General features: G+C 43.5%; 3 protein-coding genes and 1 long non-coding RNA gene across 5 annotated transcripts; 2 read left to right on the forward strand and 2 right to left on the reverse strand.

Annotated features, from left to right (window-relative positions):
* Positions 1–233159: 233159 nt before the first annotated feature.
* Positions 233160–233526, reverse strand: LOC120532104. Its single transcript, XR_005634198.1, has 2 exons — positions 233415–233526; positions 233160–233197 (listed from the first exon to the last, which is right to left on the reverse strand). It is a non-coding gene; the product is annotated as an uncharacterized LOC120532104 (long non-coding RNA).
* Positions 233527–284999: 51473 nt separating this feature from the next.
* On the forward strand, positions 285000–917314 carry LOC120532231 (collagen alpha-1(XXV) chain-like). Its single transcript, XM_039758080.1, has 35 exons — positions 285000–285681; positions 285959–286028; positions 626930–626974; positions 649007–649014; positions 713181–713207; positions 723490–723516; positions 736714–736773; positions 758521–758637; positions 760909–760944; positions 782328–782354; positions 785082–785126; positions 809734–809778; positions 814289–814315; positions 817959–818003; positions 836622–836654; positions 836746–836781; positions 840192–840236; positions 849434–849496; positions 854287–854355; positions 855510–855554; positions 858407–858451; positions 864313–864390; positions 865856–865879; positions 871635–871679; positions 882996–883040; positions 883142–883222; positions 884752–884814; positions 885949–885999; positions 887060–887086; positions 895589–895669; positions 903444–903479; positions 907852–907905; positions 914488–914516; positions 914869–914895; positions 917203–917314. The coding sequence occupies exons 1-35, from the start codon at positions 285397–285399 to the stop codon at positions 917312–917314; spliced, it is 1953 nt and encodes a 650-aa protein (XP_039614014.1). The 5' UTR covers positions 285000–285396.
* A 77869-nt stretch (positions 917315–995183) lies between these two features.
* On the forward strand, positions 995184–1049908 carry etnppl (ethanolamine-phosphate phospho-lyase). Of its 2 annotated transcripts, XM_039758157.1 has the most exons (13): positions 995184–995312; positions 1010605–1010723; positions 1014963–1015122; positions 1017227–1017301; positions 1017399–1017492; positions 1022006–1022122; positions 1025375–1025457; positions 1025667–1025892; positions 1027323–1027477; positions 1029933–1030022; positions 1034464–1034594; positions 1045768–1045823; positions 1049713–1049908. In XM_039758157.1, the coding sequence occupies exons 1-13, from the start codon at positions 995254–995256 to the stop codon at positions 1049833–1049835; spliced, it is 1488 nt and encodes a 495-aa protein (XP_039614091.1). In that variant the 5' UTR covers positions 995184–995253; the 3' UTR covers positions 1049836–1049908. The 2 variants fall into 2 exon arrangements, with proteins under 2 accessions (XP_039614091.1, XP_039614092.1); XM_039758158.1 differs by lacking the exon at positions 1034464–1034594 and having other exon boundaries at positions 1049713–1049817.
* Positions 1049909–1074286: 24378 nt separating this feature from the next.
* ostc (oligosaccharyltransferase complex subunit) lies at positions 1074287–1084942 on the reverse strand. Its single transcript, XM_039758159.1, has 4 exons — positions 1084673–1084942; positions 1079959–1080052; positions 1078489–1078686; positions 1074287–1074844 (listed from the first exon to the last, which is right to left on the reverse strand). Exons 1-4 carry the CDS (start codon positions 1084809–1084811, stop codon positions 1074826–1074828), a joined length of 450 nt encoding a protein of 149 aa, XP_039614093.1. The 5' UTR covers positions 1084812–1084942; the 3' UTR covers positions 1074287–1074825.
* Positions 1084943–1153433: the final 68491 nt, after the last annotated feature.

Genomic DNA, 1153433 nt, shown 5'->3' on the forward strand with positions numbered 1-1153433 from the left:
ATTTTTTAAATGAACAACCTGTAGATATTTTAGACAAAACACAGGTTTTATGCAACATTTATATAATAATGCACTTGAAATAAATAGTAACAAATAGAAATGAAACATTCAGTAGGGCATTTGGCTCTGGTTTGTGCACACACACACACACACACACACTGTTGCACAAAAAGGGCTCAAAAGGATCATTCCCACGGGACAGGGATGGCAGAGGGCACTGACCTTTTCTCTTTTCCTCTGCAGACCGACTACGGAAATTCCACTTGGGCTTGATAACATCACTTCCGGCTCTGGGATGGGGTGGCGGCCCAATGACATCACTTCGGTTTCCCTGCCCCCAACGCATGACATCACTTACGTTTTGCAGGGCCTGGTGGCATCACTTCTGGTCCCTGAGGTCCGTTGGGGGCCCGATGGCATCACTTCTGGTCCCAGGGCCTGATGATGTCACTTCCAGGCTGATGACATCACTTCTGTTTCCTGTCTGAATGATGTCACTTCCCTGCCCAGCTTTAAAGCCGCCATGTTTTGTCTGTCTCACCAGTTCTGTTTCACACTGAAGTCTGTTAAGACCTTTTTCTGATCAGATCTTCACTTTTGGCGCTTCTATTTCAAGTATACGGGTAGCTACCCCAAATCTTTTTTCTGTATTGTCTGAATTATTTCACACACACACACACTTAAAAACACAACATTTTCCAATAAATTAACTAAACAGTTTGGCTTATGTATTCAGAATCACACTAAACACACACTTCAAAATTAAACGAAAAATTTATAAGTTATGAAGTTTTTGAAAGACAAGTTATACTGGCAAAGCATCACGCATACACATGGACCAAAGTCTTAGGACGCCTGACCGTCACACCAACAGGGTCTTTGGTGACATTGCATTCAAATCTGTAGACTTTAAGTACTGCCTTAAAATTTTTATTAAGAAGAAAATTAAACCTTTTTAAACTGAGGGAAATATCCCAATAATTATTTGTTAAGGATCTCTTTGTATACCACATTGTGAGTTCGGCCCTCCGGTTGTAATCTGACCAAGCTGTGTGCTGAGCTTACTCTGATCATGTAACGTACAGTCGGCCATGTGAACAGTAATCTTGTCTTAAATCTCACAGCGTGGATTGCTGCTGTCGTAATCGGTTTGAGTTTCATGGTTTGTTTCAATGACGACAGTATTTGTAGGACTTGTGTTGAAGTGACATTCACCATCTGTCAAGTGTTGTAAGCACACAACCGGTTACATCGATAACTTCACATCCAGCTTTTGAGAGTTTAAACATTCATAAACATCAAAGTGTCCACTACTGAAATCGTCACCTGTCAATCTAAGATGTTTAAGAGGCATTGGCGGTTGTCCAAAGGTGTAAAATATTTGGCCATTTGGTACACTTGAAAGCGACAACCGAACAATTCAGCGACAGCCATCAACTCACATGCAGATCCATAGGTGAAGGTCTTAAGCATTTCACTCTTCTAGTGCTCCTGTGTAGTCTAATTATCTCCTGTGCGTCATCAGTCCACACCTTGAACCTGTCCAGTCATTCAATACATAAGACACAATGGATATCAAGAGTGAGCCTGATATGGCCGTGCAATATGTAACACAGAGAATGGAAAAGGCAGGCCATCTCCGGGCATGGAAACCACTCGGTAAGTGAGAGTTCTTTGATCGATGATGATCACCTCGATAGACATGTTAATGGGAGTGCGGTTGGAGCGATAAAGGAAATGGGTACCTGAACAATGTAAAGTAAGTCTAAAATACCTGTGGCGAAGCAAGGAGCGGAATGTAGAGACCGGAGTGACGGACGGCCTTATATAGGCAGAAAGCCAACAACGTGAGAGGCATTGGGATGGGGACCCAATGCCGCCTCACATGGTGACCGAGCTGCAGGCTATGGACGATATATATATGCGTAAATAGAATTCAGTTAGCATTGGGAACCTGCGTACCAGATTTCTTGAAGATGGGCTCATAAGTAACAACGACTGTTGAAAAGTTCAATATGGCGCCAACAGTGGCGTCATACCACCAAATAAGTAATGCGTACATATGTTTCTGTTAGCGCAGAGAAGCCTCCTACCAAATTTCGTGAAGATGGGGCCGTAAATAAGGAAGTTCAACATGGCGGACATTGTCGACCATTATGACCGTTATGCGAGAATTTTGAAATGAAACCTGTTTAACTTTTGTAAGTAAGCTGTAAGGAATGAGCCTGCCAAATTTCAGCTTTCTACCTACACGGGAAGTTGGAAAATTAGTGATGAGTCAGTGAGGACTTTGCCTTATAAGTATATATATATATATGAATATAAGTAACAAGCTGGTTAAGTTTGCTGATGATACCAAGATCTGTGAATTAGCAGATAATTTGGAATTTGTTATACTATCACAGAGAGACTTGGACAGCAGACAGGCTTAGGCAGATTTATGGCAGTTGAAATTTAATATAAATAAATGTAAAGTATTACACGAAAGGAAATCAAAATGTGAGATTTGAATACACAATGGGAGGTCTAAAAATCGAGAGTCCACCTTATGAGAAGGACTTAGGAGTCGTAGCGGACTCGACACGATCAACTGCCAGACAGTGTTCAGAAGCCATTAAGAAGGCTAACAGACTGTCAAGTTATATAGCGCCTTGACGTGTGGAGTACAAGTCACAGGAGGTGATGCTGATGCTTTATAACACACTGGCGAGGCCTCATCTGGAGTACTGGGTGTAGTGCTGGTCTCCATAAAGACATCACAGCACTAGAGAAAGTCCAGAGAAGAGCGACTACGCTGATTCTAGGACTACAGGGGATGATTTAGGAGGAAAGATTAAAAGAGCTGAGCCTTAAGGAGATGAAGAGGAGACCTGAGTGAAGAGTACAAAATGATGAAGGGCATTAGTCCAGTGGATCGAGACGGTGACTTTAAAATGAGAACACAGGGACAGAGTTGGACACTTGTGAAGGGTAAATTTTGCACAAACAATAGGAAGTTCTTCTTTGCCCAGAGAACCAGAGACACTTGGAATAAGCGACCAAGTAGCGTGGTGGACAGTAGGACTTTAGGGACTTTCTAAACTAAAATTAAGTGCAAAGGACTGGCAAGCGTTGCTGGACTGAATGGCCTGTTCTCATCTCGATTGTTCTAAAGTGTATTTCATTCAGCCAGGGGTGGGTGGGGCTTGGTGATGAATTGAGCTGATTGGTCGACCTCAAGCACTGGTGCCGCCTTACAGATCGGTTAGTAGTTTGGACATTGGAGAAGTAATCGGTGAAGATGGCGGTGAATACAGCAAAATGGACAGATAACGAGGTTGTAGCCTTATTACATTTGTCTGGGGATGATGATATGCAGAAGAAATTGGAGTCATTCATCAGAAATGATAACATTTATTTAAACATTGCATCACACTTGGCTGAACTGGAGATTAACCACAGCTCAATACACTGTCGTAAAAAATTGAAAAATCTTAAACAAGACGACAAAAAAAAAATGAATAATGAAATACATAAACAGTACAAGTGTATGGAGGAATATTTCGGACAAAATGAAATAAATAAATAAATGCGTAAATAAATAAAAGTACTGTAAATAAATGTGAGCATAAATAAATAAATGTGTCATGAAATATGTTTTTCGTTGCTTATTTATTTATTTCATTTTGTCCATAACATTCCTGCAAACCGTCATGAAATACGGCTTGAAATAAAACTGTCACTTTCACTCATCAAAGTTGAGAGGGTGGGCTCTAACACGCCCTCTAGTTACTGATTGGTGAATCGATAGCACAAGAATGAATTAGAAAAATGCTTACTACTGCCGATTAAATGGATTCTGCCGAAGATATTACGTATTTCAGAGAGAGAATTGAAGATTTATCGGAAGAAATTACAATGTTGGCGGCCCTTTTAGAACTGAGTATTTGACCCTTGTTTTACGAGTAGAAAGTCAGTTGCATATTCGCAGCTACTTTTTCAAACAACTGTACAGCTCTGATCAGTGGTAAAGTTGTTCAGTTCAAAATATTAGGTGGAGCTGCTTTGGGCATTCCATGTCAAAGTACCTAAACTAATAGAGCCGTTGCAGCTTACCGTATATCAAACTGGCTCATTCGTCTTGTGATCGTCTTCTCTGATACATCATACAGATCTGCAATCTGTCGTACTTTTAAACCGCATAACAGAAGGTGTTCAATTGACTCAGCTGGAATGTCAAAGGATGGACGTCCAGAGCAGGGAACTGCGTCACCTGAACTGGAGTGTAGTAGAGTCCGTTCCACCTGTTCTTCGATAATTTCAAAAACAGTTTCATCTATGTCGGAGTCTAAAAGGGCCGCCAACATTGTAATTTCTTCCGATAAATCTTCAATTCTCTTTCTGAAATACGTAATATCTTCGGCAGAATCCATTTAATCGGCAGTAGTAAGCATTTTCTAATTAATTCTTGTGCTATCGATTCACCAATCAGTAACTAGAGGGCGTGTTAGAGCCCACCCTCTCAACTTTGATGAGTGAAAGTGACAGTTTTATTTCAAGCCGTATTTCATGACGGTTTGCAGGAATGTTATGGACAAAATGAAATAAATAAATAAGCAACGAAAAACATATTTCGTGACACATTTATTTATTAAGGCTGTCATTTCATGACACATTTATTTATTTATGCTCACATTTCACAGTACTTTTATTTATTTACGCATTTATTTATTTATTTCATTTTGTCCGAAATGTTCCTCCATACAAGTGGTTCTGACAGGGAAAACAATGAATGGTTTTACACGCTGGATGCTATTTTTGGCCACAGACCCAGAAGTGCTTCCTGGAAGTGCTCCGCTTCACCCGGGGAGTCAGAGTCGGGAGAGAAGTTGGACAAAACTCACCTGGGAGGAGTGGAGAAGGGAAGAATCGTAACTGTTGGAGTTGTGGAGTGTGCGTAAGGTTTTGTGAAAAAATAATTCATTTATTTGCACCTGGAACCAGAGGCAGACTGACGTCAACAATGAGCGGGGAGCTTTCCTGGTGGCCTGGCCTTCAGAGCTACCAGTGAAATAAACTAATGGTGAAATTATATAATGTTATTATACTGGAAAAACGAGTGGGCGTTATTACTGTGTAGTGGGCACAAATCCTTTCAGTTTAACGTTGGAGGGTTTCTCTTCTGGTTTCTGGTTGGATGGTGTCACAATAAACACCAAAAGACATCAAGAAGGTTTGGGACAGCCGCCCGTATATATATTGTCCTGGCTGCAAAAGGGTTAATAAATAGCATTAACAGACCGGAGTCCACAATTGAACTGAAGTATGCTAGCAAAGATGGCGTCTTTATATGCCGGCACCTCAAGTGATGTCATCAAGGGCGCTGGAGCTGGAAGTGATGTCATCTAAGGTGCCCGAACCGGAAGTGACGTCATCAAGTGTGCTGGAGCTGGAAGTGACGTCATCTAAGGTGCCAGAACCAGGAGTGATGTCATCCAAGGCAACGGAACCCTGCGGGATTTCCCGAGAATGGGATCAAGAAAGACAGTTAGTGCACCTCGCCACCCCCTGGCCGCATGTGGAATTGCCATTACGTGTGTGACAATGGTTTCTTGTTTCTGTTCAAGTTAAGTTTTGAGTTTGCGTGCGTCTCTGCATCTCACACTCTGACAGCTAAACAGGAGCGCTGAGATGAGAGGGGCAGACGTCTGGTGCTTTTGTGATTAAAGTTATCTATGAAGATTGTTTAAAGGTTTATAATATACTTTGAACTAGCAGAATACCCGCGCTTTGCAGCGGAGAAGTAGTGTGTTAAAGAAGTTATGAAAAAGAAAAGCAAACATTTTAAAAATAACGTAAGATGATTGTCAATGTAATTGTTTTGTCATTGATATGAGTGTTGTTGTCATATCTATCTATTTATATATATATATATATATATATATATATATATATATATATATATACAAAATACCTGCGATTGGGCAGAAGTAAAAGAAAAGGAAACATTTTAATAATAGCGTAACATGATTGACAATGTAATTGTTTTGTCATTGTCATGAGTGTTGCTGGCATATATATATATATATACACACACAGACACATATATAAACATATATATACATATACATATATATATATATATATATATATATACACATCTATACACATATATACATATATATATACACATATACACACACACACATATATACATACTGTATATACAACATATACATATCTACATATATACTGTATATACACATATATATACAAATCTACATATATATATCTACATATATATATATTAGGGGTGGGACTCGATTAAAAAAATTAATCCAATTAATTAGAGGCTGTGTAAGAATTAATCTTGATTAATCGTATGTAATCGCACGTAAATTTGCCCCAAATGCAAAATTTTATTTTTTAATTTAAAACGGTTTTAGTGGGCGACAGAATCAAATAATAGACATGGACATGAATATTGTAAACTGAAGCTGTTTTAATTTCTGAAAAAAAGCTTTAAACTGCATTTGAATTCAAAACAGAAACAAAAATATCATCCCTGGTTAAAATTGGGCAGACTTAAAAATAAAGTGGTAGTTTAAGTACTTTAAGTACATTTTCAGAATAGTATTGTCTTTAAATAATAATAACCAAAATTTCAACATAAAGTGCAGTTTTCTTCTTAAAAAAATAAGTCAGAAACATAAAAGGTAATTTGACCAGCTTACTCTTTAAACTCTGAGTAACATTAGCCAAAATTATTTTGTACATTAGGCTAAAACAGTGTGATCATTGAACATTTTGTAATTAGATGTATTTAGAATTACTAACGGTCACGGAAGTCCAATGATCCCCAGTAAGAGCCACAAAGTCCGCTTTCTGTAATGCATCTAATTTTGCTTGCTTTTCAGTGTGCACAAAACCATGCTTTTATCAAGGCTTCGCTCGGGTAGTCGAAATGATCAGTCGTAGGAGCGCGCTTTATTCCGACTCTAACATTTTTGTAGCTGTGATGTGTGCATCAGTGTAATGGATGTACCAGGAAATCATGCATTGACAAAAGTTCCGTTTGCTTGGAATTGAAAGTGTGATTAAATCGTTATTTTTAACGCGTTATGGAGTACATGCATCGAAGCTTCTCAGCTGTGCTTGTGCTAAGAAAGGGAAAATTTTAAAAATAGCGTAACATGATTCTGCGTTAACCTAATATTTTTCATCGTCCCAAACCAAGGAGATCGAAGGTAAAATGAATCGGTAGGCGTACATACTCAGTACATCCCCTCTCGGGAATCGAACCTCGAATGTGGCGTTAGAGAAGACTCTACAATTAGCCACAGCGTGTGGCTTATCTATGCTAAAGTATGTATTGTAGATCGGGTATATATATACATTTATATATATACCCGTGTATCGCAGTGGAGAAGTAGAAGTTATGAAAAGAAAAGGGAACATTTTAAAAATAGCGTAACATGATTGTCAATATACAGTAATTGTTTTGTGAGTGTTATTGAATGTTGCTGTCATCAAGGATTTGATTATCATTATTTCTTTCAATCAGGCTCGTATTTGTAGGATGTGTTCAAGTTACATTCCGTGTTTGTCAATCGTTGTAAAGATAAGAGGTTTCATTCATCGATTAGTTCCTTACTGCATCAATAAACAGCTCGTCTTCCTTTTATCTGAGATGTGACAAACTGCATGCACGGTTTTTTTACACTGTCTTCCTTTAGCAGGACATTCACTTTTTCCACCGTGCGCTTTGTTTCCGCAGTAGCTGCACTTATGAATATGATTGTATGTATAGGCGCTTCATATTTTTTGCTGCCTTCTCAATTGTGTAATTCGGTTTTGTTCAGCACTCTTTGGAACTGTTGCTTTTGTCTGCGCATTGCGTCAGTTCCGTGAGCCGCTTGGTGTTCTTGCATCGAAGGTTCCCAGCTGTACTGGTGCCATCTCGTGTAATGTCAGCTAAGACCCGGCACTTAAAAGTTTCTCTTGCAGTTTCAATGAGTTTGTGCCAAACACCACACTGACCATCTCATCTTCCTCTGCATAAGCGCAGTCCTTCACCCGTGAATATTTACCGGCAGTGTTTGTATTGGATTGCCGCTGATGGACGGCCTTATATGGGCAGGCACTAAATTACAAACGCTAGTGGCAGCCTGTCTATGAACTTAATTTAATATAAACTTACGGTTCACGCCGTGCTTTGTTTCCGCAGTAGCTGTACTTATGAATATGCTTGTATGCATCATTTGCTTCATAATGTTTTTCTGCCTTCTCAATTGTGAAATGGCGTTTTGTGCTCATCGCTGTTTGGAGTTCTTCCTTGTTCTCTACGTACTTACGTAGGAGGCGTGATGATGTCACACGAAACTCCGCCCCACGGCCATCTCCAACTCAAGACTCCATTACATTATATGGGGAAAAATAGCTTCCAGTTATGACCCTTATGCGTAGAATTTCGAAATGAAACCTGCCCAACTTTTGTAAGTAAGCTGTAAGGAATAAGCCTGCCAAATTTCAGCCTTCTACCTACATGGGAAGTTGGAGAATTAGTGATGAGTCAGTGAGTGAGTGAGTGAGGGCTTTGCCTTTTATTAGTATAGATTACATTTGGATGTTGTATGGGTGTTGGTATGTGTTACTGTGTATTTATTTTGTTTTATTTTTTGTTTCAAATTTTAATGAAGTGTAGCGTATGGCCACATTTTTAATGTTTTTTTTTTCCTTTCTCCCTCAAAGTGACTCAAGAGGCCACACTAAATATTTCATAGTTTTTTGTTTACTAAGTGCATTCTTTAAAAACTGCTTGACAGGTATATGGGGCGCTGAGACATTTTATGAGTCTTTTATCTATTGAAAGAATTCAAAGTGATCTTTTTTAAGCAAAACACTTCAAACTCTGTGGACGAGTAATCAGCGTTACCATCAGGACACGGACAGCAGCTCGACTCTGGAGATTCAGGACTCACCGCTGAAACTGCAAACATAATCTCTGCACTGGGGATTCCATTGACCTTTTGTGGTTCAGTGCTTTTTGCACATTTGTTTTGATATAAATATGATAGAACGACATGGTTTACTTATTCACTAGCCATCCCCAGAGGCTTTGCCAGCATAGAAGTGAATCAGGACAGCATGGAGGGCCCTGCCCAGCTCCCCACTCCTGACGTCACGCTTCCCCCTCCCCTCGGCCCACTGCATCTCTTCTGGATTCACGCTAATAAATCTGTGGCGCAAGCGAACTCTGAAGCTTAGTGCAATGAGAGAAGTCGCAAGATCATCCGGAATGTTCAAGCAAATTATAGAAAAAATCTGATCTAAATCCGGTAAGTAGTTCCCTCGTGAAAAGCTGTCAGACATACAGACAGACAGACGTTGGATTTTATATATATATAGAGAGATGTTATAATCATATTATTTCAGTAATTATACTTTATTTTTTCTTAATATTTGATTATATTAGTGTTATTTCTTTTACTATGCATACATTTCGTTTATAAATTCATTTTTAATAACCAGTGTTGTGTCAATAATTAATAAAGCACTTTGAATTGCATTTGACTTGTTTGAAAAGTGCTATAGAAATAAAGTTTGATTGATTAGCCAAACACTCTCAAACACTGACTAGGAGAATATCGATGTGGCAATTAAATCGGACGGCGCCTGTAGAAACGCATATTAGTCGCTGACAGTGAGGGCCGTGCACACCTGAGCCCTTCGTTCTACTTACCGTGTAAGACACATAAAGGTTAAAGCAAACATGGACGTGCAAATATAAAAAGGGCTTACCGGCCCCTTGTCACTTCACCCTACAAACCATCTGTCTATCTATCTATCTATTATATAGTGCCTTTCATATCTATCTATCTATCTATCTATCTATCTATCTATCTATCTATCTATCTATCTATCTATTATATAGTGCCTTTCCTATCTATCTATCTATCTATCTATCTATCTATCTATCTATCTATCTATCTATTATATAGTGCCTTTCCTATCTATCTATCTATCTATCTATCTATCTATCTATCTATCTATCTATCTATCTATCTATCTATCTATTATATAGTGCCTTTCATATCTATCTATCTATCTATCTATCTATCTATCTATCTATCTATCTATCTATCTATCTATTATATAGTGCCTTTCACTCTATCTATCTATCTATCTATCTATTATATAGTGCCTTTCATATCTATCTATCTATCTATATCATATATCTATCTATCTATCTATCTATCTATCTATCTATCTATCTATCTATTATATAGTGCCTTTCACTCTATCTATCTATCTATCTATCTATCTATCTATCTATCTATCTATCTATCTATCTATCTATCTATCTATCTATCTATCTATGCATTATATAGTGCCTATCTATCTATCTATCTATCTAACTATCTATCTATCTATCTATCTATCTATCTATCTATTATATAGTGCCTTTCACCTCTATCTATCTATGTATCATAGAGTTTGAACGTATGAAAGGCACTGTATAAATAATTGATTTATTTCTTTAACTCTCGTCATTCTGCTCAGCTCCTTTCTCAGTTCAGTTCTTCTGCTTCTACTAAACCAAATCCCCAATGCCAGTCCCTGAAAAGTAGAAGGTGGTCCATGCCACATAGCCCACCAGCTCAGCCTGCCCTTCTAGGCCACCGTCCAGTGTGCTCCTGAATTTGTCGGTGGGTCATTTCTTCCCAGGGTCCACTTGCAGACACCCACAGGGACATCTTAGTGTCACCCAAACTCCTGAGCTGCAAATCTTTGGCAAGAAAAGCAGAACACCGTCTAAGAAAATGCCAATCAGACATGAGGAGAACATGCAGAGCCCACACAGATGGCGATGTGAACCCCTGCTGCTGTATCCCACCCTCATGTGCTTTCTAAATTTGAAGGGTGCCGTCTGATATTTTGGTGTTCTTATAAATGCTGATGTGGATAACGGTGTAATATTTGTATTTTTCTAGCTCAGCCCACGTCCTTCAGGGAGCAGCAGCGGTGCTCAAAGCGCCACATTGGCACCCGCCACTCCAACGTCTACTGCAGCTGCAAGGAGGAGAGCTGGAGCTCCTTGGCACAAAACCGCAGACAAAGGCGAAGCAGATCCAAATTCAGCGATGGCATTAGCATGAAAATAGCCGTGTTGTGAATGAACTCGACGGCTCGCGATGCGTCTGGTAATTGAGTTGATGTTGCAGAATTAAAATTAAAAAAACGGAGCTGCTTTTTGCGGTGGGGCAGGAGCGTCTCGCTAATGACACGGCACTCAGCTACCGGATTGGGGGCTGAATGGGAGTGGGGGGGTGGGGTCTTTCTTGGAATCAAAGGATCAGAATGCGAATATTGATACGGCAGAAGTAAAGTGAGGCCTCAGTGAATGGGTCGTCCTTTGAGAGGCCGGTGTGCTTACACTTGCACTGCTTTGTCCGTCCCCGCTAATTTGTGGTGAATGATATCAGAATTAAAAGGCACTCAAGTACTCCACGTGTTCAGAGAGCCCACTGGAGGGGTGGGGGAGGCGACATGGCATGTGCACCGTCTTTTAAAGGAAAAAAGAAGACGTTTGAGAACTGGGCTGGCAGCGCAGTCGGCAGGATAGTCTGGGCCAATCTGCCACTGTCGGAGTCTTCTGTATCCACAACGTTCTTATTTTTCATTTTAGCATTTCCCCAGCATAAATACGACTATAATTTAACAAGTGTCACAGTTGGCTGTGGGCGGCACGGTGGCGCAGTGGTAGCGCTGCTGCCTTGCAGTTAGGAGACCCGTCTGGGTTCGCTTCCCGGGTCCTCCCTGCGTGGAGTTTGCATGTTCTCCCCGTGTCTGCGTGGGTTTCCTCCCACAGTCCAAAGACATGCAGGTTAGGTGCATTGGTGATCCTAAAGTGTCCCTAGTGTGTGCTTGGTGTGTGTGTGTGTGTGTGTGTGTGTGCCCTGCAGTGGGCTGGCGCCCTGCCCGGGGTTTGTTTCCTGCCTTGTGCCCTGTGTTGGCTCCAGCAGACCCCCGTGACCCTGTAATTAGGATATAAAGGGTCGGATAATGGATGGATGGACAGCTGGCAGTGCTATTGCTTCTCACTTCCAGTCCATATACCATTTGGTGGCTCTGAGGCTAAGGATCTGCGCTGGTATCCCGAAGGTTGCCGGTTTGAATCCCTGTCACTGTCAAAAGAGATCCTACTCCCTTAACCTTCAATTGCTCCAGGCTGACCCTGCGCTCCGACCCCAAGGAGTATGTAAAAACTAACAAATTCCAAATACGAGAAATTGTATAAGGTGAAATAAAGAACAAAAAAATATAGTATATCAGCGTACAGGTTGAGCTACTTGGCAGCTTTAAATTATCCTGATAGAAGGTCTGTGAAAAGGAAAGAGAAAGAGGAGCGGATCAGCCAAAGAACCTTGGACAAGAGCAAAGAGAAATGGCATTTGAAGCAAAAGATCCTGTGCACCTCACAGAAGGATTGTGACAGCAGGACAGAGACGTGAACAAGTGTAACCCGCCAGGACAGGTGGAAACGTTAAGACGACCTGGCAACGCATCTACACACAAGACAACAGAAACAGAGGAAAGATCATCTCGGGGACGCCTCTACAATAGAAGGACCAGGGCAGAGAGACAGAGAGAGAGCTTATTCAGGGCAGTACCTCCCCCAGGGCACTAGGTGGCAGGGATTGCAGCGGTGCCTTGGACTCCCACAGGGCTCCTGGGAGTTGGAGTTTGGCATGGGCGCCGGACATCTGGAGCACATGGGGGTGCCCTATAAAAAGGCGCCAGCTGCCACTACCCTGGGAGCCAGAGTCGGGAGGTGGACGACGAAGCTTGTCATGGGGAGTGGAGGTGGAAAGAGAGAGAGAGAAAGCCAGAAGGGGAAGAAGAAAAGAAAGGACTGTGTGTAGTGCTGTTAACTGTGCTGTGCAGGTGGGAAACGGGGTGGGAAGGCGTTTCCCACAAGGAAAAAGTAAAAAACGATTAAATAAAAGACTTGTGTGCTGAATTTGGGTGGCAGGAGCGCCCTCTGCAGGCCACAGTGTGTATCAAGATGTGTCTATCAAGACCATAGACAGTGCAGTCATCATTAGAACATCAGAACAATCGAGACGAGAACAGGCCATTCAGCCCAACAAAGCTCGCCAGTCCTGTCCACTTATTTCTTCGAGTTTTGAAAGTCCCTAAAGTCTTCCTGTCCACCACACTACCTGGTCACTTATTCCAAGTGTCTATCGTTCTCTGTGTAAAGAAAAACTTCCTAATGTTTGTGCGACATTTCCCCTTCACAAGTTTCCAACTGTGTCCCCCTGCGTGTTCTTGATGAACTCATTTTAAAGTCACCGTCTCGATCCGCTGGACTGATTCACTTCATCATTTTAAACTCTTCACTCAGGTCTCCTCTTCATCTCTCTATAGGCTCAGCTCTTTGAATCTTTCCTCCTAACTCATCCCTTGTAGCCCCCCGTAATCAGCCTAGTCGCTCTTCTCTGGACCTTCTCTAGTGCTGTTATGTCTTAATGGAGACCCAAACTGCACACAGGACTCCAGATGAGGCCTCTCCAGTGTGTTATAAAGCTGAGCAGAACCTCCTGTGATTTGTACTCCACACGTCAAGGCGCTATATAACCTGTTAGCCTTCTAAATGGCTGACTAAGGAGAGTGAGAAGAGAAGGAGAAGGAAAGAACCTTCATGAGCGAGACTCAGTGGAACACCAACTCTGCAAACACCTGACATTCATCCTGCAGTGGGTACGTCAAGGCCCAATTACTGAGGGTGAAGTTAGGGACACTGGATACAAACTGAAGAACAGTAAAAGGTCCAGGAGATGTTGAAAGACAACAAAGAGGAAACACCAAAACTGTTTTACAAGGTCCTATGATGGTGCGGGTCCTGCTTCCTCTTCCAGCTTTGGGAGCCTCTTGAACCCGACACTGTCGATAACGTAACCGAATGAGCTGACAGATGGGGGCAAACCAAACGCTAAGCAACAGGATAGTACAAAAGTGCTCTTATTAAACAAAAATCAAAACCGGTTTGTATCCCACAGAAAGTGCAGTGCTCTGTTATTTCCTGGGCCGTCTTGACACGTGGGCATGCTGGGCAGTTGCCTGCGGGGCCCCATGCTAATCATGTATGTTGTGACTTGCTGAGTGGTTGTGTAGGTAGGGGACTCCAGTGGACTATTTTGCCTGGGGGGCCTATAATTCTGTTAATATAGCACTGATTATTCCATAAATAAATAATCCATAATAATAAATACTCCATGGAGGCCACAGGTCCGCCACCCCCTCGACCCTCTGCAGTTCGCATACCAGGAGAAGGTGGGAGCGGAGGATGCCATCATCTGTCTGCTCCACCGATCCCTCTCTCACTTGGACAGAGGCAGTGGTGCTGTAAGAATTATGTTTCTGAACTTCTCTAGCGCCTTCAACGCCATCCAACCTCTGCTCCTTAGAGACAAGCTGACTGAGATGGGAGTAGATTCACACCTGGTGCCATAGATTGTGGACTATCTTACAGACAGACCTCAGTATGTGCGTCTCGGGAACTGCAGGTCTGACATTGTGGTCAGCAGCACACGAGCGCCGCAGTGGACTGGACTTTCTCCGGTCCTGTTCAGCCAACGCACATCGGACTTCCAATACAACTCAGAGTCCTGCCACGTGCAAAAGTTCACTGATGACACTGCTATGGTGGGCTGCATCAGGAGTGGGCAGGAGGAGGAGTACAGGAAGCTAATCAAAGACTTTGTTAAATGGTGCGACTCAAACCACTTACACCTTAACACCAGCAAGACCAAGGAGCTGGTGGTGGATTTTAGGAGGACCAGGCCCCTCGTGATCATCAGAGGTGACTGTGCAGAGGGTGCAGACCTATAAATACCTGTGAGTGCAGCTGGATGATAAACTAGACTGGACTGCCAATACTGACTATACTTCATTAGAAGGTTATCGTCCTTCAACATCTGCAATAAGATGCTGCAGATGTTTTATCAGACGGTTGTTGCAAGCGCCCTCTTCTACATGGCAGTGTGCTGGGGAGGCAATATAAAGAAGAGGGATAAACTGGTGAGGAAGGCAGGCTCTATTGTAGGCACGGAGCTGGACAGTCTGACATCCGTGGCAGAGCGATGGGCGCTGAGCAGACTCCTGTCAATCATGGAGAATCCACTGAACAGGATCATCTCCAGACAGAGGAGCAGCTTCAGCGACAGACTGACAGACCCCACACTATGCGACTCTTCAATTCCACTGGGGGGGTAAACGTTAACATTATACAAAGTTATTGTCTGTTATACCTGCATTGTTATCACTCTTTAATTTAATATTGTTCTTAATCAGTATGCTGCTGCTGGAGTATGGGAATTTCCCTTTGGGATTAATAAAGTATCTATCTATCTATCTATCTATCTATCTATCTATCTATCTATCTATCTATCTATCTATCTATCTATCTATCTATCTATCTATCTATCTATCTATCTATAAAAACAATGTATTGAAAACCAGGCTAAAAACGAGACTAAAATGGGTCAACGGGACAAACAGGCCGAGCACAACTCTTTCCATGTCTCCCCAGCTCATCCATGGCTCACTCAATTGGCAGCCGCAGTCCTCTCACCCCGGACCCCCATCTTGGCTGCCTCCATTGGCGTCTGCTAGACCGCTCAGGGTCAGTTGTCCTCTCGTCATCCTTCACAGCCACAAAGTCATCCCTCGGATTCCTGAAGAGGACACCCCCTCGATCGCACCCACTCCTCAGCACAATAAGTGGGGGTCCACCTTTCCTTAGAGTTTCGACCCCTCGCTCCGTCACTGGACCCCTGACCACGCTGATTGCACACTCTCTCCCACTCTCGCTCTCGTCCTCTTTCACTGCTCCAATGCCGCACTCTCATTCTACAAGCCTGTCTTCTTTTTTCTCTTCTCTGTTTACTCCACAAATATCCTTCCCCATATCTGAGTATGCGATAAAGTTGAGGGGAGAGATCTGATTTTGGTTTTCCTCCTTTTCTGTGCCGGCCCGTACTTAGACGGCTCCGTGGGTACAGAGCCTCAATCACACACCGCAGGAAGCCGATGAAGCAAATGAGACCAATCTCACCCTCACGTGCAGGTGCGTCTCACCCCAATTATCTCATCATCTCTACACGGTTGTGTGAGCGCGCCCACGGAGACTGACATGGCCAGATTATTTATTAAAAACTGGCCACTCATCCAGAGCTGCAGACTCGCTATATCAGAGGTCTTACAGAGAATATGGGACCAGGAAGAAACACCAGAGAACTGGAAAATAGGGCTTATCATTAAGAAAGGCGACCTTGGCGATTGTGAGAACTCTTGTACACCTTGCCAGAACTCCTGGACTGTACTATATCTCTAAAATATCGTACGTTGGGGCACTCATATCTCAAGGTACCACTGTGTATATATATATCCATCCATTATCCAGCCCGCTATATCCTAACTACAGGGTCACAGGGGTCTCCTGGAGCCAATCCCAGCCAACACAGGGCGCAAGGCAGGAGACAAACCGCGGGCAGGGTGCCACCCCACCGCAGCAATCAAACATAAAAACAGAATGAAATATTAAAACAAAATACAAAGCAATGACAACACAAAAAACACCCACAGACGACAGTGCCACCCAAATGCCAGTCTGAACAAATGAGTCCCAAGTTGACACCCAAACAGTTCAACAGATTCTGCTGATGTCAAAGTCAGTGGCAGACTCACCTGTAATCTTGGAATATGTAGGCTCCGGAGACCACCAGGATTCAACATGGTGACGATCCAAACCGCACTTGGCTGATAACACATCCATCCCGGAAAACGAAGTCCTGATGAAATCCAAATCTCACCAACAACACCACTGCGCTTTCCCCGTGTGCAGCGTCCTCTCCGTCCCCTCCAAGGCAGACAAACTGCAGCACGCCAGAGGTGAGCAGGTAATTCCAATAGAAACGGTGGGACAAAAAGACGCTTTCTGTTCTAACTTTTTTCAAAACATGGCAGGATCGAATTGATAATATTTTAGAATAAGCATTTCAATTGGGAAAGGGATTTTCTCCCCCCTTTTTTCTACTCCTAAAGTTTTACTCTGGCTGTCGGCCTACCTCTCTTTATCCAACGAGTGAGGGTTGATTTGAACTTCATGTTGTCAAGTTTGACTTGCTTGTATGGAATGTCACGTGCTGATAATAAATACAATAAAATGTTAAAAAAGACACTTTCTGTGTCTTGTAATAAAGCACATACCGTGCATCCGGAAAGTATTCCCAGCGCTTCATCACTTTTTCCACATTTTGTTATTTTACAGCCTTATTCCAAAATGGATTAAATTCATTTTTTTTCCTCAGAATTCTACACACAAGTCCCCATAATGACAATGTGAAAAAAGTTTACTTGAGATTTTTACAAATTTATTAAAAATAAAAAACTTGAGAAATCCCATGTCCATAAGTATTCCCAGCCTTTGTCATGAAGCTCCAAATTGAGCTCAGGTCCATCCTGTGTCCCCTGATCATCCTTGAGATGTTTCATTGGAGTCCACCTGTGGTCAATTCAGTTGACTGGACATGATTTGAAAGGCACACACCTGTCTATAGAAGGTCCCACAGTTGACAGTTCATGTCAGAGCACAAACCAAGCATGAAGTCAAAGGAATTGTCTGTAGACCTCCGAGACAGGATTGTCTCAAGGCACAAATCTGGGGAAGGTTACAGAAAAATTTCTGCTGCTTTGAAGGTCCCAATGAGCACATTGGCCTCCATCATCTGAAAGTTGAAGAAGTTCAAAACCACCAGGACTCTTCCTAGAGCTGGCCGGCCATCTCAACTGAGCGATCGGTGGAGAAGAGCCTTAGTCAGGAAGGTGACCAAGAACCCGATGGTCACTCTGTCAGAGCTCCAGAGGTCCTCTGTGGAGAGAGGGGAACCTTCCAGAAGGACAACCATCTCTGCAGCAATCCACCAATCAGGCCTGTATGGTAGAGTGGCCAGACGGAAGCCACTCCTTAGTAAAAGGCACATGGCAGCCCACCTGGAGTTTATAAAAGGCACCTGAAGGACTCTGAGACCATGAGAAACAAAATTCTCTGGTCTGATGAGACAAAGATTGAACTCTTTGGTGTGAATGCCAGGCATCACGTTTGGAGGAAACCAGACACCGCTCATCACCAGGCCAATACCATCCCTACAGTGAAGCATGGTGGTGGAACTGGGAGACTAGTCAGGATAAAGGGAAAGATGACTGCAGCAATGTACAGAGACATCCTGGATGAAAACCTGCTCCAGAGCGCTCTTGACCTCAGACTGGGGTGACGGTTCATCTTTCAGCAGGACAACGACCCTCAGCACACAGCCAAGATATCAAAAGTGGCTTCAGGACAACTCTGTGAATGTCCTTGAGTGGCCCAGACTTGAATCTGATTGAACATCTCTGGAGATCTTAAAATGGCTGTGCACCGATGCTTCCCATCCAACCTGATGAAGCTTGAGAGGCGCTGCAAAGAGGAATGGGCGAAACTGGCCAAGGATAGGTGTGCCAAGCTTGTGGCATCATCTTCAAAAAGACTTGAGGCTGGAATTGCTGCCAAAGGGGCATCGACAAAGTATTGAGCAAAGGCTGTGAATACTTATGTACTTGTGATTTCTCAGTTTTTTTATTTTTGATAAATTTGCAAAAACCTCAAGTAAACTTTTTTCAAGTTGTCATTATGGGGTGTTGTGTGTAGAATTCTGAGGAAAAAAATGAATTTAATCCATTGTGGAATAAGGCTGTGACATAAGAAAATGTGGAGAAAGTGATGATGCGCTGGGAATACTTTCCGGACGCACTGTAAAAGCTCATAAAGGGTCTAAGGGAAATATTATAAAAAGCGCAAAAGGAGCTAAAGTCACGTTGTTCGGGTCGAGTCTACCCCAAGATGGCGATGTTTTTTTGTCAACAGTGATCCCTCCTCGATCGTCGGGGTCGCGTTCCAGAACCCCCCGCGAAAGGTGAAAATCCATGAAGTAAAAACCATATGTTTAAATGGTTATTTTTATATATTTTAAGTCCTTATAAACTCTCCCACACTCTTATAAACATTCCCCGCACAGTTATACAGCATAAATCCTTTGTATTCTCTTAGATATTAGGTAAGAGTCGTTGATATTCTGTAGGTAAACACGCTGTTTATATACAGTACAACCTAAATATTATTTTAAAGATATCGAGTGTCTCCGATATCACAGATGTTACAGCCATTACGATAGACAGGCAACCAGCAATAAATACGTACAATGCAAGAAAAATTGTATGTAGAATGTAAAATGTGTGTAGAGTGACACTAAATGTACGTACAAGTACTAAGTACGTAAAAAATGAGTTATGGGTACTCGGCGACTCGTCCGATAACGATGAGTTTAATTTTAACAGAGGAGAGCGTCACAGCTCTTCTACAGGAGCCTCTTCAGGTGACTGTGTAGCACCGCCGTCGTCCTCGTCTGGAGTTTCTTCTTCCACTGACGCCGTACTCTGCGGTGTTTTGCGGGTAAGGAACATCGTGATGTGCAGTTGCTGACGCTGCTTTTTCATTTGTGTAAGGACACTCCCGTGGCGTCGTCAAGACCATTTCTAAATTGCAAAGAGCAAATCGTTTGCAGGTCCTATTCTTCAACTGATATCTGGAGATCTTTTGCCATTCGTTGAATGGTCGCGAGACGCTCGAGAGTTAGGCTGGCGTCTTCTTCCTGTGCTGGGTCCTCTTGTTCCTTATCTTCCTCGCTTGCTGACTTGGTCATCTCGGCTGAATCTTCATCGCTCAGCGTTCTCGGAGTGGGCATCGAGCAGCTCTTTGACGAAAGATAACTCTTTACAGACACATTGATGCTGAATAAGCGAGACGAGATTTCTTGGGTAATGCAAAGCGGAATTGAATTCTGCGCTCCATCGCTGAGCCAATCAGCACCCAGGAACTTAATCGCAGTGCTCTGATTGGGTAACCTCTCAGCCATCCTCCAATAGCGTCCCTTGTATGAAATCAACTGGGCAAACCAACTGAGGAAGCATGTACAAGAAGTAAAAAGACCCACTGTCCGCAGAAACCCGCGAATTAGTGAAAAATCCACGATATATATTTAAACACTTGGCTGACCCGCCTTTTAAGGCGACCGACTTTTAAGTATGTAGTATCATATCATATTGTAGTATCAAAATGTAGATCAATTTGATATTTTATACAAACTCCTGAATTTGGTTATATTGCATTTGAGCGCTATTACTTTAATACTCGTAGTTTCTGTTATTTTTGTGATGAAATGTAAACTTTTTTTCTATATTGAGGTCGCCCTTTTGAACCCCCCTGATATTTACTACGCGGTGAGGCATTTGTACTCCATCAACATTAATTAATTATTTCCAGAGACATCATTTTGTCTATTTTTCGCACAAAAGCAAGGGAACGATGGGATCACCAGAACTCTGCTCACATCACGTCGCTTCGTACCGCAAGCTGCAAGTAGTAAGTCTGTGATAGGCGGAATACCGCTACGCTGTCCACTCACGGGACGGAAGGACAATCCCGACCGCTTTTATATAGTAAGAACGAAGACGAAGATATCGCACAGTCTGGGGTAGAAAATCATCTTTTACCTGGAAAAACGAAACTACAAATCCCATCGTGCATTGCAAAATGGACGGGGCGTGTGTGAAACTCCACGCCTGCGTAGCACTCACGGGACGGAAGGACAATCCCAACCGCTTTTAAATAGAAGGATGCTTACATATAAAATCCGCGATAGAGTGAAGCCGCGAAAGTCGAAGCGCGATATAGCAAGGGATTACTGTATGGTGATTTCTGGGAGGAAGAGGCGGTCCCGGAAGTGATGTCATAGATGGCGGGTGGCACGTCAATCTTCATTTCTACAGAGGGGAACGAAGAAGAGATTCCATTACTGCTTAGAGCCCTCGGTTGATCAGGGGTAACATTGTCGCCATCTAAGCCTGTAAGTTGTTCCCCAAGCGCACGCATGTTACACCCTTCAGTTCTTCGGCAGCAAGTCGAATGTCAAAGAGTGCCCGGTGATCACAGCAAAGTAAAGAGTCGATTGCTTTCACAAATGAGCAACAGAAAGAGAAACGAACTCAAGCAGCACAGCCGTGAGCGACTTAACTTAGAATTCCTCTTCATTGTGGACTGAAAGAATCCAAGGCTTTGTGAGAGTCGAAGTCAGTTCTGTCGTACGCTTTCCTTTTGTCAACTATGGCAGTTCAAACAAGTCTAAAAGGTTCACTTTGTTGTGAAGCTGCTTGAGTTCAGCTGCCAAGGTTGCCCACAGGAGGGGGGAAACACCGTCAAAATATCCCGACTAGAACCTAAAAGAGTCGAGACGAGTCTTGATAAAATGAAAAAGGTTTTAGTTTCACAAAGGTTACGTCAGCCCCAAAGCTCACCCTGAACCCTGAAAATGCGAGGTACTGTAACACAGTAACCAGCGTCCCAATACAGAATCCAAAAATTAGGACGTGAGCGTCAGTAGGCTTTGTGTCCTGGGAACCGAATTTCCTGAACTATTCGCTAACATTTCAGTTATTATTTACCACGCTGATGCTGATCTTTCTGATCATAAAATAGGTCATTACGATAGCAACTGACGAGAAGAATTTAGAATTTATTGCAGAATTTGAAGGTTCCTCTCGAGTGCCTCTTTCTCTTTTGCACAATTTGGCACACAAACTCATCGGCATATCGTCATCTCATAACAGGCTTAAGTTTCAAGTTCGGTATTTTTCCATCCAGCCGTTTTAGCTCTCGACCGTCCTCAAGGAACTGTGACACACAGACAGACACACACAGCCATCATCGAGATGTTGTTGTTTTCAGTATCAGGGGACCCTAAAATGTTGAGATTTCTCGAAAACCAGAGATCAAAATTTTTGACGAATCTAAAGCTTTCATTCCTCGCCCACAGAAGATAGCTTATGGTGAGGGAGGGCGCAAAGCAAACAAATCGAGCAGAGGTTCAAAAAATATCAGTCAACCGAGTCCCAATACGAAATCCAAAAAACGAAATGAAAAACAGAGCAGGGGTTCAAAATACCCGAAAATCAAAAAGCACAGCAAAATCCCAATAACTCTCCACTCCGAACGCATTCAATGAACTGTCAGGAATCGGGGGGAGGCCCTCCCTTAAACAGGTGGTGACGGGCAGGTGGCTGCGCCCCCTTTGTGGGGCCACCCACAAAGCCCCTCCCCTTTTCCAACATAATAAATAAAATAAACATGATGTCACACTCGTGCGCTGAGGAGGCAGTCCAGAAGCTCAAAGGTGAGTGAAATATCACGAGATGAGGGGTTGATATGTGGTAACGGTGCCTCTCTCTCCATCAGACAAAACGAAGAATAATAAGTACATACGTCTAGATTCCAAAGATGGCCGCCAAAAAGTCCGTCACCTCCAGATGACGTCACTTCCAGCACCTTTCATATAGCACTACTTCCGGCTCCCCCTGATGACATCACTGCCATTACCACATCACTTCCGGTCCACCTTTGATGACGTCACCTCCTGCCGACTCACTTCCCGTCTCCATTTTGTTTTCTGTATAAAAGCACCATTTTGTACGATGACGATGTCAAAACACGACATAAGTTTTAGATCACTGCAGGAAGTGTGCGTTTTTTTCTTTGTCCTACAGACATTATACGGGGACGGTCCCCAATCCTTTTTCCTTGTGGACGCCTCTTATTTGTATAAGAAAATTCATTACCATGAATACAAATAAATTGCATAAAATAGCGAAAAACCAACAAGAAATGACACTTTGAACCCCAGCCTGGCTGAAACAAGACACAATTGTCAGGATCTCATTCTCATACGCCCATGCTGGCTGTTACTTAGTGTGTTATTTCCTTTCTGGTAATTTTCAAATGTATTTCTTTTTGTAGTTTCCATAATTTCACAAGGTACACGAGTAAGACTTACTGGTCTGTGATTTGTCCGTTTTGAAGACTGGAAGCCCCCTTTTTGCAACTTTCCAGTCCTGCGGTGTTTCTCCCTTCTGAAGTCACTGCTCAGTTTGGCCCAATCACAGTTTATCGATGGCGTCTTTCGTTTTCTTTCAGTACAGCTGGTGGAATCCCATCAGGGATCAACGAATCGAGAGCCTGAAGCACATCTGACTCTTCTGTTTTAAGATCTCTGAACTTGGCGTCCTCTACAAACACTTGGGTGACGTGGTGTATTGAGAGAAGGGTGCTAAGGATAGAGCTGCCAGGTAAGAGGAGGAGAGGAAGGCCTAGGCGGAGGTGTATGGATGTGGTGAGAGAGGACATGCAGGTGATGAGTGTGACAGAGGAAGAGATGGAAAATGGTGACCGGCGTTTGCATTCCGTTTGTTTCTTCCTCTACAAACACTTGGGTGACATGTTTGTTCATTTCATTCGCCGTTTTCTTCTCCTTTTTCGATGATTTCTCGTTCTGTGCCCCTGAGAGTTTCTTAAATTTCCTTTTATTTGTCTTTTTACTGGAGTCGTATTCAGAAAATTATTTCCTGTTTGTTTTGGCTCCACTAGCAGTTTCATTTTGAGCTTTCAAATACTTTTTTTTTTGGAATTCCTATAAGTCCGAAATATTGGGCTTGTCCAATGATCTTTTAATTTGTTAATTGACTTATTTATTCATTTCAGCAGATTCTTTTAGTCTTTTTTGCTTTATTGGTTTTCTGAATAAAATGATTTAAAGCCTCAAATGGCCCTTTTCAGGACTTCTTCCTGCCCTGCACCCAGTTAGGATATAAAAGGGGCAGGCACTCCACGACCCCGTAATGAATACAGCAGACGGAGCAAATGGCTGGTTGTGATTGGATCAGGTTAATGGACTGCTTTTAATTGGCAGCCCGGAGATGTTGTGATGTAAGATGGCTGTGCCCCCAGTTAGGCCTCAAGAGTTTCTCACCATCCTGTAAAAAGCAGAATATGGACAAGGAGAGCGCGCGTGTGACAAGGTAGGCGACATGCAGACGGTAGTGCTGACGATCTCAGCCGGCTCAGTCACGTCTGTTGTCCATATTGCAGTTGTGGTTTTTGTTTAGTGGCAAGAATGTCAGAGAAAAAGGAGATAAAGTTTCAGCATACAGATAGCTCTACAGCTGAACATTGTTGTACAACTTGTGACCACTAGAGGGGGCTCCTCATTGCCCTGCTTCAGACACAACTCACCCACAGACACTTCCAAGTTCATTTAAATAAAACTGTATTAACAACAAATCCATCCATCCATCCAATATCCTAACTACAGGGTCACGGGGGTCTACTGGAGCCAATCCCAGCCAACACAAGGCACAAGGCAGGAAATAAACTCCAGGCAGGGCGCCAGCCCACCGCAGTTAACAACAAATCAATTGTATTACATTGCTGGTCTTCTTCTGTCCTCCACAAGCATCGTCTCATTCGCTCCCAACTCCGGACCACCTTTCAGGAGTGAGACGGCTTCTCTTATGCCGGGCCTGGGAGTACTTCTGGGGTTATAGTGTTACATAACTGGAGTATTTCTGGGTCAGGCGGAAGTCCTCTAAAACATGGACAGTTACTTCTAAGAGTGCCCCCTGGTGGCACCCAATGACCCCAACAGGGTTGCCCTTCAAAACTCCAATTCCCAGGCCACCCTGGGGCCAAACAACAGAAGCATGGCCCCCTCCTTTTATACTAGGAAACAAATTGTCCATCCATTATTTGTCTGTCCCAACTGGGATAGGATTCTACCATTAGCCAATTTCCTGTGGTCCTTCCATTATGGCCTCCGATGGCAAGCATCCCTCTTTGATTTCAGCTGGGATGTTGGTCCATCCAGCACGGCACTTACAATCATTATGTCGTGATTCACACAACAAGGTACTTAATTTTCGTGTGTTTCCTTCCAATGCGGAAGGCAGGCCCGGTTCTGCCAGTCATGCAAAGGGTGCATACACGAACGCAGGCTTGGCGGGGGGCTCGTCTTTTCCCCTTAAATGTTGGTAAATAATTTAATTTCATCATTTTCCAACTTTTCTGTAGCCTTAAGAATATATTTAACCCTGCCAGTCACAGTTCTGTGGTGGGCTGGCACCCTTCCTTGGGATTTGTTCCTGCCTTGCGCCCTGTGTTGGCTGGGATTGGCTCCAGCAGACCCTTGTGACCCTGTAGTTAGGACATAGCGGGATGGATAATCACTGACTGACTGACAGTCACAGTTGCAACAGGCGAAAGAAGTTTCTCTAAACTAAAAATAATTAAATCTTACTTAAGATCGTCGATGTGCCAAGATAGATTGAGTAATTTAGGTTTAATTGCAATAGAAGGATTTGTCAGAACAAATTAACTTAGATGGCATTATTGACGAACTTGCAAGTAAGAAAGCACGGAGAGTGCAATTTTAATTTAATATTTTATTTAGTGGAATAATTATAATACATGTAATTTAATAATAAACAGTGGAACCTCGGTTCATGAACGTCTCTGAACACGTACAATTCAGATTACGACCAAACAGTTCGCCAAACTTCTGCATCTGTTCACAACCACACACTCGGTATACGAACAAGCCAGTTTCCCTTTTGGTTTGCACGTGCTCAGTCTCTCCCTGTGCATTCCCTGTGCAGCCAGCGAGTGAGAGAGCGTCACACACAGACACACACACACACACACGCGCGCATGAGAGAGAGAGAGAGAGAGAGAGAGAGAGAGGGCTGGCCACGTAAGGCCGAGAAGGCAGTTAAAGAAGGCACTGGGCTTGTTTGTAAAGAGACTGCTTCCAGCATTGTTTTACCCTCATTGTACTCAATGAAGACTTTTTTCTATTGGATTTTAACTTCCACTTCACTTCTGTTTATAGCGATCGGTTCGTATTGGACGTTGTTGCAATGTCACTTTTCTTGGTTGTTTATTAAAGAACGGATTTTTCAGATGTTCATTTTTTTCCCTGTGCTTAAAACTCATTAAAAAAAGTGTTTTTAGCAAGCGGTACGTAGCACTATAGTGCAAACTCTTTCAGTGTTCGTTTTCTCTGTTCAAGGTTTTCTCAGCGTTATTCAGTGTTTTTATATTTAGTTTACTATTACACTGTGCATTCTATGGTATAATTAACTATATTTGTGCTTAAAAATTTAAAAAAAAATATATATTTACATATAGTTCGTACGGTTTACGAGCAGAGTTTTGGAACGAATTACGGTTGTGACCCGAGGTTCCACTGTATATGCATATTCAGATTTTGTTTTCCTATAAATATCTTTCACAGGTGTGATGTGAAGAAATAGACTTTTGCTAAATTTTGTATTTGCGAGAATATGAGGCAACATCTTTTTCAAGAAAATTCAGTCTATAATCTGCACTCGCTTTATATTCGGAATTTTACAGATGAATTAATTAAACTTGTCGTCGATTGCGCAAGTCAAGTTTTCTTCTACCTACGAAGAAATTTTCTTTCATTTTTTTTGACATTAAGGAAATTGCGAAAATGTTAAATTTTAAATACATTGGTTTAGAAAACAAGTGAAGGTGTTAGGGTGAGGGGGCGGCTGAAATTAAATGGCACGATGGCGGCTTCACCTCTAGAACCGGGCCGGGCGGAAGGGTTGTCTACTCCCCTCTAATGGAACCCAAAAGGTACAGCAATGGATGGACGCTGGTTTCACTGCTGCTTCACAGTTCCATAGTGCTGCCTGGGTTCAAACTCTGGCCTGCCCCCTGTCTGTCAGGAGGTGCTCCATTTTCTTCAAATCCCGGACAAATGGGTATATCCACGAGTGTGCCATGTGAAGCCTGGCATCCAAAACAGGGTTGGTGCCTGCCTTGCCTCCAAAGCTGTTGAAGTAGGACTTGTCTCCATTCTACCTCTCAATGGAATGAAACAGGATGTATAACACGTGGATGCTAATGTCACCGGTGTCACACATTTCCAGACTCCAGCCTTCGTCTTTCTTTTGGGATTTTTAGGTGAATTGCCGATCCTCAGATGGCCCCCTAAAAGTGTGTTCTGTAATGGTATCCATCCTTCCAGGGTGGGTTCCTGTTGTCTGCCCACACAAGGCCTGAATACTTTTAGCAGTGTTGCTTCACGTCTGCTTACTCCTGGGTTCAAATCCCACCCGTTCAGTTTGCACCTTCTCCCTGTGCCTGTCTGGTGTTTCCTCTGCTATTCTGGTTGGGTGTCACCACTGTAGCCCTATATGTGTGTGTATGTGTGTGTGTGTGTGTGCGCCCGCCTGGCATCTCAACCATGACGTCATCCTGCCTTGTTCTCAGTGTTTTCCGCAATCCCTGACAGTTTGTGCCTTGGGATGGTGTTCCCCGTGAACGTCTCCCACCACAGCTGATTTTTCGGGTTCAGACACCTCAGGTAGACTTCAACTGGCGCTCGGCAGACATTATGTGTCACAAAACCCTTCCCACCTGTTAGGTAATGAAAACGTGAAAAAGCGGGTTCAGGCTGGGCTTCTCATATTTGAGGTCTAAGCCAACATGGATTTAAGGGAAAGAGGAGCGTAAAGCAGGAACAGACACAAGCCTGGCACAAACCACGGGCGCCATGCCACTCTGAACGTGGCGCTGCAGCCTGTGCCATCAGATGTGCCTCAGATGCACTGAAAGCACGACCCTCTTCTTCTCGTCTCCATCAATCAGCACATTTTCTCCGTGTGGGCCCCTCTCCCTAAGCGGCGGATTTATCAGCCACGTCTCTGAGGAACCTGGGAAACTTCAAAGCGGGCCGCAAGTCGGCACATGTTAGCATTTACTGAACGGGCGAGGAGTCATCGTCATGTTCATCTGAGCGGCTTATGGTCCCAATTTGGAATGAGGCGGCTGGATGGGGTTGGGCCCGTCGGTGGCGTCCGTTAGAAGTCACGGTGCTGGATGAGGGGCTTAGTGGCTCAAATCGTGGACCACAGGGCACTAGGATGCTGGTTCAATGCCCGCTCCCTTTTCATAGCATGACATTAATTTCATTCCTTTTCATATTTGTGCTCCGATTGCAAAATGTTACAGATATTGTAAAACAAATGAGATGAGAAATCGTGATGAGGTAATAAGAAGGAAGGAAGGAAGGAAGGTGTCTTTAAAAGAAAGCAAGCAGCCATGGTGCAAGACATTGGCTCTCTTCTGCTGCTGGTCTAACCAATGACATTCACTTCCTGTTGGTGATTTCTTTTATAGGGGCGGAGTGAAGGGCGGAGTCAGGACTCTTCTTTTGTCTCTTTGTCTTGTTGGCTGCAGGTTAAAAAAGGAAAATGTGTGAAAGTTACGCAACCTCAAAAGTCTTCCCCAGTGTACACTTGAAATCCTTCCCCAGAACACGTCTGTGCTTTTGACAATAAGCAAAGCTAACGGGTCCGTCCATCACGGTCTGTCCTTCACAAAACTTTAAAGCTTGTGAAGTATAGAGGGCGCTCTCGAGCTGCTCACAAACCAGCATATAAAGTGCCTTGGGCATCAATGGGCAGTCACATAAAAATATCTAATGCTTGTGTGTTGTAGGGGGCGCTGTGGAGTGGTTGCTTAACCCACATGTAAACTGCTTTGAATTTCAATAAGCAGGCAAAAAAAGATAAAAGCAAGTGAACTGTAGAGGGCGCTCTCAAGCAGTTTCATAACCCACTTGTATAGCGCCTTGAATGTCATTAAGCAGGCATAGAAAAGTCTAAAGCTTAGGAACTGTAGAGGGCGCTCTCATGCTGTTCCTAAACCCACATATTTCAAAGGACAGATACACAAAAAATTAAAGCTCGTAAACTGTAGGTGGCGCTCTCAAGCGCTTTCTAAGCCCACATGTATAGTGCCTTGAATCTCAATAAGCAAGCATACAATAATAGAAAGCTTATGTACTATAGGGGGCGCTCGCATGCTCCCTTATTTGTTCTATCGACACCCTCGCCTTTCAGTCTCCCTGCCTACCGGCGGGCATTTCCACCAAACTCTCCTCCTGACTTCCCCCAAGCTTAAGCTGGTAGTAAACGCTTGGCATTCATTTAGTTCTGAGATCAATTCCTATGTCTCAGAGGGTCCTTGTCTCATTACAGGGTCACCAGGTTAAAATGCCCCCTCATTGGCTACTGCTGTCCCTGTATCCCTACATTTTAAGCAGTCCTTAAAGGTGTGAGAAGAGCAGGACAATTACACTCCTCCAAGATGGAAATCATATCCTGACATCTAACAGGCTCTAGGTTAATGACTGACCCAGAATGCACTGGTAAAAAGGGCACCATAACAATAACACTTAAAATATTATATTTATATAGTGCCTTTTCAATAATCATTTCAGTAACACAATTACTAAAACTGGAATACATCAAAGAATTCCCTTCATTTCTGAACTGGAGCCTTATACTGCCCCCTACTGGCCGGGATGCCAAATAGCACCTTTCACTTCTATGGCACAAATCAAGGTTTGCTGCCCCCTAGTGGCCCCCTAACTTCCCAGTCGTGCTCTTTCTGCTTGAAAATATTAACCTAAACTTTTTAGAGATTTTTATTTGGGGGTAAAGCCCCCTTGCTTTTCTTTCCAGAATAATATACCCTACTGTACAATGTATGATTTATGAAAGAATGAAAGATGAGATCTAGTGCAATTTCTAAAATCCTAATCCTGAGTATGACACACGCGTGACACACTTTATTGTTGGTATGACTGAATTTCTTAAAGAAGGCAACAATAAATACGACGGAGCCACTTCTGCCGCCCTGGGAATGCGTACTGACAGCTGACGACATATTTATAGATAAAGCGACAAGGCGTCATGGCGGCCACAAAGGAGTTGCGACTCCGGCACATTCCGTATAATCCTCTGTTGAAGGACTCAGGATTTGTGTGTGTGTTTAACTCTGCTTTTTCTCTTGAGCTGCTTAAGGCTGCTCTGCCCCAAGGTTGAAACCAATCTGCTATATTCAAGTTTCTCTAAATTTAAGGTTGGGCTGTTTAAGGGATTTTTGTGAAATGTGTGGAATATTTGACTCTACTGGGATGTGTTTGCTTTGCACTTACTTGTGGTGATACATGGAGGGATGCCCACCCTGAGCCACGTTGTCATGAGAAAGGTGGACCGTGTTTGTGTATCGAGCCTACAGGGGGCGCTGCAGAGAACAGTAGAGGATGAGGGTAACAATGGAAATAAAAAGCAAATGACGTGCTTTTAGAGTGCTGGATAGTCTCAGATACAGTCATGTGAAAAAGTCTGGGAGCCCCTCTTAACTCTTTGGAATTTTGTTTCTCATTGGCTGAGCTTTCAAAGTAGTAACTTCCTTTTAATATCCGACATGCCTTATGGACACAGTAGGATTTCAGCAGTGACATTAAGTTTATTGGATTAACAGAAATATGAAACATGCATCATAACAAAATTAGACAGGTGGGCACCCAACAGAGATATGACATCAATATTCAGTTGAGCCTCCTTTTGCTCCTTTGAGCCTCTCGACGCTGTCCTCCTGTAGCCTGTGATGAGTGTCTGGACTCTGATGTTGGTATTTCTGACCTTCTTCATACAAAATCTCTCCAGTTCAGTTCAATTTGATGGACAGCCTGCTTCAAATCATCCCATAGATTGTCGATGATATTCAAGTCAGGGGACTGTGACGGCCATTCCAGGACATTGGACTTCTCCCTCTGCATGAATGTCTTTGTAGATTTCTAACTGTGTTTTGGGTCATCGTCTTGTTGGAATATCCAACCCCTGCTTAAGTAACTTCAACTTTGTGACTGATGCTTGAACATTATCCTGAAGGATTTGTTGATATTGAGTTGAATTCATCCGACCCTCGACTTTAACAAGGGCCCCAGTCCCTGAACTGGCCACACAGCCCCACAGCATGATGGGACCTCCACCACATTTGACAGGAGGTAGCAGGTGTTTCTCTTGGAATGCGATGTTCTTCTTCCGCCATGCAAAGAGCTTTTTGTTCTGACCAAATAACTCCATTTGTGTCTCATCAGTCCAAAGCACTTTGTTCTTGATGACTCTGACTTGTCTAAATGAGCATTTGATACAACAAGTGACTCTGTTTGTGGCGTGAGTGCAGAAAGGGCTTCTCTCTCATCACCCTGCCATACAGATGTGCTGAATTGTAGAGCGATGTACAGATACACCATCTGCAGTGAGATGTTCTCGCAGGTCTTTGGAGGTGATCTGTGGTTGGCTGTAACCATTCTCACAATCCTGCTCATGTGCTGCTCCTGTATTTTTCTTGGCCTGCCAGACCTGAGTTGGTTTAACAGCAACTGTGCCTGTGGCCTTCCATTTCCTGATTCCATTCCTTACAGTTGAAACTGACAGTTTAAACATCTGAGATGGCTTTTTGTAGCCTTCACCTAAACCAGGAGACTCAACAATCTTTGTTTTCAGATCTTTGGAGAGTTGCTTTGAGGATCCCATGCTGTCTGTCACTCTTCAGAGGAGAGTCAAAGGGAAGGAAGCACAACTTGCAACTGACCACCTTAAATACCTTTGACCACTCATGACTGGACACTCCTGTCTATGAAGTTCAAGGCTTAATGAGCTCATCATACCAAGTAATCAGCACTGAGCAGTGACAGGCATTCAAATCAGCACAATGACAAGGGGACCCACATTTGTGCACAGCCAGTTTTTCACATGTGATTTAATTTCATAACTAAATACTGCGTCACTAAAAATCTTTGTTCAGAAAACACCGCAGTGCTCAGATGTTCCTAGGAAATGAAAGACATACCACTGTGATCTTTACTGTTGAAAGGAGAGTCGATTATTACACAGGCTGAGAGGGGGTCACAAACTTTTTCATATGACTGTACATAATGAAAGACCACCATGCCACAAGGTGTTGTGACTCTGAGTTATTTATCCCCTTCGACTTCAATTTGTATATTAATTTGTTTTGTTTTTCAATATTTTTTTGTGATTTTTGTGACATTAACACGTTTCCATTTTGCACAGGTTGCTCAGTCTGCCCTCCGGCTTTATATTGAATCAGAGGGAGAGAATCTCAGCAGTGGCTCAGGGAGTTGCAGGACAGCTGTCACTATTGCTTTTTCCTTCATATTTCTGAGTTTTATGGATTTTTGCTTCTTTCTTTTGGACTCAAATTACTAACCATTGGAATACTAGAAAGATTTAGATGAGACCAGGCCATTCAGCCCAACAAAGCTCGCCAGTCCTGCCCACTTTATTCTTCCAAAGTAACAACAAGTCAACTCCTCCTGTCTTACCACACTACTTGGTCACTCAGTCCACATGTCTGTGGCTTGAAGTGAGAAGAAAAACATTGCAATGTTTGTGTGACATTTACTATTAACAAGTTTCCAGCTGTGTCCCCCTGCGTGTTCTTGATGAACTCATTTTAGAGTCCCAGTCTCGATCCGCTGCACTGATTCACTTCATCATTTTAAACACTTCACTCAGGTCTCCTCTTCATCTCTCTGAAGGCTCAGCTCTTTGAATCTTTCCTCCAAACTCATCCCCTGTAGCCCCCCGTAATCAGCCGAGTTGCTCTTCTCTGGACCTTCTCTAGTGCTGCTATGTCTTTATGGAGACCCAAACTTCACACAGGACTCCAGATGAGGCCTCACCAGTGTGCTATAAAGACTTGAGCAGAACTTCCTGTGACTTGTACTCCACACGTCAAGGCGCTATATCACCTGACAGTCTGTCGATCATGATCATGTCGAGTCCACTACGACTCCTAAATCCACCTCATGACGCGTACTCTCGATTTTCAGACCGCCCATTGTGTTTCAATACGCAATCATACCGTGGACCCAAAGTAATTTCCCCCATAGGATTGTATGTAAATACAATTAATCCGTTCCAGACCCTACAAACTGTATGTAAATATAATTTTTTTAAAGATTTTTAAGCACAAAAATGTAATTATATCATAGAATGCACAGTGTGATAGTAAACTAAATGTAAAAACATTGAATAACACCGAGAAAACCTTGAACAGAGAAAACTAACATTGCAGGAGTTCACGCTACAGCCTTACGACCCGCTCGCTGTAAACACTTTTTTTTAACGAGTTTTAAGCACAGGGGAAAAAAAATGAACATTTGAAAAATCTGTAATTTATATAAAAACTAACCTTAAACAACCAAGAAAACTAACCTGGCATGAGTCGAGTTCTGGCGTGAACGAAGCGAGCAGGAAGCTGGGTGGAGAGGAGATTACAGGTAAAGTCCCTCTGCGTGATGCACATCTGACCGAGAACAACGTACTGTACAGGGAGAGACCGAACACGTGCGGAAATCACCGGCGCGTACGAACCGGAAGGGAAACTGGCTTGTTTGTCACCCGAGTGTGGGGTCGTGAACAGATGCAAAAGTATGGCGAACATTTTGGTCGTAACCCGATTTGTACGTGTCCCGAGACGTTCGGGACCTGAGGTTCCACTGTACCACTGTCCACTTTACTGACATTAAATGTCATCGTCCACATATCTGCCCAAGCCTGGTTGCTGTCCAAGTCCCTCTGTGATGATTCAGCAGGTTCTCGATGACCTGCCAATCCACTGAGTTTGGTGTCATCTGCAAACTTCACCAGCCTGTTCTTTATATTCCTATTCAAATCTTTTCTATTTATTAAAAATAGCAGGGGCCCTGGCACTGACCCCTGCTGGACAGCACTCATAATTTCAGAAAATCTAATAATATAATAATAATCATTAATTGCTCTTCTGTGGACTTTTTCTAGTGCTGTGAAGTCCTTTAGGAAGACCACAACCTTCAAGAAGTATCAGGATGAGATGTGGGGGCAGCTGAGCTCTTAGCTAAACAAATGGACTGAATGGCCTCCTCTTGTTTGTCAAATTTCTTATGGAGACCCAAACTGGACCCAGTACTCCAGATGAGGCCTCACCAGTGTGTTATAAAGCCTGAGCAGAACCTCCTGTGACTTGTACTGCACACATCAAGGCGCTATATAACCTGACAGTCTGTTAGCCTTCTTAATGGCTTCTGTCTGGTAGTCGATACCTTAGAGTCCACTGTGACTCCTAAATCCTTCTCATGAGGCGTACTTTCAATTTCTTCTCATTTTAAAGTCACCGTTTCAATCCGCTGCACTGATTCACTTCATCATTTTAAACTCTTCACTCAGGTCTCCTCTTCATCTCTCTAAAGGCTCAGCTCTTTTAATTTTCCTCATAACTCATCCCCTGTAGCCCTGAATCACCCTAGTTGCTCTTCTCTGGACCTTCTCCAGTGCTGTTATGTCTTTATGGAGACCCAAACTGGACCCAGTACTCCAGATGAGGCCTCACCAGTGTGTAATAAAGCTTGAGCAGAAACTTCTGTGACTTGTGCTCCACACATCAAGGCGCTATATAACCTGAGAGTCTGTTAGCCTTCTTATTCGATCGCTTAGAGTCCACTACGACTCCTAAGTCCTTCTCATAAGGTGGACTCTCGACTTTCCGACCTCCCATTGTGTATTCAAACGTCACATTTTTACTTCCTACTTGTAATTCTTTACATTTACTGACATTAAATTTCATCTTCCACAAATCTGCCCGTAGTCCAGCTGTAGACAGTTTCAAAATCAGTGATTACAAAAATGTTATTTAAAATTTTCGGTCCTGTACTAGAGATCGTCCAGCCCTGAATGGACCCCATCGGAGGGTGAAAAATGACATTTAAATAGAAGTGCACATTTCAAACATATGAGGTAACGATTCCTATTTGTTACGTCCTTTTACCTCATGAAGTGAATTGTTGCATTTCTTATGAACACCTCAGATGTTTTTTGATTTTTCCTTTTCTCGTGTGCGTTAGCCTGATGACAGATCGATTTCAATTTTTCCGCTTAACAAACCCTGCTAGACTTTAACCTGCGTTTCGTCTCCTGATCCTCTCTCATTAAGCATCTTCTCTGTTGTCGTACACTACTGGTGAATATTCTTCTGCTCATTGTTTCCTTGCTCATTTAGTGTGAGTTTAGCCTTATTTCACGTGGGAGGAGCCACTGAGGGGTGTGGCCTGTTGACTTCACAGCTAAGGCAACGCCTTTATTTTTAGGAATGGCGCTCCCTCTTTTTCTGGATTCTTCTTCTTTTTTTTTGTTACTAATGTTGTGGTTTTGTTAGAGTTGGTCCTTGACTCAAGTAAAGTTTTCTTTACATTCATATTTTTGATGTTTATTAAACATTATTTGTTGTATTTTGTTATCAGTAACGTGTTTGGTCTTCTTGTGTGTTATGTTCTGAATAATACTTTTGTAATTTATTATTTGTTAAGTATGTGTTGTATATACTGTATGTATTAATGTATTCATGTTTAGTTATGCACTCTTGTCTCCTTATAAAATGAATTGGGTATTGGGGGTGGAGCTATCATGATGATCAGCTGTAGGACCGCCCCCTGCCTATTTATTTGGACCTGAAAGTCAAACCTTCCAGAACAGCTTTGGAGTTTGTCGGGTAAAGAGCTCTATGAGAGTGTTGGCTTGACTGATTTCTTGTGTGACCACCAGGGGGCATAGCAGCATCCCAAACCCCCTCCAGGCACAGCTACACGACACAGTCCTGGGTTCAAATACAAGATCTTCTTTAGTTTTTACCTCCACCGTTCTCCAAAATTCTCTTCCACAATAATACAATTTCCAGTATAAATCTCTTTCCTCTTTCCACACCTTCCATAAAGTTTTGTCCGCACTCCCCCCAACTCTGACTGCCTTTACTGGAAACTCGGCTTCTTTTATGCCAGACCAGATGCGGGAGTACATCGGGTGCCACAGCATTGCATACTGGGATTCTATCAAAGAGGTCATAATGATCCATTGAGGGTCCCCCTGGCAACACCCAAGAACCTCAACAGAGTTGTCTCATGGGACTACAATTCCCAGCCTGCCCTGTGGCTTTCCTTTTGATGTCCCACCCATGGGCTGCTGCCACCACGCGTATGGAGGGGAGAATATAAGTTTGGGTCGGAGACGCCTTTTGTCCTCCCGCTGTGGCTTCCCTTTAAGGCTGGTAATCAACCTCCATCCTGGTTGAGATGCCCGTCCATCTTACGCGGCACTCACACTTGCTACAGTTCATTGGATTTCACAATTGCTTTTTGGTTTTCGATTGTCTTCATTTTTAGGTTTTTTTTTTCTGAATAAAGACTTTGTGTAAAAAGATTCTTCACTGGCCTCGTCCTTTTGGTTCCATCAGTGAGGACACAGAGAAGAAAAGTGACGGGGAAAAGGGCACAGCCAGAAACCAGGAAATCGAGTCGATCAGACTGTCAGACTACAGAACACAAGACGGGAATCGGAAGCCAAGAAATGAAAGCACAAACTCAAATACTTATAAGAATAAATAAATCACAAGGAAGAAAAGCATAGAAAGAGATTTGGGGTCCTAAATTTGGATGGCACGACATTGTTTTGGACAACCTTGAAACCCGTTGCCAATTCAGATGTCATCCGCATCGCATGTCCCATGGAATGCTGGGATATTCTTGTGGACAGCAGAGATGTGAAGAAAACAAAAAACTCGTTGGCAAGCATGATAACTATATGGTAAATCAAAAAATAAATCAGCTTTAAAATAAATTAGAAAATTACAATTAGAATTCAATAAATTAGAAACCTAGAATTACAATTACAATTACATAAATTAGATAACTAGAATTGAAATTAAAATGAAATAAATTAGAAAACTTGCGGTTGGCTGGCACCCTGCCCGGGGTTGGTTCCTGCCTTGCGCCCTGTGCTGGCTGGGATTGGCTCCAGCAGACTCCCGTGACCCTGTGTTAGGATATAGCGGGTTGGATAATGACTGACTGACTGACTAAATTAGAAAACTAGAATTACAATTACAATTACAATTAAATAAACTAGAAAACTGATGAGAAATTCCATCCATCCATTTTCCAACCCGCTATATCCTAACTACAGGGTCACGGGGGTCTGCTGGAGCCAATCCCAGCCAACACAGGGCACAAGGCAGGAACCAACCCCGGGCAGGGTGCCAACCCACCACAGGACACACACACACGCCAAGCACATACCAGGGACAATTTGGGATCACCAGTGCACCTAACCTGCATGTCTTTGGACTGTGGGAGGAAACCCACGCAGACACGGGGAGAACATGCAAACTCCACGCAGGGAGGACCCAGAAAGTGAGCCCAGACGGGTCTCCTAACTGCGAGGCAGCAGTGCTACCCACCGCGCCACCGTGCCACCCCAATGAGAAATTCCAAAATCTTAATCTAGAAAACCCCCTAACACCATGTATAGATCATGTCCGGGATGTGACAAAACCCAAGGGAAAATATAAACAAAGGTAACCATCGTGACACCGTAAGCCAGAGGTTTTTTGGTTTTCTCCCCCTTGAAAGGTTTTGCCAAGTATATTTTTACAATTCAAAGGCCCAAACTTCATTTTGGATGATGTGCAAGCCTTGAAGCTCTGCCTATTGAGTTTAGGGTGAGGCTGCTCGGGGTGAGGCCCGTTTCCAGTGAAGGTCCTGGTCTGGCTTTGGTTCTTTTTTGAGGCCTACCGTCCCTTTATCTCCACCTTGAGTGCTCCGAAACACAACACCCAAACTTCTTTTTTAATTTTACGATTCCGGGCTACCGACTGCTGTATTTTTGCAGGTATGCCTTTTAGGGCATAGCATTTTGCTTTTGCTATCGCTTTATTTTTGTTAAAGTTACTTTATCGTTAAAGAATTGATTTGATTTATTTTGTTAAGGTGACCCTCGGTGTTGGCAGGTCTCCTCCTTCCCTTTGTGATTTCTCTGTTGAGATTTGGAGTTCTTTCCCCCTTAGATAGCCTGTGTAGGCCGAAGCCTGCTTTTGAGTTTGGAGAGGGGCTGATTTGGGTTTTCTCCGCACCCCTCATTCCTTTTTTGATTTTCTTTTTGATAATTTGCATATTTTTGCTGTGTTTCCCCACATCATAGTCTGTGTAGGCCAAAGCCTAATACTGAGTTTAGACAACGGCTGATTTTCATTTTCAGGCTTCATTTTGAGTTGACGACCAGACTAGGAAGAGAAACACATTTTGTACATTTTTTAATGTAATGTCAGATGTTTTAGAAGCCATTACCTCAGCAAGCATACATGAAAGACGCTATATAGCGTATCTTTTGGCCTCTGCCCCTAGAGAGCAGAGGGGACAATGGCCTGCAACAGAGGAGCCTGTCCTGCTGTTTATGGAGGTGACGAGCAGATATGACACTTGGCTAAAACACAGGAGACAGATTTACTGCGAGGTTTGTCATTTTTTAATTTTGTAATCTACAAGGTGAGCCAAAAAGCAGCACCACATTTCAAATGTTAATTCTACACAAACGCTACAAGATAAAATCAATTTCATCACGACACCAGAAAGGGGGATACGCAACAGATTTTGTTCACTGTGTTTTAAAAGCGACGTCTTCAAGGTGGTGGCCATCATCTTAGAACATTAGAGACGAGAACAGGCCATTCAGCCCAACAAAGCTCACCAGTCCTATCCACTTATCCATCCATATCTTAACTACAGGGTTGCGGGGGTCTGCTGGAGCCAATCCCAGCCAACACAGGGCGCAAGGCAGGAAACAAACCCCGGGCAGGGCACACACACACACCAAGCACACATACGGGACAATTTAGGATCGCCAATCCACCTAACCTGCATGTCTTTGGACTGCGGGAGGAAACCCACGCAGACACGGCGAGAACATGCAAACTCCACGCAGGGAGGGCCTGGGAGGCGAACCTGGGTCTCCTAACTGCGAGGCGGCAGCGCTACCCACTGCGCCACCATGCCACCCCCTATCCACTTATTTCTTCCAAAAAAACATTGAGTCGAACATCATTAGCGATACGCTCTTTGAGATGATTTCTGAACGCTCACGCGACTCGTTCAGCCATTTCGTGGAGAGTAGCGTCCTTGAGGGCTGCCAGGTTTTGAAGTCGGTGTCGGTGTCTTCGACTTGAGAGGAAATCACACAGAGTGAGATCAGGCGAACGTGAAGGCCACCTGACATCGCTATACACGGAGATCAGCTTCTCTCCCGGAAATCTTGCATGGATCTCCACGCAGGCCGTATGAGCTGTCACTCCTGGCATCCACCACATCCATGTCTTCCAGTTCTCCAGCATTTTCATGTCACGTTGAGAAGTGACGGTGACCGTTGCTCCCCCCTTAAGGGCCTACGATGTCAAATTCTGCAACGGCCCACCAAACTGTAACCCAGGTGCTTACTGTGTGGGGGTCTCTGATGAAGGCTGATATAGGCGGAGTGGTGGCTCTAATCGGAAAGTTGCCAGTTTGAATCCCGTAAATGCCAATTTTGGACCCTTCAGCAAGGCCCTTAACTTGCAATTGCTGAGCGCTTTGAGTAGTGAGAAAAGTGCTAAATAAATGCAAAGAATTATTATTATTAACTTCACCAGGGTCGCTTTCAGCCCAACAGCTAAAGTTTTGTTTATTTACACAGCCATTCAAATGGAAATGTGCCTCGTCGCTGATGTCACATGACGATGGCATCTCGATGAACGCTTTGCAGAATGTCGGCGCACAACTCTCTACGGCTCTGCCAGTCCTGCACTGCCATCATTGTGTATGGATGGAAATGAAGGTCCTCGTGCAAAATCAAAGACGTGTTGGAAATGCCGAAGGCAGACATGTGCTGAGCGTCTAGCAGACTACACAATGGATGCCCTCACAGCTTTGATGTTTTCAGGTGTGGAGGACGGACTGCAGACTTTCTGTTCATTGTTGGACACCCGTCTGTCTAAATTTAGAATTGTTTTCCGATTTGCGACGTCACCAAATGTTGAAGTGCGTTCAGAAGGCGTGTTGCGTAGTGATGATGGATTCGTCACTTGGACAGAGAAAGCAACGGTGCGCACCAGAAGAAGGAATGTGGCGACTGAAAAGGGATCACCGATCAAAAGACCCCCAGCCACCCACCCCAAACCCACTCGGCTGCCTCTGACCTTGAGAGATGGGGTACTTCATTTTGACTCACCCTGTATATCATCTTTCAAAATGCACCATTAGGTTTCTCTTCTTTTTCTCCATTTAATAAACATTTATGCCAGGTTATTAGAATAAATTCAAGAAGAACAAACATCAGCTAATGAGATTATTTAGAGTGACACCACATCGCCCCCTAGTGGCAGTGTTTATACAGGCGGCCTTTCCACACGTGTAGATTTGTGTGCCCCGCGGTTTGAGAGATTTGGCTTGTGGTGTCATCAAGAATCTTTTTAATCCTTCAGTGTGCTTTACATCTAAGAACAATGACACAGGAAATGGAGCTCGCCGTGCCAAAACGATGAACACGATAAACAATGTGGCCGCCATCTGGGAAGTTCCTGTCTGTTTCATATTTAAGACGCAGTTTCCATAACTCGATTAAAAAGATCGCAAATGCAATCCACTTGAGGTCAAGAGCTATGCAGTGCGGTCCAGAGGCCAGCCGTTCACCTCACGTTGTGTCTTCTCAGGCCCTGCGCTGCACACATGAGTCACGGAGTATTTGGAGGCAAGCCGCCTTCATCAAAGCCATTAACTCATGGGAGTGGGACGCCAGGATTTGTCTCTGTCATGTTGCAGAATGTTGGCTCATCTGCGTTATAAGTCATTCAACATTTATTACGTTAATGTAACGCCTTTCATATTGGGCACTAACACAGAGCACTAGGGAGCCACAACTCCCCACAGGACATGCGCAGGCTGGCACAGTCAAAGCAAATCACATCAAAAGCCCGGGTGCAAAGCTCCACCTGGATTCATTCTGCATAGAATTCACAAGTTGTCTTCATAAACTGGCACGTTTCCTCAAGACATCACACTGACCACTTAAAATTGGTCCAATGTGGACAAGTAGGAGTCTACCCTGCAATGCACTTGTGGTCCATCCAGGGTGGGTTGTTGTGCCCACTCGTATGGACTAGAAACATAGACAGAGGCAGACATGCCCTGGACAAAATAGAGGGCACTGTCAGTCAACGGAGTTGCATTGCAACAAATGTAATTGAATACGCTGGGTGAATTATCTATCTATCATATAGAGCCTTTGACTTCTATCTATCTATCTATCTATCTATCTATCTATCTATCTATCTATCTATCTATCTATCTATCTATCTATCTATCATATAGTGCCTTTCACATCTATCTATCTATCTATCTATCATATAGTGCCTTTCACATCTATCTATCTATCTATCTATCTATCTGTCTATCATATAGTGCCTTTCACATCTATCTATCTATCTATCTATCTATCTATCTATCTATCTATCTATCTATCATATAGTGCCTTTCACTATCTATCTATCTATCTATCTATCTATCTATCTATCTATCATATAGTGCCTTTCACATCTATCTATCTATCTATCTATCTATCTATCTATCTATCTATCTATCTGTCTATCATATAGTGCCTTTCATCTATCTATCTATCTATCTATCTATCTATCATATAGTGCCTTTCACATCTATCTATCTATCTATCTATCTATCTGTCATATAGTGCCTTTCACATCCATATCCATGTTAACCCTTTTGTGACATATTGTGTGCTACTCCCCAACTTGCCCACCACACAGATGCCCTGATGCCCGCTACATTCATCCTTCCATCTCTCTTTCTTTTTCCTGACCTGTTCTCCTCCTGCCAGTTGAGTGTTTGTTTGTTTAAAGTGTCCTTGAGTTTGAGAAAGGAACTATATAAATACAGTAGATATTATCATTATTATTATTTATTATTGAACCCAATGTACTACCTGACATTACACTTAATAGCCATAGTGCCCTCTGATGGTCTCCTGAAACTTCAGGGCACCTCAAAGGGCCCACTCACTTTTTTGGGACTCTATGCTGCCACCTGATGGAGTTGAGGGATACAATTAGCTGCCCACTCCTCACCTTGTAAAGGTTAACATAAACCCACCATTGGATCTGGACCAAGTGCTGCTATCTAAAGGCCAGGTGGGACTTGGGTGGTGTGCTCTTCTGTTCTTTTTTTTTTTTTTTTTTGAGAATGGTGAGGCATTCTGGAGAACAATTGACTTTTTGTCTCAGGTTGTTTCGGTTTCTCTTATAGCAGGGTCCCTAGTCACAGTATAAGGCAGTGTTTCTAAAACTTTCTGATGTGGTGACCAACTTCTTCACATGAAAGTGTCCTTGGTTGCCTCCCTTGGTGAATTCAGCAAGTCAGACCTGGGAGCAGAATTATATCCCATGGCAATACCAAATGCTTATAGGAACCCACAAAGACCCCTTGTCATCCACTAACATTATAAAGAATAAGAACTCCCTACTCACGGGCGGTGGCCTCTCAGTGCTTCTGAAAGGTTGGTATGCTGCCCCCCAGTGGTGGCCTTTCACTTAAGCTGGCACAATTCTTCCCTCTCACGATTAGAGCCATACTGGACCCTGTTCTTGATCCCATGTCTACATCCTAACTACAGGGTCACGGGGGTCAAACCCAGCCAACACAGGGTGCAAGGCAGGAAACAAACCCCAGGCAGGGTGCCAACCCATCGCAGGGCACACACAAGCGAACCCTGGTCTCCTAACTGCGAGGCAGCAGCGCTACCCACTGCGCCACCGTGCCGCACTGATCCCATGTCTCGAGACCCTTTTCTCCGGCTATACTTGATATGAATTGCGCCATTTTGTGACCCGTGCATTGCATGATACCTACACGAGTATCGTCAGACTAATTATGGCGCGTACCGGATTTCATGTTAATACTCCCGGCTCCCTCGTCCAGTTTGCCCAGCGCTGCCTTCAAGAGTGGCTTCTTTATGCAAACGATCTGCTACTCCACGCTTGTGTTTCATGGAAAATAAAGTCGCGTTTTCTAATTATTTTATGCCCTGTGGTTCTGTAAAGTCGGAAGAAAAGACTGCGTAGAAGAAAGTCTTCTGTGATTGACGGCCTTCCGTCCCTTAGGATCTCATTAGGCTGGAGATGAAAACCTACTGGGCAGAGAGAAGCGCCCCGGCGCTGCTGGTCTTTTAATTTCGCTTTCTTTGGGTTTTATTATCTCAGAGGCAAACGCGACGGCGCTTTATTCTGGGGTTACAAAACTGCGGCTCGGCACGACTCGGCACGGCACGGCGCGGTTCGGCTCCCCGCGGTTTGTCACTTGCGTTCGTTTCTCGCAAGGAGGAGGCGCCTTCGTGTTGAAGCGACATTCGCCACTGCAGAGCCCGCTAATCGAGGAACCGGTACTCCGCTTTTCACGGCTCTCTCCGAATGGTGAAAATGAGGGGCGCCTTTTGTCCCTCTGGTCTTTAGAACTGAGACGCTGACCGGCCACCAAACAGACGTCTGAACGGGAGGAAAGTCAGCCCGCTGGGGACTCCCCGACTGTTTGGGAAACACCGGCGGTAATCCCGCTGACTGGAAACGCGGGGATTGGACGGCAGTGGGCGTCAAACAAAATCGGGGGACCGAGGAATCGATGAGGCAATAACAGGACCAAACCCCAACAGCCCCCACACCACCATTGACCCTAATTCAGCTTCACGAATCAATGCCTTCTAAATGAGGGTAGGGGCCTGCCGATGCCGAGAGGACCGAGCGGGGAGTCCAACAGCCCACCAAGATTTATATAAATATTGCCGATCGGCTTTATATATGGAGGGGTGAACACGTGATAAGCGCTGTATGTAGCGCGGGGCTCGAGATGGGCGCTATATAACAAATTGATAGATGTAAAGTGAAAGGCATATAATGAGGGTGCAATGCAAGATAGATATAAGATAGGAAAGGCACTATATAATACAAAGATAACAATGAAGAGCAGAAATACATTATAAAAGAAAATATATAGAATGTCATTATCTCATAGATAGATAGATAGATAGATAGATAGATAGATAGATAGATAGATAGATAGATAGATAGATAGATAGATGTGAAAGGCACTATATAATAGATAGATAGATAGATAGATAGATAGATAGATAGATAGATAGATAGATAGATAGGAATGGCACTATACAGTATATAACCTGGATTATAGAGAAAGATGGACAGAGAATCTACATAGAAGGACAACTCTGGACAACATGGATAGATAGAAAGTGAAAGACACTTTATAATATAAGGCGGTAGATGATAAAATGACTATAAAAGATAGTCATTGAAAGGCACCATATAATGCAATAGATGTTAAAGATATTATATAAAAATAGATACATAAATAGATGGAAATGCAGTATGAATGAATAGTCTTGATGATAGATTGAAAATAATAAATAGAAATGTGCAAAGTTAGAGACATATGTAAAAAGACAATGTGTAATAGATGAAAGATAGGAGGTGAAAGGCACTATATAATGTGATAGATGTTAATAAGATTAGATACTGTAGATATGAAAGGCACTATATGATAGATAGATAGATAGATAGATAGATAGATAGATAGATAGATAGATAGATATGAAAGGCACTATACTGTAGATAGATGTAAAAGGTACCATATAATAGGAATATGTGAAAGGCGCCATATAAGTGATAGACAAATATTAAAGATAGTATTAGGTATATACGAAAGGCACTATATACTATAAAGTGATAGACAGGTGTTAAGGATAATATGCACAATTAGAAAAATAGATAAAAGGGTATTGCATACAAGATGACGATGACAGATCATGCACATGACGACACAAAGTTAGAAAGGCACTATATAATATAAAGCAATAGACAGATGTTAATGACATAGATAGATAGATAGATAGATAGATAGATAGATAGATAGATAGATAGATAGATAGATAGATAGATAGATAGATAGATAGATGTGAAAGGCACTATATAGTAGATAGACGGAAAAGGCACCATAATATATAAAGGGATAGACAGATGTAAAAGATAATAAATAAGATTAGATAGAGATGAACGGCACTATATAATAGATAGACGTGAAAGGCACTATATACTATAAAAATGTAGGTATTAAGGATAGTGTATTAGATTAGATTGAGAAAGGCATTGCATAAAAGCGGAGGATGGCACGCCGTTAGAAAGGCGCTATAAAACGTGGCTTGCTAATTGAAAGCACAGCGCAGCACCGACGGATTTGCCGAGGTTTTTACAGGCGTCAGGTTCACACTGTGGTGTTTTTCGTTTTTTTCTTCTTCATTTTATTTCTCATTTCAGAGCAGACGGCGCTCTTCTATGTGTCTGAGAAGATGGTCGTCGCTCATCGCCGCCTTTTCTTTGGTCACAAATGCAGACGGTCGCTCTATTCAGGCTGCTATGGCAGCAGCGGGCCATGCGCAGCCTCTTCTTAAGAGAAGAATAAAGAGCTCCTGCGTCAAGACTATTGTTAGGCAGGAACTGAGAGTGAGGAGTGCTTCAAAGCTCAGCGGATTAGTAGGAGAATAATGTTAAATATTTGTTATGAAATATTTATAAGCTTTCGCTGCCAAGGAACAGTTGACATGCGTGACAAAATAAATACAATTCGCTCACTCCCCCGTCTGTCTGTTTCTTTCTGTTCTGTGACCTCCTCGCACAATCAGGCAAAACACACACACACACACACACACACACACACACACCCCGAGACCCCCACGCTGATCACTTGCCCTCTGCCTCGGGCTTTGCGCCACGCGCCCACCGACTGCTTCACACAGATTTGCCCTCACAGGCTGCCCGCAGCTCGCGTGTTTCTAAGAAGGCTTGTGGAGCAGCTGGTAGCCCCGCTAAGGGGGTGGCAGGAGCTTCTGCGCGGTGGTCTCGCCGGTGCTCAGCGCGGAGAATCAAAGTGCATCTGTTTGCGCTCTTCAAGGACGGCTATTAAGGAAAGAATTCACCCCGAAAGGCACTATATGCTGAGAGTGGCTGTAAATGAGTGTGCCACCAGAGGCGCTGATTCGGACAAAGTGGAGACTCTGGAGCTTTAAAAATCATCCACATCCCAGCATGCACTGGGGCGTGTATACGAATGACCACTTTGCCCCATTTAGTAACTCAAGTCCGATGCCATTTGTCATAAAGTGCCATTTGAAGTGCGCCCCATATTTAGAATCACAGCCTGAACGTCATCAGGTCCACCAGTGTTTATTCTATGTAGCGCCTTTCTTTGAGCATCCCATTCGTTTATAACGGTCCCTTGCTTGTTATTCTATAGAGTGCCTTTCATGGCAGTCCATGACTAACTTAAGAATAATCAATGACATCAGTGGCTGGCACCCTCAACATCTCTACACCTGCAAAGGCTGCAGTAAGTGAGAGATCCTACAAGTCCTGTCTTTATTTTATATAGAAGATGATCCACAGCTTTACATGACAAGATGGTAACAAGGAAGGGTGACACATATAATTCAAATTAAATAAAGTAGGAAATCATGTAAGATGAGCATAAATAAAAAGAAAAAATCACTCTGCCAGTCCTTATTTCGTATGGGAACTTTCAAGATCATCAAGTGCCTCACCAAGCAATGATATTCAAGCAAAGAAAGGGTCCTATATAGTTGGACAACAGCATTTGGCAGCCATGGCAGCTGAGGTACAGGCTCATTTAAAGCAGTGTGGCCTTCAGGGTGAAAAGCAAACTTACAAGAGAAGCCGACCCGACCGATCGATTGCCATCCATTCACCCAGGAACCCAAGTAACCATCTCACGTCCTACCTGTTGCCAGTGTTGGTTACGTGGTGCGCACCAGCTCTGAGTAAGATGCCAGTCCTTGAAGGGCCAGCTTCATTTCTTGACCACCATACCATGAGGACTGTCATGTTGGCTTTTCATATGATGGGAGGGCAGAACTTCACTGAACCTTGAGGTGACTTTTGAGAAAAACAAAGCAGGCACAGGGAGAACAAGAAAGGTCCACACAGACTGTAACCAGACGCCAAGTCAAACCAAAATATCTGGGGTTGCCAGGAAGAAGTGCTAGTCACAGTCTCACCAGGCCTCTTTATATAAGATTAAATAATGTTACGCCGTCTTTAATAAAAGGATTAGTGTCCATGTGTCTATCCGGTTGTTACATTTCTGTCATTCCAGTAGATGGTGCATCAAAAACAGTTACAGTAATACAATGCATTACATTTGTCACTCCAACAGATGGCACTTCACAATCTTTAACTCTCTCTTATCAAGAAGCAGTGCTACCACTGCGCCACTGTACTGCCTACAGCCCTAATGTTAGATTCAATTTAATCTGAGTAGATCTCTATCCCTCTGTTTCCAAACCCACCTATCTAGTTTATGGAAACAGGAAGGTCGGAGTCAGGGGGAGAACTCGGAAATTCAAATCTGGATTCCCATGTTGTGAGGCAGCAGCTCTACCACTGTGCCACCGTGCACACTCTATATTATATTACTAGCCGCGCTGCCAGTCTAAGTCAAGTTGAAATCTAAGTCATCGACCTCAGAATAAATGTTTGCAGCGTACCAACTATTGAAATGTCTTTTTTTGTAATGCAGGGTAGTAATAAAATGCATTTCATTTGTCATTCCAACAGATGGTGCATCACACGCATTTGATGTCATGAAATGCAATGCTATACGAATGTCGGTGATGCGTCGTCTATTGGAATGACAAATACAATGCACATGTCTCTGTTATATGACATTTGCTATGGGATTCGTAATAGCAATATTAATGTTTGTGACGCTCCATCCATTGAAATGACAAATGCAATGCATGTGTCTCTGTCATTTGCCATTGGGTTTTGGATTTGTAAAAGAAGACTTAACGTGCGTGATGCTCCATCTGTTGGAATGAGAAGTGTAATACATTTTATTGCTACAAATGCTTTTGATGCACCATCTGTTAGAATGAAAGAGACATAGTGACCAGATAGCAACACAGAAACACAGACATTGTATATCTACTATCAGGCAATTCAGTACTTCCGCCTGGGGCTCTGGATGAGCTCATCTTGAAATACCATTTTGAAATATCTGTAAAATATACATTTATTGATTTTTTTATTTACATATTGATTGATTGATTGATTGATTGATTGATGGATAGATTGATTGACTGTATTATGTGTCCTTTGAGTCTGTATGCCTGTTTTTATGTTTCTTCTTCTGTATGCATCTGAATTTCCATTTGGGATTAATAAAGTTGGGTGGTATGGTGGCACAGTGGGTGGCGCTGCTGCCTCGCAGTTAGGAGATCCAGGTTCACTTCCTGGGTTCCCCCCGTGTGGAGTTTGCATGTTCTTCCCGTGTTTGGGTAGGTTTCCTCCCACAGTCCAAAGACATGCAGGTTAGGTGGATTGGCGATCCTAAATTGTCCCTAGTGTGTGCTTGGTGTGTGTATGTGCCCTGTGGTGGTGCCCGGGGATTGTTTCCTGCCTTGCGCCCTGTGTTGGCTGGGATTGACTGCAGCAGACCCCCGTGACCCTGTAGTTAGGATATAGCGGGTTGGATAATGAATGGATGGATTAATAAAGTTTATCTAATTATATTATATTATATTATATTATATTATATTATATTATATTATATTATATTATGCCCTGTGATTGACTGGTATCCTGTCCAGAGATTGTTCATTTCATGCTTTCTGGGATAAGCCTCTGCCCGACACCCCGACAATCCTACACAGTGGGCTTGGAAAATGGAATTCTATTCTATTCTCCTCTCTGCCCTTTTTTGACAATTTAATCTATTAAACCTGGAGCCAAACAATGCAGTAATGGCTGCAAGGCAGGAAGCAGCTTTAAACAGGACCCAGTTGCACTGCAGGGCACACTCACACATTCACATTCACACACTGTCACTCACTGAGACTGGCGCAGTTCAGATTTGTCAGTTTAATCTTAGAGGAATCTTAATTTTATATAGTGCCTTTTATAGTGAGCGATTATCAACATAACCACATTTCTCAGAGAGTAATACTTCTTCTTATATAGCGCCTTTCCTAATGATTGGTGCCTCCAATGGCTTTATCTTACTTGTTCCAAAGCCTCCAACAGCGCACGTTGCATATTTTTTTTCGATTCTTCATTTTCCTTTCACCAGGGTTGCCCCCATAAATGGACGGCCGGCATCTCACATAAAGCGTCGTCGCACAAATAAGTGTCACTGTATATATATATATATATATATATATATATATATATATATATATATATATATAGCGCCTTTCAAGGTGAGCGCTTTGACTCGCTTTCCCAGCGCAATGTCTTTGATGTCTTCCAGTCTTTTCATGAATTGTTAATCGCCATCCCAGCAGACCGGAGATCATCTGGTGAGCTGTAATTGTATATAGCGCCTTTCAGGCTCACAATGACACTCGCCGCCCGGTGCACTCTCTCGATCTTTCTTTCGATCTTGGTGTTCCCAAACGTCGTAAAGCGCGCGCGCGGGGCGCCCGATGAGATGGCAGCGGCCCACCGCCGAGTAATTGGGAGTTAATGATCGACAGTGATGAGGTGTCAGGGAGTGGCGCAGCGCGGCGGCCAGTTTACCTGCGCGATGGATGGAGGCTCGTCTGGAGCCCTCGGGGCAGTCTGGAAAGCATCGATTCCAATGAGGGATTGAGCGCACAATGTCTCGCTAAGCCCACAATTCTTTTTTGGCTGCACTTGAAACGAAAAAACAAAGCGGCGCGAAAAGCCTTTTAACGTGTGCTGGCTGGTCGACGTGAAGACGCGGGGATGAAGTGCGCACCCCGCCCGACCCCCAGCCACACACAAGGCTTTCATTTGCTCGACGTGTGCTGGGATTTGGGTCCCGGGAGGGGATCTCGTAGGGTCATCCCACACTGAGGGAAGGACTCCGTGCCGCCTGCCCTCAGTAACAATGGCCGACTTGTTTGACTTTTTTCAACGATCCGGCGAGGAAGCAGATGTGGCGCACATGTGCAATTAGGAAGATGAAACGGCGCAACCCACTTGTAGGATTCAAGAGCCGCTGCCGCTCACCACATGTGAGGCCAAACTTCAGATGGCAGCCTGTCGACCCTGGAGGATGGGAAAGTGCGCCTCAAACTCTTTCATGTGCGTATAGCGCCTACCAGGCTGAAATCAAACCGCTGATTCGTGCGATTAACGGCCCCCCGTAACCCACAGACAAGTTAAGGGCAGAGTCATGAAGGCTAAGAGGCTTTACGGGCCGAGCAAATGCCCACCTTAATGAATGGGTCACCGATTGAAATTGGCCATACATATATTTGCCTATCAGACGCTTTTGTCCAAAGCGACTTACAAAGGAGGTCAGAATAATCGAGTCTAGGAGAACATCAATCGGGGGACAACACGTGGAGCAGGACACGTCACAAAAGTTGATCACCACAAATGAAGAGCTATAAAGTGAGCAGAAGCAAAAAAGAATCAATGAAAAACAGAGCATTAACAACTTTCATTAACTATTTGACCAAAATTCGCAGAACTGTGAACATGTCAATGTGAGACCTGGTGGTCACTAGGGGGCGGCTTGTTGTGATGTTAGTGGGCCGTGGGGACGGTGGGGTTGTAAGGACTACAACATTTGAGAGCCTGGTAAGTTTAGATTTACGGTCTGGTTTAAGCATCTTGTAACCTCTAGGGGGCGCTATATAACAGCCTCGGTGTGATTAACAAATGAAGTGAGATGGAGGCAAGTAGTGGAAAGGGTGAGGAGTGAAAAACACCAGCAGATCCCCTTCTGACCTGCTTTAGTATGAGCACTAGGGGGCGACAGCTAATAATCCTGGTGTGATTTCAAATTGAAGAGGGCACAAAAGGGGTGGTCTTATGACTGAGTTCAAAACTGCACATCCCCTCTAGAGGTCAGCGTAGCCCCTGTTCTTTAAATGTTTTAGGAAGTTAAGATCAGACAACCATTAGCCTACTAAGGATCAATCTATTATACTGTGAGCATTGTAAAACCACTAGGGGGCGATACACAATAGACTTAGTGTGATTAACAAATGAAGTGAGATGGAGGCAAGTAGTGGAAAGGGTGAGGAGTGAAAAACCCCAAACTGTTGTTGTCAGCAGATCCCCTCTAGAGGTCAGCGTAAATATAAGCACCACTAGGTGGCGATATTCTCTACATCAGGCATTTTAAACTCACTACCATTGGTGGGCCACTTCGACTGCCATATGTGCGTCAGCGGGCGGCACTGTAACACATACTATTATACTATTATGCAAAGTTACTGTAGCTTTCTTTCCAATACTGAAAACTGTAAAAAATGTAACATTTAAAGTTTAAAGAAAAGCAATTTATTTCCATACAATCTCCGTACAACAGCGTACAGTTAGAGTCTTAGCCTCTTAGCTAAGTCCTTATATAGGAGTCTTACAGTGTGAGATCTATTTATTTTGTCCCGACACTTGGCATCTCTTGTTGGTAACCAGTTCATCAATATCAGACTTGAAATCTTGTGCTGTTGCAACTTTTATGAGGGATGAAAGGTGCTCGACAGTAAGTCTTGAGCGATGTGGGGTTTTGGTAGCTTTCATTGATGAAAACAATTGCTCATAAAGATAAGTGCTTCCAAACATAGACAGTACTCTCGATGCCAACTTATGGATCTGTACATACGAGGGTGGCAGGTAAGCATACAAGCCTGGCACACCAACTTCGTTGTATTTTGCCTTCAGAAGAGAATCTGACTGCAGTTCAGTCAACTCCATTTGGATCTTCTCAGGCGCATTCTCAACGTGGTAAGAGAGCAGCGCAAAGTCCTGTTCGTGTGAACTGAAATCGCGAAAACGCTCACTGAATTCATTGCTCGGTAATTCAAGTTGGAAAACACATTCTCCAAAAATCAAATTTGACTTTACTAAGTTTACTTCAAAGCTTATATTGTAAAATAAGCCGATATGCAAAAAGCCACCTGACTTACACTAATTATAGAAACTCAGAATCACAAAAATATGGTAATAACCAACTCATCAACTTCTCGTGTCCACTTCAGATCTTCAGCTGTAGTCTGCGCTAACTGTTCATTACAATACTGGCACAAAATTACATAAAACTAGAGCAAAAAAACGTGAAAATATGCGAGTTATTACTACTCGTGATGGTCAGTTCTGCCCAGTGGCCCAGCCAGTAGTGTAGCCTGCCAGGCCGCCACAGCCTAGCACTTCAGTTGCGACGTCGCGGCTCATTAACTTCGTCAAGGCTCGTGTTTAGAGCAGTCTCATGCCCAGGGGATCAAGGAGCTGATGCCGCGGCTGCAACTACACTAGCAGATGACATTCCCGGTACCGTAATGCAATGAGAAAACGTGCTTTTGCCAGAAGGCGGAAGTAAGAAAAGTCAATAAGTAACGCTGAAGATGCAGAATGACGATTGTAATCATTTTGTACAAGTTTAGCGCTAACTAGGATTTGTCATGTGGGCCACACAGATTTCTGTTGCGGGCCGCGTGTTTGACATGCCTGCTCTACATAATTCTAGGAAGTTAAGTGCAGAAAACCATCAGCCTGATGCTTTAGTATGAGCACTAGGGGTTGATAACCAATAGCCTTGGTGTGATTTCAAATTAAGGTGGGTGCAGTGGGGTGGTGATAGGACTGACTGCAAAACCGCAGATCCCCTCTAGAGGTCAGTGTAAGTATAAGCGTCATTAGTTGGTGATATTTACTCTTCTTTGAATATTCTAGGAAGGTAAGATTAGAGAACCATGAGCCACATAAGCGTGGATCTGCTATACTATGAGCATTATATAACCACTAGGGGGCGATATACAAAAGTCTTGCTATTATATACATATTAAGCGGGATGGGGACCATTGGTTGGAAGAGTGAGGACTGAGAGATTTTGAAGGTAAGTAAAGGCGGAAAATCTATCCATCCATCCATTATCCAACCCACTATATCCTAACTACAGGGTCACGGGGGTCTGCTGGAGCCAACACAGGGCGCAAGGCAGGAAACAAACCCCGGGCAGGGTGCCAGCCCACCGCAGGGCACACACACACCAAGCACACACTAGGGACAATTTAGGATCGCCAATGCACTTAACCGAAATCCACCAAAATGATAAATGCTGATCTGCAGATCCCCTCTAGAAGTCAGTGTACCACTAGGTGGTGATATTCATTATTAGAGAGTTAAGGGCAGGAAGCCACCCTCCTGCTATACCCACTAGGGGGTGATCTACAATAGCCTTGGTGTGATTTACAGATTAAGTAGGATGGGGATGGGTGGTGGTAAGATGAAGGGCTGAATGGTTTTGGAGGAAGTAAAGCTAGAAAAGACACCAAAATGGTGGGTGTGGATTGGCAGATACCATCTAGAGGTAAGAGTACGTGTAAGCACCACTAGGTGGCGCTATTCAGCATTCTTTGTGTTGATCTGCCCTAGTATGAGGACCTGCATGACCACTAGAAGGGTGAAATAATGAGCACTGAATGATATTTATTAATCATTGGATAGATCAGCTCTAGTAAAAGGACCAAATGAACACTAGGGGGTGATATACAATACAATAGACTTGGCGTAGGCTGGGGTAGGAAGGGCTTTGGGCCAAATGATGAATAGTTTATTTTAGGGGTATGGGGAAGGAAACACTCCAGGTGGGTAGCAGGTTATCAACGGTCAATAATATTTAATTTCCGTGATGAGATTCAGTAAGTAAGCAGATGAAGGGGTTTGTTTTGATTTATCACACAAGTGGTGTGAGGCCCTCAAGAGCAGGCCTGAATCCCACCAGCCTGCCCAGAAAAGGCACACCAGATGGCAGACAAGCTTCCACTAGAGTGGCTGGCTTCGGCCTACACAAGGCCAAAATACACTAAAAAGACAAAATAAATAAATAAATAATAATAATTAATTCTAAACTTGGCCGCAAGGAATGGACCCACTTATTAGGTTGTATTATGGCATAAACTCAAATGGACTAATAATAATAATAATAATAAAAATACATTTATACTATGTAATGTTTCAAAACACACTCCAAATGCCCCACAAGGGAGGGGATCACCATAAAGCCCTGGCTTGTACAGAGCAAGGAAATTAAGAAACTTTATAAATGAAGGATTTTATTGGAGTAGTTGAAAAAAAATGACAAAAATAGTTTACAGGAGACAAAAGAAGCAAAAGGAACTTGCCTAACATGAAATCCAAAGCAAAGAAGTCCCAGTATGAAATCCAAAAGAAAATGAACATAACAGAAGAAAAAAAAAAGAAATCATCGAAAGCCAGAGATCAGAAATCAAAGAAAATGCAAAATTCACAAAATCCACCAGAGTGCGTTCAAAATGAACCATCCTGGACTTCACTTCCCAGCCTGCCTTTAGAGTGCCGGGGGCGGTCCCATAATGGTGAAGGTCCTTTGGCCCCACCTCTTGAGGAAATCCATCCACAAAATACAAGGAATAAAAGAAAACCACAAAATACATGTAGATAATACATAATCACTAAACAGAATGAAATTGATAAATCACACATAATTATAGGAATATGAACAGAATATCATAAAAATAATTGAACAATTTTGAAAAGTGAAAACAGTGAACAAAAGTCAAAGCCCCATTTAGTCCGGTGTAGGGAGTGAGGCTTATCTGGGCAGACTGGTAGGAAGTGTGACCTGCTTTTTGCTCCGTTTTAGAGGTCTCACCTCTGTTTGTCATTCTTGCATTTGCAAAACTAAGCTTATTGCCGCAAACTCTAATGGCATTATGTTTTAAAATTATTGTAGGAGGAGAACAGCCATCTCAGCTGGGAATGAGGACAGTTTCTTACCCATATGGGAGGCCAGAACAGAAGGACAGACATGTTGGCCAGCTGGACAATGAAAAAACTTTGTGCCTGTCCAGACCAGTATGTTGTTTAAACCAGTGGAAGCCGGGAGTTGGGAGCAGTTCCGTCTCCCATACAGCAGGTTGGAGTGGTCCTTGTGTGGCAGCCCAGTGGAGACACCCACAGGGGTACCTGGGACTTGGAGTCCAGGCATGCAACCCTGTCAGGGTCCTTGGGTGCCAATAGAGAGTGATGTACTTTATTTATGGTCCAGAAGTGCTTTCAAGAAGACTTGGTATGGCGCTGGAAGCATTCCTGGGTCTGGTTTGAAAAGAAGCCCACCGCCTCACATTGGATGAGTGAGAGTTGGAAGGCAGCGGGCAACACTCAACAAGAGGATGGAAGAAGGAAGAATTGGTTTATTTTGTGTCTTTGGAATGGTGATTTGGTGATAGATAGATAGATAGATAGATAGATAGATAGATAGATAGATAGATAGATAGATAGATAGATGTGGAAGGCACTATATAATACACTGCTCACAAAAATTAAAGGAACACTTTTTTTATTGGGCCTGGCATGAAATCAATTAAAGCTGTCTGATAATTTTCTGGTTGGTTAAGCAGCTGAGGTCATTGTTAATCACTTTCAGCTGTATTGGTGTTAATGGAACTTAACGACAGGTGCACTAAAGTGGCAACAATTAGAAAAACCCTCAAAACAGGACTGGTTTTACATGTGGAGGTCATTTCAAGTTTCTCCCTCTTGATCTTTTTTGGCTGGTTTTCCACTCGTGCTAGTTTTGGCTTGAGTAATCATCTCTACTGGCAGTATGAGGCGATTCCTTAACCCTACAGAAGTTGCACAGGTTGTCCAACTTCTCCAGGATGGCACATCCACACGTGCTGCAGCAAGAAGGTTTAATGTGTCTCCCAGCACAATCTCCAGAACATGGAGGAGATTTCAGGAGACTGGCTGTTATTCTCGGAGAGCTGGACAGGGCCGTAGAAGGTCCTCAACCCATCAGCAGGACCGATACCTGCTCCTTTGTGCAAGGCGGAACAGGCTGAGCACTGCTCGTGGCCTACAGAATGACCTCCAGAGGGCCACTGGTGTGAATGTCTCTACCCAAACAATCAGGAACAGACGTCATGAAGATGGCCTGAGGGCCCGACGTCCTGTAGTGGGCCCTGTGCTCACTGCCCAGCACCGTGGAGCTCGACTGGCATTTGCTCAAGAACACCAGAATTGGCAAGTCCACCACTGGCCCTGTACTTTTACAGACGAGAGCAGGTTCACCCTGAGCAGCTGTGATAGGCGTGAAAGAGTCTGGAGAAGACAAGGAGAACGATATGCTGCCTGCAGCGTCGTTCAACATGACAGGTTTGGTGGTGGGTCAGTGATGGTCTGGGGAGGCATATCCATGGAGGGACGCACAGACATCTACTGCGTAGGAAATGGTGCTCTGACTGCCATAAGGTATCGAGATGAAATCCTTGAACCCATTGTCAGACCCTACGCTGGTGCAGTAGGTCCTGGTTTCCTCCTAATGCACGACAATGCCCGGCCTCATGTGGCAAGAGTATGCAGGCAGTACCTGGAGGATGAAGGAATTGAAACAATTGAATGGCCTTCACGATCCCCTGACTTAAACCCAATAGACCATCTGTGGGACATTATGTTTCGGTCCATTAGGCGCCGCCAGGTTGCTCCTCAGACTGTACCACAGCTCAGGGATGCCCTCATACAGATCTGGGAGGAAATGCCACAAGACACCATCCGTCGTCTCATTAGGAGCATGTCCCGACGTTGTCAAGCATGCATACAAGCTCGTGGGGGCCACACAAGATACTGAAAAGCATTTTGAGGAGCAGAAATGAAGTTTTTGAAAAAATGGACTAGCCTGCCACATCTTCATTTCACTCTGATTTTAGGGTGTCTACACAATTGAGCCCTCTGTAGGCAGAAAACTTTGATTTCCATTAAAAGACGTGGCATCCTTTTGTTCCTAAGACATTGCCCTGTCGTTATTTGTATAGATATCCAACTTCATATTGAGATCTGATGTATCTAATGTGTTTCTTTAGAGTGTTCCTTTAATTTTTGTGAGCAGTATAGATAGATAGATAGGTAGATAGATATATGTGGAAGGCACTATATAATAGATAGATAGATAGGTAGATAGATAGATGTACATGTGCATATGTGAACACACCTCAAACCCCACCTTGAAACAACCATATATGGACTATGCTAATGAAGCTCATACATATGCAACCACAATGCTGCAGACCTTCAGTAAAATTTAACCATTTACTTTCTGGGTTCCTTGTTTCTGTTGTATTTGAGCATGTGAGGACCTTGTGTGACCTTGAGCTGGGTGTGTTCCTGGTGTCACCGAATTAAAACCACCCTTTGTGTCTGACAATCTTCATGCTCTAAAAGCAGCACCAAACAAGTCAAACCATTAAGAACGTAAGATATTTGACAAATGAGAGGAGACCATTCAGTCCATCTGTCACTCAATTGTTTAGCTGATAGCTAAGCTGTCCCCAATGTCTCCTACAGATTTGAGGTTTCTGCTTCAGCTCCACGTCTTGGCAGTTTGTTCCTGAGTCCCACAGCTCTTTGTGTAAAGAAGTGCTTCCCGACTTCAGTTTTAAATGTCCGTTCCCTTCATTTCCACTGATGTCCTCAAGTATGGGATTCACTCTTAAGCTGAATGAATGCTGCTGGATCTCCTTTATCGATGCCTTTGCGGATTTTGAAGACATCACTGAGGTCCCCACGCAGTCCCCTCTGCTCAGACTAAACAGGTTTAACTCTCAGAGTCGGTCCCAGTAGGACACGTCCCAAAGTCCCATGATGCACCTGGTTGCTCTCCTCTGCACAGCTTCAAGTGCTGCTATGTCTTTCTTGTAGTGTGGTGACCAGAACTGCACACAGGACTCCAGATGTGCTCTCACTAACACATTATACAGTCTGAGCGTAACATCCGCTGACTTTAATTCAACCGTTTTTACGATGTAACCTAACATTTCATTTGCCTTTTTATTCGCTTCTGAGCATTGCTTAGTTGATGAAAATGTGCTGTCATCATAAACCCCCTAAATCAGGGGTCCCCAGCTCTGGTCCTGTGGGGCTGCAGTGGCTGCAGGTTTTCATTCTAACCCTTTCCTTAATCAGTAACCTGTTTTTGCTGCTAATTAACTTCTTTTGAATTCATTTTATCTGACTTGCTCCTGAAGACTCAGACCCCTCAATTGTTTCTTTTTCCTTAATTAGCAGCCAAACAATAATGAGATATAAAACAGGGCCAACAAACTGTGACCATCACACAATATCTGAAAATAAAGAAAGGTGAGGGTCTCAGGAATGTCGATCTGCTCTCAGAAAAGAGAAAATCCACAATTTCGGAAATGTCTGCCATTGCACAATGAGAGCAGCAACAGGCCATGGAATTAAAGAACGAGTTTAATTAACGACAAGAATCAGCGCCTGATTGACCAACTGGTTGGAGTGAAATTGGTTGGAGTTTGAGGTCCTGACTTAGCTGGTCTTCTGTTGGCTCCCTCACTTCACATTTCATGTCTATTTGGGTGCCATTTTAGGGAAGAAATGAAGCAGTTAAGTGGAACGATGAAGAAATTCAGGGAAACATTTCTTAAAAACCAAGTCAATTAAAATTAATTGAAAAGAAATTAATTAGCAACAAAAACAGATCACTAATTAAGAAAAGGGTTAGAATGAAAACCTGCAGCCACTGTGGCCCTCCAGGACTGGAGTTGGGCACCTCTGCCCTAAATCCTTCTCAGAGGTTGCTTCCTGTAGGCCAGTGTCTCCCATCTTGTATTTACAACTGATGTTCTCCTTTCTCACGTGCAGCACTTTGCACTTTTCCACTTTAAACCGCACTTTCCAGGTGTTCGGACGGTTCTGAAACTTGTCCGGGGTCTTTTTGAATTCCTCCAATTTTAGTGTCGTCTCCAAATTTGATGAGTTTACTAACTCCACCTGATTCAATATCATTAATATAAATCAGAAAAAGTCAAAGAGAGGGGTTCAAGGACAGACCCCTGAGGGACACAACTGATGACCGAGCCCCATGTGGAGGATCCTCCTCTTCTCTGTACCCTTTGTCTCCTGCTGGGTAACCAACTAGAGATCCAGTCCTGCAGGTTTTGTAGTGTAGCATTCATCTTAAAGAAATAGCATTAAAGGTTCATAAATATCAGAAACCTTTGAAGGTGTATCAGGAAACCAGACAAAGGTCAAGAGAACAACAAAGTGTACTGTGAGATGGCTAAGAAATCAGCAGATGTCCTGTAAAACAACCAGAATGGACGGATGTTATATGCACAGACAATTCAAGGGTGGTGGCTCAGCTCAAAAGTAAAAGAAGAAGAACCAGAACAGAATATGACAGACTTTTATTGTATACTAGCTGTGTAAGCCTGTGCTGTAAAAAGCCTGGGGTCCTAGAAACTATTAAAATCGTCAGAAAAAAAAAATGGAAATGCCATTTGGTATGGGATTCATTAAAGCAGTGTTAATGTTTCTGATGCGCCATCTGCTGGAATAACAAATTTAATGCATATGAATATGTGATGTGTAATTTAGTATGGGATTCGTAAAAGCAGTGTTAATGTTTGTGATGCACCATCTGTTGGAATAACAGACCTTGCACCAAATTACATCAGTGACCTTCTCCATCACTATGTGCCTGTCCACCCACTAAGGTCCTCTGACTCTGCCAATCCTGTTGTGCCCCACACTAATCTACACTACATGGGTGACAGCAGGGCCTTCAGCTGTATAGCGAGTGCCCAGACTCTGGAATGACCTACCGAAATGAATCGGATCAGCTGACTCCATGAATTCTTTTAAAAAACAACTCCAAACTCATCTGTTCAGGAAGGCGTTTAGCTCTACTTGACTTTACTACCCTTCTCTCAGTTTACCTCCATGTCAAGATGCTCAGGTAACCTCTGTGTGTCTGTGTGTGTGTCTGTGTGTGTCTGTGTGTGTGTCTGTGTGTGTGTCTGTGTGTGTGTGTGTGTGTGTGTGTGTCTGTGTGTGTGCAGACCATCAATTGTGTTGTCTGTTAGGCTTTTCTCTAAATTTACTATCTTACTCTTCTTTATTTATTTATCTGGTTTAGTACAATGCTATATACTGTATAACCTGCCATTCTTTCTTGAGCATGGGAAAGGCGCTATATAAATAAAATGTATTATTATTATTATTATTATCATTAAATTCAATGCATATGTCTATGTGATAGGCTATTTGTTAAGGGATTCATAAAAGCTGTCTTAATGTTTTGATGCACCATTTGTTGGAATAACAAATTCAGTGAATATGTCTCTGTTATATGCCATTTGGTATGGGATTTATTAAAGCAGTGTTAATGTTTGTGATGCACCATCTGTTGGAATGACAAATTCACTGCATATGTCTCTGTGATCTGTCGTTTGGTATGGAATTCTGAAAACAGTTGAAATATTTATGAAGTGTCATCTGCTGAAATGACAAATGCAATACAAAAGTCTGTGTGATATGCCATTTGTAAAGGGGTTCATAAAAGCAGTGTTAGTGCTTGTGATGCGCCATCTGTTGGAATGACATATTCACTGCATACATCTCTGTGCTGTTTATTAAGGGATTTCTAAAAGCAGTTTTATTGTTTATGATGTGCAATCTGTTGGAATGACAAATGCAATGTTTATGTCTCTGCTAAATGCCATTTGGTATGATGTTTGTGATGTGCACTTGCTGAAATGACAAATGCAATTCATATCAGCTGGTTTTCTTTCCCATGTAAAATCGCTGCCAGCAGTCATCCAGTCTCCATTGGAGAATCGCAGACGCAGTGGACTAATGGTGTATGCTGAAACTGTCCATGTTGACCCATCGAACCACACTCAGCAAACTGCACGTGACCCTTTCCCATTGAGCATTATTATGAATCACGACCCCTCGAGATCCAAATTCGAACAACATGCAAACGTATGCCCTAAACTTTTGAATTCTTTAACTGTTCATGTTATGTCTGCCTAAACATTGGCAGATATTCAATGTCATCTAAAAACTGTTATGAACTTGAGAGTTGCTAAGTACAAAAAGATCCTCATTGGCTGAGTCTGCCCACTAGAGGGGAAATAACCATCAAACCCCAGCTAGTTATGCCAAAGGGCAAAAAAGAATCTTTAAAAATAAAAAGGTTTATTTTTACAAGAAAATCTGTTAATCAAAAGTAAACTCTGAGGAGCACAAGGCAAAAGACACAGAAAAAGAAGCTATCCCAATAGCAAACAAAGTGCCAATATGAAATCCAAGACTGGTCAAAAAACAGAGCACAGAACACACAAAAAACAGAGAATAATCAAAAGAGACGCTCATTCACAATGAACCGCAGGGGACTGTGGGTTACCAAAGCCTTTAAAGGAGTGAGGGCAGTCACTTGTGGTGATGGCAGTTGGCTCCGCCCATAAATCACATGGAACATAGAAGATGAACAACAAAGACATTGAGGAAACATTGTGGGGGTGGGGGAGGATGGGGGGTGTGGCGGGGGATTGCAACCTGAGAAAAGCTCATTTTTATTCCTTGGCTTTTACTTCAGTATGAGATTTGTTGTATTCCTATTGCATTTTATTTTATTGTTCTTATTGTATTTTGTTTGGTGCATATTCTGACTTATTCCATTGATCAGCACCTTGGTCAGCAATTGTTGCTTTTGAAAGATGAGACGCACACATGAACATGGGGCTGTTTGCATGCCAATGCACTCAAGAGCACACCTACACACACGCTGACTCGTGTCACTAAGGTGGCACACTTGGCGTGCAGTATATGAGAACATTAGAGCAGAATCATGAAGAAGAGGCCGTTCAGCCCAACAGGCTCCCCAGGCCCATTTGCTAATTTCCCCAAAGTAACGTCCAGTGGCCGGCCGTGCCCTTTTCACTTGGCAGTGGTCAATGCCCTGTAAAGCACTTTTACGCAGAGCTACAGAAATGAAAGGTGAAATCTGAGCTTGTCATTTCACACTTTTCACAAAAGATCATTTCAGTGTGCTTCATTATGCTTGGATATTGAATTCCAAATCCCCTTTTCTAAGTGCTGCAAGGCGCTATAATTAAAGAAAAGTTTCCACTGGCGTGATTGAGAGAACTCAGTTTCTCTTTTTTTCTCTTCTCCTGGCGCTGCCAGAACACCTTCTGTCTTCTCCGACGGCTGTGCTCCAGCAGGACCCCCGACACTGAGGTGTGGCAGAATTCCAACAGGCTCAAGTGGTTGGGGGGTTTGGTTTGTGTGAAGTGCATTTGGCTCAGACAGGGCGTGGCGGGCACGTTGAGAGCCAGACACTACAGCAGGTTATACGTCACCGATTAGACAGAACAATGGCGTGTAAGCCCACCTGGAGGGCGGAGCTCAAGCCACAACTGAGGGCAGAATGAAAGGATAAAGTGGGCCTTTTGTTTGTGCCGCACTGAGGGAGCCAAAAAGTTGGTCAGGTGTGAAGTCGTGTGCAGGCTGTCAGGTGGGCTGTATGGAGATCCAGCCATTCATCTCTTAATTTTCTTTCTGCCTCTCCCTGAATGAGGGTCTCACGCTCTTTAAACATTTGAAGCCTGTGACCCCCCCGAGCGCTGCATGACCAGAGGTGAGAAGCCCACCCGTGTCCTGTTCTTTGGTTAACTTGGTCCTTCGTTGTCTGGTCCACAGCCTACCTTCAGTGGCACTCTCTGCTAGCTCTCCATTCTGGACATTTAAAACATGCCTTTGGTAAAGTGCCCCCCCCTCTGATGGGTGTCAGTTACCAGTGGCACAGCGGCACCCGCTCTCTAATTGAGATTTAGGCTGCCATCCTCTTATTTGTGCCAAAATTAAACGCAATCTACCGTGTTAAGTACATTGCAATGCATTTGCACGTGCTGTCAAAACGGTCAATCATTTTTCACGACGTCACTCAAGGTTTGCTTTAATTTAAAATACAATACAAAAGCATTAATTCATTTTAATTCACGTCGATAGATCGCATGTCATAAGTTAAAATGAACCAAGTGCACTGCATTTCGATTCAATACTTTGCTTCAATCAGAGCAAAACTGAATGTAATTCGAATGACCAATCAGCATCAAAAGGTGGGGCAGTGGGCGTCGACAGCAAGGCTAAGAGGTGTTACCATCACGATTGTGTTCACCCAGCACTTTCAAAAAGATCCAGTAAAAATACATCACGTTCACGGTATTGTCGTGAACTTGTTGTCCCAAAGCACGTAAATCCCAATATCTTCCAAAAAAGGAAAAATCATTAGAGGGGGATTTCACTGTCAAACCCCGGGCCAGTATTAAGAGCAAGTGCTGAATCCTTACAGAACAAAAAAGTTTTATTCTCACAACACAATGAAGCAAAGCGAGTGCCCAACAACATAAAGGCGTTCCAATGCAAACAAAGTCCCAGTACCAATAATCCAGACATGCAGTCCAACACAAAATGAAAAGGTTCAGAAAATCCAGAAGTAAAACAAAGGCACAAGCACAGCAAAAAACACAACAAACTCACCAACTCCGGGTTGCATTCACAATGAACCTCCAGGATCTGTGGGAGACCCTCTGAATTTATAGAACGGGAGGGGGAGGCGGGTTTTGCAGTTCCTGGTAAAGACTGACAGGTGCCCCCACCTCTTCAGGGACCTCCCAAAACCAACATGGAAGATAACATACACAGACAAAACCAGAAATAAAGAATGATACACAAAAAAGAACAGAAGAGACAGTAACAGGACACCAGGGGAGAAACCCCAGCCGGGACATGACACACATAATTTCACCAAAAAAAAAATAAAATGATATTAAATTAATAAATATATGCAAATTTACAGGGCAGCACGGTGGCGCAGTGATAGCACTACTGCCTCGCAGTTAGGGGTTCGCTTCCCGGGTCCTCCCTGTGTGGAGTTCGCATGTTCTCCCCGTGTCTGCATGGGTTTCCTCCCACAGTCCAAAGACATGCAGGTTAGGTGGATTGGTGATCCTAAATTATGCTTGGTGTGTGTGTGCCCTGTGGTGGGCTGGCGCCCTGCCCAGGGTTTGTTTCCTGCCTTGCACCCTGTGATGTCTGGGATTGGCTCTAGCAGACCCCCGTGACCCTGTAGTTAGAATATAGCAGGTTGGATAATGGATGGATGGATTTCTCTCTATACTGTATATATATATATAAAATCCAATGTCCGTCTGTCTGTCGCTTTCTGAATTACTTAACAGATTTAGATCGGATTTTTTTCTAGAATTTGCTTGAACATTCTGATTGACTTTGGCGACTTCTCTCATCACACTTAGAATCATAGTTTGCTTTCGGTACCGATTTATTTGCGTGAATCCGAGAGAGAGAGACGGGACGGGCTGAGGAGAGGGGAGCTGGGGCCCTCCTCACTAACACTCCAGCCTCGGGGCGTATCTTCCATCCGCTTAGCTAGCAAAGGAGTGAACTATTTAATGGATTTAGATTGGGTTTTTTTTCTAGAATTTGCTTGAACATTCTGGTCGACTTCTCTCATCACACTCAGTATCAGAGTTCGCTTGTAGGACCGATATATTCGCACTAATCCGAGAGAGAGGCTGCGTGCCGAGGGGAGGGGGAAGCGCGACATCAGGAGTGGGGAGCCGGGCAGGGCCCTCCTTGCTGTCCTCTTTCACTACTACGGGGGCAGAACCGTGGGGGACAGCTAGTATATATATACACACTGCTCACAAAAATTAAAGGAACACTCTAAAGAAACACATTAGATACATCAGATCTCAATATGAAGTTGGATATCTATACAAATAACGACAGGGCAACGTCTTAGGAACAAAAGGATGGCAAGTCTTTTAATGGAAATAAAAGTTTTCTGCCTACAGAGGGCTCAATTGTGTAGACACCCTAAAATCAGAGTGAAATGAAGATGTGGCAGGCTAGTCCATTTTTTCAAAAACTTCATTTCTGCTCCTCAAAATGCTTTTCAGTATCTTGTGTGGCCCCCACGAGCTTGTATGCATGCTTGACAACGTCGGGGCATGCTCCTAATGAGACGACGGATGGTGTCTTGTGGCATTTCCTCCCAGATCTGTATGAGGGCATCCCTGAGCTGTGGTACAGTCTGAGGAGCAACCTGGCGCGCCTAACGGACCGAAACATAATGTCCCACAGATGTTCTATTGGGTTTAAGTCAGGGGATCGTGAAGGCCATTCAATTGTTTCAATTCCTTCATCCTCCAGGTACTGCCTGCATACTCTTGCCACATGAGGCCGGGCATTGTCGTGCATTAGGAGGAAACCGGGACCTACTGCACCAGCGTAGGGTCTGACAATGGGTTCAAGGATTTCATCTCGATACCTTATGGCAGTCAGAGCACCATTTCCTACGCAGTAGATGTCTGTGCGTCCCTCCATGGATATGCCTCCCCAGACCATCACTGACCCACCACCAAACCTGTCATGTTGAACGCGTTGCAGGCAGCATATCGTTCTCCTTGTCATCTCCAGACTCTTTCACGTCTATCACAGCTGCTCAGGGTGAACCTGCTCTCGTCTGTAAAAGTACAGGGCCAGTGGCGGACTTGCCAATTCTGGTGTTCTTGAGCAAATGCCAGTCGAGCTCCACGGTGCTGGGCAGTGAGCACAGGGCCCACTACAGGACGTCGGGCCCTCAGGCCATCTTCATGAAGTCTGTTCCTGATTGTTTGGGTAGAGACATTCACACCAGTGGCCCTCTGGAGGTCATTCTGTAGGGCACGAGCAGTGCTCAGCCTGTTCCGCCTTGCACAAAGGAGCAGGTATCGGTCCTGCTGATGGGTTGAGGACCTTCTACGGCCCTGTCCAGCTCTCCGAGAATAACAGCCAGTCTCCTGAAATCTCCTCCATGTTCTGGAGATTGTGCTGGGAGACACATTAAACCTTCTTGCTGCAGCACGTGTGGATGTGCCATCCTGGAGAAGTTGGACAACCTGTGCAACTTCTGTAGGGTTAAGGAATCGCCTCATACTGCCAGTAGAGATGATTACTCAAGCCAAAACTAGCACGAGTGGAAAACCAGCCAAAAAGATCAAGAGGGAGAAACTTGAAATGACCTCCACATGTAAAACCAGTCCTGTTTTGAGGGTTTTCTAATTGTTGCCACTTTAGTGCACCTGTCGTTAAGTCCATGAACACCAATACAGCTGAAAGTGATTAACAATGACCTCAGCTGCTTAACCAACCAGAAAATTATCAGACAGGTTTAATTGATTTCATGCCAGGCCCAATAAAAAAGTGTTCCTTTAATTTTTGTGAGCAGTGTATATATATATATATATATATATGTATATAAAGAATTTATTAAGTGGTTCCACAAAATGGATGGGTGATTAAATGTTTGAATGTGCGTTCCCTGCAATGAATGGGCGTCCCATCCAGGGTGAGGTCCTCTCCTTGTGCTTGATGCTGTGTCAATAAGCGCCAGCCTCCCACAACCCTAAACGTGAATGAAGAAGACTCAGAATGTAAACAGATCGCTGGGTGGTTTTAGTTATGTGTGTGCCATGAGGGTGCCCAGTGATCGACTGGCATCCCAGCCCAGATTAGTACCTGCCTTTCACCGAAAGTTTTGAAAACTTAAGGTTGGATCAAATATTTTTCAGAAAAATGGATTGGTGGGTGGGAGAAGGTATAATTGAGTCAGTGTGATTATTTTAAAAATGAATGCCCCTTGTAATGGACTGGCATCCCGCCCAGGCTTGGGTCTCAGCTGACTAAGATAGGCTCCGGCTCTCTAGCTTTTGGAATTTGGTTTCGGCCGACTCTGAAAACCAATGAGTGAATGAGCGAGTGAGCAGATGAATGGATGTGCTTTAATGTGCTCACCTTGGCTCTCCTCCTTAAAGACCACAATCTGGCTGACGATTTCATAACACGCAAGCAGAAAAATATGCAAAGATCCCGAACAACCCAAAGGGATGAACATTTTTTGTAGGAAGCTAAATCGTGCCGGAGATGTAATCTTCACCCTGCTCTTGATGATTGAAGTGAAAGATTTTTCACAAGCTGCAATGAGTCGAGAGCCGTCAGGCATTTGTAACGTTCATAAAGAGAAGCCGTATATCCAGACATTAAAGTGTCAAGTGGAGTCTCTCAGCGAGGGGCGAAGGCGCTCTGATCTGGAATGTGCTTGCGAGCAGACGATGAACGAAGTGGAGTTTCTTGTTTGTCTCTGCACTTTGTGTTTTCAGCAAAATTAAAAAAAGGAACACGGGCACAGGTTTAAAACTCGCCATCCGTACAGAGAGACAGACAGGCTGCCACGAGGCAAAGCCCTTGAAGACCCCTCAGCTTTATGACCTCACAGCAGCAGATGGGGAACAAATGTCACAACTGTACCTGTGACTCGAGATTTGGGGACTGTTGGGTCCGTTAAAGGAAGCAGTCGGCCTCGTTACATGGGGCAGTCGCAGAAGATCAGAGATCCAATGGCCGTGCCCTGATATGTCATCCCACTCCAGCATTCGAATGCATAACAACAAGCAAGCCGTTTAATTTTATAGAGCGCCTTTCGATAGACAACACCATCCCAGGGTGCCGTGCAACAATCTCCATACTTCTTGAAAACCTCATTTCACGGTGTGCTTTATGGACAGTAAAATGGTTACCAGCTGTCTGAATAAAACAAGAAGCACAGGAGACCACTGGTGTGACTTTGTGTTGTTCACGGGGTCCCGAATGAGGCACATGACCTGCATTGTAAGGGAGTGTCAGTTACGGCACTAAGGCCATGAGGCGCAACTCCCCAATGGTGATCCGGCTTACAGGACCCTCATTGTTGAGGACCAGGCCAAGGGGAAGTCCATGTAACACCTGGGGGTCATTTCCAGAGGGTGGGACTGGACCGAGTGTCGGCCCTGGTGAGGTTGCCAACCAGAATCTCGAGTTGCTTCGTCGTCTTAAGAGTCCTGGTGCTCCCTGTTTGCGAGATATGGACGCTATCCAGTGACCTGAGATGAAGACTGGAGTCCTTCATGTGTGTCTCTTCAGAGGGTCCTTGGGTCCTGCTGGCTTGACTTTGTGTTGCTCATGGAGTCCCGAATGAGACACATGACCTGCACTGTGAGGGAGCATCAGTTATGGCACTATGGCCATGTGGCGCGACTCCCCGAGGGTGATCCTGTTCGCAGGACCCTCACTGTTGAGTGGCTGGACAAAGCCAAGGAGACCTCCACATAACACTTGGCTGTGGTAGATAGAGGGTCATTTCTGGAGGGTGGCACTGCACCACGTGTCTGCCCACCCAGCATCCCGAGCTGTTTCATCATGTGTACACGCTGTACCAGTGCATGCCCCCCAACCTGACCTGACTTGACCTAATCTGATTTTAACTATTGCATCACTAAATAACATAAAAGAGTTTCGATAAGCATTGTGGTCTGTGGGCAACACTTAACACCTGGCTGAGAGAGGGCCATTTGTGGAAGGTGGGACTGGACCCTTGCTGCCAACCAGGATCTCAAACTGTTTCGTGGTGTGGTGGGTGCGCCAAGGCGCTCTACAAGTGTATGCTCATCAACCTGACTTGACAGGAGACGTGACTTGCCCACCGTCACGTAGTCAATCAATGGAAACTGGGATTAAATGGAGCACCTTAGCATCTCTTGGTGAAGAGAGATTCACTGATCTTCACTTGTGATCTTCAAGTGAGGGGTCTGAGTGTCTGGGCTTGTGAGGGTCCTGATAAAAACCAAAGAGCCAGGCCTTTAATGACCTCTTGGGCACATCAGTCTGCGTAGAGAGAGTGTCGACCTTCGTCTTTTTGCATAGATATCGGGAGCGCCACACACCCCTTTATGACCGCATGACCCCCCGTGCTCTCCCAATCCATCTACTGACTTCATAGGAAGGGTCACCACAGTCACATGAATGTCACCACCGAGGTCAGTAAACCTCTCAATGACGAAGTCGACACTCTCTCCGCAGACAGACACACTGCTGATGGCCGTGCCCAAGAGGTCATTAAAGGCCTGGATCACACTCAGACTCCTCGCTCAGTCTCTCGAGACCCCCGATCAGAGCACTCCACCGAAGATCACAACATCAGTCAAGTCAAGATCAGTGAATCTTTCTTCACCACGATGGACCCCACGACCTTGCCCAACACCCAGACCATGAAGGCATTGAACAGAGTAGGAGCAGAACACACCGCTGACGAACCCCAGAATCAACTGAGAGGGTCCTGCCTCCACTCTGCACAGCACTCACAGTACCAGCGTACAGGCCGGCCACGATATCCAGCAACCTCGAGGGGACCTCGTAAACCCTTAGGATGTCCCACAGGGCGGCTCTAATGGCAAACTGCTTATAATTCAGCTTTCTTTTCCGGGTGTTTCCGTGGTGGCGTAGAACCTGATCAAAGTCGTATGCTGTGTGCCTGTGATGTCTGAATCAAAGTTGGAGACCCCAACTTCCCACCATGAAATCCACTGCGTTGAATCCTCTTAAGGCGGAGCCTAAAAAAACAATAAAGAACTGCTAAGGTACATTTACGTGAGGTAGAAGGCCCAGTGTGGGCTGGGTGATCTTTTGCCAGCAGCTCTAGTCATGGTGTGCTAAACTGAGGTTGTGAGTCTTTGAAAGTTGAGACCAAAGGAGCATCTCTTCTAATAGCAGGCAGACGACTCCACAGTTTAGGGGGTCCTGTAACTAAAAACTCGACCTCCCGCTGTTATTTAATAATCCTTGGAATCCTAATTAGTCCGCCATCTTGAGATCTTAATGTGCGCTCAGGTTAGCAAGTCATGATAAGTTCAGATAAGGAAGCCGGACCTCAGCTACTTCGGGTAATTAGGTTACATTACATTAGACCAGCGTTTCTCAACCTTTACATATTTGCGACCTGAGTTTTCATAACAGTTTTAATTGCGCCCCCCTAATGTTTTTTTGAAAGGAGCCCACTAATACCAATTTGTTCTTTTTTAATTAATGATATACCATAGATGCATATTTTATTATTCCTACTTAACTTTTCTCGACATTTATCTAACTCTATATTTATTTTTCTAGTATCAGAATGTAGTTCATTTGTTTTGGTTTCAACAGATGGATTTTTCATATTTTCGATTCTTGATTTCTTTTTTTCACATCTTCGCGCCCCGCTTTTTGTTACTTAGTGCCCCCCACTGGGGCCCGTTCCATAGTTTGAGAACCACTGAATTAGGTGATGGTGGGCTTGGCTTAATCCTTGGAATCCTAAGCAGACCGGCATCTTTGAGATCTTAATGTGCGCTCTGGTTTGTAAGTCATGATAAGTTCAGACAAGTAAGCTGGGCCTCGGCCATTTAGTGCTTTATATGTTAAAAGGAGGATCTTGAAATCTGCCCTAAACTTAACCAGGAGCCAGTGTAAGGATTTAAGAACTGGAGTTTTGTGTTTGTATTTTCTTATTCTTGTGATAATTCTTGCAGCAGCATTTTGGATTAACTGGAAGCTGAATAAAGAACAATTTGAATATTCAGTAAGCATCGCATTGCAGTAGTCAATCCTACCACATCGGCTTTCAGGGCAAAACCAGCTGGATAGATAAAATGGATTAATTGATGAATGATTGGGTAAATTCATGGTGTGACCACAAGGGTGCACCACTGAGCCCCAGGAAGAACATGCTGGTGGAGACGCACCGGTTTTGTTTCAGACTGCAGCTGCCTCGACTCCTCTCCAACAATGCCAAGAGTTTCCCATCATGAAGCTAAGTAAACAGGTTGAGAAACTGTCCGCGCCCACCTTTAAGTTAAGCAGCGTGCCCCTCTCTGGTGCGGACCCTGAGCCCGCCACACGTTCTTCGTAATTACAAGTCTGCCGTTCCTTACTCAGCCCTCAGTAACTTCAGTTTAAAGTTGGACGAGCTCACAAAAGGCCGGCAAACATGGAGAAAAATAGAGGAGAAAGAAAGAAAGAAAGGAAAAAGGAAGCGGGCGCCTTCTAACGATCCCCGACAAAGTCAAAGTGGCACAAATGAGCGCGCGCGCGGGCCGGCTGAGCGCCGAGTTTCGTGTGCGCTGATTGCCGCTCGCAGCGCAGTTTCGGTGCCCGGCCAGGCCTTTGTAATGATTTCGGTCGGCGGTGTTTGTTTCGCCGGTCTGCTGGATTGATCCTCACAACAAAGAAGCTGATTAAAAATACTCGGAATGCCGATAGCGTCTTATCATCAGCATCTAATTAATATTTTAAGGATGATATTTTCTCAAAGTCAAATTGCGATGCCCAGCATCTTGGCAGGCTGCTAATTCCCGGTGTACTGAATGTTGTGAATCAATAACGCGGCTTTGGACTGCGGACGGCAGAGAAAATCGCTCAAGGCGGACACGCGCTGAGACTCTGCTTTTATCCGTTTTTATTTTTATTTTTGCAAAATGAGCACAAAATGAGGAACAGAAATGGATGGATAAATGGATTCAAAGATGGATTGACACTTCCAGGTCACTTGGAATCCAGTATTGTCCTCCCCTGGCAGCACCCAAGGACCCCGAAAGGGCTGCACTCCAATGCCCATGCAATCCTGCGGGCATCTGGATTGGGATCAGCCTTGAGGAGCACCACCCCCTCCCTTCTGTGGTATGAACTGCTCCTGGTACCCACATTCACCAGGTCTATTCTTTATAGTTCGATGCCAGCCAAGATGAAGATTACAGGGCATTCTCGCCATTTTGTGTCTTCACTCCCGCAGTCTTGAGGCATCCTGGCCAGGATGCCCGTCTGTCCTCCATGGCACTTACAAAGGATAAAACAATTGATGGAGAGATATGATTCAAGGATGCATTCAGAGTTGGATGGACATCCTGGCCAGCCGTCACACACTGTAAATTTAAAAACAGGTCTGTATAATGGGCAGACAGATCTTCTCGCGCTCCGGCACAGGTGTATTGCTGACACGTTCCTCGTGTTTGACGTATTCTTTGTTTGAAGCTCTTCTGATGGTGCATGCCGTTAAAGGCGCTATATAAAATAATAGTGCAGAGGCTGGTAAAGGGTGGGCTGCTCTCCTTTCCAGGTTGGTTGCTCTCTTGGGTCCAATGCTTTCAACTCCCTTTGGTGCCATATTTATAAACAGTAAAATAAGGAGATAATGGATGGATGGATGGATGGACGCCATCTTATTCCTCCATTTTTAATTTGTGTTTTCTTACATTTAAGCTGATTTGCTTTCCAGCTTGTCATTTTCTGTTGATTTCCATGAGTCGTTTGCTTCCTTGCTTTGTATAGTGGCTTGCACGATCAGCGTCCCCTATGAAAGGCGCTATATATCCGCCAGCGTTGGCCAGTTGCTTGATGTCACAATGCCTCGGGAATGCAAGGATTGTGGGAGAGCTGAGAGGGTGAGAAATGAAATCTAAAAGTGCCCTGCGGCTCATGTCATCCTTTATAGCGCCTTTCTTGGTGTCGAGCCTTTTCTCTGGGATTCCTTGCGGTGGGCTGGCCTCATACAGCGATGAACTGGAGTCTTTTTTTTTCAGCATGGCAAAGGCGCTATATACATTGAAAGTGCCACCTTTTTTAAATTTCAAGCACCTTTGGTAGTAAGCACTAAATACATTTAAAATGGATTATTTTCCATTGAATTGGACTTCTTTTTTTGTGTTTGTCCCGCTGTCATCTCCGTGCCCATTTGCATGTCCACAAATTGTGGTGGGCTACATGGGGTGTTGTGTCACATGACTGATCCGGTGTCAGCCACTGTCCCTTGTCACCTCACAACCCCACACTTTGGTACTCAAAAGCTGGACTGCTGGCCTGGGGCACGGTGGCCCCAGTCATGTGACATCCCGAACACGCAGGTGACACCGCTGTAGGTGCTGGCCTGAGCCGTCTCCGGATGAGTGGGTCACCCTGGCAGGGATTCATGTCTCTGTTGCTGTAACGTTCATCTCTTATGCCAGACTAAAGTTTTTGGCCTCCCGTTTCCAGCACATTCCTTGTAAAGTCAAGTCCGACAGGGTGATTTGCAGCTCTGGTGGTCCTGATCCTACCGATTACGCTGAGCCGAGAAACGCTTCTCACTCAGACTGCAGTTGGCCTGCGTGACGGCAGCCTTTCTCGACACACACCTGTTCCTTCAAATGCTCGCATGTTGGAAACCTCCGAATGGATGGATGTGCTCAAATAAAGCTACGGAATCGTCTTTCACTCATCTCTTCTGCTTCTTTAGACAAGATCGGTGGCAGATGTTAGGCATCAGTGCCATGGGTTTATTATAAATGGGCAACAAGTGTGACGGATGGATGTACAGTTATCTCTGGAGCTGGCACGACGCGGCGGTTACAGAAAACTTTTCAAATCAGCGTAGCAGCTCATTAAAGGGGAATTTCAAAGGACAAATACGCCTGCTGAGCGAGCGTGTGACGCACTGGCGCCCCCTGCAGGTTGGGTTCCTGCTGTGCCCTTTTGCTTGCTGTATGAGGCGATTGGCAGGGTATTATAGGTTAATTGTCAAAAAATCACAATCAGGCTTCGTTTGCAATCCCTAACCTCTCTTTCTTATGCCAGCTTGTTTATATAGCGCCTTTCAGTAGTAAACATCGTCTCCAGCCCGTCTGCACGTGCAAATCCGCGTTACAACTCTTTACATGTTTACCATTTTGGCAGGAATGGGACTTGCTCAGGTGATGGAGTGAGTGGGTCAGGGCAGGAACTTTACCCCCTAGCCCACTCTGCCTACATGCCCAGGTTTCTCAGTGAAAGGCACTATATTCATCAAGAGTGGCCAATTCCTTGATATCTCAAATCACAAGATGAATTGAGAAACGCCTCAAGAAGCAAGCAGGAAGAGCCAAAGAGGACATCTAACAGTGCTCATTGGCTCTTACTACTTACCATTATATAGCGCCTTTCAGCAGTAAACATCATCTACAAGTGTACATTGTGGTAAAACTAAGGCAGTAGACAAGAAAAAAGGTTTGGGGATGGCCTCCCCGTATACTGAAAAATAAGCAAAATAGCTAACAGGATGAGTCTGTTCAATAAATGAAATGGTGGATAGGAGGAAGAGGTGGAGTTATGGCAGCCGGAACAGGACGATGAATTCTGGGTACCGGAAGTGATGTCATTCTGGTTAGCCGGAAGTGGTGTTAGTGGGTGGTTCGGTAGTGATGTCACTGAGACGCAGGGCCTTCAGCTGAACTGCCAGGACACAAGAAGAGAGAGGATCAGATGCGAACGCCAAACCCCCAGTCCTGGCTGATAATACATTCGTGTAATTCATGTACACAGGTAGACGGCAGACAATCCAGTCCCCAACCACGAAACGAATAAGTACAGGTAACCCAACAGAGGTTGAACAGACAGGAACTTAAAACACAAATTACAAAAAAACACCTGTCTTCCCCTTTTGGTCACCGGCCCCCTTTTTTAAAGACCTCCTTTGACCCCAACAGCCCCTGCACCCTCAGCAGAAGGCCAATCCGAGCCACTGCAGGGACTGCTGGGAGTTGCAGTTTCAAATTCTAGTAGCACCGCTACAATATAAGACCACCCGAGCCTGTCAACTGTCTCCCATTGCACACGTGCGTGACGACATCAATAATACAATTGTCTACGTGTAGTTTTGCTGTTGGCGCAAGAAGAGGTTAATGCAGGCGTTCCCAAACTATTTTAGGCCACGCCCCCACCCCAAAATTCTGTTCCACCTCGTTCAAGCTCCTCATCCCTCCAGCCCTCAATATAAACTCAGTGCTGCCAATCTGGGTGCCATCCTTGATCTTGGTCTCTGCTAAAAGTCGTCCCACAGCTTGACTTGAGACAATAGCAGACCTGTCATTCAAAGCAAAGTCGTATCTACAGCCAAGCCAGGATTAAGACCCCCACAGGCCCCCGGGTGACTTGGCTCCTTAACAAACAGTTCATCGTACTTGTAATGATGCAGTATGGGAACACCTGGTTGTTCAATGCTGCCCGGTGTGTCCCACTTTTCCATTTGGTTCCCATGGATTTGTAAATAGGACCCTTGCCATCACGGGCGCCTGGGCGCACTCCCAGAAGGTCCTGCTGGTGGATCGCCCCCTGACTGTAACAGATTATTGATGAATATGTGATCTCTTGGTTGGCAGGGCCATCTTAACATATGGGCACATTGGGCAGCTGCCTGGGGATACCATAGTAATCTATGAATGTTGTGACTTGCATAGGTAGGGGCACTGCTTTGCCCGGCGGGCCTATAATGTTGTTAAGATGGCCTTGTTGTTCGGGGTACTCAACTTTTTTTTCTTGGCGCACCACCATCAGGAATTGAAAACCTTTAAAGTATCAGCATTTTCTTTTTTATTTTAAATTGGTGAATGCTGAACGCTCACTAGGCACAGGCACAAGTGCCATTTCTTTAGAGCCCCTCAGTAGTATTGCTTTTGGTCATTGTGGGGGTCTGTGCTTTTCACTTTTCCATGTATATACCAATTTTTTTTTTAATTAATCATTTTATAGTAAAAGCAGTAATGTGATTTGATGTGGAATAAATAAAGACAATAATCTACAAAATGTATAGTTACATATTATCATCGGGCGAGGGAACACACAAGTCCAGAAAAGAAACGCTGGGGTGCCAGCCGGGTCGCCCACTTCAATAACTGAGATATCTGATGAAATAAACAGAAGCAAAGACACAAACCAACTGAAATGCATCTAGAACAAGGGGACTCACGCTCTGCAGAGTGGTCACGGGTTCAAGTGACAGAAAGGCACCTAGCGCCCGCCTTCAGCCCCAAAGTGGCTCCGCCCCTTCCAGTCTGGACCCAATAAAAAGAGATGGCAAAATAAGAGACAGACACAAAGGCAAATGCAGAAGGAGCCTAAAGAGAGAAGTTTTCAAGTATCAGGAAATCCTGTGGCCAAACTCTTAGAGCTCCCCCTGGTGGCCCCAAGTGGCCCTGCATGTCTGACTATTATATTTCAACTGAGCGGATAACAACATTTATTTCTATAGTATGTTTTCATACAAATGATGTAGCCCATACTGCTTTACAAGATGAAGAAAGACAAGTTTATAAAAAAAATAAAAATATAAAAATAAGATTAGGCAATACTGTACTAAGTAACAAAGAATAAAGTAAGGTCCGATGGCCAGGAGGGTAGATGGCCTATTTTCTTCAGGGACAGTCCTGCTTTTTTAATATCACATCCAATAATTTAACTGGATTATGTTTCATTTTCTTTTCTGTGGCTTTTTCGTTCATTTGTGATGTATGAATTAATGTTCTGTACTGTATTCTCAGTCAATTTTATTTTATTTTTCTATTTTTTAGTTGTGGTGTATGTGGTGTAACCAGGTGAGGGCGCCACTGAGCCCCTAACTCAAGACCCAATAATACCCCACCACAGTCATGGGTTCAAATAATGGATTTTTTTAATCCAACACACAATACCAACAGTGAAACACAGCACAAAACCATATAAACATAAAGCTTTTTGTCTCCTTCTGCCTCCAGTTGCCCTCTACCCATGGTAAGGCAGCGGGCTCCTTTTATACCTGACATTGAAGAGCTCCTGGTGACCTGGCATGACTTCTGGGGGCACTTCCAAGTTTGTTAGTCCCCCAACAGTGCCCCCTTGCTGCACCCAGGGACCCTCACAGGGCTGCAATTCTGGACTCCAGTTCCCATGAAGCCCTGTGGGTGTTCAAGCTGGGACCCCTCCAGTCCATTGCCACTTAATGGATGTGTGGGTACTGATCCTGGCCTCCAGCCTCTGCTTGTCCATCCCCTGGCACTTTCTAGTTCATCCCGAAGTCAAACCGCCGTCCAGCCAGGATGCCTCCGTGGCACTCACCATGGGTAATCCGTTTCTCTGATATTCCTTGTGTTTTGTGGGTGGAGCCCAGAGAGGTGGGGCCACCATTACCTCACCACTAAGAAACCGCCCCCTAGCCAGTCTATAAAGGCAGGCTGGGAAAGTGAGCTCCTTGCAGATCATTTGAATGTGCTCTGGTGGTGTTGGTGTGGAGTTTTGTATTCTAAGTGTTGCCCTTATTCTGATATTTTATTTTATTAGGCCTAATAAAGGCTATTCAGTCCTGTTTGTGGAGCAGCATGCCACTTCCTCACAGCCTTCCTTTAGGATGTCCAGTAGTCCCTGGGGTTGCCAGTATGGAATTGGCCTGATTGATTAACCATTGGTATTGATGATTAGAATGTATTAGTACAGGATAAGTTGCTTGTATAGAGAATTTTAATTTACGAATCAATGCATAATCAAGCAAAACGTGTTGCATTAGCTGGCTTCAGGTCACGTTAGAGTTAAATATGGAAAGCTTGTGCCTGTTTCTTCCAAATAGCTAGAAGACCGGCCTGTGCCCATCAACTCAAGGCCACTTGCTTTTATTTCTACTCGCTTGGCCTCGGCCAGTCTGCCCACCTGCCTGCTCGGACAGTAGCACAGGGTGATAACAAGCCAAGGACAGCGTGTTCTCCTAGAACACTAAGCGCCATTGTCTTAGGCATGCAGCTGGTTAAAGCGTTAGCCTTGAGGGAGGCTTGGGCAAAAGACAGCTATTCATTTAAATGTCCCAGTATCGTACAGTATGTGGGGGTCCTCCTGATTCCAATTTAAATGGTGGGAATCGATTGATAAAGAAGTCTCAGGCACCTGCACAGGGTAAGGAGTGATGTTGGCAAATTTCGGTCAGATGATGGATTTAAGGTTCAGGTGATGGACATTAGGTAATGGTGGGTTTGGACTTTAGGTAAAGGTGGGCTTGGGCATTAGGTAATGGTGGGTTTGGACTTTAGGTAAAGGTGGGCTTGGGCATTAGGTAATGGTGGGCTTGAGGTAATGGTGGGCTTGGACATTACAATACAATACAATACAATTTATTTTTGTGTAGCCCAAAATCACACAAGAAGTGCCACAATGGGCTTTAACAGGCCCTGCCTCTTGACAGCCCCCCAACCTTGACTCTCTAAGAAGACAAGAAAAAACCCTTGTAGGGAAAAAATGGAAGAAACCTCGGGAAAGGCAGTTCAAAGAGAGACCCCTTTCCAGGTAGGTTGGGTGGGCAGTGGGTGTCAAAAGTAGGGGGTCAATACAATACAATACAATACACAGAACAGAACAAATCCTCAAAAATAAAAAAATGTACAAGTATGGAGCAGAATTAAACAGTAGATGATATCACATAACAGGATTTGGATTTGTTCAGAGTCCTGGAGACCTCGGCCATCAAGCTGCCTCCTCCTATTGGTCATTCCACAGCACTGGGCCAGCCAATCTGATGAAAGGACCCCTCTACCCGATGATTCCTGTGATCCGCCATCAGAGTTGACTTTACCTTAGGCAGGCAGAACAACGTGTTAGGGGGGGAAGTGACACCAAGTGCCACATTTTAGTACTGAGGCGAGAAATTCTACCTGTCATGTGACTTAAGTTTTAATACTAATGACTGACAACAGAGATGCAGTCTGCACAGTTAATCAGCAGCTCTAGTCAGGGTGAGCTAAACTGAAGTTGTGAGTCTTCAGCCGGGATTTAAAACCTGAGACCGAACGGAGCATCTCTTATAGTAGCAGGCAGACCACTCCACAGTTTAGGTGCCCCCTGTAACTAGAAGCTCGACCTCCCACAGATATTTTATTAATCCTTGAAATCATAAGCAGACCGCCATCTTGAGATCTTAATGTGCACTCGGGTTTGTAAGTCATGATAAGTTCAGATAAGGAAGCCGGACCTCAGCTATTTAAGGTAATTAGGTTACATTACATTAGGTGATGGTGGGCTTGAACATTACGTAATGGTGGGCTTGGACTTTAGGTAATGATGGGCTTGAATATAAGGTAACAAAGGTCTTTACGTAATGGTAGGCTTGGACTTCAGGTAACGGAGGGCTTGGATATCAGGTAATGGTGGGCTTGGACATTAGGTGATGGTAGGCTTGGACTTTAGGTAATGCTAGGAAGAACCAGAAGGAGGAGAGTATTTTGCATAGACAATAAGAAATGTTATATAAGCCGAGGCACTTCCTAGTTTGAGCACCTGCTCCATGGTCAAGTCTCTTTGTCATGCTAGCGTGTAATAAAGATTGCGGTATATGATTTAAACTTCCTCCTGCCTGTCTTGGCTTGACGGTCACTACTGCCACACCATCCATAGAGCAGATCAAATGGGGAGAACCCAGGGGAGGTTTGAGGGACATCTCAGTAGACAGATAACACGAGGTGGAGCAGCCGATCCCATTTCCTCCTGTCCTCGCTGACCATTTATTTGAGCGTCTGATTGAGCCTCTCCAATCAGGTGGGCATCAGTCTGGTGCACCGATGCGTGTAACTGCTGCCAGCTTCTCTGAATGTCTCCGAGGTGAAGGGCATCCTTTGGTCTGCTTAGACTTCTTTAGCGATGCCAAAATCAGTTCCCGTGCAATGTTTTTCAAATGAGCTACTTGTAAGGATATCATGTAACCTGGTCAACCAGCACTAGAACAAATCTGTGTCCCCTGGCTGAGGGTTTGACAGGGCCTACAGTATCAACCCATCCATCCATCCATCCATTATCCAACCCTCTATTATCCTAACTACGGGGTCACGGGGGTCTGCTAAAGCCAATCCCAGCCAACACAGGGCGCAAGGCAGGAAACAAACCCTGGGCAGGGCGCCAGCCCACCATGGGGCACACGCACACATACACTCACACACCAAGCACACACTTGGGACAATTTAGGATTGCCAATCCACCTAACCTGCACGTCTTTGGACTGTTATTTTTTATTGTGTCTTCTATTTTTCTATTCATTTTGTAAAGCAATTTGAGCTACATTTTTTTGTATGAAAATGTGCTATATAAATAAATGTTGATTGATTGATTGATTGATTGATTGTGGGAGGAAACCCACGCAGACACGGGGAGAACATGCAAACTCCACACAGGGATGACCCGGGAAGTGAACTCGGGTCTCCTAACTGCGCCTATCAACCCCTACGCCTTCAAATAGATAATCAATAAGCGGCAGAGGAACAAGAGCAACACAAGCCTTCCGAGGAATCTGTCACAATTGACACTCCAGACAGGAAACGCAAAAGCAGCTGACCTCCTCATTGATCGCGACCAAAAAATGAAAACAAAGCTCAATAAGTTCCAGAGTGTTCTCGGTACCCAGGTGGGCTCTCAGGAGGTGGACGGGTGCTAACTGACAAACCTGCCGCAAACAGCATCCTTGCCTCACCCTCATGTTAAGCTACGAGATAACGGGTCGTTATTGATAACAAAATGAGGTCCTGGTGATATGGGATGTTTGGTGCTTTCTCCGTTAATCATCCCCACTGCATTTTTGACAAACTTTACAGAACCGTCACTCCCTGCTCTCTTTCAAATGAGGCCGGAGCTTCCCTAACCTGAAAATGCAATGCTCTCCAAGGTGACCTCAAGGGGCGTGTTTGACGGTCACAACATCTCAATATCCGCCTCCTCAGAGATGTCGGTACGAGTTGACGTGACATTGGGGTGGTCACGTGATGGTGCACCCTAGCCAGCTGAGAGTGCCGTGTGGAACCACCTTGAGACGTCTTTTCACCGTCTATCGCGAGGCCCAGTGTTTTCCCCAGAGTGGTCTGACCCTAGAAGACCCGCTTTTGCTGTCCAAACAGTCCCACCCCAGCATCACCAGGTCTGGTAGATTGTGTCTGACAGCCTCCTTTAGGGTGCGGGTTGCGCCCTCGTGGGTGAAGAGACAAGAGATGGACCTGAACCATCGAGTATCTCCGTGAGTGCAGCTCAGACTGGTCGAGCCAGAATTCCATTGTCAATTTGTGGGTCGAGAAAGGCAGACGAAATTACCAAATTATTGTACTTGGTCACTGTGGATGGCCTTTAAGTTATTCCTTTGGCCTTTTTATATTTTTGAGCATTTTGTTATTTTTAGATTTTTTTGTCACGATCCTTTTTTAATAAAGATTCTTGCCTTGCCAGGGGTTGATGGTAATCCCCTCTTTTGGGTGGTATTGTGAGTATTTTCTTTAAGGCTTTGCCATTATTCTAAAACTGTCAACGCCAACTTCCCATTTGGCCCAGAGTAGGAAGTCAGGCTGCCCAGGAGTGAATCTAACCCTGAGCAGGTTAGTGTGGTTGGTGGGTGGGTTGCCTGTCTTACAGGATGGGCACAGCCAGGGTAGACAACTTGCAGTGACAATTGAGCTGATGACCTTGTTAGCGAGAGCCACTGTTTTATTACCACTGGACGAGCCTCTGCTGCCATCTATAGGTTTGGGGACGCCCTAATCTATCACTTAATGCCTGCTAGTTGTATTCGCAGAGCTGGCAGCTCTTCAGCATTGTAATCAGTACCTGTTTATGCCAGGACATCCCAAAATCATGGATTATGTTTAATAAGCTGCAGTGCCATACCAGAAGAAACAGGAGAACACCAACCGAAACACATAGCCAGCCTCCTGAGTGTGCCCCCCGGCTGTCATGTCCTCCTGCCATGGAGGTGGCACTTCAGCTTCTATTTAAGCCGATTTCTTTCATCCAGGCAGCAGCAACACCCCCCCCCCAACCACCAGACATTGTGTCCTGGCAGCACCACAATAAACAACTAAAAGCATTTGCACATAAGCAAATCGATACGACGAGCACCCTAAATAGCGCCACGATGCGTCTCCATGCCAACTGACTTTCATCTGCCGGGCCTCAGATCCATTAGGTCTCTCCTAATGTCTCCTTTTGAAGTCGCGTCGCAGCATCTGGAATAAGCGGGGAGCTCGGACGGACTCACACTCCATTACCCTTTACTTCACACAGAAATATTTACAAAATGCCAACTATTTGTGTCTTGGGCTCTTCAAGGCCCGATAGCGTGCACTCGCTCTTAGCTCTTACGGACGGCATTGTGGTCGGAAATTACCTCTAATTACAAGCTGGCCAGAACAAAGGTTCTAACCTCGGATGAAATGAATCAACCTAAATCAATCGGGGGAAGACCAATTTGCTCAAGGAGCTCGCTATTAATTATTTCTCTAACCGCAGCTCTGCCTCTTGGGCGTACGAGAGGAGAAGCGCTTGAGCTACAGAAGGGCTGGCACTCCTCTTGAGAGGGGAACAACGGACTTGAGTCTCCTTAAAGTGCCAGTCGACGATAGCCACACACTCAATTAGACAGCCACACACACACACCAGACACAAGGGAGATGGGGGGCTTAAAGACTCCCGTATGGGAGACAGTCAGTCAAGCCTCTGCCATCACACTGGCAAGGGCAGTGCCACCCTTTGAAGAAAGCTCAGAAATCTAGATTTGTTCTTTGCTGCTCGTTATACTGAGGCACACTGGAGCCCATCTTCAGCAATGGCATCACATCCTGCTATGGCACCTGATGGGTTTAAGATTAGTAAAGCACTGCAGCAGGTGGTTCAGATGGCACAGCATGGGGCTGCCTTCTCTTTGGGACCGACACAAGACTTTCTCACAGAGAAAGGCAAGCAGGATAAGGAAAGATCTCAGCCATCATGCAAAGTGGCTTGTGTCACTCCATTTAAGACCATTGGCACTTACAGTAGTAGACTGAGGAATAGATAGATAGATAGATAGATAGATAGATAGATAGATAGATAGATATGAAAGGCACTATATAACTGAGATAGATAGATAGATAGATAGATAGATAGATAGATAGATAGATAGATAGATAGATAGATAGATAGATAGATATGAAAGGCACTATATAATCCATAGAGAGATATGCAGAACAGGTGCTGCCATCTATCACAATTTTCTGTGAATTCTCTATGTAATAAATTTAATAAGTTATAGCATAATGAAAATTGCATAATTAGATCTGGACCACCCTATAGATAGATATGAAAGGCACTATATAATAGATAGATAGATAGATAGATAGATAGATAGATAGATAGATATGAAAGGCACTATATAATAGATAGATAGATAGATAGATATGAAAGGCACTATATAATAGATAGATAGATAGATAGATAGATAGATAGATAGATAGATAGATAGATAGATACTTTATTAATTCACACACTCCAGCAGCAGCATACTGATAATAACAATATTAAATTAAAGAGTGATAACAATGCATGTATAACAGACAATAACTTTGTATAATATTAACGTTTACTCCCCGGTGGAATTGAAGAGTCATATAGTTTATTTATTTATTTATTCAGTTTTTTCTGAACTGTTCCTCCATACAGAGGGAGTCTGAAACTAACAAAAGGGGTAAAGACTTGAAATCTCAAAGTTATTGTGAGGTTTTCATTTTGTTTCTTTTGATTTGGCCTGATGTTCAAGGTTTTGGACATTGAGGATCTGAGACAATAAAAAGCCTGAGTTAGTGTAATCCGCTCTAATTTGTGGCATTCATATGAAACGTAAAGATTTACTTAGTGAGGTAGAAGTACATGATGAACAAGAATGGTTGCATCAGGTATTTGAAGTATTAAGATGTGTGCTTCAATGTAAATGTTCAAAGCCTAAATATTCCCAATTGTAATAGAAAGTTGTCATTTATCACCCTCTGATGGAGGTCCATAGGGGGCCAGATGATCCTTAGTAAATGATCAATAATCAAAAGTCACGTCACTTTCGTAATCGCTGACCTTAAAAATAACAATACATTTTATTTATATAGCGCCTTTCACATGCTCAAGGCACTTACAGAATATAAGAAAGAATGGCAGGGTATACAGTATATAGCATTGTATAAACCAAATAAATAAATAAAGAAGATTATGACAGTGAATTCAGAGAAATAGTCTGATACGATACCCCACACGCTTATGTCTGAAACTTTGGAGAGGGGCTCTTAGTGAGCTAGGACCACCGGTAAAGAATCAAACATTGAAAATATTCTCTTCCAGATTAGCAACCACAAAACAGCGTAGCGCAACACTCCACATTACTGATCTCCAGTTTTTCTAAAGTTTGTCAAAAAAAGTTACTTTGACCCTAAAAAAAGGAGGATCCCAAAACTAACATAACTAGACATCATAAGTGTCGGACCACTGAGTTAAATGGGGATAAGCATATAAAAATAAAACCCAAATAAAATAAAAATACAACTTGCTTGAGAGACAAGAATTGGAATCGACAAAACGGGCAATGAGGTCAAACCAAACCAAAAAGCACAACAAAAGATTTTATTTTGTTTTACGAGGTTTGTATCCATCCATCTGTCAAATACGCAAGCTTCTACTACATCGCGAGAACTACCTGTGGGGTCACGACCCTAGAAGACACACTCCTAGCAACAGAGGAAGTGGCGAAACAACGATGGCTCTCATAATGGTGGGAACAGAACAACCCTAGCAAAAAAAAAAAATAGTAGTGAAGATGTTAGGAAATGCCAAAGGATTTCATGTGACACCTGACGGTGACAAAGACGAGGTGACCGGTGTGTGACATGTGAGTCAGGGGACACAAAAACACAAAAAAACAACAAAGAGGTCAATCATTTAGAGCATGCCAGGCCTGGGGGGGTGTGGCTTACAGGATGCGTGGGGTCACCTGAGAATACTAATAACCCCCACACAGCAGTCTGGAGGTGAGGCTCCACCCCTACAGCTGTGATGTTCCTTATTGGCTCAATAGTTTCCTCGATTTTGTTTTAGTCCTTGGCACTCAAACCAGAGTGGAAGTCGAGGTGGTCGGCCGAATGCTTGCTGGCTGCAATGGGCACCCTGTGCGTCTTTAATGGACTGACTGCTAATAGCACAGCCCTGCCTGCTTCCTGCCTATCACCTCACTTATTGGACCTTGTGTTTCGGGTAATGTGCACAGTCCTTGCTAATCCGTTTCCTTTCATAAACCCACCCTGTCCTTTTTTTCTTCCCAAACAATATTCCCCACAATGCATTTTATTCTCCCACCAGGGTTACTGTGACACCTAAAGTCCAAACACAAAAGCCTTTTCTTTGCAAAACAACAATTGAAGCTTTGAGTGGCCAAGAAAAATAAAAGAACACCACGTGTGATCAAGAAAGAACTCAATAAAGGAGCCAAAGGACGTGCATTATTGAGAAAGCCTCTGAGGAAGAAGGCCAGCTGGAGTGGTGTCTCCTTGAAGCGGACACACTCTCCCGTCAGATGATCCTTTGTTCTGCCGTCCGACACGGGAGGACAGTCAACAGATACATCCTCATCCTCCTCCTCCTCCACCTCCCCTTCCTGGCTGGTTGGAACAGAAGGCTAAGGTTCATTTTCCACCACTGAACTATGTGGCAGACTGTAACACTGCAACTGCATTTTAGAGATAGATAGATAGATAGATAGATAGATAGATAGATAGATAGATAGATAGATAGATAGAAAGGCACTATATGATAGATAGATAGATAGATAGATAGATAGATAGATAGATAGATAGATAGATAGGCACTATATAATAGATAGATAGATAGATAGATAGATAGATAGATAGATAGATAGATAGATAGATAGATAGGCACTATATAATAGATAGATAGATAGATAGATAGATAGATAGATAGATAGATAGATAGATAGATAGATAGATAGATAGGCACTATATAATAGATAGATAGATAGATAGATAGATAGATAGATAGATAGATAGATAGATGTGAAAGGCACTATATGATAGATAGATAGATAGATAGATAGATAGATAGAAGATAGATAGATAGATAGATAGATAGATAGATGTGAAAGGCACTATATAATAGATAGATAGATACTGGTACAGTAGAGCACAAGCCCAGACAGGTGGGTCACATTTTAAGTCACGCAGACCACTGACATCAGAGTCCGGCAGCCCGGAGATCTGCAGTTTGGAGAAGAGAGATGTGAGAGAAGAGATCTTCTTAAGACAGATGCAGTGGTTTTAGATGGTGCCTTATAAGTTACATGTATTTATTGGGCTGACGCCTTTATCTAAACCAAATCTTTTCTTTTTCCAGGTGAAGTGACTTTCTCAGGGTCACACCATGTCATTGGCCGGATTTGTTGTACCCACAGCCTCAGGGCTAGAAGTCCAAGGCATTAACCACTGCGCCACTGATAGATAATGTTATGAGTCTATCAGTTGATGTTCTGCATGTTCTGTTTGGACTTCCTATTTAGTTCTTTTCTGTTAAATTTAGAAGTACTTTTTATATTTTAACTGGCAGAAGTACCCAGTGTTGCCCAAGTAGATTTGTCAAACGGGTTAAGGAAAGTGTCACGTATGCACATCAGAGGACCACCTCACAGGCTCAGATGATATACTGTATGTGTTAACCTGCTGAGACAAGAGGTGGCACTGCCACTAGCACTGTCATCTACTTCTGTTCCCAAATTGCTGAGAAGTCACCCAATGCAGGTGTTAGACTCCACCCTTCTGGTCCAGCTATCATAAAACCGCAGGCATCCCTCCTCTTATTACTCTGAAGCCCCTGCGGAAGGGACACACACCAATGAGTGTTATTTTCATTCATTTTTGATTGATTTTTTTATCTTCAGACAATAAAAGCGATGACCTGGGTTGGCACCCCAAAATTTCCTTGTTGTGATCCTGAGCTGTCATTCCCACACCCGGCCACATAATTAAAGCAAAGGTTTCTGTGTTTTTTTTAAAATGGTGACCCTGTTGTCACTGCTAGCTGTCCCATTTGTCCAGCCTCTCTGTCGATGGCTCTGCTCTTGTGAGTCGAGAGTTTGTTCATTTCAGGGTTGACTGGATTCCAGAATTGGGGTAACTGCCTGCTCTGCAAATGCACACGATCCTCCTTTGCATATTAAACTAGTTGCCCCCGTGGCTCCGCCCACATAGAAGTGAAACAGGACAGTGAGGAGGGCTCAGCTCGACTCCCCACTCCTGACGTCACGCTTCCGCCAACCCTCAGCTCGCAGCCTAGAGCCACGATACTTAACGTGATGAGAGAAGTTGCAAAATCAACCGGAATGTTCAAGCAAATTCTAGAAAAAAAACCCAATCTAAATCCATTAAGTAGTTCTCTCATTCGCTAGCTAAGCAGAGGTAAGCTCTGCCCACATCCCCTTGGCTCACACCCCCTCTCTCGGATTCACGTAAATAAATTGATACCTGCAAGTGAACTATGATACATAGTGCAATGAGAGAAGTCACAAAATCAAGTGGAATGTTCAAGCAAATCACAGAATAAAAACCTGATCTAAATCTGTCAAGTAGTTCTCTTGTGAAAAGGAGACAGGCAGGCAGACAGACAGATAGAAGTTGGATTGTATATATAGAGAGAGAGAGATTAGACAGAGGGGTTTGTACAGGTAAGTCATGTTAAGCTCTACTCGTTCTGTCTGCTAGTTTGGCTCCGTTCTGCTCAGGTGTTTCACCAGCTCTGAGCCAGCAGGTGGCACTGATGTGCAAACTGTAGCAAACACAGAAAAAAGAAAAGAAAAACACTGGGACCCCCAAGGGTCAAAACTTTGCATTCCAAAGTAGTCTGTTCTGTTTCTATCACCTTAGAGATCAACTGTGGAAACTTTGGTCCAGATTGGTCAAAGGGTGTAAGATTGTAAGGGGAACAAACAGACAGACAGACATTCGATTTCATATATACTGTGGACAGCAGGGGGCACTGCAGTTCCCCAAAACCCCACATAACAGACTCAGGGCACACGTTAAAAGCACAAAGAGTCTTTTTATTTGTGTGGAAAAATCTTCCTAGCAGCGTTTCCCACCACTACAACCACAAGTATATGAATGACAGAGTACACAACGACTCTTCTTTCTTTCTTTCTTTCTTTCTTTCTTTCTTTCTTTCTTTCTTTCTTTCTTTGTCTTGCTCTTTACCCCCACCGCTCTTCTCAGCAAGCTTTGTCCACCTTCCCCCCAATTCAGGCTCATCTATCTAGTTACAGTACATGGCCAACCTGGAAGTGCTTCTGCTCTTCCACCCAGATTGTCTGGTCCAGGTGAGGCAGAAACCCTATGCCATATGGCTCCTCAGTCCTTGCAGCACCCCCTGGCAGTACCCACAGTACCCATGGTGTGGTAAAGAACTCCAAGTCCCATGATGCCCTGTGGGAATTGCAGGGCTCTGCTGCAACCCAGGGGAGCTGCCATCTAGCGTTCTGGGGGAGGCAGTGCCCTAAAGAAGCCACCTTTCTCTAATTCTTTCATTTTTTGGGCGTCCTGGCCGTGTTGGGTTGCCGATCGTTCCTTATAATATATAGAGAAACATGGTGCCTTCATCTGTGAGTATAATTAATTTCGGAAATGTGCTCTGTGATGGACAGCCGGGTCCCATGCCCGGCCGGGACGCCCCTGCTGCATATGTTCTGGGGGAGCCACCATGGACAGCTCAATACCTCCCCCGGGACGTTAGGTGGCAGCCTCCCTGGCCAATGTTCATTTCCCACTCTCCCGCGTGGCTCCATGGGACATGGAGTCCTCCACAGCCTGGTTGGGAGATGGAGTGGCCACTAGGGGGTGCTGCCGAGACTCAAGAACCCGGCTAGACGAGTCATCAGCCCCACCCAGAGGTGCAATTGGGACCAGGTGGTCCGTATAAAACGGGCCAGTCTTCATCACTGAGGAGCCAGAATCGGGAGGAAGAGGACGAGGTTGACTGAGAGGAGTGGTGGTACAAGGTGGAGAGTTGTTGCTTTGTGTTGTTAAAGTGCTTTTGGGGCTGTGTTGGGCCTGTGGGACACGGGGAGGACGTGCCCCACAGCTGAAGAACTAATAAAGCCTGTGTGGTTTTTTACACGTGCCTCTGCGTCAGTCTGTGCCGGGTCGGGCACTATATAGCGTCTTTCACAGCTCGTAATTCAAAGCACTCAAATATCAAAGTGAATTTTCCCATAAGAAATAATGGAAACTCATAGGATTCATTCTACAACCCAGAAATGTTCATATGAAAATGATTAATGCAAAATATAAAGTAAAAATACATAAAACAAATTAACCAGCTCTTTACCTCTGAAAAGAATCGTGGCTGGTGTGAGGGAGACAAGAGAGAGGAGGAGGAGGAGGAGGAAGAGGAAGAGGGTTATTGTGTAGGTCGACTTTCACTCTGACTAACGGAATCTCTGCTGTCTGTCGGCTCGCTGGAATCTTCTTCTTTTTCTGCGACTCTCCAATGGCCGTTGCTTTTGCCTGAAGAGTCACTACACTTGGACACAAAATTAAAAAAAAATGCTTTACGCACTGTAAGGTTTCTAAACTCTTTTGGGATTCCACCCAACAGGACGAAACACAGAAGAAGTAACCGCAAGGCTCCCAGCACTGTAGCAGTTCACTGCAAAAGCAAATCTGAAAGGATCGCGGTCAAGTGCCTGCCGTCAATAAGTGATGCACAGGACATTAGAAATGCAGGGCACAGGATTACTTGGCCACTAACCTGACCCCCTGACCCTGTCTGACGGCTGTGCCTGTGTATAGGAGAGCGGCAGATGGCAGATCCCGCTACAATAAATTACCGTGCTGTTCCTGTTTCACGCTGAATAAAGGCTGGTGTCGCTAAAGTACTGAGACTCAGCCTCGTGTTTTGGGGTGCGGTACAGGGACACACACGTCACAGCACACACACACATGGCCACCATGCTATAGTATACGGTATACGCTCGGACGGATGTTGACTAAACGAGTGAGACACGCCGACTGAGACCGAGCAGGGGAGATGATTACCCACAATCCCGCAGCGAAACAGAGAGAGAAGAACCATCGGCTCAGTTGTGATCACGTGACGCTCGGCAGACAAAGCGTTGACGTAGTACTCGTATTGCAAGACCTCGCTCGTTTATCAAGTTAAAATGTATTAAAAATTTTAGCTCGTCTTGCAAAACACTCGCAGGCCAAGTTACTCGCAATCCAAGGTTTTACTGTAATAGTCATTTATATTATGCTCATAATATTCCATTTTTTGCTTTTCTATATTCAAGAAATATATGCATATATATAGGCATATATGTTCTATATTTCCATACTGCTACATTATGCCACTTCACTCAGGGTCACACAGTGGGTCAGTACTGGGCTCTGAACCCGAGTCCTTACGATTTTACATAGCGCCTTTCTATAGTAAACGGCATCATATCAAGACACTTTATATGATTTTAAATAGAGACAAGCAGTTTAGGGGGCTCACGTAATTTCAAATTCAAACTCAATAACATTTAATAAGAGCAAACAGCCGCACCAAAGTGCTGTACAGAGTAAACAAAAAGAAGGTGAAGGGCATGTTAGTGACAGCGCCCCCTCTCGCCCAGGCAGTTAATTAAATACCTCAATCGAGCCCGTGACGAGCTCCTCAGACGTGCACACGTGACACACCCTCTTCTAATAAACAGCTCGATCTGATTTTATATACAGTAGTGTGTCACACGCGTGGATCATGGGGGTCAGCTTAAGGGCTTCGCTGATGGTAATGACCTACCAGACCAGGGGATGCCTTCACTTCTCTCCTCCTCCCTCTTCAGAACAGCCACTCCATTGACGACATCACTTCTGTTGTCCATCCCTCCTGGACCCGCCCCTTCCTGTCCCAGGAACCGGCCATCTTGTTTCCAGTTCAGTAATAGAAGACGTCTCCTCAGTTGTTGTGTGCCTTTGTCTTGCTTTCATTTGTCCAGTTACAAGGGGGTTCCCACTCTTTATCTTTGTTAGTTTCGCCTTGCTTTATATTCATAACTTCAAACTCCTACATTAGGCCACTTCTGGCTTTTCACTTGCAGACCCCGTGTCTGTATGACTTGTGAACTTTGCCCGGACACAGACAGGCGGACATGTTGTTTAAAACCACCACACGTTTATTCAACACAATATTTACAAGTATTTTGGTCACCCAGACCCAGTTCAAAGTGCACAACCCCAAACAGTCCTGGCCACAAATGCCTTTCTTCGGGCCGCCTCCACTCTCTCCTGCCTCGTCCTTCTTCCACCCGACTCTAGCCTCGAATGAATGGAGACGGCCCCTTTTATACAGGACCCGGATGAGCCCCAGGTGTTCCCGGCAATCCTCTTCTGGCCACGCCCCAGCGTGGCGGAAGTGCCAGCTGTCCTCCTGGCTGCTCTCCGGGCGCCGTCATAAATCTTCCCCCCAGCACTTCCTGGTGTGGCGGAAGTGCTGGGGTAACAGGTCCCCAAGGCACTGGGGTGCCTCCTGGGAAAGGCTTCCATGCCCTTGACCCGTGGCCCCCAAAGCAACCCGGAAGGCAAACCCCACGTGATCCAGGCAGGGCTCTGACCCTCTTCCGGTCCCTCCTGGCGTCCCGGCCGGGTCATGGCCCCTGGCATCCCTGACAGACTCTATATAGCGTCTTTCATAGACACCTGTAAGAGGCAGCACTTTAAGTGACCTGCTGAGGGTCCCACTGGGACAGATCGGTCCGACTTGACTCTGTGACATGGGCTTTAGAAATTCAGTGCACTTTTCAAGAAGAGACCACCATGTCACATCACGATGCGAATGTGACCAGCAGACAGGTCCGCTTTCGCTATTAAAAATATGGAATTTCAAATCTAAATTTAAAGTAAGGCTACTCAAGGCCAGGCCACGCTCTGATGTCTCTCGGCTCCATTCCTCCAAAAAGTGGGCTCGGGTGGGTTTTCAAATCATAAAGCGTATGTGAGGCTCATAAATAGGATGGAAAATAAAAAGAAACAAAAAAAATCAAAAGGTGAGCCATCAATCTCTGCTCTTCCACCTACAAACAGACTCATTAACTTCAAAGACGCTGATAGGAGTTTAATTAAAAAGAAATGGTGCAAAGAGGGAAGCACGAGACCCCGCCGCCCCCCAGCAATATCATTAGAAAATTACACAGCGCGCGCTGCCGAAGCCAGCCACATTAAAGGCGACGATAACACAGCTGCCGTCTTTCTTTTCTTTTTAAATACACGCTGTACTTTTAAAGATAGTGTGCGGAATAAACCGCATCTCCAACAAATAAACAAGAAATGACAATTTCCGGAGATGGATGGAGAAGGGAAGAGAAAAAAAAGCAGCTGCGAGATTCCATGGAGCGACTAATAATAATTAGGGCCCATTCTTCGCCGTCAGAATGAGCCTCTTTCACGTCTTTGTGGCTTCAACAAGAGGAGTGCTTACATGTCCCCCTTTGAATTTCCTTGACATTTTTCAAAGCCCTTCCAGCCATGGAAGGAGATCCTGCAGCACAGGAAATGCTTCTGCCAGAGAGTACTTGTCAAAATGGTGTACGCCGCTAAGAGAGCGTCATAAAAATATCGGGACTTTTATCACATATTTCAATGGTGCAATGAATAAAAAAAAAGGAGATTATACAGGGTGAGCCAAAATGAAGTACCCCATCTCTCAAGGTCAGAGGCAGCCGAGTGGGTTGGGGTGGCTGGGGGTCCTTTGGTAGACGATCCCTTGTCATTTTCAGTTGGCCACATGTCTTGGTCCGGTGTGCACCATTGCTTTCGCTGTCCAAACGATGAATCCATCATCACTACGCAACGCGCCTTCTGAACGCACTTCAGCATTTGGCGACGTCCCAAATCGGAAAACAATTCTAAATTTAGACAGACGGGCGTACAACGTTGAGCAGAAAATCTGCAGGCCGTCCTCGGACTCTACGAACGGCTGACATCATCCAAGCTGTAAGGGCATCCATTGTGCCGTCTGCTAGACGTTCAGAGCGCTCCTGCTTTCGGCATTTCCAACATGTCTTTGATTTGCATTTGGACCTTCATTTCCATCCATACATAATGATGAGACTGGGAGAGCCGTAGAGAGTTGTGCACCAACATTCTGCAATTTGAGATGCCATCGTCACGTGGCATCACAGACGAGGTACATTTCCATTTGAATGGTGGCATAAATAAGCAAAACCTTGGCTATTGGGCTGAAACCGACCCTGGTGAACTTCATCAGAGACCCCCGCACAGTGAGCACATGTGTTACAGTTTGGGGCGCCGTTGAAGAATTTGGCATTGTAGGCTCTTACTTCATTTTGCAACGGTCACCGTCACTTCAGAACGTCCCACTGAAATGTTAGACAACTGGAAGAAATGTGACAGCTCATAAGACCTTCATGTTCAAGTTTTGCTGGGAAGCTGATCTCCCTGCACGGCGATGTCGGGTGGCCTTCGTGTTTCTCCTGATCTCGCTCTGTGCGATTTTTGACTTCTGGGGTGTCACGCATGTGCCTCTGAGGATCTCCTTGCTGGCTCATTCGAGGTAAACAGTAAACCCACCAGGGCGAGAGGGGGCGCTGTCACTAACTCTGTTTCATTTTCTCCCCACAGCTCCAAGAAACCTCCCAATGAAGGAAATTAGCCCCGCCACTTCCAGTCCACCCATTATAAACAGACCGGGTGCCATCACTGACTTGCCTTTTGATAAAACAAGTGAAAGTTCTAGGAAAGCCGTCCTTTGTTCTGACAGCCAGAGTTAAAGCTGAATTTATTTCCTGTATTGTGCCCTGCAGCCTTATGTTAATTATTATCAGAAGGCACCTGTTTGAGATTCGAGAGAAATATCAGAGAATTAAAAAGGGATTACCTGGATGGTGTCCTGAATATTTGGGATTTGTTGTGGCTCTGTTTGAACCTGTGTTCGGCCAGCTCACAGGGGCTATCAAGTCGAAGGTCTACACACACCGACCTCAAAACCTTGAAGACCTCAGGGACGCTACTCACAACGAAATCCCCTTGAAATCGCCAAACGAGTCACGCGAGCATTCAGAAATCGTCTCGAAGAGCGTATCGCTAATGATGACCACCACCTTGAAGACGTCTTTTTTAAAACACAGTGAACAAAATCTATTTTCTATCCCCTTTCTTCTGTCGTAATTAAATTGATTTTATCTTGTCATGGTTTTTGTAGAATAAACGTTTGAAATGTGGTACTTCTTTTTGGCTCTCCCTGTACTTTGGATGACATGTGGCGTGTGGCAGCACCCAGCTAGAGTCTCCGGTTCAAATCCCGTGTATGTGGAGCTCACGTGTTGTTCCTGTGTCTCTGTGGGTTTTCTACCCATATGGTGTACTGGTTTAAGACTTCGACTTCAAACCCTGAGGCTGTGGATTCAAATCCCACTTCTGACACCATTGTGTGACCCTGAACAAGTCATTTCACCCGCCTGTGATCCAAGTGGAAAAAGAAAAGAAATGGAACCAATCATATCTGAGGCGTTGTATGTCAGCTTGGATAAAGGCATCTGACAAATAAGACGTCGTAAATAAGAAGCTAAGACTCTAAAATTGACCCCATTGGTTAATTCACCCGGTGAGCGTGACCAGCCTGGGCAACGCGTCTGTGAAGCTGGCATGTTCTCTGTGTGCTCGGCTGACAAAGGAAAGAAAATGTTAGGAAATGAAAATAGAAAATAATTCAATTAAAAGGTAATGTGAAGAGGGCGGCACGGTGGCGCAGTGGTAGCGCTGCTGCCTCGCAGTTAGGAGACCCAGGAGACTCCCTGCCTGGAGTTTGCATGTTCTCCCCGTGTCTGCGTGGGTTTCCTCCGGGCGCTCCGGTTTCCTCCCACAATCCAAAGACATGCAGGTTAGGTGGATTGGCGATTCTAACATTGGCCCTAGTGTGTGCTTGGTGTTTGTGTGTGTCCTGCGGTGGGTTGGCACCCTGCCCAGGATTGGTTCCTGCCTTGTGCCCTGTGTTGGCTGGGATTGGCTCCAGCAGACCCCCGTGACCCTGTATTCGGATTCAGCAGGTTAGAAAATGGAAGGATGGATGGTAATGTGAAGACATCAAAGAACTGGGACAGCAAAACAAATCCGGAATCTCCAAAAGTCCAAAGTTAAAAAAATCGGCAGTGGTCTCCCCTCAACCTTCTTGTATATTTAGATATGGGGATGGATATTTAAGGAGTAAAGTGACAAGGATTATATTTTTAAATTATGGATATTAAAGAGCCATCAACGACAAATCAAATCAAATCCGTAATATATTGAACAATTATTAGAAAAGTAAAGTTGAATAAATCAGACTCTGCAGCTGCATGAATAAAACAATTTGCCATGATAATTTTATTTTGGCGAAAAATTCAGGCAAATAAAAGCTGCAGGAGACTTTAGAAATGGGTGTAATGTAATATTTGGACATAAAATTTCACTTGCGTAAAGTCAAAACGTTCTCAAATATGTATGTATTACCATTTGAACATCAAACAAAAAATTGTGATTATCTCGAAAACCGGTCGTTATTCGGAAAAATGCAAAGCAACGAAAAATGTGTAGAATGTGGTGCGTTACCATAATACGATGTGAGGTTATCCAATTTTTAATATTTTTGGGGAAACGTTTCAGGTAAAGTACCACATCTGGTTAGCAGAAATAGCCCAAAAGTTGATAGAAATCTACGTTTTGTACCGAATACTTGTATGCAAAATTTGGTTAACCTAAGTGAAAGCGCACTCAAGTTATCGTACTTACATACACACACACGGGCAGACACGCAGACATAACTCCAAAACAATGGCACTTTTGGGAGGTCTAAAATCAAATTTTTGGACAATTCCAATACGCTCCCTCTACTTCTTATATGAGAAAGTCATGGAGGACTAAAACGTTGAGATTCATTAAAATCTCAACATGGAATCTTTGGCCGATTCCAATACTCCAGGCTACGAAAAGGACATAGCAACATAAGAAAAGGTCCAGAGAAGAACAACTCGGCTGACTGAGGGCAACAGGGGATGAGTTAGGAGGAAAGATTAAAAGAGCTGAGCCTTTAAAGAAGATGAAGAGGAGACCCGACTGAAGTGGTGAAGGGAATTAGTCCAGTGGTTCGAGACGGTGACTTTAAAATGAGTTCATCAAGAACACACAGGGGACACAGTTGGAAACTTGTGAAGGGAAATTTTGCACAAACATTAGGAAGTTTTTCTTTACACAAAGAGCGATAGACACTTGGAATAAGCGACCAGGTAGTGTGGTGGTCAGTAAGGCGTTAGGGACTTTCAAAACTCGACTTGATGTTTTCTTGGAGGATACAAGTGGATAGGACTGGCGAGCTTAGTTGGGCTGAATGGCCTGCCCTCGTCTCGAGTGTTCTAATGTTCTAATCATAAGGTGCGTAGGTGTGTATACAAACAGGAAGCACCAGGGGCCTCGTGCATAACGCCATGCGTAGAATTCGCACTATAACATGATGTGAGCACAAAAGCCGAAATGTGCTTACGCACAAAAAAATCCAGATGCAGAAATCTGTGTGTTCCACGTTCTTCTGCTACATAAATCCCGGTCAGCGTGAAAAGTAACACACGTGCACACGCCTGCTGTCCCGTCCCAACTCCTCCCAGAATTACGCCTCTTTGAATATGCAAATCAATCGTAAATAGCCCTTAAGCTCAGTCTTCTGTGAAAAGACAATGGGAAAAGCACGGCGAAAAATATAAGAATTTCAGCGAATACCAAGTGGAGGCAAAGAAAAACGTACTATTTGTAGGTTTAAGCAGTGGGATAAACAAGAAAAGGAAGTCGATCAAGTGACACAGAGTGTCAGAGAAACTCGAAAGCTCAAGTTCACAAAGTCGTACAGTGCCCGAAATAAAAAAGTTGTCACATACCAAAGCCGCCATGAAAAGGCGAGTCGTAGCGCACCGTCTGAGTGTCATATGAAAGCTTATTAGGGTACAGAGGAAAAAAAAAATAGGCACACAGTAGGAAAAATGCACGAAATATCAACTTTAACCTCGAAATTTCCACTTTAATCACGTAGTTTACTTTTTCACTAAAGTAGAACATCATAAACTTCATCTTAAAATTGTTTCATTTATTAGTTTCTCAAATCCCATCATAACTAAAGTAACACGTTAAATGCTTTGTTTTGTATTTGATCTTCTATGTGCTCTGTGTGTGTGAATCACTACATCCTTCTTAAACAGGCTTTCTCTTCCTCCGACAGGACACAGAGTCCATTACATTCGTGATATCACAGCTCTCTGAATAATTAAAATACTGAGATGTATATGTGGTATCATTTTCACGATGATAGGAGTTAAAGCACGTTATTAAACATGGGAACACGGTGGCGCAGTGATTGTTCATGTCTCAGATGCTTGCTGCGCCGTGCGTGACCTTCGATGAAATGCTTTAGTACAGAAGTACTGTCTCTTTCAAACGTACTAACCTCCAATTCCTGTCCTTCCTTTTCTTTCTCCAAATACCCAATCACCACACAATCAGCTCAGTAATAGACGTTAAGCCATCTGTAAGCGTAGAACACCACTTCTTCAAAACTTTTAAGGAACATTGAAATGTCTTCGTAGTACGTGTTTAATTATTCTATCCGTCTATCCATCCAGTGTTGCGCCAGTCCCAGTAAGAATACAGCACGAGGAAGGACAGTCCGTGAACGGAGCACAAGCTAATAGCTAGCGCTGCGGCACCGTGTCCTGGCATGTTTAATTAAATGAAGTTAAAGTTTTATCTGTATAATATAATCAACATATTTTGCTGCATTTCATCTTAAAAATGATATCGACATCATATGTAAATACGCGCTTTATAAAGTGGCTCAGGTTGTGCGATATTATAACTATAGTGCAAGTTTACGGTGAGGTGATTGAACTTATAAGTACAGACAGTTCTACAAGGAGCACTTGATGGACTGGCTGAGTGCGTTTAGAGTTCTTGGGATGAAACTGTTTCTGAACCGCGAGGTCAGTACAGGAAAGGCTTTGAAACATTTGTCATATGAGAAGCAGTTCAAATAGACTGTGTGCATGGCTGAGGCAGCGTGTGCTTGATGCTGTATACCGATAATTCTCTTTCTCAGCTGCTGTAGATCTTTGATTCCACACTCAGATACAGTGATATAAATAATCTGAGTGGTGCAGTGAGAGTAATATAGGAAAAGATGAACGGGTTGCGGCAACGCCTAACGGGAGCAGCTGAAAGAAGAAGAAGGTGCAGTGAGAGTAACAACGCTAAAGCAGCTATAGCATTTAGAATAGTTTGGCCATTCCGTGGACCATTATATTGTTACTGGTTTATTACAATCAGATGCATTAAACTAATAAACAATATGCGGTTAATTTCAATGTATTTATAAAGCCGCTTCAGGGATGTTGATCTAAAAAAGAAAAGGGTAACCACACAGGAAGGGTAGCACTGCTTTGACGCTGGGTGCCGCCAGTCTGCAAAACCGAGCGCAGAACTTGCGTACGACGGTATGAGGTACCCTGGACATGTGCGTGGCTTTACGCCAAGTTTAGGTTTTATACATCGCGATTTGAACGTGGAAACGTTCCTACGCAACATTTCTGTGGTACGCACCGTTTATACATGAGGACCCAGGACTCTAAAGACTTGGACCTTCGTCCTTACACAGAGATATCAGGAGCGCCACACACCTCTTTTTGACCTCATGACCCCCCCATGCTCTAACAATCCATCTACTGACTTCATAGGAAGAGTCACCAGAGTGACATCAATGTCACTGCCGAGGTCTGTAAACCTCTCAATGACAATGTCAACACTCTCTCCGCAGACAGACACACTGCTGATGGCCGTGCCTAAGAGGTCATTAAAGGCCTGAATGTTGGTTTAAATCAGGACCCTCACAAGCCCAGACCCTCAGATTCCTTGTTCAGTCTCTCAAGACCCCCGATCAGAACCTCCATCGACTCCGTGAAGATCACAGCATTGTCAGCAAAGTCAAAGTCAGTGAATCTCTCTTCACCAACAGATGCCCCACAGCTGCTGGACCACCACAACCCTGCCAGCACTGAACAGTGTAGGAGCAAAAACAGACCCCTGACAGACCCAGGAATCAACTGGGAACAACGCAGAAGGTCTCCCTGCACTCTGCACAGCACTCACAGTAGCAGTGTACAGCCTGGCCAGGATATCCAGCAATGTGGAGGGGGGATCCCGCTCCCACTCCCACAAAGTCTCAGGATAGTTACATTTACTTATTTGGCTGACGCGTTTATCCAAGGTGACTTACAACATTTATGGTGCAATTGCTCACATAGTGGTGTCAGTAGTGGGATTTAAACCCACAGTCTCAGGGCTTGAAGTTTCTATCACCGTTGCACGATGTACCATTTGACGCACATACTTGGACGTGTCACCAGTGACAGAAGCTGGCGTCATTGGGTGTTTCATGTATTTCAAATTAGCATACACCCTCTTCCAAGTGACGCAGACCCCCAGCCTGTGTCCAAGTGGCTTAGTCCGTACTGCACAGCTTCATAACTCTCCTGTCTTCAGCCAGAGCCATCGGGAGGCTTTCTCGTTAGTTATTCTTGATAGGAGAGGCAAAATGAAAACGTCTTGAAGGGACAGTGACTCAAGACTGGAGACATCGAGGAGTCGTGCCAATCAGAGAATGATAAGTCAAGGCAAGAGATTTGAATTCGATCCTTGCAAGAACAAGAAGAAGAGATCAAAGCAGAAAAGTAGTAGGAGAGGAACTGAGAGAATCGAGGAGGAGGAGGAGCTGGAGAGGTCCTGATGCCAATTGGAAAAAGGTCTTCTGGTCAGATGAGCCCAAAATCAAACCATTTGGTCACAATGCCAAACGGTACACCCATGCAGCTCACCATCCACAACACACCATACCTACAGTAAAGCATGGAGGTGGCAGCATCCTGTTGTGGGGGCCTGGGGTCTCATTAAGAAGTAGAAGTAGAAGTAGAAGAAGTAGAAGAAGGGGTAGAAGAAAAAATGGATGGGGCAAAACACTGTCTAATTCTTGAGGAAAACCTGTTACCCTCTACCAGAAAGTTGAAGATGGGCAGAACGTTCACATTCCAACACAACAACAACCCGAAGCACACAACAAAATCGACCACCCAGTGGCTGAAGGAGACAAAAGTGACTGTCCTGGTGTGGCCAGTCAGAGCTCAGACCTAAATCACACTGAAAATCTGTGGAAAGATCTGAAGATAGCAGACCAGTAACGCTCACCAGCCAATGTGACCGAACTTGAACAGTTAAAGTGTAAAGAAGAGTTGGGGGGCAAATATTACACAGTCTGGGTGTGCAAAGCTGAGAGAGAAGAATCAACAGACTCAAGGCTGGCATCAAAGCAACAAAATGACATTGACATGCGGTGGGGGGGGTGATGTGATCCTTTATTAATCTCAGTAGGTCTTGTTTTTGATTTTTTATCATTTTTCTGAACTGTAGCTGTGATGTCTTTCACTTGATGTTCGAGGTGGCATTGAGTAAGTAAAGCTGGGAAGAAATATTAGTTTGTGTGTTTACATTTAAGGCTGTAAAGCAAAAAAATGGGAATATTTCGAAGGGGGGGATTCTTTTCTATACCCATTGTATGTGTGAGATATTATGTTGCACATATGAGAAATGATCTGAATATATCATATTTATGACATAGGAAGTCCTCATGTGTTTTTTTTTACTTTGCACAGCCGACCTTCAATAAACCCTCATCCGCACTTTTGCTAATTTTTCCAATAGACTTCAACTGCGTCCCTCCAGAGCTCCACTCCGCTTTCTGTTAAGCATCAGTGATAACTCCTGGTTACGCGATGGTTAAGATTAGGATTAGGGGAGGAGTTAATTTAAATCAAGTCGAGAAAAGCAGGTGACAAAAACCTGCAATCCAATTGGCTGTCCAGGAAAGCCACTGAAACTCGGAGGTGCGGAAGTCTGGAGGTCTGCAGCTGGACCCAAACTCATATTTTTGTAATCTTATCTCATATGAACAAGACAATATCTCATCTTTACGACAAGTGAACGAAACTCCTTTTAAATAGGAGTTATAATCTCGTACGGGCAAGAAATTGTTTCATGTACAAGTAAGATTGGGAGCATCCATAGTTTATTTTTTCACCTTGCGGTTCATGATTTTTCGTAATTCCTGAACTAAACTTTCTTATGTAAACGCATGTCTTATGTACAAGGTAATAAGTCAAATGCTCAACGTAATAGTCGATATAATAACTCATATTTACGAGAAACACTTTTGTCCATGTGTGATCGTTTTACAGACACGTGAGATGGAAAGTCCTCCTGTTTCTTTTTTTCCCGTGTGGTTTAGGGCTTCCATAAGTTCATGGGGTGCGTGGCTGCAGAAAAAGGCGCCAAAGTGTCAACGAGTCTTTAGGGAGATAATAACTTATACATCTCTCTCTCTATATATCTATCTATATATATATATATATATATATATTGTGGTGCCTCCTCCAGACCGTGAGGGGGCGTCCGCCCTGGTTATGTTGGGGGCCTCGGGTAAAGGGCTTGAAAGCCCAGCCCTGTAGGGACCCGTGGCCACTGCCAGGCGGCGCCCAAGTGCCTAAATATCCCGGGAGCCCAGCACTTCCGCCACACCAGGAAGTGCTGGGGAAGACGACAGGGGACACCTGGACGGCTTCCGGGTGCGCAGCCGGCACTTCCGCCACACTGGGGTGTGGCCATAAACGAATGCCGGGAAGCAGCTGGAGCCCATCCGGGTTCCCATTTAAGGGGCCGCCTCCCTCCAGTCATTGGTGGATGTCGGGTGGAAGATGGATGGATGGGAGGCGGCCAAGAGAGAGGCACAGAGACTGTGTGGCCTGGACAGTTGGGGGAAACGGTGCTGGAGGCACTGGGGTGTGAGTGCACTGATTTAAATATTGTACATATTGTAAATAAAAGTGTTTGTGGGTGAACTTACGATGTCCGTCCGCCAGTGTCCGGGTCCCAGTTCACAATATATATATATATATAAAATCCAAAGCCTGCCTGTCTGTTTGTCTGTCCGGTTTTCACAAAAGAACTACTTAACGGATTAAGATTGGGTTTTTTTCTAGAATTTGCTTGGACATTCCGGTTGATTTTGCAACTTCTCTCTTCTCGCTAAGAATCACAGTTCGCTTGCAGCAACAATTTATTTGAGCGATTCCAAGAGAGAGGCTATGGGCCAAGGGGAAGAGGACAGGGCCCTGGTCATTCACACACCACTTCCACTTAGCAAGTGAACGAGAGAAGTTCTTAACGGATTTAAATCAGGCTTTTTCTAGAATTTGCTTGAACATTCCAGCTGATTTTGTGCTAAGAATCATAGTTTGATTGTGGCAACGATTTATTTACAATACAATACAATTTATTGTTTGTATAGCCCAAAATCACACAAGAAGTGCCGCAATGGGCTTTAATAGGCCCTGCCTTTTCACAGCCCCCCCAGCCCTGACTCTCTAAGAAGACGACTAAAAACTCACAAACACTTGTAGGGAAAAAAATGGAAGAAACCTTAGGAAAGGCAGTTCAAAGAGAGACCCCTTTCCAGGTAGGTTGGGTGTGCAGTGAGTGTCAAAAAGAAAAAGGGGGTCAATACAATACAACACAATACACAGAACAGAACAAATCCTCAATAGAGTATTAAAATAAAAATTTTAGAAGTACAGAGTAGAATTTAACAGTAGATGATATCCCATAATAGGATTTGGATTTGTTTAGAGACCTGGAGACCTCATCCATCAAGCTGCCTCCCCCATTTGGCCATTCCACAGCTGAAATAGCGCTAATTCGATGACAGGACCCTCTACCTCACGATTCCTGCGATCCTCCATCAGAGATGACTTTACCTTAGGCAGACAGGAGATCTTGGCAGGTGGGCCGTGGCACCAAGTGCCACCTTTGAGTACTGAGAAGAGAAACAGAATAGGTGAGGATTAGTAACAAATTCTAACTATCATGTTCCTTATGTTTTAGTGCTAATGACTGACAACAGAGATGGAGTCTGTATAGTTAATCAGCAGCTCTAGGCAGGGTGTGCTAAACTGAAGTGGTGAGATTTGAGAGCTGTGACCAAAGGGGCATCTCTTATAGTAGCAGGCAGACCACTCCACAGTTTAGGGGGTCCTGTAACTAAAAGCTCGACCTCCCACTGTTGTTTTATTAATTCTTGGAATCCTAAGCAGACCATCATCTTGAGATCTTAATGTGCGCTCGGGTTTGTAAGTCATGATAAGTTCAGACAAGTAATCCGGACCTCAGCCATTTACTGCTTTATTTGTTAAAAGGAGGATTTTAAAATTTGCCATAAACTTAATCGGGAGCCAGTGTAAGGATTTAAGAACTGGAGTTATTTGAGCAAACCCGAGAGACACACAGCAGGCCGAGGGGCAGGAGAAGTGTGACGTCAGGAGTGGAGAGCAGGGCCCTCCTTGCTCAGACGCCAGCCTCCGTTCGTACCGCTCTACCTCTCATCACGTGTTGGAGTGTACCTCGCCTCTGCTTAGCTAGCGATACCCGTTTGTTTATTGATTTTTAAAGTTTGTCCTGTTTCATGGCTACGCAGGGGACAGCTAGTATAAGAAAATTTAAAAAAAAATTAAAGAGTGTGCCAACAACAGAAGGCACACCAATCAAAATAAACCATCAGGTATAGTCAGAAACCTCAAAGCAGAAACTGTAACGGTTGTCACATACCAGTATGTTTTTTGTGTGCTTTTTAGCTGGATCCGCCTGTTGTTTCTTTCAGAGTGGCCTAGAAAATAACTTACTGGGGATATCTCTTGAAGGGGAGTTGGGGGGCCAAACTACGCCTGTGGGTAATGCCATACGGTACGTTGGTGTGACGTAAAGGTTGACTGACTTTAAAAAGGCAAGGAGGCGTGTATGAAAAAAAACAGAAAACAAAAACAACAACAAGAAGAAAAGAGTCGGAGTAGAAGGTGAATAAGAGAAAAGGAGCTGGGAAGGCGTATAACAAGGAGCTGCAAGCAGTAAAGCAATCAAGACAGACTCTGGAATAAGGACTGTTGGGTGCTCGGATAAGTTTTCCTTTTAACCTAAAAGGACCTTCGGAGTTCACGTCTTGTCTTGGCTGTATTGAAGCGGGCGTCGGCCATGGAAGAGACTAAACGGAAAATACAATTTATTTTTGTTTTGGTCTTGTCCCTTCAGGGTCTCCGTAGAAAAACGTCTTGAGTGAGGAAACCGACTTGTAAACAAATCCCGTCGAGACTCATGCCAAGCACAAATCGTTCCCTGTCTCCTGGCCGGGTTTTTGCCCATTTTGAAATGAGAACGGCCCAAGTTGCCTTCTGATGGATTTTACTTTACAGCCAAATGACTCGATTCGCATGGGGAGGAAACTGCAAACGGGTCTCCGGCAAGTGGCTTCTCATGAAAATCACAAGTTTGGCTACTAAGAGGCACGCCGAGTGAGGGACTTCACCTGTCAGGGGCGTCCTGAATATGGCATTGTGTAGAAATGGGCCTGGCAAGAGCCTTAACATGCTGGCACCGCTGAAGGGCACTTTATAAAAGCCACAGTTACAGGTTCATTCCCAGGGAGACGTTTCTTGAGAGGGCAACTTCACTTAGGCAGGGTTTCAATGGTAGAAATATGGAAAGATCCGCAATGAAGACATTTAACCGCATTGGCACCGCAAACACAGCAGAAAGGCCGGGGGTCTCGCCTGTAAGAGCACAGCAGCACTGGCATTGGGGCATAAAGGCCACCCACTGTCACAAAGCATGGCATGAGACCCTGCGGCAGCACCTCCTCCGACATCCAGCACAGCAAGAGCCTCTGTTTCTGAGTTACTGTGCTGACCCCCCACACCACCCCCCCAGGATGGGGGTGGGCGGGCTGCAGCTTCACGAGGCTTTGCACTGCAGGGCACAACATGCAGCTGTGTGGCGTGGAATTCCCCTTGAAAGGAGGAGCGGCACGTTGAAAGAAGCCCTGGCTGTTTTTTTGGGGGGGGATATTTGGGGGACGTGTAGGGTGGGCTAAGAGACACTTATTACTGCCAAGTTAACTCACGGCAGGCCAGGCCGCTCTTTATGGCATACTTGTTAGTGGTCGGGTGCCCCCTTGAATGTTTCACCTCGGTGGGCCAGTTGGCACTTTATTTCTAACTCTCGAGGTGCCAAGTCTTCATTTATCATTAACTTATTATGGCCTAGGCTGAGCTACAGTCATGTGAAAAAGTAAGTGCACCCCATGAAATGTTTTTTATTTTTTAATGTATGTGGACACATCAGGATTTGAGCTTCTTTTAAACAGTTGCATAAGACATAGATAAAGGTGATATTACTAACATAATTAATTAATCAATCAATCAATCAATTAAATTGATGAATTGGTTGATTTAATTAATTAATTAATTAACTGTGGTGGCCTGGTATTTGTTCCTGTCTTTTCCCTATGCTGGCTGGGATTGGCTCCAGCACACCCCCGTGATCCTGTGTTAGGATATAGCAGGTTGGATAATGACTGACTGACTGACGGAATTAATTATTTAATTAATTAAATAATTAAAATTAATTAAAAGTTGACTTTGCAATAATTTATTCAACATAGAAATGAACAGATAGACCATTTCAATCTTGTAGTAAAAGTTAAGCCCCCCCGCTGTGGCACTAATAGCTGGTAGTGCCCTCTCAAGTTGGCATTTCTTACAACTGTCTAACAGTCCCACCCCCCCATGCTTACCCGATGATCACCCCATGTGTGATGGTTGAGGGGTCTCTTAGGTTTGCACCACTTTTTCCAAATCCCGCCCCCAAAAGCATCTCAATAGGACTGGAGTTGCAGCTTTGACTTTTAGCTTTCCAATGCCCTCCATGTCCTTCTTGTCTGTCATTCTTTGGTTTGATTTATTGGTGTGCCATGCTGCAAGGTCGACTCTTCTGGCAGAATGTCCTCAGCTCCCTCGGGTACGATGAAGAATTCCTAGTGGATTGTGTGATGGTGAGATACAGCATGGCAGCCCCAAACCAGATGATTTCCACCCCCAAGTTCTCATGGTCAAATACTGTTCACCAAGCAGGTCTTCTGGTTCGGTGGCCATCTTTAACTGGCCTCTTGTAGACATTCAGGTCTTTGCCTCGATGTTTATGAAACTTGACTCTTGCCCTTCAGCTCTTTCAGTTTCCACCTGGCACATTCATGTTGATCCCCTTAGTGCAACCTCTTTCTAATGGTGGACTCCTGCTGTTTTCACATCAACCGGAGGTCCTGGGATGAAAGTCCGGGCATCTTAGAGACAAGAGAGCAAGTCTCATTATCTATACTTTAATTTCACAGACCATTAGAACATCCCGGAGGGCAACTTAAAGCCCTGAGTGTGCTCGGAGCAGGTCAAGGATATCTGTGACATGGACACCGAGGTATCTGGAACTGTCCGCCATCTCTGTCGTCTCCACCCGAGTGCTGCTAGTTTTCTCCTGAACTCCACAATCAGCTCCTTTGTCCTGCTGACATTCAGGTGTAGACGGTTGTTGTATCTTGTGAAGTGACACGCCTTGGCACAACAAAAACATTTGAGGAAGCCACCCCATATATTTGACAGTTTGGCTGGGAAAAAAATAAAAAATTGAATCATCGATCTTTATGGACACGAGTCCAAAAACAGAAATGAGGTAACAGGAGAAATATGGCGGTTTTTAAAGATGGAAAGAGGAAGAACTGAAAGGGGAGGAACCGAAAGTGATGTCATCAGGCCAAACAAACAAAAAACCCCTCCACATCACAACCCCCAGATCGCCCCACCCATAATAGCCCCCGCCACAGAAGTGATGTAATCAGGCCAAGCCCCACCCAGCCCCTGAGCTGGAAGTGACATCATCAAGCCAAACAACCCCATCCACACCCCAACCCTCAAATCACCATCCAAAGCACCCCCCGCCATACCCGAAGACCCCGGGACCGGAAGTGACATCATCAGGCCGAAGAACCCCTCCACACCTCAACCCTCAAATAGCCACCCATAACACCCCCCTCCACACCCGCCAACCCACCCAAGGGGGTCAGAAGTGATGTCATCAGGCCCAGGCGGAACTTCTCATGGTTGGTCTGTAGAGGAAAAAGAGAAAGGATCGGTGGCCTCTGCCCACCCCCCCTTACCGCGGTATACCCCCTACCTTTTGTTGAGCCCTTCAGGTGCCTCCCATGTGCACCTGTGTGACAATCTGAATATAACTCTGGTTTCTTCTCCTATGAATGAGGGGGACAAACTGATCTTCGATTTAAACGCACAGCATTGTGGTAATGAGGTCTTTCTTGGTTACATTTAATGACGACTTTTCAGGGAGTAACCGTTAACAATATTTTAGCAAAAAATATTTGCACATTTTGGCCATACAAATGGATATTAGTCATTAGAACAGCAAGACAATTTGGACGAGAAGAGGACATTCAGCCCACCAAAGCTTGCCAGTCGTGTCCACTTACTGTAATTCATTCAAAATAACATCAAGTCTTGAGGGTCCCTAAAGTCCTCCTGTCCACCACACTACCTGGTCACTTATTCCAAGTGTCTGTGGTTCTCTGGGTGAAGAGAAACTTCCTAATGTGTGTTTGAAATTTAGAGGGTAGAGTGGTGGCCGTGAGGCTAAGGAGCCACGGGAGGTCTCTGGAAGTTTGCTGGGTCGAATCCCCATTACTGCCAAAGGGGATCCTACTCTGCTGGGCCCTTAGCCTACAGTTGTTCCAGGGGTGCTGCACAATGAACTCTGAACCCAAGGGGGATGTGAAAACGAACCTAATACAAGAAATTGGGTGAAATAAAGAACAAAAATACAGCAGAGTCTCACTTATCCTACCTTCGCTTATCCGACATTCCGTACTATCCGACATCCCGCCGCAAAAAAGAAAAAAAATCAATCGGCAACAAGAACTGCATGTTGCGAGCGTGAGCGTGAGCGTAGTCTATTTTTTGTTGCTCCCGACTCTACCAGCAACAACAACAACAACAACATTTATTTCTATAGCACATTTTCATACAAACAGTAGCTCAAAGTGCTTTACATATTAAAGAATAGAAAAATGAAAGACACAATTATAAAACAAAATAAGTCAACATTAATTAACATCGAATAAGAGTAAGTTTCAATGGCCAGGGGGGACAGAAAAAACAAAAAAAACTCCAGACGGCTGGAGAAAAAATAAAATCTGTAGGGATTCCAGACCATTATGGCGCTTTTCCACTGCATAGTACGGCACAGCGCGGTTCAGTACAGCTCACCTTGGTTCGGCTCAGTTCGCTCGGTTTGCGTTTCGACTGCAGTTTAGTACAGCTTTAGAGTGGGCGATTATTCACGTGTCGTTAGAGTTGCCCCGCCTCTACTGCCGTGACACCGTGGAACTTTTACAACAACACGCAGACAACGACAACACTTTAGCTCGACGACGCGCAAGGGTAAGCATCTAAAAAAAAGCACATCACTAGCTAACTTTTATCACTGTTGCAAAGCATAAAATGAACTTAACTGCCAGTGTAACATTAAAATGCTGATTCTGTATATTACAGATCTTCCACATTTTGCAAAAAAGTCACCACAACAGACCATCTGTTTGGACATTTAACCGTGCTTCAGAGTGGTGGGATGTGATTGTTCCCGGTTTTACAAACGCTCAGTGGCTGGAGAACTTTAATGTCTGAAGAAACATTCATCCACTTATACAACAAACTGCGTCCAGCGATGGAGAGACGGGACACAAACTTCCGCGTGTGTGTACCTTTAAAGAAAAGAATAGCCAGTGACGCAGTAATGAAGATTTTCTCCGCCAATCAGTGACCAGCAGAGTTTACACGCCACGCTTTTGGTAACGGTTCGGCGCGCTTGGAACCTCGGCTGAGGTGGTACTAAAAAAAGGACCGGGTACCAGGTACTGTTCCCAGTGGAAAACCCCCCAAAAGTGAGCTGAACTGAACCGTGTCGTGCCGTACTATGCAGTGGAAAAGCGCCATTAGACCGCCCAGTCCCCTCTGGGCATTCTACCTAACATAAATGAAACAGTCCTCTTTGGATTTAAGGTTCTCACGGAAGGGCCTGATGATGATGATGGTCACGTAGACTTCTGCCTTTCAATCCGTCCATCATTGTTGGAGCATCATGAAGCTTTGAGTAGGTGGAGGTGGCGCAGGCCACCACCACAATGAAACCGGAAAAAGAAACAGAAAAGAGAGTAGGGGTCAGTATGGATTTTAGAGCCACCATGAATAGTTATTATGAGGAAATTGAACATATAGAGTATCAGGATTAAGTAAATTAAGATTAAAATGAAGTTATGAGAAGGCCATGTTAAAGTAATGTGTTTTCAGCAGTGTTTTAAAGTGCTCTACTGTATTAGCCTGGCGAATTCCTCTTGGCAGGCTATTCCAGATTTGAGGTGCATAACAGCAGAAGGCCGCCTGCCCGCCTCACCACTTCTTTTAAGTTTTGCTCTTGGAATTCTAAGGAGACACGCATTTGAGGATCTGAGGTTACGATTTGGAATATAAGGTGTCAGACACTCCGATATATAAGATTATTTAAGGCTTTATAAACCATAAGCAGTATTTTAAAGTCAATCCTGAATGACACAGGTAACCAGTGTAGTGACATCAAAACTGGAGAAATGTGTTCAGATTTTCTTTTCCTAGTTCCTAGTACCGCAGCTAATTACAGTGGAACCTCGGTTTGCGAGCATAATTCGTTCCGGAAACGTGCTTGCAGTCCAAAGCACTCGTACAGTATATCAATGCGATCCCATAAGAAATAATGGAAACTCAGATGATTTGTTCCACAACCCAAAACTATTCATATAAAAATGATTAATACAAGATATAAAGTAAAAATACATAAAGCAAATTAACCTGCACTTTACCTTTGAAAAGAATCATGGCTGGTGTGAGCGAGTTTCTAAACTCTTGTGGGATTCCACCCAACTGGACGACACGCAGAAGAGCGTCCCAAAGCAATCGCAGTCTCCCAGCGCTGTGGCAGTTCGCCATTAAAGCGAATCCGAAAAGATCGTGGACACGCTATAAACACCTGCCGTCGATGGATGATCCAAAGAACATTTTAAATGCGCAGGGCACAGTGTTACTTTCCCCCGACCCTGCCTGACTGCTGTGACTGTGTATAGGAGATCCCGCTACAATAAATAACCGCGCTGTTGCTGTTTCAGGCTGAATAAAGCTGGAGTTGTTAAAGTGCTGAGACTCAGCTGTGTGTTTTCGGGTGCAAGACGGGGACTCGTAGGTCACAGTACGCACGTGACAACACAAACACGCAGTCACAATGCTGTAGTCAACAGTATACTGTATGCTCGTACGGATGTTGACTACATGAGTGACAGAGTTAAGGCTCTAGAAACTGCAATTAATGACATTGACCAACAAGAAGAAGCTACAGGAATCGACATAATGAGGCTGCAAAGATGGCGAGACTTGACAGTGAAGAAACGGCACTCGTCAGGAAAGCAGACTACGATCAAAATGTCTTTAAATCATCACAGTAGTGAACTTTTTAAGTGCAGTATTTACTGTATTTAACCTCAGACAATTCTGTAACTGTAAGTTCATTTTTTCAGTTAATTTTTTTTGTTGTTTTGTTGTAAAACATGATTATTAGGTTCGTAATGTGTAAAATTATAACATAGTTTGACGTTTAATAGGCTTTTTCTTAGCACCTCCCATTATCCAACATTTTTGCTTATTCGACGTTCTGCCTGCCCGTTTATGTGGGATAAGTGAGACTCTACTGTAATACAAATTTATCCTGAACGAGTTTCCAACTGTGTCCTTGATGAACTCATTTTAGAGTCACAGTCTCGATCCACTGCACTGATTCCCTTCACCATTTTAAGCACTTCAGTCAGGTCTCCTCTTCATCTCCTGTAAGGGCTCAGCTCCTTGAATCTTTCCTCATAATCCAACTCCTGTAGGGCCGAGTTGCTCTTCTCTGGACCTTCTCCAGTGCTGTAATGTCTTTATGGAGACCCAAACTGCACTCAGTACTCCAGATGAGGCCTCACCAGTGTGTTATAAAGCTTGAGCAGAACCTCCTGTGACTTGTACTCCACACATCAAGGCGCTATATAACCTGACAGTCTGTTAGCCTTCTTCATGGCCTCTGTACACTGTCTGGCAGTTGATCGTCCACTATGACTCCTCAGTCCTTCTCCTAAGGTGGATTTTTGGTTCTCAGGACCCCCACCATTCTGTATTCAGACCCCACATTTTTACTTCCTAAGTGTAACAGCATGACATTTACTGAGATTAAAATTTCACCAGCCACAAATCTGCCCAAGTCCTTCTGTAATGATTTAATGGATTCCAAGTTATCTGCCAATCCACACGTCTCTTCGGAGGGTCCTTCTATGCCGCTGGTTTGACTTTGTGTAGCTCAAGGAGTCCTGAATGAGGCACATGACCTGCATTGTGAGGGAACACCATGTGGCGCGATTGCCAGAGGGTGGTCTGGCTCACAGTACCCTCAATGTTGAGTGGCTGGACCAGGCCAAGGGGATGCCCACATAACAGCTGGCTGTGGCAAATAGATGGTTATCTCTGGAGGGTGGGACTGGACCATGTGTCTGCCTCGGGGGGGTTGTCAACCGGGACCCCAAGGTGGATGCTGCAACACATTGTACCGGACCAGACCAGACCCGACCTGACCTACCAGTTTTCCATTAAAGCCCAGCACTGCTCCTGTAAACACGCTGATGTCATAGTTAGAGCTGTTCCTGAGCCCGTCATAGTCAGTGGCGCTCAGCTGGTCCTGGGGAATGGCCTCTGATTGGTCTGTCCAATGAGCGACTCCATGTGTGATTGGAGTTTCCCACATCAGCCTCTGTAAATGAATAATAATATTCGGCTTATACAGGTGGCTTTAACCATTACAGCCAGTGGCGGATGTACCATCAGGGTGTTCAGGGTGTGTGCCCAGGGGTATGTGATGGTAAGGGTGCCTTTTTACCAATAAGATTACCTCTCACCCCCAAACCATTTGATGAAATAATGTCCACACACAGTATTTTTTAAAGTATCACTAACTCTCTGTTAGTCACCCAGGGGCTCATCTGGGCTTGATTACAGCAGGCTGCACTTTGCGCTTGCCATTTTGGATTGGCTCTGATTGAAAATGCCTTAAAAGAGTGTGTTTTATACCAGCAGGCCACGGCATTTCTTTGTGTTTCTTTTCAGTTCCTTAGACCCCCACGCCCCCCTGCCATCCTTTTAAATAAAATTTAAAAAAAAATCAAATTAAGATCTTAAAATACAGGACAAAAACCATATGACAGCAACTAGGATGCCTGCAAACCAAAGGCAGCGATCATAAGTGCCCCTTGGCTTGCATTAATGTAACGCTAATCTCCCTGGTGGGCACAATACTGTTGATGCCAGGATGGCCTCCATCATTGTAACGAGGATGCTTGCACTGAAGATGGCATTCAGTCGCCCACAGCTCTGGAGTCCAGAAATGCGGCCGCATGCCCTCAGTCCTCGTCTGTCCCAGGGAGACTTGTGCCCTTCGTCAGCGTTCAAGAGATCTGACAGGGCATTGGGGGTGGGGGTGGAGGGGCATTGAAGGTTTTAGAATCATCCTTCACTTCACAGGGGGCTCGACAAAAGCAGGGTGACCACTGGAGATGCCAGCTCTGCTCACATCTGCACAGTGAAACTCACATCCCGGGGATGAGCTGAAGGCCATCTAAAGTACGGGGGGTGGGCTTTGAGGGAGACGGGCAGCAGATGGTGGCAGCTGCACTGCGGGTCACACAGGGTCAGAGTCAAGGGGATTTAAAGGCACAAATGGAATTGAATCATTTAATATAGCGCCTTTCACGGTCAGCACTATCACCTCGTTATAAACCGCCAAGGCTTGAGTGTACCGGGATGAATTCAGGTGAACGCAACTTTATTTTTATAGCGCCTTTCACGGTCAGTGTCTCATCACAATCCAGTTTTAATAAGCATCTGGAGATCAGCATTGCATCCTGTCCAGATTTATATTTATATAGCGCCTCTAACGGCAAGCACCAGTTTAAATCAATGCTTAAGTATCTATGGTAGGCTTTAAGCTCAACATGACTTTTGTGTGTCTTTGTTTATGAAGCCCCTTTCACACAGAAGCCACTTCTCATAAAACTGTCTAACCTTAAGTAAGTGTGCAGTTCTTCTTACTCCTGGCCCGCCATCCACATCCTAACAAGTTTATCCAGTTCTGGGTCACATCAGCTGTTATTCTCATAGTTTACTTTTATATAGCGCCTTACACAGCAAACCCCACCACAAGCCCATTCTCTATAGATAGATAGATAGATACTTTATTAATCTCAAGGGGGAATTCACATACTTTAGCTTCCTGCACTTGAATATACCTTGAGGTAGCTAATCTCAGTATGACTGCCATCCACCCATTTCCATTTTCTAATTCAGTTATCTAGCTCATGCTCCTGTGGCACCGTCAGTCCATTCCACGTATAGCGCCTTTCACAGCAGGCTCCCTCACAAGTCGCCTTCTCATAAAGTTGCTGAACTGTAAAATACATCTGGGGGAACTTCAGTCATTCTTATTACCATTCATTCACTCCCATTCTCACCATTTTTCTAAGTTCTGGGTCACATGAGCAGTTGTAGAGCACTTTATATAGCAGCTCACAGAGACATCCCCACCACAAAGCCATCCTCATTAAATGTCTAGTCTTGAACATATCTGGAAAGATCTGATCTCAGGATTACTGCCATCCATCCCTCATCTAACCCAATTATCCAGCTCATGGTCATGTGGCACCTTCAATCCATCCATGCAGCTCGTAGTCATGTGACATTTTCTCTCCATGTGTATTTTATGAAGCACCTTTCATTGCAGGCTCCCATCTTCGTTAACTGCCTATGCTCGAATATATTTGGAAAGAACTGAATCTCAGGATTACTGCTGTCCATCCATCAATCCGTCCATCCATCTTCTAACCCAGTTATCCAGCTCATGGCCATGTGGCACCTTCAATCCACATGCATAATATGTCATATAGCACCTTTTACAGCATGTGCCCCCAGAAGCAAGTTCTCAAAAGACTGCCGAACCTGTAGTTTTGGGTCCCATGTACTATTCGATCCAAATGTATCTTAGCATAGCAAACACCTTCAACAATTTTCCCATTCCCATTTTCATTAACTGCTAAGGCTGGAATATATCAGGAGAGACCTGACCTTGCTGTTACCTTCATCAGTCTGTCCATTTTTTAGCTCAGTTATCCAGCTTATGGTCGTGTGGCACCTCCAATGCACATTTTTTTTTATACAGCTTGTCATGAGTACAGCCGGGTGACGGGCATCCATTGCTGTTTCCACACATCCATCCACCTGCCCGCCTGTTTCTCAGGTCACCCGTACACTTCAATCCATGTTTGTTTTTATAGAGCGCCTTTCACAGCATTCGCCATCACACACCAATTCTCATTATCCGCCTAGACCTGACTATATCTTATAAGAGAAGACAAGACGAAAGATAAAAGTGTTGGAGCACCCCGGAGGCAAACCCCGTATAATTAATGGAAATGAAAAATAAAAACACAAAATTATCAGAGAGGTCTTTTCAGAGTTAAAAGGCAGACTGAATACAAAAGGGAGGCGGAGCCCAATAACAGGAACCCAGACCAAAAGGGGAGGGGACAGAGAAATGTCATATGGAAATGACATCACTGTATGGGGAGAAAGGAGGAGAGACATTAGACAACAGCGCCAACCGTCGGCTCGGGGTGGAATTGCCATCAGATAAGCCTCCAAGCACACGTGTGTGACAATCCTGAGGACACTAATCTCAGTGTTACTTCCATCCATCCGTCTGTTTCCATTTTCTCATCCAAATATGCAATTCACAGTCATGTAAAACCTTCAGTCCATTTTCTTTACATAACACCTGTGGAAACCCCAACACAAGTCCAGCACCCAGTCCTCGTTTATTTCAGTGGGGAGACGATTTTGTTTCGTTCCCCACAGTACAGCAGAGTTTAAGCACAAACGGCCCAATGCACAGCCCTCTTCACTTGTCTCTCTCTCTGGTCACTTCCTCCTTCACTCCTCCTCCTCCTCCTCACAAGCTTCGTCTACCTCTTCCCGACTTGGCTCCTTTTATAGGACACCCATGTGTCCAATGAGCTTCGTCCAGATGTGCTTCCACGAAACCCAAACATGGCTCAGGTAAATGCCCAGGCGTCCTCAGGGGATGGCCACGGGCCCCCAGTAGGGTAGGGTTGAGGGAAGGGGCTGCCCTCTAGCGTTCTGGGGGAGATAACATCCCGAGTAAGCTCTCTCTTCCCAGATCCTTCCACTATGGAGGTATTCCGGCCGGGTAAGGGTCCAAGTGGTCCGCCACACGCCTTAAACCCCTCAAATTAAAATGCCTGGCCTTGAGCATATCCGGGTGGCATGCTGTCATTGCTCTCTTCATTCACCCTTCCATATTCCAGTCCACTCTTCCGTTTCTCAGGGCAGACACAGACCCTTCACTCCATTCCCAGTATTCAGAATGATAAGACACTTCTCCTGAATCTCCTCGGCTGGAATGCGCTGACAGTAGCTGATCTCAGCACTGCTTATGTCCCAACATCCATCCATCCATCCATATCTCAATTTCTTCACCAAGTTCTCCAGTTCAGGGTCCCATGATTTCCTCCATCCTAATTTATTTTATATCGCACCTTACACAGCAAGCTCTTCATTAACTATCGATGCAGGTTTAGGTGTGCAGAGCCCGTCGATCAGCTGTACTTTCTGCCCGTGCTTACCTTTATATAGTGCCTTGCACCTTAAGCACCAGCATCAAAAACTGCACGCCAGTAGCTCAGAGCTGACATGACAGAACAAGCCAGTTCAAACAGAACACAAGGTGTGCCAATGACAGCATGCCGTATGCCAACCTGGCACTCCGTCCTCTGGGCTGGCATCTTGGCTTGAGCTTCTTTCTTGATCAAATGAGCGTGTGAAATCAGTGACATTGATGCGGTCGTCTGCTCGCCGTAAGGCCTGGTGAGCTGCCTGGAAAGTCGCCGCGTCTTTTATATTCTCGAGTCACTTCATCAAAGGGTTCCTTCTCACCGTTGTGTGTTTTTACAGATGGGTAAGTCCAAAAGAGCCATGACAGCGGACACACTGTGTGAGTAAGACGTGGGCTCCTGCCTTGGCATTTCTGCCTGTCGCAGCACCACAGCTGCAGGGTTGTCAGATGGAGACCACCATTCGCAAATGTTTTGCCCCCCACTCTCCAGTATATCTGTGCCAGGGTAAGTGGCACATTGGGGTTGTCACCCCTGCCACCCCCTGCAGCTGCCTTTACAGGGTGTTTGCCCCCTTCTGTGCCTTCTCTTTCAGCTCCATTACGGCTTTCCGTAGGTTTGACCCCATAAGGCCAGCACCATGAAGCAGATGAGCCTGGCATCTGACCTCCATTAGTGTGCACTTGAAGCAATAATAATAATAATACAATTTATACATATAGCGCCTTTCCCATGCTCCAACATGTCTTTAATCCCAGTTTTACGACATCATGTGGCTGAGGTGACTTCCACATACGGCACATTCCAACTAAATCGATGTGAAGATTCCTGCGCTGTTGTTACTTGCAGTACACGGAGGCTTCATGGCTAACCGGAGGTTCAAATTTCTTAAGACGTCAAATGTTTTTGAGGAAGTACCCGATGGAGATTTTAAATCTGCCTCCAAACACATTAAGATCATTGTGACGCTTGTTGTACCCAATTGGATACGCACGTTTCCCAAAACACTACACGACACCTCCAAAACTAAATACACAAACCCCAGCATCAAACACCACATCCCAAAAACTGTAAACACACCAGGAAAGAACCTGCAGGAAGTCCACAAAACCAAATCATGCAGTCAAATTTCACACATACACTCCAACACCTTCAGGCTGCCCCCAGGGTGGCAAAAACTAAAAGCCTTGTATTGTTGCAACCTGCTGTAGGAGATAAGGGTACTACAACTAATGCCAAAAAGAATGGCAACACATGGAATGAACGCCACCTTTACTCCTTAATTTTCCCCTCTGCTCTGCAGTTTAAAATGACAAATCAAACCATTCAGATGTCGTGACTGATGTACAGTTGTGCTGTAAAGTTTGTGAACCCTTTAGAATTTTCTATATTTCTGCATAAATTTGACCTAAAACATCATCAGATTTTCACTCAAGTCCTAAAAGTAGATAAAGAGAAACCAGTTGAACAAATGAGACAAAAATATTATACTTGGTCATTTATTTATTAAGGAAAATGATCGAATATTACATATCTGTGAGTGGCAAAAGAATGTGACCCTTTGCTTTCAGTATCTGGTGTGACCCCCCAATAACTAAAACTAAACGTTTCCGGTAACTTCTGATCATTCCTGCACACCGGCTTGGAGGAATTTTCGCCCATTCCTCCGTACAGAACAGCTTCAACTCTGGGATGTTGGTGGGTTTCCTCACATGAACTGCTCACTTCAGGTCCTTCTACAACATTTCCATTGGATTAAGGTCAGGACTTTGACTTGGCCATTCCAGAACATTCACTTTATTCTTCTGTAACCATTCTTTGGTAGAACGACTTGTGTGCTTAGGGTTGTAGTCTTGCTGCATGACCCACCTTCTCTTGAGATTCAGTTCATGGTCAGATGTCCTGACATTTTCCTTTAGAATTCTCTGATATAATTCAGAATTCAGAATTCGTTGTTCCATCAATGAAGGCAAGCCGTCCTGGCCCAGATGCAGCACAACAGGCCCAAACCATGATACTACCACCACCACCATGTTTCACAGATGGGATAAGGTTCTTATGCTGGAATGCAGTGTTTTCCTTTCTCCAAACATAACGCTTTTCATTTAAACCAAAAAGTTCTATTTTGGTCTCATCCGTCCACAGAACATTCTTCCAATAGCCTTCTGGTTTGTCCACGTGATCTTTAGCAAACTGCAGATGAGCAGCAATATTTTTTTGGAGAGCAGTGGCTTTCTCCTTGCAACCCTGCCATGCACACCATTGTTGTTCAGTGTTCTCCTGATGGTGGACTCATGAACATGAACATTAGCCAATGTGAGAGAGGCCTTCAGTTGGGGTCCTTTGTGACCTCGCTGACTATTACACGTGTGCCTTGCTCTTGGAGTGATCTTTGTTGGTCGACCACTCCTGGTGAGGGTAACAATGGTCTTGAATGTCCTCCATTTGTACACAATCTGTCTGACTGTGGATTGGTGGAGTCCAAACTCTTTAAAGATGGTTTGGTAACCTTTTCCAGCCTGATGAGCGTCAACAAGTCTTTTTGTGAGGTCCTCAGAAATCTCTTCTGTTTGTACCATGATACACTTCCACAAACGTGTGTGGTGAAGAGCAGACTTTGATAGATCCTGTTCTTGAAATAACACAGGGTGCCCACTCACACCTGATTGGCATCCCATTGACTCGAATTTCATCTTCAAACTGACTGATCATCTGTTAGGTTCACATACTTTTGCCACTCACAAATATGGAATATTCGATCATTTTCCTCAATAAATAAATGACCAAGTATAATATTTTTGTCACATTTGTTTAACTGGTTTCTCTTTATCTCCTTTTAGGACTTGAGTAAATATCTGATGATGTTTTAGGTCATATTTATGCAGAAATATAGAAAATTCTAAAGGGTTCACAAACTTTCAAGCACAACTGTACACATTTAAGGGGATTTGCAGATATTTCGGTCACGAAACACTTTTTATACTCAAGCCCCCCATTTCAGGGCACCATAACAGACAGTAGCAGGTCTATTAAAGCCGCTATCATATTCAGAACGTTGCTGCATACCCCTCACAGGCAGTGACTGTTTGAAGTCTGTCACTCATAGATGTCACCAGGTGCCATGTCTGCCACACCCTTTTGGCCAGTCACAATCCAGCTGCGTCAAATATTACATGGAAGACGAGACATAACAAGCTTACAGTGCTGTGGAGCAGGGAACGTGCTGAACATATTGTCACACGGTGAAGAAACGGAGGACTACACAGTAAAGTGGCGCGTACTTCTACATATGCGTGTCGCATTTCATTCACGTGATCAGACACTTTTATCCAAAACGACTTTAAAAAAAAAAAGAGGTCGACTAAACCAAGTAAACAGTCTAAGGACAGTTAAGGACAGGACAAGGTGACAAAATTGAAGTGGCCAGTGACAGATAATAAAAGCTAACATCCGTCAGACAGAAATTCACCAAACAAGAGTCTTTAAACACTTTGAGGGAGTCGGAATTCTGAATGGAGGTGGGCAGCGAGGGGCTACACATGAAAAGAGTCTTGGAATGAGATTTGAAAACCCACCAGAGGTGGCATCACCAACCTTCAGCAAACCTAAGTGGTCAAAAAGGAACAGAGGACCCCTTGGCGTTTTCAGATGTAATGAGTGACTGTTTTTTAACTCAGTATGTGAAAGCACCAACTTAGGGTGAAACCTGTCGTCTTTTGTAATAATCAGGATAGAACTGGGGGTGTCAAGGTGATTGGACCACTAGGGTCACGTGACTATAGTATAACACAGTTCTGGGTGTTTGAGAAGAGGGCGGGTACAAAGACTAAAACTGTTAAGTTGAACTTTGGAAGGGCAAATTTTGAGCAGATGAGGCAAAGTCTAAGGAGGACGGACTGGGAAAAGCTTTTAAGTGTGGAGACCATCAGGGAGCAGTGGAACAGGTTTAAAAATGTTTGACATGCAATGCAGGATAGGCACGTACCTAAATATGGAATTAATAGGACATTTTAAAAAAATTCTGCAGTAGGTTAATAAAGAGTTAAAAAAAAGAAGCTGCAAAGGGAAAAAGTCACGACTAAGATGTAAAAGACAAACAGTGACGTGTGGTGAGGTTCATGGCTGGTGACTCCTTCAGAGTCCATCCATCCATCCATTCATTATCCAATCCGTTATATCCAAACACAGAGTCATGGGGGTCTGTTGGAGGCAATCGCAGCCAGCACAGAGCACAAGGCAGAAACAAACCCCGGGCAGGGTGCCAGCCCAACGCAGCTCCTTCAGAGTCCCATTTATAAATCTATGAACCCCAAAGAGTTGCTTATTGACTATTCAGTTGGCACCCTGTACATTGACTACTGCTTATGTTTCATATCTCATCAGCATTCTTACACACACATTGGTAAGGGGCATATTTGGCTAAGAAAGAACAGCGAAAGAGAGCGGATAGATAGATAGATAGATAGATAGATAGATAGATAGATAGATAGATAGATAGATAGATAGATAGATAGATAGAGTGAAAGGCACTATATGATAGATAGATAGATAGATAGATAGATAGATAGATAGATAGATAGATAGATAGATAGATAGATAGAGTGAAAGGCACTATATGATAGATAGATAGATAGATAGATAGATAGATAGATAGATAGATAGATAGATAGATAGATAGATAGATAGATAGAGTGAAAGGCACTATATAGACAGATAGATAGATAGATAGATAGATAGATAGATAGATAGATAGATAGATAGATAGATAGATAGATAGATAGATAGATACTTTATTAATTCCAAGGGGAAATTCACATAATCCAGCAGCGGTATACTGATACAAAAAAAATATATATATATATATATTAAATTAAATAGAAATAAAAATGCATGTAAAAGCAAACAATAACTTTGAGTAATGTTAGCATTTACTCCCCTGGGTGGAATTAAAGAGTCGCATAGTGTGGGGGAGGAACGATCTCCTCAGTCTGTCACTGAAGCTACTCCTCTGCCTGGAGATGATCCTGTTCAGTAAATGCAGTGGATTCTCCATGATTGACAGGAGTCTGCTCAATGCCCGTCGCTCTGCCACAAATGTTAAACTGTCCAACTTTAATCCTACAATAGAGCCTGCCTTCTTAACAAGTTTGTCCAGGCGTGAGGCATCCTTCTTCTTTATGCTGCCTCCCCAGCACACCACGCGTAGAAGAGGGCACTCGCCACAACCGTCTGGTAGAACATCTGCAGCATCTTATTGCAGATGTTGAAGGATGCCAACCTTCTAAGAAAGTATAGTCGGCTCTGACCTTTCTTACACAGACCATCAGTATTGGCAGTCCAGTCCAATTTATTATCCAGTTGCACTCCCAGGTATTTATAGGTCTTTACCCTCTGCACAGTCACCTCTGATGATCACGGGGTCCATGAGGGGCCTGGTCCTTCTAAAATCCACCACCAGCTCCTTGGTTTTGCTGGTGTTCAGTTGTAGGTGGTTTGAGTCACACCATTTAACAAAGTCCTTGATTAGCTTCCTGTACTCCTCCTCCTGCCCACTCCTGATGCAGCCCACCATAGCAGTGTCATCAGTGAAATTTTGCACGTGGCAGGACTCCGAGTTGTATTGGAAGTCTGATGTATGTTGGCTGAACAGGACCGGAGAAAGTCCAGTCCCCTGCGGCGCCCCTGTATTGCTGAACACAATGTCAGACCTGCAGTTCCCAAGACGCACATACTGAGGTCTGTCTGTAAGATAGTCCATGATCCATGGCACCAGGTATGAATCTACTCCCATCTCTGTCAGCTCGTCTCTAAGGAGCAGAGGTTGGATGGTGTTGAAGGCGCTAGAGAAGTCCACAAACATAATTCTTACAGCACCACTGCCTCTGTCCAGGTGGGAGAGGGATCGGTGTAACATGTAGATGATGGCATCCTCCGCTCCCAACTTCTCCTGGTATGCGAACTGCAGAGGGTCAAGGGCGTGATGGACCTGTGGCCTCAGGTGGTGAAGCAGCAGCCGCTCCATGGTCTTCATCACATGTGACATCAGAGCAACAGGCCGGAAGTCATTCAGCTCACTAGGACGTGATACCTTTGTGACTGAGGTGATACAAGATGTTTTCCAAAGCCTCGGTGACAGAGAGAGAGCGCATGTGCTCCTCACCCTCCATGTGATCTACATTTCCCGTTGTAATTCCACAATTCACACTCAATCAATACAAATGAAAGTATAGCGTGGTGTACAATAAAAACCAGATTGCAGTTTTGACCTTAACTGAAATCTTTATTTGTTATTAAAAGCTTTTAATTCTGATGCTTTAATCAATTTTAATACAGACTGTTCAACAAAAAGGATAACAAGAAAAACAAAAGAATATTTTATTTAAGGTCAAAATCAAGTTTTTAAATGTTGGATTGTTTTTTTTTCGCAGTCTGATCCCATATTTTTATACAATTGAAAACCGTTTATGGTTTTACCTTTGTTTGTAAATAAAGTCCATGCGCCTACTCTTCTCCAGGAAAATCTCCATCACTTTCTTGTAAAAGTCCTCCTTATTTTCCTTTAGTTTTAAAAATCTTAATTTTCCATTTTGGCAGTCAGTCTGAACAAAAAATAAAAATAAACAGCCCGCTGCAGTGCAGACTTTCTGATGTCGCTAACTTATCGGCACCTCCGCGTAGAAGAACAGCAGCAACGACCAACTGTTGGGCTCACATGCGTCCCCTGCAGGGCGGCACGGTCCTGTCTGCCACACCTTGTGCCTTTTCACTGCGGTTTTATGTCCGATCAGCAAGACTAAATATGTCACACATATTCATTAAAAGTATTAGCCAGATTGTAGAAAGTCAGGGTGTATAATTACGGAAGCAGAGAGAGGACTTGCAATATCGTTATTTTTTTCTATCATTTCCTTGAGATAACGGACTAATTTTATTGAGATCTCGATAAAACAAAAGATCTTGTTTTCTCGAAATTATAAAATAATTCTATCTAACGTTTAATGTCTAGCTTATTGAAGCCTCATCCTCTTTGAAATGGCAGAAGAGCAGAACTGTATTGATCAGCGTGTCACATTTTTGTTCAATCAAGGGCTGACGCAGGCTGAAATATGTTTATGCCTTAGTTTAGAAAATAATAACGTTAGTGTCCAGTTAGCGAGGCTTCAGCTGTATAGGCTCCGCAATCTAAGCGAGCCTAATGTCAGGGGCAAAAGTTAAGTTTCGTTTTCTCAAGATCGGGATAGAATTATTCCGTTATCTCGAGAAAACAAAGTTTATTTTCTTGAGATCTCAGTAAAATGAGTCTGTTATTTCAAGGAGATAATTTAAAAAAATAACGATATTGCACGTCCTCTCACGGCTTCCATATATAATAAACGTGTCTGCACACATTACATTGGCAACATGCAGATAGACAGCAACGGGCATGCGCCAACTGCAGGCATCAACCCCGCGTGTGAGGTGAGGGAGAGCGAAGTCCGAGGTGAGGTGAGGCTCGTCACTGCCACGCCTTGCATTTCTCCCCTGTATTGGAACAGGAAATGCGCCAATTCAGTGATTTTAAATGTAAAAATGATCACAATTATTGGAATCATACAGAAAACAAATTTATAGCACAGACCAGTGGACACATTTATTTTATGTTATCATTATTGGTGAGGCTCTGCCTCACCTGCCTCCCCTGACCGCACGTCCCTGAAGATGAAAAACTCCAAAGTGAATCGTAGGGCTTATGAGAACATGAGGTTGACCATTCAGGAGGTGATTAGGGCAGCTACAAGGCAGTTAGAGAGAAATATTGCAGATAAGGCAAAAGACGACCCAAAGAGATTGCATTGCAATTAATTAAACTGTCAGGTTTTCTCCAGCCAGTTTTCCTATCTCTTCCAGGGCACCATAACTCAGGAAATGCTTTTTGGACAGTGCAACATGGTGTACGCTGTGAAATGAGTTTAATGCAACCATTGCATTCATTAAACTGTCATGCAGGTTTCTAATCAGAAGGAGCCAAGTTCACTTCTTTGTAGCTTAAATAAGAGGAATGCTTATTATATGTCCTGCTTTTCTTTCTTGTTTTTTGTATCCACCCAGTTTTGAAATCTGTTCCAGTTCTGGGAGTAACCTTTTGCACTCAGGCAGTGTTTCTTTTCCAGTGAGCACTTATCATAATGGTATACATTACTGAAAACTGTCGGCAGAACGTGTGAAACGTTATGAAAGAGATATATCTGATGTCCACGTGCATCTTGGGGTGGCACGGGGGTTAATGTTATTGTCTCCCAGCTCGAGAGTCTTAAGCTCAAGTTTCTGGGCACTTTCTCTGTGGAGTATGTATGTTCTACCTGGACCTTGTGCTGGGTTTCTTAAAACTTCAAAAGACTGGCATACTGGGAGGCTCTAAATTGCCCCAGTATGAGTGGGTGTTGCCTGCTATGGACGGACATCCCATTCAGGTTCGGTTCCTACCTTGCTAACCCTGTGTTGTTGGGATGGAAAATGATCAGGTTAGAAAATAAATGGGTGACCTTGATTTTATATAGTGCCTTTCACGGCAGGTTTGCATGTTCTCACTTTCTTTGTTTATGTTTCCTTTTACAATCCACAGACATGATGTGAAGTTGAGTGGTGATTTTATACTGGCCTGCCAATGATGTGGCACCCCTGTGGAGTGTGGTCATTTTTTGTGCCCACATTTGCTGAGATACTTGTGTGATACTCATCTGGTTAGTAATGAAAACATTTTAAAAACGAATTAGTGAATAAGGCTGAGGAGAACTTTTGCTTTGGATATTCATTTAAACATACTTGCCGTTTCATTGCGTTTATATAGTGCCTTTCAAAACAAACCTGCAACTTTCCACTATGTTTTGCCATGCATACTCAGTGATGCACTAGCGGCCTCTACTGGATGGTTTCCTGCTTTGCAGCTATTTTGCTGCCTCTATGAGCTTATCTAAGTTTTTAAAATGGATTTAACAAAATGTTAAATATTACTTGTAGAAAAAGGGACAGCGTCATGTCGGTCCTCTGAGGCATGTGTTGTGAGTATTGGACCCACTAGCCTGTGTGTGACATATAAGGAAGAACTTTACAAAACACAATGGAGTTTTGGCAGCCTTACTTTCACATCAGGATCACCAGAGGCTGGGGACGATCACAGCAGGACAGAGAACAACGCAGGAAACGGTCCTGGATGGGATGGCAATCCACCTCTGGAAACACACTTACCTACCCAGGAGACATTTTTCAATCACCGATCAACTTAATCAGCACGACTTTGTAGGTACTTGAGGAAAAGCAACGAAAATTTGAAGAGAACGTCAAGACTCCATGCAGACAATGATGGGGCGACGGATCCAAAACCCACAACACTGGACTAGTGACGCAGCTGCACAACACCCCCAAAATTGTGGGCACATGAAAATAAGAGACTGAAACTTCATATCTGAGTGATGTTTGTGAGTCTGTGTGCGTCAGCGCGTACTTTAAATTAGTCCAGTAAGCTGCATGCAAGAATGGGCCCTCTAAATCGATGCGGTCTAATGTGCGCGACTGCGCGCGTGAACGTGCGCTTTTAATTTGCCCGGTCTACGAGTGTAAGGATGTGTACATGAGCGTGCACTGTATATTGAATCGATCCAGTCAAAGATTATTAGGCTATGTGAGTGCGCGCTTCAAATGTGAAGAGTTCTGAAGAGTATCGGGTCCTGTGCCTGAGCACACGCTTTAAATCGATCCCGTCTGCGTATTCAGCTGCGTGCGTGAATACGCGCTTCAGATGTGTCGCTTTTTTTCGAGTATGCAGCTGCTTGCGTGATTGTGTGCTTTAAATCGGTCCAGCCTGAGCGTATTTTAAGACGCGTACTTTAGTATGCACTTTACATTTGTCCAATCTCAGTTGATTAGGCTTCGTGGGTGAATATCCACTTTAAAATTTCTCTTTTTGCGTGTGTGAGGTTGTGTTCGTGAGCGCGCATTTTGAATTGGTCTGGTCTATGTGTGTAAAATTGTGTGCGTGAACGTGCACTTTACATTTACCTAGTTTACAAGTGTGAATGTACGCGTTCGAACTACTGCATGTAACTAACTACTTCTTTGACATGCTGTAAAAAGATTTGTACTCCGTTCTTCGTATTAAAATATTCTATTGAAATAAATGTTGATGTTGAAATGGTCCACTCTGTGTGCGCTAAGCTGGATAGTGCTCGTTCACTTTAAATGTGCCCGACCTGAGCGTCAGGCTGTGCGCGTGAACTGATCCAGTGTACGTACGTGAACGTGAACTTTAAATATGTCCAGTCTTCATGTCAGCGCACATGTTGAATTGGCCCACCCAACGTGTATTCAACAGTGTACGTAGATTCCCACTTTAAACGGACCCAACGTTAAGTGTATTAGGCTCTGCTTGTGAATGTCCATTTTAAATTTGCCCGCTCAACCACTGTCAAGCATGGTGCGTGAGCGCGCAATATGAACTGTGCCATTAAGAGTGTGTTAATCTAAAGTGCGTGCGCGCGCATGATGAAATGGCCCACTCCGTGTGCATTAAGCAGTGTACGTTCATGTGATGTGTCAGGCTGTGTGCGTGCGCGCGCATGATGAAATGGCCCACTCTTAAGTGCATTAAGCTGTGTACGCGCATGTTCACTATAAACGTGTCAAGTCTATGAGTGCAGGCTGTGTCTGGGCGCGCACTTTGAACTGGCCCACTCTTTTAGGCTGTGTTCGTGAATGTCTACTTTAAATTGGCCCAGTCTAAGTGGATTAGGCCGCGTTTCTGAATATCTGCCTTAAATTTGCCCAGCCAGTCTAAACGTATTAAACTGATGTGCGTGTGCGCGCATGATGAAATGGCCCACTCCGTGTGCATTAAGCAGTGTACGTTCATGTGATGTGTCAGGCTGTGTGCGTGAGCGCGCACTTTGAATTGGTCCAATCTAACGGGCTGTGCTCGTGCATGTAAATTGGTCCCGTCTATGTAGATTAGGCTGCGTTTGTGAAAGCTCCCTTTAAATTCACCTGGTTTTTGGGTGTTAGGCTATGTGTCCGAGCGTCCATTTAAATCGGTCTAGTCAGAGAGAGTGTGGCAGTGTTAAGTGAGCGCGCATTTTAAATCGGCCCAATCCAAATGAGCAAGTGCGACCTGCGATCGATCAATTGTCGCTTTATCCACCGATGACTTTGGACTTTTGCCCGATGTTGTTGCCGACAGCGAAATTTGACAAAGAGAAAGTGGATGGAGGTGACATTCAGTTTTGGGTGCTGGTGTAAAATATTTCATTACTAAAACCGTTTTATTGGGGTCCATTCTCACGGAACCTATTCCAATATCTTGTCTTCTTGCATTGAATGGACAGTTAAGCTGAACAGGGAAGCGAGCGGCTCCCAAAGCGGACCCTCGAGGGACAGCCGACGCCGCTCTTCTCTCCCGGCAGGCGTGCTATCTGTCTTGTAGTCCGACAGATTAATTACAGGTGTAAAACGACAGGCAACTTGTAGATCCACCAGTCCGCCGCCCCCCAACCCCACCTCATCCGTCAGCGGTGCGGATCAAGATAAACTTCAAAACCAGAGGTGCGACGCCCTTCATCTCCTGGTAGTTGGCTGCTGGCGGGCTGCCTGCAGCAGTCTGCCCCTTTCATGTGGTCGGGGAATGATTCCCCGTTTACTTTACTTTTTTTTTTTTTTGTTTGCGATCTCCCCCTCAAGTGTGACTTTTTTATTCTTACATTATTTATTTATTTTTTAGAAGCGGCTTTTCCAGCCCACATCTGGCAGCAGTCGAGCCACCTGCAAGAGAAGCCCGCGTCCCCTAAGGCTTAAGAGCACAAGGCACCAGCAGCTCAGAACGGCCCGCGGACAAAGTGCTTCGCTTCATAGTCGCTGCTCTGATTAAATCAATAAGGTGTCTGCTCAGACAGACCCCCAAAACACCGACACCCCCCATACCCACCCCATGCTATATTCCCTCCGCCTACTTCTCGGCATCGGCGCATCTCACTTATTTGTCACCTTACAGGTCAGCTGTGCATTGACCGCCAGTGGCCCCTCGCGCCTTCTCAACAGGGGCTGCTGACAGAAATACACGCCATCCACCTGTCGTGTTTCATAATAACAACAAACGAGCTTGGATGTCATCACCAGCACGCCATCTCATGCGCACTGCAATTGGACCCTCCTCAATACACCAAGAGTCAAGGGCGCGGGTGGGAGGGCTTAAATGACCAATAACTCACCTCACCAGCACACACGCACATTTAGGGGGGGCGCACGGTCATTAGGTTCAGGGCATTGGGTTTACATTTTGTACTGGTCACACTTCGGGACGAGAATTTTTTCCTCCTATCAGTACTGGGAAGTGGAACCAAATTACTGCAGATGTTCCGTTTATGGCGATTACAACGACATTCGATCGAAGACCCAGACGGGTGTCTCCCAGTAAGCTTCAGGTGCTGCAGGTATAGCCTACTGGTACTCACTGGCGTGACTAGAAAAGGTGCTGGTACTCTAAGTAGAAAATGGGAGAGGTGCCAGCATGGTGTACTGGTGACCACTGTCCCACTTGAGACACTGCCTCATATTCTGATTCTCTACATCCCAGAATGAGTGGGCTTGGTTACATGGATAATGTTATGGATCACAGATTATATGATATGCTACAAGCGACACTAAGAACAGACTGAGTGATCCTAATCAGTCAGGCTTCAAGAGGGGCCAGTCCACTGAGATGGCGCTATTCATTGTTGTTGATGCCATACAGCTCCGTTTAACATTTAAAGCCTTAAATGGCCGAGGTCTGGCTTACTTGTCTGAACTTATCACGACTTACAAACCTGAGCGCACACTAAGATCTCAAGATGCTGGTCTGCTTATGATTCCAAGAATTAATAAAATAACAGCAGGAGGTCGAGCTTTTAGTACAGGACCCCCTAAACTGTGGACTGGTCTGCCTGCTACTATAAGAGATGCCCCTTCGGTCTCAGCTTTCAAATCCCGGCTGACAACTCACAACTTCAGCTTAGCACACCCTGACTAGAGCTGCTTGATTAACTGTACAGACTGTCATTAGCACTAAAACATAAGTAGCGGTCAGTCAGTCGGTCGGTCATTTTCCAACCCGCTATATCCTAACACAGGGTCACGGGGGTCAGCTGAAGCCAATCCCAGCCAGCACAGGGTGCAAGGCAGGAAATAAATCCCGGGCAGGGCGCCAACCCACCGCAGCATAAGTAACACGATAGCTATAATTAGTTACTAACCCTCACCTATTCTGTTTCTCTTTTTGGTACTCAAATGTGGCACTTGGTGCCACGGCCTACCATTCGCCTGCCTGAGGTAAAGTCATCCCTGATGGAGGATCACAGGAATCATCACGTAGAGTGTCCCTTTCATCGGATTGGCTGTCTCAGCTGTGGAATGGCCAATAGGGAGAGAAAGCTTGATGGCTGAGTTCTCCAGGACTCTGAACAAATCCTATTATGGGATATCATCTACTGTTAAATTACTGTTACTCTTTGAACTGCCTTTCCCGAGGTTTCTTCCATTTTTTCCCTACAGGGATATTTTTTTTTTGTGAGTTTTTTCCCTGTCTTCTTCGAGAGTCAAGGCTGGGGGGCTGTCAAGAAGAAGGGCCTGTTAAAGCCCATTGTGGCACTTCTTGTGTGATTTTTGGGCTATACAAAAAATAAATTGAACTGTATTGTATAGAGCTGGCAAGCACTACCAACATGTCATCTGCCCTCATCCTTCTAGATCTTTCCTCTGCCACTGACACGATCAACCAGCAGGTCCTCCTTGTCAGTATCTCTGACCTCGGCATCACTAGGATCGCCCTCTGGTGGTTTGAGTCCTACGTCTTGGGCAGATCCTGGTGTCAAGAGAGGGGTCGTTGCTCAGAGTAGGGGGTGGATGTGTTGGACTATAAAGTTCAGAGGTGCTCTCCTTCGTCTGGTCCTACAGAAAGCAAGCTTCTGATTACGATGAACCGTCTGCATTCGAAAAGTCTCCTTAACAAAAGACCCCAATTAGACATCAATGGACGAGTGGTAAAAGTGAACGCTACGTCGTCGCAGGTGCTGTGTGCGCCTTCTGCTGTCTGTCAGCGTTATGACAACAGTTGAAAGAATTGGCAACCATATCAATTAAATTTGAACTGAAAAATATGCATTTGATGTAAACTACGTGTCAGACTCCATCAAAAGGACTGCTGCTAAGAGGGTGGATAAAGAAGAACTACAGGAGATGATGATGTCAGTGCTCAAAACACCCGAATCGATAAATCTGCCTAACGACACCAGTAAAGCATGGACAAGGCTGCACAACATCCACCTTCTGACTGTACTTTAAACAAAAAACTGAAGACATTTAATACGACCATCTAATTGGAAACCCAAACATGCTGTGACACAACGGCTGCAGCGTTTTAACACGTTATGTATCCACAGACCACAAAGCTCATCTAAATGTGACTTGCTGTTGTTATGCTGTATAGTGATGCAATACTCAAAATGACAGAAAGATATCGTAGCAGACAGAAGCATGTCTCAAACATGTGGGGCCCTGTCACTGTAGCTGTGACAAAATACATTACGTTGCATCTGGTTGTTGTGTCTCTTTAATTCCAACAGATGTCACATCACAAACATTTTTAGTAATGAAATGCATTGCATCTGTCATTCCAACAGATGGTGCATCACAAACAGTTTTAATAATGCATTTCATTACTACAAATTAGTGTCTATGTATGTGTGAGTTCCTCTGGTTGCTATGTCTCTTTCATTCCAACAAATGGCACATCACAAACAGTTTTAGTAATAACATGGTTATTACCCTTTGTCATTCTAACAGATGGTGCATTACAAACAATTTTAATGATGCATTCCATTAATAGAAATAAGTGCCTGTGTATCTGTGAGTTTATCTGGTTGCTATGTCTCTTTCAATCCTACATCACAAACATTTTTAGTAATGCATAGCATCTGTCATTCCAACTGTTGGCACATCACAAATATTAATGCTGCTTTTATAAATCCCATACCAATTGGCATATAACAGATAAATATGCATTGCATTTGTCATTCTAACAGATGGTGCATCAGAATCATTAACACTACTTTTACGAATCCCATACCAAATGGCATATCACAGAGACATTTGCATTGCATGGGCACTGCCAACATTCATGCTGAGTTCTACATTGATGGATACCCGTCTTAGCTGACAAATTGTTTTCTTTTTTCACTGAAATCTGTCAAAGCATCACTGGGATTTTCCCCATGGACCATGACACCTATTCTCTTTTTGTTGTGCAAGACAGTTCGCCTCCTTCACTTGTCCGTCCACCTTATTGGTCAGTGGTGCTGCTGTTCAGGTGTTCATTTGCATAAACTGGAAAAACCCAATTTCTGTGCTGTCAGCGTGGAGCCAAAAAAGAGACCCAGTGTATTAGAGTAGCCCTCTTGCTACAGCATTATTATTGGCAAATAATAAAAGGATAAGCGTCTGTGTCAATACCGAGTAGTTGCAGGTTAGTCAGATAACACCGCGATATCACATAACGGCCACAACGTCAGTCATGAAACACCCAGCGAACACCTGGTTACACTATGGTTAAAATTAGGGCTGTGTAGATGGCATTCTATGACATACTGCATACCTGTCGAAGTTAGACCCATCTCGTCTGTGTGTCTGTCTAGATGCTTTGTCTCAGTCACTGCAATAGATCATGCATCACAAACATTAACGCTGCTTTTACGAATCTCATACCAAACGGCAATTAACAGACACATCCCATGGTGCACTGCAAACTGCAATCACCCAGGGCTGTGGTGATTACTTGCATTTCAACCAGTCTTAGACGGGCAGCACAGCTAGTCTGAAAATATTTTGTAATGTATGTAACAGAATGAATTGCATTTATCATTCCAACAGATGGCACATCCCAAACATTAACATAGCTTTTATGAATTCAATACCAAATGGCATATAACAGAGAAATATGCATCGTATGGTGCACTGCAAACATTAACGCAGATATATTGTTTATCTATCTATCTATTATATAGCACCTTTGACATGTATCTATTTTATACCACTTTTCATGTCTATCTATCAATCTATCATATAGTGCCTTTCATATCTCTATCCATCTCTTAGATAGAGAGATGTGAAAGGCACTATATATGATATAACAGATAAATAGATAGACATGAAAGACGCTATATGATAAATAGATAGATTTGAAAGGCACTATGTGATAGATAGACATAAAAGGTGCTACATAATAGATGTGAAAGGTGCTATATGATAGATAGATAGATAGATAGATAGATAGATAGATAGATAGATAGATAGATAGATAGATAGATAGATGTGAAAGGCACTATATAATAGATAAATAGATAGATGTGAAAGGCACTATATAATAGATAGATAGATAGATAGATGTGAAAGGCACTATATAATAGATAGATAGATAGATGTGAAAGGCACTATATGATAGATGGATTTGAAACGCACTATGTGATAGATAGACATAAAAGGTGCTACATAATAGATAGATGTGAAAGGTGCTATATGATAGATAGATAGATAGATAGATAGATAGATAGATAGATAGATAGATATGAAAGCCATCTATCTGTTATATAGTGCCTTTCACTCTATTATATAGCACCTTTCATGTCTATCTATCTATCTATCTATCTATCTATCTATAAATTGTAACAAATTTCAGCTTTTTAACTAAACAAGAAAACTTTTTTGCTAATGAATGAGTGAGCATCAACTTTGTACCTTATATACTGTATATACAAGTATATATATAGATATAAACATTAACATTAAATACATATACTGTATAATGAAATGAAAGGACCCCATAACATACTGTACATAAAAAACGGTGAAGAAAGGAAGTGGTAAAAAAAAGGAAAACGTTACCAAAATAGCCATAGAAAAGAGTCATATCTCTCTCTGTATATAGGACTGTAATACCATCAGGTATGAGATTTAAGAGCGCAACTGGAATACAAGGGAGGGTCAGAGTCAGGAAAACAACACTCAATCATTAAAGCCAAGAATCACAAGACAGAAGTCAAAGTCAGAAGGAGTGTGGAGAGTTCAAGAGCCAGAGAAACAAAACAAAGAACATTCTTTAATAAACACATAAATAAATAAAGAAATAGTTTGAAAGTTTTAGGAATCCATGTAGTCGCATAAGGAAGCAAACCCCTGGATGACCTTTTATGATGTTGCACCTTGATTGACAGGCCACAGCCTCTGAGGACACACCCACTCTGGGACTCTGGGAATCAACAATAGCGCCATCCAAATCACAAATCAAAATAAAACTTTAACTACTGTATATTTTAAACATAAATGAACCCAATGGATACCTTTGGGTAAAACCCCGTACCCTGCAGAAGTAAATGATATTCAAAGCAGGAGTCCCTAACAAAATTAAAAAACAGATGTAATGTCATCTGGCGTCCACAAGAGGGCTGCATATCCGGTGAGCAGAGGAACTAGAACCACAGAGAAAGATGGAAGTCCAGTGAACAGAGCCCCCTAAATGTCCATCAAAAGGCAAGACCACCAAATACTAAGAACTGAAAATCTGGTATCGCTGAAATCAATCTGTCTCAGCAATTGCTGGGACGTGACTTCTTATGGAAATCGAGTTTGCATGCTCTCCCCGTGTCCATCTGTGTTTCCTTCCCACAATCCAAAGGTATGCAGATGAGGTGGATGTGTGTGTGTGTGTGTGTGTGTGAGTTGACCCTGTGATTTACTGCCACTCTCTCCAGGTGTTGTTCCTGCCTTGCACCCGATGCTTGCTAGGACGGACCCTAGCTTCTACATGACTCTGCCCAGAATAAGCAGATTTGAAAATGGATGGACCGATAGGTGGAAGGCAATCAAGTCGATATCCTAACTGACTTAATACAGGGATTGTATGGCAGCATGGGGTGGGTGGAAATGTTTGGCCTGTAGCTCTAAACTGGCCCTGTATGGATAAATAGGACCTCTGGTGATCTGGTGCTTCCTACTGGACTGGGATTTTTTTTTGGATTATTTTATATAGTGCCTTTCACACTTAACAACAACCTCATAACACCTTAAATGTGCCTACCTAACCAAAGGGGCCAGAAAAAGGTGAGAGACATAAAGGCGGAAGGACAGCGAGAACATGACAAGCCACCAATTAACATAGTGCCCTTTACCCCTCTCCAATTAATGTCACCTCTGACCCCTGACATTACATGGCCCGGGCCCTCAAACGTCATCGGCAGGAAGGCTCTCATTCCTGTATTAGCTGACAATTTAGGACACTTGTGGGGCTTGTAATTACAAGATGGTATCAAGAGTCAGCACAATCGCCACACCAGGCCAAGGAGGTCCAGCAGTCAATGGGTCAGCATCTTTCATTCCAAAAGAGTCAAAAATGGGGCAGAGGATGCTGTGAATTCCCCACAAAGCTCCATCAACATGGCTGAAACCAAGGATGGCTGGGCACAAGGGGTGTGTAGCACCCATGGTAAGGGTGATGAGGCTGAAGTTTGGAGGAGCACTGGGTACACAGCAGGCATGACCCACAAGGATGGCACCAGTCCCCCTCACTCCACCCCATCACACTTTCACCTTGTGCCCAGCCATGCTTGGGTCAGCTGTGTTGATGGACCTTTGAGGGCAATTCTGTCACCAGCCCATCGTCGGGCCCATAAGTCATACAGCTGATGGGAACAAGCACCCTCTCGTCCTCAGACCTGCTTAAGGGTTGTAGATGTCTCACTGCCTCCTCCATTGGCATCAGGTGCCGGGCCACTGCGGTGCACACTCATGCCCAGAACCCACATGTCAGGGCTTTGAAGTCCCAAGTTAACCTGACATGAAGGTCAATTAGGGAGGTGGGAAGAAAAGTGGCATACCTGAGGAAAAAGTCCACATGTGGACCTGAAGCTGCAGGTTCAAACCTTGGAAGTGGTGCCCGAGAGGGAGAACTGCCAACCGAGGGGCTACAAGAACCTACAATTAGCCCCCTGGCAGGTGAACTGACTTGCTCATAACCTCGCGGTGTCAGTAGTAAGATTTGAGCCCACCAGCTCAGGGTTTAAAGTCCACACAACGCCACAATTAAGGCAAGAAAGACTCAAAAGTAAACTGGAATAGGATGACTGGCTGTTTGCCCTGCAGGGTTTTCTTTTTCTTTTGAAATATTGGCAATGTGACTCCACCTGGTCCAAAATAGAACCAAAACACAAGAGATGGCATCTCATAAAAGAGAAGGCAGCGCCGGCCTGTGACCCAGACGGGGGGAAAGTTCCTCACAGACCCGTCTGTCTGGCTGGCTTCCTCTCCACGGGGTTGAGCTTCCTCTCCGCTTAAACAATGGGACCACCTCAGCCTGGCCGGCCGCTCTGCCAGTTGCCTTTTCGTGGTGGGCCGTGTTTCCTCTACCTGCTTCACCATGTTTTAAGGTCTAACTGTATATTGTGACCTAAGGAAAAGTTCAGGGGGTCTGAATGTGGGCAGGCAGGCAGCCCACTGGGCACTTATTGAATGGCACAGGCATTGTGGTTAATGGGGGACACTCATGAGTGGACCCTGAACCCAGAATAACCCATCCTAATCGCTTCCAGTTTGCACATCATCACGAGTGATGGTACATCCCTTACCTATCATGCAATCCTGGCACAACAAACATCCAAGGAAATTCTTACTTGTATGACTCCTCAGGATAGCTGACCAAACTACAATTAAAAAAAGGCACAATAAATCAGACAATAAGACGGCAGGAATCTTCTGAGCACTGATTAAAGTACTCCCCTCCTTTTCTTATTAGTATTCGACCTGGAATTGCAGTCAACTTCACTGAAGCCCCCCCTTGGCAGCATTTCCAGCCCGGAATCTTCTTGGTTTTTGTCACCAAAAGCTTCACACACCTGAATTTGGGGACTTTCTGCTGCCATTCTTCTCTGTGGGAGCCTCTCAAGCTCTGCCAGGTGGAGGCCATTGGTGGAGCAGTGTGACCATGACCCTGGGTGCCATAAGAGGGTGCTATCGATGGAGGACTGCCCTAGTTCTCAGACACCCCAAAAGTGCTCGCTTGAAGTCATGCTGGATTACCAAATGCCATTGCAGTTCAACTATAAAAGAAGCCCACTACCTTACCTTGGGGAGTCAGAGTTGGGTGCCAGGAGGCATAGAAGGAGAGGACGGAGTTTCTTTCTTTGTATGGTTATTGATTGTGCTTCACTGTACAAAGTGCTCGTTTGTTTACAAAATCCATTATTTGAACCCGTGACTATCACTGATATACAGTAATTGTGTTTGGGGCTCGATGGTGCTGCTTTACATATGGTGGTTACAGTATATGTAAAAAACAAATAAATCTATTTGTTTCCCTCATTTTTGAAATGTTTTGCCTTTTAGGAGTTTAACACGTGGGTCTTCATACTGAACGCCCCAAGGCCGGACCCAAGTGGCCCAACAGATGTGGCGGATATTTCTAAAGATGGATAGCGAGATAGAGCCTTTATTTAGGAGTAAACTCACAATTCCGTGACGCCTTTTTATAAGCCGCCAGGCGATGCTTCTGCAGGGCATTGTCGACAGGCAGCCATCCGATGTGCATTCCACCGATCAGACACCTGCAACCCACACATGTACCACTCGCGTCTCGATGACTCATCTTGACAGAAGAAGTCACCTTGCCTTGTGTACACAAACCTCTCCTCCAAAGGAGAAGCTCATCCACAAGACGTGCAAATTCTCCAGCAGTGCAAACAAAGTGCATCAGTCTGCCATTTTGTCCTCAACGTGAATTGTCATGACGTGCGTGACTTGCTCAGGGCTACCACTGAACTGCCATCCACGTGGCTGAGAGTCCAAAGCCTTTGTAAGTAAGCCACAGTGCCTAACAAGGTAGAGGGTGACAATTTATTTAAAAGAAGTGACTTTTGGGGTCCAGGGTAAGCCTGGGTGATTTTGACTTCATAGAGACAGACGTGTCCATCTTTGACTTCAGTTATCACTGGTCTGTGACTCACAAGCTACCATGTTTGAGTTTAACTTTTGTAACAGAATGACAAGACCACGATAAAAATCTGGGGAACCACCCTGGTAAACCCACATAACTGGATGGCTGGATAACAAAAGACAACGAGTAACAACTACAAAGACGTCTTCGGAGGAGTTCAGAACAGAACAGAACTCAAGATGGCTGATCATCTGGTTTTAAGTCCTTCCGGCAGGAAGTGGGGGGTCCAGGCGGTGACCTGAGTGGGCTGGGTGGCTTCTTTTCTGCCAGACCTGGGAGGACTTCTGGCATCAGATGACTACAGCGTGAAAGCACATCGGGTCAGGCAGAACCTCTTTCCAGGTGTGGGCTTTTCTTATAGACCTCCTCTGGTTGGACCCACAAATCCCCGCCAGGGCTGTTCACAAAGACTACATTTCCCAAGGTGCCCTGGAAAATTATGAATAGGTGCTCAACCTGAGGGAAGCTACCACCGAGCGTAGTGGAGGATTAACTAGACCTTCCCTGTCCCTCAATTCATCGGCTGTACTTTTCCTGTCCGGGTAAGGAACCTTCCTTCATCCTGGTTGGGATGCCAGTCCATCCATCCATCTGAGCACTTCTAACAGTTCAAAGCTACCAGTTAAATAAAGATTCATAATAATAATACTTTTATTTATATAGTGCCTTTCCCATGCTTGTACATTAGAGGCACTATAGAAACAGAGTGCACTATTGTCATTTCACAGATAGACAGCTAGCTTCCTTACCGACTCAGGACACCCATATGTTGGGGGAGAACTTGCATGGGGCATTAGCTCCCCCCGGAGTGTTAGATGTCAGTGCCCCTTGGGTTGCAGCAGTGCCTCGGATTCCCACAGGGCTCCATGGGAGTTGGAGTTCGGCACAGCCCTATTAGGTTCTGTGGGTGCCACCAGGGGGTGCTGCAGGAAGCACTACTTTGTAGTCCTTCCACCTCAACCGGAAGTGCTTATGAACAATGCTAACGGGCCACCGGTAGCACCCCTGGGTGCAGGATAAAAGGAGGCTGCTGCCACTGCTCTGGGTGTCAGTCAGGAGATGGAGGATGAGGATGAAAGAGACAAAGAGAGACCGAGGAAGAGGAAGAGAGGAGACTGAAGGCAAGTGCTGTTTATTTGACTATGCTTGCCATACTGTGCTTTGGCATTGGTGGAGAAATGCTTTGGGAAGCGTTTCTCACATAACTAAAAGCCTGTGCATTGCTGGTCTGTCAGTGTCGGGTTTGGGGAGCTGGTGCGCCCCATGGGGGCCCCAACTTTAACTAAGCCAGGAATTGAGCCCAAAGTCCCTGCACATGTGTGGGGCAGACCGCCTCCCTGCTGTGCCACCACCCGATTGTAAAAGCCTCGATGGTAGGACCACCTGGTCTCTCTGATCTAAACTTCAGTCGTTTTTTTTTTTCTGTTCTTTTTCAGATGATAGCTTGTATGCAGGCAGCTTGCCGCTTCTCGGCGTACACGATTGCGAGCAACTCAAGATCTAACGGTTTACATTTTTACAAAATCTGTGGTAAATTTTTTTTATTTCTAGTTTTTTCGAGCGATAGGCAGGAAGAGATGACCCCTTTGCCGAAGCTGCCCTGTCCGATTTATATTGGTGGAAACGTCTGCATTATAAGGAACATCAGGAGATGGTGAATCGGCTTGAAGGAGCCCAATAAGCCCAAATACAGAGCAGGATTGAGGTTTATTGCTAGTAAACAGTGGGCTGTAATTTACCGTCATTATTTGATGTCTCGATGACCATAAATGTCTGCAGTCTATTACCACACTTAAGTGCGCCTTTGATGTGCTGCCCAGTATCACAATCCAAAACAAATTACTTACAGGAAGCCAGTTATTATATAATAGAGCGAGCTATGAATAATGGAGAGGTAGATCCTTCTTGCGGCTTTGGATACACCTTCGTCTCGTACGACATAATTCACTCGGCTCTCGAGGCTCTAATGGATTTTGAATGAACGCCTCCCTCGTCTGGCAGGCGACGCGGCCCAGAAGACACATTGTAAATCTCTCGTCACAAAAGGTTTCCTTTTATTTGATTTCTAATAACTCCCTGATCCCCGCCGCTCCCATTATTAACTGCCTCCTGCAATTTCTCATTCAGGTTTCGTAGCCCCTCTTACAATGGACATCAATGGAATTTGCATATTGTTAACAAGCCAGAAATTGGGCTGCTTGGTGGATGGTGTTGCTGTATTTTTTTTCCATGGGTCCTGGGTCCAAATCCCTATTTGTTGTCAGGAGAGAACCCATCCAAAGGGCACCTACCACGTGCATCTTGTCCCCACCCTTGTTGTCAATGTCTGCTATGCAACATTAATATTGCTGCAGTCCTGGATGGGAGGAGCACTAGAAAAAACGTGGGGGCCTGAATGGGAGGGGCACTAGAAAAAGGTGGGGTCTGGATGGGAGGGGCACTATATAAGAAGGTGAAGTCCTGGATGGGAGGGGCACTAGCTGAAAAGGCTTAAAAGGTGGGGCCCTGGATGAAAAGAGCCCTGAAAAAAAAGGTGGGGTCCTGGATGGGAGGAGCACTAGAAACAAGTTGGGTGCCTGAATGGGAGGGCCACTAGAAAAGAAGGTGTAGCCTTGTATGGGAGGGGCACTAGTAAAAAAGGTGGGTTTCTAGATGTGACACTAGAAAAAAGGTAGAACCCTGAATGGGAGTGGCACTACAATAGAAGGTGGTGCCCTGGATGTGAGGGACACTATAAAAAAGTGGAACCCTGAATAGAAGGGGCACTAGGAAAGAAGGTGGAGCCTTGGATGAGAGAGGCACTAGAAGAAAAGGTGGAGCTCTGGATTGGAGGGGCACTGGCTGAAAAGGTTAAAAAGGTGGCACCTTGGATGGGACGGTAACTTGTCAAAATATGGAATCCTGGATGGGAGGGTCACTTGTAAAAAGGTGGATTCCTGGGTGGGAGAGGCACTGGCAAAAAGGCGGGGTCCTGGATGTAAAATATGCATGCAGTAGGTGGAAGAGGTGTGGATGAGGCCATTAAGAGGAGCTTACCTTGCATGGAGGTGTAATGTTATTTATGCTGCAGTCATATGATGAGAGGAGCACTGCTGTACCAGATCAACAAGTTTATTGTCCACTCCTAATATATATTGTGGCCCATAGGGAGCATCACCGAGCTCCAAACCCTCAGCCACAGTTGTACTGACAGCACTCTGGCTTCAAATTATCTTTTATTTTTGAAAAGTACTTTAAACCAGGTGAGCTTTGTCCAGCTCTTCTCCAATGTGGACTCTTCTGGGTGAGGCGCAGGACTCCATTTAACCAGGACCAGAGAGTATTTGTGGCACATCACCACTGTAGTGAGGAAGCACTTCCAGATCAGGCGAAACCTTCATCTGACAAGGGAGTCTCCTGCTACTGGTGCACTATAGTGGTACCCAAAGACCCTACTGGGGTTGCCTTCCAGATCTACATCTTCTCATGCAGTCATGCAGATGTCCAAAAGGGAGGTCCGCCAGAGGGATGCTGCCACCCGGTGTACTGGGGGAACACATGACCCCTGGAGGCAGTCACCTCATGCCCTTCCATTGTATCCTCCCGATTAGAAAAGGGAATGACAACCATTCCGACCATTACAAGGGTCCCCTGGAAGGGTACTCAATCCTCCGCTCCAGCCTGGACACAAGCTGTTCCTTGCCCTCCATTACAATATGTCAAAGTAGTCCTTAATGAACATCTGCTGCAGAGCACTCAGACTGGGCAGAAGGGCCACAAAACAAAGGGATAACAAGAGCTGCATAGGGACAACGGTGGGAATCTCCTTGACTAGCCCAGCCGATTGAACCCAACTGAAGATCTCTGGAGAGACATGAAAACAGCTGAGACTTTAACTGCACATTATTTTGAAGGTTTACTAATATATAATATATAAAATCCAACATTTGCATGTCTGTCTGTCTGCTTTTCATGACAGAACTACTTGACGGATTTAGATTGGTTTTTTTTTCTATAATTTGCTTGAACATTCTGGTTGATTTTGCGACTTCTCTCATTTCGCTATGTATCATAGTTCGCTTACATTACCGATTTATTAGCACGAATCCAAGAAACACGCAGCGGGCCGAGGAGAGGGGCCTTCCGCACTCACTTGCCAGCTTCGGGGCGTGTTCCTTAACTCAGCTTAGCTAGAGAATGAGAGAACAATTGAATTCAAGTTTGTCTGATATTTAAAATAAAGTGTTACATAGGTCTTGATGAGTTTGAGTCCAGATATTCTCTTAAGTGTATGCCACCTCGAAAAGAGAGATTGCAATTCAGATTGTGGATTGTGATTTTGTGTTAAAAGGATCGTGATATGCTTGTTCGGAAAGATCGCCTAGCCCTAATTTGACTAATCAAGTTTTCAAATTTATGTAGGATTCATTAACCCTTTGGCGAGCTACTTGGAAAGGGGTGGAGAGCTACTGCTGCTTTACCACTTCCATGTTCTCACCCCATATGGTGGTCTCAAGGAACTCCATGACACGCCAGGAAAGTCCACCGCCAACTCATTTGTCTTGCTGATGCTGAGCTGTAGGTGGTTCTCCCCAAACCACAAGGCAAAGTCCACCACATGCCTCCGATACTCCGACTCATCTCCATTATTAACACAGCCTATCATGGAGGAGTCATCTGAGAACTTCTATTGATGGGAAGAGCAGAAATCGTACTGGTAGTGTGCTGTGTAGAGCAGTGCTTCCCAGCCAGCACTGGTCTATAGAAATGATATGCTGGTCCTCGAAAATCAGGCAAGGCATATATTTTAGCACTAGTGGTGCAACGGATCACCGTGATCCGAACCGATTCCTGTCCACGGTTCTGTACGCACGTGATACGCACGAGAAAAAAAAGTTCCACTGTATTGTGCGCGTGTCTCTCGCACACTCTCTCAACCTCTCTCGTGCACTAACTCTGTCTCTCTCGCGCACTAATTCAACCTCTCTCACGCATTTTCGCTCGACTTTTGTCCGGTTTGCCGATTCATACGCGTGGTCATGCACATCGGTAGCAGTTTTAGCAGAGGAGCTCGACAAACCTCCAGCATAATTTAAAAAAAAAAGCTTTAATCAATAATGTAACTTTCCGTGCAGCGTCGATATGCAGCACCAACAGGAGCAGACACATCTCCTCAAAGGAAGTCGGCAATGGCGGAGCTTTTTGGCGAGACCTTTGCACAGAAGGACATGGTCAGAAAGGGCTGACACCATCAAAGAGGAGGTGGTATCCTATGAGGCAGCAAGTGGCATTCCAGTCGATGGTGATCCACTGACTTGGTGGAAAAGCAACAAATGTAAATACCCTCACCTTGCCACAATGGCAAGACACCATCTTGCTGTGCCTGGCATTCAGTGCCTAGCGAGAGGATGTTCTCAACAGCAGGGGACACAGTTACAGCAAAGAGATCTACACTTTCCCCAGAATATGTAGACATCCGCATGTTTTTGAAAAAAAAAAATTGAAATTATAAGCTCAGGTCTGCTTTGCTTTCTTTCTTCTTTTTTGATGATGTGGACATAAGCTAGTTTTTATTTCTCTCTCCCTGTTCAAAGTAAGAAGCAATGAGGCCTTAAATTGCATTTAAAGTTGTCCACATTAAAGGAAATAGTTATCATGCCCTATATTGCACCTTCATTTGTATTTATATAATTGAGTGGAATGAGTCTTGAGTTGAATGATTTTTAATGGGTAAAAATACTTAATTAAATAAATGGAGAGTTAAATTTGTCTTTTTTTATGCTGATCCAAAAATTGATCCGATCCGTGACTTAAAACCGTCATCTGATCCGAACCGTGAGTTTTTTGATCCGTTGCACCACTATTTAGCACGATAATTCCAAACTGTTTGTCCATGAAATCAGGCAAGCAATGTCACCGGTCCGCAGTGTTCTCCAATATGTTAGTAAATCATAAAGCTTGAAACACAGATAGGGGAATCACTTCTTCTCCTGCTCTCTGATCTATTCCCATTGTAGTCGTTCACAATTCCAAGAGGGACCCCCGCTCATCAATCATCTTCTTCTGCTTTCGGCTGCTCCCATTAGGGGTTGCCACAGCGGATCATTTTTTTCCATCTCTTCCTGTCCTTGTCACCTTGTTCTGTTACCTCCATCACCTGCATGTCCTCTCTCACCACTTTCTCTTAGGCCTTCCACTTCTCCTCTTCCCTGGCAGCTCTATCCTTAGCATTCTTCTCCCAATATACCCAGCATCTCTCCTCTGCACATGTCCAAACCAATGCAGTCTTGACTCTCTGACTTTGTCTCCAAACCGTCCCACCCTCTAATGTCCTCATTTCTAATCCTGTCCATCCTCATCACGCCCAATGCAAATCTTAACATCTTTAACTCTGCCACCTCCAGCTCTGTCTCCATCGGCGGCAAACCTCCATTGTCATCGGCAAACATCACAGTCCATGGGGAGTCCTGTCTAATCTCATCTGTCAACCTGTCCATCACCATTGTGATTTAGAAAGGGCTCAGAGCCGATCCCACCTCCGTCACTCCTACCGCAGACCTCCCCACTGTCACACTTCCCTCGTACATATCCTGTACCACTCTTATATACTTCTCTGCCACTCAAAAAAAAGACGTGCATAATAAATGAAATAAACATGAATACAAATAAATTGCATAACATAACGAAAAACTGACAAGAAATGACATGCTGGCTGAAACATGACAACCGGTAGACAAGATTGAAGAGCGATGGTGTAGCAGGAGAACAGGAAGGGACAAGGGACGGCCCCCCTAGGTCAGTGCTTGAAGTGGCACCAAATGACTGGCGGTTCTCTCTTTATGGTGATACACAAACATTCCTTTGAAGAGTTGGGGGAGCGGGGGTACTCACTGGCTGTCGGTGGAAATTCAGTTCCGGCGATTACCGACCCAATTCAAGCCCGGCCTGCGGTGCCAAAGTCTTACACAGCACCGTCTCCGACACAGCCCATGGAGGTTCAAAGCGTCGTGACGACACGCTGTCAGGAGACGCAGCACGCGTTACAAGCTACAGCAAGCGGCGCAGCAGACACCTCTTCCATGACCTCACCAGCAGACAATCAGACATAATTGTACTTGTTCAGCCGCGGGCCTTGTGAAGCATTTGGCAGGCTCAGTAATTTCACTCCACACGTCTTCACTCAGTCAAAACCACAAGAAATGCGCTCAGTGATGTCAGCGAAAGGTACTTTCCATTTTAGGATGCCTCGGGCAAGACTAACCAGTAGAGCCCCCTCCAAAATATATAAAAAAAAAAAGGAAGGTAGACTCAAATTATATTTAAGCACAATAATTAAAAACAGATTAAATTTTATCTGAAATAATTGAAACATAATGCTGGAGGAAGGAAAAAGGTGAAGCCAAACGCCTTGGGAGCAGCGCACCCTGTAGGCACAAAACAGAAAACCTGCGAGATACAACAGTAAATTCTGCAGCCCTCCTCTCACAGCTTCTCCTAATAAGGGGATCTTCTATGGAGATTACATTTTTAATTCATAAACAGTAACCGGGGTGGCTGCCGGAACTGGAGAGAAATCCAACTCCTGTGTCTTCTGGGCAAGGTCTACACCTGAGGGATTCTGGAGAGGATCAGAACAGGCCAACGATATGAAACTGTGAGATACACGAGCAGGGTTCAGAGCAAAAGGATCAGCCTCAGGTCAGACAGCAATGCTGCCCATCACCACCGAGCGGTCACTGGAGTGGCAGACACCACCGTACATCTGCTTTGACGACGTCAAGAAGGCGTTCTGTGTGTACGCACATTTCTAGTTTTGTCCGCACGCCATTTTTTAGTTTGGATTCTACGCAAGGTGTTATTCATGAGGCCCCAGGAGATCATAATCTGAACCAAATTTGCAGTCAGTGCCAGGCTTATCATTACCACCGAGCAGTCATTGGAGTGGCAGATACCACCGTACATCTGCTTTGACGACTTCAAGAAAGCGTTCTGTGTGTACGCACATTTCTAGCTTTGTCCGCACGCCACGTTTTAGTGTAAATTCTATGCAAGGCGTTATTCATTAGGCCCAAGGAGATCATAATCTGAAACAAATTCATAGTCAGTGCCTGGCAGGGTTGAAACTGGCAGATCAAAAAGACATCGAGCAACCAAAGTATTGAGGCAAACCGAAACTCCAAGTCAAAGTCAAGGAACACATTGAAACTGAAACGCTTGGCCAACTGAAAATGGATACCAACTGGGCATTAAAGATGCTTGTTTACATTTTAACCAACTGAAGGAGAATCTCAACATGCGCCGCAGCCGTTTCATACTGAAACTTGTGTGTGACCACTGCAGTCAGGTGACCCGTAATTCGGGTTGCGGAAATAAATTGGAAAAAAAAATGGGAGTGCACTCCCCTCGACTTTCTCGTATACTGAGATGGAGGAAAAGGTCATCAGAAGCACTTCCAGTTGCACTTTGTTTCTCATCACATACACAAACATTTATCTCGGTTTATAATCAAAATGTATATTAAAATTATATTTTTGCACTTAGAGAGGTCAAAAACAGTGGTGGATTTTTTTTCATTTTGACAGATGCCATTACGGAGATTACGTGCAAAGTAAAAAGAGTTATAGTCACCTAAAAACATAGAGAAAGTGTTAGTATTATATATTTAATACATTAAAGTGCTTTAGATAAAACTGCATGTAGCTACATTTAATTATAATAATGATGGCAGAAATGAAAAAAAATCATAAAATTAAATGTATTACCAGGAATATGACAGGGACATAGCAGCTTATTGTTCCCATTACATCTTTATATTTACATGGCATGTTCAAGGTTGGGCGGCACGGTGGCACAGTGGTAGCGCTGCTGCCTCGCAGTTAGGAGACCCTAAGGGTTCGCTTCCCGGGTCCTCCCTGCGTGGAGTTTGCATGTTCTCCCCGTGTCTGTGTGGGTTTCCTCCTACAGTCCAAAGACATGCAGGTTAGGTGGATTGGCGATTCTAAATTGGCCCGTTTGTGTGTGTCCTGCGGTGGGTTGGCACCCTGCCCAGGATTGGTTGGCTGGTGAAGGACTGTGCCTATGCAAACGAAGATGTGATGGTCAGGGATAGACTAGTGTTTGGCACAAACTCAGCAAAAGTGCGAGAGAAACTTTTAAGTGCCGGGTCTGAGCTAACAATAAAAGAAGCCGTGGACATCGCAAGATCGCCCGAGATAGCACAAGCACAGCTGAGAACCTTGGATGCATGTACTCTGAGCGGATAGAGGAAGACGAGATGTTTATTGATGCAGTAAGAAAGAGACAACCCTCTGAAGCTGAACAAGCCTTTGTAGACATATCAATAGGAAAGCAAAGTGTAAAGCTTAAGTTTAAATTAAGTTCATAGACACGCTGCCGCTAAAAATTTGCAGGCAAATCCACAACTTAATACCGGGAATGCCTGTTAAACATCTTAGATTCACGAGTACCGATTTGGGTAGTGAACACTTCGATGAATGAAATCTGTTATCTTTACAATGTTGTTATGTTGACAAACACGGAATATAACTTGAACACAACTCATCCTCCAAATACGAACCTGATTGAAAGAAATAATGAGAATCAAATCCTTGATGACAACAACACTCATAACAGTCACAAAACAATTACATTGACAATCATGTTACGTTATTTTTAAAATGTTTCCTTTCCTTTTTCATAACTTCTTTAACACGCTACTTCTCTACTGCGAAGCGCGGGTATTTTGCTAGTTTTGGATATAAAGCAGGTGTACAAAATCTCACTGACTGAGGGCAAAGCATTTTTGAGTGATCGTGTTCACACTCAGACAGACATATATAATTTCAAAAATGGTATTTTTGGATTCAGGAAGATCTAAAAACGTCCAGATTGATCAAAATCTCAAGGTTGACTTTTTTTCACAATTCCTGTACTTTCTGTATGCGAGAAAGTAAAAATAACAATAAATTCAAATTGTCTCAATCAACCCCCACAGGAAAGCCGGACTATCTAGATGGAAAGCATCAGCTCAACAAATGGTTTTGGGGGCAGATGTGAAAGGTACTGTGTGCCCCCACTGGTCTGAAGAATGGCTGTTTGGGACTGGTTTGAATCAGAGGCCATTCTGTAGCACGACGCCCTATTGGTGTAAGGATTTGGACAAAGAATGTATAAATTCGGTTGCTTTATCCCTCCCTCACTCTCACACACACCATGGTCTGAAAAGGACAACACAATGAAGAGCACAGCTCGGCAGCCATATTGAGACAGGCATGCGGCCTGTTCTGATGAAAGCTGACCACAAATGAGGACTTAACTAGAGACACTTTAAGTAACTAACAAGTCTGTGTGCCGCCTGAAACTCCACATCAGCATTTATCAGGTTGTATGGTTGCCAATATTCACTTGTACTTTGCTTATTGTCATTAATTATGATTATTATCAATAATACATTATATAAAGTGTTACTTAACTCCTGCTTGTCTTTTACTACACCTAACTACCTGAGGTTATACCGTATATACTCAGTTCAAGTTCTCCCGCGGATAAGTCGGAACTAGACTTTACAGTATAATTTCTGGTATTTTATAATGTCGGTCATATAAGTCAAATGCAGAAAACTCACGGTATTGGTACAAGGGATTATGATATGCTAACGCCCACCTGAGAGAGGAACCACGGAGCACATGGCCTCTTTTTCTTTGTGTGTGCAGTAATGTGCTGTATCAGCGTGTCCTCCTAATCTCTCTCTCTCTATCGTGCCAACGTGACCACACGGTAATACCCAAACTATTCCGAAGCGACTTTTGCACTAATTTGTGTTTTTTGTATCTCACACCCTCATAACACCTTTATCGTAAGAGCATCCCTGATATACGATGGAGTGTATGAAGCTGGTTTTAAATTAAATGTTGTTGAATTAGCAAAAGAAATTGGTAACTGCACTGCTGCACAAAAATTCAATGCGTATGAGAAGCTGGTGCAAGATTGGAGGAGGCAAAAAGATGTTAAAAAAATAAATAAATAAATAAGTGTTGCATTTTTCAATGGCCGTTTAAGTGTGGGTTTGATTTTGTGATCGATTTTTCGGGTTTCAAGACCCAACTTATATGTGAGCATATACGGTAAATGTAGAAAGGAAGGTTAGGAAGTTATATATTCAACAATACCTTATAAACAGTTGTAAGTCTGAGATTTGAGGAATTCTGACAAAGGCTACCCGTTACTAACACAAAAGGGGAAAGTAGAGGAATAGAGAACTCTACCAAGACAAAATAATAAGGTTAGCTCTTCTTCCATTTTCATTAACAACACCATCACAAGCATCTCTTCCCAGGTTAAGAGTCTGGGTGTCACTCTAGACAGTAGCCTCTCTTCTTCATCCCATATAAATAATGTTTCTTCCATCTCCAAAATATTTCTAGACTTTGTGCTGTTCTTACACAACACAGTACTGAAGTATCGGTTAATGCCCGAGTCACTTCACGTATAGATTACTGTAATGCTATTCTATCTGGCATCCCACAAAAACGTATCCATGACTTACAACTGGATAATAACCTGCTGTTCTAAATCCACTGAACATATTACACCGATTCTCTCCCAGCTTCACTGGCTCCCTGTTTACTACTGAATAGACAACAAAATCCCGCTCTTAACATTTAAAGCTCTCCACAGTCTCACTCCTCCTTACCTTAGTGATCTCCTACAGACTTGCACAGCTCGCTCACTCAGAACCTCACCTGCAGCTTTACTTTCTGTACCACACATCAAGCTCTTGTAAAGGCCAACCTTGACACAGACAGATGCTAGAGACACAGATGCTATAAAAGCACAAGTGATTTATTTTTCTTTTTCCCTTGAGGGAGATGCCTTCCCCTTTCCCCACAAAGCCTAAAACACAGTCATTTTGTTTCTTTTTCTTCTCTTTCTCCTTCACTCTCCCCCTGCAAGCATCGACTCTGACTTCCGGAGTAATGGCTGCTAGCTCCTTTTATAACACACCCGGAAGTACTCCAGGTGCTTGATGACCTATTTCTTGCATGCACCTCCGGGTGTGCGAGAACAGCTGCTCTGTAGGGGGCTCAGCAGCAGCTACAGTACCCTCTGGCGGCGTCCACGGATCCCAATAGGGCTGCACCAAACTCCAACTACCATGAAGCCCTGCAGAACTCCTAGGCACCGCTGCAACCCAGGGGGGCTGCCATCTGGCGCCCCAGGGGAGGTAATGCTTTGGATAGGCTGGCTCCCTTGGCCCTCACACTCTATTCTCTGGGAGCTCGAGTGTTCTCTCATAGTGCCCCCTTAACTTGGGAATTCTCTTCCCTCTCATATCCGTTAGCTGGACTCAATAACACAATTTAATACTGCCCTCAAAACATATCTTTTCAAACTGGCGTACCAATTAAGAGTTCACCGCTGTTACTGCCAATTATCTTTGATGTCTATTACTACTTCTGTACCCTTATTGCTATTTGATTTTATTGTCCCATTGTTTAATATCTTTATTAATGTTGTTTACGTCATTGTAAGGTGACCTTGAGTGCTAAGAAAGGCGCCTATTAAATACAAATTATTATTATTATTAAGGTAAGGAAAGACAAGATAAGATAAGATTTGACATGGCATGATATGCACATGACAAGATGAGTTAGGATAGGAGGAGATGAAATGAGACAAGATATGCCACAGTAAGGCAAGACAAGATAAGGTGGACCACAACAAGATAAGATACTTCATAAAGAGAAGAGAAGAGATGAGGCATAAGATAGGATATGACACAATAAGATAAGCTGAGACAAGATACAATAAGATTCAACATGGCACAATATACACAAAACAAGCTAAGGTAAGATAGGATGAGATGAAATATGCAGCAGTAAGGCAAGACAAGATGGACCACAACAAGATAAGACACTTCATAAAGAGAAGAGAAGAGATGAGGCATAAGATAGGATATGACACAATAAGATAAGCTGAGACAAGATACAATAAGATTCAACATGGCACAATGCACACATGACAAGATAGAATAGGATGACAGGAGATGAGATAGGCCACAGTAAGATAAGATAAGATGCAACATAACAAGATAAGACACTGCAGGACAAGCTAACACAAAACAAGACAAGACAGAAGATGACAGGTGTGACTGGCACCAGTGTGGACACCCAGGACACTCTGATGCCAGCTCTACCCCTGTCAAGTGCCATTCCCTCGAAGTAATTTCAATTAAGCACACTGTTGACCTGTTGCTGCCATCTAATGGATATGTAGTGCTACGAATTTAGTATTGAAGTTGAAACTTCTTGTAAGGTTGTCACACTAAAATATTTTTAGACTTTATATTATTTATACATAGAAAATCAAAAATGTTATTAGCCCGTAGTCTAATTTAGACTATACTGGAAATAACTTTAAAGTTTTGTAGAAGTAGCTATGCTGCTTTTTGTGAGATTCTTGAAAAGACAGATAGAAATGAAATTGTATTTATATAGAAGTACTGTAGTTACATAGTAAATATGGGTTCAGGTATATGTTACGTTATATTAGTAAGTTAAAAATGATATCGGGAGCTTGGGAATCACCGTGACTTCTAACAAGAAGGAACACAGAGCTTAGGTTTGTGTTTATTTTTTTGATAAAGTGCATTGCAATCCTGTTCTGGTGAACATCTGAATAACAACAACAACATTTATTTCTATAGCACATTTTCATACAAACAGTAGCTCAAAGTGCTTTACATATTAAAGAATAGAAAAATGAAAGACATAATTATAAAAAATAAATCAACATTAACATCGAATAAGAGTAAGGTTCAATGGCCAGGGGACAGAAAAAACAAAAAACTCCAGACGGCTGGAGAAAAAATAAAATCTGTAGGGATTCCAGACCATGAGACCACCTGACCAGTCCCCTCTGGGCATTCTACCTAACATAAATGAAACAGTCCTCTTTGGATTTAGGGTTCTCATGGAAGGGCTTGATGATGATGATGGTCACGTAGACTTCTGCCTTTTAATCCGTCCATCATTGTTGGAGCATCATGAAGCTTTGAGTAGGTGGAGGAGGAAACCGGAAAAAGAAACAGAAAAGAGAGTAGGGGTCAATACCGATTTTAGAGCCACCATGAATAGTTGTTATGATGAATTGAACATACAGAGTATCAGGATTAAGTTAAATTGCGATTAAAATGAAGTTATAAAAAGGCCATGTTAAAGTAATGTGTTTTCAGCAGTGTTTTAAAGTGCTCTACTGTATCAGCCTGGCGAATTCCTATTGGCAGAATAAACCATCAATTACATCACAGACCTGTTGTGCTGGTGGTCACTGCAGGGAGGTACAGGCCAAGGTTTCCAGGACGCTGACCGTGTCTCACTTTCTCTATTCTAACTCACCGAGGACCCCAGTGCCACCCGGGTTGGCTTCAGTTGGCATACTCCTCTTGAACCCAAGGATGGACTGGGCAACAAGAGAGCACAAAACACAAAGCAGGGGTAGGTGCAAAATCTGCAAAGTGCTTTCTATCTTCATTCCATCAAAGAAAAGTGCTCAAAAAGTGTGGATGTGGATATGAAATCAACAAATTAGTCAATAAATAATCCATAAAAACTGTGTGCTCGTGGAGGTTAAAAATCAATTGATAAAGAAATTCAAAAACAGGTTAAAGTCCAAGGTTAAAATGCGGTCAGGGTCCATCCATTCACACCCACCAGGAGCCACAGAGCATCTTTGAAAGCGTTAAGGTCTCTCCAGCGAGAGGAGACGTCCATCAGGAAACACGGCAAACCTTCAATCTGGCTTGGATTTCGGCCACCATCCCTACAAGCCCTGCTCGCTCATCCCACCGCCATAGAGTCAGTTGGTCACTTCTGATCCCTTGGGTGCTCAGCAGGAGTAACTCTGCCTCGTGAGTGCTGCTGACTCGCTCCTCTCAGGGCCACTTCCCGAATGCTCGCCTCCATGCCACAGCACAATCCTGCTCCTATTTTCCTTTCGATTTAACCTCTGGACTTTCTATTTTCATCTTCTCTTTCTCCTCTGTCCAACTCAGGATTCTTTAATATTTCAGTGGGTGCAGGTGCCTTAATTACGAACCCCAGAGCACCAATGAGGAGATCGTCCAAACTGAACACATTTGCATGTGAATGTAGGCTTTGCCGATTCCGTCGCTACCACACGCACCAAACGCCATCTGGAGCCTGAACAGGCAAACTGCCACAAGCTCCTAAATGCCACGGACCCCTGAATTCACTTTATTACAACCGCCTGGAGGTTCCTTTAGAACATTAGAACAGTCTAGACGAGAACAGGCTATTCAGCCCAACAAGTCTTGTCCACTTATTTCTTCTAAAAAAACATCAAGTTGAGTTTTGAAAGTCCCTAAAGTCTTACTGCCCACCACACTACTTGGTCGCTTGGTCTATCGTTCTCTGTGTAAAGAAAAACTTCCTAATGTTTGTGTGAAATTTCCCCTTCACAAGTTTCCAGCTGTGTCCCCGTGTACTTGATGAACTCATTTTAAAGTCACCGTCTCGATCCACTGCACTAATTCCCTTCATCATTTTAAACACTTCAGTAAGGTCTCCTCTTAATCTTCTTTTGTTTAAACTGTAAAGGCTCAGCTCTTTTAATCTTTCCTCATAACTCATCCCTGCCTGTAGTCCTGAATCACCCTAGTCGTTCTTCTCTGGACCTTCTCTAGTGCTGTTTTGTCCTTTTTGTAGCCTGGAGACCCAAACTGCACCCAGGACTCCAGATGAGGCCTCACCAGTGTGTTATAAAGCTTTAAGTAGAACCTCCTGTGACTTGTACTCCACACATCAAGGCGCTATATAACCTGACATTCTGTTAGCATACTTAATGGCTTCTGAACACTGTCTGGAAGTTGATAGCTTAGAGTCCACTACAACTCCTAGATCCTTCTCATAAGGTGTACTTTTAATTTTCAGACCGCCCATTGTGTATTAAAACCTCATTTTTACTTCCTATCTGTAATTCTTTACATTTACTGACATTAAATTTCACCTCCCACAAATCTGCCCACGTCTGTCTGCTGTCCAAGTCCTTCTGTGATGACATAACGGATTCCAAATTATCTGCTAACCACCTTCTCTCCATAGATGCTGCTGACTGAGTTTTTCTTTTCTTCTTTTCCCTCGTGACTTTGACATGGGAATCCCTTCATGTCATTCAGTTTGAAATGACTTTGTTTTCCTGTGTATTAAAGGTAATCCATGCGCCTCATGTTATCAGTAACTGTACAGTCCTGTTCTGTGACCTTGTCACAATGCTGCGACTCAGAACTCAGTGTAGGGCGCAATACAAAAAATAAAACAAATTATACTGAAGGTTGAAGCTACACCTTAAAGCTTCTGGAGGCCAAAAGGCTTCTTTTTTCCCAGGTAGTGAAAGTCACCACAGGGTTAACTTGGCCACCACACAGCCATCAAAACACCAATGGATGTTTAGAGTTGGGAACAATTAGGCTGGATGTCGACAGTCGAGATCAAAGGCCATTCATATGTGGCACAGGTTAAAAATAACTCAACCAGACCACCGCGGCTTTGCTTTGATACACTTATGAGAGGAAAAAAAAAAAAAACACAACCGCAGGTAAAGTCAGGCGGACAAAAACACATGGCGGGCAGAATCAGAAGCTGGGAGGAGATGCGGGAGACAAAATGCACACTGCCACGGGATACCAATGTCTGAGGGAGTGCAGGGGGCATCAAGTTGGGCAGTTAGATAAACCAGTCGTCTGAAGTCACTTTTATTAGGCGCTATATTGGGCACTGGCTTGAATGGCTTGCTCAGCTTCACTCATTATACATGTAGTAGGCTGTGAAACTGTCACAATGTCACCAGAACAAAGTGTCAAAGTTGTTCATCAAAATAAAAAATCATCACAAAGGAGGGACCAACAATGAAAAAATACAAAGCAACAAAATAACAGAAAAAACACAACCAAATGGCCCCTCGGGGTCTCAAATATCTGTTTACCTTATATAGTGCCTTATCTGACTCTCCATCTGTATATATTGCCTTTTCTATCTATTATATAGTGCCTTTCACATCTATCTATCTACCTCAGTTATATAGTGCCTTTCACATCTATCTATTATATAGTGCCTTTCACATCTATGTATTTATCTATTCTGTGATATAGTGCCTTTCCTATGTACTTATCCGTCTATCTATATATATATATATATCTTTTATAAACTGATATACTGCCTTTCCTAACCATCTCTAAATCAGACAGTGCTATAGTACCTTTCCTATTTATTTATCTATACAATGATACAGTACCTTTCCTATCTATCTATCATAAAGTGATATAGTCCTTTTCCTATCTCTCTGTATATCTGTTATAAATTGATTTAGTGCCTTTCCTATCCATTTATCTATAATACACAGGGTAGAAACCACATCAGTGTATCAGTTGTCAGACACGTGTGCATGGGAGGCAGCTAAAGGGCTGAAATGAGGGTAATTCCACACCAGACCAGGGGGTGGCAGAGTGAGCTAATCCTGTCTGTCTTCCCACTGCAGACCACTTACAAAAAATTCTGCCTGGCCCTGATGATGTCACTTCCAGCCCCGATGATGTCACTTCCTCTACTTTGCTCTAAAGCCGCCATCTTTACCTCACCCAAGCAATTCTGTTTTGGACTCCAATCTGTACACAACTATACTGTCTATTTATTAACTTTTTGCAGCCAGGTTCAAATATACAAGAGGCTACTCCAAACCTTTTTGTGGCTCTTTGACCCACTCTATTATATAGTGCTTTTCATGTCTGTCTACTGTATCTGTTATATGGTAATAATGTGATTTTCCTATCAATCTAAATATATGTTACACACTGATATATAGTGCCTTTCCTATCTTATCTACAGCATCTGTTATATAGTGCCTTTCACAAACATCAACTCTCTCTCTCTCTCTCTCTCTGTTATGGTTGTATAGTGTCTTTCACATCTAGTGGGGTGACTGAAATGCAATTTCTGAGTGTCACTGTCTCACCTAGGCCTCATCACATTCCTTTTTTTAAATTCTTGATCCATAGGACTTCAGACCAGTTGCTCTTACTTCATACATCATGAAGACCTCTGAGAGGGTGGTCCTAAAACAGCTCCAGACCCTGGTTTCAGAAGATGTTGATCCTTTGCACTTTGCCTATCAGACACACATAGGTGTGGAGGACGCTCTGATCTCCATGCTCCACACAGCCTATTCCCATGTGGACAAAGCTGGCACCACAGTCATGCTTGTGTTCTTTGATTTTTTTTTTATTTAGGGCCCGAGTGTCAGAAATGGTGGTTTGTAACACCGAGGCACCTCAAGGAACTCTCCCTTTTTTCCTTCCTGACCGGTCTGGTGATGGGAGGTTGGGAGACGCCACTTGACACAATGGATTTCCAGTATAATACCAGCCCTTGCCTCTCAGATGACTCTTCCATGATAGGCTGCATTCATAATGGAAACAAGTTGAAGTTACAGGATTCTTGTGAAGGACTCCATCTTGAGATGCAGAGAGGACCGCGTGCAGCTCAACATCAACAAGACAAAAGAGTCTTGGACTTCCAGTCTGCCAAAGAGCTTCTGAGACCAGTCACCAATCAGGAGGAAGATCTGAAAGATTGTGATGGGCCGACCTGGCATCACCTGGCACAAGGCATGCGCCCGGCATGGGTTGGCTATCTAAAGTAAAGTGACTGCCAACAACATAACTGCATATAACACAAAACACAGAATATAATGCAATGTTGGGTATTTGATGGGCATAGACTGCCCTGACATCATTGTGGGCAGGAACTAACCATGCACACAGTACACCAATCTAAACTGAAGAGACGACCATCAATGTATCATAATATGACAAAATATACTCAAATTTACTTTATTTCAAGGCTGTGGTGAGTGGCATCACTGAGCACAATGCAGGAGCCAACTCTCGATGTGGTGCCAGTCTAGACTGAAGTAGCAACCAACAGTATAACATCAAACCAACTATACCTGCTTGAAAATTGTGGCATAGAGAGTCTATCCTGGTATTAATGGGCAGGAGCCAACTCTAGATGGGACACCAGTCTAAAGTGAAGAGGTTGCCAGCATTATAACCTCAAACCCACTACACCTGCTTGAAAACTGTGGTGGGCAGAGCCTATATTGGCATTGCATGACATTAGGCATGAATGAACTCTGAATGGGATGCTAGTCTACAATGAAGTAGCTGCCATCCGTAGAACCTCAAATTCACTTCATGTATTTGAGAACTTTGGTTGGCAGAGCTTATATTGGGAACACCTAGAACAAGGCATTAATGGGCCCTGAATAAGACGCCAGTCTAAATTGAAGTGGCTGCCATCAGTTTCCCCTTAAACCGATTACACCTATTTGAAGAATGTGGTGGACAGAGCCTATATTGGCATTGCATGGCATTAGGCATGAATTAACTCTGAACAGGATGCCAATCTATGATGAAGTGGCTGCCATCCATAGAACCTCAAATTCACTTCATGTATTTGAGAACTTTTGCGAGCAGAGCTTATATTGGCATCAATGGGCTCTGAATAAGATGCCAGTCTAAAGTGAAGTGGCAGCCATCAGTGTCACCTCAAACAAATTTCACCCATTTGAAGACTGTCGTGGGCAGAACCTATCCAAACTTTGGTGGTCACAAGGCAGGAGGCAGCCCTGGACAGGACGGCCACCTAAACTGAAGCGGCTGCCGTCAGAACAGCAGGCTGTCATTAATGAAGTGGCGGCTCATTAAAATCTATGCTGCAGGCGGCACACACGCGGCCTCACGCCTGCTCGTCTATTTGCCCTCCGGGGTTCGGCCGCCTTCTCAGTTCTATCAAGAGGCCTCAGAGCGTCACTGCAGACCTCAAAAGCAAATTTTAATGAGGGCACTTTCTGGTTTTTTTTTTTTTTTTTTATAAATCTGATATGAAAGCAAAAGTTTCCAAATGAAGTTGGAAAAAGAAGAACATCAGAAGAATTTATGATACGCCGAACGCCAGCGTCGCTCGCGTCTCGAGCCTTTCTGCCTGGGCATTAACCGGGATTGGAAGCAGCCCCGGGGCAGACCCAAATGTGATCAGAACTCCTGACCTCGGAACGAAGCCAGCGAGCAACAAACTCATTAGAGCTCAGAAGGAGAGCCTCGACCGAGCCGGGGGTGCAAACGGTCGTCTGTGAGGGGGGCTTCAAAGAGGAGGCCAATTAGGAGCAGGGGGACTGACTGCACAGCGGGGAGTGAGGCTGGGGGGTTTACATGCAAAACATTCTGATATAGTTTATATAGTGCCTTTTGTCAGATAATTGGGTAGACTTACATGGAATGACAAAGGGTCTTGAACAGGGGGAGAGGAGTGGGCTTGGAAACTGCAGTTAAATCAGAGCCATAAGTACAGCAAGTACAGAGAAACATGGAGGCAACTGGAAAGGTGGGAGGCGGGATATGAAGGTGGTAAAAAATTAAAAAGAATACAGAGTGCCCTGCAATATCTATTATATAACATCTTTCATAACATACATCTTTAATTTCAGTATTATGTAGTTCCTTCTCTTATCTCTTAAACAGTATGGATCATAACTACCTACCAATGTCTTATAGAGAGTCTTATTCAACCGATCATAAAGTTCCTATCTATGTATTTATTTATTATACTGTGCCTTTCACATCTCTGTCTACATCATTCATAGTGCCTTACTTGATCTAATCCTTAGTGCCTTTCATATCTGTCTATATCTTATATAATGTCTTTAATATTCCAGTATTATATAGTGCCTTTAATATCTTTCTTATATAGTGCCTTATTTTATCAATAATACAGTGTCTTTCACACCTACCTGTTTATATTGTATATAGTGATCTATTCTATTATATAGTGCTTTTCTATCTATCAAAAAGTGTCTGTCATATCAATATCTATATATACTGTGTCACACACATGCGAGTAGGAGGTAGGTAAAGGGTCTGAGTAATAGTAATAAAACATCCGACCAGGGGGCGGTGGAGTGAGCTGACTGTCTTTCTCAGTTTCCTACAGACCTTTCCCGGGAAATCTTGCAAGGTTCCGGCACCTCAGAAGACATTACTTCCAAAGCCGGCCCCTTTGTTGACGTCACTTGTGGTTCTGACCCTTTGATGATGTCATTTCCTCTACGGGCCTTTAAAGCCTCCATCTTCATCTACTATAGTCGGTTCTGTTGTGGACTCTGCTCTATGCACATTGTGCTTAAAAAAACTTAAACTTTTGCAGCCGGGAAAACAATATACGGGTGGCTGCCCCAAATCTTTATCATGTCTGTGTTGTATTATTGTCACAACTGCATATATATTACATAGTGCCTTATTCTATCTGATATTTATCCATCATACAGTGCCTTATTCTGTCTATCTGGAAGGCACACTATAATTACAAAAATCTGAAAGGGACTATAAAATAGATAGATATGAAAATTAGTAAATAATTAGATCTAAAAGGCAATAGATAGACAGACACACTGACATGAAAGGCACTATATAATAGATATGAAAGACACAGTATCACTACATAACTGACAGATAGATAATGAAACGTACCATATGATAGATAGATAGATAGATAGATAGATAGATAGATAGATAGATAGATAGATAGATAGATAGATAAAGAAAGGCACTATATGGTAGACAAATGGTGTATTTTTATCTCTCTCCAGTTTCTTCATTTTATTAAGACTCGATGGGCTGCATTGGATATTGCTGGTGCCTCCCCACACTAGACACCTGGCTGGGTCACCAATTGATTCATGTACGTAGGCTGCTGCTGACTGCTTTGTGTCCAGAGCTGTCAGGTTGGCCTTGGCCTATAGGAGTACCAGTAATGCAATAGAGAGAAATGGATGTATATATAAAGAGATATATAGAAATATGAATAAATTAATTGGAACTGCACCCTCTGTGGTACAGTCTGCTGCATTACAGTACTCGCTCGCTCGCTCTTTCTGTATTCTGCTCAGGTAACCTTGAACTGAGGACAGGAGAGCATTCAGTCCATCAGGCTTGGCTCACCAAAGGGGACAAAGGGGCCACCCACTGGGCTCAATACCAGCTTTTTTAGATAGATAGATAGATAGATAGATAGATAGATAGATAGATAGATAGATAGATAGATAGATAGATAGATAGATAGATAAGGCTCTATATAATAGATAGATAGATAGATACTTTATTAATCCCAAGGGGAAATTCACATAAAGTATCTATCTATCTATCTATCTATCATATAGCGCCTTACACATCTATCTATCTATCTATCTATCTATCTATCTATCTATCTATCTATCTATCTATCATTTTGATATAATGCCTGCCCACAATGACAAACATTTAAGGATCTTAACCAGTTCAGTTATTCTACTTAAGAACTTATTTGATATAGTGCCTTTCTATACTGATTTTCATTTAAGCTGCACTGCCACTTTAACTGTTTATGTCAGAATTTCATTGAAATAGGAACTTTCCATTGAGTGCATCACTTAAGTTTTTAATTTAAGTCACTACAAGTCAGTTAAATTTTTCTATCAGAGTTCATTCATATAGTTCCTTTTCATACTGGATTTCATTTAGACCACCTTATTGGTTCAATAACATCATTCAAGCCATTTATATTTCATTTCGATTATGTCAAAGCTTATTTCCTACAGCACCTTTATAAACTGCACTTTGTTTAAGCTACTTTGCCACTTCAATTATTTTGTAACACAGTATATTTAATATAGCGCCGGTCAGCAATTAACACCACTTAAATCACCCCAGCAGTTCAGTTATTATACAATATATCACACAGTTCATTTGCTATAACAGCACCTTCCTATTCTGAATTCCATTTAAGCTGCATTGTGTCTTTTAATATTTACTGTATATCAGAACTAATTTGATATAGCAATCTTTCCATAGAGCAAATCATTTAAGCCACTTTAATAATTTGAGTATAGTTGATCTAATACCTGTCCACAAATATCATTTAAGACACTTTTACTGTTCAAATATTTTATATTACAGTTTTTCTCGATTGGTTTGGCTCATTTCTTGAAACAGAAATTACATTCTTAAAACTATAAGATCATTTGGCCAAACAGTCTTACAGTTCTGCGCAACATTACAGCTCACTAGCAAAAGGTCATATCTTTCCCAAAACTGTTCATACATGCTTCAAAATAGATTCCTTTCCCATATAAAGAGTCAGTACCATCAAAATGTCAAAGATCTTTCTCAATTGCGTTGGCTCATTTGCATTCACTTAGTGCGTTTTTCCAAAATAACCTGGATGGTTTAGCACAACACCATGGATCACCTGCAAAAGCTCGTATCTCTCCCAAAATAGTTTACCCATGTGTCAAAACTAAATTCCTTTCCCATTTAAATAGTTAGTGCCCCAAAATGCATCGTCCCTTTGGCATCGTGTAAGCACTGCAAGTCAAAATGCCTAGATGTTTTGTCACTATGGCAGAGGTCTAGCCAACAGAATACAATTATGTATAAAACTGAAAAAAGGATTTTACAGTAAGAGCAGCCTCCAAAGTTTGACATCAGACACACTGCACTCCTACTTCCAAGGAAATTGTAATCATTTTTATTGACACACATAAAGTAACTTCCATACATTAGAGTACATAAAAATGTATACAGTATTCTGTACATGTACGAAATATAAACACAAACAAAAAACAAGAAAAATTATATCTAGCCTACAGTAGGGCTTACAGTAAATAAAGTTTCACAACTAAGGTAACTTTCACTGGTTGTTGTCGTCACCGTCCCTCTCCTGGCCACCATCCTCATCCTCCTGGCCATCCACGCTGCTCTCTGTTTGGCCATAGATTCTCATCCACATCGCAGCGGATATTTTCCCTTGCGATGCAGCGAGGAAGAAACGGCGCAATGTCTCAACCATCCCCTACACTGATCCCCTGTAATGTCCTCACATGCAGCATCCATTGCATGGAGCAGGGATCTCTGGTCTTGAGCCTGATGTTCATAGACTTTCCACCTCCAAGCGGAAAAAAATTCCTCAATGGGATTAAGGAAAGGAGAGTATGGTGGTAGTAGCTCCATGAGCATCCTTGGATGGGTGGTGAACCAGGCCCTGATGAGCGCCCACGGTGGAAATTTACATTGTCCCACACGATCACATAGTGTGGTAGGTGAGGCCCTTCGAGACCTCTCTCATTTTCTGGGACCAGATGTGTATAAAGACGGTCCAAGAAAATGAGGAGCTTTGAGTGTTATATGGGCCTAAACTGGGGATGTGTGTGGCCACACCATTCTCAGATATGGCAGCACACATTGTTAAATTGCCCCCTCGCTGGCCTGGGACATCCACCGTGGCCCGCTGACCAATGATGTTACGGGCCCGTCTGCGGCCCTTGGCCAGGTTGAAACCAGCCTCATCGACAAATACAAGGATGTGAGATGTTTCATTCCCTTCCAATGCCATTATTCTCTACAATAGAGTAAAAAATCAAATCAGTCATATAGAGGAGTCATACACAACAGAAATAGAAAATTACATGGGATTGTTCTATGTTCTCCTCCACAAGTTCAATATAGCCTGCTACTGGCCACTACTCCAGTGGTTCCAAACCTGGGGTACAGGCCTATGCAGAGGCACTGCAGGGAGTATTTGACACAAAGAGGGAGAAACACTGTTGCAGTTTTAGGCAAAATGCTGTAGTCAGATAAAGCTGGATTCTAAAGGTAAAGAGGATACTGAAAACCAAACAAATTGGGAACCACTGCTTACTGTAATGTTACTATAATAGACAACCAATAACTGACTTACATGCACATACTGGTACCGCAGCTCTTTCACTCTGTCAGAATTCCTCTCAAATGGTACCCTGTAAATCTGCTTCATGGTCATCTGATGCTTCTTCAATACCCGGTCTATTGTGGAGATGCTGATAGAGTTGACATTTTGGAATATGGCATTGTCTTGAAGGATTGCATCACGGATCTGTCTCAAAGTGAGAGCATTATTTGCAATCACCATGTTACAGATCTCTTGTTCTTGTTGTTCATTGAGAAGTTTTCTTCTGCCACCCATGTGAGGTTGTCGTCCAATCCTAGACGTAGAAGTCAAAGGACAACACTGTATGACAATTGTAATGTATGCGTATTTGTTACAGAATGAGTTACTGTACTGTAACATCATATTGCAACATCACATTGAGGTAATATATTACAGTACTGTAGGCCTACACACACACACACACGGAATGAAGAGTTTATACATGTCTTGCTTTACAGTATGCACAGTACTGTATACTGTAATGACTCCATCATTGACTGAGTACATACCTGTTTTCCCTGCGAAAGGTTTGGATGATGGAGGAGACAGTAGAGCGAGGCACATTAGGCTGCACTCGGCCCAGCCTCTGCCATTGTCAGGCGATGGTTAACCACATGGTCTACAATTGTGGCCCGAATCTCATCCGGGACAGCATGGTGTCTTCGTGCTCCTCGGCCTCTTCCCCCTATTCCACCACCACGCATCCTCACTCCTCCTCTTCTTCTTCTTCTTCTTCTTCCTCTTCCTCTTCCTCTTCCTCCTCCTCCTCCTCCTCCTCCTCCTCCTCTTCCTCTTCTTCCTCCTCGAGCAGGAGGTTGCCCTTCTTGATTTACTTGGTGAGGTACCTCCATGTTCAAATGGTACTGGCCCTAGCCAAGCTCTATATATACACGTTTGGCAGCATTCACAACAATAGACAGCACCTGTCAGGTAACTAAACAAACTGTTTGGTTGGTCATCTGAGATGTGGGAAACTCCTCCTTCGTTGGTCAAGTTCTAATTTCACCTGATTGTCAATTACTGTCATGAATTTATCAAATGTTCCAAGAAATTCATATATGGTGTTCATGGTATTATGTTCTTGACTAATTTTGACAATTGAACAGACTATTGTGCATATGATGACTTACACGATGAAATCATGCTGACATGTTTTGGAGAGAACAACCATTAGACTGAGAATCAACTAATCAGTTTAGATCAGCAAGATCTATTTATTTGGAAAATGTGCTAAATGTGGGCTTATTGTGCTAACTGCAGGCTACTTGTACTTAACCATTTGCAAAGATGCACTGAGACACTTGAGACATGTACTAAGGCATTTGCAATTTGATGAAATCAATGAGAAATGCCATTCTGTTGTGAACATTTGCAAGGTGGTTTGGAGATCTGTCCATGTTATTTTGAGAATGTCATCTCGGTTTCAAGAAATGAGCCAAACCAATCGAGAAAAACTGTAATTTATATAGTGACTTTCTATGCTGAATTTCATTTAAACCACTTTATCAGTTTGATAATTTTAGATCAGAATACATATATTTTATTGTGCATGTCAACAATAACTTCCTTTAAGCCAATTCACTGTTTCATTTATTTGATATAGCACCTTTCCATAAAATGTATCATTTAAGTCAGGGTAATGGAAGGATTTGTACCTGACCAGGGGGTCATAAACAAGCCCACTGGGAGTAGCTTATTCTCCCTCACAACAAATGGCACGTTCCTCTAGACTGGAGTACTTTAGGACAACTGCTTTTGGGACCACTAGAGGGTGCTGCCCGGGGAGGAGTGCCCTGGTTGATGGATGACCTGGAAGTGCTTCAGCAGACTGAGACAGGAATCCAGAAGCAGATCCTGGGTTGATTGTAAAAGAGAGTCTACTGCCTCACTTAGACCGAGTCAGAACTGCGAGGCAGTGGTATTGTAACTAATCTTTGCAAAGGGAATTGATTTTTTGCCTTGAGTTACGAGAAAAAATTCGAAATACGAGCTATCAAGCAGCTTGTCGCAGCACATTCCGAGGAACGGACGACAGAGGACTTGACGGAACTACAGACGCGGCAACATACGGAGGTTCTGTAGGACATAGGTATCGCGGAGGAGGTTACCTCATAAAGTGAGATAAGTTTGCATTTGCTGGATTTATGTCCACGTGTCTGTTGATGGCGTTCTCATTTGATAGCCAAGACTCAGCCAGCTCTCTGGCACTTTTAGTACTGGCATTAAATTTTACTTGTACATTGTCCCAGTTAAATGTATGTCCTGTTGCTTTTAGCAAGCGTCTAGATCAGTGATCATTAGTCTAAGCATTATCCTCTGATGAAGGCCCCTGGCAGGGGTTGAATATACAGGGGTGTATATATATATATACACACACACACATACATACAGTGTATATATATATATTATATATATATATACACACACATCTCTCTCTCTATATATACTGTATATACATACATATACACATATATATATAGAGAGAGCGAGAACGAGAGATGTGTGTACATATATAGTCATAAAGAATTCAAAAACATTGGCATGATTCACATGCAGAGCAGGTTAGAGATAATGGAAGTACGAAAATTCGAAAGTCTACAAAAAATGATAGTAAAGATCATATTAGTGCAAACAAACAGAAATTATTAGTCTCTGAAATAAGGGAACAGCGAAAAGAGATCAAATATATTGTTCAGATTTAAACTTTAAGTTGGTGAGTTTATGATCGTCTAATTTGTGTTGTCAGCGAGAATTAAAAGATTCCAAAAACACTGTTGCTGTATGAAGTGCCGTGAGACGGAGACTTTTAACATGAGATTCTTTCAAGTCACGCCCAACTTACAACTATTGTCAAACAAGACCACGGTTGTCTAACCTCATTTGTGTGAATGCTTTTGTCAGACACACTTCCTGCGCTCTCAGCTCTTACAAACTTTATCAGGACAATAATTTATACAATCCAGAAGACATGTCAACGACAAAGCGAAGAAGAAACACAATGGACAAACATTCAAGAATAATGCCTATGTAACAATTGCCATGAAAATAACAGTCTCCTTAAATTGTATATCCGGTTAACCAAACACAGGGGTGGGCGAGTGAAGTGAGCAGTGGACAGAGCCCCCTAGTATATGAATGAATATATATATATATGAGTGTGTATACAGATGTGTACACACACACACACACATACATATATAAGTGTAAAACCAAGGGGGACAGGGATTTTGCAGCTGCTGCCCCTCGCCTGTGGAACTCTTTATCTCATCATATAAAGGAGTCGTCTACAATTGAACTGTTCAAAACAAGATTAAAGACTCATTTCTATTCACTTGCATTCCGTGACCTTCAGTAATACTGATGGTTTCCTCATTGTGATTATATAACATTACTTCTATTTATTATGTATTTTATTTATGTTCTTATATTTTATTTCTATTTCTATTATTTGTTTGTTTCCTTTTGTTCTATTATTGTAAAGCACTTTGGCCACAGCATTCCTGTGTGGTTTTAAATGTGCTCTATAAATAAACTGACATTGACATATATGTATATAGACACACATATATATATATATATATATATAAACACACCTGACTCCTTGTCAGGTTAACTGGCCAAGCTGATTGAGTGGGCCCTGAAATGGACTTGTGTCCCATCAAGAGTTGGTTCCTGTCTTACAACCTGTGCCGTCCGGATAGGCACCAGCCACCTAGCAATCCTGAAATGAAAAGCAAATTAAATAATGGCTGGATGGGTGACGGAAGGGGACTGGCACATACAGACTGGCATTGTGTGGGTGTTTAGGCGTTCCTTCTATGTTCTCCTTCTTTCTTCTTTTAGTTTCAATCCGGGGGGAGAAGCAGGGCATGGAGACATAGGACTTCATTTTGACACGGGTTCAGGAAACATACCTTCTGGAAACAGTTAGCATGAGAAGGCCACTCCTTTCTTATGATTGCTGTTGTTTTGTCACATTACTTCCCCTCTGTCTGTTTTTGCATGTGTGCAGAAAGGTGTGTGTGTTTGTGTTTGCACATCCGTTTGAGGGCGAGGGCTTCCTGACTTTCAAAAATAAATAAATAAATAGCAGAATACCGTTGGTTTACCTTGGCTTAGTCTAAGATCAAAATTCCAAATGTCTTGGTGGCGAGAAAGAAATGAAGTACTTTATTTTTGGAGATGTGTCCTGTTACCAGGTTAGAAACAGCGCCACCTAGTGTGTGCCAGTCATTTTTGTTTCCAAACAACAAACTAATGAGCCATTTCAGATGTTTGGTGGCAGGTGGCCTTTAGTGTGTGTGTGTCTGTGTGTGAGAGAGAGAGATAGAGTGTCCAGCTCTCTGGTGCCCCTTAGTTCTCCTCTGTCCTGACATTCTGTGTCTGTCCAAGCTGAAGCTGCGCCTATGTCACATGCTCAGTGACGTTTTATTTCTTCCTCTTTAAAAACTCCTCGGGTGACTTAACTGATTGCATCAACTCTTATTATCCATGCATGTAAAATAGTACTTGTACTTTACTTCAATAGATCTTCTATCGAATGCTAATGGCCAATGTATGAAGTTACCTTTATAGTTTTAGAATGTGGGCCTTAGTTCTGCCCATGTCAGGGTCACTGCTGATGTCAACTTGCAGCCTTGAGGACTGCTAGGGTGGCTCGGTGGCGACTGCTGTGGGCTTAGGGACCCCCGGCTACTGCATGCCAATCAGGCATCTCATTGTTGGGCGTATGCCATTTGCGCGGCATCCCTGTTGTGCTGATGTCATACTCTCCTCCCACATGACGGAGACTGGCGATTTGTCCACTTGTGGGGGTGTGAGGAGGTGAGGGTCCTGCACTTGTACAATTAATTACTCAGGTAGTCGTATCTTTTAATGAAAGCATGAACAAATGAATGAATCAATCGATCGATCAATCAAATTAATTCTAAATAATATATTACGAATAATGAGTCTATCTATCCAGCTGTTACATAATACTTTCCCTATCTATTTATTATAGAAAGCTTTTAATATCTATCATAATATATATCTACACATGCATGAATGAATAAATTAAATCAGTCCCCAAAAATAATAAAATTAATGAATTGTAAATAATTGATATACTACAAATAATAAATACCTCAGGGAATGAGTCAATCTTTCAATCAATTAATGTTAATCCATCTATGAAAGCACAAATAACTCAATCAATCACAAAGTATGCAAATCTAATAAAACATGAATAATGTTAATTGACATTTTATAAATAATAATGCAAGATTAAAATAATTTTTCAGGGAATGAGTCAATCAGTCCATCATACAGTGCCGTGCCATGACATGGAGTTGAACCCGAGGCCTTGATGACCTTCCAGAAGAATCTGGATGACATATTGGACCAGCTGAGCTACTGGGTAAGCAAAACGGGCTGACGGACTGAATGGTCTCCTCTCGTTTGTCAAACTTCTTATACGTCTGGTAAGGTGTTAGGCTGCAGGCACCAGGCACAGGTGAATAAAGCCATAAAGAAGTCACACATATTGTCATACAATACAACTACAAAAGGACAGGATTAAAAGACCGAAGGCAGAAACTCAAATGAATGTTCATAAATGTCCAATTTTTATTCAGCAGGCAATGTGCTAAATCCTATTGTAGATAAGTCACTGACGTGATTCACGGTAATGTCGACGACTGCTTCATGGGGCGGGGGGAGCTTGCAAGTTCAGGCACTCTTCAGATTTGAATGATGTCACAATAAATCAACCAATGGGTTGCTTTCAACGGCTCAGCCTTCGCGTCTTAAGGCAGAAATGAAAATCTGAGAGCTCCTGTGTGCCAGTGGTGGGGGTAACGCGTTAAAAAGAATGAGCGTTACGTGGTCAGATTACTTTTTCATGTAACAACATAAAGCAGCACATTTAATTGAACTAAAACTACTTGTGTTACTTAAAAAAAAATAAATGTAAAAAATTTTAAAAATTAAAAAAAAAAAAAAAAAGATTTTTACTTTCTATGTATATGAAATATAGGAAAAGTATTGTAATCGTCCAAAAATTCAACCTCGTGATTTTGATGAATTTTGATGTTTTAGACCTCCCTGAGTCCAATTTACTTTTTCATAGGCAGAGTATTGTAATCATCCAAAAATTCAACCTTGAGATTTTGATGTTTGTTTCCTGCCTTGCGCCCTGTGTTGGCTGGGATTGGCTCCAGCAGACCCCCGTGACCCTGTAGTTAGGATATAGCGGGTTGGATAATAGATGGATGGATGGATTTTGATGAATTCTTGACGTTTTAGACCACCCCAAGTCCAAAAATAGCATTTTTGGAAATTATGTCTGTCTGTGTGTGTGTGTGTATAAACATGATAACTTGAATATGCTTTCACTGAGGTCAACCAAATTTTGCATACAAGTATTAGGTACAACACGTAGATTTCTATCAACTTTTGGGCTATAAGTATAAAAAAAGAAACGTCCCTTTTTCAGGACTGTGTATTTCAACAAAAATGTTTTAAAAATTCAAATAACTTTACAGATCTTCATTGTAAAGGGTTTAAACAATGTTTTCCATGCATGTTCAATTAACCCTAATCAATTAATTAACATGCACCTGTGGAATGGTCGTTAAGACCTTAACAGCTTACAGAAAGTAGGCATTTAAGGTCACAGTTCTAAAAACGCAGGACACTAAAGAGACTTGTCTACCGACTGTGAAAGATGCCCAGGGTCCCTGCTCATCTGCGTGAACGTGCATTAGGCATGCTGCAGGGAGGCATGAGGACTGCTGAATAAATTGCCATGTCCGCACTGTGAGACGCCTAAGACTGCGCTACAGCGCTACAGGAAGGACAGCTGATCATCCTCGCAGTGAAAGACCACGTGTAACAACACCTGCACAGGATCGGTACATCCGAATATCACACCTGCGTGACAGGTACAGGATGGCCACAACAACTGCCCGAGTCACACCAGGAACACACAATCCCTCCATCAGTGCTCAGACTGTCCGCAATGGGCTGAGAGAGGCTGGACTGAGGGCTTGTAGGCCTGTTGTAAGGCAGGTCCTTTACCAGACATCACCAGCAACAACGCCGCCTATGGGCACAATCCCACCTTCGCTGGACCAGACAGGAGTGGCAAAAAGTGCTCTTCACTGATGAGTCACGGTTTTGTCTCACCAGGGGTGATGGACGGATTCGTGGTTATCGTCGAAGGAATTGAGCACGTCTGGGACCTGTTGGATCGCAGAGTGAGGGCTAGGGCCATTCCCCCCAGAAATGTCCAGGAACTTGCAGGTGCCTTGGTGGAAGAGTGGGGTAACATCTCACAGCAAGAACTGACAAATCTGGTCCAGTCCACGAGGAGGAGATGCACTGCAGTACTTCAAGCAGCTGGTGGCCACACCACATACTGACTGGTACTTTTGATTTTGAGCCTCCCTTCATTCAGGGACACATTGTGAAACATTTTTAGTTAATGTCTTATGGTGTTGACTCTTTTACTGTTCATACAAATATTTACACATTAAGTTTACTGAAAGTAAAAACAGTTGAAAGTCAGAGGACGTTTCTTTTCTTGCTGAGTATATTATTAATTTGATTTGATGCTGATGATTCTTTAATGTACATAACATAAAAATATCATCATTGTCTTGCGGTTTACTCCTCAAATATCCATCCCCATATCTGAGTACTGTATATGAGAAAGTCCAGGGGAGAGCTCTCCGGATTTTCATTATTGCATTCATTTATTTTTTCAGTATTCAAAAGACCTGTCCATCCCTTCTGATCTTTCCTGCATCTGTCTGAAGTAAGGTGAGTGTGAAGGGGGCTTGGCACAAAGATAGCAATTTGAAAAAGGAGCATTGATTCATTTTGTTTTATATTTATTTAATATTTATTTATAGATTTTTTTTGTTAATATTACATTTTCTTCACATATGCTTTTGGCTGCGCATTATATTAAAGTGGCAGTCTGATAATCGTAATATGTGGTGGAAAGCCACAGTAAAGTTGAAAGGGAGGGCCGAGATACCGGACCTTCAACGGAGAGGCTAGTCAGGGATTTCCAGACACCTGGGGCCTCATGTATAAACGGTGTGTACGCACAGAAATGTTGCGTAAGAACTTTTCCACGTTCAAATCGCGATGTATAAAACCTACACTTGGCGTAAAGCCACGCACTTTTCCACGGTACCTCATGCCTTGTCGTACGCAAGTTCTCTGCTCGGTTTTGCAAACTGGCGGCACCCAGCGTCAAAGCAGTGCTACTGTTCTTGTGTGGTTACTCTTTATTTTCATGACGTGGCTTTATAAATACACAGAAACTAACCGCATATTGTTTATTAGTGTAACGCATCTGATTATAATTAACTCGTAACAATATAATGGTCCAGGGAACAGCCATAGTATTCCAAATGCCATAACTGCTTTAGCGTTGTTACTCTCACTTCACCTTCTTTCAGCTCCTCCCGTTAGGAGTTGCCACAGCGGATCATCTTTTTCCATATTTCGCTCTCTGCACGACTCGGAGTATTTCTATCACTGTATCTGAGTGTGAATCACAGCAGCAGCTGATCTTAAAGAGAATTATCAGTATACAGCATCAGGCGCACGCTGTCTCAGCCACGGCAAAACGTTTTAAAGCCTTTCCTGTACGGACCTCGCGGTTCAGAAACAGTTTCATCCCAAGAACTTTAAATGCACTCAATCAACTGCTCCTTGTAGAACTGTTAGGACTTATAAGTACAATCACCCCACTGTAAACTTGCACTACAGTTATAATATCACACAACCTGAGCCACTTTATAAAGTGCGTATTTACATATGATGACGATATCATTTTTAAGGTGAAATGCAGCAAAATATGTTTGTTAAATTATACACATAAAACTTTAACTTCATTTAAATAATCTATATTCTTCACTGGGAGTGTCGTTAAGGATAGAATAATTAAACATGTACTACTAAGATATTTCAATGTTCTTTAAACGTTTTGAAGAATCGCGCTAAGCTTACAGATGGCTTAACGCCTATTACAGAGCTGATTGTGTGGCGATCGGTTACTTGGGGAAAGAAAAGCACTGACTGCAGTGACGGCTACGCCAATAAATATTTAATATAAAACAGAAAGAGAAAATAACAACACAGCTAAAAACGCAGCGACAAATTTCGGCAAAAGTTAAATGCTTCTGTCATGAGCACGAGGCGGCTAGTGCCTGCAACATATGTGGCCATCCACCGTGCATGACATTGGCGGGCAAAGGAACCACCGATTCTTCCTCTGCCCAGGGCCACCACAAGCCTAGAGCCGCCCTTGACTGTACTGCTGCAATAAATTATTTCATCGAAGTGAAACCCATGTTTAATAACGTGCTTTAGCTCCTATCATCATGAAAATGACATCACGTATACATCTCAGTATTTGAGTTATTCAGAGAGCTGTAATATCACGAATGTAATGGACTCTGTGTCCAGTTGGAGGAAGAGAGCCAGTTTAAGAAGCAAGTAGTGATTCACACACAGAGCACACAGAAGATCAAATACAAAACAAAGCATTTAACGTGCTACTTTAATTACGATGTGATTTTAGAAACTGGTTAATTAATTGAACCGTCACCTTATCGTGGTGGAGGGGTTTGCGTGTCCCAATGATCCTAGGAGCTATGTTGTCCGGGGCTTTATGCCCCTGGTAGGGCCACCCAAGGCAAACTGGTCCTAGGTGAGGGATGAGACAAAGAGCGGTTCAACAAACCTCCGATGAAGAGCAAAAACTATGGACGACGCTTTCCCTTGCCCGGACGCGGGTCACCGGGGCCCCCCTCTGGAGCCAGGCCTGGAGGTGGGGCTCGATGGCGCGCCTGGTGGCCGGGCCTGCACCCATGGGCCTCGCCGGGCACAGCCCAAGAGGTAACGTGGGTCCTCCTCCCCATGGGCTCACCACCTATGGGAGAGGCCAAGGAGGTTGGGTGCAGTGTGAGTTGGGTGGTGGCCGAAGGCGGAGACCTTGGCGGTCTGATCCTCGGCTACAGAAACTGCTCTTGGGGCGTGGAATGTCACTCTCTGAAGGGGAAGGAGCCTGAGCTAGTGCGCGAGGTCGAGAGGCTTCGGCTAGATATAGTCGGACTCACCTCGACACACAGCTTGGACTCTGGAACCAATCTCCTTGAGAGGGGCTGGACTCTCTACCACTCTGGAGTTGCCCCGGGAGAGGCCGAGCAGGTGTGGGCATACTTATTGCCCCCCGACTTGGAGCCTGTGCGTTGGGGTTTACCCCGGTGGACGAGAGGGTGGCCTCCCTCCGCCTTCGGGTGGGGGGAAGGGTCCTGACTGTTGTTTGTGCGTATGCCGAACAGCAGTTTGGAGTATCCACCCTTTTGGAGTCTCTGAGGGGTTGCTAGAGGGCATACCTTCTGGGATTCCCTCGTTTTGCTGGGAGACTTCAATGCTCACGTGGGCAATGACAGTGAGACCTGGAAGGGCGTGATTGGGAGGAATGGCCCCCCCGATCTGAACCCGAGCGGTGTTTTGTTATTGGACTTCTGTGCTCATCACGGATTGTCCATAACGAACACCATGTTCAAGCATAAGGGTGTTCATATGTGCACTTGGCACCAGGACACCCTAGGCCTCAGGTCGATGATCGACTTTGTGGTCGTGGTCGCCGGACTTGCGCCATATGTCTTGGACACTCGGGTGAAGAGAGGGGCGGAGCTGTCAACTGATCACCACCTGGTGGTGAGTTGGCTTCATGGTGGGGAAGATGCCGGTCAGACCTGGTAGGCCCAAACGTGTTGTGAGGGTCTGCTGGGAACGGCTGGCAGAGTCCCCTGTCAGAAGTAGCTTCAACTCCCACCTCCGCAGAACTTCAACCACGCCCCGAGGGAGGTGGGGACATTGAGTCCGAATGGGCCATGTTCCGTGCCTCTATTGTTGAGGCGGCTGACCGGAGCTGTGGCCGCAAGGTGGTCGGTGCCTGTCGTGGCGGCAATCCCCAACCCGCTGGTGGACACCGGCGTGAGGGATGCCGTCAAGCTGAAGAAGGAGTCCTATAGGACTTTTTTGTCCTGTGGGTCTCTGGAGGCAGCTGATAGGTACCGCAGGCCAAGCGAACGCTGCTTCGGTTGTTGCTGAGGCAAAACTCGGGCATGGGAGGAGTTTGGAGAGGCCATGGAGAACACTTTCGGACGGCTTCGAGGAGATTCTGGTCCACCGTCCGCGCCTCAGGAGGGGAAGCAGTGCAGTGTCAACACCGTATATGGTGGGATGGTGCGCTGCTGACCTCACTCGGGACGCTGTGGGTCGGTGGGAGGAGTACTTCAAGACCTCCTCAATCCCACTAACATGCCTTCCACGAGGAAGCAGAGCCTGGGGACTCTGAGGTGGGCTCTCCCATCTCTGGGACTGAAGTCACCGAGGTGATCAAAAAACTCCTTGGTGGCAGGGCCCCGGGGGTGGATGAGATACGCCCGGAGTTCCTTAAGGCTCTGGATGTTGTAGGCTATGGGTAGTGACCGAAAGAACGAGATCGCGAATACAAGCGGCTGAAATGAGTTTCCTCCGCAGGGTGTCTGGGCTTTCCCTTAAAGATAGGGTGAGAAGCTCAGTCATCCGGGAGGGGCTCAGAGTAGAGAAGAGGAGTCAGATGAGGTGGCTCGGCATCTGATCAGGATGCCTCCTGGACGCCTCCCTGGTGAGGTGTTCGGCACGCCCAACCGAAGGAGGCCCGGGAAGACCCAGGACATGCTGGAGGGACTATGTCTCCGGCTGGCCTGGGAAAGCCTTGGGATTCTCCCGGAAGAGCTGGAAGAAGTGGCCGGGGAGAGGGAAGTCTGGGCCTCTCTGCTTAAGCTGCCGCCCCCGCGACCGACCTCGGATAAGCAGAAGAGGATGGATGGATGGATGGATGGTTAATTAAACAATTTTAAGATGAATTTTATGATGTTCTACTTTAATGACAAAATAAACTACGTGATTAAAGTGGAAATGTCGAGATCGTTGACATTTCGTGCTTTTTCCCCACCGTGTGGCTTTTTTCTCTGTACCCTAATAAGCTTTCATATGACTCTCAGACAGTGGGCTTACAACTCGCTTTCCACGCTGACTTTGATATGACTTCTTTTTATTTCCGGCACTGTGCGATTTTGTGGATGTGAGCTTTCAAGTTTCTCCAACACGCTATGTCACTCGATCAACTTCATTTTGTTGATTATATCACGGTTTATTTGAACACATAATATGTTTTTCCTTTGCCTCCACTTGGTATTCGCTGAAATTCTTATATTTTCCCCCGTGCTTTTCCCATTGTCTTTTCACAGAAGGCTGAGCTTAAGGGCGATTTATATTGATTTGCATATTCAAATAGGCGTAATTCTGGGAGGAGTTGGGGCGTTACATAATGCGCATGCACGAGCGTTAGTTTTCACGCTGATCGGGATTTATGTAGCGGAAGAACGTGGAAGTTGGAGTACGCACAGATTCCTGCATCTGGATTTTTCTGTGCGTAAGCACATTTCGGCTTTTGTGCTTACGCCATGTTATAGTGCGAGTTCTACGCACGGCGTTATACATGAGGCCCCAGAACACTAAGGGTCTTATTCCAGTTTGCAAATGTATATTAGGTTATGTTGTCAGACCACACATTTTAATTCCGTGCAGCTCATCTATATATCACATTTTTCAGAAATTCTAATACAGCTTGCTGCTTTAATGTGTCATCTCCAAGGCCCAATCATTGCGATTGGTTTATTTCGAATGACAGTCTTTCATGTCACTCTCTCCCGCTCACAATTCATGTGCAGCTTTGACTGGTCTGCTGTTTTTTAAACAGCTTCCCTAAAATTGGCACTGAAGCCGCTTATTCAGCTGATGGAATGTCTGCTCATACTATGGGTGACACATCCCTAACCAATGAATGTAAAAAAACAAAACAATTTTTCCTTCTTTCAGCAGATTTCGGCAGCATTTTTTTTTTTTGCTTGCACACAGTATAATATTGGTACATGGGGGCTCTGGGCTTAGGATTTAAGAATAAATGCTGCACTTTTCCATACAAAAGAAGAAAAATCTAACATATTTACTTTTTTTATTAGTAACGAGTAATGTAACTAAGTTACTTTTGAAAGTAATGTTTCCCAGCCCCGGTTTTCACACACCTGAGCCAAAACATGGAGGGGACACCAAGGGTCCAAGGGCAAGTGGCAAGAGACATGAGGAAAATTTTAAATACTGAAATATGAAAAATAAGGGCGGCACGGTGGCGCAGTGGTAGCGCTGCTGCCTCGCAGTTAGGGGACCCGGGTCCTCCCTGCGTGGAGTTTGCATGTTCTCCCCGTGTCTGCGTGGGTTTCCTCCGGGCGCTCGGTTTCCTCCCACAGTCCAAAGACATGCAGGTTAGGTGGATTGGCGATTCTAAATTGGCCCTAGTGTGTGCTTGGTGTGTGGGTGTGTTTGTGTGTGTCCTGCGGTGGGTTGGCACCCTGCCCTGGATTGGTTCCTGCCTTGTGCCCTGTGTTGGCTGGGATTGGCTCCAGCAGACCCCCCGTGACCCTGTGTTCGGATTCAGCGGGTTAGAAAATGGATGGATGGAATATGTAAAATATTTCTTAATAAGAAATTACACTGAGCATTTAATGGAAAATAAGCCAAAAAATATGATAACTGAGTTCAGACGGCAATAAACATTTCAACAACGCAGGAGGAGCGCTTACTACTTATTTCATTTTTGCAGAACAGCGTCATCTGCTGGGAGATGAGGGAATAGCACCCTATGAATGCAGAGATGCCCCTGCTTCACAGAATGCAGAAAACGTATTGGGCAAAATTAATTAAATAAATAAAAATATTGCAAAATGTGACAGCAAATAAATCACAACAACATGAAATGTAACTGTAAATAACTTAAATGTGTACTGATGTGCCGCAAAACATGTTTTATTGGTCATTTCCTAATGTATCTAATGTAATTATTTCTTCATTTATTTATTTCATTGACACTCACACACCTATGTTGGAACATCTTGGACAAAACAAAAAAATAAAAATACTGTGAAATGTGACCACATATAAATAAAAACAACACGAAATGTGAGTAGAAATAATGGAACGTGTCTCGATAATTCAAATGTGTCACAACAACAACAACAATTTATTTCTTGTAGAGCCCAAAAATCACACAAGGAGAGCCGCAACAGGCTTTAACAGGTCCTGTTTTACAGAAAGCACACAGCCTTGACTCCCCTAAGAAGACAAGAAAAAAAATCCAAAAAAACCTGTGGAAATAAAACTAAAATGGAAGAAATCTTGGGAAAGGCAATTCAGAGAGAGACCCCCTTCCAGGTATCAATCAATCAATCAATCAACATTTATTTATATAGCACATATTCATACAAAAAAATGTAGCTCAAAGTGCTTTACAAAATGAATAGAAAAATAGAAGACACAATAAAAAATAAACATAAGTCAACATTAATTAACATAGAATAAGAGTAAGGTCCGATGGCCAGGGTGGACAGAAAAAAAAAAAAACTCCAAAGGCTGGAGAAAAAAATAAAATCTGTAGGGGTTCCAGACCACGAGACCGCCCAGTCCCCTCTGGGCAATCTACCTAACATAAATGAAACCGTCCTCTTTGTATTTAGGGTTCTCATGGAAGGACCTGATGATGATGGTCACGTAGACTTCTGGCTTTCAGTCCATCAATGTTGGTGCATCAAACCGGAAAAAAAAACAGAAGAGAGAGTTGGGGTCAGTATGGATTTTGGAGCCACTGTGAATAGTTATTATGAAGAATTGAACATACAGAGTATCAGGAGTAAGTTAAAGTGAAGTTATGAGAAGGCCATGTTACAGTAATGTGTTTTCAGCAGTGTTTTAACGAGCTCTACTGTATCAGCCTGGCGAATTCCTATTGGCAGGCTATTCCAGATTTGAGGTGCATAACAGCAGAAGGCCGCCTGCCCGCCTCACCACTTCTTTTAAGTTTAGCTTTTGGAATTATAAGGAGACACTCATTTGAAGATCTAAGGTTACGATTTGGAATATAAGATGTCAGACACTCCGATATATAAGATGGCGCAGATTATTGAAGGCTTTATAAACCATAAGCAGTATTTTAAAGTCAATCCTGAATGACACAGGTAACCAGTGTAGTGACATCAAAACTGGAGAAATGTGTTCGGATTTTCTTTTCCTAGTTAGGATTCTAGCAGCTCCATTCTGCACTCGTTGCATGTGATTTCTGTCTTTTTTGGGTGGTCCTGAGAGGAGTGCGTTACAGTAATCTAGTCTACTGAAAACAAACGCGTGAACTCATTTCTCCGCATCTTTCAGTGATATAAGAGGTCTAACTTTAGCTATGTTTCTTAAGTGAAAAAATGCTGTCCTAGTGGTCTGATGAATATGCGATTTAAGATTCAGATTACAGTCAACAGTTTCCCCTAAATTTTTTTACTTCCGTCTTAACTTTTAAGCCTAGTGCATCAAGTTTATTTCTGATAACCTCACTGAATCCATTATTGCCAATTGTCCAGGTAGGCTGGACATGCAATGGGTATGAAAAAATGGGTTCAATACAAAACAGAAAACAGACTCAAGTAATCCTCTACACTGATCTGTCATGGCCGCCTCAGTAATACAACACAGTAGTGCAATACGAAGAGTGCCAGCAACACAGCAAAACACAAGGGCAGATTAGATCACTCACTAAACATGGGTTTTATTTCTCATTAATGAATGTATTTATGTAATCATTTCTACACTGTGGTGTGCTAGGAAGGCAGCATAAAGAAGAAGGACAAACTGGTGAGGAAGGCAGGCTCTAATGTGGGCACGGAGCTGGACAGTCTGACATCCATGGCAGAGCGACGGACGCTGAGCAGACTCCTGTCAATCATGGAGAATCCACTGAACAGGATCATCTCCAGACAGAGGAGCAGCTTCAGCGACAGACTGCGGTCACCGTCCTGCTCCACTAACAGACTGAGGAGACCCCACACTATGCGACTCTTCAATTCCACCCGGGGGGGTAAACATTAACATTATACAAAGCTATTGTCTGTTATACCTGCATTGTTATCACTCTTTAATTTAATATTGTTCTTTATCATTCCTCCGGGCGCTCCTGTTTCCTCCCATGATCCAATGACATGCTGGTTAGGTGGATTGGTGATTCTAAATTGGCCCTAGTGTGTGCTTGGTGTGTGGGTGTGTTTGTGTGTGTCCTGCGGTGGGTTGGCACCCTGCCCTGGATTGGTTCCTGCCTTGTGCCCTGTGTTGGCTGGGATTGGCTCCAGCAGACCCCCGTGACCCTGTATTCGGATTCAGCGGGTTAGAAAATGGATGGATGGATGGATGTTCTTTATCAGTATGCTGCTGCTGGAGTATGGGGATTAATAAAGTATCTATCTATCTATCTATCTATTATATAGTGCCTTTCACTCTATCTATCTATCTATCTATCTATCTATCTTCAGAAATAAGCCCTGAAGTGAAAACAGTTACTTTCACTTGACAAAGTTGAAATGGCGGGCTCTAGTGACTGCTGTGTTTTGATTGGTATACAGTGATCCCCCGCTATATCGCAGTTCTTCTATCGCACCCCAGCTATATCGTGGATTTTTCTGTCGAACATATCAAACATTTAAAATCATTAAATATACGTACATTGCACACTACGGTAGACAAACAGTTTCACGTTACCATACCCAGATGACTTCTTACAAGGCCCGTTATTGGCTGAAAGAGGAGACTCAACCAATCAGAGCGGGATTTTCATTCTCTTGGGCTCTGATTGGCTGCTGCTAACGTGGTGTAATCTCGCAAGAACAGTGAGTGTGGGTCCCCGACGCATCTCAGTTCTCTGTGTATTGCTTGTTGTCCGATTGTTGTGAGCAAACTTTTTGCTTTGTTTTAAGCCCTACGATGGCTCCCAAGCGTCCTGCATGTTCTATGCCTTCTGGTAATAGTGAGGCTAAGCACCAGAGGAAGACCTTGACCATTCAGGAGAAGGTAAAACTCCAGGATATGCTTTGGGAAGTAAAGTGTTACGCGGACGTCACTCGCCATTACGGCTTGCATTATATTATTATTATTATTATTACTATGTTACTCATATCTTTAGCCCAACATCCACATATCATATATGTTTACAAAGTGTGTTTTAATAAGTTTACATGTGTTTAAAGCGTGTGGGAGGGGAATTTTAAGGATTAAACTATTAAAAAAATGTTTATTTATGTGATCTTTCTACACCGCAGAGTTTCACCTATTGCTGATGGGTCTGGAACGTAACTTCCGAGACAGGCGAGGGATCACTGCACCATCGAGCGCCACATTTACGGCAGACATGACTTCAAATACAGACCAATAATGACCTGGAATTAAAGTTGCCGCTTCACACAGTCCTTCTGGGCATTTGTGCATTTGCATTTATTTATTTATATTTATATTATTTATTTAGGAATATAAAACCTCAATTCCAATGAAGTTGGGACGTTGTGTAAAACGTAAATAAAAACAGAATACTATGATTTGCTAATCCTTTTCCTCCTCTATTCAATTGAATACACGACGAAGACAAGATATCGAATGTTCAAACTGACAAACTTTATTGTTGTTTTGCAAATCTTCACTCATTTTGAATTTGACGTCTGCAACACGTTCCAAAAAAGCTGGGACGGTGCAGCAAAAGACTGGGAAAGTTGAGGAATGTTCAAAAAACACCTGTTGTGAACACTCCACAGGTGAACAGGTTCATTGGAATCAGGTGTTTGTCAGGATTGGGTATAAAAGGAGCATCCGGCAAAAGGCTCAGTCGTTCACAAGCGAGGATGGGGCGAGATTCACCACTTTGTGAACAACTGCGTGGGCAAATAGTCGAGCAGTTTAAGAACGTTTCTCAACGTACAATTGCAAGGAATCTAGGGATGTCATAATCTAGTGTCCATAATATCATCAAAAGATTGAGAGAACTTGGGAGAAATCTCTGCACGTAAGTGGCAAGGCCAAATACCAACACTGGATGCCCGTGACCTTCGATCCCTCAGGTGGCACTGCATTAAAAACCAACATCATTCTGTAAAGGATATTACCACGTGGGCGCAGGAATACTTCAGAAAGTCATTGTCAGTTAACACAGTTCGTCGCTACATCTACAAGTGCAAGTTAAAACTCTACCATGCAAAGCGAAAGCCATAAATGAACAACACCCAGAAACGCCGCCAGCTTCTCTGGGCCCGAGCTCATCTGAGATGGACTGACGCAAAGTGGAAAAGTGTGCTGTGGTCTGACGAGTCCACATTTCAGATTGTTTTTGGAAATCATGAACGTCGTGTCCTCCGGGCCAAAGAGGAAAAGGACCATCCGGATTGTTATCAGCGCAAAGTTCAAAAGCCAGCATCTGTGATGGTATGGGGGTGTGTTAGTGCCCATGGCATGGGTAACTTGCACATCTGTGAAGGGCACCATTAATGCTGAAAGGTACATACAGGTTTTGGAGCAACATATGCTGCCATCCAAGTGACGTCTTTTTCAGGGACATCCCTGCTTATTTCAGCAGGACAATGCGAAGCCACATTCTGCATGCGTTACAACAGCGTGGCTTCCTAGTAAAAGAGTGCGGGTACCAGACTGGCCTGCCTGCAGTCCACACCTGTCTCCCATTGAAAATGTGTGGCGCATTATGAAGCGCAAAATACGACAACGGAGACCTCAGTCCGTTGAGCAACTGAAGTTGTACATCAAGCAAGAATGGGAAAGAATTCCACCTCCACAGCTTCAACAATTAGTGTCCTCAGTTCCCAAACGCTTATTAAACGAGTGTTGTTAAAGGGAAAGGTGATGTAACACAGTGGTCAACATGCCCCTGGCCCAGCTTCTTTGGAACGTGTTGCAGACGTCAAATTCAAAATGAGTGAAGATTTGCAAAACAACAATAAAGTTTATCAGTTTGAACATTCGATGTCTTGTCTTTGTCGTGTATTCAATTGAATAGATGAGGAAAAGGATTTTCAAATCATAGTATTCTGTTTTTATTTATGTTTTACACAGCGTGCCAACTTCATTGGAATTGGGGTTGTAGGAACCTAATCAAGGACTTTGTTAAATGGTGCGACTCAAACCACCTACACCTGAACACCAGCAAGACCAAGGAGCTGGTGGTGGATTTTAGGATAACCAGGCCCATCATGGACCCCGTGATCATCAGAGGTGACTGTGCAGAGGATGCAGACCTATAAATACCTGGGAGTGCAGCTGGATGATAAACTGGACTGGACTGCCAAAACTGATGCTCTGTGTAAGAAAGGACAGAGCCGACTATACTTCATTAGAAGGCTGGTGTCCTTCAACATCTGCAATAAGATGCTGCAGATGTTCTATCAGACGGTTGTGTCGAGCACCCTCTTATACTCGGTGGTGTGCTGGGGAGGCAGCGTAAAGAAGAAGGACGCCTCACGCCTGGACAAACTGGTGAGGAAGGCAGGCTGTATTGTAGGCACGGAGCTGGACAGTTTGACATCCGTGGCAGCGCGACGGGCGCTGAGCAGACTCCTGTCAATCATGGAGAATCCACTGCATCCACTGAACAGGATCATCTCCAGACAGAGGAGCAGCTTCAGCGACAGACTGCTGTCACCATCCTGCTCCACTGACAGACTGAGGAGACCCCACACTATGCGACTCTTCAATTCCACCCGGGGGGTAAACGTTAACATTATATTATTAGTTATTGTCTGTTTTACCTGCATTGTTATCACTCTTTAATTTAATATTGTTCTTTATCAGTATGCTGCTGCTGGAGTATGTGAATTTCCCCTTGGGATTAATAAAGTATCTAGCTATTGTGGTAGATAGGGGGCGCTCTCGCTCCCTTGAACCCCTGTCCACGACTCCAGACACCAGGTAAAAGTCCAAATGTTGACTTTGTTTTTATGCCATAGTGCACAAAGCACACTCTCCACCACAATACTCATAAACAATCACAATAATAACTGCAAATACAATCCTCCAGCTCCCAGACGCGTTGCCACCCTTCCACCCAGCTCAGCTCGCCGTCTGGGAGCTCTCACAGTCCTTTTATATCTCCTGACCCGGAAGTGTTCCCAATCCCCAGTCCATGCGATTCTCAATCATTTTCGGGTCAGGTAAAAGCTCTTCTCTTCAACCCGGAAGCCCGTTGCTCTTCCTATGACGAACTTCCGGGTCATAGGGCACGCAGAAGTCCTCGGTCCTCCCTGCAGCTCCCTCTTGTGGCCCCCATGGCATCCAGCAGGGCTGTGCAGAAAAACCACATTGTCCATGATGCCCTGCTGGTCTTCTGGGAGCCTCCATGCTGCAAGGAGGGCTCCACCTGGCGGCTTGGGGGTATTGGCCGGGATAAACGGCCGGCCATCCACCACACTATCTATCTATTTATATCCGACGCGCACAGTCACAACATTTGAGCGTGCACACATGCCACAGAATTCTCAAGTCGATTAAACTGCAAAGGGCCACTCTGCAGACAATTCACCAATCCAAACACACTAAATGCTAAAACTCACCTTCTCAAATCTGACAAGTTAAAAATGATGGTTTTTCTTTCAGGGTTAATACCATGTTCTGTATTGAGTGTAAAATTAAATAAATAAAATAGCAGTTATGAAATAATTACTTGCAACAATACAACAATATACTGAATATAAATGAGTCAATAAATTTTGGAAAAAAATGCATAATTAAATTAAAGTCATCTAATTTGTATTAAAGACTGCACTGACTGAAGAAAGCCTGCTAAAGGTCTTTAAAGAGAACAAACTGGAAGAAAACACGCAGTACAAGAAACCGCACACAAGTCAAAACCAAAAGTCTGAAACACGCTGGGGAAAGCTCAAAACGTTAACCAACAACAACATTTCTTTTGATAGCACGTTTTCATACAAATGATGGAGCTCAAAGTGCTTTACAAGATGAAGAAAGAAAAATATGAAAATAAGATTAGGCAATGTTAAGTAAGGTCTGATGGCCAGAAAAAACAAACAAAAAAAAAATCTGCAGGGGTTCTGAGGCCCCACCAGAAATAAAGACAAAAATAAGTGAAAGAAACATGAACATCGCACACAAAACTTATTATCCAGATATCAAGAAACTGCTTGGTGATCTTGACTTCACTGTGCCGTCCCAATGCATTATGGGAGCTGTATTCCATAGAAACAGGTGATGTGAACAACCCAAAGCAATGGTGCCAATTGGCCAAACAAAACGGTGTTGAGACGAGCACAAAAAAACCCCCCAAACTTTTTAAATAAGATTTCCAATCAGGAAACTAATGGCATAAATTGGTTATCTGCATATGAACGCCCTCCCACCACCAAAAATCAAAAATACATACAGAATTCCAGAAAAAGTCAGTCTTGACAAATACAATATTACCATTTTATTTCAACATGGTCTCATTTTTAAAGCCCGTTTTTATTTCACAATATGACTGTTTCCAAACGACACAGTTTCAAATGTATCTTTTAGTGCCAGCACCATTGACCTTCGACTGCCTCTTCTCATTATCATTTTGTCCCTTGAACAATCAAGACAAAGACCACCTGACTGAGTCTGCTCCTATTGGTTAATCTTCTGATGTCGGTTACTTTTCTCTGGTGGTGCAGTGGTAGCACTGCTGCCACACAGTAAGGAGACCAGGGTTCAAATCCTGGGTCCTCCCTATGCCCGTCTGGGTGCACTGCTCTCCTTACACAGTCTCAAGAAATGCAGATTAGATGGGTTGGCAACAATATAACTGACCCGTGTGTGTGTGTGCGTTTACCCCTTGATGCACCCTATCTAGGGGTTGTTCCTGCCTCACGTTCTGTGCTTACTGGGCTAGGCTTCAGCCCCCTGTGACTCCGCTCAGGATTAAGCAGGCTTAGAAACGGTATGGTACTTTTCTCTAAAAGGTGGTAAGCTGCCAAAAACTCATTACTTTGCTGGTGAACACGCAAAGGCAGTTAAAAGTTGAGACGGGTAGTTGGAATAGAAATACATCATTTAACTCAAGACGCTGTTTTGAGACAAAGTGGCGACATTTTGGAAATGCTCAGGCAGAGAAGTGCTCTTCAAAATGTTGATGCCGACGCTGCATTAGTAGTTTAGTAGTTGAAGACTGACTGAGTGCCGTGTCCGCACAGAAAATGCCAGCCAAATATTAATGCAGATGACCCATTGTGCAGACACGCCACTCAGTTGATCTTAAACTACTGTGAACCTCCTCGACGACGTAAGTATTAGTTAGAATAATAAAACATTTCATTTCTATAGCACCCTTCCCATGCTCAAGGCGCTTAAAATGAATATTTTGAGTATTACTTACTGTATCTGTCTGAGCATCCCTAATGTATCATCAAATCTTCTTAAAACAGCGCCGTGGTGGACACAGCGTGGCATGGTTTATGTAAAAGGCATTCTGAAATAAATTGCACTGGCATTAAAAGAGCTGTTTGTTAAAAAAAAAAACAGTCTTTAAAAATGAGGCCATTGTGAACTAAAACCTGAAAATAAATGCAAGGCAACTGCAAATTTCAGCCAAAAAATAAAACAATGACATTGAATTTCTTAATAGACAACTTTTTTATTTAATTATGAATTTTTTTCACAATTTATATACTTGTTAATATACATTGGTCGGCCAAAAAAAAAAAAAAAAGTCTCTGTCTGAATTTAAATAAGCAATTACATAAAAGCGGCATGGTGGCGCAGTGGTAGTGCTGCTGCCTCGCAGTAAGGAGATTTGGGTTCGCTTCCCGGGTCCTCCCTGTGTGGAGTTTGCATGATCTCCCCTTGTCTGCGTGGGTTTCCTCCCACAGTCCAAAGACATGCAGGTTAGGTGCACTGGCGATCCTAAATTGTCCCTAGTGTGGGTCTGTGTGTGTGTGCCCTGTGGTGGGCTGGCATCCTGCCCGGGGTTTGTTTCTAGCCCTGTGCCCTGGGATTGGCTCCAACAGACCCCTGTGACAGGATATAGCGGGTTGGATAATGGGTGGTTGGGTGGATTACATAAAAGTCAATGACTAGATAATCAATGCAGTGATTAGCATGTTTCAGCTGGTAATAATTCTTTTGATTTGAACTAACAGTGTGTGTAGCTTCTCATTTCATAGACAACCATGTCTGAAGACATTACACTCATGCAAATTGTCAACCAATATGTACAAAGACAATATTATGGCTTCATACCAATCTATAAAGTTGGCCAGTGACTGGTCATGTACAGGGCTTTCAGTGTATGTTCGCATGTTCCAAATTACCATTAAGAAAAGACTGACAGATAACTTGTTGGTATTGTGGGACCAGGACAGCAGACAGGCTTGGGCAGATTTGTGGCAGATGAAATTTTAATGTCAGTAAATGTGACGTATTACACATTGTGAAGTGAAAATGTCAGGTTTGAATACACAATTGGAGGTCTGAAAATCGAGAGTCCACCTTATGAGAAGGATTAACGCGTCATAGTGGACTCGACACGATCAAAGGGTTGGAGACGGCGGCACTGACCAAAAAACAGGAGACAGAGCTGGAGGTGGCAGGGTTAAAGATGTTAAGATTTGCACTGGGTGTGATGAGGATGGACAGGATTAGGAATGAGGACATTAGAGGGTCACCTCGGGTTTGGAGACAACGGCAGAGAGGTGAGATGGTGTTGATTTGGACATGTGCAGAGGAGGGCTGCTGGGTATATTGAGAGGCGGGTGCTAACGATAGAGCTGCCAGGCAAGAGGAAAGCCTAAGAGTAGGTGGTGAGAGGGGACATGACGGTGGTGGGTGTGACAGAGCAAGATGATGAAGTCAGGAAGATATGGAACAAGAAGATCCGCTGTGGCGACCCCTAACGTTAGCAGCCAAAAGATGAAGAAGACAACACTATCAACTGCCAGACAGTTTTCAGAAGCCATTCAGAAGGCAAACAGAATGACCAGTTATATAGCGCCCTGGTGTGTGGTGTACAAGTCCAAGGAGGTTTTGCTTAAGCTTTATAACACACTGGTGAGGCCTCATCTGCAGAACTGGGTGCAGTTTTGCTCTCCAGGTGACAAAAAGGACAGAGAAGGGCGACTAGGCTGATTCCAGGGCTACAGGGGATGAATTATGAGGAAAGATTACAAGAGCTCAGCCTTTACAGTTTAAGGGAATGAAGATTAAAAGAGGAGACCTGACAGAAGTGTTTAAAATTATAAAGGGAATTATTCCAGTGGATCGAGACTGTGACTTTAAAATGAGTTCATCAAGAATACGGAGACACAGTTGCACAATAGGAGGTTTTTCTTCACACAGAGAACCACAGAAATAGGGAATACATGACCATGTTGTGTGTTAAGACAGGAGGACTTTAGGGGCTTTCAACAATCGACTTGATGTTACTATGGAAGAATGAAGTGAACAGGACTGGCAAGCTTTGTTGGGCTAAATGGCCTCTTATCATTTGCTTGAATATTCACCTCAGAAATGGCAACAATAATTATTACCCTGGAATGGGTAGAAGAGGTTCACTCGTGAGAATGTGCTTGCTTGTTCTGATTCATTATCTGCTTTAACTCCAAATGCATGCCAGATATATTAACAGAGACTGAGCAACATCTACTGAAACTGAAGATCCTTGGTGGAGCTGTTTATTTCCTAAGGTTCTCTGCTCATGAAGGTGTTCTGGGAAATGAGGTACAGTAAAACCTTGGATTGCGAGTGTTTTGCAAGACGAGCTAAAATGATCAATAAATGTTAACTTGACAAACAAGCGAGGTCTTGCAATACAAGTAGTACATACAGTGGGTGTGAAAAACTATTTGCCCCCTTCCTGATTTCTTATTCTTTTGCATGTTTGTCACACAAAATGTTTCTGATCATCAAACACATTTAACCATTAGTCAAATATAACACAAGTAAACACAAAATGCAGTGTTTAAATGATGGTTTTATTATTTAGGAGAAAAAATCCAAACCTACATGGCCCTGTGTGAAAAAGTAATTGCCCCCTGAACCTAATAACTGGTTGGGCCACCCTTAGCAGCAATAACTGCAATCAAGCGTTTGCGATAACTTGCAATGAGTCTTTTCCAGCGCTCTGGAGGAATTTTGGCCCACTCATCTTTGCAGAATTGTTGTAATTCAGCTTTATTTGAGGGTTTTCTAGCATGAAGCGCCTTTTTAAGGTCATGCCATAGCATCTCAATTGGATTCAGGTCAGGACTTTGACTAGGCCACTCCAAAGTCTTCATTTTGTTTTTGTTCAGCCATTCAGAGGTGGATTTGCTGGTGTGTTTTGGGTCATTGTCCTGTTGCAGCACCCAAGATCGCTTCAGCTTGAGGTGACGAACAGATGGCCGGACATTCTCCTTCAGGATTTTTTGGTAGACAGTATAATTCATGGTTCCATCTATCACAGCAAGCCTTCCAGGTCCTGAAGCAGCAAAACAACCCCAGACCATCACACTACCACCACCATATTTTACTGTTGGTATGATGTTCTTTTTCTGAAATGCTGTGTTCCTTTTACGCCAGATGTAACGGACATTTGCCTTCCAAAAGTTCAACTTTTGTCTCATCAGTCCACAAGGTATTTTCCCAAAAGTCTTGGCAATCATTGAGATGTTTCTTAGCAAAATTGAGATGAGCCCTAATGTTCTTTTGCTTAACAGTGGTTTGCGTCTTGGAAATCTGCCATGCAGGCCGTTTTTGCCCAGTCTCTTTCTTATGGTGGAGTCGTGAACACTGACCTTAATTGAGGCAAGTGAGGCCTGCAGTTCTTTAGACGTTGTCCTGGGGTCTTTGTGACCTCTCGGATGAGTCGTCTCTGCGCTCTTGGGGTCATTTTGGTCGGCCGGCCACTCCTGGGAAGGTTCACCACTGTTCCATGTTTTTGCCATTTGTGGATAATGGCTCTCACTGTGGTTCGCTGGAGTCCCAAAGCTTTAGAAATGGCTTTATAACCTTTACCAGACTGATAGATCTCAATTAGTTCTGTTCTCATTTGTTCCTGAATTTCTTTGGATCTTGGCATGATGTCTAGCTTTTGAGGTGCTTTTGGTCTACTTCTCTGTGTCAGGCAGCTCCTATTGAAGTGATTTCTTGATTGAAACAGGTGTGGCAGTAATCAGGCCTGGGGTGGCTACGAAATTGAACTCCGGTGTGATACACCACAGTTAGGTGATTTTTGAACAAGGGGGCAATTACTTTTTCACCAGGGCTATGTAGGTTTGGATTTTTTTTTCTCCCTAAATAATAAAAACCATCATTTAAACACTGCATTTTGTGTTTACTTGTGTTATATTTGACTAATGGTTAAATGTGTTTGATGATCAGAAACATTTTGTGTGAAAAACATGCAAAAGAATAAGAAATCAGGAAGAGGGCAAATAGTTTTTCACACCACTGTATATACGCTTTGTCTGCTGAGCGTCAAGTGCTCAGAACTGAGCCGACGGTGGTTCTCTCTCTCGCTGAGGGATTGTGGGTAATCGTCTCCCGTGCTCGGTCTCAGTCGGCATGCCTCACTCATATAATCAACATCTGTACGAGCGTATACTGTATACTAGAGCATTGTGACCATTGTGTGTGTGTGCTGTGACGTGCGAGTCCCAGTCTTGCACCCTAAAACACGAAACTGAGTCTTAGTACTTTAGCAACACTAGCCTTTATTCAGCTTGAAACAGGAACAGCATGGTTATTTATTGCAGCCGGATGTGACACTCTCCTACACACAGGCACAGCAGTCAGGCAGGACCAGGGGGCCAGGTTATAGACCAAGTAATCCTGTGCCCTGCATTTATAATGTTCCGTGCATCACCCATCAACGGCAGGCGCTTATTGCTTGACTGCGATCTTTTTGGATTCGCTTTTGCGTTGAACTACTACAGTGCTGGGAGGCTGCGGTTGCTTCGGGACGCTCTTCCGTGTGTCGTCCTATTGGGTGGAATCCCAAAAGAATTTAGAAACCTTACAGTGCGTAAAGCATTTTATTTATTTTGTGCCCAAGTGTAGTGACTCCTCAGGCAAAAGCAACGGTCTTTGGAGAGGCTCCTTGGTGAAGTCGCCAAAAAAAGAAGATTCCAGCGAGCCAACAGATAGCAGGGATTCCGTTAGTCAGAGTGAAAGTCGAGCTACACAATAACCCTCCTCCTGCTCTCTCTCTCGAATGGAGGCTGGCACATGAGTGAGGAAAGCCCCACCTCACAGCCACTCTCTCAGATTTGTGCAAATAAATCAGTACTGCATCCGAACTATGACACTTAGCACGATGACAGAAGTCACAAAATGAACTGGAATGTTCAAGCAAAATATAGGGAAAAAAATTAAATCCCTTAAGTAGTTGTCTTGTGAAAAGCGGACAGACATGTGGTGGATTTTATTATATATATATATATATATATATATATATATATATATATATATTTATACAGGCAGTCCCCGGGGTACGTACGAGATAGGGACTGTAGGCTTGTACTTAAGTTGAATGTGTATGTAAGTCGGAACAGATACATAAATTTAATAAATGCTATTGTTGATCGACTGTAACCAAGTGCTAAGCCAATGAATGATGGAGTTTCACCGCAATCTGACCTTTTTATTATTTCTACTTTATTTTCAAGGGTGATGTTTTTTCTCTTCTTTACTGTATCACCAGCACTTGCATCAGATTTGTGTTGAAGGGTGAAGACAAAAGATTAAGATGAGCTCTTCTGCACAGCACTCTTCACTCAGCGAAATCATCCCCCGCCCCCCCACCTACCAGCCACCGCTTGCAGCGTCCCCAGGCCGAAGATGACGGAGCGACAGTTACTGAGACGCATGTGTCGCAGCTGCAGCCCCGTTCGTAAGTCGTAAGGTGGAGTCGTAGCCATTTTAGTTGGCACACCACACCATCTTCATTCTTCTACCATCACCAGTATCACTTTTCTGGTCAAAGCATTCCTCTTTCTACAACTGTTACCAATTTGGGTGTTAAAATGGACTCTCAACTCACTTTTGACACCCACATTAAACATCTCTGTAAGTCATCTTTTTACCATCTCAGGAACATTGCTAAACTTCGTCCAATACTTACCCTGGCAGATGCAGAGAGGCTTGTCCATGCCTTTGTCTCGTCCAGGCTGGATTACTGTAATGCTCTCCTCATTGGGATTCCTGGCAAGAGTATCCAGAGACTCCAGTACATTCAGAACAGCGCTGCCAGGATCCTGATGAGGATACGAAAGCATAGCCGCATCACTCCTATCCTGAAAACCCTTCACTGGCTCCCTGTACCACTTAGAATTGAGTACAAGGTTTCCTTCCTTACCCATCAGTGCATCTATGGATCTGCTCCCCTGTATTTACAGGAACTCCTTATCCCTCATACTCCCTCATGCACCCTCTGCTCTGTGCATACTAACACTCTTCACATTCCCAGGCCAGAACTAAGCTTAGCAGTATTGGCGATAGAGCCTTGTCTTCGGAGGCGCCGAGGCTGTAGTCGACTGATGCTTTCAAACGAAACCTGAAAACTTATCTTTTTAGAAAGGCATTTTATTAAATTATTTCTATAGATTATCTTGTGTGTTAATTTTTTCTTATTTTGTAGTACTTTGAGATTGTTAAATATAAAGCACAATAGAAATAAAATCTATTATTATTATGTCCGGAACCTGGGGACTACATTTTATTTATATATATATATATATATATATATATATATATATATATATATATATATATATATATATATATATATATATATATGAGAGAGAGATTGAGATTTTCAAATAAGTTTCAGTTAATAAGTCAGACGTTTTCCTCTGCCACTGGATGGGGATTTCACTTTTACTAAACAACAAATCTTTTAATTCTCACAGATACGCCTCTTCATTGGGAACAAACACTACTTTTCCCTGATGGCAACACGAATTAGACAATCTACTAGTCTCTGACTTAAACTTTAAATCCGAAAAATAAATTTGAATAAATTTGATCTCTTTTCGCTGTTCCGTTATTTCTGTTTGTTTGCGCTATTTTTTTTTTTTTTGAGACTTTCGAATTTTAGTATTTTCATTATCTCTAACCTGATCTGTATGTGTATCGCACCAACGTTTTTGAATTCTTTACGACACGTTCTACTTTGTCATCTACTCTTTGTCTTTTATTTCCGGCCCCGGGAGTGGTTAAATCTTTTGACACAAAGTCTCCTCTCGCGGGTTATGAAAGTATCTCTCTGAAGTCATGTCTCGTCCAAGGATTTTTTTTTATTATAATAATGAGATATTAAAATCGATCTGATATGAAAGTGTCTACAATGGTGTGGCTGCTTTCAATTAGGGAGAATAAAACATCTGGCAAAGCGTCTCACTATATTTTATATTCGCTTATTGAAAAAAATGTGTCCGGATTTTGAGCAAAAATATGAATAGTCCATCACATTATTTTTATCAAATAACTGGCGAATTAATAAAACATTGTTCTTAAACCGTTTATCTAAGAATAGTGATTGTTCTGGCTTAGCTCGAACACGTAATTTACCTTCTTTTCCATTTTCTCAATGATTTTGCACACAAAATGCCAAGTAAAGCTTGTAATGCTGATTTGGACCGCGTCCTTAATAAAGCTATAAAGGTGGACAACAGCGTTTTTGTTTTTCAAAATACAAGACTAGGCTTTGAGAAAATGTATGTTATCATTGCATTTCAGATTTATAGTCAGTTTTAAACAGCACAGTGAAATTCTTGCATGCAACACTTAACCAACACTCACCAATCCGCTATTATCCTTGTCCAGCGCTTGAATCTCTCCACGTGGGTTATGTACAACATAATAGCGTCTCAAAATATAACAGGTAGTGATGAACAAAATAACCGACTGTTATGAAACTGAAATACACTTCTCATTCCTAAGAGGAAAAAAAATACATCGCAATTGCGTTCTCCGAAGTTCGACTTTGCGCGCGCACAGCGAACTGTCAAGGCGTCCGCCGCCTCTTCCCAGTAGTCTCAGCGCACACCTACAGCCTGATGGGAAGTGTAGTCTCCGCTTCGGCACAGCCGGGAGGTTGCGGAGAGAGAGACAGAGCGAGAGAGAGAAAGAGTGTGATTGGGAGCAGGCATTGATACAGGGCGTAGCGGAAAAAATCAAAATAAAGGGGGGAAATGTTTTTGTTGTAGTTGTCGTTGTTTTTAATATACAATATAAAGCATTCTTCATGTGTTTTTGGAGTGGATCTCAGTGATCGCGAGATGGTAATACTTCACGATTCTTTTTGAAACGCAAAACGAATTGAATTTCACAAGCTAAATTATGATCAATTGTTATCAAAGCCCGGATGAAATCTAACATCTGTCACGTGGTCTGACGAAAGAAAGGCAGAGGTGTGTGGTAATGTGGGACACGTTTGGGGTGTGAGCGGAAGTGAGTTTCTAAATTTAGATATTGATGTCAGTCATCCACTTGTCAGTTTTTAATTGAATGCAATGTCTTCTTCTTCTTAATCATATATAGTCTTAAGTCCTTGCCGATATTATCAAATAATTAAAATATGATCTCGGAAATAAATACGATTAGAGCAACGCGCGAGTCTCTTTCAGCATAACATTCATTACAAAATAACATTGACATGTCCATTGGTCATCTCAACTGGCGGAGGGGGCACAACCAGACCACACCGAAGAGGAGAGAACTGAGGTGACCACCGATGACAACATTGCCAGTGGTGCCAACGCGGAGGAGCCGTCGCTGGGAAGAAAGCGTCAGAGCCGCGGCTCATTAGGAGTGAAAAATGTTCAATGAGCTGAGCCTCCTTCGGGGTTTAAATAATAGAAAAGGCAGCTCGCTCGTCAACTGGTAACTGGCGACAAGTGTCAGGGCTGCTTTAAAGGGAACGGCGGGGGAAAGAAAGAAGGAAACCTTTAACACAAAAACTGCCACAAAACTTTGTCCAAGAAATATAAAGAATACAGCACAATTCATAATACATACGTTGTAAATGTAACTTAGAAACTAGTTTAGACTTTTTATTTAGCGCCTTTCACATAAAGCGTTGATTTAACGAGTGCTTAATAAAAAAAAAAAAGAAAAAAAGTGAAACGTATGCAGGGCTTTTTCATAATATGCACTGTTTACAATTAAATGACAAGATATTATAGAATCTTATATAGCGCTTTTCACATGGAACTCTGATTTAAAGAGTAAAGTTAAATGTATATAGTGCCTTTAATAATATGCACTATTAAAATGTAAATGACAATATTGTAGGAAGGACTTTTATATAGCGCCTTTCACCAAGTGCTGTGATTTAAAGAGTGTCACAAGACTCCTTAAATGTTTCTAAAAATAAAAGTCAGAATGTGTTTATCATGATTTTCATAATATGCACTTTTTAAAATAAATGATAAAATATTGTAGAAATAAATGTTTGTATATGTTACTTTTTACGAAAAGCTGTAATTTAAAGAGAATTACAAAACTACATTTGTTTTGGGTTTTTTTTTTTAAGTCAAAAATTGGTTGTCCATTGAGTCTGATGATGAAGTCCACTTGTGTTCTTTGATGGCTGAGTAGTCCAATCCTGAACCCACAAGTTTTCTTGCAGATTGGACGTGTATTTGTGGTGGTTGTAACCAGGGGTCTGTTCCCCCTGGCTGCCCTTTCTTCCTCCAGTACACGTGTATCCCATCTCCCTCCAGGTGTTGTGGTCAAGAGTGAAATCCTCCAGGTCCTCAGGCCTGATTTTGCACTTTCTTAACATGATCATCAAGTGATGCTTATAGCGTTTCCTCTGCCCCCCAGCAGAGCGTCATTCACGATGTAGCTGGCCATGTAGTACTGGGCAAGGTACCCGATTTGGGGACATCCTTATCACAGGCTCCATCCATTGTAGCTGGTGCTGGTTAAAAGTTAAAATATTTGGGATCAACAGTACAGAGTAACAGGGATTGTGGAAGAGAGGTGAAGAAGAGAGTGCAGGCAGGGTGGAGAAGAGCGTCAGGAGTGATTTGTGACAGACGGGTATCAGCAAGCATGAAAGGGAAGGTCTACAGGACGGTAGTGAGACCAGCTATGTTATATGGGCTGGTGACGGTGGCACAGGAGGCAGATCTGGAGGTGGCAGAGTTAAAGATGTTAAGATTTACATTGGGTGTGACGAGGATGGACAGGATGAGAAATGAGGACATTAGAGGGTCAGCTCAGGTGGGATGGTTGGGAGACAAAGTCAGAGAGGCGAGATGTGCAGAGGAGAGATGAGGGGTATATTGGGAGAAGGGTGCTAAGGATAGAGGTGACAGGTAAGAGGAGAAGAGGAAGGCCAAAGAGGGGGTGGTGAGAGAGGACATGCAGGTAGTGAGTGTGACAGAACAAGATGACGAGGACAGGAAGATATGGAAGAAGATGATCTGCTGTGGCAACAACCCCTAATGGGAGCAACTGAAAGAAGATGAAGAAGAAGGTGTATAGAGTCAAGATGTCTTAACTAATTGTCATTTTTTTGTGGATTTTAGATACAATGTGGCTTGTCACGTTTTTTCTTTACTCTTTTCACAATGTATTGTTAGATTGACTTGCTTTGTGTTATTGTCGCACTGTTTGTTTATAGATTTTTTTTTTCTGTTCATCATTTCACTAGTGTTTTTTTTTTTTGGTTTGTAGGATTTTAATGCACGTTGTGAAGTTCATTTGATCCATAGAAGCCTTGACAAGTTGTATTGTATCCAGTTACTTGTTGTTTGTGCTAAACGTTATATGACTCTAAGGACATGAGCATTTGTTTTGAATTCCGGACTTGTGCCACATTTAGTCCTCACCAGAAATTAGCGGAGGTTGATTGTGACTTTCAAAGAAGCAACAGGTTGTGGGTTTGAGTTATTGGCACCGGTTAAGAGGAAAAGGTTAGTGGAATAAAATTTGAAAAAAAGAAAACACTTACAGACGAGAAATATTCAGATTCATTTAAAACACTTATTCACACAGACTAACGTTACTCTGTTTTGTGTTTTTCCTTGTATTCTCTTTGAATGTTTTATCAAACTATGCTCACAAACTACCGGCACAAGACAGTAAATGTACTATTAAGTTGTCTAGATTTATTCGCTTAGTACCGGTACGTTTACGTACTTTAAAAAACAAAAGTTCGGACTTTCATTACGAGTTCACTACTTTTAGCATTGCTCTTCATTAGTATTATCATAACATTGCTCAACAGATAAATATACCGACAAATAAATAATACATCCGGATAAAATACAATACAGTTGCCGAATTTGCTTGCTTGTAAATTTAAAATAATATATTTATTTTGTGAAAGAAGCTTCCAAGCAGCAATTTTTGCACTTTATATTTTACTCGTACTAGGGGGCTCTGCCCCCTGCTCACTTTGCTTGCCAACCCCTGGACGGGCGCTATACGTCATGGCTCTGCCGCTCGCGTGTGGGGAAGCGGATGTACAATTTAAACAGACTGTTATTTTCATGGGAATTGATACATATGCATAATAGAATGAACTATTTTACATTACAGCGAGTAATTAACCAGAGTAAAACGTCATAATTTGAAAGAAAACGATGTTTCTTGTTGCGTTATACGTTTTCGTTCTGTTTGGCTTTGAAATGAACACGCAAATGCTTTTTAAACTTACTGTAAAACTTCAGTAGAAACATCATTTGGAATTAACTTTTCATCAATATCTCATTGAATTTTGATTCCGTGTTTGGACTTTCAACGTGACACCGACTTTTTTGAATTTTTGTCCCTGTGATTTGTTAATTGTCTTTGCAAAAGCTATTCTAGCGGGAAACTGTAAATGTTTTAATACGAATGGCATATCGAGATCTCCTTTGGTGTCTCATGTTAAATGGACTGCATGACCTTTCTTGTCGCCTCTTCAGATTTTACATGTCAGAATTGTTGGACCCATTTTGAATACAACTCATCTTGTCCCATTGCAGAGCCCATCGCTCAGACATACATTACGACACGTCCTTCTTTCTATAGTAATTCGGCCGGAGGAAGACCTGGTGGTGTTAACGGTTGTAGGTATTCTTCGTGATATTGTAAATTAATGTTTTCATCTTTCTCACCATCACCACCAACTGTTTCAGTAGAGTCTATTGATACGTATTTAACCAATTTGATGTGTAACCAATCGACAATTTTCACGTTAATCCGTTTGACTTCATCGTTTCTCAGTACTAGGATTGCCCGCGTACTCATTTCTTCTGTTGATGACCCTTCGGGATGAAATTCTTCAATAAGATTTGGACATAAAACGACTTCTTTAATTGGGAACGTAAAGTGAGGAAAATGTAAAAATGCAGGACTGAGTCTGACAAAAGCAAACATTCACACCAATGAGAGGTGAGAGGACCGCGGGCGTAGGTCGTGAACCGGAAATGATGAAGAGGAGGGCGGGACTTGAGAAAATCTCTTGGCAATAGTCTCGTCTCGTCTCAAGATTTTCTTATCTAATAGAGAGATTTAACATTTATTCTATAATATATACAGTGTGAGACACCACCAGTCGGAAACCACATCTTTTTAAATTGCACACATTTATTAAACATAAATAATCAGAGGAACACAGTCCCAAACACAAACACAATGCACTCGGCACTAATCACCCCTTATTCAGACTTCTCTCTCTCTCTCTCTCAGTCCTTGACCGCCTTTCGTCTCCTCCTGGGAGCTTTGTCCTGCTCCCACTCCCGACTCAAGCTTCCCGATTGTAGGAAGGCAGCCCCTTTTATTCTCCAATGTGTCCAATGATGCCCTTCCTTTGCACCGGAAGCACTCTGGGCGTCCCTGGAAGTCTCATCCGCCATCTTGCCGGGTGTGGCGGAAGTAACTTTTTCCCGGGTCCCACGAGGCTTGAGGTGCCCCCTGGTGGTGGCCATGGGTCCCAACAGGTTAGAACCTCTTTAATTCTCTCCCGTGGTCCTCTCCTGATCCAGGGCGGTTGTCCCTTCGTGACCCGGAAGATATAAATTCCACCTTCCGGTCCTTCCAGGCATCCCAGCTGGGAAAGGATCCCAGCAATCTGTGACAAGAGTTACATGAATATAAATACATGTATTTCATAATTATATTACACTCTATCCAAGGTGCATTGTGTGTTCATATTTAGTTATACATTGGTCATGGCATTCTGGCACAGCCAAAGCAGCAGTGTTCTTGTACAATTTCAGTTTTTGAATATGAATCTTTTGTATTTTTGTTGTTTTGTATTATTTTTACCAAATAAAACTAGTTTTGGTTTAAGCAAACCTGTTTATTTCTTATTCATAACTTTGAACATGAACTATAAAATGATACTGGATCAAGAATAATTGACAACCTAAAAAGGTTAGAGCTAAGTAACTCGGTCAGGTGCATTTTCAAAAAGGTTTATAAACTAATTGTTAAAATATTATTCTTTATTGACATGTTCATTTAACATAATATGATTAATTTAACAGAGAATGAAAAAGTTTTTTTCATCTATACTAATAAAAGGCAAAGCCCTCACTCACTCACTCACTCACTCACTGACTCACCACTAATTCTCCAACTTCCCGTGTAGGTAGAAGGCTGAAATTTGGCAGGCTCATTCCTTACAGCTTACTTACAAAAGTTAAGCAGGTTTTATTTTGAAATTCTACGCCTAATGGTCATAACGGGAAGGTATTTTTCTCCATTAACTGTAATGGAGTTGAGCTGGAATGACGTGGGGGCGGAGTTTCGTGTGACATCATCACACCTCCCACGTAATCACGTGAACTGACTGTCAACGCAGTGCGTAGAAAACCAGGAAGAGCTCCAAAAAGCGCTGAAGAAAACATGCATTATATAATTCAGAAGGCAGCGAAACAATAAGAAGCGAGCGAGTGACATATACTACCATATTCATGAGTGTTGCTGCCTCGGAAAGAAAGCACGATGTAAACCTAAAGTTTAAATTAAGTTCATAGACAGGCTGCCACTGGCATTTGTCATGCCCACGGGTAATGCGGGATACAAGTTTAATGAGAGGACGCAGGATATAAACGAGAGTTTTGATCACTTTGTAACTAAGTTAAAATTGTAGGTGAAGGGGTGTGCTTATGCAAATTCCAAGAGACTGTGTTTGTGGGGGATTGACAGTTAAGGCGGGTGGGGGAGTCACGTCATCATCTCCCCTCCCATTCATCTCATTTCGCTCTGAGCTGAGCTCCGCGGCTAACGCCGTCTTCTGAAGCAACTTCGTCACGCTGCCACCAAATACTCACAGAAAAATCCACAAGTTAATACACACGCTGTCTCTATAGAGTTTCTCCACACTGAATCCTCCAGGCACTACTTACAAAAGGTCACATTGACAATCGTGTTACGTTATTTTTAAAATCTTTCCTTTTCTTAGCACAAGCACAGCCGAGAAGCTTCGATGTATGTGCTCCATAACGCGTTAAAAAATAATGCATTTAATCACACTTTGCATTACAAGCAAAGGGTAGCTTTTGTCAATGCTTGATTTCCTGGTACACCGATTACATTGATCAGCGCATCACGATTCATTTTACCCTCGCACCACCTTAGTTTGAGAAGAAGTATGAAAAAATATGAGGTTAACACAGAAAAACAGATCACCAATTCAAGCTTTATGAATAATCGATTCGCCATCAATAATTGTTTTGGTAAAGCCATACTCAGTGTAATCCTCCTTCCATTTTAGAATTTTTCGCCACTAGCTATGATTAAATGAACGGTAAAAAAGTAAGAGCGAAGTGAGGGTGACTTATTCAGGCAGGCAGGCGACAGCTCAATAGCTCGAATTTGGATATAAGTAGCTTCTATTTAGTCGCCAGAAATATCTTTGGTAGGAATGGAAGTTGAATTTAGTCTTTAAATTTCTATGGTAAACAAATAGTTATGCAATGATGACTAAATCTAACTATTTAAAGTCAAAACTTGATTATATAAAGTCACTGTCAGAATATATAAAGTCAAAACTTGAATAAATAAAGTCATTCCCAAATATATAAAGTCAAAACTTCAATATACAAAGTAAGCGCTGGAATATCCATCCATTTCCCAACCTGTTGAATCCGACCACAGGGTCACAGGGGTCTGCTGGAGCCAATCCCAGCCAACACAGGGCGCAAGGCAGGAACCAATCCGGTGCAGGGCACATGCATCATTTTCAAAACATTAACCGAACAGTGTTTTTTTTAATTTATTTTTCTAAATACGTTTTTGTTAACTTAGTTCAGTTCAGACTTGTTTCAATCAATAGATTTTGACTTTCACTTTATATATTCAGGAGTGAGTTTATATACTCCGATGTTGACTTTATATAATCAGGTTTTGACTTTATATATTCAGAAAAAAGTTTTGACTTTATGTATACTGACACTGACTTTATATATTCAAGTTTTGACTTTATATATTCTGATGCCGACTTTATATATTCACAAAATCAATTTATTTACCTGTTTGGCACCCCATAGTATATGTGTGTGTGTGTATATATGTACACATGTATGTATATATATATATATATATATATATCCATCCATCCATCCATCCATTTTCCAACCCACTGAATCCAAACACAGGGTCATGGGGGTCTGCTGGAGCCAATCCCAGCCAACACAGGGCACAAGGCAGGAACCAATCCCAGGCAGGGTACCAACCCACCACAGGACACACACAAACACACCAACACACCAAGCACACACTACAGCCAATTCAGAACTGCTAATCCACCTAACCTGCATGTCTTTGGACCATGGGAGCAAACCGGAGCACCCGGAGGAAACCCACGCAGACACGGGGAGAACATGCAAACTCCACGCAGGGAGGACCCAGGAAGCGAACCCGGGTCTCCTAACTGCGAGGCAGCAGCGCTACCACTGTGCCCTATATATATGCCAGCGACACTCATGACAATGACAAAACAATTACATTGTCAATCATGTTACATTATTATTAAAATGTTTCCTTTTCTTTTTACTTCTCCGCTGCCAAGCATGGGTATTTTGCTATATATATATATATATAGGGGCTTGTGCCTCCTCCAGACCGCGAGGGGCGTCCATCCTGGTTATGTTGGGGGCCTCGGGTAAAGGGCTTGGAAGCCCAGCCCTGTAGGGACCCGTGGCCACCGCCAGGCAGCGCCCCAGTGCCTGAATATCCCGGGAGCCCAGCACTTCCGCCACACCAGGAAGTGCTGGGGGGAAGACGACAGGGGACACCCAGACGGCTTCCGGGTGCGCAGCCGGCACTTCCGCCACACTGGGGCGTGGCTACAGAGGAATGCCAGGAAGCAGCTGGAGCCCATCTGGGTTCCTATTTAAGGGGCCGCCTCCCTCCAGTCATCGGCAGAAGTCGGGTGGAAGAAGACGGAGCTGGAGGGAGGACTAGAGGCGACCAGGAGAAAGGCACAGAGACTGAGAGGCCTGGACATTGGGGGAATCGGTGTTGGAGGCACTGGGGTTTGAGAGTGCACTGAACTGTAAATATTTGCAAAAATAAACGTGTGTTGGGTGAACATAAAATGTCCGTCTGTGTGTGTCCGGGCCAGCGTCCACTATATATATATAGATATGAGAACAACACTCATATCAATGAGAAAACAATTACATTAACAATCATGTTACGTTATTTTTTTCATAACTTCTTTAACACACTACTTCTCCGCTGCGAAGCGCGGGTATTTTGCTAGTTTCATATAAAAACCAGTAACGGCAGATTGCACAATAATGTGCAGTGAATCCACTTGACTTGAGCATTCCCAGTTTTCCTCCTTTTGCTTTCTCTGTACGTTGATCATTCGTCTGCTCAGAGGTTGATGCGCTTGCTGTTTCCTGAGCAGCTCTTCTTCTCTCCATCCTAGCAGCCTGCTGCTTCTCTTATTTCGTCGACATCTTTTCGTGTTAAAACTGATTAAGTCAGTGTTTGCGTTGCAGTTACTTTAATTATTAAGCTGGCACTTAAGTCTTCAATCTGCCTCAAGAATGAGTTAAGATATGAAGAGGTAGGGGAAGTGACGGCGAAGGTGGTAGGGATGAGAATGGCGCCCGTACACATATGCCATACAGCCACCCTGTTGGTTAATTCTACAATAAAATAAAATAAAAATAAAAAGAGGATTAACCTTGGAGGTCAATCATCACCCCGAAAGCGGACAGTAGACATCACGTAGTATATTTGTACCACATTTCAGGTCAATGAGTCAAGCGTTTCACGAGCTTCTGGTGAATTTAAAATCCTGGACAGACAAATGAACAGCGATGGTAGCGTATTAAATATATAAAGATATCATGTTGTTTCAGGATATATTAATTTAGTGCATAAAACAAAATGTAATTATTTTTGATAAAAACAATTTTATTATATGCAGCCGATGTAAATATTTTTTTTTAATCTGAAATCTCTTTTTTTTTGTTGAAAGCCAGAGGTCCACATGACCATCATCATCATCATCATCGTCTAATTCTTCCACGTGAAGCCTCAAAGCCATAAGGCCTGATTGAGATCATTGATGTGAAGTAGAGTGCCCTGTGGGGGGCTAGCCAGGTGGTCTCGTGGCCTCGGGCCCCCTGCAGATTTTGTTTGTTTTTTTTTTTCTGTCCATCTGGCCATCAGACTTTACTTTATTCTTTGTAACACTTAGTATTGCCTAATCTTATTTTTTATATTTTTCTTTTTTCTTTCTTCATCTTCTAAAGCACTTTGAGCTCCATCATTTGTATGAAAATGTGCTCTGGAAATAAATGTCGCTGTTGTTGATGTTTAGAGAGGTCGACGAGGGCCATAACAAGGTCCACACGTCGGGCTCTGAAATTCGTATCAGCTGGACTCCTGTTCTTCTTGAAGCTGCACTGCAGTTCATGGCATCATTGATTATATGATTCTGTTATTGATCGGCCTCTGAAGTACAGCCTTAGTCAGGCAGGACCTTGTCAACAACAGCGAGGAGTGACAAACCCCTAATGTTGCTACAGATGGCCCCGTCACCCTTTCTCATATAAACATTGACAATATTAGAACATTAGAACGATAGAGACGAGGACAGGCCATTCAGCCCAACTAAGCTCGCCAGTCCTGTCCACTTATTTCTTCCAAAAAAACATCGAGTCGAGTTTTTAAAGTCCCTTAAGCCCTACTGTCCACCACACTACCTGGTCGCTTATTCCAAGTGTCTATCATTCTTTGTGTAAAGGAAAACTTCCTAATGTTTGTGCGAAATTTACCCTTAACAATTTTCAACTGTGTCCCCATGTCCTTGATGAACTCATTTTAAAGTCACCAGTCTCGATCCACTGGACTAATTCCCTTCATAATTTTAAACACTTCAGTCAGGTCTCCTCTTAATCTTCTTTTGCTTAAACTGTGAAGGCTCAGCTCTTTTAATCTTTCCTCATAACTCAACCCCTGTAGTCCTGAATCAGCCTTGTTGCTCTTCTCTGGACCTTCTCTAGTGCTGTTATGTCCTTTTTGTAGCCTGGAGACCCAAACTGCACCCAGGACTCCAGATGAGGCCTCACCAGTGTGTTATAAAGCCTGAGCAGAACCTCCTGTGACTTAAACTCCACACATCAAGGCGCTATATAACCTGACATTCTGTTAGCCTTCTTAATGCCTTCTGAACACTGTCTGGAAGTCGACAGCTTAGAGTCCACTGCGACTCCTAAATCCTTCTCATAAGGTGGACTCTCGATTTTCAGACCGCCCATTGTGTATTCAGACCTCACATTTTTACTTCCTATGTGTAATTCTTTACATTTACTGACATTAAATTTCATCTGCCACAAATCTGCCCAAGCCTGTCTGCTATCCAAGTCCTTCTGTGATGATATAACGGATTCCAAATTATCTGCTAATCCACCTATCTTGGTGTCATCTGTAAACCTAACCAGCTTGTTACTTATATTCCTATCTAAATCATTTATTTATATTAAAAATAGCAGCAGCCCCACCACTGCCCCCTGCTGGTCACCACTCTTAACGTCAGTCAATTCTGATCAGGTTCCTCACACCATCGCCCTCTGCTTCCTGTGTCTGAGCCAATTCTGCACCCATCTAAAAAAAAAAATCACCTTGAACCCCCTACTTCTTTTAATATTAAAACATTAGAAGACTCGAGACGAGAACAGGCCATTCAGCCCCACAAAGCTCGCCAGTCCTGTCCACTTGTTTCCTCCAAGAAAACATCAAGTCGAGTTTAGAAAGTCCATAACGTCTTACTGTCCACCACACTACTTGGTCACTTATTCCAAGTGTCTATCGTTCTTAGTGTAAAGAAAAACTTCCTAATGTTTGTGCGAAATTCACCCTTCACAAGTTTCCAACTGTGTCCCCGTGTTCTTGATGAACTCATTTTAAGTCAACGTCTCGATCCACTGGACTAATTCTCTTTATAATTTTAAACACTTCACTCATGCCACCTCTTAATCTTCTTTTGCTTAATCTGTATAGGCTCAGCTCTTTTGAACTTTCCTCCTAACTCGTCCCCTGTAGCCCTGGACTTTGAGGCCCAACCTCTCACTAGCGTCTCTGCGTTGTTGTAGGACATCCTCATCGGCCCAGACCTTGCTGATCTATTGGTGTACAGTCCATGTACAGAGGTGTCCTCTCTGCTGTAACAACTCTGCAGGTATTTGGCCAACACCAGGAGTCTTCCTGTCTTTAAGGGAGCGGACAGCTGACAGAACCTCCACGATGGCTGGGGATTGGTTGAGATTGCGATTGGGAGGAAATTCAGGCAGTTCACCCAGAATGGTGAATTCTGAATCAGTTACGTAGGGCATTAAAACATGTAGCCCACCTCATCAGAATGCTATTCTGGCTCTTAAAGACTATCGGCCCATCTGCTGTTTTCTCAGGTGTGATGCTGCCATGCACCGGACCTGTAGGTATCATAAAAATTCTACACGTCATCTCTATGGGCAAATGATTGAATTTCCTGTGGCTTTTCTGTCCACCACTCATTCTGGGCGGTCTGCTGTACTTCTTGTCGAGCTCTCTGCCATTGCTGCCTGATGGTACTGGATGGATGGTTGTTACCAGAAGTCATACCACCTGCACTTCAGAAGAGGTCATCCACATGAAGCTAAACGTGTTCAGGCCTGGCCACTACTTGCATTGGAGGCCATCTAAGAAAAGGCTTGGGTTGCTGCCGGAGCAGGTGTTGGTGAGGCCAGCAGGGATTGTCTTTCCCAACATGGACTTTGTAAAGTTAATTAAGAAAATGTGGTGCAGTTACCACAACAGGAATGCAGCCGCTTTTTCAATTGAGCTCCAGTAACAGTTTAATATGCAATGCCTTTATAACAGACATTTTCAAAACTTAATCAAAAAATAGACTTGCAATGAGAAAAAGACAGTTTACATAGCACCTCTCACAATAGGCTGCCTCTTGAAATGTTACAAGCTGAAAAGTAATTTCAGTTTTTATACCATAAACACTCTGTATAGTGCCTTCCATACTAAGAACTTTCCAAAATGAATCAACAAAGTAGGCTTACAAAAAACAAAGGCTGTCATATAGCACCATTTTTAATATATGAAAATTAAAAGAATATGTATATACAGTAGCACCTTTTATATGTCACCAGTAGGGGTTGCCACTAAGGCACCAAGCCACCAAACCCCAGACACACAAGACCCAACACCACTCTGATTTCAAACAGAGGATTTTTAATCCACACAGCTCAAATGGACCAATAAGTACGGCCAATATATAAACTTAAATGCCCGCTCTTTCACTCTTTCCTCTCTCCTTCTCTCCTCCAGTGAATGTCACCCACTGCCTCCCTAGGTATGGTGGCGGGTCCCCTTTAAGCTGGATCCTGGAGTATTTCTGGTGACACATCGTGGCTTGTTGGAAGCACATCTGGGTCATATGGCAATTAGGGAGAAACTCCTTCTTTAGGGCCCTCTACCATCACCCAAGGACCCCACAAGACTGTGCTTCTGGACTCCAATACCCATGCAGCCCTGCGGGTGTCTACACTGGGACTACTTATGAGGAACACTGACACTTATTAATATGGGGGATGAACTGCTCCTGGCTGCCAGCTCTAGCTTGTCAATTCATCCTTCCAGCATCCCGGCCAGGAATTATAAGGCATCCCAACCAGGTAGTGTCCGCAATCTGGCCATCCTTCCATTTTGGACGGGCAAGAAATCCTCCTCTGTCCTGGCTGGGATGCCCATCTGTCCTTCTGGGCACTGTCCTATATTTAGACAACAAGATGTTTTTAGAAAGAAAGAAAGAAAGAAAGAAAGAAAGAAAGAAAGAAAGAAAGAAAGACTTTTAGTATAGTGTCTTTTAAAATAAATACTATTGTGCTTTATAAATAGAAAAAATAAAGGATGTCTATATAGCGCCTTTTGAAGTATAACTCAACCAAAGTAAGTTTTCAAAGAAGAAGGACTGCTTATATAGCACCATTTATAATAATTTTGTTGTAAAGTTGTTTTAATTAAAAAAGGAATATATATAGCATCTTTCATAATATGTAAATTGCTATCTTGAAAAATAAGACAAAGAAAGAAAGAATTTTTTTGAATTATGAATTGAACTTTATTAATCAATACTCAACATGTCATTTACAATATCAAAAGTAAAGCAAACAAAGAAAACCGTAACTCATCCTAAAAATCATCCATCCATCATCCAACCCGCTATATCCTAACTACAGGGTCACGGGGGTCTGCTGGAGCCAATCCCAGCCAACACAGGGCGCAAGGCAGGGTGCCAGCCCACTGCAGGGTGCGCACACACACGCACACACGCACTAAGGACAATTTAGAATCGCCAATGTACCTAACCTGCATATCTTTGGACTGTGGGAGGAAACCGGAGCACCTGGAGGGAACCTACGCAGACACGGGGAGAACATGCAAACTCCACGCAGGGAGGACCCGAGAAGCGAACCCAGATCTCCTAACTGCAAGGCAGCAGCACTACCACTGTGCCGCCATGCCCCCCCCAAAAAAAAAAAAACACCGACACTTAATTCATATGTTAAAAAAGAAAAAACAATTCATTATCTCCAAGTTTACAAATTGCTCCATGAAAATACCATTTTTCCTCAAAAGAAAGAAAGAAAGAAATCCTCCTCCATCCTGGCTGGGATGCCCATTAGTCCTCCTTGGCATTTTCATATCCTTAGATAACAATATTTTTTTAGAAAGAAAGAAAGAAAGAAAGGCATTTAATTTAGTGTCTTTCAAAATGAACATTTTATTAATAGTAAGAAATAAAGGATGTGTTTATAGCACCTTTTGTAGTACGACGTTCCCAAAGTTAAATTACAAAGTAAGATTTTTCATGACTGCTTATATAGTGTCTTTCATAATGATTCTGTTGTAAAGTTGTTTTCAACCTATACGTATATATAACAGCTTTCACAATATGTAACTTGCTATCTTGAATAATAACATATATTTAAAAAGAAAGAAAGTGATTTATATAGTGTCTTTCAGAATGAGTGCAAGTCTGTATGATTATAGCACTTTTTGTCGTATGACTTTTCCAAAGTTAAATAACCAAGTTGGTTTGAAGAAAGAAGGTGGGCATTTAAGGGTGATGTCACTCCACCAGGCTGTGCCCCTGCAGTCAGGGCTCCTGTTTAATTCTTCAGTTCACCTATGGACCCTCTCATCCTATTAAATATTTTTTGTCAGATGCCCTCTTTGCCAGTTTTATGTTTTACTGGCACTGAACTCAAATCTGCAGCATGTGAATTTCACTCTAAGGCTGGCTTCTACACACCCTGGGTGGGATGTCCAGTCCACCACTGGGCACATGGTGGGCAACCTGTTTGTGGCAAGCAAGTGTACATAAGAAGCTTAATTGAAAATGTGCACAAGGTAGTCTTATACACGAGTAAGGCAGGAACTCAAGTGCCAGAAGGTGGCATCATGCCTGCTGTGCTGCACTTAATTTGTGCCTTACTTTTTCATTCCTTATTTGTCCCCTTTTGTCCCTCTATAACATGAATCTTAGATACTTTGTGGGAGGGCCTGAAAGACGCTATACAAATTGAACGTCAATGAATGAGCAGCGAGCCTGCCAGTCGGCCAGTTTTTGCAGACAGACTTGAATTATTATGGCTGCTCTATTTTTGCGTGTCCACTTTCAGGAGGAAGACATCCAGAAGAGGAAACCGGCAGGTGGAGAGCGGAATGAGGTGCGGATGAAGTGTGACTTGTTGCAGGTCCTTGTGGGAACACATCTAAGAGAAGGAGCTGGGAGGGAATGCCTGGCAGACTCACAAAGGACCACCGAGGGTAGGGCTGCTTTGACTTTGTGGTCACCTCCCGAGATGTGACCTCGGCTCCATTGTCTTTGTAACTTGGCGATTGTTTTCGTGTTTTTCTTCCCTTCCAGTGATGTTTACTGCAGGAATTCTTCTTTTATCATTTCCAGTAGATCAGAATGGACCCAGACGTCTCCCGAGACTTTATCAAAATGGGAAGCCAGTGCTGTGATGCTTTAGAATGTGACAACGGTAATATGGGAAACTCTGTAGTGGCTTTGGGTGGCCTGGTGGTGCAGTGGCTAGAGCTGATACCATGTGGCTTTAAATTCATAGGTTCAAATTTTAGCCTGGGCACTGTGCCTGCATAGTTAAAATAAGTCAGTCTGAGGGTGCTGTATGTAAACGGGCCATTGACAACCTTTATTTATATAGCGCCTTTCACTGGTCCTGAGACCCAAGTGTGGACTTAATGTCAACCATTTATGTTGTTGTTTACTTTTCAAGGACAGATGGATGGCATGGTGCTGCAGTGGAAGGTGCTGTAGCCCTACAGAGTCCTGGGTTCAAATCCTAACCCGGGCAGCGAGTCTGTGGAGTTTGCACATTCTCTTTGCTCAGCCAAGGGCATGTCGGAGAATCATGACACCCCACCCTTGGCTGATATAGCCCCTTTCACTAATCTTGAGGCACAAGTTCAGCTTTACAGTCAGTTATTGAGGTGGTGCAATAGTTAGTGCTGCTGCCATGCGACTTTGGAGCCCGGGTTCAAATCCTAGTCCAGGTACTGTTAGGGTAATTAGAAAGTTTTAACTAAGCCAAATCAGAGGGTGCTGCTTGTGAAATACACCCTGTCCAGGGCTAGGACACGCCAACGTTTATTTTATATAGTGCTTTTCACTAGTTCCAGTGCACAAGTATGGACTTAGAGTCATTTGTTTAAATCTTCAAAGCTATACGGATGACATGATAATGCAGTGTGCTGCTGCCACATGGATTTATAGTCCTGACTCAGTGAGATACTCTATCAGAAGGGTGATGGAGATCTGATGAGAAAATTTGGTTAGTTTTACACTCCCTACGCTCATCCCTCAACTGACATCACTCTGTTATCATCCTTATAGGACTCATAGATGTTCTCCTAATGCAGATGTGGATGAGAAAATCAGGTCAGTGTTATGTCACTCCCTATACTCGTCCCTCCTTTGGGTTATTATTGAACTATTTTTCTTAATGTGCACGCTTTACACTTCATACAGTATTTATTTCTAAATATTTTATTGCTGGGCTTTTATTCTCTAAATATGAAGTTGGAGGTTCAGCTACTTGAAACGCCTCCGCTATCAGCCTCCGACTTGGACAATCTACTGTATAAGTACATTTCCACAAACACGGAGTTCATTTTAAAGAAAAATATGACTGCCGCAAAAGTTTCTCTACTTTGATTCAAAGGGAGTGCGTCAAGAAGCTCTGAAGATGAATCCTAACTTTGTTCAATTATTAACGGGATGTGCGATGGAAGCCTCCCCGCGCTCTGCTCCGCTCCGCTCCGCTCCGCTCTGCTCTGCGCTGCGTTCGTTCGGCTGCTTTCCTTCAAATCTCTGCGGCCCTTCGCGTTGCGCAGTGTTTACCCGGTCGCTCGGCGTCCTTGAGCGCATGCGCGCGACTCTGTGGCGCCCTTAATTATTCTCGATTTCCAATTCACGGGAATCAAAGTCTTCTCGCATGCCGGTGAAAAAATAAATATTCCCGCTGCGCTCAAGGCTGGCACAAGCGGTTCAAACTGCCGCCTTTGGATTGGTGCCGTGCAGAAGAAACCAGGAGGACTAGCGCAGGTTAACCCAATTGGAGGTCCCCTACCTGTACCCCCGTTTAGTGAAACAACATAAAAATGTGAAGAAATAAAATTATTATTATTATAAATTAATTAATTAATTAATTAAATAACAATAATAATCAGCAGTAGTGCTGCTGCCTCGCAGTTAGGAGAACTGGGTTCGCTTCCCGGGTCCTCCCTGTGTGGGTTTCCTCTGGGTGCTCCGTTTTCCTCCCACACTCCAAAGACAAGCAGGTTAGGTGCATTGGGGGTCCTAAATTGTCCCTAGTGTGTGCTTGGTGTGTGGGTGTGCCCTGCAGTGGGCTGGTGCCCTTCCCGGGGACTTGTTGCTGCCTTGCACCCTGTGTTGACTGCGATTGGCTCCAGCTGACCCCCGTGACCCTGTAATTAGGATATAGCGGGTTGGATGATGGATGGATGGAACAATAATAATAATAATAATAATAATAATAATAATAATAATAATAATAATAATAATAATAATACAGAAACTGTTGAGACAGACATTTAGATGGTTCCATTTACACCAAGCAGCCCCAACGTTAGAACCAATGCCAGCGGTCCTTGTCACCTTGTACGTTCTGCTCCAGCCATCTATTGAGGTAGAGGTTATAGCACATACATAGTCAGTGCCAGCTCTGCCATTTAAGCCAACTATGTGGTCACCTAGGGTGTCAAAATTTGGGGGATGGAATTTTTTAAAATGATACAAACCCCGACTTGGAAACACTCAGACTCAATTCAACTGTCTGATGACCATTAACACAATTATATTGTTTTATATATACAATATTTGGCTTTAATATCTGAGGGCCTACATGAGCCTATTAAGGGTGGTCTTCCACATCACAGGATGCACTGCAGTCAGCTTTTCAGAGGCTCTCCTAAAGCAGGATGCAGTTGTTTCTTAATTTTCTTTTTTCAGGAGAGGGTTCATTGTTTTAGTTTTATTTTCATGGGCACTAAGTTGTTATAAACATGGGGGCAACAAGCAATGTTAAAAAATAGAGTATAATGTTTAGGAGGAGAATGAGTGTTCCGGCCGGATCAGAGGATGTACAATTAACTGGACGCGAGGCCGACACAATAATGCAAACAAACTGGGACTAAGAAATAAAATTTTACCTGATTGGGAAGAAATAATGGATAGACTGGGAAAAGTTGAGGACAGGGATTGGTTGTATACCTTGACAGCGCCCTCTATTGATGCCAAGGGACTCTGACAGGGCTGCACTTCCAGACTCCAAGTCCCAAGCACCCCTGCTGGTTTCATTACCATATGAGGACCACTGCCACCTAGTGTGTGGGGGTTGAAACCGATTACCCTATCCTCAGCTTTTCCCAGTCTATCCATTATCTCATCCTGGCCGGGTACAATTTTATTTCATTGTCCCAATTTGTTTGTGTCATTGTGCTGGCTGGGATGCCCATTCTACTCAAACTGGTGTAGCACAGGACACAAATAAGACTGAACCAAAACCACACAGACCCCTCGAATGAGTAACTGTTTAGAGCTCCTTAACAGTGAGGTGGTCTTTTTTTTTCTATCATATCTTTGAGCGGGGAATCACCTTAGTGAATCTGAGGCATGCCCACATAATCCTTTCGTTGGACGGGGGGTGCATTGTGGCCCCCAAACTTGGCACACACACACACACAATCATTTCATCCAATGTGGCAAGGAGAGCACAAGATGAAAAGGCCCCCTTGCCATCAAGGACCCCTGGACACAAAAACACAGAAAAACAAAATTAATGCATTGAAACGGCAACAGGACTACAGCGCATTCAGACTGTAATCATCTCACAAATGGACTTATATTAAAATTAGCATTTCAACTGAATAAATACCCTCCTCTGCTGTTCAGCACCATCTGTGACATTCACTTTTGGTGCACTGAAAAAGTTTTCCATTTCCAACTCCCGACTGTAAAAAGCCTCTGAAGTCGTGCACTGATTGGATGGTGATACTACCTTATTTGCATATGGCACTGATGATACAGTAAATATAGATAAAAGATAGATTCAATGATTAAAGATAATCATTTTATTCAGTTTTTTGGTATTTTCTGATTATATTAGTATTGCCCTATTATTTCTGTAACTTAAATGAAATGATTATGTTGATGAAGCTCCTTTGGTAAGAATTGAATTATATTGTCACCACCTTTGTAAGATACCTCTTAGGCGGATGCTTTAAATAGTGAGCCACAGGGAACAGATGTTATTTAAGTGGTAATCTGATTATGTACTGTAATCCCTCGCTATATCGCGCTTTGACTTTAGTGGTTTTGCTCTATCGCGGATTTTATATGAAAGCATAACTAAATATATAACGCGGATTTTTCGCGGGTTCTGCGGACAATGTGTCTTTTTACTTCCTGTACATGCTTCCTCAGTTGGTTTGCCCAGTTGATTTCATACAAGGGACGCTATTGGCGGATGACTGAGAAGCTAACCAATCAGAGCACGCAGTTAAGTTCCTGCCTGCTGAATGCAGTGTTAACCAGGAAGTCTCGTCTCGCTCATTCAGCATCAACGTGTTTCGCTGTGTAAAGAGTTGTGCTCTTTTGTGTTTATCTTTGTGCGTAGTCAAGCCCTTCATTATGGTCCCAAAACTATCTGCTCCTGCTTCAGGGGCCGTGCCCAAGCGCAAACGGAAGATGTTAACGATTGCCGAAAAGGTAAACGTTTTGGATTTGTTGAAGGCTACGATTCGTTTTATTTAAAAAGTAAGAAAGGAATATAAGATCTACGGCCGCAGTGTCCTTTTAACCAGGGTGCAAAACGAGTTGTAAGTGGATGTAATAAGGCAATAGTCTGGATTGAATCTGCTTTAGCGATTTGGATTGAAGAACAACGGCGGTGCTACACAATCGCCTCAAGTGGCTCCTTTAAGGTCTGTATCGCCTTCCTTTGTTGTGCAGTAAAATAAAACTCATTGTTATCGGACAAGTCATCGTGTCATTGTTGGTGAGTAACCATAATTACTTTTCTACTTACAGTACTTAGTACATGTACGTACGTTTAGTGTCACTGTACACACACATTTACTGTATACTATTTTTGTTGCATTGTATGTATTTATTGCTGGTGGCCTGTCTATCGTAATGTCTGTAACATCTGTGATATCGGAGACACTCGATATCTTTAAAATAATATTTAGGTTTTACTGTATATAAACAGTGTGTTTATATACATAATTTCAATGAATCTTACCTAATATCTAAGAGAATACAAAGGGATTATACTGTATAACTGCAGGGAATATTTATAAACGGTGTGGGAGAGTTTATAAGGGCTTAAAATATATAAAAATAACCAGACAAACATATGGTTTCTACTTCGCGGATTTTCACCTATCGCGTGGGGGTTTGGAACGCAACCCCCGCGATCGAGGAGGGATTACTGTATTACAAATGTAATTTTTTCTTTGAGAAGAGTTAAATGCAAAGAAATAAATTAAAAATAGGTGCTCTTACAGCCCAACTCCTACGTGTTTTCAAAAATGTCACCCCATCCAAATATCAATTTTATTGTAAACCAATGTTGCTATAAGGAATCCAAGTTTAAGGAGCAGAGCATGGGGAACTTTCAACCCACCATTAGAAGTTCAGACCTAAGGAGCAGGGCAAGATCTACTGGCTTTCCTCTAAGGGGCTAAAGGCTCAGAATGATTGAGCAGAGGATTTGGGGATCCACCACTAGGAGGCAACCAGGAATAACAATCAAAGCACAGAGTTCTGTTTCATAGGTCTACGTGTTTCCACCCCTAATTGCATACATGGGACCTTCAGCTTAGATTCAATGGAATTGTCAAATGAGTGATGGCACCCATCTGGGTTATCAAGCGGGCACCCCCCCTTCCTCAATGTTTCGCTGATAGGCCCACAACATCTCCAGAGGGTTCAGCAGTGAATCCCAGCGTCCTGGGCTCACCCCCAAGATGCCATCTACCCAGTTGAGGCCCTGCTGGAGTTCTTCCACTTGAGCCAGAGCCACTGAATGCCCTTTTCAGCAGCTCTGGAGATCTCCTTCAATGCTTGCTGGTGAGCCTATCCCTGCACTCCCAATGGCTACCCAGAGTACCCATGATGTTGACGTGACAATAAACCTTCTGCAGCCAACCTCAACTGGTCAGACCTTAGCTTTCCAGCCACGTTGATGCACATTGGTTGCAAGATTGGCGTATCTCAGCTTCTTGCGCTCATAGGACTCCTCCATTGTATCCTCCCATGGTACAGTAAGCTCGATGATGTAGACGAGCTGGAGTGATGTCGACCATAGCATAAGGTCAGGTCTGAGGTTAGTAGATGCAATCTCAGCTGGGAAGCAGAGTTTTTGACGTAGGTCCACCAACAACTTCCAACCTCAGGCACCACCCAACTGGTTCTGGAGTGGCACAGCCGTCTCGACCCTCTCCTTCCCGGACAGATTCTATTGCAGGCCAATGGAATAAAGGGGGAGGGAGGGCGTTGACACTTGTCCGTTGCTTCTCCAGCACTCCTCAAGGTGTAACGACCTTGAGAGAGGTTGGTCTGGCAACCCACCAAGATGTGTTTTAATGTTGCTGATGACGGGCAGAGCGAGCATGTGGGATCTTCTCCATACCACTGGCTAAGAATTTTTGGAGATGGCAGGACATTATAGGCAGCCTTGATGGTGAAGCTCACTCTAAATGTCACCATCTCCCACAGATCTTTCCAGGAGAGCTTCCTCTTCTCTACTCCCTCCCATCTCAGCCATTGCCCTTGCTTAGCCTGTGCAACGGCCTTCGCCCGCCTTGTTGCCTCCTCCTGCTGTCGAATCTCCTGCACCTCTCAGACAGTGTGGCCTTGTTCCAGTATATTGCCCTGGCCTCAAGTCCAAGACCATCCCTTCCTTGCTGGACCTGACCCACAACGTCCCTGTGCAGGAGTGCTGCCTTTGTGAGCTTGGTTGCTTCTGCTCCTACCGGTACCTAAATTTGGGGCAACAACAGGATCGCGCGACTCTTTTAGCATCATTTCCAGCCTCACCTCCACCTGTCTCCTAAGGGGAGCTCAGGACAGGGAAACAGTGTACAGTAATCCCTCGCTATATCGCGCTTCAACTTTCGCGGCTTCACTCTATCCTGGACTTTATATGTAAGCATATTTAAATATATATCGTGGATTTTTCGCTGCTTCGCAGATATCTTCGCACAAGGGGTCTTTTTACTTCTTGGACATGCTTCCTCAGTTGGTTTGCCCAGTTGATTTCATACAAGGGACTCTATTGGCAGATGGCTGAGAAACTACCCAATCAGAGCACGCGGTTAACTTCCTGGGTGCTGATTGGCTCAGCGATGGAGCGCAGAATTCAATTCCGCTTTGCATTACCCAGGAAATCTCGTCTCACTCATTCAGCATCAACGTGTTTCGCTGTGTTAAGAGTTAACTTTCGTCAAAGAGCTTCTCGATGCCCACTCCAAGATGCTGAGCGACGAATGTTTGGCCAAGATGACCAAGTCAGCGAGCGAGAAAGATAAGGAATAAGAGGACCCAGCACTGGAAGAAGACGCCGGCCTAACTCTCGAGCGTCTCGCGACCAATCTATGAATCACAAAAGATCTCCAGATATCGGTTGAAGAATAGGACCTGAAAATGATTCGTTCTTTGCAATTTAGAAATGCTCTTGACGACACCACAGAAGTGAATAAAAACCTCCTTACACTGAAAAAGCAGCGCCAGCAACTGCACATCACAATGTTCCTTACCCGCAAAACACCGCAGAGTACGGCGTCAGTGGAAGAAGAAACTCCAAACGATGATGACGGCGGTGCTACACAGTCACCTGGACCTCTGTTAAAATTGAACTCATCGTTATCGGGCAAGTCGCCGAGTACCCATAACTCATTTTCTACGTACTTAGTACATGTACGTACGTTCAGTGTCACTGTACACACAATTTTTCTTGCATTGTACGTATTTATTGCTGGTGGCCTGTCTATCGTAATGGCTGTAAAATCAGTCATATCGGAGACGCTCGATATCATTAAAATAACATTTAGGTTTTATTGTATATAAACAGTTTGTTTACATACAGAATTTCAACGAATCTTACCTACTATCTAAGAGAATATAAAAGGTTTATGCTGTATAACTGTGCGGAAAATGTTTATAAGAGTGTGGGAGAGTTCATAAGGGCTTAAAATATATAAAAATAACCATTTAAACAATTGCTTTTTACTTCGCAGATTTTCACCTTTCATGAGGGGGGTTCTGGAACGCAACCCCCGCGATCGAGGAGGGATCACTGTATAGAAGATTTGCCTTCTGACCACTAGGGGGCTCAGAATGAAGGAATGAAGACTGGGGCTTAATAGTAAAAACCAGAACATTGACAATACACATCCTCACCACTAGGGGCTGAGCATCAAGAAGTGGTGTACGGAACATTTGCTACCCACCATTAGGGACTCAGACCTGAGAAGCATTGCAAAGATCGGCTGCAGTACCACTAGGGGGCTAAAGGTTCAGAAAGCAGCGCATAAAAGATTTCAATTCCCACCACCAGGGGGCCTCAGGGCTGAGAACATGTACATAAAGTATTTTCTGCCCCACCACGGGGACATTCTGAACGTAAAAGCAGTGATTCGCCCGTTTTTTTTTTTTTTTACTCCATCACTAGGGGCCTCATTGCAAAGGAGTAGGGCGTTCAGGACTTGCTTCCCTACTGTTAGAGTCTCAGAGATGAAAAGCAGTTCATAGATCTGCTGTCCTACCACTAGAGGGCAAACATCTCAGAATTAGTACATTGAGGGTATGCCAGCTCATAAATGCCCAGCAGAGGAACCAAATAGAATTAGTCCTGATAAAAGACATCAGGCCATTTATCAATCTGTAGTCTATTTAGCCTGCGGTGGGCTGACGCCCTGCCTGGGGTTTGTTTCCTGCCTTGCGCCCTGTGTTGGCTGGGATTGGCTCCACAAGACCCCCGTGACCCTGTAGTTAGGATATAGCAGGCTAGATAATAGATGGATAGTCTATATAGCTCCTTGAAGAACACACACCCTTGTGAATCGATATGTACAGCAAATGAGCGGACCACAAAATGGTGGTGCGCGTAAAAGATCTCCCCTTTGTCAAATCAGGCCTGCGAGTCCTGTGGACGCCAACTCGGCTGAGTCATAAAATGATGAAAAGACGTCAGCCACGCGCCCCCCCAGTGAAAACAACAGCCCTAATAGAGCTTGTGATCCGCGTCCACGGCGGCCGCCGTGAAAAGATGAAAGTGAATGGCTCCCCCGGCATTGCAGCGTACTTTTTCTTTTTCACAAAATGATCCAAAATGAAATTTGCTTTGATCCCGCTCTGTCCGTCTGTCCGTGTGTGTGTCTGTCAAGAGGGCACAAATGGACAAAGGCTTACAAAAAAATGCCTCACGTTATAAGGAGCCCAGGGCTCCTCAAGAAACCTGAAGGCTGGCTGAGCTGGACACTAAGACCCGGGGTCAATCCCCAGCCTGTGTGGAGTTTGCATGTTCTCCACCTGAGCCAAGAATGTGAACCTTATGGTAACGGAGCCCAAACTGGCCTGGCGTGAATGAGTACAGGAATGAGCTGGTGACCCTTCCTAGGGGATTACGGCTGTGATGGTAAAGTAACGGCAAGTGGCATGGCTCCCAAAGGGTTATGGACCGGGAAATGAAGAGTGAGACAACACAGAAAGAGAGAGAATTCAGCGACCAGGCAGAGGTCAAATACTCGATACAAGAAGGTAGAAAAATGAGAATCGCAGTCAGCAGTCAAACCTAACACTAAATAACTTAACACCACAACTGAAATCAAATGAGAGAAATCCAAAAGATAGAATTTGCAGGCCACCATCTTATCTAGTGTCTAATATGCAGGACTGGTGGGACCTTTACACGGGTCTGCTGGGGGTGCGCTCTCTCACACAGTCTCCATTTCCAATCTCTAGAAAAGAGGAACAACAAGGTAGGCTCCGCCTTCAGCCCCGCCTTTTGAAGCCAACTGCAATTAAAAGAACACACGCCCTCAGCAGTCACTTCACCACAAGCACTTAAACAGTGCAAATGCTCCTGCAGTTCTTTCCTTGTTTCACTAGAGGGTGCCAAAACACCGTTTTTTTTTTTTTTTAATTAAATGGAAATTTCCCAGCTGGATCCCCAAAACCAACTCTTTGATTTTAGAACAGGTAAGTTGTGATGACATCACACGTGACCTCATTCGTGATCACCTGACTGGCTGTAATCATGCTAACCCAAAACAAAATGGCCGTACCCATAAGAAAAGTGTACCAAATGCCATCTGTTGTTCTGCCGGTACCGACTGAGCAGATGGTTTTATTGTGAAATGGTTCAATAGTTTTAACTGGATACCAGTAAACTTTTGCTGAAATCAAACTTGCTATTCAAACTCGTCAAAAGGGCTCTGTAATGTTTTTTAGTGCTAGAGTTCAGTCAGTCAGTCAGTTATTGTCCAAGCCACTATATCCTAACACAGGGTCACAGAGGTCTGCTGGAGCCAATCCCAGCCAACACAAGGCGCAAGGCAGGAACAAACCATGGGCGGGGTGCCAGCCCACCGCAGGGCACACATACCCACACACCAAGCACACCCTAGGGACAATTTAGGATAGCAAATCATGCAAAGGCACACCTGGTGAAGGCAACACAGCCTCCTCCTGGAAAGAAATTTTAACCTTTAAAAGAATACGTAGCAGAGAGATAGAAAAGGCACTATATCATAATATAATAGATAGATAGATAGATAAGAAAGGCACTATATTTTAATAGATAGATAGATAGGAAAGGCACTATATTTTGATAGATAGATAGATAGACAGACAGGAAAGGCACTGTATGACTATGTAATAAATGGATAGATTGTCTTCCTCATAACAATTGTCTTTATTTGCTTGCTATTGTACTCCAATTACCTGCAAGTGACATACAACTGAAACTCCATGCCTGGCGGTCTCACCTCCTCTCTTCTTTTTATGCCACTTACTCCATCTTGTGCTGCCATCTACAGGTCTGTGTGTAAAACAGGAGAAACAGCAAACACCTTTTCTCTTAATTTAACTGGTTTTTTATTGTCAGTTTGTTCATTTTTGAAATGACTTCTTGTGCTCAGTCCCGGGCAGTGCCTACTGGGATGGCTGCATATCCAATCATGGCTGCTGATGGTGCCAATGCCACTGCAGAAGGCTCCTCCAAGTACACAGATGACTTACAAATGCCAATAATTGTACTAGAATACAAGTATTTGCATCAAATGTCCCACCTTAAAAATAATTCAGAAATGTAAATGCCATATCATACCAAACCGTTTCTCTGCCTTCTCCATCCTGAGCAGGTCACAGGGGGCTGCAGCCTAACCCAACAAACAGAAGGTACAAGGCAGGAATGATCACCTGGACACCACACTGCCTTTAACAAACATTCACATTGACACTGGTCAGCAGATAAAGACCCTTAAAATTCAAAGCTAACATGGACCTCTGGAAAGAAAACACAAAGTAATTGATAATTCGCCCCATTTATAATGACATCCCTAAATCATTCTCGGTGTTCCAAATCCAAAGAATTGTCTTCAACTCACAAGTAGATCGATGTGAAAGGCGCCATATAATAGAGAAAGAGATATCCTGAGATAGCCCGCAGTAGGAAAACAAATAGTTAACATGGGAGTGAAAAACGATATCGGCACGATGGACGTGCCCTGCCAAATGATGAAGATGAAGTCGTGGATCTTGGTGGGGGGTTTGCACCCCAGTGCCTCTCCTGCAGCTGCTGTGTCTTATCATTCAGCTGCCGTTTGACGGATCCCTTGTTTGTATTTGAAGGAATAAACCACGGAATGTGACTTAAAGTGCGCACCTTCATGTGGCTGCTGACGTTTGACTTAAGAGCTTTAGGTGGCTGCCAAGAAATAAATACCGCTTATTGATGTGAGTAGTAATCCGCGGCTGCCTCCATGGGCTGGATAGAGCCCGGGTAAGAATGGAAGTCCCCGTTGGGCTCGATCAAAGGCATCAGCATCTCCCTGCACAAGGCTGGGCATCTATGGACTTGTACGTGGAAGACGACAGAGATAGGGACAGAGATGGTGTCCATGCAGCTCCTCCGTGTCTAACCCTTCTAAATCACAAAGGTGGCACAGAGATGGAGTCCTGCTTCAAAATACACAGAGCTGTGTCACTTGTCAATTCCACTTATTTTCAAAATCTGCTTCTCCAATCACTGGGTCATTGGGAGCCTGAGACTATCCCAGCAGCGGTGGGAACAACGCAGGAACCCACCTAGAATGGGATGCTACGGCATACTGACCAATGGTAGGACGATTCAGAGACAGCACGTTATCTGATATGCCCATCTTTGGGAAGAAACTGGAGCAGCGGGAGCAAAGTGAAATGGGACGGGGGGGAATGAAAAAGCCCCGGGGGGTCTACGAGCTGAACCCAGCGGCTTTGGCGCTCACCTCACATCTCTGTACTCATAACGGTGATTTGTGGTTCATTTAGATAACTGGAAATTGTAAAAAAATGCATTTAAAAATCGGATTCAATGGGTTGGGTAATGGATGAGTGGACAGATGAACGAACGGATGGATAGGAACTAGAAAGCAAATATTAATTTAAAAGCAAAATCACGAAACCTAATCAGACAGACAGACAGGAAAGATGCTATAATAGATAAAAAGGAAAGGCATTATACAACAGTCCATATAATGCCTATAATAGATAGATAGATAGATAGATATGAAAGGCACTATATAACTGAGATAGATAGATAGATAGAAAAGGTACTATAGATAGTGTGATGGATGGCCGGCCGTTTATCCCAGCCAATACCCCCACGACACCAGGTGGAGCCCTCCCTGCAGCATGGAGGTGCCCCGAATGCCAGCAGGGAATTATGGACGTTGGAGTTTTCCTTTACAGCCCTGCTGGACACCATGGGGGCCACTAGAAGGCGCTGCAGGGAAGAGCAGTGACTATTTTCCCTGTGCCCCAGAAGTAGACATGGACAAGGGGAATGACATGCTTCCGGGGTAAAGAAAAGGGATTTTGATCTGACCAGGAACTGTTTCTAGTCGCATGGACAGAGAGGGCAAAACACTTCTGGGACAAGGACAATAAAAAACTGAGTGAGACACCACAGCGTTGAGCTGAGCTGGGTGGGTGGCAACGCGTCTGGGAGTGGAGGATTGTTTATTGTATTGTTATTGATTTGTATATGAGTATAGTGGAGGAGAAGGTGCTTTGTGCACTGTGTCTTATGAATAAAGTCATATTCTGGACTTTTATCTGGTGTCTGGCGTATTGGACAAGGGTTCAAGGGAGCGATACTGCCCCCTACCTTTCACAATTTATAGATAGATAGATAGATAGAAGAGGTACTATAGATAGATAGATAGATAGAGTGATAGATGGCCAGGAACCCTGGATGCCTGGAGGAGCAGCGCTTCTTTTCCCTGGGCACTCGGCCAGTCCTTGCTCCTTGCTAATGTTGCTGGTGACGGGCAGAGCGAGCATGTGGGATCTTCTCCATACCACTGGCTAAGACTGTTTGGAGATGGCAGGACATCATAGGCAGCCTTGATGGTGAAGCTCACTCTAAATGCCACCATCTCCCACAGATCTTTCCAGGAGAGCTTCCTCTTCTCTACTCCCTCCCATCTCAGCCATTGCCCTTGCTTAGCCTGTGCAATGGCCTTCGCCCACCTTGTTGCCTCCTCCTGCTGGTGAATCTCCTGCACCTCTCAGACAGTCTGGCCTTGTTCCAGTATATTGCCCTGGCCTCAAGTCCAAGACCATCCCTTCCTTGCTGGACCTGACCCACAACGTCCCTGTGCATGAGTGCTGCCTTTGTGAGCTTGGTTGCTTCTGCTCCCAGGATAGATGGCCAGGAACCCTGGATGCCTGGAGGAGCAGCGCTTCTTTTCCCTGGGCACTCGGCCAGTCCTTGCTCCCTGGGGAACAGCACTTCCGGGACACCAGGAAGTGCTGACAGACCAGGGATGGTTAATGCCCAGAGTGCTTCCGGGTGCAAGGGCAGCACTTCTGCCCCACTGGGGAGCGCTGCCAGCAGTACATTGTCAGGCACCTGGAGCACATCCAGGATGAGATAAAAAAAGGCCGCCTCACTCCAATCAGAGAGCCGGAGTCGGGTGGAAGAAGGACGAAGCTTGCATGGCAGGAGTGGAGGCGGCTGAGAGAACCAAGGACTGCATATTTGTAAATATTGTATATAGTGGATGTTAAATAAACGTGTGTGTGGTGGACACTGTGTTGTCATGTCTGTCTGTGGCAGGGCAATCCTTTACAATAGATAGATGTATAGATAGAAGAAAGGTAATATATAAAAGATAGATAGAAGAAAGGCACTATATAATAGATAGATAGATATGTAAGGCAGTATATAATAAATAGAGAGATAGAGAGATAGATAGATAGGAAATGCATTATATAATTTAAAAACACTGGAAGGCACTGTAGATAATAAATAGAAAGTGAGAGGCACTCTAACAGCATATATTCCGCAGTATTACTTCATGCCAGTAGATGGCGCTGTTTTCTCTTCACGTTCAATTCCTGTCACCTCGTTTTATTTCGCTGGTAAAGGACGCAGTGGCATCAGGCCCAGCAGGTCAGCTCAGCCTTCCGTGTCTCCAGCTACAGATTTCAGCTTTCCCTGAGAGATGTAATCCCTCCAGTGTGTACCCACTCTATTGCAGGGTCTCCACCCAGTGGGGCGCTCAAGGAGCCACAATAGGGGAAGCGGCCCAGGCAGCGTCCTTAACGAAATGCCCAATCCACCTCAGCAGGCTCTTCTCTTTCCGAAGCATTAGCAGCAGTTCTACTCTTAGGCTCTCCTGAATCGCTGAGCTTCTCGTCCTATTACGGAGTTCCAGCCCCGCCACCTTATTTCTGCTGCTTGTCCTCGCCATGTCATTCTTTCTGTCACTAGCCACAGATAACCATCGTTGCAGACAGAGATGTAAATCAACTGGTAAACTGATCATTTTGTCTTTAGCGTAGTGCTTGAAGTGGACCCAAACTGCTGTCAGCATCCTATTCATGGTAGAGTGACATTCGATGAAATAGTTCTCCCCCATGAAGTTTCACAAAGGGGCGCCAGTCCTCCCTGTAACTCTAGGAAAATGTGTCAGTACAGTGAAACTTCGATCGTTGTGATACATTTACAGTCGCGTGAAGAGCAGGGGGCCTCCGAGAAGATTCCTGAAGAGGTGCTGACACTCAGCGGTAAGGCCAAGCCCTTCAAGAGCCAGGATGGGTCGATGTTTGCCAACAGATGCATGAGTGAATAACCCCACACTTTGAGAAGACAAATCAGCAGTGACTGCCGGGTGATGCCCCGTCAGAAGGCTTCCTCCGAATTGTGCCGATAAAAGATCTGAAGCTTTAAAAACAGAGCCATCTGGTGGTTTACGGAACAAAGCCTTTACAGATATGCCAGTTTCACTTGGACTTGTCCACTAAAAGTCTAAGAATGCACGGTGTGCACGTTTTGACCTTATGATCCTGGGATGCTGGCCTTAGAGGCAGAGTTTCAGAGAGAATGTCACATGTGAAACTGGAAAATTAAAAATCAAAAGGTTAAAATGGGCAAAAAGAACACTGACATTGGACAGAAGGTGACCAGCAAAAAGCGCATTACGCTCAGCATCTTGGAGTCGTCTTTTCTCTGTTGCAGACGACACTGGGACTTGGTGTGTATCTGGTGAAGAAGAACACTGAGGACCCCGTTAGACTCTGATGTTCTCCTCCTGTTATGCCCACCTGCGTCTTCTTCTTCTTCTTCTCCTTCTCTCCTGGTCAGACTCCCTCTTCTCTGAAGGCTTTAATGGATACCTTTGTATGAAATCTTCAACTTCTTGGCCATTTGTCACCTGGTGTGACCTTCCTTCTACACAAAAGAAACCAACACATTTTTTGAGAGGGCGGCTGTTTCATTTTGTTGAACTCAGAACTGAACTTTAGGGATGCCAGGACCTGGCAATGCAAGTGAGCAGAATCACAGATGACAAAGGTTTCTCTAATAACCCAATAGCATGTAAACCTGACGAATTCTGGACAAGCTAAGGGAGTTGACCATCAGAACAGTGAAAGAGTTTACTGTGGGAAATGGGGCTTTGCAGCCAAATGTGAATAAAAAAATTAAAAGCCAGTCATTCCCTGCAGTTATCCATTTAATGGGATCCTGATAATAAAAGGGATCAATTACAATCAAAAATATGAGCATTTCTGGGTGGTCCCAAACTTTTGACTGGTGGTGTGTGTTTAAATAAAAAAAAATGAATATGTTTACAAGGTACATCATCGGATTTTGTGTTATGGTGGTGTCTTCAACAGAGCACAGGATGAAGACAACTTACAAATCACTCCTGTTTGCTTTTATTTCCATTGTCCACATTGTCCAAAAATTTTTTGGAATTTTGGTTTGTCAATAAATGGATGGATTGATGGATGGGTATCTGAAAAGACTCCAGAGGACCTGGCATCCTATCCAAGCTTGGCTTCTGCCTTGTGTCATCTGCAGTCAGGAGAGCCCACCATGCCACCAACCTTGGCACCATGGGACAGGACGGGCTGAATCCTGACTGCCAGTACCCCCAGGGCTCTTTATGTATTCACATTTTCAGGACACGAGGTCACTGCTGCGTCATTCCCAGGAACTCTTCTATCCTTCTATTTCAATTCCCAACAGCCCGTCCGGCAAACTACATTGGATAATTCGGACCATGAATGGAAGTAGGCAGCAGCTGCCGCCATTCTGTGCTGAAGGAGCCAGTTCATTTAAAGATTCATCACGGATTCTCCAGGGGGCTTTGCCAGCAGTCAATACAACAAACGAGAAAAAGCGATGATCAAAGGAGCACCGAAAACCTGAGGCAAATCCTGCGTCAATCACTTGAAGTCTCTTCAGTAAGTCCCAGGACACAGGAGTCCTGCTGCAGCGTTAGTTAAGCGGCCAGCTCCCCTTCTCATTGAGTGGCACATTGGCAAGTGGGTACAAAAAAATGGACCAGTAAAAGAGATTCTGGGCTTGAGGGGGCATCTGGAGCTTTAGTGTGTGGCGGTCCGATGGAAGAATGAGGATGTCAACAGGGCAGGATTTGTGAAGTGTCTCTTGATTCTACTTAATGGTGCCCACCACCCTCCAGCCTTACCTGTTAGTTAGTTACAATAATTATTATGTAAGTTACAGGTGCTTTACATATATATATTGTGGTCTTTGGCCGGCTTGTCATCCCGGCCAATACCCTCAGGCCACCAGATGGAGCCCTCCCTGCAGTATGGAGGTGCCCCGAAGACCAGCAGGGAGTTATGGACAATGTAGTTTTCATACACAGCCCTGCTGGATACCACAGGGGCCACAAGAGGGAGCTGCAGGGAGGACCGAAGAGTCATATGTGCCCTAAAACCCGGAAGTGCGTCATAGGAGGAGCGACGACAGAAGTGGCGTACTTCCGGGGGGAAGAAAAGAACTTGTACCTGACCCGGAAGTGATAAAGAATCACATGGACTGGGGATTGGGAACATTTCCTGGTCAGGGAGTATAAAAGGACTGTAAGAGCTCCCAGACAGCGAGCTGAGCTGGGTGGAAGGGTGGCAACGCGTCTGGGAGTGGAGGATTGTTTTATTGTTATTGTGATCGGTTTGTTAAGGAGTATAGTGGAGGAGAGGGTGCTTTGTGCACTGTGGAAGACTAATAAAGTCAACTTGTGCAATTTTTACCTGGTGTCTGGAGTCTTGAACAGGGGTTCAAGGGAGCGATACAGCCTCAATCTGTCACAATATATATATATATATAGGATTGGCTCCAGCAGACGCCCGTGACCCTGTATTAGGTTATAGCGGGTTGGACAATGACTGACTATATATATATATATATATATTGCGTTGGATGGCAACAACAACAACGACAACATTTATTTCTATAGCACATTTTCATACAAAAAAAAATGTAGCTCAAAGTCCTTTACAAAACGAAGAATAGAAAAATAGAAGACACAATAAAAAATAAACCCCCAGGCAGACATGCAGTCCAGTCCCACCCTCCGGAAATGACCCTCTATCTGCCCGCATCTAGGTGTTACATGTATGTCCCAATGAGGGTCAACAATGAGGGTCCTGTGAGCTGGACCACCCTCGAGGAATCACCCCACATGGCTGTAGTGCCGTAACTGATGCTGCCTCACAATGCAGGTCAAGTGCCTCATTCGGGACTCTGTGAACAACACAAAGTCACACCAGTGGTACTCAAGGATTCACAGTACTGAAGGAGTCCAGTCTTCATCTCTGGTCACTGGATAGCGTCCATGTCATATAGCAAGACAGGAAGCACCAGGATTCTAAAGACTTGGACCTTCGTCCTTTTGCATAGACATCGGGAATGCCACACACCCCTTTATGACCTCATGACCCCTCATGCTCTCCCAGTCCGTCCACTGACTTCATAGGAAGAGTCACCAGAGTCACATGAATGTCACTGCCGAGGAAAGTAAACCTCTCGACGAGGTCAACACTCTCACCACAGACAGACACACTGCTGATGGCCGGGCCCGAGAGGTCACTAAAGGCCTGGATGTTGGTTTTTATCAGGACCCTCTCAAGGCCAGACACTCAAACTCCTTATTCGGTTTCTCAAGACCCCCGATCAGAGCCTCCGTTGACTCCACGAAGATCACAGCATCGTCAGCAAAGTCAAGATCAGTGAATCTTTCTTCACCAACAGATGCCCCCCAGCCACTGGACCCCATGACCCTGCCCAACACCCAGTCATGCAAGCATTGAACAGAGTAGGAGCAAAAAAAGACCCCTGACGAACCCCAGAATCAATTGAGGAAAATGCAGAGATTCTGCCTCCACTCTGTACAGCCCTCACAGTACCAGTGTACAGGCCAGTCATGATATCCAGCAACTTTGATATATCTATTGTCACACATGTGTTTGTGACAGGCAGTTAAAGGGCCTGAATGAGAGTAGTCCATGCCAGACCAGGGGGACTCTTTCTCTCACTTCTCTGCAGACCAGATACAAGAAATTCCGCCCGGCCCTGAGGATGTCATTTCCAGTCCCGACCCCTGTGACACCACTTCCAGTTCCAGCACAATGGATGATGCCACTCCTGGTCCTGGGCCCTCTCCCTTAAAGTCCCCATTTTGTGACAAGCAAATCAGTTCTGTTCTGGACTCCAACCTGTACACTTTTGTACCATTATTCAGTTAATTTTGCAGTGAGGACACGACATACGGGTGGCTGTCCCAAACCTTTTTGTGGCTTTTGTTGATTTATATATTGTGTGTGTATATATATATATATATATATATATATATATATATATATATATATATATATATATATATATATATATATATAGTAGAAAAACACAGAAAACTCAGCAAGGTTTGGGGTTTTCCGGCCCCGTATACTGTGAAAAAAAAATGAGTCCAAGTAGATTTTACACCCAAAAAGAAGTTGCATCTAACAGAGACTGCTAAAATGGTGGAGAGGGGTGCCTTTATGGTGAGGGACCAGAAGTAGATAGACAGGAATGCTGGGAAGGAACCGAAATGGATGCTGGGATTGATGATGTCATCAAAGGTCGACAGAGGGAGGGCGGAAGTGGTGATGCGTGTTCAGGTAGTCGCGGCAGATTCATGGTGGTGGTGCGTCTTTCTTTCTGCAGGAACAAAGAGAGAGAGGTTAGTACCCTGCCATTCCCTTCTGGCATGTGGCTTCATGGTACGGTTTGGGTCCTTACGCGGCCCCCTTATCGCACGTGCGTGACAATATATATATATATATATATATATATATATATATATATATATATATATATATTGTGAGAAGAATTAGTCTCCAGACATTATAAAGGTTTGGGGAAGCCACCCGTATATCATATCCCAGCTGCAAAAGTCTGAAAAATTGAACAGAGATGTTCACAAGACTGAGTCCAAAACAGAACTGAATACTTGGAGGTAAGATGGCGGTTTTAAGGGCTGGGGAAGGAAATCATGTCATCTATGCCGGAAACGGAAGTGGCGTCATCAGAGGTGCCGGAGCCTGGCAAGATTTCCCGGGAATGGTCTGCAAGAAACTGAGAGAGACAGTCAGCACATTCTGCCACCAAGTGGTCTGGTGTGGTATTACATTTACTCAAGCCCTTTAGCTGTCTCCTACTCGCACATGTGTGACAATATACTGTATATGTTGTCAGGGATGCCAGGGGCCATGACCCGGCCGGGACGCCAGGAGGGACCGGAAGAGGGTCAGAGCCCTGCCTGGATCACGTGGGGTTTGCCTTCCGGGTTGCTTTGGGGGCCACGGGTCAAGGGCATGGAAGCCTTTCCCTGTAGGGGCCCGTGGTCACCGCACAGGAGGCGCCCCGATGTCTTGGAGACTTGTTGCCCCATCACTTCTGCCACACCAGGAAGTGCTGGGGGGAATATTTATGACGGCGCCCGGAGAGCAGCCAGGAGGACAGCCGGCACTTCCGCCACGCTGGGGCGTGGCCAACGGAGGAATGCCGGGAACACCTGGGGCTCATCTGGGTCCTCTATAAAAGGGGCCGTCTCCATTCATTCGAGGCTAGAGTCGGGTGGAAGAAGGACAAGGCAAGAGGAACTGTGGAGGCGGCCCGAAGAAAGGCATTGTGGCCAGGATTGTGACTGTTTGGGGTTTGTTTGTGCACATGGTTAGGTCTGAGTGACCATTGAACTGGGTCTTTGTGACCAAATTAATATTGTAAATAGTGTAAATAAACGTGTGGTGGTTTGAAACAAGATGTCCGCCTGTCTGTGTCCGGGCAAAGTTCACAATGTATATGGATATATATATGTGTATATATATATATATATATATATATATATATATATAGTGAAAGGCACTACAGACACAGCCAACACAGACTGACACCGGAGGCACATATGAAATAAAACACAAAGATTTATTTTCTTCACTTGTGGGTTACGTCTTCCCCGTGTCCCACAGGCGCTACACAGTCCCGCACTAAGCACACCAAATAAACTCAAACAAAATACTCTTCCTCCACTCCTCCCAGGCAGCTTTGTCTTCCTCCTCCCGACTCTGATGCCCTGAGTGGTGGCTGCAGGCTCTTCTTTAAACACACCCGGAAGTGCGTCAGGTGATAATTAAACTAATTAAGGCTGCACTTCCGGGTGTGGCTGCAGTCCAATCCACACGGCTTGTTAAGCCATGCAGCTCTGTGCAGCTCCCCCTGGCAGAGCTCCGATGTTACATACTAGTGGCCTGGAGGCAACCCAGGGGGGCTGCCACCACGTGTTCTGGGGAAAGTAAGTGGCCTCCCATGGCCGCTCCCCCAGATCCAGCTGGGCATGGGCCCTGGCCGTCTGCCACTATATATATGCATATATATACTTTATTGTTCTAAAAAAATCCTCAAAGTGCACAATTCATAACAGACATTACTGTTGTCACACAGGTGTGCCTGAGTGACAACTTCAAGGCTTGTTGATTGGAATTCCACCCCAAGTCACAGGTTAGCGCTGCACCCCTAACGCCTCTCCTCTCCTTCCCACCGGCAGATGAAGCCATGGTGTCACCTGAACCCACCCCTTCCGCCTCATCAACCTCATAACCGGCACCACTGACGTCACTTCCCAGATTTTCTAGATGTGCAGTTTGAGTCCTGCATCTCAGACAGACCCTACAGTGTGTCCTGGCAAGGCGAGTTGTCAATGGCACACCAGATATGCACAGGGGTGCCCCAAGGATCGGTGCTGAGCCCTCTACTCTTCTCTGTGTACACCACCTCTCTGGGCTCCATCATCCAATCCCATGGGTTCTGTTATCAGTGCTATGCCAATAATACACAGCTGTACCTGTCGTTCCCTCTGGAGGACAACACTGTTGTGCTGGGAAAAATGCTAATTTGATGGTGTGAGGGGTTTTGGGATAAGAGAATGTGCGGCCAACTAAACCCCTATAATTGCACCCCCATTTTCGATAGCATGAAAACGTCAATAGCAGATAATACTCCAAAGGATCCAACCTAAAACCCCCACCCCCCACATTTGATGTTGACTGTGCCAACGGTGGGTGTGGGTGTAGGAACGTTGACAGCATCATTCATTTTTCTGGACCACATCACCACTAGGCGGGTTTTCAGCTGTCATTGACGTAATTACAGGACCTGTCCACCCTGCCTCACCCCAGTCTGGTCGGGGACTCCCGTCTGTGATGATGTCCTCTTTGCAAAAAAGTTGTTTTTTTTTGGCCAAGTTTCACAATATATGGGAATCACCATTCGGTGCTCCAACCCTTTACCTTTGTTTGTGTTTTCTTATTACACCGTCTGACTGAAAATGCAAGTGTGCCATAAATACGCAGTAAGTCAACAGAGCACAATGCCAATCTGTTTGCTATTATGACATAAAGTGAGGCTCAGGTCAAAATGGCTAGATATCAGGGTAGACAGAAGTGCGTCCTAAACGCATGGAGCCAAGTAGCTGTCCCCTCTGTCACAACCCTCATTAAAAACGTACAAATTAATCATCAGGCTTCCGCCCCCTTGAGCTACTGATGTTACCTTCTTGTTATCCCAGTGATGGATGGCCGGGAGGCCTGGAGAAGCAGGGGACAGGGAAAGGGGCAATTCCTTCCCCAGGACGCAAGAAGGCAGCCATCCTGGATTGTGTAGCAGCCACAGAACTGGAAGGCTCAACCCTGTGGGGATCCGTGTCCACCACCAGGGGGCGCCCAAAGGACTAAGGCGCCTTGGACGGCAGCACTTCCGACACACCAGGAAGTGCTGCCGAACCAGGAAGCAGGTACACCCGGAAGCCGCGTGCCCATGCAGCACTTCTGCCACACCGCCTCACTCCATTCAGGGAGCCGGAGTTGGGAGGAAGGAGACGGAGCTCGTGTGTGGAGGAGTAAAGGCGGCAGAAAGAGAAGAGGAGGAAGAAAAGAAGGGACTGAGATTGGTTGATTTAGGCATTGTGGTGCTGTTTATTATATATATACAGACTAATAAACGTGTGTGTTTTGGGACATTCAGTGTCTGTCTGTCTGTCTGTGCCCAGGGGCTGTCCTTCCACATCCCGTAGTGTCGCATCTTCTTTTCAATTTCTTTCTCTCTCTCCCTGAAACCCTGGCAGTTTAGCTCTTTCAAGGTGGACGTGGACTTTTGTCGACATTACATTTTAGTTTGACTCTCTTTACGAGAATGAAAGTTAGTTTTGTTGGTTTGACCGAGATCCCTGGCACTCGTGTGAGTAGCAAGGAGTCAACAACAGTAAAAATGGCATTGATATCTGGCAAGAGACCAACGCGACTTTGTAAAGCAAAATACTCCGTGGACGACTTTTTGCATATTATCTCTGAATTGGACTCTGACTTGTCGGACTTCGTGATCTTGAGATCGAGACTGAAAATGAAAGGGAGGTACCTGACATCAGCTGATCAGGTGACCATGCTGCTGAACACGTTTGTGTAGGTGACACACCTACGGAAAAGTTTGCCCCAGGAGGACCACCACTTACGATGACCAGATTGTGCTGCACTGTGACCGTAACTTCCACTACTGCCCCCCTACCAAAGCAAAAAACAGCCTGGCAGCCAGCCTGCCACACTTTCCTGGGGGCTGTCGTGCCACCCTTGAGCAGCTCGAGCTACAACAGACGGCAAACTGGCAGCCACAACCGTTTTAGTTGAATTTCTGTGGGAAACTATTGCTTTGCGTGCTTTTCAGAAAACTGCAGGGTTTTTTTTTGGAAAAAAAATATTCAGCCCTCAAAGGGTTAAAGTTCACAGACTGGAGGAACTGGGGACGGGTGCTTTAGGAAGAAACTTGGTGGGCGGAGCCTTTGCATGGGGGGGCTTCACTGCTGCTCACTACAGACATTTTGAGAATCACGTCTGCTATACGAGCAGAGCAGGAGCGTGCAGGACGATGCTGAGCACATCTCTGCGGAAATAAGGCAACAGTTATTGGGAAATAACAAAGCAAAATAATGGGATTGTTTTATGAAAATAACCCAATATTTATTTTTCACTGTCGGGAATAGCGTTCTGTGCAAAACATACTCAAGTGTGTTAACAATGTATTTGCACTTCCTACTGTTTACTGCACTTGGTTAATCTTTACAAAATAAATTTGGTATTTCTAAAGTCAAGTTATTTCTTCATAATCATGTGTCTCACACGTGCAGTTTATGGGCTCAAATAAGCGCACATCCCAGCCTGACCAGAGGCTGGCGCTGTCCTCTAATTCTTTTTCCTGTTTTCCTGCAGAGCAACCGATGGACCCCCAACCTAACAACAGAAGCCAACCTACTCCTATTTCCTGTTCCGGTCCCAAGACCTAGCCTACTCCTGATGTCATTTCCAGTCCCAAGATGCCACTCTGCCATTACATCACTTCCTTTTTCTCATTATATATGTCAGCCATTTTGTGTATCTCATCGGTTCTATTTTGTACTCCTGTCTGTAAAGACGTATTTTCATAACTTGATTTTCAAGTATTACAGGGTGGGTCCCTAGCTCTTTTTAACTTGGTCTCGTCTATTTTCTCACACATGCTAATATATGTATATGCCATGTAAACATGCTTTACAATGGAGGCTCTGGAGCACCGAGGAAAAAAGCTTAAGAAACTTACCAAATACGTCTGTTTTTTCAAGCCGAGGCAGTTGGTGGGTATTTATCCTTGTCTTACGTCTCTCTGATGTGTGTTTGTGACAACAAAAATAATCTGGAAATAATCATTTTATCACATATTCCTGGTACTATTTTTCGCGTGGTAAAGATCTGTTTTCTTTACCTGAAAATGTAGAAAAGATTTCTCAAAAATACAGAAGTAAATCAAAATGAAGCCAAATATGCGGCATGAAAAGTTTATTGTGATTTGGTCTGTCAGAAGGAAATTGTCTCCTGTCAGAATTTTTGAGCTCCAAGTCAAACTTTTCCACTGGAAACAAATTTCTAGAAATGTAAAAAATGATCATACTCACAGTAGCTCATTAAGGTTGAGGGTATGGGGTGTGGAGGAAAAGCTTAAAAGACCTAGAAAATACGTGTTGAGTATTGATCCGCATGTTGCAGTTACACACACAATTGTGAAATAGTTTACATTTGTTATTTTAGAACAAAAACAAACACCAATATTGTAAGATTCAGCCATTTTAAAAGAAGACCAGCGGTGCTCGGTAGCTCACCGCTCATGTGACCTTCATGCGCAGTCAGACAGACAGTAAATCTGAGTCATCGAGTCTGAAATACAACGTGAACACTCAACAAACTTGGAATTACAAGTCGGACAAAACAAATGAGTTGTGACGTAACGCTGACCTTTCACCTTAGTGTGTTGTTTGAAATAAAACAGGTAACCTGGTCGGCCGAAAATACCATTTTTTGGTCATTTCAAGCGAAGTGATGCATATTCAATACATTTATTTTGCTCTTTATTTCCACAAAAAAAATCCATTTACCTTTAATTATTATTTTTTCGTGTGGTAGACAACCAATAAATAGCAAACTCACATTTTTTCAAATTGTCCAACCGAAAACCCATATGAACTCGCTGAAGTAGGAAGGTGAAACATCACAAGTCGGAAGCGCCATAAAGTCAGAGAGCACATGAGCACATCGTATAACGTTCGTTTAACCCCGGAAGTCGAATGTCACAGCAGTGGCGTAGTTAGAGATCGTGCTGCTCAGAGCAGGGCGGGGCTTCAAATTGCAGCCCTCCAACATATTAGTGGTGGGAAGTTCGGATCATTTTACCGACTCGGACCTTTGAGTCTCGTTCAGCAAAATGAATGAATCTTTTTTCGAGTCATTTCATTCATTTTAGCAAAATATAATTAAAATGTTACCTGTTACCTCCCTAACACATCTACTGCTTACACAAATGTTGATCACAATAATTAATCAATAATTTATTTGTAATAGGATTATTTATTTATAAAATACCACAGATCCTCAAGAAACAGTAAAAAAATCATAGTGACAGAAATTGACAGACCTTTTTTATTTATAAGAAAATACGTTTTAGATATTTTTGATAATTTTATGATAATTTCTAAATATGGTCCAACATACAACAAATGGAATTTTACGTTAGTATTTGACTGAGGTACTGAGCCGGTAAGTGGTCATGTGACAAAAGAACGAACGACTCGAAAGACTCGAGGAATTAACTAATCAATTCTCTTTTTGGCTCAGACTGCATTGGTTAAGCTTATGGGGCTGTCACGTGATGAACAAACGACTCAAACCCGAAGACTCGAGAGATGAACTAATCAGTTCTGTTTCCAGCTCAGACTGAGTTGGTTAAGCTTATTCCAATACAGAAACTATAAGAAGTTGCGCAAATGCGCATGCGCGACTGAACGAATCACTCCCACGAGACGACTCGTTCTTCCCGAGTCACATTAAAGATTCGTTCAAAATGAACGAATCGTTCAAGAACGACCCATCACTACAACATATCTAAATATACTAACCCAGTGGTTCTCAACCTGTGGGGAGGGCCCCCCTAAGGGGTCGCAAAGTAACAAAAAGGGGGGCGCGAAGATGTGAAAAAAAGAAAACAAAAATCAAAAATGTGAAAAAAACAACTGTTGAAACCAAAACAAATTAATTTAAACTACATTCTGATACTAGAACAATAAATATAGAGTTAGATGAATGTCGATAAAAGTTAAGTAGGTATAATAAAATATGCATCTACATTTCATTAAAATGATGTATAGAGAAAAATTAAGATAAATTGTGTATGGATTTATTAATATATAGAGAAACAAATGTTACTGTAAAAAATTTCACTGTAAATTTACAGTAAATTACTGGCGATTACAGTAAACTGTTATGAAAACTGGGCAAGAAAATTACTGTGATGTAGCAGGTTCGAATTACAATAATTAACCATTTTCAATTTACATTAATCTACTGTAAATACTTAAAGGTTGAGAAACGCTGTACTAAACTATTTAAATAGAACATTAAAATGATGTATAGAGAAATCAATAATTCTGAAAGCAAAAGGTATATTTTAAGAAATTAAATTAAAGATATAAACTCCAGTGTTTAACATTTAAACGATAATGTTAAAAACAAAAATGTAATTATAAAGCAGTGTAACATTTTTAAAGACAGCAAGATAGAAATTAAACTGAGGCAAAACAGGGGATTAAAACACTTTAAATCAATTTGAATTATTAGGAGTCCTTTCTGAAAATGTCTACATTGACATCCATTCAAAATCAATTAGTTTCCTCAAAAGTGTGCAGACTTGTTGGTTGATGTGTCCGTGTTTCTTTTTTGATTTTGAGCCCGACTCTGGGTTAATACCCAAAAAACACCTGTAAACAAAATATAGAAGCTATTAGTTTTATTTGAGCTATTTCACACTGTTTTCAAAAGACATTAAGTGCTGTTCCTTTCTACAGAATACTGATGCCTAACATAAGTAGGAAAGCCAAACACAATTTCTCTGCCATTTTAACAATGTTGTGGTGATTTACTAGTCTCACTATTACCCTTGCTAGTGTTATCTACAATGTCAGTGTGTTAGTTTACCTTTGGATAAACTCCAATGTGGATGAGGCATCTTCAGGATACTGCAAGTTAAAGTTGTAATAACTTGCAAAGATTGTAGCAATACCATTGACAAAATCATGATGTGGTCCCATGACCATCAATTGACAACATCCAGGCTTTAGGCTTCATCATGTAATCTGAAAAAAAAAGATATTCATCACGTACTTATGCAAAGAAGTGGAATTCTTAATGAACAACAGTGTGAAAGGAATGGGTCGCTAACACAGGGTCTTAGATTACAACTATTAAAGGTCTGCATGCTGTTCTTCTGGTCTTTGCAAAGTAAAGAGCAGCTGCACAGACCTTCAAAACATATATGAGAAGGTAATACAGGTTTACATACTACTAAAGTTGCTGACACTATAAGCTACATGTGTTGTTAACATTACCTTGTATAATATTGTCCTCTGAACATCAGCACCTGTGGCACATGTCTGTAAAATATGCTGGATATATGTACAGTACAGTGTGTACTGTATATCCCTTACTGAAGAGTAAAAATGATGGCAGAAGAAAATCCCTTGACCCCAGTGATTCACAATTCTACAGTAGATTTAGCAAGGTGTGTATTTTACTAAAATTCAGTAGTCAGAGAACTGTGTGTCTACATGGGAGATTAAGAGTGTATGAATACAAGTATGAAGGTTAATATACTGTATTGTCTACCCGAGTTCCAGCATTGGCACCTACCTTTTTTACTCTTAGTCAGGTTGAGTTGAGCCATCATATTCATCTTATTGTTTCTATCAAACTAGTTCTTCATATAGAATACTGAACATTTACTGCTATATAAAAAATCAAGCACATCCAACTCCTCAAGATACCATATTAATTTTCTAAAATTTCAAGGCATTAATTTTTAGAAAAATATAAAAAATAAATTCAACTCTAAAGCATTTTCAATGCCAGTTGGGTTCCTGGTCTATTGTAAGCAAAACTCAGTTTTCTATCATTGCATCCTTGGGCTTAAAGTATGCCATCAGGAGGAGAATGACACATGCAGCCTTAACTGAAACCTCTGGTTCAAACTTAGACAGCACATCCTGAATTCCTGAATGATGGCTTAGTTCCTGCAGAACTTTATAATTGTACTGCCTTTATTGCCTTTATTTACACTGGCTTTGCGGTACATCCGAGAACACGTAGGCACACCACACTGATAATGATAATTGGGAGTGTTACTGTGCAGCTTTGTGTGTTGAATAAACTGAGTAACATTACTACAGATATACTGGCACTTACTAAATTTACAATGGAACATTGTGAATTGATAGGCAATTTTATTTAATGGCTAATAGAGTCAAAAATACCTTGCTAAGACTGCCTTTTCTAACACAGACCAGCTAACAATAACTAAAAAATGTGGAAAATGCAATATGGTTTGGATCCCAAAGGGAAATGTTAACACACACACAAAAAAAACTACACTATGTATCTACAAAAAAAAGTTAAACCAGTAAGAATCCATTAAAATACCATTTGAAGTCAAATTTCTATCAACCGTGCTTAAATCAATACATTTGCTTCCATGTATTACTTTTGCCTGTGGAGTTTACCATAAATTAATTTATTTATATTTATATATATATATTTATGCTATTCCTGAGCTAACATCTTTAATCACAGTTGAAAACAAAAGCACATAAACTTAATCAAAATGCACAAATTAAAACTGTTTAAAAATACATGAACTAAAACTACATGAAAAAGCTGACATTGAAACAATATGAAAACGCTTTCCTGAAGCTATAAGATAAGACACGAGTTAAAAAAATGCACAAAATGAAACGGTTTGAAAATGCTAGAACTTAAATTTTATGAAAGAAATCACTAATTACAGCTGTAAACATTAATATATATTGAAAGGCATGATTTAAAGTAGATTGAGAAATGCACAAACTGAAATTAAACGAAACTGCACGTACTCAAACAATGTGAGAAAGTACAAACTGAAAGCGCGCAGTATGTAAGTTTTCTAATACACTCCGTGGTAAAGTCTTAAAATGACTGCATAACTTCCTCTCTAACAATACAAAACAGAAATTATTATAATGATAATGGAGAAAGGCAATGAATGTTAAGTTAATTACCGTTTGTATAAGTAACAAGCACACTACAACGCCATTTTATTACTTTCTTCCACTCTCTGAGCATGTAATATCCCACAGTGCAACAGGGTCTTCTCCAAATACAATTTTACAGTAATTTGCTGTCTTTTGACAGACGACAGCGTATCTTACTGTGATTACAACAAAAATTCTGAATACAGTATTTTATTGTGAAAACTTTTCACCTATAATTATTTATAAGCATCAATTAGACAAGAATATAGTATAGACGCACTGATAAGCCGTGTTCTGATTATTAGTTTAATGTAATTACGCAGCGAAAATCAAAACCAGTGTGGTGTACAAAGTGATAGGTGGGGATGTTTTCTGCTCGGAGCAAGAACGCATTCGGATTGATAATGAAATGAAATTATAAATTATAAGTTAGTTGTTTATCTTCCTAGAAAATATTCTCGGCGTAATATTTCTGTTTATTTTTGTTATTACCTCATAAATTTCACCCGCTGTGTCTGATGCCGTCACAGAAGGACAGTATGAAAATTATTTTTGAAGAATCTGTGGATAAAAATCAGAGAATTTGACTTTTCTCATTCATGAGTGATATTTTTTCCGAACCCTGCTGCTTACACACGAATTGTGCTGAGCCTTTTTGGCCAATCATGCCGCCCACGTAACACCTTGGCTGCGGCAGATAGAGGGTCATTTCCGGAGGGTGGGATTGGACCGAGTGACTGCCTGAGGGGGTTGCCAACTGGGATCCCGAGTTGTTTTGTCGTGTGGTAGGAGCGGCAACGCGCTGTACCAGTGCATGCTCCCCAACTTGACTTGACTTAATGCTGCCCCCAAAAATGTGCTGCCCCGGGCGGACTGCCCACCCCAGCTACGCCACTGCATCGGAGCTCGGAATAGGAAACCAATATGGATGTGTCGAGGAGAATCTTTGCTCTTATTGCTCCATCAGAATAAATAGCAGTCGATAATAACGCATTAGGTGGTATTCTGCGCTTCCAAACACTGCAGCAACGTGTCCATAATAATAGTAGTAATAATAATACATTATATTTAGAGACGTTGGACAGTACCGCGTGTAAAATTGATTTAATGAGACACAAATAATCACAAGTGCTATATAATCAACAGTATTACGCCAGTGGTTCTCAAACTGTGGGGACGACCCCCCCAGGGGGCGCGAAGTAACAAAAAGGGGGGCGCGAAGATGTGAAAAAAAACAAGAATCAAAAATATGAAAAATACATCTATTGAAACCAAAATAAATTAATTTAAACTACATTCTGATACTAGAAAAATAAATATAGAGTTAAATGTCGATAAAAATTAAGTAGGTATAATAAAATATTCATCGGTGATATATCATTAATTAAAAAAGAACAAATTGGTATTAGTGGGCTCCTTTCAAAAAATGTTAGGAGGGCGCGATTAAAACTGTTATGAAAACTCGGGTCGCAAATACGTAAAGCTTGGGAAACGCTGGTATTCGCTTTCACATCGACATCATAATCTGAAGTCGGACAAACTCGGACTTGACAGACCAACCCTGAGTTTAGGAATTCCGATTTTTTGAGGCCTTCAAGTAGAGAATTCTGACTTCCAAGATCAAACAGCATTAGTATTCCTGCGCAACAAAATGTCACTGACAACAACCAAGTCATATTCATTGTTATATTGGGTGCCGTGTGGTTGGTTTTGTTTCGATTTACTTTCGTTTTTATGTGAGGATGTGTACAGCCAAATAGAAAACCTTACCAAGAGAAAAAAAAAATACCAGGAATATGCGATAAAATATTTATTTCCAGATCCCTTTTGTTGTCACAAAAACGCGTCAGGAAGATGGAAGGCGCGGATCCAAGACTTGATAACTGTTCTGGCTTGAGCAATGCATTTGTTTGGTAGGTTTTCCTCCGTGCCCCATAAATGCCAAGTGCCAGAGCAGGTTAGATTTTTTTTTTAATAATGATAATAATAGTTCTTGACATTTATATAGAGCTTTTCTAAAGTTATAGAAACTTTAGAACACGAGTTTGCCTGGCAAAACAGTTTATACTGCTTGTGAAGAAATAACTTTGACTTGATAAATGCCGAACTTAAGCGTTAAAGTACTAAAGCCCACAAAAAGATGCGAAAGAGCCGGGGTGGGATTGGGACCAGTGCGCCACTGAAGAGAAAAAGAAAATCCTGAAAGCACTCAGAAGCAATCTTTCCAAATCCCTCACTGCGTTATTCGCGAGCTGGGACGAGTCACCTGTAGTCTCCATTTTCACAGAAGCGCATGCAGGTGAGAAAGTTACGATGCTGAGGAAATTAAAAAAAAAAAAAGATCACAAAAAAAAAATCAAAAAGAAGTGTCTTTAAGTGCTGCAGTGGTCTCCTTCTGCGCATAATTACCATTTAATGATCGGAATTTTGAAATGGGAAATGCCAAGTGAAAAAAAGGGTTCCAGCATCTACAAAAAAAAAAAAAGAAAGCAAATTAATCCTCGGTGACTACATTTGTACAAATCTGAGCAGCATCTCTTCGTGCTCAATTAACTTCCTCTGTCCCAAAAGCTGTCACAAGCAATTTTCCACAGCGTAAATAATTTAGAAATTAATAATTAATAAATTATAACAAAGACCTCTCGGGAGTCAGGCTGGATCAATTAAGAGGCTCACTGACAGTGGGGGGCGAGCGCAGGAGCTCCCTGAATCTTTGGCAGCGCCCGAGCGCTGATCTGCGCCTCTTCATTACTTGGACCAGTCAGACACAATTACCTCCGCCGCTATCTTCGTTCCTAACTTCAAAGAGCGGCTTTTTTTCTCTTTCTCTCTCGCTCTCCTCCATTTGCTTTTTTCTCCTTGCAGCTGCCTTTGCTTGACATCCCTTGATTTCTTCCCCCCCCAACTCAGACTAATTAATATGAGTTTGACTTATCATAGATACTTCTGCTCTTTGATGTCCCACCTCAGTCAATCATTTTGTTTAATTAGAATTTTGACGATAACTTTTTTTTTCGCTTATCGAGGGTGGGGGTGGGGGGTGCATTGAATAGCGCATGTATAGCCCACTCGGGTCCCCCGCCGCAGTGAGACGCTGCTTGTCAAGCCGGCCCTAAACAGAATGGCTGATTGATCTTATGTAAGCGTGGCCTCGATAAAAACGAGCGAGACGCTGCTCTCTCTTTGCCTCGCATCAGTCGCACATTGGAGAAACGACCTTTTCTTTCTTTTCTTTCTTTCCTTTTTTTTTTGATTGGGTACCACTCCATAAAAGAATATTCCATTTATAGTGCCCCGAATGGACACTGGCCGCTAAATGAGCATCAGCGGACTGAGCCGCAAGTTTTGAGTTACCACAACTTAGCATTTGAACTCCTGCAGTAACTTGATGAAAAGATAGATAGATAGATAGATAGATAGATAGATAGATAGATAGATAGATAGATAGATAGATAGATAGATAAAGGCACTATATAATAGATAGATAGATAGATAAAAGACATGTATGGGTTAGACGGATTTGACTCGTACGTTTGTATTGGTGTCTGTATTTGAATGAGCGTCACCTAAACTAACGTCATGCGACTAACGGAGTTGTGACAATAAAGTATTTGTTATTCATTACACAAGTGGGAGTGCGCAAGTTTATAATGACAGATATATTATTATTATTATTATTATTATTATTATTATTATTATTATTATTATTATTATTATTATTAAGTGGTAGCGCTGCTGCCTCACAGTTAGGAGACCCGGGTTCTCGTCCCAGGTCCTCCCTGTGCGGAGTTTGCATGTTTCCTCCCACAGTCCAAAGACATGCAGGTTTGGTGAATTGGCGATCCTAAATTGTTCCTAGTGTGTGCTTGGTGTGTGTATGTGTGTGCCCTGCAGTGGGCTGGCACCCTGCCCAGGGTTTGTTTCCTGCCTTACTCACTCTGTTGGCTGGGATTGGCTCCAGCAGACCCCCGTGACCCTGTAGTTAGGATATAGCGGGTTGGATAATGGATGGATAATAATAATGATCATTTTTATTTATAAAGCACCTTTATCATGCTCTTATATAACTATACACGCAACAAGAAATAATCGGAGAAGTCCATGCCCTGAAAATGTTCAATATAACTTTGAAAGGCGGATAACAAATACAAATGAAGGCCTTCGAAATACCGAAAGCGGAGTGGAGACTCAACTGTGTTAATGATCTCTGCACCCGTGTGCCCCCTAGGGGCAAGGACAAGCACAAGGTTGTGCATGTGGTTTTTCACGTTGTGAGTCGCTTGACCCCACCAGCGCTCACATTGCGTAAACACAGAAGAAGAGAAAGCTGGGCCTGTATAGTGCCTTACGGTGGAGTGTACTAGAAAAGGGTACTCATTAAAACTACAATTTCTACCTTCACGTATGACCCTGCCTCAGTTACCACACCACACGGACATGAATTCCATGGCATTCCCTATGGAAAGTACCACAAAAATCAGGAGGCTGGTGCAGGTTCAATGCAGAAAACCCAGCTTGAATGAATCACCTCATGTGCATACTGAGGAAACATGTGGACCCTTACACTGGGCCAGTATAGCGCCTTGCAGTAAAGTTCCTATATAAAATAAGTCAAGGGTGACTACTGGTGTGACCCCAAATGAGCCACCTGCTACACCTAATGTGGTGAAAATGATAAAATACCTAAAAAAGACACATATATACACGTCAAAGGCGCTATATAATAGTAGATAGATAGATAGATAGATAGATAGATAGATAGATAGATAGATAGATAGATAGATAGATAGATAGATGGTCTGGACGCTAGTGGAATATCCAGAAATTTGATTTCACTTCAAGCACTGATCTAAAGCTCTCTGTTTACTCGTCAGTCTACATGCCTGTCCTCGTCAGCTGTGGATAATGAGCAAAAAAAAAAAGATTAAAAGGACTAGCAGCAAAAATGAAGTTTTTTTCACAGGGTGGTTGGGTTGGAATTCCATGATAAGATGCACATCTTCTAGAGCTGCTCCTTGAAGGTCCAACTAGGTTAAGACCATGAGGAAAAACCAGGACATGATAGAGGGATTATATGTCCTGGCTGGCTGGTGGACACCTGGGAATTGCCCAGGAAGAGCTGGAATTTGTATCTGGGGACAGGAAAGTTCCCGGATGACCTGCTTAGCCTGCTGCTACTGCGACACTCACCAGGTAAAGTAGCATCAGTAAATGAGATGAGAGACGAGAGGAAATGAACTTTAAGGGAAAACAGCACCATCTACAGGCAAAAAATAGCACTAGAAAAACACGTTCTACTATACTATTGAGCCTTTTAATCTGTTATACAGTGCATTTTCTATCTATCTATCTATCTATCTATCTATCTATCTATCTATCTATCTATCTGTTATGTCATGCCTTTCATATCTATCTATCTATCTATCTATCTATCTATCTATCTATCTATCTATCTATTATATAGCGCCTTTCACATCTATCTATCTATCTATCTATCTATCTATCTATCTATCTATCTATCTATCTATACTAATAAAAGGCAAAGCCCTGACTGACTCACTCACTCACTGACTCGTCACTAATTCTCCAACTTCCTGTGTAGGTAGAAGGCTGACATTTCGCAGGCTCGTTCCTTACAGCTTACTTACAAAAGTTAAGCAGGTTTCATTTTGAAATTCTATGCATAATGGTCATAATGGTCGACAACATCTGCCATGTTGAACTTTCTTATTTATGGCCCCATCTTCACAAAATTTGGTAGGCGGCTTCCCTGCGCTAACCGAAACCGATGTTTGTACTTATTTCGGTGGTATGACGCCACTGTTGGCCACCATATTGAACTTTCCATCGGCCTTTGTTACTTATGGGCCCATCTTCAAGAAATTTGGTACGCGGGTTTCCAACGCTAACCTAATCCCACTTACGTACATATGTACGTCCATAGCCTGCAGCTCGGTCGCCGTGTGAGGCAGCGTTGGGTCCCCCATCTTAACGCCTCCCACGTGGTTGGCTGCCTGCCTATATAAGGCCATCCATCACTCCGGTCTCTACATTCCCTTCTTTGTTTCATCACAGGATTCACGTCTCCCTGCTGATAACTACAGCCTTTTTATTTAATCCACGGCTTCTCCGCTGTTTTATTGTTCATTTATTACGATTATAGTTATTGTGTAGGTATTTTAGACTTACTTTACATTGTTCAGGTCCCCATTTCCTTTATCATTCCAACTGTACCCCCATTAACATGTCTATCGAGGTGATCACCATCGATCAAAGAACTGTCACTTACTGAGTGGTTTCCATGAGATGGCACCTATCTTTTCCATTCTCTGTGTTACATATTGCACGGCCATATCAGGCTCACTCTTGATATCCATTGTGTCTTATGTATTGAATGACTGGACAGGTTCAAGGTGTGGACTGATGACGTACAGGAGATAATTAGACTACACAGGAGCACTAAAAGAGTGAAATGCTTAAGCCCTTCACCTATGGATCTGCATGTGAGTTGATGGCTGCCGCTGAATTGTTTGGTTGTCGCTTTCAAGTGTACCGAAATGGCCAAATATTTTACACCTTTGGACAACCGCCAATGCCTCTTTAACATCTTAGATTGACAGGTGACGATTTCAGTAGTGGACACTTTGATGTTTATGAATGTTTAAACTCTCAAAAGCTGGATGTGAAGTTATCGATGTAACCGGTTGTGTGCTTACAACGCTTGACAGATGCCGAATGTCACTTCAGCACAAGTCCTGTAAATACTGTCGTCATTGAAACAAACCATGAAACTCAAACTGATTACGACAGCAGCAATCCAAGCTGTGAGATTTGAGACAAGATTACTGTTCACATGGCCGACTGTACGTTATATGCTCAAGAGTAAGCTCAGCGCACAGCTTGGTCAGATTACAACCGGAGGGCCGAACTCACAATGTGGTATACAAAGAGATCCTTAACAAATAATTATTGGGATATTCTCCCTCAGTTTAAAAAGGATTAATTTTTTTCTTAATAAAAATTATAAGGCATCTATCTATCTATCTATTCTCTTTTTGCTGTTCCGTTATTTCACTGAGTAATAATTTCCATTTGTTTGCGCTAATGCGATTTTTACTATCATTCTTTTGGAGACTTTCAAATTTTCGTTCATCCATTATCTCTAACCCGCTCTGTATGTGTATCGCGCCAACATTTTTTAATTCTTTATGACGTTCTACTTTCTCATCTACTCTTTGTCTTCTATTCCCAGCCCCATTTTTTAAATCTCTTGGCACAAAATCTTGTCTTGCGGGATGTGAAAGTGTCTCTCTGAGAAAGTCACGTCTTGTTCCAGGATTTTTTTGTTTTATTATAACAGCGAGATGAATAGATGGGAAATAAGCCAATACAACAACATATAGGAAGGGAAAAAAGCCTAGTTGAAGAATAAGCGGTGAAAATATGAAGGCTATGCAGAATAAATGCTGCCCCCTAGTGGAAACCAAACCAAACTCACCACAAACAAGCAGAAGTCATGGATGTGCAGTAAATTTGAATATTACAATATTTTGGATTATTCAGCCAACAATGCCTATCAATAGAAAACAAATAGTAAGGTGAATTTATTCCCCGACCATCCTGTCTGGGTTTGATTCCTGCCTTGTGCTCAACATTGCTAGGCTGGGCATCGGCTCCCAGTGACCCTGAACTGGATCCGTAAGTTAAAAGGTAAATGAATGGTAAAAAGAGCCAATAAGACTACAAGTGCCTAAAAAGCACATTGAGCATGGGAAAGGCGCTATATAAATAAAATGTATTATATTATTATTATTATTATTATTATTATTATGACTATAAAATGGCAAAAATGAAAATGAGAAGGCTATGCAGAATAAATGCTGCCCCCTAGTGGAAAACCAAACCAGACTCACCACAAACAAGCAGGTGTACATTAAATTTAGACTTTGCAACAATTTTGGCCTATTCAGTTAATACATCCCACCCATACATTACAATATTTTATTCCAGCATCTCGTCCAGGATTGTTTCTTGTCTTGTGATAAATGCTGCCATGTTGGGTGTCGGCTGCCAGTCACCTTGGACTGAATAAGCTGTTTTAGAAGATGAATGAATGGAGAAAGAGCCGAGAAAAAGGCAGAACACAACAGCCAGCTATAAAAATAATAAGAAGGGCCATAAAGAACAGCACTGCCCCCTAGTGGAAACCAAGGAAAACACAGCTCCATCTGGTAGGTGTCATCAGATGTGAACTGTAAAGGAATGAAAGTACAAATATACAGCAGCAGTTGGCATTAAAAGCATCTTCTAATAATTTAGGACCTAAATATATTTGTGTATTCTTTCTGTGTTATACCAGGAATTTTTAACTTTATTGCATATGTTTTGTATCATCTAAGGAATTTATGGTGTATTTAGTTTAAAATGGTCAAATGGACAAATTAATGGTAAAATGAATGGAAGCACTTTGAATTTGTACAGATACATAGAGATTCAGAGCTTCTGGGCAGAGACATCTATCACAAGCACAGTTAGCCAATCATAGGTGTGCCCTGGAGCCCCCCGTGTGACTGTAAAATGAATTTAGCTCGTCCGTGACGCCAAGAAGCAACGACACAGGAAGTGACGTCAGAGACTGAGAAATGTCAGAAAGAGAGAGTGACCAGTTCATCCGAATGGCAAAGAACGTAACTTACACATCACACTGATTGCTGAGTCACAATGCCACCCTGGACAGCATCCACCTTTGCCATTGCCGATTTTCAGTAAGATTTTTTATACTGTATATAGCCATACCTTTCTATCTATTTTATTTTCTATTTTCCTTTCTCTGATTGGTATTACTATATTTTATTAAGTACCGTTGTGCTTTTAAATTTCTACTAGTCCTGCTCCCTGTCTAAGCTGGGTGGAAATCTAAGTAATCGACGATGACCTCAGCATAAACATCTGCAGTACACCATCATTTGGAAAGTATTTTGTAGTAATAAAATGTATTGCATTTTGTCATTCCAACAGATGGTTCACCACAAACATTTATGGCAATTAAATATGTAATTAGAAAAGTTTACGATGCGCCGTCTGTTGGAGTGACAAATGCAATGCATATGTCTTTGTTATATGTCATTGAGAAGCATGCCACAGCAAAGCTACTCAGCCAGTCTATGCCAGCAGTTCTATACCAGCAGTTACGTGGCACCATGTCACCACACAGCTATACTACATGTTAATGACACTAAACCCTAACCTTTAGTTAACCCTAATCTTGATCATTTATACTACACACTAGCCAAACTATCCCCTAATCTTAATTTCTGTCATGAAACTGCTGGTACAGAACTGCTGTTGTAGACCTGCAGTGACGTATAGTGCGGTGGCTCTGCAGTTATATTTTATTGATGCCAATGGGATTCATACAAGCGGTGCTAAATGTCTGCGATGCACCATCTGTTGGAATGAGAAATGCAATGCATATGCTTTTGTTATAGGTCATTGAGAAGCATGCCACAGCAAAGCCATACTGCCAGTCTATGCCAGCAGTTTCACGGCAGAATTGACGTCACCACATGTCTATACTACACGCTAACCACACTATCCCATAACCTTAATTTCTGCTGTGAATCTGCTGATACAGAACTGCTGTTGTAGACCTGCGGTGATATATGGTACTGCAGCTCTGCAGTTGTATTTTATTGATGCTACTTGGTATGGGATTCATAAAAGCGTTGCCCATCAGTTGGATTGACAAATGAAATGCATTTTATTACTACAAACGCTTGTGATGTGCCATCTGTTGGAATGAAAAATGCAATGCATATGTGCCTGTTATTTGCCATTTGGTATGGTGTTCATAAATGCAGTGTTAATTATTGTGATGCGCCACCTGTTGGAATGGCAAAAGCAATGCATTTTATGACTAAAAAATGTTTGTGATGTCATACAAAAATAAAACAATAGACTGACTCAAAGGCTTATAACAAATTAAAAACAATATCACTGAGAAGATAATGCGCAAGTGTTCAGAAAGATGTTTCTGATTCTGAAAGGGAGATGAAAACTAAAACACTCAAATGAGGCGCACAGTCAGGGTAGGGTGGTCCTGGAAATGTTTCCAGCCCAATAACAACTGAAAACCCACCTAATGGTGCTGTGACCTGAGTGTGGGGTCCCCCTTGGTGGTCTGGTGCTGTCAATGTTCTTTCACCTTAGTGCAGCGTTTCTCAACCTTTAAGTATTTCCGACCCGAGTTTTCATAACAGCTTTAATCGCCCCCCCTAACATTTTATTGAAATGTAGATGTATATTTTATTATACCTACTTAACTTTTATCGACATTTATCTAACTCTGTATTTATTGTTCTAGTATCAGAATGTAGTTTAAGTTCATTTGTTTTGGTTTCAACAGATGGTTTTTTCATATTTTTGATTCTTGTTTTCTTTTTTTCATATCTTCGTGCCCCCCTTTTTGTTACTTCGTGCCCCCCTAGTGAGGCCCGCCCCACAGGTTGAGAACCATTGCCTTAGTGTTTTCCTGTTATCAATGAGGGTCTTGGAGGGGGCTTTTTTGGGTTTGGGTGGCTAAGCGTATGATGTTAGACTGGCACAAAAAAGGGCACGCCAGCAATTTTTGACAACTTTACCTCCACAACACTTTCCAGAAAGGCCAGTTTGGCATGAAAATCACAAGTCTGGCAGCACTTAACGCACAAATGGATGTCCCTTAGCGCGTCCTTGTAGGCATGAGCAGTCGATCCTGCGTCAAAGACTGAACGTGGCACTCTACATGCCCATGACAGACCTGGCAATAGAGTTTCATGCAGGATGGCACAGCAACTCTTCAAAACTAAAAAGGTTTCTCTTTTTCTCAGCACCTTGAAATGATTTCCACCTACTGAAATAAACAACTTCAGTGCCAGCTGCAGGGGAGCCAATAAATAGAACAAGCCTGGCACAGTCACACAATCTCCATTCTAGTATAGCTAAGCCATCTAAGGATGGCAAGGCCAAATGTTTGTGGACACCTGACCATCACACCTATTTCAGTTGGTTGGGCATCCCATTTCAACTGCAGGGCATTAGTATGGAGTCGGCCCCCCATGATAGACTTCACTGTGCTCTTTCCAACAAAATTTCAGGGTGTATCTGTGAGCATTTGAACCTTTTCAGCTATTTGTGAGGTCAGGTCCTGATGTTGGATGAGAAGAACTGGCTGGCCATCACTGTTTCAGTTCACCCCCAAGTGTTGAGGTCAGGGCTTTAATAATAATAATCATAATAATAAATGTTATTTATATAGCGCCTTTCAAATGCTCAAGGTGCTTGTTCAGGCCACTCCAGTACCTCCATATCTTAATGGACCTGGCTTTGTTCACAAGGCAGCAGCCATACTGGATTAAGAAACGCACCGTCCCCAAACTGGAAGTTGCACGATTCTCCACGATATCTTTGAATGGTGAAGCATTAACAGGACCCTTCACTGGACCCACATTCTGCCCTTATCCATCCTCTGCCAACATTTACAGTAGGCACTGTGCAGTCCAGAAGGTAGTGCTCTTCTGCCATCTACCAGACCCCGATCTGTCCATTGTATCACTTCATGTTTCCTCTGCTTCAGAGTTCAATGGTGGCCAATGTGCTTGATACCACCCTAGCAGACATGTGCTAATGTCTGATGTTACTTTCAGAGGCGCCCGCTTCCCCGTCCTCTCTCCGGAGAGGCGGTGGGGGCCGGAGTGGAGGGGGTCGGAAGGGGCATCCTCCCTGGGCGTCCTTCCCCCCTCCCCCCGTTCCGCCCTCCGCGTCCGATTCCTGCCGTGCGTCCCGTCCCTCGCTCTCTGTGAGGTCGGGGGCGCCGGCGGGGTCCTCCCCGGGGCGCGGCCCAGACGTGCGTGGCCCTGGAGAGGCCCGGGTGGTAGGCGCTACCTCCCGGCGCCCCCGACCTCCGCCACCAGGCACGGCCGGACACGGTCACCCAAGTTGCCTTCCTCTCCCGTCGGCCTGGCGGGGTGGAAAACCCGGGCACCTACCTGTCTGCTTCGGCGACGCGGTTCAATGACCCGGTTTCGCCTCGCCTTCTCCCCGCCACGCGGGGTTAGGGTTGCAGGTTTGACTCCGGGCACCCGGACAAGGTGGAGTGGTGGCTCTGAGGCTAGGGATCTGCACTGGTAATCGGAAGGTTGCCGGTTCGAATCCCATAAATGCCAATAGGAACTTCGCTCTGTTGGGCCCTTGAGCAAGGCCCTTAACCTGCAATTGCTGAGCACTTTGAGTAGCGAGAAAAGTGTTATATAAATGCAAAGAATTATTATAGGCGGCACGGTGGCGCAGTGGTAGCGCTGCTGCCTTGCAGTTAGGAGACCCTTAGAGGTTCGCTTCCCGGGCCCTCCCTGCGTGGGGTTTGCATGTTCTCCCCGTGTCTGCGTGGGTTTTCTCCGGGTGCTCCGGTTTCCTCCCACAATCCAAAGACATGCAGGTTAGGTGGATTGGCGATTCTAAATTGGCCCTAGTGTGTGCTTGGTGTGTGGGTTTGTGTGTGTCCTGCGGTGGGTTGGCACCCTACCCAGGATTGGTTCCTGCCTTGTGCCCTGTGTTGGCTGGGATTGGCTCCAGCAGACCCCCATGACCCTGTATTTGGATTCAGCGGGTTAGAAAATGGATGGATGGATACTTTCAGAGGCAGTTTGGATCTCTGCTGTGAGTGTCAACCACGAGGATTGGTGATTTGGACTCACTGGGCATGTTTGTGGTCTACCACGGTGTGGCTGAGATGTTCTTGCTCCTCAGCACTTCCATCCCTCCCTCACAGCACCAGGGCAGATCTAGCAGAGCACAAATTTCACATAGTGACTTGTGGCAAAGGAGGCATCCTACAGCTCTACCACATTTAAATCATTCAGCTCTTCAGTAAGAGCTCATCTTTGGCAGCGGAGATGTGCTTGATTGGATGGACCTGAACTCAGTCATTTGAAGGGGAGTCCACATACTTTTTAACATAAAAGGTACCTAAGACACCAATGAAATGAGTAAAACCCCACTGGGACAACAACCAGAAGCACCACACAGTACTATACTGGTGTCAGAAGTGGGATAAGGAAAAGATCAACGATCCCACTAAGAATTCACTAAATTACAAAAACACATGGACTTGTTGAGCTCTTTGGGGTTGTTACTCATTTAACTTTTCAGTAAGACCCCAAACACAAGCACCACACAGTACTACATTGGTGTCAGCAGTGGGATGTGGAAAAGATCAACAATCTGACTATCTGATACACAAAAGAGCACAGACTTGCTGGGGGGGTCTTTGGAATTCTTAGTCATTTAACTCTTCAGTAAGACCCCCATCTTTGGCAGTGGAGATGTGCTTGATTGGATGGACCTGAACCCAGTCATTTGCATTGTTGTCCACATGCTTTTGGCCATAAAGGGTACATGAGAGACCACTAAAATGAGCAAAACCTCACTGGGTCAGAGCTCAGAAGCACCACACAGTACAACACTGGTGTCAGAAGTGGGATAAGGAAAAGATCAGCAATCCAACTAACTGATATACAAAAGAACACAAACTTGCAGGGGTCTTTGGAGTTCTTAGTCAATTCACTCTTCAGTAAGACCCCATCTTTGGCAATGGAGATTGCATGGCTATGTGCTTGACTTGATGCACCTGAACTCAATCATTTGAAGGGGTGTCCACATACTTTTGGCCATAAAAGGTACCTAAGAAACAAATGAAATGAGTAAAACCCCACTGGGACAGCAGCCTCAAGCACCACACAGTACTACACTGGTGTCAGCAGTGGGATAAGGAAAATATCAAAGATTCAACTAAGATTTCTCTGATATACAAAAAAACATGGACTTGCTGGGGTCTTTGGGGTTATTACTCATTTAACTTTTCAGAAAGACCCCAACCACAAGCACCACACAGTACTACATTGGTGTCAGCAGTGGGATGTGGAAAAGATCAACAATCTGACTAAGAACTCACTGATATACAAAAGAACACAAACTTGCCAGGGTCTTTAGAGTTGTTATTATTTAACTCTTCAGTAAGACCCCCATCTTTGGCAGTGGAGATGTGCTTGATTGGATGGACCTGAACTCAGTCATTTGGAGGGGTGTCCACATACTTTTGGCCATAATAGGTACCTAAGAAACAAATGAAATGAGTAAAACCCCACCGGGACAGCAGCTACAAGCACCACACAGTACTACACTGGTGTCAGCAGTGGGATAAGGAAAAGATCAACGATTCAACTAAGAATTCACTGATACACAAAAGAACACAGACTTGCTGGGGTCTTTGGGGTTGTCACTCATTTAACTTTTCAGAAAGACCCCAATCACAAGCACCACACAGTACTACATTGGTGTCAGCAGTGGGATGTGGAAAAGATCAACAATCTGACTAAGAACTCACTGATACACAAAGAACATGGACTTGCTGGGGGGGTCTTTGGAGTTGTTAGTCATTTAACTCTTCATTAAGACCACCTTCTTTGGCAGTGGAGATGTGCTTGATTGGATGGACGTGAACCCAGTCATTTGCATTGTTGTCCACATGCTTTTGGCCATAAAGGGTACATGAGAGACCACTAAAATGAGCAAAACCTCACTGGGTCAGAACTCAGAAGCACCACACAGTACAACATTGGTGTCAGTAGTGGGATAAGGAACAGATCAACAATCCAAATACTATTTCACTTATATACAAAAGAACACGGACTTTGGGGTTGTTGAGGGAGAGTCGTAAAGTCGAGATCCAGGACCTGGAATACCGTTTGCAGTATCAATCACTAAAGGGGCTTCACTGGCCCACATGTTATGAACAAATCACCATGCAGAAGTTCAGCATCAGACACCCCTGCTGCAGCACATGACAACACAGCCTTCAACATCCCTGTTGTACCCCCTGACAACACTAAGCTCAAGACCCCTGCTGTTGTGTGTGCCCATGTCACCAGCCACAATACATGAGAAGACCACCCTGGCATTTCAAAGAGCTTGCGTGCCATTGGAGGTGGTGGCTGTGGGGAGAGCTGACCACTTGAAGGGAGGATTGTGTGACAAGTGGCATCAGCCTGAGGTCACCATCATTGAATCCTCACAGACGTGTGCTGCGCTGCGCTACCTCATTATTTAACCCTTTATTACATCATTTCAATCATTAAATGCATAATCACTGTAAATATTAAATGAATTTTAACCCTGTTGCAGTGAGCATTACTACCTCAAAGCTCTCGGGGTCTGGGGTGGGTTCAGTTCCAGTTTGTTAGAATGGAGGAATCTCTTCTTTGTCACATTGCCCTCAACTTGTGAATATTGTTGTCACAACCGTAAAATCTGCAAATGATTATTTTACAACTCGTCCGTTAGAATTTATGGGTGACGATTTTCAAATTCATCTTTCTAAACCTGCTCAATGAAATTTTAGAGACACGGGCATCAGGAACCAACCAAAGATGACATGCCAGGTGGGCACCACATACGCTGACGTATGCTCAGATACAACTGAGTCTGCTTTGTGTGTGCTGAGACCCCCACAGGCCCCTGAGTGATTTAGCTCCTTAACAGACAGTGAATCGTACCTTTAACAGTGCAGTGTGGAGACCCCGGGTCATTTACTGTTCTCATTCTTGATTTTGGGGACTTGATCACTTCATTGCATAGATAATCAATCACTTCATTGAGCAGATTGGATGGGGGGGTGTTGGTATTAAAAAGGTCCCATAATGTCACAAGCCCCTGGGCGAGTACCCAAAACACCTTGATGATAGATTCAACCCGGGTGGGACTGGCAGTCACTTATTAACTTATCTTACAAATTCTTTGGCTTGTGACAAACAAGGGGACTACCTGAAGGAAACCAATGAGACGTCACACAGATAGTGGCCACGGTGGAAGTTAGGACTCTGCAGCTGTGACAAAGTATTGCAAATTACTGAGGCACCCTTGTTAAACTGAGCCTCACAGCTGCAGAGTCATCTGGCCTAGCACTGCAAATGAGGAGTAGGCACCTTCTAATTGGCATCTCTGCATTTAGGGTTAGTGTGGCAGTGCCATGAGCTCTCAGCAGATTGCACTGTTTTGCATAAATTTAAATAAGCAATAAATTCGCCTCAGTAGGTTAATGTGATCTTAAAATGTTTACAGTAAACTCAACTTAATAATAATCAGATGTTTCCAGTTTCCCATGATATGCTCAATGCATTTTTTTCAAAGTATTCGGCATTCTTCTGGTACCCGTTTCTGGATTGTTCTCTCCATAACTTTGGTCAGGTATGCCCTGGTGCAGCCTCATCATTTCAGATTTCCCATCCTAAAACACACGTGTACTATTAGGTTTATTAAAAATTCAAATTTAGCCCCCATTGCGTGCCGCCGTCTGCATGCGTGGACCCTGAGTTTCTTCTGGGACGGATTCATGCCTTGCCCACAGCTCTGCCAGGGTGGGCTCTGCTCCTCTGTGATTCTGACAAGTATTAGCTGCTTTAGAAAATGAATGATTTCTGGTTGGGTTTAAGAGTGACTAAGGTCAGGATCTGCCAAAAAAGCGACCCAAAGAATACCATTCCTAAACAGGACTGGGGATGTAGGGAATCGCAGTGAATCACGTCTAGAGTCCACTTTACTCTCCTCAGTTTTCACATGAGATCCTGGTGGGCCAAATTGCATCCTCCTGTTTGTTTAACTTCTCATTTTTTGATACACTAATGTTTAATTGTGTTACCTAACGATAGGTCAGATCCTCTTCTTCTTCTTCTTTGACTCCTCTTGCTGTTTATTGTAAATGTAATTGTGCAGCTCATATACCTGCTGACAAGGAAAACTTCAATTCTTGTGATGTTTTTAACTGACTGGTGGCACAGTGGTTAGCGCTGCTACCTCACACAGACAGACTTCATTATTTATCCTCCTTCACGTCTCTATGGACTTTTCTCTAACATTGCTATGCAATGGACTGTGTGCTGATGGCTGTTTTCATGCATTTTATGCAAGGCTAGATGGGCACTGCCCAACCACCATTCGAGAACAGAACTGATTAAGTAGAATTAAAATGCCTCATTATCGAATGTTATTGTGTCAAAACTCTTCAGTGTATGAGTAAGAAACAATTTAAGAATTAAAGGCAACAAAGTAGAATGGTGACCACTAGATGGTGCTGTTCTACAGCATATTACACTGCAGTTTCTCTCACCGTATTAACTCTAAAAGGAACATCACTGGACCAAAGCATTTTGAAGGATAATAATTTTTAAAAATTTGACATTTAGAAGGATATTATACACTGTATATTTATATATGTATATGTATATATATGTGTGTGTGTGTGTGTAGTGCTTTTCTTATTGATATTAATAAGGTGTAGTGCCTTCCTTATATTTTAATTTACAGTATCTGTAATATATTAACATATTATGCGCATTTCCTATATCACATACACAATATATAAATACATTAATAAAAGGTTAGGTGTCTGTTGGTCTGGGCATCCATCTGATTACTAAGTCTTTGTCATTCCTAACATTAAAACTGCTTTCACAAATCCCATATGAAATGGCATGTAACAGAGACACATGCATTGCATTTGTCATTCCAACAGATGGCATATCACAAACATTTATAATAATCTATCTATCATATAGTGCCTTTCACATATATCTATCTATCTATCTATCTATCTATCATATAGTGCCTTTCACATCTATCTATCTATCTATCTATCTATCTATCTATCTATCTATCTATCTATCTATCTATCTATCATATAGTGCCTTTCACATCTATCTATCTATCTATCTATCTATCTATCTATCTATCTATCTATCAATCTATCTATCTATCATTCATATACACTGTGTGCACAATTATTAGGCAAGTGAGTATTTTGTCCATATCATCATTTTTTATGCGTATATTCCAACTCCAAGCTGTATTAACTTGAATGCTTATTGGATTTCAGCACGTCAGGTGATGTGTATTTGTGTAATGAGGGAGGGTGTGGCCTAAGGAGATCAACACCCTATATCAAGGTGTGCAGAATTATTAGGCAGCTAGTTTTCCTCGGGCAAAACGGGCCAAAAAAGAGATTTAACTGACTCTGAAAAGTCAAAAATTGTAAAAAGTCTTTCAGAGGGATGCAGCACTTTTGGAATTGCTAAGATATTGGTGTGTGATCACAGAACCATCAAACATTTTGTTGCAAATAGTCAACAGGGTCGCAAGAAACGTGTTGAGAACAAAAGACGCAAATTAGCTGCCAAAGATTTGAGAAGAATCAAACGTGAAGCTACCAGGAACCCATTATCCTCCAGTACTTTCATATTCCAGAGCTGCAACCTACCTGGAGTGCCCAGAAGTACAAGGTGTTCAGTGCTCAAAGACATGGCCAAGGTAAGGAGGGCTGAAACCCAACCACCACTGAACAAGAAACATAAGTTGAAACGTCAAAACTGGGCCAAGAAATATCTGAAGACAGATTTTTTTCAAAGGTTTTATGGACCGATGAGATGAGAGTGACTCTTGATGGACCAGATGGATGGACCTGTGGATCAGTAATGGGCACAGAGCTCCACTCCAACGTGGAGGTGGGGTACTGGTATGAGCTGGTATTTTTAAAGATGAGCTAGTTGGACCTTTTTGCATTGAAGATGAACTCAAAATCAACTCCCAAACCTACTGCCAGTTTTTCGAAGACACTTTCTTCAAACAGTGATACAGGAAGAAGACCATGATTTTTATGCAGGCCAATGCTCCATCACTTGCATCGAAGTTCTCACTGCGTGGCCAGCCAGTAAAGGCCTTAAAGATGAAGGAATAATGACATGGCCCCCCTTCCTCATCTGACCTAAACCCTATCGAGAACTTGTGGGCACTTCTTAAACGCTAGATTTACGGGGGAGAAAAACAATCCACCTCTCTGAAGAGTGTCTGGGAGGCTGTAGTCACTGCTCCACAAAAAGCTGATCGTCAACAGATCAAGAAACTGACAGACTCCATGAATGGAAAGGCTTATGACTGTTATTGGAAAGAAGGGTGGCTATATTGGTCATTGATTGATTGATTGATTTATTGTTTTTGAAATGTCAGAGATGTTTATTTGTAAATTTTGAGGTGTTTGTTTATTATTCTCACTATAACAGATGAAAAGAAACAAGTGAGATGGGAACATTTTCATTTTTCCTTTAGTTGCATAATAAATCTGCGCACTAATAGTTGCCTAATAATTGTGCGCACATATGTATTCCCCTGATGATGTTCACACTCACATTTCCGTTGTGAAACATTCAGGTTTCAGGTTTATTAACATTTTGGATTGACTGATAGCACTGTGTTTGTTCTATATTAAAATTAATCCTCAAAAATACAACTTGCCTAATAATTCTGCACACAGTGTAGCGCCTTTCACATCTACTGTATCTATCTATCTATCTATCTATCTATCTATCTATCAATTATATAGCGCCTTTCACATCTATCTATCTATCTATCTCTCGCTACTGTCTTGCTGTCGGTGTGTCTTTCGATTAGTGTGGTCTGGGGTGGGCGTGGCTGAGTCGTGGCGTTCGTTGGAAGTCGGACGTGTTTTCTGTCTTCTGTAAGTTTTTTCTTTATTTGTAACTCCTTTTCTTATTTTTCTATATCAGGGGGTTTTATCAAATAAGACGCGGCTTTTGGCGTGTAGCCATGGCCGCGTCCAAAGTGTCGTCGCCTGGTCTAATGCCTAGGTTTTATGAAAATCTTTCCCGCCGGCATGGGGCTAAAGTACTGGTTGAGCCGCACGTTTCGGCTGAAGAGTGTGTTGTGGCTGTCGGTAAAGTTGTTGGCTTTAAGAATGTTCGTTCAGCATCAAGAATGAATAAAGCCGTAGTAGTTTTTCTTAACGAGGAATCTCTAGTTGATAAACTTATAGTAGAAGGGATTATTATTAATGGCGCTTTGGTTCCTGTTTTACCTCTGTCAGCACCTGCGAAAAAGATTATTATTTCAAATGTCCCACCGTTCCTAAAGAATGATGTTTTGGTGCAGGAACTCCGCCGCTATGGCCAGGTTTTATCAGATATAGTGATGATTCCGTTGGGCTGTAAAATGAGAGAATTGAAACACGTTGTTTCATTTAGGAGGCAGGTTTTTATGGTGTTAAACAACATGAAGGAGGACATAAATGTTGCTCTGAGATTCAAGGTTGATGGCTGTGATTATGTGGTTTTTGTTACTTCGGACTCGATGAAGTGTTTTAACTGTGGGAGGGCCGGACACAAGGCCTCTCAATGTAAAAATGAGACCGTTTTACCGGTGGGCGAAGCGCTCCCCCTGCTTCAGTAAGTGATGAGACGGAGTATGAAAGCGGTGAGGAGGTGGACAGTATGGAGGACGAGGAGACTGCAGAGGTAGCTGAGCTCGTAACCGGATCACAGGTTGTGAGTGATTTGCACCCCACTGTAGTGTTAGCAGTCGCTCCTGAGGCGAGCCTGCTGACTACCGAAGGAATGCGTTGGCTGAGCCCAGCGATCCTGTTGTAAACGAGTCCGTTCAAAGTGCTCAGTGCGAGTCTGTGGAAGGAGAACTAAGTACAAATGAGCCGGAGACTGCGGAGGTCAGTAGCGGAGGGATAAGACGGCGATGATCGGCACAGAGAGTGCCGCGCCCGTCGGCCCCGCTGTGAATGAAGCTATGGCTACAGACGTGATCGCAGAAACACCGGCGTGTGCTGACGGGCGCCTGACTGAGCGCACTGAGATGAGCTCTGTGGAAGGACAGAGGAGTGAAACAGCAGCGGGTGTGAGTGGCGAGACCGATCAGAGGGAGAGTGCAGGAGTGGGGGTGTGAGGAGGATTTTACAGTTCGTACTCGAAAACGAAAAGAAAAATCAGACACTAAAAAATCTGCAAAGAAAAGTCACGTGGCTGGCGAGTCATCGCAAGTATCGAGCAGGATTCTTAGAAGTCAGAGTGATTGTCACAGCGACCTGAGTGATCGTGAGCACGAAGGCGGTGACACTGACGTCTCAGTGAGGAGTACGACCTCGTCCCAATACAGACTCAGTGGCGGGTATAACACTGCGAGTATTAGGAAGTTTTTAGACTTCATCGAAGGCAAGAGGGGTGTTAAAGTGGAGGATCACTTCCTGACCTTCCATTGTTTGTGGTGTCAGCTCAAAGGGTGATGCGCAAAGCGGCACGTCTGGGAATGGACCAAAAGGAAACTACCCGTCTTAAAAATGTGATTAGCAGGGTGCGAAAGTCCATTTTTCAGAAATAATGGATAGTTTTTTGAAACTTTTTTATTTTGGTTGACTTGTGCAATACTGTTCACTCCCATTTGTGAATCATCAATGCAGTCTTTACACATTGGGAGTTTAAATGTGAATGGCTGTAGGGCGACTGCAAAGAGGGCCGCTCTGTTTGACTTTTTAAACCAAAAGGCTCTTCAGGTCACTTTCTTACAGGAAACTCACTCTGATGTTAGAAATCAGCCGGACTGGTTACGTGAGTGGGGGGGTCAGGCTGTCCTGAGTCATGGCTCACACGTCAGTGCTGGGGTGGCCATACTGTTCTCTAACACGTCAACTTTACAAATCACTAACATTAGTGAGGTGGTGGCTGGGCGCCTCCTGGTAGTTCAGGTGAAGGATAAGAGCCAAGATCTGGTGTTTATTAACACTTACGCTCCAACAAATGGAGGTGAGAGACTTTGTTTTTTTAAAGCTCTGAGGAAGGTGTTGGAGACCTTTGTTAATGGGGAGATCCTGTTGGTCGGAGGAGATTTTAATTGTACGGAGAATAACTTACTGGACCGTAATGGTGCTGAGCCTCACCCAGCGTCTGTCCGTGCTTTACACTCCTTATTAGACCACTCAGACCTGGTGGACGTCTGGAGAAGTAAATTTCCGTCAGATAGACAGTACACCTGGGTAAAGGGGCGGTGGGTGCATTTCGATGGCACGTTTGGACCGTTTCTACTGTCTGAGGCACCTGCTGAATACGGTTACTAAGGCTTATATATGCCCAGTCGGATTCTCAGATCACTCTCTGGTGGGAATGAATGTCTCTGTCCCTAAAAAACCTTCCTCTCAATCTCTTTGGCACTTTAATGTTTCCCTGTTAGAGGATTCTCATTTCCTCAAGTGTTTTGAGTTTTTCTGGCTGCAGTGGACTCAAACCAAGTCCAGATTCCCATCTTTCGGCAATGGTGGGATGTGTCGAAGGTGCAGATTAAAGTCTTTTGCCAGCAGTACACTCAGCATGTGACCAGGCGGTGTCTTCACGAAATGAAGAGCTTGGAGGAGGACATCACAAATCTGCACAGCGTTTTACAGGACTACTTTAGTGAAGAAACGCTTGCTGTTTTAAAGTCCAAAAAACAATCCCTTGCTGAACTCCTGGAGCTTCGTGCCCAAGGTGCATTGGTGCGCTCGCGTTTTCAAACTTTAAATCACTTGGACGCGCCTACTAAATTTTTCTTTAATCTGGAAAAGAAAGAGGCCGAGAGTAAGGTGATCCACATGCTGCAGGACGCTGAAGGTCACGAGCTGCACACCACGGAGGAGATCAGGAACTTTGCTGTGTCTTTTTACTCTGATTTATTTAAGGATGGTGTAATTGATGATTCGGCCATGTTGGAATATTTGAACGGATTACCCAAACTTACAGACACGGTCAAGCTGAAGCTGGAGGCAGACATCACCTTTCAGGAGCTATCAGATGCACTGGCTGGTTTGAATACTGGAAAGGCACCAGGACTCGATGGCATCCCAGCTGAGTTCTATAAACATTTCTGGTACCTGCTGGGTGCCGAGGTGTACGAGGTGTTCTTACAAAGTTACAGGATGGAGAATTACCATTGAGCTGCAGAAGAGCAGTCGTCACTCTGCTGCCTAAGAAAGGAGACCTTTGTCAAATAAAGAACTGGCGCCCGTGAGCCTGCTGTGCACGGACTATAAGATCTTCTCGAGGGCCCTGGCCAGCCGCCTGAGGACTGTGATGGACCTGCTCGTCAGTCCCTGCCAGACGTACTGTGTGCCTGACAGGACTATTTATGATAATATTTTTGCATTGCGGGATATCATTTCAGCCTCTAATCTTTCTGGGATGGATTTAGGAATATTATCCATTGACCAGGAGAAAGCTTTTGATCGAGTAGATCACCGGTTTTTGTTTAAAACATTGAAATGTTTTGGGTTTGGTGATAATTTTGTTCAGATGATTGCACTGCTGTACACCAACGTTTTTGGGATTGTAAAAGTTAATGGCACTCTGAGCGCACCGTTTCCAGTCAGGAGGGAATTCGGCAGGGCTGCCCTTGTCCGGCATGCTCTACGCATTGGCCATCGAGCCGTCTCTTTCAGCTGCAGCGGAGACTACAGGGGGTGACTTTTCCATCCTGCCCAAATGTTAATTTCAAATGCTTGGCCTACGCTGATGATATTATTGTCTTCGTCAAATCGAAGGGTGACATTGAAGTTTTAATTTATTGTCAACAACTATTTGAGAACATATCATCTGCAAAAATCAATTGGACTAAGAGTAACGCCTTCTTACTGGGCTCCTGGTCTGGATGTCCACTACCAGACTTGCCTGGAGGCCTAAAGTGGAACAGGAAGTGCTTCAGGTATCTTGGAGTGGTCATGGGCAGTGAGGGGGGACGAGAGTAATTGGGAGGGACTCTTGAGAAAGTGACCTCTCGTCTGAACAGGTGGAAGTGGATTGTACTTAAACTGTCATACAGAGGGCGGGTGATCGTCATCAATAATTTAGTGGCCTCAATGCTGTGGCACAAACTCATGTGTGGTGACCCCTCTGGGGCTTTTAAAGAAGATCCAAAGAATATTGCTTGATTTCTTCTGGGATGGCTTGCATTGGCTAAAGCAGAGTCTGCTGTTTTACCGTTGGAAGAAGGCGGTCAGGGACTTCTAGATATCTCCTCAAAAGTCGCAGCCCTCAGGCTCCAAGTCCTACAGAAGCTTTTCTGTGTTTCATATTCCCTGAGTTGGAGGGAGTTAGCGCTGAGTTTCCTTCATCGTGTGGCCGGGTTAGGTTTTGATGAAGCACTTTTGGTTATAAATCTACAAAAACTGGACCTTTCTGTGTTACCAAAATTTTACAGAGGTGTCCTTTTAACATGGCACGTGGTGTTTAGGAGGAACTTTAATACAACTGGGTGGCTTCAAAATGAGCCTTTAATTTATAATTCTGTTTTTTCATGCCCCCTCTTGCACAGTGACAGTTTTGTTTCAATTCTTATTAAGCATCAAGTACTGAAACTGGCACAGATTTATGATGCGACTACCAAATCATTCATTGATGCTGATGTCTTGGCTTCTCTTCTCGAAGTAAAGTCAGTCAGGATGATTCAGCAGTTTCTGTCCTCCATAGCTAAAGATTACCACTTGCTAAATGAATCCATCGGCTCCACTGTTAATAAGTTGGATGTTTGCCCCGCAGTGGACCTCTCATTACTACCAGAACATTCAGTTGTTCACTTCACCAAAGGAACAGTGGTGGGCTTTGCTTCTCTGTCCAAGAGAGAGCTCTATGAGTACTGCGTCAAGGTGACTCACTTCACTGCACTGGCGTCTGTGCTGGACACTCCATGGAGGGAGAAGCTGGCAGTGGAGGGGCACAGGGGGCCTGCGTGGAGGGAGTTCTACAAACCACCGAGCAACAAAAGAACTGCAGACTTACAGTGGAGAATCGGGCATGGGATCATCGCCACCAAGTCCTTTTTAAAAATTATTAAAGAAGCTGAAACTGATTCTTGCATTTTCTGTGGACAGAAAGAAACAGTTTTTCATTTGTTTTTGTATTGTTATCGACTGGCGGGATTCTTCAGATTTTTTAAAGCGTTGTGTACCGAATTGACTGGAACTTTTAATGAAGTCCTGTTCATTTTTGGAAGTAAATATAATAAGAAAACTCGATGCAGGATACAACTGTTCAACTTTCTGTTAGGTGAAGCAAAGCTGGCCATTTTAAAAAGTCGAAATAATAAGCAACGTGGATCTGAACTTACGGATATTTGTTGGATTTTTAAATTGAATGTTTATTCAAGAATAAGAATGGAATATGAATATTATAAACAGATGAATAGAATGGGGGGGGTTTGAAAATGTGTGGGGGGTGAAACGGGTGCTGTGCTCAGTTGATGAAGGGGAGCTGAAATTTAATTTCTGATTTCACTGTGGTGGGCAAGAGAAAGATAAAGTAATGGTACCCAAATGTGGCCATTGGTGCCACGGCCCACCTGCCAAGTTGTTTGCCTGCCTATGGTAAAGTCATCCCTGATGGAGGATCACAGGAATCATGGGAAAGAGAGGTCCTTTCATCGGAGCAATGTTTCAGCCGTGGCATGGCCAAATGGAGATGCAGCTAGATGGATGAGGTCTCCAGGACTCTAAAAATATCGAAACCTAATTATGTCATATCATCTACTGTTAAACCGTAATTCTAAAATTTTTATTATGCTGTCTTAAGGAATTGTTCTGTTGTGTATATTGTATTGTATTGACCCCCTACTTTTGACACCTACTGCACGCCCAACCTACCTGGAAAGGGGTCTCTCTTTGAACTGCCTTTCCCGAGGTTTCTTCCATTTTCCCTACAAGGTTTTTATTGGGAGTTTTTCCTTGTCTTCTCAGAGAGTCAAGGCTGGGGGGCTGTCAAAAGGCAGGGCCTGTTAAAGCCCATTGCGGCACTTCCTGTGTGATTTTGGGCTATACAAAAATAAACTGTATTGTATTGTATAATGGTGGGCATCAATACCACGTGCTTATTAATGTGCGGAGTAGGAGGAGTGTAAAGGGGGAGTAATGGTGGTCTTTGTGTTAAAATGATTTTTTTTATTTTGATTTTCTTATTAATGTGCGGAGTAGGAGGAGTGTAAAGGGGGAGTAATAGAGGTTTGATATGGTTTTTTTGTTTATTCTGAAATTTGTTTTCGTCATTTCGATTGTGTATATTATGTTGATGTTCTTATTTTTACAATAAAGATCTTTTTAAAACTAAACTATCTATCATATAGTGCCTTTCACATCTATCTATCTATCTATCTATCTATCTATCTATCTATCTATCATTCATATAGCGCCTTTCACATCTATCTATCTATCTATCTATCTATCTATCATATATTGCCTTTCATATCTATCTATCTATGTAATTCATACAGCTCTACTCTTCTCTTGTTCTTTCTATTATATAGCGCCTTTCCTATCTATCTATTGCTCTATGTCATTTATATTGTTCTATTTTAATCTGTGTACTATGTGGTGCCTTTCTATCTGCCTTTCATTCCTAATATCGTGGTGTCAGAGAGTGCCTACACTTTGCTCACTATTTCTCATATGTAATGTATATACTGTATATATATATAGCGCCTTTTGCTATTTCCTGTTGTTCTAACTTATACATTACTATTATAAAGCACCTTTTTTAAATCTATCTTACATTCTTATCTTCAAGGTGCTGTGGAGTGTCAGTGTGCTACGTGTTAATCAGCACACACGAGGCAGAACTCCACTGGTCTCTGGCCATTGGACGCTATGGTCAGTTTAATTTCAACATTATGCGGCCATAACTGGAGACTTGCTTGGTTTTCTTTTACGCCTGAAGATTGTCTCTCTTGTCTACATGGCTGTCATCAGCCGCTCCCTCCCTTTCTTGGTGTTGTTTCAGACGGTGTCCCCAGGATGCATAACATACACACACACACACTCACATCCCATGATACTCACAGACTGAAAATTGCCCGTCTAAAAGTGTCGTTGATTGGCACACAAAAGCTGTGAATAAGCAGCACTTCTCCTCATTCGGATAATTACACATTTAGAAGTAATCAGCGATCTCGCCAGAATGACTCAGCTTCACTTCAAGCCATAATGGGGAGCACGGAGGACATTTGCACTTCCATTTGATCAGATGATTGCTCTTTAGGTGCTTTTATGTGAGGTGCGGTGGAGGTGTGGGAGTTTTTTTATTTATTTAAATTTTATTATACTTTATTAATCCCGAAGGAAATTACTTGGTTTTTCACATACCCCTTGGGGTCAGAGCGCAGGGTCAGCTTTATTCAGACTGAACTTTTGGAGAGCTGAGACCTCCTCAGCAGCATCAGGCGTCACACACACACAACAACAACAACATTTATTTCTGTCACACATTTTCATACAAATAATGGAGATCAAAGTGCTTTACATGATGAAGAAAAGAGAAATAAAAGACAAAGTAAGAATTAAAATAAGAGAACACTAATTAACATAGAATAAAAGTAAGGTCCGATGGCCAGGGAGGACCAGAAAAAAAAAAAACTCCAGACGACTGGAGAGAAAAAAATAAAATCTGCAGGGGGTCTGAGACCAAGAGACCACCGAGCCCCCTCTAGGCATTCTACCTAACATCAATGATCAGTCCTCAGGGTTCACATGGAAGGACTTGATGATGACGGTCACATGGACGTCTGGTCTTTAATCCATCAATGTAGAAACATCATGGTGCCCAGATCAGGCGGTGGTGAAGGTCACCACCACAAAAAATGGAAAAAGAACAGAAGAGAAAGTAGGGGTGAGTACAGATTACGGAACCACCATGAATATTAATGATAATGAATTGAATATGCAGAGCATCAGGATTAAACTAAGATAAGGCTCTGAGAAGGCCATGTTACAGTAATGAGTTTTCAGCAGTTGCTCCACCGTATCAGCCTGGTGAATTCCTATTGGCAGGCTATTCCAGATTTGAGGTGCCTAACAGCAGACGGCCGCCCGCCCGCCCGCCTGCCAGCCTCACCACTTCTTTTAAGTTTAGCTCTTGGAATTCTAAGGAGACCCTCATTTGAAGATCTAAGGTTACAATTCGGAGTGTAAGGTGGGAGACATTCTGAGATATAAGATGGAGCAGATTATTGAAGGCTTTGTAAACCATAAGCAGGATTTTAAAATCAGTTGTGAATGACACCGGTAACCAGTGCAGTGACGCTCAGACTGGGGTGATGTGCTCGGATTTTCTTTTCCTAGTTAGGATTCTAGCAGCTCCATTCTGCACTCGTTGTCTTTTTTTGGGTGGTCCTGAGAGGAGTGCATTACAGTAATCTAGTCGACTGAAAACAAAACCGTGGACTCATTTCTTCTTTTTTTTTTTCATTCATTTTATTGTAATCATTCCATACAAATCGATCAATTTTTACAAAAAGTAGGATTGAGAACAAGTCGACCCCCAGCCCTGAGAGAGAGAGCATGGCCAACGGGGTAAAACCTAAGGCTTGGAAACACACCTAAATTGTTAAGGCCAATAGAGATGAATGGAGAAGAAAAAGAAATGCGGAAATAATTGCTTCCTCGGTGCTTTGAGAGCTTATTCTAAAATATTGCTGATGAGATCCTGCCATGTTTTGAAAAAAAATCTGTACAGATCCTCTAACTGAGTATTTGATTTTTTCCAATTTCAAATAGTATAACACCATTGGTTTCCCACTGACTTAAAAGACGAGAGTTAGGATTCTTCCAGTTTATCAGAATAAGTCTGCGTGCCAACAGTGTAGTGAATGCCATCACAGTTTGTTTGTCCTTCTCCACTTTAAACCCCTCTAGAAGAACAGCAAACACAGCAGTTAATGGGTTAGGAGGGATTGTGACACAAAAGCGTGAACTCATTTCTCAGCATCTTTTAATGATATAAGAGGTCTAACTTCTGTTATGTTTCTTAAGTGAAGAAATGCTGTCCTAGTGGTCTGATGAATATGCGATTTAAAATTCAGATTACAGTCAACAGTTACCCCTAAATTCTTTACCTCCGTCTTGACTTTTAATCCTAATGCATTCAGTTAATTTCTAATAACCTCATTATATCCATTATTGCCAATTACTAAAATTTCAGTTTTTTCTTTATTTAGCTTGAGAAGATGACTACTCATCCACACAGAAGCACAAATAAGACATTGGGGGTCAGTGAAACAACAAAGTCGGGGCCATCAGGTGCTATTGATAAGTACGGCTGTGTGTCATCAGCATAGCTCTGGTAGCTCACGTTATGCCCTGAGATAATCTGACCTAACGGAAGCATGTAGATTGAGAAGAGCAGCGGACCCAGGATAGACCCTTGTGGACCACCTTATAGAATATCAGGATCTTTGAAGTATAATTACCACAACTAACAAAGAATTTTCTACCTGCCAGGTAGGATTTAAAACCCTGCCACAGAGACCCACCGACTGACTAAGGCGATTTCTAAGAATATTGTGATCACACATTCAAGCTTCTTTCCAGTGGGCCTATTTGGAGTGGCCAGGTTACTGTAATGTCTTTCCAGGACAGTCCCATAACTGGATTAAGCAGCTTTGAAGTATGGATGACAGATAGATTGACAGAATTTGACTTAAACAGACAACTTTGAGATATGGAAGGAAAACCAGAGAAACAGGAGAAAAACCCATAGGGGCACAGGAGAAACACGCCAACTCCACAGAGACAGCAGTCTGCCCACCAGTTAAAGCCACATCCCTGTGAAGCAGGAGCACCAAGCACTGTGCCACCGTGCAGCTCCTGATGGCTTTTCTCTGGCCCTTCCTGTGTGCCATTGCTCATCACCTTCACCAGAGGAACGAGGACATGTGAAAGAACCAATGAATGGATGAACACATGAACCTGTCTTTTTATATTTTTAAAGGATCTTCTTGTCAGGATGGCTCACTGATTAGTCGCTTTGGCTCACAGTGCTGTTCTCTAAAAGTCTGAGTGGGTTTTCTTCTCACATCCCCCAAATAACATTAGCCTGTCATGTCCACTTAATCTCATGAGGCTCAGAGCCTATCCTGGCAGCACTGGGTACAATGCTGGAAAGAGCTCAGTGCCAGTCCATGACAGGGCAACCAAACTGCCACAGTAACAGTCAGCCAGTTCACTCAACACAAGAAAGAGAGCAAAATACCAAGAAGAAAACCAACAGAGGAACAGGGATAAGAAACCTGGGCACCGGAAATGTGGCACACAGCAGCAGCACAAAGCACTGCACCATCTGGAGTCCACATTTACCTGCCTCTCCTGTCTAATATATAGTGCCTTACACATTTACCTATCCATTGTATTACAGTGTTTTCCATATCGTCTAGCTGTCTGTCTATTATATAGCGCCTGTCCTATAACTTTAATATGAGCATGGAGAAAGCGCTATACACATGTAAATATATTAGTGACACCTTTAATAATTGCATTCCTATTAAATGTGCCTTTCACAACTACCTATCAGTTACATGCCGACTAAAATGCCTTTCTGATCTGCCTTGTATATCCAGGATTTATTATCTGTCACATATTGCCTTTTGAATCATTTATATACTGTCTTTACTATAAATTATATAGTGCCTTACATATTTAGCTGTGATGTTATGTTGTTATTTTGTTGTATTAAGTGCCTGTCAGAACTATTCATTATATACTGACTTTCATATTTATATTTATATTTATACGATACCTTTAAGTATCTATCACAGAGTGCCTTACACACTTATATATCATATAGTGCCTTTCACTCTATCTATCTATCTATCTATCTATCTTATCTATCTATCTATCTATCTATCTCTCTGCCATATACTGCCTTTCATTCTATCTATCTATCTATCTATCTATCTATCTATCTATCTATCTATCTATCTATCTATCTATCTATCTATCTATCTATCTATCTATCTATCTATCTATCTATCTATCTATATCTATCTATCTATCTGCCATATAGTGCCTTTCATTCTATCTATCTATCTATCTATCTATCTATCTATCTATCTATCTATCTATCTATCTATCTATCTATCTATCTATCTATCTATCTATCTATCTATCTAGAATCCTAACTGGGAAAAGAAAATCCGAACACATTTCTCCAGTTTTGATGTCACTACACTGGTTACCTGTGTCATTCAGGATTGACTTTAAAATACTGCTTATGGTTTATAAAGCCTTAAATAATCTGCTCCATCTTATATATCGGAATGCCTGACACGTTATATTCCAAATCGTAACCTTAGATCTTCAAATGAGTGTCTCCTTATAATTCCAAAAGCTAAACTTAAAAGAAGTGGTGAGGCGGCCTTCTGCTGTTATGCACCTAAAATCTGGAATAGCCTGCCAATAGGAATTCGCCAGGCAAATACAGTAGAGCAGTTTAAAACACTCCTGAAAACACATTACTTTAACATGGCCTTTTTATAACTTCACTTTAACTTAATCCTGATACTCTGTATGTTCAATTCTTCATAATAACTATTCATGGTGGCTCTAAAATCCGTACTGACCCCAACTCTCTCTTCTGTTTCTTTTTCCGGTTTCTTTGTGGTGGCGGCCTGCGCCACCACCACCTACTCAAAGCATCATGATACTCCAACATTGATGGACTGAAAGCCAGAAGTCTACGTGACCATCATCATCAGGTCCTTCCATGAAAATATGATGATTTATGTTAGGTAGAATGCCCAGAGGGGACTGGGTGGTCTCGTGGTCTGGAACCCCTACAGATTTTATTTTTTTCTCCAGCCTTTGGAGTTTTTTTGTTTTTTCTGTCCACCCTGGCCATCGGACCTTACTCTTATTCTATGTTAATTAATGTTGACTTATGTTTATCTTTTATTGTGTCTTCTATTTCTCTATTCATTTTGTAAAGCACTTTGAGCTACATTTTTTTGTATGAATATGTGCTATATAAATAAATGTTGATTGATTGATTGATATCTATCTATCATATAGTGCCTTCCACTCCTATCTATCTATCTATCTATCTATCTATCTATCTATCTATCTATCTATACTGTCCTTTGTCTTTCTCCATAAAACAATATCACCACACGATAAATGTCTTTGTGAAATTAAAACTAGTTATAAACTTAGACCTCAGAATTTTCAGAACTTCAGAAAATCTTCGTTATACATGTTTAATTATGCCATCCATTCAGGGTTGCGCCCATCCCAGCAAGCATCGTGTGCGAGACAGGAGCAAATCCTAAATGGGGCGCCAGCACATCGCAGGGTGAATACCCAACAGAACCTCACATTTTACATGACTTTGAAAGGAAACTGAGACCCGCCGAGTAAACCCACCAGGCAAACATGCAAACTCAAGGCAGGGAACACCAGGGACCCCATTGCTGCGAGGCAGCAGTGCAACCACCACGCCACCGTGCTCCCACATGCTTTAATACATTTAAAGTTCTGAAAACTCTGAGGTCTAGGTTTATTACTAGTTTTAATTTCACAAAGACGTTTATCGTGTGGTAATTGATTATATGCAGAAAGACAAAGGAACTGGAGTTTTAGTACGTCAGACAGAGACAGTGCGCATGCAATAAAGAAGAACATCCATTGAATTCTGTGTTTGTGTCTCCCACCACCACATCACAAACCCAACATTTACTCAATATGTCAGTTAAACCTGTGCGATACTCATTCATACATCCAGTTTTTTGGAGCCTCATCACACCTGCCATAAAGTCCTCTACACTGAATGTAGACCTGAGGACCCCTTAACTCAAGGGAGCAGCACTACAGCCACGCCAACGTGCCCCCCGCCACCCATGTCTAATAGCTGCTTTAATGCATTTCATCATGAAGAAGATATCAAGTATTTATCTTAGTATTCTGAATGTTCATAGAGCAGAAATATCATGAAGTCAATGTGTGGCGATCAGTTCAAGAAGCGCGTAGAGTTTAACAGCTGAGTCGGGGAACACTTAACACAAAGCATTTAATGTGCTACATTAACTTCTGACGGGCTTTGAGAAAATCTAGTAAATGAAACATTCATTTTAAGATGAAGTTTAGTTTGCGACATTCTACTGACAAAATAAACTACTAGAATAAAGTGGAAATGTCGACTTTAATCTCGACGTTTAGATTTTTTTTTCTTCAGTGTGCCCCTAATACGCTTCCGTGCATCTTTGACAGTATATAAAAATATAAAAACTAAAATCTCTCATTCAGAGAAGCATTCAGACCCTTTGCTGTGGCCCTCCAAACTGCTGCCAAGGTGTCTCGTGTTTTGCTTGAATTCTCATTGAGAGTTTCTAGAACTTGAGTGAAGTCCACCTGTGGTCACCTGAATTGATTGGACATCATTTAGAAAGGCCCACCTGGACCTGAGATTAGAAGGTCCCCACAAGTCACACTGCATGTCAGGACAACAACCAAGCCATGAAGTCCAAGGACCTCTCTGAAGACCCCCACGGTAAGACAGAGATGAACTGTTTCTACAGATCTGAGGGCTCTTAGGAGTACAGTGGCCTCAGGGATTTTGAAATGGAAGACGTTTGGAGTCTTCCTGGAGTTGGCCATCCAGCCAAGCAGGGTTTTAGTCGAGGAGGGGACTCTAACGGAGCTTTGGAAGTCCTCTGCTGAGATGGGAGAACCTGTCAGAAGGGACAAATATCTTAGTAGTGCTCTTCAGATGAAGACATCTGACAGCCTGCTTGGAGTTGGCCAAGACCTCACTTAGAGGACACATTAGGAAAACGGCTCTCTGGTCTAATGAGATGAAGATTGAACTCATCGGGCAGAACTCCAAGATGGAGGAGACCAGGCCAGACTCATCATCTGTTTAATCCTATCTTTACAGTTAAGCATGTTGAGGGTCAGATTCATGAAATGGGGACAGAGACTGGTCAGAATTGAGGGAAGGATGAATGCAGCCAAACACAGGAGGTTCCAGAGTGCTCACCACCTCAGAGTGGGACAGCAGGTCAATGACATTGCTGGAGTGGCTTTTGGACAATTACGTGGCTGTCCTTGAGTGGCCCAATCTTAAACTGTGTGGAGGGACCAGAAGATGGGAGTTCAATACCAGTACAGTCCAGTACATGCGCTTCCAATCCAGCGCATCATAAGAGGATCTGATAGGAAAAATGGGATAAAGTGTCCAAATCCAGTGTGTGCAAAGCTGGTAGAGATTTTCTAAGCAGAACCAACAGGGCTTCTTCAAAATAAAGGATCTGAGATGCGAATGAGAGATTTCAGTTTTTGATTTTGAATCCTTTCTGAAGATGTGTCCTCACTTTGTCATTATGGATTACTGAGTGTAGATTGATGGCCAGAAATGGCGATGTAAAATATTGAGAAGTGAAATGTACAACACAATAAAATCAAACTACAGCATGGGGAAGGATGGACTGGTGCCCACTTTGTGGGATTGGCTAATAAGTCATCACTTTCAGATTGCCCTCCAATGAGTTGGCGTCTGTGGTAAAGTGAGGTCCAAGGCTGAGAAAGGTTCCCGTTTAAAATAAATGGCTCTATTTGCCGCACTCACGTCTTTGTCTGGAGGCGCGGTAGTGTGACAAGAGGGAGTGGGTGGCCCTGCGCTTTTAGTGCACAGGTGCAGAATCACCCACAACTCTAACTGGCACTGGGAGCTGCTAATTGCCGCTGCTGTGCCACGTCCCTGTTTTAAAAAGGTTACACAAGTGCAAGAGGGGAGAAAAAGGAAACAAAGCAGTTTGGAGGGCAAGAGGAAAACAGTCTGGCCATTGACTGAGATTAAAGAATGAGGGTAAAAGAAAATGGAAGATGGAGAGGCAGAATCACAGAGCGAGAGCTTAATGGAGTGAGGCAGGTGGTGGGGAGTGAGCCTCAGTATCATGGGGGCCGGAGATTGTAATAGGGGGTCTCGCTTTTTTTTGGGAGTAGCAGCGGCCCAATTGACCACATCTCCCAGCAAGAGCCGATGGTGAGTGGTGGGAGAGGCGTGGGGGGCTCGTCGGGTTGCCCCACAGATAAGAAAAGCCCCAGTAAGAAGGTTGACTGTACCTGTTGGCGGGCGTCTCCTCCTCTTTATCCTGTCTGGACCTCGCAGAAGGAGCTTTAAAGGGCTAAGAGTTGGGTGCTCACTGTTTTTATGGACTATCTCATCATTTTTGATGTATTTATTAATTGGATTTTAACCCTACACCAGCACCTTTTTCATTGTAAGGGTGTCACAAGAATGAGTCTTAGACAACATGAAGGTTTGGGGTAGCCACCCGTATATTGTTCAAAAATGAGGTTTAAATAGAACGGAGATGTTCACAGAAACGAGTCCGAAACAGAGCTGAAGTTATTGAGACAGGATGGCGGCTTTAAAGGCCAGTCAAGGAAATGACGTCATCTACTGGAAGTGATGTCTTCAGAACTGGAAGTGACATCATCAGTGGCACCGGATCCAGAGGTATTGTAGTCGGGACAGGAAGTGACGTCATCATCGGTGCCGAGACCAGAAGTGATGTCATCCGTGGCGCTGATACCCTGCGGGATTTCCTGTGGACAGTCTGCAAGAGATTGAGAGAGACAGACAGCGCATCCTGACCAGAGTCTGGCGTGGAATTGCTATCATTTAGGCTCCTCAGCTGCCTCCCAATTGCATGTGTGTGACAAGGGATTATTTATTTATTGAATATGTTTTGGAAGCAGTGCACAATTTGTTTGGAATTGTCTTATAATAAAACCATTGTTCACTTTGTCAACATCCCCCTGCTTTGTGTGTGCTTGTCCTCATTCTTTGGCTCATCTGGTCGGGTTCGAGAGGCTTCTCAGAACAGAAGTGGGAGCTGGAGCCCACCCGCACCATCACAGCCTCCCGTCCAGAGCCAATTCTTTCCTTGGGCCGCCTGCTAATGGAATAATCATTGGCTCTCTGGGCCCGTGACTCAGAAACTAAAATGAGGTGATGTTAAGGAGTGATGGAGTACGAGTGCATGAAGACAATCCCCCCTTTGTCTGAGGGTCAGACTCCGCTTGCATTAGCTGTAAGTTTGGAGCTGTTTTTTTTTTTTTCTTTTTGCTTCCTTTCCTTGCCGTTTCAGAAGTTAAATCGGTGTGTAACACTAATGTGTTTTATATTTTAGCCAACTTCACCCTCACTTAATCTGTAAGCTCGCGCTGGTGTAATCCGTCACTTGTCGCGTCTCCTTCTGACTTGTTTAAAGTGTGCCGTGCCTTAAAACAAAGGGGCGTAAAGCCAAGAGAGGGGAGTAGAGTGAGTGCGGCGGTGCAGACAGCCGTAGATCATTCTAGAGGGGCCGGAGAGACCCCCCTCGCTCTAAGAACTGTCTGTAAGAACCTTCAAAGTGTTCCGTCGTGTTCAATTTCATCAAATCGCAATTGACTGTTCCCATCCTAGGGGGTTTGTAATAATTCTAAGAAAATGCCAGAAGAAGCCCACCCTTGACCCATCTCAAGGAGGTCATTACTGTCTCTGGGTTTTTAACCTCGTCATTTTTTAACGGTTTATTTATTGAATTTTAACCTCCACTAGCAAGCATATTTTTCATTTTAATGGAGTCTCTCCTCTCCTTTCTATCCAAAGCACCTGACTGTGCCGTCTCTCTAATCAAGTCTCACCCTTTCCTCTAGTGAATAATACAATACAATGCAATACAATACAATACAATACAATGAAATGAAATACTATACAATGAAATACAATACAATGCAATACAATGCAATGCAATACAATACAATACAATGCAATGAAATGAAATACTATACAATGAAATACAATACAATGTAATACAATGCAATGCAATACAATACAATACAATGCAATACAATACAATGAAATGCAATACTATACAATATGATACAATACAATGCAATGCAATGCAATACAATGCAATACAATACAATGCAATGCAATACAATACAATACAATACAATACAATACAATGAAATGCAATACTATACAATGCAATACAATACAATACGATGCAATGCAATGCAATACAATACAATACAATGAAATGCAATACTATACAATGCAATACAATGCAATATGATACAATGCAATACAATACAATACAATGCAATGCAATACAATACAATACAATACAATACAATGCAATGCAATGCAATGCAAAGCAATGAAATGCAATACAATACAATGTAAATGTAATACGATGTAATGCAATGCAATACAATACAATGCAATGCAATGCAATGCAATGCAATGCAATACAATACAATACAATACAATGCAATGCAATGCAATGCAATGCAATGCAATACAATACAATACAATACAATACAATACAATACAATACAATACAATACAATACAATGAAATGCAATACAATACAATACAATACAATGAAATGCAATACAATACAATACAATACAATACAATACAATGAAATGCAATACTATACAATACAATACAATACAATACAATTTATTTTTGTATAGCCCAAAAGCACACAAGGAGTGCTGCAATGGATTTTAACAGGCCCTGCCTCTTGACAGCTCCCCAGCCTCGACTCTCTAAGAAGACAAGGAAAAACTCCCAAAAAAACCCTTGTAGGGAAAAAATGAAAGAAACCTCAGGAAAGGCAATTCAAAGAGAGACCCCTTACTAGGTAGGTTGGGCGTGCAGTGAGTGTCAAAAAGAAAAAGGGGGTCAATACAATACAATACACAGAACTGAACACAAGTCATTCTCAATACAGTATAAAAATAAAAATTTTAGAAGTACAGAGTAGAATTTAACAGTAGATGATATCCCATAATATGATTTGGATTTGTTTGGAGTCCTGGAGACCTCATCCATCAAGCTGCCTACCTCATTTGGCCATTCCACAGTTGAAATAGTGCTAATCCGATGACAGGAACCTTCTTTCCCACGATTCCTGCGATCCTCCATCAGAGATGACTTTACCTTAGGCAGGCAAAACAACTTGGCAGGTGGTCAGTGGCACCAAGTGCCACATTTGAATACCAAGAAGAGAAACAGAATAGGTGAGAATTAGTAACAAATTATAACTATAATGTTACTTATGTTTTAGTGCTAATGACAGTCTGCACAGTTAATCAGCAGCTCTAGTCAGGGTGTGCTAAACTGAAGTCGTGAGTCTTCAGCCAGGATTTAAAAGTTGAGACCAAAGGGGCATCTCTTATAGTAGCAGGCAGACCACTCCACAGTTTAGGGGCCCTGTAACTTAAAGCTCAACCTCCCACAGTTATTTTATTAATCCTTGGAATCAAGCAAGACTTTGGGATGGAATTTTACCACAAATAAGATCGGTCAACTCACCGAGCGAGAAGAACCATACGGTTTCTCCTCATTGGTCAAACTCCTTCAGTTCTTCCTGTGCCTACATGGCTCACTGTCCAGTGGTTTTGATTTTCCTACCACACTCTGATAACCTGGTCAGTTTAAATTGTCCCAGAGTCAGATTGTGTTTGTGTGTGTATACCAGCGTGCTCTGAGGTGGGCTGCTATCCCACCCAGGGTTGGTTCCCGACCTGCACCTGCCACCAGGATTGTCTCTGGTCCAATTTGACCCTGCAGCCAGTTTAAAGTGACTGGATGGACGTTACTGGCAAATGTGTTGTAACTTGGGCGGCCTGGCAGAGATGGTATGTTATGTTACAGTTGCATTTATTACAATACAATACAATTTAAAATATATATATATATATTTTTATTTACCTTAGGCAGGCACAACAACTTGGCAGGTGGTCAGTGGCATCAAGTGCCACATTTGAGTACCGAGAAGGGAAATAGAACAGGTGAGGGTTAGTATCAAATTCTAACTATCATGTGACTTATGTTTTAGTGCTAATGACAGTCTGTACAGTTAATCAGCAGCTCTAGTCAGGGTGTGCTAAACTGAAGTTGTGAGTCTTCAGCCAGGATTTAAAAGTTGAGATCGAAGGGGCATCTCTTATAGTAGCAGGCAGACCAGTCCACAGTTTAGGGGTCCTGTAACTTAAAGCTCAACCTCTCACTGTTATTTAATAATCCTTGGAATCCTAATTAGACTGGCATCTTGAGATCTTAATGTGCGCTCAGGTTTGTACGTCATGATAAGTTCAGACCAGTAAGCCGGACCTCAGCCATTTAATGCTTTATATGTTAAAAGGAGGATTTTGAAATCTGCCCTAAACTTAACCAGGAGCCAATGTGAGGATTTAAGAACTGGAGTTATGGGTTCATATTTTGTTGTTCTTGTAATAATTCTTGCAGCAGCATTTTGGATTAACTGGAAGCTGAATAAAGAACAGTTTGAACATCCAGTGAACACCGCATTGCAGTAGTCAATCCTACAAGAAAGAAATAAAATCCTGTTTATTTAGAAAGCACTTTAATTTCCCAACATTTTTAAGATGGAAGAAACCTGATTTGGACAGCTTTGTAATGTGTGCTTTAAATGACCTGCTAGAGTCAAAGAGAACTCCTACATTGCGGGCTGATTCAGTAAAATTAAAGGTGATTCCAACTGAGTTAAACGATGACAGAATATTATTGTGATCAGCGTCACTCCCTCCAACAATTAACATCTCTGTCTTATCGGTGTTTAAAGACAAGTCGTTCTCATCCATCCACTCCTTTAATTCACTAACACAACTAATAAAGTCAACATCGGAGAAACTTCAATACAAAACAATACCTGCGGTGGGCTGGCACCCTGCCCGGGGTTTGTTTCCTGCCTTGCGCACTGTGTTGGCTGGGATTGGTACCAGCAGACCCCCGTGCCCCTCTAGTTATGATATAGCAGTTTGGACGATGACTGACTGACTGATTCTGGCAGCTCCAAGTTGTAATCGATTGATGTCTTTTCTTGGGTGGTCCTGAGAGGAGTACGTTAAGTAATCAAGCCGACTGAAAACAAAAACGTGAACTCATTTCTCAGCATCTTGTAAATTTATAAGAGGTCTAACTTTTGTTATATTTCTTACGTGAAAAAATGCTGTCCTGGTAATCTGATTAATATGTGATTTAAAATTTATGTCCGAGTCAATAATTACCCCTAAATTCTTTACCCCCGTCTAATGGGTCAAGTTTATTTCTAATACCCTCATTATATTCATTTTTGCCAATCATTAAAATTTCTGCTTTCTCCTTCTTCAGTTTGAGACAATAATTTCTCATCCATTCAGAAACACAAGTCACACGTTGGGGTCGGTGAGTCTGGAGAGTCGGGGTCCTCAGGCGCTATTGATAAGTACAGTGGTGTGTCATACAGTTACAGTTGTAAGTGACTTTGAATAAAGCCATCATCAGCCAAATAAAAATAAATGTAAAATGCTCCGAATAAAAAGCTAGCTCCGTAGAGCACAACAAGGCCTGGAAACACAAGGCAGTCCAGATGAAACAAGTCTCACCACAGAATCCAGAAACAACATCAAGAAGAGAGCATAAAGTTGAAAAAACAATCCAATAAACTCAAAGCACAAGTAAATCGTAAGACACAAGAAACTCGCCATTCAGATGAAGAACCGCCAGCACGGTGGGAGAACCTCAGGCTGTCCCAGGTGGTGATTGGCAGGTGGCCCCACCACTCACAAAATACGTGGAACATCACTAAAGGTATTAAAACAGAAACCCAATCAATAGCAAATAAACGTTGTGAACAGTAGGGGCCGCCAGTGAGTCCCCAAACCCCAGACACTCAAGACACTCCAGGTTCGTACATAAGACTTTGTCATCCACACAGCTCTAAATAGACCATTAAGACCACCAATATGTCGACTGTCTTTCTCTCTCCCAGTGAGTTTTGTCCTCTTCCACCCAACTTTGACTTCCAGAGCCCAAGAGTATTTCCCGTGGCACATTGTGAGTTGTTGGAACTCATATGGAAACCAAGGGGATCCTCCTCCAGCAGCGCCTTCTATTGCCCTTCAATGCCACCTATTAATATTTCTTGTTCTTTATTTCGCCTTATACAATTTCTCATATTAGGAATTTGTTAGTTTTCGCATACCCCTTGGGTTCAGAGCGCAGGGTCAGCCATTGTGCAGCACGCCTGGAGCAATTGAAGGTTCAGGGCCTTGCTCAAGGGCCCAGCAGAGTAGGATCTCTTTTGGCAGTGACAAGGATTCGAACCGGCAACCTTCGGGATACCAGCGCAGATCCTTAGCCTCAGAGCCACCACTCCACCCCCGAACTGCTCCCAGCTCCCCTCTGTTATTGGTCCATTAATTCCCCTAACATTCCAGTCAGGAAAGGAATTATAAGGTGTCCCACAACCTGGTTTACTACAATAGTAATATCAGACACACAAACCAATAGAATTCTTTCTTTCTTTCTTTCTTTCTTTCTTGAAGTGAAGTCCCATGAAGTGGCAATTGTGAATCCCTGGAGGACCTCCAGGCAGAACCCAACAGGCCTACACCCTGAGACTATAGTTCCCAGCATGCCTTGTGAGTATCCGAATGGGTGCTGAAGCCCAAGGATGCAGCCTTCTAGCATATCAGAAGTGAAAGTCTGCACTAACTGTTGTCTCTCCCTCCCACCCTGGTAAGGGTGCCTGTTTCTCCCCTAGCTGGGATGCCAGCCAACCCATTCAGTCCATTACACAGTCACTGTCATGTCATTTTCTAACCTGCTTATTCCCAACCAGGGTCTTGGGTGATGGAGCCCCTCCCAGCTAGCACAGGGTGCCAGGCAGGAACAAACCCTGAACAGGGCACCAGTCCATCGCAGGGTTAATTTATAAGTAGTTGTGCTACCCATCTAAGACAGGGTGAAATCTTATTAATCAATGTAGACCTCAGCACTAACATTTGCAGTGCACCATACAATGTGTATGTCTCTGTTATCTGACATTTGGTATGGGGTTTGTAACAGCAGTGTTAATGTTTATGATGTGCCCTCTGTTGGAATGATGAATGCAATGCATTTTATTACAATAAATGTTTGTGATGCACCATCTGTTGGAATGAAAAATGTAATGCATGTATCAGTGTTATATGCCATTTGGTATGGGATTTGTGAATGTAATGTTATTGTTTGTCATGTTGAAATGACAAATGCAATGCATTTTATTACTAAAAATGTTTTTGATGTGTCATCTGTTGGAATGTATTTTGAAATGTAGGTACAGTGGTAATAAAATACATTGCAAATGTCATTTCATCAGATTGCACATCACAAATATTTGTAGTAGTAAAATGCATTGATACAAATGTTTCTGATACACCATCTGTTGGAATGACACTTGCAATACTTACAGTATTTCTCTGTTACATGACATTTCATATGGGATTCGTGAAAACGCTCTTAAAGTTTGTGATGCACCATCTGTTGGAATGGAAGAGACATAGCAACCAGATGGACACACAGACACTTATCCTTTTATTAAGGTGGATAATTTTTCAAAGTGCATTTGAGTACTGGTCAGCATGAAAGACAGCATTTAAAATTAAATTTATTATTAAGAGTTTTAAACTCTTGTAGAATGCTCTTCAAAATGAAAGGCACTAAATGACAAAAAATGACACAGATTAAACTTTCAAAATGGATTGGGATGCTTAATAATGTGAAATGTAAGATATATGATAAAACATACAATTACAGTTTTAAACTGCAGTAGAATGATGTTTATAATGAGAGGCGCTATATAATACAAATTATATAAAATTGTATTTAAAGGTGTATTTGGATATTAGTTAACATGAAGGACAGCATATAAAATAAAGCACACAGTTAAGAGATTTAAACCTCTGTAGAATACTTGCCCGCAATGAAAGGTTCTATATAACAGAAATATACAACATGAAATTTCAAAGCGGATTAGGATGCTGGCTACTATGAAAGAGCAGTGGCGTAGCTGGGGGGGCAAAGGGGGACATCTGTCCCCGGGCGCAGCATCCAGGGGGCGCCAAATTGATGTTCTGAAATTTTAGAATGAAATGTTTTCTATTCTTAAATGCACTAAACATTAAATAAAAAACATTCGCATACTCAGTCCGTCACTCCATCAGTATGAGGAGATCTTCTTCCTGGGTTTTTTGTCTCTTTCTGATTTCGAAGCACGTTTTAGCTCCATATACCCAACAGACAATAATTCATCCCCTCCACTACTCTGACGTGCTTGACTCCCACCCAGAAACATTTTTGACTTTATTAAACAGGTCGCGCGTCTACACGCAAAACAGTGCTTTAAAAAATGTAAATATTTACAAATTTAAAGCTATTTAAAATAAAAAATATAACATTTTTTTTCTTAAAATACTATTATTTTAAATGCATTTTTTAAAATTTTCTTTCCCTTCCCCATTGCATTTTGGGTAAACAGGAGGGGGGCGCGAAATCTTCAGTTGTCCCCGGGCGCTGAAAACCTTAGAAAGAGAGAATATAAAAGAAAGCATACAATTAGAGTATTAAACTACTGTTGAGCTCTGTTTTCAAAGAAAGGCGCTATATAACAAGAAAAAACAAAATCATAAATAAAACGTACAACTAGGATTTCAAACTACTATAGAATGGGGTTTACAAAGACAGCAGTTATATAACAAAACATGATACAAAATACAATTTTATGGTGCATTAGGGTGTGCGGTCAGCAGGTGTGTAGAGTGCGCTAAGGTTTTGTTCTTTGTGAAAGGAGCCATAAAAGTAATCAGATCCTTGGAGTCTGAAGGGACCTCTTATAAAGTTCTAGGATGGGCATAATGGGCACTGCTGCAGTACAGATGCCAACTATGTTTCTGATGCCTATGTAGGTTTCTGTTTTGCTATCAAAACGGGGGTCCCAGCACCCTACTTTGACCAGGGGTTCTGTCATGCCGTTAAAATGACCCTGTGACACAAGGTGGACAAGCACAGTGGCAGAAGGCAGCACGGTGTGTTCAGGTGCTGCGTTGGGAATCCTAAGTGCAGTTAACACCACAACTGGTCAAACGGCCAACCAGTAACGATCACTGTAGCAATGCTTGACTTGTTGGCAGCACTTTGTCTAAGTCGGAAAGATTTTAATGGAGTGGCTGCCTTGAGAAACACAGACCACTGTGGACCCGCCAGGCATATTTTAAACGAGCCGACCGAAGCAGTGTGACGTAGGTCTGACTGAACCAGAAAATCAAACAACGTTTTCACCTGTTTGGGCTCACCGCGCATAAATATTGAAAAAAAAGTGTATTTACTTGGCGCCCTCTAGTGGTCACATCATATAAACTCACGTAGTTACCTTCTTACACGCCTTCTTCGAATTGAAATTTTTACCCGAGACTTGATAATCATCCACCGTGCGGCCACTGACTGGCTGACATAATAAAAACACAGGCGCCCACTAATAAAGAGTGTGGCTGTGGAAAGGCACTATATACAATCACAGAATTCCTGCTTTCCTCCCCTCTCGTTTGTCCCTGGAAAGGTCATACATATACATGTGTCGGTATTTACAGTGTGGTAAATGACCACGTTCGTAAAAAGAGGTTCACTATGAAAGGCGCTATATTAAGTGACAAGGCTACCTGTTGTACCCCTCCAATTTACTCCTTAGGCGTCTGCACAGTTCACCTAACTTGTGGGTGTTTCAAACATAATAACCGTTAAAGCTATAAAGGTACATTTTGAAAGGTGCTATATGACTTAAAGATTGAACGAGGTGCAGCAGGCAATGTTGATTAGGAAAGTGCACAGAGATCCTGTACCGTGAGCAGTGTGGCACAACAAGAAGAAGACGGACTTATTTATTCATTCATTTATTCACGGATCTTTGTGAACAAAAGCCACCGCTGCATTACATGTCCAAGTCCTTATACTACCTCATGGGCAGGATGGCACATAAAATGAAATTAGCTGAACCAGTTCTTCTCATTTGTGTAAGGCGCTATATAAAACAGAACTTGTGAGAAACTCATTTTTCTTGTTACAATTCTTCCCAACATGTGATTTTTTTTGGTACATCGTTAGATAAAATTACGTTTGCTTGACATGATTCTAAAATTCTCCCAGTAGGTGAAGGTGAAGGGTTTTCTATTAGCTGTTCTAAATAAAGAACATTTGCTGGGGACTGATTTTTCCTTTTATATGTGTGTGTGTGTAAGGTGCTATATAAAATGAGTTTCTTCCTACTAGTCTTCCCAGCAGATGACATGCTATGGGCGCTATAAAAGATTGGACTTGCTAGAAACTCATTTTCCCCGTTATTATTCTTCCCAACAGATAAAAAGTATTTTGTGTGAGGTGCTATATACGATAAAATGAAATTTGCTTGAAATGTTTCTTCCTATTACGCTTCCTTTCAACAGATGATGAAATTTCTATAAGGCGCTATATAAAATAAAATTTGACACGGATTTTCTTCTATTCCATCTCATCACAAAAGAATTTCTGTGCAAGGCGCCATATAAAGTGACATTTACTCAAAATTGTCTTTCTTCTATAATTCATACCACCAAATCAAAAGTTTCATATAAGACACCATGGAAAATAAAATGTGAAGGAAATTGATTTATCTGAGATCATTCTTCCCGATAGTGTGTATGTGTGTGTGAAGGCACTGTACAAAATTAAGTTTTCTCAAAATAATTTTTCCTACTACAGGTGTTTCCAGCAGATGTAGGGTTTTGTGTAAGTCGCTATTTATTTAAAGTTAAGCTTGTAAGAAACTGACCTTACTGTTACTATTCCTCTGAACAGATGAAACATTTTTGTCCAAGGCGCTATATGCACTTAAATAATATTTGCTAGAAATAGTTTATTTTATGTAGGGCGCTATATAATATAAAATTTGTTAGAAACTGTTCTTTCCTGTTGTAACTTTTCCAAACAGATTAAACTTCTCTGTTTATTAAGTTTTATGCAGTAAGCTGGAATTTGTACAATACTTTTCAATAATTCAAAGGTCGTTGTAGGACGCTATATAAAATAAAATTAGCTACACTTTGATTTTTCCTGTTACAGTTTTTCAGAAGAAATAAAGGGTGTTTGAGAAAAGTGCTATATAAAGTAATATTTTCTAGAAATATTCCCCTGTGGACAAATAAAGTTATATCTTCTATCTTTTTCTCCTTCAATATTTGTTAGAAATTGATTATTCATGTTACAATTCTTCAGAACAGGTGCGAGGCGCTTGTGTAAGGCACTATATAAAGTAGCTAGCTGTGCTCCCCAAAATCTAAATAGTCAAAGTTGACCTTAGAGTTAACCTTTGCAGTGTAGCACCTACCATAATGCATGCAGTCATAAAATGCATTGCATTTGTCATTCCAACAGAGGGCGCACAGCAAACATTTCTCGTAATGTCTGTGATGTACCATCTGTTGGAATTACAAATACAAAGTTATATGCCATTTGGTATGGGATTTGATAAAAAAAAAAATATCAATGTCTGTGATGCACCATGTGTTGGAATGACAGAGACATGGCACCAGAAAGACAAACAGATACTCAAATTCACAGACACGTATCCTTTTATTAAGGATGATATTTGCTAGAAATTGGTTATTCCTGTTGAAATTAAAATTCTTCTCAACAGATAAAGGGTATTTGTGTAAGTTGCTATATAAAATATTATTTGCTTGACATTTATTTGTCAAGGGTGTTTGTGGAAGGCACTATATTAAATGGATTTTGCAAGAAATGTATCTTCCTTTGGGCGGCACGGTGGCGCAGTGGTAGCGCTGCTGCCTCGCAGTTAGGAGACCCCGGTTTGCTTCCTGGGTCCTCCCTGCATGGAGTTTGCATGTTCTCCCCGTGTCTGCGTGGGTTTCCTCCGGGCGCTCCAGTTTCCTCCCACAGTCCAAAGACATGCTGGTTAGGTGGATTGGTGATTCTAAATTGGCCCTAGTGTGCTTGGTGTGTGGGTGTGTTTGTATGTGTGTCCTGCAGTGGGTTGGCACCCTACCCAGGATTGGTTCCTGCCTTGTGCCCTGTGTTGGCTGGGATTGGCTCCAGCAGACCTCCGTGACCCTGTGTTCGGATTCAGCGGGTTAGAAAATGGATGGATGTATCTTCCTTTTGAAATTCTTCACAACCAATTAAGGGTTTTGTGTAGGGTACTACATCAAATAAAATCCCCTTCTTCAGATGAATGTTTTTGGCAATTGTCCTTTTTTTCTTTAAGATGTTTTGTTCTTCTCCATTATAAACCCATTTGCAGATCGCGCAGGGCCTGGTAGTAGCGGACAAAAGGCAGAGACCAATCCAGGATGGGACGCCTTGTGCATCGCAGGGCTCACATGGGCCCACATGGGCCCAGTGTAGGCTTACAGCTAACCGTCGTTCGGATGACGAGTGGAAACAAGGAGTCCAAGATGAAAAAACCTAATCAGGCACAGGCAAACTTCGCAAAGAGCGACCGGGCGTGGAAGTCAAATCCAGGATCAGTTAAATGGCGACGATAATCATTGTGCTCTATAAAACCCGATAGGCTCCATAACAGCCGAAGAAAGTAAGACACATGCGTTACTTTATACGAGAAAGTAAATCAGAAGTAAAGATCGAAAAATTGAGCGACTGCTCCTCTTCGGAAGCAAATTCCAGATCCACTGAGAAATAAATAAAATGCGTTATTTCACAAAAGATATGTGCTCGATATAGTCGGTGCCCATCGTGCGCGTGCGCGCGCTCTTCACGTCCTGTGACGCCAACTGAGTGACAGATAAAGATGCGCACAGCGTGCAGTCAAGTGACAAGAAGTGAACAAAAGTCCCAGGTATGCATTTAGTTCTGCGTGTGCTGAGCTGTGCCTATTTTGGGGTGGCACAGAGGCAACGATCATCACCGCGGCACTGGGTGGCAGGTTAGAAGTAAAGGTCGTGTACGCCGATACTACGGTAACAATTGCATACCCAAGCAGAAAAGAGCGCAGAAGAGGAAATCCAACTGTTAACACCCAACTGCAGCACCCTTGAAAAAAGAAACACACTGGGGGTGCTGAGTGACGGGATCCACCGTCAGTTGTGTGAGCATCACTTCATTCGCAGCACTTTTTCCTTCTTCATGTGCGTTTCTCTCCGACTCCCTCCGTGCGACAAATTGCTGGAACAGTTTACCTGCTAGCTGAAATCTTGTGGATTGTTAAAGCGGGCCGCCCTTAAACCGATGTGACGTTAATGTTTAAAAGAATAATGGCCTTACCGGAAGGCTTGGCATGCAAAGTAGCCCAGGGTCCTGACCAGATTGATGAGGAGCAGCTGAAAGGATGCCGGGCTTTAACGGATTTACTTGCTTTTCCTACACTTTAGAACGTATGTATGCTGCATGTTCGTGCCCTCTTTATGTTGAGAAATTTTTATTATGCTCAAATATGTATATAAGTTTTATTTACTCACTTGGTTTTCACATTTAAGAGTCACGCCCGTCTACTGTACGCGCCATCCAAAATGCATATTTATTTATGTATTCAGTCACAATGAGTAAGAATTTCTAACGTCGATATAGTACAGCTGCGGTGGGCTGGCGCCCTGCCCAGGGTTTGTTTCCTGCCTTGCGCCCTGTGTTGGCTGGGATTGGCTCCGGCAGACCCCCGTGACCCTGTAGTGAGGATATGCGGGATGGATAATGGATGGATGGATATACAGTAGTCTTGCGTTACTCTTAAAAGAAAATCAAATCAAATAAATGAATAGCATTACAATTCGTTTTTTCGTATGGAAAGATGAAGCCTCACTTAATAAAAGGACAAAAGTCTGTGTGTCTGTCTGTGTGTCCATCAAGTTGCTATACGTCTGTCATTCCAAAACATGACGCATCACAACTATTTGTAGAAATAAAATCACAAACATGGCGCATCACAAGCAATAGCACGAATCCCATACCAAATGGAATATAACCGAGACATATGCATTGCCTGGTGCATTGTAAACTTTAACCCTGAAGTCTCCGTCGATTTCTTAGAATACAACCCGTCACGGATGGGCAGCACAGCAGCGGATAATAAAATGCAGGGACCAGTCGTCAGGACGCCATTTCTCTAAAAACAGAATCGCTCGCAAGCGACTAATTTACAGTTGTCATCAATCTGATTGCTTTTGGGAGAATTCACAAAGCATCACATCAGAGAATAAAGCAGGGACCAATATAAATAAACAACGGAAATTCAAATAAATAAGCAGATCAAACTGAGATAGAAATGCATAATAAGAAAATACGTAATAATTATACAATAATATTAATATGAGCCCCTGAAGGGCAGGCTGTCATATTTTAGCGACTCAAACGGCCCCAACCGTCGTCAGATCAATCGTTTTATATTACCTGTTATTAATAAACTCTGTTCCTCTTTTTAAAACCATATATCAATCCACTTAAGCCAGTTCTCGATGATCGGATTTATCTAGACAACGTTGATCTCAAGGCAGGAACTAAACCTGGACGGGACGCCAGTCCCAAAACTGCGACATGCTTCGATTTTCATCGATTTTTTTGATCCTGCCAACTCTACTGGACCAGGGTTTAACATCGGGGTATCGGAATAGTGCCATTGTTTATAGTATTTAGCCGAACCTCTTCTCCTATATGTTTAACGTTTCAAGAATGCTGTACTCAATAACACACTTTGTGTTGAATTAAAAATGTAGGTCAAAACATAACGTGTATTAACAACGAAAAAATGCAAAAAATGAAGAAATCTCATAAAAAAGATTAATTTATAATTTTGATGAAAAAAGTCGGTAAGTCTTTAACGGATTGATATCGCAAACCTGTGACGTCAGGCAGGCGGTCACGCCCTTCTAATGTTTATGTATGCGCGCATGCTAAGGAGCCTACGAGAGACACACAAGTGAGGCACGCGCTCTTTGGATTATGCTGATGAGCCAGTGAGCTGCGGGGGCTGGACGCGTACTGCATGCAGTACTCACGGAGGGTAGCGACAGGCAGATCATCAGTATAGTAATTGCAGAAAACCAATTGCTACCAGTCATTTTCATAGAGCTCTTCCAGCGGCCTCCAGTTGCCTATTTCTGCTGAACAGTGTGAACCTCCTGGTCTAATTAGGAAGCAGGCTGGTGACAGGGGGTCGAGCAACAAGTTCGCTCTGAGTCGCTGCACCCGCTCGCCCATTTCGTTACCGTCGGGAGCTCTTGGCTGCACTTTATCCAGTCACGCAGTGCCCAGCTTGTTTCCGTATCACGCAAGGAGATCGTTGGTTACTTTTCACGAGTAAACCGGAGCGTAAACGACTGCTTCATCCCGAGCTGGTGTTGCTGCAAAAAACAGACGATGACAGGAGCAGCAGCCATCGAGGCAGCAAGCGGATTCAAAGAAGCACGAGAGGGGCAGCGATGCTGCGGCAGGACCATACCCGGTGTCCTGTCATTCCTCTCGTCTCTCCTCAGTATAACCTACTGCATACTACTCAGTGTGAGGACCGCGGCGATCCAGGAGAGGGTCGTGGCTTTGGAAATGGGACATAAAGGAGACTTGTACTATCACTCGTCCCCGTCTTTTTCCACGGAGCAGCTGAATTCGGTGGTGCAGGAGCGAGTGGACGAACTTCTGTCGCAGGTAAGAGTGCGAGCGGTCCAGATCGTGCGTGGGGTGGGAGGAAGAAGTTAGGAACGAAATGGGAGACGAGGTCTATGCAAATGTTGGAGACTAGTAAGAATATCTAATCGTCTGTCTGTCGATCTCCCTTATAATGTGCCTTTTCATATCTGTGTGCCTTCTATTATATAGATCTATCTATCTATCTATCTATCTATCTATCTATCTATCTATCTATCTATCTATCTATCTATCTATCTATCTATCTATCTAACATCGCTCACCTTGTTGTCCACAGAGAACCTACGAGCATTTGGCTAAATTACGGATTGCCCGAGAAGCTCCATCGGAGTGCGGCTGCCCGGCAGGTAGGAAAATCACAAGATTTTACGAATTGATCATCAGGGGGTTTGCTGTCGTGTAAGTTACAAACCCGCCTCATGTGTTTTTGTTAGAACTCCGTTATCGGTGCGCTCTGGTTTTTCGGTGTGAACGGCCGCGTTTGTCGGCAGATCTCGTTGTGCTTTTTGGAGTGGCTGTGCTGTGTTCGTGCAGGTTGCGGTTTGCATTTGTGCTAACAGTTGAAAGCTGGGCGTTGCTATTATTTTTAATGTTGTTTTGGTTCAAAACACCAAATCCAAAAGTGTGGCAAATCGAATTCACCGTATCTTGTACCATGATAGTTCATATCAGTGTTGATGAAGTTACCGCTTTTGTTTGCTGATTACAGAATACCGTCGAGACGCTCCTGACTCGTGTCACTTTCCTGGTTTTGCATTGTTGTTGGTAATGTACACCAAGAAGCGAGAACATCATATTACAAATAGATAATAATTCCATACAAAATAATACTTCACGAGCTGTGAGAACAAGCAAGAGCGAAAAAAGATCGGAGCGCCGATTTGGTTGCGTTACCTGTCGGTGGCCGCTAGAGCGTCGCATTGTCACATTAGAGTGAGCTTGACACTCTCCTCGGACAGGCACGCGCACAAGTGGGCCGCTAAGCTCCGTGTCTTAATAGCTTCTGTCCTAAGCTCTTCACGTGAAAGTCTCACTCCGCGGATGACCAGCTGCGTTCCGGTGCCACGTCTGGAACTCAGTTGTATAACGGGACGTGTTAACCTTCATATCCACGCATTCATTCAAAAAAACAACGCGCCAAAATAATTTTTCAGAGCTGTGCTAAAGCGGGAACCATTTTTTTGGTATCCAAAAGAGCCATCCACATGCAAGTTCCAGAAAGAGCATGTTATTAATAAAATCTGTAACTGGTTACAGACACAACCATGAATAAGATGGTAACCGATTTGTGACGTGTCAACGGGGTCCTGTCATGATTTTAAAAGGACTCTCGATGCATTCAAAGATAAGTTCGTGTTTTCGTGATCTCTTATTATCCTGCCTACTACACCCTCACGTTTTCTGTTTTGTCTACATATTAGGGATATTTTCAAAGTCCAGATAATCAAATTCAAAAGCAATGACTCTCACAGAATGAAATGTTTGCCAATGACTCCAGAAACCACAAAAACCCAGTAAAGTGCCATAAAAGAACTGTCATTTTAAGGATAAAAGAGTTTAAAATGAATGCGCACAATATTAAAACAAGCTCCGAGTTTAAACATTTTTTACACAAAAGCCCAGCGTGTAAATGTCGCGCTCCTCTGCGACTCCGCGTGTGTCAGCTCTGTGATTGCCGCGAACGCCTCACTGGTTTCCAGTGTCGGTACTGGTCGCTGGTTGTTGGGGTTTCGCACGATCTCCACGTGTCTATAAGACCTGGTTCTCCAGTCCCCCTACCTAAAGACGCACAGTTTTGGTAAATGTGGCGATGACAAGTTGGCCGTGTAGGTGTTGAGAGCTGCAGCCGCGCACGGGATGCTATTCTACTGCAGTGTGCCTATTTTGGGGACACAAAGAGGACGTGCAGACTCCACACCGGCCAGACAGTGACAGGTTCAGGTCCCGAACTCTCACTTTTACAAAGGCCCCCCTTCTTTTAATGGCTCTTTACCAGGCTGTGTAATTTCCGTTACATTTACTTATTATTGGCTGGTGCCTTTGATCCAAGAACACAGATACAACTGACTTCGGTTCGTTTTTTCTCAATCGGAGCGCAGGCAGGTGAAGTGATTTGCTCGCAGTCACACGGCATCAGGAGTGGGATTTGAACCCACATCCTTAGTGTTTGCAGTCCAAATCCCAACCCGCTACGCCACACAGGCCAACTTGTGCAGATCGCTGAGTAACCATTAGTGGAAGATCGCCGATAACTCGGACATTCGTATAAAGTGTTTCTCGAAGACAAAGAAACATTTCACTCAGTGAAGGGGGTCTGTGCACGTGGGGTCTTTGGGCTTTGTAACGGTTCCTAATTTGTGGACAAAGCAGAACTTTTTAAAGTCTAATAGGCTGCCAATCAGGATACTAAAGGAAACCTGAACTCAGCCTGAGATGTTGAAGGCGGGGAGAGGAACCCATTGTTTTTTTCGCAAATCTGTTACTGTTCATGGCTATTTATCCTGTTACAGACCTAAATAAATAAACATTCTCTGCGGATCCTTTATATGGATGGCTCTTTTGGGAGCCGATAATGGTTCCGCCATGGCAGGGATGTCAAACTGCGGGTTCTAGCCAATTTCTTAATTCGAAACAAATGGCTGCTGCTAATTTAACTGCTTCAATTATAATTAACTCGCTTAATGGAATTTTTTCCTAGATTGACAGTCAGACAATAAAGAGATGCAAAGAAAGCCAACATCTCAACAGCTAACTCAGGGGTCTCAGGGCAATCCTGACAAGTCACCATATGGCGAGTTCAGTTGCTGCCTCGGCCCTGTTTTCATTCTATCGTGGCAGAAAACAGGAGGCATCAGACTGATGAGAGCCTTCTGTTTACAACTTCCACAAACACAGGTGGGCATTGTACTTCTGGGGGGGTCCATAAATAGTCAGCTCTCACACACACACAGAACCAACCCCCATGACTTAAAGCAAAATGAAACCTGCTTGATTTTGTTGAGGCAAACTTTGGATGAGTTGGACGGAGTCACTGGGGATATCAAACTACACGACTTGAAAGCACAAGGGTGTACCGCCAGCTGCCCGTGACAAGCGCCTTAAGATTTGGAAAGAGAGATCTCTCTCTCTCTCTCTGTTATTATTATTATTATTATTATTATTATTATTATTATTATGCAACAATTATTCAGTTTAATAAAAAAAGACAAGTGTCTGTGCGTGTGTCTGTGCACCTGTGTGTCCGTCTTTGTTGCTATGTTTCTGTTATATCCCATTTGTTAATTCATTTGTAAAAGCAGTGCTAATATTTGTGATGTGCCATCTGTTAGAAAGACAAATGCAAAGCTTTTTATTACTTACATGCATTACAAAAATGTATTATGGGATTCGTAAAGGCAGTGCTGACGTTTGTGGTGCATCACCTGTTAGAATGACAAATGCAATTCATTCTGTTACTTATATGCATTATAAAAATATGTTATGGGATTCATACAGGCAGTGCTAATATTTGTGATGCACCACCTTTTGGAATAACCAATGGAATGCATTTATTACTACATGCATTACAAACATTTGGTATGGGACTTTTAAAACCAGCTCTGATGTTTATGATGTGCCACCTGTTAGAATGACAAATACAATTCATTCTGTTACTTATATGCATTATGAAAATGTTTTATGGGATTCATGAAAGCAGTACTGATGTTTGTGATGTAATAACCAATGCAATGCATTTTATTACTTACATTCATTACAAAAATGTGTTAAGGGGCTTCGTAAAAGCAGTGCTGAGATTTGTGATGCACCACCTGTTGGAATGACCAATGCAATGCATTTTATTACTACATGCATTACAAATATTTAGTATGGGTTTTGTACAAGCAGTCTTGATGCCTGTGATGCACCATCTGTTGGAATGTCCAATGCAATGCATTGTTTTACTTAAATCCAATACAAAAATTTGGTGTGAGATTTGTAACATCTGTGCTAATGTTTGTGATGCACCATCTGTTGGAATGAAAAAAGTAATGTATTTTATTACTACATGCATTACAAAATGCTTTTCAATAGATGGTGCACTGAAAATGTTAATGCTGCATACGCGGTGGTCTACATTGAAGATTTCAGTCCATCTCAGACAGGTAGCACAGGTAGTGTAAATGATGTCAATGACTAAAATTACTAGAAAAGTCATATAAAACGATAGGGCCTTTAGTCAATTCAGAGGCTTCATCAAGACAGTGGATGGGACAGAAGCTGAATCTCGTTTCCAGTAGCAGTGTTAATCACAGTGTCTCACAACTGAGGAAATACATTATGAATATTAGATGAGAGAGTCAATAATCTATCCATCCATGTCCATCTGGTCTAATTTATGTGTGCTGGTCAGGAGGTTGGTACTTATTCAGGCAGTACTGGCTGCAAGGCAGGAATATTCTAGAGAGAGTCCATTGCAGGGCGCATTCACTCACACTGGGTTAAGATTTGAGTCGGCAGTTGGCCTGAAGTGCTTATCTTTGGAAGGTGGGAGGAAATTGCAAATGTACAATCAGAAGGAGTTTTATTCACCAGTGCTGTCAGGTGCATTTTTTACAAGAAATGATGGAAAAATTGCAATATGTGTTCACAGCAAATGTGCAGGACATATAGACCCTACCATACCATACCATTCTCTAACCCTGCATACTCCTTAGCATATAGACATTACTACAACAACAATTTATTTCTTGTAATCCAGAATCACACAAGGAAAGCCTCAATGGGTTTTAGCAGGCCATGACTGTTGACAGCCCCCCAGCCTTGACTACCTAAGAAGAATATTAAAAGTTAAAGACCCACGAGCAGCCAGAGTTACTGTATGGCGAGCAGATTCTCCCAAAAAGATTTTTTTCTTATTTGGAAGCCAAACAGTAAAAAGATGCAAAGCAGGCTGACATATGAGGAACTAACTCAGGGGTCTCAACCAGCCCTTTTAATCCTGCCAACCTCATACATAGTTAAGAATCAGTCCTGTTATTTTAATGCTCTCATTCTGCCATGCCAGTCATTTCCAAAACTGATTTTTTTTTATTATCATTCAAATGCTTTGCAGACCACAGAAGATTAATATTTCTGAGACCCTCTCTTTGTTCCTTTCACACGTCTTAATCATATTAGCAGCAAAACACCCGCAGAGCTCCTCACTGTGATGGGAACTGCCAAGCCAGCCATGTACTTTCTTTTTAAATTCCTCACTTTTTAGTTATTCTAACATGTGTTCAGATCATAGTATGTGTGCATCTATCTATCTATCTATCTATCTATCTATCTATCTATCTATCTATCTATCTATCTATCTATCTATCTATCTATCTATCTATCTATCTATCTATCAGTTATATAGTGCCTTTCATATCTATCTATCTATCTATCTATCTATCATATAGTGCCTTTCTATCTATCTATCTATTTATCTATCTATCTATTATATAGTGCCTTTCATATCTATCTATCTATCTATATATCTATCTATCTATCTATCATATACTGCCTTCCATATCTATCTATCTATATATTATATAGTGCCTTTCATATCTATCTAGTTATTATATACTTTGTAGTGCCTTTAACTCTATCCATCTATCAGTTATATAGTGCTTTTCAATCTATCTATCTATCTATCTATCTATCTATCTATCTATTATATAGTGCTTTTCTATCTATCTTTTATATAGTGTCTTTCATATCTATCTGTCTATTCATCTAATGTTGTACTGTGTAATGTCTGTTATATCAACCTATTTATGTATTATATTGTGTCTCTCAAATCCATGATAGTGCCATACACATACATTTATGTATAATAGAGTGCTTTTTATATCTACCTAATATGTTATACAGTGATTATTGTTTATCTATGTTCTATATTTCCTTTCATATCTACCTATCTAACTATATATCATATAGTGTCTTTTGTATCTATCTGTCTGTCTCTCTCTGTCTGTCTATTATATAGTGCCTATCCAATCAATCTCTATCTATCTCTTATATAGTGTCTATCTATATCTATCTATTTATAGTGCCTTTCACATCTATCTATCTATCTATCTATCTATCTATCTATCTATCTATCTATCTATCTATCTATTTATCTATCTATCTATACATGATAATGAGCTTCTGTATTAAGCCAAATTTCCCTCTGGGGACAAATACAGTTCTGTTATGTCTGTTGAGACATGTTGTATGAAAGACAGGGGTGCAAATGTTTCGCTTGGGCATTTCTTGGCTTACTTTGCATCTCATTCTTGTTTGACTGTTTAAAAAAAATGAAACAATTTTGACAAAGCATTAGTAATTACCGTAGTTGTTAATAGAGAAAAAATCGTGAACGAAAACCTGCAGCCCTCCAGATCTGAGTTTGACTCCGCTGCCCCAAGGCGTCGCTCTGAAGAAGTAGCCGGGCACTTTTATTTGGCTGAGTGGGCAGGACCGCGAACCCGGGAGGGAGCACCGCGTACAGTTGTGGCTTGCGGGGTCCCGTTGAGGGCTGCTCTAAACCGTCGTTGGGATGGGGAGCGTCACCCCGCTATCCTGATTTTACTGTAAGCGACTTTTATGAAGGGATTCTGCAATAGGAACACCTGCCAAGTCCCAAGAATGATCGCGCTGCTTGCCTTTTGACTTTTCTTGTTAGATTTAAAAACAAAAAGGTTAATGTTTTGTTAATTGTTATCGCTTCTGTCCAAACGAGTATTTCACGTTTTTAATTCGCTTAACACTCTCAAGGCGTTTAATTCAATGTAGGGTCGCAGGCAGACTGAATGGCGGTTATTGTATTCCATGAGTTGTCGTCTGTAATGTGCACACCAAATGATAAAAAGAGCACCAAATCAATAAATAAAGCAAAGCAAGTTGCGTTTCAAACATAGAAGATAATTATTGACTAGAAGTCCGCAGCTGTCTGACACCTGAAAGGTTAAGTGACTGCACGAGTGTTTTAGAGCGGAGCCCCGTCTGTTATGCGCTCACACACTCATATTCTGTAACGACGAGATATTTTAAAATCTAGGACATTAGAGAAACACCAGCCGTGGGTTTTCAGTTGAGAATCGTACAGATCTTTGCATACACGAAAGTGTCTGCTAAATGAATTCATGTGAAATTAAACGCACATGACACCCTTAACGGCACAGTCCTCTTGTTAAGTCGCACCAGTCGGTGCCGTTTTTCTCGTTTTCTGATCACTCCTCCCGTCCATTCGGAACTGGCACCGTCATGCGTGCGAATGAAATGAGCTCCAAGCAGGCCTGCAGATATGTGGAGTTGTCTTGCTAGACCCCGGCCATGGCCTGCACGCATTTGTGTATATAAATAAAGATGAGCTGGCCCGCACTAGAAGGCCGTTCTCTTTGTGGCCAGGAGACGCGCACCACTTTCCCGTTGACAGGTAGGAATGCTGCTCTGGGCAAGGCAATGTGTTCTCCTCTCACCCTGTGTTAAAATGGACAGGCACAGCTTGGCCTGCTATTCTGTGGTTTGCGGCTGGGGAGGGTTAGTGTATGGAGGAGATCGAAGTGTATGGGGGTGTGAAAACAACTGCTAAATCTTCAAAACTGCCAGGGCCTCAGCGGTCGGGGAAGGGGGGTGGGGGGACGACGCTACTGTGTGAGCTGCTGCTGAGAAAACTGAAGGAGGTGCATGCTGGGCAAGAGAAGAGTGATGCGGTCTCCCTTTCTACTTCACTGCTCTACATTTATTTATATAGGTTTTTATTTATTTATTTTTACTTTATTTTGCAATACCTGACAAATAACGCCTTACCACTGAAACAAAAAAGACAAAAAACAGAAGGCACTGAGAGTGTTACTTCAAAATCTGTTACTCATTTATCAATATGGTATGACCTGTGTTACCAATATAAAATGGGTGGGAATCTATATATAATCACCATAGACCTCCGCATAAGGTGAATGTTTGCAGTGCACCATATATTGGAAAGTACTTTGCAGTGCATGTAGTAATAAAAACGCATTTCAACACATGGCGCACCACAATCTTAGCACTACTTTTATAAATCCCACGCCAAATCTTTGAAATGCATAAAGATTAATAAAATGCATTACATTTGTCATTCCACCATATTGCACATTACAAATATTTGTAGTAGTAACATGCATTGCTACAAATGTTTGCGATACACCAGCTGTTATAATAACAAATGCAATGCCAACAGTATGTCTCTGTTATATGCCATCTGTAGAAATAAAATACATTACTGCAAATGTTTGGAGAAAGATCCAGCTGCAGAGCTGCACACCCTAACATCACGGACGTTTTTCACCACAATTCGCATGGCACAACACTGCAGGCAGATGCAAGGCGTATGTCTCTGTTATTTGCTTTATGGTATGGGATTCATAAAGGAAGTGTTAAAGTTTGTGATGCACCATCTGTTGGAATGACAAATGCAAGCACATGACTCTATCGTATGCCATTTGATGTTGGATTTGTAAAAGTATTGTTAGTGTTTGTGTTGTGCCATCTATTGAAATGACAAAGATGAGAGAAAATTAGCACTTTTTGTTACATACCATTTGGTATGGGATTTGTAAATTCATAAAAGAAGTTCTTATATGTATGATCACCATCCATTAGAATGACAGAGACATAGCAGCTAGACAGACACCCAGGCACTTACTCTTTAATTAAGTGGACTAGCTGGGTGGTTTTCTACAGACAGTGGGCATCAGTTATAGTGCCATTAGTTAATCAGATGTAAATGAAGTGATATGTCACTAACCTAGCACTTTTCTGTGCACAATATTTGCATTTTTTAATCCAGGGGCTAATATTATTGGATGGTCGTATGACATAGTAGTTAACACTTTGGACTTGTGTCTGTGGGTTCAGATCCAGCTACTGATATTGAGTGTCCATGAGAAAGTCATTTCACCTGCTTATGAACAGGTGGCACATCACAGACATTTTTAGTAATAAAATGTATTGTATTTGTCATCTCAATAGGTGGCACATCACAAATATGAACACTGCTTTTACAAATCCCATATCAAGCAACGTATAACAGAGACATACGTATTGCATGGTGTACTGCAAAAGTTAATGCTGAGGTCAATGTTGATTCCTTAGATTTCAGCCCCTCTTAGAAAGGTGGCACAGCCAGTCGTTCAATAAATTGATAAGCTCAGGGTGTCTACTTCTATCTATCTATCTATCTATCTATCTATCTATCTATCTATCTATCTATCTATTATATAATGCCTTTCACTCTATCTATCTATCTATCTATCTATCTATCTATCTATCTATCTATCTATTATATAATGCCTTTCATCCATCTATCTGTCTATCTCTCTATCTATCTATCTATCTATCTATCTATCTATCTATTATATAGTGCCTTTCATCCATCTATCTATCTATCTATCTATCTATCTATCTATCTATCTATCTATCTATTATATAGTGCCTTTCACTCTATCTATCTATCTATCTATCTATCTATCTATCTATCTATCTATTATATAGTGCCTTTCATCTATCTATCTATCTATCTATCTATCTATCTATCTATCTATTATATAGTGCCTTTCATCCATCTATCTATCTATCTATCTATCTATTATATAGTGCCTTTCACTCTATCTATCTATCTATCTATCTATCTATCTATCTATCTATCTATCTATCTATCTATCTATCTATCTATCTATCTATCTATCTATTACAGAGGTTTTAACCTGAGGTCCATGAGGGTCCATGGATAGATTTCAGGGGTCCGCGAGAGTCAGATAAAAATGAACATTTATATTCACTATTAAGCCTGGTATTGTTTTAGCTTCTCACGTAATTTTCTCGCGCTTTACGCCTCCCTTTGTTATGTTTCTCACGTATCATTTTTCTCGCAAGTGTTTATCTCACTTAAGCCTAATGCGTGACTTACATAGTCGTTTGAAAAATAACGGCGAGAAAAATGTCATACGAGAAAAATCACACCAGTAAAATGGCGGTCACCAAACAGCCCCTTCGCCCCCACCACAACCCCCACCCCACCCCGTGGCCCGTCCCGTCCCGTCCCATCCTAATCAACAGTTTCCCATTGAAATAAATGAAGGAAAACTCACCCTGAAACTGCTTACGCAGAATGTAAAGATTGTTTACAGTTTAATAATGCTGTGAATGTCATTTATGTACGAGACACTCAAATATATATAATAAATTACATTAAATTCATTGGTTGCAACGTTGTGTTTATGTGAATATTTCTGGGGAAGGGGGTCCATAGCTTTTATCAGGTTCTTAAAGGGGTCCGTGATTCAAAATGGGTTAAGAGTCACTGATTTATTATATAGTGTCTGCGTCACCAGTGTTATCTGAAGCTCGTGCTGAAGCAGATTTCAAAAAAAGTTTTTTTATCCATTCATTCATCCTCTCTTTTAGAAATAAACTGGTCAATTAGTCACTCACAAGTGACTGAGTTGATAAATGAAACTAAATGCTTTCAGCGCTCCTTGAATTATAGGAAACGCGTTGTAAATATTTTCCCATGAGAAACATGGCGACACTTAGAAATTAAGCTGTCTTTATTTAGATTTTTATTCTCATTAGAAAGCTAAAATGGAACGAGCAGGGCTCATTAGAACGAGGATTCTCAGGAAGTGTCCGTTATCAAAACATGAGATGAAATTACATATGAAGCCTGTTGATTCAACGCCCCGCATAGCCAGCGCTCACTTTCTCCGCGGTTGGGACGACAGCCTATACGTGTCTTCATGATGCACAGGTGACCGCAACGGAACCCAAAGAAAACAGAGAAAGCCATTGCAAGGATTCCAGGAAGGACAGGTGGCCTTGAACTGAAATTGCATTTTAGCCCCCACCTACCCTCGGTGCGAATGGGACCACCCAGTTACTCATTCCTGCCTTAGAATAACGTTAGAAGGGGGAAGGGTGCATCTGAAAGTGAAAAACACGCTCAGCAAATCGAAAGAGAAAGACAAGCGAGCGGCGTAGAGCGCGGGGTGGCAGCGAGTGAGTGTGCCTGCACCGTGAGCAGAATTCAGGGCAGTTAAGCGAGCTCATCCAAAAGTTTTGTTATTACTACTACTACTACTACTACTACTACTACTAATAATAATAATAATAATAATAATAATAATAATAATAATATAATAATACAGTAATTGTAGAAACTTTTCCTACCAAATTCTTGCTGGGATAGGTTCCAGCTTCCCTGTGACCCTTCTCATGATAGGCAGGTTTAGAAACTGTACAGTATATCTATTAATTTTTCTAACCCAAGTATCCAGGTCCAGGTCAATGAGAAGCTTAAGGCAGGAATAACACTTGGATAAAGCAAAAGTCCATCACAGGGTGAACACAGGCAGGGGCCAGTTTAACATCGTGAGTTCATCTAAATTGCATGTCTTTGGACTATGGGAAGAAACCCAAGTGGACATGGGAGAACATGCAAACTCAAAGCAAGCAACAAACTGAAATTCAAATTCTGGTTCTCTTATTGTGAGGCAGCAGCAATGCTCCACCATGTCACCCTCTATTCTATTCTATTCTCCATCTTAATAAAAGGATAAGTATCTATCTATCTATTATATAGTGCCTTTCATATCTATCTATCTATCTATCTATCTATCTATCTATCTGTTATATAGTGCCTTTCATATCTATCTATCTATCTATCTATCTATCTATCTATCTATCTATCTATCTATCTATCTGTTATATAGTGCCTTTCTATCTATCTATCTATCTATCTATCTATCTATCTATCTATCTATCTATCTGTCTATCTATCTATCTATCTATCTATCTATCTATCTATCTATCTATCTATCTATCTATCTATCTATCTATCATATAGTGCCTTTCATGTCTGTCTATCTATCTATCTATCTATCTATCTATCTATCTATCTATCTATCTATCTATCTATCTAATATTAAATATTAAGCTACAAAACAAGGTGGGCCAATGACCAAATTGGGTGGACACAGGCCTACGCAGACAGTTATCATTTTATGAAGGTGGATATTCTGATGCCATCCTTTTTGTCCTTTTTGTTTGATGGGTAATGCTGTGTCATTTTTAGAAGGAAGTGCCATTCCCTGAACAGATTTGTCCCTTTTTTTAGCAGAGCTATCTGATTGCGCCTACTACTCTTACCGCTTTTAGCTCAGCTGGTTTTGTGGAATATTATCCCACTGCCAAATTAAGCTTGTATGTTGAATTTTAGAAAGTTAATTGACTGCTGTTGCCAGGGAATGATTATATGAAGCGCTGCGCCTTTTTTAAATGCTTTGATTATTTCTGAAGATGACAATGCGTGTTGTGGCCGGAAGTACGTTTTCATCTGATATTCTGTGATTTGACTCCCTTAAGGTTTGTGGATTATCCAGTTGTTTTGCTTCTCCTGTAATCAAGCCATGTCGGCTTTGCCAGGTGCGTCTCAGGCTTTCCCTATGAATGAAAGCCTAATGGGTGGTGATGAATTGGCAGGCTGGATTTGGAGCCGGATGTGTTGAGGAAGCCCAGGCATTCAGTGAGTTTGAAGTAGCTGGTGTTCTGTTCAAATGTCCTTCTGCTATTTACTTATTTGGATGACAGCTTTATCCAAAGTGACTTACAACACTGAAGGTACAATTGTCTTTTGTTTTCCTAAACGGAGCACAGGCAGGTGAAGTGACTTACTCATGGGCATACAGTGGTGTCAGTAGTGGCATCAGAAGATCCAAAGGCTTAACCATTGCACCACACTGCCAAACCCTACCGTTGGGTCTTCACAAGATCCTTATTGAGACATTAAACCTGCCAGGGCTTCACATAGAGAGATATGAACACAGCCGACATAACAGTCAACGACTTTGGAATTGCATTCTTCACATTTACGTACTCAGCTGACGTCTAAATCCAAGATGACTTACACCATTTGAGGTACAAGTGGCTCCATGTCATTTGTTTTTCCAAATGGAGCACAGGCAGGTGAAGTGACTTGCTCAGGGTCCCTTGGTGTCAGAAGTGGGATTTAAGCTCACAACCTCAAGGCTTGAAGTCCAAATCTTTATCCACTCCATCACACTGCCTGCCTGCAGTATTTACTAAGCGGTGCTGCACATCCTCACAATTCAATCACGCCGTGTCTTCTCGTGTTTAGGAATGCAACTGTTAAGTCACACTGCAGGAGTGTTTTTGTTTTTCTAATAGAATCTCTTTGGAGAAGGTCCTCAATGTGACGTGAAGGGCGGGACAACTATCTATCTATCTATCTATCTATCTATCTATCTATCTATCTATCTATCTATCTATCTATCTATCTATCTATCTATCTATCTATCTATCTATCTATCTATCTATCTATTATATAGTGCCTTTCATATCTATCTATCTATCTATCTATCTATCTATCTATCTATCTATCTATCTATCTATCTATCTATCTATAGTGCCTATATAGTTCACTCCACCCTGCTACAGTGGAGTTCATTAGCAGCAAAAACAGGTCACTAATTAAGAAAAAGGTTAGAATGAAAACCTGTAGCCACTGTAGTCCCTCAGGACCGAAGTTGGGGACTCCTGGCCTGGGCCACCTCAGACTGGTGCCAAGCCAGGACCACACTGGAGTGGCACTGGGAGAAGTCTCAGAGTGCCCTCGAGTGGCCTAGACTAGTGGCCCAGTAGCACATGTGTGGAGAGACCACTTCACACAGACACCTCCAATTCAGTCTAATAGACCTTGAGAGGAAGTGCCAGGAGGAATGGGCTAATCTTCTCAAATCCAGGTGTTCTAACCTTGTCAAGACTTAAAGAAGAAGTAGCACAGCTGGAATTGAGCAAGAGGGGCTACTGCAAATCACCCACTTAAGGGTCTGAGTACTGCTAGGAATTAATGGCTTCAAGTTTTGATTTTTAATCCATTTGCAGACCTTTCTGAAGACTTGCTTCACTTTGTCATATGCGTTATTAAGTATAGGCAAAAATTGTACATTTCTCAGTTTAAAATGAAATCTAAAACACAATGAAATGTACAGAAAGTGCAGAGGTCTGAATACTTTCTGAATCCACAGTACAATTTCCAAATATTTCTTAACAGTTTCCTTATTAATATACTAATCTGCCACCCGACTAAGATAGGTTAAAATGTAAGTAATCAACATTAACCTCAGTGTAAATATTAACAGTGTGCCCTCTGTTGGAATGTATTTTGTAATGCATGTAGTAATAAAATGCATTACATTTGTCATTCCAACAGATGGCACATCTGTTATCTGCCATTTGGTATGGAATTTGTTAAAGCAGTGTTAATGTTTGTGATGTGCCATCTGTTGAAATGGCAAATACAATGTATTTTATTACTACAAATATTTGGGTGCACCATCTGTTGGAATCATAAATGCAATGTATTTTATTACTGCAAATATTACCATTGCTCCATGTATTGGAATAACAGAAACATAGCAGAGATGGACACACGGATACACAGACACCCAGTCACTTGTCCTTTTATTAGGATGGATGGAGTTAATTTAACACTGGTGACTTTGCTGTGTAAATATAAAATTGACATTTTAATCAAGAAAGATAAAAATCTAAATGCATACCTTCTCTGAATGCTCTTTTTATTTTTACAATAAATAAATAAATACAATTAAACAACTAAGCAACAAAACAAGGTGGGCCATTGAACAAACACTTGCACCACTCGTGTTTTGTTTGACTTTTTTCCAACATGACAGATGTGTGGACCTGCCAGTTTCTGCTACTTGTCAGACATGAGTAGTGATGTAAGGCCACGCATGTGTTATAGAAGTCTGCAATTGCAGAGGAAAATTCGAAAATGTTCCTTAAAACAATTGTCATCTGCACTGGACACTTTTCTCAGAGCGACTCTCCTTTTGCTCTTTTGTTTTTAGTTTAATTTCCCCACTTCCTCCAATTGAAGCCTATCCCCCAATCGACAATCCCAGCCGCCGTCCGCCCACGGGTGGACGCTCACTTGCTGACCACTTCTTCAAACGTTCTTTAGATGTGCTGAGCTGTGGGTGAAAGGACATCATCAGGCGGATTAGTCACATCGTCTGAGGCGGAATTGTGTCGGCGCACAGAAACGTTTTTGTTCGACTTTAACCGTCGCGTCACCACGAGTGAAAATGGCTTTGAAAGCAGCACTTTTGTGGTGGGCAGGAGGTCGTTCGAAGCCCCTAACTGCACATCAAGAGCCTGCAGGCAACCTAAATGGTGACAAATATTAAGAAAATGCACCATCGAGCCTCACCCCACCCTAGCCCACCCATCCTGTTAAATGGATACTGTATGTGTTGAGATCGATATGGGGGTGGTTCATGTAATCTTTTATTTTAAGCGTTCAAAGTTGCACTCAACAGGAGCGCGGCAGTGGTGGAGTATCCCGCCGCAGTAACGCTGCGAATATGAGTGCGCGTCTCAGTCCTGATGGGGCCGCATTATAAGCAAAATGAAAGCGGCAATTTGGAAAACATCTTTGATTGGCGAAACGCTCGATGACTTTATTCTCAAAATTCTCCATCCATTATTGAATCTGCCTTAGGGTGGGGGGAACACTGGTAGATTTTTCTCACGCTTAGCGAGTCATCTGCACTGACCGCCGATTACAGGCAGACACGCACGCGCGCTTTCATGGGCTCGCGGAGGTTCGAATGCTCTTGAACAACTAGGAGCAATACAGGCTCCACTCATCAAAGGCAGACACCGAAAGATGTCATTTAAAAAAATCAAAAGTAAACAATATTGGGATTTTGAGGCTTAACAGAACAATAGGATTCTGGTGTGTTGTGTCACATGACGTTATAAAGAGCCCAAGACCGAGTCTGCGAAAAACATCGTAGCGGAGTACTGTGAGCTAAAAGACAGCGGCGCGCGATCGCTTCACGGAGTGGGCGGGCAAGAGGAGGGGCTGGGGGCAACTGGGTGGGGCTAAGTGCTTGATTGGCAGCTGTAAGGTAATGAGCGCATCCTTCACGTCCGGGGGGTTCAGAATAAAAAAATAAACTTTCATAGATAACTAGAAAGTGAAAGGCACTATAGAATAGTTTGACAGATACGTAGAAAGTGAAATACTAAATGTAATAGAAAGTGAAAGACTCCATATATTAGATAGACAGAAAGTTAAAGGCACTATAGGATATATAGACATATATATAGATAGACAGGTGGAAAATGAAAGGCAGAGATTCAAACATTAGCAGAAGCTGAAATAAACAATGTAATATAAAGTTAAAAACAGTATGTGATTGCTAGATAAATAGATAGATAGAAAGGCACTATATAATAGATAGATAGATAGATGCACACATACTATGATCTGAACACACGTTAGAATAACTAAAAAGTGAGGAAATGAAAAAGAAAGTACATGGCTGGCTTGGCACAGTGAGGAGCTCTACAGGTGTTTTGCTCCTAATACGATTAAAACGTGTGAAAGGAACAAAGAGAGGGTCTCAGAAATATTAATCTTCTGTGGTCTGCAAAGCATTTGAATAATAATTTTTAAAAAATCAGTCTTGGAAATGACTGGCATGGCAGAATGAGAGCATTAAAATAATGGGACTAATTCTTAACTATGTATGAGATTGGCAGGAGTAAAAGTGGTGGTCCTTCAGGGCTGGTTGAGACCCCTGAGTTAGTTCCTCATATGTCAGCCTGCTTTGCATCTTTTTACTGTTTGGCTTCCAAATAAGAAAAAAAAAAAATCTTTTCCGGAGAATCTGCTCGCCATAACTCTTGCTGTTTGTGGGTCTTTAACTTGTAATATTCTTCTTAGGTAGTCAAGGCTGGGGGGCTGTCAACAATCATGACCTGCTAAAACCCATTGAGGCATTCCTTGTGTGATTTTTAGATTATACAAGAAATAAATTGTAGAAGATTGATAGAAAAGCAGAAAGAGAAATGCTATATGATAGATAGATAGATAGATAGATAGATAGATAGATAGATAGGCAGGTAAGACACTATATAATACAGTAGATAGATGTGAATGGCACTACATAATAGATAGATAGATAGATAGATAGATAGATGGATGAAAGGCACTATATAATAGATAGATAGATAGATAGATAGATAGATAGATAGATAGATAGATAGATAGATAGATAGATAGATAGATAGATAGATAGATAGATAGATAGATAGATAGAAAGGCACTATATAATAGATAGATGCTTTATTTGCCCACCAAAGAAAGTTATAAGAAGTGAATAAACGAGTACCACACGCAGGCATTAGTAATCTATAGGACATTATGTCAGTGATGATGAAGAATGTAACTGTGATGGCTGACACCATAATGTTATTAAAATTCAGGTCAGCCAGCCATATCTCGTTCCCAGTTTGTTCCAGTTGTGGAGATGTTTCCTGTCACCTCTGAAAGCGAAATCCTCGACCTTGTTAGGATCTTAGAATGCAATCCTGCTGTATTTTGTTGTCCATTAAAGAAGTTCGCTGTTGGGATGGTCCTGTGCCAGTGCTTCTGAGAGGACTTCAATTCCCAGCAGTCAGCAGGAATGTGCAGGGCGCGACGGAAGACTGGTGTGCCGGACGTCCTTCACGCCCCTCTCTCAGGGTAGGCATTGAGCTGCTGTCTGCTGTGGAGCTCCATTCAGTTCTGTCGTTAGTCCAGAAATGGGTGCAGACCTTTGGTGATTTGGTTCTTTGAATGGCCTGCTGAGTAGAAGAAGTGGGACCTCCGGGTCAGAGCCAGAAGAACCATCAGCAGTCATCGTGGGATTCGTCCTCTGGTCTGCGTGAGAGAGGAGAGGGGAGGCTGTCATTGTGCTCACATTAAAAGTGCAGTGTGGTGGCTTCAGATGTGCACGGGTAAGCGTGTGTGACAATAGACCTGAAAGCCTATGAATAAGTGATGGATGAATATGAAAGGCACCATATGAGAGATAAGACAGCCACTGGATACAACAACAAGATAGATAAATAGTCAGAGTTGAAAAGTACCAGATCAGAAAGGCCATATTATGCTGTATACTGCGCCGGCTCTAGCTTTCCTGCTGGACTGTTGAAGGCAGTATTATTGGTATATTCCATAGAAGAGTTTGAGTTCCCTCTGGTTCCTCATTGATGTTTCAAGCACAATGTCACGCAATTCAACAATTGGGGGGACTGGTGTGTGGGGTAGTCCCCTTGGTGTTGTATTGAGTTCCTAGGATTTGCAATGCTGGCTCTGTGATGGTTAGAAATATCCCGCCTCTCCTAAATTTCTATTTATCTTTATATTATATAGTGCCTTTCACATTATCAATGACTGCATCAAAGAATTAATCAAACACCTGGTTCACCTGCATGGCAGAACTGGTCTTGACTATTTAATGGATCAGAAGAGGGATTATATTATAGTCAGATATAAAAGGACCAATAGGTAAAAAGGGATTATATAATATACTGTAGATTAGAAGGACATAAAGGCACTATATAGTAGATTTTAAATGGTTTTATGCAATTGACAGGTTTGTTGATGACTTGTTTGGGCCAATTTTGAGCTGCCAATACACCCAAATGAAAGCCAGGACAGCACGTTGGCTCCACACTTGATGCCACGCTAGTGCAGGACAGGCTCAGAGGCCTAAGCCCATAGGTGGTACGGCTGCCCGCTGTGCCCCTTTCCTGATGCACATGAGCTTTTTCAATCGTTTTTCAGTTGCCCGTGAAGAGGGTCTGCTTCCGCTGAAGCCCAATGGCAGCTTGAAGTTTTTAATTGAATAGCAGGCCACGTTTCTGTTGTTTTAGCCTGAGAAACCCTAAGCAGGTCTTTTCCAGGAAGCTGCGTCCAATGTCCTGGAAAGAGGCACCCCGGGATGAATCTGGAAGACAAATAAACACAACTTGCATCCCGTTTCCAGCTCAGCAATTTCCAAGGAGCAGTAAAACACCAGTGTGGGGTAAAAGGCAAATGCGCTATATAAAGAAAATGTGTTATTATTATTATTATTATTATTTAAAGGGAGCAGAGAGAGAAAGAGAAGGTTAAAGGATGCAGACTTGTAATGGTGAAATTGTACAGAATATGACCACTGGTGTCCCACTTTAAATCTAAACATCTAAGTGTCCATTGTAGTGAGCCACTCGTGCTCTTCAAGAGGTGATGGGGACTTCAGATAGAAAGAGCTGATGCAGGCATGAACCCCGTCCAGGAGGGGATGCCCATCAACTCTACTGACACCCTGGACACGGAGATTTGGTGCCCAAACTGGAAAAACAAACAAAAAATAAATAAATACAGTTTATTCTGGAATGCAACAACACTGGAAATATACAATGAATTAATTATAATTTATTTTGCAAGAAAATGTGGCAAAAAGACAAAAATAACGAGTTAGCAAAACATCCATGAAAAAAATAAATCCACCATTTTATAAAGCATATTTCTTCAAATGTGGAAAAGGTCAAGTGAATGGGTGCACAGCTGATATAGTGTGTACCAAGGGCATGAAAGGTGCTACTGTATATACAAGAGATGGATGGATGTGAAAGGCACTATATAACAGAGAGATTCACGTGCTGAACATTTTTTTTTTGTATTTTTCATTATTCATAATACATGAGCTAATTATTCCTTATTCAGAATTCATTATTTTGTATCCTGAATGACTGATGTGAAAGGCTTTATATAGCAGATGGATAGATAATAGGATAAGGCACTATATCATAGATAGAGAGAGAGGAAAGGCACTATATAATGGATATATTAATAGATTGACATGAAAGGCACTATGATAGATAGATAGATAGATAGATAGATAGATAGATAGATAGATAGAAAGGCACTATATAATAGACCTATTATATAGTGCCTTTCTATCTATCTATCTATCTATCTATCTATCTATCTATCTATCTATCTATCTATCTATCTATCTTAGATAGATATAAAAGGCAGTATATAATAGATAGATTAATAGATTGATTTGAAAGGCACTATATATGATAGCATAGTATATATTATATATCTATGACAGACAGATAGATAGGTAAGGTACTATAAACTAAATAAGTAAGGCACTGTATAATAGATGAGTTCATAAGGCACTTTATAGATAGATAGATCATAAGGAACTAGATAGATAGATAGATAGATAGATAGATAGATAGATAGATAGATAGATAGATAGATAGATGTGAAAGGCACTATATATGATAGCATATTAGTATAGTATATATTATATATGTATGACAGACAGATAGATAAATAGGTAAGGTAGTTTGAAATAGATAGGTAAGGCACTATATAATAGATAAGTTCATAAGGCACTTTATAGATAGATAGATAGACATGAAATGCACTATATACAGTAATAGATAGACTAATAGATTGCTATGAAAAGCACTATATTATAGATAGATAGGAAATGCACTATATATGATAGCATATTAGTATAGCATATATTATATATGTATGATAGACAGGTAAGGCACTATATAATAGATAGGTTTATAAGGCACATTATAGATAGACAGATAGATAGATAGGAAAGGCACTATGTAATAAGGCACTATATAATAGATAGATAGATAGATAGATGACAGAGTCATTCCATGAAAGTTACTTGAATCTTTTATTATTCAATATTAAGAATTAGCTTGCATATGGTTTGATTATTTGATGTAGTCTTAGATAAATATGAAAGGACCTACTGTATATAGTAGAAAGACAGGTAAATGTGAAAGGCACTATATAACAGATTAATTCCATGAAAAGTTGGTTGAATCTTTCTTAATACATGAATCAATGATTTATTATTCAAATTACTTTATTTGCATACTGACTGATTGATTATTTGAAGCCGTCATAGGCAGATGTGAATGGAATTATATACTAGAAAGACAGGCAGGTGTGAATGGCACTATTTAGAAAGACAGAGATAGATAAAAGATAGAGAGATCAGTTCCCTGGAAAATGTTTTGAATCTCTTTTTTTATTTGTGGAAATAGAAAGTTAATTATTCCTTTTTTTAGAATTCATTAATTTGCATAGTGAGTGATTGATTAACCGACCTTTCATTTATTAATTGCCTCATGTACTCATAGACGTATGTCAAAGGCACTGTATAGTAGATCAATTGATATTATAGATTGATGTGAAAGGCACTATATAGTACAAAGCTAGACAGAAAGATGTAAAATGATGATATATTACATTAATAGAAGTGACAGTTACTATGTATTAGAAGGATGGAGGTAATTCCTTGTAAAACTGTTTGAATCTTTCATTTTTGATAATTTATGAATTTATTATATTGATTGATTCCTTCATTGATACCTTGATGTGAAAGGCACTATATAGTAGGCAGACAGACATAACAGAGGGTTGACAGATGCTTGCCTGTATCCTCGCTCATCCTTTTGCCCTTTCTTCGGTGTTGTGCCCTTTTCTGCTGCCAGGTTGGCATCACAGTCCCTCGCTGTAAGGTTACCCCTTCGACTCCATTTTGGACACAGGATCATTCACTAGCAGTAGCTGTGGTCACTGCACTTGTGTGTAGTTGGCATGGAGTGGAGGTGTCTTCACCGATTAAATGTCAAAAGACCATCAGAGGTTATCTGAAGCAGGAAAGTAGAAGCAAATATTAAAAGGAAAAAAAACAAATAGAAGATGGTCTTTTAATGGTCTTTTACCACGTGATTTGTCTCCTCTATCACCTCCATACATCCAAGTCTGACAGCTCAAGCGGTGGAATGGAGGGTAGAATTGCACCTGGGTCAACATGTATGGGGGGAGCCACACAGAGAAGATGGTGGAGGGACACTGACATTTGACCACTAAACTGTCGAGAGACGATCCCCCAATCCAGGGCCATCATTAGTTGATCATTAGTGCCAGCCAGATGTGGAGAGGGTGTAGAAGGTGGACTCTGACACTGTGAGCCCCATGTCCTTGCATCTGTCCAGTTATTTGGGTTGTGGAATTCAGGTGGAGGCCAAGGAGTTGTAAGACATTTGATGGTTTGATGACGGAGGAGGGCAGCAATGCGGTGATGAAAGAGCAGGTGACGTGTGGGTGACACAATCTGTCTCTGGTGAGACTAACCAGCCGTCTGACATTCTGAATGAAGCTCTGGAGAGAGAGAGACAGGGGACATCAGCCGTCGCTGGGCAGAAGCCTACGCCGTGGCTCTGGGCGAGGTTGGCTCACTTTCTTCTTCTTAATGGAGTCTCTTATCCGCATGCCTTTATTAGCCATCAGCTGGCACTTCAGCACTTCATTGTGACATCCTCATCTACTTGGATAAGACGTCTGATTATCATGGAGCGGCACCGAGGCTATTTGTGGATCACAGCTCTGCAATGTCTCTCTAGAAATAGCCGGATCAGTGCCTGGGCAAGTGAGTTTAGGAATGAAAGGATGAACAGATGAATGAATGTCTAATTGAACAAAGCACTTTGTAATATGTCTTTGGTATTAGCAGGTCCAGCACATGAGCAAATGAATGAATGAATGAATGAACAAACCAGTGTGTAAAGTAACAACAGAATTAAATGAGTGAACACAAGGTTTGAAGTATGAATAGATAGATGAATGAATGAATGATCAGTCTGTAATGTGCCATTGGGACTGGTTGGTTCAGCACATGAGCAAATGAATGAATGAATGATGGCACACACAGACCAGTCTGTAATGTATCTCTGAAAATACCAGGTTGACTAAATGAATGACTAACTGGATGACAGAATGAACGTATGAGTGAGCCTCTCTGTAATGTAACTTTGGCATTAGTGGGTTTAGTACATACAGGGAAACAAGCAAACACACAAAGAAACAAATGAGTGAATGAATGAAGCACTTTGGTATTAGCAGGTCCAGCACCTGAACAAATGAATGAATGAACAAACCAGTCTGTAAAGTAACAAAAGGATTACATGAGTGAACACAAGGCTTGAATTCTGAATAGATGAATGAATGAATTAATAAATGAATGAGGAAACAAATAAATCCATCTTTAATTTGTCTTTGGTATGAATCACTATCTGAGTGAAAGAAATGATGAATAAATGAATGCAGAAACAAACACATTTTCTTTTGTATTAGCACTTTCAGTACACAAATAAAATGAACGAATTAATCTGTTTCTAATGTGTCTCCACTATTAGCAGGTTCATGATATGAACAAGCACAATTAATTAATAATTATCTGAATGAATGACATGAATCAGTCTGTAATGTGTCTTTGTTATTAGAAAATTTAGGATTTGACCAAACACATGAATGAATGGATTAATGAATTAATTAAGTACTTTGTAATGTGCCTTTGGTATTAGCAGGTTCAGGACATGAACAAACAAAATGACTAAATAATTATCTGCATGCATGCATTCATTCATTCATTCATTCATTCATTTGTACTGTCTCTTTGGTATTATTAGATTCAGGGCACGAACAAATACATGAATGAATTAATTAACTTGGTTGTAGTGTGTTTTGGGCATTAGAAGGTTCAGGAGATGAACAAAAAAACTGAATGAATTACTACAGTATCTGAATTAATGAAATGATGAATTTATGGAGGGCGGCACGGTGGCGCAGTGGTAGCGCTGCTGCCTCGCAGTTAGGAGACCCGGGTTCGCTTCCCGGGTCCTCCCTGCGTGGAGTTTGCATGTTCTCCCCGTGTCTGCGTGGGTTTCCTCCAGGCACTCCGGTTTCCTCCCACAATCCAAAGACATGCAGGTTAGGTGGATTGGCGATTCTAAATTGGCCCTAGTGTGTGCTTGGTGCGTAGGTGTGTTTGTGTGTGTCCTGCGGTGGGTTGGCACCCTGCCCGGGATTGATTCCTGCCTTGTGCCCTGTGTTGGCTGGGATTGGCTCCAGCAGACCCCTGTGTTCGGATTCAGCGGGTTAGAAAATGGATGGATGGATGGATGAATTTATGGATGAAAGGACACATGAGTACGTAATGCTTCTATGGTGTTCGCAAGTTCAGTACATGAATAAGAAATTGACAAATGAATGAATGAACGACTGGCGCCCTGCCTGGGGTTTGTTTCCTGCCTTGCGCCCTGTGTTGGCTGGGATTGGCTCCAGGTAGGGTATAGCGGGTTGGATAATGGATGGATGAATGAATGAATGAATGAACCAGTTTCTAATTGACTTTGGTATTGGAAAGAGTCGATATGAACAAACAAAATAAATGAATAATTATCTGAATGGATGACTGATTGGCTCAATGAACAAACAAATGAACGAATGAATGAATGAACCATTTGAATGTTTCTTTGGTGTTTGCGGACAGGATCAGGACATGAACTAACACATTAATGATTGAATGAACCTGTTTGTGATGTGTCTTTTCCATTAACACATTCAAGGACACAAACAAACAAAATTGAATGAATGAATGAATGAATGAGTTTGTAATGTGTCTTTTAGCACGTGAGTATTTAAATGTTTGAACAGGCGTGCAAATCCATTGCTAGCCAAACTCGTATTTAACGTGTCTTTGAAGGAGCAGGCTCAGTACACAAACAAGTAGCCGAAAGCTTTATTGGGTCACAAACAAACTGATCTGTAAGGCGCTATATTAAATAAAGACATTCCAGTCAAGTCACTGCATTTGTGTCTAGAAGTCCTCCTCCCTGAGTGCCGTCACACGTTCTCAGAAAAATGCAATTAAAAACTTCACAAATGACAAACTGTAGACCCATAAGCACGCAGGTCCACCTAAAGAGAGAACTTCATGCTGGTTCTTGTAAAAGGAGCCCAGCACTGTTCTGTGTTTCCATTATCTTTATCGTTGACCTCTGGCCAGTTGACAGGAAGACATAAACTCAGTCAGCAGCATCAGAGGGGAAGATAAACCTCTGGGGGTCCACAGTCATTAATAACAGAGAAGGTCAGGCACGGTCACAGTCCTGGAGACCTCGGCCAATTGACCACCCACTCCCTTTGCTCATTCTGAAGTAGCCTGTGCCGGATTGTCTCTGCTGAGCTCACACTAAAAGACGCCATACTGCATAATAACTAATTCATCTGTAAAATGGTTCTTCACAGAGCCTCCTGTAAAAGATGCAATACTGTATTAGGTAAAGGAGAAACTGATCTATCACAGGCACTATATTAAATAAATGCATATATCATGGTGTGCCATCCTAGAGCCCACCCTATCAGATGTTCTGCAGTAAGGCCGTATAGGAGGGTCTCACCTGCACAGGCCGTCCACATGTTCCTCTTCCTTAAGGCTTTGACAGACTTATCCCAGCCCAAGAAGAAACATCACATCATCTGGAGCATGAGGGGAAAACCAAAGAGTCCATGAGAAGACAAAGGGAGAGAAGGAAATGTCACGGCAGACTACACAGACTGGGAGTGGGGCTCGGCGCCTTATCTTTAGCGGTCTTTAACGTCTGCTACGCTTCACCATCATGAGAAGAAGCAAATCAACTCAAAGGCCGCGTCATGGCTACAGTGGTCTCCCTCAGCTATCGCAGGCTTTATTTTATCAAGCAGCTTTACGGAATGAGCAGGGTCTCCAGACACCTTACAAGTGGAGATGTTCTTCCAGGTATATGATATAGCGCCTTTACCAGCTGAACAATATCAAGAGGATTTGTACTCTTATTATTCCAGGTATTTTATATAGTGCCTTTATTAAATGTCTCAAAACTCTTTACAAGTGCAGTTGTTGTAGCAGATGTTTTATATAGCGCTGGGATTTGTTCCTGCCTTGCGCCCTGTGCTGCCTGGCATTGGCTCCAGCAGACCCTCATGACCCTGTGGTAAGATATAGTGGGTTAGAGATTGACTGACTGACTGACTTATCATACAATTATTAATAACTTTATTTATATAGCAGCTTATCATACATTTGCATGCCACTCAAGGAGCTTTCTACAGATTAATGAAAACAACAAAGCTATACCACATATACTTGGATTATAATCACTAATTAATACTATGATCATTTCTAATAAATGTAAGTATACTAAATTGTAAATTAACCGGATAACGTCAACTAAAATGTAACCACTAAAGTGCAAACTAAACTTTCACTCTTATCAGAAAAAGGTTTTCTAATTAAAATATTTGTACATTAAGGTTGACAATAGAAAAACCCTATGAGTCCATAGCAGGGGTGTAGCCAGTGTGACAAAACCACTAGGGGGCATGCCAGCCACCCAACCCGACACAGACAGGCATAGGAGGCACACTTACATAAACACAAGTTTTTTATTTTTCTTCACTCTTGGAGAACGTCTCCCTCGTTCCCACAACACAGTCCAAGCACAAACACAAAACGATTCTCTTCCTTCTCTGTTCCTTTTCTCCTCCTTCACTCCTCTCATCAAACTCCTCCCGACTCTGGCTCCCTGAGTATTGGCTGCTGGCTCCTGTTATACGTTACCTGGAAGAGCTCCAGGTGCTTGAGGCCTCATTTCCGGCAGCACTTCAGGGTGTGTTGAAAGAACTGCCCATAAGGGCTCAGCAGCTCCTGCCTGTGGATCCCAACAGGGCTGCACCAAACTCCAACTCCCATGAAGCCCTGCAGGAGTCCGAGGTACCGCTGCACCCCAGGGGGGTTGCCATCTAATGTCCCGGGGGAGGTAACTCTCTGGCCACACTTGCTCCCTTGGTCTTCCCAGCATGGAGGCATCCCAGTTGGGCAAGGGCCCCGGCCATATGCTACACCAGGAATAGAACATTAGAACACTTGAGACGAGAACAGGCCATCCATGCCAACAAAGCTTGCCAGTCTTATCCACTTATTTCTTCAAAAAAAACATTAAGTCAAGTTTTGAAAGTCCCTAAAGTCTTACTGTCCACCACACGACTTGGTCACTTATTCTAAGTGTCTATCGTTCTTTGTGTGAAAAAAAACCTCCTAATGTTTGTGCAAAATTCACCCTTCACAAGTTTCCAGCTGTGTCCCCGTGTCCTTGATGAACTCATTTTAAAGTCACCGTCTTGATCCACTGGACTAATTCCCTTCATCATTTTAAACACTTCAGTCAGGTCTCCTCTTCATCTCCTGTAAAGGCTCAGCTCTTTGAATCTTTCCTCCTAACTCATCCCTCTGTAGCCCTGAATCCGCCGAGTCGCTCTTCTCTGGACCTTCTCTAGTGCTGTTATGTCCTTTCTGTAGTCTGGAGACCAAAACTGCACACAGAACTCCAGATGAGGCCTCACCAGTGTGTTATAAAGTAGAACCTCCTGTGACTTGTACTCCACACGTCAAGGCGCTATATAACCTGACATTCTGTTAGCCTTCTTAATGGCTTCTGTTGGGAAGTCGATAGCGTAGAGTCCACTACGACTCCTAAATCCTTCTCATAAGGTGGACTCTTCATTTTTCTGACCTCCCATTGTGTATTCAGACCTCACATTTTTACTTCCTATGTGTAATTCTTTACATTTACTGACATTAAATGTCATCTGTCACAAATCTGCCCAAGCCTGTCTGCTATCCAAGTCCTTCTGTGATGATATAACGGATTCCAAATTATCTGCTAATCCACCTATCTTGGTATCATCTGCAAACTTAACCAGCTTGTTCCTTATATTCCTATCTAAATCATTTATAGATATTAAAAATAGCAGCGGCCCCAGCACTGCCCCCTGCTGGTCACCACTCTTATCATCGGCCAGTTCTCATGAGGTTCCTTGCACCGTCACCCTCTGCTTCCTGTGTCTGAGCCAATTCTGCATCCATCTAAAAAATCACCCTGAACTGGCACTTCTTTTAGTTTGATGCCCACCCTCTCATGTGGCACCTTATCAAATGCTTTCTGAACGTCCAGATCAATAATCTCATCTGCTCCTTTCTGGTCGTATCCTTTTGTTGCCTCCCTATTGAATTCCAGCCTGTTAGTAAAACACGACCTCCCTCTTCTGACCCCACACTGACTGTTCCTAATAACTCCTGTCCTTGCCAGGTGTTGCTCAATCTTGTGGTTATTGTATTATCTGCTTGTGTTATTGTGGCTGGGGTGCTTGGAGGGCACTGTGAGAAGGAAGAAAAAAGAATGAAACAACTTCTTAGTGCTTTTACTCTGTGTCCTGTGTGTCTGTCTGTTGCGTTTAAGAGGCAACAGTGACCCCTAGTGTCCACAAGTATCAGACATAAACTGTCAAAGGACGTGATATGAATGATTGATGGCCTTAAGCCCTGCCCCAAAAAATATGATTTATGAAAATGTGATGTATGAAAAATATGCATTATGAAATATAACTTTCAAAAATATCTTCTTCTTCTTTCAACTGCTCCCATTAGGGGTTGCCACAGCGGATCATCTTCTTCCATATCTTTCTGTCTTTTGCATCTTATTCTGTCACCCCCATCACCTGCATGTCCTTTCTCACCACATCCATAAACCTTCTCTTAGGCCTTCCTCTTCTCCTCTTACCTGTCAGCTCTATCCTTAGCACCCCTCTCCCAATATATCCATCATGTCTCCTCCTCACATATCCAAACCAATGTCATCTCGCCTCTCTGACTTTGTCTCCCAACCGTCCCACCTCATTTGTCCTCATTTCTAATCCTGTCCATCCTTGTCACACCCAATGCAAATCTTAGCATCTTTAACTCTGCCACCTCCAGCTCTGTCTCCTGTGCCACCGTCTCCAGCCCATATAACATAGCTGGTCTCACTACTGACCGTCCTGTAGACCTTCCCTTTCACTCTTGCTGATATCCGTCTGTCACAAATCACACCGGACACTCTTCTCCACCCACTCCACCCTGCCTGCACTCTCTTCTTCACCTCTCTTTCACAATCCCCGGGTATCAGCAAGAGTGAAAGGGAAGTTCTACAGGACGGTAGTGAGACCAGCTATGTCATATGGGCTGGAGATGGTGGCACAGGAGACAAAGTCAAGTTGGGGAGCATGCACTGGTACAGCGTGTTGCTGCACCCACCACATGACAAAACAACTCATGATCCCGGTTGGCAACCACCCAGGCAGACATACGGTCCAGTTCTGCCCTCCAGAAATGACCCTCTATCTGCCACAGCCAGGTGTTACATGGGTGACCCCTTGGCCTGGTCCAGCCACTCGGGTCCCCAACAATGAAGATTTTATGAGCTGGATCACCTTACCACCAGCCTGGAGAAGTTCATATATTTATATATATTTTATATTTTCTTAATATTATTAGTTTTGAATCTAGTGTTTATAAAATGAAGGCATGTGTCACAGGTGGCATACGTTTCATAATTTATAATTTGGCATGGGGGCTAAATTCCATAATGTATATGGACAGGTTGACAGACATGATTAGACAGGAGTCCCCGTGGACTATGATGTTTGCTGATGACATTGTGATATGCAGGTTGAGGAGACCCTGGAGAGGTGGAGATCTGCTCTAGAGAGGAGAGGAATGAAGGTCAGAAGGACCACCAAGACAGAATACATGTGTGTGAATGAGAGGGAGGTCAGTGGAATGATGAGGATGAGGGAAGGTGGAGGAGTTTAAATACTTGGGGTCAACAGCACAGAGTAATGGGGATTGTGGAAGAGAAGTGAAGAAGAGAGAGCAGGCAGGGTGGAGAAGAGTGTCAGGAGTGATTGGTGACAGACGGGTATCAGCAAGAGTGAAAGGGAAGGTCTACAGGACGGTAGTGAGACCAGCTATGTTATATGGGCTGGAGAAGGTGGCACAGGAGACAGAGCTGGAGGTGGCAGAGTTAAAGATGCTGACTGAGTGTGACGAGATGGACAAGATTAGAAATGAGGACATTAGAGGGTCAGCTCAAGACCCGGAAGGTTGCTGAGGGTTGTGTTGGTGTTGCCGGTGTTGTTTCATCTCATAGGGCACCCTGGATATCATCGAGAGCAGTCGCAGTAAACGACTTGATGGTAACCCCTTTCTGAGAAGGATGACTATGAGGGCTCTGAGGGCAGATAAGGAGATGTATGTTAGAGGAATCTGTGAGCAAGTGACACACCATCTGTGGTCTAGTGACCCACGTCCTGCTTACAGTGGAATCGAAGCATTACGCACATCCGAATCTGTTCCTTGGAGAGTCACAGTCGCGGTGGCGGATGGAATGGTCCTTACGGATGACACTGCAGTGCTACTTTGAGCAGTTCTTTAAAGCTGATCCTCCAGCTTGGATGTTGGAAATCTCTGGGTCCACAGTTCTTGAGGCTGATCCTCCAAATAGCTTTGAACCCCCCCAAACTCACTGGGATTGCACAGGTGGCGCACCAGCTGAGGGTAGGGAAGGCTGCAGGGATTTGTAGTATCCTGGGGTGAACATCTCCAGGCTGGTGGTCAGGCTGTTCTTCTGGCATTGCAAGCAAACTTTGATTCCATTTGAGAGAATGGCATCATTCCAACCGACTGGAAAATGGGACTTGTCATGCCTATCTGGAAAGGGATGGGTGATTGCCTGGATTATGGCAACTACAGGGGGGATAACACTGCTCTTGGTGCCGGGTAAGGTCCTTGCTAGGGTCGTTCTCAATAGGATCCGTGAACACTTGCTCATCTGCCAGCAACCAGAGCAGTCTGGTTTTATGCCTAAGAAGTCTACCATTGACCACATCCTGACACTGCGGGCTCTCATGAAGCGTAAACACGAATATCTGCAGAGATTCTTTGCAGCCTTTGTCGATTTTCTTAAGGTGTTTGACTCAGCTGATCGAGCTGCCCTGTAGGACATCCTGAGGGTTCGCGGGATCCCCTCGAGGTTCCTGGATATCATGGCCAGCCTGTGCACTGGTACTGTGAGTGCTGTGCAAAGTGGAGGCAGACCCTTTGTGTTTTTCCCAGTTGATTCTGGGGTTTGTCAGCAGTCTGTTCTGTTCCTACTTGGTTCAATGCCTTCATGGACTGGGTGTTGGGTAGGATCGTGGGGTCCAGTGGCTGGGGGGCATCTGTTGCTGAAGAAAGATTTACTGATCTTCTGATCTTCACAGAGTCAATGGAGGCTGTGATCAGGGCTCTGAAGAGACTGAGTGAGGAGTCTGAGTGTCTGGGCTTGTGAGGGTCCTGATAAAAACCAACAGCCAGGCCTTTAATGACCTCTTGGGCACGGCCATCAGCAGTGTGTCTGTCTGCGGAGAGAGAGTGTCGACTTCGTCAAGTGGGGTTTACTTACCTCGGCAGTGATGTCTCTGGTGACTCTTCCTATGAAGTCAGTAGATGGATTGGGAGAGCATGGAGGGTCATGAGGTCATAAAGGGGTGTGTGGTGCTCCTGATATCTGTAAAAGGGCAAAGGTCCCAGTCTTTAGAGTCCTGGTCCTCCCTGTTTGTGAGACATGGACGCTATCCAGTGACCTGAGATGAAGACTGGAGTCCTTCATGTGTGTCTCTTCAGAGAATTCTTGGGTCCTGGTGGTGTGACTTTGTGTTGCTCACGGGGTCCCGAATGGGGCACATGACCTGCATTGTGAGGGAGTGTCGGTTACGACATTACGGCCATGTGGCATGATTACCCGAGGGTGTTCCGACTTACAGTATCTGAGTGGCGGGACCAGGCCAAGGGGATGCCCACATAACAGCTGGCTGTGGCAGACAGAGGGTCATTTCTGGAGGGTGGGACTGGGCCACATGTCTGCCTTTCGGGGTTGCCAACCTTGATCCCAAGCTGTTTCGTCATGTGGTGGGTGTGCCAACATGCTGTACCAGAGCATACCCCCCAACCTGCCCTAACCTGACCTGACAGTTGGAAACTTGAAAGGAGCAAGTGACCATGTAGTGTGGTGGAGTGTAGGACTTAAGGGACCTTAAGGGATGATGAGCTTGATGTGCTGAATGGTCATAATTGTTGTAATGTTTTAATTTGGCTGTGGGCACTGCGTTCTATATAGCGCCTTTCATCTGTTTGTCCTCTATGTTTAGAAACCTGCTTCCATTGTTCAGTTGTTTGCCCCTCTGCCCACCACCATTAAAGTGTGGCATTTGCTCTGTACAGGGTCCCGACAATAAAAGCGGAATTGCATTTAAAGAACAAAAAAAAGCACATGCGCTCCTTAAAATTCCACCGGCTGCCAACCATCCCTGCACTCTTCAGGATTTGTGTTTCTTCTCGAGGCAGGAAGGCCTCCACTTGGAGAGATTTACTCGCAGGAGATGGGAATTTCTTCCATGCGCATTGTCCGGTTGCTGCTCTGCCAAGTCGGCTCAAGTCTGCCAAAAGAATTAGTTACAGTAGCTGGAGACGCTGGACAGGCCTGTGTGTGTGCATAGAGAGAGAGAGAGAGAGAGAGGAAATGGAGGAAACCTGAGACGGACTGCAAGGGGATCATGTTGGGGTCAAGTAGCCTGGTTATTAACGTCCTGGGCGTTTGAGTCCGTTTCATTGCAGTTTTATTTGGATTTGCCGAAAAAGCATTCATGAATGATGGCGGCCCTCCAAAGAAATGTGTCTGAATTGCAGGTTAATTGCAGGTCTCCTGCTCAGCAGCTGTCTGGTGGGCTTTTTCCTGGGACACTTATAATGATGACCAGACAGGCCAAAGCTGCGCTGAAAAGCAGTCCTAAAGACAGAAAACCAAAATAGCATATGCTAGCTGTGCTACTCGTCTAAGAGGGGTTGAAACCTAAATAATCAACATAGACCTTGGTGTTCAAGTTTGCAATGCGCCACCTGTTGGAATGTACACTTACCGGCCACTTTATTAGGTACACCTTGCTAGTTCCCGGTTGGTCCCCCTTTTACCTTCAGAACTGCCGTAATTCTTCGCGGCGTAGATTCAAAACAGTGCTGGAAACATTCCTCTGGGATTTTGGTCCACACTGACGTGATAGCATCACGTAGTTGCTGCAGGTTTGTCATCTGCACATCCATGATGTGATGTGAATCCCGCTCCAGCACATCCCAAAGGTGCTCAACTGGATTGAGATCTGGTGACTGTGGAGGCCATTGGAGCCCAATAAACTCATTGTCATGTTTGAGATGATTTGAGATTTTGTGACATAGCGTGTTATCCTGCTGGAAGTGGCCATCAGAAGATGGAGACACTGTGGTCATAAAGTTATGGACATGGTCAGCAACAATACTCGGGTAGGCTATGGCATTTAAACGATGCTCAGTTGGTACTAAGGGTCCCAAAGTGTGCCCAGAAAATACCCCTACACCATCACTCCAGCACCACCAGCAGTCTGAATCGTTGATACAAAGCAGGATGGACCCCTGGGTTCATGTTGTTCACCCAACCATCTGAACATTACAGCAGAAATCGAGGCTCATCAGACCAGGCGACGTTTTTTCCAATCTTCTGTTGTTCAGTTTTGGTGAGCTCAAGTGAATTGTAGCCTCAGTTGCCTGTTCTTAGCTGACAGGAGTGTCACGCGGTGTGGTCTCCTATTGCTGTAGCCCCCCATTTGCTTCAAGGTTTGACGTGTTGTGTGTTCAGAGATGCTCCTCGGTTATAACGAGTACTCTTTTCGGTTACTGTTGTCTTTCTTTCTGCTCAAACCAGTCTGGCCGTTCTCCTCTGACCTCTGGCATCAACAAGGCAGAGTGGTGGCTCAGAGGCTAGGGATCTGCACTGGCAATCTGAAGGTCGCCGGTTCAAATCCCGTAAATACCAAAAGGAACTCTGCTGTGTTGGGCTCTTCAGCAAGGCCCTTAACCTGCAACTGCTGAGCACTTTGAGTAGTGAGAAAAGCGCTATATAAATGCAAAGAATTATTATTAATTACTGGCCAACCTGCGGCGTACCATACGCCTGATAATCAGGCTGGTTTTTTAATGATTTTTTAAGCACAGGGAGAAAATTAACATTTGAAAAATCGGTAATGTAATAAATCAGCAAGAAAAGCAACATTGTAACAATGCACGGAACGAACCAACACACAATCGTCCGTGACTGAAAACTGGCGGACCGCCATCGCCCTTCTCCTGCCAGACGGAGGGATGGGGGTGCACGGCGCGGAGTGTGGAACGGGAGGAGAGGAGAAGGACGTCCACTTGGCTCCTTCCGTCATGCTAGTCTGCTGATATGTCGTTCAGTATGCACTGCCCGCTCATGTGCCCACCTCCAACTCGTCACTTGAGTTTTTGTCATCTGTGCATAGTCCAGATGCACATGTGATTCACGTAGACGTTTCACGGTTTGCGGCCTGAATGGGGTTCAACGGCTTACCCACGCCTCTCTGCGCCGGGTAGACACACGCTCAATCTCATGCATAATTATTGATTCTGGAAAGACACGGTTGTGTAAAATGGGTTGGTGTGAGAATACAACAGTAAGTGAATGAAAAGATGGAACTCTGGAGAGAGCAGAATACAACACAATAGTGAACCCGCGGCATAACAAACTCCGCATAATTATTTATTGATGGTTGAACAATTCTGGAAAGACGCAGTTGTCTAAAAAGGGAGGGTTTGACGATACAACAGAAAGTGAATGAAAAGATGGAACCCTGGAGAGAGCAACATATAATTGTCCGTGAGTGAAGAAGACGCATGTTTGTCGCGGATGCGAATTGCTGTATGTGGCGTGTAAAACAGTTTGCTATGGTGCACGCGGTCGTACGTCGTAACCGAAAACTTGGTATTTAAAGACTGCTTACTTCATTGTGTTTTAACCTCAGTTGTAAAGGATTGTTTTAAGGATCCCATTGGATACCCCTCGCAAACCGTTTTACACGCTGCATATGTGCCTCTATGAACAGTCAACGTTGGTCGGAGGTGCCAGGAGTTGGTGTGCGTGGCTCCTACCTGCATGCGCCATAGGTGTCTCACTTGTCGGCGGCTCAGTGAATCCACGCCCCTTCTGGCGTGCTTTCCATTGTTGTCTTGCCTTAGTGAATTATCCATCCATCCATCCATTTTCTAACCCGCTGAATCCGAATACAGGGTCACGGGGGTCTGCTGGAGCCAATCCCAGCCAACACAGGGCACAAGGCAGGAACCAATCCTGGGCAGGGTGCCAACCCACCACAGGACACACACAAACACACCCACACACCAAGCACACACTAGGGCCAATGTAGAATCGCCAATCCACCTAACCTGCATGTCTTTGGATTGTGGGAGGAAACCGGAGCGCCTGGAGGAAACCCACACAGACACAGGGAGAACATGCAAACTCCACGCAGGGAGGACCCGGGAAGTGAACCCGGGTCTCCTAACTGCGAGGCAGCAGCGCTACCACTGCGCTACCATGCCGCCCTAGTGAATTATATATAGAGATTATTATTATCCTGCTGCTCACTGGATGTCTCCCCTTTTTCGGACCACCCTCTGTAAACCCTAGAGATGGTTGCGCATGAAAATCCCAGTAGATCATCAGTTTGTGAAATACTCAGACCAGCCTGTCTGGCACCAATAACCATGCCACATTCAAAGTCACTTCAGTCACCTTTTTTCTTCATTCTAATGCCCAGTTTGAACCTCAGCAGGTCGTCTTGACAATGTCTACATTGAGTTGCTGCCATGTGATTGGATGACTAGATATTTAGGTTAACAAACAGTTGAACAGGCGTACCTAATAAAGTGGCCGGTGATTGTATTTTGTAATGCATATAGCAATAAATTTCATTGCATTTGTCATTCCAACAGATGGCACATCAGAAACATTTGTTGCAATGAAAATTAATTTCTACAAAAGGCTGTGATGCACCATCTGTTAGAATGACAGATACAATGCATTTGTCTCTGTTATATGCCATTTGGTATGTAGTGAACCTGTCATTCCATTTACACATTCAGTCGCTCATTCAGTCAATCAATCAACTGATCAATGAAGTCATCCGTTCAGTTAATACAGTAATCACTTATTTAGTCAATGCTTCTGTCACTCATAAATATTCAGTCAGTTCACCAACCAATCACACCCATCTGGTTTATAGGTGACCCCCCAGTCCACACAGGGTGGAGGATTCAGTCTGTTGTTTTTCCCTTTGTGGAGCTCACATATCTGTTAAAAAGCCGATCTGACGGCTCACAGTGACACATCAAGTTGGCCAAAATCAGTAGCTGAAGCCTCTGACACTTCACACTGCAAACAGGAGTTCATTCACAAAACCACAAGCCCCCCTAAAGAGCAACTCTGCCTGCTAATGAGTGATCTCCCCTCAGTCATTCAGCTCTGGCCGTGTTCAAGTTGGGAGACTTGCCTTTAGTTGGCAGCTCTGAGGAGCCCTCCTGCTGTATTCACAATGGTGCCCTAAAGGTACTATATAGAACAAAGTCAAAACGGAGAATAAACTTCCACACTTGAGGGCTTCATGCTGGATCCACATGCTTAGCTCTTGAATTCTTGTTTCTGGAAAAAGTTGAGTTGATGTCTAACTTTCTTGCTTGTGTCCAACATGAAAATGGCTGAGAGCTCCTCATGTTTTCTAATGTTTATTCTCATCGCTTATTTCAACCCAAACAAACTGAATAAGCTTGTTTTGCCTGAAAATTTACAAAATGTTGGTGTCCACAACTCACATTTTGCATTAAAACATCACAAAAAAAATATTTAGTTCACCTGCAAGTGCATTTTGTACGTCTGTATGCATTTTTTAGTGTATCTCAAACAATTGAATTAAAACATGAATGCTGCCAAAACAAAACAGTGCAATTCCAGATACACAGATATGACTTATTCATTTGTCATTTTGTCACATGTCACTGTGTCACTTGATTCACAGGTCCAGTTGCATGTGTGATGTGTTGTTCAGTTAGTCAGATGACTGGCACTGAGGTGTCTGGTGGAGTGGAGCCACTCTGATTCACTCTTATGGAGTCATTTCAATGTTCGTCTGTCAGTCTTGTTCTGAACTTTGATTTCATGACAGTCACGTCAGACTCACAGAGGTATGGAGACCCAAACAAAGCAGACATTTTCAGAGCTGCTTGGGGAAGATTCTTATACACTACTACTCCTACTACTCCTACTACTACTACTACTACTACGTTCCAGAAATGCTGTTGAGAATTTAAGTGCACATTATTTTGAAGGTTTACTAATATATGATATATGAAATCCAATGTCTGTCTGTGTGTCTGTCTGTCTGTCTGCTTTTCATGAGAGAACTATAGTTCTTAACGGATTTAGATTGATTTTTTTTTCTATAATTTGCTTGAACATTCCGGTTGATTTTGCGACTTCTCTCATTTCGCTATGTATCAGAGTTCGCTTGAGGTGCCGATTTATTAGAGTGAATCCAAGAAACACGCAGTGGGCCGAGGAGAGGGGCGTTCATTCGCCAGCTTCGGGGCGTATCCCTTAACTCCACTTAGCTAGCGAACGAGAGAACAATTGAATTCAACTTTGTTTGATATTTAAAATTAAGTGTAACTTAGGTCTTGATGAGTTTGAGTCCGGATATTCTCTTAAGTGTACGCCACCTTGAAAAGATAGATTGCAATTCAGATTGTGGATTGTGATTTTCTGTGAAAAGCATAGTGTATGATTTTTTGGAGAGATCGCCCACTCCTAATTTGACTAATCAAGTTTTTAAATTTATGTAGGAGTCATTAACCCTTTAGCAAGCTACTTGGAAAGAGGTGGAGAGCTACTGGTAACTCGTGAGCAACGTGTTGGAGACCCCAATCTAGATCTAAAATCTAAAAATGGATAGCTGGATGGATGAATTGACTTCATCAGCTGAGTTCAGCCACAGCTTTTTCTTTGGAAAAACATTCTGATGAAGTTTGCTGAGAAGACAAATCTACTGCTTTGTAAACCTTTATGTAATAGAGCTGTGTCTCTAGCTAATGTGAAATAGTGCCTTTACTATCTTTTATTATATAGTGCCTTTCCTATCTATCTATCTATCTATCTATCTATCTATCTATCTATCTATCTATCTATCTATCTATCTATCTATCTATCTATCTATCTATCTATCGTGGATGCTAGGGGTCACTATTGCCCCTTAAACCCAACATATAGACACTCAGGGCACCAGGTAAAAGCATTAAGGAGATGTTTGATATCTTTTTCTTCTTTTAACAGTGCCCTCAAATATCACAGCCACAATTACACAAGTAATTACAATAATAATAATCACAATTCTCACTCTCTCTCTCTCTCTCTCTCTCTCTCTCTCTCTCTCTATATATATATATATATATATATATATATCTATATATAATCTTCATTTGGATCTTGATCTTTGTTTGTCCGCGAATATATTAGAAGAAGCAGCACTAGATGGCAGTAGAGAGACAGCTGAAACATAGACATTGCATTAAGAATCTCCTCCAGGCTTATACTACTGAAGACTGCAGTACGCCAGTCACACCTCAAAACACAGACATTCAAACTAAACAAATCGTTGTGCTTTAAATGAACTAAAGAGATCTTCATTTAGATCTTGATCTTTGTTTGTCCGCGAATTCCACGCATGCGTAGACCACCTTCAAGTTTAGTACGTTGTTGTTACTCACGGATGTCAACAATGTGCCGTAATAACGAAAGGGATGGTGGACAGTGTTACGCTGGTTAGCTCCTGAGGCCTGGTCAGAGAATGAGATTGCCAAAGATAAAAGGTACGTGCCTACGTAACATATGAATGAAAGAAAGACAGCGGGTAAAATGAATGACAACGTAACAGCACGTTCTGGAAATTATGATTGTTACGTTGTAGCCGGCGAGTGCTGCGCGTCTCACAGTTGTACTGTGGCTTGCTCACATGTCAGTGAAGTGATCCCTATTTTTGCTTTAAAGAGCCTGGATACCTATGTGTCCCCCTTTTATAACCACTGCTCCGTGTATATTGCCTTACTCTTTGGATTGCCACAAAGCAACCTGTAATATTGGAGAAAGGTTAAGAAGAGATCGTGAGAAGAAACGATAGCATCGTGAAAACAAGACGGACTGCGAACGGACAGAAGTGGAAATGCTCCTACACCACCACATAATTACGATTCGGACAGTGATTCCGAGTAGGCCGTTCCTATCGAATCAATGTCCAAGGGTTTTCTTTTGTAATTTTGTTTCCCTTATAAAAAATCATAAAGTTGTGCTACAAAGGGCCCAGTTCATGACTGGCAGCCACGTTTAAAAAGGGAGCCCTTCACAAATATATATATATGTATATATATATATATATATATATATATATATATATATATATATATATATATATATATATATATATCTTCCACAGCTCCCAACAAGCTTCATCCACCTCCACCTGACTCTGGCTCTCTTGCTGTGTCTTCAGCAGTCCTTTATATAGTTCTTGACCCAGAGAACTTGATGTCTTTAATCAGCGCGGAAGTACTTTGGAAATTCTGTCCTCATGATCCATAAGTCCTTCTATACTAGGTGAGAATTTTTTCTCCCACCATCTTCCCACAGCGTCCCCTGGCAGCACTCACAGTACCCAGCAGGGCTGTGTTGCCGAACTCCATGTCCCATAGTGCCCTGCGGAAATCCGGGGACACCGCCACAGTCAAGGAGAGCTGCCCTCTAGCCTTTTGGGGGAGGCAGTGTCATTAAAAGGCTGCCTTGTCCTATCTTTCCATCTCAGGGGCATCCCAGCCGGGTTGAGCTATCGGCCATCTCTTACACTATCTATCTATCTATCTATCTATCTATCTATCTATCTATCTATCTATCTATCTATCTATCTATCTATCTATCTAACTAACATTATATTGTGCCCTTTCTATCTATCATATACTACTTTTCTGTCTATGTATGCCTAATAATATGCCACATCTGAGTATTTGTTTATATTATACCGAACCTTTCCTATCTCTATACTCATTATATAGTGCCTTTCTTATTTATACATCTAGTGTCATTATTCCTGCCTTTCTATCCATCTGCCTCTGTGGCATATTGTGCCTTCCTTATTTATCTATCCATTTTATAGTGCTTTTTCTATCTATCCATGTATCATGAAGTGTCATTTGTGTCCCTCTATATATCATTTTGTGTCTTTCTTATTTATCTTTGCATTATATAGTGTCCTTCATATTTGTATCGCATAATGACTTTCATATGTGTCTAAAATGACATTGTTCTTTTCCTATTGTTCTATGTATTATATAGTCCCTTTCTTATCTGTCTGGTATATTCTGTCATTCTGACTTTTCATCCATCTCTCTGGGTATATAGTGCTTATATAGTGCCTTACTTATTTATCTATTTTTTCTAAGTCTTTACCATATAGTGTGTTTTGTTTCCCACAATGTATCATAAGTCTTTAATATTCATCTGTCTATCTAATGTAATATTCTGCATTTCCTAATTATTAATTATATTTTGCCTTTCCTATCTATCATAGTCTGCCTTTCTAGCTATTCATATAGTGCCTCCCCTATTTATCTGTCTAGTGTATAGTATTTTCTGTTTTTTTTTCTATATCACTGTGTAATATATCCATCCATCCATCATCCAACCCGCTATATCCTAACTACAGCGTCTGCTGGAGCCAATCCCAGCCAACACAGGGCGCAAGGCAGGAAACAAACCCTGGGCAGGGTACCAGCCCACCACAGGGCAATATATACATCTTTTCCTATTTATCTATCCCATATATAGTTCCTTTCTATTTATTTATTACATAGTACTTATGTTAGATTTGATTCGATAAACTTTATTAATACTAATGGATTCTTATTTATCTATCTGTGTATGACATTAGTATAATTTAATTTAATATAATTGTGAATTTCCCCTTGGGATTAATAAAGTATCTATCTATCTATCTATCTATCTATCTATCTATCTATCTATCTATCTATCTATCTATCTATCTATCTATCTATCTATCTATCTGTCTGTCTGTCTGTCTGTCTGTCTGTCTGTCTGTCTGTATAGTATAGTGTAGTTTATCCTAGCTATCCATCTTAGTAATGCTGGACCCAAGACAGGGTCCCTGTACCTTCCACACCCGCAGCACACTGAAAAAGTGGCATGTCAGATTAAAATAAAAAAAAAATATGTACATCGGTTGCACATAATAATTTTTTTTTATCAAAAATAATGTAATTATGCTTAATGCACTAAAATATTATATTAACAACGTGATATTTGTATATATTAATTAAACTTTTGTATTCTCTGTTAAATTAATTATGTTATGTTAAACATGGCTCATGTCAATGAAACAACTCTACGCAGGGAGGAGACGGGAAGCGAAGCCTGGTCTCCTTACTGCGGGGCACCAACGCTACCACTGCACCATCATGTCGGCCTTGATAGAATATTAAAAGAGAACACAAGAAAAAACGCAAAACGGAGTAACGTTAGTCTGTGTGATTATGTATTTTAAATGAATATCTGATTATTTGTCGGTGTGTGTGTGTGTGTTTTTATTCTTTAAGTTTTATTTCACTAACCTTTTGCTCTTAACCAGCGACAATAACTCAAACGAACAACCCGTTGCTTCTTTGAAAGTCACGTGACTTTACCGCCAAGTTATCCAACCTCTGCTGATGATAAATCCGCTTGGTGCGTATTAATATCCGGTGTGGACTAAATATAACTATTTTGACTTCTACCTAAATGACTAAAATGAGTATATTGCACATCCCACAAGATTCGATAAATTAAACATGATCGAGTTATGTTCAAAAGTGGAACATAAACAATACATGTACTATAAAGTAAATACATTTTTATAAATGTAACAACCTGCCATTTCCCTTTTTTTTGGTGTAACACTCCAAGTTTGGAATGGCGCAACATGCACAACATTGGGGATATAGGAGAAGAACCGTTGCATTGCGAAAGGCGCTATATTGTATCCAAGAAACATCGCCGTGTTGTTGTTTTTGGGTCACTGGGTGTTAAACAGGACCTTGAAGAAGGCGCCCAGTGTGCCGGCCCGTCCTGAGAATACGGGGTCGCTCGTATTGACACACAGCGCGCAGTAAACGCGGCCGCTCGCCGCTCTTCATGCGTGTGTTTGGGGTGAATGGCTGATGATGCGTGTGCACAGCACAGACCTGACAGCCCTTTCTTCTTCCCTCGTACGTCCATTAATGGCAATTTTGTCCACGCCTGCTTTGAAGTGTAAATGTAGCCGGACTCCCATTGATTTCATTCTAATTGGATGGCGGCTTGTGAACTTCTTGTCCAACGAGGCTGGCGCTTTATGCTTAAATCAATTAGCCCACCAGTGAACGATTCCCAGGATGGAGCCGCTGTTATTGACAAAACAAACTACTGAAAAGCGGCCGAGCGGGAGCGGGAGCGGCCTTGGGCTCTCTGTTGTGGCGCGTCATCGTCTCGGCGGTTAAAATCATTGCCGCTTGTGCGTCCCCGCTTTGAAGGTTGCCATTGGTCACCACTCTAGGGACAGGCACAGGCAGGAGATTGACACAAGAAGAAGATTCAACCTCGGGACGGGGGCGTTAACCTGCTCGGAGGAAGTTCATCTCCCAGACATCCATCCATTATCCAACCCGCTATATCCTAACACAGAGCGCATGGCAGGAAACAAACCCTGGGCAGGGTGCCAGCCCACCGTAGGGCACACACACACACACAAACACACACACCAAGCACACGCTACGGACAATTTAGGATCGCCAATGTACCTGACCTGCATGTCTTTAGGAGGAAACCGGAGCACCCGGAGGTAACCCACGCAGATATGGAGAGAACCCGGGTCTCCTAACTGCGAGGCAGCAGCGCTACCCACTGCGCCACCGTGCCGCCACCTCCCAGACAAGAAAGAGTAATTCATTCTGAAGGGGAAAGGGAATCGGGACAACGAGGAGGTAAACATGAAAAATGAGATAAGTCAAGGGTTCAAACACAGAGTCCATCTTCTGATTTTACGCATTTGTGTATCCATCCATCCATCCATTCATCCATCCATTTAATCAATTGGGTTACAGGAGTTTTCAAACCCAGGACTCTTTATGTATCTATATTTTATATAGAGCCTTAGATAATGATAGTGATCTATCTATCTATCTATCTATCTATCTATCTATCTATCTATCTATCTATCTATCTATCTATCTATCACATCAAGCCTTTCCTGTCTGTTTAAAATATCTGTTTGGAATTTGAACCTAGAACTACAGAGCTGCTTGATAGCCGGTTTAAATACCTTTCTATACACCCAAGAATGAATAAATGAATTAATTAATTAATTTATCAAAAATACAGCATGCAATGAAACTTTTTTTTGAAGTGCCTTTTATATTCAAAGACAATCAGGCGTTTTTCAAAAATAACACTTTTCATGATGAAATACACCCTGACTTTTATTTGGTGCCTTTCAAACTGAAAGTCAGTGTGTTTTTTTTTTTTAGTTTGATGTAACATCCTTTCAGTTGAAAGACATACAGCCATCTTTTATATTGAAAGCCAACCCCTTTTTATTAATATAGCGACTTACAGGTATATTCAAAAAGTAGACGAGACTTTCTTTGATGTAGCTCTTTTGAAACTGATGGTCTGTCTGACTTTCTTCTATAGCACCTTTCATATTGAAAGTCAATTCAACTTATAGTGAGAGTTAATGAGACTTCCTTTGATTTAGCGATTTTCGTGTTGAGTGCTGCCAGAGAGATTACTGCGATATTTTTAGTGAAACCGCACATCGCACTGTTTTTTCTCCACTGTGGCAGATCAGCAGAGTTCGTCTTCTGTTGCTTGCGTTTTGCAGTCTTTTATAACACCTTGACGGCAGAGGCCCGCGTTCACGGAGGTGCTGTAGACACAGACCGATTGAAATCCAAACCTAGAATTGTGAATTTTACAATGTTGAGCATTCAGGAGGTTCATCTTCCTGGCGGGGCATTTATTGGTGGGAGATAAACAACAACACCAATTATTTATATAGCACACTTTCATACAAAGAATGTAGCGTGACGGGCTGCCAGTACGTAGTGACCGATGAAAGAGGGGACGCGTGTTTGAATGTCAACTAGGAGCCAAGAGACAATCAGACAGCCATGGTCCTTCGTACTGACACCTGTTGCTGTCGTTAGGGTCTAGTGAGCCGCACTCTAACTCTGTCAAGCCGGCAAAACGCAGCGCGGTGGGATGCCAGCAGAAAACCGTCCACAGCTGTTTGCCCGATGGATGCAGGGCTGTGTTTACCTGCGCCCTTTTAATTGAAAACAGACGACCCCGATCGAGAGCCAGCCGCATTCCGAAACAGCCGAACCCCCACTAATTCCCACCCTGTGGTGTCAGTCCCCAGAGCAGCGCGTCAATTAGAAGCTAAGGCAATGCGCTCCGCAGACGCTCCGGGCAAACAAAGGACCCTTTGCTAAGTTAGCTCTCCAGGACAGGTTTTCTTTTTTTTTTTCTTTTTGATTTTTCTTTTTTCATCCTGCCAAATGTGGCGTAGAAAATGACTCGGAGAGCAAAGAAACATCACGAAGTTAACTTGTGGAAGCGTCAATACTGTCATGTTGATGATCTGCACAACTAAATTGGAATTTTTCATCAGCGAGAGCTGCACGGGGGTTGGGAGCTGCACGCGGGAGGGGCGGGGGGTAGGGGGGCGTGTCGGGGTTGATTGGGGGCTTGGCGCAGTGAAGTCGTCTGATTCTGTATGAACTCTTTAGGAAAACTCTTTAGTGGGACACTGGCCGCTTCTGGTGGTTAAGATGCCCCTGGGAAAGGGCGCCCCCTTTTGAGCAAAACATTTCTCTTAGTGATAGTAACCCGTGGTGGATATAAACACTGCACTGTGAAATTCTGGTAAAGGTATATAGATAGATGGATAGAGAAAATACACTAAATATTATAAAGATGATGAATGGTAATAGACTCTTTATAATAGATATATATCTGCTATATAGTATCTCAGATTTAAGGCACTATATAGGAGAGTGCTAGACAGTATATAATACAGAACTACATAAATAACTTGATAGAAATAAAAGCCACTACATAATGGATACTGTACATAGACACAATATACAGTAACAGATGAACCGCAAAATATAACAGACACATTATAATAGGTACTGTAAATACAGTGGAGAGGCAATATGTAATAGATTTTAAGGCTCTTTATACTACAATGATAGATGTAAAAGGTGAAATAGAGTACAACAGATAGCTAGAAAAGCACTATATAGCCAATAGTGGAAGAGATAGGAACCACTTGTCATGTTTCTTTTTTCCTTTTGGAGAATTTTACAGATAAACAGAGAGACTGCTGGAGAGATAAATATGGATGTCTCTCTATAATAAATATAATGCTAGATAAATGTGAAAGGTACTATATAATGGATAGGTAGATAGATAGATAGATAGATAGTGTCAGGGATGCCAGGGGCAACGACCCGGCCAGGACGCCGCGAGGGACTGGATGTGGGTCTGCGCCCACCCTGGATCACGTGGGGGCCACCTTCCTGGTTGCTTTGGGGGCCATGGGTTAAGGGCATGGAAGCCCCACCCTTCAGGGGCCCATGGTCACCGCCAGGAGGCGCCCCAATGCCTTGGGGACCTGTTCCCTCAGCACTTCCGTCACACCAGGAAGTGCTGGGGGGAAGATTTAGAAGGGCACCCGGAGAGCTGCCAAGAGAACAGCCAGCACTTCCGCCACGCTGGGGTGTGGCCAACGAGGGAATGCCGGGAGCCACCTGGAACTCGTCTGGGAGAGGATAAAAGGGGCCGTCTCCCTTCATTCAAGGCTGGAGTCGGGTGGAAGCAGGACAAGGCACGAGAGAGGTGTGGAGGCGGCCCGAAGAAAGGCATTGTGAGGCCAGGACTGAGTATTGGGGTTGTGTGCACTATTTGAACTGGGTCTGAGTGACCAATAGTTGTAAATATAATTGTAAATAAAATGTGTGGTGGTTTGAAAACAACATGTCTGCCTGTCTGTGTCCGGGTTGGCTCCACAATAGATAGAAAAATAGATAGACAGAGTGAATGGCACTATATAATAGAGTGAAAGGCACTGTATAATAGATAGATAGATAGATAGATAAACAGAGTGAATGGAACTATATAATAGATAGATAGACAGAGTGAAAGGCACTATATAATAGAGTAGCAAAATACCCGCGCTTTGCAGCGGAGAAGTAGTGTGTTAAAGAAGTAAAGAAAAAGTAAAGGAAACATTTTAAAAAAAACATAATATGATTGTCAAAGTAATTGTTTTGTGTATTTGGCGGCAGCGTCACGAAGTTGTTTTCGCTGTTTCGTATACATACATATATATATATATATATACACACACACACAAATTATATATATATGTATGTGTATGTATGTGTATATATATATATATATATATATATAATGTACAGTAGATTGGTGTTTGTGTGTGTATATATATGTATGTGTCTATATGTGTGTGTATAGCTTTGGTGACTGAGTGCAAGGGAAAAATAATAAAATGTAGTCTATAAGTTATTAAACAGTAAAACATTAACGTTTTAAGAAGTAAAGCTACATTGAGCACTACTGGAGTGGTTGCGGGTAAGCTACATTTTAAAGGCGGTGTAACCCAACAGGTAAGTAGTACTAACAGCAGCTAAAATGTAGGCCTATATAGATCATCTCTCGGTAGTTGATCCCTTTTGAAAGGCGCTACACGACGGCTGTAATATTGAAATTACATTTTCTATGTGAACATCCAAATTTCTGCCTGTGGTAATGTGCCTTACTGGCATTTAAAGAAAATTATTTTTGTGTCCTCTGCAGTGTTAAGAGAGAAAGGCTTTGGTTTGGGATAAAAGGAAAAAAGGTGTAAAGAAAGGAAAGTTGCCTTTTTCTTTTATATAGTATAGAGAGATGTGTTCGCTGACGTTATGATCGCCTTTTGGGAACAGTCGCGGTGGGTCTTGTGTAGACTGGTGAGTCGTCCCCGCCATTAATCAGCTGTGATGGCACTGTCAGTCCTCCACTCGTGTGCGTGTCTTCATAATCCGAGCTGACGACCTCATAATCATATACGTGCAAAAGAAAGTAACACGATTGACATTGTCATTGTCACGAGTGTTGCTGTCATATAATATATATATATATATATATATATATATATATATTATAGTGTGCACAAAACCACGCTTTTATCAAGGCTTCCATCGGGTAGTCTTTTGAAATGAAATTTTCCTCCAATCAGTCGTAGCAACGCGCTTTCTTCCGACTGTTATATTTTTGTAGCTCTGATGTGTGCATCAATGTGATCGGTGTACCAGGAAATCATGCATTGACAGAAGTTCCCGTTTGCTTGTAATGCAAAGTGTGATTAAATGTGTGATTTTTTAACGCGTTATGGAGCACATGCTTCGAAGCTTCTCAGCTGTGCTTGTGCTAAGAAAAGGAAAAAATTTCAAAATAACGTAACACGATTGTCAATGTGACCTTTTGTAAGTAGTGCCTGGAGGATTCAGTTTGGAGAAACTCTAGAGACAGTGTGTGTATTCACTTGTGGATTTTTCTGTGAGTATTTGGTGGCAGCGTCACAAACTTGGTTCCTCAAGACTGCGTTAGCTGCGGAGCTCAGCTCAGAGCGAAATGAAGTGAATGGGAGGGGAGATGATGACGTGACTCCCCACCGCCTTAACTGTCAATCCCCCACAAACACAGTCTCTCGGAATTTGCATAAGCACACCCCTTCACCTACAATTTTAACTTAGTTACAAAGTGATCAAAACTCTCGTTTATATCCTGCGTCCTCTCATTAAACTTGTATCCCGCATTACCCGTGGGCATGTGAAACGCCAGCGGTAGCCTGTCTATGAACTTAATTTAAACTTTAGGTTTACACCGTGCTTTCTTTCCGAGGTAGCAGCACTCATGAATATGGTTGTATGTGTCACTCGCTCGCTTCTTATTGTTTCGCTGCCTTCTCAATTATATAATGCATGTTTTCTTCAGCGCTTTTTGGAGTTCTTCCTTGTTTTCTACGTATTGCGTTGACAGTCAGTTCACGTGATTACGTGGGAGGCGTGATGATGTCATACGAAACTCCGCCCCCCATGGCCATCGAGCTCATCTCCATTACATTATATGGAGAAAAATAGGTTCCAGTTATGACCATTACGCGTAGAATTTCGAAATGAAACCTGCCCAACTTTTGTAAGTAAGCTGTAAGGAATGAGCCTGCCAAATTTCAGCCTTCTACCTACATGGGAAGTTGGAGAATTAGTGATGAGTCAGTCAGTCAATCAGTCAGTCAGTCAGTCAGTGAGGGCTTTGCCTTTTATTAGTATAGATAGATAGAACGAAGGGTACTATTTAATAGAGTGAAAGGCACTGTATGATAGATAGATAGAATGAGAGGCACTATTTAATAGGTAGAGAGATAGAGTGAAAGGCACTATATAATAGACAGATAGGTAGGTAGATAGATAGATAGATCTTAAAGGCACTACATAACAGATTATTCTGCCTTAATCATGTCATTTTCATTTCTCTTTTGTCTTCTTGGTGTTTAAGTGTTTTATTTGACCAGATGTCACTACTAGTTTGCATTTTAGGACATCAAACACAATCCACTAACACCATTGTAGTAGTGTTATGTTTCCGCTGGGGTTTATTCCCTGTCTTAGGTATTTTTTGGGCTTCATTTGTGTTGTTGAATTTATATTTTTCTTGTGTTGTTGTTATTATGTAATTTTAGTTAATATTGTTATCTATTATCTATCCGAGGCTCAAGGCTGCACTCTCATTTTTATGGTGGATGGTCGCCATGATACGATTTCTGAGGGGCTGCCGCCAAATTAATTTCCAAACCGGCCTTTATGTTGTGGTAGGGAAGGTGAGGTGAGCGCCTCAGAGGTTCATTGATTGTTGGAGGTTTTTAAATGCACTTTTGGAATATTGATTATTTTTGATTCTTGGATTGTTAGATATGTGCTTTTAGTTCTAGGATTCTGATTACTGGTTTGTGACGTTGTGACCCTTGACTGGCTTTCATCTCAAATGAGTCGATGTGTGTGACCTTTAAATACGCCGATTTCAAAAACAGATTATTTTTTTAGACCCTGTTTTTCTAAACCCTACAGTAATTTATCCTAGTGCTCCTTTACTCGCGGTATTACGGTACTTGAGATATCGCGCGGGTGTCATTTTGGTGTCGAACTTCATGGGAGGGCGCGAAGAGGAGTTACTGCCAATAAAAACGAGAAGATGAGTGAAGACAGGAATATTCGTTCGTTTTTACATTATTAGAAAGTGTAGTCATACACTGAGAAAAGCGGAATTCGAGGAGTCGACCTGTACGTGGTGAGATAGCGGCGGACCTCCGGAAAAGAGAAGAGCAGCGTTGGCGGAGGTAAAAGTGAACGAGTTCGGACACACGTGGACGGTGAATCACCGTGAGATAGAGCTCGTGTTTAGTATAGCAAGTCGCATTTTTTAATTCAAAAGAACAGATTAAAAAGAAATGACTCTCGCTGCTTATTTAACAAAAGGCTGGTTAGCTTTTAACGATTCTGCTTGTAAACTTGTTGAGCACAAACAGCCTTAGGCGGGTTCGGCCTTGAAATTTGTAAGACAATTAAAGCGCCGAAATTTAAGCGGATGTGTCTGAATTTTTGTGTATAATTTTGTGTATAATGTGTGGAATGTTTCACCCTTAGGGTGGCAAATATTAGTTCAAATGAGCTCCTAACTTCTCTTGATCATGATATAGTGACTTGTCCGGGACGAAGACGGATTTTACGTTCCTAACTTGAATTAATTGTAGCATTTGTTGATGGTCATTGCAAAACACAAATGTAAGGAAGGCTGTGTTCTTTTAAATTAAAACAGCTAATTATTATGGGGAATGGGATTGTTGGGTGTACACATAATTTCACCCTGTAGCAGATCCTGTAAAAGTGGTAGCTTCAGTCAGATTTGATTGCAACGCTTTGATCTGTCACCTCGTACCGTTAGAAAGTTTTGGAGGACCTCCATCAAAAGGCAGGATGCGCTGCATTGGGGTTTCCTTTAACTTGTTACACAGAGCTTTGCCGTTTACAGGCTGTACCTTTAGGTGTCCCATGGAGTTTACTCAAGAGTTTCAAGAACTGCACAAGTAAGAACAGAGGAAAAGAAATGATATTGTGAATTCTGTACAGTGTCCACCTCCTCTGTGTTTTCTTCGTAGGGAACCCTGTAAGTGAGCTGTGCAAGCGTTTCAACTGATCAAGGTGTGCCGTTGCTTCCAACTTGTGTGGTACCCACCTGTTAAAGTGGGCCGATATGCTCAACTGGCACTTACGGTATCTGTTTATGCTTTGGAAACAGAAGCCCCCAGCTACCCAACTCAATCCCAATCTCTTTGAAGTTTATGGATATATATCCCCTGGGCATAAATATCTATCTATCTATAATATAGTGCCTTTCATATCTATCTATCCATCCATCCATTTTCTAACCCGCTGAATCCGAATACAGGGTCGCGGGAGTCTGCTGGAGCCAATCCCCGCCAACACAGGGCACAAGGCAGGAACCAATCCCGGGCAGGGTGCCAACCCACCACAGGACACACACAAACACACCCACACACCAAGCACACACTAGGGCCAATTTAGAATCGCCAATCCACCTAACCTGCATGTCTTTGGATTGTGGGAGGAAACCGGAGCGCCCGGAGGAAACCCACGCAGACACGGGGAGAACATACACGCAGGGAGGACCCTCTATCTATCTATCTATAATATAGTGCCTTTCATATCTATCTATCTATCTATCTATCTATCTTGTAGTTCTGTGTCTGTTTATCGATCTATTATAGTTGCCATTGAGCTGTGCGCTGCGACTCCTCTCAATGATATCCAGGGTGCCCTGCGAGATGAAACATCTCCCTCTGGAAACACCGGTAACACCAACACAAACTCTCCGCAACCTTCAGGGTCTTGTCGTGGAAGGTCTCCCACATCACATTAGGATTGGCAGTCATACCCAGGTCTGAAAGTTCCTCACACACACTGCATGCAAACTCATTAGAAACAGCCTGGTCTTGGTTTCGGGCCACGTTCGGGCTCATTTTCCTAGTAGGTGGTAGCCTGCTGGATCCTAAGAGTAGCAACAAGAAGTCTGTGGTCAGAATTCACAAACTGGGCAGCTGATTGAACGGTCCTTACAGATGACGCTGCAGCTGTGACCCACTGGGCCGGCTACTTTGAGCAGTTGTTCAAAGCTGATCCTCCGGCTAGGATGTTGGGTATCTCCGGGTCAGCGATTCTTGAGGCCGATTCTCCAATTAGCTGTGAACCCCGCCAGTCTCACTGAGATTGCACAGGTGGTGAACCAGGTGAGGTGGGGAAATGCTGCAGGGATCTGTGGTATCCTGGGGTGAACATCTCCAGGCTGTCCTCCTGGCATTGCAAGCAATCTTTTCTTTCATTTGGGAGACTGGCATCATCCCAACTAATTGGAAAACGGTACTTGTCGTCCCTATCTGGAAAGGGAAGGGTGATCGCCTGGATTGCAGCAACTACAGGGTGTGACGATGCGGGTTCTGCTCCATGCTCCCATCGCTGTTCGGGAGCCCTTGAACCCAACACGGTCGATATAACTGAGGTGAGTTAGACAGTGAGGCAACAACAAAGCAAGGGGATGGTACAAAGGTGCAAAAGTGCTTTTATTTAAAATCCAACAAAACAAGAACAAAGTGTCTACAAAGTCTTCATCAAATAAATAATCCATTAAAAGAAATGTGGAGGTTTAAAAATACAAAAACAAACAGTCCTTTAAAAACCAGAGGTTAAATCATCGCTGGAAGCAGTCTTCTAAAATCAATAAGCCCGGTGCGTTTCTACACTAGCGTCTCACCTGCTTCTCCTGGCTGGGCTTTGTAACGGGCGAGACGCTCTCTCTGCAGCTGCCCTTTCTCTCTCTCTCACACACACACACACACACACACAGGTCTGGAGTCCTCCCGATCCTGGCTTCGGTCTGGCACTCATCCCAGGCCCGAGACTTGGACTCCTTGGTTTCCAGGACGCCCACACCAAGGACTTCACCTCCAAGCCTCCCGACTCCCGCCGCCGTCCTGGCCTTACGCGGACAGTCTCTCCTTCTTTGGTCACTCCCGCTACATGATCGCTCAGCGGGAGCGACTTCTACTTCAACTCCCGGGTGTCGGCCTAACACCCAGGCTTCCATGCAGCTGCCCGCGAGTGCTGGTTTACTCGCTTGCCCACATGCACCGTCCCTCTCTCCTGCTTTCTCCAGCCATCTCCGTCTTTCTCTTTCTTCCTGGTTCCCTTTTTTTTTTTCCCTTCCCCTTTGTAACTGACTCTATATATTAGGGGGCATAGCAGCTGCAGCACATTAGCCACAGGAACAATCACGAATGTGGGCAGTCCCTCACCTGTGCATTAGGTGAGAAACGCCCTCACCCGCAGATCGCCCTGCGCTTGCTATGGCCACCACGCCCCCTCACTAAGCCACCGCGAGCGCTGTGATTATTTATTTAAATAATCTGTGGACCCATAACACCACACAGGGGGGTAACACTGCTGTCGGTGCCGGGTAAGGTCCTTGCTAGGGTCGTCCTCAATAGGATCCGTGATCACTTGCTCACCTACCAGCGACCGGAACAGTCTGGTTTTACACCTAAGAAGTCTATGATCGACCACATCCTGACACTGAGGGTCCACATGGAACGCAAACGCGAATATCGGCAGACTTTGTCGATTTTACTAAAGCGTTCGACTCAGTTGATCGAGCTGCCCTGTGGGACATCCTTAGGGTTCGTGGGATCCCCTTGAGGCTGCTGGATGTCATGGCCGGCCTGTACACTGGTACTGGGAGTGCTGTGCTGAGTGAAGACAGGACCTCTGTGTTTTTCCAAGTTGATTCTGGGGTTTGTCAGCAGTGTGTTCTGCTCCTGCTCTGTTTAATTCTAGTATGTACTGGCTGTTGATCGGGGTCGTGGGGTCCAGAGGCTGGGTGGCATCTGTTGGTGAAGAAAGATTCACAGATCTTGACTTTGCTGACAATGCTGTGATCTTCGCAGAGTCAATGGAGGCGCTGATCGGGGGTCTCGAGAGACTGAGTGAGGAGTCTGAGTGTCTGGGCTTGCGAGGATCCTGATAAAAACCGACAGCCAGGACTTTAATAACCTCTTGGGCACGCCATCAGCAGTGTGTCTGTCGACTTTGTCGAAAGGTTTACTTTCCTCGGCATTGACACTCATGTCTGTGGTGACTCTTCCTATGAAGTCAGTAGATGGATTGGGAGAGGGTGTGTGGCGCTCCCGATATCTCAGCAAACGGGCGAAGGTCCAAGTCTTTAGAGTCCTGGTGCTTCCTGTTTATGAGACATGGACGCTATCCAGTGACCTGAGACAAAGACTGGACTCCTTTGCTACTGTGTCTCTCCGGAAAATCCTTGGGTACTGTTGGCGTGACTTTGTGTTGCTCATGGAGTCCCGAATGAGGCACATGACCTGCATTGTGAGGGAGCGTCAGTTACAGCACTACGTCCATGTGGTGCGTTTCCCCGAGGGTGGTCCAGCTTGTAAGATCTTCATTGTTAGGGACCCTTGTGGCTGGATCAAGGGGTCGCCCACGTAGCACCTGGCTGCGGCAGATAGAGGGTCATTTCTGGAGTGTGGGACTGGACCCGTGTGTCTACCTGGGGGGTTGCCAACCGGGATGACAAGTTATTTTGTCGTTTGGTGGGTGCGGCAACATGCTGTACCATTGCAGGCTCCCCAACTCGACTTGATTATTATATTATTAGCTGTGCTTTCTTTCTAAGACAGATTGAAATCTAAGGAATTAGCGTAGACCTCAGTGTTAACGTTTGCAGTGGACCTTGCAATGTGTGTATCTCTGTCACATGCCATTTTTTAGAACATTACAACACTCTAGACGAGAACAAGCCATTCAGCCCAACAAAGCTTGCCAGTCCATTTGGTATGGGGTTTGAAAAAGCAGGGTAAATGTTTGTGATGAGCCATCTGTTGGAATGTCAAATGCAATGATTTTATTCTTACAAATGTTTGTGATGCGCCACCTTTTGGAATGACAGAGACATAGCAACCGGACTTACACTTGTATTAAACTAGCCGTATGCCGCATAATCAGGCCGTTTTTTTAATGATTTTTAAGCACAGGGAGAAAATTAACATTTGAAAAATCGTTAATGTAATAAATCCGCAAGAAAAGCAACATTGTAACAATGCACGGAACGAACCAACACACAATCAGGCGCGGAGGGTGGAACTGGAGGAGAGGAGAAGGACGTCCACTCCGCTCCCTCCATCATGCTAGTCTGCTGATTTCTTGTACAGTATGCACTGCCCGCTCATGTGCCCACCTCCATCTTGTCACTCGAGTCGTTGTCGTCTTTGCATAGTCCAGATGCACCTGTGACTCACGTAGACGTTTCATTGCTCTGTGCGGTTTTGGCTGCCTTTCTATATATTCTCAGCAAAAAAAAGAAACGTCCCTTTTTCAGGACTGTGTATTTCAACAATAATGTTTTAAAAATCCAAATAACTTTACAGATCTTCATTGTAAAGGGTTTAAACAATGTTTTCCATGCATGTTCAATTAACCACAATCAACTCATTAACATGCACCTGTGGAATGGTCGTTAAGACCTTAACAGCTTACAGAAAGTAGGCATTTAAGGTCACAGTTCTAAAAACGCAGGACACTAAAGAGACTTGTCTACCGACTGTGAAAGATGCCCAGGGTCCCTGCTCATCTGCGTGAACGTGCATTAGGCATGCTGCAGGGAGGCATGAGGACTGCTGAATAAATTGCCATGTCCGCACTGTGAGACGCCTAAGACAGCGCTACAGGGAGACAGGAAGGACAGCTGATCATCCTCGCAGTGGAAGACCACGTGTAACAACACCTGCACAGGATCGGTACATCCGAATATCACACCTGCGTGACAGGTACAGGATGGCCACAACAACTGCCCGAGTCACACCAGGAACACACAATCCCTCCATCAGTGCTCAGACTGTCCGCAATAGGCTGAGAGAGGCTGGACTGAGGGCTTGTAGGCTTGTTGTAAGGCAGGTCCTTACCAGACATCACCAGCAACAACGCCGCCTATGGGCACAAACCCACCTTCGCTGGACCAGACAGGTGTGGCAAAAAGTGCTCTTCACTGATAAGTCACGGTTTTGTCTCACCAGGGGTGATGGACGGATTCGTGTTTATCGTCGAAGGAATTGAGCACGTCTGGGACCTGCTGGATCGCAGGGTGATGGCTAGGGCCATTCCCCCCAGAAATGTCCAGGAACTTGCAGGTGCCTTGGTGGAAGAGTGGGGTAACATCTCACAGCAAGAACTGACAAATCTGGTCCAGTCCATGAGGAGGAGATGCACTGCAGTACTTCAAGCAGCTGGTGGCCACACCACATACTGACTGGTACTTTTGATTTTGAGCCTTCCTTCATTCAGGGACACACTATGAAACATTTTTAGTTTATGTCTTATGGTGTTGACTCTTTTACTGTTCATACAAATATTTACACATTAAGTTTACTGAAAGTAAAAACAGTTGAAAGCCAGAGGACGTTTCTTTTTTTGCTGAGTATATAATCCACCAAGACACCCGACCACAAAGTGCAGGAGCATCTAAGAAGACGCATGTTTGTTGCGGATGCGAATTGCTGTATGTAGCGCGTAAAACAGTTTGCTATGGTGCATGCGGTCATGCGTCGTAACTGAAAACTCATTTTTTAAAGACTGCTTACTTCATTGTGTATACGACTGTAGGTGAATGAAAAGATGGAACTCTGGAGAGGGCAACATACAATACAGTGTTTTACACGCTGCATACAGCGATTCACATTCATGACAAATATGAATCTTCTTAGATGGTCCTGTCATGTCCACCCATGCTCTCGAAGCACACACACTGCCTGGTCATGTGCCCAATCGCAAGAGCAACTGACAGAGACCCGCCGAACAACTGTAAGACCATGGGATACCCCTCGCAAACTGCTCTACACGCCGCATACAGCGATTCACAGCTGCGACATGATTTTTCTTAGATGGTCCTGTCATGTCCACCCTCGCACTCGAAGCATACACACAGCTTGGTCATCTGCCCGGTCGCAAGAGCAACTGACAGTGACCCGGCCACCGAGTCTAAGACCATGGGAAACCCCTCGGAAACTGTTATACACGCCGCATACAGTGATTTACATCCGTGACAAACATGCCTCTTCTTAGATAGTCCTGCCGCGTCGTGTGGTGCCTCTGTGTGAACCGGTCAGGCACAGAGAAGGTCAGCTGCTGACAGAGCGTCTCGACTGTTGCAGGGCCTGCATTGGTGAAGCAGGTGAGACGGTAATGAAACAGAGGCACAGGGCTTATTGGTTTTTAAAGACTGCTTCCTTTATTGTGTTTTAACCTCATTTTTAGGATTGTTTTAAGGATCCCATGGGATACCCCTCGCAAACCGTTTCACATGCCGCATATGGCGATTCACTTCCGCGAGAAACACGCCTCTATGAACAGTCAACGTGGCTCAGAGCTGCATGTGGACTCTAGGACAGACGAACATAAATGACGCCGTTTTTTTGTGTCGTCGCGTCCGAGTTGGTGGGCGTGGTTCTGCGAGTTGTCGTCGTATCCAATGGTCTTAGAGTTGGTGGGCGTGGCTCCTTCCTGCGTGCGCCATGGGCATCTTACTTGTCGGCGGCTTAGTGAATCCACGCCCCTTCCGGCGTGCTGTTCATGGGTGTCTTGCCTTAGTGAATTATATATATATAGACTAGCAAAATACCCGTGCTTCGCAGCGGAGAAGTAGTGTGTTAAAGAAGTTATGAAAAAGAAACATTTTAAAAATGAAGTAACGTGATTGACAATGAAATCATTTTGTGACTGTTATGAGTGTTGCTGTCATCAAGGATTTGATTCTCATTATTTCTTTCAGTCAAGTTTGTATTTGGAGGATGTGTTGTGTTCAAGTTACATTCCGTGTTTGTCAACCGTTGTAAAGGTAACAGGTTCCATTTATCGAAGTGTTCACTACCCAAATCGGTACTCGTGAATCTAAGATGTTTAGCAGGCATTCCTGGTATTTAAGTTGTGGATTTGCCTGCGAATATTTAGTGGCAGCGTGTCTATGAACTTAATTTAAACTTAAGCTTTACACCGTGCTTTCCTATTGATATGTCTACAAAGGCTTGTTCAGATTCAGAGGATTGTTACTTTCTTACTGCATCAATAAACAGCTCGTCTTCCTCTTTATCTGAGACATCACACACTGCATGCACGGGTTTCCCTTTCCCAGTCCTGCAAACTTTAGTGAATTGGTTCAATTTACCGCATTTTTTACACTGTCTTCCTTTAGCTGGACATTAACTATTTCCACCGTGCTCTTTGTTTCCGCAGTAGCTGCACTTCTGAATATGCTTGTATGCGTCACACGCTTCATATTCTTTTGCTGTCTTCTCAATTGTGTAATGCGTTTTTTGTTCAGCCGTTCACTTGAGCCGCTCTGAGTACATGCATCGAAAGTTCTCAGTTGTGCTTGTGCTATCTCGGGCGATCTTTCGATGTCCACGGCTTTATTTAATGTTAGCTCAGACCCGGCACTTTAAAGTTTCTCTCGCACTTTTGCTGAGTTTGTGCCAAACATTATTCTATCCCTGACCATCTCATCCTTGTTTGCATAAGCACAGTCCTTCACCCGCGAATATTTAGCGGTAGAGTGTTTCTATTAGATTACTGCTTATGGACGGCCTTATATGGACAGGCACTCAATTATGTGGGAGGCGTGACGATGAGTTGCACAACTCCGCCTCACAAGGCGACCGAGCTGCAGGCTATGGCCGTATATATGTACACAAGTAGGATTCAGTTATGATCGTTACGTATAGAATTTCAAAATGAAACCTGCCTAACTTTTGTAAGTAAGCTGTAAGGATTGAGCCTGCAAAATTTCAGCCTTCTACCTACACGGGAAGTTGGAGAATTAGTGGTGAGTCAGTGAGTGAGTGAGGGCTTTGCCTTTTATTAGTATAGATTATATTCTGTTATATTGCATGTAGCACTGTGAGGATCTGTTCTTTTGATTTCTTCATCACTTTCAATACCATCCAGCCATCTCTGTTAAGTGGTGAACTCTGAGATATGCAGGTGGATGAGCCTGCGTTGTCCTGGATGATGGCCTACCTGTCCAGCAGACCTCCAGTTTGTGAGGTTAAGGACTGTGTGACCAACCCTGGACCACCACAAGGAACAGGCCTGTCTCCTTTTCTCCTCACTCCGTCCACCTCCCACTATAATCGTCACAGCAGGTCAGATCACTTGCAGAAATTATCAGATGATTTTTCTTTTATGGGGGTGGATTGACGACTGGGCATCACATGCCACATCATTTTACACAAGAATAATTTCCATTGGGCTCCACTTCTGAAATTCGGGTGTTCAGTTTTTATGAGGGGTGGTCCCTTTCCGGCTCTTTGGGGCCCTGGGCCTGGGGCTGACAAGACCCATTTAGGGATCTGTACATGGCTGCCTATGGCCTATATGGAACAGCCACCTTAGCTGAAGTGTCTTTTCTTTTTCTGTGTTTTATGTATGGCAGGCAGTTTGATGCAGTGGTTAAGCCTCTGGACTTCAGACCCTGAGGTTGTGGATTCAGATCCCACTGCTGACACCATTTTATGACCATAAGTTAGTCACTTCTCCTGCTTTTGCTCCAATGGGGGTCCGGAAACCAAAAGAAATGGAACCAATTGTACCTCAAGTGTTGCAAGTCGCCTTGGATGAAGGTGGCAACCAAGTAATGGTGTTATTATTTCCTCTTTTTATATATGTAAAATTTTTTAGAATCTACTGGTATCTTTTTGCTTATTTTGATTACTTTTCAACTTATATTTTCTCTATGTGTAATATTTTTACTCATGAATTACAATATTGATGTATTTCTTAGATCAGTGTCTTTAGTGTTCCTTTTTCTTTTGTGTATTGAGCAGAGAATGGCGGGGTCCCCCAACACTGGAGCTCTGCCCCCCTGGACTTTACAGAAAGCCTGTGGGCTAGCGCTGAGGCTTTAAGGTTCACTTGTGTTTGTTTGGGTGCTCTCTTTTGCTTTTTTGATTCTGAATTGCTGCTTTCATCTTTGGGATTTGAATCTCAATTTCTAGACTTCCTGTTGTTTGATTCTGGTTTGTCCTTTTTAAGAATTGCTGTTTTTAATGCCATTTAACTATTAACAAGCTTTCGGTAAGGTAGTTTTAAGTGAGTAACTAGGGGGCAATTACTTTTTCACAGTGGCACTGCAGGTGTTGGGTGACTTTATGTACTAAATATATTCAGTTGAGCAGTCGTGATCCATGTTTCCCTTTATTCAGTATTTCCTTTTCTCTTGAGCTGAAGCCATTCATTTGAGAAACACAACAGGAGCGCATTTAACAGCAAGGGGCAAATACTTTTTCACAGCTCTGTTGCTGCACTAGAAAAAGTCCAAACCAAGTTCAGGACCATGGATAGTGATCAAAGAGCGGGAGCTGAGCCTTAAGTCTAAGGACGTAAGGGGACAAATGGATGGATGGAGTCGTTTCACATGAGGTCAGGGAAGGTTGCATGGCAGCGCAGTGGTTAGCGCTGCTGTTTCACACATGCAGTGTCCTCAGTTCAGATCTCTAATTGTGTGTTTAAGTCTGTGAGAGCATGTACTTGATTTTTCCTAGTTTGGTTTCTGTCCGATATCCAGATCTCCTAGGACAGCCACCCGGTTTTCTGTGACGCCAAGCCGTATAAGCAGCCAGGTATTATGTGGGCGACCCCTTGGCCTGGTCCAGCCACTCGGGTCCCCAACAATGAGGATCTTATGAGCTGGATCACCCTCGGGGAAACGTGCCACATGGTCGTAGTGCCGTAACTGAAGTTCCCTGTGACGGGTGCTACCTAAACGATGGTCTGACTGATCCCATTGTTCCTTGTAATGCAGCTTGAATGAAAGAATTTGACAGATTGATTTGGTTCTTTACAGCTTGCTCTGAATTGTGTGCCTTGTGAAAGGCGCTATATAAATTGATGAATTGTAGCCTTCCTTTGTAATGCAACTTGTGTAAAAATATTCATTGGTTGATTATTTTTTACGGTTGTTTTGCACTTAGTCTTTTGTGCTTTGTCAAGTGCCTCATAGTGGTGTGCCTTGTGAAAGGCACCAGATAAACAAATTATGATTGGTTGCATTGTGTCTCTTAATGCTGCTAGTTTTAAAAAATATTAGATTAATTGTGTTATTTTTTTTATCATTGTTTGGACTACAGTTTGTTGCACCTTGTAATGTAGTGTCTTGTGGAAGGCGCTATATAGTTCAAATCAATTGATTGCAGTGTTCCTTATGGTAGTTATTTGAAAATTACTGATATATTGATTTTATTTCTATTTGTGTTGCTTCAAATTGCAAACTTTTATGCTTTGCTAAACACCTCATAATGGTGTGTGTCATGAAAGGCGCTATATAAATTAAGATTACTAGCTTGTGATCTGCTATTGTAATGCGGCTAAAGTAAAAAATGTTTCTGTTTTTTGGCTTTGAATTGAAATCTTGTATGCTTTGTAAGCACCTCCTAATGGCACTGTAAAAAGAACTAAAAACATGTCAAGTGTTTATCAAGGCTTCTTGTCCCCCTGCTTATGGGAAAATGAATGCTAGATTGATTTAGTTTTTTATATTGCTTTGAGTTGTAATCATTTTTGTTTTGATAAGCACCTTACAGTGGCATCCCTTGTGAAAGGTGCTATAAAAACCAAAATTGATTGAAGTGGTCCTTGTCATTGAGCTCCTGTGAGAATTATGTGTAGTGTAAAAGGCAGAAGTCTACGTGACCATCATCTTCATCAGGCCCTTCCGTGAGAACCCTAAATCCAAAGAGGACTGTTTCATTTATGTTAGGTAGAATGCCCAGAGGGGACTGGGCGGTCCCATGGCCTGGAACCCCTGCAGATTTTATTTTTTTCTCCAGCCGTCTGGAGTTTTTTTGTTTTTTCTGTCCCCCCTGGCCATCAGACCACCTTACTCTTTTTCTATGTTAACTAATGTTGTCTTATTTTAATTTCTTATTGTCTTTTATTTTTCTATTCTTTATTATGTAAAGCACTTTGAGCTACTGTTTGTATGAAAATGTGCTATAGAAATAAATGTTGTTGTTGTAAAAGATAGCCCATACACAGACAGACACTGAGACAGCCAGATGTCCAAAAAGACTCTTTTATTCTTCTTTTCTCCACATACAACACCAACCACTATAATACTCTCATGAATTGCCTCTCTCCCGGTCCCCTGCTTCTCCAGGCCTCCCGGTGGGGCCAGGTCCCCGGCCATCCATCACAGTAGGTTGATTGAATTCTTTAAACTTTGTTTTGCTTTGCTGAGTACCCCATGATAGTGTGTCTTGTGAGAGGCGCTATAAATTGTAAATGAGCAATAATTTCTTCTAATGTTGCTCGTAATGGTGCTTGTGTGAAAATTACTGATAGGACCAGTACATCCTTTTTTTTTTTCCGTTACAATCTTTTATGCTTTACTGAACACTTCTTAATGGCTTGTGAAAGGCACTATATAATTTAATTGCTGGCAAACTCTCGTATGCTTTGCTGAGCACCTCACAATGGTGCGCCTTTTGAAAGGTGCTATATAAACTGGGGTCCATTGCTTGCAGTGCTCCTTGTAATGCTGCTTATGCAAAAATGAGTGATTAATATTTAATCATTTTTGCTTTGGAAAACACCTTATACTGGTGTGCTTTGTGAGATGCACTATATAAAATATTGGAGTACAGTGTTTCTTTGTAACGTAGCTTGTGTTTTAAAAAAAAATCTTAGATTGACTATATATATATATTTTTTTAACTTGTTTGCATTTTTCATTGTAATATTTTGTGTTTCTAAGCACCTCACAATGCTGTGCCTTGTGAAAGGCGCTATATAATTTAAGATGACTTGCTTATGATGCTGCTTATGCAAAAATTAATGATTAGTAATTGTGTCTGCTTTGGTAGTCACCTTTATAATGGTGCAACCTGTGAAAGGCACTATATTGGTTTTGATTATTGTAAGGTCTCTTGTCTGCTAAATTGTAAATGTAAGTAAACTTTTGATTGCGTATATGACAATTAGTGATTGATGCGTCCTTTTGAACTTGTTTTGCATAAAATGTTTTCTTTTCTAAGCACCTTATAAAGTTGTGCCTTGTGAAAGGCACTATATAATTTTAAATGAACTGGTGGTAATACTGCTTATGTGTAAATAAATTATTAGTAATTGTTTGCTTTGTTAAGCACCTTAGAATGGAGTGTCTTGTGAAAGGCCCTGTCTGATGTATATGTGTATATGTATCTAGATAGATATACTGATAGATTAGATATAGATATAGAGATATAGATATTTCTATCGCATATGTGGATTTCACTATCACCAAACAACAAATCTTTTAATTCTCACGGATACACCTCTTCACTGGGAAGAAACACTACTTTTTCCCTGATGGCAACATGAATTAGACGATCTTCAAGTATCCAACTTAAAGTTTAAATCCGAACAATATCTACATGCTTCTGTCATATCACCTCGATAGATAGATAGATACTTTATTAATCCCAAGGGGAAATTCACATAATCCAGCAGCAGTATACTGATACAAAGAAACAATATTAAATGAAATAGTAATAAAAATGAAAAAAATAAAAATAGCAGACAATAACTTTGAGTAATGTTAGCATTTACTCCCCCGGGTGGAACTGAAGAGTCGCATAGTGTGGAGGAGGAACGATCTCCTCAGTCTGTCAGTGGAGCAGGACAGTGACAAAAGTCTGTCCATATATTCGATCTCTTTTCGCTGTTCCGTTATTTCACCGAGTAATTTCTGTTTATTTGCGCTAATATGATCTTTACTATCAGTTTTTGGAGACTTTTGAATTGTAATACTTTCATAATCTCTAACCTGCTCTGCATGTGTAGCACCTCAATGTTTTTGAACCTCTTTACGACGTTCTACTTTGTCTTCTACTCTTTGTCTTTTATTTCCGACCCCACTTGGAGCTGAGAGCACAGGAACTGTGTCTGACGATAGCATTCACACAAATGAGAAGCGAGTGGACCGTGGGCGTGGTTGTAAATGTTTGAGAGGAGGGCGGGACTTGTCAAAATGTCTTTGCAAAAAGTCTCGTCTCTTGGGACCTGAAATTATCTCAGAGAAAGTCTCGTCTCAGGATTTCTTTTTGTAATGTGTGCGCGTGTGTGTGTGTGTGTGTGTGTGTATAACTGTCAGAGTGTAAGACGCGTTTAAGCAAGGGTAAAACGCGTGCTGAAGGAAGTCTCTCAGTCCTAATGTTCATTTTAAAATATTTAGTGAAAATTCAAAGCAAGCAATCCACACAAGAATAAACAAAAAAGTTGTTACACATGTACAATAAAATAAAATAAAAAGTATCTTCTCTAAAGTTAGCTTTTCTAAACTTTAGTTGTTTCTATACTTAAAGATTCTTTACTTCCTCTGTATGCTTTAAACGTACAGCACAGCACTTTCGATTAAGTGCTTTGTCTTACATGTTAGTTCACACACAAGGTACGCAAGACTCGAAAGACCCGGTTTAAAACCGTGTGCCCTCTACACCTTACACATGGCAAGGCTGATCACTAACTTAGTCAGAGCAGTTAGAAATAGCTAGAATATACCAATTCTGTTCTACTTATGGGGTTTATACGAACCTCCCATAGATTATTTAGTAAAACATTTATGATTCTTATGTAACTAGGAAATGGCTCTTACAATATATGTGTGTATATATACAAAACATAAATAAATGGACTTCAGTGTTCCTTTGTAATGTAGCTTGTGTTAAAAAACAAAAAAGCCAAACTAATTAGTTTTTTATTTTCTTTTCTTTTCTGCTTTGCTGATATCCATATAATGTTGAAGGGTGCTATAAAAATGAAAGGTATTTAATTGTACCTTATCTTGTAAACTTTGTTTTGGGCTGAATTGGTTCCAACTTGCTGTGCAAATCTCTTCATTCTCACAACAGCTCCACGTGACCTGAGCTGCCCAGCAGTGAGTCTTGTGCCAGGCGCGATCTGAAGCGCCAACTGCCCTCATACCTCGACAGTGTATAAGCCCTCGGCCCCCCGACATTCTTTAGTAACACAAGTGGGACGTGGCAACGCTCCTTACAAATACCTTGTTTGAAGTGAGCCCTTGATGTGGCCACGACAGCACCTGCTCCCAGAATGTGTTGAGTGACGCATGTGCACGAGTGCCTGCGGCCCCCATTTTCACTTACAAACTTCTTTTTATTCCCATCAGCCTTTTTTTTTTTTGGAGTGAGGAGGGCGAGTCGCGGAGTCAGAGTGTCGGATTCTCTGGTTTCATCTTTTTACAGAAGCATTGGAGCCACTGGGAACACTTCTGTCATGAAGTAGTTGTTGGTGGAGGCCGTGGGCCTGTAGAATCTTCTGGTGATGGTGGTGGTAGTGGGGGGGCAGTCTGTTAAAAAGACAGCTGGACACCTTACTAAGGCCGGCATGTGCCGTAATGTACAACAGCTGATGTCTGCACGACAAGAGCCGACATGGGCTTTATCGTCACCTCTTTCTGATCGGAAGCTTGGCTCTGACCATTTGTGGGATGGGACTTTATTCATAATATTGTGATGGAAGGTTTGGTAGGGAGCTGTGGTTTCAAGTACTTCTCTACAACAACAACAACAACATTTATTTATATAGCACATTTTCATACAAACAGTAGCTCAAAGTGCTTCTAGAGATCCCATACGTTTTTTTTTAATAATGAGTAAATTGATAGTAATACATTTTATTTCTTTGGCACCTTTCTCATGCTCAAAGTCTTGGGTGTGTTGTGCTGTGACAGTGCTGATGCACACAGACATGTAACTGAAAGACTTTAGGGGATGGCAGTAAGATGAGTAGGTGGCACCCTACTCCTCAGTATAATTGAGATTCCTGGGTTAACTTCGCCAACCTGTTGAGTAAGCACTGTGTTCTCATCCTGCTTCTCCTACATATAACACCACAGGAAGATGGTGGTATCAGACCTGGTAGGCCCAAACGTGTTGTGAGGGTCTGCTGGGAACGGCTGGCAGAGTCCCCTGTCAGAAGTAGCTTCAACTCCCACCTCCGGCAGAACTTCAACCACGTCCCGAGGGAGGTGGGGGACATTGAGTCCGAATGGGCCATGTTCCGTGCCTCTATTGTTGAGGCGGCTGACCGGAGCTGTGGCCGCAAGGTGGTCGGTGCCTGTCGTGGCGGCAATCCCGAACCCGGATGCCGTCAAGCTGAAGAAGGAGTCCTGTAGGACTTTTTTGTCCTGTGGGTCTCTGGAGGCAGCTGATAGGTACCGGCAGGCCAAGCGGAACGCGGCTTCGGTTGTTGCTGAGGCAAAACTCGGGCATGGGAGGAGTTTGAGAGGCCATGGAGAACGACTTTCGGACGGCCGAGGAGATTCTGGTCCACCGTCCGGCGTCTCAGGAGGGGGAAGCAGTGCAGTGTCAACACCGTATATGGTGGGGATGGTGCGCTGCTGACCTCGACTCGGGACGTTGTGGGTCGGTGGGAGGAGTACTTCGAAGACCTCCTCAATCCCACTAACATGCCTTCCAATGGAAGTCACCGAGGTGGTCAAAAAACTCCTTGGTGGCAGGGCCCCGGGGGTGGATGAGATACGCCCGGAGTTCCTCAAGGCTCTGGATGTTGTAGGACTGTCTTGGTTGACACGCCTCTGCAACATCGCATGGACATCGGGACAGTGCCTCTGGATTGGCAGACGGGGTGGTGGTCCCCCTCTTTAAAAAGGGGGACCGGAGGGTGTGTTCCAACTATAGAGGGATCACACTCCTCAGCCTCCCTGGAAAAGTCTATTCGGGGGTTCTGGAGAGGAGGGTCCGTCGGATAGTCGAACCTCGGATTCAGGAGGAACAGTGTGGTTTTCGTCCTGGTCGCAGAACAGTGGACCAGCTCTTCACCCTTAGCAGAGTCCTGGAGGGTGCATGGGAGTTTGCCCGACCGGTCTACATGTGTTTTGTGGACTTGGAAAAGGCATTCGACCGTGTCCCTCAGGGAATCCTGTGGGAGGTGCTCCGGGAGTATGGGGTACCGGACCCCTGATAAGAGCTGTTCGGTCTCTGTACAACCGTGTCAGAGCTTGGTCCGCATTGCCGGCAGTAAGTCGAGCCCGTTTCCAGTGAGAGTTGGACTCCGCCAGGGCTGCCCTTTGTCACCGATTCTGTTCATAACTTTTATGGACAGAATTTCTAAGGCAGCCAGGGTGTTGAAGGGGTCCGGTTTGGTGGACTCAGGATTGGGTCACTGCTTTTGCAGATGATGTTGTCCTGTTTGCTTCATCAGGCCGTGATCTTCAGCTCTCTGGATCGGTTCGCAGCTGAGTGTGAAGCGCTGGGATGAGAATCAGCACCTCCAAATCCGAGAGCATGGTCCTCAGCCGGAAAAGGGTGGAGTGCCCTCTCAGGGTTGGTGGAGAGATCCTGCCCCAAGTGGAGGAGTTCAAGTATCTCGGGGTCTTGTTCACGAGTGAGGGAAGAATGGAGCGTGAGATGACAGGCGGATCGGTGCGGCATCCGCAGTGATGCGGCTCTGCATCGGTCTGTCGTGGTGAAAAGGAGCTGAGCCGTAAGGCAAAGCTCTCAATTTACCAGTCGATCTACCTTCCTACCCTCACCTATGGTCATGAGCTATGGGTAGTGACCGAAAGAACGAGATCGCGAATACAAGCGGCTGAAATGAGTTTCCTCCGCAGGGTGTCTGGGCTTTCCCTTAAAGATAGGGTGAGAAGCTCAGTCATCCGGGAGGGGCTCAGAGTAGAGCCGCTGCTCCTCCGCATCGAGAGGAGTCAGATGAGGTGGCTCGGGCATCTGATCAGGATGCCTCCTGGACGCCTCCCTGGTGAGGTGTTCCGGGCACGCCCAACCGGGAGGAGGCCCCGGGGAAGACCCAGGACACGCTGGAGGGACTATGGCTCCCGGCTGGCCTGGGAACGCCTTTGGGATTCTCCGGAAGAGCTGGAAGAAGTGGCCGGGAGAGGGAAATCTGGGTCTCTGCTTAAGCTGCTGCCCCCGCGACCCGACCTCGGATAAGCGGAAGAGGATGGATGGATGGATGGATGGATGAATGGAAGTAAAAGTATTAGGCTTGAATACGTAATTTGGCGTAAAATCGAAAGTACACCATATGAGAAGGACTTAGTGGATTTGTCACTATCACATACCAGACTGTGCTCAGAAGCCATTAAGAAGGATAACAGACTGTCAGGTTATATAGCGCCTTGACGTGTGGAGTACAAGTCACAGGAGGTTCTGCTCAAGCTTTATAACACACTGGTGAGGCCTCATCTGGAGTCCTGGGTGCAGTTTTGGTCTCCATAAAGACATACTGTAGCAGCACTAGAGAAAGTACAGAGAAGAGCAACTAGGCTGATTCAGGGCTACAGGGGATGAGTTATGAAGGAAGATTCAAAGAGCTGAGCCTTTACAGGAGATGAAGAGGAGACCTGAGTGAAGAGTTTAAAATGATGAAGGGAATCAGTGCAGTGGATCGAGACGGTGACTTTTAAATGAGAAGAAATTGAAAATACGCCTCATGAAAAAGATTTAGGAGTTGTAATGGACTCTACACCATCAACTGGCACACGGTTTTCAGAAGCCATTAAGAAGGCTAACAGAGTGTCAGGTTATATAGCGCCTTGACGTGTGGAGTACAAGTCACGGGAGGTTTTGCTCAAGCTTTATAACACACTGGTGAGGTCTCATCTGGAGTCCTGGGTGCAGTTTTGGTCTCCATAAAGATATAACAGCACTAGAGAAGGTCCAGAGAAGAGCAACTCAACTGATTCAGGGCTACAGGGGATGAGTGATGAAGGAAGATTAAAAGAGCTGAGCCTTTACAGGAGATGAAGAGGAGACCTGACTGAAGTGTTTAACATGATGAAGGGAATCAGTCCAGTGGATCGAGGCTGTGACTTTAAAATGAGTTCATCAAGTACACAGGGATGCAGTCGGAAACTTCTGAAGGGTAAATTTTGTACAAACATGAGGAAGTTTATCTTTACACAAAGAACCACAGACACATGGAATAAGTGACCAAGTTGTGTGGTGGGCAGGAGGACTTTAGGGACCTTCAAAACTCACCTTGGTGCTGTTCTGGAAGAATGAACTGGGTAAGACTGGTAAGCTTTTTTGGACTGAATGGCCCGTTCTTGTCTAAATCTTTCTAATGGTTTTTTTTTTTTTTTTTTTGAGTCCCTTCCATAGGATCACCAGTCGCTGGTCATTTTCTTAGCATTTTACACAAAAACAATGTGTTTTTTGTTACTACGAATGTTTGTGATGTTCCATCTGTTGGAAAGATAAATGCAGTACACATGTCTCTGTTGTATGCCTTTTGATGTGGTGAAAATGGGTTGACAAGAGAACAGCCATTGATCTCTGCATTGGTTTTGCTTGAACTGACTCTAACTTTGTTTCTGGACTTTTAAGTTGGTCGCAGGCTTTCAGCGGCGGGTAACAAGTTGCTGTTGTTTATATGTGTCATTGTGGTGGGCCACAAAGTGGGTCATGGTAGGTTGCTGCTCTGATGAATGCGCTTTGTTCTTCTCCCGCTCTGATGATCTCGCTTGATCCGATATGGTGGTCCACAAGGCTCTATCCTGGGTCCGCTGCTCTTCTCAATTTACATGCTTCCGTTAGGTCAGATTATCTCAGGTTACAACGTGAGCTACCAGAGCTATGCTGATGACACACAGCTGTACTTATCAATGGTACCTGATGACCCCGACTCTCTCGATACACTAACACAATGTCTTACTGGTATTTCTGAATGGATGAATAGTAATTTTCTCAAACTAAATAAAGAGAAAACTGAAATTTTAGTAATTGCCAAAAACGGACTCAATGAGGTTATCAGAAATAAACTTGATGCATTAGGATTAAAAGTTAAGATGGAAGTAAAAAACTTAGGGGTAACTGTTGACTGTAACCTGAATTTTAAATCGCATATTCATCAGATCACTAGGACAGCATTTTTTCACTTAAGAAACATAGCAAACGTTAGACCTCTTATATCATTGAAAGATGCTTTTGTTTTCAGTCGACTAGATTACTGTGACGCACTCCTCTCAGGACCACCCAAAAAAGATAGAAATCACTTGCAACGAGTGCAGAATGGAGCTGCTAGAATCCTAACTGGGAAAAGAAAATCCGAACACATTTCTCCAGTTTTGATGTCACTACACTGGTTACCTGTGTCATTCAGGATTGACTTTAAAATACTGCTTATGGTTTATAAAGCCATAAATAATCCGCTCCATCTTATATATCGGAATGCCTGACACCTTATATTCCAAATCGTAACCTTAGATCTTCAAATGAGGGTCTGCTTATAATTCCAAAAGCTAAACTTAAAAGAAGTGGTGAGGCGGGCAGGCGGCCTTCTGCTGTTATGCACCTCAAATCTGGAATAGCCTGCCAATAGGAATTCACCAGGCTGATACGGTAGAGCAGTTTAAAACACTGCTGAAAACACATTACTGTAACATGGCCTTCTCATAACTTCACTTTAACTTAATCCTGATACTCTGTATGTTCAATTCTTCATAATAACTATTCATAGTGGCTCTAAAATCCGTACTGACCCCAACTCTCTCTTCTGTTTCTTTTTCCAGTTTCTTTCTTCTGCGCCACCACCACCTACTCAAAGCATCATGATGCTCCAACATGATGGACTGAAAGCCAGAAGTCTACGTGACCATCATCATCAAGTCCTTCCATGAGAACCCTAAATCCAAAGAGGACTGTTTCATTTATGTTAGGTAGATTGCCCAGAGGGGACTGGGTGGTCTCATGGTCTGGAATCCCTACAGATTTTATTTTTATTCTCCAGCCTCTGGAGTTTTGTTTTGTTTTTCTGTCCACCCTGGCCATCGGACCTTACTTCTTAATTCTATGTTAATTAATGTCGACTTATGTTTATCTTTTATTGTGTCTTCTATTTTTCTATTCTTCATTTTCTAAAGCACTTTGAGCTACATTTTTTTGTATGAAAATGTGCTATATAAATAAATGTTGTTGTTGATTTACCTTGTTGAGTCACAGGGACATTAATATGAGGGAAAAGTGGGTCACAACACCAAAAAAGGTGGACTAACGGAAAGGTAGTGGGTGTCAATTTAACAATTAAAATGGTAACTTCCTGTTCTGCTATCAAAATAAAATGACTAAACTGGGGTAGGCAAGTCGAGACAGAGTTTGCTGTCAAAGAAATCACTTCTGGTCCTCTGCCTCAACAACAGCAACAACAACGTTTATTTCTATAGCACATTTTCATAAAAATGTCACTCAGTGCTTTATAATGATGAAGAAAGAGAAAAAAGACAAATTAAGAATTTAAAATCCGAGAACACTAACATAGAATTAAAGTAAAGTCTGATGACCAGGGAGGACAGAAAAAACAAACAAAAAAAAAACTCCAGTCGGCTGCAGAAGAAAAAAATGAAATCTTCAGGGGTTCCAGACCATGAAACCGCCCAGCCGCCTCTAGGCATTCTACCTCACATCAATGATCAGTCCTCATTGTATTCAAGGTTCACATGGAAGGACTTGATGATGACGGTCACGTGGACTTCTGTCCTTTAATCCATCAGTGTAGGGACATCATGGTGCTTTGATCAGATGGTGGTGGCGCAGAAAACCAGAAAAAGAACAGAAGAGAGAGTAGGAGTTAGTACAGATTTTGGAGCCACCATGAATAGTAATGATAATTAATTGAAAATGCAGAGTATCAGGACTAAATTAAAATGAAGTTATGAGAAAGCCATGTTAAAGTAATGAGTTTATAGCTGTTTTTTTAAAGAGCTCCGACGTATTAGCCTGGCGAATTCCTATTGGCAGGCTATTCCAGATTTGAGGTGCATAACAGCAGAAGGCCGCCTGCCCGCCTCACCACTTCTGTTAAGTTTAGCTCTTGGAGTTCTGAGCAGACACTCCTTTGAAGATCTAAGGTTACGATTTGGAATATAAGATGTCAGACACTCCGCTATATAAGATGGAGCAAATTATTGAAGGCTTTATAAACCATAAGCAGTATTCTAAAGTCAATTCTGAATGACACAGGTAACCAGTGTAGTGACATCAAAACTGGAGAAATGTGCTCGGATTTTCTTTTCCTAGTTAGGATTCTAGCAGCTGCATTCTGCACTAGTTGAGACTAGTTAATTAACTAGTTGAATTAATTAAGACCCTAACATGACATGACAAACCCACTTTATCCCATTTAGGGGTCAGATTGAGGCAGAGCTTATTCAGGCAACGCTGGGCACAAGGCCGGCAACCTTTCTGGGCGGGGATCCAGATAATATCTATCTGTTATGTAAAAAAAAATCTTGGGTCAAGATATTGATCATCTCGGAGAGACACTTTGACATCACACGAGACGTGGTCATTTCTCCATGCCTTGTTTCGTGGTGAGGCAAATGGACAGCTGCTGTACAGGCTTTTAAGTGATCGATGCGCAGAGCGACAAGCAGGAGACGCACAAAGCCAGCAGCTGATCCGTCCACACGTCCTTAGCGTGCATTCGGCCCCCCACCTTCACAACACGAGCAGCAGAGACGTTAAGTGGCTGCCGTGTAGCCCGCCCCCTTTGGGAGAGAGGGTGGGCGAGCGAAGCACGCAGGAGGCAAAGCAACCTAGTAATATAATAAATACGAGGGATGTTCACAAAGTTCCCCCGCTTTTTTTTTTTTTTTAACCCTATTTATTAAGAATTTCAAACACCAAATGTTGTCACTTTTCTACATAGTCACCTTCCTTTGTGATGCAATTCTCCCAGCGTCGTACCAACTTTTTAATGCCACCAGTGAAAAAATGTTTTTGGTTGAGCGCGTTGCCACTGATGCACTGCTGCTTTCACATCATCATCACCACATGAAAATCTGGTTGTGGCTATAGCCGGACGTCCAGAGCACTCTACATTAGTGCTGGGCGGTATGACCAAAATTCTCTATCACGGTATTTTTCAAAATGATCCCGGTTTCACGATATTTAACGGTATTTTTTTTTCCCCCATGCATGAGTGGATGTTAACCACATTTTCAATTGCAATTACTGCAATAGACTGGCTAAGAATGACCTATTCCACTGTCATGAGAATTGTACATAGAAACAAGTATTAATACACGTTTGCATGGCCCCATAAAGTGATAGTTTTCAAGGGGGTGGCACTAATGAAGAGAAGGAATCACATTGCATGACAGTTGCAGTCAAAATATAGAACCTTTTTATTGAGGTCCTTGCTAGGGTCGTCCTTAATAGGATCCATGATCACTTGCTTACCTACCACCGACTGGAGTAGTCTGGTTTTACGCTTAAGAAGTCTACCATTGACCGCATCCTGGCACTGAGGGCTCTCATAGAGCGCAAATGCAAATATCGACAGAGTTTCTTTGCAGCCTTTGTCAATTTTCAGTGCCCTGTGGGACATCCTGAGGGTTTGCGGGATCCCCTCGAGGTTGCTGGATATCATGGCTGGCCTGTACACTGGTACTGTGAGTGCTGTGCAGAGTGGAGGCAGGACCCCTGCTTTTTTCCCCAGTTGATTCTGGGGTTCGTCAGCGGTGTGTTCTGCTCCTACTCTGTTCAATGCTTGTATGGACTGGGTGTTGGGCAGTCCCCCCATTTTTTAACCCTATTGATTAAGAATTTCAAACACAAATGTTGTCACTTTTCTACATAGTCACCTTACTTTGTGATGCAATTCTCCCAGCGTCGTACCAACTTTTTAATGCCACCAGCGAAAAAATGTTTTTGGTTGAGCGCGTTGCCACTGATGCACTGCTGCTTTCACATCATCATCACCACATGAAAATCTGGTTGTGGCTGTAGCCGGACGTCCAGAGCACTCTACGTTAGTGCTGGGCGGTATGACCGAAATTCTCTATCACGGTATTTTTCAAAATGATCCTAGTTTCACGGTATTCGACGGGTGTTGGGCAGGGTTGTGGGATCCACCGGCTGGAGGGCATCTGTTGGTGAAGAAAGATTCACTGATCTTGACTTTGCTGACCATGCTGTGATCTTCACGGAGTCAATGGAAGCTTTGACCGGGGCGCTTGAGAGACTGTGTCTAGGCTTGCGAGTGTCCTGGATAAAAACCAACATCCAGGCCTTTAATGACCTCTTGGACACGGCCATCAGCAGTGTGTCTGTCTGAGGAGAGAGTGTCGAACTTGTTGAGAGGTTGTTGTGTATAAAATCTACATCTTATTCTGTATAATATTTTGCTCAATCCCAACAAGATGAATTCAGATGTAGGAGGCATTATAATAAAAAGACATATCCTCTTCCTCATACCTCACTTTTATAACAGTTGTTCATAGCTTAGTGCTAATTTGGGTTATAGCCTGGGAAAGGATGCTGAGCTGATACCTCAGGCTATTGATTACTTTACGGGTGGACATCTGGGACATCAATTGGGTTTATAGCCTGGGAAAGGAAAAACGGAGGCAATATCAAAGAACTTTATTACCTGGGGAGCAAAATTCATCCATCATATTGACAGCCAGCCAGTCAAGTGCATGGAACATTCATGTGTTGTGAAACCACAGCATGAAACTTTATAATAAATATGCCTCATTTTGGAAGCAAAGAGATGCAAGGAAGTGCAAAGCAAAGAGAAGAAGGAGAAGAGGAGGAGGAACGGACGAAGATGGCACTGGTCGTCAGAAAGGCATCATGAACATCGATTGCTAAATCAAACGCCTCCCTGGGACATTCATCCTTGTCATCTCTACCTTTTTTCGTAAGCTTTTTCTAAAGACTATATGCATTCAGACTTTCCTGTCAGTACCTATTTTCTAGTATTCTTTGTTCTTGTGGTATTATTATTATTATTCTTGTGATAAATACCATGCTGCTTTTAACTTTCTATGCTTTGTCTTAATGTCTAGAGTGACTGAAGTAATAAGTTAGATTTCTTTGAGCACCTGGTGACAGCCGGGTTTTTGCCATTATTTCTGTGCTGCGGGGTTTATAAGGCTGAGAGTGAGGGCGCCACTCAAAAGTTACGGACCGTACGATAAAGAAGGTATTCTTGGCTGATAAATGGTCAAGAGTGCTGAGTCTTTGTATGTTTAAATGTATTCTTGTAGACCAAAAGTAATATTTAGGTCTGAGATATCACTAAAACATCGTATGTTGTTCGTGCCGAAAATAAGTAAGTCTCTTGAAGTGCTGAATGACAGGCTGTTATTTCTATAGCACTTGTGTGGTTTAAAGTGCTAGGGGTTAATAAGTGTGTGTGTGTCATTCATGGGGCACTGTTGTGGTTTGGGTCTGTGTGTGTGTTCATCTTAAAGTGCAACAGTAGACCATCCTGATAACAAACTTGATGAGAACAGGTAACAGGGCAAGTAGAGGGAAATACCATGATAATACAGAGGATTTTTATGTTTATTTTTTTTATTTATTTATTTATTTATTTTATTTCAATTTTTTTCTTTTTCATTACTATTTCATTTAATATTGTTTCTTTGTATCAGTATACTGCTGCTGGATTATGTGAATTTCCCCTTGGGATTAATAAAGTATCTATCTATCTATCTATCTATCTATCTATCTATCTATCTATCTATCTATCTATCTATCTATCTATCTATCTATCTAGGTTTACTTACCTTGGCAGTGACATACATGTCTCTGGTGACTCTTCCTGTGAAGTCAGTAGATGGATTGGGAGAGCAATGGGTCATGAGGTTGCTGGAAAGGGGTGTTTGGCGCTCCTGATATCTATGCAATAGGACAAAGGTCCAAGTCTTTAAAGTCCGGGGGGCTCATGTATAAACGGTGCGTATGCACAAAAATGTTGCGTTAGAATGTTTCCATGCTCAGATCGTGATGTATAAAACGTTAACTACTGGCGTACGCAAGTTCTCCACTCGGTTTTGCAGACTGGCGGCACCCAGCGTCAAAGCCGTGCTACTGATCCTGTGTGGTTATCCTTTCTTTTTTAGATCCACATCCCTGACATGGCTTTATAAATACACTGAAATTAACTGCATATTGTTTATTAGTTTAATGCATCTGATTGTAATAAACCAGTAACAATATAATGGTCCAGGGAATGGTCAAACTATTCTAAATACCATAGCTGCTTTAGCGTTGTTACTCTCACTGCACCTTCTTCTTCTTCTTCTTCTTTCAGCTGCTCCCGTTAGGGGTTGCCACAGCGGATCATCTTTTTTAATATTCCTCTCCCTGCACCACTCAGAGTATTTATATCACTGTATCTGAGTGGGGAATCAATGTACAGAAGCTGAGAAAGAGAATTATTGGTATACAGCATCAAGCACACGCTGCCTCAGCCATGCTGTCTGGTTGAACTGCTCTCACACGGTAAAAGTTTCAAAGCCTTTCCTGTACGGACCTCGCTGTTCACAAACAGTTTCATCCCAAGAACTCTAAACGCACTCAGCTAGTCCATCAAGTGCTCCTTGTAGAACTGTCTGTACTTATAAGTTCAATCACCTCACTGTAAACTTGCACTACAGTTATATCTCACAACCTGAGCCACTTTATAAAGCACGTATTTACATATGATGACGATATCATTTTTAAGATGAAATGCAGCAAAATATGTTTATTATATTATACAGATTAAACTTTAACTTCATTTAAATAATCTATATTGTTAATAATTAAACATGTGAGGACACGGTGCCACAGCGCTAGCTAGGAGCTTCCCCTCCGTTCATGGATTGTTCCTGCCTCATGCTGTAATGTATGCTGGTGCGACACTGGAAGGATAGATGGTTAGAATAATTAAACACGTACTATGAGGATATTTCCGTGTTCCTTTAAAGGTTTTGAAGAATCCCCGTGCTAAGCTTACAGATGGCTTAACGTCTATTACAGAGCCGATTGTGTGGCGATTGGGTATTTGGAGATAGAAAAGTAAGGACAGGAATTGGAGGTTAGTACGTTTGAAAGAGACAGGACTGCTGCAATAAGGTATTTCACCGAAGGTCACGCACGGCGCAGCAAGCATCTTGCGTGAGACATGAACAATCACTGCGTCACCGTGTTCCCATGTTTTAATAACGTGCTTTAAGTCCTATCCTCATGAAAATGATATCGCGTATACATCTCAGTATTTTAATTATTCTGAGAGCTGTAATATGTAATGGATTCTGTGTCCTGTCAGAGGAAGAGAATACCCGGAAGCACGTAGTGATTCACACACACAGAGCACATAGAAGATCAAATACAACACAAAGCATTTAATGTGCTACTTTATTTACGATGTGATTTGAGAAACTGGTAAACTAAACGATTTTAAGATGAAGTTTATGGTGTTCTACTTTAATGACAAAATAAACTACGTGATTAAAGTGGAAATTTCGAGATTGAAGTTGACATTTCCTGCTTTTTTCACCACGGTGTGCCTATTTTTTTTTTTTTCTCTGTACCTTAATAAGCTTTCATATGACACTCAGAAGGTGGGCTACAACTTGCCTTTTCACCCGACTTTGATATGTGACAACTTCTTTTTTATTTCGGACACTGTGTGACTTTGTGAATGTGAGCTTTCGAGTTTCTCCGACACTCTGTCACTTGATCAACTTAAACCAACAAATAGTACCTTTTTCCTTTGACTCCACTTGGTATTCGCTGAAATTCTTATATTTTCCCCCCGTGCTTTTCCCATTATCTTTTCACAGAAGGCTGAGCTTAAGGGCTATTTATATTGATTTGCATATTCAAAGAGGCGTAATTCTGGGAGGAGTTGGGGGCGGGACAGCAGGCATGTGCATGTGCGTTACTTTTCACGCTGACCGGGATTTATGTAGCAGAAGAATGTGGAAGTTGGCGAACACACAGATTTATGCATCTGGATTTTTCTGTGCGTACGCACATTCCCGCTTTTGTGCTTATGCCGTGTTATAGTGTGAGTTCTACGCACGGCGTTATACATGATGCCCCTGGTGCTTTCTGTCTTGCTATATGGTTGTGAGACATGGACGCTATCCAGTGACCTGAGACAAAGACTGGACTCCTGTGGTACTGTGTCTCTCCAGAAAATCCTTGGACACCGTTGGTTTGACTTTATGTCGAATGAGTGGTTGCTCATGGAGTCCCGAATGAGGCACATGACCTGCATTGTGAAGGGAGTGTCAGGTACGGCACTACGGCCATGTGGCGCGTTTCCCAGAGGGTGATCCGGCTTATAAGATCCTCATTATTGGGGACCCGAGTGGCTGGACCAGGCCAAGGTGTCGCCCACATAACACCTGGCTGCGGAAGATGGAGGGTCATTTCTCGGGGGTAGGACTGGACCACGTGTCTGCCGGGGGGGATGCCGTGTTTCGCCTTGTAGTGTGTTCGGCAACACGCTGTACCAGCGCATGCTTCCCAACTTGACTTGACTTTATTGAACAAATTTCGCAAACAACTTAAAGTATAATTTTGACAACATATTTTCAACCATCCAAAGAGGCATTTAGAGTTTGTAAAATATTGTATTGCACTGAACATGCCTGGTTCATCCTGCTTCCTCTTCAAACCCGGTTCCGACCCACACGGCATTTCTATTCGTTCTCTTCCAAACCCTTCCCGACGCTGCCTGCTGCCTCCCATACACCCCCACGCCGCTTTTCTCCAGTTCTATTCCTCCTTTGGACTACCATGTTCCCCGCTCCTCTCTCATGACCCCATTGGTGTCACGTTACCGCCCGATATCTAGCCTGACCGCGTGACCTTTGACTTCGGCCATGTCGGCGCCTGGTAGTCTTTTCCTTAGCCTGCTAGAGGAAGGTACTCTCTTGACCACTGCCATTGGTTTTGCTCCTTGCTATTTTTGTTATACAGCGATGGTTGTTTCCTAAGACTTTGTTATAAAATGAACGACAGTATCTTCTCTGTCGATGGGTTTTTGTACAACGTCATCTCTATTCCAGGTTCCGGCAACTGCCTGTTCCTATCAGTGGGTTATTTCTTGGCACAAACGGTTGACGAAGGCAATGCACTCGCACTATGACATAGGACAGTAGATTTTGTTGCATCACATTGGTAAAGATTTGGAGACGTTCTTTCTGTTATTCTTTCCAATGCAAGTCGAGTTATCACATCAAGTCACGAGTAATCTCAATACAAGGCAACATCTACAGTTTATGGTGGTGAAGCTGAAATTCAAGCTCTTTCCGAGATTAGATCTTTTGACTCATTATCTGTCGTCTCCAGCAAAATACCTGTTAACGACTGCGTCTTTCAAGAAGTATTTCTTTCTTCTTGATTTTTTTAATTTCCTTTCTCGCCGTTTTCCGTTCCTATTCTTACACCGCCGTATGCTATGGCGGGCGTCCACTAGTAGTAAATATCTTTTGTAAACCAACTCCACTTTCTGTTCATGTTAACAGTCTCCACTGACACGTTAGCTATATGGATTGTAATGACGTTTGTTATCTGGATACACCGCTTTCTTTTTTTTGTCGTAGGCAGTACCTCTAGCAAACACGTCTACAAGTGACGTTGGACTCGAGTGTCGTCCAGCTTCTTTAGTTTTACCTGCAGATGTGGAGGGTGCCAGTCTTGGTTCCATACGTTCATGGTACTCCAAAGCATGTTTGAGGCTAAGGTGGTGCAGCAAATTGCTCATGTTGCTGCCTCTGGCGACAACTTTAGCTCGACAGCATTTGCAGTAAATAGTTGTTTGGTCCACATCTGACCTTTTAAAACCAAAGTATCTCTAGACTACAGACACGGCTCCTTTGTTCAGCAAAAGTTCTTCTGTGTAATCATGTTCAACTTTATTATCTGCTACAGCTTCAGTTTTAGAATGTTCTCTGTCCATTTTCACTGCTCAGTACCTCCACTAACGCATGTACTCTGCTGCATGCATGTTTAGCGGTGTAACAGTGATAAAGCTCCCCCCTTAAACAGTTTCTTGCTTTGCCACGTTGCAAACGTTGTTTAGGCTATTTAAACCGGTGTTGCGGTATAAGAAATATCCCTATCATAATAAAAATAAAAAACGGTTTTCGGTACGAACCGGTACACCTCCCAGCACTACTCTACATCCGTTATACTAGTAGGGCCATTTTCTAACATTGTCAATCCATTCATAGACGATTCATAAAGAGAGAACTTTATCTCCATACTGAGATGAATTTGTGCTCTCAGCACACCGTCTATACCACAAAGAGCATACGACAGAACGCTGTACCTCTTTGGTGCCACTTTTGTAAGTTTGGCAGCCATCTTCACCACAGGGTGACAACTCTTATACTAAACTGCAAGGGCAGCTGGCACCTTGCCAGACAGAACTACAGTGATCCCTCCTGCGTTCCAGAACCCTCCGCTAAAGATGAAAAATCTGCAAAGTAAAAACCATAAGACTATATGGTTATTTTTATATATTTTAGGCCCCCCACACTTTTATAAACATTTCCCGCACAGTTAAACAGCATAAACCCTTTATATTCTCTTAGATATTAGGTAAGATTTGTTGAAATTATGTATGTAAACACACGGTTTACAGTAAAACCTACAGTGGGTATGGAAAGTATTCAGACCCCCTTCAATTTTTCACTCTTTGTTATATTGCAACCATTTGCTAAAATCATTTAAATTAATTTTTTTCCTCATTAATGTACACACAGCACCCCATATTGACAGACAAAAAAAGAATTTTTGAAATTGTTGCAGATTTATTAAAAAAGAAAAACTGAAATCTCACCTGGTCCTAAGTGTTCAGACCCTTTGAACCCTCAGTATTTAGTAGAAGCCCCATTTTGAGCTCATACAGCCAGGAGTCTTCTTGGGAAAGATGCAACAAGTTTTTCACACCTGAATTTGGGGATCCTCTGCCATTCCTCCTTGCAGATCCTCTCCAGTTCTGTCAGGTTGGATGGTAAACATTGGTGGACAGCCATTTTTAGGTCTCTCCAGAGATGCTGAATTGGGTTTAAGTCAGAGCTCTGGCTGGGCCATTCAAGAACAGTCACAGAGTTGTTGTGAAGCCACTCCTTCGTTATTTTAGCTGTGTGCTTAGGGTCATCGTCTTGTTGGAAGGTAAACCTTCGGCCCAGTCTGAGGTCCTTAGCACTCTGGAGAAGGTTTTTGTCCAGGATATCCCTGTACTTGGCCGCATTCATTTTTCCCTCGATTGCAACCAGTCGTCCTGTCCCTGCAGCTGAAAAACACCCCCACAGCATGATGCTGCCACCGCCATGCTTCACTGTGGGGACTGTATTGGACAAGTGATGAGCAGTGCCTGGTTGTCTCCACACATACCACTTAGAATTAAGGCCAAAAAGTTCTATCTTGGAGTTTGCTAAAAGACACCTGAAGGACTCTGAGATGGTGAGAAATAAGAATTTCTGGTCTGATGAGACCAAGATAGAACACAGCTAAAATAACAACTCTGTGACTGTTCTTGAATGGCCCAGCCAGAGCCCTGACTTAAACCCAATTGAGCATCTCTGGAGAGACCTAAACTGTAAATATTATTTTAAAGATATCGAGTGTCTCCGATATCACGTATGTTACAGCAATTACGATAGACAGGCCACCAGCGGTAAATACATACAATTGAAGAAAAATTGTATACAGTAAAATGTGTGTACAGTGACACTAAACGTACGTACATGTACTAAGTACAGTACGTAGAAAATTAATTATGGTTACTCACCAACAATGACACAACGACTTGTCCGATAACGATGAGTTTAATTTTACTGCACAGCAAAGGAGAGCGTTACAGCTCTTCTAAAGGAGCCTCTTCAGGCGACCGTGTAGCACCGCCGTTCTTCTCCCGGCAGTCTTCAATCCAGATCCCTAAAGCAGATTCCAATCCGGACTGCCGCCTTATTACGTCCACTTACAACTTAAAGGACACTGCGGCCATAGATCTTATATTCTTTTCCTCCTCTTTAAAGAAAAAGAACCGTGGAGTCATTGATGCCGTAATGCTGTCCTACAGCGGTGTAGCTGTTCCCTTCCTTCAACATATCCAAAACTTTTACCTTTTCGGAAACTTCCGTTGGTGCTTGGGCACGGCCCCTGAACCAGGAGCAGATCGTTTTGGAACCATAACGAAAGGCTTGACTACGCACAAAGATAAACAAAAGAGCACAAAAGTTAACTCTTTACACAGCGAAACATGTTGATGCTGAATGAGCGAGACGAGATTTCCTGGGATCGAATTCGACGCTTCGTCGCTGAGCCAATCAGCACACAGGAACTTGACTGCGTGCTCTGGGTAGCTTTTCCGCCATCCACTAATAGCGTCCCTTGTATGAAATCAACTCGACAAACAAACTGAGGTAGCATGTACAAGAAATAAAAAGACCTATTATCCACAGAAACCCGCAAACAAGCGAAAAATCTGCGCTATATATTTAGATATGCTTACATATAAAATCCGCGATAGAGCGAAGCCGCGAAAGTCGAAGTGCGATATAGTGAGCGATTACTGTAGTCACATGACACTCTCGGACACGACCAATCACTAACTCCTCCCACCTTCACCGTTTCCAACAAAAATATCAAAGTGCTGAAACTTTTTGAACGTCCCTCATAACATAACAGTTACACTTTAAGTTTAGGGTCACAGCTAGCCCAAGCCTGTCCTGGCAACATTGGGCATAAAGAGGGAAATTACCCTGAAGAGAATGCCCCATAATATTATACAATTACAATTTAATAAATAGAAGAATGCTGCATTTGCACTCCCACTTTATCCAGTTTAGGGTCTTGGGGGACCTGCAGAGCCAATCTTGGTAACAATGGGCACAAGGCAGGAAACCTCTGTGGATGGGGTGCCAGATAATACAGTATAATATAATATTTGCAGACCCACTTTGTTTAGATCAGGGTCACACTTAGCCAGAGTCTGTCCTTGCAGCACTGGGCATAAGGCAGGATTTATCCCTGGTTAGACTGCCAGATAATAGATACATATAATCCTTATGTATAGTTTGATACTATCTGTATGTATGGTGTTCGCGTCAATACCTCGTCTCAATACAAATTAGAACCATTCAATGGGACTCTGCCTCTGTAGTCAGAACATAACGTGGCAAACACGGACGCAGTATTGCATGATTGGCTAAGAATGTTCGACTGGCTCAGTGACGCCGCTGGACGGCCGAGTATAGTAAGTCAGTGTTGGTTCGAGCAGATAACAGTAAGTTCAGTTGGTTTTTGGAACGTTGGTTTTGTGGGGCCTACTTTCCAGGACTAACATCGTCGACTGACTTAAACCCTTCGACAGCTCCAGAACTGTAAGTAATTTAAAACATATCGTCATTTGCTTAGTATGTCGAAATCTGTCTTTGGGCAGTTCGGTTTTCGCATCCGTCCTTCTGACATCTATTAGCAAACTGAGTAATGACGGCTGGGTATTAACAACGGTCATTGTTTAAATGTTAGCCGATCTCAGATCTAAAATGACCACGCCAACATAATTATTACTCTGACTCTGATTAGAGTCGTAAAATACGGTTTGTTTTGAAAATTTGCTTGCTGGAAAAAATCAATTGAGGTGCGCCGAGGAGCTGAGTTCACGTCTCGCGGCCCCGTTTAAACAGGAAGCTCTTCGTTACATCGGCCGAAAAGGTCAATTTTAAGCACAAATCAGTACCGCCATGATAACAATCATTTCAAGGACTTAAAAAAGACAAATAATTCTTTGCAGAGAAAGTATGGATTTCACAAACGTAGAATTTGTTGCCCGATTTGATCGGGCTTCCAGTCGCTAGTACAGTATAGTGCAGTATCTATTAATTATGTAAAAAAAAATCTTGGGTTAAGACGTGATCATCTCGGAGAGACACTTGACGTTACGCAAGACTAGACATTGCAACCTTAGGAAGCAAGACCCATGAGACAGTGACTTTTGCACGTCATGCCCCACAATTTAAAACAAGTTCACGGACATCTAACCTCGCAGTTGTTGGAATGCTTTTGGCAGACACTTTATGTGCCCCCAGCTCTTATAAATGTTATACATTCTAGATGACACGTGAACGACTAAGCGAAGAAGAAAGAGCAGCGCGTCTAAAAGAGACACAAAATCGTTTGAAGAGTAAAGAAGACAAAAAAGGATGCACAAGAGAACAATAATAATCTATGTGCAAATTCAGTAATTATCAGCCCGGACGTCCTGCGAGAGACACTTTAACGTCCCTTAAGACAAAGCAGTGAGACCAAAGGACAGCTGCTGTACAGGCTTTGAAATGATCGACTTGCAGCTTGACAAGCAGAATACGCAGCTCTGTAGCAGGATCAGAAAGACTGCAGCTGATCCATCCGCATCTCCTTAGCGTGCGTTCAACCTCAAACCTCCCTCCACGACGCAAAGTGGCAGTCACTTAGCACGCCACGGGTTGGCTGGGTTGGGGGTACGCAAGCGAAGCAAGGACAGCTGCTGTACAGGCTTTGAAATGATCGACGCACGGCAGAAGGAGCAGTAAGCAAGCAGGTGATCCGTCCACATCTCCAAAGTGTGCGTTCTGCCACCCCCTTCACAACGCAAGCGGCAGAGACGCAAAGTGGCTGGTGCGTGGTGCGCTTTGGGCTCCTGCAGCGAGCAGAGGGGCAGAGTCCCCTAGTAATAAATAAAATATTTACAAACACACTTTTATTACCGGGTCACACTTAGTCAGAGAGAAGAGCCTTGGATGGGGTGCCAGATAATACAAAACACTAAAATATGGTAACCTCTGTAGACCTACTTAATCCAGTTTAGGGTTACAGTTAACCAGAGCCTTCCCTGGCATCTGGGCATAAGGTAGGAAATAGGATTCTAGATAATGTAATGCAATATATTCTGTTAAATAACATAATTGTACGCCCATTTTGGCCAGAGCCGGTCCTGGCAGCACTGAGCCCAAGGTAGGAATCTGTTCTGAATGGAGTGGCAGGGTATTTCATATTAAAGGTTTTGAATGGTAATTAAGGTCCCATATATTTTATTACAATACATATTTTCTTTTTTCTGCAGCATCTTTCCTTGTTTTTCTGTTACTTCTTGGGAAAGGTTTTGCAAACCTCCTCAATGATCACTTTGTAAGTTGCTTATTTTTACAAACGGCTCAAAATAACAAAATAAACTTTCTGAATCGGTTTATTTACATGTTGCCTTTCAAAAAGCAAACAAGAAAAATGACATCTGTGCCTTCACTATCAAGCACTGCTCATCGTCTCGCTCACACACACACACACACAGACGCGCATTCCTTTGCATTTGTTATCACAATAAAACACAATGGAGTGACATTTTTATCTTTTATTAAATTTATCATCATCAAGGGATAAAAGGAAAGATGATGTGGCTGGCAGAGCTCACGAACAGAGCACATCATCGACAGTGTAAATTATTTTAATGGCCTCTGATCGCCTCCCAGAAGAGGAATGTCTGCCGGCTCTGCTGCCTCCCCGCTTTGTTGCCGTGTTGTGGCTCCTGCACTAATTGGGAGACATTCATAAAAGTTTAACCCGTTATCCTCGGGGGATGTCAACCTCAGACGACGATTGCCGTTGTCAGTTTTTGTTTCTGAAGTTGTTTTGTATCGCAGTAACTCGCCCTGGGCTGCGCCGCGGGGTGGTAAAGGCTGACATGGGCTGGTGTAGTGAGTGCAGCTCCATTAATTGTGTGCCCCCCCCCCACACACACAATTGCAGCCCCTTAGCTCCCACCCCCACAATAGTCCTCTGACCACTCAGGTGGACAGAAGTGGGGAGAGCAGGTAAGGGGGTCCTGGGAATCCAAGTAAAAACACACAAATTAAATGAGAGGAGAAAACTGCAGGAGACGGAGAGCTGCGGTGTGGCAGCACAGCTTAGCAATTCAAATCCTGCCATTCCTATTCCAGTAGACAGAAATCAATTTTAAAAAATGGGCTTCGTCTACCAGAGCTGTGTGTTTGTGCGTTAATTCAACTCCTTGGGGGCCACTCGGCCTCGGTTCAGGAGTCTCCAGTCGGCATGAAATAAAAAGGCACTGCTTACAAGCTCCACATTCTGTCCATTTTTGCAGCCTTTTTCTTTTTACCTGAACCATTTGGAGGAATATTTGAGGCAAAATGAAATACATACATAAATACATGTACTGTGAAACACGAGGAAAAAAAAAAAGATGATACGTGAGCGAGTTATGAAAGATATGGACTTTGTTGTTAGCCTAAAAAAAATATTTGGCCACCAAGTTTGACACCTGACCCTCACGTGGGTGCCAGTCTAGAGTCGGTCTTCTTTCTCTACTGATTCTGCCAAGCCCTTTTCCTTGGCCGTGATTTCACTAGATAGTAGGTAGGGACAGTGGGAATCTCGTTCATCCATTCATGCGGGTCACTAATTAGATGATGAGGCATTTGGCTAGTTAAGAGCCTGTTATGGGCCTATTCGGAGTTTTTATGTTGCTCGTCAACTGTGCCCCTCAGGTCGGACTTCACACCCATCTTCCTGTCCTCTTGTCACCGAAGTGATGCATTGCATGCACCCCTTATGGCCAAGAACAGCAAGCACTGGCTTGGCACGGTTTAGGGGATGTAGTCATAACGAGATTAAGTTGTTATGGGTACTAATTCCTGGCCCAGTCCTCTAAATGTTATGGGTGGTTATTGCTAAGACATGAGGATGGTAATATGTTATGTAAAATATTGAGGTGGTGCACACTAGTTGAACGTTTGTTGTGTGCATAATATTTGGTGCCAATAGCACCGAAAGCAAAGTGATAGTCATCACTCTTCTTTATAAGAAGTTCGATGTATGATATTATTAATAGTTAATTGTCACTACTGGTATTGTAATGTTCCTGTTCCTTTATATATATATATATATATATATATATATATATATATATATATATATAAATTTATATTGTGGGAAGCAGCCCGGACACAGACAGACTTGATTTTAAAGCACCACACACGTTTATTTACAACTATTTACACACAATGTGAAGCACACACAACTCTGTGCCGCAGCACCGATCACCCCAAAGTTCAGGCCTCTTCCTTCCTGCTGTAGCATAAGTACCGACTGCGCACCTGGAAGCACTCCGGGTGTCACTGGGCTTCTTCCCCTAGCACTTCTGGGTGTGGCGGAAGTGCTGAGGGCCAGGGCTCCACAGGCATTGGGGTGCCCCCTGTCGGTGAACATGGGCCCCTATAGGGTTGAGCTTCTAAGCTCTGTTCCCGTGGTCCCCAAAGCCACCAGGGTGGTTGCCCCCTCGTGGTCTGGAGAAGGCGTTAGCCCTTCTCTGGTCCTCCTGGGCATCCTGGCTGGGTACCACCCCCAGCCACTCGCCACAATGTCACACACGGGCGCTTAAGGGCTCAACTAAAGGGCTTGAATGAAAGTAATTCCATGCCTGACCAGGGGGTGGCGAAGTGCACTGATTCTCTCCCTGATTTCCTTGCAGACCATTCTTGGGAAGTCCCACCCGATTCCGAGGCAGCCAATGACGTCACTGCCGGTTCCGGCCCTGATGGCATCACTTCCTCTATTTGCATTTAAAGACCACCATTTTAAGGAAGCAGTCAGTTCTGTTTTGGACTCAGTCATGTGAACATGCCTGTTCTTTTTGATTGATTTTGCGGCCAGGAAATATTATATGAGTGGTTGCCCCCAAACCCTTTCCAATGTCTCTTTGTCATTCTCGTGACTTATATACAGGTGCCGGTCATAAAATTAGAATATCATGACAAAGTTGATTTATATTAACTTGTATATTAGATTCATTCATTACACACAGACTGATGTATTTCAAATGTTTATTTCTTCTAATTTTGATGATTATAACTGATAACGGGAAAGGTCTGCAGGGAACTTAGTGTCAGTGCACCCCACCAGCCCCTGGGCAGATGTATTACCATTCATCTCCAAGCCCTTCAGCTGCCTCCTATTCACATGTGTGTGACATATATGTAATATATATATATATATATATATACTAGCCATGTGCGCCCAACTACGTTGCGTGTGTTAGTTGTCTGTGAAGGGCTCCCTGTTTAAACGCGGCTGCCAGTCGTGAACTGGGCCCTTCGTCGCACAGCATTATAATTTTTTATAAGGGAAACAAAATTACAAAAGAAAACCTTTGGACATTGATTCGATAGATACGGCCTACTCGGAATCACTGTCCAAATCGTAATTATGTGGTGGTGTAGGAGCATTTCTGCTTCTGTCTGCTTGCAGTCCATCTCGTTTTCATGACGCTATCGTTTCTTCTCACAATCTCATCTCAACCTTTCTCCAATCTCGAAGGTTGCTTTGTGGCAATCCAAAGAGTAAGGCAATAAACACGGAGCAGTGGTTATTAAAGGGGGGCACATAGGTATCCAGGCTCTTTAAAGCATAAATTGGGATCACTTCACTGACATGTGAGCAAGCCACAGTACAACTGTGAGACGCGCAGCACTCGCCGGCTACAACGTAACAAACATAATTTCCAGAAAGTGCTGTTACGTTGTCATTCATTTTACCCACTGTCTTTCTTTCATTCATATGTTACGTAGGCACGTACCTTTTATCTTCAGCAATCTCATTCTCTAACCAGGCCTCAGAAGCTAACCAGCGTAACACTGTCCACCACCCCTTTCGTTATTCCGGCACATTGTTGACATCCGTGAGTAACAACAACGTACTAAACTTGAAGGTGGTCTACACATGCATAGAATTCGCGGACAAACAAAGATCAAGATCTAAATGAAGATCTCTTTAGTTAATTTAAAGCACAACAATTTGTTTAGTTTGAATGTCTGTGTTTTGAGGTGTGACTGGCGTACTACAGTCTTCAGTAGTATAAGCCGGGAGAAGATTCTTAATGCAATGCCTATGTTTTAGCTGTCTCTCTACTGCCAACTAGTGCTTCTTCTTCTAATTCATTCACAGACAAACAAAGATCAAGATCCAAATGAAGATTATATATATATATATATATATATATATATATATATAGATATATATATAGATATATAGATATATATATATATATATATATATAGAGGCTGATAGTCTTAAGGACAGCATTGTTGAATCCATACCATTTCCCTTGGGCCCCAATTATGATACCCTTCGACAGTTTAACATTTTAATAACTTCTTAACTTGTGGAATAATGGCTTGGTAGTTGGAGAGTTATCGTTACTCCTGCCATTTACCAGCGCTTCTTTGAATTTCTTCATTTTGACATTTGGCGCACTGGCAGAAATCGCATCATGTCAACACCACTCTCTGGCCCTTGCAATGCTTTATTTTAAACACTTGGATTTCCCCTCATCCGCATCAGTTCTAAGCCAGCTGGTAGACGCTGGCGGAGGCCACTTGCCAGCCCCCCAACCTAGCCCACATCCCGACAAGTAGAGGGGATAGGCCTTAGGAGGTAGGCCGATGTGTGCCTCTGGTAGGGTACATCCAGAGTCTGTGCTGGGGGTGCCAGCGCCTCGTCTAGTTGTGGCTCATGCCCAGCCCTCCCCAGCCTGACCGAATCCTTATCCCGAAGTTATTGATCCGGCTTGCTTACTTCTCATTTTTCTAATATGCCAGTGGCTGTTCACCTTAAAAAAAACTGCTGTGGATATGAGTACGGCCTGGCGCGAGATTTACACCCTCTCCCTTTATGGGCTTGTTGGATATCCCATTCCAAAACCACAGGCATTAATATGGAGTTGGTCCATCTGTTTATGGCTATAAGAGCCCCTACTTTTCTTTTCACAAGATGCTGTGCCCATTCTGCCCAAGGAGCCTTTGTGAGGTCGGGTACCGTTTTTGGCGTGAGCGCAAACACACACATCCCACGATACAATCCATTCTGGCTTTTTTTTTTTGTCTTCCTTCATCTTTTCCCACTTCTATATTGGGTCGATATGCTGGTCAGTCTTCTCCAGTCAGCTTGGCCCTTCACCTTCTCCCCAGTTGGACCCTTTTCTTTCAAATATTCTCCACTCTCTTTCTCTGTATGTCCATTCCCATCACTCTTTTGCCCACATCTTTGTTTTCTCCACATCACTTGTCCATACCACTTCAGCTGTCTTTCCTGTACTTTCTTTGATATCTCTCCTACTTTTGTTGTACCCCTGATTGTCATGTTTCTTATTCTGTCCAATTTTTTGACTCCATACATCCATCTCAACATTGCAGTTTCTGCCACATCAACTTCTCCTGAGCTTCCTGTCTATGCCTCAGATCCATAGATCAGTGCTGGTCTGTATAACCTTATAGGGTAGTCCAGATCTAATTATGCAATTTTCATTACGCTATAACTTAAGTTTATTACATAGAAAATCACCCATTGAGAAGTGTGCAAACTGATGACATGAAGAATCATCTTTACGCCGAACTGGAATTTTCCCTGCATAAATCAAACTCATCCAGACAATCTGGAATCTGCATAATAAGATCTGGACCACCCTGTACTTTTAACCTTAATCTCAATTCTTCAGTCGCACAATACGCCTGACACATTCATCCACACTGCACTCTGTGGGTCATCTGTGCACCTAATTCATCATCTTGGGCTCCCACTGACCCTAGATATTTAAACTTATCGACACTTTTCAGTCTCTCTCTCTCTGCAGGCTCATTTCTGAATCCTGATCAGCATTACTCCTCCTATATTCTGAAATCTCACACATCAAACATTGTCAGGGATGGTTTGAGGAACATAACAATGAGTTCAGGGTGTTGACTTGATCGGATTGAAATCCAGGGAATCTGGAGGTCAAGTGTCTTTGGGATGTGCTGGACAAACGCGTAGTGGTCCGGTGCTGCTAAGATTCACACCGTTGAGAAGAAGGTGATTTATTTATTTTTATGGTGGAGTTTTCAGGGACGGACCCAGCCTTGGACTGACCCGCACGCACTCACAAAAAGAGACAAAAACAAAGCAAACCGGTAATCAAGCAGCAAATAAAGAATGTAATGAAACAAATGAAAACAACAATCCAACTCTCTTCCCCTTACGGCGACTATACATTAAATACAACAAAACAAACACAGCAAAGTCCATGAAAAACGGCAACGGATGAAATGTAACGATGAAGATACCAGTTTTTCACATTTGATTTAATTACATACAAGTAAATACTGCGTCACTAAAAATCTTTGTTCGGAAAACACCGCAGTACTCAGATGTTCCTAGGAAATGAAAGACATGCCAGTGTTCTCTTTTGTGTTGAAACGAGAGTCAATTATTATGCAGGCTCAGCGGGGTTCCCAAACTTTCTCATATGACTGTAGATCGTCCAGAGATCCGCACGTTAAATGGGAATGTGAAGATAGTCCTACTGGTAGCGGGTGAAGATGTGTGGACTGGATCAGGAGCGCTCCTTTCTTCACAGGATGTCCATAAATCCCCAGACAGTCCTCAAGTACACAGGCAGACGGCAGACAATCCAGACCCCAACCACGAAATGATCCAAGACAATAAACCCAACGGAAGGTAGACACACAGGAACTTGAAACATAAAACACAAAATACTTTTTTTTTTTTGCTTTTGGTCACCGGCCCCCTTTTTTAAAAGCCGTGCTGACCTCCTTTGACCCCAACAAGCCCCTGTACCCTCAGCAGAGGACCAATCAGAGCCGCTGTAGGGACTGCTGGGAGTTGCAGTTTCAAACTCTAGTAGCACCGCTACAAACAAGTCCAATACATGGTGGTCCCACTTCGCAACTTACAGGATTTCAAGGGTCTGCTCTTAATGTCTTGGTGCACAGGACAGCTTCAGAGGTCTTGTAGAGCCCCCTGCCTCGACAGATCAGACTCTGAGGGGGACCTACACAATATGAGGCAGGTGGTTTGAATGCTCTAAACAGTTTTGTTAGAGCAGTGGGTTACATTGCTATGAGGATGGTTGGCTTCTGGATGGTGTCTGTGACATCTGAAGGCAGAGACAGATCTTAGCTGTGTGGATATCTGGGGCCTGCGTTTTGTTATAATTTTTTCTTGTTTTGTTTTTTTTTAATGGAGTTTTTGAATTTTTTCTGTTTATTGATCACTTGTTGGACATGAATACACCTCGACTGCTTTCATTGCAATTTATTTATTTATTGATGCTTATTTTTGCTGTTGTTTTCATGCCCTTGTGTTTATGGAGTTCGGCCACTTCATACTGTATCTGTTGGTCCTTGATGTTGGTGTCCCCATGTCCATATTCTATGGGGCACGTATCATTCATTACCCACACACACACACCCTTATTTCCATGCTCCTTCATAACAGGCCGATGAAGACACACTGTTGTCGTCATAATTTATTTACCAAGGATGGCCCATCTGAACAAAGAAAAAAACCTGCACAGCCCACACAGATATTGACCAAGCTGAACCCGGTTCCCTGGGGCTGTGAGGTAGCAATGCTAGCGTTGGCACCACTTTGCTTGTCAGTCAGTAACTAGAGCAGTGGCACTCGTATTCTCCATGGCATCAGAGTCCACTTTGCCTTTATAGCAAATCCCCACCTCAGATATTCTGTCTAGTGGTCAGTACCTGCACCATCAGCTGCCTTGCTGGTGTGGAGTGGCACTAAGCTGTAGCTGAGGCCTTGTCTGTCTGTCTGCTTGCCTGTTGTTTCTTTCTGTCTTTTCTATCTTTTCTTTCATGTCTGTCTGTCTTTCGTTCAATGTACTTATGGCTTAACCTGGAAGTTGGAAGAAGCTCAAAATAGGGTGGGCAGCCTCTGTTTGTCATTTCAAATCCACATTGAACGCAGTTGCCAGGATGTACTTGGGCTTTGGGACACCCCGTGGGCACAACAACACTCACTCATACCAGCTGTCACACATGTGCGATTTGGAGGCAGTCAAAGAGCCTAAAGGTGAGTGAAACATCGCGAGATAGAGGGTTATCACGTGGTACTTACCCAAATCTCTTTTGGTCAACAGAACACCTGAAGAAAAATAGTTCCTCCACTTCCAGGTTCTAAAATGGCCACGACGACGTCACTTTCGTCCAATCATGATGACGTTGTTTCCGGTTCCTGTTTCCAACGTCACTTCCTGCCAACCATTTCCTGTACCATAAGCCTGTTCTGTATAAAGCCGCCATTTTTGTCAAAGAAAGTTGTTCACTGTTTTACTTTTGGAAACTCTGAATCATTTACATTCTTTATTGTCCGGATGACAATATATGGGGACGGTCCCCAAAACTTTGTTTTTATTTGTGCTGTCTTCTTTGGGGAAGAATAAACACCACACAGCGTAATTACTAATTGATCTGAAACTGCACGGCTGTGCAGTGAAATTCAGAGAAAATGCTTCTCAGTGTGAATTGTGGGACTTCCTGTATACAGGTCCACGTGTGCTTTTTCTAAATAACGTCCCAAAAACTTGATTGCTATGTATTGATTGTAATAAAATTAATAAATTTAAAAAATAAATAAATAAATAAATAACGTCCCATCAATTCAGTGGGCCACAGGTGGTCACATCGCTAGGAGAATTTCAAAGCAAACTGGCAGCGCCTAAGCACACAGCAAAGGGTCTGATTGCTTTCTAGGAATGAGAGATTTCAGTCTTTGATTTTTACTAAATTTGCACACTTTTCTGAAAATATGTTGTTACTTTGTCATTATGGGTTATCAAGGGTTAGATTAATCAGCAGAAATGGCAAATTTATTAATTTCAAGCTAAATCTATAACTCGGTAAAGTGTACAGGCAGTGAAGGTGGGTCTGTACTTTCTGAAGACACAATGTAATAGTCAGCCACAAGAATAAAGCCACTGCCAGGTGAAGTGAATCGCATTGATTATTTTTTCACAGTGGCACCTGTCCAGGGTTGGCATATGTTAGGCAGCAAGTGAACAGCCCGCTCTTGAAGGTGATGTGTCTGAAGGAAAATGTAAAGATCAGAGTTACTTGGTGATACTTGGAGCATCTCTAAAATGATAGGTCTTGTGTAGTGGTCAGTTTCTACCAAAAGTGATCTAAGTAAGGACAACAGGTAAACGGGCGACTTGGTCTCGGTCACCCGAGGTTCATTGAAGTGCCCTGGTATGGTAAGCACAAATGGCTGAAAAACGTTCTGCTGGATATGCAAGCAAGGTGTCGGAACACCCAGAGCATTGCAGTCAGAGTGTCCATGTTGACTCCTGTCTACCGCCAGAAGTGGTTACAATGGGCACCTGAGTGTCAGAAGTAGAACATGGAGCAATAGAAGAAGGTGACTTGGCCTGATGAATCACATTTTCTTTTAGAACATATGGCCGACTGGGAGCCTGTCAAGGATGCGTTATGAGAATTACTAATTATTCTGAAACTGCTTGGCTGTGCAATGAAATTCAGAGAAAACCCATCCGTATGATAACTCGCCGCTGATAGCGAGTACCAGTGGTTATTGTAGTATAGTGTCACATAGGGAATTAAAATTTCATAATATATTGCACCTTTCATAACAAACCTCCTCGTAAGCTTCCTTATCATTCAGTTCAGTTGTCTTCCATATTTTTACAATTTGATCATAGGTAGGCGATACAAGTCAGTCCTGCAAGGCGCTATATAAAACATAAAATATATACTATATTTATAAAAGAGAAAAATATGTGCCCTGTTTTTCTTGTTTTTCAATCAGTTGTTTGACTCTAATGCGTTGGGCCCTTGAGCCATGGCCATTAACCTGCAGTTGCTCTGTCCTGGGTAAGACATTCATCTGGATCCAGCCCTGCAAGCGGGTTCGCCAACTTTCAGGGAAACTGTGGGGTTACTGGCAGGATTGGCACTCCAGCTACCATTAAAAAAAAAAACAACAACAACCCACACACTGCATTTGAATCCCAATCCACCTTTCATAGCAAACCCCCTCGTAAGCGTCCTTATCATTCAGTTTAGTTTGATCATAGGCAGGCGATACAAGTCAGTCAGTTTGTCACACATAGGTATGAAATATTAACTGCATGGCACAAAGCATCTCTCGTAGTGAACACCCTCCCAAGCTACTTAATTTAAATCAGATTTTTTTCCCCCCGATATTTTTAAATTATAATCACAAGAGGCAAGAGATGTAACCCACTGTGACATAAAGTATGAAATTTGAATCCCCTAATACATTGCACCTTTCATAACCCTAACCCCCTCATAAGCTTCCTTTTCATTCAGTTCAGTTGTCTTTCATACTTTTTACAGTATGATCATAGGCAGGAGATACAAGTCACTCGGTGTGCCACACAGTACTGGGACTTGACCAATGTGATATGGCGCCTTTTAATTGTGAGCACCCTCCCGTGCTACTTAATGATTTCGGTTCTTTTTTCTTTATTTTTATAGTGTAATCCTAAGCAGGACATACAACTCACTCAGTGTCACATATGAAGTGAAATTTGTAGCCACACAATATGTAGCACCTTTCGTGGTAAACGCACAACAAATCCCCGCTGTAATTCAGCTCAGTTCTTTTCCACACATTTGCAGCACAGCCATAGGCAGGGGATACGACTCGCTCATTGCAACACAGTAGTCTGACATGACCATACAGTCATATGAAAAAGTTTGGGAAGCCCTCTTAAGTCTCAGAAAAGAGCCTTTGTTTAATATAGCGCCTTTTACGATGAAGGCCATTTTTCTACATCTATATACAGACACACACACATTTATTTTTTATTTTTGGTTGAAATAATGTTTGACAAATGTGCTCTGAGGTTGTTCAAGTAAGAAAAGCTTGAGGTTTGGAGGTAAGGTTGTTATACTCACTAACACTACTACTACTAACAATAAGAATAAATTGCATTTCACTGTTATATGTTAATTATTACCTGCAAGTCAGAATTCTACTGGCCTCTGCACACGGGACATTAAAGACCCTGCATGTCTATTTAGCCCCACACAGCCTGATGCCAATCAGATATCTAAAACACAGCTGTCTCCCCATCAAGCCTCCACAGCTCAGCCCAGCAGAATGTCACATAAACCACTTCATCCCACCCACTTGGATGTCACTCAAACATTTAGCCCCGCCTAACCTTCCGCACTCCTAATCGTCTTCCTCCTCCTCCTCCTCGTCCTAATTTACTTGTAGTTGATGTTGTATACGTTGTTCACGTGTCTGCTGGGAGATTTGTCAGAAAAGGCAAACAGAAGTTTCATAAAGTGCCCTTCCTGTTACTCTATGTATTGCAGTATGCCTCCTCTGACACAGAAATGATTGATCGATTAAGAGAAATACTAGCAAGGCAACATAACAGTTCCATTTTATATCGCAACTTCACTGTCCACGGTTTGACACAAAACTCAAACAACTGATAGGTTTCTATTTCATATAGCGCCTTTCATAGTGACCAGCTTGACGCAGTAACAACTGATTGAGAGAGCAATAGGATGACTAGCATACATTCCCAATTCATACAGTGCCATTCACTGTGCATGTACTGATACAGAATTCAATGACTGGCTGACCCAAGCACTAGAAAACTCGTATACATTTGTAGTTTATATAGCGTCTTGCAATATGCCTCATCTGACACAGAACCGATTGACTGACTAAAGACTAAACTATTTTAAATAGCACACTTAACTGGGCACGGTTTGACACAGATTCAGATAATTAATTTAAGAGCAGCAGTATAAAATTAGTACAGGTTTCCATTTCATACAGTCATATGAAAAAGTTTGGAAACCCCTCTTCATTCTTTGGATTTTTGTTTCTCATTGGCTGAGCTTTCAAAGTAGCAACTTCCTTTTAATATCTGACATGCCTTATGGACACAGTAGGATTTCAGCAGGGACATTAAGTTTATTGGATTAACAGAAAATATGCATCATAACAAAATTAGACAGGTGCATAAATGTGGGCACCCCAACAGAGATATGACGTCAATACTTAGTTGAGCCTCCTTTTGCTAATCTAACAGGCTCTAGACCAGCGGTTCTCAAACTGGGGTCCGCGAAGCGGTTTCAGTGGGACCATGAGAAATGATTACATATTTATACTATTTATATTGTTATAATTATTAACCTTTACCATCCGAGGGGAAGTAAGTGACTGAGCTCCGTCGTTCCCCCCACCACCTAGACTCGACCACTAATCCGCTGTTCCATTATTCGCTGCCACCACATTGTTTTCCCACCGTTATCGCTCGGCATGAACTAGCCCTTATTATTTTTATCATAATCAAAAATTATCGATTCTTTCATAGAATCAAAACACTCGCGAACAGTTTTCGTATATTTTAGAAGCAAATTGGAGCACTAAAGGTGGATACAGATAATCAACAAACAACATATTTTACAGTTTTGGTTAGACGCTGCACTGTTCATCACCAAGCCTCAATGGTGAAAACCATGCCTGATGAGTTGAAAAATGTTCTCAATCAAGTGATTACAGCAGTAAACTTCATTAAATCGAACGCTCTTAACTCTTGTTTGTTTTCTGAGTTATGGAAAGAAAGCGATTCAGAATTTGAAACACTCTTGTTGCACTCCCACGTGAGGTGGCTTTCCAAAGGGAACGTTTTTTAAAGAGAGTTTTCATATTGCGTGAAGAAATTCAGCACTGTTTTGCAAGATGCCAACCAGACATGCACGCAAGATTCTCTGATGTCCGCCGTCTTTCTCCTTTCATGGCTATGGCTGCAAATGTCTTCTGATATACTGAGTTATGATTTCGGCAGATTCATTTATTTGGAGGTGTTTGTGGCTACGGTGGTCTTTATGGTGAGCTTGTTTGTGGATTCCAAAACTGGAAAACATAAAAGGAAGGTTCTAATTGGATCCTCATTCCGCATGAGATGTTTTGCTATCTCCTTGGATGGCCGGTGTTCCCTTCCTTAAAGGATAGACAAGTGGGAGATCATGTGTCCCTCCCCACCTCACCCAACAGTACACTGGGTGGCTTCACCCCTCTGACTGAACTCCCTTTTGCAGGGCTCCATGGGCATTGTAGTTCCAACGGGAGCGGCTCTGTGCCCTTAAGTAGCACTGGTGGACCTTCCTGAGAGCGCTGATTTAGTGAAGTGCCCCTCCACCTTAGCCAGGAAAGTGGGAGTGGAGGTGGACACTGGTCATCTGACGAGAAGAAGAAAAAGGATTTATTGTTAGATTGGCATCTGGGGCCCTTTTTTATTGGTAAGTAGGGTACTATGCTGAAAATCTAAAACCAAAAAATGTAAAAATAAAAGCTCATTTTAGGATTTGAACCAGTTGGGTCTGGATTTTGGGGTGTGGGACACCCCCTACAGGTCGCATCCTATAATTGTATGCAGAAATTATTGCTTGATATCGTGCCTTTAATGAAGAAAAAGCACATTGACTAGTGTGGTACAGAGGCTCGCAGATGGGTCTGATGTTCAGCTAGCAGTGACTTTTGAACCCGAGCCCACCTGTATTAAGTGGTAAGAGTGGACAGCCAAGCGATTCATTTATTTATTTCTGGCAGTGAAGCTCATGCCATCATAGTGTAACGTTCCTCGTGTTATTATTGTTGTGTCCCGGGGTCCTTATTAAGTGCCTTTAGGCCATGTAACACAATCCCCCCACTCACCTGTTGTTCATACTTTATGGCCGCGATTCTCTAAGCTGTGCTGAGGCAAACCAAGTGACGAGTGCTGAGCCCCCCGAATGGCTAGGCTGAAGCATTTATTCATCTGCCGACAGCGTTTTCTCACTGATTTACATGCATCTTTGGAATAAAATAATTCACGAGCGGCACAGCCGAGCTTTGCCAGGATTCAAATGAGCATAAAGAATCCTCAGCAGAGTGAAAAAGGAAACACTGACCCGAACCTTGAATGGGGCCTGAAAAACTCGGAGAACGCGGCTTATCGAGTTTCATTCTGGCGAGAAGAGCCAAGCCTCGGTAAATATAGCTTGTCATTGCAATAATGAGGTCCGGCTCCATGAACTACTGTGCACTTTGGCTCTTTTACTTCTACCTTTAAGTTTTAATTCCCCCCTCACTGGCACCCATACAGTCCGAGTTAGGAGGATCCTTTTGTGAAGGAGGATGTACTTGTAGCCCGTTGAAGGTGCTATAAAAGTTATAGGACGGCCACCCACCACTAAGTACCAAACCTCCTTATGGTCTGAAAGTAGCTAATGGATGGCTCACCACTTCTGTGTAAAGCCCACCACCTTCCCATAAGTTCTCATTCTCAAGATTTGAATCACTTTGGAAAGCCTGGTGTGCACCTGAACAGTAGGGGGCGCAATAAACAAAGAGCAGACACCCAACTCTAAGTCACAAACCTCTATAGAGGGTGGTCCAGATCTAATTCTGCAGATCCAGATCGTCTGGATGACTTTGATTTATGCGGGGACGATTCCAGTTTGGCACAAAGACGACTCTTCATGTCGTCAGTTCGCACACTTCTTGATGGTCCAGGATTTTTCAAATGATTTTCTATGTAATAAAGTTAAGTTATAGCGTAATGAAAATGGCATAATTAGATTTGGACCACCCTATACAGTCTGTATCAAGAAGCCTGAATCCTCTTGAGAAGCCTGGTGTGCTTCTAACGGATAAAAGATACCATAAGAGTTAATGCATGGCTCTCCACTTCCGAGTAATGCCCACCACCTTCCCATAGAGTGCCAGTCAGAAGGCTTGACTCCTTTTATGAAGCCTGGTGTGCCTCTGTCCAGTAGAAGGCACTACAAACAAAAGATAGCCACTCATCTCTATGCCACCAACTCCTGTACAGTCTGGTGAAGGGATATGAATCCCTTTGAGAAGCTTGGTGTGCTTCTAGTGATTAAGAGACACTATACGAGTTAATGGATGTCTCTCCGGTTCACCTCCTGGGTCATCCCTGTGTAGAGTTTGCATGTTCTCCCCGTGTCTGCATGGGTTTCCTCCAGGTGCTCTGGTTTCCTCCCACAGTCCAATGACATTCAGGTTAGGTGCACTGGCGATTCTAAATTGTCCCTAGTGCGTGCTTGGTGTGTGTGGGCGCCCTGCCCGGGGTTTGTTTCCTGCCTTGCGCCCTGTGTTGGCTGGGATTGGCTCCAGCAGACCCCCATGACCCTGTAGTTAGGATATAGCGGGTTGGATAAAGAATGGATGGATGTCTGTCCCCTACTGTGTAGTGCCCATTGTTTCTCCATAATACCTTTTAGGAAGCCTGGTGTGCATGTGTCCATTACGGGATGCTATTAACAGAGGAAAGGGGACAGCTGTTTAATATTGTGGAGCTCCCATCACCTTCCCTTACAAGTCAGGAGGCTCAAATCCTTTTGGGATGCCCGTTTTTTTGTTTTTTTTTTCTGTCCAGTAGGTGGCGCTGTAAGTGATAGCGGATGGCCAGTCATCTCTGTGATCTCCAAGTCCGGAGCACTGAATCTTCTTAAGAAGTTTGGTGTGCTTCTGTCCAGCAGCAGACGCTTTAACAGAGGACAGCCTGCCACCTCAAAGTAACAATCTGCCTTATCATCTGAGTAAGGAAGCTTTAAACCTTTTGAAAGCCTGTATGCTTCTAACCAGTAAGAGGCGCTATAACAGTTAATGGATGGCTGTCCACATCTGAGTAATGCCCACCGACTCCCATTTTAATCCTTTTAGGAAGCTTGATGTACTTTAATTCAATAGGAGGCGCTATGAAAGTTTAACTCCCACTCCCATACAGTCCGAGTTGGGAGGCTTGAATTCTCTTGAGAAGCCTGGCGTGCCTCTTATCCAGCAGGAGGTGCTATAACTGTTATTGGGCAGCCACCCACCACTAAGTAACTCTACCAACTGATAGAAAACCAGCCCTGCAAACAGTCTGATTCAGTACAGCTGAATCATTTTGGGAAGCCTGGTGTGCTTCCATGACAGTAGGAGGCGCTATAACCGTTTAGCGCAGGGGTCGCCAACTCCGATCCTGGAGAACCACCGCGGCTGCAGGTTTTCATTCTAACCCTTTTTTTAACGAGTGTCCTGTTTGTGCTGCTAATTAACTTCTTGTGAATTCATTTTAATTGAATTGCTTTTCAAAGATTTGTTCCCCTGAATTTCTCCATTGTTCTTCTGCATTGTTTCACCTTTTTCCTTAAATGGCACCAAAATAGAAATGAAATGTGAAGTGCCAACAGAGTCAGGGCCCCAAACTCCAACCAGCTGCTTAATACGGTGCCGATACTTGTGGTTAATTAAACCCGTTCTTTAATTCCGTGGCTTGTTTCTGCTCTCGTGGTGCATTAGCAGACATTTAAGAAATTGTTGATTTTCTCTTTTTTAAGAGCACAGTTCAAATGTTTTGGGGACCTGAGCAGATCAACATTCATCTTTCTTTATTGTCAGATATTGTACTTTGCACAACAGTTGTTTTTGGCTCCTTTTGTATCTCATTATTGTTTGGCTGCTAATTAAGGAATAAATAACAATTAAGGGGTGTCAGTCTTCAAGAGCAAGTCAATTAAAATGAATTCAAAAGAAGGTAATTAGCAGCAAAAACAGGTCACTCATTAAGAAAAGGGTTAGAATGAAAACCTGCAGCCACGATGGTTCTCCAGGACTGGAGTTGGCGACCCCCGGTTTAGAAGATGGCTGTCCACCTCTGTGAAATGCCCACCATCTATCCATAAGTCTGACTCCAGAGACCTAAATCCTTTTAGGAAGCCTGGTGTGCCTGTGCCCAGTAGGGGGCACTATAACAGAGGAAAGAGGACAGCTGTCTAATACTGTGGAACTCCCACCATCTCTCCATACAGTCCAAGTCAGGAGGCTCAAACCCTTTTGGGATGCCTGGTGGGCGTCTAACCAGTAGGAGGTGCTATAACTGTTAGCGGATGGCTGTCCACCTCTGTATATCTCCCACTGTCATACAGTCTTGAGGCAGGACGTGTGACTCCTTTTGCAAAGCATGGTGTGCCTTAAGCCAGTAGGAGATACTGTAACAGTTAGTGACCAGCCACCCACCACTAAGTACCGGTCTGAGTCAGAATTCTTGAACTGTATTGAGAAGCATGGTGTACTTTTGTCCAGTAGGAGGCACAGTAACAGTTACATGGTGACTCTGCCACCCCCCATATTCCCCATTCCAACCCCAGTTGCGTCTTTATTTTTATGTGGAGGTGAGGCTCTGGCTGAAGTTGTAAAGTATCATATATATCAGGCCCCAGTACAACAAGCAGCTGCCACACTGGATACGGGTGCTTTTACACGCTTGGCACAGGCCCCAGAAGCTGCCATCTGTGCCAACAGGATGTGACTGGAGAAGCCCGCCTACCCCATTTAGCCACATTTTAGGGGTTCGGCTTGTCAGACTGCCCCCCCGCCCACCCCCAGTTTAGGACCATGTGAAGTGCGCTTTAAAGAGCAGCAGTGTGCCTAGTGCGTGAGTCGTTCTTGTGCCACTCGCTGAACTGTGAAGTTTTGAGGATGTCGAAGCACAACCCACCACTTGCACGCTGCCCCCGTGACACCTCAGCCTCTCCATCTGTCGCCGCTTCTCCAAATCTCCGCGCATTAACAAAGTGAGGGCAACGACTGGCCCCTTGCAAAATGCCTGGCATTTATGTCTGGAACATGTGTCACATGTGAGCAGGGGTCTCGGAATGAACTGCCACAAGCTCGAGCTAAACCTCCGCCATGTGCTCCAAAACGCTCGCTTGCTCGGCTAGTAAACACCTTTTGATTTTTAGGAATTTGAAACGAAATCCATACGACTGGCCGACACTACGTCTCAAGGGCTTCTGAAGGCTTCCAGAGTCCGTGGGGGCTTACGGTGTGCTCTGTGAAATGGGGTCTCGTATTCTGCTTTTGTGTTTGAATGTGTATAATAGCAAAGTAGTGAAAGGGAAAAAAAAAACTGATTTTGGGTCATGCTATGCATCCTGCAAGGCACTATATAAAACATAAAATATATACTATATTTATAAAAGAGAAAAATATGTGCCTTGTTTTTCAATCAGTTGTTTGACTCTAATGCGTTGGGCCCTTGAGCCATGGCCATTAACCTGCAGTTGCTCTGTCCTGGGTAAGACATTCATCTGGATCCAGCCCTGCAAGCGGGTTCGCCAACTTTCAGGGAAACTGTGGGGTTACTGGCAGGATTGGCACTCCAGCTACCATTAAAAAAACAACAACCCACACACTGCATTTGAATCCCAATCCACCTTTCATAGCAAACCCCCTCCTAAGCGTCCTTATCATTCAGTTTAGTTTGATCATAGGCAGGCGATACAAGTCAGTCAGTTTGTCACACATAAGTATGAAATATTAACTGCATGGTATATAGCAGTGATGGTGAACCATTTAGAAACCAAGTGCCCAAACTGCAATCCAAAACCCACTTATTTATCGCAAAGTGCCAACATGGCAATTTAACCTGAATACCACCTAAAACTGAACGCCAGCATAACCAAGGAGCTGGTGGTGGGTTTTAGGAGGCCCAGGCCCCTCATGGACCCTGTGATCATCAGAGGTGAGTGTGTGCAGAGGGTACAGACTTATAAATACCTGGGAGTGCAGCTGGATGATAAATTGGACTGAACTGCCAACACTGATGCTCTGTCTGTCTGTCTATCTACTGAGCTTTTAGTTTAGAAAAGCCACTCATACATTAACATCTTTTGTCTTAAAAGAAAAACATAATAGCGGAGCTTTCAATGATACAAACAACTTTTTGTTGAAAGGTAAAAGTTTGCATTCGGTATGCTTTTGAACAATTAATGTGCTGTTTGCTGTTGTATGCATGCTGATAATTTGTCTAACCTTGGCTCATACTTTGTAAGTCTGAGAGCAACACATGCAGCACTCAGGTCATCTGTTAGTCTGTTTCTGTTTTCTGTCCCCCCTGGCCATTGAACCTTACTCTTATTCGATGTTAATGTTGATTTATTTTTTATAATTATGTCTTTCATTTTTCTATTCTTTATTATGTAAAGCACTTCGAGCTACTGTTTGTATGAAAATGTGCTATATAAATAAATGTTGTTGTTGTTGTTGTTTCTGGTGTCAGATTTGATTTAATTCAAAGCTGAAAACAGCTGCGCACAAGCATAAGATGTTCCAAACAAAGTAAGGAAAGCAATCTCAAGTGCCTTCATTGACTTAAGATTATTTGGCAGAGAATTCCACACTTTAAGGATTTCATTTTCATAACTAACTGTGCTGTCCTTTGTCATCCCTTCGATCCTCTCAAGTGTTTCACGCAGGTCTTCCCTATTAAGCTCCGCCCCCAAAGCTTCCATTAAATATTACGGGGTCGTGGATCAGGTGTGGCGATTAGCAACTCCCGGCAATAATTACAGATGCGGACGACTCCTCACCTGTGCGCTTAAGCGAGGACTGCCCGCATCACAAAGCTCCCGGAAACCGCTCCGGCCACTCTACCATAACCCCCTTTAAGCCGCGAGTGCGGCAATTATCTGTTAAAACTGGCCTTTTCAATTTTGAGCTGTGGACCCGCTATACCACATCCCCTCCAACCCCACCACGGGAATCACAGACTCAAAAGGCTGCAGTCCGTGCCGCACCCTCAAGCAGCATGTGTGCCGCCCGCCTTACCCCCGACAGGAGAGGAAGGACGCGCTCCCATTGGGCTGCTGGGCAGAGGGGCGGGGGATGTGAGAAAAGTTCTGTGAAGAGGGGGAGCGGTGAGGGGAGCAGCCCGGCCCCGCATTCCTCTGGCTTTATAGTAACGAACTTTGTGCTCGGGCGACGGCGCGCGTGCCCACTGAGAGAGCTCTGAGTGCCCCCTGTGGCACACGTGCCATAGGTTCGCCAGCACTGGTATATAGCATCTCTCGTTGTGAACACCCTCCCAAGCTACTTAATTTAAATCAGATTTTTTTTCTCCGATTATTTTTAAATTGTAATTACAGGCATGAGATATAACACACTGTCACATGCAGTATGACATTTGAATCCTGTAATATATTGCACCTTTCATAACAAACCCCCTCGTAAGCTTCCTTATCAATCAGTTCAGTTGTCTTCTATATTTTTTACAATATGATCATAGGCAGCAGATACAAGTCACTCTGTGTGCCGTGTTCCCCGCTCCTCTCTCATGACTCCATTGTTGTCACGTCACCACCCGATATCTAGCCTGACCACATGACCTTTCATTTTAGCCATGTGTGTGCCTGGGAGTCTTTTCCATAGCCTGCTACAGGAAGGTACTCTCTCGACTATTGGCATTGGTTTCGCTTCTTGCTACTTTCGTTTTACTGCGACGGTTGTTTCCTAAGCCTTTGTTGTAAAGTGAAAGCCAGTATCTTCTCTCTCGACGGGTTTTTGTACAACGTCATCTGTATTCCGGGATCCGGCAACTGCCTGTTCCTATCAGTGGGTTATTTCTTGACACAAACGGTTGACGAAGGCAATGCACTCTCACTACGACAGGGCAGTAGATTTTGTTGCATCACATTGGAACAGATTTGGAGACGTTCTTCCTGTTCTTTCCAACAGAAGAGTTATCACAACAAGTCATGAGTACTATCAGTACATGGCAACATCTGGAGTTTACGGTGGTGAAGCTGAAATTCAAGCTCTTTCCGAGATTCTCCATGCTACCTTTGTCATTTACTTCAAACACGACCCCAACATCCCGCCTTACGCTACGTTTGCAAAGATTTGCGTTAATCTACAACAACCAGTCTTCAGCCACAGTCATTTGTACGTGGCTTTTACGGTTCACCGACAAAAGCGTGATAGACATATGCGCCCCGACAAAACCGCGAAGGATAAATGAGCGCCGACAAACCCGCTAACTGGTTTTCGACAAAATCGCGAGAGAGGCCAAGAGAGTGGGACGCGTACGTGCGCCTTATGTACACATTATGTGCTAGGTTATAACTGTTATAACTGCTGATGGCATGCCGCAAACAAATAACTCAGTCGAGGGTTGGCATAATGCGTCGTATATAAAGCTGAATTACCAGCAGACAGGCAGCCAGCAAGTCTAAATACGCTCAACTATCAAGACGTTTTGCTGCAATTCTTCCTACATATGCAGGGCGTGATCTTAAGGACTATCTGCGTGCTGTGCTGATGGCATGCCGCGTCTCATAATACTGACTTCTAAAATAAACATTATTATACACTTACCTAAAGGATTATTAGGAACACCTGTTCAATTTCTCATGAATGCGATTATCTAATCAACCAATCACATGGCAGTTGCTTCAATGCATTTAGCGGTGTGGTCCTGGTCAAGACAATCTCCTGAACTCCAAGCTGAATGTCAGAATGGCAAAGAAAGGCGATTGAAGCAATTCTGAGTGTGGCATGGTTGTTGGTGCCAGACGGGCCTCTCTGAGTATTTCACAATCTGCTCAGTTACTGGGATTTTCACGCACAACCATTTCTAGGGTTTACAAAGAATGGTGGGAAAAGGGAAAAACATCCAGTATGCGGCAGTCCTGTGGGCGAAAATGCCTTGTTGATGCTAGAGGTCAGAGGAGAATGAATGGGCCGACTGATTCAAGCTGATAGAAGAGCAACTTTGACTGAAATAACCACTCGTTACAACCGAGGTATGCAGCAAAGCATTTGTGAAGCCACAACACGCACAACCTTGAGGCGGATGGGCTACAACAGCAGAAGACCCCACTGGGTACCACTCATCTCCACTACAAATAGGAAAAAGAGGCTACAATTTGCACGAGCTCACCAAAATTGGACAGTTGAAGACTGGAAAAATGTTGCCTGGTCTGATGAGTCTCGATTTCTGTTGAGACATTCAAATGGTAGTCAGAATTTGGCGTAAACAGAATGAGAACATGGATCCATCATGCCTTGTTACCACTGTGCAGGCTGCTGGTGGTGGTGTAATGATGTGGGGGATGTTTTCTTGGCACACTTTAGGCCCCTTAGTGCCAATTGAGCATCGGCTACCTGAGCATTGTTTCTGACCATGTCCATCCCTTCATGACCACCATGTACCCATCCTCTGATGGCTACTTCCAGCAGGATAATGCACCATGTCACAAAGCTCGAATCATTTCAAATTGGTTTCTTGAACATGACAATGAGTTCACTGTACTAAAATGGCCCCACAGTCACCAGATCTCAACCCAATAGAGCATCTTTGGGATGTGGTGGAACGGGAGCTTCGTGCCCTGGATGTGCATCCCACAAATCTCCATCAACTGCAAGATGCTATCCTATCAATATGGGCCAACATTTCTAAAGAATGCTTTCAGCACCTTGTTGAATCAATGCCACGTAGAATTAAGGCAGTTCTGAAGGCGAAAGGGGGTCAAACACCGGATTAGTATGGCGTTCCTAATAATCCTTTAGGTGAGTGTATATGCTTTAAACTAGTAATTCATATTTAAGGAAACTTTCACGATTTTGTCGGCGCGATTTTGATGCCGCGTTTTAATCGGCGCTATTTTGTCGGCGCGAATATGTCTATCGCGCAAATGTCGGGTCACAGCCTTTTTCTATGGTTAGATCTTTCGACTCATTATTTGTCATCTCCAGCAAAACACCAATTCACACCTGCGTCTTTCGAGAAGTATTTCTTTCTTTTTGATTTCTGAATTCCTTTCTCACCGTTTTCCGTTCCTATTCTTACACCGCTGTATGCTACGGCGGATGTTGGCTAGTATTATATATATATATATATATATATATATATATATATATTTATAGCACCTTTCACAGTGAACACCCTTCCATGGTACTTTATAATTCAGTTCAGCCATTTTCCGTATTTTTTTCAATGCTACCATAGACAGAAGATGCACCTCACTCAGTGTTGGGGGGGCCTTAAGGTGTGCTCCATGAAATGGGGTCTCGTATTCTGCTTTTGTGTTTGAATGTGCATATTTGCAATGTTACAGGTGGTGCGGTAATGCGATATCAGCGCATGCTTCCAGCCTTGCCTCACCTCAGTCAGTCGTTTGATTCAGTGTCACACCTCGTACCATAAAATTTCCAATTTAAAGAATTGGGAATTCTCGTGTCCTGGATTAAGTAGATTAGGAAAATGAATGAAATTCTCTCAATCAATCGTGTCTGTGTCAAACTGTGCAGCGTAGGGTACAAGGCAGGGCACTAATCCACAAACACACACACACACACACACACACACACACACACGGGTTAATTTAGCATCGCCAATTCACCAAACCTGCATTTCTTTGGACACCTGGAGGACACCCACCCACCATACATGGGAAGAAAATGGCAACACCTCATAGGGAGGCAAACCCTGGTCTTCTTACTGCGAGGTAACAATGCTACCAGTGCGCCAGCATGCCATCCCAAGCTCTGTGGTGTTTCTGAATTAGTCGGTTGAATCTGTGTTAAAGCCTACGTGCTGCAAGCTGCTGTATAAGAGGGATATGTATGCTAGGTTTCTGGTCAATGGATTGGGTATCAAATCGGTTCACATTCAGGTTGGGGCGCATGGACTGGTACAGCACGTTGCTGCATCCACCACATGATGAAACTGGTTGGTAACCACCTAAGGCAGACCCACAGTCCTGTCCCACCCTCTGGAAATGACCCTCTATCTGGTGCAGCCAGGTGTTACGTGGGTGCCCCCTTGGCCTGGTCCAGTGAGCCGGATCATCCTCGGGGAATCGCGCCACATGGCCGTAGTGCCGTAACTGAGCCTCCCTCACCATGTAGGTCATGTGCCTCATTCAGGACTCCGTGAGCAACACAAAGTCAAACCAGTGGCGCCCAAGGACCCTCCGAAGAGACCCAGTATTGAAGGAGTCCAGTCTTCGTCTCAGGTCAGTGGATATCATCCATGTCACACAAACAGGGAGGACCAGGACTCTGCAGTTCACGTTGAAAGGCACTATATAAAATGGAGAGCCATACTAGTTTTCTAGCGCTTCTCTCAATCAGTGTGTTCTGTGTCAAACCAGGCACTATATAAAGTGAAAAGTTTTACTGTGCTCCCCCCATTTACAGTAATAAACTAAATCGGTGTCAAACCATGCACATTATTATGGGCTGTATAAAATGAAAATGCTTTGTAGAGCTTCTTTGTCAAAGGAGGCATACTGCAAGACGCTATATAAAACAGAAATATAAACTAGTTTTCTAGTGTCTGTCAGCCAGCCGATGTATCAGTCACTGCACAGTGAAAGGCACTGTATGAAATTGGGCTCATGTTCAGAAAGCGGACGCCACTTGGTTGTTTCACAATAATTACGATTAGGTATATAAGTAGGTTTCACGTTTCTGTTATCATTTTACCCCTAAAATAGTGACTTAACATCAGGGTCCTATTTTATTGACCTTAAGGTTAGAGTTTGGGCGAGGGGAAGGCCGTCTCACATGACGTCTGCTTTCTGTACAAGACCCCTGAAATTGAGTTTTATACTAGTTTTCTAGTGCTTTTCTCAATCGTTACTGTGCCAAGCCATGGCCATGAAAGGGGCTATAAAAATTAGAAATGTATAGTTTTATAATTCTCCTCCTAGTTAGTCAGTTGATTACTGTATATACTCACGTATAAGTCAGGTCTTGAAACCCATAAAATCAGACCCCGACTTGTACGCCCGTTCAAAAATGTGACACTTTTTTTTTTACACATCTTCTTGCCTCCTCCATTCTCTCATTAGTTTCTCAAACGCATCAAATTTTGCTGCTGCAGCAGCGCAGTTAACAATTTCTTTTGCCACTTCAACGACTTTTAATTTAAAATCAGCTTTATATTTTCTTCTGATCAAAAGCTCCATCGTAGATCAGGGATGCTCTTACGACAACACCACCCAACCTCTGCTCCTTAGGGACAAGCTGACAGAGATGGGAGTAGACTCACACCTGGTGCCATGGATTGTGGACTATCTTACAGACAGACCTCAGTATGTGCGTCTCGGGAACTGCAGGTCTGACATTGTGGTCAGCAGCACAGGAGCACCGCAGTGGACTGGACTTTCTCTGGTCCTGTTCAGCCAACATGCATTGGGCTTCGAATAAAACTTGGAGTCCTGCCACGTGCAAAAGTTCACTGACGACACTGCTATGGTGGGCTGCATCAGGCGTGGGCAGGAGGAGGAGTACAGGGACCTAATCAAGGACTTTATTAAATGGTGCAACTCAAACCACCTACAACTGAACACCAGAAAAACCAAGGAGCTGGTGATGGATTTTAGGAGGACCAGGCCCCTCATGGACCCCGTGATCATCAGAGGTGACTGTGCAGAGGGTACGGACCTATAAATATCTGGGAGTGCAGCTGGATGACAAATTGGACTGGACTGCCAATACTGATGATCTGTGTAAGAAAGGTCAGAGCCGACTATACTTCATTAGAAGGCTGGCGTCCTTCAACATCTGTAATAAGATGCTGCAGATGTTCTATCAGACGGTTGTGGCGAGTGCCCTCTTCTACGCGGTGGTGTGCTGGGGAGGCAGCATAAAGAAGAGGGAGAAACTGGTGAGGAAGGCAGGCTCTGTTGTAGGCATGGAGCTGGACAGTTTGACATCCATGGCAGAGCGACGGGCGCTGAGCAGACTTCTGTCAATCATGGAGAATCCACTGAACAGGATCATCACCAGACAGAGGAGCAGCTTCAGAGACAGACTGCTGTCACCATCCTGCTCCACTGACAGACTGAGGAGACCCCACACTATGCGACTCTTCAATTCCACTGGGGGGTAGATGTTAACATTATACAAAGTTATTGTCTGTTATATCTGCCTCACACTCTCCACCTTGCATTTTTTAACTTGCCCTGCTTTTTTTTTTAATTACTCTTTAATTAAATATTGTTTTTTATCAGTATGCTGCTGCTGGAGTATGTGAAATTGTACTTGGGGATTAATTAATTGATTGATTGTCTGTCTGTCTGTCTATCTGTGTATGAGGGTGTGAGATACAAAACAGTGCAAATGTCTCTTCGGAATAGTTCAGGTATTACTGTGTGGTCACATAGGCACAATAGAGAGAGAGAGGTTAGGAGCACACGCTGATACAGCACATGCTGCTCCCACTTAGAAGAAAAAGGCCGTGTGCTCCGTGGTTACTCTCTCAGGTGGACGGGCGTTAGCATATCGTAATCCCTTGTAGCAATAGCGTGAGTTTTCTGCATTCAACTTATACGAGCGACTTTATAAAATACCAGAAATTATACGGTAAAATCCAGTCCCGACTTATCCGCGAGTATGTACCATATGTATCAATCAGTGCACCGCAAAAGGCACTATACAGTCATATGAAAAAGACTGGGACCCCCTCTCAGCCTGCATAATAATTGACTCTGGTTTCAACAGTAAAGATCACAGTGGTATGTCTTTCATTTCCTAGTAACATCTGAGCACTGCGGTGTTTTCCGAACAAAGATTTTTAGTGACGCAGTATTTAGTTTTATGAAATTAAGTGAAATGTGAAAAACTGGCTGTGCACAAATGTGGGTCCCCTTGTCATTGTGCTGATTTGAATGCCTGTCACTGCTCAGTGCTGATTACTTGGTATGATGAGCTCGTCAAGCCTTGAACTTCATAGACAGGAGTGTCCAATCACGAGTGGTCAAAGGTATTTAAGGTGGTCAGTTGCAAGTTGTGCTTCCTTCCCTTTGACTCTCCTCTGAAGAGTGACAGACAGCATGGGATCCTCAAAGCAACTCTCAAAGATCTGAAAACAAAGATTGTTGAGTCTCCTGGTTTAGGTGAAGGCTACAAAAAGCCATCTCAGAGGTTTAAACTGTCAGTTTCAACTGTAAGTAATGGAATCAGGAAATGGAAGGCCACAGACACAGTTGCTGTTAAACCTCAGGTCTGGCAGGCCAAGAAAAATACAGGAGCGGCACATGAGCAGGATTGTGAGAATAGTTACAGACAACCCACAGATCACCTCCAAAGACCTGCAAGAACATCTCACTGCAGATGGTGTATCTGGACATCGTTCTACAATTCAGTGCAATCTGTATGGCAACATGATGAGAGAGAAGCCCTTTCTGCACTCAACGCCACAAACAGAGTCGCTTGTTGTATCAAATGCTCATTTAGACAAGACAGAGTCATTAAGAACAAAGTGCTTTGGACCGATGAGACACAAATGGAGTTATTTGGTCAGAACAAAAAGCGTTTTGCATGGTGGAAGAAGAACACCGCATTCCAAGATAAACACCTGCTACCTCCTGTCAAATTTAGTGGAGGTCCCATCATGCTGTGGGGCTGTGTGGCCAGTTCAGGGACTGGGGCCCTTGTTAAAGTCGAGGGTTGGATGAATTCAACCCAATATCAACAGATTCTTCAGGATAATGTTCAAGTATCAGTCACAAAGTTGAAGTTACTTAAGCAGGGGTTGGATATTCCAAGAAGACAAAGACCCAAAACACAGCTGGAAATCTACAAAGACATTCATGCAGAGGGAGAAGTACAATGTTCTGGAATGGCCGTCACAGTCCCCTGACTTGAATATCATTGAAAATCTATGGGATGATTTGAAGCAGGCTGTCCATCAAATTGAACTGAACTGGAGAGATTTTGTATGAAGAAGGTCAGAAATACCAACATCAGAGTCCAGACACTCATCACAGGCTACAGGAGGACAGCGTCGAGAGGATCAAAGGAGCAAAAGGTGGCTCAGCTAAGTATTGATGTCATATCTCTGTTGGGTGCTCACATTTATACACCTCTCTAATTTTGTTATGATGCATATTGCATATTTTCTGTTAATCCAATAAACTTAATGTCACTGCTGAAATCCTACTGTGTCCATAAGGCATGTCGGATATTAAAAGGAAGTTGCTACTTTGAAAGCTCAGCCAATGAGAAACAAAAATCCAAAGAATTAAGAGGGGTTCCCAAACTTTTTCATATGACTGTATGAAATGGAAACCTGTACTAATTTTATACTGCTGCTCTTAAATTAATTATTTGAATCTGTGTCAAACCAGTTGAGTGTGCTATATAAAATTTAAATGTATATCAGCTTTCTGGAACTTCCTTTAGTCAGTCAATCGGTTCTGTGTCAGATGAGGCATATTGCAAGACGCTATATAAACCACAAACGTATACGAGTTTTCTAGTGCTTGGGTCAGCCAGTCATTGAATTCTGTATCAGTCCATGCACAGTGAATGGCACTGTATGAACTGGGAATGTATGCTAGTCATCCTATTGCTTCTCTCAATCAGTTGTTACTGCGTTGAGCTGGTCACTATGAAAGGCGCTATATGAAATAGAAACCTATCAATTGTTTGAGTTTTGTGTCAATCCGTGGACAGTGAAGTTGTGATATAAAATGGAACTGTTATGTTGCCTTTCTAGTATTTCTCTTAATCGATCAATCATTTCCGTGTCAGAGGAGGCATACTGCAATACATAGAGCAACAGGAAAGGCACTTTATGAAACTTCTGTTTGCCTTTTCTGACAAATCTCCCAGCAGACACGTGAAGAACGCATACAACATCAACTACAAGTAAATTAGGACGAGGAGGAGGAGGAGGAAGACGATTAGGAGTGCGGAAGGTTAGGCGGGGCTAAATGCTTGAGTGACATCCAAGTGGGTGGGATGAAGTGGTTTATGTGACATTCTGCTGGGCTGAGCTGTGGAGGCTTGATGGGCAGACAGCTGTGGGGGTTAGATATCTGATTGGCATCAGGCTGTGTGGGGCTAAATAGACATGCAGGGTCTTTAATGTCCCGTGTGCAGAGGCCAGTAGAATTCTGACCTGCAGGTAATAATTAACATATAACAGTGAAATGCAATTTATTCTTATTGATAGTAGTAGTAGTGTTAGTGAGTATAACAACCTTACCTCCAAACCTCAAGCTTTTCTTACTTGAACAATCTCAGAACACATTTGTCAAACCTTATTTCCACCAAAAATAAAAAATAAATGCGTTTGTCTGTATATAGATATAGAAAAATGGCCTTCATCGTAAAAGGCGCTATATTAAACAAAGGCTCTTTTCTGAGTCAATAACTTCAGCTGTTGGCGCACACACAATTATGCTGTAGAAAGGCTCTAGATAATATAAAGGTTGTTTTCCTAAGTTAGTTTCTTTACTTACCATTATTTCCCACTAAATGGAAATCCTGGGATGAGACTTGTTCAAAGAGATAATTAAAAGTCCCGCGAGACGAGACTTTTGCTGGGAGATTTTTTTTTCAAGTCCCGTCCTCCTCCCCACCATTCAAGGTTCACGGTCTACGCCCGCGGTCCTCTCACCTCTCATTCGTGTGAATGCTCTTGTCAGACACAGTTCCTGTGCTCTCAGCTCTTATAAATTTTTACGCTTTCCTCATTTTAAGTCGTTTATGAAAAGTCCTCCATTTGATCCTTCAATGAAGTTTTTCTGGACAGTATAGTTATATTTACAATGTATTCGTTTCATTTCTGGACAATAAGTCTATACGTTCTAGATAACACAACAACAACTAAGCAAAGAAGAAAAGGCAGCACATCAAAAAGAAGCCCAAAAACATTGGAGAGAAAAGAATAAAAAAAATAGTAATCTAGGTACAAATCCGGAAAATTAGGAAATAAAGAAAGTAATAATCATCCTGGACCAAGTGGAATTGAAAACCTAGCAGGTCCAAGGTTGGAAATTAAAGACAAAGTAGAACGTTGTAAAGAGGTTCAAAAACGTTGGCGCGATACACATGCAGAGCAGGTTAGAGATTTTGAAAGTACTAAAATTCAAAAGGCACGAAAACTGATAGTAAAGATCACATTAGCGCTAACAAATGGAAATTTTTACTTTGTGAAATAACAGAACAGCGCAAAGAGATCGAATATATGGTGTAATAAGAATGAGTCTCCAGACATTATAAAGGTTTGGGGTAGCCACCCGTATATTTCCCAGGTGCAAAAGTTTGTAATATTTGATCAGAGATGTTCACAAGACTGAGTCCAAAACAGAACTGATTATTTGGAGGAAAGATGGCGGTCTTAAGGGCTGGGGAAGGAAATGATGTCATCTAGTCCGGAGCCGGGAGTGACGTCATCAGAGGCGCCAGAACCAGGTGAGATTTCCCAGGAATGGTCTGCAAGAAACTGAGAGAGACAGTTGGCACACGCTGCCACCCCCTGGTCTAGTGTAGTATTATTGTGCCCCATGCCACGTGTGTGACAATGGACATAGGTGATACTGTATGACAGAAGTGTGTAGATATTATTGTTCAGCTTTAAACATTAAGTTGGAGACTTGTAGATCGTCTAATTCGTGTTGTCAGTCAAGTCAGTCAGTCATCTTCCATCCCGCTATATCCTAACACAGGGTCACGGGGGTCTGCTGGAGCAAGTCCCAGCCAGCACAGTGTGCAAGGCAAGAACAAATCTCAGGCAGGGCACCAGCCCACTGCAGGGCACACACACACACACCAAGCACAATTTTAGGATCGCCAATGCATCTAACCTGCATGTCTTTGGACTGTGGCAGGAAACCCACGCAGACACGGGGAGAACATGCAAACTCCACGCAGGGAGGACCCAGGAAGTGAAACCCGGGTCTCCGAACTGCAAGGCAGCAGCGCTGTCCACTGCGCCACCGTGCTACCTCTAATTCGTGTTGCCATCAGGAACAAGTAGTGTTCCCAATAAAGAGGCGTATCCGTGAGAATTAAAAGATTTGTTGTTTGGGTTATGTGTATACTGAAGTGTTACAGTAAAAGTGTAAGTTTCAAAAGTATTTGCGTGTTAATTTAACGCCAAACAGAACAAAAATGTAAAACGCAACAAATACCTTTAACGCAACATATAACATAATTGCCTGTCACTTGTGCACAAATCGTATATGTATGATAGGTGCTATATATAAAAAAAAAAGCCAGGGTGACTTTCAATATCAAAGGCGCTTTACAAAAAGGCTTTGGATTAGCCTCACTCGCTGCCCAGCACTTTTGAAGGAATTCCCACATGGCGCCTACAATGTGGGCATGCAGGGTGCAGTAAGTAAAGCCAGGTTGACTTTCACTATGAAAGATGCCTTTGGTTTTAGCCTCCCTTGCTCTCTGGCACTTTGACGGAATTTCCACCCGACACCTATAGTGCGGTGCTCAAGCGGCTGTCTTTGTGTTTTCTTCCTCATGCAGCTCTAATTTCCATTAAAGTCTTCTGCGTAATAAAATGAAAATGGAAATGCTCCTCTTCAAAGCTCCGAAGGGGAAGATGAGTTTGGGCAGATGCATCTCCTTGGTCTCTGATCCCTTTATTCAGAATAGCGGCGCACGTAATGAGCTGTCAATGCGGGTTATGAGTCCATGAATCCCGGCCCCCCTCGGCCCCCACCAGGAGCGGAGAGCACCTGTTTTCTTGAGTGGCATTCAGTTCTGTGTCTTATATAATGCTTAAAAATAAACCGCCAGCTCGCTTGGATGCCCGGCTTGTAAAGGACAAAAGGAGAAATGTCAGGTTGTGTAGACCTCCCTGTCGCTTTCTTTGAGGCGCCAGTCACGGGGGTGCAGGTGTTAAAGTTGAGGTCATTGCAACGGACTGTCATACTGCTGTGCCCGTAAAAGGGCATGCGGGCAAAAAAAACAAAAAAAAAACAAAGGTGTGGGCACCTCTCAGAGGCTGCTTGGCACATAATGGTGCAGGGTGCAGATGTCCCTGCCAAATGGAGTGGGCAAAGCTTATTGGGCCTTTTCATTTCTTTTGAGAAGATGGAGCAGGTCTGCCCTGACTGGCATTTCTTTCAATGAAGGGGTGGGCACCACGATCAGGGAACCTGAGGCAACTGAGGTTTTCTAGTCTCTTCTGGAACACTTGGTGCCAACAGTTTGAAATCCATTGAGTGAAAATGGGGTGGCTGCTCAGTGGAGTGGTGGCTCTGAGGCTAGAGATCTGCACTGGCAATCGGAAGGTTGCCGGTTCGAATCCCGTAAATGCCAAATGGCCTCTGCTCTGTTGGGCCCTTCAACAAGGCCCTTAACCTGCAATTGCTGAGCGCTTTGAGTAACTGATAAAAAAGCGCTATATAAATGTAATGAATTATTTTTATTATTATTATCTTGTTGACTGTGGTGATCTGGAACCAGTCTCATAGCATTAGGAATAATGCCAGGAATGGCACTGAACCTGCACTGCTTTGGGTCAAGACTAAAGTACCCTCCACTTCTATTGGCACCCCCTGTAAAAATTAGTATGAAAGGTTAGAAAAAAATCCCTGTTTGCTGAAGATCTGTCGTCTTGCACTGAAAAATCGGGGAAACATCTGACTTTTAATTGAAACAAGTTCATTTAAAGAATAACAAAGCCATCCATCCATCCTCTTCCACTTATCCGAGGTCGGGTCACGGGGGCAGCAGCTTAAGCAGAGAGGCCCAGACTTCCCTCTCCCCGGCCACTTCTTCCAGCTCTTCTGGGAGAATCCCAAGGCGTTCCCAGGCCAGCCGGGAGACATAGTCCCTCCAGCGTGTCCTGGGTCTTCCCCGGGGCCTCCTCCCGGTTGGACGTGCCCGGAACACCTCACCAGGGAGTCATCCAGGAGGCATCCTGATCAGATGCCCGAGCCACCTCATCTGACTCCTCTCGATGCGGAGGAGCAGCGGCTCTACTCTGAGCTTCTCACCTTATCTTTAAGGGAAAGCCCGGACACCCTGCGGAGGAAACTCATTTCAGCCGCTTGTATTCAAGATCTCGTTCTTCCAGTCACTACCCATAGCTCATGACCATAGGTGAGGGTAGGAGCGTAGATCGACTGGTAAACTGAGAGCTTTGCCTTACGGCTCAGCTTCTTTTTCACCACGACAGACCGATGCAGAGCCCGCATCACTGCGGATGCCGCACCGATCCGCCTGTCGATCTCACGCTCCATTCTTCCCTCACTCGTGAACAAGACCCCGAGATACTTGAACTCCTCCACTTGGGGCAGGATCTCTCCCCCAACCCTGAGAGGGCACTCCACCCTTTTCCGGCTGAGGACCATGCTCTCGGATTTGGAGGTGCTGATTCCCATCCCAGACGCTTCACACTCGGCTGCGAACCGATCCAGAGTAACACCACCTATGGGAGGGGCCAAGGAGGTCGGGTGCAGTGTGAGTTCGGTGGTGGCCGAAGCTGGGGACCTTGGTGGTCTGATCCTCGGCTACAGAAACTGGCTCTTGGGGATAACAAAGCCGTCATCCAGAAATAAATGTTTTAACAAAAACACATGTGCCACGTTTTTTGGCATCCTTGAAAATGAATTTGAACCAATGTAACTGCAGCATGTGTACCATTTAAATTGGATGTTGTTAGGTTGATTGGAGTGTACAGGAACTTTCCAGCTGATATCAACGACTTCCTGATGAACTGGGATACAAATGTGAGGAGACACAGAACCAAATTTCATTAGCCAACCATCATCATGGCAAAGAAAAGAGAACACTCAATCCAGATGAGGGAGAAGCGTGCCCTTCGTAACTCAGGGAATCGTTATAAAAGAATAGCTACTCGCCTGAAAGTGCTCATTTCTACAGTTAGGGTAATAATAATAAAAACAAAAAAGTGGTCATCAGCCGGAACTGTGACAAACGTGCCAAGTTTATTTGACCCCCACATACAGTAAGATGGATGGTAAGAGAGGCAATATCTCCAAGGATCGCTGTTTGGGAATTACAAGAAAAAAAATCACATCCTGGGGTTATCAAGTCTCCAGCACCACCAGCAGATGGCGTCTCCTTTGCCAACCGATTATTTGGATGGTACACCCGACAGAAGCCTTTCAGTTATTCACAAACCTAAGTGCCTGGAGTTTGTAAAACGTTACTACAACTTTGACTGGAACCGTGTTCTTGGGACTGATGAAACAGAAATGGAACTTTCTGGCAATAAACACTCTGTGGCAGGTGGCTGGGGTCCATGCCCAGCCGGGACGCCCCTGCACACTATATTCAGGGGGAGCAGCCCTGGACACCAGATGGCCACCTTGCTGGGTTGGAGTAGTGACTTGGTGTGGTGGAAGTGCTGCCGGAAGAACGTCACCAGGCATCTGGAGCACATCCGGGTAGAAATAAAAGGGGCTGCCTTCCTGCAATCGAGGAGCTTGAGTCGGGAGTGGGAGCAGGACGAAGCTCCCATAAGGAGAGGAAAGGCGGCCACGGACATTGAGCTTGAAGCCCGGAAAAGCAGTGATTAGTGCTGGGAGCTCTGTGTGTTGTGTATGGGACTGTGTTTTTGTGGTCCAATAAACGTGTGCTTTTATAAAGATGTGGTTTCCGACTGGTGGTGTCTCACACATTGTTAGGGTACAAGGCAGCATGGATTCCATGAAATATCAGGAGATTTGAAATCAAAACCTGGCTGCCTCTGCCAGGAAACCAAAAATTGGGTTGTCATTGGATCTTCCAGCAGGATAATGATCCGAAACACATGTCCACAATCAACCCCGCAATGGGTAAGTGACCGCAAATCAAAGTTCTGTCAGGGCCATCTCAGTCCCCGTCAGGGCCATCACAGTCCCCTGACCTGAACCCTATTGAAAACCTGGGGAGTGAGCTGAAGAGGAGAGGACACAGGAGAGGGCTGAGGATGATCTGGAGAGATTATGGAAAGAAGAATGGTGGGCTCAGATGCCATGCTTGGTATAACTCATCCTTATCAAAGGTTACAAGAAAATACTCTGTGCTGTTATAATGGCAAAGGGAGGTTGTGCAAAGTATTAAGTGCAGGGGTGCCAACAATAGTGGCATGTGTGTTTGTGTTACAAATATTGATTTCTCGATGTGGGCTTTGTTGTTCTTGAATGAACTTGTTAGAGTTAAAAGTCAGATGTTTGTCATTTTAACAGTTCAAGATGTAATTCTTACAAGGGGTGTCATTAATAGTGGTGGGCACTGTATATGTGTGTATTTCAAATTGAAACTCAATGAGGCTTTGCTTCATTGTGTGGCAGAAAAGTAATGAGACTGTTTTTTTATTTACCAAAGTTTTTCTTTTTTTTTCAAACATCAATGTTATCCCCTTCAAAGTAGTTCCCTTGGGCAGCTACACACCGATGGAGACGTTGTTCCCACTGTTGGTAGCAGCGCTGGAAGTCTTCAACCGGTAATGTCTTCAGCATGTCCGTTACACTCTTTTGGATGTTTTCTAAAGTCCCGAAATGACGTCCTTTGAGGACATTTTTCAGTTTAGGAAAAAGGAAAAAGTCACACGGACTGAGGTCAAGTGAATAAGGGGGCTGGGGAACCAGAGGAATGCGTTTTTTCGATTGTCCTTCTGCTCAATTGTGAGGTTTTTCGGCACCATTTTGGCACAGACCTTTCGCATGTGCAAATGTTCAGTCAAAATTTGATGAACGGTAAATCTGTTCAAATTTAATTGTTCACTCAACATTCTTGATGCTAAACGACGGTCTGATCTCACAAGAGTGTTCACACGTTCGATGTTTTCATTGGTTTTCGAAGTTGAAGGCCTCCCTGAAAAACTTGAGCTCGGGATAAAGAATGTTCCCCATAGGCCTGTTTTAACTTTTCAAACGTCACACTTGCCGATTCTCCAAGCTTAACACAAAATTTAATGGCACGACGTTGCTCCAAATTCCGCTGTTCCATTTTGCGTGACGCACAACCAAAAACACAACTTCGCTAATAGCAGTCACGTAGTTAACGGAAGGAGTTGAAACTCGCACTGAGCTATGGGAGGGTACTGATACACGTGCTCTATCAAGGACAACAGCGCAGTGTTGCCAGATCGCTTGCAGTGTTGCCAGTCTCATTACTTTTCTGCCACACCTCGTATATAATATGTGTGTGTGTGAGTGAATGCCACCAAGCCCTGTAACCTGTCACAGCTTGAGGAAAGAATCTGCACGGCCTGCAGCGAGGTTGGGGAAGTGATGCTGCAAAACGTCGGAGAGGCTTGTGTCCGAAGGTGGCTGAAAGTTGTTGAAAACAGAGGCGCTCGTGTGGAGGTGTACAACTAGTCTTGAAGGCGTTGGAACGTTGATCATCAAAGCCTAGCAAGTAAAACTGCAACGACTCCTTTGTTGATGCTAGAAATATTAATAAGCTCAGTTTCTTGTGTCATTTTTAGAAATTTATTAAAAGTATATAGTGACTTTTGGGACACCCCGTATTAAAAAAATCTCCAGGCCGACATTCACTATGAAATGTAGTGGACTGACTTTTCAATAGGAATGATGTTCCGCAAAAGCCAGAATGACTGTCATCATTGAACTGGCTTTCAATATGAAAAGAGTGCCTTCCAGGAATAGTAACACTATATAAAAGAGAACCAGACTGACTGACAGTTGAAAAGGCACTATATAAATAGCCAGTTTAACTTTCAATATAAAATGTAGTACTAGGGTGTTGTACCGTGTTAGCCATTATGAATGTAGTGAGAAGTCAAGCAAAATGACACCTTTTATTGGCTAACTAAAAAGATTACAATGTGCAAGCTTTCGAGGCAACTCGGGGGTGCCCTTCTTCAGGCGAGATGGAATACAGAAACTGGAGTTCCCTGTGTTTATATCCACACTAGGACAAGAAACAACATTGGTACATCTTTAAGTGAGAAATGTTAAATGTACAAAATTAATAGATTCCTTCAGGCTACTGTTCATTTAACAAGAGAGAAGAACAAAGTATGGTCAAGATCTTTGGATAAGATGACTGTCCAACAAAGTCTTTTGAAGTTTCTAATGAGTTTTCCATACAATGTGGGTCTGTAGACAGGTTGTCTGTGCCAGTCTGAGAGATGCAAACCATCCTCATACCTGGCCATAAGACCCATGTCTCTATTCACACCATGTTGTAATGTGTTCAAATTTAGCACGAGTTTGTCTTTCCATTCTGTTCTCTCTTGCTGTGTTCTGAAGTTGCCCATAAGCCCTGTGACTTTAAAGTCCCTCTCACAGTGTCCGTGTCTATTGAAGTGGGCCACTACAGGAACATCTGTGTTGCCACATTTAATGTGGACCCTGTGGAAATTCATTCTCTGGCGGAGTGTTTGTCCAGTTTCTCCCACTTAGAGTGCAGTGTCAGGACATTAGGTAGACCACATTAGAGGATCTGCAGGAAAATGATCCCTTTATGTGATGTTCTAGTCGGCAGTGTGGTATAACTACACGGTCTGTATTATAAATGTGGGCACACGTTTTACATCTTTTCTTTAGGCAGGGAGATGTGCCATTTTCTGTTGGCTCACTTAGGGAGCTTCGGACAATTAGTTGCTACAGGTATGGTGATTGTCTGAATGCCAGGAGGGGAGTCTTTGGTCATTGTTTAGCATAGGCTGAAGTTCTTTTATAATTTTTCAAAATGCTTCAAGATGTGGGTTGTAGGTGACAACAAGGGGGATGCGGTTCTTGTTGTCTTGGTTTTTATATTCCAGAATGTGGTCTCTGGGTATGGCAGTAACTCTTCTTATTTGAGTGTCTGTTGTTTTGGGGGTATAACCTTGTCGGATGAAATCTTGTCTGACCTCCTGCAGTTGTTTGTCCCAGTCTGTCGGGTCTGAGCAAATACGATTGTACCGTATTGCTTGGGTGAAAATAATGGAGCGCCTTCTATGCTTGGGGTGGAAGCTGTCACTTCCTAGGTAGGTCTGTCTGTCTGTTGGTTGGTGAAAAACAGAAGTTGTAAGGGTGTTGCACGGTGGTGTGAAGGAAGCTGACTTCTGTTTTTGAGTAGTTCAGCTTCAGCTTTATGTTGGGGTGAAAAGAAGTAGATTCGTTATGAAAATGGAGGAGGTCCTCCTCACTGGTAGTCCAGATTATGAAGATGTCATCTGTGGAACGGAGATACAACATTGGTTTTAAGATGTTGTGAGCTCGGGTCCGAACACCATCAGGCTAATACCGGCACTTTGCCAAACACATGTTTATTAAAGTATAAATAAGTCCCACACAGCACACGGTGCCCCCAGCACCAATCACCCTCTCCTCACGGGTCTCTCTTCCAAATGTCTGAGGGGCCGCCTTTCCTCTCCTCACCGGAGCTTTGTCCTGCTTCTGCTCCCGACTCTAGCTCAATGATTGGAATGAGGCGACCCCTTTTATTCCCACCCGGATGTGCTTCAGGTGCCTGATGACCCTCTTCCGGCAGTACTACCTGGTGCTGTGGGTGTCGCTGGAAGGATCTTCCCACACTTTCCCATGTGTGGCGGAAGTGTTGATCTCCCGGGCTCCATGACGCTCGGGGCGCCCCTGGAGGTGGCCATGGGCTCCATTGGGCTTGAGCCTCCTTGCTCCTTCCCCGTGGTCCCCTCAACATCCAGGGTGGTTGCCCTCTTCATGGCCCGGGCATGTATAGACCACCCCCAGATACTTCCAGGCGTCCCGGCTGGGTCTGACCCCCCTGTCTCCTGTTACAATGCACATTTGACATTAAAATCTTCCTCCAATTTTGCCATAAACAGGTTTGCATGGTGAGGTGCAATCCGACAGCCCATTGCAGTCCCCATTTGTTGCTAAGATTTTAAGAAGTGTTTTTTGCATGTTGATTGATGAAAAGCGCCCACGCTTTTATTTTACGAGTGATGTATGAGAGATTTATTTTTTACTTTTTAGTACACTTTTTAACTTAATATAAGCGTGGTTTTTAATCTTGGGTTTGTTTGTTTTAATATAATCAATATTTTAACACTTTAATATTTCTATCCGTTACTAGCGCCATCTATTGGTGAAATCTTGAACTGTTCTTCGTATGAAAATCTAATTTCTTAATTAACATGGGAGTGGTGGCTCTGAGGCTAAGGATCTGCACTGGTATCCAGAAGGTTGCCAGTTCGAATCCCCATCTCTGCTAAAAGAGATCCTACTCTGCTGGGCCCTTGAGCACGGCCCTTAACCTGTAGTTGCTCCAGGGGTGCTGTACAATGGCTGACCCTGTGCTGTGACCCCAAGGGGTATGCAAAAACTAACAAATTTCTAATACAAGAAGTTGTATAAGGCGAAATAAAGAACAAAAAAAATATATATTTCTATTCATTACTAGCGCCATCTATTGGTGAAATCTTAAACTATTCTTCATATGAAAATGTCATTTCTTAATTAACATGGATTAACTGATCAATTAGTGAAAGTGATTATTGATTCCTGTATTGGCATCGGAAGTGAGTAAGTGTGCAAAATTTCAAGTCATTTGGACAATAGGAAGTGGGTTAAATATTGATAACAAGATTTGTACCAGACAGCAAACAGGTGAAGTTAAGAGAAACATGCTAGTCATAATAATCATAAAAAAATCAATATGATAGGTGCCACAGAAACAGCCTGTTTGATTTATGCACATGAAAGGCACTATATAAAAATCCAGGTTACGGTTCAGTGTGAAAGGAGCTAAACTGAAGAAAAACTCATTCATTTTCAGAGAATGTCGGGTCCACTGTCAATATGAGAAATTTGATACCAAAACAAACCTCTTGGACTTTATACGGCCAATGAAAGGAGCGATATAAAAATGGCAGAGTGACCTTTTGTTTGGAAAATGTTATATCAAAGTAAGTCTGATTGACTTCTAGTATAAATAGCACAATGTAAGACTGGTTAACTTTCAATGTGAAGGGCACTATTTTAAAAGCCAACTTGATGGTCAATATGAAGGCACCATATAAAAAGCCAGCTTGACTGTCAAAATGATGGGCATTGCTCCAAAGGATGCCTGAACTTGGGTGACATTTGAAAGTCACTGGGGTCCACTTTATGAGTATGGTGCTCAGTAGCTCAGCTCTTCTGCACTGCTTGTGGTTCAGCCCTGCACATCAACTAGTAAAGGTCCTGGTCCCTGTCACCCAGCAGGTGACTCTTGTGTGGCACAGCCAGCCTGCTCCAGTGTCATTCGTCACTCCTTCTGTGTCTCATTTCCTCTTGTTTTTCTTGTATTGTATTTCAGACGCGCGTTGACCTTTTCATTTCCAATCATTTATCTCACAGTGGCGCACTACTTAGCACTGCTGCCTCAACGCTCTAGAAGCCCGGGTCCAATTCCCAGCCTGCTCCCTGTCAGTGCCCACTTTTTAGTTCATGTGTTACTCCAAGGAAAGACCCGGTGAAGCTAACTGATTGCAATGAGTGTGTCTGACTACATCCCACCTCTGACTTACTGTGCCCATCTTTTAAATGGACTGTGCTGCAAGTATAAGAAGGATGAATAACTTCCTTAACGGGTCAGGATTTTGTTGATCACAACATTTTATAGTAGGGGTCTGGTTGCAGTGAGGGGCAGGAATACTGAAAAAGAGAGAGGGACCCCACAGCATAATAAGAGAGTCTCTCTGGTGCACTTCAGAAGGCGGAAGCCCACTTGAGTTCTTCTTTAGCTCAACTGGCAAAGCAAGTGCTGGCAGGCTGACTGAGAGGATCCGAATTCATGGCCACCTGTCCCATGTGAGGGCATCAAAATGGAGCTCTTGCTAGCGGACTAACAGAGAGGGTCTTCCAGAATCTTTAAGGAAGGGTGTGAGTGTAGCTGTGGGGAGAGTGAGAGTGCCAGGGAGGGTCTGCAGCTGCGTGGTTTGATGCCCTCACAGTTGCTCTTACGTGAACGTGAAATGGACAAGCCAGTGCTGGCTGCCAAACAAGCCCCGAGTTTGAGCAAGTTGAAAGAAAAGGGGGAAAGCTCCTAAGTGATTCCCATTGGAGACAAGAGGGGATAAGGGTAGTAGGGGGTCCTTTGTACTGGTGGTGTGGACGCTCTTGCTCTCAGGGACTGTTCTGTCTCTCAACTGTCTCGTTGTGCCTTTGCTGGCATGCTGTGACCATCAACAACAACATTTATTTATAGAGCACATTGTCATACAAATGATGGAGCTCAAAGTGCTTTAAAGTCCCAGTGCTTATGGGCAACTTCAAAATACAGCAAGAGAGAAAAGAATGAGAAGTTAAGCTCATGTTAAAACTGAATACATTACAGCATGGCTTGAATACTAGGTTGTTGTACCGTGTTAGCCATTATGAATGTAGAGAAAAGCCAAGCAAAATGCCCCTTTTTATTGGCTAACTAAAAAGATTACAATATGCAAGCTTTCGAGGCAACTCAGGCCCCTTCGCCAAGAGTTTTATAGCCAGGTATGAGGACTGTTTGCATCTCTCAGACTGACACAGATAACCTGACTACAGACCCATATTGTTCTGAAAAACTCATCACAGACTTCAAAGGACTTTGTTGGACAGTTATCTTATCCAAAAATCTCTTGACCAGACATTGTTCTTCTCTCTCTTGTTAAATTAATCTTAGCCTGAGTGAACCTATTAATTTTTTACATTTAAGATTTTTTCCTTTAAAGATTTACCATTGTTGTTTCTTATCCTAGTGTGTGGATATAAACACAGGGAACTTCACTTTCTATATTCCATCTCGCCTGAAGAAGGGGCCTGAGTTGCCTCGAAAGCCTGCATATTGTAATCTTTTTAGTTAGCCAATAAAAGGGGTCATTTTGCTTGGCTCTTCTCTGCATTCATAATGGCTAACACGGTACAACACCCTAGTACTACAGGATGATGAAAGAGAAGAAAAGACAAAATAAAATTAGGGAACACTAATTAATTAAACTATATATATTGTGACAGATAGGGGGCGCTGTCTACCCCTGAACACTTAGACAACACGTCAGACACCAGGTGAAAGTCCCAATAATTGAATTTTATATTTTCAATTGTGCACAAGCACCTCCACCTCCACAATCACAGTAAACAATTCAATTCTCCACTCCCGGCAGCTCAGTCACCCTTCCTCCCAGATTGGCTCTCTGCTGGTTTCTCCCACAGTTCTTTTATACTCCTTGACCCGGAAATGCTTCTGTCCCTCATTCCACGTGATTTCATAACACTGCCGGGTCAGGTGGAAACTCCTTTTCTTCAGCCCGGAAGTACTTTGTTTCTTCCGTCCCCGTGATTAAGGAGTACTTCCGAAGCTATCTGGAAAATACAATTCCCTGTTCCTCCCTGCAGCGTCCCCTGGCAGACCCCATGGTATCCAGCAGGGCTGTGAAGAGAAACTCCAAGGTCCGTGATGCCCTGCTGGAATTTGGGGCACCTCCATGTTGCATGAAGGACTCCATGTAGGACTCCATCTTTATATACAGGGGTGCAGAAATCCAACGCCCGACTCGTCCGACACGGGTAAATTGACCGTCGGACAAGCGTATTTTTCTGGTTTCAGTTGTCCGTGGACAAGTGCAATTTTCTGGAGAAAAAAGAATTAAATGTGCTGTGCAGGTCACATTTTTACCACTACTTTCAAAGTTTAAACATTTGGGTACGGACTTCGTGCGGAAACAGTCTACTTAGGCATGTTCTTCATGTCTCAAATTGGTATTCAATATTTTTCAAAGGGGAATCACTCTTGTGGTCTTACATAAGTATTTTACCCTATTATTTACACGCTTGGAGATGCGGTCATTTTTTTCATGCCGACATTACGATGTAATTTGATGATTTTTCATTATAATCAATAACTTTTATATATTATTGATAACATTCATTTTTTTACATAAAAATGCGGTCATTTCACCTACAATGCAGTTGTTTTCGCAACACATAAAGCTTGTTAGCCAGTTAATCTTTCCCGAAATTTGCGATTTCACGCAGGTTGTGATATATTGAGGAGTTAAGAAATTTATTGCTTGACATCAATTTTGATGAGCTGTCTATAGATCGTTTTTAATTAGAGAATTTTTCATATAAAACAAGTTGGTTTCGTGCTGTCAGTTTATTAAAAATACAGAAGAAAACATTCCAACAGTTTCCAAATGATATGAAATATCAATAAAAATCTGCACTTAGATGCGATTATTTTTTTCCCGAAAACATCGGTAATATTTACTTCTTTGGAAATGTACCATCTTGCGGAATTTCGAATACGTCATTAGGAATTACCTGTGTAGCCCATAATGCACTGCGGTAAGCACGTTGTTCTTGCTATATGCGTGTTGCTGAAATTGAAACAAGTTGCATCGCGGATGAGAAATGGATCATTACTTGATTAAAACAGGCCCTGAAAAACCTATGGGAGCGTATTAAGGCCACGGTGAAAAAAATACGGACACAGGTAAGACAAAAAAAATGTAAATGTCGAGATTAAAGTCGACATGTTGACTTTATTCTCGACATTTCCACTTTATTCTCGACATTTACATCGAGATTAAAGTCGACATTTCCACTTTATTCTCGTAGTTTATTTTATCAGTAGAATGTCGCAAACTAAATTGCATCTTAAAATGAATGTTTCATTTACTAGATTTTTCTCAAACCCCGTCATAAATTAATGTAGCACATTAAATGCTTTATATTAAGTGTTCCCCGACCCAGTTGTTAATCTCTGTGCTCTTCTTAAACTGACTTTCTTATGCAGCAATCGCCGCACATTCACTTCATGATATACCGGCTCAATGAACATTCAGAATACTAAGATAAATACTTGATATCTTTTTCATGATGAAATGCATTAAAGCAGGTATTAGACATGGGTGACGGGGGGCACAGTGGCGTGGCTGTAGTGCTGCTCCCTTGCATTATGGGGTCCTCAGGTCTACGTTCAGTGTAGAGAAGTTTATGGCAGGTGTGACGAGGCTCCAAAAAACTGGATACTGTATTTGAATGAGTATCGCACAGGTTTAACTGACATATTGTGTAAATGTTGGGTTCGTGATCTGGAGGTCGGAGACACGAACGCAGAATTCAATGGATGTTTTTCTGAGCAGGCTTTCTTTATTGCATGTTTGCTGTGTCTGTCTTACATACTAATCCCCCAGTTCCTATCCTTTGTCTTTCTCCATATAACCAATCACCACATGATAAACGTCTTTGTGAAATTAAAACTAGTTATAAACCTAGACCTCAGAGTTTTCAGAACTTTAAAAAAAAATTTTGTTATACATGTTTAATTATGCCATCCATTCAGAGATCTAAGCTTATAACTAGTTTTAATTTCACAAATACGTTTATCGTGTGGTGATTGGTTATATGGAGAAAGACAAAGGATAGGAACTGGGGCAGAAATGAACAACATTCAGCCCATGCTGTCTTAGATAGTAAAGATTCTTGGGGAAGAAGATGTTGCAAGACAAAAGCTGAAGAACATGGCAGAAAATGAATCAGGACAATGTTCTGTTATGTAACTGTAATATAGGAAAAAAGAACTAGTGTAGCTATAATGAAGGCATTGTTTATTAGCCAGTTAAAATAAGGGAATCTTTTATATAATGTTCTAGAGGAAGGTGGCAAAATACTACTCCCTGAAAGAACTTTTTTCAGTTTTAAAATGGAAGGCAGTTTTGGTATCAATAAAAGAGATCAGAAAAAACTATTTTTCACTTTTTGTTATTTGTTTATGGGCAAGTGAATTTAACTGGCGGACAAGTGGATTTTCTAAGTTTACTTGTCCGTGTAAAAACAAATTTGATTTCCACTTCCCTGATATATATATATATATATATATATATATATATATATATATATATATATATATATATGCAGTGGTGTGAAAAACTATTTGCCCCCTTCCTGATTTCTTATTCTTTTGCATGTTTGTCACACAAAATGTTTCTGATCATCAAACACATTTAACCATTAGTCAAATATAACACAAGTAAACACAAAATGCAGTTTTTAAATGATGGTTTTTATTATTTAGGGAGAAAAAAAAATCCAAACCTACATGGCCCAGTGTGAAAAAGTAATTGCCCCCTGAACCTAATAACTGGTTGGGCCACCCTTAGCAGCAATAACTGCAATCAAGCATTTGCGATAACTTGCAATGAGTCTTTTACGGCTCTGGAGGAATTTTGGCCCACTCATCTTTGCAGAATTGTTGTAATTCAGCTTTATTTGAGGGTTTTCTAGCATGAACCGCCTTTTTAAGGTCATGCCATAGCATCTCAATTGGATTCAGGTCAGGACTTTGACTAGGCCACTCCAAAGTCTTCATTTTGTTTTTCTTCAGCCATTCAGAGGTGGATTTGCTGGTGTGTTTTGGGTCATTGTCCTGTTGCAGCACCCAAGTTCTCTTCAGCTTGAGTTGACGGACAGATGGCCGGACATTCTTCTTCAGGATTTTTTGGTAGACAGTAGAATTCATGGTTCCATCTATCACAGCAAGCCTTCCAGGTCCTGAAGCAGCAAAACAACCCCAGACCATCACACTACCACCACCATATTTTACTGTTGGTATGATGTTCTTTTTCTGAAATGCTGTGTTCCTTTTACGCCAGATGTAACGGGACATTTGCCTTCCAAAAAGTTCAACTTTTGTCTCATCAGTCCACAAGGTATTTTCCCAAAAGTCTTGGCAATTATTGAGATGTTTCTTAGCAAAATTGAGACGAGCCCTAATGTTCTTTTTGCTTAACAGTGGTTGGCGTCTTGGAAATCTGCCATGCAGGCCGTTTTTGCCCAGTCTCTTTCTTATGGTGGAGTCGTGAACATTGACCTTAATTGAGGCAAGTGAGGCCTGCAGTTCTTTAGACGTTGTCCTGGGGTCTTTTGTGACCTCTCGGATGAGTCGTCTCTGCGCTCTTGGAGTAATTTTGGTCGGCCGGCCGGCCACTTCTGGGAAGGTTCACCACTGTTTCATGTTTTTGCCATTTGTGGATAATGGCTCTCACTGTGGTTCGCTGGAGTCCCAAAGCTTTAGAAATGGCTTTATAACCTTTACCAGACTGATAGATCTCAATGACTTCTGTTCTCATTTGTTCCTGAATTTCTTTGGATCTTGGCATGATGTCTAGCTTTTGAGGTGCTTTTGGTCTACTCTGTGTCAGGCAGCTCCTATTGAAGTGATTTCTTGATTGAAACAGGTGAGGTGTGATTTTGATTTTGAACAAGGGGCAATTACTTTTCACACAGGGCCATGTAGGTTTGGATTTTTTCTCCCTAAATAATAAAAACCATCATTTAAACACTGCATTTTGTGTTTACTTGTGTTATATTTGACTAATGGTTAAATGTGTTTGATGATCAGAAACATTTTGTGTGACAAACATGCAAAAGAATAAGAAATCAGGAAGGGGGCAAATAGTTTTTCACACCACTGTATATGTATATATATATACTAGCAAAATACCCGCGCTTCGCAGTGGAGAAGTAGTGTGTTAAAGAAGTTATGAAAAAGAAAAGGAAACATGATTGTCAATGTAATTGTTTTGTCACTGTTATGAGTGTTGCTGTCCTATATATAGACACAGACACACACATACACACACACACACATTATATATATATATATATATATATATATATATATATATATATATAGATCTATATCTATATATATATATAGATCTATATCTATATATATATATATATATATAGATCTATATCTATCTCTCTCTCTCTCTCTCTACACACACATTATATCTATTTCTACTGTATATATATATATATATATATATATATATATATATATAGCAAAATACCCGCGCTTTGCAGCGGTAAAGTACTGCCTTAAAATTTTTATTAAGAAGAAAATCAAACCTTTATAAATTGAGGGAGAATATCCCAATAATTATTTGTTAAGGATCTCTTTGTATACCACATTGTGAGTTCGGCCCTCCGGTTGTAATCTGACCAAGCTGTGCGCTGAGCTTACTCTGAGCATGTAACGTACAGTCGGCCATGTGAACAGTAATCTTGTCTCAAATCTCACAGCTTGGATTGCTGCTGTCGTAATCGGTTTGAGTTTCATGGTTTGTTTCACTTACGACAGTATTTACAGGACTTGTGTTGAAGTGACATTTGGCAGCTGTCAAGCGTTGTAAGCACACAACTGGTTTCATCGATAACTTCACATCCAGCTTTTGAAAGTTTAAAAACATTCATAAACATGAAAGTGTCCACTACAGAAATCGTCACCTGTCAATCTAAGATGTTTAAGAGGCATTGTCGGTTGTCCAAAGGTGTAAAATATTTGGCCATTTCGGTACACTTGAAAGCGACGACCGAACAATTCAGTGGCAGCCATCAACTCACATGCAGATCCACAGGTGAAGGGCTTAAGCATTTCACTCTTCTAGTGCTCCTGTGTAGTCTAATTATCTCCTGTACGTCATCAGTCCACACCTTGAACCTGTCCAGTCATTCAATACATAAGACACAATGGATATCAAGAGTGAGCCTGATATGGCCGTGCAATATGTAACACAGAGAATGGAAAAGATAGGTGGCATCTCATGGAAACCACTCAGTAAGTGACAGTTCTTTGATCGATGGTGATCACCTCGATAGACATGTTAATGGGGGTACAGTTGGAATGATAAAGGAAATGGGTACCTGAACAATGTAAAGTAAGTCTAAAATACCTACACAATAACTATAATCATAATAAATGAACAATAAAACAGCGGAGAAGCCGTGGATTAAATAAACAACAACAACAACATTTATTTCTATAGCACATTTTCATACAAACAGTAGCTCAAAGTGCTTTACATATTAAAGAATAGAAAAATGAAAGACATAATTATAAAAAAAATAAATCAACATTAACATCGAATAAGAGTAAGGTTCAATGGCCAGGGGACAGAAAAACAAAAACTCCAGACGGCTGGAGAAAAATAAAATCTGTAGGGATTCCAGACCATGAGACCGCCCAGTCCCTCTGGGCATTCTACCTAACATAAATGAAACAGTCCTCTTTGGATTTAGGGTTCTCACGGAAGGGCTTGATGATGATGATGGTCACGTAGACTTCTTCCTTTTAATCCGTCCATCATTGTTGGAGCATCATGAAGCTTTGAGTAGGTGGAGGTGGCGCAGGCCACCACCACAAAGAAACCGGAAAAAGAAACAGAAAAGAGAGTAGGGGTCAGTACCGATTTTAGAGCCACCATGAATAGTTGTTATGATGAATTGAACATACAGAGTATCAGGATTAAGTTAAATTACGATTAAAATGAAGTTATAAAAGGCCATGTTAAAGTAATGTGTTTTCAGCAGTGTTTTAAAGTGCTCTACTGTATCAGCCTGGCGAATTCCTATTGGCAGGCTATTCCAGATTTTAGGTGCATAACAGCAGAAGGCCGCCTCACCACTTCTTTTAAGTTTTGTTCTTGGAATTCTAAGGAGACACTCATTTGAGGATCTGAGGTTACGATTTGGAATATAAGGTGTCAGACATTCCGATATATAAGATGGGGCGAGATTATTTAAGGCTTTATAAACCATAAGCAGAATTTTAAAGTCAATTCTGAATGACACAGGTAACCAGTGTAGTGACATCAAAACTGGAGTGATGTGTTCTGATTTTCTTTTCCTAGTTAGGATTCTAGCAGCTGCATTCTGCACTAGTTGCAAACGATTTATATCTTTTTGGGTAGTCCTGAGAGGAGTGCATTACAGTAATCTAGTCGACTGAAAACAAGCGTGAACTAATTTCTCAGCATCTTTCAGTGATATAAGAGGTCTAACTTTACTTATGTTTCTTAAGTGAAAAATGCTGTCCTAATGATCTGATTAATATGTGATTTAAAATTCAGATTACAGTCAACAATCACCCCTAAGCTTTTTACCTCCGTCTTGACTTTTAATCCTAATGTATCCAGTTTATTTCTAATAGCCTCATTGTATCCATTATTGCTGATCACTAAAATTTCAGTTTTCTCTTTATTTAACTTGAGAAAATTACTATTCATCCATTCTGAGATACTAGTCAGACATTGTGTTAGTGAATCAATAGAATCAGGGTCATCAGGTGCTATTGATAAGTACAGCTGTGTGTCATCAGCATAGCTGTGGTAGCTCACGTTGTGCCCTGAGATAATCTGACCTAACGGAAGCATGTAGATTGAGAATAACAGCGGACCCAGGATAGAGCCTTGTGGAACACCATATTGGATATCATGTGTCTTCGAGTTGTAATTCCCACAACTAACAAAATATTTTCTCCCTGTCAGGTAGGATTCAAACCAATTTAAGACACTGCCAGAGAGGCCCACCCATTGACTAAGGCGATTTCTAAGAATGTTGTGATCAATGGTGTCAAATGCAGCACTCAGATCTAAGAGGATGAGAACAGATAAATGGCCTCTGTCTGCATTTACCCGCAAGTCATTTACTACTTTAACGAGTGCAGTTTCTGTGCTGTGATTTGTTCTAAAACCTGACTGAAATTTATCAAGAATAGCATGTTTATTTAGGTGGTCATTTAACTGCATAATGACTGCCTTCTCTAGAACTTTACTTAAGAAGGCAGGTTAGAGATGGGTCTAAAATTTTCAAGAGCGAGGGTCAAGATTATGTTTCTTAAGTAGGGGTTTAACTACAGCAGTCTTAAGACAGTCTGGGAAGACCCCAGTATCTAGTGACGAATTTACTATGTCAAGAACATTATCAATTAGCACGCCTGATACTTCTTTGAAAAACCTTGTTGGTATCGGGTCAAGGACGCAGGTGGAGGGTTTTAATTGAGAGATTATTTTTTGTAAATCAGGTAAATCTATCCTAGTGAAAGAGTTTAATTTGTTTATAACAGGATGTTGGGGTTTAGGGGATCCTTAGTGTTGGGGAGATATACTATGTTATTTCTAATATCATTAATTTTTGATTGAAAATACAGCGACAGCCTCACAGGTTTCACTGGAAGCACTTAGGAGGCATTCCTTTGAGCTACCTGGGTTTAGTAGGCGATCAATTGTTGAAAATAAGACTCTGGGATTACTAGCATTGTTATTTATAATCTTGGAGAAATAGCAGCGTCTCTCAAGACGGACAGTGTTATTGTATTCTGTTATTTTGACTTTTAATATTTCGTGGTGGATAGTAAGTTTAGTCTTCCTCCATTGACGCTCAGCTCTACGGCATGTTCTCTTTAAATCAGACACTCTTTGGGTCTTCCATGGTATACAATGCTAGAAGATTTTTTCACTGTCTTTTCAGGTGCAACTATGTCAACAGCAGCTCTCACTTTAGAATTAAATCTTTCCACCTTACTATTTACATTGTCCTCGCTATTATAGCTGACACTATAAACCGACTGATTGCTTAAAATGTTTGTAAGTTTTAAAGCTGCTGCGAATCAAAGAAGCGTTTTTAACAATATGCTTCTCATGAGTGTTTTTATCATTATTTCTATATTAAAAAGTAGAAGAAAATGGTCTGATAGACCAATATCAATGATCTGTTTTATATCAACTTTCAGTCCTTTAGTAATCACTAAGTCTAATGTATGACCTGCTTTATGTGTAGGCTGATTTATGAGTTGTCTCAAATCAAAAGAATCCAGGAGGTTCATAAATTCTTTTACTTTTAGATCACACTGATTATCTATATGAAAATTAAAGTCGCCAACTATTAGGAGTGTGTCATAGTTAGTAATTAAAATTGACATTAAGTCAGAGAATTCCTCAAAAAATGACGCGTTATATTTAGGAGGTCTATACACGGATAGTACTAGAACTTGAGAATCTCCATGAATAACAACGGCGAGATACTCAAAGGACTTGAACTTACCAAAACTGACATCTTTACATTTTAATCGCTCGAGTAAATGTTAGCCAATCCGCCCCTTTTCCCTGGCGGTTTGCATGAGTAAAACTGTAATCCGGAGGCAGATTCGATTAAAACTGACGCGCATCTGAATTCAGCCATGTTTCATTTAGTGCAATAAGATCTATTTTTTATCACTAATAAGATCGTTGATAAAAAACGTTTTGTTAGTTAAAGCTCTAACATTTAATAGTGCCATATTTAATGTTTCGGAGGTGCAGAGATGAGTACTATGTGCGTTATTGTTATTTGGAATAGGAACTAAATTATTATTATTAGCCGCTCTGTGTGTATTTTTGTTTAATCTGTGATCTGTTTTATAGTTTTAATACATTGTTCCTCTAAAATAGTGATTTTAATTAGATTATTGGAGTTTATGCCGTATTTCCTAGGTTTTCTACGTGCATTGAGATTGCTTATTACAGTATTAATGGTGTGCACTTTAACGGAAGACTCTATTAAACATTCATCATGTCCTGGCACAGCAGTATTATTTCGGAAGGGGTTAAGAGCAGAGATAGATAGTCAAGAAAAACGAATTACCTTCGATATGTTTTCGGAGAGGACCCGGCGCGAAACTGTTCGGATGCAGGCCATCACGCTTGAAGAGACGCGCCTTTCCAAAAGAGATTCCAATTGTTGATGAAACCGACATCCTTCTTCTTGCAGAAACCCTGTAGCCAGTTGTTCAACCCTAGCAGACGACTGTAGTACTCGTTGGATCGTCTGACGAGAGGTAGTGGACCCGAAACGAAGATCTTTGCCGATGGGGTCCTCTCCTTCGTGTCTTTAATCAAAGCTGCAAAGTCAGCCTTCAGGATTTCTGATTGTCGGTGCCTTATATCGTTTACGCCGGCATGCAAGACGATTGATCCAACTGCCCTCTCCTTGTGTTTCTCGTAGACTGCTGGCGCACGTTTCATTACATCTCGGACACGAGCACCGGAAAACAAGAAACAAACGATTTTGCATTAGGGCATGCGACATTAAGGTTTCTAACGATAGAATCACCTACCACTAATACATCACCAGGTGCTGAAGGCGAAATGGGGACGCGGAGAGGGTCAAACCGGTTCTGAGATAAAATGCTCGCCTGTGCCGATGGAGGTGCTCTGGCCTTGAACCCCCGCCTGCATAGCTGAAATCCACCGAGGTCAGCAGCGGCGTCGCTCCTACGAGACGCGGGGGTGAGGTCGGCACAACGCGGGGTTGATGTTTCGCCGGTTCCAGATGGCAAGGACGGTTTATCCAACAGCCGGGCCTTCAGATTTCTCAGGTATTTCCGTCGGGACAGGAGTTTCTGAATCTTTTCATCAAGTGCTTGGAGTTCCTCAATTACGATTTCAACGCGAGTTACCCCACTGTCGGCCATTTTCTACTTCGTGCCCTAGGAGAAATGAGAGAGAGAGAGAGAGGTTAGAGTTCAGACACCTACACAACAAGCAATAAAAAGGCTGTAGTTATCAGCAGGGAGACGTGAATCCTGTGGCGAAGCAAGGAAGGGATTGTAGAGACCGGAGCGACGGACGGCCTTATATAGGTAAGCGGCCAACAATGTGGGAGGCGTTGGGATGGGGGACCCAACGCCGCCTCACACGGCGACCGAGCTGCAGGCTATGGACGTATATATGTACGTAAGTAGGATTCAGTTAGCGTACCAAATTTCTTGAAGATGGGCCCATAATCAACAAAGACCATTGGAAAGTTCAATATGGCGGCCGACAGTGGCATCATACCACCGAAATAAGTATGTACATTGGTTTCGGTTAGCGCAGGGAAGCCGTCTACTAAATTTCGTGAAGATGGGGCTATAAATAAGAAAGTTCAACATGGCAGACGTTGTTGACCATTATGACTGTTACGTGTAGAATTTCGAAATGAAATCTGTTTAACTTTTGTAAGTAAGCTGTAAGGAACGAGCCTGCGAAACTTCAGCCTTCTACCTACACGGGAAGTTGGAGAATTAGTGCTGTTGGAAAGTTCAATATGGTGGCCGACAATGTGTCAATGTGTGTATGTATGTTCCAGCATCACGTTCGAACGGCTGGAGTGATTTTCATGAAACTTGGTACACATGTTCCTCATTGGTCGACTAAAAATACTGTAGGGTGAAAACCACTGACATAGAATTACTAGACACCGCATGTCCAGCAGCATCTTATGTCAACATCGCTGCCATATTGCGAGTGGCACCGCTGTGGAGTCAAGTAATGATAAAGATACTTCACGCATGTGCTGCTTGGGACTGTACAAACCGCTGGACACTCCAGAGCAGATCCATTTCATTACATTTCATAGGTAAGGCTGAACAATTGTTTTAGTTATATTTGGCCTTTAGAAAATAAAATTAAACAACATTAGTAAATATAAAACAAGAGAATGATAAATCAAAAAGCAATTATTAGCAAACAAACCAAGATAACTGGCAGTAACAGCGCAAAATTCACAATTGGTATGCCAGTTTAAAAAGATAAGTTTTGAAATGTGTTATTGAGTCGAGCTGACGGATATGAGAGGGAAGAGAATTCCCGAGTTGAGGAGCACCAGGAGTGACGCTCGATCTCCCATAGCACTGAGGTTGACGTGTGGTACAGAAAGTCGAGCTGCAGATGAGGAACTGAGTGAGCGAGAGGAGTGCCAGTCTGGAGGAGATCAGTGAGGTGTGGAGAGCTTGAAATGTTCAGAGCGGGATTGCGTATCGTAATCTGTAGTGAACAGCGAGCCAGTTAGGCTGAGAGAGAATCGATGTGATATGTTCAGTGGATTTAGAGCAGCAGGTTATTATCCTGGCAGCAGAATTTGAAGAAGTTATAAGCGATGGATACGTTTTTGTGGGATGCCAGATAGAATAGCATTACAGTAATCTATACGTGAGGTGACTCGGGCATTAACCAATACTTCAGTACTGTGTTGGGCAAGAACAGGACGAAGTCTAGAAATGTTTCAGAGATGGAAGAAGGCAGTCCGAGAAATGTTACTTATATGGGAGGAATTATTTAATAACAATTACGAGTTATTATTTAATAATTGCCATTATTAGTGTATAAATGAATATAAATAATTGCATTTAAACGATTTGCCAAAATCTGCTGTATGTAAACGATACTGTTTTAAACGTTATTGTTTTTTCATCAGAAAACCCGTCCCTTTATTACTTTAAATGGCACTTTTGCCACTCGCAATATGGCGTACGTGCTGACTTATCGTGTCGACTGGGCAACACAGTGAATGCGGCATCTACCTATATATGTCTATGGTGAAAACAGCCGTACCCCACCCGCTTCTCCTGATCTTGCGGTCTTGTATGCAATGTTATCATCCAGTTGACACTCGGAACGACGACCAGAGGGCGAACTGGAGGCGACTGCCAGCATTCTTTATGTTTTGAGTGCCACCACCATGACCCTGCTGCTTTTGAAATTAAATAGAGTTCTACGCGTAGAAATGTGTGTGTGTGTGTGTGTGTGTGTCTGTCTGTCTGTCTGTCCGGCCCGGAAGTGAGACGTAGAGTCGGGGTGAGGGCTCCAGCTCCGAGGATACGCAAGCTAGGCCAGTACACCGGTGAAAGGACACCTCAGAAGACAGACAGTCGCTGAGCTGCTAATGCACAAATGATGGGAGCACATCGGCAACACGAATCATTCTAGTAGAGAGATGCCCAGAGTAGTTCTGACGATTTAAATACTTTCTAGGATCCCGTGCTTTTAACAGCACAGGCTTACACAGTTAGTATACACCAGGCGACTGGCAGCGTTCTTTATGTTTGAGCAGCATTTTCAAATGAAATACGGTTGGCTGGTTCTGAGTGTTAACTGGATGATAACATACATACAACAACGCAAGATAAACACATTAGTCATTATCCATTATCCAACCCGCTATATCCTAATTGCATGGTCACAGGGGTCTGCTGAAACCAATCCCAGCCAACACAGGGTGCAAGGCAGGAGACGAACCCCGGGCAGGGCGCCAGCCCACTGCAGAAAACTCACGCAGACACGGGAGAAAGATGCAAACTCCATGCAAGGAGGACCCGAGAAGCGAACCCAGGTTTATTGTTTGTTAATTTATTTTCATTTTTAAAGTTGTGTTGTTTGTTTCTTAAACAATTAAAAAAGAAAAGCTTTATTTTCCGCCTGTGCAATGCTAGGTATGTCAGCTAGTATAGAATAAAAGTAAGGTCTGATGGCCAGGGAGGACAGAAAAAACAAACAAAGAACTCCAGACGGCCGGAGAAGAAAAATAAAATCTGCAGGGGGTCCGAGGCCAAGAGACCACCCAGCCCCTCTAGGCATTCTACCTCACATAAATGACCTCAGTCGGTCGTCATTGTATTCAGGGTTCACATGGAAGAACTTGATGATGACGGTCATGTGGACTTCTGTCCTTCAATCCAGCAATGGAGGGACAGCACGATGCTTTGATCGGGTGCTGGGAGTGCAGGTCGCCACCACAGAAAACTGGAAAAAGAACAGCACAGAAAGTAGGGGTTAGTAGGGATTTTGGAGCCACCATGAATGGCCAATTCTGCCACCAATCCCCAGGTTTTTCCCTGCAGGTAGGAAGGCCTAGTTGCAGGGCAGGATGCAGATTAACGTCATACCCAGGAGAGAGCAATTGCATTTTAAAGGCCTTCTTTAGAGTCACTTCTGGCGTTTTACGGGATTTGAACCAGCAAACATCCAATTAACAGTGCCAATCCCTACTAATATATACAGTAAATAAAATATATTTATATATATGTGTGTGTGTGTGTATACAGTCATATGAACAACTTTGGGACCCCCTCTCAGCCTGTGTAATAATCGACTCTCCTTTCAACAGTAAAGATCACAGTGGTATGTCTTTCATTTCCTAGGAACATCTGAGCACTGCGGTGTTTTCTGAACAAAGATTTTCAGTGACGCAGTATTTAGTTATTAAATGAAATCAAATGTGAAAAACTGGCTGTGCACAAATGTGGGTCCCCTTGTCATTGTGCTGATTTGAATGGCTGTCACTGCTCAGTGCTGATTACTTGGTATGATGAGCTCATTTAACCTTGAACTTCATAGACAGGAGTGTCCAATCATGACTGGTCAAAGGTATTTAAGGTGGTCAATCGCAGGTTGTGCTTCCTTCCCTTTGACTCTCCTCTGAAGAGTGACAGACAGCATGGGATCCTCAAAGCAACTCTCCAAAGATCTGAAAACAAAGATTGTTGAGTCTCCTGGTTTAGAGGAAGGCTACAAAAAGCCATTTCAGATGTTTAAACTGTCAGTGTCAACTGTAAGGAATGGAATCAGGAAATGGAAGGCCACAGGCACAGTTACTGTTAAACCAACTCAGGTCTGGCAGGCCAAGAAAAATACAAGAGCGGCATATGAAGAGGCTTGTGAGAATGGAGACAGACAACCATAGATCACCTCCAAAGACCTGCAAGAACATCTCGCTGCAGATGGTGTATCTGTACATCGTGCTACAATTCAGAACATCTGTATGGCAGGGTGATGAGAGAGAAGCCCTTTCTGCACTCACGCCACAAACAGAGTCGCTTGTTGTATCAAATGCTCATTTAGACAAGTCAGAGTCATTAAGAACAAAGTGCTTTGGACCGATGAGACACAAATGGAGTTATTTGGTCAGAACAAAAAGCTCTTTGCATGGCGGAAGAAGAACATCGCATTCCAAGATAAACACCTGCTACCTCCTGTCAAATGTGGTGGAGGTCTCATCATGCTGTGGGGCTGTGTGGCCAGTTCAGGGACTGGGGCCCTTGTTAAAGTCGAGGGTCACATGAATCCAACCCGATATCAACAGATTCTTCAGGATAATGTTCCAGTATCAGTCACAAAGTTGAAGTTACTTAAGCAGGGGTTGGATATTCCAACAAGACAATGAGCCAAAACAGAGAAATCTACAAAGACATTCATGCAGAGGGAGAAGTCCAATGTCCTGGAATGGCCGTCACAGTCCCTGACATGAATATCATCGACAATCTATGGGATGATTTGAAGCAGGCTGTCCATCAAATTGAACTGAACTGGAGAGATTTTGTATGAAGAAGGTCAGAAATACCAACATCAGAGTCCAGACACTCATCACAGGCTACAGGAGGACAGCGTCGAGAGGCTCAAAGAGGCAAAAGGAGGCTCAACTGAATATTGACGTCATATCTCTGTTGTGGTGCCCACATTTACACACCTGTCTAATTTTGTTATGATGCATATTGCATATTTTCTGTTAATCCAATAAACTTAATGTCACTGCTGAAATCCTACTGTGTCCATACGGCATGTCAGATATTAAAAGGAAGTTACTACTTTGAAAGCTCAGCCAATGAGAAACAAAAATCCAAAGAATTAAGAGGGGCTCCCAGACCTCTTCATGTGACTGTATGTCTCTATCTATCCACCAGTGCCTGTGTGTCCATCCAGTTATGTCCCAGTCATTCTAACAGACAGTGAATCACAAACATTTGCAATATTACAAAACTGTGAATTTGACATTCCAACAGATGGTCCATCACAAACATTAAAATCCTTTTATGAATCACATACCAAGTGGCATATAATGGGCTGAATACTTCTAGGAATGAGAGATTTCAGATTTTGAGTTTTGGTGCATCTGTAAACCTTTGTGAAGTTTTCACTTTGTCATTATGGGATATTGAGTGTAGGCTAATGGGTAAAAGTAGCAATGTAATCCTTCTAAAATTAAATCTACCACACAATAAAGAAGCAACCCTGTTTTTAAGTTAATTGGGTATTTCCAAATTGATCCCATGGCCCTCGTCCTGTGCCAGTTCTTTTCACCTTTTTGTCACTGCAACCCCTGTATTGGTTTGAGTGCCTTTTCAAATTTTCTGTGATATAAGAACATTTGAGTCATGAATTTAAGATTGGATTCTTTAATTAGGAAGTCTGGAGAATGGAAGTCAGTGGCCGATTGGAAGTGCAGCCCCATTGCTGGTGGAAAAGCGCACATGCCAAATTAACATTGACAGTCCATTGCTCCTCGCAGATAGGAGGCGACCTTACTAAATTTAGAAGGCCTTCCTTGGAGCGCTGCTTCATGTAAATCGGGTGTCATGCCGGCATCAATGGCCGTGTCATGTTTATTTAATAAGCAGCTGCCACCTTTGGTTCTTCCACAAACGGGGCCTGCACATCCGTGTGAATATTTCAAAGAAGATAATCGCTGGATGCTGACTTGGCACTGACAGACATTATCGGCCTTAAGGATAAGCAGAAGGGAGTGCGGAAAATGCCGCTGTTTGTCTGCCAAGTGTAATTGCTGAACGTGAGTCAGTCCACCGTCCAGCTTTGTGCCAAAACTGAGGGCTACGGCTTCATCTGAGGCTGAACGGAGCTGGCAGGAGTGGCAATGGCGCGCAGCCTAGAGACTCGGAGCTTTGTGTGTTTGATGGCTGAACTCTGCTGTCTCTTGTGCGTTTAAATGGAAAAAAATACAAATAGTTCATTATGTCATACAGTTTATATAGCGCCTTTCATGGTAGAGCCATTCACATGAAACCTAAATAATAAATGTTGTATACAGAGAGCACCTTCCTCCATGCTCGTAGCATACAAGATGATCTAAATCACTGTTGAGAAAAACAAACCTCATGGGCTCAATAGCAGAGGCTCAGAAAAAGAAATAATGAAGGCCTGTAAACAAACGAGGAATGTGAAAAACAATGGAAGTCAAAGACGGCCTTGTCAAGTCTAAGAATTCAGTGAGAGGTTACTGATGCCTGCCTGATCCCGAGGAGGGCAGCAGGGGGCTGGAGGCTAATCCAGCAAGCATCATGGGCAAGGCAGGCGCAATCCCTGGACAGTGTGCCAGTCCTTCACAGGGCGAACACTCGCACAGACCACCACGGCCAATTTAGCTGACTGGGAGGAAACCTGCGTAGACACTAAGAGAACATGCAGACTCCATGCAGGGTGGACGTGAACCCTGGTCTCCTTACTGCAAGGCAGTAATGCTACCTCTCTGCCACCTTACACAAATAGTAAATAAATTAAATGTTTATATAATTTATTTGTACAATCATATCTGTCTATGATGTAATGCCTTTCATATCAATCTATCCATCCTATAGTTCTTTCTCATCTGTCAACTGTCTGTCTGTCTGTCATATAGTGCCTATCTATCTATCTATCTATCTATCTATCTATCTATCTATCATATAGTGCCTTTCATATCTATCTATCTATTATATAGTGCCTTTCACTTCTGTCTATCTATTATATCGTGCCTTTCATATCTATCTATCTATCTATCTATCTATCTATCTATCTATCTATCTATTATATAGTGCCTTTCACATCTATTATATAATGCCTTTCACATTTATCTATTATATAGTCCCTTTCACTTCTATCTATCTATTATATAGTGCCTTTCACATCTAGTTATCTATTATATAGTGCCTTTCATATCTATCTGTTGTGACAGTAGGGGGCAGTATCGCTCCCTTGAACCCTCAGGTACCACGCCAGACACCAGGTAAAATCGCAATAATTCTTTGTTTTATTATAATAATTATGTGCACCAAGCACCCTCCACTCCACACTACGCATTAACCAAATACAATACAAAATAATCAATAAACCAATCCTCCACTCCCAGACGCGTTGCCCACCTACAACCCAGCTCAGCTTATTGTCTGGGAGTTCCCATAGTCCTTTTATAACCCCTGACCCGGAGGTGTTCCTCCCCAACAGTCCACAAGTCCTTATTCCTTCCGGGTCAGGGTAAATAGTCCTTATCTTCACCCTGGAAGCACGTCACTTCTTCCTGTCACAGGATTATGACGCACTTCCGGGTTATAGGGCATAAATGAGTCCATTGGCCTCCCGACAGCAGCTTCCAGTGGTCTCCATGGTATCCAGCAGGGCTGTGCACAAAAACTACATAGTCCATGAGGCCCTGCTGAAATTCGTGGCCCGTCCATGTTGTCCGGAGAGCTCCTCCTGGCGGCCTGGGGGTGAGGGCCGGATTAGGAAGCCGGCCATCCATCACAATCCCCTTAACGATGACCACTGGGGCGGAGCGTCCAGCCCCGCGAGGGACGTCCTCCTCTAGGAGGACGCGTCAGTCACGCTTCGGCCGTCTGGTCCAGGTTCCCCAGAGAACCCCTCCATTCCCCTGTCCTCCGAGGAGAAACTCGCCAAACGTGTCCCGACTGATGACAGTTATAACACTGCCATCGTCCTCCCGGTTGTCTTTCTCATCGAGACCGGAAACATCTCGGGAACTCTGTTAATTCGAGCCTTTCGTCTGCCAATGGGCTCACCACCCGTTTCTTTATCTTGTCAGAAGATCCGCGTTTTACTTTGGGGATCTCCTGCTTACTCTGGGGCTTGGGCACAGCTGGGGACTCTCTACTGGAAAAAGAGAGCCCCTTTGCTCTCTGCACGCCAGTTGACTTATGTTTTTTAAGAGGTGGCGTCATCAGAACCGCATCACTCCAGGCAACAGCACTATTCAGCTGTGCCGGTACGATCGGCGCTTCCCTCTCACCCTTCGGTTACCAGTGACAACCCGCTCAAGGTACCTGTTGGGGTCTTGAGGTCCGAATCGCTCCGGGCGCCGCATCATACGTTTGCACCGGCTCGTTCTTTCCTCTCCCCGACCACTCGGTTATCATGCCATAATCCCTTGTTGGGTTTGCAGTGACTTGGCACCCGCTACTTTTTGACGGCGGGCCCAGATCGTACTGCGTCCCCTTACAATATACGGTACAGCTTACCTGTACCGATGAATTAATCAAGACCGGGGCTTCTCAGCCGAATCGTCGCAGGTACTCCTGTAGTCCTTTAAGCGGTGCCTCGGCTGTAGCTCCCAGCTCCTCCACACGTTCCTTCAGATCCTTTAATCCCTGAAAGAAATTATATATGAGCTTGAGGTACTTCTCGAGATCCTGTAAGTCCACAAAGTTACTTAATTCGACCGGAGGTACGTCTGTTTCCGCCTCCTCTTTACCTGCCGGCCGGGAGCCAATGAATACGTCTACTCCAGGCACGTGTTCTGCTGGGCCGCGCAAAGCCTCCTGGGACTTGGAATCTCTTATTTTAGAGGGCCGGGGTGGCGCCACTGGCCGACTGCGATCCTCCTTTTCTCCTTTATTGGCGGACCGTTCAGTCACATCCCGTCCCTCTTTACTTTCAAATATAGCTGCCGCTGCTTCGCCTGCCTCCCCCTTCCCCTTCAGGGAGCTCGAGTCCATTGGGAAAGCAATGACCTCACCGAGGGGCCGACGCTGACCTTCTCCTTCCCACAATCCTACGGGCGAGATCACGTGTCCCATTCCGGCGTAAAGGACGGTCTTTTCCTGGTCAGGTAACGCCTTGTTTGGCTTGCGGCTTTCCCACCCTGTCTCAGGATAGTCCATTGTGAATGCTGTCGTCGAATAGGCTGTGCCCATGTGGTCTCCTAGATGGGCTCAACTTCTCACGATTGCGGCCATCTTGCCTGGGTGTGATGTAGGCTTCCGACTCGTCATTTGTTTTCCGCGGCCAGGCCTCTGCAAAATAAGACAAGAAAGTCCAGACGCTTCGGGTATTTTTTCGGCACATACCTCCGAAGTTAGATGACTTGTTCCCAGTTCATCTAGGGATTCCGGTGTGTCCGATATCCGACAGCTGTCCTGCTGTTGCGCCGCTCGGGTTTGCTCGGCCCTAATCAGCGCCCTGTCCTCCTCACTCCCAGTCAGGTAAGTCCAGGACATCTCGGCTTCGGTTAGGCTATGTACCCAGTTGGTATTGTCCTTCTTTTTTGTTGACTTCTTCCCCATAACGTAACGATGTATTGCAAGGCTCACTAATGCAGTATCGCCTGTAGAGAGTGGCGTTTCTACCTTCATGCTCTTGGATGGGACCTTCTTAGGGTTTTCTCCCCACACAAATTTTATAAAACAGGTCCTCTGCCAAATCGACGGCCAGAGGATCCTGCTGACTACGCCAGTGTGACAGTAGGGGGCAGTATCGCTCCCTTGAACCCTCGGGTACCGCGCCAGACACCAGGTAAAAGTGCAATAATTCTTTGTTTTATTATAATAATTATGTGCACCAAGCACCCTCCACTTCACACTGCTCATTAACCAAATACAATACAAAATAATCAATAAACCAATCCTCCGCTCCCAGACGCGTTGCCCACCTACCACCCAGCTCAGCTTATTGTCTGGGAGTTCCCATAGTCCTTTTATACCCCCTGACCCGGAGGTGTTCCTGCCTAACAGTCCTCAAGTCCTTATTCCTTCCGGGTCAGGGTAAATAGTCCTTATCTTTACCCTGGAAGCACGTCACTTCTTCCTGTCACAGGATTATGACGCACTTCCGGGTTATAGGGCATAAATGAGTCCATTGGCCTCCCGACAGCAACTCCCAGTAGTCTCCAGGGTATCCAGCAGGGCTATGCATAAAAAGTACATAGTCCATGAGGCCCTGCTGTCAGGAGAGCTCCTCCTGGCGGCCTGTGGATGAGGGCCAGAATAGGAAGCCGGCCTTCCATCACACTATCTATTATATAGTGCCTTTCACATATATCTATCCATCTATCTATTATATAGTGCATTTTCCAAAAACCTCATCCGTCGTATTTTCTGCTTTTCATATGTACGTATCTAGTTTATAGTGCCTTTCTTTTTCTGTCTGGTGTCCATCTCTTTATCATGTTGTTCCTTTGTATTTATTTTACAGCACCTTTTTATTTATCAATCCATCTGTCTGTCTATATGAAATGAAACCATAAAAAGAATCCTACTTTTGTATTGTATTATGTTAACTCCTTATTTTGTAGTTCTTCTATGCATTCACCATAATTTCAAGTTCCAGGGCCAGGCCTACTTCGAGTTTTCGAGCCGATTTTTGAGTTTTTGGGGCTTGAGTTCCTTACACTTTGCTATTACAAGTCTCTATGAAGCTACATTCATCCTTCGGTTCTTCTTCTTTCCATTTCTTCATTTATTTTTATTATTATTGATATGAAATTTGCTCTTTTTGAAGTAGCACTTTCCCTATGCCATGGTTAATCCAGGGTTCTTCATCTGGCTTATGTTTAAATTTCTTCTTTTTATCTTCTTTGTTCTATTTATTAATTGGTCATTATTTTTTCATAATATTGTTCTGTTCATTTATTATTTGTTTAATTATCTGATCATTCTATTCAGTTTTGTTTTTATGCAGTATCTTTATGTGGTTTGCAGTTCTCTTCTGTTCCTTATAATTTGTGGGTGTGTCCCCAGGAGGTGGGGCCACCTGTCCATCACTGCCCCCCAGTCCTATAAAAGCAGGCAGGGAACAGTTCTGTTTTGATGGATTTTGTAAGGATTTGTGAGTTTTGTATTTTCTTTGGTTTTGATCTTTGCCTCTCAGGTAGTTTTCCGCTTCTGTTTTTTCGATTTTCTTGTTGGGACTCGTTTGCTTTGTATTTCATTTTATGTTTACGGCCGTCACCTGTTTTTCTGTATTTATCCTTTTCCTCCAATACGGCCTTCTTTTATGAAGTTTCTTCATTGACTTGCTCTGTAGAAGCCAGGGGTTGTCGGTGATCCCCTCTCTTGTGGATTTTCGTGACATGTCATAGAATATATTTTGGCCTGGTTATAGGCCAAAGTCAGTCACTCTAGTGGAAGTTAGGCTGCCTTACTGGTGGGATTCAGACCTGCTTCCTTGACTGGCAGTTTATGATTTAAATCCTAACACCCTCAAGATGTCACAAACACTTCCTGTCCAGTAAGACTATTCTTTCACTATTTTACTACATAATTATTGAATGACCAGGTAGTGTGGTGGATGGTAGGACTTTGGGGTCCTTCAAAACTCAACCTGATGTTAGTTTGGAGAAATTGGATGAATGGGACTGGTGAGCTTTCTGGGCTGAATGGCTTCTCTCTCATCTGTCTATCCACCAGTGCCTATGTGTTCATCCAGTTACAGTGGAACCTCGGTTCACGACCATAATTCGTTCCAGAACTTTGGTCGTAAACCGAGTTGGTCGTGAACCGAAGCAGTTTTCCCCATAGGATTGTATGTAAATACAATGAATCTGTTCCAGACCGTACAAACTGTATGTAAATATGTAAAAATATGTAAAGATTAAGCACAAATATAGTTAATTACACCATAGAATCCACAGTGTAATAGTAAACTAATGTAAAAACATTGAATAACACTGACACAAAACACCGAGGCTCCCTGATCAGCTACACGAGCAGCTCGCTCGCTCGCGCTCTCTCTCTGTAGCACACACACCACCAAAGCCCCTCCCTCCCTAGATCGCGCTATTAAACCTAAAGCCTGATCGCTGTAAACAATGTTGTTCAAAAGTTTTAAGCACAGCAGAAAAAAAAAGTAACAAATCCGAAGCGGTTGCATAAACCAACTCACAAGCAAACAAAAGTTCTCTCTGTGCTTGCTCGCTAGTGCTCTCTAATCTCTCTGTAGCACGTGCTCGCGCAGCATTTTTTAAATGAGTTTTAAGCACAGCAGAAAAAAAAAGGAACAAATCCGAAGCGCTTGCAAAAACCAACTCACAATGAAACAAAAAAGTCAGATTGCAGGAGATCGCGCTATTAAACCTAAAGCCTGATCGCTGTAAACAATGTTTTTAAAATGAGTTTTAAGCACAGCAGAAAAAAACATCGCACAAATCCGAACTTCATTTAAAAACCAACTCGCAAGCAACCAAAAAAGTAACATTGCAACAAATCACACGATGAAGTCCTCAATTTTTAATGAGTTTTAAACACAAGGAAAAAAGCGAACATTTGAAAAAGAGAAATGTAACATCGCACCTAATCGCTCTATGAAAAACTCCCATCTGTAAACCTTTCATGAGTTTTAAGCACAAGGAAAAAAGCGAACATTTGAAAAAAGAGAAAAATAACATTGCAACAAATCGCATTATGAACTAAAAGAATTACTTTTGAAAAATCCGTAATACAAAAACCACCAAGAAAACTAACCTTGCATGAGTCGAGTTCTGGCATGAAGTGTTTTCCTTCAGGCGTTTTCTCTCTTGTGATTTCTTGGGTTTCTGGTGTTTTTAGCTGTTTAGCTGGTGGGAGTGAAAGCCTCATGCAGCCATTCCAAAAACAACGTTCTTGTGACCCTCCACATTACTGGCAGTCTGGCTTTGTTTACATTGTGCTGCTTGAAAGCACGAGGGTTCTCAGATTGGTAAATGAGTAAACTGGTAAACATTTTTTCCACCTTTTGTAATTTCTTTCTTTACTTCGATTTCAATTTTCTTCAAAACTTTCTTCTGACCACTCTCCACTTGCTTAGAAGCCATAGTTAACTGCAAAAGCACACGAAATACTGTAGAGCACAAAGAGAGTGCACGTCTTATTGAAAACAATGAACAAGGAGCGGCTTTGCTTAAATGAAAAAGCATGGCCGCTCTCTTTCTCTCTCAGGCTGCCTGTGGGGGGATGGGGAGCTTGCACTACAGCCTACAGATAGGCAGGCAAACACGTGCAGCAATCTCCTCCTCCCCCTTCCCAGCAGGCACGTGCTCGCTCGCTCTTTCTCTCTCTCTCTCTTTCAGCTCAGCTTGCAGGCAGGCAAGGGAACCTGGCTTGTTCGTATACCGAGTGTGTGGTTGTGAACCGAGGCAAAAGTTTGGCGATCTTTTTGGTCGTGAACCGAGTTGTACGTGAACCGGGACGTTCGTGAACCGAGGTTCCACTGTATGTTCCTGACAGATACAGAATCACAAACATTTGCAGTATTACAAAGCCTTGTATTTGCCATTCCAACAGATGGTGTATCACAAACATTAGAATTGCTTTTATGAATCCCATGCCAAGTGGTGTATATTGGAGACGTATGTATTGCATTTGTCATTCCAACAGGTGGAGCTTCACAAATGTTTGTGGTAATGCATTTTATTACTACAAATCATTTTGATGTGCCATATGTTGGAGTGGCAAATGCAATGCATTATGCACTATAAAGTTTACATTACAATAGATGGTGCACTGCAAATGTTCATGCTGATGTCTGTATTGAGTACTTCAGTCCCACCCCATCTTGGACAACAGCACAGCTCTCGAATATACATCCACCAATGAAGCTTTTATGGTAGTGTGACCAGACAGAGGACATTTCTGATGGTCTACTGGAACCCTGAGAGCATGAGGAAAAGGATTCTCTGATATGTTCTCATCTTCTGCTTCTCCATTTTTGATGAACATTTTGATTTTGTTTGTTTTGTGTTTTTGCTCATTTTCTTGTGTTTAATCTCCTTGCCCTCTGGTCTCTCTGTCCCAGCTCTCTGTTGTCCATTTTGGACTGGCCATTCCTTTACTCTTATAATAAGGTTTGGTGTACCTTGAGTGGTTCTCAGCTCTTTTCCAAGAGCTAAAATTGCAGGCATCAAATCAAAGCTTGACTAAATATCACAGATGGATGTCAGAAATGAGGATGTGGATAGGGGGACCTTAATGATGACATACAGGGAGAGAGCAGCGGATGAGGAAAGAGATGACATGCTGAGCCAAAGTCATTCAGACATGGCGGCCTAACAGTTGAAGCTCCCACAGGTCACCGCCGCTGACATACAGGAGTTTGTGTGGCCTGACCTTTCACAGCTTTATTTATTGATGTACACTGACGGGTCTGTTCAGGACAAATGGGGTGGAGAGCAAAAATAATTATTGTCTGTCTTTGTAAGTGACCAAGTGTCCATAAAGCTTGGAAGGCCACTCCGTACAGGGCAGTGTTGGGCTGCATTCAGGTGACAAGCCCTCAGGGGGAGTTTGGAGTGAACATCCAAAAGAGAAGTGAAAAGAGCAAAGGTGACTTTTCACAGTTAATCGACATCAACGGCCATTTGAAAGGTGAGTTTGAGAGGATGAAATTCACAAAGTGCAGGTGGGGCGGTGAACCATTAAAGGAGAGAACTCACATATGGGACCAGTGAGGCTCAACTGGGACTCGTACTGCGACTCAGGGACACACCTGAGCTTGAAGCGGGTTCAAGTCACCACGTCTACTCGACTCAGAGGGGTTGAAGATGAGGGTGGCGTCAAGCAACAAGTGAGCTATGGTTGTGTTTAGTTTATATAGTGCCTTTCCTGTCTATCTATTCATCTATCCATCTGCCTTTCTATCTATCTATTATATAGTGCCTTTTGTATCTATCAGTCCATTAGATTGATGGATAGATATGAAAGGCACTCTATAATATTTAGATTATAATAGGTAGACATTAAAGGCACTTTATAATAGATACTATCTATCGACATACTGTATAGTAACTGTCATATCTACCTGTCATTATTTCATGACTTTTAAATGATAGTGCTTTACATATACACCTACATATCATATAGTGCTTTTCCAGTTCCATATATGTTTTGTATAGTGCCTTTCATAGGTAGATTATATATATATATATATATATATATATATATATATATATATATATGGGCATTACATAAATAACTATCTTTTAAATAGTGCCTATCTTTCTTTCTCTCACTTTCTCTCTCTATTATATAGTGCGTCTCGCTCTCTCTATTATATAGCTCCTTTCACACTCTCACTCTCTGCCTCTTGCTTGCTCACGCTATTATATAGTGCCTTTCACTCTATCTGTATATCTCTGTCTCTCTCCCTTGCTCGCTCGCTGTAATATCTAGTGCCTTTCTCTCTTTTTCTCTGTCTCTCTCACTATCTATCTATTTATCTATTATATAGTGCCTTTCATATCTATCTATCATATAGTGCCTTTCTTATCTATCTATCTATCTATCTATCTATCTATCTATCTATCTATCTATCTATCTGTCTGTCTATTAATTATATAGTGCCTTTCACTCTATCTATCTATCTGTGGCTTATGTAGTGCCTTTCACTTTGGTTTGTAACAAGGAGGGAGTCGTACGTTAAAAGATTTGCGGTTCAGATGGTAATCCCTAAGTAATCATAGCAGAAATCTGCAAGCAGCAGTAATACGCAGTACATGACAGGTGTGCGCTGGTGGTTCTCAAACTTATCCTCAAGTAAGACCTCACATACAGTGGTCCATCTGCCTGTGAGGGTGGTCCTACAGATGACAGCCACTTGTGTTGTTGTGGCTGTTCATATTTCAGCAGGTCCATTGGGCGTTGATAGTTTGCTGCCTTCTCGATTATTTAGCTGACTGTTAAAATGATCGCTCCACCTCCTGTGTGCCAGTAGTTTTTGTGAAACTTCATTTCTTGAATTTTTCTCCAAAATATATTTTATGGCAGGGCTAAATGACTGGTCCTTGAACTGTTTCAGATTTGGGTATTTTCTGAATGAACCCGAAATGAATTCCTGGCCTTGCCCATGTGCTGCCATGGTGACTATGCCATCCATTCATCAACATACACCACACCGTGTGCATAACGCAAGTCTAAATGACTGCGGATATACTTTAATATTTTATCATGCTAGGTCGGCATGGTGGTGTGGCTGGATTGGCACTGCTCAATTGTCTCTGATGTGCACCTTTGCCCGGTGATGAGCTATTGTGCTGTCCAGGTGCCCAACGTTTCCTTGGATTGGCTGCAGCTGCCCTGTGACCCTGCTGTGGATAAGTAGGTAAATAAAATGGATGGATTGATAATATGGTCAATTCTGGATTGATAAAACGAACAGACAGACGCTAAAACACATGCAGCCCACTGTAATCCATCCAGCCAGGATTCACAAATTCAGGGTCCATGTTAGCAGAGTGGTCTTGACTATGTCATGCTCCAGTACCACTTTGAGCACTCACTTGCTGTTAACATCCTGTGGCTTTTGGGACTTTTATGGCAGACATTTGACAAGGCACTACTTTGCCATGGGTGTGACTATTGGTGGGCACAAAAGAGTCATCTGCTCACCTGTTTAGAAAATGGTAAAAATCCCTACACTTCGCCTATCCTGTGCAAAATGCCATCCTAGGGATGCCACTGAGACCCAGTCAGTGGGTCCTAAATGGTGGATTTTGTAAGTTGAAGAGGGGTGACCCCCCCTATGGCTACAGCCAGGACAGGAGTTTAGTGATTAATTCCTGGGTTCAAACAGTCGTTCCCTTGCCACATGGCTATTCTCCTGGTATTCCAGCTCGAGTGCCATGACCTGCTGGCCCACGGCATGTTAGTGTGGGCATGGGCCAGGCTGGGTTTCGTGGCAGACACGTGCTGGCTACATTGTGGGTACTGTGACCCTGAATTGAACTACGCAGGTGTGGGATAAGGATCGAGAAGATTTTCTGATGGCAGAAGTGACGGTCCGCACACACATCTTTCATTTTTCAGTCTCGTGTTGATGTCCACTCTTGACGCCACTCATTCGAACGAGCCAGACAAGGCCCGAGGCCAAAACTGAAATAAATATGAACAATTTTAGACACACATGTCATGTCTGCTGACTTGATTTACGCACCACAAATGGCTCTGCTCTTTTTTTTTTCTGGTATAATAAATTATAGCATCTGCATTTGTGGTCCAAAATCTTTTATCTTTCTTTGTTCATCATCAGCACACTTTACGCCAAAACAAAAAAAGCTCCACCAAGAAATAATGGGCTACAACGAGAGCTTGAGCTAAAAATACCCAGTATGTCCATTCGTCCATTTTCAAACCCACAGGTCACGGGGAGAGCAGGAATCGGCCCAAGATGGCATGCCATTCCATCGCAGGGCACGCCTAAACATGTATGGGTTTTGGCGGCATAGCAGAGTGGCACTGTGGTTTGCTGACAGCTCCTGAGTCTCAACGAGGAATCCACACCTGTGTGTGTGTGTGTGTTTGGCATTTTCCTGTTTCCAGGTCCCCCCTCACGTTCCAAAGTGGGATACAATACAATCCAATAGAATTTATTTTTGTGTAACCCAAAATCACACAAGGGGTGCCGCAATGGGCTTTAACAGGCCCTGCCTTTTGACAGCCCCCCAGCCGTGACTCTCTAAAAAGACAAGAAACAACTCCCAAGAAAAAAAAAAAAACCTTGTAGGGGCAATTTGAAGAGAGACCCCTTTCCAGGTATTGTGGGTGTCAAAGAAAAGGGGGTCAATACAACACAATTCACAGAACAGAACACAAGTCATCCTCAGTACAATATAAAATATAACAAGTACGGAGTAGAATTTAACAGTAGATGATATCCCATAATAGGACTTGTTCAGAGTCCTGGAGTCCTCGGCCATCAAGCCGCCTCCCCCATTGGCCATCCCACAGCCGAGTCAGGCGTTTTCTAAAATAATCCGTGGCATCAGCCTGGCGTATCTCTATTGATAGAGTATTGGAGATTTTTGGCTGCTTTACAGTTTCCTTTATGCTTAGCTCTTGGAATAATACGCAGACTGGCATTCGAGGATCTAAGGTTACAACTGGAAGTGTAGGGTACAGGCACTCCAAAATATAGGAAGGAGCAGGTTATTTAAGGGTTTATATGCCATTAACAGTATTTTAAAATCAGTTCTAAATGGCACAGGTAACCAGGGTAGCATTGCTAAGACTGATGTGATGTGCACAGATTTTATTCCATTTTTTTTTTTTGTGATTATTTTTCTGACTGAATCTTCTTGCTCAACCATTCTGAGACAGCCAATAATCTTTCTACCTCTTGGAGTCGTTGCTGGACATCAGGTATGGAGGAGAGTTCATCTGTAACCTCTGTCCTGTTTTGTTCTTTTCCCTATTCTGTCACAACATCTTCTGTTTGCAAAGTCCAAATATTCCTCGTTTGCTACAGTATGATGCTTTGCACTTCCAGATGACCATTCGTTGGTTGCCAGCTCTCATTACCACAGAACCCATTTCTATGGCTAATTTGATTTTACTCGACCAAGTCATGGGCTGGTTAGTCTCAGTCATTGACACATTAGCCGATTAGCCAACATACAGTAAGTCTCTGTGCAGCCTGCAATGCCTATGAGCTACTGTAAGTGACGTAACATCACCGTATGCCCTATGAGTCAGATATACATAACCCTAATCTTACCCGTAGGGTAACTGGGCACGTGATGGGTGTTTCATGACTAATGATGATGCCTTTACTACACTTTTGGCACGCAGACTTATCTCGCTAAACTGGAAGAATCCTAACCCTCCTCTTTTAAGTTCGCCCTTGTGTTTTTTTTAATTGTTTGAGAAAAACATAATTAAAAAAACACAACGTTAAATTAAGATGAAATAAAGACTCACTAATGTCCATGTCTTGTATGTATGTTATCATCCAGTTGACGCTCAGAACCGGCCAACTCTATTTAATTTGAAAAGCATCAGGGGTGCAGTGCTGCTCAAACATAAAGAATGCTGGCAGTCGCCTGGTGTATACTAACTGTGTAAGCCGGTGCTGTTAAAAGCACGGGATCCTAGAAAGTATTTACAGTGGTGTGAAAAACTATTTGCCCCCTTCCTGATTTCTTATTCTTTTGCATGTTTGTCACACAAAATGTTTCTGATCATCAAACACATTTAACCATTAGTCAAATATAACACAAGTAAACACAAAATGCAGTTTTTAAATGATGGTTTTTATTATTTAGGGAGAAACCTACATGGCCCTGTGTGAAAAAGTAATTGCCCCCTTGTTCAAAAATAACCTAACTGTGGTGTATCACACCTGAGTTCAATTTCCTGATTCCTGCCACACATGTTTCAATCAAGACATCACTTCAATAGGAGCTGCCTGACACAGAGAAGTAGACCAAAAGCACCTCAAAAGCTAGACATCATGCTAAGATCCAAAGAAATTCAGGAACAAATGAGAACAGAAGTAATTGAGATCTATCAGTCTGGTAAAGGTTATAAAGCCATTTCTAAAGCTTTGGGACTCCAGTGAACCACAGTGAGAGCCATTATCCACAAATGGCAAAACATGGAACAGTGGTGAACCTTCCCAGGAGTGGCCGGCCGACCAAAATTACCCCAAGAGCGCAGAGACGACTCATCCGAGAGGTCACAAAAGACCCCAGGACAACGTCTAAAGAACTGCAGGCCTCACTTGCCTCAATTAAGGTCAGTGTTCACGACTCCACCATAAGAAAGAGACTGGGCAAAACGGCCTGCATGGCAGATTTCCAAGACGCAAACCACTGTTAAGCAAAAAGAACATTAGGGCTCGTCTCAATTTTGCTAAGAAACATCTCAATGATTGCCAAGAGTTTCGGGAAAATACCTTGTGGACTGATGAGACAAAAGTTGAACTTTTTGGAAGGCAAATGTCCCGTTACATCTGGCGTAAAAGGAACACAGCATTTCAGAAAAGAACATCATACCAACAGTAAAATATGGTGGTGGTAGTGTGATGGTCTGGGGTTGTTTTGCTACTTCAGGACCTGGAAGGCTTGCTGTGATAGATGGAACCATGAATTCTACTGTCTACCAAAAATCCTGAAGGAGAATGTCCGGCCATCTGTTCGTCAACTCAAGCTGAAGCGATCTTGGGTGCTGCAACAGGACAATGACCCAAAACACACCAGCAAATCCACCTCTGAATGGCTGAAGAAAAACAAAATGAAGACTTTGGAGTGGCCTAGTCAAAGTCCTGACCTGAATCCAATTGAGATGCTATGGCATGACCTTAAAAAGGCGCTTCATGCTAGAAAACCCTCAAATAAAGCTGAATTACAACAATTCTGCAAAGATGAGTGGGCCAAAATTCCTCCAGAGCGCAGTAAAAGACTCATTGCAAGTTATCACAAACGCTTGATTGCAGTTATTGCTGCTAAGGGTGGCCCAACCAGTTATTAGGTTCAGGGGGCAATTACTTTTTCACACAGGGCCATGTAGGTTTGGATTTTTTTCTCCCTAAATAATAAAACCATCATTTAAAACTACATTTTGTGTTTACTTATGTTATATTTGACTAATGGTTAAATGTGTTTGATGATCAGAAACATTTTGTGTGACAAACATGCAAAAGAATAAGAAATCAGGAAGGGGGCAAATAGTTTTTCACACCACTGTAAATCGTCAGAACTACTCTGGGCATCTCTCTGCTAGAAGGATTCGTGTTGCTGACGCGCTCGCATCGTTTGTGCATTAGCAGCTAAGCGACTGTCTTCCTTAGGAGGTTTTCTTTTGCCGGTGTACTGGCTCCAACTCTACAGTAGTACCTCGGGTCACGAACGTAATTCGTTCAAAAACTCTGGTCGTAACCCAAATAATTTCCCCCATAGAATTGTATGTAAATACAATTAATCCGTTCCATACCGTTTGAACTGTATGTAAATATATATTTTGTAAAGATTTTTTACGCACAAAAATAGTTAATTATACCATAGAATGCACAGTGTAATAATAAACTAAATGTAAAAGCATTGAATAACACTGAGAAAACCTTGAACAGAGAAGACTAACATTGCAGGAGTTCACGCTATTGCCTTATGAACCGCTCACTGTAAACACTTTTACAGTTTTAAAGCACAGGGATAAAAATGAAAATTTGAAAAATCTGTAATTTATACAAAAACTAACCTTGCATGAGTCGAGTTCTGCCGTGAAGGAAGTGAGGAAGAACTAGCCACTGGTAGAAAGATAGTTTTGCAGCAAATCGCCGTGAATCTTACTGGGTTTCTCGCACAACATCCACCTCTTCCAGCACTTGAGGCCTCTGCTTTTTAACACTGTAACTGCTTTTGCAACATCAGCTGCTTTAATGGCCTCTTTCTGCTTTAATATCGTAGATTTTGACTTCTTGTATTCGGCGGCAACATCAGTAACACGAACGCCATGCTCATACTTTTCAATAATTTCTTTCTTTAATTTGATTTCAGTTTTCTTCAAACCTTTCTTCTTACAAACACTACCACTCTTCACTTGCTTAGAGGCCACGGTAAATTGCAAAGGTAATGCAAAAGCACACGAAATAGAGCACAAAGAGTTCACAGCGAATGCACGCATGTGTGACCGTGAACAATGTACAGAGTGAGACTGAACACGTGCGGAAATCATCGGCGCGTACGAACCGGAAGGGAAACTGGCTTGTTCGTCACCTGAGTGTGTGGTTGTGAACAGATGCAAAAGTTTGGTGAACTTTTTGGTCATGACCCGATTTGTATGTGTCCCGAGATGTTCGTGACCCGAGGTTCCGGACCGGACAGACACACACACTTCCACGCGTAGAACTCCATTTAATTTCAAAAGCAACAGGGGCCGTGCGGTGGTGGCACTCAAACATAAGGAATGCTGGCAGTCACCTCCAGTTCGCCCTCTGGTGGTCGTTCCGAGTGTCAGCTGGACGATAACGTGCATACAAGACCGCAAGATCACCCCCCACCCTACCCAGAAGGGGATGGGTTACGGCTGATTTCACCCTGCAGTATTTTCAGTGGACCAATGAGGAGCATACGTACCAAGTTTCATGAAAATCGCTGCAGCTGTTCGGACATGATGCTGGAACATATATACACACATTGACTTTTATATATATAATACTAGCCGTAGCCGCTGCAGCATACGGCGGTGTAAGAATAGGAACGGAAAATTGTGAGAAAGGAATTCAGTAAAACAACGGCTTAGGAAACATCCAGTATATCGAAAATAGCAAGGAGCGAAACCAATGCCAGTGGTCGAGAGAGTACCTTCCTGTAGCAGGCTACGGAAAACATAGACATATAAAGATCGACGCCGCATTCACTGTGTTGCTCAGTCGACACGATAAGTCAACGCATCCGCCACATTGAGAGTGGTAGAAGTGCCATTTAAACTAATAACAGGTAGACGTGGAAACCGGGTTTTCTGATGAAAAAACAATAACATTTAAAACAGTATCGTTTACATACAACAGATTTTGGCGAATCGTTTACATGCAATTGTTTATATCCATTTATACACTAAATGTATGCGTATCCCATGGTCTTAGAGTTGGTGGGCGGGGCTCTGTGAGTTGGCGGGTGTGGCTCTTTGTCTTCCGTGCGCTGTCTGTCTTGCTTGCCCTTAGAGTTGGCGGGCGTGGCTCTCTGTCTTGCGTACGGCGTAAAGTCAACGTGGCTCAGAGGTGCATGTGGACTTTTCCACAGACGAGAGCGACTGAGGCTGTGTTTGGTGAGTTGTTACGTGCCTCGAGAGCGACGCTGGACTTGGGAGGACGGTTACAGTTGGCGTGCGTGGCTCTGTCGTGCGTATCCCATGGTCTTAGAGTTGGCGGACGGGGCTCTGTCTTGCTGGCGCTCACTGTCTTGCGTGCCCTTAATGAATTACATATATAAATAGAAGATTAATATGATTCTTAATTAACTAGATGCCTTGTAATGAAAGAATTAGTTTATTAATTAACCAATCAATTAAGATCATGCTGATAAAACTGGGTGTTTACGACTGGCACCTTGGTTGGTCTGAATGGCCTGCTCTACTGTTCTGGACTCTGGTTTTATCTGCAGGTGCCCCCTTATGGCCAGAACTGATATTACTACCCAAGTTCTGTTCCCAGCCCTAATTCTATTTTCCCAGTGGAGGCGACAAGACAAACAGCCCGCTGCGACCAAAGAATCGATCAATCTTGACTTGATCTAGTGCTTTTCATGGTGAGCGTTCCAACGGAGCTTCTCACATTTGCTGTCTGTGTTGCTTTTATTGCGGCCTCAGCTGAAGAGGACTTAAATAGCCTTCAAAGCTCCGCTCATGGCGACCGAGCTGTGCTATCTTACTGTTAACATGCCTTTCCTTCCCCTCCTCCTCTGCTCCAAACCTCTTTTCGTCCAGAGCTCGAGAGATCAAAGGCTCCGTTGAGAGGTGTCAGAGCCCCCCGGCCAGCTGTTCAGACTCGTTCCCCCGGCTCGGATATCTGAGATTCATTCCTTTGACCGGACTTGTCCCAGACCTGTTGGATGTCTGGTGAAGACGTTACACCGGACTATGAAAAGTGGACGACTGGAGAGTCTCTGTTTCTCCGTTAACAGGCCATGAAGAAGATGGGGAAGCTTCAGCATTAACTGAGGTGAAAAGAGATTTGATCAGCTTGTTAACGCCAGGAGGATGTTGAAATGGACTCTCCGTGGTCCGCGTTTGGAGTGACGAGGTGTTGAAATTCCTTTTAGTGGCCTCGGCTGGGGGTTGAGATCAGGTTTTGAACGTATCCCTCGACGGAAGTGGACAGAGCCCCCCTTACTTAGCAGACCCAATAGCCATCTGTCTTATTACTAAACCTTCTCAGGAGACTGGCAATGCGTAGGGAGTGGACCTGCAGGCAACAGAGGGCGCTGCTGAGCAAGGAGTGTGTCACAGAGTTTCCTGAAGATTGTTCTTTCTAATCATCCTTGTGTGTCTTTTAAGTTGCTTTGTTAGTCGCCTTGGATAAAGACATCTGCTAAATCATTAATAAGAATAATAACTTTGGGAATATTTGGGTGGTAAGATGCAGCCGTTTTTGTATAACTCAACCAATGTGAGCAGACCTGGGACATCACTTGCCTAGTTTTGTGCTCAAAGATCAACGCGGTGGTTAGGGAGAGGACTGGCCTGAATGTTAATTGAGGAATCGCCATATTGGGTTTTGGATGGCATCTCTAGAAGTGCTTCCTTTTTTCTTTTAGCCCAGCTGAACGTTTGCTGTGCTTTTGGACTTTAGAGTTATGGATCTTGGACTGGGCTGGACTGTCACCCTTTGGATCAAGTTTCTCATCTTTTGATATACAGAGAGCCCTCTGGTTATATAAGAAACTAAAGACAGGGATGGAGTCCGGGTTCAAACTATGACAGTTGCCACTCCAGGTTTGTTTCTGTGAGAAGGTGTAGGATTTTAGTCTAGTGCCTCCTACTGGCCCAGCTCCAGTGCTTGTAGTTTTTGCTGTAGACCTCATGTCATCACTGAGTTCTGCCTGGAACACGAGATCCACCCATGTATGTCCTCCCTTAATGAAAAGGGCTTCGGGGACCAATGGCAAAAGCTCTACTTCTCACATTAATAATATCACCCGGTCTGCTTTTTTTCACCTACGTAATATTAATCGTATCCTCCTCTCCCTCACTCACTCCCCATACCACTGCCATTCTTGTTCACAGTCTTGTTACTTCTCGTCTGGACTACTGCAATTCACTCCTCTTTGGTCTCTGTAATGAATCTCTTCATAAGGTTCAGCTAGTCCAGAATTCTGCAGCCCTCATCATCACTCAAACCCCGTCTATTCACCATATTACTCCAGTCTTGCAGCAGCTCCATTGCCTCCCGATTAAGTTTCAAATTGATTTTAAAATTCTGCTATTAACATTTAGGGCCATTCATAACCTCGCCCCTCCATATCTGTCTGACCTTCTTCATGTTGCCATTCCCTCCCGTAACCTTAGATTCTCTTCCTCCATCCACCTGACCGTCCCTCTCGCCCGTCTAACCTCCATTCAGCTGTTCTGCTCCCAAGCTCTGGAATTCATTACCTACTGAGCTCAGAAATAGCGAATCATTTTCAACCTTGAAATGTAAACTTAAAACGCTTCTGTTTAAAATGGCTTTTCCTTTATGATTACAGTGACTTTGGTTTTAATTTTTATATCTTCTGTTTTTTTTTCTGATGTTTTAAGTTGTTTATAATGTGTCTTTTTATTTATTTATTGTTTATGTGGTGTCCTTGAGTTCTCCGAACGGTGCCTTGTATAAATAAAATGTATTATTACCGTATTAACTCGTGTACCATGCACCCTCGTATAAGACGCAGACTGTAATTTTTACAAAGAAAATCCCGAAAATCGTTTTGCCCCGTGTACGATGTGCGTTGTGATTGTATAGGAAGCGTTTAGAGAGAGAGAGTGTGTGAGTGCACGAGCAAGCGAGAGAGAGAGAGAGAGAGAGAGCGAGCCCAAGCAGAAGAAGTAAACATTGCAGAATTACATTTCCTCGTGTATGACGCGCACCTGATTTTCTAATGCAAATTTTTTTGGGAAAAAATGTGTGCGTGGTACACGCGTAAATACGGTATTATTTCTGTTCTTCGTGAATCTGGTGGTGACCCTTAAAGTGAAAGGTTAAAGACCACCAGTCTTCCTGTAAAGCTGATGACCCCTTTTATTGGCTATCTAAAAAGATTATAATATGCAAGCTTTCGAGGCATCTTCCCTGAAGAAGGGGCCTGAGTTGCCTCGAAAGCTTGCATATTGTAATCTGTTCAGTTTGCCAATGAAAGGTGTCATTTTGCTTGACTTCTCACTACATTCATAATGGCTAACACGGTACAGCACCCTAGTTCCTTTGAAAGAGTAACAAACTGCATGTAAGAAACATAGAAATAATGACAATTACCAAAGCAATCCTTAGGACATTGCTCTGTGCAGCACCTTATGCAGCCGCTATCTCTTCTATTTAAGCCATAACTCCATAACTATAACATGGCGTAAGGACAAAAGCGGAAATGTGCTTACGCACAAAAAAATCCAGATGCATAAATCTGTGCGTTCGCCAACTTCCACGTTCTTCCACTCCATAAATCCCGGTCAGCGTGAAAAGTAACGCACGTGCCTGCTGTCCCGCCCTGTCTTCACCCACAATTACGCCTCTTTGAATATGCAAATCAAGTGTAAATAGCCCTTAAGCTCAGTGCAATGGCAAAAGCATGAGGGGAAAAATAGAAGAATTTCAGCGAATACCAAGTGGAAGAAAGGAAAAATGTACTATTTGTTGGTTTAAACAGTGGGATAAACAACAAAAGGAAGTTGATCGAGTGACATAGAGTGTCGGAGAAACTGGAAAGCTCAAGTTCACAAAGTCGCACAGTGCCTGAAATAAAAAAGAAGTTGTCAGATATCAAAGTTGCCCTGAAAAGGCGAGTGGTAGCCCACCGTCTGAGTGTCTTTGCACTTTGAGCTACTGTTTGTATGAAAATGTGCTATATAAATAAATGTTGTTGTTGTTGTTGTGTCATATGAAAGCTTATTAGGGTATAGAGAAAAACAAATAGGGACACAGTGGGGAAAAAAAACAGGAAATGTCAACTTTAATCTCGAAATTTTCACTTTAATCACATAGTTTATTTATTTTGTCATTAAAGTAGAACACCATAAAACGTTTCTCAAATCCCATCGTAACTAAAGTAGCACATTAAATGCTTTCTTTTGTATTTGATCTTCTATGTGCTCTGTGTGTGTGAATCACTACGTGCTTCTTAAACAGGCTTTCTCTTCCTCTGACAGGACACAGAATCCATTATATTTGTAATATTACAGCTCTCTGAATAATTAAAATACTGAGATGTATACGTGATATCATTTTCATGATGATAGGAGTTAAAGCGTGTTATTAAACATGGGAACACGGTGGCGTAGTGATTGTTCGTGTCTCACGCAAGATGCTTGCTGCACTGTGCGCGACCTTCGATGAAATACTTTATTGCAGCAGTCCTGTCTCTTTAAAATGTACATTTTAATTCCTGTCCTTCCTTTTCTTTCTCCAAGTAACCAATCTCCACACAGTAACCTCTGTAATAGACGTTAAGCCATCTGTAAGCTTAGAATGCCGATTCTTCAAACTTTTTAAGGAAATTTGAAATATCTTCGTAGTATGTGTATAGAAGAATACAGCGTGAGGCAGGAACAAACCGTGAACGGAGCGCCAGATCCTTGCTAGCGCTGCGGCACCGTGTCCTCACATGTTTAAATAACAATATAGATTATTTAAATGAAGTTAAAGTTTTATCTGTATAATATAATAAACATATTTTGCTGCATTTCATCTTAATAATGATATTGTCATCATATGTAAATACGTGCTTTATAAAGTGACTGAGGTTGTGCGATATTATAATTATAGTGCAAGTTTACAGTGAGGTGATTCTACTTATAAGTCCAGGCATTTCTACCAGGAGCACTTGATGGACTGATTGAGTGAGTTTAGAGCTCTGGGGATGAAACTGTTTCTGAACCGCGAGGTCTGTACAGGAAAGGCTCTGAAGCATTTGCCGTATGGCAGCAGTTCAAATAGACAGCATGACTGAGGCAGCATGTGCTTGATGCTGTATACCGATAATTCTCTTTCCAGTCAGCTGCTGTAGAGCTGTGATTCACATTCAGATATAGTGATATAAATACTCCGAGTGGTGCAGTGAGAGTAATATGGAACAAGATTAACGGCTGTGGCAACCCCTAACGGGAGCAGCTGAAAGAAGAAGAAGAAGGTGCAGTGAGAGCTAAAGCAGCTGTTGTATTCAGAATAGTTTGACCATTCTGCGGACCATTATATGGTTACTGGTTAATTACAATCAGATGCATTAAACTAATAAACAATATGCGGTTAATTTCAGTGTATTTATAAACTTGTGTCAGGGATGTGGATCTTGAAAAGAAAGATAAACCACACAGGAACTGTAGCACTGCTTTGTTGCAGGGGGCTGCCAGTCTACAAAACCGAGCGCAGAACTTGCGTACGCCAGGATATGAGCTACCGTGGAAATGTGCGCAGCTTTACGTTTAGGTTTTATACATCGCGATTTGAGAGTGGAAACGTTCTTGCGCAAAATTTTTGTGCGTAGACACCGTTTATACATGAGGCCCCTGGACTGTACAGGAAAAGTATCCAGCTGCAGTCGGGACAGTTTATGGTCTCTGATGGATCCGAGCACTTTAGACACTATGAGGCAGGGGACCTCTTTGTGTATTCATGTGACGTTTATTTTTACCTCTTATGTAACTATACAATTTAATAATTTACAAATTGGATTCAGTAGACACTTTTCAATGCAATGTGTTGCTTTAGCTTGAAAATGTCTTCATTTTATTTTTTCATACAAAAACAGTTATTTTGACTTGTGAAACCCAAACCACAACCTAGCAGATTCTAAAGGGTCCTCCTGCAGGTTTTGGGTCCACTGGAGAATGGTCCCATGTTTGTGTTGCTCCTGGCTGGACCCCATGTTAGGGGGTTCTTGATAAATCATTTCATGAAGGTCATATGAACTGCACTTAGTCTGACCCTTCACCTAGGTCCAATTTGCCTTGGGTGACCCTATTAGGGACAATTTCCCCAGGCGACGTGGTGAAGAATTTGAACTGTGCCCGCCATGTCGCTAAACAGAATTTCAACACAAATTCACTCCTCACTACCCGCCAGTCAGATCCATAATGTTAGTGCGACAGCAAACCCCAATTTTAAAGAAAGGCTCCATTTAAAGCAAAAGTTTTCATAGATTAGGGTTTCTCCTGTTGAACCAGTAATGTTGGTTTGTTTTCTTCTTCATCGTCTTTTTCTTCTTCACATTTTTAATTTTTATAGCTTCCACATAATTTATGTATTAATTTTTTTTTATTTTTATATATGCATGCGGTCATGGCAAACGGTCAATTACGCGTGGTTTTTCCAAAGTCTGACCCCAGTTATTAAATTATCATAAAACGTTTCTCGTTATAATTTTCTTACCCCTCTGCTTCATTTACTGGGTGCTGCACTTAAGTAGCTGCAGTTGTGTTTTTGGCCTTGCCAGCTTTTTTTCATTTCGGAAACATAATGGGTGTGGTGCTTGGCGTAAATCTCCTCGTTTTTTTATCTTCAATCATTTTCCATGTTGCCTTATTGCTCTTGGATACATAAAGGCATTTCTATTTTTTTTACTCCTATACTAATGTTAAACATCTCTGCCCCAATATTGACACGGACTTTTAGAACAGATATATGGAAGCATCAGGTGTAAAACAGGACTTAATCCTGGCTGGGATGCCAATCCATCAGATGGCACATTCACTCACAGCAGCTCAATTTAGATTTGCCAGTCGACCTTACTGTATGTTTTTAGATTCGGAGGAAACTGGTAACAGAAATTGAAGTGGAGTCCTTGAACTACAAGGCTGCCTTGAAATGCTGCGGCTTCCATCAGTTTTAGTGACAGTTACACCTTGAATGTGTCAGTTAAATTCAAATGATTTCTTACAGGAGTGGGTTACTTTATGGCATCTGTCCAAACCCAGAAGAGTGCCTCCAATCCAAAGTTCATGACAGCTGTAATAATTAAACAGACAATTATAAAGGGTCTGGGGCACCTCAAAGGCCTTTCATATCTATCTATCTATCTATCTATCTATCTATCTATCTATCTATCTATCTATCTATCTATCTATCTATCTATCTATCTATCTATCTATCTATCTATCTATTATATAGTGCCTTTCATATCTATCTAACTATTATATAGTGCCTTTCCTTTCTATCTATCTATCTACAAATCGGATTCCAAAAAAGTTGGGACACTAAACAAATTGTGAATAAAAACTGAATGCAATGATGTGGAGATGGCAAATGTCAATATTTTATTTGTAATAGAACGTAGATGACAGATCAAACGTTTAATCCGAGTAAATGTATCATTTTAAAGGAAAAATATGTTGATTCAAAATTTCAAAAAAGTTGGGACAAGTAGCAATAAGAGGCTGGAAAAAGTAAATTTGAGCATAACGAAGAGCTGGAAGACCAATAAACACTAATTAGGTCAATTGGCAACATGATTGGGTATAAAAAGAGCTTCTCAGAGTGGCAGTGTCTCTCAGAAGCCAAGATGGGTAGAGGATCACCAATTCCCACAATGTTGCGCAGAAAGATAGTGGAGCAATATCAGAAAGGTGTTACCCAGCGAAAAATTGCAAAGACTTTGCATCTATCATCATCAACTGTGCATAACATCATCCGAAGATTCAGAGAATCTGGAACAATCTCTGTGCGTAAGGGTCAAGGCCGTAAAACCATACTGGATGCCCGTGATCTCCGGGCCCTTAAACGACACTGCACCACAAACAGGAATGCTACTGTAAAGGAAATCACAGAATGGGCTCAGGAATACTTCCAGAAACCATTGTCAGTGAACACAATCCACCGTGCCATCCGCCGTTGCCAGCTGAAACTCTACAGTGCAAAGAAGAAGCCATTTCTAAGCAAGATCCACAAGCTCAGGCGTTGTCACTGGGCCAGGGATCATTTAAAATGGAGTGTGGCAAAATGGAAGACTGTTCTGTGGTCAGACGAGTCGATTCAAGTTCTTTTGGAAATCTGGGACGCCATGTCATCCGGACCAAAGAGGACAAGGACAACCCAAGTTGTTATCAATGCTCAGTTCAGAAGCCTGCATCTCTGATGGTATGGGGTTGCATGAGTGCGTGTGGCATGGGCAGCTTGCATGTCTGGAAAGGCACCATCAATGCAGAAAAATATATTCAGGTTCTAGAACAACATATGCTCCCATCCAGACATCATCTCTTTCAGGGAAGACCCTGCATTTTTCAACAAGATAATGCCAGACCACATTCTGCATCAATCACAACATCATGGCTGCGTAGGAGAAGGATCCGGGTACTGAAATGGCCAGTCTGCAGTCCAGATCTTTCACCTATAGAGAACATTTGGCGCATCATAAAGAGGAAGGTGCGACAAAGAAGGCCCAAGACGATTGAACAGTTAGAGGCCTGTATTAGACAAGAATGGGAGAGCATTCCTATTTCTAAACTTGAGAAACTGGTCTCCTCGGTCCCCAGACGTCTGTTGAGTGTTGTAAGAAGAAGGGGAGATGCCACACAGTGGTGAAAATGGCCTTGTCCCAACTTTTTTGGGATTTGTTGACACCATGAAATTCTGAATCAACATATTTTTCCCTTAAAATGATACATTTTCTCAGTTTAAACTTTTGTTCCGTGATTTATGTTCTATTCTGAATAAAATATTAGAAGTTGGCATATCCACATCATTGCATTCAGTTTTTATTCATGATTTGTCTAGTGTCCCAACTTTTTTGGAATCCGGTTTCTATCTATCTATCTATCTATCTATCTATCTATCTATCTATCTATCTATCTATCTATCTATCTATCTATCTATCTATCTATCTATTATATAGTGCCTTTCATATCTATCCATCCATCCATCCATCCTGGCATTTCTCTTATGTAATGCAATGCAGAATTTCTACAACAGGCTCTCAGAATGTGTACGGAGAAATGGACAACACCTTTGTGATGTTTTCTTCAAAATATAAAATGAATATTGATTGCCATCATTAATTGCATACCCAGTGCAATACATTTCGTCATTAAATGAAGTTTGTAGTGTGTTTATTTGTGCATTGAACGTCAATTGAAAATTTCCCGTTTCCCTGCACCACCCTGTATGTTCCAAGTTTTTTGTGGGTGGCTCCCTAAAAGGAGGAGCCACCTGTCCATCACTGTCAGAGGACCACCTTCAGCCCTATAAAGGCTGAGTAAAACCCACAGTCCTTTGCGGTTAATTGCTTGCACCAATGCTGGCGAGTTCTGTGATTTTTATTATTACGATTATTAGTATGAATATTATTGTTATTGTGGATTGTGGATTATCTGGACCTTTTGACCTGTGCTCTATTTATTGAACTTCCTCTGGATTTGTTTGCTACTGGATCATCGGTTTTTCTGGCTGGTAACTCCTTCTGCAGAGCATTTAAGTAAAATAAACCAGATTTTTTGTCTGCCCTTCATGTTTTAACAAGCCAAAGGCTTAGTGAACAAACGCCCCCCATAACCCCCTCTTCCAGGTCCTGATGTTTGTATGACGGCTTCAAGCTTCTTCATCTGGAAGTTCTAATAGTGTTCTCATTGGTGGAGTGTTTCACTGATGGCTGACGATATTTCTCTTATTTTTCTTTCTTTCCTGTTCCTGCATTTTACTTTCTGGCTCCCGGAATCTCCATTTCTGATGCCCGTGGATCAGGTAAGCGACACTTTTTAAAATTTTTTTTTTTTTTTATTATTGCTTGTGGTTTTCTTCCGTGTCTTGATAGGATTGCTCATGCCATCCAACCCCTTGCCTTATTTTGCATTTGTCTTATATTGTGAAAAAGGAAAGATTCATGTATTCCTTCATTGCAGAGCTTAACTTTTATGAGGACCGAAATTTAGCACTCTGGGGAAATAAGTTGCCAGCTCAGAAGATTAACTCAAACAAATGAGGCCCTGCGGATGGTAACCTTTAAGCAGGTGAAGGCAGGAAAAAAAAAAAATGGAACAAATTCTCCTGCCGCCTCCAAAACGGAGTGTTTTGACGTCTTTGAAATCCAAAGCTATCTGTCAGCCGCTGCTTGGACTGGGCTGGGAGGTGGATGGATGGGTGGGTCGTGTTGGCTGAAAGTTATGATGGACTAATTCCTTGAGGATGGCGCTCGATATTAATATGTACTTCTTGAAAAGTGTTGGCGGGGATTTCTAAAGAAAAGAGCAATTTAAATACTGTGCTGTCAAATTAGGGGCTTGGTTCTACGGTTGTTCTTTATACTTTTCTGGACGTATTGTGAATAGATGGAAGGATTATGCTTGTTGCATATCACAATGCTTATATGGATTGATACCTTGACTATGGCACTGTTAATCAATATGTCCTTCTTATTCCTTGAAAACTGTTGGAAGAGATTCTTTAAAGAAAAGTTCTGTTTAAATCCAGTGATGTACAATTAGGGTTTGGTCCTGATGGTGCAGTACAACAGTGTGGTGCTGTTCATTAAATAATGGAAGAGACATTTAAAGAAAAGTACTACTTAAGTGCAGTGATTTGCAATTAGGGTCTTCCACCAGCTGTTAGTCTCTTGTATGCTTTTTTGAAAGTATTGTGGATGGATTGTGGTGGTGGGGGGGTCATGTCTGTTGAAGATAATCTGATGATGGATGGACTAATACCTTGAATATGGTACTTTCCGGACCCTAATTGTCTCTGCCCCTTTATAAACAATTAGGGGCATTGTATTCAAATTAAGCAAACACTACTATGAATTTAACTTGAAGCATTAACTTTCTAAGATTGGCTCTTACAGGTTACTTGTTAATTAATGTCTTATTTCTTGAGACTGATGGAAAAGATTTTTATGGAAAAGCGCTCTTCAAATACAGTGATGTACAAGTAGAGTTTTGGTCCAGCTGTTATTCTTTAGTGCGTTTGTAGAAGTATTGTGCATGGAAGGTGACTGACTGGATGGGACATGGGGGTTCGAGGTTGTTGCATATCCCAGTGCTGTGCTGGGCTAATAATACACTGAGTCTGCTACTCTTGATTTTTATGTGCCTCTTACTTCAAGAAAAGTGATGAAGGGATTTGTAAAGAAAAGTTCTGCTTACATACAGTGATGTACAATTAGGGTCAATTGTCTGCAGACATAACAAAAATCGTCAGGGTGGTTAACACAACTGTTCATGCCTGGAAACGAGTTTAAAAAAGTCCACGGTAAACAAATCAGCAAAAATCTTTTTTTAACGACAATTCTAAAAGTAAAGGTGAATCTAACAAACAAAAGGTCCTGAAATGGAATGTTACGGACTGTATGTTAGCAAAACAATAAAACTGGCCGGCTGTCCGATTAACTGCGATTTTAGTTCGCTCTCGTTTCTCTTTCACACGGACGTCAGTTTCGTAGTTTTTATGAACAGTTTGAAAGTGCCTGTCCACATTTTCCTTCTTTGGAATAGCAATGATTGATTGACAGATCAGACAAACGCACTTCGATTGTGACATTGTGAGAAAAAAAATCCTTTTCCAATTCCACATCCAGCCCATACCCTCCCCAAACATTTTTTTTTTAAATCTCTTCTTTAGTCGATATAAATTGGAAGGCTAACTTGATCACTTAGACAGCCAGAGTTTTGCAGTAGCTCACGTGTTTGATCGTGCGTGCGGGATGACCGGTGTGTTAGAAGAGAAGAGATCTCAGACTGGCGACCCGGTATGTCAGTCAAGTGGCAAATGACATGGGGAGGATAGATGATAGACTAATGTTTAAAAAAAAGTTTTGGAATGCAACGTGATCTACCTGCACACCCTTTGCGATCTACAGGTCAATCGAGATCGACGCTTTGGGCACCCCTGCTCTAGAGTCATATATGACTTGGTAATCAGTAGCAATTTTTTTTTCTGCTAATTAAAAATTAATAATTTGAATTAAACAAGTTAAACAACTGTGAGCTGTTATAACGTGTGTCAAATTTGTTTATCTCAATGGCATCCCTAGTGGAATTGCTGGTATTTATCAAAATGGCTATCTGCCATTCACCCTAGTAGTCCAAGGCCTGGAATATCAGAACTTAAAAAATAGGACGTGCTGCTGGACGAAAACGGTGTTCAGATTTGGAGTCGACAAGTGAAATCTGTTAAAGTACAGGTGAAAGAATCCCAGTAGTGAAATGGTTGTTGACCAGTGTAATTCAGTGGAAGTGTGGCCAGAAACTCGACTGGGGGTCCTTCATACCAACAGCAATACGCCTTTGTAACGCCTCACTGGGACTGCCAAGTCAGAAGTTGTGCTGCTATTAGTTGTTCTGGTAGGCGTCTTCATTTATGTACTGACCCTGAGGGCAAGTAAATCTATCTATCTATCTATCTATCTATCTATCTATCTATCTATCTATCTATCTATCTATCTATCTATCTATCTATCATACAGTGCCTTTCATCCATCTATCTATCCATCTCTGGCAGGTTTATTACCCTAAGCGTGCGCTCTCACTATCGTCCTCATCCTCGTCTCTGTCTTATATTTTCCCTTCTAGACTTTTATTTTCTGTGTCTTTCATGCTATTTTTAACGCCATGTGAACTTCCCCTTTGCAATTTTTTATGGCTTATTCTGGAGAGCGAGAAATGGTCACGCAGATGCGCTGTGGCATGAAAATGCTTTTTGAAAGACTTTGTTCATATAAATGTCTTCACACTTAATTTAAAGTTTTTGACAGCCCCGTCGATGTTTTGGTCATCTGCTGGGCCTCTCATTTAATTTAATGGGATTTCTTTCTTGCAGGAATTGATTTTGGCTAAGATTCTCGCTGAGGGCCAGAGGCAACCTGCAGTTCAATACATTGCCTGAAGTTACAGACAAGCAAGGTGATGTGAGTGCAGTTTAAATCAGGAGGATTTTATCCTCTTGAAGGCATCTGTGCCAAATATAAAGAGTCATATGAGGGGTAAAAGACTCGGAGATAAGGTGAGGTGAAGCAGATGACAAAATGTGAATGGGGGGACAGGCTGGAGATGAATAGCAAAAGAAAGACCAAAACGTTCTGATATGCTGGCTCAGAAATGCTCAAAACGTTTATGACTCTGGCATTTTACGCTGTGCAGATTTAATTGTGCTGCTTGTTCTGCAGTGATCTTTTTTTTATTTTTCTTCCCCCAAAGTGTTTTAATTTCATGGCACCATTTTGATGAGGTCATTTTTGTTTCAACGGCCATCTTGGTTGTGGCTCAATCGGCTATTTTGACCCTGTTCTTGTTGTAACGCCTTCTGAAGAAAAGGTGAAACTGATTCATTTTATGCTATAGATAAAATCACTGAACAAAGATGTATTTAAAATGTTGTTGTATACGAACACTTGCAAACATTTCAATTTAGGTCCATAATCCAAATTAACCAGGAATAACTAGGAAGTGTGAGACCCTGACTTTATGCACTAAGTATGATGACATCACTGGCTACAGCTGCTAGTTGTCCTGCATAGCAACATGGCTAGAAACAGTATACAAACATATAATAAAAATGCCAGCACCCATGGGAAAGAAAATGGCGCCAGAATAGTTTGTTAATCGTTGTAACAATTCATTTTTTTGTTGCAGCACAGAGTAAACCCTTGATATGGATTCCCCATCCATCCATTCATCCATTTTCTACTGTCTGTCTGTCTATCTATCTATCTATCTATCTATCTATCTATCTATCTATCTATCTATCTATCTATCTATCTAATCCTGCCAACTACGCTATCTCTCTCTCTCTCTCAAATGCCCAGATGTCCCTTTTCCCCACCACCTCCTTCTACTCCTCCCTGAGGGATACTGAAGTGTGCCCAGACCTTCTGAATAAAACAATCCATCCAGCGTATTCTGGGTCTGCCCCGAGGTCTCCTCCTGATTGGACGTGCTGATAGGCGTCCTGTTCAGACTGGCCTGACCCATTTCACTCGACTACATTCGATGTGGAGGAGCAGTGGCTCTTCATTGCGGCCTTCTTGAATGTTTGCACTCCTCATCCCATCTCCAAGGCTGAGCCCGCACATCCTGTGAAGGAAGCTCATTGCTGGCTCTTGTGTCTGTGGTCTCATTCTTTCTTTCACTACCCAAAGCTTGTGACCGTTGGTGAGGATTGACCATTAAATCGAGAGCTTTACATTTCCATTTCCATTTATTTGCTTGGCAGATTCTTTTATCCAAAGCAACTTACAAAAGATGTAAATATAATCGAGTAATCTTAGGCTCGGGCCTGTTTTTTCAGCAAGTATAGTTGGACAGGTAACAAAAAGTTGATTGTCACAAATAAAAAGATGTAACAACTAATAAAATTACAAACATAGATTAGTAATTGATAAAGCAACTAAACTTACTGTAACAACAAATCAGCCAAAAATATGAAAGATCTCAGAGCAAAGTTTCTCCCTTCAGCTCTCTCTTCATCATGACTGATGGGTTCAACGTGCACTTAACTGTACGAGGACGCTGCTCTGATCCGCCTGTTGATCTCCTGCTCCCTTCTTCCCTCACTGGTGATCAAATACTTTTTCACATGAGGTAGCACCTTCTCCCCATCCTAGGGTCAGATTTTTAAAGGTTGCGTACGCATAATAAAAGTGTCCCGAAATGTGTGAGGGAAACTTCCCATGCAAATGTCAGAATTTTTTAAAAGATAACTTGGAGGAATGTGTGTATATTTTTTTGGAAGCTCTGACCCATCCATTCGCAAAATTTCTGAGAAACTGGGAAATGAGGACACCCTCTGGTCAAGAAGGTAAATGCAGGCAAACCAGCTAAATGACGACTCGCACGCATAATCGTTCACATCACCGAGTTGTTGTTATAATGTGTATCAATGTGACAAATCTAGAACAAAAAAAAAAAGGTGAATATGATGCACAGACTGCATTTTAGTTTTCTTTTAAGAGGGCCAATGCTGCGTATTTGCACCAAAGAACTTTTTTAGGCTTTCCTTCAGTTTATATCAACTACCTTTTGCCACATATCAGCGGGGGAAAAGGCCAACAAGTTGGGAATCTCTCAGCCAAGCCAAGTCATGCCTGCTGTGCTGGACAACCATTAAATGACTGGTGAGGCACTCAGTCTTAGTCTTTGTGTGGTGTGGGTGCACATATATGAAATATAAAGTTTTGGCCTACATCAGAAGTCCATTTGCAGCCATAAAGTAATTGGAACAACTGACGGCACTCCTATTGTGATATGGGCACCTAGCGACAATGAAGCTGCTTTAGTTAACCATCCATAAGCAGTGCCATTTCTTTAACGTGCAAGTCATCTGTGATGCTAAGATGAGACTGACAGACGTTGTTGCCCGGTCGGCTGTGTCAGCCCATGACTTGTTTATTTTGAAGCAGACGTTGCAGTTCTGTATGCGATGGCTGACTTGTTGGTGAGGTAGCTGGCTGAAGCCTCGGTTTTTTTCATATGGTCTGTGCTATTCACTGTAACTGCAATCACATCATTATATTTGCCACGTGAGAGCAGCTACCTGTTCAGATGCCAGAGTCTCACTTCTTACCCCAAACCTCCACAACGTAGAAGACAGGCTTGGTTTTGCCGTTACTGATTGCGCACGCTCAGCCAGATAGCCTTGAATGCAGGGGGCGAAATGTCACTACATCAGGTGGGAGTGGCAGCCAATGAAGTTCTGCAACAGCATGATTGCATATGTATGAGGCTGATTAGCATGCTCCATATATGGAGGTAGAGAGTGGCAGCTGGGTGGCGGTTCAAAAGATGATTATGATATCCAGTTTTCCTCACCTCCGACCTGATCAGTCTTGAGGACTCTGACAGTATCTCCTTAATATATATACCGTAGATCCCGTTATATAAGCCGAGAATTTCGTCCTAGATTTTTGGCTTGGTTTGGGGGTCGGTTTATACAACGAGTATCGTTTCAGATTCAAGATTTCCAGCGCAATGCCGGTTTTGCCGATGAATACGGAAGTAAATAATGACGAAACTACAGAGCCATCTTTCAGATGAAGAAGTAACTTTGCATGCCGGTACTTTAAATTAAATAAAGAATTTATTTAAAAAAAGTATTTTAGTTGTTGATTTTATTAATAAAATTTATAATAAATTATCGGGAAGTTTAAAATGAAAGTTTTTGTTTTGATTTACGATCAACATCTTGCGTTACGAAACGGATGCGGTCACGTGTATCCGCTTGTGCGATTGTAAACAAACAACCGAGAGCATTAGTAGCATCAGTCGGAGCCCAGATACATGTGTTTGTGGATGTAATTTCCGTCATTGCAGTGATTTATCTGTATATATAATTCATTAAGACCATGCAAGCAAGACACATAATTGCTAAGGAAGGAAGAGAAGGTAAAAGTAAGCGATCGCAATCGAAACGAAGATGGACATTGTGTGGAAATATCTCCTCCTTTACTGCAGCCCAAAGATGTCAAATTAAATGGTGAGTACAGTATGAAATTGTTTCTAGAATAGAATTCCTTTTATTGTCGCTATACGCATCTACAATGAGATTAAAAGCAGCTCCTTCAGTGCAGAAAAAAGTTCTGTATAGGGCTTGTATGGTTGTTTCTTAACTTTAGCATAACGCCGGATCTGCGGCCCCGCTTCTGCTTTCTTTCCCTCCTCCGTCTGTGTCGTCTCTTAGACCCGACAACAATCCACGGAGAGCTCGCTGGTCTCGCTATGTTGTCTGGGATGTTGTGCGTGTGATGAAAAACACTCGAAACAGATGTCTGGCTCTGGACACCGATGTCTATAAGGTTCTGAATGGTGTAGCGGATGTTCGCCGAACCGATCGTGCACAAAAAAAAAAGTACAAAACCAACAAAAAAGTGCACTCAAAAGGAGAGCCCTGAGCCGCTGCGACCATGCGTGCCGCCATGCTCCTAGCTTAATCGAAGTAGGCTTGGCACTTTTTATAACTTTTTGGTTAGTACATTAGAAAAATGATTGGTGTTTTGGTAAATTATGCACATTATATTATATATCAAAAATGCCGGCAGTCTCAAATTCTCGCCGATAAACATTATAAATATACCCGAAGAGACACTTTTAAGGAAATTTAGAAAATTTTGCTTGGAGATGGGCGTCGACTTAAATACCTGTCATCGGCAAATACATGTAATTTAGTAGGTAGAGAAGGGGGTCGGCTAATATACCGGGTCGGCCTGTATTCCGGGATCTACGGTAACCATTTTACAAACCCACCCTTTCAAAGATCCAAGAGGACAATGGGAAAACAATCTCTCACTCATATGCTCCATATGTGCAAAGCATACAATTATTCGACTCAAAATTGTATATCGAGCACATCTCTCTGGTTTAAAATTGTGTAAAATGTTTCCAATCGAGCTGCAGCCTCACTGGGGTCGCATGTTCTGAGCCTGCACCAAATCAACATCATTTTGGGCCTAAATCTTTAAGTGCCTATCAGACAGCCTGGGGGTCACAATCCCTCCTAACCCGCTACCAGCTGTGTTTGGTGGGCTCAAAGAGGGGCTTAAAGTGGAGAAGGACAAACAAACTGTAATGGCCTTTACTACACTATTGGCACGTAGACTTGCTCAACTGGAAGAATCGTAACTCTCCTGTTCTAAGTCAGTGGGCAACTGGTGTTATATAATATTTGAAACTGGAAAAAATCAAATTCTCACTTAGAGGATCAGTGCAGAACTTTATGAAAACCTGGTAGGATCTGATCAACGACATTTTAGGATAAGCTTTTAAAGCACCAAAGAAGCAGATTCTCTCCCCATTTCTTTTTCTTCTCCATTTGTCTTTATTCACTTGTTAATTCATCTATTTAGTTATTTTTACTAGCTTTAAGTTTTAAGTTGATTTGTTTTCAATATTATTTTTGTAAAAATGGATCTATTTGTATGGAATGTTGTGTCATTTCAATAAAATCAGTCAGTCAGTCAGTCAGTCATATCCAACCCGCTATAACCTAACCAAAGGTGGGTAGAGTAGCCAAAAATTGTACTCAAGCAAGAGTAGCGTTACTCAAGTAGAAGTAAAAAAGTAATGACTCCAGTAAGAGTAAGTAAGTATTTGGCGAAAAGACTACTCAAGCACTGTAACTGTTTGATCATAATAAATTATTTATTATTTAGAAATGTTGTAATAAGACAGACAAAAATATTAAATAATGTGCAAATTCTGCTATTTCCCAATAATAAAATAAAAAATGAGTAAAAATAAATAACATCTTTATTTTGTAAAAGTTCCAAATCTCAGTTTTTCACAACAAAGCTTTTGAAGCCGATACCTACAGCGGGTGACGTGTATGTCTGAACAGTGACGAGATGTCCTGTACGCTGACAGTCCAATCCTGCATATTCACTCGCCCTCCAAATAACATGAGAACAAGGCAGCCTGCGCACGTCCAACAGGACTCACTTTACCTCGACTGTCTGTATCTGTGCCTGTTTGGTTAAAAGGTGCTTGTTCTTCACTCTCCTGCCTTGCGCCCTGTGTTGGCTGGGATTGGCTCCAGCAGACCCCCGTGACCCTGTAGTTAGGATATAGCGGTTGGATAATGGATGGATGTTCTTCACTCAGTGAAGTGACGGTTAAGCTTCAGCAGGAGTTGGCTCTCATTTTTCATGTACAAGTGGAACCTTGGATTGCGAGTAACTTAGTCTGCGAGTGTTGTGCAAGACCAGTTAAAATCTATATATATATATATATATAATTCACTAAGCCAAGACAACCATGGAAAGCACGCCGGAAGGGGCGTGGACTCACTGAGCCGCCGACAAGTAAAACACCTATGGCGCACGCAGAAGGAGCCACGCCCACCAACTCCTGGCACCTCTGAGCCACCTTGACTGTTCATAGAGGCGTGTTTCTCGCGGAGGTGAATCGCCATATGCAGCGTGTTAAGCGGTTTGCGAGGGGTATCCCATGGGATCCTTAAAACAATCCTTTACAACTGAGGTTAAAGCACAATGAAGTAAGCAGTCTTTAAAAACCGACTTTTCGGTTACGACGCACGACAGCGTGCACCATAGCAAACTGTTTTACTGTGTTGGTTCGTTCGGTGCATTGTTACAATGTTGCTTTTCTTGCTGATTTATTACATTACCGATTTTTCAAATGTTCATTTTCTCCCTGTGCTTAAAAATCATTAAAAAACCGGCCTGATTATGCGGCGTATACGGTTGGCTAGTTTTTAATAAATTTCGACTTGATAAAGTAGCGAGGTTTGGCAATACAAGTAGTCCGTATACGCTTCGTCTGTCGAGCGTCACATGATCACAGCTAAGCTGATGGTTTTTCTCTCTCTCTTACTGCGGGATTGTGGGCAATTGTCAGTCGGCGTGCCTCACTCTTATAGTCAACATCCGTACAAGCGTATAATTTTTACTACAGCATTGTGACCGTGTGTGTGTTGTGATGTGTGAGTCCCCGTCTTGCACCCCAAAATATGAAGCTGAGTCTCAGTACTTTAGCGACACCATCTTTATTCAGCTTGAAACTGGAACAGCACGGTTATTTATTGTAGCGGGGTCTGCCACTCTCCAATACACAGACACAGCAGTCATGCCCAGGTTAATGGCCAAGTAATCCTGTGCCCTGCACATTTCAAATGTTTCTTGTATCACCCATCGACAGCAGGCGCTTACAGCACGTCCATGATCATTTTGGATTCGCTTTTACGACAAACTGCTACAGCGCTGGGTGCCTGCAGTTGTTTCGGGACGCTCTTCCGCATGTCGTCCTGTTGGGTGAAATCCCACAAGAGTTTAGAAACTCATTCACACCAGCCATGATTCGTTACAAAGGTAAAGTGCAGTTAATTTGTTGTTTGGATTTTTACTTTATATTTTGTATTAATCATTTTTCTATGAATAGTTTTGGGTTGTAGAACAAATCATCTGAGCTTCCATTATTTCTTATGGGGAAATTCGCTTTGATATACTCACAACTTCAGTTTAGCACACCCTGCCTAGAGCTGCTGATTAACTGTACAGACTGCATCTCTGTTGTTAGTCATTAGCAATTAAATACATAAATAACATGATAGTTAGAACTGGATACTAACCCTCACCTATTCTGTTTCTCTTCTCTGTACTCAAAGGTGGCACTTAGTGCCACGGCCCACCTGCCAAGTTGCTTTGCCTGCCTAAGGTAAAGTCATCTCTGATGGAGGATTGCAGGAATCGTGAGGTAGAGGGGTCCTGTCATCGGATTAGCGCTATTTCAGCTGTGGAATAGCCAATAGGGGAAGGCACCTTGATGGCCGAGGTCTCCAGGACTCTGAACAAATCATATTATGGGATATCATCTACTGTTAAATTGTGGTCCATATTTGTAATACTTTTATTTTTATACTGTATTGAGGATGACTTGTGTTCTGTTCTGTGTATTTTGTTGTATTGACCCCCCCTTTTTTTTGACACCAACTGCACGCCCAACCTACCTGGAAAGGGGTCTCTCTTTGAACTGCTTTTCCGGAGGTTTCTTCCAGTTTTTTTTCCCTACAGGGGTTTTTCTTTGTCTTCTTAGAGAGTCAAGGCTGGGGGGCTGTCAAGAGGCAGGGCCTGTTAAAGCCCATTGCTGCACTTCTTGTGTGATTTTGGGCTACACAAGAATAACTTGTATTGTATATATGAGTGCTTTGGATTGCAAACACGTTTCCGGAACGAATTATGCTCTCAAGCCGAGGTTCCCCTTGTATTCTTTCTTTCCCTGTCCGCTGTCTGTGAGGAGTTTGTGCTGCTTTGCTGTTACAGTTTGTGTGTGGTCGTGTGACTGCACGGCTACGTCTGATTTGTGAAACAGAGCCATGTGATTATTGTTGCTGTTTCTGATTGGTGAAACAGTCATGCTGTAGATCCACTGGCGTCTTCTCTCTGGCAAAAATATAGCGTATCTAATGGGAAAAAAAGTAACGATTCGAGTGTTGCCCAATGTAGCGGAGTAAGAGTAGCGTTTCTTCTTCACAAATGTATGGTGCAGTAAAACTACTCATAGAAGTACAATTTTTTAAAAAAGTTACTCGAGTAAATGTAACTCGTTACTACCCACCTCTGATCCTAACATAGGGTCTACGGGGTCTTCTGGAGCCAATCCCAACCAACACAGGGCCCAAGGTAGGAAGAAACCTCGGGCAGGGCGCCAGCCCACCGCAGGGCACACACACACACACACCAAGCACACACTAGGGACATTTAAGATCGCCAATGCACGTAACCTGCACGTCTTTGGACTGCAGGAGGAAACCCACGCAGACACGGGGTGAACATGCAAACTCCACGCAGGGAGGACCCGGGAAGCGAACCCAGGTCTCCTTGCCACCGTGCCGCCCCCAATAAATTAAAAAAAAAACCCAAAAAACTCCAGACTTATCCCCCACAGGCTGACATGTTGATTTTTCATCCGCCTCCTTTGAGAGCAGCCGCTCATTAGCATCGTAATATTTTTTCTTTTTTAATTTTATGTACCATCATGTACGCACTTTTTTTTTTTTTTGCCTTTGGCCTTCAAAAATTGCTCCCTGTTAAGAAGCAAATGAGAAACACATGGAGGCTCTTTGCCTTTTGAGTAAAGAAAGAGAACCGAATTTAATTTATTAGTTTCCATCTTTTGCGAATTCACATTGAGGGGGTTCAGAATGGGCCGTGGAGATGAGTATCCTAACATGCCCTGTGGTGAAGCCCACACCAGGGCAGAGACCTCGCCCGGCCGGCTCCTCTGTCAGCAGCGAACGCTAATGAATGCCACCTGTTGGCTTCGGATGCCCATGACAGCCTTGATTTTTAGCCACTTGCGGCTTTCTAAGAGGCAACATGGCAGCTTTAAACCAACTTGGCCGGGATCTGGCAGTTCTTGGCACCCGGCGTGCACTGCAGTGACCTTGACTGGCCTTTGCTATCTTGCGGGGATGTGCAGATTTATTCGAGTCTAATGAACGGGTCTAAAGTGTGTGATAGAGCGCCACCTAGGGGACACTGCTTTGATGTGACCAGTCAGGAGTGACTCAAATGCGATTTTTCTGCCTTAATGTGATACAAATCTGATGCTTTTCAGGGCTGTGTGGTCACAGAAATTGAATCTTTTCAAATCAGATTTGAGTCGCTTTCATAAGTGGTCCCGTGGCACGAATGAGAACAATCGGATCAGAATTCATATGTTGAGATGTGTGTGTGGTGTTACGCAGAATAGGAAATGAGAACCTCAGAGTCACAAGAAATGTTGGCGAGATATCTAAAAGTACAGGAAAGTAGACGGAAGTGGTGTGGACGTGTGATGAGGGGAGACCATGAAGATGTGGACAAAAGAGTAATCCAGGGGAAGAGAAAGCAGAGGTGGATGGATGAAGTCAAAGATGATCTGAAGGACAAGGGCCTGACTGGTGAGGAGGTGTTTGGAGATGGTTGTCCAAGTAGATTGACCCCACACAGCAGTGGGCGAAGATGAAAAGCGAGAAGAAGAAGGAGAAGATGACTTTTTGTCTGAACCTTGTCTCCTTCCTTCTAATGCTTGGCTGTCTTCTGAATGCTAGCACTTTGTCTGACTTGCTTTTTCACAGCAGATGCCTGATGTCCACCGCAGCGTTAGTAGATTTTCACTTTTGATGGGATCCAGTGACTCAGTACAGGGGATTGAATTTGAACCCTTGTCATCTTTCAAAGATCATGCAAGCCCAGCATACTTGGCAGGTTTGTTAAATGGCAGATGAAGTGATGTGCTCAGCCTCAAGCAAGCGGCTGTCACCCTTCTCATCATATATGGCGCCTTTCACGGGGAACATAAGCCCCAAGGAGCTTTACGGGTTCAGCACTTAACACACTCGGACTGTCTGAGGTTAATTAAGGGAGTTTAATTAAGTGAGTATTGACCCATGGCCACGGATTGATTAATTAATAATCTTTAATTGAAACGACTTTAATTAAATGAGCTTAAATAAATGAATTGAAGTGATTAATTTAGTAAGTAAGCAATCAATGAAAATCAATCGATTGATTACACAAAGTTGAATTAACTTTGGTTACTGAGTGGAGGAAATGAACCACAACTGCTTCATCATCATCATCATCAAGTTAGGGTGGCTCAGTGGTTAGTGCTGCCTCCTCAGGTAGCCAGTGTCCTGGGTTCAAATGCCATATCTACTCATTGTCTGCATACAGTTAGGCGTCACAGCAGCTCAGTGGATAACACTGCTGACTAATGGAGGCAAAATCCAGAGTTCAGGTCCAGCATCCCATCTGCATCTGTGTGAGGTTAACCACAGGGAAAGTCGGCAAAGCTTTACTGCTCACCTTCTCAAAACCCTTCTGGTGTGGCTGACTGGCGACTCTAAACTGGCCAGGAATTAGTGATGATAATAATAATATATAGATGGATAGATAGTGTGAAAGCACTCAGAACGCACAGCAGAAAGGTTTGGGGGCAGCCACCCGTATTCTTGAAATTGGTTGTCAGAAAGTGAAGATTTGCTTTCACAGGTCTTTACAGACCTCCGTCCAAAACAGACCTGGCTGGCAGACCAAACATGGCAGTGTTAAAGCTGGGTAGGGGAAATGACATCATCAGGGGCGGGGACTGGAAGTGATGTCATCGGGCCCAGAAACCGGAAGTGATGTTGTCCTGGCCGGGACTGGAAGTGATGTCATCAGGCCCTAGAAATCCAGAAGCGACGTTGTCCTGGCGGGGACTGGAAGTGATGTCATTGAGCCCAGAAAACAAAAGTGATGTCGTCCTGGTGGGGCTGGAAGTGATGTCATTGGGCCCAGAAACCGGAAGTGATGTTGTCCTGGTGGGGCTGGAAGTGATGTCATTGAGCCCAGAAACTGGAAGTGATGTCGTCCTGGCGGGGACTGGAAGTAATGTCATCAGGCCCTAGAAATCCAGAAGCGACGTTGTCCTGGTGGGGCTGGAAGTGATGTCATTGGGCCCAGAAACTGGAAGTGATGTCGTCCTGGCGGGGACTGGAAGTGATGTCATTGAGCCCAGAAACCGGAAGTGATGTCGTCCTGGTGGGGCTGGAAGTGATGTCATTGGGCCCAGAAACTGGAAGTGATGTCGTCCTGGCGGGGACTGGAAGTGATGTCATCGAGCGATTCCCATGTTGAGATGAAAAAGAGTAAGGATCAGTGCCCTCTGCCATCCCCTGGTCTGACGTGGAGTTATCCTTTTTTGAGCTATTTAGCTGCCTCCTATATGCACGTGTGTGACAATAGATAAATAGAAAGTAAGGTGCTATACAATAGGGTTAGATACTTTGAAAAGGCACTATATATTAGGGTTACATAGATAGAGAATAGGAAGGACACTGTATAATAGAGATCAGGATGGATAGATAGACAGGCACTATATGATACAATTACATGAACAGATATAGATACAAAAGTCGCTATATAATAACATTACATGTAAAGAAATATGTAAAAAAAAACACTAAATAGTAGAGACTGTCCATAGACAGAATGAGAGATAGAAAGGCACTGCATAATGGGATTACCTTGGTAGAAATGCGCTATATAATCGGGTTTTTTAAGTGCATAAAAAGGCACTCGATATTAAGGATAGATAGAAAAGGATTATATATAGATAAATGTAAAGGTAATATACAATGGGGTTATATAAATAGACAAAGAGGCACCACAGCATGTTGTTAGATAGACAGAGGAATAGATAGATAATACTTTTTGTTCGAAGTGGATATTCTTTTTATATTATTAATAATAATAATGATGATGATGATGATAATTGTAGAATTTAGTGTCAAGGTTGACCAGAGCCTATTCTGGGAACAAGCACAAGATACAAACCAACGCTTTATGGGGTACCAGTCCATCATGGCAAACACCCACCCCACGCACACACACACACACACACACGCGGAGGACATCCATTTCGACTCATCAGTTAAAGTGACACACATGCCGTTGGTTGGAAGGATTCAGAGTTAAGATATTTGATTAGTGAGACGGCAGCAGTAGCTAATTTGCAAACATGCCGCCTGTTGTTAGGATTAATGCTCTTATTGTTATTTCTGTTATTATTATTAGATGAATTTTGTGATTATTATTATTTATACATACCATGCATTGGAGGTCAATAAATTGTCAGTGTTATTAGTGGGTGCTGTTTCTGGCAGCGCATGGCCCCCTGTGATATGCCAGTAGCAGGGCCAGTCATGCTGAATCGTCCCCTTCACTTCTTAGGCCAGTATAGCGCCGGCCCACCGAACCTCAATTTAGCAGACATGCATTGGTTGCGCGCTCATTCGTCACACGGAAGAGGAAGAGGGTGACACTGAGAGGTCAAAGCTGCAAGCTGCCTGTGTCATGTTGAACAAGTGGCCACACTGGTGGGGTCTCTGAAGCTGTGACTTTAGTGGCACTTTCCTCACCTTAAACAGTCTCTGATAGTGAGCCACATACTTGACACCAAAGTGAGCAGTGAGGCCCCCCAAACCCCATCTCCCCAAGTGTCCAAGGTACAAAGCTGGCTTACTCTCTGACCCTGAGTGAGGTGCACCACCTGGCATTGCCTGCATAGTAAAGCAACTTGAAAAGGGACAACAGGTGACTCTTACAAAGATCTCAGGAGGTTCGTTTTCAGACTTTAGGGGTCGTAATGAAGCGTTTCACTTCTGTGAAAAAAAAACCAAAACGAGATCATCAGTGCTGTGCCTGTGCTGGTCCTTGAGATGAAAGGCGCTATATACAATTAGAAATGGTCAGGTCTAGTTTCCACCACCCCCTGTTTTTCTATTTTTGTAGGTTTACCTGAATGAAGCTTTGCCTCTCCTGGTCCTCATTATGACGTTAACTACAGTATGTAAAGGCGCTATATCACATCAGAAGGATGCAGGTTCGGTCTCCACCACCAGCTCCCTGTTTGACAGTCAGGGTGCCGCTTCACCTGCCAAAGCCCCTTTTGTAGAAATCTGGATCTTGGAACTTACTGGAAGCTTGTACATGACTATGCTTATTGTGGAAAGGTGCTATAAAAATTAGGAAGGTCTCCAGCACCCTCTACCATTGACGGGCTTTAGGGCATCATGTTAGCACTTCCAGCTTCAGCTGTGAACAAATGAGATGATCTGTGCTGTGCCCGATGTGTACTGGTCTTTCAGATGAAGGTCACCATGGCAAGGCGCTATATAACATTAGACACAGGCAGGCTCAGGCTCCACCATTCACGACTGTGACTTTTAGTGAATCGTTTCCCCACTGCGACCTTCAGCTGTGAAATAATGTACTGAGCGTTGGGATAAAAGTCACTCTGGAAAGGCGCTATATAAAAGGTTTAATCTCCACCACTTTTCCATTTTTGTTTTTCTGAGATTTAGTGGCTTAGGTCTGTACTTCTATTGTGAAAACATGGGACCACCTGGGTTTCACCTCCACTATCTAGTCCTTGTTGTGATGTTAACTGCAGAAGGGCGCTCTTTGAAATCAGAACAATGCAGATTCAGTCTCCACCGCCTACACCCTGCATCACCTGTCAAAGGCCCAGTTGTAGAAGATATGGAGCCAGCTGTTTTATTACTGTGAAACAATTACATTATGAAGGAAAGGCGCTATAAAAATGAAAATGGTGCTCTTTGACTCCCAACACTCTCTGCCTTTATGACTTTTATTGGATTATGTCCATACTTCACCTGTTAAAAATGTGGGATCACTGGTACTTTACCTCCCCTGGTCTTTGTCATGATGTTAACTATGGAAAGGCGCTATATAAAACCAGAAAGGTGCAGTACTCCATACCTTAACAGAAGAATTTTTAGTGAATCCTTTTATCATTTCAGACGTCGGCTATTAACGTGTGAGATCACCTGTGCCGTACTTGTCCCGGTTCTTGAGATGAATTTCACTTTGTAAAGGCGCTAGATATAAAATCAGAAAGGTGAGCATTCAGCCTTCCCCACTCTGTGCCTTTAATCATTTTAGTGAATCATTTCACCCATTTAAACTTTAGATGTTAACATGAGAGATCATCAAAGCCAGGGGTCCCTAACTCATGTCCTGGAGGGCCCCAGTGGCTGCAGATTTTCATTCTCACCCTTTCCTTAATGAGTGACCTGTTTGTGCTGCTAATTAACTTTTTTTGCTTTCATTTTAATTGACTTGCTCTTGAAGACTCAGACTCCTTAATTGTTTCTTTTTCCTTAATTTGCAGCCAAACAATAACGAGATACAAAATGAGCCAAAACAGCTGGTGTCCATCATAAAATTTCTGAAAATAAAGAAAGATGAAGTGTCTCAGGAATGTTGATCTGCTCAGGTCCACAAAACATCTGACCAGAGCTCTGAGAAAAGAGAAAATCCACAACTTCAGAAATGTCTGCTGTTACACAATGAGAGCAGCGACAAGCCATGGAGTTAAAGAATGAGTTTAATTAACAACGAGACTCGGCGCCTGATTGAGCAACTGGTTGGAGTGAAATTGTTTGAGTCTGAGGCCCTGAATTATTGGCGCTTTTCCACTGCATAGTACGGCACAGCGCGGTTCAGTACAGCTCACCTTGGTTCGGCTCAGTTTGGCTTGGTTTGTGTTTCGACTGCAGTTTAGTACCGCTTTAGAGTGGGTGGGATTATTCACGTGTTGTTATAGCTGCGCCGCGTCGCCCCATCCAGCTCTCGCTGGATCCGCTCCTCGGCTACCAACGAGAGAAACGTCTGTACTTCCTCAATAGACCACGAAACAGCCATTTTTGGTTAAAACAAAATGGTGCGTCCGAACCTTCACTGGCTGTGCCAAAAATCCAGCGGGTCTGTTGTGTCTCGTGTCGCAAGTTCAGTGACGCAGTAATGACGATTTTCTCCGGCTAATCAGTGACCAGCAGAGTTTACACGTCACGTTTTGGTAATGGTTCGGCGCGCTTGGAACCTCGGCTGAGGTGGTACTAAAAAAAGGACCAGGTACCAGGTACTGTTCCCAGTGGAAAACCCCCCAAAAGTGAGCTGAACTGAACCGTGTCGTGCCGTACTATGCCATTAGTTGGTCTTCTGTTGGTTCCCTCACTTCACATCTCATTTCTGTTTGGGTGCCTTTGAAGGAAAGAAATGAAGCAAATCGGAGGATCAAATCCTAAAAAACAAGTCAATTAAAATAAATTCACAAGAAGTTAATTAGCAGCAAAGACAGGTCACTGATTAAGAAGAGGGTTAGAATGAAAACCTGCAGCCACTGCGGCCCTCCAGGACCGGAGTTGGTGACCCCTGATCTAAGCTCTTCCTTTACTGAATTTCACAATGTAAAGGCGCTATATAACATTACAGACCTGCAGGTTCAGTCCCCACCTCACCCTATTTATGAACATTTTAGTGAATTTTTGCCGTATTTCACTTGTAGTAGTATGAGATCACCTGTGCTTTACCTTCCCTGGGCCTGGTCATGATGTTAACTGTGGAAAGGCGCTATATAAAACCAGAAAGGCGCAGGTTCAGCCTCCAGTACTTTATACCTTTAGGAGTTTGAATCATTTCACTGTTTCAAACTTCAGCTATTAAAAATGTGAGATCATCTGTGCTGTACTTGTTCTGATTCTTGAGATGAATTTCACAATACAAAGGCGCTATATAACATTACAGACCTGCAGGTGCAGTCCCCACAACTCTGTGTTTTTAAACATTTTAGTGGATTATTTCTATACGTCATTTGTAATAAGATGAGATAAGGTCACCTGTGCTTTACCTCCCCTAGTCCTTGTTATATTGTTGACCATGGAAAGGCGCTATATAAAATCAGAAAGGTACAGGTAGAGTTGCCAGCACTCCCTACTTTTGTGAGTTTAAGTGGATTGTGTTTGTACTTCACCTGTGAAAATGCATGATCACCTGTGCTATTATGTTATCTATGCTAAGGCGCTATATAAAACCAGAAAGGTGCAGGTTCAGTCACCAACATCAGCTCTCGGTTTGACTCTGAGTGAGTGGCTTCAGCCGCCAAAGCCCCAGTTGTAAAAAGTATGGAGTCCTCTGTCCTGTTGCTGAGAAACTCTCTATCCTATGATTATTATGGTAAGACGCTATATAAAATAAAACATTTTAACCTCATGCCGTTCTACACATAACCTGCTGAGCACTGCCTCTTTTTCCATGTCTTCCCGCTCCTTGGCCTCCCACCTGAGACGAGGCGCTTGTGGAAGGCAGCAGGTGGCTCAGGAGGCGTCATGGTGAATGGCTGAGCCGGACGTGGAGTTGACAGGGGAGGCCACAGCCTGCTCTAAATGGAGTCGTGACAACACCTCAATCTGCAGCTTAGCAAATGGAACTTCTCCTGGGTGGTTTGGAGTTTTGTTTTTTTTTTTTAACCTCCTTTGCCGCTTTAGCGTGTGTGCAGGTTTTTATATTGCGCCTCTGCGGGAAGCCATGCTGTATTTTTGGGGTTTTTAATGGCGTTTTTCTTCGAGCAGCTGCTGTTACTGTTTTTCTAACACGCTGACCTGTGTCTTGAGAATGAATGCCAGGGCTGTTCTTACGACGGACCTCCGGGGAACAGAATCAGCCTGTAGACCGAAGCCCCCTCCCCCACCCATCCTACCCCATCTCGTACTTAGAATGGAGACGTGGAGGTGCCAGTCGGCATTTATCTGGGGTGGTACATTTTGGGGCGTTGGCGTGTCTGAAAACTTTTTTTATTGTGTGTTATTTATTAAAAGCGTGCGGGTGGTAAATTGACAGTAAAGCACCCCAGAGAGGATAAAGTTGTGTAATTATGAAAATCAAATCATTGGCAGCATGTGCAGCTCATGAAAGTCGTGCCCGGGCGCCGGGCAGTCCCTACTGTTATTGGATTTTTGCTTTTGTTTGGCATCCTCCGCCCGCCTGTTTTATAGCTGGGAGCGTTTAGTTGTTGGGCACAAGTCGAGCCTCCTGCTTGTTCTCTTTTAATCCATGCTGCACTATGGTGGGATGACCGGGTGGCAAAGAGTGGGCAAGATTGAAGAGGAGGTCCTATACCTAAAGTAACGTGGTCCTTGGTATATCTTTACATGTATATATTTTATCCAAAGCGACTTACAAAAGAGGTCAACATAACTTGAGCAAATACCAGTCTGGGGAACTGTCTGGGAGCAAGTGTGACAGGACAAGGTGACAAATCTGTTCAGAGCTCAGAACAAAGCACAGGCCAGTTACAGGTCCTGGGTCACAAGAACCTATCAAAGCCATCAGACGTTCACCAAACAAGAGAGGCTTCAAACGCTCCTTAAGCACATTGAGGGAGGTGGCACTTCAGATGGAGATGATGAGCAGCTCATTCCACCCACCAGGAGCCTCACATGAGAAGAGTCTGGACTGACATTTGATGCTCTCTGCTTATCCGTAGACCTGTGTGGTCATGAAGGACCTCATGAGTGTCTCCGTATGCATAGGTGCTGACCCATTGATTATACTCTGTAGGGCAACATCAAGAAATTGTTCTTCATGTCTGCCACTACAGGGAGCCAATGTAGTGACCTGAAGAGAAAGTGGGACAGGTGCCCACCACAACTGGTTGGAAAGCAGACATGCTGCTGCATTGTGAGTCGTCTGCAGCAGCTTGGTTGGACATGCCTGTACTCCTTCTAGCAGAGACGGTTGCAGTTGTCCAGACGGGACAAGTTCAAACTCTGGACCAGGAGGGGTGTTACATACTCCATTAGATATGGTCTGATGTGACAGTAGGAGGGTGAAGAGCAAGACCAAGAGGTCACAGCCTCATGGGGCCTGATGATCACAGTACAATACAATTTAGTTTTTGTATAGCCCAAAATCACACAAGAAGTGCTGCAATGGGCTTTAACAGGCCCTGCCTCTTGACGGCCCCCCCAGCCTTGACCCTGTAAGAAGGTCAAGGAAAAACTCCCAAAAAAACCCTGTGGGGAAAAAAAATGGAAGAACCCTTCGGGAAAGGCATTTCAAAGAGAGATCCCTTTCTAGGTAGGGTGGGTGTCAAAAAGAAGGAGGTCAATACAACACAATACACAGAAGACAAGTAATCCCCAATACGATACAGCAGTACAATAGAAATATTACAAGTACAGAGCAGAATTTAACAGTACAGTAGATGATATCGCACAATAAGATTCAGATTTGTTCAGAGTCCTGGAGACCTCGGCCATCAAGCTGCCTCTCCCTATTGGCCATTCCATAGCTGAGTCAGCGCTGGGCCAGCCAATCCGATGAAAGAACCCCTCTACCCGATGATTCCTGCGATCCTCCATCAGAGATGACTTTACCTTAGGCAGGCAGGTGGGCAGTGGGCACCAAGTGCCACATATGAGTACCGAGAAGAGAAACAGAATAGATAGAAACTTTATTAATATCAAGGGGGAATTCACATAATCCAGCAGCAGCGTACTGATACAAAGAAGCAATATTAAATTGCTGAGTAATAAAAATGAAGGTAAAAACAGACAATAACTTTGAATAATGTTAATGTTTATATTTCATTTTAATAGGTTTTTAATAGGTGAGGGTTAGTAAATTCTAACCATCCATCCATTATCTAACCTGCTATATCCTAACTACAGGGTCACGGGGGTCTGCTGGAGCCAATCCCAGCCTACACAGGGCACAAGGCAGGAAACAAACCCCGGGCAGGGCGCCAACCCACTGCAGAGCCAGAATTAATTTTTTTTTTTTATTAATCTTTAAAGTTTGTCCTGTTTCACTACTATGTGGGCGGAGCCACAGGGGGACAGCTAGTATTCAATAATGGAAGGAACAAAAGTTTGAGAAATGAGAGGAGGCCATTCAGCCTATCAAGCTTGTTTAGCTGGCTAATGTCTAAGATTTTCCAAAACTAATTCAGGAATCTTAAAATCGAGATTAGGTGTGTTTGTGTGTGTCCTGCGGTGGGTTGGCACCCTGCCCAGGATTGGTTCCTGCCTTGTGCCCTGTGTTGGCTGGGATTGGCTCCAGCAGACCCCCGTGACCCTGTGTTCGGATTCAGCGGGTTAAAAAATGGATGGATGGATGGATGGATGGATTGAATTTGTAACACTGAAGTTTTACGTAGCACCTTTCATAGTGAGCTCCATGTCAAAGTGTTTAATGAAGCTGCAGTGGCTAACAGATGAGAGGAGGCCATTCAGTCCATCAAGTGTCTTTAGTTGAGTTCTCATTCAGTATGAGGATTGACAAGGAAAATGGCATCTTGGTTTCTCTCAGGAGAGTTTAATGTACAAAGTTGTGATTTTTATGTTGCACCTCCATCATCCATCCATTATCCTAACTGCAGGGTCACGGGGGTCTGCTGGAGCCAATTCCAGCCAACACAGGGTGCAAGGCAGGAGACAAACCCCGGGCAGGACGCCAGCCCACCACAGTATATGGCACCTTTCATAGTGAATTCCAAGTCAAGGGGTTTTATTTCGCTACAGTGTTTAAAAATGAAAGTCCATTCAGCCTGTCAAGCGTATTTTAGATAGGTAGCTAGAAAGCTTGTGATTTTATATAGCACTTGTCATAATAATTTCTATCCCACAATACCTTTCAGAGATGCGTTATAAGACAATATATATTCAAAATAATGTTTGGCAGGGGGAACCCACAAAAAAATGAAAGTTTAATTAATGAAAGGGAGACCACTCTGATTCATCAGGCTTGTTTTCTTAGCTAATGGCGAAGCCGTCCTAATAATTAGCCAGGAGACGAGACTGACGGTGAATTTGTATCACTGCATTTGTGACTTGTCGACGGCGCTTTTCATAGTGAGTTCCATCCCAAGGTAATTTATGGAGATACGGAAGGGAACAATTTATTTAATATGAGGATTGACAGGGAAGATAACAATGTCTGTTTCGCTCGGGAAGTCAGTGTTCAGGGCTTGAATCTGCAACCTCAGGATTTGCTGAAACACGTTTTAGATGAAATTCGTATGCTGAGATACTGAGTACCAGAGGTACATTAGCATGCACTGTATATTCAGTATAATGATTGGCAAGGGGAATCAGCAAACAAGGAAAACTTTGATAAAATGAGAGGAGACCATACAGTCCATCAAGCTTAGATAGTCAGCCAATGGCCAGGCTGTCCCGACAAGTAGCTGAGGTTCTCTCAAGAAGTCGAGACTGGGAATGAATTTGTAACACTGCACTTGTGACTTGGTAATGGCCGACCCCTTACCCAGCCAGCAGCTACACCTCCAAGACCTGTGGCCTGGATAAATTACTGAGGTGAATCTTATTAATCAAGCCGTACCTCTAACAAATACAATTTTCCCCACAATCGACGGATTAAACATAGGCACACAAGCAGATATGTAAAATGAAATGATTAATTATATTAAATGAAATAATAACAAAAAATACAAATTTCACACATGAAAATAAATAAGTGTACAGTATATACAGTGGTGTGAAAAACTATTTGCCCCCTTCCTGATTTCTTATTCTTTTGCATGTTTGTCACACAAAATGTTTCTGATCATCAAACACATTTAACCATTAGTCAAATATAACACAAGTAAACACAAAATGCAGTTTTTAAATGATGGTTTTTATTATTTAGGGAGAAAAAAAATCCAAACCTACATGGCCCTGTGTGAAAAAGTAATTGCCCCCTGAACCTAATAACTGGTTGGGCCACCCTTAGCAGCAATAACTGCAATCAAGCGTTTGTGATAACTTGCAATGAGTCTTTTACTGCGCTCCGGAGGAATTTTGGCCCACTCATCTTTGCAGAATTGTTGTAATTCAGCTTTATTTGAGGGTTTTCTAGCATGAAGCGCCTTTTTAAGGTCATGCAGGTCATAGCATCTCAATTGGATTCAGGTCAGGACTTTGACTAGGCCACTCCAAAGTCTTCATTTTGTTTTTCTTCAGCCATTCAGAGGTGGATTTGCTGGTGTGTTTTGGGTCATTGTCCTGTTGCAGCACCCAAGATCGCTTCAGCTTGAGTTGACGAACAGATGGCTGGACATTCTCCTTCAGGATTTTTTGGTAGACAGTAGAATTCATGGTTCCATCTATCACAGCAAGCCTTCCAGGTCCTGAAGCAGCAAAACAACCCCAGACCATCACACTACCACCACCATATTTCACTGTTGGTATGATGTTCTTTTTCTCAAATGCTGTGTTCCTTTTACGCCAGATGTAACGGGACATTTGCCTTCCAAAAGTTCAACTTTTGTCTCATCAGTCCACAAGGTATTTTCCCAAAAGTCTTGGCAATCATTGAGATGTTTCTTAGTAAAATTGAGACGAGCCCTAATGTTCTTTTGCTTAACAGTGGTTTGCGTCTTGGAAATCTGCCATGCAGGCCGTTTTGCCCAGTCTCTTTCTTATGGTGGAGTCGTGAACACTGACCTTAATTGAGGCAAGTGAGGCCTGCAGTTCTTTAGACGTTGTCCTGGGGTCTTTTGTGACCTCTCGGATGAGTCGTCTCTGCGCTCTTGGGGTCATTTTGGTCGGCCGGCCACTCCTGGGAAGGTTCACCACTGTTCCATGTTTTTGCCATTTGTGGATAATGGCTCTCACTGTGGTTCGCTGGAGTCCCAAAGCTTTAGAAATGGCTTTATAACCTTTACCAGACTGATAGATCTCAATGACTTCTGTTCTCATTTGTTCCTGAATTTCTTTGGATCTTGGCATGACGTCTAGCTTTTGAGGTGCTTTTGGTCTACTTCTGTGTCAGGCAGCACCTATTGAAGTGATTTCTTGATTGAAACAGGTGTGGCAGTAATCAGGAAATTGAACTCAGGTGTGATACACCACAGTTAGGTGATTTTTGAACAGAAAAGAGAAAAGACTCATTGCAAGTTATCACAAACGCTTGATTGCAGTTATTGCTGCTAAGGAGGGCCCAACCAGTTATTAGGTTCCGGGGGCCATTACTTTTTCACACAGGGCCATGTAGGTTTCTCCCTAAATAATAAAAACCATCATTTAAAAACTGCATTTTGTGTTTACTTGTGTTATATTTGACTAATGGTTAAATGTGTTTGATGATCAGAAACATTTTGTGTGACAAACATGCAAAAGAATAAGAAATCAGGAAGGGGGCAAATAGTTTTTCACACCACTGTATATAAATATGTATAACCCTCCACCAAACTAACAACACCATATATACAATAACAAAACCCTCCATTGTCCTAGTAACATATAACAAACACAACACACAAATAAAGATAAATGGATACGTGAATTTGAGTGGTATAAAAGTATAAAACTGTCCTGAATACGGATGACTGTTCAACAGATAAGCGATTTGTTTGAATTTCCCAGAAACATATGAAACAACCGCACCGTGAATCCTCGGCGGATGGTGGACAACCCCGGGGTCTCTGGCGATGACTGAGTCAATGTAAGTCCGGCAGACTGAAAAACAAACGGATTCCCACCGCGCGATATAGAGGAATAGCAGGTAGTGGTGGTTCGTGGTAATGAATTATGATCTCCGTCTTTCTCCTTCTCTCTCTCTGTTCCCTCCTGATTGGTTATATAGCGATGAGCTGGTTGTACAGGATTAATTGTGAACAGGTGCTTTCCATCTTGGGGCTCCGTTCTCCCTCCATCATCCGTCCCCTCTGTATTTACGGGGACAACATTCACTGACGCACACATGATAAACGGCAAATGAGACGATGGAAACGCCGCACTCAGCACAAACATTGACAACACTAATTCGCTGTAGCCCTGCTACAACTTTAAATGGTACTTTTCATAGCAAATCGTGTCCCATGATCATTTTTAGAATTCGAGGAAGGTACGATATTCATTCAGGAGACAGGAGAAACGTTTTCTCACAGGTCATCACTGTTGGGGAAGGAATATTTTAAGTTGTGATTTGCTACAACACCCATCTTGGTGAATTCTGTCACAAAGCGCCTTATAAAGATGCAGTGTGTTACAATATTTATTCAATGTGAGGATTGTCAGGAGATATGACCGTCTCAGTTATTGAAGCAGTTTTCGTTGAATACAAGAAGAACAGTTTGACAAATGGAAGGAGATTATTCAGTCGGTTAAGCCTGGATAAGATTCACACCCAAGAATCATTCAAAAGTATGAGATTGCGATTCAATTTGTAACAGCGAAATTGTTTATAGCACCTTTCATATTGAATCATATCCTGAAGTGTTTTATAAATTTACAGCATATTAAAATATTTATTAAATATGTGGATGCCAGGGGATTTGACAAGCCCAGTTATTCTCAGGCAGTCCGCTCTGGAGATTGACTCTGTAATCTTGAAATTTGTTTTAACACATTTCATAGCTGGTGGCATGGTGGCGCAGTGGGTAGCGCTGCTGCCTCGCGGTAAGGAGACCTGTGGGTTCGCTTCCCGGGTCCTCCCTGCGTGGAGTTTGCATGTTCTCCCCGTGTCTGCGTGGGTTTCCTCCCACAGTCCAAAGACATGCAGGTTAGGTCCATTGGCGATCCTAAATTGTCCCTAGTGTGTGCTTGGTGTGTGGGTGTGTGTGTGCCCTGCGGTGGGCTGGCGCCCTGCTCGGGGTTTGCTCCTGCCTTGTGCCCTGTGTTGGCTGGGATTGTCTCCAGCAGACCCCCGTGACCCTGTAGTTAGGATATAGCGGGTTGGACAATGACTGACTGACCTTTCATAGAAAACTCCGTCCGGAGACTCTGTTTATAGGTACAGTAGCACAATATTTATGGATTTTAAGGATTGGAAGGGAAATTCTGCATCACGGGTTTTATAAACCAGATTGGACTGTTCATTCCTTCAAACCCATTTAGTAAGCGGACTGTCTCAAGGTGAATTTGTTTTGTATGATACCTTTCATTGTGAATTCTATCCTTTTTTAAAGAGTTAAAAAGTTTTTGGGCGGATTCAGTCAATATGTGAATAAGGTAGAGATTTAGAGATATAGGTTGTGCTTCAGGCAGTCAATGGTTAAGCTGGGGATTTAGCGCTACGGGGCTTCAGACCATACATTAATAAAGTGGGATTTAGAAGTATTAGGAAGGGTTTGAATTAGCTAAAAGAATAAGCCGGGGCTTTGAATTTGAGCTGTGGCTTCAGGCAGTCTGTGAATAAGGTGGGGAGTTTAGAAATATGAGGCGGACATTAAGAATATTGGGCGGAGCTTCTGATGGTCATTGAATCGGAAGGGGTTGTGAAACTATGAGGAGGGGCTTCAGGGAGTAAATTAATAAAGCAGGGATTAAGAATTTGGGGCGAGGCTTCAGCCAGCCAGTGAATAATGCAGAGATTTAGAAATGTGGGGCGGGGCTTCAAGCAGTATATGGATGAAGTGTGGGATTTAGAAATATGGTGCAGGGCCATTGAATAGGATGGAGATCTAGAACTGTGAGCAGTGGTCCTCAGCCAGTTCATGAGTAAAGTGGGATTTTGCACTATTGGACGAGCTTCATTTATTCAGTGAATAAGATCTGGATTTAGAAAAATGAGTTGGGACCTCAGGCAGTCAAGGGATAAGGTGGAGATAATAAAAATATGGGGCAGGGGGTTATGGCAGTCAATGAGTAAAATGAATGATTAAAACATTCATTATTATTATACAGAGCTGGGTCTTAGTTATCATGAGAATAGTGGAGATTTAGAAAATGGGGCGGGGCTTGAGTCAGTCAATGAAAGGAAATATGGGGCGGGGTGTCACTCAGTCATGAATGGAAATATGGGGCGGGGCTTCAGGCAGTGCATGGATAAGGTGGGGATTTAGAAATATGGGGCGGGGCTTCAGGCAGTGCATGGATAAGGTGGGGATTTAGAAATATGGGGCAGGGCTTCAGGCAGTGCATGGATAAGGGGGAAATTTAGAAATATGGGGTTGGGCTTCAGTCTGTCAATGAAAGGAATAGTGGGCTGGGGCTTCACTCAGTCATGAATGGAAATATGGGGCGGGCCTTCAGGCAGTGCATGGATAAGGTGGGGATTTAGAAATATGGGGCAGGGCTTCAGGCAGGATATGGATAAGGTGGGGATTTAGAAATATGGGGCAGGTGTTAAGACAGTCGATGAGTAAAGTGGGAGATTGAAGTTATGTAGCAGGGCTTCAGTCAATATGTGAATAAAGCTGAGACCTACATATATTGGTGGGCTTCAGTGAATAAGTGTGGTGTGACTTTGAAAATAATACATGGGACAGGACTTTAAGAAGCAAAAAATGAAAAAAAGAATCAAATGCATGGGGTGAGGTTTCAAGCAAGAAATAAATGAGATGAGGCTCCATAGCACGGCTGACAAGGGGAGAGGCTACAGACAGTAAATAAAGCAGGGCCTTGGAAAAAAAGAACACACAGTGGAGCAAAGACCCACTAAGTAGGGTGAGGGCTTTTTGTAGTAAACGAATGGGGCTGAAACGTGGAACAGGACTTCAGGGGATAGCAGTGAACGTTTGAGATAAAGCCAGGCAGGGAATAGGGGCTGTATTGTGAGGATGCTGGCACAATCCATAAGAATAAATGAGTTTTCCTTCTAAAAGGAAGGCCAATATTTTTTTAATGGAAGGTACTTTTATGAGAGGTCCATGTAGTGCCTTCTTTAGTTGTTTTTTCTTTTTTCGGTCTGTGGCACATTATCCACTTTGTAAGGCCACTTTTGCATGCTACACAATGCCAGTATTGTCTTCTTCCCAAGATGTTTGTGCCCACCTTGTATTCCCCAGTAACCCATTGCCCACCATTTTACACAGTAAAAGGTGAAAACTCCACACTGACGGTGCCCAAGTTGTCTCCTGGTGTCATGTGGTTGCAGTATTACCCACTGTGCCTCCTTGCTGCTAGGGATGGTTGTATTTACAGTAGGCGAGTGAGGGCAGGTGCCAACACAACTTATTTCATCAAATCCACATCATAGCTTACAAAGCATTTCATTCTTTGAGTTTTCTTTCTAAAAATGTGTACAGTGAGGTTCACTTTAATATTTCCTGATAGTTCAGGTTTTTGATGACATGGGTTAAAGACGGCTCTTCCCGTTTTGCCAGCTGAGCTCTCTTCCTTTCGTTTTCTAAGAATTTTTGGCAGGTCCGTTGAGTCTTTTTTTTTTTTTTCTTTCTTTCTTTCTTTCTTTCTTTCTTTCTTTCTTTCTTTCTTTCTTTCTTGTGTCCCACTTGCCAATTAAAGCACAGATTATGGTTTTTGGGAGATAAGGCTTGGGAGCTTTGAATTATTCAAAAAATGTCTTTGTCGCAAGCCAGAATATGCTCATTAACATGGATATGGTCAAAAGGGTCGGAGTCAGCCATGCGGACGAAAAATGTGAAAACTGCCGAGCTTGTCATGTCGTGTTAGCTCAGCGCTCCGAGCCGCCCCGGCGTGATGTGTGGACAGCACCAGGCGCAGATGGCTCTTAGTTCATTCACCTGGGGGGCAAATGCTGCAGGGCCTTGGGATTCGCTACAAAGGCCCGCCTTAAGAGAACATCAGATCCCATGCGACCGGTCACACCAAACGCACATGGCAGCAGGATCAGATGGCGGTGGAGATGTGCGCGCCAAGCGGAAACAGTGCTGCCCCTTAGAAGTCCAATAGAAAAAAAAAATCAGGTTTTACATTTGCCATCTTATTACAGCAGGCTGATACTTTCCAATATGGCACAGTTGGTGCAGGCGGGACACCGACTTGCTGAGAAGAAGACTACTTGAAAAGCCATCGCTTCATGAGGAAGAATGGCAGCTAGCACAATGTTACTGCAGTAAGCAGATACAAATTATTATAATATTATTAATATTATATAATATTATAAAGACGGGCAGTACTGGGTGCAGGGATGATGAAAAATAGAATTTATTTTAGAGGGTGAGCACAGAAGAGTTAGCATCTTTGCAGGATGGTGGAATCCAGATAAGAGGATGAAATGCAGAAAAGCACATTTTAAATGCACAAGGAAAAAATGGGTGGGGCTTCAGAAGTCACTAAATAAGGCGGGGAATTGCAGAATATGGGGTGGGGCTTCAGACAGTCACTGAATAAGGCGGGGATTGCAGAATATGGGGGCGGGGCTTCAAGCAGTCACTTAATAAGGCAGGGATTGCAGAATATGGGGTGGAGTTTCATATAGTCACTGAATACGGCAGAGATTGCAGAATATGGGGCGGGGCTTCAGATAGTCACTGAATAAGGCAGAGATTGCAGAATATGGGGTGGAGCTTCAGATAGTCACTGAATAAGGCGGGGATTACAGAATATGGGGGCGGGGCTTCAAGCAGTCACTTAATAAGGCAGGGATTGCAGAATATGGGGTGGAGTTTCATATAGTCACTGAATAAGGCGGGGATTGCAGAATATGGAGTGGGGCTTCAAGCAGTCACTGAATAAGGCGGGGATTTTAGAATATGGGGTGGAGCTTCAGTCAGTCACTGAATAAGACAGAGATTGCAGAATGTGGGGTGGGGCTTTAGGCAGTCAAATAAAATGTAGCAGAGAAGTGGGCTGGGGCTTCAGGTAATCGGTGAATAAAATGAAGATTTAAAGTAAGGCGCAATGCTTTAGATAATATGTAAATAAGGTGGAGTACAGAAGCCTGGGATGTGACTTTGGAAAAAACAATAATAAGGCAGGCATTTAGAGATGGAATTTGACTTCAGGCAGTCCATGAATAAGGCGGAGATTTAAAAATGTGGGGCGGGGCTTTAGACAGTCTGCAAGTAAAATGTGATTTAAAAATGAGGTGGGGCTTCAGGCAGTAAATGAATAAGGCAGTTATTTAGAAATGGGGCAGGGCTTGAGGCAATTAGTAAGTAAAATGAAGATTTAAAAACAAGGGGCAAAGCTTTAGGCAATCTGTAAATAACATGGGGCTTAGAAATCTGGGGTGGGGCTTCAGCAAAAACATTAATATGGCAGGCATTTAGAGATGGGGTGGGGCTTCAGCCAGTCAGCGAATAAAGTTGGAATTAAGAGATTGGGTGGGGCTTTGGGTAGTCCGCGAGTAAGGTGTGGATTAAAAGATTGGGCGGGGCTTCGGGTAGTCCGCGGATTAAGGGATTGAATGGGGCTTCAGGCAGTCAATGAGGAAGGTGGGGATTTACAAGTATTGGGTGCAGCTTCAGACCGGGATTTAGACGTGTGTGAGTGTATCTTAATGTGGGAAATTAGAACTGTGGGGTGGGACTTCATATATTAAAAGAATAAGGCAAGGATTTAAAATTATGGGCTGGAGCTTGAGGCAATAAATGAATTAGGTGGGAATTTAGAACTGTGGAGCAGAGCTTCAGGCAATAAATAAGGTGGACCTTTAGAATTATTGGTTGAAGTTTAATACACTCCATGAGTAAGTAAGAGATGGGGGTTTTAGCCAGTCAATGAATGAGGTGACATTTACTGTACAAATATAGGGTGAGGCTTTAGGTAATAAATTAAAATGCAGGCATCTATAGATAAGGGGGGTCTTCAAGCAGTCAGTGAATAAGCAGGGATTTAAAAATATGAGGCAGGGCTTAAGACAGTCAGTAATGAGGCAGTAATTTGGAAATGGGTGGGACTTCATACAGTCAGTGAATAGAATGAGGATTTAAAGGCAATATAATAATAAGGTGGGGATTTAGTAGTACTGTATGGGGTGGCAGTGAATAAAGCAGGGATTTAGCAATGTGTATCGGTGAGGGGAGTCATCAGCCAATATCTGAATAAGGTAGGGAATTAGAACTGTGGGGTTGGACTTCTGATATTAAAGGAATAAGGCAGGAGTTTAAAATTATGGGCTTAGAGCTTCAGACTGGCATTAAAAGAGGTGGGGTTTTAGGACTGGGGGCGGAGCTTCAGAAAGGTAGACAGTATTTAGAAATATGTGGGAGTGACATCAGGTATTTATAGAATAAGGCAGGGAGTTACTGGGTGGGGCTTCAGGAGGGCAATCATTTGCAAATATGGGGTGGGACTTCAAGTAGTTAATGAATTAGGTGGAAATTTAGAAATGCTGGGTAGGGTTTCAGTCAGTCCGTGAATATGGTGGGGATTTAGAAATATTGGGGGCCTTAGGTAAAACATTAATAAGTCAAGTATTTAGAGATGGGGTGGGGCATCAGCCAGTCAGTGAATAAGATGGGGATTTAGAAATATGGGTGACCATAAGCAATAAATTGTTAAAACAGGGATTTAGAGATGAGTGGGGCTTAAGGCATTAGTATGAAGATGTAAAAGTAAGGGGCAGGGCTTTAGGCAGTATGTAAATAAAGTGGGGATTTAGGACTAGGGGAGAGCATCAGGCAATAATGGGCAAAGTGTGGGATTAGAACTATGGAGTGTCAGGAAGTAAGGTGGAGGTCTAGAAGTATGGGGAGGAGCTTCAGACGGACAGTGAAAAGGAGGGGTTTAGAAATATGGGGCGTGACTTCTGATATTTAAAGAATACGGCAGAGCATTGAAACTGCAGGGTGGAGCTTCAGGTGGGCAGTAATTTACAATTATAGGGTGGGGCATCAGTTAGTTAATGAGCAAGGTGGATATTTAGGAATGTGGGGGGGGCTTTAGGTAATACTAGTAAATCCCAGTTTATTCATGTATTGGGAGGTGCTTCAGGTATCTAAAAGAACAAGGCAGGTCTTTGAATTTGAGCAGTCAGTGGATAAGTAAATAAATGTGTTGAGGACTTGAAAATAAACCCTGATAAAGGGCTTCAAGAAGTAAAATGGAAAATCAATACTTTTGGTGGGCTCCATAATACAGTGGGATGCAAAAGTTTGGGCAACCTTGTTAATAGTCATTATTTTCCTGTATAAATCGTTGGTTGTTACGATAAAAAATGTCCGTTAAATATATCATATAGGAGGCACACACAGTGATATTTGAGAAGTGAAATGAAGTTTATTGGATTTACAGAAAGTGTGCAATAATTGTTCAAACAAAATCAGGCAGGTGCATAAATTTGGGCACCGTTGTCATTTTATTGATTCCAAACTTTTAGAACTAATTATTGGAACTCCAATTGGCTTGGTAAGCTCAGTGACCCCTGACCTACATACACAGGTGAATCCGAGTATTTAAGGGGGTCAATTGTAAGTTTCCCTCCTCCTTTAATTTTCTCTGAAGAGTAGCAACATGGGGGTCACAAAACAACTCTCAAATGACCTGAAGACAAAGATTGTTCACCATCATGGTTTAGGGAAGGATACAGAAAGCTGTCCCAGAGATTGAAGCTGTCTGTTTCCACAGTTAGGAACATATTGAGGAAATGGAAGACCACAGGCTCAGTTCAAGTTAAGGCTCGAAGTGGCAGACCAAGAAAGATTTCAGATAGACAGAAGCGGCGAATGGTGAGAACAGTCAGAGTCAACCCACAGACCAGCACCAAAGACCTACAACATCATCTTGCAGCAGATGGAGTCACTGTGCATCGTTCAACCATTCGAGCACTTTACACAAGGAGATGCTGTATGAGAGTGATGCAGAGGAAGCACAAACAGAGCAGCTTGAGGTCTGCTCAAGCACATTTGGACAAGCCAGCTTCATTTTGGAATAAGGTGCTGTGGACTGATGAAACTAAAATGAGTTATTTGGGCATAACAAGGGCGTTATGCATGGAGGAAAAAGAACACAGCATTCCAAGAAAAACACCTGCTACCTACAGTAAAATATGGTGGTGGTTCCATCATGCTGTGGGGCTGTGTGGCCAGTGCAGGGACTGGGAATCTTGTCAAAGTTGAGGGACGCATGGATTCCACTCAGTATCAGCAGATTCTGGAGACCAATGTCCAGGAATCAGTGACAAAGCTGAAGCTGCGCCGGGCTGGATCTTTCAACAAGACAACGACCCGAAACACTGCTCAAAATCCACTAAGGCATTCATGCAGAGGAACAAGTACAACGTTCTGGAATGGCCATCTCAGTCCCCAGACCTGAATAGAATTGAAAATCTGTGGTGTGAGTTAAAGAGAGCTGTCCATGCTCGGAAGCCATCAAACCTGAATGAACTAGAGATGTTTTGTAAAGAGGAATGGTCCAAAATACCTTCAACCACAATCCAGACTCTCATTGGAACCTACAGGAAGCGTTTAGAGGCTGGAATTTCTGCAAAAGGCGGATCTACTAAATATTGATTTCATTTCTTTTTTGTGGTGCCCAAATTTATGCACCTGCCTGATTTTGTTTGAACAATTATTACACACTTTCTGTAAATCCAATAAACTTCATTTCACTTCTCAAATATCACGGTGTGTGTCTCCTATATGATATATTTAACGGACATTTTTTATCGTAACAACCAACGATTTATACAGGAAAATAATGACTATTAACAAGGGTGCCCAAACTTTTGCATCCCACTGTACAAGTAATACTGGTGACATCAGATAATCAGTAAATGAAGTAGGGCTTTGGAAATAAATACATATGGTGGGGCTTCAAAGAATACAGCAAAGAGGTGGGGGGCTTCATGTAGTAAAAGGGTGGGGAAGAAGCATGGGACATGGCCTAAGGGGTCACAGTGTAACAGAGGTAAAAGAGTTGCCCCCCTTAGAGGTCACCAGAGAATATCATGGGAATTTTAGGCATGAGATGAAGTGAGGTGTCAACTGTGAAGAAGTTGGCACAATCCGTAAGAATGAAAGAGAGAGCTAGCGAGCTCCTGAATGGAAACTGCTTGGATCCTAACTTCATGTCCGTGGCACATACGGGCATCAGTCACTTTGTAAGGCTGGGCCAAGCAACTCCTTAGACTTTGTATGCTGCTGCTGCTGCTGACAAGTATTTTGGAAACTGCTGACTTCAGGAGCCAAGTAAAACCTAGCATGCCTTAATATGCGTGCAAAATCTGTCAGACTAATAAATGAACAAATAAATAAATAAATAAATAACGAATGCCCTGGTAATTGGTAACATCGGTTTAGTGGTAAAAATGCATCCCTCGTAAACCAGGAAATAACCTTGGAATGTGGGATTTGAAAGGAGAAGGCGAGGTCGTGCGCTGCTGCCGCTGCCGCCGATGCACCCTCGGGTGCCATGTGATGAGCATGTGACCTGACAGTCTTAAGCCCTCTGCCAGGGCCTAGGACTGGTGCCATGGGCTCTGGGTCCATTGGTTCTGCACAAGTGCCTGTTTGTGGAAAGGGCTGCTTGTCTTCGATCAGTTCCGTATGTGGCTGGAATGGCTGGGAGGGAGGAAGAAATGCAGTGATGAGACGGGAGCGGCGCTTCATGGCGTCCAGTCTGCCTGGCCCTGCACCCTTCTGCCTTTGCCAGCGTTTCTCTCCGTTTGTGTAATGGAAAACAGAAGGCTGCAGGTTTGCTCAGATGTGGAGCGCCTCTTCCAGCTGAATATAGCCAGGCGTGCTGCCCTCGCGTGCAGCCCTAAGGGTGGAGAGTGGATGGCAGCTGCCACACAGGTTGGGATCTCTCCACCAGCACATGCAGCATCACTTCTGTATGGTGTGTAATGGCCTGGTGAATCTGAAAAGACTGCTCATCTCTGTTTAGCTGGTTAGAATGAAGCAACAAAGCACTTTACACTTACATTGGCCCAGCTTTACTGAACACTGTGGTCTTGGGACATTTTCACCAGACACCTTAAGTAAAGGCAACAAGTGCAGTTCCTCCAGCCACCCTCAGAAAACGTCACCCATTACATGGCCATGAGAAACAGAGGCCAACCCAGCACGATTAAGGACAAAGGGACTCGCTCCGGAAGAGACACGGGTGCAAACTCACGGCAGGCCAAACAACCCACCGGCCGACCACACACACAAGCTGGGCATCGAAACCCCCGTCCAGTAACGGTGTGAATCACTGTGCCACCAGGCCACCCAGCTGAGCAGCCGACACTTTGGAGTTGTTACCGTCAAACAATTGGTCTTAACTTGGGATCGGGTTTGGCTGCTGAAATATTTAGATTAGTTAAAAAAAAAAAAAGAAGTAAATGATGATGGGGGGGGGGGGGGGGTCATTAATAAGGAAGTGAATGAGTGAAATAATTGGCTCCAGCAGACCCCCGTGACCCTGTAGTTAGGATATAGCGGGTTGGATAATGGATGGATGGATGAGTGAAATAAGTAAGTATATTGAGTTGACCAATTTATTTGTAAGAAAATGAGTCAAATATATATATCTATATATATATATATCTCTATACTAATAAAAGTCAAAGCCCCCACTCACTCACTGACTCATCACTAATTCTCCAACTTCTCCAACTTTCCAACTTACAAAAGTTAAGCAGGTTTCATTTCAAAACGGTCATAACGGTCGATAACGGTCGACAACGTCCGCCATGTTGAACTTTCTTATTTATGGCCCCATCTTCACGAAATTTGGTAGGCGGCTCCCCTGCACTAACCGAAACCGATGTACATACTTATTTCGGTGGTATGACACCACTGCCGGCCGCCATATTGAACTTTCCAACATCATTAATTCTCCAACTTCTTGTGTAGGCAGAATGCTGAAATTTGGCAGGCTCATTCCTTACAGCTTACTTACAAAAGTTAAACAGGTTTCATTTTGAAATTCTACGCATAACGGTCATAATGGTCGACAACGTCCGCCATGTTGAACTTTCTTATTTATGGCCCCATCTTCACAAAATTTGGTAGGCGGCTACCCTGCGCTAACCGAAACTGATGTTTGTACTTATTTCGGTGGTATGATGCCACTGTTGGCCGCCATATTGAACTTTCCATCAGTCTTTGTTACTTATGGGCCCATCTTCAAGAAATTTGGTACGCGGGTTCCCAACGCTAACTGAATCCCACTTACGTACATATATACGTCCATAGCCTGCAGCTCGGTCGCCATGTGAGGCGGTGTTGGGTCCCCCATCCCAGCACCTCCCACGTTGTTGGCTGCCTGCCTATATAAGGCCGTCCGTCGCTCCGGTCTCTTCATTTCCCTTCCTTGCTTCGCCACAGGATTCACGTCTCCCTGCTGATAACTACAGCCTTTTTATTTAATCCACGGCTTCTCCGCTGTTTTATTGTTCATTTATTATAGTTATTGTGTAGGTATTTTAGACTTACTTTACATTGTTCAGGTACCCATTTCCTTTATCGTTCCAACCGTACCCCCATTAACATGTCTATCAAGGTGATCACCATCGATCAAAGAACTGTCACTTACCGAGTGGTTTCCATGCCCGGAGATGCCACCTGCCTTTTCCATTCTCTGTGTTACATATTGCACGGCCATATCAGGCTCACTCTTGATATCCATTGTGTCTTATGTATTGAATGACTGGACAGGTTCAAGGTGTGGACTGATGACGTACAGGAGATAATTAGACTACACAGGAGCACTAGAAGAGTGAAATGCTTAAGCCCTTCACCTATGGATCTGCATGTGAGTTGATGGCTGCCGCTGAATTGTTCGGTTGTCGCTTTCAAGTGTATCGAAATGGCCAAATATTTTACACCTTTCGACAACCGCCAATGCCTCTTAAACTTCTTAGATTGACAGGTGACGATTTCAGTAGTGGACACTTTGATGTTTATGAATGTTTCAACTCTCAAAAGCTGGATGTGAAGTTATCGATGAAACCGATTGTATGCTTACAACACTTGACAGATGCCGAATGTCACTTCAACACAAGTCCTACAAATACTGTCGTCATTGAAACAAACCATGAGACTCAAACCGATTACGACAGCAGCAATCCAAGCTGTGAGATTTGAGACAAGATTACTGTTCACATGGCCGACTGTACGTTACATGCTCAAGAGTAAGCTCAGCACACAGCTTGGTCAGATTACAACCGGAGGGCCGAACTCACAATGTGGTATACAAAGAGATCCTTAACAAATAATTATTGGGATATTCTCCCTCAGTTTAAAAAGGTTTAATTTTCTTCTTAATAAAAATTTTAAGGCAGTACTTCGCCACTGCGAAGCGTGGGTATTTTGCTAGTATATATATATAAATATACTGTATATATATATATATATACATATACAGTAAATCAATTATTAGTAAAAGTTAATAAACTGATAGAGGAATGTGTATGTTAATGGGTCATTTCATTAATAATTAAATAAGCAATTAGCATAAATTAAAAACTCAATGAATTGACTGATTAATAAGTAAATGGGTAAAATACACAAGTCAAAATTAAATAAATTAGTGTATTAATAAATGAGTTATTCATAAATCATTAAAATTAGTAAACAAGTACATAAATGTTATTAAAATTAAATAGATAAGAATATTAAAGAAATTGTCATTTGAGTAAATTCATCAATAAGTAAATGAGTGAGTTAAAGGAAAGTTGGTTTATTAGTAAATAAATAAATGAAAGTGTTAATAATTAATAAAAGAGTTAAGTAAATAATTACATTCTTATCTTGGCCTTGGCTTTGGGCTGCTCAGATGTGGAGATAAATCAGGAAATTAATAAGATAATAAGATTTAAGTAAAATGAAAAATGAGTTAATAAAGAAACAAATAAATAAATAAATGACTTGATTAATCAGTCAGTAAGGAAAAACATAAATAAGTTGGTTAATTAGTATGTGACCAGAGTAATCAATTAGCTCTTAATAAATGAGTAAAATAAATACTTGGACAATATACAGTAAAATGTATAAATAGATAAGTAATGAGCTGATGAATCAATAAAAATGGATTAGTTTATTAGGGAATAAAAAATGAGCCCATTAGTTATTAAATCGGTAAAATAAATAAATACGTAAGCGAATAAGACATTAGTAATTAGATTAGTCAAACATGAAAATTAGTTGATGTAATCAATAAGTAAATAAGTTAAATTAATAATTAAACCTAAAGTATTAGTAAATTGATAAGTAGTGAGACGTCAAGCAAATATGTAATCTTTTTAGTTGCCCAGTAAATTGTATGATTTTGTTTGACTTCTCATTACATTCATTACGGTTCACACGGTACAACACCCTAGTAAATAGATCAGTTAAATCGTTATAAATAAACAAATACATAAGTCATTATTTAATAATAAATATGTAACATAAATGCCCAAATGAGTTGATTATTCAATAAGAATGAGTAAAATAAAGAAATTGGTTAGTTTATGAGTAAATAAAGGATTAGATATTAATAAGTGAGTTCAATAAATAAAATTTGTTCTTGTCTCAGGAAATGCTTTATTTTACATATCTATTACCAGATAAATATGAGAGAAACCACATCTTAGTGTCAGCAGTGGGATGCCTGTGTTACGTGTGATGCCCGGCTAGCCTGGTCGTATTCCAGACAGTGCCGTGTTTGCATGAACTGAACTCCGTCCTGAGCTAGAAGCCTATTGACAGGAGCCCCCTGCTGTGTGAATTCCTACGGTGTTTGATCTTACATTTACATTTGCTTATTTGGCTGATGTGTTTATCTAAGGCTATTTCATACATTTATGATCCAGTTGGTTACTTTTCTTTTGGTATTCCGTTTGGAGCACAGGGTGGTCAAGTGACTTGCTCAGGGTCACCCACAGCCTTAACCACTACATCACCCTGCCTCCGTTTTTTGCAGTTACATATTTATAATCAAATAAGTATGTGACAAGCACGACCTCCATTACAGTAGTGTCAGCAGTGGGATACTTTCTTGCGTCGGGTTCCTGGCTAGGCTGGCATTATGTTATGCAGTACCACGGTTCGGTCCAAACTAGAGGTGAACTCATTCATAGGTATAAGACTATGGACATGTGCCCCCTGCTGGCGTCATTCCTACAGTGTTTGATGGCTCATCTTTATTGTAGCAGAGGTACATGTCAAACACAATCTCTGTGACAGTAGTGTTGACAGTGGGATAGCGTTCTTGAGTCTGATTACTGGCTAGGCTGGCATTATGTTATGAAGTGCCATGCTTCGATCCCAATTCCAGAAGCCATCCTAACCAGTGGGGACTAGTGCCCCCTGCTGAGTTTGTTTCTACAGAGCTTGACATTACATATTTATAATAGCAGAGATACGTGTCACTCCCAGTGTCAGAGGGTGCAGGTGCCTCCTGTTGGGCGTGTGCCTACAGTTCTTCATTTGACGTATTTATTATCAGATACATATGTGAGAAACCAAATCTTTGTGACGCTTGTGTCAGCGGTGGGATACCTTTCACATGTCTGATATATAGCTAGACTTGCAGTATTCCAGGAAATATATTTTAATGCAGGTTGCATGAGTTGAACGCATTTGTGGGTACAACACTACAGGCAGGTGCCCCCTGATGGTTTAGTTCCTACAGGGCTTGATGTTCTGTATTTGTGATAGCAGAGATGAATGTCATACCCGATCTTGGTGACAGTGGTCTCGTTTGGTGCAGGTGTCTCCTGCTGGGCTTTTTACTACAGTGTTTCATGTTACTTATTTGTAATGTATTTGACAATGACCGTCTCAGTGTCAGTAGTGGGATACGTTTCTTGTGTCTGACTCCAGGCATTCTGTTAAGCAGCGCCATGTTTCAATCACAGTGGTAAAAGTGAACCTTGCTTTGTGCACAGGGGACCCCTGCATGGCTTATTCCTACAGTGCTTGATGTTACGTATTTATTACAGGATATGTATATGACAAGAGCAATCTCAGTGTCCGTGGTGGGATACCTTTTGTACAGCATGTCTGATTCCTAGCTGGGCTGGCATTATGTTAGGTAGTGCCATGCTTCAAACCCAGTGCTGGAAGTGAACTGAGCTGTGGGTACGTGTGTCCTCTACTTGGTTTAATCCTACAGTGCCTGATGTTACCTGTTTAAAATCAGATCGATATGTGACAAGCACAATCTCGGTGACAGTAGTGTGAGCAGTTGGATGCCTTTCTTCTATACGATTTTTATCTAAGCTGGCATTATGTTAGACAGCACCATGCTTCAGTCCGAACGCGAGGGTAAAGGTGCGCCGTGCTGATCTCGTTCCTGCAGTGCTTCGTCTGTATATTCATTATAGCAGAGACATGTTTCAAACTGCCACTCAGTGGGTGCAGGTGCCCCCTGCTGAGCTCGATCCTACAGTGTTTGAGGTTGTTGATGCCCACTTTAACAAGTTAGAGGTTCGTCTTGTGGACAGGGGCTGTCCTTTAGCATTTACTGTATCCCTGGCACTCTTCTTCTTGGCAGACACGGCAGATTCATGGTGGGTGAAAGAGGTGCAACGGTGCCAGGCGGCACAACAGTTGCATGTCAAGCAGTTGTTTCTCCTTTGGTATTTAAGTAATGCCAGCTGAGGCTATAACCTGCCGTTTTATGGCACTCATTTATTTCAAATTTTTTCCATGTTGCTATCTAAGTGCAGCCTTACAATTTGTTTTGCAGGCTGCCTGCTCCCGTTGGCTCGTTGATCCCCCTGGTGCTTAACAAATGTGCTCTTCTCCCCATTGCTCTTCACTTAATCCAGCGTTCAGATCGTATTTTTAGAGTTTTAAACATTTCGCTCCATTATGAGCTTCCTCATAGGACTCTTTTAAAAGTTATCATGTCAATTATTTAAGCAGGCTGTGAATATAAAATTCATGTCACTTATCATTCATGCAAAGAGTATGCTGGAAATTCAGGTCTCGTTTGCTACTTGAAATAAGAAAATGCAATTTCGGGAGTTTGGAGTCGGCGGTGGGATGTGTTCGTGTGTGCACCCTGATACTACAACTTGAGACGTTTTGTTTAAATGGGTACTGAAATAAATATACAATAAAAAAAAAATTAAACCTAAGGAATACTCAATAAACAGTAAAAAAAAAAAAAACAGAACACCAAAGTCCAAATCACCCTCATCGTTTAATTGTTGTCATCTTTTATATTCCTACTGAACCCAAAAGGTCAGATACCTGAAGCTTCGTGCAACCATCTTAAACTGTCAGAGCGTGATGACATCACATGTCATGTGACCGGAGGCAGGCCTCCCACAAATAAACAAAATGGCTGGCCATTTGAAACCGTTCTGATCACACTAAAGAAAAAAAAGGTATAATTGTGTCTTTTGTTTTTTTTTAATGTTTTTCACTTTATGTAAATTTGGTCGTTTTCACTGCTCCCTGGTCTGTTCTCAGTTTACGTTTCTTGTACTGTTTGTCGTTTTGCCCCATTTCCTTCTCCTCCTCAGTTCTGTGCTCAGGGCCTTACTGACTTCTTGCTCTTGACGTTTGCTCCCCCTTTTGTAACTTTTTTGGTCCTGTTTGTTTGGTTTTCTTCGACTTTGGCTTTTTGTTTTCTCCTTTTTTGACTTATTGAATTGACTCTCCTGTTTTGGTCTTTTCCTTATTTTGTTGATTTTCTTACTGTTTAGTTGTGAAAGTAAGCCATTTTTTAAATATTTAAACTAGGTTTTGTAATTCGTTTAGCCTTATTTGAAATCTACGATTTTGTTTTCTTTTCGGACTTCACTTTAAATCGAAAGTTGTTCTTTTTCTTACTTTTTCTTGTCTTTTTTGGAACAATTCCTAGTCAAATATACTGCTCAAAAGAATTAAAGGAACAGAGTATAGCATAAAGTCAATGAAACTTATGGGATGTTAATCTGGTCAGTTAAGTAGCAGAGGGGGTTGTTAATCGGTTTCAGCTGCTGTGGTGTTAATGAAATTAACAACAGGTGCACTAGAGGGCAACAATGAGATGACCCCCAAAACAGGAATGGTTTAACAGGTGGAGGCCACTGACATTTTTCCCTCCTCATCTTTTCTGACTGTTTCTTCACTAGTTTTGCATTTGGCTACAGTCAGTGTCACTACTGGTGTCACATGAGGTGATACCTGGACCCTACAGAGATTGCACAGGTAGTCCAACTTCTCCAGGATGGCACATCAATACGTGTCATTGCCAGAAGGTTTGCTGTGTCTCCCTGCACAGTCTCAAGGGCATGGAGGAGATTCTAGGAGACAAGCAGTTACTCTAGGAGAGCTGGAGAGGGCCATAGAAGGTCCATAACCCATCAGCAGGACCAGTATCTGCTCCTTTGGGCAAGGAGAAACAGGATGAGCACTGCCAGAGCCCTACAAAATGACCTCCAGCAGGCCACTGGTGTGAATGTCTCTGACCAAACAACCAGAAAGACTTCATGAGGGTGACCCAAGGGCCCCATGTCCTCTAATGGGCCCTGAGCTCACTGCCCAGCAGCATGCAGCTCGATTGGCATTCGCCATAGAATACCAGAATTGGCAGATGCACCACTGGTGCCCTGTGCTTTTTACAGATGAGAGCAGGTTCACCCTGAGCACGTGACAGAAGTGAAAGGGTCTGGAGAAGCCATGGAGAACATTATGCTGCCTGTAACATCATTCAGCATGAGCAGTTTGGTGGTGGGTTAATGATTGTCTGGGGAGGCATATCCATGGAGGGTCACACAGACCGCTACAGGCTTGACAAAGGCACCTTGGCTGCCATTAGGTATCAGGATGAAATCCTTGGACCCATTGTCAGACCCTATGCTGGTACAGTGGCTCCTGGTGCACGACAATTCCTGGCCTCATGTGGTGAGAGTATGCAGGCAGTTCCTGGAGGATGAAGGAATTGATACCATTGACTGGCCACCACACTTTCCTGACCTAAATCCAATAGAACACCTCTGGGACATTATGTTTTGGTCCATCCAATGGCACCAGGTTGCACCTCAGACTGTCCAGGAGCTCAGTGATGCCCTGGTCCAGATCTGGGAGGAGATCCCCCACAACACCATCTGTCATCTCATTAGAAGCATGCACCGATGTTGTCAGGCATGTATACAAGAACACAGGGGCCATACAAAGTGCTGCGTACAATTTGGAGTTGCTGCAATTCAATTTGGGCAAAATGGACTAGCCTGCCACATCATTTTTTCACTCTGATTTTTGGGGTGTCTTTGAATTCAGGGCTCTGTAGGTTGATCATTTTTATTTCCATCAAACGATGTGGCATCCTTTCGTTCCTAACACATTACCCAGTCTATATCAGTATAGATATCCAGGAGGATTTCTTTTTCCCATTGAGATCTGATGTGTTTTCAAAGTGTTCCTTTAATTTTTTTGAGCAGTTTATAATTGCGAATTCTCCATAGGGGCGGCGCAGTGGCACAGTGGGTAGCGCTGCTGCCTCGCAGTTAGGGTTTGCTTCCCAGGTCCTCCCTGCATGGAGTTTGCATGTTCTCCCCGTGTCTGCGTGGGTTTCCTCCCACAGTCCAAAGACAGGCAGGTTCGGTGCATTGGCGATCCTAAATTGTCCCTAAGTGTGTGTGGGTGTGGGTGTGTGTGCCTTACGGTGGGCTGGCGCCCTTCCCGGGGATTTGTTCCTGCCTTGCGCCCTGTAGTGGCTGGGATTGGCTCTGGCAGACCCCTGTGACCCTGTGTTAGGATATAGCAGGTTGGACAATGACTAACTGAGTTCTCCATTTTTTTTTTATATAATTTTATTAAAATCTTTCCATAGAGATAGATCAGTTTTTACAGAAAATAGGATTGAAAGCAAATGACTTCTCCAGTTTCTTTCGTTGTTTTTTTCTTTCATTTCTTTGAAGACCTTTTGGTGCCATTTTGTTTTTCCGTAGTCACCACCATTTTGGGACTTCTGTCGCTAGGGCAGCTGACTGCTTCGTTAGTGGTGTGTCTTCAAAGGTCATGACCCTTGATTAAGGACACGATGGGTTGATATATCAGCCAAGAGTTCACCTTGCTATCCGAGACATGTACTACCAACCTATTTCCAAGCACTTGCTACTGTCTTCAATTGATTTAAATTGCTTTTTTGATTTTGACTTCTGCTTGTGTTATTTTTGACTTGACTTTTTGTTCTTGCTTTGACTTCCATGCATATATTTTTGATCTCCTGGTTCTGGCCCTTTTTCTGTCTTCAAAATCTGTTTTAAGACCTCCTCACAAATCCTCATCGGTTTCCTGACAGTTTTAGTGGTTCCAGTTCTGGTGCAGTAGGTGATTTGGAACTCGAGAGTTCCCACACACAAAGTCCAAAAAAACTGCAAAAATGGCCACTACAACAACAACATTTATTTCTATAGCACATTTTCATACAAATAATGGAGCTCAAAGTGCTGTACATGATGAAGAAAAGAGAAAAAAAGACAAAGTAAGAATTCAAATAAGACAACACTAATTAACATAGAATAAGAGTAAGGTGGTCCGATGGTCAGGGAGGACAGAAAAAAACAAAAAAACCTCCAGACAGCTGGAGAAAAAAAAAATAAAATCTGCAGGGGGTCAAAAGCCACGAGACCACCCAGTCCCCTCTGGGCATTCTGCCTAACACAAATAAAACAGTCCTCTTTGTATTTAGGGTTCTCTTGGAAGGACTTGATGATGACGGTCACGTAGACTTCTGGCCTTCACTCCATCAGTGGAGGGACATCACGGTGCTTTGTTCAGGTGGTGGTGGTGCAGGTCGCCACCACAGAAAACTGGGAAAAGAACAGAAGAGAGAGTTTGGGTCAGGACGGATTTTAGAGCCACCATGAATAGTTATGATAATGAATTGTATAAAGTGATCCCTTGTCGATCGCGGGGGTTGCGTTCTAGAACCCCCCGTGAAAGGTGAAAATCCACAAAGTAAAAGCCATATGTTTAAATGGTTATTTTTATATATTTTAACCCCTTTTAAACTCTCCCACACTCTTATAAATAATTCCTGCACAGTTATACAGCATAAACCCTTTGTATTCTCTTAGATATTAGGTGAGAGTCGTTGAAATTCTGTATGTAAACACGCTGTTTATATACAGTAAAACCTAAATGTTATTTTACAGATATTGAGTGTCTCCGATATCACTTATGCTACAGCCATTACGATAGACAGGCCACCAGCAATAAATACGTACAATGCAAGAAAAATAGTATACAGTAAATGTGTGTACAGTGACACTAAACGTACGTACATGTACTAAGTACTGTAAGTAGAAAATTAATTATGGTTACTCACCAACAATGACACGACGACTTGTCCGATAACAATGAGTTTAATTTTACTGCACAACAAAGGAGAGCGTTACAGCTCTTCTAAAGGAGCCTATTCAGGCGATTGTGTAGCACCGCCATTGTTCTTCTTCAATCCAAATTCCTAAAGCAAGTCCCATCCGGACTACCGCCTTATTACCTCCACTTACAACTCGTTTTGCACCCTGGTTAAAAGGACACCATGGCCGTAGATCTTATATTCCTTTCCTCCTTTTTAAATAAAAAGAATCGTGGACTCATTGATGCCGTAATGGCGTCCTACAGCGGTGTAGCTGTTCCCTTCCTTCAACATATCCAAAACGTTTACCTTTTCGGCAATCATTAGCATCTTCCGTTGGCGCTTGGGCACGGCCCCTGAAGCCGCAGCAGGAGCAGATCGTTTTGACGACGCACAAAGATAAACACAAAAGAGCACAAAAGTTAACTCTTTACACAGCGAAACACGTTGATGCTGAATCAGCGAGATGAGAATTCCTGGTTAACGCATCGGAATCGAATTCAGCGCTCCGTCACTGAGCCAATCGACACAGAGGAAGTTAACCGTGTGCTCTGATTGGGTAGCTTCTCAGCCACCCGCTAATAGAGTCCCTTGTATGAAATCAACTGGGCAAACCAACTGAGGAAGCATGTACCAGAAATAAAAAGGGCTATTGTCCGCAGAAACCCGCGAACCAGCGAAAAATCCACGTTATATGTTTAGATATGCTTACATATAAAATTTGCGATAGAGTGAAGCTGCGAAAGTCAAAGCGATGGATTACTGTATACAGAGTTTCAGGATTAACCTAAAATTAAGTTATGACAAAGCCATGTTAAAGTAATGAGTTTTTAGCAGTTTTTTTAAAGAGCTCACAACTTCTTTTAAGTTTTGCTCTTGGAATTCTAAGCGGACACTTATTTGAAGATCTAAGGTTACGATTTGGAATATAAGATGTCAGTCACTCTGATATATAAACTGGAGCAGATTATTTAAGGCTTTGTAAACCATAAGCAGTATTTTAAAGCCAATTACTAGAGGGGGAAACCATCAAAACCCTCTTAGTAATAAGGGTAACACACAAAATCTTTAAAAAGATTTATTATTCAGAATGCGTGGAACTAACAGCACAAGTTTGTCCCCACCTTTATAGTGTCTCTTGCGATGGTGGTCAGGTGGTGCTGCCTCTTGGGGAACTACCCATAAAACACAGGAGCACAGTAAACGATGCTTAAACATAAGGAAACTAGGTAATGAACAATGTCCACATAAACGAGAATTACAAATAAACAAGAGAGATTAACAAATGACATTTGAGTCCCAGCCAGAAGAAGAAACACAACAACCCACCCTAGAAGTTCACTGCCCTATGGGATACAGGAGGTCACAGGACTTTTATTAAAAACAAAAGAAAAAAACACAAGAAGTATGGTGTGGGATGTCATTTTATGGTATTCCAAGACACAAGATTATGAATGTAATCATCTTTTTGGTATTTGATTCTTTACTGGTGGTCCTAGCCTTCTGAGAGCCACTGTCAGAAGGTTACAAAAGACAAATTTCAAGCATTATCCATGTTGGGTATCTTCTTAGACTCTTTCAAGGTCAGGATTACGAATATGAGTTTACTTTCAATTTTTGATCTGGACAGTGGAGGATGACAAATGTCAAATATCTAATATAGTCAAGAATATTGAGACTTTAATCATTTAAACAGACACGCACATTTTAATATTTGAAACATATGACACAACTCTACCTTGTGAAGTAAATCATTAAATTTCTCATGAACATCCCCAGAATTAGGGGGATTTATGCTTTTTCAATGTTTTGTCCATAGTTTTCATCTCCAATGGCTGCTACTGATAGCAAACAGATCACCAGTACAAGTGAATGAATCACCAGTAGTCTGCCTGCACGGGTAAGGAAGCCGCACTAACAAGCTGTTTCCACAATGCCTAGCTGGTGAGCAGATGGATGGTTAGTGGGCTAGCCAACCAAGTTGTAACGGCCGACCCCTTGCCCAGAAAGCAGGCAAACTACCAAGACCTGTGGCCTGGATGAATTACTAAGGCTAACCTACAAAAAACCAAGCCGTACCTCTAACAAATAATATTTTCCCCTCAATCGACGGCTTAAACACAAGCACACAAAAACAGATAGTTAAAATAGGTGTATAAATATATTAAAAGAAACACAATGACAAAAAATATAAATTTCACACGTAGAAAAAAAAATATATATATATATATATACAGTGGAGGAAATAATTATTTGACCCCTCACTGATTTTGTAAGTTTGTCCAATGACAAAGAAATGAAAAGTCTCAGAACAGTATCATTTCAATGGTAGGTTTATTTCAACAGTGGCAGATTGCACATCAAAAGGAAAATCGAAAAAATAACTTTAAATAAAAGATAGAAATTGATTTGCATTTCATTGAGGGAAATAAGTTTTGAACCCTCTACAAAAAAGACTTAATACTTAGTGGAAAACCCTTGTTTGCAAGCACAGAGGTCAAACGTTTCTTGTAATTGATGACCAAGTTTGCGCACATTTTAGGAGGAATGTTGGTCCACTCCTCTTTGCAGATCATCTCTAAATCCCTAAGGTTTCGAGGCTGTCTCTGTGCTACTCTGAGCTTGAGCTCCCTCCATAGGTTTTCTATTGGATTAAGGTCCGAGACTGACTAGGCCACTCCATGACCTTAATGTGCTTCTTCTTGAGCCACTCCTTTGTTGCCTTTGCTGTATGTTTTGGGTCATTGTCGTGCTGGAACACCCATCCACGACCCATTTTCAGTTTCCTGGCAGAGGGAAGGAGATTGTCGCTCAGGATTTCACGATACATGGCTCCATCCATTTTCCGTTAATGCGATTAAGTTGTCCTGTGCCCTTAGCAGAAAAACACCCCCAAAGCAAAATGTTTCCACCCCCATGCTTGACGGTGGGGACGGTGTTTTGGGGTCATAGGCAGCATTTTTCTTCCTCCAAACACAGCGAGTTGAGTTAATGCCAAAGAGCTCTATTTTGGTCTCATCAGACCACAGCACCTTCTCCCAGTCACTCTCTGAATCATTCAGGTGTTCATTGGCAAACTTCAGACGGGCCTGCACATGTGCCTTCTTGAGCAGGGGACCTTGCGAGCCCTGCAGGATTTTAATCCATTGCGGTGTAATGTGTTTCCAATGGTTTTCTTGGTGACTGTGGTCCCTGCTAATTTGAGGTCATTAACTAACTCCTCCCGTGTAGTTCTAGGATTCTTTTCACCTTTCTCAGAACCATTGACACCCCACGAGGTGAGATCTTGCGTGGAGCCCCAGAGCGAGGTCGATTGATGGTCATTTTGTGCTCCTTCCATTTTGAACAATCGCACCAACAGTTGTCACCTTCTCTCCCAGCTTCTTGCTAATGGTTTTGTAGCCCATTCCAGCCTTGTGCAGGTCTACAATTTTGTCTCTGACATCCTTGGACAGCTCTTTGGTCTTTCCCATGTTGTAGAGTGTGGAGTCTGCTTGATTGATTGATTCTGTGGACAGGTGTCTTTTATACAGGTGACTAGTTAAGACAGGTGTCCTTAATGAGGGTGACTAATTGAGTAGAAGTGTCTAACCACTCTGTGGGAGCCAGAACTCTTAATGGTTGGTAGGGGTTCAAAACTTATTTCCCTCAATGAAATGCAAATCAATTTCTATCTTTTATTTAAAGTTATTTTTTCGATTTTCCTTTTGATGTGCAATCTGCCACTGTTGAAATAAACCTACCATTGAAATGTTACTGTTCTGAGACTTTTCATTTCTTTGTCATTGGACAAACTTACAAAATCAGTGAAGGGTCAAATAATTATTCTTCCACTATATATATATATATATATATATATATATATATATATATATATATATATATATATATATATATGTTGTGAACTTTGACCCGGACACAGACAGACGGACATCTTTGTTTCCACCACACACTGCTTATTTACAATAATATTTACAAGATTTACATGCACAAACTCCAGTGCCTCTTGCACCGATTCCCCCAATGTCCAGGCCACACAGTCCTGTGCCTCTTTTCCTCCTGGCCGCCCCCAGTCCTCACTCCAGCTCCGTCCTGTTCCACCTGACTTCCACTGCTGACTGGAGGGAGGCGGCCCCTTTTATAGGAACCTGGATAGGCTCCAGCTGCTTCCCGGCAATCTCCCGCGGACACACCCCCGTGTGGCGGAATTGCGGGCTGTGCACCCGGAAGCCGTTCGGGTGTCCCCTGTCGTTTTCCCCCCGGCACTTCCTGGGATAATAAGGCACTGGGGCGCCGCCTAGCGGTGGCCACGGGCCCCTACAGGGCTGAGCTTCCAAGCCCTCTACCCGAGGCCTCCCGTATAACCAGGATGGACGCCCTCTTTCGGTCTGGAGGAGGCACAAGCCCTCCTCTGGTCCTCCTGGGCGTCCCGGCCGGGCTCCAGCCCTGGCCGGGGACCACACGGGATATACCGGCATCGGGGTGCCGCCTGGCGGTGGCCACGGGTCCCTACAGGGCTGGGCTTCCAAGCCCTTTACCTGAGACCCCCAACATAACCAGGAGGGACGCCCCCTCGTGGTCTGGAGGAAGCACAAGCCCTCCTCTTGTCCTCCTGGGTGTCCCCGCCGGGTTCCAGCCCCGGCTGGGGACCACAATGTATATCCCTCAACCAAAGCGGCAACGTGAAAACACCATATATACAATAACAAACCCTCCCTTGCCCCCGTAACATATAACAAACACAAATAACAATAATGAATGAATTCTGAAATGACAATGATCGTGAACTTGAGTCCGGGTATATTACTGTCCTAAATACGGATCACTGATCAACAAATAATGGATGCGTTTGAATCTCCTGGAAAAATGGAACAATCTCACCGTGCTTCCTCGGCTTATGAAGTCCAACCCCGGGGTCTCTGACGATGATTGAGCTGAAGTGAATCTGGCGGAATGAGAAACAAGCTTGATACAAAGCAAGATGTGAAAAATAGCAGGAAATGGTGGTTCGTTGTCGTTAAAAGAGATCTCCGTCTTTCTCCTTTCTTCTTCTTTCCCTCCTGATCGTTTAAATAGTAAAGAGCCGGATGTAACTGAATGTGAACGGGTGCTTTCCATTTTATGGCCACGGGGTCTCTCTCCCTCATCCGTCCCCTCGGCACTTACGGGGACAACATTCACTGACGTACACATAACGAATAGTAAACGGGACGATGGAAATAAACACACACTCAGCACACACATCGAATACACTATTACTACATAGCGCCGCTACAAAGTGGCCAATCATCTACTGGCAAGTCCGACTGGGCGTATATGGAAACGTCTGCATCAGGAAATTGTTTCCACTTTATAAAGTTTACCCAGTTAGTTGTGTGCAGACAAAAGAGAGCAAATGAATTGACATCTCATTCCTCCGGTGGCTTTAAGTTGTAACCGGTAAGATAAATGATTTTCCAAACTATAAAAATACAAAATGCAAGCAAGGGGAATAAAAGCTTATTTAGATATGAATGAAGGACTCGGTGGTGTGTATGCTGTTATACACGCACTATATCAACATGTCCTCTGTTTTAACCTTACACTAACCCAACCTCACAGCTTTATAATCTGCAGATCACAAATATTCACTATTTCACCAGAGTGCCACATTCAACTGATTTCCATTTCAGTCACTCAAACATTTGGCCTGCATCCCTGCTGGCAGTCCCCTTGAAATTAAATGGGGCGCCTTTATGAGCCTGCTCCTACTCCCACCGCCAGACCCTCGACGTCTGCAGGAGCCGCTACCTCCGAGGTGTGGATGAGGCACCTGACTGATCTGCTTGTCTTTGGTGTGTACGTGCGATGAGCCAAGCACCCCAATCAACCCCGGAGTGAAGTTCACTCGCGTACACCTGTGCCTGATTTGAGCCAACACTTCACGGGATGCGACTATTAATTTAAAAACTGCGCTGCGCCAATGGACCTTTTATCACATGGTCATAGATGAATAACTCTGCAGGTCCCATTTAATGAAAATTACAATGGCTGGACATGCTGAAGCCAAGTGTGAAGCAAGCAAAAATGTTGTAACCACGCAAATGTTTTCTGTACGTACACTCCATATATGGGCTCCATAGACAAGGAATTCATTTCAGATTTTTTTTTTTTTTGGTTATCTAGAGTGGGGGTCCATGGATGGCTTTCAGGGGGTCTGTGAGGGTCAGATAAAAATTAACATTTTGTGAGCTGGGGGTCTGAACGCACCCCTAGAGGATACAGACGCTCCTGGGAAAACCCCTCCTGACAACGCTGACAGACTACCGTCACATTCCTCCTTTACTTGCTGGGCTGCTCTGTCGCGCGATTTGCTTCCCGCGCGGTACTCCACATACTTAAAAGCCTGAACAGCACCTGTCAGTTGTGGAATTGATTGTTTGCTTTTCTCTCTCTCTCTGTCTCTCTGACACTCTCTGCTCCTGACGGACCTGTCATCTCTGTCTTGTCATGCAGCACGTTTAAACTTTTGGAAAAAGAGACAAATGTTTGTTTGCAGTGTTTGAATAAAGTTACTGTCTCTTCAACCTCCTGTGTTTCTGTGCAAATTTGTGACCCAAGCGTTACAATTTATATTCACTGTACAGCCTGGTACTGTTGATTTATAGTAGTAGTAGATCTGTTTTAATGTGCACAAGAAGATTGTCTTGTATATAAACGTCTACACGTTGAAGTGTGTGTGTCTGTCTGTCCAGACCCAGAAGTGCGAGGCTACAACAATGAAGCCCAGAGAGCCAACAATGCGCCCCCAACTTAACAAGTTGGAAGAAAAAGAAATACGAGGCTACAGCCTGAAAGAAAGCAACTCCGTCGGCAAAGTGAAACCACCGAGGAAAGACAAACGAGAGAGAACCTCGCTTAGCCACTGATAGATAGAGGGGGGCCAGCACATCCGCAAAACGAAACCTCTGACTCTGCATTTCAATTATTTTTCTGACGATTTCAATAGTTTCTAGGAGCCCGAGTGGCCATTACGTTTTGCATGAAAAATTGTTTACTTTAAAGTTTAATTATGCTTTGGGTATGTCATGAATGTATGAGACAATCAAATCTCGATAAATCAAGTATGTTCCATTCATTGCACGCAAAGTTGGCTTTATGTGAATATTTCTGGACAAGGGGGCCCATAGCTTTCATCAGATTCTTAAAGGGGTTCGTGACTCAAAGGTTCAGAATCACTGATCTAGGGTATGTTTTGCACGTTATCACTGTGCTTGTGTACTTGTGTGTGTACTTGTGTGTGTTAGTGAATGTGACGGTTTCTTCAACATGCTTTTTTTCCCCTCAACACCCAAATTTGCCTTTCTTAGTTTCTACTACATCAGGAGGTGGGGGTCCTCCTTGGAGAATCGATGACAGCCACGGAGACCCATAGTGTTAAATAACAATCAATTCCCGTTAAGTACGACAGTGACGCGCCACCTTTTTTGGTCGTTTACAGATCTCTGGACTAGCCTGTCCTGTGCTGGCCCGTATTCAGCCTTTTGTTCAAAACCTGGTTGCATAGACTCTGGCTATAGATTTTAGGACATTTTGTGGAGAGTTTTTATGTGTTTGGAGTTTTTAACCCCTGTGGCTCTTTGCATGTTTTTGGGTCTTACATATTTGTGGAATTTGTTGGCCGTAGGTCCTTTTTTGGAGTATTTAGGCCCTCGATCTTTGTAGAGTTTTTAGGCCCTTTTTGGAGATTTTTTTTACTAGATTTTAGATTTTTTTTAAAACTTTTAGTTCTTATACCTTTTTGAAGTTTTTAGATATTAGGTCCTTCTGGAATTGCTAGACCTTAAGTGCTTTTTGCACTTTTTAGCCGTTAGATTTTATTTTTTTTTTTTGGTGTTATTTTGTAGTTTTTAGACCTTAGGCCCTTTTTGGAATTTTTAGGCCATACATTCTTTTTCTGTTGATTGAAGGAACAAATTGGCCCTAATAATAATGAAAAACATTAATGATCATTAAAACATGTCTAATAATTCTAAAATGGAATTGCTTATTGAGATTGTAGCCAACGGGGGGGGGCCACTGAGCTCCAATCCTCAGACACAGTAATGCCCAACATGAGTCTGGTTTAAATAATAGATATGTATTTATCAAAGACACCTTTTAGTAATCCCCTGTGCCAAAGAACAGTAATCTAAATACAAAATGCTGTCGTTTCTTCCCCCTTCCATCCTCCAAGAGTGTTGCCCGCTGCCCCCCGACTCTGACTTGATCTAAGACAGGCAGCAGGCTCTCTTTTACAGTCGGCCCGGTTACACTTCCGCTCTCCTGTCTGGATCATCTGATGCACTTCCGGTTTGTCCAGGAACCAGGGCAGTCCCCAAAGACCCCAACTTGGGTACGTCTCTGGACTTCAATTTCCATGCCACCTTGCAGGTGTCCTAAAGTGGACCAGCCTTGAGGAGCACTGCAACCTGTTGTGTGGGGGAATGAGCTGCTCCCGGTGGGCTTGTTTGCCTGCTCCTTTCATTATGGCCCCCTGGTTGGGTATGAATCCTTCCTTTATCCTTCTCCAAGATCCCCGTCCTTTCCTCTTTGGCACTTACAGGTACATGATGTAGCATCCCAGAGTCATCACTGGGGTCATTGAATGTCTCAAGAGAGCCCCTTCAGTTTACAAGGCATATTTTTACAGACAGCATTGTGGCAGAGGGTTGTGTTAATAGCTGAAACCTACACGATTCAATGCTAATTGTACAGATTTTTGTTGGTGACTGTACAGAGCAAAATATAAAGAGCTAACAGGATGGGAGAGAATTTAGAATAATATTTTTGTTCTGGTGAAGCAGAATGATTTTTTTTTTCCAGGACCAGGTGATCAAATCAGAACAAAACGAAGTATGTGCTGGGGTCAAAACCCACGAGACAAACCGATCTTTCACCAAAGCCAGAATTGTAAACCTGAAAGGAAGTCACAAAAAAACTGAGATGCGCACATTAAATTTTTTTAGTTTTACCCTAGACACGGATACCTGAATGGTACATCGATGACCCCTTTTTAAAGGGTTGACGTCACGAGAGCACGCTCCCAGGCACCTTTGTGGAGGTAATGGCTGGTGCAGAGTCCCAGAATGTCACCGCCTATCAATATTCAAAATAAGACGCTAAATAATGACAACTTAGGAACCACGTCAGGGCCAAATAAATGCCTTCATCAAGTCCCTCAACCTCAGAAACCGCAGAGTGGCCACCAAGAAGTCCCAAAGAAACTCCTCAGGAAAGTGTGGAAAAAAAAAAAAAAGAATAAAGAACACCAATCACAGTAATTGAAGGTGAATGGGAAATTAGAGGTGGAAACACAATCCTTGGCTTTATAAAGAACAGGGCTGTTAGGGAAAAAAAGGTAAAGAAGGAGGAAGAGACATGAAGGAATAACCACGGCCTTCATTACCGCCTGCAACACCATCAGCAACGTCTCCTTCAGGGAAAGTAGCAGGAGTGGCATTTAATGCCAACGTCCCAGTCAGATTCCCTTTGAGAATTTCCTTGCACGCTCTTTCTTTTCACGGAGCGAATCCCACTCACACATCACGGATTGTGCGCCGTAAGCAGAAAGTAAGTATTGCCAAGGAAGGGAACGACGCGGCCACAACTCGCACCGCCAGTGTGTGTCAGGTTAACAATAGACTGTGACTTCCTGTAACTTTAGAAAGTGTTTATGGCTTGTGTAAGCGAGGCCAAGGCTGTCTGTCAGGAAACAGGCCAGTGGCATTTGGGCCATTAGTGGTTTTTATGTTTTTAGAACATTTCCTGTTATATTTCTTTCATTTATTATTTCTTTTAGTGCCAATGGGTGTTTTCGTGAATAAAAATACAGTGAATGCCGACATTAGTCTTTCCCCTTCCCAGCCTGGTTTACTTACCCAGTCTGGCACTGTGTCACATGGTGCATTATCTTCCAGCTGTTCACATAATGTTTCCCTATATTACAATTAAAAAGTGCTCAACATTTCAAAATGATAAGACTGAATTAACGGTGAAAGAGAAAGTGCAACTGAAGGTGAAAATAACTGGAATTAAGGAATGGGACTGAAGTGTGGCTCTGGACATTTATGTGCTAAGCAGATGCTTTTATCCAAAGCTTTTCACAAAAGAAAGGTAAATAGAATTGAGTTGATGTCATTCTTGGGAGTGTGTTTAGGAGTAAATGCTACTTTACAAGATTATGAAGTTGTTTTGTCTTGGTAGAATAATATGTTACTCTACTTTCCCCTTTTGCATTATAAATGTGTAGCCTTGGTCAGAATGTCTCAAAATCTCACAGACTTACTGCTCTTTATCTGGCATTGTACTCTTTAACTTCTCCCCACCTTCCCTTCTACATTTATAAGCTCAGGCAATTAGGTGTAGTAAAAGACAAGCAGGAGTTATCCTGTGGCCTGGATAAATTACTGAGGCTAATCTAAATATCAAGCCGTACCTCTAATAAATACAATTTTCCCCACAATCGACGGATTAAATATAGGCACACAAAAGCAGATATGTCAAATTAAGTAATTATATTAAATGAAAGAATAACAAAAAATACAAATTTCACACACGAAAATAAATGTGTGTATATATATAAATATGTATATACCTCCACCAATCTAACAACACCATATATACAATAACAAAATCCTCCTTTGTCCCCGTAACATATAATAAACAACACGGATAACAACAAATGAATGAGTCCGAGTGTACAACTGTCCTGAATGTGGATGACTGGTCAACTGATGAGAGATGCATTCGTATTTCCTGGAATGAAAGGAGCAACTTCACCGTGAATCCTGGGCTTGTGGTGGATGATGTAATCCGACCCCGGGGTCTCTGGTGATGAGGGAATTGAAGTCAGTCTGGCGGAATGAAAACAAATTGGTTGCAATGGCGCGATGTGGTAAACAGCAGGTAAGTTGATGCGTCGTGGTGAAATGTGATCCTCTTCTCTCTCCTCTTCCTCCCCTGTTCTCTCCCAATTGTTCATATAGTACTGCCGGATGTGATTGATTGACCGTTAACAGGTGTTTTCCAATTTGAGGCTGCGGTCGCTTTCCATCATCCGTCCCCCTTGTATTTACGGGGACGACATTTACTGGCGCACACAAACGGCAAATGGGACGATGGAAACAAAACGCCCTCAGTACAAACATTGAACATCACTATTACTATGTAGCCCCGCTGCAAGTTACCATCCATCCATTATCCAACCCACTATATCCTAACTACAGGTTATCAGGGGTCTGCTGGATCCAATCCCAGCCAACACAGGGCGTAAGACAGAAAACAAACCCTGGGCAGGGTGCCAACACACACACATACCCACACACACACACTCGCCATTGCACCTAACCTGCATGTCTTTGGACTGTGGGAGGAAGCCCACACAGACACGGGGAGAACACACAAACTCCACGCAGGGAGGACCTGGGAAGCGAACCCGGGTCTCCTAACTGCGAGGCAGCAGCGCTACCCACTGCACCACCGTGCCGCCAGAGTTAAGTTATACTTCAAATAATGGATTATTAATAATATTCATAAATAATAACAATATGCAAAGTACATTTAAATATTGGCAGCCATACAACCTGATAAATGCTGATGTGGAGTTTCAGGTGGCACACAGACTTGTTAGTTACTTAAAGTGTCTCTAGTTAAGTCCTCATTTGTGGTCAGCTCTCTTCACAACAGGCCGCATGCCCATCTCAGTATGGCTGCCAAGCTGTGCTCTTCATTGTGTTGTCCTTTTCAGTTCATGGTGTGTGTGATGGTCTTTCTTCAGTTTGGTAAGAGAGAGACGGAGAGGTATAGCAAGCAAATTTATAGGTTTTCTGTCCAACCCCTACAGCCAATAGGGCACCATGATACTTGAAGGCTTCTGATACAAGCCAGTTCCAAACAGCCATACTTCAGACCAATGGGGCACAGAATTCCTTCACACCTGCCCTCCATACCAGGTGCTAAGGTGAAGCTTGGCAGTTGGGCAGCCTGGCTTTCCTGTGAGGTTTGATTGAGAGACTCCAGCAGAGAAATATTAGCCAGACTGGTTTGAGGCACTTCACCCCAACTGTGTCGTAAAATTCACTTTCCTGACTTAGTTCTAGGGGGCTAAACATGAATGCTTCTCACTAATGTAACACTAACATTACATTTGCTTTGCCTAAGTTACAAATAAAGACATACAAAATATTTATCAACTTGAATGCAAAATTTCACATCACAACAGAAGTTTATTAACACAAGTGAAGAGCTCAGAACTGAATGCCACAGAGCTACAGTTCCTTACTTACAAGAACCTATCAAATCCACCAAGAGTTAGACAGAAAATTAGCAAACAAACAAGAACGTGGGTTTCTCTAGCACAGGAATTCCCAAAGTCTGCCCTGGGGGACCCCCTGTGGCTGTGGGTTTTAGTTCCAAGCAGCTTCTGTTTTTTAATTGGACTCCTGGGCTAATTAAGTGAACTGTTATTTCCCAGATCCTGTGTTTTAGGAACAATATAGAAACTAGAAAACTAAGTTTGGTTAAAAAAAAAAATATTAAAATGTACTACTGTATGGGAAAAATGTACTTTTCTTTCTTTTAAACATTTTCATCTTGATTTTCATTCTACTATTTTAGATGTACTATTTGTTTAATTAATTCATTATTTACACAGAAGTAGATAGATAGATAGATAGATAGATAGATAGATAGATAGATAGATAGATAGATAGTGTAGTTAGCAGGATTAGATAGATAGATAGATAGTGTAGTTAGCAGGATTAGATAGATAGATAGATAGATAGATAGATAGATAGATAGATAGATAGATAGTGTGACAGGGGCTTGGCGTCCTTACCCAGCCAGGACGCCCCTGCACACTATATTCAGGGGGAGCAGCCATGGACGTTGCAATACCTCCCCCTGAACGCTAGTTGGCCACCTCCCTGGGGTGGAACAGTGCCTTGGGACTCCTGAGCCCATGTGGGCAACCAATTCGTCACACCCAGAAGTGCAGCCGGAAATCAGGGATCAAGCACCTGGAGCACTAATGGGTGAACTATAAAGGGAGCCAGCGACCACCACTCAGAGGCCAGAGTCGGGTGGAGGAGGACACAGTTGCTGGGAAGGAGAGGTGGTGCCAAAAAGGAGTAAATGTGCTCATTGCGTGCTTGGGACTGTGTTGTGTCTCTGGGTATGGGGAAGGTGTAGCCCACAGATGAAGAAAATGTAAAGTTTATTTAATTTTACAGGTGCCTCCCGTGTCTAATCTGTGTTAGGTCAGGCGCTATGTAGCGCTTATCTTACAATAGATAGATACTTTATTAATCCCCATGGGGAATTTCACATACTCCAGCAGCAGTATACTGATAAAAAACAATATTAAATTAAAGAGTGATAACAAAACACAAAAAAGCAAAGTTGCAGCCTTCCATGATTCAGTGCTGTTTGCCTGGGTGTCTGCTCTGCTAGTTTTTATTTGTCATTATTAAGATACAATGAAGGGAGCAAACTGCACAGAGAAAGGGCGAAATAGAAGGAAATCAACCAAAGAGATTAAGCATTTAAATCAATAGCAAAAAATAGAAATATTTCTAAATGTCTTATAAATGTAAAAATCATGCTGTGGTACTTTTCTGAATGTAGAATAAGAGAAGAGGAAAGAGAAATACCAGCTACTGTGTATATACTCACGGATAAGTTGGGACTTGATTTTACCATATAATTTCTGGTATTTTATGTCGGTCATATAAGTTGAATGCAGAAAACTCACACTATTGGTCCAAGAGATTACGATCTGCTAACGCCCGTCCAGCTGAGAGAGTAACCATGGAGCACACGGCCTTTATTTTCTATGTGGATGTGGTAATGCCCTGTATCAGCGTGTGCTCCTAACCTCTATCTCTCTCTCTCTGTTGTGCCTTTGTGTTTTGTCCTGGTAGAGTAATATAGTTTGCTCTACTTTCCCCTTTTGTATTATTAATAAGTAACCTTTGTCAGAATGCCTATTCACTGTTTATATGGTGCTAGCAAAATACCCGCGCTTCGCAGCGGAGAAGTAGTGTGTTAAAGAAATAATGAGAAAGAAAAGGAAACATTTTAATAATAACGTAACATGATTGACAATGTAATTGTTTTGTCATTGTTATGAGTGTTGCTGGCATATATATATATATATATATATATATATATATATATATATATATATATATATATATATATATATATATATAATATAGCAAAATACCCGCGCTTCACAGTGGCAAAGTACTGCATTAAAATTTTTATTAAGAAGAAAATTAAACCTTTTTAAACTGAGGGAAAATATCCCAATAATTATTTGTTAAGGATCTCTTTGTATACCACGTTGTGAGTTCGGCCCTCCGGTTGTAATCTGACCAAGCTGTGTGCTGAGCTTACTCTGAGCATGTAACGTACAGTCGGCCATGTGAACAGTAATCTTGTCTCAAATCTCACAGCTTGGATTGCTGCTGTCATAATCGGTTTGAGTCTCATGGTTTGTTTCAATGACGACAGTATTTGTAGGACTTGTGTTGAAGTGACATTCGGCATCAGTCAAGCGTTGTAAACACACAACCGGTTACATCGATAACTTCACATCCAGCTTTTGAGAGTTGAAACATTCATAAACATCAAAGTGTCCACTACTGAAATCGTCACCTGTCAATCTAAGATGTTTAAGAGGCATTGGCGGTTGTCCAAAGGTGTAAAATATTTGGCCATTTCGATACACTTGAAAGCGACAACCGAACAATTCAGCGGCAGCCATCAACTCACATGCAGATCCATAGGTGAAGGGCTTAAGCATTTCACTCTTCTAGTGCTCCTGTGTAGTCTAATTATCTCCTGTACGTCATCAGTCCACACCTTGAACCTGTCCAGTCATTCAATACATAAGACACAATGGATATCAAGAGTGAGCCTGATATGGCCGTGCAATATGTAACACAGAGAATGAAAAAGGCAGGCGCCATCTCCGGGCATGGAAACCACTCGGTAAGTGACAGTTCTTTGATCGATGGTGATCACCTCGATAGACATGTTAATGGGGGTACAGTTGGAATGATAAAGGACATGGGGACCTGAACAATGTAAAGTAAGTGTAAAATACCTACACAATAACTATAATCGTAATAAATGAACAATAAAACAGCGGAGAAGCCGTGGATTAAATAAAAAGGCTGTAGTTATCAGCAGGGAGACGGGAATCCCGTGGCGAAGCAAGGAAGAGAATGTAGAGACCGGAGCGACAGACGGCCTTATATAGGCAGGCAGCCAACAACGTGGGAGGCATTGAGATGGGGGACCCAACGCTGCCTCACACGGCGACCGAGCTGGAGGCTATGGACGTATATATGTACGTAAGTAGGATTCAGTTAGCGTTGGGAACCCGCGTACCAAATTTCTTGAAGATGGGCCCATTAGTAACAAAGACTGTTGAAAAGTTCAATATGGCGGCTGACAGTGGCGTCATACCACCGAAATAAGTACGTACATCGGTTTCGGTTAGCTCAGGGAAGCCAGCTACCAAATTTCGTGAAGATGGGGCCGTAAATAAGAAAGTTCAACATGGCGGACGTTGTTGACCGTTATGACCGTTACGCTTAGAATTTCGAAATGAAACCTGCTTAACTCTTGTAAGTAAGCTGTAAGGAATGAGCCTGCCAAATTTCAGACTTTTACCTACACGGGAAGTTGGAGAATTAGTGACGTTGGAAAGTTCAATATGGCGGCCAACAGTGGCGTCATACCACCGAAATAAGTAAGTACATCGGTTTCAGTTAGCGCAGGGAAGCCGCCTACTAAATTTCGTGAAGATGGGGCTATAAATAAGGAAAATTCAACATGGCGGACATTGTCCACCGTTATCGACCGTTATGACCATTACGTGTAGAATTTCGAAATGAAACCTGCCCAACTTTTGTAAGTAAGCTGTAAGGAATGAGTCTGCCAAATTTCAGCCTTCTACCTACACGGGAAGTTGGAGAATTAGTGATGAGTCAGTGAGTGAGTGAATGAGGGCTTTGCCTTTTATTAGTATAGATTATAGTATATAACTTATCCCCACCTTCCCTTCTATATTTATAACCTCATGTAATTAGGTATAGTAAAAACAAACAGGAGTTAAGTTACAATTTAAACACTGTATTATTGGTAATATTCATAAATAATAACAATATGCAAAGTACATTTGAATATTGGCAGCCGTACAACCTGATTAAACGGTGATTTGTAGTTTCAGTCGGCACACAGACTTGTAGTTATTTAAAATGTCTCTATAGGGTGGACCAGATCTAATTGGGCAATTTTGATTATGCTGTAACTTAAGTTTATTACATAGAGAATTCACAAAAAATTATTTTTGTTGCCGATAGATGGCAACACCTGCCCTACATTACAAAATGGCAGGGAGATGGTTGTCAGTCGAACAGCGGGTGCGATGTGTTCACCTTTTTATAATTGCATAATTAGATCTGGACCACCCTGTAGTTAATGCATCAATTTTGCTCAGCTTTCAGCCACATGTCTGTTCAATATGGCTGAAGCCGATCTGTGCTCTCCATTGTGTTGTCCTTTCAGTTCATGGTGTGATGGTCTTCTTCATTAAATCAATAAGAGAGAGAGAGAGAGAGATGTTCCTTCATCATCAGAGGTTAGTAAGAGAGAGATGCTTCTTCATAAATAATAACAATATGCAAAGTACATTTGAATATTGGCAACCATAGAACCTGATTAAATGGTGATGTGTAGTTTCAGGCGGCACACAGACTTGTCAGTTATTTAAAATGTATCTAGTTAAGGCATCCATTGGTGTTCAGCTTTCTTCAGAACAGGCTGAAAGCCTGTTCAATATGGCTGCCTATCTGTGCTCTTCATTGTGTTGTCTTCATCATCAGAGGTTAGTAAGAGAGATATTGTGAGCTTAAGCAAGTAACTTTATAGATGTTCTGTCTAACCCCTTGAGCCAATAGGGTGTCACAGTACTTAAAGGCCTCTGAGACAAGCCAATTCCAAACGGCCATACCTCAGACCAATGGGAATACTTATGGACATGTGCTTTCTCTGTTTTTTTATTTTTAATAAATTTGCAAAAACCTCAAGTAAACTTTTTTCATGTTGTCATTATGGGGTGTTGTGTGTAGAATTCTGAGGAAAACAATGAATTTAATCCATTTTGGAATAAGGCTGTAACATAACAAAATGTGGAGAAAGTGATGCACTGGGAATACTTTCCGGATGCACTGTATATGCAAAGTCTCACATCACAACACTACGTGACCACTCGGTAATCCCTAAACTATTCCATAGAGTCGTTGGCACTGTTTTGTGTTTTTTGTATCTCACACCCTCCTACACCTTTATTGTAAGAGCATCCCTTACCTACGATGGAGCGTTCGATCAGAAGAAAATATGAAGCTGATTTTCAATTAAAAGTCGTCGAAGTAGCGAAAGAAATTGGTAACTGTGTTGCTGCAACAAAATTTGGTGTGCCTGAGAAACTGCTGCGAAATTGGAAGAGGCAAAATGTAAAATAAAAAAATGTAAGTGTCGCATTTTTGAACGGGCATATAAGTCAGGGTCTGATTTTTTTTATGATCGATTTTTTGGGTTTCAAGACCTGACCTATACGTGAGTATATACGGTAATTAAATTTGATCAGTGTTATCAGATGTTGTCACTAATTATGAATCTTCTTGGAACAAAAACATGCAGCCACAGTGGGTCTCCCAGGACTGAGTTTGGGAATCCCTGCTCTAGGACACTTTCATACAAGTAATGTCGCTCAAAGTGGTTTACAAGATGTCAAAGCGAAAGTTACAAGTAAAGAAAATACAAATAAGGTACAAAATAAATAAAGAAATAAAACAAAATTTCTAAAATATAATTAGTGAAGGCTCACATCCTTCTAAACAATATCATATTATAAGTTTCTAAGGATGAGTCTGGTGATGAGATCAGATGACCAGTCGGACATTAGAAAAAGAAGAAGAAAAAAAAAAACTCCAGTTAAGTTGAAGGGTAAAAAAACAACAAAACAAAAAATCTTCAAGGGTTTCAAGGCCAGAAGACCACCCAGCCAGCCCCCACTGAACATTCTACCCAACATAAATGTTTTTAAATCATTTCTCATTGCTTCCAGGCTTTGTCTTACAGGATTCAATGCAGTGGGTCTTGTGGACAGCTGGGGCACCCGCTATCATTCACGCATCACAGGGGGCTTCACAGGACTTTGATCAGATGGTGGTGGCACAAAATGCCACCACAGAAAACTGAAAAAGACATCAGAGAAAGCAGAGACTGTTTAAGATTGCAAATCCATGAGCAGTGTAATAATTATATACCTATACAGTCCAGGAAGAGTACAACTAGAATGTAAAAGCCAAATTAAAAAAGTGGGTTTTAAAATGTTCCACAGTTACAGCCTGGTGTATCTCTGTTAGTAAACTATTGGAGATTTTAGGTGCATAGCTGCAAAAGGCCTCCTAACCACTTCTTTTAAACTTGGCCCTTGGAATTACAGCGGTACCTCAGAATATGTCCTTAATCCGTTCCTAATCCTGTGATTTATACCAAACAGGACGTATACCAAACAAATTTTTCCCATAAGAAATAAAAGGAAAATGATTAACCCATTCCCATGGAAAAAACCTATTGTTATTGGCATATTATACATTGATGGGGTTGAATAAAATAATTTGAACACTGCTTAATACTAAAATACATAAATACAAAAGCAATTAGATGTTTTAATAACGTCTTTGTTTTTCACAATCGTAGATACCGTAATCCTCAGCATACGCTATGCAGCAGCCAAGTCCCGAGATACGCATGCCACCTTCATACTTTTCAACAATCGATTCAAATTTACGCGAAAAAAACACAAAATCACGTGAAAATTCACAGAGAGTTATAGTGCGGGTTGTTCACTGAATGCTAGCAACTGGCGTACTGACGCTCGTGGGCAGTCGTGGCTTTGTCTCGAGCGAGGTAAACAAGGGTAGCGCACACGTGGTGTTCTAGCACGCGAGTCGTATTCCAAACAAAGGTCGTGTACCAAGCAAAATGTTTCATGTCCATACAGGACGTATACCAAGTTAGACTTATTCCAAAGCGGATGTATACCGAGGTACCACTGTATAAGCAGACCACCATTAGAAGATCTAAGGTTATATAACTTGGAGTGTAAGGGGCAGGCACTCCACAATATAGAAAGGAGCCAAGATTACCAAAGGCTTTACACACCATTAGCAGTATTTTAATAAAATCAATTCTAAAGGGCACAGGTAGCCAGTGTAACGATGCTAGAACTGGTGTGATGTGCTCAGATTTTCTTTTTCTAGTTAACTAACTGTAGTCGATTGATGTCTTTCTTATGCCGTCCTGTTAGGAGTGCATTACAGTAACCTGGACTACTAAAATCAGAAGACTGCATTAATTTTTCAGCATCTTGTAAAGTTATATGAGATCTAACTTGTGCTATACTGTATTCCTTAAAAAGTGCAGTCCAAGTAATCTGGTTAATGTACGATTTAAAGTTTAAGTTCATGATTGCACCTAAATTCTTTGCCTCTGCCTTGACTTTTAAACCTAAGGGGTGAAGTTTATTTCTAGTATCCTTGCTACTTCCATGTTTTCCAATCCCTAAGATTTCTGTTTTTTTTTTTTCCCCTCATTTGCTCTGAGAAAGTTTCTACTCATCCATTCAGAAATACTGCTAAGACGTTGCATCAGGGTCATCAGGCGCTATAGATAAGTAAAGCTGGATGTCATCTGCATAGCTGTGGTAGGTGACCTTGTGATTTGAGCTAATCTGACTTAATGGAAGCATTGAGACTGAAAAGAGCAGCAGACCCAGAATAGATCCTTGTGGTAAACCATATACAATTTTACAGACCTCTGAAGTACAATTACCACAACTAACTAAAGAATGTTCTGCCTCTTAAGTAAAACTGAAACTGAAATGGAAAGGCCCACTCATTGTCTAAGGCGATTTATAAGAATACGGTGTTCTATGGTGTCAAATGCTGCATTCAAAACTAAGAGAACAAGAACTGATATATGGCTTCTGTCCACTGTATATGCCAGGAGGAGCTCCAGCTCCCCAAACACCCAACACAAGCAGGCTCGGACACAAGTATAAAAAAAATAAATGTTTTATTGTGGGAAACTCTTCCCCCAAGTGTTCACCAGCACAGCCACAATTTTTTCTTTCTTCACTCTCCGTCTCTGCCTTGTCCACGCAAGTGTTGTCCTCTTCCTCCTCCTCCTCCTCCCGACTCTGGCACCTTGATGTGAGGCAGGCTGCTCCTTTTATCTAATCCCCGGGAGTGATATGACGCTGCAGCTACAAAACACTTCCAGGTGAGGTTGGAGCTCTCTGGATTAGGGACTCCCCTAGGAACCCCCATGGGACCCAACAAGGCTGTCTCCCAGGACTACAATACCCAGCATGCCTTGTGAGCACCCACATGGGGATCTGGGGATCTGTTATGGTGTATAAAATCTGTACATTTTGGTTTCCATTATATTTTTTTCAAGACAAGACAACAAATGAACTAAGACAAATTAAAGCAGGTTTTCTTCCCTTACACCTTACTTTTTGTTCATAGCTTAGTGCTAATTTGGTTTACAGCCTGGGAAAGAATGCTGAGCGGATACCTCAGGCTATTGATTACTTTATGGATGGACATCTGGAACAACAGTTTGGTTTACAGCCTGGGACAGGAAGAACTACTGACACCTCAGAGTACATCAAAGGTTTTGTTGTTTGGTAAAACGAACAGTGAATTAATTAATCAATCATTTGGACAGCCAGCCAATCAGGTGCATGTGTTGTGAAACCAAGGCATGACATTTCATAATAAATATGCCTTGGTTTGAAAAGCAAAGTTAGAGAGAGAAGCAACGAGAAGAAGCAAAGAAGAAGAAGGAGGAGAAGAAGAGGAACGGACGAAGACGGCCCTGGTCGTCAGAAAGACATCATGAACATCGATTGCTAAATCAAACGCCTCCCTGAGACATTCATCCTTGTCATCTGTAACTTTTTTGTAAGCTTTTTCTAAAGACTATATATTCAGACTTTCCTATCACTACCTATTTTCTAGTATACTTTGTTCCAGTGGTATTATTATTATTATTCTTGTGATAAATACCATTTAACTTTCTATGCTTTGTCTCAATGTCTAGAGTGATTGAAGTAATAAGTTAGATTTCTTTGAGCACCTGGTGACAGCCGGATTTTTGCCATTATTTCTGTGCTTCGAGGTTTATAAGGCTGAGAGTGAGGGCGCTACTTTCATCAAAGGACCACCTGGTAGCTCATGCTACTGTTGATGTCAAAATGAATGAGTCCCCAATTAGAAAGAGGCTGCACAACTGAGGTCTACATAGGAGGTGTGCTAGGAGGACATCAGAAAGAACATAATGTGCCCATGAACACCTCAGCAATGACCAGGACATCTGGAACAGATGAACAAAAGATTTAATTATTTGACCAAAGTTTCCAAAGACATGTTTGGAAAAATTCAAAGATAGCAGTTGACCAGAAGAACCTAACAGCAACTTTAAAACATGGTGGTGGAAATGTTCAGTTTTGAGGCTGCTGTGCTGCATCAGGGCCTGAGCAACTCCTCACTACAGAAATTCACTTGGAATTCTTCCTTGTACCAGGGGGTACTGTTGGATAATGTGAGACAACCTGTCAGAAGATAAAAGCTCAGCTATAAGCAGACCTTGCAACATGACAATGAGCCTAAACAAACCCGGAAATCCACAAAGGAATGGCTGAAAAGAAGGAAATAGAGAGTCCTGGAATGGCAGGGTCATCTTATTGAGATGTTATAGGGGATTTGAAATGGACTGTGCATTCAAGACACCTCTCAGACATCACACGGCCCTATGGAAGAGGATCACAAACTGACATCAGCTAGACAGTTAGAGGAGACGCCAGCTTGACAAGGCAATCCCAGCTACAGGTATTAGAACCAAGGATGCACTTAACTTTTTTCCACAGATGGAAATGGCAAGCCTGTTCATTTTTCATTGACTAAATTATTGCGAAGTCAATAATATTACATTTGCCTAAGTTACAAATAAAGACATGCAAAATATTTATCAACTTATTCATAAAATTTCAAACCACAACAGATAAGCATAGAAAATGTTTCAAAAGAAAGTGAATCTTAACACCATGGGTACATTTTCTAATTTGTTTTCATTTTCTTTGTTTACTTTTCAAGGTAGATAGATAGATACTTTATTAATCCCAAGGTGATATTCCCATACTCCAGCAGCAGCATACTGATAAAGAACAATATTAAATTAAAGAGTGATGACAATGCAGGTATAACAGACAATAACTTTGTATAATGTTAACGTTTACCCCCCTGGGTGGAATTGAAGAGTCGCATAGTGTGGGGTCTCCTCAGTCTGTCAGTGGAGCAGGACGGTGACAGCAGTCTGTCGTTGAAGCTGCTCCTCTGTCTGGAGATGATCCTGTTCAGTGGATTCTCCATGATTGACAGCAGTCTGCTCAGCGCCCGTCGCTCTGCCACGGATGTCAAACTGTCCAGTTCCGTGCCCACAATAGAGCCTGCCTTCCTCACCAGTTTGTCCCTCTTCTTTATGCTGCCTCCCCAGCACACCACCGCGTAGAAGAGGGCGCTCGCCACAACCGTCTGATTGAACATCTGCAGCATTTTATTGCAGATGTTGAAGGATGCCAGCCTTCTAATGAAGTATAGTCGGCTCTGTCCTCTCTTACACAGAGCATCAGTATTGGCAGTCCAGTCCAGTTTATCATCCAGCTGCACTCCCAGGTATTTATAGGTCTGCACCCTCTGCACAGTCACCTCTGATGATCCATGAGGGTCTTGGGCCTCCTAAAATCCACCACCAGCTGAGGTGATCCTCAGGCAAAGAAGCCTCCATGGCCCCTCGGTTTTAAATAGCAGGGTTCACCAAGGAAGCGATTCTCACAGCATCACCACAGGGAAGCGTCCACAGTGGTGATGATAATAATAATATTTTTTATTCATATAGCACCTTCCCCATGCTATCAAACCTTGCCTAAGAAAATGTGAAACAAATAAAATTGTAATATTCCAAAAAAGTAGAAAAACACGAAACTTGTCCAAAACAAAAAGAGATCATGAACTCAGAAAATCTTTTCAAGAAAGGGAATAAATTCCTGCAAGTAAAACACAAAAAAAAATCCTTGTTAAATTCCTTGTAAAAATAAAACACATAGCAATTCCATTAAAAACAATAAATGTAGAAACAAGGCCATAAAAACGTCCTATTAAACAAGGCATCCCCTTACAAGCTGAAATTGGCCCCCCACAGAAACTTGGTTTGGCTAAAACCAGCAGCCATTTGTGAGGATCCAAGACCAACTTTGGACTTTGGAAACGTCTCTTTTAGTGGATTCTACGAGATGCCAGCTGGCTGGGGTGCTCTGCTTTGTACCCACTGCTGTATGTTATTAATACTCGGCGTCCTGACAGTTCCAAAAATGCCAATATGGATGTGGGGGAGACAGCATCAAAAAACCCCAGCTAGACGTAAAAAAGTTCCTGTCAATCATTGACAGGATCTGACCTCCTGCCCAATAATTCCGGAGGGTCTCCCATAGTTCCTGGCAGTTCATTTTGAATGCACTTGGGAGTGTTTGGTGTGTTCTGGGATTCTACTGTTCTTATTGTCATTTCTGGAATCTTGAACCTGTGCTCAGTTTATCGACTTTGCATTAGGTTTAACGTTTTGGGATTTTGTTTTTACTTTGGATTGTTGCATTGCTTTAGGCAATTCCTTTGTCTTTTGTACTCAATGAAGCTTGATTTTGTTTCAGAGTATTTTTGTTAGAAAAATAATAAATAAAAGAAAGATTCTTCTAGGTCCTGTTTTTGTCTAGCTGGGGTTTTTGATCAAATTTCCCCCTCTACTGTGGTAAGACGGATGAAGCGGACAGTAAAGTAGATGGAGGAAGAGGATCTAAGAGTGCGGGAGATCAGACAGATATGGACAGGCGAGGTTGTTGAGAGCCTTAAAAGTTAACAGAAGAATTTTGAATTGAATGCGGAACTGAACTAGAAGCCAATGAAGCTGCTGCAGAACATGAGTGATATGGTGAATAGAGGGGTTCTAGTAATGATGTGGGTGGGCAGCTGAATTCTGGACCAGTTGAAGCTTATGAAGAGATTTGCAAGAAAGACCAAAGAAAAGGGAATTGCAGTAATCCAGACAAGTGACAAGACTATGAATGACGATAGCAGTGGTGTGGGGAGTGAGTGAGGCGCGAATACGATTAACGTTACGCAAGTGGAAATACGCAGGCTGGGGGATGTTATTGATGTGGGACTGAAAGGATAAAGTACTGTCAAGGGTGGGGAAGGGGAGGCAGAGGAATTATCAATAACAAATGAAAAATGATCAGTTTTGGATAATGTGGATTTTGTACCAATGAGGAGAACCTCAGTTTTGTTACTTGTTATTTAATTCAAGAAAATCTGAAGAAAACCAGGATTTGATTTCTGCTATGCAATCAATAAGCGAGGCGGGTGGAAAGAAAGCAGTAGGTTTGCTAGTGAGATGGAGCTGGGGGTCATCGGCATAACAGTGGAAGCTAATGTTATATTACGAAAGATATTACCAAGGGGAAGGAGGTAAATACAGTGGAAGCTCGGTTCACGACCATAATTCATTCTGAAACTCTGGTCGTAAACCGATTTGGTCGTGCCACGAAGTAATTTCCCCCATAGGATTGCATGTAAATACAATTAATCCGTTCCAGACCATACGAACTATATGTAAATATATATATATACAGCATATATATATTTTATTTTTGTTTTTAAGCATAAATATACACTCACCTAAAGGATTATTAGGAACACCTGTTCAATTTCTCATGAATGCGATTATCTAATCAACCAATCACATGGCAGTTGCTTCAATGCATTTAGGGCTGTGGTCCTGGTCAAGACAATCTCCTGAACTCCAAACTGAATGTCAGAATGGCAAAGAAAGGTGATTTAAGCAATTCTGAGCGTGGCATGGTTGTTGGTGCCAGACGGGCCGGTCTGAGTATTTCACAATCTGCTCAGTTACTGGGATTTTCACGCACAACCATTTCTAGGGTTTACAAAGAATGGTGTGAAAAGGGAAAAACATCCAGTATGCGGCAGTCCTGTGGGCGAAAATGTCTTGTTGATGCTAGAGGTCAGAGGAGAATGGGCCGACTGATTCAAGCTGATAGAAGATCAACTTTGATTGAAATAACCACTCGTTACAACCGAGGTCTGCAGCAAAGCATTTGTGAAGCCACAACACGCACAACCTTGAGGCGGATGGGCTACAACAGCAGAAGACCCCACCGGGTACCACTCATCTCCACTACAAATAGGAAAAAGAGGCTACAATTTGCACGAGCTCACCAAAATTGGACAGTTGAAGACTGGAAAGATGTTGCCTGGTCTGATGAGTCTCGATTTCTGTTGAGACATTCAAATGGTGGAGTCAGAATTTGGCGTAAACAGAATGAGAACATGGATCCATCATGCCTTGTTACCACTGTGCAGGCTGCTGGTGGTGGTGTAATGGTGTGGGGGATGTTTTCTTGGCACACTTTAGGCCCCTTAGTGCCAATTGGGCATCGGCTACCTGAGCATTGTTTCTGACCATGTCCATCCCTTCATGACCACCATGTACCCATCCTCTGATGGCTACTTCCAGCAGGATAATGCACCATGTCACAAAGCTCGAATCATTTCAAATTGGTTTCTTGAACATGACAATGAGTTCACTGTACTAAAATGGCCCCAAAGTCACCAGATCTCAACCCAATAGAGCATCTTTGGGATGTGGTGGAACGGGAGCTTCGTGCCCTGGATGTGCATCCCACAAATCTCCATCAACTGCAAGATGCTTTCCTATCAATATGGGCCGACATTTCTAAAGAATGCTTTCAGCACCTTGTTGAATCAATGGCACGTAGAATTAAGGCAGTTCTGAAGGCGAAAGGGGGTCAAACACCGTATTAGTATGGTGGTCCTAATAATCCTTTAGGTGAGTGTAGTTAATTATACCATAGAATGCACAGCATGATAGTAAACTAAATGTAAAAACATTGAATAACACTGAGGAAACCTTGAACAACAGAGAAAAATAGCACTGCAATAGTTTGCGCTATAGCGCTACCAACCGCTGGCTAAAAACACTTCTTTTTAAAAGTTTTAAGCACAGGGAAAAAAATGAACATTTAAAAAAATCGGTAATTTAATAAACCACCAAGAAAAGTAACATTGCAACAATGCACACTACGAACAGATCGCTGGAAACAGAAGTGAAAACAAAATCAAGCCCAGTGCATTCTTTAACTGCCATCCTACCGTAATGCATCCAGCTGCCTCTGTGTCTTCTCTGTGTGTGTGTGTGTGTGACGCTGTCTCTCGCTGCCTGTGTGTGTGTGTGTGTTGCTCTCTCTCGCTCTCTCTCTCCTGCTCGCTGCACAGGGAGAGACTGAACACGTACAAACCGAAAGGGAAACTGGCTTGTTCATTTACAGAGTATGTGGTCGTGAACCGAGGCAAAAGTCTGGCGAACTTTTTGGTCTTAAACCGATTTGTACATGTACCGAGATGTTTGTGAACCGAGGTGCCACTGTAATGAAAAGGAGGGGCTTTAGGACAGAGCCCACCTGAAGTAACAGCGGTGGGTGGGGATGTGAAAGTTTTAAGCTGAACAAACTGAGTGCGGCCTGAGAGGTAGGATCTGAACCAATCTAGTGGAGTGTGGGTAATGCCAATCGAAGCTAATCTATTGAGAAGAGTCGTGTGACAAAGAGTGTCAAAGGCTGCACTCAGATCAAGGAGGATGAGAATAGGAATTAAACCAGAATCAGCTGCCATAACGAGGTCATTAGTAATTTTGATAAGTGCCGTAAAATAATAATAATAATTTGTTGCATTTATATAGCGCTTTTCTCACTACTCAAAGCGCTCAGCAATTGCAGGTTAAGGGCCTTTGAATGTGTAAAGTGGCTGCCGTCTCCTCTCGATCTCCTTTCTTCTTTTCTCTCCTTTCTCTCCCTGTTCTTTGCTCCTCTTGTTTAAATAACAATCATCCCGGATGTACTGGTTGTGGAAACAGGAAATTCCAGTCTTGGGGTTGTGGTCTCCCTGCATCGTCCTTCACTGTTTGTTTTCCGGGCACAACATTTACTTACACACACACGCGATAGTAAACGGGACGATGTGAACAAAACATAAAAAATACCTACTATTATGTAGCCCCACTAGAACGTAAAGGAAGTAATTACATGAAAAAAAAAATAAAATCAAATGATAATGTGTAAATAGTATCCAAAAAATAAATAGTGTACACTTACATAAGATAGATACGGTCAAAGTAAAAAGTATGTGAACCCATGGAATTCTCTCTATTTATGTCTAATTCCGGGCTGTTATCATCACCCCACTCCTGGTACCACTTGTCACGCTTGGGTCTCAGATTTGCACAGGAACACAGCAGGTTGTAGAGATGTGAACTTTATTCAGACACTGCAAATGAACATCTGGCTCTTTTTCAAAAGTTTAAAAACTCCATGACAGAGATGGCAGTCCCGCCACGAGCACAGAGAGAGAGAGAGAGAGAGAGAGAGAGAGAGAGAGAGAGAGAGAGAGAGAGAGAGTGCAAAACCAGTCAATTCCAATACTGACTGGTGCTGAACAAGCTTTTAAGTATGTGGAGTACCGCGCAAGAGGTTTATCACGCGACAAAGTGTTAATAAGGTAAAAAGCAATGTGAAGGTAGTCTGTCAACGTTTTTCAGGTGTTTTCCCAGGAACGTCTGTATTCTCTGGGGGAGTGTTCAGTCCCCCAGCTCACAATATCAACATCAAAACATCATCCCTACAGTAAAGTATGGTGGAGGGAACCTCAGGATTTGGGCCTGCTGTGCTGCATCAGGGCCTGGACAGCTTGAGGGGAAAATGAATTCACAAGTTTATCAACAAATTCTCCAGGATAACGTGAGGGTGTCTGTCCATCAACTTAAGCTCAGAAGAGGCTGGGTGATACAACAGGACAACAGGACCCCAAACATCGCAACAAATCCACAGCACAACGGCTTCAGAAGGATAAACTCGGCCTTGTGGAACGGACCAGTCAGAGCCCACATCTCAATCCTATTGATTGACTTGAAGAGAGAGAGCCACACACAGAAGACAACCAAAGACTATGGAAGAGTTAAGGCAGTTCTGCAGGGAAGAATGGGTTCCCACACGATGTGCAGGTCTGATCTGCAGTTACAGGAAGCGCCTGGTTGAGGTCACTGCTGCCAAAGGAGGGTCAACCAGTTTTTAAATCCCAAGGTTCACTTACTTTTTCCACTACCACTGTGAACGTTGAATGCGTTTGTAAAATTAAGACGTGAAAGTGTAGAATTTTTTGTGTGTCATTGGCTTAAGCTCATTGTGTATATCAGTACCTGGGACTTTGGTGAAGATCACATCACTTTTTACGACCAATTCACACAGTAAACCAGATCATTCCAAAGGGTTCACATACGTTTTACTTTGACTGTATATCATTTAAGAGAAACAAAGTTCTAGAATATAGTGTATTTTTTTAAAGCGTCTAAATGACAGATGGCTGCAATGGACAGGAAAAAACTCCAGTTAAGGCGGAGATGAAAATGTACACTGGTTTTCATGGTCAAAAGACCAGACACTCCCCACAAGGGTATTCTACCGAACTGAAATGTTTGTTTTTTTAAGGCTTCATCTTAGGGGATCTGATCCAGCGGCTCTCCTAGCAGGTTGGATTATCCACTTTGTGACTGTGTGACTGCACAGGACATTGACCAGGCGGTGGCCACCATAGAAAAACTAGAAAACGGAGAGTAGTAAAGATTAATAAAGACCGCAAATTCATTGAAGAGTATGATAATTATACGTTGCGATAAGAAGAGACATAGCAAAGGTTCGGGGCAGCCACCCGTATAATTCTGTATTCTGGCTGCAAAAAGTAAATGTTTACGTTTGAGTCAAGTTTACAAGACAGGATCCAAAACAGAACTGAATTCCAGGGGAAAGGAGTCAGGCTTTATAGGAAGTCTGGGGGATGTGATGTCGTCCTTGGGACCGGGACCGGAAGTGATGTCGTCCTGGAGGCCGGGACTGGAAGTGGCATGTCCCGAGTCGAGCAAGTGGCTCCTGGTGGGATTTCCTGGGAAGGGTCTGCAGGGAACTTAGAAAGAGCGTCAGTGCACCACGTCACTCCCTGGGCAGATGTATTACCATTCTTCTCCAAGCCCTTCAGCTACCTCCTATTCACATGTGTGTGACAACATATATGTAGTTTATTAAGGGTAGAACTAAAACACTACTGTTGTGATGTGAAATTTTGCATAAAAGTTGATAAATATTTTGTATGTTCTTATTTGTATCTTAGACAAAGCGATGCAATATTAGTGTTAAATTACAGATAATAACAGCAATGGTTTGATGGTTTAAGAACCCCTTCCCTTTTTTAGGACTGAGTCTCTTTGAATTTTACGACAGGGTTGGGGCGAAGGGCCTCACACAAGTTTGGCGAATGTTTCTCTGCAGGACTCTTTCAGTCAACAGGAAAGCCAGGCTGTCCAACTGGCAAACTTTAGCTCAAGAAATGGTTTTTTTTGGGGGGTGGCAGGTGTGAAGATGTTCTCTGCCCCATTGGTCTGAAGTGTGGCTGTTTGGAACTGGCTTGTATCAAAAAGAGGGCTACACAATGCATTTTGATCAGCATGACATAAGCAACCGCTGATGCATGATATAGCTGAGAATTGCACATAAGCATCTGCCTGAGTGAACTAAAGCAACTGCAAAATGACGAAAACACCCAGAAATTGCTGTTATGATGTGCACAACTGACTAAAGGTTGTGGGAATTAAAACGAGCAATTCTGTTGTGAGAAGTGCACCAAAGCAGCTGAGAAAAACTGTAAGTACAGTGGGACCTAATTCGTTTCGGAAACGTGCTTGTAATCCAAAGCACTTGTATATGAAATATAAGAAATAATGGAAACTCAGATGATTTGTTCCACAACCCAAAACTATTCGTTTAAAAATGATTAATACAAAATACAGTGGAACCTCGGCTCACGAACGTCTCGTTACACGTACAACTCGGTTTACGACCAAAAAGTTTGCCAAACTTTTGCCTCGGTTCACGACCACACACTTGGTATACGCACAAGCCAATTTCCCTTTATTGTTTGTACGTGTTCAGTCTCTCCCTGTGCATTTCCTGTGCAGCGAGTGAGCGAGCAAGAGAGAGAGAGAGAGAGAGACACACAGGCGCACTCGCGACACACAAACGCACACACACCACACACGAGACAGAGGCGCTCCAGGCTTGTGAAAGAGACACACGCTCACACGAAAGAGAGAGGGAGCGAGAGATGGAGGGCTGGACACATAAGGTACAAAAGGCTTGTTTTTGTTTCCAGCGATCGGTTCGTAGCGTGTATTGTTGCAATGTTACTTTTCTTGATGGTTTATTAAATTACGGATTTTTCAAATGTTCATTTTTTTCCCTGTGCTTAAAACTCATAAAAAAAAACTGTTTTTAGCGAGTGGTTCCTAGCACTATAGCGTGAACTATTGCAGTGTTCGTTTTCTCTGTTGTTCAAGGTTTTCTTAGTGTTATTAAATATTTTTACATTTAGTTTACTATTACGCTGTGCATTCTATGGTATAAGTAACTATATTTGTGCTTAAAAACTTAAAAAATATATATTTACATACAGTTCGTACGGTCTGGAACGGATTAATTGTATTTACATACAAACCTATGGTTGAAATTGCTTCGGTTCACGATCAAATTGGTTTACGACCAGAGTTTTGGAACGAATTATGGTCGCGAACCGAGGATCCACAGTATAAAGTAAAAATACATAAAACAAATTAACCTGCACATTACCTTTGAAAAGAATCATGGCTGGTGTGATTGAGTTTCTAAACTCTTGTGGGATTTCACTCAATGGGACGACAAACGGAAGAGCGTCCCGGAGCAACCTCTGGCACCCAGCGCTGTAGCCATTCGCCGTAAAAGCGAATCCGAAAAGATCATGGACATGCAATAAGCGCCTGCCATTGATAGGTGATACAAGGAACATTAAAAAATGCACAGGGGCACAGCATTACTTGGCCACTAACCTGGCCATGACCCTGCCCGACTGCTGTGTCTGTGTATAGGAAAAAGCGGCAGATCCCGCCACAATAAAGAACTGCGCTGTTCCTGTTTCAAGCTGAATAAAGATGGTGTTGTTAAAGTACTGAGACTCAGCTTTGTGTTTTCGGGTGCAAGACAGGGACTCGCACTTCACAGCACACACACACACACGTGGTCACAATGCTGTAGTACACAGTATACGCTCGTACGGATGTTGACTATATGAGTGAGGCACGCCGACTGAGCCCGAGAATGGGAGACGATTACCCACAATCCCACAGCTAGAGAGAGAACAACCATCAGTTCATTCAGTGATCACGTGACGTTTGGCAGACAAAGCGAATACGTACTACTTGTATTGCAAGACCTCGCTCGTTGATCAAGTCAAAATTTAGCTCGTCTTTCATAACACTCGCAGACTGAAGTTCTACTATACTATGACGCCCTATTGGCTGCAGGGGTTGGACAGAAAACCTGTAAATTTGCTTGCTTTACCTCACTCTCTGTCTCTCTTACCAAACTGATGAAAGACCATCTCACACCATGAACTGAAAAGGACAACACAATGAAGGGCACAGCTCAGCAGCCATATTGAGACAGGCATGCGGCCTGTTGTGAAGAAAGTTGACCACAAATGAGGACGTAACTAGAGACATTTTAAGCGTTTATCAGGTTGTATGGTTGCCAATATTCACTTGTACTTTGCATGTTGTTGTTATTTATGAATATTATCAATAATACATTATTTAAATTGTAACTTAACTCCTGATTGTCTTTTACTACACCTAATTGCCTGCGGTTATAAATGTAGAAGAGAAGGTTGGGAAGAAGTTATAAGGTACAATACCTTATAAACAGTGGTAAGTCTGTGAGATCTGAGGCATTCTGACAAAGGCTATACATTAATAATACAAAAGGAGAAAGGAGAGCAATATAATACTCTACCAAGACAAAACAACTACAAATTAAAAAAAAAAAGTTAATATCCGCTGTTGGTGTTTAGGGAATCTCATTCACAGCATAATGAGTTGAAGATTAACTTGGCACGTTAAGAACCAAGACGCACTTAGACTCTTAAAAATGAGGAATGGCACGTTACTGGGTTGTGTGGTCCTTCATAGAAGCATCACTTTGTGAAGAACCGCGAAGGGTTCGTTGTAAATGAAATTGGTGCTTTGAACTTTGGTAAAGGTTCCTAATAAGTGGCAAAATCAGAACTCTTTAATGTCCAGTGGGCCAAGGATGCGACGGATCGTGAAACGTGAAGTAAGCCTGTTTGACTAATTTTATGTGGCATGAGTCCGTTTTCAAGTTAGGGTTCCAGTAGCACTTTATAAATCTGCTGTCACAGGTCTCAAGTCAAGTGGCTTTATTGCCATACCATCCATACATTCAACTGCAACATATAGGAAATACAGTCTAACTGCAGCCCTTAATACCCATAAAGTCAATCACGTGATGGCCCAGCGTCATAAAACTCCCACATTTTACATCACGAAACGGCCATCAAGTGTCCAGTTCCACTCCAGTTAAGAGTGGAATTGTGGGAGGGTTATCTGACCCAGAAAGGCATTTTGTGACTGACATTGTGGGCGTTCTGCGATGGTGGGGCGTCACGTGACCTCATAGGTATTGTGGGCTACAAAACCACTTGGTTGGCACACAGTGGCACAAAAGAACTTTCCACAGAATGCGGTGCAGAATACAAATAAATACAGGGCAAGTGCAAGATAGGTAAAGGACAATACTACACTATAATAAATAAATAACTACAGAGGATGAGCCGCAGCATGAAATTATGGGAAAGAGTAGTTGAAGCTCGGTTAAGAAGTGAGGTGATGATTAGTGAGCAGCAGGATGGTTTCATGCCAAGAAAGAGCACCACAGATACGATGTTTGCTCAGAGGATGTTGATGGAGAAGTAGAGAGAAGGCCAGAAGGAGATGCATTGCTTCTTTGTGGACCTGGAGAAAGAATATGACAGGGTGACTGAGAGGAGCTGTGATATTGTATGAGGAAGTCGGGAGTGGCAGAGAAGTAAGTGAGAGCTGTACAGGATATGTACAAAGGAAGTGTGACTGTGATGAGGTCTGAGGTAGGAGTGACGGAGGTGGGATTACGACAGGGATCGGCTCTGAGCCCTTTCTTATTTTCAATGGTGATGGACAGGTTGATAGATGAGATTAGACAGGAGTCCCCGTGGACTGTGATGTTTGCTGATGACATTGTGATCTGTAGCGATAGGGAGCAGGTGGAGGAGACCCTGGAGAGGTGGAGATATGAGAGGAGAAGAATGAAGGTCAGTAGGAGCACCACGACAGAATACATGTGTGTGAATGAGAGGGAGGTCAGTGGAATGGTGAGGATGAGGGGAGTAGAGTTTGCGAAGGTGGATGAGTTTAAATACTTGGGAGTTATGAGGAGTGTGGAAGAGAGGTGAAGAAGAGAGTTCAGGCAGGGTGGAGTGGGTGGAGAAGAGTGTCAGGAGTGATTTGTGACAGACGGGTATCAGCAAGAGTGAAAGAGAAGATCTATAGGTGTGTTATATGGGCTGGAGACGGTGGCAGAAGACAGAAAGATATGGAAGAAAATGATCTGCTGCTGTGGCAACCCCTAACGGGAACATCCGAAAGAAGAAGATACCACGCAACACTAAATTCATAACAATAACAAAATTTCCCACAATTCCTTGGGGCAATATGGCACATGACATCAAATATGCGACCATGTAAAAGTCGGTGTGGGTGCTTCCACATTTCCCGAGGTTGAATAAAAACATCTCCAAATTCTTTGTGACCTTTCCTTTAGCGGTTTCTGAATTTTTGACTTTGGTGTTTGATTTGTCCCAGGGCAACATGAACGTTAGCAGTGTGTTATGGTTAACTAGCTTGCATTTATATTTCTTTGCCTAGCAGAGTCCAAAGCATCTTGCAAATATAGGTCAACATGATAGAGTCAACTGTTTGGGAACAAGTGTGACAGGACAAGGTGACAGAATTAATCATCAGAAGTGATTGCTGCAGAACAAAATGTCAGCAAGTTACGAGTCATGGGTTACAACACCTAACAGCTAGAAATTTGTAAAACCTGAGAGTCTTGTGTGTCAGAATTCTGATTGGAGGTGGGCAGCTTGTCCCACCTTCGAAGGAAAGAGTCTTGACTGAGATATGATGCCACCCCGAGGTGGCACTAGCAGACTTGAATCGATAAGGAGCAGAGGACCTCACAAGTGTCTGCATACATGTAGGTGCTGACCCATTTACTGCCCTGTAGGCAATCATCAAGGATTTGGACTGAAGATGCTACAGGAAACCAGTGTTGGGATCTGAAGAGAGGAGGAGTGACGTGTGCCTACCTTGGCTGCTTCAACATCAAACTTGCAACTGCATTTTGAATCATCAGCAATGGCTTGGTGACACATGCTGGTCAGAGAGTTGCAGTCGTCCAGACGTGATGAGACCAAATCCTGGAGCAGGAGATGTGCGGCGTATTCTGTCATATGTGGTCTGATCTTGAGCACATTGAATAGATCAAGTGACCATAAGAACAAGGTCTTTGAAGTACAGCTGGTTATCAATCACCACCTCAGTGTTGTGCATCGTGACATCTCAGCTGTTCATGATAAAATAGCCGAGCATAACAGTAATTGGGTCCTGAATAGACAGAAAAGCTCAGATAACAAGAAGGTCTTTTTTTGCCAGGCTGAGTTGGAGATTGTGCTCCTTTATCCAGGTTGCAGAGTCAGTGAGACATGCAGAGATGCCAACTGTGACCATGTGGTCCTCTGTTTAGGGGGGTGTATAATCAGCATATAATGAGCAAAGCATTGATATGAGAAGACATTGGACCAGCTGATGCGGCCTAGAGAGGAGGAGAGAGCACTGATCCTTTGGGGGTGGGGGTGTCCCTGTAATTGTCTGCTGCAACACTTGACATCTTTCCAGGCCTGGACACATGGTAGGACCTTCCCAAGATGTAAGACTCAAATCACTCTAGGTCAGAGAGGGTATCAAGGTGAACCTGGGGGCCCAGCTACTCTTAACATCTCCTCTACTGGTTTCTTTCTAAAGCTACAGTAGATTTCTGTCTCTTTGAGATGGAGTCAGGTGAGGTTTATTCTTGGTAGGATGGTAAAGGCCCCACCTGTTTTGTTTTTTTATTTTAAGGTCTTTTCTTTTCGCCATGTCTGAGAGTCCACATCATAATAGTGACTGTCTGATGGACAGACCCTTTTATTACAATATGCTTTTAACAGGCCCAAACAGAAACAAAGGATCCAGACAACCAAAACCGTTTGGACTGGGGCAGGACTCCTTCACAATCCCACAGCACGTCAAGCTCCTCTGATCACACAAACTTTTTTCGTTGCTCTGTTGTCCTTCTGTATTACAATGAAGTAAAAACCCAAGGGCAGAACTGTCATGGAACGTCATTCAGTGGGGAATCATTAAAGGCCGTTGGAGCTTTGAAGTCCACGACTGTCTTAAATTACTGAGGAATGCGCTTAACGTTTCCCTTTCACCGATGTAAGCGTCCCATTGATGATGTCAGTGTCCTGGCCATATGGTATTGTAATTCAAAGTTTGATGGCGGGCTGGCACGCCTGCGTCGCCGGGCGAGGCCCCTTTGTCCTCACTTGAACAATAAAGTGATGTCATGGGAGTTGGAAGAACGACAGAATGGGCCCACCCTATACTGCCCTCTGCACAAGTTCAGTCCTCTGTTCTCTTCTGGCCTTGCGCTCAGCCATTTCGCTCTTTTCTGCCGGTGCACAGTTGACTCATGCCAGGCTATGGCAGTCGCTCCACGGGTACTAAGTCTTGACCGTTAATATGATCTCGACATCTGTAAAGCGCAGTGTTTGTTTGATGTACACAGTTTTGCTTTTTATGCCATGGACTAGAACCTTGACACATAGAAAGTCCAATTACATTCATACAATTTTGAATTGCGCTGCTCCACCTGTTAGCTTGGGGTCGGTCAGAATAAGGGACATGAAATATTACAGCCTGATCTATCAACAGAGAACAGTAGGGACCACACAACTCAGAAACTGGCTTCAACTCCAAAACTAGGCCTCAGAGTTCCAATAAAACGCCAAGTGAATCGTCTCCAGAAACCGCTAAGTCCGTTTAGTGGACAAGAACAGACACTTCAGTATCAAGATAACACCAAAACAATGATATTTATGCAGAATCGCTAGGGAAAGTCGGTCATAAAGTTATGGGAAAGAGTAGTGGACTCTCGGTTAAGAAGTGAGGTGATGATTAGTGAGCAGCAGGATGGTTTCATGCCAGGAAAGAGCACCACAGATGCGATGTTTGCTCTGAGGTTGTTGATGGAGAAGTTTGGAGAGAAGGCCAGAAGGAGATGCATTGCTTCTTTGTGGACCTGAAGAAAGAATATGACAGGGTGACTGAGAGGAGCTGTGGTATTGTATGAGGAAGTCGGGAGTGGCAGAGAAGTACGTAAGAGTGCTACAGGATATGAACGAGGGAAGTGTGACAGTGATGGAGGTGGGATTACATCAGGGATCGGCTCTGAGCCCCCTTCTTATCTCCAATGGTGATGGACAGGCTGACAGACGAGATTAGACAGGAGACCCCGTGGACTGTGATGTTTGCTGATGACATTGTGATCTGCAGATCAAGGAGACCCTGGAGAGGTGGAGATATGAAAGGAGAGGAGTTAAGGTCAGTAGGACCACCAAGACAGAATACATGTGTGTGAATGAGAGGGAGGTCAGTGGAGTGGTGAGGATGAGGGGAGTAGAGTTGGTGAAGGTGGAGAAGTTTAAATACTTGGGAGTAATGGGGATTGTGGAAGAGAGGTGAAGAAGAGAGTGCAGGCAGAGTGAAGTGGGTAGAGAAGAGTGTCAGGAGTGATTTGTGACAGGCGGGTACCATCAAGAGTGACAGGAAAGATCTACAGGGGACGGTAGTGACACCAGCTGTGTTATTTGGGCTGGAGATGGTGGCACAGGAGACAGAGCTGGAGGTGACAGAAATAAAGATGCTAAGATTTGCATTGGGTGTGATGAGGATGGACAGGATTAGAAATGAGGACATTAGAGGGTCAGATCAGGTGGGACTGTTGGGAGACAACAACAACAACAACATTTATTTATATAGCACATTTTCATAGAAAGATAGAAGACACAGTAAAAAATAAACATAAGTCAACATTAATTAACATAGAATAAGTAAGGTCCGTTGGTCAGGGTGGACAGAAAAAAAAACCAAAAAAACTCCAGACTGCTGGAGAAAAAAAATAAAATCTGTAGGGATTCGAGACCATGAGACCACCCAGTCCCCTCTGGACATTCTACCTAACATAAATGAAACAGTCCTCTTTGGATTTAGGGTTCTCATGGAAGGACTTGATGATGATGGTCATGTAGACTTCTGGCTTTCAGTCCATCAATGTTGGAGCATCATGATGCTTTGAGTAGGTGGTGGTGGCGCAGAAGAAAGAAACTGGAAAAAGAAGCAGAAGAGAGAGTTGGGGTCAGTACGGATTTTGGAGCCACTGTGAATAGTTATTATGATGAATTGAACACACAGAGTATCAGGATTAAGTTAAAGTGAAGTTATGAGAAGGCCATGTTACAGTAATGTGTTTTCAGCAGTGTTTTAAAGAGCTCCACCATATCAGCCTGGTGAATTCCTACTGGCAGGCTATTCCAGATTTGAGGTGCATAACAGCAGAAGGCCGCCTGCCCGCCTCACCACTTCTTTTAAGTTTAGCTTTTGGAATTCTAAGCAGACCCTCATTTGAGGATCTAAGGTTATGATGTGGAATATAACGTGTCAGGCATTCCGATATATAAGATGGCGCAGATTATTTAAGGCTTTATAAACCATCAGCAGTATTTTAACGTCAATCCTAAATGACACAGGTAACCAGTGTAGTGACATCAGAAATGGAGAAATGTGTTTGGATTTTCTTTTCCTAGTTAGGATTCTAGCAGCTCCATTCTGCACTCGTTGCATGTGATTTCTGTCTTTTTTGGGTGGTCCTGAGAGGAGTGCGTTACAGTAATCTAGTCGACTGAAAACAAAAGCGTGAATTAATTTCTCAGCATCTTTCAATGATATAAGAGGTCTAACTTTTGTTATGTTTCTTAAGTGAAAAAATGCTGTCCTAATGATCTGATTAATATGCGATTTAAAATTCAGGTTACAGTCAACAGTTACCCCTAAGTTTTTTACTTTCATCTTAACTGTTAATCCTAATGTATCAAGTTTATTTCTGATAACCTCATTTAATCCTTTATTGCCAATTACTAAAATTTCAGTTTTCTCTTTATTTAGCTTGAGAAAATTACTATTCATCCATTCAGAAATACCAGTCAGACATTGTGTTAGTGAATCGAGAGAGTCGGGGTCATCAGGTGCTATTGATAAGTACAGCTGTGTGTCATCAGCATAGCTGTGGTAGCTCACGTTGTAACCTGAGATAATCTGACCTAACGGAGGCATGTAGATTGAGAAGAGCAGCGGACCCAGGATAGAGCCTTGTGGACCACCATATTGGATATCATGTGTCTTTGAGATGTGACTACCACAACTAACAAAGAATTTTCTCCCTGCCAGGTAGGATTCAAACCAATTTAAGACCCCGCCAGAGAGGCCCACCCATTGACTAAGGCGATTTCTCAGAATATTATGATCAATGGTGTCAAATGCAGCAATCAGATCGAGGAGGATGAGAACAGATAAATGGCCTCTGTCTGCATTCACTCACAAGTCATTTACTACTTTAACGAGTGCAGTTTCTGAGCTGTGATTTGTTCTAAAACCTGACTGAAATTTATCAAGAATAGCAGGTTTATTGAGGTGGTCATTTAACTGCATAATGGCTGCCTTCTCTAGAATTTTACTTAAGAAGGGCAGGTTGGAGAAGGGTCTTAAATTTTCAAAAGCAGAGGGGTCAAGATTATTTTTCTTGAGCAGGGGTTTATGACAGTCTGGGAAGACCCCCGTATCTAATGACGAATTTACTATGTCAAGAATATTGTCAATTAGCACGCCTGATACTTCTTTGAAAAACCTTGTTGACAAAGTCAGAGAGGCGAGATGGCGTTGGTTTGGACATGTGCAGAGGAGAGATGCTGGGCATATTGAGAGATGGGTGCTAAGGAGTAGGTGGTGTGAGAGGACATGCAGGTGATGGGTGTGACAGAGGACAGGAAGAGATGGACAGGAAGAGATGGAAGAAGATTATCCACTGTGGCGACCCCTAACGTGAGCAGCCAAAAGAAAAAGAAGAGGAGGTAGGGAAAGTCGGTACCACACTGATAAACGACTGCCAAGTTGACATATTACTTCAAAAGGCACAGTAATACATAATTAAGTGAGAATAACTTGTACTTTCTCCATGTTGGGTATGATGTTAATCTGCATCCTGCTCCTCCAACTTGTAGGGAAAACTTGGGTGTGGGTGGCAGGATTGGCACTCCAGCCACAGTAAAAAACTGACAGTGTTCAGTGTGGTACTGAAGTGTCACCCGTTGTACGGCTGCACTCGCATCTCAATTCAGGTGGTTTGCCGTGTGGTGGGTGCAACAACGTGCTATAGTCAGCTCCTGCTCCCAAATTCCTCCTCTTTCTTGAAAGCCTAAACATGGCAAAGCCAACGATGCTAAATATTTTTTTCCCCATTTTCAAAAGGTCTGCTGTTACCAAGTGGGCTCATCTGAACCAAACATTTTGATTGTTTGACGTACTCTGCCCCTAAAGGTACCAGGATGTAAAATCTGAGCCTGCCAGGCGGGTTCATTCTCGTGTAACAAATTTGACACCCTTCTCCCCTCACAAAATTGCCTTTTGTTTGGGGAAGCACTGACCTTACGTCGGAATCATTTTACAGGGCGTCTCCTGGATAATATGGCTACCCCTGGGGATTTTTTTCAGAATTTTTGGAGTCCGAAGTGCATAAGATTTCTGGAAAAGTGGTTGATTTGACGTGGAATTAATTATTCACATGATTGAATAACAGTCAGTCAGTCATTTTCCACTAAACGCTAACACAGGGTCATGGGGGTCTGCTGGAGCCAATCCTAGCCAACATAAGGTGCAAGGCAGGAAACAAACCTCGGGCAGGGAGCCAGCCCACCACATGGCACACACTAGGGATAATTTAGGATCGCCAATGCACTTAACCAGTGGCAGGAAACCAGAGCAAACACAGGGAGAAAATGCAAACTCCACACAGGGAGGACCCGGGAAGCGAACCCAGACGGGTCTCTTTACTGTGAGGCAGCTGCGCTACCACTGCGCCACCGTGCCACCCGTATAATATTTACATAATGCAATCTAAAGGAGACAATAAAGGGATACGATCAAAGTGGAGCAGATGAGATTATTTATCTTGACTTTCAGGAAGCATTTGATAAGGTGCCACATGAGAGGGTGGGCATCAAACTAAAAGAAGTAGCAGTTCAGGGTGATGTCTTTTAAATGGGTGCAGAATTGGCTCAGACATAGGAAGCAGAGGGTGATGGTGCGAGGAACCTCATCAGAATTGGCCAGTGTTAAGAGTGGTGACCAGCAGGGGGCAGTGCAGGGGCCGCTGCTCTTTTTAATATCTATAAGTGATTTATATAGGAATATAAGGAACAAGCTGGTGAAGTTTGAAGGTGATACCAAGACAGGTGGGTTAGCAGATAATTTGGAATCCGTTAAATCATCACAGAAGGACTTGGATAGCAGACAGGCTTGGGCAGGTTTGTCAATGAATTTTAATGTCAGTAAATGTAAAGTATTACACATAGGAAGTCAAAATGTGAGGTTTGAATACTCTGAAAATTGAGAGTGCATCTTATGAGAAGGATTAGGAATCATAGTGGGCTTAACACAATCAAATTCCAGCCAGTGTTCAGAAGTCATTAAGAAGGCTAACAGACTGTCAAGTTATATAGCGCCTTGATGTGTGGGGTACAAGTCACAGGAGGTTCTGCTTAAAGCTTTATAACACACTGGTGAGGCCTCATCTTGAGTACTGTGTACAGTTTGGGTCTCCAGATTACAAAAAGGACATAACAGCACTAGAGAAAGTCCAGAGAAGAGCGACTCGGCTGATTCAGGGCTACAGGGGATGAGTTATGAGGAAAGATTAGAAGAGCTGAGCCTTTACAGGAGATGAAGAGGAGACCTGAGTGAAGAGTTTAAAATGATGAAATGAATTAGTGCAGCGGATCGAGACGGTGACTTTAAAATGAATTCATCAAGTACACGGGGACACAGCTGGAAACTTGTGAAGGGGAAATTTCACACAAACATTAGGAAGATTTTCTTTACACAAAGAACGATAGACACTTGGAATAAGTGACCAAGTAGTGTTGTGGACAGTAAGACGTTAGGGACTTTCAGAACTCGATTTGACGATTTTTTGTAAGAAATAAATGGATGGGACTGGCGAGCTTTGTTGGGCTGAATGGCCTGTTCACGTCTCGAGTCTTCTAATGTTGTAAACAAAAATTGCATGAAATGAGTAAACACCTAAAAATGAATAGTTTAATAACAGTAAAGGGGAAGATGAGTATAAGACAGGCGAGCAAACCCTGGCTACGGCGTAACACTGATTCTGCTCAGCCCAGCCGAGCCACTCGAGTTCTTTTATTTTTTCTGTTTTATTCATTTGCTTTCTTGGACTCTCCCTTTGATCATCCCTCCCTCGCATGTGTTGTTTAAACAAACCGCAAATTACGATTTAAAATGTAAACTTTCACACTCTTTGGATGGGTTGACATTAAGAGGCATTTTGGGACAGACATCTTAATTGAAAGTGCCAGGAATTTAAAGTTTTGCTTCAGGGTTATTTGGCTAAGGAACATCTGCTTCTTCGATTTTTCTTCCAGGAGCTTCTACTGCTGCAGGAAATGAGGCTCATGGTGCAAATCTCAAGAAGGGGGTCACTAACCCAAATATAAACGGGACGCTTAGGGAGCCATGGCGGGCTGCAGACTGGAATGGCCAAGTTGCTTACAGGCTATTCGCTGGTAAATGTCCTCCATATATCGGTCTGTCAGGTTCATTCCGAGGTGGCAACAAGAGACTCGCTCTCATTCCTCGTGAATCGGTAGGCATTGAGCTCGGCCGTCCGCCTCATCGCCTGGTTCCTATTTTCATCATGTTATGAGCCCCAGTTCAGATTCCCAGAGGGAGAGCAGCTGGACGGCCAGCACGTCAGCCTTCCGAGGCCAACTAGGAAACATTTAGCGATGACAAGCGATGATGGACAAGCCACCTCATGCGGCTTCACGAAAACTTACAGACTGCGTTTCCCAAGAGGACTCGTTTAAAAATACCTTCAAGCTTCTGGATTTCAGACTACTAGCAGCCCTGCTCCAGCTTAAGAGCCACACGGGGATAAGCGGGCTTTCTTCTGAAGGAAATATTTGACACCGGCAGCATTTGGGCTTTGATGAATGGACGGATTTAATATGGCGAGATTTACGTTTTAATTGAAATACCAGCAACCGACGACAAGGCAACTCTGGGACGGTTCATACACTTGTAATGAAGTCAATTGGCAAATGAGAGTTGTGCTGCGGTGAGCTTAGTGTGCACACGGCGCCATGTGGAGACCCAATATACAGTGTAGAGATCATAGGAAAGGCGCTATATGATTGATTGACAGATTGGAAAGGCACACATAGAATAGATAGATACCAATAAACCGAGAAACTGGCAGGCAATAGTAAAGAAAGACAGACGAGAAGGAAGGCACTATATTAACGACAAGGAACGGCGGACTGTAGTGAATCCACTTAACTCCTAGTTTTCCTTCCATTTTCTTTCTCTGTACGTTTATCATTCGTTTGCTCAGAGGTTGATGCGCTTGTTGCTTCCTGAGCAGCTCTTCTTTTCTCCACCCTAGCGGGCCCGTTTCTTCTTTTCTTCCGTCGGCATCTTTTCACTTTAAAACTGATTAAGTCCTTGTTTGTGTTGCAATTGCTTAGTACGTTTTCCTTAATTCTTCACTTGAGGTGACACTTAAGTCTTCAATCTGCCGCAAGAATGGTTTAAGATATGAAGAGGCTGGGCAAGTGACGGCGAAGGTGGTAGTTGAAGAGAACAGCCCCTGCTGATTGATTCTACAATAAAATAAAATGTAAATTTAAAGAGGGTTAACCTTGGAGGTCAATCTTCACCCCTAATGCTGATAGCAGACGTCACCTAGTATATGTGTGATGTTGGTCTTACAGGCACTGTGCTCGCTTGGTTCAGTTCTTATTTATCAAATCGATTCCAGTATGTACAGAAATGTGCTGACAGGACTCCATCATTATACACAGAAGTGCAATATGGTGTCCCGCAGGGCTCAGTACTGGAACTGTCACTGTTGTCACTTTACATGTTTCCACTGGGATCTCTCATTAGGAAACATAATGTTAATTTTCACTCGAATGCAGATGACACCCAGTTATACCTTTCATTTAAAATCAAATGAAGTTTCTCAGATGTTGACTTTAATAGTTGTGTTAGTGAATTAAAGGAGTGGATGGATAGATAGATAGATAGATAGATAGATAGATAGATAGATAGATAGATAGATAGATAGATAGATAGATAGATACTTTATTAATCCCAAGGGGAAATTCACATAATTAATTAATCTTTAAACACCGATAAGACAGAGATGTTAATTGTTGGAGGGAGTGACGCTGATCACAATAAGTTTCTGTCATCATTTAACTCAGGTGGAGTCCCCATTAATTTTACTGAATCAGCCCACAATCTCAGAGTTCTCTTTGACTCTAGCAGGTCATTAAAGGTTAAAGCGCACATTACAAAGTTTTCCAAATCTGGTTTCTTCCATCTTAAAAATGTTGGGAAATTAAGGCGCTTTGTAAATAAACAGGATACGGAGAAATCCTGCACTTATTTCTAGTAGGATTGACTAGATAGATAGATAGATAGATACTTTATTAATCCCAAGGGGAAATTCACAACTGCAATGCGGTGTTCGCTGGATGTTCAAACTGTTCTTTATTCAGCCTCCAGTTAATTCAAAATGCTGCTGCAAGAATTATTAGAAGAACAAGAAAATATGAACACAAAACTCAGTTCTTAAATCCTCACACTGGCTTCTGGTTAAGTTTAGAGCAGATTTCAAAATCCTCCATTTAACATATAAAGCATTAAATGGCTGAAGTCTGGCTTACTTGTCTGAACTTATCATGACTTACAAACCTGAGCGCACATTAAGATCTCAAGATGCCGGCCTGCTTAGGATTCCAAGAATTAATAAAATAACAGTGGGAGGTCGAGCTTTTAGTCACAGGACCCCCCTAAACTGTGGAGTGGTCTGCCTGCTACTATAAGAGATGCCCCTTCAGTCTCAGCTTTTAAATCTCATGACTTCAGTTCAGCACACCCTGACTAGAGCTGCTGATCAACTGTGCAGACTCCATCTCTGTTGTTGGTCATTAGCACTAAAACATAAGTAACGCGATAGTTAGAATTTGTTACTAATCCTCACCTATTCTGTTTCTCTTCTTGGTGCCACGGCCCACCTGCCAAGTTGTTTTTGCCTGCCTAAGGTAAAGTCACCCCTTGGTGATGGAGGATCACAGGAACTGTGGGAAAGAAAGGTCCTTTCATCGGATTAGCGCTATTTCAGCTGTGGAATGGCCAAATGGTGGAGGCAGATTGATGGCTGAAGTCTCCAGGACTCTAAACAAATCCAAATCATATTATGGGATGTCATCTACTGCTAAATTCTGCTTCGTAGTTCTAAAACTTGTATTTTTATACTGTTTTGTGGATTTGTTCTGTGTGTTGTGTTGTATTGAGCCCCTTTTTCTTTTTGACACCCACTGCACGCCCAACCTACCTGGAAAGGGGTCTCTCTTTGAACTGCCTTTCTTTTGTTTCTTCCACTTTTTCCCTACAAGGGTTTTATTTTGGGAGTTTTTCTTAGAGAGTCAAGGCTGGGGGGCTGTCAAGAGTCAAGGTCTGTTGAAGCCCATTGCGGCACTTCTTGTGTGATTTTGGGCCACACAGAAATAAATTGTATTGTATTGTATGTGTACCAAATTTCAGGTCAAATGGTTTGCGAACTACAGGTGATTTAAAATCTTGGACAGCCACGGTACAATATAATACAATTTATTTCTCTGTAGCCATCTTTTCCAATAAGTCGGGGCTTGATTTTTTTATAATTTCTGGTATTTTATAATGTCGCTTGTATAAGTCGAATGCATAAAACTCACGCTATCGGTACAAGAGATTACGATATGCTAATGCCCGCCCACCTGAGAGTGGAAACACGCAGTACACTGCCTTTTTTTTTTTTTTTATGTGGGTGTGGCAATGCGCTGTATCAGCGGGCGTTCCTAACCCCTCCCTCTCTCTCTCTCTATTGGTGCCCCACGTGCCCACACAGTGAAACCCGAACTATTCCGAAGCGATGTTTGCACTGTTTTGTGTTTTTAGTATCTCACACCCTCGCACACCTTTATCGTAAGAGCATCCCACAATCAGATGAAAATATGAAGCTGGTTTTAAATTAAAAGTCATTGAAGTAGCGAAAGAAATTGGTGACTGCGCAACTGCAGCAAAATTCGATGCGTCTGAGAAACTGATGTGAGATTCGAGGAGGCAATAAGATTTAAAGAACAAAAATGTAAGTGTCGCATTTTTAAATGGCCGTGTAAGTCGGGGTCTGTCTTTATGATCGATTTTTCGAGTTTCAAGACCCAACTTGTACGTGAGCATATACGGTAGTTATAAGGATTTTCTGTTCTTGATTACTTTAGAGACATTTTTTCTTCATGCCCTGCATGAGTGACTGCACAATAAAGGCCGGCTTTTTATTACAATGTGGCAAAATGTGTAATGTGGCCACAGCCAGAAAGGCACTATATAAGATACGCTACAGACTGCTTGTTTTCTGTGCCTGTGGTTGGCACTTTATGGTTATGTCCTCTCCAAAAGTCACTCTTTTTAGTCTTCTAAAGACCTCTTTGTGTGTTTTTTCACTGTGAAAGGAACACACCATGGATTCAGAAAGTTGTCAGACCTGTGTTGTAAATTACATCTGAAATTGATCAATTTGCCATGTTTGTACATCAGTTGTCACAAATGGCCACAACGCCCCTGTAGCGCAAAGGACTGGAGGAGAGACTGTGTTCTGGGCACTACCTGCCTCCGGACACTAGAGGGCAGGCTGGCCACGGATTTGGAGCTTGAAAACTTCACCTTGCTGGGGCCCGTGGCCACCACCTGAGGGGGCTTGGAGTTGGTTGGTGCCCTGTGTTGCAGCACTTCTGCCACACCTAGAAGTGCTGCTGGAAGCTGGTCAGTGAGCACCTGGAGCACTTCTGGGTGCCTTATAAAAGGAGTCGGCACCCACTCCTACTCCAGAGGCCAGAGACGGGTGCAAGAGGACAAAGCCTGCTGGAGGAGCAGTGGTGGCAAGGAAAGGACTGTGCTGTAAGGGTGGGAAGCTGTGTGTGTTGCACCTGCACTTGTGTCCGTGCCTGTCTGTGTCGGGTAGAGTAGCTGGTACTCCCCCTGGTGGTCCACACCGTTTAAACTCAATAACCCATAATGACAACTTGGAGATGTTTGTTAAAAGTTACAATCTGAAATCACAGACCCTTAATTCAGTACATTGAAGGAAGCCCCTTTGGCAGTCTTTTTGGGTCAGTCTTTACAAGCTTTGCACACCTGGATTTGGGCAGTTTGTCTCATTCTTCTGGTAAACTCTAAAATAGGAAGCACCTGTAAACTGCCAACTGACCTTAGTGTGTGTGTGTGTGTGTGTGTGTGTGTGTGTGTGTGTGTGTGTAGTCTCACAGGGTCAGATATGACTCGCCAATCATGACAGAATTTTATTGAAGTACATTTTTTTTATAAAGAACAAATCGTTTCTTTTATTAAGATTCTACAAGACCCTTTTTTGTGTCTAGCTATGGTTTTTGACTGGATTTCCCCCTCTAGTGGGCATTTTCTGAAAAGGCTTTTTGGATTTCTAGTCATACAGTCACATGAAGAAGTCTGGGAACCCCTCTTCATTCTTTGGATTTTTGTTTCTCATTGGCTGAGCTTTCAAAGTAGCAACTTCCTTTTAATATACGACATGCCTTATGGACACAGTAGGATTTCAGCAGTGACATTAAGTTTATTGGATTAACAGAAAATATGAAATATGCATCATAACAAAATTAGACAGGTGTATAAATGTGGGCACCGCAACAGAGATATGACATCAATACTTAGCTGAGCCTCCTTTTGCTCCTTTGAGCCTCCAGACGCTGTCCTCCTGTAGCCTGTGATGAGTGTCTGGACTCTGATGTTGGTATTTCTGACCTTCTTCATACAAAATCTCTCCAGTTCAGTTCAATTTGATGGACAGCCTGCTTCAAATCATCCCATAGATTGTCGATGATATTCAAGTCAGGGGACTGTGACGGCCATTCCAGAACATTGGACTTCTCCCTCTGCATGAATGCCTTTGTAGATTTCCAACTGTGTTTTGGGTCATCGTCTTGTTGGAATATCCAACCCCTGCTTAAGTAACTTCAACTTTGTGACTGATGCTTGAACATTATCCTGAAGAATTTGTTGATATTGGGTTGAATTCATGTGACCCTCGACTTTAACAAGGGCCCCAGTCCCTGAACTGGCCACACAGCCCCACAGCATGATGGGACCTCCACCACATTTGACAGGAGGTAGCAGGTGTTTATCTTGGGATGCGATGTTCTTCTTCCGCCATGCAAAGCACTTTTTGTTATGGCCAAATAACTCCATTTGTGTCTCATCAGTCCAAAGCACTTTGTTCCAAAATGAATCTGACTTGTCTAAATGAGCATTTGATACAACAAGTGACTCTGTTTGTGGCGTGAGTGCAGAAAGGGCTTCTCTCTCATCACCCTGCCATACAGATGTGCTGAATTGTAGAGCGATGTACAGATACACCATCTGCAGCGAGATGTTCTTGCAGGTCTTTGGAGGTGATCTGTGGGTTGTCTGTCTCCATTCTCACAATCCTGCTCATATGTCATCCTGTATTTTTCTTGGCCTGCCAGACCTGCTGAGTTGGTTTAACAGCAACTGTGCCTGTGGCCTTCCATTTCCTGATTCCATTCCTTACAGTTGACACTGACAGTTTAAACCTCTGAGATGGCTTTTGTAGCCTTCCCTAAACCAGGAGACTCAACAATCTTTGTTTTCAGATCTTTGGAGAGTTGCTTTGAGGATCCCATGCTGTCTGTCACTCTTCAGAGGAGAGTCAAAGGGAAGGAAGCACAACTTGCAGTTGACCACCTTAAATACCTTTGACCACTCATGACTGGACACTCCTGTCTATGAAGTTCAAGGCTTGACGAGCTCATCATACCAAGTAATCAGCACTGAGCAGTGACAGGCATTCAAATCAGCACAATGACAAGGGGACCCACATTTGTGCACAGCCAGTGTTTCACATTTGATTTCATTTCATCACTAAATACTGCGTCACTAAAAATCTTTGTTCTGAAAACACCGCAGTGCTCAGATGTTCCTAGGAAATGAAAGACACGCCACTGTGATCTTTACTGTTGAAAGGAGAGTCGATTATTACACAGGCTGAGAGGGTTTCAAAAACTTTTTTATGTGACTGTAGCAATAATTTAGTAACAACAGCATGTATTTCTCTAGCACATTTTCATACAAGTGATGTAGTTCAAAGTGCTTTACTAGATGAAGAAAGAAAAAAAACATATATATATATAAATTAGGCAATACTAATTGACAAAGAATAAAGTAAGGTCCAATTGTCAGGAGGACTGAAAAAAACAAAAAGAAAAACTCCAGAGGGCTGGAGAAAAAAAAAAACCAAAATCTGCAGGGGTTCCGAGGCCACAAGACCACCAAGTCCCCACTGGGCAAAATTCAGCATTATTGTGTGTGTGTATATACAAATCTCTCTATTATATAAAAAAAAAATCTTGGGTCGAGACGTGACCTTCTTGGAAAGACACTTTGACATCCCACGAGAACAACCAATTTAAAACAAGATCACGGACCTCTCAGTTGCTGGAATGCTTTTGGCAGACACACTTCATGTGCAGGGAAGCACGGTGGCGCAGGGGTAGCGCTGCTGCCTTGTAGTTAGGAGGTTGACTTCCCGGGTCCTCCCTACGTGGAGTTTGCATGTTCTCCCCGTGTCTGCGTGGTTTTCCTCCCACAGTCCAAAGACATGCAGGTTAGGTGCACTGGCGATTCTAAATTGCCCCTAATGTGTGCTTGGTGTGTGTACGCCCTGTGGTGGGCTGGCTCCCTGCCCGAGGTTTGTTTCCTGCCTTGCACCTTATATTGGCTAGGATTGGCTCCAGCAGACCCCCATGACCCTGTGATTAGGATATAGCGGGTTGGATAATGGATGGATAATGTGTGTGTGTATATATATATATATATATATATATATATATATATATGCAATTTCAGAATTTAGTTTTTAAGTTTTAAAAGGTCACGTGTTGATTTCATTAATACGTCACATCCCCAAAAGGCTTTGTCCCCCACATGCCACCTTACTAGAAAATAGGTAAGCAGCCCACAACAGACACGACATAGCGCACAAAACGGCGGCCAAGCAGAGCGCTCTTACTTCAGCTTTGATTCCAGTCACACACACACAAACACACACACACTTTGTTTGATTCAAGCCAGCTGCTGAAAGCTGCATTGACAAAGCGCACAAAGAGCAGCAAAGTGATGAAGCGGGGAAAGATGGACCGTCATATGAAGAGAGCGGCCGTCCAAGAAAACCCTGAGACGACAGATGCGGGGGAAACTCGAGAAAAACGAGGGATGAACGTGCGTGCAGCAAGCGTTAAAAACGACCTATCAGGGTCCCATGACAATGTAGACCCCCCGTTCACGCTGAACCCTCAGTAGCGATCCGCGCAGGTTCTAAAATCAGACGCCCACCGTTGATGTCCTCACAGGTCTGATCGAGAAAATGTTAAGTGATTGGAATTTGTGTGCGTTCAGCTGGGGAGAATTGCGTTTGGACGGTACAAATGAGCTCGCCCCCCATTTCAAAGGACTCGTTGACTGCGGTACAATCGGCACTGTGGGAACGCTGGGCTGAATATTGGGATGGGGCGATACTTGGCAAAATTAAGACTCGTTATGCGTTGCTCCTCATACTGAACGGGCGCTCATTCAACGAGCGGACAGCAAATGTGACTTTTAAGGCTAGTAGGCTGTGGCGGGCGGGGGGTGATGACTGACCTCTCAATGGTTTTAAGGGATGAAGTGAAAAGCGGGGGAAGCTTGTAATTGGCAAATGAGCTCTCGTTGTTTAGATTGGCTTCAAAGTTGGAAATTACAATAATGAAGGGCTGTGTGAGGAGCGCGACTTGAGCGGATCCAGAAGTGCTGTCATGGCGTTCCTCCCTAATGAGGGGTATTAGGATAACACACTGGAGCGTTTAAGAGCATCGCTCTCTATTAGGTGACTAATATAATTAGGTGGCAATAATTGGCTCATTATAGGCCCGCCATGAATTAAATGCGCTTTTCAAAATAATGACGCTGTTGAAGGTTTAAGAGCATTATTGTGCTCCTTTAGAGGTTCGCGTCTAATAAGGAAAGGTCGCGCGCTCTGAAACGCTTCAGTCGAGTGCTCGTCGGCGCGCCCCCATTAGGGACCCTGCGCCTCTTCTGTAATCCGCGCTAATTGATGGCGATAAACTTCTGCAGGTCGGGTGCTCTTCGGGACGACAAGCCAGCGCCGCACAGTTTCCTAAAAATGGTTGGAAAACGTGCTCTTCAGCAGGCTTTGGTAAAGTCTACACTCCATAATTTAGTGATATGCGCATCGGATCGTCAGGAAGGAGATTCTTGTAATTCAATGAGATGATTGAAATCCTTCTACATTAAGGGCATGTTGCAAAGGGGGCAGGACTGGTGGACACCATAAAAATAAGAAAACATCAACAGTGCAAAGATTACGTGATATAGCAGGACACTTTACAACAACTTTTACTGTGTAAAAATATGAATAAGTGTTTAATTAAAGGTAATGCCATAGAAGATTGTAGCCCTCGTCCTTTAATTTTCTATACTTTCTCCTTGGGTACCAGGCAGCCAGAATCTCTCCAGTCAACATCTGATACAACATGGGAACTCATGCCAGATGATATGCCAGCCTGTCAATAGGCACACTCATTCCTACTCATGCCAAGTCACTTTAGAGAATCCACTGGGAAGAAACTGGAAGTCCACACAAACACAGGAAGAACATGTAAAGATTACACAGACAGTAGTAATTGGCACAGATTATGAACACTGGACCTCGAAAGACTCGACACTGATCACTGTGCCACTGACTTCATTATACATAGTGCATGAAACTATTAGAAGATATTTAAAGGGTAACAATTAGACAGAGAGGCAGGGTGGTGTAGTACTTAAGGCTTTGGAGATTGTGGGTTCAAATCCTGATACCGACACTGTCTGACCCTGAGCAAGTCGCATCACCTGCCTGTGGTTCAGTTGGAAAAGCAAAAGAAACGGAACCAACTGTGTCATAAATGTTGCAAGTCACCTTGGATAAAGACTTCAGCCAAATAAGCAAATGTAAATGTTTAGATAAATATGAAAGGCACATTATGATAGGTAGACTATAAACTGGTAAATGGGCAGTGTCTTCTAGTCTGTTATATAGTATCTATCTATCTATCTATCTATCTATCTATCTATAGTATATAGTGCCTTATTAATCTATCTATCTATCTATCTATCTATCTATCTATCTATCTATCTATCTATCTATCATATAGTGCCATTCACATCTATCCACCTACCTGGTATATAATGCCTTTCAGACCTGTTACTGTATATAGCGCCTTTACTGTCTATCGTATAAACGTACATATTGCATTAGATAGTGCCTTTCATTTGTATCTGTATATCTGTTATATAGTGCCTTTCCTGTATGTCTGTCTGTATGTATGTCTAATAGATAGATAGATGTGAAAGGTACAATATAATAGACAGATAAGTAGATAAGAATGGTGCTATCTATCTATCTATCTATCTATCTATTTTATAGTGCCTTTCATTTCTATCTATCTATCTATCTGTCTATCTATCTATCTATCTATCTATCTATCTATCTATCTATCTATCTATCTATCTATCGGCTGATTCCAGTCTTTAAGGTAACATGCTCCATCTTGTTGGGTTCTCTTCCTTTTCATTCCATTGTGATCTTTTGTTTCTTCTTCATGGAGACATCAAGTGCCAAAATAAAGGGCTTCTTATTACTCGAAAAAACAGGCCTACATTTGAGAGATGCTATATAATAGACAGATTAAAGGCAGCATACAGTATCATATATAGATAATAAAAGGCACTGTGTTATATTTTTGTAGATAACTTTATTGTATCTAACTCTTAAGCAATCACAACAATTGGCAAACAATAATCATTTTTTTTATTAAGTACCACAAATTGTATAAGTTCTTTTTTTCATTTTTTGGTAAAATAATAATAAATATTACAAAAAAGTCCCCCATCTACCTCCACTGTATTATAGATAAATAGATGCATATCATAGATCGATAAGAGGAAAGGCATCATATAATGCATAGACATATGCATGGATATATGATAAAAGACACTATATAGATAAATGCAGTATTTCATAGAAAGATAGCAAGGGTAGGATAGACCCAATTATATAGACATAAAGATACATAGGATAAGAAAATTACCTTATTACAGACTAGGGGGCTCCGTCCCCTGCTCGCTTTGCTGGCCCACCCCCGGGTTTGGTTAACCGGATATACAATTTAGAGAGATTTTTTTTTCATGGGAATCTTTCGATTCTATGTTGCTTCGTTTCTCCATGATCATAAATATACACCTGACCGAATTGTGGCTTCTTCGAAATTAAACTTCTTGTTGCGGGACCACAGATTCTCATAGCGTATGGTCCTGAATCGTGTAAGTCTAGGTTTAGAGCACTGAATGATGTGAACATGAAAAGATTATTGTAGACTCAGATATTTTGCCTGTCGTGTTTGTGGATTTCACTTTCACCAAGCAGCAAATCTTTTTTAATTCTTGCGGATACGCCTCTTCATTGGGAGGCAACGCTACTTTTCCCTGCTGGCAACACAAATTAGACGAGCATTTCTCAGCCTTTAAGTATTTGCGACCCGAGTTTTCACAGCAGTTTTAATCGAGCCCCCCTAACGTTTTTTTGAAAGGAGCCCACTAATAGCAATTTGTTCTTTTTTAATTAATGATATATCATAGATGCATATTTAATTATTTTCATGGGAATTGTTACATACGCATTATTTTCACTTTTACTTTAAAAGTTTTGTAAAAACAATGCTTGTCCTTTACTTCCATCCCTGGGTGGTTGCATCTCTTTCTCACAGAACGTATAACGCTGCTCGTGTTGTGAAGGGGGGGCAGCTGAACCCATGCTAAGGAGATGCCGTCGGATCATCTGCTGTCTTGCTGTTGCTGCTGGCGAGCTGCCTGTTCTGCTTGTCACTTGTCGTTGTTTTAAGAGCTGGGCGCACATGATGCATGTCTGCCATAAGCAATTTAACATCTGCTAGGTAAGATGCCCGTGAACTTGTTTTAAATGTTGTCTCACTGCCTTGTCGCACGTGATGTTAAAATGTCTCACGCAGGACGTCAAGTTGTCTTCCGAGAAGATCACGTCTCGTCTCTCTAGTCTCCCTCCGAAGATTTTTTTTTTATAATAGTATTGACCCCCTTTTTCTTTTTGACACCCACTGCTTGCCCAACTTACCTGGAAAGGGGTCTCTCTTTGAACTGCCTTTCCCAAGGCTGGGGTGCCATCAAGAGGCAGGGCCTGTTAAAGCCCATTGCGGCACTTCTTGTGTGATTTTGGGCAGTACACAAATAAATTGTATTTTACAAAAAAAAAAAAAAAAATGAAGGGTAGCATTTTTGAACAGGCGTATAAGTCGGGGTTTGATTTCATGATCGATTTTTCAGGTTACAAGACGCGACTTATATGCGAATATATACGGTAGTTAAAATCCAGTTGATTCAAATTGCAGTATATATATAACCAAGAACGTGGAAAGGAAATGATTTATCGTTTAACGAGAATACAGAAGCGGACAATTATCTGAAAGATTTGAATTGCAGTCTGAGGATACATGGAAGCAAACGTGGATCTTTGGGGTCCGGAAAAACTGTAATGCACTCTTAGTCTGTTGTGCGTTGTACTGCTAAGTAACTCGTTCAACGTGGAGTGAGCTGTAGGTCAACATTACGCACAGGAGGCTATGAAAATCTCCAAATGAACAAAAATCTTAATAAACGCAAAGTCCCAATACACGATGCAGATATCCAAAAACGATAGAATAGAAGCAAGAAACCAGAAAATGTCGTACTCACTGTGATGCACTTGAAAGAACTGCAGCGGTGACAACATGGTGGGCCCGCCCTCAAGGCTGAGGGCAGTCCTTCAGTGGTGACATCACGGTGGCCCCACCTCCTGGAGCTCCACCCACAGAGTACAAGGAGCAGAACATGTGACCACACATAGAAACTAAACTTAAGTATGGGTTTGGGCAAAAGTAGGCATACAGTTGTGAGTAGGTGAGAGTTTATTCTTATATTATTATTATTTATTTATTTATTTATTTAATTAACTAGCTGAAATAGCCAGTGTTGCCCAGGAGGAAAATAAGTGTTTTTTTTTGTTTGAGAGAAATATAATTAAAAAAAACCCACAACTTTAAAATAAAAATAAACAATGAAGACTCACTAATGTGCTTGTCTTGCGGTCTTGTATGTCCGTTGTCATCCAGCTGATGCTCAGAACCGTCCTACTCAATTTAATTTCAAAGGCAACAAAGTGGAGAAAGACAAACAAATTGTGATGGCATTCACTACACTTTTGGCACGCAGACTTATTCTGATAAACTGGAAGAACCCAAACTCTCCTCTTTTAAGTCAGTGGGAAACCAATGTGTTATATTATTTGAAATTGGAAAAAATCAAATACTCAGTTAGAGGATCTGTACAGACTTTTTTCAAAACATGGCAGGATCTAATCAGTAATATTTTAAAATAAGTTCATAAAGCACAGAGAATTTATTAATTTAGGTATTTTTACAAGCCTTAAATTTTACACCGTTTGGCTTGCTCTCTCTCTCAGGGGTGGGGATCTATCTGTTCTTAACATAATTCTTTTTTTTTTTTTTGTAAAAACTTGATTGCTATGTATTGATTGTAATAAAATTAATAAAAAAAAGCAACAGGTGGGCGCGGTGGTGGAGCTCAAACATACAGAATGCTGGCAGTCACCTCCAGTTCGCCCTCTGGTGGTCATTCTGAGTGCCAACTGGATGATATTGGGCACACAAGACCGCAAGATCACCCCCCCAACCTACCCAGAAGGGGGTTGGGTTAGGGTTGATTTCACCTTGCAGTATTTTTTCGTTGACCAATGAGAAACCTTGTGTACCAAGCTTCATGAAAATTGCTCCAGCCGTTCGGAAATGATGCCGGATCATACATACATACACACACACATTGACTTATACACACACACACACACACATATATATATATATATATATATGTGTGTGTATATGTATTTATATATATATATATATATATATATATATATATATATATATATATATATATATTTGTTTACATATATGTATTTTTATTTATGCCATTCTTTTGAGTTAATAAAGGTATTGTAATAATTATAACCTGCATGTCTTTTTCCATACAAACAACTGTAAACCTGCTTTTTCCCACCCTTGTATTATAAATAAAACAGAAATGAACATCATAAACATGAAGAATACTTTAATTGAAACAATAAAGAACACAGATGATCAGAAACACGTCATCCATTTTTTTTGCCCGTATTTTTCAAGTGTTCCTGCTCTGGTTTGTCTTCCCGGCTGTTAACCTTTCTTGATGTCTCTTCTGTTGGTTCCCTAAATAATCCTCTGGCTAGTATTTCTAACGTAACGCCATCACGTCCCCAGAGCACAGGTGCTGAATTTCAAATCGTCGAAGTTCGCCAGTTTCTATGGCATGAGGGGCTCCGGAGCGTTCGAGCAAACTGTGCTGTACAGAGGGGTGGTGATGACCGTTATTACCAGAAAAATCCATCAAATAAAAAATTGCAGCTCATAAAATACACAAGGGTCAGCTGAACAAACACGCTCGCTCAGTCCATTACGTGGCGACGAAGGCGGGATCGGGTAACAGAAGGAAAGCTTTATGCCGCCTGTGATTTTTCATTAGTCATGTAAAAAAGCCAATTTACAGACAACGCCATCCAGCACAGCTGGTTGAGAATGCGCCCTCGAGTCAGTCCGACGATGAAATGTCAGCCTTTACCAGGGTCTACACCACTACTCAGCCATTATGACATTTAAAGGGGGCGGAAATCCGATCGAACGGGGCACTTTATGAGTGGGGTGGGCTCCACTTAAGCTGCCGCACCTGCCTGGCATTTCCATTACTCTATGGAGTTGGCACTTTCATGTTTGACCCTTTTGCCTCCCATGTGTTACGGTAGTCTGTTTAGTTTAATTGTTTTTAAGCCAGCCGAGTTATTATACAGGAAGATTAACTCTCGCTGGGATGAATCAATCTGAACGAAACAACAACATGCAATGTGCTCCTCAGTATATGAAGCTTCGGACAAGCCGGATGGTGCTGCGCCGGAGTGATGGGGTAGGCACTGGACAGCCATTTGCAACTTCTGAGTGCGTACCACCCTTCACTCAGTCACTCGACTTCTCATCAGGATGGTGGTGTAGAGTATCGAGCAGTGTGTCTTCATGGTGCAAACCTCTGGGGTCACCAATTCGTTTAAGCGATGCCAGAATCGACCAGATGATCGTGAGTTAACAGCAGGTGACTTCCAGCAAGATGGAGCAATGTGTCTCACATTGGCAAGGAGCATGGCAGAAACTAAGAGGGTCAGTTCAAAGGGGTTTTGACCACCACAGTCGCCGGATCTGACACCACCAGGAAATTAAAGGAAATTTAAAGGAAATGTTTAGCGGAACAAGGCTCGCACTGTGGAACATTTGAAGGAAAACATCCAACGTCAAATTGTTGCTTTTCCCCCAACCCCGAGATGCTTGCCGATACTTTCTTGCTTCTCAACACCGTCTGCCAGTTGATAGTGTAGAGTCCACTACGACTCCTCAATCCTTCCCATAAGGCGGACTTTTGATTTCATCTCATTTTAAAATCAACGTCTCGATCCACTGGACTAATTCCCTTCATAATTTGAAGCACTTCAGTCAGGACTCCTCTTCAGCTCATGTTCATCCTCTGTATCCCTGGATTCAGCCCAGTCGCTCTTCTCTGGACTTTTTCCAGTGCCGCTATGTCCTTTTTTTGTAGCGTGGACACCAGAGCTGTCCACAGGACTCCAGGGGCCTCATGCATAATGCCCTACGTAGAATTCACACAAAAATATGGCATACGGACAAAAGTGGAAATGTGCGTATGCACAAAATAATCCATATTCATTAATCTGTGCGTACGCCAACTTCCACGGTCTTCCGCTACATAAATCCTGGTCTGTGTGAAATGTAACGCTCGTGCACGTGCCTGTCGCCCCTCCCAGACTCCTCCCAGAATTACGCCTCTTTGAATATGCAAATCAATATAAATAGCCCCTTATGATTTGTGTTCTGTGAAAAGGCAATGGCAAAAGCACCGGGGTCAAAAGAAGAATTTCAGCGAATACCAAGTGGAGGCAAAGGAAAAACTTACTATTTGTCGGTTTAAACAGTGATATAAACAACAAAAGGAATTTGATCGAGTAACAGAGTGGCGGAGAAAGTTTAGAAAGTCGTTGAGTGACCGAAATAAAAAAGAAGTGGTCAGGTATCAAAATCGCCATGAAAAGGTGAGTCCTAGCCCACCGTCTGAGTGTCATATGGAAGCTTATTATGGTACAGAATAAAGAAAAAAAATGGGACACAGTGGGGATAAAGAAATTTCCACTTTAATCGTGTAGTTCATTTTGTCATTTAAAGTAGAACATCATAAATCATCTTAAAATTGTTTAATTTACTAAATTTCTCAAATCCCATCGTAACTAAAGTAGCACGTTAAATGATTTGTTTTGTATTTGATCTTCTATGTGCTCTGTGTGTGTGTATCACTTCTTAAATGGGCTTTCTCTTCCTCCGACAGGACACAGAGTCCATTACATTCATGATATCACAGCTCTCTGAATAATTTAAATACTGAGATGTATACTTGATATTATTTCCGTGATAGAAGTTAAAGCACGTTATTAAACACGGGAACACGGTGGCGCAGTGATAGTGATGAGCTGGCGCCCCATCCAGTGATTGTTCCTGCCTCCCGGAAGATGCTTGCTGCGCCGTGCGTGTGCGACCTTCGATGAAATAATTTACTGCAGCAGTACTGCCTCTCTCAAACGTACTAACCTCCAATTCCTGTCCTGCCTTTTCTTTCTCCAACTACCCAATTGCCATACAGTCAACTCTGTAATCAGCTCTGCAAGCCAACTGTAACGCTGATTCTTCAAAACTTTTATGAAACATTGAAATATCTTCGTAGTACGTGTTTAATTATTCTATCCATCTATCCTTCCAGTGTCGCGCCAGCCCCAGCAAGAATACGGTGCGAAGCAGGAACAATCCCTGAACAGGGCGGGGCTGCAACACCGTGTCCTCACATGTTTAATTACTGACAATATAGATTATCTTAATGAAGTTTTAAACTTATCTGTATAATGTGTGGAAACTGGCCCAGACACAGACAGGCAGACACGTTCATTTTTCGCACCACACGTTTATTTACAGCTATATGCAATGTCCATAAGTGCCACACAAACCCCACAAGTCTCCAAAGTCCTGGCCGCACAATGCCTTACTTTCTTCAGGCCGCCTCCTTGCCTCCTCCACTCCGCTCCCGACTCTCACCTCGAATGACGGGAGGCGGCCCCTTTTATCCACACCCGGATGTGCTCCAGGTGTTTCCCGGCAATCTCTCACCGACACGCCCCCATGTGGCGGAAGTGCGAGCTGTATCCCTGGAAGCACTCCAGGTGTCTCTGCTCCTCTTCCCCCCCCAGCACTTCCTGGTGTGGCGGAAGTGCTGAGGTCCAGGGCTCCAAAGGCATGGGGGCGCCCCCTGGCGGTGACCATGGGTCCCTACCGGGTGGAGCTTCATAGCTCTGTACCCGTGGCCCCCAAAGGAACCAGGGCGGTCGCCCCCAGATGGTCTGGGGAAGGCGCAAGCCCTCCTCCGGTCCTCCTGGGCGTCCCGGCCGGGTCGCCAACCCAGCCACCTCTGACAAATGTAATAATCAAGCTTTACTGCCTTTTTTATCTGAAAAATAATATTAAAAGCTCCAAGAAGATAGCACTTAGAAATGTAAATCAACTTAGAAGCCAGTCGTCATCATATGTAAACGCACTCTTTATAATGTGGCTCAGGTTGTGCAATATTATAACTGTATCGCAAGTTTACAGTGAGGTGATTGTACTTATAAGTATTAACAGTTCTAGAAGGAACACTTGATAGACTAATTGAAACTGCTTCTGAACCGCGAGGTCTGTACAGGAAAGGCTCTGAAGCGTTTGCTGTACTGTATGGAATAAGCTCAAGTAGACTGTGCACTTGGCTGAGGCAGCGTGTGCTTGATGCTGTATCTCGATAATCCGATAAGTTGCTGTACAGCTGTGATTCCACACTCAGATACAGTGTGTTAAATACTCCGAAGGGTGCAGTGAGAGTAACAATTCTTAAAGCAGCTATAATATGTGGAATAGTTTGGCCATTCTGTGCCCTATTATATGGTTACAGGTTGATTACAATCAGATGCCTTTAACTAATAAACGATATGCGGTTAATTTCAGGGTATTTGACAAAGCCGCATCAGGGATGTGGATCTAAAAATGAAAGGGAAACCACAGAAACACTAGCACTGCTTTGATGCTGGGTGCTGCCAGCCGAGAGGAGAACTTGCGTACGACAGGGATTGAGCTGGCGTGAAAATGTGCGTGGCTTTACACCAAGTTTAGTTTTTATACATTGTGATGTGAGCGTGGAAACGGGCATATGCATCATTTTTGTGCATACGCACCATTTATACATGAGGCCCCAGGTGAGGTCTAACCTAATGTCTGCAACCAAGTTCTTCAAAACTTGGACCTCTGATTCCCATGGCTTCCCAACACTCTCCAGAATGGCTGTCCTGGATAAACCCTTTGACCCTGACCTCTTCTAGAAGGTTCCAGACCCTCCTGGATGAGGGGATGATAACGCTTTGTGAGTCTCCTCTGTTCTACTTGTGATGCTGTTATCTCCACCAGGTTTATGTCCGTCAACGGCTCTTGACCAAAAGATTTGATCAGGCTGGCAGCTTGTACTGATGAATCCCTTCAGGGAATTATAGTTGTCTACCAAGATGGACTCTCATTGCCTAGTTGTTCTTCATTAGTGTGACAGATATGAATAGAGGATGAAAGAACCTCTCTCAGTGTCCACTGTAAGAATGCTAGGGGTTGCTGTTACCTTGTTAAACCCAACAGACAGACACGCAGACACAAGGTAAAAGCACTAAGAAGATATTTAATCTTTTTCTTCACTATAGTGCCTCCATAACACCACATCTACCAAACACAGAATGAATAAACACAAAATTCTCCTCCTCTCCTCCCAGCAAGCTCTGTCACACTCCATCCCAACTCCGGCTCGCTTGCTGGGTCTCTAACAGTTCTTTTTATAGTCCTTGACCCGGAAGTTCTTCCGCTCTTCCGTCCCTGTGACTTGCCAACACTTCTGGGTCTGATGGAGAATCCCAACTCTTTAAATCAGCCTGGAAGTACTGTGGGGCTTCCGTCCTCATGACTTTCAAGCACTTCCGGGCTGCAAGGGAAGCATGACTCCTTTCACAGCTCCCCCTGATGGCACCCATGGCACCTAACAGGGCTAAAAAAAAAGCAGACTCCAAGTCCCAGGATGCCCTGCGCACGGCTATACTCCAGGGGAGCTGCCATCTAGCATTTTTGGAGGAGGCAGTGTCCTCAAAAAGCTGCCTTGCCCCATCCTTCCATCACAGGGGACTCCCGGCTGGGATGAGCTGCTGGCCGTCCGCAACACCACGGAAAACCGTTTAATGAATTAATCATTGCGATTACACAGTATGTCCAAAAGATTTACCAAAGCTTTTTCAGTGGGAGCTTTTGAAACTTCAGAACTGTGTACAGTGTAAAAGAAAGACAAGACCACGTTAATGATTTGGGGTACCACCCTAGTAACCCATATAACTGAATGGTGCAGAAAAACAAAACACACAACACATGTCTTCACAGACGTGAGTTCATAAAAGAACTGACACTGGGACTGGGCGGTCTAATGGTCTGGAATCCCTACAGATTTTATTTTTTTCTCCAGCCGTCTGGAGTTTTTTTGTTTTTTCTGTCCCTGGCCATTGGACCTTACTCTTATTCTATGTTAATTAATGTTGACTTATTTAATTTTCTTACTGTGTCTTTTATTTTTCTATTCTTCATTATGTAAAGCACTTTGAGCTACTGTTTGTATAAAAATGTGCTATAGAAATAAATGCTGTTGTTGTTGTTGACACGAGATGGCGGATCTTCCGGTTTTAAGTCGTTTCGACAGGAAGAGGCGAGTCCAAGTGGATGAAGACCGGAAGTGATGTCAGTGGGTGGTGTAGCTGTCAATCTTCCAGTCTGAAGAGGGAGAAAGAGAAAAGAGGTATTAGGACAGAGTGCCAACCTCTGGAGCGGTGGGGAGTTACCATCACTATAGAGTCTTTAAGCTGTCCCCTAGGCACAGGCACGTGACAACAGATATCAAATGTGGCTTCACGTACCAACTAACTCTGAGCAAAGAGAGATTCTTATTTTTTTTTTTAGTAAAAAGTAGAAAGAGGGGCGGAGGGTTGGGGGCAAATACTTTTTCACAGCTCTGTTGGCAACTACCCTGTGCAGTGGAACATCCATCCAAACAAATTATAAAACCACCTGATGCCACTTAATCGATTTGATGCCAAGTGGTGGTGGACCTTGACCACTTTTGAACTGTCCCACATCTCGGGTCCACGGCTCAGAAGAAAAGGCCAGCTTTTTAAACAAATAATCTAGAGGTGGTTTGGTAGTGTGGCCAGAGCAGTTCTCGGATGCTACGGGAGGCTGGCGTTTCCTCGCTTATGTGCACAGGTGAGGAATCGTCTGCATCCGTAATTGAATCTGGGAACTGTTAATCGCCAGACCTGAGCCACGTTCTCATTATTTATAGTAAGAGCATGAGGAGAAGGAGAAAAAAAGAAAGTGGATGGTGGTTATGGGAGAAGAAGGCGGCCGGAAGTTGAAGACGTGAGCGAGCGGGTGAAGGCAGGCTCCCTAGCGAGAACAGGCAGCAGGGAGAAGAGCCCCTCGGGAGTGTTAGGCCGACACTCGGGGGCAGCTAGAAGTGGTCGCTCCTGCTGAGCGCTTTGGAGGGGCAGGAGTGACCAGAAGGTGGTTGGCTCGCCACAAAAGGTAGCGGGAGTCAGGAGGCTTTGGGAGGTGGCAGCCCCAGCGTGAGCGTCCTTGTCACTGGGGAACTCAAGTCATAGTCTGGAGAGTCCTACGGGGTCAGGGACCGCAGGGCAAAAGAATAGAAGGAGAAGGTCAACTGCAGGTAGGGCGACTACCCTGGTGCATCACCTGGGTGGGAGCCGCCAGTAGAAGAAGGCACCGGGCTTTGTTTTGAAGGACTGCTTCCAGCCGTAGTATTTTAACTTTGTTTTTATGGATTTGTTTGTTGGATTTTAACCTCCTGTTTTAATGGATTATTTATTTAATAACATTCTTTTGCAGCACTGCACTTTATTTTGAACACTATGATTTCGTTGTTTGTAATAACAGCACTCTTGCACCTTTTCGCACCATCCCCTTGCTTTGTTGTGTTCTCATTGTCCAGCTCATCCAGTTACAATTCTGACGGTCTTGGGTTCAAGAGCTCCCAAAAGGGAAGTGGGAGTATGGAGCAAGAACCCGCATCGTCACACCGCCTCCATACTTTATAAGACTTATCCCAGTTTATTGTATTTTGACTCTCCTGTACAGTCACGTGTCCTCCCACGGTCCAAAGACATGCAGGTGAGGTGTACTGGCAATTCTAAATTGTCCCTAGTGTGTTCTTGGTGTGTGTGTGTGTGTGTGCCCTGCAGTGGGCTGGTGCCCTGCCCGGGGTTTGTTTCCTGCCTTGCGCCCTGTGTTGGCTGGGATTGGCTCCAGCAGATTCCCGTGACCCTGTAGTTAGGCTATAGTGGGTTGGATAATGGATGGATGTCAATAAAAGCCTGAACTGCTTGTCATTCTACTTCAGTACACCAGAGAAACATCTTTTGGCTGCGACTGTATCTTCTCAGGATTTTCCCTCCTTATATTACCTGTAACTCTTTTCAATTTTGAACCCGCGTTCCACCAGCACTCATGCTGATTTTTCACTGAGGACCCCCTGGCTGTGATCTTTGGCCACCCCAAGGCCTCAAAATTGTCCACTACGATGCCTTTCAGTTTTCGGAGCTCCAGGTCGTGGTCTGCTATGCCCCTGCTGCTGTGCCCGCTGCTCTGCCAGGTTTCCAGGTGTTTCCTTTTTTTTTTTTTTTTTTTTTACTTGTAACCGCTTCAGTGTGTGTTTGTAGCTGAATGAGGCCATTATTACCTCCTCTGGGATGCCCCATTATTGCCTGTTTCTTCTTGGCCTTTTAATGGTGAAGTCAATTGCCCTACTGTCCCACATTTGGGCCACAGCACTTCGTCCTAATTGTCAGTGGGGCCTCCAAATCAGTCATTGGGGGCTATGAAACTAGGAGCCTCTTACTTTGACCTGAAGGGTCCTGGTGTTTAATTTCCTTGAGCTTCTGTCCCGTTAAGCTGTTTATGTGCTATTAAAGCCACCTGGAGAGGAAATCAGTCCACTGTTTTTTGGGAGCTGTATTGCCCCATTAGATAATGTCTTTGAAATGGACTGCAGAACAAGACACACAAGAGTTTCCAGTTAGAGACACCAAACAAAAAGGAGCCAAGCTTTGGAAGGAGCTGAACTTGGGTCTGAGCACACTGGGACATGACATTTCTACCCAATGCTGCCATGAGAGTGGTGAGGGAGAGAGAGAGAGAGAGAGAGAGAAATGCTGTCAAAAGGGGTGGAGCCTGGAAGGGGTGTGAGTGAGAAAGGGAGATGGAGAGGTAGAGAAATGCTTCAGAAAGGGTGGAGCCAGAGAGAGAGAGAGAGAATAAATTGGGAAGGAGGGAGAGGAAGAGAGACAGATCCTGTCAGAAGGGAAGGGGCCTGAGTGACAGAGAAACTGTTAGAAGGGGTTGAGCCTGAAAGAGTAAGAGCGAGGGATGGGGTGAGAGATACAAAAAGAGAGAATGAGAGAGAAATGCTGTCAGAAGTCGTGGAGCTAGAGAGAGAGATAGAGACAGACAGAGAGAAAGAGAGAGAGAGTGAGAGAGAGAGAGAGAGAGAGAAAGAGACATACACACACTGTCTTTCGGAAGGGGTGGAGCCTGAGATAGAGAGAGATGGATGGGTGAGTGACAGAGAGAGAGAGAGAGAAGAGAGGGGAAGGACGTTAAGAAAAGAGATGGGAGCGATGCTGTCAGGAGGGTGGGAGCCTGAGAGAAAGTGTTAGAGAGAACGCAATAGAGAAGGATGGAGGGAGAGGGTGAAAGAGAGAGAGAGAGATAGAGACCAATGCTGCCAGAAGGGGCGGGGCCTGAGAGACAGACATTCTCAGAAGGGATGGAGCCTGAAAGAGAGAGAGGGAGGATGTGAGAGAGACAAAGAGAGCATGAGAGAGAAATGCTGTCAGAAGTCATTGAGCCATAGAGAGTAAGAGAGACATACACGCACTCTCTTTCGGAAGGGGTGGAGTCTGAGAGAGAGATGGATGGGTGAGTGACAGAGAGAGAGAGAAGGTGGAAGGAGATGAGGCCATGAGAAGAGAGGGAGAGATGCTTTCAAAATGGGTGGAGCCAAAGAGAGAGAGAGTGAGTTAGGGAGAACGTGAAAGAGAAGGACGGATGGGGTGAGAGAAAGAAAGAGAGAGAGCGAGAGAGAAAGAGAGCCCGATGCTGTCAGAAGGGGCAGGGCCTGGCAGACCAACTCTGTCGTAAGGGGCGGGGCCAGAGAGGCAGACACTGTCAGAAGGGGTGGAGTCTGGGGGGAGCTAGAGTGTGTGAGTGAGCTATATACTGTAAGAGGTGCCCACCAGCCACTGTCCCTAAAGGGAGTTCTCCTTTAACTTAACTGCTGATGAGGGAGGTGAATTTCTCAACAGAGACAACTGTGTTCCACCCTGAGCAGACATTTTTTTATATAGCCCCTTACATCTTTAGTATGATCACAAAATACTTCACACAATAATAATTCTTTATTTTATATACATATGGTTTATTTCATAGGCCGTAATATCACAAAGCTTATATAACCTCTTAGTGTTTTGCAGGTCATTCAGGATTCTATTGCAACCAAATATTGTTTTATACAATATCTTTCAAGCTAAAGGATATTTAGTTATGAATACTTTATTCCAAAACAGTTTGAACAGCATACAAAATTCAAATACTGTATATAAGTAAATGCATTGTGTGGATGTCTGTGTATATTATATATATATATCATATATATAAAAGGCAAATACTACTGACTCACTCATCACGAAATTTACTGAACCATGAGGACTTGAGACTTGAAATTTGATATGTAGGTTACCCTTGGCCCATAGGTGCTCGCTAAGAAAAGGTTTTAAAAATTTTGTGATCCAAGCACGTTTTTTAGACCCGTTTGTATGTCTGTCTGCTTTTCACGGATTTAGATCGTTTTTTTATCTATAATTAGCTTGAACATTCTGTTGATTTTGCGACTTTCTCATCGTGCTAAGTATCGTAGTTCGCCTGTGGTACCGATTTATTAGCGCAAATCTGAGAGGGACTCATCGGGCTGCAGGGCCTGCCTCGGGGCGTAACCTTAACTCCACTTACTTAGTGAACGAGAGAACTTCTTAACGGATTTAGATCTTTTATTTCTATAATTTGAACATTCCAGTTGATTTTGCGACATTCCAGTTCGCTTGCAGGAGTGATAATATTCACACTACTCTGAGACAGAGGCTGTGAGCAGAGGGGAGGAGGAAGAGTGACGTCAGGAGTAGGAGTAGACAGGTCACTGTCCTGTTTCACTAATACGTGGGCGAAGCCACGGGGCAGATAGCTAGTGTGTGTATATGTGTATATATATATATATATACAGTGGGTACGGAAAGTATTCAGACCCCCTTCAATTTTTCACTCTTTGTTATATTGCAGCCATTTGCTAAAATCATTTAAATTATTTTTTTCCCTCATTAATGTACACACAGCACCCCATATTGACAGACAAAAAAAAGAATTTTTGAAATTGTTGCAGATTTATTAAAAAAGAAAAACTGAAATCTCACCTGGTCCTAAGTATTCAGACCCTTTGAACCCTCAGTATTTAGTAGAAGCCCCCTTTTGAGCTCATACAGCCAGGAGTCTTCTTGGGAAAGATGCAACAAGTTTTTCACACCTGGATTTGGGGATCCTCTGCCATTCCTCCTTGCAGATCCTCTCCAGTTCTGTCAGGTTGGATGGTAACGCGTTGGTGGGACGGCCATTTTTAGGTCTCTCCAGAGATGCTCCTTTGGGTTTAAGTCAGGGCTCTGGCTGGGCCATTCAAGAACAGTCACCGAGTTGTTGTGAAGCCACTCCTTCGTTATTTGAGCTGTGTGCTTAGGGTCATCGTCTTGTTGGAAGGTAAACCTTCGGCCCAGTCTAAGGTCCTTAGCACTCTGGAGAAGGTTTTTGTCCAGGATATCCCTGTACTTGGCCGCATTCATCTTTCCCTCGATTACAACTAGTCGTCCTGTCCCTGCAGCTGAAAAACACCCCGACAGCTTGATGCTGCCACCGCCATACTTCACTGTGGGGACTGTATTGGACAAGTGATGAGCAGTGCCTGGTTGTCTCCACACATACCGCTAAGAATTAAGACCAAAAAGTTATAATTGGGTGATGTTAAGAGAGGAAACCCACGCAGACACGGGGAGAACATGCAAACTCCACGCACGAAGGACCCGGGAAGCGAACTCGGGTCTCCTAACTGCGAGGGAGCGGCGCTACCACTGCGCCACCGTGCCGCCCTCCTATCTAAATCATTTATATGTATTAAAAATAGCAGTGGCCCCAGCACTGGCCCCTGCTGGTCACCTCTCTTAACATCACCCAATTCTGATGAGGTTCCTCGCACCATCACTCTCTGCTTCCTGTGTCTGAGCCAATTCTGCACCCATCGACACCCCGCACCCTGAACTGCCAATTCTTTTAGTTTGATGCCCACCCTCTCATGTGGCACCTCTTTCTGAAAGTCCAGATCAATAATCTCATCTGCTCCACTCTGCTCGTATCCTTTTGTTTCCTCCTCATAGAATTGCAGCCTGTTAGTAAAACACAACCTCCTTCTTCTGAGCCCACACTGACTGTTCCTAATAACTCCTATCCATGCCAGGTGTTGCTCAATCTTCTCATTCATAATTCCTTCCATTCTTTTTCCTGTGATGCTCGTTAAGCTTACTGGCCTCTAATTGTTTGTATCTTCCCTGTCACTCTTTTTATATAATGGGATGATTTTTGCCATTTTCCAGGCCTTCTGAATTTCTCCAGTGCGCAGTGACTTCCTACAAATATGGGTCAAGGGTTTATATCTGCGCTCGCCAGCCTCCTTAAGAACTCGAGGGTAAATATTATCTGGTCCTGGTGGTTCGTTTGTGGCAGCTGTTACAGCCACAAAGGGGTGATGGGAGGGAGCCTCCATATTAATGCTGATACTTTTTGGATTGGGATGCCCAACAAGCTCATAATGGGTGTGATGGTCAGGTGTCCTCAAACGTCGTCAGGGTGAAAATGATGAACCACGGGTCCTCGCAGCTGAGAAGCAGATGCACTTACCTCTGTGCCATCCTCATTGTGTAAAGTGGCCTCCATCCATCCATCCACCCATTTCCCAACCCGCTGTATCCTACCACTGGGTCATGGGGGTCTGCTGGAGTCAATCCCTGCAAGGCCTATCAATTAAAATCATTTATAACAGCAGACATGGACAGAAGTTTAACAGTCGCTGCTAGTGCCTCAGACGTCCAGTGACCCGGAGTTTGTTTTTAGGCTGGCAGAGGGGCTATCTGTGTGGCATTTGTTTTGTTCTCCCCACGTATTGCAAAGATGTGTCTGCCATATTTATTTTTCGCCATGCATCTGTCCAGGTGATGTAGCCCATGATTGACTGGCGTGACTGATCCACTATTAGCAAGCAGCAGTCAAGTGCAGAGAAAGATTGGACAGACAGATGGATTGTCCTGAAAGGTTCTATTTAAAAAAAAAAAAAAATAGATAAATGGTTTTGTGCAACAAACCTCAGTGCTGAGTGATGGTTCTCCTATGAAAGGCACTATATTATTTACACCAGATGTGTAGAACAAGAAACATCGAGACAGCTAGGAGGAGATTCAGAAACTGACCAGGTGTCAGGGCAGCCCCCGGTGCCCACAGAAAACGCATTCCGTAAATGCCATGCGGGATTCCTGCACCATCCAAGGTTTTGAATTACCTGCTAATGTGGACACCATATGTGTCGTCTTTTCTGTCTTTCCTTTCTACCTCCCTCCTTCAGCGCAGGCTAAGGTTTGGATACAATTATACAGATTTGCCCCTCACCCCACTATTTGAGGCTGGCTTCACAAGACCCCCAAATCAGCACCTGGCAGATACAGCACTTGGAATGTGAGCGGGATAAATTTGACGAGTTCCACAGCCGAGCTCAGCTCTTTGTCAGCCTCCTCAGTGGGGGGTGAGAAGGGGAAGGATGGGGGGGAATCACCAAGTAATGTGACCTTTGACCTCTTAAGGTTGATTGACAGCACGATTGGCAGAGGGGTCTCTGCAGTGGGTGTTTTGTGCTGCCCTGTAAAGCTTCCAGATTTGTTTAACTTTCGGAAGCGGTTAAAATGAAAACTGCTTGTCCGGGTTTCACATTTTCACACTCGCTGATCAGATTCACCCCCTCAAGCCCACTGCTCTGCTCTGCTCTGCTCTGCCCGCATTCAAATAAAATTCTTTCCTTGTTTTTTTTTTTTGTTATATAGCACTTATAGAAAGTACTCGGACCCCTTCACTTTGTTCACATTTTGTTATTTTGCAGCTGTGTGCTAAAATTGTTTCACTTTATTTGTTTTGTCAACACTCAGTACCTTTTGCACAATTCGGTTGTACTATAAGCTCACCCCTGTTTATATAGTGCCTTTCACTCTTGTTTTACATAGTCATTGGATAAAGTTCTGGTGGAATCTCTGCATGCACTTTCTTTCTTTGGAATGTCCATTGTGGTGAACCGAAATCTAAAGTGTGGTGGTTTGGTAAGCAGGGTGGCAGATGCCCGCTTGTGAGAGGCTACCCGACTTGAGTGTCTCTCTTTCTGTTTTGTACATTAGGGCCATATTGTTGGACAGTCAACCTCAAATTGTCACTTTAGAGCAGCAGGACCGACCCGACCCGACTCACCCTGCTTTTATTCTTGCCCGTCTCCATTTTTAAAGTTTGTATTTATTTATTTGATGCTCATTTAGCAGCACTTGCGCCAAGGCCACAGAGTCCAGCGGTGTTTGTGCAGGACAAGCAGTCATCGAAAAGGACAGGAAAGTTGGGCTTTGTGCCTAATCAGTGGCCTTCGCTGTATAGCTGGGCACTCCTCCAGTTCATTCCATAAGCCATGCTGTCTTTCTTGACGTCTTCATATGGTGCCTTTATAGGTGGTCTCAAAATGGATATTTAATGTATCGGCCTTTCTTTAGTTCTTGTTTAGGTGGCCTGTTTTATTGAAAAGCTATGGATTTGTGTGGTTTGCCAATCTCTTTCTTTCTCTTTCTTTCTTCTCTCTTTTGTTCTGTCATTCTTTCCATTCCCTCATTCTTTCTTTATTCTCTCTCATTACCTCGTTCTCACATTTTCTTTCTCTCTTTCCTTCATTCTCTCGTTCTCTCTTTCATTTTCCCATTCTCTCTTTTGTTCTCTCATTCTCTCTCTTTTGTTCTGTTTCATTCTCTTGTTTTCTTTCTTTCTCTCTCATTCTCTCTTTCCTCCTTTCTCTCTTTCCTTCATTCTCTCATTCTCTCTTTTGTTCTGTTGTTCTCTCTTTTTCGTTCTGTTTCATTCTCTTGTTCACTCTTTTGTTCACTCATTCTTTCTGTCGTTCTCTTTCCTTCTCATTCTCTCTTTCTCATTCTCTTTCCTTCTTTCTCTCTTTCTTTCTTTCGTTGTCTCATTGTCTCTTGTTCTCTTGCTCTCTCTCTTTCATTCTCTGTTTAATTCTCTTGTTCTCTCTTTCATTCTCTCATTCTTTCTGTCGTCCTCTTTCTTTCTTGTTCCCTCTTTCCTTCTCTCTTTCTGTCTTTCCTTTGTTCTCTTTCCTTATCTCTTTCTTTCTCTTTTGTGTTCTCTCTTTCGTTCTTTCATTCTCTCTTACTTTCTCTCTCATTCTCTTTCCTTCTTTCTCTTTCCTTCATTTTCTCATTTTCTCTTTTGTTCTGTTGTTCTCTCTTTTTCGTTCTGTTTCATTCTCTTGTTCACTTTTTTGTTCTCTCATTCTTTCTGTCGTTCTCTTTCTTTCTCGTTCTCTCTTTCTCTCTCATCCTCTTTCCTTCGTTCTCTTTCTCTCTTTCTTTCTTTCCTTTGTTCTGTCGTTCATTCTTCCATTCTCTTGTTCATTTTCTCGTTCTCTTTTTTCTCTCTCTTTCATTCTCTTTTCTCTCATTCTTTCTTTCTCTCTCTTTCGTTCTCTCATTCTTTCTTTTGTTCATTCTCTCTTGTTCTCTCGTTTTCTCTCTCGTTCTTTCTTTTTTTGTAATGCCAGTTATGGAGAACAGAATTCTAAAGTGTGGTGGTAAAGAACAGATTTGGTAGGCCAAGATGCCCACTAGTGGGAGGCTGTATGCCACTCTGAGTGCCTCTCCTTCTGTTTGTTACCTTAGTCATTCCAGTAATTGCAGAAAGCGTATAAGACTTGTGCTCACTTCAGTAGGGGGCTATATAAACAGATCTCGGCAGCACGCTGAGATGACCTCACGGATACCGGGCTTGATGACTGGCAGAGGTCGCCATGAAGGCCCTCCTGACAGCCTGGCATTCCCTTCCACCTTCACCTTTGTTCCACACAGACACCCCCCACCGCACAGACATGTCAGATAGTTGGCAAAGACACAGAAACAAAAAGGAACATGGAGGCAAAGCCAACAACATCTGATGGAACTTGGAGACTCGGCGTAATCTGGAAAGATGAAGACCGTGTGTCATGAGCGGTCCGTTCTGGACGCCTTTCCTTTAGCACATCACGCACAGGCGTTAAAATGACCAGTCTGAAGATGCTTGAAGTTCAACCAGCACTGTGGCACTCCGCTAATCTGGGCTTTACGGTAGAGTGGACAGATGGAAGCCACTGCTCGCTTAAAGACACGTACCCCATCATCATCATCATCATTATCTTCGTCATTGTTTTCTCTTTGGATTCTGGCAGATGGCACTTATCGTAAAGGTGTCTTATCGCCAGCTGCTGTGCCAGGGAGTGACGCCCAAGTGGGCCCACTCAGCACTGACTTTTCTGTTGTGAATACCACAGGGTGGTGCTTCCCAAACTCGGTCCTGGGGGACCCGCCGTGCCGGCAGGGTTTTGTTCCAAGCAGATTCATCAAACCTGATCAAACTCCTCTCATTTCATTAGCTGGGATTCTTTTTCTCTTACTCTCCATTCGGAAACGCACAGCAGCGTGATTTTTACATTCATAAGACATTTAGAAATGGCTCTGCTTTTGCTCCACATTTAAATGCTTAGCTCATTCTATTTTGCCTTTTCTCTGTGCAGTTTTTTCCCCCTTTGTTGTATCTTATTAATGACAATTAAAGACGAGCCGAGCAGACACCCAGGCGATCAACACTGAATACTCAAAGGCTGCGAGTACTTTAGCATCAGACCCGCTAATTAGAAAATAAAGGATCAATGAAACAACCTAGAGAAGTCAAATGAAAATCAAGATGAAAATATTGTTAAAAAGAAAAAAATACAGGATCCCTCGCTATATCGCGCTTCGACTTTCACAGCTTCACTCTATCGCGGATTTTATATGTAAGCATATCTAAATATATAACGCCGATTTTTCGCTGGTTTGCAGGTTTCTGCGCACAACGGGTCTTTTTACTTCCAGTACACGCTTCCTCACTTGGTTTGCCCAGTTGATTTCATACAAGGGATGCTATTGGCGGATGGCTGAGAAGCTACCCAATCAGAGCAGGCGGTTAAGTTCCTGTGTGCTGATTGGCTCAGCGATGGAGTGCGGAATTCGACTCCGCTGCAGTGTTGCCAACTTAGCGACTTTGTCGCTATATTTAGCGACTTTTCAAATCCCTCTAGCGACAATTCTTTTAAAAAAGCGACTAGCGACAAATCTGGCGACTTTTTCTTGTGTTACTGGAGACTTTTGGAGACTCTAATGTGTCTGTACTGACTCTTCTCAACTTGCCACAGCAGCTGCGCTGCCGTCCCTCCCTCGTCCCAAAGCACTCACAGACAGGCCCGTCCTCTCGCAGGAGTCCCCCCCCCAGCTGCAGTTACAGCAGGAGATGCTCACTCCTACGAGTCTCGACTGGAAATGAATTGCCCATCGCAAATCCGCCGTTAAGTGATCCGCCCTGGCTTGTAAGCGGGCGTAAATTAAAAAATATATATATAAATAGTAAAATATATATAGTAATATATATTTAAATATCTATGTATAAAAACTACGACGGTACGACGGAGCTTTAGTGCCACGTTAAAAATAAAAAAATATGTAAATCTACAAGAATAAACTCAATGTTATGAGATAAAAGTCGAAATCTTACAAATGGGTTTGTCAGATACAAATACACATTCTTACCATATTTCAAGCTTCAAATAAGTGTCACGTAACTTTATGAAAGCCATATGACAGAATTGTTTCTTACTTTCGGTTTCTGAATTTGCAAATAACTTGCATGTGCAGCGTGAATTATGCAAATTATGTGATGACGTCATCTAGCGACTTCTACGACAGCTAATAGCTACTTTCCTTACTGACGAGTTGGCAACACTGCTCCGCTGCGTTAACCAGGAAGTCTCGTCTCGCTCATTCAGCATCCACGTGTTTCGCTGTGTAAAGAGTTCACTTTTGTGCTCGTTTGTGTTTATCTTTGTGCGTCGTCAAAACCATCTGCTCCTGCTGCGGCTTCAGGGGCCGGGCCAGAGCGCCAACGGAAGATGCTAACGATTGCCAAAAAGGTAAAAGTTTTGGATATGATGAAGGAAGGGAACAGCTAAACCGCTGTAGGACGCCATTACGGCATCAACGAGGCTGCGATTCTTTTTTTTAAAAAGTAGGAAAACAATATACAATGCAATACAATACAATACAATTTATTTTTTGTGTAGCCCAAAAGCACACAAGGAGTGCTGCAATGGGCTTTAACAGGCCCTGCCTCTTGACAGCCCCCCAGCCTTGACTCTCTAAGAAGACAAGAAAACCCCTGTAGGGAATATTAATGGAAGAAACCTCCGGAAAGGCAGTTCAAAGAGAGACCCCTTTCCAGGTAGGTTGGGCGTGCAGTGGGTGTCAGAAAGAAGGGGGTTAATACAATACAATAAAATACACAGAACAGAACAAATCCTCAATACAGTATAAAAAAAATAAAAATTTTAGAAGTACGCAGCAGAATTTAACAATGGATGACATCCCATAATATGATTTGGATTTGTTTAGAGTCCTGGAGACCTCATCCATCAAGCTGCCTCCCCCATTTGGCCATTCCACAGCTGAAGCAGTGCTGGGCCAACCAATCCGATGAAAGGACCTCTCTTTCCCATGATTCCAGCGATCCTCCATCGGGGTGACTTTACCACTGGCAGGCACAACAACTGGGCAGCTGAGCCGTGGCACCAAGTGGCACATCTGAGTACCGAGAAGCGTTATAAGATCTATGGCCGCAGAGTCCTTTTAACCAGGGTGCAAAACGAGTTGTAAGTGGACGTAATAAGGCGGTAGTCCAGATGGAATCTGCTTTAGGGATTTAGATTGAAGACTGAAGAAGAAGAAGAAGAACAATGGCAGTGCTACACGGTCACCTGAAGAGGCTCCTTTAGAAGATCTGTAACGCTCTCCTTTGTTGTGCAGTAAAATTAAAGTCATTGTTATCGGACAAGTCGTCGTGTCATTGTTGGGGAGTAACCATAATTCATTTTCTACATACAGTACTTAGTACATGTACTGTGGTCGAATAAACGTCACAAAGTACAAAATAAAGATTTGGGGACCGTCCCCGTATATTGTCGTCAGACAATAAGAAAATGAAGTGATTCAAAGCCTTGTAAAAAAAGTACAATGAACTGTTTTCAAAATGGCGGTTAAATAGGAAGCAAAACACATGTGACAGGAAACGGTTGGCAATATGGTGATGTGGCAACAGGATCCGGATGTGAGGTGTTTCGTTGGGGCCGGAAGTGACGTCATCGTGGCCATTTTGAAACCCGGACGTTGCAGTATTATTTTCCTTCTAGTTTTCTGTTGATGAGAGAAAAGAGTTCAGGTAAGTACCAGGTGACAACCCCGCGATGTTTTACTCACCTTTAGGCTCTTTGACTTTGAATCGCCCATGTGTGACAGTATGTACGTTTAGTGTTACTGTCCACACATTTTACTGCATACAATTTTTCTTGCATTGTATGTATTTATTGCTGGTGGCCTGTCTATCGTAACATATATGATATCGGAGACGCTCGATATCTTTAAAATAATATTTAGGTTTTACTGTATATAAACAGCGTATTTACACACATAATTTCAACGAATCTCACCTAATATCTAAGAAAATATAAAGGGTTTATGCTGTATAACTGTGCGGAAAATGTTTATAAGAGTGTGGGAGAGTTTATAAGTGCTTACAATAAATAAAAATAACCAGATGAACATATGGTTTTTACTTTGCGGATTTTTACCTTTCATGGGGGGTTCTGGAACGCAACACCCGCGATCGACGAGGGATCACTGTACATTATTCCCATATAACTGCTTACTACATTTTAATAAAAAATTACTAAAAAACGATATTGTTCCCAAAACACAGAATCTTGGAAATAACATTACACTTAACACTAGAATTACCAGATATTTGGACTTCAGGCTTCACAAATTATACACTTCAGGTCTACATTTTGTCAGTTATTATTAAAACACGAAAAACGTTTCTGTTTTAACGATGTGTTTACTGTACATAGATCGTTGTAGACACGGAACATACGTGAAGTGCATGTGTTCCAAATAACAATATAGCATTTGTAAAAGGTGTCATTTTGCTTGACTTCTCACTCTGTACGACTCCAAACAACCGACACGCAGGGAAACAGACTTCAGCTGAGAAAACTGTGCGGTTTGGACGTGATAGCAGGCTGCTTGCTGCTTATCCACACATTTACAGGACAAAAGACACTGGCGGAGAGGTGCGAAGGGATTTAAGGTGGGACGGATCTATGAGTTTTTTCGTAGGCTCTGGTAATTCTAGTGTTAATTCGCCCAGGAGTCTGTTTGGAACAAAAACCTGCTGCCGCAGTGGGTGCCCAGGACCGAGTTTGAAAAACTTTGTATTAGAGTATTATTTATACTGTTGTATTTTTATTTGTTGAGTTTTCAATATAAAAATACAAAAAAATACATTATTCCCATATTACTGTGTGTGGCACATTTTAATATTTTTTCTTTTTTTAGTTTTCTAGTTTCTATATTGTTCCCAAAACACAGAACTTTGGAAATAAGAGTTCACTTAATCAGCCCGGGAGTCCAATTAATAAACAGAAGCTGCTTGGACCAAAAACCTGCAGCCACAGGGGGTCCCCCAGGACCGAGTTTGGGAAGCACTGCCATAGCGGATGGACTGGCGTCCTGACTGGGGATGGTGGGTGACCACTGGCTCGGCCTGAGAGGCTGTCATTGAAGGACAGTATAGATGGAGATGTAACCCAGCTACGAAGGTCCTTAGTTGGGTTGAAAGAAATTTGGATGGCCTGGGCGACAATGAATATCGTGAACCATTCATCTCTCTCTCTGTACGAGACGTGGGTGCCAGAGCTCCTCTGGACTGGTCCCAGTTTGGACACCTGCAGGGTTTCAAGGCACTTGTGATTCAAAAGGGCAACCCTTGGGTGCCATCTGTTTCAGGAAGTGACCCGGAAGTACTCCCATCGTGTCCCGCTCTGGCGCTGGATGTATTCCCAGCTCCAGCATACAAAGAGGAAATTGATTTAACCTGCACATGTTTGGAATGACATTTAAAATGATGAGCTCAGCAGATTAACTTTTTTTTTACCAAAGTGATTTAATGTAAAAAGGTAAAGGTAAAAAAAAATATCAAGGCACAAACCAGTCCTGGATGGGGTGCCAGTCCACTGCAGGGCATACACACAGTGTTATAACAGAAAAAGTTAGACATAGTCAGTGCCCTGGTGAAACTAGACCAACTGGACACATATTCACTTCTGGGAACTCTACTGTATGGCCCAACGGTTTGTGGGTACCCCCTAAGATGAATAGAGTCTGTGGTCAAGTAAGTAATGCTGCTACTTTACAGTAGAATACAATCGTTTGTTGTATAGCGCCTTTCATTTTGCCTGCCATCTACCTTATCGTACATTCTTTTGAACTTTTTCAATTTATTGCATTAAAATCAAGGCAGGAAACAATGCTGGATGGGATGCCACTCCACTGCAGGACATACACACACACACACAGGCACACTATGTGGCCAACAGTATGTGGGCGCCCCGCGCAGATGATTGAGTTCAGGCGTTTGATTGTGAAGAGTTGCGTCAAATCGAGCACAGAGCCATGCAGTCTCCATTGGCAATACTGAAGAGCTCAGGGACTTTAGAGATGCCACCTATTCCACAATTCAGTATGTGACATTTCTGCTCTGCTAGATCGGGCCTGGTACACTCTTAAGTGCCGTGAATGTGAAGTGGAACAGCAGCTCAGCCACAAAGTGCTACACATCTACATTTACAATTATTTGCTAAGCAGACACTTTTATCCAAAGCGACTTACAAAGCAGGTTAACATAAATAAGTAAACGTCTGCCCGGGGGACTGTTTGGGAACAAGTGTGACAGGGCAAAGGAACAAAATTAATCACCACAAATGAAGAGCAGAGAGGCTTCAGACGCTTCCTGAACACACTGATGTGGATGGAGGTGGGCACTAGGAGCTGCACGTGAACAGAGAGTCTGGATTGAGATTTTATTACCACACTGCGGGGACATCAGTAGACCTGAGGGGCCGAGAAGGAGCAGAGGACATCGCTAATGTCTCCTTATACCAAGACCCAATGACAGCTCTGTAGGCAAATACAAGGATTTGAACTGAATTTGTGCCATGACAGGATGCCAAAGTAGTGATCTTCGTACACCAGCTATAAATATGCATTTGAAATCCTGAGCAACGGCTTGATGACAAATGCCAGCAGTGAGTTACAGTAATCCAGAGGTGACAAGGCCAGAGAGTGGACCAGGAGTTGTGCTGCATTCTTGGTCAGATGTAACTTTCTCCAAACCTGCTTAATACAGCTAGGGGGGTCGGCTGTGACATATGCCCCAAGTATTTTGCACCAGGGAGAAAACAACACCAGTCGTTTGTTGGGCTGAGTCACAAACTCATGTGGCTAATTTGTGTTTGCGAGCTTCTTATTGTAACCAGTAACATCTTTAGAGATACGGGGTAGCACACGGACAACGACATCAGTGCCACCTACCGAAGGGCGCTACGCACTGCGCCACCCTGCCCTCCGTTCGTTGTTTATTTAGAGCAGTCCGACTGAATCGGAATTTAAGAAATTTAAACTCGAGACGACAGGATGTGTGACGAGGTAGACATGTTGGGGTTGGATGTCAGGTGTTGTGGCTACGCCGAAGTGGGCTTTGGAAAAAAAAAAAAAGTGAATAAAGAAAAAGAACCTTTCAACGTCTAGACCGGCGTTGACGTCAGCAGAGACAGCTTCCTTTAAAAAATCTCCTCCTTGACACTTTAAGTAGTTTTCCATGCGCTTGAAATCATTCTTTTTATTTCCAAAGGCCAGCCGACGAGAGATCCCAGCAGGGAGGGAATGAAACGCCTGGCTCGTCCGTTTTAATCTGCCCGGCGCTTATCGCTTAGCTGAGGTTTTGACCAGACAGTCGCTTCGGAAGGCCGACTGCTGTTCAATTAAGGCGCATGCGTAAGAAACAAATATGTGCAGGCTCTTAAATAACACCACTCAACAACAGATTGACTTAATTTTGTATAATTATGCATTTGCACACATTTGAAGAGAACTGTTTAGATAATGCAGCGGCCGCTCCGGAGTGTGCAGAGGAAAGGAGCATAGAAACGCAAAAGAAAAGGCTAGAAAGAAATCTAACCATTCCCACATTCCCACGGTTATGGCTATGGGATGCGAAGCTTTTCAAGCTCTTTATTTGTGCCCCCCAGAGCACACCATCGGGTGCTAAACACAGTGATGCCCTAGCGCAGGTGTCATTGTGCACGTCCCCGCTGATCCCAGCGTCGTGCGCGCTCCTTCAGCCGTCATTTGCCGCTATTGCTCGGGAGTTCCGGGGCTTTGTGATATGACTGGACAACACATTTTTTTTCAAAACTTTTGTTTTCTTAAGATTAAGATGCACAACTAGGGAAGCGAAATCCTATGGAGCCCCTTAAGTGACACGGCTGAGAGAAAACAAAAGTGATGTTTCTTTTTTTTCTGTGACGAGAGGAAATATTTTTTGATGTAAAAATGGCGGGAGGAGAAAAATGAATACGGCAAACGTATGCGTTGTCCTGCAAAAGTGCTTCCGGTCTAGTATTAGGTGATGAGGCGTGAACTTTGAAATATTACCATAAGATATGTAGCGCAGGTGTCATTTTGCACGTCCCCGCCGGTCCTAGCGTCGTGCGCGCGCCTGCAGCCGTCAACTGTCTACACTGCAAGGGAGTCCCGCAGCTTTGTGAAACTAACTGGGCAACAATGTTTTTGAAAAGTTTTGCTTTTTGAAAAAAAAAATGGTTACGTTACATTAAGTTAACCCTCATATTATGGAGTCTGTTAAGTGATATGGCTGAAAAAAACATTATTATTTTATGGCGGGGTATGACAAACCCATGATTTCTCCTACAAAAGTACTTTCGGGACGGCACGGTGGCGCTGCTGCCTCGCAGTTAGGAGACCCGGGTTCGCATCCCGGGTCCTCCCTGCCTGGAGTTTACATGTTCTCCCCGTGTGTGCGTGGGTTTCCACCGGGTGCTCCGGTTTCCTTCCACAGTCCAAAGACATGCAGGCTATTGGTGATTCTAAATTGTCCCTAGTGTGTACTTGGTGTGTGTGCGTGTGCCCTGCGGTGTGCTGGCACTATGCCCAGGGTTTGTTTCCTGCCTTGCGCCCTGTGTTGGCTGGTATTGGCTCCAGCAGACCCCCATGACCCTGTAGTTTGGATATAGCGGGTTGGATGATGGATGGATGAAGTACTTTCGGTGGGGAGGGTCATGAATTTTGAATATATTAAGAGAGGATATGCTGTGGTCGTGCGAGGTATGACACGGGACCTCAAAATAAATGCTGGGGCAACAGTTGGGTCGTCCCTTTTAATTAACGAAATAGATTTTTTAAAAGGCAAATAATAAAACAAAATTAAAGGTTTGCAATCCCTTCTCGGGGTTCTTGGGGCTGGATTAGAACTCCATCTGTGCAAAGTGTCAGTCCACACTGAGACACCACCCTGAATATAGAGTCCTCCGACCAGAGCAGGCGGAGTCAGTTACCCTCATTGGGTGTCATCTCCGTGAACATAAAGAGAGGTTTCCATTAGCAGCAGCGCCCCCTCCTTCCCCAGGGTGGTATTCCTTATCAAGGACAATTCTGGAAGTTTATCCAACGTGAGCCATCGGAATAACAAGCTGACCAAAACACGGCACAAGAACACATTCAGTGCGTTTACATGAACACACGTGGCGTCTTAACAAGCTGCATTTACATACACACGTTTGCTTATGGAGTCCTCCTTTGGCGTTCAGCTCATTAACCGATTTTTTTTTTAAATATTGAGACAGATTATTTCAGGCAGGAGAAGTTATATTGCGAATTTCCCGAGTATTTGCCTCTGGAAATGTATTTTGTGGACGCTTCTACCCGAAAGCTTGTGCTATACGAATATGTGCGTAAGCTGACAGAGTGCGATGGACATGCGCAGACCACAAAATCCTTAATAGTTATCCCAGTTAAAGATTTACACGGCCACATCATCGGCCGACTCGCGGAGAAATCTACCTCCGTTAACCGAGCCTCTCTAACCGGAGTAGGGGTTTACATGGCTTTTTAAAGACCGGATTGTTGTAGTTAACCACGTTATTAAAGCACACGTAAACGCACTGACTGAGAATGACTGAGACTGTGCTACTAACGCTGACACCCGATCGTCTTCACGGTCACGTCAAGTCCACCATCGGGTGGTCCGCAGCTTGGAGCGCAGCTGAGTGTTTGAAGTGGAGCCGAGCCAACAGAAGCCCACAATACCTATGAGGACAGTCACATAACGCCCGTAATGTCACGTCGGTCATGAAATGCCCATCGATTGCCCGGTTACACTGTAAATAAGATTAGTTTTGTGAAGTTGTGGGCATACAGGCAGCAGTTAGTCCCATCTCGGGTTGGCGACTTTCAATCATATTATTATTGCGTTATTTCAGAAAAGTACAGCGTGATTACGTAAAAGATATGTGACGGGTGTGGTCGGTATCGTCGTGCATGCGGGCGCTCTGGACGTCATGTGATGGCTAGCAGGGGGATAAATATGGATGTGCATATCGTGCAGTCAAGTGACAAAAACTGCGCACATGTCCTCCACGTGCTGAGGGGTAAATTTTGTCCGCCCACTTTAGGGCCACAGGGAGTCAAGCGATTATCACATCCGCCCAGGGTGTAAAAGGCAAACGCGGTGGGCGAAGCGTCGGTCCTTGGCAGGGCACAACCACCCAGCCAATCAGAAAAGAGTGCGCTGCGTGTGATCCGCTACATAGATACCCATCAGTTAAGTATCTGTTTAGTTTTAACCCAGTTATTTACGATCGATATTTTGAAAGAGTGTGATGTGGTGGCGCGGTGGGTGGTGTTCCATCTAGCTCAGGAGCACAGGTTAGGCGGTGGAAGAAGGGCAGTGGATGTCATTTATGTCACCTCCTGTGGTAGAAGTGAAAGCAAATTACAGGCTATGGTGAACTTTTTTTATTGTAATACAGTGACATTTGAATGACGGGACACCTCAACACTCAGTAGAAAGGGGCAAGGAGGGAATTTGGGGTCCCCCTCGAAGGGTACCGGTGCACAAAGTTATGCTATAAATGGGTGCCAGTAGGGTGAAATGTCAATCTTTTATTTCAAGGCAGTGAAAGTACATCACTTCCCAGTTGAAGAGGTTCTGGTGCTCACGGTTCGCATCATGAGGCTGGCAACCCCGGATTAAGACCCCGACTGGGCCCTGGGTGACGTGATGAATAGAAATCCTTAACAGAGAGCCGATCGTGCTTTAAACGAGGTCGTGCGTGGGTCATTTCAGCTTTTGCTTTTGGCATGCTGACATTGGCGATTTTGTCTCTCAGGTACTTGATTGTTTCACCAAGGTGGGCATGAGGGTGTTAAAGTTGCGCCCATACAAAGGCTTCTTGCCCTGTTGGTAGATGTGCCACTGGAGACAGCTTTGCGCTATGTAGCACTGTCCCTGTGTTAAATCATCTGTGCTGAATTTTCTAAACTTTCATCTGATTAAAATTAAATCTGTTCCTGTAGACTTTGTTCAGTTCTTGACACTTGATTGCAAATTCAGTGCGTTCTTAACCTCTCTGTCCACGTGCAGCAGCAGGCTGCCTCTTACTTTAAACCCTTGAAACTACTGCGATGATCACTGCCTCTATGTGACCTGGTGACGTCACCCAGTGTGGTAAGCAAGGCCGGATTAGGACCCCCAAAGGCTCCTAGGTGATGTAGATAGAGCTTGGTAACAGATGGCAGTCCTGTCCAGCCCAGCCCACTGCACTGTTGCTCTTGCTTTGGATTATTGGCATTTAACGATGTTATGGTGTGACTTTGGGATCCACTTGACTCCCAGGTTTGTAACGGGATATGCAGTGTGTCGTGATTTATCTCAAAAGTGGCCAAGGTTATCGACAAATAGATGTAAAGGCACTATATAGAACATAGATGGAAAGAAGATATTAAGAAATTCTGTACAACATACTGTAGGTAGGTGGGTAGATAGATAGAGATAGAGGTAAAGGCACTATATATAACATAAGCAGATATATAAAGGTGCTATATAGAGCATAGGCATGTAGAACAACATAGGAAGGTATGTAGATAGATGTAAAGGGACTATATATAACATAGACAGGCAGATAAGAAATGTACTATATAGTAAAGAGATGGATATTAGATACATAGAGAGTGAAGGAAATATATAATAGAAAAAGTCACTCTATAGTAGTTAGGCATGAAAAGCAATATACACAATAGATAAGGCAGATGAATAAGGCATTGGTATTTGATAGTGAGATGTTAGATTGAAAGTGAAGGGCACTATATAACAGGGATTGACGTGAAAGGCAGTATAGAGCAGATGAGAAAGGCACTATATCATATAAATATGGATTTTAGATTGATAGAAGGTGTATATTATATAGATATAAAGGCACTATATAGAGCATAGATAGATAGAAAGAGAGATATAAAGGCTTTATGTACAACATAGGTAGGTATGTAGATAGGTACACAGATAGATGTACAGGCACTATATAGATTATAGATAGAAAGAAAGATATGAAAGCTTTATGTATAGCATAGGTAGGTGTGTAGATAGATACACAGATAGGTATAAAAGTGCTATAGATAACATAGATAGGTATAAAGGTAATGTATACAATATATATAGATAACAATAAAGGCACTATATAGACCATAGATATAAAGAAAGATATAAAAGCTTTATGTATAGCATAGGTAGGTATGTAGATAAGTATACAGATAGATATAAAGGCACTATATATAACATACGTACATAGATAGGAAGATAAGAAAGGTCAGTCAGTCATTATCCAACCCGCTGTGATGATGTGGGTTCTGGCTCCACACTCCCTTTGCTGTTGGAAGCACATGAACCCAACACCGTCGATAATGTAACCGAGTGAGCTAGTCAATGGAGGCAAATTACTGAGCAAGGGGAAGGTAGAAAGTGCAACAGTGCTTTTATTAAAAACCAACAAAAACAGTGTTCCGTAAATAGTGCAGTTCTTTCAAAGAGTCAATAAATAATCCATAAAAGAACGTGGCGGTTAAAACAACAATAAGAAAAAAACAATCCTTTAAAACGAGAGGTTAAAATCTTCTCTAGGAAGCAGTTCTTTAAAACAACAAATCCAGTGCATCGTTTATTAGCGTCTCACCTGCTTATCCCGATTGGGCCAAGCAGCAGGCAAGACGCTCTCTGCAGCTGCCCTCCTACAACACACCCGAGACCGGAGACCTCCCGATCCCTGGCTTCGGTCTGGCACTCATCCCAGTCCCCAAGACTTGATGTCCACCAATGACCAGGACGCTCACATTGGGGACTCCACCACCAAGCCTCCCGACTTCCGCTGCCTTTCCACGGCCTTCTGCGGCTCGTCGCTTTCCTCTAGGCACTCCCGCTACCTGGTCGCTCAGCGGGAGCAACCTCAACTCAAACACCTGGGTGTCGGCCTAACACCCAGCTTCCTTGCAGCTGCCCATGCGCGCTCGATCGCGTGCTCACCACACGCACGCTCCACGTGTCTGTCTCTCCTGCACCGCATGCTTCCTCGCTCCCTGTAACCTCCGTCCTCTTTCCTTTCCTTTCCTTTTTCTCTCCGATCGTTTTACACCTCCCACACAACCGACTCGCGCTTCTTTTTAAAACCGTGAGGGGCCATCACAGCTGTAGCATTAGCCACGGGAGCAATCACAAATGTGGGCAGTTCCTCACCTGTGCACACGGTGAGAAACGCCCACATCGACGACTGCCCCGCGACTCGCTACAACTACGCCCCCCTCACGAAGCTGCCTCGGGTGCGGTGATTATTTATGTAAAATGAATGGCCTTTTCTCAATGAGCTGTGGACCCATAACACCACACCCGCTACATCCTAACTACAGGGTCACAGGAGCCAATCCCAGCCAACACGTGGCGCAAGGCAAGAAACAAACCCCCACCGCAGGGCACACACACACACACACACACGGGACAATTTAGAATCACCAATCCACCTAACCTGCATGTCTTTGGGTGGAAACCCACGCAGACACGGGGAGAACATGCAAACTCCGCGTAGGGAGGACCTGGGAAGCGAACCCAGACAGGTCTCCTAACTGTGAGGCAGCAGCGCTACCCACTGCGCCACCCGATAAGAAAGGTACTATATAATAAAGAGCTGGATATTAGAAAAATAGAAAGTGAAAAAAAGTTTATAATAGATAGAAAAAGGCGCTATATAATAGATGGGCATGAAAAGCAATATACACAATAGCTAAGGCAGATGAATAAGGCTCTAATATTTGATAGAGGGATGTTAGAAAGTAAAGGGCACTATATAACTAGATAGAGAGATTGACAAGAAAGGCGGTATAGAGAGCAGGCAGATGAGAAAGGCACTATATCATCTAGATATGGATATTAGATTAATAGAAGGTGAAAGGCACTATATAATAGATTAGTTATAATGGCACTATGTACATCATAGATAAATAGATATTAAAACGCCATACAGAATACATAATGGAAAACAATGAATGATAATACAAAGTGACCAAAGAGGATGAGAAGAAGTAATTTCAACGTCAGCCCAGGGATGAAGCCCAGGTTGATAACACCACAGAGAGGCCATGCCAGAGGAGCTCCTGTGTCACATTGGAAGTCATTGCAGTTGAGCCAGTAGAGAGGTGAGGGTGGATCAGGCGGTCTGAAGCTCTTCTAGTCTTCTGAGATTTTCTTACAGGGATGGCAGTCATCAGTGATCCCCAGAGAGATGCACACTGACAGGTGCTGTCGCTTTTAGACAAAGGTACGACGAGGACAGAACGGAATTTGACTTCAGATGAGACTTGCCAGGCAGCTGTGGGTGCAGCAGTAAAACATTCATTATACCCGCCGAGTGGGTCTCTGTGCTGTTATAATGAAGCTCTTACATTCTGTTGTTACTGTTGAGCGGATTTCAAAATGATCAAATATCTTTCTTCTTCTTTTTTATTTCTATTCCCAAGTCAAGAAAAATTATTCAAATGGCCACACAGAATAGGCATCATGTGTACAGCCGAAATGTGTTCTGATACGCCAATTTATCACGTCCTCCTGCTTTGTATTAAGATCTAATTCATTAAGTATTGAAGCTGACATTAATGCATGCTTGGAAATACGCAATTACAGCTCCGTCACCCTCACTTCACACCGCGTGAAAATGAATAAGTCAGCCGTGTGTGTTTATGGGCTGACTGGCGCTCGGCTGGCTATGCTGAAATACACACACACACACACACGCACTAAGGGGACTCGGAGCTTGTGATTTTATTGTCTGATTTCTTCACTGCAGTCTCAATGAGCTCATCCATCTGTTGAACTACCTGGAAGCTGTCAGTCGATTGTATTGATGTGCCAGTCTGCTGTGTGTCGCTTCTTTCATGCCCGTCTGTCTATTATATAGTGCCTTTCACTCTATCTATCTATCTATCTATCTATCTATCTATCTATCTATCTATCTATCTATCTATCTATCTATCTATCTATTATATAGTGCCCTTCATCTATCTATCTATCTGTCTATCTATCTATCTATCTATCTATCTATCTATCTATCTATCTATCTATCTATTATATAGTGCCTTTCACTCTATCTATCTATCTATCTATCTATCTATCTATCTATCTATCTATCTATCTATCTATCTATCTATCTATAGTGCCTTTTTGTTTCTATTTTCTATCTGTTTGGGTTCATGAGTGAGTTTGACCTCAGAGGGTCTGGTGGGTATCCCACCCGTGTTCGTGTCACTCCTTGTAGTCAGTACTTCCCCTGTGTGACAGTAACTGGGGTTTATTGAGTTTGACAGTTGACTAATCAGATATTAAAGTCTATTTGCCTATTGTGGTGTCAATGCCAGCACCTTCCTGTCCTGGTCCCCTTAGCCCCACATTGACTGACCCTTCTGATCGTGTACCTCCACGTGTGGTCACTAAAGCTCCTCTTCCCACTGAGCTCGCTTGGTGCTTTCTGGAGAATTTCAAATGTCTCTCGGTGGCCGGTGGACTGCGGCATTTCAAGTTGGCAGCGAGTGTGTGGGTGTGTGTGTTGGGTCACAGGCTTCATATTATTCACAGGATCAAAAAGCAATAAAAGAGCGACTTACAGTGCCCTCCAGGTGATAATTGCACCTTTTAAAAATCCACGCTTCAAATGTGCCTGCCGACATGGAAGTGCTCCAGCAGAGTAAAGAGCAGATGCCGGCTGGAGGCACCTTTAACTCACACAGCGCTGCGCCTCAACAGAGCGACGTCATCCCAGTGACACAAGGAAGTGGGGCGTCTGCCTTGGGAAATTTAAAGGAAAAAAAAAATTTTTCTAATGCCCTTTAAGAAATGGCCACCATAAAAAAGAAGAACTGGCAGTAGGTGAACTTTTAGGTTATATATCACCATCACTACCATTCCAGTGCCGGGCTCCACGTCAGAATTAAGCACTGCGCCACATCACACTTCAAAGTGGACTAGATAGCAACACTTCTGGCTAAACTGTCAAGCGGGTCGCAGCTCCATGATGAAAGGCGCTATATAAGTGAAGTGGAGTGGCTGGAGTGACCACACGCCTGCTCTGTGATTTTCTTTCTGGACTCCCACTATGGCTTTTCCTGTTCTGTCCTGCCCTCTTATTGGGTCTTCCCACCAGTGGGTTGCTCATTTCTCTTTGTCAGTCCTTTAATGGCCACTCGGGTGCCTCATTTATTCATTTATTCAGTTCTTATTTACATGCACTGGGCTGAGGGGAGAAAAGTTGGGGAAGGAGCAGAACGAGTCATCCGATAAAGAGATGCAATAAAATGTGGAAAAGAGAAAGAGTGATATGTGAAAAGGTACCATAGAAAAGAGAGAGAGGTAGATATGAAAGGCACTATATAAACAGTAAATGGGGAATGAACTATATCAAAGTTACACATTAAAGATATACTGTATATATATATATATTGAGAGAGAGATACAGGGAACAAAGGCACAGTATAATATACAGACTGATAGGAAATTGACATTATGGGTGGATAGATGGATACGAAAGGCGCTATATAATAGATAGATAGACATACAGAAAATGACCTATATGTTAGATAGATAGGAAATGCAGTATGTAATATATAGATGGGAAAGGCACTATATAACACATAAATAGATGGGAAAGGCACTATATAATTAGTAGAAAGAAAGGAAAGGCACTACACAATAGATGGATAGAACATTAGAACAATGTAGACGAAAACAGGTTGTATAGCCCACCAGTCCTATCCACTTAATTCTACCAAAATAATATCAAGTCGACTTTTGGAAATCCTGCTGTAAAGTCCTATGATAGATAGATAGATAGATAGATAAAAGGCACTATATAATAGATAGATACGAAACACATTGTATATTATATGGGAAATGAGCTTATAAAATATATACTGTGTATACCGGGGTCTGCAACTCCAGTCCTGGTGGGCCCCAGTGGCTGCAGGTTTTCATTCTCACCCTTTTCTTAATCAGTGACCTGTTTTTGCTGCTAATTAACTTCTTTTGAATTCATTTTTGTTGACTTGTTTCCTAAGCTTTGTTCCTCTGAATTGCTTCATTTCGTTCTTTAATTGGCACCCAAACAAAAATAAAATGTGAAGTGAGTGAGCTAACTGAAGACCAACTCAATCAGGGCCTCAAACTCCAACCATTTTCACCCCAACCAGTTGCTCAATCAGGCACAGAGCGTCGTCGTTAATTAAACTCGTTCTTTAATTCCATGGCTTGTTGCTGCTCTCATTGTGCAATGGCAGACATTTTTGTAATTGTGGATTTTCTCTCTTCTTAGAGCTCTGGTCAAATGTTTTGTGGACCTGAGCAGATCAACATTCCTGAGACCCTCACCTTTCTTTATTTTCAGATATTGTATGATGGACGCCAGTTGTTTTGCCTCATTTTGTTTCTCATTATTGTTTGGCTGCTAATTTAGGAAAAAGAAACAATGAAGCGGTCTGAGTCTTCAAGAGCAAGTCAACTAAAATGAATGCATTAAAAACAGGTCACTGATTAAGGAAAGAGTTAGAATGAAAACCTGCAGCCATTGCTTTCCTCCAGGACTGGAGTTGGAGACCCCTTGTATGCACAATATAGAAAGGTACACAGTAATAGAAAGCTAGACATACACAGATAGATATGAAAGGCACTCTACAATAGATGGGAAATGAACGACCCTGTATATTAAATGAATAGATAGAATATACTGTAGAGCAGAGACTCACTGTATCATAGATGTACGAATAGGAAATTCACTATATGATAAATAGATTAATAGATAATGAAAAGTATTATAATTGATCGACATGAAAGGCAGTACATAAGTGATGTGAAATGAACTACAGTATATCAAATATATTTATGGATATATACATATGAAAGGCACTGTATAATGTGTTAATGATTGGAAATCTATATATATAATTGACTAAGTCACCCGACCATGGGATACGCACGACAGAGGCCCGCGCGCCAACTCTAACCCTCCTCCCGCACCCACCCTCGCTCTCAAGGCATGCGCACTGCCTGCTCATGTGCCCGCACCCAACACCTCACCGAACACACGTTTACACGCTGCATACAGCGATTCTCATTCGCGACAAACATGCTTCTTCTTAGATGGTCCTGCAGGAACAGGGAAAACCTTTGTCTACAAAACCCTGATTCATACCATCAGAGGGACCATCGTCCTGCTTCGACCTCAAACCCGGACCTGCCCAAACACAGCTGACTCGGCACTTCTCGATTCCTATTCGTCCTCTTCCAAACCCCACCCCATGCTGCCAGTGGCTCCTCTTCAAAACTGGTCCCGCCCACACGCAACCAACACGGCACTTCTCGCCAAGCTTCTCAAGTACGCTTACAAAATAAAGCAAACTCTGCATGCAGCGAAACTTGACTTCTCCAGCTGGAGTCCATGCTCAGAACCATCAAACCCTTCGCTAAATCATACAAACACATGCATGAAGTCGCTCAGTCCAATCCAACAACACCTGTACAAATGCGTTTCGAGGAGAGCCCTAGGCAGGATTTACGACGATACAATGCCCCGACATGTCACACTGATGTTGCAGCGATTTTTGTCGGAGAAGATGGCGAACCGCCTGCCGAAAGGGACATTTGCATCTGTCCCATTGGCAACTCCCGTAAACAGATTTCCACCCTCAATATGAATTGCGATCCTATGGTTTACAAACTTCTATTCCCTTATTGAGACATTGGCTGGCACAAAGATTTACAACATGTCCCGATAAAAGAACCGCCAAGCGAAGAAGGCATCATTTAGTGAACAGGTGGATTTGAAATTCAGTATTTAACAGATTGTTGGATGTTTATAGTTGGTTGGATAATGGATGGGTGGTCCAAAAGGCAACTGTATTATAAATAAAGATAGAGATAAGATAAGAGATTAATGGCACTGTATGGTGGAAATGCAGTCGTGGCCAAAAGATTTGTGAAGGACCCAAGTGTTGGTTTTCACAGAGTCTGCTGCTTCAGTGTTTTTAGATCTTTGTGTCAGATGTTTCTGTGGTGTACTGAAGTAGAATTACAAGCAGTTCAGAAGTTTATTGACAATGACATGAAGTTTATGCCATATCTGCAGTGTTGGCCCGCCTTTCTTTTTCAAGACCTCTGCAATTCGCCCTGGCAGGCTGTCAATCAGCGTCTGGGCCCAATCCTGACTGATGGCCGCCGCCCATTCTTGCATAATCAAGGCTTGGAGTTTGTCAGAATTGGTGGGTTTTGCTTTTCCGCCCGCCTTCTCAATGGGATTGAAGGTCTGGGGAGTCTGTAAAAAGCGTTGTATTTGACGGTAGTTTGTAATAATCTTTACTGTTAAATGCCTGATATGTTGTGTCCAAAGGCACGTTTGTGTTGGTATTCATCACTACATATATATATCTATATATATATATCTATATATATATATATATATACTGTATATATATGTAGTATGTATACTGTATGTGTATGTGTATATATATATATATATATATAGATATACATATTTTTGTAGTATCTATCCAATATGTGTGTGTGTATATGTACTGTATATGTATATATATATATATACATATACATATATAGCAGAATACCAAGGCTTCGGAGAAGTAGTGTGTTAAAGAAGTAATGAAAAGAAAAGGAAACATTTTGAAAATAACGTAACATGATTGTCATTGTAATTGTTTTGTCATTGTTGTGAGTGATGAGTGTTGCTGTCATATATATATACAGTATATATATATATATATATATATATACATACAGTATATATACACACACACACACATAAACATATATATATACATATCCATACATATATACACATATATATACACACACACACACACACACACATATATATATATATATATACATACACACACATATATACAGTCTTTGGGGTGCGAGCAGCTGTTGCTGGAGGTGCCAGAATCCATTAAGGAAGAAAAATTAAAAACATTATTTGTACAAAATCTTCATTTATTTATCCATTCCTAAATAATTAAATGGGTAGGCGGCTATTTCGTATCAGTGCAATACGCTGCTTGTTAAAACGGATGACTCCCCCTCTTACGTGCAAGTCTGCGTGGATATTATGAACTATCATATCTGTTCAAGTTCTATTTAAATTTTAAATTGAAGGAATTTTTATTTAGTGGACAAAATATTATTCCGGAATAAATCAACTCAAACCTTAAACAACTTATAATATTTTGCTCTCCATAAAAATTTATCCTGTCTAAATTATACAAGTTAGAAATAAAGTAAACGTTAAAAGAACAAACATTCAAATTTCTTTACTCTTATGTAATTTTATATAAAACATAAACTTAGATTTTAAATATCCCAAAAGATTTTGCTCTCCATAAAAATATATCCTGTCAAAATGATACAAATTCAAATATGAACATGCTGCATAACAAAACCTAGAAATATAAATAAAATGTGTTCTTTTCAGCAATAACAAATCAAATCATTCAGTTGTCTTTGCTCAGATGTCATTTTAGAGCTGGACGCCTGGCATCTTTTTTTGGCCACAAGTTCGTTTCTGTTTGCTGTGAGGTTCTGTGTTGTGGAGATTCTCAGGATGGACTGCAGTTGCTCATCAGTGAGGCGACTCCTGTGTGCTGTGTTGTTAGTCTTTATCACTGAGAAGAGCTTCTCACACAGATATGTGCTACCAAACATGCACAAGGTTCGAGCCGCATGTAGACGGAGCTGGAGCATTTGCGCGGGACTGGAGTGAATAAACTGTGCGGGCTGTGCAGTATCGTACTCTGCCTTCAGTGTGCCATTACACTGCAGCTCAATCACCTCCATCTGAATCTGCACAGGCGCAGTTTCCACATCGACGGCAAATGGGTTGCGAAACAACTGAAAATTCTTTTTTTGTTCTTCAAAGTCACCAAAGTGCCATGCGAACTCAGTGCGCAGTGCGCTCAGTTTATCAGCAAAGTGCGTATTTGGGAACACCGTAGTGACGACTTGGTTTAACATTACTTGGCAACAGGGAAAGTGGGGCAAGGTGAACTGGTGCATTTGTGTCTCCCATAAAAGCAGCTTCACTTGAAATCACTTTGTGACTGTGCACGGGTTAAAACGTCCGCTGAAGTGTCAGATTCTTATTTAATTCTTCTGCTTTCTGTATCTTTTGCATTGCATTCAGGTCTTTCAGGTTATCTTGATGTTTTGTCTCATAGTGCTGTCTTAGATTAAATTCTGTAATTACAGCCACATTAGCTCCACAAATGAGACACACGGGTTTACCGGCAATGTCACTAAACATATACTCAGCCTCCCATCGGTTTTTAAAGGCTCTGTGTTCAGAATCAACTTTTCTATTCAGCATCGTGTGAGCTAGCTTCGCAATAATTTGCAGCATCATAAGCTAGACTTGATTAACGCGGTAAGTGTTCGGCAAGGCAGCTGAAGCGCTGCATTATGGGATCTGTAGTTTATTTTGTTACCAGCGCTTTATATCCCCGGGCCATTAATAACAATAATATATAAAATGATCTCGCGGGCCGGATATAATTAGTCGCCAGGCCGGATGTGGCCTGCGGGCCTTGAGTTTGACACATATGGACTAAATAGAACTTGAAAAGAAATATTTTTTCGAATGTGATCACGCAATTCAGATCTACTTGACGTGCACTACAGTACATCGAGCCCGCGTCCTATTGTGGTTTTGCCTGCGTGCCTCAATGAGTCATCCTCCCCTCGCTCTTACTTTTTTACCGTTCATCTAATGAATACACTGAGTATGGCTTTACCAAAACAATCATTGATCGCGAATAAAGTATCCATTATTCATAAAGCTTCAATTGGTGATCTGTCTTTCTGCGTTAACCGCATATTTTTTCATACGTCTCAAACCAAGGGGATGTGAAGGTAAAATGAATCAGGAAGCGCGCGTACCTACTCAGTGCATCCCCTCTCAGGAATCGAACCTCGGACGATGGCACTAGAGGCGAAGCCTCTACTATTGAGCCACGGCGTGTGGTTTGTCTATTTGAGCGTAGCAGTGTAATTCGGTTTTTGTTCAGCACTCTTTGGAACTGTTGCTCTTTGTCTGCACACTGCGTCAGTTCACGTGAGCCGCTGAATATGGTTGTATATGTCACTCGCTCACTTCTAATTGTTTCGCTGCCTTCTTAATTATATAATGCATGTTTTCTTCAGCAGTTTTTGGAGCTCTTCCTGGTTTTCTACGTAATGCGTGATTACATGGGAGGCGTGATGATGTCACACGAAACTCCGCCCCTCACGGCTTTCGAGCTCAACTCCATTACAGTTAATGGAGAAAAATACCTTCCAGTTATGACCATTATGCGTAGAATTTCGAAATGAAACCTGCCCAACTTTTGTAAGGAAGCTGTAAGGAATGAGCCTGCGAAATGTCAGCCTTCTACCTACACGGGAAGTTGAAGAATCAGAGATGAGTCAGTGAGTGAGTGAGTGAGTCAGTCAGTGAGGGCTTTGCCTTTTATTAGTATATATATATATATATATATATATATATATATATATATATTTATTTTCTTCAGCTGGAGGTCACGCCTTCCCCGTGAACCCCCCAGCCACAACACAGTCCCAAAAGCACTAAACGCACTCCCGCTTGGCACCACCACTCTTCCTCCCGATTGTGGCCCCTGATTGGTGGTTGCTGGCCCTTTTTATAGCCCACCTGCCTCTGATTGCATTTCCAGGTGGGGCCGTAGAGTTGTCAAGGCCGGCTCAGGGGCCCCTGCAGCACCCCCTGGTTGGACACCAAAGATCCCAACAGGGCTGTGGAGAACTCCATCACCATGGAGCCCTGCGGGAAACTGAGGCACCATCGTCAACCAGGGAGGCTGCCACCAAGTGTCCCCAGGGAGGTACTGCGGAGCCCATGGTTGCTCCTGAGGAACATATGCAGAAGGGGCGTGCTGGCCAGGCATGGGACCCAGCTGCCCGCCACAATATATATAAATATACTGTATATATATATATGTAGTATGTATCCTGTGTGTGTGTTGTGAACGGCACCCGGACACAGACAGGCGGACATGTTGTTTTCAAACCACCACACGTTTATTTACAGAATATTTACAATAATAGGTCACTAAGACCCCAGCCAATGGTCACTCAGACCTCAGTCACGTGCACAAACCCCAAATCCAAACAGTCCTGGCCACAATGCCTTGTCTTCGGGCCGCCTCCACTCTCCTCCTGAGCTTCGTCCTGCTTCCACCCGACTCCAGCCTCGAATGAAGGGAGACGGCCCCTTTTATAGAGGACCCGGATGAGCCCCAGGTGTTCCCGGCAATCCTCTTCTGGCCACGCCCAAGTGTGGCGGAAGTGCCGGCTGTCCTCCCGGCTGCTCTCCGGGCGCCGTCATAAATCTTCCCCCCAGCACTTCCTGGTGTGGCAGGAGTGCTGGGGAAACAAGTCCCCAAGGCATTGGGGCGCCTCCTGGCGGTGACCACGGGCCCCTACAGGGAAGGGCTTCCATGCCCTTGACCCGTGGCCCCCAAAGCAACCCGGAAGGCGAACCCCACGTGATCCAGGCAGGGCTCTGACCCTTTTCCGGTCCCTCCTGGCGTCCCGGCCGGGTCATGGCCCCTGGCATCCCTGACAGTGTGTATACATATTATATATACTGTATATATAATATGTATGTATGTATGTTATAGAAAAGTTGTTAAATATAGAATTGTTCTCGTCTTCATATCTATTGTATCGTACCTTTCAGATCTGATATCAGACCTTGCCTTCGCTATCAGTAATGAAGTGTCTCAGTGTCGACTATACTGTATAGCGCCTTTCAGATCTGTTGTTTAGTGCCTGTTACAACAACAACAACAACATTTATTTCTATAGCACATTTTCATACAAACAGTAGCTCAAAGTGCTTTACATATTAAAGAATAGAAAAATAAAACAAGTCAACATTAATTAACATTGAATAAGAGTAAGGTCCAATGGCCAGGGTGGACAGAAAAAACAAAAAAACTCCAGACGGCTGGAGAAAAAAATAAAATCTGTAGGGATTCCAGACCATGAGACCGCCCAGTCCCCTCTAAACATTCTACCTAACATAAATGAAACAGTCCTCTTTGGATTTAGGGTTCTCACTGAAGGACTTGATGATGATGATGATGGTCACGTAGACTTCTGCCTTTTAATCCATCCATCATTGTTGGAGCATCATGAAGCTTTGAGTAGGTGGTGGTGGTGCGGCCCCTTTCATGTTATCTTTCTATTACGTCGTGCCCTTCCCATCGATGTGTATTTATAAAGCTGATCATATCCCGCCTTTCCCGTCTGTCGTATAGTGCCTTTCGTATCACTCTATCCATGGCAGACTATACTGTGGTGATCCTCATGCTCTCGTGTGGCGGGTCACCTCAGCTCTGATCTCGTGTTACCTGACTCACAGCTGATGGTCTGCAGGTGGTCCTCAGGTCTGTCTTGTGCTTCTTGTCATTGCCACTCCAGCTCTTCCTTCAAAACCGGCCTGCAGCTGTTGATGTTTTGTGGATTTTTTTTTTTTTTTAAGCTTCCTTTTCTTCCAAAGCCGAACCTGAGAGCTCCATACGTGACCTTTGGTGCAGGAGCACCACTCGGGTTGCGTGCCGGTGACTCCGAGGTTAACCAAACATGGTGCCCGGTTACATTCTGAAGTGTTGCTTCCTTGCTGGTGTCCTCCGGCTCTGGTTTGCTCCTCTCCTTCAGTTCCCTCTCATTTTCTTTCTCTGCTGTGACTCGGTGATTTCGCTGAATCCTCAGATGTGTTGCTCAGGTGCGTTGCTGAGTCAGTTGCTCTTTGCAGACGTCACCCTCACGTTGTCTTTTGATTGTGTGATGTGGCGCTGAACTCCATGACTGTCTAGAAGCTCCTTTCCAGCTCAGCCCATCTGAGTGCCTGCTGTTTACTGAAGCCATTAAATTTCAGGTTTGGTAATTTGGAGACCAGTCCAGTGCTGTAGCATGTGGCACACAGGAGCCCACCTCAGACGGGAGGGCTGCCCATCATAAAAACACACACACACAAGTTTGTACCCGGGTTTGGTTAGTGTGGCCAGGATGTAGAGTAAAGCGTGGGCTATGGCTCAAATCCAGATTTCTTAAACTAGGGGGCCGCATTGCTAAGCACTGTGCCACCATGCCTTCTCAGCCGTATCATCATATAGCAGGAGCTCAGGGATGATGCCATTCTGCCTCTTTGACTGACTTTGTCTCCATTTTTATTTTCTTTAAACCTTTTCACATTCCGAGGTTCTGTGTTCTCATTTTCAAATAGCAGTCTAGGAGTTAAAAAATGGCAGAGTAAGCCTGGCCCTTAGCAAACAAACCACAGGCACATCATGGCACGCCGTCTAAATGGAGCTCAATGAATAATGGAGGCTGCCTGGGATCTGAGCTCAGCCGCATTACTCTCGGTTTGCACCCGCCTGCTGCGTTGTCTGCTTGTTTTAAACTGCGTCTTTCGGGACTCGACGGGCTCGCTCGCTCGCTCAGGGAGGGGACACCATGGAGTCGTTCAAGCGGGTTTTCTTTTCAGGAGACTCGAGATTCACAGGCCATGCGGATTTGAGATTAATGATTTGGACTTTAAACTCTGAGGTTGTCGTGGGTTCAGATCCCACTTCTGACACCACTGTGTGACCACGAGCACGTCACTTCACCTGCCTGGCCTCTCATTTAAAAAACAAAAAGAAATGTTGCCAATTGTATCTCAAATGTCGTACTTGGATGACGGCTTCAGTCAAATGAGTAAATGAAATGGAACCCTTCATGTTATGCCCCTCCCCTTGTTGCCCACCAGGTGCCCTTTACGTTCAGGTTGCGTTCGATGCTTGATGCTCTTTCGGAGCTCCGCATGAAGTAATTTGGCTCTTTGGCCACCCCTGCATCAGTCCTCTTGTTTAATTCTTTTACCTGCCGCCTTATTCCGCTCCATTCAGAGCCAGGGCATCTTCAAACTGCAGTGGATGTAACGTGTGTGCCACTGCCCTGTAGGGGGCACTAGTCCTTCACATGGCACACGTACACAGTCACTCACTGAGTCACTTTCCAGCCCCCAATGTCCAGTGGATTGAGAAATTTTTCAGAGCCCTGCTCTCTCTGCCCATTTCATTGTGTTGTAGATTTAACTTTAGTTTGCCATCGATCTGCACAGAATGTTTAAGAATGACAAAGGGAACGCTGTTATAAACGAGACAAAAAGAGACACCCGAAATGGATATCGATAATGTGCAGATGTGGACTCCAGTCTGTACACAACAGGACTCGATGCCACACAAGATGGCAGCTTTAAAGGAGCAGAGGAAGTGACGTCATCAGTTGGGCTGGACTGGAATTAGTGTCATTGGACGCAAGAATGATGTGACATCATCAGTGAGGCAGGACCGGAATTAGTGTCATTGGACCCAGGACCGGAAGTGATGTCAACAGTGGGGCAGGACCGGAATTAGTGTCATTGGACCCAAGAATGATGTGACATCATCAGTGGGGCAGGACCGGAATTAGTGTCATTGGACCCAACAATGATGTGACATCATCAGTGGGGCAGGACCGGAATTAGTGTCACTGGACCCAAGAATGATGTGACATCATCAGTGGGGCAGGACCGGAATTAGTGTCATTGGACCCAGGACTGGAAGTGATGCCATCAGTGGGAGCAGAAACAGAAAGTGGTGTCGCTGGCACCTGAACTGGAAGTGACATCATCAAGACCAGGTGGGATTTCCTGTAACTGGTCTGCAGAGAGAAGTGAGAGAAAGAGTTAGTGCACTCCTTCATCCCCTGGTCTGGCATGGAATTACTCTAAATCAGGCCGTTTAGCTGCCTCCCATGCACACGTGTCTGACAAAGCGTAGTTCCAGATTAGTTTTGTAAACTTATTTAAGGAAAGAAATAATAGAAACTATAGCAAAATCCCACCACAAGGAAGTTACACGAGAAGCTCCCTAAAAGAGGAGGGATGACCTTAAACCTCTGGCGTGTGTACAAAAGGGTAAATAAGTAATCTTTAGAAGTGAAGGACTTATTAGAAAAAAATGAACAATACAAGAAAAAAGGAGTTGCCTGAAAGGCAATCCTAGACAAACAAATCTCAGAACACCTCAGAGAAGATGAAATCCTTAAATAGAAGACAGAAAGTCACAAAAACGGCCGAATCCAACGGAAACAGCAATACTGACTAAACCTCCAAACGCAATCGCTGTGATCTCCTAATGTGAATTTACTCAGCTCTGACCTTAAATAGCCAGAGGGGTGGCTATAAAGGAGTGATGTCAGAGTGGCCCCACCTCCTGGGGGGACTCCACCCACAAACACAAAGAACGAAGGTGCATTTAAAGGGACAATACATTATTATGAACATAATCAAAAATAGAGAAAAAAAAAAACAACAATAAATCATAAAATGAACACACATAGAGACTATTAAATACCAAAATGAAAATGACCAAAAGATGTGGTAATCCAAAAATAAGTCAAAACTGGGAATCCGAGAGATCTTTCAACAATGCCTAAGATATGATAAAAAAAAAAAAAATGAGAGCAAGGATTGGTAACCTGAAATTCAAAGATTTTATCGTTAAGACAATTCTTGTTATCTGTGAAGCTTGGACACCACGAAACTGAAGGGTAGGACCTTGGAACACAACACACACGACAAAGTGAAAGGTTTGGGGGTTAGTTAGGTGGGTCTATACAGACGGGAGCTCAGAACAGTACTGAGGGGGGACAAAAGGAAAAGTGGCTGCCACATATAGCTTGCAGATGGGAAGTGATGTCATGAGATGATGGACTTCTGGGAACCGGAAATGACATCAGAAGGAGGTCGGATCTTGAGGACCAGAAGAGGAAATGATGGTGGCTGTCGTGTGGCTGTTGCACCCTCTGTTAGAATGACAACTGAAATGCACTTTATTACTGCACCATCTGTTGGAATGACAGAGATGTAACAACTGAACGGACACTCAGAGACACAGACAAACGTGAACTTATCCTTTTATTAAGGTGGATGTTTTTGATGTACCGTCTGTTGGAATTGCAAACACAGTGCACATGTTTCTTTTATATGCTGTTTGGTATGAGTATCGTGAAAGCAGTTTTATTGTTTGTGATACACAATCTGTCAGAATGACAGAGACATAGCAACCAGACAGACACAAAGATACACAGACACTTATTAAGATGAGTGTTTCTGATGTGCCATCTGTTGGAATTGTGATGCCAATGTCTCTCTTTTATACCTATTGGTATGAGAATCATAAGAGCAGTGTTAATGTTTGTGATGTGCCGTCTGTTGGAATGACTAATGCAATACATATGTCCCTGTTATTTGCTTTGTAAAAGCAGTAATGTTGACAAATGCAATGCATTTCATTATTAAAATGTTTATAATGCACCATCTGTTGGAATGATAGTGACTTAGCAACAGGACGGATACAGAGACACATACATACAGTATGTATATCGTTTTATTTAGGTGACCATTTGGGATGCACCATCTGTTGGAATGAAAGAGGCATAGCAACTGGTTGGACACACGCATACACAGACATTCAGACACATATCCTTTTATTAAGGAGTATTGGGTTTGCAAATTCAGTGTCGCCCTTCTGACTGATTTCATTTCTGGCCTGTTTCTCTCCCGGTCGTAGTCATTGAATGCTGTAGTGTATATGGCGTCTCACTCTGAGTTAGTAAACGTATGGGTTTTAGTGTGGACGGCGATACTTTTGTAAATGATGTGTAAACGCTAGTGTTTCTGTGTAAACTTGCAGTTTTCAAATGACGGCATAGTCATGTGGCCGTAGCCTTAGGGGGTCCACAGACTGGACAGTGGGTGGCTGTGAGGCCCTCGTTTTACCTAAATCTCCATGGCTGTTCTTTTTCCATATGATGATCTGACATCAGTCCAGACACGCCAGGCACCAGGGGGTTTGTTTTTGACGTGAACGGTGTGTGAAGTTGCACGTTCATCTCTTCATTCGTAAAAGAGAGAAGGGTGTGAATGAACAGGCGAGTTCATGCTAACATTCAAGAAGTCTGAACGCTTGTAAAGATGTCAGGGTGACCCCGCTAGAATTTTCATTACAAAAATACCATTGCCGGGTCTGCCCCGTGAGAAAGCATGTGCCACCCTATTCTTTTGCGTGGTGTCCGCTGCCTCTTCTGTTACTCTTCCTCCTCCTCTTCCTCCTCCTTACTGTCCCTCCATGACAGATGGTTGGTTTGGTGCTGCTCAGTCTGCTTCCCTTAATCAAATCAAAGAGAACGCTGACTTGCTTGAGTTTTCATTCCTAAAAGTAATGCGGCTGCATCAAGCTAATTAAATGTGGCCGTCTGTGAATGAGAATGGCACCGTCAGAAGCCCATCGACACAATTAGAAATTATGGATGCGGGCCGGCAAGCCACTCACTCTTCATGTCTCTGCGAGTCTTTCGCTCATTCTGTTTAAACGCGTAGGGACAATTCGCTCCCCCACATCCTAATGAGGCGACGGCTGAATCTTCAGAGAATCTTCCTGAGGTCGACCTGACCCCCCTGTGAGGCGCAAAGTTGCACTGAGATAGTAGGCGGCTTTAATTAGAGAAGCAAAGGGACCTTCCCAAAAGAAATGCTTGTTCTGTGCGAAAGGGAAGCAAATTCAGTGCCAAAGAGGTCAGGCATCTCGGTTTCCTCGGCTCCAACTTGTGATAAGCTGGCGCCCCGTGCAAAGTTGGTTACCACCTTGGTGTTGCAATAGGCGCCAACAGTCCAGAACCCTGACATGGGCAAGCAGGCAAAAAAGAAATAATAATACTAATCATAATAATATGATTGGCTGGTGTGAAGCCAACCCGGGCACAGACGGGCAGGAAGCCAGTTTGCCACACTACACGCGCTTATTTATAAACTGCTTCCCACAGCACAATGCACAGGGCAAAACACCAACACACCGTCCCTTCTGGGCGCCAGTGCTTCTCCCTCCACTCCTCCTCAGGCTTTGTGCTCTTCCTCCTGACTCTGGCCATTGAATGGTGGGCACTGGCCCCTTTTTATAGGTCCAAGGAGGTCTTCTTGTGAGTGTCTTCTGCTTTGAGATCTCCCACTGTGTGTATTATATAGCATCTGTGCTCTGCTGGGAAGTGTGCACCACAATGAGGCATCCCTTATGAGTATTGTTTGATTGTTTAACACACTTTGGTGACTGCTGCATTAATTTGGTTATTAGGAACAGTTGTGGGCGTAAAGAATGACATTAGGAATTAGGGACACGGGCTCTGCGTCTTTTTAACTGAAGATCATCTGCTGTGAAAGCCAGCCAGACCACAGACAGACAGACACCACTCTTACGTCCACCACACACGGTTTATTTACAATACGTACAATATAAGACCCTCTGCAGTTCACATACCAGGAGAAGGTGGCAGCGGAGGATGCCATCATCTGTCTGCTCCACCGATCCCTCTCTCACTTGGACAGAGGCAGTGGTGTGTAAGAATTATGTTTCTGGACTTCTCTAGCACCTTCAACACCATCCAACCTCTGCTCCTTAGGGACAAGCTGAAAGAGATGGGAGTAGATTTATACCTGGTGCCATGGATTGTGGACTATCTTAGAGACAGACCTCAATATGTGTGACAGGAGCGCCGCAGGGGACTGGACTTTCTCCGATCCTGTTCAGCCTGTATATATCTATCGTATAGCACCTTTCATATCTATCTATCTATCATATAGTGCCATTCACATTATCTATCTATCTATCTATCTATCTATCTATCTATCTATCTATCTATCTACAGTGGTGTGAAAAACTATTTGCCCCCTTCCTGATTTCTTATTCTTTTGCATGTTTGTCACACAAAATGTTTCTGATCATCAAACACATTTAACCATTAGTCAAATATAACACAAGTAAACACAAAATGCAGTTTTTAAATGATGGTTTTATTATTTAGGGAGAAAAAAATCCAAACCTACATGGCCCTGTGTGAAAAAGTAATTGCCCCCTTGTTCAAAAACACCTGAGTTCAATTTCCTGATTACTGCCACACCTGTTTCAATCAAGAAATCACTTCAATAGGAGCTGCCTGACACAGAGAAGTAGACCAAAAGCACCTCAAAAGCTAGACATCATGTCAAGATCCAAAGAAATTCAGGAACAAATGAAAACAGAAGTAATTGAGATCTATCAGTCTGGTAAAGGTTATAAAGCCATTTCTAAAGCTTTGGGACTCCAGCGAACCACAGTGAGAGCCATTATCCACAAATGGCAAAACATGGAACAGTGGTGAACCTTCCCAGGAGTGGCCGGCCGACCAAAATGACCCCAAGAGCGCAGAGACGACTCATCCGAGAGGTCACCAAAGACCCCAAGACAACGTCTAAAGAACTGCAGGCCTCACTTGCCTCAATTAAGGTCAGTGTTCACGACTCCACCATAAGAAAGAGACTGGGCAAAAACGGCCTGCATGGCAGATTTCCAAGACGCAAACCACTGTTAAGCAAAAAGAACATTAGGGCTCGTCTCAATTTTGCTAAGAAACATCTCAATGATGGCCAAGACTTTTGGGAAAATACCTTGTGGACTGACGAGACAAAAGTTGAACTTTTTGGAAGGCAAATGTCCCGTACATCTGGCGCAAAAGGAACACAGCATTTCAGAAAAAGAACATCATACCAACAGTAAAATATGGTGGTGGTAGTGTGATGGTCTGGGGTTGTTTTGCTGCTTCAGGACCTGGAAGGCTTGCTGTGATAGATGGAACCATGAATTCTACTGTCTACCAAAAAATCCTGAAGGAGAATGTCCGGCCATCTGTTCGTCAACTCAAGCTGAAGCGATCTTGGGTGCTGCAACAGGACAATGACCCAAAACACACCAGCAAATCCACCTCTGAATGGCTGAAGAAAAACAAAATGAAGACTTTGGAGTGGCCTAGTCAAAGTCCTGACCTGAATCCAATTGAGATGCTATGGCATGACCTTAAAAAGGCGGTTCATGCTAGAAAACCCTCAAATAAAGCTGAATTACAACAATTCTGCAAAGGTGAGTGGGCCAAAATTCCTCCAGAGTGCTGTAAAAGACTCATTGCAAGTTATCGCAAACGCTTGATTGCAGTTATTGCTGCTAAGGGTGGCCCAACCAGTTATTAGGTTCAGGGGGCAATTACTTTTTCACACAGGGCCATGTAGGTTTGGATTTTTTTTTCTCCCTAAATAATAAAAACCATCATTTAAAAACTGCATTTTGTGTTTACTTACTTGTGTTATATGTGACTAATGGTTAAATGTGTTTGATGATCAGAAACATTTTGTGTGACAAACATGCAAAAGAATAAGAAATCAGGAAGGGGGCAAATAGTTTTTCACACCACTGTATCTATCTATCTATCTATCTATCTATCTATCTATCTATCTATCTATTATATAGTGCCTTTCATATCTATCTATCTATCTATCTATCTATCTATCTATCTATCTATCTATCTATCTATCTATCTATCTATCTATCCAATTGTCTGTATTGCAGTAATTAATTTTCACCACACAATAAGCAAACAAAAATGGAGTAACTGTTTTAGTGCAGCAGGGCTCCACCCCGGTCTCTGTTGTATTTGGTTACATTTATTTGAATGGCATGGAGATGTTAGCAGAATATCCAAAATGAGGAGGAATAGACCAGATAAAAAAACAAAAAAGCCCACATTTGGAAAGGAGCCGTCTGTTAAAAAATGGAGGCCACTGAAAGTTCTCTGAGAGTAGCAAGCCCAACATGCTGAACACCCTGAGGTAATTGGGCATGAAAATTATGAAAAGGCTTAGAATGGAAACCTGCAGCCACTGCGGCCCTCCATGACTGGAGTTTGAGATCCCTGGTCTTGTTGAAGCCAAAGTCAAATGAATGTGGATGCGTGGCACTGTTGTGATGATGATGTGCCGTAGTGAGATTTCTTTGGGCAGACAGAGTGGAACCTGCTGAAGTTCACCAAAGGGTGTTGGCTTCTGCAGATCAGTAAGATGTTTGGGTTCCCCCAGTCATCATGCAGGGTGATGTGTGCAGATCCATAGCTGAGATCCAAATGTGCAGCAACAGTGGACAGCAAAATCCGTCGTCCTTCTCTGATGAAGGCGTTAAACATGCCTGTGGGCTTCTGGGCACCACAGTGATGATCAGACAGACGGAGCTTTGTTGCTTGCCCGTGATCGTCCCATTTCAGATCTTTCTGCCACTTCATAAATGTTTTTCATTTTTTTTGAGTTGTGCTGTTTTCTCTTCCATACTCGGCCAAGATCCTTTTTTTTTTTTTTTTGTCACAACCTAATCTTGTCCTTTTTAGTGGTCTTTGAGACTCGTTCCTCGTTGAACGCCTGTGTGGTCATTAGCTGAGACCCTTGGATAATCGTGGATGATTGTTGGGGATGGGGGGTGTAATTGATGGCGATCATCATTGATGGAGTGGACATTATTCAAATTCAGCAAAGAGGGTCTTATCTAAGTATGGAAGGTATAATAAAGCATAGGACAAGGGAAAAGAGTTGGGGGTCTACCACAAAGATGAGTAGTCTGTTGAGGCTGGTATTGATTTCCAAAAGCTGGGAATTGACCGAAAGGGAAAACAGCAGGCAGGCCTTCGGTCTCAGCTTTCAAATCCCAGCTGAAGACTCACAACTTCAGTTTAGCACACCCTGACTAGACCTGCTGATTGACTGTACAGACTGCATCTCTGATGTCAGTTGTTAGCACTAAAACATAAGGACCATGAGAGTAAGAATTTGTTACTCACCCTCACCTATTCAGTTTCTCTTTTTGGTACTTTAATGTGGCACTTGGTGGTGGCATTGCCCACCTGCCAAGTTGTCCTGCCTGCCTAAGGTAAAGTCATCCCTGATGGAGGATCGCAGGAATCATCAGGTAGAGGGTCCTTGGATTGGCTGGCCCAGCACTGACTCAGATGTGGAGGTAGCTTGATGGCTGAGGTCTCCAGGACTCTAAACAAATCCGAATCATATTATGGGATATCATCTACTGTTAAATTCTGATCTGTACTTGTAATATTTTTATACTGTGTGACAGATGGCCGGGATGCCCCTTCACCACCTCTGCCAGGGGGATAAGGGTGGGAAGCCCAGTATCCCCTCCTGGACGCTTGACGGCAGCCTCCCTGGGTTTCAGCGTTGCTTCGGGACTCCCCCAGGGCTTCATGGGGGTTGGAGTTTGGTGCAGCCCTGTGGGGTTCCGCAGACGCTGCCGGGGGGTGCTGCAGTAGGAGCTGCTGGCCCCTTTTGGGCACTGGTTTCACCTTACCCGGAAGTGCAGTCGGTAATTAAGCACCTGGAGTGCCCAATAAAAGGGAGCCGGCGACTACCACTCAGCAGCCAGAATCGGGAGGAAGAGGACGAGGTTGTCAGGGAGGAGTGGTGGAGGAAGAGAAAGTGCTTGGTGTTATTGTCGGACTGGGTTGTGGCTGGAGGGATTATGGGGAAGACAGTTTATTTATTTTACCCGTGCCTCCCGTGTGAATCTGTGTCGGGTCGGGCGCTATATAGCGCCTTTTCTGTATTGAGGATTCGTGTGTTCTGTTCTGTGTATTGTGTTGTATTCACCCCCTTTTTTTTTGACACCCAACCCACCTGTAAAGGGGTCTCTCTTTGAACTGCCTTTCCGGAGGTTTCTTCCATTTTTATTTCTTGTCTTTTAGATTGTCGAGGCTGGGGGGCTGTCAAGAGGCAGGGCCTGTTAATAAAGCCCATTGCGGCACTTCTTGTGTGATTTTGGGCTACACAAAAATAAATTATATTGTATTTATAGCGGAGAAAGGATGTGGCATGAGAGGTCTCAAATGCCCAGAGGGGACTGGGCTGGTGGTCTCATGGTCTGGAATCCCTACAGATTTTATTTTTTCTCCAGCCGTCTGGAGTTTTTGTTTTTTCTGTCCCCCCTGGCCATTGAACCTTACTCTTATTCGATGTTAATTAATGTCTTTAATAAAATAATGTCTTTTATTTTTCTATTCTTTATTATGTAAAGCACTTTGAGCTACTGTTTGTATGAAAATGTGCTATAGAAATAAATGTTGTTGTTATCTGTGGGTGTCGGTAGTGATGTCATCAGTGGGGGGGGCGGACATGAGGTCAGAAACAGGCGGAAGTGACTACTTTAGGTGGTCTTTTCCTCAGAAGTTCTGTAGGAAGAGGAGAGAGAGAGAGAGACCCCTGGTCAGTGCACTGATTTGCTCCCTTTGACTTCCTCCCAAGCGCACGTGTGTGATGGATGCCCAGGGGTCTTTAATGAACACAGAGGGTCAGCAGCTCGGTTATATGTCTCATCTGAAGGACGGTGCCATTTTTACAGCACAGTGTCCCCGTCACTGCATTGGGATCCACACACCTACCACAGGGTAAGCGCCCCCTGCTGGCCTCACCAACACAACTCAAGCTTTTTCCTGGTTGGTCTCCCACCCAAGTACTGGCACAATTAGCTTCAGGAGAAGCTCCAGCTGAAGAGGGTAGGAGTTGTTGCTGTAACGGGGTCTGTGAGGGGTGACTGGTTGGTATAGAGGAAGAGAAAATCGATTATTTAGGGCAATGCATTGTGGTGCCCGAGTCGCAATACGGATTTTATGTGGATTTAGCACATCACTTCATGCCAAGTAAGGATATTTGGCCTCAGGTGACATTCTTTGAAATGCCACCCCAGACCCTCAAAATAAATGCATCCCACCTCCCCATGCCCAGTAAAAAAAACCTTGTGCCCCCAAAGTCCTTGGTAAAAAGAGAAGGACACCATCTCTTACACCTGTGACATGGCTGTCCCATAGTTGGCTGAGAGTGTTACAGCAGCGCTGGGCAGCCCGCCAGAACCATTGGAGACCCTCTTGGCTCAAATAGCAGGACTAGGGCAAAAAAAAAAAAAAAGCCTTTAGACCCCTACGGCAGGTGTGATTTTGTTCATATTATTAAAAAAAAAACTCTTCAAACGCATTAGGATCGAATGACACGGCGAGCGGTCATCCGGTAGAAAGAAGCGGAGCCTGCAGGGGCGCTGAGCAGTCCTAGCGAATATAAACAGGGGGCTTAGCAGGCCGATATTAAGGGATTGCGCCTGAGCCGTCAGCTGTTTGTACAGCTGCTGAAGACATGAGAGACACGGCGGAGAGCGACGCCGTCGTCCCGTAAAACTGGGAGCCATTTACCGAGGCGCTATCATGGAAGATGACACCGGAGGCCGGGGCGCGCCAAGCCGTCCATTAGGTTTGATGCTGTCGCGCGTGAACAACAAGTCGTGTTTTTTAATTTGACTATAAAGTGGAGATCGGGTGTCCGACATGACGTAATGACGTGAAGCAGATCTTCTGTATTAAAGGCGTCATACACATCGTGAAGTTAATGCGCAGACGTTCACGTCCGCGAGTGTTTTATTAATAGGGTTTTGATAGAAAAAAATCATGGAAGACGACACCGGAGGCCGGGGCGCGCCAAGCGGTCCATTAGGTTTGATGCTGTCGCGCGTGAACAAGAAGTCCTGTCATTTTATTTGACTATTAAAAGTGGAGATCGGGTGTCGGGCATGTCGAAACACCGGGAAGCAGATCTTCTATTTTAAAGGCGTTACGGACATCGTGAAGTTAATGCCGCTGGCGTTAACATCCGCGGCTGTTTTATTAATCGGGTGTGATAGACGCCCCGTCATTCCATCCATCCATCCATTACTCAACTCGCTATATCCTAACTACTGGGTCTGCTGGAGCCAATCCCAGCCAACACAGGGCGCAAGGCAGGAAACAAACCCACCGCAGGGCACACACCAAGGACAATTTAGGATCTCCAATGCACCTAACCTTCATGTGTTTGGACTGTGGGAGGAAACCCACGCAGACACGGGGAGAACATGCGAACCCATGTCTCCTAACTGCGAAGCAACAGCGCCACCGTTCCGCCTGCCCCGTAATTCTTTGCCCAATTTTGATTTCCCAAATTATTAAAAAAAAAAAAAAATCTTCGTTTGTCCCATATTCTAAACGTTTTTTTAGTTATCAAATTGTTTTTTAAGTAAATAGCAAATATAATAGAAACATAACTTTTTTTGGTTATCAAATTGTTTATTAAATAAATAGCAAATATAATAGAAACGTTTTAAACTTTTTTTTGGTTATCAAATACTGCGGTGGGTTGGCACCCTGCCCAGGATTGGTTCCTGCCTTGTGCCCTGTGTTGGCTGGGATTGGCTCCAGCAGACCCCCGTGACCCTGTATTCGGATTCAGCGGGATGGAAAATGGATGGATGGATGGATGGTTATCAAATAGTTTTTTAAGTAAATAGCAAATATAATAGAAACATAACTTTTTTTGGTTATCAAATTGTTTTTTAAGTAAATAGCAAATATAATAGAAACGTTTTAAACTTTTTTTGGTTATCAAATTCTTTATTAAATAAATAGCAAATATAATAGAAACATCAATACACAATAAAACCCCCGACCCACCCAACCGAGTGTAATTGCAGACCGCAGCACCTATGAGGTCAGACATTGTAAAGCCCCAACATCACCAAATGCCCTCAATGCCAGTCACGTCACACCCATCACATTAGACTATGGGGCCCCGTTACACTGTGGTTAAGGTTAGGGTTGTAGCAGGATTATCGAAGTCAAAGGGCATTTGTGACTGGCATTGTGGGCTTTACCCGATCTATGTCATAGGTATGGCAACCTGCGTTTAGACCCTTCTCGACCCACGGTGCCCACGCTACAGCCCCGAATAGTTAATCATGGAGGAGAGATGATGCAGCGGCACAAAGGAGAAGCGATGTGGTCCGTCAAATGAAGCTCCCATCCAGCTGAATAGTAAAAAAAAAAAAAATGAATTGAAAAGTAAAATCAATGCATAAGTTAGGCGGTAACGGCAACGGATAGTAGCTGACGCAATACTACATGTTCGTGATGGCTCATGGGTAGTTGGAGCACATGCACAGCACAGCGCCCAGTAATTACAGCCAATGTCAGATGAACATGGATGGCCTGCAGTGCAGTTGGAAAAAGCGAGATTTGTTTGGGCTGGAAGGAGGAACTCCTGCTGAAGTTCACCAAAGGGTGTTGGCTCGTGCAGATCAGTAAGCTGTTTGGGCAGCCAGAGTCATCGTGCTCGGTGATGTGTGCAGATCCATAGCGGAGATCCAAATGTGCAACGAAGTGGACAACATAATCTGTAGGCCTTCTCTGATGAAGGTGTGCAACATGTCAGTGGGCTTCTGGGCAACAGTTTGATGACCAGCCAGCCTGTGCTTTGTTGCTCGCATGTGATTATCCCTCTTCAGACCTTTCTGCCGCTTCGTAAACTTGACGTTAGTCTTGTTGAAACCAGGGTCAAATGACGGGTGGCACCGTTGTTGAGCGATGTGCCATAGTGAGATTTCTTTGGGCAGACACAGCGTGGAACCTGCTGGAGTTTGGGTTCCCCAAGTCATTGTGCAGGGTGCTGCGTGCAGATCCATAGCGGAGATCCAAATGTTTAATCCGCCGGTCTTCTGTGATGAAGGCGTTTAACGTGTCTGAGGGCTTCTGTGCACCACGTTGATGATCAGCCAGTCAGTTTTGTTGCTTGCATACGAGATCTTTCTGCCCCTTCATAAACGTTTTTTTGAGTCCTGCTGTTTTCACTTCCATACTCGGCCAAGACCATTTTTTATTTTTTTGTCACAACCCAGTCTTGCCCTTTTCGCTGGTCTTTGAGACTCTTTCCTTGTTGAACGCCTGTATACTCATTAGCTCTCACCCTTGGAGAATCGCGGAAGATCGTTTTTAGTAATCGAGGACGATCATCGCAGCAATCGAGATTTCTTTGGGCCGAGTGTGTGAACGTTTCTGAAATTCAGTAACGAGGTGTTGGCTCAGTATGGACGTTGTAATAAAGCACAGGACAAGTCAAAAGAATTGGAGATTTTTTTTAGTCGTATCACTTGACACGCTGCCCTGACGAGAACAGCGTCTTCTGTCAGACTCTCTGACCATGACACAAAGTCACATAATGTGACATTGACTCAAACCAATGGACTAAATGAAATGAACGCAATGTTAAGGACTTTAAAGCTCGGCTCCTCCTTGGCACCTGATGCCATCAGGACAGCATCATCTTTGCACCACCACCCACATTTAAAATTTCAAGTAGAACGTGTCGACTCTTCTCCTTCTTAACTTTCTTCAAGTTCTGAAAGGCACCACAAACGGAAAGGCCACCATGAAGTGACCCCTCTGGACTGCTGGCAGTGCCATTCCAACCCACAGGCAGATGACAAAGGTGTCAAACAGGAGGAAATGAATGGAAGTGGCCAGGGCCTGAAGTGATTACCCCCTAAAGCGGCCCCCCCGGATTGTCTCGGACTGAGCTAATAAATACAGCAGGGCTCAGCGGCCCCTAAGTCCATTAACGAGGTGTTAGACCCCAGAGGAGGCAGCGCCTCCCGACACCCCCGATCCCAGGGCAGCAGACCCCTTTGAACACTGGAATGCTTTGATCCTTCTCTTCGGAGTGTTAAACGCCAAAACAGAACCTGAATCTTCACAAAAGCAAGCAGAGCCATTAGGTGACTTTTAAAAAAATAATCGAGAGATGGGATTTCTGGAGTCGTTGTGAGAGCTGAGCCACCTACACCCCCTGTTGTCAATCCCACAACCCCCCCACCACCGTGTTCTTTCAGACCAAATAATCAATCACCTAAACCGGAGAAGTTGGCTTTTATTTAATGAGCACACAATCCGCCCATGAAATGAAAATGCTGCGTTTTTCATAATTTCCCTAAATGAGGATTTGTCTCCTCCGGCACCGATGAGGCGATTTAGCAGGTGACGAATGAAACTGAAAATGGGACGGCGGTAATTAGCTTTGTTTAATATTCATTAGTGTTTTTAACTCTTTTATTAATTAGGACTTTAGCTGCAGAACGGTCATCAATTATTCTAATTAATCATAGGAGTGTCATTTTGAGCTGCCACCACTAGGGGGCCCGCGTGTTTTATTTCCTTTTCCGTCGCAATGTAAGATTTGTGCTGACCTTGCAATCCGGACTGTAAGAGCACAAGTTCATTTGTGCGACGTATTGGAGGTGATGACGTTGAATTAGGTGTTATGGATCCCTGGCAGTGTCATCCGGGGTCCAGTGGGCATCTCGCCACCTTTTGCAGTCCACCAAGGATCCACCCTCTCGCCACTCCTGTCCGTCTTATGCATGGACGTGGTAACCCCTGACCTCCAAACAGCCCACCCATGGTCGCTCCTCTACACTGATGACGTATTCCTTGTGGATGAAGGCCGTGAAGATCTGAAGTGGCTAACGCAGCAGTGGAAGACTCGATTGGATGCCAGTGGTATGCGGCTTAACATCAAGAAAACTGAGTACATGGAGTGTGGCTGGCAGACCGATGGCATCATCCTCATTGGCAGCAAAGGCCTGAAGAAGGTCACTGACTTCAAGTATCTCGGCTCGGCAGTGACAGCAACCTGCTCCCTGGCGTCTGTGCGAGGATCAACGCTGCATCACCGGAGTCCTCTGTGACCCGCGCATGCCAGACCGTCTCAAGTCCAAGATATACAAAACGGTAGTGCGCCCAGTTGCCCCCTATAGCTCAAAGTGCTGGACAGCTACTGCCAAGCACGAATGGGCCCTTAGTGCGATGGAAACACAGATGCCAGGGTATGTGCCTTCCTTGGTTTGACGAGATGGGAACATGTTATGAACACTGACGTCCGGAAAAATGGATGGGGGTTGCACCAATCATGGAAAAGATATGTGGGGGAAGGCTACGATGGTATGGGCATGTTGCCCGTGGTGATGAGAACTCAGTGAGCAGAATGGCACTGCCCCTCCTAAAAAAGGCAGATGCCCGCCAGGTTAGACTGAAGAAATGTTGGATGGACCGGATCAAGGAGGACATGAAACTCGCTGGTGTTGCCCGAGAGGACGTCGTGGATTGCGCCTGATGGAGGATGGTATGGGTGTGTCACCTGCTATTGACCAGAATGGCACTGCACCTCCTGAGCCCCCCAAGGCAGACACCCATGAAGGAGACCGAAGAAACGTTGGATGGATCGCATCAAGGAGGACATGAAACTCGCCGGAGGATGCATTGGGTCGCGCCAGATGGAGGAGATGTTGCAGACAAGGTCGCGTGGGACTAATGCTAGGAAGAGGAGTTGTTATGGATCCCTGATTGGCTCGACTATAAACCAAAACTCGGGCTGTAGACTTTAGAGATGCAACGCTTTACGAAGTTGTCCTTATTGGACGTCTCAACAATCTTTTGTGCCGTGTGCACAATCCGCTGTAGGAACTTCTGGTCAGAGATGCTGCTGTTCCCAAAGCAGACCGTGGCGCAGAACGCTCTCGGTGGTACCCCAGTAGGATGCGGGTGAGAATGGGGGCAGGTAGACCACTGAAGGAAGTGGAGATGCTGCTGCGCATTCCTGGCTGTGGAGGTGGTGTTCATTGGTCCAAGTCAGGTCATCTTGACCAATTCCACCACAGGGTCTTCAATGAGATGTGGACAAGCCTGGTCCTCCCTGAAGTCAACTCTTTCATCTTGTCCATGTTAAGAGGCAACGTCAATCTCCTGATCCTTTCTTCAGCACCATTGTGTCCCCTGCAGACTCAATGATGGGTTGAGTCAGCAGGATGAACAGAGGTGGGCCGAGTGCACAACTTACCATCGCCCAGCGTGATGGTCCCAGAGATGGCGTTTCCAACATTGACAGTCGGGGTGTCCAGGATACAATTAGACGACCTAAGCAGACCAACTTCCCTGTGAGCTCCTGAGGGCTGATGGTGTTGAATGCTGAACTGAAGGGAAGGAGGGGCATCCTAGCCCAAGGGGTCCCTTTAGTCCAGATGGGATGAAGAGCAGATGACATGGCATCCCCCAGTGGAGCGGTGTGAGCGATTGGCAAACTGGAGAAGGGGTCACGTGATGTGAGAATTCCAGTATTCAAAACCAGCCTTCCTGGAAGCACTTCGTGGTGACCGGCGTGAGTGCTACACGGTGACAGTCCATGACTCGAATTCAGAAGTATGCCGTTATGAGAATGTGTCTTCCTGCTTAAGATTTGCTCTTCTGTTTCCGGATGTAACCGTTAGTCAGTCAGTCATTTTGTAACCTGCATAAGCTCTGCACAGGGTCATGGGGGTCTGCCAGAGCCTATCCTAGCGAGCATAAGGGTGCAAAACAGGAACAAACCCTGGACAGGGTGCCAGTCCATCGCAGGGCAAATGCACATCACACACGGGCCATCTTAGGTCCGCCAGTTCACCTAACCGGCCCGTCTTTGGACTGTGGGAGGAAACTCGATCAGACACGGGGAGAACATGCCAACTCCACGCAGGGAGGACCCTGGACACCAAGCTTGGTGGTCTTATTGTGAGGAAGCAGCACTACCAACTGTGCCACCTGTGTTAATAATAATAATAATAATAATAATTAGGCAAGCGAAGTATGCGTTTTGCACATCTTGAGCATACCAATGGATAACAGACGGGTAATTTGAGGACCGTGTCCATGGTCATTGTACAGCACTGGACCTTGTCAGCTTCTATTTTATCATAAACGTTTTTCTCTCGCTCAGCATGTAAACATGAGATTGCAAATTTTTGTTGGCCTTCACTACAAACCACCAGGGTTTAGTGATATCCAGTGGTGTGATCCGAGTCTTCAGAGTCCTGTTTGTGAGACATGGACGCTATCAGTGACCTGAGATGAAGACTGCACTTCTTCATGTGGAGGGTCCTTGGGTCCCGCTGGTGTGACTTTGTGTTGCTCACAGGGTCCCGAATGAGGCACATGACCTGCATGGTGAGGGAGCGTCAGTTACGACACTACGGTCATGTGGCACAATTACCTGAGGGCTGATCCGGCTCACAGGACCCTCATTGTTGAGTGGCTGGACCAGGCCAAGGGGACTCCCACGTAACACCTGGCTGGTGGAGGGTCATTTCCAGATCATGGGACTGGATTGCATGCCCGCCTCATGCCAGATGGGATCCTGAGGTGTTTTGTCGTGTGGTGGGTGTGGCAAGGTGCTGTACCAATGCAGGCTCCCCGACCTGACCTGACCTGCGTGGTGTTTAGTGCTTTATTGGCGCCGACACAGACTGACCCCAGAGGCACGGGCAAAATGAACAAAAAAAGCCTTTATTTTCTTCCCCTGAGGGCGCACGTCTTCCCCCTGTCCCGCAGGCATTACACCGTCCCAAACACAAAAGTACAGTAAATCACACTCTTCTTTCCTCCAGTCCTCCCAGGGCAGCTTCGTCCACCTCCTTCCGACTGAGTAGTGGCTGCAGGCTCCTCTTATAGCCCACCCGGCTGCGCTCCCACCCAGACGGGCTCATTAGGCCGTGCAGCTCTATGCAGCTTCCCCTGGCGGAGGCCACAGAACCCAACCAAGATGAACTCCGGTGTTCCCCGAAAGCGGCCCTGACGCAACCGGGGGCTGCCAACAAAGGTTCCGAGGGACATAGCGTGGCTCCCATGGCTGCTTCCCTGGATCTAGTGACAAAGGGGCGTCCCGGCCGGGCACCACACCTGACCTGACCTGACCTGATCTGGCCTGGCAGCCGATAACTGAATAGCATAAAAGACACAGCAGCACTAGAGGAAGACCGACGCAGTACGTCCAGGCTGAGTGTGAGGTGTGAATAAAGAGGACTGTCAGAAGGAGCCGAGCCTTTTCAGTTTAAACACACAGAGGTGACATCAATGAAGGCTTTAAAATTAGGAAGGGAATTACCAGAGAGGAATCCCGGCTGTTACTTTGCAATAAATTCTGCAACAAGAACACTGGCACAGTTGCAAATCCCGTTCAGGGCAGATTTTGTGCAAATGTTGGAACGTTTTTCTTCACGAGAGAACCACAGACATACGGAACAAATGACGAAGAAGCGCAGGACATTAGGGACCTGCCACTCTCAGCTCAGTGTTATTTTGGTGCATAGGATGGACTGGCTGGTTGGGCTGAACGGCCTGATCTTGTCCCAACTTTTCTGATGTTCTTATGCAATACGCCACTGTGGCGGACCGTTTGTCTGTCCAGCATTTGAAATCACCTGTGGCTCGCAAACCGTTTGACTTACTGACCTGACATTTGGGACACGTATACTTTCACTTTCGTGGTGATGATTGACCTCCAAGGCTTGTCCTCTTTTTATTTTTAATTATTTTGTTTTATTGTAGAATCGGCTCTCGGCAGGGCGGCCGTACTGCTTTCGCACGGGTGCCATTCTTATCCCTACCAACTTCGCTGTCACTTCCCCTACCTCTTCATATCTCAGTTCGTTTTTGAGGCAGATTATGTCCTCATTTGCTGGCTCATCCCTCGGGTATTTATTGGCGGTAGATGGTCCAAGAGGCTCCCAGGATACAACCAGTAGTTGCATCACAGGGCCAAGTTAGGGGATGGAAAAAGCAGATGGATGTTGTTTACTTCACATGAAGAACTAAACATTGTTGGTTAACTGAGAGGTATTACTGAATACTGAAGCGCATCAACCTCTGAGCAAATGAACGCTAAAAGTACAGAGAAAGAAAAAGGAGGAAAACTGGGAATGCTCGAGGCAAGTGAACTCACGGCTCTGTGTTATCGTGCAGGGCGCCATGACTGGTGTTGTAATAAATGGAGCCTATCAGTGTCTGTGCCTTATGTAAGATGCTGACCTAATGTGGCGTATGGGGTGTGTGTGTGTGTGTGTGTGCGTGTTGTGGAACTGGACCCGGACACAGACAGACGGACATCGTTTGTTCACCCAGCACACGTTTATTCACACAAAACTATTTACAATATTTCCAGTGCCTCCAGCACCGATTCCCCAAAAGTCCAGGCCTCTCACACAGTCACTAGTGCCAGTCCTCTCTCCAGCTCCGTCCTCTTCCACCCGACGTCCGCTCTCGAATGCAGGGAGGCGGCCCCTTCCATACCCACCCGGATGGTCTTCAGCTGCTTCTCAGCACTCCTCCATGGACACGCCCCCGTGTGGCGAAAGTGCCGGCTGCGCACCTGGAAGAAGCCCTCCGGGATGTCCCCATTCTTCTTCCCCCAGCACTTCTGGGCTCCTACAGGGTTGGCCTTCCAAACCCTCTGCCCGTGGCCCCCAACACAACTCGTGGTCTGGAGGAGGCACAAGCCCTCCTCCGGTCCTCCTGGGCGTCCCGGCTGGGCTCCACAGTGTGTTCACCCTTCAATGGACTGGCGTCCTGTCCAGCTGTTTTCCTGCGTTGTTCCGGATGATTCTTGGGATAGTTGCCAGCTGCCATGAGGTGCTGCTCAGGATACGTGGGTTTTGATAAATGGATGGATTGATGGACTCTACCCAGTTGACAACGGAGGTGTTGTGTTTCAGCCAGCATTTTGTCTCTGGCTGGGGTTCAAAGTCGTGTTTGTGGTCCGTTGTGCCTAACTTTATGTCATTTCTTTGTATTGACGTTTCTTTTGTTCATTATGTGCGTGGAGATTAAGTAAAAGGGCTGTGGAGTCAGTAGATAAATCCTTCGACTCCAACTCCTTAGTTTCCGGTTCTTCCGACTCCTCTGTATTTAATGTGCTAATGTATTTTCCACCACGGTGGCGCAGTGGGTAGCGCTGCTGCCTCGCAGTAAGGAGACTTGGGTTCGCTTCGCAGGTCCTTCCTGCGGTGGAGTTTGCATGTTCTCCCCGGGTCTGCGTGGCTTTCCTCCCACAGTCCAAAGACATACAGGTGAGGTGCATTGGCCATCCTAAAATTGTCCCTGGTGGGTGAGTTTGTGTGTGTGCCCTGCGGTGGGCTGGCACCCTGCCCAGGATTTGTTCCTGCCTTGCCCTCTGTGTTGGCTGTGATTGGCTCCAGCAGACCCTGTGACCCTGTGTTAGGTTATAGCGGGTTGGATGACTGACTGAATGTATTTTGCATGTGGATTAAAGGAAGACAACACACACGTCGTCATTTAACTACAGAACTACTGGCTAGGACGCCAGTTTAAACCCCTGAATACACACACACACACACACACACCTCCATCACTACACTTGTTTACACTCACATGATTGTGTTAAACACGTTAGGAACGAAATGAAATGAAAGCACTTTTTGTTTGTAATGTTCCATAATCCAGATTACAACATGTGAATGTCAGGTTGTATGATCGCTCGGCTGAACTTCATGCCAGTAGTAACACAACTTGGCACTGGGCGTTATTCTTCCATCAGAGAAGTACTTCATTAGGACTGTTGTTTGTAAGATGGGACATTTGAACTTGCTGTACTTTTTTTTTTTTTCCCCATTACAATTTAAATTTATTAGGAGTATCAGGCTGTACGTTTTTTTCTGACCACGACCCCGATTCCAGGTTCCCAAAATTGTCTCTCCGACTCCTCGCCTCCACAGCCCCGGACTTTAGGCCTTAGGTGTCGTGTCCCTTGTGTTTCGTGGGTGGTTCCCCAAGGGGGTGGGGCCAGCTGCCAATCACTGCCCTCCACCCCAGTTTAAGGGAGGGACCTCCCAGAGTTCATTTTGAACACTCTTTCGATTGGAGAGTTCTTGTCATTGCTGTGCTTTATGCTGTTGTTTCGGCCCGCTGCTCTGTTTGTCGACTGCGTCTCGGGATTCCGTATCGGGACTTTGTTTGCTGCCAGCGCTTCGGGGCTTCATGTATTGAAGAGCCTTTGATCAATAAACCTTTGTGGACATTAGAGGGCGCTGTTGCCCCGTGAAACCCAACAGACAGATGCTCTGGACACAAGTCTAAAAGCACTACGAAGATTTTTAATCCTTTTCTTTTTCAAAAGGGCCTCCAAAACACCACATCCACCAAATACACTAGAAAGTAACACAATCATTCTCCCCGTCTTTCCTCCCAGCAGCTCCGCCACGCTCCCTCCCAACTCTGGCTTCCTTGCTGGGTCTCCAGCTGTCCTTTTTATAGCCCTTGACCCGGAAGTGCTTCTGTTCCTCCACTCACGTGACGCACTAGCACTTCTGGGTCAGATGGAGACATGGATTTTTTTTCCTTCGGCTCGCAAGTACTTCTGTCCGTCCGTCCCCATGACTTGGGAGTTCTTCCGGGCATTATGGGAAACAGAAATCCCCGTTTCTCCCTGCAGCGGCACCCACGGTACCCAGCAGGGCTGTGAAGCCGAACTCCATCTCCCATAGTGCCCTGCGGGGATCTGGGGCAGTGCTACGCTGCAGGGAAGTCGCCATCTAGCGTCCTGGGTGTGTCGGGCCGGCCGTCCATCACTCCTTTTATTTTATAAAGATTTATTTTTTTGGCCCCTTTGAGTTTCTAGCTGGGGTTTTGACTGCATTTTCCCCCTCTAGTGGGTGATTATTGGAAGTGTTTTTGAGTTTGTGCTTTTGCAACTTCAAGGAATTTCACATGGACTTGGACTCCTGAATCACTTTAACGTTCACAACCTAAATAACTTAATGTGCATAATTGAATGCAAATAAAGCAAAGTTGGAACGTTCACTCACCATCTGTGGGGGTGACATTGAAAATTACAGTTGCTTACTGTGGTGACGGGCAAAAGATCTCCAATGGGCCACAAAACACAAATTGAATTAATTTGCTTTGCTTTTCCCAAGGCAGTTATTGCAAATGAAACAGCTGGAAATGCTGGCGAGTTTTTCATTTAACCTAAACTGGCAGCATGTCAAGGACTTACTCATTTGAAAGAAGTAAGAATTCAACTTGAGTAAAGCGATTCATCGAACACGGCAAGGTAAGGAAGGAGCCGAGATCTGAACCGGTAGATGGTGACTTTGTGACGTCCTGCGATAATCGGCTCTTCATCGTTCTCTGTGATCTTCGCTCCTACGTGTTTCTGAGCGTCGTCTTCTTCTTGCCCTCGTTGTATAATTTTGTTGGGACATCGCAAGAACGAGGTGGTGGCCTCTGATTTCCAGTCATTCAAGCTGCCCGTCTCCTCAAATCTGACGTCACAAGGATCACGTCACGTGTCCCACGTTGAGCAGATCGCCGTTTCCTTTCGCCACTCGTGTTACATACGAGGCCACCTTACATGCTGGCCCTCAGGTTTTGTTCATTCAAAGACTTCAGAAAGGCTTCAGACCCCTTCATTTTGTTACGTTACAGCCTTGTGCTCAAATCAGCTCACTCATTTTTTCCTCCTAATGAATCAACACTCAGTACCCCAAAACAAAAACAGGATTTTAGAAAGGTTTGCAGATGTATTAAAAACTAGCTACGCTGCTCATCTGAGACGGGTGGAAATCTAAATAATCGACGTTAACGTTTGCTGTGCACCACACAATGCATAGCTCTCTGTTATATGATATGTCGTACGGCATTCGTAAAACCAGCGTTAATGTTTGTGATGCGCCACCTGTTAGAAGGCCAAATGTAATGCCTATGTCTCTGTTATATGTCTATTGGTATGGAGTTCATGAAGGCAGTGTTAAGGTTTATGATGTGCCATCTGTTGAAATGTAAAATGCAATGTCTCTGTTATATTCCATTTGCATTGGGACTAATTAATTAAGCAGTGTTAATGTTTGTGATGCACCATCTGTTAGAATACAAAATGTAATGCATTTGTCTCTGTTATATTTCAGTTGGGTATGGGGTTCACTAAAGCAGTATTAAAAGTCTGTGATACGCCATCAGTAGAATGCAATGCATTTTTTTCTTCCGTATGCCTATTGGTATGGAGTTTGTAAAGGCAGTGTTAAAGTTTGTGATGCACCATCTTTTGTAATGACATGCAATGGCTATGTCTCTGTTATTTGCCATTTGCTATGGCAGTAATAAAACCAGCGTTAATGTTTGTGATGCGCCAGCTGTTAGAATGCCAAATACAATGCATATGTCTCTGTTATATGTCTATTGGTATGGAGTTTGTAAAGGCACAGTTAAAGTTTGTGATGCACCATCTGTTGGAATGACATGCAATGGCTATGTCTCTATTATGCCATTTGCATTGGGACTAATTAAAGCAGTATTAATGTTTGTGATGTGCCACCTGTTAGAATGACAAATGCAGATTATATGTTGCTTCTATACGCTTATTTGAATTGAGTTTGTAAAGGCACAGTTAAAGTTTGCGATGCACCATCTGTTGAAAAGACATGCAATGGCTATATCTCTGTTATTTGCCATTTGCTATGGCAGTAATAAAACCAGCGTTAATGTTTGTGATGCGCCAGCTGTTAGAATGCCAAATGTAATGCATATGTCTCTGTTATATGTCTATTTGGTATGGAGTTCATGAAGGCACAGTTAAAGTTTGTGATGCACCATCTGTTGAAATGTAAAATGCAATGCATGTCTCTATTATATTCCATTTGCATTGGGACTAATTAATTAAGCAGTGTTAATGTTTGTGATGTACCATCTGTTGTAATGCATTTGTCTCTGTTATATTTCATTTTGGTATGGGGTTCACTAAAGCAGTATTAAAAGTATGTGATGCGCCATCTGTAGAAATGACAAATGCAATGCATTTTTTCTTCCATATGCCTATTAGTAGGGAGTTTGTAAAGGCAGTGTTAAAGTTTATGATGCACCATCTGTTGGAAAGACATGCAATGCCTATATCTCTGTTATTTGCCATTTGCTATGGCAGTAATAAAAACTGCGTTAAAGCTTGTGATGCACCATCTGTTGGAATGCCAGGTGCAATTCATATGTCTCTTCCATATGCCTATTGGTTTGGAGTTTGTAAAGGCACAGTTAAAGCTTGTGATGCACCATCTGTTGAAATGTAAAATGCAATGCGTATGCCTCTATCATATGCCATTTGCATTGGGGCTTAATAAAGCAGTGTTGATGTTTGTGAAATGCCATCTGTTAGAATGCCACATGCAATGCATTTGTGTCGGTTACACAGTATGGGGTTCATAAAAACGGTATTAAAGTTTCTGATGTGCCGTCTGTTGGAATGACAAATGCAAGTCATGTTTCATTGTTATATGCTATTTGGTATGGGATTTGTAAAAGCAGCGCTAATGTTAGTGATGTACCACCTGTTAGAATGCCAAATGCAATACATTTTATTACTGCTTGTATTACAAAAAACATTCCAGTGGATGGCAGGCTACGTTTTATTATTTTATTTGGCTGACGCCGACTTAACAGCATTTGAGATACAGTGGGCTCGTTTCTTTTTGTTTTTCCAATTGGAGAACAGGCAGGTGAAGTGACTTGCTCAGGGTGACACAGTGCCAGTAGCAGTGGCTAAACTCCAAAGCCTTTACCACTACGCCACAGTGAGCCATTTAAAAGTCCCTTCACTCTTCCTCCACTGGTCCTACCGGGTCTTCACTCCTGGATGCCCCCCTTCTGACAGGATTGACCAGAGCTGGTCAGACATTCTTTCCAGTGCCCACCACTGCCACCTAGTGCCACTACTTTTTGATTTTCCGGACTGAGTGTGTGACAGCAGCCTTTCCTTCTCCAGTGTAACCTGGCTGAAAACTTCAAAGGTTCACAGAAGGTGGTCCGCAGCCACTTTTTGTCAGTCCGTCACAAAAGTGCCCCTTTCACTACTGCCCGAGTTCCCGAGAGGTCACAAGTCTTGGCCAAGCGCCACCTGGGGGTTTCCCTGTGCAAGTGCGGACAGAACAAGGCACCCATTGGAGCTTGGGAGGAAATCTGCGGTAACATCAAGGCCGTGGCACCCTGCCTCCTAGGTTATGTGGGCACGGTGGGCACTCTGCCAGTTTGTACTTGCACATAATGTTTACAGCTTACTTGCTGGCCCGACTGTGAGGTTGTGGACAAACTGAAAGGCTTTTTTGGCTGATGTAACAAATTCCTTTGGTGAGGAAAGGAAAAATAAATATGTGAGGGGCGTCACAAACAGGCTGGGCTTTTTGCGGCACATAGAAGGGGGCATTCGCATCTATGCAGGTCTGAGGTGGGCACGCTTCACCAGACCGACTCTGTGGTCGGGGTGGATGTTCTACAGTTCTGGTGTTATGGACGCCATGTAGAATGTTGCCCACCTCACCTGTTTGGGTCCAACTTCTCTAATCTCACCCACACTGCCCCACCCCTGGAGACAAGCGGCAGGAGCACAGCCTCAGGTAAAGTTGATCCCAAGCTGTACCCCTGAGGTCCTCTCGCAGCCAATAGAATTCTCTTCCATTTTATCACGAGGGGTCTTTGCTGCAGTCCACCATTTGGCCTTCACACTTCATAGATGTCAGAGGGACCCTTGAATGACATGCACTGCTGCCCTCTGGTGGCCACCACTGCTACTGCGCTGCTGATTGCGAAACAACCTACGAAGTACAGGAGTAGTGAGTTGAAATTGTGGGTGTTGGCGTAGGAGGCAGCTGACCATTTGTGATGGCAGATTCAGCCCAGACCATTTATTGCGCTTTTCATAGAGAAGATGTTATATCACTAGAATAGGGGTTCCAAAGCAACCTACAAAGCAGTGTTTCTACTGTAAATTGTATGAAATGGCATGGGAAGTGACTTTTCATTATCAGAAAGGCGGCTGGTGATGGAGGGCTATAGCACAAACATTGTATAGCGCCTTTCATAGTGAAGGACAGTCTCAAATTGTCTGTGTCTATTAATGTAATGTAATAGAATGGCTTTCATTTGGACCGACTCCAAAGCAACCTACAAATTACAAGAAATTGTGAGAATTGACATTGGAAGTGACTGAAGACCGAATAGGCAATTAATGATGACTGGGCTTAACTATAAAACAAACCGTTTATAGCGCCTTTCATAGACAAGGCATTATATCATTAGAATAGGGGTTCCAAAGCAACCTACAAAGTAGTGTGTTTAAATTGTAAGTAATAGAATTATCAGATAGGCAGTTGGTGATTGTGGGCTATAGCACAAACATTTTATAGTGCCTTTCATAGACAAGACGTTATATCATTAGAGGTTCCAATGGGGGTTCCATAGGGGTTCCAAAGCAACCTACAAAGTAGTGTGTTTAAATTGTAAGTAATAGAATGGGAGGTCACTTCTCATTATCAGATAGGCAGCTGGTGATGGTGGGCTATAGCACAAACATTTTATAGCGCCTTTCATAGTGAAAACAGTCTAAAGTGTTTCATTAATATAATAGAAAGGCTTTCAATTGGACCGACTCCAAAGAAACCTACAAATTGTAAGAAACTGTGAGAATTGACATTGGAAGTGACTGAAGACCAAACAGGCAATTAATGATGACTCGGCAAGGGAGGGATCTGTAAAACTGACCTTTATAGCGCCTTTCATAGTGTGGCCGGTCTCAAGGGGGGCGCTATATGAGTATTAAATGATGCTGCACACTAAAACTCAGTTAAGTGAATCTCTCGGGGTCACAAATTGAGGCGCCGGTCAACTTGAACTGTTTGAGTGTCGTGCCTTTCTTTTTTATCAAATCTTTTTTGAAAGGCACAACAAAGTCCAAATCTTAAAGTCTGTTTTAATTTGTAACAAATCGGCCAACGATCAAACAGGCAGTCAGGCACTTTGTAACGATGGCAGCTCTAGCTCAGCCCGTTTATAGTGCCTTTCACAATGGTATCACGAGTACAATGGAAGACTTTTCTGTTTTTGTGCAGCATGTGACTTGGTCAAGTGAATCGCTCAGGGTCACACAGTGAGGCACAGGCGGAGGATGATTTTGTCATATATAGCGCCTTGCACACAGTAATGCTAACCAGGCTAAGGCTCTTGAGAGTTAATAAAGTTATTGTTGTGGTGTGAATCTCTCGAGGTGACAGAGTCACCCATTGATGGGAGTTGAACAGGTCCAATATAGTGCCTTTCATTTTTCGTGATCAAATCTTTTTTTTGAAAGACTCAGAAACAGTCACAGTTTTAAAGGAGCAGAAATCAAAGTTAAGAGGCACTAAGATGACAGCCCAGATTTCAAACAGGCAGCCAGTGACGGTGTTGGCCTTAGCACCACCCCTTTATAGTGCCTTTCATAGTCGAGACAGGCTGGTCTGTCAGTGTCACAGAATGGCTTTCAGTTCGACTGTCTCCAAAGCAGCCTACAAATCACAAGAGCATTGTGACTTCTGACATGGAAGCGAGTCAGTGAAGGCAGAGAAGGGGATTTTAGTACAAATCTTTTATAGCACCTTTCCGGTACGGCACCTCATTACCCCTCGACACAGAAAACGACCAAACACACGATTTGAACCCAAGATGCCATGTTGGGGAGGCAGCAGCCCACCGTAAAACTTTAGTAATCATTCATCGTATGCACTTTAAAACTTGAATTGTTCTATTTGTATATAGCGCCTTTTATTGTGAACAGCGTTCTACAGTAGTTTAAAACAACAATATCATCTCATAGGCTGACTGGTGTCCCAGTCCACTTTGAAATATGATTTTATTATATAGCGCCTTTCTTGTGAACAACATTTTCCAGACATTTGGAACTCTAATTACATCATTCATATTCTAAACTGACTTTCAGTAATGACCACCACCCCAATGTGGATTAATATATTTTTTATAATGTATAATTTTATTATATAGCACCTTTCCTTGTAAACAGCATTCTGGAGTATTTCTCCATGTTTTGTGTTATATTCTCTCTTTCATAGCAGCCAGTATCCCAATCCACTTTGAAATTTTATTTTGTATATTTTTATTACATAGCGCCTTTCATTGTGAACAGCATTCTACAGTAGTTTAACATTTCAAATGTGTGATAGATAGATAGATAGATGTGAAAGGCACTATATAATATAGATAGATAGGTAGATGGATAGATGTGAAAGGCACTATATAATATAGATAGATAGATAGATGTGAAAGGCACTATATAATATAGATAGATAGATGTGAAAGGCACTATATAATGGATAGATAGATAGGTAGATAGATAGATGTGAAAGGCACTATATAATATAGATAGATAGATAGATGTGAAAGGCACTATATAATGGATAGATAGATAGGTAGATAGATGTGAAAGGAACTATATAATAGATAGATAGATAGATGAATAGATGTGAAAGGCACTATATAATAGATAGATAGATAGATAGATAGATAGATAGATAGATAGATAGATAGTGAGATACTTTATTAATTCCCATACTCCAGCAGCAGCATACTGATAAAGAACAATATTAAATATCAGAGTGATAACAATGCAGGTATAACAGACAATAACTTTGTACAATATTAACGTTTACCCCCCAGGGGTGGAATTGAAGAGTCGCATAGTGTGGGGTCTCCTCAGTCTGTCAGTCTGTCTGTCGCTGAAGCTGCTCCTCTGTCCTGAGATGATCCTGTTCAGTGGATGCCGTGGATTCTCCATGATTGACAGGAGTCTGCTCAGCGCCCGTCGCTCTGCCACGGATGTCAAACTGTCCAGCTCTGTGTCTACAATAGAGCCTGTCTTCCTCACCAGTTTGTCCCGGCGTGAGGCGTCCCTCTTCTTTATGCTGCCTCCCCAGCACACCACCGTGTAGAAGAGGGCGCCACAACCGTCTGATAGAACATCTGCAGCATCTTATTGCAGATGTTGAAGGACGCCAGCCTTCTAATGAAGTATAGTCGGCTGTGTCCTCTGTATTTTATATGTTGCCTTTCATGCTGTCCATTGCAGTCAAACATTATGTTTTGTGTGCTTCTTATTATATAGCGCCTTTCATTGTGAACAGCATTCTTCAGTATCTTGAAACTCTGATTATGTTATTTTTTATTATTTTTTTCTCCAGCCGTCTGGAGTTTTTTTTTGTTTTTTCTGTCCCCCCCTGGCCATTGGACCTTACTCTTATTCTATGTTAATTAATTTTGACTTATTTTATTTTCTTACTGTCTTTTATTTTTCTATCCTTTCTTATGTAAAGCACTTTGAGCTACTGTTTGTATGAAAATGTGCTATAGAAATAAATGTTGTTGTTGTTGATGTTTAATTTTATGTGTTGCTGATGAGTAAAAGCTGCCTAGTTTCCCAATCCACTTTGAAACATAATTTTGTGTAATTTTTTATTATATAGCGCCTTTTTTGTGAACAACATTCCCCAAACATTTGGAACTTTTAATTACATAATTCATTTTCTAAACTGATTTTCATTAATTACCACCACCCCAATGTGGATTAATATTTTATTTATGATGTATAATTTTATTATATAGCGCCTTTCCTTGTAAACAGCATTCTATAGCAGTTCTCCAAGTTTTATGTTATATTCTCAAGTTCAAAGTAGCCAGTATCCAAATTCACTCTGAAATATTTTTTTTATTATATAGTGCCTTTTATGTAAGCAAAATTTCTCAAATGTTTGGCACTTTAATTACATCATTCATATTCTAAACTGACTTTCATTGCTGACCACCACACCAGTATAGTTTCGCATTTTATTTGTATGATTTTGTTATATAGCGCCTTTCCTTGTAAACAGCATTCTATAACAGTTCTCCATGTTTTATTTTATATTCTCTCTTTCATAGTAGCCAGCATCCCAGTCCACTTTGAAATATTATTTATATATTTTTTATTTATAAAGTGCCTTTCATGTAAGCAACATTCCCCAGACGTTTGGAACTCTAATTACATCATTCATTTTCTAAGCTGACTTTCTTTGCTCACCACCACCCCAATGTAGCTTAACATTTTATTTCTAATGTATAATTTTGCCCTGCGGTGGGCTGGCACCCTGCCCAGGGTTTGTTTCCTGCCTTGCGCCCTGTGTTGGCTGGGATTGGCTCCAGCAGACCCTCATGACCTTGTAGTTAGGATATAGCAGGTTGGAAGATGGATGAATGGATGATTTTGTTATATAGCGCCTTTCATTTTCAGCAGCATTCTACAGTAGTTTAACATTTCAAATGTCTGCCGTATTTTATATGTTGCTTGTCATGCCTCCCATTGCAGTCTAACATTGTTTTGTATTCTTCTGACTATATAGCGCCTTTCATTGTGAACAGCATTCTACAGTAGCTTCAAACTCTAATCATATGTTTAATTTTATGTGTTTCTGACGAGTCAAAGCTGCCCAGTATCCCAGTACACTTTATGTATGTTATTATTTTGTATTCTTTTGTTATATAGCGCCTTTCTTTGTTAATGGCATTCTACAGAAGTTTATAAACGTCTTTACTCACATTTTCAATTTATAAACTGGACGTCGGGCTGACCAATATCCCAGTTTAATATTTTATTTTGTATATTTTTTCTTATGTTGCACATTTCTTTGTGCACTTGTTTTTATTTTCTGTGTTTTCTTTCCTAGTATCCGGTATCTAAATCCACCTCAGCGTTTTATTATGTGTGGTTTTTATTATATAGCGCCTTTCACTGTGACCAGCATGCTACAGTAGTTTGAACCTCTAGTTGTGTGTTTTGATTTTCTGTATGTTCTTTTATTTTATGTGGCTTGTATTATATAGCGCCTTTCATTCTGAGTGCCATTCAACAGTAGCTGAAGCTCTGCTTGTGTGTTTTACTGCACTTGCTTTGTCTGTTTGACTGTATATAGCGCCTTTCCTGCTGGAAGTGCCCTGCACTGCTTGACTGACAGATTTTTTATTTTTTTTTTGCTGTCTCTTTCTCTCCAGGACCTCCAGGAAAGCGAGGAAGAAGAGGGCGCCCTGGTGAACCCGGTAGGCTGCCCTTTTTCTTGTTTCTTACGGGTTGGCACGTCCCTCGCCGTTTCAAGATTGTTTGATTTGTAATCATTTGCAGCTGTACTTTTTACTGATTTTATGAGAGTGCATTTTTGTACTTCTTGGCATTTAACTTTCCGGCAAAGTTCCCAGTGGTGCGCAGGAGGGCCATTACACGACTGTTAGACAGGCGGCCCACTCGGCAGCCGTGAAGACCAAACAGCTGTCACCGTGAAGAGCCTGGGGATGAACCCGACTCCACTTTAGTGTGATAATCTCTGCGTGGCTGAGTGGCGGCGGGCCGCTGATGGCTCGGTGACATCCTAAAGTAAACCGTCGCCTCCCAGTGGCGGCGTTGCCAGCGAGCGTCTGCTCGGCTAATTGATGGGATTGCTGACCCGCTAATTGGTCTCATTTCCTCTTTTTCGCTCAATCCAGACGGCGGGCAGACAATGGAAGTCGGGGAGGCCGAGATTTTAGCTGAGGCCTTTCTGCGTCTGTCTTGGCTTCTGCCTAACAAAAACAAACCTGACATCCATTTTGCAAACCTTTTATATTCAAAACAGGGGAGCCCAAGCTTTTTCTAGCAGCACTTTGTGTATTAAGCCTGGCGTCCCATTTGGGGTTGGCATGGCACTAACCTTTGTGCCAAGCCTGGTCATGGTGAAAGTTGCCATGCTCTCATTAGCTTTTATAGTTCATGTCACTGCACGTTTCTTTGTGCTACTGGCTTTTGAAGGACAGAAGCACAGGTGCACCAGGAGTTCTCGTTTCACCCTCACAACTTGGGAAGGCTGAGTGGAACTCGTCCTGTGTGAAGGAAGTTGTGCGTTTCCTAGAAATCCCCAGGGGCTTCCCTCCAATAATTAGGATAATTGGCACCTTGGTGCAAAATAGCCCGGGTGTGCACTTGAGTGGCATACCAGTCCTGACTTGATTCCTGCCTTGTGACTTTGCTGTATTGATAGGCTCCGCCCCTCTTCCTCATTGAGGTACAAATATAGGCTCCACCCCCTACTACTTCACCCACAGTTGTCTCCTTTCTAGGCTCCACCCACCATCAGTTTGTTTCTGCCCTGCGATTATTGCTGCATTGATGGGCTCCGCCCCCTGCCATCCTACTGAAAGTTAGTCACTGCCTTGTGCTCAGTGCTACAGGGATTGACTTCATGTGAATATAACTGCATCGATAGGCTGCAGGGACAGGTTCTGCCCCCAGTACCCAATGCACAATTGAGACTGTGGCTACATTGATTGGCTCCGCCCAGACTGTGCCATTCACAGCTGAATTCTTCCTAGGCTCCACCCACCATCACTCACTCCACAGTTTTTCTGCCCCTTACCTGTTGCTACATTGATAGGCTCCACCCCTTGCCACCCAAATGAATTTTAGTTACTGACTTACACTTTGTGCTACAGCCATAGGCTCCACCCCATTATTCAGTTTTTTTTTCTTCAATAGGCTCTGCCCACCATCACCCCATTCACAATTGATTTCTGCCATGTGATTATTGCTTTATTGATAGACTCCACCCCCTCCCACTCCCATTACTTGTGCTCAGTGCTACAGGGATAGACTCCTTGTGAATATATCTGTAATGATAGGCTGGCTGCAGGTACGGGTTCTGCCCCAGTACCCAAAGTGTGACTGTTGCACTGATTGGCTCCGTCCAGGCTGTGCCATCCACAACTGCATTCTTCCCAGGCTCCGCCCACAGTCACTGCTTCATTATTCTGACCTGTACCAGTTGCTACATTCATAGGCTCCGCCCCTGTCATTCAGTGTTTTCTTCAAAGGGCTCCGCCCATCATCACCCCATCCACAGTTGGTTGCTAACCTGTCGCTGTTGTTACATTGATAGGCTCCTCCTCCTCACCACCCAGATAAATGTTGGTTGGCTACTGCCTTATATATTGTGCTCCAGCAATAGTCTCCGCCCCTGCCATTCAGTGTTTCCTTCAAAAGGCTCCACCCACCATCACCCCTCCACAGTTGTTTTCTGCCCTGTACCTGTTGCTACTTGGATAGGCTGCACCCTCTTACCACCCAAATAAATGTTGGTTGGTTACTGCCTTATACTTTGTGCTCCTGCCATAGGCTCCGCCCTTCCTGTGCCATTCACAGTGTTTCCTTCAAAAGGCTCCACCCACCATCACCCCTCCACAGTTTGCTCCTGCTGTCTTGAAAGGCTTCTCTTGCCGTCTCCTTTCAGATTTGGGGTTATGGCTGGAGATCCATGCTCCAGAGATCATCTCAACCACCCACAGGTCTTAAGTGGAATGAAGTGAGTTCTAAATATGGATAAATAAAAATGGGTGGGCCCACCAAGTAGACCACCTTTTAGGTTGCGCTGGGTCATGACTCACCGTAATTTCAAATGGGAAAGGGTCTCATACGGTGTGTGTGTGAAGTGTCTCATGACATTACCCTGCTGTGACAGTCGGAGGCGATTGTCCAAAGGACAGAACCTGATAGTCACCATGGACTGAGCCTCAAAGACACTGTGAAGGGCAAGACTGGGTCACTAGAAAATAAAGTTAAAGACACCCTGGGCTCAGATATCGAAACACTTGACACTCTTAAGTAATTTCCACTCCACAAATGGCATCATTGCGTGGCGTAGTTTTCAGCTGCGTCTCCTTTCCATGCACCTTGGCAGCAAAGCTCCTGCCTTTTGTAAATCAATCCCTTGGAGTCGATGTCCACCGCCTGCCACCCCGGTGGAAAAAGCTCATTAACAGAAGAAGGAGGAGAGACGTGCCGCACATGTGGCTTCTAGCAATCAAGTAGCCGCTGAGAGACGGAGTCGCTCTGTGAAATCTGAAATCTCAATCAGTGGCACTTGACATGAAAGAGCTGGCACCTGCGCCGCGCGTGGACCCACCTCTCTGCGGCCCCCCCAAGGTGGTGCTCTGAAAGCTGCTTCCCATCTTGAGAACAAAGAGGAGGCAGTCGGGCGAGCAGGTCGCCACTTCTGCTCCTTGTCGAGCGATCGCATTGCAAATTGGATTTCATTATGATGGAAGTCAGCTGCTCACGCAGTGGAGAGATGCAAGGCGCCAAGAACAGCCGTGCCCGGGCTTTCAGCACATCAATCTTTGCTTCATAAAGCATCTTCACAAATGTGGCTGTCTATCATCAAAAGGGGCAAGGAGCAAAGCTGGCATGGGACAGGGCATGGCAGACCAGTGTAAAGGGACTGGAGCCATGAGGTGTCAGTAGACCCTGAGGTTCCCCAAGAGTGGAGACTCACGCTAGAATACACAGGAGGAATGGTTTACATTTGTCACAGTTGTCACGAGCACTTGTAGGTGCCACACGTCACTCACTACTCTCTGGTGAGGCGGTTGGTGAGCAGAGCTGCCTGACCATGAAATGCCTTTCCTTCATAACTTGAAATTCCTCCAAACACATTTGTAACAAATGGACAGAAGGAGGAGGAGGAGTGTTAGTCATGCAGGTAGCTGGGCGGGGCTAGATGTTTTAGTGGCAGCCAATTGGGTGGGGATGGATGGCAATGTCATAGCTGGCTGGGCGGGGCTAGATGTTTTAGTGGCAGCCAACTGGGTGGGGATGGATGGCAATGTCATAGCTGGCTGGGTGGAGCTAGATGTTTGAGTGACATCCAACTTAGTGGGGTTGAATGTTTGTGTTACAGGTGGCTGGGTGTTTTATTGGGCAGCCAATTGGGTGGAGCTAAATGTCTGTGTCACATGTATGGAGCTAGATGTTTGAGTGACATCCAACTTAGCGGGGCTGAATGTTTGTGTTACAGGTGGCTGGGTGAAGCTAGATGTTTGGGTGGCGTCTAACTTGGTGGGGCTGGATGTTTATATGGCAGTTGGCAGGGTGGGGCGGTATGTCTTAGTGGCAACCAAAGAAGTGGGGCCGCATTTGCTTTATTTTACTTTTACTTTGCAGAAGATGTAAAAAAAATAAAGTGTTGTATTTTTGAACGGGCATATAAGTCGGGGTCTGATTTTTATGATCAATTTTACACAGTGGTACCTCGGTATACGTCCGCTTTGGAATAAGTCCAACTTGGTATACGTCCTGTTTGGAATACGACTCGCCTGCGCTACCCTTGATTACCTTTCTCGAGGCAAAGCCACGACTGGCCACAAGCGTCAGTACGCCAGTTGCTAGTCAAGCCACTCTTGAACAAGAGACAGCGTCAGAAGTGTCTCGACTGGACTGCTGCTCTGTGGTCCAAAGTTATGTTCTCTGATGGAAGTAAATTTTGCATTTCCTTTGGAAATCAAGGTCCCAGAGTCTGGAGGAAGAGAGGAGAGGCACAGAATCCACGTTGCTTGAGGTCCAGTGTAAAGTTTCCACAGTCAGTGATGGTTTGGGGTGCCATGTCATCTGCTGGTGTTGGTCCAATGTGCTTTCTGAGGTCCAAGGTCAACGCAGCCGTCTACCAGGAAGTTTTAGAGCACTTCATGCTTCCTGCTGCTGACGGACTTTATGGAGATGCAGATTTCATTTTCCAACAGGACCTGGCACCTGCACACAGTGCCAAAGCTACCAGTACCTGGTTTAAGGACCATGGTATCCCTGTTCTTGATTGGCCAGCAAACTCGCCTGACCTTAACCCCATAGAAAATCTATTGTGAAGAGGAAGATGAAATACGCCAGAGCCAACAATTCAGAAGAGCTGAAGGCCACTATCAGAGCAACATGGGCTCTCATAACACCTGAGCAGTGCCACAGACTGAGCGACTCCATGCCACGTGGCATTGCTGCAGTAATCCAGGCCAACTAAATATTGAGTGCTGTACCTGCTCACACTTTTCATGTTCTCACCTTTCAGTTGGCCAGCATTTCTAAAAATCCTTTTTGTTGCATTGGTCTTAATTGATATTGTAATTTTCCGAGATACTGAATTTGGGACTTTCATTAGTTGTCAGTTATAATCATCAAAATTAAAAGAAATAAACATCTGAAATACATCAGTCTGTGTGTAATGAATGAATCTAATATACAAGTTTCACTTTTTGAATGGAATTACTGAAATAAATCAACTTTGTCGTGATATTCTAATTTTATGACCTTCACCTGTACAAGTCTCCGACTTAAACTTTAAAGCCAAACAGTATCTCCATCCTTCTGTCATATCACCTCTGTCCATAGATTCGATCTCGTTTTGCTTTTTCCTTTTCGTGAAGATCGCGAAAGATTTTGATGACGTGTTTGGAATTACATCGTGCCAACGTAACATATAACTGCCCGTGAGTGAATCTCGTTTCTTTCTCTCTACACGAACTGTGCCTGACAATAGCATTCACACAAATGAGAGATGATTGAACCGTCTGAGTGGTTATGTGGGCGGGACTTTTCCAAATCTCTTTGCATAAAGTCTTGTCTCTTGGGGCTTGAAATTTTCACTTTCACCAAATAAGAAATCTTTTAATTCTCGCGGATACGCCTCTTCATTGGGAGGCAACACTACTTTTCCCTGATGGCAACACGAATTAGACAATTTACAAGTCTCCGACTTAAAGTTGAAATCCCGATCTCTTTTTGCTGTTCCGTTATTTCACCGAGTAACAATTTCTGTTTGTTTGAGCTAATGCGATCTCTCGTCTCATGGGAGTGTCTCTCCGAGAACATCAGTTCTTGTCTCTCTTCCCAAGATAAGATTTCTTTTTTTAATAGAGAGAAAAGAAAATTTTGAGAGGAGACGAGACTATTGCCATGAGATTTTTTTCAAGTCCCGCCCTCCTCTCCGCCATTTCCGGTTCACGGCCCACGCCAGCAGTCCTCTCACCTCTCATTGGTGAGAATGCTTTTGTCCCTCGCTCTCAGCTTTTATAACTTTTTACGTTTCCCTCACTTTAAGTTCCCGATAAAAGAAGATAGATAGATAGATAGATAGATAGATAGATAGATAGATAGATAGATAGATAGATAGATAGATACTTTATTAATCCCAAGGGGAAATTGAAGTGAAGACGTATTATGTCCAAATCTTATTGAAGAATTTCATCCAGAAGGGTTATCAACAGAAAAAATGAGTACACGGGCAATCCTAGCACTGAGAAACGATGATGTCAAATGAATTAAAGTGAAAATTATTGATCGGTCAGACGGCAAATTGGTTAAATGCGTATCAATCGACTCTGCTGAAACAGTTGGTGGTGATGGTGCGGAAGATGAAAACATCAGCTTACAATATCATGAAGAATATCTACACCCGTTAACACCGTCTGGTCTTCCACCGCATGAATTACTGTAGTAAGAAGGACGTATTGTAATGTAATTGCGTAATTACATAATATTGCGTAATTTGTGTCTGAGTGATGGGCTATGCAATAGGATAAAATTACTTGTATTCAAAATTGGTCGAAGAATTCTGACATGTACAATTTTAACGGGCGACAAGAAAAGTAATGTAGTACAAAGGAGATCGTGATATGCCATTCATAGTAAAACATTTCCAGTTTCCCGTTAGAATAGCTTTTGCTATGACAATTAACACATCACAGGGACAAACATTTGAAAAAGCCTGTTGATTTATTAGAGAGAAAGAAACGGAATTCACTCACAGGCAGTCATACGTTGCGTTGTCACGACGAAAGTCCAAACACGGAATCAAAATTCAATGCGATACTGACAAAGTGTTAATTCCAAATATTTTACAGTAAAAGTGTAAATTTAAAAAGTATTTGCGTGTTAATTTCAAATCTAAACAGAGTGAAAATGTATAACGCAGCGAATACCTCTAACGCAACATGAAACATAATTTTCTTTCAGTTTATTACGTTTTACTATTTTTAATATGGTTAATTACTCGCTGTAATGTAAAATAGTTAGTTCTATTATGCATATGTAACAATTCCCTTAAAATACCAATCTGTTTAAATTGTACATCAGCTTCCCCATACACGAGCGACAGAGCTGTGAAGTGGCTAACGTGTATAGTGCCCGTCCAGGGGTTGGCAAGCAAAGTGAGCAGGGGGCAGAGTCCTCTTGTAGAATTAAAAACTAACTATAATAACCTTACTTCAGACTGGGCCATAAACAACTCACGGATGGCTTAGTGACAACTCTGGCAGTGTGCTTGAATTGCCCAGTCAGGGCCCGGACTTGAATCGAACATCTCTGGATGACCTGAAAATAACCGATGGTCCACCAAGGGTCTCCGTCCAATCTGACAGAGCTTGAGGGATCTGCAGAAAAGGATGACAAAAACATCTGCCAATCCAGTGTCTAAATGAAAGCAGTGCCGTGAAGATGAGCGGGCGATGTGACAGGCTGAGGTCGCGTTAGTGGACGTGTTTAGTTTGTGATTATTACCCCTAAAGGCAATGGGGGCAATGCCTTTTTCACATTAAGGGGCTTGACTTTGCTCCTTGATGGTCCTGATTTCCGAAGCTGTATTCTGTGCTCCCTTGGCCTGACATCATTACGTTTTGTCTAAAGGTATGAGGCCATAGGAGATTAAGATGCGGGCGGGCAGATACGTTTTCACGTCCCTGGATGTCACATGCTGGATATACTTTGTGTTTTTGTTGGCATTGTATTTTGTCACCTGTTCTGAGGGGTCACACCAGTGCTGTAATTGCTATACATGACTAAAGGCTAGCTCCCTCTAGTGGTCTCTTTTATGGTAGGCACTCCATCCAGCCATGCATGTAGGCCTCTCCAGCCTGCCACCTGGGCACTTGTGGCAGAATTGGCACCCCAGTCACCATAAAAAAACTCCCACTGTTCCATCCCATCTGAACTCTTGTGGTGCTGAGGTGTCACCCGTTGCATGGCTGCCCTCGGGTCCTAATCTGGGATCTTGAGTTGGTTTCTCATATGGTGGGTGCGGCAACGCTCTGTACCAGCGAGGGCTACCAACCTCTCTCTCTCTCATGTGCCCCCTGCATTACATTCACAGGTGGTAAACATTTTCAGACTGAAGGGACCAGTCTGTATATAGCGCCCAGCATTCATTATGACAGGAAACCACCCCATGAACCCGTAGAAACACAATACACGCCTTCCGGCAATTAGGGGTAATAAGACGCCAAATTCGGCCAGCAGTTCAATGAATGAAGGAGTGCAAATCAAAGAAAATGTAACCGACATTTGAATCGGACAGATGTGTTTTAATCTCATCTGCTTGATTTGGGAAGTACAGAGAAGTCGGATTAAGGAACAATTTTATTAAGATTAAGGTAAGAGATCACTTCTCAGGACATGCTTGGCTGAAACCAAATTAGGATACCATGAGGCCCTTCAGCAAAGAAATTTGACACCCCTGCCATGGCGGGGCAAACCAACAGATGCACGGCAGGCTCTCCTGGCAGACCTAATTGGGCTTAAGCTGGAGAAGTGGCTGGCCCAGGTCAGGATGCCACCAGTGCAGAGATGGTGTCGTAGTCTTCACCTGGTGGTCATACCTGCCATTTTTCTCAGCTCTTTCTGTCCCAAATGGAAGGTCACTGGCAAGGTAAGAACTCAGAGTTATAACATGGCGGCCTAACCGAGTGGGGAGATTGTTCCCGTCATACTCCCTGTGCTTCTAGAATAAACTCCAGACCCAACCATGACCATGCTTAGGATTAGAAAATTGTACATTGTGCTATAGTTATTGTTCATTAGCAGCAAAAGCAGGTCACTAATTAAGAAAAGGGTTAGAATGAAAACCTGCAGCCACTGCGGCCCTCCAGGACCGGAGTTGGGGACACCTGGTCTACATACTGGGCTCACGCCAACCTTACCACGTCCTGCACTGATCGCCAGTTTGGATGATCGAAAACACAGGCTGATGGAAATTTTTCTTAGACTAATAGTGAAACAAACAGAGGCCGTAATTGATGATTTCATCACAAGGTGCCTGTAACGAAAATTGACCCCATGGGTTTCATTGTCAGGACTGGCAGTATATTTTAAAAAATCTATTGAAAACGCTTCATTTTACATCACAAGTTTCACACGGAAAACATAACTTTGACTTGAAAATGACCGAACTTGGCCTTTAACAGGAATGGCGAGTTCAGCCGCGGTCTCGGCCCTTATGTTTTGTTGAGGTGCGTAAGACACAAGGTGAGCTTCTCTTGTATTTGTGAGGTTTAAACACGCGTGTTTCTTAATCCTCATTGTACTTCTGGATGAGTGCTCCAACTTATCTTGGTATCATCTGCAGACTTACCCAGCTTGTTCTTTATCAAGTCAAGTCAAGTTGGGGAGCATGCACTGGTACAGTGACCTGAGACGAAGACTGGACTCCTTCATCTGTGTCTCTCCAGAAAGTCCTTGGGTACCGCTGGTTTGACTTTGTGTTGCTCACGGAGTCCCGGATGAGGCACATGACCTGCATGGTGAGGGAGCGTCAGTTACCGCACTACAGCCATATGGCGCGTTTCCCAGATGGTGATCCGGCTCGCAAGATCACTTGTTCTTTATATTCCTATCTAAATCATTTATAAATATTAAAAAATACCTGCAGCCCCAGCACTGCCCCCTGCTGGTCACCACTCTCAACATCAGCCAATTCTGATGAGGTTCCTCACACCGTCACCCTCTGCTTCCTGTGTCTGAGCCAATTCTGCCCCCATCGACACTCTGCACCCTGAACTGTCACTTCTTTTAGTTTGATGCCCACCCTCTCATGTGGCACCTCTTCAAACGCTTGCTGAAAGTCCACATCGATAATCCCATCTGCTCCACTTTGATCGTATCCTTTTGTTACACAATGGGCGGTCGGAAAATCGAGAGTCCTCCTTATGAGAAGGATTTAGGAGTCATAGTGGACTATCAGCTATCAACTTCCCAACAGTGTTCAGAAGCCATTAAGAAGGCTAACAGAATGTCAGGTTATATAGCGCCTTGATGTGTGGAGTACAAGTCACAGGAGGTTCTGCTCAACCTTTATAATGCGCTGGTGAGGCCTCATCTGGAGTCCTGTGTGCAGTTTTGGTCTCCAGGCTACAAAAAGGACATAGCAGCACAAGAAAAGGTCCAGAGAAGAGCGACTCGGCTGATTCAGGGCTACAGGGGATGAGTTAGGAGGAAAGATTAAAAGAGCTGAGCCTTTACAGTTTAAGCAAAAGAAGATTAAGAGGTGACATGATTGAAGTGTTTAAAATTATGAAGGGAATTAGTACAGTGGATCGAGACTTGTATTTTAAAATGAGTTCATCAAGAACACGGGGACACAGTTGGAAACTTGTTAAGAGTAAATTTCGCACAAACATTAGGAAGTTTTTCTTTACACAAAGGACGATAGACACTTGGAATAAGCGACCAAGTAGTGTGGTAGACAGTAAGACGTTAGGGACTTTCAAAACTCGACTTGATGTTTTCTTGGAGGAAGCAAATGGATAGGACTGGTGAGCTTTGTTGGGCTGAATGGCCTGTTCTCGTCTAGATTGTTCTAATGTTCCTCATTGAATTCCAGCCTGTTAGTAAAACATGATGTCCCTCTTCTGACCCCACGCTGACTGTTCCTAATAACTCCTGTCCTTGCTTTGTGTTGCTCAATCTTATCTTTAATAATTCTTTCCATTAATTTTCCTGTGATGCTCGTTAACCTTTCTGGCCTATAGTTGCTTATATCTGCCCGGTCACCCTTTTTCATATAACGGGATGATATTTGCCATTTACCAGTCCTCTGAAATTTTCACAGTGGACGGCGACTTCCTAAAAATAATCGCCAAGGGTTTATATCTGCACTTGTTAACCTCCTTAAGAACTCGAGGGTAAATATTACCTGATCCTGGTGATTTGTGTGATTTCAGCCTGTTTAATCTGAGCAGCTCTTCTCCCTCTACAATTTCTCCTTAGTAGTCCCTGTTACTGCTGGCAGGTTATCCACTTCCACTTCCATGTGAAGACCTCAGAAGAATGTGAATTTAAAGTGTCCGTTATTTCGCTGTTTGTATTTTTTTAATTCCCCTTTACCATTCCTAATGCACTTGACCTCCTCCTCGACTGTTCTTTTACTACTAAAATACTGAAAGGACTTCTTTGGCTTGTCTTTCGCCTTATTTGCTATATTCCACTCTAACTTCCTTTTATTTTCCCTAATCTCCTTCTTAATGGTTACCCTCATGTTCTCATACACCCTACGATTCACGTTGGAGGTATCAGTGTTATAGACGTATCCTCCAGTCCCATGATGCACCTGGTTGCTGTTCTCTGCACAGCCTCCAGTGCTGCTGTGTCTTTCTTGTACCGTGGTGACCAGACCTGCACACAGGACTCCAGATGTGGCCTTACTAAAGCACATTATTTGATGGGTGTGTTCAATGAGGACATGAATGATTAGAGCTGTTTGTGTGTGTTAGCATAAGCGTTGTGTGTTTGTCTGTACTTGTGATTAGATGAAGAGCAGATCACACATTCTGACCAGTTAATGTAGACAACCGGGTCAATCCAAAGGGTTCACATACTTTTTCTTGGTACTGTAGAGGGCAGAACAATTATGAGTCTTTGTTTTGCTGATGATCTGGATGTGGAAGAGAGAGAACTGGACTGCTTAGTAGGATGCCCGGATACCAACTCAGGACCTTATGACATGAAAATCAGTCCACAAAAGACTGAACAGATGACCAGTAACATCAATGGCATCAGCGTAGGCAAAGTCAGTGATGGGATTCAGTCTCGAGTTTTAAGTACCTGAGCAGTTGTCTGAGGTGAAGGTTCAAATCCTGTCCAGGTAGCTTAACAAACAGCAATACTCGTGCGACTGAAGACCTTCTGCAATGACAGCAACTTCACCCTTGGTTCCAATGTGACTCTCTTTCTTGTATCCAAGTGAAACATGGACCCTCATGGCAGAGAAGAATTTAGGCCATGGAAATGCTGTCTTGAACATCTCATCTCGTGTTACAAGTGAGGAGCTCCACCAGAAGGTCACACATGGATCTATCATCAGGGTGTTTTAGGGTCTGTGACGGCGAGAGGCCTTCTCGCCAATATCCCCCCTCCTCACCGATTGATAAAATGATCCCTGATTTGAAATGACTAAGGGGAACCCTCACTAGATGATGAAATGTCCCAAGTATCCAAACACCAGAATGACAGAGAGGATCCTGGCTATTCATGGAGCAACGCTGGTGTGGTCAACTGTCTGTTAAGGAGCTAAGTCTCCCAAGGTCCAATTTAACTTTTAATCTGGCCTTGAGACTGGCCATTAAAGTTCATGATGATCTACTCACCATTGTCCAAAAAATGAAAATTAGAATGGCTTGTCCACATCACCAGATCACCAGGCTTTTCAACATCATGGAGGAAGTGTGGAAGACAACATTAACTTGACTTATGGCAACACTGTGGGTTGAGGCGGATGTCGAATCCGGGGTAGACGGCGGTAATCAGCTGTAAACGTCCACCAAACCCGCTGCTGCGTTAGAGTTGGACTCCCTTTGCCAGAATGTGTTACGCTGGCGCCGCTGTTTCAGACTTTTGTTTCAGCATACTGTGACTATCATCATTATAATAATAATTAACCCTCAAAGAGTTAAAGACATAGCTACGACGAATATGGAGAGATGGAGAGATGTCACCAAGAATTTGAATGAGTGACCCGACTGTGGGTTGAGGGTTATGTGGTGTGGTGTGCGGTGATTGCTTGGCTAACTTACAGAAGGTAGATTTACCTGTCGATGCGTCACTTCCGAATTTTACAGATTTGCCTTCACCCCTAACAGACTGGTAAATTAGGATAAGGGAAGCGGAGTAAAATCATAAAAGTAAAGCGAGCAGAAAGAAGTTGGAAGCCGAGGCGAGACGCTGCCTGCTGTGGCTGTAACTCGGAGTTGGTTTGGGCGTCCATCTGCTCCTGGCTCTTAATGGCTAATTATGGGAGCCACTGAACCGAGGCGTTTGAAATTTTTACAGACTCTGAGCTGATTTGACCCCAGCAGGGAAATTTATGACTAAATGGCCTACAAATGGAGTATGTGTGTTTGTGTGAGAGTGTCAGACCAAAGTGAAGCCCAACTAGAGACCCATGGATTTAATTATGGTCAGCAGTAGGCCGTTTCAGGGAAGCAATTTCCAGCAAGTGCTCACGGCTGCCCCGCATCTTTGTTCTCTTATTGGAATAGCTGGCTTATTTCCTATTATTTCCATCACGGTTTTCCACCGTCAGTGTTGCAGGTGGCAGCGTCTGGAGGGACAGTCAGCCCGTAAATGTCGGTGGGAGGATTTACACAACTTGACTATAAAGTGAAGGCAGCCGACCGCCATACGATACGCTCGTAAAACTTGCACGGCGCCAAGGGCTCTGGCAAAAAAAAAAAAAGAGCCAGCGTTTCAAGTGCGCTCCCCTTGTACAGGTGCAAACGCCTTGACATACGAGTTGGTTTGAAGACCAGGTTAGTGTGGGCACTCTGACTGGCATCTAACGATGTAGTCCTCAGTATACCTCACTGTGTGTTGTGACACGTTACTCCTGCAATCATCGTCCTTCATTAACGTTGTCTGTGATTTGAGCCACAATACAATACAATACAATTTATTTTTTTATAGCCCAGAATCACACAGGGAGTGCCACAATGGGCTTTAACAGGCCCTGCCTTTTGACAGCCCCCCAGCCATGACTCTCTAAGAAGGCAAGAAAACCCTTGTAGGGAAAAAAAATGGAAGAAATCTTGGAAAAGGCAATTCAAAGAGAGACCCCTTACCAGGTAGGTTGGGCATCCAGTGGGTGTCACAAAGAAGGGGGGGACGGGGTCAATACAACAAAATACACAGAACAGAACACAAGTCATCCTCAATACAATATAATAGTAAAATAAAAATATGACAAGTACAGAGCAGATTTCAACAGTACATGATATCACGTAATAGGATTTGGATTTGTCCTGGAGACCTTGGCCATCAAGCCACCTCTCCCTATTGGCCATTCCACAGCTGAATCAGCGCTGGGCCAGCCAATCAGATGACAGGACCCCTCTACCCGACGATTCCTTCTGGTGGTTTATGCCATAGAGGATGGCTTCCATTGACCTCCTGCATCAACGAGTCTTGGCCAGCCAGCACTACGTCAGCGGTTTTTCTCTCTCCTCAGACCATCGTGAAGAAGGCTGTCATTATGGGAGACTGTGAGCAACTCACAAGATGTTTCAGAAATGCTCTGCTCATAATTATTTGTCCCTTCACAAAGTCACTCAGGTCTTTACACCTGCTCATGTTAGCTTCTTAGCGGCTAATATGGCTCTGACCTTAACAGGCGTCTTTGTTGTGAAATATTCAACGTTATTCGCTTCATATGGGAGTGCGCACCATGTTTTGCCTCAGTATATACTGTGTGTACATTTTCATATATATATATATATATATCTTCTTCTTTAGGCTGCTCCCATTCTTCTTCCATATCTTCCTGTCCTCATCATCTTGCTCTGTCACCCCCATCACCTGCATGTCCTCTCTCACCACATCCATAAACCTTCTCTTAGGCCTTCCACTTCTCCTCTTACCTGTCCCCTCTATCCTTAGCACCCTTCTCTCATTATACCCCTCATCTCTCCTCTGCACATATCCAAACCAACACAATCTCGCCTCTCTGACTTTGTCTCCCAACCATCCCACCTGAGCTGACCCTCTAATGTCCTCATTTCTAATCCTGTCCATCCTCGTCACACCCAAAGCAAATCTTAACATCTTTAACTCTGCCACCTCCAGCTCTGTCTTCTGTGCCACCATCTCCAGCCCATATAACATAGCTGGTCTCACTACCGTCCTGTAGACCTTTACCTGTCACTCTTGCTAATATCTGTCTGTCACAAATCACTCTTGACACTCTTCTCCACCCTGCCTGCACTTCTCTTCTTCACTTCCCTTCCACAATCCCCATTACTCTTGTTGATCCCAAGTATTTAAACTCATCCACCTTCGCCAACTCTACTCCCTCATCCTCACCATTCCATTGACCTCCCTCTCATTCACACACATGTATTCTGTCTTGATGGTCTTACTGACCTTCATTCCTCTCTTCTCATATCTCCAACTCCTAACGGTCTCCTCAACCTGCAGATCACAATGTCCTCAGCAAACATCACAGTCCACGAGGACTCCTGTCTGATCTCGTCTGTCAATCTGTCCATCACCATTGACAATAAGAAAGGGCTCAGGCCCGATCCCTGATGTAATCCCACCTCCGTCACTCCCACTGCAGACCTCACCACGGTCACACTCCCCTTGTACATATCCTGTGCCACTCTTACGTACCTCTAAGCCACTCCCGACCTCCTCATACGATACCACAGCTCCTCCCAGTCACCCTGTCATCTGCTTTCTCCAGGTCCACAACAACACAATGCATCTTCTTCTGGCCTTCTCTCTACTTCTCTATACTGAAATAAACTGACTCCATTTGTCACAGAGTGTTGGGGAAATGCCATCTATATTGTCTGATGGACAAGGTCAAACAAAATGAATGAACAGAATGGTTCAAAATAAATCATTTATCTCACAACAGATACAAAGCAAATGGGGCTATTTATACTGAAAACAAAATGGCTACAGGAAATGCAAATGAAGGAAGTGATGTCTTCATGATGAGGCAAAGGAAATGACGTCATCTCAGCAGGGTAAAGAAGAGGAAGTGGAGCCCCGGCCATTTTAAGGGCTGGAACGAGTGCGTGTAGGATTATTTGTCTTCTTTGCGGCTGAGAAGAGAGAGCGAGAGACGTTGGCACCTTTCAATAACTCTTGTCTTCTTTACCTTAGGGCTTGTTGACTGCCTCCGAATTACGCATGTGTGACTATATATGTGTATACTGTATATATATATATATATATATATATATATACACAATGGGTACGGAAAGTATTCAGACCCCCTTCAATTTTTCACTCTTTGTTATATTGCAGCCATTTGCTAAAATCATTTAAATTCACTTTTTCCCTCATTAATGTACACACAGCACCCCATATTGACAGACAAAAAAAAGAATTTTTAAAATTGTTGCAGATTTATTAAAAAAAAAAAACTGAAATCTCACCTGGTCCTAAGTATTCAGACCCTTTGAACCCTCAGTATTTAGTAGAAGCCCCCCTTTTGAGCTCATACAGCCAGGAGTCTTCTTAGGAAAGATGCAACAAGTTTTTCACACCTGGATTTGGGGATCCTCTGCCATTCCTCCTTGCAGATCCTCTCCAGTTCTGTCAGGTTGGATGGTAAACGTTGGTGGACAGCCATTTTTAGGTCTCTCCAGAGATGCTCATTTGGGTTTAAGTCAGTATTGGACTGTATTGGACAAGTGATGAGCAGTGCCTGGTTGTCTCCACACATACCACTTAGAATTAAGGCCAAAAAGTTCTATCTTGGTCTCATCAGACCAGAGAATCTTATTTCTCACCATCTCAGAGTCCTTCAGATGTCTTTTAGCAAACTCCATGCGGGCTGTCATGTGTCTTGCCTCTCCTCAGTCTGTGGAGACAACCAGGCACTGCTCATCACTTGTCCAATACAGTCCCCACAGTGAAGCATGGCGGTGGCAGCATCATGCTGTGGGGTGTTTTTCAGCTGCAGGGACAGGACGACTGGTTGCAATCGAGGGAAAGATGAATGCGGCCAAGTACAGGGATATCCTGGACAAAAACCTTCTCCAGAGTGCTAAGGACCTCAGACTGGGCCGAAGGTTTACCTTCCAACAAGACGATGACCCTGAGCACACAGCTAAAATAACGAAGGAGTGGCTTCACAACAACTCTGTGACTGTTCTTGAATGGCCCAGCCAGAGCCCTGACTTAAACCCAACTGAGCATCTCTGGAGAGACCTAAAAATGGCTGTCCACCAACGTTTACCATCCAACCTGACAGAACTGGAGAGGATCTGCAAGGAGGAATGGCAGAGGATCCCCAAATCCAGGTGTGAACAACTTGTTGCATCTTTCCTAAGAAGACTCCTGGCTGTATGAGCTCAAAAGGGGGCTTCTACTAAATACTGAGGGTTCAAAGGGTCTGAATACTTAGGACCAGGTGAGCTTTCAGTTTTTCTTTTTTAATAAATCTGCAACAATTTCAAAAAATTCTTTTTTTGTCTGTCAATATGGGGTGCTGTGTGTACATTAATGAGGAAAAAATTAATTTAAATGATTTTAGCAAATGGCTGCAATATAACAAAAAGTGAAAAATTGCCAAAAGTATTGGGACCCCCTCCAAATCATTGAATTCCGGTGTTCCAGTCACTTCCATGGCCACATGTGTATAAAGTCAAGCACCTTGGCATGCAGACTACTGTCTTCTACAAACATTTGTGACAGAATGGGTCGCTCTCAGGAGCTCAGTGAATTCAAGCCTGGTACTGTCATAGGATGCCACCTGTGCCATGTCCTCGTTACTAAATACTCCACGGTCGACTGTCAGTGGTATTCTAACAAAGTGGAAGAGATTGGGAACAACAGCTGGTCAGCCATGAAGTGGTAGGCCACGTCAAATCACAGAGTGGGGACAGCGCATGCTGAGGTGGGCAGAAGTTGACAACTTTCTGCAGTGTCCATAGCTACAGACCCCCAAAATCTCAAAAACAGTGCAGCGTAGAGCGAGAGCTTCAATGAAGTAAATGCGTCTCCACGGCCGAGCAGCTGCAGTCAAGCCTGACGTCACCAAATGCAATGCAAAGCGTCACATGCAGTGGTGTAAAGCCCACCGCCCACCACTGGACTCTTGAGAGCGGTGCAAACATGTCCACTGGAGTGACGAATCACACAATCCAATGAACGAGTCTGGCCAGGAGAACAGGACTCGCCTGACTGCATTGTGCCAAGTGGAAAGTTGGGTGGAGGGGGATTATAGTGTGGGGTTGGTTGGGCTCGGCCCCCTTAGTTCCAGTGAAAGGAACTCCTAATGCTCCAGCAAACAAAGGCATTTTGAACAATTTCACCCTCCCAACTTTGTGGGTACAGTTTGAGGATGGCAGCAGTTTCGTCCGGGTTGAGCTGCCGGCCGTCCATCACAATGACCCTGAACTCATTTGGATATTCTGCATTGCCAGCGTTCCAGGGGCAGATCCACCATCAAGGCATTCTGGGTACGTGCCCAGCGAGCTGTGATGGCATGGGGCCTCGTCACGATTCCATGAAACGATGGAGATTTCACAAGACTAAATGACCAAGTGGGACAAACCTTTGCAACCCACCGCCGCTCAATGAAACGATATAGACCTCCAAGTGTCGAAATGACCACAGGGGGGACACCAGTGCTTGATGGAAACCATTAAGTCTCTGAAGTTCCACAAAGCGTTAAACAACCGGGTGGTGAATTGTTAAAAGTATGATGATCAACTGAGAAGCTGTCACCTGCGGCCTGTGGGGGTCTTAATCCCGTGAGTCTGATGTTGTCTAACTAATAGACTAATAGATTTCTTATAATTTTGGTTTGATTTAATAATCCGTTAAGAAGTCTCTGCACACCTACAGCTCATTTAGTTATTTTAAATAAATTGGTCACTCTGTTTGTCATCTCCTGCTTGATTGTTTTTTCCTGGCGTAGTAGAAATGTACTCGTTGGGTCTTGACGTCGAGTGAGTGGGTGGTCAGGAAGATGATGGAATGTTCTGGAAGAAAACAAAGTGAAGGTTTCAATAGGAACTGGGAAGCCATGGCTGCAGAAGAAAGAAGTTTTATTCACTTCATTTTTGTCATTTTTATTATATATATATTTTTTTTTTACCATTTTATCGTACAATTGTAAAGTTTTGACAGAAGTTAATTAAAATAGCAAACAATTTGCTTTTGTTTCTCCCTCCACCCTGTGCCAACAGGTGGACTGTTCCCTTTGGGGAGGCTGTGGGCATCATCTGATTCGCCTTCCCACTGCATGATGAAGACGACGTGGACAGTGAGGAGGTGACCCCAGTGTCCCCCCCCAACCACTGGTGTCCAAATGCCTTTACATCTCCAGAGTCTTATATTTAGAAATGGGAAAGTCATCAGTAGGTCGGCCATCCCTGAAATTTGGGTTGTGGGCACCTTATGAGGATCGAAGCGCAGAACGTTATTGGAGAAACTTCAGATAGAAACATCTCAGTTTAAAGCAAACCGCCGCGTACGTTCAGACTTAAAAAAAGGGAAACTGGACGGCAAAGCCGGCGGCGGAGCAGCTGTTTGCAATTTAGACTCATTTGTACGTCTTCCTTAAGCAGAAGTCAAGTGCGCCCATAAAAGCCACTGGTTTAGGGGCAGCAGCTGCTCCAGCTAATAAGAATGAAATATGCAATCCAATTTCGTCTTTGGTAGCGTGTGGAAGTCATCACCGCCTGAGCCTTTGAATGCCGGTGATGGAAAAAACGTGTGGAGGAGCCACTCGAGTGTTTGAAGGAAGGGCCGGGGCTCGGTGGGCACTCATAGCTTGTCATGTAACGTGTGGCATTGAAGAGAAAGAAAAGCTCGGACAGACAGACAGACAGACTGGCTGACTGAGAACAACAACAACATTTATTTCTGTCGCACATTTTCATCCAAATAATGAGCTCAAAGTGCTTTACATGATGAAGAAAGAGAAAAAAAAGACAAAGTAAGAATTAAAATTAGAGAACACTAATTAAGATAGAATAAATAAAAGTAAGGTCCGATGGCCCGGGAGGACAGTGTGGAATATGACTCGGACACGTTCAACTCACCCACACCACGTTTATTATACTGTAGATAGCACCAAAACCCCCAAAGTCCCCACAAGTCCAGGCCAATAACCAAATGCCTCACTCTCTTCAGGATGCCTCCTTGCCTCCTCCAAGACCTCGTCTCCTTCTCTCCCGACTCCAGCCAACGAATGGAGGGAGGCGGCCCCTCCCTTTTATCCACACCCGGACGAGCTCCAGGTGCTTCCTGACAAGCCTCTGCCGGCACTCCCCAGTGTGGCGGAAGTACCAGCTGTGCACCCCGAAGCACTCCGGGTGTCTCTGGTCTTCTTCCCCCCAGAACTTCCAGATGTGGCTCCTCGGGCATTGGGGCACCCCCTGGCGGTGACCAACGGGCCCCTACATGGTTGAGCTTCAAAGCTCTGTACCCATGGTCCCCAAAGCCAACAGGGCGGTCACCCCCTCGTGGTCTGAAGGAGGCGCAAGCCCTCCTCCGGTCCTCCTTGGCGTCCCGCCTGGGTAGCAGCACCAGCCAGTCGCCACAGCAGAAAAAACAAAAAAAAAAACTCCAGACGGCTGGAGAAAAAGTAAAATCTGCAGGGGGTCTGAGGCCATGAGACCACCCAGCCCAACATCTATGATCTCAATCAGTCCTCATGGTATTCAGGGTTCTCATGGAAGGACTTGATGATGACGGTCACGTGGACTTCTGGCCTTTAATCCATCAATGGAGGGACATCACGGTGCTTTGATGAGGTGGTGGTGGCGCAGGTCGCCACCACAGAAAACTGGAAGAAGAACAGAAGAGAAAGTCGGGGTTAGTACGGATTTTGGAGCCACCATGAATAGTAATGATAATTAATTGAATATGCAGAGTATCAGGATTAAATTAAAATGAAGTTATGAGAAGGCCATGTTAAAGTAATGAGTTTTTATCAGTTTTGACCGTGTCAGCCTGGCAAATTCCTATTGGCAGGCTATTCCAGATTTGAGGTGCCTAACAGCAGAAAGCCGCCCGCCCGCCCGCCTGCCCGCCTCACCAATTGTTTTAAGTTTAGCTCTTGGAATTCTAAGCAGACACTCATTTGAAGAAAATGCTATTTAAAATACAGAGGTAGACTTACGTAAACAGACAAGATATACACGGGGCATATGACAGCTAGACAGACATGAAAGGCACTATATAGTAGATTTATAGAAGAATAGGTCATAGGAGAGAAACTGCACAATAGACACGAAAGGCACTCTGTAGCAGACGGACAGACGTGAAAGATGATTTGGATGGAGGTGAAGTACCGTGCAACAGAGGTGTAGACAGAGAACAGGAAAGGCTCTACATCAGGGTCTCCAACTCCAGTCCTGGAGGGCCACAGTGGCTGCAAGTTTTCATTCTCACCCCTTTCTTAATTAGTGACCAGTTTTTGCTGCTAATTAACTACTGTATTTTATTTGTATTTTAATCTGACCGCTGAATTCATTCTTTTTTTCCTTAAACATAAATTTGATGTGATGTGAACCAACAGATGTGCAACTAAGTTGGGGCCTCAAACTCCAACCAACTTCACTTCATTCAGTTTCTTCATTTGAAGCCAGTTCTCGTCACTAATTATAACAATTCCATGGCACTCATTCTACAGTGGCAGAAATTTACAAAACTGTTGATTTTTCTTTTTTTAAGAGCGCTGGCTGTCAAAATGTTTTGTGGACCTGAGCAGATCAACATTACTGAGGCCGGAGAGGTGCTCTACCAATAGAAATGTATTATTCCATCCATCTATTATCCAACCCGCTATATCCTAACTACAGGGTCACGAGGGTCTGCTGGAGCCAATCCCAGCCAACACAGGGCACAAGGCAGGAAACAAACCCAGCCCACCGCAGGGCACACATACACACACCAAGCACACAGTAGGGACAATTTAGGACCCCCAATGCACCTAACCTGCATGTATTTGGGCTGTGGGAGGAAACCCACCCAGACACGGGGAGAACACGCTAACTCCACTGAGGGCGGACCCGGGAAGCGAACCCAGGTCTCCTAACTCCGAGGCAGCAGCACTACCCACTGCGCCACCGTGCCACCCGAAATGTATTCTTCTTATTATTATGGAGACAGATTCACCGACTCTTTCTCTAGTAATCAGATCTGATGCGACTATTTTGATCTCTTGCCAAAGTTAAATGCCAAGTGTATAAATACATCTGAAAGCCTGCCAGGCCATTGAAATTGAATACGGAATCGGACACCTAATTGAGAGGCGAGTTTCCGGAAACTGGAGCCGCTTGTTTGCTTGTAATGTTATAGAAAATGTCTTTCTGTTTTGGGTCAGCATTGCATTGCATGGCGCGGGTTTCAGTCAAGTGGCCGCCTTTGGTCTCCACAGGTTCTTTGGCTGTGATGCCAGCTTTTCAGTGTTTAGCTGCAGCGTTGACTGCTTTTGATTTTCTTTGTTTTGTTACTAAATTTGTTTTTTTCTTTGTTTTTTTTTGTCTCTTTTGCAGGACCACCCGTAAGTAAATGGCTATCTGACCAGAATGAGTGGCTGCTGATTTCCCCGCCTGGGTTTTGTGGGTGTTGGTGGCCGCCGCTTTGTGCCGAGGTGACAGATCGCGCCGAGGACGGTTTGTATGTCCCGCTGACTGAGAGGACACTGCCGTCTGTCTCTTTCTCTTTCTTCGTTTCATTTTCCAGCACAGCTGTTTACTGTCAGTTTCCGGCTTTTCGATATTCCTTGGTGTCGACTGGGCGGGTGATGACAAATGTTTTGTGTTTTTGAGTGACAAGACAATGACATTGTCAGATGTTAAGAAGTTCGGGGCTGACGGAGTCCTCTTCTGCTCTTCAGTTTCAACACAAGGTCGCCACCATTTGCTTGTCTTTATGGCCACAGAATGTCATGTCGAGTTAATCAGCCAATCAGCTCTCTCTGTGTGCTTTGTGCGTAACTCGTTTTATCATCGTACTGAAGTCCGTCGTCGCCGTTGGCCTCTTATTTCTAAACAAGTCACAGTAGGAGCTGACGTTAGGTGCTTACGCGTTCCATCAGGTCTGTTTTCATTTTCCGTCCCCGCGCAGCGAGAAATGATCATTATTTTTGAATCTGTCTTGTGAAAAAGTAAGTGCACCCCATGGACTTTGTGGACTTTCTCCACACATTTGAAGAAGCAAACAGCAGATCTTCACACAAAAGAGAGCCTTAGGGTAAAGGTGATCTCCTTGAAGAGATTCATCCTCAGAATCAAGTTAAGTCAAGTTGGGGAGCCTGCACTGATACAGCACGTTGCTGCACCCATCACACGACCAAACAACTCAGGATCCCGGTTGGTAACCCCCCAGGCAGACACGCGGTCTGGTCCCACTTCTCTATCAGCACGTTGTTACGTGGGCGACCCCTTGGCCTGGTCCAGCCACTCGAGTCCCCAATAATGAGGATCTTACGAGCCGGATCACCCTCAGTGAAAAGCGCCACATGGTCGTAGTGCCGTAACTGACGCTCCCTCACAATGCAGATCATGTGCCTCATTCGGGACTCCATCCTCAGAATCTAAAAGAACAAAAATGCGAATATGTCTTGTGGGAAAAGTACGTCCACCCCTCCATTTATCACAACCTCCGATCCCTCAGATTAGGGTCAGGCGTTCCAGACGAGGTGTCCGTGACCTCATTAGAGAGTCTGCAGGTCTTATTTATCGAGCGTCTTGTGTTCTCTTTGATACTGACGTGTGTGGTGACCCAAAGAGCTCGTGAAGACTCTCACTCCTGTGGATGCCTGGGAGTTTGGAAAAGGGTTTCAAAAGATCAGTCATTCCACTGTAAGGAAAATCGTCTACATGTGGTGTAACTTTCAGTACCACTGCTTCTTTTTTCAGGACTAGTTGCTCCAGCAGATTCAACCCAAGAACTGACCATTTGATACTAAAAGGATTCTCCATGAACCCCCAAAATGCACGCAAGTTCTGTAGGTAACTCTTCTATCAGTTGGGGTCAAAGTGCATCTACAGTCCAATCAGAAAGAAACTGCACTAGTGTGACCTTCATGTGAGGTGTTCAACTGTTCAACTAGACCCTCTGAGTTTCTCACAGTTGATTCTGGGGTCCGTCAGGGGTCTCTTTTTGCTTCTACTCTGGTCAATGCTGGCATGGACTGGGTGTTGGGCAGGGTCATGGGGTCCAGCGGCTGTGGGGCATCTGTTGGTGAAGAGAGATTCCCTGATCTTGACTTTACTGATGCTGTGATCTTCAATGGAGGCTCTGATCTGTGGGCCTGAAGGGGTCTGAAGGTCTGGGCTTGCAAGGGTCCTGATAAAAACCAAGAGCCAGGCCTTTAATGACCTCTTGGGCACGGCCATCAGCAGTGTGTCTGTCTGCGGAGAGAGTGTCGACCTCGTCATTGAGAGGTTTACTTACCTCGGCAGTGACATTCATGTGACTCTGGTGACTCTTCTATGAAGTCAATAGACGGATTGGGAGAGCATGGGGGGTCATGAGGTCATAAAGGGGTGTGTGATGCTCCTGATATCTCAGTAAAAGGATGAAGGTCTAAGTCTTTAGAGTCCTGATGCTCCCTGTTTGTGAGTCATGGATCCAGTGACCTGAGATGAAGACTGGACTCCTTCATATGTGTCTCTTCAGAGGGTCCTTGGGTCCCACTGGTTTGACTTTGTGTTGCTCATGGAGTCCCAAATGACGCACATGACCTGCATTGTGAGGCAGCGTCGGTTACGGCACTCCGACCATGTGGTGCGATTACCCGAGGGTGATCCGGCTCACAGGACCCTCATTGTTGAGGACTTGATTGGCTGGACCAGGTCAAGGGGGGCACCCATGTCACACCTGGCTGTGGCAGATAGAGGGTCATTTCTGGTGGGACTGGACTGCGTGTCTACCTGGAGGGGTTGCCATTCCAGGATCCCGAGGTGTTTAATCGTGTGGTGGGTGCGGCAACACGCTGTACCAGTGCATGCCCCCCAACCTGACCAGATGTGAGGTGTGCCACGAGAAAAAAATTGCTATCAAAAAGAAACATCAGAGTAAGGTGACACTGTGCCATTGCTCCTCTAAGTATAGATGAGGCCTTCTGGGACGGATGAATCACAGATAAGAGTAGACATGTTTGACAGCACTTCAGGAGAAGAACCTCGCACCAACTGTGAAGACTGGTGGTGAGAATGGGCAACTTGCAGTCATCGAGTCAACTCTGAATTCCGCATCCTGTCAAAAGTGTTCTTGAGGGGAGACCATGAGGTCACTCACCTGGAAAAGTGAAATTGAACTGGAATTGGACCTTCCAACATGATCATGATCTGACACACACCAGCAAATCCAACAAGGAATGGCACAGAAAAAAGAGAAATGGTGGGTTATGGACTGGATGGACCAAAGCCCCGATTGGAATCCCCTTAAAATGTTGGAAATGGGTAGGATGTGCAAGAAAACCCACTAGCGTCCTGCAACTGAAGGAATTTGGCAAGGAGGAGTCGACGTCAGAAATGGGTGGGCGGCCGTCCTTTAAACCGCCTTCAACAAGTCATTTCTGCTACAACGGGCAATGCCAGCTTCTAAGGCCAAGGGTGGACTTACTTTTTCCACAATAGATCTGTTGAAGTTTATGTTGAGTAAATGATTGAAAAGCAAATCTGTGTGGGTCAGGAAGTGAAGCAGATCACCTTTCATCTGAAGGCACCGATTGCGTGAAGAACTACTGTTTAGTCTGTCGAAACTTCAGTGTCAATGGGGTGTCCCTGCTTGTTCAGGTGATTGTCCAAATACAAAGCTCCATTTTCAGCAGCCATGACTCCAGTGTCCTGTTAGTATACTCTTAGCTCATTCTTCGTTCATCGTGCCCAAATGCTAATTGGTTATTAGAGAAACCTGTTATTCTGTTCAGTTGTCCATCCTGGGGTAACAGTTCACTAGTAGTTCATAGCTGGGGTCAAAATGGACAAAATGAAGCAATTTTCTTCAAGAAACACCTCTGCATGGAGTGAACATTAACGTCGTAACAATGACGTCTGCTGGAGTTATGGGCACATGCCAATACGCAAGAACTTCTGTGGGCGACCAGGAGATTAACTGGCAAGGGTATGGCAGATCCTCAGTCAGAAGAGAGCAGAGTCGAAACTGCAAAGCACACAAATGTCTCGTGTGTTAGGGCAGAACTAGAAGGTGTAGTCGATGAATGAAGCCAAAGTCAGATACCCAACACATAATCGATGATCTTTCTTTTGAAGCAAACGGCAGTTTGTGAGAGTTGAGGGCTGTGTGAGCGACACCACAAGGAACAGGCCCGTCTGCTCATCTCGTCACTCAGTACAACCCCAACTAGAGATATGACAACAGGTCAGGTCACATGGAGGAATTCTCAGATGATTCTGCACTTATGGGGGTGTATTGATAAGGGGGATGAGACAAGGGAGAGGAATCGGGGGAACTTGAGAATTGTCTGCAACTGACCATCAGCAAAAGCAAGAAAAACTGCCTATTGATTTTCACAGCAGCAAAGAGCCTCTGTGCCCACCCATACAAGTACTTAGGGCTTCCCATTAATGACAGGTGGGACTGGTCTCATAGCACAGAGGAACTCTTTCTCTTTTTTAGGAGACTGTATTCTTTTAATGTGGGAAGTAGCATCTTCTATAACTTTGTGATGGCCAGAGTGATACAGAGAGGCGTTGAATGACAGAACACAGAGCACCTTTTGGAGCCGACCACCACATTTTTTAATTCTTTTACAACTGCGGTAGTGTGTTGGGCTGCTAACATCACGTCAAGGAAGGCCCTCTGAATCAATATGTTCATTTAAAGGGCAAGGCACAGTTATGGGATGCAAACCGGACCCCCAGGTGGTCATAGTGGAGGAGAGAATTTAAACAAAACTGAGTGCCATTATGAGCAAAGCTGCACATCCATTCTCTCTGCACTCACACTGAGGACTTTCAACCAAGGATTCAGTCAGCAGATGTGTGTCAAGAAAGGGGGTCCTTTATACCCACAGCAGTGACACCAGTATAGTGTCACACTGGGCTTTTTTTTTAAATATTCTTCCTTTTTATTAATTCTGCTGCATGTTCAGACCATAGTGTGCGATCTATCTATCTATCTATCTATCTATCTATCTATCTATCTATCTATCTATCTATCTATCTATCTATCTATCTATCTATCTATCTATTATATAGTGCCTTTCATATCTATCTATCTATCAATTGTGGACTAAGCCCCGGACACAGACAGGCAGACATGGTAAAGTCACCACCACACGTTTACTTTACAATATTTACACAAGTCCAATAAGTGCCACACAACCCACTTTACCCCCAAAGTCCAGGCCTCGCACACACTTCGCCTTTCTATTCGGGCCACCTTTACTCTTGCTTCTCCTGCTTTGTCCTCTCCTCACCCAACTCCAGCCTCGAATGACGGGAGGCGGCCCCTTTTATTCACACCCTGATGTGCTCCAGGTGTTTCCCGGCAATCTCCCGCCGACATGCCCCCGTGTGGCGGAAGTGCCAGCTGTATCCCTGGAAGCACTCCGGGTGTCCCTGCTCCTCTTCCCCCCGGCACTTCCTGGTGTGGCGGAAGTGCTGAAGTCCAGGGCTCCAAAGGCATGGGGGCGCCCACTGGTGGTGACCACGGGCCCCTACAGGGTGGAGCTTCAAAGCTCTGTACCCGCGGCCCCCAAAGGAACCAGGGCGGTCGCCCCCAGATGGTCTAGGGAAGGCTCAAGCTTTCCTCCAGTTCTCCTGGGCGTCCCGACCGGGTCGCCACCCCAGCCACCTCTAACTTTATCTATCTATCTATCTATCTATCTATCTATCTATCTATCTATCTATCTATCTATCTATCTATCTATCTTTTCACTGATGGAGATCTCTTGTCACCATAATCTGTGATTTCTGCCATATTTATTCCGGTATACCTGCTGCCATCAGTGTTATTGGTGATCGTGGTCATGTGGTCATCCAAATGGAGTCACGTCCTGTAAATTAAGAAAGACAAAATAGAAACCAAACATGACTAAAATAAAACCAAATCCAGACACGATTGATAAAACAGAATTTGATGTCACCAACAGAGCCTGATGAAGTGCAGAGCCCCCATAACCCGACACTCTACAGGGTAAAGTGGGATCACCACAGCTGTCCTGCAGTAGATGGAGAAATCGTTTTTTTTTTTTTTTTTCATTTTAATTGTTAAATATTACGGTTGTCATATCGTTGTAAATGGCCTGTATTTGATATAGCGCCTAACTAGAGTTCAAGAACCCCCCTAGGCACCTTACAACACAACAGTCATTCACCCATTCACACACATTCATATGCTGGTGATAATAAGCTACTATGTAGCCACAGCTGCCCTGGGGCACACTGACAGAAGTGAGGCTGCCGAACACTGGCGCCACCAATCCTTCCGACCACCACCAGCAGGCAAGGTAGGTTAAGTGTCTTGCCCAAGGACACAACAGCTGCATTCTCATGCCGGGAGCTAGGATCGAACCTGTGACCCTCCGATTGCTGGACCACCCACTCTACCGACTGAGCTACTGCTGCCCCTTCTGTTGTAACAGAATTTGCTCGTATTCTTTTTAAGGAAGCCTTTTCGGTTGATTCCACTTTGCTGCCAGTTCTTTTCTTTTGTGAATGTCTCTTTTTGGAGTTGATTGCTGAAAGACGGAAAAATCTGGAAACCTTCTGGCTTCCTCCTCTCTGACACGGCGGCTCATATATAAGTCTGACGGCTGACGTTAAAGAGGCGGTGAGTGAGCGGTCAGGAGTGCCTTCTGTGCTCTTTTCAAATAATTTATTGAGTTTCAGAAGTTCAGGATTAAATTGGCTTAATGGCCTGCACCTCCAGAGCCGTAAAAGCCGTGAGGGAATCTGTTTGCCCCGTGCTGAGGCTTCATTCACTTGGCAGGTCACACGTGAGCGATCTCAGGTGGCTCTCTGCCATCTTGCAACTCCAGCAAACTTCTTGGTTCGTGAACAAAGTGCATTCTTGATATTTCTTGTTGGAAACAGGCAGCCAAGTGGCACCCTGAAGTGGGTGGCGCTGTATGTTTGCCACACTGGCTGCTGCTCTTCTACAATTGGCATAGAAAGTGCTGATTTCAAAATGAATGGAAAATGGGCTTCATCCTTTAAACCAAGCATTATAAATCAGGTGTGGAATGCCCACTGTGGGGTATCGTGGTGGCATGGCAGCTCATTTACCAGTCTCAGTCTTGGGGAATTTGTACTTTGCTTCCTTTAAAGACTTATACTGTAGTTTAATCGTTGATTTTCAATGCCCAAACACAGTGGGTCAGTGTCAGGGTACCTGAGATGGGCGGCAGATTAAGAGCAGACTTCAACGTGTGGCACTAAGAGGAGACGATCCTCAGGTCTAAGTGCTGATGGAGGGAACTTCAGTACCAAGTGGAACAAAACCACAGCGAGTTGAGATGCTGGTGTTACATGTTTCTCGTCGGTTTGCTCAGCTGGTCATCTGATTGGCGCCAATTAACATCTCACCCATTTTAACCGTTAACGTCTCACCCATCTTAACCATTAACATCTCACCCATCTCAACCATTAACATCTTTCTAACATCTCAACCATCTCAACCATTAGCAAACCATTAACAAAGGGTCTCTCTGTAAACTTCTGTCCTTAAATGTGTCAGGCTCAGGCCACGCCTTCTGGGAAAGGGGTGGGACATCTCTGAGTGCTGTGGGAGGGGCCAGTCACCCTCCTAGATCCTCTTCTCAGAGTTGTGGAAGGATGAGACCAGACTGTTGGCGACTGCCCCCCTCTCTCGTCCCGGGGTGGTATTGCATACCTGGTCTGAGCCGATAAGGTGATCCACAGGATGCGCATGTGTGACACACAATAATAGGAGAGCCTATAGCGGACATAAGATCACATTTATTTATATTTTGTGTGTTACTGCATTGGACGTAGGGCAATATTATTCAAATGCAGCTGGAACAACTCCAGACTGGAAGGTCAGCTTCACTTCAGATGTTGTCTACTGTCACCGACTCACCTACAGATGATGCCCTCGATGTTTCAGTCCTACCTAAAAGTCATCGTGTCACACCTACCATCATGACATTTCTGACGTCTCGCCTTCTTTCAATAGCAGTGGCCTTTTTCTGTGTCAGTGGTACTTGTGCTGTTACAAACAATACATGTATGTGGTGTGACTCAGCCAGAACTCTTACCCGGCCGGAACGCCCCGAGTATGGCAGGACCAGGGGAGAGAGTATTTTCAGGACAGTTTCTCCCTCGGGCTGACAGAAGGCAGCCCCCTTTGGTTTCCAGCAGGGCCACAGGGCATCAGCATAGCAGCTCAACCCTGTTGGAACCCGTGGTCACCACCAGAGGGCGCATGGACCTTTCCAGGGCCTTATTTAGCCACACTTTCGCCACACTCGGAAGAAGCTCATTGGGCACCTGGAGTCCTTCTGGGTTGCCACCACTCTTCGGCCAGAGTTGGACTGACAGCAGAGAAGGGGAACTGAATTGTGTGTCGTGTGGTGACTGTGGGGAGCAGTGGTGAAGTAAACGGGTGTAGTTTGGCAACATCTGGCTCCTGCCCGTCTGTCCGGGTTAGTTTCACAATGGTTACTTGTGCATTATATTGCCACCCCTCACTCTCATGTACAAGTGACAGCTGTCTTACATCCCAGAGGGACACCACGAGCCGGCTTGTTTTATTCTTATCTAGGAGGTTCTCGTCACGTCGTTTTCTAACCTGGTTAATCCAGACTTAGATTTTTTTTGGGTTTGAAGCCCATCCCAGCCATCATAAGGGTGCAAGGTAGGAAGAAACCAAACCCTAGAGCTGACTCCAGTCCATCGCTATATGTGTGTGAGCCTTAGGGGGGGCTTACTCTAATCTTGCTGTTACTCTTTTCCCAATTATGCAGATAACCTTCGGTTAAAAAGACGCAGAGCCCGTGTCCCTAATTCATAATGTCATTCTTTACGCCCCCAACTGTTCCTAATAACCAAATTAATGCAGCAGTCACCAAAGTGTATTAAACAATCAAACAATATTCATAAGGGATGCCTCATTGTGGGGCAAACTTCACAGCAGGGCACAGACGCTACAGTGGGTATAGAAAAGAATGCCCTCCTTTTGAAATATTCCTTTTTTTTTTTTTTTGCTTTACGGCCTTAAATGTAAACACACAAACTAATATTTCTTCCCAGCTTTACTTACTCAATGCCACCTCTAACATCAAGTGAAAGACATGACAGCTACAGTCAGAAGAATTATAAAAAATCAAAAACAAGACCTACTGAGATTAATAAAGGATCACCCCCCCAATGTCATTTTGTTGAGCCCTCTTTTGCTTTAATGACAGCCTTGAGTCGGTGGTGATTCTTCTCGATCAGCTTTGCACACCCAGATTGTGAAATATTTGCCCCCCACTCTTCTTTACAGTTTAGCTGTTCAAGTTCGGTCACATTGGCTGGTGAGCGTTGGTGGTCTGCTATCTTCTGATCTTTCCACAGATTTTCAAGTCTGGTTTAGGTCTGAGCTCTGACTGGCCACACCAGGACATCCACTTTTTTCTTCTTCAGCTACTGGGTGGTCGATTTTGCTGTCATTGTCGTGTTGAAAGGTGAACATTCTGCCCATCTTCAACTTTCTGGCAGGTTTTCCTCCAGAATTTGATGGTGTTCATTCATTTTTCCTTCTACCCTAACGAGAGCCCCAGGCCCCCCACAACAGTATGCTGCCCCCTCTGTGCTTTACTGTAGGTATGGTGTGTTGTGGATGATGAGCTGCATTGGCGTACCGTTTGGTGTTGAGGCCAAATAGTTTGATTTTGGTCTTGTCTGACCATAAGACGTTTTTCCATTTGGCATCAGAATCTTCAAGGTGCATTCTGGGAAAGCTCAAACGAGCCTTCATGTGTCCTTTCTTGAGAAGTGTGACCCTCCTGAACAAGCCACAATGGTGGAGCGCTTGTCAAATTGTTGTCACCTGCACACCATTAATGACCATTCTGTGCCATCAAATCCTGTAACTCCTTCAAAGTGGCCATTGGCCTCCTGGTAGCCTCTCTTCCCAGTTTCCTCCTTGCTCCGCCATCCAGTTTGGAGGGTCCTAGTAGTACCAAACATTTCTTTATGATGGACTTTACTAGGCTCCTTGGGATTGATAAAGCCTTTGAGATGTTTTTGTCTCCATCTCCTGCCTTATGTCCGTCCACAGCTCTGTCCCTGAGATCTTCTGAAAGTGTCCTGCCACCCATAGTCAGCTGTTTGCTGTCAGTTCCTGTACCAAGCAAGGGAATGAATGGACCAGGAACAGCTTCACTAATCACACTCATTACAACTGATGACAGGTGGGAGGAAGACAGTAACCATGATGGGAATGGTGGGCACTGACACCTGATGGAGTTTAGAGGGTCCTTCATTCATCTCAGGATTTCTTGTTTTTCATTTTTTATAATTCTTCTGAACTGTAGCTGTCATATCTTTCACTTGGATGTTAGAGGTGGCATTGAGTAAGTAAAGCTGGGAAGAAATATTAGTTTGTGTGTTTACATTTAAGGCTGTAAAGCAAAAAAAAAAAAAAAGGAATATTTCAAAAGGGGGGGGGATTCTTTTCTATACCCACTGTACGTGTTTCTGTTACATGCACTAACAATTCAGCGTTCAGCTAAGGAGGTCGCTTGATGACTTAGCAATCATCAGTATGAAATGAGGAGCTGCTAATGAAAGTCAAATGAGGCATCCCGTGCTGCACCCGTCTTTCTGCACAGCCACATCAGCACCCATTCAGTCCGCAGGGGAAATTTACTGTGCGACTTCTCCCCTCCAAATACAGCGTGATGCGTAGAAAGTGACGGAATAAATTACAGAATTACACGTGTTGTTCTCAGGTGACTGACTGTCATATTCTGACGTGTTCCCTTATTGTGTACTGACTCTGTAACTTTACTTGTGCTCCTTGCTCTTGTGGGTGGGGCCACAGGAGGCGGGGCTACAATGATGTCACCATATAGCGGGGCTACATAATTATAGGTGTTTTTTTTTTGTGTCTGTGCCGAGTTGCGTTTTGTTTTGTCGTCCCATTTACTATCGTGTGTGTGTGTGCATCAGTAAATGTTGTCCCCGTAAGTCAAACGGGGAAGGACGATGATGGGACACCGCAACCCAGAGACGGGAATTTCCTGTTTATTCAACCAATTACTTTCGGGACATTCAGTTTTAAACGAGAGGAGCGGAAAAGAAGAGAGAGGCGAGGACAGAGAAAGGACATTGAGAGAAGAAAGGAGCCGTTTTATGCATTCATCTTGCAAATCATCACATCCGTTCATCGTGCAATTCCATCCATTGTCTAACCCACTGAATCCGAATAGGGTCACAGGGGTCTGCCGAAGCCAATCCCAGGGTGCCAACCCACCGCAGGACATACACAAACACACCCACACACCAAGCACACACTAGGGCCAATTTAGAATCACCAATCCACCTAACCTGCATGTCTTTGGATTGTGGGAGGAAACCGGAGCGCCCGCAGGAAACCCATGCAGACACGGGGAGAACATGCAAACTCCACACAGGGAGGACCCGGGAAGCGAACCCGGGTCTCCTAACTGCGAGGCAGCAGCGCTACCACTGCGCCACCGTGCCGCCCTTCGAGCAATTCCACTGCTTGCTTTTTCAGTATCTGGATCAGCATCACGACAACCAGTGCAGAGAAACCCCGGGGTTTTGATTCCTATCAGCCATTGCCGAGGACTTACATGGTGAGGTCGATTTGTATTTCTACTGAATTATAATTATTAATAATAATTATAATAATTATAATTCTACTGAACTGTAGCCGTCATATCTTTCACTTGGATGTTAGAGGTGGCATTGAGTAAGTAAAGCTGGAAAAAATATTAGTTTGTGTGTTTACATTTAAGGCTGTAAAGCATGAAAAATGGGAATATTTCGAAGGGGGGGGGATTCTTTTCTATACCCACTGTACATATAAACACATAGCGGGAGACCTCATTGCAGATCTGGAAGACACTCACAAGGAGACCTCCATGACACTCAGCCCAGACGAGAGCAGGCCGTTCAGCCCAGCAAAGCTCGCCAGGCCACAGCGTGGATGAGAACACCAGCAGCACCTTGTAGTGCGCCCAGTTGGAAAACGGCAGCCGAGTGATTTCTTAATTAGGAACGCTGGCTCTGCGTCTTCTTACTGAGGATTAATTAGGGTTAAATTCCCGGTGATGCGCATTTTTCTATTTCTTATATGGTGCAATATAAATATCTCTACGCATCGCTTGTCCCTTTTCTGGGTCACTGAGTTAAATTTCTTTGAGTCCGGATCATGCTATACCTCAATCCAAATATGAATATAAAATATTTTTAATGGCGTGTTTGTGCTCTGTCATGTCTGCATCCGTCTGTCTGGTTTTATTTTGTTACATTACCTACGTGCTAAGCCTCACTAAATCTGCTCACCAGGGGCCTCATTTATAAAACTTTGCATGGATTCAAGCATGAAAAATGGCCACATCACAAAAACAAAAAAAAGTCAGATTTATAAAACTGCCGGACGCACATTTCTGCACAATTATAAATCCCAGTCACCTTGTAAATATGCACTTTGAGTGCCGCCGTGAAACAGCCATATATGGAGCATGCTAATCAGCCTCATGCATATGCAGTCACCAGCTGCTGCAGGACTTCATTGGCTGGTAGAGCAGCCACTCACATGACACAAGGAGACTCCGCCCCTGCAGTCAAGAGTATATGAGAGTGTGAGATGATGTGTAGCCTTATAGCGTCATATACATATGGGGGGGGGGCGGTCACAGAAAGGTTTAATACGCCAGAGTCTGAGCGGGTCACTGCTACCCCCTGGCACATGTAATGAGGTGATTGCCATTATAATGAGTAGTTCACGCCATATGACACCCTGAGGGTTCAGCCAGTGACCACACCAACAAGCCAGCCACCACATAGAGCACTGTCACAATGTCACCTCAAAATGAGTGAAGCAGGGACTGACCAAGGCCACCGAAACGTGTTTGTCAGTGACATCCTGGATGACTTGTGCTTTAGGGGAATGTCGCTGCCCACGGTTAACAAAAGCAGCTTCACTCTTGCTGGGTGCCCTTATTGGAATATGAGTGCCGTCAAGTCCTCTGATTACGCTAGGAGAACCGGACACGGCCACTAATTGAGTTTTGAAGTTGGCAAAAACCTGTCATGTTTTATATATGTGGACCCACGCCATATAGAAAGTGAATGTAGCTCCTCGCCAGCCAGTTAATGACTTCTAGCACAGTGAGTATGACGGAGTGAAGCCTGACTGATGTATTCCTGACTGAACAGCCAGTGACCTGAGAGGTGACAACAGGTAGTTGATATAAACTGACAGAAAAAAATTGTTCAGTGCAAATACACGGCATTGGCCCTCTTAAAAGGGAGCTAAAAAGTAGTCTGTGCATCCTATTCAGCACTTTTGAGAGTTAATATGTTTATCATGTCCACACACATCATAATAGTTAGGAATTATTATACGTGTTGAGTCATCATTTATCTGGTGTGCCTGCATTACCATACTTGATCAGAGGGTGTCGCCACTTCCAGTATCTCCGAAATGTTGCCTTCGCATGGGGCAGAGTTGCTGGAAGTATTTGCAAATTTCTCCCCTCAAGTTTTCTTTTATAAATCGTAGTGTTTGTGTGAGAAGTTGCAGGCACAAATTTCAAGGCTCATTTTGGATGTGCACAAGCTTTATAAATGCGGCCCCTGCTGGTCTAAGTTAGTAAACACCCTTCTCGCCATCTCCGACTCCAAGAAGTCCGCTGCAGTGGCATCTTAGTGTTAGTCTTTGTCCGCAGCTCTGAGGCACACCACAATGGCACTGAACCCCAAAGTTAGTCTTATTACCATAAATATGGACAGAGTCCAGGCCAGAGCGGGATCGTCCCCAGCTCGAAACACGCTGCCACTGAGCCAACAGTGTGTGCCCAGAAAGTGTAATCGAGCTGCTTGAAGTTAGGAGCTGAGACAGTGGTGGAGACTGAATCACCGAAAGGGGAAAACACAATTTACAAAAGATGAGATCTCAACCAGATTTGAAATTGGAGTGCAAGCTCTGTGTGCCATCGACTGGCATTGCATTAAGAAACAATCCAAGCATCAGCTGGGCACCGTCTACCAGTCATAATTAAAGTAAACCAGCCTGCTATGTTTCTGCCAGGGATTTATCCATGACTGGTATTCAAATCCCATTTTACTGTCATTTCTGTTTAAGTTTGATTGTTTTGTTTATGTTGCAAATATACATCTATCTATCTATCTATCTATCTATCTATCTATCTATCTATCTATCTATCTATCTATCTGTCTGTCTGTCTGTCTGTCTGTCATGTGCTATCTATCTATCTATCTATCTATCTATCTATCTATCTATCTATCTATCTATCTATCTATCTATCTATCTGTCTATCTGTCTATCTGTCATATAGTTCTATCTATCTGTCTATCTATCTATCTATCTATCTATCTATCTATCTATCTATCTATCTATCTATCTATCTATCTATCTGTCTGTCTGTCTGTCTGTCTGTCTGTCATATAGTTCTATCTATCTATCTATCTATCTATCTATCTGTCTGTCTGTCTGTCTGTCTGTCATATAGTTCTATCTATCTATCTATCTATCTATCTATCTATCTATCTATCTATCTATCTATCTATCTGTCTGTCTATCTGTCTGTCTGTCTGTCTGTCATATAGTTCTATCTATCTATCTATCTATCTATCTATCTATCTATCTATCTATCTATCTATCTATCTGTCTGTCTGTCTGTCTGTCATATAGTTCTATCTATCTGTCTGTCTGTCTGTCTATCTATCTATCTATCTATCTATCTATCTATCTATCTATCTATCTATCTATCATATAGTACAGTGGAACCTCGGTTCATGAACGTCTCAGTACACGTACAACTCAGTTCACGACCACACACTCGGTATATGAACAGGCCAGTTTCCCTTTCGGTTTGTACGTGTTCAGTCTCTCCCTGTGCATTTCCTGTGCAGCGAGCAAGACAGAGATCGAGTGAGCGCGACACACACACACACACACAAGCAGTGCGAGAGAGAGCTGGACGCATTAAGGTAGGAAGGCAGTTAAAGAATGCACTGGGCTTGATTTTGTTTTCACTTCTGTTTCAAGCGATCGGTTCGTAGTGTGCATTGTTGCAATGTTACTTTTCTGGGTGGTTTATTAAATTACGTTTTTTTTCAAATGTTCATTTTTTTCCCTGTGCTTAAAACTCATTAAAAAAGTGCTTTTAGCCAGTGGTTGGTAGCGCTGTAGCATGAACTCTTGCAGTGTTAGTTTTCTCTGTTGTTCAAGGTTTTTTCTGTTATTCAATGTTTTTACATTTAGTTTACAATTACGCTGTGCATTCTATTGTTTAATTAACTATATTTGTGCTTAAAAACTTAAAAAATATATATATTTACATATAGTTCGTATGGTCTGGAAAAGATTAATTGTATTTACATACAATCCTATGGGGGAAATTGCTTTGGCTTATGACCAAAACAGTTTACGCCCAGAGTTTTGGAGCGAATTATGGTCGTGAACTGAGGTTCTACTGTTCCTTTAATATTTACCTTTGATAAAGCGTCATTCATTTCTAGCTATTCATATCATGTATGACTCAGGCGCCGCCGCGAGTGGCAGCCTTTCCAGCAGCTCCGTGTACGACTTTATCTTTCTACCTTTAAATGCTGTGGAAGCTCAGAGTCCCTTGCGGTTCATTGTGTGCTCGGATGATTTCTAGTGATTATTGCTTGTAATTTGTTTGCTCTTTGGATTCTGACCTCTTTGGTGGATTTTTTGATTTTTTTCTCTGGATTTGTGTATTGGGACTTCTTTGCCCAATGGATTGCCTGTTGTTTTGTGCTCTTTGTTGGAGCGAACTGTTAACAATCTGGTGCCAAATGATGTACGTTACATCTAGTTGTGTGTCATTTTTTGGAATGAACCACTAAATTCAGTGTACCAAATGCCATATATTTCAGGTGTTCGCCGTCAGTTGCAGTGAGCCACTAAGTGTCTCTGTGTTGTTTTATGCTGTCTGCTGGAGTGAACCGATGAAATCTCGTCTCCAGTGCTATCAATTACATAGAGTTGTGTGCCATCTGTTGGAATGAACCAGTAAATGTCTCACAGCAGATACCATATGTAGTAAATGTATGCAGTCTCAATTTCTTTTGCCTCATGCCATCTCTTGAAGTGACGTCCCAAATGTCCCATGCCAAATGCCACACATCATGCGTGTGCTTCCTCTCTCTCTCTCGTTGTCAATGGCTCAATGTCATTGGCTGATTGTGACTCTCATTGGACAGTTTTGTGTCTCCTGCTGTAAGGCAAATAAGTGGTGGGCATTTATCACGCAAAGCTGTCCGTCAGGTGTGTTTAAAAAGGAAACCAACTGGATTTTCAGTTTTTTTTAATCCAGCAGGCACTCATGGGCTTGGAAACATCAACGGCTTTTCTGCTGTTCCCATCCCGTAACAAGTAAACATTGCACTTTTTGGCACAAGAGTCTAACTCCAGTCAAACCTGTCAGAAGAACGTGAATTTTCTTCTGGCTCCCTCCTCTTATGGCGGCTGACAGGCCAGTGAAGACAGCAGGGCCTGGAATTGTGCCGGATGGGATCGGCGCTCCAACTTCCAGGTATTCTCTCCACATCTCTGTCTGCTTCCCACAACGTCTCGGCGTCTGTACCTTTGTGAACACACAGGCTACGTTTGTCCTTCTTCATGGACTTGTCAACTTGTCCAGAATGCTGGCAGGACTTTCTGACAAATCATCCTTACTGCTTTTCTTGAGCCAGCTGCCGTCTGTTCCATGCTAGCATAACGTCTGTTTTCAAAATTGTATTCCATGGATTTCTGTCTAACGCTGAATTAACAAGTTCACAGGTAAAAAGAACAAAAAAATTCACACTTTACACGTCATCACATAAAGACACAAATTAGTTTAAACTCCCAGTAAAACAGAATGACGTGAAAGGATCCGAACAATAAATGGCGTGTCTATCTCTGTCAGCATCCCACAAACAAAAACTCACCCTGCATCATCATTAGTGGGGGTCCACAGGCAACGTCAGTCCTGGAAACCCCAACCAACTGGAGGTCCGCTCTCTGCTGGTCATTCAGCAATATAAGTCTGTGCTCGGCTGTCGAATTGGACAACAAAGTCTCCCGGTGTCTCAGTTGTGTTTCCTTGAGTGGGAAGTCAAATGGTGGGGCCAAGTGGGACAGCAGGAAACTGAGAATAATAACTGAATAGAAGAGGGTCAGTCACGGACATGCTGTAATTACTTATAGTTTTATAAAAAAGACTTAAGAAATTGACACATAGTAGAGTATGCACAGCACTGCTCAGGTGTGCCAATCTAACGTGGCGAGTCTTTAGCCTGGGGCTGGAGGGGCATCTCTTACAAAAACAGGCAGATCAGTCCATGGCTTGGGGGCTTTGTAATACAAAACGTAAAACTCTCAATGTTGATTAATTCATTAATCCATGGAATCTTCAGTAGGCTGGCATCATAAGATTTAAATGTGCGCTCCGATTTGTTATTAATGAATTCAGATATGTTAGCAGGGCATCAGCCATTTCAGGCTTTCAGATTTTGAACTCAGGCCTAAGCTTACCTGGTAGCCAGTGAAACGAGGCTAGGACAGGGGTTATGTGGTCAAACTTTTAAGTTCTTGTAAGGATTCTTATATTCTTGAATGTTGTTAAAAGATACCACCACCTAAAGACTTGGGGAGAGTATACAGCCCTGGTAGGCATCCTCCTGTTGTTCTTCAGTGACACAGTCCTGTCCGGGAAAGGAACAGAAACCATCCTGGTCAGGGCGTCCATCACTCTGAGTCCTCCGTCCATCATATTGGTCCTTCAGATAGGAAAAGAAGCATCTAACCTGCATGGGAAGCCATTGCATCCCTGCCTTCTATCTATCTATCTATCTATCATATAGTGCCTTTCTATCTATCTATCTATCTATCTATCATATAGTGCCTTTCATACCTATCTGTTGATTATATAGCGTCTTTCACTTCTATCTATCTATCTATCTATCAATCACATAGTGCCTTTCATATCTATCTATCTATCTATCTATCTATCTATCTATCTATCTATCTATCTATCTATCATATAGTGCCTTTCACATCTATCTATCTATCTATCTATCTATCTATCTATCTATCTATCTATCTATCATATAGTGCCTTTCATACCCATTTGTTGATTATATAGCGTCTTTCACTTCTATCTATCTATCTGTCAATCACATAGTGCCTTTCATATCTATCTATCTATCTATCTATCTATCTATCTATCTATCTATCTATATATCTATCTATCTATCTATCTATCTATCTATCTATCTATCTATCATATAGTGCCTTTCACATCTATCTATCTATCTATCTATCTATCTATCTATCTATCATATAGTGCCTTTCACATCTATCTATCTATCTATCTATCATATAGTGCCTTTCATACCTATCTTTTGATTATATAGCGTCTTTCACTTCTATCTATCTATCTATCTATCACCTATCTTAATTCCACCTTAAACCTGAGGGCCACGTTTAGATCTTCATTCATATAATTTAAAATCATATAAACTTGTCTCCGAAAGGAGACCACATGTTTTAACTCCTGCATTTTGCAGCCAAGGGGGATTAGCACTATATCAGACATAATCTGAACCATAACGTCTCAATTCCCTTAGTAAAATATCGTTTTTTAAGAAGGGTGGAACATTAGAGACAATAACTTTCTTCGCAGGCGCCGATAACGGCAGGGCAGGAACTAATGCGCCATTTATAACAACCCCTTCTTCAACAAGTTTATTTACGAGGGACTCGTCGTTTAAAAAGACGACTACAGCCTTATTCATTCTGCTTGCTGATAGAACATTTTTATAACCAACTATTTTCCCTACTCCCACCACACAAGCTTCAGCAGAAACCTGAGGGTCCACCAGGACCTTAGCGCCATGGCGGCGTGAAAGACTTTCAAACGCCTTTGAAAACAAACCAGGAGCCCGGCCTTTGGACACGGCCATGGCTATAACCGCCAAGGCCGCGTCTTTTAGAATTTATTGAGGGTAAGAGAGGGGTTAAAGTGGAGGAACACTTCCCAGACGTTCAGCTCTTCCTGGTGTCAGCACAGAGGGTGATGCGCAATGCCGTGCAGCTTGGCATGGACCAGAAAGAGTCAGTGAGACTAAAGAATTTGATCAGTAGGGTTAGGAAATCACTGCTTTAATCATGATGGATTTAGTCCTACGTTTCTTTTATTTATTTGTGTTATGTATTTTATTGGTTACTCCCTTATGTCTTGAATTAATGGAATCTTTTCATATTGGGAGTCTGAATGTGAACGGGTGTAGGGGAGACGCAAAAAGGGCTGCAGTTTTTGAGTATTTAGAGCAAAAAGGCCTTCACATTGCACTACTTCAGGAAACACACACTGATATTAAGAATGAACAGGACTGGTTACGTGAATGGGGGGGTCAGGCTGTGCTTAGTCACGGATCTCATGTCAGTGCTGGGGTAGCTGTGATGATTTCCAAAACTGTGAATTTAAAAATCACTAATATTAGTGAGGTGGTGGCTGGGCCTGCTGGTGGTGCAGATTAAAGATGGGGAACAAGACCTCGTGTTAATTAATTCATATGCACCAACAAATGGTCGAGAGGATCTGTTTCTTTGATTCTTTGAGAAGAGTGGTGGAATCTTTTATTAATGGGGAAATTCTTCTACTGGGAGGGGATTTTAATTGTACTGATAACGCTCAGCTTGATCGAAATGGTACTGAGCCACATCCAGCTTCTGTCAGAGTATTAAATACTTTGTTACAGCAGTCAGATCTGGTAGATGTATGGCGGATTAAATTCCTACAGATAGACAATACACCTGGGTCAAAGGGGTGGCGATTTCTATGGCACGGTTAGACCGGTTTTACTGTTCAAGGCATCTTTTAAATTCAGTCACTACTACTTATATCTGTCCTTTCGGTCTTTCTGATCACTCTCTGGTGGCTTTAAAGCTCACCTTTCAAAAACCTTTCTTTAAGTCTTTCTGGCAATTCAATGTTTCCCTGTTGGATGATTCAAACTTCCTTCAGTGCTTTGAGTTTTTCTGGCAGCAATGGACCCTCACTAAATCCAAATTCACTTCCCTCAGACAATGGTGGGATGTCTCAAAAGTTCAGATTAAAGCTTTCTGCCAACAATACACCCAGCAAGTGACGAAGAGGAGTGTGGAGCATATGAAAAGCCTGGAGGAGGACATCACTGAACTACACGCCACTCTTCAGAACAGTTTTGATAAAGACAATTTTGAGATTTTAACAGCTAAGAAACATTCACTGTCTCAGCTTCTGGAGTTGCAGGCTAAGGGAGCTTTAGTGAGGTCTCGCTTCCAGAATCTCAATCACCTGGACGCACCCACAAGGTTTTTTTTTAGTCTAGAAAAGAAGGAAGCACAGAGTAAGACAATTCATATGCTCCGTGACACCGACGGCCAAGAACTGTGCACTACAGGGGAGATAAGAGACTTTGCTGTCTCTTTTTACAAGAATTTGTTTAAGGATGAAAGCATTGATGAAGCTGCCATGTCCGAGTTTTTGGAAGGTTTGCCAACAATTTCAGAAAAGTTCCGATTACATCTGGATACCGAGATCAGTCTTCAAGAACTCTCTGACTCACTTTCTAATCTGAATGTTGGAAAGACTCCGGGGATTGATGGGATTCCAACAGAATTTTATAAGCAGTTCTGGCATTTGCTGGGACCGGACATGCTTTCAGTTTTTCTGGAGAGTGTAAAGGTTGGTGAATTACCACTGAGCTGCAGGAGGGCGGTCATTGTTCTGCTACCGAAAAAAGGGGACTTGTGCCAAATCAAAAACTGGCCCCCTGTGAGCCTATTGTGCACGGATTACAAAATCTTTTCAAGGGCCTTGGCCAACCGCCTGAGGAATGTGATGGACTCCATAATTCACCCGTGTCAATCGTACTGTGTGCCTGACCGCTCCATCCATGATAATATATTTGTATTGAGGGATGTTATCTCAGCCTGTAATCTGTAATGCGGGTTGATTTGGGGATTCTGTCTCTAGACCAGGAAAAGGCTTTTGATCGAGTAGATCATCGATACTTGTTTTATACGCTGAAAAGCTTTGGATTTGGGGAATATTTTATAAATATGATCAGGCTCTTGTATACTAATATATTTGGTGTCCTAAAAGTCAATGGTTCTTTGAGTGCCCCGTTCTCAGTAAAGAGAGGAATACGACAGGGCTGTGCCTTATCTGGAATGCTCTACGCTTTGTCAATCGAACCGTTTTTACGTCAGATAAGTCACAAACTGCAGGGCGTGAGTTTTCCTATGTGCCCAAATGTTACTTTTAAATATTTGGCTTACGCTGATGATGTCGTCATTTTGTCACGTCAAACGATGACATTAAAATGTTAATCTCATGTCAACAGATATTTGAGAGAATATCTTCAGCAAAAATCAACTGGGCCAAAAGTACCGCTTTTTTACTTGGATCCTGGACTGCAAGTTCACCACCAGATCTGCCCTTAGAAATTAAGTGGGACAGAAAGTGTTTTAGATATCTCGGGTGGTAATGGGTGCTGAGGGGGTGGACAAAAGTAATTGGGAAGGATTTTTAGATAAAGTAACAATGCGACTGAACAAATGGAGGTGGATTGTGACCAAGCTGTCTTACAGGGGACGAGTGATTGTTTGTAACAATTTGATAGCTTCTATGCTTTGGCACAAACTTGTGAGTGGGGACCCTCCTCCTGGACTTTTACACAGAATCCAGAAACTTCTGGTTGATTTTTTGGGTTGGCCTGCACTGGATAAAACAAAGTGTAATCTTTTTACCGTTGGAAGAGGGGGGTCAGGGGCTCATTGACGTTGTCTCTAAAGTTGCACAATTTAGACTTCAGGCTCTGCAGAAAGTTTTTTTTGTTTCTCACCCTCTGAGTTGGAGAGAGCTGGCATTGGGTTTCTTCCGCCGAGTGGGAGGTTTACGTTTTGATAGACAACTTCTAGTGATGAACATTCACAAAATGGACCTGTCCAGCCTACCCCATTTTTACAAGGGAGTCCTATTAACATGGCACTTTGTTTTTAAAAGAAACTTTGTTACATCTGGTTGGTTGGCTGATGAGCCGTTAGTTTACAACTCTGTTTTCTCATGTCCTCTGTTGTTCAGCGATAGTTTTGTTAAAATACTCATCACAAATCAAATACTTACACTGTCCCAAATTTACGATGAGAGCAAGAAGTCTTTTATTGACCCAACAGAGCTATCTTCAATACTGGGGGTCAAGTCGGTCAGAATAGTTCAGAGTTTTTTATCATTCATGGCCAAAGATTATCATCGGCTGAACAACTCGATCAGAGCAACAAACACGGAGATGGAGGTCTGTCCTGCTGTTGATCTGTCCTCACTCACCGACAATATGATCGTGACATTCAATAAAGGGGAAGTCGTGAGCTTTAAGTCTCTGTCAAAGGGGGACCTTTATAAATATTGTATTAAAATTATACACTTTACAGAACTAAAAACAGTTCTTGACACGCCATGGAGAGACAATCTGGGGGTGGATGGTGGGAGTGCACCTGCTTGGAGGGAGCTATATAAGAAAAGAAGAGCGACATGCAATGGAGAATTCTACATGGGATTGTCGCTACAAATTCTTTTTTAAAAGTAATTGAGCAGAAAGGGGATGATAATTGTATATTTTGTGGACAAAAAGAAACTATATTCCATTTATTCTTGCAATGTATGAGACTCAGTTTTTTTTTCAGTTTTTTTAGTGAATTATGTAAAAAGTTAATGGGGAAATTTAATAATATCATGTTCATTCATGGTACAAAATACAACAAAAAATATCGGCAAAAAGCTCAGTTATTAAATTATCTATTGGGTGAAGCCAAACTAGCAATTTTAAAGAGTCGAAATAATAAACAATCTGGGACAGGGGCTGCTGATGCTGTCTTGATTTTAAAGATAAATGTACGATCTAGAATAACAATGGAATATACGTATCATAGATTGATGAATACATTAGAGTTATTTAAAAATGTGTGGGGAATTAAAGGGGTGCTTTGCTCAATTGAGGATGGAGAACTAAAAATGAATGTATGAGACATTAGTTAAGTTTACTGTATTTGTATTTTGGTTTCTTAGGATGATGTTAGTATCTATCAGGTATTGTGTGCTGTGGAGGGGGGCGAACTGGTGCTCAACTGGGAATAAAAAAGTGGTGGGCATCAACAATATGCTTTTATTAGTGTGTGGAGTAGGAGGAGTGTAAAGGGGGAGTAGTGGTGGTCTTTGTGTTATAATGAAATATTAACTTTTTGATTTTCTTATTAATGTACGGAGTAGGAGGAGTGTAAAGGGGGAGTAGTGGTGGTCTGATATTTTTGGCTCTTTTTGTTATATTTCTGAAAATTGGGCTTGTTTTGTTTTTGACTGTGTATTATTATTTTCAATTTTTATGTTCACAATAAAGGTCTTTTTTAAAAAAAAAAAAAAAAAATCTATCTATCTATCATATAGTGCCTTTCACATCTATCTATCTATCTATCTATCTATCTATCTATCTATCTATCTATCATATAGTGCCTTTCACATCTATCTATCTATCTATCTATCTATCTATCTATCTATCTATCTATCTATCATATAGTGCCTTTCATACCCATTTGTTGATTATATAGCGTCTTTCACTTCTATCTATCTATCTATCAATCACATAGTGCCTTTCATATCTATCTATCTATCTATCTATCTATCTATCTATCTATCATATAGTGCCTTTCATACCCATTTGTTGATTATATAGCGTCTTTCACTTCTATCTATCTATCTATCACATAGTGCCTTTCATATCTATCTGTTGATTATATAGCATCTTTCACTTCTATCTATCTATCTATCATATAGTGCCTTTCATACCTATCTGTTGATTATATAGCATCTTTCACTTCTATCTATCTATCTATCTATCTATCTATCTATCTATCTATCTATCTATCTATCTATCTATCTGTCTGTCTGTCTGTCTCATAGTGCCTTTCATCTATCTATGTATCTGTCTGTCTCGACTTGTTTAACAGGACATACACGTCACTCTCTGCCTTATAAAGGCTCACAGTATTTTTAAAGACCTCAGCTGCCCTGCACAGTGAGCCCCTTTTCTCACTCCTCTCGATCGGCTCTCAGCCCTGTAGTTGTAAGTGTGCCTAACGGTCCATCATCAGAACCAGTATTGTACCATCAAGCTGCGTCAGCCTATCTTGTGACTTTCCTGTGTATCTTTCAGTGCCATAGAGAATCTTCCCATAAGCACCTTAAACCCATCTACTCTCATTGCCACTACATTAACGAAAATGAAGGGCACGTACCGCAATGGCACAGAATTTCGAGATGCCCAGAAGGAGCTGCTTTTCAAGCTGAAGGGTGAGATGTTGTGATTGTGTCCTACAGTGGGCTGTTGTCCCATCCTGGTGGGCTCCTTCCTTTCACCCGAGTCTGCTTAGATGGCCTCTGGATTCTCGCAATGCAATGCTGGGCTCTGAAAGTGAACGCCTCCTGCTGTTCTGTGCTGGTCCACTGCTGACTTGTGCAGCCCACCCTACAGCCCCGGTCAGCGGTCCCCCATCGTTCATGTAAAATGTTCTAAGGTGGTGTTCATAATGAAAGGCACCGCATCCTAAATAATGAACGGTAACAAACTACATTTGAAGTCTAAGATACAAAGAAAAGAAAAGAAAAAAAACAGTTGCTTAAATGAATGTTTAAAGGAAGCTGTCAGAGCCCAGCAGCGTGAGGCCGGCCCCAGCGGACTGGTACCACTGTGCTGATTAACTGCCAGAGAATAAAAATGAAGTGTAAATGGCGACAGGCTATTAAAACGCTGAAGTAAGCGCCAGCGGTCGCCATGGCACTGCAGGGCACACCGCCGTTGTTTGAGAAACCCACTCAATTGATTCATTTCTTTTTTAAAGCACAGCGGCAAAGCATAATGGGGCAGAAATATCAGATCCAGCAAATGAAGGCCAGCCGCCGTCCTCCACTAAATGAGTGTTTACTGTATTAGGGCTGTCAGCATTTAGAGGAACGCCGGCCGCTTTCAGTCTCCTGTGTTTAATTAACCTGCCGCTAAATTGCATGGCAACCCAGTGGAATGAATTTCAAGAGCCATACGAGGAATAATGACTGCGGCATTTTAAAGCTAGCACGACAGACGGGCCTCGGGTGAAGCGCAGCTCCTCCGTCGATGCCGGGTCTCCAAAACGGACTCCTGTGTACTGCGGTGTCCATCCATCTGTTTTTCTAAAGCTACTTCTCCAGTTTGGGGACTTTATACCCGATAGGCATTGTGTGTAAAGCAGGACACAAGCATTGCCGTACACTCGTAGTTTATATTTTCACATTGGTAATGGTAGGAGCTTCCTGTCCAAGAGACACTGCGTATGGACAAGTCAGAGGACTCTAAAAAAGTTTGGATAGGCTCCGCCCTTGTGCCCACCTTAGCTCCGCCCTTTGAGTAGCAGCTGTGTGCTGGGCGGGGCAAGTCCTCCAAACACACAGCTTGAAACAAATCAAACGGCAGGACAACACCAGATGGCCGACTTGCCGCCGTGTGAAAAAGTAAGTACACCCCAGGAAATGCTTTGTCTTTTTTAACATATGGTATGTGGACGTTGTCAGAGTTAAAAAAAAATATTTGGATTTGCAATTACTAAATTATTTAATGAAAATGAACAGTGCGGTCCACCAGGGGGGCATACCAGCCACCCTGCCCGACACAGACAGGCAGACGCAAATACTGTCCAGCACACACAGGTTTTTCCCTAGCAGGGTAGCACTTTTTGTTTCGCTCCTCACTACAAAGCACAAGAAACCAAACACAGTCAGTCCTTTCTTCTCTCTCCTTCTCTGCCACCTCCACTCCTCTTCCAGCAAGCTTCATCCTCTTCCTCCCGACTCTGGCTCCTGGAGTGGTGGCTGCTGACTCCTTCTGAAGTGCTTCGTGTGCTTGTTGACCCAGTTCCGGTGGCACTTCCGGGTGTGGCAGAAGTGCTGCAATTAAGGGATGAGCAGCTCTCCATGGCGCCCCCTGGAGGTGGCCATAGGCACCCGGGCAGGGTTGAGCTTCCATGCTCCAAACCCGTGGTACTGCTGTGCGCCACGGTCTTGTGCAGTGATGGGTTACTGCCTTTTAGCGCCCGGCCATCCGCCACATCAGATATGCGATTTCTGTCTGTGGGTAAAGTCAGCTCCCCAACACCTTTGTGTTCCTTTTGAAAGAGGGAGACTACACATTTTGGGCCTGTGTGGGACTTGAAGCCTGGCCTTTGAGTTTGGGTTTAGGCCTTTTTTTAGGTTTAGACTTAGGGAAGTCCCAGTCTGGCCTGTCCTGGCAGAAAAACGTTTTGAGAACATCTGGAAGATGTGTGTAAGAAAACCAAAAATAAGGGTCGAGAACAAAAAGGAAACCCAAAGCCAAAACTAGAGACCTCCGGGGTTGGTAATGTTCAGGATATGCTCTCTCCTCCGGACCTTCCATTAAAAGGGCGTCCTGGCCGTCCGTCACAACAGGTATGCGATTTCTGTCTGTGGGTAAAGTAAGTGACCCCCACCATCGTCCCCCCCATCTGCTCTGATAGTAGATATTGCCCCCTATAGTAATTGTCGCCCTGTAACTGGCTAGCAGCCCCAAACATTAACTGGGAGATGGTTTAGCCCACCATTCCATGTAGGTGTGTGATGTCTGAGGGGGGTGTCTTGCCTGCACAATTCATTTCAAATCCCCCCAGTGCATAACAGATCTGAGCTTTGACTTTGGCCATTCCAAAACCCCCCCCCTTGGTCTGTTTGGGGTCTTATGTGTTGGACCTTCATGTTGGAAGGCCTATGTTAGAATCTTCTGACAGGTGGTCTCATGTATTCCTCAAGCAACGTAGGATTCTGTGGAGGTGGGCTGCCCAGGCCCTGATGCAGCAAAGCCACCCCAAGCGGCACATCTCCACCATTTTTGCTTCACAGTTGCTGTTATCAGGTGGTTCTGATCAAATGGCTCCTTCGGTTCAGAAGCTCAACGTGACGAGAGCCCTGAAATGGCCAGTAAACCTCCCAAGGAACAGCTGAGCTGAAAATAACGTGGAGGGTTCTAGGGTGGCCAAGTCAAAGCCCAGGGGCCTCATGTATAAACGGTGCGTACGCACAGAAATGTCGCAAATCGCGATGTATAAAACCTACACTTGGCGTAAAGCCACGCACATTTCCACGGTACCTCATGCCTTGTTGTACACAAGTTCTCCGCTCGGTTTTGCAGACTGGCGGCACCCAGAGTCAAAGCAGTGCTACTGTCCCTGTGTGATTACTCCTTATTTTCCTGACGCGGCTTTATAAATACACTGAAACTAGCCGTATATTGTTTATTAGTGTAATGCATCTGATTGTAATTAACTTGTACAAATATATCACTGTATCCGAGTGGGGAATCACACCACCAATGCCAGGTGGTGCGTATTCGATACGCACCAAGGATTGTATTGGAAGCACTGGTCATGCCACCTAACATGAAACTACATGTGCCTGGTGGAAGCGAAGTGTTGGTGTGGCCGTGCACGTGGATTCTGGCTGCTAATTTCGAGAAAACTTTCCAAATTTGAGGTAAGTTGTGCTAAGATAAAAATACGTACCAGCTTACTGTTGGCTGGTGTGCGATATTCAAATTGACAATCTCCACTTACATTTAGCATCTACTTGACAGCAAAAATGCAAATAATTTCTTATATAATTGTAAATAAATTTAGGCAACAAGGGGTTAAATGTACAGGTACTTGAGGCTCAAACAGAGGAATATTTTCGCTGACAGTAATGTTTACAGTCATATGAAGAAGTTTGGGAGCCCCTCTTAATTCTTTGGATTCTTGTTTCTCATTGGCTGAGCTTTCAAAGTAGCAACTTCCTTTTAATATCCGACATGCCTTATGGACACAGTAGGATTTCAGCGGTGACATTAAGTTTATTGGATTAATAGAAAATATGCAATATGCATCATGTGCAAATTGTTTTCAAGGCTTCATTTTCTTTAACTAAGGTCTCAGCCTATTAGTTGTTCCCTGACGAAGGCCCATCTGTAATATTCTGATATTTTTTTTGTTTTCAGGTTTTGCTCACCTAAACTTTAAATTTAAAACTCTGGCAGTTCACTGCTTACCTTTTCACCATTTTAGGTATTCATTGCACTTCAGCTGATTAAATTTTTGATTCTAAAACTTTTGTCCAGTAGTGTAAGTAAGAATCAGAGATGCACTGTGCTGTGAAAATCGCTTCCTCTCCGTTAGCGCCGAGTTTTTCTAGTGTTGTACGCGTTTGCCGACTGCTGAAGGCATCTTGTAAAAACCTGAAGTGCTCTACAACTTTATGTATTCTGAAATTCTCCATTATTATATTTATGTGATTGTGAGTGTTCTGTGGTAGCCATAGTAGCAGCAGCGTCGTCTTTGTAGTGTTTAAGGGGTGCAGGCAAATTCTTCCTTGCGTGGGCCACCAGGCTTCTTTGAACGGGTGTCGCGTAACTTCTGAATGACCACATTCAGTGACCTCAGGGATCCTCTCCGTGACACTTGGCACATTTCCAACAGTCGACACAGAAGTCTGAAAAGTTGCCTGAGGGGCTCCTAGAAAGTACCGAATGAAGGTCCTGAATACTTCTATGAATGAGGGATTTCGGTTTTATGATTTTTAATAAATCTGCAAGCCTTTCTGAAAACTTTTTCACTTTGTCATTATGGGGTATCGGGCACATAATTTCTTAAATTAAAAACGAACCTTCAACATGTGTGCAGAAAGTGAGGGGCTCTTTCTGATTTCGCTCTATAAAGGGCACAACTGAGGTACAGTGTTTAACACCTCCGCTGCACTGCATGGTGGCACCAGGATTTGAAGACCCTGGCTGATGCGCCCTTATCACTGGACATAAGACCCCCTCATAAGACCTGCTGTTTTTGAACAGTCTGTGTGCCGTTTGAAGGGGGAGCTGTGTATTGGCTCCAGTGGCATCAGCCTGCGGCTGGCATTATGTGTTGGCATTCCATCATTCAAATGATCAGCTTCAGCGCCAGCTGTGGGGGAGCCTATAAAAACAGCAGGCCCGTCAAAGACACACAGCTTTCTAAGCAGTGAGGCTAAAGCCACCAGAGGGCACACTGCCTGGATATTAAAGATGTTTATTACTGTTAATCTGTGGCGAGGTGCCCATGAATGTGCCAGGGTGTGCCCTTTAAAGAACAGACGTCCATTCCAGGCAATGCTTCAAACCGGTGTGAATTGGTGCCAGCTCCTTTCAACACTACATATGTTTCGAAAATATCCAGTCATGCCAGCTTCCAAATGGCAAGGTGGTCTGCTTGGCATACTGCCTTCACTCCTTATTTAATTTAATATTTTTCTTTATCAGTATGCTGCTGCTGGAGTATGTGAATTTCCCCTTGGTGATTAATAAAGTATCTATCTATCTATCTATCTATCTATCTATCTATCTATCTATCTATCTATCTATCTATCTATCTATCTATCTATCTATCATGTAGTGACAGTGCCAGAGGGTGACTACGTGTTGTAAGAATTTCACTGGACTTTCCACACATGAATCTAATGACCGTTTGTATTGTGAGAGGTGCTATGCTGGGACTGGCACCCCAGCTGGAGTTGTACCAGGATCCTTACCCAGTTGGGATGCCACTATATGGAAAGGACAGGGGAAGACAGGTTCTTTAGGGAAGCTGAGTGGCATCGTCCTTAGGTGGCATTATTTTTACGGGCACCCTCAAGGCATGTTAGAAATTATATCTCTTTGGACCAGTCCTTCTGGGTTCTGCGGGTGCAGCCTGGTGGCACTGAAGGGATTGGTGTGCCCTTCTTTGTGGAGTTTTGGCATCATCCAGAAGTACACCTGAGCCCCAGAAGTTCTCCCAGGTTTTATATAAAAGGAGCCGCCTGCCTCAACATGGGAAGCCAGAGATGGCAGGAGGAGGAAGAGAAAGCTTGCTGGAGGAGTGGAGGAGAAACAAACGAGAGCTGCCGAGTGGTGTGAGAAACACTTACTGGTAAGAGTTTCACACAATCAAACTCTTTAGTTATATGAGAACTTGTGTCCAAGCCTTTGTGTCAGGAGTTTGGGGAGCTGCAGTGCCCCCCAAGTGACCACACTATACATCTATAAAAGTCGGTGGGCATGAATGTGCTGTTAAAGCGTTTTTGATAAGGCGCTATATGGAAAATAAGAAACTCTTAATGAGACCAAACGATCCTGTTCTCAGTGTGCCACATTTCCGGCATGTCTAAAAAGCAAAACTTGTCATGCTGGGGGGTTTGGATGTCGGGTCTTGGCCACGTGCTTTTAAAGTCGTAATCCCCCCCGTATTCTTAATTGCTTTAAACCAATCAGGGCGGCCCCCGAGTTACCAGCTGCTGACAGGAGGTGTTTGAAGTGGCAGACCTCTGGTTGTGCCAGGGATCCCTGCTGCTTTACGGGAGTTCCAGTGTTGTTAGGGTCAGACGGACCATCCAGGTGAGCCCCCCCAGGTGGGTCACTCGCTCTCTGGAGCCGCTTTGCTGTTTCATTTCTTTTTTCCATTCCATTTTGGCACCCAGCATTAGAGGAACCATAAAATGCCCGCTAAGGCTCCTCTCAGCAGAGACCCCGTGATTGGCTCCATGTGGCTGCCGAGGCTGACCACCTCTGAACCCAGATGGTCCAATTTTTAAGGCCTCGACGGGTGGCGGAGGGTTTGCCTCCGGTGTTAGAGATGTGAAAGCCTCTGAAGTGAGTCGTTACTGCAGGCTGCCGCTCCTGTCTGGCCTCGGGCGGGATCTGCAAAGCACACTGGGCACGTTCATGAAAAGCAGCAGTGGGAGACCCACCTGGCAATCTCAGGGCTTCTCTGGGGGGTCCAGAAGCCTCCTGAGCCCACTGATACATTCAACCCACTTCTGATCATGTCTCCATGGAGCTGCAAGTGGATCTTGTTTGCTTTGTAAGTTGCCTAGTGATATCATGAAAGGCGCTATATAAAATGATGGTTTGCTTGATCGAGATCTGGATGTCTACGTGTACAGCACTTCTACGTCCGCCTCGGCCAAAGCCTTTTGAAACTCCATGTTTCCCACCTGTTGCCACCCAGTTGCTGTGTTCAGTCCAATGGGGTCTTTCCTTTATCTCTCTAAGTGGTCCTGATTTCCTCTTTTAGTTCCTTGTTTGGGTGTTCAGTGAGATATCCATGTTGTTAGAACTCATACTTGGTGGTCTTGCCTTTGAATTGCTTTAACTTGAGTCCAGTGCTTAGGGTGACCTTCTAGAAGCTTCTCACAACACACAGAGCTCAGCTTTGGGGACCTCCTCACCTGGACTCCCATTCACATTCGCATTTCGATGTCTTTTATTCATTTTGTCGTAACTCTGGAGGTCTGCTTGGTGTACTTGTCTTGCTGGAAGGTCCAGGGCCTTGTGATGATATTTGCATGAAAGGCGCTATATTTTCATAACTTGATTGAAATCTTGTTGTGCTTTTTGTCTCTTGTGCTGATTACTTTCATTTGCTTTGTTTACCGAGTGTTTGACTGAAATCTTACAGTTGTGTTTTATTTATGTTATGTTGTGCCTTCTGAGGATTCTCACAAGAAACACACACACACACCCAGCACAGCGAGGACTGGCTGATTGCCGTCTGGCGTTGTTGGTGTCGCTTCCCTGCATTTGCATTTGTTTGTCATATATACGGTATGTATGAAAGGCACTATATAACAGAATGGAAGTGGACTATATAATAGATAGGTGTCTAAGGCAGTATATGATAAATATGAAAGGCACTATATAATAGATAGATAGATAGATAGATAGATAGATAGATAGATAGATAGAAAGGGAACTATATATTAGATAGAAAAGGGACTATATAAAAATATATATATATATATATATATATATGAAAGGCACTATATAATAGATAGATAGAAACAGGACTATATAATAGCTACAAAGGCTCTATATAATACATAGGTATAAAAGGCCGTATATGAATGATAGCTAGTAAAGGGACTATATAACAGATAACTACAAAGGCACTATATAATAGGTGTGAAAGGCAGTGTGTGATAGATAGATATGAAAGACACTATATAATAAATAGAAAAGGGGCTAAACAATAGATAGCTATAAAGGCTCTATATAATAGATATGAAAGGCAGATATTGTATATACATATATAGAAAAGGGACTATATAAAAGAGATATGAAAGGCACTATATAATAGATAGGTAGATAGAAAGGGGACTATTTAAACAATACCTACAAAGGCACTACAGGTGCCGGTCATAAAATTCGAATATCACGACAAAGTTGATTTATTTCAGTAATTCCATTCAAGAAGTGAAACTTGTATATTAGATTCATTCATTACACACAGACTGATGTATTTCAAATGTTAATTTCTTTTATTTTTGATGATTATAACTGACAACTAATGAAAGTCCCAAATTCAGTATCTCGGAAAATTCGAATATTGTGAGAAGGTTAATATTGAAGACACCTGGTGCCACACTTACTCTAATCATCTAATGAACTCCAAACACCAGCAGAAGCCTTTCAATGGTCTCTCAGTCGAGTTCTGTAGGCTACACAATCATGGGGAAGACTGCTGACTTGACAGTTGTCCAGAAGACGACCATTGACACCTGGCACAAGGAGGGCAAGACACAAAAGGTCATCGCTAAAGAGGCTGGCTGTTCACAGAGCTCTGTGTCCAAGCACATTAATAGAGAGGCGAAGGGAAGGACAAGATGTGGTAGAAAAAAGTGGACAAGCAAAAGGGATAACCGCTTGTACCCTGGAGAGGATTGTGAAACAAAACTGTGGGGGAGATTCACAAAGAGTGGCCTGCAGCTGGAGTCAGTGCTTCAGGAACCACCAGGCACAGACGTATGCAAGACATGGACTTCAGCTGTCACATTCCTCATGTCAAGCCACTCTTGAACAAGAGACAGCGTCAGAAGTGTCTCGACTGGATTGCTGCTGTGTGGTCCAAAGTTATGTTCTCTGATGGAAGTAAATTTTACATTTCCTTTGGAAATCAAGGTCCCAGAGTCTGGAGGAAAAGAGGAGAGGCACAGAATCCATGTTGCTTGAGGTCCAGTGTGAAGTTTCCACAGTCAGTGATGGTTTGGGGTGCCATGTCATCTGCTGGTGTTGGTCCAATGTGTTTTCTGAGGTCCAAGGTCAACACAGCCGTCTACCAGGAAGTTTTAGAGCACTTCATGCTTCCTGCTGCTGACGAACTTTATGGAGATGCAGATTTCATTTTCCAACAGGACCTGGCACCTGCACACAGTGCCAAAGCTACCAGTACCTGGTTTAAGGACCATGGTATCCCTGTTCTTGATTGGCCAGCAAACTCGCCTGACCTTAACCCCATAGAAAATCTATTGTGAAGAGGAAGATGAAATACGCCAGAGCCAACAATTCAGAAGAGCTGAAGGCCACTATCAGAGCAACATGGGCTCTCCTAACACCTGAGCAGTGCCACAGACTGAGCGACTCCATGCCACGTGGCATTGCTGCAGTAATTCAGGCCAAAGGAGCCCCAACTAAATATTGAGTGCTGTACCTGCTCAGACTTTTCATGTTCATACCTTTCAGTTGGCCAACATTTCTAAAAATCCTTGTTTTGCATTGGTCTTAACTCTGTGAGGGCTGAATATTTTTTTTTTTAAAACTCAGTTTTCTGAAAAGCCCACAAAGCAATGGTTTCACACATATGTCAACATAAAACATCTGTTGTTATGTGCTGTGGCTTCTGTTGCCACATGTTCGGCATCTCTGGCAGCAATGGCTGCTTGGGGGCACCTCGATAGTCAGCAGGAATGCACAGTGTGCCAGCTGCCTGGCTTGTCTTCGCACAGCAGGTGGATGGCAGTTGCAGTGTGATGCAATCTGGTTTGTACGTCTTCACATCATAAGTGGTGGTCCTACCAGGGAAATGCTTCAGTAGGAGCATCAGCTTCACAAAAGTGTTCAGCACCATGATCAGCCAAGGACCAATCAGATGATTCTGGTACCTCACAATCGTTTTTAATCTCCATCACTTGCATCAAACTCAGATTCCGACAAGTCAGAATCCTATTCAATGAAATTATGTAAAACGTCTATGGAGTATTTTGCTTCGCACATTTTCTTTGGTCTCTCGCCAGATGTCGATGCTATTTTAGAGGTTGTGTGCTCTTCGCTACTCAGGCACGCGTAGGGAATCGAGTTTCAATCAACAAACCTATGTAACTTTCCTTCTAGCAAAGAGAGTCAAACTAAAACGTAAGGGTGAGTTTTGTTGCAGTTTATAGCTGATTACCGTCCTCTACTCCTGAATTTTAACAAAAGTCTACTTCAGCCCTGAAAGAGTTAATTGATATTCGAATTTTCCGAGATCCTGAATTTGGGACTTTCATTAGTTGTCAGTTATAATCATCAAAATTCAAAGAAATAAACATTTGAAATACATCAGTCTGTGTGTAATGAATGAATCTAATATACAAGTTTCACTTTTTGAATGGAATTACTGAAATAAATCAACTTTGTCGTGATATTCGAATTTTATGACCGGCACCTGTATATAATAGATACGTATGAAAAGCAGTATATGATAGAGAGATAATATAGGGAATATGTATGTAATAGGTAACTACAAAGGGACTATGTAATAGGTGTGAAAGGCAGCATATGTTAGATAGATATGAAAGGCACTATATAATAGATAGAAAATGGACTATATGAAAGATAGTTATAATGGCACTATATAATAGAGAGGTGTGAAAGTCAGTATATAACATATAGAAAGGTATGACAGATGTAAAGGCACTATATAATACATAGCGTAGGGGCACACAGGACAGATGGACATCCCGGTAAGGAATCCTTACCGGGATTGGTGGCCTCGAGTGAACAGAAAGGCAACCAGGCCAAGAGAGGGTAAGATGTCGCACCCGGATGAGGCTGCCCTAACGGATGGTCAGGTATACCGAGCAGAGAAGAAGATCCTTAAGGCGGGTGGGACGCCCCAGATAAATGTGAAAGATACCTTTCATGGTTGAGATAAAAGAAGACAGGGAAGGACTGTCTCTGCGGGATGTTTATTCCCCCAGGCACTAGAGGGCAGCTGCTCTCCAAATCGGCCCCCATTCAGGAACCAGCAGGGAATGCTGGGAGTTGTAGTCCAGCAGCACAGTCCTGCTTAGGTTTGTGGGTGCTGCAAGAGGGCACTGCAGGGAGACACACTCCCTACAATATTGGACTTCTGTATGACCCTGAAGTGCTTCAAACGGGCAAAACTCCGGGCACCTGAAGTACTCCCGGGGGCTGCACTGCCTTGTCCAGGCGAGTCAGAGCTGAGAGGAAGGAGAGCAAACCCTTAACTGGAGGAGGGCAGTGCGGTGGAGAGAGGAGAGGTGAACTGGAGGAGAGATTACTTGTGATTGTGCTTTGGTTACTTTAGAAGAGGTATTGTGTGTAATAAACACACTTTTTTGAACCCGGGACTGCATTGTGTCTTTGTGTTTGGGGTTTGGTGCTCACAGGCGCCCCAGTTCCAACACAATAGATAGAACTTTATTTGTTTACAGAACATTTTGTGAAAGTAAATTGTTTTATTTTGTAAAGATCCCCTGTTGTCCTTAGTGCAAGTAGCTGGGGTTTAACTGTTATTTCCCCCTCTAGTGGGCAATTTAAGTAATAACTGGTACTTTATGCTTTCGAAATCTGTTTAAAAGATCAGCGACGTCACCCAACAATTGTCTGTGGCTCTTCCACCGTGCTAATTGGGCAACGTAAACCTGTCGATGTGGGCGAACTGCAACAGAACATCTGCAGAAAACATCCGTAAGGTTTTTTTCGACCTTCTGTTTCTTCTTTTTGACTTTATAAGGCTTTGGCATCCCAGATGGTGTCCTCTGCGTTGTCTGAGATGGCCATAAGCAGGTGCCAGTTAAGTCTTCGTATCGCAGTCCACAGAGAGTCAGATCACTCCACTGACGCACTACAGCGCCACGTATGACGTTCAGATCCTACAGAGTAGTCAGTGGGTCTTCACCCATATATAAGGAGACCCTGGGGAGGACCGAAGCAGTTTCTTGACCTCTCGTGTCTGCTGATTAATGAGGCCACCTCAGCGTGGCATCAAATCTCCGTCCAGACTCTCTTCATGTGTGGCTCCTAGCTGGTGGAACAAGCTGCCCACCTTCAAGCAAGCTGCTGACTTCCTCGATGTGTTTAAGAAGACCCACTGGTTTGGTGAACGTCCGTTAGGTTTTGTAAATCTGGGAATTCTCATTTAATTGTATTTTGCATTGAGTTCTTCACACTTGCCCTGTCCCACTTGTTCCCAAACAGCCCCCCAGACTGACGTCTTCTTGGTTATGTTTGACCTCTTTTGGAATAAAATGTCTGCCAGGCAAGTTAATCGACATGCCCCACTTCGCCACACAGTGAAGAAACAGACATGAAAGGGGCTATAGAACAGAGCTCGATTGATGTACAAGGTGCTAGGAAACAAGTTAATAGTGTCATTATGGTCCAGTGAAATTCTTACTTGCCTGTGCTAATCAACACATAAGACGTCTCCAGCGACGTCAATAGTGACAGCTACCTGATCTTAAAACTTCTGCCCTCTTTACCTGACAGGTGAATAATAATAAATGCATACAACATACAATACAAGCAAATCAGGAGGAGGAGGTAAAGGGATATTAGGAATGCAGGATGGTGGGTGGGGTGAAATGCTTACAGGACACCCCACGGGGCGGGGCTGGAAATTTGAGTGACATACAACAGGGCGGAGCTGAAAGTGTGTGAGTGACAGCCAGCTGGGCGGAGCTGAATGTTCATGTGACAAGATGGGCAGCCAACCGGCTGTGGTTAGATAGAAGCAGTCTGGGTGAGGCTGGATTGGGGTCCTGGAGGGCTACTGTAGCTGCAGGTTTTCATTCTAACCCTTTTCTTAATTGGTGATCAGTTTTCACTGCTAATTGTCTCTTTTGCTAATTTTAATTGACTTGCTGGTTAGGACTCTGACCCCTTAAATTATTTCTTTATGCTAATTTAGCACCTAAGCAGTAATGTGCCCGTGTTTTAAGTGTATAGAGCAGAGTGAAGCTCTTACTTGCATGTGCTAATCAACTTATAATATGTGTTGCCCCCTCTGTGGTGCACTGATAACAATAATGTAAGATAGAAACAAAGACACTGTATAATATATGCAGATTAAAATGGTACTCTAAAAGTGACATAGAACAATAGACAAGCGGAAAAGGGATGGGTGGGCTGAAAGTTTGAGTGGCAGCCACCCTACGGGGCGGGGCTGGAAATTTGAGTGACATACAACAGGGCGGAGCTGAAAGTGTGTGAGTGACAGCCAGCTGGGCGGAGCTGAATGTTCATGTGAGTTGATGGGCAGCCAGCCGGCTGTGGTTAGATAGAAGCAGTCTGGGTGAGGCTAGATTGGGGTCCTGGAGGGCTACTGTAGCTGCAGGTTTTCATTCTAACCCTTTTCTTAACTGGTGATCAGTTTTCACTGCTAATTATCTCTTTTGACTTGCTATTTAGGACTCAGACCCCTCAAATTATTTATTTATGCTAATTTAGCACCTAAGCAGTAATGTACCTGTGTGTCAAGTGTATAGTGTACAGTGAAGCTCTTACCTGCATGTGCTAATCAACTTATAATATGTGTTGCCCCTCTGTGGTACCCTGATAACAATAATGTAAGATAGAAACAAAGCCACTGTATAATAAAACAGCACTTTATAAGTGACGTAGAGCAATAGACAAACGGGAAAGGCAAGGGTGGGGCTGGGAGTTTGAGATACAGCCAACTGGGCGGAGCTGGAAGTGTGAGTGGCAGTTAGCTGGGCGGGGCTGACTGTTCATGTGACTTGATGGGCAGCCTGCTGGCTGTGGTTAGATAGAAGCAGTCTGGGTGAGGCTGGATTGGGACCCTGGAGGGCTACTGTAGCTGCAGGTTTTCATTCTAACCCTTTTCTTAGTTGGTGATCAGTTTTCACTGCTAATTATCTCTTTTGCTAATTTTAATTGACTTGCTGGTTAGGACTCGGACCCCTTCAATTATTTCTTTATGCTTATTTAACAGTAATGTGCCCATGTGTCACGTGTATAGAGCACAGTAACGCTCTTACTTGCATGTGCTAATCAACTTATAGCATGTTGCCCCTCTCTGGTGCACTGATAATAATAATAATGTAAGATAGAAACAAAGGCACTTTATATGCAGATTAAAATAGCACTTTATAAGTGACGTAGAGCAATAGAGAAATAGGAAAGGCACTATGTGTTAAACAGAGGGAGACAGAGACAATAATAACTCTCCTATAAATGCACCTGCATTTCTTATTCATCTATGTTGAAAGTAGAGGTATGAAAAGCACTGTATTCTGTAGATATGAAAGACGCTATATATTTTGGACAGAAAGACTGATAGATGTGAAAGGTCTGTAGATTTCTTATAGTTCTCTGCACACAGTACAGTAAACTCTTACTTGTGTGTAACATGTCTCCATTCTCTGGCACTGTGACTATTGAGTAGAACTACCTAACCTCTGAACTTCTGTCTTCCTTACCTGACAGACCTCAGAACAAATACTGAATGTCATAAATGTACACAACATCAATTACAGGTAAATTAGGAGGAGGAGGAAGGCTGTTTGGAATGGGCGGGGCTAGATGTTTGAGTGACAGGCATCTTGGTGGGGCTGGATGTTCTTTATGTTGTCAGGTGGGTGGAGCTGTATACTTGATGGGCAGCCAGCTGGGTGGGTTTAAATGCCTGTGTGGCAACAGAGTGGGTGGGGCTAGACAGGTTCATAGGGTCCTTACTGTTACGTGTCCAGTGAAATTCTTTCTTGCAGGTGCTTATCAAGATGTAACATGTCGCTATTCTCAAGCCATGATGAGCGAGCACTGCGACATGACCTTGAAACTTCTGTGTTCCTCACCTGATCTGTCCCAGACCACCTGTATTAAAAAGAAGTTCCGTCAAAGCATGCAGAGCCACCAGCTCTGTAATTCCAGCCATTCTTGTTATGATCTGCCTGGCTTTTGCGACACAAAGAAGGCAAGAAGCTTCATAAGTCATCCTCCAATCTCCCCTGAGGCCTTCCACCTAAAAATAAGGAGCGGGCTTCTCTGCCAGCACAGATTCAAATAACTAGGGATGAGATATTTAATGTTTGAAATTCAGAATAGGAGGAGGGAAACCATAAAAGCCCTGGCCCTCATGAATAAACCCAAGGTTCTTTTATAATCTAAACGTTTCTTAACATTAAAGAAATGCAAAAATAATCTGTAAAGGTTTACCAAAAGATAAACCCCAGCAAGCAAAACACAAGTCCATAAACCCCAAGAATCTTATACCTTAAACCAAGGCAAAGTCCATAACTATACTGCTCAAAAGAATTAAAGGAACACTTTTTAATCAGAGTATAGCATAAAGTCAATGAAACTTCTGGGATGTTAATCTGGTCAGTTAAGTAGCAGAGGGGGTTGTTAATCACTTTCAGCTGCTGTGGTGTTAATGAAATTAACAACAGGTGCACTAGAGGGGCAACAATGAGAGGACCCCCAAAACAGGAATGGTTTAACAGGTGGAGGCCACTGACATTTTTCCCTCCTGATCTTTTCTGACTGTTTCTTCACTAGTTTGGCATTTGGCTACAGTCAGTGTCACTACTGGTGTCACATGAGGCGATACCTGGACCCTACAGAGGTTGCACAGGTAGTCCAACTTCTCCAGGATGGCACATCAATACGTGTCATTGCCAGAAGGTTTGCTGTGTCTCCCTGCACAGTCTCAAGGGCATGGAGGAGATTCTAGGAGACAAGCAGTTACTCAAGGAGAGCTGGAGAGGGCCATAGAAGGTCCATAACCCATCAGCAGGACCAGTATCTGCTCCTTTGGGCAAGGAGGAACAGGATGAGCACTGCCAGAGCCCTACAAAATGACCTCCAGCAGGCCACTGGTGTGAATGTCTCTGACCAAACAACCAGAAAGACTTCATGAGGGTGACCCAAGGGCCCCATGTCCTCTAATGGGCCCTGAGCTCACTGCCCAGCAGCATGCAGCTCGATTGGCATTCGCCATAGAATACCAGAATTGGCAGATGCACCACTGGTGCCCTGTGCTTTTTACAGATGAGAGCAGGTTCACCCTGAGCACGTGACAGAAGTGAAAGGGTCTGGAGAAGCCATGGAGAACATTATGCTGCCTGTAACATCATTCAGCATGAGCAGTTTGGTGGTGGGTTCATGATTGTCTGGGGAGGCATATCCATGGAGGGTCACACAGACCGCTACAGGCTTGACAAAGGCACCTTGGCTGCCATTAGGTATCAGGATGAAATCCTTGGACCCATTGTCAGACCCTATGCTGGTGCAGTGGCTCCTGGTGCACGACAATTCCTGGCCTCATGTGGTGAGAGTATGCAGGCAGTTCCTGGAGGATGAAGGAATTGATACCATTGACTGGCCACCACACTTTCCTGACCTAAATCCAATCGAACACCTCTGGGACATTATGTTTTGGTCCAGGAGCTCAGTGATGCCCTGGTCCAGATCTGGGAGGAGATCCCCCACAACACCATCTGTCATCTCATTAGAAGCATGCACCGATGTTGTCAGGCATGTATACAAGAACACAGGGGCCATACAAAGTGCTGCGTACAATTTGGAGTTGCTGCAATTCAATTTGGGCAAAATGGACTAGCCTGCCACAGAATTTTTTCACTCTGATTTTTGGGGTGTCTTTGAATTCAGGGCTCTGTAGGTTGATCATTTTCATTTCCATCAAACGATGTGGCATCCTTTCGTTCCTAACACATTACCCAGTCTATATCAGTATAGATATCCAGGAGGATTTCTTTTTCCCATTGAGATCTCATGTGTTTTCAAAGTGTTCCTTTAATTTTTTTTGAGCAGATTATTATTATTGCTTAGTAGCTGAAATACCCAACATTGCCCGGGAGGAAAATAAAGTGTTTTTTCTTTTATTGTTTGAGAAAAATCTAATTAAAAAAACTTTATAAATAAAAGAACAAACAATGAAGACTCACTAAATGTGCTTGTTATCATGTTATCATCGAGTTGACGCTCGGAATCGGCCAACTCTAATTTCAAAAGCAACATAAAGAATGCTGGCAGTCACCTGCAGTTCGCCCTCTGGTGGTCGTTTCGAGTGTCAGCTGGATGATAACATGCATACAAGACCGCAAGATCAAAGGAAGGGGTGGGTTAGGGTTGATTTCACCCGACAGTATTTTTAACTGACCAATGAGGAACGTGTGTACCAAGTTTCTTGAAAATCGCTCTGGCCGTTTGGACGTGATGCTACAACATACATACTTACACACATTGCCCTTTATATGCATACACAAGCTGAAATACCCAACATTCTCTGGGAGGAAAAAAAAAAATTGTTTTTTTTAATTGTTTGAGAAAAATATAATAATAATAAAAAAAAACACAACTTTAAAAATAAAAATAAATTAACAAACAATAAACCTGGGTTCGCTTCCCGGGTCCACCCTGCGTGGAGTTTGCTGTGGTGGGCTGGTGCCCTGCCTGGGGTTTGTTTCCTGCCTTGCGCCCTGTGTTGGCTGAGGTTGGCACCTGCAGACCCCCGTGACCCTGTGTTAGGATATAGCGGGCTGGATAATTGATGGATGGATAAAGACTCACTAATGAGCTTGTCTTGCGGTGTTGTATGTATGTTATGATCCAGTTGATGCTCGGAACCGGCCAAGTGTATTTAATTTGAAAAGCAACAGGGACGCAGTGCCGCTCAAACATAAAGAATGCTGGCAGTCACCTCCAGTTTGCCCTCGTGTTTTTTTAATTTTTTGAGAAAAAGTAATTAAAAAAACACGTTAAAAATAAAAATAAGAAACAAAGACTCACTAATGTCCTTCTCTTGAGGTGTTGTGTGTATGTTATCATCCAGTTGACGCTCAGAACCGGCCAACTCTTATTTAATTTGAAAAGCAACAGGGGTGCGGTGCTGCTCAAACATAAAGAATGCTGGCAGTCGCCTGGTGTATACTAGCTGTGTAAGCCGGTGCTGTTAAAAGCACGGGATCCTAGAAAGTATTTAAATCGTCAGAACTACTCTGGGCATTTCTCTACTAGAATGATTCGTGTTGGCCGACGTGCTACGCATCGTTTGTGCATTAGCAGCTCAGCGACTGTCTGTCTTCTTTTATTTATTTATTTATTAATTTTATTACAATCAATACATAGCAATCAAGTTTTTACAAAAAAAAAAAGAATTATGCTAAGAACAGATCGATCCCCACCCTTGAGAGAGAGAGCAAGCCAAATGGTGTAAAATTTAAGGCTTTTAAAAATACCTAAATCAACAAATTCTCTGTGCTTTATAAAATCATTTCAAAATATTACTGATTAGATCCTGCCATGTTTTGAAAAAAGTCTGCACAGATCCTCTAACTGAGTATTTGATTTTTCCAATTTTAAATAATATAACACATCAGTTTCCCACTGACTTAAAAGAGGAGAGTTTGGGTTCTTCCAGTTTATCAGAATAAGTCTGCGTGCCAACAGTGTAGTGAATGCAATCACAATTTGTTTGTCTTTCTCCACTTTAAGACCCTCTGGAAGAACCCCAAACACAGCTGTTAATGGGTTAGGAGGGATTGTGAGTCCAAGACTGTCTGAGAGGTAATTAAAATTTTTGTCCAGAATAATGTTAATTTGGTGCAGGCCCAGAACATGTGACCTAGTGAGGCTGGGGCTTGGTTGCAACGTTCGCAGGTTGGATCATGCCCTGGAAACATTTTGGAGAGTTTTAGTCGAGACAGATGTGCTCGATATATAATTTTGAGTTGTATAATTGTATGCTTTGCGCATATGGAGCTTGAGTGAATTCTCTGCATTGCTACTTTCCACTCCTTTTCTGATATATTAATTGAGAGGTCATTTTCCCAGTGTCCTCTTGGATCTTTGAAAGGAAGGGATTGTAAAAGGATTTTATATATTGTAGAGATGGAGTCTAACTCCTTGAAATTGAGCAATAATTTTTCCAGCGTGGATGAGGGTGCAAGATGAGGAAAATCTGGAAGGTTCTGTTTAACAAAGTTCCTGATTTGAAGATAGTGAAAGAAATTTGTAGCTGGAATGTTAAATTTGGAATGTAATTGTTCATAGGATGCAAAGGCGTTGTCTATATAAAGATCTCTAAGCAAGTTAATTCCAAATTTTTCCAGATATTAAAACTGCATATGTTTGTGAGGGTTGAAAGAGGTGGTTCTTTTGCAGGGTGCCACAGAAAGAAGCTTCTCCGTCTTAAAATGCTTTCTACATTGGTTCCAGATTCTAAGTGAGTGGAGCACAATTGGGTTATTAGTGTATTGCCGATAACGTGTGTTTATTGGAGCACAAAGCAAGGAATACAAAGAAGTACTGCAGGATTTTACTTCTATTGCGGTCCATGCCTGTGTATGTTCTTCTATTTGTGTCCAGGTTCTTATCGACTGTATATTTGCCCAGTAATAAAACTGGAAGTTAGGTAGAGCCATGCCGCCTTCTGCCTTTTGTCTTTGTAGGGTCGCTCTTTTGATGCGTGGATGTTTAGAATTCCAAATAAATGAGGTTATTGTTGAATCTAATTGCTTAAAGAACGATTTATTAATGTATATTGGTATGTTTTGAAATAAAAAGGAGCTTAGGAAGAATATTCATCTTAACAGTGTTAATTCTTCCAGCTAGTGTGAGATGAAGGGTTGACCATCTATGCAAGTCTTGTTTAATTTTTTCCATACAGACACGAAATTTTGTTGATAAAGAGCTTTATGTTTACTTGTGATGTTTACCCCGAGGTATTTAAACTGTTCTGCAATGATAAAAGGAAGGGTGTCTAATCTAATATTATATGCTTGCGAATTCACGGAAAGAGTACACTTTTATTCAGATTAATTCTGAGACCAGAGAGCTTTTGAAATTCTGTGAGTGCTGCTAAGACTGCAGGCACAGAATTTTCTGGATCCGATATATACAGTACCATGTCATCTGCATATAATGAGATTTTCTGTTCCAGTCCTTCTCTGCTAATCCCCTTTATCTGATCAGTATTTCGACAATGTATTGCCAGTGGTTCAATGGCAATTGCAAACAGCAGTGGTGACAAAGGGCATCCTTGTCTTGTGCCACGTTCTAGTTTAAAGTAGTCTGAGCAAATGTTATTGATGCAAACTGAAGCTTCTGGGTTAGTATACAGTAATTTAATCCATGCACAAATGTTGGGCCAAACCCAAACTTCTCCAAAAAGTAAAAAGGTATTTCCATTCAATCATGTCGAATGCTTTTTCTGCATCCAATGATAATAATATTTCTGGGGTGTTTGATTTAGTTGGTGAGTATATTACATTAAACAGGCGTCGAAGATTTGAAGATAAGTGTCGGCCCCTAATAAATCCAGTTTGGTCTTGTGATATTATGAGGGGAGCACTTTCTCCATCCTTCTAGCTATGATTTTAGAGAGTATTTTAACGTCGTTATTCAGAAGTGAAATTGGTCTGTATGATGCACATTGTAATAAGTCCTTATTTTGTTTTGGAAAGACAGTGATTAGTGCTTGGCTAAAGGTTTGTGGAAGAGATTGGTTATCTCTGGCTTCTGTAAATGTTGCTAATAGGAGGGAGCTAGCTGAGCGGAGAATTTCTTGTAAAACTCTGCAGGGTAGCCATCAGGGCCTGCTGCTTTTCCACCTTGGGTGACTTTATAGCATCCAGTAATTCTGATAATGACAGAGGTTTATCGAGCTCCTCCACACTAATAGCGTCAATTTGTGGTATCTGTAATTTATCCAGAAATGCATTAGATTGTATATTGTCTTCTTTAAACTCAGTAGTATATAGGGATTTATAGTAGTCTCTAAAAGTGTACATTATATTTTTGTGTTCGATGATTTTATCTCCATTAGTGTTAGTAATTACGAGATTGCGTTAGGACTTCTTGCTTGTGAATTTGTTGCGCTAAAAGCTTATTAGCTTTCTCTCCATGTTCATAATAATGATGTCTGGATTTGTAAATTAGTTGTTCAGGTTTCTTTAGTTGTCAAGAGGTTTAATTCTGAATGTAGAGCCTGCCTCCTCTTATGTAGAGTCTCGCTTGGTAGTCTGGCATGTTCTTCATCTATTTTAGTAATTTCGCTTTTTATCTCTGCTACTTTCTTCGCTTCGGATTTATTTCTGTGGGAAAGATATGAGATAATCTGTCCTCTTAAGAAGGCCTTAAGAGTTTCCCAGAGTATTCCTGCAGAGATCTCAGGGGATGTATTTGTCTCTAGAAAGAAGTCAATTTGTTTGGATATAAATTCAGTACAATTCTCGTCAGCTAATAGAAGCGGATTGAGGCGCCATCTGCGGGGTGAGTGTATGGGGCTTAGTAATTTCAGCTCCAAGATCATCGGAGCATGGTCTGAAATAACAATAGCATCGTATTTACAAGATTTAATCTTAGGCAAGAAGTTATTATCTATAAAGAAGTAATCAATCCTTGAGTAGCAATGATGTACTGGTGAGTAGAAAGAATATGTTCTTGAATTTGGGTTTAAAAACCTCCAGGGATCTGATAAGTTGTGATCAGTTATAAACTTTGTAATTATCTTTGCGGTGTTAGTTGTCGTTAGTTGTCGTTCCCCCTGTGGAGGAAGTCTTATCTAAAAGTGGATTTAGAACACAATTAAAGTCCCCAGCCATTATAAGTTTATGAGTGTTCAGATTGGGAATGGATGCAAATAAATTTTGTATAAATTCCTTATCATCAACATTAGGTGCATAAACATTTATCAAAATCATTTTACAGTTAGATAAGTCTCCCATGACCATCACATATCTCCCTTCAGGATCCAATACTACATCTGATGCTACAAATGGTACTGTTCTATGTATGAGAATTCCCACCCCTCTAGTTTTCTTTGTAAAACTAGAATGGAACATTTGGCCAGTCCAGTCTTTTTGCAGCCGGAACTGATCCTTACTTAGTAAGTGGGTTTCCTGTAAAAATATTATTTTAGCATTTAGACCTGTTAGGTGAGAAAGTCTGTCTTCTGAGGTTTCCTTTCGCCGGTGTTCTGGCCTCGCTTGCGTATCCTCGGAGCTGGAGCCCTCACCCCGACTCTACGTCTCACTTCCGAGCCAGACACACACACACACACACACATTTCCACGCTTAGAACTCCATTTAATTTCAAAAGCAGCAGGGTCGTGGTGGTGGCGCTCAAACATAAAGAATGCTGGCAGTCACCTCCAGTTCGCCCTCTGGTCGTCGTTCTGAATGTCAACTGAATAATAACATTCATACAAGACCGCAAGATCAGGAGAAGGGGTGGGTTATGGCTGATTTCACCCTGCAGTATTTTTAGTCGACCAATAAGGAACATGTGTACCACGTTTCATAAAAATCGCTCCAGCCGTTCGGACGTGATGCTGGAACATACTTTCACATATTGCCTTTTAAATATACTAGCAAAATACCCGCGCTTCGCAGCGGAGAAGTAGTGTGTTAAAGAAGTTATGAAAAAGAAAAGGAAACATTTTAAAAATAACGTAACATGATTGTCAATGTAATTGTTTTGTCACTGTTATGAGTGTTGCTGTCATATATACAGTATGTATATATATATATACACATACATACATACACACAGACACACACATATAAACATTGTGAGCGATAGGGGGCGCTCTCGCTCCCTTGAACCCCTGTCCACGACTCCAGACACCAGGTAAAAGTCCTCAAGTTGACTTTATTTTGTCGCCACAGTGCACAAAGCACACTCTCTACCACAATACTCATATAAATAACCAATAAATCAATAATAATCAATCCTCCAGCTCCCAGACGCGTTGCCACCCTTCCACCCAGCTTTGCTCACCGTCTGGGAACTCCCACAGTCCTTTTATAATCCTTGACCCGGAAGTGTTCCCAATCCCCAGTCCATGTGATCCTCAATCACTTCTGGGTCAGGTAAAAGTTCTTTTCTTCAACCCGGAAGTCCGTCGCTCTTCCTATGACGAACCTCCGGGTCACAGGGCACGAAAAAGCCCTCGGTCCTCCCTACAGCTCCCTCCTGTGGCCCCCACGGCATCCAGCAGGGCTTTGCATAAAAACTCCATTGTCCATGAGTCGCTGCTGGTCTTCTGGGGACCTCCATGCTGCAAGGAGGGCTCCACCTGGCGGCTTGGGGGTATTGGCCGGGATAAATGGCCGGCCATCCTTCACAACATATATACATATATACATATCTACATATACATATCTATATCTATATATATATATATATATATATATATCAACATATATACATACATACACACACATATACATATATATACAGTAATCCCTTCTCGATCGGGGGGGTTGCGTTCCAGAACCCCCGCGATAGGCGAAAATCCGCGAAGTAGAAACCATATGTTTGTGTAGTTATTTTTATATATTTTAAGCCCTTATAAACTCTCCCACACTGTTAACATTATTAGAGCCCTCTAGACATGAAATAACACCCTTTAGTCAAAAGTTTGAACTGTGCTCCATTACAAGACAGAGATGGTAGTTCTTTCTCACAATTAAAAAACTGCAAATAGATCTTCTTCTCTTCAGGAGCAGAGAATTTCAGAAGGAGAGAGCGCGCGCTCGCAAAGAAAAGCAAACAATCAAAAAATCAATACTTGTACTTGTGCTTTTAAGTTTGCTGCAGCATTTTTAGAGGAGCGTTAGTATCTTCTAAGCAAACAGCCTCTGTGCAAACGGCCCCTCTGCTCACATCTCTCCGTCAGGCAGAGAGACGTCAGAGAGAGAGAGCGAGATTAAAGCAACAATCAAAAATCAATACGTGTGCTTTTGTGCTTTTAAATATGCCGAGCACCGCAATAAAGCGGCATTTTTTTAGAGGAGCGTCAGTATCTTTTAAGCAAACAGCCTCTGTGCAAACAGCCCCTCCATCAGGCGCAGAGAATGTCAGAGAGGGTGAAAGAGAGGCAGAGACATGCAAACAATCAAGCACCGCACGGGAAGCATATCTTATAGCATTGAGGAGTTTTAGTTAATATGTAATACATGCTCTGATTGGGTAGCTTCTAAGCCATCCGCCAATAGCGTCCCTTGTATGAAATCAACAGGGCAAACAAACTGAGGATGCGTGTAGCATAAATTAAAAGACCCACTGTCTGCAGAAATCCGCGAACCAGTGAAAAATCTGTGATATATATTTAGATGTGCTTACATTTAAAATCCGCGATAGAGTGAAACCGCGAAAGTCAAAGCGCGATATAGCGAGGGATTACTGTATACATACAAGGAATTGTTCTGTTGTGTATATTATATTGTATTGACCCCCTACTTTTGACACCCACTGCACGCCCAACCTACCTGGAAAGGGGTCTCTCTTTGAACTGCCTTTCCTGACGTTTCTTCCATTTTTCCCTACAAGGTTTTATTGGGAGTTTTTCCTTGTCTTCTCAGAGAGTCAAGGCTGGGGGGCTGTCAAAAGGCAGGGCCTGTTAAAGCCCATTGCAGCACTTCTTGTGTGATTTGGGGTTATACAAAAATAAACTGTATTGTATTGTATTGTATACATACAGATAAATATACATATATACACACATACACATACATACATACACACACACACACATATATATATATATACACAGACACATATATACATATCTATACAGATCTACATATATATACATAACTACATATATACACACACACATATATATATATATATATATATATATATATATATACATATCCACATACTCGTATATATACACATATATATACATATCTACATATATATATATGAACATACATACATACATATATTTCTACATATATATACGGTATATAGCAAAATCCCCGTGCTTCGTAGCGACGAAGAACTGCTTTTAAATTTTTATTAAGAAGAAAAGAAAACCTTTTTAAACTGAGAGAAAATATCCCAATAACTATCTGTTAAGGATCTCTTTGTATCGCACGTTGTCAGTTCAGCAGTCCGGTTGTAATATGACCAAGCTGTGCACTGAGATTACTTTTGAGAATGCAACGTCTAGTTTTGTCCAGGAGGAAAGCAATGTTGCCTCAAATCAATGGCAACATTTTGTAGGGTGTGTCCCCCGAGACTTCTTAATTGTCATCGCGAAGCAGAGCCTTACTGGAAATTGGAGGCATTTGAATTGAAATGGGAGATCAGAGGGTATAACGGTGATGCCAGGAATACATTCAGAGTGTGGCGCTCTGCTGTTTTTTTGTGTAGCTGCCTTCACACAGCCTCTCCGCTGCTTTATAAGCGAACACCATATAAGGCCATCGTTTCTCCTTGCTTCATTGTTCTGTACTCTTTTATTGTTCGTTTATTACGATTCTTATAGTTATTGTGTAGCTATTCGAGACTTACTTTACTGTTCAGGTACCCATTTCCTTTATTTAATCCGCAGCTTGTACGCTATTTTTTGTTTGTAGATTTATTTATAGATATTTATTGATTCCCTGCCTGCTCATATAAGACGCTCTGCTGGTTTTTTGTGAAGCAGCCTTTCCACAGCTTCTCTGCTGTTTTATAAATGAACGACACATAAAGCCATCACCTTGTCAATTGTGTGATGCTTTTTTTGAACAGGTTTGATGCATGGAAGTGATCACTCGTACTGCGTTCAGTCAGTTCTTGTGAGCTGCTCTCTTGTGTGATGTTGCGATGTCCACGGCTTTATTTAATGTTAGCTAAGACCCGGCACTTAAAAGTTTCTCGCTACAGCAATTTTAACTCCGTTACAAAGTGATCCAAAGTCTCGTTTATACCTCGTGTCTTCTCATTAAACATATGTCGTAAATAAAGTATTCGGCGTTTTTCTTCAGCGCTCTTTGGGAGCTCTTCCTTCTTTTCTATGTATTGCGTTGACAGTCAGTTCACGTGTTTATGTGGGAGGCGTGATGATGTCATACGAAACTCCGCCCCCCCATGGCCATCGAGCTCAACTCCATTACATTATATGGAGAAAAATAGGTTCCAGTTATGACCATTACGCGTAGAATTTCGAAATGAAACCTGCCCATCTTTTGTAAGTAAACTGTAAGGAATGAGCCTTCTACCTACACGGAAGTTGGAGAATTAGTGATGAGTGAGTCAGTGAGGGCTTTGCCTTTTATCAGTATAGATAGATTATTTGAATGTCACCTTTTTCTAAGTTAACTTACAACTTTTGGGATACAATTAGTTACATTTCTTTGTTTTTTTTTTTTCAATTGGAGCACAGGCAGATGAGGTGACTTGATTATGTTCACATAGTGTCAGCAGTGGGATATGAACCGGGCCAAACCTCTCTGACGTCTCACAGCATCGTAACTGAACTCAGTATTGTCATCAGCAAGCGGCTCTGTAGCCTCCTGGAGGTGAAGAAAGCTGAGGTTGAGCCCAAACTAAAATAAATGCTCAAATTGAGCATCATTGAGGAAAGATCAAGTCTTTGGTCGAGCCCCATTGTTCTGGTTCCCAAGCCCGACAGAAGCAGAAGGTTCTGCAACAGCTTTACTGGGCTAAACCAGGTCTTCTGTTTCGATGCACTCCCCACAGCACGAGTTGCTGACCTACTTGAAAAGCTTGGTGTCGCAAGATATCGTTCCATCAAAAATGGCAGATTCCTAGTCTGGTTAAAAATGGCATCCAAAATGCAGTCAAATAATTATAACTTCGTGAAATATAATTCTGATTGCATGACAAATTTATTTTGTTTTTTTTTTGAGGACATGGAACCTGCAAATATATAAGTGTTAGGAAGCAAAAAAACTCCGACACACCCTGACCGCCCTTGTCCTTCTCTTGTCTTAACCAGAAAACGTGTACTTTAGTAAATGACAAACATTCATATACAGGAGGTCCTCGGGTTACAACATCTTGACGCACAACGTTTCGAGTTTGCAACGCTCACTCCCCTAAAAACTTAAAAAAAAATTGAGACATGAGAAGGAATAAAGGTAAAAAAAAATTTTTACACTCATTTTTTCTGTTACTTCAGTATAGTGTACAGGGCAATATATTTATGTCCTTTTCCTTTTTCTGTGGCTTAGATGTGTTTTTATGTTCTAGATTATGATTTTTCAAATGTGTTAAGATAGGTAAGTGTCTTAGGCTAGGGTGTGTTTCGACTTGCAACAAAATTCGGGTTACACCATTGTTGTAGGAACGGAACTGTGTCATAACCTGAGGACCCCCTGTACACAAAAAAGTCCAGTGAAATCACAGAAATCGTGGAGATGAGCAATGGTTGAAAGCCAGCCAAGTCCCAAATAACGAAAGTGATAGAAAACCCGAATTTAACAGTGCTATCTCTAAGTATTAGTCGACACAGTCTTACCGATGAATCCCGGTTAGCAGTCTGACAGCCCTGGCAAGCTGAGGGTGAAAACATCCTAAACACCTTAGTGTCGTGAGTAACAGGATTGGCTGTGATGATCTGTGGATGCCTTCGATGAAAGAATAGCAGAGCTCAATGTGGTGGGTCACGGGCGTTTTTTTCTTCTTCTTTCTCCTTCTTCCTTCTTTCAAAATGCACGGTTTTAGCTTATAATGTACAGGACCCCGGGACTAAACAGGAAAGCCCACCTCCTACAGGGTCAAGTGCAGTGCTTGGTGACGTCCTTGGCGAATCATTGAGGAAACTCTTTTTCAGGTACACAGTACACCCCCAAAATTCGCGGGGGTTACGTTTCGTAGAGTACCTGCGAGTTGTGAAAAACGGCGACTTTTGGATGTGGTTAAAAATGCCTATTTCTATAGTTTAAACCCTAAATACAGTATGACCCCAAAACACTTTAATTTCGTTGCAAACTCAGCTTAATACGTTAATACATTACCTAAAAAAATACCTTAATACATGACCTAAAAACAGAATGTAAAGGTAAACCCGTATACTGTACAGTACTGTGCTGCTATGTCTCCGGCGGTGCTAGAATGTAAAATACCGATGTTAGCGCTATACGTACTGTAATTCATGCAAGCGCGTTGTCTTTGGTATGTGCTGTCGTTTTCTTTGTTATAAGCAGAGTCAATACATAATAATTACATTTAATTAAAATACAGTAAAAAGTACGGGTTGCCGGCACGGTGGTGCAGTGGGTAGCGCTGCCACCTCGCAGTAAGGAGCCCTGGGTTCACTTCCCAAATCCTCCCTGCGTGGAGTTTGCATGTTCTCCCCGTGTCTGCGTGGGTTTCGTCCCACAGTCCAAAGACATGCAGGTGAGGTGCATTGGCAATCCTAAATTGTCTCTACTGTGTGCTTGGTGTGTGTGTGTGTGCCCTGCGGTGGGCTGGCACCCTGCCTTTGCGCCCTGTGATGGCTCCAGTAGACCCCCCGTGACCCTGTAGTTAGGATATAGCGTTTTGGATAATAGATGGATGGATGGATATATAGGTACTCACCAATGATGAATGACATTTGATGATGTAGAAGTAGCTGTGCAGTACGATGCAGAGGATTTAAAACTCCTCAGTTGGCACCTCTTCTTCAGGCGCTTCAGGAGGAGTCGTATCTTTGAACGGGTCTTCTTCTGGTGGGGTTTCGTGCTGGCTTTTTTTATAGGTTTCAGGGACATTGTGATGGGAAGTTGCTACATTGTCTCCTGTAGTGAACTGCTGGTACAATTTCCGTGCTTTCTCACCGATGATGTTACCGTCCAAGGGGATGTTTGGTGATCCACAATGCCAAGGCAGATTCCATCCTGACGATATTTTTATTCCTTACAGTCGTTACCTTTTTGGCACTATCACAGAAACTTACAGATACGGTACTCCAGATCGCTACTTCGTTCTTCTTTATGTAGCGTGCGGTGCTTTCATTAATGCCATAGTGGCACGATACTGCAGCATAGCTTTTTAGTTCCCGGAGCAAATCCAGTAGTTCGATCTTCTCCTGGAGTGTTTTAAACTTCTTCTAGAGCTTAGGCCAGAAGTCTTAGAAGGTGCAGGGCGATTCTGTAACATCGTGTGTGTTTAAAAATTACAAAACAATAATAAAATGGAAAACACGAGGACACTCAGCTGGAGTCGTGTCACGGGGCAGCAAACATGAGGACACTCAGCAGCAAGGAGAAATGAGTAACGCTCTCGGATTGGCTACTTTCACCATCCCAAACCGCGTTTCCCTCAGCGGTTGTTTCCTGTTCTCTCTACATCACAGTATCGTCATGATAAAAGCCATAAAAAATTGCGGAGGATATTTACGCTGTCCACTAACAATTAATAGTTGGGTTCTAAGGAAAAATCCGCGAATGACTCCGAGTCCGTGAACTCTGAACCGGGACTTCATGGGGGTCTACTGTATATACATTTTATGCACATAAAAAGGTCAGGCAAGCATTAAACCAACACAATGGACATTTTATGTAGCCCCGCTAGAACACAGTGATGTCCGTAGTGGGATTTGGGGCCAAAACCTCAGGGTTTGAAATCTAAATGTTTAAAACAATGAAGTAGTCACATGTACTAAGGCTAAAGGTTTCTTTATTTAGTCAGGTTTACACAAGAAAACATGAAATTTGCCTTCTCAGTTGCATCTAATAACAGAGAGAATGAAATAAAACAGACAAATAGAAACAAGAAAGGTTAACGTAAGGCAGTTAGATAATACATATTTACACACAAAAAAAAAAAAAGATTACAGGTGTGGATTATGTCATCCCGGCCAATATCCCCAGGCCGCCGCCAGGTAGAGCCCTCCCTGCAGCATGAAGGTGCCCCGAATGCCAGCAGGGAATTGTGGACATTGGAGTTTTCCTTCACAGACCTGCTGGATGCCACAGGGGCCCCTAGAGGACGCTGCGGGGAGGCCCAAGGACTGTTACATGCCCTATAACCCGGAAGTACGTCTTAGTCACAGCGACAGGGGAAATGACGTACTTCCGGGATGAAGAAGAGGACTTTTGAGCTGACCCGGAAGTGATAGGAAGTCACATGGACTGAGGGTACGGAAACACTTCCGGGTCAGGGAATATAAAAGACTGTGAAAGATCCAAGAAGAATGAGCTGAGCTGGGTGGCAACGCGTCTGGGAGTGGAGGTTTATTGATTATTGTATGGGGTATTTGTTAATAAGTATTATGGAGAGGAGGGTGCTTTGTGCACTTAATTGATTTAATAAAGTCAACTTTTGGACTTCTATCTGGTGTCTGGCATCTAGTCTGAGGGTTCAAGGGGATGACAGCGCCTCCTATCTGTCACACAGGATATATATCAAAAGCCTTAATCATTATCTCCGATATTTCTTATTGAAAAGTCGTATGGCACCAGGAAGAAAGGAGTTTGTGGAGCGATTTGTGTGAGTTTTTCAAAGTGATTCACTGAACTTTAGTTCTCCATGTAATGGATGTCTGTCATCAGTTGAGATGATTTCCAGTTTCTTTAACATTGCCTGCCCTCTGACACACACACACACACACACGCTAGTCAAATCATCTTCATCAGCCCCAATATCTTTAGCTGCATACTTCGTAATCTGCTGGAGCTTTTTTGAGTTTTGGTTTGTCAGACTATTAAACCAGGCGATGAAACTGAAAGTGATGACAGACTGGATCAGACTGCGATAAAAGGACAACATGAGGGCCTTGTCTACTTTAAATAGTTTGAGTTTATGGTGGAGAAATAAGCGCTGGTTGCATTTAGAGGATATTTTTTTTGAATTTGTATTCCAGTTAAGATTGTGTGGCAGATAGGGGGCGCTGTCGCTCCCTTGAACCCTTGTCTACGATTCCAGACACCAGGTAAAAGTCCCAATAATGACTTTATTCAAATGCCACAGTGCACAAAGCACCCTCTCCTCCACGATACTCATATACAGTGGGTACGGAAAGTATTCAGACCCCCATTCAATGTTTCACTCTTTGTTACATTGCAGCCATTTGCTAAAATCATTTAAATTATTTTTTCCCTCATTAATGTACACACAGCACCCCATATTGACAGACAAAAAAGAATTTTTGAAATTGTTGCAGATTTATTAAAAAAGAAAAACTGAAATCTCACCTGGTCCTACGTATTCAGACCCTTTGAACCCTCAGTATTTAGTAGAAGCCCCCTTTTGAGCTCATACAGCCAGGAGTCTTCTTGGGAAAGATGCAACAAGTTTTTCACACCTGGATTTGGGGATCCTCTGCCATTCCTCCTTGCAGATCCTCTCCAGTTCTGTCAGTTTGGATGGTAAACGTTGGTGGACGGCCATTTTTAGGTCTCTCCAGAGATGCTCCTTTGGGTTTAAGTCAGGGCTCTGGCTGGGCCATTCAAGAACAGTCACAGAGTTGTTGTGAAGCCACTCCTTCGTTATTTTAGCTGTGTGCTTAGGGTCATCGTCTTGTTGGAAGGTAAACCTTCGGCCCAGTCTGAGGTCCTTAGCACTCTGGAGAAGGTTTTTGTCCAGGATATCCCTGTACTTGGCTGCATTCATGTTTCCCTCGATTGCAACCAGTCGTCCTGTCCCTGCAGCTGAAAAACACCCCGACAGCATGATGCTGCCACCGCCACGCTTCACTGTGGGGACTGTATTGGACAAGTGATGAGCAGTGCCTGGTTGTCTCCACACACTGAGGAGAGGCAAGACACATGACAGCCCGCATGGAGTTTGCTAAAAGACACCTGAAGGACTCTGAGATGGTGAGAAATAAGATTCTCTGGTCTGATGAGACCAAGATAGAACTTTTTGGCCTTAATTCTAAGCGGTATGTGTGGAGACAACCAGGCACTGCTCATCACTTGTCCAATACAGTCCAATACTGACTTAAACCCAATTGATCATCTCTGGAGAGACCTAAAAATGGCCGTCCACCAACGTTTACCATCCAACCTGACAGAACTGGAGAGGATCTGCAAGGAGGAATGGCAGAGGATCCCCAAATCCAGGTGTGAAAAACTTGTTGCATCTTTCCCAAGAAGACTCCTGGCTGTATGAGCTCAAAAGGGGGCTTCTACTAAATACTGAGCAAAGGGTCTGAATACTTAGGACCAGGTGATATTTCAGTTTTCTTTTTTAATAAATCTGCAACAATTTCAAAAAAATTTTTTTTTTTTGTCTGTCAATATGGGGTGCTGTGTGTACATTAATGAGGGAAAAATGAATTTAAATGATTTTAGCAAATGGCTGCAATATAACAAAGAGTGAAAAATTGAAGGGGGTCTGAATACTTTCCGTACCCACTGTACTACACAATCCTACAATAATACACAATGCTCCAATTCCTAGACGCGTTGCCACCCTTCCACCCAGCTCAGCTCGCCATTTGGAAGCTCCCGTAGTCCTTTTATATATCCTGACCCGGAAGTGTTCCCAATCCCCAGTCCATGTGACTCTCAATCACTTCTGGGTCAGGTAAAAGTTCTTTTCTTCACCCAGAAGCACGTCATTCCTCTTGTCCACGTGTGATTCCGCGGAGTAGGGAAAATATCTATTATTCCTCCCTGCAGCATCCCCTAGTGGCCCCCATGGCATCCAGCAGGGCTGCATATAAAAACTACAATGTCCATGATGCCCTGCTGGTCTTCTGGGGACCTCCATACTGCAAGGAAGGCTCCACCTTGCAGCTTGGGGGTATTGGCCGGGATAAACGGCCGGCCATCCATCACAATTGTTATCTAGGTATAGAATAGAAGTATTTCTATTCAGTCACTATTTCTACCTCCTCTCCCAGAACTACAATAGGTGAACATACAGATCTCTGTCTCTTAATATCATATATCATTTCTTTGGTCTTTTTTATGTGATGGGTTGGCGCCCTGCCCGGGATTGGTTCCTGCCTTGTGCCCTGTGTTGGCTGGGATTGGCTCCAGCAGACCCCAGTGACCCTGCATTCAGATTCAACGGGTTGGAAAATGGATGGATGGATGGATGGTCTTTTTTACATTCAGAGTGAAAGAGTTTTTATTGCACCAGTTTACCATCCAGTCCACTTGGTTTAGATGGTGGCTTTCATCCTCCCCAGATATGTGTCCTATGAGCCTGGTGTCATCCGCGTACTTGATAATGGAGCAGTGGCCATTGTTCTGTGTCAGGTCACTTGTGTGCAGAGTAAACAGTAATGGTGATAAGACACCCCCCTGCAGACTTCCTGTGTTTGAATGAATGACTATTGAAAAAGTGTCCTGTACTTTAACTGTCTGTGAACAATTTAAAAGAAATTTCTGAATCTGGAGTTTAATAAATGGGTTTACATTCATACTGTTCAATTTCCCAATCAGTATATGAGGCTGTATGGTATTGTACGCTGAAGAAAAATCCAAAGATAGTGCTGTGACATATGACTATACGATCTGAAAGAGGTGTTTGTTTAGGTTTGGTTTCATTTTGAATTTTCCCATGATGCCATCTTGTTTTTGTATGGCCATGATGACATCATAAGTGCAAAGGTATAAAGGCTGATGCTGTAGTTAGCACATTGTCCAAGATGGTGAACTCAACCAAACAATTCTAAAATGGGTGCCATTGTTGGTATTAAAGGCTTGCTTCAAAGACTTCCCATTTTGGATTGGCATTAGGGCTTTGGCACACCTTAGCTTGGTTTTGGTCTTCCTGTTAGGTTTGGCTTTTCGGTCTTTTATTGCATTTTTGTGGGTTTTAGTTTTGTTTTCTTTATGTTGTACGTCACATGACTGTGAAGATTCCTTGGGCATGGATGGGCTATTAATTGTCTCTCTCTTGGTTTCAGCATTCCTATTGGTCAGGTTCCTCAGCTCCGTGGGTTAAACCAGGGGTCAGTCCAGTTACCTCTGGGTTTAAAGAAGGATCGGTGGATAATTCCAAGTTTGTGTTATAGTTAGTGGGGAAAACCGGGCAGTTAGGTTACGTTTGATTTTTGTTCCTGTAATTTCTGTTTTTACTTTCTGGTATACAGAGTTTAGAGAAAGTATAGGAATTGTGAAAACCTCGAGATTTTGATGAATGTTGATGTTTTATACCTTCCAGAGTCCAAAAATACCATTTTTGAAAGTATGTCTGTCTGCATGTCCGCCTGTTTGTGAATTATAATTCTGATTACATAATAAACATGACACGTGTATATTAGGGGGTTTTTGAAGGCAAGGAATCCAAGTGCAAGGGGTTAATATCTATACTAATAAAAGGCAAAGCCCTCACTGCTGACTCATCACTAATTCTCCAACTTCCCGTGTAGTTAGAAGGCTGAAATTTGTCAGGCTCATTCCTTACAGCTTACTTACAAATGTTAGGCAGGTTTCATTTCGAAATTTTACGAGTAACGGTCATAACTGGAACCTACTTTCGTACATATATACATCCATAGCCTGCAGCTCGGTCGCCATGTGAGGCGGAGTTGTTTCCCGCATCATCACGCCTCCCACGTAATTGAGTGCCTGCCCATATAAGGTCAATATTCGCGGGTGAAGGACTGTGCTTATGCAAACGAAGATGAGATGGTCAGGGAGACACGCTGCCGCTAAATATTCGCGGGCGAAGGACTGTGCTTAACATATTCATAAGTGCAGCAACTGTGGAAACTCTCTGACGCTGAACAAGCCTTTGTAGACATATCAATAGGAAAGCAAGGTGTAAAGCTTAAGTTTAAATTACGTTCATAGACACGCTACCGCTAAATATTCACAGGCAAATCCACAACTTAATACCGGGAATGCCTGTTAAACATCTTAGATTCACGAGTACCGATTTGGGTAGTGAACACTTCGATGAATGAAACCTGTTCAAAGAACGCATTACACAATTGAGAAGGCAGCAAAAGAATATGAAGCGAGTGAGGCATACGAGCATATTCATAAGTGCAGCTACTGCGGAAACAAAGCACAGTGTAAACCTAACGTTTAAATTAAGTTCATAGACAGGCTGCCGCTGACGTTTGTCATGCCTCAGACGAATACGATACTCGCGAGATACAAGTTTAATGAGAAGACGCAGGGTATAAATGATACTTTTGATCACTTTGTAGCAGAGTTAAAATTGATGGTGAAGGACTGTGCTTATGCAAACGAAGATGAGATGGTCAGGGATAGAATAGTGTTTGGCACAAACTCAGCAAAAGTGCGAGAGAAACTTTTAAGTGCCGGGTCTGAGCTAACATTAAATAAAGCCATGGACATCGCAAGATTGCACGAGATAGCACAAGCACAGCTGAGAAGCTTTGATGCATGTACTCCGAGCGGCTCACGTGAACTGACTTTGCAGGACTGGGAAAGGTTATATTACGTTCATAGACACGATAACGCTAAATATTCGCAGGCAAATCCACAACTTAATACCGGGAATGCCTGTTAAACATCTTAGATTCACGAGTACTGGTTTAGGTAGTGAACACTTTGATGAATGTAACCTGTTATCTTTTAACGGTTGACAAACACGGAATGTAACTTGAACACAACACATCCTCCAAATACGAACCTGATTGAAACAAATAATGATAATCAAATCCTTGATGACAGCAACACTGATAACAGTGACAAAACAATTACATTGACAATCATGTTACGTTATTTTTAAAATGTTTCCTTTTCTTTTAATAACTTCTTTAACACACTACTTCTCTGCTGCGAAGCGCGGGTATTTTGCTAGTATATCATAAAGACAAGTACATAAGCATTACACTACACATTTTGGGCCTGTGCAGGACTTGAAGCCTGTCCTTTGAGTTTGGGTTTAGGCCTATTTTAGGTTCACACTTAGGGAAGTCCCAGTCTGGCCTGTCCTGCCCGTGAACCGGCAGATAAACTTTATGAGAACATCTAGAAGATGCGTGTAGGAAAACCAAAATAAAGGGTTGAGAAGAAAAAAGGTCAAAACTACAGGGAAGTCCAGATCTAATTATGCAGATCCAGATCGTCTGGATGACTTTGATTTATGCGGGGACGATTCCAGTTCGGCGCAAAGCCGATTCTTCATGTCGTCAGTTCACACACTTCTCGATGGTCTGGGATTTTTTGGGTGATTTTCTATGTAATAAACTTAATAAGTTATAGCGTAATGAAAATTGTATAATTAGATCCGGACCACCCTATAGAGACAAAATATGAGGTTGAGACAACAACCAAAAAGTCAAAACTGAAAGTAACGTGCAAGTAGAGTTTGCAGGAGGCTTTTTGTGAGTGTTGTGGGGTACAAAGTCTGCAGATTTTTGTCTATATTTTCATTATATTTTGTTCAAGACAAAACAGATGAATTTAAAACCCAGGACACATCAAAGCGTATCTTCTTCCCAATTGCGCCTCACTTTTAAAACAGCTGTTCAAACAATGCCTCAGGCTGTCAATTGCTTTATAACCTGAGAAAGGATGGTCATCTGGGACAATAAGTTGCTAAATGGGTTTACAGCCTGGGAAAGGAAGACATGCCAGTAGGTACTAAGCAACATCAAAAAAAGTTTTATTGTTTGGGAAAGCAGACAGTGAATTCATTCGTCATTTTGACAGCCAGCCAATCGAAATATCTAACAATCACATCTTGCAAAACCCCCCAGTAGAATTTTATAATAAATATGCCTCGTCTGAAGAAGAGACGAAAACGTCAGGAAGAAGAGAACAGAGCGACGTCAAAGTGTGGCCGTTTCCATCTGATCATCGTTAAAGCCTCGTATGAACAACAGCGAGTGCTTGATCACAAGCCGCCTGCGACATTCATCCTTGTCATCTTTACTTTTTCGTAAGCTTTTTCTAAAGACTATATATATATCCAGACTTTACTATTAGTCCTGTTTTCTATTATTCTTTGTTCTACTGGTATTATTATTATTCTTGTTATAAATACTGCACTACTTTTAACTTTCTATGTTTTGTCTTCATGTCTATAGAGTTATTGAAGTAATAAGGCAGATTTCTTTGAGCACCTGGTTCAGCCGGAGGTTTGCCATACGCTCTGTGCTGTGAGGTTTATTAAGGCTGAGGGTGAGAACTCCACCCAATAGTAGGGAACGGGATGTGAAGTAAGGTATTCTTGGCTGATAAATGGCCAGCAGTCAAGGATGCTGAGTCTTTGTATGTTTGAATGTATTCTTGGATACCAAAAGTAATATTTAGGTCTAAGATATCTTTAAAACATTGTATGTTGTTTGTGCCGATAATAAGTAAATCTGTCGAAGTGTTGAAAGAGTAATAGGCTGTGTTATTCCTAACGCACTTAAGTGGTTTAAAGTGCTAGAAGTTAACCAGCTGTGTGTGTGTGTGTCATTCATGGGGCACTGTTGTGATGAGGGTCAGTGTTTGTGTGTGATAATCTTAAGATGTGACAGTAGTCCAACCTGGTAACTAATCTGATGAGTACACTCACCCCTAGGTAAAGGGTAAGTAGAGGCAGGCCTGGTTCTAGTGCTGAAGCCACCATCGTGACATTTAATTTTAGCCACCCCCTCACCCTATAATACCTTCACTCATTTTCTAAACCAGTGTATTTAAAATAAAAAATTTTTGCAATTTCCTTAATTTCAAAAAAAATTAAAAGAAAATTTCTTCGTAGGTAGAAGAAAACTTGACTTATGCATTTTACGAATCTGCGTCAAATTTAATTAATTCATCAGTAAAATTCCAATTAACACTACAAAAACCTTGATTGATGTGCTGCGTACTTGAGCTGCCACAATTCACGTGTTGTGACTTGCCCATTTTTCTTTGAAGCAAGTTACCAACATTCGATGGGAAAAGACGTGCCCCACGCCGAGCCTGCATTTTGTCTCGCTCGCCCTCTATGTTCGACTGCCTTCGTGCATGTACCCTTTGCACGACCGGCAGAACCGGGCCGGAGTAGAGGGGAGTACCACGGTAATACAGTGAGTTTAGATATTTGCAAATCAAATAAGGAAATAAATTCCTAGCCATCCTAAAAGATTTTGATGAATCTTGACGTTTTAGATCTTCCCGAGTCTGAAAATACCGTTTTTGAAAATGATGTCTGTCTGTGTGTAAACACAATCACTCGAAAGTGCTTTGCCCTCCGTCAATGAGATTTTGTACCCCTGCTTTAAATAAAAAATAAGGAATCCTATCAACTTTTGGCCCACTTCCAGCAACTGGAAGTGGTACTTTAACTGAATACTTTCGTGAGTACACTGTGGTTATAATTACAAGCAAGCAGATATGAAATTTTATATATATATTTATAATGATAACAAGCAAACAGATATGAAATTTGAGAAAAATGGCTCAACCGTTGTGGTAATATGCACTGCTGGCATTACCATTAATTAAATGAAATTAGTTTAGCGTCCTCTGCTGTGTAAAGAGGGATTCTTTTGTTTGGAGGAAAAAATGTATAAAGAAAGGAAACTTACCTTTTTTCATTTATATAGTGCAGAAAGACGTCTTTGTTGACGATATTAGCGTCTTTTGGGGAGTGTCACAGCGGGTCTCATGTAGACTGGAGAGACAGCCTTGCCATTGACCGGCCGGGATGGCATTGTCGGTACCCCACTCCTACACGCGTTTCCCGCGACCTCATTAACTCTAAAGGAGTAAAAGAAAGTGCAAAGCGTCGTAGTATTAGTTTACCGCGGTCTAGTAAAGGGATCCCGTATTCGTAGTTGTCTGGGCTGTAGCTCAGGAGAAGAAGGAAAAGAATAGAAAGTGCTTACTTTCACTTTATGGCAGAAGTGCCGTTGGCGTCTCAGAAGCCGGCACAGCTATACGCGCGCGCGCGCGAGCCGGCAGCTCCATTTTTATAGTAATTGTGTGGGGAAAGTAGACGGCGCTTTTCGCAAACGTGTTCACGTCATCGCGTACCTCGGGAGGGATGACGTACAGCGGTTTAATTGGTCAGCGTAGGGGCGCCGAATACAAAAGGGAATCGTGGCCTCTAGAGGAGGTTCTTTCTGAATAGATCTTCTTAGAGAAAGGTACCTGACAGAACAGCATTACGGCTTGTGCTTTGTTTTTGTAAATATTTTTTTCATATAAATATCTCTTGAATAACTTTGGTGGAGGTATTTATTGGGTTGTGGTTAGTGGTGCACTGTTTATTTTGTATATACACTTTTTCTATATTTTTGAATATTTTTGGGTGAATCCTGTATTATACACTGTTTGGAGGAGCAGCTTCCTGACTTGGATCACTGTGGAGGAAGACAGCTTCACATTTTGTTTTTGTGTATATATTTGGATTTCATTAGTTTGTGTGTATTTTACTTTTTCTTTTGGGACTTTCAAGTACCACTGTAAATATTGTATACAGTCATTTCTGGGCTCCATTTGATTGTTTTTGTGTGTCCTTTGCGGCATTGGACTGTGTTTTAATATATAAATTCCAGGGACATTATTTTTGATTATTTTCTTTAAGTGCACCTGTAAATAAAACCTCACTTTATTTTTCAAAAAACCCAACCCTTTTTGTGTCTGTGTCTCCCTGTCTTACACCATCATCCTGGTCACGCTCGGTCCCACATTCTAGACACCTAGAGTGTAGGCTGGTGATTCCAATTCCCACTACACGGGGTGTCACAACCGTAAGTCGCATTTTATTGAAACAACCATCCGAATTTTTTGTATCATTGAAATCTAAATGTGTACACGATATTAAAAATGGTATTCAATATAATGCATATTCTTTCAATAACTATTATTAATTTTATTTTAATTTACACCTCATCAGTTTATCAATAACGTGTAAACCTTGAACATGCCATGTAAATATAAAGATGTAATATGAACAATAAGCTGCTACGTCCCCGTCGTGTTCCTGGTAATACATTTAGTTTTATGATATTTTCTTTTTATTTCCGCCATCATTTTATCATAATTAAATGCAGTTTTTCCCAGAGCAGTTTATTGCAACAAATATTATATAATACTAACACTTTTTCTATGTTTTAGGTATAGGGTTAGGGGTAGGTTAGGGTTTGTAGAGATTAATGTCCCCCTAAGGCTATAACTCCTTTTATTTTACACATAATCTTGGTAATGCAAATGTAACGACCTCCCTAAGTGTAAAAATATCAATTTAATATGAAGTTTGATTATAAACGGAGATAAAGGATTGTGTATCGATATTATCAATTAGTTACGATGAGAAACAAAGAGATATGATGTCTGACAAATATGGCGCACCTCGAAGTGCTTCAGATCTTTTCCTCCAACTTGGTATACAAGGAAGTCGAGGAGGGCGCACTTCCTGTGTTTTTGGTGATGTCATCGCGCCGGCGTCTCCCGGTGTTTCTGTACTCACCATAATCCTTGGGACTTTATCCTTATTGCCTTTCTGGTTTCAAGCCTGTTACTTTGTGTAGCAGATGTTTCCTTTCTTCTCCTGGTCATTGTGCATCCCAGAGGTGTCCCAATCTCTGGGGACATCCCCCATGTCCGCTGTGTCCCAGTTTCCATGCCATGTGCTCAGAGTGAAGCAGCGGGCATGTGCCATGTGATGGACGTCTGTGGCACCTAACTTGGCATGAATTGTGTTGTTTTTCCACCTCCTGTGATTGCCAGTTGCTCATTTTTTTCTTCTCTCTCTCTTTGATTTTCGCAGGGTCCACCGGGTCCCAAGGGAGATAAGGTAAGGCGCTTCTCTGTTTTCAACTTATTTTGGTTGTGTGTGACTGGTGCCGGTTTGATCCCATGTCTGTCCTTGTATGTTCTCCCCGTCTCTGTATTTTGTTTTCCTTGGCGCTGCCACCTTCTGGAGTTGTACAGTGCCAATCAAAAGGCTTCACCACTTCAAAGTCCTCCCATTTTCTTGTTATACAACATGGAATCCCTGTTGATTTTATTTGGCTTTTTTAAAACTGGTCAACAGAGAAAGTCTCCATAATCTCAAAGTGAAATAAATGAATTAAATTCATTACAAATATAAAGCATAAAATAATTAATCACATGAATATTCACCCCTAAGTCATCACCGGTGTAGCCAATTTGCTTTAGAAGTCACAGAATTACTTCAATGGCGTTATGACTGAGAGCTCCAAGAACTCTTACAAAAATGGCCACTGGAGGGCGAAGTCCTGTCAAAAACCCCAGCTAGATACAAAAAGGGCCGTGCAGAATCTTCATAAAATAAAAGATTTATGATCACAAAAAGTCTCTGTAAGCACATGAAAATCTGCAGAGCATGCAAGGCAAATAGGAGTTGCCAGCCAGGACATTCCAGGATGAATGAGTCCCAGTACACAACCCAATGGCCGAGTCAGCAAAACAGAGCCAAGCCAAGAGCTCAGAATAAGTACAGCAGCGACACAAAGCCCACTCGCCACTCCTTTGGGTCAGGTTCCTCGGCTCCACGGGTTAAACCAGGGGGTCAGTCCAATTACCTCAGAGTTAAATACGGCTGCACCGTTGATATCCATCGGTGGATAATTCCAAACAAAAGAAACGTCTCTCTGTGTTATAGTTAGTGGCGAAAATCGGGCAGTCAGGTTACGTTTGATTTTTATTCCTTTAACTTCTGTGTTTTTTTTTTTTTTGGTTCTTTCATCGCATTAACGTCACCTGGGGCTTTAGGACTCACAATAACCCTTGTGTGTAGTGACACAAAGTGACGCTGACCAAAACCCCCTAGCACATTCGAAATAAACCGCCAGGAGCTGTGGGAGACTCTCTGGGTTTATAGGGCAGAAGAAGGGAATTCCTGGTGGTGACTGACCACTTGGGGTGGGGTGGGAGAGCCCACCCACAAAACACAAGGCACATAACAAAGATAGCTTAGATACAGAGACAAAAAAAATAAAGAATGATACATATAATCGACCTAAATAAGAGTCGAGAACAAACAGAAGAGACGCCAAACATGAATTTGAAGCCCACCCATGGGAGGTTAACCCCGGCTGAAACGTAACAAATGGAGATCACCTATCTGGGGTTTCAACTGGTGGCATCCGATAGGCTTCAGTTCCCCCACGACTCTACTCGGGGTAAAACAGATTTAGGAAACGGATGCATGTGATGGCATCATTTCCCATCATGCTCTTCCCCATCACCTACTTGGTTTTATACGCCAAGTGATAACTGCATTGGCACCTCACAGTGCTGGTTCCTTGGTCAGTTTCCTATCTGCGGTGACCTCTGTGAGGTGCTGACATGCTCTCCGCGTGTCCTCATTGCTGTCCAGACTGACAATGTTGGTTTGATTGACGAGTGAAGAAGGTGGGTGAGCGTGGGCCCTGGCAGTGCCACTGTGCCACTGCATGGCTCTGTCTTAGAAAGTGTGGATTCAGGTAAACCAGTTTGGATTGCCAATTTCTTTTCGGATCATCCACTGTCTGAGGGGAATTGACACGATCTTCCGGTGTCTTTATCACCCATGATATTCCAGGCTTTCTTCTTCCATCTCACACTGCAGCTTTTTTGGATTAACTGATGGTGGGTGTTCACCACTGGGCTCCTCCATCCTTTGGTATTGTGTATGAAAAGGTTAGGGTTGGGGTGAGAATTGCTGGAGGTTGATGGGTATGGAGGAGTTGATGGGAGGTGTCCATGATGATGATGATGATTGGTCTGATGGGATTAGGTTCATGCTCTTTGGAACCAGCGTCTCTAAAGTGGTGGACGGTCTCCATACCTGCATTGCTTCACCTGTGTAATGTAAACGTGACACCATATGGACCATAAACTTACATAACATGTTCTTCAAAGAAAATGAGCCAAAGACATCGAATCTCAGAATTTGTTGTAACTGTTAGTAGACTTGAGCACCAAACAAGAGTTAGCACTGAGGAGGGAGACCCCTACTGGCCGTACACGAGATGATGTCTGCTGATGAGGAGCCTGCTGAGCTTTTTGATGGCCAAAGCCAAAGAAAGTGGGCTAGGCCAACAGCCGAGACCACAAGTGGCATTCCTCAGACCCACCTCACAACCCACCTGACTGCCTACTTTAATGCATACCAACACTACTCTCCCCTGGGGGTTTCTACGCTTCAGTCACCACATTAAAGAAGAAATTGAGTCCCCTTGGTTGTTGGCCACCATGCTGGAATCCCAGAAGTCGGCATCACACAGGTTCTCCTTGTCTTTTAGGACAGCAGATCTCTGTACCTCGGGGCTTCTGGAATTTTCCACCCACTTTTATTGCAGTTTGACTTACCCAGGGAAGTAGAGTCCCGTGAAAAAGTCAGTGCACCCCAAGAAATGGTTGTGTGGACACATGAAGATTTGATCTTCTTTTATCTATTGACACATGTGATGGAATTCAATGGGAAATTGAATTTGGTGATCATTTATTCCAACACAAAAATAAACAGATAGGCCATTTCTCACATGTGGAAAAAGTGCCCCCCTGGCATTAACAGCTGGTAATGCAGCCCCCTTCATGTCAGCTTTACCTGTAATCATCTCTGGCAGAAAGCCTTTGCCGCACTCCTCCATGTAGCGTTGTGTGGTATAGCGGGTCCGCGGCTTCAGAAGAACGGCCAGTTTTAAAATAATCCGAAAAGCTGTGTCGGTCTCTGTGGGCGCAATCGCCCCTGGTCCAGAAGATTAAACATGGGATGATTAATGAATATGAACCTCGTCCGGTTGGAAATTAGAACATTAGAACACTCGAGACGAGAAGAGGCCATTCAGCCCAGCAAAGCTCGCCAGTCCTGTCCACTTATTTCTTCCAAAAAAACATTTTGAAAGTCCCTAACGTCTTACTGTCCACCACACTACTTGGTTGCTTATTCCAAGTGTCTATCGTTCTTTGTGTAAAGAAAAACTTCCTAATGTTTGTGCGAAATTTACCTTTAACAAGTTTTCATCTGTGTCCCCGTGTTCTTGATGAACTCATTTTAAAGTCACCGTCTCGATCCACTGGACTAATTCTCTTCATCGTTTTAATGCAGTCAGGTCACCTCTTAATGTTCTTCTGTTTAAACTGTAAAGGCTCAGCTCTTTGAATCTTTCCTCCTAACTCATCCCCTGTAGCCCTGAATCAGCCGAGTTGCTCTTCTCTGGACCTTCTCTTGTGCTGTTATGTCTTTATGGAGACCCAAACTGCACACACGACTCCAGATGAGGCCTCACCAGTGGGTTATAAAGCTTGAGCAGAACCTCCTGCGACTTGTACTCTACACGTCAAGGCGCTATATAACCTGACATTCTGTTAGCCCTCTTAATGGCCTCTGAACACTGTCTGGAAGTCGATATCTTAGAGTCCACTGCGACTCCTAAGTCCTTCTCATAAGGTGGACTCTCGATTTTCTGACCGCCCATTGTGTATTCAAACCTAACATTTTTACTTCCTGTGTGTAATTCTTTACATTTACTGACATTAAATTTCATCTGCCACAAATCTGCCCAAGCCTGTCTGCTATCCAAGTCCTTCTGTGATGATATAACGGATTCTAAATTATCTGCTAATCCGCCTATCTTGGTATCATCGACAAACTTAACCAGTGTGATAATAACTGAGACCGGACATTGTGAAAAAGGTTTGGGGCAGCCATCCGTATAATTTCCTTGGCTGCAAAAGACTTTTAGAGTAGAACAGAGTTGCTTCTTCGACTAAGTCCAAGATAGAACTGACTCATTGATGTTAAGATGGCGGCTTTAAAGGCCCATTATGAGAAGTGATGTCATCATAGTGGCCGAACCCGGAAGTGACATCATCGAGGGGCCCGGGACTGGAAGTGACGTCATCATAGGGGCCGAACCCGGAAGTGACATCTTCTGAGGCGCCAGAACCTGGCGGGATTTCTCTGGGAAGGTCTGCAGGGAACTGAGAAAGACAGTCAGTGCACCCCGCCACCTCCTGGTCGAATGGGGTATTACTGTTACTTAAGCCCTGTAGCTGCCTCCTACTGGCACGTGTGTGACACCAGCTTGTTCCTTATATTCCTATCTAAATAATTTATTATATTAAAAATGGCAGCGGCCCCAGCACTGCCCCCTGCTGGTCACCACTCTTAACATCGGCCAATTCTGATGAGGTTCCTCGCACCATCACCCTCTGCTTCCTGCGCCCATCTACAAACATCACCCTGAACTGCCACTTGTTTTAGTTTGATGCCCACCCTCTCCTGTGGCACCTTATCTCAAATGCTTTCTGAACATCCAGATCAATATTCTCATCTGCTCCACTCTGGTCATATTTTTTTGTTGCCTCCTCATTGAATTCCAATAGTAACAGAAATTGTCCAACAGTCATTATAATCCGAATGAAACTGGTAGATTCAATCAATCAATCAACATTTATTTAGTGCTTTAGAAAATGAATAGAAAAATAGAAGACACAATAAAAAATAAACATAAGTCAACATTAATTAACATAGAATAAGTAAGGTCCGATGGCCAGGGTGGACAGAAAAAAAAAAAAAAAACTCCAGACTGCTGGAGAAAAAAAAATAAAATCTGTAGGGATTCCAGACCACGAGACCGCCCAGTCCCCTCTGGGCAATCTACCTAACATAAGTGAAACAGTTCTCTTTGGATTTAAGGTTCTCACGGAAGGACTTGATGATGATGATGGTTACGTAGACATCAATGTTGGAGCATCATGATGCTTTGAGTAGGTGGAGGTGGCGCAGGCCGCCACCACAAAGAAACCGGAAAAAGAAACAGAAGAGAGAGTTGGGGTCAGTACCGATTTTAGAGCCACTGTGAATAGCTATTATGATGAATTGAACACACAGAGTATCAGGATTAAGTTAAAGTGAAGTTATGAGAAGGCCATGTTACAGTAATGTGTTTTCGGCAGTGTTTTAAAGAGCTCCACCATATCAGCCTGGTGAATTCCTCTTGGCAGGCTATTCCAGATTTGAGGTGCATAACAGCAGAAGGCCGCCTGCCCGCCTCACCACTTCTTTTAAGTTTAGCTTTTGGAATTCTAAGGAGACACTCATTTGAGGATCTAAGGTTACAATTTGGAATATAAGATGTCAGACATTCCGATATATAAAATGGAGCAGATTATTTAAGGCTTTATAAACCACTAGCAAAATACCCGCGCTTCGCAGCGGAGAAGTAGTGTGTTAAAGAAGCAATGAAAAGAAAAGGAAACATTTTGAAAATAACGTAACCTGATTGTCAATGTAATTGTTTTGTCACTGTTGTGAGTGATGAGTGTTGTTGTCATATATATATATATTTACACACACACACATAAACATATATATATATATATATACATATCTATACATATACACATATATACATACATACATATCTACATATATACACACACAGCCATTTTGTATCAGTGCAATACGCTGTTTGTTAAAACGGTTGACTCCCGCTCTTACGTGCAATAACAAATCAAATCATGCAGTTGTCTTTGCTCAGATGTCATTTTAGAGCTGGACGCCTGGCATCTTTTTGGCCCCAGGTTCGTTTCTGTTTGCTGTGAGGTTCTGTGTTGTGGAGATTCTCAGGATGGACTGCAGGTGCTCATCAGTGAGGCGACTCCTGTGTGCTGTGTTGTTAGTCTTTATCACTGAGAAGAGCTTCTCACACAGATATGTGCTACCAAACATGCACAAGGTTCGAGCCGCATGTAGACGGACTTTTTTTGTTCATCAAAGTCACCAAAGCGCCGTGCAAACTCAGTGCGCAGTGCGCTCAGTTTATCAGCAAAGTGCGTATTTGGGAACACCGTAGTGACGACTTGGTTTAACATTACTTGGCAACAGGGAAAGTGGGGCAAGGAGCACTGGTGCATTTGTGTCTCCCATAAAAGCAGCTTCACTTGAAATCACTTTGTGATTGTGCACGGGTTAAAACGTCCGCTGAAGTGTCAGATTCTTATTTAATTATGCTGCTTTCTGTATCTTCTGAATTGCATTCAGGTTACCCTGATGCAAGGCAGCTGAAGCGCTGCATTATGGGATCTGTAGTTTATTGTGTTACCAGCGCTTCATATACCGGGCTTTAATAACAATAATACAGTATATAAAATGATCTCGGGCGGATATAATTACGCCGGGCGGATGTGGCCCGACCCTTGAGTTTGACACATATGGACTAAATAGAACTTGAAAAGATATATTTTTCAAATGTGATCGCAATTCAGATAGAGTTGGCGCACTACAGCCTGCATGCCTCAATAAGTCATCCTCCTCGCTCTTACTTTTTACCGTTCATCTAATGAATACACTGAGTATGGCTTTACCAAAACAATCATTGATGGCGAATAAAGTATCCATTATTCGAGTATGTAGAGCGGGATATATATATATACATATATATATACCCAGCGTATATCGCAGCGAGAAGTAGTGTGTTAAAAAGGTAGAAAAAGAAAAGGGAACATTTTAAAAATAACGTAACATGACTGTCAATATACAGTATTTGTTTTGTGAGTGTTACTGAGTGTTGCTGTCATCAAGGATTTGATTATCATTATTTCTTTCAATCAGGTTCGTATTTGTAGGATGTGTTGTGTTCAAGTTACATTCCGTGTTTGTCAATCGTTGTAAAGATGACAGGTTTCATTCATCGATTCGTTTCTTACTGCATCAATAAACAGCTCGTCTTCTTCTTTATCTGAGACCTGACACACTGCATGCACGGTTTTTTACACTGTCTTCCTTTAGCGGGACATTGACTTTTTCCACCGTGTGCTTTGTTTCCACAGTAGCTGCATTTATGAATATGCTTATCAGGCGCTTCATATTTTTGCTGCCTTTTCAATTGTGTAATTGGTTTTGTTCAGCTCTTTGGAACTGTTGCTTTTATCTGTGCACTGCGTCAGTTCACGTGAGCCTCGGTGTACATGCATCGAAGGTTCCCAGCTGTGCTGGTGCCATCTCGTGCTATGTCCATGGCTGTATTTAATGTTACCTTAGTCCTGGCACTTAAAACTTTCTCTCGCAGTTTCGCTGAGTTTGTGTCAAACACCACCCTGACCATCTCATCTTTCTCTCCATAAGCACAGTCCTTCACCCGTGAATATTTACCCGTGGCAGTTTGCTATTGGATTGCCGCTGACGGACGGCCTTATATGGGCAGGCACTAAATTACAAACGCCAGCGGCAGCCTGTCTATGAACTTAATTTAAAGTGTAGGTTTACATCGTGCTTTGTTTCAGTAGCAGAACTCATGAATATGGTTGTATATGTCACTCGCTCGCTTCTTATTGTTTCGCTGCCTTCTCAATTATATAATGCATGTTTTCTTCAGCGCTTTTTTGAGCTCTTCCTGGTTTTCTATGTACTGCGTGATTACGTGGGAGGCGTGATGATGTCACACGAAACTCTGCCCCCACGGCGTTGAAGCTCATCTCCATTACAGTAAATGGAGAAAAACTGCTTCCAGTTATGACCATTACGCGTAGAATTTCGATATAAAACCTGCCCAACTTTTGTAAGGAAGCTGTAAGGAATGAACCTGCCAAATGTCAGCCTTCCACCCACACAGGAAGTTGGAGAATTAGTGATGAGTGATGAGTGAGTGAGTGAGTGAGTGAGGGCTTTGCCTTTTATTAGTATAGATAAGCAGAATTTTAAAGTCAATCCTGAATGACACAGGTGACCAGTGTAGTGACATCAGAACTGGAGAGATGTGTTCGGATTTTCTTTTCCTAGTTAGGATTCTAGCAGCTCCATTCTGCACTCGTTGTAACTGATTGATGTCTTTTTTGGGTGGTCCTGAGAGGAGTGCGTTACAGTAATCTAGTCGACTGAAAACAAAAGCGTGAATTAATTTCTCAGCATCTTTCAATGATATAAGAGGTCTAACTTTTGCTCTGTTTCTTAAGTGAAAAAATGCTGTCCTAGTGGTCTGATGAATATGCGATTTAAAATTCAGGTTACAGTCAACAGTTACCCCTAAGTTTTAATCCTAGTGCATCAAGTTTATTTCTGATAACCTCATTGAATCCATTATTGCCAATTACTAAAATTTCAGTGTTTTCTTTATTTAGTTTGAGAAAATTACTATTCATCCATTCTGAGATACAAGTCAGACATTGTGTTAGTGAATCGAGAGAGTCGGGGTCATCAGGTGCTATTGATAAGTACAGCTGTGTGTCATCAGCATAGCTCTGGTAGCTCACGTTGTGCCCTGAGATAATCTGACCTAACGGAGGCATGTAAATCGAAAAGAGCAGCGGACCCAGGATAGAGCCTTGTGGCACACCATATAGAACATCAGAGGTCTTTGAAGTATAATCACCACAACTAACAATGAATTTTCTCCCTGTCAGGTAGGATTCAAACCAGTTTAAGACCCCGCCAGAGAGGCCCACCCATTGACTAAGGCGATTTCTAAGAATATTATGATCAATGGTGTCAAATGCAGCACTCAGATCTAAGAGGATGAGAAGAGATACACGGCCTCTGTCTGCATTTACCCACAAGTCATCTACTACTTTAACGAGTGCAGTTTCTGTGCTGTGATTTGTTCTGAAACCCGACTGAAATTTATCAAGAGTAGCAGGTTTATTGAGGTGGTCATTTAACTGCATAATGGCTGCCTTCTCTAGAATTTTACTTAAGAAGGGCTGGTTAGAGATGGGTCTCAAATTTTCAAAAGCTGAGGGGGTCAAGATTATTTTTCTTGAGCAGGGGTTTAACTACAGCAGTCTTAAGACAGTCTGAGAAGACCCCCGTATCTAATGACGAATTAACTATGTCCAGAATATTGTCAATTAGCACGCCTGATATTTCTTTAAAAAGATTGCTCCTTTCCCAAATGACCAATAAACAGTCTCACCGTATTGTCGACGCTCTCACCCCGGGCAGCGTCAGTATAGGGACGGTGAAATCATTAAATGTCCGGCGTTGAAGACAGCAAGCAGTAGAAATGATCCGCACGATGATCCGTATCAGCGTTTTCTTTTTGATTCTTTTCAGTGTTGTAAAGGATTCTCTGCTTTCCCATTTCCTTCTCTCAGAAATTGATGTGTTTACAGGGAAAAAAATCCCACGAGGGGGTCCCGGTTCTACAACGTTACCCTCCACCACTCCCCTTTGTTTCCAGGGGGAAAACATTGAAAGAGACACAGACAAGACTGTTTCTAAACGGGACAACGCTATGAAAGACGCGACTCGGCACAAAGCACAGTGGAGATGCACCCATTCACGTGGCGCTGCCACAAGTTCCCAAGTACCTGTTTAGAGTACAACGGCTTCTGGATCACTAAAGCTGACGCTAAAGTGGCTTCCACTCAGTGAGGGTCCTGCTTCACTGCTTAGCAGGTCCACCACAAAAATAAAATGGTGTGGAGTTTGGTGTCACTAAAGACTAAAGTAACTCAGAGGGGCATCACGCCCCAAATACCAGAACGCTCCTCCTGAAATAACCAAATCCAATGACAGAAGTATTGAGTCTCTGCAAGCCACAGGAACAGAATTTGTGTGCCCACCTGCACTTCAGAACGGGTCATCAACCTGAAGTTAATCACGTTCAGGTTCCCAGAATGAGAGACCACCTAGAAAAAGCTTGGGTTGTGGCTGGAAGGGGTGTTGGTGAGGCCAACAGGGGGGCTCTTACCCTGTGGTCTGTGTGTGGACCCCAATACCCTGGACAAGTGACAAGGAGGCACTGTGCTGTACAAATATCACCGTCCTTCAAATGAGACAACAAACTGAGGTCCTGACTCTCTGGGGTCTTCAAAGACCCTGGGTATCCTTCGTGTTTCCTGATGTCCAAGCTAAATTGTCCACCACAGCCGGGTCATTCCAGCTTTCACTCAGGGTCTCTCACTACGTCAGGCGTGGCAGGGATTGAAATGGCAGTCGTTGACGTCAAGTGCCGTGACCAGTGGGCTTCATACGGCCGACTATGCCAACCAAGTGTGTCTGTCAGTCTGTATGTCACGAATTGTCGCCTTTCACTGGCAGCAAATCCAACCCGTGCGATTCCAGTATGAGACTGTAGGGGGGCACAGCTGCTAATATTGTGTTTTTTTTTTTTTCTCACCTACAGGGGGATCAAGGGGACCAAGGCCCTCGGGTAAGTCTTCTCACCGCCTTGGTTTTGTCACTGCTCGCTTGTGCCCGCTGCTGAATGCTTCCTCCACTTTGCATGTTTCTCTTTTCCTTGGTGTGCCGGTGTATGCCAAACTGCAACGCCGTCCACTGACTGAACTTCATGCTCGTTTTTTTGGTGGCTCCTCTTTTTCTACAAATCACAGTGTTGCTGGCATTTAATTCCTGCCCATATGGGCACTGACGGATCTCAATTCAGTTTAGGTTATTTTTGTACGGTGCCCTTCGCTGAGTACTGGCACAGAGTGCAATAACAAGTTTAGAGGTATAATACAAATGGCATATTCTATAAATTACATGACTGAACCACTAGGAGGCAGCATTGTCTATCTGATTGTACTTTTGACACACAATTGTCCCAGCAGATCCCACCTTCCACTCAGCGAGGGTCCTGCTTTACTGCTTAACAGGTCCACCACAAAATAAATGGTGTGGAGTTTGGTGTCACTAAAGACTAAAGTAACTCAGAGGGGCATCACGCCCCAAATACGAGAACGCTCCTCCTGAAATAACTTCCAATGACAGAAGTATTGAGTCTCCGCAAGCCACAGGAACAGAATTTGTGTGCCCACCTGCACTTCAGAACGGGTCATCAACCTGAAGTTAATCACGTTCAGGTTCCCAGAATGAGAGACCACCTAGAAAAAGCTTGGGTTGTGGCTGGAAGGGGTGTTGGTGAGGCCAACAGGGGGTCGCTTATCCTGTGGTCTGTGTGTGAACCCCAATACCCTGGACAAGTGACAAGGAGGCACTGTGCTGTACAAATATCACCGTCCTTCAAATGAAACAACAAACTGAGGTCCTGACTCTCTGGGGTCTTCAAAGACCCTGGGTATCCTTCATATTTCCTGATGTCCAAGCTAAATTGTCCACCACAGCCGGGTCATTCCAGCCCCCTAACCATCCCCTGTCTATAACTGGCTAATAGTCTTTCTGATGCCTTCGCTGACTAATAGCTAATATATGGTCACCAAAATGGCTGCCATTGCATCATCCAGGTTGGCGCTCCACATTGACGGTGGTTCAAGTGCCCCCCATTGAGTATTGAGAAACACACCATTCAAATGTTATGTCTTGTTGTTCTTCTTTTACTGCACCGGCGTCTGAAGGCCAACAGACTTTACAAGCAAAGGGTGAAGCTTAATTGTGTAGGAACCCCTGCAGCCACCAGATGGAGCTCTGGACAGAGTGCTACAGGGGGATGTCTGGGTCTCGTTGTGACGATTTAAAGTGTCCTCATCCCACCAGTCCAGCGCAGTTCAGTGGTAGATAGACAAAGGTGCAACTGGCGGGCCAAAGTGAGGCCAGAGCAAGCAGGTGAGGAATATAAAGGGGCAAAGAAGGACGGGTAAGTGAGACAGACAGCGGAGGAACGACAGTGCCCATCATTTTTCATCCATTGTTTTGTTACTTGATATTCTATCTCTAAATTTGCCGCCCTTGTATTCATAATTCCTATGGAGACGTCTGAAGAGGAGTGCCCCCTATTGATCACAGCCTGTAATTTTAGCCCTGAGCTGGTGCTGAATATGTACAGTGGGTATAGAAAAGAATCGCCCCCTTTGAAATATTCCCATTTTTTTTTGCTTTACAGCCTTAAATGGAAACACACAAACCATTTTTTGTCCTGCTTTATTTATGCAATCTCTAATATGCAAGTGAAAGATATGACAGCTACAGTTCAGAAGAATTATAAAAAAATCAAAAAGTAGAAATCCTGAGATTAATAAAGGACCCCCTCTAAACTCCATCAGGTGTCAGTGCCCACCATTTGCATTGCGGTTACTGGCTTCCTCCCAACCTGTGCTCAGTTGTAATGAGTGTGATTAGTGAAGCTGTTCCTGGAGCATTCATTCCCTTCCTTGGCAGTGCCACTGACAGCAAACAGCGGACTACGGGTGGCAAGCAAAGATCTCGGGGACAGAGTTGTGGACGGACGTAAGGCAGGAGATGGAGATAAAAACATCTCGAAGGCTTTATTAATCCCAAGGAGCCCAGTAAAGTCCATCATAAAGAAGTGATTGGTGCTACTAGGACCCTCCAAACTGGATGGAAGAGCAAGGAGGAAACTGGTAAGAGAGGCCAATGGCCACTGTGAAGGAGTTACAGGATTTGATGGCACAGAGTGGTCATTAATGGTGTGCATGTGACAGCAATTTGACAAGCGCTCCACAATTGTGGCTTGTTCAGGAGGGTCGCATTTCTTAAGAAAGGCTCGTTTAAGCTTTCCCAGAATGCACCTTGAAGATTCTGATGCCAAGTGGGAAAGGTCTTCTGGTCAGATGAGCCCAAAATCAACCTGTTTGGCCTCAATGCCAAACGGTACACCCGTGCAGCTCACCATCCACAACACACCATACCTACAGTAAAGCATGAAGGGGGCATGCATCCTGTCGTGGGGGGCCTGGGGTCTCGTTAGGGTAGAAGGAAAAATGGATGGGGCAAAACGCCGTCAAAGTCTGGAGGAAAACCTGCCAGAAAGTTGAAGATGGGCAGAATGTTCACCTTTCAACAGGACAACGACCCGAAGGACACAGCAAAATTGACCACCCACCCAGTGGCTGAAGGAGACAAAAGTGAATGTCCTGGTGTGGCCAGTCAGAGCTCAGACCTAAATCACACTGAAAATCTGTGGAAAGATCTGAAGATAGCAGACCAGCAACGCTCACCAGCCAATGTGAAAAGTGTAAAGAAGAGTTGGGGGGCAAATATTACACAATTGAGGTGTGCAACCCTGATAGAGAAGAATCACCACAGACTCAAGGCTGTCATTAAAGCAACAAAATGACATTGACATGGGGGGGGGGTGACGTTGGGTTTATCCTTTAAAAATCAAAAACAAGAAATACTGAGATTAATAAAATTGTAGTTATGATGTCTTTCACTTGATGTTTGAGGTGGCATTGAGTAAGTAAAGCTGGGTAGAAATATTAGTTTGTGTGTTTTCATTTAAGGCTGTAAAGCAAGAAAAATGGGAATATTTCAAAGGGGGATTCTTTTCTATACCGACTGTATATTTGCTGCTTGAGCCACCTGGTGGAGAAGTGCTGTAATGCAGCCTGATTAGCACAGGTCAAGGGACAATCCAAACTCCGGGTCCTAAGAATGAATCCTTGGAAGGGTGAGTTGGCCTTGCAGGTCGATAAGACACTCCACTTATCAGGGTGGTCATCCGTTCCTTGTAGAGAAGTCCCTCCAGTTCCTTTTTCTGGTCTTAAGCACCCACCCTATGATTATAAATCTCATTTCGTTCGTTTGATCCATTTGATAGATAGATACTTTATTAATCCCAAGGGGAAATTCAAATACTCCAGCAGCAGCATACTGATAAAGAACAATCTTAAATTAAAGAGTGATAACTATGAAGGTATAACAGACAATAACTTTGTATAATGTTAATGTTTACCGGGTGGAATTGAAGAGTCGCATAGTGTGGGGTCTCCTCAGTCTGTCAGTGGAGCAGGACGGTGACAGCAGTCTGTCGCTGAAGCTGCTCCTCTCTCTGGAGATGATCCTGTTCAATTCAACTGTTTGTGAAAGGCCAGCTCTGCTTCTCTCATTCTGGCTCGTTTTCCTGGTCTCGCCAGTTTTCTCAGTGCTTGGTGGTCTTCATGGCATTCTGTTTCCATTCCGTCTGTCACGTTAGGCAGGCCACAGCTCCGATGTCCTAAAGTGACTCTAATGGACTGCTTCGAGCTGAGCTTTGACGTGGAGGTGGATTTCTAATTAATGAATGGGACCCTTAAAGGTTCATTTGAGAGCCCATTAAGCCGCCCTAATCGGCTCTGATGCGATGATCTCCTCCAGAGTGGCTCCTTGGGCGACAAGCCGAGGGTCTCTTCGTCTGCTTCCTGAGGAGACTTGGTGGGAAGAGTTTCTTAAAAAATCTGTCAGCCGAGAGCTGCTGCCACCGCTGAATCCGTTTAGTGGTCTCGCCACAGTGGAGGGCTGCAGTGCTCCGCTTCTCACTTTGCATGTTAAGTGGGGCTAAGGGGGCTACGTGAGGGGCAATCAAGGTGGTGGGGTGGGGGAGGGCTCCACGATGAGGTACTGAGACCCCTTAATTAACCCTTTGGACTCTCTGAAACCCTCAAAATCATGGCAATAAATGTCTCTGGGGTCACTTAGTTTAATCTAGCGCCTTCATAAAATCTTCAGACCCCCTCACTTTCTTCCTTGTGCTAAAATCCTTTAAATTCAGTTTTTCCTCATCAATCAACACCTCAGTACTCTGGAATGACAAAGAAAAAATTGCATTTTAGAAATGTTTGCCAATATATTCAAAATAAAAAACTGCAACATCACATGGGCACAAGTATTCAGGGCCCTGCCTTTCAGGCAGCCTTTCCAGCCTTGCTGTGGCATGACAAGCTTGGCACACCTGGATTTGGCAATTTTTCTGCCTTTCTTTGCCAGGTTGGATGGAGACAATCGGTGGTCTCTCCAGAGATGTTCTTTTGGGGTCAAGTCTGGGCTCTGGGTGGGCCACTCAAGGACATTCACAGAGTTGTCCCTAAGCCACTCCTGGGTGGACTTCAGCCCAGTTTGAGGTCCGCAGTGTTCTGAGCAGGTCTTCACTGCGGATATCTCTAGCATTTGCTTCATTCATCTTTTTCTAGTCTCCCAGTCCCTGATGCTGCCTACAGTTGTGGCCAGAAGTGTTTAGAACGACCCCAGTGTTGGTTTTAACCAAGTTTGCTGCTTCAGTGTTTTCAGATCTTTGTGTCAGATGTTTCTCTGGCGTACTGAAGTAGAATGACAAGCAGTTCAGAAGTTTCAAAGGCTTTGATTGATAATGACGTGAAGTTTATGCACAGAGTCCATATCTGCAGTGTTGGCCCTTCTTTCTTTTTCAATTCTATCTGTGATTCGTCCTGGCTGGCTGTCAATCAACTTCTGGGCCCAATCCTGACAGATGGCCGCCGCCCATTCTTGCATCATCAGAATTGGTGGGTTTTTGTTTCTCCACCCGCCTTCTTTTTGGGATTAAAGGTCTGGGGAGTTTCCTGGCCATGGACCCTAAATTTCAATGTTTTGTTCCCTGAGCCTCACTTTTGCCTTCTTGCCCGGTGCTCCTTCATTGTTGGTCACCAAACTGTTCTTGGATGGTTGGCAGAAGTTGCTCTCGCAGGATGTTTTGGTCCCTTTCTTTATTCATGGCTGTGTTCTTAGGCCAAATTGTGAGTGAGCCCTGCACTGCCTTGGCTGACATGAGTGGTCTCAGGATGCTTTACTGTTGGCATGACACAGGGCTGGCATGACTCACCTTTTCTTTTTTCCAAAGGCCCCAAACAATCGTAAAGGAGATTCATCAGAGAAAATGACTTTAACCCCAGCAGTCCTCAGCAGTCCAATCTCAGGATATCAGTCTGTCCCTGTTGGCTTCTTAGTTGCCCTTCTTGACGCCCACCAGGCCATCCTCTAAAAGTCTTCGCCTCACTCCCACCTGCCTGCTGCCATTCCTGAGCCATCTCTGCCCTGGCGGTGCCCGCAGCTGAATCCACTTTAGGAGTCGCTCCTGGCGCTTGCTGGACTTTCTTGGACGCCCTGAGGCCTTCTTCACCTCTCTGCTGTTACTCCATCAGCAGGACAGAGTGACCTCCAGCCTTGTCCTCGTCTCACCTGTGCTAACAAGAGGATCACTGAAGTGACACCAGCAGGTCCTTTGGTGGCAGGGCTGACATGCAGTGCTTTTTTAGGGTGAAGTTCATTGTCATGGAAGAGAGGGACTTTGCAATTCATTGTAATTCATTGTAATTCATCAGGGACGGCACGGTGGCGCAGTGGGTAGCGCTGCTGCCTCGCAGTTAGGAGACCTGGGTTCGCTTCCCGGGTCCTCCCTGTGTGGAGTTTGCATGTTAGAAAATTAGAAGACTCGAGATGAGAACAAGCCATTCAGCCCAACAAAGCTCGCCAGTCCTATCCACTTATTTCTTCCAAGAAAATATCAAGTCGATGTTCTCCCCTTGGGTTTCCTCCCGCAGTCCAAACACAGGCAAGTGATCCTAAATTGTCCCTGGTGTTTGCTTGGTGGGTGTGTGTGTGCCCTGCAGTGGGCTGGCGCCCTGCCCAGGGTTTGTTCCTGCCTTGCGCCCTGTGTTGGCTGGGATTGGCTCCAGCAGACCCCCGTGACCCTGTAGTTAGGATATAGCGGGTTGGATAATGCCTGATTGACTGACTGTAATTCATCAGATCCCTCGTCAGAACATTCTGGAGTCGATCCAAATTGCCATCATAAAAACGGAGGCAGCAGATTTTGTGAAAATTCAATTTGTGTCATCCTCAAAACCTTCGGCCCCGGCCGGACAGTGTGCTTCACCGTTTCACTGGTATGGCGCAGGTGAGGAGTGGCGATTGGTTTTCTCCAGACGTGACACTTAAGAGTTCAATGTTGGCGTCATGAGACCACAGTGTGTCTGTTTCTCATAGTTTGGGAGTTTGTTAGGACTTTAGGTCTCCAAAAGTGGATTCAGCTGCTGGCACCACCAGGGCAGAGCTGGCTCAGGGATGGCAGCAGGCAGGTGGGAGTGCGGAAGACTTTTAGAGGATGGCCTGGTGGGCGTCAAGAAGGGCAGCAAAGAAGCCATCAGGGACAGACTGATATTCTGGGACTGGACTGCTGGGGTGAAGTCATTTTCTCTGATGAATCTCCTTTACGATTGTTTGCGGCATCTGGAAAAAAGAAAAGGTGAGTCATGTCAACAGTAAAGCATCCTGAGACCATTCATGTCACGTGGGATTGCTTGTCACTCACAATTTGGCCTAAGAACACAGCCCTGAATAAAGAATGGGACCAAAACATCCTGCGAGAGCAACTTCTGCCAACCCTCCAAGAGCAGTTTGGTGACCAAAAATGAAGGAGCACCGGGGCCATAAGGCACAAGTGGCAACTAAAATTTGGGGTCCATAGCCAGGAAACTCCCCAGACCTTTAATCCCATTGGACAAACAAAAAGCCACCAATTCTGATGATGCAAGAATGGGTGGCGGCCATCAGTCAGGATTGGGCCCAGAAGTTGATTGACAGCCTGCCAGGGCGAATCACAGATAGAATTGAAAAAGAAAGAAGGGCCAACACTGCAGATATGGACTCTGTGCATAAACTTCACGTCATTGTCAATCAAAGCCTTTGAAACTTCTGAACTGCTTGTCATTCTACTTCAGTACACCAGAGAAACATCTGACACAAAGATTTGAAAACACTGAAGTAGCAAACGTTACGAAAACCAACACTTGGGTCCTTCTCAAACCTCTTGGCCACGACTGTATTGTTATATAGTGCCTTGCACTTCTAATGTATCTCGTAAATTGAATGTCAAACACAAATGAGAACTTGACTGTACTCTCTGCACACGACAGTAGTGACCCCCTATAATCCTACAGTCTGTATTACCAGTCCACTCACAGGCGGCCATGGCGGACCCTGCTTGCTCTTCTTGGTGGTCAGGAGACTAGAAAGCTCCCACACAGACACAGGGAGAACAGGAGGTACACCTTGCTTGAGGGATGTGGTCTCAAGTTGTGGCTCTCAGCCCCCCAATCCTGTCTGTTGTGGACTTTGCCTTTCCCATTCTTCAGTTTTTGGGGTTTCCAGTTATCTTCCTCTTTCCCTAAGACGACGTGATCATCATGTCACTCAACCCAGTGGTGGCTTCCCATTTCTAAACTATCAGCCACTCAAGGGCCACGTCCTGCAGCTTGAGTGGCGACTCTTGTAAGAAGGGGCCGGGTGGGTTGACACAGACTCAGAACAAAGGTTGGGGTGCCACCCTGGTAGCCCCGTTATGTTGAACAAATGCAAAGATAAGACTATAATGGCTCCAAAAGGCCAGCTGATTGGGTGAATCGCAGGAGCTCTGCTAGCATCTGGCGCCACCTTCTGGCGACAAGCCGATCGTACAGTCTGAAAAGCAGAAGGGGCGGAGCTTCTCCGGCAGGGTCAGTTGTCCCTCTTTGGGATTCTTTTTTCTTTTTCTTGGCTGTGGGGTTAAAAGATGAAGATTGTCTTAGCATCAGCGTCCTCTCTCGTCCCGGAGAGGTATTACTTACCTTGTCAGATCCAGGAAGGTGGTCCACAGATGTGCCGTCTTTGTGAGTCGATGTGCTCTTCGAGGCTGGCGTCCCATAGGCGTTTGTTCCTGTCTTGTGCTCAGTTCAGCCTGATTCAGGTTCTAGCTGCGTACAAACCATAATGGAGACAGCAGGTTCAGAAGGGTGGTGATTTGCTCCTTCTTTTATATGTTGCACTGCACTGCCGCAAGTCCAATGAAAGCAAAATCAGTAAAAGGAATCCAAACCAACCAGCTTGGCACGAGGAGGAAACAGCAGATGTCGTACTCCTCTCATCCTTTGTGAAGTTGGAGTATTTCGGGAAATGTGGACACTCAACGCTTTCACTCCGGTCGCCTGTTAGAACCATCCCTGCTTATTATGTGGCGGAAAAGCAAACGGACCCCTTGTCATTAGGCTGGCTGACTCAGGAAACGTCAGCGACAATAGAAGCGAGCGAGCCGTCAAAAGGAGCTTCTTCCGCTTTCTATTTCTGATCCTGACAGTCTGAACAATGGGCGGTCACCCCCTTGCATCTCCACATGCCATCTGAGCCAAAACTGTTTGGACTCTGCAGCAGTGGAAATGAGTTCTCTGGATTGATTAATCACACTTCACTGTCTGCTAGTCTGATGGGCCCCACCTGGCTTGGTGGACACCAGGAGGAACCCCACCTTCATTGTGCCCTAGGCATCATGGCAAGGTTTGGGCTGCACCCCTTGGTTCCAGTGAAGGCCATGGCAGACAAAGACGTTTGAGAAATCTATGCGTGTGCTTCGGTTTGTGAAGGGCCTTTTGTGTCCCATCATGACTGTGTCCCTGTGGTCCATACAGACGTGGAGGGTCTCGAGTAGCCTGCACAGAGCCCTGACCTCAACCCTACTGAACACTTTTGGGATGAATGATTGAACCAGGAAGGACTTCTCAACCAACATCAGCACCTGACTTCATAAACGCTCTTCTGGATAAATGGGCACAAATTCTCGCAAATGCGAAAGAAGAGCAGAGGCTGTTATAGTGTAGTTGGGACATCGCCATGTTAATGGCCAATGAGACGTTCAGCAAGCTCATATGTGTTATGGTCAGGTGGTGATCGGAAGATAGGCAGTATATGATAGATAGGTAGATAGATGGATAGATATAAAGGCACTATATAATAGATAGATAGATGGAAAGAAAGGCAGTATATAATAGATAGATAAATAGACAGATAGATAGATAGATAGATAGATATGAAAGACTCTTAATATATTAGACAGATAGAAAGGCACTATATGATAGATATGAAAGACACTATATATTAGATAGGCAGAAAAGCCCTATTGCATATGATAGATTGATAGAAAGGCAATATATGATAGATAGATAGATAGAAAGGCACTATATAATAAATAGATAGATAGAAAGATACTTAATATATTAGATTGACAGATAGAAATGCACTATATAATAAATAGATAGATAGATATGAAAGACACAATATATTAGACAGATAGAAAAGCACTATATGATAGATAGCTAGATAATAAGGCACTATATAATAGATAGATAGATAGAAAGGCACTATATAATAAATAGATGGATAGATAGAAAGGCACTATATAATAAATAGATAGATAGATAGATAGATAGATAGATAGATATAAAGTCACTATATAATAGATAGATAGAAAGGCAGTATATGATAGATAGATAAATAGATAGAGCAGGCCCAGGCTGACAGGTGTGTCTGGTCTTGCTGAGCGGTGGCAGCCTCCATCACTTCATCTCGGTGCGTGCCAGGAGATGCCTGCCACTGCTCCTTAGGAGCCACCGCTGATGTCACGATGTCATGAGCTTTTTTGACCTTCCCTGCGCCTTCAGTACCATCCAGTCATCCCTGTTAAGGGGTGTGACGCTGGCTCAGGTGATACAGTAAAATTCTGTGGGGTGCCCATCTGGTTCACATTAAAGAAAGTGAAACCTTTCTGCTCTTCACACCGTAGCTCCTCGTCTCGTGGCGTTTGCTGAACATCAGAAGGGGCCCAAACTTGGCAGAGGCAAAGCCTTGTGACCGCAGCTTGGCTGACTCATGGGGTCTGCACTGAGAGAGTGCCAGTGGGCGGACAGGCTCACATGATGGTCAGCTTTTTGGCATTATTAACAAAAAGTGCTTTAAAGTACTTTAATGGCTGCAGTCTTGGGAAGCCCCCTCACCTCTCCATCCGTTTTCTGGGTCAGAAGGAGAAGAATTCTGGTTCTGCAAACATCGCGGGGCGGCACACAAACCAATCCACAAAGGGATGCCAGTCTATCAGGTGGCATAACCTGCACATGTTTGGGATGTAAACATATGCAGACATGTGGGAGAAGATGTGAGGCTTCACAGGCTCAGAAGTTGCACTCCCGGGGTCTCTCTGGAAGCGGCGTGTGACATCAGCCCTCAACCGGTGTACTAAACCTGAGCACTTGAATCGAGTGTTAGAGACATGTGGCAGCTGGAATGCGCTGGACCGTTACTAAAGCCCAGCGTGAAATAACTGTGTTCTAACAGCATCACTGTGGCGGCCAAATTACCAGTTAAAAAAAACCGCAGACATTCGGAGGCTGGACGGCAGCTTTGACCCGGCCCCTCATCTGAAATAAAAAGCAGGCCTTTGTCTCCGAGCCGGCATGCACTTTCAGTTAAATTCACCACAGCCGAGTGAATGGCTTTGCTCGATGTCTTTTTCAGACGCAGGCGGCGCACATCTCGCTAATGAGCGAAGGCCATTCCCCTGCTTGGTGTTTGAGGCTGGGCATAATTGGGGCATTCTTTGGATACTGGGGTCTAGTGGACAGTGTAATGGTGGAAGGGGGTGGGCTCAAGGATGAGTCAGCGTACATGAATATGCGAGAAGCGAGGCAGCCGATTTGCCTTTGATCTCTGGATGCGAACCCTTAATTTCAAGCCCCTGTTAATTAATGCTGAGGCCGTTTATTTGTGTTTAGGGTCTTTTGGTGGATTAAGGCTCAGAGTGCTGGACTGAGTTTACAGCTGTAGGAGTGGGAAGAGATTGAACTTTGGTTAACTGATTGTCAGTCTTGCCTTCAGCAGTGTCTGTAATCTTTCTTAATAAACAGTTGGCATGTCTCTGTCATTCCAGCAGATGGCACATCACAAACATATGTAGTAATAAAAGTCATTGCATTTGTCAATCCAACAGGTGTCACATCAAAAAAATGAACACTCCTTTAATGAACGCCATATCAAATGGTGGATAATAGAGACAAATATGCTGCGTTTTTCATTCCAACAGATGGCACATCAGAAACATTAACATTGCTTTAACAGGCCCCATATCAACCAGCAGTTAACACGGATGTACATTGCATTTGTCATTCCAACAGATGGGACATCACCAAAATTAACACCGATTTTACAAATCCCAAACCAAATGACATGTATCAGAGACGCATGCATTGATCTGCTATCTGTTGTAGTGACAAATGCAGTGCATCTGTCTTGGTCATATTCAATTTGATGTGGTATTTGTAAAGGGAGTGTTAATGTTTGTGATGTGCCATCTGTTGGAATGACAAATGCACTGCATTTTATTACTACAAATGTTTGTGTTGCGCCATCTTTTAGAGTGACAAATGCAATGCATTTTATTACTACAACTTTTTGGGTGTTGCACCATCTGTTGGAATGAAAAATGCAATGCATCTGTCTTGGTCAGATTCAATTTGGTATGGGATTTGTAAAGGCAGTGTAACTGTTTGCAATGTGCCATCTGTTGGAATGACAAATGCAATGCATTTAATTACTACAAAGTCTTGGGTGTTTTTCCATCTGTTGTAGTGACAAATGCAGTGCATCTATCTTAGTCATATTCAATTTGATGTGGTATTTGTGGTAAAGGGAGTGTTAATGTTTGTGATGTGCCATCTGTTGGAATGACAAATGCACCGCATTTTATTACTACAAGTGTTTGTGTTGCGCCATCTTTTAGAATGACAAATTCAATGCATTTTATTACTACAAAGTCTTGGGTGTTTTGCCATCTGTTGTAGTGACAAATGCAGTGCATCTGTCTTGGTCATATTCAATTTGATGTGGTTTTTGTAAAGGTAGTGTTAATGTTTGCGATGTGCCATCTGTTGGGTTCACAAATGCAATGCATTTCATTACTACAAAGGTTTGGGTTGCGCCATCTGTTGGAATGCCAAATGCAATGCATCTGTCTTGGTCATATTTAGTTTGGTATGGGATTTGTAAAGGCAATGTTGCTGTTTGTGATGCACCATCTGTTGAAGGTTTATATCTAATAGAGAAGTGTTTTTGGGGGCTTAGTTTCTCGATGGGGAATCTGGGCCCCCCAGGATCCCCATAGCTCTGCCCTGGAGGGTGGGAAGGTAGAGAGATGCCAAATGTCCTGAGCACTGAGCAGATAAAGGAAGTCAAGAAGGTTAAAGTGAGCCTGTAAAGACTGGAAGGTCACAGAGCCTGAGCCATTAAAGAGGTCACAAAAGAAGCCCTTTAAACAGGAGTGGTGTGTGTGTGTGTGTGTGTGTTTGACAATGACACACAGAACACTAACTTAAATTATTGAATAAGAAAACGAAACTATGAATTATAACAATATGCATTTCAAAAACAACAAATAAGTTAATGGAAGTGAAGCCAAACTTTTGCTGGGGCCGAAATGTGACAACTTGCCCAACTGTTCTGATGGACCCCAACACGAGTCCCATCACCTGCCAGCGTGTCCATCCAGGCCTCTTCAGCTGTTGCCTTCATGCACCTGTGATTTGTAATTCACTTTGGATGAAATCTGACCGCATGGCGCCTCATCTGCTTATCGAACCCGCGCTCTGTCCAGTTGGTATGGACAATGCATGCTTGACACACTCGGTCTTTGATGTCAGATAACCACTTGCTGTTCTGCTCACGGTGATGCATGCCGCCGTGTGGGTGGTGCCCGTGCCCGCTCCTTTGTTTAACTCATCCCTGCATGTGACTGCAGCCTGCTGGCACAACTGCTGCTGATGCTCTGATTCGTCTTCCGTGTGTGCCGCCCGTTCCTGTGAAGCGTGTGCATGCCAAGAAGTGGACCGTGTTTTGCATTTTTGTTGTTGTGTTGTATTCCCAGGGACCTCCAGGCTTCCCTTCTTTGGCGGCTTTACACAGTAATCAGATCCTGACTGTCAAGGTTTGTGGGTAACATTAAGCAGCTTGGCAACACGGGCACCAGTAGAGTTTGAAAGGCGTCCAGTTGGGTTAGGAGAGCCCGGCTGAAAAGGCTTCAGATATCCAAAGAATGTCAGGAGAGAAATTCCATACGTGTAATACAATATCACGACGCCGCGGGCCTCTGGCAGACGCCACCTTACATACATTAGCAAATTCTGAGGAGAGCGGACCACTCGGGCCAAGGGGGCTCCGGAATTTCTACTTCCCTCATGCCAAGGCTTCAAAATCTTCAAGGGCTGTCGCTTTGTTACACAATACTGGACATCATTTTAAAGTTGGGATCGTGGGGCCCCCATGCCAACCCTATCATACTTTTTGAGTTGTATTATTGTGGTCCCCATGCCAGTCACTTACCTGACAAATGGGCATGGATTACTTCAGGTTTTACTCCTTTGAAATCTCCCATAGCCAGCTTCATCTTAATTATTGAGTTCTTATAGATTGGTCCCCATGCCAGCCTCATCCCAGTGTTTGAGGTGTGATATTGTGGCAAACGTGCTAACTTTATCCTTAAGTTGGCATTGATTCTTCCGGCTGGGTTCACTATAGATGCCCCCCACGCAAACCTTTACCCTAACATTTGTATTGTAATATTTGTAAAATCGTAATGTCGTGGACCCATGCCAGCCTCATCCTTAACAAGTGGCCACAGTTTCTCCTGATTGTATTTACTCCATTTACGCCAGCTATCCATGTAGAAGTTGTAATAGTTTTTCCCCCATGCCAGCCTTTTTTGACTTGTATTACTGTAATCTCAACACCAGCTACATTCCTAACAAATGGGCACAGATTCTTCTAACCTATTTAAAATCTCCCTTGGCCAGCCTCCTCTTAATTTTTCAGTTGTTACAGTTTAGCCCCATGCCAGCTTCATCCTAATGTTTAAGATGTGACATTGTGCCCCCCAATAACAAATTCCTCGCTAATTGCTACAGAGTCTTTCAGCTGTGTTCACTCCAAATGCTCCCATGTTAGTCATCCTTATATTGAAGTTGTATACCTTGGCACCCATGCCAACCTCACCATAGTTTTGTGTTGTATTATTATAATCCCAATGCCCCCCTCACCCCTAACAAGTGGGCACACATTCTTCCAGTTTTGCTCACTCTTCATCCTCCATTGCCAGCCTCACCCAAATGTGTGAGTTGCAATGTCATGGCCCCCATGGCTGACTCATTGTAATCAAGCTGGCATGGATTCTTCCAGTTGTATTCACTCTCAATAAAACCATGCCAGTCATCCTTATATTGAATTTGTAATAATTTGGCCCTCATGCCAGCCTCGTCATATGTTTTGAATTGTATTCGTTGTAATCCCAACATCAGCCACTTTCCTAAAAACTTTACTTATGTAAACTCATTTCAGTGTTTCAGTTGTCATATTTTAGCCCCATGCCAGTCTCATCCTGATGTTTTGATACTGTGCCCAGCATATGCCAAAGTTGCCACAGATTCTTCCAGCCATGTTCACTCTAAATGCCCCATGCCTGTCTCCTCCTAATTTTTCAGGTTGCCGTGTTGTGGCCCCTCATGCCAGCCTCATCCTTAACAAAGTAACCCGTAAACCTTCATTTACTCTCAGTCCCCACTGCCAGCCTCATTGTCATTTTTGATTTTTTTTATGGTTTGACCCCCATGTCAGCTTCATTTTAATTTTCAGTTTTCATTTTGTGCCCCCGTGATAGGGACAGCCTTAACGAGTTGGCACAGATTCTTCCAGCCATGTTCACTCTAAATGCCCCCATGTCAGCCTCATCTTTAAGTAGTTGGCATGGATTCTTCCAGCTTTATTCAGTATTAATCATCCATTGCCAATCTCATCTTCATCTTTGAGCTGTAAAGCCAGCCTCATCTTAATGATTAAAGAATTATCGGTTGACTCCATGCCAGCTTCATCTCTAGCAAGTGGGCACAGATATTTCTAGTGTCACACACTCTAAATTACCCATGCCAGTCTAATACTGGTATTTGAAATTTGGTGGTGTGGCTCTCAGTGCCAGTTTAATCTTAATTTTGAATTGTAATATTATGGCCTCCATGGCAGTCTAATCTTTAAGTAGTTGGCATGGATTCTTCCAGCTTTACTCACTATTAATCACTCATTGCCAGCTCATCTTCGTCTTTGAGCTGCAATGCCATCCTCATCTTAATGGTTAAAAGAGTAATAGGGTGACCCCATGCCAGCTTCATCTCTAACATGTGGGCACAAATTCTTCCAGCGATACCTATTCTAAATTCCCCCATGCCAGCCTCATCCTCATGTTTGAAGTGTAAATCGGTGGTCCTCATGCCATCCTCATCCTTTATTTTGAGTTGCAGTACTGTGCCTCCCCATGCTGGCCTGACCCTTAACTAGTTGCCACAGATTCCTCCAGCTGCCATGCCAGGCTCATCTTATTGTTGGAATTGCATAGTTTTGCCGCCATGCCAATTTCATCCTTAACAAGTTGGCACAGATTCGTCTAGCTGTATTCGATGTTAATGCCACTTGCCAGTCTCATTGTAATAGTTTTGCACCTGTGCCAGCCTCATCCTAATTTTTCAAGTTGCAGTATCTAAAGTCCTTAATGGTTCCTTACTCAAATTGGCCAAAACTGCTATGGACTTCCCTTGGAGCTCCAGTGGCTTCCGTGTCCTTATGCAGGGGTTAACCTTCTTTAGAGTCCCCATAGGCCCACTCATGTGCCACAGGCTGTGGCCCACCTAAAAGAAGCCTCTGTTCACGATGGGCCACGCTGAAGATTTGACATAACATCATGCGAGATTCTTCAGTGACGTCCATCTGATGTACTTAATGGTTCATGAATAAAAATAATCCTCAAGACACTGGAGAAAACTTCAGTCAGATGCATGTAATGTGTGAGACCCTCTCAGTGGTTCGCTTATCTAAACCAACTTAGAGACCCCAGTGGCTTCTCCTTCCTCAATACATTATGACCTGCAGCTCTGAAGGACACCCCAGTGACGTCCATCTAATGTTCTTGATGGCTCACTCCTCAAGTCGGTCACAACCACCATGGACTTCCTGTGGGGTCCCCCTGTGTTACATTATACAGTGCCCCCCAGGGCCCCATTCCTGCTCCATAGGCTGTGATGTACTTAAAATAAGCCCCTACTTGGCCGTTCTGATGGTCTGGTGCATTTTGTTTTTAAACACTGAGGGACACTTCAGTGAAGACCACCTAACATACCAGGTGGTTCAGTCCTGAAAGTGACCGAAACTGCTGTGGACCCCTGCCTTGTTATCTTATGCCCCTTTCCCATCTTCCAAAAGCCCAGATCTGTTGCCCCATTACCTCAATGGGCTTCTTCATCCTCAGCAGATTTGTGCAGTTTGTTGACTGGACCACCTCGTTTACCCCAGCCAGTACTCTATTTAATGTTTTCTCACTCATCCTCCTCATCCTTGTTAGGCCAAGAAGGTCTAAAAAATAAGCTTTCAAAACGCTCGGAGTGGGCTGCTTATCCAAGTCATTGTGGACCCCCATTAGAGATCCCAGTGGCTCGTCCTGCATCTTGATAGTGTAAGGCTAAGCTGACGTTGTGCCCTGAGAATGTACTTGATGGGTCAAAGCCCCAATGGCCTCCTCCTCCTGTGTTGTGCCACAGACATTTCAGTGGCCTCCATTTTTTAACAGACGGCTCTTTTCCAAATTTGTACATTTTTGTTTTTTTTATTTGGCCTATACCACCCAACCCCCCGACCCCCCATTTTGGATGTTTTTCTAACGTAACCCAATACAACAGACACCGGGGTGGCGCCCTGCTGCACGACAACAGTTCCTCCATTTTTTTTTGACTTATTGTGTGGTGGGAATCGCTTACTCCAGTACAGACAATTGGATCTCTGAAGCCTGATTATGCAGAGCGTACTTGATGAGCGGCTCTGCTTCAGCTGTGAATTTGTCCTGGACGTGCTTGCTGGGATAGACTTCAGCTAATCCAGGGGTGTCCAGCTCCAGTCCTGGTGGGCCGCAGTGGCAGCAGGTTTTCATTCTTTCTCTTCTCTTTGTCACTGCTAATGAACTCCTTGTCCCTTCATCTTAATAGCCCTGTTTGTAAGGATTCAGTCCTCGGAATTTGTATGTTTCTTCATTAAAAGGCAGCCAAACAGAAATGAGACGCGAAACGAGCCGACAGATGAACATCAAACTCCAGCCAATTTCATTCCAACGAGTTTCTTAATTAGAAGCCAATGCTTGCTGTCAATTAAAGACGTTACTGCAGGGGTAAGCCAGCTCCGGTCCTCAGAACGCAGTGGCGGCAGGTTTTCATTCTAACCATCTTCTTAATTAGTGACCTGTTTGTGCTGCTGATTAACTTCTTTTGAGTTCATTTTTTATCATTCCTCTGAATTCCTTCATGTCTTTCCTTAAACAGAAATGAAATGTGAAGTGAGGGAGCCGACAGAAGACCACCTAAGTGAGGGCCTCAAACTCCAACCAGCTGCTCAATCAGGCGCAGAGTCTCGTCGTTAATTAAACTCGTTCTTTAATTCAATGGCTTGTCGCTGCTCTCATTGTGCAATGGCAGACATTTCTGAAATTGTGGATTTTCTCTTTTCTAAGAGCTCTGGGCAAATGTTTAGAGGACCTGAGCAGATCAACATTCCTGAGACCCTCACCTTTCTTTATTTTCACATACTGTATGATGGACACAGTTTGCAGGTCCTATTTTGGCTCATTTTGTGTCTCGTTATTGTTTGGCTTCAAATTAAGGAAAAAGAAAAAAATGAAGGGGTCTGAGTCTTCAAGAGCAAATCAAATGAATTCAAAAGAAGTTAATTAGCAGCAAAACAGGTCACTAATTAAGGGAAGGGTTAGAATGAAAACCTGCAGCCACTGCAGCCCACCAGGACTGGAGTAAGAGATCCCAGATAGATAGATAGATAGACACTATATAATACTTTGTAGATAGATAGATAGATAGATAGAAAGGCACTATATAATAGATAGATAGATAGATAGACAGAAAGGCACTATATAATAGATAGATAGAAAGGCACTATATAATATATAGATAGACAGAAAGGCACTATATAATAGATAGATTTATAGAAAGGCACTATATAATACATAGATAGATAGACAGAAAGGCACTATATAATAGATAGATAGATAAATGGATAGACAGACAGATAGATAGGAAAGGCACTATATTATGGTAGACACACAGACCTTTACAGACGCAGTGCTGAATGTTTCACTCCAAATGTCCTAAATGTGACATCTGACTCCCCAAAGACACTATATGATAGAAAGATGGATAAATAGAGTGAAAAGCACTATCTAATAGATATACTGTATATGAAAGGCACTATATAATACAAGCGTCTCAAACTTCAGTCCTGGAGGGCCACAGTGGCTTCTGGTTTTCATTCTATCATCTTAATTAGTGAGTTGTTTTTGCTGTCTTAGTTTTAATTGACGTGACTCAGACCCCCTCAGTTTTTCTTTTTCCTTAATGAACAGCCAAACAATAATGAGACACAAAACATGAGCAGCTCACCTGAAAATAAAGAAAACTGAAGGGTCTCAATCATGTTGGACCACTGAGCTCACCAAAACATCTTGACGGTGGACTTAGAAAAAAAAACAGAAAATCAACAGTCTGCTGTGGCAGAACGAGAGCAGCAACAACTCCAGTCCTGGAGGGCCCCAGTGGCTGCAGGTTTTCATTCTCACCCTTCTCTTAATTAGTGACCTGTTTTTGCTGCTAATTAACTTCTTTTGAATTCATTTTATTTGATTTGCTCTTGAAGACTCAGACTGCTTCATTGTTTCTTTTTCCTTAATTTGAAGCCAAACAATAATGAGATACAAAATGAGCCAAAGCAGGACCACTAAACTGTGATCATCATACAATATATTGAAATAAAGAAAGGTGATGGTCTCAGGAATGTTGATCTGCTCAAGACCCCAAAACATTTGACGAGAGCTCTTAGAAAAGAGAAAATCCACAATTTCAGAAATGTCTGCCATTGCACAATGAGAGCAGCAGCAAGCCATGGAATTAAAGAACGAGTTTAATTAACGATGAGACTCTGCGCCTGATTGAGCAGCTGGTTGGAGTGAAATTGGTTGGAGTTTGAGGCCCTGACTTAGGTGGTCTTCTGTCGGCTCACTCACTTCACATTTCATTTCTGTTTAAGGAAAGACATGAAGCGATTGAGAGGAATGTTGAAGAAATTAAGGGAACAGATCTTAAACAATGTATTCAAAAGAAATTAATTAGCAGCACAAACAGGTCACTAATTAAGAAGATGGTTAGAATGAAAACCTGCCGCCACTGCGGCCCTCCAGGACCGGAGCTGGGGACCCCTGCGTTATTGAATACCGCGACTTGTTGCTGCTCTCTTGACCACTGTCAAGATGTTTTGGTGACCAGAGTGGTCCAACATGATTGAGACCCTTCACTTTTCTTTATTTTCAGGTGAGCTGGTCATGCTTTGTATCTCATTATTGTTTGGCTGCTCATTAAGGAAAAAGAAACAACTAAGGGGGTCCAAGTCACGTCAATTAAACCTAAGGCAGTAAAAACGGCTCACTAATTAAGAAGATTTAATTAAGAATTAAGAAAACCAGCAGCCACTGGGGTCCTCCAGGACCGGAGTTTAATCAACTGGCTTCTCATTAAGAAACTGGTTGGAGTGAAATTGGCTGGAGTTTGAGATCCCAGTTTAGCAGGTCGGTCACCTGTTGGCTTGTTTCACGTCTCATTTCTGTTTGGCTGCCATTTAATGAAGAAACAAATCCATTCAGAGGACAGGGCTAATAAAATGAGGGGGAAAGGAGTTAATTAGCAGGATTAGGAAAAGGGTCAGAATGAAAACCTGCGGCCCATCAGCACCAGTGTTGGGGACCCCAGCAATAACGAGTTTAATTAATAGCAGTAATTGACTTCTCATTAAGAAACTGGTTGGAGTGAAATTGGCTAGAGTTTGTTGTTCATCTATTGGCTCGTTTCGTGTCTCATTTCTGTTTGGCTGCCTTTTAATGAAGAAACAAATCCATTCAGAGGACAGGGCTAATAAAATGAAGGGAAAAGGAGTTCATTAGCAGTGACTAGGAGAAGAGTTGGAATGAAAGGCTGCTGCCGCTGCGGCCCACCAGGACTGGAGCTGGACACCCCTGAGCTGGATAAGCCCTTTATGATCGTAGTAGGAAGATGGATGTTTCAAGAAGTGAAAGGCGCCCCCTGCAGGGGTATCTCTTGTTGGGTTTTTTTTTTGCCCAGTGCTGCCAGGTAAGGCTTTAGGCCCATCGGATCCCCCATTGTAGAATTAGGTGTTTGGACGTCTGGCTTTAATTCACCTCCTTTCTTGTATAAACTCTCCTGGTGTCCGCGTCTGCCTGTTCTAGAGTCTGTTTAAAAAAAACGCTGCGGCGCTCGAATTTCACGGAGATGCGGGTTTTTCTGTTCCGTGCACAGAGGGTGAGTGGGCTTTTCGGATTAGGCGAAGGAGAGTCTGGGAATTGCTGGACTGTCATTAAACTCTTGGCAAAAGCCCAAAGGTTCTTGACCGACCTCCTCTGGGACAGTAAAACCGAATCCTCCCTGCAGTTGGGGCGCCGCTCTTTTGACGGGTGTACACCTCTAATCTGTTGTATCTTTTCTTTCCTCTTTTTTGTTTTATTGCTCTTCTCCTTCATCTTCTCTCATCTCTGAAATCCAACCTTCTGCCTCGCCTGCCTGCTCAGATGGTCTTCCCTAAAATCAATCACGGCTTTCTTTCTGCTGATCAGCAGCTCATTAAACGCCGGCTCATTAAGGTAGTGCGAGATCTCTTTGGCTCTTCTGCTGAGCTTTGTGCCGTTGGTTTTTCTTTATTTTTCCTTCCTTCTTTCCATCTCTCTCTTATTTGAATGGAATGGAATTGAATTGCTGCTCACCATCCTGTAAAGGGGGTGAAGGATTGGAGGGGAGGAGGAGGAGAAGGGTGGTGTGGGATTTAGGGGCCATCCAAGGGGGTCCTCAACATTGGCTTATGTGGGCTGAATGTGGAATGTCACCCTAATAAATAATAAAATCGCCCCTTGATGTCATTAGTGAACAAACTTTTTGCCGTGTACGGCCGGCTGTATACTTCATGCGACTCAACTGCTATACGGTTTATGCTTGCGTGTTCGTACTTTACGTAAATCTGGAAGATTCCAGCAGGTGGCAGTGCGAGAGACCATCACGGGCGAGAACAGGTTCAGCTTCACTGTGTTGTGAATTGCCTGTAACATCCATTAAATTACAAAGACACCTTACCACCATAGACATATAAGGTGGTCCAGACCTAAGTATGCAATTACGCAATAACTTATTAAGTTTATTACGTAGAAAATCACCCGAAATATCCCAGACCATCGAGAAGTGTGCGAACTGACGACATGAAGAATCGCCTTCACGCCGAACTGGAATCGTCTCCGCATAAATCAAAGTCATCCGGACAATCAGGATCTGCATAATTAGATCTGGACCACCCTGTATACAGATAGACGCCGCATTCACTGTGTTGCCCAGTCGACACGATACGTCAGCGCGTCCGCCATATTGCGAGTGGCAAAAGTGCCATTTAAACTAATACAGGTAGACGGTGAAACCGGGTTTTCTGATGAAAAAACAACAACGTTTAAAACAGTATCGATTACATACAACAGATTTTGGTGAATCGTTTACATGCAATTATTTATATCCATTTATACACTAATAATGTCATTTATTAAATAATAATGATTATTGTTATATTAAATAATTCCTCCCATATACTGTGGTGTGAAAAACTATTTGCCCCCTTCCTGATTTCTTATTATTTTGCATGTTTGTCACACAAAATGTTTCTGATCATCAAACACATTTAACCATTAGTCAAATATAACACAAGTCAACACAAAATGCAGTTTTTAAATGATGGTTTTTATTATTTAGGGAGAAACCTACATGGCCCTGTATGAAAAAGTAATTGCCCCCTTGTTAAAAACTAACCTACCTGTGGTGTATCACACCTGAGTTCAATTTCCTGATTACTGCCACACCTGTTTCAATCAAGAAATCACTTCAATAGGTGCTGCCTGAAACAGAGAAGTCGACCAAAAGCACCTCAAAAGCTAGACGTCATGCTAAGATCCAAAGAAATTCAGGAACAAATGAGAACAGAAGTCATTGAGATCTATCAGTCTGGTAAAGGTTATAAAGCCATTTCTAAAGCTTTGGGACTCCAGCGAACCCCAGTGAGAGCCATTATCCACAAATGGCAAAAACATGGAACAGTGGTGAACCTTCCCAGGAGTGGCGGCCGACCAAAATGACCCCAAGAGCGCAGAGGCGACTCATCCGAGAGGTCACAAAAGACCCCAGGACAACGTCTAAAGAACTGCAGGCCTCACTTGCCTCAATTAAGGTCAGTGTTCACGACTCCACCATAAGAAAGAGACTGGGCAAAAACGGCCTGCATGGCAGATTTCCAAGACGCAAACCACTGTTAAGCAAAAAGAACATTAGGGCTCGTCTCAATTTTGCTAAGAAACATCTCAATGATTGCCAAGACTTTTGGGGAAATACCTTGTGGACTGATGAGACAAAAGTTGAACTTTTGGAAGGCAAATGTCCCGTTACATCTGGCGTAAAAGGAACACAGCATTTCAGAAAAAGAACATCATACCAACAGTAAAATATGGTGGTGGTAGTGTGATGGTCTGGGGTTGTTTTGCTGCTTCAGGACCTGGAAGGCTTGCTGTGATAGATGGAACCATGAATTCTACTGTCTACCAAAAAATCCTGAAGGAGAATGTCCGGCCATCTGTTCGTCAACTCAAGCTGAAGCGATCTTGGGTGCTGCAACAGGACAATGACCCAAAACACACCAGCAAATCCACCTCTGAATGGCTGAAGAAAAACAAAATGAAGACTTTGGAGTGGCCTAGTCAAAGTCCTGACCTGAATCCAATTGAGATGCTATGGCATGACCTTAAAAAGGCGCTTCATGCTAGAAAACCCTCAAATAAAGCTGAATTACAACAATTCTGCAAAGATGAGTGGGCCAAAATTCCTCCAGAGCGCCGTAAAAGACTCATTGCAAGTTATCATAAACGCTTGATTGCAGTTATTGCTGCTAAGGGTGGCCCAACCAGTTATTAGGTTCAGGGGGCAATTACTTTTTCACACAGGGCCATGTAGGTTTGGATTTTTTTTCTCCCTTAATAATAAAAACCATCATTTAAAAACTGCATTTTGTGTTTACTTGTGTTATATTTGACTAATGGTTAAATGTGTTTGATGATCAGAAACAGTTTGTGTGACAAACATGCAAAAGAATAAGAAATCAGGAAGGGGGAAAATAGTTTTTCACACCCACTGTAAGTAACATTTCTCAGACTGCCTTCTTCCATCTCTGAAACATTTCTAGACTTCGTCCTGTTCTTACACAACACAGTACTGAAGTATCGGTTTAATGCCCGAGTCACCTCACGTATACAGTAGATTACTGTAATGGTATTCTATCTGTCATCCCACAAAAACGTATCCATCGCTTACAACTTCTTCAAAATTCTGCTGCCAGGATAATAACCTGCTGCTCTTAATCCACTGAACATCTCACACCGATTCTCTCTCGACTTCACTGGCTCGCTGTTCACTACTGAATACGATACACAATCCCGCTCTGAACATTTCAAGCTCTCCACACCTCACTGATCTCCTCCAGACTGGCACTCAGATCCTCATCTGCAGCTCGACTTTCTGTACCACACGTCAACCTCAGTGCTATGGCAGCTCGAGCGTCTCTCCTGGTTCTCCTCAACTCGGGAATTCTCTTCCCTCTCATATCCGTCAGCTCGACTCAATAACACATTTCAAAACTTATCTTTTCAAACTGGCATACCGACTGTGAATTTTGCGCTGTTACTGCCAGTTATCTTGGTTTGTTTGCTAATTATTGCTTTTTGATTTATCATTCTCTTGTTTTAATTTTGTCTGCTTGGGTTTCCTCCCACAGTCCAAAGACATGCAGGTGAGGTGCATTCGCGAGTCTAAATTGTCCCTAGTGTGTGCTTGGTTTGTGTCTGTGCCCTGTGGTCGGCTGGCGCCCTGCCCGGGGTTTGTTTCCTAGCTTGCGCCCAGTGTTGGCTGGGATTGGCTCCAGCAGACCCCCGGTTGGGTTGGATAATGGATGGATGTTTTAATTTTACTAATGTTGTTTAATTTAATTGTAAGGTGACCTTGAGTGTTAAGATTATAAAACGAGATTTTCTAATGGCCAAATATAACTAAAACAATTGTTCCGCCTTACCTATGAAATGTAGTCCCCCGGGATCTGGTTTGGAGCGTACAGCGGTTTGTACAATGCCAAGCAGCACATTATCCATTACTTCACTCCACAGCAGTGCCACTCGCAATATGGCGGCGACGTTGACGTATGAGGCTGCTGGTCATGCGGCGTCTAGTAATTCCATGTCTATACTTACCACATTATCTCTGAAAATGGTGGGTGTTTAAGGATGACATCCATCAATCCGGGGATGCGCCCGTTCCTGCAAGCAAGAAACAAAATCCCTGGACGGGGCATCAGCTCATCGCAAGGTGAACATAAGCACACACACTCACACACTGGCGTCATTTTAGGGTCACCAAAATCCCCAACACTTTATGTCTTTGGAAGGAAAATGGAGCCCACTGTGGAAAAGGAAAACATTCAAACTCCAGGCAGGGAACACCCAGGGACGTGACCCCCTAATGCGAGGCCGATCGTGTCATTACAGGGAGTGCAGAATTATTAGGCAAGTTGTATTTTTGAGGATTAATTTTAATAAGGAACAAACACAGTGCTATCAGTCAATCCAAAATGTTAATAAACCTGAAACCTGAATGTTTCACAACGGAAATGTGAGTGTGAACATCATCAGGGGAATACATATGTGCGCACAATTATTAGGCAACTATTAGTGTGCAGATTTATTATGCAACTAAAGGAAAAATGAAAATTTTCCCATCTCACTTGTTTCTTTTCATCTGTTATAGTGAGAATAATAAACAAACACCTCAAAATTTACAAATAAACATCTCTGACATTTCAAAAAATAAATCAATCAATCAATCAATGACCAATATAGCCACCCTTCTTTCCAATAACAGTCATAAGCCTTTCCATTCATGGAGTCTGTCAGTTTCTTGATCTGTTGACGATCAGCTTTTTGTGGAGCAGTGACTACAGCCTCCCAGACACTCTTCAGAGAGGTGGATTGTTTTTCTCCCCCGTAAATCTAGCGTTTAAGAAGTGCCCACAAGTTCTCGATAGGGTTTAGGTCAGATGAGGAAGGGGGGCCATGTCATTATTCCTTCATCTTTAAGGCCTTTACTGGCTGGCCACGCAGTGGAGAACTTCGATGCAAGTGATGGAGCATTGGCCTGCATAAAAATCATGGTCTTCTTCCTGTATCACTGTTTGAAGAAAGTGTCTTGAAAAACTGGCAGTAGGTTTGGGAGTTGATTTTGAGTTCATCTTCAATGCAAAAGGTCCAACTAGCTCATCTTTAAAAATACCAGCTCATACCAGTACCCCACCTCCACGTTGGAGTGGAGCTCTGTGCCATTACTGATCCACAGGTCCATCCATCTGGTCCATCAAGAGTCACTCTCATCTCATCGGTCCATAAAACCTTTGAAAAAAATCTGTCTTCAGATATTTCTTGGCCCAGTTTTGACGTTTCAACTTATGTTTCTTGTTCAGTGGTGGTTGGGTTTCAGCCCTCCTTACCTTGGCCATGTCTTTGAGCACTGAACACCTTGTACTTCTGGGCACTCCAGGTAGGTTGCAGCTCTGGAATATGAAAGTACTGGAGGATAATGGGTTCCTGGTAGCTTCACGTTTGATTCTTCTCAAATCTTTGGCAGCTAATTTGCGTCTTTTGTTCTCAACACGTTTCTTGCGACCCTGTTGACTATTTGCAACAAAATGTTTGATGGTTCTGTGATCACACACCAATATCTTAGCAATTCCAAAAGTGCTGCATCCCTCTGAAAGACTTTTTACAATTTTTGACTTTTCAGAGTCAGTTAAATCTCTTTTTTGGCCCATTTTGCCCGAGGAAAACTAGCTGGCTAATAATTCTGCACACCTTGATATAGGGTGTTGATCTCCTTAGGCCACACCCTCCCTCATTACACAAATACACATCACCTGACGTGCTGAAATCCAATAAGCTTTCAAGTTAATACAGCTTGGAGTTGGAATATACGCATTAAAAATGATGATATGGTCAAAATACTCACTTGCCTAATAATTGTGCACACAGTGTATTATTGGTTATGAATTCGTCAAAACACTTCTGTTTTCCTTTGTTAGTACACAAGTACCTTATCAGTGTTCATTATTTAAATGACTTGCGGTGGGCATGGCGCCCTGCCCGGGGTTTGTTTCCTGCCTTGCGCCCTGTGTTGGCCCCAGCAGACCCCCGTGACCCTGTAGTTAGGATATAGTGAGTTGGATGATGGATGGACGGATTATTTAAATGAAGTTAACGACTTATCTGTAAAATATCACATCCATACTTTAATGCATTTAATCATGAAACTGAGATCAAGTATAAATCTAAGGATTCTAACTGAATAATATAAGAAATGTCATGTGCTCCATGTGGCGATCGCTGCTGTCAGCTCAGGAGGAAGACCCGGCAGTGCATAGCGATTAACAGCTGGCTCAGTTTGAAGATGGCGTTTACGACGGTCTGCTTTAATGATAAAGTAAACTACGAGGTTCAAGCCGTCATTTCCACTTTAATCACAAAATACACCTTTTCACCGTGTCCTTCATTCTCTTCTCTGTGGCTCAAATACGCCGCCGTACTTCCTGATGCTGTGAAAGTGCAAAAAAAAAAAAGGCACAGGAGACAGTAGGTGAGACTTTTAAAATGATTTGCGTCATTACCACGAGGAATATGCGACGCTTGAATATAAAAGCACCACGAATGCATTTGTTTGTCGCCATTTTGCTCCACCACATCGAAGCATTCATCAAACATCGAAGCTCGCACATCGAGCCTACTAGGATCCTCATGGCATGTAGATAGAAAAGATAGAGACTCTGACGTCACCTTCCGACTTTTATCACACTGTGACCTCTGAGTTTTTGTTGGCACTGCAACTCGCGCAAGCATCGCCTTGATTTCTGAGGACCTGGGACACTGGGAACGTGTGGCAGCCATGATACGGGCGCGTACGCATTCTGAGCGTGAAATATAAACGAGCCCTAAGGCTAAAAGTTGGAATGTGATGTCAGAGTCTCTGGTTACTATCTACAGCGCATCCTGAAAGTATTCCCAGCGCTTCATCACTTTGTCCACATTTTCTTATGTTACAGCCTTATTCCAAAATGGATTCAATTCATTTTTTTCCTCAGAATTCTACACACAACATCCCATAATGACAACGTGAAAAAAGTTTACTTGAGATATTTGCAAATTTATTAAAAATAAAAAAACTGAGAAATCCCATGTACATAAGTATTCACAGCCTTGTACCCTGTGTTGGCTGTGATTGGCTCCAGCAGACCCCCATGACCCTGTAGTTAGGATGTAGCAGGTTGGATAATGGATGGATGGATAAGTATTCACAGCCTTTGTCATGAAGCTCCAAACTCAGCTCAGGTGCATCCTGTGTCCCCTGATCATCCTTGAGATGTTTCATTGGAGTCCACCTGTGGTCAATTCAGTTGATGTGACATGATTTGAAAAGGCACACACCTGTCTATAGAAGGTCCCACCATTGACAGTTCATGTCAGAGCACAAACCAAGCATGAAGTCAAAGGAATTGTCTGTAGACCTCCGAGACAGGATTGTCTCGAGGCACAAATCTGGGGAAGGTTACAGAAAACTTTTGCTGCTTTGAGGGTCCCAATGAGCACAGTGGCCTCCATCATCCATAAGTGGAAGAAGTTCGAAACCATCAGGACTCTTCCTAGAGCTGGCCGGCCATCTAAACTGAGCGATCGGTGGAGAAGAGCCTTAGTCAGGAAGGTGACCAAGAACCCGATGGTCACTCTGTCAGAGCTCCAGAGGTCCTCTGTGGAGAGAGGGGAACCTTCCAGAAGGACAACCATCTCTGCAGCAATCCACCAATCAGGCCTGTATGGTAGAGTGGCCAGACGGAAGCCACTCCTTAGTAAAAGGCACATGGCAGCCCGCCTGGAGTTTGTCAAAAGGCACCTGAAGGACCCTCAGACCATGAGAAACAAAATCCTCTGGTCTGATGAGACAAAGATTGAACTCTTTGGTGTGAATGCCAGGCGTCACATTTGGAGGAAACCAGGCACCGCTCATCACCAGGCCAATACCATCCCTACAGTGAAGCATGGTGGTGGAACTGGGAGACTAGTCAGGATAAAGATGACTGCAGCAATGTACAGAGACATCCTGGATGAAAACCTGCTCCAGAGCGCTCTTGACCTCAGACTGGGGTGACGGTTCATCTTTCAGCAGGACAACAACCCTCAGCACACAGCCAAGATATCAAAGGAGTGGCTTCAGGACAACTCTGTGAATGTCCTTGAGTGGCCCAGACTTGAATCTGATTGAACATCTCTGGAGAGATCTTAAAATGGCTGTGCACCGACGCTTCCCATCCAACCTGATGGAGCTTGAGAGGTGCTGCAAAGAGGAATGGGCGAAACTGGCCAAGGATAGGTGTGCCAAGCTTGTGGCATCATCTTCAAAAAGACTTGAGGCTGGAATTGCTGCCAAAGGTGCATCGACAAAGTATTGAGCACAGGCTGTGAATACTTATGGACATGGGATTTCTCAGTTTCTTTATTTTTAATAAATTTGCAAAAACCTCAAATAAACTTTTTTCACGTTGTCATTATGGGGTGTTGTGTGTAGAATTCTGAGGAAAAAAATGAATTTAATCCATTTTGGAATAAGGCTGGAACATAAGAAAATGTGGAGAAAGTGATGCGCTGGGAATACTTCCCGGATGCACTGTACATGTGACAGAAAGCCACTTTGCGGATCCTACGAGATCGATGTGCGCACTTCGATGTTCGATGAATGGTTCGAAGTGGTGAAGCAAAATGCCGACATACAAATGTATTCGTGGTGCTTTTATACTCAAGCGTTGCATATTCCCGATCGTAATGGCACGATACGTTTTAAATCTCACATACCGCCGTCTGTGACGTCTTTTTTTCTAGGGCTTCCTCCGGTCCTGACAGCAGCGAATTGCTACACAGAGCTCATTAAATGTCTGATATTCCAGCTCTCTGCACATTTAGAATCCTGAGATTTATACTTGATATCACTTTCATGATGAAATGCATGAAAGTATGTACGTTACATTTTACAGATAAATTGTTAATTTCATTTAAGTAGTGAACACTGTTTAATAATCACACACGGGGGTGACACGGTGGCGAAGCGTTAGCGCTGCTGTCTCGCAGGGAGTCACGTTGCAGGTATTCCCTGCCTGGAGTTTCCATATTTTCTTTCTGGGTTTCTTCAGTGTGCTCCGATTTCCTTCCAAAGATATGCCGATTTGATGAGACTAAAATGATGCCAGTGTGTGCGTATGCGAGTGTATTCACCTTGTGATGAGCTGAGGCCTCGTCCAGGGATCGTTTCTGCCTCGTTCCCAATGCTTGCTGAAATGGACAAATCCCTGGATTGATGGATTTAATCATTAAACCTCCTTATCAGAGATATTGCGGTAAGGTGTCATTGGACTGTAATGGCTGTTCCAGGCAGTTCACAACACAGCGAAGCCGCACCTGTTCTCACCGAGATGATATCTCGCACTGCCACCTGGTGGATTCCTCCAGATTTACGTAAAGTACGCGCGCAAGTATAAACAATAAAACGCTTGCGTAGCAGGAGCGCCCACTGCAGCATGCGTCGTGTCAAGTATAACCCCAGCCTTAGTGTCTTCGCCAGGGTGGCGGTTGACCCTCTTGGTGAATTGTGCACGATTGCCCGAACAGAGACGATCTTGGGCACGGCCGTCAGCAGTGTGTCTGTCTGCGGAGAGTGTGTCGACCTCCTCGAGAGGTTTACTTACCTTGGCAGTGACGTTCATGTGTCTCTGTCTCCTGCGAAGTCAGTAGACGGATTGGGAGAGCATGGCGGGGGGTCATGAGGTCGCTGGAAAGGGGTGTGTGCCGCTCCCGATATCTGCAAAAGGACGAAGGTCCAAGTCTTTAGAGTCCTGACGCTTCCTGTTTGTAAGACATGGACGCTATCCAGTGATCTGAGATGAAGACTGGACTCCTTCATGTGTGTCTCTCTTGGTGTGACTTTGTGTTGCTCACGGAGTCCCGATTGAGGCACATGACCTGCACTGTGAGAGAGCGTCAGTTTCGACACTACGGCCATGTGGCGTGTTTTCCCTGAGGGTGGTCCGGCTCATAAGATCCTCATTGTTGGGGACCCGAGTGGCTGGACCAGGCTAAGGGGATGCCCACATAACACCTGGCTGCTGCAGATAGAGGGATAACCGGGATCCCGAGTTGTTTCGCAATGTAGTGAATGTGGCAACGCGCTGTACCAGTGCAGGCTCCCCAACTTGACTTGACTTGTCCGAACAGTGAGTGTGATCGTCTGAGTGGCCGCCCACTACCGTTATAAACGCGACCCCAAAAGCGGTGGAGGAAACGCTTCCTTGAAAGACTTTTACTGGAAATGTTTCAGATGTCAAAATGTTTCCGAAGCAAACCTTAGCAGTTCAGAGGTGCCACAGCTAGGGAAGCCCACTTTCTGTCTTAATCTTCCGCTTGTCACTCTCAGGAGAACGTAAAAGAAAAATGAAAGTCACTTGTGAGAATTGCAGCCATCGCAATCGTATTCTACCTCAGAAATATAGAAAAGGACGAAGAGAGGACATAAACCACAGACGTGCGAAGTTCATTAATCAGGAATCAAGCTGATCTTTTAACCAATCGAGGGGCAAAAACGAGAATCCTGCTCATGTAGTCAGTCGGAAAATACATTTTTAAGGTAGAAATAAACCAGCAAGAACACTCGCAGCAAACGCCGCACTGTTGTTACCTGATATCAGGTAATGAGAAGATGAGATTACTGAGCCCCAGAGAATTCTGGGAGTGTAACCATGGAAACATGTGAAACAAATGTCAGCCATGCCCACAGGAACAATCAAAATGGTGCCCGGCATGACGTTAATGTAATTTTAAACTTTTCCAGAACATTTAAAAACAATTGAAATCCCAAAGTAGACAAACAGATGAACAGCAATACTTGAGGAAGAAGCAAAAACAATTAAACTAAAGAAGGAGACCAATTAGAAGAAATCACATAAAATAAACAGCAAAGATTCAACAACCAAGAGGAGTGAAAAAAAAAGTGCTTTTTTATTGTAGAAATGTACGGGTTCATCCATCAAACTCGGATAACTCGGGGGGACAAACTTTAAACAGTCGTTCTGATGACATTTCCAGTGAGCGCACCGCAATGCATTCTGGGAACCATTGATCTCATCTGATTAGGTGGCAGTAAAAAGTCCAAGAAAAAAAAAAAGTAAATCCACATTGGGGCCTCTGAGCCCGTTATAGAGAAAGAAAGCGGACCCTCAGCTGCTGCTGTGTAAGGAGGTCCTGCCCCCTGTAGACTCAACACGCAGTGGACAAAGCACATCCGTGCACTAAACTGCAAAAAGGGGCGGGATGGGGGCAAAGACAGACATCGGGGGTTGTAGTCACGGCCGTGTACAGCGAGAAAAAAAAAAAATCTGAGAGACTTGTCACAAATGGGCGACACGTGAGAGTGACAAATGTCAGGTCTGTGCACAACGCCGAGTGGACCAACATGTGTCCAGCTGGTGCCGAGCGCTGTGGCTCAACTATTGTATTATAGGGCTTGCAATTGTTTCCCACGAATGAGAAATTCCTAGTAAGAAGCTGCTATTGGTTAAGTGCCTGCCCTCTGTATACACGGCCCATTGCTGCTGCTGATTGGACGGTTTAATAAGGTCCTCGGATGAGCCCTGCTGACGTCACTGGCCACCTGTGGCAGATCCTACGAGACCATCAAGGGATCAAGAGTAGGTAGGTGTAGGTGAAATAGTGCAAGAGTCATCACCGGGTCTCACTGTCTTCACCCGCCAGTCCCATAAGCTGGCGTCCCACCTGAAGATAACCCCATTTTCCCACAGGGCCGCCCAGTCGGTGCCCCAACACTGATTGGCAACCCATTGTGGTTTGTAATGCCAGTTACACTATTTACAATTAAAGTCATTTTTGCAGACCTGGAGAACGATGTGTGGCTTTTCCAACTGCATTCCCGGCACTCTGGATAACGATTCCCAAACATTTGGTCAGGTGTGGCATATCTGGCATATTTTTAAAAAATAAATATGTTCTTCACGTCTTACCGTGATGCCGTTTCAGAGCTGAGGACGACCAGGATTTTGTGATGTGTGACGGCCTCATCGGGACGGTGTAACGGTCAGCGTCGTGCACTTGTCCAAGATTGTGGATTCACCCCTGACTTTGAAACAATCGTTCCTTTGTTGTCTTGAAATGTTCCGGATGGCGAATTACGGTTCAGTTTCTTGTCTCTGCTTACACGGGTCTCAAAATTCGGCCCTGCTGCACGACTGCGATTTTTATTACAAGTATTGAGACTCGGCTCCAGTACGTTCTCGTTATCTACCAGGGGGTCACCTACCTGGAAAGGCCTGCAGCAGCAGAAGCCGCGGATATGGAAGCACTGATCCTATGGGGGGAAGAAATCGGGTGTAGGTCTCGGCAGAGCTCATTCACCATATGCTTTTGTTACCCGTTATGATAAACGTGTCACTTAATTTACCGAAAGTCCCCTAAGCTTATTATAATGCATTTGGCCTGAGGGGCACTTGGCGTAACCACATTCACTACCATTGTTGAGATGTAATAAACGGATCTGAAAAATGGATTGAAACACCAAGAACACGTGCGATTTTATCAGAACGTGGAAACTTGTGAACACGAGAGAAACTGAACTTGTCACTGGAGCACACAGGTGGGGTACCTGGGACCCTGCAGCGGGACATGGAGAGCGGGAGGGAAGCCGTAGCCTGGCCAGAAGTTTGTTGGTGGGCGAATCACATTTCTGCTAAACTAAAAACTGATTTACATAAAGTATATATGTATATCAATTTGAGAAATGAATGGGTGGGCCGGGGCTGTGAGTGGGGGGCCGATTGCCCCCCCACCTGTGCCCGCCTTTGGCTATGCCACTTGGAGGGAAGGCATTGTGACTGTTTCAAATCACATGGGACAGGCGGAGAGGACTCGTGGGGTTTGAGTACGGGGAACAGAAGACTTGTTGGGAGTCCCCGGACCACCCTACAAGTGTAAGGTTCACTATTAGTAGCCTTGTTCTCTTCCTCTAGGTAGTCAAGTTCAGTTGTATTCCCGATGCTCGGCCAGACGTCACAAGTGACCGAGGGAGAAGGGTCCAGCTGTAGACCTCCACAGCCCTGCAATTCAGCGCTAAGCAGCCAATTGGATTGCAGGCTTTTGTCACATGGTTCACTTGACTTGAGTTAGATAACTCCTCCCACAACCCTCATCTTAACCATCGTGTGCATCACGTAACGTCGATGTCGTATCACACAAAGTGAAGACCCCCTCAACGGTGCAGAGCTCTGGAGGTCCGCAGCTAAATTCTATTTTACCAAGGACCGAACTAAGGCCATCGAGTCAGTAGTAGTGACGCGGGCGGTGGGCACAAACTGCAGAGACTTCACCTCCTTTGTGTTACGATTCCCCCTGAAAAACCATCAAAGAAAACCTTTTCAACAAAACAGTGCAGAAGGTCAAAGGTCCAGCCATCGTTAACAATCGGCACAAGCGAGAAACTCGTCTGACTCGCTAATGCGCCCAGATGAACCTCAAGGAACTGTGGGTAACCCCCTCACCTGTGTAGGGCTACGGGCAGGCCTCCATGAGGACCCCCCACAAAATCAAAAGGAATCAAAAATGAACAAAGCCTGACAGAAATACGGGGAGATTCACGAGAAAGAAGCCCCCCGAATATTCTGTTGTAAGTCCCGTTAGGAAGAAGCAATCTGAACCAAAAACTGGTTTTGCTTCTTGTGAGTTTTATTTGGTTTGACGTCTTATTTTTGGTCCGTGACTGATTGTTGTCTCTCGTTTGGTGTTCATCATTTATTTATTTATTTGTTTGTTTGAATTTTATTTTGATTTTATGCACATCTCCCGGGTTCACTCAGTAACTCTTTACCTGCCCTCGCCTTGGTGTGAATGACTGCGCCCTCTCATGGCCGGCAGTGGTATTGCAGTCTGCATACACAAGCCCTGAGGACGCCCTCTACTTACGCGTGTGTGACAGTGGATGGCGAGGACTTACATTATTCGGTGGTCCAAATAATAAAAAAATAAATTTAAAAACCGCGCTGTACGGGGTCTCCTCAAGCTGTCCAATAACTTCTTCTGACCAAACCAGTTACATCGAGTTTTTAAATACTGGGAAATAGAAAACCGAAGTAAAAAACTTAAAGTTATTCAAGTCAGATCTTTCGTCAGCCCCACGACATTAATCGAGACTCGTCATGGGGGGCTTTTATTGTAATTCCACATTGGGCCCTGGTTGAACGCAGGACGGTGTAAAGCTCCACCGTCCTGCAGGTGTGTTGGGGGTCAGAGTAGAAGAGATGCCTCATGGGTGTAATGACTTCTTTTTTTTATTTTTTTTTAACTTTCTTCTTTTAATCTACACAGGGAGATCAAGGACAGGCTGGACCACCGGGACCCCCAGGACCCCCTGGCCCACCAGGCCCTCGGGGCCCACCTGGGGATACAGGAAAGGATGGACCGAGAGGACTACCCGGGGTTCCGGTAAGCAAGCAACAGTCATCTTTCTTGTATTCTTCTTCTTCATGATGATGATAATATTATTATTTGTGGTCCACTTTATTCTTTGTTATTTAGCATTGCCTAATTTTATTTTATTCTTTCTTCATCTTGTAAAGCACTTTGACATATGTTGTTTGTATGAAAATGTATGATAGAAGTAAATGTTGTTGATGTTGTCACAAATATGAAGAGGAATAACGTGAGAGATAATGAGAGCCCACCTCCATGCGGGCCTTTCTTAGGAACAGAAAGTAAGACAGTGAGTCTGGAAACATCAGCTCTCCACACTGAGAGCGCAGCCTGAGGACCCCACGATGGGGCGGACAGACTGAGGGGTTTTCATGTGAATCAGGGCAGCTTAGCGGAGTCACGCTGCCATCTGCTGACCACCAAACCAGAGTTACCGTAGAAAGGAATTGATTAGTTGAGAAAATGGCAGACGGGGTGCTCTGTCCTGTGACTGGGACTGTAGGCAGGCTGGGCAGCGTATGGTTAACCAGTCAGTCCCACGGGCTATTCGATGTTATTATGGGATATTCTTGTGAAGTACAAAACTCCGAGGTGGAAGAGAGGGGACACTCGAGATAATGGGGAGGCAATTGGGATTCGTCAGGGAAAAGAGCTTGAAACTATGCAGGCACATCCATACCATACAGCATTGTAGAGTTCCCTGTATATGGTGGGCAACCAGTTGGGCATGGTCATCAGCACTGGGACTTTGTCTGACAAAGACAACCTTGGACCCCCCAATTGGATTGATTCCAGAATTTCACCAGGAATTCAACTGACTGGACGTCCTCTTTTTCTGTTCTGCATTGTTAACTGGCAGATTTCAGTTATGTGAAGACCCCTGTGCTGTTCTCACATGTCGTTATGAGAGAAGCACCGACAGCAGATACTGTAGATAGGAAGGCGCTATATGTTAGATAGACAAGAAAGACACCGTGCACTTTGACCCCGGTAAAACACGGAGCGACTTTTAAAGGCAAGTTAGCGTTTCACTGTAAACTGCACATGTGACAATAATGTTACAAAAGAGATAAGTAGAAAAGGCTCAATATAATAGACATATGTACATATTGGAGATGGATTGTGATAGACGCTGTAGGTATTTAAGAAGCACAATGATTGAGTGATACAAAAATAGATTTGAAAGTCGCTATATAATAGATAGATAGATAGGGTGAAAGGCACTATATAATAGATAGATGGATATGAAAGGCAATATATAATAGATAGATAGATATATAGTGAAATGCACTATATTATAGTAGATTAATGCATAAATAGGGTGAAAGGAACTATATTAGACAGATAGACATGAAAGGCACTATATAATAGATAGATAGATGTGAAAGGCACTATATAATAGATAGATAAATGTGAAAGGCACTATATAATAGCTAGATAAATATATAAATAGGGTGAAAGGCACTATATTAGACAGACAGACAGACCCTGGAGCAGCTGTATGAGGACAGTCGGACCCCAGTCTCTCTTGAGGGCTGGTCAACAGATACAGAGGCATTATTAGCGTTAGCGTGTATTAGGGGCTTATCCCCACTGTGATAACAGTGTTAGTCCTACAAGAGGGTGAGGTTGTGGGGCGGCTCGTGGAGTTTTCACACAGTCATCCATGAATGTCAGATCATAGAAAGGGAGGGATGGGAACTAAAAGGTCAGGGGCTAAAGCGCTGGATGCACACCCCCACACACACACCCACACCCCCATGACCACAATGCCACTGAGCAGGTACAGGTTCGCTCTTATTGCAGTTGAAGGACGTTCCTCCATTTCCTCCTCCATCGCTCACCTTGTGCACCATTGTGTGTCAGCTGCTTGCTCATCAAGGATGATGAAGGTCAGACCTTGTTTAAGGTGCAGGTGTCCTTCAGATTCCAAAGGACACGCAACACCTGACCACAAGTCCTACTGGACACCTTGTTGTGTTTCTGTGGTTGTGTTCACGGCGTGCCACAGATATGTGCCTGTGTGCCATGTCACCGAAGTCCCCTTTGATCATTCTTCACATGCTGTCATTGTCACATTTCATGACGTCACTGGTCCCAGATTGATCGGCCCCCTCACTTTTTTGTAGATACGTTGTTGTTGTCTTTAAACAGACGATTCCCATTTGCTACAAAGCTGCAGTTCCTGTAGTTGGGAGTGCAGTGAATGAAAATCACATTTGTGTGTCTGAGTCAGCACATAAACAGCAAACTAATCTTTCCTTTTTTTTTCTGATATTCCAGGGAGAACCAGGAAATCCGGGAGAATCAGGGCCAACGGTGAGTGTGATGACGTAGCTTACTGCTGCCTGTACCTGCAGCTGAAATCCTGCAATGCATGCAAGGAGAAACGGGCTAAAATGGCATGAAATGTGATATGAAGTACAATTAAAATGTAAAACGGTGAGACAAAGCTGGGACTGCATACTCTGGTGTATGTGTGGGGTACTGGGAGTGTGACGGCTATGCACACTGCCTTTGCTGTTCACTTTTTAACAAATTTAAACGTGTTGTCTAGCAGTGGGGAGCCATAGTCACCTGTTCACTCTCCAGCCTGAGGCACTCGCCGAAAATGTCCAATTCTTGGTTCATTAACAGTCCTTTTCAGTTTTATTTCTTTATTTATTTATTGTACAATAACTTACTTTCCACCTGTCGTATAGCTTCTCATCTCCCACACCCCATTGGGTCAAGTTTATGATGTGCCCACCTGAACAGAGCAAACAGCCAACATGGGAGATCTGCAGCCCCTCACCATTAACCCTTAGGAGAATTTACTGAACACCAGGCATGGCCATTAGAGGGAGGTGAGGGAAATGGTGACAACAGACAAATAGGTGTGTGAAAGGCACTATATGATGGATGGATGGATAGATAGAGAGAGAGAGAGAAAGGCACTTTATAATAGATAGATAGATGTGAAAGGCACTATATCATAGATAGATAGATAGATAGATAGATAGATAGATAGAGAAAGGCACTATATAACAGATAAATGGATCGAGTGGAAGACACTATATAATAAACATATAGATACTGAAAGGCACTATATTATAGTAGATAAATACATAAATAGGGTAAAAGGCACTATATGATAGATAGATAGAGAAAGGCACTATATAACAGATAGATGGATCAAGTGGAAGGTACTATATAATAGACATATAGATACTGAAAGGCACTATATTAGATAGATAGATAGATAGATGTGAAAGACACTATATCACAGATGGATATTATGAAAGGCACCATATGATAGATAGATAGAGATAGAGATATAACATATAGATAGATCGAGTGGAAGGTACTATATAATAGACATATAGATGGTGAAAGGCACTATATTATAGTAGATAAATACATAAATAGGGTGAAAGACACTATATTAGACAGACAGATAGATAGAGAAAGGCACTATATGATAGATAGATAGATAGATAGATAGATAAAAGTGAAAGGCACTATATCACAGATGAATAGTATGAAAGGCACCATATGATAAATAGTTAGATAGAGATAGGCACTATATAATAGACATATAGATTGTGAAAGGCACTATATTATAGTATAGGGTGGTCCAGATCTAATTATGCAATTTTCATTACGCTATAACTTATTAAGTTTATTACATAGAAAATCACACGAAAAATCCCAGCCCATCGAGAAGAGTGCAAACTGACGACATGAAGAATCGTCTTCAAGCCTAACTGGAATCTTCCCCACATAAATCAAAGTCATCCAGATGATCTAGATCTGCAGAATTAGATCTGGACCACTTGTAGATAAATACATAAATAGGGTGAAAGGCACTATGATAGATAGACGGACAGACAGACAAAACCTCATTACAGAGACCTTCAGTGACACAGTGCTGAATGTTTTCACTCCAAATGTCCTAAATGTGACAACTGATTCCCTGAAGGTCCCACATTGGCGGCCAGTGAACTGACCAGCAGATGTTTATTTTCTGTAGTGGCCTTTCCATAGTGAGGATGGTCTCGGAGACACTCGTGGGGTCCTCCGCCCCTTCCTGACCACTCAGGTCTGCTGTTGCCCCATATTTCATTCTAGAGACTGGTGGGAGAAGCTGCCCACCTCCATCCACATCAGTATGTATAAGAAGCTTTTGAAGACCCTTCTGTTTGGTGAACTTCTGATGTTATCTGTTAGGATTTTATTTTCTAGGAATTTACTTGTGGTGGTCAGTGTTGTCACCTTGCATTGTCACACGTGTTCCCAAACAGTCCCCCAGACTCAACTCCTGTTCTGTTAGTTGCTTTGGATAAAAGTGTCTGATAAGCACTTCGATGTAATTGTGAATTGAGGACCCCCCTCCCCCCCACACACACACCCACCCACCCCCAACCACCCTGTACAGCCGTGTTTATACAGAAATGGGTGCAACCCCCAGCTTGGATGTGTGACCGAGTGACCGCCGCCGACGACGTCCATTCGTTATCAGCATAATTAGACGCCTGCAACTTCAAACAGTGTTTATAGAAGACAAGAAAATGGCGTCATTAAGCAGAGGCTTTAATCAGTGAAATGCTGCCATCATTTTCACTCGACCCCAACGTGCCAACAATTCATGTGAATGATCAGATTGTCCGCTTCTGCCTTTCATCATTTTGAACGAAGGGGCCTAAAAGTTTGGATACATTTCTCCCAACTGTGAGATGACTCTCTGAAGTTTATTTATGTCTTCAACCTTCCATTAACACAGGACTGCAGGTCATTGACATGCGCGATTAGCGTCATTCACACAAAACATTGGAGCAGTCGTGACAAGGACAGGCCAGTCAGTCTACCAAAGCTACCAAGGTCCCACCGTCTGCTAGTGAAGAGTCAATTCCCCTGAATTTGCTTCACTCCAAGTTCGGTAAAAATGTGGAAATGTTCAGGAATTTAGGCAAACTCTGCGAGATCCATTGAAGTCAGGTGGTGAAGGACAAGCTGAACTTGTACTGTACGAGTGGATTATAATGGTGTGGTGGTCTTTTAAGTGTCCCTGGGAACAAAATAAGCATCTTCCAACTATGCCAGGCTAATTATTGGGGCTGTTGACAGAGGTGCTGACCTCTCTGCCATCGTGCCTCCTGGAGATAAAAGTATACTGAGCTCCAATCACCAAGACCAACTCACACTCATGACTGGCCTGGACCCCAATCCTGTACCTAACTAATCAGAGTCAGTGATGCAAGGGTTAGTGTTTTATACAATGGAGGGGCTGTCTCTGTCACTACCCCATCTGTGCTACATACCAAGGATCATAAATTCTCCATCAGTCAGTGAAGACACAACATACAATGAATCTGTGCAGAACAACAAAGTCATTTCATGATATTCTCATTATGGTCAGCTAATGTACCCCTCAGCTTTTTTTTTAAACATATCTGGCTGGAGTACCAATTTGATTGGGACTTTACAATTGTGTGCATACGCTTTAAATTACTCACGCATGTGCCCAGCAGCATGGGCAGCGCCATGAGGAGGTAACGTGTGTCAGAAACATCCACACGTGTGCCATGCAAATCAGGTAAGCAGAGCAGATCATATAATGACACCCCTACTCAACATGGCTGCTAAACCTTTGTGATGGCACTTTGGCCTTGCAAAACAACATGGGGCACTGGGGGGACAAAATGAATCCTAGCCGGACGCACAGTGAATGGTGAGGGAAAAACGGGCACCGGCAAACCCAGCAAACTGCAAGGAGCACTTGTGTGAATTTCGATAATCAACACCATCAGCCGCAATATGTGGTCACTTAATCAAGGGATAGGACTGAGAATGAAAGGCACTATATAATAGATAGATAGGAAAAGCACTATATAACAGATAGATAGATAAATAGAGTGAAGGGTACTATATAATAGATATAAACGGCAGTATACAATACATAGAGTGAAAGGCACTATATAATAGATCGATAGTTAAAGCACTATATAACAGATAGATAGGAAAGGCACTATATAATAAATGGATAGATTGATAAAGTGAAAGACACAATATGATAGACAGACAGAGTGAAATGCACTATTTGATTGATAGAAAGGCTCTATATAATAGATAGAATGATAGATAGAAAGGTACTGTATAATACTGTAAACTGAATGGAGAAAATGGCAGAAAAAGAGTTGGGGTCCTGGCCAGGAATCCCCCTTTTAATAAATAGATCTTTTGGGTTGTTATAGTAAAGGTACTTGTTGAGTATGGTTGCTCTCACACAGTGCAATGCTCCTCTGCATTGCCATTGGTCATCTGAAGCCGACTTCTTATGTCATCTTCTTTTATTTTCCTGGATAAGAAGAGAGAGTGGCATATAGACAGTTAGATGAGAGGCGCTATATTATAGATAGATAGTTATAAATGACACCATGTAATAGATAGTTAAATTAATAGAACAAATAAATGAGCACATTTAATTTGTCCCCAAATGGATGCTTCTCTTGGCACAACGTGACCAATTTGCTCTCCTTCCTGTCCAGCCACAAACGTTTCACAGACCTGCTTGCAAAAGCATTAATGTGGACTGGGATCCTAACTGCCATTGAAGCAGCACTCTGATCAGTTCTTATGTTGTGCTAAAGTTACTTTGTGTATGCAGTCAAGTCATTTCATTTTGGCACGTGTGTCAGACTGGACCCCATCGGCCATCTGACGTCACTTGTTTAACTTTGACAGGCGTTATTCTTTTTCTTGATAGTGAGACAGTTTTATAGAAAGGCACTATATATATATATATATATATATATATATATATAGTGACAGTTTGGGGGTGGTATCGCTCCATTGAACCCTCGGATCAGACGCCAGACACCAGGAAAAGTCCAATAATTTGACTTTTTATTAATATACAGTGCACAAAGCACCCTCGACTCCACAATACTCATATAAATAAACAAATCCACAATAATGATAATTCCTCCACTCCCAGACGCGTACCCACCCTGCCACCCAGCTCAGCTCATTCATCTGGGATCTCTCACAGCCTTTCATATTCCCTGACCCGGAAGTGTTTCCGACACTCCGTCCACGTGACTTCCTATCACTTCCAGGTCAGATGAAAGTCCTCTTCTTCATCCCGGAAGTATGTCATTTCCTCTGTCGCTGTAACTAAGACGTACTTCCGGGTTATAGGGCATGTAACAGTCCTTGGACCTCCCTGCAGCGTCCTCTAGGGGCCCCTGTGGTATCCAGCAGGTCTGTGGATGAAAACTCCAATGTCCACAATTCCCTGCTGGCATTCGGGGCACCTTCATGCTGCAAGGAGGGCTCTACCTGGCACCCTGGGGGTACTGGCCAGGATGGCTGACAGGCCATATTCCACTCTATAATATATCTGCAAGGAGCCTGTTACTGGCCCCTGGAAAGAGCTGGGAGACATTAAACCCACTGGGGTTGGGAATGGACTCCCTGCGGCAGATCTCACTGTGCTACGTGAAACTCTTCTTGTCATCCCTTCAGTCCTTTTTCAAACCTGCAGCTTCTTTTTTTATATCTTAGCACATATTACTGGACCCGATTATTCAGAAATATGTAATGAATTAATTCATATAGTCACCATGGAAAATATTCAACTACAGTCATATGAAAAAGTTTGGGAACCCCCTCTTAATTCTTTGTATTTTTATTTCTCATTGGCTGAGCTTTCAAAGTATCAACTTCCTTTTAATATCCGACATGTCTTATGGAGACAGTAGGATTTCAGCAGTGACATGAAGTTTATTGGATTAACAGAAAATATGAAATACACATCATAACAAAATTAGAGAGGTGAATAAATGTGGGCACCGCAACAGAGATATGACATCAATACTTAGCTGAGCCTCCTTTTGCTCCTTTGCTCCTCTAGACGCTGTCCTCCTGTAGCCTGTGATGAGTGTCTGGACTCTGATGTTGGTATTTCTGACCTTCTTCATACAAAATCTCTCCAGTTCAGTTCAATTTGATGGACAGCCTGCTTCAAATCATCCCATAGATTGTCGATGATATTCAAGTCAGGGGACTGTGACGGCCATTCCAGAACATTGTACTTCTCCCTCTGCATGAATGCCTTTGTAGATTTCCAACTGTGTTTTGGGTCATTGTCTTGTTGGAATATCCAACCCCTGCTTAAATAACTTCAACTTTGTGACTGATGCTTGAACATTATCCTGAAGAATGTGTTGATATTGGGTTGAATTCATGTGACCCTCGACTTTAACAAGGGCCCCAGTCCCTGAACTGGCCACACAGCCACACAGCATGATGGGACCTCCACTAAATTTGACAGGAGGTAGCAGGTGTTTCTCTTGGAATGCGGTGTTCTTCTTCCGCCATGCAAAGAGCTTTTTGTTCTGACCAAATAACTCCATTTGTGTCTCATCAGTCCAAAGCACTTTGTTCCAAAATGAATCTGACTTGTCTAAATGAGCATTTGATACAACAAGCGACTCTGTTTGTGGTGCGAGTGCAGAAAGGGCTTCTCTCTCATCACCCTGCCATACAGATGTGCTGAATTGTAGAGCGATGTACAGATACACCATCTGCAGCGAGATGTTCTTGCAGGTCTTTGGAGGTGACCTGTGGTTGTCTGTCTCCATTCTCACAATCCTGCCTCATATGCCGCTCTTGTATTTTTCTTGGCCTGCCAGACCTGCTGAGTTGGTTTAACAGCAACTGTGCCTGTGGCCTTCCATTTCCTGATTCCATTCCTTACAGTTGAAACTGACAGTTTAAACCTCTGAGATGGCTTTTTGTAGCCTTCCCCTAAACCAGGAGACTCAACAATCTTTGTTTTCAGATCTTTGAGAGTTGCTTTGAGGATCCCATGCTGTCTGTCACTCTTCAGAGGAGAGTCAAAGGGAAGGAAGCACAACTTGCAATTGACCACCTTAAATACCTTTGACCACTCATGATTGGACACTCCTGTCTATGAAGTTCAAGGCTTAATGAGCTCATCATACCAAGTAATCAGCACTGAGCAGTGACAGGCATTCAAATCAGCACAATGACAAGGGGACCCACATTTGTGCACAGCCAGTTTTCACATTTGATTTAATTTCATAAACTAAATACTGCGTCACTAAAAATCTTTGTTCGGAAAACACCGCAGTGCTCAGATGTTCCTAGGAAATGACAGACATACCACTGTGATCTTTACTGTTGAAAGGAGAGTCAATTATTATGCAGGCTGAGAGGGGGTCACAAACTTTTTCATATGACTGTAAGAACAAATATTACAGGGTTACAAACTAATCTCCTCTTTTTACAGAATAAACAATAAAAACATATATAAATATCAGAGAGTTGACAATTAACAAACACTAAAGAGAGAGCACACGTCTTACTGTCCAATACGTTTTGAGAGAACAAGCTCAGGAGGGGCGCCAGATGCGTCACATCAATAACGGCCCCACTAGAAACTGATTAGAAGAAACTTTGTACGCCACACTTCTTTTCTTTTTTGGGGTTCGCAAACTTTTTCCTATGACTGTATATATACAGACTCCTAATTGTGGGTGGGCCTGAGGGGGACGTATCCATTCAATCAGACTGTTGGACATGTCCTTTAATTAATATAATAATTTTAATTTAAGTAAAATGATGTTTACCAAGGCCTGTGTGAATGTGTCCGGTCCCTCTGGATAATCTAATTGGTCAGTTTGGAATTGGTGACGCTGTTGAAAGTGTCAGAGTGAGTGTGAGACACACGTGGAGGAGTAAAGCGTTTAGGAGGCACGCTGAGAGTCGCCTTTAAAGACGGGGCAGTATAAAATTGGACAGGAGGCAAGCAAGGCACCTTGAAATGACATGCGATTGAGAGATGAAGCGCCGGTCAAAGGAGGTGCTGAAGGTACTCGTATGGGCAAAGAGATTTCAAATATTCAAACCTGTATTTTATTACCTGTTTCCGGCCGGTAGCATGGACAGTTTCAAGTTAAGTTTATTTGCTTTCCTCATTTCTGAGTGGCTGCACTAAACCACTAAACCATCAGGCGTCTTCATCCATAGCTTCCTGCATTTGGCTTTTCATTAACAAATAAGAACAAACGCATTAAAATTGGGCACTAGAAAAGCAGCAGGGTGACATCGATAAACTTCATTTTCCTTTACTTCTCCGCTTGCGCTGTTCTTAGAGGCGCACAGCTGCACGTGCGATGAAAGCCCAGGGGCTGCCAGGTGTGATGAGCTGGGGGGGCCGAGACTGTTTTTCATGTTTGTTTTTTTTTTTCTTTTTGTTTTTATTACCATCCTCGGCCGCTTCTGAAATTGAAAATATACATCGAGCGGGTCGGAGCCCCTTGTTCACGTCTGGCCCTCTAACTGACACCACATGTGCAGATTAGCGTTAATTTGCGGGAACCAAGTGTGCAAAAACAAATGAAGCGGCTGACGGATGAGCGGCGCTCAGGAGTGCTTCTGGGAGAAGGCGTACAAAAGCAAAGCCACGGCGCGTCCCCCTCGCCCTCCAGCCCTTACAGTCAGGCAGGCAACAGAAGTGGTTGTCTTTGCTGATCTCTTGATAAATGGCGGTCCGCTGAACCTTCCCCCTGCTCCCTTTGTAAGGAGCGGGCCCCAGATTGCTATCTTTCCTGGCATGTGCAGCTGTAGAAATAAGAGAAAGAAGAAGGGAAATGTCTAACCAAAAAACAAATGTGCAGTAACCGAGTGCCCACCTAGACACTTATCAGAGAGGGGCATCTGCACGGGAAACACATGGAACCTGCTAGCGGCGCCCGGAAAGAGCTGGCAGACGTAAAAACCACAGCCGTCGGGAGCACCTTGCACCTTGCTTTGGGAAACGCGTCTTGTCATCCATTCCACCCTCTTCAGAACCTGCGTCTTCTGTTTTATTATCTCAGCAGCTTTGGGCTTTTTACAGACCCCAGTTTGGCAGGGCTGTGCACGGAGAGACGGCTTTTGTGGTTTTGATTTTTTTCAAACTATCCATTTAGCTAAATCGATTCATTTGATTCTTTTTGGACCATGGGGTCCAAAGGGGTGCAGTTGGATGAATCACAAATATACAGGGTGAGCCAAAATGAAGTACCCCATCTCTCAAGGTGATTGCGTGAGGTAGTGGAAGCCGACTGGGCTTGATAGGCGATCCCTTGTCGTTTTCAGTCGGCCACACGCCTTAGTCCATTGTCCACTGTTGCTTTCGCTGTTGAAGCTGACGAATCCATCATCGCTACGCAATGCGCCTTCTGAACGCACTTCAGCATTCCTCCCAACAGTGACGTCCCAAATCGGAAAACAGTTCTAAATTTAGACAATGTTGAGCAGGCCGTCCTCGGACTCTACGAACGCCTGAGAACATCCAAAACATGCACAGCGCAGACACCTGGTCATTTAATGTAGTGCAGTACTTGATTGTGCAGTCTGCTAGACGTTCAGCGCGCGTCTGCCTTCGGCATTTCCAACACGTCTTTGATTTCACACGAGGACCTTCATTTCCATCCATACACAATGATGGCAGTGCAGGAACTCGCTGAGAGAGACTGGCAGAGCCGTAGAGAGTTGTGCGGTGACATTCTGCAAGCCGAGATGCCATCGTCATGTGACATCAGCCACGAGGCACATTTCCATTTGAATGGCGGCATACATAAACAAAGCTTTAGCTGCTAGGCAGAAACCGACCCCGGTGAACTTCATCAGAGACCCCACCCAGCACAGCGAGCACACGTGTTACAGTTTGGGGCGCCGTTGTAGAATTTGGCATTGTAGGCCCTTAAGGGGGGAGCAGCTGTCACCGTCACCAGAGAACGTCACTTTGAAATGCTGGAGAACTGGAAGAAATGGATGTGGTGGACACCTGGAGTGACAGCTCACATGACCTGCACGGAGATCCATGCAAGGTTTCTGTGGGAAACTGATCTCCCAGTGCGGCGATGTCTTGTGGCCTTCACATTGGCCATCCGTACAAAATGATGGGATTGCAGGAACTCACTGAGAGAGAGCCATAGGGAGTTGTGTGCCAACATTCTGCAAACCGTTCATCGAGATGCCATCGTCATGTGACATTAGCGACGAGGCTGATCTCACTCTGTGCGATTTCTTCAAGTCGAAGGTCTACACACACCGACCTCAGAAACTTGAAGACCTCAAGGACACTACACGCCATGAAATGGCCGAACGGGTCACGCGAGCGTTCAGAAATCGTCTCAAAGAGCGTATCGCTAATGATGGCCACCACCTTGAAGACGTCATTTTTAACACGGCCACAAAGATCTATGTTGTATCTCCCTTTCTTGAGTCGTAATGAAGTTGATTTTATCTTGTAGCGTTTGTGTAGAATACGCGTTTAAAATGTGCTACTACTTCTTCTTATATAAATCATGTAACCGGCATGGAAGATGTTAGTTAACTCTGCGTTTCCCAACGGTGGGACGTGGCAGCATTGCAGGTGGGCCGCGGTGATGTAGAATCTTAACAGGCGGTTTATCGTACTTTTAACACGCACAGCGCAGACACCTGGTCATTTGATGTAGTGCAGTACTAAATGGGGGGGTTCCCTTCTTGGTAATTACGAATGGGGGTCCCCCCCCCTTGGTAATTATGACTCACGGACACTCGGTCGTTTCATTGAGCGGGTGGTCATTTTAGCACCTGGATGCTCCCATTATTTTATCAAGTTGGGGAGAGGAGTACCCCCTTGATCATTTCAGAAATGTGGACACTCCATTGTTTTTTTTTTGGGGGGGTGCCCCCCCCATGTCAGTCTGACTCGCAGATACTCGATCATCTCCTTGAACAGGGGGACCCTAATCATTTGGTCACATTGATACTCCATTGTTTCATTCAGCTGGGAATGAGTCTTGATGAAAAGACCCTTTGCCACCACAGGACCCTGGGTAGATCCGTCCCTGCCTAACACTCTCCCAACAGCGCGTGTGCCTGACAGCATGGCCATGATGCAAGTAGCGGCCAGTCTCAAAGTGAAGGCCGCTGACCGTGTCCCCCGTCACAGTCACAATGACACACATACTGTACATCCTCTGCATGGCTTCTCAGGATAGCCCCGCCCCTCCTCACGCCATTTCTTTCAGGCTCCTCCCCTTCTGACTACACTTCTTTCACACACCCTTCCAGAATTTTCTTGGCAAAAGCTGCACCGGACAGCAGTCAGACATGGGGTCCGTGAGACAAACCGCGTCAAGCCCATGGGCCCTGTGTGACGGACGTGACCGAGAGTTGGCCATAGTGGGGACGTATAGGCATAAGGGTCCACATGGTGTCTGTTCCCGCTGCCTTTGTTAAAAATTCTTTGGTCAGATTTCCAGTCCACCCAGTACACATGTGAACAGCCCCCCCTTTTTTTTCACTTTTATGGTTCTTCTACTGAACGCGGTCATCTAACAGCTGCTTTTGCCTTCTGTGAAGTTTCACTCTTTTGGCAGAACTCGGCGCTTCAGCCGCAGAGACCCAGAAATTCAATCTGCTCTGTTGTTGATAACAAACACGTTTTAAGACTTCATCTTCTTTTTTTTTTTTTCTTGTCCTCTTGGCACCACGTAGGATTTCCACACTTGCACTTGGAAGTCGTCCAGGTCTCGATGGACCTGTGGTGCTGCCATCTTCATGCTGAGAGTTCGCCTTTCTCTGTACTTTTATTTTTACTTCTTTAACGAGAGACACAGACATGCGTATCATGCAGTAAACCCGCGTTTGGTGAAACTAAAACCGTAAACGAATCGGTAAACGAGGTCACCCTGAATATTCCTCTGCTTCAGGACAGACAATCCTGGAAAAAAAAAAAAATCTATGAATTTAATGGGATTTGCTATGTTGTGGTGTGCTGGGCTGGTAACATCACTTCAGGAGAATCGACGAGCTGATTAAGAGGAAGGATCAGCTATGGGACCCCCTGGGGGTCATAGTGGAGGAGAGAATGATGAGAAAACTCTCCGCCATTATGAACACACACTAATGTTGAGGACTTGTAGCCAATGAGTTTTTGAGGAGTGTAACGAGAAATTCTAATTGGGGGGCTTCTTCACACTGAAAGACGCCCGGGCACAGACAGACACGGTGACAGCCAGGTGTCCAAAAGCACACACGTTTTTTTCACACGACACTACGCGGCACAAACGCAGTACACAAATTAGCCCAAAAACAGCTCACAGTCCTTTTCTCCTCAGTCTATTGCCGCCTCCACTCCACTCCTTCTCGTAAGCTCCGTCCTCTCGAATGGAGTGAGGTGGCCTCTTTTATCTCTCACTGGGATGTGCGCCAGGTACTTCCTGACAATCTTCTGGCAGCACTTTCTGGTGTGGCAGAAGTGCTGCCGTCCAGGACTCCACAATTATCCGGGCACCCCCCTGGCAGGGGCCACGGACCCCAACAGGGCTGAGCTTCCAAGTTCTGACTCCGTAGCCCCAATGTAGACCGAGGTGGCGGCCCTCTGGTGGTCCAGGGGAGGTATTGTCCCCCTCCTGCTAATTCCAGGCGTTCTGACTGGACGGGGTCCCCAGCCGTCTGCCACAGAATGTTGTTATAGTACGTCATGGTGACTGCTCTTTTATCTTAAGCCAAGTCAGAGGTCCACCAAATCAACAAGCCCCTTAAGATGGCAGGTTCAGTTATGGGACACCCTCTGGACCCTCCTGGAGATCATAGTGATGGAGAGAATGAAGAGAAAACTGTCAGCCATTATGAACACACACTGATATTGAGGACTTGTAGCCAACGAGTTTTTAAAGAGTTTGTCAAGAAGGTCTAAGGGGGCTTCTTCACACCTACGGCAGAACATCTTTAGAGTGCCTTACTGGGACTGCTGTTTTATCTTAAGCCAAGTCAGAGGTCCACCAAATCAACAAGCCACTTAAGATGGCAGTCTCAGTTATGGGACACAAGTTCACACCTCACAAGAACTCGCTCAAAGTTCAGTTCACACCGATTCAAAAGAACAAATTCACTTTCACAGTTCACCCTTTCAATTTTGCACTCGTTTCTTGTTCATTTTGTATTTTTTAAGGAGTGCCAACACAAGGCGCAAGGCAGGAAACAAATCACGGGCAGGGCACCAGCCCACCGCAGGGCACACACACACACCAAGCACACACTAGGGACAATTTAGAATCGCCAATCCACCTGACCTGCATGTCTATGGACATGGGGAGACACGGGGAGAACATGTAAACTCCACGCAGGGAAGACCCGGGAAGCGAACCTGGGTCACCTAACTGCGAGGCAGCAGTGCTACCCACTGCGCCACCATGCTGCCCTAAATGACCTCCATTAGTTTACTTTTTTCAATTTTTCAAGCCATATATTAGGCTATTACAGTGTTCTGGAATAAAATACAATAATTATGAAGACTTTTTTTATTTAAATACACTTTATTGAGTTATACCCAGCAACAAACACATATAACCATATATGCTAATATCCTCCCAGTCAAAAAAGAAATTGAATAGATGCAAGTATGCATATAAATGACCGCTCTATTTCCAACCGTGTGACACAAATGGTGACTGTTGAACCAGCGTGTAGGTGAACTACTCTATTACGCTGCCGGTCAAAATTCGTGTCCCATATTGAATGTCCAACAGGGAAAAATATAAAGTGGCCTCATGAACTTCAACGTTATCCTAAAAGCGAAAGCGGAGCTTCACCGTGTGCTCGTCTCAGCGGTAGTGCACAAGCACAAGCAGGCAGACACAGACAGGGCCGATTCGACTTTACGTTATTTTTCCTGAATGCAAATAAATGGCAAAAAAATCGTATGAAATAAATCTTTGTAAAAATCCACTATCTGTGCTCATCAGAATACCGTATTCGGATTCGGCTCCACTCCTACATTACAAAATGTGTAATGTGGACCTAAACCAGATCCAGAATGTCACTTCAAGTGACCACTTGTAACGCAAAATGTTACGTTAAGTTCACCGTCCTTAGAGAAATGAGCTTGTTCGATGAAGGGGCTGTTTTGAACTTGTTCATACACAAGACTGTGGTAGACCCTCTGGACCTGCTGGAGGTTGTAGTGGAGGAGAGAATGAAGACAAAACTGTCAGCCATCATGAACAGTGTAGCACATCCTGTCTGTGATGCTCTAAGACTGGCGACTTTCAGCCAATGAATTTCTGACAAGTGTGTCAAGAAACGCGACTGGGGCTCCTTCATGATTACACCTTTATGGTGTCTCACTGTGACTGCTCCCTTATCTTTAGTAGCGGAGAAGACAGAAAACACAAAACTGATGGCCATCATGAAGAGCGCAGCACATCCTCTCCGTGACACATTCAAACTGAGGATTTCTAGCAATCTGGTTATTCATATAATATATATATAATAATAATAATAATAATAATATAATTATAAGTGTGTCAAGACACGCGACTGGGGCTCCTTCATACCAACATCTTCACACCTTTATGGTGCCTCACTGTGACTGGGACTACAGTACTCTCTAATCTCTGGCCAAGTCAGTTAAGCTTTCTGGCCTGTAGCTGCTTTGATCTGCTCGGTCACAGGATGATATTTGTCATTTTCCAGTCCTTCAGAATTTCCCCAGTGCGCAGTGACTTGCTAAAAATATGCATGAAGGGTTTATTTCTGTAATCACTAACCTTGTTAAGAACGTGAGAGTGAATATTATCTGGTCCTGGTGATTTGTTTGATTTCGGCCTGTTTAATCCTCACAGCTCTTCTCCCTCTACAATTTCTAAATCACTCAGAACTTCCTTAGTGGTCCCTGTTACCTCTGGCAGGTTACCTACTTCCTTACAGTTTAGGGCACCTGCTATATCACTGTTTGGATTTTTAATTCCCTTTACTATTCCTGATGCACTTCACCTCCTCCTTGACTGTTCTTTTGAGAATCTCTTGGGGTCTTCTTTCGCCTTATCTGCTGTATTCCTCTCTAACTGTCTTTTAGCCTCCCTGATATCCTTCTTAATGGTTGCCCTCACGTTCTCATAGCTCTCATTTTGCAGTTATTCGTCTTATTCATCTTTTTTTTATACTTTGTAGCTTCTTGTGTAACTCTTTATTAACCCACTGCGGAGTTTTTCTTTAAAAACGAATTCCAAATTTAGGTATGTACCTGCCCTGCATCACATGTCAAACATTTTTAAACTGGGGTGGCACGGTGGCACAGTGGTAGTGCTGCTGCCTCACAGTTAGGAGACCTGGGGGTTCGCTTCCCGGGTCCTCCCTGCATGGAGTTTGCATGTTCTCCACATGTCTGCTTGGGTTTCCTCCCAGAGTCCAAAGACATGCAGGTTAGGTGCATTGGTGATTCTAAATTGTCCCTAGTGTGTGTGCCCTGTGGTGAGCTGGCGCCCTGCCTGGGGATTTGTTCCTGCCTTGTGCCCTGTGTTGGCTGGAACTGACCCTGTGTTAGGATATAGCGGGTTGGAAAATGTCTGACTGACAATTTAAAACCTGTTCCACTGCACCTCGATGGTCTCCACACTTAAAACTTTATCCCAGTCCATCCTCCATAGACTTTACCACATCTGCTCCAAATTTGCCCTACTCTTTGCGTCTGCACTCTCCCAAAACACTGAGAATTGTATTATATTATGGTCACGTGACCCCCTGTGCTCCAGTCACCTCGATACCCTCAATTCTATCTGATTATTATAAAATACTAACTCCAGACGTTTCCTCCCACAGTCCAAAGACATGCAGGTTAGGTGGATTGGCAATTCTAAACTGTCCCTAGTGTGTGCTTGGTGTGTGCGTGTATGCGCGCCCTGCTGTGGGCTGGCACCCTGCCCAGAGTTCGTTTCCTGCCTTGTGCCCTGTGTTTGCTGGGATTGGCTCCAGCAGACCCCTGTGACCCCGTAGTTTGGATATAGCGGGTTGGATAAAGGATGGACGGATGGACTTCAGGCAGACTTCACCCCACGTTGGTGCTTTAACATTCTGTATTCAAGAACAGTCACTGATTACTTCCATTTGCAAGGAAATCCCAGTTAATATTCATGTAGTCCCCCATGACTATGATATCTCCCTGTAAACTTGCCTTTTTAATATTACTAAAATTGAAATGGCAGTCTGCATTGGGTGGTCTAAAACATCCTCGTAATATAAGGCCTCTTTCCCTAATGATTTCCAGGCGAAGCCAGACGTCCTCACTAAGGTGGGGCTCATTGTCCAACTGAAGATGACTTGTATTTAAATTCTGCTTGACATAAACAGCAACCCCACCTCCTTTTCTGTTCTGCCTATCCTTCTTAATAAATGTGTACCCCTCTATGTCATCCCCAGCTTTGTTATTTAGCCAGGTTTCCGTTATTTCTGTAATATCATAATCATGCTCTGCAGCGTACGGTTCCAACTCACTTACCTTAATTGTTGATACTTTACACAATAAATCAGCTTATTATTCATGACTTATCCCTTATTTTTACTCCTTTTTACATTAGTTACTGTCACTTCCATTTTGTATAGTGACAACATAGCGCAACCAGACATACAAACAGAAGAACAAAAACAAGATATGAGTTTTAAGAATCTGCATTAAAAAAAGAAAAAGGAAATATTTCATCCATAAGATACAACATAATCCATAAGACATGCTATAAATAAGGTGTATAGAATAAAATGCCATTCTTTGAAAGAAGAAGAAAAGGGAATTGCAGTAATCCAGACGAGAAGTGACAAGGCTATGAACGAGGATAGCGTGGTGTGGGGAGGGAGTGATGGGGAGCGAATACGATTAACGTTACGCAAGTGGAAATACTCAGACCGGGAGATGTTATTGATGTGGGACCGAAAGGATAAAAAGTACTGTCAAGGATGACACCTGTGGAGAAGGGGAGACGGAGGAATTATCAATAACAAAGGAAAAATGATCAGTTTTGGATAATGTGGCTTTTGTACCAATGAGGAGAACCTCAGTTGTGTCGCTTGTTATTTAATTTAAGAAAGTCTGAAGAAAACCAGGATTTGATTTCTGCTATGCAATCAATAAGCGAGGCGGGTGGAAAGGAAGCAGTAGGTTTGCTAGTGAGATGGAGCTGGGGGTCATCGGCATAACAGTGGAAGCTAATGTTAGATTTACGAAAGATATTACCAAGGGGAAGGAGGTACATAATGAAAAGGAGGGACCCCAGCACAGAGCCCACCTGAAGTAACAGCGGTGGGTTGGGATGTGAAAGTTTGAAGCTGAACAAACTGAGTGCGGCCTGAGAGGTAGGATCTGAACCAGTCTAGTGGAGTGTGGGTAATGCCAATCAAAGCTAATCTATTGAGAAGAGTCGTGTGACAAATAGTGTCAAAGGCTGCACTCAGATCAAGAAGGATGAGAATAGGAATTAAACCAGAATCAGCTGCCATAAGGAGGTCGTTAGTCATTTTTATAAGTGCCGTTTCTGTACTGTGAAGGGGACGAAAACCAGACGGTCTGTTCATACAGATTATTTTGAGATAAATGAGAATGAAGTTGAGTAGCCACTATTTTTTTCAAGGACTTTGGAAATGACGGGTAGTGGGGTAAAGAAGAAGGGAGTAGTGAGCAGGACGAACAGCTGAGGAAAGTAAGGAAGTGAGAGAGGAGGCACATGAGCGCGGCATGTCATTAATGTGTATAGGCAGGGAGCCAAGCACGTTGTAGGTGCGCAGACAGCGGCCGTGCGGAAAAAGGAAAGGGGGCCCGGGGGCGTCCCTTGTGCGTCTCTGCCGTGAAATAAATCATCTGTTAACAGAAATAAGGTATAAATCCGCCAAAAGGAGAGGTCAGTTCCGAAAGTTCCTTACGGCATAATGGTGAGAACCGCTAAAAAGAAGACATGATTTTAGATAGTTTGTTACGGGGCACAGCGCGAAATGAAACATATCTAATGCTTGTTAGTACAGTGTAAAGGATGAGCATGGGAATTTTGGGCTTCCTACATATATTGGAAGTCACAGAAATAGTGAGGAGGGGTTTGCCCTATCTCTATATATACAGTTTAGGGGGTACACCCGTTCCCCACCAATGAGTGTTGCAATAGGACATGAAACATAGCTAACTTTTGTAAGTACACTGCAAGGGAGAATTAGTGATGAGTCAGTGAGGGCTTTGCCTTTTATATATAGAGATTTTACAGTCCCTTCCCTTTCAAAGATCCCAGAGTAGAGTGGGAAAAGGATCTGTCAGTCAACATGTCAGAAAATCAATGGAAAGCAGCCATGCACAGAATTCACTCGAGCTCCATATGCACAAAGCATACAATTATTCAACTTAAAATCTGTTACTGAGCGCATCTGTCACGTTTAAAATTGTCCAAAGTGTTTCCCAGCCGAGATCCAACCTGCGAACGTTGCAATCGAGGTCCAGCCTCACAGGGCCACATGTTTTGGGCCTGCACCAAATCAACATCATTATGGACCAGAATGCCACTCGGAGCGCCTGGGTGTCACAATCCCCCCTAATCTACCAACAGCTGTGTGTGGTGGGCTACCAGAGGGACTTAAAGTGGAGAAGGAGAAACAAACTGTAATAGCCTTTACTTCACTATTAGCTCATGGACTTGTCTTGCTCAACTAGAAGAATCCTAACTCACCATCTCTGTTAAGTCAGCAGGTAGCTGAAGTTATTTATTATCTGAAATTGGGGAAAAAATCAAATTCTCACTTAGAAGTTTATCAAAACCTGGTAGGATCTGATCAGTAACATTCTAGAATAAGCTTTTAAATCGAGGAAGCAGAAGCTCTCCCCTCTTTTTCTATTCTATCTATTTTTATTTATTTATTTAATTACATATTTTTATTATTAAAGTCCCACTCTACTGGCCTGCCTCTCTTTTTCATGGGGGGTGTCAATTTGTTTCAAACCAGTATTGTTAAACTTGACTTACACGTATGGAATGTTTTTTTGATTATAATTAAATAAAATATATTAAAAGAAAGTTAACCTCTCTCTTTTTAAACGCATTACAATAACAATTTATTGACCTAATGTACAGTCATATGAAAAAGTCTGGGTACCCCTCTTAATTCTTTGGATTTTTGTTTCTCATTGGCTGAGCTTTCAAAGTAGCAACTTCCTTTTAATATCTGACATGCCTTATGGACACAGTAGGATTTCAGCAGTGACATTAAGTTTATTGGATTAACAGAAAATATGCAATATGCATCATAACAAAATTAGACAGGTGGGCCCTCCAACAGAGATATGACATCAATACTTAGCTGAGCCTCCTTTTGCTCCTTTGAGCCTCTCGACGCTGTCCTCCTGTAGCCTGTGATGAGTGTCTGGACTCTGATGTTGGTATTTCTGACCATTCTTCATACAAAATCTCTCCAGTTCAGTTCAATTTGATGGACAGCCTGCTTCAAATCATCCCATAGATTGTCGATGATATTCAAGTCAGGGGACTGTGACGGCCATTCCAGAACATTGTACTTCTCCCTCTGCATGAATGCCTTTGTAGATTTCCAACTGTGTTTTGGGTCATTGTCTTGTTGGAATATCCAACCCCTGCTTAAGTAACTTCAACTTTGTGACTGATGCTTGAACATTATCCTGAAGAATTTGTTGATATTGGGTTGAATTCATCCGACCCTCGACTTTAACAAGGGCCCCAGTCCCTGAACTGGCCACACAGCCCCACAGCATGATGGGACCTCCACCAAATTTGACAGGAGGTAGCAGGTGTTTTCTTGGAATGCGATGTTCTTCTTCCGCCATGCAAAGCGCTTTTTGTTCTGACCAAATAACTCCATTTGTGTCTCATCAGTCCAAAGCACTTTGTTCCAAAATGAATCTGACTTGTCTAAATGAGCATTTGATACAACAAGCGACTCTGTTTGTGGTGTGAGTGCAGAAAGGGCTTCTCTCTCATCACCCTGCCATACAGATGTTCTGAATTGTAGAAGCGATGTACAGATACACCATCTGCAGCAGATGTTCTTGCAGGTCTTTGGAGGTGATCTGTGGTTGTCTGTCTCCATTCTCACAATCCTGCTCATATGCCGCTCCTGTATTTTTCTTGGCCTGCCAGACCTGCTGAGTTGGTTTAACAGCAACTGTGCCTGTGGCCTTCCATTTCCTGATTCCATTCCTTACAGTTGAAACTGACAGTTTAAACCTCTGAGATGGCTTTTTGTAGCCTTCCCCTAAACCAGGAGACTCAACAATCTTTGTTTTCAGATCTTTGAGAGTTGCTTTGAGGATCCCATGCTGTCTGTCACTCTTCAGAGGAGAGTCAAAGGGAAGGAAGCACAACTTGTAATTGACCACCTTAAATACCTTTGACCACTCATGATTGGACACTCCTGTCTATGAAGTTCAAGGCTTAATGAGCTCATCATACCAAGTAATCAGCATTGAGCAGTGACAGGCATTCAAATCAGCACAATGACAAGGGGACCCACATTTGTGCACAGCCAGTTTTTCACATTTGATTTAATTTCATAAACTAAATACTGCGTCACTAAAAATCTTTGTTCGAAAACACCGCAGTGCTCAGATGTTCCTAGGAAATGAAAGACATACCACTGTTATCTTTATTGTTGAAAGGAGAGTCAATTATTATGCAGGCTGAGAGGGGGTCCCAAACTTTTTCATATGACTGTAAGAACAAATATTACAGGGTTACAAGCTAATCTCCTCTTTTTACAGAATAAACTATAAAAACATATATAAATATCAGAGAGTTGACAATTAACAAACACTAAAGAGAGAGCACACGTCTTACTGTCCAATACGTTTTGAGAGAACAAGCTCAGGAGGGGCGCCAGATGTGTCACATCAATAACGGCCCCACTAGAAACTGATTAGAAGAAACTTTGTACGCCACACTTCTTTTTCCTTAATTATTATTTTCAATTTACAAAGTTTTGATAAAGCTCACACTCCACAACAACAACATTGAACATTATATTAGGACTAATTAAGTTATTTTTCCATTGCATTGTGCCATGGCTGCCTCTTTCTAGCTTTTCGTTTGCCTTGGTGGTCTGCCCCCACAGATTGCTGTCTGTTGCTCTGGTAGTCCATGATCCAGGAGGGCATCAAGTTGTGAACGTTTGACAGTTGATGAGGCAGATACTGTATGGTGTTTAAGGCGATAGAGAAATCAAAGCGCGTGTTCCTGACGGTGATGTGGACGTAGGCTCTGTGGAGGCTGGAGATCAGAGTGTCCTCCACATCTGTCTGGGCCTGCTAGGCAAACTACAGAAGATCCACATGCTCTGAATCCAGGGGTCGAAGCTGTTTCCTCTGAAAGGTCTTCAATGATGTATGAAGTAAGAGCAACTGGTTTGAAGTCACCAGGATCACTGGAACCTTTGTCTTTGACACTGGGACCACACAGGGTGTCTTTCACAGCCGGAGGTCCTTCTACAGACTCAGGGACAGGGAAGGACCCTCACAAGAGTGCAGGCTGGCACATATGTTCGACACCCTGGGGCCGATTCTTTCCAAGCCCCACAGCCTTGCTCAAGCAGAATTGTCCCAGCTCATTCCACACTTGGTCAGCAGAGACATAGCAGTCCAGGAATGGGACAGGGACTGGAGGAGACCACAGGTGTGATGTCATTGTAGGGGGGAAGTCATACGGGGTCGAGGTGGCAGCTGAGATTCTGGAACCCAATAATAACCCAACTGGCATCTCTAGAATGAATAACGGGTGGAGTTATGACTTCAGTCCTGTCTGTCCAGTGCCATTTAACTGTGTGTGTGTGTGTGTGTATCTTGAGGGTCGATCTTCTCACTTCTTCTTTTCTTCTTGTTCCAGGGACCCGAAGGCCCTCCAGGATCTCAGGTAAGACCAAACAGCTGCTTTGACTTTCTGTACTCTGCATGAGGCCAACGGGTCCGAGTGGGCTTCATTATGGTGGATAAGGAGGAGGAGGTTAGATAGATAGATAGATAGATAGATAGATACTTTATTAATCCCAAGGGGAAATTCACATAATCCAGCAGCAGCATACTGATAAAGAGCAATATTAAATTTAAGAGTGATAACAATGAAGGTATAACAGACAATAACTTTGTATAATGTTAACGTTTACCCCCCCGGGTGGAACTGAAGAGTCACATAGTGTGGGGTCTCCTCAGTCTGTCAGTGGAGCAGGACGGTGACAGCAGTCTGTGGCTGAAGCTGCTCCTCTGTCTGGAGATGATCCTGTTCAGTGGATGCAGTGGATTCTCCATGATTGACAGGAGTCTGCTCAGCGCCCGTCGCTCTGCCACGGATGTCAAACTGTCCAGCCCAGTGCCTACAATAGAGCCTGCCTTCCTCACCAGTTTGTCCAGGCGTGAGGCGTCCCTCTTCTTTATGCTGCCTCCCCAGCACACCACCACGTAGAAGAGGGCGCCACAACCGTCTGATAGAACATCTGCAGCATCTTATTGCAGATGTTGAAGGACGCCAGCTTTCTAAGGAAGTATAGTCGGCTCTGACCTTTCTTACACAGAGCATCAGTATTGGCAGTCCAGTCCAGTTTGTTATCCATCTGCACTCCCAGGTATTTATAGGTCTGCACCCTCTGCACAGTCACCTCTGATCATCACGGGGTCCATGAGGGGCCTGGGCCTCCTAAAATCCACCACCAGCTCCTTGGTCTTGCTGGTGTTAAGGTGTAAGTGGTTTAAGTCACACCATTTAACAAAGTCCTTGATTAACTTCTGTACTCCTCCTCCTGCCCACTCCTGATGCAGCCCACCATAGCAGTGTCATCAGCGAACTTTTGCACGTGGCAGGACTCCGAGTCATATTGGAATTCCGATGTAAGTTGGCTGAACAGGACCGGAGAAAGTACAGTCCCCTGCGGCGCCCCTGTATTGCTGAACACGATGTCAGACCTGCAGTTCCCAAGACGCACATACTGAGGTCTGTCTGTAAGATAGTCCACAATCCATGGCACCAGGTGTGAGTCTACTCCCATCTCAGTCAGCTTGTCCTTAAGGAGCAGAGGTTGGATGGTGTTGTTAAGTTTGGTCTCGAGAAAAGTGAAGCCAAAACTTAGGAAGGTGTTTTTGTTGGTCCTGAAATCCTTGAACTGATGCTTGACGATGAGATTCAAAAGGGAACTGAAGCCCACCGAATCAGCACCCTCATTCGTGCGGGTTGTCCAGATTTATCTTGGCAGTCATAGAGCAGAGAGTTAGGCTGAGCTTGGTGATGTTCCCTGTATGTAGTGGGGGTCCACCAAGAGGCCAATTACCAACCCCACTTGTAAATCCTGAGGGTCTCCCACAGTTCCTGGCATTTCATTGTTAATGAGTTGGTGAGTTTGTGCGTCTTTTGTGTTGCTTTGTGCTTTTTGTAAAAGTTTGGATTGTTTCTTTGTCACCTCTAGCTCAGTGTTTTAAACCCCGGTTGTCTGTTGTAGGACTTCTTTACTTCGTACTGCCATTTTGTTTCATTTTGCCTTTTTTGTACTCCACAGATCTTTCTTTTGTGCCACAGGGCAGTTTGAGGGAATAACCCTTTTTATTTTATATGGATGATTCTAGTGGCCCTTTTTGTATCGTGCCAGGGTTTTTGATGGGATTTCCCCCACAGTGGCCATTTCTTTAAGTGCCTTTGGGGCTCCTCATATATAACAATATCACAGCATTCTGTGGTCCTGATTCTAAAAACATTCTGCCGTATCTATGACTGCGTGAAGGATTCAAACAAGTGAGTGCATTGAGCATAGGAAAGGCGCTATTTAAATCAATTGTATTACTGTTATTATTAGAATATACTTTAGAAAAGCCCTGAATTGTGTTTCTTACATAAAAAGACCCTCATGTATGTCAGGGTGGCACACACACACAGCCATGTAATACCCTGCCCAGTGTTTTTCAAAGAAGTGCCCCTTAAGGGGGTCTGGTCGCTTGCATTCTGCCCCTCAGCCCGTGGCAGCACCCAGAATGTGCAGAATGTTTGCAGTACCCACATGGCAGGCAGAGGGTGCCAGTCTCGCCAGTGCCACTGTGCCAGCCGAGTGGTTAGTGGATACCTTGAGGATTCCGCTGTGACATTCCAATTAATTTTCTTTTCCTTTCTGGTTTAGCGTTTATTTGAGCCCAAACGAAGCCGCACATTTCAGCTCTTGGAAATCCTTTGCAGCTCCTCAAACTAAGCCCTTAATTAAAGGCTGAAGTTCCGCGTGTGCGCCGGGCTCATTAATTCGTACATGTGGTGCAAAGCTTTCTCCTTTTAAGCAAAGCCCCACAGATGCCCTCGATTAATCCTAATTGACCCCGTGGTAACTCCTGGGTTTACTTGGATGGCTTGAGCCTAAAAGTCTGAATATTGAAGCAATTAGGAAATTGATAGAACAGCAAAACTGCTGCAAAACCCAGGCCACCGCAACACCTAGAAGTAATAACCAACGGGGTGTGGGGGGGTCTGGGGAGTCACGGCCTGCCGCCTGCAGCCCCTTTTAGGCATCATTACGGTTGGCAGCCACTTGGAGCTCGGCGGGCTGAAGTAACTTATGGAATGTGAGGTGACCTGCTACACCGTCTGACCTCCTTGTGTCGCTTTCTTTCAAAGGGATCCCTGGGACTGCCTGGTGTTCCTGGCGTGGACGGCCTTAAGGTAAGACTGCTGCTCGTTTTTTTAGGCCTTCTGAGTGTGAAGGTGCAGCTGTTAGCGAGGTGTAGGCTTACTATGGAGTAAGAAGCCCTTCATGACCCCCTGCTCCCCACTCGCTCTCAAGTAACTGCTTGCACTCCCCACCCCGAGCATCTCCTTTTGTTTTAATCCATCAATTATTTTTAGATTTATTTATTTTATTTCTTATGTTATTATAATACTTGTCTAGGTTATTGTAATTCAGCTTAACATGCATTCCTTTACTTACATGGCACCATATATCCGACCCACACTACGAGGAGGTAGAATGCCTTTGTGGGTCTCCTAACCTGGGGTTTTCTCTCGGTTCTGTTACTCTATGGATAAAACCGTTTTATATTGCTCTTTAAATATTGTGGCCAAGTTAGGCTCTTAAAGGTTACGCTTTATTATGTTCTTTAGTACAGTGGAACCTCGGCTTGCGAGCATCATTCGTTCCGGAAACGTGCTCGCAATCCAAAGCACTCGTATATCAAAGCGAATTTCCCCATAAGAAATAATGGAAACTCAGATGATTCATTCCACAACCCAAAACTATTCATATAAAAATGATTAATACAAAATATAAAGTAAAATACATAATACAAATTAACCTGCGCTTTACCTTTAAAAAGAATCATGGCTGGTATGAGTTTCTAAACTCATGTGGGATTCCACCCAACAGGACGACACGCTGAAGAGCGTCCCAAAGCAATCGCAGTCTCCCAGCGCTGTAGCAGTTCGCCATATAAGTGCATCCAAAAAGATCGCAGACATGCTATAAGCGCCTGTCGTCAATGGGTCATACAAGGAACATTATAAAGATCCCACTACAGTAAATAACAGCGCTGTTGCTGTTTCAAGCTGAATAAAGCTGGTGTTAAAGTACTGAGACTCAGCTTCGTGTTTTGGGGAGCAAGATGGGGACTCGCACTTCACAGCACACACACACACACAGTCACAATGCTGTAGTAAACAGTACACACTCGTACGGATGTTGACTATATGAGTGAGGCACACAGACTTGGACGGAGAATAGGAGACGATTGCCAGAGAGAGAGAGAGAGACACACACTGGGAGAGTGAGCGAGATAAGGAGAGAGAGAGAGAGACACTGGGCGAGCGAGCGAGATAAGGAGAGAGAGAGAGACGCGCTGGGCGAGTGAGCGAGATAAGGAGAGAGAGAGAGACGCGCTGGGCGAGTGAGCGAGATAAGGAGAGAGAGGGAGAAGAACCATCAGCTCAGTTGTGATCACATGACACTCAGCAGACAAAGTGTATCCATACTGCTCGTATTGCAAGACATCGCTCGTTGATCAAGTCAAAATTTATTAAAGATTTTTGCTTGTCTTGCAAAACACTCGTAAACCAAGTTACTCGTAAACCGAGGTTCCACTGTATTAGGGCCTAGTTAGACTCTTTAATGTTTGGTTTTATTATGTTCTTTAGTATTAAGGCTTAGTTATGCTATTTAAGATTACGTTTTATTATGTTCTTTAGTATTAGGTCCTACTTAGGCTCTTTAAGATTAAGTTTTATTATGTTCTTTAGTATTAGGGCTTAGTTATGCTATTTAAGATTAAGTTTTATTTTGTTCTTTAGTATTAAGGCCTAGTTAGGCACCTTAAGATTTAGTTTTATTATGTTCTTTAGTATTAGGGCCTAGTTAGGCTCTTTAAGGTTAGGTTTTATTATGTTCTTTAGTATTGGGGTGTAATTAGGCTATTTAAGGTTGTGCTTTGTTTTACTATCTTCACATTAGGGATCCTTTGATAAGATTAAGATTAGGTTTGTTATTTTACTATTAGTGAGGTCTAAGGTTAGCGGTAGGGTGAGGGTTAGGGCTGCCTTATGAGTGAATCCAAAAAAAGGTCCAGCGTCTCATTTTAGGGTTCATTTGGCATGGGTTTAGATGAAGGCTTCACTAATCGGCTGGAATTGTATGAGGAAGGAACCGAGGAAGATGAGCAGAGAGGAACCACCCTTTTTTTTTTGAGATGTTGGTACCAAAATGTCACAGAATTCTAGATAATGATTAGTGAGAAAGAGTTGTTTTGCATGCTGTCAATTTTACTTTGTGTGCTGCATTTCATGGGTTATTTCATGGGTCCGATGTTATGAAATGTACGTGTTATCAAAAATTGTTTTTTGTTATGAAGATTTCCACAAAGAAAAGGGCATTTTGAGGGATCTCTAGTGAACGAGTCCAACGGCCTTTGGTCCCATAGGTTCAACGTACAGTGGAACCTCAGGTCACACCCGTAATTCGTTCCAAAACTCTGGTCGTAACCCGATTTGTTCATGACCCAAAGTAATTTCCTCCATTGGACTGTATGTAAATACAATTAATCCGTTTCAGACTGTACAAACTGTATGTAAATATTTTTTTTTTTAAGATTTGTGAGCACAAAAATAGTTAATTATACCATAGAATGCACAGTGTGATAGTAAACTAAATGTAAAAACATTGAATAACACCGAGAAAACCTTGAGCAGAGAAAACTAACATTGCAGGAGTTCACGCTATTGCCTTACGACCCGCTCGCTGTAAACACTTTTTTTTAATGAGTTTTAAGCACAGGGAAAAAAAATGAAAATTTGAAAAATCTGTAATTTATACAAAAACTAACCATAAACAACTAAGAAAACTAACCCTGCATGAGTTGAGTTCTGACATGAAGGAAGTGAGGAGGAACTGGGTGGAGAGGAGATTACAGTCTTGAGGTGAAGTCCCTCTGCGTGAGGCACATCTGACCGAGAACAACGTACTGTACAGGGAGAGACCGAACACGTGCGGAAATCACCGGCGCGTACGAAAGGAAACTGGCTTGTTCACCACCCGAGTGTGTGGTCGTGAACAGATGCAAAAGTTTAGCAAACTTTTCGTTCGTAACCCGATTTGTACGTGTTCAGAGACATTCGTGACCCGAGGTTCCACTGTATTGACATTTACAGTTGTGCTTGAAAGTTTGTGAACCCTTTAGAATTTTCTATATTTCTGCATTAATCTGACCTAAAACATAATTAGATGTCCCACTCAACTCCTAAAAGTAGATAAAGAGAAACCAGTTAAACAAATGAGACAAAAATATTATACTTGGTCATTTATTTATTAAGGTAAATGATTGAATATTACATATTTGTCTGTGACCCCCCAATAACTGCAACTAAACGTTTCCAGTAACTTCTGATCATTCCTGCACACCGGCTTGGAGGAATTTTCGCCCATTCCTCCGTACAGAACAGCTTCAACTCTGGGATGTTGGTGGGTTTCCTCACATGAACTGCTCTCTTCAGGTCCTTCCACAACATTTCGATTGGATTAAGGTCAGGACTTTGACTTGGCCATTCCTAAACATTCACTTTCTTCTTCTTTAACCATTCTTTGGTAGAACAACTTGTGTGCTTAGGGTCGTCGTCTTGCTGCATGACCCACCTTCTCTTGATATTCAGCTCATGGACAGATGTCCTGACATTTTCCTTTAGAATTCTCTGATATAATTCAGAATTCATTGTTCCATCAATGAAGGCAAGCCGTCCTGGCCCAGATGCAGCACAACAGGCCCAAACCATGATACTACCACCACCACCATGTTTCACAGATGGGATAAGGTTCTTATGCTGGAATGCAGTGTTTTCCTTTCTCCAAACATAAAGCTTTTCATTTAAACCATAAAGATCTATTTTGGTCTCATCCGTCCACAGAACATTCTTCCAATAGCCTTCTGGTTTGTCCACATGATCTTTAGCAAACTGCAGATGAGCAGCAATGTTTTTTGGAGAGCAGTGGCTTTCTCCTTGCCACCCTGCCATGCACACCGTTGTTGTTCAGTGTTCTCATGATGGTGGACTCATGAACATGAACATTAGCCAATGTGAGAGAGGCCTTCAGTTGGGGTCCTTTGTGGCCTCGCCGACTATTACACGTGTGCCTTGCTCTTGGAGTGATCTTTGTTGGTCGACCACTCCTGGGAGGGTAACAATGGTCTTGAATTTCCTCCATTTGTACACAATCTGTCTGACTGTGATTGGTGGAGTCCAAACTCTTTACAGATGGTTTTGTAACCTTCTCCAGCCTGATGAGCATCACCAACTCTTTTTGTGAGGTCCTCAGAAATCTCCTTTGTTCGTGCCATGATACACTTCCACAAACATGTGTTGTGAAGAGCAGACTTTGATAGATCCTGTTCTTTAAATAACACAGGGTGCCCACTCACACCTGATTGGCATCCCATTGACTCAAATTTCACCTTCAAACTGACTGTTCATCCGTGAGGTTCACATACTTTTGCCACTCACAAATATGTAATATTCAATCATTTTCCTCAATAAATAAATGACCAAGTATAATATTTTGGTCTCATTTGTTTAACTGGTTTCTCTTTATCTACTTTTAGGAGTTGAGTGAAAATCTGATGATGTTTTAGGTCATATTAATGCAGAAATATAGAAAATTCTAAAGGGTTCACAAACTTTCAAGCACAACTGTACGTCTTTGCCTTTTTGCGCTGTTTTCTAGCAACATTACCGAGTGAACGTTGAGGATCGACTGTAAAATTAAAAGAGAAGTCGAGTCCATCAGTGTAGAAATCAGATGACGCCAACATGACCTCAGAGAGTCACAAGGAAAATAAATTTTGGTGCCTGTCAGTCAACAAACTCGAGTGTCTACAGTTTGACAGACGTTACTGGAGCTTCCAATGGGACTGAGTCCTATGGTCAGATGAGGCAGATACACTCGCCGGCCACTTTTTTAGGTACACCTGCTCAACTGCTTGTTAATGCAAATATCTGATCCGCCAATCACATGGCAGCAGCAACTCAATCAGCCTGTAGATGTCATCAAGACCACCTGCTGAAACTCAAACCCAGTATCAGAATATGGAAAAAAGGGGGACTAAACATGGCAGGGGTGTTGGTGCCAGACAGGCTGCTCTGAGTATTTCAAAAACTGCTGATCTTCTGGGATTTTCACACACAGCCATCTCAAGGGTTTACAGCGGATGGTTCAAAAAAGGGAAAACATGCAGGGAGGGAAAATGCCATGTTGATGCCAACGGTCAGAGGAGAATGGCCAGACTGGTCTGAGCTGAAAGACAACAGGAACTGAAATAATCACTCGCTACAGCTGAGGTGTGCAGAAGAGCAGCTCTGAACTCACAACACACTTGAAAGCTCGAAGCAGATGGGGGGCTACAGCAGGAGGAGACCACCACACCGGGTGACACTCCTGTCAGGTAAGAACTGACAATTGAGGCTACAATTCACACAGGCTCACCAGAATTGGACAACAGCCTTTTCAGTTTCAGCAAACAGAGATTAAGACGTGACCTGACTGAAGTGTTTAATATTAGGAAGACAATTAGCAGGATGGATCCCATTTGTTACTTTTAAATGAATTCTGCAACAAGAATGTAAGGGTACAGCTGGAAACGTGGGTTATTTCTAATAATCTCACTATATCCATTATTGCCAATCACAAAAATTTCTGTTTTCTCCTTATTTAGTTTGAGAAAATGACTTGTCGCCCGTTCAGAAACACAAGTAAGACATTGGGGTCAGTGAATAAAGAGAGTCGGGGTCGTCAGGCGCTATTAATAAATACAGTTGTGTGTCGTCAGCACAGCTCTGGTAGCTCACGTTATGACTCGAGATAATTTGACCTAATGGAAGCCTGTAAATCGAAAAGAGCAGCAGACCCAGGATAGAGCCTTATGGACCACCATATAGAATATCAGGGGTCTTTGAAGTATAATTACCACAACTAACAAAGAATTTTCTACCTGCCAAGTAGGATTCAAACCAATTTGAGACCCTGCCAGAGAGGCCCACCCATCGACTAAGGCAGATAAAGTTTCTGTGTGGAGCCAATGGTGACCAATAGCAAACAATATTAAAAACATTGAACATTTCTCAAGTCACATAATCCACACATTAAGTTGTTCAGTTGTATGCTAACAATTTACAAAAGATATATTGTGAAAATAAATGACTCTGCAGAATGAAAGTAGTGGACAAACAGGAAGCCCCTTCAAATGGGTCACGTAAAGAAGACAAAACAGCACTGGAGGAACCCTGGAGTGGAGCTGCTTGACTGATTATAGCAGGATGAGGTGTGTAAATGAAGAGGACTGACAGAAGGAGCCGAGCCTTTTCAGTTTAAGCTAACAGAGATTAAGACGTGACCTGACTGAAGTGTTTAATATTAGGAAGACAATTAGCAGGGTGGATCCCAGTTGTTACTTTTAAATTAATTCTGCAACAAGAATGTAAGGGTACAGCTGGAAACGTGGGTTATTTCTAATAATCTCACTATATCCATTATTGCCAATCACAAAAATTTCTGTTTTCTCCTTATTTAGTTTGAGAAAATGACTTGTCGCCCGTTCAGAAACACAAGTAAGACATTGGGGTCAGTGAATAAAGAGAGTCGGGGTCGTCAGGCGCTATTAATAAATACAGTTGTGTGTCGTCAGCACAGCTCTGGTAGCTCACGTTATGACTCGAGATAATTTGACCTAATGGAAGCCTGTAAATCGAAAAGAGCAGCAGACCCAGGATAGAGCCTTATGGACCACCATATAGAATATCAGGGGTCTTTGAAGTATAATTACCACAACTAACAAAGAATTTTCTACCTGCCAAGTAGGATTCAAACCAATTTGAGACCCTGCCAGAGAGGCCCACCCATCGACTAAGGCAGATAAAGTTTCTGATAGAGTGTGGAGCCAATGGTGACCAACAGCAAACAATATTAAAAAACATTGAACATTTCTCGAGTCGCATAATCCACACGTCAAGTTGTCCAGTTGTATGCTAACAATTTACAAAAGATATATTCCATCCATCCATTTTCTAACCCGCTGAATCCGAATACAGGGTCACGGGGGTCCGCTGGAGCCAATCCCAGCCAACACAGGGCACAAGGCAGGAACCAATCCTGGGCAGGGTGCCAACCCACCGCAGACAAAAGGTATATTGTGAAAATAAATGACTCTGCAAAATGAAAGTAGTGGACAAACAGGAAGCCCCTTCACATGGGTCACGTAAAGAAGACAAAACAGCACTGGAGGAACCCTGGAGCGGAGCGGAGCGGCTTGACTGATTATAGCAGGATGAGATGTGTAAATGAAGAGGACTGACAGAAGGAGCCGAGCCTTTTCAGTTTAAGCAAATGGAGATTAAGACGTGACCTGTCTGAAGTGTTTAACATCAGGAAGAGAATTAGCAGGGTGGATCCAAATTATTACTTTTAAATGAATTCTTCAACAAGAACACAAGGATACAGCTGGAAACTTGGGAAGGGTTCATTTTGCACAATGACCTTCCATCATGCAGGCAAGGATAGAGACATGGAGTAAATGAGCAAGTGGTGTGAGATGATTGACCTACTGTTGCCGTTCCCATGACCTTCGTCTCATCGTGGACTCTTCACTCGCCTCATCAAGTCAGTGGACAGAAGCAATGAAGAAGAATGATGCAATACGAGATGTTGCAGTACAGCGCCTCAGTTTGTTTGTTTGATTGATAACTCCGGACCATGAACAGTAATCGGGGTTGGGAAAGACTGAAGCATGTTATCATGAAGAACCAAGATAAAGTTTCGGATAGAGTGTGGAGCCAATGGTGACCAATGCTGAACAACAGCAAACCATACAAGAAACGCCCTGCAAGAAGACATCTCATCTCTTTGTTGTGCCACCTGATCCACACGTCAAGATGTCCAGTTGTATGGTGCCAGTTACCAAAACGCATAGTGTGAACTACATGGGGTCACACCCAGAGCAGAGCGGAGCCGCTTGACTGACTGTAGTCGTCTGAAGTGTTAATGACGAGGACTGACAGGGGGAGCTCAAAAATCAGGAGGATCTGCAAAGACATTTCTTTGTTCAACTGAAAACCTGTGGCCTTCAAAATCTTGAGGATCCCCAGAGAGATTCCATAAGGAGGCCCCCCTTGCCGCTTGTTTGCCAACCTCATTTAGTAGAACAGGAGACCGAGATTTGTTATCTTGGCACAGGGGAGCTGCACAAGCGTATTATACGAAGAGGTGCCAGTAATTGTGGTACGCATGTAGAGTATTTGAGAAAAATGTTTGATGATCGTTGTATGTCCATTAAGAGTTAGATTTGTGTTGACATTTTGAATGAACAATCAAGAGGATCGAGACTGAAGTGACAGCCCAATTCTGCATGGATTTACCGAGAGTGCCAACGTTAGTGGGGGGCACTGTAGCCAAACTAATGCCCTGGTGAGGCCTCGTCTGCAGTTTTGGTCTCCTCTTTCCAGTAGAAGATGAGCAGCACCAAAGGAGGTCCAGAGACGAGTGGCTTGGCCGATTCCAGAAGTAAAGAGGACTGACAGAAGGAGCCGAGCCGTCTCTGTTTAAGCAAATGGAGATGAAGAGGTGACCCGATCCAAGTGTTTCAGGTTAGCGGATCCCAGTTGCTACTCGAAAGTCGATTTTTCAAAAAGTTCACGGGAACTTTCGAAGGGCAGAATCTGCAGAGATGTTAGAAAGTGGGGTGGGTGACCAGGTGGTGCGGTGGAGACCTGACTTGATGTCATTTTGGAGAACTGAAGTGAAGCGGGTGAGCGGCCCGGTCTCATCGTCTTCATGTTCCTACATCATGGACGTTGCTGGTTCAGCTGCGTGTTGTCAGAGGATGGCGTGATGTCACAAGTCGAAACCAACCGGGCACCAGCAAACCCCACCTTTTGTTTCGACTTTCAGCGACGTAAACGCTATGCGGGGCGCGCCCATTTTACGAAAGAGAAAGAGAGAGAGAGAGAGTCGGGCACGACTAGTGAGGTGAGTTCAAGTACCATTCGAGAGAGCGCATTGTGGAACATTCCAGAACGGCAGCACCACCACAATCGTTGTCATGCCCACCCCCTTGTCCATGGTGTAGTGTTAAAGTCGATGCGTCCGCCCGAGTGTATTATTGCGGGTTGTTGGTTTATGGCTAACATTACATGATGGCTTGGAACATTTAAGCCACGCGAGGATTTCGAAATCCTTTACCTACATCTGCACAGAATTTGTATGCAGATGCCAAATCTCGTCTAATTTTATAAGAACTGTAATGAAAAAAAAAAAACACACATTTTAGAGAAAACAGTAGGGTTTTTGGTGGTAAAAAAAAGTAACAGCAAAAATAACATTTGCCTTTCAAAAATAAGCTGTAAAGAAATCCAAGTCGGAGAGCTTACAAGAAATGGCAATTAGGAGCAACTTGAGGTTTAAAAATAGGGACGACCAGATGGGCTAATTAATCCGCTTCCATCCCAGCTCTCCTCTCGCGCTGCGCCTCGGCTTTTGTTTGTTTTCCTTTTTTTGGCTGCTGTTGGATGCCAGCGTGATATGTGGACGACTTATTTTTAAATCTGTGATCAATTTAAACTGAGATGCTAAAGGGAGGACCAAAGAATACATAAATAAACGTTAATGAAAAACATAAACCATTCTGAACCCATTAAAGCTGACATCAGTGCCGTCTTTTTTTCAGTAAGCATTTTATTTTGGCTATTATTATTATTATTATTCATACTTTTCATAGCGCACAGAAAGTGGAGCCCCCTAGTGGCTGAAGTCTGGTGCTGTACGCTACTGGGTGGCAGGAACTGGCAGTCTGGAACTTGAGCTAATGTGCGGTGAAATGTTACGCTACTTAGAAATGAAAGGCGCTACATAAAGTCACGGTCAATTCTGCCTCTCGATATTTGAACAAAAAAGAGGACAATGACAGTAAACCCCAGGGCCAGAATTTACATCAAACGTTGTGGCCAATTGATGGACTAGTAAGATGAAAAGTGAGCAATGCTGTGAAAAAGTGTTTGTCCCCCTCCTCTGTTTGTGTGTATTTGGTACAGTTCAGTTTGGTTTATTTCTGTATAGCGCCTTTCAATAAGCACAGGGGCTGAGCAATTCAACAAGTTCTCCACTGAAATGTGAGTGCAGTGGATTCAAATGGCACCCTGACCCCTTGAGTTTCTGCACACTTTAATGCGCTCAAGTTAATTCTAAACCAGTCGTGCTACCCGTCTAAGACAGGCCGAAATCCGAACACCCAACGTAGACCTCAGTGTTAACGTTTGCAGTGCACCATTCAATGTGTACGTCTCTGTCGTATGCCATTTATTAAGGGACTCATAAAAGCGCTGTCAATATTTGTGATGCGCCATCTGTTGGAATGACAAATGCAATGCACATGTCTCTGCTGTATCTCATTTCTTTAGGGACTCGTAACAGCAGTGCTGATGTTTGTGATGCGCCATCTGTTGGAATGACAGATGCAATGCACACGTCTCTGCTATACAGCGGAACCTCGGTTCACAAATGTCTCAGTACACGTACAACTCGGTTTACGACCAAGAAGTTCACCAAACTTTTGCCTCGGTTCACGACCAGACACTCGGTATACGAACAAGCCAGTTTCCCTTTCAGTTTGTGCATGTTCAGTCTCTCCCTGTGCGTTTCCTGTGCAGCGAGCGAGAAAGAAAGCGCGACACACACACACGAGACAGAGGCGCTCCAGGCTTGTGAAAGAGACACACGCTCACACGAAAGACCGAGCGAGCGAGAGATGGAGGGCTGGACACATAAGGTACAAAAGGCTTGTTTTTGTTTCCAGTTCTGTTTCCAGCGATCGGTTCATAGCGTGTGTATTGTTGCAATGTTACTTTTCTTGATGGTTTATTAAATTACGGATTTTTCAAATGTTCATTTTTTCCCCTGTGCTTAAAACTCATTAAAGAGTTTTTAGCGAGTGGTTCCTAGCACTGTAGCGTGAACTCTTGCAGTGTTCGTTTTCTCTGTTGTTCAAGGTTTTCTTAGTGTTATTCAATGTTTTTACATTTAGTTTACTATTACGAAGTGCATTCTATGGTATAATTAACTATATTTGTGCTTAAAAACAAAAAATATATATATATTTACATACAGTTTGTACGGTCTGGAACGGATTCATTGTATTTACATACAATCCTATGGGGGAAATTACTTCGGTTCACGACCACAATGGTTTACGACCAGAGTTTTGGAACGAATTATGGTTGTGACCCGAGGTTCCACTGTATGTCATTTCTTAAGGGACTCATAACGGCAGTGCTGATGTTTGTGATGCGCTATCTGTTGGAATGACAAATGCAATGCACACGTCTCTGCTATATGCCATTTCTTAAATGACTCTTAAAAGCACTGTCAATATTTGTGATGCGCCATCTGTTGGAATGACAGATGCAATTCGCATGTCTCCGCTATATGTCTTTTCTTATGGGTCTCAAAAAAGCAGTGCTGATGTTTGTGATGCGCCATCTGTTGGAATGGCAGAGACATGTCAACCAGACACACACGCAGACATGTATCCTTTGATTAAGGTTGACAGGCTGAGCTGCCCACCCAATATGAGCTGGAATTTAAACAATCACCATAGACCTCAGTACTGTATATTCATAGTTAGCATCTATTTGAATGTATTTTGTAAGGCATGTAGCAATAAAATACCTTGCACTTGTCTTTCCAGCTGCCAGAGCATCACAAACACTTGTAGTAGTTGTACTTGTTATTGTACAGTTTACGTACGTACTTTTAAGTATTACAAAATAACGATAATGATAGTATTACATGCTATTACACAGTAAGTACAAGATAATAACATCGAGTTAGTCTGTAATTATGTAAGTAGTAAGTACTGGGGACACCTAATCTGAAGTGGGCCCCTGATATTTCTGCACAGAACACTAAACAGATAAATATAGGAGATCCAGAGCATTAAGTCGGATTAAAGACAATAAGCCAGAGTAAAATACTACATTCAATATGAGAAGAAGAGCCTGAGCGAGTCGCATCATTTGTAATGTGACACACACCCACACACCTGAACATCTGGACAGAGAGGATGGGCAGAATTGTAGGTGACGTTCAACGCTTTCCTGTGCAGACGAGTTTTCAGTTGTTTTTTAAAGGAATGAATGGGGTCAGCTGTTCTCATTCATTTCGGGCGGTCACTCCAAAGTCTGGGCGCTCCGTACGGCTGAAGAGCCTGCTGTGTCACCCGTGGAATCAGAGGACCTCGGTGGGTGAGCGACGGCAGGAGCAGAGCAATGGAGGAGGTCACCGGCGCAGTCCGCTGCCTGGCCAGTTAGAGCTTTGTTGGGTTAGTAAAAGAATTTTAGATTCGATTCTGTGAGACACGGGGAGCTGGAACTGAGAATGAAGGGTCTGAAAACATCCGGGAATGAGCGACTCCGAATAAATCTGCAAATCTTTCTGAGACGGTCCTTTTCACTTTGACGTTATGGGTTACTGCGTGTAGGCTGAAGTGCGAAAATGGCAGATTTCAAATGAATTGGACAACACGATCGAGTGTGCAGAATGTCAAGGGGGGTCTCGATACTTTCTGAATCCACAGTGCAGACTGGGAGTCAAAGAAATGTCGAAACCTAGTGAAATGAACAGCCTCGACACACTGCTTTGATTAGAAAAGATGGCGGCTTTATAAACTGAAATATGGAAGTGATGTCATCAAGGGCCGGAACCGGAAGTGGCATCAGTCTGGGCGCTGGAAAAAAATGGAAGTGACATCAGTTTGGTTTATCAGAGCCAGAAGTGACCTCACTCTGGACCGCGGAAAACCAGACGTGACATCCATCTGGGCACCGGAAAAACAGAAGTGACGTCCGCCTGGATGCCGGAAACCAGAAGAGATGTCATTTGTGGGGTATCTGGTGGGTTTTCCCTTAACTGACATGCAGAGATAACAGAAATGGGATCAGTGCACCCTGGCACCCACTGGCCTAGCGGGTAATTACCTTGACTTGGCCTATTCTCACATGTCTGACACGGATGAGTAGCTTCTGATAAAATGAAATATTTGAGACAGGGAATCTGAGTGGACGTATTCAATTAGGTGGGATACACTTTATTAATCCCAAAGGGAAGTGCAGATGCATTACAGCAACAATGACACCGACTCACGGGACAAATAATACGGCCAGTCAGACTAGCTAACTGTGAAAAGGCGCTATATTAAAATCATTGTGTCACGTTTTTAATCCTCCCTACCTGACCATGAGGGAGTCTCCTTACGGTCCTGCCTTGTACTTGTAAACCGCTCTGGGAGAGTCTTCACTTTGGAAAGGCACTATATACAATTAGTGTTTGCCTGTTCAGTTCACCCGACTGGCCGCCAGTGCGCCAGTCTTAGTGAGTCACTTACCCAGTGGTGTGTCACACTTAAGACATGTGTGGCCGTGTCCCCAGAATTCTCTGTAATGGTGGTAACTGTCCAAAGGCGCTATATAAACTCATTACCTCACTTTCTTAATCCTCAGCGCTGACCCTCCGTGTGACTCTGAGGGAGTCTCTTTACCCGCCTGTCCTGTGCCTGTAAACAGCTCTGTGGAAAGGCGCTATATAAGATCATTAGTTTCTCATTCAGTTCACACACCTTGCTTCCCATGTGTGACCTCCACAGCCAGTTGTCACATTTAAGACATTTTGAACTAAACATTCAAGACTGAGTCTTCAAAATCCTCTGTAATGGTGGTAGCTATAGAAAGGCGCTATATAAGATCATTAGTTTCTTGTTCGGTTCACACTCCTTGCTTCCCATGTGCGACTCTTAGTGAGACCCTTAGTGAGTCACCTACTCGGCCATTTCTCACATTTAAGACATTTTCAACTAAACACCCAGGACCGAGTCTTCAAAATCCTCTGTAATGGTGGTAAGCTGTAGAAAGGCGCTATATAAAATCACTAAGTTGCCTTCACAGCCCTCACCGTGTGATGCAGACTCAATCTCCTCACCTGGCCAGTGCCCCCATTATGGCACCTCAAGCTAATTCTTGTTTCTTTTCGGCCATATTTACAATTTTATTTTTGTTTTGTTGAAATTTCCGTTTTGGCTGGCAAGAAACTGCTGAACTTGCCCCCCAAATTGAGTTCTGTGAAGCCTTAAGTTCGAGAAAATCTGCAGTCACGTCTTTACTATTCAAAGCTGGATTTTTACCTGTGATTCTGTGTCCATATATAAGATAATTCAGGTGCCGACTTCTGGCGGGACTCTTTACAAAGTCGCTTAATCTGACATCTCTTGTATTGAAAAAGAATTGGAAACGTGCATTTATTAATTAGTAGTGCAGTTCTGCTGGATGGTGTTCATTATAGAAAGGCGCTATATATTCATTGGCTTCTTTTTAACACACACATTGTGCTTTGTCCTCAGACCCCGCAAAGCATTGAAGTTTGGCTTCTGCTTCAGTTCACAAATCTTTATTATATCAATACATTTTGTGAAATGTAGGGGGTGCTCATGAGCAGACTCCAAACTTTAACTACAGGCTCAGACCAAAGTCACAAAGTTAAAGGGTCTTACTCAGTACTGTCATTTTTTGGGGGGCTTCTGGGGTTTTAGCCCTTGAGCTCAGGCATCCAACCAACCCCTGATTAATGAGAGCCCTGCTGCCCCCAACTGTCAAGTGAACTTAGTCTTCTAGCCCCTGACATTCACAATCTCTGCCATTGTTCTTTGTGTTGCTCATTGACCCCCTGAACACTCAAAGGGGGTAAACCACCACCCCCAATTAGTGAACCATGTGAAAACACCACTTGGGACCCCCCTTTTTATTCACTTTATGGGGGGGAGGGGTGCTAGCGACTCCCCAGCTTTACTGTTCAGGATGATCCCTAAATGATAGGTGGTGGGACAATAGACCCCTCTGTCCATTTAAAACAACAATAGCATCTCACCACCCTCAGTAAGTTTCTGTACAATCTGACCGGGTGGTGTTCACAGTAGAAAGGCGCTATATAACACTTCATTAACGACTTTCTCACATCACCTCCCAGACATTGTGCTTTGTCCTCAGACCCCCTAAAGCACTGGAGTTTGGCTTCTGCTTCAGTTCACAAATCTTTATTATATCAATACACTTTATGAACTGTAGGTGGCGCTCATGTGCAGACTCCAAACTTTTAACACAGGCTCAGGACCAAAGTCTCAATGTAAAGGGTCTTACTCAGTACTATCATTTTTTGGTGGGCTTTTGGGGTCTTATCCCCTGAGCTCAGGCATCCAGCCCCTGATTAGTGAGAGCTCTGCTAAAAGTTGTCCAATTAACTTAGTCTTCTAGCCCCTGACATTCACAAGCTCAGCCATTGTTCCTCCTGTTGCTCATTGAGACCCTGAACACTCCAAGTAGGTTAAAAAACTAGTGAACCATGTGAAAACACCACTTGGGACCCCCTTTTCTATCCATTTCAGTGCTAGCCACACCCCAGCCTTGTTGATCAGGATGGTATCTAATGACAGGTGGTGGCACAATAGACCCCTCTGTCCATTTAAAGCAACAATAGCATCTTGCCACCCTCAGTAGGTTTCTGTACAATTCGACTGGGTGAAGTTCACAGTAGAAAGGCGCTATATAACATTTCATTAGCGAGTTTCTCACATCACCTCCCAGACATTGTGCTTTGTCCTCAGACCCCCTAAAGCACTGGAGTTTGGCTTCTGCTTCAGGTCATAATATTCTTTATTATATCAATACACTTTGTGAACTGTAGGGGGCTGCACCGCACACCGCATTCTGAGCCCAACTTTTCTTTCTGGTCACTTTCTTCTCACTCCTGTCCACCACTCTGGATCGACCCATTGCCGGATGGGCTCTCCCCACCAATGGAAGGAAGCCATTTGAAGTTACTAATGGTAGGTGCTCCATTTGTGGGGTCCTTGATGATGTCACCAAACACCTCACCATTGTGCTGTACTGGCTGTCCTGTCCTGTGCCCCCTCTAAAGCTAAAGCACACTGCCCCCTAGAGGCCTACTTAACAGCTTCTTCAGTATATATCAGAGTCCTAAATGACCCCATTCTGGGAGGGCAGTGCCCCCCGTTGGCTATAAATGGGGTTGCTTTGATAAGTGGCCAGCCAGCATATTAGTAAAGTGTGACTTGATATAGTGCCTTACACGGTGAGCGCTATGGCCCTGCACATTCCGTAGCATTTAGAGAGTTGACTCGTAGCCAGGCCGCAATAATAAACTCCATGTTGATTTCAGCTCGAGAGCTCACAATGGAGCTTTGTGTTGGGCGAGTCCTCTACGCAGTTCGCCATGAGACGCCCTCTCTTCTCTCTGCTGTTTTCTGTACTGCAGCCGTGACTCATCTGGAACAAATTCAGATTGTTAGTGCTGCGATTTTTATGATTAATCTGTCAGTGCTGCCCCTTGCAGGCGTGTCGGGTCAGAGGGCCATTATGGGCAGCGAAGAGGGCAGCGGCGGGACAGCCCGTGTCCTGCATGAGGCAGCCAACAAGGCCGACCTCCTTCTGTCGAGAGTGAGCTTCACTGAGGTCTGGAAAAATGACTTAGAAATGTGGGTGGCACAGCGGTTAGAGCTGCTGCCTCCAAATTCCAGGAAGCAGAATGGAGTTTACCCCAAATTAGTGAGTGGGTGGCCAGTTAGTTGGTGAGTCCCATAGCTTGGGTTCAAATCCCTCACCTGCTTGTAGCCCACGTGGAGTCTGAATGTTCTCCCTGTGTCAGAGTGGCTTGAGAATTACAAATTGGTGGTGGGGTGGGGGGGTGACCTCTGTGAGGGGCTGCCTTCCTGCCTCACACCTAATGCTGACAGAACTGGCCCCAGCACCCTGCACCCATGGACAAAAGGGGTTACAGCGCCACCACTGGCCGACTTACTGCGTGTCATTGACTGCAAGACAGGAAGTCATAATAATAATGATTCGACATTTCATTTTTGATAATGCAATTTTTATTCAAGGTGTCCTTCAATATATAGTGCCTTGAAAAGATGATTTACTGATTTGCAGCATCTGGGGATACTGGGCAGTGAATAATAAAATAAAAATGTAGTATTTTGTGATAGCACATTTACAGAAGGTGTTATGTAAATATAGCACCTAGACTGGATGATTTCTGTATCTTGGTATGTTGGTCAGTGATGTGCACACAATATATAATGAGAATTATAAATATAATTTTTATCATCCTTTTTTTATATGAAAAGTGTTATTAAAATATTTATTATTTAAAATTTGAAAGGCACAAGATTTTAAATATAGTGCCCTGACCAGCCATTTTATGGCATCTGGCTATCCTGGTCAGAGTTGCCAATGCAGTAAATAACAAACCAAAAATGTAGAATTTAGAATATTAATTGGTGTTTTTGTTAAATACGACACCCTGACTAGACAGTTTATTGCATTTGGATATTTGTCCAAGCTGCTAATACAGTGAATATAAAAATAATAATAATAATAATAATAATAATCTGTGATTATACAATGTTTTATTTAAAATAAAGTGCCTTGACAAGTTAATTTATAGCATCTTTGTATCTTTTTTGTTAACATAGCACCTCTTCAGTAGATGGTTTATAGCATCTGTGTGTCTTGGTCAAAGTTGCTATTGCAGCAATAATAATAATAATAATAATAATAATAATAATAATAATTAGTTTTGGGATAGCATTATAAAATGTGTTATATAAAATATAACTGTAAAATGTATTACATCTGAGTATCCTTGTAAGATTTACCAGTACAGATGATGATGATGACGATAATAATAATAATAATAATAATTTTGTGTTCATATTATTATAAAAGGTGTTCTTTAAATGACAGCACCTTGGCTGGTTGATTTATTACGTCCAGACACTGGTACTCTCTGTGGACAATCCGCCAATCAAAACACAGCACTTGCTAAAGCCCGCCCTTTTGACGGTGACGAGTGAAAGTGACAGTTTTCATTTCAGGTCTTATTTCGTGTTACGTGCTGTCGTCACTAAAATGAATAAATGGAAAAATAATTACATTGAAAAAAAGCAACAACAAATATATATTGTGAAACATTATTTATTGTCACATTTCACTGTACTTTAATTTACCTGCATATTTATTGTATTTATTTTCTTGGAATTTTTCCCTCATAGTTTTCAGTGTGATTGTTATTTTAATAATTAATTTATTAAGTGAAACTACAGGAAAGAATCAGAATTTGGTTGGCATTATTATTATTATTATTATTTATATCATTATTAATATCTGCGGAGGGCTGGCGCCCTGCCCGGGGTTTGTTTCCTGCCTTGCTCCCTGTGTTGGCTGTGATTGGCTCCATCAGACCCCCCTGACCCTGTAGCTGGATACTGGATGGATGGATATTATTTATTTTATTATTATTATTGTTAAGGTTTTCAAATAACGTCATTTCTTAAACCAGTCATCCTTTTGGTTTATAGAGGAGCGTGGACTGCAGCCCAGATAGAAGTCATTCCATTGCACCTCTGGGGGTCTTTTGTGCCCACTGCTGACAATACAAACCACAGGAGTAAGGAGAGACGCATGTTTTGAACGTCACAAAGAGGAGTGAGACTCATCTGTCTGCTGTCTTGGGTTTGATGTACTAAGACAGAATGGAAAATCCAAACTGTCAATGGCGGAGACTGTGGCCATACGCACCATTAAACCTTCATAGAGCGGTGGTGCAGCTCGCTGTGGGCTGTCAGATCACAACTGTGCTGGGAGATGGGCACTCGCTCGCTCGCTCGGTTGGTCAGAGTAACAGGGGCTGTGACTTTCCGCTGTGTAATTTGAGGTGACTCAGCGATGAGATCGAAGATGGGCCCCACGACGCCTCATCTGCCATCGTCTGGCTCCTGCCATGCACCCAGTGCTGCTATGATAGGCCGTGCCACCCCCTCGCCCTAAATTGAAGTGGGCTCTGAAAATCAATGATTAAAGTTGAACACAAAACAAGTTTAGAATATTTGATGGATTGTTTAAGGGGGCGACTTGTTGTCCAGGTTGCAATTCACCATAAAATAACTTTGTGCATAAATGAGCTCAATTACAGAATTAGAGCCGAATCTGCCAAGCCGTGCATGTGGGCTGTAATTGCTGAAAATTATGGATGACTAACTGAAGAGCTGTCACTGTGTCACAGATCTGGCCGTCAAAGTATTGTTGAGAAGAAATCCAAAGTTGTTCTGTGAATTGTCTCAGGTGGCACAACGTGACTGGGAGGACAAGAACTGTCAGCAGGCTGCTTTATCACAGGCGTGCCATACAAACGCACAGCAGGAGGAAATCAGGAAGCGATTTCCACGCCAACGTGCACAGAATAAATGCCCATGTTGTGTGATATTAACGTAAAGAAATGTCATTTTCTTGTGTTGATATCATGCAAATAGATAGAAACCTTAGACAGACATTGGCAGCTATGCCAGTGGGCAAGTGTGTAATTTCAGGTAGAGTCCAAAACATGTTGGGGTGCCAGTGGGGTCGCCACTTTAAATTTTTGAATATGTAAGTCAAAATTTAGAGCATGAGGGCCATAAAATATGGAAGCAAAACAAACCGGCCTTCTTGGTTTGGCTCTGGAGAGCAGGTCTGTCACCGGGAGCTCCGAGTAATTGAGACGCCGACATCAGCAGGCGGTGGACCTTTATAAGCTGGAAGGGGGAGGAGTTATTCTCCCCTCAAGGCGTGTCCTCTCACTGCTATAGAGGAGGGGAAAGAAGCAGGAGGCTGTCAGCGACAGCGCCCCCTCTCACCCCAAGGAGGTATTGCATACCTGTGAGGAGCCTTGAGGGTCTTCGTCTGACACACAATAATAACACACATAATACACAACACACACATAATAACAAGTTCTGTCCAAAACAACATTTCACGCACCAGCAGCCATTTTGTGAGTGTAATGGCCAGGCTTTGGCCTGCTTCTGACTGACCTTAGAGGCCTGCCTATGGGTCACAAAAAAGAAGAAAATCCAGTTTGATACCTGTAGGGAGGGTTGAAGCAGGCTGACATGGCAGGGGGGCGCCCTCGGAGACTCAGGACAGGCAGTGGAATTAAGCGTCATTGTATGGCACCCATACAATGGGCACCTTTTAACTTGTATTACAATTCTTATCATTTTTCATCTGACTTCTAGCATTCCATTGCTCTAGTCCTGCCTCTAATTTTTTCTACCAATCAGATGCAGCCTTAGGGGTGGGCGGGGACTATAGGTCCAGTTACGTCAAACGCTGTTACCTTTATGTGTGGACTGTAGAAACTTGTGCAAGAGTTTATTATCATTTTTTTAAAAGTACTTTATTGAAACAAAAAAATATAACAAGAACAAACATTAATACATCAATATATCCAACCATCCATTTTCTAACCCACTGTATCCTAACCACAGGGTCACGGGGGTCTGCTGGAGCCAATCCCAGCCAACACAGGGCGCAAGGCAGGAACCAATCCCGGGCAGGGTGCCAGCCCACCGCAGGCCTTATATACATTATACACTATATACATTGTGTTATAGGGAGTTGCATCTTCACACCCACACACAGTTATCATATAAATACTTTATATTTTCTCATCTCCTCCCCAGTGTCCTCCTAATTTATCTACATAATAAATAATTACATTTTAATTTAATAAATACATTTTAATCAAAATAATGTTAACATACACCCGATTTTCTCATTACAATATTCAACTACATTTTTTGGAAGGTAACAGGCGGACTTTATCAAAATATAACTGGAGAAAACGGGACACGCAGACCTCAAAAGCGGGGGCCCCACTTGCCACCCCCAAACGTCGCTCATGCCACCGGTAATTCTTAGCTGAGGGGGTCTCAAAGCCCGCTCTGTCCTTCTTATCTGTTTGGTAAGGACTTCCCTTGCTTGCTGCTATAATTTACAGCCAGAGAGTTGACATTCCCTCCCTAAGTGAGGCGGCCCACCCTTCTCCGGCTCTCCAGCACGTCTTACCTTTGGCTTAACCCTTACACTGCCGCACCAGCTATAGTCGCTTCCCAGTGCAATTTGCCAGCTGATCAGTCTGTGCCGCACATTCATTGAGCAGCCAGCGCATGACCACTGGCGCCCCCTAGCTGTCTTTGGGATTCAGCCGCTGCACTGGACTGGCCTGTGAGTGTCAGCGTTGGCTCTGTGTGCTCACGTGCAGCCAGTTGAAGCGCAGTTGGCACGGTGATTTATTGAATTTCATCAATGGTGTCACTTGTACCTTGTGCATATAATAATAGATTGGTGCAGTACATTTTTTTTTAGCATTTTTACAGTTCATTGGCAGGGTGTAAAATGGTCAGGGTTGCAGTAATTGTAATGCTCTTTGCATGAAAACAATATGTGCTCCATTAAAATGTCACTTTCTCTTGATGAATTGTGATGTTTCCTTAAAAAGGGCAGCAAAAAAGTATTTGGCATCCAGGGGGGTGCATTAACCCCCCAAGTATGTGGCAGTTTAAGGGTTAATAAACTGTTGGTGTTTTCTGGCTCATATAGAATAATAAAAAAAAATATGTAGACATAAATCTTTTTATTCCTTAACTATTACATCTTAATATTTGGTAAAATGTGGCATCTACTTTTCTCATGTGCTTGTAATACTTTTCTACTAGGTGTGAATTACTAATTTTGAGAATACGGTTTTCGATTGCAGCAGTGGGGAGTATGCACAATGCCACATGTGGCATTTCAGAGTGCCATGGTGGTGCAGTAGGTGGCGCTGCTGCTTCAGAGTGACAAATCAGGTACAAGCGTCTCAGCTGCAGTATCAGAGAGCAATGGCTGCTGCCATCAAATTTGGAAAAAGGCAATTTTGGTAATAATATTAACAACTAGCTGTCCCCCCACGGCTCCGAGACCCACGTAGTAGTGAAACAGGAGAAATTTTTAAAATCCAAAAAAAAAAAAATGTAATTATTTGTATTGAGAAGAATTTAAATTGATAGCTTTCGTATCCAAGGGCCTCTTGATATATATATACAATATTTTTGGTTTTGCTATCGGTTCGAGAATGTAGCTGTGATCTCTTTGACAAAAATGTAAAAAGTTGGCAAGATATCTCTGGGCCAAACGGAAGGTAAGTACACTCTAATGTCAAACGTCACCACTTTATCTGATGGTGTTCAACTCTGAGGGGAGAGTGACCCCCCGTGTGGGGAGAAAAGCACATGGCTGTGATATCTCTGGCAATCAGCAGCCACCCTCTAAAACACACAGAGCTCTGAGCTCTCTCTCTAAAACTTCAAACGTTACTCCTTAACAATCTCTAGATGGTAAAGTCTGCTGAGCAAACGGGTATCGCTAGCTAAGCAGAGGCAAGGTGCGCTCCAACACGTGGTGACTAGTAGAGTGACTCAAACGGAGGGTGGCACTTGAGTGAGGAGGGCCCCACCCAGCTCCCTACACCTGTGATCCCGCCTCTCTCCCTACTCCAGAGGTGCCACCTCCTTCCCTACACCTGAAGTCCCACCCCCTCCCTACTCCTGAGGTCACGCCTCCCTCCCTGCTCATGAGGTCCCGCCTCCCTCCCTACACCTTATGCCCCACCTCCCTCCCTACTTCTGAGGTCACGCCTCCCTCCATGCTCATGAGGTCCCACCTTCCTCCCTACTCCTTATGCCCTGCCCAGCTCCCTATTCCTGAGGTCCTGCCCCCTCTCCCTACTCCTTATGTTGCCCCGCCCAGCTCCCTACTCCTTATGCCCCACCTAGCTCCCTACTCCTGAGTCCCGCCCCTTTCCCAACTCCTGATGTCCCGCCTCCCTCCCTACTCCTTATGGCCCACCCAGCTCCCTACTCCTGAGGTCCCACCCACTTCCCTACTCCTTATGCCCCCCTCCCTCCCTACTCCTTATGCCCCGCCCAGCTCCCTACTCCTTATGCCCCACCCAGCTCCCTCCTCCTGAGGTCCCACCTCACCCCTCCCCTGGGCCTGCAGCCTCTCTCTCAGATTCATGTGAATAAATCGGTGCGCCATCTAAACTTTGATTCTTAGAGTGAAGATGAGAGAAGTCGTAAAATCAACCTGAATGTTCAAGCAAGTTACAGATAAAAAAAAAACCCGATCTAAATTAGTGAATTAGTTCTCTTAGACATACAGACATTGGATTTTATATATAGAGAGAAGATATGCAGATCAAAGGAGAGTGTGCAGTCGAGATTTTTAACCTGTGCAGACAAAGACGTAGCAAAGCTCGGGAATTTTGACTGCGACACCTTAAAGTGTCTGGAGATGAGATAATCAAAGCCTCAGCGTCTGATGTCCGCCAAACCAGCAGGTCCTGCAGCTCTACCCAGGTGTGGCTTCCTCAGTTGTCTCCTTCCTTGGTTTTTCAGTTGTGGACTGTCGACACTGATGGTCAGAGGTGGGCTCATCATGGGCCCATCCAGTGTGGGGTGACTGGTCATTGGAATGGCTTAATGGTGTTAGCGTCCCCTTCTAGCCCCTGAGCCCCGGATTGCTTCAGTCCAGTAATTCTGCCCCATCCATTCCAGGCATCCTGAGTGAGTTTCTTTTCTGTTTTCGCTTTTTCTTTGTCACACACTGTTCGTCCCTCAGAGCCTCCTTGTCACCTGACTTGAATGCTCTTCTCCTTTTCTCATTCAGGAGACCTTTTAGCTCCTTAGTAGTCTGGAGCTTGGAAAACAGCACACTGTCTTTGTGGCTACCAAAGTTACTGCAGTGTAGTCAAGGATTCAGTGACTGAGACCCTCAGTGTCGTCCCCAATGTGGATGACACGTCAGTTGGAAGCTGTCATTCACAGCCATATTGGCCTCCAGGCTGCACTTCCTGCTGATGACCAGTTGCTGTCTAATAACGGGACTTGTAGCTGGGAGTGAGACGGGACGGGTTGGGCTCAGATCTGTCCAGTGGTGCCAGAGGTTTACTCTTAAGGGCCTCTTTAACTCTTGACAAGAGCAGGCCCTGCTTGTTATTTCCTTGAGTGGAACCTGTCGCAAACTGGTGGAAGTTTGTCATTATTTGTTCCAAGGTCACATGGTTGATGTCCCCTCATATTACCACTGCAGGGTCAGAATGAGTCATCATTAAAGTGTTGGTGACATGGTTTGGTTGCCGAGTGCCCATTGGCAGAAGGAGTGGCTGTGGAGTGTGCGTGTTCTCCCTTTGGCTGTCTGGGCTTTCTCCAAGCATGCCAGTTAGGCTAATGGCCACTGTATTTGTCTGTCTGATCACCCAGTCCAGGGTGTGCCCCCTGAAGCCACCAGTATTGACTTTGGCTCCACACAATCCGTGAATGAACTGTTCCTCCATTATCTTGCAGAGTACAATACTGAAGAAACGTTCTTCCTAATTCACTTCAGCAGACAGGAAAGGCAGCGCTCACTACTGACGTCTAGTACTCCTTTAAAAATGTCCGCTTACAGCAGCTGGAGGCCACGGAGGGGGCCATGAACTGTCTGTCACAACAAAGATGGGGCTGTGAGGCCAGGCAATTTGTCACAATAAGGCACAGAGTTTGACTTGAGCTCAGTGCCCCAGTCGGAGACGACATCTTGGCAGCTCGGGGAAGCCAACACAAACATTTCAACAATACAAATAACGGAGCCTCATTCCGTGTTAATTGTGCCTGTCGACGGTGTGAAGGACTAATGTGGCAAATTGTGGATGGCAAGGTGCCTGGAGTGAAAGCATTTACTGTTCTGCTGATGGTGGGCTGCACTCCACCGGCTGAGTAAAACGCTTGGTTCACTTTAAGATGTCTTCTTAACAAACATGTACTCTCTTAACATAATTCTTATTTTCCAGGGAGAACCCGGTTTGCCCGGTCTGGATGGGATGCCAGGTGCTAAGGTGAGTGTCATGTCTGCTTGGTTCTTACCAAGGCTACTTCTAAGTGTGGCGTTCATTTCAGATAAATGATTCCCAGTCTGCCTCTTGTAATTTTATTAAGCACTAGCTAAGTTGACTTGAAATTTATGTAATCAACGTAGACTACAGCATTAACATTTGCAGTGCATAGTCTATTGGAATGTGTAGTAATAAAATGCATTGCATGTCATTCCAACAGGTGGCGCATCACAGACATTTGTAGAAAATTAAAATGCATCTGTTGGATTGAGAAATGCAATGCCTTTGATGTTTGCCATTTATGATGGGCTCTGTAGAAGCAGTGTTAATGTTTGTGATGCACCGTCTGTTGGAGTCACAAATGCAATGCATTTTATTACTACAAATGTTTGTGATGTGCCAGCTGTTGGAATGACAAATGCAATGCATGTTTCTTTGCTATATGCTGTTTATTATGGGATTTGTAAAAGCAGTGCTGATTTGATATTTACAATGTGCCATCTTTTGGAAGGACAAAAACAATGCATTTTATTACCACAAATGTTTGTGATGCGTCATCTGTTGGAATGAGAAGTACAATGCATTTCATTACAACAAATGTTTATAATGTGCCATCTATTGGAATGAAAGATGTGATGTGTATGTCTTTGTTATTTGCTCTTTATTATGGGATTTGTAGAAGTAGTATTAATTTTTGTATTGCATCATCTGTTGGAATGAGAAATGCAATGGATTGTATTACTACAAATGTTTGTGATGTGCCATCTGTTGGAATGAGATGCAATGCATATGTCTGTTATTTGTCATTTGGTATGGGATTTGTAGAAGCAGTGTTAATGTTTGTGATGCGCCATCTGTTGGAATAACAAACTAAATGCATGTTATTACTACAAATGTTTTTGGTGTGCCATCTGTTGGAGTGAAAGATGTGATGCGTATGTCTTTGTTATTTGCCATTCGGTACAGAATTCAAGTGTGTATCTCTACAGCCCAGAGCCTCCTGCTGGAGCAAGTAGCAACTTTTCTTGGCCAGTTAGATCATAGAAACGTGTATTTCTTACTATTTTGATAGACCCATCTGGTCATCATAGTTCAGACATGAAATCTTGTCCGAATCGAATATCTTTGTCATTCACAATTTACTTACTCCTTGTTTTTTCCCCCAATAACAAAAAATCTTCTTTAACAACCCTGACCTCTTAAGTTTATTAATCTGTGTGATCTCTTTTTCATGACCAGATAGATCATGAATAAAGCGACTGGTGTCATTTCTAACGATTTTAAGAGAGCCAGTGCTGTACAGTCGTTTTCTTTTGACCGACCCTTCAGGTCATCATCATTGTAAAAGCCTGAATGAAAGTCCTGCCTTCGTGGTAACCCTCACCCTCACCAGCCTCACGTAGCTCCATTCTTACTCACTAACCAGAAATGGCCGATCTGCGTTAGCAGCACTGACCTCATATGTTTGAGTTTACTCAGCTTCTTCCTTGGCCACGTAGATCATTCACAGAGGAACAACGTCATTTCTTTTTCTTTTGATGGACCCATCTAGTCACCGTCACCACAATCCTGGTCTGCATTAGCAGCGCTGACTTCACAGCTTCTCTCTTCTCTACACGTTTTGGTTTTTCTTGACCCGCTTGATCCTGAACAGCTCACGCTGTGCTCTGTTATCATTTTAATGGACCCACACAGTCACCACGTGGTCTTCATCCACCCAAAATACTCAGTGCTGTTTGGTGTCATTCTTTGCATTGATCCGTCTGGCCATCGTAGTTCAAACCTGTCCGCATTGTTCGCCTGCTTCGCCTCTGTCGTTAACACTGGATACTCGGGTTTAACAATCGGAGTCTCCTGATCTTTCTTTTCTTGGCCGGACAGATCATGAAATGGTCAGTGGTGTCTCGTATTATTATTCTGATAGACCCGTCTAGTGACCGTCCCCTTAATCCTGAAGTGGTAAAAATGGAGTAAAAGAAAGCTCAGTGGTGTGCGGTGTCATTCTAATCATCGTAATTATACAGGATGAGCGAAATGAAGTACCCCATCTCTCAAGGTCATTACTCGAGGTAGTAGTCTGGGGGGTCCTTTGATCGGCGATCCCTTGTCGTTTTCAGTCGGCCACACGCCTTGGTCCGGTGTGCACCGTTGCTTTCGATGTCCAAGCGACGAATCCATCATCGCTACACAACGCACCTTCTGAACGCACTTCAGCATTCCTCCTAACGGTGTGACGTCCCAAATCGGCAAACAATTCTAAATCTAGACAGATGGGTGTACAGAAAATTTCAAGGCCTTCCTCGGACTCTCCGAACGCCTGAACACATCCAAGCTGTAAGTGAAGCCATTGTGCAGTCTGCTAGACGCTCAGCGTGCGTCTGCCTTTGGCATTTCCAGCACTTCTCTGATTTTACATGAGGACCTTCATTTCTATCCATAATACACAATGATGGCAGTGCAGGAACTCACTGAGAGAGACTGGCAGAGCCGTAGAGAGTCGTGCGCCAACATTCTGCAAACCGAGATGCCATCGTCATGTGACATCAGCCACGAGGCACATTTCCATTTGAATGGTGGCATAAATAAGCAAAACTTTGGCTATTGGGCTGAAACCAACCCTGGTGAACTTCATCAGAGACTCCCGCACAGCTAACACACGTGTTACAGTTTGGGCAGAATTTGACATTGTAGGCCCTTATGGAGGGGTCAACGGTCACCGTCACTTCAGAACGTCACATGGAAATGCTGGAGAACTGGAAGAGATGGATGTGGTGGACGCCTGGAGTGACAGCTCATATGGCCCGCGCGGAGATCAATGCATGTTTTCCGGGAGAGAAGCTGATCTCCCCGCGCGGCGATGTCGGAGACCCTGATTTCGTTCCGTGCAATTTCCTCTCAAGTCGAAGGTCTACACACACCGACCTCAAAACCTTGGAAGTCCTCAAGGACGCTACTCGCCACGAAATTGTAGAACGAGTCACGCGAGCGTTCAGAAATCGTCTCGAAGAGCGTATCGCTAATGACGGCCACCACCTTGAAGATGTCATTTTTTAAACACAGTGAACCGAATCTTTTCTGTATCCCCTTTCTTGTGTCGTAAGGAAATTCGTTTTATTTTGAAATGTGGTACTTCTTTTTGGCTCACGATGCACATGCTAAATTCAAATTAAAGTTACATCGTTATATCGATATCTCGCCCGTCTCACTTGGCTCCATTTAAAAAACTGAACTACGTTCGCAGCGCTGACCTTACGTGAGTTTATTATTCAGTTTGAGTCTGCGGATCTTTTTCTTTTTTTCTTGGCCTAGTAGATCATTAACAGAGTAAAGATGGTGTTTCATTTTATTTTGTTGTCGTACTCCTCATTGTTTAGCTACGTCCCTTTTGATCGCCTTTTTTGTTTCCCGTCCAGATAGATCATGAAAAACGTCCCATGGCGTCTTCTGTTTTTACGTCAATAGGCCCATCTATTCGCCGAGTTGTCAAAAACTTGCTCAGCAGTAATGTCTTGTTAGTGTTCGCCTCTTTGGCTTCATCGCTTCCTTGAACCCTTAGCTCCTTTTGTCCTGCTAACCAGAAAGTGAATGATCTGTGACTCTCTGTGCAGCTCTGACCTCATGGCTTTATTAGCCTGCTGATCAAAACTACTTTAATGGGCGTGGCAAAGGCGCTATATAGGCGCCTATCCCAACGCAGACCCACACCGGAGACACCTTAAAATTAACAAAAAGAACTTTTATTTTTCTTCACCTTTGGGACATGTCTTCCGTGTCCCACAGGCACAACACAGTCCCAAAAGAAAGTCACTGCAACACACTCTTCTTCCTCCTAGGTAGCTTCGTCCTCCTCCTCCCGACTCTGGCGCCTCGAGTAGTGGCTGCAGGCTCCTCTTATAGCACCCCCAGTCCTGCCCACACGGGCTTGTTAAGCCACACAGCTCCCCCTGGCGGTGGGATGAGCTCCAGTGTTCCACCATTGTGGCCCCGATGCAACCCAGGGGGGCTGCCACCAAATGTTCCGGGGGATGTAGTGTGCATCCTGTTGCTGCTCCCCCAGATCCAGTATCAAAAGGGGAGTCTCGGACAGGCGTGGGTCCCAGCCACCCGCGCAAAAAAAAAAAACAAAAACGAAATTGGTGACACAAGATCCCCGAATTGCGAAACGAGATGAATGACTTGTAACGAGGCTAAGAGCTGCACTTTCATCCTGGAATTGTCTCTCGTTATTCCAGTGAGACGCGGCCAGCTCACCGAGAGGGGCGAGTGCCAGACAATGCGTCTCTGGATATGGAAGCATTTATTTCAAATTACGCTCTTAAAACAAAGGCTTTCGGCGAAACCCAAAGGGGATTCTTTGAAACAATGTCAAAAAGCAAGATTTTTTTTTTAATGCAGCACACACTTTGTGCGACGGATCAAAACCTCCCCTGATCAGAATCAATTATTGTCCTTCTCTGTGCTCAGCATTCCTTCCTCTCCCTCCGTGTTCATTACTTTTCTTTTGTTTTAACAGGGTGAAATGGGAGATCAAGGTCAGAAGGTAAGCGCCGACCCCAAGCTTTTCAATTTACGGTGAGCTCACTTGTTTTTTTTGTTTTTTTTTGCCTCGGCGGATTTCACATCAGCTTCTGTGTTTGTCTTCTTCACCTGCTGTTAAACATTTTCAAATAATGGACTCAATTAGGCTTACGAGAAGGCGGGCTGGAGTGGGATGGAAGTGTTGGGTTACTAGAAGAGGATCTCGCTGACTCATCAGCCACTTGTTTCCCCGCGAGGTTCCACTCGAGTTCCGCGTTTGGAGCGTCACATTCGGTCTGTTTTTATCATCAGTCTTGTCGGCCTTTGAGTTGCAGCCAACGAGGTGCAGACTCTTATTACATTCGATGGCTTACAGGTGCAGATTACATTATTATTGGTCTAAAAAAAATAATAAATCAAAACGCATTTTGATTGGAGTGTGCAAGTCCGTTGAAAGAAAATTCCATCAGTGTGCAAAAGTTTAGGCCCCCCAGATTGAATGACGTGTTTTGTTGGTTTTTCTAAGTGAAAAGAAGTTCACGAAACCTCTGGCGAGGAATAAACTTGAATAAGAGACATGTATGCAAATGTTAGTATAAAATGACTATTTATGTGCTGAGTTGAACTGATTGGAACAAATAAAATGATGAAATTGGGCAGTGTGCAAAAGTGTAGGCCCCCCAAATTAAGTGATCTGTTTTTCCCCAGCGGAGAAGAAACTTGAGCATGACACATTTATAAAAATGTTAATGTCATACACTTACGATTTATGTGCTAATAAATGTAAATATAAAATAATAAAATTGGGCAGTGTGCAAAAGTGTAGGCCAAATTGGATTTTATAGATCAAAAAACATTTCACAATAATCTCACATAGGATCAAATTTAAGCATTTCTACAGATGTGTTGATCATTTATGTGCTGAATTTAGACCACAAACCACCAGAGTGTGTGCTGCCTCAGCTTTAGGGGGAATCACACTAACTCAACCTCTCTGGGAGGGTCTATGCCAGGATACTAGAATATAAAAGGGGCCCATTTGTTAGCTGAACCTCTGATTCAGGGTGCAAATTGCAGATTTCATCCCATACTTCTGGAATGTTCATGGGAGTATAACCAAATGGCTTATAAACGTTTTTTTGGATTTGGTAAAAAAAAAGGCTTACAACTGTGTCACGCTGTATTGGATGAATTTGTTCCTTGAATAAGCAGAGTCCTGCCTCAAAAAATGTAATTTTTTTATCCACTCAGGTTCATTGTCTCTATAATAGCATTTTGTCCAAAGGTTGGATTGTCTGAGGCCATTCATTGTGTGGATATTGAGAAGGGGGTTCATTCTTTTTCATGTAATCAGGGTCTGCAATCTGCTTGCTATTCAGCAGATGCTGATCTTCTTCCTATTATGGTGTTGTTTGTCATGTAATCAGCTTCTGCGATTTGTTTGATGCTCAGCAGATGTCACTGCTCTTCTTCTTATTATTATTATTATGGTCTTGTTTGTCATGTAATCAGGGTCTGCAATCTGCTTGCTATTCAGCAGATGCTGATCTTCTTCCTACTCTGGTTTTGTTTGTCATGTAATCAGCTTCTGCGATTTGTTTGATGCTCAGCAGATGTCACTGCTCTTCTTCTTCCTATTATGTTGTTTTCTTTGTAATGTAATCGGCTTCTGCTTGATACTAAGTAATTGTTGCTGCCCTTCTTTTTTTTTTTTTCCTCCACCATTTCAATTTCTTGATCACTGTGCTGGAATAAATCCACAACCACAGGTCACTTTGTCAAATGTATTCATTCCCCAGCACCTGATAAGCTTTCGATTAAGATCAAGATGTGGGTTCTACCTCCAGTAGTGTGTGAGTAATCGTGTGACCCACAGACAGACCTTAGCATTTACGTAGCATGTATATACTTAAACAAACACAAGGGCTGTTTGATAAGTTTGCAAAATTTCTGTGAGATGGCACCAGAGTGGTGATGTCATGGCTAGCAAGTGCCACTCTTCAAATGAAGTCAGGCCAAATTTCATCCAGCAGTGACACATTGTTTATGTTCTACAGATGTTTGAAGTGATTTTTTTCCCCCAAATACAGTGTTAACTTGCCTTTTAACCTCATGACCCTCATATACAGTATACTGTATATATATATTTATATATATTATAACACTAGAGGGCACTGTCGCTACTCTAACCCAACACACAGACACTGACAGCACGAGGTAAAAGCACCAAGAACACTTTTTATTCCTATTCTTTTCATCACAGTGCTCTCTACCACCACAGCCACAAGTAATAAACAATTCAACTATTCGTTTTCTTTCTCTTTCTCCTCCACACCTCCCAGCAAGCTTTGTTCACCTCCACCCGACTCTGGCTCATCTGCTGGGTTCACATCAGTCCTTTAAATAGTCCTTGACCCAGAAGTGATTCTACTCTTCCTCCCACGGGAACTTGCCAGCACTTATGGGTCAGATGGAGAATTCCAGGTCTTTGATCAACCCGGAAGTACTTTGGGGCTTCCGTCGTCGTGACTTCCTAGTTCTTCTGGGCTATAAGGGAAGCATGACTCCCCAGGACTTCTCATAGCCCCCCATATGGCACCCAACAGGGCTAAGATACTGAACTCCAAGTCCCAGGATGCCATGTGGGTATCCGGAGCACCGCTACACTCCAGGGCAGCTGCCATCTAGTGTCTTGGGGGAGGCAGTGTTCAAAAGTAGCTGCCTTCCCCCATCCTTCCAATCTTTGGGGGTCCCGGCCGGGCTGAGCTGCTGGCCGTCCATCACATTATATATATATATATATATGTGTGTGTGTGTGTGTGTTTTACTGAATATGCTGTTTGTATACTGTATATATTTTGGCAGGAGGCTGGGGTTCAAACCCAGCTGGGATGCCTGGAAGGCAATATATATATACGTCCCCCAAGCCACGAAGGGGCAACTGCCTTAGAAAGTGAAGGGACAATGGGGACGGTGTGTGGAGGCTCAAACCCGTTGGGGCCCATGGCTACCGCCAAGGGGCACCCCAAGTCGCATAGAGCCCAGAAGATCTGCACTTCCGCCACAACTGGGAAGGTGGAGGAAGGACCTTCCTGGGATGCCCCGAGTGCTTCCGGGTGGTGCTCATGCAGCTCTTCCGTCACACCAGGAAGTGCCGCCGGAAGAACATCGGCAATCACCTGGAGCACATCCGGGTGATTATAAAAGGGTCGGAGAGCCGGAGTCGGGAGTGAGGAGGAAATGCAAGAGTGCTTGGTGCTGGAGCTCTGTGTGTGTTTGGGGACACTTGTGTAACTGCTATTGTCCGCCTGTTTGTGTCTTCTCACAATATGTATATGTATATAGATAGCAAATAGAATATTATTATCTTGATTGATGACACTCGGCCCCTTCATGTCACAGCGTGTTCACAGTGTACTCCGCCATTGCCTTTGAACATTCACTATAAAAATGGAGGCAAGTTAAAACCATAAATCCAGAAGAGGTTTTCAGCATTTTTGAAATAAATTTTTAAATAAAATTGGAAGGTAAAAGACAGGGTGGGGTGGGGAGTCGGGGGTCATTTCTCCATCGTTTGAAGTCCTTGCCACCAATGGAAATAAATAAAGTGAAATAAAAAAAGATGTGCAGCTGCAGTAAAGTCTCCTTCTCTTGTCATTTCTCAGGGTGATTCAGGAGAGCCAGGACCAAAAGGTGACCCCGGAGCAAAGGTAGGGGGTTTCATGCCAGTCATAAATTGATCAAAGCTTCAATGTGACTCACTTTTATTGTGACTTTTTTTTTCCCCTGACAATACTGTTATTTTTTTTTTTCTTTTCTGAAATTTGGCCGAACCGCAACACGCACTTAATATAAAACATGTGAGTTGGCTGTGAGGAAACACTAAAATATCTGATAAAAGTAAAGAACGGCGTGTTGAAACTACATGGGCCGGCCGCGCTAGAGCAGGCGTGATGAATGTCCGCCGTCTGATCCTCCTGCACTCGGCTACAGCGGCTTGCCACTCCTGCTAAGCATCCCACAATGCACTGCGCCCCTCAGTCACCCCCTTGGGATCGTAACAGCAGTGCAGGCGTCCCGTGAACGACTTGTGATGTCAGTGAGATCTCGTTTTATGTTCAGGCAGCGTATGAGCTGCTTATGTGTCTTTAGCACAAACACTCGGGCGACGCGTGGGGTGAGGTGAGGTAACGACGAGATCGCGCCAGGTGGCACTTTGGTAACAGCAGCACTTTGGTGTAACTTTTTGAAATTGAAATTATTTCTTCTCAGTCATGGTGTAAACATATTTGCCACATAATAACCGTACTCTGTAGTGAAGCGTTTTTCAGAAACATTTCAAAAAAGACTTGTGTGTTCTTACAGACGCTAAGGCGTGGACAGCTCACCAGGGCCTAACTCTAACTCTAAACCCTAATCTGGTATGGGATCCATAATCATAATCATAATAATCATTTTCTTTGTTGCTCACTGTATTAGGCTGAATTCCGTTTCCCTCGGATGTCGGAGCTGGGAGTGACGTCACACCCGTGTTGAATCGCATTCCAGTTAAACCAATATGGATGTCGGGTGGCGCAGTGTGTAGCGCTGCTGCCTCGCAGTTAGGAGACCCGAGTTCGCTTCCCGGGTCCTCCCTCTGTGGAGTCTGCATGTTCTCTCCGTGTCTGTGGGGCTTTCCTCATGTCAGGTGAGGTGCATGGGTGGTCCTAATTGTGTGTGCTTGGTGTGTGTGCCCTGCAGTGGGCTGGCACCCTGCCCAGGGTTTGTTTCCTGCCTTGCGCCCTGTGTTGGCTGGGATTGGCTCCAGCAGACCCTCGTGACCCTGTAGTTAGGATATAGCGGGATGGAATATGGATGTCTCTTGGAAAACCTTGGTAGTTATTGCTTTTCCAAAATAAATACCCGTTGATGACATCGCATTACGCGGGATTTTGTGTTTCCAAGCACTGTAGCGTCATGTCCACGGATGGGAATTGACCACCACTGTGTGTTACGACTGCTCTCACGAGACACAACTAGACAGACGTGCTATGATATGGCAGCTTTCACTAAAGTTCACGGCGTATGGCCCTCCGACATGGTCAGTACTTAGTAAAGACCCCCTTCGGCGAGGATCACAGCTTGTAAATGCTTTTTGTAGCCAGTTAAGAGTCTTTCGGTTCTTACTTTGGGGTCTTTTTGCCCATTCATTCTCCAAATGGCTTCTAATTCTGTGAGAGTCTTGGGTCGTCTTGCCTGCACTGCTCTCTCTTTTGAGACCACCAGAGATTTTCAATGATGTTTAGGTCGGGTGGGCTGTGAGGTCAAAACAGTTTGCTTGTGGCTCTTGAGGTATTCCATTGTAGATTCTGAGGTGTGTTTCAGATCATTACCTTGTTGTAGGCCCCGTCCTCCTTTACCTTTCTAACAGATGGCGTGATGTTTGCCTCCAGACTTTGCTGCTGTTTCTTTGAATCCACTCTTCTCTCCACCAATGACGTGTTCCCTGTGCCACTTTCTGCCACACAAGCCCAAAGCCTCATCGATCCACCGCCATACTTATTTCTCAGAGACGTGTTCTTTTCCTGGAATTCGGACCCCCTCTTTGTCTCCAAACACACCTTTGCACGTTGTGCCCAGAAAGTTCTGTTTTGTCTTCCTCAGCCCACAGGACTTGTTCCCAGAATGCATCAGGGCTACTTTAGATGTTCATTTGCAGACTGAGTTTCGTGGCTTGGATTCCAGACCTCGACTTGATCTCACCCATTTCTGTTAACTGCCATTTCTTCATATCATTACGAACTGAGGAAACGGCGGCCTGGAAATGCTTTGCTGTCTTCTTGTCGCCTTCTGTTTCTTTGTCAGCCTAAGTTCTTTGACTTTTAAGAGTGCCAGGCGGCTGCTTAGAGGAGCCCATGGCTGCTCATTGTTGGCACAAAATCTGAGGAGTCCTGAGAATTTATACAGCTTTGCGATTGGCATCACAAGGGGTTTTCCTAATGATGACTGTGAACAAGCCATAGCCCCCCGAAAGAGTGAATGAAAGAACGAGGCCACCTTGTGAGACGTTACCCAAGACCTCGAATATTTTGGGGTGCCCAAACTTTTGCACGGTGCTCTTTACCTTTATTCACACTCCAATTGTAAAAAAAACAAAAACAAGACACTAATCTTAAAATGATGAACAGAAATGCGTCGTCTGAACACGATGCCTTGTGGTGATCTGCTCGTCTCCTGCTCACTGAACTGTTCACAGCAGCAGACATTTTAAGTAGGGGCGGCTCAACTTTTGCATGACACTATAAGTTTAATTTTGTTTTTCCCCAGGTTAGTTCTTCAGGTGGGCCAGTGTTCACCAGTTCTCAGTGCCAGCTGAAGCTCATGTGGAGCCTTTGGGGTGCCCCTCAGTGTCCGCAGCAGGTGCTCCTTGAGTTAGCAAAATGGCGCCCCTCGGTGTCCATAGTGTTACGGCAGGAAGTGGTGGCTCGAAACTTTAGGTTTGGAGTGGGTGCTGCTTTAGTTACAGTTACCAAGATGGGTGGATTAGCAGATAATTTGGAATCCGTTATGTATCGTCACAGAAGGACTTGGACAGCAGACAGGCTTGGGCAGATTTATGGACGATGAAATTTAATGTCAGTAAACGTAAAGAGTTACACATAGGAAGTGAACATGTGAGGTTTGAATACACAATGGGCGGTCAGAAAATCGAGAGTCCACCTTATAAGAAGGATTTAGGAGTTGTTGTGGACTTTAAGGTATCGACTTCCTGACAGTGTTCAGAAGGCATTAAGAAGGCTAACAGAATGTCAGGTTATATAGCCTTGATGTGTGGAGTACAAGTCACAGGAGGTTCTGCTCAACCTTTATAACACACTGGTGAGGCCTCATCTGGAGTCCTGAGTGCAGTTTTAGTCTTCAGGCTACAAAAAGGACATAACAGCACTAGAGAAGGTCCAGACTAGGCTGATTAGAGGACTACAGGGGATGAGTTAGGAGGAAAGACTAAAAGATAGATAGATAGATAGATAGATAGATAAGGCAATATATAATAGATAGATAGATAGATAGATGGATAGACACTATATGATAGATAATAGGTATGAAAGGCACTATATGATACATAGCTAGACAGATAGATAGACAGGAAAGGCACTATATAATAGATAGATAGGCACTAGATCAGTGGTGGCGAACCTATGGCACGCTGCCAAAGGGGCACTCAGAGCCCTCTCAGTGGGCACGCGCCGTCGCCCGAGCACAGAGTTCGTTACTATAAAGCCAGAGGAATGCGGGGCGGGCTGCTCCCTCACCGCTCCCCTCTTCACAGGACTTTTCTCACATCACCGCCCCTCTGCCCAGCAGCCCAATGGGGCGCTTCCTTCCTCTCCTGTCTGGGGTAAGGCGGCACACATGCTGCTTGAGGGTGCGGCACGGACTGCAGCCTTTTGAGTCTGTGATTCCCGTGGTGGGGTTGGAGGGGATGTGGTATAGCGGGTCCACAGCTCAAAATTGAAAAGGCCAGTTTTAACAGATAATTGCCGCACTCGGCTTAAAGGGGTTATGGTAGAGTGGCGGAGCGGTTTCCGGGAGCTTTGTGATGCGGGCAGTCCTCGCTTAAGCGCACAGGTGAGGAGTCGTCCGCATCTGTAATTATTGCCGCAGTTGCTAATCGCCACACCTGATCCACGACCCGTAATATATAATGGAAGCTTTGGGGCGGAGCTTAATAGGGAAGACCTCGTGAAACACTTGAGAGGATCGAAGGGATGACAAAGGACAGCACAGTTAGTTATGAAAATGAAATCCTTAAAGTGTGGAATTCTCTGCCAAATAATCTTAAGTCAATGAAGGCACTTGAGATTGCTTTCCTTACTTTGTTTGGAACATCTTATGCTTGTGCAGCTGTTTTCAGCTTTGAATTAAATCAAATCTGACACCAGAAACAGACTAACAGATGACCTGAGTGCTGCATGTGTTGCTCTCAAACTTACAAAGTATGAGCCAAGGTTAGACAAATTATCAGCATGCATACAACAGCAAAAAGCACATTAATTGTTCAAAAGCATACCGAATGCAAACTTTTACCTTTCAACAAAAAGTTGTTTGTATCATTGAAAGCTCCGCTATTATGTTTTTCTTTTAAGACAAAAGATGTTAATGTATGAGTGGCTTTTCTAAACTAAAAGCTCAGTAGATAGACAGACAGACAGAGCATCAGTATTGGCAGTTCAGTCCAATTTATCATCCAGCTGCACTCCCAGGTATTTATAGGTCTGTACCCTCTGCACACACTCACCTCTGATGATCACGGGGTCCATGAGGGGCCTGGGCCTCCTAAAATCCACCACCAGCTCCTTGGTTATGCTGGTGTTCAGTTTTAGGTGGTATTCAGGTTAAATTGCCATGTTGGCACTTTGCGATAAATAAGTGGGTTTTGGATTGCAGTTTGGGCACTTGGTTTCTAAATGGTTCGCCATCACTGCACTATAGGATAGATAGATAGATAGGCACTATATGATAGATAGATATATAGGTATGAAAGGCACTATATGATACATAGCTAGACAGATAGATAGACAGGAAAGGCACTATATAATAATAGATAGACGGAGAATGGAGCTGCTCAGTCCATTAGGTGATGAGGGCGGCCACCTAGGGTGCCGTCATCTTAACATGAAAGTTGAGGGGCGTGCGCTGTGGACACTGGGAGGCGCTGTTTCATTTTTGTAACCTGAGTGGCACACGTGCCCCTTAACTTTCATAAACAGTGCCCCTCTGGCGATGAAACCTGTGGTGGCCACCTCTGTCACCTAATGAGTTGACTCTGCCTCCTTCAGTTTAAATGTAGAGTACTGCCACCGCTTCTTAGTGTACCAGTGAATACCGCCACTCAGCTGGCATTCAAAGGTGCTATATAAATAAAATGTTATATTATTATTGTATCTCAACGATGTAAGTTTACCGTCACCTCTTCAGCAATCCTCACCGGGGTGACCACCCAGACACAGACACAAAGCACCAACACCCTGCACTTCAAACGATTGGCGATCAAAGGCTCACCATGCCGGCACTTGACAGGTGGCATCTCTTCAAAAATCAGATATGCGATCGAATGTCACTGCATCAGATCGAATGTCACTGCATCACCATGAATAAAGTCACTCTAGGAATTCTGTTCCACTTTAGGCACTGAATCAGTTAACAGATAAGCCACATAAATAAATAAATACATAAATGGCTGAAACACGGTGTTGGGCACTGAGTACATGGAATGGCTTATGCACAATATATTGGGAAGTGTGTTTGTTACCATAAGGGAAATCCACTCACTGGCCCCTTTATTAGGTACACAATACAATACAATACAGTTTATTTTTGTATAGCCCAGAATCACACAGGAAGTGCGCTTTAACACGCCCTGCCTCTTGACAGCCCCCAGCCTTGACTCTCTGAGAAGACAAGATTAAACTCCCAAAAAATCCTTGTAGGGAAAATGGAAGAAACCTCGGAAAGGCACTTCAAAGAGAGACCCTTTCCAGGTAGGTTGGGCGTGCAGTGGGTGTCAAAAGAAGGGGTCAATACAACACAATACACAGAACAGAACAAATCCTTAATACAGCATAATAATAAAAATTTTAGAAGTACGGAGCAGAATTTAACAGTAGATGATATCACAAAATAAGATTTGGATATTTTTAGAGTCCTGGAGACCTCATCCATCAAGCTGCCTCCCCATTTGGCCATTCCACAGCTGAACGTTGCTCAGCCAGCCAATCCGATGAAAAGACCCCTCTTTCCCATGATTCCTGTGATCCTCCAGCAGAGATGACTTTACCATAGGCAGGCAAACAACTTGGCAGGTGGGCCGTGGCAGCAATTGTCACATTTGGGTACCGAGAACAGAAACAGAATAGGTGAGGGTTAGTATCAAATTCTAACTCTCATGTTACTTATATTTTAGTGCTAATGACTAACAACAGAGATGCAGTCTGCACAGTAAATCAGCAGCTCTAGTCAGGGTGTGCTAAACTGAAGTCGTGAGTCTTCAACTGGGATTTAAAGGCTGAGACCGAAGGAGCATCTCTTATAGTAGCAGGCAGACCAGTCCATAGTTTAGGGCTCCTGTAACTAAAAGCTCGACCGCCCACTGTTATTTTATTAATCCTTGGAATCCTAAGCAGACCGGCATCTTAATGTGCTCTCAGGTTTGTAAGTCATGATAAGTTCAGACAAGCAAGCCGGACCTCAGCCATTTAATGATTTATATGCTAAAAGGAGGATTTTGAAAACTGCCCTAAACTTAACCAGGAGCCAGTGTGAGGATTTAAGAACTGGAGTTATGTGTTCGTATTTTCTTGTTCTTGTAATAATTCTTGCAGCCACATTTTGGATTAACTGGAGGCCGAATAAAGAACAGTTTAAACAGTCAGTGAACACCGCATTGCAGTAGTCAATCCTACTAGAGATAAATGCATGAATTAATTTCTCAGAATCGTGTTTATTTAGAAAGCACCTTAATTTCCTAACACCTTACTAGTCCCAGGTTGGACCCCTTTTGCCTTCAGGCCTGACGTAATTCTTCATGGCATCGATTCATCAAGGTGCTGGAAGCATTCCTCAGGGATTTCTGTCCATATTGATATGACAGCATCACACAGTGGCTGCAGATTTGTCACCTACACGTCCATAATGTGAATTTCCCATCCCACCACATCCCAAAAGTGCTCTGCTGGATTGGGAGCTGCTGACTGTAGAGGTCATTTGAGTCCAGTAACCTCATTGTCACATTCACGAAACCAGTCTAAGATGATCTGAGCTTTATGACATGGGCGTTATCTTTCTGGAAGAAACCATCAGAAGATGAGGGTCATAAAGAGATGGACACGGTCAGCAACAACACTCAGGTAGGCTGTGGCATTTAAACAATGCTCAGTTGGTACCAAGGGGCCCAAAGTGTGTGGTGGATATTATCTTGGCACCATTGCACCACCAGCACCAGCCTGAACCGTTGATACAAGGCAGGATGGATTCCTCACATTCATGTTGTTGACCCAACCATCCAAATGAAATCGAGACTCAGCAGACCAGGCAACGTTTTTCCAATCTTCTATTGTTCAGTTTTGGTGAGCGGGTGAATTGCACAGTAGCCTCAGCTGCCTTGTTCTTAGCTGACAGGAGTGGCACCCAGTGGGGTCTTCTGCTGCTGTAGCCCCCATCTGCTTCAAGGTTCAACATCGTGCGTGTTCAGAGATGCTCATCTGCAGTCCCCGGTTGTAACCAGTGCTTATTTCAGAGTTCCTGTTGCCTTTCTGTCAGCTTGAACCAGTCCGTGTGGTCAGGGGAGGCAGGTGAGACAGAGCCTCACCTGTCATCATGAAATGTCAAAATAACGAATAATAGCATTAAATAAATGTGTCCACTGGTCTGTGCTATAAATTTGTTTTCTGTATGATTCCAATTATTTTTATTTTTTTAAAACAATTTTATTGCATTCCATACAAATCGGTCAATTTTTACAAAAAATAGGACGGAGATTGAAAAACAAGTCAACCCCCACCCCTACGATTCCAATTATTTTGATCATTTTTATAGTCAAAATCGCTAAATTGTCGCATTTCCTGTTCAAATACCGGGGAGAAACGCGAGGTGCGGCAGTGACGGGCCTCACCTCACCTCGGACTGCGTTCTCTCTCACCTCACACGCGGGGTTGATGCGTGCGATTGGCGCGTGCCTGCTGCTGTCTCTCTGTATGTCGCCAATATAAGGTTTGCAGACACGTTTATTACACACCCTGACTTTCCACCATCTGGCTAATATCTTTAATGAATGTGTCTGACATATTTAGTCTTGCTGATCGGACACAAAACCGCAGTGAGAAGGCACAAGGCGAGTGAGGCAGACAGTACGGTGCCACCCTGTAGGGGGCGCATGTGAGCCCAATGGGTGCTCATTGCTGCTGTTCTTCTATGCGGAGGCGCCGATAAGTTAGCGATATCAAAAAGTCAAGTGCGCTGCGGCACTTCATTTATTTTTATTTTGTTTTCTTCCACCTGACTGCTAAAATGGAAGATTTAGATTTTTAAAACTGAAGGAAAATAAGAAGGGACTTTTACAAGAAAATGACGGAGATTTTCATGGAGGAGGATAGGCATGTGGACTTCATTTACAAATAAACTATAAACGGTTTTCGATTTTATAAAAAGTGAGATCAGACTAAGAAAAAAAATAGAATATTTTAAAACTACCTTTTGACCTTAAATAAAATATTCTTTTTGTTTTTCTTGTTATCCTTTTGTTGAACAGTCTGTATTGAAATTGATTAAAGCATCGGCATTAAAAGCTTTTAAAAACAACTAAATATTTCAATTAAGGTCAAAATCTAAATCCGTTTGTTTTGTACAGCACTCTATACTTTCATTTGTATTGAATGAGTAGGAATTGTGGAATTGCAACGGCAAATTTAGAACACATGGAGGGTGAGGAGCAAATGCGCTCTCTCCGCCGCTATAAATGTAACGTTCTTTCTGATCCAAATATGCGCCTTTCCGATGTGTGTGTACAGAATGCTGATGAGATATGAAACATAACTAGTGGTCAATGTGCAGGCTGTCAAGTGAATAGTCAATAAGCGACTCTTTGGGATTCATAGATTTGTAAATCTGAGTCTGAAAGAGTCCGTGCCTCACCAGCCATGAACCTCACCGCACGTCACTGCTGGCCATTCTCCTCTGGCATCAATACGGCATTTTCACCCAGCAGAGAACTGCCGCTCACTTTTTTCTTTACCTTTTTTTTTTTTTTTTTTTTTAACCTTTTTCGTACCATTTTCTGTAAACCCTGGAGATGGCTGTGCGTGAAAATCCCAAGATCAGCAGTTTGTGAAGTCGTCTGGCACCAACAGCTATGCCACGTTCAAAGTCACTACAGTCCCCCTTTCTTCCCTATTCTGATGCTCGGTTTGAACTTCAGCAGGTGGTCCTGACAATGTCTACAGGCCGACATGCACTGAGTTGCTGCCATGTGATATTAACAAGCAGTCAAACAGGTGTACCTAATAAAGTGGCCGGTGAGTCTATATGTTTTATTATATCTCGATTATAATCTTAAAAAGGTATATTTCAAGTGTGCTGAAAGACGTACGTTTGTCTGATGTTGCAGTATATTTCATCCCAAGCACCCTGCTGGTAGGTCCTGCGTTAACTGAAGGGATTTTTAAGGAGACGGCGTCGGCCAGCCATCCGATTCTCGACATGCAGCCCGCCGTCTCATTGAGATGAGGGGCTTCTCCACGAATTAGCGCCTCGGTGTGCGCTTCGAGACCGTGAATGTTTCAACGAGGTTGGCTCGCTTTTCCTTTCACTTTCTTCTTTTTTTCTTGCTTGATTGCCGAATAAAGATTCCAATTTTCAATTCATCCTTAGATCCGCGATGTGCGCCAGCCCAGACAATAAGCATAATAAGCGACTGGAGCCGATCCATTGAATAACGCAAATGCAATTCCTGATGCGGCACTTCTCTCGGGATTATAATTGGAGAAAAATATGAAGAGAGAATAAACTTCACTGGGGAGAAAGAAAACGAAAACGTACATAGCTGGAAGTTGATCATTTCAAGGCTTTGATTCCAAGAGCTCGTTTTATTCTATTTTATTATTATTTTCTTTTTTCCCTCCCAATGAAAGACAAACAGCGCCGCATTTAAATTCTAATTGCAGTTTTATTGCCGAGGCGCGGAGAACACAATCGCACTATGTGATTAGAAACAAAGTTAGCAGACGGCAAAATGAAAAGTAGCCTGCAGCTTACAACCCGCTGAGCTTATTTAATTTGAAGAAAAAAAGAAGAAGAAGAAAGCGCTTTGGGGTATTTCAGTGCGCTTTAAGTAAAACCACCGACGTCAATAATTCATACACGTAATCAGAAAGGCTTTGAGAATAAAGGAGTCGCTCGTGACACGTGCAAACGGAGCGCAAGAAATCGTCCTTAAGTTTCATTTAGCAGAACTGAGGCGACATGGCAGAGGAGCACGGCGGCCCGGCGATTGGCGCGGCTGCCTTTTGAATTCCGTGGCCATGTGGAGTCTGCGTGTTCCTCTTTTGTGGGTTTAGTGGGGTTTTCCTCCGACACTCCCGTACCCGCACACCACCCACTAGTGAGTGTTAAGTGTGGACCTTAAAGTGAATTGAGAAAATGCTGAGACGCCGCCACTGTCTGCATACTTCATTGTGTTGTAGATTTAATTTTATACTGGCTGAGCTACCTGTGGAAGGCGGCTTGACATTTAAATAATCAACTTGGCGTTCACTTTTGCAGTGCGCCATTCAACACATCTGCCTCAGTTATATGCCATTTGATATGGGATTCGTAGGAGTGGTGTAAATGTCTGTGATGCACCATCTGTTAGAATGACAAATGCAATGCGCCTTGTTACTACAAATATTTGTGATGCACCATCTGTTAGAATGACAGAAAGACAATGACAAATGTAATACATTTTCTTGTGACGCGCCATCTGCTGGAATGACAAATGCAATGCAGTTGTCTCTGATTTTTGTCATTGGTTGTGGGCTTCGTAAAAGCAATGTTGTTTGTGATGTGCCATCTGCTGGGGTGACAAATACACCCTATTTTATTACTACAAATGTTTGTTATGTACTCTCTGTTAAAGTGACAAATGCAATGGACTTTATTACTACTAATGTTTTAGATGCACCATCTGTTGGAATGACAGAAATATAGCAGCTGGACGTACACAAAGAGACATGGAGAAACAGGCACTTATCCTTTTACTAAGGTGGATATTTTTGATATGCCACCTGTTGCAATTATAAATGCGATGCACATGTCTCTGTTATATGTCATTTGGTATAAGAGTCATAAAAGAAAAATTAATGATTGTGATATATCTTCTGTCAGAATGACAAATGCCATGTGTTTCATTATTATAAATATTTGTGTTGCACCATCTATTAGAATGAAAGGGAGATTAGCAACCAAACGGATATACAGACATTTATCATGTCATAAAGTTGGTGCTTTTGATGTGGCATCTGTTAGAATGACAATTGCAATGCCTATGTCTCCATGTTATGCCCAAAAAGCTGCATTGTTGTCTGTTATGCGCCATCTGTTGGAATGATAAAAGCAATGCATATGTCTTTGTTATATGCCATTTGGTATGGGATTCATAAAATCAGCTTTAATGTTTGTGATGCACCATCTGCTTGAATGACAAATGCAATGCATGTTATTACTAAACATGTTTGTGATGTGTCATATATTGGAATGACTGGGACATGGCGACCAGATACATACTTCCCCTTTTATTAAATATATATATATATATATATATATATATATATATATATATATATATAGATAGATAGATAGATAGATATATATAGATAGATATATATATAGATAGATAGATATGGGTGGCACAGTGGGTAGCGCTGCTGCCTTGCAGTTAGGAGACCAGGGTTCACTTCCTGCATGGAGTTTGCATGTTCTCCCCGTGTCTGCGTGGGTTTCCTCCGGGCGCTCCGGTTTCCTCCCACAGTCCAAAGACTTGCAGGTTAGGTGCATTAGCGATCCTAAATTGTCCCTAGTGTGTGCTTGGTGTCTCTGTGTGTGCACTGCTACCTGTCTAAGAGAGGTCGAAATCTAAATAATCAACATAAACTTCCGCATTTGCATTGCAAAGTCTATTGGAATGTAATTTGTAATTCATACAGTAATAAACTACAATGGATTTGTCATTTCAACAGATGGTACATCACAAACATTTGTAGTAATAAAATGCATTGTTATATGCATTTTATGTATAAATGTTATATACTGCTTGATATTGGATTCTTTTAATTAGCGTTAATGTTTCTGAGGCACCATCTGTTGAACTAGCAAACGCTAAGCATTTTATTACTACAAGCATTAAAAAGTGTATTCCAATAGATGGTGTTCTCCAACTTTATTGCTGAGGTCTACGTTGATTGCTAAGATTTCATCCCGCCCTAGATGGCTAGCACAGCTAGTATATCACCATTATACCCAATCTCGCATGTCTTTGGACTGTGGGAAGAAAAGCGAGGAGAACATGCAAACTGCAGCCAAAGAGCATTCTGGGATTTGTTCCCTGTTCTCCCAGTTGCGAGACAGCGGCACTAGCACTGCACTAGCACTGCGCCACCCGGCGTTGTGTCCAGTTCGTAGGTGAGTGAGCGGCTGGATGTTGAAGCACACAGAGAGTGCGGAGGAGTTCAAATATTTGCGTGGTTCACTGTGCCCTCTAGTGGCACGTAGTATGCATTGACTATGTAAAATACTATGAAGAAAATTCAAAGCGTGTTCTAACCCAGGGTTTCCCAAACTCGGTCTTGGGGACCCCCTGTGGCTGCAGGTTTTTGTTCCAACCAGATTCCTAATCAGTGACAACACCTGATAACACTGAGCTCATTTAATTAGCTGGTATTTTTTTTTCTTTTATTCGACATTCAGAAAAGCACAGCAGCATGATTTTTACATTTATAAGACATTTATAAATATTTCTGCTGTTGCTATAGATTTAAATGCTTAACTCTCTTTTTTTGCTTTCATACTTTTTATACTTTTCGCTGCAGTTTTTTCCCCATTCATTGTATTTTAATAATGAGAATTTAAAAAAAGCAGATCAGACACCCAGGCAAACTTTAGAGTCAGACCCAATAATTAGTAAATAATGGTTTAATTAAACAATTAGAACACCTAGAAAAGTAGAATGAAAATCAAGATGAAAATACTGTTAAAAAGAAAAAATACATTATTCCTATATAACTGCTTGGTACATTTTAATATATATATATATATATATATATATATATAAGCAAACTTAGTTTTCTAATTTCTATATTGTTCCCTAAACACAGAACTTGGGAAATATTATTTCACTTAATTAGCCCAGGAGTTCAATTAAAAACATAAGCTGGTTGAAACAAAAACCTGCAGCCACAGGGGGTCTCCAGGACCGAGTTTGGCAAACACTGTTCTAACCGAAGCGCTATTTTGTCTTACCTTTAGAAAGGCTGGCATTTCGTTGGCTTTCCTGGCACCGTAAACGTTAGCAATGAACGCCCGGGTGGGCAGATCTGATCGTCCTCAGTTCGCTACGTTAGGGCACCGCTTTAAAAATCATTAGGGTCACTGAAACTGCGCTTTGCAAAAAGCCTTCGGACGGCCAGGAGTGAAACAAAGATCGGCGTCCGGCTCAACCATCCATTAATTTAAAGCGCATCCACCGGGCGTTAAGATGAGAGCTACAGCATGAAAACTGGGGACGTTAACTCTAATTGTCCTAAGGTCCTGTGCCCAAACCCTGTGCTGGCTGGCACCCCCGTCATATCTTCTTGGTTCTGTCCACCAGACACAGCCGCTCAACGCAAGAGAATCGTCTGTTTAACTGAACCCGAGCCTTTATGTTCAAAGCGGTCTTGTGCCCTCTGGCTGAATTAAAGTCCCCTCCGCACTTTGCCATTGTGGCTGCCATCTGCCGCACTCCTGTCTGTCGGCTTCTTCTGTTCTTGATCTTTTTTTTCTTTCGCCATTCACACATCGCATTCGTCTTGTTGACCTTATAGTGGACAAACAGAACAGATTCCTCATGCTGCTCGCCTCCATATGACCGAGGTTCACTTTGGGTCTTTTCCTTTTGTTTGTGTGGCCTTCGTTCATGTCTGCAGCATCCCATGGTGCACAGATGAAGCAGGGACGTGCAAGGGGTAGATGATGTTAATCGGTTAGAATGAAAAAGGCCACAAATTCCATCAGAATCAGAGCTTTTTATTACCTACATGGAATAACTGAAGCCATAAGATAGCAGAAAAACTGTTTGTCCCCTTTTGCTGTAGGGTTCTTACAATTAATAACAATAAGAATCATAATAATACATTTTATTTATATAGCGCCTCTCCCATGATCAATTAAGATTAAACTCGTACTCGAAGTACCTGGTTTGACCAGCCTGGCATCTTGGAATAGATATAATGGCTAAAGAATCGGGTGTGGGTTCAGATTCTGCGGTGAAGATTGTGCCCCTAGTAGCGCCTGGTGATTGTGTTATTATGGCAGGCGATATACAGTCATTTAACTCGGATAACGAGATTTGACGTGCGGCTAAACGGAAGTACATTTTCTGGCACAGTGTGTTAGATAGCCCCCACTCCGACAGGTAATATTGTATATTAAATAAGTTGTGTCAGGCGTATTTATATATAAAATCAGAAAGCGCAGTTCAGTTTTGGGCAGTAGGTCGTTGAGACCTGGGATAATACGTGGAGCATTATTACTACTAAAATCGACTTTTAGCCCTTCGGCCAAAATTAAATAACTCCCTCCTTGCCGCCACGTGGTTTACAAATTGTGTTATGCCTTTCATGGCCTTCGTGTTCGCAATGAAAGAGAAAGTGAGTGTGAGGCTGAATGACGGCGAGGAATACCGAGCCAGGGGGAAAAAAAAATGTGTGTCGCAGTGCCCTCTAGTGGCAGATTGCGCGCCGCATCCCGTGTGACTTACAGCATTGCTTCCAATTTAAGAGGCACGCACTTTATCATATGCTTCAAGACTTTAATTCGTGGCGTTTCATTGTCAAACCTCTTAAGACCTTCTCCAGCTGAAGAAACTCAAAGGAACAAGCGAAAATCGACGCGATTTTGAAGGGGCAAGAGATTCGGTGCTCGAATCAGGTAGCGAATCGGCGCGTGTGTAATAATAATAATAAGAATAATTTGTATTTTATAGCGCCTTTCCTAAGCTCAACGCACTTCACAAATATTCAAATGGATATGTTAGGAATGAAGGCAAAAATTACGTTAATTACACAGAATACAAATTAATATCAAACATCAAATAATATAAATCATATGAAAGTCACATTTCTGAATTAGTTTTAACATCAATAAACAGAAAAAAAGAAAGCAAAGCCAGGAACAATTAACAAAACTTGTATGCGCTTAAATGGAGGGATATAAATACGGGTGATGCAATCAGCAACGGCAGTGACGCTCAATGAAAAGGATAAGTCCAGTAAACGGGTTTGGCGCGCGCGGGTTTGTGAAAGGGCAGCGATTTGGCGCGCGCGCATGTATAGGTGAAAGCGTTTTGGCGCGCGGGTGTTCGTTAAGTAAAATTGATTCCACGAAAGGAAAAATACATTGTTTCGAGGTGCAAGTATATTTTCTTGTATATAGGTCCTTTTTTTAATCTGATTTTTTGAACGGCGGTTCCTAAATTTGAGTTAAAATCAGTAGTATATAATGATTAAGCATTAAAGATCGCATCTCATTCTGCCTTTACACCAACTCACATCTCGTTGGCATTCCCCCTATGAATGTCATTGTCGGCTGATCTTCTGACCTGGCAGCTCATTACAGCCCTGCCATACCCTGCAGATGATGGGCACCTCGTGGTGCTGAGGCTGATCTTCAGGTAATGGGCATCTAGCAGAGGTGAACAATACAACGGTGGTGTTTTTCATTCTAACTGACCCCTAGCTGCAGACTAATACCAGATGGAGTTCAGCACCAGAAGCTGAGTGAGCTAAAAAAAAATCATGTTCATTTATTTGCCTAGCAGGCGCTTTTATACTATACAATACAATACAAGACAATTTATATTTGAGTAGCCCACAATTACACAAGAAGTGCCACAATGGGCTTTGACAGGCTCTGCCTCTTGACAGCCCCCCAGCCTTGACTCTCTAAGAAGATAAGAAAAAACTCCCAAAAAAAAACCCTTGTAAGCAAAAAAAAAAAATGGAAGAAACTTTGGGACAGGCAGTTCAAAGAGAGACCCCTTTCCAGGTAGGCTGGGCGTGCAGCGGGTGTCAATAGAATACAATATACAGAACAGAGCACAAGTAATCTTCAATACAATATAATAGTGCAATAGAAATATTACAAGTACAGAGCAGAATTACACAGTCGATGATATCCCATAATATGATTCGAATTTGTTTAGAGTCCTGGAGACCTCATCCATCAAGCTGCCGCCCCCATTTGGCCATTCCACTGCTGAAATAGCGCTAATCCAATGAAAGGACCCCACTACCCCACAATTCCTGCGATCCCTCATCAGGGGTGACTTTACCTTAGGTGGGCAAAACAACTTGTAAGGTGGGCCGTGCCATCAAGTGCCACATTTGAGTACCGAGAAGAGAAACAGATTAGTTGAGGGTTAGTAACAAATTCTAACTATCATGTTCCTTATGTTTTAGTGCTAATGACTAACAACAGAGATGCAGTCTGTACAGTTAATCAGCAGCTCTAGTCAGGGTGTGCTGAACTGAAGTTGTGAGTCTTCAGCTGGGATTTGAAAGCTGAGACTGAAGGGGCATCTCTTATAGTGGCGGGCATTTCACTCCACAGTCTAGAGGCCCCCTGTAACTAAAAGCTCGACCTCCCACTGTTATTTTATTAATCCTTGGAATCCTAAGCAGACCGGCATCTTGAGATCTTAATGTGCGCTCAGGTTTGTAAGTCATGATAAGTTCAGACAAGTAAGCTGGACCTTGGCCATTTAAGGCTTTATATGTTAAAAGGAGGATTTTGAGATCTGCCCTAAACTTAACCTGGAGCCGAAGTGACTTACAAAAGAAGTTAAAATAATAGAAATAAACATCAATCACTGTAGGTGACTTTTTGGGAGCAAGCGTGAGGGTACAAATTTGATCATCACAAGAGAGTCACACTTCCTTAGTTACAAGAACTTTGTCAGAATTCACCCAACTAGAGTTAAACACACCGAGAAGTCAGATGTTTGAGTGGAGGTGGGCTTCTTGTTCCAATAGGCAGGGGCTACACGTGAAAATATTCTGGATTGAGATTTAATGGCAGACAGAGGGTGGCATCAGCAGACCTGAGTGGTCGAGAAGGACCATAGGACCTCATCACTTTCTCCATATAGTAGGTGCTGACCAATTGACGACTCGGTAGACAGCATCAAGGATTTGAACTTAAGTACCTGCTGCTACAGGGAACCACCGCAGTGACCTGAAGAGAGGAGCGAACGATGGGTGCCCACTACAGCTGGTTGAACACCAAACATGCCGCTGCATTCTGAATCGTCTACAGTGGCTTGGTGAAACATGGCGGTGGTCCAGATGTGATAAGATCAAAAGCTGGACCACGAGTTGTGCGACATACTGATCTTTAGTAAATCTGTAAAAACAACAGACATTTGTGACATCGAAAGACGTTTGGTCGTCCATCAACACCCCAGAGTTGCCTACTGACTTGGCAAGCGTTATCCATAAGTAGCTGAGCTAAACAGAGATGGGGTGTTGAGGGAGATGGATGAGCTGGGATAACAAGGAGGTCCATGTTTGCCAGGCTGAGCTGGAGATGATGTCCCTTCTTCCAGGTCGCAATACCAACAAGGCTTGAAGGGATTCCTGCTGATCCCGTGGGGTCCTCTGGAGCTCTGAAGCTGCATATCATCAGCATAGCACTGATAAGAGAACCCATGGGGCTGGATGGTGGGGCTTGGTAAGGTGGTGTTCAGAGAGAAGAAGGGAGAACTGTGAACCAATCTTTGGGGTACCCTTGACATTTCTCAAATAGCAGGACACGTAGTAGGATCTGCTTATGAGGTGGGACTCAAACTACATGAGGGTGGGCCCAGTAATGTCCAGGTCAGAAAGGGTGGCAAGGATGATCTGGTGATAGACCATGTCAAGGGTGAAAGAGAGATCTAGCAGGATGGCATGTTGGTAGCTTGTATCGACAAGATTAAATAGGGTCATCTTTGTGGAATGGACCCTCTTGAAGCCTGATTGATTAAGATCAAGCAGTCTGCACTTAACGTTGGTAGTACCCCCGACCCCCAAGAACTGCTGCCAGGCACATCGTGTGGCCACCGTGACGTTTTGCTTTGCATGTTCTGTAGGAGCTCGGGTGGCTCTTGTTCAGAATTTTGAATTCCCACCAGTACTTCATTCAGGGCTCTTCTTAATACATCATCACAGACAGAGCTGGAGTGAAGGACAGCAGCCATGGGGGTCACCCCCAAACCACATGACCCCCCCCCAAGATTGTGTCCAACCTGCAAGTAGTGAAATGGCCTGGGAGGTTGGGGGGCTCAGTTGGAATGGATATCTACACAAAGAGTGACTACTGACCTAGAGAGCAAGGCTTATTAGAGACCCCCTCAAACCCCCAACCCGTTTATTCTTCTCACACTACTTGAGTGGATGAACCTAACTTGTCCTGGATCTGTGCTACTATGGAGAGGAGCTACACAAGGTTAAAGTTCTTGTTCAGAGCTGATGACCATCCCAGCCTATCCACAGCTCTTATTTATTGTTGTTCTGTTTCCTTAGGGGGATGCAGGGTCATCTGCCGACGGGATAAAGGTGGGTTTCTTTTGGCCTCCTCTTAATGTCACTCTGCTCGGCTGTATGTCCCAATTCTGACGGATGCTGTTTTTGTTGTTCGTTTGCTTAGGGTGAACCTGGAGAGCCTGGCAGAGCTGGACAAAAGGTAAAGGGGCAGTACCCGTGCTGGAAGGAGTGGGCGCCAAGGGTGGGAGGGGCAGCGGGTGATTTTGGGATACTGAGATATTGAAATAAGCAAAGAAAGGGTTAAAAAAAAAAGACGATCAAATCCCCATTGTCATCTCCGGGAAGCTCTGCATCTGTCCAGCTTCTTTCTATATAGCACCTTTCATAACAAGCCACTCCAACAATTTGTTAGAAAAGTCACGAGGGTGGACTTTTGAGGGATGGGCTGAAAGAAGGCTGTGGCCCCCCAACTCCATCATCATGACTACCACTACTTGTGTCAAGAGCTGTGAAAAGTGCTATATCAAGTGAGACTGAAGGATGAGCATGATGGGTCAGCGGTGGTTTGCTCTTCTTGAGATGATCTGCTTGTCTGCTTGCTAACCACAGGGGCTGTGCTGCTTACTGACACTGCGGGGGCCTCACCCAAGAATTTCAGGTGTCGGCATGACCTAGAGGGCACCAAACGGGCAAACTGTTGGAGCCAAACCATTAAAAAAAAATAATAAATAATGGTGTGCTTATAACTCTGCCCAGAAGATGAAGGAAAGTTCTGGAAGCAGAGGCCCTGACCTGACCAGCCAGGGAGGCACTCGCTGCCATCAAAAAACCTGCCGTTTTGTTCAGAGTCTTGTCTTGGCATATTTGAATGACTGTTTGTGCCAGTCATTTACTTTTCAGCAAGTTTACATCAGGCTTAATTGTATATTGCACCAAAGCTGACTGCACTCAGCCGATCATGATGTTATATAGTGCCTTTCAGAGAAGGGCCTCATCACAAGGACGTCCTGGAAATGGGATGACATGTTGGGCACCTGATGGTCAGCGGCTGAATTCAGTTAGTTAATCTCTCTTCATTTTTATATAGCAACTTTCACGGTGAACATCACCATGAGGAGCTTTACAGAATGGCCCTGAAAACTGTGTGACGGGTTAGGGGGGCGACTGGCTTGGGCTGCTGCAGTTTGAAAAATGGGGTTTTATCAGATTTGATTTCATAGAGCACTGTTAATGACAGCATAAAGTAACCCTGAGCACATTACAGCGGTTTAAGTGCCTGCCCTGGACTGTTAAAGGCAGGACTTACACCATATCATATAGCGCCTTCTCTATCTATCTATCTATCTATCTATCTATCTATCTATCTATCTATCTAACATTATATAGTGCCTTTCCTATCTATCTATCTATCTATCATTATATAGTGCCTTTCCTATCTATCTATCTATCATTATATAGTGCCTTTCCAATCTATCTATCTATCTATCTATCTATCTATCTATCTATCTATCTATCTATCTATCTATCTATCTATCTATCTATCATTATATAGTGCCTTTCCAATCTATCTATCTATCTATCTATCTATCTATCTATCTATCTATCTATCTATCTATCTATCTATCTATCTATCTATCTGTCGATAGGGCACTATGTACAATACCTTGATATATATATATATAGTATATAGTGCCTTTCCTATATTTCTGTTGTATAAATTCATCGTAGTTCATCTCTTAGCCGCTGGGCTCTGGGGCTGTGAATGGCCGTTCTTCCCAAGTCCTCACCAGGCTGTCACAGTTTCTCCATTTCCATTCTTGCCCTAACATTCGTGAACCAAGAGGGCCCCTTGCTGCTGGCCTGAGGCAGTACGCGTCTCCCCCAGGATTCCTCAGATTTTTACAACTTGCTGATCTGGTCCAGCGGCTCGGCTGGGCTCACTGGCTGCTTCTCCTCTGAGTGTCCCTGGAGTCCTAAATGGATGTCTCTATCATTACGGGCTCCTGCTCTACCTTTAGCTCCAAGGTGGTCTAGTGGCTCAGGTGGTGGGCTGTATACCACAAGGATACAAGTTCAATTCCTGTCTCAGAGTAAAATCATTTGAGCTCCATTATTAAAATAGCCATGTTAAAAACAGACTCCCTTCAGGTGGTGTTCATGAGTTGAAGACACTATACAATGGACACTTCCTTCTCTTAGAACTCTTTCTGATTCTTCAGAACCTTTTCAAGCCCATTTGATTTGAAGTGGAAAGCCAAGTCTTAATGGAGAGGAGGTGTATGTGGCGCAAGGCATAAGAAGTCTGTGCCAGGCATACAGAATGAACTGGGTAAGCATGGCAATATCAGTGGCCATGTGGCAGCCGTACCCGCTGCTTGGCGATGTCTCCTCATACTTAGTGACCCCAAGTTCACACCGAGCAGGGCAATTAAAAAGTGAGCTTCAGAAATGGTGATTGTTACTGATTATCATCAAAAGCATAAGAAGACGTTACTGAGGACGTGCTGACCCAGCTGTTGAGATAGCGGCTACACAGAAGGGCTTGGCAGAAAGTTCCCTGGCATCGGGCACATCCGTTTACAAGATAAACAGTGCAGGTTGAAGCTGAGGTGCTTTGGTTTTGGCAGACTTGACAGAAGAGCAGTTCTTAGCCAGGGCTGACTCAGCTGAGGAGTGCTAATTTGATTTATATAGCGCCTTTCACAGACGCCAAACTTAATACTTTTAAGCTGTATTCAGGTTTACAGTTGGAGGCTCAGTGAGGGTTGAATTGACACTGTATGACAATTTAGAAAAAGGTTTTATTGTACAAAATGAAATACATAGAAGTGTGCCAGGGGCTTTTATGGAGTACTTTGATCAGCACAATTGAACCAGAACTTTAAAGCCCTCATTTTTACATGTGGCGCCCTCGAGTGATGTTTTATTCATTATTATATATATATTACTTATATTTTCGGTATTTTATTCATTATTAATATATATGTTTTACTTATATTTTCTGTATTTTATTCATTATTATATTGCCCTATGGCAGCTCCGTCTTTGACTGTCCTGCTCCACAGCGCCCTCTATCTGGAAAACTTGGCCTCTGCCTTTTTGGTCATCATTCACTCGGCACTCTAGCACCCCCGTGTGGACTGTTTGTGATCTCCATACATGCAAACGTTTCAAATAAAGGCTGCTGGCTCCCTTTCTTCTCTTTTTTTAGTTTTTGTGCCCATTTCTGGATCTGCAGCAGCTCATTGCCAGTCATGTGCACATCTCTGTAAAAGGCAGGATGTTACGAAAGGACACCGGGGATACTAATTGAGAGTACGGTGTGGGAATCTTACATTATGGTGGGCCAAGGAGGGCTCCCTGTATTGTGATGAGAAAAGGCGCTATAAACATTAATATAACCAAAAACAAAGAAAGCAGAGTTGATGAAATATTTCAGATTCACTCAGTCACCTTCCTGGGAGGTGTAACAGTGCGAGTCCCCTTGGGGTCAGTGATGTGACAGAGGATTTTTTTTTGGGACGCTCTACGGGAGGTGGCACCACTCCACCCCTGTGGGCTGACTCCTCCGAATGATGCGCTATAATCTTTTATGCCTTTCCTGTGTAGGGGGAACCAGGGCTTCCTGGGCTGCCTGGACTGCCGGGGATAAAGGTAAATATCTGACTGCTTGTTTGTTCTCCTTGTGTTGGTGTGAGAGGGACCCCTGAGATGTGCGAGGAGCCGCAGGGCTTTGATTTCCTGAATTCTACCTTCATTGTGTGTGCAATTTCATCAAGTTTCTGCATTTGAAATACACAGCATACTGGTAAACCACACTATGACACTGGACAGTTCAGACAGCCATAGTCAGCTTGGACCTTTAGTGCTGGGGAGGGAGGGAGGAGTGGGGGGGGTCAATCGCTAGAATAAAACGTCTCCTTTAAAGATGTGAGAATGTGACCCCGAGTCACACAAAGCAGTCGAAAGTGAGCTGAGCGAGCCAAGGGGGCACAGAGATACCGAATTGGGCAGGGCATGACTGCCATCTAGTGGACAGACACACACACACACTGCTTAAGAAATAACTGGTCCACAGTGAGACAGACATGCAGAGGGGCAACGCCACATGATAGCGGAGAGTAACAAGCATAGATAGACAGATAGACAAAGAGGAAGGGCGCTATATTAGAATATGTGCCTTCTAACAAACGGGTCGACAAAAAGCACCTTATAATCAAGAGGCAGAAAGGTGGATAGAAAAGACACCATAGATAGAGTGTAAGGCGCTATATAATAGACAGCAAAGACAGAATATAGTACAGTAGTTATATACTACAGAGGAATTATATTACAGAGAGTAAAAGCACCATATAATATTTATAACATTAAAAGGAACTATATAATAGTTGTATACTTTAGATAAATAGATAAAGGCATTACATCATAGATAGGAACACGCTATATAATATTAATATAGATAAATATAATATTAATATAGATTAATAGATTGATATAATAGTAATATAGATATATAGACAGATGCGAAAGGCACTATATAATAAATGAATAAATGGATGGATAGATAGGTAGACAGAGTGAAAGGCACTATATAATAGCAAAAACAGAATACAGTAGTTATATACTGTAGATACATAGATAAAGGAATTATATCAGAGACAGTAAAGGCACCATATCATATTTATAAAAATAAAAGACGCTACATACTGTAGATACATAAAGGCATTACGTCTTTGTTAGTAAGGTGCTATATAATATTTATATAGATATAAGGTACTATATAATAGTTACATAACACAGAGAGATAATGCACTATATAGATATCAGTATACTGTACATGGAATGAAATGCACTGTGTAAAAGATATGTAGTTATAAGGCACTTGTAAGAAGACGCTATATAGCGCCTGACCCGACACAGCTTGGACACGGGAGGCACGTGTAAAATAAAAAGATTTTTATTACTCTTCAGTTGGAGGGCACGTCTTCCCTGTACTCCCCCCAGCCACAACACAGTCCCAAACACCAGTTCAGCACAAGCACTCATCTCTTCTCTTCTCTTTCTTGGCACCACCACTCCTCCCTCGCAACCTTGTCCTCCTCCACCCGACTCTGGCCGATGAGTGGTGGTTGCTGGCTCCCTTTTATAGGTCACCTGGAAGTATTCCAGGTGTTTGATCACCAAGATCCGGCGGCACTTCCAGGTGTGACAAATCTGTTGCCCACACGAGCTCAGGAGTCCCAAACACAGCACCCCCTGGCGGTACCTGCGGGACCCAACAGGGCTGCCCCCAACTCCAATTCCCAGGGAGCCCTGTGGGAAACCGAGGCACTAAACCAACCCAGGGGCGTGGCCATCTAGCGTCCAGGGGGAGGTATTGCACTGTCCAGGGCTGCTCCCCCTGAATACAGTATGCAGGGGCGTCCCGGCTGGGCATGGACGCCAGCCGCCTGCCACACACTATATAATATTTATATAGATTAAATGCACTTTATAGATATGTAATAGGCACTGTTTCATAGATAATATGAATGCATAGATAGAAAGCATTATATCATAAATAGATACAATTACTGTTTTATAGATAGATAGATAGATAGAGTGAAAGGCACTATATAATAGATAGATAGACTAATTGATTGATGTGAAAGGCACTATATAATAGATAGATAGAGTGAAAGGCATTATATAATAGATAGATAGATAGACTAATTGATTGATGTGAAAGGCACTATATAATAGATAGATAGATAGATAGATACTTTATTAATCCCAAGGGGAAATTCCCATACTCCAGCAGCAGTATACTGATAAAGAACAATATTAAATATCAGAGTGATAACAATGAAAGTATAACAGACAATAACTTTGTATAATGTTAACGTTTACCCCCCGAGTCGCATAGTGTGGGGTCTCCTCAGTCTGTCAGTGCAGCAGGACGGTGACAGCAGTCTGTGGCTGAAGCTGCTCCTCTGGCTGGAGATGATCCTGTTCAGTGGATGCTGTGGATTCTCCATGATTGGCAGCAGCCTGCCTGCTCAGTGCCCGTTGCTCTGCACCCTCTGCACACAGTCTCCTCTGATGATCACGGGGTCCATGAGGGGCCTGGGCCTACTAAAACCCACTTTCCAGTTCCTTGGTCTTGCTGGTGTTCAGGTGTAAGTGGTTTGAGTCGCACACATCTATAGAATAAAATGAAGCATTATATAATAGTTACATACTACAGACAGACAGACAGATGATCGATATTTAAGGCACTATATAATAGGTAGATCGAAGTACTATGCTATAGATAGATGTATAGATACAAGGCAGTATATCATGTGCTGTATAATAAGCACTGTATAATTGATATGAAAGGTACCGATTAGTAGACAGAAACAGCACTACATAGTAGACAGAGAAGACACCATAATTAACAAATAGAGACAGACAGGTAGATATGATGGGTGTTGCATACTTAGTAGGTAGTTTGGAAACCTACCACCTATTAAATGGGTAGGATACCTGAGCTATTGGAAGATAATGGGGATGCCAGCCTGTGACAGGGCACACTCAACTCACTCACCTCCTCTCTGCCCAAGGTGGCGCTCCAGATCTCGGGTTAAAGAATTTCTGCAGATCCTTGCATTGCGGTCATTTGTCATTCCCAGTTCAGGACGTACACCACTGGGAGGACAGTGTGTGTCACAGCCTGGTCTTACTTGAATGCTATTGGTGGGCCGTGCGTCATTTTTGTCTACCTGGGGGTTCCCACATTTAAGTTATGGCAGAGTCAAAGGAAAGGCGGGTGCCACCTGTTATTTGCTGGCAGCGCATTTTTCCTGCCCTTTTAGGTTGAGATGAACGCAGCCTGTAAGGTGCTACAGTATACGGCGGTTAGTGCAGCGTAATGAGGGGAGGGGCTTCACAGTCGACTGTTAATGAGTAGCAGTGTGGGTGGAGCTAAGAAAAAGTGAAAATGGCATTTTGCTGCAGCTGATACGGAAGCCCAAGAAGAACGGCAGACCTGTGAAGAGCAGTTTGGCCTTAGGGAGGACCTGCGGCTCTTATACAATTAGGCGTCGTGTTCATCCTTTTTGATTCCAAGTATGCCTTGATGACGATGAAAGCTGTTCATGTTAATTTTCTTGAATCAATGACTGTTGTGCCTCAGTTGCTCAATTTAAAGCACAGCTAATCCAATAAATGTTTGCAGACTCTTTCTGTTGCAGAAAGAAAGAAAGAAAGAAAGAAAGAAAGAAAGAAAGAAAGAAAGAAAGAAAAATGATTGTAAATACTGGTAAGGCTCACATGTCCATCAACAGCCAGTCTTTTCCTCTATACAGTGCACCCCCAAAATTCACAGGGGTTACGTTCCTAGAGCACCCGCGAATTGTGAAAAACCACGAATTATGGATGTGGTTAAAAAAATGCCTATTTTTTAGTTTAAACCCTGAATATGTCCCCAAAACACTTTCATTTCATTTCAACCTCAGCTTAATCCTCTTCTTCTTCTTTTGGCTGCTCCCATTAGGGGTTGTCGCCACAGCGGATCACCTTCTTCCATCTCTTTCTGTCCTCGTCATCTTGCTCTGTCACACTCATCACCTGCATGTCCTCTCTCAGCACCTTCTCTTAGGCCTTTCTCTTCTCCTCTTCCCTGTCAGCTCTATCCTTAGCACCCTTCTCTCATTATACCCCTCATCTCTCCTCCTCACATGTCCAAACTGACGCCATCTCCCCTCTCTGACTTTGTCTCCTAACTTGAGCTGACCCTCTGATGTCCTCATTTCTAATCCTGTCCATCCTCATCACACCCAATGCAAATCTTAGCATCTTTAACTCTGCCACCTCCAGCTCTGTCTCCTGTGCCACCGTCTCCAGCCCATATAACACAGCTGGTCTCACTACCGTCCTGTAGACCTTCCCTGTCACTCTTGCTGATACCCGTCTGTCACAAATCACTCCTGACACTCTTCTCCACCCTGCCTGCACTCTCTTCTTCACTTCTCTTCCACACTCCCCATTACTCCGTACTGTTGATCCCCAGTATTACGTTACCTAAAAACAGATTGTAAAGGTAAACCCGTCTACTGCTCAGGACTGTACTGCTGTGTCTCCCGCAGTGCTAGAATACCGATGTTCCCATTATGTGTACTGGAATTCATGCAAGTGCGTTTTCATTGCAAGGAGCCTTGGAAAGTGCAGGGCGTTCCGACAGCATCTTGGGGGTTTAACCCTTAAACTGTCACATACTTGGGGGTTAATGTATCCCTGGACGCCAAATACTTTTTTGCTGCACTTTTTAAGTAAATGTCACAATTCACAAAGGAAAAGTGAAATTTTAATGGAACATATTTTAACTTTCATGCAAAGAGCATCACAATTACTGCAACACAGATCATTTGACACACCGCTAATGAACTGTAAAAACCGTTTAAAGAAACTACTGGAACAATTTATTATGATATGTACAAGGGGCAACTGACGCCATTGATGAAATTGAGTAAATCACCGAGCCAACTGCACTTGAACTGGCACACAGAGGCCAACGCTGACGCTGGCAGGCCAGTCTAGTGCAGCGGCTCAATCCCAGAGACAGTGAGGCTGCAGGGGCCGCCAGTGGTCACGAGCGGGATGCTCAACAAATGTACGGCACTGACTGATCAGCTCCGGCGTGCTGGTAAATTGCACTGGGAACCGACAATAGCCGGTTGCGGCGTTCAATGAATGTACGTCGCCGAATATACCCGCCTCCTACATGCCGGCAAATGGCACTGGGAAACGACTATCGTCTGTTGTGGCGGTTTAAGGGTTAAGAAGAACAAATCGGAAAACACGAGAACAGCTGGAGACGAATCACAGGGCAGCAGTCAATCAGCAGCAAGGAGAAATGAATAAAGCTGTAGCGGTCCGGTGCCGTCGAGAAGACGGCAGTTGATTTATTTTTATGGTGGAGATTCCAGGGGCGCACCCAGCCTTGGCCCTCACGAACAGAGACAGAAACGAAGCAAAGCGTTAATCAAGCAGCAAATAAAGAATGTAATGAAAGCAACGAGCCCACCCCTGTGCCCCGTATGCCGACTATACATTGAATACAACAAAACACACACAGTAAAGTCCATGAAAAACAGCAACGGATGACATGTAAAGATGATGGTAGATAGTCCAGAGAGCCGCACGCTGAAAGGGAATGTACAGGCAGTCCTACCGCTAAGTGCCTGAAATGGTGAAGTCGGGTGGACGGGTTCAGGAGCGCTCCTTTCCTCGCAGGATGGCCATGAATCCACTTACAGTCCTCATGTACGCAGGCAGACAATCGAGACCCCAAACACGAAATAATCCGGGACAAAACGAATAAGTAGAGGTAACTCAACAGACAGACAGACAGACAGGAACTTGAAACCCAAATTACAAAATCCTTTTTTTATTTTTTTTTGCTTTTGGTCACCGGCCCCCTTTTTTAAAATCCGCACTGACATCCTTTGACCCCAACAGCCCCTGCACCCTCAGCAGAGGACCAATCAGAGCCACTGCAGGGACTGCTGGGAGTTGCACTTTCCTATTCAAGTAGAGTACGCACTCGGATTGGCTACTTTTACCATCCCAAGCCACGTTTCCCTCAGCGGTTGCTTCCGGTTCTCCCTACAGTGCAGTATTGCCACGAAAAAAGCCATAAAAAATTGTGGAGTATATTTGCGGCTTTCTGCTAACAATTATTATTAGTTCGGTCCTAAGGAAAAATCTGCAAACGACTGAGGCCGCGAACCCTGAACCGCGACTTTGCGGGGGTCTACTGTATATAAAAAATCCAATGTCTGTCTGTCCACGAGAGGACTACTTAACAGATTTAGATCTGGGTGTTTTTCTAGAATTTGCTTGAACATTACGGTTCATTTTGCAGCTTCTGTCATTGCGCGAAGTATCAGAGTTCACTTGCAGTACCGATTCATTTGAGCGAATCTGAGAGACATGAAGCGGGCTGCTGGGAGGGGGGCAAGACCCTCCTCACTCTGGCACCAGCCTCACGGCGTATCTTACCTCCGCGTAGCTAACGAACGAGAGAACTACTTAACGGATTTTCAATCATCTTTTTTGATCAGCCGGTTGATCTTGCGACTTTCTCATCGCGCTAAGAATCAGAGTTCACTTGCGGTACCAATTTATTCGCGCTAATCTTAGAGAGAGGCTGCGGGCAGGGGGCAGCGTGACGTCGCATGGCAGCCTCTGTACCAGTCAGTCTACCTCTGGCCACATTTTGGGGTGCACCTTGCCTCTGCCTAGCTAGCGATACCCATGTGTGTTTATGGACTTTGTTCTGTTTCACTTCTATGCGGGCGAAGCCGCGAGGGACGGCTAGTTTATTTCTAAATTCCACTAACAAAAGTGCAATGGCTGCTTTGTGCTTACTACATGTTGTTTGGCACCTGACTAACTCCGACCAGAGCCGCTGGAGAAGACAAGCGTGATCTTTGTGAGGCAAAGAAAGAAATATGTGTTATGTATACAGTATATATACAGAGTGAAGATAAACTTGTGGCACCAGCTGGTGATCCCCGTATATTATGGAACAATATGTGCCCTGAAAATTTCAAAGTAAATAGCAAATTGAGATCTTTCGAGGTGCGAGTATCTGTATACACATATATGGATGTATTTATTCTAAGAAAAACACGGAGAGATAAGAAAGTGTTAGGGCACTCCATATATCTGATGACAAAAGCACAAAATGTAAGTCTCCACAAAGAACGTCTTTTCAGACGCGAGTCAATAGCTAGACTGACTCAAGATGGCGCTGAAACCCCTTAAGAAGAAGTCGGAGAGGACGAGGTGGGCTTGGTGGATTGTGATCCAGAAGTGACATCACTGGTGCTCCTGATCGTCCGATCCGTTAGAGAAAACATCAGGAAATGCAGCGCCAACCCTCAGCTCGGACACAGACAGGCAGACACGTTCATTCAGGGGTGGAGTCAGTTGCTCTCACTGGGTGTCTTCTCATCACTGTGGAGGGAATAAAAGAGGAGAAGGTTAATGTGTGTGAAGGCCCCCTCGTGGCCTGGGTTTTAGATGAGTCCAGAGGGTGATCCACAGATGCAGATCCTTGACAAGATACTGCTCAAAAAAATGAAAGGACGCCTTTATAATGAGAGCAGAGCATCAAGTCAATGACACTTTTGGGCCATTGATCTGCTTAGTGAAGTAGCAGAGGGGCTTGTTCATCAGTTTCTGCTGCTTTGGGGTACTAGAGGGGCAACAATAAGAGAGACGACCCCCAAAACAGGAATGAATGGTTTAACTGGTGAAGGGAGGCCACTGACATTTTTCCCTCCTCATCTGTTTTGTCACTCGTTTTGCATTTGGCTACACTCAGTGTCACTACTGGTAGCATGAGGCCATACCTGGAGGTGGCACAGATAGTCCAACTTCTCCAGGATGGCAGGCACATCAATATGTGGCATTGCCAGAAGGTTTGCTGTGTGTCCCAGCACAGTCTCAAGGGCATGGAGGAGATTCCAGGAGACAGGCAGGCTGTTCCTCTAAGAGAGCTGGACAGGGCACCTCGTAGAAGGTCCATAACCCATCAGCAGGACCCACCAGTATCTGCTCCTTTGGGCAATGAGGCAAAGCCTACAAAATGATCTCCAGCAGGCAGGCAGGCCACTAGTGTGAATGTCTCTGACCAAGCAATCAGAAACAGACTTCATGAGGGTGGCCCGATATCCTCTAGTGGGCACCGTGGAGCTTGATTGACATTTGCCATAGAATACCAGAATTGGCAGGTCCACAGATGAGAGCAGGTTCACCCTGAGCGCATGTGACAGACGTGAAAGGGTCTGGAGAAGCCATGGAGAACGTTATGCTGCCTGTAACATCATTCAGCGTGACCGGTTTGGTGGTGGGTCAGTGATGGTATATCTGGGGAGGCAAATCCATGGAGGGACGCACAGACCTCTACAGGCTAGACAATGGCACCGCAGGACTGCCTTTAGGTATTGGGATGGAATCCTTGGACCCATTGTCAAACCCTATGCTGGTTTCTCCTGGCACCCAACAATGCCCAGCCTCATGTGGCAAGAGGATGAAGGAACTGATACCATTGATTTCCCCCCTCACGCTCACTCACCTGACCTCAATCCAATAGGACACCTCTGGGTTGGACATTATGTTTGGGACCATCCGAATCCTCAGACTGTCCAGGAGCTCAGTGATGCTGTGGTCCAGATCTGGGAGGAGATCCACCAGGACACCATCTGTCATCTCATTATAGGACATTGTCGGGGTGTGGGGGCATACAAACTACTGAGTACCATCTGGAGTTGCTGCAGTGACATTTCCGCCAAATGGACTCGCCTGCCTGCCACCTCATTTTTTCCCTCTGATTATCAGGGTGTCTCCGTATTTGTCGGTTCATCATTTTCATTTCCATCCTTTCATTCCTCACACATCACCATATCAGTCCATAGCAGTAGAGAGAGCCAGCAGTTTGATTTCTTTTCCCATTGAGACCTGATGTGTTTTCAGTGTTCCTTTCATTTTTTTGAGCAGTTCACAATCACAAAGTACAGTATTATGACAGTCCGTGTAGCGTGTGGTCTCGTGTGTCTGTAACGTGCTAACAGTTGTCGACTCTTCTGTGTGTCACGTGTCGGTTATTGTAGAGCGCTGTATCTGCAGGGAAGTCTGCTGTATGTGTATAAATGTGTGTATAATGTACACACACACACACACACGCAGTCATTGTCTTTTCTTATTCTTATTGTGTATTAAGAACCTGTGGAGTACCATTGGCTCCTGAAGTTCTCACTCTTTGGTGGTTTCCTCAAATCTATCGTGGCACTAACCCATCATTCTCTTCCTCAAATCCTCAGGGTGAACCGGGCTTCTTGGGTCCTCAAGGAGAACCTGGACTTCCAGGATTACCAGGAACAAAGGTAGGCCATCTTTTGGAGGGTGGGCTTGTGTCACGCTCTTTATTAAGGAAGGTGACCTGAAGAGCGATGTGCCACCGGGAGCTGGCTGATGCTGTGAATCAGGAACGATGGTGCCTCACATGTAGATTACCGGCACGGTGGTCACTCGTGTGGGGTGCCTTTCATATCGGACATGATCACCGGGGCTTCAGCGGACAACCTTCTGGAAATGAGGAAGGAAATCTGAGTGTATTGCATGAAGACCAGAGGACAGGACCACCCGGGCCAAGTCTCACGGAGCAGAAGAGATGATGGGACGTTTGACAGAAGGCCTCATGTGAGCAACAGAGGGCTAGTAACCCAGAATGCCTGCACCCTTACTGTCGTCAAATAAGGCAACACTGAGGAGGCTCAAACTGACCACCTGACATCCCACTTCCCAGGGTGCTTTCCTCATTTTATCCCCTCAGTCCTCGGGACAGGTGGCTGACTTTATACTGAGGGGACCAGACAAATAAAAATAATAATTTGGATGTGAGCGTCAGTGGGCTTTGCGCCTGAGGAACCAAGTTACCCCAACTATCCAACCCGCCATATCCTAACACAGGGGTCTGCTGGAGCCAATCCCAGCCAACACAGGGCACAAGGCAGGAACCAAACCCTGGGCAGGGCGCACACTAGGGACAATTTAGTATCGCCAATCCACCTAACCTGTACATCTTTGGACTGTGGGAGGAAACCGGAGCACCCGGATATTATATATTGATTTCACTTTTTAATACAGTTTTAAGTTTGACCAGTAGGGGGCATTCTACTTGAACCCTCTACCGGAACTGAAACCCACACAGATACGGGGAGAACATGCAAACTCCACGCAGGGAGGACCCGGGAAGTGAACCCAGGTCTCCTTACTGCGAGGCAGCAGCGCTACCCACTGCGCCACCGGTCCTTACGATAGCAGTTGACGTGAAGAATTCAGAAATCATTGCAGAATTTCGGTATTTGAGGGTTCCTCTCGAGCGCCTCTTTCTCTCTTTTGCACGATTTGCCTCAAATGGATGTCGTCGTCTCATAACAGGCTCAAGTTTGGTGTTTTTCCGCCCAGCCGTTTTAGCTCCCGACCAGCGGTGGGCAAAGTCGTTCCTGGAGGGCCGCAGAGGCTGCAGGTTTTTGTTCCAACCCAATTACTTAAATAAAGAAGTGTTTATTGCTCAGTAACACTTCGGCTTCATTTCAGTCATCTCGCTCGTTAAGAGTTTGTACCCTTATGACTTATTTTAGTCTTAAACGGCTCTGTTCTCATTTTTAAATGGCTCCGTATTCGCAATAAGATGCAAATGACAAAAGCAAGCAGCAGCTCTCCGTTTCGCTTGTTTCCATTTTCACCTTTGTGTGAATTTACCGGCACTATTTGGTTTAATTAAATTAAAAAATGACTCCTCCGGGCGGCACGGTGGCGCAGTGGGTAGCGCTGCTGCCTCGTGGTTAGGAGACCCGGGTCCGCTTCCCAGGTCCTGAGTTTGCATGTTCTCCCCGTGTCTGTGTGGGTTTCCTCCCACCGTCCAAAGACATGCAGGTTAGGGACATTGGCGATCCTAAATTGTCCCTAGTGTGTGTGTGTGTGTGTGTTTGGTCTGCGGCAGGCTGGCACCCTGCCCGGGGTTTATTTCCTGCCTTGCACCCTGTGTTGGCTGGGATTGGCTCCAGCAGACCCCTGTGACCCTGTAGTTAGGATATAGCAGGTTGGATGATGGAGTGATGGATGGAATTACTCCTCCATTTTAGTCTTCAAATCATTTGGATGATATCCTTAGGAAGGGAAAAAAAAATTCCAGGATATGGGAATGAGCTGGCATGGCTGAGTTAAAGCACCAACAAGCCGTGGAATTAAATTATTGGCAAGGATTGTTTTCCAATTAAGCAACTGACTTTGCCCACTGCTGCTTCAGAAACTGTGACACACACACATATACAGACAGACACACAGCCATCGTCGAGATAGCGATAATCGAGACAACGTTGAGACCCATTGAAAACGTTTTGACGAATCTAAAGCTTTCTCCCCCCATAGACGATAGGTTGGGGGTTGTATGGGGTGTGAACCACTAGGTGGCGTTCTGCCACCCTAACCCAGACACAGACAGGCAGGAGACACACTCCACACATTTATTTACAGCCCAACACCACTAACCCCATTCAGTTCTTCTCCCTCCACTCCTCTTCAGGCTTTGTCCTCACCTCCCGGATTAAAGGTCGCTGGCCCCTTTTATTGGGTACCCGCAAGTGCTTCAGGTGCCCATTTCCGGCTGCACTTCCAGGTGCACAGAACACAGGCTCAGGAGTCACTGCCGCACCCCCTTGTGGCACCCCCAGACCCCAACAGGGCCGAAGAGAACTCCATCTCCCGTGGGGCCCTGTGGGTATCCGAGGCACCACTGCCATCCAGGGGGTCTGCCATTTTGAGTCCTGGGGGAGGTGTTGTACAACCCATATTCAGAAGAAACGCCTTGGCCGTGCAAAGGCCCCGGCCATCTGCCACCGGGGGCAAAGCAGAAATGCAAGTTACCAGCTTTGTCTGCCCGCCATGTGCTGTTCTGCCTCCTGGTGGCTCCCAAACATCCCTACAGTTCTCCATATTGGTTTACTAAGTGCAGCCACCAGAGGCCTTGTAGTTCAAGTGCTCACTCTGATTGTTTCACACTCATGATGGACAAGGAGTGGATGTGTCACTCCTTCACACTTTACAGAAAGCCACACACACACACATGTAAAACATGGTTGTCCCCTGGCCTAGTGGTTCAAGGCTCTCATTAGGTGACAGTGAGCCAAACCTGCAGCCAAATCAACAGAAATCAAAATGGTGCATTGGGATGGCGTTGTTGGCTGTGAAAGGTGCTATAGCCGATAGTAACAAACTGATGGACTGAAGCACGGCGGAAGACTGGGAACCAGTAGAAATGTATCCAGTGATCTTCAAAAAGAGACTCTGTCCTCACGTTCTTTCTTTAACCAAATGCCACTCCTGCTTGAGACAATGTCACACTTCTGGTCACTCCGATAATTCAGGAAGCCATTTGGTAGGAAACTGCCGCCCGTAGCGGTCACTAAACACATAGACCATTGACCCAAAGGTTAGTCTGATCATTTAAAAGCCTGTCTGGCAGCAGTCGGCTGACCCCTTGTAGTTGCCAACCCCTTTGTTGGTCAGTTCCTTTATCACACAGCAGCCAAACAGCCAGCTGGGCACCCCAGTCTAGATGTTTGTTTTGATGGAGGGTACTGACCACACCCACCCCCAGGGTGGTCACTAAGCCCATAACCAGCTAATCTGCCCCGTGCCCCCCCTGTACGAGTTACTCTAAGAGCTGGTAGCACTCTGCTGCCCCCTAGTGACCACCAGTCCCAGAGTTGGTGCCTTCATCACTCAACATCCAATTCACCTTCTGGGTATCCAGTTTATTTTTTTTCCTGAAGGAGTGCCCATAACCCAATGGTCACTAAACTACAATAAGTGTCTGGCAATAGCCCACCCATAGGGGGCAGCAGCCCTATGTAGGGTGCAGTCAGACACATCACAAGAAGTCAACACCCTGGGATGAGCACCTGAAAAGAGACGCAGGGTACACAACACAAAGGCCAGTGCGGGCCGACCCGACACTTTTCTAGAAGTTTCCAGCCTTTACTGCTATCTGATACATGTGGCAACAGGAAGCAGGGAATATGTGGGGGCCGACTGGCTACGGTACTGAAGGTGGCATCAGTGGGCCATCCTTTCTCTGCCTTTCTCATGTCACACTAAGAATCCAGAGACTTTATATTATGCCTTGGCTGCAAATGGCGTTCACAAGTTTGAGTCCAAAACAGAACTGATTTGAGTGTGAGAATGTGGCGGCCTTAAAGGCCGGGACAGGAAGTGACATCATCGGAACTGAAAGTGATGTCATGGGTGTTGGGGCGGAAATGATGTCATCAATAGTGCCAGGACGGGAAAGTGACATCATCAATGGGGTCTGTCCCGGAAGTGACACCGTCAATGGTGCCGGTACCAGAAGTGACATCATCAGTGGCCTCAGTCCCGGAAGTGATGCTGTCAATGGAGTCGGTACCGGAAGTGATGTCATCATTGGTGCCAGGACTGGAAGTGACCTTATCAATGGACTCTGTCCCGAAGTGACACCTCAATAGTGCCAGGACTGGAAGTGACGTCATTTATTTATTATTTTTTTCTCCAGCCGTCTGGAGTTTTTTTTTTGTTTTTTCTGTCCCCCCTGGCCATCAGACCACCTTACTCTTTTTCTATGTTAACTAATGTTGTCTTATTTTAATTTCTTATTGTGTCTTTTATTGTTCTATTCTTTATTATGTAAAGCATTTTGAGCTACTGTTTGTATGAAAATGTGCTATAGAAATAAATGTTGCTGTTGGTATCAATGGCCTCGGTCCCGGAAGTGACACCATCAGTGGAGTCGGTACCGGAAGTGACATCATCATTAGTCCCAGGACCGGAAGTGACATCATCAACAGCCTCGGTCCCGGAAGTGACACCGTCACTGGCGGCGGTACTGGAAGTGATGTCATCAACGGCACTGGTACCGAGCTGGATTTCCCATGGATGGTCTGTAGAGGATTGACAGAGAAAGTCAATGCAGCTCGCCACCCCCTGGTCTGGCGTAGGCCCTCTAGTGGCCTCCCAATCACCCATCTGTAACACTCATTATCTTCCCTTTTTAATTCTGAAATCGGTGTGTAGAAAAGTGACAGTGACGCGTGTCCTGCTATTCCTGCTAAGATGATGTGCTTCTCTTTTCCAGGGTGAAAGGGGTGAAGCGGGTCCACCTGGCAAAGGAGAGCGAGGAGATCCAGGCGTCATGGGACCCAAGGTCTGTGGTCACTCCTTTGCACCCTAAGAAGTAAAAGAGTGAAATGTTGTCTTCTTTATGCTGTTGTCACCCATCAATGACTGAAATCTGCTCACTGACCTGTGAAAAAGTATTTGCCCCCTCGTCTGTCTTTGCATATTTTGCCTTCAGATCTTAGACAAAATGCAATATTAAGGAAAGGGAATCTGAGTGAACACACAATCCAGTTTTTCCAATTTTTAAATTGTTACTTTCTTTCTTTAAGGAACAAAGGTGTGAAAAAGTAATTGCCCCTCCGCCAGTCTCAGTACCAGGTTGCAGCACCTTTAATCCGAGCTAAACACTTCCTGTAATTTGATACCAGCCGTCTGCCTTGCCCACTCTTCCTTACAGAGCTGCTTTAATTCAGACGCACTGGTCGACTGTTTGGTTCAGCTTCTCTGCGGGGTTCAAGTCAGAACTTCGACTTGGCCTCTCCAAAACATACCACAGACAGTATGTGACATTGCAATTCTCGTACATGCACACAATTCCATAAATAGCAAAGTATATGGACAAAATAGAAAAGCCAACCTTGAAATGGAAATAGAGGACAAGACGATGGACTTATTCTGCTGGTGAAAGAATCGAGATCAATGTATCAAGTTATCTGACCGCTTCACTAGTTCAGATTTGAAATGAAAGGGCTGAGATGTAAATGTTACCTGGGAACAGCGTCATCCACACAGCCCTGCAGCAAGTGTGGGTTTTGGAAAATTCAAGAAATTCCACAGCCGCTGCTTGGTAAACAGTTTTTCCTCCATTTCGTGAGAGCTGCTCATACATACAGATGTGAAAAAGTTTGCGTTTTTACTGTCCTTACTTCTTTTAAGTTAAAGGGTTGTTGAAAGTTTACATTTGAAGGCCAGTTTAGTATTTTTCTTCATTATAATAATCTAACCTTAACTTTGAGACATCGTCTGTTTGTTGGTCCACTGATCAGATTTCAGTTTTTTTAATACTCACAGTGCTCATTATATTTAAGAGCGTTTTATATCCTAGAAAATACGGTGGCGTTTACTGTCTGGAGCCTCCTGCAGCTTCTAACTCGAGTTCTTCTCTTTCTGCTTGTTTTCTTCTTTTATGCCTTGGTCTTCTCCTCTTTTTATTTCTTTATTTTTTTTTTTAATTCCCAGGGTGCAACAGGGGAGGCTGGAGCCACTGGCCCAAAAGGCTCAAAGGTTAGTATGACGGTGAATCTCACTGGGTTTCTGTTTCATTTATTGTCAATGTCAATTTATTTATATAGCACATTTAAAACAACATAGGAATGCTGTGGCCAAAGTGCTTTACAATAATAGAATCTCTCTATATAACCTTCATTTGGATCTTGATCTTTGTTTGTCTGTGAATGAATTAGAAGAAGCAGCACTAGATGGCAGTAGAGAGACAGCTAACACATAGGCGTTGCATTAAGAATCTCCTCCAGGCTTATACTACTGAAGACTGCAGTACGCCAGTCACACCTCAAAACACAGACATTCAAACTAAACAAATTGTTGTGCTTTAAATGAACTAAAGAGATCTTCATTTAGATCTTGATCTTTGTTTGTCCGCGAATTCCACGCATGCGTAGACCACCTTCAAGTTTAGTACGTTGTTGTTACTCACGGATGTCATCAATGTGCCGTAATAACGAAAGGGGTGGTGGACAGTGTTACGCTGGTTAGCTCCTGAGGCCTGGTCAGAGAATGAGATTGCCAAAGATAAGAGGTACGTGCCTACGTAACATATGAATGAAAGAAAGACGGTGGATAAAATGAATGACAACGTAACAGCACGTTCTGGAAATTATTATTGTTACGTTGTAGCCGGCGAGTGCTGCGCGTCTCACAGATGTACCGTGGCTTGCTCACATGTCAGTGAAGTGATCCCTATTTATGTTTTAAAGAGCCTGGATACCTATGTGTCCCCCTTTTATAACCATTGCTCCGTGTATATTGCCTTACTCTTTGGACTGCCACAAAGCATCCTGCGAGATTGGAGAAAGGCTGAGAAGAGATTGTGAGAAAAAACGAAAGTGTCGTGAAAACGAGACGGACTGCGAACGGACAGAAGCGGAAATGCTGCTACACCACCACATAATTACGATTCGGACAGTGATTCCGAGTAGGCCGTTCCTATCGAATCAATGTCCAAGGGTTTTCTTTTGTAATTTTGTTTCCCTTATAAAAAATCATAATGCTGTGCGACGAAGGGCCCAGTTCACGACTGGCAGCCGCGTTTAAACAGACAACTGTAACACGCGCAACGTAGTTGGGCACACATGGCTAGTTAAAGAATAATTTACAATCCATCCATTATCCAACCCGCTATATCCTAACTACAGGGCCACGGGGTCTGCTGGAGCCAATCCCAGCCAACACAGGGGGCAAGGCAGGAAACAAACCCCAGGCAGGGCACCAGCCCACCGCAGGGCACACCCACACACACACTAGGGACAATTTAGGATCGCCAATGCACTTAACCTGCATGTCTTTGGACTGTGGGAGGAAACCCACGCAGACACGGGGAGAACATGCAAACTCCACGGCGGGACAACCCGGGAAGCGAACCCAGACGGGTCTCTTAACTGTGAGGCATTCTTTTTTCTCAAAGTCGGAGAGTCTTTTAGGTGCCTTTTTGCAAACTGCAAGGGGGCTTTCTTGTATCATCTGGCCCCTTCTGCCATTACGCCTAGATTAGTGGTGATTGTCCTTCTGGAAGTTTCTCAGGACCTCAGCCAGAGTTACCTCTCTTACCAAGGCCCTTCTCTCTCAATTGCTCAGTTTGGCTGGGAAGCGAACTCGGGTCACCTAACTGCGAGGCAGCAGCGCTACCCACCGCGCCACCGTGCCGCTCATGAATAACATAAATAGAAATGAAATAAATGAACATAAATAAAATAAATAGAAGTAATGTTACATAATCACAATGAGGAAAGCATCAGTATTACTGAAGATCACGGAGTGCAAGTGAATAGAAATGAGTCTCGATTTGAATTGTCGACGACTCCTTTATGTGACGAGGTGAAGAGCTCCACAGGCGAGGAGCAGCAGCTGTCCCCTTAGTGTGACACTCGGTACGAGAGACAACAAGAGACAACTGACCAGAAAATCTACGCACTCTGGATGGCTGGTGTAAAGCACACAATTCAGATAAATAGGCAGCAGCAAGTCCATGAAAAGATTTAAAAACTGGCAACAAGATTTTAAAATCAATTTGAAAACTGACAGGCAGCCAGCGTGAAGAAGCTAAGATTGGAGAAACAGAGTCAGACTTTCTTGCCCAAACCAGAAAGCGAGCGGCAGCATTCTGGACCAACTGTGACCTGCGGATCACAGCCGGAGGTGCTGGCAGAAGTATCACCAAGGACACCTGGAGTGTTTCCGGGTGCTCATGCAGCACTTCTGGCACACCAGGAAGTGCCGCAGGAAGCTCATCAGGAGGCACCTGGAGCACATCCCGGTGGGAATAAAAGGGGCCATCAGCCGGAGTCGGGAGGAAGAGGACGAAGCCCGGAGGAGAGGAGTGGAGGCGGTGAAGGAAGGCATTGGAAGGCCCGGACTTATGGGTGATTGGTGCTGGGCGCTGTGTGCTCTGCGGGACTTGAGTGTAAATACGGGGGGTGTTTTGGAACCATTGGTGTTTGCCTGTCTGTGTCCGGGGCTGGACTTTCACATAGTGTTTGCTGAAAGTCCCAGGTACACGAGGGTTAATCTAACAAAATGGTGGCCTGGTGTGAAGTGCTGCCACCTCACACCTCCATAGTCCTGCGTCTGTCAGCTGTTTCCCCGGGTACCCCAGTTTGGTTAACTGGCCACGTGTGAGTGGACCCACTGATGGACGGGGCAGCCGTTCTTAATCTTGTTGGGCGCCCGCTCCCTGACACCTTGAACTGCATAAGCAGGTTAGAAAATGGCTGGCTAGCTGGATGAATGCAATTCTTTTTTTTTTTTCTTTACACAAACCAGTAACTTTTGTCGTGTTTAACTTTATTTATATTATTTAAAACATGTAATGATGCCTCTTGCCTTTTTTTGTTGTTTTACAGGGTGACATAGGAGAGAGGGGAGAATCTGGACCCATGGGACCCAGGGTGTGTTAACCTTTTATTAAAAAAAAATCCTTTTGTGCCCACCCTCAGTGTGTTTGGTGGGCTGCATGCCGTAAACTGTCTGCTATCATTATAGAGAGAGGATCAGCCATTCCTTGTTGTCAGCTAAGCTTCACTTCATATGGTGCCGTTCACTGCTGCTGTTTGATTTATATAGCGCCCGTCATCATGCTGCCCGGTTTAGCATGCTGAACATTAGAACAATCTAGACGAGAACAGGCCATTCAGCCCAACAAAGCTCGCCAGTCCTCTCCACTTCATTCTTCTAAAATAACATCAAGTCGAGTTTTGAAAGTCCCTAACGTCTTACTGTCTACCACACTACTTGGTCGCTTATTCCAAGTGTCTATCGTTCTTTGTGTAAAGAAAAACTTCCTAATGTTTGTGCGAAATTTACCCTTCACAAGTTTCCAACTGTGTCCCCGTGTTCTTGATGAACTCATTTTAAAATACAAGTCTCGATCCACTGTACTAATTCCCTTCATAATTTTAACATTTTACACCAGGGATGTCAAACTCGCTCTAATTATGACATACTGTGTCATTGTGAATTTCCCCTTGGGATTAATAAAGTATCTATCTATCTATCTATCTATCTATCTATCTATCTATCTATCTATCTATCTATCTATCTATCTATCTATCTATCTATCTAATTACCTTTGCGATTTGCTTGGCACTCAGCAGATGTGTCTGCTGCGCTTTGCCTTTTCGCCATGTCACTTGATTGTGCACTCAGTTTGCGATATTAAACACACAACATCAGATAGCTTTGCAGAGGATGTTGCTGCCTAAAAGTTGTAAATTTCCAGAATGTCATTGCGCTGGAAACAGGGGCATCAGCGAGCCCCAAACCCCAACACGAACACACACAAAGTCCTGGGTTCAAATAAAGGCTGTTTTTTATTACAAAAATAGCACTTCCAAGTAACACAAGCACAGATTTTATCACCTCTCCACAATTCCTCTCACCACCATGCTACCCTCTTCCAGTTGAGTGTTGCTCATCGTCGTCCCAGCTCTGACTTACCTGGATTAAGGGAGTGTGGTCCCTTTTATTAAAGACCTGGGAATACATCCAGTAGAAGGGCTGCTGCCCAATGGAAGTAATTCTGGGTCATACAGAAGTCCAATATAGCAGGGAGCATCTCTCCTTGCAGTGGCCCCTTGCGGCCCCCCTGGAACCCAGCAGGGCTGTGCTGCCGGACTACAACTCCCAGCATTCCCTGCTGGTTCCCAAATGGACGCCAATATGGAGGGTTACTGCCATCTATTGCCTGGGTGGGGAATAAATATCCCTCTGCAACAGTCCTTCCCTGTCCTCTACTTTTATTCTGGCCTGGGAAGGTACTTGAATCATGTCTGGCGAAGGACACCTGTCCATTTGCCCAGGGCGTCCCGTCCAGGTAGGGTATCTTCTCCAGCTGGGATGTCCATACATCCCTTAGGGCAGCCTTGCCCAGGAGCAAACTCTTTCCTTCTCTTGACCGGGATGCCTTTCTGTACTGTCGGGGCCTCTCGTCCGGGTAAGGGATCTTCTGGACTTCCTGTCGGGATGCCTGTCCATCCCGTATTCCTACTACAGTCATATCACCAGAAAAAATGTATATGCAAAAACTGAACAAAAAAGAAAAACTTGAAATGGGAGTTGTTTTGCTTATATTATATGAATGCATTACTTTTTATATGCTGAAAGCCACTGCTATCGATTCATTTAGATCACGGGTGTTGAATTCCGGTCCTGGAGGGCCACAGTAGCTGCAGGTTTTCTATCTAACCGTCTTCTTAATTAGTGACCAGTTTTTGCTGCTGATTAACTTCTTTTGCCTTAATTTTAATTCATTTGACTCAGGCCCCTTAGTGGTTTCTCTTTCCTTAATTAGCAACCAAACAATAATGAGACACAAAACAAGTCGCCAAGGAACCAGCTTACCTGTGCCTGCCACCCAATATCTGAAAATAAAGAAAGGTGAAGGTCTCAGTAAGGCTGATCTCTCAGGTCACCCAAACATTTTGACGATTTTCTTAGAAAAAACAGAAAATCAACAGTTTAGGAAATGCCTGCTGTGGCAGAATGAGAGAAGCAATGAGCCATGGAATTAAATAATGAGTTTAATTACCAGCAAGAATCAGGTTCTCATTAAGAAACTGGTTGGAGTGAAACTGGCTGGAGTCTGACGTTCCAATTTAGCTGCTCATTTGTTGGTTCGTTTCACATCTCATTTCTGTTTGGCTGTCATTTAATGAAGAAAAGAATCAATTTAGAGCAATAAATCCTTAAAAACAGGGCTATTAAAATAAAGGAAAAGGAAGTTTAATTAGCAGTGAAAACTGGTCACTGATTAGGAAAAGGGTTAGAATGAAAACCTGCGGCCCACCAGACCCGGAGTTCGACACCCCTGTTTTACACCATCCGGGCTGCTGACTTACAGATGTGACAGCTAAATAAACGAAAGGCCCACTAACCTCCGTTTTTTTATCTTTAAAATACAATCCCCTTCTTTATGTATGAGACGTGAGGCAAAACGTGGCACATGAAATCAGCACAGCAAAGCACAGTGCAATGTGTGTTTGAATCTCCATTTCTTGCTGACAGTGAGGAGGTCAGCGACGAGAAGAAGTATGAATCAAATCAAATGAAATATAAAAACGTCTGGTTTAGAAAATAGTCACGGGTGACTTAGCGGGTAGCAATGCCACCTCACTTTGACCCTGGCTCAAGTCATTCTGAGTGCGGCTTGTATTTTCTTCTCCCCGATCCAAAAGCTGGTAATGATCTGATGGTCGAACCAAAACTAGGAGCGTACCCTGTGATAGACGGACACACCCCTCAAGCAAGTTAAATATTAGGTTAACTGAAATAGGATTTTGATGTTTATTCCCTCCACCATAACTTACTTTGGTACAAACAAATTTCTAAATGACTAATCTTAAGTTGCTTGAAAGAGAAAAATAACGTAAAATGAACAGCATCAATGTTAGACTTTTTTCAGTGTAATAGTTTATGTTCACAAATAAAAGTAAAATGTATATGTCTGCCTTGGAATCTGTTCTGAAACGTTTGTGCGGACACATTGAATTTTTTATCTGTTAGTTATGTACAGTATTATCTGTAAAGCTGGCATCAGTGCTGCATTAACCTTTAAGCAAAACAAGCAGGTGCTTAGGGCATCAAGGGAAGGGGGGCACCACACAAATTATCCATTGCCAGATTTACCACGGACCATATGGTACAAAACTGCAAATGGTGCTGCTGAACCAGGTACCATGAAAAGGGACTCCCGTGTTAAATGAGAAAATGACACACATATATATCCATCCATCCATCCATTATCCAACCCGCTGTATTCTAATCACAGGGTCACGGGGGGTCTGCTGGAGCCAATACCAGCCAACGCAGGGTGCAAGGCAGGAAACAAACCCCGGGCAGGGCGCCAGCCCACCACTAGGGACAATTTAGGACCACCCATGCACCTCACCTGCATGTCTTTGGACTGTGGGAGGAAACCCACGCAGACACGGGGAGAACATGCAAACTCCACACAGGGAGGCAAACCCAGATCTCCTAACTGCGAGACAGCAGCGCTACCCACTGTGCCACCGTGCCACCTGGAATGTACAATACAATACAATTTAGTTTTGTGTAGCCCAAAATCACACAAGACGTGCTGCAATGGGCTTTGACGGGCCCTGCCTCTTAACAGCCCCCCAGGCTTGACTCTCTAAGAAGACAAGATAAAACCTTTGTAGGGAAACAATGGAAGAAACCTCCGGAAAGGCAGTTCAGAGAAAGACCCCTTACCAGGTAGGCTGGGCGTGAAGGGGGTCAATACAATACAACACAAAACAGAACAAATCTTTAATACAGTATAAAAATAGTACGGAGTAGAATTTAACAGTAGATGATATCCCATAATATGATTTGGATTTCTGGACCTCATCCATCAAGCTGCCTCCCCCATTTGGCCATTCCATAGCTGAAATAGCACTAATCCGATGAAAGGACCCCTCTGTCCCAGGATTCCTGCGATCCCCCATCAGAGATGACTTTACCTTTGGCAGGCAAAACAACTTGGCAGGTAGGCCGTGGCACCGAGTGCCACATTTGTGTACCGAGAAGAGAAACAGAACGGGTGAGGATGAGTAACAAATGACTTCTGTTTAGGTGCTAATGACTGACAACAGAGATGCAGTCTGCACAGTTAATCAGCAGCTCTAGGCAGGGTGTGCTAAACTGAAGTAGTGAGTTTTGAGAGCTGTGACCGAAGGGGCATCTCTTATAGTAGCAGGCAGACCAGTCCACAGTTTAGGGGGTCCTGTAACTTAAAGCTCGACCTCCCACTGTTATTTTATTAATCCTTAGAATCCTAAGCAGACCAGCATCTTGAGATCTTAGTGTGCGCTCGGGTTTGTAAGTCATGATAAGTTCAGACAAGTAAGCCGGACCTCAGCCATTTAATGCTTTATATGTTAAAAGGAGGATTTTGAAATCCTCCTTTTGAAATATAAAAACCAAGACAACAAGAACCACATCCCCCTTATTGTCACTTACAACCCACATCTTGAAGCACTTTGAAAAATTATAAAAGAACTTCAGCCAATGCTAAACAATGACCAAAGACTCCCCTCCTGGCATTCAGACAATCACCATACCTGCAGCAACTAATTGTCCGAAGCTCCCTAAGTGAGCCAACAGAAAATGGCACATCTCCCTGCCTAAAGAAAAGATGTAAAACGTGTGCCCACATTTATAATACAGACCGTGTAGTTATACCACACTGCCGACTAGAACATCACATAAAGGGATCATTTTCCTGCAGATCATCTAATGTGGTCTACCTAATGTCCTGACACTGCACTCTATGTGGGAGAAACTGGACAAACACTCCACCAGAGAATGAATTTCCACAGGGTCCACATTAAATGTGGCAACACAGATGTTCCTGTAGTGGCCCACTTCAATAGACACGGACACTGTGAGAGGGACTTTAAAGTCACAGGGCTTATGGGCAACTTCAGAACACAGCAAGAGAGAAAAGAATGGGAAGTCAAACTCGTGCTAAATTTGAACACATTACAACATGGTGTGAATAGAGACATGGGTCTTATGGCCAGGTATGAGGATGGTTTGCATCTCTCAGACTGGCACAAACAACCTGTCTACAGACCCACATTGTATGGAAAACTCATTAGAAACTTCAAAAGACTTTGTTGGACAGTCATCTTATCCAAAGATCTTGACCATACTTTGTTCTTCCCTCTTGTTAAATGAACAGTAGCCTGAAGGAGTCTATTAATTTTTTACATTTAACATTTCTCACTTAAAGACGTACCAGTGCTGTTTCTTGTCCTAGTGTGGATATAAACACAGTGAACTCCAGTTTCTGTATTCCATCTTGCCTGAAGAAGGGGCCTGAGTTCCCTCGAAAGCTTGCATATTGTAATCTTTTTAGTTAGCCAATAAAAGGTGTCATTTTACTTGACTTTTCACTCCATTTAAAAATTGGCTTAAGATTAATATTAACAAACCGGAGGACACAACTTGACGTTAAAATTGACTTTATTATGTCAGCAGAAGTGGATTAGGGTCCAGTGGAATACTTGGAGTTTTCTGAACTACAGGTAGCCTGAGAGCTTCACCGTTGTTCTCACACATTGGAGGCCATCTTTGTGCTCAGCTTAAGTTCTCAAAAATGTCAAGCATGAAATTAAAAATGATTTTTGATTTCTCAAAAAGCATGCCTTTTATGCCTTGTAGAGTCCGTGTTGATTAGTTAATCGTCATGACCGTAAAGCATTGATTTCTATCTTTTAAATTTTTTTTCATTCCAATCTTCTAACAGGGCCCACCAGGACAAAAAGGCGATCAAGGAACGACAGAAATCATCGACTATAATGGAAATATTCATGAAGCGCTGCAGGTAAACATTCTCCTTGCATCCGTTTGTTAAATCTGAGAGGGATGGGGACAGGGACAGGGAGATGACAGATATGTGTCAGTGGCGCTCTATCGCATTATCAGGTGGCACAGTGCTTGGCACTGCTGCCAATTCACAACTCCAGGTTCAGATCTCAGTCTGCCGTGATCTCTGTCACTCTTCAGTGTTCTCCCTGTGTTTAGTATTTTTGAAATATTATGGGTCTTTACACATCTGAAGACCCCCATCCAGTGCTGGTTCTGGTTTAGCACCAGTTGTTGCTTGTACTGGCTCCATCCTCCCTACACTTTGTACCATGTATGTGTGGTAAAAATGTAATGAGCACATTTACAGTTTCACCCATACAAGGGCTGGGTAATGTATGGGATTTTCAGGTTGATAAACATCACCAAGGATGGGTCATCACCATTTTCACAAAGTCATCATCGCTGCTTTTCACTTCCCACCGGGATGCTGTTATAAAGGATGGTCAGGAAGGGAGCTGCGACCCAGCAGTCAATCGAGCGACACAATAGATGGGCCTGGGACAGCACATTGGAGATTGAGCACCAACGGTACTCCTGGGTCACGTGTTAAAAGAGGACCCTCAGAGAGCGGGAGTCAATTGAGAAGATGGAGAACACTTGACCTGAGAGGAGTAGAGGAGGACAGAAGAGATAGGAGTAGAATGAAAGGAATTGCTGTGCTGTTCAGTGGGGGCTTGAGAGATAGATGGATGGGAAAGGCACTATATAATTAATAGATAGATTGATAGATAGCTGTGAAAGGCACTATATGATAGAGAGATAGATAATAGATGGATGGGAAAGGTACTATATAATTAATAGATAGATGGATAGATAGATATGAAAGGCACTATCGATAGATAGATAGATGTGAAAGGCACTATGTGATAGAGAGATGGATAGAAGTGAAAGATGCTATATAATAGATAGATGGATGGGAAAGGTACTATATAATTAATAGATAGATGGATAGATTGATAGGTAGATATCAAAGGCACTATAGATATATAGATGTGAAAGGCACTGTATAATCCATTATATAATTAATAGACAGATGGATAGATAGATTGATAAATAGATATGAAAGGCACTATAGATAGGTAGATAGATGTGAGAAGCACTGTATAATAGATGGATAGATAATATTATTTGTCCCCAAAGGGAAATTAAAATTTTACAGAAGCTCAAAACAAATAAATAGAATCATAACAAGATTGGCGGCCAGGCCAGGGTCGGGTCGACTCCTGTCTTGCGCCAGTCCTTCTGATGGAGGCTTCAGCTTTGAGTTGGCCTTCAAATGAGAAGAGATGCAGTTAGAAGACTGACCCCTAGTGGCAACTTCACCAGTGTGCTTTGGGTTGAGTAGCAGTGATTGAGGAGAATTCATTTTACAGAAACTCGGTTTGGTAATTTTAAACTTTATTGTTGCATTTTATCAACAGAGGATTACTACCCTAACGGTGACGGTAAATTGCTTTTATTTATTTATTTTTTTACTCTTGTCACCTTGCATGAGTGGCGTATTTGTGCTTTTTCCCCTCAGCACTGCATGGATTGTCCCAGCATTTGATACCCTGAATGAACCGATTTCACTTTCACCTTCCATTCAGGCTTTGAAACATTTGAGGGCTAAAAAACCCCTAATGTCAGAGCGCTTATTCCAGGCCAGGATATTGGAAGTTCAAACTTTTAATCCTTTCATGGATCCTGCTTCATGTAGACACGAAAGAAAGAAAGAAGAAAGAAAGAAAGAAGTGGAGGAGTAGTTCAGGTTCACAGGTTCTGCACAAACAATAAATGCATACATGAAAGAAAGAAAGAAAGAAGTGTCACTTGAGTTCACGTTGTCACGTGTGGTCACTTCAGCCCTTAAATGTTTTACGGTGCACACGTATGTCACAGTTTGCCCCGATTTTAACTTTTATGTGGCGCCTTTAGGGGGTCTCCAGACCAACACGTTTTTTTACGCCGCTGCCTTGTGCTACAATCATTGCAGTTCATATTTCACTCGTCAAGCAGAACTCGACACCCCAGACTGACAAAGCGAAAGCAGGAATGTGGGAGTTTATGCAAATTTATTCACAATAAAAAAACTAAATAAAACATCACTGGTTGGTTGAGGAGTGTAATTGCTCAGAAATTAAAATATACGAAAGAAAAATGAACTGACGTACAGAGCCATCAACATAATGTTTGGACCAAAGACCCCTTTGTCCTTGATGCCCCCCTCTGCTCCACACTTTCAAATGACTAATCAGACCATTCAGACGTCGTCATTAAATTGCACATTGCAGACTTTCATTGAAGGGTCTTTACACACATTTGGTTCAAACTAACACTTTTTTTTACACCGGCCCCCCAATTCAGGGTACCATAATGTTTAGGACAGTTGGTGTCCCAGGTGTTTGTGATTCCTCAGGTGGGTTTCATGGCTTTGTAAGACCCCTCGGCTTGCTTCTACCCTTTGGGGTCTGTAGTTGCCGTTATTCACCATGAGGACAAGAGTTGTGCCAGTGAAAGACAAAGAAGCCATCATGAGGCTGTAAAATGAGAATAAAACCATTAGAGCCATCAGTGACACCTGAGGATGACCGAAATCAACTGTCTGGAGTATCCTGAAGAACAAAGAACACACTGGTGGGCTCAGTAATCACAAAGGGGCTGGTGGGCCAGGGAAGACCTCCACTGCTGAGGACAGAAGAATCCTTACTGTGGTAAAGTAAAAGCCCCCCAAACGCCTGTCTGACAGATCATACACAGTCTTCAGGGGGGCCGACGTGTGAGTGTCAGAGACGACTATCAGCGGAAGACGTCATGAACAGAAACACAGAGGAGGCCTCACAGCAAGATGGAGACCACAAAAACAGGATGGTCAGATGACAATTTGGGAAAAAGGACATCAAAGAGCCTGCAGAATTCTGGGAAAAGGTCTGGTGGGCAGACGAGAAAAAGATGAACCTCATCAGAGTGACGGTGAGAGCAAAGTGTGGAGATGAGAAGGAACTGCCGGAGACCCAACGCAGACCACCTCATCTGTTAAACATGGCGGTGCTGGGGGTGTTATGGCTGGCACAGGTCCTGGCACACTTCTCTTCATTGATAATGGGTCTGCTGATGGCACAATGAATTCTTAGGTGTGGAGAAACATCTGATCTGCTCAAGTCCTAGTAAAGGCCTCCAAACTCACTGGACAGCACTTCATCCTACAACAAGATGATGAGCCAAACACACGGCTGAGGTCACACACACGAGTTTATCAAAGATAGAAAATGGAAAATTCTGGAATGGCCAAGCCAGCCACCCAACTGAAATCCAACTGAGCAGGCCTTCTATATGCTGCAGAGAAAACGTAAGGGTGACAATCAGGAGCTGAAGATGGCCGCATTAGAGGCCTGGCAGAGCATCACCAGAGAAGACCCTCCGCACCTGCTGATGTCTGTGAACGGCAGACGTCAAGCACTCATTGCATGCTGGGATATGCGACAAAGTCCTTAATATGACGACGGCTTTAACAGACCTGCCACTGCTGTGTGACAAACATCATGGTGACCTGAAATGGGGGGACCAGGTAGAAAGAGTGTTGTGTGCAAAGACCCTTCAATGAACGTCTGCGCTGTGCTCTTTAATCACGACGTCTGAATTGTCTGATTTGTTCTTTTAAACGGTGGAGCAGAGGGGGGCATCAAGGAATAAGTGTGTCCTTGTCCCAAACATTCTGGAGGGCACTGTAAGGACTCTCTTGCTGTTGTTATTTGTGTGTCTTTGAAGAAAAGGTTTACGTTTGTATTAGAAAAAGTCAAAGGGGTTCAGGAGCCATGCTGTCTGTGCTTTAATGTTAATCAAAAATAAAACCTCCAGCCTTTAGGTGATTCCACTAATCGCTGACCCAGGATATGAAATTTGTCTTATACAGTAGCTGAGACAGTGCAGAGGGTGATGGCGCAAAGTCCCTCAGATGAACTGGCTGATGTCAAGAGTGGTGTCCAGCAGGGGGCACTGCTGGGGCTGCTGCTATTTTTAATATCTTAATTTATAAATGATTGGAGTACTAGAGTGTTGTACCGTGTTAGCCATTATGAATGTAGAGAGAAGCCAAGTAAAATGACACCTTTTATTGGCTAACTAAAAAGATTACAATATGCAGGCTTTCGAGGCAACTCAGGCCCCTTCTTCAGGCGAGATGTAAATGATTTAGATAGGAATATAAAGAACAAGCTGGTTAAGTTGGCAGATGACACCAAGATAGGTGGATTGGCAGATAGTTTGGAATCCGTTCTACCATCACAGAAGGACTTGGCTAGCAGACAGGCTTGGGTGGATTTGTGCTGGAAGAAATTGAATGTCAGTAAATGTAAAGAAGTAAAAATGTGAGGTCTGAAAATCAAGAGGCCGCCTTATGTGAAGGATTAGGAGTCGTAGTGGACTTTAAGCGATCGACTTGCAGAGAGTGATCAGAAGCCATTAAGAAGACTAACAGACTGTCAGGTTATATAGCGCCTTGATGTGTGGAGCACAAGTCACAGGAGGTTCTGCTCAGGCTTTATAACCCACTGGTGAGGCCTCATCTGGAGTCCTGGGTGCAGTTTGGGTCTCCATAAAGACATAACAACACTAGAGAAGGTCCAGAGAAGAGCAACTTGGCTGATTAGAGGGTGACAGGGGATGAGTTATGAGTCAAGATTAAAAGAGCTGAGCCTTTACAGGAGATGAAGAGGAGACCTAAATGAAGAGTTTAAAATGATGAAGGGAATCAGTGCAGCGGATTGAAATGCTGACTTTAAAATGAGAAGAAATTGAAAGTACGCCTCATGAGAAGAATTTGGGAGTCGTAGAGGACTCTTAAGATATCGACAGAAGGCTAACAGAATGTCAGGTTATATAGCGCCTTGATGTGTGCAGTACAAGTCACAGGAGGTTCTGCTCAAGCTTTATAAAACACTGGTGAGGCCTCATCTGGAGTATTGGGTGCAGCTACAAAAAGGACATAACAGCACTAGAGAAAGCCCAGAGAAGAGCGACTAAAGATTAAAAGAGCTGAACATTTACAGAGATGAAGAGGAGACCTGACTGAAGTGTTTCAAATTATGAAGAGAATTAGTGTAGTGGATCAAGACGGTGACTTTAAAATGAGATGAAATCAAAAGTCCGCCTTATGGGAAGGACTGAGGAGTCATAGTGGACTCTAAGCTATCAACTTCCTGACAGTGTTCAGCAGCCATTAAGAAGGCTAACAGAATGTCAGGTTATATAGCGCCTTGATGTGTGGAGTACAAGTCACAGGAGGTTCTGCTCAGGCTTTATAACACACTGGTGAGGCCTCATCTGGAGTCCTGGGTGCAGTTTTGGTCTCCAGGCCACAAAAAGGACATAGCAGCATTAGAGAAGGTCTAGAGAAGAGCAACTTGGCTGATTCAGGGCTACAGGGGATGAGTTAGGAGGAAAGATTCAAAGAGCTGAGCCTTAAGGAGATGAAGAAGAGACCTGAGTGAAGTGTACAAAATGATGAAAGGAAACAGTGCAGTGGATCAAGACGGTGACTTTAAAATGAGTTCATCAAGCACACATGGACACAGATGGAAACTTGTGAAGAGTGGATTTCACACAAACATTAGGAAGTTTTTCTTCCCCCAGAGAACCACAGACACTTGGAATAAGTGACCAGGTAGTGTTGTGGACAGGAGGACTTAAGGTGCCTTCAAAACTTGATGTTAGTTTGGAGAGTGGACAGGAGTGGCGAACTTTGTTGGGCTGAATGTCCTGTTCTCGTCCAGATTGTTCTGATGTTTTAAAGCACCTCCTGGCCTGGAAGGGGAGCACAAGGACTTTAGATGACTGAAGTTTATCTTGCCCTCCCCTACCAGGACTAAATCTTTAGGGAGTGTGATTCATGGCAGGGGCCCGGGAGCATGGTTCTGAGCCGGTTTGGCAAGGCGGACTTTCTTTGGACATTACATGAACCTATAAGCCATCCCTCGCAGGAGGGTCATAAACTGACAAGCTGGTGTGTACAGGGTAGGGAGGCCTTCAGTGTCAGCCATTCAGTTCTCGATACTCCTTTGGTTCATGACTTGTGGCAGGAGATTGGTATAAATTGGTCACTGCGCCCCTCTCGCTCTCTTGCTTGACATAAAGGGACTACCACCTTCCTCTTGCCATTTCTCCACCTCTCTCTCTTGCTATTCCGTCCATGAAGGAAAGACCACCTAACTGTCTTGCCGTTCTTCCATAAAGATAAGACCACCTCTCTCTCTCTCCCTCCTTTGTCGGTCTTCCATGAGGAAAAGACCACCTCTCTCCCTTACAATCCCTCCATGAAGTGAAGCCATTTTGAAACAGACAGGCCACCTGGGCCTGTGCAGATGATGAGCTGATCAGGAAGAATCAAATGGAACAACAAGTCACTGGACCACCGGGACCCTGGTTTTCTTCCAAAGGTGACGCTTAGCGTTGAGGTCAAAGAGTCCAGTCTTTGGTTTCATCAGACCACACCATCTTGTTTGTCATGTCATCTGGCCCTTCTGCCATAAAGACCAAATGAGTGGAAGGTTGCCGTGGTGCTTGTCCTTCTGGAAGTTTCTTCCCTTTCCATACAGGCTCTGTGAAGCTCAGCTGGGGTGACCCTCAGGTTCTTCCTCACTGCTCTTCCCATGACAGCCCGCCCTCGTAAGAGTTGTGATTGTTCCACTTTTTATCTATTTAATAATGATGGTGACCACTGTGCTGTTGGGACCCTTCAATGCCGTAGTCCTTCCCTGATCTGCTCTGCAGGCTTCTCCTTTGACCTCAGGCCCTGGTGGACCCTCTGTAGACAAGTGTGTGCCTTTCCTAATCGGTCCAATGGACTGAATTGACCAGAGGTGGACTCCAAGTACGGTGTCGAAACATCTCAGTGATGGTCAATGGAAGGGGATGCACCTGAGCCACACTTTAGGTCTTACAGAATACGTGAGTCAGTCGGATATTTCAGAGTTTTATTAGGTGTATTGAGTGTTGCTCGATGAGGGAATAATGAATTGAAATGATTGTAGCACACATCGACAACAGGAGCAAATGTGGAAAGAGACAAGGGGGCTGAAGACCTTCTGAAGGCGCTATATGTTGTCATTGAGTCGTGTGTCACTTTTTCCCTGCTTGATGGTCACATTTTGTGAGTGGACTAACTTGTTCAAATGAAAAGTCCTCCATTGTTAACTTACCTGCCCTTTTTTCTTTAAACATTAGGGACCACCAGGACCACCTGGCCCTGCAGGACCCCAAGGCATAAAGGTGAGTGTGCCCGTAGTTTCCTGTTTGTAATATTGAGGTAATGGGGTCACCAAATAGATAGAAGAGAGTCCGGCTGCAGGCGAGACAGTCTGAGGCCCCCCTGACCGATTCAGTGACCTGAGTCATTCTGAGGCCCGTAAGATGACACCCCTGTCAGCGGCATCTCTTTGACTCCGCCCACTTTCCAAGAGCCACTCCCCATGTTTCGTCGGTGTATTGACGCCAGTACTGCAGGCCCCTTTTTTTAGTCCCTGCACTCAAACGTGTGGACTCGGTAATTTAAAGGCCTGTGTAGTCAGCGTTTATTAACCTTTTAAACTGTCGAGGTCTCTCAGTTCTGCAGCCGAAGCAAAACCTTAGAATGGATTTCTCTTTTGTTATTGGGTTTATATTATAGTTGTACTTGAAAGTTTGTGAACCCTTTAGAATTTTCTAGATTTCCTCATAAATATGACCTAAAACATCATCAGATTTTCACTCAAGTCCTAAAAGTAGATAAAGAGAAACCAGTTAAACAAATGAGACAAAAATATTATACTATGTTATATGAGCAACCGCAGGCTCCCAAGCGCTGTAGCAGTTTGCCATAAAAGCGAATCCAAAAAAATTGCGGACATGTTGTAAGCGCCTGCCATTGATGGGTAATACAAAGAACATTATAAGTGCAGGGCACAGGATTACTTGGCCATTAAGCTGGCCCCCCTGACCCTGCCTGACTGTTGTGCCTGTGTATAGGAGAGAGTGACAGATCCCACTACAATAAAGAACCGCGCTGTTCCTGTTCCATGCTGAATTAAAGCTGGTGTCACTAAAGTACTGAGACTCAGCCTCGTGTTTTGGGGTGCAAGATGGGGACTCACACTTCACAGCACACACACACATGGTCACCATGCTATATGAGTGAGGTACGCCGACTTGAGACCGAGCAGGGGAGACGATTACCCACAATCCTGCAGTGAGAGATAAAAGAGTGAAGAACCATCTGCTCATTTGTGATCACGTGACATTCAGCAGACAAAGCGTATACAGACTACTCGTATTGAAAGACCTCGCACGTTTATCAAGTTAAAATTTATTAAAAATTTTAGCTTGCCTTGCAAAACACTCGCAATCCGAGGTTTTACTGTGTAAATATACATGTACTAGACATTAAGCCTGTTACAATAACGGGCGCTAGAACAGTAGTGCATAAACATTAGTAGGAACAGTCGATATTAAATGGCAAGGGACCTTGTATGTGGCTGTAATGTGCGTCACTGTATTGTGTGCCTTTCATTTTCTCTCGCAGTAATACTGCTTTGTATTTCCGTGAAATGCCTGTAATTTAGTCTGACAGTAATACAGTGGAACCTCGGCTCACGACCATAATTCGTTCCAAAACTCTGGTTGAAACCTGATTTGGTCCTGAACCGAAGCAATCTCCCCCATAGGATTGTATGTAAATACAATTAATCCATTCCAGACCGTATGAACTGTATGTAAATATATCTTTTTTTACGTTTTTAAGCACAAATATAGTTAATTATACCACTGAATGCACAGCGTAAGAGTAAACTAAATGTAAAAACATTGAATAACACTAAGAAAACCTTGAACAACACAGAGAACTAACACTGCAAGAGTTCGTGCTACAGCCTTACGACCCGCTCGCTATAAACACTTTTTTTTAATGAGTGTTAAGCACAGGGGAAAAAATGAACATTTGAAAAATCTGTAATTTAATAAACAACCAAGAAAAGTGACATTGTAACAATGCACGCGCACACCTGTGTGTGTGTGTGTGTGTGTGTGTGTGTGTGTGCGTCCGACGCGCGACTGTGTGTGTGCGTGTGTCTGTCGTGCATGCGCCTGTGTGTGTGTCTGCACAGGAAGAGACCGAACACGTGCCGTGTGACCCCACGCTTGCGCACTTCACCAGAAGACACACACACGGACACCTGGACGCACACAGGGGTTTTATTAAAGAGGATATATATATACAGGTGCTGGTCATAAAATAAGAATATCACGACAAAGTTGATTTATTTCAGTAATTCCATTCAAAAAGTGAAACTTGTAGATTAGATTCATTCATTACACACAGACTGATGTATTTCAAATGTTTATTTCTTTGAATTTTGATGATTATAACTGACAACTAATGAAAGTCCCAAATTCAGTATCTCGGAAAATTAGAATATCAATTAAGACCAATGCAAAAAAGGATTTTTAGAAATGTTGGCCAACTGAAAGGTATGAACATGAAAAGTATGAGCATGTACAGCACTCAATATTTAGTTGGCCTGGATTACTGCAGCAATGCGTGGCATGGAGTCGATCAGTCTGTGGCACTGCTCAGGTGTTATGAGAGCCCATGTTGCTCTGATAGTGGCCTTCAGCTCTTCTGAATTGTTGGCTCTGGTGTATTTCATCTTCCTCTTCACAATACCCATAGATTTTCTATGGGGTTAAGGTCAGGCGAGTTTGCTGGCCAATCAAGAACAGGGATACCATGGTCCTTAAACCAGGTACTGGTAGCTTTGGCACTGTGTGCAGGTGCCAGGTCCTGTTGGAAAATGAAATCTGCATCTCCATAAAGTTTGTCAGCAGCAGGAAGCATGAAGTGCTCTAAAACTTCCTGGTAGACGGCTGCGTTGACCTTGGACCTCAGAAAACACAATGGACCAACACCAGCAGATGACATGGCACCCCAAACCATCACTGACTGTGGAAACTTTACACTGGACCTCAAGCAACGTGGATTCTGTGCCTCTCCTCTCTTCCTCCAGACTCTGGGACCTTGATTTCCAAAGGAAATGCAAAATTTACTTTCATCAGAGAACATAACTTTGGACCACACAGCAGCAGTCCAGTCGAGACACTTCTGACGCTGTCTCTTGTTCAAGAGTGGCTTGACACAAGGAATGCGACAGCTGAAACCCATGTCTTGCATACGTCTGTGCTGGTGGTTCTTGAAGCACTGACTCCAGCTGCAGTCCACTCTTTGTGAATCTCCCCACAGTTTTGTTTCACAATCCTCTCCAGGGTGCGGTTATCCCTATTGCTTGTACACTTTTTCTACCACATCTTGTCCTTCCCTTCGCCTCTCTATTAATGTGCTTGGACACAGAGCTCTGTGAACAGCCAGCCTCTTTAGCGATGACCTTTTGTGTCTTGCCCTCCTTGTGCCAGGTGTCAATGGTCGTCTTCTGGACAACTGTCAAGTCAGCAGTCTTCCCCATGATTGTGTAGCCTACAGAACTCGACTGAGAGACCATTTAAAGGCTTTGCAGGTGTTTTGAGTTAATTAGCTGATTAGAGTGTGGCACCAGGTGTCTTCAATATTGAACCTTCTTCACGATATTCGAATTTTCTGAGATACTGAATTGGGGACTTTCATTAGTTGTCAGTTATAATCATCAAAAATAAAAGAAATTAACATTTGAAATACATCAGTCTGTGTGTAATGAATGAATCTAATATACAAGTTTCACTTTTTGAATGGAATTACTGAAATAAATCAACTTTGTCGTGATATTCTAATTTTATGACCAGCACCTGTATATATATATATATAGTATAAATTGTGAGCACTAGAGGGCACTGTTGCTCCTCAAACCCAACAGACACTGAAGACACCAGGTAACATTTGTTTTATATTCCTCACAGCGCTCTCCAGCCACCACAGGCACAGGTAAACAGGCAAATAAGCACCGCAAACCACACAAATATTTCCTTCTCCTTTCCTTTCTCCTCCACACCTCCCAGCAATCATTGTCTACCTCCTCCTGACTCAGGCTTGCTGGCTGGGTTTACAGTAATCCTTTATATATTGTCCAAACTGGAAGTGCTTCTGCTCTTCTGTCCGAATGGCCAGCAAACACTTCTGGGTCAGATGGATATATCATGTGCTGCGGTCCATTTGCAGCACCCAACAGGGCTGAGATACAGAACTCCAAGTCCCATGGTGCCCTGTGGGAAATGATGCAAACGAGGGGAGCTGCCCTCTAGCATCTTGGGGGAGACAGTGCCCTAAAAAAACTGCCTTCCCTCTTCCTCTCATATCCCAGACTATATATATATATATACTGTATATAGAGAGAGAGAAAGATAGATATAAATATATATACACAGTATATAGATATAGAGTTAGGTCCATAAACATTTGGACGTTACCACAATGCATTTTAAAAGAAACAACTCAGATGCAGTTGAAGTGCAGACTTTCAGCTTTAATTCAGTGGGTTGAACAAAACGATTGCATAAAAATGTGAGGCAACTAAAGTATTTTTTGAACACAATCCCTTCACTTCAGGGGCTCAAAAGTAATTGGACAAATTAAATAACTGGAAATAAAATGTTCATTTCTAATACTTGGTTGAAAAGCCTTTGCTGGCAATGCCAGCCTGGTCTTGAACTCACGGGCATCACCAGATGCTGGGTTTCCTCCTTTTTAATGCTCTGCCAGGCCTTTACTTTCAGTTGCTGTTTGTTTGTGGGCCTTTCTGTCTGAAGTTTAGTCTTCAACAAGTGAAATTCACGCTCAGTTGGGTTAAGATCAGGTGACTGACTTGGCCATTCAAGAATTTTCCACTTCTTTGCTTTAATAAACTCCTGGGTTGCTTTGGCTGTATGTTTTGGGTCATTGTCCATCTGTATCATGAAACACCCGCCGCCCAATCAATTTGACGTCATTTAGCTGGATTTGATGTCTCTGAACACCTCAGAATTCATTCGGCTGCTTCTGTCCTGTGTCACCTCATCAATAAACACGAGTGTCCCAGTGCCACTCGCAGCCATCACACTGCCTGACTCCACCGTGTTTTACAGATTATGTGCTATGCTTTGGATAATGAGCTGTTCCACGCCTTCCTTCTCCATACTTTTTTCTTGCCATCATTCTGGTGGAGGTTGATCTTGGTCTCGTCTCTCCAAAGAATGTTTTTCTAGAACTGTGCTGGCTTTTTTAGATGTTCTTTAGCAAAGTAAAAATCTGGCCTTTCTATTCTTGAGGCTTATGAGTGACTGGCACCTTGCAGAGCACCCTCTGGATTTCCTTTCATGCAATCTTCTCTTTATGGTAGACGTGGATATCGATACACCGACCACTGGAGAGTGTTGTTCACTTGGTTGGCTGTTGTGAAGGGGTTTCTCTTCACCATGGAAATGATTCTGCGATCATCCAGCACTGTTGTCTTCTGTGGACGTCCAGGTCTTTTTGCGTTGCTGAGTTCTCCAGTGCTTGCTTTCTTTCTCACGATGTACCAAACTGTAGATTTTGCCACTCGTAATATTGTAGTAATTTCTCGGATGGGTTCCTTCTGTTTTCGCAGCTTAAGGATGGCTTCTGTCACCTGCATGGAGAGCTCCTTTGACCGCATGTTGTCTGTTCACAGCAAAATCTTCCACATGCTTAACTGATAAGACGTAACGACGGACTTGAACACACCTGCCCGTGAAATAGCCTTGGAGTCAATCGTCCAATTACTTTTGAGCCCCTGAAATGAAGGGATTGTGTTAAAAAAATACTTTAGTTGCCTCACATTTTTATGCAATCGTTTTGTTCAACCCACTGAATTAAAGCTGAAAGTCTGCACTTCAACTGCATCGGAGTTGTTTCATTTAAAATTCATTGTGGTAATGAACAGAACAAAATGAGAAAAAAAGTGGTCTCTGTCCAAATTGTTATGGACCTAACTGTATGTATGTTGTGGTGGGCGGCTGAGACGCCGAGAAGGACCGAGTGAGGGACTATGCCTCCCCCGGACCACGAGAGGGCAGCCGCCCTGGTTTGTGTGGGGGCCACAGGAATGGAGCATGGAAGCTCAATCCTATAGGGGCCTGTGGCCACCGCCAGGGGGTGTCCAGATGACTGAGGAGCCCTGGACGTCAGCACTTCCGCCACACCTGGAGTATTACCAGGAACACCTGCAGTGCTCCCGGGTGCTCATGGTGTGGCAGAAGTACCGCAGGAAGCTCAACTGGACGCACCTGGAGCACATCCGGGTGGGAATAAAAGGGGCCGCCTCCCTCCAGTCATCAGCCAGAGTCGTGAGGAGGAGGACGAAGCTCGGAGGAGAAGAGTGGTGGCGGTTAAGGCAGAACTTTTAAGAGGCCCGGATTTGAGGGTGATTGGTGTTGGCACACTGGGTTGTGTGCGGGACAATGCCAATTGTAAATAGTGTAAATAAAACGTGTGTGGTGATTCAACCAACGGTGTCTGTCTGTCTGTGCCGATTCAGACTTACTGTATATACTCACGTATAAGGAGGGTCTTGAAACCCGAAAAGTCGATCATAAAATCAGACCCCGACTTATACGCCTGTTTTTTACATTTTCTTGCCTCCTCCAGTCTCTCACCAGTTTCTCAGACACATTGAACTTTGTTACAGCAGCTCAGTTACCAATTTCCTTCGCCACTTCACCGACTTTTAATTTAAAACGAGCTTCATATTTCCTTCTGATTGAACGCTCCATCATAGATAAGGGATGGTCTTACAATAAAGGTGTATGAGTTACACAAAACAGTGTAAACGTCGCTTTGGAATAGTTCGGGTAGCACCGTGTGGTCACGTAGGCACAATACACAGAAAATAAGAAGGCCGTGTGCTCCGTGGTTCCTCTCTCAGGTGGGCGAGCGTTAGCATATCGTAATCTCTTGGATCAATAGCGTGAGTTTTCCGCATTCAACTTATAAAATCGACATTATAAAATACTGGAAATTATACGGTAAAATCAAGTCCCGAGCTTAAACGCGAGTAGATACGGTAAACCAGTTTATATTGCGTAATAAGGAAACACCGAGCATATATTGTGCCAAAATTCATTGTGGCGTTTTTAGCATTTCAAATGAGCAAACTCTGTCATTTAAATTTGCTTTCATTTTTATGATAATCCACTGGGGTCACACCCAATCACTTAACGTTTACTGATTAACCAGGATTAACATTCAAAATTTGGAGGTGGGCGGCGATATTTAGGTTCACATGAGGCCATTGTGGCTGCACCAGGAGAAGCTTTCATTTCACTAGAAGTCCCAATACACAGGGCAGTTTGTGCTTCAATTTGGCATTGGAAAATCAGTCGGATACTTCTTCTTCTTCTTCTTCTTCTCCATCTTCATCTTCTTCTTCTCTGTCTTCTTCTTCATCTTCTTCTCCATCTTCATATTCTTCTTCTCCATCCTCATCTTTTTTGCCTTCTTCTTCTTCATTTCTTCTTCTTCTTCTTCTTCTTCTTCTCTGTCTTCTTCTTCATCTTCTTCTCCATCCTCATCTTTTTTGCCTTCTTCTTCTTCATTTCTTCTTCTTCTTCTTCTTCATCTTCTTCTTCTCTGTCTTCTTCTTCATCTTCTTCTCCATCCTCATCTTTTTTGCCTTCTTCTTCTTCATTTTCTTCATTTCTTCTTCTTCTTCCTCTCCCCTAGAAGAGGCTTAGAATGAATGGTTTGTCAACATCAAATACGGGTCTTTTTAGTGCCGTGGTTCTCAAACTGTGGGTCGGGCCCCCCTAGGGGGGGCGCGAAGATGTGAAAAAAAGAATCAAAAATATGAAAAATCCATCTATTGAAACCAAAACAAATGAACTTAAACTACATTCTGATACTAGAAAAATAAATATAGAGTTAGATAAATGTCGATAAAAGTTAAGTAGGTATAATAAAATATGCATCTCTGATATATCATTAATTAAAAAAGAACAAATTGGTATTAGTGGGCTCCTTTCTAAAAAACGTTAGGGGGCCGCGATTAAAACCATTATGAAAACCTGGGTCGCAAATACTTAAAGGTTGAGAAACGCTGTTTTAGTGAGAGGTTTGGTTGGAGCTGGGAGATGAATAAGGCTCTGCAGCCTGCAATACCAATGACGTAGGTCAGGTCTTGCCCACACTGTGCCCCACTATGTCCACAGCGTCGGTCACCAAACGCCTTTTGGGTCCGATAACCAACGCACAACACTAATCTTACCCAAAGTGTAACTGGGCATGCGATGGACGTTTCGTGACTGACCTCATAGGTACTGCGATCTGCAATTCCACTATGTTGGCCTGGGCCATCGGGTCGAAGGTCACTAACCGAATATAATTCCATCCATCCATTATCCAACCCGCTATATCCTAACTACAGGGTCATGGGGGTCTACTGGAGCCAATCCCAGCCAACATAGGGCACAAGGCAGGAAACAAACCCCAGGTAGGGCACCAGCCCACCGCAGGACATACACCCGCCACACACTAGGGACAATTTAGGATCGCCAATGCACCTAACCTGCATGTCTTTGGACTGTGGGAGGAAACCCACGCAGACAACATGCAAACTCCTCGGAAAGCGAACCCGGGTCTCCTAACTGCGAGGCAGCAGTGCTACCCAGTGCGCCACCATGCCACCCAATATAATTAAATGTATTTAATGCCACCTGCACTTCAGAACAGGCCGTCCACCTGAAGCGAAGCCCGAACAGTACTTGGACGGGAGACCATCTAGGAAAAGTGTGGGTGGCTGTCTGAAGAGGGCGGCTTACCCCTGTGGTCTGTGTGTGGACCCCGATACCTCGGCACGATGACGGGGAGACGCTGTGCTGTAGGAATGGTGCCGTCCTTCAAATGAGGTGTATAAACTGAGGTCCCAACTCTCTCTGGTCATTAAACATCTCCAGGCATCCTGCATAAAGAGATGTCCTGGCTAAACTGCCCACCACAGCCTTGTCCATTCTTTCCTGCAAACCATTCCTTGTTTCTAACTAGCTAATTACCGTATCTCTCTCAACTTCACCAGCTAATTAGCTAACGTGTGCCGATTGTCTGGGAGCAAACATGGCTTCCGTCACATCACCCTGGTGGCTGCTGCACGTCAGTGGTGGTTCAAGTGGCTCCCTGGCTGAATTTTAGGCCTTTTTCTATATTAGACACCATTTTGTGTAACCGTTGCTAGGGTCACATACTGCGTTTCTAGGGGCGTGGTCTCCAGGGTCTTGACCTGCAATTCATTAGCATGACCAGATAAAAAAGTCAGCATTTTGCACTAAGCTTTAACTGATACAAAAAATACAAAAAGAAAACTCTCTCTTTGTTATTGATCTTCGTGTCTTGCTGGATTTTTGACTTTGATTCTTGGTGTTCAGTTGCTTCATTTTTATTTTATTAGCTTTGTTTTGCCTTTTGCACAGGTAAAATAAAAAAAATGTAGTTATCTGTTTCCTGCTGAGCCCATTGTCTATGTGAACCACTTTCAGTGGTAAGGCAAAAGTCTAATATAAATGTAATTCATTATTTTTATTTTATTTTTTTATTGTGATCAATTTTTTATTGGATGGCACGGTGGCACAGTGGTAGCGCTGCTACCTTGCAGTAAGAAGACCCATCTGGGGTCGCTTCTCGGGTTGCATGTTCTCCCCGTGTCTATGTGGGTTTCCTCCCACAGTCTAAAGACATGCAGGTTAGGTGCAATGGGGGCCCTAAATTGTCCCTAAGTGTGTGTGGGTGTGGGAGTTTCCTGCCTTGCACCCTGTGCTGACTGGGATTGGCTCCAGCAGACCCCCATGACCCTGTAGTTAGGATATAGCAGGTTGGATAATGGACAGATGGATGGAATTTTTTATTGCATTCAGAAAATAAGGGGACAATAACACATTTTGTGAAAGGATATTTTTATAGAGAAATTGGAAAGAGCTTGCTGGGTTGAGCAAAGTCTGAATTTATAACACATGGGGGTCACGGACACGGCCAGCAGAAGAAAAGAAACTTCCAGAATTACGCAAAGTTATCTCCAGGGTTCACGGTCAACCACGGCGTGATGAAGGAGATGGCGGCGTTTCCCATTTACTAATAGTGTGTGCAGGTCAAGTGCACCACCACTGAGGCCCAAAGCACAGCAAGAGCAGGACGGTCCCAGAACGGGTGCTGCCCAGTGCATTATGGGAGCACCGGTGGTAGAATGGATCCGGAGCTCCAACCCATCAAGAAACGTTTTCTCGGGTAATGGTGAACTCTATGGACAATTTTATACAGGATGTGGTGATGATTAGAATTTCTAGAGAAACTTTTTATGGTTTTACAAATTGTGTTCCAACACAGTGGCTTGGACAGGGACAGATCATTTCTAAATGACAATCTGACGTTTAAATGTCAAAGAATTGTCAGTCAGTCATTGTCCAACCTGCTATATCCTAACTACAGGGTCACGGGAGTGTGCTGGAGCCAATCCCAGCCAGCACAGGGCGCAAGGCAGGAAACAAACCCCGGGCAGTGCGCCAGCCCACCGCAGGGCACATCCATACACCAAGGACAATTTAGGATCACCAATGCACCGAACCTGTATGTCTTTGGACACGGAGAGAACATGCCAACTCCACGCAGGGAGGACCTGGGAAGCAAACCCAGGTCTCCTTACTGCGAGGCAGCAGTGCTACCCACTGCGCCACCGTGCCACCCTCAAAGAATTATTTATTTATTTTGTTACTTCACAAATCATTTTTATTCTTCTTTCCATTATAAACAAGCCCCCCACACCCCAGAGACTTGGCCCCTTGTATTTTTTCAAACACCGTTGATGTGTTTTTCCAGGCCAGGCAGGTGAAGTGACTTCCTCAGGTTCATACAAGGAATCCCAGCCGCAAATTGTTCCTTGGCCTCTAGGGGGCCACGTTGCCCACCGCCAGATCCGTCCTGCAGTGTCAGCACCGAGAATGCGTGTCACCTAAAGGGCACAGCAAACTGATCCCTGCCCAGAATAGCACAAGTGAAGCTATTTTCGGTCAGGACGGTGATGGCGGACATTCATCTCTCTGTGTGAATGGCAGGAGTCAGAAGTGCAATCAGCCGAAGCGTCGTTTCATTTCCAGCTCTAGTCATAAATTCATTAAACTGAATCTGCCATTCAGGGAACTGAAATCAATCAACATTTATTTATATATACAAAAAACATGTAGCTCAAAGTGCTTTACAAAATGAAGAATAGAAAGATAGAAGACACAATAAAAAATAAACATAAGTCAACATTAATTAACATAGAATAAGTAAGGTCCGATGGCCAGGGTGGACAGAAAAAAAAAACTCCAGAGGCTGGAGAAAAAAAATCAAATCTGCAGGGATTCCAGACCACGAGACCACCCAGTCCCCTCTGACATCAGTGAATATTTAACTTCAGGTTAGGGCAGATTCTTCAGGGCGGCTCTGATATAATAAGGTAGAGCACGTTAATACCATGACAAAACATGACAGGCTGGCCCGGCAGGAATGTCTGCTGTGACAAAGCACTGACAAAGAACAGGGATGGGATGCCCAGTGGCTATTTCTGTTTTATTCTAAATGTCATTTTTGGTTCTTTTTTGTTTTAATAGGGGGAGCCAGGATCTCAAGGGTCTCCTGGGCTGGATGGCGAGAGGGTATGACAACATCTGTCACCACACTGTCTCTGTTCTTCTCACTCATGTTGAGCTGCTGATGGTTTATGGGTAACGGGCACTTTTTTTTTAACATCATTTAGGGTCCCAAAGGCTCCAAGGGTGACATGGGTATGCCAGGAATTTCAGGAGACAAGGGTGGTATGGGCCTTCCTGGATTACCAGTAAGTATCTTTTACAACAGAATTTCGATAAAATTCCTGTTCTTTAGCTTTGTAACTATGGCTGTTATAAAAAAAAGTTCTATTTTAGAAAGCCTGAGGTTTTTGATTCAATTCAGAGTCGAGTCAGGTCAGGGTGAGGGGCATACACTGGTACGGCACCTTACTGCACTCACCATATGATAAAACAGCTCAGGATCCTGTTTGGAAGCCCCCCAGGTAGACACACTATCCAGTTTCACCCCCCCGGAAATGACCCTCAATCTGCCACAGCCAGGTGTTACATAAGCCAGCCAATCAGGTCTTCTGCAATGAGGGTGAGCCGGACCACCCTTGGGTAATCGCGCCACATAGCCGTAGTGCCGTAACTGACGCTTCCTCACAGTGCAGCTCATGTGCCTCATTCGGAACTCCATGAGCAACACAAAGTCACACCAGTGGCACCCAAGGACCTTTCCGAACAAACACACTTGAAGGAGTCCAGTCTTCATCTCAGGTCTAAGGATGGCGCCCATGTCTCGCAAACAGGAAGCACCAGGACTGTAAAGACTATGAAAGACGATGAAACAGCTCGAGATTCTGGTTGGCAACCTCACCATGGCAGACACCTGGTCCAGTCCCACCCTCTGGAAATGACCTCCAGGTGTTACATGGACTTCCCCTTGGCCTGTTCCAGCCACTCGGGTCCTCAACAATGAGGGTCCTATGAACCGGACCACCCTTGGTAAATCACACCACATGGCCGTAGTGCCATAACTGACGCTCCCTCACAATGCAGGTCATGTGTCTTATTCGGGACTCCATGAGCAACACAAAGTCACACCAGTGGGACCCAAGGACCCTCCGAAGAGACACACATGGAGGAGTCCAGTCTTCATCTCAGGTCACTGATAGCGTTCATGACTCACAAACAGGGAGCACCAGGACTGTAAAGACTTGGACTTTTGTCCTTTTGCAGATATCGGGAGCACCACACACCCCTTTATGACCTCATGACCCCCCATGCTCTCCCAATCTGTCTACTGACTTCATAGGAAGAGTCACCAGAGTCACATGAATGTCACTTCCGAGGTCAGTAAACCTCTCGATGAGGTTGACACTCTCTCTGCAGACAGACACACTGCTGATGGCCGTGACCAAGAGGTCATTAAAGGCCTGGCTGTTGGTTTTTATCTGGACCCTTGCAAGCCCAAAGCCCTCACTCAGTCTCTCGAGACCCCCGATCAGAGCCTCCATTGACTCCATGAAGATCACAGCATCGTCAGCAAAGTCAAGATCAGTGAATCTCTCTTTATCAACAGATACCCCCCAGCCGCAGGACCCCACGACTCTGCCCAACACCCAGCCCATGCCAGCATTGACCAGAGTAGGAGCAGAACATTCAGTTAACTGTTTATTTGACTTTTCTGGCCAATTGTTATTTTCCCATGAGACACAGAAGAGTTAGCAGATGCCACCGAAGATCATGTCAGAGCCGAGCTCCTTACTGGACATTTCTGATGTTTTAACGTTTTTCCTCCTTTCTGTTTTAGGGTGCAAATGGGGCCAAAGGAGAAAAGGGAGACCCCGGCTTGCCTGGTCCTCAGGGTCAGTCTGTAAGTAGCACCACTTATGAAGGACCTTTGCTTGTGCATCATGTGTGCAAAATGCTGTTGAGATCACACAACAACCAGGGTGCCATTAGCTTTGTGACAGGACTCTCGGTGCTCGGTGCTGTTCTGGTTCTGCATGTAAACTTCCAGGTAGCAAAATATGATGTGATCTGGAGAGACAAGCTGGAATGGAGACTGGCCTGAGCCTGGATATATTTATATATAGAAATAAAAAAACAGGGACAAATGAAGACGGTGGGCGCCAGATGGTGAACCCATATATTGCAACTGGGGAAAAAATGAAAAAAATTGCAATAGCAAAGAAACAGACAGGAGGCGGTCATGTGCTGATGCTTGAGGTTACAACTTTGTCTCTTTATTTGACTGAGTCGTCTTAGGAGGCTTGGGGTTTTCAAAGTGTCTTGACAGGAAGAGGCTGGTTTACCGGCGGAAACAGGAAAGGCATTGTGGGTCTCGCTGTCGATGGTCTTTTGTCCTGAGGTTGGGAGAGAAGAAGACTTGAGTCTGCTAGAGCCCCCTCATGGCTTGGAGCTGTATTACAGCTATAGTTTATCTATTCTATCTATCATATAGTGCCTTTCACTTCTATCTATCTATCTATCTATCTATCTATCTATCTATCTATCTATTATATAGTGCCTTTCTATCTATCTATCTATCTATCTATCTATTATATAGTGCCTTTCATCTATCTATCTATCTATCTATCTATCTATCTATTATATAGTGCCTTTCTATCTATCTATCTATCTATCTATCTATTATATAGTGCCTTTCTATCTATCTATCTATCTATCTATCTATCTATCTATCTATCTATCTATCTATTATATAGTGCCTTTCTATCTATCTATCTATCTATCTATTCTATCTATCTATCTATCTATCTATCTATTATATAGTGCCTTTCTTCTATCTATCTATCTATCTATCTATCTATCTATCTATCTATCTATCTATTATATAGTGCCTTTCACATCTGAAACTGTCCCTTAATTATCACTTGACTAAATCCCCTGTGGTGTTTTCTTCCTGATGTTTGTCATTTAATGAATTATTTTCATACTGTAAAAAAAAATCTAAATTGAAAGCCACTTTTTCTTTTTTTTCTTGCAGGTTGTTGGTCCTCCTGGCGCTCCTGGCCCCCATGGCCCCCCTGGTCCAATGGTAAGTGTTTGACCAGTTATGAAGAATGTTAAGGTTTAACTGTGGTATCTATTGGATCTTAAACTGACAACAATGGGCTCCTGATGTTTTCCTGGAAGTGAGCGCACTCCGCAGTTGCAGATCAGTTTTTCCCCAAACCCCTGTCTCTGATCTAATGTCTTGAAATTCCCAGGGGGATAATCAGCTGCTTTCTGTTGTAATGTTGGCATATCTGGGCACTCGCTAGTAAAACATGTTGCTCGAAATGAACACAATCAAATGCCCAAACAACAATCAATAAAGTTCATAAATACTGTATAATTAAAGGAAAATTGCATTTACTGCACCTTAGTGAGGAGGGCTGATGTCCTGTGTAGCTGGCTTAGTGTTTGGTAAGGGGGTCAGGGGGCTCACCTTCCATAAATGCGCCTCAGTTGTCAAAATGAGACCAATATTGCTCGGAAATATTGATGTTTGACTTGCAGAGAGCCTTCAAAGGTAGGAAAAGTCAACTCTTAAAAGTATTTACTTCTCTGTAAAAGAGGATTTAGTGTCAGTGCTGTGGTTGTTGTGTGTCAAAATGGTTTATATCTTCGGAAAGACGAGACTCTGAATTTTCATTTGATGTGTAGTATATCGAGATGCATGACAGAGGGGCATGCACACATGGCTGTGACGTCGTCCAATCGTAGTTATGTACCGGGACCGGTCTTTGTGCATGTTAAGACTAAGACTCGATGCAAACTCTGAGGCGATCGGCTTTGTCCGTTGCAGCTCCAAAACTCGGGAACAGTTTGCCGTTACACGTTAGGCAGACTCCTTCACTCGCTGTCTTTAAATGTCATTTAAAATCACACTTTGACTGCCTGGCCTTTGACCCCGTGTGACATGTCGACTATCTGCGTACTTTTGTTTATGAATTTCTTCAGCTCTTATGTGTTTCTGTTTCTTTGACCCTTTGGTCATTGTGTGTCTGATACGTTGAGTTTTATTGGTCAGCCTTGATGTTGTTTTTAAAGTGCTTTATCAATCAATCAATCAATCAATCAAGTTATTTGCTGCTGTCATTTTGTTCTTTCAGGGTCCTCATGGTTTTCCGGGGCCGAAGGTGAGCCTAACGTGACGTTTTACGTTTCCATTCATTGGACTCTCTTTTTTTCTGTTTCTTTTTTCTTGCTATTTATTTTCTTGTTGTTATTGTATTGTTATCTTGTTATTTGTTTTTTCTTGTTCTTTCTTTCCCTTTTTCCATGTTCTGTCAGTTACTCACTCGAGGTGCTGATTGTAACGTTTCCCTCCTTGTTTCGTTGTCTTTGTTCCTTCAGACCCCTCCCCGTTTGTCTTCTAAGCCCCCCTGTTGTATTGTGTTTTACGATGAATGTCTTCTGTAATATTTCTAATATCCAATTCAGGAGCCATTCCAGGTTGAGTATCTCTAATCCAAAATTCCAGAATATTCCAAAATTAGAAACTTGTTGTGCGCCACCAGTTGAAAAGTCAACACCGGGGAGGATGGGGTGGTCTGTTTTATAAAACTCTTCTTGGATGTGAGTGTGAAAACATTGCTGGAGAGAGTGGATCCGAATAACAAATGTGCCGAGTAAAAAAGGGATTTACTCTGTCGGAGCAGAATGGTGGTTGGTGGGACGGGGACCCCCCATATAGCTTAGAGCTCCACGAAGCAATGACACACGTGGGGAAGGGGGGAGCTAATGAGAAGCGAACCGATAATGGGGGGGGACCCCATGAAGCACCGAGTGTCATAAGGAAACGATCCACCGTGTTAGGGTGGGTAGTCCGCCATGAAGCATTGAACACCGCCAAGCAATGAAACACACCTGACAAGCTTTGTTCCCAGCAACACGACACCATAACTCCTGCATTGAAAGGTGCCACCGTAAAGACGGCAGGTGACTTGGGTGTCGATGGAACGTCACTTGTCACGGTTAACACCAGCAGCTTCCTTCTCACTGACTGTCCTCATTGAGTCCAATATGAGTGCAGTCGAGTGCTCCGATTACGTTAGGACAATTGGCCGCTGCTGCGAGTTGACAGCAATACGTTATGTGGACACACACACACCATACGGAGAGGGAGTTTAGCGCCTCACCGGTCAGTCACGGCCTTCAGCACAGCAGGTATGGTGGAGTGAAGCTGGGCTGAGATATTCCTGACCGGTCGGCCAGTTCTTTGTGAAGTGAGAACGATATAAACTTATAAATAACCAACAAACAGAGCAAATACGCAGCACTGGCCCTCTAAAAAGGGAATGAAAATAAAGTCTGTGCGTCACATTCGTCATCTATGACGTGTCATACGTCTGCCGGCCGGCCGGCCTGTACCTGTACTGGTACTGTGAGTGCTGTGCGGAGTGGAGACAGGACCTCTGTGTGTTTCCCAGTTAATTCAGGGGTTCGTCAGCGGTGTGTTCTGCTCCTACTCTGGTCAATGCTGGCATGGACTGGGTGTTGGGCAGGGTCATGGGGTCCAGCGGAAGTGGGGCATCTGTGGGTGAAGAAAGATTCACTGATGTTGACTTTGCTGACGATGCTGTGATGTTCACAGAGTCAATGGAGGCTCTGATCGGGGCTCTCAAGAGACTGAGTGAGGGGTCTGAGTGTCTGGGCTTGTGAGGGTCCTAATAAAAACCAAAGATCCAGACCTTTAATGGCCTCTTGGGCACGGCCATCAGCAGTGTGTCTGTCTGTGGCGAGAGTGTCGACCTCATTGAGAGGTTTACTTACCTTGGCTGTGACATTCATGTGACTCTGGTGACTCTTCCTATGAATTCAGTAGATGGATTGGGAGAGCACGGGGGGTCATGAGGTCATAAAGGGGTGTGTGGTGCTCCCGATATCTCAGTAGAAGGACAAACGTCCCAGTCTTTAGAGTCCTGGTGCTCCCTGTTTGTGAGTCATGGGCGCCATCCAGTGACCTGAGATGAAGACTGGACTCCTTCATGTGGGTCTCTTCAGAGGGTCCTTAGGTCCTGCTGGTTTGCCTTTGTGCTGCTCATGGGGTCCTGAATGAGGCACATGACCTGCATTGTGAGGGAGTTTTCAGTTATGGCACTACGGCCATGTGGCGTGTTTCCCCGAGGGTGATCCGACTCGTAAGATCCTCATTGTTTGGGACCCGAGGGGCTGGACCAGGCCAAGGGGGTCACCCACGTAACACCTGGATGCAGCAGATAGAGGGTCACTTCCGGAGGGTGGGACTGGACCGCTTGTCTGCCTGGGGGGTTGCCAACCAGGATCCCAAGTTTTTTCGTCCTGCGGTGGGTGCGGCAACTTGCTGTACCAGTGCATGCTCCCCAACTTGACTTGATACGTCTGCCACATTAACACACATTTTAATAAGAACTCGGTGATATGAATTATTATATATGTGAGTTATCTAGAGGACTCTAAAGACTGTCCTGTCTTGCTATACGGTTGTGAGACATGGACGGTATTCAGTGACCAGATAGACGGTCACTTCTGGTGGGAGGCACTGGACTGCCTAAGGGGTTGCCAACCAGGATCCTGAACTGTTTAGTGGTGTGGTGGGTGCGCCAACACTTTGAACCAGTGTATGCCCCCCAACCTGACCCTAATTATCATTGTGCTGATTTGACTGCATTTTCTTGCCTGATCAAAGGGGTCACTGAGCTATCTCATTATATGTATATACTGTGACCACCAGGGGGTGCCTCATTTGCCCTGACTTTGGACACAACTCACCCACAAACAGCGCCAAGTTCATTTAAATAAAGATTTTTTAACAATTATATTTTTTCCAGGCAGGGCGGCACAGTGGCACTGTAGTAGCCCTGCGGTCTCACAGTAAGGAGACCTGGGTTCGCTTTCCGGGTCCTCCCTGTGGAGTTGGCATGTTCTCCCCATGTCTGCGTGGGTTTCGTCCCACAGTCCAAAGACATGCAGGTTAAGTGCATTGGTAATCCTAAATTGTCCCTGGTGTGTGCTTGGTGTGTGTGTGTGCCCTGCGGTGGGCTGGCACTCTGCCCGGGGTTTGTTTCCTGCCTTGTGCCCTGTGTTGGTTGGGATTGGCTCCAGCAGACCCCCGTGACCCTGTAGTTAGGATATAGCGGGTTGGACGATGACTGACTGACTTTTTTCAGGCTTCAGATCAGTCTTACAGCACACACTAATTTGTTTGTCATCTTCTGTCCTCCTCCACAAGCGTCGTCTCACTCCCTCCCAACTCCGACTCACCTTTCAGGAGTGACACGGCTTCTTTTATGCTGAACCCAGGAATACTTGTGGGGTTACGGTGTTACGTAATCAGATCAGATGGAGGGTCCTCTGAAGCGTGGAGAGTCACTCCTAAGAGTGCCACCTGGCGGCACCCAAGAACCCTGACATGTCTCTCCATACTGTGGCCAAACCAGTAAAGCACTGCCCTCTTTTATACTGGGGAACAAATTGTTAATCTGTTATTTGTTCCCCCGGATAGCAATCTACCATCAACCCAGCCGGGTTGCACCTCTTTTCCTGTAGTCCTTCTGTTGTGGCCTCCCGGCCGGGTAAGGATCCATCTTCCATCCCAGCCGGTATGCCGGTCCACCCACACGGCACTTCCAATACACATATTCCGAAATTTGAAATCCTTCCTGTCCCTGGCATTTCTGGTTAGGGATACTCAACCTGAATTTTCTGTGTGCCTTCACGTTAACAAGCGCGCAGTCGTCTCCTCATCTGAGCTTTGAAGTTGTGACTTTTGTATCATGTGAACCCTAAGCATTGCTTCAGTACACATTTACCATTAAAGGTCAAATACCAGTCGCCTTTCTATAAAAAAAAGATGGTGGAGGACGATAACAGTCACTATGGCCATCAAAAAAACAACCAAACCTTGCAGGTCATGAGCTGGTCGCGAAGTTATTCTTGTGTTATTATGGGGTGTAACAGACAGTAGCAAAGTATACATGGTGTGTTTTGCTCACTTTCATGTTCAGCAGCTGAAGGCCTAAGTTCCCAAACTTCAAAATCTCTCTGTTGGCAAGAATTCAAGAACCAGGTAACCCCCAGTTAGGAGCGGCATTGGTGTGTCTCCTTACCCAACTTACTTCTTGTATGGCACAGAGCGCTGTGAAGAATTCTCACTTAAAATACCAGTACAGATGATACTAAATACAGAACTGGTGCGCTTATTGCTGGTATAAAACAGGCAAAGAAAAGACTAAGGTAGACCTGGGAAGTCCTCCAGGTGCTTGATTGCCGACATCCTGCTGCACTTCTGGGAGTGGCAAAACCAGTGCCCAGAAGGGTCCAGCAGTGCCTGCTGCTGCACCCCTGGCGGCGCCTGCAGAACCCAACAGGGCTGCACAACACTCCAACCCCCATGAAGCCCTGGGGGAGTCCGAGGCACCGCTGCAACCCAGGGAGGGCTGTTCTGGCTGGGCATGGGTCCCGGCCATCTGTCACAATAGATAGATAGATAGATATGAAAGGCACTGTCATATCAGATGGATGGTATAGTAGGCAAGATTTAAAAAAATAGACAAATCGACAAGAAAAGCATTTTATTATAGATAGATAGATATGAAAGGCGCTATATGATAGATAGATAGATAGATAGCTGTGAAAGGCACTATATAATAGATGGATACATAGATTTGAAAGATGCTATTAGGTAGATAGATGGATGGTATAGTAGGCAAGATTAAAATAATTAGACAAATCGACAAGAAAAGCATTTTATTATAGATAGATAGATATGAAAGGCGCTATATGATAGATAGATAGATAGCTTCAGCTACCTGATAGGGTTACACTTGCTAATGTCCAACAGGCCACTGGATAGACACATAGATTTGAAAGGCACTATACACAGTCATGATAATAATAATACATTTTATTTATATAGCGCCTTTCCCATGCTCAAGGCTCAAGATAGTGCCTTTCACTCTATTTATCTATCTAATAAATGTGAAAGGTGCTATATGATTGATAGACAGATAGATATTTTAGTAGTGTTGGCAGGATTACATAGATACTTTACTGATACCAAGGGATATTTAAGAAGACAGGCAGAAGATGCCAATGCCAATGTACACTGGCATCGTATTGAATAATAATGAATGGAAGAACAGGGGGAGACAACCCGGCAGGGCTATGGGCTCCCCCAATACAATAAGAGACGGCTTCCTTGGGTGATTTTACCTCCGTTGATACCCGCAAGGCACTCTGGATATCGTAGTTTCCTAGAACAGCCTTGTCGAGTTCCATGGGGCCACCAGGGGGTGCTGCAGAGATTCCTCATCCCTGCTTTATTGGACTTCCATTGGGTCACGCCCTACTATCAGAAGTACTCCCGGGTCCGGGATAAAAGAAGCCGCGTGACTTCATCCAAGCAAGCCAGAGTCATGTGGAAGTGGACAAAGCTCACCAGGGAGGAAGAGAGGATGAGGAGGGAACGAGACAGCGTGGCAGGATTTGTGTTTGTTGCACTTCTGGAGCCTCTGTAGAAGGTACTTGTGTATATAAACCGGTTTTATCTAAACGGGACTTGTGTCTGGGGTTGAGTGACCTTTGGCTCCCTCTACTGTCCATGTGATGAATAATAATTACAATATGAAGAGCACACTGCACATGTGTAAGTGTCACTTTCAGATTCCCAGAATCCCTTTCAGTTTCACTGCCTGAAGACAGATTCACTTTGTCATCTCTGCTGATGAGAAGCGTTTCTTACAAGACTCCATTATGAGGCTAAGAGAAGATGCGTCTGCGCTATTGCTCATGTAACGCTTATGCAAGACACGCTTATCCCGTGGCCTAAGTAACACCTGGCACCACCGCTGTTGGCACATTTACTTCTTGAGTGGCACTCGGGTGTACTGCTAAGGAGGTTAATGGACATTGGTTTCTCCGCGAGTAACCCAATTATTTGGCCATGTAAACCCTTAACCAGGATTTCGTGATCTGCGGATGTTCCTTAGTATTCTGGTCATCTGCACACGTTTTAGCTTCAGACTCCCCCCGTTTTCAGCAGCCGCAGGTGAAAGCGTCCACAAAGATAAAAACTTCCTGAGGCAGATGCTCGGGTGATCTCATGATTCCCTCTCCTGGTTAAAATAATCTGCCTCAATACTTCAGAAATCATTAAATTGATGTTGATGAGCCAAGCAGCACAATCTTGTCGGCAGTGCTGGGAGTAAAACACGTAAAAGTAATGTGCTTTATGTATTCTGATTACTTTTTGAAGTAACATAACGTAATATTTCTTTTATCGCAGCAGAAACACCTGCGTTACTCTTATTCCAGCAGCACCCCAGCTGAGTCAGGACAGGAGCCAACTGAGCTGTTTAGGGCATCTGATAGGGATGTCACCCTGAGGGGGATCGGCCCACCCAGCTGGGAGGAGACCCAGGGCTCGCTTACAGGATTCTACAGGGTGAGCCAAAAAGAAGTGCAAAATTTCAAACATTTATTCTACAAAAACGCTACGAGATAAAATAACTTCTATTACGACACAAGAAAGGGGGATACCGAACAGATTTTGTTCACAGTGTTTTAAAAATGACATCTTCAAGGTGGTGGCCATCATTAGCGATACGCTCTTCGAGACGATTTCTGAACGCTCATGTGACTCGTTCGGCCATTTTGTGGTGAGTAGCGTCTTTGAGGGCTTTGAGGTTTTGAGGTCAGTGTGTGTGGACCTTTGACTTGAAGTCACGAATGTCACATGATGATGGCATTTCAATGAGCGGTTTGCAGAATGTTGGCACACAACTCTATACAGCTCACTCTCATTTGCCATCATTTTGTACAGATGGCCAACATGAAGGCCACCCTACATCGCCGTGCAGGGAGATCAGCTTCCCTCAGAAAACTTGCATGGATCTCCGCCCGGCCGTATGAGCTGTCACTACATGCGTCCCCCACATCCATGTCTTCCAGTTCTCCAGCATTTCCATGTGACATTCTGAAGTGACGGTGACAGTTGCTCCCCCCATAAGGGCCTATGATGTCAAATTCTGCCACGGCGCCCCAAACTCTAACCCGTGTGCTCACTGTGCGGGGTCTCAGATGAAGTTCACCAGGGTTAATTTCAGCCCAATAGCCAAAGTTTTGCTTATTTATGCCACCATTCAAATGGAAATGTGCCTCGTGGCTGATGTCACATGACGATGGCATCTCGATGAACGGTTTGCAGAATGTTGGCTCACAATTCTCTATGCTTCTCCCAGTCTCTCTCAGTGAGATCTTGCACTGCCATCATTGTGTATGGATGGAAATGAAAGTCCTCATGCAAAATCAGAGACGTGTTGGAAATGCCGAAGGCAGACATGTGCTGAACGTCTAGCAAACTGCACAATGGATGTGTTCAGGCGTTCGTAGAGCCCGAGGACGGCCTGCAGATTTTCTGTTCAGTGTTGTACACCCACCTGTCTAAATTTAGAATTGTTTTCCGATTTGGGACTGCGCCGTTAGGAGGAATGCTGAAGTGCGTTCAGAAGGTGCGTTGTGTAGTGATGATGGATTTGCGAAGAGCGAAAGCAACGGTGCACAACGGACCAGGGCATGTGGCCGATTGAAAAATACAACTGATCGCCTATCAGAGGACCTCCAAGCACCCACCCAAACCCACTCGGCTGCCTCTGACCTTGAGAGATGGAGTACTTCATTTTGGCTCACCCTGTATCTCCCAGAATCCCTTGTGATCTCACAGAGTGAATTGGCAAGTTTAGTTTGGGAAATTGACATGTGGGCCTCATTGCTAAGACTGTTGCCCCCGCGACCCGGCTTCGGATAAGCAGTGGGAAAGGAATAAATAAATGAAACGTTAGTCGTATTAAAAAATAATGAAAGAACATTTCATTGTGGGATGGCACAGTGGCGCAGTGGGTAGCGCTGCTGCCTCGCAGTAAGGAGACCGGTCTGGGTTTGCTTCCCGGGTCCTCTCTGCGTGGAGTTTGCATGTTCTCCCCGTGTCTGCGTGGGTTTCCTCCCACAGTCCAAAGACATGCAGGTTAGGAGGATTGGCGATCCTCAATTGTCCCTACGGTGTGCTTTGTGTGTATGCCCTGTGGTGGGCTGGCGCCCTTCCCAGGGTTTGTTTCCTGCCTTGCACCCTGTGTTGGCTGGGATTGGCGCCATGCAGACCCCCATGGTCCTATGTTAGGATATAGCAGGTTGGATAATGACTGACTGACGTTTCATTGCTTGTCGTCAGTCCAGTGCAGTAATTTTAATGAAGATCTGAGATGTTGTGGTTACGGTTTTAAAAAATTTCATGGTGATCTGCCATAGCAGAAGCCCAGTGAAGAAGATAGCAGGGGTTACCCAGAACTCGTTCAAGCTTTAGGGTCCCCAAATTAGTGGCCATTGTTGTTCCACCTTAAGGCTTTAAATATGTCTTCGTCCAAAGCTTCAGATGACGCACCTCACAGAGCAATTTTTGACAGTGTAGAAGTTCCAAAGTCCTGCTTACCTCGACGTCAGATTGCTAACAAATGTGAGTTTCTTCTTCTTTTCTCTATTTACTTGAGGAAGACCTTGGTAAGATGTGTACTGGAAAGTGCTGCGGGTTCTCATTAGGAATTGGATGCATGTCGTCTTTCACCATCTGCCCAGATATACAAGTCGACCTCTGCTTTTACATTTAGGGTGAACCAGGGTTGCATGGCGTTAAAGGAGGGAAAGGTGAGCCAGGGCAAAAGGGTGACAGAGGACCCCTCGGCCTTCCCGTAAGTACAGAAAAAGTCCCCTTTCACCTTAAAAGTCATGTCACCTCTGTCTGTGTCCTGTCACTCAGTCCGACACCTCCAGGGTGTCTTTGGGTTTGTTTTTTTATCGCTTCTTCCTTTCCCCGCGGTGGCAAGCATTTCTCTTTCTTGACAGCCCACCTCCTGTTTGACCCAAAGTCGAATCACCTCTGCCTTTATATGATTGGCTGAAATGGACCTCTGAAGGTTCACATTTACTGGATTCTTTAGCTCCATATTTCGGAAAAAAATCTTTTTTTTTTTTGTTTTGCAAATATGTTGAAATTTGCAGTGAATTGATCCCACGAAAATTGTCTTAATCTGAGAAACTTACAACTCTTTTTTTTATAGAAGTGCTGATGTCTACTTTAAATGGTTTACTGTGCCTATTAAAATTCTCTATAAATGGTTTGAATTTCCTCTTTATACGACACTAGAATCCCAGCGGATTTCATTTGTCTTTTTGGACGTTGATCGACAGAAAAAGTCTTTTTAATGTCAAAGTGAAAACAGGGCTCTGCAAAGGGCAGACAATGAATTACAAATATAAAGCACAAAGTTATCGACCCCGGAAGTACTTAATATGACTCCCCTAAATCCTCAAGGGTGCAGTGCATTGCTTTTAGAATTCACAGAATGAGTTCAATGGAGGTCACCTGCCTGGGGTTTCCATGGATTGTGGTGTAAACGCACCTGACTGTATACGGAGGTGGCGTAACTCGACTGTCCCCGAATGAAATAGATAACGGCACGCAGGACCTGGAGAAGTGGCGGAAACTCGTTCTCAAACCGCGCAAAGTCTCCAACTGAATGGGCAGCCAATCGGTGATGATGCTGATGGTATAAGGAAGTCCTAACTTGTGGTGACCCAGTCTGGTGGCCTGTCGTAAACAGTGAGGACTAAAGAACTCTCCATGTCACTCCAGGTCGGGATGGACAGAAGACAATATCCAGAAGGTCCACTTGGAAACTTGGTGCAGGATAAATTTCATACAAACATTAGGAGCTTTTTCTTTACACAGAGAACCACAGACACATGGGATTGGTGACCAAGTAGTGTGGTAGACAGGAGGACTTTAGGGACCTTCAGAACTCAACTTGATGTTTTTTTGGAAGACTAGGTGGTTGTGTCCCCTACTCGCTTCACACCTGACTGTATACGGAGGTGGCGTAACTCGACTGTCCCCGAGCGAAATCAATAACGGCACGCAGGACCTGGAGAAGGGGCGGAAACTCGTTCTCAAACCGCGCAAAGTCTCCAACTGAATGGGCAGCCAATCGGTGATGATGCTGATGGTATAAGGAAGTCCTAACTTGTGGTGACCCAGTCTGGTGGCCTGTTGTAAACAGTGAGGACTAAAGAACTCTCCATGTCACTCCAGGTCAGGATGGACAGAAGACAATATCCAGAAGGTCCACTTGGAAACTTGATGCAGGGTAAATTTCACACAGACCTTAGGAGCTTTTTCTTTACACAGAGAACCACAGACACGTGGGATAGTGTGGTAGACAGGAGAACTCTAGGGACCTTCAGAACTCGACTTGATGTTTTTTTAGAAGTCTAGGGGGCTGTGCCCCCTGCTTGCTTCGCTCGCCCACCACCCCTCAACCCATTGGGGTGCATTGTGCACCAGCCACTTCACGTCTCTACTGCGAACGCACGCTAAGGTAATGCGGTTGGATCAGCTGCTGCTGGTGAGCTGCGTGTTTTGCTTGTCGCGCTGCGCGTCAATCATTTAAAAGCCTGTGCAGCCAGCTGACCTGTTGTCTCGCGGGTTGTTAAAGTGTCTCTGAGAAAATCACGTATCGTCTCCTTCCAAGATTTTTTTTTTATAATAGAGAGAAATAAGTGGATAGGACTGGCGAGGTTTGTTGGGCTGAATGGCCCGTTGTCGTCTAGCTTGTTCTAATGTAAAGTCACTGAATTTCCAGTGTAATAACGAGACAAAATTACAAAAAAGGTTTGGATGCTTGAATAATATAGATAAGAAAACAAGACAACGAGTAGTCATATTAGACTGAGACCACAACTGATCTGAATTGTATTAGGCAGTGTGTCGGTTTTATAGAGGAATGGCAGGAAGGGGTAGGAGATGGAAGAGAGGTCATCTTAGGGCCCAGAAGTACTGGAGCTGGAGTGAGGGCATCAGGAGGACTTTTCTTCTGAGGGTCTGTAGAGGAAGAACAACAGGCATTAGTGCTCATCATCAACCTCCGTTCCGGCTTATCGTTCTCTTTAGTGAAGTCCATCGACTGCCTCCCTTTTGCTCGTGCGTGACGCCAGTTAAATCAATCCTTAACAAATGGAAAGGACCGCAGACAAAAACTGAGTGATCGTGAAAGAAGACAACAAGGGAATGAGGCTGCCAAAAGACCCCTAACAGCTGTGAAAGAGTTACAAGATACAGTAGTTGAGGTTGGGGAGACCGTGCAGACAGCAACCATGGCCTGATGTTTCACCAGTCGCAGCTTTAATGGAAAGTGGCAAAGAGAGAAAACAGACTGGATATCTGGGCTAGAGTTTGTCAGAAGGTACACAGGAGACTTTAAAGTCATCTGGGAGAAGGTTCTGTGGTCTGATGAGACCCGAATAGAGCCTTTTGGCTATCAGACTAAACGCCACGTTATCCTGCACCTTGTCACAAACTGGGGATGGGATGTTTGCCGTCGAGGCTTTGAAGCCTTTAACAGATGAATGAAGCCCATTGTTTTGAAGCAGAGTAACGAAGTCTTACATTTACGTGACCGGTGACGTCACTGAAGCACCAGCCGCACTCCGACTGCTTCATAGCTTTGCACTGCCCCACTTGCTTTGAAAGGGGATATGAAACTACCACTCGTATTTTATGCAAAGAAGACATTGAGTTAAATTAAGAGTCCAGAAGCATGGAGCCTGTCGCCAACAATAAAATAAATGCCATGCTATACTGTTCTTCTGTACTGGAACGTCTAACTTCTACTCAAAGAGTACTGTTGACACATTCTCTAAACTCTCTTATGAGTGCCCAGTTCCATAAGCTGGGCATCTCCTAAACTCTGTTACGATTCTCTTTGCCACTAACATGATGGAAGACAATTCTTAACCTTTCACATTGTCTCACAGCAAAAAAAAATCTCCCTGATGTGCAAAGTTGTCATGACGTAATTATGAATCAGTGGTGGCTTCGATGGATCTCCGTTGTTGTTGTCGTCGTAATGGCGCAATGAGTAATGAGTTACATCAGCTTGGGGGATGGGTCACCCGCAGTATTAGCTGGCATTCTCTCATTCAGTTTCAGTTCCAGCTTTAATGGAGCCAAGGAAAATGGCAAACCTGGTGGAGTCTTGCATGAATTCCAACCAGTGCGGCAGCAGCAAGTGGTCCTAAGGATAGAGAACTACAGTGGAACCTCGGTTTGCGAGCATAATTCGTTCCGGAAACATGCTCGCAATCCAAAACACTCGTATATCAAAGCAAATTTCCCCATAAGAAATAATGGAAACTCAGATGATTCGTTCCACAACCCAAAACTATTCATATAAAAATGATTAAGACAAAATATAAAGTAAAATACATAATACAAATTAACCTGCGCTTTACCTTTAAAAAGAATCATGGCTGGTGTGAGTTTCTAAACTCATGTGGGATTCCACCCAACAGGACGACACGCGGAAGAGCGTCCCAAAGCAATCGCAGTCTCCCAGCGCTGTAGCAGTTCGCCGTATAAGCGCATCCAAAAAGATCAAGCAAGAGCAAGATGGGGACTCGCACTTCACAGCGCACACACACACAGTCACAATGCTGTAGTAAACGGAGAGACGCGCTGGGCGAGCGAGATAAGGAGAGAGAGAGGGAGACATGCTGGGCGAGCAAGCAAGCAAGATAAGAGAGAGCAGGTGCTGGGCAAGCAGCGAGATAAGGAGAGAGAGAGAGAGCAAGCAAGCAAGATGTGGCAAGCAAGCAAGATAAGGAGAGAGAGAGAAGAACCATCAGCTCAATTGTGATCACATGACACTCAGCAGACAAAGTGTATCCATGCGGCTCGTATTGCAAGACATCGCTCGTTGATCAAGTCAAAATTTATTAAAAATTTTTGCTTGTCTTGCAAAACACTCGTAAACCAAGTTGCTCGTAAACCGAGGTTCCACTGTACTCAGAAAAGTCCATTGGCACTGGTGTGATGCTACAATATTCACAATGGCAACCAATTACCATATATGCTCCAATAGAGGCCCCCTGGCGTTTACTTGTAAAACTAGCCTCGGCTCCCAGCGCTTAATAGAGACCGGCTGCTATTAGAGACCGGCCATTATTAGCAAAAACCTTCAGAACGCAATTTTTTTTCGTGCGTGTCGGTACAGGTAGGTACACAAAAATATCGGCTAACATTACAAACAGCTTCTTTATTTGAATTTCACATGCTGCATAAGATTGTTAAAGATAAATGGCAATGTCTTTCTGTACCTTCCGCTGCTATTCATTGTCCAAATCCGCAATGATGGCTTTGTTGTTGTCCAGTTCACTATCGTCTTCCTCATTTTCCAGGTTTCTCCACATTTTGGTCAAGCCGGCACAAAAATGAAGCAGTTTTAGAAACCGGTGTATCCGTATTTCTTATATATGCAACGTGCTGATATGCACATGTATTACACACGTCTATAAAGATACAGATGATTACAATGTGCGCTAGTAGGCAAATATCAAAGACCCGGCCACTGTTACAGTCCGACTCTGAAGCCCGGCACTTGTTAGAGACTGGCGACAATAAGAGACTCCGCGTTTAAGGAGCATATACGGTACATCTTTAGGACTGATGACAACATAATTATATGATAAGATTAAAGAAAAGTACATAGAGTGTTCTTGGGCTTCTAGCATTTTAGTGCACCTGTCCGATTGTAACTGTGTGATCAGCAAAGGATGAAGGCTACTTGGGCTGTGTCGAGCTCACAGCTGCAATGATTTTAGTAACCCACCAGATGTCACTATTTTTGAAGCTTCAGATTGTAAAAAAAGGGAAAAGGTTTGGGACAAAAAGGGAGCCTCAACGGTGGAACGGCCATCAATGTTCCATTCTGCAGAGGAAGGCATTAGAGCACAAGTCCAACCCCGGGTACAGCAGGTGATTACCATCACCAGAGCCCTGATTTTACCTCCCAAGTGCACACGCATAACAGGATCGTCACAATCAGTAAGAAGTGTCAGAGGCTTCATCCACCGGTCACTATCACAGACACACCATCTCCACCGTGAAGCATGGTGGTGGCTGCTTTGGGCTCTGGGGATGTTTCTCTGCAGCAGGCCCTGGAAGGCATGTGAGGGAAAATCCTGGAGGAAAACCTGACGCAGTCTTGTAGAAAGCAAGCAAATCAAAGAGCCCGAGCATAAAGCCAAAGCTACACGGGAATGGCTAGCGAACAACAACAATGTGAATGTCCCAGAGTGGCCAAGTCAGTGTCCAGACCTCAATCCATCCGAGAATTTGTGGCTGGACTTGACCAAGGCTGTTCATCCGCAATCGACATGACACCTGGAAGAGCCTGAGCAGGTCTGAGATGAAAAAAGACAAACGGTAGAATCTAGATGTGCAGATCGAGAGAGAGAGACCTGTGCACACAGACTTGTCATGCCTGCCATCTACAAATATTGACGGGTTGGGGAGTGGGGTACGTATACACTTAATTATTTTTTTGTTTTATATTTGTCCTTAATTTCAAGCATTTTGCAGACATTTGATTTTACTTTGACATTGAAAGTCTTTTCTTTTGGCACTGTATACTACTAGATGGTATGCGATGCCACATTTCAGATGGCACATACAAAAGTGGTTCATTTTGCTTTCAGTCACAGATAAGAAATTGCTATCATTGATCACTCAAGCTCGGCTCAGTTTCACTCATTTTTATGTCATTTCCTAATTGTTTTTGGTCACTCGTGTTTTGTATAATTTGTGACCGGCCATTAGGTACATTACAGTAATGTTAAGATATTCATAATAACCAAGGCCAGGCACAGAATTCTGTTGTCTTTAGATGTACAATGTGCTTTTTGTTTAATGTAATCATAATAATGAGCATTTAATACTGTAAAACTGACATCAAGCTCATTCTGAGCACTGGAGGGCAAGTGAGAGAAAAAAAAAGCTTCGAAACCCAATAGTCCTAAGTGGAGTAATTGATCTCTCATTCTCAGAAGACACATCTGCTGTGTGCACTAAATTATAAACCGTCATTGTGAATTTCCCCTTGGAATTAATAAAGTATCTATCTATCTATCTATCTATCTATCTATCTATCTATCTATCTATCTATCTATCTATCTATCTATCTATCTATCTATCTATCTATCTATTATATAGCGCCTTTCATCTATCTCTATTATAGAGTGCCTATCTATCTATCTATCTATCTATCTATCTATCTATCTATCTATCTATCATATAGTGTCTATCTATCTCATCACGGTGTAATGAATTATGTCTAAAAGTTCAAAATGTATAATGACTACATATAACAACAAGAGATGAGGTGTCCCAGCAAATTCACAGGAACGTAATGATTGGCTGCTCACTGCTGGGCAACTTCTTTACTTTTCACACAGCTTATTTTGTCGTTGCCTTATCTTCTGTGCACAAGGTGCTCTGTCCGAAGACAGAACCTGTCGTTATTTTACAAACAAGGATTGGGAGACAGATCAAAATCAATTAAACTGAATGTGATTGTAATCAGAAATTCAAATAATCATGGACTACATATATGTCCACAGTCCCAAAAGGTTATAATAGAGTACAGAAATCTCGTTTGGAGAAAGTGATATAGCAGACGTATCCAGACATAGTGGACGTAACCGCTTCCCGCACACAATACATCTAGCTCCTGCTTCTTATCTACCAATTGTGCTGCCGCTACTGTACTGTACTTTCTTTTGTTATTTTAGTGTGAACCTTCCCTACTTACAGATGAAAAGTTTACCGTATAAAACAGTGTATACTTCAACTTGTAGGCAGCTATACCCAATGTCCCACAACTGGACACTGGAGTGTTGTAGTGTTATCTCTTTGTATCCCGTATAGCTTTGCTAAGTACAGTATATAATGTCCAAATCATGTAACGTAACGATCATTGACGTTAAGTGACGCATACCTGTATATCAGTGTTACTCAACCTTTACGTATTTGCGACCCGAGTTTTCATAACAGTTTTAATTGCGACCCCCTAACGTTTTTTTGAAATCCTAATAAAATGTATTCCTATATTTTTTGCTGCTAATACAGTGCTACAAGTTTTATTATACCTACTTAACTTTTATCGACATTTATCTAACTCTATATTTATTTTTCTAGTATCAGAATGTAGTTTAAGTTAATTTGTTTTGGTTTGAATAGATGTATTTTTCAGATTTTCAATTCTTGTCTTCTTTTTTTTTCACATTTTCGCTCCCCCTTTTTTGTTACTTGCGGGGGTGCACCTCACAGGTTGAGAACCGCCGCCGCATATTCAAAACTTGTTTAATGTGTACGTGTCATGGGCAGGATTGCTTGTTTTTTTTTTTCCCCACGGCCCTCCAGTTTCACAGAGGAACATCATAACTGATCTGCCATGTTGAATGTGTATATCTGTTTCTGTTTCTGTGATTTTAACTGTGATCATTAATTAAAGTTCCTTGTTTGAAGACAATAACACTCATTTTTAATAATCATGTCAAATGAATGTGCCCATCTCACTGTGTACTAATCCCGTGTTCATCTCACCTATGTTATCCGTCATAACCATACAGGGAGCATCTGGCTTAGATGGAAAGCCAGGACCCCGGGTGAGTTCATCAAAGATCCATCTTCTCTGCACGTCAACCTTGTGTCTTTGCTTTCTGTGTAACAGTTGTGTGACATTTCTGTTCCTTCAGGTCCTGTTTGCCTTGTGGTTTAAAATTCATTAATCCTTAGAGGATTGGTCCTCTTTACTTTTGTTGTTATTGGTGCTTATGTTAAAAAGAAAAAGACGAGTGCAGCACTAAGGTCCTCCCTCATGTTAACAGCTTTCAGAGCATAGAAAATGAAATAACTGGAAAGGAGTGACGAACTAAGGCTGGAATCTGAACCCCCTAATGCACAAAACAGAAAGGGATCACTGCTGCCATGTTGCGCCAGTACACACAGGCTCAGGTCCTTGTCTGCCATCCATGGTTGTTTGCTGGCAGAACGTCTTAAGACTCCTTTACACTGTGAACATTTTGTTATGTTGCAGCCTTATGCTAAAATTTTTAACCCTCGTCTGAGTACCTCAAATCGCTAGCGACCCACGACATCCTGTTGGCAACTCTCTCGGTGTCATATGAGACAGTGTGGACACAGTTCCTCAGGTATGCCTCATTCATGTAATCCACAACAATTCAGTACCAAAATAATTTAAAATTGCTTTATTTTCATCATTTATTCACATAAAGTGTATGGGGTCACTAGCGACCCCAACTGCGGTAAAGCATCAGTATTTTTTCCTGTGCATTTTAAACACTTGCACAAAGCATGTTTTTTTCAGGATTTCTTTGTAGCTCCATATGTTCGATAGATAGATAGATAGATAATGTGAAAGGCACTATATGATAGATAGATAGATAGATAACGTGAAAGGCACTATATGATAGATAGATAGATAGAGTGAAAGGCACTATATAATAGATAGATAGATAGATAGATAGATAGATTAGATAGATAGATAGATAATGAAAGGCACTATATGAGATAGATAGATAGATAGATAATGTGAAAGGCATGATATGATAGATAGATAGATAATGTGAAAGGCATATGAAAGGCACTATATGATAGATAGATAGATAAGGCACTATATGATAGATAGATAGATAATGTGAAAGGCACTATATGATAGATAGATAGATAGATAATGTGAAAGGCACTATATGATAGATAGATAGATATATAATAGATAGATAGATAGATAATGTGAAAGGCACTATATGATAGATAGATAGATAGATAGATAGATAGATAGATAATGTGAAAGGCACTATATGATAGATAGATAGATAGATAATGTGAAAGGCAGATAGATAGATAGATAGATAGATAGATAATGTGAAAGGCACTATATGATAGATAGATAGATGTGAAAGGCATATATGATAGATAGATAGGCATGTGAAAGATATAGATAGATAGATAGATAGATAATGTGAAAGGCACTATATAGATAGATAGATAATGTGAAAGGCGCTAGATGATAGATAGATAGATAATGTGAAAGGCACTATATGATAGATAGATAGATAGATAATGTGAAAGGCACTATATGATAGATAGATAGATAATGTGAAAGGCACTATATGATAGATAGATAGATAGAAAATGTGAAAGGCACTATATGATAGATAGATAGATAGATAGATGAAAGGCACTATATGATAGATAGATAGATAAATAATGTGAAAGGCACTATATGATAGATAGATATAGATAGATAGATAGATAGATAATGTGAAAGGCACTATATGATAGATAGATAGATAGATAGATAGATAGAAAGGCACTATATGATAGATAGATAGATAGATAATGTGAAAGGCATGATATGATAGATAGATAGATAATGTGAAAGGCACTATATGATAGATAGATAGATAGATAGATAGATAATGTGAAAGGCACTATATGATAGATAGATAGATAGATAATGTGAAAGGCACTATATGATAGATAGATAGATAGATAGATAGAAAATGTGAAAGGCACTATATGATAGATAGATAGAAAGATAGATAGATAATGTGAAAGGCACTATGATAGATAGATATCCATTCATTCATTCATTAACCGACCCATTATATTCTAACTACAAGGTCACGGGGGTCTGCTGGAGCCAATCCCAGCCAACACAGGCCGCAAGGCAGGAAACAAACCCCGGGCATGGTGCCAGCCCACCGCAGGGCACAAACACACAATAGGGACTATTTAAGATCGCCAATGCACCTGACCTGCATGTCTTTGGATTGTGAGAGGAAACCCACGTAGACACCGGGAGAAATACACACTCCATGCAGGGAGGACCCGGGAAGTGAACCACCGTGCCGCCCCTACCCCAGAATGACAAAGTGAAAATGAGATTTTAGCGAATGTACTACCAATAAAAATCTGAAATATCCCAATGACACAAGACCCTTTCAGAACCATTTAAACTCTTTGTTTTGTCTCATGTGAATCCCACACTACTGAACATTATTGAGGTGTATCTACGCCTTGCTTGGAGTCCATCTGGCGTGATTAGGAAAGGCACACATCCGTCTGTAGAAGGTCTGACAGCTGGTTAGGTCTATCAGATGTGCACAAATGTGACATAAGGTCGAAGGGCAGACTTGTGTTGAGGCAGAGATCAGAATGAAATGAAAGATGTTTGAACAACCACGACTCTTCCTAGAGCTGCCTGCCCAGCCAAACTGAGCAATTGAGAGAGAATGGCCTTGGTAAGAGAGGTAACTCTGGCTGAGGTCCTGAGAAACTTCCAGAAGGACAATCACCACTAATCTAGGCGTAATGGCAGAAGGGGCCAGATGATACAAGAAAGCCCCCTTGCAGTTTGCAAAAAGGCACCTAAAAGACTCTCTGACTTTGAGAAAAAAGAATGCCTCACAGTTAAGAGACCTGTCTGTGTTCGCTTCCCAGGTCCTCCCACCGTGGAGTTTGCATGATCTCCCCGTGTCTGCGTGGGTTTCCTCCCACAGTCCAAAGACATGCAGGTTAAGTGCATTGGCGATCCTAAATTGTCCCTGGTGTGTGCTTGGTGTGTGTGTGTGTGTGTGTGTGTGGTGTGCTGGCGCCCTGCCCAAGATTTCTTTCCTGCCTTGCACCCTGTGTTTGCTGGGATTGGCTCCAGCAGACCCCCGTGACCCTGTAGTTAGGATATAGCGAGTTGGATAATGGATGAATGGATAATATAATATAATATAATATAATATAATATAATATAGGGTGGCACGGTGGCGCAGTGGTAGCACTGCTACCTCGCAGTTAGGAGACCCAGGTTTGCTTCCCGATAGTTAGAATATAGCGGGATTGATGTTTTTTGCTTTATTAGTCTGGGGTATTGAGTGCTGCTTGACAAGGAAAAAGTAAATTTAAATGGTTTTAGCATACGGTTACAACCTAATGAAATGTGTAAAAAGTGAAGGGGTCTGAATACATTCTGAAAATCCATTCGTAAAATCAACCCACCATCAGTCTCAGCCTCTGGTCCACCTGCCAGTGGAGTCCTCACCCCAACTCCATGTTCAGTTGGTCTTCCCGGGTCATTAATCACACTGTCACAGGCAGGTATAGAAAGCCGCACACCCAGAGGGCACTGTGCCCGTCAATGGGCTGCAGAGCTGACTTTTAAAAGGACGACACACTGCCACCTGCTGGATTAGACTTTCTGACCACGCCTCCCACACCGCATCATTGCCTCATTTGCATGTGGGGAATCACATGCTGCCCTCTATGGACTAAGAGGTGTTTTGCTGCACCACTGACCTCTCATAGCCTTTTCTCTTTTCCAGGACGTTGGCGAGCCCTGCTCTGTTGTCCTCTGTCACTTTGTACCTTTCTGTGACTCCATTCTTCACAAGCCCAGCCATCATATAAGCTGCCGAGCAGCCCTGACTCCTCTTATTGTCAATGAAGTGTGACCAGGATGAGTGTTGCTGTTCACTAGTGGCCATATAGACATGAAAGAATCCATGATGGAAGGGCACCACTGCTTTTCCAGGCTGCTGACTGCTTAGACAGAAAAGTGCCACCTGATGTGACCCCATTTTTATAACTTCAGACATCAGAGTCAGCTTTAACGATTTTAACGGGGGTCAAAAGTCAAGCCAAATGACCCCTTTAATTGGCTAACAAAAGATTACAATAGGCAAGCTTTCGAGGCAACTTAGGCCCCTTCTTCAACGCAAGATCTTGATGAGGTGGTGGCTCAGTTGAGCCAAGTGAGTGTAGAATTAACCTTCGGCAGTGGACACCAGTATTCGGGATCGTCTCTTAATATCTTGCTCTTGAAGCTTTGGCAACACTTTTCTACTCCATTAGGTCTTTTGTCCTCCTAGTTGTGCAGGATGCTGAAGTAGAAGACCACCATTGTTGTGTAGCATGACGTGAAACCTTTGGCATAAAATTAACAGCTTTGTGATTCATCTTTAGGGAATGGATGGTCCAGTTGGTCCCCCTGGTCCAGCAGGTCCCAAAGGTGACAGGGTAAGTGGAGACTCTTTTTGTTTGTTCTCTTTGTTTCATTGGACAAATTGTGAACTTAGAATTCTGCCGGGTTTTTCCTTTTAAAGTTGAAATGATGTAGAAATTGAAGTCCTTGCACTGGTTGACCGCCTCATGGAAGTGGTGTGGCTGCGGTGGGTGAGGCCAGCTTATGTAAGCCTTTGAAAAGAAGCTGACCCCCTCATGTGTGTGTTTTTTAACTTTAGAGGTGTCATTTGTTAGAGCTAAACTAAGAAAATAGCACATGTGGGGGGCTGTTTGAATTTTGACGGAACAAAGAACTGTGACTGTGCACGTTGAAAATGGTGGAGTGTAAAGAGGTTGTGCTGGTACATCCCGAGACTCCTGTAGTCATGTCCAGCTGCCTTCTGTGGAAGGTCTTGTGGCTTAGTGGTTAAGGTTTTGGACCACAAGGTCTTAGCATCATAACTGGACACTGCAGGCAGAAGCTCGGAGTCCTCTCTCTGTTTTCCTTAGGAGACCGTGTCCCTGTGACTTTGGGTGGTGACATCCTTTACATGTCCTGGTCCTCTGTGACAGCCAGTGCAACCTTCTATGCTGTAGTGTGCTGGTCCAGTAACATCACTAAGGCAGAACAGAAAGACACTATCTAATAGATAGAGAGACAGACAGATAGAATAAAAAGACACTATATAGTAGATAGAAGTGAACGGCACTATATAACTGATAGATGTGAAAGGCACTATATAACTGATAGATAGGTAGATAGTGTATAGATAGAATAGAAAGGCACCATATAATAGATAGGTGCAAAAGACACTATATAACTGATAGATAGATGTCAAAGGCACTATATAATTGACAAATGGATAGATAGACTAGAAAGACACTATATAACTGATAGATGTGAAAGGCACTATATAACTGATAGATAGGTAGATAGTGTATAGATAGAATAGAAAGGCACCATATAATAGATAGATAGATAGATAGATAGATAGATAGATAGATAGATAGATAGATAGATAGATAGATAGATGTGAAAGGCACTATATAATTGACAGATGCAAAAGGCACTATATAATGATAAACAGATGTGAAAGGCATTATATGATTGATAGATAGATGGATAGATAGACTAGAGAGACACTATATAAATGATAGATGTGAAAAGCACTATATAACTGATAGGTAGTGTATAGGTAGAATAGAAAGGCACCATATAATAGATAGGTGCAATAGGCACTATATAACAGAGATAGAATATAAAGTCACTATATAATTGGCGTGAAAGGCACTATATAACTGATAGGTAGGTAGGTAGGTGAATAGGTAGAACAGAAAGGCACTATATGATAGAATATGATTGGCTTTTTTTACAGAAGCTCGTTCCATAATTAAATGCATGAATAGATAGTGTGGACGCTAGAGGCGCTTCTGCCCCGTTGAACCCACCAGACAGACATCCCAGACACACTTGTAAAACACCAAGAAGATTCTTTAATAATAATTATTCAATAAAGTGCACAAAGCACTGCACACTACACAATTTTTCAATAATAAATCAATACAATAATCAATCACAATAACCACAATCCTCCAGTCCCAGCAGCTCTGTCCTCCACCACCGAACTCCGACTCCGCCTGCTGGGGTTTCCCAAAGTCCTTTTAAAGTCCATGACCCAGAATTATTCCATCTCCGGGTCAAACACCTTCTTCAGGTGCCCTAGAAGTACTGTGGGTTTCCGTCCTCGTGACTCCTACGTACTTCCGGGTTAATGTCGTGATACTGTCTCCCTGGTACTTGGTGAGCTCCCCCTGGTGGCCCCCACGGCACCCAACAGGGCTGAAGAGCCGGACTCCATGTCCCATGCTGCCCTGCGGGTATCTGGGGAACCATTTCCGTCCAGGGGAGCTTCCATCTAGTGTCCTGGGGGATGTAGTGCCCTAAAAAGGCTCTTTCTTCCAGATGAGGGATTACCCGGCCAGACTGAAACACCGTTTGTCCATCTCAATAGATACACACACACACACACACACACACACACATTATGGTCTGAAAGAAAACTTCTGCCTTGGCAGTGCCAGGCCCAGTGTGGTGTTATACAGTACAGGTTGTACTGCTGTTGGGATTATGGACCCCCAGTCACATTACTTGACACACTTCGCTTTGTTGAAAGTAGCATTGTTCATAATGGCACTCAGTTTTGTTTTAATTCTGTCTTCCTCTACTACCTCCAGGGGGTCCAGAGTGTGTCCCATAACTGAGTTTGCCCTTCTTATTAGCTTGTTGTTTCGGTGGTCCTCTGTTGAAGTGGTGTTTTTAACAGCCCAGCACATCACAGTGGCCATCACAGAGTTGTAGAAGATGTGAAGGACGTCACTTCCCACATTAAAGGAGCTCTGTCTTCTAAGGATGAAGTGCCTCCTCTGCTCTTTCTTCTGTAGTCCCTCGGTGTTCTAAGATCAGTCCAATCTGCCACTGATGAGGACCCCCAAGTACCTGTACTTGGTGTTCATCACCTCCACATTCACACCCTCGAACAGTGACCAGACATGGAGGCTTGTTGGTGTGGTGAGAGTGAATAAGCAGTTCTTTGGTTTTGCTGATGTTACGTTGTACAAAATTCTCAGGGGTCTCCCCCTAACTCTCATCTCTTGTTCTCACCCCCCTCATCAATAGACCCCATAAGTGCAGAATCATCTGAGAATTTCTGCAAGTGAGCTGACCTGCTGTTCTATTTCTAGTCGGAGTTGACCAGAGTGAAGCAGACAGGCCTGGCCCTTGTGGTGCTCCAGTGTTGCCCACGTAGTCCTTTAGTCTTGCAGACTGATGGTCCACCAGACAGGACACCACAAGCTCACCCTCCTGCATGTCTCTGAGCTGACCCCTGAACAGAGATAGCTGTAAGGCACTGGAGACATCAAAGAGCATGACACTTCAGGAAAGGCCCACCATATGGACAAGCTAATAAAAAAGGCAGGCTTGGACAAAAGTGCAGGGCCGTTATGAACAATGCCGGACATCCTCCCTGTGACACACTGGCATTGAGGACTTTTCCGGTAGGACTGTGTCAAGAAACGTGACTTGGGCTCCTTCATACCTAAGCCATGATGCCTCACAATGACTGCTCGGCCACTTTTGCTTTAGTGTCAGTCTTTGTTGTCCACACTGTGCCTCGTCCATATCTGTAGAGTCAAACAGACGGATTTCGTATCTGAGTTCACGTGGTGTTGTTTGACAGGACGAATCTAATAACATTAGATGACAGGTGACACCGGTGGCCCCCGTTCTGCTACGGGATTCCCTTCAAGCTGCTTCTGTCACTGTTGGAGGAGCTGCAGTGCTATGACAGCCCACAGCCATCATGTCACCTGCCATCCCATTAATCATTTAAAGGTGAATTGTGGTGGTGGAACGTTCAGCTGAGGACTGTGCTGGGAGAGCCCCTCTGGATAATTCATGGCAATTTGATAGCCTAGGTGGTCCTGTTCTGGAATTTAATCGAGCACATCGAAGCCTTGGATCAGGCCACCCAGCAGGATTAGGAAAACGGACGGAAAAAGACTGGGGACGCCCAAAATGACAGGCAAGTCCCACCATTTATGTGAGCTGTAAAAGATAAAAAAGGAAGTCGAGTTCAGGGCCGTGCGTAGATTAAAACATTCGGAAGATTTCAATGAGCGCAGGCCATTCAGCCCAACCAAGCTCGCCAGATGGTGCCAGGAATACGTGCCACTGCCTAGACAGGGTGATTCGAATGTGCGGGGTCCTGACGTAGGATGTTTTACTGTCTTAATAATGAAGTAATCCAAAGATCACAGTACTTCTGGATAAAGATATGGACAAGTGAGGCCTGGCGCTCTTTTTGACGACTTTGTGAGTGAATGGAATGACCGAGAGATTAGTGATGGTTATTTTCCAACAAGATAGGGGGAAACTTGTGACACATCAGCTCTGGCATGGCACAAATGGAATCGGCTCATTTGAAAAGGGACTATGGGTCACCTCATTCCCTGAACCCGTCACCTTTGGATTTTTTCATTTGCAGAGAGCTGAAGGGAAGAGTGTTTAAGAAGTGTACAAGCCTTATATGCTGAAAAAAATCCAGCAAAATATTGAACAGAAAATTGTTGCTTGTGGATACCCCGGTGCCAATATGGAGGGCCGTGTCGAACTGTGTTTCCAATGCCAAATGCGATTGGATCGTTTCCACATCTGTCAAGGTGTGCACTGGATTTATTTCATTTCTGTTGCTCCATTATTAAGTGAGTAAACACATCACACGTCGGGGCCCTGCCCAGTAGGAGATTTGGAAAACAATGAGACCCCACTTTACTATTTTAATAAGGGAAACTGGCCTCTGTGGCTCATCAATCTACACTTCAAGGACCCGTCATGACAAAGTATCAACAGAAAGGTTTGCAAATGTCTTAAAAATCAAAAGCTGAAATCTCTCATTCCTAGAAGTATTTGAGACCCTTTGCTGTGGCCCTCCACACAGTGTTCAGGTCCATCCTGTTTACTTTAATCCTCCTGAAGATGTTTCTAGAACTTGACTGGAGGCAAACTGAACTGACTGGACGTCATTTAGACAGGCACACATAGACCTGTGTCTAGAAGGTCCCACCATTCACACTGCATGTATCCATCTATCTATTATATAGCGCCTTTCGACAACCAAACCAAGGAGAGCTCTCTGGCCACAAGAACTGTGAAATGGAAGAAGTCTGGAACCAACAGGGCTCTTCCTAGAGAACTGAGAAGCCAGACAAGAAGGGTCCTGGCCAGGCAGAGAAGCGAGCGACCATGACTCCAGTGGTCCCGCTGACAGAGCGTTAGAAGTCCTCTGCTGAGGTGGGAGAACCTGAGGGGAGGCTGAACCTCAGTTAGGCGTATAGGGCGAGGTGAACAGAAGGCGCATGTGAGGGAGGGAGGGAGTGAGTGAGAGAGAGAGAGAGAGAGAGAAAGAGAGAGAGAGAGAGAGAGAGAGAGAGAGTGAGTCCATGGAGGCAGCGCAACTCACAAGGGCGACGGTCTCCTCTGGTGGGCCTTATTAGGATTTGGCTTCGGTTTTGTGTTTCTGGTTCTGTTCTCTGTTTTTGTATTTTTGTTTTTTGTTTTCTTTGTTTTTGTGTTTTTCTTTTGATTTTCTGTTTTTGTTTGTTTTTTCTTTTCTATTTTGTGATTTTCCTTATATTTCCTGTGGGTTTTTTTTGTGTTTATGTTTTGTTTCTATTTTGTTTTTTTCTTTCTGATTTTGTGTTTTTATTTCTGTTTTCTGTTTTTATTTCTTTTTCTGTTTCGTTTGTTTTGTTTCCGTTTTGTTTCTTGTTTCTTTCTAATTTCATGTTCTCCATTTTTCTTTCTGTTTTATACTTTGTGTTTAATTGTCATTTCTGGTCCGTGTACTTTTTGGTATTTGAAATTTCATTTTAGAAGCAAAAACGAAAAAACGAAAATGAAAGGAATTTTCAGATTTTGATTTTTGATTAAAGAATAAAATGAGGGAAAATAATGTATTTTTTAATTCTGTGGTAACAAATAGCAGTCATAAATTTAAAATTACACGTACTTTTCTGGATTTATTTGTGATTCAAATAATGAAAGTGTAATAGCTCAAAAACAACAAAACAGGCGCATTTTCATTGTCTGAAACCGGAGGTGGTACTTCTGCGCGATTTCTGACGACACGTGCGAACAGTCCTCCTCACAACACATCGACCAACGGCCTTGAAGTTACACTGCATGGCATCAGCAGAGGATGGACCGTTACGTTGTTTTTCGGAACAGTAAAAGAGTGACACTCCGGGACGAGGACATGACTGCAGAAAACGGAGTCGCATCTTTCCGTAAAAAATGCAAGCTTTGCAAAATTTGCTTCATTGGCGTTGCAGTTCTGTAATGAACGTTATTGTTGTTATTTACTGTGAAACAGCTAACATTTGGTGATTTCATTTACTAACAACTAAGTCTGGCCATTTTTATAGTGCTATCGCTAAACGTTTCGAGTATTAACAATGCGCACAAGTGTAACACAATAGGAAAGCAACGTGATTTACAGAAAGTTTTCTTAACATGTGTTACATTTCTCAATGAGCAGCTATTCAAAATGTTATCACTCTAAAAATGGCCAGACTTAGTTGTTAGTAAATGAAATCACCAAATGTTAGCTGTTGTGAGGAGGACTGTTTGCACGTGTCGTCAGAAATCGCACAGAAGTACCACCTCCGGTTTCACACAATGAAAATGCGCCTGTTTTGTTGTTTTTGAGCTATTACACTTTCATTATTTGAATCACAAATAAATTCAGAAAAGTACGTGCAATTTTAAATTTATGACTGCTATTTGTTACCACAGAATTAAAGAATACCTTATTTTCCCTCATTTTATTCTTTAATCAAAAATCTAAATCTGAAAATTCCTTTCATTTTAGAAGCAAAAATGAAAATGAAAGGAATTTTCAGATTTAGATTTTTGATTAAAGAATAAAATGAGGGAAAATAAGGTATTCTTTAATTCTGTGGTTTCTGTGTTTTTGCTCCTATTTTCTGTTTTTCTTTCTGTTTTTTTGGATGCTGACAAAGCTTGTGTTTTTGAAGGGTGAACAAGGACGAACGAGGACTCACTGGTGAGCCGGGGCCCAGAGGACCTTATGGATTGCCGGTAAGTGTGGATTTCTGTGCCTACAAGTCAAGTAATTAATAAAAGGAGGAGTCTGAGGAATGAATTTGTACTTTTTGGCTCCTGCTCGCAGCGGCCCAAGTCTCAGACTGTGTCCTCCATTTTGTGACATCACTGCTTAGGAGTTGTTTGTTAACGTTTAGCACGTCAGTCGTATTCTGTAACGCCATCTCTGTTGGTAAATCCAGTCTTTGGGTTCTCTGTGATGGCCAGCAAGTCACTCGACGGCTCTTCATCATTTATGTGGAGCCAAATCTCATTGTCATCTTCAGCACTTGTGTTTTTGTTTTGTCTTTAAGGGTACAGAGGGGACCCCAGGACTGGATGTAAGTGGCTCACCGGGCATGTAAAAAAAACTAAAAATACTGAATTGATTTTCTTCATGTAAATATTTATGACATTCCTTGTTGATGCTGAATGAGTGTATTAAAGCAAACGAATGTAACAAAAATGGGAATTACCAAATGCATCTAAAAAATATGACAGCCTTACTGGCACGGCTGTGGTTAGCTAATGCTGATGGTGACCAGCTTGGGGGACTTGAATATAAACTCACATCCGTATGCCTGCTAATCCAAGTGGTTACCTAACCAGCCAGTCATAGGGCAGCCACACAATCCATCAAAGCCTGCAGGTACAAGTCAGGAGCTTCACTTCACGTTCACATCAAAAAAATGGGAGTCAGACTGTTGGTGCCAGACGGGTTAGTTTGGGAATTTCTGGAACTGCTGATCTCCAGGGACTTTCACCCACAACCGACTCTAGCGCTTACTCAGAAAGGTGCAAGAAACAGCAGACAATAATGGGGACAGAAATGGCTTGTTGATGTCAGAGGTCAATGGAGAATGGCTCTTAATAACCGACCTTTAACCTCTGCGTTAACTCTCCGATCACACAACACTCCTGATGCTGAACTCTGCATCCGATTCTTCACCTCGGCCTTCCCCTCATCCTACTGTACGTATTTAAACAATGAAAGGCGACTTTCATTCCAACTGCATAATGCGGCACTGGCACTGCCAAGACAAGCCAGAAATTTTTTTTGTCTTTTGAATTTTCTTGCTTTACAAGAGTGCGGGTTCAGACCAAAGTGGGAGTGCATATGGACTGATTTATGTACTTAATCGCTTATCAAGTTATGGATTGATTTACTTAAAGAGCGTCTGTAAAAACCCAAAGCTCCCCCTGGGGACAAATATGTTTCTCTATTATATAGCGCCTTTCATATATATCTATCTGTCTAGCAATTATATAGCGTCTTTCACATCTATCTATTATATAGTGCCTTTCACTTCTACCTATCTATCAATCTATAGGGTGGACCAGATCTAATTATGCAATTTTCATTACGCTATAACTTATTACGTTTATTGCATAGAAAATCACCCGAAAAATCCCAGACCATCGAGAAAAGTGCAAACTGACGACATGAAGAATTGTCTTCAAGCCGAACTGGAATCGTCCCCACATAAATCAAAGTCATCCAGATGATCTGGATCTGCATATTTAGATGTGAATCATCCTGTATATATCATATAGCACCTTTCATATCTATCTATCTATCTATCTATCTATCTATCTATCTATCTATCTATCTATCTATCTATCATATAGTGCCTTTCATTTCTATCTATCTATCTATCTATCTATCTATCTATCTATCTATCTATCTATCTATCTATCTATCTATCTATCTATCTATCTATCTATCATATAGTGCCTTTCATTTCTATCTATCTATCTATCTATCTATCTATCTATCATATAGTGCCTTTCATTTCTATCTATCTATCTATCTATCTATCTATCTATCTATCATATAGTGCCTTTCATTTCTATCTATCTATCTATCTATCTATCTATCTATCTATCTATCTATCTATCATATAGTGCCTTTCATTTCTATCTATCTATCTATCTATCTATCTATCTATCTATCTATCTATCTATCTATCTATCTATCTATTATATAGTGCCTTTCACTATCTATCTATCTATCTATCTATCTATCTATCTATCTATCTATCTATCTATCATATAGTGCCTTTCACTCTATCTATCTATCTATCTATCTATCTATCTATCTATCTATCTATCATATAGTGCCTTTCATTTCTATCTATCTATCTATCTATCTATCTATCTATCTATCTATCTATCTATCTATCATATAGTGCCTTTTACTCTATCTATCTATCTATCTATCTATCTATCTATCTATCTATCTATCTATTATATAGTGCCTTTTATCTTTCTATCTATCTATCTATCTATCTATCTATCTATCTATCTATCTATCTATCATATAGTGCCTTATTATCTATCTATCTATCTATCTATCTATCTATCTATCTATCTATCTATCTATCTATCTATCTATCATATAGTGCCTTTCTATCTATCTATCTATCTATCTATCTATCTATCTATCTATCTATCTATCTATCTATCTATCTTATCTTAGTGTTTTTTAAATCTACCACTTATTATTATATAGTGTCTTTCTCAACTGTGTATCTATAGTGCCTTCCTTATTTGTCCATGTTACTGTTACTTTATTTACTTTACGTTTCTTATATTTCAGTATTTGTTTTTTTTGTTTTTTTTGTTTTTTTGTATTTTTCTTTTCCCAGGGTTTGCCAGGAGCCAAAGGAGATAAAGGAGACCTCGGCGAACGAGGAGAGAAGGTACGTGGGCGCTGCCCCTGGTGTGCATGAGCTGGACCCGAGTCCTCTGATTGTGTGAAGTGACGCTGGCCGCTCCAGTATTAATTGTCTTTTCTGAACTGTTCCGTGGTGCAGACGCCATAAAGCATGAAGCTTCGTTTGCTCAAATGCCAGGTTTTTTTTGTGTTTTTTTTCTGCATGTCTTATTTCTAGTGATTCTGAGGCAAAATTTGTTATTCTCCAGTACTGACGTACTTTGACATTTTTCAAGGCCCTTCATGATTTCCTCATCACTTTTCCGTGAAGCATGACGTCCTCTCAGAGTCGCTTTTCCTTCAGATGTAGTTGGTGTCTCATTCCTGTTTTCTTCAATTCATTCACATGAGTCACTGGAGAGCCACCATAATGGCAGTGGTAGGCGTACAGCCCAGCCACACTCCTCCGTGGATGTGAGGTCATACCTCTGGTGACTCGTGACATCTTTCAGTCACCTTAAGCAAGCAATTCACAGTCAACACAGGGGGAGAGAGAATGGACAATGGAGTGTGACAGCCGGAATGCCCAGACTTTAGGGATATTAAGAAAGCTCAGGCAGTGTGGATGTGATCTTCAAGCCTCCTCCGTCACGTTCTCTGAAACAAATAAAGTCTCTCGATGAAAAGAATGGTTAATCATTGTTTAAGGAAGTTCACTTCATTTTGTCAAACCACTTTAGATCCCACCAGCCTCTTCCTGAGATAACTGGAGGTCCCTCGTGGCTGTAGATGGATTGGGAGAGTATGGGGGAGCCATGCGGTCATAAACGGGTGTGTGGCGCTCCTGATGTCTCTGCAGAAGGACGAAGGTCCAAGTCTTTAGAGGCCTGTTTGTGAGACATGGACGCTATCAGTGACCTGAGATGAAGACTGTGCTCCTTCATGTGTGTCTCTTTGGAGAATCCTTGGGTCCTGGTAGTGTGACTTTGTGTTGTTCACAGGGTCCCGAATGAGGCACATGACCTGCACTGTGAGGGAGCGTCAGTTACAATACTACGGCCATGTGGCACGATTCCCCGACGGTGATCCTCACTGTTGCTGGATCAGACCAAGGGGTCGTACATGTAGCACCTGGCTGCAGCAAATAGAGGGTCATTTCTGGAGGGTGGGACTGGACCGCGTGTCTGCCTGGGGGTTGCCAACCGGGATCCCAAGTTGGTTTATCGTGTGGTGGGTCCCCAACAATGAGGATTAATGAGCTGGATCAACCTTGGGGAAACGCACCACAGCCATAGTGCCGTAACTGACGCTCCCTCTCAATGCAGGTCATGTGTCCCTTTCAGGACCCCATGAGCAACACAAAGTCAAACCAGTGGGACCCAAGGACCCTCTGAAGAGACCCACATAAAGGAGTCCAGTCTTCATCTCAGGTCACTGGATAGCGTCCATGTCTCACAAAAGGACTCCGCCCACCCGTTTATGACCTCATGACCCCCCATGCTCTCCCAATCCGTCTACCAACTTCACAGGAAGAGTCACCAGAGTCAAATGAATGTCACTGCCGAGGTATGCAAACCTCTCGATGACGAGGTCGGCACTCTCTCTGCAGACAGACACACTGCTGATGGCCATGCCCAAGAGCTCATTAAAGACCAGGCTGTTGGGTTTTTAATCAGGACCCTCGCCAGCCCAGACACTCAGACCCCTCACTCAGTCTGCTGCGCTCACATGGCAGAACGTTTGAACTCCTTGACTCCTTTTCTTGATGTTCGTTTTCTGCACAGCCATCTTATTGGCTCATTTATACATCACGCTCAGAACTCATACGCGCCCGCATCATGGCTGCCACGCATTCCCAGCATTCATTTGATGCGTCTTCTGAGCAGGTCCTCAAAAATTAACGCAACGCATGTGCGAGTTGCAGTACCAGCAAAAATTCGGGGATGCAGTGTGCTAAAAGTTGGAACGTGACGTCCGAGTCTCTACACGTGACAGAAAGACGCTATGCGGATCCTACGAGAGCGGTGTTTGATGAATGGTTCGATGTGGTGAAGCAAAATGCCGACATACAGATGCATTCGTGGAGCTGTTATAATCAAGCGTCGCATATTCCCCATCGTGATGACACGATACATTTTAAAAGACTCGCGTGCCGTCTTTTTTTTTTTTTTGCAACTTCACGACAGCAACATAATGTAAGGCGCTGTATTTGAGCCACAGAGAAAAAAATTAAGGACGCGGTCAAAATGTGTATTTTGCGATTAAAGTGGAAATTTCAGCTTTAATCTCGTAGTTTACTTTATCGTTAAAGCAGAGCGTCGTAAACGTCATCCGTTTTTAATCACTACGAGCTTCTGGGACCTCCTCCTGACCTGACAGCAGCAATCGCCACACGCAACACGTGACATGTCTGATATTCCAGCTCCCTGCAAATTTAGAATCCTTAGATTTATATTTGATATGATGATGAAATGCATTAAAGTATGGATGTAACATTTTACAGATAAATCGTTACTTTCGTTTAAATAATGAACACTGTTAATAATTACACACATAGGGGTGACACGGTGGCGGAGCGTTGGCACTGCTGTCTTGCAGGGAGTCACGTCCCTGATATTCCCTGCTGGGTTTCCTTCCAAAGATATGCAGATTTGGTGACACTAAAATGACGCCAGTGTGTATGCGATATTCAGGGCCGGATTAAGACGAAATTGGGCCTGATGCTGCAGCGCTAAAAAGGCCGATTTTATCTCGCCATTGGCGTATTCGACACTCGCCGTACACGCGCACTCAGACCGACCGAGGAGCCTTAATTGCTTGCGACACAACCAGCCAGCGTTTATTGAACATGAATAATAATAACGACGTCGTATCGTAACAACTCGAGATGAACATCAGACTGTGTAACATTCAGTAGCAATACAATGCAGAAAACCTAACAATGAAATACACAAAGTGTCGCAATTCTCTTACGAAATGGAGTAAGAAACAATGGATTTGCTGAGACATCGGGTCAAAGTGACTCAGTTCAGGCTCTTGAGGGTAAAAACGTGTCCACGATTTAAATTTCATGATAGACCAGAATCCTGTCGAAAGGAGTTTAAAAATTCTAAACATCCATGCCAGGCCTGCGGGCCGCCTTTTAGTTTCACCTTTACAGATGATAACCATTTAAATATTAAATGAAATTAAATTTAAATATCTAAATATAAAACTGACTACGTGGCACTTACCGAACAATAATAAAGTGGCATGAATCCCCACGATATGACTAAGTAAACTGTTTAACGTAAAATTGATAGCATTAACTTGAAATCTTCGGTTAACAATACAGTGAACCCTCGATTATCACGGTTAATCCGTTCCAGACTCTACCGTGATAAATGAATTTTCGCGAAGTAGGAGTCTTTATTTATAAATCGAATATTTTCGCAGTTAGAGCATAGAAAACCTGTTTACGACCTTCTAAATACATTTTGTAACATTATTAGAGCCCTCTAGACACCCTTTAGTCACCATTACACTCGTATTACCCAATATATTAGACAAAATAACACATATTAGACGTTACAAATATCATATTACTAGGCGCACTCGCCTTTTAAGGCGACCGACTTTTATCCTCAATTTTTGTGTACATCAGGCATGTAAGTGTAGGGAATGAGAACATCAAAGTGTCCATTCATAACATCTCCCCTCAAGTGCCTGTCCAAAGTCGTACAATGTCAGCCTGAATCTGTACCGCTAAAGACGGAGATTAATGCACTAAATAAGCTATAGATGAGAATAAGCAAGCGCCATCTCCCCTGATATTTACTACGCGGTGAGGCATTTGTACTCCATCAACATGAATTATTTCCAGAGACATCATTTTGTCTATTTTTCCAGCGCATCGCGCACAAAAGCAAGGGAACGATGAGAGCACCAGAACTCTGCTCACATCGCCGCTCGCACTCAAGCTGCAAGTAGTAAGTCTGTAATAAGCGGAATACGCACGCTTTGCACTCACGGGACGGAAGGACAATCCCGAACGCTTTTATCTAGTAGATTATTGTACTGTACATTTAATTGCACACAACCACTAACCTATGAAGGCACGACCTCAGTAGGAGAGTCTTCAGGTGGTGCAGTATCTTCAGCAGGTACGTCGTTGTCTTCTTCCGCTTTAGGAGTAGGCAGTGGGTGTCTGGGTGCGCGGCTGAAGAACATCTTGATAGGCAGTTGCTGGCGCTGTCTTTTCATATTCGTGAGGAGGCTTTTGTAGGGTATTGCCATCTTTGATCAAATCCAAGAGTTTCACCTTCTCCTGGATAGTAAGCATCTTCCTCCGGCGCTTAGTTTTATTGTCAGAAGGCTTAGCAAAAGCAGCACGTTTAGGAGCCATCGTAGGGCTTAGATAAAAGTTCTCAGAAAGCGCAGGCGTAGTGACGTAAGCGTGTATGAGAAAGAAATCGCGATAGAGTGAAGCCGCGAAAGTCGAAGCGTGATACAGCGAGGGATCACTGTAAACATAACGACATTATAGTTACGCCACAGCGCAAAGAACAATAGTAACTGTATAATAAGTAACGCTGTGTCCAGGCGTCCGAAAGTCGGACTCCAAATTTCATTCTAAGAATTATTTTGAGGTTAATATAGAGAAGAGCCAAGCAGAATGACCCCTTTTATTGGCTAACTAAAAAGATTACAATATGCAAGCGTTCGAGGCAACTCAGGCCTCTTCTTCAGCCAATAAAAGGGGTCATTTTGCTTGGCTCTTCTCAACATTCGTAATGGCTAACACGGTACAACACCCTAGTACTACAGAGGTTAATATAGCGAAGGGAAACTGTTCAGCTTCCGGACAATTCTCGTCTGTTTTCATCTGTGGGCCTAATGCTGCAGCGTCAATAGCACCCACCTTAATCCGGCCCTGGATGGGTGTGCTTGTATTCACCTTGTGATGAGCTGGTGCCCCCATGCCAGGATTGTTTGTGCTTCGTGCCCAATGCTAGCTGGAATGGGCACATCCCTGATCATTAAACCTCCTTTTCAGAGATATTGCAGTAAGGTGTCATCATAATTTAATGGCTGTTCCAGGCAGTTCACAACACAGCGAAGCCGAACCTGTTCTCACCGTGATGATATCTCACACTGCCACCTGGTGGATTCCTCCAGATTTACGTAAAGTACGCGCGCAGGTATAAACAGTAAAACTCTTGTGTAGCAGGAGCACCCCCTAGAGCAGGCGTCGTGTCGCGTGAAGTATAAACCCGGCCTTACGTGTTACACTTGTGGACCACTATGCTCTCACACTCACTCACATACACACACACAATTATTTTGCCTTAGAATCACTTATTATTATTATTATTATTATTATTATTTTTTCTTTTCCATAATCTGATTCTTTATACAAGAAGGCATGAAATTGTGCACGTGTTGACGTGATGAATTCTTTTTGCTTGCCCTTTTTCTTTTCTTATAGTCCAGTGGTGTTATTAATAATTCTATTTGTATCCCCTTTTGTCCGGTCATGAATTTGAACTGAGAGCCATCCTGGTGCGTATGCTAACCTCGCTGACTTCACTTCATATAGTGCCTTTCACCGCAGGCCCTGCCACACAGAACTGCACTCCGGGCCGCGGCTCCCGTTTCCATTGTTCTTAACGGACTTTCCCAGATTCACTAAAAGGGGATACAAACGCCTTGGCTGCTGTCCCTTGTTGTGTCTCGGAGGCTTTGTTCCTGCGACTCTTTCTCTTTCCTTCTGCCCTCTGAAACCTTTGCTCCCACCCATCCTTACCCCCGTCTCCCACCCGCCATCCTATTTTGTTTTTTTCCGAGGATGCCATTCCTAAGAAGTGCCACCCTTCCCCTGCGTTGGCTAACTCTTGTTGCTGTTTCCCAGAAGCCTCCATTCCCTCCCAGCCTTATCTAGAGTGCTGACTCCACTGTAAACGTCCTTAGGACCACCACAAATATCCTTGACTTTTCGGACACACGGTACAGTGAGTGAGTTTTGTTAATTTGTTTTTATTTTTTTATATGTTGATGGCGTCACACAGGCCTCCTAGCACAGACGTACAGCGTGACAGGTCACCACAATGCCACATGCTCGACCGTTCTGAGACCCGCTGAATCCAATTCAGGGTCACAAGGCAGAGGTCATCCCTGGACAGGGTGCGGTCCATAGCAGCCCCCCCACCGCCCCTCAATACGCACAGCCACGTTCATACACAAGGCCTTCTGGAGTTGCCAGTTCGCCTAACAAACACGTCTTTAGGGATTTGAATGTGCAGACCCCAAACTGACAAACCCACCAACCTGCACCCATGAGTTAGCAGTGCTAAGCACCTCGCCACTCAAAATATTTATACTACTGCTCAAAAAAATGAAAGGACCCCTTTATAATGAGGGCAGAGCATCAAAACAATGGCACTTGTGGGCTGTTGATCAGGTCAGTGAAGTAGCAGAGGGGCTCGTTCATCAGTTTCAGCTGCTTTGGGGCACCAGAGGGGCAACAATAAGAGAGACGACCCCCAAAACAGGAATGAATGGTTTAAACTGGTGAAGGGAGGCCACTGACATTTTTCCCTCCTCATCTGTTTTGTCACTCGTTTTACATTTGGCTACACTCAGTGTCACTACTGGTAGCATGAGGCCATACCTGGACTCTACAGAGGTGGCACAGATAGTCCAGCTTCTCCAGGATGGCACAGTAATACGTGGCATTGCCAGAAGGTTTGCCGTGTCTCCCAGCACAGTCTCAAGGGCATGGAGGAGATTCCAGGAGACAGGCAGGCAGTTCCTCTAGGAGGGCTGGACAGGGCACCTCGTAGAAGGTCCTTAACCCATCAGCAGGACCGACCGGTATCTGCTCCTTTGGGCAACGAGGAACACAATGGGCACTGGCAGAGACTACAAAATGACCTCCAGCAGGCAGGCAGGCCGGCCACTGGTGTGAATGTCTCTGAGCAAACAATCAGAACAGACTTCATGAGGGTGGCACCGTGGAGCTCGATTGGCATTTGCCATAGAATACCAGAGTTGGCAGGTCCACCACTGGCGGGCGCCCTGTGCTTTTCAAAGATTAGAGCAGGTTCACCCTGAGCACACGTGACATACGTGAAAGGGTCTGAAGAAGCCGTGAAGAACGAATGAAAAATGACCGGTTTGTTGGGGGGTCAGTGATGGTCTGAGGAGGCACATCCATGGAGGGACACACAGACCTCTACAGGCTAGATAACGGTGGGCACCTTGACTGCCATTAGGTATCGAGGTGAAATCCTTGGACCCCTCATCAGACCCTATGCTAGTTCCTCCTGGTGCACGACAATGCCCGGCCTCATGTGGCGAGAGGATGAAGGAATTGATACCATTGACTATTCCCCAATCCCCAACCCCCGGGTGGGACATTAGGTATGGGACCATCTGACACCTCAGCCTGTACAGGAGCTCAGTGATGCCCTGGTCCAGATCTGGGAGGAGATCCCTCAGGACACATCTCATTAGGACGTTGTCAGACATGAGGTGGTATGGCGGGGGCATACAAACTACTGAGTACCATTTGGAGTTGCTGCAGTGACATTTCGGCCAAATGGACTCACCTGCCACATCATTTTGTTCCCTTTGATTTTCGGGGTGTCTTTGTATTCAGCCCTCTCTCTCTGTCGGTTCATCATTTTCATTTCCATCCTTTCGTTCCTCACACATCACCATTTCAGTCCATAGCAGTAGAGAGAGCCAGCAGTTTGATTTCTTTCCCCATTGAGATCTGAGGGGTTTTCAAAGTGTTCTTTTCATTTTTTTGAGCAGTTTATATAAACCAAACACACAAAAATAATAGTTGGACAGACAAAGTCCAAAGAAAAATTTAAGGTGCCAACCTGGTCACTCCATTTAATAATACAATGGATTTTCTTATCCAAATAAACAGGCGCTCAAAGGCACAAGTACAAAATTTAAGAAATGCGTATTCACCATGGAAAGCTCCTCGCCAAGGTCCGTCTATGGAGTGCCATCCTGCAGTAGGTTCGGGTGTAGCCTGAGGCCTTTATATGGTCCAGACAGGAAGGGGCGGGGCCTTTTGGAGGAAGAAGGTCGGAGTCATTTGCCCTCAAGGGGCATCTCTTCAGAGCTGTTGGGAGAAGAGACAAGACTGTTAGTGACAGCACCCCCTGTCAGCTCGGAGTGGTATCACAAATCTGAGTCGGGATGATCCATAGACACACACACATATATACAGTGGGTATAGAAAAGAATTCCTCCTTTCGAAATATTCCCAGGCGAGGGAACACATTCCGGACAGAACACATTCTGGGATACCAGCTGGAGATGCAGGCAACAGCATCCCTTGAATTTGGACCCCTTAAGAAGGTGGGCTTTCTGTTGATTGTTCACTGTGATGCAATGTTGTATAACAATCAAATATGAAAACTTCCAGAGATACGACATTAAAGACTTTTGACAGGTACTGTAGATACAGTGGGTATAGAAAAGAATCCCCCCTTTGAAATATTCCCATTTTTTTGCTTTACAGCCTTAAATGACACACAAACTAATATTTCTTTCCAGCTTTACTTACTTAATGCAACCTCAAATATCCAAGTGAAAGATATGGCAGCTACAGTTCAGAAGAATTATAAAAAATCAAAAACAAGACCTACTGAGATGAATAAAGGACCCTCCTAAACTCCATCAGGTGTCAGTGCCCACCATTCCCATTGTGGTCTTCCTCCCACCTGTCATCGGTTGTAATGAGTGTGATCAGTGAAGCTGTTCCTGGTCCATTCATTCCCTTCCTTGGTGGTGCAACTGACAGCAAAAAACTGACTTTGGGTGGCAGGCCACTTTCAGAAGATCTCAGGGACAGAGCTGTGGACAAACATAAGGCAGGAGATCTCAAAGGCTTTGTCAATCCTAGTAAAATCCATCATAAAGAAGTGTTTGGTGCTACTAGGACCCTCCAAACTGGATGGAAGAGCAAGGAGGAAATTGGTAAGAGAGGCTACTGAGAGGCCAATGGCCACTTTGAAGGAGTTACAGGATTTGATGGCACAGAGTGGTCATTAGGGCGGCTCGGTGGCGCAGTGAGTAGCGCTGCTGCCTTGCAGTTAGGAGACCTGGGTTCGCTTCCTGCGTGGTGTTTGCATGTTCTCCCCGTGTCTGTGTGGGTTTCCTCCCACAGTCCAAAGACATGCAGGTTAGGTGCATTGGCGATCCTAAATTGTCCCCAGTGTGTGTGTGCCCTGCGGTGGGACCCTGTAATTAGGATATGGCGGGTTGGATAGTGGATGGATGGATGGAGTGGTCATTAATGATGTGCAGGTGACTACAATTTGATAAGCGCTCCACCATTGTGGCTTGTTCAGGAGGGTCGCATTTCTTAAGAAAGGCTCGTTTAAGCTTTCCCAGAATGCACCTTGAAGTGGAAAAAGGTCTTCTGGTCAGATGAGCCCAAAATCAACCTATTTGGCCTCAATGCCAAATGGTACGCCACTGCAGCTCACCATCCCCAACACACCATACCTACAGTAAAGCACAGAGGGGGCAGCATCCTGTTGTGGGGGGCCTGGGGCTCTCGTTAGGGTAGAAAGAAAAATGGATGGGGCAAAACACCGTCAAATTCTTGAGGAAAACCTGCTACCCTCTGCCAGAACGTTGAAGATGGGCAGAATGTTCACCTTTCAACATGACGAGAGCAAAATTGACCACCCAGTGGCTGAAGAAGAAAAACGTGAATGTCCTGGTGTGGCCAGTCAGAGCTCAGACCTAAATCACAGTGAAAATCTGTGGAAAGATCTGAAGATAGCAGACCACCAACGCTCACCAGCCAATGTGACCGAACGTGAACAGTTAAAGTGTAAAGAAGAGTTGGGGGGCAAATATTACACAGTCTGGGTGTGCAAAGCTGAGAGAGAAGAATCAACAGACTCAAGGCTGTCATTAAAGCAACAAAATGACATTGACATGGGGGGGGCTGATCCTTTATTAATCTCAGTAGGTCTTGCTTTTGATTTTCTCTCATTTTTCTGAACTGTAGCTGCCATATCTTTCACTTGGATGTTAGAGATGGCATTGAGTAAATAAAGCTGGGAAGAAATATTAGTTTGTGTGTTAAGGCTGTAAAGCAAAAAAATGGGAATATTTCAAAGGGGGGATTCTTTTCTATACCCACTGTATCTACAGTACCTGTCAAAAGTCTTTAATGTCGTATCTCTGGAAGTTTTCGTATTTGATTGTTATACAACATTGCATCACAGTGGGTTTCTTTTGCCTTTTTTGACATAAATCAACAGAAAGCTCACCTCCTCAAGTGGTCCAAATTCAAGGGATTCTGTTGCCTGCATCTCCAGCTGGTGTCCCTGCCGGGGTATTCTGTCCGGGATGTGTTCCCTCGCCTGTTGATTCAGGCCCTGACCCCCCTCACTTCTACACAACGTTCTGTTATGTAATGTCGAGGATCAGTTCATGAAGAATGGAGGAGCACAGTGAGTGAAGCCTTTGTCCCGCCATGCAGTGAGAATTGTGGGACCCCCTGTAGGCAGGTCCACGTGTCCAAATCTCGAGGAGAATCAAAGCAAACAGGAGGGCAGAGCACAACATGGAGCTCCACAGCAATAGGGTTTCACTTTGCGATTTGTTATACAAATTTGCCAGCCTTTCTGAAGACCTGTTCTCACTTTGCCATTACGAGTTATGGAGCAAAAATGACAAATGTATCCACTGCGGACCACCGAGGTGCGAAAGAGCCACCCTAACTGACACAGACAGGCAGAGACACAAGTGTACCACGGCACACGTTTTTATTTCCGTGGGGGGAATTTACTCTCGCCCCCCCCCCCATAGCAACACAGTCCACTCCTCTTCCTCTTCTTTTTCTTCTTCTTCTTCTCTCTTTCTCTTCCTTTCCCTCGTCTCCACTCCTCCTCCAGCAAGCTTCGCCCTCTTCCACCCGACTCTGGCCCCTGGAGTGGTGGCTCCTTTTATAAGGCACCGGCTCCACCAAAGGGATCAACTGATCTCCAGGCGCCCCCTGGTGGTGCCCTCAGGCCCCAGCAGGGTAGCAGGGTTGAGTTTCCATGCCCTAAACCTGTGGCACTGCCCTCTAGCACTCTGGGGGAGGTAATGGTCTGAATAGGCTCCCCCATTCCCCCAGAACTTCCATTATAGGAGTGTCCTGGCCATCCGCCACACCACCTAAAAAAGTGTGCAGAAAGTGAATACGTCTTCAGGCCACTGCATGACAGCAGCAGCGTCTCCTCTGATGGAGTACGTCAATGAAAGTGCCTCCTTCCCTCACTCTGTCCACCACATAATGGAAGTGAGGTCACCTGCTTTGGCCCACCCTGTCCATCTAGGATTGACCTTCACCTCTCATGCACTCCAAGGACCAAACACACAAGTAGCAGGCCACGCGCTAAGCGTGTGTGGCTCTCACGACACCATTACAACTGCTGGGCTATTACAGCATCTTCTATATGGCGGCTTCTACAAAGCAGATGCAGCGCAGCACTCGACAAGTTGAAGAATAAATCCGCTGTACCGTAGATAGGCATCATTGTAATATACCTCTAATAGCAGAGGTCGCCAAGTCCGGTCCTGGAGGGCCCCAGTGGCCGCAGGTTTTCATTCTATCCCTTTTATTAATGAGTGGCCTGTTTGTGCTGCTAATTAACTTCTTGTGAATTCATTTTAACTGACTTGTTTTTTTAAGGTTTGCTCCCCTGAATTCCTTCATTTATTTTCTTTAATTGGCACCCAAACAGAAATGAAATGTGAAACGAGTGAGCCAACAGAAGACCAACTAAGTCAGGGCCTCAAACTCCAACCAATTTCACTCCAACCATCTGCTCAATCAGGCACCGAGTCTTGTTGTTAATTAGATAGATAGATAGATAGATAGATAGATATGAAAGGAACTATATAACAGATAGATAGATAGATAGATAGGAAAGGCACTATATAATAGATAGATAGATAGATAGATACTTTATTAACCCCAAGGGGAAACTCACATACTCCAGCAGCAGCATACTGATAAAGAACAATATTAAATTAAAGAGTGATAACAATGCAGGTATAACAGACAATAACTTTGTACAATGTTAACGTTTACCCCCCTGGGTGGAACTGAACAGTCGCATAGTGTGGGGTCTCCTCAATCTGTCAGTGGAGCAGGACGGTGACAGCAGTCTGTCGCTGAAGCTGCTCCTCTGTCTGGAGATGATCCTGTTCAGTGGATTCTCCATGATTGACAGGAGTCTGCTCAGCGCCCGTCGCTCTGCCATGGATGTCAAACTATCCAGCTCTGTGCCTACAATAGAGCCTGCCTTCCTCACCAGTTTGTCCTGGCGTGAGGCGTCCCTCTTCTTTATGCTGCCTCCCCAGCACACCACCGCATAGAAGAGGGCGCTCGCCACAACCGTCTGATAGAACATCTGCAGCATCTTATTACAGATGTTGAAGGACGCCAACCTTCTAATGAAGTATTTAAACTCGTTCTTTAATTTCATGGCTTGTTGCTTCTCTCATGGTGCAAATTAGAAGACATTTCCGAAATTGTTGAATTTCTCTTTCTAAGTCAAGTCAAGTTGAGCAGCCTGCACTGGTACAGCGTGTTGGCGCACCCACAACTTGGGATCCTGTTGGCAACCCCCCAAGCAGACACGCGGTCCAGTCCCACCCTCCAGAAATAACCCTCTTATCTGCCACAACCAGGTATTATGTGGGCATCCCCTTGGCCTGGTCCAGACACTCGAGTTCTCAACAATGAGGGTCCTGTGAACCGGATCATCCTCGGGTAATCGCGCCACATGGCCGTAGTGCCGTAACTGACGCTCCCTCACAGTGCAGGTCATGTGCCTCTTTTCTAGGAACGCTGTTAAAATGTTTTGTGGACCTGAGCAGATCGACATTCCTTTGACCTTCATCTTTCTTTATTTTCAGATATTGTGTGATGGACACCACTTGTTTTGGCTCATTTTGTATCTCATTATTGTTTGGCTGCTAATTAAGGAAAAAGAAACAATGAAGGGGTCTGAGTCTTCAAGGGCAACTCAAATAAAATGAATCCAAAGGAAGTTAATTAGCAGCAAAATCAGGGCACTCATTAAGAAAAGGGTTAGAATGAAATCCTGCGGCCACGGTGGTCCTCCAGGACTGGAGCTGGCGACCCCTGCTGTAGTAACAATAATGTATTATAACTGTAGCTTACATTCTGATGTTTCAACTCCAACAATCAATCCGTTTCCGGTCTACGCCTGCACCAGACTCTCATGTTGTCAGCCTCTTGTTCTTTATTGTCATTGAATGGCACTAAAACTCTTTCTCCCTTACTATGTTTTTGTGTTTTTATATCTGCAATGTTGTTTAATTGGACCAAAAACAAACCAAACAAAAAGTACTTGCTGAGCGCGTCTTTGATGTTCTGCTGCTGATGCGCTCAGCTCAACAAGTGAATGTGTTCTGCAAATCCAGTCCTCCCTCCCGAAAGAGCAGCAAACCAGAGACCACCGGGGGGTGTGCTGCTGGGGACTGACACTTCAATATTCTGACCCAGACATTGTGTCCGCAGGGGGAAAAGGGCAAGAAAGGCAAAAAAGGGCCAAAGGGGGAGAAAGGAGAACAGGGGGCCCCTGGATTAGATGCACCCTGCCCATTGGTATGTGCCAGTTCTGTTCTGCAATCGTCTTGTTCTCTGTTGACTTGTCGTGATTTGAAACGGGAGGGAGGAGTCGCTGCCTGAGCTGATTGCAGGTGACGCTTTCTAGAAATGTTTATTAGATTAGATTATAGTATAGAGTAGCCAAAAGAAGAAGAATATATTATATTATATTATATTATATTATATTATATTATATTATATCATATTATATTATATTGATCAAGTTGCACCCTATCCAGGATTGTCTCCTGCCATGATCCTGGCACTTCTTTACACAGACACCGTGTACTCCTGTGAGATTTTTAAGATCAGGAAGACAGAAGTTTGGAGGTAAAGAACTTCTGCTCAACAGTGAGGGCACCAGAGAGTAGCGAGACGTGTCACAGGGTGGTCCGCACTCCGCTCAGGAGGAATTTCAATGAGCTCTACACACAACATAAGAACCACCCTGTAAACCTACAATGGAGGAAACGATGAAAAATGAAAGATTAGAACCGTCTGGCGTCTTAGTGCTTAATGCAGTTTTAGGCTCACAAAATTCTTCAGCCTGTGCCAGTGACATCGGGTGAAGGTCAGGAATTAGAATTAGCCCTGCATTGGGTGGCAGTTCATCACAGGGTGTCAATTACTGTATAGAGAAGAAAAAGTGCTGGCAATGAACTGGCATTCAGGCTTGGGGTGGGGGGGCCCTGCTTTGTGGGGTGGGGTCCAGATAGATTATAATGGATAGACGTGAGAGGTGCAATATTATAAAGACACCATAGATTTGAAAGGCATTATATTGTAGACTAATAGATAGATGTGAAAGGCAATATATAATAGATACATAGAAAAAGTGAATGCACTATATAATTGAATGGTTTGAATGGCACTATATAATCAATAGATTTGAAAGGCACTATATAATAGAAAGATAAATGAAAGGCACTATATAATAGATAGATGGATAGACAGAGTGAAAGCACTATATAATAGATAGATGTGAAAGGCACCATATGATAGATAGATAGGTGAATGAAAGGTGCTATACAATATAGACAGATAAATGGCAGGTAATACAGAGCACAGAAATGAAAGACAATATATAATTGAAACATGAAAGGTGCTATATAATCAATAGATGGATACAAAAACTGAAAAACTTAAAGGCACTATATAATAGATACACAGAAAAAGTGAATGCACTATATGATTGACTGGTTTGAATGGCACTATATAATAGATAGATGGATAGACAGAGTGAAGGCACTATATAATAGATGGATAGATGTGAAAGGTACTTTATAATAGATAGATGTGAAATGCAATATATAATCAATAGATTTGAAAGGCACTATATAATAGAAAGATAAATGAAAGGCACTATATCATTATATGATAGATAGCTATGACTGTGAAAGGCACTATATAATCAATAGATAGGTTTGAAAAGCACTATTAATAGATATATACATAGATACATAGAAAAAGTGAAAGGCACTTTTTAATTGGTAGGTTTGAAAGGCACTATATACAGTAATAAAATAAGTGAAAGGCACTATATCATATAGATCAATAGAGTGAAAGGCACTATATCATTATCTGAATGATGGATAGACAGACCGTGAAAGGCACTATATAATTTAAAGAGTATGGTAAACTAAAGACAGGAGAGGCTCTCAGCAATATGAACAGACAGCTGCTGTGTCGTTTGCTCCTCTGACGTGGCGTCTGGCTGCTCTTTCAGTGACCGCCGTGCCACCCGCTGACTGAGTCTGTTAATATAAATCTCAGTTTGTGCTCCTCAGAGTGTCTTTTACATGTGACGCTCCCCTCAGGTCCACCGCGCCCACCCTGTGACGTCTCTCAAGTTGAGTGGCTCAGTGATGACAGCAGCATATCACCAAGCTAATTAGAAATCCAGTTAAGAAATTATAGTAACAAGTAAGAATCCAGAGGTCAAAGGCTAACATTATTAATTAATTACGTGTGTTAACAACAAAGAAGGTTGAGCCAAAAAGTATTTTCTTGCGGCTTTACAGAGTGGTTCTTGTAAATTATTCAGCCCGCTTTTCCTCCTGAGCCCTGCCCAGTGCAGTTTAGGGTCATGATGGACCAGACCTTCTGCTGGTGGTTTCAGCTCCCTAAACAGGAGCCCAGGCCGTTATTTCAGCTTTTATTATGTTTGTGGTGTACTCAGTTCAGTTCTTCAGGGTGTACCAGGCTCACTGAATCACCGACGCCAGCGACTGCTCCCCGATTTCTCAGATGTGTTTCTCTCTCTCCTTGTGATGCTTTTCAGTAACAATTCCAGTTAATTTCCCCACAAACAGGGATTCCGGGGATTTAAGGGTGAAAAGGGGGAACCAGGTCAGCCTGGCCTGGATGGTCTGGATGCCCCCTGCCAATTGGTACAGTATTCTCTTTCCTTCTGACCCTGCATGCGTGTCTGTCTCAAGGTGGGCAATGCTAAGCGTTGGCAGCTTCACTTCCAGCTTTGCTTTCCTGGCCCTGCATGTCTGGTGTGCCCGTCCTCGTTGAATTCAAATGGCTTCACAATGCATGCCTATGGGGAAAGGCTGTTCACCTTCCAGTGTTTGTCGCTGTCTCTTGAATTACTTTGCCAGCTCTTTTCGTCTTTAATAGTTTTATTTAAGGAAATCCATGTAACTGTCCTGTGTCACGGCAGACTCCATTATTTTATGTGAACCCCTTTGTTTTGCTTTTCCCACTTCACTCAGGCCCTCTGCTTCTGCCTTAACATTAACTGAGCCTCTGAATGGACGTTTCCTCGACTAAACACGTACTAAAGCACCCCCTCCATTCATCCCACAGGGGATCCTGCCTTCTGATGGATTCGGAGGTTTCCTCCCATCCTCTCCCTTTGTACCAATTCGGCAGAGCTTTCATTCATTTTTTTTCTTGTGTTTTAGGTTTTATACAATCATCTTATGTATTTGCACAGCACATATGTTGGAAAGAAGGAATAATCCATGCCAAGATTCCAATTGCCATCCATAGATGGGGTTAAAGGAGACCAGAGCCAAAAAGTGGGCGCATGCAGAATGCCAGCCTGGCACCCAGTCTGGGCCACCTCAGAGGTGTTAACTAAACTGATGAGCACCTCCTCACCATGTCTGTTCATTTTCTAGGCAGGGTTGCGGGGGTCTTTAGAATGTGTAAAGGAAATGGGAGCCAAAAAAAATCCAAAAGAACACTGGGGGGCTGCATATACCGGGGGGCTTGAGCTCGGCCTTCTACAACGAGTTTCACCCAATGCTAAATCTAAGTAAGCAAAGAAGAAAACGTCTGCATGGCGTAACACGCAAGGTGCGTATGGAGACTTATAAACTGTCCTCAAAGTTGGAACAATTTGACTTTTTCTATTCCCTTCATCAAAGAATTAGCTGTTTAATTTTATAAAAAGTGAGTCATAATTAAAATAAGTCTTAATATAATGCAATTACAGAAAAGAGCACTAATAGAAACACAGTTTGTTATACCATTGTGCAATATGACGTCTGAGAGGGCCTGCAATCAAAGTAATCGACGTTGGCCTCAGAGTTAACATTTGCAGTGCACCACCTGTTGGAGTGTATTTTGTAATGCATGAAGTGAGACAATGCATTGCATCTGTCATTCCAACAGATGGCATATGTGCAGTATAGGGGCGCTCACACTTCATCTCCAAAACCAAATGATGGCCAAGAAAAAACAGAAGTGACACAAGAAAAGAGTTTTATTACCCAAAGCAGGTGAACATTTAAAGCAACTCCCCAAAAACACACAATTACTTAAAAATAACAAAAACCACAGCCTTCTGGCAGATCAGTAAACCTTCTGACCTGCTGACCTTACTTAGCCACTTAGCCTCCTCCCAACTCCAGGGGTCTCCAGCGTACTGACTGAGAGGCCTTCAACAATAGTCTTCCCTGCAGACATCTCCCACCATAGAGTGTAATGGGGGGCAGTCTGCCTATCCTCCCAGGTACACCTGTGGTTTTAACCCCCAATCTATCTATCTATCTACGTATCTATCTATCATATAGTGCCTTTCCAATCTATCTATTATATAGCGCCTTTCCTATCTATCTATTTATCTATCTATCTATCTATCTATCTATAATATAGTGCCATAGTGCCTTTCTTATCTGTCTATCTATCTATCTATTATATAGTGCCTTTCCAATATATCTATTATATAGTGCCTTTCCAATCTATCTATTACAATGCCTTTCCTATCCATCTGTCTGTCTATTATATAGTGCCTTTCCAATCTATCTATCTATCTATTATATAGTGCCTTTCATTTCTATCTATCTATCTATCTATCTATCTATCTATCTATCTATCTATCACGTGAATTTAGACAAGTAGCCCACAAAAACACAACCTGCAAAAGCCCTTTATTTCCTGCGCACGCCCAACTGAGCTGGACGACTGCTGGCCTGGAAATGCTGGAGAACAACACTGGGTTTTGCAGTTCTAAATCTCCACCCCCCACTCTGAGCTCCACCTCCTCGAGGCTTGGATTGGTTTAGAGATGTGACACTCAAGGAGCTGCCTAATTGTCCCCACTCAGTTTTAAGCCCATTCATTTACTCCTGGTGGCCAAGCTTGCGAGATGAGGTCCCGCCGGCCCTGACCTTCAATATATTTCTGTCCGTTTTCCTTGCGATGCCTGCTCCAAGTTCTGATCCCCTCCACGTGCCCTCTTTGAGAGTTTTGGTCGTTCTTCTCATTTCACATGGATGGTCCGCATTCAACTCCCAACTCCTGACATGGAGGGTTTGCTTCACAGGCGACTCAGAATTGACCCCCTGTGAATGAGTAAACTCTGTGAGGCATGGCGCCCCCTGTAGGCCACATTTCTCAATTTATTATCCACCTGCAGCCTGGGATGGCTTTGGTGCTCCATTTAACTCTGAGTTGGCAACTTGAAATAAATGAGCTGAGCAAAAAAAAAAAATCAAAATAATAATATGTGAGATTGAATTAATGATCTCATGAAGACGTAAATATTAATAACCTCAATGGATAGCCGAAGGTCAGTTTTGTTTTTTAATGTTTGTCTTGGCACGGTACGCTGGTGTGGATTATTCCTTCATATTTTCAGATTCCAGTATGGAGTGCCCCGTGCATTCTGTTTTTCAATGCTGTCATTTGAATGTCTACTGTAAATGTTTTATTTACTACTGTATAAGCTGCATGTTTCCATTGGCTGACTGAACTTTTTCCTCCTCTGAGAGTTGTGATGATAGGAAGCACATCAGGCCGAGTCTTCAATGTTCAACGTGGTGCTGTCTGTCAAAAACGTACAAGTCCTAAAGTGAGGCTTAGAATAAACGAACGTGGAGTGTGTGACGGGATTTGAGTCATTTAGTGATGAGGGGGACCCCGCAGCTGCACCCCGTTGCACTTCCATTTATAAAATGTAGATGGGTGGGAGATCCCAGGGCTCTCTTTATTGGGAGACTCCAAAACTTTTCTAGCATTCCCACTCCATGAACTTTGTCAATTTGTAGTTCTGGGTATTTTTTTATTTTTATTTTTTAGCTCCTCCCCCAAGGTTTGTACTTGTGCCTGGAACAATCGTGGGTGGGGCTCGGACGATGAATTGTGCTGATTGGTCGATTGATTCTTCCAAATCCGTTAGTTTCTAGAATTCTCTTTGAAGGGAGAGCGCCAACACCTTCTATCGCACTGAAGTGATAATCTCGCCCGTGATGTCGGGATCACTTCAGAGCAATTCGCTGCAGGGACGGCCCCCGATGGCGCCTCCCTTTGCACCGCCTGCATCGCTCATCTTTGCACGTCACATATTTTGCATAAAGGTTACATTTGCTCTTGTGCAGTAGGAACATAAGGGAGTCGGGGACCACAAGTGACACGCGGCCTACGCCATACAGGACAACAAAGGTCCTGTGATGAGATAACACCTTATGGGGGTTATGTTGAGGAGATGATGAAGTCATAAGCGGTGATACCATGAGGTGGCCGGGGGGCCAGATGAGGTGATTGACGACAGGATGTTCACAGGTGTGCTGAGCTTTGCGTTCTTCTCGTTTTTCTGATTTTATGATCGATTTTTGGCGTTTCAAGTCCCAACTTATACGCGAGTATATACGGTAGATTAGCATGGCGCCCCCGGGCAACTGCCCAGCATGCCCACACATTAAGACAGCCCTGCATATGCGAACGAAGAGAGCTGTTTGAGGAGACGAGCTTCGAACCATAAAGGATGAGGGATATTTAAAGTGATGCTTTCCTGGCTCTGCCAACATATCCCTTCGCCCATCCAACTCTGGTCCTTTTCCAAACTCTAATGACGTTAACTCTCAGCAGTACGGCCGGGGCTGTGCCATTGGCGATCGTATCGGGGTGGCCAGCGACTATAAGGTTTTATTGATTATTAACATGCGGGCCCAACTTGACGTCAGAATGACATTATTTTATTGTGCTATGAACCCCCCCACCCGGTTTAGTAGGACTCGCTTATACACTTGTTGTATCTCATTGATGGTGGGTCGGTTTTTTATTGAATTTATTAAATTCGTAAAAAAAAAAAAAAAATTTGGGTTGCGATAAGACCCTTCAAGTTTTTCTAATGCCACTGTATGAATAGATAGATAGATAGAATTCTTTATTGTCATTATGCATACACATAACAACATTTTTTGTTGTTAGGACTCCGTTTCAAGGCAGAATACTTAAATACAAAATAAATAATAAAATATAGATAATAAGTATTAAAGACAGCAGCAATAAGACATCATCAAGTCCAGACTTTTCTTGAAGTAGTCCGCCTGCAGAGACCAGTGATCTGTGTGCGTGGGTCTGCAGGGGTGGATTACGAGGGAAAGTGCGTGTGGATGTCTACAGGGGGCAGGTTAGGGGTAGATGTGTGTGTGTGTGTATCAGCAGGGGCAGATGGGCTTCACAGCTCTGGGGAAAAAGCTGTCTTTCAGTCTGCTGGTACGTGTTTTTATATTCCTGTACCGCTTTCCCGAAGGCAGTGGTACAAACAGTGCATTTCCCGGATGGGTGAGATCCGCAGCTAAACATCTGGCCCTCTTCTGCACCCTTCCAGCATATGGGCGGTCGTGAAATCGAGAGTACGCCTTATGAGAAGGACTTAGGAGTCGTAGTGGACTCTAAGCTATCAACTTCCCAACAGTGTTCAGAAACCATTAAGAAGGCTAACAGAATGTCAGGTTATATAGCGCCTTGACGTGTGGAGTACAAGTCCAAGGAGGTTCTGCTCAAGCTTTATAACACACTGGTGAGGCCTCATCTGGAGTTCTGAGTACAGTTTGGGTCTCCATAAAGACATTACAGCACTGGAGAAGGTCCAGAGAAAGCGACTTGGCTGATTCCCGGGCTACAGGGGATGAGTTATGAGGAAAAATTAAAAGAGCTGAGCCTTCAGAGAGATGAAGAGGAGACCTGAGTGAAGAGTTTAAAATGATGAAGGGCATCAGGGCAGCGGATCACCACTGTAATTTTATAATGAGTTCATCAAGAACACGGGGACTACAGTTGGAAACTTGTTCAGGGTAAATTTCACACAAACATGAGGAAGTTTTTCTTTACACAAAGAATGATAGACACTTGGAATAAGCGACCAAGTAGTGTGGTGGACAGTAAGACGTTAGGGACTTTCAAAACTCGACTTGATGTTTTTTTGGAAGAAATAAGTGGAGAGGACTGATGAGCTTTGTTGCCCTGAATAGCCTGTTCTCGTCTCGAGTGTTCTAATGTTCTAATACAGAGTCCAGGTCTAGGAGAGAACTTCCCACGATCCCCTGTGCTGTTCTCACCACCCGTGCCAAGTCTTTCCTGTCTTGTGCCGTACCACACTGTCATACTGTGACAGAGAATGCTTTCTATAGTGGATCTGTAGAAGTTTGTGAGCAGCCGAGAGGAGAATCCAGCACGTCTCATCTTCCAGAGGAAGAAGAGTCTTTGTTGGGCCTCCTTCACCGGGTGAGATGTGTTCAAAGACCAGGTCAGATCGGATGTGATGTGGATGCCCAAGAACTTGATATTGTCCACTCATATTACAGTCTCCTCATGTATGAATATAGGAGCATGTTCTGTTCTTCTGGACCTCCTATAGTCCACAATGATCTCTTTGGTCTTGCTGGTGTTCAAGATGAGGTTGTTGGCAGAGCACCATAGTGCTAGGTGTTGTATCTCCTCTCTGTTGTCTGATATGAGACCCACCACAGTCATATCATCCGCAAACTTCACAACCATATCTGTGGCTTAGATGGCAGAGCAATCGTGTTTAAATAACGTGAAGAGTTCTGGGCTGAGCACACAACCCTGTGGCGTGCCTGTGTTTAAAACCAGTGTGGCTGATGTACGATCTCCAATTCTAACCACCCGAGGCCTGCTGGTGAGAAAGTCCCTGATCCAGAGACACAACGATGTGGACAGACCCAGATTATGAAGCTTTTGTACCAGCTTGTCCAGGATTACAGTGTTAAACGCTGAACTAAAATCGATGAATAGACATCCTAACATAAGTATTAGGACACTGCAGATGAGTCAGGGCTGTGTGAAGTGCCATTGAGATGGCATCCTCTGTAGATCTGATCCTCCTGTAGGCAAACTGATGCTTGTCAAATCCAGCAGGGATGGCATCCTTTGTGTACTTTAGGAAGATTCTCTCAAAGCACTTCATTATTATTGGGGTCAGAGCCACAGGGCGGTAATCATTAAGGCAGGTGACCGCTGATTTGTTAGGCACTGGCACAATAGTGGAGGATTTGAGGGACCATTGCAAGTTGTAGAGAAAGGTCGAAAATGTCCAGAAAGACTCCTGCCAATTGATCAGCACATATTTTCAGTGTCTTACCCGACACCTTATCTGGTCCTGCAGCTCTGTTGGTGTTGATCCTCCTCAGGGTGGACCTCACTTGGTGTAGTCAAAGGACTAGATGCTGATGCTGCTCCTTCAGCCAAGGGAGATGTAGTGTCTCCCTGCTGCTAGATGCATCAAAGCGTGCAAAGAAACTGTTCAAGATGTCAGGGAGACTAGCGTCATACAGTCATGTGAAAAAGTCTGGGTACCCCTCTTAATTCTTTGGATTTTTGCTTCTCATTGGCTGAGCTTTTAATGTAGAAACTTCCTTTTAATATCTGACATGCCTTATGGAAACAGTAGGATTTCAGCAGTGACATGAAGTTTATTGGATTAACAGAAAATATGCAACATGCATCATAACAAAATTAGACAGGTGGGCACCCAACAGAGATATGACATCAATACTCAGTTGAGCCTCCTTTTGCTCCTTTGAGCCTCTCGACGCTGTCCTCCTGTAGCCTGTGATGAGTGTCTGGACTCTGATGGAGGTATTTCTGACCATTCTTCATACAAAATCTCTCCAGTTCAGTTCAATTTGATGGACAGCCTGCTTCAAATCATCCCATAGATTGTCGATGATATTCAAGTCAGGGGACTGTGACGGCCATTCCAGAACATTGTACTTCTCCCTCTGCATGAATGCCTTTGTAGATTTCCAACTGTGTTTTGGGTCATTGTCTTGTTGGAATATCCAACCCCTGCTTAAGTAACTTCAACTTTGTGACTGATGCTTGAACATTATCCTGAAGAATGTGTTGATATTGGGTTGGATTCATGTGACCCTCGACTTTAACAAGGGCCCCAGTCCCTGAACTGGCCACACAGCCCCACAGCATGATGGAACCTCCACCAAATGTGACAGTAGGTAGCAGGTGTTATTCTTGGAATGCGATGTTCTTCTTCCGCCATACAAAGCAGTTTTTGTTCTGACGAAATAATTTCATTTGTGTCTCATCAGTCCAAAGCACTTTGTTCCAAAATGAATCTGTCTTGTCTAAATGTGCATTTGATACAACAAGTGACTCTGTTTGTGGTGTGAGTGCAGAAAGGGCTTCTCTCTCATCACCCTGCCATACTGATGTTCTGAATTGTAGAACGATGTACAGATACACCATCTGCAGTGAGATGTTCTTGTAGGTCTTTGGAGGTGATCTGTGTTTGTCTGTCTCCATTCTCACAATCCTGCTCATATGCCATCCTGTATTTTTCTTGGCCTGCCAGACCTGCTGAGTTGGTTTAACAGTAACTGTGCCTGTGGCCTTCCATTTCCTGATTCACATTCCTTACAGTTGAGCCTGACAGTTTAAACCTCTGAGATGGCTTTTTGTGTCCTTCCTCTAAACCAGGAGACTCAACAATCTTTGTTTTCAGATCTTTGAGAGTTGCTTTGAGGATCCCATGCTGTCTGTCACTCTTCAGAGGAGAGTCAAAGGGAAGGAAGCACAACTTGCGATTGACCACCTTAAATACCTTTGACCACTCGTGATTGGACACTCCTGTCTATGAAGTTCAAGGCTTAATGAGCTCATCATACCAAGTAATCAGCACTGATCAGTGACAGGCATTCAAATCAGCACAATGACAAGGGGACCCACATTTGTGCACAGCCAGTTTTTCACATTTGATTTCATTTCATAAAACTAAATACTGCGTCACTAAAAATCTTTGTTCTGAAAACACCGCAGTGCTCAGATGTTACTAGGAAATGAAAGATCTTTACTGTGATCTTTACTGTTGAAAGGAGAGTCGATTATTACACAGGCTGAGAGGGGGTCCCAGACTTTTTCATATGACTGTAACTGAAGTGCTGATCTCTGAGCTTGTAATCCGTTATGGTCTTTAGGCCTCTCCACATGTCCCTTGGGTTGTTGTTATAATATACTCCTCGATACACTGTTTGTATCTGTATTTTGCCAGGTTTATTCCTTTTTTTAGTTCTTTTCAGGCTTTGCTATATGCCAGCGTGTCACCTGACCTATATGCAGCATCTCGGGCTTTAAGCAGGGACCTCACCGTACTGTCCAGCCACAGCTTCTGATCTGGAAACACCCTAAAGGTCTTCATGGGCAGGAGGGCATCAGTACAGAACTACACATGGGATAGGACAGACAATGTGTATCCCTCTAGATCTGAGCCCTCTTTGAACACTCCCCAGTCAGTACGCTCAAAACAATACAATACAACATAATACAATTTATTTTTTGGCATAGCCCGAAATCACACAATAAGTGCTGCAATGGGCTTTAACAGGCCCTGCCTCTTGACAGACCCCCAGCCTTGACTCTCTAAGAAGACAAGAAAAAACTCCCAAAAAAAATCCTTGTAGGGCAAAAATGGAAGAAGAAGTTCAAAGAGAGACCCCTTACCAGGTAGGTTGGGCGTGCAGTGGGTGTCAAAAAAGGGGGTCAATACAATACAACACAATACACAGAACAGAAACAAATCCTCAATACAGTATAAAAATAAACATTTGAGAAGTACGGAGTAGAATTTAACAGTCGATGATATCCCATAAAATGTTTTGGATTTGTTTAGAGACCTGGAGACCTCATCCATCAAGCTGCCTCCCCCATTTGGCTATTCCACATCTTCCATCCATCCTCTTCCGCTTATCCAAGGTCGGGTCACGGGGGCAGCAGCTTAAGCAGAGAGTCCCAGACTTTCCTCTCCCCCCCATTCCACATCTTAAATAGCGCTAATCCGATGACAGGACCCCTCTTTCCCACGATTCCTGTGATCCTCCATCAGGGATGACTTTAGGCAGGCAAAACAACTTGGCAGGTGGGCCGTGGGCACCAAATGCCACATTTGAGTACCGACAAGAGAAACAGAATAGGTGAGGGTTAGTAACAAATTATAACTATCATGTTACTTTTAATACTAATGACTGACAACAGAGATGCAGTCTGCACAGTTAATCAGCAGCTCTAGTCAGGGTGTGCTAAACTGAAGTGGTGAGATTTGAGAGCTGTGACCGAAGGGGCACCTCTTATAGTAGCAGGCAGACCAGTCCACAGTTTAGGGGGTCCTGTAACTAAAAGCTTGACCTCCCACTGTTATTTTATTAATTCTTGGAATCCTAAGCAGACCGACATCTTGAGATCTTAATGTGCGCTCTGGTTTGTAAGTCGTGATGAGTTCAGACAAGTAAGCCGGACCTCGGCCATTAAAGGCTTTATATGTTAAAAGGAGGATTTTGAAATCTGCCCTAAACTTAACCAGGAGCCAGTGTGAGGATTTAAGAACTGGAGTTCGAATGCTATTGTCTCTAGTTGGAAAGTTTATAAATCCTCGAAATTTTGGACACAAAGTCACCAGCCACAATCGTCTGGATTGGCATTCATTTGTCTGCTAATCAGTCCAGCTCTTCTAATGCTAATGTAGCGTTAGCTCGCGGTGGGATGTACACAGCCGCTATCAGGATGGAGGTGGACTCTCTCGTCTTGAAAGGTCTGCATTTCACTGCCAGATATTCCAATTCGGGGGCGCAGTCCGTTCCAATAATGTGTGTAGCTGTACACCAGGATTTATTAATGTGCAGCGCCAGCCCTCCGCCTTTACATTTAGCGGAACAGAGCGCCCTCCACCACAGCGTCTGGGATGTTATTATCCAGCCAGGTCTCGGTAATAATTGCCACACAGCAGTCCACCCTACGTGAGGCGATCCTTAGCCGAATCTCGTCCATCTTATTGGCGAGAGACCTGGCGTTCGTGAGGAAGAGACTGGGAAGCGCTGGTCTGTATGGGTTGGCATTTAGTCTGGCACGTAGTCCGCTCCTTCTGCCCCGATTTTGTGTACGGTGTCTACTCCGCTGTCTTGGTCACAGCGAGGGGATGGTAAAAGCCTCAGTAGTCCGCTGTACCTCTGGTGGAACAAAGTCCAGCGTGGAGCTCGATCCGCTTCCCTATATTCATTAAATCAGCCCTTCCATACTGGATTAATGCTTCGAGTGGTTTAACTAACAGTAAAAACTTAATTACAAATAAAACGAAGCCAAAAGCTGAGCGCCACCGAGCCACTGCGTGTGTCCGCACCGCCATGATGCAACATGAATCTAATTATAAGAAGCAGCATCTCTTTTAGAAAATCGCTGAGGGTTTATGGGAGAAATGACGTCCTTCCAGGAGTTTTGTGTTTTATATCTTCCAGGGGGGCAAATTCTTATGATTAGGTTTTATGCTTCTGTTATTTGTGTTGAGGGGCCAGTGGGATCGAGGATTCAGCCCCTTTTATTATTTGCTTGAATTTGGTCACAATTCATCATTGTTTTGCAATATCATGGAGGCCATTTTAGGTCCTCAGTCGCCGACATTTTGTAATCCTGTCAATTAGGTCCGCTAGGGGCGTGGCCTCTGAGATCGTAACCCGTGTTTAATCGACACAGCAGGGAAGGCCTTACCCGATCTGACCTGCGGATACCAAAACTCCCAAAAACAGGCCTTGTGTAAAACATGGGTTTTGACTTTCTTGTTATACGAAGTATAGGGAGAGTACTGGAATCGTCCAAAGATTCGATGTCGAGATTTTAATAAGCACATTTAACACATTCTCGATGATCTGCCAATCCACTTAACTTGGTATCATCTGCAGACTGAACCAGCTTGTCCTTTATTTTTCTCTAAATCATTTATATTTATTTAAAAAAGCAGCGGCCCCAGCACTGCCCCCTGCTGGTCGCCACTCATAACTTCAGAAATACTAATAATATAATAATAATCATTAATTGCTCTTCTGTGGACTTTTTCTAGTGCTGTTAAGTCCTTTAGGAAGACCACAAGCTTCAAGAAGTATCAGGATGAGATGTGGGGGCAGCTGAGCTCTTAGCTAAACAAATGGACTGAATGGCCTCCTCTTGTTTGTCAAATTTCTTATGGAGACCAAAACTGCAGCCAGGACTCCAGATGAGGCCTCACCAGTGTGTTATAAAGCCTGAGCAGAGCCTCCTGTGACTTGTACTCCACACATCAAGGCGCTATATAACCTGACAGTCTGTTAGCCTTCTTAATGGCCTCTGAACACCATGTGCCAGTTGATAGTGTAGAGTCCACTATGACTCCTAAATTCTTCTCATGAGGCGTACTTTCAATTTCTTCTCATTTTAAAGTCACCGTCTTGATCCACTGCACTGATTCCCTTCGTGATCTTAAACACTTCAGTCAGGTCTCCTCTTCATCTCCTTTAAAGGCTCAGATTTTTTAATCTTTCCTCATAACTCATCCCCTGTAGCCCCTCAATCAGCCTAGTCGCTCTTCTCTGGACTTTCTCTAGTGCTGTTATGTCTTTATGGAGACCCAAACTGCACTCGGTACTCCAAATGAGGCCTCACCAGTGTGTTATAAAGCCTGAGCAGAGCCTCCTGTGACTTGTACTGCACACATCAAGGCGCTATATAACCTGACACTCTGTTAGCCTTCTTAATGGCTTCTGAACACTACTGTCTACCACATGACTTGGTCACTTATTCTTATGCTTACTCTGAAAAGGCTCAGCTCTTCCTCATAATTAATTGCCTGTAGCTCTGAATCGGCCAAGCAGATCTTCTCTCGACATTTTCTTGTGCTGTTATGTCTTTATGGAGACCAAAACTGCACCCAGGACTCCAGATGAGGCCTCACCAGTGTGTTATAAAGCTTGAGCAGAGCCTCCTGTGACTTGTACTGCACACGTCAAGGCGCTATATAACCTGACACTCTGTTAGCCTTCTTAATGGCTTCTGTCGGGAAGTCGATAGCTTAGAGTCCACTACCGCTGCTAAATCCTTCTCATAAGGTGGACTCTCGATTCTCAGAACCCCCCATTGTGTATTCAAACCTCACATTTTGACTTCCTATGTAATTCTTTACATTTACTGGCATTAAATGTCATTGTCCCTAAGTCTGCCCAAGTCCCTCTGTGATGATATGATGGATTTTAAATTATCTGCTAATCCACCTATCTTAGTGTCATCTACAAAGTTTACCAGCTTCTTCTTTATATTCCAAATCCATCCATCCGTCATCCAACCCGCTATATCCTAACTACATGGTCACGGAGGTCTGCTGGAGCCAATCCCAGCCAACACAGGGTGCAAGGCAGGAACAAATACCGGGCAGGGTGCCAGGCCACCGCAGGGCACACACTTGAGACAATTTCAGATCGCCAATGCACCTAACCTGCATGTCTTTGGACGGTGGGAGGAAACCCATGCAGACATGGTGAGAACATGCAAACTCCACGCAGGGAGGACCCGGGAAGCGAACCCCCAGGTCTCCTAACTGTGAGGCAGCAGCGCTACCCACTGTGCCACCGTGCCGCCCCCAGAAAGATGACACTAAACATGAATTTGATCCTCGGCAATGGAAAGGACCCTGGTAGAGACAGAAGAGAAATAATGAAAAGTGCGCGTGCCCCCTCCGTCTCGGACCACCTAACACATCTGTGACGGCTTATTTTACTGCAGTACAAAATATGGACAGGGGTCTCATTACCTGCGTACCCTCACAGTGGCCTTTACAAATAAAGTTATTAAACATTAAACTGAATGGCTACCTGTAATCCAAAACACGTCCAGGGTCTCATCACCTGCATGCCCTGTAATACGAAATCTATTTTACATTGTGAAGAAACAGACACGGGTTCAAACAGAACGTAGGCCGACAAAACTCTGCGTACGTGAAAAACTAAAGTCAAGGAGTTAAGTGGAGGCAAAGCAAGTGACGATAGGGCGGAATATCCACAAAATAAGGAGAACGTCCAGTGCTCAAGGTGACCTCCTGGTTCCCATCCATGGTGTGGGTGGTCTTTATATGGGCAGGTGACCGGAAGAGGCGGAGCTCAGAGCAGGAAACGGAAGTGAAGTCACCGCACCAAACAACCAATCTTTTAATTCTCGCCGATACGCCTCTTCATTTGGCAGAAACACTACTTTTTCCCTGATGGCAACACGAATTAGACGATCAACAAGTCTCCGACTTAAACTTTAAATCCGAACAATATATTCAATCTCTTTTCACTCTTCCGTTTTTTCACCGAATAGTAATTTCTGTTTGTTTGCACTAATGCGATCTTTACTATCGTTTTTTTGAGACTTTTGAATTGTATTACTTTCATTACGTAATTGCGTATCGTGCCAATGTTTTTGAATTCTTTACGACGTTCTACTCTTTGTCTTTTATTTCTGGCCGCGTGCCTGGTTAAATCTCTTGGCACAAAGTCACGTCTCGTCTCCTTCCCAGATTTGTTTTTATAATTGAGAGCTAGCGAAGCTTGCCTGTAGTCTGTAGATTACAGGCCACTAATTAAAATAATTTTGAATAATTCATTCATTCGTTGACAAACGTGTCATTGTCAGTTGTGAAGCAAAGAATCTCGAGGGCTTTGTAAATGTCTGGGGTGCCCAGGTGGCTGCGCTGGAGGTGCCCGGTTTTACTTCCCTTGCACAGCTGGTTCTGTTTCAGTTCATCACTTTGACTGAACGTCCACGAGATGTTGTTGGTTATTAGCACGTTCATCAAGCACTCGGCTGTATTCCAATGAAGATCTCACGGTTCAAGTGCTCCATAATTATGGGAGTTCCTTTAAGGACTTTCAAACGTGTTATTGGATTGCTTCACGATTTGTCAAAAGGAATGTTTGGAATTCGAGATTGCATTCTTTTCTCATTACACGCCGCAGGGCACTAAATGAAGACAAATATTTCAATGAGCTATCTTGGGGCCCTAAACCCTGTGGCACTCCACCGTATGTGTATGCGACTAGAAAATGACGAACTGAAACGTTCTGGCGGAACTTCATGCAGGACCACTCAACTGTGACCACCGTCCCACAGATGATCTGAGTAAACATTCCTTTATTCATTCCTTCATTTCCAAGTCTGTTTTGCTAATAAGGGCTGTGGTGGCAACCTGGTGTGACATGGCATCTGTCATTAGCACATTTTTTCAATTCCGTGACCACGCTCAAACCAGCCAGCCCAGGTTCTTTCAACAGTCTGCCATGTTTGGTACACACGCCAAGGGGAGATGTCAGATTCATTACCTCACACTACCTACAAAGACTCCTTCAGGATCCGGAGAAGCCATGTTTTCCTGTATTGCTGCCCTTCTCGCCACCACTTCAACACTGGACTCTCGTTTCAGCCATTTGGATTCAAGACCTCTTTCTGTTGGCCATTGCCTACCCATGGGGGTGCAGACTGACCGGTAAATAGGCAGCTTGGTCCAAATACTTTGCTACTATTTCATTATTGTGGTCCAGCAGAGCCTCCATAAAACTGAGGTACTTGAAGTTCTCCTCTTGGCGTAGGCAGACCCCCCTTACCAGAAAAGAATAAGCCATCGTGTTCTGAGCAAGGACCGTGACCCAAGATTCACAGGTGCCGAATTACATTACGAGGACATCACTCGTCACTTCAAGGTCTACACAGTGGACCGTAGTCTGAGAAGGCCAACATGATCCGTAAATCCTTAGATCTCTAACTGTTATGGACAGGACACCTCAGCTACCCCTTGGCATCCCGTCCATAAAAATGAAGAGGTGAGACACACGCCTGTCACAGACACGTGAAACTGACTCGTCTTAATGCTAAGTACACGAGCACAATTCTCTCTTCGCAAACCACTGACCCCATAGTACGGATTAGCGACCCAAAGGAAACCACACTCTGGAAGAACCTCCCATGAGATAGCGCAGGGCACACGGACATCATGTTTTTCCAAGACCCCAAAGCATATGTGGAGAGACCTGGCCCCCCTCAGATATCCTGAGCACCCACAAGGCTGCTTCATATTCTACAACAAGAAGGGAATCCACTGCTCCTCCTGGGTCTCCGGTTCAGGAATCAATTCCAGTACTTTACGTTAGCTTTCCCTGAGCTCACCTTGACAAGAAACAGAGTGCAGTGCTCGAGTTAAATAAACGCATCAACTGTTCACAATTACTAGAGTTCAATGACCAGGCTCCCCCCATGTTTTTGGAACACAAAACTCTTGAGTTGCAAAAACAGTAACCCTCAGCGTCCAAAGCCCCGCCATTGGGTTCCAGATCTCGTAACACTTGATTTACATAAATGGCACCCCGGTGTAGCTGCCAATGTCGACTAATTGGTTGACAGCTCAGCTTCAGCATCAGACCCACTAACAGGCGTGCTGGGAAATAATGGGTTAAATAACCAGAACACCTGAAGTTATGATGATGATGAGGAGGAGGAGGAGGAACATCTTTAAAAAATAAAAGGCTACTTAAAAACATTTCTACATTGACTTCAAAACACAGAAACTGATAGACAGATGGATAGGTAGATATGAAAGGCAATATATGATAGATAGATAGATAGATAGATAGAGGGCAGCACAGTGGCGCAGTGTGTAGCGCTGCTGCCTCGCAGTTAGGAGACTCGGGTTCGCTTCCCAGGTCCTCCCTGCGTGGAGTTTGCATGTTCTCCCCGTGTCTGCGTGGGTTTCCTCCGGGCGCTCCGGTTTCCTCCCACAATCCAAAGACATGCAGGTTAGGTGGATTGGCGATTCTAACATTGGCCCTAATGTGTGCTTGGTGCGTGGGTGTGTGTTTGTGTGTGTCCTGCGGTAGGTTGGCACCCTGCCCAGGATTGGTTCCTGCCTTGTGCCCTGTGTTGGCTGGGATTGGCTCCAGCACACCCCCGTGACCCTGTATTCGGATTCAGCGGGTTAGAAAATGGATGGATGGATAGATAGAGGGCAGCACGGTGGCGCAGTGTGTAGCGCTGCTGCCTCGCAGTTAGGAGACCCGGGCTTGCTTCCCGGGTCGTTTGATGATGGGAAACCAAACTGGTAACGTGGATACTATTGTTGTCACTGGTGGTCTCACATATAAAATGTGCTTTTGTTCAGAGACATATGTAAGCCATACATGTAGCCATTTGATAGGAAGAAGAAGAAGACATTGCATTGATATGGTGCTTTACATAGTGTGGAATGTGGCCCGGACACAGACAGACGGACATCGTTTTGGCACCCAACACACTCATTTATTATATAAAATATTTACAAGTCACGTCAGTGCACAACCCAGTGCCTCCAGCACCGATTCCCCAAAGTCCAGGCCTCTCTTCCCAGTGCCTTCCTTTTATAGCAGCCCGGATGGGCTCCAGCTGCTCGTGGCGGAAGTGCCGGCTGCGCACCCGGAAGCTCTCCGGGTGTCCCTGTCTTCTTCCCCCCAGCACTTCCTGGTGTGGCGGAAGTGCTGAGGTCCAGGGTTCTTCAGGCACCGGGGCGCCCCCTGGCAGTGGCCACGGGCCCCTACAGGGTTGAGCTTCCAAGCTCTGCACCCGTGGTCCCCAGTGCAACCAGGGCGGTCGCCCCCTCGTGGTCTGGAGGAGGCGCAAGCCCTCCTCTGGTCCTCCTGGGCATCCTGGCTGGATGCCACCCCCAGCCGCGTGCCACAATAGAAAGAGTGGAGCCACTTCAATCAGCACCAAAGTGCAACACCCACCTGGTTGATGTAACGGCAGCCATTTTACGCCAGTAAGCTCACCACACATTAGTCATTAGGTGGTGATGGGGTCCAAGAGAAAGATAGCCAATTAGACACAGGGGGCACAGACTGACCAGGCTGTGGTGGGCAGTTTAGCCAGGACATCGGGGTACACCTGACTCTTTACTCTTTAAGGACGCCCATAGAGAATCAGGACTTCGGTTTTTTGTCTCATCTGAAGGATTTGCTTCCCGGGTCCTCCCTGCGTGGAGTTTGCATGTTCTCCACGTGTCTGCGTGGGTTTCCTCCCACAGTCCAAAGATATGCAGGTTAGGTGCATTGGCGGTCCTAAATTGCCCCTAGTGTGTGTGGGTGTGTGCCCTGTGGGTTTGTTTCCAGCCTTGTGCCCTGTGTTGGCTGGGATTGGCTCCAGCAGACCCCCATGACCCTGTGTTAGGATATAGCGGGTTGGATAATGGATGGATAGATAGATCGGGTGTGCCTAATAAAGTGGCCGCTGAGTGTATAATAGATGTATAAAGTCATGCTAGATAGATAGGTAAGCAGTGCAGGTCGTGTGGCACAGTGGTGACGGCCTCGGATCCTGAGGTTGTGGGTTCAAATCCCACAACTGACACCACTGTGTGACCCTGAGCAAGTCACTTGACCTGCCTGGACTCCAGATGGAAAACCAAAAGAAATGTCACCAATTGTATCTCAGATGTTGTACGTCGCCTTGGATGAGGGTGGCAGCCAAACAAGTTAAAGCTAATAGAATTTTAGTTGTTCCTCGGTGGGGGGGGGGAAATTTGGCTTTCAATGAAAATATACTGTGGAGGATGGCCGGCCGTTTATCCTGGCCAATACCCCCAAGCAGCCAGGTGGAGCCCTCCTTGCAGCATGGAGGTCCCCAGAAGACCAGCAGGGCATCACGGACAATGGAGTTTTTATGCACCGCCCTGCTGGATGCCATGGGGGCCACGAGAGGGAGCTGCAGGGAGGACCGAAGAGTTCTTCGTGCCCTATGACCCGGAAGTTCGTCATGGGAAGAGCGACGGGCTTTCGGGTTGAAAAAAAAAAGTACTATTTACCCTGACCCGGAAGGAATAAGGACTTGTGGACTGTTGGCTAGGAACACTTCCGGGTCAGGGAGTATAAAAGGACTGTGGGAGCTCCCAGACGGCGAGCTGAGCTGGGTGGAAGGGTGGCAACGCGTCTGGGAGCTGAAGGATTGTTTATTGTGTATTATTGTGATTTATATGAGTATTGTGGTGGAGAGTGTACTTTGTGCACTGTGGAAGATTAATAAAGTCGATTTGAGGACTTTTACCTGGTGTCTGGAGTCGCGGACAGGGGTTCAAGGGAGCAAGAGCACCCCCTATCTACCACAATACACAAGAATAAAACTTCTGACTTGGTTAAAGATAAAAAAAATAGCAGCCACCTTCCCAGTGAGACGCTATACCTGTTGGTATAAAGGACCCCCAGTTGTGTTTCTTGACGCTCTTCTGCTGAATAATTTGTTGTCTGAAAGTCCTCCGTGATGTTGTCGTCACAGAGAGGATGCGCAGCGTTGTTTATCATGACACTCCATTTTGTCTTCATTGTCTCCTCCTCTACAACCTCCATGGGGTTAAGCGTGTGTCCCATCACTGAGGCTGCCCTTGTTGATTCGGTGGTCCTCTCTTGAAGTGATGTGACCAGCCCAGCACACCACACTGACCATCACAGAGTTGCAGAAGATGTGAAGGAGCTCAGTCTCTTAATAATAAAGAGTCTGCTCAGCCCTTTCTTCTATAATTTCTTTGTATTCTGAGATGAGCCCAAGCTATCACTGATGTTAACCCCCAAGTCCTTGTAGCTCCACATCCACTCCCTGACTCCCTTGACCAGACTCAGAGACTCGCTGGTGAGGTGAAAGTCATTAAGCGTTTTTTTGGTTTTGCTGATGTTCCTCTTCGCACCAACCATCAAAGGTGTTTACTTGTTGCTAAGGTGTGGTGCCACCTGAAGAATGGAAAATAAAGGCGTGAAGGAGGTGCCCTGTGGGCAGGACGACCTCTAGTTGCTGTCTGTTGACTAAGCCCTGGTGTTTGACAGAATGTTGTCTTTCCTGATCAGAACCTGAAGTAGGCAAACCTTCATCTTATGATGTGCAGTCAAGTGTGCTGAGCTGGCACCCTGGCCACAATTGTCTACCCAGGTCAGGGTGGTGGTGGTCCATGAGTTTTATGTGAAAGGATCGGGATACAGCTGACAATCTCCTCCGTACTACCGTTTGTCACACGTAGCTGTAGGGTCCGCGTTTTTTGCTCGCCAGATCAAAGGCGTCCTGGGGGTGCGATGCTGACGTGCCGCATGTCTTCTCTTAAGTCCTATCGTCAATGTTGGTTTAGCCGGCCGTGTGGTCGCCTTCCATCCAGAACGAGACGTAAAGGCCGTCTTCACCACCCAATCTTCGTCGCTCCTGAGCAGATGGCCATTCCAGAACAGCTGACGATCGAAGATCGTAGATAAAAAAGAGAAAACTCTTGTGGGTCGGAATTTTTAAATGCAGCAGAGAGACGAGAAGGATCCGCTACACTTAAAATGGCCGCCTCTTCATTCCACGACACTTAAAGGCGGCCTCTTCATGCCGTTGTCTTCTTGGTTAGAATTACAAAGACGTTTTTCATGCGAATGAATGAATTGTTTGCTTTGCATTAAACGTGTACTGATGGCTCTCTCGTATGTTTTTAACACACAGGGTCCCGATGGATTACCGATGCCCGGGTGCTGGCAGAAGGTGAGTGTGATGGGATGACAGTTATGGGGTGGGGGGAACGACCAGGGCTTTTGGTGTGTCAGTGATGATGGGAAACCAAACCGGTAACATGGATACTATTGTTGTCACTGGTGGTCTCACGTATAAAACGTGCTTATGTTCAGAGACGTATGTAAGCCATACATGTAGCGATTTGATAGGAAGAAGAAGACATTGCATTGATATGGCGCTTTACATAGAAAGAGTGGAGCCACTTCAATCAGCACCAACGTGCAACACCCACCTGGTTAAATTGAAATGGCAGCCATTTTACGCCAGTAAGCTCACCACACATTAGCCATTAGGTGGTGATGGGGTCCAAGAGATAGATAGCCAATTAGACACAGGGGGCACAGACTGACCAGGCTGTGGTGGGCAGTTTAGCCAGGACATCGGGGTACACCTGACTTTTTATGAAGGACGCCCACAGAGAATCAGGACCTCGGTTTTCTGTCTCATCTGAAGGATGGCACCATTTTTGCAGCCCAGTGTCCCTGCACTGCAATGTGGGCCATTGGGATCCACACTCAGACCACAGGGTGAGCCCCTCTTCCAGCAACAACTCAATCTTCTCCTAGATGGTCTGCCATTCAAGTACTGGCCGGGACTTATCATGCTTATTAGCTTCAGGTGGGTGACCTGTTCTGAAGGGCAGGTGGGATGGTTTGTCATAAAACACGAACGGCGTGAAAATCGTCTAATTATTACGGTAAATTTCATGGGAGTTTCACTGAGTTGCTGCCATGTGATTGGCTGACTAGATATTTGGTTTAACAGACAGTCAAACAGGTGTACCTAACAAAGTGGCCGGTGAGTGTATAATAGATATATAAAGTCACACTAGATAGATGAGAAAGGTACCATCCATCCATTCATTATCCAACCCGCTATATCCAAACTACAGGGTCGCGGGGGTCTGCTGAAGCCAATCCCATCTAACACAGGACGCAAGGCAGGAAATAAATCCTGGGCAGGGTGCCAGCCCACCGCAGGGCACACACACACAGCACACACTAGGGACAATTTAGGATCACCAATGCACCTCATCTGCATGTCTTTGGACTGTGGGAGGAAACCCACGCAGACACAAGGAGAACATGCAAACTCCATGTAGGGAGGACCCGGGAAGCAAACCTGGGTATCCTAACTGCATGGCAGCAGCGCTACCTGCTGCGCCACCGTGCCACCCGAAAGGTACTATGTTACAGATATAAAGGCTCTATATATAGATAGACAGATAGATGATGTGAAAAGCACTATATCAGAGATAGATCCAGAGGAGAGGCACTATATAATAGATAGATAGAGTGAAAGGCATTATATAATTAATAGATAAACAGAAAATCATCTTAATGTTACGGTAAATATCGACCAACCATAAATCCATCCATCCATCCATCCATTATCCAACCCGCTATATCCTAACTGCCGGGTCACGGGGGTCTGCTGGAGTCAATCCCAGCCAACACTGGGCGTAAGGCAGGAAACAAACCCCGGGCAGGGTGCAGAACCCACCGCAGGGCACACACACCCACCCAACAAGCAAACACCAGGGACAATTTAGGATCACCAATGCACCTCACCTGGATGTCCTTGGACTGTGGGAGGAAACCCACGCAGACACGGGGAGAACATGCAGACTCCATGCAGGGAGGACCCGGGAAGCAAACCTGGGTCTCCTAACTGCGTGGCAGCAGCGCTACCTGCTGCGCCACCATGCCACCCGAAAGGTACTATGTTACAGATATAAAGTATAAAGGCTCTATATATAGATAGACAGATAGATGATGTGAAAGGCACTATATCAGAGATAGATCCAGAGGAGAGGCACTATATAATAGATAGATAGAGTGAAAGGCATTATATAATTAATAGATAAACAGAAAATCGTCTTAATGTTACGGTAAATTTTGACCATCCGTAAATCCATCCATCCATCCATCCATTATCCAACCTGCTATATCCTAACGGTAGGGTCACTGGGGTCTGCTGGAGCCAATCCCAGCCAACGCTGGGCGTAAGGCAGGAAACAAACCCCGGGCAGGGCGCCAGCCCACCGCAGCATCCGTAAATCCTCCACAGATTTTTTTAAAATATTGGCAGCGACTCCTGGTGGCAACCAACATGAAAATCTCGTTTTATTGTGCATTGCAATGAGGCGTCAGTCCCGTTTCGATGTTCTTTGATGAATCGAGTCACAACTCACTGCCAGGTTCTCTCAGTGCACCCGTCTTCACCGTTGGGAATTACTGTGTGCTGTGCGTCGTATGGCATAAGTGGAAATGGCAGCGTTAGCTCTTTTGGAGGATATCTGACCAGGTCATATTTATCCTCATGTGCTTAACGAGCTTGGCAAGTACAGATAGAGACCCTTGATGGATATTTCAGATCATGACATTAAACAGAGTTGCTGAATATCATGGCCGGCCTGTACACTGGTAGCGCAGAGTGGAGGCAGACCCTCCGTGTGTTTCCCAGTGGATTCTGGGGTCCATCAGGGGTGTGTTCTGCTCCTACTCTGGTCAATCCTGGCAGGGTGATGACGTCCAGCAGCTGGGGGGCATCTGTTGGTGAAGAGAGATTCACTGATCTTGACTTTGCTGACGATGCTGTGATGTTTGTGGAGTCAGTGGAGGCTCTGATCGCGGCACTCGAGAGACTGAGTGAGGGGTCTGAGGGTCTGGGCTTGTGAGGGTCCTGATAAAAACCAAAGAGCCAGGCCTTTAATGACCTCTTGGGCACGGCCATCAGCAGTGTGTCTGTCTGCGGAGAGAGTGTCGACCTCCTCGAGAGGTTTACTTCCCTCAGCAGTGACATTCATGTGACTCTGGTGACTCTTCCTATGAAGTCAGTAGATGGATTGGGAGAGCATGGGGGGTCATGAGGAAAGAGGGGGGTGCAGCGCTCCTGATATCAGCAAAAGGATGAAGGTCCAAGTCTTTAAAGAGTCCTGGTGCTCCCTGTTTGTGAGACCTGAGATGAAGAGAAGACAGGACTCCTTCATGTGTGTCACTTCAGAGAATCCTTGGGTCCCGGTGGTTTGACTTTGTGTTGCTCATGGAGTCCTCAATGAGACACATGACCTGCATTGTGAGGGAGCGTCAGTTACAGCACTATGGCCATGTGGCACCATTACCCGAGGGTGACCCTCATTGTTGAGGACCTGATTGGCTGCACCAGGCCAGGGGGATGCCTACATATCACCTAGCTGTGGCAGATAGAGGGTCATTTCCAGTGGGTGGGGCTGGACCATGTGTCTGCCTGGGGGGGTTGCCAACCAGGATCCCGAGCTGTTTCGTCGTGTGGTGGGGGCGGCAAGGTGCTGTACCAGTGCATGCCCCCCAACCTGACCTGACCTGATTACATTAGAACAATCTGGATGAGAACAGGCCATTCAGCCCAACAAAGCTCGCCGTTCCTACCCACAAAACAACATTAAGTCAAGCTTTGAAGGTCCCTTTAGTCCTACTGTCCATCACTCTCCTCAGTCACTTATTTGTCCAATTTTTTTCTGTTGCTTGCGCATGACAGGGTAGAATGTCGGTGACTGACCCGCACAATCCTATTGACTGTACTTGCCATCCCACCTGGACCCTCTACCGGTGTAAAGTACCAAGTCTCAGATGTAGCCAGAGCTTATTTCACACAGCATGTAGAACTCGATACCAAATCGTGTCCCCGTTTGGATGCCTACCCTTCGGACCCATGAGACTTTCGTCACTACTTCTGTCACAATCGGGACCACCCACCTTCTGCATATTTTTTAAGGACCACCTGATGCACATCATACAGTTTGCCGAGCTTTGATGCCAGGTGATTGACTTCATCATCGTGATTAGTGAAATCACACTTGCTCATAACCTTGCTGAAAATGGGTGCCTGTGACAACCTGGAATTATTGACTCACTGCGCGCCCTGCAGAGACTTAAAATCACACACGTGTCCTCTGCAGCAACAGTGAAAGGCACTATATAATTGGTAGATAGATAGGCAGTTTCGCTCAGTGGTGAAGGCTTTGGACTTCAAACCCTGAGGTTGTGGGTTCAAATCCCACTACTGACACCACTGTGTGACCCTAAGCAAGTCACTTGACCTGCCTGGACTCCAGTTGGCAAACCAAAAGAAATGTCACCAATTGTGTCTCAAATGTTGTAAGTCGCCTTGGATGAGGGTGGCAGTCAAATAAGTAATGGGTCACCGTGTCGTTCGGCGGTTCCTTTCAACTGCCATTTTCTCCACCGGATTATCACCGACAAATCGTAAATAGTTGAGATAATCAGGGTCGCCGACCGGGGGTTACCCAAATATGGATGAGGAGGAAGAGAAGGAGGATTGTCAGCAGTATTATGACGACGACACCAAACACGAACATCACTGAAACTTGGCAGGTTGGTGTCTTACTGATCACGTGTCAGTCTCACTCTCCGCGTCAAAGTCTGGTGACCAATTCACATCGTCGTCACCGTCATTCGATCGGAGCAGTGGTTCACTTTCAGTTTAATTGCCTTTATAGCTTTTCGTTTTCTATTGTATTTTTGGTTGAAGGCTCCACCCCACTCATGAATATTGATGAGTTACCATACCAGTGGCAGAATGCATAGAACAATTCATGATTTTGTGCACCATGTGGTTATTACATCCACTAGATGGCAGCAGAATACTCTCCTCAGTGTCACCCCAACTCAGGCTTCACCGTATTTACGTAGGCCAAGTCATGCATGAGGTTAACACCAAGGAGGTTAAGCCATACTGGTGGGAGGTGATGGGAAGCAGCTAAAGGATTATGCATGAGGGCATTGTTAAGCATCTTAAGCATCAGAAAGGCGCTATATACAGTGGTGTGAAAAACTATTTGCCCCCTTCCTGATTTCTTATTCTTTTGCATGTTTGTCACACAAACTGTTTCTGATCATCAAACACATTTAACCATTAGTCAAATATAACACAAGTAAACACAAAATGCAGTTTTTAAATGATGGTTTTATTATTAAGGGAGAAAAAATCCAAACCTACATGGCCCTGTGTGAAAAAGTAATTGCCCCCTGAACCTAATAACTGGTTGGGCCACCCTTAGCAGCAATAACTGCAATCAAGCGTTTGCGATAACTTGCAATGAGTCTTTACAGCTCTGGAGGAATTTTGGCCCACTCATCTTTGCAGAATTGTTGTAATTCAGCTTTATTTGAGGGTTTTCTAGCATGAAGCGCCTTTTTAAGGTCATGCCATAGCATCTCAATTGGATTCAGGTCAGGACTTTGACTAGGCCACTCCAAAGTCTTCATTTTGTTTTTCTTCAGCCATTCAGAGGTGGATTTGCTGGTGTGTTTTGGGTCATTGTCCTGTTGCAGCACCCAAGATCGCTTCAGCTTGAGTTGACGAACAGATGGCCGGACATTCTCCTTCAGGATTTTTGGTAGACAGTAGAATTCATGGTTCCATCTATCACAGCAAGCCTTCCAGGTCCTGAAGCAGCAAAACAACCCCAGACCATCACACTACCACCACCATATTTTACTGTTGGTATGATGTTCTTTTTCTGAAATGCTGTGTTCCTTTTACGCCAGATGTAACGGGACATTTGCCTTCCAAAAGTTCAACTTTTGTCTCATCAGTCCACAAGGTATTTTCCCAAAAGTCTTGGCAATCATTGAGATGTTTCTTAGCAAAATTGAGACGAGCCCTAATGTTCTTTTGCTTAACAGTGGTTTGCGTCTTGGAAATCTGCCATGCAGGCCGTTTTTGCCCAGTCTCTTTCTTATGGTGGAGTCGTGAACACTGACCTTAATTGAGGCAAGTGAGGCCTGCAGTTCTTTAGACGTTGTCCTGGGGTCTTTGTGACCTCTCGGATGAGTCGTCTCTGCGCTCTTGGGGTAATTTTGGTCGGCCGGCCACTCCTGGGAAGGTTCACCACTGTTCCATGTTTTTGCCATTTGTGGATAATGGCTCTCACTGTGGTTCGCTGGAGTCCCAAAGCTTTAGAAATGGCTTTATAACCTTTACCAGACTGATAGATCTCAATTACTTCTGTTCTCATTTGTTCCTGAATTTCTTTGGATCTTGGCATGATGTCTAGCTTTTGAGGTGCTTTTGGTCTACTTCTCTGTGTCAGGCAGCTCCTATTTAAGTGATTTCTTGATTGAAACAGGTGTGGCAGTAATCAGGCCTGGGGTGGGAAATTGAACTCAGGTGTGATACACCACAGTTAGGTTATTTTTAACAAGGGGCAATTACTTTTCACACAGGGCCATGTAGGTTTGGATTTTTTTTTCTCCCTAAATAATAAAAACCATCATTTAAAAACTGCATTTTGTGTTTACTTGTGTTATATTTGACTAATGGTTAAATGTGTTTGATGGATCAGAAACATTTTGTGTGACAAACATGCAAAAGAATAAGAAATCAGGAAGGGGGCAAATAGTTTTTCACACCACTGTACATAAATTGTGTTATTATTTTAAGTTGACTTGAGATTAATAAAGGAACGTAGAGGGGAGGGTTGGTGTCAGGAAAGGAATCTGACCATACAAATCACCAAACCTATGAAACATTGACCCCCACATAGCAAGATGAAGAGGAAGAAGTAGAAGTGTGGCACAAAGACTACATATGGCTTTATAAATTCTTTTTTTTTTTTTTTGTCAATACACCGTTTTTGTCTTTTATGCATAATCGTATGGAATCTAAGCAAAGTTTTATACCTGAGACCCCGGGACTCCAAAAGGGATGAGCGTCCTGACATGGTCTTCACTGTCACCAAAAGTCACTCTGGTCGACCAAGGAGCTGAATGAAGTGGGCACAGTGCCCTTTGCCCATTCATTCTCATTGAAGAGCATTCCAGTTTCTAGACAAATTATAAGGGGATTTGTTGGGGGTGCTTTAAGTGGTCCATTTTTGATGTTTGTTCCCTTGGAGGTCTGGCCAGTCTTAACAATCTAAAAATATTTCTTGGCCTGCAATTTAAAGTTTTTGGTCATTTAGGAGTTCTGATTTTTTTTTTTTAGCTCCACCCCCTTTCTTTTAATTCATTGGTGCTGTTTGCTGTTTACAGGCGACATTAGGACCCCCTAGAGCAGCGTTTCTCATCCACCAAAAGGGGGTTTGCTCATTATGGTAGTGGGTCGCCACTCCATCAATCACTTAGTCCCCCGCTCTAATGATTGTGCTCAATCCCCCCTAACACTTGGATCATTCAACACAAGACCCCTTTCCGCCACTGATCAGGCTCAATTCACTAAAGGGGAGGCTCTCTGAATTTCGTTCCCCAGTTCACTATGTTTGGTGGGCTTGCTTTTTCAGGCGTTGTTGGTCTGGAATGTCAAAGCAGCAAACTACAGGCAGTGGCTTCTTCTTTGGAGAGTCCTCACCCGTCGGTAAAGGGCTGACCACCCATCAGTGCACTTTACAGTACGGGGTGTTGCAGAGTCGGAGCCAACCTCAGCAGCATCAAGTGCAAGGCAGGACCCCACCCTAGAAAACAAACCACCCCAGCACTGGCACACATGCAGGCACACACTCATTTATCAGTTTATGGGGTCTTTATCATCACATGGGCATACCGGGCGGGTGAGCCAATCAGCATGTGACACGTGACTCATCATTACAGAACTGAACTCCTTGACCTCAAAACACCCGTCTTCCTCACCTGAAGTATCTCGTCCCACATTTACAGTATATGCACACAACATGAATTCCATTTTAATTGTGAGGTGAAGATGGGCCTTTAATAATGCACATTAGGTTAGGTGGGGCGATACGTTTGAGTGGCAGCTGGCAGGGCGAGTTACATGCCTAGGGGCGAGCAGGCTGGGTGGGGCAGGACAGGTTTATAGGATCTTTATTGAGGTGAATAGCATCAGAGAAAAGAGGCACCTTGTGTTCTGGAGAGATCCCCCCAAGCCACCTGCGGGACGCTAACAGGTGAACCCGTGTTCAGTTCTTGTAAAACACAAAAGCCCTTAAGGGGATTGCGGATTCTTTATCCTTTTTTTCTGGTGAATTTCGCTGAAAGCAGGCGGATTATCCCTCTTGGATTTTTGGGCGAGCGGCTCAGAAATCCCTCAGCATGAGGAACATCCGGCCGACCATTTCCCAAACCCGTTTACCCTGAGCAGTGCAGTGGCAACGTTGGCACCAGTCTACTGCAAGGGTGAACATACATACACACCAACACACCCCCTGGGGGCCAGTTTAGCACCGTCAGCCCACTTGACCTGTATATGGACATGGGGAGAGCATGCAGACTCCACATAGGGACCACCTGAAACGTGAACTCCCAATCTCTTTGTTGCTTTACATAGAGAGTGGGGAGCTGCTTGGACCACCACTAACGTGTAGAGCATCCGCCTGGGTGATGCGATGGCAGCCATTTTTCACCCACCCACCCATCCGCTCACCACGCATTAGCTATTAGGTGGTGAGGAGCGGAGCGAGAGAGTTAGGGGATGATTTAGGGGGCTAGAATGACCACCAGGTGAGGGCGACGCAGCGACCTGCAGAGCCACAGTGCCATACGTCACCACAGATCTGCGGCAGCAGTGTCAGGGCGGAAGTGACGTCACAGCATGTCTAGACCAGCAGCTTACAGCTCGTCACGAATCAAAATGACAGACACGCCAACCACACCAAACCCAAACCTTAACAAAACTAACCCTGAACTTTGACCAACTGCTAAACTTAACCATTTATCCTACGCGACAACCACACTAACCTCCTAACCTTAACTTCTGTCCTAGACCTGCGGTGACGTATGCTGCTCTGGCTCTGCAGTGGGATATTATTGGGCTGAAGCGGGCAGTTTAGCCAGGACATCTGGATACACCCAAAAAGATGCCCAGGGATCTTTTATGACCACAGAGAGTCAGGGCCTCAGCGCCAAAGGACAGTGGCAGTTGTTACAGCACTGGGGCGTTGGGATCCACAGGGTATGCGCCCCCTGCTGGCCTCACCGACAGCAACCCAAGCTTCTCCTAAATGGTCTCCCATCCAAGTACCGGCCAGGCTCTGGAGGTTGTGACGGCAGCCATTTGGCACCTGCACTCTCTCTTCACATTAGCCATTAGGTGGTGAAGGAGTGGGAGAAGATAGATAGGGGGTTAAGTTGGGGGGGCACAACAACCAGGCTGTTGTGGTTGCCGATTTAGCCAGGACATTGGGATACACCCCTACTCTTTTCAAAAGATGCCCAGGGATCTTTAATGACCACAGAGGGTCAGGACCTCAGTTTATGTCTCATCCAAAGGATGTCACCTTATTTGCAGCAACAGACCACAGGGTAAGTGCCCCCTGCTGGCCTCACCCACACCTCATCCAGCAGCAACCCAAGCTTTTCCTAAATGGTCTCCCATCTAAGTACTGGCCGGGCCCAAACAGGCTTTGCTTCCGGTGGGTGACCTGATCTGAAGTGCATGTGGGTTGGATGCTGGCTTAGATTTTTATCCGTAAAATGCAGAAAAGCCTTGTCCTTTCTCAACTCTTCTAATTTCAGTAGCATTGCACCACCCAATGAATTCTGGGTAGGGTTGCTGTGGGAACGATTGTTGCAGAAAATCACAAGTTCAATGAATGAATTAAACAGACTCATAAAGAAGTGGATACAAAAAAAAAAATGAATAAAACCAACGGATTACAACACAGTGGGCCTGCCCCCCGAGGCTCTACCAAAAGTGAGGTGCACAGAAAACAACTGCAAACATTAACACAATAACAAATGAATAACTCGATATTCGATAAATAAAGACCAGAATGGCCAAAACTAACAGAATATATCAAAAACACCAAAGACGTCAAAACGTTTAAATAAGAAGAAGACGAGCCACGGATGAGGCTTCTGTCCCCGCTAGGCCTCGTGTCTGCGCAGCACTTTTGAACTACCACATGGTTGTCGTCATGCCATTCGCTCCACATCCCACACACGTGCTGCGCCCTCCACCCACAGAACCCCCCAACACCCATTCTGGAAGGCTGTGCCCTTCAACCACAGACCCCCAAAACCGCTGTAAGTTGCAGCTCACGTGTCATTCAGTTAGAGGGGCGACTGAGACTATGGTGCTGAAATATAACACCATATTAGCGATTGAATAGTAACGAGTTGACGGACTGAGCTCCCCGACGCACCGTCAAGTCTTCAGATGATCCGCAGGTTGCCAAGAATGCCCCTGTAGCTGCCACCACTGTGTGCCCTCTACTGCTGGACTCCTTTTTATTCGTTAAAACATCACAAATGTGACGTGTCCAGTCATAAACCAGCAAGGCGACTTTATTCCACAATATCCAGCACTCTCTAAAGCAGGGGTCGCCAAGTCCAGTCCTGGAGGACCACCATGGCTGCAGGTTTTCATTCTAACCCTTTTTTTTTTTAATGAGTGCCCTGTTCGTGCTGTTAATGAACTTGTTGTGAATTCATTTTAATTGACTTGCTCTTTTAAGATTTCTTCATTGTTCTTCTGAATTGCTTCATCTCTTTCCTTAAACGGCACCCAAACAGAAATCGAATGTGAAGTGAGGGAGCCAACTGAAGACCAACTCAGTCAGGGCCTCAAACTCCAACCAATTTCACTCCAACCAGTTGCTCAATCAGGCGCCGTGTCTTGTCGTTCATTAAACTCGTTCTTTAATTCCATTGCTTGTTGCTGCTCTCATTGTGCAATGGCAGACATTTCCAAAGTTGTTGATTTTTGTCTTTTCTAAGAGCTCTGGTCAAATGTTTTGTGGACCTGAGCAGATCAGCATTCCTGAGACCCTCACCTTTCTTTATTTTCAAATATTTTATGATGGATACCAACTGTTTTGGCTCATTTTGTATCTCTTTATTGTTTGGCTGCTAATTAAGGAAAAAGAAACAATTAAGGGGTCTGAGTCTTCAAGGGCAAGTCAACTAAAATGAATGCAAAAGAAGTTCATTAGCAGCAAAAACAGGTCACTCATTAAGGAAAGGGTGAGAATGAAAACCTGCAGCTAGTGGGGTCCTCCAGGACCAGAGCCGGTGACCCCTGTTCTACAGCACAATAAGCTGAAAAAAAAAAAATCAGAACTCGCCAGCCACCTTACTTGTTAATCTTTTTCTTTTTTTTTTTTCCTTCACTTGTGTCAGCACCAAACTGCAGTTTCAGCAGCCGTCCTGTAGGTGTCACTGTACTCACCCAGTTTTTAAAAATCAGCTCAGGCACTCGAGCAAAGGGGGATATACAGTGGCATGCGAGAGTTTGGGCACCCTGCTCATGTCTACTACTGTAAATAGCTAAACACTTTAAAGAGGACCTGATTTCCAAATGGCATCAAGTTAAAGGGGACATACTGCTGTAATGTTTTAAGGATGATTAGTTATTAATTTCCATTATTTACTGTTTCAAAAAAAAAAAAAATAGGGGCACCCTGCATGGTCAGTATTTAGTTACATCCCCATGTAAATGCCGGCTAAGGGTCTTTCAGTTCTTATTTGGGGGGATTTTTTTGCAAACATTCTGTGAGGTTTTTGGGTGGTCTTACCTGTACTGCTGTTTTGTGGTCTGCCCACAGGTTCTCGGTGATGTTTAGGTCATTGGGGGACTATGAGGGCCATGCCAACACCTTCAGCTTGCGCCTCTTGGGTTAGGTTGAGTTTCAGATCATTAGCTTGTTGTAAAAGCCCACCCTCTTTCATCTTCACCTTTGGTGGGACGTTTATCTCCAGAATTTGTTAGTGGATAGATAGATAGATAGATAGATAGATAGATAGATAGATAGATAGATAGATAGATAGAAAGGAAAGGCACTATATAATAATAGATAGATAGATAGATAGATAGGAAAGGCACTATATGATAGATAGATAGATAGATAGATAGATAGATAGATAGATAGATAGATAGATAGGAAAGGCACTATATGATGTCAGACTGTCCAGCTCCGTGCCTACAATAGAGCCTGCCTTCCTCACCAGTTTGTCCAGGCGTGAGGCGTCCTTCTTCTTTATTCTGCCTGCCCAGCACACCACCACGTAGAAGAGGGCGCTCACCACAACCGTCTGATAGAACATCAGCAGCATCTTTTTGCAGATGTTGAACGACGCCAGCCTTAGTATTTTAGTATTAGTATTTTAACGGTATCCATTCTTGCCTGGGCTCCACATGGAATTACCGGAAACACGAAGGCAACGCGAATCAAATGAATCCCAGAAACGGATTTCTGAAGGCGAGCAGAAAGTCGAAATGTCAAGGAGCCAAATTAGAAATCGAATTCACCATAAAACACAAGAACACTCGCGCATTCACAATGGACCACCAAGAACTGTGGGAGACCCTCCAGACTAATAAGGCAGAGGGCAGTGCCTAGCAGTCACTGGGAGGTGGCACCCATAAAACACATGGAACTTCACAAAGGCAGCTTATATACTGTCAGTGAAACACAAAACAAAGATAAAAGTTTGGGGGCAGCCACAGGCAATCCCCGCTTATTATGTGTGAAAGCCAGGAGGTGTACAGCTCCTCAAACCCCAGACATAATGCTTCAGTCTCGTTCCCCACAGTAGGACAGGACAGCACAGCACAGTCCTTCTCTCTGTCTCTCTCTTTCTGTCCACCTCCTCCTCCTCTTCCTCAATTGGAATGAGGCGGCCCCTTATATGGAGCACCCGGTTGTGGTCCAGGTGTTCCACTTCTGGGTGTGATGGCAGCCCTGCAGAGGAAGGCTCAGCCGTTGACCATACGCCCCCTGTTGGTGGCCACGGGCCCCAGCAGGGTTGAGCTTCCCTGCTCCATGACCCTGTAACAAGCCGGGGGTGGGGGGGGGGTTTGGGGGGCTACTCTCTGTCATCCCGGGGGAGGTATTGCTCTTTCCAAGCTCCTTCTCCTGGTCCTTTCATCCTGGAGGCATCCCGGCTGTCCGTTACATATGGAACAACACAATTTAATGCATAGTGTGAGAAGTCTCTTATTAGAATGAAGGAAGATGGCGGTGGTGGTGCCGTGATGAAATCAAAATGTCGGGTGCCAGATCTGCAGAGGAAAGGATAGGAGAAAGGATTACAAGGTAGCGCTGACCCCTGGCTCAGAGTGGAATTACAAGTCAACAGGCCCTGAAGTGGTCTCTTTGACAAGTATGTAATGGACCAGTGGCACGATTGTCACCAATTTGGTTCTGTGCGTCACCACAATGGATCTGAAATGCTGTGATTGAAGTGTAGACTTTCACCTTGAATTCAAGAAGGCGCTGGTGGTGCCAGTTATGAAGGTGAGATGAGGTGGAAGGAGCGGGTCCAGGACCCCCATAAACTTGAAATGGTGGTCAGCAGATCTGCAGAGTTACAAAGTAGCACCAACCCCTGGCTGGGGGTGGAATTACAAGTCGACAAGTTGTCTGCTGTGATAATACATGGAGAAAAAGCAACAATATAGTGTGCAGCTCGGCACGGACGCAGACAGGCGGACACGTTGATGTCACCCAACACACGTTTATTTACAGCCATATTTACACAAGTGCACCCCAAAACCCCCTCAAAGCCCCTCAAAGTCCAGGCCAACCTCGAATGCCTTTCTCTTCTCTTCAGGCCGCCTCTTCCTCACTTGTCTTCCTCACTCCCGACTCCAGCCCTCGAATGGAGGGAGGCGGCCCCTTTTATAAGCACCCAGGTGTGCTCCGGCAATCTCCCACCGACACGACCCAGTGTGACGGAAGTGCCGGCTGTATCCCCGGAAGCACTCCGGGTGTCCCTGGACGTCTTCCCCTCGGCACTTCTGGGTGTGGCGGAAGTGCTGAGGTCCAGGGCTCCCAAGGCAACGGGGCGCCCCCTGGCGGTGACCACGGGCCCCTACAGGGTTGAGCTACAAAGCTCTGTACCCGTGGTCCCTATAGCAACCAGGGTGGTCGCCCTCTTCCGGTCCTCCCAAGTTGTCCCGGTCGGGTTGGCCCCCCGGCCATCTGCCACAATAGAAAGAGGCACATGATCAGCAGAAGATGAACCAAAAATGAATGACGGACTGAGAGGTCAATGTCGATTTCTTTATATGGCACATTTAAAACAACATAGGAATGCTGTGACCAAAGTGCTTTACAATAAGAGAATAAAAGAAAAATATATAAAATAACATGAATAGAAATAAAATAAATGAACATAAATAAATAGAAGTAATGTTAGATAATCACAAAACCATCTGTGTTACTGAAGGTCACGGAAAGCAAGTGAATAGAAATGAGTCTTTAATCTCGTTTTGAATTGTCGACGACGCCTTTGTGTGACGAGGTAAAGAGCTCCACTGGTGAGGAGCAGCAGCTGTCCCCCTTAGTTTGACACTCGGTATGAGGGACAACAAGAGACCACTGACCAGCAGGGTTATGATGCTGCAGCGTTAAAAAGGCCGATTTTATCTCGCCATTGGCGTATTCGACACTCGCCGTACACGCGCACTCAGACCGACCGAGGAGCCATAATTGCTTGCGACACAACCAGCCAGCCTTTAAAAAAAAAATTAAGGACGCGGTCAAAATGTGTATTTTGCGATTAAAGTGGAAATTTCAGCTTTAATCTCGTAGTTTACTTTATCATCAAAGCAGAGCGTCGTAAACGTCATCCGTTTTTAATCACTACGAGCTTCTGGGACCTCCTCCTGACCTGACAGCAGCAATCGCCACACGCAACACGTGACATGTCTGATATTCCAGCTCCCTGCAAATTTAGAATCCTTAGATTTATATTTGATATGATGATGAAATGCATTACAGTATGGATGTAACATTTTACAGATAAATCATTACTTTCGTTTAAATAATGAACACTGTTAATAATTACACACATAGGGGTGACACGGTGGCGGAGCGTTGGCACTGCTGTCTTGCAGGGAGTCACGTCCCTGATATTCCCTGCTGGGTTTCCTTCCAAAGATATGCAGATTTGGTGACACTAAAATGACGCCAGTGTGTATGCGATATTCAGGGCCAGATTAAGACGAAATTGGGCCTGATGGTGCAGCGCTAAAAAGGCCGATTTTATCTCGCCATTGGCGTATTCGACACTCGCCGTACACACGCACTCAGACCGACCGAGGAGCCTTAATTGCTTGCGACACAACCAGCCAGCCTTTATTGAACATGAATAATAATAACGACGTCGTATCGTAACAACTCGAGATGAACATCAGACTGTGTAACATTCAGTAGCAATACAATGCAGAAAACCTAACAATGAAATACACAAAGTGTCGCAATTCTCTTACGAAATGGAGTAAGAAAAAATGGATTTGCTGAGACATCGGGTCAAAGTGACTCAGTTCAGGCTCTTGAGGGTAAAAACGTGTCCACGATTTAAATTTCATGATAGACCAGAATCCTGTCGAGGAGTTTAAAAATTCTAAACATCCATGCCGGGCCCGCGGGCCGCCTTTTAGTTTCACCTTTACAGATGATAACCATTTAAATAGCCATCGATTTTTATTGTACAACTAACTTTCAAGGTGAAAAATTGTCTACGTGGCACTTACCGAACGATAATAAAGTGGCAAGAATCCCCACGATATTGTAAAACAACACAGCTAAATTACTAAGTAAACTGTTTAATGTAAAATTGATAGCATTAACTTGAAATCTTCGGTTAACGATAAACACAATGACGTTACAGTTACGCCACAGCGCAAAGAACAATAGTAACTGTATAATAAGTAACGCTGTGTCCAGGCGTCCGAAAGTCGGACTCCAAATTTCATTCTAAGAATTATTTTGAGGTTAATATAGAGAAGAGCCAAGCAGAATGACCCCTTTTATTGGCTAACTAAAAAGATTACAATATGCAAGCGTTCGAGGCAACTCAGGCCCCTTCTTCAGCCAATAAAAGGGGTCATTTTGCTTGGCTCTTCTCAACATTCGTAATGGCTAACACGGTACAACACCCTAGTACTACAGAGGTTAATATAGCGAAGGGAAACTGTTCAGCTTCCGGACAATTCTCGTCTGTTTTCATCTGTGGGCCTAATGCTGCAGCGTCAATAGCACCCACCTTAATCCGGCCCTGCTGACCAGAAGATCTACGCACTCTGGATGGCTGGTGTAAAACACACAATTCAGATAAATAGGCAGGAGCGAGCCGACATCAAGATTTAAAATCTAGCAACAAGATTTTAAAATCAATATGAAAACGGACAGGCAGCAGCCAGTGTAGAGAAGCTAAGATTGGAGAAACAGAGTCAGACTTTCTTGCCCCAACCAGAAAGCGAGCGGCAGCATTCTGGACCAGCCGTGACCTGCGTGTCAGAGATTTGCTAATCCCACCATACAGCGAGTTGCAGTAATCGAGGCGAGAGAAGATAAAAACACGAGTAGCTTTCTCAAGATCCCTAGAAGATAGAAAAGGCTCGATCTTACCTAAGAGACGAAGCTGGACTACAGAATGAATCAGTTTCTCAAACGAGAGGTTACTGTCAAAGATAACAACAACAACATTTATTTATTTCTGTCGCACATTTTCATACAAATAATGAGCTCAAAGTGCTTTACATGATGAAGAAAAGAGAAATAAAAGACAAAGTAAGAATTAGAATAAGACAACACTAATTAACATAGAATAAGAGTAAGGTGGCCCGATGGCCAGGGAGGACAGAAAAAAAAAAAAAAAACTCCAGAAAAAATAAAATCTGCAGGGGGTCCGAGGCCACGAGACCACCCAGTCCCCTCTTGGCATTCTGCCTAACATAAATGAAACAGTCCTCTTTGTAGAGTTAAGGACTTGATGATGACGGTCACGTAGACTTCGGTCCTTTAATCCATCAATGGAGGGACATCAGTGTGCTTTGATCAGGTGGTGGTGGTGCAGGTCGCCACCACAGAAAACTGGGAAGAGAACAGAAGAGAGAGTTGGGGTCAGTACGGATTTTAGAGCCACCATGAATAGTTATGATAATGAATTGAACATACAGAGCATCAGGATTAAACTAAGATGAAGCTCTGAGAAGGCCATGTTACAGTAATGAGTTTTCAGCAGTTTTTTAAAGAGCTCCACTGTATCAGCCTGGTGAATTCTTATTGGCAGACTATTCCAGATTTAAGGCCGCCTGCCCGCCTCACCACTTCTTGTAAGTTTAGGTCTTGGAATTCTAAGCAGACCCTCATTTGAACAACAACAACATTTATTTATACAGCACATTTTCATACAAAAAAGTAGCTCAAAGTGCTTTACAAAATGAAGAAAAATAAAAGACAAAATAAGAAATGAAAATAAGACAACATTAGTTAACATAGAAAAGGAGTAAGGTGGTCCAATGGCCAGGGAGGACAGAAAAAACAAAATAAAAAAAACTCCAGACGGCTGCAGAAAAAAAATAAAATCTGCAGGGGGTCCGAGGCCACGAGACCACCCAGTCCTCTCTGAGTATTCTACCTAACATAAATGAAAGTCCTCTTTGTAGTTAGGGCTCTCATGGACGCTCTTGATGATGATGATGATGGTCATGCAGACTTCTGGCTTTTAATCCATCAATGTTGGAGCATCATGGTGCTTTGAGCAGGCCACCACCAAAAAGACACCGGAAAAAGAAACAGAAGAGAGAGTTGGGGTCAGTACGGATTTTAGAGCCACCATGAATAGTTATTATGATGAATTGAACATACAGAGTATCAGTATTAAGTTAAAGTGAGGTTATGAGAAGGCCATGTTACAGTAATGTGTTTTTTAAAGAGCTCCACCGTATCAGCCTGGTGAATTCCTATTGGCAGGCTATTCCAGATTTTAGGTGCATAACAGCAGAAGGCCGCCTGCCTGCCTCACCACTTCTTTTAAGTTTTGCTCTCGAATTCTAAGGAGACCCTCATTTGAGGATCTGAGGTTACGATTTGGAATATAAGATGTCAGACATTCCGATATATAAGATGGAGCAGATTATTGAAGGCTTTATAAACCATAAGCAGAATTTTAAAGTCAATCCTGAATGACACAGGCAACCAGTGTAGTGACATCAAAACTGGAGTAATATGTTCTGATTTTCTTTTCCTAGTTAGGATTCTAGCAGCTCCATTCTGCACTCGTTGCTAGTGATTTCTGTTTTTTGGGTGGTCCTGAGAGGAGTGCGTTACAGTAATCTAGTCGACTGAAAAAACGCGTGAATTAATTTCTCAGCATCTTTCAGTGATATAAGAGGTCTAACTTTACTTATGTTTCTTAAGTGAAAAAATGCTGTCCTAATGATCTGATTAATATGTGATTTAAAATTCAGATTACAGTCAACAATCACCCCTAAGCTTTTTCCCTCCGTCTTGACTTTTAATCCTAATGTATCCAGTTTATTTCTGATAACCTCATTGTATCCATTATTGCTAATCACTAAGATTTCAGTTTTCTCTTTATTTAGTTTGAGAAAATTACTATTCATCCATTCTGAGATACAAGTCAGACATTGTGTTAGTGAATCGAGAGAGTCGGGGTCATCAGGTGCTATTGATAAGTACAGCTGTGTGTCATCAGCATAGCTGTGGTAGCTCACGTTGTGCCCTGAGATAATCTGACCTAACGGAGGCATGTAGATGGAGAAGAGCAGCGGACCCACAATAGAGCCTTGTGGAACACCATATTGGATATCATAACACCAAGATTGTGGACTTGAGGTTTGCAAAAGACAGAGAAAGAGCCGAGAAGTCCAAGACCAATCTGGGCTTCAGCTGATGGACCTGCTATAAGCACCTCCATTTTATTTTGATTCAGATCAAGAAAATTATTAGCCATCCAGGATCTTAGTTCAGACAGACAGTTGTGGAGTTGATTCATTGCAGAGTTGCAGACGGGCATATAAACCTGAGTATCATCACACACACACTCACTCACACACACACTCACACACACACACTCACTCACACACTCACTCACTCACACACACACTCACTCACACACTCACTCACTCACACACACACTCACACACACACACTTAGGGCACATCAATATGTTCTAATGAAGAAACTATCTGAAGGAGACACTTGCTTTACAGTGCCCTGCTCTACTGCCTCCTGGTGGTGGAAGATTGAAATGCAGGGCAGACCACAAGTGAAGGAAAAATAAAAATAAGTGTATTGTGTAAAAGTGTTTAGAGGTCCTCAGTCATTCAGGTTGTATTATGTTTTTATTTTGAACCCTAAACCGTGTGTCTAACTTGTGTTCTTTTGTGTTTTTGTTTTTTTTTGCAGTGATGAATCTAACCCAAAAAAACGCATGGAGTTTGTACATAATGCTTCATTTTTTTTGTATTTATAGTTTTGTAAAATATAAATATATAAATATCTCCAAAAAAAAACAAACAAACGAACTAAAGTCCTCCACCCCATTGACGCTTCTCATCCGCATTAACAGTGTGCCCCTCCTGCCATTCCCCGACTGTGCCCTTGTGGGGGGGTGGGTGGGGCGCCTTACTAATTCCCAGTGTTGGGATTGGGGGGACGGGGGGGGGCTTTCTTCTCCCCTGCCTGCTTGTTGTTTGCATGGCCAGATGTCAGCAAGTGTCAGTCACCCAAAGTGGACCACAACATAATGAGGCTCTGCCACCGTGTCCTTTTTTTGTCATTTTTTTCTCCATCTACTAAACTGCCATCCAACCAACGGAGACTTAAAGGACGCGGTAAGGTGGCGCATGCGCAGTGCTGGATTGAGAGCTTCGCACACTAACTGGCTGCTGTTGCTTCCTTAAAACGATTCTGTACGCCGTGACCTCTGAATGGTTTTCTTGTCATCTTCTAAAGGGAGTCACGCCGTGGCTGGTGGCTTGAAAGAACAAAAAAAGCCAAAAACGCTAAGCAGCCCGGAGGAGATGCCAGTGGGCACCAATTTTGATTTCACTTGATGGAAAGAGGCACCTTTTGCTTGTCTCCACCACATGGAGTCGGATGCATTTTACTTTGGATTTTATGCTTTTCTTCTATTTCCGTCTCTGGTGACGAGACCGGTGCACTTCATGGGAGGACTGATCGTGTCGGCTCGCCAGATGAAGACGCACGGACTGATGTGAACGTCTTGTAAGGTCGCCCGGCACCTCCATCACCGAGGATGACGATGGCCTCCAAGCGAGCGCTGGAGAGAGTTTTGTTCATCTCGTTGCAAAGGATGAAGATGGCAGCTCGCCAACACGGAGGTGGGTTTGCTCCAAAGTTGCCCGCCAGCTTTGGTGGCGCTTTAGCACAAGAATGGAGGATTTGTTGATCTTTTAATACATTTTTATTTTTCTTGTTGGTGATGCACAGTAAGCCTATTGTGCCTCAAGTACTTTGGACACTTTGCTTTTTTTTTTTTCCTGTCATCCTTACTTTGGCTCTTTTGGTTGAATTGTACATCTTTATGTGCAGCATGGAAACGCCTGGTTAAAAAAGTAACGTTAAGAAAAAAAAAAACATAAGCTTCTTACGATGAAACGATCACCAAAAAAACAAAGAGGTTTTTTTTTTTCTCCCACTTCAGCAGGTCAGCACGTCGCCACCCGGGGGAGGATGAGGAAATAAGAATCGTCGTTTTTTTCCGCTTTTCGCGTTACGATTGTATTTTGGTGTGCGCTTGTTGAATCGCTCCGGGGTCTCGTGGAGGAGTTCCGCTTCACAAAAGGTCTGCGTTTGCGTTGCCAGAATGGACATCGAAATCGGCCATCGCTTCTTTTTAAGTTGCCCAAGTTGGTGGACTCTTTACTCTTGCGTTGACGGGAGAATCACGTGGCAACTTTTATTTTTTTATGGACGTCTCAAGTCATTTTTGTATTGTATGTACAAATGGAAAAAGAATAAATACATTTTAAAAAATCAGGAGTGCTCCCCCCTTGACTTTCTCGTATACTCGGATATGGGGACGGATATTTATAATCCTTGTCTTGCGGTTTACTCCTCATTTTTATATTATGTACATTAAAGAACCATCAACAATAAATCAAATTAATAATATATTGGACAATCACAGTATTAGAAAAGTAAAGTTAATTAAATCAAACTCTGCAGCCACATGAATAAAAGGTAAAGTACAAATTCTGGTTAACAGAAATAGCCCAAAAGTTGATAGAAATCTACATTTTGTACCTAATACTTGTATACAAAATTTGGTTGACCTGAGAGCGTACTTAAGTTATCGTGTTTACACACACACACACAATTCCAAAAATGGTATTTTCGGACTCAGCGAGGTCGAAAATGTTGAGGTTCATCAATACCTTGACCTGGAATTTTTGGAGGATAATTAAACTTTCCCTGTACTTACGAGAAAGTCGGGGAGGTCTGAAACATCGAGATTCATCAAAATCTCGCCATCACATTTTTGGAGGTTTACGAAACTTTCTGTGTAGTAACGAGAAAGTCAGGGAAGTTTGAAACATCGAGATTCATCAAAATCTCGACATCACATTTTTGGAGGTTTACGAAACTTTCACTATACTTACGAGAAAGTTGGGGAGGTCTGAAACATCGAGATTCATCAAAATCTGGCCATCACATTTTTGGAGGTTTACGAAACTTTCCCTATACTTACGAGAAAGTTGGGGAGGTCTGAAACATCGAGATTCATCAAAATCTTGCCGTCAAATTTTTGGAGGTTTACAAAACTTTCACTATACTTACGAGAAAGTCGGGGAAGTCTAAATTATCGAGAATTATAAAAATCTCAACATCACATTTTCATACAATTACAAAAGCTTTCTCTATTCGAGAAAGCAAAAAAGTTTGAAAAAAGTAAGCCATCTCTCAAACGACGCTCGTGCGGAGCTGGTAGCCTTCAGAGTCCCGTTCTTGCTTCTTGGTGACATCAGATCTTAATTAGAATTTGCGGCTCCATTTCAAACTCAGCTCAGCTTGGTGGTGGAGGTTGGGAGTTTGGTACAGAAGATCAGCTGTGTCCAAAATGAAATGCGATCCAACGGGTTAACGTGCAAAAGCACGTGGTGCATTTCATTTTGGCACGTTTTTTTTTCGGTGCCCACTGGCATCTCCTGCGGGCTGCTTAGCGTGGTTTTGTTTTTTTTTTTCCTTCCGTATCAACGCAGCTTTCCTGTCGGTTTTAAAATTCGATTCCAAAGCGTACCTTATTTGAATTCACGTCCGTCGATTGCGTGTGAGAACTACAAGCAAAGTCAAGAGCGCTGCGTTTCGAGTGTCTCGCATTTCGATTCAAAGACCACGCGTTATTCATGCAAGTAAGGGAATGTAAGCAAATGGACAATCTGCGTGAAGAGATGGGATGAGGGGCATTGACAGTTGTGGGTAAGAGGCGGTCTGCTTCTGAATGTTTTTATTACTCTGGCGGCCCACACAGCTTCGTTAGTGTGGAGGGATTAACTGAAAACGGCATGACGTCTGTTTGAGGACTCGCTGAAAAAGTTAAGCTGTCTACGTAAGCTACGAGACAAATCACAGAAAAAAAGGTTTGGGGCGCCATCTTGGTAACCCTGCAGAAAAAGCAAAAATAAAATAACACATCTTTACAGACAGGAGTTCAATACAAACCTGAGGGAAGGAAGTGAAGTGCTGGTTAGTGATGAGTCACGACAGGAAGGGGCGGGTCCAGGAGGGCGGACACCGGAGATGACATCAGCCGGTCTGCAGAGGGAGAGAGAGAGGATCAGAGAACGGCGCCAACCCCTGGTTCGGTGGGTTTACTGAAGCACGAAAGCTGTCTCCCTGGCGCATGTGTGTGTCACACTTGTTATGCCAGCCTGAATCCATCAACTCGAGAGTTCCCAAGCACAAAAGTTCCAAAATTTCCCTCTAGAGAGAGAAACCAGGAAAAACTCACAGGATCTTAATAAATGAAACATTGATTTTTTTCTAAGAATGCTCTGGACGAAAGACGGGCACAAAATGGCAAAAGGAGTTGCCAGACACCACGTAAGCAATCCAAAGCAAAACGAGTCCCAATTTGAAACCCAAGGTCGAGTCAAAGAGCAGAGCACGGGTTCAAAATATCCAATATACCCAAAAACACAAATAATAACTCGCCAACATCTAAAGCGCATTCAAACGAAGCGCCCAAAAAACACAAGATGATTAACTACAAGGAAATGACGAAATCAACAAAGTCAGTCAGTCATTGTCCAACCCGCTATATCCTAACACAGGGTCATGGGAGGTCTGCTGGAGCCAATCCCAGCCAACACAGGGCGCAAGGCAGGAAACAAACCCCGGGCAGGGTGCCAGCCCCGCCGCAGATCACACACACACACAGTAGGGACAATTTAGGATCACCAATGCACCTAAACCTGCATGTCTTTGGACTGTGGGAGGAAACCCATGCAGACACGGGGAGAACATGCCAACTCCATGCAGGGAGGACACGGGAAGCGAACCAGCCAGGTCTACTTACTGCGAGGCAGCAGTGCTACCACCGTGCCACCCAATCAACAAAGTGACCAAAGGAATCAAAATTGAACAAGAAAGATGAGAAAGTGGCATCTGTGCCCCAGAAGAATCCTTATACCTTATTGTGCCATCTAATTGTCCTGACCATCACGTGAAGAAGTTTAGCATTAGCCAGTACACTCGCCCCCATCTGCAGGTATTAACAAACTGTATTTAGGGGAATATCGGGGGACGGACACCCCGCTCGATGGTGTACACTAATCTTTGGTTTTCCACCTTCATGACTCGCCATCGTATTGAATGCGAACGGGTCGCGTACGGTTTGTGACGAAGGAGGAGCGCGATGATGATTTGGTAGCTAATCTCCGAGCGGGACCCCCTACCTTCGTATAACTATAGGGGCAGCCAAACTGACGGTCATCATGGGTCTCAAAATCAACAAGGAGGGGAAGATTGTGTTGTGAGAAGAATACGTTTGAGAAATATCGACCTACGTGATTACAGGGAGATTCTAATGGGCGGAGCCCCGAGTTCTGATGCGTTTACTCACGTAATAATGAAGCGACAGAACCTAAATAAATACGGAGCGTACATTGATAGATGTGGAAACGATTCAATCACATTCAGTTTTGGAAAGGGACCCTGTATTGAATTTAGAGGGGAACCACCAATGTGTTAACTTTGTGCACACAGGAGCTCGCTGTAGGCGCCACTCTGGCAGACCGACGTAGACGTTGTGCCAACAGAAGAGCGCCACGCCTCACTCGTTCGAACATCTGTCCAGGAGTAGTGTGATCTTTATATCGTTTGGATTGCTTCATTATTAAGACCCCACCCATTAGAATCTATCCATCCATCAATTATTCAACCTGCTGTATCCTAACTACAGGGTCACAGGGGTCTGCTGAAGCCAATCCCAGCCAACACAGGGCGCAAGGCAGGAAACAAACCCCGGGCAGGGCGCCAACCCACCACAGGGCACACACACACACACACACCAAGCACACACTAGGGACAATTTAGGATCACCAATGCACCTGACCTGCATGTCTTTGGACTGTGGGAGGAAACCCACGCAGACGTGGGGAGAACATGCAAACTCCACGCAGGGAGGACCCGGGAAGCGAACCCAGACGGGTCTCCTTATGCCAGGCACCATTAGAATCCCCCTGTAGTAATACATTTTATTTAGATAGTCTCTTACATAATCGCATGCTGCGGCTCTCCGTGAGTGGCGTTACTGTAGCAGTGGGGTGGGAAATTCTTCTCTTGTTGCTGCTTCTACAACAGCAGTCCTTACCAGCAACCAGTCGACATGGAAGAGAATGAAGTCGTCTTTTACATCGCCTGCCTCATCAACTCCCCGTCCACCATATTTAGTGCCGGTGAAACACATTTAAGACTGAAACGCCTCCTACCTCAACTGTCGACGCCCCTTTTGCCCCGCCTCTTGATGCTGATTGGTGTAAAGACACAAAGAGAGACAAAGCCCCGATCAAGATTTGGTGGAATTCCCCGTTTAATTTCATGTCATGGCAGGAAGTGACGATGATGGTGATGGACAGAGGGGACGACACAATCAGGGGTCATCTGTAGTGGACTGGAGATGAAGTCATCAGAGGGAAGACGGAAACATCAGAGCATGGGAGAAACCTGGAAGTGGCTTCCTCTTAGAGACCCCGAATGGACGTTACCCTGGCGGACCTCCAAAAAGGTACATTCATTAAGCTTTGGGTTTTTCTACTGAAGAACAGAGAAAGGTGTTAGTACTTTCTTCCAAAGCCCTACGTTTTGTTTTTCGACGCTCCATCAGGCAAGCTGGCTGCCCCCTATTGACGTGTGCGTGTGTGTGACATTGGTCATTTGATTACATTCGGTCTGAAATCGAAATGCAATCCACTCGAAGAAGCCGCTAAGTGAAATGCGCGGATGTGGACGTGAATTACAACGCATGCGTGCCGAAGTAACGAGCAATCGATCGTCTGATTTGGTCGCTGCGTTTTAAATTATGACGCAATAAAACCGCACCAAAGTGAAATGCGCCGCACGCTTTGGATTGCCCTTCACTTTGGCACAAATCGTCTGCCATACCTGTGAGGTCCATTATGGCTCTGGTGTCGATTTTGCTCATCCAGTTTGTTATGCGCATACTAGACCTGCAGGGGACCCCCGATGGTCTTCAGACCCCTTCACTTTCTTCACGTTTTGTTATGTTGTCGTCAAGCAACATTCAACACCTCGGGATGACGATGCAAAAAACAGGATTTTGCATATTTATTAAAAATAAAACATGACCCCAGGTATGTAGACCCTCTACTGCGTACTTGGTTGATGCCCCTGTGCCAGCCATTCCATCTCTAAAGGTGGCACACCTGCATTCTTGATCATTCTGTCGGGGTGGATGGAGACCACCAGTGGATGGTTATTTTCGGGTCTTCCTTGAGACATATGGTCAGGTTCAAGTCCAGGCTTCGTGTGGGCCCCTCAAGGACAGTCACAGAGTTGTCCCTAAGCCACCCCTGGGTTGTCCTGGCTTTCTCCTTTCGGTTGGTGAACCTTCAGCCCAGACGGAGGTCCAGAGCGCCCCGGGGTAGGTCTGCACCAATAATATTTGTGGACTTTGCTCCGTTCGGCTTTCCCTAATCTCTTGAGTAGTTTTCACCTCCCTGGCACTGAAGAGCAACCCCACAACACGATGTTGCCACCACCATGCTTCTCTCCTGCAGTGGAAGTTGTACAGGAGATGAACAGTGCCTGGTTTCCTCCCGTCTTGGTTTCATTTGAACAGAGAATCTCGTTTCTTATAGCACTTGAAGTGCATTTTTTGACAACCCCAAGTGGACTTTTCACGTGTCATCTGACTACTCTACCCTAAAGTCCACCTTCTGGAAGTTTCTCCCATTACCATCCAGGTTTTCTGATAGCGCAGTCAGCGTGGCCCTTCAGGCTAGCTGGTCCCCTTACTTGGTCACCCCTCCGGCTGGCCACCTCTAGGAAGTCTCATGGATTTTCCAAAAGTCTTCCATTCTAGAATTATGGTGGCCGCGCGCCCTGAATGTGGCTTTTGGTAGACCTTCCCCCAGTTCTGTCTCTGAGCTCTGCAGGCAAATCCTTTGACCTCCTGGCTGGTTTTGGTTCAGCTGTGGGACCTCCTATAGACGGGTGTGTGTGTGTGTCTTTACTGGTCACATGAGCTGGCCACAAGTGGACTCCAAACAACTTGTAGGAACATCTCAACGATGATCAATAGAACAGGACGCACCACAGCCAGATTCCAAGTGACACAGCACAGGGTCTGAATACTCGTCTCGATGGGATATTTCAGTTGTTTTTAAGTAATTTGCAAACATTCCAGAATTCCTGTTTTTGATTTGTCGGGTTGAGGGTATTGAGAGTTATTTGATGAACTGAAATGATTTTAGCACAAGGCAGTGACAGGTACGGTGTAGTGATCAAGACTTTAGATGTTGTAAGTTCAGATCCCACTGCTGACACCATTATGTGACAAGTCACGTCACCTGCCTGGGCTCCAAAAGAAATGGAACAATGGAGTTGTGTCTCCGCCATGTTATGAAGGTGTTGGCCAAACAAACAGCAAGTAACAACAGCGTGTGAAAAAGAGGAAAGGGGTCTGAATACCCAAAACCGAATGTACTGAGCGCGCCGACACGAACTCGCAAAACGAAACCTGACGAGCGTGAGTGCGAATTGTGCCGTCTACAGAGTCCAGCGGAATTCTTAGCGTCACTCGCTACTCAACACACAACACTTCGGCCATCTCCCGCACCAGAAAGACCGACTACCTTGAAAAGTAAAATCTTGATTATCGTAAAACTCCCAGAACGCGTCCTAACGATCGAAGAAGTGCTGAAGCAGGCTCTTCATTTTCAAAAAATGGGTCCGTCGTTGCCCTGGGATCTCTGCTGTAAAATGTGAGAGGGGGATAGATTACGATTTGGGGGCACCGCACAGAACTGGATGGGAAAATAAACCAACAAAGCAGCAACTGGAGTCGAGGTAGCAACTGATTCAAAGACGGCGGCCGACGGCAACACCCCTTAAGAAGTGGGCAGAAAACCCGTGACCCGGAAATGATGTCACTGGGTCATCTATCCAGAAGTAGTGTGATCTTTATATCGTTTGGATTGCTTCATTATTAAGACCCCACCCATTAGAATCCATCCATCCATCAATTATCCAACCTGCTGTATCCTAACTACAGGGTCACAGGGGTCTGCTGGAGCCAATCCCAGCCAACACAGGGCGCAAGGCAGGAAACAAACCCCGGGCAGGGCGCCAACCCACCACAGGGCACACACACACACACACACACACACACACCAAGCACACACTAGGGACAATTTAAGATCACCAATGCACCTAAACCAACAAAGCAGCAACTGGAGTCGAGGTAGCGACTGATTCAAAGACGGCGGCCGACGGCGACTCCCCTTAAGAAGTGGGCAGAAAACCCGTGACCCGGAAATGATGTCACTGGGTCATGTGATCTGTAGGAGAGAAAGGAGGAGAAGCATCAGGCAACAGCGCCCCCCCTTGGCTCGGGGTGGAATTACGTTTAGAACACCTTGAAGACGGCGGCGGCGTGAGATTCTCTTTGTTGGAATACAAAACGCTGAAAGTAACTTTTACGAGATTAGGTTTTTTTTGGAAAGGTGTGTGTCACTTCCGTAATACTCGTGAGACGGCGTGTCCTGCTGCTCTTGGCTTCTGGCAAACGCAACGCAGACCTTTTGCTTTTCGTTCTTCTTTGATGATTCTATTTTTTATATTTTCCTTTTTTTTTACCTTGTGTAACCAGCATATTTCTTTTGTTATTATTTTTAATTGTTTTGTTTGTTTTCATTGTTTCACGGTCACTGCTGTTGTATTTATCAAGCATTCCTTAGGATCTTCAGTTCTTCTGCTGTTCTGGGATCGGGTTGATCCTCTGCATGTGGGCTTGTATCTTTTATTTGATTTAATTTGATTTTTATTTTGTATTTTTTAAAGTGAGTCACACTTTGTACCCTTTGGACTTGTAATAGCATGCGGTTCACCTCCCGGCCACTTGGATGACCCCGAGTTGCTCGAGTTCACTTTCTGCAGGCTCCCCAAACTTTTAACTGAAACATTACACTCAGAAGAGCGGACTTTCACAAGGCGCCATACGCACCGATTACTGATAATAATTCAGCAATGTCGTCCTTGTACGGGTACAACGAAACGGGGTCCCCCAGTGGAGTAGAATCCCGTCTGGCCGTGATGGGATTTGAACTGGCAACCTTCTGGAGAGCAGCGCAGTGCGGACCCTTCTTAGGCTTTTATTTTATAATTTGTTTATGGGAGACGTCATCAATTACATAGGAGTAAGAATGTGAGAAGGACAAATGATAACGATGTGGGGTCCCATGTTACAAATTGCTTAAAATCGATCAATCCGCCCTTTGAGACGTCACGGGTCCTCGCCAAACGACCACACAGAGCATCCGTCATGCCATCTTTATTGTAGACAAGCAGGTTTACGTGGGGCTGACCAGGGTGGGATAAAAGTGCAAGTGTGACCCCTAAAATAATAAAAAAAATCCTCTGGGCTGAAAAATCGTTTGGCCCCCATTTCACTGACTAAATAAACAAAAAAACACACACACAACACTGCAGGCAAGTTTGCATCTCGATCTCAAGATGGCCGCCGAGTGGGCACAGCCGCTGTGAACGTCTCCACTCAAATGGCAAAATTCTAAATCTCACGGTGTTTTTTATTATTATGGGCTTCCCCGGTGCAAATATAAAATTTAGCAGAGTTACGTTCAACCGAGCGCACAGTAGACATTCACCTGGATGTTTTATAGAGCAGGGGTGGGCCGACTCTCATCCTGGGGGTCCGCAGTGGCTGCAGGTTTTTGTTCCAAGCCAGTCGCTTGTTTAGAAGCCAATCCTCCCCAGAGACAGATCTGATTTAACTCTCGGCTCTTTAGTGTTTAACTCTGCCGTCTCCGCTCAATCTTCAAGCAGACATTCGTTCAGTTTCTTTCGTAACGATGCGCGTATCATCCAAGTGCTCTGACACCTAAAATGGAGGAGTGACTTTCAGTCCTTCACTTTCTCTTCATAGTCCTTCTGAGTTCATCAATTTAATAATTAGGGTTGAGCTTATCCCAGCTACAAACCCCTTCAAAATATTCCCCTTTTTTTTTGCTTTACGGCCCCCTAATCATCCCCTGCTTCAAATTGTCCTGCTCCATGCTCCCACTTCTCGAACCCTCCATTGTCGGTAATGAACTGGCATATATATATACGTATATATATATATATATATATATATATATATATATATATATCTCCATCCATCCATCTAATATCCAACATGCTATATCTGAACTACGGGGTCACGGGGGTCTGCCGGAGCCAATCCCAGCCAACACAGGGTGCAAGGCAGGAAACAAACCTCGGGCAGGGCGCCAGCCCACTGCAGGTATGTGTGTATGTGTGTGTATCTCTCTCTCTCTCTCTATATATATATATATATATACATACATACATACACTATATATATATATATATATATATATGTATGTGTATATCTATATCCATATATATCTATACTGGGGCCAGCACCCCACTTGCGGCCAAAATTACAAAATTCTATAAATATGTAAGAGAAAAATGATTATTTAATGGAGTAAAAATCATGAAACAAGGATAAAATATTTACTCTCTTACCGATTGGAGTATTCCCGTTAAACTGAGGTCCACTGTGCTTGATGAGTTTTTATTAGAGACTAAAGAAACAATCCATTTGTTTTAACTGACATTCTTATAGTTAAAAAATGACTCACTTAAATAACAGGAAAAATCAGGCGAAACCTAAGGTGGTATGCAATGGGTCATCATAACTCGACCTTCAGCTAACTGATTCACAGAAATACAAACATTGGTGTTATGAAGAGATCGTTTTTATTTTTTTTAATAGTTTTTTTCTGTGAAAGAAAGTTTACTCGATCAAAAATTAAAACCACGACTTTCTTGATATTTTAGTTTAGAATTTAAAAATGGAGGAGCGGCACGGTGGTGCAGTGGGTAGCGCTGCTGGTGCCTCGCAGTTAGGAGACCTGTGGGTTCGCATCCCGGGTCCTCCCTGCGTGGAGTTTGCATGTTCTCCCCGTGTCTCCATTGCTTTCCTCCCACAATCCAAAGACATGCAGGTGAGGTGCATTAGTGATCCAAAATTGTCCCGGGTGTGTGCCCTGTGGTGGGCTGGCGCCATACCCGGGGTTTTTTTCCTGCCTAACGCCCTGTGTCAGCTGGGATTGGCTCCAGCAGACTCCCATGACCCTGTTGTTAGGATAAAGCAGGTTAGATAATGGATGGATTTAAAAACAGAATAAGGATATGAAAATCTAACATCATCACATGAAAGTTCAATAAATTCTGAAAGAAAATTATTCCAAACATTTATATGTAGGTTTTAAAATAAGCCTGATTTAAAACGTGACATATAAACGTCACATAAAATCGTTGCACTTTTAGGCTTAGGATTTTATATATATATAGAGTAATATATATATATATATATATATATATATTAGTTACACACATGTATATGCATTTATGTACAGTATGTGTGTGTTTATATATATATATATATATATTATAATATACTGTATATACACAAGGCTTGTCAAGGCTTGATTATTTACCACAGTATCTCTCTATATATATCTGTCTATTTATATATATATACATAACTAGACCACCCAGCCCACTCTTGGCATTCTACCTAACATAACATCTATCTATCTATCTATCTATCTATCTATCTATCTATCTATCTATCTATCTATCTATCTATCTATCATTATATAGTGCCTTTCCTATCTATCTATCTATCTATCTACAGTATCTATCTCTCTCTATATATCTATCTATCTCTCTATCTATCTATCTATCTATATATATATATATATATATATATATATATATATATATATATATATATATAGTGGTAAATTCTGGTCAATACTCAAGCCTTATTTGTAGCAGCCCCCCCACCACCCCCTGTATACTTGAAAATTGGCTGCAAATGCAAAAAGGTTGAGAGAAAATGTTCTTTACAGACAAAGAGTCCAAAGCAGAACTGAACAGGTCGGTAAACATGGCGGATATAAAGCTGAAAAGCAGGAAGAGGAGGGGATCTTAGGACCAGAGCTGGAAGTGAGGTCATCAGGAGGCGGGCTCTTCACATCTCACACACACACACACGCACACTCACACACTATATCTATTGATAGCTCATACTCAGTACAGTATATCTGAGATATATATTTTTTCCTGGCATGCAGACATTTTTCACGGCTTTCTCGGCACTCATCAGTGTTAGTGACCGACCTTATACAGCGCCTTTCTTACAAAACGGTGTATGTTTTTGGAATTTGGCAGGCGTATTAAGCGGCACACTCCGCACTTCTCGGTGCTTGGGCCCGACCTGATCTAGCGCCGAACCCCTATCCCAGGATGCTTTGCGGCCTCACAACATTTCTTCAACATTTTGCACAAGCGGCGCACAGGTGGTGAGAAGCAACTCACTTGGGGGTCATACAGGTGGCCATGAGTGGCTGAGGACTGGACCGGGACCCTTGTGGCTTACAGTGTTTGTCACTTGACTGCCTGCATGTGTACATGAGTCATTATCTAATAGGATGCTCTATTTATATACAGTATATAAATTTATAAATATATATTTTATAAGTCATTTTTGCCAATCCTGAAAACATCAATTTTTCACACATACTGGATTTCTTGATATGTATTGTATATTTCAGAATGATGTATTTTATTTTTATGGACTTTTTCAGTTTGTATTTTGCAGGCCTTTTATATGAAATTTAAATTATGTTTTTTTCTTTTTGTTGTTGGGGGGTCTCATTCATATTCACGGATTACGCTTAAAACCAGAGACGCGCCTACGAGAGTGGGGCGCTCCTTTTCAGTCGGGTTTGGTGGGCTTGTCTGACTGAGTGAGGCGAGGACGACGGACACGTTGAATTTCCCAGGTGTTTTTACTTTTCCGTTTTCGTTGTTGCCCCGGGGGGCTCACCGCACGTTGACGTTGGTCTTTGTTTGTTTCCAGTGCCTTGTCCTCACTCGACTTTGGATTCCAGCCTCACTCCAGGATTTTTTTTTTTTTGTACTGATTTGGTTTTCTTGATGGCACACTGCGCTCATTACATCTTCAATTTTGTTGATTTTTAAAACTTTTTTTTTATAATTCTGATGACAATATTTGCTTGTGTGTTGGGAGGTGGTCTCTAATTTGACAAATGTACTTTAATGAGGGGGTCACCACAACCATGGATTTACATAAAACTCAAGAAAAACACACAACTCTAGGCGGCAAAACCCAAGGAACGACGTAGCCAAGTGAAGACCACCCGGGGTGGAAGGCCAGGACTGGGGGGTCTGCTGCTGCAGCAGCCAATTGACTTATTCAGATTTTTTTTTTTATTAATTCTTTTGATTGACTGATTCTCATTTTTTGCTTTTTTCTGTAAAATCTTTGGATGGCCATCTTGATTTTTGAAATCCAATAAACATTATGCAAATTGTACCCCTCTGTCCCTCATTTGTGAGTTGTGTGTTATATAGTGCCTTTCACACGTTGTTATCGCACCAGGGGTCTGCAAGGAAATCTACAATGGTCAGCATTTTGACCGAGGGACTTTAGAGAGCCACGAGTCAGAGCCTTGAGGGGCTTATGGAGCATAGTGACCGGCCTAAAGGGACCCTGCAAAGGACCGAGGATGATGTTAGGGAGACTAAAATAGCGGGGAGAAAATGAAATAATCAAGAGGAGTGACAGACAGACAGACCGACAGACCAGCACATGAATAGAAAGACGGACAGACAGGGAAGTGAAAGACAGACATGCAGATAAATGAGACGGACAGACTGACCAGAATGGCAATCAGACACATGGACATGCGAGGACAGCAATGGACAGAAAGAAAGTGAGACGAGAATAGTGGCAGACGGGCATTCTAAGAAAATAAAATGACAGATGGGCAGGTAGATAAATAGACAAGAACAGCAGCAGACAGACAGACAGACAGACCAGCACATGAATAGAAAGACGGACAGACAGATAAGAGTAGTAAAAGACAGGCAGACGGACCAACCAGAACAGCAACAGGCAGACGGACTGTCAGGGAAGTGAAAGACAGACATGCAGATAAACAAAAATGGATGGTCAGACAGACAGACCGACCAGAATGGTATTGAGATATACAGACATGCGAGAATAGCCATGGACAGAAAAAAAGTTAGAGAGGAAGAGTGACAATGAGGACAGACAAGAATATCAATAGACAGACAGACAGACTGACCAGAATAGAGAGACAGAGATCTGAAAGGCACCATATAACAGATAGACAGGACACAATAGAATTCTTTACATTTATTATAGCGCTTTTTCTCACTACTCAGAGTGCGCTCCGTGCAGGGGGGGGACCCGGGACAGGACGGGACCCCATGATCTCTTCATTGAAAGGCAGCAGCGCCACCTCTGTGCCAGATACACAGACAGACAAGAGCAGTAAAAGACAGGCAGACGGACCAACCAGAACAGCAACAGGCAGACCGACTGTCAGGGAAGTGAAAGACAGACATGCAGATAAATGAGACGGACAGACTGACCAGAATGGCAATCAGACACACGGACATGCGAGGACAGCAATGGACAGAAAGAAAGTGAGACGAGAATAGTGGCCGACGGGCATTCTGAGAAAATAAAATGACAGATGGGCAGGTAGATAAATAGACAAGAACAGCAGCAGACTGACAGACAGACCAGAATAGCGACAGACAGATATGAATACGAGCTTAGTGGACTTCCAGACTGTCTTCAGAGGCCGTTAAGAAGGCTAGCAGACTGTCAGGTTATATAGCGCCTTGATGTGTGGAGTTCAAGTCACAGGAGGTTCTGCTCAAGTATTTATAACACACTGGTGAGGCCTCATCTGGAGTCCTGGGTGTAGTTTGGGTCTCCATAAAGACATAACAGCACTGGAGAAAGTCCAGAGAAGAGCGACTCGGCTGATTATGGGGGCTACAGGGGATGAGTTAGGAGGAAAGATTAGAAGAGCTGAGCCTTTACAGAAGATGAAGAGGAGACCTGACTGAAGAGTTTAAAATGATGAAGGGAATCAGTGCAGTGGATCGAGACGGCGACTTTAAAATGAGTTCATCAAGAACACGCAGGGGGACACAGTTGGAAACTTGTGAAGGGGAAATTTCGCACAAACATTAGGAAGTTTTTCTTTACACAAAGAACGATAGACACTTGGAATAAGCGACCAGGTAGTGTGGTGGACAGTAAGACGTTAGGGACTTTCAAAACTCGAAGAAATAAGTGGACAGGACTGGCGAGCTTTGTTGTGCCGAATGGCCTGTCCTCGTCCAGAGTGTTTGAATGTTGTAATGAATAGTGACAGAGACTTACAGTACAGAGCAGGAAATTAGGATTTGATCCCCTGCTGAATTGGTACGTTTGTTGACTTACACAGAAATGAATTTACTGTGTGGTATACTGTGAGTGGGGGGGCTAACGCCATCTTCAGATCCCAGTGTGTCCATCTGCCCCACTTCGACTCCCACATCACCAAAGACATGCAGGTGTGACTGACGGGATAGCCCACCATGTGAGCGGCCCACACACACACACACACACACACACTGCATTGAATCACATTTCATTATGACAAATGAGCTGTGAGATTTCTGAGAAGGACCCTGTCTGGCGCCACCCACCCAACTGCCACTCAAACATCTAAACCTGCCCAGCTGCTGCCACTCAAGCCAATAAGTCTGCATTTCTAATGGCCTTCCTCCTCCTCCTCCTCCTCCTCCAGACATGCATTTCGTGTCCTTTTATGACTGATGGGAGACTCTTCGGGTAAGGAAGGCAGAATGTTGCTGGACTCTGCACACGTGACAATGACAGACCTGGAGAGGCTTCTGTGTCTGTCTGACTGTCTGTCTGTCTCCTTCTCTGTCTATTTATTGATATTCTTGAAGGTCCTCGTGCAAAATCAAAGCGCGCTGAGCGTCTAGCAGACTGCACAATGGATGCCCTTACAGCTTGGATGAGTTCAGGCGTTCACAGAGTCCGAGGACGGCCCGGAGGTTTCCTGTTCAATGTTGTACGCCTGTCTGTCTAAATTTAGCCACAATTCCTATTTGGGTTTCACCGTTAGGAGGAATGCTGAAGTGCATTTGCAAGGCGCGCTGCGTAGTGATGATGGATTCATCGTTTCTGAAGAACACTTCGACATCAAAAGCAATGGTGCACACCGGACCAGGACGTGTGGCCGACTGAAAAAGACAAGGGATCGCCAATCAAAGGACCCCCAGCCACCCACCTCAACCCACTCGGCGGCCTCTGACCTTGAGAGACGGGGTACTTCATTTTGGCTCTACCTGTATGCTGACAGTTTGGACACCAAGCAGGTCATCCTGTTTAACACGATTGTCCAAACTGCACACTGCGTCTTCAGGGAACAAAAAAAAATGGCCACTCAATGACAAGAACAAGCAGCCCTCCTTAGGCTGTCATGATTGGGGGGCTCGTTCTATGGAGATCCATCCAGCGGGTCACTCTAACTGGGAAGTGACACCTCCATTGTGGGCACCTGGGCTCCTTGTACTGTCCAAACTGAAACGGGCGGAGCTAAGTGTCCATAGTGGGCGGGGTCTCCGTGCTGCAGGGAGAAAATGTCAGCGACGATGTCAATGTCTGTGTGTTTATATAGCGCCTTTCAAAAGAGCTGTACAATAAAAAGCAGAAATGATAAAAACACACAGACAGATACTTTATTAATCCCAAAGGGAAATTCCCATACTCCAGCAGCATCATACTGATAAAGAACAATATTAAATTAAATAAGGAGTGATAACAATGCAGGTATAACAGACAATAACTTTGTATAATGTTAACGCTTAACCCCCCGGGTGGAATTGAAGAGTCGCATAGTGTGGGGTCTCCTCAGTCTGTCGCTGAAGCTGCTCCGCTGTTTGGAGATGATCCTGTTCAGTGGACTCTCCATGATTGACAGGAGTCTGCTCAGCGCCCGTCGCTCTGCCACGCATGTCAAACTGTTCAACTCCGTGCCTACAGTAGAGCCTGCCTTCCTCACCAGTTTGTCCAGGTGTGAGGCGTCCCTCTTCTTTATGCTGCCTCCCCAGCACACCATCGTGTAGAAGAGGCCGCTCGCCACAACCGTCTGATAGAACATCTGTAGCGTCTTATTGCAGATGTTGAAGGACACCAGTCTTCTAATGAAGTATAGTCGTCTCTGACCTTTCTTACATAGAGCATCAGTGTTGGCAGTCCAGTCCAATTTGTCATCCAGCTGCACTCCCAGGTATTTATAGGTCTGCACCCTCTGAACAGTCACCTCTGATGATCCATGAGGGTCCATGAGGGGCCTGGGCCTCCTAAAATCCACCACCAGCTCCTTGGTTTTGCTGGTGTTCAGTTGTAGATGGTTTGAGTCGCACCATTTAACAAAGTCCTTGATTAGGTTCCTGTACTCCTCCTCCTGCCCACTCCTGATGCAGCCCACCATTGCAGTGTCGTCAGTGAACTTTTGCACATGGCAGGACTCCGAGTCGTATTGGAAGTCTGATGTATGTTGGCTGAACAGGACCACAGAAAGTCCAGTCCCCTGCGGCGCTCCTGTGCTGCTGACCACAATGTCAGACCTGCAGTTCCCGAGACGCACATATTGAGGTCTGTCTGTAAGATAGGCCACGATCCACCGATGCCACCAGGTGTGAGTCTACTCCCATCTCTGTCAGCTTGGCCCTGAGGAGCAGAGGTTGGATGGTGTTGAAGGCGCTAGAGAAGTCCAGAAACGTAATTCTTACAGCACCACTGCCTCTGTCCAGGTGGGAGAGGGATCGGTGTAACATGTAGATGATGACATCCTTCACTCCCACCTTCTCCTGGTATGCAGAACTAGCAGAAATAACAGAACTAACCAGGAAATGGAATAAAAATCAACTTTCTCACATACTCGGATATGGGGATGGATATTTGAGGAGTAAACCACAAGACAAGGATTATATTTTTATATTATGTACATTAAAGAACCATCCATCCATTATCCAACCTGCTATATCCTAACACGGGGTCACGGGGGTCTGCTGGAGCCAATCCCAGCCAACACAGGGCACAGGGCTGGAAACAAACCCTGGGCAGGGCGCCAGTCCACCACCGGATGCACAAACACGCACCAAGCACACACTCAGGACAATTTAGGATCACCAATCCACCTGACCTGCAAGTCTTTGGACTGTCAGAGGAAACCCACGCAGACACGGGGAGAACATGCAAACACCACGTAGGGAGGACCCGGGAAGTGAACCCAAGTCTCCTAACTGTGAGGTAGCAGCGCTACCCACTGTGCCACCGTGCTGCCCTTTATCAATATATAATTTGGCAGCATGGTGGCGCAGTGGCTGTGGGTGTGTGTGTGTGTGCCCTGTGGTGGACTGGCACCCTGCCCAGGGTTTATATCCTGCCTTGCACCTTGTGTTGACTGGGATTGGCTCCAGCAGACCCCCGTGACCCTGTAGTTAGGATATAGCATGTTGGATAATGGATGGATGGTTCTTTAATGTACATAATATAAAAATATAATCCTTGTCTTGTGGTTCACTCCTCAAATATCCATCCCCATATTTGAGTATACAAGAAAGTTGAGGGGAGACTACTCCTAATTTTTTAAAACCTGAACCTATAATAGGTAGATGTGAAAGGCACTAGATAGAGAGATAGATAGGAAAGGCGCTATATAATAGACAGATAGATAGAAGTGAAAGGCACTTGTGACGTGTGAGTCCCTGTCTTGCTCCTCGAAACATGAGGCTGAGTCTCAGTACTTTAGCAACACCAGCCTTTATTCATCTTGAAACAGGAACAGCAGGGCTCTTTACTGTAGTGGGGTCTGCCACTCTCCTATACTCAGACACAGCAATCAGGCAGGGTAGTGGACATGTAATCCTGTTCCCTGCATTTATAATGTTCCTTACCCATCGATGACAGGCGCTTATAAGTGCGACCGCGACCGGCTCAGATTTGCTTCCTCGGCGCCCCACTGCAGTGCTGTGAGCCTGCGGTTGCCCTGACAACAGACAAGCAATCTTCAACAGACGCAGTAATCGCGCTTCGGGATGTTGTCCCGTTTTTGGTCCCAAGGGAGTTCAGAAACCTCACACCCAAAATAATAGATAGGTAGATGTGAAAGGCACTATATAAAATATAGATAGACAGTGAAAGGGACTGTATAATAGATTGGTAGAACTAAAAGGCACTATACAGGTATGGACAGACAAATATGAAAGGAACTGGACAGATAGATAGATAGATAGATAGATAGATAGATAGATAGATAGATAGATAGATAGATATGAAAGGCACTACATAACATATAGATAGATAGATAGATAGATAGATGTGAAAGGCACTATATAATATGTCATCTCCAGACAGAGGAGTAGCTTCAGTGACAGACTTTTGTCACCGTCCTGTTCCACTGACAGACTGAGGAGATCGTTCCTCCCCCACACTATGCGACTCTTCAATTCCACCCGGGGGAGTAAATGCGAACATTATTTTTATTTTAATTCTTTTCAGTTTTATTACTATTTAATTTAATATTGTTTCTTTGTATCAGTATACTGCTGCTGGATTATGTGAATTTCCCCTTGGGATTAATAAAGTATCTATCTATCTAGATAGATAAATAGATAGATGTAAAAGGCACTATATAATAGATAGATAGATAGATAGATAGATAGATAGATAGATAGATAGATAGATAGATAGATAGATAGATAGATGTGAAAGGCACTATATAATAGATAGATAGATAGATAGATAGATAGATAGATAGATAGATAGATGTGAAAGGCACTATATAATAGTTAGGCAGAGAGATTGTGAGCAGTACTATATAAAGATAGTTAGATAGTGAAAGGCACTATATAATAGATAGATTGATGCAACAAAAACACTTATTTGTCCCAGGGGGAAATTTTGGCCTGGAGGAAAACCCGACAGTGTCTGCAAGAAACCTGTGCATTGGGAAAAAGACCAGCAAGACCAACGAGCCCAAGCAAAAAGCCAAGCTGCACAGGAATGGCTTCAAAACAACAGCGTGAATGTCGTGGAGTGGCCAGGTCAGATTCCAGACCTCAATACAATTGAGCATTTCTGGTTGGACTGGACAAAAGCTGTTCATGCAGGGTCACCATGACTTCTGACCAAGCTTGAGCAGTTTGTGAACAAGAAGAAGAAGAAGAAGAACGGGGTGAAATGGCAGAGCTGATAAACAGAGAGTGACCTGCACACACAGACTGTCCATGGCCGCCATCAACTAAAAACTGACTTGAAGGGCGTAAATGGCTGTGTGATCAATGATTTAGTGTTTTGTGTTTGTCATTCGTTTCGATCACTTCGCAGCTCTGTTTTGACTTTGACATTAAAAAGTCCTTTTCTGTTGATGAGTATCAAAAAAAGCCAAATTCGATCCAATGTGATTCATGTGATTGCATAACAATAAAATGGGATTAGGATGCAGAGTCTGAAAGAAAATGTTGATTTATTGCACAATGGAATGAGCTCTGTGCTTTGTGTTTTTAAGTGAATGTTGTTTTGATTGTTATGATGGAAATGAACACGGCTTGGAAAGGTGTGACTGTTTTGGTATTTTGTATTGTGTAATACGTATTGTCTCTCCGGCTGCCCTGTCTTGGTCTGCCAGTATTGCTATGTGGGAGGAACAAACAAAGGAGGGAAAGACAGCAGGCGATGTGATTGGCTGATCTTGTTTATCACATGAGTGGGAATTGCACCTTTGATTTGTACATTTGGCTTAAATGAAGGCAACTTATTTAAATTAAGTGCAAAAGGGTGAAAAAATTGTAATGCCTTTCACATCTATATGGTGCTTTTTATAATTATTTACTTATATTGAGCCTTTCATATACCTTTCATACAGCAACTTTCACGTGTGTCTACTATGTAGTATCCTTAATATGTATCTGTTATATAGTGCCTTTCATGTGTATTTATTACATGGTGTCTTTCATATCTATCTGCTATATAGCACCTTTCACATTTTTCTGTTTACTAAAGAGTGCCTTTAATATCTGTTTATCATATGCTGCCTTTTTACATCTGTCTCTTATATTGTACTTTTGTATGTCTGTATGTCTATCTATCTATTATATAGTGCCTTTCATATCTATCTGTCTGTCTATCATATAGAGCCTTTCATATCTATCTATCTATCTATCTATCTATCTATCTATCCCAAGCTTTTCCTGTGTTCAATCATATAATGCCTTACACATCTATTATATAATGTCTTTCAGGTCTCTCTGTCCGTTATATAGTTCATTTCACATCTAGCCATCTAATATGTAGTGTCTTTCTGTTAAATACTACCTTCACATCTATCTACAATATATAGTGATTTTTACATCTGTCAATTATATAGTTATTTTCCTATCTATCTATCTATCTATCTATCTATCTATCTATCTATCTATCTATCTATCTATCTATCTATCTATCTATCTATCTTATATAGTGCCTTTCATATCTATCTATCTATCTATCTATCTATCTATCTATCTATCTATCTATCTATCTATCTATCTATCTATCATATAGTGACTCACGTCTGTCCATTATATAACACATTTCCTTTCTATCCCTCTCTATCATATAGTGCCCTTCACACCTATTTGTCTATTACATATTACCTTTCGCGATTCTCTGTCCAATATACACCGCCATCCCCATCGATCCAGCTACTATATAATGTCTTCCCTTTTTTATCCAACTTGCTCTTTTCCTTAAACTCGTATAATAACAAGAGAGAGTCGGTCTCCGCGTACTGTATTTCTCTTATTTTACATCCACTTAATTTACTCTCATTTTCTGAAGCCGACCCCACACGTTCTTCTTCAGTGCGGCTGCGCAGCGCCGTGCCGCCCTCCACGGTGTCGCTCTGCGCCACCCTGCCTTCACGGTGATGCCCTCTCGTGCCCCGCCGTAGTCCCACGTGCTCCTTTCGCGAACCCCACATTTTTCTCCATATTTCGGCCGCGGGATTCGAGTCACCGATGACACAAGGGTGTCCAAAGCGGGTGAGCGCCCCCCAGTGTCCGTCGGTGTATTCTGCACGCTCTCCGCGTTTTCGTCGCACATCCTAAAGTTTATGCGTGAAGAGTTTGGGTCATCGGGCTCTTCCCCGTCCTGCGTTACCTCCAGCGATTCCAGGATTCGCTCCAGGCCCCGTGACCCTGAAATGTGTCGACTAAGCGAGGTCATGGTGGCTGCCGGCACGTTACATAAAATGCCCGTCAAGATTTGGAGTTTGGCCGCTGATCCAGCAGAAAAAAAAGTGCAAGTATGTCAAGGGCATCGCGCCGATGTCGGCGTCCCTGTGCAGTACGGTCGGCGCCTTCACTTTCGGGTTAATCATTCCAAGTTCAGCCGGAGCGGCGCGCACGCACCTCGGCTCTTATCAGAATTGGACCTCCGAATTTTGCGTGCCAGTCTCCAGAGGGCGGCCGATTGTCGCGTCTTCAGCACGCTACGCCGCCAGGCTGCCAGCTGGCGATGGGCTTTCTCAGATGACGGTTGGGGGGCCTTCCTGAAACGCAATACGGTAGATGACCTGTCTTCTAGCCTGGACCGGATCAGTCCGGTTCATCTTTAAGCGGCTGGCAGTGCAAAAAAGAGAGAGAGCGAAAAAAAAAAGTTCAAGTCCGATTTCAAGTACGAGGAGACTGATGACGTCACGCTAACACTCTGCCCCGGGAGGCCGGTCCCGTCTGCTCGTGTCATCCCGCGGCTTGCGCTCCATAATAAAGTGACAACTGCCAGCCAGCCAGCCGCGTGAGTGCAGATCTGCGAGGCTGCGCACTTCACCACGCAGGGAAAAGCAGCCCGAGCCAGGAGGAACACCCCCGCCGGAGCGATGGCAACACAACTCTTTGACAAAGAGACGACAATTGAACTGAGGAAGAAGCACATCGGGTAAGGACGGGACGGGCGGCCGTCGGGATTAATGAAAAAAAGAAATCCACCTGACATCACCGAAAAGCGTATATGCCCGAGGAAGGGGGGCACCGGCCGGTGTCTGACCCTTTCGCAACGGGTCACACACTGTCACGATTTGCACAATTTTAGCGATGCCTGGTTTGGTTCTATCGCTGTTTTAGTTTCACCGCCAACGACTTGCCAAATAAAATGTAAACGGCTGCCTGTACGTGTGTGAAGACCCCTGAGACACAAAGAAAATGCGACAAAGTGGTGGCGTTCACCGTCAAGAGGGCTATTTAAGAACATGGTGGTCCTACACGCCCCCTACTTTCAGGCACACACAGATACTTGCTTTGCGCGAGGAGCACAAGGACAGTCAAGAGCTTTAGGAAGTCCTTGGGAAGGAAAGACGCTTTGGACAAGTTGAGCTGACCGCTTTCTTATAAGGCTTAGCAAATGAAGAAACGTAGACATTCGAGAACATCTGGAATTTGACCGGACAGGACCACCTGTAGTGAGCTGCGCTAAACAGTAAAGCAACCCGCGCCCCACAATCGGCCACGTTAGCTTAACTGGTGGGTCAGGGTCACTGGGGACTCCAGATTGGCACAGTGTGTGTGTGTGTATGTGTCACCTTGAGCCTGCAATAGACTGGAGTCCTATAGGGGTCCCTTAAGACCCCAAATTGGACAACGAGGATTTGAGAATGTGAAGGCCGGACTGCTTCAGTACTTCAGAAGCGCATTGTGGCTATGAAGCTGCAGGAAACGGGACGCCTGACACGCTGGGTGCTTCGACCAAGAAGGTGGAAAATGAAAGTGTGGAGTGTCACCTGGTGGACTTTCAACCCCAGAGCTGTGGGTTCGCTCTTGACATTTCAGTCCGCCTGTCTGTACAGTACGCCTGTCTCTATGTGTGATGCGGCGCCTTTCCTAAATTCAATCTTATAATGCCACTTACATCTATCATATAATACCGGTAACGGCGCCCTGCACGATAACACAGTGCTGTGAGTACACTTGACTTGAACATTATTCTTACTTGTCTTCCTCTTTCTCTGTACGTTTAGCATTCGTTTGCTCAGACGTTGATGCGCTTGTTGTTTCCTCAGCAGCTCTTCTTTTCTCCGCCCTAGCGGCCCGCTGCTTCTCTTCATTCGTTGACATCTTTTCGCCTTAAAACCGATTAAGTTAGTTTTTGTGTTGCAAGTAGTAAAACTTAGTACGTTTTTCTTAGTTTTTCACTTAAGCGCCACAATCTGCCTCAAGAATGAGTAAAGATATGAAGAGGTCGGGGAAGTGACCGCGAAGGTGCTAGGGAATGAGAACAATGCTCGTACGCATGCGCCGCTCGCCCGCTTTGCTGCGCGCTGCCGAGAGTTGATTCTACAATAAAATAAAAATAAAAAGAGTAATAAAATTCATCATCCCGAAAGCGAATAGTACACGTCACGTGGTGTATGTGTACCAAATTTCAGGACAATACGTGAAACGGTTTGCGAGCTACAGGTGATTTAAAATCCCTAACAGACAAACGAACAGCCACGGTAGCGTATTATATAAGACCTTTCAGTTCTCACTGTCCATTATATAGTGCCTTTCACATCTAACTACTATATAGTACCTTTCACATCTGTCAATTATATAGTGCCTTTCACATCTATCGATCATATAGTGTTTTCACGTCTATTTACTCTAGAATGCATTTCCCATCTATATATTTATCTATTATATAGTGCCTTTCACATATCTACCACTTTAGTTAGATGTGGAACACACTGCAAAAGATCATTTGAATAGCAATCTGTGTTAGACAGATACAGTATGTAATGCACTAAAGGGTGTGATAGATGTGAAAGGCACTATATAACTGATATAGAAAGATGAAGAGACAGAGAAAAGATACCATATAACAGATAGATGTGAAAGGCACTATATAATTAGGTGAGTGTGAAAGGCACTATATGATAGATGGGTAGATAGACAAATAGATGCGAAAGACAATTTATGATAGAGGTAAAGGCAATATATAATATATAGATAGATTTGAAAGGCAACATATGATATATGGATGTGAAAGGCACTATATAATAGATAGATGCAAAATGCACTATTTGATTGATAGATAGATAGAGGACAGGGACTTTATGGTAGATAGAAAAAAAGGCACTATATAATAGATAGATGATGTGAAAGTCTGTGGGTGTCTGTTGATGAAGAAAGATTCACAGATCTTGACTTTGTTGACAATGCTGTGATCTTTGCCGAGTCAATGAAGGCTCTGATCGGGGGTCTCAAGGGACTGAGTGAGGGGTCTGAGTATCTGGGCTTGTGAGGGTCCTGATAAAAAACAACGTCACAGGCCTTTAATGCCCTCTTGGGCACGGCCATCAGCAGTGTCTCTGTCTGCGGAGAGAGTGTCGACTTCGTCAAGAGGGGTTTACTTACCTCAGTGGTGACATTCATGTGACTCTTCATATGAAGTCAGTAGACAGATTGGGAGAGCATGGGGGGGGGGTCATGGGGTCAAGGGGTGTGTGGCACTCCCAATATCTCTGCAGAAGGATGAAGGTCCAAGTCTTTAGAGTCCTGGTGCTTCCTGTTTGTGAGACATGGATGCTATCCAGTGACCTGAGATGAAGACTGGACTTCTTCATTTGTGTCTCTCCAGAAAGTCCTTGGGTGCTGCTGGTTTGACTTTGTGTTGCTCATGGAGTCCCGAATGAGGCACATGACCTGCATTGTGAGGGAGCATCAATTACGACACTATGGCCATGTGGCACATTTCCCCGAGGGTAATTCGGCTTGTAAGATCCCCATTGTTGGGGACCCTAATGGCTGGACCAGGCCAAGGTGTTGTCCACGTAACACCTGGCTGTGGCAGATAGAGGCTCATTTATGGAGGGTGGGACTGGACTGTGTGTCTGCCTATGTTCAACTGGAATCCTGAGGTGTTTTGTCATGTGGTGAGTGTGGCAACGTGCTATACCAATGCATATACAGCACTGATCTGACCTGACATGATAAACAGATAGTTGTGAAAAGCACTAATAATAGCCAGATAGATAGACAGATGTGAAAGGCACTATATAACAGATAGAGAGAGGAAAGGCACTATATAATAGATATATAGATGTGGAAGGCACTATATAATAGATAGATAGATGTGGAAGGCACTATATAATAGATAGATAGATAGATGAAAGGCACTATATAATAGATAGATAGTTAGATGAAAGACACTATATAATAGATAGATAGATATGAAAGGCACTATATAATAGATAGATAGATAGATAGATAGATAGATAGATAGATAGGAAAGGCACTATATAATAGATAGATAGATAGATGTAAAAGGCACTATATAATAGATAGATAGATAGATAGATAGATAGATAGATAGATAGATAGAAAGGCACTATATAATAGATAGATAGATATGAAAGGCACTATATAATAGATAGATAGATAGATAGATAGAAAGGCACTATATAATAGATAGATAGATATGATAGATAGGAAAGGCACTATATAATAGATAGATAGATAGATGTAAAAGGCACTATATAATAGATAGATAGATAGATAGATAGATAGATAGATAGATACTGTAGATGTGGAAGGCACTATATAATAGATAGATAGATAGGTAGATAGATGTGAAAGGCACTATATAATTAAGAGATAATTAGAGTGAAACTCTATGATAAACAGATAGATGATATCTGCTGTGATAAAGTATTCAGCTTCTCTGTTTTTGCTCGTTTGTCTCAGTGAACATCGTCCAGTCCTCAGGCACAGTGTAAAATTCGATGAAGTGAGGCAGTGAAAGCCCGTAACACCTTTTGTAAATTGCCACATTTCATTTATTTAAATAATCGAGCCATCCTACACCTGGATTGCTGGTGTGCAAATGGAATTGCCCCTCTGTTACTCACTGAAATGGCTGACCAAAGTTCACTGGTAATGTGACTCGGAGTACTGAACTCTGCCAGCCCATTTTGACCGTTGCCATGACACTGAAGGTGTCTCCACAAGAATTCCAGGCCCCCATCAAAAGAAAATTCCACAAGAAATGTGCAAAAAAAAAAAAAAGTGTTGTTGAAACTTCCCGGACAGGAATGAATGACAAAGCTGTTTCTAAGACACTCTGGTGTGAGTAGTTATCTCTAAATGGAGAAGATATGGAACAGGAAAGACCAGTCTGCTAAAATGACCCTAAGGCCATGGTGACGACCCATTCAAGAAGTGACAAGGGATTCCAAAAGAACATCCAGAGAACTGCAGGCCTCTTGAACCTGAGCTCAGGCCAGTGCTCATGACTCCACTATAAGAAAGAGAAACTGAGGAGAGAAGCAGGACTAATGGCTAAGCTGCAGGGTGGAAATCTCTACAGTCCATGATGAAAATCAGCATCAAGAAACGCGTGAATGAACCCCAAAGCTTGGGCACTAAAGACAGATGAGTCAGAAGTGTACCTCTTTGGAGGACCACAGAGCCGCTTGGTCCAACATTCAAACATCACAGTAAAACCCAGCAGCGCCTGCATGGTGTGGTGGAGATCTTTGGATGACTTGCGTTACTGAAGCTGTGGACTTTGCTCGACTATTTTTAAGGAAAGTCTCCTCTCCTCCACTTGTGACCTGAAGCTGATGCCTCATGAGGTTATGCAGCAGGACGAGGAGCCAAAGCACCAAAGCAAGTCCACAAGTGAGTGACTCGGGAGTTTTGGAGTCAAAGTCCTGACTTGAGCCCAACTGAGAAGCTCAAATGAGCAGTCGGCCTTCCCAATGTGTCTGAATTAAAACAGGATGGGTAAATATGGAAGACTGGCATCAAATCAGTGGAGGTGGTTAGTTGGGACCATTGCTGTTAAAAGAACTATGAGGTGCAATCACTTTTTCACACATGTGTTGATAATTGAACATTTGAATTTTGTCCAGAGGTCTGAGGCCATTCAATATTTAAAGGAAAGGGGGGTAAATACTTTTTCACAGCACAGTAGACGGATTGATTGACTGCTCCGTTGTAAACCACTTACGAGTTTCTTAGTTTTGCTCCGTGGCTCAGTATGGTGGTCTTAAATCTTTTGGCTCCCCATCATGAGTTGCATGGTGCTTTAGTGGCCATCAGTTTGCACTTTCTACACAATGCTTGCTGTACACCTGGAGGTCTCACCAGTTGAGATTGAGGGTCTTCACAGGCTCACATGTTTCTATTAATACGTCTCCAAAGTGACGCGTCCAAGTAGTCCTGCTTGACAAAGGGAGTCCCTCAGGGCCACCGTCACCAAGTAAGAAACTGACCAGCAAGTGGATTGCGGTCCAACATGTTAACCACTAGGGGGCAACGTTACCCAATACCCAAAATCCCAGGAAAGTCATTACAGTGTTTGAGTTACGGTGCCAAGCAGTCCCAATTCACACCCACCATAGCAGCCTGCCCTCCTGGGTGAAGAAAGAGTGTAAGGACATCAAATGAAGAAATACAGAGGGGCCAGGCCACAGCGTCACAGGGGACAGGTGTGTCCTTTGGGTGGAAACGCTTTGGGACAATTTCCCAGGGTTTCATAACACATTCATTTTGTTTTGTAATTGTCTTCACTTAAGGTGACCGTCGCCGTGTGGACATGAGTGTGCCCTGTAAAAGACTGGCATCCAAACTGTTCTGTGGTAGGGTGTGGTGGTCCCATCTATCTAAGTGCCTTTCGTGTCAGCCTTTCTCTCAGTCTGTCAGATTCTACGTGTGTGTCTCTGATAAAGGGCCGTTAATTTCCATCTCCTATATAGTGCCTTTCACATCTATCTACAGTTGGGCTCATAAGTTTACATACCCTGGCAGAATTTGTTAGTTGTGTAGCACACTTTACAGGAAAAGGATGACTGATCGGGACAAACCCATGTTATCAACTTTTAATGGAATCCAAATGAAACTCTAAGGCAGCACAACCATTAAAGAAAACACACTAATAAGGATAATAATGAGCTGGTCTCTGTTCAAAAGTTTGTGCCCCCTTAGTTCTTGATACTGTATATTGCCCCCCTTTAGCATCAATGACGGCATTTTCTCAGGTGGTAGAGCTGCCCGGGTCCCCTAAATTCTCAGGTTGCCTTGCATGAACGGCACGTCTGAGGTCTCCTCCGTGACGCTGAGGCCAGGCCACTCCAACACCGTCACTTTTCTGTCTGCTGTAGCCACCGAAGGGTCGACTTGGCCTTGTGTTTCGGATCGTCGTCATGTTGAGTACGTCCCATGCGCAGCTTCCAGAACTGATGAATGCAAGTCGTCCTCCGGTATCTTCCAGTGACACGTTGCGTTCGTCTCGCCATCGATTTTCGCAAAGTTACCTGGGCTGCTGTAGCACACAACACACCCCCCAGAACGTCAGAGGTCCACCACCACGCTTCACAGTAGTTATGGTGGACTTTTCATCATGGGCCTTGTTGTGTCTTCTCCAGACGTAGCATTTATGGCTGTGACCGCAAAGTTCAATTCTGGACTCATTGCTCCTGACGTTTTGTGGCCCATCTAGATGCTGTCTGGCATATTGGAAAGGGGGCTGTTTTTGTGGTGTTGCTACGGAGAAAGCTTTGCATGGACTGTGTGGCCCATTTTTGTTCAAGGACCTCCTTATTGTGCCTCTTGAAATGACAACACCACTCGTTTGCAGAGAAGCCTGTATGTCAGCTGAAGTGGCACGTGGGTTTCTCTTGGCATCTCGATAAACGATGCTGGCAGTTGTGGCTGAAATCTCGGTTGGTCTCCCTGACTGTGGCGTGGAAAGAACAAAAATCCCTAAGTTTCCACTTTTTTCGTAATCACGAGTTTGAACAATACTGACAGGCGCTTTCAGATGTCCAGATATCTCTTTACATCCTTTTTCAGGTTTTTACAAATCAACAGCCTTTTTCTCGCAGGTCCTTTGCCAGTTCTTTTGCCTTCCCCATGGCGCCGTATCCAGCAAAGTCAGTGCAGCTCTGCATCCATTTAAATGGGCTGTTTATACTCAGATCCCCGATTACAACCCGAGAGGTTACAGGGCTGGACCCTCTCCTTTAATGACCCTTAATTTGAACCTGTGTGTGTCACCGTGTATGTATATTAAGTGGCCTGCAGGGGAGGGACGTGCGGTCTGGGGAGGCAGGTGAGTCACCATGACGTCTTCCCCGTGAACACCACAGGCATAACACAGTTCAATAAGCACCCAACACCGTCCTTTCCTCCTGGCACCACCACTCCTCCCGTCTAGCTTTGTCCTCTTCCTCCCGACTCTGGCTCCTGAGTGGTGGTTGATTCTAATACCCTCATTATGTCCATTCTTGCCAATCACTAAGATTTCTGTTTTCTCCTTATTTAGTTTGAGTCATTTCCTACTCATCCACTTAGAAACACAAGTAAGACATTGGGGTCAGTGAATTAAGAGAGTCAGGGTCATCAGGCGCTATTAATAAATACAGTGGTGTGCCGTCAGCAGAGCTGTGGGGGCTCACGTTATGACTTGAGATAATCTGGCCTCATGGAGGAGCATGGAGATAGAAAAGAGCAGCGGACCCAGGGGAGACTCTTGTGGACCACCATATAGAATATCAGGGGTCTTCCAAGTATAATTACCACAACTAACAAAGAACATTCTACCTGTCGAGTAAGACTCAAACCAATTTGGGACCCTGCCAGAGAAGCCCACCCACTGACTAAGACGGTTTATACGAATATTGTGTCTGGATGCTCTCTTTTCTTCTGCGTTGCTATTTTGTTATTACTGCGCGGCTTGTCTCTATGATGTCGGCGTTAGTCGTGTGATTTGAGCCTGAACCCGGGTAGCACATCTTTTCGCTTCCTTTCTTGCCTTAACACAGGGCCATCTTAACAGCATCAGGGGGCAAGGTTGTGTGCCGGGACCCCTGTTTTGACAGCGAAACGGAAACTTATAGAATGAGAGCAGCTCCTGGGGGCCCTCCGGCCAGTGCCTAGTGTGCTAAGTGCCAGTGTGTTAAGATGGCCCTGTGTAACTCTGCATGCTTCGTGGGTCTTTCGTCATCTTTAGGTGTTGCCATTCTTTGAACTTCACCCTCTTTTCTTGTATCCGTGTGTTTGTGTCGTCCCACCACCACCACCACAGTGCCCAGGCTTATTCTTTGTTGCTCCGCAGAGATCCTTAGCCACATTTTCAGTGGAACCACACACAAGACTTCAGCTGTTTGCCCCTTCTGTTGATTGCGCTGCCAGGTCTTGTATTTTTTTTTTTCAATTCCTCAAAGTCGCCGTGATTTAATTTTTGGACAGAACCTTTTTGCTTTTTTTGGTTTCCCTTTGATTTTTCCATTTCAAGCCGGTAACCACTAGACGATGTTGGTGGACACTTTCTTCTCCTATGACTGACCTGACGTTGTAAAGTTCTTCCTTCTGTCTTGACCTAATAAGTGTCACATCCTTTAAATGTGAATGATGATGATGATGATGATGATTGGGCACACCTATAGAAGATCCCACAATTCACACTGCCATGTCTGGATGAAAACCTTAGCCCTGAAGTCCGAGGAACTCTCTGTAAGACCCCTGTGATTAAATAGATGGGAGGGCAGAGGTCAGGAGGACAAGGGGATCGAACCGCTTCTGCTGATCAGTGTCAAAAAAAGCCACATTACAGCCACTGTGAGTCCATGTTGTATAACAAGAAAATGAGAAGAGTGTCATTTAAAGAAGTACTCGGACCCTTTGGTGTGGCGGTCCACATTCTGCTCAGGTCCACCCTGCTCCTTGAGATGTTTCTAAAACTTTATTGGCGGCCCACTGAATTGATTGAGCGTCATTTAGAAAGGCACACGTGGCCCGGAGTGTAAAAGGTCCTCCAATTCACACTGCAAGTCAGGAGGTCCAAGGAACTCCCTAGAGACCTCAAATTCTGGTGAGGCAAAGATCGGGGCATGGGGATCAAACCATTTAGGAAAACTACGAGTGTTCCCAGGAGCACAGTGGCCTCACAAATTGTCACATGGAAGATGTATACCGTGCATCCGGAAAGTATTCACAGCGCATCACTTTCTCCACATTTTGTTACGTGTATATGTAGCACTGATCTCATTTCATTAGTCTTTAATTCTATATTCAGAAAAGCGCATCAGCATGATTTTTACATTTAGACATTTAGAAATATTTCTGCTTTTGCTATAGATTTACAGCGCATCCGGAAAGTATTCACAGCACATCACTTTTCCCACATTTTGTTATGTTACAGCCTTATTACAAAATGGATTAAATTCCTTTTTTTCCTCAGAATTCTACACACAACACCCCATAATGACAACGTGAAAAAAGTTTACTTGAGGTTTCTGCAAATTTATTAAAAATAAAAACTGAGAAATCCTATGTACATAAGTATTCACAGCCTTTGCCATGAAGCTCCAAATTGAGCTCAGGTGCATCCTGTGTCCCCTGATCATCCTTGATGTTTCATTGGAGTCCACCTGTGGTCATTTCAGTTGATGTGACCTGATTTGAAAGGCACACTCCTGTCTATAGAAGGTCACACAGTTGACAGTTCATGTCAGAGCACAAACCAAGCATGAAGTCAAAGGAATTGTCTGTAGACCTCCGAGACAGGATTGTCTTGTGGCACAAATCTGGGGAAGGTTGCAGAAAAATATATCCTGCTTTGAAGGTCCCAATGAGCACCGTGGCCTCCATCATCCGTAAGTGGAAAAAGTTCGAAACCACCAGGACTCTTCCTAGAGCTGGCCAGCCATCTAAACTGAGCGATCGGGGGAGAAGAGCCTTAGTCAGGGAGGTGACCAAGAACCCGATGGTCACTCTGTCAGAGCTCCAGAGGTCCTCTGTGGAGAGAGAAGAACCTTCCAGAAGGACAACCATCTCTGCAGCAATCCACCAATCAGGCCTGTATGGTAGAGTGGCCAGACGGAAGCCACTCCTTAGTAAAAGGCACATGGCAGCCCGCCTGGAGTTTGCCAAAAGGCACCTGAAGGACTCTCAGACCATGAGAAACAAAATTCTCTGGTCTGATGAGACAAAGATTGAACTCTTTGGTGTGAATGCCAGGCATCACGTTTGGAGGAAACCAGGCACCGCTCATCACCAGGCCAATACCATCCCTACAGTGAAGCATGGTGGTGGCAGCATCATGCTGTGGGATTGGAACTGGGAGACTAGTCAGGATAAAGGGAAAGATGACTGCAGCAATGTACAGAGACATCCTGGATGAAAACCTGCTCCAGAGCGCTCTTGACCTCAGACTGGGGCGATGGTTCATCTTTCAGCAGGACAACGACCCTAAGCACACAGCCAAGATATCAAAGGAGTGGCTTCAGGACAACTCTGTGAATGTCCTTGAGTGGCCCAGCCAGAGCCCAGACTTGAATCCGATTGAACATCTCTGGAGAGATCTTAAAATGGCTGTGCACCGACGCTTCCCATCCAACCTGATGGAGCTTGAGAGGTGCTGCAAAGAGGAATGTGCGAAACTGGCCAAGGATAGGTGTGCCAAGCTTGTGGCATCATCTTCAAAAAGACTTGAGGCTGGAATTGCTGCCAAAGGGCATCGACAAAGTGGCTGTGAATACTTATGGACATGGGATTTCTCAGTTTTTTTATTTTTAATAAATTTGCAAAAACCTCAAGTGAACTTTTTTCACGTTGTCATTATGGGGTGTTGTGTGTAGAATTCTGAGGAAAAAAATGAATTTAATCCATTGTGGAATAAGGCTGTAACATAACAAAATGCGCTGTGAATACTTTCTGGATGCACTGTAGAACCACCAAGACTCTTCTTAGAGCTGGCCATCATGCCAAAGTGAGTCACCGGGCAAGAAGGGCCTTGGTCCAATGGGGGTTAACCAAGAATCCAATGGTCACTCAAAGAGAGCTTCAAAGGTCTTCTGCCGAAATGGGAAAACATGTGAAAAGGATGACCATCTCGGCAACACTTCATCCATGGTGCATTTTTGGTAGAGTCACCAGATGGAAGTTAAAGGCATGTGACAGTTTAAAGGACACCGAAAAGAGAAAAATTTCTCTGGTCTGATGGGGCAAACATTGAACTCTTTTGGAAGAACTGAAATTGTGGTGTGGCAGAGATCAGGACAAGTGGATCAAACCATTTAGGAAAACTCCAAGGGTTCCCAGGAGTACGGTGGCCTCACAAGTTGTAAAATGGAAGAAGTTTGGAACCAGCAGGACCTTTCCTGGAGTTGTTCAAACTGAGTAACCAGACAAGAATGGTCCTTGGCCAGGGAGGTGATCAAGAATTCAACAACAACATTTATTTCTATAGCATATGTTCATACAAATAATGGAGCTCAAAGTGCTTTAAATGATGAAGAAAAGAGAAAAAAAAGACAAAGTAAGAATACAAATCAGAGAACACTGATTAACATAGAATAAAAGTAAGATGGCCAGGGAGGACAGAAAAAACAAAAAAACTCCAGACGGCTGGAGAGCAAAAATAAAATCTGCAGGGGGTCCAGGCCAAGAGACCACCCAGCCCCCTCTAGACATGAAGAATGTCAATAAGTCCTCCAGTCTGAAGGAAGAACCCGTTGGAGGAATGGCCATCTCAGGAGCACTCCATCAATCAGATGTTTATGGTGGAGTTACCAGCCAGAAGAATCTAAGAGACTTGGGGCCTCATTCATAACACTGTGCATAGAACTCGCACTCTAACATGACGGAAGCACGAAAGCGGAAATGTGCTTACGCACAAAACATTCCAGATGCATAAATCTGTGCGTTCGCCAACCTCCACGTTCTTCCGCTACATAAATCCCAGTCAGCGTGGAAATTAACGCTCGTGCACACGCCTGCAGTCCCGCCCCCAACTCCTCCCAGAATTACGCCTCTTTGAATATGCAAATCAATATAAATAGCCCTTAAGCTCAGCGCTCTGTAAAAAGGCACTGACAAAAGCATGGGAGGATAATAGAAGAATTTTAATGAATACCAAGTGGAGGCAAAGAAAACACGTACTATTTGTTGGTTTAAGCAATGGAATAAACAACAAAAGGAAGTTGATCGACTGACATAGCGTGTCGGAGAAACTCGAAAGCTCACGTTCACAAAGTTGCACAGTGCCTGAAATAAAAAAGAAGTCACATATCAAAGTCGGCGTGAAAAGGCGAGTCGTAGCCCACCATCTGAGTGTCATATGAAAGCTTATTAGGGTACAAAGAAAAAAAAATAGGGACACAGTTTATTTTGTCATTAAAGTAGAACATCATAAACTTCATCTTAAAATTGCTTAATTTACTAGTTTCTCAAATCCCATCATAACTAAAGTAGCACATTAAATGCTTTGTTTTGTATTTGATCTTCTATGTGCTCTATGTGTGTGAATCACTACGTGCTTCCGGGCTTTCTCTTCCTCTGACGGGACACAGAATCCATTACATTCATAATATTACAGCTCTCTGAATAATTAAAATACTGAGATGTATACGTGATATCATTTTCATGATGATTGTAATGAAAGCACATTATTAAACATGGGAACACGGTGACGCAGTGATTGTTCATGTCTTATGCAAGATGCTTGCTGCGCCGTGCACGGCCTTCGATGAAATACTTTATTGTAGCAGTCCTGTCTCTCTCAAACGTACTAACCTCCAATTCCTGTCCTTCCTTTTCTTTCTCCAAATACCCAATCGCCACACAATCAGCTCTGTAATAGACGTTAAGCCATCTGTAAGCTTAGAACGCAGATTCTTAAAAACTTTAAAGGAACATCGGATATCTTTGTAGTACGTGTTTAATTATTCTATCCGTCTATCCTTCCAGTGGCGTTCCAGCATAAGCAAGAATACGGCGCGAGGCAGGAACAAACCGTGAACGAAGCTCAAAGTACTTGCTAGCGCAGCGGCACCATGCAGTTAAGGTTAAAGTTTTATCTGTATAATATAATAAACATATTTTGCTGCATTTCATCTTAACGTCATCATATGTAAATACGCGCTTTATAAACTGGTGCAGGTTGTGTAATATTATAACTGTATCACAAGTACAATTACCTCACTGTCAACTTGCAAGCACTAACAGTTCTACAAGGAGCACTTGATGGACTGATGGAGTGCGTTTCGAGTTCTTGGGATGAAACTGTTTGTGAACCGCGACGTCCGTACAGGAAAGGCTTTGAAACGTTTGCTGTATGAGAGCAGTTCAAATAGACTGTGTGCATGGCTGAGGCAGCATGTGCTTGATGCTGTATACCGATAAATCTCTTCCCAGTCAGCTGCTATAGAGCTGTGATTTACACTCAGATACAGTGATATAAATACTCTGAGTGGTGCAGTGAGAGTAATATGGAAAAAGATGATCCACTGTGGCAACCCTTAAAGGGAGCAGCTGAAAGAAGAAGAAGAAGGTGCAGTGAGAGGAACAACGTTAAAGCAGCTATGGTATTTAGAATAGCTTGGCCATTCTGTGGACCATTATATTGTTACTGGTAAATTACAACCAGATGCAACTAATAAATAATACAGTGATCCCTCACTATATTGCACTTCGACTTTCGCGGCTTCACTCCATCGCAGATTTTAAATATAAGCATATCTAAATATATATCACTGATTTTTCACTGATTTGCGGATTACTGCGGACAATGGGTCTTTTAATTTAAAGTACATGCTTCCTCAGTTTGTTTGCCCAGTTGATTTCATACAAGGGACGCTATTGGCGGATGGCTGAGAAGCTACCCAATCAGAGCACGTATTACATATTAAATAAAACTCCTCAATGATGTATGATATGCTTCCCGTGCGGTGCTTTGCATACTTGAAAGCCCAAACAGCACATACTGATTTTTTGATTGTTTGCTTTTCTCTGCTTCTCTCACTCTCTCTGACATTCTCTGCTCCTGACGGAGGGGCTGTTCGCACACTGGCCGAGAGGATACGGACGCTCCTCTAAAAAATGCTGAAAGATTACCTTCACATTGCTCCCTTCCTTGCAGCTGCTTTGTCCAGCGGTGCTTCGCATACTTAAAAGCACTAACAGCCCGTATTGATTTTTTGATTGTTTGCTTTTCTCTCTCTGTCTCTCTCTGACATTCTCCGCTCCTGACGTCCACTCCTTTGAACAGGGAGATATGTTTGCATTCTTTTAATTGTGAGATGGAACTGTCATCTCTGTCTTGTCATGGAGCACAGTTTAAACTTTTGACTAAAGGGTGTTATTTCATGTCTAGAGGGCTCTAATAATGTTAATAAAATGTATTTAGAAGGTCGTAAACAGGCTTTCTATGTTCTAACTGCGAAAATATCCATCCATCCATCCATCCATCCATTTTCCAACCCGTTGAATCCGAACACAGGGTCACGGGGGTCTGCTGGAAATATTCGATTTATAAATAAAGAATCCTACTTTGCGGAAATTCATTTATCACGGCAGAGTCTGGAATGGATTAACCGCGATAAACGAGGGTTGACTGTATGCGGTTAATTTTAGTGTATTTATAAAGCCAAGCCAGGGATGTGGATCTGAAAAAGAAAGGGAAACCACACAGGAACAGTAGAACTGCTTTGACGTTGGGTGCCGCCAGTCTGCGAAACTGAGTAGAGAACTTGCATACAACAGGGTATGAGGTTCCGTGGAAATGTGCATGGCTTTGCACTAAGTTTAGGTTTTATACATTGCAATTTGAACGTGGAAACGTTGTTACGCAACATTACTGTGCATACACACCGTTTATACATGAGGCCCTCGGAGAGCAGGACTGAAAAAAAATAAAGTCTCCAGTCTTAGAAGACATAAATTAGGGCAGAACTCCCAGCACGATGTCTGATAAAGACCGGGCACTGCCATCATCTACCTTAATACCATACCTATAGTGACGTATGGTGTTGGCAGCATCGTGGTAATGGGACGCAGGGGCAGTGAGGGCTAGTCAGAGTTGAGGGAAGGGTGAATGAGACCGAATACGAGAGGTCCTGGAAGAGTGCCCACCACCTCAGAATGGGGTGACAGTTCATCATATGGGCCTCCACAATAAATATTGAAATAATCAGGCTGCCCCTTCCTTCCTTCCTTCCTTCTCCAACATCCCAGGTCATTATGGTTGCTTCTGTCCACATATCAAGAGCTAGCACTTGGGTGGGGGGTTCATTACAGAAAAGGCGCTATATAGAATAATGCTTCTTTGCACACAGTAGTGAGGACGGCTTTTACGTCACACCGTCATGGAATTCTTTTCAACGGGGGTTCCATGTTTGATGACCAGTCTTCTTGTGCTCTGCTTTGAGGACCCATTTATTTTGTGTCTTTGTGTGTTTTTACCCCCATAGGCCATCATGCGCGGTGTTCTTCGCCAAGGACCCCATAAAGATAATCCGTGGGCAAGGCCAGTTCCTGTATGACGAGAAAGGAGAGCGATACCTGGACTGCATCAACAATGTTGCACATGGTAAGCTGGTGGGATGTCATGGGAGGAGAGCTGGCAGTGGGGTGACCCAGAGAAAGTGGCATTTTGGCACCCCCTATGGGGGTGTGGAGGGTGACTGGCATCTGCTGTTATTAATCAGCCTTATTGACCTCAGTCATCAACTAGGGGTGGGGACTCTCCTTTCCCCCCCAAACACCACCTCTTTCTGTCATATCTCCACGGTGCCACCAGACAGGTCAAACACTCAAACACCAGGGAACTAGGAGTCGCGCCACCTCAAACTGGGGGTCTAATGTCTGGTCATCTCCTTTAAAAACATTACTATTTACAACAGAAATAACCCGAAAGACGGGTTCTGGGCAAATGCGCAGAAGCCAAAGTCAATTATCTATCATCGTTTAATATGCTTGACCAGTCCAGGTGTGCAGATGGATGGTGCCCATCCCAGCAGCCCAGCCATGTTCATAGTGAATGGAGTTGAATTGAAGTGAAGGTGGGAACCAAATCTGGATGGGGTCCCAATGATTAGCTGTCCATCCAAAATGGGGAAGAAAAAGACCCCCAAAAGATGATAGGCTGAAATCCCCAGCATCCTACAAGGAGGAGCCAACAACTCCAGACTTCTCCAACTTGCCTGGTCATTATGGCTGGCACTGCCTACATATCAAGAACCGGCACTTGTAAAGTACCTGAATAACAATAATAATAATAATAATAATAGTAAGCCATTTTATTTTTATAGCACCTTTCCCATGCTCAAGGCACTTAAGGTGGTAGTCTGTTTAGAAGCAAAGCTGGCAGGAGCCACGCCATGGGGGGTCCTACAGAAGAACCCACGGGAAAGATGACTTGTGAAATGAATGCAAATGTTTAACAGAATTGGGCTTTAAGGACCAGTCGGAAAGGCGCTATAAAGGGGAGAGACCAACATTGGGCTGCTGATTTGTATACTCGCTAAACTTATTCATATAAAAAAGGAAGGCAGCAAACTACACAGGAGGATAAATTCATGGCTGAAAGCATAAATAATCGTTTATTATCATAAAATAGTCACAAATATAAATGGATTGTGGAAGGTGACAATAGAAGATTAATATAAGAGAATAGCTAAACAATGCATGTATTTTGTTGCTGAATGCTTTATGAAGGGCAGCACAGTGGCACAGTGGTAATGCTGCTGCGTTCCAACATGGGTTCAAGTCCCGTGGGCTTCCTATGTATAGTTGGCCCGTTCTCCCTGTATTCATGTTGGGGGCTCTGGTCTCCTTCCACAGTCCAATGACATGTATGTTAGTTGGACTGGCGATGCTAAACTGGTCTCCAGTGTGTGTGTGTGTGTTTTCGCCTTGCAATAGGCTGGTATCCTGTCCAGGAATTGTTCCTGCCTCAAGCCTGATGCTTGCTGGGTGAGGCTCCTGCATCCCTGCTCTGGAGGAGTGAGCTGAGAGCAGGGATGCCCAATGCGTTGATTGCGATCGACCGGTAGATCGCAAAGGGAGTGGAGATCGATCGCTTTGCATTAAAAAAAATATATTTTTAAACATTAGTCTATCATATATCCTCCCCATGTCATTTGCCATTTGATTGACATACCGGGCGGCCAGTCTGAGATCTCCTTTCTCCTAACACACCGGTCATCCCGCACGCACGATCAAACACGCTAGCTACTGCAAAACTCCGGCTGTGATCTAGTAAGCCTTCCAATTTATATCGACTAAAGAAGGGATTAAAAAAAAATGTTGTTATGGGCTGGACGTGGAGTTGGAAGAGAATTTGTTTTCTCTCACAGTGTCACAATCGAAGTGCGTTTGTCTGATCTGTCAATCTATCATTGCTATTCCAAAGAAGGAAAATGTGAGAAGGCACTTTCAAACTGTTCATAAAAACTACGAAACTGACTTCCTTCCAAAAAGCGATCTGGGAAAGAGAAAGGAGAGGGAACTAAAATCGCAGTTAATCCGGACAGCCCTCATTTTTCACTCGGCTGAATTCAAAAGCAAAGGCAGACACACCGAAGCGTCGTTCCGGGTGAGTCACTCGATCGTTAAGCATAAGAAGTCCTTCCAAGATGGAGAGATGATAAAAGAGGCCTTCGCTGAGGCAGATGGCCAGGGAGAAATTCATGTTGAGATTTCAAGACCCCTGGCCGGAGAAAGAGGAGTTTCTCCTCGTCATTAAACATGCAGAATACAAGCAACTTAATAACGATCAATGGCCGCTAGACTTGGCTTTTTTTTTTTCTGATTTGACCAACATGTTGAATGAGCTTAACTTACAGCTGCAAGGAAAAGAGAAAAGCAATATGGTCAGTATGATTAGCAAAAACAAAATGCAACATCTGTCCTCAAAGCTGCAGCGCCATGATTTGGGGAACATCCAGAACCTCCCGTCAGAGCTGGGGACGCAATGGAAGGCGTGTGCGCAACTGGACAGCCTCCGCAGGCTGAAAACTGACTGTCAGACTTTGAGAGACGGTTTCAAGACTCAGCTTTACTTGAGCCAATCGCTACATTTAAGTGCCGTCCATTTAGGGAAGATGTTGAGGGGGATTCACCCGCATCAAAAATTGCAACGCTGTTTCACCTAAAACCCCTCTACAGTGGAGGATGAGATGTTGGCATGCAGGACGACATTCAGCTGAAGTGTGGGGCTCTTGGACAGTTTTGGAACTTATAGAGAAAAAGTACCCAGGCATGAGGAAATGTGCCACCTCCTTGGCTCTACTTATTTATGCCAGTCAGCCTCTTCCCACATGAAGATTATTAAATCCAAATACTGTAGTCTCCATAAATGTATTGAATTGTTATTGTGCCATAAAGGTTATTCAGCTATGCAAGGTACGACAACATATATTTTATGTATAAAGTATACTCAGTATATACAGTACAGGCCAAACGTTTGGACACACGTCCTCATTCAATGTGTTTTCTTTATTTTCATGGTAGATTCTCACTGAAGGCATCAAAACTATGAATGAACACATGTGGAGTTATGTACTTAACAGAAAAAGGTGAAATAACTGAAAACATGTTTTATATTCTAGTTTCTTCAAAACAGCCACCCTTTGCTCCGATTACTGCTTTGCACACTCTTGTACAGGTAGTCACCTGAAATGCTTTTCCAACAGTCTTGAAGGAGTTCCCAGAGGTGTTTAGTACTTGTTGGCCCCTTTGCCTTCACTCTGCGGTCCTTCACTGTTTTGAAGAAACTAGAATATAAAACATGTTTTCAGTTATTTCACCTTTTTTTGTTAAGTACAGAACTCCACATGTGTTCATTCATAGTTTTGATGCCTTCAGTGAGAGTCTACCATGAAAATAAAGAAAACACATTGAATGAGGACATGTGTCCAAACGTTTGGCCTGTACTGTATATATACTGTATATAAATAATTTTTAATGTAGGTAGATCATTTCGACCTGGTCATTTTAAAAGTAGCTCACAAGCCAAAGAAGTGTGGGCACCCCTTTATGTATTTATTTCAATGATCTCCTCAGGTATTTATTTCAGTCCTGGTGCCGTGTCCAGGTGGTGCTCCTGCCTTGAGCCCGATGCTTGCTGGGTGAGGCTCCAGCTTCTCTGTGCCCATGCTCTGAATAAGCAGGATTGGAAAGATGGATGGATGATTTTATTTCAGTGCCATAACATGCAGCATGAAATACACTTTGAAATGAAAACTGTCAAACCTGAGATGGTGGGCTCAAACAACCTGTGACATTAGATGTCTGTGGTCACCTCCATCTTAACTACATTCGTTAAAAATTATATTCTTTATTCATTCACTTTGATAGCAATGTTAACAATTTAGTTCTTCATCACCATACATGGGCCCTCATTGTAATGCAGGGCTCTCTGCTAACAGGCTCCGCCCATGCAGCAACCACCTGGCCTTATATGGGAACACTCGAACATCCAACCTGTGATTGGTGGGCCCTGCCTTTTGGGGAACCACCCCTAAAACACCTGGGACAGGAAACCAGCTGCCTATAGACAGAGACAAACCCAAAGGCAAAGAAGGAACATTACGTACAGAAACGAAAGAATCTAAAATGAACACAGGAGCCCATTCACAAAAATGAATCCCTGCCTGAGGGGGAACTCTGCCTGAGATTTGACAGTTAAATGGTAACACTTGGGCAGGCAACCTCACTGCATCTCATGTCCCTGAGCAAAACTTGACTAATATGTGGTAACAGTCAGGCATCCAATGCCACCTACGTCTGACCTGGCGCCTCACCTCCTGTTCTGTCCCTTTCGCAGTGGGCCACTGCCACCCACATGTGGTGCAGGCCGCCATCAAACAAATGGAGCTGCTGAACACCAATTCCAGGTTTCTGCATGACAACCTAGTCCAGTATGCCCAGCGGCTGACTGCCACCTTGCCAGAGAAGCTCAGCGTGTGCTACTTTGTCAACTCCGGGTGAGTCCTCATTAGATACCCATTAGGGTTGGTTTTCGATTATTTGTTTTCCTGGTTTGATCATGTGATGCATTCAGATGTCATGGAAAAAAAAACTCTTTTCTATTTATTATATAGTGCCTTTCATATCTATCTATCTATCTATCTATCTATCTATCTATCTATCTATCTATCTATCTATCTATCTATCTATCCTAGTGCCTTTCTAATCTATCTGTCTGTCTATTAATCATATAGTGCCTTTCCTATCTATCTATGTGATAGATAGATAGATAGATAGATAGATAGATAGATAGATAGATAGATAGATAGATAGATAGGAAAGGCACTATCATATAGTGCCTTTCTGATCTATCTATCTATTATATAGTGTCCTTCCTATCTATCTATCTATCTATCTATCTATCTATCTATCTATCTATCTATCTATCTATCTATCTATCTATCTATCTATCTGTTACATAGTACCTGTCTATCTATCTATCTATCTATCTATCTATCTATCTATCTATCTATCTATCTATCGATCTGTTACATAGTACCTGTCTATCTATCTATCTATCTATCTATCTATCTATCTATCTATCTATCTATCTATCTATCGATCACATAGTGCCTTTATCTATCTATCTATCTATCTATCTATCTATCTATCTATCTATCTATCTATCTATCTATCTATCTATCTATCTATCTATCGATTATATAGTGCCTTTCACTCTATCATATAATGTCTCTGTTATATCGAGTACATAATCTGATTTCAGCACTAACTCGGCCATCAGCCTTCACTTTATATAGCACCTTTACACATCACTATTTGTAACATTAGCGAAATTAATGAATACTGAAAATGTTTGGAGCCACTTTTGTTCTACATTAGATAAATGTGCTTTTTCATATGATAAGAATAATATTCATGTGAGTGAATAAATAAACAGAATTTAACAAAAACGCACTCAAAAACACCCTTTATTTAATATAACGCCTTAACACGTCACATGTCACAGAATCCAAAAAATGAATATTTAACAATGTTCGGCCACTTTTATTCTACATTATAGACACGTGCGTGATTATAGATAAGAATAATATTCATGTAAATAAATAAAAAGAATAAAAACCAGTCAGTCACCAGTCACCCTGTATAGCGCCTTTACTCATCCGGGTGAATTGAAATTAATGAAAATGTACATTTTTTTCTGCCACTTTAATTATATTAGAGAAGTGTTCCTGATTATGTACGATATAAATATTAATAATGCAAGCCAACACATAAACTGAATAACAAGCAGTCAGCTATGACTCTTTCCTTGATATAGCGCCATTACACATTGCAGGTTGTAAAGGAAGACAAGCCAATGAAATTTAAAATGTGTTTTGCCACTTCTATTACACGTTAGTCAAACTTGTGTTGGTTGTGTATGATGAACTATAAATAATAATCATGTGACAAGTAAATAAATGTAATAAAGAACGCTCAGTTACCAATTACCCCTTACCTGATATAGCGTCTTTACATATCGTAGGTTTGATGGATTACAAATAAATGAGTACTTTAAAAGTTTATTTCGCATAATCATGCAAGCATTTACATAAACTAAATTAAAATAAACAGCCAGCGATCCCTCTTCACCTGATATAGCGCCTTTGCACATGGCAGATTGTAACGCAATACAAATAGGTGATGATCTGAAAGTCGGAGGCCTCTTTTGTTCCACATCTGAGGAGCGCGCTTGGTTTCAGACGATGTAAATGTCCGCATTGATCTAGCAGTCACCCTTTACTTCATATTGCGCCTTGGCGCTCAGCAGTATAAGTCGAGACCACACAAGACAATAAGGTGCCGTGCTGGGAACTTTTAAACCATGCCGCATGTCAGAGAATCAGTTTAATATTCAGTCCATCATTTTTTATTTCATATAGCGTCATTTAGAGCAGGTAACATCAAAAACATAAGGTGGCTGATCAGACGTGAAGAGCAGTAATTAATAGCGCGTTATGCACGAAAATAAATAATGGCGAGATACCGAGACACAGACGACACTTGGGCGCGCCTCTGTGGTGGAGCGAGGATGTGACATTAGTTTTGCTACTCTTGCAGCTCTGAAGCCAATGACCTGGCATTGAGACTGGCACGGCATCACACGGGGCATCAGGACATCATTACCTTGGACAAGTAAGTTGCCATGCCACGCGAGCTTGGCTTCTGAATGCCTGGCTGTGCCGTTTGTCGCCTTCTTTCTGATATTTTAACACTCTTTTCCTTTTTCAAGCGCCTACCATGGCCACGTGACGTCTCTTATAGATGTCAGCCCTTATAAGTTCCATGAACTTGGAGTGGGCGCAAAGAAGGACTTCATACACGTGGTGAGTCTGCAGCAACAGACGTGATGCCCATAAAGATTAGGATTACTTGAAAAATAAAAGGAATTTATTTACATTAAAGAAAAAAAAAATACAAATGCATGTGGTGACTGTGGTGACTGTAGTGACGTGTGCCAACAAACAGGGGGGCGGTGGGTGGAGTTTAGGGATCAGCCACAGGGACCAAGTGTGGTGTGACGTCCTACTGAATTATTCAAAAAGACACCAAACTTACCACTGACAAATAATACTATTGTATAAACGGAGGTAGCCGAAGCACCATACTGTACTCGGGTTAGGGGGGATCTGTGTCTGTGTGGCTGTTTTATATGGGACCTTACCAGAGTAAGCATCACCTTAAGGAGCCTTGAACATATAATAAAGTAAACGGTGGCCACCTCGTCTGAATTAGTGGTCAGGGTAGCAATCTGGGGCCTTCTTATGTGATTGAACTATTTTTATCCATTGTATTTCATAACTATTAATTTTAAACTGCCTGTTATACTTATTTGTTATATAGTGCCTTGAACATGAATTTATCTGCTGCGTGTATTAATTATATAGCGCCTTCAAAAATAATATATTTATTATTATTATTACAAATAATAATAATCTATTATTATTAATAAAAATAATGATTTAATTTATATAGCACTTTTCTCACTACTCAAAGAGATCTCCACGCAGGGAAGACCTGAGGAGCGAACCCAAAATCTCCTTATTGTGAAGCAGCAGCGCTACCACTGAGCAGCTCCTTTTATGTATACAGTATCTATCAACAGTATGCATAACTGCATTGAGTATGGTAGATGTGCTTAATAAATATATGTAAATGTGTGTGTGTATATATATATATAATTTATATATATATATATTCTAAACTGACCCACCTTTTAAGGCGACCGACTTTTAAGTTGACCACTTCTTAAGGCAATTCAATATGTAGATTAATTTGATATTTTATTCAAACTCCATTAATTTGGTTATATTGCATTTGAGCGGTATTACTTTAATACTCGTAGTTTCTGTTATTTTTGTGATGAAATGTAAACTTTTTTTCTATATTGAGGTCGCCCTTTTGAACCACCCTGATATTTACTACGCGGTGAGGCATTTGTACTCCATCAACATTAATTATTTCCAGAGACATCATTTTGTCTATTTTTCGCACAAATGCAAGGGAACGATGGGATCACCAGAACTCTGCTCACATCACGTCGCTTCGTACCGCAAGCTGCAAGTAGTAAGTCTGTGATAGGCGGAATACCGCTACGCTGTCCACTCACGAGACGGAAGGACAATCCCGACCGCTTTTATATAGTAAGAACGAAGACGAAGATATCGCACAGTCTGGGGTAGAAAATCATCTGTTACCTGGAAAAACGAAACTACAAATCCCATCATGCATTGCAAAATGGACGGGACGTGTGTGAAACTCCACGCCTGCGTAGCACTCACGGGACGGAAGGACAATCCCGACCGCTTTTATATAGAAGAATATATATATATATTCTTGTATATATATACACTCACCTAAAGGATTATTAGGAACACCTGTTCAATTTCTCATTAATGCAATTATCTAATCAACCAATCACATGGCAGTTGCTTCAATGCATTTAGGGGTCTGGTCCTGGTCAAGACAATCTCCTGAACTCCAAACTGAATGTCAGAATGGCAAAGAAAGGTGATTTAAGCAATTCGGAGCGTGGCATGGTTGTTGGTGCCTGACGGGCCGGTCTGAGTATTTCACAGTCTGCTCAGTTACTGGGATTTTCACGCACAACCATTTCTAGGGTTTACAAAGAATGGTGTGAAAAGAGAAAAACATCCAGTATGCGGCAGTCCTGTGGGCGAAAATGTCTTGTTGATGCTAGAGGTCAGAGGAGAATGAATGGGCCGACTGATTCAAGCTGATAGAAGAGCAACTTTGACTGAAATAACCACTCGTTACAACCGAGGTATGCAGCAAAGCATTTGTGAAACCACAACACGCACAACCTCGAGGCGGATGGGCTACAACAGCAGAAGACCCCACCGGGTACCACTCATCTCCACTGCAAATAGGAAAAAGAGGCTACAATTTGCACGAGCTCACCAAAATTGGACAGTTGAAGACTGGAAAAATGTTGCCTGGTCTGATGAGTCTCGATTTCTGTTGAGACATTCAAATGGTAGAGTCAGAATTTGGCATAAACAGAATGAGAACATGGATCCATCATGCCTTGTTACCACTGTGCAGGCTGGTGGTGGTGGTGTAATGGTGTGGAGGATGTTTTCTTGGCACACTTTAGGCCCCTTAGTTGCAATTGGGCATCGTTTAAATGCCACGGGCTACCTGAGCATTGTTTCTGACCATGTCCATCCCTTCATGACCACCATGTACCCATCCTCTGATGGCTACTTCCAGCAGGATAATGCACCATGTCACAAAGCTCGAATCATTTCAAATTGGTTTCTTGAACATGACAATGAGTTCACTGGACTAAAATGGCCCCCACAGTCACCAGATCTCAACCCAATAGAGCATCTTTGGGATGTGGTGGAACAGGAGCTTCGTGCCCTGGATGTGCATCCCACAAATCTCCATCAACTGCAAGATGCTATCCTATCAATATGGGCCAACATTTGTAAAGAATGCTTTCAGCACCTTGTTGAATCAATGCCACGTAGAATTAAGGCAGTTCTGAAGGCGAAAGGGGGTCAAACACCGTATTAGTATGGTGGTCCTAATAATCCTTTAGGTGAGTGTATATATGTATAGCTTGCATTTATTATTATTATTATTATTATTATTATATAGTGCCTTTAACACCTATCTATCTATCCATTTATTTTAGAACATGGAGAATTTAACATCAGTCTGTCCAATAACTAACCAAAATGCAGCACATTGTCTGAAATTAAATAAACGGCGGAAATAATCTGTCTTTTGAAAATGCATCATGGCTAAACACAACCCACAACGAATCCAAAAGACGCCATCTTAGACAAAAACTGTAAAGAAAATTAAATTTTTAATTGAAACTGCTCTACCAGCTGTCTTACATGGGGTCACATTCTGGCTGGTACAAAACTTTATGCATTCCCATCAGCCCCAGTACACTGCTGCTGCCTCATGGGAATTGTAGTCCTGGTGTTGGCACTAGTGTTTAGTTTGCTCTCCTTCATTATAACTGCTCAACCTGATATGTCACATAGCCTCTATATTATGTTATTATATCTATTTTTATATAGTACTTTTAACATCAATTTATCTGTCAATAAATTCATATCATATTGCCTTTAATTTTAATCTTTTTTTCTATTTATTTTATAGCACCTTTCATATCAATATATTTTTCAATTATATGTATATAGTGCCTTCAACATTTATCAATATTAATTATGGTGTGCCTTTGTATTTCTATCTACTATAAAGCACCTTTCCTATCTATCTATCACATCTTTTAATGTCTTTTATAAAGAGCCTTTTACATGTGTTTGTCTATTAATTATAGACAAACCATCCATTTTCTAACCGAATACAGGGTCACGGGGGTCTGCCGGAGCTAATCCCAGCCAACACAGGGCACAAGGCAGGAACCAATCCTTGGCAGGGTGCCAACTCACCGCAGGACACACATACCCCCACACACACATACACTAGGGCCAATTTAGAATCGCCAATCCACCTAACCTGCATATCTTTGGACTGTGGGAGGAAACCCACGCAGACACGGGGAGAACATGCAAACTCCATGCAGGGAGGACCCAGGAAGCGAACCCGGGTCTCCTAACTGCGAGGCAGCAGCGCTACCCACTGCGCCACCGTGCCGCCCTATTACTTATATAGCACCTTTAATATTAATCTATATGTCTGTCTAATTTATTGACATCATTTTATTTTCTTCTTAATTATATAATGCATTCCACATCTATCTCTTTTAATTATGGTGCACCTTTGTCTGTCAATCTGTTGATCTATCTATGGTATAGAGCCATTCTCTCTCTCTCTCTCTCTCCTTCTCTCTTTCTCTCTCTCACTCTCTCTCTCTCTTCCTCTCTTTCTCTCTCTCACTCTCTTTTTCTCTCTCACTCTCTCCTTCTCTCTCTCCCTCTCTCTCTCTATCTGTCTATCTCTTACGTAGCACCTTTAGCTTCAATCTGTGTACCGTGCAGCCTCTCTGAGGTGTCATTGATCAAGTTTACTCCTGGATGACGAGCGCATTCTTAATATGCCACCCACATGTCAATCTTTGTGTACTTTCATTTATTGTTGATTTCTTTTGTATTTGTATTATCCTAATAAAAAAATCCTAGTGTATTTCTGAAAAAATCTCAAATAAGTGGGCTGCAAAAGTTCCACCCTTTAATGTGAAGTGTGGATTTTTTTGTAAGACTAAGTGGGACCTTACTGACTCTGACTGTTGTAAGGGTCCCACCTTTATAGTGCCTGCATTAATCACTGAGATCTCTAACATTTGGAAAAAGATTTGTATTCTGTGTTTATTTTATTTTTTTGTATGATGTTTAGGCTTCTGCTCCAGATGTGTACAGAGGAAAGTTCCGTGAGGACCACCCGGACCCTGCTAGTGCATATGCAGATGAAGTGAAGGAGATCATCGAGCAAGCACAAAGAAAAGGCCGCCAGGTTTGTGTGTCTCCACTCCACTGCCGTGCTCCTTAATTTGTGACTCTTGTCTGAAGCTGCTCTCCAGTTTGTCCCCTACAGCATGTCCAGCAATTGTCTATGGAGAAAAAGTGAGTGCCCCCTTGCCCCTAGTAGTTGGTTTTGCCCCTCAAATCTCTGACTGGGAGAAAGTTCCTCCTCACTCCTCCATGCCACATTCTTTCAGCTGCTCAATCTTTGAAGTGTGCCTTGTGTCTGCAAATCTCCCCTCCATCAGCATCTTGATGGGATTCAGATCCGGGCACTGACTTGGCCATCTCTGAATCTTACATTTCTTTCTTTTCCATTTTCCACTCCTATGGCAGACTAGTGGGGTCTGTTTTATGTCTTTTCATGTCAGACCACCAGCCTCCATTCCATCCCTGTCCTTCGGTCTCGTCCACTTCTATTCCTTCCAGGATGACTTCCTAGAAGAGGGGCTCATGCTTCTAAAACTTGTCCTCCTTCTTCCTGTAAGCCTTCAACCCCCAAACCACAAATTCCATGCCCTGGGGTAGCACATAACCAAAAAGGCCAAAAAGGTGCCCAAGCAACAACTGGCAAAGCCCACTTCCCTGCCAGGTCAAATGTTTGAAAATTAGATATCGTTACACATTAATTAAAAAGAAACAGGATCACAGTCTATGCTAGATATCAATCTCCATTAGATGGGGGTCACCATTTCTTTTTTACAGATGGATAGACAAAGACCACTGGTTTCTTTTGGGTGGGTGGGTGTTTATGTTAGTATTATGATTGTTTGATCTGCAGATGAATGGACATTGAGATTCCAGTTACTCTTCTGCAGATGGGGCATCACTTACTTATTAACAAGGCTGCATTATAGACCCCCCCCCAAGCCCCGGGTGACTTAGCTCCTTAATAGAGAGGTGATCGTACCCTTTAACAATGCCGCAAGGGGACACGGGGACGTTTAATGCAGTGAGGGACTTCATTGAGTCGGATACTCCATCGGTTCTTTCATCACGCATCCCCTTAGTCATTATGATGCATGGATACTCCATTCTTTCATCGAATCTGACAGGGCAGGGAGGATCCCCTTTGTCATTGTCATAGTGTGCAGATACACCATTGTTATATCGAGCTGGGTGTTGTTGGTAGAAGTCAGATACTCCATCAGTTCTATCATCAAGCATCCCCTTGGTCACTATAATGTGTGTCCCCTATAATGTGTGTCCCCTTGGTCATTATATTAAGCCTTGAGTCAGATACTCCATTGTTTTATCGAGCTGGGGGGCGGTGAGAGAAGTCAGATACTCCATTGGTTCTTCTGTTGAGCATCCCCTTGGTCATTTTGGGGTGTGTATATTTCATCGTTTCACAGATGGAGTTGGATACTCCACCAGTTCTTTCATTGAGGATCCCCTTTGTCATTATAGAGTGCAGATACTCCATCGTTATATCGAGCTGGGTATTGTTGGCAGAAGTCAGATACTCCATTGGTTCTTTCATCAAGCATCCCCTTGGTCATTATGACGTGTGACTACTCCATTGTTTCATGAAATCTGAAGGGGCAGGGAAGAGTCAGATACTCCATCGTTTCATCAAGCCGGCAAGTGAGGACGGAGAGTTGGATACTCCATCAGTTCTTTCATCGAATGTCCCCTTGGTCATTATGTCAAGCCTTGAGTCAGATACGCCATTGTTTTATCAAGCTGGGGGGCAGTGGGAGAAGTCAGATACTCCATTGGTTCTTCTGTTGAGCATTCCCTTGGTCATTTTGGGTTGTGTATATTCCATAATTTAACTGGGGCAGAGGGATTTGGATACTCAATCGGTTCTTTTATCAATCCGCCCCTTGGTCATTACGATGCAAGGATACTCCATTATTTCATGAATTCTGGGGGGGTTATGTCAGGGAAGAATCAGATAATCAGATACTCCATTGTTTCATCAAGCCGGAAGGTGGGGAGAGAGAGTTGGATACTCCATCGGTTCTTTCATCGAATGTCCCCTTGGTCATTCTAGTGTGCAGACACTCCATCGTTATATCGAGCTGGGTGCCAGTGGAAGAAGTCAGATACTCCATTGGTTCTTTCTGGTCATTTTGGCGTGTGGATATTCCATCGTTTCACGGGGGCTGAGGGAGTTGGATACTCCATTGGTTCTATCATCAATTATCCCCTTGGTCATTTTGACGTGTGGATACTCCAATGTTTCATTGTTTCAGGGGGTTCAGGGAAGAGTCAAATACTCCATAATTTCATCAAGCCAGGAGGTGGAGAGGGAGAGTCGGGTACTCCATCGGTTCTTTCATCAAATGTCATTATGGAGTGTGGATACTCCATCATTATATCAAGCCTTGAGTCAAATACTCCATCGTTTGAAGAAGTCAGATACTTCATTGGTTCTTTCGTTAAGCATCCCCTTGGTCATTACAGTGTGTGGATAATCCATTGTTTCATTGAGCTGGGGGGCCGGCGAGGGGGGTCCTATCCCCTTGGTCATTATGGTGTGCAGGTACCCCATCATTTTATCGACTTGTACTGGTGAAACGTCTCATTGCCGACCTGATGGCAGATCTGCCCCTGCTTATTCATTTCTCTGATGACCGATCTCGTGCAGTGATGTACACTCTTGTTAATTTTCAATAAGCCTCCTTCCCTGCTCATTCACGTTTTTTTGTTGTTTTTATTAAATCTGATGCAAATACGGATCATTATTGTTTTCCTCAAGGGCATGAGAGAATAATACAGAGAATATTTGGAAGACCAGGAGATGGATTTGAGTCAAAGCCAGAGACGGGTCAAACCGAGGGGACGTTAACTCAAATACCAAAGCCAAACGTTAGCCAAGACTCAAAGTGAAAGGGGAAAGCGAAAAAGTCTTCCAAACCAAAATTCAAAAATAAACACGCAGAGCTCTTTGTTTTTTAATCCTGCTCACGGAAAGTACATGAGGCGTATTTAAGGCATATTTTGTCGCAAGAGGCAACATCTGAAACCACGCCCCCTGGCAACTGGAAGGGGCGTCCTAGCAATGGGGCTTATAGGATGACGGCACCCATTACAAAAACAAAATGGTGTCACGGTAACATGAAAACAATCGATTGATTATTACCAACTGTCAGACATGAAGATAAATAAGAAGTTGGAATCCAGAATTGTTACGGGGTATAAAAACCCCTCTAGTTCACGTATGCCTTTTTGAAAGCAGTCCACTCGTTTTTAAAGAGTACGGCTCATAACATTTATGTCTTCTACTTTTGTTTAGATTGCTGCCTTCATCGCCGAATCTCTTCAGAGTTGTGGGGGTCAAGTCCTTCCGCCGCCAGGCTACTTCCAGAAAGTGGCACAGTAAGTATAACCGAGTGACAAGGTGGCAGCAGCAGCCTTTTGGTGGCACACACTGGTGCTCTCTAGTGGCCGGAGGGGTACAGCTCAGGGGGTGAAAATTCAGTTCACGTTTTTAATTGTGCCAAGACGTTTGGTTTGTCAGGGGAGCATATCTTGGAATGACGGTCCACCAACGGGTTGCTGGCCTTTTGTCCCTTCTCGTTTAACAGGCACGTGCGAGGTGCAGGCGGTGTCTTCATAGCCGATGAAGTCCAGGTGGGCTTTGGCCGTGTTGGGAAGCACTTCTGGGCTTTTCAACTGCAAGGAGAGGACTTCGTGCCAGACATCGTCACCATGGGGAAGCCTATCGGCAACGGACATCCGATGTCTTGTGTGGTCACGACTAAGGACATCGCTGACAGCTTCTTGAACTCCGGGATGGAATACTTTAACACGGTGAGCTTTTCTTGACCTTTTAGTTCTCAGATATGTCCTCTGTTATTCCTCCCAAGGTGGCTTTATACACCAAACGTGAGGGGCGTTTTTAAATTTCATGATTGGTCCCCCCACCTGTTTGGCTGTAGGATAATCTGAACTCTTCAGGACTTTGAGTCAGAATGGCTTTGGGTTGTTCACCTTGGTATAAGTCATTGAGGTTATGCTTAAGTCACATTAACACACTGGTGAGGCTTCAGCTGGAGTTCTGCATGGAGTTTTGGCCTCCATATTACGAAAAAGACATAGCAGCACTAGAGGAATTCTGAAGGAGAGAACTCGGCTGAATCATGACTATGAATGACCATTAAGGGTGATGAGGAGGGAGAGACCCTATCAGTTTAAGCAAATGGAGACTAAGAGGTGACACGACTGAAGTTCCTGCATGTCTCTGGTGCCAAGTGCACAGCACGTGTCACCAAACCACTGCAGAGAATTCAATATGCAATAGCAGGTCTGAAGTTCAACCAGTCCAGGAGGACACAAGTCACTCCTCTCTTCACATCACTACACTGGCTTCCTGTAGCGGCACATATTATGTTCAAATCCTTGATGGTCACCTACAGAGCAGTCAGACTGCACCAATGTATACAGACACACTGGTGAGGTCCTCTGCTCCTGTTCATCCACTCAGACCCACTGGTGAGACCACCTCTGCTGTGGGGTACCAAATCTCAATCCAGACTCTGGCCGGTGGATTAAACTTCCCACCTCCATCAAAAGTACTGACGTCCTCAAAGTGTCTGAAGACTCGCCTGTTGGGTGAACCTCTGTCTAACCTGAGCTTAGAGTCTAGGTTTTGTCATCTGGGAATTGGAACTCGCTTGGGCTGTATATTGAGTGAAAGGCACTATAAACAGATGTCTAGATAGATTGAAAGCACTATATAATAGATAGATAGATAGATAGATAGATAGACAGATAGATAGATAGACAGATAGATAGATAGATAGATAGATAGATAGAAAAGGAACAGACTCATAGATACAGTGAAAGGCACTATAAACAGATACATAGACAGATGAAAGGCACTATATAATAGATAGATAGGTATGCACTATATAGTATGGAGATACATTAGGTATGAAAGTACTCTATCTCTATATAATTGATAGATGATCTACTGTATCACACTGGGACCAATTTGGAGTTGGAAATTATCTTTGAAAGCCACATACTCAAAGGGAGTTAGTGCCACCTCCACAGTATCTGTGACATGAACTGAAGTCTCCTGAGGCCACAGCCATCAACATCATCCACTCTGCCACTCTCTAACTGATTCTGTCATTTTCTAAAACCCCCACATGTGAGAGACTGTAGCGCTCCGTCTCCTTCCTGGTGTCTGGTGACTGTTATGGTTGGCTGTGCTGACATTTGTCTTCCTTCTCCAGTTTGGAGGTAACCCTGTGTCCTGTGCCATCGGATTAGCTGTGCTGGATGTCATTGAAAATCAAGCTCTCCAGAGACACGCCGCTCAAGTGGGCGATTACTTAATAGCCCTGTTGAATGAGCTGAAAGAAAAGCATCCTTTGATTGGAGACATAAGGTATGAAACTGGGACCACTGCCAGCTCCACGCGCCTGCCTGACTGGGCACTGCCAGCTTGCGCTGCTCTAAGTGGAGTGTCTGTGCAGTGTAACATGAGTGCCTCTGACTCAGGCCTGAGTGCTCTTAACATTTGTTCAGGGGGCCTAAAATGAGACTAAGTACCCCTGGTGAATTCAGGACAGACAGAGTGCGCTCCATGGGGTCAGGCAAAGCAGAACACTCTGTGAGCAGACCAGTAGGAGTCCTCGCAGTGATTTATTGTATGGTAGGCCAGGAGAACATGTGTCTGTCTGTCTGTCATATAGTGCATTCTATCTATCTATCTATCTATCTATCTATCTATCTATCTATCTATCTATCTATCTATCTATCTATTATATAGTGCATTCTATCTATCTATCTATCTATCTATCTATCTATCTATCTATCTGTCTATCTATCTATCTGTCTGTCTTCTATCTGTCTGTCTGTCTGTCTGTCTGTCATATAGTTCTATCTATCTATCTATCTATTATATTATCTGAAGATGATTGCGTAAAAGGCACTATCTATAAATTGTAAAAGGCGCTATATAGCGCCCGACCCGGCACAGACCATGCAGAGGCAAATGTACAAAACACAGGCTTTATTGTTTTTTCTTCACCCGTGGGCGCACGTCTTCTCCGTGACCCACAGGCAATACACAGTCCCAAAAGCACCAAACAAACTACAACCAACCCTTTCTGCCACCCCCGCTCCTCCTAGGCAACCTCGTCCTCTTCCTCCCAATTCTGGCCCAGAATGGAGGGAGGTTGCCTGCTTTATAGCCCACCTGGAAGTGCTCCAGGTGCCTGACCAGCTGGTCTTAATTGCACCTCCGGGTGGGGCTGGTAAGTCGTCCATTGTAGCGGCTGGCTCTCTGCAGCACCCCCTAGCGGCCACCCCTTCTCCCAACCGGCCTGTGGTGGATTCCATGTCCCACGGGGGAGACTGAGGAAGGACCCACGGCCAGGGAGGCTGCCCCCAGGCGCCCCGGGGGAGGCATTGCACTGTCCATGGTGGCTCCCCCGGGACGTATGTAGCAGAGGCGTCCCGGCCGGGCATGGGACCCGGCTGTCCGTCACAATATATAATTCACTAATATATAGACAGTGAGCGCAAGTAAGACAGAGCCATGCCCACCAACTCACAGAGCTCTGCCCGCCAACTCTAACTCTCCTCCAGTGTCCACCCTCAAAACTGGTCCTGCCCACACGCAGCCGACATGGCATTTCTCGCCAAGCATCTGCAGTACGCTTAAATCGCTCAGTCCAATCCAACAGCATCTGTAACGAATGCTTTTTGAGGAGAACCCTAGGCAGGATTTACGACGATACAATGCCCTGACATCTCACACCGATGTTGCAGCGATTTTCGTCAGAGAAGATGGCGAACCGCCTGCCGAAAGGGACATTTGCATCTGTCCCATTGGCAACTCCCGTAAACAGATTTCCACCCTCAATATGAATTGCGATCCTATGGTTTACAAACTTCTATTGCCTTATTGAGACATTGGCTGGCACAAAGATTTACAACATGTTCCGATAAAAGAACCGCCAAGCGAAGAAGGCTTACTCAATGCCAATTCTACGCGTACAGATTAGCAATGAGGAATACATTTAGTATTTTGCACTCCAGCGGTGAACTATTTCAACACTACGTCGTAGATGCGTATGTTAAAACAGAGGGCGCACGTCTCAACTATCTCAGATTACATCAACAAGATCTGCACGTGGAACAATACAAAGGACTGTCAGACGCACTGCAAGAAAACGCTGAAAATAACAACGTACGTGTGGGCAAAATGATCAGATTACCGTCCACATGTCCAGGAAGTCCAAGATACATGCAACAAAACTAGCAGGATGCCATGGCCGGACAGCCTCATCTATTTATCACTTTCACATGTAATCCTGCTTGGCCGGAAATTCTACATGCACAGTCGGATACCCAAAGACCGGAGCACAGACCGGATATTGTAGTACGAGTCTTTTGGATTAACTGCAGGAATTACTTAGAGACATTCTACAACATCTTTTTGAGGTTGTTATTAATTATATTTACGTAATCGAATTTCAGAAGCGCGCCCTTCCTCATACCCACATGCTGTTTACTCTTCACAATAATTCTAACAACCAGTCTTCAGCCACGCTCAGTTGTCCGTGGCTTTTTCTAGGGTTAGATCTTTCGACTCCTTATCTGTTGTCACCACCAAAACACCGATTCACACCTGTGTCTTTCGAGAAGTATTTCTTTCTTCTTGATTTCTGAATTCCTTTCTCACTGTTTTCCGTTCCTATTCTTACAGCGCTGTATGCACCGGCGGGCTTCTGCTAGTATAATATAAAGACCTAATTTCCAGTTATTTGAAAGGCTCTTCTGTGGTGGAGGACTTTGTTTTTCAGACCACTTTGTGTTTGTTGTTCCCCCTTCAGAGGCACCGGGCTGTTTGTCGGGGTGGACATGGTGAAGGATCGTCTGAAAAGAACGCCGGCCACAGCTGAAGCTCAGTTTATGATCTACAGGTAAGAGAGCAGCCGCCTGTTAAATGCCAGTGTCCCATGAAGCCAGAACCCATAGGGGCAGCACTGAGGGCAAACCAGAGACTAAACGTGGATAAGATGGCAGAAGTCAAACCCACTTGGCCAAGATAGCGTGTCCAATATGGCACAGAGGTTATTGCTGCTGCCTCATGGCCCCAGGAGACTGCTGGTTAGCTTTGTTTCCTGTTATCTCCAGTTCCGTTAGTCTAATAGTAGATTGAATATTTTATTTTCCTGGCCCTTTATGAGTGAACATGCCCTGTGATGTCGTGGGACCACACGCAGAGCTGGTTTTCGTCTAGTGCCCTGTAGCCCTGGGCTGAACAGGTGCCCACCAGGACGTTACACCTCCATTTGTTATAGTAATCAGACCCCAACATTTTATTTTTATGGTGCAGCCTTGTGCTAAATTATTTAAATTTGCTTGTTCCCTGGTCAAACAACACTCAGTACCCCATAATACCCCATAATTGCAGTAATTTTTGTGAATTTCATAAAGACATCAGAAAGTTTTTCTTCACAAAGAGAACCACAGACAAGATCCAGCCATCCACTCATTTTCTGCAGCTTGTCCAGGTCCAGGGGGAAGCAGTCTAACCAAAGATGCCCAGACCTTCCTTTTCCCCGCCACCTCCTCCATCTCCTCTGTGGGGGTTTTTTACTGAGGTGTCCCCAGGCCAGCTGAGAGACGTAATCTCTTCAATGTATCCAGGGTCTGTCCCAAAGACCCCTTCTGGTTGGACATGCCCCAAAACACCTGCCCAGGGAGACATCCAGGAGGCCCCTCAGCAATGCCACTTTGAGCTCCTCCCGAATGTTGGCACCCCTCACCGTGTCTCTAACGCTGAGCCCAGATGCCCTGTGAAGTAAGGTTGTTTCTGCTTCTCGTATCCCTGATCCACTTCTTTCAGTCACCACCCAAAGCTCTTGAGCACAGGTTAGGGTAGGAGCGGCGATCGGCCGGGAAATCCACTGATTGCTCCTACCCACCTGTCGATCTCCCACTCCCTTCTTCCCTCACTCATGAACAAGACCCCAAGGTCCTTAAATGTCTCCGCTTGAGGCAGCCCCTCGTTCCACACCCCAGCCCACCCTTTCCCCTGACTGATAACCACAACCTCAATCATGTTAAGCTTCAGTATGTTGGTTTTGTTTATCTGCCCTGTCACCTTTGTGTTGAGCCAAAGGACACGGGGCCACCCGATTGTGCCGCCGGAGTCTTGGCTCAACTGGAGTTTAAGGCAGAACTTCGGCGTTGCATTCTTTTCACTTCCTGTTGGTGTTTTTGCTTCTTTTTTGATGGTTGACTTTACTGAATTTAACTTCTGCTCATCTCGGGTTTATTTTGTTTGTGTTCGCCTCTTTTTTTAACCCTGCTTGTTTATTTTTCCACGTCCTTTTGAATTCTTTAGTAAATTTTGAAATATTAAAGGAACTCTGTTACATTTTCCTTTGGCGCCAGTGTTATTATGCGCTGTTCATTTCATTCATTTTTCCTTCTGTGTTTTCTCCCAGTCTTTGGGGAAAACTGGGGTTGTTCTACCAAGGAAATCGGATTTTGTCATTGGTTTCTTTTGCTTTCCTTTCAAACATAATAATCTTCTTATGATGCCATTTTCGAGTGGGAGTGCGTGACATGTGTCACCATCGCGTGGGATTCCGATTTATGCGTTGTGATTGAAAAACCCCCACATAAACCCCCACACAAACACAGTCCCGGGTTCAAATGAAGGGTGGTTTATTCTACAAAGATATCTCAGTGAAGCACAGCTTTTCTCTCCTCCAGTTGAGTGTTGTTCTCCTTCCTCCCGGCTCTGACTCGCCTGAACAAGGCAGTGAAGTCCCTTTTATTGAGGACCCGGAAGTAGTTCTGGTGCCAGGGCAACTGCCCGCTGGAGATACTTCTGGGTTACACAGATGCTCCACATAATAGGGAGTACCTCTCCCTGTAGCACCCTCTTGCAGCATCCATGGACCCCAGCAGGACTGTGCTGCCGGACTACAACTCCCAGCATTCTCTGCTGGTTCCCAAATGGGTGCCGATATTGAGGGCTGCTGCCATCTAGCAACTGTGGGGAGTAAACAAACCTCAAACCCCCGGAGACAGACATTCCCTGTCCTCTTCTTCTTTCCCGGCCAGGGAAATGTGTTACACTTGTGCTAATTCAGAACACCTGTCCATTTGCTTGGGGCTTCCTGTCCAGGTAAGGAATCGTCCCCTTGATTGATAGAGATGTCGGTCCATCCACTTGGCTCGAGTAAGTCGCCTTTCCCTCTCTCTCTCTCTCAGTTGGGATGCCAGTCCATCCCGTTGTGGCCTTCCGTCTGGGTAAGGGACCTTCCCCTCTTCTGGTAGGGATGCCCACCTATCCCGTGTGGCACTCGCAGTGTCTTTGGATAACAATTCTCTGTCTTTCTGATCTCACTACTCGCTGACTTCCTTTTCATTCACTGGGGCCCAACCACGGAGAGAAAACTGAGAGAAACACGTATAAAGGAAAAAAACAAACAAACAAATAGCGATTAAACGAGAGAGAAAAATCAAAATCAAAGACCGAGAAAGAATTCAAACCAAAAATGTGAGAAGCAAAACTAGGAGTGAGAATTTCTTTTTTTCCCCAGAGATTGAATAAAGAAATGAACCTCCAGCCGACCTTTCATCCCGTCACACCGTTTACCCTCAGGTCACCGCCTAGGAGGCCCCGCCCCTCGAAGTGCGGGAAGCAGAGCTAGTGATGGTGACACAAAACACAGCGGCCATGATGTTCGATAAAAAAAACTGAACCGATAACAAGTCACCCGGAGCCTTAACATGACAAATGGGGTTTTTGATTCTTGATTTTACGTTTCTGCCTTGGCGGAAGAGCAGTTGTTTCTTTTGGGATTTGAACCATGCTTGTAATATCCATCCAACCATCCATTATCCAACCTGCTATATCCTAACTACAGGGTCATGGGGGTCTGCTGGAGCCAATCCCAGCCAACACAGGGCACAAGGCAGGAAACAAACCCTGGGCAGGGTGCCAGCCCACCGCAGGGCACACACACAGACACACACTAAGGACAATTTAGGATCACCAATGCACCTAACCTGCATGTCTTTGGACTGTGGGAGGAAACCGGACTACCTGGAGGAAACCCACGCAGACACGGGGAGAACATGCAACCTCCACATGGAAGCGAACACGGGTTTGCTTACTGCGAGGCAGCAGCGCTACCCACTGTGCCACCGTGCCGCCTTGCTTGTAATATCTGACCATAATTCATCCCCTCATCCTTTAATTAACATCTTTTTTATTGTCTATTTTTGAGAAAGAACACAGACATTTTTCTTTTTGTTATTGTATGACATTTCTAAAATCCATCCATCCATCCATTTTCTAACCCGCTGAATCCGAATACAGGGTCACGGGGGTCTGCTGGAGCCAATCCCAGCCAACACAGGGCACAAGGCAGGAACCAATCCTGGGCAGGGTGCCAACCCACCGCAGATTTCTAAAATGGAAAACATAAATAAATCAAACATCTCATTCAGTTCTGGTCTAGGCCTATTGGATCGACCCGAGCCCAACTCTAAGGGCAGGCTTGTGGCCTACACTGGTCCAGAATTTGGGGGGTAAGCCTTTGTTTTTTTTTTGTTTTTTTTCTAATTTTCCCCTAGAGGAAGCAGCCGCTCCTCCAAAACCCACTCTTAAACGCTGTTACAATGGGAAACAAGCACGGCCTTTCACCTCCTCTTTGCGGGATCAGCTGTAGCCTGGTGCTGTGCCACGTGATGACCTTCGAACATTTAAAAGATGGCACCGCAGCTCCCCTTGTGTCTCACTGCCCTGTCTCTCTTCCCCCAGACTCCCTCTGCTCCGGTCGCTGCTCCTGAGCCTCTCCGCCCCTTCGAACAGGAAGACTTTGTGTTCTTTTGACCAGGAGTCGTAGCCGAGGTGGCCGGTTTGTCAGCTGTAACTTGTGCGGTCGGATCGCTCCTAAAAGAGACTTGTGTTTGTTCTGCCTGATTTGTAAGAAAGTTTCAATTGCTGGGAAAACCTCCTGAGTTCCTCCTGTGCAACTTTGTGACTAAAGTGTGACAATCTCCATTTTAGAACACTCACCCCCATTTCTGGGCCGGTGTAGGCCACAAGCCTCCCCTTAGAGTAGGGCTTGGGTCAATCCAGTAGGCGCAAACTGGCATTGAATGAGATGTTTGATTTATTTGTTTATTTCTATTTTTCAGTTGTTAAGACCGAGTTGCCCATTTTGTGCCTCGTTGTGACAGGAATCTCCACACTAGTGAGGTCAGGCTCTGAAGTGTCTGTGGAATAATTGGGTTCAGGGATTATCGTCACATCCCAGACATTTCCTTGTCTGTGGCTCAAAGCCACGGCATCTCCAACCATCTCATCGACGCCTGCCTTTGTAAATTTTACAGGCTTAAAGAAGAGCACATCATCCTCAGCGCCGATGGTCCTCACCGGAATGTTTTAAAATTTAAACCTCCAATGTGCTTCTCTCGAGAAGACGCCAAGTTCGTGGTGGACAAAATCGACGCCATCTTAAGTGGTAAGTGTGACATACAGTAACGTGCATTTCGGTCGGTTCTTTTTAACAGGATCCCGTCGCAGAGGTTTTCATTTTTTATCCGTCTTGTTCATGAGATGCATATTTCGACCCACAGCATCATGTGAATAAATTCAAGGAAGTTACGCAATAGATATTATGGCTGATAGTTCAATACGTCTCGGCGGAAAACCGACATCTTGAAATTTGCCGATGCGGTGAACTTCATTTCAAAGATCGCATTTTGATTTTGACCCTTGGTCTTCATTTTACACTTTGGATTCCCGATGTCCTGGCTTTTGAAGGTTTCACCATCCTAAATTCTTGACAGCCTGATTCCATTTAGGTCGCGTTTATCAACCCCAGGGGCCTCATGTATAAACGGTGTGTACGCACAGAAATGTTGCGTAAGAACTTTTCCACGTTCAAATCGTGATGTATAAAACCTACACTTGGCGTAAAGTCACGCACTTTTCCACGGTACCTCATGCCTTGTCGTACGCAAGTTCTCCGCTCGGTTTTGCAGACTGGCGGCACCCAGCGTCAAAGCAGTGCTACTGTTCTTGTGTGGTTACTCCTTATTTTCCTGAGGCGGCTTTATAAATACACCGAAAATAACCGCATATTGTTTATTAGTGTAATGCATCTGATTGTAATTAACTTGTAACAATATAATGGTCCAGGGAACAGCCATAGTATTCCAAATACCATAACTGCTTTAGCGTTGTTACTCTCACTGCACCTTCCTCTTCTTATTTTTCTTCTTCTTCTTTCAGCTCCTCCCGTTAGGAGTTGCCACAGCGGATCATCTTTTTCCATATTACTCTCACTGCACCACTCGGAGTATTTATATCACTGTATCTGAGTGTGAATCACAGCAGCAGCTGATCGGAAAGAGAATTATCGGTATACAGCTTCAAGCACACGCTGTCTCAGCCACTGCAAAACGTTTCAAAGCCTTTCCTGTACGGACCTCGCGGTTCAAAACCGTTTAATCCCAAGAACTTTAAATGCACTCAATCAACTGCTCCTTGTAGAACTGTTAATACTTATAAGTACAATCACCGCACTGTAAACTTGAACTACAGTTATAATATCTCACAACCTGAGCCACTTTATAAAGCGCGTATTTACATATGATGATGATATCATTTTTAAGATGAAATGCAGCAAAATATGTTTGTTAAATTATACAGATAAAACTTTAACTTCATTTAAATAATCTATATTCTTCACTGGGAGTGTCGTGAAGGATAGAATAATTAAACATGTACTACGAAGATATTTCAATGTTCCTTAAACGTTTTGAAGAATCGGCGCTAAGCTTACAGATGGCTTAACTTCTATTACAGAGCTGATTGTGTGGCGATCGGTTACTTGGGGAAAGAAAAGCACTGACTGCAGTGGCGGCTACGCCAACATATATTGAATATAAAACAGAAAGAGAGAATAACAACACAGCTAAAAATGCAGCGACAAATTTTGGCAAAAGTTAAATGCTTGTGTCATGAGCACGAGGCGGCTATGCAGTGTCCACAACGGACGAGGCCATCCACCGGGCATAAGCTACCTTACTGACATTGGCGGGCGAAGGAGCCACCGATTCTTCCTCTGCCCAGTGCCACCACAAGCCTAGAGCTGCCCCTGAGTACTGCTGCAATAAATTATTTCATCGAAGTGAAACACATGTTTAATAACGTGCTTTAACTCCTATCATCATGAAAATGACATCACGTATACATCTCAGTATTTTAGTTATTCAGAGAGCTGTAATATCACTAATGTAATGGACTCTGTGTCCAGTTGGAGGAAGAGAGCCGGTTTAAGAAGCAAGTAGTGATTCACACACACAGAGCACATAGAAGATCAAATACAAAACAAAGCATTTAACGTGCTACTTTAATTACGATGTGATTTGAGAAACTGGTTAATTAAACGATTTTAAGATGAAGTTTATGATGTTCTACTTTAATGACAAAATAAACTACGTGATTAAAGTGGAAATGTCGAGATTGAAGTTGACATTTCGTGCTTTTTCCCCACTGTGTGCCTTTTTTCTCTGTACCCTAATAAACTTTCATATGACACTCAGACAGTGGGCTACAACTCTTCTTTTCACGGCGACTTTGATATGTGACTTCTTTTTTATTTCCGGCACTGTGCGATTTTGTGAACTTGAGCTTTCAAGTTTCTCCAACACGCTATGTCACTCGATCAACTTCATTTTGTTGATTATACCACGGTTTATTTGAACAAATAGTATGTTTTTCCTTTGCCTCCACTTGGTATTCGCTGAAATTCTTATATTTTCCCCCGTGCTTTTCCCATTGTCTTTTCACAGAAGGCTGAGCTTAAGGGCGATTTATATTGATTTGCATATTCAAAGAGGCGTAATTCTGGGAGGAGTTGGGGCGTTACATAATGCGTGCAGCGTTAGTTTTCACGCTGATCGGGATTTATGTAGCGGAAGAACGTGGAATTTGGAGTACGCACAGATTCCTGCATCGGGATTTTTCTGTGCGTAAGCACGTTTCGGCTTTTGTTCTTACGCCATGTTATAGTGCGAGTTCTACGCACGGCGTTATACATGAGGCCCCTGGTGTCCGAGTTTTAACACTTGAAATGTGCATACAGCGACTGTCCGTACGAAAGTCCGGATTTATTAAAGAAAATTTTGTAACAATTCATCTCACATGCTGACACGAGACGATCGCTACCCTAATCTGTCCTAAGTGACGGCAGATGATAAAAGGATAGGCCAGTATCACACCCCAATAAATCTCCCGTATACCCCTTATTCTACACCAGGGGTGCCCACACTTTCTCGGCTTGCGAGCTGCTTTTAAAATGACCAGGTCAAAATGATCTACCTACATTAAAAATTATATATATATATATAAACAGTTGTGCTTGAAAGTTTGTGAACCCTTTAGAATTTTCTAGATTTCTACATAAAAATATGACCTAAAACATCATCAGATGTTCACTCAAGTCCTAAAAGTAGATAAAGAGAAACCAGTTCAACAAATGAGACACAAATATTATACTTTGTCATTTATTTATTGAGGCAAATGATCGAATATTACATATTTGTGAGTGGCAAAGGTATGTGAACCTCACGGATGATCAGTCAGTTTGAAGGTGAAATTCGAGTCAATGGGATGCCAATCAGGTGTGAGTGGGCACCCTGTGTGATTTAAAGAACAGGATCTATCAAAGTCTGCTCTTCACAACACATGTTTGTGAAAGTGTATCATGGCACAAACAAAGGAGATTTCTGAGGACCTTACAAAAAGAGTTGGTGATGCTCATCAGGCTGGAGAAGGTTACAAAACCATCTGTAAAGAGTTTGGACTCCACCAATCCACAGTCAGACAGATTGTGTACAAATGGGGGACATTCAAGACCATTGTGACCCTCCCCAGGAGTGGTAGACCAACAAAGATCACCCCAAGAGCAAGGCACACGTGTAATAGTCGGCGAGGTCACAAAGGACCCCAGGGTAACTTCTAAGCAACTGAAGGCCTCTCTCACATTGGCTAATGTTCATGTTCATGAGTCCACCATCAGGAGAACACTGAACAACAATGGTGTGCATGGCAGGGTGGCAAGGAGAAAGCCACTGCTCTCCAAAAAAAACATTGCTGCTCATCTGCAGTTTGCTAAAGATCACGCGGACAAACCAGAAGGCTACTGGAAGAATGTTTTGTGGACGGATGAGATCAAAATAGAACTTTTTGGTTTAAATGAAAAGCGTTATGTTTGGAGAAAGGAAAACACTGCATTCCAGCATAAGAACCTTATCCCATCTGTGAAACATGGTGGTGGGAGTATCATGGTGTGGGCCTGTTTTGTTGCATCTGGGTCAGGACAGCTTGCCATCACTAATAGAACAACGAATTCTGAATGATATCAGATAATTCTAAAGGAAAATGTCAGGACATCTGTCCATGAACTGAATCTCAAGAGAAGGTGGGTCATGCAGCAAGACAACGACCCTAAGCACACAAGTCGTTCTACCAAAGAATGGTTACAGAAGAATAAAGTGAATGTTCTGGAATGGCCAAGTCAAAGTCCTGACCTTAATCCAATCGAAATGTTGTGGAAGGACCTGAAGCGAGCAGTTCATGTGAGGAAACCCACCAACATCCCAGAGTTGAAGCTGTTCTGTACGGAGGAATGGGCAAAAATTCCTCCATGCCGGTGTGCAGGAATGATCAGAAGTTACTGGAAACGTTTAGTTGAGTTATTGGGGGGTCACAGCAGATAATGAAAGCAAAGGTCCACATACTTTTGCCACTCACAAATATGTAATGTTCGGTTATTTTCCTCAATAAATAAATGATCAAGTATAATATTTTTGTCTCATTTGTTTAACTGGTTTCTCTTTATCTCCTTTTAGGACTTGAGTCAAAATCTGATGATGTTTTAGGTCATATTTATAGAGAAATCTAGAAAATTCTAAAGGGTTCTCAAACTTGTATCTATATATATTTACGAGCTGGAGTACCTGATGTTGCCCGGGAATCTATACCTGGTGAATTGACCAAATGAAAGAAACAGAACATAGAAATAGAACAAACAGTTTTGTGATTCATATTTTATTGTAATAGTAGGTAATATACAGTAAGTGGTCATTCCGGAGCCTTTGGATTCAGTATATTTTTTGTTTTCTCTTGTGGTGCGAAAATGAACAAATTCTGAGGATTGCCCACTTTAGAACATGGTACATAGAGATGTGTGTGTAAAAAGCATGGATTTTCCAAATTCATGCCTTTAACTTGCAGTGATTGCCGTTGAGCTTTATTAATTGACATAGCAAAAGCCAAACGAACAGGAAATTGTAGTAGTTAGTAGTAGTTTGAAATCAAAGGGTAAATCATTCGGAATTAGCGGAATTGTTGGTATGAAAACATCGTCACGTCGTGTGCAACACTTCAGACGCCCTTGAAATAGACTTTTTTCAGGCATCGGAAGTGGACTTTCTAATTCTACGTCTTTTTTTTGTGGCACGGGTATAATAGCAAAAAGCAGGACAATTATAATGTGTTACATTGTATTACGTATGGAATAAGCACCACGGTGAGATGAATGCATGTTATTTACAATACATCGCATAGCAAACAAATGGCACCAGTCAGTTAGAAAGACCAAGACTGAAATCGTACTGTGAGTTAGAAAGCGAGCAAATAGCACCACAAATACGGAAAGCCAGTCAGGCGCAGTGGGTCGGTCACGTTTTACATCCATACGCCAGTTCCCCTTCACCCGATGAAAGCAGTCTGCCTTCTCATACTTGGACACTTCCGCCATCTCTTGGCAATTTAAAGAAACATGGGTAAAGAGAGACGCACAGAGACCAAAGCTGCCGCGAGATGGCGCCGCTGTTAATGTCTGTTGCAACGTGCGGCCATCTTGTCGATGATAAGTACCGGCACCTGGGCCGAATGTTGTGTTGTTGAAAAGTTGCCCTACGCTTCACCACAAACATTTGTCCGAACCAAACATACCCCATGACCTCCTCCTGGTCACAAAGGAGCCCCATGCCCAGTTTGGTGGCGATCGGATGCCCGGTGCAGATTTGTATGGAGGACAAACAAACATACATACATAGATCGATTGACTCTGTTTTATATATATATATATATATATATATATATATATATATATATATATACATACAGTGGGATGCAAAAGTTTGGTCAACCTTGTTAATAGTCATTATTTTCCTGTATAAATCGTTGGTTGTTATGATAAAAAATGTCAGTTAAATATATCATATAGGAGACACACACAGTGATATTTGAGAAGTGAAATGAAGTTTATTGGATTTACAGAAAGTGTGCAATAATTGTTCAAACAAAATCAGGCAGGTGCATAAATTTGGGCACCATTGTCATTTTATTGATTCCCAAACTTTTCGAACAATTATTGGAACTCAATTGGCTTGGTAAGCTCAGTGACCCCTGACCTACATACACAGGTGAATCCGAGTATTTAAGGGGGTCCATTGTAAGTTTCCCTCCTCCTTTAATTTTCTCTGAAGAGTAGCAACATGGGGTCACAAAACAACTCTCAAATGACCTGAAGACAAAGATTGTTCACCATCATGGTTTAGGGGAAGGATACAGAAAGCTGTCCCAGAGATTGAAGCTGTCTGTTTCCACAGTTAGGAACATATTGAGGAAATGGAAGACCACAGGCTCAGTTCAAGTTAAGGCTCAAGTGGCAGACCAAGAAAGATTTGGATAGACAGAAGAGCGAATGGTGAGAACAGTCAGAGTCAACCCACAGACCAGCACCAAAGACCTACAACATCATCTTGCAGCAGATGGAGTCACTGTGCATCGTTCAACCATTCGCGACTTGACACAAGGAGATGCTGTATGTGAGAGTGATGCAGAGGAAGCACAAACAGAGCCGCTTGAGGTCTGCTCAAGCACATTTGGACAAGCCAGCTTCATTTTGGAATAAGGTGCTGTGGACTGATGAAACTAAAATGAGTTATTTGGGCATAACAAGGGCGTTATGCATGGAGGAAAAAGAACACAGCATTCCAAGAAAAACACCTGCTACCTACAGTAAAATATGGTGGTGGTTCCATCATGCTGTGGGGCTGTGTGGCCAGTGCAGGGACTGGGAATCTTGTCAAAGTTGAGGGACGCATGGATTCCACTCAGTATCAGCAGATTCTGGAGACCAATGTCCAGGAATCAGTGACAAAGCTGAAGCTGCGCCCGCCGGGCTGGATCTTTCAACAAGACAACGACCCGAAACACTGCTCAAAATCCACTAAGGCATTCATGCAGAGGAACAAGTCCAACGTTCTGGAATGGCCATCTCAGTCCCCAGACCTGAACAGAATTGAAAATCTGTGGTGTGAGTTAAAGAGAGCTGTCCATGCTCGGAAGCCATCAAACCTGAATGAACTAGAGATGTTTTGTAAAGAGGAATGGTCCAAAATACCTTCAACCACAATCCAGACTCTCATTGGAACCTACAGGAAGCGTTTAGAGGCTGGAATTTCTGCAAAAGGCGGATCTACTAAATATTGATTTCATTTCTTTTTTGTGGTGCCCCAATTTATGCACCTGCCTGATTTTGTTTGAACAATTATTACACACTTTCTGTAAATCCAATAAACTTCATTTCACTTCTCAAATATCACTGTGTGTGTCTCCTATATGATAGATTTAACTGACATTTTTTATCATAAAAACCAACGATTTATACAGGAAAATAATGACTATTAACAAGGTTGACCAAACTTTTGCATCCCACTGTATACTGAGTATCATAGGTGGGTAGTAATGAGTTACATTTACTTGAGTAACTTTTTAAAAAAATTGTACTTCTAAGAGTAGTTTTACTGCACCATACGTTTTAGTTTTACTTGAGTACATTTGTGAAGAAGAAACGCTACTCTTACTCCGCTACATTGGGCGACACTCGACTCGTTACTTTTTTTTTCCATTAGATGAAGTCTGACAGTCAGTTTTCAGTCTGCTCCGTGTAGCGGAGGCTGTCCAGTTGCGCACACGCCTTCCATTGCGTCTCCAGCTCTGACGTGAGGTTCTGGATGTCCCCCAACTCATGGCGCTGCAGCTTTGAGGACAGATGTTGCATTTTTCATTTGAAAGCATTAACTGAGCTAATCATACTGACCATATTACTTTTGTCTTTTCCTTGAAGCTGTAAATTAAACTCATTGAACATGTTGGTCACATCGGGGAAAAAAAATGCCAAGTCTAGCGGCCATTGATCGTTATTAAGTTGCTTGTATTCTGCATGTTTAATGACGAGGAGAAACTCCTTTATCTCCGGCCAGGGGTCTTGAAATCTGGGCAGGAATTTCTCCCTAGCCATCTGCCTCAGCGAAGGTTTCTTTTATCATCTCTCCATCTTGGAAGGACTTCTTATGCTTAACGATCGAGTGACTCACGCTGAACGACGCTTCGGTGTGTCTGCCTTTGCTTTTGAATTCAGCCGAGTGAAAAATGACGGCTGTCCGATTAACTGCGATTTTAGTTCACTCTCCTTTCTCTTTCCCAGATCGCTTTTTGGAAGGAAGTCAGTTTCGTAGTTTTTATGAACAGTTTGAAAGTGCCTGTCCACATTTTCCTTCTTTGGAATAGCAATGATAGATTGACAGATCAGACAAATGCACTTTGATTGTGACATTGTGAGAGAAAACAAAATCCTCTTCCAATTCCACATCCAGCCCATAACCAACAATTCTTTTTAAATCTCTTCTTTAGTCGATATAAATTGGAAGGCTAACTTGATCACTTAGACAGGCGGTGTTTTGCAGTAGCTCACGTGTTTGATCGTGCGTGCGGGATGACCGGTGTGTTAGGAGAGAAGAGATCTCAGACTGGCGACCTGGTATGTCAGTCAAGTGGCAAATGCCATAGGGAGGATATATGATAGACTAAAATTAAAAAAATATTTTTTTTGAATGCAACACGATCTACCTGCACTACCTTTGCAATCTACCGGTCGATTGCGATTGCCGCATTGGGCACCTCCGGCCTACACGGTTCAGTCCCCTAATGCCGATGTATTTATAACCCACAAAAAACTAATAGTCAATCACTATCATCACATAAAGAATATGTTACATCCATCCATCCATTTTCCAACCCGCTGAATCCGATGACAGGGTCACGGGGGTCTGCTGGAACCAATCCCAGCCAACACAGGGCACAAGGCAGGAACCGATCCTGGGCAGGGCGCCAACCCACCGCAGAGAATATATTACATAAAATAAAAAACAAGAATACAATCCATTACATATGCAGACACCCTAAATAAACCTTATATGTGGCGCTACAAATATATACATATTGTGGAAGCTGGCCCGGACACAGACAGGCAGACACGCCACTCACACCCAACACACGTTTAGATAGATAGATAGATAGATAGATAGATAGATAGATAGATAGACAGATACTTTATTAATATTATACATTATATACACAGTTCGAGTGCTCACAAATCCCGCAAGTCCCCAAAGTCCTGGCCTCTTCCCAATGACTCCCTCTCTTCAGGCCGCCTCCTTGCCTCCTCCGCCAAGCTCTGTCCGACTCCAATCCCGACTTTCGCCATCGTATGAGGGGAGGCGGCCCCAGATGTGCTCCAGGTGTTTCCCGGCAATCTCCCACCGACACGCCCCCGTGTGGCAGAAGTGCCGGCTGCGTACCTGGAAGCACTCTGGGTTTCCCACTCATCCCCAGCCCTTCCGGGTGTGGCGGAAGTTCCGGGGTCCAGGGTTTCCAAAGGGACAGGGGCGCCCCCTGGCGGTGACCACGGGGTTGAGCTTCTAAGCTCTGTACTCGTGGCCTCCAAAGGAACCAGGGCAGTCGGCCCCACATGGTCTGGGGAAGGCGTAAGCCCTCCTCCAGTCTTCCTAGGCATCCCGGCTGGGTCGCCACCCCAGCCATCTCCGACAATATATATATATACAATAACAATATTCCTTCCCCAGTTCCCCTTCCAGAGGTTGTAAATAGGTCCACAGTTCTGCCCCGCTGATGCCAGCAGGTAACATGAGGAGTTCTGAAATTGCGGGCTCCTAGCTGTAATCACGTCTTCGTCATAAAAGACATCCAGTCAGTCTTGTGCCATGATACAATACAATACAATAAGTCCTTTGATGTAGCTCACCCAAGTCCGTAGGAATTAGCGGAACGTTCAATTCCCCGATCAAAAGAATCCTTCCACCTTCTGACAGGACTGTAGGAGCTCCTGATCTGTTATTTATTCTCCGATTCTCTCTTTTTTCCCCTCCTCTTTTTCTTTCTCTCTTTCAAACGGCGATTTATGCAAATCACTCCCCGAAAGAAAAAGGTAAAACCGGAAGTTCCACCGCTGTCAATCTCCGGATATAAGAATGATCCCCACAACACCCGATCGACAGCAGAAAACACATTATATTTATGTGGCAGTGCTACAACTTGACGGGAGACAACATTTCGGAGACACTAGGAAATGACGTGCAGCCAAAGCAGCTAAATGACGAGTTGTGTGTACAAAAATTCATATCAGCGAGCCGTTATTATAACGTGCGTTGACAGGGCGAACACATTAAAGCTCCGATGTGATGAATACGACACACACACACACACACACAGTGCACTTTAGTCTCCTTTTAAGAGGACCAATGCTGCGTATTTACACTGAAGAACTTGATTGTGGGACTTGGACCACATGTCTGCCCCTGTGGGGGGGTTGCCAACCCAGACCCCAAGCTGTTTTGTCATGTGAAGGGTGCGGCAATGCGCTATACCAGTGCCTGCTCCCCTACCTGACCTGACCTAATAAGAGGCTTTGGTGAGCCAGAAGCATCCCGTGGGCTGCCAGTTGGTGACCCTGCTTTGGGACTTTAAGGACCTCGACTTGATGTTATTTTGGACAACTGAGGGGAATACGATGGATGAGCATGTTGGGCTCAATGACCCGTTCTTGTCATAAAAAAATGTGACACTTGTAAAAATGTGGCAGCATGTGTTCAGATGCCACTACCTTAGATATGCCAAAGTGCCAATGAGAGGTCCTGGTGGCACACTTTGGCCCAGGCCTCCCCTAAGTAATTCATCCTTCAATTTTCTTATCCCACCTACTGCCTTGTAAAGACACAGGGAGTCAAATCCCCACAAGCCTTCTGTTGCATGGTGGGATTCTACTACTGACACCCACTGCACGCCCAACCTACCTGGAAAGGGGTCTCTCTTTGAACTTCCTTTCCCGAGGTTTCTCCCATTTTTCCCTACAAGGTTTTTTTTTTGGGAGTTTTTCCTTGTCTTCTCAGAGAGTCAAGGCTGGGGGGCTGTCAAAGCCCATTGTGGCACTTCTTGTGTGATTGTGGGCTACTCAAATATAAATTGTATTGTATTGTATTGTATTGTATTGTATTACTCTGGGCCATTGAGGAGGCAAACTCGGAGCTGCTAATTAATAAAGGGCCCAAAGTCTTCAGGGTGGGCAACAACAAAAGGAAGTGAGGAAGAAACCCACATGAGGGCAGGGAGAGTGTGCCAATGCCTCACACACCATCTGTGCTTTAGGAATTGGGGGTTCACCCCTGCACCTCTGACTTCTGCCATGATGTGTAACCTTTGTGTCACTTTGACTCTTTCTTGAACTAAATTGTTTGTTCATTCATTTTATTTAGATCCAGACAGAGGGATTCACCAAGCGATGCCTGAGATTGGGGGCTGCAAACGCAAGGTAAGCTGCTGATGCCACCAAGTCCTCCCAGTAGTCTTATGACAGGCGGCAGAGGTCAGGGCTGTCTTAACAGCATAATAGCCAGGGGGCGCCCTACCTACACAACCACTCAGCAAGTCACAACATACAGAGATTAGCATGGGGCCCCTGTGCTCGTGGGGGCAACTGCCCAGCGTGCCCATGCGTTAAGAAGGCCCTGCCAGAGGTGGCTTTTAATGTGCATAAAACTCAGTGATGTGCCCAACGGGGCATTTCAGTTTGTGCTTTGTGTAAAAAATATTTAGCCTGTCAAATTTTTAAAAGTGATGGGATCAGGAGGCAGAAGTAGGATTGGGCAACAGACGGCGGGCATTTGGAGCATCAAACAAGAAAAATGGGCGAAACACAGGAGCGGGAAGGAGAATTCAGGGGATAATACTCTCGGTCTGCCACCTCACATTAAACACCCACCACAAAAAATCACTTTTTAGTGACTTCCATCTTCCACAACTTTAGCAAAATGAATTTTAGTGGCAGAGGAGTGAAATTGTCTGTTGGCCAAAACGTTTTACTCCTCACGAGTTTCAGTTTGTCCTCTGATGACCCTGTGTCCTCCATTGAGGACATGCGATTTCTGATTTACTGGGCTTTGTACTCCCCCCCCCCTTTACTTAAAACTCAGTCAGTCATTGTCAACCCTGCTTGGTCCTGAATAGGGTCATGGGGGTCTGCTGGCAGACACAAGAAGAACAATCCCCCCAAACAACAAAATAAATCGATGGATGTCAGTCAGGCATTGTCTAATCTGCTTAGTCCTGAACAGGGATGTGATGGGTGGGGTTAGTGCTGGAGGCTATCCCAGCTAGTATAGGGTGCAAGGCAGGAATAAACCCTGGACAAGGTGCCAGGCCATAGCAGGGCGAACAACACACACACACACACACACACACACACACACACTCACAACCACACACTCACAACCACACACTCGGGCCAGTTTATGATCACCAATTCACCTGACCTGCATGTCTTTGGACTGTCTAGATAGACAGACAGATAGATTTGAATTTTAGTATAGTAGGCAGGATACCTTAGATAGATAGATAGATAGATAGATAGATAGATAGATAGATAGATAGATAGATAGATAGATAGGAAAGGCACTATATAATAGATAGATAGATAGATAGATAGATAGATAGATAGATAGATAGATAGATAGATAGATAGATAGATAGATAGAAAAGGCACTATATGATAGATAGATTTGAATTTTAGTATAGTAGGCAGTATACCTTAGATAGATAGAGAGACAGATGTGAAAGGCACTATATAGCAGATAGACAGATTTGAATTTTAGTATAGAATGCAGGATACCATAGATAGGTAGATAGATATGAAAGGCACTACATAATAGATAGATTTGAATTTTAGTATAGTAGGTAGGATACCATAGAGAGAAACAGATAGATAGATATTTTATTCACCCCCTCAGGGAAATTCTGGCGTCGAGGAGCTCAAAGACATCAGTAAAAATTGTTATAAATGATTTAAAAAGGCAAGGAGAACAAACATAAATAAATAAAAAGCAGAAAGTACAAATGGTCAGTTGTCACCGTATCTCACAGCAGTAGGAACAATTGGTCTTCTGCGGTACAGCGTTGTGTTCTTCAGCCCAGTGAGAGAAGACGACTGCTGTGTTTATTTCTCTGACTCGCCCAAATGTCGCACAGAGGAAGACTGCCATTGTCAGGATGGTGTGTACTTTATCCCCCCAACCCCCCAAACCCCCCTCCCCTCACAACACACTTTTCCACCACCATTCCCAGTGAGGCCACAGTCCTGCCCAGTACCAAGCCAGCCTTTGTCACCTGACTCTTCATGTTCTTATCTGTCACACTTTCTCCCCAACAAATGGCAGCAAAGAAGAGGACCCCAGCCATGACTGTATGACGGAACACGGCCAGCACTTCACCAGATATGCTGAATGCTTGGAGTCCTCTGAGTTTAAAGCGCCTGCTCTGCCCCATCCTGTGGAGGACATCAGTGTCCACTGACCAGTCCAGTCTATCATCAAGGGGGACACCCAGATATTTATAATGTCCTCCCCTTGGATGTTGACAGGCTGAACGGGGGGCTTAGACCTGAAGATATCCACAGTTACCTCCTTGGTCTTCGTTGTTTTCTTGTTGCTCCAGGCAGACCCCCGAATTCCCACTCCTTACAGACGTCACAACAGCCGTCTCACCTCTGAATGGGGCAGAAGTGTGACTTGTATTTAAAGTCTGCTGTGTATGCTGTGAACAGGAATGGGGTCAGAATGGTCCCTTGGGGTCCCCAACGTTGCTCACTACCGTCCCAGAGACACGGCCCCCCCAGTCTGACAAACTGCACTGATACAGTCAGGTAGTTACTATATGAGTCCAGGTGATGAAGCTGGAGCCCATCGTCATCCTCTCCCGTTTATCTTTAAGGAATGGAGGGTTGAATGGTGTTGAAGGAACTTGAAAAATCAAAAAACATAATCCTCACATAAGCCCCCCAGTTCATCCAAAAAAGGAGCAGGCCTGGTGTAGGATGTAGAGGACCTCATCTTCATCACCAGCCTGGTCCTGGTATGCAAACTGCAGGGGATCCAAAGCATGCTGGGCGAGTGGTCTGAGGCGACGCAGGAGCAGCCGCTGCGGTGTAAATCACGATTAAGAGTTCTCTGACTCTGGTGGGCTTTTTCCAGTCGTGCGGAGGAATCCTCGGCGCATTTTCTTTCTTTCCTTTCAGGGGTTCGTCTCCTTCTTTGCTCTTGCTCATCCCTTCTGGTGGCAGGCGGTACTGCAGTTTCTCTTCGAGTTTTTTTTCCTCATCCTCATTTGCTAGCAAAATTACGCCTGCTGGCCTGGCTGGTGATCGTGTGGTTTTTCTCTGCCCGGGCACCTGCTGCCTTAGCAAGGTTTAGACTAATGGCACAGCGGGTGCTACTCCTATTATAGATTGTATTCCATTTTCCCAGTCCAGCCCTGGTTACCCTTTTGAAGTAGTTGGGACTGCTTTAACGCTTGTCACAGCCGCCCCCCCTTGCTAAGAACTGGGGTCTCTACGTTCAGGTCGAGCAGTGAGCTGATAGAGGAAAGCGGCGAGTTTGGATCTCCCAAGGCTTTTTAGAGAAGGGAATGAAGGTGTTGCTGTCAGCTCATCCATTTGACTGACCAACGGTGCCAAGTTCTGTTTGTCCGCTTTGCTCCTCCTTGACTTTATGGTCCTTTGTTCAGAACTTGGGTGCTCAGGTTGTGCCTTTAAGAGACGTTCTTGGTTGTTGGGTGGTCTAGCACTGATCATCTTATCAGATAAGCCAAAGAGAGGCCCTCCATCATGCCAAGTGATCCTTATCAGCTGGCATTAGGAGTGTCTGGTGCTGGCTTACAAAACCCAAATAGAGCCAGTGTGCCCTACACTTGAGTCTGGGGCTGAAGTCAAGGAAAAAAAATAAACAGTGGAGGGGCTCTGAAGGTGGCCTTCTACATCTGTGTGCCATTGCGTTCAAGGATGGCATGCCAGTTTACTGCGGGGCATACCCACTCCTACCAGTCCCTGTTTAGAATCTTCACTTAAACTCATCTGTATGTGTTTGGACTAAAGGAGGACCACCAGAAGAAAGTGAAAACTTCCTCCTGGGATTTGACCCCAGGACTCCGGCAAGGCAGCCCCACTGGCCAAGGTGCCATCAACAGCTTAGATGTGCTTCTGAATGGTACCGTTAAGCCCAGCAGGCCCCCTTTGCTGCCAGCGGTACATTGTGCCAGTTTGCTTTATGCAGTTGCAGGTGCCCAGTGACTTGCTTTGGGAGGCCCTGATTGTGTCTGCCATTGTAACAGAGCCCGGGGGGGAGCTGACCGTCTCCTTTTCTGCATTTCAGGACACCAGCCTGCCAAATGAAGATGACGAGGAAAATGTCAGAGGTGGTGGACGACGGTGCGTCGGCCCTGGAGAAGAAGCCACCCATCGTCACAAAGCAGCCAAGAAAAGATTAAGAACTTAACTCCTCCTATGTTATTATATGGTATTGTAATTATAACGTGTTCGTGATCTGAAATAAATATGAATGTAAACTACTCACATTAATCACATAAACCTCTTCATGAGCTGATGGGTGCACTTTTTGATGGGTCAAACTGGTAAGCCCACCTCAAACAATGAAGAGCGTTAAGAAGAACCTGGGACTCTGCAGCTGGAGGACCTTCTCAGTGTGTGCACATGACACCTCAGCCACTAGGGGATGACAGGCGCCAACCTCAATGGTAAAAAGACATTCCCAGTGTGTGCATTTCACACCACCACCACTAGAGGGCTATAGACACCCGACGTAAGGGTAAGACACTCTTTCCAGTTTTTGTACTTAACACCTCAGCCACTAGAGGGCGACAGACACTAATCTCAATGGTAATGAGACATTCCCAGTTTGCACACTTAAAACCTCCACCACTAGTGAGTGATAGGGGCCACCCTCAAAAGTAAAAATGCATTCCAATGTTTGCACTTAAAAACTCAACCACTAGGGGGGATAGAGAACAGCCTCAATGGAAAGGAGACATTCCCAGTTTTCACATTTCACACCTCAAACGCTAGAGGGCTATAGATGCCAACCTCAATGGTAAGGAGACATTCCCAGTTTGTGCACTTAAAACCTCCACCACTAGTGAGTGACAGGGGCCACCCTCAAAGGAAAAAATGCATTCCAACGTTTGCACTTAAAAACTCAACCACTAGATGGCAACTGGAGACCTTTCCAGTTTTCAAATTTCATATCTCAGCCACTAGAGGGCTATAGACGCCTGCCATAAGGGCCAGACGCTCTTTCCAGTTTGTGCACCTAACACCACCACCACTAGAGGGCGACAGGCACCAGCCTCAATGGAAAGGAGACATTCCCAGTTTCCACATTTCACACCTCAACCACTAGAGGGCTATAGATGCCAACCTCAATGGTAAGAAGACATTCCCAGTTTGTGTACTTACAGCCTCCACCATGAGGGTGTGATAGGGGCCAACCTCAAAGGTCAAAATACATCCCATGTTTGCACTTAAAATCTCAACCACTAGGGGGGGGATAGAGAACAACCTCAATGGTATGAAGGTATTTTTAATTTGTGCACTTAACACCTCTACCACTAGAGGGCGACAAGCACCAGCCTCAATGGTAAGACGACATCCCAGTGTGTGCATTTATAACCTCAGCCACTAGGGGTGATGAAGTGACAACATAATCGAGTAAATATCAGCCTGTGGACTGTTTAGGAACATGTGTGACAGGTCAAGGTGACAATCTAATCAAGAGCTCAAGATAAAATACAAGTGACTTCCAAAACCTAACTAGACAGAAACTCACCAAAGAAGAGAGTCTTCTTAGACATATTGAGGGAGTCACAGACTGGAGACACTCCATTTTGTGCCCCTAACAACTCCACCACTAGAGGGCTACAGGCACCAATCTCAACGCAAAGGAGACCCTCCCAGTTTTCACAATTCACGCTTCAACCACTACAGGACTGTAGACGGTGACCATAATAGTAAAATGCTATTTCCAGATTGTGTACTTAAGACCTCAGCCACTAGAGGGCGACAGATACCAACCTTAATGGCAAGAAGACATTCCCAGTTTGTGCACTTAACACCACCATCCAGATTCTAGCAGTTGAGTCAGAGTCGGGAGGAAGAAGGCGACACTCACCTGGAGGACTGGGAGGAGGGAAAGGAACAAAACAGAATCGGTGGCTATAAACGTGGATCTTGCCCAAGTGTTGATAACCAAAAAAATAAATGACTATTTGAACCCGGGTCTGTGTTTGGTGGCGCCCCCTACTGCTTACACTTTGTATTCACTTACCTAATATTTATGATCTAATTATCTATTTTTACAAACGTATAGTTCTTTACCTGTCTTGCACCCGCCCTATGTTTCTTTATAAGTGGCATCGCGGTGGTCCTGTTATTTCGTGTCACCGTATGCTGTAATGCGGCGTATGGATGGCGTGACAATAAAGCCCCTTGACTTGACTTGAACCCAACATGGCTGAGATAAGCCCCGCCTCCGTGACACACTGACCCGCACAAGGGCATCACATAATGGATGGCTGGAAGGTCAGTTCAGTTCTGTGCCATCCACACCAGCGGTCCTCTTCATGCCAGTTTTGTGCCCAGTGCTGACCCCATCACCTGCCACTTCACAGCGAGGCTCAAAAGAGCAGGCTGTGCATTTGGCTGACATTCACATCTGTGACCTCAGAGGGGTCTGTCAAAGTTCACCCCTGCAGTTTGTTCTTGGCAGCTTCTTTGGGTGGGCTAAATAAAGATCACTTTTCACTCGCAGGCCACTTTTGAGTTTTCCATTGCAGGTCATTAGAGTAAAAGTGTCGAAGGCTACCCACCTGCCCCCTTGTGCATGACACATTAACAAGATAAATTTAGGACACCCGATGGGAAGTGTGAAGAATTACACAGTGCCACTTCACCAGCTTGTCTGATGCCTGCTGCTGATTTCAACGATGTCAGAGTAGAGTGCTGATATATGATAATCGTAGCTGCCATGGGAGAAGGACAGGCATCCGGCCTGGGATAAAGGAGGGATTCTTCACCAGCCAGGGGGCCATAATGGATGGAGTGGGTGAATGGGCATACGACAGGTGGCAGTGTTCCTAAAGGTGGAACCAAATTAGGACACACACAAGGTGTTGTGGGAGTTGGAGTCTGGAAATGCAGCCCTGTCAGGGTCTTTGGATACCACCAGAGGGCATGCCAGGGAAGGGCTGCCCTGTTTCTGCTCGATCCGGAAATACACTGGACAACCTGGGGATGACACCGGAAGCGATTTCTGGGTCGGAGTTAAAAGAGAGCCTGCCACCTCCCATAATCAAGTCGGAGTTGGGCGGGAGTGGGCAACACTCCATGGGAGGAGGAAGGAGACGATTTGTATTTGTGTATTAAGGCTGGTGACTTTGTAAGAAGGTGTTGGAAGTGAATACAAATCTACACCTGGAATTGTACTTGGGCATTATTGTGCCTCTAGTTTGGGGCTCAGTGGTGCCCCCTTGTTGTTACAGAACAAAAAAGAAGTGATCGGAGAACTAGAAGAGAAGGACACGAAAATCATGGAAATGCAGTTAGTTAAATAAACATTTAAATCATATCAAAGTCCAAAAATACTAACTGAAGACAAAGAACAAGTACTTCCATTTCGATTGTATAGAATCAGAATGAGTCAGCATAGCAAAGAAGACCACCCTCATGAACATCAGCTCACTGGACAAAATATTAGGAATGCCTACTTATCTGTGCAAAGATCTAATCAGCCAATGCAGTACATGAAATCCAACAGATGCAGGTCAAGAGCTTCACTTCACGTTCACATCAAACACCAGAATGTGTTCTCTATCTTTTATATAGTGCCTTTCACTCTATCGATGTTATAGAGTGCCTTTTGCTCTATCTATCTGTATTATACAGTGCCTTTCACTCTACCTATCTATTAATCTATCATATAGTGCCTTTCACTCTGTAGTTATTCATCTGTCTATATTATATAGTGTCTTTCACTCTATCTATCTATTATATAGTGCCTTTTATATCAATTGGTATCTCTATTATATAGTGCCTTTCATATCTGTCTGTCTATCTATCTATCTTTGGCAAAATTCATTAGTTTTAATCTCATCTTGCTGTTATATAGTGCATTTCTATCTATCTATCTATCTATCTATATAGTGCCTTTCACTCTATGTATCTATTATATACTGCTTTTCAGTCTATAAAACTATTTATATTATAAAGTGCTTTTCAATTTATCTGTCTATCTGGCATATAGTGCCTTTCACTGTGTATGTATTCCTCTGTCTATATTATATAGTGCTTTTCTATCTATCAATTATATAGTGCATTTCACTCAATGTATCTATCTTATCTATTATACACTAGCTTTCAGTCTGTCAAGCCATCTTTCTATATTATATAGTCTATTTATTTAGTTTTCAGCCTATTTATTATACAGTGACTTCCAGTCTATCTATACACCTATTATATAGTGCCTTTTATATCAATTGGTCTTTCTATAATATAGTGCCTTTCCTATCTGTCTATCTATCTTTGGCAAACATGTCAATTCATTAGTTTTAATCTCATTTCTCTATCTATTATATAGTGCATTTCTATGTATCTATCTATCTATATTGTGTCTTTCACTCTATGTGTCTATGCTATATACTGCATTTCAGTCTATCAAACTATCTGTATTATATAGTGCCTTTGGGTCTATCTACATGTATCTATCTATCATATAGTGCCTTTCACTCTGTGCATCTTTTCCTCTGTCTATATTATATAGTGCCTTTCTATCTATCTATATAGTGCCTTTCACTCTATGTATCTATCTATTATATACTGCCTTTTGATCTATCTGTCTATCATATATCCATCCATTATCCAACCTGCTATATCCTAACTACAGGGTCACGGGGGTCTGCTGGAGCCAATCCCAGCCAACACAGGGCACAAGGCAGTAAACAAACCCCGGGCAGGATGCCAGCCCACCGCAGGTCTATCATATAGTGCCTTTCATATCTCTCTTTCTACCTATTATATTCATGACTTTCATATCTATCTACTTGGTATAGAGTGCCTTTTTATCTATCACTAATCCTGCCACCTAAGAATGTGATTAGCATATGCCAGTCAGAATGTCACCAGACTCTGTATATAGGACAATAATGACTCTATATACCTATTACATAGTGCCTTTCTTATCTGTCTATCTATCTATGGCAGACATTTGATAATTCATTAGGTTCACTCTCATATAAGGACAGATCTCTCCACCGATGGCCTCATCCCGTCCAGCCGCCCCCCATTATCCCGCTCCCAGTCTGTAATGTCAAGGTGAGGTTCTGTTGCTCTTCTCACTATTTGAGGCACCAGAGAGTAACGACCTGTTACACGCTGACTTAACACAAGTAAGTAATGACGTCCCTGGAGATGTGATAATGAGGACCCCTGTAATCTGTACCTTTCTGATGACTCCAGCTGCTTGTACTCCTGATTTAACCTTCAATGTGGACCCAAATAAAAGAATCTGAGAGGCAAGTCCCTTGAGCATAGGAAGGGCACTACAGTATATTCAAAAATGGCTTATTATTATTATTATTATTACTAAACATCTCACAAAACCGGGACACTGTGGGATTCTAAGCCTCTCAGGCCTGAAGAGCAGCAGCTCAACTAACCAGAGAAGCAGATGTCCAACAATCCCCACCCCTCGCAGACCACTGGCGGCCAATCAAGCAAAGACCCCAAAGCCTAAGTGCAGCAGATATCATTATTGTGAAAGCAATGTGCTGCACTGTTAGGACCTGCGTGTGTCATCTGCCTGGTTCTTCTCACCAAGATATCCTTTTAGTGAGCGGCCTGTGCCGAGTTACGTGTCAGACAAGTGGCAGCCACGGGACCCCCGGCGAGAGCTGTGGGACTTTACTGACGGACATCGGTTCTGCTATGAAGCTACCCGAGTGCGCCGTGTGTTATGATGTTTGGTGCCGCCCGATTGGCTGCTTCACATTTGTTTCACAAGGCTGTGGTGACACTGATTGTGACACCGATGCCCGTTGCTAAGGTGACATCGCAGTGTGATGCACGTCTTCTTTAAAAGAGCAACACACTCCGCTATACTGACATCCTAGCATTGGGTTATTCAGCTCTCCTAGTTTTTGAATTTGATTTCTTCTGCCGGTCGTCTCGCGTGTGTGTCTTGAGTGCACCGCAGTTTGTTCCAATGGCCTGTTAACCCTTCCCGTCGCTAGGTGGTTCGTCACCTGCCAGCAAATGCAGTGGTGGGTTTAAATAGCCGTCCACTCTGCTGCGTCTTTACGTGTATGTTGCAGATAAAAGGTTTGGCCGAATCTCTCACAAATGTTTCTCGTTTTCTGAATTGATCTTTCAAGTTTCTGACAATCATTTTTTTTTGTCTTTCTGCCTCTCAATTTTCGCCTTCGTTGTTTCGGGACTTTTCAATCTCGACTCTTTCGACACGTTTCTGTTTCGCTTCTCTCTACTGGTTTGCCCCTTTGGAGATCTCATTGGTTTCTGGACACAACACAAACACTTTGCGATGTTCGTTCCCTTTTGGTTTGGCCTTGTCCTATTACTCTAAGATCTTAACACCGTGATTCGGGAGAGAAATCGGTCTCAACAATGCACATTACAAGAAGTCTTTATGTGTCTTTGGAAAAATGGTTATTAAAGATTGGAGGGATGTTTGGGGTACAACTTTATTGTAGCTTTAACTCTTTTAGGGTGGGTGTTGATTTATGACAACACATAGGGGCTGAAGGCAGATGTTGGCTAATGTCGAAATCCAGAGTAGAGGGCGGTAATCAGCTGTACACATTGAAAAACTAGCACTTATGTCGTAAACAGAAGGTCTTTAATTTCAGAGTTTGGGCCCCCCTTACACCCTGCAGTGAAATTCCTGTCCGCACAACATGACAGGCAGTGGGAGGCAAAAAAAAAAAAAAGAGCCTGGGGGTCCTTTCACATACACAGTATTGCAAAATTGACCCTTCACAACCCTGAAACTCACTAAAAAAGTGTTTTGGGGTCCTATGACAGTGTTTGTCTCCTGCCTTGCCCCCCAACATTGCCAGGATAGGCTCAGACTCCCCAGTGAATTGGCTTTGTGAAGTTTAGGTTACGTCGGGCGCCTGCGCTGAGCCCAACGGCCTCCACCGGCCCGCCTCGCTTTCTCAGGCACATTCGACTTTAACAAAAGAGTCCGATTTACGGCTCCCCGCTACCTTAGTAACAGCATTGTTTGGAGGAGTTTTATTTGTTGTACAGTATAATAAAAAGGTCTGGAGATTTCTGTTCATCCGGCTGGGAAAATGAGGCTGTAAGTGCAGCAAACACGTTTGGACTTTGCTGTGGACTCCGCTGCCTGACTCTGTGTGCCGACTTGTTATCTTATCACCGCAGAAGGAGACGACTTTCACAGAAAGTGCAGAGTCCTTCATGAAGCAAACAAGAGAACACAAAAAATCAGGGGCCTCCAACTCCAGAGAGACCCTGTTAGACCCTGACAGCCCAAAGACCACCACGTGTGAACAGAGGCCGTCTGTCTGGTGGTGCTTGACAAGGACAGACACACACCAGAGTGATGAAGCCTGGACTGGTGAGGGTGACGATGTCTGCCAGATACATAATCATAAGAATGAGGTTATATAGTGCCTTTCACATCTATCCATCTACCTATTATATAGTGTCATTCCTATTTACCTATCTATCCATTTATCATGTAGTTCTTTATCTATCATGTATAGGGTGGTCCAGATCTAATTATGCAATTTTCATTACTATAACTTATTAAGTTTATTACATAGAAAATCACCTGAAAAATCCCAGACCATCGAGGAGTGTGCGAACTGACGACATGAAGAATCGTCCCCGCATAAATCAAAGTCATCCAGACGATCGGGATCTGCATAATTAGATCTGGACCACCCTGTAGTGCCATTCCTATCTATCTATCTATCTATCTATCTATCTATCTATCTATCTATCTATCTATCTACCGTATCTATTATATAGTGCCTTTCCTATCTATCTGTCTATCTATCTATCTATCTATCTATCTATCTATCTATCTATCTATCTATCTACTATCTATGCCATTCCTATCTATCTATCTATCTATCTACAATACCTAGTGCCTTTCATATCTATCTATCAATCATATATTGCCTTTTCCTCTCTATCTATTAGTGTCTTTAATATCTGTCTATCTATATATGTATGTATATTTTTAATAAATTTGCAAAAACCTCAAGTGAACTTTTTTCACGTTGTCATTATGGGGTGTTGTGTGTAGAATTCCAAGGAAAAAATTGCTGTAACATAACAAAATGTGGAGAAAGTGATGAAGCGCTGGGAATACTTTCCGGATGCGCTGTTTGTATTATATAGTACCTTTTCCAATATATCTTCCTATTATATAGTGCCATTCCTACCTATCTATATACATATCTATCCATTAATTATATAATTTATTATTTATTTATTATTTTGTGTCTTTCATATCCATCTATCTCTCTTTCTATCATATATTTCCTTTCCTGTCTATCTATCTTATAGTGCTTTTCCTATTTATCTATTAAATACTGCCTTTCGTGTCAATCTATCCATCTGTTTATGTATCATATAGTGACTTTCCTATTTACCTACCTGTCTTTTCCAATTTATCTATTATACTGTACAGTGCCATTCCTAGCTGTCTATTTGTATACAGTATTAATTATCCATTAATTATATAATTCAGTATCTATTATATAGTGCCTTTCCTAACTGTGTATAATATATTGCTTTTCCTATCAATCTATTCATCAGCATTATACAGTAACATTTATATACATCCATCCATCCATCATCCAACCCGCTATATCTTAACTACAGGGTCACTGGGGTCTGCTGGAGCCAATCCCAGCCAACAAAGGGCCCAAGCAGGAAACAAACCCCGGGCAGGGCGCCAGCCAACTGCAGGGTGCATTTATATACATTTATCATTATTGTATAGCACCTTTCATATCTATCAATCTGCCGACTATATAGTTCCTTTTAATCTCAATAAAGTGTCATTATCTCTCCATCAGAATTATATAGTGCCTTTCATATCTGTGTCATATTTCTCAATACAGTGTCTATCATATCTATCTAGCATTATTCATATTTATGTTTATCGTATAGTGCCTTTCATATCTCTATATCCATATTACACAGTACCCTGCCTATCTCTCTGTATCATAGAGTACCTGTCATATATCTCTATATAGCGATTTTCACTTTTGGTTGTGTTATATAGATTATACGGTGCCTTTACCGTGCATGTCCATTTATCAGTATGGTTCAGTATCGTAGAGAGCCCTCCTACATCAGCATCATTTAGTACCTTTCATGTATGTAAATCAGTCCTTTCGTATATTTCCGTATTCATTTATATTTGTATTGTCTAGTGCCTGTATATTTATTTCCATCCGTATTATACGGTGCTTTTCATGTGTATTGTGTATCTGCTCCGTATTATACGGTAGGAGTCTCTCAGTCTATCTATGGCGTTCACACCTCCCAATCAGTTCTCTGCAGTGCCAATTGATATTACGTGGCACATTTCTTTTCTAGCTCATCATTTTCCTTCGCCGGTTGGTTTGGTCACACAGTACTGGAAGCTGTGGAGCGCTGATCCAGTGCAGTACCCTCGTCTTTGTCAATCAGTATTTTCACCATTAAGCCACACTATCTGCGTTTGTGAAAACTCACATTGCGCCCTTAAATTCCATCGCCTCCCGTGCCCTTTCGTTTTCATTTCTGGGAATTGCATAACCCGGCTGGTAGTTCTTCGAAGCCCTCCGGAGCAGCTGCAGCACTTCACCGCTGCGCCCCGCGCGCTCGATAAAAATTGCAGTCGAAAGGATTTGGTGCCCTCTGGTGACGACGGCGCAGAACTGCAGCATCCGAGCTGCTTTCACTATCCAATCATTATGTGACCAAAAGGAGGAATTCATTATTCTTTACTGAGCCTAGCTAACGCTTTGGGATGATTCTCATTTTACAAAGAATACATACAAGTGGCCATGTTGACTCCCTTTTACTGTTTAATTATATTACCAATAACAGAAAATCATACTCTGTGAATTTGTGAGCAGAGCATGCATGAGGGTGCCCTGGGTACTCCTAGATATCACTCTTGCAGGACACCCAGAACACATTCAGGGCATTATGCACCCTGGATAGCACGTGGACTTGTTTTCTCTCTCCTAACGTGTAGTCCCCTCTTCTTCGAGGTTTCCCTGACCAGTCATTCTCCATGTGCAGCTTGCATGTTCTCGCTGTGTCTAGGTGGGCCTTTCCTCCCATATGCTAAAAGGCAAAAACTGTTTGATGGTGACTGATAACTTTGCTACTGCCTGTATTTTCTCAGGCTTCACTAATTAGAAAGTTGAAATCATCCACCTTAAAGGATAAGTGTCTGTGTGTATGTCCGGTTGCTATGTCTCGGTCATTCCACCAGATGGAAATCACAAACATTAACACTGCTTTTACAAACCCCATACCAAATAGGATATGACAAAGACAAATGCATTACACTTGGCATTCCAACAGATGGCGCAGCACGAGTATGTGTAGTAATGCATTTTTATTACTACAAATGTTTGTGATGTGGCATCTGTTGGAATGAAAAATGCAAAAAATGTTACTACTACATGCTTCATAAAATTCATTCCAATAGTTTATATAGTGAAGTACAAACGTCAAGGGCTCGTTTATATTTCACACTCAGAACGCGAACGCGCCTGCATCGTGACTGCCACGCGTTCCCAGTGTTCCTTTGACGCGCGCGCGAGTTGCAGTACCAGCGAAAAGTCGGGGGGCGCAATGTGATAAAAGTCGGAACGTGACGTCAGAGTCTCTGGTTACTATCAACACGTGACAGAAAGACGCTCTGCGGATCCTACGGGTTCGATGTGCGCGCTGCAATGTGCGGTGAAGCAAAATGCCGACATACAGATGCATTCGTGGTGCTTTTATAATCAAGCGTCGCATATTCCCCATTGTAATGACACGATACATTTTAAAAATCTCAAATGCCATCTTCTGTGCCGTCTTTTTTTTTTTTTTTTTGCACTTTCACATCATCAGAAGAAGAAAATGAAGGCCATGGCGAAAAGGGTGTATTCTGCGATTAAAGTGGAAATGTCAGCTTTAGTCTCAAAATGTAACCTTCAGTTTACTTTATCATTAAAGCAGACCATCATAAACGTCATCCCAGTTTTTAATCGCTACGGCAAGCAGCAATAGATCGCCACACTGAGCACATTAAAATGGCTGACATTCCAAAACGTCTCTGCAAATTTAGAATCTTTAGATTTATACTTGGTAACACTTTCATGACGAAATGCATTGAAGTTTGTATGTTGCATTTTAAAGATAAATCGTTAATTCCATTTAAAGAATGAATAATGTTAATAATTACAAACATGGGGGTGACACGGTAGCGCTGCGGTCTCTCAGGGAGTCACGTCGCTGGCATTCCCTGCTTGGATTCCACACCGTGCTCCGATTTCCTTCCAAAGATATGCAGATTTGGGGATCTGGTGCCGCTAAAATGACGCCAGTGTATGTGTGTGCTTGTGTTCACCTTGCGATGAGCTGATGCCCTGTTTCTGCCTCGTGCCCAATACTAGCTGGAATGGGCACATCCCTGGATTTAATCAATAAACATCCTTTTCAGAGATAATGCGGTAAGGCGTCATGGGAATTTAATGGCTGTTCCAGGCAATTCCCAACACAGAGAAGCCGAACCTGCTCTCACCGCGATGATATCTCACACGGTCACCTGGTGGATTCCTCCAGATTTACGTAACGTACGCTCGTAAGTATAAACAGTAAATCTCTTGCGTGGCAGGAGTGCCCTCTAGAGCAGGCGTCACATCGCATGAAGTATAAACCCGGCCTAACACTGAGCTCCGCGTCAGTACTGGGAGTTGAACTTGCAACCATAGCTGATCAATCCGATAGCATGGGCAGCCATCAGGGGACAGGGTATAGCAGAACGACATTTGTCATTCCAACAGATGGCACATCACAAATATACAGTGGGTATGAAAAGTATTCAGACCCCCTTCAATTTTTCACTCTTTGTTACATTGCAGCCATTTGCTAAAATCATTTAAATGATTTTTTCCTCATTAATGTACACACAGCACCCCATATTGACAGACAAAAGACAGAATTTTTGAAATTGTTGCAGATTTATTAAAAAAGAAAAACTGAAATATCACATGGTCCTAAGTATTCAGACCCTTTGCTGTGACACTCATATATTTAACTCAGGTGCTTTCCATTTCTTCTGATCATCCTTGAGATCACCTTCATTTGAGTCCAGCTGTGTTTGATTATACTGATTGGACTTGATTAGGAAAGCCACACACCTGTCTATATAAGACCTTACAGCTCACAATGCATGTCAGAGCAAATGAGAATCATGAGGTCAAAGGAACTGCCTGAAGAGCTCAGAGACAGAATTGTGGCAAGGCACAGATCTGGCCAAGGTTACAAAAAAATTTCTCCTGCACTTAAGGTTCCCAAGAGCACAGTGGCCTCCATAATCCTTAACACGTTTGGGATGACCAGAACCATTCCTAGAGCTGGCCGTCCGGCCAAGCTGAGCTACCGGGGGAGAAGAGCCTTGGTGAGAGAGGTAAAGAAGAACCCAAAGATCACTTTGGCTGAGCTCCAGAGATGCAGTCAGGAGATGGGAGAAAGTTGTAGAAAGTCAACCATCACTGCAGCCCTCCACCAGTCAGGGCTTTATGGCAGAGTGGCCTGTCGGAAGCCTCTCCTCAGTGCAAGACACATGACAGCCCGCATGGAGTTTGCTAAAAGACACCTGAAGGACTCTGAGATGGTGAGAAATAAGATTCTCTGGTCTGATGAGACCAAGATAGAACTTTTGGCCTTAATTCTAAGCGGCATGTGTGGAGACAACCAGGCACTGCTCATCACTTGTCCAATACAGTCCCCACAGTGAAGCATGGCGGTGGCAGCATCATGCTGTGGGGTGTTTTTCAGCTGCAGGGACAGGACGACTGGTTGCAATCGAGGGAAAGATGAATGTGGCCAAGTACAGGGATATCCTGGACAAAAACCTTCTCCAGAGTGCTAAGGACCTCAGACTGGGCCGAAGGTTTACCTTCCAACAAGACAATGACCCTAAGCACACAGCTAAAATAACGAAGGAGTGGCTTCACAACAACTCTGTGACTGTTCTTGAATGGCCCAGCCAGAGCCCTGACTTAAACCCAATTGAGCATCTCTGGAGAGACCTAAAATGGCTGTCCACCAACGTTTACCATCCAACCTGACAGAACTGGAGAGGATCTGCAAGGAGGAATGGCAGAGGATCCCCAAATCCAGGTGTGAAAAACTTGTTGCATCTTTCCCAAGAAGACTCATGGCTGTATGAGCTCAAAAGGGGCTTCTACTAAATACTGAGCAAAGGGTCTGAATACTTAGGGCCATGTGATATTTCAGTTTCTTTTTTAATAAATCTGCAACAATTTCAAAAATTTTTTTGTCTGTCAATATGGGGTGCTGTGTGTACATTAATGAGGGAAAAAATTAATTTAAATGATTTTAGCAAATGGCTGCAATATAACAAAGAGTGAAAAATTGAAGGGGGTCTGAATATTTTCCGTACCCACTGTATATATCTCTGCAGACCAGACACAGGGAATACTGCCTAATTCGGGCCTGAGGACGTCACTTCCAGTTCCGGGACTCAATGACATGATTTCCACTTGCCTGCCTTAAATACAAGACAATTTCCACTGTAACTTCAGTTCTGTTTTGGACTCAGCCCTGTACATATTTGTGCTACTTACAGTGGTGTGAAAAACTATTTGCCCCCTTCCTGATTTCTTATTCTTTTGCATGTTTGTCACACAAAATGTTTCTGATCATCAAACACATTTAACCATTAGTCAGATATAACACAAGTAAACACAAAATGCAGTTTTTAAATGATGGTTTTATTATTTAGGGAGAAAAAATCCAAACCTACATGGCCCTGTGTGAAAAAGTAATTGCCCCCTGAACCTAATAACTGGTTGGGCCACCCTTAGCAGCAATAACTGCAATCAAGCGTTTGTGATAACTTGCAATGAGTCTTTTACAGGCTCTGGAGGAATTTTGGCCCACTCATCTTTGCAGAATTGTTGTAATTCAGCTTTATTTGAGGGTTTTCTAGCATGAACCGCCTTTTTAAGGTCATGCCATAGCATCTCAATTGGATTCAGGTCAGGACTTTGACTAGGCCACTCCAAAGTCTTCATTTTGTTTTTCTTCAGCCATTCAGAGGTGGATTTGCTGGTGTGTTTTGGGTCATTGTCCTGTTGCAGCACCCAAGATCGCTTCAGCTTGAGTTGACGAACAGATGGCTGGACATTCTCCTTCAGGATTTTTTGGTAGACAGTAGAATTCATGGTTCCATCTATCACAGCAAGCCTTCCAGGTCCTGAAGCAGCAAAACAACCCCAGACCATCACACTACCACCACCATATTTTACTGTTGGTATGATGTTCTTTTCTGAAATGCTGTGTTCCTTTTCGCCAGATGTAACGGACATTTGCCTTCCAAAAGTTCAACTTTTGTCTCATCAGTCCACAAGGTATTTTCCCAAAAGTCTTGGCAATCATTGAGATGTTTCTTAGCAAAATTGAGACGAGCCCTAATGTTGTTTTTTGCTTAACAGTGGTTTGCGTCTTGGAAATCTGCCATGCAGGCCGTTTTTGCCCAGTCTCTTTCTTATGGTGGAGTCGTGAACACTGACCTTAATTGAGGCAAGTGAGGCCTGCAGTTCTTTAGACGTTGTCCTGGGGTCTTTTGTGACCTCTCGGATGAGTCGTCTCTGCGCTCTTGGGGTCATTTTGGTCGGCCGGCCACTCCTGGGAAGGTTCACCACTGTTCCATGTTTTTGCCATTTGTGGATAATGGCTCTCACTGTGGTTCGCTGGAGTCCCAAAGCTTTAGAAATGGCTTTATAACCTTTACCAGACTGATGGATCTCAGTGACTTCTGTTCTCATTTGTTCCTGAATTTCTTTGGATCTTGGCATGATGTCTAGCTTTTGAGGTGCTTTTGGTCTACTTCTCTGTGTCAGGCAGCTCCTATTGAAGTGATTTCTTGATTGAAACTGGTGTGGCAGTAATCAGGAAATTTAACTCAGGTGTGATACACCACAGTTAGGTGATTTTTGAACAAGGGGGCAATTACTTTTTCACACAGGGCCATGTAGGTTTCTCCCTAAATAATAAAAACCATCATTTAAAAACTGCATTTTGTGTTTACTTGTGTTATATTTGACTAATGGTTAAATGTGTTTGATGATCAGAAACATTTTGTGTGACAAACATGCAAAAGAATAAGAAATCAGGAAGGGGGCAAATAGTTTTTCACACCACCGTATTTGTAGACAGGCTTCAAGTATACAGGTGGCAGCCCCAAACTTTTTTTTGCGTGTCAGGGCTGAATGGACATTGAGGAGCGCCGTTATTGTAATTCAAGCAGAGCACACTGTGGACATTTTCATCAATACACACTATGGACACCAAGGGTCCGGTCCTCAAAGTGTAATAATATTGAATGGACACTGAGGGGGGCACCAGGGTTAGGGGCTGTAGGTTTTCATTCTAACCCTTTTCTTAACGAGTGACCTGTTTTTGCTGCTAATGAACTTCTTTTGAATTCATTTTAATTGACTTGTTCTTGAAGACTCGGCCCCCTTCATTATTTCATTCCCCTCAATTACGTGCCAAACAATAATAAGATGCAAAAATGAGCCAAAACATGAGCAGCAAACTGTGACCATCATACAATATCTGAAAGATGAGGGTCTCAGGAATGTTGATCTGCTCAGGACACCTAAACATTTTCACAGAGCTTTTAGAAAAGAGAAAAATCAACAATTTCAGAAATGTCTGCCATCACACAATGAGAGCAGCAACAGGCCATGGAATTAAAGAACGAGTTTAATGAACGACTTGGCGCCTGATTGAGCAACTGGTTGAAGTTTGAGGCCCTGACTTAGTTGGTCTTCTGTTGGCTCACTCACTTCACATCTCCTTTCTGTTTAAGGAAAGAAATGAAGAAATTCAGGGAACACATCTTAAAAAACAAATTAAAATGAATTCAAAAGAAGTTATTTAGCAGGAAAAACAGGTCACTAAGGGCGAGAATGAACGAACACCTGCACAGCCACTGGGGCCCTACAGGACCGGAGTTGGGGACCCCTGCTCTGGACACTCAGAGGGAAAACTCGCCTTCGCCTTTCGGCTCTCAAGGTGTAATAATGCTGAATGGACACCGAGGGGCACTGTTTATGTACAGTTGTGTTCAAAATAATAGCAGTGTTGTTTGAAAAAGTGAATAAAGCTCAATGCACTTCCACTACACCTGGGAGCGATTCCAGGTGATACAAATGAGCCACCTGGAACAGTCCCAGAAGAAGAATAAAAAGGACCAGCCTCACTCCATTCAAGAAGCAAGAGTCTGGAGGAAGAAGGACGAAGCTTGCTAGGGAGAAGTGGAGGTGAAAGGACTGGGAATTGGAAAGGAAGGAAGCAAGGATTGGGAATTGCGAATGTACTGTGGGGAGCAAAGAAAAGTGCTTCCCTCAGTCTTGAATAAAAGAGTGTTGTGTGCTGGTATTCGTGTCTCTGCCCATCTGTGTCGGGTTAGGGAGGTTGTACCAACCCAGGGCTTCACCCCATTAAATACGTCTTGGACCACGACCCACAGTTTAAAAAAATCGGGAGTGGACTCCTCTCGACTTTCTTGTATACTCAGATATGGGGATGGATATTTGAGGAGTAAACTGCAAGATATTAATTATATATTTTATATTATGTACATTAAAGAACCATCCACAACAAATCAAATTAATATACTGAACAATTATTATAAAATTAAAGCTGAATAAATCGGACTCTGCAGCTGCCTGAAGAAAAGGTAAAGTACCAGTTCTGCTTAACGGAAATTAAATTGATAGATAGATAGATATATATGAAAGGCACTATATAATAGATAGATAGATAAATACTTTATTAATCCCAAGGGGAAATTCACAAAAGTTGATAGAAATCTACATTTTGTACCCAATACTTGTATGCAAAATTTGGTTGACCTAAGTCAGGGGTCTCCAAATCCATTCCTGGAGAGCTACTGTGGCTGCAGGTTTTCATTCTCACCCTTTTCTTAATTAGTGATCAGATTTTGCTGCTAATTAACTCTGTGCCTTAATTGTAATTGATGCACAACTTAAGACTCCGGCCCCTTAATTATTTCTTTTTTCTTTAATTAGCACCAAACAATATTAAGACATAAAATGAACTCACACATAAACAACCTACGTCTATCACACAATAACTGAAAATAAAGAAAGGCGAAGGCCTCAGTAATGTTGATCTGCTCAGGTCCACAAAACATTTTGACATCCAGCGCTCTTAGAAAAGAAAAATCAACAGTTTTGGAAATATCTGCCATGGCAGAGTGAGCAGCATGGAATTAAATAACGGGTTTAATTAGCAACGAGAATTGGCTTCAAATTAAGAAGCTGAATGGAGTGAAGTTGGTTGGGGGGGCAGCACGGTGGCACAGTGGGTAGCACTGCTGCCTCACAGCAAGACCACCTGGATTCGCTTCCCGGGTTCTCCTCGTGTCTGCGTGGGTTTCCTCCCACAGTCCAAAGACATGCAGGTTAGGTGCATTGGTGATCCTAAATTGCCCTTAGTGTGTGCTTGGTATGTGGGTGTGTGTGCCCTGCGGTGGGCTGGCGCCCTGCCTGGGGTTTGCTCCTGCCTTGTGCCCTATAGTGGCTGGGATTGGCTCCAACAGACCCCCGTGACCCCGTGTTAGGATATAGCGGGTTGGAGAATGACTAACTGACTGAAGTTGGTGGATTGGTTGGAGTTTGAGGCCCCAACTTAGTTGCTCATCTGTTGGCTCACATCACATCAAATTTATGTTTAAGGAAAAAAAGAATCAATTCAACTGTCAGAATCTCAAGAAAAGTCAATTAAAATAAAGGGAAATAGTTAATTAGCAGCAAAAACTGGTCACTAATTAAGAAAAGGTGAGAATGAAAACCTGTAGCCACAGTAGCTCTCCAGGTCACTAATTAATCACTGATCAGTGAGCTGGAGACACCTGACCTAAGTGAAAGCGTACTCAAGTTATCACGTTTACACACACACACACAGACACACACACACAGACAGACATAATTCGAAAAAAATGGTATTTTCGGCCTCAGGAAGGTCTAAAACGTTGAGATTTGTCAAAATCTCGAAATGGAATTTTTGGAGGATTCCAATACTTTCCCTATACTTTGTATACGAGAAAGTACAAACCCTGGTGGTACAGAGTGAATCTGCAAGACCAAGAGACCACAGCAACATGGACAGCTGGTCATTGATCACTGCTCCAAGGCTGCGTACCAACTTGGCTGGTGTTAACGACAAAGAGCCGAGATGAACAGAGATAGAGTGTCGAATAGAAGGACGAGATGGGATAATAAGGTCTGTCTTTGCCAGTTTGACCAGGAGATGGCACTTCTTTATTCAGGTTGTGGCATCTGTGAGACAATATGCAAAATTCTGGGAGGAGTTGGGGTGGGGCTGCAGGCGCATGCACTTCAGATAAATTTCACATTCACTGGGAATTATAAAGGGGAAGTGCGTGGAACTTGGTGTACACACAGTTTTATGCATCTGGATGTTTTGTGCGTATGCACATTTCCAGTTTTGTTCGTAGGCCATGTTTTAGTGTGAATTCTACGCACGGCCTTATACATGAGGCCCATGAAGTACCAACCGGCAGGTATGTGACATATATAAAAATCCAACATACACTGTGTGCACAATTATTAGGCAAGTGAGTATTTTGACCATATCATCATTTTTAATGGGTATATTCCAACTCCAAGCTGTATTAACTTGAATGCTTATTGGATTTAAGCACGTCAGGTGATGTGTATTTGTGTAATGAGGGAGGGTGTGGCCTAAGGAGATCAACACCCTATATCAAGGTGTGCAGAATTATTAGGCAGCTAGTTTTCCTCAGGCAAAATGGGCCAAAAAGAGATTTAACTGACTCTGAAAAGTCAAAAATTGTAAAAAGTCTTTCAGAGGGATGCAGCACTTTTGGAATTGCTAAGATATTGGTGTGTGATCACAGAACCATCAAACATTTTGTTGCAAATAGTCAACAGGGTCGCAAGAAACGTGTTGAGAACAAAAGACGCAAATTAGCTGCCAAAGATTTGAGAAGAATCAAACGTGAAGCTACCAGGAACCCATTATCCTCCAGTACTTTCATATTCCAGAGCTGCAACCTACCTGGAGTGCCCAGAAGTACAAGGTGTTCAGTGCTCAAAGACATGGCCAAGGTAAGGAGGGCTGAAACCCAACCACCACTGAACAAGAAACATAAGTTGAAACGTCAAAACTGGGCCAAGAAATATCTGAAGACAGATTTTTTTCAAAGGTTTTATGGACCGATGAGATGAGAGTGACTCTTGATGGACCAGATGGATGGACCTGTGGATCAGTAATGGGCACAGAGCTCCACTCCAACGTGGAGGTGGGGTACTGGTATGAGCTGGTATTTTTAAAGATGAGCTAGTTGGACCTTTTGCATTGAAGATGAACTCAAAATCAACTCCCAAACCTACTGCCAGTTTTTCGAAGACACTTTCTTCAAACAGTGATACAGGAAGAAGACCATGATTTTATGCAGGCCAATGCTCCATCACTTGCATCGAAGTTCTCCACTGCGTGGCCAGCCAGTAAAGGCCTTAAAGATGAAGGAATAATGACATGGCCCCCCTTCCTCATCTGACCTAAACCATATCGAGAACTTGTGGGCACTTCTTAAACGCTAGATTTACGGGGGAGAAAAACAATACACCTCTCTGAAGAGTGTCTGGGAGGCTGTAGTCACTGCTCCACAAAAAGCTGATCGTCAACAGATCAAGAAACTGACAGACTCCATGAATGGAAAGGCTTATGACTGTTATTGGAAAGAAGGGTGGCTATATTGGTCATTGATTGATTTTTTTTTAAATGTCAGAGATGTTTATTTGTAAATTTTGAGGTGTTTGTTTATTATTCTCACTATAACAGATGAAAATAAACAAGTGAGATGGGAACATTTTCATTTTTCCTTTAGTTGCATAATAAATCTGCACACTAATAGTTGCCTAATAATTGTGCGCACATATGTATTCCCCTGATGATGTTCACACTCACATTTCCGTTGTGAAACATTCAGGTTTCAGGTTTATTAACATTTTGGATTGACTGATAGCACTGTGTTTGTTCCATATTAAAATTAATCCTCAAAAATACAACTTGTCTAATAATTCTGCACTCCCTGTACATCTGTCTGCTTTTCACAAGAGAACTACTTAACGGATTTAGATCAGGCTTTTTTCTATAATTTTCTTGAACATTCCAGTTGATTTTGTGACTTCTCTTGTCGCACTAAGTATTATAGTTTGGTTGCAGCACCAATTCATTTGTGCAAATTTGAGAGAGAGGCTGTGGGCCGAGGAGAGGGGGGGCCTCGGCCCTGAGGAGTAGGGAGATGAGCCTCCATTCAAGTTGTTCTTCCTCTCGTCACGTGTTGGAGCCTACCTTGCCTCCGCTTAGCTAGCGATAGCCGTTTGTTCAGCAGACATCATCATCTACAGATTGTTAAGGAGTAACGTTTGACATTTTAGAGAGAGAGAGAGACATCAGAGCTACGTGTGTTTTAGAGGGCAGCTGCTCATTAGCAGAGATATCACGGCCACGCGCTCTACTCTCCCATCAGAGGTGAACACAATCAGATACAGTGGCAATGTTTGACGTTGGAGCGTACCCACCTTCCGCTTGTCCCAGAGATATCTTGCCAACTTTTTACATTTTTGGCAGAGATCACAGCTGCATTCACGCCCCGAGAGCAAAACCAAACGCTGTATATCTATACTAATAAAAGGCAAAGCCCTCACTCACTCACTCACTCACTGACTCACTCACTCATCACTAATTCTCCAACTTCCCGTGTAGGTAGAAGGCTGAAATTTGGCAGGCTCATTCCTTACAGCTTACTTACAAAAGTTGGGCAGGTTTCATTTCAAAATTCTACGCCTAATGGTCATAACTGGAAGGTATTTTTCTCCATTAACTGTAATGGAGTTGAGCTGCAATGACGTGGGGGGGCGGAGTTTTGTGTGACATCATCACGCCTCCCACGTAATCACGTGAACTGACTGTCAACGCAGTGCGTAGAAAACCAGGAAGACCTCCAAAAAGCGCTGAAGAAAACATGCATTATATAATTGAGAAGGCAGCGAAACAATAAGAAGCGAGCGAGTGACATATACTACCATATTCATGAGTGCTGCTACCTCGGAAAGAAAGCACGATGTAAACCTAAAGTTTAAATTAAGTTCATAGACAGGCTGCCGCTGGCGTTTCACATGCCCACAGGTAATGCGGGATACAAGTTTAATGAGAGGGCGAGGATATAAGCGAGAGTTTTGATCACTTTGTAACTAAGTTAAAATTGTAGGTGAAGGGGTGTGCTTATGCAAATTCCGAGAGATTGTGTTTGTGGGGGATTGACAGTTAAGGCGGGTGGGGGAGTCACGTCATCATCTCCCCTCCCATTTACCTCATTTTGCTCTGAGCTGAGCTCCGAGGCTAACGCCGTCTTCCGAAGCAACTTTGTCACACTGCCACCAAATACTCACAGAAAAATCCACAAGTTAATACACACGCTGTCTCTAGAGTTTCTTCACACTGAATCCTCCAGGCACTACTTACAAAAGGTTACATTGACAATTGTGTTGTGTTATTTTTAAATCTTTCCTTTTCTTAGCACAAGCACAGCTGAGAAGCTTCAATGCATGTGCTCCATAACGTGTTAAAAAATAATGCATTTAATCACACTTTGCATTACAACCAAAGGGGAGCTTTTGTCAATGCATGATTTCCTGGCACACCGATTACATTGATCAGCGCACCCCGATTCATTTTACCCTCGCACCACCTTAGTTTGAGAAGAAGTATGAAAAAATATCAGGTTAACACAGAAAAACAGATCACCAATTCAAGCTTTATGAATAATCGATTCGCCATAAATAATTGTTTTGGTAAAGCCATCCTCCTTCCATTTTATAATTTTTCCGCCACTAGCCAAGATTAAATGAACGGTAAGGCGAGGCGCAGGTATTTTGCTATATATATAATATATGAATTACCTCTAAAGAGCGCTGAGACTTTTGATATCATGAACGTGTGTACAAAAACTGGGGTCTCCTGCCCAGCAAAAGTCGAGCAGCCAGCGCGTGCATAGCTGTGCCGCCTTTGAGACGCTGACTGCGCTTCTGCCTTAAGTCAAAGTGAGCACTTTTAATTTTTTTCATCCGCCCCCTGCGCTATAGCCCAGACAAGTGCAAACACGGGACCCCTTTTATACACCACGGCAAAATAATATTAAGGCAATTCACACTTTCTTTTGCACGTATACGATTATGAGGTCCTCAGCTCGGATTATGAACATACGCACAGGAGTGAAGGACTGACAGTGCCATCACAGCTGATTAATGGCGGGGACGTCTCACCAGTCTACACAAGACCCACCACGACTGTCCCTAAAAGGCGATCATAACGTCAGCGAACACATCTCTATACTATATAAAAGAAAAAGGCAACTTTCCTTTCTTTACACCTTTTTTCCTTTTATCCCAAACCAAAGCCTTTCTCTCTTAACACTGCAGAGGGCACAAAACTAATTTTCTTTAATTGCCGGTAAGTCACATTACCAGAGGCACAAATTTGAACGTTCACATACAAAATGTAATTTCTATACCACAGCCGTCGTGTAGCGCCTTTCAAAAGGGATCAACTACCGATAGATGATCCATATACATTTTAGCTGCTGTTAGTTACTTACCTGTTGTGTTACACAGTCTTTAAAATGAAGTTTACCCGCAACCACTCCAGTAGTGCTCAATGTACCTCCATCCATCCATTTCCTAACCCGCTGAATCCAAATACAGGGTCATGGGGGTCTGCTGGAGCCAATCCCAGCCAACACAGGGCACAAGGCAGGAACCAATCCTGGGCAGGGTGCCAACCCACCGCAGCTCAATATACCTGTACTTCTTAAAACGTTAATGTTTTACTGTTTAATAACTTATAGACTATATTTTATTATTTTTCCCTTGCACTCAGTGACCAAAGCTATACACACACACATATAGACACATACATACATACACACAAGTATATGTATGTATATGTATATATATATATATACATACATACATACATACACACACACACACATACATACACACATATATATAATTTGTGTGTGTGTATATGTGTGTGTGTATATATGATGTACATAGGTATGTATATATATATATATATATATATATATATATATATATATATATATATATATATATATATATATATATATGTGTGTGTGTGTGTGTGTATATGACAGCAACAATCCAAGCTGTGAGAAAACAGTAAAAACGAGGCGTGTCAGACGTTGTGGTACATTTTCTGATGCAGCTACCGAAAATAACTTCGTGACGCTGCCACCAAATACACAAAACAATTACTTTGACAATCATGTTACATTATTTTTAAAATGTTTCCTTTTCTTTTTCATAACTTCTTTAACACATGACATCGCTGCGAAGCGCGGCTATTTTGCTATAGATAGATATGAGAACAACACTCATATCAATGACAAAACAATTACATTAACAATCATGTTACGTTATTTTTAAAATTTTTCCTTTTCTTTTTCGTACCTTCTTTAACACACTACTTCTCCGCTGCGAAGCGCGGGTATTCTGCTAGTACTGTATATACACCAAACGCTGTATATCAAGAGGCCCTCGGATACGAAAGCTATCAATATAAATTCTTTTCAATACAAATTATTACTTTTTTTTTTTAAAAAATGTTATTGATTTTTAAAGTTTGTCCTGTTTCACTACTACACGGGTGGAGCCGTGGGGAACAGCTAGTGTCTAAAAAAGATTTTCCAAGAATAAATTACGGATGATTTATGAAACTGTCCTAGGAAATATGGGATATCTGGTCACCATTACCAGAGAGCATTACTATATCACACACTATGAGCACGTGCCAATTACAAACCAGCAAGAATCCAGGCTTATAATTCGAGCCCAGTTTTCAGGAACTGAAAGCTGGGTGAACTATGAAGTCACCTTCTTTTTAATTTTTTTTGGAACAACAATCCTGACGCAAACCATTCGTGAGTGTGTAAGTAAGCGATCCTGGTAACGCATAACGAATACAAGAGCAGCTCACAGATGCTGGAGACTCAGGGTTTGCTTGATGGGCCAATGTGGAGTTTGTCCCTGACCCGGGTGTTTGCATGCAGGGTGGGTCTACTGAACACTCTGCAGTGGTCTGGCATCCCATCCTGGGAGAATCCCTACCTTGATTTCAATTTTGAGACATTCCTGTGACCCTGGCTTGTACAAAATGGGTACAAACAACAGAAGCATGAACTGGGGGAAAAAGAAACCAAAAAACTATCATGCTTAAAATACAAAATTCTTTATCTATAAATATTTTTATACCTAGTTTGCAGCAATTTTACTTCAGTCTTTAAAAGTACATTTTAGTGATTTGTTGTTTAACCTCCAGTTATCCAAGCAGTTGTCAACTGACCCATCCATCTCCAGAGAACCAAGTTCCATTATCTTATCTATACTTATTTTAAGTGAATGCGTAAGAAATTAAAAAGCTTCTAAACCACGAAATTTGACTTCTAAATCATGCAAACTGTTGCAGATGCAGACTAATATGGTGAAAGTAGAAATGCTTTTATTTCCAAACGTAGAAAACAATATTACTTTACAGCTGCATTTACACAAAGCAGACCACAAGTTGGGCATTTTTTTTAAGGCCTTTTTTAACCTTTCAAGACAAATTAATTATAATCAGGCATCTCTTAAAAGTTCCTTTTTTTTGTTAACCAATCTAGTCACTGTCAATAACTTGCCAATAACGCAACCCCGTTTCATCAATACTGCTAGTTAAGAGGTTTTCACGGCAACTAACCATTTTCAGAACATAAAAGTCAGAGAAGCTCGGAAACAAACTTGAAATTAAAGTCTGCACAAGGAAGTGTTGCCCACAGTGACTTATTTAAGCGGGGAGTACCTGTTGCAGAAACAACAGTGTATACTGTGCAATATTCACAAGCAAAGTATAATTAGGTATGTATTTTCAGACATCTGAAGTCACGCACAGAATCCTGGATTTCTATCCAGTAATGAGTTCTTCAGTTCTTCTTTGTTCTTCTCTTACTTTTGGAAATTTTGTTAATGCTGGGATTGAATTAACCCATAAGGTATCCCCTGAAAAAAGAAAAAAAAAAGCTTTATATAAATGATGTGGCAGTTAAATTCAAGTTAAATCCATCACTTCCACAGCAATACCTCAGTTAAACAAAGAAGAACTTCATTGACAGCGATAGGATGTAAAAGAGGAAGAATTTTCATTAATATGCTTAATACTAATTTGTCGTTTTTTTTTTCATTTTTTCTTTAATCTCTCGTAAAGCACTTTACAAATACAGGACAACTTGTAGAAAAATGTGGTACAGAAATAAAATTTTGCTGTTGTTGTTTGAGGGCAATTTGTGTGGGGTGCCGCCAATGCTGCTACCCTAACCCCAAAAACTCATGGCTCCTTCCATGTGGCTCCACTACTTTCGTCTGCCTCATCACCTGCTTGCACATTCACACCACCAGCACTCATTTGGGGTCTGAGTCAACACCACATGTCTCACTTTCTCCAAATCTGTGAACAAAACCATGCCAGGTTGCTAAGGGAGCCTCGCTGGTGGCCATGCACCAGGTCAATGGATATTAGCATCGCTTTCTGTACATGCCAGCGTATGGAAACATAGGTACTTTGAAAACAGAGGTTCTAGACCACAGGTGTCGAACTCCGGTCCTCGAGGGTCGCAGTGGCTGCATGTTTTCATTCTAACCATCTTCTTAATTAGTGAGCCATTTTTACTGCTAATTAACTTCCTTTTGCCATCATTTTAATTAACTTGACTCAGGCCCCTTAGTTGTCTCTTTTTCCTTAATTAGTAGCCAAACAATAATGAGACACAAAACAAGCCACCATATGACCAGCTCACCTGTGCCCATCACACAATATCTTAAAATAAAGAAAGGTGAAGGTCTCAGTAAGGTCGATCTCTCAGGTCACCAAAGCATTTAGACGGTGCTCTTAGAAAAGACAGAAAAATCAACAGATCTGGAAATGTCTGCTGTGGCAGAATGAGAGCAGCAACAAGCCACTGAATTAAATAACGGGTTTAATTAACTGCAAGAATGAGCTTCTCATTATGAGACTGGTTGGAGTTTGAAATCCCAGTTTAGCCTGTCATCTGTTGGCTCATTTCACATCTCATTTCTGTTTGGCTGTCATTTAATGAAGATATAAATCAATCCAGAGGACTGAATCCTTAAAAACAGGGCTATTGAAATGAAGGGAAAAGGAGTTAATTAGCAGTGAAAACTACTCACTGATTAGGAAAAGGGTAAGAATAAAAACCTGTAGCCACTGCGGCCCTCCAGGCCTGGAGTTTGACACCCTTGTTCTAGACTATGAGTGGATTTTTACCAATCAATGGTCAACAATGAAGTCACTTTTTGCAACAGCAGTCCAGACGAAAAACACTTATGACTGTGTGGGTGAATGTGTCCTGCAATGTGCTGGGCTCCTGTAGTCCACAATTCTCTAATGAATGAGCAGACAGATGTATGAGCAGTGTGACAGTAGTAATGATATTGTAGGAGACCAAGTTAGAACTGCTGATGCAGCTATGTGCAGCTATATGAATCTCTTTTCGTTAAAAACTGCAATGGAGTAATAATTGCTATGGACAGAATGTCAAATTACATGGCTAGGAATTGCTGGGGATGGTAAACTATATGCCTCCATGATAATTTGCCAGCAACAACAACACTTATTTATATAGCACATTTTCATACAAAAAAGTAGCTCAAAGTGCTTTACATAATGAAGAAAAGAAAAATAAAAGACAAAATAAGAAATTAAAATAAGACAACATTAGTTAGCATATAAAAGGAGTAAGGTCTGATGGCCAGGGTGGACAGAAAAAAACAGAAAAAAACACCAGACGGCTGGAGAAAAAAAAAAAAATCTGCAGGGGTCAGAGGCCACGAGACCACCCAGTCCCCTCTGGGCATTCTACCTAACATAAATGAAAATAGTCTTCTTTGTAGTTACGGTTCTCACGGAGTCACTTGATGCTGATGGTCATACAGACTTCTACCTTTTAATGCATCCATCATTGCTGGATCATCACGGTGCTTTGAGTTGCGCCACCACCAAAAGGATACCGGAAAATGAAACCGAAGAGAGAGTAGCACACCTTCACATTTCGGGTGGCACGGTGGCGCAGTGGTAGCGCTGCTGCCTCGCAGCAAGGAGACCTGGGTTTGCTTCCCCGGTCCTCCCTGCGTAGAGTTTGCATGTTCTCTCCGTGTCTGTGTGGGTTTCCTCCCACAGTTAGAACACCAGGTCATGTTACTTGCAGAAATTCTCAGACGATTCTGCATTTATGGGATGTACTGATAAAGGGGATGAGAAAGAGGAGAGGCATCAGGTGGAGAGCTTTGTCTCTTACAGCAAAGAGAACTGTCTGCACCTTCACATCAGCAAAACCAAGGAACTGCTTTTCGATTTTCTCTGCACCAAACAGCCTCTTTGTCTGTTCGCTATTCAAGGAGTGGATGTAGAGATGGTCCATTCCTACAAGTACTTGCGGGCGCCACATTAATGACAGGTTGGATTGGTCTTGGACATACATAATAAAGGGCAGAGGCAGGCTCTTTGTTTCTTAGGAGACTTTGTTCCTTTAATGTGAGAAGTGACATCCTTTTACATCTTCTACAACTCAGTGAAGGACAGTGCAATTTTCTATGCTGTGGTGTCTTCAACTGGTAACATCACTTCCAGAGAAGTCCACGGAAATCAACAAGCTAATTAAAAAGGGCAAGCTCACTAACTATAGGACACACTCTGAAGGGCATAGCGAAGGAGAGGATTAAAACAAACCCCCCGAGTGTCATTATGAACAATTCTGCACCATCCTCTGTGTAAGGACTTTCAGCCAACAAATCATTCAGGAGTGTGCGTCAAGAAACGCAACTAGGGGGTCCTTTATACCAACAGCAATATGCCTACGAAGTGCATCACTCTGATTGTGACAGCCAAGTCTGAAGTTTTTTCTATTTAATTTTGTTGCTTTTTAGTCATTCTAGTGTGTTTGAATATTTATGTATTTATCTATCTATCTATCCATTTATTTAAAAAGCTTCTGTAAAAAACCTGGGGGCAAGTAAAGCTCTATGTATCTAACCTTGAACTTTAATTGCAAAATGAGTGTTAAGGCAAAAGCTCAACTGGTTCGAGGAAGACGGGCCAAAGTAATATGCAAGGTACGTAATATTTGTATTAATACTGTGGTGGGCAAGTGCAGCAGACTTTCAACGTACTGCATGAAGCAGGCATTCAAGACCGGTTATTTGGCCCTAGCCAGGCAGCAGGTTTATCGTTTTGCTTTTTTGGTTCTTTTTCTCTTTCATGTTTACCCCTCCCTTGTATTCATTATTTTGTTGTTTAACATCTTTTCATGTTGTTGATTTGGTTTCCTAGTAGCCACACCTGTTCAATGAAGCTTTACAAGAAATTTAAGTTCTAAAATAAAAACTGAAATTACTTAAGACATTGATTCTGCAGGAAATGCTTAACTGCAGATGTTTCTAATGTTGTTTTTAATACAAACTAATGTGACCACATTTTGAACATGGTTTGAAAACTACTCATTCACCTTACCTTCAATATCTATTTGTTACTCTGCCTAGAATTATAACACACTGAGCTGCATCTTACAGAATACAGAAACTTTCTAATTTTCTTGCAATTTTGCTTACATACAGTCAAACCCAAAACTTACGGTAGTTTCATTCTCATGAAGACTCTTGCCATGAAGAAGCTGAGCAGGACGCTGACAAACCCGATGAACAGAAGCAGAAACCGGTTCAGCTTTGGAATATTTGGAGCATTGGAGCGATCTAAAATGATGAATCCCAGGCCTCCCATTGTGAACAGAAAACTAGACGCGAGACCCTCCATTATGTACTGTCCATTGACTCTGAAAAGAAATCAGAATATTAGGGAGAACATGACAGGAAATGAAAATTATTATTTATGCGTTTCAGCACAAAAACATTACAGGAAGTATAACAGAACAGTTAAAATGTTTTTAACCAGCAGTTTATGACAATGGGAAGGGATGTAAAAATTCTGACCTGAAGGGCTGTAGTGACTGCAGGTTTTTGTTCTAATCCATTAATAGATCTTATTTAACTTTATAATTTGTTAATGTTTTCTTTCTACCATGTCAGGTCACTCTTATATTGTCATTTTTTTCTTTACACGGACATAATCCAAATAATTTACAGCCTGAAGCAGATGACCAGTTCTGTCCTTGACTTTTTCTCTTCAGTTTCATTCCATATTTCGTATTAAACAAGATTGTATACTATGAAATCATACAGGTTTAAATGGAAACAATTAAATCAATGCAAACACTGCATTTCCATTAGCGTGAGTAATTGGTTACCAACAAGTAAAGGGGCTACAACACCACCTGAAGCCACCGTGGCTCTCCAGGATCCAAGTGTCCCTGATGTAATGGATAGCACACGTTTGAAGAGGAGTCTTACTGTTGAGAAATGTTACTAAACGCTAACATTTAAAAGAGAAATAAATAAAGAAAAAGCCCACCAAATGAGGACACGCATAGAGATGGGTACACTGGGCAAGTGAAGCTGTAATAAAGAGCATCTTATCCCATCATCTGCACATTTCACGACCACAAACTAAAACCAATTTGTTCTCTATTTTATCAGGCACCCAAAAATATAACACAAAAATGATCTTAGCTACTATACCCAATTTAGAGTCGATGGTAGCCTATACCTGGAGAAAGTGCAGTGCTGGATAGGCTGCTACACATGCACTCAAGATGGGCCAATCAGAATCACTAATTAAGCTAACCTTAGAAAAACCCATACAGACACAGGGACAATGACCAAAACCTGGATTCAAACCAAGGATGACAATGCTGCTATGCTGCATCAGCAGTACTGAAAATTAAATAATATACAACTAAGGGAAGTATGACCTCCTTTAAGTATTAATTGCTCACATTTGTGATAATATGATTTCTCTGTCACTTAACACTGGTCATATCAATCTTCTCTAATATGTGTGTGTAAAGGAAATGGGTAACTCCTGAAGAATATCTGAAATACTTTTTGATGAAATCTGGAATTCTTCAACCTGTTTAAACAGACAAACTTGAAAATACAATAAACCAACAACATGAAATAACCATGAATTAAAAATGCATTACACATACCTATAGGCCAAAAAAGCTACCGGCCTCTGATGGCCATGCTCGTCGGTCATAGAGCCAACACTTGGAGGTTCCACAATGACATCATAAATGATTCCTACAAAATTAAAAACAGTTGCAGAAGTAAGCTGTACTCAATAACAGTCCTACTTGGAGATTTTCTTAATAAAGGTAATTCACATTATTTGCTCCCCTGTAAACAAAGGGTGCCCTGGATTTAAGGCATTTGAATTATGATGAAAAACAGTTTTATGGCACACATAGTTTATGAAAAAACATAAAAAAGTGAAACAGGACAGCGAAGAGGGCCCTGCCCAGCTCCCCATTCCTGACGTCACGCTTCTCCCCTTCCCTCGACCAGCAGCCTCTGTGTCGGATGAGCACGAATATATTGCTCCTGTAAGTGAACTATGATTCTTAAAAAGAAAAGCTGCAATATCAACCAGAACGTTCAAGCAAATTCTAGGAAAAAAAAAAAAAACCTGATCTAAATCCGTATATACACATACATACACACACACAAGGGGGCTCTGCCACCTGTTCGCTTTGCTTGTCAACCCCCCGGCCTGCACTACACGCCAGCCACTTTGCGTCTCTGCCACTCGCGTATGTGGATTTCACTTTCACCAAACAACAAATCTTAATTCTCGCAGATACGCCTCTTCACTACTTTTCCCTGCTGGCAACACGAATTAGATGATCTACAAGTCTCCGACTTGAAAGTTTAAAGCTGAACAATACCTACTTCTGCCATCTCACCAATATCCATATATTCAATTTGTTGTTACTTTGTTTCACCAAGTAATAATTTCCATTTGTTTGTGCTAATGTAATCTTTACTATCAGTTCTGTGAGACTTTCAAATTTTAGCACCTTTAATGTCTAACCTGCTCTGCATGTGCATCGAGCCAACATTTTTAAACCTCTTTCAGACATTCTACTTTGTCTTCTACTCTTTGTCTTTTATTTCCGACCCCGCTTAGAGCCGAGAGTGCAGGAACTGTGTCTGACAATAGCAATCACACGAATGAGAATCGGGTGGACAGTGGGCGTGGTTGTAACTGTTTGAGAGGAGGGCGGGACTTTTTAAAATCTCTTGGCAAAAAGTCTCGTCTCGCGGGAGTTGAAATGATCTCCGAGAAAGTCTCGTCTCAGGATCTCTTTTTATAATAGAGAGATATGTGGAAATTGTTATTTTTTGAGTTCAAGTGGCACTGAATCTGAAACACAGACAGGCATAGTTTTCATTATCATGTTAAAGAACAAAACAACATTCAAAATGAAGTGGAAGCTAACTATATTCCTAGGAAATTAAATGTATTTACTTCAGTGAAGAGGAGTCTTAAACTCAAAAGTCTGACAGGGCAGCATCCATGCACATCTTCCTCTTCGATAAGCCGATAACCACCATGTTGCCCATCAGCATTGTGACAAGGCTGCAACGGGAAATCAACCCTTGAAGCACAAATGCAAACTACCAAGAGTGCAACAAGATGTATTCATTTCTTTTATACAGTAGATATATGCATCACACACAAATACTGTACATACACTGAAAAACGATTTCAGGGCAAACACTTTTACAAATTCTAAAACCTAAAACTGATGGATGCATACACATATAATTTGTGGTTATGCACGGAGATGACACTTTATTAGATACACGCTCCACCGTCACATAAATTCTAAACTGCAATATGTCGAAGGATATTACAGTATTGGGTTGCTTGAGTTGGAAAAAATATAAAGAGACTCTGACTAAATGTAAACTGCGATATTCGGTGTTAAAATTTCCACTTTCACATATACTAATTAGATTAAACTATTTTTTCTTCTAGCCTTTTGATAAAAATACAGCCCCTTTTATAATTTCGTCTTTTGCTTAATGTTGATCAATGTTTGTAACTTCTTTAATAAATGATAGAAAAAAACGGCATAACAACATTGCTGTAGCCTTCAAACCCAAACTTAGGGTTAGGGTTAGGGTGCAAAAAAAAAGCTGGATGTACTAGCTGTCCCCCGAGGCTTCACCCACATAGAAATAAAACACAACAGCGAGGAGGGCTCCCCACTCCTGACGTCACGCTTCCTCCACCCCTTGGCCCGCAGCCTCTGTCTCAGATTGGCGCCAACAGATCACTCCTGCAAGCCAACTATTACTCTTAGCGCGATGAGAGAAGTCATAAAATCAACTGGAATGTTCAAGAAAATTCTAGAAAAAAAAATAAAAAAATAACCTGCTCTAAATCCGTTAAGTAGTTCTCTCGTTCGCTAGTTAAGTGGATGCACGATACGGCCGAGGCTGGCGTGTGAGTGAGGAGGGTCCCGTCCTGCTCCCCTCAGCCCGCCACATCTCTCTCGGATTTGTGCAAATAAAATCGGTACCGCAAGCGAACTATGAGAGAATTCGCAAAATCAAACGGAATGTTCAAGCAAATTATAAAAAAATAAATAAGAATAAAATAATATATATCCATTAAGTAGTTCTCTCATGAAAAGTAGAGAGACATGCATTTACTGTGTTGATTGGAAGCACATAACATCTCTCTCTATATAAAATTCAATGTCTGTCTGTCTGCAAGACAGAGATGGGAGTCTGCGGTACCACCATGTGAGCAGTCGTGGTCGAAGGTTTTGTTGGCCGATTCCACAGCCCTGAATGTCATCTGATAGTGGTATGCGCTATAAAACTGGCGGACCGGCGTCTCAAACATGAGTGTTCGACTGAATGTTGGAATGGGGGATAAACCAGTGACCCTGGTGGCTTTGGATATGGCATTATCGCCGACATTAGGCCTGTCAATCTTAACATCTCCCAAAAGGTTGCAGTCATGAGTTTTTCCACATGCAACCGTTTGAACAGTGTGAAGAGCAACAACAGATCCTGCGAATGAAAACAACTTGTGGATCAGAAGGGTTAGAAGGAGCATGGCAAGAATTGTACAAGCAAATAGACGGGTCACAACCGGGCATAACCCATCCAAATTGAACACTGATGTTCAGAGTGTCATCTCAGAACGCTCCACTTGCTGAACTTATCTTAAATGGGCTATAGCTGCCAAAGACCATACAAGCTGCCAAGGCTGTGAGGGCATTTCTAGTGGGCACAGAAGCATCAACACTGTACTATTGATTGGACAAATCAAGGTTTGTTTTGCATCATGCTGAAGAGAAGATCACAATTTGGCACCACATGGTATAAATAGTACATTCCAGTGGGTGCAGTGCGATGGCATGGGGAATATTTTCCCAGCACACCTCAGACCCATTGATACATACTGAAGTGCATCTGAACAGCAAAGTATATCTAAATATCGCTGCACACCAACTTCATCACTTCATGGCTTATCCATACGCATTTATACGCTTCCAGCATGGAAATGTACCATGTCACAAATTGTCACAGATCAGTTCCAGGAACATAAGAGTGAGTTTTCGTTGCGTCTATTGACTAGCTACTGACCACAGTATCTGCAATACTGTGCAACTATCCAATTTGCCAGAGCTGTTCAACACAATCATTCCCCCACGGTAAAACATTCCTGAATGCATCCAACACCTTGTACAACATGAATGTGTGCTTTACTGAAAGCCAAGTAGGCTAAGCAAAATTAGAGTGGTGCATCTATAAGAAAGGTGTGTGTATTATACACATACAGTACTTATGCATTCACTTGACCAAATACCCCAAACAATTCTATCAAAAGGTGCAGGCAGCAATCTGCACATTACAAAGATCTCCCATAAATCAATGGGACTTCCGTAAATGATCCATAATTAATAAATTATTTGATTATGCAAGCTGAGATTTTCTCAAGGAGACAAAGCCTCCCGCCCTTAACCTTGACATATCAGAACTTCTAACAATGTTAGACATTTTGCTGGAGTAGCAAGTTACAGCAGGGGTTTACAAACTGGAAACTGCAGCCACTCGGAGGGCATCTTTGCAGATGCTCTTCAATATTAAATGCAAATTTTATTTGTCATTAAATTTCTCACAAATTATCTGAAAATGTTCTTTAATTGTTGCTTTAAAGTAATCCTATATCAACGTACTTGTAGTTATTAAGTAGAGCTGTGGGTTTGCAAGCTGCTCAGAGGGGATATGCAAGGGAACACAAACACACACAAAAAGGGAAAAAGTGTACGCCGTCTCCATTCATCCTTCCTTCAATTCTATGAACTCTGCCAGTATTTTGGGGTGATGTGCAGTGCTACTTCAGATGGCAGCTGCTTTCTTTGCTTCCCCTGCCTTTTTGCGCCTCCTTTTCTTCATGTGCTCAATACTTATTCCCTGTGTCATTCCACGTCACTTAATTTGCGGACGTATTTGTTTTGACTTCTTTGAATGAGTGGATTACTTGTGTTGTGGTGTAAATTTCATGTCAATAGCCCCCATAAGAAAGATATTGACTGAGAAAAATGTTGACGTGTTCAAGATTTCTTTTCCCCGCTGTATATGCTTCTGTAAGGAAACTGTTCACTTACAGTCGATTTGTTTAAAGGGGGGTACCTAACCCAAACCCTGAATACAGAACACATGCACATATTGTAGTTTTATGTACACACACAGACATTACATGTATACCTATTCCAGTTAATAAATTGTTCTAAAAAACATTTTTCTCCCCTATTCATTAAAACGTTGTAACACATTTCACATGTCCCCACGTCATATACGACACATCACACTCTCGCTTGGATGTGCACTTCTTACCTCCAGTAATGAGAAAATAGGAGACGATAACCAAGGCATAGACCGTCATTGCAGAAGGCATGTGCAACCAGGACGGCTTTTTTAGTTTGATATTGGGACATTCCAGCACTCTAAAAGGAACTCCATATAACGTCTCCATAGCTGTTCTCTGTTAACACGCCGACTGCTTCACAAAAGAGAGTACTAAATGCAATCATACAGCGCTTCTGCAGCCGCCGAGTCGACTTGTTGCCACCCCAGTTACCCCGGACGTGTCCCGGAAAGGAAGTCAGTCTGGAAGGGACGTTAAATTTAAATGTGCGTAAGCATTTATGAAGGGATGCAGAAAGGTTTGATTATACATATATATTAAATTAATTATTTATTCAATTAAATAATAGACAAAAATGTAAACTAAACAAAAACTAACCGAGATTAGCTCAATTTAAATTAGCACACCTTCCAGGACCTGACTACACTGACGTGGCTAAACAAGCGCGCCGCTGACGCGTCGAGCCGCCATGTTGGCTCCGGAGAGCGCACTAATGCTGGAAACAAAATGGCGGGCGTTTCAAGCTAGTAAGATGATCCTTTCATGGCATTTATCTAAATCAGGGTTGTCGAACTCCGGGTCTGGTGGGCAGGGCCGCCGCCAGAAATATTTGGGCCCCTGATGACTGGGTACGTGTGGGCCCCTCTGCCTTCCCCCGGGTCCCCACATGCCAAAACCTTCAAATACGTATACAAAAAAAAAAAAAGCGTGACGGGGCCCCCTTCTGTTAGGGCCCCGGACCAGAGTCCCGTTTGTCCCCCCCTGGCGGCGGGCCTGTGGTGGGCCGCAAGTTTTCATTCTAACCCTTTTCCTAATCAGTGACCAGTTTTCACTGCTAATTAAATTTCCTTTTCCTTCATTTTAATAGCCCTGTTTTTAAGGATTCATTGCTCTAAATTGATTCTTTTCTTCATTAAATGACAGCCAAACAGAAATGAGATGTAAAACGAACCAACAAATGAGCAGCTAAATCGGAACGTCATACTCCAGCCAGTTTCACTGCAACCAGTTTCTTAATGAGAACCTGATTCTTGCTGGTAATTAAACTCATTATTTAATTCCATGGCTCATTGCTTCTCTCATTCTGCCACAGCAGGCATTTCCTAAACTGTTGATTTTCTGTTTTTTCTAAGAAAATCGTCAAAATGTTTGGGTGACCTGAGAGATCAGCCTTACTGAGACCTTCACCTTTCTTTATTTTCAGATATTGGGTGGCAGGCACAGGTAAGCTGGTTCCTTGGCGACTTGTTTTGTGTCTCATTATTTTCTTTGGTTGCTAATTAAGGAAAGAGAAACCACTAAGGGGCCTGAGTCAAATGAATTAAAATTAAGGCAAAAGAAGTTAATCAGCAGCAAAAACTGGTCACTAATTAAGAAGACGGTTAGATAGAAAACCTGCAGCTACTGTGGCCCTCAGGACCGAATTCAACACCCGTGATCTAAATGAATCGATAGCAGTGGCTTTCAGCATATAAAAAGTAATGCATTCATATAATATAAGCAAAACAACTCCCATTTCAAGTTTTTCTTTTTTGTTTAGTTTTTGCATACACATTTTTTTTGGTGATATGACTGTAGGAGGAATACGGGATGGACAGGCATCCCGACAGGAAGTCCAGAAGATCCCTTACCCGGACGAGAGGCCCCGACAGTACAGAAAGGCATCCCGGCCAAGAGAAGGAAAGAGTTTGCTCCTGGGCAAGGCTGCCCTAAGGGATGTATGGACATCCCAGCTGGAGAAGATACCCTATCTGGACGGGAGGCCCTGGGCAAATGGACAGGTGTCCTTCGCCAGACATGATTCAAGTACCTTCCCAGGCCAGAATAAAAGTAGAGGACAGGGAAGGACTGTTGCAGAGGGATATTTATTTCCCCCAGGCAATAGATGGCAGTAACCCTTCATATTGGCATCCAGTTTGGAACCAGCAGGGAATGCTGGGAATTGTAGTCCGGCAGCACAGCCCTGCTGGGGTCTAGGGGTGCCTCAAGGGGGCACTGTAAGGAGAGTTGCTCCCTGATATATTGGACGTCTGTATGACCCAGAAGTACTTCCAATGGGCAGCAGCCCTTCTACTGGATGTATTCCCAGGTCTTTAATAAAAGGGACCACACTCCCTTAATCCAGGTAAGTCAGAGCTGGGACGACGATGAGCAACACTCAACTGGAAGAGGGTAGCATGGTGGTGAGAGGAATTGTGGAGAGGTGATAAAATCTGTGCTTGTGTTACTTGGAAGTGCTATTTTTGTAATAAAAAACAGCCTTTATTTGAACCCAGGACTTTGTGTGTGTTCGTGTTGGGGTTTGGGGCTCGCTGATGCCCCTGTTTCCAGCGCAATGACATTCTGGAAATTTACAACTTTTAGGCAGCAACATCCTCTGCAAAGCTATCTGATGTTGTGTGTTTAATATCGCAAACTGAGTGCACAATCAAGTGACATGGCGAAAAGGCAAAGCGCAGCAGACACATCTGCTGAGTGCCAAGCAAATTGCAAAGGTAATTTACTTGACACAGAATGTCATAATTAGAGCGAGTTTGACATCCCTGGATTAAGTGGTTTGAGCATGTGGGGGTGTCTATCAATCTCTGTGTGATTGTGTGTGTGTATACATACATACATACATACATACACACACGTATATTTATATATATATATATATATATATATAGAGAGAGAGAGAGAGAGAGAGAGAGAGAGAGAGCTGGCTAAGCACAGGTTTAAACAGAGCTGGAACAAATTACAAATATTTGAGACACCAGCTGGGTAGTCCTTTTTGATTCCCTGATATTTCTCTAGAAACCGGAAGAGGCGGGGTTAATTTCTTTCATTGGGAGGTTTCTGGGAGCTGCGGAGAAAAAAGGAAACATAGTTAGCGACAGCGCTCTCTCTCACCCAGGGGAGTTACCATTTACCAATATTTACCAATATATACCAATATATATAAATACTGGATATACACACTAGCTGTACCCTGTGGCTTTCAAGTCCCAAGTCTTCGTGGTTGTGGAGATTCTGTGATGAGTGAGTCAGTGGTATTTGGCCTTTAAATATATAAATCTATCTATCTATCTATCTATCTATCTATCTATCTATCTATCTATCTATCTATCTATCTATCTATCTATCTATCTATCTATCTATCCATCACAAATAATATAATTGTGTTTCCTGTTGTAATTATTGTATGTGTCTGTGCTCAACTGGTGGGGTGGGTTGGGTTGTTGCCGTCCGGGGGTTATTTGAATGTAATAGTTACCATCGATAAGAAAGATGGCTTCATTAATGACCTTGGCAATGGCTAAGCAAATGAGTTGAGCTTTGTTTTTGCTGACTATCTGCTCTAATAAAGAGATACAACAGGACAGAGCTGTGTATTGCTAAGATTTCTATTGAAGCAATTATTACCGAGACACTCGGAGTCGTGCGGTGTATGGGACACGAGTGCTCGCTACCTAAAGAGCTGGGTGAAGCTGCGTGCATAACGCTGGCAGTCCGCTAGCCTACAGCTTGGGAGAGATGCACGGCAGAGTATGGCTCTAAAAACTTTAAGACTCAACCACGGGTCGCTACATTGGGAGTAGATTCACACCTTGTGGCATGGATTGTGGACTATCTTACAGACAGACCTCAATATGTGCATCTTGGGAACTGCAGGTCTGACATTGTGTGCAGCAATACAGGCGCCAGAGGGGACTGTACTTTCTCCGGTCCTGTTCAATCTATATACATCAGACTTCCAATATGACTCGGAGTCCTGCCACGTGCAAAAGTTCACTGATGACACTGCTATTGTGGGCTGCATCAGGAGTGGGCAGGAGGAGGAGTATAGGAACCTAATCAAGGACTTTGTTAAATGGTGCGACTCAAACCACTTACACCTTAACACCAGCAAGACCAAGGAGCTGGTGGTGGATTTTAGGAGGCCTAGGCCCCTCATGGACCCTGTGGTCATCAGAGGTGACTGTGCAGAGGGTGCAGACCTTTAAATATCTGGGAGTGCAGCTGGATGACAAATTGGACTGGACTGCCAATACTGATGGTCTATGTAAGAAAGGTCAGAGCCGACTATACTTTCTGAGAAGGTTGGCATCCTTCAACATCTGCAGTAAGATGCTGCAGATGTTCTACCAGACGGTTGTGGCGAGTGCCCTCTTCTACGCGGTGGTGTGCTGGGGTGGCAGCATAAAGATGAACGACGCCTCACGCCTGGACAAACATGTTAAGAAGGCAGGCTCCATTGTAGGATTAAAGTTGGACAGTTTAACATCTGTGGCAGAGCGACGGGCGCTGAGCAAACTCCTGTCAATCATGAAGAATCCACTGCATCCACTGAACAGGATCATCTCCAGACAGAGGAGTAGCTTCAGTGACAGACTTTTGTCACTGTCCTGTTCCACTGACAGACTGAGGAGATCGTTCCTCCCCCACACTATGCGACTCTTCAATTCCACCCGGGGGAGTAAATGCGAACATTAATTTTATTTTAATTCTTTTCATTTTTATTATTATTTAATTTAATATTGTTTCTTTGTATCAGTATACTGCTGCTGGATTATGTGAATTTCCCTTGGGATTAATAAAGTATCTATATCTATCTATCTATCTATCTATCTATCTATCTATCTATCTATCTATCTATCTATCTATCTATCTATCTATCTATCTATCTATCTATCTATCTATCTATCTATCTATCTATCTATCTATCTATCTATCCCTCATTTCCCACCTTCACAACACAGTTCCCTTTCCTTCTTTTCTTTTTCTCTCTCATTCATCTTTTCCTCTATCCACCTCCAGTCCTCCTGGCAAGCTTCGTTTGTGGCATGATTACCCGAGGGTGATCCAACTCTCAGGATTCTCATTGTTGAGGACCCGTTTAGCTGGACCAGGCCAAGGGGATACCCATGCAACACCTGGGGGCCATTTTCAGAGGGTGGCACTGGACCGGGTGTCTGCCTGGAGGGATTGCCAACCAGGATCCTGAACTGTTTCATCATGTGGTGGGTGCGGCCAACCTGACCTGACCTTAGTTCTTAAGTATTTATATTCATTCACTATTTCTACCTCCTCTCACAAAACTACAATCAGTGAACATACAGATTTCTGTCTCTTAAAATCAAATATCATTTTTTTGATCTTTTGTACTATTTGGTGTTTATTACAGCAGTTTATCATCCAGTCCACTGGGTTTAGATAGCAGCTTTCATCCTTCCCAGATATGCGTCCTATGAGCCTGGTGACATCAGCAGTGGTCATTGTCCTGTCTCAGGTCAGATGGTACATTACACACATTTTTAATTTCAAAATGCATTTTATTTGTCATTCCAACAGATGTCACATCACAAACATTAACACTACCGTTACAAATCTCAGGTTAATGCCTTATAATCCACATGTTAAGTCATCCCAATGTAAATAGTAATGGTGATGTGACATAGGCCTGTGAGCTTCCTGTGTTTGAAGGAATGACTTCTGAAAAAGATTATTTGTCATTCCAATCATTTTCAGTAATAAAATGCATTTTATTTGTCATTCCAGCAGATGGTGTATTGCTAACATTTTTAATTTCAAAATGCGTTTTATTTGTCATTCCAACAGATACCGCACCACAAACATTAACACTGCCTTTACAAACCTCATATAAAATGACACTTAACAGAGACATATGCATTGCATTTGTCATTCCAACAGATGCTGCATCACAACCATTTGTAGTCATAGAATGCATTTTATTTGTCATTCCAGCAGATGGCGCATTACAAACATTTTTCATTTCAAAATGCATTTTATTTGTCATTTCAACAGATGTCATATCACAAACATTAACACTGCTGTTACAAATCTCAGGTTAATGCCTTATAATCCACATGTCAAGTCATCACAATGTAAATAGTAATGGTGATGTGACACACGCCTGTGAGCTTCCTGTGTTTGAAGGAATGACTTCTGAAAAAGTGTCCTGTACTGTGACTGCCCGTGAACGATTTTAAAGGCAGTCCTGAATCCATAACATGATAAATGGGTTTACATTCGTACTGTTCAGTCTCCCTATCAGTATGTGAGGCTGGATGGTACTGAACGCTGAAGAAAAAAATCCAATAATAGATAGGAAGCAAACTTATCAAGAAAAGGGCACATATGACGTAAGATAGTAAGCAGGGCATCTTCAACACTTCTGACTGCACAGTAAGGAAATTGGTGGTTGACAGCCTGCAGTTTTTCATTTATATACAGAGTGGCCCACGAAAAAGTGGCCCGCCTCCACCGAGAAGACTGCATTACGTGATGAAGAGAACAAATGATCAAATTTGGTACTCAAATGTACAGAAGCTGCTGAAAGTGATCTCCTTGTGCGTCAATACATCTCCGTGCCCGTTTCAGCCTGTTCATGTACACTATTTGAAACGTCGTGGGATCGATTCTCTGTATCGCATTTTCAATGTTTAACTTCAGCGCCACTTTATCACTAACTTCTGGATGCTTGTTTTCACTGGCTGTCTACGGTGAAGACACTGATCGGCGAAAATTTCTCTTGTTGCTTTGATGGGATCTGTCCGCACGTACGCTTCCACAATTGCAATTCTTTCTTGCAACGAATACTGCATGTCGCTAATTTCGGCTGCACTAGTATACACTGCCACCACAAAAAGTGGTCTCCGGGGGTCAGACAGCAAGGAAACAAGGCAGGTGACACGACCGCAACCGCCTATCCGGCGGTAGACGAGACGGGGGTCGTGTCGGTCACTTTCTTGTGGGCCACCTTGTATATTTTCAATTATTTATTTTTTTTACCTGGTTTTGATTTACAATTATTTTGAAATGGATTGAATTACGGACCAATTCAGCTAATTAAATAAAAAACATAACCAAAGTGAAAATAGCAACAGCCTGCATTTTGTTTTTTAACCACTAGGTGTCACTCATAGCACAGTGGAGCTGCATTTAGGAGTTTATACTTTGTGCATGTGCGTGTGAGCGCGCGCGTGTGTGTACGTGTATGTGTACACGCGTGTGTGTATGTGTATGTGTGTGTGTAAGGGGGGATATAAAGGGTTTTCTTTAATTGTTTTGATTTTTGCGACTTAACCCCTATGAATGTCATTTTCATCCAATGTGTGACATTAATGGTTTCTCAGCAAATTTCCTTATACCGTTTACTGTGCCCATTCAGAAATATACCAGCGAAAGGTTAAAGACAGCGACTTGATAGAACAAACAAATATTATAAACAGTAGCAGCGTAATTACTTTCTTGTTCAAAGCTGATATTTTTTTTAATTAAAATTGTTACACTGCAGGGGCGGCATGGTGGCGCAGTGGGTAGCGCTGCTGCCTCACAGTTTCACTTCCTGGGTCCTACCTGCACGGAGTTTGAATGCTCTCCCCGTATCTGTATCTGTATGTAAATCTGCAGAAATCCACCAGGTGGCAGTGCAAGATATCATCACGGAGAGAACAGGTTCGGCTTCGCTGTGTTGTGAATTGCCTGAAACATCCAATAAATTCCGAGGACACTTTACCGCAATATCTCTGAAAAGGATGGATGTTTAATGATGAAATCCATCAATCCGGGGATGCACCCATTCTAGCAAGCATCAGGCACAAGGGAAGAAACAATCCCTGCATGGGACATCAGCTCATTGCAAGGTGAACATAAGCACACACAGACACACATACACACTGGCGTCATTTTAGAGTCACCAAATCCCCAAACCTTCATATTCTTGGAAGGTAACCAGAGCCCACTGTGGAAACCCACCAGCAAAACATGCAAACTCCAGACAGGGGACACCAGGGACGTGACTCCCTGTGAGGCTTTAGTGCTACTGCTCAGCCCCCACATGTGTAATTATTAACGGTATTCATTATTTAAATGAAATTAACGACTTCTCTGTAAAATGTCACATCCATACTTTAATGCATTTCCTCATGAAAGTGATCCATCCATCATGCTATATCCTAACTACAGGGTCACGGGGCTCTGCTGGAGCCAATCCCAGCCAACACAGGGTGCAAGGCAGGAAACAAACCCTGGGCAGGGTGCCAGCCCACTGCAGGGCGCGCACACACCCACACACACACACACTAGGGACAATTTAGGACCGCTAATCCAGCTCACCTGCATGTCTTTGGACTGTGGGAGGAAACCCACGCAGACACGGGGAGAACATGCAAACTCCACGCAGGGAGGACATGGGAAGCGAACCCAAGTCTCCTAACTGTGAGGCAGCAGCGCCACTGTGCCGCCCCATGAAAGTGATATCAAGTATAAATCTAAGGATTCTAACTTTTCAGAGAGCTGGAATATCATAAATGAAATGTGCTCTGTGTGGCAATCGCTGCTGTCAGGTCAGGAGGAAGACCCCGAAGGATGTAGTGATTAACAACTGGGTCGGTTTGAAGATGACGTTTACGACGGTCTACTTTAATGATAAAATAATCTACGAGATTAATTACAAAATAGACCTTTTTGCTGTGTCCCTGATTTTTTTTTTCTCTGCAGCTTGTGGTGGACGGCTGGGGCCCTTACCCGTCTGGGACTCTTCTATTCTGTAAGGGGTAGAGAACACATCCAGAGCCGTACCTTCCCTGGAGCGATAGATAGCCAGCCTCCCGTCCTGTTTTCATTTCCAGATACAAGGAGGGGAGCAACGCTACTATGCATGCCAACGTCTGGGACGCGGTTGGAGGCGCTGTCCATTTAGGATGCCTTGGGACGACATAGGCACAACGCCTCCCCATCCCCGTCTTGTCTTTCATTACAGGGCAGAGCCATGGACCAGATCATGTCGATTCTCCATCCTGGATAAGGACAGCCCTTTCTGCACGGGCAGCTCCACCCCTCAAGGTTCAGTTGAGGGAGGGGCAGTATGGTGGACAGCTGGGGCCCTTACTCGACCGGGTCATCTCTATTCTGGAAGAACCAGGGTAGAAAACACAACCAGAGCCATACCTCCCCTTGAGTGATAGATGGCAGCCCCTGTCCTGCTTTCATTTCTTCGGGGTGCGGAAACGAGGAGGGGAGCGACGCTACTATACGGTTGGAGGCGCTGTCTGTTAAGAGCATTACCTCCTCTGGAGCAATAGATGAGTTGTAGTAGTGCCTCGGACTCTCACAGGGCTCCATGGGAGTTGGAGTTTGGTGCAGCCCTGTTGGGTTCTGTGGGGGGTACTGCAGGTACCGTCTTAACTCTGTTTGGCACAAATGGATGTCGTTGAGCATCTGGAGCACTTCCAGGTGCCCTATAAAAGGAGCCAGCCGCTGCTATTACTCCAGGGGTCTGAGTCAGGAGGAGGTGGGGGACGAAGCTTGCTGGAAGAGGAGTGGCGGTGAAGAGAGAGAAAAGAAGAGAAGAGCAGTTGTGCTTGTGCTTTGAATACGCCTTGCAGGTGGGAAACGTAGGAAAGTGTTTCCCACGTGGGGAAATAAATAAATAATTACATACATACATAAACCATGTGTGCTGAACTTGTGTCCTGCTCCTGCCTGTGTCAAGTTTGGGTGGCAGGAGCGCCCTCTGCAGGCCACAGGCTCAAATATGCTGCCATACATTCTGATGCTCTTGTGAAGGTGCAAAAAGAAAGTTGGTATGTGAGACCTTAAAAATGTATTGTGTCCTTATGATGGAGAAATATGCGATGTGTGAAAAGAAAAGCCCCACAGTTATATTTGTATGTCAGCATTTTACTTGCATTAATCAAACATCGAAGCGAGCACATTAATCCTGTAGGATCCTCAAAGTGGCTCGCTGTCACATGTTGATAGTAAACAGAGACTTTGACGTCATGTTATGATTTGAACATATTGCGTCCCCCTCCTGATTTTTTGCTGGTACTGAAACTCGCATATGTATCATAATAATTTCAGAGGATGTGTTAAATGAACACTGGGAACATGTGGAAGGACAGACTGGAATCAACCGAAAGTTTGGGACGCCAACAGGACAAAGTTAGTGGTAAAAAAAATCCTCATTCTAGATGTGAAGTATAAAGCGGCCCTCGATTTCTGAGGACGTGCTCAGAGGGTGCTGTAGATGCTACAGGGGCTGGATGGACATCCAGGCCAGGTGAGCGATTGGTTCCTCATCCAGACAGGAGGACCAAAAGGGATGGACTGACAGCTCACTGGGAAAGACAGACATCGTTGGAAGGTTTTTATTCCCCCAGCACACTAGATGGGAGCAGCCCCAGATGTTGGTGCCCCCAAGGAAACCAGCAAGGCATGCTGGGAGATGTAGTTCACCAGAACTGCTAGAGTCACTGGGGGCCACAATAGGGTGCTGTAGGGAGTCAACCTCCCTGTTATAATGGACTTCCGTGTGACCCGGATATGCTTTCATCGGGCAATCGCCTTGGCACCGGAGGTACTTCCAGGTCTGTAATAAAAGGGACCACACTCCCTTACCCAGGAGAGTCAGAGCTGGGAGGTAGAGAGGCAACACTTGACTGGAGGAGGGCAGTGAGGTGGTGAGAAAAATTAGAGTAAGGAGAGAAAAACCTGTGTCTTGTACTGGTGTGACATATTTGAAGTGACTTGATTAATAAATCTACCTTTATTTGAACCCGGGACTGTGCTTGTGTGTTCGTGTTGGGTTGTGGAATGGCCAAATGGGGGAGGCAGCTTGATGAATGAGGTCTCCAGGACTCTAAACAAATCCAAATCATATTATGTGATATCATCTACTGTTAGATTCTACTTCGTACTTCTAAAATATTTATTTTTATACTGTATTGAGGATTTGTTCTGTTCTGTGTATTGTGTTGTATTGTATGGACCCCTTCTTTTTGACACCCACTGCACGCCCAACCTACCTGGAAAGGGGGTCTCTCTTTGAACTGCCTTTCCCAAGGTTTCTTCCATTTTTTCCCTACAAGGGATTTTTTGGGAGCTTTATCTTGTCTTCTTAGAGAGTCAAGGTGGGGGGCAGTCAAGAGGCAGGGCCTGTTAAAGCCCATTGCGGCACTTATTGTGTGATTTTGGGCTATACAAAAAAATAAATTGTATTGCTTGAGCTTACTAGTGCCCGGGTATCCATCACAATGCATCAATTAAAAGCTGGGAACACGTGACAACCACGATGCATGCGCGTTCTGAGCATGAAGCATAAACCGGCTAAGAAACATTAAGCTGCTCACCCGCTCAATGACATCCCCTCAGGCGTAGATCTCAGTGTGGTCTGAAGTCTGTGATTGGCTCCTTGGTTTTGCTGATATTACGGGTCCGATTCTTGGCCTGGCTCTGGTAAGTCGGCTGGTGAACCACCTTGTCATTGCTGGCTTAGGATGGTGCAGTCATAAGTAATCTTAAAGACAGAGTTGGAGACCTCACTGTCAGTGCATTGCCTGTGTTGAGGGTCAGTGAGAGGGATGTGGTGCTGCCAGTCCACACTTACTGTGACCAGCTGGCTAGGAACTTCACAGTCCACTTCTAAAGGGTGATACCAACTCCCAGATTGAGGGGTTTGGTGATCGGCTTTGTTAGACTAACGGTGTTAAATGTCAAACTGTAATCTGTGAAGCACCTTGAGCATGGGAAAGGCGCTATATAAATAAAAATATTATTATTATTATTATTATTGCGATGGGCTGGCACCCTGCCCGGGATTTGTTCCTGCCTTGCACCCTGTGTTGGCTGGGATTGGCTCCAGCAGACCCCCGTGACCCTGTAGTTAGGATATAGCGGGTTAGATAATGGATGGTTGGATTATTATTATTACTTCAAGGGAAGTGTGACAGTGGTGAGGTGTGCAGTAGGAGTGACGGAGGTAGGATTACATCAGGGATCGGCTCTGAGCCCTTTCTTATTGTCAATGGTGATGGACAGGTTGACAGAGGAGATTAAACAGGAGTCCCCGTGGACTGTGATGTGTGCTGATGACATTGTGATCTTTAGCGATAGTAGGGAGCAGGTTGAGGAGAACCTGGAGAGGTGGAGATATGAGAGGAAAGGAATGAAGGTCAGTAAGAACAAGACAGAATACATGTGTGTGAATGAGAGGGAGGTCAGTGGAGTGGTGAGGATGAGGGGAGTGGAGTTAGCGAAGGTGATTGAGTTTAAATACTTGGGATCAACAGTACAGAGTAATGGGGATTGTGGAAGAGAGGTGAAGAAGAGAGTGCAGGCAGGGTGGAGTGGGTGGAGAAGAGTGTCAGGAGTGATTTGTGACAGACGGTTATCAGCAAGAGTGAAAGTGAAGGTCTACAGGACGGTAGTGAGACCAGCTGTGTTATATGGGCTGGAGATGGTGGCACACGAGAAAGAGCTGGAGGTGGCAGAGTTAAAGATGCTAAGATTTGCATTGAGTGTGACAAGGATGGACAGGATTAGAAATGAGGACATTAGAAGGTCAGCTCAAGTTGGACAGTTAGGAGAGAAAGTCTGAGAGGTGAGATTGCGTCAGATTGGACATGTGAGGAGGAGACACGAGGGGTATATTGGGAGAAGGATGCTAAGGATAGAGCTGACAGGTAAGATGAGACAAGGAAGGCCTAAGAGAAGGTTTATGAATGTGGTGAGAGGGGACATGCAGGTGATGGGGGTGACAGAACAAGATGACGAGAACAGGAAGAGATGGAAATCCGCTGTGGCAACCCCTAATGGGAGCAGCCAAAAGAAGAAGAAGAAGATTATTGTTATTAGTAGTAGTATTAGTATCTATTAACAGGAGTCTGGAATAGCAGTTTTTATTAACCTGATGTGCCAGGATGGTGTGAAGTTCAAGAGATGTGGACAGCTTGTGACCAGATGCAGACCAAACCATCTGGAATATTCCATTCCATGTGCCCCAGCAGCAGCCTCTCCAGATGCTTCAAAGCAATGGGAGTGAGTGCCCCCCATCTGGGGTCATTCCAGAGTTGCCAGCCATTGCCAGGTGCTCCTCGGATTAAGCCGGTTGAACAATGAGACAGTTTGTGGGTGCAGTGTAGTGATTTCCATATTTTGCCACCTGGCAGGCAAAGTGAAGCCCTCTAGGTCACACAGTGAGGCAGTGCTTAGGAATAAATATATGATTTTATGATTTTCTTTTTTTTTAATATAGCACCTTTCCATAATGAAGACTGTTATGGTGTATAAAATATACATATTATTCTCTATATTTTTATTATATTTTGCTCAGTCCCAACAAGATGAATTCAGAGGCAGGACACGTGAATGCGCATTATAATATAAAAGGCATATCATCTTTCCTTACACCTCACTTTTATAGCTGTTGTTCACAGCATAGTGCTAAATTGGTTTTACAGCCTGGGAAAGGAAGACTTGCCGATACCTCAGGATATTGATAACTTTATGGATGGACTTCTGGGACAACAATTTGGTTTACAGCCTGGGAAAGGAAGACATGCCGATACCTAAAGTAACATCAAGAAAACTTTATTATTTGGGGAGCAAAATTCATCCATCATATTGGCAGCAAGCCAATCAGGTGCATGCAACAATCATGTGTTGTGATGTTGTGAAACCCCCAGCATGAAATTTTATAATGAATATGACTTGTCTGACAGCAGCGTCAGAAGAGAAACAGCAATGACGAAAGAGAAAACAAAGACACGTCTGACCAGTTTCCATCTGATCGTCAATTAACGGCATTTTCATGAACGTCGCTTGCTAAATCAAACGCAGCCCTGGGACTTTCATCCTTGACATCACTGATTTCTTTCAATAAGCTTTTTTAAAGACAATTTATCCAGACTTTACTATCAATCTTATTTGCTATTACTTATTATTGTTCTTTAATAAAGTAGGGGGCTCCGCTCCCTGGTCGCTTTGCTCGACCCACCCCCAGGTTTGGTTTACCGATATACAATTTAAAGAGATTGTTATTTTCATGGGAATTGTTACATATGCATTATTTTCACTTTTACTTTAAAACTTTTGTAAAAACAATATTTGTCCTTTATTTCCAGACCTGGGCGTGGTTAAATCTCTTTCTTGCGGGATGTATAACGCTGCTCGTGTTGTGTTGAATGAATGCTTAGGAGATGCGGTGAGATCATCTGCTGGCTTGTTGCTGCTGCTGGTGAGCTGCGTGTTTTGCTTGTCACTTGTCATTGTTTTAAGAGCTGGGAGCACCTGAAGTGTGTCTACCAAAAGCATTCCAACAACTGCTAGGTTAGATGTCCGTGAACTTATTTTAAATTGTTTGTAAGTAGAGCGTGACGTGCAAAAGTCACCATCTCACGGGTTTTGCTTCCTATGGTTGTAATGTCTAGTCTGACGTGACGTCAAAGTCTCTCTCCGAGATGATCACGTGTCGATCGCTTCGCTCAACCGCCCCAGAGGTGCACTATGCCCCTGCCACTTCAAGTCTCTCCTGCTCACGTTGTGAAGGGGGGAGAGCTGGACGCATGCTAAGGAGATGCAGACGGATCAGCTGCTGACTTTGTGCTGGCTGCTGCTACTGAGGTGCGTGTTCTGCTTGTCGCGCTGCGTGTCGATCACTTAAAAGCCTGTACAGCAGCTGTTCTTTTGTCTTACTGCCTTGTCTTGCGGGACGTCAAATTGTCTTTCGAGAAGATCACATCTTGTCTCCCTACCAAGATTTCCCAATATTTTGTTTTTATAATAGAGAGATATTAACTTGTTTTCATCTTTCTATACTTTGTCTTCATGTCTAGAGTGATTGAAGTAATAAGGAGCAGCCGGAGGTTTGCCATATGCTCTGTGCTGCGAGGTTTATTAAGGCTGAGGGTGACAGCTCCACCCAATAGTAGGGAACAGGATGTGAAGTAAGGCATTCTTGGCTGATAAATGGCCAATAGTCAAGAATGCTGAGTCTTTGTATGTTTGAATGTAGTATTGGAGACAAAAAGTAATATTTAGGTCTGAAATATCATTAAAACATTGTATGTTGTTTGTGCCGACAATAAGTAAGTCTCTTGAAGTGCTGAGAGAGTGACAGGCTGTGTTATTCCGAAGGCACTTGTGTGGTTTAAAGTGCCAGATGTTAACCAGATGTGTGTTTGTCATTCGTAGGGCACTGTTGTGATGAGGGTCAGGGTGTATGTGTATATCTATGTATGTGTGTGTTATTATTTAGGGTGCAGGAGTAGACCAAACCAATAACGAACTTGACAAGTGTAAGTGATAAACAGACGATAACACAAAGACATGCAGAACAATGTGCTTTAAAAGCCTAATTTTGTGGTATTCTGCAGCACGATCAGTGCCGGATGATGTGAGCTAATAGGAGGCATTAAAGTAGCTCTCTCTCTCTCTCTCCGTGTGTCTGCGCATTCTTCCATGTTTCCTCTCCAGCAGCTACTCAGGTTTTCCTTTCAGGTTCCAAAGACATCGCGTGTGAAGTGAAATGGCCAAAAATATCCACAGCCAGCCACATGTTCTCAAATCTCAATGCAAAAGTCACAGCTCACCTCTGGCCAAAGTAACAAGAAGATTCCCATGAAGCCGTCAAACAAAGGCAGAGTTCGTGACACAAGACCCCTGACCGACTGTCCACTGAAACTGCAGACAGAGCCGCTGTTGTCGAACTGAATCTGGGAAGCAGCGCCGCTTTCATTTCCGCCAATCATTTTTCCTTCTGCTTTCCCTTTTTGGTTTTTCATGCAGAGCTTTCTTTTATACTCCTGAGTATTTAAATAGTCAGACTTGGTGTTCAGAAGTGCAAATGTTCTTGTGCATTGTGTCAACTTCCTGGTCACAAAATCCCAAGGATTTGTACGGTGGGATTAATGGTGGTTACCTCCCCCTCCCCTCACCTGGTGGTCAGATTTATAAAAGTTGACATATGCACAAAAAAAGAGGCTCGAAATGTGAATACATAACTTTCTGTGGGATTTCTAAAAGAAAAGCTTGTTAATATTTATGGTGACCCAACCGTACGTGACATTTTGGAGAAACTGAAATGATTGGTCAAGCAGGGAAGAAAGCCAAATTGCTTGTATAATAATTTATAATTCTTCTGGGAAAAACGTTTAGGTTGCTGCTGGAAGAGATGTTGGTGAGGCCAGCAGGGGGTGCTTTCCCTGTGGACTGAATGTGCAGTGCAGTGACGGGGACACTGTGTTGTAAAAATGGTGACATCCTTTGGATGAGACATAAAACTGAGGTCCTTATGCTCTATATGGTCATTAAAGATACCTGGGAGTCCTTTCTAAGCAGTAGGGGGTATCCTGATGATCTGGAGAAATTGCCCACCACAGCCAAATCCTTCTGGCCCCCTAATCATCCCTTGTCTCTAATCTCCTTTACCACCTAATAGCTCATGTGTGGTGAGCACATTGGTGCAAAAATGGCTGACATCACACCATCCAGGTGGAAGGTACACGTTAAAATGGCTCCTCACTCACTATGTAAAGTGCTTTGAGTAGTGAGACAAGCACATTATAAATATAAAGAATTATCATTGTTATTGTTATTAGTAGTAATATTATTATTGTTATGATGATTATTATTATTATTATTATTATTTGTAGTAGTGGTAATAATATTATTATTGTTATGATTTTTATTATTATTATTAGTAGTAGTAGTAGTAGTAATATAATTATTGTTATGATTGTTATTATTATTATTAAAATTATTAATACTATTATTATTAGTAGTAGTAGTAGTAGTAATATTAGTATGATTATGATGATGATTATTATTAAAATTATTAATATTAATTGTAGTAGTAGTAATATTATTATTGTTATGATTGTTATTGTTATTATTTGTAGTAGTTGTAGAGGTAATATTATTATTGTTATTATTAGCAGTAGTAGTAATATTATTATTGTTATGATTGTTATTATTATTATTTGTAGTAGTAGTAATAATATTATTGCTTTTATTGTTATTGCCATTTTTATTAGTAGAAGTAATAATATTATTATTGTTATGATTGTTATTGTTATTATTTGTAGCAGTAGTAGAGGTAATATTATTATTGTTATTATTATTAGATTGTTATTGTTATTATTTGTAGCCAGTAGTAGTAATATTATTATTGTTATGATTGTTATTATTATTATTTGTAGTAGTGTAATAATATTATTGTTAGTAGTAGAACTAATAATATTATTATATGATTGTTATTGTTATTATTTGTAGTAGTAGTAATATTATTATTATTATTATTATTTGTAGTAGTAGTAATATTATTATTGTTATTATTGTTATTATTATTAGTAGTAGTAATAATATTATTATTATTATTATTTGTAGTAGTAGTAATATTATTATTATTGTTATGATTGCTATTATTAAAATTATTATTATTATTATTTGTAGTAGTGGTAATAATATTATTGTTATTGCCATTTTATTTTATTAGTAGTAGAGGTAATATTATTATTGTTATTATTATTAGCAGTAGTAGTAATATTATTATTGTTATGATTGTTATTATTTGGCCAAAGACTGTGAGGGTCAATGGGGGTGGACAGCAGCTGAGCTCCATGCTGGCAGAAAGTGCACCTCAGCAGGAGGATGAGGAGTAGGAGGAAGTCAAGCACGTGGAGAGTCACGTGTGGGAATGAGATATAAAAAGAGCAGCGTGTTTTGGGGCCATGACACTCGAGCAGAACACAGTCAGTGTTCAAACTAAACGAGTTTGGTACCCAATAAAAAAAACAGAGCGTCTGGAACAGAGGGAGTGTAGCAGGTGGGCACTAAATAAAAGTCCAGCGATTTCTACCCTCTGAGGCACGTACGGGTTGTTGCATCATAATCATCGCTGAGCCGTTATTATAATGTGTGTTGACGTGACAAACGTATTCAGAGTCAAAGTAATGAATATTACTCACTCACTGCATTTTAGTTCCCTTTAAAGAGGGCCAATGCTGTGTATTTGCCTGAAGAGATTTTTTGTTTTTTATGTAAAAAATTATGCAGTAATCGTACGGTAGAAGCTGACACAATACAACACATTCGTGATGGCTTATGGGTAGTGTGGTGCTCTTCCACTAGTCGAGGGGCCAAGGTCAAATGAAGATGGATGATCCACCGCGGGACTGCACCGTTGTTGAACAAAGCGCCATAGTGAGAAAGGAGAAAGGTCACAGAAAGGATGAAAAGTTGGGACACCAACCAAAACATCCTATGAGAGCAACCAAGAACAGTTTGGTGACCAACATGATGGAGCACTGGGCCATAAAGCAAAAGTGAGAATTGAGTGGCTCAGGGACCAAAAATGCGGGGTCCATGTTTAGGAAACTCCCCAGACCTTTAATCCCATTGAGAAGGCGGGTGGACAAACAAAAAAATCCCAATTCTGACAAACTCCAAGCATTGATTCTGCAAGAATGGGCGGCGGCCATCAGTCAGGATTGGGCCCAGAAGTTGATTGCCAGCCTGCCAGGGCGAATTGCAGAGGTCTTGAAAAAGAAAGAAGGGACAACACTCGAAATATTGACTACATAAGTGCATAAACTTCATGTCATTGTCAATCAAAGCCTTTGAAACTTCCGAACTGCTTGTAATTCTACTTCAGTACACCAGAGAAATGTCTGACAAAAAGATCTAAAAACACTGAAGCAACAAACTTTGTGAAAACCAACACTTGTGCCCTTCTCAAAATACTCCTGGTTATTTACTGTATTAAGCCTGCTATGGATAGAAATACATTAAAGAACTTAACAGAACCTTCAGGTGGACTGGTCATTTGAGAAACAAAAATGGCCTCTCAATGGCATGAGTCTCAAACTCCAGTCTTGGAGGACCACCGTGGCTGCAGGTTTTCATTCCAACCCTTTTCTTAATTAGTGACCTGTTTTTGCTGCTAATTAACTTAATTAATATAATAAATGGGGAAGTGTGTGCTTGGTGTGTGGGTGTGTTTGTGTGTGTCCTGCGGTGGGTTGGCACCCTGCCCAGGATTGGTTCCTTCCTTGTACCCTGTGTTGGCTGGGATTGGCTCCAGCAGACCCCCGTGACCCTGTATTCGGATTCAGCGGGTTAGAAAATGGATGGATGGATGAACTATATCAAAGTTAGATATCAAAGATATATAGAGAGATGCAGGGAACAGAGGCACAGTATAATATGCAGACAGACTGGAAATTGACAATATTATGGATAGAAATATAGCTATAAAAGGTGCTATATAATAGATAGACATACTGAAAATGACCTATATGTTAGATAGATAGGAAATGCAGTATGTAATATATAGAGGGGAAAGCCACCATATAATTAATACAAAGAAAGGAAAGGCACTACACAATAGATCGATAGAACATTAGAACAATGTAGACGAAAACTGGCTGTACAGCCCACCAGTCCTATCCACTTAATTCTACCAAAATAATTTTAAGTCGACCTTTGGAAACCCTACTGTAAAGTCCTACAATAGATAGATAGATAGATAGATAGATAGATAGATAGATAGATAGATAGATAGATAAGAGAGGCACTATACAATTGACAGATATGAAAGGCACTATATAATTGATAGACAGATAGTGTGAACACCAGGGGTCGCTGTTGCCCAGTTAGACTCAACAGACAGATGCTGACACAGGGTAAAAGCACCAAGAAGTATTCTTGTTATTCTTTTTCTTCTTGAATCAGTGCCTCCAAAGCATCACATCCACCAAACACACAATAAACACCAAATCAGCACAATAATTTTACTCCTCTCATCCCAGCAAGCTCTGTTACACTCCCTCCCAACTCCGGCTTGCCTGCTGGGTCTCCAGCAGTTCTTTATATAGTCTCTAACCAGGAAGTGCTTCTGTCCTTCTGGCCACGTGACTTGTCTGCATTTCCAGATCAGATGGAGAATTGTATTTTACTTCATCCCAAAAGTACTTCCGTCCCCGTGACTTGGGAGTATTTCTGGGCTAGACAGAAAATAAAGGTTCTCGGGCCTCCCTGCAGCATCTCCTGGTGGCACCCATGGTACCTAGCAAGGCTGTGAAGCCGAACTCCAAATCCCATGGTGCCCTGCGGGAATCTGGGGGACTGCTATGCTGCATCTCCATCTGTCATCCAGGGGGAAGTAGTGTCTCTCAGAAGCTGCTTTCCCCCATTTTTCTCCTCTGTGGGCATCCCGACGGGTTGAGCAGCCGGCCGTCTGCCACAATAGATAGATAGATATGAGAGCTGCTATATGATAGATAGATAGATAGATAGATAGATAGATAGATAGATAGATAGATAGATAGATAGAAGACACTATATAATAGATAGATAGATAGTTAGATAGATCATTCTATTTCCGGCGCCGCATCCGAGTGGCAGCCTTTCCAGCAGCTCCGTATACGACTTTATCTTTTTACCTTTTTATCTCTATTTTTCTCTATTTCACTGATAACTTCTACCACTTTCTTTTATGTGGAATTGCTCCCTGGACACTTTTACATTTTACTATTTTACTATTTGACATGGATTTTACACTCCGAGAATCGCCTATTCAAGTAGTCAGCTTAAAGCATTGAGAAGAAATGCTTATGCCGGTGTGGTTCCTTATTTACCTGACGAGGTAAGAAGACGATATCGGGCAGCCGAGTTGGCGCAAAGATAAAAAATAAGATTAAATTGAGACAACTTGAGAGAAAATGGCGTTATAAACTGTCGGTGCCTTCTGTGATCCTGGGAAATGTAAACTCACTACCAAATAAGATCGACGAACTGGCTGTGCTGGTGAAAATGTCAGAACCTACAGAGAATGCAGCTTGCTGTGTTTTAGTGAAACGTGGCTAACGTCAATCATCCCAGATGCTAACGTGGAGCTACCCGGGTTTAGCACAGTTAGAGCGGACAGAGACGCAAGTACCTGTGGAAAGAAGAAAGGAGGAGGACTCGCTCTCTATGTCAATACAAAGTGGTGCAACTCAGGACATGTAAAGCGTTAAAATCTCCACTTGCTGCAGGGACATGAACTGTTGGCCGTAAGTCTGCGCCCTATTACTTGCCCAGAGAGTTTGGACACGTGATTGCTGTTATTGTTTACATCCCCCCTCAAGCAACGCGGAGATGGCGAGTGACATCATCCATTCCGCAGTTGCTAAGTTACAAACGCAGCACCCTGAGGCACTTGTGCTAATCGCTGGAGACTTTAACCATGTAACGCTGGACAAAACATTACCTGCCTTCTCCCAGTATGTGGATTGTAACACTCGGGGAAACAGGACTATCGACCTACTATATGCAAGCGTTAAAGACGCATACAGCGCCACCCCACTGCCTGCGCTTGGGAAAGCAGATCATAACCTGGTTCTGCTTCAGCCTCAATACAAACCAAGAGTGAGGGAACTACCTACAACCACACGCTCATTCAGGAAGTGGTCCCCTGAGGCAGAGCAGGCTCTGAGAGACTGCTTTGGAACTACAGACTGGGATATATTGCTGGGTCACATAGTGAGAACATTGAAGAGGCTGTTGAATGCACAACTGATTACATCAACTTCTGTATGGACATTGTAGTTCCAGTAAGAACAGTATGCTGCTATGCTAACAACAAGCCATGGATTACAAGTGACATCAAGGGCCTTTTGAACCAGAAGAAAAGGGCTTTTAAAGGTGGTGATCAGCATGAGCTCAAGTGCGTGCAGAAGGAACTCCGAGTCCAGCTCAGGGGGAAAGAGCAGTACAGGAGAAAGCTGGAGCAGAAGTTGCAGAACAACAGCATGAAGGAAGTGTGGGATGGGATGAAGATTATCACTGGCTGCAGCTCGAGCGGGTGCCGCCATCGAGACAGAGCGTGGAGAGAGCAAACCAAATGAACAACTTCTTTAATAGGTTTGATCACAGTAACCCACTCTCACCTCGAGTACTGCATCCTCCAACCATCCTTCTGCTGATACCAGCATAGGTGAGACATCCCCACCCACAATTACAGCAGCCCAGGTGAGCAGAGAGCTGAAAAGACTTTGTGCCAGCAAAGCAGCGGGTCCAGATGGTGTATCGCCACGATTGCTGAAGGCCTGTGCGTTGGAACTGGGGAGTCCTCTACAGCGCATCTTCAACCTGAGCCTGGAACAGGGAGAGTCCCAAGGCTTTGGAAAACATCTTGTATCACCCTGTCCCAAAGGTATCACGTCCTAGTGAGCTGAATGACTTCCGGCCTGTTGCTCTGACGTCACATCTGATGAAGACCATGGAGCGGCTGCTGCTTCACCACCTGAGGCCACAGGTCCGTCAGCCCTGACCCTCTGCAGTTCGCATACCAGGAGAAGGTGGGAGCGGAGGATGCCATCATCTACAGTGGTGTGAAAAAGTATTTCCCCCTTCCTGATTTCTTATTCTTTTGCATGTTTGTCACACAAAATGTTTCTGATCATCAAACACATTTAACCATTAGTCAAATATAACACAAGTAAACACAAAATGCAGTTTTTAAATGATGGTCTTTATTATTTAGGGAGAAAAAATCCAAACCTACATGGCCCTGTGTGAAAAAGTAATTGCCCCTTGTTAAAAATAACCTAACTGTGGTGTATCACACCTGAGTTCAATTTCCGTAGCCATCCCCAGGCCTGATTACTGCCACACCTGTTTCAATCAAGAAATCACTTAAATAGGAGCTGCCTGACACAGAGAAGTAGACCAAAAGCACCTCAAAAGCTAGACATCATGCCAAGATCCAAAGAAATTCAGGAACAAATGAGAACAGAAGTAACTGAGATATATCAGTCTGGTAAAGGTTATAAAGCCATTTCTAAAGCTTTGGGACTCTAGCGAACCACAGTGAGAGCCATTATCCACAAATGGCAAAAACATGGAACAGTGGTGAACCTTCCCAGGAGTGGCGGCCGACCAAAATTACCCCAAGGCGCAGAGGCGACTCATCCGAGAGGTTACAAAGACCCCAGGACAGCGTCTAAGAACTGCAGGCCTCACTTGCCCAATTAAGGTCAGTGTTCACGACTCCACCATAAGAAAGAGACTGGGCAAAAACGGGCTGCATGGCAGATTTCCAAGGCAAACCACTGTTAAGCCAAAAGAACATTAGGGCTTGTCTCAATTTTGCTAAGAAACATCTCAATGATTACCAAGACTTTTGGGAAAATACCTTGTGGACTGATGAGACAAAAGTTGAACTTTTTGGAAGGCAAATGTCCCGTTACATCTGGCGTAAAAGGAACACAACATTTCAGAAAAAGAACATCATACCAACAGTAAAATATGGTGGTAGTAGTGTGATGGTCTGGAGTTGTTTTGCTGCTTCAGGACCTGGAAGGCTTGCTGTGATAGATGGAACCATGAATTCTACTATCTACCAAAAAATCCTGAAGGAGAATGTCCGGCCATCTGTTCGTCAACTCAAGCTGAAGCGATCTTGGGTGCTGCAACAGGACAATGACCCAAAACACACCAGCAAATCCACCTCTGAATGGCTGAAGAAAAACAAAATGAAGACTTTGGGTGGCCTAGTCAAAGTCCTGACCTGAATCCAATTGAGATGCTATGGCATGACCTTAAAAAGGCGGTTCATGCTAGAAAACCCTCAAATAAAGCTGAATTACAACAATTCTGCAAAGATGAGTGGGCCAAAATTCCTCCAGAGCTGTAAAAGACTCATTGCAAGTTATACATAAGCGCTTGATTGCAGTTATTGCTGCTAAGGGTGGCCCAACCAGTTATTAGGTTCAGGGGGCAATTACTTTTCACACAGGGCCATGTAGGTTTGGATTTTTTCTCCTAAATAATAAAACCATCATTTAAAACTGCATTTTGTGTTTACTTGTGTTATATTTGACTAATGGTTAAATGTATTTGATGATCAGAAACATTTTGTGTGACAAACATGCAAAAGAATAAGAAATCAGGAAGGGGCAAATACTTTTCACACCACTGTATATGCTTCATCAATCCCTCTCCCACCTGGACAGAGGCAGTGGTGCTGTAAAATTATCTTTTGGACTTCATCAGACTTCCAATACGACTCGGAGTCCTGCCACGTGCAAAAGTTCACTGATAACACTGCTATAGTGGGCTGCATCAGGTGTGGGCAGGAGGAGGAGTACAGGAAGTTAATCAAAGATTTTGTTAAATGGTGCGACTCAAACCACTTACACCTTAACACCAGCAAGACCAAGGAGCTGGTGGTGGATTTTAGGAGGCCTAGGCCCCTCATGGACCCTGTGATCATCAGAGGTGACTGTGCAGAGGGTGCAGACCTTTAAATATCTGGGAGTGCAGCTGGATAACAAACTGGACTGGACTGCCAATACTGATGCTCTATGTAAGAAAGGTCAGAGCAGACTATACTTTCTGAGAAGGTTGGCATCCTTCAACATCTGCAGTAAGATGCTGCAGATGTTCTACCAGACGGTTGTGGCGAGTGCCCTCTTCTACGCGGTGGTGTGCTGGGGTGGCAGCATAAAGATGAAAGACGCCTCACGCCTGGACAAACTTGTTAAGAAGGCAGGCTCTATTGTAGGATTAAAGTTGGACAGTTTAACATCTGTGGCAGAGCGACGGGCTAAGCAAACTCCTGTCAATCATGAAGAATCCACTGCATCCACTTAACAGTGTCATCTCCAGACAGAGGAGTAGCTTCAGTGACAGACTTTTGTCACCGTCCTGCTCCACTGACAGACTAAAGAGATCGTTCCTCCCCCACACTATGCGACTCTTCAATTCCACCCGGGGGAGTAAATGCGAACATTAATTTTATTTTAATTCTTTTCATTTTTATTATTATTTAATTTAATATTGTTTCTTTGTATCAGTATACTGCTGCTGGATTATGTGAATTTCCCCTTGGGATTAATAAAGTATCTATCTATCTATCTATCTATCTATCTATCTATCTATCTATCTATCTATCTATCTATCTATCTATCTATCTATCATAGATAGATAGATAGATAGATAGATAGATAGATAGATAGATAGATAGATAACAACAACAACAACATTTATTTATATAGCACATTTTCATACAAACAGTAGCTCAAAGTGCTTTACATATTAAAGAATAGAAAAATGAAAGACACAATTATAAAACAAAGTAAATCAACATTAATTAATATCGAATAAGAATAAGGTTCAATGGCCAGGGGGGACAGAAAAAACAAAAAAACTTCAGACGGCTGGAGAAAAAATAAAATCTGTAGGGATTCCAGACCATGAGACCGCCCAGTCCCCTCTGGGCATTCTACCTAACATAAATGAAACAGTCCTCTTTGGATTTAGGGTTCTCACGGAAGGGCTTGATGATGATGATGGTCACGTAGACTTCTGCCTTTTAATCCGTCCATCTTAGTTGGAGCATCATGAAGCTTTGAGTAGGTGGTGGTGGCGCAGGCCACCACCACAAAGAAACCGGAAAAAGAAACAGAAAAGACAGTAGGGGTCAGTACCGATTTTAGAGCCACCATGAATAGTTATTTTGAGGAAATTGAACATATAGAGTATCAAGATAGATAGATAGATAGATAGATAAAAGGCACTATATAATAGATAGATATGAAATACACTTTATAATATATGTGAAATGAGCTATATAACATGTATATTGTGCATACCAGGGGTCTCCAACTCCGGTCCTGGTGGGTCCCAGTGGCTGCAGGTTTTCATTCTAACCCTTTCCTTAATTAGTGACCTGTTTTTGCTGCTAATTAACTTCTTTTCAATTCATTTCATTTGACTTGCTCTTGAAGACTCAGACCCCTCAATTGTTTTGCTTTTTCCTTAATTAGCAAACAAACAATAATGAGATATAAAACAGGACCAGCAAACTGTGACCATCATACAATATCTGCAAATAAAGAAAGGTCAGGTCTCCAAAACATTTGGCCAGAGCTCTTTGAAAAGAGAAAATCCACAATTTCAGAATTGTCTGACATTGCACAATGAGAGTAGCGACAAGCCATTTAATTTAAGAACGAGTTTAATTAACGACGAGACTCAGCACCTGATTGAGCAACTGGTTGGAGTGAAATTGGTTGGAGTTTGAGGCCCTGACTTAGGTGGTCTTCTGTTGGCTCACTCACTTCACATTTCATTTCTGCTTAAGGAAAGACATGAAGAAATTCAGAGGAATGATAAAGAAATTAGGGGAGCAAATCTTAAAAAAATGAATTCCAAAGAAGCTAATTAGCAGCAAAAATAGGTCACTAATTAAGGAAAGAGTTAGAATGAAAACCTGCAGCCACTGGGGCCCTCCATGCCCTGCCCTATGGCATCATTCTGAAGAACTGCACTGGCACCTTCATTGTTAAGAGTGTAAGATGAAATTGGAACTACATAAATAGGCACAATTGTGTCGTCGCTCTAAATTCATGAACTACCATGAGATGGTGGTCCCTACACAAAGCAGATTTATAAAACAATGGGTGTCTGTCTGTGCGATTCACTTAGCCTTTCACTGCTCACACTGAGAGGATTGTAGTAACGCTGCACGCTGCTTGCCAGCAATGACCCAATGAGTTCTTGTTCATTTCTTCACTCTTTTAGGTGTAGTGCCCTCCACAATGTCTGGGACAGAGTCACATTCTTCATGGATGTAGTCCTCTGCTCCACAGTTTAGAATGCAGACATTGCTAATTTTCATTTAAGGGGACATTTCAGTCACACAACACTTTTTCTACACTGGACCCCCATTTCAGGGCACCATAGTGTTTGGCACAATTGGCATCACAGGTGTTTCTGACTCCTCAGGTGGGTTTCTTGGCTTCATAAGACCCCTTGGCCTGCTTCTACCCTTTGGAGTCTGTAGTCGCCATTGTTCAACATGAGAAGACAAGAGCTGTGCCAGACAAAGACAAAGAAGCCATTATGAGGCTGCAAAATGAGAATAAAACCATTGGGGGCCTCGAGAAAAACTTAGGATGACCGAAATCAATTGTCTGGAATATCATGAAGAAGAAAGAACACACTGGTGGGCTCAGTAATCACAAAGGCACTGGTAGGCCAAGGAAGACCTCTACTGCTGAGGACAGAAGAACCCTCACTATGCACAAGAAAAGTCCCCAACGCCTGTGAGACAGATCAGAGACAGACTTCAGGGGGCCGAGATGTGTGTGTATCAGAGATGATTATCAGCAGAAGACTTCGTGAACAGAAATACAGAGGCCACACGGCAAGATGGACACCACAAGAACAGGATGGCCAGATGACAGCTTGTGACAAAGGACGTCAAAGAGCCTACAGAATTCTGGGAAAAAGTCTTGTGGGCCAACGAGACAAAGATGAACCTCATTAGGGAGAAGGAACTGCATGAGATCCAAAACAGACCACCACATCTGTTAAACATGGTGGTGCTGGGGGTGTTATGGCTTGGGCATGTATGGCTGGCACAGGTCCTAGCACACTTCTCTGAACTGATGATGAAACTGCTGATGACACAATGAATTCTGAGGGGTGTAGAAACATCTGATCTGCTCAAGTTCCAGTAAAGGCTCCCAAACATCCAACAAGAAGATAATGAGACAAACACGCTGCTGAGGCCACACAGGAGTCTTTCAAAGGTAAAAAAGAAAAACATTCCGGAAAGGCCAAGCTAGTGTCCCAATTTCTAACCAACTGTCTAGGCCTTCCATATGCCACAGAGAAAACTTAAGGGTGACAAGCAGGAGCTGAAGATGGCCGCATTAGTGGCTTGGCAGAGCATCACCAAAGAAGACCCTCAGCACCTGCTGATGTCTGTGAATGGCAGACGTCAAGCACTCATTGCATGCTGGGATATGTGACAAAGTCCTAAATATGACAATAGCTTTAACAGACCTGCTGCTGTGTCCCACACATTATGCCCTGACATTGGGGGGACCAGGTAGGTAAAGTAGGGTGTGAGTGAAAAGTCTGCAAATCCCGCTAAACGAAAGTCTCTAAAGGGGCACTTTAATCACGACGTCTGAATTGTTCAGGGCGGGGAATCAAGGAATACAAGTGTCTTTGTCCCAAACATTATGGGGGGGGCTCTGTATGTTGGAGGATCGCAGGAATCGTCGGGTAGAGGGGTCCTTTCATCGGATTGGCTGACCCAATGCTGACTCAGCTGTGGAATGGCCAATAGGGGGAGGCGGCTTGATGGCTGAGGTCTCCAGGACTCTGAACCAATCAGAATCCTATTATGGGATGTCATCGACTGTTAAATTCTGCACAACAGTACATTATCTTGTATTGAGGATTACTTGTGTTCAGGTCTGTGTATTGTGTTGTATTGACCCCCTTTTTTTATTTTGACACCCACTGCACAGCCACCCTACATGGAAAGGTGTCTCTCTTTGAATTGCCTTTCTGGAAGTTTCTTCCATTTCTATACCTTACAAGTGCTTATTTCTTGTCTTCTTAGAGAGTCAAGGCTGGGGGGCTGTCAAGAGGCAGGGCCTGTTAAAGCCCATTGTGGCACTCCTTGTATGATTTTGGGCTATACACAAATAAAGTGTATTGTACTGTATTGTATATTATGTATATTATAATAGACAAACAACATTCCCCCTCCAACCAAACGTAAGAACTTCTGGCTTGGAAAATGACAGGTGACATTAGGGACAGGTGACATTAAGGAGGTCAGGCTTGTCCAGATGTGCCACAGCTTTACTTTCAAAGCCAAGCAGCTTACTGTGTCCACATCAGGAATGTGCCATGAGGCCCGAAGTTGCCTGGTCAAAGACCCCCAGCATTCAGAATGACTCATCTTCAGTGTGTTCACAATGGAGAGAATCATTTCTGTTTGCCGAGTTTAAAAATCAGCATCACCAGGATGACAGAAGCCCCTCCAAGACATCAATGTAGACAAATTCAGACCACATTTCAAAGTCTGGCTCACACATCTTAGCTTTAATTGTAATGTGCTCACTGTTTTGTTTTCTTTTTTGTATATCTTCACTCACGTAAGTCTCAAGACTCCCCTTCCACTACCACTTGATAGCACCTGAGACTGGAGTTTTAATGCGGTTCTCCGCAATGCCCAAAAACCCACAATACACTGACCTCGCTACTACTTGCCAATGAGATGTGATCCATCCATCCATCCATTATCCAACCTGCTATATCCTAACACAGGGTCACGGGGGTCTGCTGGAGCCAATCCCAGCCAACACTGGGCACAAGGCAGGAAACAAACCCTGGGCAGGGCGCCAGCCCACTGCAGGGCACACACACACCAAGCGTACACTAGGGACAATTTAGGATTGCCAATGCACCTCACCTGCATGTCTCTGGACTGTGGGAGGAAACCCAAGCACACACCGGGAGAACATGCAAACTTCACGCAGGGAGGACTCAGGAAGCAAACCCAGGTCTCCTAACATGAGATGTGATCTTTCAATTAAAAGAGGACTTCTTCAAACTTAACAAGCAATTAAGGTGGCCCACATCTACTAATCTATCTATCTTCTTATCATGAAGACCTAAAGCGGCCAAAGGGACTTCTACAAAGTACTGATTTGAGGGTCTGAATTCCATCAGATTTTAGTTTTTAGCAAACCCTTCTCAGGACATGTTTTTCACTTTGTCATCGTGGGCTACTGAATGTAAATCGATGGGCAGAAACATCAAACTTAACAACTTAAAAAGAAATCGAAAAACACAACACTGTCCCCTGAAGATTGGGGGTCTGAATACGCACTGAGTCTTCTGTACGGTGACAGAGTAGTCTGCAATAATAAAGGTGCTGGAATTAAATGGCCGTCATAATGTGAACCCTGTGGACCCCCGTGGCATCATCAATAATACCCAATGAAAGAAGAAAAGCAGCTGAAATAAGGTCACTATCTTGGAATTGCTTTTAGGTGAAACCCATCCCTTTAAGTGACATAAATAAGAATCTGAAAAAAAGAGCAGATTTATTGTATAGCAGAATGTGCTACCCGTCTAAGAAGGAAGACCATAAGGGCTGAGAAGAGCTCCTTAAGGTGGTGTGGGCATCGAAGAAGGAAAGTATGGTGGATTTGGTCTACTGAGCCTCACCGTAGCGTGCAGCCGTGGTCTTGACCGGCAGGGACGCCTCCACGCTGGGAGGACCGGGGGATCAAGCGTGGCCAGAGTGTTACCTCCCCCTGGATGCTAGATGGCAACCGCCCCCCCCTTCCCCAATTTGCAGTGGTGCCTTGGACTCCTGCAGGGCTTCATGGGAGTTGAAGTTTGGTGCAGCTCTGTTGGGATTATGCAGGCGCCATCAGGGGGTGCTGCAGCAGGAGCTGCTCAGCCCTTATAGGCAGTTCTTCTATTACACCCAGGATGAGGCATCAAGCACCTGGAGCACTTCCGGGTAACGTATAAAAGGAGCCAGCAGCCATTACTCGGTAGCCAGAGTTGGGAGGAGGAAGACGAAGCTTGACCCGAGGAGTGAAGGAGGAGAAGGAAAAGAGTGAAGGAAGAGAATATTGTGTTTGTGCTGTGCTTGTGCTGGGACTGCGTTATACTTCTGAGGAACGGGGAAGGCATTTCCCACAAGGGAAAAAGAAAATAGAAACTGATGTGCCTTGAACCTGTGTCTCACACATGTCTGTGTTAGGTTCAGGTGGCAGTGCCAGCCTGGGTGGTCCACACTCACAAAATCACAGATTGCAGCATGGATGGATAGCAGGTGAGCAGGCCACTTCTAATTTGTTCAGTGCTAAAGCTAATTCCACTGTGAGAGCAGCAGTTTCCCAGTAGAGGGCGCTGCTGCATAACCGTATGAGCGCCTCAGGCCTGGATGGCAGCCTCTGCTGTGTAAACATGTCAGTGCAAGCTTAGTGCTGCAGAGAAGTTTAGGTTTGTTGTTTTGCTTTGTTTTAGCTGCTGGCTTGTCCTCTGTGCCTTTATTGCCCCCAAAATGTCAATAAAGGGAGTCACCCGACATCTAAATAAACAGATGTGAAGCTCTGCTGCCCAAACTGTCCTCCCAATGGTGGAGTCCATAAGTACAGGTGAAGTGACGGCCTCAGGGTAATACAAGGGGCCAGGTGCAGGGCCTGAATATGTCACCCTGATTGTAAGGGTGGCACAATGGTGGCACTGCTGTCTCCCAGTAAGGGTTCACATCCTGGGTCATTGATGCATGAAGTTTGATGTTCTCCCCGTGTCTGTGGGGGTTTCCTCCACACAGTCCAAAGACATGCAGGTCAGGTGAACTGGTGATCCTAAATTGGCCATAATGTGTTGTTGGTGTGTGTGTGTTCTCCCAGTGATGGTGCCAGAACTGGAAGTTGTCACTACCCGATCTGCAGCATAGACATAGAATTACTAGACGCCGCATGGCCAGCAGCATCACACGCCAACGTCGCCGCCATATTGCGAGTGGCACTGCTGTGGAGTGAAGTAATGGATAAAGATGCCTCACGCATGTGCTGCTTGGGACTGTACAAACCTCTGTACTCTCCAAAGCAGATCCCGAGGGATTACATTTCATAGGTAAGGCTGAACAATTGTTTTGGTTATATTTGGCCATTAGAAAATCCCATTTATAATCTTAGCACTCAAGGTCACCTTACAATATCATTAAACAACTTTAGTAAAATTAAAACAAGAGAATGATAAATCAAAAAGCAATAATTAACAAACAAACCAAGATAAACTGGCAGTAACAGTGCAAAATTCACAATTGGTATGCCAGTTTGAAAAGATAAGTTTTGAGGGCAGTTTTAAAATGTGTTATTGAATCGAGCTGATAGATATGAGAGGGAAGAGAATTCCCGAGTTGAGGAGCACCAGGAGAGACGCTCGAGCTCCCATAACACTGAGTCTGACGTGTGGTACAGAAAGTCGAGCTGCAGATGAGGATCTGAGTGAGTGAGAGGAGTGCCAGTCAGGAGGAGATCAGTGAGGTGTGGAGAGCTTGAAATGTTCAGAGCGGGATTGTGTATCGTATTCTGTAGTGAACAGGGAGCCAGTGAAGCTGAGAGAGAATCGGTGTGATATGTTCAGTCTAATTAGAGCAGCAGGTTATTATCCTGGCAGTAGAATTTTAAGAAGTTGTAAGTGATGGATACGTTTTTGTGGGATGCCAGATAGAATACCATTACAGTAATCTATACGTGAGGTGATTCTGGCATTAACCAATACTTCAGTACTGTGTTGTGTAAGAACAGGACGAAGTCTAGAAATGTTTTGGAGATGGAAGAAGGCAGCTCAAGAAATGTTACTTATATGGGAGAAATTATTTAATAATAATAATAATTATTACTATTATTATTTAATAATTGCCATTATTAGTGTATAAATGGATATAAATAATTGAATGTAAACAATACTGTTTTAAACGGTTTCCATGTCTACCTGTATTAGTTTAAATGGCACTTTTGCCACTCGCAATAGGGTGGACGCGTTGACGTATCATGTCGACTGGGCAACACATTGAATGTGGCGTCTATCTATGTATGTCTATGATCTGCAGTGTCTGCCTGATTTGCGGGCGCATGTGCACAAAGACAACCCGAGCCACACGCGCCTGCGTACACATGCACAAAGCTTTACTTTTTTTTTTGTTTGTTTTTTCTGTCCACCCTGGCCATTGGACCTTACTCTTATTCTATGTTAATTAATGTTGACTTATTTTGTTTTCTTATTGTGTCTTTTATTTTTCTATTCTTTATTATGTAAAGCACTTTGAGCTACTGTTTGTATGAAAATGTGCTATATAAATAAATGTTGTTGTTGTTGTTTACTATCGTGACCCTGCCCGATCTGCGTTTTTTTACTTTGTGACATGAGCCACCATTCGATTTGTGTCACGCACGTGCTATCTGCTTAATAAAAATCGATTTCATGACACTGCCCGATTTGTTCTGCCCATGTCATGTTTTACGGCACACGTCACTCGTCAGGTTTGAATTGTACTTGCGAGTCATTTTTGTGTTGCCGTTTATCTCCGTCTGTAAGTGGACTGCTTACTGGAAAAGATGGCAACTTTTGAATTTTATAATGTCTTGGAAGAATATTTGTTGGCTGAGAAATTTAACTCCAATCGAATGAAGCAGAAGTGAAACGAAATGCGACGTGTGTCTGTGAACTTTATAATGGATATGTATAGCTTTTTGTAAGTACATCGTATTGATGAAAAAGGCAATAAGGATTTTAGTTGCAATATGACCTTCGTAATCTCGTGGCTTAAATGTGAAAGTCGCAGCATTTTCTGTATTTGGGTTAATGGATGTATTTAATTTATTTTGTAACATCCTATTAGCATTTGGTGGTGTGTTTCTGTTAACATTTGTTCACATTTTTTATCTTAACAAGTGAATGGCATGCTAATAATAAAACAATGTAATCAAGGTGTCGAATTAGGAATAGAATTAGGAGTGCACGACTGACACTCGACCGGTGTAAAGTGTGCCCTCCAAAGCCATTGGTATTTTTTTATTATGTTGATATCAGATTAGATCAACGCAATAATTTTTCCATAATAAAGTTAACAAAATAAAATGATGAAGGCTAAATTACATACAAGAGTAGCAACAACTAAGTTATTACAAGAAAGCGGGATGCAGATAATAGCATTACAAATTGCTACTGAAGGAGCTCAGAATCTTACACGTTTAAATTGCTTTAGTGTGTTTTCCATTTTTTAAAGCTACAGTATTTCTAGCATATTAATATCCATACAGAAAGATGTAACAGAGGGTCTAATGTTCTGAACTTTACACTTATGAATAGGAAATTTACGAAGCAAGGAAACCACAGTTACTGCATTTTATAACATTTATTCTTCAAAATCGTATACAGAAGAAGCACAATACTTAAACAGTGAGATATCCAACCTCTGCTCCTCAGGGACAAGCTGACAGAGATGGGAGTAGATTCATACCTGGTGACATTGGTGGATCGTGGACTATCTTACAGACAGACCTCAGTATGTGCATTTCGGGAACTGCAGGTCTGACATTGCGGTCAACAGCACAGGAGCAAGGCAGCGGACTGTACTTTCTCCGGTCCTATTCAGCCAACATACATTGGACTTCCAATACGATTCGGAGTCCTGCAAAAGTTCGCTGACGACACTGCTATCGTGGGCTGCATCAGGAGCGGGCAAGAGGAGGAGTATAGGAAACTAATCAAGGACTTTGTTAAATGGTGTGACTCAAACCACTTAAACCTGAACACCAGCAAGACCAAGGAACTGGTAGTGGATTTTAGGAGGCCCAGGCCACTCGTGATCATCAGAGGTGACTGTGTGCAGAGGGTGCAGACCTATAAATACCTGGGAGTGCAACTGGATGATAAACTGGACTGGACTGGACTGCCAATACTGATGCTCTGTGCAAGAGAGGACAGAGCTGACTATACTTCCTTAGCCGGCTGTTGTCCTTCAACCTCTGCAATAAGATGCTGTAGATGTTCTATCAGACGGTTGTGGCGAGCACCCTCTTCTATGTGGTGGTGTGCCGGGGAAGCAGCATAAAGAAGAGGGACACCTCACCCCTGTACAAATTGGTGAGGAAGGCAGGCTCCAGTGTAGGCACGGAGCTGGACAGTTTGACATCCGTGGCAGAGAGATGGACACTGAGCAGACTCCTGTCAATCATGGAGAATCCACTGCATTCACTGAACAGGATCATCTCCAGACAGAGGAGCAGCTTCAGCTGCAGACTGCTGTCACCGTCCTGCTCCACTGACAGACTGAGGAGACCCCACACTATGTGACTCTTCAATTCCACATTTGGGGGTGGATGGGGGAATGGGGTAAACATTAACATTGTACAAAGTTGTTGTCTGTTATACCTGCACTTGTATCACTCTTTAATTTAATATTGTTTTTATCAGTATGCTGCTTCCAGAGTATGTGAATTTCCCCTTTGGATTAATAAAGTATCTATCTATCTATCTATCTATCTATCTATCTATCTATCTATCTATCTATCTATCTATAGGTTTGTCATTCAAGACAGTAACAGAAATAAATCTTTATAAAGCATTTTAGAATGGGGCAGAAGTAAAAGAAATGTGAGAGGGGATTTGTCTTCATTTGTACAAAGATTATATTTTGGGGATAATTTAATGTAATACTTATGAATAAATTTGTTAGTTGGGTACTATTTATTCACTATTTTGAAATGGATTTCTTTAACCTTATTTAGTAGAAAAAATTCTAAGGCACAATAGAATACACATAGGAAGTAAAAATGTTAGGTTTGAACACATAATCGGTGGTCGGAAAATCGAGAGTCCGCCTTATGAGAAGAATTTAGGAGTCATAGTGGACTCTAAGCTATCGACTTCCTGACAGTGTTCAGAAGGCAAACAGAATGTCAGGTTATATAGCGCCTTGACGTGTGCAGTACAAGTCACAGGAGGTTCTGCTCAAGCTTTATAACTCACTGGTGAGGCCTCATCAGGAGTCCTGTGTGCAGTTTTGGTCTCCAGGCTACAAAAAGGACATTTTAGCACTAGAGGAGATCCAGAGAAGAGCAACTAGGCTGATTATGGGGGCCTGCAGGGGATGAGTTATGAGGAAAGATTAAAAGAGCTGAGCCTTTACAGTTTAAACAAAAGACAATTAAGAGGTGACATGAGTGAAGTGCTTAAAATGAGGATGGGAATTAGTCCAGTGAATCGAAATGGTGACTTTAAAATGAGTTCATCAGGAACATGGGAACACAGTTGGAAACTTTTTAAGAGTAAATTTTGCACAAACATTAGGAACTTTTCCTTCACACAAAGAACAATACACACTTGGCATAAGTGACCAAGTAGTGTGGTGGACAATAAGACTTTTGGGACATCAAAACTCAATGACAGGACTGGTGAGCTTTGTTGGGCTGAATGGCCTGTTCTTGTCCAGAGTCTTCTAATGTTCTAATAAACAGGCAATTTTAGAATTTATCTTCAAAGCCATCACAGAAGTGTGGTGTGCGTCTAATGTGGCACAGTGACAGGCTAGGTACCTGCTGTTGTCACATGTCATAAGCTTATAGAAGTACAAACACATATCTTTAACTGAATACAATGGAGAAGGCTTGCTCCTTAGAAATAATTTCTTTCTTATTGCTGCTGTTAGAAAAACAATGTCCCTTTATTGTATATATTTTTTTCTTTTCCCTACAGGATGCCTGGTGGTAACCAGCCTTCCAAGTGGCTGAACAGATGCCAGTGGACCCAAATTCTAAGACACAACTGGATGTTCTTGTCTTCTGCTTTTAAGATTCCCAATTCGGGATGATGTGCAGTTCATGTTAGATTTGCTATTTCTACAGGTACGACTACTGAGGCTTTCAGGTTCAGAAGTACAGGGTGATCCAGATCTAATTATGCAGATCCAGATCATCCGGATGACTTTGATTTATGCGGGGACGATTCCAGTTTGACGTGAAGATGATTCTTCATGTCATCAGTTCGTACATTTCTCAATGGTCCGTGATTTTTTGGGTGATTTTCTATGTAATAAACTTAATAAGTTATAGCGTAATGAAAATTGCATTAATTAAGATCTGGACCACCCTATAATTTGTGCACAATTCCTGCATAGCCTCCCTTTATTTATTACTTGATCTGTAATATTTTGCTGGTTTAAATACTGTACTTTATGTTTGCTCACTCTGTCCAGTAACTAACACAGGCTTTTTAATTTTAGATAGGAAAACCTCAGAGTGCGAATCCTCATAAACACAGAGCACATCAGTACCAGCAGTCACTAAACAGGGATGTTGTTCCGTTTTGCAAAATACAGTATATATATATATATATATATATATATATATATATGTATATTGTCACACACGTGTGAGTAGAAGGCAGCTAAAGGGTCTGAGTAAGTGTAATGAAACATTTGACCAAGGGGCAGTGGAGTGCGCTGACTGTCTTTCTCAGTTCCCTACAGACCATTCCTGAGAAATCCTGCAAGGTTCCGGCGCCTCAGAAGACGTGACTTCCCTTTGATTACATCACTTCTGGTTCCAGCCCCTTTGCTGACATCAGTTCCTCTCCAGACCTTTAAAGCCTCCATCTTGGGCTACTATAGCCAGTTCTGTTGTGGACTCTGTTCTATGCACATCGTGCTTCAAAAACAAACTTTTGCAGCTGGGAAATACAATATATGGGTGGCTGCCCCAAACCTTTGCCGTATTATTATCACTATATATATATATATACAAACCGGATTCCAAAAAAGTTGGGACACTAAACAAATTGTGAATTAAAACTGAGTGCAATGATGTGGGGATGGCAAATGTCAATATTGTATTTGTAATAGAACGTAGATGACAGATCAAACGTTTAATCCGAGTAAATGTATCATTTTAAAGGAAAAATATGTTGATTCAAAATTTCACGGTGTCAACAAATCCCAAAAAAGTTGGGACAAGTAGCAATAAGAGGCTGGAAAAAGTAAATTTGAGCATAATGAAGAGCTGGAAGACCAATAAACACTAATTAGGTCAATTGGCAACATGATTGGGTATAAAAAGAGCTTCTCAGAGTGGCAGTGTCTCTCAGAAGCCAAGATGGGTAGAGGATCACCAATTCCCACAATGTTGCGCAGAAAGATAATGGAGCAATATCAGAAAGGTGTTACCCAGCGAAAAATTGCAAAGACTTTGCATCTATCATCATCAACTGTGCATAACATCATCCGAAGATTCAGAGAATCTGGAACAATCTCTGTGCGTAAGGGTCAAGGCCGTAAAACCATACTGGATGCCCGTGATCTCCGGCCCTTAAACGACACTGCACCACAAACAGGAATGCTACTGTAAAGGAAATCACAGAATGGGCTCAGGAATACTTCCAGAAACCATTGTCAGTGAACACAATCCACCGTGCCATCCGCCGTTGCCAGCTGAAACTCTACAGTGCAAAGAAGAAGCCATTTCTAAGCAAGATCCACAAGCTCAGGCGTTGTCACTGGGCCAGGGATCATTTAAAATGGAGTGTGGCAAAATGGAAGACTGTTCTGTGGTCAGACGAGTCACGATTCAAAGTTCTTTTGGAAATCTGGGACGCCATGTCATCCGGACCAAAGAGGACAAGGACAACCCAAGTTGTTATCAACGCTCAGTTCAGAAGCCTGCATCTCTGATGGTATGGGGTTGCATGAGTGCGTGTGGCATGGGCAGCTTGCATGTCTGGAAAGGCACCATCAATGCAGAAAAATATATTCAGGTTCTAGAACAACATATGCTCCCATCCAGACGTCATCTCTTTCAAGGAAGACCCTGCATTTTTCAACAAGATAATGCCAGACCACATTCTGCATCAATCACAACATCATGGCTGCGTAGGAGAAGGATCCGGGTACTGAAATGGCCAGTCTGCAGTCCAGATCTTTCACCTATAGAGAACATTTGGCGCATCATAAAGAGGAAGGTGCGACAAAGAAGGCCCAAGACGATTGAACAGTTAGAGGCCTGTATTAGACAAGAATGGGAGAGCATTCCTATTTCTAAACTTGAGAAACTGGTCTCCTCGGTCCCCAGACGTCTGTTGAGTGTTGTAAGAAGAAGGGGAGATGCCACACAGTGGTGAAAATGGCCTTGTCCCAACTTTCTTGGGATTTGTTGACACCATGAAATTCTGAATCAACATATTTTTCCCTTAAAATGATACATTTTCTCAGTTTAAACTTTTGTTCCGTGATTTATGTTCTATTCTGAATAAAATATTAGAAGTTGGCACCTCCACATCATTGCATTCAGTTTTTATTCACCATTTGTATAGTGTCCCAATTTTTTTGGAATCCGGTTTGTATATATATATAGAGAGAGAGAGATATAGATATACACACGTACACAGACAGTACCTGCCAAATAATACAAAGAGTGCACAACATGTGTTTCATCCTAATTGGGGCTCATCAGGTATGCATACCTATGCTTCCCCTTACGGTGATCGAACCTTGAAAGTCAATATTGCGCCACGAACGCTGCTTCGTTTATTTTGCAGGATGAATATTTTCATTATGGTAAACTAATGTGGAACTAAAATGACTATAAGTTGTGAATTGGAATGCACAGTTCAAATCGGCCTGTGCCGTAAAGTGGATTTTTTTTCTTTTCTTCATTTAGCACATGCGGTGTGTGTCATTACCTGGTACCCGTTGCTGGCCTGATTTGTGCACACGAGCGTATTAAAAGGCTATGTCATCGCACACTTTACAATGCTGCCCATTCTGTTTAACACATGCATGAACACTTTACGGCATGTTAGGCTTTCAATACGCCTGTGCGTAAAATCACCATAGCCTTGACACTCTAAGAAGACAAGGAAAAAAACCTTGTAGGGAAAAAAAATGGAAGAAACTTTTGGAAAGGCAATTTGAAGAGACACCCCTTTCTAGGTAGGTTGGGCATGCAGTGGGTGTCAAATAAAGGGGGTCAATACAACACAATACACAGGACAGAACACAAGTCATTGTCAATATGATGCAATTAAATCTGCCCAATAAATGATCTGCCCTTTCACCAATAAATGAGACGTTCCTAGAAAATACAGTGGAGTGCAAAATGGCCCAAAGCTGAAGTCCAAAAACAGGCAAAAGGGTCACATGCTGTGAATCTTTGAAGAAGAAAACATCAGACAGTAAGCTAGAAAATGTACACATGGCATAACATTGAAGAGCCATCATGTTAAACAGTGCATACCCAACACAGAAGAAAACACTAACTAAAAAAGAGAAAAATAACCACAAAGACAAAATGGCCGATACGAGCGTAACATTTCAGTCAATATTACGCTGTGAGAGGAGAAAGTTAACTGAAATAAGTTCCCTGTCTAGGTATTAAGGTTTAGTTCAAACTCATTAATTCATTTAAAGTTATATAAATAGGAACTTGATAAACAACTGATTTATTATATAACAAGCAGCGCTACCCATCTAACCCATCTGGCAGGAAATTTAAGTAATCAACATAAGCCTCAGCATTAATGTTTCTATTGGAATATATCTTGTAATGCTTGTAGTAATATGCATTCCAACATGTGGCGCATCACAAACCATTTGCAGTAATAAAATACATTACTACAAATGCTTATGTTGCACCATCTGTTGGAATGACAGAGATATCGCAACCGAATGGACCCACAGACCCTTGTCCCTTTATTAAGGTGGATGGAAATACCAAAGAAGACAGATATCTTAAAGATTTTTATTCTAGTCTGAAGATATAATGGAGCAAAAGCCCATCTCCTGGGATCTCCTCCATGCTCTTTGAGACTGTGCTGGGGGACACCGCAAACCTTCTGGCGATGACACGTATGGGTGTGCCATCCTGGAGGAGCTGCACTACCTGTGCAACTTGAATGGGCTGAAGGCACCGCCACATGCTATCGGTAGTGACAAAGACACCAGCAAGACGTAAAAAGTGGAGAAGAACCAGTCAGGAAGGATAAGGAGAGAGCAACTGCCTGTGGCCACCATTCCCTTTTTGGGGGTGTTTTGCTGTGGCCTCTCCAGGTCACTTGTTGTCACTGTAATTTGCACCAAACCTGGTGACGTTGATTCACAATCACTTGTGCTTTCTAACTGGACAGACCGGTATCCCTGAAGCTTCATTAACTTGGCATTAGACTGGGAGGAGTAAATGTTCACTTCATTGTTTGGAGCAGCGTAGTCCTATCTGCTGTATCCGTCTGTGAAACGCTGCTGGGGCTCCTTAACACCAACAGCAATATGTCTGCATGACTGTGACTGTGACAGCCAAGACAGGACCTTTCTTTCATTTGCATTGTTCTTGTGTGTGTGTAGACTTATTTATTTACATACTTACTATCTACCTATTGAAGTATTGATTTAAAGAGCTTCTGAAATAACAAGTTTTACCCTGGGGACATAGATCGATCTATCTATCTATCTATCTATCTATCTATCTATCTATCTATCTATCTATCTATCTATCTATCTATCTATCTATCTATCTATCTATCTATCTATCTATCTATCTATCTATCTATCTATCTATCTATCTATCTATCTATCTATCTATCTATCTATCTATCTATCTATCTATCTATCTATCTATCTATCTTCTTTCAGCTGCTCCCATTAGTGGTCACCACAGCAGATCATATCTTCCTGTCCTCGTCATCTTGCTCTGCCACACCATCACCTGCAAGTCCTCTCTCACCACATTCATAAACCTTCTCTTAGGCCTTCCTCTTCTCCTCTTACCTGTCACCTCTATCCTTAGCACCTGTATCACATTATACTCCTCATCTCTCCTCCGCACATGTCCAAACCAACACAATCTCACCTCTCTGACTTTGTCTCCAAACCGTCCCACCTGAGCTGACCCTCTAATGTCCTCATTTCTAATCCTGTCCATCCTCGTCACACCCAGCGCAAATCTTAGCATCTTTAACTCTGCCATCTCCAGCTCTGTCTCCTGTGCCACCGTCTCCAGCACATATAACACAGCTGGTCTCACTGCCGTCCTGTAGACCTTCCCTGTCACTCTTGCTGATACCCGTCTGTCACAAATCACTCCTGTCACTCTTCTCCAGCCACTCCACCCTGCCTGCACTCTCCTCTTCACTTCTCTTCCACAATCCCCATTACTCTGTACTGTTGATCCCAAGTATTTAAACTCCTCCACCTTCGCCAACTCTACTCCCCTCATCCTCACCATTCCACTGACCTCCCTCTCATTCACACACACGTATTCTGTCTTGGTGGTCCTACTGACCTTCATTCCTCTCCTCTCCTCTCATATCTCCACCTCTCCAGGGTCTCCTCCACCTGCTCCCTACTATCACTACAGATCACAATGTCATCAGCAAACATCACAGTCCACGGGGACTCCTGTCTAATCTCGTCTGTCAGCCTGTCCGTCACCATTGCAAATAAGAAAGGGCTCAGAGCCGATCCCTGATGTAATCCCACCTCCATCACGGTCACACTCCCCTTGTTCATATCCTGTGCCACTCTCACTTACTTCTCTGCCACTCCCGACTTCCTCATACAATACCACAGCTCCTCTTAGTCACCCTGTCATATTCTTTCTTCAGGTCCACAAAGACGCAATGCAACTCCTTCTGGCCTTCTCTCTAAACTTCTCCATCAACATCCTCAGAGCGAACATCACATCTGTGGTGCGCTTTCTTGGCATGAAACCATCCTGCTGCTCACTAATCATCACCTCACTTCTTAACTGAGCTTCCACTGCTCTTTCCCATAACTTCATGCTGTGGCTCATTAATTTTATCCCCCTGTAGTTACTGCAGTCCTGCACATCCCCCTTATTCTTAAATATCGGCCCACCAGTCCACTTCTTCTCCACTCCTCAGGCATCCTCTCACTTTCCAAGATTCCATTAAACAATCTGGTTAAAAACTCCACTGCCATCTCATCTATCTATCTATCTATGGATTATATAGTGTGTGACAGATAGAGGGCGCTATTGTCCCCTTGAACCCGCAGACCACACGTCAGACACCAGATTAAAGTACCAATGATGACTTTTTTAATTATAATAATGTGCACAAAGCACCTCCATCTCCACTATACACAATAAACAATCAATACAATATTCAAATACAATAATCCTCCACTCCCAGATGCTTCATCACCCTTCCTCCCAACTCAGCTCCACTTGCTGGGGTTTCCCACAGTCCTTTTATATCTCTTGACCCGGAAGTGCTTCTATCCCTCAGTCCCTGTGATTTCCCAGCACTTCCGGGTCAGATGAAAACTCCTTCTTTTATTAAGCCCGGAAGTACTTTGTGTCTTCCATTCCCGTGACTAGGGAGTACTTCTGGGCCATCTGGAAAATACGATTCCCTGTTCCTCCCTGCAGCAACCCATGGCGGCCCCCACGGCATCCAGCAGGGCTGTGAAGTAAAACTCCAAGGTCCATGATGCCCTGCTGGAATTCGGGGCACCTCCATGTTGCAGGGAGGGCTCCATCTGGCGGCTTGGGGGTATTGGCCGGGATAAACTGCCGGCCATATATCACAAGTGCCTTTCAAATCTATCTGTCTATCTATCTATCTATCTATCTATCTATGGATTTTATAGTGCTTTTCATATCTATCTATCTATGGATTTTATAGTGCCTTTCACATCTATCTATCTATGGATTATATAGTGCCTTTCACATCTATCTATCTATGGATCTATCTATCTATCTATCTATCTATCTATCTATCTATCTACTACCCGAATCATTGCAAAGTAGACAGAGCCTCTCTAGGTTGATCCCCTCTCTGTTTTGACAGACACTGTCGCACTCAACATTAAAGCAAAGCCACTATCCAAGATCCTTCGTTTTATTTCTCCCGCCTCTTATTTATCATGTGACGACTACGTAATTAGAGTAGCATAGCAACAGAAAAAGATAGGACCAAAGAAAAAGACCCAAACAACTACAGTACTTACAAAGTCATACATATTTTTAAACATTCATAATATATAAAAAGCCGAGCGATTTGCATAGAGTCCGGGAAGAGAGCGCTTGGTAAAACAAGCCGCTACCGCCTCCACCCCCCTCTTTAGAAAAGCGAACACCGCAGCGCTGCAGAGCTAGAGCGCGCAGGCGCGCACACGTTACTTTTTCACCTACTTTTCGCAGCGTCGCGCTGGGGTTACTAGCGGTCATCTGTGGCTGCTATCTGTGAAAACGTCGCCGCATTGGGACTTCTGTCAAAATGTATAATGACTACAGCAAATGGCAAAAAAAGAGAATCAGCCCGTTTTCCACAGCTATTTGTTTGTTGGTTATCTTTATTTGAGTTTACTTGAAACACGCACCCATCGCATACGGTAACTGGCGAAAGAAGCGCGTGCTGGCGGGGTTACTGTCGGTCAGGCGTAGCTCCTCTCTCTCCTCACGCTAAACATGCATTGTTTCCGGCGACACCGTTTTCACATCTGATTAAAAAAAAAAGAACTCCTCATTTAAATATATCGTGCATATCTTTGCACAGAATGTGGGGCTGCTACCGTGTCTTTGTACAGAATAAGAGTAGGGGCATTGTATTTTTTATCTAACAAAACTGATAATAGTAATAATAATAATTTATTGTATTTACCGGCTTCTTCCAGTTCAGGGACATGGAGGCTGTTGCCGATTCAGGAATCCTAAGAAAGCATGAAGGACAATCTGAATAACTACAGACGTTGAAGGAGTGTGAGAAAATGGTGCTTGGCCAAACATCTCAGAATATTCCATGCAGATATGCAGTCATGTGAAAAAGAAAGTACACCTCATGAAAATGGCTGACTTTTTCAACATAACAGGTATTTGAACAGACAGTGATCATGCAGACCGTGCCTACAGGTAAAGGTGATCACAAAGAAGTGTTTGCCTTTTCAATCATTTATTTATCAAAAATATCAAAAAATGTAGTGGGGGGAAAATATAAGTCCACTCTGGACCTCAGACGCTGGCATTGCCCCCTAGGAGCAGAAACGCCTTCTTGTAGGGCTTTTGCAGAACTGCCTGCCAACCTCTGGCATCTACTCAATTGACATTTTTGTAACACTCCTCCATGCAAAATTCCTTCGGTTTGCAAAATGTTTCTGGCACGTCCTGCCCGTTTCAAACCTCCCACGGCATTTCACTGACATTCATAATCAGGGCTTGGACTTCAGGGCCAGTCCGTCGCCCTCCGTTTCTTCTTTTGGAGCCATTACTTGTATGTCTTGAATCGTTATCCTGTTGAAAAGTCCAACTTCATCTTTCTGACAGAGGGTCTTACATTCAAACACACTTTGACATGATACAGAATTCCTTGTTGACTACAAGCTACCCAGGTGGTCCTGAAGTAGCAAAGCAACCCCAAACCCGAACATTTCCACCAGCAGTATGTGGGTCTTCTCCTGAGATGCTGTCAAACACGTCCAGTTGCAGTGACGTGAGGTGAGGTTCATGGCTGGTGACTCCTTCAGAGTCCGATTTACAAATATGTGAAGCCCAAAGAGTCGCTTATTGACTATTCACTTGACAGCCTGCACATTGACTACTGGTTATGTTTCATATCTCATCAGCATTCTTTACACATACGCAGGTAAGGCGCGTATTTGGCTAAAAAAGAACGTATATTTAGAGAGAGAGAGAGAGAGAGAGAGCGGACAGAGCGCATTTGCTCCTCACCCTCCATTTGGGCTAAATTTGCCGTTGTAATTCCACAACTCATACTCATTCAATACAAATGAAAGAATAGAGTGGTGGACAAAACAAACGGATTTCAGTTTTGACCTTAATTGAAATGTTTAGTTGTTTTTAAACGCTTCTATTTCTGATGCTTTAATCAATTTTAATATAAACTGTTCAACAAAAGGATAACAAGAAAAACAAAGTAATATTTTATTTCAGGTCAAAATTTAGTTTTTAAATATTGGATTTTTTTTTTCTTAGTCTGATCTATTTTTTTTTATAAAATTGAAAACCGGTTTATAGTCTTCGTTTATTTGTAAATGAAGTCCATGCGCCTATCCTTCTCCACGAAAATCTCCGTCACTTTCTTGTAAAAAGTCCCTCCTTATTTTCCTTTAGTTTTGAAAATCTTAATCTTCCATTTTGGCTGTCAGTCGGAGCAAAAAATAAAAATAAACGAACAGCCGCAACACACTTGACTTTCTGATATCGCTAACTTATCGGCGCCTCCGCGTAGAAGAACAGCAGCAAAGAACACCCGTTGGGCTCACATGCGCCCCCTGTAGGACGCCACGGTACTGTCTGTCTGTCTCACTCGCCTTGTTCCTTTTTCACTGCGGTTTTATGTCCGATCAGCAAGACTAAATATGTCACACACATTCATTAAAGATATTAGCCAGACTGTGGAAAGTCAGGGTGTATAATAAACGTGTCTGCAAACCTTATATTGGCGACACACAGAGAGACAACGACAGGCACGCGCCAACTGCAGGCATCAACCCCGTGTGGGGCAGTGGTGTAGCTCGAGTTCTTCCCATTCATGGGGGCAGTGCTTCAATTTGGCGCCCTCCAATATATCTGAATATGTTCCATCCATCCATTTTCTAACCCGCTGAATCCGAATACAGGGTCACGGGGGTCTGCTGGAGCCAATCCAGGCCAACACAGGGCACAAGGCAGGAACCAATCCTGGGCAGGGTGCCAACCCACCACAGGACACACACAAACACACCAAGCACACACTAGGGCCAATTAGAATCTTCAATCCCCCTAATTTGCATGTCTTTGGATTGTGGAGCGCCCGGAGGAAACCCACGCAGACACGGGGAGAACATGCAAACTCCACGCAGGAAGGACCCGGGAAGCGAACCCGAGTCTCCTAACTGCGAGGCAGCAGTGCTACCACTGCGCCACCGTGCCGCCCTATCTGAATATGTTGATCTATTTAAATAGAAAATTTAATCTGTGTTGGTTTCCTCCCAGAGTCCAAAGACATGCAGGTTAGGTGCGTTGGCGGTCCTAAACTGTCCCGTGTGTGTGTGTGTGCCCTGTCTGTTAGATTGGATTGGCTCCAGTGTGACCCTGTAGTTAGGATATAATGGATGGATGAATTTATTCATATAGAGAAACAGCAATAATTTTTCACCTATAATTATTTATGAGCATCAACTAGACAAGAATATAGTATAGGCGCACTGATAAGCCGTGTTCTAATTATTAGTTTAATATAATTAAGCTGCGAAAACCAAAACCAGTGTGGTGTACAAGTTATAGGTGGGGATGTTTTCTGTGTACAGTAGAGCAAGAATGCATTTGGATTGAAACGAAATTATAAATTGTAAATTAGTTGTTTATCTTCCTAGAAATTATTCATCCATCCATTATCCAACCCACTATATCCTAACTACAGGGTCACAGGGGTCTGCTGGAGCCAATCCCAGCCAGTATAGGGTACAAGGCAGGAAACAAACCCCGGGCAGGGCGCCAGCCCACCACATGGAACACACACACCCACACACCAAGCATACGCTGGGGACAATTTACAACAACAACAACAACAACATTTATTTATTTCTATAGCACATTTTCATACAAATAATGTAGCTCAAAGTGCTTTACATGATGAAGAAAGAGAAAAAAAAGACAAAGTAAAAATTACAATAAGATGAAACTCATAGAATAAAAGTAAGGTCCGATGGCCAAGGAGGGCAGAAAAAACACAAAAAAAAACCTCAAGATTGGCTGGGGAAAAAACTAAGATCTGCAGGGGTTCCAGACCATGAGACCACCCAGCCCCCTCTGGCCATTCTACCTAACATAAATGGTCAGTCCTCAATTTAGGATCAGCAATGCACCTCACCTGCACGTCTTTGGGAGGAAACCCACGCAGACAACATGTAAACTCCATGCAGGGAGGACCCAGGAAGCGAACCCGAGTCTCCTAACTGCAAGGCAGCAGCGCTACCCACTGCACCACCATGCCGCCCTACCTAGAAATTATTGTCGGTGTAATGTTTAGGTTTATTTTTGTTATTGCCTTATACATTTCAACTGCTGTGTCTGATGCCGTCACAGAAGGACAGTTGAAACATCTGTGGATAAAAATCAGAGAATTTAACTTTTTTCATTCATGAGTGATATTTTTCTGAACCCTGCTGCTTACACACGAATTGTACTGAGCCTTTTGGCCAATAATGCTGCCACTGAAAATGTGCCGCCCAGGGCATATTGCCCCCTCCGCCCACCCCTAGCTATGCCACTGTCCATCTCACCCCTCCCACAGTCTCTTTTCCCAGCTTCCATCCAGCAGAAGGTGACCAACACTGCCAGGCTGAACGACAGGTTCTCCCCTATACAGGCTGTCAGACTCCCCTGCGGCCCCCCATCTGTTCCTGCATGTGCCCCCTCTTCATAGGCTCTTATTCTAATGACTCTTCTGTTCTGCAGTCCCTTGCATTCCGTGTCCATTCTGCTTCTCCTACCTTCACTGATTTGTTGTTTGTCAATATGAGGTCGATCTGTACAGATGTTGTTCATTGATCTGCACTCCCTTATGTAAAAGTAGCTGCAAGCTGGGAAGTTTCCTAAGACAGTTGGCGACAGTTATAGTGCCACCGGTTAATCGGGAGCGGCACAAGTTTTGCGTAACTAACGAAGTCCTTTTCTGTATACAATATTTGTAGTTGGGTGGCATCATGGCTCAGTGGGTAGCGTTGCTGCCTCGCAGTTAAGAGACTCGGGTTCACCTCCCGGGTCCTCCCTGCATGGAGTTGGTATGTTCTCCCCGTGTCTGCATGGGTTTCCTCCCACAGTCCAAAATCATGCAGGTTAGGTGCATTGGCGATTCTAAATTGTCCCTAGTGTGTGTGCCCTGCGGTGGGCTGGTGCCCTGGCCATGGATTGTTTCCTGCCTTATGCCCTGTGTTGGCTGGGATTGGCTCCAGCAGACTCCCGTGACCCTGTAGTTAGGATATAGCGGGTTGGATGATGGATATTTATAGCTTTTGTGTTTTACCAACAGCTAATATTATTGGGAGGCAATGTGGTACGGTTCTGTAGTGATGGAGGACTTCAAACACTGAGGTTCAGATCCCACCGCTGACACCACTGTGTGGCAATGAGCGAGTAAGTCACTTTTCTTACCTGTGCTCCAATTGGAGAAAGAAAAGAAATGGAACCGATTCTGTCTCAAATGTCATAAGTCACTGCAGATAAATTAATAATAGTATTAGGTGACTGGAGCTGTGCAGTAGCCACCATTCGCCTGCCTTCCTGCCCTGATTGATGCAACAGTAGAACTGTTTTTTTTCTCAATTCATTAAATGATAGTATTATTCATTAAATTGCTACAAATTGTGAGGAAAACACCTAACACTTTATTGTGATATGTGTAACTGCATAATAAACTTAACAAGTAATACAATTTACTGTTCAATTCATTCTGTGGGCTAAAATCCCACTACTGACACCATTGTACAACGTTGAGCAGAAGAAATGGAAGCAATTGTGTCTCAAATATCGTAAGTCGCCGTGGATTAAGGCATCAGCCAAATAATACGTGATAATGAGCTGCTCAAAAAAATGAAAGGAACACTGAAAACACATCAGGTCTCAATGGGGAAAGAAATCAAACTGCTGGCTCTCTGTACTGATCTGGACTGACATGGTGATGTGTGAGGAATGAAAGGATGGAAATGAAAATGATGAACCTACAGAGGGCTGAATTCAAAGGGAAAATCCCTGAAAATCAAAGGGAACAAAATGATACAGCGGCACACAGGTAGGTAGGCGAGTCCATTTTGCTGAAATTTCATTGCAGCAACTCCAAATGGTACTCAGTAGTTTGTATGGCTCCCCTGACAACGTCCTAATGAGATGACAGATGGTGTCCTGGGGCATCTCCTCCCAGATCTGGACCAGGGCATCACTGACTCCTAGACAGTCTGAGTTGTAAGATGGACCCAAACGTAATGTCCCACCCAGAGGTGTCCTATTGGATTGAGGTCAGGCGAGTGAGCATCCAGTCAATGGTTTCAACTGCTTCATCCTCTCACCACATGAGGCCGGGCATTGTTGTGCACCAATATAGGGTCTGACAATGGGACCACGGATTTCACCCCTATACCTGATGGCAGTTAAGGTGCCATTGTCTAGCCTGTAGAGGTCTGTGCGTCCCTCTATGGACATGCCTCCCCAGACTGACCATCACTAACCCACCACCAAACCAGTCAAGTTGAACGATGTCACAGGCAGCATAACGGCTTCTCCAGACCCTTTCTCGTCTGTCACGTGTGCTCAGGGTGAACCTGCTCTCATCTGTGAAAACGCCAGTGGTGGACCTGCCAGCTCTGGTATTCTATGGTAAATGCTAATCGAGCTCCACGGTACCCACTAAAGGAAGTCCTCATGAAGTCTGTTTCTGATTGTTTGGTCACAGACATTCACACCAGTGGCCTGCCTGCCTGCCTGCCTGCTGGAGGTCATTTTGTAGGCTCTGCCAGTGCCCATCCTGTTCCTCTTCAGACAAAGGAGCAGATACTGGTGGGTCCTGCTGATGGGTTAAAGACCTTCTACAGTCCTGTCCAGCTCTCCTAGAGGAACTGCCTGCCTGTCTCCTGGAATCTCCTCCATGCCCTTGAGACTGTGCTGGCAGACACAGCAAACCTTCTGGCAATGCCACATATTGATGTGCCTGCCATCCTGGAGAAGTTGGACTATCTGTGCCACCTCCAGGTATGGCCTCATGCTACTAGGAGGGAAAAATGTCAGTGGCCTCCCTCCACCTGTTAACCCATTCATTCCTGTTTTGGGGGTCTTCTCTCTTATTGTTGCCCCTCTAGTGCCCCAAAGCAGCTGAAACTGATGAACAAGACTCTCTGCTACTCAACTGACCAGATCAACAGCCCAGAAGTGTCATTGACTTGATGCTCTACTCTCATTATAAAGGGGTCCGTTCATTTTTAGAGCAGTATTAGGTCATGGAGCTGCTTACTGTTGAACACGCTCTACACATCTGTCCACGAGTAAAACATTCCTGCATTACATCAATTCCTGCTTTATTCTGCTTTTCCTAGTGACTTGGCTTTTGTTTATGGCTATTTCAAAACTGAGTAGTGACTAATCAGTTTGTCAAGGACAGCATTGCAAACTCCACAGATAAATGATTGGGGAGCAAACCTGGTTCCCCACTTCATTCAGACCAACTTTAAAAGTGATGAACAGGGTCCCGTGAAGCTCGCCTGGCATTCACCAGAGAATACGTAATTGCCTGCCTCACCATTAGTGTCCCCTTCTCTTCACAGATGAGGTTGGGACAGACGTCAAAGAGTCTGGAGACGCCTTGGTGAACGTTATGCAGTCTTCAACATCATCTGGCATGAACAGTTTGGCGGTGGGTCAGTGATGATCTAAGGGGTCAAATCCTTGACCTCCACGTGCTAGGCAATGGCACCCTGACTGCTGATGACATCCTCAGATCCACTGAGAGATCTTACACTGGTGCAGTGGGTTCCTACTGGTGCAGGACAATGCCAGGCCTCATGTGGCCAGAGTGTGTAGGCAGTTCCTGAATGATGAAGGCTTTGATGCCATTGACTGACCCACACGTTCCCCAGACCTGAAACCAACTAAGAACTATGAGGGCATTACGTAGCGATGCATTTGAGTAGCACCACATTGACTGAGCTCACTCGTCTGACCTCAATCCAATAGGACACCTCTGGGTGGGACATTATGTTTGGGACCATCCGATACCTCAGACTGTCCAGGACGTCACTGATGCCCTAATCCACTTGTGGGAGGAGATCCCGTAGGACATTATCGGCCGTCTCCTCAAGAGCATATCAAGTCATTGTCGGGGGCCCATACAGGCACGTGGGGGCCACACATAGCACTGAGTCACATTAGGAGTTGCCGTGATGAAACTCACACAAGTTAGATCAGCCTGGGATTTCAATTTTTGACTGATTTTCGGTGTGATGCTGCATCAGTCCCTCCATGGGTTGATGGTCTTGGTCTCCATTGACCATCCTTACATCATTTTGTTCTTAACGAATCACACAGCATTACTCAGTCAAGATTTAACAGTTGAATATTTCATTCATCGAGATCTGACGTGGATGTGGACAAATGTGTTGGTCTCCTTACTGCTGACTGAAAAAGTGCCTCATGCCTCCTGAAAAGTGACACAATGAAAAGCCATCGTCCCCTGTGTCCCTGCATGCCTTTGACATGTCATCGAGCAAAGCAAAGCAAGTGTGACAAGAGATCAAGTGTTGCATCTTCTACAAAGATCTTCTAAAATGGCCTGCGCACATTTTTTGGGACAAAGGTACCAAGGTATGTGTGTAGGTGGTATGGTAGGAAAGCCCACCTGACTTGCCTGGTCTTGAGCTCACTGATGAATGACAGCATTTCTGCTTCAGAAGTTCTGTGTTTTTCGTAGATCTGCTTTATTAAGGCAACACAATGATTTTTGCAACCAACTTCAGACCATACATAGTTACTTCCTTGTGGGGGTCCAGTATGGGCACAATGGGCACCAGCCGGGGGCCCCAGAAGTGTAGGGTCCACCATGTTTCTGATGCCTATGCTGTTATCTCAAGGCGTAATGTGAGTTACCAGAGCTATGCTGATGACACACCACTGTATTTATCAATAGCACCTGATGACCCCGACTCTCTTGACTCACCAACCCCAATGTCTTACTTGTGTTTCTGAATGGATGAGTAGTCATTGTCTCAAACTGAATAAGGAGAAAACAGAAATTTTAGTGATTGCCAAAAAATGGATATAATGAGGGTATTCGAAATAAACTTGACCCATTAGACGGAGGTAAAGAATTTGGGGGTAACTATTGACTCTGACCTGAATTTGAAATCACATATTAATCAGATTACCAGGACAGCATTTTATCAGAAATATAACAAAAGTTAGACCTCTTATAACATTGCAAGATGCTGAGAAATGAGTTCACGCTTTTGTTTTCAGTCAACTAGATTACTTTAACGCCCTCCTCTCAGGACCACCCAAAAAAGACACCAGTCGATTACAATGAGTGCAGAATGGAGCTGCTAGAATCTTAACTCGGAAAAGAAAATCTGAGCACATCACATAAGTCCTAGCGTCACTACACTGGTTACCGGTGTCATTTAGAAATGACTTTAAAATACTGCTTATGGTTTACAAAGCCTTCAATAATCTCGCTCCATCTTATATCTCAGAATGTCTGACATCTTACACTCCAAATCGTAACCTTAGATCTTCAAAGGAGGGTCTGCTTAGAATTCCAAGAGCTAAACTTAAAAGAAGTGGTGAGGCTTGGGCGGCCTTCTGCTGTTAGGCACCTCAAATCTGGAATACGAGTTTACGGATAGAAATTTGCCAGGCTAATACGGTGGAGCTCTTTAAAAAACTGCTAAAACTCGCTACTTTAACATGGCTTTTTCATAACTTGTTCTTAGTTTAACCCTGATGCTCTGTATATTCAATTAATTATCATTATTATTCATGGTGGCTCCGTAATCCCTACTAACGCCTACTTTCTCTGCTCTTCTTTTTCTGGTTTTCTGGGGTGGCGACCTGAGCCACCACCACCTGATCAAGGCGCCGTGATGTCCTTACATTAATGGATTAAAGGCCACATGACCATCATCATCATCAAGTTCTTCCATGTGAACCCTGAATACAATGAGGACTGATTGTGAAGTCATTTATGTTAGGGGGGCTGGGTGGTCTCGTGGCCTCGGACCCCCTGCAGATTTTATTTTTTTCTTCTCCAGCCGTCTGGAGTTTTTTTGTTTTTTCTGTCCTCCCTGGCCATCAGACTTTACTTTTATTCTATGTTAATTTGTGTTGCCTAATTCTATTTTCTTATTTATTTTGTCTTTTTTCTCTTTCTTCATCATGTAAAGCACTTGGAGCTCATTATTTGTATGAAAATGTGCGACAGAAATAAATGTTGTTTCTGTTTTGTTGTCCAAACTGGGGCGCCAGTGCACTACTTTGCCCCTGTTATGATGCTGGTAAGACGGCCCTGGTTCACAACACTTAATGCCCGCATATTCAAATCAATTCTCCAGTGTCTTCTCTTCAGCGGTGATGGTGAGGGCACCCAGTGGTGGTCACCTACCACCTGACGTGAAACAATTTGTCATTTATTTCAAACACTCAGGTCAGCTGGGTAAGCTAAAAAACAAAAATCCATTGAAACTCATTTCCCTCGTGACTGTGTAGACCGAGGCAGACATGTCAGCCTCCAGCAAGCGAGATGGTATTTTTAGTGCGTGGGCGAGGACGAGACACAACTTGTTGTGCTGCAGGCAGAAGAACAGCACAGTGTTAGGGAGGGCAGGGTGGGACGAAAAACCTTTTAGAGAGCAGGTGAGGGGACCTTCAAAGTGTCAGACCCATGAGGGCCTCGGGTTATTGTGACATGAAAGGAAACTGCAGGCTACAGAAAAGAGGACGCTGAGAGGGGATGTGTGGAGGAAAGAACAGGAAGGAGAGATCATGAAGTTGGGGGTGTCAAAGAAAAATACAGGAACGAAGGTTAAAGTGGTACGGGAATAAAAACGTGAGGAAAAGAACCGTGGATATGATGGTGTCGGAATGGGGGGGGGCTAAGGGGGGAAATGGGGGTATCAGGAGATGAAGAACTCAACAGATGATAGTGGAGGAGGCTGGCCCAATATTGTCTCAGATCCTGGCCTTTCTTTATCTGATTCTCTTTTGAGGCGAATGTCGACTTTTGTTGAATCAAGGGGTTGAGGTCGAATGTCGACCATTCAGGGGCAGAGGGTGAAAAAAAGCATTGATAAAACTCACAGTTAGGTTATAGGCAGACCCTCTTTACTAGGAGGACTGTTAGACTCGTTGACTTGACGTCAAATCCCTTCGTGTGCGTAATGTACTGTAGAGTAAACAGCATCTAGAATATCATCGACGTCGGGCAAGAGAGCGAAGCGAATGCGTGAGGCAAAATACTTCATGCGTATTATCTTTTTATTTTTAAGTATTATTACTGAATTGGACTCTGACTTATTGAACTCAAGTGATCTTGAGCAGGGGTCACCAAGGCCAGTCCTGGAGGACCACCGTGGCTGCAGGTTTTCATTCTAACCCTTTTCTTAATGAGTGACCTGTTTTTACTACTAGTTAACTTCTTTTGAATTCATTTTAATTGACTTGTTCATGAAAAAGGGCGGCATGGTGGTACAGTGGGTAGTACTGCTGCCTCGCAGTAAGGAGGCCTGGGTTCGCTTCCCTGTTTAGATGTTCTCCCCGTGTCTGCGTCCTCCGGGTGCTCCGGTTTCCTCCCACAGTCCAAAGACATGCAGGTTCTGGTTAAAGCTCGTTTACCCTCCTTGCTTCCCCTCATATCTGCTATCATTTATTCTTCACTTACCACTGGAACTGTTCCTACCTCTTTCAAAGTTGCTGCCATCACCCCTATATTGAAAAAAACGGGTTTAGATCCCAATAATTTTGATCATTTTCGTCCAATTTACCATTCATTTCAAAAATTCTCGAAAAGATAGTTGCTGCACAGATCCACTCATATTTAACTAATAATAATCTGTATGAACGGCTCCAGTCTGGCTCTCGCCCCTTTCACAGCACTGAAACAGCACTTATAAAAATAACCAATGATCTCCTTATGGCAGCTGACTCCGGTTTACTTTCCATTCTTATTCTTTTGGATCTGAGTGCAGCTTTTGACACTATTTCTCACCCCATTCTACTTAGTAGGTTAGTCTCAGTCGGTCTCTCTCATACTCCTCTAGCCTGGTTTAAATCATACTTGTCTGATTGTACTCGGTTTATTCGATTGAAATCATTCACTTCTCAGTCCTTTCCTCTGGTCACCGGCATCCCCCAGGGATCTGTCCTGGGGCCTCTTCTTTTCATTATCTACCTTCTTCCGCTTGGATATATTTTTCGTAAATATAATATTCAGTTTCACTGTTATGCTGATGACACCCAGCTTTATCTGTCCACCAAACCTGATTCTGCTCTCCCCCCATCCTCCCTCACTCTCTGTTTAGTTGAACTAAATACTTGGTTCTCTGTTAACTTTCTGAAACTCAACAGCAATAAATCAGAGCTTCTCCTGGTAGGCTCTAAATCAACATTATCCAGAACTAATAGTTTTTCTATTGCTATCAATAACTTGCCGGTCCCTGTTTCCCCATGTGTGAAAAGTTTGGGTGTCATCCTTGACAGTACTCTGTCTTTTAATTCACACATCAATAATGTCACTCGGTCTGCTTATTTCCAGTTGCGTAACATCAATCGTCTCCGTTCCTTTCTTACTCCACAGGCCACTGCCATTCTTGTTCACAGCCTTGTTACTTCTCGGCTTGATTATTGTAATTCACTTCTTTTTGGTCTTTCTCAAAAATCAATTCATAAGCTTCAACGTGTTCAGAACTCTGCTGCCCGTATCATCACCAGGACCCCTTCTATTCACCACATCACCCCTGTTCTCCAGCAGCTCCATTGGCTTCCGGTCAAATATCGCATTCGTTTTAAAATACTTCTGTATACATTTAAGGCTATTCATCATCTCTCTCCTCCATATCTCTCTGATTTGGTACAGATCATCATCCCATCTCGGTGTCTCAGATCCTCTTCTTCTCTTTCTCTCTCTGTCCCTGTCCCCCGTCTTGCCACTATGGGGAGCAGGGCTTTCAGTTGCTCTGCTCCTCGACTTTGGAATTCCCTACCTCCTGAAATAAGAAACATCACCTCTTTCTCTCTTTTTAAGTCTAGACTAAAAACTCACCTATTCAAAATAGCTTATCCCACATAACTTTCTCCATTTTCCTATCTTGGAACTGTTTTATGTTTTATGATCTTGTAAATTACCTGCTTTTTATTTTCTTACTTTTATTATTATTTTTACTGTGTACAGTGTCCTTGAGTGTTCTGAAAGGCGCTTTCAAATGAAATGTATTATTATTATTATTATTATTAGGTGATGTGCATTGGCGGTCCTAAATTGTCACTAGTGTGTGTGTGTGCCCTATGGTGGGCTGGCGCCCTGCCCGGGGTTTGTTTCCTGCCTTGCGCCCTGGGATTGGCTCCAGTAGACCCCGTCACCCTGTGTTAGGATACAGCGGGTCGGATAATGGATGGATGGGTTACATCTCATTGGCGAGTATCAGCGAGTTCATGTATTTTGGGTTTTTGGGCATTGCGGAGAGCCGCCTTAAAACTCCGGTCTCAGGTGCTATCAGGTGGAGTGGAGGGGGAGTCTGGAGACTTACGTGAGTAAAGATATACAAAAAAAAAACAAAACAGCGAGCAAATTACTATTAAAGCTGAAATGTGTGAGCCAGACTTTAAAATGTGGTCTGAATTTGTCTGCTTCAGCTGATCGGCCCCCAGCTGATCATAGCGCTGAACGCGCCAACAGCAACGATCGCCCTGGGAAGACTCCACAGACACAGAGCCGAGGGAGGCAACTGGACTTCATCAAACAACAGGACGTGCAAGTGGACACAATGGATTACCAGCCACTCGACTATTTCAGGTGTTTTTGTTTTTTTTTTTTCCAGAAAGTGCCTTTCAGCTTATGAGCGATGAGACAAACATGGAGGTAATAAGTATGTGAATTTACACACTGCAGGGGCTCAGGGGACATAAAGCAGAGTGACGTTTGGCATAAGCCCTGGGACAACATTTTTTAAAAAGTCATTAGCCCTAAAAGAGTTAAACTGTTGTGATGGACGCCCGGGGATCTTGCGCAGTCAGGATGCCCCCAGGGGGAGTGGACATATCACCAGCAGTAACTCCCCCCGGGATACGAGAAGGCATCCCCCCTGGTTTACATCGGGGCCATGGAACTGGAGGTTAGAAGTACAACCCTGCGGGGGTCCGTGGCCACCACCAGGGGGGGACTGAACAGCTCCGGAGCCTTGGCATGCAGCATTTCTGCCACACCCAGAAGAGGAGCCAAATTCAATTCAATTCAGTTCAATTCTTTACTGTCATGTGTACAAGTACCATGTACAATGAGATGCTTGCTTGCATGCGCCCCCGCAGACAGTGAACATAGACAAAGAAAGAAAACACACAATAAATAAATGAATATCAATAAGTAAATAAATAAAACCAGAATCCTAAGAATAAACAGAGACAGTGGCAGAAGTGTATGTGCAGGTAGCAGTGGAGGTGACATAAGATTACTGATTGTTCAGGAGTCTGATTGCAGTTGGGTAGAAACTGTTCCTGAACCTGGAGGTGTGCGTCCGAATGGACTTTAGTCACTTCCCAGACGGGAGGAGGGTGAAGAGTGACAGTGCAGGGTGGTTGGGGACCCGCCTGATACGGTTCACTTTCCTGAGACAGCGTGTAGTGTGGATGTCATGGATCGCAGGGAGCTGTGTGCCCGTCGTCTTCTGTGCCGTATTCACCACTTGCTACAGAGCTCTGCAGTCCTGAACTGAGCAGTTGCTGTACCAGGATGTGATGCATCAGTACACCTGTAGAATCTGCACAGGGTTGTGGGGGACATCCGGGCTTTACTCGGTCTCCTGAGGAAGTAGAGGCGTTGTTGGGCTTTCTTGACTACAGCCGCAGTGTGAGTTGACCATTTCAGGTCATCAGTGACGGTGACGGTGAGGAACCTAAAGCTGCTGACCTGCTCCACAGCCTCACCTCCAATGTAGACGGGGCTGTGCTCTGTTGCATGTTTGTGTAAATCCACACTCATCTCCTTAGTTTTGCTAATGTTGAGGGTGAGGTTGTTGTCCTGACACCATTCTGACAGGAGTCTGACCTCCTCCCTGTAGGCCGTCTCATCATCCTCGCTGATCAGACCTATTACAGTGGTATCGTCAGCAAACTTGAGGATGGTGTTAGATCTGTACTTAGCTACACAGTCACGGGTGTAGAGAGAGTAAAGCAGGGGGCTCAGCACACTGCCCTGCGGGGTGCCAGTGTTGATGGTGATGATGGAGGAGGTTTTTACACCAATACGCGCTTGCTGAGGTCTGCCGGTGAGGAAGTCCAGTACCCAGTTGCACAGTGAAGAGCTAAGACCCAGATATAGGAGTTTAGCAATGAGCTGGGATGGAATGATGGTGTTAAATGCAGAGCTGTAGTCCACAAAGAGCAGCCAGGCATGACAGTTCTTGTTCTCCAGATGAGACCTGAACAACAGCAAAACCTAGGAGCTGGTGGTGGATTTTAGGAGGACCAGGCCCCTCATGGACCCCGTGATCATCAGAGGCGACTGTGCTGAGGGTGCAGACCTATAAATACCTGGGCGTGCAGCTAGATGATAAACTGGACTGGACTGCCAATACTGATGCTCTGAGAGGACAGAGCCGACTATACTTCCTTAGAAGGCTGGCGTCCTTCAACATCTGCAATAAGATGCTGCAGATGTTCTATCAGACGGTTGTGGTGAGCGCCCTCTTCTACACGGTGGTGTGCTGGGGAGGCAGCATAAAGAAGAGGGGCGCCTCACGCCTGGACAAACTGGTGAGGAAGACAGGCTCTACTGTAGGCATGGAGCTGGACAATTTGACATCCGTGGTAGAGCGACGGGCGCTGAGCAGACTCCTGTCAATCATGGAGAATCCACTGCATCCACTGAACAGGATCATCTCCAGACAGAGGAGCAGCTTCAGCCACAGACTGCTGTCACCGTCCTGCTCCACTGACAGATTGAGGAGACCCCACACTATGCGACTCTTCAGTTCCACCCGGGGGGTAAACGTTAACATTATACAAAGTTATTGTCTGTTATACCTGCATTGTTATCACTCTTTAATTTAATATTGTTCTTTATCAGTATGCTGCTGCTGGAGTATGGGAATTATCCTTTGGGATTAATAAAGTATCTATCTATCTATCTATCTATCTATCTATCTATCTATCTATCTATCTATCTATCTATCTATCTATCTATCTATCTATCTATCTATCTATCTATCATATAGAGCCCTTTCTATCTATCTATCTATCTATCTATCTATCTATCTATCTATCTATCTATCTATCTATCTATCAGATAATTTCATCCAGCAGAAGAAATAAAGTGATCGTCCAAACATTTGCCTCTAGAAATTTATTTATTGGACACTGAATTGTAAATCACATATTAATCAGATTACCAGGATAACATTTTTTTCACTTAAGAAATCGAGCAAAAGTAAGACCCCATATAACTTTGAAAGATGCTGAGAAATGAGTTCACGCTTTTGTTTTCAGTCGACTAGATTACTGTAACGCACTCCTCTCAGGACCACCCAAAAAAGACATAAATTGATTGCAATAAGTGCAGATTGAGGCTCCCAGAATCTTAACTTGGAAAAGAAAATCTGAGCACATCACATCAGTCTTAGCGTCACTACACTGGTTACCGGTGTCATTTAGAATTGACTTTAAAATCCTGCTTATGGTTTACAAAGCCTTCAATAATCTGCTCCATCCTGTATCCCAGAGTGCCTCTCACCTTACACTCCAAATCGTAGCCTTAGATCTTCAAATGAGGGTCTACTTAGAATTCCAAGAGCTAAACCTAAAAGAAGTGGTGAAGCGGGCAGGCGGCCTTCTGCTGTTATGCACCTCAAATCTGGAATACGAGTTTACTCAGAGAAATTTGCCAGGCTGATACAGTGGAGCACTTTAAAAAACTGCTAAAAACACATTATTGTAACACGGCTTTCTCAGAGCTTCATCTTAGTTTAATCCTGATGCGCTGTATATTAAATTAATTATCATTATTATTCATGGTGGCTCTGTAATCCCTACTAACCCCTACTTTCTCTTCTGTTCTTTTTCTGGCTTTCTGATCAAAGCACCGTGATGTCCTTCCATTAATGGACTGAAGGCCAGAGGTCTACATGACCGTCATCATCAAGTCCTTCCATGAGAACCCTGAATACAATGAGGACTGATTGAGGTCATGTGAAGGGGGCTGGGTGGTCTCGTGGCCTCGGACCCCCTGCAGATTTTACTTTTTTTTTGTTTTTTCTGTCCTCCCCGATCATCAGACCTTACTTTAATTCTATGTTAATTAGTGTTTCCTTATTTTAATTCCTATTTATTTTGTCTTTTTTTTCTCTTTCGTCATCTTGTAAAGCACTTTGAGCTCATCATTTGTATGAAAATGTGCGACAGAAATAAATGTTGCTGTTGTTGTTACTTCTACCAGTGGCTGCTGAAAGTTTGTGTGAGTCAAATACATGAACAGGCTAAATGAACAAAATCCTTAAGAGTCACCCGGTTAAGGGTTTACATGGCCACGTCATCGGGTTATTCACTGAGAAATCTTCCTCTGTTAATTAAAGTTTCCTAGAGGTCATTAACCTGATTTCTCGATGCGGAATAAGGGTTCACATGGCATTAGGTTTCTGTGAATATCTGAATTATTTAAGCACATAGAAATGCACTAAACAAACGACCGACAGCCATATTTTTCCGCTGTTATGGCCTTCTAAAGTAAGATACAATACAAAATAATACAATACAATTTATGATTGTGTAGCCCAAAATCACACAAGAAGTGACACAATGGGCTTTAACAGGCCCTGCCTCTTGACAGCCTCTCTAAGAAGACAAGAAACATCCATCCATCCATCGTCCAAACCGCTATATCCTTACACAGGGGTCTGCTGGAGCCAATCCCAGCCAGCACAGGGCGCAAGGCTGGAAACAAATTTCCCGGGCAGGCTGCCAACCCACCAAAGGGCACACACATACACCAAGCATACACTAGGGCCAATTTAGAATCGCCAATCCACCTAACCTGCATGTCTTTGGATTGTGGGAGGAAACCGGAGCGCCCGGAGGAAACCCACGCAGACACGGGGAGAACATGCAAACTCCACGCAGGGAAGACCCGGGAAGTGAACCCGGGTCTCCTAACTGCGAGGCAGCAGCACTACACACTGCGCCACCGTGCTGCAGACAAGAAACAACTCCCAAAAAAAAAAAATGGAAGAAACCTTGGAAAAGGCGGTTCAAAAAGAGACCCTCTTCCAGGTAGGTTGGGCATGCAGCAGGTTTCAAATAAAGGGGGTCAACACAACACAATACAGACGACCCACAAAATTCACTGGAGTTGCATTCCTAGAGCACCCATGAATTGTGAAAAACCACAAATTTTGGATGTGGTCAAAAAATGTCTTTAAATGCCTATTTTTATAGTTTAAACCTTAAATATGCCCCCAAAACGCTTTAAGCAATCCACCAATCAGGCTGTATGGTAGAGTGGCCAGACGGAAGCCACTCCTTAGTAAAAGGCACATGGCAGCCCGCCTGGAGTTTGTCAAAAGGCACCTGAAGGACCCTCAGACCATGAGAAACAAAATTCTCTGGTCTGATGAGACAAAGATTGAACTCTTTGGTGTGAATGCCAGGCATCACGTTTGGAGGAAACCAGGCACCGCTCATCACCAGGCCGATACCATCCCTACAGTGAAGCATGGTGGTGGAACTGGGAGACTAGTCAGGATAAAGGGAAAGATGACTGCAGCAATGTACAGAGACATCCTGGATGAAAACCTGCTCCAGAGCGCTCTTGACCTCAGACTGGGGCGACGGTTCATCTTTCAGCAGGACAACGACCCTAAGCACACAGCCAAGATATCAAAGGAGTGGCGTCAGGACAACTCTGTGAATGTCCTTGAGTGGCCCAGACTTGAATCTGATTGAACATCTCTGGAGAGATCTTAAAATGGCTGAGCACCGACGCTTCCCATCCAACCTGATGGAGTTTGAGAGGTGCTGCAAAGAGGAATGGGCGAAACTGGCCAAGGATAGGTGTGCCAAGCTTGTGGCATCATCTTCAAAAAGACTTGAGGCTGGAATTGCTGCCAAAGGGTCATCAACAAAGTATTGAGCAAAGGCTGTGAATACTTATGGACATGGGATTTCTCAGTTTTTTTATTTTTAATAAATTTGCAAAAACCTCAAGTAAACTTTTCACGTTGTCATTATGGGGTGTTGTGTGTAGAATTCTGAGAAAAATGAATTTAATCCATTTTGGAATAAGGCTGTAACATAACAAAATGTGGAAAAAGTGATGCGCTGTGAATACTTTCCGGATGAACTGTAAATGATCAGTCCTTATTGTATTCAGGGTTGTCATGGAAGGACTTGATGATGAAGGTCACGTGGACTTCTGGGCTTTAACCCATTAATGTAGGGACATCACGGTGCTTTGATCAGGTGGTGGTGGCGGTGCAGGTCGCCAACCCAGAAAACCGGAAAGCCTCATCCACTCTTCCAGCGTGGTGGGGTATCCTGTGTCTCTCTTGGTGATCCCCCCTTATCTTCTGCAGGGCTCTATTAGGAGTCTCCATCTCCCTTCTTGATCCTTTCCAGCCTTGTAAACTGTAAAGAAGGTTGAACCTTGGCTTTGTGAGATGCAGAGCTCGGCGCACCTGTGTGACATGTCGCTGTCAATCACCCATCCAGCCCCGCCTACCTTCAGGGCAGTAGCGACCTGCGATTCACAAACGAATGCTCAACCACACTCCATGAAGCGAGCTTTATGTTTGTGTCGATTTGCAAGAAAACAGCTTGCTTGAACGTTAACTCATGTGGAGTCGTGGGAGGAAATGTGTGAATCTCCATATTGCTTCACCATATTGTAAGAGAGTTCAAAGTTTGGGCAAAAATGGCAAATTTAACCATTTCAGATTGAATCTACAACACAATTAATTGGGGGGTCTGACTCCTTTCTGAATCTACTGTATATATCATTATTACTTTATTGTTATTTACTTATTTTCGTTGATACCTTTATCCAAGGCGACTTACAACATCTGCGATACAATTGGTGACATTTCCTTTGGTTTTCCAACTGGAGCACAGTGACCTGCTCAATTAAAGTCACACAATGGTGTCAGTAGTGGGATTTTAACTCACATAATGAATTACTGAGTAGTAAATTGTATTACTTGTTAACTTTATCGAACAGTTACACTTACCACATTTTTTCTCACATTATGTAGCAAATTAATGAAAAACAGCTTTACTATTGCATCATTCAGGGCAGGATGGCATGCAAATGGTGGCTACTGTACAAATGAAAATATTTAAAAGGCACAAAGGCTTGCCTCTGTTTGCATAAGGTAGTCACAGAAGGCAGCAGTTAGTGAAATAAAGACGACCACTGTTTACTCCCTCCGCCTTCTGCGAGCGATTACCGCAAAACTGCGCGGCAGGTGCGCGCACGCGCGCACTCGTTACCTTTCACCTACTTTATGCGGCGCCGCGCACGGGTTACTAGCGGTCATCTGCCGCAGTCTGAAGAAACGTCACCGCATTGGGGCTTCGCTTAACATATTAAGTGACCCCTGCAAGTACACAAAGCATCTGTTCATGTTATGCCGCTGTTTGTTTACTGGATCACTGCGTTTGTGCGATTATTTAAGCGAAGCGAGCATCCCTCGTTTACAGTAGCAGTTCGGAAACGAGCGGAGGATGCGCGGCCCCGGCGGGGTTACTGTCGGTCAAACTCAAACGCGGCTCTTTTTCTCCTCTTCTTCTTGTCAGCGTAAATACGCATTGTTTACAGCGACACCGTTATCTAATCGAATGGTCTTTAAACCTCCACGTTTAATACCTTGTGAATATCTGGGAAGTGTCCACCTAGGATTGCCGGACACTGAGGTAAACAGAAGCAGCTCTTTGTTACAGAAGGAGGCGACGAGACCGGCATCGAAAAACAACAAACACCTGGGCAGCAGAATAAAACGGCGCGACAGAGCAGCAATAAATCACATTAACGACCCACTAGGCATTTAACGCATTGTGCTCGTTCTCTCCGGTCCTATTCGTTACTTTGTAAAATGTGCAAAACAGGTTTGCGTATTCAGTCTGGTCACACCGATGTAGTTAGTTTAATCAAGTGCGACTTCATATCGTTTGCATTTATTTATTTTTCTACTTTCAACTGTTTTTATTAGTTTAATCTGCTAGTCATACTAAGAGCTTTCCACAGATTCCGATGACATCTTACATGTTACTCAAAGTTATATGCCACACAACTACACCTTACGATGACATTTTCAAAAGCAAAATGTCTCTTGCAGAAAGACAAAAGTTTTTTTTTTTTGTCCGTATTTTTCTATGCCCCCTCCACTTCCCCCGCAGAGGTTCCCTACGAAATAATTATTAATCCCTCGACAGCGCAATGATCCCTGGGAGATGCAGTCTTTAGCAGTTCGCATTAGTACAGCGGCTACGCGAATATTGACACCATTTACCATCAAGCGTTGCGAAACCTTCTAAAAATAGAGGGAGAAAATTTAAAAGGGCAACGCCAAGTCTCAGAAGTGAGCCCGGCAAGTGAAAAGTTTGTCACGAGACCTTGGAGCCTTGTTATTACAGGGTGACCTGTAGTCAGCATTATGGCTCTTCTTGTTTGTTTAGCCTTTTCTTTATGACTGTGTATTTGTCAGAGGATTTTATCTCTCATCAAAACCAACTTGACCTTAACTGTAACAACTGTAGTAATCCTTGTAATACTGTAGTGTCATCACAGGTCACCCATCCATCTGCTGCACTGCCATTCTGCTGTTCTCAGCTAATGTACAGTTTGGCCTGTAATTGTAATGAGTTTACTGTTTTAAAAGTTTATTCTTGTTTGTTATATAAAACCTCTTTAATGAAACTATTATATAGGGTGGTCCAGATCTAATTATGCAATTTTCATTACACTATAACTTATTAAGTTTATTACATAGAAAATCACCCAAAAAATCCCAGGTCATCGAGAAATGTGCGAACTAACGACATGAAGAATCGTCTTTGTGCCAAACTGGAATCTTCCCCACATAAATCAAAGACAATCTGGATCTGCATAATTAGATCTGGACCACCCTGTACACACACACACATATATATATATCTATTATAAAAAAAAAATCCTGGAAAGGAAAACTGTGGTGGGCTGGCGCCCTGCCCGGGGTTTGTTTCCTGCCTTGTGCCCTGTGTTGGCTGGGTTTGGCTCCAGCAGACCCCCATGACCCTGTAGTTAGGATATAGCGGGTTGGATACTGGATGAATGGATGGAAAGGAAAAGCAGGGTGACGAGATGTGATCTTCTCGGAAGACACTTAAAAGACCCGCGAGACGCATAGAAATATCAAATAAGAGAGAAGACCCTGCAAACACTCAGTCGTGTAAAGGCAACATAGCACACACAGATCCTGTGCTCTCAGCACATATAAAGCGTATAAGGACAATATGTTCTGATGAAACGTCAACGACTAAGCAAAGAAGAAAGAGCAGCATGGAGAAAAGAGACTCAAAAGCGTTGGAGAGAAAAAAAGGCAGATAAGAGATTATGAAAGCAGTGGAATTTGAAAGGTTCAAACAAATGATGGCATGATACGCATACAGAGAAAGGTAAAGAATATGAAAGCAGTAAAATTCAAAAGTATTGTAGCGTCCCAGCCAGGTTAAAGCCTTTTTGGTTTGTTTTTTGTGCTGGGGAGGCAGTATTAAGAAGAAGGACGCCTCACGCCTGGACAAACTGGTGAGGAAGGCAGGCTCTATTGTAGGCACAGAGCTGGACAGTTTGACATCCGTGGCAGAGCAACGGGTGCTGAGCAGACTCCTGCCAATCATGGAGAATCCACTGAACAGGATCATCTCCAGACAGAGGAGCAGCTTCAGCGACAGACTGGCAGACTGAGGAGACCCCACACTATGCGACTCTTCAGTTCCACCTGGGGGGGGTAAACGTTAACATTATACAAAGTTATTGTCTGTTATATCTGCATTGTTATCACTCTTTAATTGAATATTGTTCTTTATCAGTATGCTGCTGCTGGAGTATGGGAATTTCCCCTTGGGATTAATAAAGTATCTATCTATCTATCTATCTATCTATCTATCTATCTATCTATCTATCTATCTATCTATCTATCTATCATATAGTGTCTTTCATACCTATCTATCTATCTGTTGATTATATAGCGTCTTTCACATCTATCTATCTATCTATCTATCTATTGATTATATAGCGTCTTTCACATCTATCTATCTATCTATCTATCTATCTATTGATTATATAGCGTCTTTCACTTCTATCTATCTATCTATCTATCTATCTATCTATCTATTGATTATATAGCGTCTTTCACTTCTATCTATCTATCTATCTATCTATCTATCTATCTATCTATCTATCTATCTATCTATCTATCTATCTATCTATTGATTATATAGCGTCTTTCACTTCTATCTATCTATCTATCTATCTATCTATCTATCTATCTATCTATCTATCTATCTATCTATCTATTGATTATATAGCGTCTTTCACTTCTATCTATCTATCTATCTATCTATCTATCTATCTATCTATCTATCTATCTATCTATCTATCTATCTATCTATCTATTATATAGTGCCTTTCATTTTATCTATCTATCTATCTATCTATCTATCTATCTATCTATCTATCTATCATATAGTGCCTTTCACATCTCTCTATCTGTCTATCATATACAGTAATCCCTCGCTACTTCGCGGTTCACTTTTTGCGGATTCACGACTTCGCGGTTTTTTAAATATAGTAGTAATATTTCCTAGTCTAAGAACAACAAAACAAGTTTGGTGACTAAGTGTGTTGTAACACGGGCTGTGATTGGCACATGGGAGGGATTCGACAAATCACAGCTTCCTGCTTTCTAATCGGATCCGTGATTGGTGCTTTGACTGATGCCCAGATCCGACAGACTGGCTAAGGATCTGCAAGAGCAGTCACAGGAATGGGACGACGATACGGTTCGATCGGTCCAATTTTGCAACAAGGTCGACAGCGTCATGACCGCCTACGAGCTGCTCTTCGACCGGAAAAAGAAGCAGTGGCAGCAACTGCCGATCACAATGTTTTTGCAGCCTCCCAAAAAAGAGCCAGTTCCTACTACTACTACGGATACACCTTCGGAAACCGTGGAAGAGGTGCCCAGGAAATGGCACCGCCGTCTGAAGAAACGTAAAATACAGTCATCGGGAGTACAGTAAAAGTCATCATCACCTTCATCGTCATCATTTTTACTGCACAGCATATTCATCGCCATCATCACATCATATATAGCTACGTGTACTTCGCTATACAGTAACTGTAAACTTATCTACCGATTTCATATTGCTTAGCAGTTGTCCCTGCTATTAATAGAGTAAAGGGTGAGTTGTAAACAGTACAGGGAGGGTTTAAAAACATCCAAATACACATTAAATCCTCTTTAATAAAACCCCTGTGTGCGTCCAGGTGTCCGTGTGTGTGTCATTTGGTGAAGTGCACATGCGCGAGGCTCGGTGCGACACGCTGACCGGCATCGTGGACGCAAACACACTGGAAGCTGAGCACACAGTGAATGGCGTAGCCGCGGCCGCGCATGATAAGCAAATAAAGGACATCATTGCTCGGGAGAGTGCTGATTGGGTAGTCGCGTCCGCGCACATAAAATCCATTGCTGGGGAGCCACCACACATACTATCCTGTGCATGTTTACTAACTAACTATCTGCTAACAACATGCCACTTAAAAAAAAAAAGGACACGTCAAGTAGGACAAAAGACACAGACACTCAAATCGTATATAAGTAACATCACCTGAAAGAACGGTCAGCTCAGCAAGTAACATCAGCAAAAGAAAGGCTGAAAGACAAAGAAAAATACGAGTAAATAGATTGATTGTAAAAAAGAAAATGAGTGTCAGAATATTTCCCGTATTGATTTGGCTCTATCCTCTACTAATTTACCCTTTACCTTAAGAAGGCGACAATTTCCAGTTACATTAGCCTTTGCCTTAACAATTAATAAAGCTGAAGGGCAAACCTTAGAAAAAGTTGGCATTTACTTGCCAGAACCAGCATTCAGCCACACGGTCAGTTATATGTTGCATTATCAAGAGTTAGAAGTTTTACAGATGATGTTGTCAACGTTGCAGATGGTCCTGAACAAGAGTGTTTACAAAAAATGTTGTCTATAATGACATTTTATTGAAAAATTTCCTTAGGTAAAAAAATAAAAACATTCTCCTAAATATCTTCTTCAGATATTGTGGTGTATTACAGATTGTTATAAAGTTTTACACTAAGACACCATTAATTATACTTACTGTATTGTCATATACGTTTCTATTTTATTTTTAATATTATTTTACTTTAGTAGCGCTGTAACCCCAGGGGACTGCCATCTAGCGTCCCAGGTGAGGTAATGCCATGATTAGGCTTGCTCCCCCAATCCTTCCAGCGAAGAGATGTCCTGGGTAAGGATCCCGGCCATCTGTGACAATATATACATATATATATATATATATTTTTTTTTTAACTAGCCTACATTCTAAGTTGCAAAGTATTGTAGAAATAGGAGCAGTGATTTTCACGTCATGCTTTTACAGACAGAAATTCAACTTTACTTTAGGCTTCTTGCAAAAATATTTTTAACAAAAAAATTAAGACAATAAACAGAATAAGGTCAAGGTCCCTTGGCACTTAATATGGACTGTTCCTAATAATGTTTATGCACTACTGTTCTAGCGCCCGTCATTGTAACCGGCTTAATGTCTAGTAATTAAATAAATATGGTGTCCCTACTTCGCGGAAATTCACTTATTGCA

This window comes from Polypterus senegalus, chromosome 7, assembly GCF_016835505.1.
Source record: "Polypterus senegalus isolate Bchr_013 chromosome 7, ASM1683550v1, whole genome shotgun sequence".
Classification (NCBI taxonomy): domain Eukaryota; kingdom Metazoa; phylum Chordata; class Cladistia; order Polypteriformes; family Polypteridae; genus Polypterus; species Polypterus senegalus.

What these genes read in the sequence shown, in the direction of transcription:
- LOC120532231 (XM_039758080.1), top strand. Translation starts at nt 285,397, where the DNA reads ATGACAGGAGCAGCAGCCATCGAGGCAGCAAGCGGATTCAAAGAAGCA. An exon ending in ATCAGATCCTGACTGTCAAG is followed by an intron (nt 736,774 to 758,520) that starts GTTTGTGGGTAA and finishes TAATCTACACAG; the next exon opens with GGAGATCAAGGACAGGCTGG. An exon ending in ATGGTTTTCCGGGGCCGAAG is followed by an intron (nt 887,087 to 895,588) that starts GTGAGCCTAACG and finishes TTTTACATTTAG; the next exon opens with GGTGAACCAGGGTTGCATGG.
- etnppl (XM_039758157.1), top strand. Translation starts at nt 995,254, where the DNA reads ATGGCAACACAACTCTTTGACAAAGAGACGACAATTGAACTGAGGAAG. An exon ending in GACATCATTACCTTGGACAA is followed by an intron (nt 1,017,302 to 1,017,398) that starts GTAAGTTGCCAT and finishes TCCTTTTTCAAG; the next exon opens with CGCCTACCATGGCCACGTGA. An exon ending in TTGGGGGCTGCAAACGCAAG is followed by an intron (nt 1,045,824 to 1,049,712) that starts GTAAGCTGCTGA and finishes TCTGCATTTCAG; the next exon opens with GACACCAGCCTGCCAAATGA.
- ostc (XM_039758159.1), bottom strand. Translation starts at nt 1,084,811, where the DNA reads ATGGAGACGTTATATGGAGTTCCTTTTAGAGTGCTGGAATGTCCCAAT. An exon ending in CTATTTTCTCATTACTGGAG is followed by an intron (nt 1,080,053 to 1,084,672) that starts GTAAGAAGTGCA and finishes TTAATTTTGTAG; the next exon opens with GAATCATTTATGATGTCATT. An exon ending in GTAGCTTTTTTGGCCTATAG is followed by an intron (nt 1,078,687 to 1,079,958) that starts GTATGTGTAATG and finishes ATTTCTTTTCAG; the next exon opens with AGTCAATGGACAGTACATAA.